Below are 1,153,433 nucleotides of genomic sequence, written 5' to 3' on the forward strand. Positions count from 1 at the left end.
TGATTAGGTTAAATTGTCTGATTGTTGATTCTCATGAATAAATCCAGAGAGTCGCTCGGTGACATTCTGTGATGTTGCTTCGACTTTGCTTTTTTCAACCCAGAAGAACAAAATTTACTAAAAAAAAAAACGCAAAAATAACCAATTTCCACTTGTTGGTAACATGTACATATCTTTTCACATCTCCAAATAGGTTTTGTGGTTTCATGACAAAAACAGTGTATTAGTCAATGCAGTGATTCGTTCATGTACTGTATGTGTGCTATTGCTAATGGTTAGCTTGGGGTATTAAAGTTAAGTTGATTTTTATTTGATTATGGTTTTGTAGTTTAATTTTATATTAATCAATATTCTTTATTAGTGGACTCCAATGAAATACATTCACAGTATTACTAGCGCCATACTGTTAAATATATTACCACCGCAGACATCCAATAGGAAAATTCAACTGCAGTAGCCACCGTTCAACCCGAAGAGGGCAGCACTCAGGCGTTTTTACGCCATATATTGTAGAATTAAAACACTTTATACCCAAATGTCATAAAAGTTACTCGAATCAATGAACAGCACTAATAAAGCCCCATTCTTACAGATCATTAACTAAAAAAAGTTGGTTTAGGGTTTAGTTACCCTTTAAAGATTCTTGTGTTAACAGGTTTCTGGGCCCGAAGGTGTGTACACACATCTAAATAGTTACGACCCTTTGAGAGAATTTGAAGAATGAAATAGGAATTTGAAAGTGAATGACAGATTTATACAACAGAAGTTTCCAGTATGTCACATTATACCGGGGTGAACTATAGGCTATAAATGTATAATCTGCTTTTCATAAATGCACACTGAATTTTTTTAAAAAAATTTAATGAAAACACAGATTGTCTGATTTACTCACATTATTTGTCATCTACACAACATAACTGTGTTTCTCTTCAAAACTTAATTTCTTTCCTTTTTAATAACTGTAAATCTAAAATTTACAGTGTAGCTACTAGATTAAATTATATAGGGTGAATATGAACTAATTAAGTCTGTTAAACATCACTTGAAAATGTTTTTTTTATTTGTTTGCTCTTGACTTTATTGACATTGTAGTTGCCATTTGTGCTTTGCATTGGACTTAATGGGGAGAGTATAAAATGTTGAAATTGAGTATTATTTTACAGGTATGTGATTTTGGCCAAGATGAGGCTTGAGTGCATTTAGTGTTAAATTATCTTGGTATTTAGAACCATTTCAATTACACTTAGATAGCACTGTGGGAAGAGTGGAGCTTTTATAGACTCATCCTCATTGTTTTTATATTGATATAACATCATGTTATAATTCCCCCAGTCAATGTGACTAACTGGAAACTGCTGTTTCTGTACAAGGCCGTCTGGTTTTACCTGTCGTGTGCAAAAATTCCAGTTTCATACTTACATTTTTTTAGTGTCACTTATGGCTCTGCATACCTCCAGCCTGAAATCCTGTCAACAAAAGAATATTTAAAGACGATTGACTGTTCTTCTGTTGCTATCATGTTTCACCCACATCTGCCAAAGCTGCCTACGAAAAGCTTAGAAGAATCTTTTTTCTGAAACAATACGAGTCAGAGGTGGGGTGGGGCAGAGAACTCTTTCTATAAATGCGGTGGTACTTGCTTTACATTCCATTAGAAAGCTGTCAGTCGTGGAAACAGCAGTCAGATCACAGACCAGAACAGAAGCATGAAGTTTAACACAGCGTTGAGTGTTGCTGGAATCATACTTCTCTACATAGCAGGTAAGATCTTACAAAAAAGTCTAGAACATGACAAAATTAGATGTAAATTTAATAATGTTTTTTCAATTGTTTAATAACTGATAAGCCATTTAATACCTGAGAATCTCACTCGCCAATTTATGTTTCTCATGATTGTAAAAACCTTTGGATCTGAAGACTTATGGTTGAATGCTTGACATTGGTTCTAACACAAATTCTGCATTAGTGTGCATTTCTTTACGCACGCATAATTTGTATATTTTAATATATGGGTTTAATTCACGTAAATTCCAGGGTCACACGAATTAGGATGCAGTTGGGTGACTTTGAATAAGCTAAAAGATTTGTTTCATATTTTGGTCTCATAAATCCCATCCTATTATGTTATAGATTTGATTACTTTGATATTATTCTAAAATGTGGAAAATAATAAAGAATGAATAGAATGAATGAAAGAATGAATCTCTAAACTTTTATGAAGCAAAATGCTAAATATTTTAAGTACACTGTAATATTTGTAAAATGCTGTAAACTACTCGCGCATTGTTTGAAAACGCATAAGAAGACAGGCACACAGTTATTTTGTATTCAGTAACTCAGTAAATACAGATTATTTAGGTTGTTTATGTAACCCAGGTCCCATGTAGTTAGAAAAAAAAGCTGGAGTGGTTAATACAATGAGACTGGGACTGGGCTCGTTGTAGGGAAATACAACTTGTTTTGTATGTTACTTAATAAATGTATATTTGTAATACTCTTGGCTATTCTTATAAAGACCACCACAACTGTATTTTAGTTGCAAAAATATTCACAAGTATTTATTTACAACATGAAATAAAAGATACATCTTAGAATAAAATAAAACAAATCAAATCACATAGGCATGAAAAGAGATGGAAGAGGGAAAAAAAACCTTTCTGTGGTTATATTGAAATTAAACAATTATTTATTCCCTCTGAGAAATGTCCAAACCCGTTGCAGGCCTGTTCGACGACACTTTGTGTGCGGTGGGGCCTAAAAACTGGAATGGCCACTTCACTGAGCATAAACAAAAAAGCACGTGCATGTGAATGTTAGTACTCACAAATCCAGGTTAAGTCAGTACAGCAAAGGCAATGGTAATGGCGATGGTAATGGCAAAGGAAGAAGCACAGCACAAAAGGTCACAACCCGGCAGCAGGGCACGCAGAACAGCAGGTCAGAAACAGCAGGGCCTTCGGTTGGAAACCCGTCTCTCTCTCTTTTAGGGTTGCCAACCGTTCCGTATAATACGGAATCGTTCCGTATTTGACACATAAAAGTCTTGTTCCGTATTGAACTGATACGGAACGCACTTTGTTCCGTATTTTTGAGAATCAATTCAGTGCAAATCCATGACAGACACATATAGCTTCTAATATATGTCAGACTATGAACGAAGACATTTGTACACAGCAAAAACTCCAGTGTTAAATTAACACTCCTGGGAGTGTATATGTGTCCACACTCAAGAGTGTAAAGTGTTAAAATATGAGTGTTAAATTAACACTCAAGAGTGTTGAAGTTAATGAGATAATTAAGTGATTAATTTAGTGATGATTGATCATTATTGAAGACACCTGATGTTAACAAGCAGAATCACTGAAGGAGGAAATCACTAATTGTAAGTTACCATTATGGTGATCAGTGTTTGCTTTAGTTGGACTCTTGACACTTATATGTATACTTTAAATTTTGCTTGTCTGCTGTTATTGATTTATAACAGTCAGATGAACAAAGAGACAATGTGATCTGATGGTGTTGGTTATGTTTTGACATAATCATGTTGTGATCGGTAAAACAAAACTTATTGAGATGGCTTAACTTGTTAATTACAGCAGCTTTGTGATTCTACAGCATATGATTTTCAGTATTTTTCATATAATCCAAAAATATTTCATAACCATTGTTCTGATCAAAAGACTTTCAAAATTAATTTATTTAGAAACACAGACATCAATAATCAGCCTGTGAATCTCAACAATGGTGACAATAATAAAGCATGTTGCAGTGGCTGCCACCAATCACAACTCATTAATGGCTCCCATCATGCATTGCGGTATGAATAAATTATGATCTGAATTGTCTATGTAATTTACTTTTCCTAATTGAATATTCTGCTCGTCACCATTGTTGAGATGCATAGACTGAATCTTGACGTCTGTGTGCGCCTAAAAGAGAGATTTTTTTTTTTAAACAACTTTTAAGAAATCCTTTGTATTATATCTAAAATTCTGGATATTTATGCAGATTCACAGTTATGCTGTAATCAACAACATACATCTAAGTCAGAAATAAGGATCTTAATGAGTTCAGTGATCAATTTCAAATGATGATTGTCATAATATAACCAACACCATCAGATCACTTTTTTTCTTTGTTCATCTGGCAGTTATAAAATACAACATCCAAACAAAATCTAAAGTAAACATATAATGGTCTAGAGCCCGACTAAAGCAAACACCCATCACCATAACGGTGGCTTACAATTTGTGATTTCCTCCTTCAGTGATTCTGCTTGTTAACATCAGGTGTCTTCAATAATGATCAATCATTACTAAATTAATTACTTAATTAGCTCATTAACTTTAACACTCTTGAGTGTTAATTTAACACTCATATTTTAACACTTTACACTCTTGAGTGTGGACTCATATACACTCCCAGGAGTGTTAATTTAACACTGGAGTTTTTGCTGTGTAGGCTATGATAAGAAAGAAAAAAAAAACAGACGGTGCGGTAGATACTAATTTCGCCCCCTGTTTGTCTATGATCAGCGTAGCGTTTTTAACATCTTGGAACTTCATCAGAGAATGCCCTTTTAATTGGTCGTTTCAGTCATTGTGAGTCACGTATTGTAGCAACGATGACGACAAGTAACAACAGCGGGAAATGTAAAAATGACTACCTCCGAGCAGCCGGCGAAAAAGAAAAGAGCACAAAAATATAGAATTGAATGGGAAAATGACTACCAACCCGTGGTTGGAATGCGTGAGGGACAATGAATACACGGCCGAGCGATGTCAAGGTTCCTTGTCCGTCAGACGTCTCCAGAGGCTGATATGGTAGGCTTTGTAATCATGTGGATTTTTAAAACTCAAATATAGTTGATAAGAAAGTGATTATATTAAAAGAGATAGTACAGGTTTAGCCTAACATTGTAAAGAAATCAAAAAAGTACACATGGAAAAAATAGCTGCACAATGTGCTTAGTCTGGAGGTTTATTTATTTCTGTGAGATTTTCCATGTGCATACATACAGGTGTTGTATTGCTTGAATGCAGTATTTGAGTGCAATATTTTAGATTTTCTTTATTAGCTGTTTTTTTATGTATTATTGTTTTGCACTGGAAAGAAGGTTAACTATAATGGAAGTATAATTATATAAATATATTTGCACTACACCTCCTTAAAATGTTGTCTAATTAAATTAAAAATATATATTTTTGCACTGGAAAGAACATTCTAGAAGTCTAATTCTATTGAATAAGTTTGCACAAGGCTACAGAAAACGTCTCGGTTACATATGGTAACCCTCGTTCCCTGAGGGAGGGAACGGAGACGTACATCGTGGTGAACGACGAATAGGAATCTCGCTAGAGAGGCCAATCTACTTCGAGTGAAACTAAAACAAGCCAATACACATTGGCGTGCAATCATTTGCATCAGCTGCGCAGCCTCGCAGCGCGGGTATTTAACGAGCAGCTGGTGTGATTGCACTTCAGTTTTTTGCTGAGGAGCCAAGCCTGAAAAGCTGGTCGCCCCGGCGGGTAGCAGCAGATGTGGCGACGGGACGTACGTCTCCGTTCCCTCCCTCAGGGAACGAGGGTTACCATATGTAACCGAGACGTTCCCTATCGTCTGGTCACTACGACGTACGTCGTGGTGAACGACGAATAGGAATCCCTAGTAAAGCGCCACAGCTGCTGCACCCCATCCAGCGCCCCGTGTAAGCCTCCACACCTTCTTGCCTGGAAGGACGATAGGAGAGGGCTTACACCGAGAGTATCCGTCACTGTTGTTCCGTTATAACCCATACAGTGAGATTATTGGATAACACTGGGAAAGCGTGCCCGATCTGAGGGAGGGAAACGCTGCGGGAGCCACATTCTTAAGGAGAGTTATGTGGGAATAGACATATGGACTAACCCGAGGGTTGTACTGCATATGAGTAATGGGTGACTTAGCCCAAGGGAAAGACACGGGCTTCCATTAGGAGCAGCCGTGGAGAATATACACATATGGGATCCCCGTAGGGTCACACATATGGGACCCAGCCTAGACCCGGTTCTCAAGGATTCAGCGGACAAGGCCTGGCACCGGACACTCCGCCATGTCCGGGCCGAGGGTGTTTGGAGGACTCAACAGGTTTTGACTCTGGAGTAATAAGGGTGCACAGTAGGATGCAGCAAGCCGACAGAGCCGGTACTCACAGTGCTTCTACCCGTTTAGGGTGAGAATACGGGAGGACACGGGCTCTACACGTAGGCTATAGAATCTAGCGAACGTGTTAGGTGTCGCCCAGCCTGCAGCTCTACAGATATCTGTTAGCGAGGAGCCACGTGCCAGCGCCCAGGAGGATGCAACGCCTCTCGTGGAGTGTGCATGCAACCTGAGCGGGCAGGGCACGCCTTGAGCTTGGTAAGCCAAGGCGATGGCATCCACTATCCAGTGGGCCATCCTCTGCTTGGAGACAGCCTTTCCCTTCTGCTGGCCTCCGTAACAGACAAAGAGCTGGTCTGAGGTCCTGATGCTTTGAGTTCTGTCCACGTACATACGCAGAGCGCGAACGGGACAGAGCAAAGCCAGGGCTGGGTCTGCCTCCTCCAGGGGCAGCGCTTGCAGGTTCACTACCTGATCTCTAAAGGGAGTGGTAGGAACCTTGGGCACATAGCCAGGCCGGGGTCTCAGTACAACCTGGTTGTCACCCGGCCCGAACTCTAGGCACGATTCATCGACCGAAAATGCTTGCAGGTCCCCTACCCTCTTGATCGAGGCCAGTGCAATCAGCAACAAAGTCTTCAAGGAGAGAAGCTTTAAGTCTGCTGACTGCAAAGGCTCAAAGGGAGCATCCTGAAGTGCTCGAAGCACCAGGGAAAGGTCCCAAGAGGGTATGGAGGGAGGACGAGGAGGATTTAATCATCTCGCCCCCCTAAGGAACCTGACGACCAGGTCGTGCTTTCCTACTGTTTTGCCATCTATGTGGTCATGATATGCTGAAATAGCAGCAGCATGTACTTTAAGGGTGGAGGGAGACAGCCTTCGCTCCAACCCTTGCTGCAAGAAGGAAAGCACTGACCCTATCGAACATCTTCGGGGGTCCTCTCTACGGGAGGAACACCAATCGACGAACAGGTTCCACTTCAAGGCGTACACACGTCTCGTAGATGGCGCTCGCGCAGAAGCGATGGTGTTAAGTACCTCTGGGGGTAAGTCACCTAGAACCTCCGCGTCCCGTCCAGGGACCAGACATGGAGTTTCCAGAGGTCCGGACGCGGGTGCCATAGGGTGCCCCGTCTCTGAGTCAGAAGATCCTTCCTCAGAGGAATGGGCCAGGGAGGGACTGTCACGAGGAGCATGAGTTCTGGGAACCAAGTCCGGGTGGGCCAATAGGGAGCCACCAGAAGGACCTGCTCCTCGTCCTCCCTGACTTTGCACAGGGTCTGTGCAAGTAGGCTCACTGGGGGAAATGCATATTTGCGGAGGCCCCGGGGCCAGCTGTGTGCCAGTGCATCCGTGCCGAGTGTTCCCTCGGTCAGGGAGTAAAACAACTGGCAGTGGGAGGTCTCTGAGGAGGCAAACAGGTCTACCTGAGCCTCTCCGAACTCTCTCCAGATCAGCTGAACCACCTGGGGGTGGAGTCGCCATTCTCCCGGGAGCACAGCTCGTGATAGCTCGTCGGCCACACGGTTGAGCACACTGGGGACATACATGGCTCGAAGCGACCTCAGATGCTTCTGACTCCAAAGGAGGAGATGGCGGGCGAGTTGCGACATGCGACGGGAGCGTAGACCACCTTGTCGGTTGATGTACGCAACGGTCGCAGTGTTGTCCGTACGGACCAGCACGTCTCTGCCCTGTAGCGGCCTTTTTAGGCGGCTCAGAGCGAGACGAACTGCTAGCAACTCGAGGCAGTTGATGTGCCAGTGCAGTTGGGGGCCCGTCCACACCCCTGATACTGCATGCCCGTTGTACGTGGCACCCCAGCCGGTGGCAGAGGCATCTGTGAACACCACAGCATGCCTGGACACCTGTTCCAAGGGGACTCCTGCCCGAAGGAACGAGGGATCTGACCACGGACTGAAGGTCTGGCGGCACTCCGGTGTGATTGCCACCCGGTGAGTGCCGTGATGCCACGCCCATCTCGGGACTCGGCCGTGAAGCCAGTGCTGAAGCGGTCTCATATGAAGCAGCCCGAGCGGAGTTACCGCTGCTGCCGCTGCCATATGCCCCAGGAGCCTCTGAAAGAATTTCAGTGGGACCGCCGTCCTGCCTTTGAACGTGTTCAAGCAGTTCAGCACCGACTGAGCGCGTTGCTCTGTGAGACGCGCCGTCTGAGCGACCGAATCCAACTCCATACCGAGATAAGAGATCCTCTGCACGGGGGCGAGTTTGCTCTTCTCCCAGTTGACCTGAAGGCCCAGCTGGCTGAGGTGCCTGAGCACGAGGTCCCTGTGTTCGCATAACTGATCTCGAGAGTGTGCCAGTATGAGCCAGTCGTCGAGATAGTTGAGAATGCGAACGCCCTGTTCTCTCATGGGAACAAGGGCCCCCTCCGTGACTTTCGTGAAGACACGGGGAGACAGGGCCAGCCCGAAGGGCAGGACCTTGTACTGATATGCTCGACCCTCGAATGCAAAGCGCAGAAACGGCCTGTGTCGAGGAAGAATCGAGACATGAAAGTACGCGTCCTTCAGGTCGATCGCTGCAAACCAATCTTAGGGACGGATGCATTCGAAAATGCGTTTCTGCGTAAGCATTTTGAACGGTAGCTTGTGAAGGCTCCGATTCAAAACTCGCAGGTCCAAGATCGGTCGTAACCCACCTCCTTTCTTGGGTACAATGAAGTAGGGACTGTAGTGCCCTGACCTCATATCGGCTGGAGGGACCGGCTCTATCGCATCCTTCGCCAGTAGGACTGCGATCTCCGCGCGCAAGACATGGGCATCGGCTGCTCTCACTGTAGTGGAGTGGATGGCCCGAAACTTGGGGGGACGCCGGGCGAACTGAATCGCATAGCCGAGCCTGATGGTCCGAATGAGCCAGCGAGACGGACTGGGGAGCGCTAGCCAGGCTCGCAGAGACCGTACAAGCGGGACCAAAGGGACCGTAGGCGTACCCGGAGTGGGGCAGCGAGGTGGAACACAGGGGCTCGGCTCGGGAGGCTCTCTCTGGGAGGCAGCCCGTAGCGGAGTCTGAGTGTGCTGTGCAACACTTACCTGATTCCACGAGGCCGGAGGTGCAGGAGGCGGCTTGGTTGCGTTCTCGAACTGCACACTGCTGCCTGCTGGCGATAGAAGAGGCGGATGAGAGTGGTGAGGATTCTCTCCCCCCACTGCTCTCCGGGCCCTCTTCGGACCCAGAGATGGAAGAAACTGCTCTTTTATTGAAAATTTGGGTACCGCTGGTTTTGAGGCCAGCGGCGGAACAAAAACAAAAGGAAAACAAGGATTTTCCACCCGGCCCTCTTCCGGGGGATGGAGCGATGCGGTCATCGTCTCCTGGAGAGCAGTCCCTGCCATCTCTGGGTCGCCCGTCCTAGGGCCGCTTGCTCCTGGCTTTGCCGCCCTTCTTAGCGGGGTCCTGGACGGGCGGGGCGGCCCGCCTGCGACTGGCTCCACGGTGCCGTTTAGATGGAGGCTGCTGCGGCGGCGCGGGAGCAGGGGCAGACGCAGGAGGCCGCCCTCGGCGACGAGCAGACTGAGGAGCCGCAGACGGAGGGGTGGGAGCAGCAGCTGGCCGCCGCGGCAGGATGTGACGGATGGCCTCAGTCTGCTTTTGTACAGCCGAGAACTGCTGGGCGAAGTTCTCGACCGCGTCGCCGAAGAGGCCGGTCTGGGACACGGGGGCGTTAAGGAACCGGAGCTTGTCGGTCTCCCGCATGTCCGCCAGACACAGCCAGAGATGGCGTTCCTGGACCACCATGGTGGACATCGCACGACCCACCGACCGCGCGGTCACCTTCGTCGCACGAAGCGCGAGGTCCGTCGCGATACGAAGTTCCTGAAGAACTTGGGGATCATGACCACCCTCGTGCAGGTTCTTCAGTGCCTTGGCCTGATGAACCTGCAGCAACGCCATGGCGTGCATGGCAGAGGCAGCTTCCCCACAGGCCTTGTAAGCCCTGCCGGTTAGATCCGACGAGTACTTACAGGCCCGTGAAGGGAGACACGGTTCTCCACGCCAAGTGGAGTTAGGGCACAGTTGCATAGCAACGGCCCGTTCCACTGGCGGGATGCGCGTGTATCCCTTAGCAGCCCCGCCATCAAGGGTGGTGAGGGAGGAGGAGCCACCGGGACGGTTTCTGGCAGTGAAAGGTGCCGTCCACGTCCCCGTAAGCTCCTCATGCACTTCCGGGAAGAAAGGCACTGGGGTGGGTTGCTGAGAACCAGCACGCGCCACCCCGAGATACCAATCGTCCAACCTCGAGGGTTCGGGACACGGTGGAGGATTCCACACGAGCCCGACCCCGTTGGCGGCCCGGGAAAGCATGGCCATCATCTCCGGGTCCGTCTCAGGCATCGTTGACACACCCGAAGGAGGTAACGGCGCTGAGTCGTCATCCGCAGAGACGTCTGACCCACCCTCCGATGCCGCGATCGACATCTGATCCTCACAGGGAGCCCCAAAGGAGACAACCGGTACACACCGCGAGGATGGTCCAGCTTTCTCCAATGGGGGCTCAACTGGCTGCGGAGCATGAGAGGGGTGAGGGCTCCTAGGGGGTTGGTTCCCCGAAGGAGACGCGCTCACCGTGATCCTCAGGTCACCCATGTCACTGCCCGAAGCAACCCTCTGAGGAGGATTGGATCGAGGCAGCGGCACGGGGACTCCGCCCCTTTGCAGGAACGTGAGTCTCGACCGCAGCTCCGCGATGGTCATCTTCCCACAATGGGTACATGACTCATCCACAAACGCTGCCTCAGCGTGTTTAATGCCCAGACACACGAGGCAGCGTTTGTGACCATCCTGTGAGCCCAGGTAACGACCGCATCCAGAAACACACAGATAGAAAGTCATCTTTAAAAAGACGCTCTCTATCTGTGTAAGCTCTTTTAGGGACTGCTCTCACTGGTGCTGAAACACGCAGGGGAACAGTCACTGCGAACACAGACAGGAATGTGCACCTGTCTGTGCGCTGTCTCTCTCTTACCAGCTGTTAGAACAGCCTTTGAGCGCTCTAATGGCGCACCTTACCAGCTGTTATAACAGCTTTTTTGTTTGCTCAGTATGTAAAACAAAAAAGACAGAGAAGGTAGAGAGAGAGAAAAGAAGACTGCTCGCGCTGCCGTGCTGTAACGCCCGCACCGGGAAGGAGAGGTCCGAAAAGGCTCGTCTTGTCACTCTGTTTGTAGAACGCATCGAAGTGCTTGGCTCCGAAGCAAAAAGCTGAAGTGCAATCACACCAGCTGCTCGTTAAATACCCGCGCTGCGAGGCTGCGCAGCTGATGCAAATGATTGCACGCCAATGTGTATTGGCTTGTTTTAGTTTCACTCGAAGTAGATTGGCCTCTCTAGCGAGATTCCTATTCGTCGTTCACCACGACGTACGTCGTAGTGACCGGACGATAGGGAACTGTGGTTTATTTTTCTTCAAATGCAGTCTAAGCCGATAAGTTTTGAATGCTATATGTTGTATTTGTTTAAGTTAAAAATAAAACGTATTATAAACTAAACAAATCCATGGTTCATTGTTGGCAAAATGATCATGATAGGCTTTATATTTCACATCTAACTTATGTGGTTCAGTCTTGTATATTGATTAGGCCTACTTTGCTATTCTATAAATATAGGCCTAATAAGTTGTATTATAATATGCTACAATGTATTAAAAATATTAAATACATTTATCTAAATATATCAATTAGTTTCCACAATATTCACCAGAAGGCATCATTTCAGGAGTTATTTTTCAAAAAAAATTTAAAAATTTTCTTCCTGGGGGGGCGTGTCACCCGTCAGCTACTGCCAGCAGTCCCAACATCTGACCATCTCTCTGCAGTGATTCTGAGTTTATTTTGTACTTTTAAGAATCTCTCATTGATTGCATTTGCTTTTGGATCCCGTTGTTGTTTCCATGACAGAAAAAGATATTGTGGGCTACACAAACCAGTTTATCAGCTCTGTCCAAATGGTTCTCTACTTACTTTGTCTTTGTCTTTGTCTACCCACACAGGTTCCCTCTGCCAGTTAGATGGTAAGTTGTAATAATGACCATAAAACTCACAGAATGTGTCTTCTATATCTGTGAAGCATTTTAACAAGGAAATCTCCTTTCTTGCTCTCTCTCTACAGTATGTGGTCAAGCCCCACTCAACGGAAGGGTTGTTGGAGGGGAAAATGCGACGGCGGGGGCTTGGCCGTGGCAAGTCAGCATTCATATCTTCGGCTTTCGCCATAACTGTGGCGGGACTCTAATCACCAAAGACTGGGTTTTATCTGCAGCTTATTGCTTCCTGGGGTATGAGGTTTAACACTTATGGCTCGTTTCCACTGAGCGGTACGGTACGCAATTATTTGCGTTTCCACTGTCAAAAGTTGTGCATGGTACCAAAATGTCGAACCGTACCGTACCACTTTTTAGGTAGCCTACCCTTCCGTTGGGGTACCTAGCACAGTGGTACGGTACTAAAGGGTGGAGCTAGACTCACTGCAGAACGTTGATTGGTTGACAGAGGATCGTCGCTTGCGCGTGCTACAAGGGGAATGACAACATAAGAAGCGCCTTTTTTTTTTTATATATATACAGTTGAAATATAATACTACTGTTTTTGTATCATGAAATGTCGTTTTTTCAGGTGAGAATGTAGTTGTTTAAAGCTCAAATCTGTGGTTTATTTATAAAGATTTATGAAAACGTTATCCAGGTTGTGAGATTTAGGTTGTGAGATGCAGGCGATCACCAGGCGCTCGGCGCTCATGTACCCCGCCTGGAACAGCCTTTCCTCGGCTAGTCGTTCTGACGTTTGCCGCTGACTCTGGCGTCTCTGCAGTGGTTAAACATGAGATATAATTCGTCTTGAATATATCTAACGGGTGATTTTTGGTCTCGTGAATATATAATTTGTTCCCTAGCCAATTGTTTTTTGGCTGAGGGCTAAGTGAAATTTCATAACTTTATATAAGCTATTTAACTTAACCGGGTAAGGGTACTGTTGGCAGTGGAAACGCAAGCCAATTCATGATTTACCGACCCGTACCGTACCACTCAGTGGAAACGAGCCATTAAGATACATTTGTAAATTGATAATAGTGGGATTAAAGCTTTCTTTCTCTATTTACAGATTGAGTGAATCTCAAATTGTGATGTACTTTGGGCGTCTGAGCCAGTTCGGCTCAAACCCTTATGAGACATCCAGGACAGCGAGTCGAATCATCAGACATCCTAACTATAACTTTTCCAAAGTTGTCAACGACATAGCACTGGTCCAGCTCTCCTCTTCTGTGACTTTCTCTGATTACATTAAGCCTGTCTGTCTGGCGGCGGCTGGTAGTGTATTTTCTACAGGTACAGAGAGCTGGGTCACTGGATGGGGCACCGGTGAGTGAACAAATGTGAAGCTTGCCAGTTAACTGAACACAAACAATACTGTAAACCTCAACAATTTACTTAGAAATGATTTTTTTAAAAGCCATAAACTGTGTCCTCTGATCTGTGCCACAGATGCCAATGTCAATGCCACTGGCATACTGCAGGAGGAGATGATCTCAATTGTGAGCTCCAGTGACTGTTATAATGCTTATGGACCGATTATCACAAGCAATACGATATGTGCTGGAATGTTAAATCAGGGAGCGAAAAGTATATGTGCGGTAAGATACCAGTCATTAATTTCCACCTTTTTTAATCTAAAGCAATTTACAAAACACTACTCACCAGTTTCTGGTCATCTGCAAACTTTACCTGTTAACCTAGTTGCTTAATTAAGCCCAGTTCACTCCATTGATCATGAACTCATAAACTACTACTACTTTTGACTTCACCTGATCTGCAGTTGGAGCTGCAAGGATGACTATAATATTAAGTGTAAATCATTTTGAATAATGCTGGGTACACACCAAAAGATTTTTTTACATCTTATAAGATTTTCAAAATTTGATAGACAACAAACATGAGGACAAAATCCTAGATTTAAGTGTTTTGCTCCTATAGTGTGTGGTGTGCCATGATGTGACAAAGACTGCTCACCACACACAAACAGACTTTCAACCAGAGTCTCGACTGAACACAGGAAATCTCGCGAGACTTCAGAATAAGCATGGCGGATGATATACAGGAAGAAATTGCGACGATAGTGTTTGGAATGATTTTCACAGAAAATTCACGTGAAAAAAAACATTGTTCCCACCATTATATATAACCTTTTATACAGAAATATATTCATTCTTTATTGTCTTTATTGATTCTTTATTGGATTTATTGTCTCTTTAGAAAAAGTTATTTAATCCCTCTATAGAACCTCACTGAACCCTTAACACTCAGCTTCCTGCAAGTGTGTGTGTGTGTGTGTGTGTGTGTGTGTGTGTGTGTGTGTGTGAGAATGACCGTGTCTTCCATCATCTCTCTTTCTGATTGGATATTGTTTCGTTTCACGTGATAATGTCCAGAACGTGTGCGCGTTTGTCCTCAGAGTTCCCCCCCACACATCTGGATTTCTGATGAATATTTCAGAACACGTTGAATAATTACGATTCGCGATCGGGGCGGCTCTGACGTTCTTCCAGGCAGGTTTGGACACTCTTAACACACCTCACACCAAGGGAAAATCTGATAAGATAATCTGTAGAACCATCAAGATAATCGGGACACAGCTAGGATTGTCGGAAGGGGGGAAATCGGCCCAAAATCAGCCCGATTAACTTTTGGTGTGTACCCAGCATTAGACACCCACACACACAAAAAAACACCTTAAAGTGATAATTCACTTCACTTCTGGGTTGAGGAAATGAGGAAACACTCATTTTAATAGTGAGAAGCACTACTGGTGACAAGAGAAAAACGTTTAGCCCTCCCACTGCAAAGAATTAAAAAGGGTATTCTGGCCTCAGGAACAAAAAAGGTTTCGGTGGACAGACAGACAGACAGACAAAAAATTTTTTTGGGGGTTATCATTTTACACTATTGCATACTTGTGTCTGTAACAGTTGTTCACTGTATATTGTCAGAGATATAAATGCTGAATGTTTGTCAATACAGACCGACACTGGAGGTCCAATGGTCAGTAGGAACGGCTCCCTGTGGATTGAGTCCGGCATTGTGAGTTTTGGTAGAGGATGTGACCCCAAATATCCTGGTGTGTACACCCGAGTTTCTCAGTACCAGGACTGGATCAAGTCTAACATGGGCAGCAACCCACCTGGATTTGTCGAATTCATAATTGAAAAGCCTACATCCAACTCCAACTTCGGAAGCGTACTCGACCTCCTCTTATTTTCCCTTTCTCTCACATTCTCCATCATTCCTTTCACCTTCTCCGTCTAGAAGTTAGATTCCTAAAGATTGTATGAAGAATAATTATCAGGGCTCTTTGATGAAGAGGACATTTGTGCTGTACATGCTCTCATAAATATGAGAAAAGAGTAGTTGTATTGTTGTTTTTGTCGTTCTTTATCTTTTTAAAAATGACATTATAAGAGCATACACAAATAAAGTTCAGCATGCTTCTGCCCTCTGAGATTCAGGATGTTTGCATAAATACTGTAGTAGAGATGGACCAATATTGATTTTTTTTTTATTTAGTTTTTTATGTTTATATGTCTGATAAACAATATGCATAACCGATATAGGGTTTGGAGCTCTGCAATGTGATTAGGGAAACTGTTTGTTGAAAATGTAATTCTTTAATCAATTACCATGTTGTAGTCACACTGTGAAGTCAGAAACAACTCAAGTGCAATTTAGGTGAATTTAGAAGTAATTCAAAAGACTAAAAAAAGAGAAGAGAAATTTCAAGCAGTAAATCGTAGGAAACAGATTATCAGAGGAAAACGTTTACGTAAAGTTACGGAGAGCATCACATAAAGCCGAAGAAGGGTGGAGGAGAAGATACCTTGTGGCAAGCGCATGCTAACAGCCGAGCACGCGTAAACCCTGCTAACAGGGAACGTTCTCATAACTTTAGCTTTGTTCTGTCAAGTTTCTCTCAAAGTTATAAACAAACATTCTTCTAGTAACATTAATAGAGCGCTTGTTATTGAAGCTTGCTTCTGCCACAGAATAAAAAAAAGGTAATTTCGACTTTTTATCTCACAATTCAGACTTTTTTTCTTACAATTACAAGTTTACATCATTACTGACTTGCACAATATAAACTCACAATTGTCCAATTCAAAATTCAAAAGTCCAATTAAAAAAAAAAAACTTTTTTCCTCAGAATTGTGAGTTACATCTTCTGACAGCTTTTATTAGAATTGCATGTTATAAAGTCAGTAGAAATGTACATTATAACTCTAAATTGTGAGTTTATATCTCACAATTCTAATAAAAGGTGTCTAAATTGAAAGATATAAACTCGCAATTGTGTGTTTTTAAGTCAGAATTGTGAGAAATAAACTTGCAATTGCGAGGAAAAAAGTCATAATTGCAAGTTTATTTCTCTCAAGTGATATCTCCGCGATGGTGAGCCGGGCTCTGGGTCTGGCTCTCGTCTTAGAAGCCATAGCAAAACAACTAAATTAAAAACAAATTAAAACATAGAAACTTGTCATAAATGGTTTATAATGATCAAAACAAATTTCAATTAACTAGGAATGCAACAACTAATTGATGAAATTGATCATGAAAATAATCAACAACCAAACTGATTATAATGTAGAAGCTGCTGGCAATAATGAAAAGGCACGTTTCCGGATCGTGAGCGTCCACACACAAACCCGTAAACGGCACGATTCCGGCAGTTTCCACATATGTGCTCTTGCGTGTCTGGTTTCTTGACCCGGCCAGAAACAGATCACTTCATGTGCGGCCGTTTCTCAGTCCGTACACCAACGCAATAAACCCCCGAACACTTACGGAAATGTTCACTCCTTCTTCCTGTTCACTCCCTCTATTCCTGCACGCGATGTAAAATCTTCACAAATTCAAGGGGATAATCAGTTAAATCTCCGTAAACGGACACTCATCTCTAAATAAACCTCTATAAGTTAGAGTACACTTACCATTTTAAATGCTACTGGTCTTCAACATAAAAATGCGTCATATTAGCTTATCAAAGCTAGTTGTCAATAAAGCCACAAACACATCAATTCATCAACAAACCTCAATTTTATTTTTCAGGACCCATATTTTCGACAATTACGTTGAGAAAAAAGTTTTAAATATTTAGCAAAAACATGAGACACTTTAAACAAAACTGAATAAACACAATGAATAAAAATGAAACTTTACACTAATTAAAACCAAATTCAAGAATGAATATACTTGTAAAGGGCACTGCAAGGACAGGACAGTGATTACTGTGCTACATCCCAATCAGACACACACTCTAATAGTCCCATTAGGGGCATACCATATTTATCCAGTTAATTAACTGTCCTTCAGAATCTGACGAATATACTTCCATGTCTCCCTGAAGACAAAATAAGTACAATTTACCCTTATCATTGTTTTAAAAAAGTTGACACACCTTGGTTCTTAATGCATCATGTTTCCTTCTTGAGCATCAGTGAATGTTTTCACAGTTTGTATTAGTTGTGTCTGAGTCCCTCAGTTGTCCTCGGTGTGAATAGATAGATCTCAACATCATACAGTCACTTTTGGAAAGGGTTCAAATATGCAAAATATGCTGGAAAGCCAACAAATGTGCAGGACCTGGAGGATTTTTCTAACGGACATTAGACAGTGGTGAACATGTGACCAGCGTCAGCCAATAGTGGGGCTGCGTTCTGACGTAGAACCCGGGAGCGCTGCACTGTTTACTACATCAACAGTGTAGGAGAATGACATGGAAGAGAAGAGATTTCCTGTTGTATATATGTGTTTTGGCAATAAAAGCGTCATGAAAATACTGGAAAATCTAGCCTACCACATTGAGGAGAGTGTTCAAGTACCTGACACACAGTTTGCCTTTAGAGACACATAAACATGTTCTGACCTCAAGGTTAAAGGAGAACTCCGGTCAATTTTAACATTGAGCTCATTTTTTTGTACTTTTGGAGTGCTGTCAGTACAGAGAACAACGACAAAAATCGGTGTTGCCTACACCGTGTTATCCTCGTTTTAAAATTTGCACGGTTAAACACATGGCTGCCAATAGAGGGCGATAGGATACCATCCTCCCTGAGCCACACACACACAAAACAATAATAAATGATACCTTATTACATGCTTTAACAGTCGAATTGCCATTGTTTTTTTTTTAGCTAAGAACGGTTATATCACCTGTCAAATGGCTATTTAACAATTACATTAAGTCCTTCACTGCTGGCGGTGTGCTTTTAAGTTTGTTACGCCACCCCCAAACAGTCTTAGCACCAGCCGCCACTAGTTAAACGTGCAAATTAACCTGCTTTTCAAGTCTTCACATACATCAGGTGAGGAATACTGGTGTAATAACTACAAATCAAAATTACCTTTTACTCATTTTACAGCTCATCAGCACCAAACATTTAGTGTCTGTTTTAAAGATTAAAGATTATGGGGATAAGATTAAAATGTCAAACACCACTGCCGCTGTTCATTGGAAGCAAGCGTATCTCCTCTGGGTTTTCTCTCTGATGGGATCCCTCAGCATCTTCTCTGTTTATCTCTCTCCCTCTGTTCCCTGTAAGTAAACAGAAATAATCACAGATGGTGAAAATACAGTAATGACTGTTTCTATAAATCTGCAAAACACTGATCTGAAGAATGTAAAAAAACAGACACATTTAAGTAAAATATAAGTCTTTTTTTTTTTAAATATAGGCTGTTTATGTTTTCTTTTTAATACTGGGGCATGGATGTAGGACTTCTAACTTTAAACTGGATCATATTTTATTTGATAATTTTTAATAAACATTACTAGCAGTTTAATACTTGCATATTTTATATTTAATAACAGGAAAGCTGTGTGCTTTTTACATCATCTTCACAGAAATCTGATCTAAATAAGATCATTATAATAATCAATAACTTGTGCTACTCACCTCGGTCAGTAACTTTGAATCGCTTGTATTTGGTCTCTCTGCTGCTAATGATCTTGAGTTTATAAAGTCCATAGTCAGTGTTTGTGATGTTTTTGATGGTGAGAGATCCAGTCTGACGGTCCAGCTCCAGTCTGTCTCTGAATCTGCCACTAACACCATCATATGTTGACATTTTATTGTTCTCCATATCAGCTTTAGCTATAAGATTGTCTTCGGGGCCAAACATCCACAGTATCAGAGCATCTCTCTGTAGTTCACGAACATCAGTGTTTAGATTGGCACAATCTCCCTCCATCACTGGCACTTTGATATCTTCATTTCACAGCACCATATAGAAGAGAAATGTGCTCATAAGATCAAGTGAAACACATTCAGATAATCCTTTGAGGGTTAGTCCATTTCAGAGCATCTATAAATTGTAGTTTTTTAGATCTAAAAAAACTGATTATTATTATGTTAAAAGACATGAGATACTCACCGTCTACAATAATCATGAATCTCTTGTCTCTTTTCTCTGTGCGGCTGCTGCTGATCTGGAGTTTATAAACATCAGAATGTGCAATGCTGATGTTCCAGATGGTCAGAGATCCGGTCTGAGGATCCAGCTGAAGTCTGTCTTTGAATCTCAAATCATTGCCATGATACACTGAGATCTTACTAGTGGCTCTGTTGATTTCAGCAATGCAGGTTTCATTATCTCCATGTGTCCACAGTATCTTACTGTCTTCCTCTAGTTCACGAATATCAGTGTTTAGAGTGACAGATTCTCCCGCTGTCACTTTTAGTGTATCCACTTCATGTCACGCCAAAACATGCAACAGAAAAATATAGAAAAATATGATCATAAGAGCATGCAGGTTCACTGAATACTGAATATAAGGGGTATCATCATTTCATTAAAACTCAAGCTACTCACACCATACTGTAACTCTAAACTTCTTATACCAGACATTATTTATGCTGCTGATTTGAAGGTGATAAACTCCAGAGTCTGTGCTTTTGGTGTTTGTGATCCTGAGAGATCCAGTCCGATCATCCATCTCCAGTCTGCCTTCGAATCTCCCGTCATCAACATCATTATATGAGACCTGATTGGTGTATCCATCTCTTTTAGCTATAACGGTGTCTTCAGATCCAAACCTCCAGAGCACCTGATCATCCCTCTGTAGTTCACTAACACCAGTGTCTAGAGAGACGTTTTCTCCCTCTGATAATCGTAATGAGTCCACTGCATGAGCAACCAAAACATGAAGAATAAGTAGAACATAAAAAGAGTGAGGTGGTGAAAATGAAACTAAGTTAATAATTGATGATCTTTACAAAGATCCAGCACTGCATATTGTCTGACACACCCATTTCAGGTCTTGGAATCTCTACTATTGAGCTGATGAGCTGAATCAGGTGTGTTTGATTGAAACAAAATGTGTGCTGAGGGCTCCAGAAATATGGTTGGGAACCACTGATTTATGACACTACGTTTCCCCACTTGGTGCTGTAAAGAGACGACCCAACAGCTGTGAAGAGACAACCCAACACCTGTGAAGAGACGACTCAACACCTGATAAGAGATGACCCAACACCTGTGAAGAGACGACCCAACACCTGTGAAGAGACGACCCAACACCTGTGAAGAGACGACCCAACACCTGTGAAGAAATGACCTAACACCTGTTAAGGGACGACTCAACACCTGTGAAGAGACGACTCAACACCTGATAAGAGACGACCCATCACCTGTGAAGAGACGACCCAACACTTGATAAGAGACGACCCAACACCTGTGAAGAGACGACCCATCACCTGTGAAGAGACGACCCATCACCTGTGAAGAGACAACCCAACACCTATGAGGAGACGACCCAACACCTGTGAAGAGACGACCCAACACCTGTGAAGAGACGACCCAACACCTGTGAAGAGACGACCCAACACCTGTGAAGAAACGACCTAACACCTGTTAAAGGACGACTCAACACCTGTGAAGACGACCCATCACCTGTGAAGAGACGACCCAACACTTGTGAAGAGTCGACCCAACACCTGTGAAGAGACAACCCAACACCTATGAGGAGACGACCCAACAACTGTGAAGAGACGACTCAACACCTGTGAGGAGACGACCCAACACCTGTGAAGAGACAACCCAACACATGAGAAGAGACGACCCAACACCTGTGAAAAGATGCCCCAAAATCTCTGAAGAGACGACCTCAGGGTATATGCAGGAATCTTGAAGTTAATTTTAATACCTTTTCAAGCCTTTTCAAGACCTTCTCAATATTTTTTAATACCTCACCGCCACTTCAAGCTGTAACCATTTACATCAGTGATACTTTTAACTTAACAGTTTTAGTTTGTGATAAAGACTATACGCACTACGTAATACGTAATACGTACTGGGACCGCCAGAGCGTACATTGATTGTGCTTTTGAACTTCCGCCCGCCTGCCCGCTCTGGTGCTCTCAGAGGCAATTTACGAACGCACCCACAATAGCCTAGTTTTTTTATGTACCGGTTCGTTTTTTTTATAAAAATGACTAAATTCACACACTTTTACGATGTTTTTGGGACTCAAACTGTTGGACAGCTAATTCAGAAAAAATACTTTCAAAATTTAAGACTTTATAAAGCCGTGATAAGACTTTTTAATAGTTTTTAAGGGTCTTAATTTTCCCAAAATTGATTTATCACCTTTTAATACTTTTCAAGACCCCGCGGATACCCTGGACCTAACACCTGTGAAGAGATGACCCAACACTTGTGAAGAGACCACCCAACACCTGTTAAGGGCCGACTCAACACCCGTGAGGAGACGACCCAAACATCCTGTTTCTCCTCGAAATCACATTAGTAAAAATGTGCTGTGAACACAGTATCCTGACTTTAAAAATAAATCTAACACACCTTCAGTGATTGGCCCCTAATAACCTGCACTAAAAGCAAGAAAGCTAGAGTAGCATCACTTATGATATTGTTTCTATTGAAAGATTGAGCTACTCACCATAGATCATAACCCTGAATCTTTTGGATTTGGTCTCTCTGGTGCTGAAGAGCTTCAGCTGATAATCTCCTGACTGTGTGATTTTGACGTCTCTGATGGTGAGATCTCCATTCTCACTGTTCAGATGCAGTCGGTCTCTGAATCTCTCGTCATCGCCAGGTGAGGTCTCGTTGGTCCTTACAGAAATTTCAGCAATGATAGAGCCTTGAGGTCCAAACCTCCAGAGTATTTTATCATATTTCTGTAGTTCGGTTATGCCAGTGTGTAGAGTGACAGAATCTCCCTCTGTCACTTCTTTTGTCTTCATTACATCTGTTCATCGCACCCAGAGAATAAAAAGCTTATTTCTCAGAAATTAAACAGATACAACTGCCAGTAAAATCAGTAACAAGACACACATTTAAGGATATTTGACTAATAAACTTCAAGTAATTTGTAGTTTAATAGCTTGTAATTGCCCAGTTTTAATCTCTCAGAATAGCACACAGTAACAGTTTCTCACTCTTATGGTGCTAAATGATCTCCTTTAAACCTTTAAAGTACTTAAGTAGATCATGTAGGAAACTTGACTCTGTAATACTTACGCTTTAGTTTCGAGTACTTGCGGCGATAGTAACACACACCAGCGGTTACAGCTACAGCCACAACTAGCAGCACACACAAACAAATCAGTGTGGCTAAAGCTCCTGGAGACAGACCTGGCTCAGGAACCGCTAGAGAGAGACAGTCATTAGTGTAAATTTGACCTGAAAGTCTGACCGTACATGTATATGAGTTAAATAAGTAAGGGATAATCCATGGCTAGATTTGCATTAAATGTTTTTAATGAAGGATGTGGAGTCAAAGAACCGCCCGACCCGAAGCGGAGTGTCTTTAAATGGTTCATTAATTTTTTTAAATGAAGTGAGGTAGACTTGAGCTAAAACAGCAGGGTTTCATGACACTTCAAAGTTGGTTGTTTTCCTTTATAATGTATTAATCGTTAGCATGACACTAATTCAAATATGATCAGATATTATTTTGGTGGTCGTGCAGATTTCTTTTTTTTTTTTTTTTCTGTAAATATAATCTGTATTACAGCAGTTTGATGTGAAACAACCAAACACTGACTATCCAAAGAGCAATATTAGATGTCTTTTAAAGCAGCACTAGGTAACTTTTCAACCTTCATAATATATTTCCAAGACTCTTGTGATGGTACATCGACTTACAATAGGTTGAATGACACGTCTGCCATAGCCTGACGGGGTCTGTATCGTTTTTAATCGTACTTTTAAACTTCGGGGTTCGGGTAGTAACACCCGCGCACAAAAAGAACTACAAAATTCGACTGCTTTACGGCATAGGCTACCTCACTTCCCCCAACACGTCCTCACATGCTGTTGAACTTGTAAGTATATTGCTTATATTGTATATCACTCGGACAAGCACCTGGCGTTCTTGTTGATGGATTAGTAGACATCTTCGGAGGCTAAGTTAGCTGTGCTTGTTCGATGTCCGACGATTTGTAACGCGTTGTGTTTATTCCCCAATCGAACTCGTGTAAATGTCTGTCACACGTTCTACCGTCCACAGCATTACTTGATAGACAAAAATAGGACAAGAATGAGCATCAAATAGAAACAACTAGCTTACGGGGTGTTCGAGGCACACATACAATACAGACTGCCGACAGTTAAACAGGGCGCGCGTGTAACGGAGACCAGCTAGTAGTTGCTGTGCGAGTAAACCTCACTCCTCTGATCTCAATAGGCGCTCTGGCGACAGACGCTAGAGGCTGCAGTCTTTAGCCTCCTTGTTAGAGCGCCTGACTCTCATGCCGGAGACCCGGGTTCGAGACCCGCACGGAGCGGGGTGTGAAGGACCCGGGTGAGAGGGGTTACACGCGCAGCTCTTAAAGGGGCCACACCTTATTTCCACTCGTTACAGCTTCCATCCATAGACAGTATATAAACTGGACACAGCGACCCCATTGGATTCAACAGAGGAAAGTGAAGTCAATTAGAAGCACTAACTTCCTGATGGTCGAGTGTACTGTGCAGACTCACACTGAGCTTGACGACGTAGATGTGACGTGAGCAACCCGTCTGTCTTCTAGTAGCTGTGCCAAGAGAAATCTGAATCATTCCCTTCCGAAACTTGCAGAGACGGAGAGTGTGAGTAGGAGGTGTTCATGAGCTAGGAGCAGGAGAAACTTTTGCTAAGTATTCTGATTAATTACTTTGCCATTTTGCCTCCACGTCCCCCCGATTGCCCGCGAGCTTCTCCTCCTGTCCATACGGTAATCTCTCTACTGTGCGACAGAGAGTCGCAGGTTATGACGCAATCGTTAGCCTATTTTTACAAAAACTGCTTCTACGGGGCCATAACGTAAGATACAAGGTAATGGAGCCTTTTATACATTTTCGTGTTTCTTTAGAAATAAATAATGGACAAATGGAGTCTTTAAACGCCTCAGATGTAAAGTTATTCGCTGTCAAAGTGACGCCAAAATGAATGGGAGTCAATGGGATGTTAACAGCAGGTGATGGTCTGATAGCCAATGGCGGTGCCCGGGGAAGCTTCAACATAATATGAAACGCTGCCCCCCTGCTTCCATCCTACTGAACAGGGACCGGTATACAGGGGGGAGGGGATCAGGCCGTGAGTGAAGAGACTGCTCTGCGTGAGTGGTATTTACGACAGTAACGTTAAATACAAGTAGTCCACATGCAACTCTAGGGGTCGTTGTTTGACCAAAACGGAATTCTTACCTAGTGGGGCTTTAAATTCAAAATTTCTTGCTGGTTATTGACAGAATTACACTAGATTACACTATTTTAGTGTTTATGACGGTGATGAATTGATATTGTTTATTGACTTCATATTTTCCCTGCTGGAAGTCATTAAAATTGTGAAGATTAAATGCCTAAAAGTTTAACATTGTAATGCAAATCCTGACAACAGTTTAAGGTATTTCCCACCCAAATATATATATAAATATGTTTTTTTGTTGTTATAAAAATGTTTTTCACACATGTTCTATAATAACATTACCATAGAATTTGAACAAATCAATGTTATTATTAATTACAAAGCATAACAAATTGCAATGTAAGAAGGATCATTAAAATGTGCTCTACTCACTGACAATAACGTTGAATCTCTTGTAGAAGGTATCTTTAGTGTTGGTGATCTGTAGTTGATAAACTCCTGTATCTGTGGTTCTGGTGTTTGTGATGGTCAGAGATCCAGTCTTACCATCCAGTCTGAATCTCTCATCATCACTGTATGAGATCTTATGGATCGTAGTGTTGATTTCAGCAATGAAAGTGTCTGGGCTCAACGGTCCAAACATCCACAGAATCACATCATATTTCTGTTTTTCATTAACGCCAGTGTGTAGAGTGACGGATTCTCCCTCTTCACTGTTTGTTATCCCAGCAAAAAACACATCTGGAGAACAAACAGGAGTAGTTTTTTAAGATTTCACCGCTTGATCACTGAAAGTTGATCACTGTAATTGTTTTGTACACAGATCTATGAAATGCTCAGACTTGCTCTACTCACCGTGGACGGTCACACTGAACGTCTTGTATGAGGTCTCAGTGCTGATGATCTTTAGCTGATAATCTCCAGAGTGTTTGGTCCTGACGTCACTGATGCTGAGAGATCCAGTCTGATTGTCCAGCTGAAGTCTGTCTTCGAATCTCCCATCATCGTCATCATAAAACGAACACGTCTGGCTTTTTCCATTGAGTTTAGCGATAATAGCGCTTTGAGCTCCATACATCCACATCATCAGATCAACCTTGTGTATTTCAGTGAGGTTAGTGTGTAAAGTAATAGAATCTCCCTCCAAGACGGACACTTTCTTTGCTCCAGCTGCCTCACCAGACACACCTGCGAACAAGAGCAGAAGAGAATGTCTTACAGTCACAACACTATCTGTAAAGTGCTCATAGGTGTACGTCATATATTTTGCATGATCCCATACAGTGAAATAGGAGTGAGCAGGGCACAAACTAAAGCGGGGCATTGTCACACTGCGTTACAATGAGCCACTATTATAACTATTCTATTCTATTCTATTGATTAACCATGAGCAAAAGGTGAATAAAGACTGAGAGTCAATGTTCAGAAAGTATTAATTATTATTATTTTTTAACTATGCTGTATAGCTGTATTTTTGTGGTGTTTGTTGTCAAACTCAAAAATTATTTATTTTTAATTCTTAAAAAATGCCATTATTTATATCAAAAAGTTGATTGTATTTTATTGACAGACTGATTTAGTTTGTCTTGTATTTTTATTTTTATTTATTATATCAGATAGCATATTATATCTGTCATATGGTCATGTTATAATGCACTCCACCTATGGGGCATGTTGTCACAGTTCACTTACATTCAGAGTAAGAGTAAATCAAGAATAAAGTAGGCTATACAGTGACGAAACCACATATTTGTACCAGACACGTGGGAAATAAATCCGAACCCTAAGTGAATTTACACAAACTGAGAAAGTCCAAAAGTGATAGGTTGTGCCCCGCTCTCTCCTAATATTTACATATGATTTGACAGTTTACTTGAATAAATACCTAAAATCTAAAATGTGTGCATCATAGGCTACCTGACACTTACATGAACACTTTACAGTTGGTTTTACGACTGTAAGTCATTCTTTCCAAATGCTAATGAAGTTAGAGACGTGTAGCTCAATATCTAACTTTAGAGACGCTCCCTAACTTTGCGAATACCGAAAGTCAAACGTCAATCAAACTTGATGCCAGTTAATCTCTAAAAGCGGTTTTCTGTGTTGATTAATGTGGTTTACAGCTTCACAGAATGGCCAGTTCGTCAGATTGTGGGACACTGGAGAAAGATTATGTATGCTACTCACCGTACAAAAATACCAGGAACACCGGGAGGAAAACAATGTTCTTCATTTCTGTGGAGCTCCGTGATCCCTGATCTGGCGGTGGGGGAATCTTTGATATAAAACCGAGCCGCAGACTTTTACTCGCTGTTCTTGATTAACGCATAGAACCTAAGGAATCCGTCGTGCAGAACACAAATACGAAAGGAAGATTTCGTAGTTTTAATGACGGTTCTTCTTTTGTTCACACCCATTGATCACAACAGGATTTTCCGCGTTCCGCACATCAGTGTCCGGACGGCTTAAAGTTCATATGTGTGAATGTGTCAAAGTTCATTGTGAATGTGTCCTGCGTTTCACGTTATGGGAAGTGCTTTCGGTTTGAGGAAGTTATACTCAGAAAGACTGTGGAACAGATCATTTCAAACCATAAAGCTGCACAAATACTCTGTTAGTTTGACTGAATTATGTACATTTTTCCTTCATGTTCTGTTGCAAGATATCTAATATTGGTGTGTAATGGTATAACAAGAATATCTATCTAAGAGGAATATCATAACTCTTTGAACATTTAATAGAAATTTAACATTACTCACAAAAAAAAAAAAAAAAAAAAAAAAAAATGCAGTTCAGAACATCAACAAATTAAAATGTTAATTAAAACTATATGAAAAATAATTTTCACTCACGGCATACATTTTTATGAATATGGCATTTATGAAACAAATAAAGTCCAAGGGCCTGTACCATGAAGGTAGCTGAACAAACTCGGGGTTACAGGATTGGTTTTGAGTTGACAAATCCAAACCGTTGCGATCAGGCTTTATTGGTACCATGATGCAGCTCATCAACTTTCTCTGTCAACTCAGGCTTTGATCTTTAAGCTATGATTACTCCACGCGCGCGTGCACATAAAAGAGTGACGTCGACACTGAACAGCCAATCGCGGGTAGTAGAGCGAGAGCGTTATATTTTTCCGCGGAGGAGCAAGAGATAATTATTCAGAATTACGATGAATTTAAATATGTATTTCAAGCTCGAAACAATACGGTCTCTGTGCCAAAGCAAGAGAAGACTGTTGGAGAAAGATTGCTGATTGTTAATGTGTAAGTTAAACAAATACGTTCTATATTTATGTAAAATTATGTATGTGTAGCCTATACATGTAATAGCCTATAGCCTATTTTTATAATATAAAATGTGCATGTACTAAGAAAGATTAGTATTCATTGATTTTTAGATGCAACCCCAACTCCAAATGTTCTTGGCAACAGATAAAGACAAAATATAAAAATAATAATTCAAAGTGGTGAGTATTTACCACAACCTTTTATTACTTCTGTGAACATTTTATCACAAACACTTGTTTGCAGCAAACAGAAATAAAGAGTTAAATTCAGAAAACCAGAATACACTGTGGTGGAGGAGTTGGCTCTGAGTAGGCAATAAGGGGCGGCCGATTATGGATGGGATTACAGGTGCTGTACAATCTGACCCTGGTGCTGGCTCCTTTAAGTAAGTAACACTGGGTACGTGTGCAATACATTACTACTTTTAAGTTGTAAATATGGCTGACTGTATGTTCTGCAGTAGAGAGAAATGTGTCCCTGTTGAAGCCATCACACACACACAGTCTCCCACACAGAGGTCAGTATGCAGCAGACAGAACACCAAACATAACCTGCTTTACAACAGTTATGCTTTACATTGGCCTATTTTTATTTATTAGGGTGGAGGAAATGAAGACACTCTGTCTGTGTGTTCTCAGACAGTTGCTGATGTGAATGCACTGGGCTTTTTATTGTGGCAAACATTTGAATGTGTGGCATAAAAAAGGGACTGGCCCTTACACATCTCTTTTATTGTAGGATTTTTCACAACCTGCCCCGGAAACTGAGGCCTCTACCTCAATGGGCTTCAGAAGAAATGTGTAAGGATTTAAAACCCTTGACATAAATTACAGTCAGTCCTGTATTTGTAGGAAGTCAAGGAACTTTTTGTGATTTTGATGAGCCTCCAGAAAACTTGTAATGATCATGTTTGTGGTGGAATTATGTTTCAGGTGGAAACAGACTCAGTCAGGGCCCTGTACAAAAGGAGACTTGAACTAGACTGCACACTAAAGGAGTCTTAAACTAGACTGTTCACTAAAGGAGACTTGAACTAGACTGCACACTAAAGGAGTCTTGAACTAGACTGCACACTAAAGGAGACTTGAACTAGACTGCACACTAAAGGAGTCTTGAACTAGACTGCACACTAAAGGAGTCTTGAACTAGACTGTTCACTAAAGGAGTCTTGAACTAGACTGTTCACTAAAGGAGTCTTGAACTAGACTGCACACTAAAGGAGTCTCGAACTAGACTGTTCACTAAAGGAGACTTGAACTAGACTGCACACTAAAGGAGACTTGAACTAGACTGCAGACTTGAACTAGACTGCACACTAAAGGAGTCTTGAACTAGACTGCACACTAAAGGAGACTTGAACTAGACTGTTCACTAGGAGCTGACTGTGAGCTGAAAAAAAAAAATGGAGATCAAACAGCTGAATAAAACTGATCTCAGTATGTGAACTTATTTAACCAAGTAACACTTTAGTATTAATATTTATTAATGAAACTTTCTCTTGCTCTCTTTCTCCCTCCCATCCCACAAAACAAATAAAACAGTTTGAGACTTATCTGCAGTTTCATTGTGCTTTTATTAAGTGTAATATTGTATGGTGATTACATCTACATCTGCACCAGCTGAGTGGTCAAGTGTGATCGGGTCAGTTTCATCGGGGAGAAGCTGGTTTTGTGGTGGTTCTCGCTCTGTTCTACTGGTGGCTATAATGTGCAGAATGGCACATGCAGCCACTATCTCTGATGCCCGCTCTGGTGACTCTTAAGCACTGAACACAGTTGAAACGTGCCTTAAGGATGCCAAAGGTCATCTCGATCTTCACTCTGGTTTAACTGAGGGCCACATTGAAGCGGTGCTGTGGCCCTGTCTGAGGTCAGGGGGTTATTGTGTAGGTTTTTCTATCTTAGTTCAAATTAACTGTTTTGTACTGTACCAAATTTAACTTGCTTTCCTCAAAGCGCTGACACAACACAGACTCATGGAAAATTCGTGTGTCAAGCACTGGAGCCAGGCCATTTAGCATCCAAACTTGTGATCATACGTTCATGACCACAAGTCATCAGCAGATGAAATGTTTAGTAGATCATTTTTATATCTGTTAATGTTACTAATTTAAAGATTCATCTCACAGAAAATAATCATCTCACAAATTCACATCTCTACCTGAAGTGATAGGATTTCCTATTAACATCTGCCTCATGTTCCCCTAGAGCAGTGGAGACTAGAGCAATAGACTATAGGGAATCCTATCATAAGATTAACAGAATAATAATAAAGATTTAAAATAATTCTTAACATGTATTATATTGTATAGTACATTTGTGAAATGTGCATTTTGAAGAAAAAAAAAAGTGTTCATGTGATGTCACCCTATCAATATATCTTACCGGCAATTTTATAAAAGCCCTCTTTTATGGACATAGTCGATAAATGTCCGGGGAACAATATTAATGAAACTATTCATGTACTCCTGCAGAGCGAGGACCACCTTGCGAATGGTTCGACAAACCGTGTTTTCCCCCAGCTTCTGTGCATCACCCACCGTGCAAGTAGCCTGTACGTACCACTTGCAAAAAAACACAAACGCAATACCATTTGCGGTACAGTAAGTGCATGAATTCGACGTGTTAAATTATTTACAGTATGTGCGGCTCAAGAAGTTCGCAAAATAAGACATTCCTTCCGCGGAAAAGCTGTATCTTTCATACAAGTAACTATCAGGAAAGGCAAGGGGATTTTGTCAGGCTAAAAACTCTTTCTTTACAAAGTGCTCGTCTAACAATTTGCGCTGAGATGTCCACCGGATTTGGAAGAAAAGGTGAAGTCATTGCAACAAACACTTGGAATAAGTTACGTCACCTATATGTTTCTTTGCTCTCAGCTGATTGGTCAAACTTCAGTCTGAGATCTTGAATCCAGATCATAACCTGCCCCGGAGCAGGTTAGCCGTGCAGCGTAAGATACCATGGCAACGAACACCGATTTAAGCCGAGCTACTTTCATAGTACCTAAAACCCAGGGTTGGCGGAAACTAAGCTGAAACATAGCCGGCTAGCCACCTAATCCGGCTTCATGGTACAGGCCCCAAGTCCAGTGTCATATGAGAAAGAGAAACCTTAAATAAAAATAAAATAAAAAATAAGATCATAGGCTACACGGATCTCCAAATAATAACAGTTATCAGTAATGTTTTGTTCTTGTCTGTAGTTTCCATCTTTGTGCTCCTGAGGGCAGGAATGAGCTGATAAATGAACTACAGAGTTTCAAGGTGAAAAATGAAAGGCAAAACGTTTTCATGTTGCACTTAAAATCTGTATGACTCCTAGTGTTAATGTGACTTCCCACGTTTTAAAGGGGGATTCAATAAATGTTTGATTAAATAATGGAATGATATATCAGGGTCTTCATATTTATTATTTCTTTAGTAATATATCAAATGAGGACATTAGTTGCTTATTTGTCCAACAAGCCTATTTACATTATGAACTGTTTTGCAGCAGCTGTCTGTATCTGTATCTGTATCTAAATCTATATCTATATCTGTATCTGTATCCTCCCACAGCGGTTCAGCGATGCTGAGATCCAGATCTCACTCAGGACATCTAAAGATTTCATATACAACTGATACAGAAGATGAAAGCATGATCAGAGGAAACGCACAGTGTTAACCAGAGGTGTTAGTTTTGAACAGGAAGATTGAGTAATGTTCAAGCGGCAACCTCCCTGTCTCTCTCTTGAAACCAACAGGGAAGTAAGTTCAACTGCAGTTCATCGACTGGCCGCTGGAGGCTGGATGCAAAAGCGAGTCAAATCTGTATCTCCCCCATGTTGAGATGCTCAACTTTACAGCAGGAAAAAAATTGTGCAAAAAGTGTTTTTTAGTCTATATAGCTAATTTTGCCCTTCATGAAACCAGCTGTGAGTGGGGTGTTTTTTTTTTACAACTCATCCATTTAAATTATATTAAGCCTTAAGTTCTGCATAATTAAGGGCGTGGCCACTTGAGTGACAGGTGGATTGTCGCTGCTGTTGCTGCTAGCCGTTTGTCTATCTCCGCCGTGTTTGTGCTTTTTTGGGGATTATTTCATACAACTTAATACACACATTATATATGCGTCCACGCCGTTGGACTACGACAATTTCGTTGCTTTTTTGAGTTTTCAGATTTAAAAACGTCTATAGCCTAGATATAGAGTCTACGTTCTGCGGTACCGTTGCTCTCACGCGACAGATAGACTAAATATGCTTATTTAACTTTTCAGCGTTAAATAAAAAGTACCATCCAAGTGTCAGTGCTTTCTCTCCGTCCATGCAATAGATGCACATCCCTGAAAGAGCGTGGATTTCTAGTGCATTTACTTGAACTTCTGAGGTAAATATCTATGGTTTAATCCATTTGAAAGGCGCCCAAAATCAGAATTGGAAAAGGACTGAATAATAAAGCTCTCTTTAGGCTCTCTTTCTCCGCCCACTTTAGGCTTCAGAAACGTCACACACACTACGTCCATATTTTTTTACAGTCTGTGGTAACGTCACATTTGAAGGTGTCTATTTCTCACAGAAGACGAGTGTTAAACTGAACACACACTGTGTGAAACACACACTGATTGTACGTCTGCACACAACCTTGACTGCCAAACAGGGAACTGCACCTCTGCTAGTTCAGAGACTGGCTTTCTCAGAGAGATGTGTGATTAACCGCACAGAGTTGCTTTTTCAGGCGTATTATCTCGCAGAAGAAAATGTCTCGTATGTTTGTTTTTTTCTGTCTGGGTTTGTGGCGCTTAGTTGGTAAGTTATGTTTTTTAGTCATTTTTTTTTTTTATATGATGATTATCTAAAATTTTAACTAAATAAATAGCCTATACAGTGATAAGAAATGATCGTATAATGACTAAAATAACTTCCTGTGTGTCCTCGAGGTGTTGAGACGGATGAAATGAAGTCAACAGAAGTGATGGAGGGGGATTCGTTCACTCTACACACTGATGTTACTCAAATGCACAGTGATGATCTGATTCTGTGGAGATTTGGATCTAAAGCCACGCACATTGCTAAAATCAGAGCACATGAGATCGTTCCTGATAGTGTTGATGAGAGATTCAGAGACAGACTTCAGCTGGACAATCAGACCGGATCGCTCACCATCACAAACACCAGCACAGGACACTCTGGACCGTATGAAGTCGAAATCGTCACTGGAAATAAGGCCTCAGTCAAGACTTTCAGTGTGACCGTCTATGGTAAGCATTACACTTTCCTGTTCTTTTCATATTCTCATTGTAAATATATTCAATTATTGCACTCGATTCCTGAAATTATGTTTTAAGATTATTTAAATGTTTGAGATGGGGTAAGATGAGCCACTCACTGTATCTGGTAGAGGTCTGACAGGACTTTTTGTTTCCCACTTTCCCTCGCTCCTGCAGTATTTAATAGCTTTAAAAGCTTCCTGAATCATCATTTAGTTTGTATCGCATTTTAACTGAGTGGCGTATAGTGTTCAAGCATTTTCAAGTGTCATCTTGAAAACTGCTCTTATTTTGATCTTTGAGACCTCATGTTATGCTTTTACAAGTTGCATATAAATGTATTGCTAGCCCTAGGGTTTTGGCCTGATGAGAACCAAACCTGTGAAGCAAGATTCTCTGGAGTAGATATAAAAAAAAAAGTCGAAATTTTCACGGTCTCTAAGGGCCGCCAGAACGTTTGGTGGCGCTATAACAGGAAATAAAAAACATGAAATGGCTATAACTACTTCTCTGTTAGTCCGATTGACTTGGAAACTGGCATGCAGTGTCTTTGTCCGAGATGACATGATTGTCTATGCGAATATTGATGTATCTCATAAAACATGTCTGCCATCGGCCAATGAATTACTGTTAACTGGTAAAAAACTTTAAATCCATACATTTCCTATGGTAAATTTCCTGTATAGGCTCTAAATCAGCACTTCTCAAAGTCCGGACTCCGGTCCGGATCCGGACCCGGAGGGAATTCAATCCGGACCCGCCTCTGTTTCATATTTCAACAGCAGTAATTGAGTGTAGCCTAAGGGATTAAAAGTCTGGATTTCCTACTTTGATAAACGTATGTCAAAATCATTTGTTTAGTGTTTTATGTCTTTTTGGAGATGGTCCGAAATTAAAGCGAAGGCGAGATATTTAAAGTTTTCCTCCGTGATTCAGTTGCCATGACATCCAGTGAGTGTACTTTTGACGTAATCGGGCGCGAGCCGCGCAACGCGACACTTCACCGCAGTAAGCGTTTGAATGGGTGTGGAGGATGTAATTGTCCAGGAAAAGAAAAGTTGACGAAGAAAATAGAGTTTTCAAAGATGATTGGACAGAGAGGTATGCGTTCATTTCGCCACAATCCAGCACGAAGCCATTCTCAGCAATGAATGCTGTAAAGAACTCACACCGCAGCAGCTTGGCTAATGAACGTTTAGGCCAGTGTCTCCGTCTTGCAACCACACCTTTTGTGCCACGGTTTCGGCAGCTGATGGGAGACAGACAGTGCCATTTCTCACATTAGACTGCTCTGTATTTTGCACCATGTTACTTTTGTGGTGTTTTGTTAAGAAAAATCCAGACACTTAAATTAATTGTTTTGCCACTTTTGCACTTGTTATTCATGTATTTTGAATAAAAAGGCACCTTATTTTTTTCATAAAATAAATGTTGATTTGTTATACATGTTTATTAAAAACAAGTTTTGTAATTACCAATAGTTCCGGATCTTTGTCATTGATGAAAATTCAGTTTGGACCTTTGAATGTAGACTTTGAGAACCCCTGCTCTAAATGGTCATTTCCATCTATGATTGAGATGGTAACAGGCTTGCTAAAAAAAAATATATATATATATATATATATATATATATATATATATATTGTTATTCATGTGCTTAAAGGCTTGATCGGAACTATATTTTAAATTATGCTTATAATCTTCTCTTTGTAAAGTACTCAGTTTAATCCAGATGGCTTTCGCATGGGTTAACTTAACTCTAATGCGTGGCAAGTCGAACCACTAGAACATTTTTTTTTTTTTTGCAAAGTCATAATTTAGTTTCACATTCTGTCTCATTTCTCCTTTCCTTGCTTACCACTCAACCGAAAACAGGCTCACCTTACCCCACTCTCCCCCCAATTTTTTTTTTATGTTATTTTAAAATGTTCTGTCTTTGGGTCAGCTTTTTATTAAATTTTTAAAAAATTCTAAAAACTGAAATTAGTGAAGACTAGGAGCCTCATTTATAAAACAAAATTCATATAAATCATCCTATACTTGATCTTACGATCATTTCTCAAATGAGCGTGTGGGATTCAAAGAACAAACATATGCACAACAAATATGTGAGTACGCCTCTCTTCCAGAAGTGAAATCTATAAAATTTAAATCTTGAATCTTGAAATTGTGTGCAGCTGAATGATGAATCCAGTCAACGGCCAAATCTTTTACTTGAGTACGTTGAGTAGCGAGAATTGCTTAGATTTCTAAATACCTGCAGTTCTCCGGAAAACTTTTTCCGACACTTTTCCATGTCAAAGATGTTTTTTCACTTCTAGTGTACGCACAGTCGCACACTCTAAGCTCAGATCTTTATAAATGAGGCCCCTGTACTGTCAGTATCAGCACTGATCTCTCTGTGTGACGTCACAAACTCTCACCCAACACATTCAGTCACAGGCAGTATTACTCTTTCACGTTTCCCAGCTTCTCTGTCCATTCCTGACATCACCAGCTACTCTCCATCGAATCCTTCATCATCTGAAACGCCACCGAGCTCCAGATGTGTGTTGCTGTGTTCAGTGATGAACGTGACACAGGTGACTCTCTCCTGGTACAGAGGATCCGGGTTACTCTCCTCCATCAGCATCCCTGAGCTCAACACCACCCTCTCTTTACACCTGGAGGTGGAACATGAGGATAACAACACCTACAGCTGTGTGCTCAGAAATCCCATCAGCCACCAGGCTCGACATCTCAACATTTCTGAGTTCTGTCACACAACCACTTGTATTAGTGAGTACAAAAGATCATTTGTTTCCTTCTTGTGTGTCTATTGGTCCATAGAGACAATTGATCAAGCAGTGCAGCACCATAACATTCACACGTTTATTAAGGAAGAAGTCACTGACAGAAAGTCAAATCTTTTTTCCAATGGCCGGTACTGAATAAGAACCAGTTCTTAGTTCCCAACTCTGACACACTTTTGTAAAAAAATAAAAAAATAAAAAAAATAAAAATAATTGTGAACTTGTAAAACAGAGTACTAAGTACTGATGTCTGTTTTAAAAAACAAACAGTTGGTGTAGTGTAAATAAGAGTAAATAGATAAGAATATTGTCTTCTCTACTTAGACTATGCCCACAGTTTTACTGAAACTGTAATCCGATTGGCCATCTCTGTCCTGGTGGGTGTGGCTACGGTTGCTGTACTGGTTTATGACATCAGATCCAGAAGAGTGTGACAGGACAGGAGAACAAATACGTCACAAAAGGTCCTATGATTAATTTTGTTACTCTAGTTACAGTTTCCCTCTCCTGCTGTTTTGTTTGTTCATTATCATTTTTCTGATTTACTCATGCCATCACCAACTAACCCAATCACAAAGCTGATGGCATGTCTAAGAACAGGAAAAGTATTTGTTTTCCATTTGTTATTAAAGCTTGTATTGGTTCCTATGTTTTATTAAATGTGTACAATACTGCATTAATTAATATTGCTCTCAAGTTATCACACTGCTGATTTGCACACAAGCTCTTTGTAAATATGTAACCTACTGATTTGGCATTGCAGCACAATAACTTACTAAATATAGATTTATTCATAATGTTGTCATTACTTTACATTATTACATTCATGTTTATTAAAAAAATAGACAGAGCCAAACATTTACATTGTGCATCTAATGTTTGCTTTGTTGAGTTATATAATGTATATAATGTATAATGTCTGTCACTACATGTAAGCATTAAAAAAAATCTATTATGTTGCAGTCATTATAAGTGATGATTGAGCATTAGTGATGAACACCTGCTGTTAACAAGCAGAATCACTGAAGGAAAGAGAAACACAAGAACTACAACTGACTTCAGACACAGCTTTAGATGAAATCAACTGAAGATACAAGAAGACATTGAATCTCTGAAGATCTCAGCAGAGGAGGATTGAATCCACTGTTGAACTCATTTGGGTTGTTGGGTAGTTGCTATACAGACTTTTTTGCTAAAAGATTTAGATTAAAAATGGCGTACACCATTTTTGGCTTTCATCCGCACGTACATTCTTAGGAAAGATCCTACACACAGTTTTATGAACAAAACCCTGTCATTCACAGTGAACTCTTGCAGCCTGGCACACAGAGAGACTGTGACAGAGAGCATGTGTGTGTCATTTGATTGTGTGCCTTTTAGTGCTTGATTTAGCAATGTTTTAAAAGTCGCTATAGAATACATTTTAAAAGTGGCTGTATTTTTTGGTAAAGGTGCTATTTGAAGAACAAGTTGCTTATAGGTAGTCGGAAAAGTTGCAATGAAATCTAAGTCCAAGTCCAACTCTCTAACGAGTAAGAAATTCATAAATATTTACGTGTTTGAATACTGTATATATATATATATATATCCATCCACATCTGCCCCAGCAGAGCTCTGAGCGTCACTGCTGAGAAAACATAAGACTGTTTTGAAAGAAACATGTAGCTTTGTTTAGTCGACACATGCTTCTCACAGGATGTGGTTTGACAATGAGAGATGCATACGAGCACGAGTTCACTCAATGCAGAGACCAGTAAGAAGAGGATACAGCTTCTCTGATCACTCTCAAGAAAAGGTAAAAAAGCTGAGGACGCTGGGACGGTCCTTTTTCAAAAGGTACACTTTAGTTATACATATGTACTTTCAAGGTACCAGTATGCACCCTTTAGGTCCAAAGATGTACCTTTTAAAAAGCTTTTGCTCCTTTCTTTCTGAGAGTGTACCTGTAGTTAAACCACTCTTCAAAAGTTAAGGAAGTATTTTACTAAAAAAAAATGATGTGAGCAGGAAAGGGTTTTGATCAAATGTAGGCTTACAATGCTTTTGGGAGCCGTGACCAAGATTAGTTTTGATCTTATAGTGCTTCAGAAAACACTCCCACTCTGAAAACCACTCAGGCATTCAAAAGTCATGTTTCTGCTTTTTGTCATATTAGAGAAGTGCAAGCCTTTGAAAACAAAATAAGGAAAAGCAGAAATCAGGTCGGGTTGTTTCTGTGGACTGTGAGAGATCAGAAGCCAAAAATTACTTCAAAATACGTATTCCAGTAGAGATGTGAACTGTCCATCAGCAGGTGTGTTTGAAGAGAAGAATAAATGTGCTCCACTCGGTTCACGGTGAAAGTGAAAGCTGCCGCTGTGGTTTGAGTTGCACACATCTAGAAGAACGTGGTTTATTCTGATGGGTGGACAAACAGTTTCTGCATAAGACGGTATCTATTATTACATGTATGTGCTATGTGTGAAGACTTTATTTTCCTGTCCTACTAATGTGAACTTGATACATTCTGACTTCCCAGATAGCAAGCAACCATCGAAACAATGTTAAATCAATCTTAATGTTTCAATGTTAACTGCACTGAATCAACATCACATTTGCACCCGAAATTAATTTTGAAAACAATGTTTTTTTTACTTTTAAATGTCATCCAAAAATATGGAATTGAATCATTGTTCCAATGTGATTGTTTAGGAGAAAGAACCTCAGGAGTTGAGGAGGATATAGTTCTCACCCTGGAGCGTCAGTCAGAACACAGGACAGGAGGCAGGAATCAGTTTAAAACACTTTACTAAAGTTTCTTCAGCAGCACAGATGTACATTACATGGCAGTGATGCCACTTTTATATTACAGGTGAAGGGTTACACATTTATTAAATGTTTAATTTAGTTTTCCACTGTAATAGTATATAAACTGATAAAGTTTAGTAGATTGATTTCAGATGATTATTGAGTTTCCAGCAAGAGATTTCCTGCCAGACCTGTTTTTCCATTTTAAGTTAAATGAGTCAGATCACGGAGACTCTCACCTGTTATCCTGCAAATGGCTTTCGGAGCCCCTTGGCCTAGACATTGTATCGTTAGGCTGATTGGATTAGCACATATGCGTTTGAATAGTTATGCTGATTGGATTGAGACTGGTAACACGCTGGAGTCTGGGACGGGTTTCCTTAACCTGTATACGTCATTAGCATGCTTTGTTCAGAGTCTCCACCTCTATGTAATCCCTCCCCTCGTTGAGAAGTATAATTACACTGAATACTGTATTATGGTCAGACTTGATGATGACGAACTACAGACTTGATGAACTACAGACTTGGAAGAATAAATCTCTAATGCTTAAAAGATCCATCTCAAGTCTCCTGGGCCCAGTTTTTCAAAAGTAATCCAGTGGGATTTCGGATCACGGATTGGATCAAATCTTGGAAATGGGTTTTTCAAAAGCAAAAGAGGGATTCTGAACTAAGATCAGATCATGTAATCCGATCTTAAATTTGATCTGGATCAAACCTGCCCTTTGGGTTTTTCAGAACTTTGAACTCGGATTAGGATCTATTTGATCCAAAAAAACAGGATTATCCTGATCCCATCAGAAGGGTGGATTCAGTTGTGATTTTTCGAACCAAATAAAACCAGAGAGGTTTTTTTTTTAAGTGAATGATCACAAAATCAATGTTTACTGATGATATATACATTTCTTCATATTTGAAGCATATATGAAGCATGTCACATCTAATGAGATATGGTAAAACAACAAAATCTACAATTTAACATTATAACAAAATAAGGAAAGTAAAATGTTTCTGTTTATTACAGTGTTTCTGTTTCTTAAAATTAAAATAAACAATGGTTATTTGTGGCCACCGGTATTTTGCCAACTGCTGTTCTTTGCTAAGCCAGTAGGCTACACTGTTGGTTCCATTTAAGGCTCTAGTAAACAGGATTTAGTGATCCTGAAAAGTTCCTATCCGGATCAGATTGATCCAATCCGATGTTGCTTTGAAAAACTGGCTCAAAAGTAAGCTGGATTACGTGATCACGGATCGCAAAAAAAAGGATTACTAAATCCGGATCAATTTTATCCGGATTAAACCTTTTGAAAAACCGGGCCCTGGGCCCGGTTTTTCAAAAGTAATCCACTAGGATTTTGGATAACAGATTGGATCAAATCTTGAAAATGGGTTTTTCAAAAGAAAAAACGGATTACATAATCGGATTAGATCACGTAATCCAATCTTGGTTTTGATCCGGATCAAACCTTTAGTTTGGGTTTTTCAGAACTTTTTTGTAGGATTTGGATCACTTTGATCCAAAAAATCTGGATTAAACTGATCCCATCAGAAGGGTGGATTCAGCGTGGATTTCATGCCCAAAATGTAATGCAAACTTTAAAAATGTATCAAATAATACTATGTTTGGATCATGCAGTATCTTACAAGATATCCTATTTATTCATAAGGTTTTAATTTTATTTGTTCATCCGTCAGGCTACAGTGATTAGGTAGGCTTTAACGTATTCAGCCTTTCAGTATAGGCCTACAGCAAAGTAGAAAGAGTTTGGCCTCATAAAATAATCCCCCAAACAGCTGTCAAAATTGACCAAAAACAATACATTTTATTCTGTCACTAATTGAGATATATATATACATATACACATCACAATCGAAAATATTTTTGTTTTTAGAATATTTATTAGTGATGCATGCAATGATTACAGAATAACCAAAAACAATGCAAAGAATGGCAATCACTGATTGAAATCCAAATCAGAAATAGTGTCTAACTATTGCGTCCCTTGTTGCACGTCCTGTTTGCAAGCTGGTCTCTCCACATCAGATGAGGAAGTCTGAAATTATTGTGGAGTATTTGACATTAAGTCTTTTTTTTTATTTCAATACATCTATATTTGAAACTTGTTATAAATATCCTCAATGTACAGTGTCTGTGTTGTAGGTCTCAGATGAGCGGACTGCTGGAAGAGGATGGGGTGGGGTTTTTCTTATTTTTAGTTTTTTTTAAATGTGTGTGTTTTCATTTCAAATAAAAATAAACTTATATTGATCCCACACTGGCTATTCTACTTGTTGCTCTTTACATATCTATAGGTCTACATTGTGATTTCCTATCCTGTTTGAGCACTGGTTATCCAGATTTGGTGATCCTGAAAAGTTCCTATCCGGATCAGGGTGATCCAATCCGATGTTGCTTTGAAAAACTGGCTCAAAAGTAAGATGGATTACTTGATCACGGATCGCAAAAAAAAGGATTACTAAATCCGGATCAATTTTATCCGGATTAAACCTTTTGAAAAACCGGGCCCTGGTTTTTGCTTCGATGAAGGAATAAAAAGTTTCCAACACAGGTGCAGATTTAGATGCAGAAGTTGCATCAATGCAGAGATGGTGGGTTTACATTATATACTGGAGCATATGTGTGAGGCTGCAAACAAACAAAACAATATTACATCTTACATGTACACTTTATTAATGAAGTCTAGCAAAATACAACAGCAACTAGGCGAATCATAACTTATAAGTCACTATTTCTTTGCATATTAATTTGTGCAGAACAAATAATAAATCTCTGTTTCGTTAATACATAAGCAGCACTTAGATAACATGCATAAGCATTCCACAATGACGTTCATCATTTTCTAATGACACGGCATGACTAATTTCTCTCGAATGGATTTATGACTCAAATACTCGAATATTTCTAGATATTCACATATATATTCAATCTTAAGCAAGTAAGGAATAAATGAAACTCACTTTTCTCAAATGGACGCACACAATGCGATGCAATGCGACTTCTGGAACAGTGTTCCCGTGGAGAGCACAGCTGTTTTTTATCATGCACATTTCTCTCAATCACTTCCGGCGCCTGCGCCAATGGCCGTTAGATGGCGCTTTTGCGCTATACCTTTGTAACAGTGATGTTGGTTCAACATCATGCTTGCACTCTCAGAAAACTATAACAGCCTGAAATCAACTGGAAATAAAAGAAGACTATAAATCTCTCAAGATCCCAGCAGAATTTCTTTTGAGAATTAACAGGTTTAGGTGTTGTTTTCATTGAAAATATTGGTCAACATTATGGTGATCAGTGTTTCAGTAAGCTGGCCAGTTTGACTCTTGACATCATATGTGAGTTTGTGTCTTTGTAACAGTGTTTACTTAAACATGTAATTTATTGCAAAGAAAGCCAAAAATAAAGATAGTCAGGAGGTATAGTTTTCAGCATCATAAAGTAGAATAATTTACTAATTCTATCCCTGACCAAAAGTTGTTATTTGTTATTAATAGATTATATTCACTAGATATTCACTTGCCTCAGATCAGACATTCTGCATTTTGATTTTTAAATACATTGTTGTAAGTTTTGTTTAGACACAAACAGACAACAAGAATCAGCATATGAATTTCAACAATGGTGACATGATTCATGCCGCAATGCATGCTGGGAGTCATGCGTTTTATTTTGGATTTTTTTTATTTATAAAATTAACAGTCTTCTTCAAAGGCGAGATGTTCGAGCAGCTGGCCGTCTCCTTTGTGCAGACATTACAGACATTACAAACATTTAATAAAGCTCCCGGAAGTCTGGAAGCCTCACTATTGTCTACAGTTTTTAAGACATTTCAATGTATTTTGAAGTCACATACTTTTACAGGTCTTCAAGTGCCTTATATGTAGTGCCCTGGTATATTTGCCAAAGTTGCCCTTTAGGGTCTGCTGCTTTGTCACCTTCTAAATCCAGTATTACTTGGAGTAAGTCATTTAAATGAATAGTAAATGAACTTTCCTTTTCCTTTAATCCTCACTTATCGGGCTTATGCTACTCTGAACAATGCCTGAACTTCGTATTTTGAGCACTTCTTGCGTTGTTTTTGCCTCTTCATGATGACTCACTTAATTTAGTCCTAATTTGTAAGTCACTTTGGACAAAAGCATCTGCTAAACGACTAAATGTCTAAAAATGTCTAGTAGTTTATCTCTCTTTGTTATATAACATTGGACTGAAAATGTATATATTTTTATTCTTTATTAATACAAAAGCCTGTTCTTTTATGTAAGCCTGTGTTTGCATATTATGTGTTTGCATGATAAAATAAATATATTGTATATTTTGTATAAATGGTGTATTTCGAGACTAATTACCGGTAATACTCTTAATATTTACTATTATTGCAATTGTATTGGAATTTTTGCATTGGAAAATGCATTAACCAAACATGAAAAAATGTCTTTGGTCAAAAAAAGGTTTCCAAAGGTTTCCCTGCACTACAGAATATCTTTTGCAATTTATTATAACAAATGTGTTTTGTAAACAGTTTAACACAAAACTGAGTTGCAAGTGAAAAAAAAAAGCTGTAAAAAAAAAGTCAAGGATCAAGAACCCAATCAAAGCAAACACTGATCAACATAATGGTGACCTCAGACAAAACTAAAGCTCTGTTAATTCTTAATAAAAAGCTTTGTATGAAAGAAATAGAGTCATGCTGGTTGGTAATAAGTGAAGATGTTGAGATCTTGAGAGATCTGTTAGTGTTTATTGGTCTGTAGCGATTTATGTTTTGTGAGGTTACCATTGTGCTGAAGAGTAGATGCTTTATACTTTACTTTTACTTAAATTTTACAGTTTTTGTTTGGCAGCCCCTACTGCCAGTCATTGAGGGTTTTTGTTTACGATGTTTCTGTATTCGTTCATTGCGAAATAATTCAGATATTTGGGGGGATGCAAAGACTCACAATCCTGATAAAATCAGGCAAGATGCTCCCTGTGGGACAGATGTAATACTGTAATGCATCACGTCCAAAACCATAACAACAGTTTTTTTTTTGTTTTTTTTGTTAGATTTTATTCAGTAAGAATTCTTGTACAAGTAAGCATGAAAAAAAAAAAAATGGAGGAATTGATTGCTAAACATTTATTGTTAAAAATGATACATGAATACAGTATTATACAGTTATAGATACATATTTTAATTGTTTGTTTGAGTCTTCATGTCATAAGATCCCACAAATCAAGGTTAGGAAACCCAAGAGAGCTTTTCAAGCTTAAGTGTTTAAATTGATACTTGTACATCTGGAAGAGTTAGTCATATTTGAAAACAGTTAGAATTTAACGTGTCAGTATATTTCACTTAACGGTCTGATGACTTATTTAACACATTAGTGATAAACCGATACTCAGGCCGATTAAGTGGATAATATTTGTACATTTTATTAACAGCTAGGTGATCTCGATTAATAACTGTGATCACCTAGCTGACCGCTTATTGTTAAAAAGAGTTGTTTTTCCATTGTCATAAAATCTAGAATCTAAATTCTAAAATCTAGGAATAGAAATGTCAATTGATGGTAAATTATTAATTTTTTTCAAGTTTTTTTTTATTTTTTTTATCATTCTGCTCAATATCTGTGTTGTACTGCTAAAGCTGTAAGAGTTACAACTGTACTCCATCTTCAATACTTCTGCACATTTTCAGCCCATGGCTCTAATACTGATTTATCCACGTGAAACATCAACATAAACCCGAGCTCGGCTCCTGAAGCTCTCCATGAAGGCTCTGTGGATGTAGCACTCTGGGATTCCTCGGGACACGATGATCTGGGACACAGTGGTGCCAGGCCTCTGTCTCATGTTCACCTGCAGGTCGTAGTAGAGCTGTTTTTTGCGAGTGATGATGCCCTGTATGTCGATACGGAGATGATCAGAGTGGATCAGGTTTGAGCGGGCCTGGTCCACCAGGTACCCATTTTCCCAGCGACTGATTAAGGTTTCCGCCTCGTTTCTCCATTGACTGCCATCAGTGATGTCATGAGGAGCTGGCACCACAGTGAAGTTGCTTATTTTAATGTTATCCATGTCCTCCTGTGTGCATGCCAGTTTTCTGTCTTCTAGATCTCTCCTGTCGCGGTGGCTTGTTTCAACGGGTCCACAGTAATCGTAATCTGACTGTGAGGTCCAGCACCAGTTGTAACTTTCACCATGTAGGCCACAGGGGTGGTCTGAGCGACAGGGCTTGCCTTTATAGGTTACATCTACTTTTGGAGAGCAGTAGTCCCAGCCATTGGCAGTGTGGCACCAGTAATATTTTTTACTCCAATAATACCTGCACTCATCAATGCAAGTATGATGACTGATAGAGCGGTGGAGCGGCATCTTTGGTTCCACAAGCCCACAGTAACCCCAGCTTCCCTCCTTCAGCATGCACCAATTGTAGTCGTGATCATATTTGCCACATGGACTGTCTTCCTTACACTGCTTGTTCTCGAAATCTCTGTTTTCAGATGGTGAGCAGTAATCCCATCCCTGTGCAGTATTGCATGAATAGTAATAGTTGTTATTTCTTCTCTCACAGTGGTCTTTACACCTCGCACCTGTCGTAGATCCATAGTGGTTGTTTTTCTCCATCACCAAACCACAGTGTCCCCAAGAAAACCAACTAGTTTTGCACCAATACTGGACTGTTCCATGCTTCTCACATATACCACTGCACTCTTTATTCCGGTAGTCGTAGTGTTCCTTAGGTGAACAGTAAAGTGGCTCAAAGTTTCCATTTTGTTTAGTAGTCCCGCACTTGTATGTACCACGATCTAACTTACAGTCTTTTTCACACTTGGTTCCGAGATGAGTGAAGTAAATCTTCCCAACACTTGGCCATGGTGAACCGAAGAGGAGGAGCAAAAAGAGAGAAGTGTGAAGATACTCCATTCTTTCTGTAAAGAGGAGAATAAAGAGTAACATGGTACAATAATTGTAAAAAATCAAAACATTTAGTGAAAAAAAACATTTTTTGGGGGGGAACAAATAAAAGGGAATAAGTGTAGCTCTAAATCTGGTCAAATGTTACACATTGCTCTTTGTATGAAATACATTCATGAAATCAACAGCTGTATTTATTAGTATAAATAATACATAAAAATTAAAAGACATTTAATTTGAATTTATAGTGCAGCTTTCTAATGAGGCTGCAACATATGATCTTTCACATTTAATCTTGATTTTCATATTTAATATGATTTTCAATCAATATTCATATTTTGAAGTTTACACGACCTGTTCCAATTTTGCATTCTCAGACGCTGTTATCGTGTAAATTAACGGCCAGAACGCATTAAAAGTTTTCTGTTTTCAGTTGTAAACGGTGTCGTGTAAACGGCCCATAAGTTAAAGGTGCAATATGTGAATCTATACAGACACATTTTTTTGTCATACTGGTTGAAAGTCTCCTCATATCCTGATATCAATCACTATGTTAAACAGTCTAAATTTATGTTTTATAAATATGCACCGTATAAAGAAGGCCTAGGACCATAACATGTCCATCCAATCTTTATATTTGGTCCGAATGAAATAATATGATGTCTTAACTGCCTGTCAACGTATTATTTTTACAAACCCCTGCACACCCTGTTCGCACAGACATCGTTCGTTACATCATCAGCGAGTTTCATGCTATGCAGAGTTTATACAGACAGACCTCAGTCACAGAGCAATATTTTTTATATTTAAAACTTACAAGAAACATTTAGCCATTCAAAGAAAACAAGATGGAAGTAACAGAGTTAAAACGCAAGAACACAATCTTGTCGCCTTTTGTATTTTGCATTTACTTGTACTTTTACTTTCAATACTTAAAGGGTTAGTTCACTCAAAAATGAAAATTCTGTCAGTAATTACTCACCCTAATGTTTGTCTTCGGAACACAAATTAAGATATTTTTGATTAAATCTGAGAGCTGTCTCACTCCTTCATCTAATTGAAGTCTCACTGCTTCTATTGTAATTGAAACTTGCCGGCCCAGAAAGTTAGTAAAGACATCGTTAAAATAGTCCAAGTGACTACAGTGGCTCAACCAAAAAATACTTTTCATACTACAATAAATATCTCATTCTCATCTCATTTCAAATATCTCATCTCATACTACATATTTAAACTTTTTCTCAAATGATATTCTAAACAGTGACTTTAACTTCTACCAAAGTCATTTTCTCATAAGATATCTATACTTTTACTCAAGTGGGGCTTTCACACACTTTATCCACCACTGTTATTCTTAATGACCTTTTTCTACAACCCCCTTAATTTTACCCAATACCTAAACTTAAACGTTGCAAAAAACTACCTTACTAACTATTAATAAGCAGTAAATTAGGAGTTTATTGTGGCAAAAGTCGTAGTCACTAGTGGATGTTCCCCATACTTAAGTGTTACCAACTAGTCATTGTACAAGAAATGCAGATGAACCTAAAATAAAAATTGGTGAAAAAAAAAAAAAAAAAAAGAGTAAGTTATATTTTGGTATAAATATGTAAGTTAGACTAGTGTTTTATTATTTTTTACATTTCTGGCACAGACCTGTAAATGGTAATGCACAAACAAATTTGTCTCAAATTAAGTATTTTGTATAAAAATGAGTCCTATGTATTTTCTTACCTAAATAAAGTGTGTACGTCTACCCAAACATGTGAAGCATAAGAGCCATACTCACCAAGAAAACGTTTGGTCTTATCTGTGATTCTCTTTTGGATTCCATGTGCTTTTATATATGTATATGTTTGTCTACATACAGGACTTTGCACTGAATGACACAGGGCCGCCCCTGGCTAATTTGCTGCCCTATAGGCAAGATTTGAGCTGCCCCTTCCACTGCCTCATTGTGTTCATGATATTAGGGTCTATATGACCCCAGTCAACTTTAGTTAATAAACAGTGTTCCCTTAATCTCAGTTGCATAACATTTTGTCACTTTTTCTACATTATCTATCTAAACACTCACAAAACAAACTGGACTTGATTCAATTGTTCCAAAGTAAAAAAAAAAAAAAAAGTTCACATTTCTGAACAGATTGTAAACGTATAAGAACAGACAATGCTGTGGAAAACCAAGGGTTATCCCTACCTTTCACTCTAGATTTCTTAAATGGTGCGTGCCTATTGAAAACAGATGTAAAACCATCATACAAATATTGCCAGGCAAACATTGCCATTTACATAAGAAAAAACATTGCTCACTTTTTACAATAATACGTGATTTCTGCATAGGTAGTTTAGTATCTCTAACTGTGGCAACGACACAATGATCACTAACATAATTTGCATATACAGAAGCCAATGAATATTTGTGTGGAACGTTTGTAAAAAATAAGATCAATTAATGTTGACTTTTTATAATCCTTTCAAATTTGGTCTAGTAGGTGTCCCAACTAGCTGAGAAAGGTTAAGAGTATCACAAATTAATTTAAGCCCATCAGAGGCTGACTGCAACCAGTTATTACATTAAAATCACCCAGGAGAATAAGCTCCTTATAATGCAGTGAAGTCACTGTGTGCATCAGAAATGAAATGGCATCGTTATTAGCTGAAGGAGGTCTATAGCAACCAACTACTGTAAGATGTACAGTTTTAGAAACAACAAGGTTTAAAGCTAGTAATTCATATCATTTAACCACTGAATCAGAAAGTAATACAGTAGCTTCAAATCTATCCTTGATATAAATTGCTACATAATTCGAAAGTTAATCATTTTGTACATTTGGATTACTGAAATAAATAATAAGTCCTTCCTTCTAGTGGCAACTTATGTGGCATTGCAAATTTATTTGGCATCACTGAAAATGTATGTGGCATTATTATTGCAATAACAAGACACTTCAAAAGACCTCAAACAACAATAAAAAAATTATATATATATATATATATATATATATATATATATATATATATATATATATATATATATAAACGCTGTTATGAGAGCAGTCAGTCACATCCAGATAAATGAATGGATCTCTATGGGGACTCTGCTGGAAGTATGTGGTAATTACACTTACACTGGCTGAAACTATTTTATCTGCAAAAAAATAAAAAAAAAATAATAATAATTGAACCAGCAGATGGCAGAATTATGCATCTAGCACCTAGTAACTCAGATTTATTTTTGATCATCATTAATCTGTTTTTTTTTTTTTCTTCAGAAAAATGTAATACTTCATATGTAGGCTATATGCTTATGGTGTAGTTTTGCAGAATAGCCTAATTTTGCAGAAAATAGGTACAAAAGTACTTTACATCTAACAAAACACAGCATTAACGTATAGTTGAGAAGTAAACAAAAAAATATTTATTATTTGTATCATTCAAAATTTATATATATTTTTTACAATTGTTCTGTACATTTTTGGGTCAGGCCCCAAAAGACAATGAGTGTGCAGAGGAGAGGATTAGGGTTAAATCATTTAAATAAATGCAAAATTTTAAAAAAGGTTGATGATGGTTAAACTATACATCATAAGCCACATTACAGTCATGAATGCTAGATTTAATTACACTTGCTATTTGTGTTTAGGCTGTAATGTGGCTTATGTGGTACGTCCCGGGGGGAGGGAGGAGTCAGGCCTATAAAACGGCTCCAGATTTAGTATGAGGATGGGAAGTGCTGTTTGTACAGGTCAGATTTTGTCTTGTTGATGTAGTTTATTTGATCATGTGTTTGGTGCAGTTTGTGTTTTGTTGCATTTAAGTTTTGTTTTGTGTTTTTCCCACAATTATTGGGTGACTGTCATTGTGTGGCAAATAAAAAGCACTCTTTTTCCTGACCAACGGCTTTCTCTGTCACTTTGGGCCTCCGTCCGCTACTGCTATCTTAACAGAAACAAACAGGCAGGGTGTGGAGGAAGACTGAACTGAACTAATTAACAGATTAACCAAACACCGACAAGAACAGTAATCAAAACAAACTGACAATGTGACAGTACACCCCCCTCCTGGAAGGCGTGTCCTCGCGTCACAAAGACTTCACAGGGGTAGAAAAGGGGCCCTCCGAAGGCTGATGAGGGCGCCGACCGTTTAGGGGGAGACCTAAAGTTACCTCTTAACTGAGGAGACCAGGGCGGCACCAGTGGTTCAGGCAGTCAAGGACGATTGGCCTTTGTGGCCTTGCCATGGGAGCCAGGCTTGGCCACTATATCGTGGGATGTATAGCCCACCCCCAGCACAATTTTTTTTTTTGTGATTTTTTTTTAATCAATATATTTATTATTTTTCACATGAACAATTCACAGATTCAATTCAGTATACAAGTGAACAATCTTTTCTAAACACCCTCCTACCTCCAAATAGACAGAACACTTAAATGGACAGTATTACAAGGCACTCACTCAGCTGGTATGCAAGAGAGAGGTTTTCATAAGTTACAGTAGAGAAAGGTTACATTATCACATCAGCATTTTCAATCAATGTGACACCTAAATTATTAATATATTCAATAAATCTGCCCCATATCTTTTCGAACATCGATGATTTTTTTTTTGATTTTTTATATTAAACATCATCTTTTCATACAACATGACTAGGTGGTTCTTCTGATTTCCATTGTGTAGCCATACATTTCTTTGCTGCTATAAGAGCCATCTTAACAAAACGTAAATTCTTCCTTTGATCAAGTTGGAGGACCAACTCATCCCACAGTAACATAAACCTTGAGTCATATGAAAGCTTAACCTTAATAATCTTGTCGATAGTTTGTATTATATTTCTCCAATAGTTTTCATGTTCCGAACAAGTCCAAAACATATGCAATAATGTACCAACCTCTGTTTTACATCTAGAACAACATTCTGAATATGACTCACTTATCTTGTGTAATCTTTCAGGTGTATAATATACCCTATCATCATCATCATCATCATATTCTTTATTCAGGACATACATAAAAAAGGGTCCATAGCACTATACAAACATACACATAATAATAATAAAAAATAAAAACCACAAACACAAAGAGAGTGTTCAAATATTAGCATATAGACTAAAACGCTTATGTATAATATTAAACTGTCTACTGGTATATGAAAATGTTAAAGCATTTTTACAGATGAATTCCCAGTTATCTTGTTCAAAAGTACATTCTAGATCTTTTTCCCATTTAAATCTAGAAGATGATACATCTTCCCCGTATTAGTCACTGTAGTTGGTATACAAATAAAACACAAAACCTTGGGACCCTTTTTTCTCTCTCATACTATTGTCTAATATGAGTGAGGAGAGGGGCCTCAAATGACTTCCTTATATAATGTCTCACCTGGAAATATTTAAAAAAATGTTTTACAGGATGAGAGAACTTTGCTCTCAGTTGTTCAAATGTCACAAGTGTGTCCTCCTCATATAGATCTCCAAACACGTGAATGCCCTTTGTGTACCAATATTGTGTCACCCCATCTCTTAGTGCCTCAGGAAGAGCTGGTTTGCAATGAAATGGAGTGTTGTTGTAAACTGGTAATAGCCATTTACATTTTTTTTCTTTATCTCAAACCCCAATTTGCTAGTGTGTTTAATAAATGGGTTATTGACCTCCTTCTTGACACAAGTCAGGGGAATGAATAAAGCCTTGTCTAGAAGTATTTCTCCTGCATGATATTTTGCAATTTGCATCCATGCAGGCGGAGATGTACTATTCATCTGCCAAAACCATACCGCTCTCATTTGTGCTGCCCAGAAATAAAGCAAAAATTTGTAAAAAAAAGTTGTAATCCACCTGTAATCCGTCTTAAGTTTAACCCTTGGTTTTATTATTCCAAATACATTTTCTAATCAAGCTCTTAAGAGTATTAAAAAACTTTAGTGGGATAGAAACCGGAAGAGTTTGAAATTTAGGAAGAACGTTAATTGTTATGCAATTTATTCTGCCAATTAACGATAATGGTAGTGAGTTCCTGCCGAAGGACATCTATACAACATAAGAAATCACATCAATAAATTTAGGTCCGAAATAAATTTTTTGCAAGATAGATATTAAATAAGGCCATTCTACTCGGTCGAAAGCTTTCGCTGCATCCAAAGAAAGAGCAATCATCGCAGAGTCTATTTGTTTCGCTGAATAAATAATATTCATAAACCTCCATATGTTATCAAAGGAAGATCTATTTTTAATAAATCCAGTTTGATCCATGTGAATTAAACTAGGCAAACCCTGTTCTAAACGTAGCACGATCATTTTAGTGAGAATTTTATAATCAGAATTGAGCAGTGAGATTGGTCAGTATGAGGTACATAGATTCGGGTCTTTGCCAGGTTTCAGCAAAACTTTAATTAAAGCCTGATTTAAAGTCTCTGGCGATTATTTTTTATGAATTGCCTCCGTATACATTGAAAGCATCAGATCGGCTAATTTTGGAAAAAAAAGTTTGATAAAAATCCATAGAGAAACCATCCAAACCAGGTGTTTTACCTCCAGAGTGTGATAACTGCAAAATGAATCTCTTCTTTCGAAATTTCTTTCTCGAGTTCTTCTCATTATCACATACGGCTGGGATATCCAATTTGCTTACAAACTTTTGGATTTCCTCTTCATCTACTCCTTGAGACTAAATTATTGGGCGGAGCTATGGGTTTGTGGGCTGGAGAGGACTCTGAAGCAGGTTCAAGGGTAGGAACCTTAACTGGACTCTGGTCAGGGGCTGGAGCCGACAATGGACTCTGGTCAGGGGCTGGAGCCAACACTGGACTCTGGTTATGGGCTGGAGCCGACACTGGACTCTGGTTATGGGCTGGAGCCAACACTGGACTCTGGTTATGGGCTGGAGCCAACACTGGACTCTGGTTATGGGCTGGAGCCAACACTGGACTCTGGTTATGGGCTGGAGCCAACACTGGACTCTGGTCAGGGGCTGGAGCCAACACTGGACTCTGGTTATGGGCTGGAGCCAACACTGGACTCTGGTTATGGGCTGGAGCCAACACTGGACTCTGGTTATGGGCTGGAGCCAACACTGGACTCTGGTTATGGGCTGGAGCCAACACTGGACTCTGGTCAGGGGCTGGAGCCAACACTGGACTCTGGTTATGGGCTGGAGCCAACACTGGACTCTGGTTATGGGCTGGAGCTGACACTGGACTCTGGTCAGGGGCTGGAGCCGACACTGGACACTGGTCAGGGGCTGGAGCCGACACTGGATTCAGGTCAGGGGCTGGAGCCAAAACTGGACTCTGGTTATGGGCTGGAGACGACACTGGACTCTGGTCAGGGGCTGGAGCCTACACTGGACTCTGGTTATGGGCTGGAGCCGACACTGGACTCTGGTCAGGGGCTGGAGCCGACACTGGACTGTGGTCAGGGTCTGGAGCCAACACTGGACTCTCGTCAGGGGCTGGAGCTTCATTTGGACTGGACTCTGGACTCTGACACTGGACTCTGGCATGAAAAAATGAAGTCCATCAAAGTGCATCCATCCATGATTTAAGTGCTCCACAAGGCTATGCGTGGGTTAATAAAGGCCTTCTGAAGTGAAGCGATGTGTTTGTGTAAGAAAAATATCCATATTTAAAACTTTTTTGACTAAAATAACTAGCTTCAGGCAAAAGGTTTGACCTGACGTACAGCGTAATTGTCACCATCACTATCATCGTCACCGTCATCTTCTCTCTGCACTACAGTTCCCATGATCCTCCTTGGCCCACACCTGCATCTCCTCTACTATTACCCGAACCTGCCAGTCATAATCGTCATCGTCACTGTCACTGTCTTCAGCTGTTGTCTTGTTATCTTCTGTGTATTTAGTTCCTGCTTGTTTTCAGTTCATGGTTCACAAACAATCGGTGATTGTTTGTGTTAGTTCACACTGTTTTGCACCTTGTATACTAATCGTTGTTTGGATTAAAGCATCTTGTTGTTTTGTTTACCGTTTTGTTAACTCCATTGTCCTCATTTGAGAACCCAGTGTGACAGAATCACCAACCAAACTACCAAATGGATCCTGCGGTTCTTCTGATTCTCCTGGAGCAGGACCAGCTCTCTCTCGAGACCCAAACCATGGCTTTTCTCGACCTGGCGTGCCTTACTTCCTTCCCTGATTTTTCATTGAGTGTTTTTTTTTTTACACAGATTTCAATGGGAAGACGAAGGCACACCTGCCTGGTGTGGGACCTCGAGAGAACTTCGAGGCCTTCGTTGAGTGGGTATTATTCCACTGTGGCTCTCAGTTCACCATCAGCCCTTCCAAAAGTGATGAACTTAAGACCACCCTTCCTGAGTCCTGTTCCTATCCAAATCGAGAAACAAGAGAATCTTCACGTCATGTCTACCGAGCCTGAGAATCTTCACGTCATGTCTACCGAGCCTGAGAATCTTCACGTCATGTCTGCCGAGCCTGGGGGGTTAAACTTAATTGACTTTGATATTGATCCTGAGTTTCTTCACGTTACGTCAACCAATCCTGAGAATCTTCACGTCATGTCTACCGAGCCTGAGCTTCTTCACGTCATGTCTACTGAGCCTGAGAAATCTCACGTCATGTCTACCGAGCCTGAGAATCCTCACGTCATGTCTACCGAGCCTGAGCTTCTTCACGCCATGTCTACTGAGCCTGAGAATCCTCACATCATGTCTACTGAGCCTGAGAATCCTCACGTCATGTCTACCGAGCCTGAGAATCCTCACGTCATGTCTACTGAGCCTGAGCTTCTTCATGTCATGTCTACTGAGCCTGAGAATCCTCACGTCATGTCTACCGAGCCTGAGAATCCTCACGTCATGTCTACTGAGCCTGAGAATCCTCACTTCATGTCTGCCGAGCCTGAGAATCCTCACGTCATTGTCTACCGAGCCTGAGCTTCTTCACGCCATGTCTACTGAGCCTGAGAATCCTCACATCATGTCTACTGAGCCTGAGAATCCTCACGTCATGTCTACCGAGCCTGAGAATCCTCACGTCATGTCTACTGAGCCTGAGCTTCTTCATGTCATGTCTACTGAGCCTGAGAATCCTCACGTCATGTCTACCGAGCCTGAGAATCCTCACGTCATGTCTACTGAGCCTGAGAATCCTCACTTCATGTCTACCGAGCCTGAGAATCTTCACGTCATGTCTACCGAGCCTGAGAATCTTCACGTCATGTCTGCCGAGCCTGGGGGGTTAAACTTAATTGACTTTGATATTGATCCTGAGTTTCTTCACGTTACGTCAACCAATCCTGAGAATCTTCACGTCATGTCTACCGAGCCTGAGCTTCTTCACGTCATGTCTACTGAGCCTGAGAAATCTCACGTCATGTCTACCGAGCCTGAGAATCCTCACGTCATGTCTACCGAGCCTGAGCTTCTTCACGCCATGTCTACTGAGCCTGAGAATCCTCACATCATGTCTACTGAGCCTGAGAATCCTCACGTCATGTCTACCGAGCCTGAGAATCCTCACGTCATGTCTACTGAGCCTGAGCTTCTTCATGTCATGTCTACTGAGCCTGAGAATCCTCACGTCATGTCTACCGAGCCTGAGAATCCTCACGTCATGTCTACTGAGCCTGAGAATCCTCACTTCATGTCTGCCGAGCCTGAGCTTCTTCACGCCATGTCTACCGAGCCTGAGCTTCTTCACGTTATGTCTACTGAGCCTGAGCTTCTTCATGTCATGTCTACTGAGCCTGAGAATCCTCATGTCATGTCTACTGAGCCTGAGAATCCTCATGTCATGTCTGCCGAGCTTGAGCTTCTTCACGCCATGTCTGCCGAGCCTGAGCTTCTTCACGCCATGTCTACCGAGCCTGAGCTTCTTCACGTTATGTCTACTGAGCCTGAGCTTCTTCATGTCATGTCTGCCGAGCCTGAACATCTTCACGTCCGTCCTGCCGAGCCTGTGCTTCACATCAGTCCTGCCGAGCCTGAGCCTTACGCCATGCCCGCCGAAACAGACTGTACAAGTCATGCCAGCTAAGCCAGAGACTGTTCACATCATGCCCGATGAGCCAGAGACAGTACATGTCATGCCCACCGAGCCAGAGACTGTTCACACCTGGTCAGCCGCGCCGCCTAAACCCTCTAAGCCTGTCCCCGATATTAAACCCCTTATTCCGCCCCCCCCCAAAAAAAATGGGATGAGTCCTATACGTCTCCGCCGTGGCCGCCCCAAGAGATGTCTCCGCCTTGGCCGCCCGAAGAGACGTCTCCACCTTGGCCGACCGAAGAGACGTCTCCACCTTGGCCGCCCGAAGGGACGTCTCCGCCATGGCCGTCCGAAGAGACGTCTCCGCCTTGGCCGCTCAAAGAGACGTCTCCACCTTTGCCATCCGAAGGGACGTCTCCGCCATGGCCGCCCGAAGGGACCTCTCCGCCTTGGCCGCCCGAAGAGACGTCTCCGCCTTGGCCGCCCGAAGGGAAGTCTCCGCCTTGGCCGCCCGAAGAGACGTCTCCGCCATGGCTGCCTGAAGGGAAGAATCCAGGACGCCCACCCCCCCTCCCTAGTTTTGCCATCTGTGGCGTGAGGTTGCGTCTGCAGGGAGGGGGGAGTACTGTCACCATCGTGATCATCGTCACCGTCATTGTCATCTTCTCTGTCACTGTCATCATCTTCTTCACTGTCACTGTCATTGTCATTGACTGCACTACAGTTCCCATGATCCTCCTTGGCCCACACCTGCATCTCCTCTACTATTACCCATACCTGCCAGTCATCATCGTCATCGTCACTGTCTTCAGCTGTTGTCTCGTTATCTTCTGTGTATTTAGTTCCTGCTTGTTTTCAGTTCATGGTCGGTGATTGTTTGTGTTAGTTCACACTGTTTCGCACCTTGTATACTAATCTTTGTTTGGATTAAAGCTTCTTGTTATTTTGTTAACCGTTGCCTCCATCGTCCTCATTTGAGAACCCAGCGTGACAGTAATGAAGAAGGTGGAAGCGCAGAGGATAGAGCAAAACAAAACACCAGTCATGAATTAGACATCTAAAACGAGAATTCTTTCAAAATAAATGTAGGAGGAGCTTGAGTTTGTTGCCCAGTCATTTTTTTTAACCACGAGAGGCATCAAAGCTTACGCTACTCCTACATCCTACATAATACATGCATCACTGGTTACTCTCTTGGCGTAATTCCACTTGCATAGGCCGTCTGTCGAAAGCTAGTTATTTAAGTCGTTAAAGTTTGAAATATGGATATTTTTCTTACACGAATGCATCGCTTCACTTCAGAAGGCCTTTATTAACCTGTATTATATACAGCCATTCACTGCCATTATAAAGCTTGGAAGAGCCAGGACTTTTTAAAATGTAACTTTGATTATATTCATATGAAAGAAGAATGTCATATAGACCAAGGATGGCTTGAGGGTGAGTAAATCATGGGATAATTTACATTTTGGGGTAAACTATCTCTTTAAGCTACAAATGGAAATCATTGACTTATTGTCTTAGATTTGTTTTCAACGTAGTGTGTACTACTGTGTTTTCAAATAGCTGACATGACTATTTTATAGCGTATACCTGCTGTCGTCATTGGCGTTTGTTATGAGACAGAATAATTCATTTCTGGTGGTTAATTCATTTACTTACACTATCTAAATGATTTTATTAACCACTGACATCTCCTAAATAACTGGTTTGTAAATAATGTAAAACTTATTTTACATTACTTTATCATTAATAAAGTGTGACAGTACAATTATTTAACACATTATAGATGTCAAGAAGAAAGCTGTATTTATAAACTGCTTACTAATGTATATTAATGTAGGGACAATGCTTAACAAATGATGAATTAACTATTTTCTAATGCTTAACTAATTATTCATAGCATTCAGTTATTATAGTGCTACATAATTATTTACTGCACATTTGATATAAATCATTACATTTAAATGTTATTCATGCAATGCACATTAATGTCCCCCTCTTTTCCTTTTTACATGTAAAATTCTCTCTAAAATTGTAATGTAGCAAATGCATTTTCTGTAAAGCCGCTTTGAAACGATGTGTATTGTGAAAAACGCCCTACAAATAAATTTCAATTTAATTTAATTTTTTTTTTTTTTTTTGGTCTCATGCCATGGCGTTTCCCAAAAGCACCGTAAGCATTGGTATCAATGGACTTCCCGATCAACCTGGGCTCACGAAGCTTTTGGGAAATGCAGCCCTGCATATTGACACTGATAACAAGTTTAATGATAAGCAGAAAATGACCTGAGTATTAACAGCAAAACAAACTCTGTCAGAGCTTAGCACAATGCCAAAATACACTTTATGAATACAAAATACACTTCAATCGTGATTGAAATAACTTCCTTCAGTGAACTGATGTGGCTCTTATCACAGAATGAAGCAGAAATTATTTTATAATATTCTATACAGTGATAAAGGCTATTTCGATTAGCATTGCATTAATATACAATGTAGATAACTATTGGGTTTCAACTTACTCGAATAATGTAATGAGACATATAAAAATACAAAATAAACAAAGCGGCTTATGATGTAATTTTTATATAGTTTATTCTCTTGACCATGGTGAAATCATAAAATAATTTCATTAAAATATACTTAAAAAAAAACAAAAAAAAAAACCTGTGTAATGCACACATGGTGCCCATCAATTACCATTAATGAAATAACGGTTAAAGATAGTTTAAACAGAAAAGGTCAATGACTGGCAGAAGTGTCTGCAAAACAAAAACTAAAATTAAGGTAAAATATCATAATTTATGTCATACATTTTTTAACAATGCTTTACAAAAAACAGTTACAAGAGTTTCCTGGATTAATTTTGTGAAACACTCTGTAAAACTCTAATGTATCTCTCACTGCCTCAGCAACAACACAGTTACTGCCTTTAAATAAAGCATCATGCAGCATATCATCAGTGTTTCTTGATCTTCTCCTAGACTGAAACACAGGCTCTACTCTTCAACACATTGGTAACCTCAAACAAAAATGGTGCTACATAGCACTAAAAGCGGTTCATTGGCTTGTAATCATAGGGAAACAAACCACCATAAACCAAGGGCATACACCAGAATATCAAAATCGACTGTTGGCGGTAGATCCTTCTCCTATTTAGCACCAAAACTTTGGAACAGTCTTCCTAACATTGTCCTGGAAGCAGACACACTCTTTCAGTTCAAAGCTAGACTAAAAACACATCTCTTTGACCCAGCATACACACAACACATTATAGACTTCTATAATTCCATATTAGGCTGCATAGATTAGGCCAGCCGGAACTGGGAACACCTCCCATAAATCCTGATGTACTCGTTACATCATAAGAAGAATGGCATCTACGCTAATATTAGAATCTCTGTTTATACCGAAGTTTACCGCAGTCTGCCGGATCCAGATCTGATGAAGGACCAGCGCCTGGACGCGACGACAACGCAGTCCTGAAGTGTCAACCAGTCTCTCTGTTTACTGAAGTGAGGTGGACCCCGGCCGTATCCAGATCAGATGGTGGATCTGGACCTGGACCCAACCATGACGCATCCCTGAAGAGCCAGCCTCATCAGCCCTGTGAAGGCCTCATCAACACGATCAATCTGACTTCTGACCTGTAATGCTGCCTGGATCATAATCATACACTGTTCGCTCGTTGGCCAGAGGAGAACTGAGCGACTGAGCCTGGGTTCTCCCAAAGTTTTTTTCTCCATTCTGTCACTGATGGAGTTTTGGTTCCTTGCCACTGTTGCTTTGGCTTTTGGCTTGCTTAGTTGGGGACATTTAATATTCAACAATATTATAGATCTGCCTTATTTAGCGTGGACGATGATGCAATTTTCTTCTAGAAACAAACTTTGTTGTATTATTTTCATGTTATCAATGTGAAGCTGCTTTGATACGATCTGTATTGTGAACATATTCAGAAGTAAAATGCAACATAAACAGTAGTGCAGCAGTAATATAAATGCAAAACCATCTGTTTTATGGTGCGTATTTCTAACATTTTACCTTATTTTGATTATTCTCAGGTTAGGTAAAGTCAAATCTGAATTTTCATACTCACAATCCATAGGTCAGAAGACTTCTCTGTGGTCTGTTCGGCTAGAAATCAAAGACTTTTGGCAGGCACGATTCTTATGTAAACTAATTAACCTTTAAATAATAAAACTATATTTAATTGAAACTATAAAGTACTAATATATATATATATATAAAAAAGACAAAACAACATCAGAAGTTAATTGTTCACAAGCGTTGTCTGTCAGAGGCTTCAATGGCATCAAACACCGGAGAGGCCGTTCCTACGAATCAGCGTCTCCTTCATCTTCTCCTTTCAGCCTTTTATAGACCATCTGAATTCTTGAGGTCGTCATCTTTGGAAATCCCCTCATAATCCATTAGTCTTTTACAGACAATCAAACATTTCCTAATCCTTAAGGTCATCAGTACTAAAAATTCCCCTCATAATTTATCAGTCTCTTACAGACAATTTATCCAATCTGAAGTCTTGAGGTGTCATGAGTTCTGGGAATTTACAGACCGGTCTATGTAAAGCCTTTCGCCTCTTTGTTCTCCTTCTTCAGACTTTTCTTCTATGCTGCCGCTTGCACCTCGTCCGCAACACAGCTGACGGTAATGCTTGCATTTTTCTTCTTTCTCCAGCAAAGCTCTTTCTAATATGTTTCTTCCTCTCTTTTCTACCAGCATGCTTTTTAATAAATGCAAGGAGGATTTTTCTGAAGAATACCTTTACTTATACTCTTGATAAAGTACATAACACAGTCACAACTGATAACAGATCACTCTAAATTGTAATGTAGACGCTGCATTGAAACAATGTATTGTGAAAAGAGCTATACAAATACATTTGAATTGAATTGAATTGATCTCGTGCCCTTTCTCTTGGTTTGGTCTCATGCCATGGCATTTCCCAAAAGCACCGTAAGCATTGGTGTCAATGGACTTCCCGATCAACCTGGGCTCACGATGCTTTTGGGAAATGCAGCCCTGCATATTGACACTGATAACAAGTTTAATGATAAGCAGAAAATGAGCTGAGTATTAACAGCAAAACAAACTCTGTTAGAGGGGAGTCAAAATAATAAATTAAGCTTTTGAAGTAAACTTAAAGGGTTTATTCACCAGGTGTAAAGCTTTATTTTGGTCTCATCTGACCATCAAACCCAGTCCCACTGAAAGGTCCAGTAATGTCTGGTAAACATGAGATTGCTATTTGATGTCATTAGGGCTGTCACGATATCAGATTGTTTACACAATGTGACCAAAATAATTCACGGTAATGGTATATTGCAATATCAGACAAATATATCTGATATCTGAATATATGCTATCAGACAAATTCATCTTTACTGTTTTTTATTTTGTGTTTTGCTTTCTTTTTTTCAGTTAAAATGCTAACCGTTTTAGCATAGCACAATGCCAAAATACACTTTATGAGAATAACAGCATATTTTACTCCAAAATTGTGTTATAGCGTCAGTCGTGATTGAAATAACTTCCTTCAGTGAACTGATGTGGCTCTTATCACAGAATGAAGCAGAAATTATTTGATAGTATTCTATACAGTGATAAAGGCTATGTCAATTAGCATTGCATTAATACACAATGTAGATAACTATTGGGTTTCAACATACTTGAATAATATAATGAGACATGAAAATACAAAATAAACATAAAGCGGTTCAAATGTTGGCTTATACCTTACCAAGATGCAATTTTTATATAGTTTATTCTCTTGACCATGGTGAACATATTTAAACACGTTTGCAACCCTGTTTTGTTTTTAGGCAGTTGAAGCGTAAAAATGAAAAATAATAAATAAATACAGTAAAATAAACTATTTTTTTTAATCCAGTACAAACGTTTCTCGCGCTCATCTTCAACAACTGTCACAGTTGCAACAAGAACAGTCTTCCATGGTATTTTACGATAGGATGCATTATTGTACATTAAACTACCCAACAGTATATAAAGTAGTTTAACTTTAACAACCTTGAACACATTCAGAAGTAAAATGCAACATAAACAGTAGTGCAGCAGCAATATTAATGCAAAAACATCATATATAAAAACCCTGACAAGGAGGGTTTTTCTGCAGAATACCTTTACATCTATTCTTGATAACTTAAGTACATAACACTTGTACATAACTAAGGTTTTAAATATGACTTGTAGTTTTTCCTCCGGCTGTGATTAAAGCATATTCAAAGGCATTTTTTTGAGTTAATGCTGCGCAGCCAGTTAGGGTTAGAGCAGGGGCGGCGCTAGGGCTGGGCTAAGGGGGCTTAAGCCCCGAATGTTTTTAGTAAAGCCCCGGATATTTTGTTACCTGTCTTTCTCATAGAGCAAAACAATTAATCAGAAATATAAACTAAAAGTAGTTTAAGTATCACTATATCTTCCAGCAATTACTTTGTCACAACTAGCATGAGGAGGATGAGCATGAGGATGAGGGGGAGCATGAGGAGGATGATGAGACGAGGAGGATGATGCAGAGGATGAAGGGGAGAATGAGGAGGAGCATGAGGAGGATGAGCATGAGGATGAGGGGGAGCATGAGGAGGATGATGAGACGAGGAGGATGATGCAGAGGATGATGCGGAGGATGAGGGGGAGCATGAGGAGGAGCATGAGGAGGATGAGCATGAGGATGAGGGGGAGCATGAGGAGGATGATGAGACGAGGAGGATGATGCGGAGGATGAAGGGGAGAATGAGGAGGAGCATGAGGAGGATGAGCATGAGGATGAGGGGGAGCATGAGGAGGATGATGAGACGAGGAGGATGATGCGGAGGATGAGGGGGAGCATGAGGAGGAGCATGAGGAGGATGAGCATGAGGATGAGGGGGAGCATGAGGTGGATGATGAGACGAGGAGGATGATGCGGAGGATGAGGGGGAGCATGAGGAGGAGCATGAGGAGGATGAGCATGAGGATGAGGGGGAGCATGAGGTGGATGATGAGACGAGGAGGATGATGCGGAGGATGAGGGGGAGCATGAGGAGGAGCATGAGGAGCATGAGGATGAGGGGGAGCATGAGGTGGATGATGAGACGAGGAGGATGATGCGGAGGATGAGGGGGAGCATGAGGAGGAGCATGAGGAGGATGAGGATGAGGGGGAGCATGAGGTGGATGATGAGACGAGGAGGATGATGCGGAGGATGAGGGGGAGCATGAGGAGGAGCATGAGGAGGATGAGCATGAGGATGAGGGGGAGCATGAGGAGGAGCATGAGGAGGATGAGCATGAGGATGAGGGGGAGCATGAGGTGGATGATGAGACGAGGAGGATGATGCAGAGGATGATGCGAAGGATGAGGGGGAGCATGTTTTGGAGACGGTCAGTGGGGCTCCCTGGCGTGACCAGCTGTCTGCAGAGGTGTCTGCCCTGGAGGAGGTTCCCATTGACCATGATTATTTGTAACAGGCAAGTCAGAGAACTTTAAAGCTATTATGACCAGAACCAAAAATTAATGTCCATAGAATGGGTTTACATGTTGACATTTTTGATGCTTTGATTTGAGGATGTGAGTTAATTTATTTTATTCTTCCCTCTTTTTGAAATGATCTCAGTGAGATGGCAGCCGTCGATTGAGTCCGCCCTGCAAACCTGTTGGTAGACAACGCAGTGGACAGTGGAAATTATGCAGTCAAACACTCTGGAGAGCATCCCAGATGATGTCCCACCAGCAGAGAGGCCTTACCAGGGTCTCTATTGTGGAGCCCACCCGGGTCCAGCGGCACCACCAGGGTCTCCCTGCTCAGCTGAAATCTTAATTTATGTACTGTTCATTTAAATTATGTTGTCAGATGATATATAAGTTATGTTGTAAATGGTTATTTATTATTTATAAAACGTTATTTATCTATATAATAATTTTTTTATTTTTTCCAAATGTTATTATAAAATGTTGTTTGTTTTCAAATTGCACCTGTCATTAAAAAAATAAGCAATGTCAAAGAACTATTCCTTTTTATTTCATATCCCAACACATCAAGTTATTTAAAAAATAAACAATGCACAGAAATGGAACAAAAATAATGTTTATTATGCATTTTAAATAAACTGTACACACGTTTCTTTTGTCACTTAAAAATAAATTAAAATACCTAATTTAATATAACTTTGATTACAAAAATAAACTGTACAAAACATAAGTTTCCTCTTTTGAATATATGTATACCTCATTTAATTAAGCCTGCAACCTTTAGCCAAAAAAAAAAAAAAAAAAAAAGCGTAATGGCTAATGCTAACGCTGGTACGCAGTGAAGGAGAGCAGAGGCCGTGTTTTATGAATGGATGTCAATGGAGAAGAGGCTTCACTACACTGAATAAACCGCTTTTGTGAGGAAACACCTGATCATTTAAGTAATCGACAGCCTGTTCGCTAATCTTCAACATGTTTTACCATAAACAATACTTGTGTTGGGAACGATATGTAGATTTTACTAAGATAAAAAGGTTATAAAGGAAAGCAGAGTAGGTAATGTCATGACAGGCAGGACTCATTTACGGCATTTGTATTACTATGTACGGTACATAGTATTTAATAGTAATATTGAGTGATATTGTATATTGTCTAAAGAAAGTAAAAAATACAGATGTTTTCTTTCTTTGGCTTTCAGGTTTGACCAGTTATGATAAGACTTGAATTGTAATGACTATTTTAACTGCATGTATGCATATGATATGACACTGATATTATGCACTTTGATGAATAAAGACAAAATGATTAATTTAATTATAAATATTGTGTTATATTGTATGTTATTTAATTCAAATAAAACATGGTGCGTCAACTACTGTGTGCCTAATGATGATGATATAACGCTTTTTAATTATGGTAAACATACATGTAATTTTAATGAATTAAATATGTAGTAAATTACAATTAAGTTTTTAGTGTAATCTTAAATGTAGTTTTGTGCCCTGTAGTGATTTGTTCTTTGCAGCATATAGAGATATTCACGCTTTTTTCCGCAGTAAAGCACATTCCTCAAACAATGCAGTCCTACTGTACCTTAACTAGCGATATAACACCAAATATAGAGCATTTATCCACAAGACCAACACGCTAATAATCCACATGAAACTGATTAACGTAAGCTGTAACTGACTGTAATAATGCTGACGTCACTGCCATTACACAATAGGCTGAGCTGCGTCACAAGTTAGCCGTTACGCTTTCTCCAATGGTAAGAGATACAGACCCTCTCGTCTCCCTCATATAAGACCATCTCGGCTAGTAGGGACTTGTTCCCAGTGCAAGATAACACAAATATCAAATAAATAAAAAAGCCGTTTCAGGATGAATAACTAGCGGGCAAATATCACAGCGATTATTTAAAATTAATCGAGAGAGGCAGATATCGTTATTACGATTAAAATGTTCTTATATATTTAATATTAAGCTGTCATATTAACAAAAAGTCAGGGTCTATCTATCTTTCTATCCAGAGGCTTGGTAAAACCAGTTCTGATTACCAGGGCCCCAAGGGGAGAGAGGGCCTACAATATATTTTATTTTACCTGGATATTTTCATTTCCTATTTAAATTTCATAATGAATGTCAGATGAAATGTAAAGTTAGTGTATTGGCGGAATAACGTGGTTGACTGACTGACTGACTGACTACATTTTGTATACAAAAAAAGTAAACTATCTAAGGTCTCACGGTTCCACCCCTTGCTAATGCGCCGAATGGTTTAGTCCATCTGCACGCACTTTATGTTAGTTAGTTGAGCATCTGGTGGAGCGCAAACTTCTGTTGTAGAAATGTCTTTCTCAAAGACAGCCAAATCAGGCCACCAAAAAAGAAAGGAACGACAGGAGAAGGAAAGAAAGGAAAGGCAGGAGAAGGAAAGAAAACAAAATGAGGAGAAGGAAAGAAAACAAAATGAGGAGAAACAATTGGTAACTGACTTATTTTCAGAGAAAGGTGAGCACAAACTACTACACGAAATCTGTAATGCTAAACTGCTTGAATATCTCCGCGATCGCTAGTGCTAAAAATGAACTGAGACAACCCATTGAAAGAGCAGAACATACACTTTCAGATGATCATTTGGTTATACATGTAATCTGAGGTAAAGGCTAAATAAATAAACTGTACACTACAATGCTGTTGTTTACATACAACACATCATTATTATAGCCTAATTTGAAACATGTTTAATTTTAAATTAATAGGCTATAATATCTAACATTAGCAATAATAAGCTAATCTGTGTCATAGGTTCTTCGGTAGCTAACATTATATTTATGTCAGATTTAGTAGAAGCAGATCTTAACATTGTGCAACACATGGTCCTCGGTTTCAGAAACTGTCACATCAGGGAGTGGAGGAATAGCAACAGACCCTTCATCCTCCTCTTTGGATTTGAGACAAGGTGAGCCAATATAGTTCAAAATTAAAGCAAACCATGTTTAGCCATTTTGACTGAAATGTGTTAAGTAACTTTATTATATTAGGTTTTAATCAGGATAAGAGGTGACTGTCAAATGCATCTATCATTTCAGTTGGATCGTTTTAATAAAATACTTGGCATTAACCTGGTTTTAAACTTTGAAACGCTCCAAATGGATCAGTGCGTACAAGGATAAATGTGTTTGAGACTGTTCGCGTGGCGCGTGACTGTCATGAATGACCGGATGAGTTTCGTTTCCTGCTCGTTATTTTTACTTTCGGTTTCCGTGTCCGTGTCGCAGAACGACAACATGGCGAAGAGTGCTGGGAAGGTTTGATTAACAACAAAATATGTGCATATGTAAAATATTAACATGTTAAACGTGTCTAGTATGATATATCAGAATCAAACCTCTTCCTGCTTAAGCAATGATTTATTTGTGAATTATGCATTTCAAGGAGCGTTTAGAACGGAGAGTCCCACAGACTGATACACACGCAGGTTTCATTACAGTTAAAATGTACTGACTTTTTTGCATAAATTGGAAGCAAACATAATGCATTGGCACTGAGTGTTTTTGTAATATCGCTGCCACTTAAAAAAAAATTAATAAAAAAAAAATAAATAAATTAAAATCATTGTTTGCCTCAAAAAAGGGAACAGAAATATATTAGGCCTTGTATTAAATAGATGAAATTTTCAGTAACGTCTAATGTGTTCATTATGATTCTGCCAATCAAGTTGCTCTTTTCCTCTTAAATATTAATTTAAAATAAGATCAAAACCATGCACTAAATAACATTAATAAATAAACACAAACACAAATAGGCACATATGAATAATAGAAGATCAAGAGTTCTGCAGCTGTAAACAGATTTGGGGATATTTGTGTTATTTTCTGTCATGTTCTATTTTAATTCATCTGTGAAAAAGCTTGTTTTCAGATGTGCATAATGTTCACCAGATACTCTAACAGTGTGTGTGTGTGTGTGTGTGTGTGTGTGTGTGTGTGTGTGTGGTAGGCAGAAGTAGTAGTCCAGATTTTCATCTCCTCAACAGTAAGTCCATTAGGACTAAATGATTTGACTCTTTACTGTGAAACATTTATCATTTAGTTTACTGATGTTTTAGGATATTAAATGAGCATTTCAGTGTTGGTCAGTGTTTGATTTTTCTCTTCTCCTGTGAGGAATCTTTAAAAAAAAAAATAGGAATCTTTGCCTTGTATGTTAGTATGTGAAATATGAGGACATAAATAAATGATAATGCTAATGCAGAAGTAAAATGCAGAAAAAGTTCCATTGTTTCGATGCCCTAACTGATAATTGATTATAGTAAGTATTTAATGCTGTACAGTATGCAGGCTGAGTTCTAATATTTATCATAAATTACATTTTCTTAAGCAAAAACATTTTAAGCTTCAGCACAACAGAGAACAACATGAAAACAAACATGATCACTTAAAACAAGTAATAAAAACTCAGTGAGTGTTTTAGCGCAATTTTCTCACGTCATGGGATCACAACACTAAGAGATAGTAAATGAAAGAGAAAATAAGTTGCTCGAGAATATAACTTTCTCTTGAAATTCAAATGAACTTTCTGAAATCAAATCAGCAATGGATAATATAAAAGGCACAATCACTTGACTAGTTGAACATCATTTTTTTTATTAGCTCATTATTTTTTACATCGTGTTCACTCAATATCCTCGATTTTCTCTGTATCAGCTTCCTTTTCTGCTTTGTCCTCTTCAGATTCTTCCTTCTTTTCTGCTTGACTATTGGCTTGTGACTTTGTAAACTCTTCTTCTGCTTTCGAGATATTTGCCAAAACATCCTCTGAAAGCCACGAGTCATCGTAGAAATCAGATACGCCTGATGAGGAAGCCGTTGGTGTGGATGTCGCCATCTTTTGTCGCTTTGCTGAACGTTCTTCCATTTATTTTGCAACAACCTCTTGTCGTTTTCTCATATATTCTTGCTCCTTCTCCAAATCTTGATCGATACCTTCATTGATTTCTTGCCGTAATTCAGTGGAATTAATTGTGCTCATGACTCTTGTGAATACCTTCCTTACGTATTTCTGTGGAACAATAGTTTTATAGGTGAAAAGGCAATATTTTTCTTATTTCCCTTCATATAAAGTTTTAATTCATTTTTGAAGCATAAAGGAAAGATTTTTGATCAATTCTTTTTTTCTAATATTATTGTAAATTTTAGAAGCTATCGATTGCAATTTGTTTCAACTCGATAGCTATTATGGTTGCCGAGAAATTTGCAAAAAAATGATTTTTTTCTGGAATTTCCAGGAAATCCAAAATCTTTTCCTGGATTTTTTTTTTTGTGCGTTCCCGAGATTAGACCTTCCTTAACATAATGCCGAAAACCCGAAGTCTCTAGGTGGTCTGGTTGAGGAGTAGATAGAAGTGCAAGATTGGTGCGCAAAGACAGAACAGAAATCATGAGTTAACAATCGCAATTTTGTCCGGTGGAAAATTGCGCTAAAAACCGTAAATAGAGATTAGAGAGAGACAAACAGAATGTGCATCAGTCACATTCATGTAAAGGAGAAAATGGATGAACTTATTATTAGTGATGAATAGTGTGAAAAAGGCCCTCAATAAGTTATACTATAACTATATAGTTCATTTGAAAGCATTACTTATTATGTCCAGTAGATGGATGTCCTGCTAAAGTTCACTGCAAGTTCTGCATCAGCCACACTCATATCCTCTTATACATCTGCCATCCACTGAACCCATGACTGCAGACTTCTGTAAGCCATATCGTGCTGAGGCTGCTGACTGTAAACACTTTTCAACCTGATCCTGTCAGATCAACATCTTGTAGCAAATATAGTATATTACATCCAGGCTGAGTTATAACTTAGATCCCTTCCAAACACACATCTTCAACTCAGCTGAAAAAGACCAGAATGTGTATGTGTGAATTCTATCTGGCAACTACTTATCTCATATCATACTCATATTCATATTCACATTACATTTTACCCCTGCTGTTCATTAACCTGTTTATTTAAGGTAATTAAAATTTTCACTGGAACAATGAAGGACTAGCAGAAGACACATTACAGCACCTCTGTATAAGGACATGTAAGGGACACATATACTTGAAATTATATTATTACACTAGTTCAGTGTTTCCCAGCTGTTCCTGAAAGGAATGAAATACTGTATGTCTCCATTTTTTGGAAAGATTTGTTATTAAATGTAATATTATTTTTATTTATTAGTAGGCAGAAACTCAAATTTACTTGAAAATGTTTGTGTATTTTCTTCTTAGGCCTACACCATGTTAATTTCGCCAAAACACAAAGTAAATGCATAACATACCCACTGTGTAGATGCAATAACATTAAATAAGCTTAAAATTAGTATGCATTTCTCAAGAAAAATAATAAATAATAAAATTAAGTGTGCTTGACGATCACAAACAGGAACAAGGAACTAACTGAACTTATCTTCCTTCAAAGGGTTACTAAACCCTAAAACCTAAAAAAAAAATGTTAGTTAATGATCTGTAAGACTGGGGCTTTATTAATGCTGCACATTTTTTGACATTTGGGTATAAAGTGTTTTAATTCTACAATATATGGTGTAAAAACGTTTGAGTGCTGCCCTCTTCGGGTTGAACGGTGGCTACTGCAGTTGAATTTTGGAAGTTGTGGTGCCCTGTGACGTAAGCAGACACTAGCTCACCACGCCCTTGCCTACAGAGAGACGTGGGTCTCAGGTGCAACCTGAGAAATAAGAAGAAAAACTACAACTTTCTTCAGAAATAGCCTTAGATGAAATACAATGAAGATAAAAGAAGACATACATCTCTGAAGATCTCAGCAGAGGAGGATTACACAACTCCACAAACAGCATTACCAGCTTCACTTATTACTAACCAGACTGACTTTATTTCTGTCAGACGTCTACAGAAGTTTTTATTGAGAATTAACAGAGGTTTAGATGTTGATGTTTAGTTGAAAATGTTTAGTTTGTTTAGTCAGTGTTTGCTTTAGTTGGGCTCTTGATCATTGACTTTAAGTTTAAGTCTTTTTCAGAAATTGCAGTTGTTTTCAGAATACATTTCTGCATTGATAAAGCAGATCAACATGGCTGTTTTAACGCTCAAATGACTGTTAAATTTGCAGATCAACATTTATGAGCTAAAATGAGCAGATAGACTAAAGCATTGTAATTAAATATAAAATGACTGTATGGTTTTGTCAATATGATTAAAGGTAATTTTATAATTAGATGAAAGCAAACTTATTCTTAAACTTAATCTTAATTCTTTCAAAAAACGTTCTCTTTCACAGAGCCTGATGAACAACATGATGTAATGGATCTGAGGATTGTGCTGCTGGGAGTCTCTGGCGCTGGAAAGAGTCCAACAGCAAATGCAATACTGGGTCGAGAGGCATTTAAAGAAAGCAGAACCAGAGAGAGTGAGATACAGAGAGGAAGAGTAGAAGACAGAAACATCTCCATCATCGACACTCCAGGATTCTTCAACCCTCAACTGACTGATGAAGAGCTGCAGAAGCAGATGATGAAGAGCCTGGATCTCTCCGCTCCTGTTCCTCACGTGTTCCTGCTCATCATCAACCTGGAGACTTGCAGAGAGGAGCAGAGGAACGTTGTGGAGGAAATCCTGGAGAACTTTGGGGCTCAAGCTATGAGGTTCACTATGGTGATGTTTATTGGAAGAGACAAAATATCCAGAAAAGAATGGATTCAATTCATTGAGAGTGAGAATATTAAAGAGCTGCTGAACTACTTTGAGGGAAGATATCACGTGATAAACAGCAAAAGTGAATGTGATCCCTACCAGATCAAAATGCTCTTAAAGAGTATTGATGAAATGGTGAAGAACAATGGAGGACAGAACTACAGGCATGAGATCTATCTGAAGAAGGAGGAGATGAAACAAGAAGTGAAACTGAATCTGAGAGAGAAGGATTCTGCAGACCAGGGAGATCTCAGGAAACAGGTGAAGAGCCAGGAAGAGATGGAAGGGCTGATACAGAAGATTGCTAGAGAAAGTTTGCATTTAAAATTGGGTACATATTTAGCCATTTGTGGTTTTATTTATTTTAATTCTGAGAGATTTTCACGTAAAAAGGTAAATTATTTGTAAGTGATAATCTATGGCTCGTTGTGCATTGATTGGAGGCAAACAAAAAACACGATATGGAGGCAAAGAACCACCAACACCTGGCCATGAATTATCCTAAAGGGGTGCTTGATTATGATTTCACTTTTTTAACTTTAGTTAGTGTGTAATGGTGTGTAAAGCACTCCTCTAATGGTGTACCATTACTATGACTTTTCTAGAAATCACACTTTTAAAATTAGCTGACCTCATACAACATATCCAGGTTTTTCAAAACAATTGAAACCCTGGTTATTCGATGGGAAAATTGTTGAGGGGGTAAATTAAAATAATGCTAATTAACTTATTTTATATACTTATTCTGTCTTATTAGTCATTTTATGTAATTTCGAGGCCCACTGGGTAAAGGGCCCCTATTGAGCATCATTTTTAAAGTGTAAATAACATTTTAAATTCCTCTCTCTTTAACAGATTGGAGGATTGTGCTGTTGGGTAAAACTGGATCAGGAAAGAGTTCAACAGGAAACACCATCATCGGCGACTTTGTGTTTAATCAAGGTTGTTCTGCTAAGTCTATGACTAGACACTGTCAAGGATGTGTGACTGCAGTGGAGGAGGATAAAATCATCTCAGTGATCGACACTCCAGGACTTTATGATACGTCAATGAGTGAAGAAGAACTGAAGAAAGAGATTGTGAAGTGCATCTACATGTCTGCTCCTGGTCCTCATGCGTTTCTGCTGGTCATCAGACTGGATGTGAGATTCACAGAAGAAGAGAAGAAAACAGTGAAATGGATTCAGAATAACTTTGGAGAAAAAGCTTCTCATCACACCATCATTCTGTTCACTCACACTGATCATCTGAAGGGGCTTTCATTAGATGAATATATCAGTGAAAGTAATGATCTCAAGGCTCTTGTTGATGAGTGCGGTGGCAGATTTCACTCATTCAACAACAACGACATGAGTAATCGCTCTCAGGTCACAGAACTGCTGAAGAAGATTGATGAAATGGTGAGGATCAACGGAGGACAGCACTACACTAATTACATATTTAAAGAGGCCCAAAGAAGGATTGAACAAGAGGCTTTTAAACAAAAACTGATGGACTACGGGCAAACAGCACTAACAGTGATAGGAGGAGGCGTAGTAGGAGTAGGAGCGGTAGTAGGAGGAGGGTTAGGAGCAGCAGCAATCGCAGCAATAGCAATAGCAAAAGGAAAATAAGGGCCATACCCTTATGAAAAGAAAATATAGTGAAGTTCACAATGTAATTTCTGGAGGAGTGAACCCATCTAATCTTTCTTATAAGCAGCCGCTCACCTTGCTCTGGCATCAGCTGTTTTGGCATCCCTCCACCTCCCCAACTCCATCAATATAATTTAGGCATCTTACTACTATACTCATCCTCCTAGCATTAGTAGTCCCACTGGGGGGTGTATCCAAGCTCGAGTTGAAGCCACTTCCTCAAACCCCTGCACTGCGGACAGCAAGCCAAATACGATTAACCTTATTAGCTTAAAGATTATATGGCCAAAGGAACTCGTGAATTTCCCAATATATGAATGATCAATATATTAAATGATATTGAACAGTGGTAGGGAACTATTTGAATTTCAAAAGATATTATGAACCTACAAATACACTTCCAGATACATATACACGCACACACTTACACAGAGGCCTGAATCACAGGAAACAATGTCGACACCAGAAGCCTCCTTGACTGAGGCAATAGAAGGTTGATGTCACATGATTTAGTTCCTCTGGAAAAAACCCAAGAAACTGCATAGGAACAATGTAACCCAGTTCCGTATAAATATGACTGCTTTTTGACTGTTAGCTGTTGCATTTTTGATTTTGATGTCGTGTGCATCCCTGGGGAGAAATCAGCTCTCTTCCAGTTCAGTTTATTAACTGAAACTCTTTTTGCTCAAACTGCTCTGCTGTATTATCTTAACTTGAATAGCTCGGATGAGGACAAGTTATTTTTATATCTATTGCTTGAACTGCCTGCAAGGTAAATAGCCTGTGTAATTCTCCAATACAGGACTGCCCTGTTGAGATTGGATAAGCTGAAGTATTATAACCTGTAACCTTTTGATATTTTGCTATAAATATTAATTGCTACAAATATTAATTATTTTAATTGGTCCTCACTGCAGAACATGAAATCCAGGGGAAGGAGTTGAATCCAGATCCAACTCCTCCCACCTTACATATACCTAAACCCACCCCTAAACCTACCAATCTCCACCCCTTAAATCTGGATCCAACTCCGCCCCCTGGATCTCGTGTACTGCAATGAGGTGCTACTGAGTATTTTTATCTTTTGTTCAAATAAATTTTTATTTTATAAAGACAAATACTGTTCAGTTTTACTTCAACTTACAAAGACAGTTCTATAAGTAATAGAAAGAGCATTGGCATATTACTTAACAATTAGTTAATAGTCGTGTGCCTCAACAAGTAAAGTCATAACATAATGATACATTTGCAAATAATTAGTTAATGATTAATTAAAGAAGTTGAAGTACATTGCTTTAACCAACTGTGGTAATTAATTCATTAATTTACACTTTTAGTTAATAAAATAAGTTATTAAGGAATTAATACATTATGACACATTTAATTAATAACTTCATATATTACTTAATCTATTAATCATTTAGAATCTTTATTAGTTGCTGATGCAGTAATTATTAACTAATGGTTTTGCATCCTCCTTTGCATGGTTTGCAGCTCCAACACTGCTGTTTTGCTTTAATTTTGTTTTTTTCATTTAGTTTATTATTCAATAATGTTTATTTTACATTAGTTAATTTGTTTGGCACAAAAAAAAAAAAATACTAAAGGGGTGGTTGATTATGATTTCACTTTTCTAACTTTAGTTAGTGTGTATTGTTGCTGTTTGAGCACAAACAACATCTGCAAAGTTACAGCACTCAAAGTTCAAAGCAAAGGGAGATATTTTCTTTTACAGAAATCCCTTTTTAAGGACTACAACAAACGACTGATAGATACTACACAAGCTTCCTCCCGGGTTAGTGACATCACAAACCCTAAAATTTACATGCACCAAAGGGGGTGAGTCCATGAGAAGAGGAAGAGTTGTTGTAGTCGAGCACATTTGTGAGTCTGCTCATGCTATCCGTATTTTCAAATGTATTGCAATACAGTGCGTAACACAAATGCAATAGCATGTCACTCTGTAGGCATCTTACAATAGTTCCCATACGAGCGATTTATAGATTATCGTGACAGAATATGCTAATCAATGACTTGAAGATAGTTGACTCCACATCAGCAACATAAATTCATCAACTAACCATTCAGAAACGTCCTGTTGCTTTCTACATGTCGTCTTCTTCTTGAGTCCCTCCTTCATTGTCCGACTGCGGTTTGATTATAAAAGGAACATTTTGAAAATTTCTGACTGTATTTTAGTGCATGTCGGCAAGCTGCAAGCTGCTAACACACACACACACACACACACACACACACACAAGTTCTTGTAGCTCTGCCCTCTGTGCCGGGAGCAGCAGCTCATTTGCATTTACAGGGACACACAAAATGATGCATTTTTGCTCACTCTCAAAAATGGATAATTGTAACATGCTGTGGGGTATTTTGAGCTAAAACTTCAGATACACACTCTGGGGACATCAGATATTTATTTGACATCTTGTTAAAAGGGGCGTTATACCACCCCTTTAAAGGGTTATTTCACCCAAAAATGAAAATTCTGTCAGTAATTACTCACCCTCATGTTGTTCCAATTAACCCTTTAAGACTTTCGTTCATCTTCGGAACACAAATTATATTATTAAAATTATAAAAATATATATTTTTGATGAAATCTGAGAGCTGGATCACTCCTCCATAGGCTTCTATGGGATCGAAACTTGCCGGCCCAGAAAAGTTAGTAAAGACATTGACAAAATAGTCCAAGTGACTACAGTGGCTCAACCAAAGCTTATCAAGTGACGAGAATACTTGTTGTGCACAAAAAACAACATAAATAACAATTTTATTCAACTATTCATTGTTTTTGTGCACAAAAAGTATTCTCATATTTATTTTTTAATTATAAAAAATAATTAAAATCTTAGAATAAAAGGTATACATGTATATACAATACAGAGATTTCATATTTTGTGTATCATTTTTATCGTTTTGTTTCAAATTATGGTTCATGCTGTTTATGCTGCTGAATTACAATATATTTTGGAGTATTTTCCTTACATGATTCTGTGATTTATTTACTACCAGTATTGATTCTGTTCGCCACTAACATTGAAACTGGTCCATTACACCAACCTATGTTGAGGGCACTTGTTACACAGTCGTTAGTCAACCACTGAATATTTTCTTTCAGCTTCCATGGTCTCTTATCAGCTATAGAGTGTTATTGTTTTGACAGGCTTCTCTAGCAACACAAATTTCTTAATTATATTTTTATAATAATAACGAATAGTTTTATAAGTTAAACAAGGTATATTTGTTAAATGAAAATTATGAAGAGAATTGAATGACATTTAAACATGCCTCTAATGAACAGATTTAAATAACTGAGACTGGAACAGGTACAGATATTGGCTCTTGCAGACCACTAGAAGTTTTTTTTTTTTTTTTTAAGAAATCTATTTCTATTCATGAAGTATATGCTGTATAATGCACATATATAATCTGATTTGATTTAAATAGTAAAGTGAAGATTTTCTGTTCTTAGATTATTTACTTGTATTTTATAACAGATTTTGTTTACTTTTCTTCTGGAAGTATTTCTGATTTATTGTTTTTTGTTCATTTGTCAGTTATTGTGTTTCTATGCTGCTGTAACATCTAAATCCTTTTACAACATTCACATAACCTATGACAATCATACACTGTCCTTACCTGCAGGTTAAAGATGCTAGAAGTTGTTTGAGGGTCCTCTGCGGTGTCCAATCCAGTTCAGTCCTGGGTCTGTTTCACTGGGCGTTTGCTTAGTATTCATATCTAAACTACAACAAAGTAAAGATACTTCTAGGGAAAAAAATCACTCTGAGACTTGTTTTAAAAGTTTTTCAAATCACCAAAAAATGGTTTCGTTTTACTTTAAAAAGTTTCAGAATAATACAAAGACAATAAACTCAAAAAAGACAATACATTCATTTAATGCTGAAGAATCTTCACTTAAGAAAGAATCTGATGGTAAGTTTGAGCTGTTGCTTTGTCATTTACAGGGTAAATTTCAAGTAGATTCATACTACAGCCCTGGAAATGCACTTTGACCTTTAACTTTTTCTCCAACAGGACGAGAGTGTGCTGGTGAAACAGCAGACATCAGTGTGACTGTCGCTCTGGAGAAGTGGTAACTTATGCTTTAATTGAATATATGTGATGTTTTCACTCATTTCTGTTTCTCCAAAGGCTCTAGTGTAGCACAGGAGAAATTAATTTACATTCAGGGCTTCTTACAGGAGTGGCTTGTTTATTATAAATATACAGTTATTAAAGTTACTTATTCGGGGAACATCAAATGGTTTGTCATAATGTGGACGTTTTTAAAGGTATTAAAACTCATTAAACAGCAAAATCCCCAGTGTTGAAGTTAATGAGATAATTAAATGATTAATTGAGTGATGATTAAGCGTTATTGAAGACACCTGATGTTAACAAGCAGAATCACTGAAGGAGAACATCACAAATTTAATGTCACCATTATGGAGATCAGTGTTTGCTTTAGTTGGGTTCTTGACCCTTACTTTTTTAACTTTAGATGTAGTTTGGCCGCTGTAATTTAGTTATAACAGCCAGATGAACAAAGAGAAAAAGTGATCTGATGGTGTTGTAACAATCATTTTTGACCTGAAACACTGAACTCATTTAGAGACTAATCTCTGAGTTAGGTTTACTTTATTGATTATAACAGCACTGTTCTTGAATAACATAATATATATATATATATATATATATATTAGCATTTTCACTGTAATCCAATGGATTTCTTAAAGTTGTTCAGAAACCAAATGTTTTTTTTTTTGTTTTTTTCATGTAGACACACAGACATCAAGAATCAAGAATAAATGCCGGTGCTGCCAATGCTGAATAATCTTCGCTTAAGAAACAATGCAGCAACCCTTACAAGGTGAAATAACTGGCCTGGAACTTTCCACCATTAAAGCTATTATGCAATAAACACATATACATATCTCATATGTTGCCACCTACGCTAGAAAGCTTAAAGGTATAGCGGAGGATTTTTTACTTCCGGGTGGAATACCTATACTATTGGTCCTCCTAATTGTCAATCATTCTGGTGAATCAATCAAACTTTTCAAAAAGTGGAGAGGGCGGGTCTTATCTAGAATTCGGAAAGATCCTCTGCTATACCCTTAATATATATAATATAACGCAGGACCAGCGTTCAGCATAAGAGGCACCCCAACGAACGCGCATGCAAGTGTTTTTCTGGACTACTCAGTTTTCCTGTCATTTAAGTGTTGTGTTTTAGTCAAGGTAAGGCCATTTTCGATTCTCTGCTTATTTTCAATTTTTAAACTTCACATAATTCTCTATTTGAGTAGACGCGCTGACTACATTAAACAAAAGCCGCGAGTGAAAATTAATATTGCAGTCTAATTTGCACTTAAGCCTTATTTGCTCTCAGCAGTTTCGATTCGGCACATTGTCACGTTATTTGACTTAATTGCCCGAGCGAAACAGCATCTGTAGGAACAGTTATAAATAGAGAAACTTAAGGTCATTCGTCAGGACCAGCGTTCAGCATAAGAGGCACCCCAACGAACGCGCATGCAAGTGTTTTTCTGGACTACTCAGTTTTCCTGTCATTTAAGTGTTGTGTTTTAGTCAAGGTAAGGCCATTTTCGATTCTCTGCTTATTTTCAATTTTTAAACTTCACATAATTCTGTATTTGAGTAGACGCGCTGACTACATTAAACAAAAGCCGCGAGTGAAAATTAATATTGCAGTCTAATTTGCACTTAAGCCTTATTTGCTCTCAGCAGTTTCGATTCGGCACATTGTCACGTTATTTGACTTAATTGCCCGAGCGAAACAGCATCTGTAGGAACAGTTATAAATAGAGAAACTTAAGGTCATTCGTCAGGACCAGCGTTCAGCATAAGAGGCACCCCAACGAACGCGCATGCAAGTGTTTTTCTGGACTACTCAGTTTTCCTGTCATTTAAGTGTTGTGTTTTAGTCAAGGTAAGGCCATTTTCGATTCTCTGCTTATTTTCAATTTTTAAACTTCACATAATTCTGTATTTGAGTAGACGCGCTGACTACATTAAACAAAAGCCGCGAGTGAAAATTAATATTGCAGTCTAATTTGCACTTAAGCCTTATTTGCTCTCAGCAGTTTCGATCCGGCACATTGTCACGTTATTTGACTTAATTGCCCGAGCGAAACAGCATCTGTAGGAACAGTTATAAATAGAGAAACTTAAGGTCATTCGTCAGGACCAGCGTTCAGCATAAGAGGCACCCCAACGAACGCGCATGCAAGTGTTTTTCTGGACTACTCAGTTTTCCTGTCATTTAAGTGTTGTGTTTTAGTCAAGGTAAGGCCATTTTCGATTCTCTGCTTATTTTCAATTTTTAAACTTCACATAATTCTGTATTTGAGTAGACGCGCTGACTACATTAAACAAAAGCCGCGAGTGAAAATTAATATTGCAGTCTAATTTGCACTTAAGCCTTATTTGCTCTCAGCAGTTTCGATTCGGCACATTGTCACGTTATTTGACTTAATTGCCCGAGCGAAACAGCATCTGTAGGAACAGTTATAAATAGAGAAACTTAAGGTCATTCGTCAGGACCAGCGTTCAGCATAAGAGGCACCCCAACGAACGCGCATGCAAGTGTTTTTCTGGACTACTCAGTTTTCCTGTCATTTAAGTGTTGTGTTTTAGTCAAGGTAAGGCCATTTTCGATTCTCTGCTTATTTTCAATTTTTAAACTTCACATAATTCTGTATTTGAGTAGACGCGCTGACTACATTAAACAAAAGCCGCGAGTGAAAATTAATATTGCAGTCTAATTTGCACTTAAGCCTTATTTGCTCTCAGCAGTTTCGATTCGGCACATTGTCACGTTATTTGACTTAATTGCCCGAGCGAAACAGCATCTGTAGGAACAGTTATAAATAGAGAAACTTAAGGTCATTCGTCAGGACCAGCGTTCAGCATAAGAGGCACCCCAACGAACGCGCATGCAAGTGTTTTTCTGGACTACTCAGTTTTCCTGTCATTTAAGTGTTGTGTTTTAGTCAAGGTAAGGCCATTTTCGATTCTCTGCTTATTTTCAATTTTTAAACTTCACATAATTCTGTATTTGAGTAGACGCGCTGACTACATTAAACAAAAGCCGCGAGTGAAAATTAATATTGCAGTCTAATTTGCACTTAAGCCTTATTTGCTCTCAGCAGTTTCGATTCGGCACATTGTCACGTTATTTGACTTAATTGCCCGAGCGAAACAGCTGTACTCACTCAAGCGGTGAAGCATTATCTGTATAACTATGTAATTTGCGCGCTGTCGCGGAAGCGTCAGCGGAAGCGTTCAGCTCTCGTGCTCAGCCTCCTCGTGTGAAGACCGACTCGGGTAAAGACCAGCGACTCTACCTGCGCGACTCCACCGAGCAAGGACACTAGAAAGGCACTTACGTATCTCCTTTTCCCCTCTCCTTCCCTCTCTTATCTTATTGTTGACATTAATCAACATGTGCTTTCAACACATTACTGTGATCTCTCGCCAACGCCCCTTCATCGCGCGCAAAAGACAACGCAAAACTGCCAATCTGCGTCCAATTCTCTCATCCTCACACACTCCACTCTCTCTTTCCGTGGGTCTATGGAATTGTCAGTCAGCAGTCAATAAAGCTGACTTCATTCCAGCCTTCGCATCTCATTCTACTCTTAGTATCTTGGGCTTGACTGAGACCTGGATTCGTCCAGAAAACTCAGCAACCCCTGCTGCTCTCTCTAGCAATTTCTCCTTCTCTCACTCCCCTCGCCAGTCTGGGAGAGGTGGGGGAACAGGGCTCCTCGTTTCTAACAATTTCAAATACTCCGCACTCTCTTCTCTATGCAACAACAACTCATTTGAATATCATGCTATTACACTTACAACTCCCACTAAGATCCATATTGTAGTCATTTATCGTCCCCCTGGTCAGCTGGGAAACTTTGTAGATGAGCTGGATGTGCTGCTGTCCACTTTCCCTGAGGACGGCACCCCACTTCTAGTCTTTGGTGACTTCAACATCCATCTCGAAAAGCCGCATGCAACAGACTTCACCTCTCTCCTAGCCTCTTTCGATCTCAAACGACTCATCACCACAGGTACTCACAAATCAGGCAACCAACTGGACCTGGTTTACACACGCAATTGCATCACAGACAACATCCTGGTGAGACCTCTCCATGTTTCAGATCATTTCCTCATTACTTTCAGTCTACATCTCTCTACCCCTTCACCACCAACACCCCCACCAGTCACTTTCAGGCGAAACCTGCGCTCACTTTCTCCCTCCCATCTTTCCTCTGCCGTGTCATCTTCTCTTCCCCCACCCTCACAATTCTCATCTCTGGATGTGAACACAGCAACGGACACCTTATGCTCCACTCTAACCTCTTCTCTAGACATTATCTGCCCTCTCTCCTCCAGGCCAGCACGTGCTACTCCCCCTAACCCCTGGTTATCTGAGGTTCTTCGGGAACACCGGACTGAACTTAGGGCAGCGGAGAGGAAATGGCACAAATCAAAAGACGCATCTGACCTGAGTATGTATCAATCTCTCCTCTCTTCCTTTTCTGTGGATGTTCATGCTGCAAAATCTTCATACTTCCACAACAAGATCAACAGCTCCTCCAACACACGTTCACTCTTCAAGACATTCAACTCTCTCCTCTGCCCACCTCCACCACCACCCTCCTCCTCCTTAACTGCTGACGATTTTGCGAACTTCTTCACCAACAAAACAACATCTATCAGCAGTCAGTTTTCAGCTCCACACACACAGGAACCCACACTGACTGCTTCCACAGCCAATATCCCACTGTTCTCCTTCTCCTCGCTAACCGAGGAAGAAGTATCTACACTTCTCCTCTCCAGTCATCCTACCACCTGCCCTCTAGACCCCATCCCCTCACACCTTCTACAAGCCATCTCTCCGACACTTCTACCATCACTCACACACATAATCAACTCATCCCTCCATACTGGCACCTTCCCTACAGCATTCAAGCAGGCTCGGGTCACTCCACTGCTTAAAAAACCAACACTAAACACATCATCTGTAGAGAATTACAGACCTATCTCCCTCCTACCATTCATTGCGAAGACACTTGAAAGAGCTGTTTTCAACCAAATAACATCCTTTTTGTCTCTAAACAACCAGCTGGATGTCAACCAATCTGGCTTCAAGAAAGGGCATTCAACAGAAACTGCATTACTGTCAGTCACAGAAGCCCTACGGATCGCTAAAGCTGCTTCCAAGTCCTCAGTCCTCATTCTCCTGGATCTGTCTGCAGCCTTCGACACTGTGAATCATCAGATCCTTATGTCCAGCCTCTCATCACTGGGCATCACAGGAACTTCACTCCACTGGTTTGAGTCCTATCTCACAGGTAGGTCCTTCAAGGTCGCATGGAGAGGTGAGGTATCCAGAGCACATCAACTGACCACAGGGGTTCCCCAGGGTTCAGTTCTTGGTCCCCTCCTCTTCTCCATCTACACTACATCACTGGGACACATCATACAGGCACACGGCTTCTCCTACCACTGCTATGCTGATGACACACAGCTCTTCCTCTCGTTTCAACCAGATGATCCCACAGTAGCTGCACGGGTCTCAAGCTGTCTGGCGGACATCTCCACATGGATGAAGGAACATCACCTGCAGCTCAACCTGGCAAAGACTGAGCTTCTCATCCTCCCTGCCAATCCGTCTATACAACACGACTTCACCATCCAGCTAGAGTCATCATCAATCACCCCATCAAGGTCGGTCAGAAATCTCGGAGTAACGCTTGATGACCAGCTGTCCTTCACAGATCACATTTCAAAGACAGCTCGATCATGCAGGTTTGCACTGCACAACATCAGGAAGATCAGGCCTTTCCTAACTGAGCATGCAACACAACTTCTGGTCCAGGCCCTGGTCATTTCTAGGCTTGACTACTGTAATGCTCTTTTGGCCGGACTTCCAGCATGTGCAACAAAACCTCTACAGATGATCCAAAATGCTGCAGCTCGTCTTGTCTTCAACGAGCCCAAGAGGGCCCACGTCACTCCTCTGTTCATCTCTCTGCACTGGCTACCTCTCGCTGCTCGCATCAAATTCAAGGCATTGACGCTTGCTTACAGATCTATCACAGGCTCAGCTCCCTACTATTTTCACTCACTCCTACGAGTCTACATCCCTACCAGACGCCTACGATCGATCAACGAGCGACGTCTCGTGGTTCCATCACAGAGAGCCACAAAATCACTTTCCAGAACATTCTCATTCACAGCTCCATGCTGGTGGAACGCTCTCCCCGGCCTCATCCGGAATGCAGAATCACTGGCAACATTCAAAAAACAGCTGAAAACCCATCTCTTCCGTGAGCACTTAACCTCATAAAAAAAAAAAAAAAAAAAAAATCCTTTGAAACATCACTTATCAGACTTATGCTACTCTGAATAATGCCTGAACTTTGTATTCTGAGCACTTCTTGCGTTGTTGTTGTTTTTGCCTCTTCATGATGACTCGCTTTATTTAGTCCTAATTTGTAAGTCGCTTTGGATAAAAGCGTCTGCTAAATGACTAAATGTAATGTCTAAATGTAATATATTTAAGCGTTCCTTCACTCTTTCTTTCTTCTTAAATTATGCTAAAGGTCAAATAAGCTGGCATAGCCTGTTGAAACGGTGAGTATATTCAGAGAGATCAAAGGAAACCACAAACACTTAAGTTGCAAAGCACTGCTTCTAGGGATTCAAGCTTCTTTTGCAAAAGTATGACATTTAAACTACAAACACCTTAGTTGCAAGGCAGACTTGTATCAAGCGATTCAAGCCTCTCTTGCAAGCATTATATTTCACAATTAGGACATTTAAATTGACTCTCTGACAACATAAATCCCCTCACAATACTTAGTAATCTTTAATGCAATGTTTCCCTCTGCCTGAGAATCCTCATCATCTGCTTGCCTCGCCAGATCAACACGTCCCGGGGAAGATGGGTCCTTGCCTGTCTTCTTCCTCTTATCCGTTTGCTTAGCTTTATGAAGTTCTCTGGCGTGGTCTTTCTAGAGTCGTTCAACTAAAAGATCATCCATAAATGTTTCAATTTTATCAGTTACCTTTGATACATATGAATCATTTAGAAGAGGTTCCAATTTGAGGGATTTAACAGAAGATTTCATATTTAGGCCTTCTGGCAACATAACACAGTATATAGGAAATTAAACTCAACTAATCATCAAAAATCGCCAATTTACAATAATCACATTCAACCTAAGTTGTGTTTGGCATTAAAATGACCTTTCATGATAGTACAACATTCTTTCCACCCATTAGTTACGCTTCTGCATTTTATCAACAATTAAGGCTACAACTCCACCAACAATTCCACCACCAATTCCACCAACTCCACCAACAACTCCACCTACAACTCCACCAACAACTCCACCACCAACTCCACCAACAACTCCACCAACAACTCCACCAACAATAGCACCAGCTGCAATGCCCATCAAAAAGTATTTCCAATACTTGGAAAAAAACTTCTTAAATCCACTTCTTTCTTCACTCTCTGGTGTATTTTTGTTCTCCTCTTGTTGTCTCTCATTTTTCTCACGTTGTATCTCTGCTCTGACTCTCTCCCTTATCACTCCCTCAATGTCTTCTCGTCTTTGAATCTCCTCTTGTTGTTTTCTCTCCTCTTCCTCTCTCTGTCTTTCTACTTTAAGTCTTTCCATTTCAGACATCATTTGAGTTTCACACTCAGCTCTGACTCTCTTCTCTGTCTGCTTTCTCACTCTCTCAATCTCTTCTCGTCTTTGAATCTTCTCTTGTTGTTCTCTCACATTGTTCTCACGCTGTATCTCTGCTCTGACTCTCTCCCTTATCACTCCCTCAATCTCTTCTCGTCTTTGAATCTCCTCTTGTTGTTTTCTCTCCTCTTCCTCTCTCTGTCTTTCTACTTTAAGTCTTTCCATTTCAGACATCATTTGAGCTTCACACACAGCTCTGACTCTCTCCTCTGTCTGCCTTCTCACTCCCTCAATCTCTTCTCGTCTTTGAATCTTCTTTTGTTGTTCTCTCATATTGCTCTCACGCTGTATCTCTGCTCTGACTCTCTCCTCTGTCTGCTTTCTCACTCTCTCCTCTGTCTCCCTTCTCACTCTCTCAATCTCTTCTTGTCTTTGAATCTTCTCTTGTTGTTTTCTCACATTGCTCTCACACTGTATCTCTGCTCTGACTCTCTCCTCTACCTCCTTTCTTAATCTCTCATTCTTTTCCTCTTGTCTGAATTTCTCAGCATCTTCATACATCTGATTACTGTAGTATCCTCCACCATTCTGCTCTATCATTGTGTCAATCTTCTGCAGTAGATCATTCACCTGCTCTCTATTATTCTCATCTATATTACTGAAGACATGAAATCTGCCTCCACACTGATCAACTAGATGTCTTAATGCTGCATTCTCCTCAATTATTTCTTTTATGGACCTTCCTTCTAGCTGATCTCCATGAGTGAAAAGAATGATGGAGTATTTTAACACTTCTTCACCAAACAACATCTCAATGATTTTAGGAATCTCTTCCTCCTGCTTAGTGAATCTATTCACAGGAAACACAATGAGAAAAGCATGAGGCCCAGGACTCGATATGTAAACACTTCTCGCTATCTTAATCATTAACTGCTCAGAGCCCATGTGTGTATCAAAGAGTCCAGGAGTATCAACTACAGACACTTTCCTGCCTGAAACAGTGGCGTGTTTCACTGAAGATTCACGGGTCACTGAAATTGAGCCAGCTTTAGATTTAAACACTTTCTGTCCCAGTATTGTGTTTGCAGCTGCACTCTTCCCAGCACCACTTTTACCCAACAGCACGATTCTTCTGGATAAAGGACGTTTGACAGGAATGTTGACTGGAGTTCTTTGTCTTTTCGGCACTATATAGAGGGGAAAAAAGCAGATCACAATTATACCTCAACTTATAGCACCTACTTTGTACATGGATATTGTGCATGTGAAAAAGAAAGTACACCCTCTTTGAATTCTGTGGTTTTATGTATAAGAACATAAAAATAATCTAGTCCTTAAGTCTTAACATTAGGTAAATACAATCTCAGATGAACAACAACACATGACTTATTACATCCTGTCATTATTTATTTAGCAGAAACTATAGGCCACATTAGAGAAGTCAAGTGTGAAGTTCACGCTTACTGCTAGCATAGAAATTAAGCTTGAAAGGGTGACCGAGAGAAATCCTCTCCTCTCTAAAATGAATATGACAGCACAGTTTAGGTTTGTTAAGATTAATCTGTACAAACCCCAAGACTTCTGGAACAATGTCCTTTGGACAGACGAGACCAAAGCAGAGATGTTTGGTGAAAACTAAATACAGCACATTAGTACAAACTAGGGATGGGAACAAGTACTCGAGTACTCGTATGTGACAATGACTATCGTCAAAACGATGATTCTCTTTTTCTCTGATTGGTTATTGCAGAATTGTGGGCAGTATCTGAGGTCTGATTTGACATTAGACAGCATGTCTTCCAGACTGGGAAAATCAAGTGAAACTGGATTTGAAAGGCCACAGTAATGCCTGGATTCACTTTGATTATGAAATACAGTTAAGTGCAGCGCCAATCTATCATATACATAATGAGAACATGATTGTAATAGAATGTTGTAAATTCTATACGCATCTGGGATTAGCAGCGATATCTTGAAATAAACTTTGTTTTTTCACATATCTCAATTTTTGCTTTATTTTTGTTAAATAATTACACAGTGTAATATGGCATGTGTTGTTGTTCATCTTAGGTTGTATTTACCGTCATATTTAAATAATAATTATGGAGACAATATCACTGCTGCTTAAAATAATTGCAGAGTTCAGATCCAGCCCTGATCAAACACACCTGTGTGTAATTATCAAGTTCTCCTGAAGGTTCAGTCAAAGCCACTAGATGACCAGCCTGCAACCTTTAACCAAAAAGCACAACAGCTAATGCTAACGCTGGTACGCAGGAAAAGAGCAAAGGCCGTGTTTTATGAATGGATGTCAATATGATAATGAATTGACAGTCTTTTTGTTAATCAACCACGCTTCAAAAATACTTTTACTGTATTGTAAAGAACAATACTTTTGTTGGGAACGATATGTAGATCCAACTATGATTAAAAGGTTATTTTATAAGAGAAAGCAGAGAAGGGAATGTTGTGACAGGTATAACATTTACTGGATTACCATCGTATTTAATAGTAACATTGAGTGATACTGTAGCCTATATTGTCTAAAGAAAGTAAAAAACAATGTTAAAAGAAATGATGTTTTCTTTCTTTGGCTTTCGGGTTTTACCATGGTAAAATGCATATCATTAACTTATGATAAGACTTGAATTGTAATAACTATCATAAATGCATGTATACATATGACGCTGATATTATGCATTTTAATGATTAAACACAAAATTAATCATTTAATTATAAATATCGTGTTAAATTGTATGTTTAATTCAAATAACACATGAAGTGTTGTGTTAACTTCTGTGTGCCTAATGATGATATAACGCTTTTTAATGAATGATGGTTAAAAAAAAATACATAAATACATATACTTTTAATTAAGTAAATATGTATTAAATTACAAATAAGTTTCAGTGTAATCTTAAAGGTAGTTTTTGGCACCCTGCAGTGACTAGTACTTTGCAGATTAAAGAGATATTCATGCTTTTAAAGCACATTCCACAAACAATGCAGTCCTACCTTTCGATATAACACAAAATATAGAACATTTATTCACAAAACCAATGCGCTAATAATCCACACAATGCTGATTAACATAAACTGTAAATGACTGTCATAAAACTTCGAACTGTGTGCACTGACGTCACTGCCATTACACGATAGGCTGAGGTGCGTCACATGATCAAGTTAGCCATTACGATTTATCCAATGGTAAGAGATACAGACCCTCTCGTCCCCCTAATATAAGACCATCTCTGGTTCAGTTGTTTGATCAGGGTTGAAGCTGTAATCTGCAGGAAGGTAGATCTCCAGGAACAGGATTTGGCACCTCTGCCATAGCCTGTTTTTGTTTGTTACAGTTAAAGTTTAGAAGTATTTTAAACCACTTTTTAATGTTGTCAAAAATGAAAGGTTTTCCTTTACTGTTAATCTTCCTAATACATTCTAACTCTGAACTGGCCACATATTAACAATTGGTCAGGATTCCTGGGCATCACTTTTTTTTTTTTTTTTTTTTTTTAAAGCTCAGGCTACCACTACCAGCATTTTTTTATTATTATTTTTTTTGCTTTCAGTTGTTTGCCTTGTGCATCAGAACAAGATGCATGTAAGTTTTTGCGTATATAATTATAACATTTTAAAAAGTATACATAATAATATATAATATATTTATTTTTATAACAAATTAAGTATATTTATATTAAAATATTTATATTTGCATATATGTAATTTATATGTATATGTAATTTCACATGGCAATATTCTTATGCGCATCGCTTCTGTGTATGATGCCAAAGGGTTCTCACTGAAAGCAGTGGAATAATACTAAAGCTGTACCCTGAGCAAAGAAAGTGAAGAGGATCCTGACCAAGCATCAATATGTCACGAGTTGTGAGTGAGAATGTGTTGAATCTTTCTTGGAAAAACTTCAGATTTTGTGACAGGAAAGAATGAATGAACATAATTAATTGGAAAGGAAGCCTAAAGCCAGGTGCACACTGTACGATTCTGGCCATGATTTGGCCACCTGAGACTTGTTTATAGTTATAGTTGTTAGTTTGACATATTCACAACGCAGTGCTGAAGTGCCAACTAGTCTCTCCCTATGGAGGATCCCTTTACCACTCTACAGACAAGGCGTTGTCGGGAAAATTTGTTTCGCGTTCCTACCCCAAAGCGACAAAATAAAATAAAATTCTGTATCAAAATTTATAAGGAAACACCAGTACTTTGTTTAGGCTTGGCTTGTAGGGAATTCCAAACTTGCGCACACATATTCAAATGCACATAACTAGAACCCATTCTAAATGCGCATGTGAACGCCAGCAGCGTTTATCACAGGTTCACGTTTAAAGTCTGTGTAGAGAGAATGGTGTCGTCTTAGCGGCCCCTAATTTAATAACAAATGATCGTTGCGACGGAAGCAAATCAATCAAAACTAACTTTAGCTGGAAAATAACTTAAAGAACCGCTATAAAGCCAAAACAATCTCTGTTACCTTAAATTATACGCTTATCTCTGTAAAGCTGCTTTGAAACAATCTACATTGTTAAAAGCGCTATATAAATGAAGATGACTTGACTTGACTTGACCGATAGCCGATAAATAACCATTTGGGATAAAATGTTTGGCGCACAGTCCTGCAATGTGACAACTTCTATGATGATTGACAAATTTTTCAAGACAAGCCATGATCACAAATAATGCTAGAGATTTCTTTGTTAGCCACAATTTCAGTCCTGCATATAATGCAGCTCACAGACAATGAAGGTGTATGGGTTGATGATGTAAAACTTTGGACAAGTTTTCTTGCATGCATCTGTTTTTAAGGCATCTTGATTGTCGTACAATTTGACATTAATGACAACTGAGATCCATCCACAAGCAACAATCGTAAAGGACTATTACAGATCATACAGTGTGCGCCTGGTTGACTTTCATCATGCTAAACGTGAACAGACAAAAATACACTTACGATTTTCTATGTTCCTGTGAAGAACTTTAGATATCAGAGCATTCAATTGATCATCATTTCTTATTTTTTGCTTGTTGTTGAGCATGTGGTGTCTGCCCTCATATTTCTGAGAAAGCCTCTTCAAGTATTCAGTTTCTTTGATGACTTTATTTATGGTCTTGTTTTCTTCTTCCAGTTCATCTCCTCTTGTGAAGAGAATCCAGGTGTTTTGTATACGCTTTGCTCCCAAAAGCTCCTCAATCTTCTCCAGAGCTTCCTGATTTTCTTTAGTAAATCTGTCTGCTGGGAGAACCAGCAGAAACGCACACAGGCCCAATTCACATTCCTGAAGAATTTTTTCATATTTCCTAAGATCTTCCTTACTCAACAACACTGTATCAGAAAATCCTGGTGTGTCATAAACTCTGATCGGTAATCCACAAATTTTACCGATTTCGACAGCCACATTGTGTGTGAGAGAAGTGGAGCTGCTCTCTGAGATGAAAGCGTCTCGTCCCAGTATTGTGTTTCCTGATGAACTCTTTCCAACTCCTGATCCTCCCAGCAAGACCAGATTTAAACAGAGATGTTCCATTGTGTCTTTGTCCATTTTTATTCTGTAGCCTAGAAATAAGTAAAATTAACATGGTTTAATAATCAAAGGACCTAATCATGGGACATAACCTAAATTACCTACGTTTTTCTATTGTAAAAAATAAATAAATTCTATTGTCATTTAAAAGCCTTCAAAAAAAAAAAAAAAAAAGAAGGAAGGAAGAAAGAAAGAAAGAAATTAGTAAACCTTTAAATTCTGTAATGGATACACTATTGGATGCAACTTAAATGGTTTGATTAATTAGTCAAGTAATTCAGTGTTGCTATGTAAATTATACAATTATACAATTTAATTGTATTTATTATGGTAACCTGAATTTTATAATAATTTATTATCTATTAAGGGAATATATTTTTCGTTATAGATTTATATTAGTGGCATGTTGTACCTTTTGTTTCTATATGTGTATGTTGCTATTTTCATAACAAATGCTATTGCAATATAAGACAAATTTTTATTTTTATTTACCAACGTTTACCATGCTTTACACATTTACATCTCACTGTGATCCTCAGGTCACCAAGGCTAATAACCGAAGTAGGCTTCTTCTGCTGGGCAGAAGGAGCGCTAGATTCGGGAATAAGCGAAGGGGCTCCACCTCTTTGAAGGTATCGCAGTCACGACCGTAACACCGCGATGGTCATGTTCCCGCAATGGGAACATGAGTCATCCATGAACGCCCTTTCAGCGTGCCTACACACAGGGGATAGTGCAATCTTGTGTGAGCACTCACTCTCTCGGTAACACCCTCCGAAACCAACAAAGCTGTGAAAACAGCTGTTTTTTGCTCTATTGGGAAACACTGGAGAGCAGGGATGGACTGACAATCTGGGCTGGATTTCCCGAAACCTTCTTAACGCTACGTGGTTCTTAAGTTACACCTTAAGCTGTACCTTATCGTTAATACGTGTTTCCCGAAACGTTCTTAGTTAAGTATACCTTCTGTAAGTCACACTTTCGTAAGGTTGGTCTGGATCACTCTTAGCTTTACCTTATCACTGTTGCAGGTCTATATGAATATAATTCTGAAGTTTTAATACACCCGGACAGTGTACAGTTAGGCTAATTGAAGTGTTTTCATGCAAAGAATAAAATTGTCATTATACACTGATTGTTGTTAGAATTTTAATTATATTATTATATATATTTTATTATTAATTTAATAAAAGCGCTTTTAAAGGCCAGTGAAAGCATAGGCTACTATCAGATAAGTACTATTCGGACGCTAATATTTTTCTCATGGGCTTGTACGGTATTTTAAACATTTACAGGGGTAAGTTGGTGCTTTTAGTGCCGTCCGACTCCATAATATCAGTGTTTTTTCTCACTCAACCCGCGTAAAAATCCCTGGCCAACAGAGTTTACAAGAAGAGATTCAAAATTCACTGTTTAAATCCTTTTTGATCACTGCCGAGCACCGTACGTAAGATGTACACTTTTATTACTGAAATGCTGGAAAGTATTTACAAGAACAATATTTCATCGCAGCTCCACCTCAGCGAACAAAAATGGGAAAGAGAAGAAAATTTCAAAAAATTTTATTAATTTATTATGGCAGCAATATAAAATAGCCTATGTAGGCAAGGCTATTATAGTTTGGATTATTTTTTATATTTATCCCATGAGTCCTAATAAATGTAATTTCAAGTATTTCTGAAGTGCTTCTTTTATAAAGAACACCGCTTTCTCACATAAACAGCCCCTGCACAAGAGAATAATTGATTATTGAGCCGTCGATATCAGCAGATTCAGCTCCATCGCCACTGACAGCACCGGGTAACGTCGCACGTAAGAAGGTATATCTTACGCAGCTTCCTAAAGTATGGTTCAGGGAACATGCCTAGAAATGGTATACCTTTAGTTAAGTTATACCTTAAGAGTCTTCATAGCGTGCTAAGAGACAACGCTATCGGGAAACCCAGCCCTGTGCATTCTGGAAAAGTCCAGAATGGCCGTCCAACCAAGGGCCGTTGGCACACGCGGCATCAGACGATTTTGCCGGGGCTTCAGCCCTGAATGTATTTTCAAAAGTTGACTGACAAATATGAAACCGGACAATAGCCTATGTAAAGCCCCGAAATCATAAGCTGCCTTATTTCTTTTTGCTTTGGCTTTGTTGCTGTCTCTGACTGGTGATTGTTGAAATCTCTCACACAGAGATTTCCACGTGAGTGATTTCAGCCTATCCTAGAATATCTCCAGGATTTGCGCGCAACAGTAAACAATCTCACAGCAATAAAAAAAAAATAATAATAATAATGCAGTCAGCACCGCCGCACAGTCCTCTGTCAGATGAGATGTTTTCAGGCTATATGCAGGGGCGTTTCTAGGTTTTAAAAACATCAAGGGCTGAGCCCGAAACGTCAGCGGCTGGGGTTAGAAGATAACATGATTAATTCAGCCCTGGCACTGTAGCCACACCAGCCCACGAAGTTGGTTTCAGCAACTTTTTTCTTTCTTGAGTTGATCAATGTTTTGGGCACTAATCTAAGAAGAAAACCAACTTTTTCTAACTTCTAACTTTTAAAAAGAAAAAAGTTGCTGAAACCAATCTTTAATGCTAATATATAAATTGCTCATTTGCCTCTGGACACAAAAAGATTGCACTGGTGTTTGACTGAAATGTAACATCTATGCAAAATAATCCTTGCACGATTTCTCATTTAAGGCCATTCCTGTATGGAATATGTGATTGTGTATTGTCAACAATAAGCAGAAACATTCTGCATTTCCATTTTGTACTGTGGATCATTCATTACAACATTTATCCCCATTCTCATGGTTACGAATCTGTTATCTGCTTGATAAATAATTTATGCTACTACCCACTGACATTACTATTGTTATCCAAATTTTTTGGCCTTCAAACACCTTACAATGCATATATGTAGGTCCGAGAAATTCAAATTTTAGAACCCCCCTAATACCTCACATTTCAATGCACGTGTTTGTGTGGTAATGTGGGCTGGTGTGGTTACAGTGCCAGGGCTGATTTTATGAACCAGTCTGCCCCCTGCATATAGGCCTACATTATTCTCTGTATCGAATTATGTTATCTTATAACCCCAGACCCTGACGTTTCGGGCTCAGCCCCTGATGTTTTTAAAACCTAGAAACGCCCCTGCTTTTGATATGAAACATAGTCTCAGCTTTCAAATTATGTCAATTTTATTATGAAATTTAAACAATAAATACCGCTTTGGCGCTCTTTAATATGGCGTGACAGATCGCCGTAGCACCTCGGTTCAAGCGACACGTGAACTGATCTAAAGCTCTTCTTTAGTTAGTAAATAAATTTGAATGAATTACAACTTGCTGAAATGTATCATGTCTCATGTAATCACTCAATCATTGCTTCAACTACGGAAATAGGTCAATAAAACAACTGGAGAATAATGTCACGTAACGTAACATTTACCTCAGAAAAGCCATGACCACAGCATTTAGCTAGAAAAATGAACTTGGCCTATAGAAATGAGTATTTTTGCTAAATATACTGTATGCACAATATTACATATCATAATTTTACTCATATCATTAAAAATATTAAAACGTTATTATTATAAAAACCATGTTATATGAGTTGTTAATTTCAACCTTTAATAATAATATCAACTCCCTGTATGTTTACAGCATTAGTGAGAGATTTTTCCTTAAAATTAACATGTAGCTATATATGGTACCTGATATTTATCCAAATTAATTGATGTAAACATTATGTTGTTACTAAACTTAATGAAATTCTGTTTGGTCAGCAAATGGTTTGAGAATAACAACACACTTGTGATGCAAGTTTGATTTATATTCATAGGCTGCCTGCTGAACATGGGTTTGAGCTCTTATATTTCTGAACTCTCAAAATTCATAGCCGATAGCTCTCGCCTGCCAGTCCACTGACTGAAAACTACGCGAGTTGGTTGGTTGGAGCCGCAACCACACACCCATTATACACCAGCAGCAGGAATAATTTAGAGCCTACCTTTTGTTGAACCCTGGTTAAAATCCATGTCAAACAACCGACGAGAAAGCAAATCCATTACATCCACCACGAGTTTTTAAAACTTGCTACCGGCTAGTCAAAACTCCCAGGTTGTTACAGGCTGGGTTCTTTAGGGACACCTAATCTGTAGCCCCGCCTTAGCTCTGATGCTCTGCGATGTCAAGATTGCATTGCTGGTATGTTGTGAGTGTGTGTGTGTGTGTGTGTGTGTGCGTGCGTGCGTGAGAGAGAGAGGCGCGGGCGCATAGCATGACATATGAATAAAATATATTTTTTCAAAAATGTGTTTTTCCCCCATTTGTTTCTTATGCTTTAAACAATATAATGAATTCAAAAACAGGGTATCCGCGGGGTCTTGAAAAGTATTAAAAGGTAATAAATCAATTTTGGGAAAATTAAGACCCTTAAAAAGTATTAAAAAGTCTTATAAATGTTGAAAGTATTTTTTCTGAATTAGCTGTCCAACAGTTTGAATCCCAAAAACATCGTAAAAGTGTGTGAATTTAGTAATTTAAAAAAAAACCGAACAGGTACATAAAAAACTAGGCTATTGTGGGTGCGTTTGTAAATTTCCTCTGAGAGCACCAGAGCGGGCAGGCGGGCGGAAGTTCAAAAGCACAATGAATGTACGCTCTGGCGGTCCCAGTGCGTATTACGTATAGTGCGTATAGTCTTTATCACAAACTAAAACTGTTAAGTTAAAAGTATCACTGATGTAAATGGTTACAGCTTGAAGTGGCGGTGAGGTATTAAAAAATATTGAGAAGGTCTTGAAAAAGTCTTGAAAAGGTATTAAAATTAACTTCAAGATTCCTGCATATACCCTGAAAAAACTTTTTTTTCTGGCTCTCAGGAGGATGTATAATGGGATGTGCTCTAAGTTCAGTTGACCAAATAACAACATTTATAACAGTATTATTCAGGTTCATAAAATTCCAGGTAGCTACATTTCTAGTTGAATTACTGTAGTAGTGTTTAGTGTGTCTTAATCAGTGTTTCTGTCATTTCTATTCATAGTCAGTGGAGGAGATCAGATGTATATCAGATGCACGAGTGCAGCTCCATGAGGACAGAATGAGTCATGTACAAAAAAATGAACATGGAGATTTTTCTCCAGGATGCAGGTACTCTCAATAAAGACAACATAAAATTAAAAAAGACTCAGCAATGCATCAACATATAAAAATTGCTTTGCCTCTGAAACAACTTATTTTTTCAGCTGATGTCACCAAGCCTTATTATTTGCTGTATTACAGTTCAGTCCAGCAGAAGAGATCAGATTCTCCAGAGCCCAGCTGTGTGTCCATGAAGAGTGACTGGTCTATGGATAATCCACCCTACCCTCCCGAACCTACTGTTCGATCGCGCCCGCGCCTCTCTCTCTCACGCACGCACGCACACACACACACACGCACACTTCAGTTTTAGAATCAGTTTTTCAAAAAACTTTTAGATGTTCCACATCTTTTATACTTTAGTGATGTTAATCAACTTTGTTTTATGACATTCATGTTAATTAAAACCATTCCAACTATTCTCACTAGGCTACTTTAACTTCTTGTTGATACATGTGAAGCCATTTTTATCATAGTGAGTCCAATAGGGTTAATATTGCTTACATTTTAAGTGTTATCATAACATTGTGCTATAAAATAAAAGTTATGGTATTTTGCCTTGGTATGACCGATTGTCATTTTATGGGCAATGCTAAGGCAGAATACAGTAACTTCCAAAAGGGGCAAAGGTCAAATTTGAGTTCAACATTTTTTTTGTAGATAGGTTAATACAGGTATACACTACAACAGGGGAGCCCAACCTTTTTTGAACAAAGATCTACTTTTAGATTTATCAGTGTGCCGAGATCTACCAGTCCAAACGGAAAGCCAGTCGCTACTCACAGCGCATCTGCAAATTTAATATGCACAAAACAAACAGAAAAGTAGCTCTAATCCATATATAATAAATCTGTTGTGAATCAGAAGGCAGAGACAGATCCATTTGCAACAATTTATTAAACAGAAACTCCAGGCAAAGGTCAATATCTGCATAGACAGTTTCAGGGATCAAACAGAGGCGAGTCGAGAACCAGGCTGGAGGTCAGAGGCAGGCAGCAGAACAATCAGAATCAGGCTGGAGGTCAGTAGGCAGGCAGCAGAACAATCAGAATCAGGCTGGAGGTCAGTAGGCAGGCAGCAGAACAATCAGAATCAGGCTGGAGGTCAGTAGGCAGGCAGCAGAACAATCAGAAACAGGCTTTGGGTCAGTAGGCAGGCAGCAGAACAATCAGAAACAGGCTTTGGGTCAGTAGGCAGGCAGCAGAACAATCAGAATCCAGAATCAGGCTTTGGGTCAGTAGGCAGGCAGCAGAACAATCCGAATCCAGAATCAGGCTGGAGGTCAGTAGGCAGGCAGCAGAACAATCAGAAACAGGCTTTGGGTCAGTAGGCAGGCAGCAGACAATCAGAATCAGGCTGGAGGTCAGTAGGCAGGCAGCAGAACTATCAGAAACAGGCTTTGGGTCAGTAGGCAGGCAGCAGAACAATCAGAATCAGGCTGGAGGTCAGTAGGCAGGCAGCAGAACAATCAGAATCAGGCTGCAGGTCAGTAGGCAGGCAGCAGAACAATCAGAATCAGGCTGGAGGTCAGTAGGCAGGCAGCAGAACTATCAGAAACAGGCTTTGGGTCAGTAGGCAGGCAGCAGAACAAACAGAATCAGGCTGGAGGTCAGTAGGCAGGCAGCAGAACAATCAGAAACAGGCTTTGGGTCAGTAGGCAGGCAGCAGAACAATCAGAATCCAGAATCAGGCTTTGGGTCAGTAGGCAGGCAGCAGAACAATCAGAATCCAGAATCAGGCTTTGGGTCAGTAGGCAGGCAGCAGAACAATCAGAATCAGGCTGGAGGTCAGTAGGCAGGCAGCAGAACAAACAGAATCAGGCTGGAGGTCAGTAGGCAGGCAGCAGAACAATCAGAAACAGGCTTTGGGTCAGTAGGCAGGCAGCAGAACAATCAGAATCCAGAATCAGGCTTTGGGTCAGTAGGCAGGCAGCAGAACAATCAGAATCCAGAATCAGGCTTTGGGTCAGTAGGCAGGCAGCAGAACAATCAGAATCAGGCTGGAGGTCAGTAGGCAGGCAGCAGAACTATCAGAAACAGGCTTTGGGTCAGTAGGCAGGCAGCAGAACAAACAGAATCAGGCTGGAGGTCAGTAGGCAGGCAGCAGAACAATCAGAAACAGGCTTTGGGTCAGTAGGCAGGCAGCAGAACAATCAGAATCCAGAATCAGGCTTTGGGTCAGTAGGCAGGCAGCAGAACAATCAGAATCCAGAATCAGGCTTTGGGTCAGTAGGCAGGCAGCAGAACAATCAGAATCAGGCTGGAGGTCAGTAGGCAGGCAGCAGAACAAACAGAATCAGGCTGGAGGTCAGTAGGCAGGCAGCAGAACAATCAGAAACAGGCTTTGGGTCAGTAGGCAGGCAGCAGAACAATCAGAATCCAGAATCAGGCTTTGGGTCAGTAGGCAGGCAGCAGAACAATCAGAATCCAGAATCAGGCTTTGGGTCAGTAGGCAGGCAGCAGAACAATCAGAATCAGGCTGGAGGTCAGTAGGCAGGCAGCAGAACAAACAGAATCAGGCTGGAGGTCAGTAGGCAGGCAGCAGAACAATCAGAAACAGGCTTTGGGTCAGTAGGCAGGCAGCAGAACAATCAGAATCCAGAATCAGGCTTTGGGTCAGTAGGCAGGCAGCAGAACAATCAGAATCCAGAATCAGGCTTTGGGTCAGTAGGCAGGCAGCAGAACAATCAGAATCAGGCTGGAGGTCAGTAGGCAGGCAGCAGAACAAACAGAATCAGGCTGGAGGTCAGTAGGCAGGCAGCAGAACAATCAGAAACAGGCTTTGGGTCAGTAGGCAGTCTGCAGACAATCAGAGAGAGTTGGAGATAGCAAGGGTCAGAGAAACACTCAGACATGTATAATAACAAAAACATATAATAAAGTTATTTCTCTACCTTAGTGGGACCTCTGGCACTGGGAGGAGGCAGCTAGTTTCTCGTAGTCAGGGCAGTAAGAGCTGGTTGCAAGTCTTAAGCAGGCCAGAAGGTGGTCATCAGTCATTGTAGATCTGTACTTTGACTTGATGATTTTCATGTGAGAGAAAGCACACTCACACAAGTAGGTTGACCCGAAAAGTGCTGTCAAGTTGAAAGCACATTTTCTGAGGTTGTGATACTTTTGTTCAGTCAGTAAGTACCAGAACTCTCCATTCATGTCAGATGTTGCCCTGGATTTGATCTCAATGTCATTTTGCAGTGTGAGGATCTCATTCTCAACAGCAGTGTTATCTAAGTGGAACAGTGATACAATTTTGGAGGCAACACAATCCACATCAATACTTGGACCAAATGGAAAACACAGATAGCTGGCAACAGGCTCGATGGATCCAAAATCTGTAAAGCGCCTCTCAAATTCTAACAAGATGCTCTGAACTTGCTCCTCAAAACGTGCACTGTCAAGCTGCACAAAGTCTTTGCCCTGACGCTGAAGTTCTGCCTGCATGTGAGGAAAGTTCCGTAGGTCATAGCGTTGCAGCCTATTTGAAAGCAGTTGTAGCTTGCTTTTAAATGTGTTTACTGCACTGATCATGTTGATTACATGTTTGTCTTTACCCTGCAGCTCTAAATTAAAACCATTCAGCAGGTCAGTGAGATCTGTCAGGAACGCTAAATCCAATAGCCACTGGTAGTCCTCTAGCTGGGCATATTCTGCATGTTTCGAAAACTTCAGAAAATCTTTGATTTCAGGCAACAACTCTGAGAATCTCGCTAAAAATTTACCTCTACTCAGCCATCTAACATCTGTGTGCAGCAACAGGTCTGTGTGTTCTGCACCGGTCTCCTCCAAATGAGCACGGAATAACCTTCTCTGTAGACTCCTGGCCCGAACGGAGCACACAATCTTCATTGCAACATCCATCACTTCTTTCATGTTTAAAATCTTACTACATAATGCCTGCTGGTGGATTATACAGTGGTAATTAAGGAAGTCCGGGAAATATTCACTCTGTTTGCACAATGCAATGAATCCGCTGGTACGGCCCACCATTGCTGGAGCACCGTCCGTTGTGATAGAGATGAGTTTGAAGAGGGGCAATTGGGTCTTGTTGACAAATTCCATGAAAGCTTGGAAAATATCTTCGCCTCTTGTGTGTCCTTTCAATGGTAAAATGGTGAGCAGCTCTTCTTTTGCACCCATGTCTCCAAAAACCATTCTAATGAAAACACATAGTTGTGCCACATCAACAACATCAGTTGACTCGTCGAATTGAAGAGAAAAACATTTGCACTGTTCAACATCCTTCCTTAACTGCTCCTCGATATCCTCTGCCATTCCCTCACATCGCCGTGTAACAGTGCCACGGGATAATTGCACATCCTTAATGGCAGCTATGATGTCACTTTTATTCTTAAAGTCACCAAAAAGTGCGTCTGCAGCCTCAACAAACGCTTCTTTCACAACTTCGCCGTCCTTGAAAGACTTCTTGTGTTTTGCAAGAACATGACTGACACGAAAAGATGCTATAGTTGCAGCCTTACCCTTGGTGTTTGGCCTGGTAAAAATTGACTGCTGTGCTGCTAACTGCCCCTTCAATTCCCGGACTTTTCGGGTGCGTAGAGCTGATTTAGCCGGGAAATCTGCATCATAGCTTTTGTGCACGGTCTTGAAATGCCGCTCCAAATTGCCCTTCTTCGGTAAGGCCACACTTGAATTACAAATAAGACAGATGGACTTCGAATTTGAATAAACAAAAAAGTAATCCTCTTCCCAGTCAGAATGAAAATGATAAGTTTTCGGTTTTTTGGCTTCTGCCATAGTTGTGTTTTATTTTTCTGACGTCGCGACTCTCAACGTCTCCATAGTAACAGTGAGTAGTGGCGCGAATGAGGTGAACGTCGGGAGCTCGCATATCTGAAGAGCCGACTCTTTTTAAAAAAAATATAGCCTGTAGAAATTAAATAATTATGTAATAATGAAATATTGAATAATTTTATTTAAAATAATAGTGTGTGTTCATGCTAGTTATAATCCTAGAGTGCTGGTTATAACAATAAAGAAGAGAGAAAAAGAGGGACCAGTTTAATCCTTTCAGTTATTTATATTTCTGAATATTTATTATTTTTTTCTTTAATATGGGTTCTATTATATTATTGTTTTGAATGTTGTTTCTATACATTAAAAAGATGTAATTTAAATGGAAAGGTTTAGTATTTTTTTGTAACAAATCAAGGCATTTAAAAAAAATGGTTAGACATTGTTTAACAATTTTATTAGAATTGTTTTCACACCTATCATAGTCAAAGTCATAGTTAAAACATTTATTTTTTTAAAGAGCCGTTTGTCACCCAAAAGAGCCGGCTCTTTTCAGTGAGCTGAGTCAACGAGCCGGAATGCCAGCGAGTCCCTACTAATAATGTAACGTGCCTAGCTAAAATCCTGGCTGAATTCAGATTAGCTCCTAACATAGCCTACTACTCTTGCTATTTCTGACATGTATTTGAAATAGTATGAGTATGTTAGTATGCGATTTCGAATTCAGCCCATAATTTCTTCGCTGTTATTTTTTTCATAAATCAATGCTATTGGTCAAACTTTATGTCTGTCAGTGAATTTCAGTGAATTTTACAAATAGTTTACAACCAATGAAAAGAATTAAAACAGCTTGTGTTAAATCTTGTTACTTGTTACTTGTTAAATCTTGTTACGCACACGGTGCGAGTTCGGACACTCGGGAGGTCGTGAGTTGCGAGTCAGTTTAACTGATAATCGCGTCAAAGCAGCTGGTACACGGCACGACTGTCCTGCACGAATTTTATCCCGAGCCGGCAGCAATCACGTGAGCTTTCGCGTTAAACACAGAGACCGTCAATGTTGCATGATGCAGGCAAAGCTCCAGATAGAAAAATGACAGAAATGTGTGTGCAAATGATTTGCTGAAAAGCAGAGAACAGTAGCGTTCCTTTCAACATAAAAACTTACAAGAGAGAGAGAGATAGGTGTGTCTCTCTCTCTCTGTGTGTGTGTGTGTGTGTGTGTGTGTGTGTGTGACAGTGTATGCGCACGCTGTATGGTTGCTGCCACTGAGGTATAGCCCCATCGACGTGGTTGTATGATTTGGCAATAGGGGACAGCTGGTGAAAATCGGGCCGACTCCCCGAATTTTTTTTAAAACATGTTTAAAAATTATCGGGAGGTCGAGGTGCTCATAACATGCTCAGCTCGGCTCGTCGGCTCGTAATTCCTCTCACACGCTGCGAGCATCACCGATTCCACTCGATTTCTCCCTAGTGAAAAAAATGCTCTGCGAGCTCGTAAAAACGGCAAAAATCGCACCATGTACGTCCGCCTTAGACTGTCAAGCAAAACCTCACAGCTCATAGCTCCTCTTAGCTCCGCCCCTCCTCCTTCGGCCAGCATAGCTGAACGTAATCAGTGATCTTGTAAGATTAAATAAATATATATTTTTATATAAGTACAGCGTTTTCTTTACTCAAGAAATACTATGTCTATAAAGGTTAATATATAATGTTTTTGAGGTCTGAGACGCAGGAGCGGTGAAGAGAGAGAAAGGGCAAACCAGAGTAGGCTACAATATAGCCTACTCTCGCGATCGACTGGAAAGCAGTCCGCGATCGACAGGTCGACCGCGATCGACTGGTTGGGCACCCTTGCACTACAACATGTGAAAATTACAATATTATACCTATAACTCAATTGTCAGGACATTAAGATAACTTTAAAGTCATTTTTCTCAGTTTCACACTCTGGTGAGTTAAGGTCTTTTGCCTTAGTAGGGCAGAGCTGATATCATCATCATAACCTTAAATGTTAAATTCAATGTGCTCTACCTTAGATTTTCATGTTATGTTATGTTATGTTATGTTATGTTATGTAAGGACATAAGATCAGCAGATCTTATACAGATTCTTAAATTTGTAAATCCACAGGGCCTTCATATTCACATAGGGCCCAACAGTAAGTTCCAGGGAGCCCTCATAGTCCAAGTGCCTTGTTTAAGAGGCCCTGTGTAGGAGAGAGACGTGGATCTCAGGTGCAACCCCCCACCCCCCCTTTAGGGGTTGTAAAGGAGTCAGTAAAGTTTCTTAAAAGTACTCCAAGTATTTGTTGGTCTGGTTACAACCTGTAAAAACAATGTTAAATCATTCCCAGCTAACAGATTTTTTGTTATAAGAACATTCTCCAAATATATTCAGTGTTGGTTCTGGGAACATAAAAAAAAAGTCCAGTTTTCTTGACGTTTATTTTGATTAACAATTCATCATTCTAGAAACGTTCATTCGTAACATTCCAAGAACATAGAAATGTCCAGTTTCCTTCATGTTACTACAGTGTTATTTAAGGTTAGTATGATGTTCCTGAAACATTCTTTCAATCATTCAAAAGAGAAATAAGAAGAAAAACTACAACTTTCTTCAGACACAGCCTTAGATGAAATAAAATGAAGATAAAAGAAGACATACATCTGTGAAGATCTCAGCAGAGGAGGATTACACAACTCCACAAACAGCATTACCAGCTTCACTTATTACTAACCAGACTGACTTTATTTCTGTCAGACGTCTACAGAAGTTTTTATTGAGAATTAACAGAGGTTTAGATGTTGATGTTTAGTTGAAAATGTTTAGTTTGTTTAGTCAGTGTTTGCTTTAGTTGGGCTCTTGATCATTGACTTTAAGTTTAAGTCTTTTTCAGTAATTGCAGTTGTTTTCAGAATACATTTCTGCATTGATAAAGCAGATCAACATGGCTGTTTTAACGCTCAAATGACTGTTAAATTTGCAGATCAACATTTATGTTCCCACTAAAATGAGCAGATAACACTCAATCAGAAAACATAGACTAAAGCATTGTAATTAAATATAAAATGACTGTATGGTTTTGTCAATATGATTAAAGGTAATTTTATAATTAGATGAAAGCAAACTTATTCTTAAACTTAATCTTAATTCTTTCAAAAAACGCTCTCTTTCACAGAGCCTGATGAACAACATGATTTAATGGATCTGAGGATTGTGCTGCTGGGAGTCTCTGGCGCTGGAAAGAGTCCAACAGCAAATGCAATACTGGGTCGAGAGGCATTTAAAGAAAGCAGAACCAGAGAGAGTGAGATACAGAGAGGAAGAGTAGAAGACAGAAACATCTCCATCATCGACACTCCAGGATTCTTCAACCCTCGACTGACTGATGAAGAGCTGCAGAAGCAGATGATGAAGAGCCTGGATCTCTCCAATCCTGTTCCTCACCTGTTCCTCCTCATCATCAATCTGGAGACTTGCAGAGAGGAGCAGAGGAACGTTGTGGAGCAAATCCTGGAGAACTTTGGGGCTCAAGCTATGAGGTTCACTATGGTGCTGTTTATTGGAAGAGAAAAAATATCCAGAAAAGAATGGATTCAAATCATTGAGAGTGAAAATATTAAAGAGCTGCTGAACTACTTTGAGGGAAGACATCACGTGATAAACAGCAAAAGTGAATGCGATCCCTACCAGATCAAAATGCTCTTAAAGAGTATTGATGAAATGGTGAAGAACAATGGAGGACAGAACTACAGCCATAAGATCTACCCGAAGGAGGAGGAGATGAAACAAGAAGTGAAACTGAATAAACTGAATCTGAGAGAGAAGGATTCTGCAGACCAGGGAGATCTCAGGAAACAGGTGAAGAGCCAGGAAGAGATGGAAGGACTGATACAGAAGATTGCTAGAGAAAGTTTGCATTTAAAATTGGGTACATATTTAGCCATTTGTGGTTTTATTTATTTTAATTCTGAGAGATTTTCACGTAAAAAGGTAAATTATTTGTAAGTGATAATCTATGGCTCGTTGTGCATTGATTGGAGGCAAACAAAAAACACGATATGGAGGCAAAGAACCACCAACACCTGGCCATGAATTATCCTAAAGGGGTGGTTGATTATGATTTCACCTTTTTAACTTTAGTTAGTGTGTAATGGTGTGTAAAACACCCCTCTAATGGTGTACCATTACTATGACTTTTCTAGAAATCACACTTTTAAAATTAGCTGACCTCATACAACATATCCAGGTTTTTCAAAACAATTGAAACCCTGGTTATTTGATGGGAAAATTGTTGAGGGGGTAAATTAAAATAATGCTAATTAACTTATTTTATATACTTATTCTGTCTTATTAGTCATTTTATGTAATTTCGAGGCCCACTGAGTAAAGGGCCCCTATTAAGCATCATTTTTAAAGTGTAAATAACATTTTAAATTCCTCTCTCTTTATCAGATCTGAGGATTGTGCTGTTGGGTAAAACTGGATCAGGAAAGAGTTCAACAGGAAACACCATCATCGGCGACTCTGTGTTTAATCAAGGTTGTTCTGCTAAGTCTATGACTAGACACTGTCAAGGATGTGTGACTGCAGTGGAGGAGGATAAAATCATCTCAGTGATCGACAGTCCAGGACTTTATGATACGTCAATGAGTGAAGAAGAACTCAAGAAAGAGATTGTGAAGTGCATCTACATGTCTGCTCCTGGTCCTCATGTGTTTCTGCTGGTCATCAGACTGGATGTGAGATTCACAGAAGAAGAGAAGAAAACAGTGAAATGGATTCAGAAAAACTTTGGAGAAAAAGCTTCTCATCACACCATCATTCTGTTCACTCACACTGATCTTCTGAAGGGGCTTTCATTAGATGAATATATCAGTGAAAGTGATGATCTCAAGGCTCTTGTTGATGAGTGCGGTGGCAGATTTCACTCATTCAACAACGAAGACACGAGTAATCGCTCTCAGGTCACAGAACTGCTGAAGAAGATTGATGAAATGGTGAGGATCAATGGAGGACAGCACTACACTAATGAGAGATTTAAAGAAGCCCAGAGAAGGATTAAACTAGAGGCTTTAAAACAAAAACTGAGAGACCATAAGAAAACAGCACGAAATGTGGCAGCAGGAGTGGCAACAGGAGTGGTAGCAACAGTAGGAGCAGCAGCATTAATAGCAGTTGCAATATTAAAATCAGGGCCATAGTTAATCTGATTGAACAACAAAGGCCTAATCTTCATATACTCATTTCTAATTTCATTCTCTAAAGGATTTGATGAGAATTGGATTTATGCGTTTTTTGAGATTGCCATGTTCAGGATATACTGTATGATATGTATATTGATTAATTAATCTGTTGTATTGTGATTGTAAAAACCTGAAAATATATCTCTCATTTCTTTCTAAACAAAAGTGCTATTTTATAGACAAAGTAATTTCTATATAAACAAATTCAATACATTTACTTTTTTTTACACAACAATTCTTCCTGGTTCTCGAATCTGATTGGCTGAGAGCCTTTTCCAGCCGATATTCACCCAGTAACAGCACTCTAACCATTGATAAGTTGGGGAGATTTAATAATCAACAATATTATTGATCTCCTGCATTGACACCATTATATGAGAACTGAACTGAGCTGGACGATGACATCCTGGTTTTCTCCAGAGATGTAATATACAGTATATAAATGAACTAAATATCGTTTTACAAAAAAAAAAAATCACTGAACTTACTTAAGGTGGATTGTGATGATATTTTCTTCTAGAAGCAAACTTTGTTGCATTATTTTCCTGTTTTCTCTTTAAGCTGCTTTGATACAATCTGTATTGTAAAAAGCACTCTATAAATAAAGGAGACTTGACTTGACCGTTTCACTGTTTGTATCACTCCGCTTGCTGCGACTGTCATGGCGGTCGAGCAAATCCAATTTTTTTTTTTTTATACTACTGTAGGATTATCCTTGAACGGTCCATTTCATATTAACCCAACACCACATTCCACAGTTCGGAATGATTCCCCAGTGAATCATTAGTAAGTCATAAAACACAGTCATGGTGCCGAGATGGCTAAAGGAGATGTCACCCCCCTTTCCCTTGTTGTGTGTGTCTAATCTCAAACCAGCGATGCCAGGACAGCAGGAAAAGATTCCTCTTTGTTCCACAAACTTAAGACCAAATGGCCAAGAACCCTGTGGTGACCCCAATGCATAAATCCACAGCCTTATCAGGAAACGAAGGATGCTAAAGCATTCTTATGGCCCAGAATCACCACAAACCCTAAACCAGGGGACACCCCCCTTTCTGCAGTTGTAAATTCCAGAGACTTTCGTCTCCAAAACCAATAGACTGAAATTAACCCACTTGTGGTTTAATACAAACAACGATCTCAAAATTGCTTCCAATAAGCTGAATTGATCACCAGTATTTACCTCACATATATCTTAAGTATCATGTATATTTTATGTAACCTGTGGAGTTCTTTCTGTGTGTTTAACTTTCATTACAGCCTATTTGTAAGGTTTTCTACCTCAGTTATAGGAACTAATCACCAGAAGTTGCCTCATACATGTGTATTCTCTGTATTATGTATGCTGTATATTACTGAAGTTAATTTTGTGTGTTAAACACTTATCACAGCGAAATCCTTATTTAGTTCCACCTCCACTATGGGAAGTATATGTATTTTGGTACCTACTTGATGGGTAAATGATTTCTAGAATGTTGATATAAAGTAGATGTGTGTAGGACGCACCATATTTAAACTATTAAGTTTACTTATTAAAGCGTTTAACTAAACTCTCAGGAGTTTGGGCACACGTGATCATGTGGACTTCACGCTAATTACATGCAAGAACCGGAGAACGGGGCGTAGGTCCCGCCCAAGACAATATCTGATTGGCTGTCGCACTAGGAAGGACGGGTCAGATGGACACGCTTATAACCCAATGACAAGCAGTTATGAGTTGCTTTTTGCCTTGCTTTTTGCCTGCCTTGTGCCTCGCTTTTGCAGTGACTTTTGCTCTTGCTGACCTTTCCATCGTCCAGCGTGTATGTTTACATACTCTTCAAACCACCAAGAGCTCACGCAAAACTCATCAACTCTTCCGTAAGATCCTTCGTTGAACTTCGTCAAAGAAACCCCTCTCAGAGTCGCTCCAGATTCAGAGGAAACTCCGTTGCATAGCAACCCTCAATCCAGGAAATCCCGCGAACGAAGCGCCACCCGGCAAAGCCAACCAACCACTCACCATCGAGTGTTGTCCCTCAGAACGCATCATCGACCGACTGCCAGCCAATCAGCGCCGAAGAGATTCCCTCTCCGGCAACTTCGTCACAGGGAACGCACGCGCTCAGGAGCATCTAAACGCAAGTACACAATATCTCCTAATTCTGGCTGAACTGGTGCAAATCTTATTAAGAAAACGAACTAAGATTAAAGTGCTAGTAGGTTGATTCTCTCAGGTTGCGGTCAAGAAATAGTGTCTAACGCTAGACATTTGGGACTCCATTCACACTCCGTTAATAACATCACTATCTGTCACTATTTGAATGAATGTTTGTGTGTTCTCGTTAGTTTAGTTTGTGTGTATTAGAGTAGTTCAATAAAGTCTTGGTTGATTTTACATACAAGCGTCTTGTGCTGTGTGCTTACAAGTTACTGCCTTAAACTGTAGATTTTGCTACCTTGCTCATATTAATCAGTTATCATAACTTTGTGATATTATTACCGTAGGCCACGGGATAATATTCTGTCCAGAATTGATAAAATACCCTAATCTCAACTTATCGGTGGACGAATAGTTGATAAAGTGTTAAATATTAATTCTGAATAATTTGCATAATAATTCCCTGTAATTCAATCCCCTTTGAGTTATATTGATCCTATTCCCTTATTAATCTTACATATTTATGGTGGAGAAAAATGCTGGCAGTTTAAACTAAATTGTAAGCACAAAACAAGTCATTTGTGATTGTATCTAATCTATTGGTCCGGAAAGATAGATTAGAGACACAGGAAAACGAGTATTTTATTGTTGACGTTAAGAGCGCATAACAGGGCGTTGTGTGAATGAATGGAAATCTAAACTCACGTTTAGTTTGTATAAGTGTTTTGTTGTTATTGTTGAAACTGCAGTAAACGAATTTAAGATTGTCTGTTGAGACAAAAGAAAGTCGCCTTACAGCGCACCAGGACAGAAGTAAGCGTGTTCCTTACTTTCTTCCTAAAAGGCCTTGTTATAGCTATATTGATTAATTATTGCGTGTTCCAATATTAAATCAACTAAGCTGTCTCCCTAGGTTGACATTAGAGTAGCTAACTAATGTACCTGTTTGTATTGACTCACTTGGTGAAGTAGATACTGTTACTCGTGAAACACTACGTGTCCGAGTCTGATTTGAATGGGAGTTTTGTTAATCTTGATCAAGTAAATTGATGCAGTAAATCCTGCATGCTGTGTTGCGTGTCCACAGAAACTGACACGAAGAATTCCGATCCGCCGAGATCGCAATAACGTTATTGTTTTAACAGTGCATCTGCAGTGCACGAAATATTTTGCCTCACTCACAAAGAGCTGAGATTTATTGAGCGCTATATCGTAAAGAATAAGCGCCCAGTGTTTGTGTAATACAGAAATGCGCCGCCATTTCATGTAATGTTTTGAACTTTGTCTGCACGCAGACATACCCACGTGCGTCTTGAACTGTATGGCTGTGCGTGACCATAGTAACAGCCGTGACACGGAAGTCTTAAAAGATTTTCGGGTTGACCCTCAAGTGCGCATGCGCGCACTGTTGTAAACAACTCAGGTGTTCACGGAAGTCTATGCTAAAGCCATTAGCCTCGTAGGTTAGCGCAAGCATTGGTGTGGCTCGCTGAAGCTGGATGCAGTGTGTTGTGTAGCAGTGTTGAAATGATTTAACCTTTTCACATCTCCACTCTAACAATCTGTGAACATTCCCATTTTATGTTTTACTCTTTTTCACCTCCCTCTCCCCATTAAAGGAATATTGACTCAAAAGTATTGAATTTGTGACGAATCTACAATTAACTAGAGTTAAATCTAGGCTAATCGTAATCACCAATACCCTAAGCATTACATTGGCAATAGCTCTTCAATTGTGTAATAGGAAATCTTGACCTTCAAAGTTTAAGTAAACCAGTTACCAATTAGATCAGCCATTTTATTTTTCTTCATTTTTGTATTATTTTATTATTATTATTATTTTATTTTTCCTTCATTTTTTTCCCCTTTATTTTATTTTATTTATTTACTCTGCTTTGTTTATTTCCCACTTTCATTTGTTTTCTCTCTCATTCTATACCGTCATAAGCGGTTCCTTTGCATGTTAATTATTATTAACGCTTGGATTACACTGTTAGTCTCATTTCTTTTAAATAAATAACGAGGAACTTCATCGTTCATTTGTTTTAAATAAAGAGACGACAATAATTAAAATTTTGTTTATTTACTTTTAATTTTACATTAATTTTCTTTTCTTTTTATTTTCTTTTATTTTTATTTTATTTTTGATTAATTTTGTTTTCAAAATCTCCTATTGCCAGTATTGTTTTCCCTTCCGCTCCATTTTCCCTTCTCCTATCTTCAGTGGGAGCAGTAATGTATTTATTGACATAAATGTATAGATAAAACACTCTGCGAGTTTAATGATAAAGTGGAAACAACTCCCTTTTTACATTGTTTTATTTAGGTGTGCACCAAATAAAAGCAGCCTTTAATCGCAGTAAGGTTTAGTGGATTAGCATATTACCATAGCATAACTATTGGTCAACTAGATCCACATGCTAATTGAGTCAGTATCCCTTCCCTCACTTGCATTTAACTCCTTCCTTGTCTTTTCTGCTCTTCTCTCTTCTACCCATGATATTTCTGGAACTGAACCTGTGAGAATCAATGAGTAATTACAGGAAGTTTTCAAAAGAAATTGTTTGCAAACATTCTGTTCAGTTTTAACAGTCGTGTGAATTCACCCTCCTTGCACCGCACGCTACCCTACATTTTTGGCATCCTACACAGTCGAATAAATTGCTGAATAAGTAAATAAATTAATAAATAAATTGATAGGAGGAACAATAAACGACTACCGCTCACTTAACGCATTCCAAAAAAAAAAAGAGCATGTAACAGGTGTATGGTGTCGATCCTATAAGAAGGAGCACGATTATTGTCGTTAACACTTTCTTTCTACCAGGAGGAAGTTATAACAACAATAATACACAGAATTAAGAGATTCCAGGTACCTTTCAATTTGACCTTCATTGAAGTATCTCTATTGAATTATTTACAAAAAAAAAAAATATTCATTACTATTATTTTAGTTTTAGTTCTTTGTTTCACAGCCCTGATTGCTATCTGTCTTTGAGTATCACCTTGCTTTGTCTGGTCTTTGCTCACTCTCCCTCCTCTCAGCTGTATCCTCCAAGCTGTATGCACTCTTTTCTCCCACAGAGACTACAAGTAGCAGTACACGTCAACGGAGGCCCACAGTTCCAGCAAACCACACTTAACCACCCATCACATACTTAGCTCACACACACTTTCACAGATCTGTGCCAGTCTCTTTTCCAGGTTTTCCCTACCTTGTGCCAACATGTCTCGCACTGATGATCACACCACCCACTGGGAAGACTTAGAGAACTGGTTAAGTATCGTGACATGCAACTTCTTGCCCCAGGCTGCCAACAACCTACGACAGCACACGCAAGAACAACTGGATGCCAACATCTCTGACATCACAACACAGGATCCAACTCGCAGCTACAACCACAAAGAGATAGCAAAGATCACTGGGTCCCTAAGTCACACGCTGATAGCCTCACTCAAGCTGAGCGATGAGCAAGAAGCTCACCTCCAGGAGCAGCTGACTCGCGCAAAACAACGCATCAAGCAGTTAGAACTGGAAGCACAGGACCAACAGGAAGGGTCCGATGAGGTGGAGCCAGGCGCCAAAGAGGAAATCGAAAGGCTTCAAGAAACATTGACAACCACCAACAGAGAATTAGAACAAGCTAAGGCGGCCCAAGAAGATCTGGCCAACAAGTTACAGTATGCAGAGCAGCTACTGGAAAAAGCCAAGGCTGACTTCAGAGACAAGAACAGCCGAATAAAGGCCCTTGAAAACCATCTTGAAAGGTCACGAAATCAGATCAGCGACTTGACTCAACAGCTCGACTATGTAAAAGAAGAATCCGACTCAATCAGAGAGGAACTCAAGCATGCGTATGAGCTGCACCCTGAGCCAACCAGGACAAGGCGTCCTCTGGTCTCACCCCTGCCCAGCAGAGCTGCGTCCCCTATCCTGGGACTGCCACATCAAAGGAAAAGTGAAGAATCACCACCAAAGCCCTATCCAGCTGTCATGGAGGAGCGCTACCCTGCTGACAAGAGAAGGGGGCCTCTCCGAACCGACTACGAAGCTGCACATGGCCTGGAACTCAAGGACCTTGACAAACTGGCCAGGAACATCAACAAATTCACCCCAAATGTGGCAGGAAGTCAAGATGTCCAGGCCTACCTGCAAGATATTGAATTCCACTTGGAAATGAGATCCAACGTGACAGACAGAGACAGACTTTATTTGCTTCGAACAACATCCAGTCCTGAGGTGCGAAGTTTCTTGGATAGACAGCCTACACACACCAAGTCAGACTTCCACCTCCTCCGAGAAGCCCTAATTAAAGAATTTGCAGACCCAGAGGCAGACCAAGGACTGGTGGCCGCCCTAGAAACCAAACAAGGCCGGCATGAGACACCCCAAGCCTTTTACAACAGACTCAGACGAGCGTATTTTGGTGCACGTAATGAACCTGACATGGAAGAGGACTTGAACTTTAAAACCCTCTTTCTGAGAAACCTCCACCCTGGAGTAAGCCACCACCTAGGCGTCATGGCCTGTCCTCGCACAATGACTACACAACAGTTGAGGGATTTGGCCCACAAAGCCTATGGCAAACAAAAGATGGCCTCAGAAAAGGGAACCAAACCACCAGCAGTTTGTGATTTCAACACTCAACATCAAGGATTAGCCCTAGAGGGCACCCAGCATCACGAGAGCACCAAGCTGCCATCTAAAGAACAGAGACAATCCTCTTTCAGAAAAGAACGGGACTCTCATGACAGTGTCAGACCCAAACAACCAAACAATCACTGGCACAAGCAACGAGACCCGCCACACACGTCTGGACACCACTGGGAGAAATCATGGGACCAGTCATGGCCGCACGAAAACCGCTGGGATAATTCATGGAACCAGACACGGTCATATGGAAACTCAAAAGGAAAAGGTTCATGGGAGGCCAACTGGACGTCTAAAGGAAAGCGACACACGCGCCCAGGAACAACTAGCCCAAGGGGTCGACGACGAAATCCACCCAGGCATCAATCAGACCAAGCCCACACTGAGTCCACACAAGAACAGCAGACTGCACCAGGTATCAGTTCACAAGAAATGATGCAGATGTTCATGAAAGAATTCTTCAAACGCAATGAAGAGGACAGGAAATGGGAAAAGAAAGACAAGTCAGACTCAGCGTGACTAGAGGCGAAGCAAGGGAACAGCGACCACCTGGTACACATCAGCCAGAGCAATAACCACCTCTCTCACATTCACCACCCTCAAAACACAACAAGTAACGCTGCCATAACACCATTGTCAAGGAAACAAGAGACTGGACCTGAATGCCTAGCAACAGATTCAGAACCTGATCCGACACATGTCAACTCATACCACGGAAACCTCCAAGAACCAGAGGAGGATGGAACCACTCAAGTACCAGAAAGCGCCATCTTGGTTGTCTGTCACCCCTGCGAGCAACAGCAAACAAACCACAACACTCTACCTGTCTCAACCCAAACTCCAGTTCCTCAACTTCTGGGTGACCTCATCGAGAAAGGTGTGGCAAGGAAGTTCTACCTCTCCATCACACTAGAACACCATGTCAAACTAGAGGCCCTAGTAGACACGGGAGCCGACATCACCCTAATGTCCACTCAGCTCTTAGAAGAAATTCAAGAAAGAACCAAAAGAACCAGTGGAACTCTCAGACTTCAAAAGTGTGCACTCAATGTTCAAGCCTATTCCCACACGGGACTGCGGTTGGAGCAGGTGGCCCCAATCCACCTGACCGTCGGACCAATGAGCCTTATACACCCTGTGTACATCTCGCCGTTGGACACATATCCCCTTCTCATCGGCAAAGACCTGCTGAATCGGTTTGAGCCCTTAATAGACTTTAAGCAACTAAAGATATGGGCCCAAGTTCGGGAGCCCCTTCCCTTTCACTCACAATGCTCCACAGAAGCGCAGTGTCAAGTCACAGACACTGGTTCCAGCTCACTGAGCGAAAACTCAAGCCCAAGACAAAAGCAAGTCTCAAACTTGGTGCCACATGGCAAGAGTCAAACTTCTCTTCTGTGCGCATTCAAAACCACAGAACCAGGCTCAAATGGCTTTCAACTGATGACAGCTATAGACATTCAAGGCATGACAGCACCTGACTCTGTGCTAGCCCTATGGGCCGAAAACTCAGCCATCAGCCTGAAGCTCTTCAGAGCCTTAACACTAGAAGTCCCAGAGAGCAGCCATTTGGCTTTTCTACCTATAAAACCCGCAGGACAGCCGATGGGCTGGAAGGCTTTAGGCTAATATCCTTAATCAGCTGTGAACGGTTGCTTTTGTTATGTAAACGATGTGGCATGCTGAGCCACTTCAAGGAAACTTGTGTTTCACTTTGCCATCTTAGGGAGAAATCAACACACGTTTTTTTTTTTTCTTTGTTGCTGAGATTTATTGATAAAAACAGTACAAAATAAAATAAAAAAGAAACCAACCATTTGTACACATATTTACAAATAATATTAAAAAGTGAGTGAGTACATTCCAGCAATCACTCACAATCCTGGCACTGCCATGGTATCTCCCGTCTGCATTTACCACATGTGTATCTGTAGCAGTGAACACATCGCACAGTGGCATGATTGTTCTTGCATTGGTGTTTGACCTGACACATGGCTCTTTTTCCAGGGCTAGGTGTGGAGGGTTGTGTCCGAAGCAATTGTTCTTTTCTTGCCTTCTTCGCACACATATGAGAGTTAGCCAACTCTCTTGCAAGCTCCACCAGGAAGTCCACCCGTCTTTCCTGCCTTCCGGTGCATGCTTGATACAGCACATGTGCATTCAGTGCTGCCATGTCAATCATGTTATAGAACACGGCAACTGGCCAGCGCCGTGTCCCTGTGCGGACAATGTACTCCCGCACCATCTGGTCCATCACATCCACGCCGCACTTTGTGGTGTTGTAAAGGGTGACAGTGTTTGGCTTCCTTTTGGTGGTATTATCAGTCTGAACCACGCTGTGCACGCTGCTAAGAATGTAGACGGTCTTCTTCCGTTTGGCCGCATGTACGCCGTCAGCGTAGCAGCAGTGGTTGAAAACACCTAATAAATAAGATAAATTGTTATTTTCATAGCACTTTTACACACAATGACACAATGACACACTTGGCGGTGTTGATTCTAAAAATTAGAAACACAAACATAGAACCACAAAAGACCTGCAACATACCTGAGTGGTGAATTCATTGCGATCTGTGTGTCTAGCGGATTGAGGGATTTCCCGGCGAATCTTGTTGACTGTGGCGAGGATGGTGGTTTTCCGGCTAAGAAGTTTATGCGCAAGTGCCCAAAACTTGATCCCAAAACTTGTCAGGTTTAGTTGCAATATACTGCAGGAAACAGCAGCGAGTCTTTGACGGGAAAAGCTTATCATCAACGGTGATATGTAGACCAGGGTTGTAGGACGTGATGCAATTGGTGACAAATCATCCCCACACACTGGAAATTGCAGCAAACTTATCAGTCTTTGCTCGATCACTCCGGGTGGACCTGTCATCAAAGCGTAGGTGTCGCATGATGTCTTGGAAGCGGTTTCGTGGCATTGTTCCAATGATATGTGGGTTTCCCAGGTTTGCTGACCAGCAGTCACGTAGTGATGGAACCTTGGTAAGCCCCCGCAAGATGACAATTGCAATAAATGCCATTAGTTCAGGGAGGGCCATGAACCAATGAACATGCTCCGTTTCCTGTGCATGTTGAATAGTCCATTCTTGAATGCTATGAAGCATGTCAAGAGTGATGAAACACTGGAAGCTCTGAAGGCGACTCGAGATACTTTTCCTGGCCTTAGCCGTTGGCTCTTCATCTGCATTTATTGGGGTGAAAGGGAGACGCGTCCCCACCTGTTCTTCACGCAACACTGTGCCATATTTCGCTGTCTCTGTCAGGTCAGTCCCCAAACGGGCTCTCTTTTTTGGTTGAGGAGCAGTCTCCTCATCTGCAGTGTGAACAAATTCAAATTGTGAGCAATGGAAAAGTCAAATGATATCACAAATGCATGCATAGATACTAATAATAATTCCAGTATCTCCTTCTCTGTATCGGAATAATGTCTGAAATATCTTCCTAAATAAAAAGATACAACTAAAGCAAAGAAACAACTAATAATGTTTTGCACTTCAGATGGCAGTGAATGTCTGCTAAGTAGTACAAACAAAAAAGTGGACAATACAAAAAAGGCAGAGTAAATATTTATGTCACTCCACTCTGCTTTTTTGGTGTTTTCCACTTACTGGTTTGAAATGAAATAGGAAATAATATGAAATGAAACTTAACCTGAAGACAGATCAGACAGCTCTGAGTCCGAATCCGGCTGAAGTTCTATGTCTTCTCCATCTGAGTCACAAGGGTTTACTTCACTCAGGATCATTTCCAAGGCCTGCCGAGTGGTGAGTCTTGTCTGCGTTTTCTTTTCTTGGAGAGGAGGTTCGTACACCACAGAATTCTTGAGGGCACTGAAGTAGTAGGCTATGTGCAGTGAGATTTTACCCACCTCAGCACAAAAGGAATTACCTCTCATTTGAGAGCAAGCTGCATGCAATTAGATGTGCTAATTCATACCTGTTTACACCTGGGCAAGACCCTACATGCCAATGTGAGACTTGGTCAATCAAGTTCTCTGCTTTTAGCAGCCCTCCCTCCCCCACACATACAAACAAGCCACCAGCAACCATTCACACACACACCCCCAACCCCCCTGCAGATTGCTCAGGTAATGACCACATTTACACATGAATTGATGCTAATGATAGCCAAAAGACTAACCAGTTAGCATCCACTTGGCTAAAGGAGGGTTACAAAACTCTGGGACTTCTAGTGTTAAAGAAAGACAAACCTGAACTGCTACATGCCACCAAGCATAACCGCTTCCCTTTGAATCCATGCTCCTTAACCATGATTACCTCTAAGACTGTCTGTGCCTTAGACATGTGCTGGAACGACAGACACCTAAGTCACTACTTCCTCGTTGTCCCCGACCTGCCACACGATATCTACATCGGAGCAGACATTATGGTCAGACTCAATGCCTACGTGGACACTTTGAACGAAGCTATATGGGCTCCCTTGTCTCGCCAAATAAGCACTTCAGTCAACCTCAAGAATCTCCAATCTGGGCAAACCATACCAGAAGTATGTGCCACGACCAATGAACAGGAGGTAACGATACCTGCCTACACCAAGAGTGTCAGTGTCCGCCTCAACATGCGACCTGGCCAAAACCTCAACCACAATCTGGGCTTCTTCGAGCCTTCCCGTAACTGCTTAAAACTGGGACTGACTCTAGAAGCCACACCTCTCATGGAAGTGTCATCTCGTGCTGTGTATGTACTGTTCAACAACTGTACCGCCAACGACATCAAGATCCCCAGAGCAAGTCACCTCGGATGGCTCATCAGCCAAACATTCCATGACTTTGAGCTCTCTGTACCTGTCATAGGCCCCATACCAGCCCACTTACTGCCAGAAGAAAGCATTGACCACAGAGTTTTCACAGCACCCCTCAAAACCATTGCCATCACCTCCATCCTGCCAGTGTCCCAAGAAAACGTCTGCAGATCAGAACTTACGGATGACGCACACCTCGCTGTGTACACCATCTCAACACAACCTGTGACAGAACCAAACGAACTGGTAATCCCCACAGTCAAGGGCCTCTCCGACGACCCTACGGTGGAAGAGCCGTATGCAGGGTTCAACGCTCAGCTCCAACAAATTCTGAACGAGGCAGACGCCCTCCACAATGACACTGACCGACAGGGACTTCACAAAGTCCTGTATAAGTACAAAGACTCCTTTGCAAAAGACTCTTTGGACTGTGGACTCACCAACATCCACACGGTACGCATACCGACGCACCCAAGTGCGCCACCAACTTTTGTACGGCAGTACAAAATTCCCATTGCATCATATGAGCCCGTGCAGGAAATCATTGACTCAATGTTGAAAAACGGAGTCATCCGTCATTGCAACAGCACCTACTCAGCCCCCATCTGGCCAGTCCTGAAACCCAACGGCAAATGGAGGCCCACCATAGACTATCGTAAGTTGAACCAACAGGTGCCCTTATCACGATGGCCCATGACACAGCTAGACCAAGAAATTCCAAAAATCAAAGGTGCAACAATTCTTTCAACTCTGGACGTCGCTTCAGGATTCTGGACAATTCCTGTACACCCAGAGGACCAACACAAACTGGCATTCACCTTTGGGAACCGACAATACACCTTCACCCGGTGCCCCTTCGGGTATGCCAATTCACCAGCAGAATTCAATATCTTCCTCAACAAAGCATGCCCTGATGCACGAACCAGAGGCAACCTTATCTACGTGGATGATGTACTCATGAAGAGTACCAATGTCGCTGATCATCTGAAGGAGATAGATCATGTTCTGAACCAACTAACAAATGCAGGTGCAAAGATTGCTCTCCACAAAGGACAGTGGTGTAAAACCAAAGTAAACTATGTGGGCTTGCGCATCGGACCTCAAGGTATCGAGCCACAGTCGAGCCGCACCCAAGCAATTCAGAACATCAAAACGCCCACTAATGTGTCAGAACTTCGCAGCTTCTTAGGCGTATGCAATTACTCACGACAATTCATAGAGAACTACTCAGACATTGCACGTCCACTCACTTCCCTTCTCAAGAAGGACCAACCATTCGTGTGGTCAGAAGCTCAAGACCAGGCCATGAGTGAGCTAAAACAACGCCTCTGCTCTGCCCCATGTCTGGCCTACCCTGACCCAGGGAAAGAATTTTACCTGGAAGCTGGATTCTCCAGCCAATGTCTCAGTGCGGGCCTATACCAGCTCCACGACAGAGATAAGCGAGTGGTCGCCTATGCTAGCAAGACGCTGCTTCCACCAGAGTCCAAATACTCAGACTGTGAAAAGGCTTTGCTCTGCACGGTGTGGGCCATTCAACGTTTCTCAAACTACATTGGTGCCCAAAAGGTCATCATAGAGACATGCCACCAACCTGTAACTTTCCTTAACAGCCAGCGAATCAGAGACGGTGTGGTCACCAACGCTCGCATAGCCACATGGCTGATGACACTCCAAGGACGTGACGTCGAAGCACGCTATGCCCAAAACCACAAATCATCCTCAGGCAATGGACTGGCGGCCTGTCAAAACTGCTCCGACGACACCCCAAACGCATTACCTGAACCTAAAGAACCTCCACAACCAGCACAAACCAACCACAGATACTTTGAGGAGAACGTATGTCAAGGGATGCCCACAGCATATGTTGACGGCTGCTCATATAATCACCAGGGTAACCTCAAGGCGGGAGCAGGTGTGGTCTGGCTCAACGACAACCCCTGCCCACCACAACGGCTCCAACTGGGCCCTCACACATCACAATATGCAGAAATAGCAGCCATCCTCATCACCCTCCAAATTGCTGTGTCTCACGACATCAAAGAACTCCTCATCTGTACTGACTCAAATTATGCTCGACTGAGCTTCACATGCCACATACCAATATGGAAACAGAATGGGTTCAAAACATCCAACAACAAACCTGTCAAGCATCAAGATCTCTTCCAAGCATGCGACGACATAGTCACGAAACACGACATGCTCGTCTATTGGAAAAAGGTCCGCGGTCACTCACGGCAACCAGGGCAAGACAAAGACTACAACGACCAAACTGATGCCCTTGCCAAAGCTGGCGCGCTACATGGCGATCCTTGGATTTTTAAACCCCTCCCACCCAGCCCATGTGTTTCTGTCATCACACGCCGACAGCACACACAAGCCGTGCAAAACCCCGCCTCCTCCCAAATCAGCATCTCACCCCAAATTTCCAATGACGACATTATAACTCTCCAAACTTCGGATGCAGCCATCCAAACTATTGTTAATCACCTCTCTGACCCACAATCAAACCCCATAACCACCTCTGACCTTGCTGCTTCCTCTGACCTCCGGCATCTTAATGCACTCCTGCACATGCTACATCTAAAACATGGCATACTGGTATATGCCCCTGATGAACTCACTACGCCCAAGCTTGTTGTCCCTCAGTGCCAAAGGGGGGTTATGCTCACACATTCCCACGATGCACCATGTGCCGGACACCACGGCGCCAAAGCCACTTATGAAACACTAAGACAAGTGGCATACTGGCCTGGCATGCAGCAAGATGTAGCAGAGTATGTAAAAGGGTGCCTGGTGTGTTGCCAATTCCAACCGGCGAACCCGAACCACAGAGCACCACTACAGCGAAAAGGAATGTCCTTCCCATGGTCGGACCTCCAAATCGACTGGGTCGGACCCCTACCAAGGTCAGCAAGGGGTAACAAATATTTCCTTACCATCGTCTGTGAATTCACAAAATGGGTAGAGTGCCTTCCCGCTCCCAATGATACAGCTCAAACCACGGCCTGCCTCCTAATGAACCATATCTTTTCAAGATTTGGACTGCCGCTGAGAGTGAACTCTGACCGCGGAACACATTTCACTGCCGAAATCATGCAGGAAGTCTGGAAACTCCTGGGCATACAGGCCAAGCTTCATATCAGCCACCACCCTATCGCCTCTGGGCAAGTGGAGCGTTCCAACCGAACCGTGGTCAGCATGCTAAAGAAGTATGTGTCTGCGAACCAAAAGGATTGGGATATCAAGCTCCCGCTAGTGCTAATGGCTATCAGAGCAACTCCTAACAAGTCCACTGGGGTGCCACCCTTTGAGCTAATGACGGGACGGCAAATGACACTGCCGCTCCACCTGCTCTACCAGCCAGGTGACATGAGCCTTGTCACGGCATATACCACCCACCAGTATCTTGAAGAGTTGCATCGCCATCTAAGAACCGCCTTTGCTTTTACGCAACAACAACTACAGAAAAGTGCAGAAGGTCGGAAAGCCTATTACGACCAAAAGGCCTCTCACCAAGAATTCAACATCGGAGACAAAGTGTGGTACTACAGTTTTGTGCAGTCACAACAATCGGGTCCCCATCGCCTGTCAAAGAAGTTCCTGCCTCGCTGGACAGGACCCCATGAAATCGTGGACAAGCTCTCACCTGTCGCATACCGAATCAAGATGAGCCAAAAGCGCAATGAGCCAGTCCTACGTTGGGTCCACCGAAACCAGATAAAAGGGCACTTGGGCTCCAACAGACAAGAAAAGGGGGAAACCAAAAGTGACTGACACAGATCAATTTCACCACACACTACACCACATTTAATGAAACACTCAATTGTCTTCATAAACACCTTACTCAGAGCTGTTCGAATGATATGCACCCACTCTTTTGAGATTGCCCCACTAACAAGAAGTAATTACTAGAAGCCATTACTAATGCTCCCTTGCTTTATTCCCTTCCTTCTCTTCCACTCTCCACTCCTCTCACCTAAACAATCTTAAACCTACAGAAACTTGGGATAGGGCCTGACGATAGGATTGACTCACTACGTCCACTGTGCAAAAACGTGGATTGCAGAGTCCCGTGAGCTACCCGTCATGGCACTCTCGCAACCGATTAAATAATTATAACCATGCAGTTGTACGTAGATCCTCCATACCGATGATTTAGCTTCAATCACCTATCAGGCGACGAATCTCATACGGAATGCGAAAATCTAGGAAAAACGCTGGCAACCAAGAGCGAGCGGAACCAGATCCCGAATCTGAGAACTCGACCAATTTAATTGGGATTACGCCCCTACCCGTGCGTCGCACAACCAAAACTAGGGTAATCAAGAAAAGCCACCATCATCATCATAATTGTTAACCTGTCGCGCCATAGGCCCACAATATTCTCAAAAGCGAAATCTTGCACCAGAACTCAGCTAAGTGATGGAGTGTTGTGTTGTGTTTGTATGTGTTGTCTCTCTCTCTCTGCCTATTTTATCCAGCGCTCGCCGATGTCCTCACCTGGAACATCACCGACCGAAAGGGGGAATATGTAGGATTATCCTTGAACGGTCCATTTCATATTAACCCAACACCACATTCCACAGTTCGGAATGATTCCCCAGTGAATCATTAGTAAGTCATAAAACACAGTCATGGTGCCGAGATGGCTAAAGGAGATGTCACCCCCCTTTCCCTTGTTGTGTGTGTCTAATCTCAAACCAGCGATGCCAGGACAGCAGGAAAAGATTCCTCTTTGTTCCACAAACTTAAGACCAAATGGCCAAGAACCCTGTGGTGACCCCAATGCATAAATCCACAGCCTTATCAGGAAACGAAGGATGCTAAAGCATTCTTATGGCCCAGAATCACCACAAACCCTAAACCAGGGGACACCCCCCTTTCTGCAGTTGTAAATTCCAGAGACTTTCGTCTCCAAAACCAATAGACTGAAATTAACCCACTTGTGGTTTAATACAAACAACGATCTCAAAATTGCTTCCAATAAGCTGAATTGATCACCAGTATTTACCTCACATATATCTTAAGTATCATGTATATTTTATGTAACCTGTGGAGTTCTTTCTGTGTGTTTAACTTTCATTACAGCCTATTTGTAAGGTTTTCTACCTCAGTTATAGGAACTAATCACCAGAAGTTGCCTCATACATGTGTATTCTCTGTATTATGTATGCTGTATATTACTGAAGTTAATTTTGTGTGTTAAACACTTATCACAGCGAAATCCTTATTTAGTTCCACCTCCACTATGGGAAGTATATGTATTTTGGTACCTACTTGATGGGTAAATGATTTCTAGAATGTTGATATAAAGTAGATGTGTGTAGGACGCACCATATTTAAACTATTAAGTTTACTTATTAAAGCGTTTAACTAAACTCTCAGGAGTTTGGGCACACGTGATCATGTGGACTTCACGCTAATTACATGCAAGAACCGGAGAACGGGGCGTAGGTCCCGCCCAAGACAATATCTGATTGGCTGTCGCACTAGGAAGGACGGGTCAGATGGACACGCTTATAACCCAATGACAAGCAGTTATGAGTTGCTTTTTGCCTTGCTTTTTGCCTGCCTTGTGCCTCGCTTTTGCAGTGACTTTTGCTCTTGCTGACCTTTCCATCGTCCAGCGTGTATGTTTACATACTCTTCAAACCACCAAGAGCTCACGCAAAACTCATCAACTCTTCCGTAAGATCCTTCGTTGAACTTCGTCAAAGAAACCCCTCTCAGAGTCGCTCCAGATTCAGAGGAAACTCCGTTGCATAGCAACCCTCAATCCAGGAAATCCCGCGAACGAAGCGCCACCCGGCAAAGCCAACCAACCACTCACCATCGAGTGTTGTCCCTCAGAACGCATCATCGACCGACTGCCAGCCAATCAGCGCCGAAGAGATTCCCTCTCCGGCAACTTCGTCACAGGGAACGCACGCGCTCAGGAGCATCTAAACGCAAGTACACAATATCTCCTAATTCTGGCTGAACTGGTGCAAATCTTATTAAGAAAACGAACTAAGATTAAAGTGCTAGTAGGTTGATTCTCTCAGGTTGCGGTCAAGAAATAGTGTCTAACGCTAGACATTTGGGACTCCATTCACACTCCGTTAATAACATCACTATCTGTCACTATTTGAATGAATGTTTGTGTGTTCTCGTTAGTTTAGTTTGTGTGTATTAGAGTAGTTCAATAAAGTCTTGGTTGATTTTACATACAAGCGTCTTGTGCTGTGTGCTTACAAGTTACTGCCTTAAACTGTAGATTTTGCTACCTTGCTCATATTAATCAGTTATCATAACTTTGTGATATTATTACCGTAGGCCACGGGATAATATTCTGTCCAGAATTGATAAAATACCCTAATCTCAACTTATCGGTGGACGAATAGTTGATAAAGTGTTAAATATTAATTCTGAATAATTTGCATAATAATTCCCTGTAATTCAATCCCCTTTGAGTTATATTGATCCTATTCCCTTATTAATCTTACACTACTGTTGTTGTGTCACGAAATGTAGTTTTTAGGCAAGAATGTAGCTATGTAGACCTCAAACATGTGACTAATAACATGTGACTTCAAACTGTTGAGATGATTTCTCAGATGCTTTCGGCCAGTCCTTCGGGAATCTGCCGCTAGCTCTTATGTGGACAATTATGGAACTTGAGATATAATTAATTTGAGGTATATCAAACAGGCGATCTTTGGTACAATTCATCTATTACTTTTTTCTGAGCATATCGAAAGGGCCCTGAAAATGATCGCCATTCTGGGTTCGATTGCTTGAAATGTGAGTTCAATAGCCTATTATTCTTAATGGAAAACACAACAACAAAACAGTACAATGACAGATTCGCTTAAATAAGCGCTTTTACACAACATTTACATTTACATTTATTTACATTTATGCATTTTGGCAGACGCTTTTATCCAAAGCAACTTACATTGCATTTCAAGCTACACATTTACATTCTTATCAGTTCTTGCTTTCCCTGGGAATCAAACCCACTGCAAGCGCCAACGCTCTATAGTTTGGGCTACAGGAAAGTTACATATTCTGTCATCATCTTTTCAGTCAGCTCTTCACTCTCGTGATTAATGAACTATTGCTGATCTTTGCTCCGACTCTCGTTCGGCTCACGATTTCTTCAGGTTTTAATTGTAGTGTCCGTTCTCTAACTGAACTAAATTATTTTGTTACACACATACACACACACAAATCAAATTGACAGTGGGGGGGCAATGATATATTTAAATCTGCATATTGTAATATCTGCAGGACACCCCCTAGTCTAGTCTTATTAAATGTATGCCTCATCTTTCATTTTTAATTTCTAAATGTGATCAATAAATTAAATTATTTAGAATAATAAGACAATATAGGGCTGTTACCCTACACTGTAAAAAATAAAATCTTAAAAAAAAAAACAGTCAATGACTGTCAGCAATGGCTGCCAAACCTTAAATGTTTTACAGAAAAACACTGTTATTTTACAACTATTTCCTGAATTATTACGATCAAACACCTTCACTATAAAAAAAAAAAAAAAAAAAAAAACATACAAAAAGTCAAATGACTGGCAGCAGTGGCTGCCATACCAAACCCTTAAAATGAATGTAAAATATCAAAAAAAATTAATAAATAAAAGACTTTTACAGAAATCTTCATTAAACTTTTTAACAGAAACAGTTATTTCACATATATTTCCTGAATTCTTACTGAAAAACCCTTATCTTGCAGTGAACTACATGCATGATTTATTGTGACTATACGTCACTGCATCAGCAATTACACAGTTACTGTCTGTTAAATAAAGCAACATTCAGCATTTCATCAGTGTTTCTCTGTTCATCCTGGACTGAAGCTCAGGCTCTACTCTTCAGCACAATAGTGACCCACAAAACAGAGCATACAGAAACACTTTACATCCCAACAGAACATTAAACACTACCAGATCTCTCAAGATCTCAACATCTTCACTTGTTACAATTCATACTTTATTTATTTCATTCTAACGTTCTTATTGAGAATTAACAGAGGTTTAGAAGTTGAAGTTTTATTGAAAATAGTTTGATGTCACCATGATGGTGATCACATTCGTTTTTCTCTGGCTGCTTTAACTGTGTGTCTCTGATACATATTTGTTATTGTCAGGCCCATCGCGACAAGGCAAGCAAACCAAGCAATTGCTTGGGGCCCCGAGCTGGCCTGGGGCCCCAAGACAACGACTGGTTAAGAATAAAATGCAACGACAAACTGTGTAAGCGCCCCTTTGATAGTCAATGCAGTAAAGTGCAACGACACTGTTATCGGGATCCCCCTCAAGGGGGCCCCTCTCAGTAGTCGCTGACAGCAGCCAGCCAACCACGTGATCTCTGCTGCCGGCAAAATACAAAACCTCCTCGGCAGTCATCATGAAGCGGAATTATGCTTCAGGAAGCCAGAAAAGAAAGAAGAGAAAGGAAGAGGAGGATAAGAAAAAACAAGATAGTGGTAAATTAGGCTACACTGGATAAAATAGCTCTACTTGTCTTGTACAAATGGTGTAATTTTTCAGCAGATAGGCTAGCATAAATGTTTATTAGCTACCTGCCTGACGGCAAATGCTGCTTGTAACGAACAGTTAGTGCAACTTTTTTTCATATGTTTTTTAACGGGATAAGGAAGACGCAGATCTGTTCCAGAATCACTGTTTATCGTATTTAATGACATGACATTGCTATAGCTTTGTAATAGGTTTTGATGAAAGTGGCATAGCATGCTATACTTACTATTCCACCGTGATAATCTACTTACCAAATGGGGGTTAGGAAAACCACACAATAAATTCCGTGCATCAAACATTAGCTTGGGATGTTTTTAAGCATTGGTAGTTGTGAAAGCAGCTGCATCTCTTCCCTTCTAATATCAAAATATGGAAATGCTAACATATCTTTTCTGTAACACTTTATAATAACCATCATTAATAGATGGTAAATTGTTAGTTATTTAATCTTTAGTTAATTGTCATTTAACTGTTAGCAAACAGTCTTTTTACTTAATAAATACTTTGTAACATTTTTTATTTATGCACAGTATGCAACAGCAGTATTTGCACTGTAAAACCTTTTTATTTATATAAAGTGTGGGTGAACTTAAACTGTATGGCTATGATGTGGTTCCTGTAGGCTTTGCGGGCGGGCATGGGGGTTTGGGGGGCCTCCATGTCCATTTTGCTTGGGGCCCCCAAATTCCTTCAAACGGCCCTGGTTATTGTAGGAATCCCAGAGAAACTCAGATCAGATGAACTTGGTCATTTTCAGTGATGATAGTCATCATGTAGTGGCCTGAGTAATTGATACCACCTGAAGTGTAATATCTGATTAAGTCGTTAAATATTAGTTGTTAATTTTGCATGCCAATAGTGGTGCAGAAAATCCTCCAGTGCTGTGATACTCAGATATTATTTTATGAAGTCATAATACAGAAAATGTTTTGACAGGATCATATAGACTCAGACAGACATCAAGAATCAGCGTATGAATCGCAACAATGGTGACAATGAAAAAAAATATTCTGATCAACGCTAAACTACTATAAAGTCACAAAAAAGCTTTGTTGATTGTCAGCATTGTTGAGATTCATATGTTGATTCTTGATGTCTCTATACTCCTAAAAACATGAACCAGCTCAAAACATTGTCTGTATAATATACTCTTTTTTTATTTTAGATTGCTATAAAACTGATGCCACAATATTACAATGGTCATGTGAAAAATTATGACATTAATCATTCACTTTGTATCAAACTAAAGTCTCTCTGTATATTATGTAAACTCAGCTTATATGTTCAGAGATTTGACTCAAGGTCATGTCAGTGAATCAGATCACCAAATGATGACTATAAAATCACCAATAAGTGACCAACATCATCTGATGAGATGTTCTCCTGCATTTATTACCATAACAAATGTGTATCAAAAACACAGTTAAAGCAGCCAGAGAAAAACAAATGTTAAAAATGCAGGGGTCATGAGCCCAACTAAAGCAAACACTGATCACCATCATGATGACATCAAATTTCTGTTAAAGGTTTTTGCACTTTATTTAAATTAGCATATTTTACTTAAATTTTATGGTTTTTGTTTGGCAGCCGTAGCTGCCAGTCATTTGACCCTTTTTTAAAGATTTTTTTCAATGAAGGTATTTGATCATAATAATTCATGAAATACCTGTGAAATAGCAGTTTTTTTTTTGTTGTTTTTTTTTTTAAGGTGCTGTATGTAGTTTTCTACTAAAATGAATCCTTTTTTTATTGCCTGTGTGTGAAGGGGTTGTAATCTCACATTAAAATGATCCACTTTGCGGGTTTTGCTATTACCTCGGAAAGCAAGTATTCTTATTTTTATGTGAAGGTGCCGGGTCGGATTTATCGTGAAATCCAGTGACGTGACCTGCACGCGCGCTCCAGAGCCTCTCGCTTCGTCTAGCCTACTGACTTTGCACTCAACAGCGACGACACTGCAACTTATGACATGGACAATATTTATAAAAAAAAAAAAAAAAAGTTTTTTCTGCTGAAGCTCGTAAGGCCAGACGTGAATCGGATCAACTTCGGACGAAAACACGGATCAACATCGGCAAGGCATTTGAATCATGGAGAAACCTTATCTACAAACAGAAAATGTGAAGTGGTGCTTGCAGTGGCAAAATTCGGCAAGGTTGCTAGGGTTCCATACTTATCATGGTACGAGCATGGAGCATTAGTTCAACGTCAAGCTGATAAAAGCTGATAAAAGTAGCCTATTATTGTAACGTTGCAGTGGGAGTTTACCTGAGTTTCCAGCATGTTGTGTGATGCTTTCTCCGGTGTGTTGCGTCTCAGTCTGGCCGTACCCAGAGTGCACCCTCATGAGTTCGAGCACGCACTTGTAAACTTATTGGTTGCAATCTGAAACATCACTGCTAGAGGCCGCTGAAAACTACATATAGCCCCTTTAAATTATAATATTTTACTTTAATTTTAAAGGTGGTATCAGTAATTTCAGGCCCAAAAAAAAAAAAAAAGATCACATTCATCTAATCTGGGGGGGCCTGAAATCACTGATACCACCTTTAAGGGTTTTGTTTGGCAGTCGTAGCTGCCAGTCATTTGACCATTTTTTATGATTTATCTTTTACAATGAAGGTTTATGATCGTGATAATTCAGGAAATACTTGTAAAATAACAGTGTTTTTCAGTTTAATTTAGGATGTTTTACTTTAATGTTACAGGTTTTTTTGGGCTGCTAGTCATTCAACCGTTTTATCATTTACTGTTTTGTTACTGTTTAATTACAGATTATATTTGTAATTTTACATACATTTTTATGTAATTTAAGAAAACTTAAATAGACAGTTATACAGTAAATTTTCTGTATAAAAAAATTAAATTACAGAAATTTGTCATAAATGTCACAAATAACAGCTGCATTTTTAATTTACAGATATTATTTGTAATTTTACAGAGTTTTGAGTACAATTTAAAATGATAAAAAAAATCCTTTTGTGTATTATATTTGGAGATTTGATTAAGTTTATTGCTATTTGTATTGCTGTTTTTTGTGTTTCTCCTCTTTTCCCTCTCATTCCTCCATGCTTTCAGCTAGCAGGGAAAACGACTGCCTCCTGATCCAAATGACTTGTTGGGTGCCCTACCTGTTGTGATTGGAAGATGACTGGAAGGAAGTGTAATAAATCTTCAGTGCCCATTGAGAGGAGGAGAGAGACTAAACTGAGTGTATTGTGTGGAGAGGATTCCTTTCTTCTGCCCAGACACAGTTGTTGGTTTTGTTGACTTTGAGGTTGAACTTGTAATGTGAGTTGTGTGCCACCCAACATTACATTTTAAGAAACTTGTACTATTGAACCAAATTACTTAAAAAAAAATAATAATACATTAAAAAAAGTTATGCTTAATTCCCTGGAAAATAGGAACCGTTCACTTTTTCTTTTTTTTTTATAATTTGTGGTCAATGGTTTACATACACCTTGGAGAATAAACTGCTTCATCAAGGCAGTTCTAAATAAAAAGACAAAATGTAAATTTTTATGATTATTAACATAGATAATAATGTAGATACTGCAAGGTGTTTAAAAACTTTGAAGTGCAACTGTATATCTATCGCTTTCATTCAATTGAGCCAGGTATTTTTCTGAAGAGTGTGCGAGAGGAGACCAGGTACCTGAGGAAGTCTCTTGTGTGACATGCCATATTATAACATCATTGACATCAGAGCCCGTCTACGGAGAGCTTGGCCACTCCCTATTAAGTCCTATTGTACCGAATTTTGGTTGTAGTTCCACCAGAGTTCCACTGGGGGGCGATCGCCGTGAGTGCAAAATGAATGGGAGTCTATGGAGCTAGACGGCTAAATTTGTCTCTTTCACCGATTGTCATTGAGAAATCTCAGATTTGATTGTAGGTTTTGCAAGTTCAACATGGGTTATAGGTCGAAAGTTGAATGAACGAGTACTTATGTCCTTTCGATTTCTTACAAGTTGAGTTGTTGTTGCCCATAACACGCTAACATTCTGCTAATGAACACTGATTGGTCAGTGAAGGACTGATTATGACCAGAGATACCGCTTGATGGCATCGCGGCATCCGAAGCGGGACCAGAACAACAAAACAAAAACTCATCTAGCATGTGTATTTACCTGTCTCAGCTGTGTTGTCGATGCCTCGAGAGAAAAGAAAGTGCAGAGGGCGAAAGCACTAGAGTGACTGAAGGATTGCCGTAAAGCAGTATCTCTGGTGATACGATGTGTATGACGTCATTGACATTTTAAAAGACTTTTTAAAGCAAATAAGTGACTCTAAAAAATCTAACACCCAGCAATGTGTAATTTCTTTGCATCTCCTTTCGAATACAACATTCAAATCACTATACAAAAAATTATATCCTGAGAAAAGTGGATTTTGAGGGGTATAGCTCCACAGACCTCCATTCATTCTGCACTCGTCCTGTGAGCGCCCCCGCATGGAACCAGAGTGGAACTGCAACCAGTTCAGGAGCCGGAAGTTTACTGAGAGTGGAAGTTCTCCCCTTATTAGACATTCTCTGGTGACGTCTCCCACAGGTGTCACAAGGTGAACATTTGATATAAAACACTCGATCTGCAGCAACTGCAAAGATAACATCCACAACGAAGCACCGCCCTGGCGGTCATCCACTACTCGCATGACCACAGGTACATACGTAACTAACGTTACTTTACATTGTTAAAATACACTGGAACCTGTGGCAAACAAGAGAATCTGTCCCACAACATTGGTTACTTTCACTTTCATTTTAGCGTGATTTTGGGTGGAGTGTGTCAATTAACGACGGAAGGAAGTTGTATTTAAAGGGAGTGTGTCGTACCTGAATCAGAAGCGTCATCCGTTTGTTTGCACATGAGGGTTGCCCGTATGAGTGATGGTTTACGGTGGAAAGACGGCTGCGTGTCAATCAGCTGTTTCACGTGTAACTTATGTCTGGTGCGTGACTGAAGCATTGCATTTCCAGACCAACTGTCGTGAGCTGTCCTGAAGACAAGGCAAAAAACGCTTATCCACCTATCTGGTGTCTGTTGACCCGCGATACTCATTGGTGCCTTCTATACCTGCAAACGTGGTCAGTACCTCTGCGCCGCCATTACACACACTGCAACACACGCACGCACGCACCCACTCGCATAGCTTTCGTATTCGCACATTCTGTGTGCTTAGTGTTTTGTTTATAATTGTTGTTGCCCGTTAAAATTATTGTTGCTGTTGATTTAATGTTGGTGATTTACTTAATGAGATGTTTATCCAATGTTTTCTTTGTTCTCTCTTTTCTTTTCTTATGGACATTTTTTGTGAATGAATGTGGACACGAATCTGCAAACGTGGATTAGCGTGACGCGGTCTGTTTCCGGCACGGGGTTCGGATCTTGAAGACCAGAGACCGCTAGTGTGAACATGTGAACTGCATTTTTTTATGTTTATTTATTTTTTTTGCCCTTTTCGTTTTTCCTGTATGATTGTGATTCGGAACATATGGAAGAATAAATATCCCTTGTGAAATTACCTTTTTTCTGGGATTATTATTATAATTTGTTGTGTAACAGGTGGTTACCTTTTCTGCTATCCTGGGTTAAGTTAATTTGTGACAGGTTTAATCCTGTCTGGCGCCCGAAGGTTTTTTCTTTAAAATAATTATTTAAGTTAGGGCGGCGACCACCGTTACAGAGTGGCGCCCGAACAGGGACGGACTTGAAACCTGCTTGAACACTTGAAACTTGAGCTTTTGATTTTGACAATCCCTGTGAACTATTGAACACTTGAGGAAAAAAAAAAGGAAAAAAAACACCTCTGAAACATTGTGATTTGAAAACTGTACTTTTTTTTTTTTTATGGAAAATTGGTGAAACAATGGAATTGTCTGAATTAATCTGGTAAATTGTTTATGCTTGTGAAAATTGTTTTTTTGTGTGTATAAACTGTGAACGCTAAATTAACAATTAGAGTTGTTATCTCTAAGGTGTCACAGTAATTGATAATTGTTTGAATAATTGAAATAAGTGAAGGTGACTTACTTTGAATACTTATTGTTTTTGATTTACTTAGTGTTTTTGAGATAATACTGATTGAACAGTTGTGAAAAATTGTATTTTGTTGTTTAGTAGAACTCTTTCAGGGACAAACAAACTGACACACATCTCATTTACTGATATTTATTGTTTTTCACACTCAACATTCTTACACTCAATCACAGCAATCATGGCGCATACCCCTCCTTCCCAAACTACTTTTGTGGAAATTGAGCCTCCACCAGACATCTCAACTCCAGTATGGCCGCCTGCACTGCGACCGTGGATGCCTCTGGTACCACCTCCATGTGCTCCTGTGTTCTACCACACCCCCACTCCACTCAGTCCTGTTCATCCTGGAGCCCGTGTGCACATGTCCTCTCCTGTTCTGGCTGGGAGCACTCCAGTGCAAACTCTCACCTGGGCACCACAAGTGGATAACATGCAACTTTGCACCTCATCTGAATGTGGAACTTCTTCTTCAGTAGCACAACATGACCTGCCCAACATTCTACCAACTCCTGGAAGGGAAATACAGTCACTGCCCGGGTACAAGGGAACTGGGATACCTTGTTTGACTTGATGGCAAGGCAAGAAAGAAGAGTGAATGAACTTACCCAGGAAGTGAAAGATACCTCTTCTCATCACCAGAGCCAGATTGCTGATCTTGCTACAAAAGTGGAGGATAACAAAAAACAAGTTTTAACCCTGTTTACTACCACTAAGCAACAAGAGGAAACTGAAGCAGATAACCTGACTAAAGCGATGAAGTTAATGATCACGGAAGAACTCCAGAAGGTGGAATCTACCTTGGTGTCCGAACTACGATTCATGGTTGATCAACTCCAAGCAGAGGTTCAGCAGGACATCAAAGCTGTTCAAAACACTTTCCAAACAAGCCATAATAAGATAACTTCACAACTCCAACAATGTGTTACTCAAACTGACCAATGTCTCACCGGTTTCAAAGAGTTGAAAAGTGAAGTGGAGAAAGGATTTCAAAGTGTCAAAAAAAATGCAGATCAACAAAAGTTAAGTGTATTGACACCACCAGATCCCAGCACAACCAGTACTTTATCCCAGCCATCTCCTGCTGCTCCAGTGACTCCTTCAACTTCTTCAACCCCTCCTTTAACATCTGTGGTTAAAAGTGACCATATTAAATTAACTTTCCCCACATTTGGAAGGCCTTCAGACGATGCAGACCCCCTATTGTACTTAACCAAATGTCAGGATTTTTTGGCTATACATCCCCTTACAGATGCAGACATCCTGGCTACCTTCCGTACTGTCTTGTACGGAACAGCACGTGACTGGTGGGAAGTCAGACGGTCCACCATAACCACTTGGGATGAGTTTGAGACTGCATTTCTATCTGCTTTCCTTTCTGAGGATTATGAGGACGAACTGGCTGAACGTGTCCGTACTAGGATTCAAAGAGACACAGAATCCATTAGAGACTTCGCGTTTTCTTACAGAGCTCTCTGTAAAAGATGGAAGGCAGATTTTACAGAGGGTGAGATTGTGAAGATGATACTTAAGAATATCAAGCCGTACCTTGCCAGCCAATTGCGTAGCCGAGTGAATACTGTGGAAGAGCTGGTAAAATTAGGACATCAACTGGAAAAAGATTATGAGCAACAGCTTCGTTATGATTGTGGTCGAATGGGCCCTAAGCATCAAGCCACATCACAAAGACCCTCCTCAAACCAACCTACTGAGAAAATCCCAGTTCAGTGTTGGAGATGTAGAGGACAGCATCCACCAGGAAAATGTCCACACTATACCTCTCCCCAGTCACCTCAGACATCTGGTCCACAGTATTCTACCAGCGGCAAACAACCTTATCACCCCAAGTCAGGTGGTCATCCGTCCAACAACTCTGTTGCAGCAACAAGAAGTCATAAGTCACAATCAGCAACCAAGAAAACCTCCTCCTCATCTACAAGCTCTAATGAACGTGTAGCGATACCTCAACAACTAGTTGTTCCCCTTTGTATCGATGCCTGGTCAGGTAAAGCCATTGTGGACACTGGTGCAAGCTACACACTCATCAATGAGAATCTCATGAGGCAGCTTACATCCCCGGACCAGCTGCAACCGTGGTGCCGTGGTCCTCTTTATCTGGCAAATGGAAAAGCAGAGACTCCATTAGGATGGCTGAATACCACAATTAATTTACATGACCAAGCCTTTACCTTACCTACTGCTGTACTTTCATCCCAAGCTCTAGCCTATGCTGTAGTCTTGGGGTTGGACTTTATTTTTTTCAGTGGGCTGCAACTCAATGTCATTGATCAAAAATACTCCTTCAAGCTGGATCCTTCAAAAGAGTATCCCTTTCAACCAGGAAATCCAAGTGTGCCAAATGTAAGTCCCCAAAAAGAGAGATGTCAATTTAAGGAAGCCACACAAAACCTTTCCTTATTAACTTCTGTGCCCCCTCCATCATCACCATTGCAAATTCAACACCCGGATGGTATTGACGAACAGACATTGATAAAAAATGCTGTAGACGCTGCTCATTTACCCTTTGATGATAAGCTACAGTTACTCCAAATCCTGAACGAAAGCCCTCAGGTGTGTACTCTCCGTACTGGACGTACTGAGGTTCTCCAACACAGCATCTATGCCACCAGCCAAGTCCCCATTAAACAACGGCCATACCGTTTGTCTCCCCTCAAGCAACTTGCCCTGGAGGAGCAACTTGATGAGATGTTGAGGCAAGGAATAGTTGAACCATCCCACTCTGGTTGGGCATCACCGGTGGTCTTAGTACCCAAAAAAGACGGCAAATTTAGATTTTGTGTGGATTATAGAAAAGTTAATTCTGTAACAGAAAGTGACGCTTTCCTCTTCCCAATATAACAGAAATTCTGGAATCACTCTCTGGGGCCGCCATCTTCTCAACGATTGATCTAAACAGTGGATATTGGCAGGTGACCATGGACCTCAACAGCAAAACCAAGACAGCCTTCATCACTCCTGCAAGTCTCTATCAATTTAATGTTATGCCGTTTGGGCTCAAAAATGCTCCCGCAACTTTTCAGAGGCTCATGGAGACAGTTCTGGGAGAACTAAGGAGAAAAATATGCTTTGTGTACATCGATGACATCATTGTGTACTCGCCTTCAATAACCCAGCATTTCCACGACCTCCAGACTGTCCTCCATAGACTAGAAACTGCTGGTCTCACCATAAACTTGAAGAAAAGTCAATTTTGTCTTCAAGAGCTCACTTTCCTAGGACATGTTGTAAGTGTCAAGGGCATTTCAGCAGACCCATGTAAGACTGAAGCCATTCATGCCTACCCTGTGCCTACGAACTTGAAGGAAGTTCAGCGGTTCCTCGGGTTAGCAGGGTGGTATCACCGTTTCGTTCCGAATTTTTCCAAGATTACTGAACCCCTCAACGCACTGAAAAAGAAGGGACATAGTTTTCAATGGTCAATTCCGTGTCAGCAAGCTTTTGACCAGCTTAAGTCTCACCTCACCTCACCTCCCATTCTGGGCCATCCCGATCTTCAGCGGCCATTCATTGTTTACACCGATGCCAGTGACATCGGCCTGGGTGCCATATTAGCACAACGTAGGGACGTAGGCAGAGAGGAGGTTATAGCCTATGCAAGCCGAACCTTAACTGGGGCCGAGCTCAATTATACTGCAACGGAGAAGGAATGTCTTGCAGTCATCTGGGCCCTGGAAAAGTGGCAACATTACTTGGAGCACAAGCTTTTTACAGTTGTTACCGATCATGCTGCGCTGCAATGGGTCATGAACTCCACGAAAACCACCAGCCGCCTCATTCGTTGGGTTCTGCGATTGCAGAAATTCGATTTTGTTATTGAGTACCGAAAAGGGAAGCTAAATGTAGCTCCGGATGCTCTATCCAGGTCTTCGGTTTCCCCAGGATGTAACTTGTACACCAGCGGAAAAGACCCAGCACTGCCTGTATCAGATGTTGTCCTGTGGGACGAACAGCACAAAGACCCCGAAGTTACAAAATTATTGCAAGCAGTTGCAGATAATTGTGCGAGTCTGATTGACCAGTACGAAATAATTGAGGACAAATTGTATCACAAAACATACCTGACAAATAACCAACTACATTACAGAATCTACATCCCCAGCAGTCTCAGATCCACCCTTCTCCAGTACTATCACTCCACTCCCATCTGTGGCCATGGAGGAATCTACAAGACCTATAAGCGACTTCAGGAAGTAGCATTTTGGCCAGGAATGTGGTCAGCGGTGAAACAGCATGTGAGGACCTGTGTAAAGTGTCAAACTCTGAAAAGTGATAACCGGAAGCCTGCTGGAAAACTACAGCAAATCACAACAAGCCGCCCAAACCAAATGCTGGGAGTCGACCTCATGGGTCCGTTGCCACGTAGCCCAAATCAAAATGAATACCTGCTGGTCTTTGTTGATTATTATTCTCGATGGGTTGAGTTGTTCCCCATTCGGAGTGCCACAGCGAAGAATGTTGCCTCCATCTTCAGAAAAGACATCCTGACACGGTGGGGCGTACCAGACTTCGTTCTCTCAGACAGAGGCGCTCAGTTTGTTTCATCTGTTTTCAGAGAGTTATGTGAGAACTGGAGTGTTACTCCCAAATTAACTACAGCCTATCACCCCCAAACCAACATGACAGAAAGAGTTAATCGAAATCTCAAGAGCATGATGGCGGCCTATGTGGACGACAACCATCAGAGGTGGGACCAGTTCTTACCAGAATTCAGATTCGCCCTTAATTCAGCCGTTCAAGAGACCACTGGCTTAACCCCAGCAGAACTCCAGCTGGGTAGGAAACTCCAAAGTCCAATGGACAAAATACTCTCTGGGCCTAATCTAACCCCAGACGCTGCCTCGTATGATGTAGTTCATCATCTTCATCATCTGCAAACTCAAGCCAAAGAAAACAGCAAGAGAGCCAAAATGAGACAACTGAGGAACTATAACAAAAATAGGAGAGATGTAACATTCAAAAGCAAGGATCGAGTATGGTTGCGTAACTTTCCACAGTCTAATGCACAGCGTAAATTTAGCGCAAAACTAGCCCAAAAATGGAAAGGTCCTTACCGCATTATCAAGCAGCTGGGTCCATGAACTATCAAATAGCCCTTGAAGACACTGGAGAAGATGTACGTACAGCTCACGTTTGCAACATAAAAATGTGTTATCCAACGGCTGAGGAATTGGAGATACAAGAAAAGAAAAAACTCCTGGATATATTTCAAGAATCCTCTGATGACGAAGATTTTCTAGGATTTTAATCTGCGTTTTCTCTCTTCTGAACAACCATAGGTTGTTTTCTTCTAGGGGGGGAGAGTGTGGCAAACAAGAGAATCTGTCCCACAACATTGGTTACTTTCACTTTCATTTTAGCGTGATTTTGGGTGGAGTGTGTCAATTAACGACGGAAGGAAGTTGTATTTAAAGGGAGTGTGTCGTACCTGAATCAGAAGCGTCATCCGTTTGTTTGCACATGAGGGTTGCCCGTATGAGTGATGGTTTACGGTGGAAAGACGGCTGCGTGTCAATCAGCTGTTTCACGTGTAACTTATGTCTGGTGCGTGACTGAAGCATTGCATTTCCAGACCAACTGTCGTGAGCTGTCCTGAAGACAAGGCAAAAAACGCTTATCCACCTATCTGGTGTCTGTTGACCCGCGATACTCATTGGTGCCTTCTATACCTGCAAACGTGGTCAGTACCTCTGCGCCGCCATTACACACACTGCAACACACGCACGCACGCACCCACTCGCATAGCTTTCGTATTCGCACATTCTGTGTGCTTAGTGTTTTGTTTATAATTGTTGTTGCCCGTTAAAATTATTGTTGCTGTTGATTTAATGTTGGTGATTTACTTAATGAGATGTTTATCCAATGTTTTCTTTGTTCTCTCTTTTCTTTTCTTATGGACATTTTTTGTGAATGAATGTGGACACGAATCTGCAAACGTGGATTAGCGTGACGCGGTCTGTTTCCGGCACGGGGTTCGGATCTTGAAGACCAGAGACCGCTAGTGTGAACATGTGAACTGCATTTTTTTATGTTTATTTTTTTTTTTTGCCCTTTTCGTTTTTCCTGTATGATTGTGATTCGGAACATATGGAAGAATAAATATCCCTTGTGAAATTACCTTTTTTCTGGGATTATTATTATAATTTGTTGTGTAACAGGTGGTTACCTTTTCTGCTATCCTGGGTTAAGTTAATTTGTGACAGGTTTAATCCTGTCTGGCGCCCGAAGGTTTTTTCTTTAAAATAATTATTTAAGTTAGGGCGGCGACCACCGTTACAAACCGATACAGCTAAATACTTTACATTATGCCGACAACAAACCACGTGAAACATTTTAAATCTATACATAAATGTCAATATAGATAAATATGAATACAGTCTGACACTGGAAGCATTACATATTGCTGTTTTTTTTTTTTTTTTTCAATAAATGTCGTTATTAGACAATTAAACTATATTTAGATTCCTATGGACATATAATGTTGCTGTAGTTGTTTGCCTGTAGAAGTTCAAGAAGATGGCTGTCATTAGCGTTTGTTTTTGTATTGTTGTTTTATCCATTTCATATTATGAGCAGTTTTCAAGACCTTTAGCAAATATCCTGAAGACACTATAGCTGTGTCCCAAAGTGAAGGCTGCGTCCTTCGAAGGACGTATTTGAAGGCCGATTGGCCGTATTTGAAGGCCGATTGCGTCACAGCGGCGCGACGAAGGACGTCCCAATTCAAAGGCTGCATCTTTGGAAGGTCGCATTTGAAGGCCGATTGCGTCACCGCGGCGCGATGAAGGCTGTCCCAATTCAGTTTTGCATCCTTCGAAGGCCGTATTCGAAGGATGGTTGCGTCATCACGCCGCGACGAAGGCTACCCTGATTCAAAAGCGACGCCAAATGCACCCTTCGTTTCCCCGTGAAAGAAAGGATACATAAATGGACCCTTAGCGGACTATCCTACCCTATTCTACCCCATAAGTCATTGCGCGCCGTTGACGACAGCATTTATTTATTTATTTATTTTTAAAGGCGGCCAAGACTAGAGATCGGTGGTGGACAGCAAATTCACATTTAAATGTAAGTATTATGTTTTCATTTACTCAAATAGCTAGCGAAACCAGAGTTAAAGTTTCTTATAAACTTCATCTTAACTCCTTCCTCACCATTGCGTGGCTTCATTTGTCAGGTAGTTTGAGGCAAAACTTGTGGTAATAACGTTATTAGTTTAAATGTATCATATTTTGCAGCGCGATCGCGTTTGAATGTATCATATTTTGGATCGCGATCGCGTTTGAAAAGCAAACGGCTTCATGGTTTTACTATTATCTCATTTCATATCATCATAACAAATGGAAACATTTGAAGTAACATGATAATCAATATATTTTTATTGGCCCAGATGCCACTGAGGACTTCAACATTCACATGAGTCTCTGTACATGAACATGGTAAAGTGAAAATCAAACACCTTGGAAATGAAAGGTATGTACAATGTTTTTAGGAATGGCACAAAGGTATAAGTGCTTTTTTGGCATTTGTTGTGTATCTTTGGACTATGTTGTGTTGTAAATAAATCCAAACAATTTAAAAGCCATTCTTTTTTAAATCTCCTAATTTACAGTATTGTGCAAGGTTGCTCAGAATGACAGGGCCTGATAGCTCCTAATAGGGCCGTTAGGGGAGGGTCTTTGTCTTTCTCAGGTGTGAAAAGCTTACATATTAATGACCTCCGCATAAAGCTTTTTCACACAAAACACGTCGTAAAAATTTTAAATCAATATATTGTCTTATCTGAATGAGCAGTCAGGGTGATTTTCACATAGTTTTAGAGCAAATATTCTAGGCTACGTGATACAATTTTCAAAAGTCTTGTGAAGAAATAATCAGTATGGGTTTCATGACCTTATTTCAGTGACAATTTTTTTTTGTATTTTCACAAACCACGCATAAATGTCATTATCTCAAAACTACAAACTTTTACATACATGCTGCTGATATATTATTGTAGCAGAGTTTGTGCTGAATACAGTGTAATTAGACTTTAGCCATGAAAATGTCACAAGTAACAGAAATAACCAGAAATGTCAGAGCATGTCAGAACACCTCCAGGGCCAGAAAACAGCTCACACTGTTAAAAAAAAACTGTGAAATTTACGGTAAAAAACCGGCAGCTGTGGTTGCCAGTATTTTACCGTAAAAAATAAGGTAGCAACCTTTTATGTTTTACGGGATTTAAATTTACGGGCAAAAAAACACAATGTAAAAAAAACCCTGTGAAATTTACGGTAAAAAACGCCAGCTTGGTTGCCAGTATTTTACCGTAAAAAATATGGTAGCAACCTTACTTTAAAAAAAAAAAAAAAAACTTCAGCAGGATTTAAATGTGTGGTGAAAAAAAACATCAGCTGTGGTTCCCAGTACTTAACCATAAAAAATACAGTAGAAACCTTTTAGTTTTCACGGGACAACTGTTATATTACATAAACCGATAAATGTTATCATTAAAGTTCACTAAAGTATTAAAGTCTGCTTTATATCTTTGTAATATACTGATAACCATCATAATAACACAAGTGGTAAAAAAGAAAAAAACACAATGATTTAAGTATACCATTAGTTTTCCACAAACTGAGGCACATGTTAATATTAAGAAGGTGCACAGTGTCATACACACAAACATTATAAACCCCAAATGTATAAAACTGATAACAAAAACCAAGAAGAAACATAATTATTTAAATGAAAGTGTCACACAGGGAATTCTGGGAATGTCCATTTAGAGAAACAACAGGAACAGAAAAAAGAGACGAGCAGAAACACAAGAACTACAACTGACTTCAGACACAGCCTTAGATGAAATCAACTGAAGATAAAAAAACATTAAATCTGTGAAGATCTCAGCAGAGGAGGATTAAACAACTCCACAAACAGCATTACCAGCTTCACTTATTACTAATCAGACTGACTTTATTTCTGTCAGACGTCTACAGGTCTGTTTGAGAATTAACAGAGGTTTAGATGTTGATGATTTATTGTTTCATTTGAAGTCACCATGATGGAGATCAGTGACTGCTTTAGTTGGGCTCTTGACCCTTGACTTTCTGACATTAGTTTTTCTCTGCCTGCTGTAACTCTGTGTTTATAAGACATGTTGATTATGGCTAGGAAATCAGAGAGAAAATGAATCATGTGATGGCGGTTGTGTATCAGTGATGGCAATCACCATGTTTGATTCACTGAGCTCTTATCTTTGATTATATGTGTAATTAATTTTACATTATTGATTGTAGTAGCCCTATGATTCTACAGCATGTGATCCATCATTGCTGTGATAATCAGAAGAATTTTTAAAACATTGTGTACAATAACGGTTTGAACTGCTGAATCTTTCAGACACACACAGACATCAAGAATCAGCATATGAATCTCAACAATGGTGATGATAAAAGTGCAGTGCACTTGATGGAGCCTCCAATCAAAACTCATCAGTATCTCCCAGCATGCATTGCAGCAGGAATACATTATGCTGAATTGCCTTAGTATTTTCTTTTATTATTATATCTGCTTTTATTTTTTTATGTTGTTTTTGGTGCAGCTTTTTAGTAGCTTGTTTTGTGATGTTCAGAGTTTTATCTGATTATTGTGTTGATTGTCACCGTTGTTGAGATTCATACGCTGAATCTTGATGTCTGTGTTGGTTTAAATCGAGCAGTAGTTCAAAACCTTTTTTCTACACTATGTATTTTTAAAGTTCTTCAGATTATCTGTTGCTCGCTGCTGGCTTACAGAGATATTATACTCAATAATATGAAATATTTATTTTTTATATTATAATTAATATTATCACTTTGCTCATAAAGTGAGAGATAAGACTCTTTATGAGATCAGTGAATCAGGCCACAATATGACGATTATCTCATCATTAACCTGCCATCATCACCTGGTCACATTTTCTCTCTGATTTTCATGCCATAACGTTTGTGTTATATAACCACACAATTAAGGCAGTCAGAGTAAATCTAAAGTTAAAAAGTCAAGGGTCAAGAGCCCAACTAAAGCAAACAGTCATCTCCATAATGGTAACTTCAAACTTTATTATTTTCAATAAAACATCAACGTCTGAACCTCTGGTAATTCTCAATAATTAGATTACAGGAAACCACAGCTGGCAGGTTTTTATTTTTTATATAAAAGTTCAGTTCAATGTTCAATGCCATAAAACCTAAAATATTACTACCGTATTTTTTACGGTAAAGCACTTGCAAGCTGCTAGTTTTTTACCGTAAACTTTAGTTCAGTGCCGTAAAAGCAAAAAAAAATTCTACCGTATTTTTTACGGTAAAGTACTGGCAACCACAGCTGCCAGTTTTTTTCCGTAATATTTAGATCACTGCCGTAAAACCTAAAATATTACTACCGTATTTTTTACGGTAAATCGCTTTCAACCAGCTGCCAGTTTTTTACCGTAAACTTTAGTTCAATGCCGTAAAACATAAATATTTATACCGTATTTTTTACGGTAAAGTACTGGCAACCAGCTGGCAGTTTTTCACCGTAATTTTTAGTTCGATGATGTAAAACTTTGTAAAATTAGTAAACATTTGCTACCGTATTTTTTACGGTAAGGTACAGTAAATGCAACGGTAAGTTTTTTTTTTACAGTGTACTTCCAAAATCCGTACATTTAACCCTCTGGGGACCAAAAACGCGCCCGCGCGTTTTGCTCGTTTTTTTTTTTAGCAATGAAAAATAAACACAAAATGCTCTGTTAATTTTGATCTTTAATTTTCGTGTTATACATCAATCGATCCTGTTCAGTTTCTATTTTTTTTCTGTATACTCACAATAAAAATAAAGTGTTTTGCTTTTTGACAAATAAAGAAACTTTAACATGATGCGATTTCTGCCTTCTCTCTGTCAGTAAACTCCCATTTGAAACGCGTTCGAAAATGATCTATAACTCCGCGAAAATTCAGTCAAACAGGCAAACAGACCCACGGGCATAAAGCTTGAGATCGCAGCTTTTAAATGAAGTCATTTATATAAAAAACAAATATTATCAGCTTCTGTAATCTGTATAAAAAGAGAGCGATTCCAGTCGAGCTCATTACGAGCTCATTGACTTTAATTCGTTCACGCCTACTCACGGAGCGCGCTATTCACAAGATAATGTGCTAAGCCATCTATGCAAAACAGGTAAACGCCCCCAAGCAAATGCATTAAACGCTTCAAGTTTCATCATTCAGTCACCTGCGCGTTGGGAAGATGACACGGTACACCGGTGCGGAAGCCCTTCAGTTCGTCCTGGATACTAGCGACGAAGAGTCCAGATTTTCATCAGAAGAGGAGCGCGACTACTCTGATGACGACCGTTTGTATTTTGAAGAGCAAATTGATCCAGCCGTGGATAGAATTTCGGATGAGTAAGTATTTATTCTTACTTGCATTAGTTGACAAGCTATTCAAAACATGAGCTTACATATTATACTGGGTGGACTTGCCATCCAGAGTATTGACATTTGATATCTACCTATATTCAACACGATCTAATGAAAGTGCATATCTATACCATGAATTTAATATATCGTACCATTTCAACGTCAAAAATGTTTTGTTTTGTTTTTTTTGTGTACATATGCTACACCCCTTGGTTAGGAAATTTGTATTTGTATGTGTAGCCTAAATGATATGTTTAGATCATTATGTATGAAAGATAGAATTTAGAAATTATTTTAGAAAGGAGGCCTAGTAGGTGTTTAGATTATATTTTGACTATATAAATGCTGCCTCATTATCATTAACGATGCATGCTCGCAAATATCAGTTGTAAATGTGTGTAAATGTGCTGAAATGTGTAAATATACCCAGTTAATGAAGTGCACAAATGTGTTAGGCTAATGTTTGCGGTGTGCCTCTCCGGTAATGGCCCATTGACACGCATATAGGCTTATTGCACGCGTCTAAAATTATTTACATCAGTTATTCATTATAGACTAATGCTACTATAGTTATATTTATGTAATAATATTCTTCAACTTTTTTAAAAGGAATGTAGCTTCATCACTACCTCCGCCTGCAACTCGGAGTGCGCTTAGCAACACAGTCAGAAATCAGAAAGAGTAAGTACATATTTACCTACTATTTTACAGATGTTAGTTACATTTTGTTTATATACTTAGTGATGATACAAATGTAGCCTATATGTGCCTGTGTGGCTTTGCAACAAATGTGTTGTTATATGCACAATATAACAATTATTGATTGGTAATGTTAATATAAAAGAGCTTATATTGTGTTGCTTTATCAGCATTGCTAAATGTCCATCAGTTATGCATGTACTGGAATAGTACTCTGTAAAATATATGATAAAAATAGTTTTCAACTTTAAACAAAATTACAATAAAACAGATTGAAAAACAAAACATTTGAGTCTCCTCATTCTTTGTTCAGGCTGCCTCACTTGATGGCCCATTAGCACTTGGGGGAGTGTCTATGTCACACCCCTGGTCTGAATCTCATTAATAATGATGACCCATTACCACTCCCACGCATAAACCTCTTCTGACAAAAAAACTGTTTTACAATGTTTAAATCAATGTAGTGTTTTATGTGAACAATTAGGCAGGATGATTTTCACATAATTTTGAAGCTAGAACTCAAAGGGACAACATCAATTAATCAAAAGTCTTGTGGACACATATTTAATATGTGTTTTGTGTTCTTAAATCAGCAACTTTCATTTTATTTTTTTCCAATAACCACGCATAAACATTATTCTCTTAAAAATACAAACATCTACATACACGTTGCTCGCATATTATGGTAGCCCTGTTTGTGCTATATAGAGTGAATTTACACCTTTGCCATTAACATGTTTATAAATAACTGAAAAAAGCACAAATATCAAGGCATGTCAGAACATCTCAAGGACCCCAAAAACAGCTTGGTCCCCAGAGGGTTAACAGTATATCAATGTAAAATTACATGAAATGTCCTGTGAGAGCTATTACAGTTTTTCACTGTATATAGTAAGGGTACATACCGTTAAGGAATTGACAGTTTTTTTCCGTTGCTTTTTTACAGTTTTTTACTGTTAAAATTACGAACATTTTTTTACAGTGCAGACCTCAGAGGGTTAACAACCTGTTTGTAATATTTGCACCAGTCTATCTCACTTGTGTATTATAAGAAATATCACTCACCCTATAAAGCCCAAAACAATAAGAAAAGCAATAGATAAGGCAATGGGGTTTTACTTTTATGTGTTTTTGTAGTGCTGTCATGCAAGCTATGTGGTTTTAACCAAATTTGAGTACACAGAAATATGATTTCTTAAGTATTTTGTATGCATGTCTTGATGTGTCATATTTTTCAGTGTTAACAATGCACTTAAGATTGCTCCTCTGTGTTAAGTACCCTTTTCTGCATTTTTAGAACAATTCAGGAAAAATGGGAAGGTAACTACCATACAGGAAATAAATAAATAAATAAATAAATAAGAAAATTAATACACACATCTTTGCTGAAATGTATTGTGCTGTTGTTGTTAACAAGCCATGGTTAGGATTAGGATTGCAAGTGTCCTAGGATTGCAAGTGCCCTTAGGATTGCAAGTGTCCTGGGACATGTGAGGGTGTGAGTGGGAAACCCACTGCTGAAACTTGGCCCTGGTTTGTCCTTATGGATGAGGTGTTGGGACAGAGGCATTGCACCAACCCCCCTGTCCTCATTGCCTCAATCCCTGAGGACACACCAGGGCCGAGTTCGGCAGTGGGTACCCACGGTGAGGAGGAGCCAGAGGCAGCAGCACCAGCACCAGCAGCAGCACCAGCAAGAGCAGCAGCAGCACCAGCAATAGCAGCACGAAGGTGGCGAGACAGGACGAGTTTTTGGACTTGATCAGAGAAGACATGCAACTAGAGAGGGAGGCAGAGGCGAGGAGAGCACAGGAGAGAAGGGGAGAGGATGGACAGGCTGTTTTCTCTTCTTGAGAGAATGATTAAAAAATACATATATTTTCTACATATTCTTGTTAAACTTTTTTCCACAATTTTTCACAATGTGTAAATAAAAGAGAATGAATTGTTCTGGACATTGTTTATTTTTGTATTTTTGTTAATTTCTACATAAAACAAATTCTTCTATACCTTTTTTTTCAAATAAAATTGGTAAATAAAAATCATTTGTTCTATAGGCTACATTAAAGTACTTTTTCCAACTATTTACAACATACGTTAAACATATCAAAATCAACAAACATTTAAATGTACAGTACATAAAATAAGAAAAAAATGATGTAGACTCATATTCAGCTGAGCAGGGAGACCCTGGTGGAGCCGCTGGACTGGGATGGGCTCCACGATAGAGACCCTGGTGGAGCCGCTGGACCAGGATGGGCTACCCCTGGTAATGCCTCCTGCTGGTGGGACATCATCTGGGATGCTCTCCAGACTGTTTAAGCTTTCAATCACTCTCAATGAGCCGCAGCGCGGCGGCGTATTACACTGCAATAGAAAGAATAAACTTTGCAAAGTCTGTGATTGTTGCGTTGAACTATTTTCGTTTTGTACCGTTTTAATTGGTTAGCTTGGCTGCAATTTCTTTGGCAATACAAATTTAAAATGTTGCAAGAATAAGATTCTGTGTTTCTTATTTTGCATCGCAAAGGGAATAAACTCTAAACTTGCGCAACCCTGTTTTAAATAAATTTTTATTATCTTATGCTGTTTTGTTAACGTCTTATGGTGTTGCAAAGCCTCATTAATGTAGCCTCATATTTTTCTACTGCAATGTTTTATGTTGAAAATGTTATCATTATTAAATTTATTCAATTTGATTTCAGTAATTTCCGTATTGTGATTATTAATTCGTTAAATGTTTCATTTGAATTGATCATCTGCTACCAGCTTTCAATCGCTCTCAATGAGCCGCGGCGGCAGATTACGCAATAGAGAATAAACTGACACTTTGCAAAGTCTGTGATTGTAGCGCCTCTTAGCGGTAAGAGGCTGCAAATACACACCCGCAAAGTATTATTCTGGTTGAGGACCAACTGTACTGCAAATAAACAAAACAATAATACATTTTACATTTACACTTTATTAATGAAGTCTAGCACAATACAACAGCAACTAGGTGAATCATAACTTATAAGTCACTATTTCTTAACATATTAATTTGTACAGAACAAATAATATATCTCTGTTTCATTAAAGGAGAACTCCGGTCAATTTTAACATTGAGCTAATTTTTTTGTAAATTTGGAGTGCTGTCAGGACAGAGAACAACTACAAAAATCGGTGTTGCCTACACTGTGTTATCCTCTTTTTAAAATTTGCACCATGTTGACTTCAATGGGGCAAGTTTTAAACCTGCTTTTAGCCTCTTAACATCCTTGATGTGTCATTACAAGTGCACAGAAAATGTGAGTGATTCCTTCGGAGTGAACGCGGGTGAATCTGACTGCAGTAGATGTGAAAGATATGAATAAAAGTAATGTTAATTCAGCCAGCGCACATACCTGTATTTACATCCTGTTTTCGGTCGAAGACCACAGTAGTCGATTGTCGAGTTCTCCACTGTTGCTTAGTTACCTATGATCACGCGCGTGAACTTGACAATCGGAGTTCTCCTTTAATACATACAGTAAGCAGCACTTAGATAACGTGCATAAGCATTCCACAATGACGTTCATCATTTGCTAACGACACGGCATGACTCATTTCTCTCGAATAGATTTATGACTCAAATACTCAAATATTTCTAGATATTCACAAATATATTCAATCTTAAGCAAGTAAGGAATAAATTAAACTCACTTTTCTCAAATGGACGCACACAGTTGTTGCTAATCAACAAATACTGCAATGCCACTTCTGGAACAGTGTTCCCGTGGAGAGCACAGCTGTTTTTTATCATGCACATTTCTCTTGCGCAATCACTTCCAGTGCCTGTGCCAATGGCCGCTAGATGGCGCTTTTGCGCTACCTTTGTTACAATGATGTTGGTTCAACATCATGCTTGCACTCTCAGAAAACTATAACAGCCTGAAATCAACTGGAAATAAAAGAAGAGTATAAATCTCTCAAGATCTCGGCAGAATTTATTTTGAGAATTAACAGGTTTAGATGTTGTTTTCATTGAAAATATTGGTCAACATTATGGTGATCAGTGTTTCATTAAGTTGGCCAGTTTGACTCTTGACATTTATGTGAGTTTATGTCTTTGTAACAGCGTTTACTAAAACATAATTTATTCCAAAGAAAGCCATGAAATAAAGATAGTCAGGAGATATAGTTTTCAGCATCATAAAGTAGAATAATTGACTAATTCTAACCCTGACCAAAAGTGGTTATTTGTTATTAATAGATTATATTCACTAACAATTAGAGGTGGGCATAGATTAAGTTTTTTTATCTAGATTAATCTAGATTAATTTTGAAATTAATCTAGATTAATCTAGATTAAAATGGCTCATTTGAATTCTGCCGAAGGCATTCAAAATATGTGTGCTACCCAAATAATGACTATAAAAGTAAGTCTTTGAGAACGGGTTTCTCAAGCCAGGTGGCGCATTAGACCAGGGGCTCATCTCCTGTTTCCAAAATGCATCACAAACTGCTTGAGAAAGCTGTTCTACTCATAGACTGTAAAAGGTTACTACTGTAATGTTACTGTCCGTAGGCAACATTAGGTAGGCCTATGTTATTAGCAACTGCTATAGGCTATCAATTAGGGATGGGCGATACTGCCTAAAATCTATATTGTGATATACATTGCAGCCTCTTGCGATAATGATATATATTATAATAAAACCATTTCAGAACAGGTTACACAGACCCTGCTAAACAACTGCTAAATGTATTTTTTTTTTTTTTTTTAAGGGTGTATGTAGTTTTGAGAACATATATTGTGCAAAACTGTAAGTATACAACATAATTTTGCAGATAAATAAAATTTAAGTACACTAGCTGCAGGGACTTAAGTAGGTCTAATGTGTATTATGGCTTGGAGCTTATGAAACCCCAAATTTAAAATTAGAATATTGTCTAACTGATGTATTTTCAGTTAAAAAGAAACACAACAATGATTCTTAAAATCGGGCGCAGACAGAGATTATGTGCTACACCACTAAGATATATTGGGAATAATACGCGCGCGCTGGTATTCAGTGATATGTTTCGTTTTGAATTTGAGGTGGTAGAACAGATTAGTCGTGTGTTAACTTACCGAACTGTTACCCCACACACTCTGTCTATATAGTTTGCTGCTGCTCCTGCTCGTCGGACGGCTTAAATCCAAACCAAGTCCAAATAATGGATGTTGCACCGATCTTTTTCACCAGCTTTCACTTTCAGCCGTTGCAGCCGGGTGTACCTCGCGGCCGCGGGTAGATTGCGTCATCATAGCTTGTGTAGTATGGAGCAGCTCCCAACCCAACAGATTGAGAATAGATTAACGGCGATATTTTTTTATCGCCCGATAAGAGTCTTTTTTTTAAATACAACAATGTATTTAAAAATCAAAATGCAGAATGTCTGATCTGTGGCAAGAAAGTATTGTTAGTAGTGGTGGGCCGTTATCGGCGTTAACGTGCTGCGTTAACGCCGATAACGGCCCACCACTACAAATTACAATTACAATTACAAACATTACAAACATTACAAACATTACAAACGTTTAATAAAGCTCCCGGAAGTCTGGAAGCCTCACTATTGTCTACTTTTTTTAGACATTTCAATGTATTTTGAAGTCACATACTTTTACAGGTCTTCAAGTGCCTTATATGTAGTGCCTTATTGCGTTGTTTTTGCCTCTTCACGATGACTAACTTAATTTAGTCCTAATTTGTAAGTCGCTTTGAACAAAAGTGTCTGCTAAATGACTAAATGTCTAAAAATATCTAGTAGTTTATCTCTCTTTGTTATATAACATTGGAATGAAAATCTATTTTTATTCTTTATTAAAACAAAAGCCTGTTCTTTTGTGTAAGCCTGTGTTTGCATATTATGTGTTTGCATGATAAAATAAATATATTGTAAATTTTGTATAAATCATGTATCTCGAGACTAATTTATACTCTTAATATTTACTATTATGGCAATTGTATTGGAATTTTTGCATTGGAAAATGCTTTAACCAAACATGAAAAAATGTCTTTGGTCATAAAAAGGTTCCCAACCCCTGCACTACAGAATATCTTTTGCAAATTTATTATGACAAATGTGTTTTGTAAACACACAGTTACAGCAGCAAGTGAAAAACAAATGTAAAAAAAAGTCAAGGATCAAGAACGCAATCAAAGCAAACACTGATCATCATAATGGTAACCTCAAACAAAAACGATTACACATCAACACCTAAAGCTCTGTTTATTCTTAATAAAAAGTTTTGTATGAAAGAATTAGAGTCATACTGGTTTGTAATAAGTGAAGATGTTGAGATCTTGAGATCTGGTAGTGTTTATTGGTCTGTTGGGATTTAAAGGGTTTCTGTTGTCTAAGTTTTGTGAGGTCACTGTTGTGCTTATTTCTTCTTTCTTTCAGTGCTTGTTCACAACAGGTGTTTGAATGATTAAAAGAATGTTCCAGGAACATCATACTTTAAATAACATTCCAGTAACATTAAGGAAACGGGACATTTTTATGTTCTTGGTATGTTACAAATCAGCATTCCATGTTGAGTTAATACAAGTTAAGCTGAAAGAACTTTTGAGGAACATCATACTAACCTTGAAAAAAAAAAAGCATTAACATCAAGAAAACTGGGCATTGTAATGTTGCCATAACCAAAACTGAAATGTTTGGAAAAAGTTCTAATTACAAAAAAATGTTAGCTGGGTGTCTGGTGTTGTTCTGCAGTAGATGTGTTTTTCATGTCTGTATTCAGTGTGTAAAGCTGGTTTGTCAGCATCAGCTCATGCAGTTCAAGTAAAATCAGGCTCCTCCTCTAACAGGTTAAAGAGGAACAGGTAACCCACTGCTGGGAGAAGCATTTCGCCACAAACAACCAAAGGTAAAAGTAAAAGCTCAATGCTACACCTGCTCTGGGTTTTCTGGCTAAATCTTTGATATATTTTATTTAAAGAGTGTTTTAATATTTTATTCTGTATTTGCTTTCTAAGAACCATTACTGAACAGTGTGATCTGTCTGGAGTCACATTCAGCAAACATGGCAGATGGATCTTCCTCACTTCCAGGTATAAAACATCTTCTGCGACTGTGAATGACGGGATTCTGTATTTGGAAAAAAGAAAAAAAAATGTTTTTAATATTTGACGTGTTTTTGTAACTGATAAGCCAAACAACTCATGTCAAACCCTATTATTAGACCCTGTTTTTTAAATTTAAAAATAATTAAATCTATATCAGATCTGTGGGTTTAAAGTGTAAATACCATTTTAAATTCCTCTCTCTTTATCAGATCGGAGGATTGTGCTGTTGGGTAAAACTGGATCAGGAAGGAGTTCAACAGGAAACACCATCATCGGCGACTTTGTGTTTAATCAAGGTTGTTCTGCTAAGTCTATGACTAGACGCTGTGAAAGACGTGTGACTGCAGTGGAGGAGGATAAAATCATCTCAGTGATCGACACTCCAGGACTTTATGATACGTCAGTGAGTGAAGAAGAACTGAAGAAAGAGATTCTGAAGTGCTTCTACATGTCTGCTCCTGGTCCTCATGTGTTTCTGCTGGTCATCAGACTGGGTGTGAAATTCACAGAAGAAGAGAAGAAAACAGTGACATGGATCCAGGAAAACTTTGGAGAAGAAGCTTCTCATCACTCCATCATTCTGTTTACTCACACTGATCTTCTAAAGAGCCTTTCATTAGATGAATATATCAGTGAAAGTGATGATCTCAAGGCTCTTGTTGATGAGTGCGGTGGCAGATTTCACTCATTCAACAATGAAGACATGAGTAATCGCTCTCAGGTCACAGAACTGCTGAAGAAGATTGATGAAATGGTGAGGATCAATGGAGGACAGCACTACACTAGTGACATATTTAAAGAGGCCCAGAGAAGGACTGATCAAGAGGCTTTAAAACAAATACTGAGAAACTGTGGGCAAACAGCACTAAAATTAATAGGAGGAGGGATAGGAGGAGGGATAGGAGGAGTGGTAGGAGGAGGGGTAGGAGGAGGGGTAGGAGGATGGGTAGGAGGAGGGTTAGGAGAAGAAGGGTTAGGATTAGTGATAGGAGGAGTGATAGGAGGAGTGGTAGGAGGAGTGGTAGGAGGAAAAGTAGGAACAGAAGCAGCAGCTGCGGGAGTAGAAGCCGTAGCAAAAGCAGCAGCAGCAGCAGAAGCAGCACTAGCAACAGGAGCAGGAGCAGCAGCAGTAGCAGGAGAAGCAACATTAGGAAAGGAAAATAAGGAAACAAAAGGAAAATAAGGGCCATAGGTAATCTGATTTGTTATGTTTGTGGCATTATGCAGCTACTTTGTTTCTGTTGTTGTTTTTGCTGTCTACTCCTCCTTTAGGATTGGTCCTGGACTTAATCCGAAGCTATTTGTGGCTGGACCAGAGAAGAGGCCTGGACTATAAATTTCCCGGAATTCCTCTTACTTTTCCCCTGTTTATTGGGTTAGATAAGGAGATGGGTACGTTTATTGTATGTTTGTTTCTTTTATTTTTGATTCATAGGGAAGTTATTTTTTTGTGGGAAAGTTGGTTTCTGTTTGTTTATTGTTTTCGCATTAACTCATCCCTGAAGATTTTGCTTCTAATCTTTTCTTTGTTTGTTTGATTCTTTCTTTTTAAGATATTGTTTTGTAAAAGTTAAAGTATACTACTCTGAAAACAAACTAGAGAGCAAGAAAAAAAAAAAATGGCTAAGAAGTATTGTTTTGTTGTTTATGTTACACCCAGACCTAGACCATGGACCGAAACAGATTGAACAACAAAGGCCAAATCTTCATATACTAATTTCTAATTCGGTTCTCTAAAAGATTTAATGAGAATTGGATTTAGTTTTTGGAGATTGCCATGTTCAGTATATAATTTACTGTATGTATATTGATTATTTAATCTCTTGTATTGTGATTGTAAAAACCTGAAAATATATCTCTCATTTTCTTCCTAAATAAAAGTGCATAGAAAAAATTATTTCTATATAAACACATTCAATACAACAGTTCTTTCTGGTTCTCGAATCTGATTGGCTGAGAGCCTTTTCCAGCCATGCAATATTCACCCAGTAACAGCACTCTAACCATTGCAAAGTTGGGGAGATTTAATATTCAACAATATTACTGATCTGCCTGCATTGACACCATTATATGAGAACTGAACTGAGCTGGACGATGACATCATGGTTTTCTCCAGAGTGGCTATATATATGTGACCCTGGACAACAAAACCAGGTACATTTTATGAAATTGAGATTTATACATAATCTGAAAGCTGAATAAATAAGCTTCCCATTGATGTATGGTTTATTAGGATAGGACAATATTTGAGCGAGATGCAACTATTTGAAAACCTGGACATTTTAAAGTTGCCTTTAAATTTGGTAAAATGTGAATTTGGGAAAGCTACTGTCACCTATTTAGGTAAAATAGTAGGAAATGGACATGTCCGCCCCATTGAAGCTAAGATTGAGTCCACTTGTGCTTTTCCAGTGCCTACAAATTGCAAATAATTGCGTAAAGGTTTCTGGGAATGGCAGGGTATTATCGTGGGTTTTGCCCAAACTTTGCATCTATTGTAGCACCCTTGACCGCTCTTATAAGTATCTTTTAACTGGACCACTGTTTCCCAACAGGCATTTGATGGAGCCAAATCACTGTTGGCTAGTGCTCCTGTGCTTGTTGCACCAGATTTTTCTCAACCTTTTTGTTTAGCTGTCGATGCCAGCGACACACTGGAGCCGGAGCTGTTCTCCTACAGAAAAGTCAGGATGGAGTAGAACATCCAGTCTGTTATTTTTCAAAAAATAATTCAATGTCCATCAGCGAGTTTACTCTGTTGTGGAAAAAGAGGTGCTTGCTCTTGTTTTGGCCATCCAACACTTTGAAGTCTATCTGGGATCGTCTGCAAGTCCAATTGTGGTTTATACCGACCATAATCCTTTGGCGTTTTTACACCGAATGAAGGATCGGAGGATAATGCAGTGGAGTCTCTTCTTACAACCATTTCCCCTTGACATTAAACCCATCCGGGGCAGTGAAAATGTCATTGCTGATTCCCTATACCAAGCATGAGAATGTATATTTTGTTATCTCCCCTTTTTCCCTTTTTTCTTCTCTTTCTATCCTGTTTCCTAGGGCCCAGGAAGCAGGAAGCAGGAACCAGGAACCAAGTGAAGTGCATTCCTTAGATGAATACATTTTGTGGGGGAGGTGTTACACCTGCCTGTTTACCTCCTGCTGGCTCTGCTACACAGTGCAGATGTTAGTTGGGCAACAGGTGCCTTTAATCCCTAATTAACTCACCATAGGTGTTAGTATAAAGACCTGTGACTTGGAGTAAGAGCTTTTGTCTCCCATTTCTTTTTCTTTTGTATATATATATTTTTTCCTCCTAAATCTTTTCTTTCCCATATTTATTTTTAGTGCCAGAGATTGTTATTTAGTAATAATTAGTGTGGTATATGAGTACATGAATATGCGTTCCATAAATGTTTAATAAATTATGTTATTTGTTTTGTATGTAAGTAGCAATTAGAGGGTGCAGAAAGTGTTGTAAATGCCTTGTATACACGTACAGATCATTTGTAACAGGTAAGTAACAGTGTTCAACACAATGATGTGTAAACGCATTAATAAATCATTTACAACACTTTCTGCATCCCCTAATCTAAAGTGTAAACTATTCATCACTTGTAAATGTGTTACACATCATTCGTAGATTACCACTTCAAGAATCAATAAGGCATAAGATCTACGAATGATGTGTAACACATTTACAAGTGATGAATAGTTTACACTTTAGATTAGGGGATGCAGAAAGTGTTGTAAATGATTTATTAATGCGTTTACACATCTATAATGGGTGTTGAACACTGTAGTGTAGTGTGTAGTGTGTACTGCAGTGTAAGTGCTGACTGGTGAAGGTATAGACAGCTGTCTTCTCTGACACACATGGAGTCTTTCACCACTGTGCACCTGATGTGAGTAAAACATACAAAAAAGTTACAATTTATTAAACATTTATGAAACGCATAGTCATGTTTTGTAAATGATTAGTTAATCATTAACTAATCAAATGTAAATGACTTATATCTAAATCTACAAAACATACCTAAAATAACGAACACATCACTTATTAATCATTTATTAATGCATAGTCATGTTTCATAAATGATTAGTTAATCATTTACTAATCACTTGTAAATGACTTGTAACTGAACGTTATTATAAAATGTTACCATAGATTCTTGAAGTTTGCCTTGCAAATGTTTTACAGTACAAGCCACACCTTTGTTTTCTGGTGAAACATCATTCCCTTTCATTTCAGCTCTAATACTGCACTGTAAAACCCAACAAGTTAAACGGTCCCACTTAATAATAAGTGGCCATAATACCTGTGAACTTACATGGTAACTACATGTGTACATAGTATTTAACTACAGTGTACATTTTGTATTTAACTGCAGTATTTAAGACTGTGTGTGGAAGTGGAACAACTTGTGTAAATACATATTGTTGTTACAAAATATAGTTATACGATTCCTGTTACACATGTGTACTTACTGAAGTGAATAAAGTGTTGTTACCAATGTCCTGTTACACATTTGTAGATTTTCATTTTTGGGTGAACTACCCCATTAAGGACAAGCGGCAGCACGTTTACTATTAGGCTGCTGTCACTTTAAGACTGACATGCATCTAATATACACGCATATGACAAACACACAATTTTCTCTCAAACGATTGCTTTCACTTTAGACATACCGTAAAACTAATAGCCGGGCTTTTATTTTCCCAAATCGCCGAACTGCACCGGCTTGTATTTGAGACAGGCGTCTATATAGCCCCTTTCACACAGAGATTCCGGAAAATACACGGATAAAGTGACCCGGGATTTGACCCGGGTTCATTTGATTTTGGTTCATTCACACTGCCAGTGATTTTCCGGAATCAGAGAGCGCGTTCACACACAACCCGTGTATGTCCCGGAAAGACACGTGACATCGATGTGACTTGTAATGTCTCAGCAGCGTCTTTAGTTTGCTTATGAGCTGCGAAACCACGCTTGTGCATTTATTTCTTTGATTCGATCATAAAATTGCGCATTTCGTACCGTTTCACAGCTGGCGAACGATCCCGGCTTCAGCGTCATCACTACGACACGGCATTATTACGGCTTTTGTTCACACAGCGCGCGTTCCGGGACTGAACACGGCAATGTTACTAGGTCCCCAACCCGGCATCGATCCCGGCATTAAACCCGGGTCATGTTTGCGTTCACACAGAAGGCGTTCCGGCAATTTGCCGGCAATTTCCCGGGTTCAATGCGCTGTGTGAAAGGGGCTTATGAGACAGGCCTTTAATTTAGTGTTGAGATGAGCATGACAGCAGGAGGTTACCAAATCTGTGTTTGTGTTTAACAAATCAGTTAATCTAAGAATTAGCCTACTATATTTCTGTATGTCTAAAGGGAGTCGCACACCACATGAGAAGCGCAGCGCCACGTCTTTAACATTCGAACACATTATTCTCTATGAGTGTACATTGTCTCAAATCGTCATTAATGTATACTGACTTCACCCTGTGCTGCAATATAGGGGAGCGCGGGGCACAACCTAACGCGGGGCTAGTTGTAACACGCTTGTTTTAAATACTTCCGCACATGCTTGGATGAGGAAACTTTGTGTATTTACTTTGTTGCCATATCAACACTATATAGAAGAAAAAAAAAATCCGCCAAAATTTTTTTTTGGAAGATATCCATAGACATTTATTAAACCATAGCAAAAGTAAATTTCTTACTTAAGTTAATTTTTCATCTCTATTTTTTGTGTTTATTTAAAATAAGACAAATGTGATATTATTTTAATCTCCAAGATGTTATTTAACAGTTGAGATAGTTATTTAATGCTTCGCTAACTAGCAGAAGACACTAGCCGGGTTTAAACCCCAGTTGTGCAGGCGGGGGCATGTTGTAACTGTAACGGTCACCAGCTGGAGTGCCCTTGAGAGCCACCAGAGGGCACTCCACATAAGACTATCATATTCACTCACAGACTACATTTCCCATCCTGCATCTACCTGGACTGATTACTCCATACACCTGCACTGCATTACACACCTGCACCTCATGATCAAACACCCATTTAAGCCACACTCACACAACACTCGGGGCGAAGTCTTGTTTTACTGTTGTGAACTTTACTGAGCGTTTATTCCCGTGGACTGTCTGTTTGTTTTTGACCTTGCCTGTTTCTGGATTTCTCCCTGTCTGCTGCCTGCCTGCGTTACCACTGCCTTGATCTCTGTCTCTGATTGTTTGCTGCCTGCCTTGACCTTTTGCCTGGTATTACTACGATTTAGCCCTGTCTTCACTGCTGTATCTGCTGGTTCTGACCATTGCCTGTTTGATTACTCTGATCAATAAATCACACTGCATATGGATCTCTCTGACTCGGATGCTTCATAACAGTAACACTTCGTTACAATGTGCCCCTATTAGACATATGCTATTATATTCTATACTTTTATTAATTTTATTGAGAAAACGTGAGAAAAAGGTGAATAAAGACTGAGGGCCCTATTTTAACGATCTGAAACGCAAGTGTCAAAGCGCAAAGCGCAAGTAACTTTGTGGGCGGGTCTCGGCGCTGTTGCTATTTTCCCGGCGGGATAAATGACTCTTGCGCCCGGCGCAAATCTAAAAGGGGTTGGTCTGAAGTAGCTTCATTATTCATAGGTGTGGTTTGGGCGTAATGTGAAATAAACCAATCAGAGCATCATCTCACATTCCCTTTAAGAGCAGACACGCTTTTTCCTTGGCGTATTGCTATTATAACGGCGGATTTGCCAGGCGCGCGCCAGGAGCGGTTCACAGCCGAGGAGAGCAACGCTCTCGTCACGGCCGTAAAAGAGAGAGAAGTGACATTGGGGATGGAGAAACACACCCAAATTAGCTTCGGTTAAATAGACATATAATAATGTGGGTAAATGTGTAAGCTAGATGTATGCTTTTATAATAAATTGTCTATCTATCTATCTATCTATCGTTTGTAATAATTGTAATAAAACTGCTGCTTCTGTGTAGATTAGAGAATCAAAGTGTATGCGCGTTGTGCACGCTATACATTATGGTCAAGCATGAGCCCTTAAAATAGCATAATGAACAACGCGCAACGCGCCACTGACTTTAGACTAGGTTTTTTTCTGGCCAGTGGCGCAATTGTTTTATGGAACAGTAAAATAGCACCAGGGATTGTTTGCGCCGGAACACGCCTCCTTTTTCGCGCTGAACCGCCCAGGGAGCGCAAGTTCATTCCCTAGTTTAGCGGCGTGCTTCTGTGGAGGGAAAAGCGCGCTTTGCGCGGGTGCAAAATAGGAATGAAACATGCGTCGGTGTACAAAGTCAATTGCGCTGGGTGCAAGATAGGGCCCTGAGAGTCAATGTTCAAAAATTACTAATTATTTATTTGTTTTGAACTATGTTGTATAGTTGTGTTTTCCTGTGTTTGTAGTCAAAACTCAAAAATTAGTTTATATTTAATTATTAAAAATTGCCATTATTTTATATGAAAAAGTTTTTTAATTGTATTTTATTTAGAAAATATTTTAGTTTGTTTTGTATATTTTTTTATTAGATCAGATAACATTTTAAGCTGTCGTATGTCATGTTACAATGTGCCCCTCACATGTTACAATGTACCCCACCTATGGGGCATGTTGTCACATTTCACTTCCATTCTTTCGGGGTATATCAAGAAAAAAGTATATACTGTATTAATAAAACAAAAACACATAATTGTAGTAGACATGTGGGAAATTAATGTGGGAAAAAATTAATACTCTGAACCATAAGTAGATTTACACAAACTGAGAAAGTCAAAAAGCGTTACTTTGTGCCCCGCTCTCCCCTACTTTCAGTTTTACATTAATTAACAGAAATCAGCTGCTTGAATGAAAATTGCTGATGTTATCGGATTTTCAGGTGTTATTCTCAATTCATTCAGTTAACGGACGCTCTGAGGTAAAGTGATCAGACTGCAGACTAAGCAACGATTGTATTTAATTGTACAGTACAATCATAACATAGTACAGACATGATCTTAATTCCATAATATCTTTAAATATAACTATATTGCTGGCCATAAACTGACAAAGTGCGCGTCCAGTGTGCAATACCTCGAGTTGTCATAAACGCGACGCGGTGTTGCGCTTCTCGTACGGTGTGCGACCCCCTTTAGATTATTGGCAGCAAAAAAAAATGAAACGATGTGAAAGCCATGGGCTGAACAATACAAGGTACCGGTAATATCCATCGAGCCTATATGAACTAGTTGCCAGAAACACATCAACAAGAAAGAATGAAAGGCTACCCTGTAAAACAACTAAAAATGACCCTATACATCACCATCATCATCACCGCGATCCTGAACTACAAGTTCATTGGTGAATTCCTCCTCCTTGTCGCTCTCCTCCACTTCTCCCTCTCCGGCCTCCGCTAACTGACTTGCTTGCGCTAACAGCTCCGCCCAGATGCGCAGGGCTCTCTTGCGTGCACAATCTGCTCCATAGAACTGGCTTAAACAGACGATCTGACGGGTTTTAGAAGATAAAATACAACCCGAAACTAAAAAACAGACCAGGTCTCTATTTGAGACCGGCCTTTATTTATCCAAACCTGTAGCCACACCAGGCGTGTAAAAGAGACAGGCGTCTATTTGGGACTCAGCTATTATTTGAAGTTGTAGGGTAACCAACTGTGTTTATGTAAACCTTGTGTGTATTTGACAGTAATAGCGCAATAAGACTTGAATGATAACCAAGTCAAGTAATCAGGCGCTCTTTGACGTTTTAGTGTGTGTGCCTCGGGTGTACGTGTTCAGAAAAACGCATGTTAGTTAGAACAGCGCAACAGCACGCGAATGAAATGTTTAACTGGCAAAGCTTTAATGCACAGCCAAATTATGAACTTTTATGAACTGCAGTGTCCCGTGAGTGTAACTCTACCACTGCGTTTACATGTGATGTGAATGTACGTCACATTGTAGGCTACAGTATGTTGAGACGGAGACGCCAGAACTGAACTGATAGAATATTGATCATATATTATGCAAGCAAGAATGAAACGTTTCCGAATATCCACACGATTGCAAATGTAACATTGATTTTATACAACAGATCAACAAACGAAAAGGTAATATTAAGATATGTTAATTTTAAACACAGTATTGTCAGTATATTTTGTTCGATACTATAGATCACACAATACTCTTAGATCGACTACAAAATTATACTGGTGTTCAAGGACAAGCATTAAGCTGGTTCAGATCATACTTATCTGACCGCTACCATTTTGTCTATTTAAATGGAGAAAAATCGATCATAACTCCAGTAAACTATGGAGTGCCACAGGGATCTGTGTTAGGCCCTCTGTTATTCTCAGTATATATGCTGCCACTTGGAAATATTATAAGGGAAACATGGAATTAGTTTCCATTGTTATGCTGATGACACTCAAATCTATATTTCATCACGGCCGGATGAAAACGCTAAATTATCCAAATTGACAGAGTGTGTTAAAGATATAAAAGATTGGATGACGCGTAATTTTCTTTTATTAAATCCAGACAAAACAGAGGTACTAATCATCGGTTCAAAAAACCGCCCACAAAACCTCTTGCAATACAACTTTAACATCGTAGGATGTCCTGTTACTTTATCCTCTACAGTAAAAGACCTGGGTGTTATACTCGATTGCAACCTGTCTTTCGAAAATCATATTTCATATGTTACAAAAAACGCCTTTTTCCACCTTAGTTAGTTCATGCATTCATGACCTCGAGACTAGATTAATGTAATGCTTTATTAGCCGGTTGTCCTGCATCCTCAATAAACGAGCTACAGTTAGTCCAAAATGCCGCCGCTAGAGTTCTTACTAGATCAAGAAAATATGATCATAACACCAATTTTATCATCACTGCATTGGTTACCTATAAAGTTCCGTATTAATTACAAGGTATTGCTACTGACTTATAAAGCCCTAAACAGCTTAGCTCCAGTCTATTTAACGGATCTTCTATCACCCTATAATCCATCGTGCTCTTTAAGATCACTAAATTCAAGGCTTTTGTTCATACCTAGGATATCCAGATCCACCAAAGGAGGGAGAGCATTTTCACATTTAGCCCCAAAACTCTGGAATAGCCTTCCTGATAGTGTTCGTTGCTCAGACTCGCTCTCCCAGTTTAAAACTAGATTAAAGTCGCATCTCTTCAGCCAGGCATTCATATAATATTTTTAATCTTACAGTTCAAATTACAATCCGGCCTCTAGTTAATAAATGCCAGAGGAGAACTGGCCCCCGACTGAGCCTGGGTTCTCCCAAGGTTTTTTTTTTCTCCATTAGGTCACCTGTATTATTAGTATTACAATATTAGCGTCCGAATAGGACTTAACTGACAGTAGCCTATGCTTTCACTGGCCTTTAAAAGCGCTCTTTAATTAAAATAAATTTCTAAAATTGCATTATATAATAATATAATTAAAATTCTAACAACAATCAGTGTAATGACAATTTTATTCTTTGCATGAAAACACTTGAATTAGCCTAACTGTACGCTGTCTGGGTGTATTAAAACGTCAGAATTATATTCATATAGACCTGCAACAGTGATAAGGTAAAGCTAAGAGTGGTCCAGACCAACCTTCTGAAAGTATGACTTACAGAAGGTATACTTAACTAAGAACGTTTCGGGAAACACGTATTAACGATAAGGTACAGCTTAAGGTGTAACTTAAGAACGACGTAGCGTTAAGAAGGTTTCGGGAAACCCAGCCTTAGCCTTTATATGATATCTATGATAGCAGCTGGTAGCATGCAGCTAAAGACACAGGGTAACTTTGGCTTATAGCAGCTGGTAGCATGCAGCTAGTGACTCTAACTGCTGCTGAAGATTAGTCCTGTAAGGTTACATTACAGCTGGGTTCTTGTTTAATACTGGACCAGTTTCACAGATAGTTGTTCACATCAGACACTCAGACACAGAAACATGGAGGCATAGAGTCCAGGTTGAAGATAAACCAGTCTAAAGTCTAAAACAACAAAGGAAAAAAGACCAAACATTCATTTAAAGTATGGAAGGTGGTCATCAATTCTCACTGTAGTTTGTGCATTGTATTCAAACAAATCACACGTTTAGTTACAAAAAACAAGGAGCGAGTCTTTAGTTAGTAATTATTTTATTAGATTAGATTAAACTTTATTGTCATTGTGCAGAGTACAAGTACAAAGACAATGAAATGCAGTACATCTTTTATTTGTTTCTTGTCACATTATCTCCATCTGGTGGTCAGAACAAGAACAACAGAGTTACACTGAGCTGAAACAGACTGCAGCAACTTAACTGTTATAATGTTACTTTAATAACTTTCATTATTCATATTTAATTATTTTCAGGACCTTCAAGCTTTTAATGAATCAAAATAAACAACTTAGTTGATGGTTTAAAACTGAAATAAACTTTGTAGTCGGATTAAAATATGGCTTTAATAATCAGATTATGTTTAATAATGGTGTATTTCCTGTATAGTGAAATGTATAGTATATAGTATATAGTACATAGTATATAGTATAGTATAGTGACTGTTTGGGTCGTGCAGACCAGCTGGAGACATTCAGGGAAATGAGGACAGAACAACAGATCAACACATCATCCTCCAGCTTTCTAAAGAAACAACTCATCTCTGACACTGACATGCTTCATCGTTGGGACTTGGGAGGAGGTTTTACAGACTAGATTTGTTGCCTAAACATAATTGAGTCTTTAATGAGCATTGTTTACTTGTTCTTCCTTCATGGTGCCATTCTCAGATGCTCAGTCAGTTGATGTGTGTTCAGTTTGTCCGTTGGCAGTAAGTCATCGTTCCTGTTGTCCGTCAGCGGTCTGCAGATATCTCCTACTAGCCACGACATTTGTGGTTGAGGATGTTGAGAATCTCCTTGAGTTGGACCTCCATCATTTTCATTTTGGTGTCAATGATGCTGATATCAGGTACAACTGGTATATCGACCACTATAGCGGTGCCAATGGGAGTTCTCTTTTCACATCTCTCACCATAGTAACCATCTGGACACTCACACATCCATTCATTGGAGTCCAGCAGCCGATTGCACCTTCCATTGTTGCGGCATATTTCACTTTGGCAGACAGGCAACCTCTGGGAGTAATAGATGGAAATCTTTCTTGTACTTTGACCCCACCAACAGTCATTTTGGTGAAAGGGTGCTGGAGCCACAGCAAACTCTTCCCCATAGGCAGCATGTGTCGCTTTAGCATATTCAGTGAAGGTGTAATAAAACTGTCTACCAGAAGTATCATATGGATGAGACCAAGTAAACCTACAGTTACGTACTTTGTCCTTAATTTCACACTGTTTGTCTTTAAAGCAATCATTGGCTGCTTCTCTAACTGGTGTTTCATCTATTTCTTTTGATAGATTCAGAGTGTATCCCACAGCGACGGTGATCGTGTCCTCTATATCCTCTCTAATCTTAGTCAGATCATATAGTATGTAATTATCAGCCTGGTTTGTGTTGTACACCAGCACCACCCAATTGTACCAGGTGTACTTCTTATCCAGAAACTCTTTTACCTTATCAGCGATGGCTTTTTTGTTGTCAGTACTGAGTCCTTTCCTGATCTCCACCACGTCTTCCTTCACATACTGCATGTGGTTGGTCAGGCAGTATTCCAGTGCTGATTTCTGAGCCTCATAGACGTTCTTGAACATCTGGGTGTGTTTGGCTTCCATACGTGATGAATCCAACCCGACCAATTTCCAGTAGAACTGGTTCAGCACCATCCCCTTCCACAGCAAACTGCTGAAATAGACGTTATATTTACCAATATCTTGAAAGTCACATTTAAACTTCTTCCTCAGCAGTTCGTTGAGGTTTCCACTGAGAGACGTGTCTTTGACCGTCAGGTAATGGTAGAGGTTGGCCACACTTGCTTCAGTTCCCGTGTTCTCGTAGTAGTTGACGAATATCTCTGCCAGTCGGAGTTTCTGCTCTTTATTTTGTACCAACTGACTGTTCTGACGAAGGTCATTTAACTTCTTCCAGGCGTTGAGGATGCGGAGCTCGTCTTGAGAGTAGACGCTGGCGTAGTTAAACCATTCTACGTCTGTTGCCAGGTTGGAGATCTGGATGGAGATAGAGTCCAACTTCCTGTTCACTTCTTCAAACCCTTTCTGCACCGCGTTCAGCACCGGGTCATCCTGAGGGATGAAGATCAAGACCATGTTGACAACAGAGGCAACCAGAACTCCGACGCCAGGCGCCAAGCTGGCGACGTTAGCGAGATTCTTCATGACATCTGTCAACTTTTTGGTATCACTCTTTCCAATCACTTCAAAACTGTCTTTGACGACAGTGAGGAAGCTGTTTGCCACTGCCAACGATCTATCTACTTTCTCTCTGGTTTCAAAAGGCTGGTCTCTCTTCACCCTGTAGGGTGGTGAGACGACAGAGGATGGGGGGTCATGTGACCGAGCTGAGGATGTCGTCCAGTAGAGAAGAAGGATCAATGAAGCCAACAGCATGGAGGCAGACAGCCGAGGGAACGCCATGACTGCAACGCAGACAATACAACATGGAATCATAAGATAAGATAAACTTTATCGTGTCTGAAGGAAATTTGTCTTAGGCAAAATTGCTGGCAACAGGTACATACAAACCCATTCATAACTTATCATTTCATTCAGTTTGTACAAGTGACAGTACAATTGATGACAGTATATAACAAGACAACAATGTACTTAAGGACATAAAAATACAATAGACAAAAAAAATAATAATACAAGAGACCATCCAATATTTGAGGGGATATTGCACATGCCCTTATATATCGTACGTATTGTAGGTAATGTACGTATTGCACTTACCCTACTATAACATAAATTGCGCATAGTAAAGAAATTGCACAGTGTTACCGTGATGAGGACTCATGTTCTAAACGCTGCACGTTCAAGACTCACAACGCAACCATCCCATTTATGGCTGTTAGTTGTCGACTCGCTAGCATTTGTTTGTAAGTTATGTAATCATAACAAATGCATGTGTACAGCTGTCCATATTTATGACAGCGTGTAGAAGTCAATAACACTCTGAAACTATACGGGGCGCCAATTCACAAAAAATACCAAAGATTAGCGTTATGTTGCTTTAATAGGTTTCTTTGTTAAAGGATTCACTCTCCCTGATGCTTGGCCATTGTTCTTTTAGCTTTGAAATTCATAATGCAGGAGGAGACTTTGTGAATACAGCTTGTGTTCAGGTCTTCACCCTGTTTTCACCGTGGTCTGGGTGAATACTCAATTCTGACTGGCTGCAGGGTGTCCGTAAATACATGTAAGTGATAAAGGACACCTACTAAAAGAGTTCTGGTTAAACTGATGGCTTACTGTTCTAGATATGAATGTGAATCTGTTATTTCCAACACTGAGTGTAGTCCTTCAGTGCCCTCTGAACACCACTGGATGGCGCTAACACACAAGCTGCAGGAAGTAAGTTACACCAAAGAGCCTCGATACTAGGCTCTAAACCTTCTCTGGATACACTTTGAACTGACTTTGTTTCACAGCGATTAACGTTATCACACATCTACTTCATTGTTCAGGTCGCTACTTCAGGCCGACAGTAACGGCACACAAGGCGGATCATTTCTTCGTGAAAATCTTCATATTAATTTGGGAACAATGACATGGCTGGATAGCTAGCTTGTCTTGTTGTTAAACATACTGTCAACTTATATTTACTGTTTTCCAACTGTACACAATGTTATTACCTCTCAATCTTGCTAGCATAGCGTTAGCTTTCTGGCTCTGGCGATTTCAGCCTGAACTACCACAAAAATTGGTCAGGATGCAAAGAACAAAACCCTCAAGCTACTTCAGGGGAAATACAGGATTCACTGCAAGAAAGTGGTGTGAATGATTCAAGATTCACAATAAGGAGGCACCTAAACAAAAATAGGTCGGGTTGCCAAAAAAAGTCATTACTGCGCAATACAATATGCTAAACAGCACCTGGACAAGCCCATGAACTTCTGGAACACAGGGCCCTATTTTAACGATCTGAAACACAAGTGTCAAGCACAAAGCGCAAGTAACTTTTTGGGCGGATCTCGGCGCTGTTGCTATTTAACCCTCTGGGGTGTAAGGTGTTTTTGGGGTCCTTGAGATGTTCTGACATGCCCTGACATTTGTGCTTTTTTCAGTTGCTTATAAACATATTAATGGCAAAAAAAAATTACACACTATTTAGCACAAACAGGGCTACCATAATATGTGAGCAACAAGAATGTACATGTCTGCATTTTTGAGAGAATAATGTTTATGCGTGGTTATTGAAAAAACTAAAAACTAAAGTTTCTGAAATAAGACCACAAAACACATACTAAATATGTGCCAATAAGACTTTTGTCTAATAGATGTCATCGCCTAGTGTTTTTTCTTCAAAATGATGTGAAAATCACCCTGCCTAATCATTCACATAACACAATACATTGATTTGAATTTTGCAAAGCACTTTCTGTTTGGAAAGGCAATATGCGGAGTGGGCGTCAACGATCATGCATATTTAGTGGTTCACACCTGAGGAGACAATGGGGCCTGCATACTTAATTAGCCATTCATTCAGGTGAGTCACTGAGCCACAAGAATGCAAGAGCAACAGTTGGAAGCATCTCAATTCTTTTTTATTTTTCCACATATTGTGCTTGCAATTTGGCCTATAATATCCAAGGAAAACATGTCTAGTAATTGTGCAGTTAATTCTCATACTGTATTTTCAGTTTTGGAATATTTATCCTCTCCCCAAATTTGTCACTAATAAAACACAATAAAAATTATTTAAAGAAAAGGCTTATATTTACCTTTTAATAGTTTGTTTACATCTACCTTGTAAATATATTTTTTTATTAAAAAGGTTACAATTACAACAACAATTCAAGTGTAATCTTTCTTTGTAAAAACTAAAGTATACATTTTATCATACATATTTCAAAGTTAAGGATTTGATTGATTATTTGATTACTTTATTTTTGACAAAACATACTATATTTAACATGAGCAAATATTGGCAAACAAAAGCTTATTTGAGGTGGTAGATATTTTACAGTAAAAATGTATAATCTATCCAAAACTAATCAACGAAATGTTGTCTTTCATATGTCTGTAACATAGGTCTTTCATTTTTATTATAAGAAATATAAATGTTAATTTGCAGTTTAATACGTTGCTTATACAAATACATTTTATTTCAACATATTTCAGTCGATTTTTACTCAGTATAGCAATACAGTTTGCTAAAACCGAAACATTCATTCACAAACAGAAACGACTGACTGTAACGTTGTTTTTATGAAATATTAGGGCATATAAATGTTCATTTTCAGTTTAATACGTTGCTTATACAAATAGCCTACATTTTATTTCAACATATTTCTGTCGATTTTTACTCAACTCAGTATAGCAATACAGTTTGCTAAAACATCATCATTCATTCACACAGAGACGCAATTTAAATTTAAACTGTCTTTTTGCGAGCTGTGGTAAACAGCGCGCATCTCTGCGGCTGCCGTTCATTCATTCACAGAAACGCGATTAACTTGAGAAGGAAAAAAAACTTACTACAGTATTCGGATCCTCTCTCCTCGCAATACCCGCACTCTGAGGTAGATTTTCCGTTATTATTATTCCTCACAGCGCTGCCAGATGGTGTAAACACGTAGGCTACAATGATATGATTAAACTTGTGTTTTCTCGAGCTGATATGGGGGCGTTCACAGGTTTGCGTGGATTGCCTCAGTAATTTGCGTTTGAATAGCACGCGCTCTCCGTGGGCGGGTTCACATTACATTTGAATGAGCTCTAATTAGCTCGACTGGAATCGCTCTCTTTTAATACAGATTTCACAAGATGAGAATATTTGTTTTTTATATAAATTACCTAATTTTAAAAGAAGAGAATTCAAGCTTCATGCCTGTGTGTCTGTATGCCTGTTTGACTCAGTATTCGCTGAGTTATTGTTCATTTTCGGACGCGTTTCAGAATGGTCTTCACTGACAGAGAGAAGGCAGAACTCGCATCACGTTTATTTTTCTTTATTTGGCAAAAAGCACAACAGTTTGTTTTTATTGTGAGTATACACAAAAATAATACACATTTAACAGAATCGATTGATGTATGAAACTTGCTTGTATTATCAAAGTCAACAGAGCAAAATTAATTTCTTTTGAACTGAACTGAAAAAAATCCAGCAAAACGCGGGGGCGCGTTTGTCGACCTCAGAGGGTTAACCGGCGGGATAAATGACTCTTGCGCTCCGCAAATCCAAAAGGGATTGGTCTGAAGTAGCTTCATTATTCATAGGTGTAGTTTGGGCGTAACGGGAAACAAACCAATAAGAGCGTCATATCACATTCCCTTTAAGAGCATGATGAACGAGGTGCGCTTGTTCCATGGCGCAATACTATTATAATGCCACATTTACCAGGCGCGCTTCAGAATCGGTTCACAGCCGAGGAGATCGATGTTCTCGTCAGGGCCGTAAAAGAAAGAGAAGTGACATTGGGGATGGGACAAACCCAACCAAATTAGCTTCGGTTAAACATGCATATAATAATTTGGGTAAATGTGTAAACTTTATGCCTATTTTGCCCATCGTCATGGACACAACAATGATTTCCCTCGTGTTTTAATATTTTTCCTTATAATAATGTATCATTTGCAAAAAGGAAAATGCATCTGTGTAGATGAGAGAATCATCTACAGTGTATGCGCGTTGTTCACACTCTGTATTATGGCCAAGCATGCGCGCTTAAAATAGCATCTGAATGTACGTACAACGTGCCACTGACTTTAGACTAGTTTTTTTCTGGTCAGTGGTGCAATTGTTTATTTGCGTTGCATAAGAACCTTTTGAGATGGGAATGATTGTTCTGTAAAGGAAAGGATTTCCCGTAAAGGAAACAAATCCTTGAATTTAGAAACAAATTTAGATTTCAATTGTAAAACGCATTGAAATATAAATGAATGGTCTTAAAAAATTTAATCTGGCAAGTGACCATGGTATAAGCGGGTTAATGCCCTCCGAGGTGTCCGACTAAGGAGAGACCAGAACCGTTTATAAATGTAGATAGATAGTTAATACTCTGTCAATGTTAAGAATTGTTTGGTAAATAAATATAATTTGAATAGCTTTCAAGTTACAACTAATGTTGAATGTATTCTGTTCACAGATGTAAAGTACAACACATTACTATTAGGCTCCTCTCATAGGCTATATTACATTTTATTTTCAAATATTATGTAGAAACCTGACACTTGTAGTTGAATTCATAGAGCAGGGGCTGGTGATAAAAATGTCAACAATAAGTTGTACTGGATTATACTGTATAAGCAGATGTAGCCTATTGGAAAAAATACATTTCAACTGCATAATGCACACAGTATATATTATAGACAAAACACATTTAAAATACATTAACAAATTGATTTTGGACAACAATTTTGGAGTTGAAATTAAAATAAATTATTTTCCATGTTTTCCATTAAAATTTTTATTTTATTTAGTATATATTAGTCAATACATCAAAATAAATGTCCTTTAATAACTTATAACTTTAACTTTAATAACTTTAAAACACTATAAAATCATAATTATTTAAAATGTATGTTTAAGTAAAACTTTAATAGACATTATTACAGTGCATTTTTTAAAAGTGTACTTAAGTGTGTTAAGAAATATTGTGATGAAAGTGTACTTACTTGAAATTAACCTTAATTAGATATTATTACAAAGTGCATTTGTAAAAAAGTTCACTTAAGTGTGTTTATAAATATTGTGATGAAAGTGTACTTTCTTTAAGTTAAGCTTAATTAGACATTATTACAAAGTGCATTTTTAAAAATGCACTTAAGTGTGTTTATAAATATTGTTGAAAGTGTACTTACTTTAAGTTAAACTTAATTAGATATTATTACAAAGTGCATTTGTAAAAAGTGCACTTAAGTGTGTTAATAAATATTGTCATTAAAGTGTATTCCCTTTAAGTACACTTAAGTGGTCTTTAATTTTAATTGTATTATATTATCTGCAGGTGCACTTTTCAAAAAGTATACCTTTTTTTTATTTTAAGCACACAAAAAGTGCTCTTTCAATACAATTAAGCACACTTCTTTTTCACAAGGGGATTACTGTTTGAACCCCTTTTACAATTTTTTTTTCCACCCAGCAATGTACATTTTACACAAATATTAAAAAAGCTTATTTGAATTGATACTCACAGGTTGCAGTCTATAGTCTGGGATAGTAAACCTCTGGCCTGTATTACGATGCACCTTCACAAAGTCCAAGCGAATGCAGAGAGGCTTGATCTTGGTATCACGACACTGGCTTTATGTCCCGCTCAAAAGGCTTTGGCTTTTTTGTTGAGCACTTGCAAATCTACATGTGCCGTTTTCAGTGAGCAACCAATCGTGTGACACGTGAAGAGTTTCATAGTGATATACTTTTCTGATGAAGATTAAGAGATAATAACCAAACGGTAGAAATAATTTAAACACACTTTATTGGGAACAGGCAACACTAATGTTGTAGTGAAAGATTCAGAGAAAAACAACAAAATGTGTCATTACTAAAGTGTATTAATATTAGTCCATAACAAGGGTAAAAGAGAACAAAATGGATTAATTAAAACTATATGTCTATAATATTCTTTGACTCTCGTGTATATAAACATCAGTGACCTCCAGGTTTTTTTGACTATCTCTAAAACTGTTTTGACTGTGAAGTGCTACTCTTATAGTTTGAAGCTACCAGAGACACGAGAAAAGTTTAATTTGATTATGTCACATTACTTACGGCTGATTCGTTCAATATCTCTATACAACATCCAGAACATAATCTTCCCTTGAGCAAGTTTGGGGGTTTGCCTAAGATTATGAATAACTTTATAGAATAGAATATCCAATGTTGGCTTAATCTAAGCCATATAATCACTAAACCCTGCTTTTTAATGCAGGCCATAACTTATATTATTAATTGTACCCAGCATGAGAGAGAGAGAGAGAGAGAGAGAGAGAGAGAGAGAGAGAGAGAGAGCGAGCAACAGTTTCAATCTTTTATCCTTTCCTGACCATGTGACTAAAACCCAGATGTGAGACATTCAAACTGACCAATCAGATAATTACACTTCCCCCACTGTACTAAAGGTGTGACAATTCATCGACCCCTGAAGTACAAACATGTTGGCCTACAGGCCTAGATCACTATCAGAAATCTCTGTGCCTTTTGGAACTACAAACGGTCCTTGTCGTGGAAAGAGGGGGTGGAAACAGTAAAGCAAATATCTTTTTCATCATTCACATAAAGACATGCTTTCTGTTGCGTTAGTTGTATCTTCAAACTTTTCATCCAGGCTTGTTGCAATAGCAGTTGGTCAGTGTCAGAGTATGTGAGCGGAGCGGAGCGGAGAGAATTTGCGCTCCACGCTCAAAGCATTTCGTAATTACTCCGCTCAAGCTCCGCTCTGGGTGTACAATTTCCCGCTCCTCGCTCGCTCTCCACTCCGCCCTTAATACGTCTCGCTCCGTTTTCGCTCCACGATTTTTATTCTTTTTTTTTTTTTTTTAAATAACACCAACCTCTGATCAGAAGATGCATGTACTGTAAAACGAACACGGAGTACTAAGAGAAGAACATCCACATACTTTATTGGAATTTTGAACAGCCCCAAACCAATAAATTAGGCTATCCTTTAGCTCACTTTAAAACAAAGCAAAATAGGAATCACAAGAAATCTTTTGACGTTGTAATCACCTCCCCGCACTCGCGTTCTCCTTTGTCATACCTTTTACAATACATATTTTTTCCCCTTCTTCACGGTAATATTTCGGAAACGATCTGAAGAGAAAACGCAAAAGTAATAACTTTTATTCTGCGTTTAGACGACCGTTATGGGAGGGAAATCTGCGTGCATATGATGACGCAAAAGTGTGTGAAATTCAATGTAGTATGCACATTTAGTGGCAATGTGAAGCACTGATCGGTGCCTTCACTGTCTAGCAGTCTTTTGCTTTTACCGTTTAGACGGAAACACGACGGTGGAGCGTCCACTCTGGAGGGTGGTTTCACTTTTTTTGCGTTTTTAAGCCCCAAAAACGCCTTTGCCGTCTAAACGAAAGCCACATTTGATCAAATATTTGTACGTTTTCACTGGCGAGCGTTCTCGTGTAAACAGGCAGGGCCTATAAAATCGTCCATCATATAATGGAGCTGCACAGGTAGAAATCGCGAGGGGGTCGGTAAAAATATCATTAAAAGCATGTGTAAACTTAATTACATGATATATACTTTATATAAATGTTTGTGAAAGTACTAGTAAAACAATACAAATGCAAACACATGCAAAATATGATTAGAAACATTTTGAGTCCCCCTCCGTTGCCTCACAGTGGTTTGGTCCTGAGCGATAGTGGAGCGTTTTTGGAGCGAGAGAAAATCACAACGCTCCGTCATTAAAAAAATCCGCTCCTCGCTCCTGTCAAAATCACGCAACTCCGCTCCTCGCTCCGCTCCCACTCCGCACCGCTCACATACTTTGGTCAGTGTTCAGTCTTGTTCTCCTTTCAGCCCTGCATGAGGAGGCTCTATCAACTGGTGTTGCACCGTTCATAGATATGCAAATCATCCATCGAATACTGCACACCTCCATAAGAACAGGCACTGAATCTGGGAGCAAACGCTGGTTCCTCTTTCTGAGGCAGGACACAGGATACTGTATAAACTTGGGTAGCAGGGATCCTGTGATCTTAAAAGAGCATATAGCACAGCAAAAGCAGACACATGGCATTTGTCATTGGTCAGAGGTTTGATGTGGTTAGATTAAAACTAGTCTTTGGCAAAAAGACCTTAAATTGATGTACTTAAAAATATGGTAAAGGGAGAATAAAAGAAGATCTTACAAGCTCTTGTTTCTGGAAACATTTACATAAATTGCATTATATCAAAACAACAAATGCTGGTTTAAAACCCCATTTCATGAAGAGTATCAGCAAAATATTTAGTGTAACCAAACACAGAGATTCAATTGAATTAATGTCCAAAAACATTGTTGCAAGTAAAATGGACAAAATACAAATAAGCAGAAATCAAATCAGTTTCAGAAATGTTTCAAAAGCATTAATGAGAATACAAATATTTGTACTTGGGTAAAAATAAGAAATACTGACATACATTTTAAAATTTAACTTGGTGAGACAAATGATTACTTAAGTGATAAAGTAAAAAACGAAACAAACAATTACTGGATTCAATTCACAGTTATAATTCAGTCTAGATGTGAAGACTTAAATAATGCATTAATTTTGTGAGGCAGAATCAGATAGATGCAGATTTTACTTTGTGTGTGAAGATCAAATGATGTGGCTGCATTTAGCTGTGGCTATGTGTAAATTCATCATGCCCCAAAACAAAGGTGAGGAGGTTTCACAATTGTGATGCAAATTTGGTCCTGTTGTTGTAACAGGGAGCCAGCATGAGAATGTCAGTATGAGGTGTGATTTGGCTCAAAATCTTCCCACACCAATGTTTCAGTTAAGGAGCATGATAAAGTGCAAATTACAGACTTACTGAATCCTGTTGTGAAGAAAGCATTTTCATGGTTAATGCAAATTGTGATTAACATTATGGCCACATGGCAATTCTATGCTCCTTTACGTGGTTTTACTGCAGCTAGAGTTTTCCACTAAGGAGACAAACAAATTCAACACAGTGACACATGCAACTTGAAATTGCTATGCAATTCCAGTAAAACAGTTATTCTAGTTAAGACAAGATACCTGGCCTAGAAAACCTTTTAACCTATGTGTTTCATACAACACTTACAGTGAAGCAATCATGTGTCTTAAACAATAAACTTAATTAGCCAATGTGCACATTGTAGTAGCACAAACAACTATAAAGTGTGTTCTATGAGCACTATGTGTTATGCACAATTACAAATTTGAAAATACAATCAGGATCATTGCAATTTGGATATTAAAGGGGTCATATAATGCCATTTTTGTACAAGCCAATATGATTCTTTAGGGTCTAAATTAAAAGTTTGTAATATACTTTAATTAAAAATTCTCATTAGTATTGTAAGAAAACACTCATTTTACCTGGTCAAAAACAGCTGTTTTCAGCACGCCGTTTCAGTGCATGTGTCTTTAAATGATAATGAGCTTTGCTCACCCCGCCCCTCTGTTCTGTGCATACACCGTTTCAGACACAATAACCATAACGCGTTGTTCATTATAAACGTGGGATTATGAATTATATTGAGAACGTCGTACATAGAAAACATGCCGTAATGTACCCTGAGTGTAAACCTTAGACGCATTCATCATGAAGCGTGCTGGCGATTTGCAAAGATTAATATAAAGATTAATATAAAGGTTAATAAAACGTAACACTCACTTCTTCTTCTGGAGGTGCAGCAGGAACACAAATAGTTGGTACCGATCCTTTTTCAGGAGCAGCTTCTTAGCAAAACCAGCTTTACTGACCCTCGTTTGTAAAGCAGTCTGGTGTGTGAAATGATTCACGCAAACATGAAAGCATTGACGTTGATCGTGGGGAATATTCCCTTCGAAAACAAACTCAGCCACTGCGTCTTCAGCGGTTCAGATTTAGGAACATCAAAATGACTGCTGTGTTCCTTATAGCACCCAAGAACAGAACACCACAATCTCTTAGACGCCATTCTGCTCATAGACAGTGCTCCAGCGTATGTGGGATGGGCGTCGATTTTGTGACGTCACAAAATCGAACGACTTGATTTGAGATGGGGGAAAACATATTAGAAGATAAAAAAAAAAAAAAACACTGGATGGATTTTTTTATCATTTTATGATGGTTGTGCACAGGCACTGCCAAAAAACATTTCAGTACAATCAACTTGTAAAGTGCGTACCATTATATGACCCCTTTAAACTTGATGCTACTAACCCACTAGCAAGTTAATAGTTGAAGGCCTTGCATGAACAAAGCAGTTAACTCACTTAGAGTTTTACCTGTACGTGCAGATTGCTGATTTTTGCCCTTAGAAAGTGGTTTTGTATTTTTCTGAATATGGTGGAGCCCCTTCCCAGTGACCAGCATTTTTCCTCTGCATGGCCTATATTCTGACAGGAACTGCAAAACCTGCTTTCTTTACCATAGGGATGTTTGCCACGTTCTCCTGGAGTTTGAGGGTTTCCGCGTCTCTCTAATGCTTGTACGCCATGCGTTCTGGTACATTACTCTGCACTATTACGGTGTTGCATCACCTTAAGAACTGAAATAGGCACACTTTCTTGGACAGTTGCACATGCATTTTCTGAACTAAATGTGTCATCATCTGTGTGTTTAAATGTGTTGCTGCATAATTTAAGTGTATATATAAGCCTGCATATAAAATATTCACACACCTATTGTGTAACATCGTGAAAGGCAATCAAGTCTTGAGGTTTACACATCTTGACAAAGGTTCTAAAAAGGTCCAAAATTGGTCCAGTCAGACCTGAACGCCAATAAAACGTTTTAATCACGTGTACATCTCAAACAAGAACACATTATTTGTGGACATAAGCAAAAAAGAAGCATGTTCTGATTTAGCACAACATTTTATTGATCTTGAACAGCCAAAATTTCTCTTTATTTTTTTCAATGTTTAACATTTGTTAATGTAATGTATTATAATGTCCTGTATATCAGCTTTAAAGATAGATGCTATACAGCACTTGAAGTGGTTCCCCTATGATTACAAGCCAATGGACCACTTTTAGTGCTATTTAGCAGCATATTGTTTACATTGTGTACATTAAACTACCAACAGTATATAAAGTACTTTGGGACAGTCAAATACTTTGAATATTATAGCATTTTGGGCATAAACCAGAATATCAAAATCGACTGCTGGCGGTAGATCCTTCTCCTATTAAGCACCAAAACTCTGGAACAGTCTTCCTAACATTGTCCGGGAAGCAGACACACTCTGTCAGTTCAAATCTAGAATTAAAACACATCTCTTTGATCTAGCATTCACATAACACATTATAGACTTCTATAATTTAATGTTAGGTTGCACAGATTAGGTCATCCGGGACCGGGAACACTTCCCATGAATCCTGATGTAATCGTTACATCATAAGAAGAATGGCGTCTATGTTAATATTAGTCTCTCTGTTTATACCGAGGTTTACCGCAGTCCGCCGGATCCAGGCCGTATACAGATCCAGATCAGATGGTGGACCTGCACCTGGACCCAACCATGACGCATCCTGAAGTGCCAGCCTCATCAGCCCTGTGAAGGCCTCATCGACACGTCCAATCTGACTTCTGACCCGTAATGCTGCCTGGATCATAATCATACACTGTTCGCTCATTGGCCAGAGGAGAACTGGCCCCCGACAGAGCCTGGGTTCTCACAAGGTTTTTTTCCTCCATTCTGTCACCTGATGGAGTTTTGGTTCCTTGCCACTGTTGCCTTGGCTTTTGGCTTGTTTAGTTGGGGACATTTAATATTCAACAATATTATTGATCTGCCTTATTATGGGTGGACGATGATGCAATTTTCTTCTAGAAACAAACTTTGTTGTATTATTTTCATGTTATTAATGTGAAGCTGCTTTGATACAATCTGTATTGTAAAAAGCGCTATATAAATAAAGGTGAATTGACTTGACTTGACTAAAATGCAACATAAACAGTAGTGCAGCAGTAATATAAATGCAAAACCATCTGTTTTATGGTGCGTATTTCTAGACACCTTTAACCCTATTTTGATTATTATCAGGTTAGGTAAAGTCAAATCTGAATTTTCATACTCACGATCCATAGGTCAGAAGACTTCTCTGTGGTCTGTTCGGCTAGAAATCAAAGACTTTTGGCAGGCACACTTCTTAGTTTCAATTAAATATAGTTTTATTATTTAAAGGTTAATTAGTTTACATATAAAGTACTAATATATATTTAAAAAAAACAAGACAAATCAAAATCAGAAGTTAATTGTTCACAAGCGTTGTCTGTCAGAGGCTTCAATGGCATCAAACACCGGAGAGGCCGTTCCTACGAATCAGCGTCTCCTTCATCAAACTCCTTTCAGCCTTTTATAGACCATCTGAATTCTTGAGGTCGTCATCTTTGGAAATCCCCTCATAATTCACTAGTCTTTTACAGACAATCAAACATTTCCTAATCCTTAAGGTCATCAGTACTAAAAATTCCCCTCATTATTTATCAGTCTCTTACAGACAACTTATCCAATCTGAAGTCTTGAGGTGTCATGAGTTCTGGGAATTTCTTTCGGACCTGTCTATGTAAAGCCTTTGGCCTCGTCAGACTTTTCTTCTATGCTGCCTCCTGCACCTCGTCCGCAACACAGCCGACGGTAATGCTTGCATTTTTCTTCTTTTTCCAGCAAAGCTCTTTCTAATACAAGTTTCTTCCTCTCTTTTCTACCAGCATGCTTTTTAATAAATGCAAGGAGGATTTTTCAGCAGAATACCTTTACTTATACTCTTGATAACTTAAGCACATAACACAGTCACATCTGATAACAGATCACTCTAAATTGTAATGTAGATGCTGCTTTGAAACAATGTATTGTGAAAAGAGCTATACAAATACATTTGAATTGAATCGAATTTATATATATTTTTTCTTTTTCTTTTGATCAAATCACAGTGATCTCGTGCCCTTTCTCTTGGTTTGGTCTCATGCCATGGCGTTTCCCAAAAGCACTGTAAGCATTGGTGTCAATAGACTTCCCGATCAACCTGGGCTCACGATACTTTTGGGAAATGCAGCCCTGCATATTGACACTGATAACAAGTTTAATGATAAGCAGAAAATTAGCTGAATATTAACAACAAAACAAACTCTGTCAGAGGGGAGTCCAAATAATAAATTAAGGGAGCTTTTGAAGTAAACTTAAAGGGTTTATTCACCGGGTGTAAAGCTTTATTTTGGTCTCATCTGACCATCAAACCCAGTCCAAATGAAAGGTCCAGTAATGCCTGGTAAACATGAGATTGTTGTTTGATGTCATTATGGCTGTCACGATTTCAGATTTTTATACAACGTGACCATTTCTCTCTCTTGTGAATTTTTTTTAATTAAGTGCACAATTATTATGTTTAGTAATTTTCATTTTTGTTGTGTCATTGTCTGCTAAGCAATGTATCTGCAACTATTATAATGCATTGCATATATATGTGTGGGACACCTCATACTGGTGACAAAGTCTTTGTAAATTTTGCATATGTAACCAATTCCGGTTCTAGTGTTCAGTTCTCCCGAAAAAGACCACACACAGGCAGTTTGCTGAGCTCATTCATGTATCGTGTTTACTGGAGAGGCTGGAGATACATGAGAAAACACCAAACAGACATGAATTGTTGCTCATTCAGTCACAAAAGTGCCATTCACCTTGACAGTTTGGCTGGAACAGATGAGAAAATGGCTGACGTCATTCACATCTTACTCTCATCGCCTGCAGGTGTCCCAAATCCCCTCCATTTAGATGCATTTAGTACAAATTAACAATAAACATAATGAAATTACTTTAAAACTAAAACAGGCATTTTGGCACAATTCATAATTCATTTATTTGTTCTCTGTTACACATACTTGGTCAGTTAATTCAAATTTAAATAGTCACTGGAATGATGCGCATCATTGTACTTCTGCAGTGGGTTATATTTGGTGTGTCTGCATGAGACGCCATCTGGCATTCAGAGGAATACGTGGTGTGTGTGTGTGAGACGCCATCTGGTGTTCAGATGGAGTACCATGTATCATCGATCAGCCGTTCTGCACTGACAAGCTGAGCATAAAATAAATGCAGCCTTTGCCAAATCACCCTACTTAGAGTTTAGGATTGCTGTTCAGATTTAACACATTCAGATGTTATTTGGATTATAATTACAAATAAAGACTTATAAAGCTGGAGGCTAAATGAAGTAGAAACCCAGAGCATCAATTTCATCTCCACTTCTCCCTTTAATGCCATAACACCTTCCTGATCCAACATTAACAATCACAGGCTCACCCAGCTCATCAGATTTTATAGACTTTGTTTCTTTTTTACCGTTCATTTTTTCAACCACAATTTCCAGACCCCCAAATCTGTCATGATTCTTATTTGGCCACAGTGTTGCAGCGACAATTTTATCAGTGTTCTCAAAGTTAAATACTGCTTTTTCTTCTCCTGCTACACTTCCAACTTGAATCATCTGATAATCCTGGAAAATCACTTGGATTGTGTTCAGTGATATCACGTAGGTTCCTTGGAATAGGTAAAACTCCTGTGGCACAAATTTATTTCATGTGAATAAAATAACTAAAAGATAGTAATTTGATTAAATATAGGAATAAAAGATGATAAAATAGAATGAAAACAATCTTCAACCACCCTCACCTCATTGTAAGTAATGGTGATCTTATACAAGTTGTTGTAGAAAGCGGACTTAAATGTGAACTCATCACCACCATTCCCACCCACAATCACAGGTTCTGCTGTGAAAAGAATTAAGATGGAAAAAAAGTTACATTTACACAACAGCAGAAGTTTTCAGTCCTATATATATATATATATATATATATATATATATATATATATATTTCAAGCCCCTGCCCCTTCACAAACAGCATTACCAGCTTCACTTATTACTAACCAGACTGACTTTATTCCTGTCACATCTACAGAAGTTCTTATTGAGAATTAACAGAGGTTTAGATGATGTTTAGTTGAAAATGTATTGTTTGGGGTCACCATTATGGTGACTGGTGTTTGCTTTAGTTGGTCTCTTGACCCTTGACTTTCCTTAAGTGTTTTATCAGCAATTGCAGGTGTTTATGGAGAACATTTCTGAATTGATAAAATAGATCAAAATGGCTGTTTATGTCTGCATACTGAGAGTGTTTATTTGGTCCAGAAACAGTATACATTGTCTAAATGAGACTATAAATGATGTTTAAAATATGTCCACAATGACAACATCAGACATGCAGAACAGGTAAAAAAAATACGTCATAAAAAATGTTATTCTGGCACCTCAGTGGACGTCTTTTCAACGTACGTTTTTGAGAGAAAGACGTTGAAAAAGACGTATTTTGGACATAATGTTGCTTAGTGGGAGGCCCTGGTCATATCTAGGCTTGATTACTGCAGTGCTCTTCTGGCTGGACTTCCATCATGTGCAACTAAACCTCATTCAGAATGTTGCAACTTGTCTTGTCTTCAACGAGCCCAAGAGGGTTTGCACTGGGTTTCCCCATCTCTCTGCACTGGCTACCTGAATACTCATCTCTTCCATTATCACTTAACCTCATCTATAATAAATAAATAAATAAATTCCTATGCTTTACATATGCTTGACACTATACATCAATCCATCCCCCTGCTTATGCTCCTCTAAACAAGGTCTGAAACATTGTATAATGAGCACTTCCTCTGTGTGTGTGTGTGTGTGTGTGTGTGTGTGTGTGTGTGTGTGTGTGTGTGTGTGTGTGTGTGTGTGTGTTTTCTTTCTTATCTTCACCTCTTTACGACAAATTGCTTGCTATTTTCCTCATTTTTAAGTCGCTTAGGATAAAAGCTCTTCAGAATGAATAAATGTAAATATAAACACTACTGCTAACCTGGAGCTCTAGGAAAACAATCCACAGTGCCATTGTTGAACTTGAACTTCCATGTGTCTACCAGTCAACAACTCTGTTATGTGTGCCAAATTCCATGAAATGTCAAGCACAGTAACATCCAAAAAGAGCTTTAGTTTGATGCATTACCACAGTATTAGCAACAGTATTTAACACTAGAAGTCCCAGAGATTTGTAACCCTCCTTTAGCCAAGTGGATGCTAACTGGTTAGTCTTTTGGCTATCATTAGCATCAATTCATGTGTAAATGTGGTCATTACCTGAGCAATCAGCAGGGGGGTTGGGGGTGTGTGTGTGAATGGTTGCTGGTGGCTTGTTTGTATGTGTGGGGGAGGGAGGGCTGCTAAAAGCAGAGAACTTGATTGACCATGTCTCACATTGGCACGTAGGGTCTTGCCCAGGTGTAAACAGGTATGAATTAGCACATCTAATTGCATGCAGCTTGCTCTCAAATGAGAGGTAATTCCTTTTGTGCTGAGGTGGATACAATCTCACTGCACATAGCCTACTACTTCAGTGCCCTCAAGAATTCTGTGGTGTACGAACCTCCTCTCCAAGAAAAGAAAATGCAGACAAGACTCACCACTCGGCAGGCCTTGGAAATGATCCTGAGTGAAGTAAACCCTTGTGACTCAGATGTAGAAGACATAGAACTTCAGCCGGATTCGGACTCAGAGCTGTCTGATCTGTCTTCAGGTTAAGTTTCATTTCATATTATTTCCTATTTCATTTCAAACCAGTAAGTGGAAAACACCAAAAAAGCAGAGTGGAGTGACATAAATATTTACTCTGCCTTTTTTGTATTGTCCACTTTTTTGTTTGTACTACTTAGCAGACATTCACTGCCATCTGAAGTGCAAAACATTATTAGTTGTTTCTTTGCTTTAGTTGTATCTTTTTATTCAGGAAGATATTTCAGACATTATTCCGATACAGAGAAGGAGATACTGGAATTATTATTAGTATCTATGCATGCATTTGTGATATCATTTGACTTTTCCATCGCTCACAATTTGAATTTGTTCACACTGCAGATGAGGAGACTGCTCCTCAACCAAAAAAGAGAGCCCGTTTGGGGACTGACCTGACAGAGACAGCGAAAGATGGCACAGTGTGGCGTGAAGAACAGGTGGGGACGCGTCTCCCTTTCACCCCAATAAAAGCGTACGCTGCAGATGGAGAGCCAACGGCTAAGGCCAGGAAAAGTATCTCGAGTCGCCTTCAGAGTTTCCTGTGTTTCATCACTCTTGACATGCTTCATAGCATTCAAGAATGGACTATTCAACATGCATAGGAAACGGAGCATGTTCATTGGTTCATGGCCCTCCCTGAACTAATGACATTTATTGCAATTGTCATCTTGCGGGGGCTTGCCAAGGTTCCATCACTACGTGACTGCTGGTCAGCAAACCTGGGAAACCCACATATCATTGGAACAATGCCGTGAAACTGCTTCCAAGACATCATGCGACACCTACGCTTTGATGACAGGTCCACCCGGAGTGATCGAGCAAAGACTGATAAGTTTGCTGCAATTTCCAGTGTGTGGGGATCATTTGTCACCAATTGCATCACGTCCTACAACCCTGGTCTACATATCACCGTTGATGAACAGCTTTTCCCGTCAAAGACTCGCTGCTGTTTCCTGCAGTATATTGCAACTAAACCTGACAAGTTTGGGATCAAGTTTTGGGTGGCTTGCGACCTAAAATCCAAGTACATTTGTAATGTCCTCCCATTTCTTGGCAAGGACCCTAGTCGTCCCAGTGGAGAGAGACTGTCTGAAAATGTAGTGATGAGGCTGATGGAACCATTCCTAGACAAGGGCAGAAATGTTACCACGGACAATTTCTTCACATCGCTGTCACTTGCGCATAAACTTCTTAGCCGGAAAACCACCATCCTCGGCACAGTCAACAAGATTCGTTCTATGTTTATGTGTTTCTAATTTTTAGAATTAACACCGCCAAGTGTGTCATTGTGTCATTGTGTGTAAAAGTGCTATGAAAATAACAATTTATCTTATTTATTAGGTGTTTTCAACCACTGCTGCTACGCTGACGGCGTATGCGCCCAAACGGAAGAAGACCATCTACATTCTTAGCAGCGTGCACAGCGTGATTCAGACTGATAATACCACCAAAAGGAAGCCAAACACTGTCACCCTTTACAACACCTCAAAGTGCGGCGTGGATGTGATGGACCAGATGGTGCGGGAGTACACTGTCCGCACAGGGACACGGCGCTGGCCAGTTGCCGTGTTCTATAACATGATTGACATGGCAGCACTGAATGCACATGTGCTGTATCAAGCATGCACCGGAAGGCAGGAAAGACGGGTGGACTTCCTGGTGGAGCTTGCAAGAGAGTTGGCTAACTCTCATATGTGTGCGAAGAAGGCAAGAAAAGAACAATTGCTTCGGACACAACCCTCCACACCTAGCCCTGGAAAAAGAGCCATGTTTCAGGTCAAACACCAATGCAAGAACAATCATGCCACTGTGCGATGTGTTCACTGCTACAGATACACATGTGGTAAATGCAGACGGGAGATACCATGGCAGTGCCAGGATTGTGAGTGATTGCTGGAATGTACTCACTCACTTTTTAATATTATTTGTAAATATGTGTACAAATGGTTGGTTTCTTTTTTATTTTATTTTGTACTGTTTTTATCAATAAATCTCAGCAACAAAGGAAAAAAAAAAAAACATGTGTGTTGATTTCTCCCTAAGATGGCAAAGTGAAACACAAGTTTTCTTGAAGTGGCTCAGCATGGCCCCACATCGTTTACATAACAAAAGCAACTGTTCACAGCTGATTAAGGATATTAGCCTAAAGCCTTCCAGCCCATCGGCTGTCCTGTGGGTTTTATAGGTAGAAAAGCCAAATGGCTGCTCTCTGGGACTTCTAGTGTTAAGCTATCAAAAACACACTGGCTTGTTGCAGAAAAATTCCAAAAACTGGAAGAACTTTAAAAAAAAAAATGGAAGAAAAGAAAAATCTGTTAATATAATTGTTTCTTTCAGTTTCTATTTTTTTTTTTTTTTTTTTGGTTTAGCTGGATAGTTCAATACCTTATCTGTAAAATTTGAATATGCTAAATATCTTTTTCTATTTAAGTTTACTATATAGAATGGGTTGCATTGTAGGTGTGATTATAGTATAGTATAGTATAGTATAGTATAGTATAGTATTAGTATAGTATAGTATAGTATAGTATAGTATAGTATAGTAATTCTTGAGACCTCTTGTGGCGAGAATTGCCTAGTGGCTAGCGTAATGACATGTAGTCCAACTGCACCTCTGGCGACCTGAGATTGAATCCTGACTCAAGGTCCTTTGCCGATCCCATTCCTCAGTCTCCAGACAAAAGCTTTCCTGATAATCTTTTCTTTCATTGTTTTGAGTCTGGCCCTTTTCTTTAATTTCTTACCTTTTTCCCATATACTGTATATAATTTTGTACGAGACTTAAGGGTATGCTTGGTGAGATGATGTATATTTCACAGTTAGTAGTTTCTTCTAAAAATTATTTTGATGATGATGCTATGATTTGCTAATAGGCCTACATCTATTGTCCAAAAATTGTGTGCTTATATTAAGAAAGCTGAACAGAAACCTACATTTAAGAAATGTAATTCCTCAACTGTTCCTTTGTGATGGGAGTGAAGTATTATAATGGTTATTGAGATGAATGCATTTTTTGGTATACATTTTAATGTTATATTGTTGGTTCATTGATCAAGTGTTTGTATTGCCATGCTCGTTTTCCTAACACATCTGTTGACAGACTAATCAGTGATCCAGCGTGCTAGGCTGGTTAGGAAAAAAGGTGGAGACTGTTGCCCTTTAAGACCGTGCTTGAGAGACCGAGAGGTGTGCCGTTTATGACTGCGTCAGTAACGTGAAAATCGACATCCTGTAGAGCAGTGGTGCGCAAGCGCTGGCGTCCAAGAAGGAACACAGAGTGGCAGTGACAACCGAACATTGTATGGCTGTGCGGTGACGAGTGAGTCGAAGTGTGGTGAAGACGGCAACGCAGAGTAATCACATTTACAGCTGTTCGGAGACAAGCGAGTAAGCGAGTGTTCGGCAGTGGTGGAAAACAATTGTACTTAAGTAAAAGTATTGCTACTTAAGTAATAATTTACTTGAGTACAAGTAGAAGTACTGAAAAATAATATGACTAAAGTAAGAGTAAATAAGTAGTTTGCTTAAAAACTACTAAAGTAACTACGTTACAAAGTACTTCAGTTTTATTTTTCTATTTTTACCCAAAATGGGGAGATGATAGCGATATGGAGCGCTAAACACTCTCATGTCAATTCTGTTTCATTCATACCGGAAGCCCAGTACACAGCACACTGATTCATACCTCGCGCAGAAAGTCCACAAGTGAGATTCATAGAATGATTCACTTATGACGTTTCAGGAAATGCCAATATGGATATAATAACATGCAAATAGAGACATTTGACTGAAGAAACATGAAGACAAACACATGATAGCGATATCTTAGGTATTTTCATAAGAATGATGTATGTCTTTAAAGGGATAGTTCACCAAAAAAGGAAAATTAGCCCCTGATTTATTCACCCTCAAGCCATCCTAGGTGTATATGACATTCTTCTTTCAGACGAATAGGCAAGGCAAGGCAAGGCAAGGCAAGACAAGGCAAGGCGAATACAATCAGAGTTATATTAAAAAATGTCCTGGCTCTTCCAAGCTTTATAATGGCAGTGAATGGCTAGAGAAAATTTGAAGCCCAAAAAAGTGCACCCATCCATGATAAAAGTGCTCCACTTTTACTCCAGGGGGTTAATAAAGGCCTTCTGAAGTGAATCCATGTGTTTGTGTAAGGAAAATACCCATATTTATAACTTCATAATCTAAAATAACTAGCTTCAGCCAGACGACCGATCATACGCATCGATTTACGGTGGAAGACTAACCCCTGACTCGACGCACAACGTATATAGACTCACCTAAAGGATTATTAGGAACACATGTTTGTCATGTATTAGAATGATGGTCTGTATCTTTAAGATGTGAGTGTACTAATATGTATGCAAGACCGGATGTAGAAGGAAGTTCACGTTAAGAGGCAGAAAAAGTAAAGACGCCATTTGGAAAAGTTATCAAGCGTGTGACTGATTTAATTCGGCAGAGTGTGTAAGAGATATCTGATTACACAAGAAAGCAGATATATAACATTGGCGACGAGGATGCAGCTAAGTGGGTGTGAGCACTGATTGCACGCGATGGAAAAGTCTGGTATTCCTACGTTTGAGTGCTACAAAGATCCTGCGACTCTTGGTTCGAGATGGACGAGGTGGCTGACATCGTTTGAACTTTATGCGGACGGTAAAGGACTTATAATTGAAGAAGATGTCGCTGCTGCAGTTCGTCAGCGGCGCAGAGCACTTCTTTTGCATCACGCTGGACCTGATGTTCAAGATATATTCTCCACTCTGGCGGATACGGGAGGTGCTGCCGATTACGACGCGGCCGTTGCAGCTTTGAATGCATACTTTGTGCCACGAGTGAATACTGCGTATGCAAGGCAGTCTTTTTATAAACTTTCCCAAAACCCAAGTGAGACGATTCAACAGTTTACAACACGTCTCAGACAGGCAGCAAAGGACTGTGCATTTGCGGATGACATGACTAATCAAATCCGGGATGCCATCGTAGGCAAATGTTTATCAATGTACGTGCGTCGTAAACTTTTGGAGGAAGGACCTAATCTCACGCTCGATCGTGCGTTGGAGGTTGCTGCCCTCTGTGAACGGATAGAGGAACAGATGGCTGCATCATCGGTGAGTGACATATCAAAGCCTGACACTGAGTCTGTGAATCGCGTCTGGAAAAAAGGGGGAAAGATGAAAGGACAATTCAAGGGAAAACAGCAAGCTGAATGCAGTAAGTTGAACAAACAATGCTACAGATGTGGAAATACAGATCATTTGGGACGAGATTTAAAATGTTCTGCGAGAGGCCAGACATGCCACAAATGTAAAGGAAGAGATCATTTCTCAAAAATGTGCAAAACTAAAAATGTGAAGCAGCAAACAGTTAACCATGTTGAAGGGCAAGCTGAATATGCATTTGTCATTCAAGACGACTACATGGCTGATAGAATGAATATCTGCTTGGGAAATGTCAATTTGAAAATGCTTGTAGACTCTGGTGCGACCAGCAATATCATTGATGAAAGAACATGGGAGGAACTGAAGGCAAAGAATATTAGATGCCATTCGTACATTCCGGAAACAGAGAGGAAATTGTTCTCTTATTCGTCTAATCAGCCATTACCACTAAAGGGAGCTTTCAAGTGTGAAGCAAGAATAGGCAGCCGGTCGGTATATGCTGAATTCATTGTAATTAAAGGGATAGGAGAGCCACTGTTGGGGAGAGACACTGCCATGAAACTCGGAGTACTGAAGATCGGCACAAACGTTGCAGCTGTAACAGACCTCAAACAGTCGCTCCATTCACAATACCCAGAAGTGTTTCAAGGAGTTGGTAAGCTGAAAACCAAGCAAATTAGTTTATACATAGACCCGAAGATTCAGCCAGTTGCCCAGCCTTTAAGGCGGATTCCATTTAATTTAAGGGTTCCTGTTGAAGAAAAGATAAAAGAACTCTTAGAAATGGACATTATTGAAGAAGTGAACGGGCCTACTCCGTGGGTTAATCCGGTTGTGATTGTTCCAAAAGCAAATGCTGAAATTAGGCTTTGTCTTGACATGCGACAAGCCAATCGAGCAATCATTAGGGAAAGATACCCCATTCCCACTGTAGATGAGCTGCTACAAAGTATGAATGGGTCTATGGTCTTCAGCAAATTAGATCTTAAATGGGGATATCACCAGTTAGAGTTAACGCCAGAGTCCCGCCAGATCACGACGTTTGCAGTTCACAATGGAGTGTACAGATACAAGCGGCTCATTTTTGGAGTATCTTCCGCAAGTGAACAATACCAACATGAGATCGCGTCTGCCCTTGCTGGAATAGAGGGAGTTGAAAACATCTCTGATGACGTCATTGTGCATGCGCCTGACCATAAAACACACAATCACCGTCTACATGCTGTCATGAAACGTCTGAGAGAATGCGGGCTAACTCTGAATCCTGCAAAATGTCAGTTCAGTATGGATCGCTTAAATTTTATGGGGATTCTACTCACACAAAAAGGTATCGGGCCCACTGATGAGAGAGTCAGGGCTGTGGTGGAGGCTCGAGAGCCACAGAACGCCTCAGAGGTTCGGAGTTTTCTTGGACTTGTCAATTACAGCAGCAGATTTATTCCACAATTTGCAACCTTGGCAGAGCCCTTGAGACGTCTTACCAGAAAAGACTCCAAATTCATCTTTGGTCCTGAACAAAAAAGTGCATTTAAGGCTCTGAAAGGAGAACTTGCAAAATCAGGGACCTTAGCATACTTTGACAAAGATGCACCAACCCAAGTTATAGCCGATGCCAGCCCTGTAGGGTTGGGGGCTGTATTGACACAGTGTCAAAAAGGACAAATGGTGCCAGTGTGCTACATCAGTAGAAGTCTATCAGATTGTGAGAGACGGTACTCCCAGACTGAGAAGGAGGCCCTTGCCCTTGTATGGGCCTGTGAGAAGCTTCACCCATATGTCTATGGAAGACAATTTGATCTGGTCACGGACCATAAGCCATTAGAGACAATCTACAGTCCACGTTCTAAGCCCTGTGCCCGCATTGAGCGGTGGGTTTTGCGTCTTCAACCATACGACTTTAAGGTTGTCTATGTTTCTGGAAAAGAGAACATTGCAGATCCCTTGTCAAGACTTCTAGGAAGCACAGCAATGAGAGAGAAGCACTTACATGATTCGGATGAGTATGTGAGATTTGTAGCCATTAATGCCACCCCGAGAGCCCTAACCACAAGGGAAGTGGAGGAGGCATCAGAAAAAGATCCCGAACTAATAGAGGTGAGAAAAGCTATTGAAAGTGGACACTTTGAAAAGTGTATGACATATGCAGCTGTTGCTAGGGAGCTATGCGTGGTAGGTTTTTTAATACTACGTGGAACACGCATTGTTCTTCCAAAAACATTACAACCACGAGCAATAGCACTTGCCCACGAGGGACACATAGGTATTGTTGGGACCAAACAGCACCTGAGGAGCAAAGTATGGTGGCCTGGCATGGACAGAGCTGCCGAGAGATATTGCAAATCATGCCATGGCTGTCAAATTGTCTCTCGTCCCGATGCGCCAGAACCATTGCGACCCTTACCGTTGCCAGATGGACCATGGCAAGATCTAGCAGTAGATTTATTGGGTCCTCTGCCATCAAAACACTCAATCCTAGTTGTGGTGGATTACTACAGTAGGTATTATGAGTATGACATACTGACCTCAACCACAGCAACAAAAGTGATTGACAGCCTTGAGGCCATATTCAGCCGACATGGACTTCCTGCCACACTAAAATCAGATAATGGACCTCAATTCAAATCAGATGAATTCAGGAGTTTCTGTGAAGAAAACGGGATCAGACACCTGAAAACAACGCCTAAATGGGCTCAAGCGAATGGTGAAGTCGAGCGCCAGAATGCCTCCATCATGAAACGAATCCGCATTGCACAGTCGGAAGGACTTGACTGGCAAAAGGAACTCAGGAAGTATGTTACAGTGTACAGAGGAATTGTACATAACACCACAGGCAAAAGCCCCGCTGAACTTCTGTTTAAAAGAAAAATGAGAGGCAAGTTACCTGAACTCACATCAGTAGACAAAGATCTCGAAGTTCACGACCATGACGCTGAGAAAAAAGGAAAATATAAACTGTATGCAGATGAACATCGCAAAGCAGATTTCTCAAATGTAGCTGTTGGAGATCGGGTTCTGATCAGGCAGGACAAGACGGACAAGTTTACCACACCGTTTAACGCAACACCTCACACAGTGGTCAGCAAAGCTGGGAACAAAATAACTGTCGAGTCACCCACCGGAGCCCAGTACAGTCGCAACACAACATTTGTGAAGAAATATGTAGAAAGCGAGAAAGGGAATGCTGACTGTTCCACAGATTCAGATCAACAGACATTGTCAGAGGAATCAGAGAGACTTGTGCCTATGGTTGAGTGTCACCAAGACATTACATATGTCAAGCCCCAAAGACAAAAAAAATTACCTCAGAAATTTGCTGACTTTATCGTTGGTTGAACTTTTGAATGCAGGTTAAATGCAGACAACGTTGTTGATATATTCATGGTTAATATTATAATTGAGTTTAAAGTAAGTTGAAGAATGTGAAAATCATCAGTTAGATGAACATGTTATTTGTTTGGCAATACTGAGACAACAGTCAAGTGTTAAAGGTCTCTATCCGACTTTGGAGGGGATGTCATGTATTAGAATGATGGTCTGTATCTTTAAGATGTGAGTGTACTAATATGTATGCAAGACCGGATGTAGAAGGAAGTTCACGTTAAGAGGCAGAAAAAGTAAAGACGCCATTTGGAAAAGTTATCAAGCGTGTGACTGATTTAATTCGGCAGAGTGTGTAAGAGATATCGGATTACACAAGAAAGCAGATATATAACAATGTTCAATTTCTCATTAATGCAATTATCTAATCAACCAATTACATGGCAGTTGCTTCAATGCATTTAGGTGTGTGGTCCTGGTCGAGACAATCTCCTGAACTCCAAACTGAATGTCAGAATGGGAAAGAAAGGTGATTTAAAGGGGGGGTGAAATGCTATTTCATGCATACTGAGTTTTTTACACTGTTAAAGAGTTGGATTCCCATGCTAAACATGGACAAAGTTCCAAAAATTAAATTGTACGTTTGAAGGAGTATTTCTGTGCCAAAAATTGTCCTTCCGGTTTGTCACAAGTTTCGGAAAGTTTTTTTCGAGTATGGGCATGTGTGACGTCAGATGTAACGGAATTTCCTTATACGGGTCCTAAGGGCACTTCTCCGGTAAGATCGCGGGCACGCGCGCACTCGTAGACCAGAGCAAGAGAGCGAAAGCAGTACCTCATCTAAGCGCTCTGCTCGGCTTTAGGGAAGTCAGTGTCCCCAAAGAAGTGGGTTTTTGGTTGCCAGGGCAAGACAACCCTGCACAGATTCCCAAAGAACCCAGCGTTAAGGGAATAGTGGATGCAGTTTGTTTTTCCGGGGCAAAAACGAGTTGAGCAAGACTGTTTCCCTGCATTTCGACGATGATTGTTTTATAAACAAAGCCCAGATCGACGGATTTGCAGATCGTCCAATGCTTAAGGATCGAGCAGTCACAATGATAAAGGTCCGCAGTCGTGCATTGGAACCGCAGGCGGTGAGTAAAACTGTTGAACAAATGTCTCTGTGTGTTGTTAACGTTACTAGCTCGGCGCGTTAGCACAGCTTTAGCACATCGCCCACACGGCCCGCCCCCAGCCGCTCGTTTTTTTCCGGAAAGACTCGGTACAACCTATAAGCCTATAGTTTTATAAACATAATAAAACTAAAGACTTTTTGGAGATATGAACGATGCAATACTACTCTATAGGTACTCAAGATTAACAGGAGATTGAGTGAAAATGAGCATTTCACCCCCCCTTTAAGCAATTTTGAGCCTGGCATGGTTGTTGGTGCCAGACGGGCCGGTCTGAGTATTTCACAATCTGCTCAGTTACTGGGATTTTCACGCACAACCATTTCTAGGGTTTACAAAGAATGGTGTGAAAAGGGAAAAACATCCAGTATGTGGCAGTCCTGTGGGCGAAAATGCCTTGTTGATGCTAGAGGTCAGAGGAGAATGGGCCGACTGATTCAAGCTGATAGAAGAGCAACTTTGACTGAAATAACCACTCGTTACAACCGAGGTATGCAGCAAAGCATTTGTGAAGCCACAACACGCACAACCTTGAGGCGGATGGGCTACAACAGCAGAAGACCCCACCGGGTACCACTCATCTCCACTACAAATAGGAAAAAGAGGCTACAATTTGCACAAGCTCACCAAAATTGTACAGTTGAAGACTGGAAAAATGTTGCCTGGTCTGATGAGTCTCGATTTCTGTTGAGACATTCAGATGGTAGAGTCAGAATTTGGCGTAAACAGAATGAGAACATGGATCCATCATGCCTTGTTACCACTGTGCAGGCTGGTGGTGGTGGTGCAATGGTGTGGGGGATGTTTTCTTGTCACACATTAGGCCCCTTATTGCCAATTGGGCATCGTTTAAATGCCACGGCCTACCTGAGCATTGTTTCTGACCATGTCCATCCCTTTATGACCACCATGTACCCATCCTCTGATGGCTACTTCCAGCAGGATAATGCACCATGTCACAAAGCTCGAATCATTTCAAATTGGTTTCTTGAACATGACAATGAGTTCACTGTACTAAAATGGCCCCCACAGTCACCAGATCTCAACCCAATAGAGCATCTTTGGGATGTGGTGGAACGGGAGCTTCGTGCCCTGGATGTGCATCCCACAAATCTCCATCAACTGCAAGATGCTATCCTATCAATATGGGCCAACATTTCTAAAGAATGCTTTCAGCACCTTGTTGAATCAATGCCACGTAGAATTAAGGCAGTTCTGAGGGCGAAAGGGGGTCAAACACAGTATTAGTATGGTGTTCCTAATAATCCTTTAGGTGAGTGTATATAATAGAAGAGGAGCTTCAGTTTGTTGCACAGCCCTATTTGTTTAAACCACGAGAGGCGTCTAACCTTATGATACTCCTACATTCTACATCATTCATGTGTCACAGGTTACTCTTGTGGTGCAAGTCAATTTGCTTAGTATGCGTATGATCGTCTGGCAGAAGCTAGTTATTTTAGATTATAAAGTTATAAATATGGGTATTTTTCAAAAACCCATGGCTTCGCTTCCGAAGGCCTTTATTAACCCACTGGAGCAATGTGGAGTATTTTTTTTTTTATCATGAATGGATGCACTTTTTTGGGTTTAAAATTTTTTCCAGCCATTCACTGCCATCATAAAACTTAAGTTAAGGAGCCAGGACATTTATTAATTATGTGTGAGTAAATCATGGGCTAATTTTCATTTTTGGATGAACTAACCCATTAATGCAATGCTAATCAACATAGCCTGTATTATAGAATTTAATAAAATAATATATTCTCACACATGAAACCACAGAAGTAATTTCAAGTAATTTTGATTTTTGAAGCAAAACATGATATTAAACTCATAAATTGTAGTTTTTGACAGTATGCTAAGCAAATATATTTATAAATATATTATTCATAATTGAAAGCAAAGAAGGTTAAGTGAAAGGTCCGATAAAAAAGAGAGATGTAGTATGAATAAAAAAGTTACATAAAAAAAAAAAAAAAAAATGAAGTGGGGTATGGTTAACGTTAAATTAAATGCTCTTTTTTTTCGTTCTACCGAAAATGTGCTGGGAGCCTATTGCTTTTACATGCATCTGATTGACAGACAAATCATGCGATCTTTTTTCACTGTTGTTGAGGGTTTTTCAGCTTTGTACAAAGTTTGCTTCGTACATTTAGTTTAATTGTATTGTTAAAGAGGGCGAGCTTTACCTTTCAATTGAACTGTGTTAATGTTTTTAAGACACTTACATTGTTCTTGCTCCGTTCAAGCAATAACGGTGTCCATGTTATGAGCCGAGTTTTTTATTTACTTCAACTGCTCAATGCTCTGGTAATATCAATGGGATGACCCATTTCAGGAGTTGCCACAATTACATTTTAAAATCAGAATATGAGCATAGCTCACTTATATTCAATAAAATATTGAAACGTTAGCAATACGGATTCTAAACACGAGCGCCAGTGATTGAATGTCAAAGCGCGGTTTGAACGCCCCGCCCCCCAGCTGAACTGGAAGTTTTGATTGGTTTTGCACCCGAGTCAGACCTGTCTGTTATTGGCTGAAGCGCTTCAGAACTGTCTGTTATTGGCTGAAGCGCAGGGCTGAGGGCTCAGCCTCCACCGCACGCAGTCATTTGAAAAGTGTTTGTGAAATGTAAGCTCGCTCTGTTGCTCCGTCGGCACCTTTGTCAAAGTACTCTGTACTTTTGGTAAAAAATAAATGTAGCGAAGTTGAATACTTTATTTCAATTCTACTCAAGTAAAAGTAAAAGTACCACAATTTAATTATACTCAAGAAAGTAGAAAAAATCTAAAAATCTACTCAAGTACTGTAACGAAAGTATTTGTAATTAGTTGCTTTCCACCACTGGTGTTCAGAGACGAGTGAATCAGCGGGTGGTGAGAAGGTGACGCAGAGTAATCACATTCACAGCTGTTCGGAGACGAGCGAGTCAGCGTGTGTTCAGAGACGAGTGAATCAGCGGGTGGTGAGCACGACGGTGATGCAAAGTATTCACATTCACAGCTGTTCGGAGACAAGCGAGTCAGCGAGTGTTCAGAGACGAGTGAATCAGCGGGTGGTGAGAAGGCGACGCAGAGCATTCACATTCACAGCTGTTCGGAGACGAGCAAGTCAGCGAGTGTTCGGAGACTAGTGAATCAGTGGGTGGTGAGCACGACGGCGATGCAGAGTATTCACATTCACAGCTGTTCGGAGACGAGCGAGTCAACGAGTGTTCGGAGACGAGTGAATCAGCGGGTGGTGAGCACGACAGCGACGCAGGGTAATCACATTCACAACGAGTATTCACAACGCTGGAAGTTGACTAGACTGGGTAGTGGTAATTGCTACCCGGTCATATTGGCCCTCATTTATCAAAAGTGCGTACACCAAATTTCCAGCGTACACCTGGCGTACACCCAAAACCACGGTGACTTTGAGATTTATCAATATGGACGTTGGCGTACGGCACGCTCAAATCCTACGCCAGCTCAGGAGGTGGTGTACACACGTTTTGAGTGCGGGAATGCGCAGAAAAACAATTCCTAACACTACAAAACGCACTGACAAACTAAAAGATATGATATATTATGACCCACTGTAAAAAAACAACAACAACATAGTAATTATAAACTTCAGTGTTTATTTTTGTGCAACATGGACTTCAATGTTTAATTTGTGTGATTTTACCAAAGCATTTGATTTGTAGGCATATGTATTCCTTAAGTTGCGAGCCTGTGCGCTTTACCTGACGTTTCAAGCCTTGTTTATACTTTCGCCTGGCTCCGCAGCGCGAGTCTCCGCAGACTGCGCGCGCACCTCCCCAAACGGAGGCATTCGCCGTTGTACTATTCTTTGAAACGACGGTTAGGCCAGGGTTAGGCCCAGCAGATGTGCACGGACTGGGTTTAGTAATGAAAGGCTTTCAATGACCAAAAAAAATAATTCAGACTGACAAAATAATAAAAATTCTTCTTCTTTTAAATAATAATAATAATAATAATAATAATAATAATACAAATAATAATAACGACATTCTTCTTCTAAATAACAATAAGCGTCATTAATAATAAAAATCTAGAAATCAATTTTGTTTCTTTCCTCTTCCCTGGTTTCGCTTTCTCTTTCTCAAAGAAGTTTCTCTTCTTTGCCGTCTTCCGTGTGTCCATGGCGTAAAATGAGGGCGTGGGGGGAGCGGAGACTTGAATATATAGGGGCGTGTTATTCTAATGACGATCGTTTTCAGCCGCGGCATTTATCAAGGGCAGGTATTGCGTACACCTGTATTTCAAAGGTACGCACAGCTTCATAAATCAGGCGATGAGAGGAGTGTAAGCATAATCTTACGCCAATATATACGCCCGTTTCTACGCAAGAATGATAAATGAGGGCCATTGTGAGTACAACCCCAGTAACTGATATTTGAGGATCGCCTGATGGATATTGGTGTGATAATTGTACATATAATTCATAACTAGTAGAGACTAAGAAATCATTGCCAGTACACTAGCCATAGCTCTTGGTTTTTCTTTGTAGTGCTGTGATTTATTTGGGTTGTGCTGTGTATTGGTTGGTGTGGGTATTTGTGTGCACAAGTGAGAGTGGTAATAAAACCTTTTATCATTCCGTTTGCCACCCCCTATCACGCCACATCTTCACCACTTCCATTGGGTAGGCCAACTGTCATTCCCCTCAATTGCAAACATCACAGCTGTTGGTGCAACCAACTGGTTCACCACAGCCAGGTTTACCATGTAGCTCTTTTTCCCCGTCTATGGTTCATACTCAGTTATCCTCACAAGTAACATCAACACAACATCTGATTGTACAACATCCTGCTCTGTATATTCAACCAATTGTTCCCACTACCCAGGCAACTGCAATTCAATTTCTTCATCCTTATCCATATTCCCAGCCATACAAGCTACTTCTTGTGTTCAGGGTCCTTCCACTCCTTTCTTGGTGGACAACGACCCCCAAGAATTTGCAATGTTGCAGTCAGCCTTTGCAAATTTGTTGTCACAATACCATATCTGTTTGGTACCAAATACCAAAATTTTCTCCTGCCTGTGATCTAGCTTTAGCTTATGCTAATGATCCTATGCCTTATAGTATGGCTCTTTTTACACTACAACAGAAATATGAGCAACCTCACCAACTAGTTTTGAGAGAAATCAAAGCCATTCTAGCTCTTCCCGGAGACAAGGCGACAGCAGAGCATTTAGGAGCTTCGCACTAAAGGTTTGAGCTTTAGTTGGCATGCTCCAATCTTTGGGCCAAAACCAAGTTAAATCTGAATTATCCTGTGCTTCTCATGTACAGCAACTACTCCGTAAATTGCCCACAGAGCATGTGACCAACTTTGCCTGTTATGCCCGTACTATCCTAAAGGGTCAAAGCTACAAACTGATTAACTTTTCTGCCTGGCTCTAAGAAGAGGCTAAATGTCAAGCAATGGTTGATCAAGATTGTGACTTTCCAAAACCACTCCTGAGTAAACCTAATCCAAAGACCTACGTTAACACTTGAACAGTCTTGTATGGATTCAATGGCAATTCTGCTGTACCAAGTTCCACAAATAAGCAACCCCAGAATTTGAGAGATGGGGATGGATTAGAGAGAACAAAAGATGTTGGAGATGCGGGCTTAACCATCTAGCTGACGACTGTGACTAGAAAAAACCCTGTCCACAGTGCAAAGGCAGACATCTTGGTATCCTTCATGAAGTCAATTGTCATGACCAGGATAATTGTACATTCTATCTTAGTAGGTACATTCTATCTTAGGCAAGGTACTGCTGAAAGTTGTTGAAGTACTTCTCCATTATGAAGGTTGATCCTTGCAAACCTATGCCATCCTGGATAATGGATCAGAATGTACCATGTTGCTACCTCAAGCATCTGATTATTTGGGCCTCAATGGGGTAACTGAGTCACTAATTGTTTCTGTACATCAATATACTATTGCACTTGAAGGCTCTTCTGTAACCTTTAAAGTTATCCTCCATTGCCAATCCAGAAAATAAGTATTTAATTTCCGATCCATTTTCTGCTGCCAGATTGGTACTGGCAGAACAGACATATCCTGTTGAGATCTTGTAGAGATGTTTCAGACATCTTCAAAACTTACCTCTTCCAGCCTTCGCTAATGTCCAACCACTTATTCTTATCGGTGCAGACTACCCACACCCAGAGGTGGGTAATCCAGGGGTCAAAGAGTAAAAGTCCTGCCATATATTTATTCCACCCATAAACTCAGTCATCTGATTTCACTAATTAGTTCTATCTCCTGTCTGAATTAGCAAATCCAGGTGATTGCAACAAAATACTGAGGAGCACTTTTACCTTCTAAACCTGGACTTTACACCTCTGCATAGCAATGCCACATGTCAGCCAAGAGCAAAGAAATAAACCAGAACTGGACCTTATCGTAACCAAAAAATATACGTATATTAAATATGGAGTAATTTCAGCCACAGCCTTAGATGAAATCCACTGAAGAGAAAAGAAGACATTAAATCTGTGAAGATCTCAGCAGAGGAGGATTAAACAACTCCACAAACAGCATTACCAGCTTCACTTATTACTAACCAGACTGACTTTATTTCTGTCAGACGTCTACAAAAGTTTTATTGAGAATTAGCAGAGGTTTAACTATGTGTTTCATTATTTGAAATCACCATAACAGTGATTAGTGTTTCCATTAGTTGGGCTCTTAACTCTTATTATATCTTTTGTCTTTTTTTTTTGGCCGCTGTAACAGTGTGTTTGTTAAACACATTTGCAGCAGCAAAGAAAGCTAAAGGGAAATGAGATCAGGTGATTATGGTTATCTGGTGATGGTTATATAATCATCATGAAATAGACTGATTCACTGAGGTTTTTATAATCTAACAATTGTGTTGTTCCATTAATAAATTCACGTCACAAACCCTGTGTTACTGCAGCATGAGATCAGGACTAATAGGTCTGGATACTAGACTATTGTCTGTCATTCCACGCTTCATGTGGGCCAGATCATCTTTCCACATGTGCCAGATGTGGGCCGGATCTGGGACGTCAAAATGTTGCTATGTTGGGTGTGAAAAGTATTCGCTGAGTTTTGTTTAAGTTTATAGACGTGCTCTAGAAAAACTATGCATTTACATCACCTGATCTAATTTTCTCTAGGCTCTTTTGCCACAACAAATGTGCTTTATAAACACACAATTAATGAGTTTGTTTGCCCATAAAATCTTTAAGATATTAGGTTAAACTTATTTGGCTTGCTGTCCAATGAAGAGGGGCCCGATGAAGCGGCTTCAACTCAAGCTCTGATATACCCCCCAGTGGCTAAATGTAGGATATGATTATTGAAGGGCAGGTACCTGAGATGAAGGTGGAGTTTGGGGAGGTGGAGGGATAATGGAACAGCTGATGCTAGAGAGAGGTAAGCGGCTGCTTATATACTCAGGCTGTTGATTGAAAGATTAGATGGGCTCACTCCTCCCTAACTTACGTTTAGGAACTTCATTTATAGCAGCCAGAGAAAATGTTATACTAAAAAGTCAAGGGTCAAGAGTCCAACTAAAGCAAATGCTAACCACCATCATGGTGACTTTAAAATACAACTATTGATTTAACCCTTTAAGACCGACGGGAGCGCCGGCGCTCCCGTTTGCGTGTGTCTGTTTAAGAGCCTATAGAAACTGAAACCAAATCGCTAGCTCAATAACTATTTTTGCATACAAAACCAGAGATGTAACATGTTCAGATCAAGCCTCCAACATGCTCCTATTGCGTTGTTTTCATCCTCTAATGAGTCTGTACAAATTGCGTAATATGCGTTTACAAAAAAAAAACACACAAAAATGCATTGTACGTCTTTGCACACATGTTCTGTAGATCTGCGATTGATAGTTACGTCTTCCGATGCTCATTGACGTATCACGTTCTGTGCACTATGACCCCAAAGGTTGTCACATGTTGTGACGTCACACGCTGCGTCATTTGACCATGCGTTTGACTCCCATTTGCTGTACCGGTATGTTTCTTTCTTTTCGTTATTGTCTTTTTATCATTGCTTCATTTTATCATTTATTTCTCCTTTACACACTCACAAATACACTTTTACAAATGCAAGCACATTCACACACACACACACACACACGCGCGCACGTAACAGTCTAAACGAAAGTACACGGACGCGGATGTTTTGGCAATACTAATTGCGTCCGATGAAGATGAACTCTCCGTCTGCTCATCGGCTCCAGATTCCGTTTCAAGGACCAAGCCGACTTTCTTGAAGGAATAGATCCGTCCCAGGGAGAAAGCCAGGTGTGCAGCCAAAGAAAGAAATGACGTGCAGTGCATTTTTGTGTGTTTTTTTGTTTGTTTTTCTTTTGTTTTTGTAAACGCATATTACGCAATTTGTACAGACTCAAATGAGTGTATCTTAGAAACTAATTTATGTAAACAGTTCAAATAAATTCTGTATAGTTTTAAATTGTTTTATCAGGAAGAAAGCCAGGTAAGCAGCCAAAGAAAGAAATGATGTGCAATGCAGTTTTGTGTTTTTTGTTTGTTTGTTTGTTTTTCTTTTGTATTTGTAAACGCTTATTACGCAATTTGTACAGACCTATAAATGAGTGTATCTTAGAAACGAATTTATGTAAACAGTTCAAATCAATTCTGTATAGTTTAAAATCATTTTATGCACGTTTTTCACATTGACAAGTTTGAGGTTGGGATTTATCAAATTTCTGTATTGAATAAAATATGTAGAAAAAAATATATGATTTTTTTTTTCCTTTTGTTTATTGCACTTTTGAGATATTTATCTAGTCACTATTGATTTATTACAAATATAGCCTTCAAATTGGGAGAGTAAGGATTATTTTGATGTATGGCATATGAAAATGCTCAAAAGAATGACAGCACAGCATGTAAAAATACAAAGATATACTCTGGCAGAACTGTTCTATGGTAGGTCATAAAGGGTTAATTAAAACGGAAATTAAATAAAGTAAATCTGGTTAGTAATAAGTGAAGCTGGTAATGCTGATTGTGGAGTTGTTTAATCCTCCTCTGCTGAGATCTTCACAGATTTAATGTGCTGCCATGCATGTCACATTTTTTTGCGGTGCTTATTCCAGCCAAAATTCAACATCTGTCTGACGTTGGAGCTTGACGCCAAACAAACGTTGGGTTTAGACGTCAACCTGACTTTCATTTTCAACCAAAATATGACGTCTGACTGATGTTGGATTAGTTGGAGTCCAACATCTTCCTGACGCCACATTAACGTACTGTGCCTGCTGGGAATATATTAGCAGCACTGTATAGAAGCTGCCATGTAAACATAAAAGTTTGAGAATCACATCAGTTTATAAAACTGTTTAGATGACACTTACCGAAAGAGTTAATGCTAACAGTATCACTGGCTTCACTCAATCCCGCTTTACCAACTCTCTTGCAGCGGATCAGGTACTGCTTTCCGGACTCCAATCCAGTCAGAGTAGTGTCTTCATCATTTGTGTCTTTAAAAAGCCATTGTTCCTCAGCTTTAAAATCTGGTTTCACCTGCTTGTACTCCACTCTGTACTGCACTCTAGATGAAGCTGTCTGCAGTTTAAGGGACACAGTTTGGGCCCTTACATTCTTCACTATTGGTGGAGGCGGCTTGGGCATGGGCTGGAACTGTGTGTCTGTCAGTTCCCATTTTTCATACAGATATATGGAGGAGCCTGCAATTGAGGGATTGGAGATTGCAGAAAAAATTAAGCTGATTCTCTTTTCATCTTTATTGGCCTCTACGAACCTCCTGAACTGATCCAAGTTCTCTAACAGCTTTTTAATGACTTTGGGATCATTGAACCACTTTCTGGGAGATTTCACAGAAAATGAAGTATTACACCCATCTTGCTTTTCATGCCTATCACTTTTCAGGAACTCCTTTAGAGTTGAAAGATCTGGATCTTCATACTTCAGAGAAGTAAAGGTGAAACACACCACTACTTCAATATTACGAGAAAAGAAGTTGATGATAGGATTGTTTGAGTGTTTTATATTGATCTCGTTCAGTGACTTGGTGGCAGAACTCAAGAGTTCAAATTCAGACTTTGCATCATGTGACCATTGGCTAATTTTATCATCATTGAATGGGGAGCTCCTATGCTTATTCAGGATTTCCTCCAGAGGCTTCTCCGTCTTTCCTCCTCGAATAGTAGGCAAGACCCTGCGTAATTCTTGCAGGAGCTTTGTCTTGTATGTGCTAAGTAATACCTGAAACAATTGCAGCCTCTCTTTGAAGTCACTGAAAGTATTGACCACTGTTCTTTTGATCAGGTCATTGCATGTAATCTCTGCCTCTTCCAGCTTCTCAATTATATCTGCAGTATCGGAAACCAGACTTATACTGATTTCTCTCTCCAGCTGAGCTGATTGATTGTTCAATAGATGAAGAGGATAGAGCCAGACTTTTATTGGAACTGCTTTCTTCTCCTCCATTAGATTAGGGAGATTCTTGCATATATGTATGGCTTCCACGTATGTGGTGGGGTTCTGCTTAAGATTGATGTCACCGTGAAATGTCCAGGTGATCTTTTCAGCGAATTTCTTTTCAGCATCTGTCAAATTAACAGATCCTTCTCCCTTAATGGAATATTCTAAATTACTGGCCATGACTTCCAGGTGTCCCTCAATGTCCTGCCTTTTTTCCTCTTCTGAAAACTTCCGATCAAACACCATGAATGCCTGAGCTCCATACAGCACAGCAGTGACCACATGAGTTGCAGTTTTCTGGTCAAACACCTGAGGGTAGGTGAACCGGCCCAGCTGGGACAGATCGAGATGTTCATGTCTTGTGGTTTCACTGTAATACAATGTAACTCTGGACTGATGTTTTGAGGATTTGGTGTCATGCAGGTACTTGGCAGATCCATCCACTGTAACCAGCCCTGCCAAGAAACTGGCCTTCAGGGAAGCGCTTACATCCAGGAGTTTGAATTTACTTGAGAGAGAGTCAGAGCTATGGAATGTTGAATCTGTGTAGGGTTGTGGAAGACTTTTCACATTTTCACTTAGTGATTTCTTATCCCACAGAGTAACACCTGAAATCAGAGGTGGCTTTAACACTTAGTATGCAGGTTTAATAGTGTTGTTACACCAGGACTGGTAATTGGTGATTCAGCATTTAATGAAAAGAAAAATAATAATGATTTAGGTAGATACACCACCTGGAATAAAGGAATCTTCACGGCAGTCGTAAAGCATACCAAGAAACAGAGGTCTTCCTAGGGCTTTCACTTCAATATCTGATGCCATGGCCACAATAAAGAAAAAAGAAAATAAACATATACTATTGATAACATATATGTAAGGGATAATGTACATCCAGCCAGTTGTTATCTTACTACACGGCTACTTGCCACATAAGTAAATAATTAGACACAAAATATTGATCTGAGTCTAAATATTTTATTATCTTTTTAAAGGCAAAGCTTCCTCGGAGAGAACATTTGCAGCGCTGCAAGTTCAAACTAAGTTCAGACACAGCCTTAGATGAAATCAACTGAAGATAAAGACATTAAATCTGTGAAGATCTCAGCAGAGGAGGATTAAACAACTCCACAAACAGCATTACCAGCTTCACTTATTACTAACCAGACTGGCTTTATTTCTGCCAGACGTCTACAGAAGATCTTATTGAGAATTAACAGAGGTTTAGGTATTGATGTTGTATTGAAAATGTTTGGTCACCATTAAGGTGATCAATGTTCCTTTAGTTGGGCAGTGTGACTCTTGGCTTTTTATGTGAGTTTGTGGTCTTTGGAACAGTTTAACAAATTACAAAATTTGTTGCAAAGGAAGCCCGAAACGAATCCAGTGATATGGTTTTCAGCATGTTGGGAGTTTTATACTATCCTGGAACCCAGAATGCATTGGGACATGAAACTTTTGATTGTCACAATTGTTGAGTTCCAAGTCCAAGTCATGCTGTCATCGCCAGTGGCCCATGCATATCGACTGTCACTAAAAATCAGTGGTAACGTGCGAAAATGCTAGATTTTTTTTTTGAAAGCTGGCAACGTTAAAGTCTAATGATATACACTGACACCTTATTTTTGTCCTTTCAAAAGTAACTGAATGCCCTACTACATATATTAGTCTACAGTAATCATAATTATATTTAAAAAATATAAATTATTTCTATATACACTATAAATGCATATATTTGAAAATGATCAATTTTCCGCTTAAAAAAACCCCGTTCCGTACATACCCTAGATATACGCGCACCCTAAACCCACATAATAAAAATGGACAGTGACATAGAAATTTTCACAAATTAAGCATATGTTCCATACAATTGAGGTATTATTGAAATATCTAAATTTTAATAACGAGTGATTATTTAACAAAAGGCAAGTAAAACAAGTCAGGGTTACATTTTAGACACACACACACACACACACACACACACATCTGAAGCGATAGAAAAGTCCTCAGGACAGCATCGCGGGGAAAGATGCACTGGAACTTTTGCACCACGAAAACAAACGCGCGTCCCATCATTGCTCTCTCATCTACTACACGATATCACAGTCTGTCATTGGAAAGTTCCACGTGGTGTCATGAATAATTAAGAGCAAGTGTCTTCTCATTGGATAAGAAAACTCAGTACATGAATAATAATGAGACACCGATGAGTCATCAAAGTACTGACGTGGACACAATGAAGATTTTAAACCCGGAAGATGAAAATAGCGGGAAAAAAATAAAATTTAACCATTTTCCCCTATTAAATCTAACAGATGCTAACATTGTCTTCAATGGTGTTCAACACACATACCTCTGTTAAAATCTCAGAAAATTTAGTTTAGGGTTTCATGACCCTTTAAACACATATTTGATGATGCTTATTTCATCATCACAGCTGCCAAAAACACCTGCTCAATTTCACCTTGGCTTTTTCTTGCCATAATAAATGTGCTTTATAAACACACAGTTACAGCAGCAAGAAAAAAAAAAACAATGTAAGAGCCCAACTAAAGACAACATTGATCACAATAATGGTGACCACACGCTTTATTATGTTCACTAAAACATCAACATCTAAATCTCCTTTTTTCTCTGGAATCTGATATTGGCCACATTCAAAAAGTGAACATATGATGACGATAAATAAACAAAAAAAAAATTACAATTGTGTAATTCATGTCAAAGCTGGGTTGGGATTGTAGAAGCAAACTGAAAAAGTGGCCAGTCAATGAAGCTCCCTGTTATCCCATTTATATATTATATATTTCTTAATTTTAATTTTAGAATTTAAAATCCATTTCTGGAAGTGAAAATAGGTCTGATTAGTTGGAACATATTTTATTTATTTCGAAGGACACTAAGTCTGTCCATTGAATCTGCCCTGTGATATTGCTGAGGTAATTTTGTAACACCATTCACATCTTACCTACAGTCTTTTTGTCTTGGGGTGTTGAGGCACTGAGGTTTCTAATGCATTCGGTTACAGTAGAAGACCCTATGAGCTTCCTCAAGTTTATGACCTATTTATGAAGAAATAATTAGTAAAAACATTTCTAAATATTAATTTAAAGATGTATTATAATATAATTACACTTATGCATTTTGTGTAAAGAAGTTTACTAACCTTCTGTTCCCCCACAGCTTGGGTTACCAACAATAGATATGTACATAAGTAAATGAAGTTTGGCTGCTTCAGGTACATCCAAATTGCCACCATCTTAGAACAGTCAACAAGGAGACCTGTTTGAACAGAAGTCATAGGAGAAGAGGTCTCAGTGTCCTGAATAACCTGCTTTTGAGTTATAAATACCAGTAGGGATGGGACGGTATGAAAATTTTATATCACGATAATAGTTACCAAAATTATCGCGATTATCAATATTATCACGGTTTTGTTAAAACGAGATGAAAGTGTTCAAAACGAGTTGATGCTCACACTGAAGACATTTCAACAAGTTTTATATTTGAAAATAAACAAACAACAAATAAAACAAGCAGTTCTATGCACTTTTTAAAGCATTTCCTTCCTTAAAATGACGGTCGTCAATAGCAACGCATTATAACACCGCGCACATCCATTGTAACGGCCGCCTAGTGTTAAGTAGTTTTTCTATGGTGTACGTTATTGTATGCATGCTGTTTTTATGTGAGCGCGCACGCACAGTGAGAGTGAGATTGCTCGCGCAAAGAGGAAGATGACCGCTCTACTGCTGACCGTTGTTTTATAATGCGTTTACTTCCACTTTGATTTGAAGCGTGTTTTAGAGTGTTTTCTTTTCCCTTTTAACATTTGCTCTTCGTCATGTATGTGAAGAGTGTGCTTAACTGAGAGGAAACATCTATAAAAGTCTCGTGGAACTACCAGTTCATTTGCACTGTCTTGTATTCTTAATCTGGGCAGACTTGAAACTCTCTGACAGACGTTACACCATGCTAGGCTATCACAATGGACGCGCTCTCTCGTTTCATTCTTGCCGTCTTGCGTCTCCGTTTTTCATTGTATTGAAAATTAAATCAGAGTTGATTTATTGTTTACAGAGTTTGATAATATTGTTGTGATCATCTTGTCTGAACGATTGTTTTGTACACTGTACATAATGGATTTAAACAGGTAACGTAGACTAACCATGTTCCGTACACAACGATGTTCCGTACAGATGACCTTTTCCCGCCGATCGCCGAATAAATACTTATAGGTTATACATAAACTATATATGTGTGTTATCATCATTTATCCCTCTTTTATCCCTGCCCAAGAAAGAGAATCCCCCGCCGTTTGTTCCAGAGAGATTTCAGTAAGTTTGCTAGGTGTGCCCACTGCGCCTGCTAATGGAGGGTAGGCAAGCTGCAGCCCAGATATTAGCTTTAGGTGGGGAGACAATTACAGCGGTGAAAATGTACATTTCAATTGAATTAATGCTTGTCACAGTACTATAGTCTTCATGAAATGATTATTATGTTATCACAAATCATTAAATATATTACCTTTTGTTGAATAACTGCTTTAAAATGGGAATTTTTAAATGTAAATTCCGGACAATGGCCGCTTGGCGACACTCTCGCACTGAGACAGGCAGCACGTCTGTCAACACAGACTGCGTGCAGTGATGATTATATTCATAATATTTTAACATTTAAAATAGTCATTCTTTAATAGACAATTAAAATAAATAAACAGCTCAAAAATTATAATTTTAAAGTCAATTTTGCAGTTGAAATCAAGGTATGCGCTCTGTACGGAACACCGTTAACGTCTGTGAGCATCCGAACCCAGGCGGAGGAGGGACTTTACCCCACTTTTCTCAAATACTATTGGTCCAAAAGACATCAATCAAAGAATATATCCTCCAATAGGAATTTCCCCAGAGAATGAGCACTCACATAAGCGCGTCTGTCTCTCAGCAACAGAGGAGTGGCCGTTGACGTGCGGTGAAAGGTGAAAAGTGTACGGAACATGGTTAGTCTACGTTAAGATTTAAAACATTAATCTCAATTCAATGTCCCCGTAATTATGTGGTAAAAAAAAATCGGTGTAATAGGTGTATAATGAATATAAATTATTATCCCTTAAATGTCACTCTTAATAGTCTTGTTTGAACTTGTTCGTTCGTCTTTGGCTAAGCCACTTGCTGCGAACTTTTCTTCGCGGAAGCTTCAATTTCAAGTGATTGATATAAAATAGTTCAAATTAAAACAACATTTTGAGCCCAATTATTTCCCAGACGTAGCTTTGTTATTGAGGTCAAAGTTAACTTGCCTTGTGTTCGCTATAAACAGTGGGTGATGGTCACACAAGACGACTCGGCAGTTTCCCCCCTTTTGCAGCGACTTTTTCTTGTGCATGTTCTGCAGACAGGGAGACCATCCTCGATTAAGTTTCCCTCAGGATTTTGTTAAAGCCAAAATATGACCAAACCTCAAAATTGGTTCTTTTAAAAGGCTGAAAAATCTCCCGAGCACGTTCACTGCCTTCCGCAATTCCTTCTTGAATAAAAAAAAAATAACATTGCGCGCTGCGCCTGCGTCAGACTGTTGCTGCTGAACAGGATCTAAAATCACGATAATCAAAAACGGTTTTAATGATAATTAAATTTTAAACGATATTACTAACCGTCAGTACATTTTATCGTGGTTTATCGTGAAACCGGTAATCGTCCCATCCCTAAATACCAGTATTCTGAGCTTTAAAAATTAAGTACTGATATCACATTAATACTACATATATGATGATAGAGAAAAATAAACTGCTATATTATAAACAATATATTGATGTTTTGAGAAAGACACCTCAAAGAATATGACTGTTTAAAATCATTTCTGGCAATGTCGTTTGAGCTGAAGGTGAAGGGTGAATGAAAACTGGTGAACTCAAATGCTTTGCTAGCGTGTTAGTAAACTCAATCAAAAGCAAACCACCGGTATATGAGATTTATCAGGTATACCCTTATGAAAAAGAAGAAAGAAGAAAGTTTACTTCTTTTATAATCAAAATAAGAAAGTGTACTTTCAAAGTACTTTTTATGTGCTCAGAAATATATTTAAAATGACATTTAAGAATACTTGACTTGAAAAAGTCTAACCCTGCAACCCAATGTCCATACTATCCATCCTAAATAGTATGTGAGATTTGAATAAGTGTGTCCCAAAGCATATCCCAGATACATTGTTTCGGCCGTGTACAACTATGCAGTGTGGAATGACGGCCCTTGGGCGGACCGCTCCTGTTTGCCCAACACGATCTCATGAAAGTGTGTATCTATAGCACGAATGATATTTCTCATATTATTTATACGCCAAAACGAGTTTTTGCGTTCAAATGATACGCACTGCAAACCCCTTGGGTAGGATTAGGGGTGAGGAGGGCGTGCATATTACACGCCATAAAGTGCGTATCATATGCACGCGAAAACTGCGTATCATATGTACGCAAAAACTCGTTTTGGCGTATAAATGATACGAGATATTTTCACTCGTGCTATTCATACGCACTTTCATGAGATCGGGCTCGTTTGCCAGATCTGGGCCACAAGCAGGCCATAGCAATGCCACATGTAAGCCAAGAGCAAAGAAATAAACCAGAACTGGACCTTATCTGAGCCACAAAACCTGTGTATATTAAATATGGAGTACTTTCAGCCACAGCCTCAGATGAAATCAGCTAAAGAGAAAAGAAGACATTAAATCTGTGAAGATCTCAGCAGAGGAGGATTACACAACTCCACAAACAGCATTACCAGCTTCACTTATTACTAACCAGACTGACTTTATTCCTGTCAGACGTCTACAGAAGCTCTCATTCAGAATTATAGGTTGACTGTATTTTTTTTATTATTAATTAGGTTTAGATGTATGTTGATATTTTATTGAAAATAAGTTTAGTTTGATGTCACCAGTTTTGTGATTAGTGTTTGCTTTTGTTAGGCAGTTTGAAGTGGCCTTTTAACAGAAGGTTTTCTCCTGTTGTTGTTGTTTTATTGTTTTGTTTTTTTGTTAAATTTAATCAAACACAGTTACAGCAGACAGAGAAAGTGTGGTCAGATGATATTGGCTACTTGTTGATAATAAAGATTATAGAGACTTGATTCACCATCATTAAGTGGTTTAATAAGTGTTCATGAGACAGCATGTCTTGATAATCAGCAGCTTTATGACAACAAGAGAAATAATACTGTAAAAATAAATATAATGTATTTTGGTCACACAGACATCAATAATCAGCCTATGAATCTCAGCAACGGTAACATGCGGCAATGCATGCTGGGAGCCATGGATGAGTCTAATAATAGGGCTCCCAGCATGCACTGCAGCATGTCACCATTGCTGATTGTTGATGTCTTTTTGTGTCTAAAAGGTATTCGTGCACAATATTTTTAAAACTCAAATCCCAGAGCATCTGATATGAACCATGGTAAGATTGACAGTGAAATGTGAGGATTGTAACAGTAACCCACTAGTAATCAGGGATGAGATTTACGACTCACTCTATTTAATGACTATCACAGATGATCAACATCACATGATCATCTGTGTTTTTGGCATGCTTTGTATTAAGTAATGGGTTTTGTTAAACACACTGTTACAAAAACCATAAACTAATATTAAAAAGGCTAGGGTCAAGAGTAGTGATGGCAGTCTGACTCTGTAGCTTTGATATGTGCTTCTACCCATTAACTACAGTTCTATTGGAACCACTGCTCCGAAGGTTGCTTTGGTCCGGAAAAATCATGTGACATATGACATCCGAAGCAACAACTGCTTCATTCTCTGAGTGAATCACCTGAGTGGTTTGCAGCGCCACCGCCACACGTTCGTTCCCTCTGAACAAATTTTCTCTAAATGTGGAGAGGTAGTGAGTAAAAAAAAAAAAAAAAAAAAAACAGGCTCAGCCCAAAAAGTGTGGAAAAAATATTGTTCCTTAATACAAATCTTTGAGTGTTCCCTATCCCACGTACCCCCTGGCCATAGTTACACAAGCACACCCAACTTGTGCCATATTTTCCCAGCACATCCTCTGTTTCCCATGCATGCACTAGATTTATTTCACTCGTCTTAAAGCCTCCTGTTCACTATCTAGCTGGGATAATTTAGATGCAGCCTTGGCACTTCACCAGGTGAGGTCACTGTTACTGAAGCTTTGAGTAATGAATTTTCACAAAAAAAAAAACACACAAAAAATCTAAGTGGTTCAGTGCTTCACCAAAGCTTCATTTGCCCATCACTAGTAGGAGTAACACTGAAGCAGTGTGTAAGTTAATGATATAATTCAGTGATTAATTAACTGATGATTGAGCATTAGTGATGAATAACAAGAAGATTAAAAAAAACGAAACACAACTGACTTCAGCCACAGAAGACATTAAGAGATCTGTGAAGATCTCAGCAGAGGAGGATTAAACAACTCTAAATAAATATCATTACCAGCTTCACTTATTACTAACCAGACTGACTTTATTTATTTAAATGTATATTATTCATACGTCTACCGAAGGTCCTATTGAGAATCAACAGAGGTTTAGATGTTTTGTTTCATTTGACGTTACCATTATGGAGATCAGTGTTTGCTTTAGCTAGGCTCTTGACTCTTGACTTTAATATTTGTTTTTCTTTGGCTGCTGTAACTCTGTGTTTTTAAGAGTGGCAGAAACAAAGCCAATAAAAATGAGATCATGTGTTGGTGATTGGGATGTCATCACATAATGTTTGGTTCACCGTTGTGTTTTAATAGAATTTTAAGTTAATTAAAAAATGTTTTAATACATCTTAATTGTATATTACAATATACAATCTTCAATACAATACAATTAATACATTTTAATTGTATATCCTCCTGGGACCCAGAAAAAAACATTTTTTTTTGAATTTAGTTTTTTTCCATGTCATCACAATGTTTAGATCACAATAAACAAACGGTAAAAAAAAACATTTTTGCAAAATAATATTTTATTCATACGTTATGCTATGTCCTCTGTAGTGGACGCCAGGACTAAGTTGTTTAAAAAATAAAATGACATGAAATTATATGTATAGGCAAAAACAGTGGGATTTTTTTTCCAATCACCAATAAATTTGGGGGTGTCAGGATTTTTTCAACCAAAATTTGTATAAAGATTATTCTCAACTATGTTATGAAAGAAATAACGGAATGAATTGATACACCATTTTACTTTATGCAATATGTGGGTAAAATGTCCATAAATTAATATTCCAATGCAATGTATCTATAAACTGTATCTAATTTGCACCTTAATGTGTTCTTGGAGCAACATTTAATGAAAAAAGAAGTGTAATAATTGGAGTGATAATTGGCAACATTTTAATAATAATATCTAATATTTCATAGGAATATTGATGTATAATTTATTTCCATATTCACTTGTTGTGTCTCACAAAATGCCTGATAAACATGATTTAAGTCCTGGTGTCCTCTACAGTGGACACGTTTGAAATCAACGCCCTGTTCTGGAACAGAAAGTCATTTTTTTATTTGAAACCCCTTAACATTTTCCTGAGATGTTGTTTTATGAAATACAATTTGAAAAGCAGTCCAATTTAAATTATAATTACAATATATTATCATATTTCCATAAGAATGCTACATTTGATCACTAAATTAATGTGAGACATTTTTAAAAACCATGGAGAAGTTGTTTTCATGGTGAAACCTCCAAACATTTGGTGTCTCTGAAAAGTCCTGAATGTGTTCTTTACAGGACACCCAGGTTGTGTCATGTGACATGTATGACGTCAGAGAAATTCACTAAAATATAATGTCCACTACAGTGGACAAAAGTCTATTCTATATACACTGTGAAACTACAGTAAAAGATCAAGCAGTGCTGCACAATCAGTTATGAAGGGTTTTTTAAACTCATTATTCTCTAAAACAATTTTAACTATGATTTCAGCTCTACACACACAGACATCAAGACTCAGCCAATGAATCTCAACAATGGTTTTCAACAAAAAAGATAACATCAAATCTGAACATCACAAAACACGCTACTAAAAGTCAACAAAAAAACAACAGCATGCATGCTGGGAGTCATGGATGATTCTTTATGTATTGTGCTGGTACCTAACATGCATTGCAGCATGAAACGTTTGAATAATCTGTGTATGAATCTCAATAAAGGTGACAAATTGTCACCTTTATTGAGATTCATACACAGATTATTGATGTCTGTGTGTGTCTGATCTAGAAGTTCAAAATATTCTGAACATAAACCTCTTAAAAGACTTCATATTGTCTGATATCAAATCACAGTTATACAATAATCAAAAATAACAATACATTAGAAAACAAATGAGATCAGTAATTCAGACCACTAGATGATTACTGTGACCATTAAGAAACAGCCATTGTGATCTGATCCTGATATCTTGCAGCTTTTTTGCCATAACTAATGTGTTTTAAACATAAAGCTATCGCAGCCATTTTTTGTCAATGGTATATTGCTGTTTTAATGGAAAACAGCATGCTACTGTAAAAATTTGGCCATTTTTTACAGCAATGTTTACAGTGCATCAGCATGAGCTAACAATATTTTTCAAATAAGCTACTATAATTTTGTCATTCATAAATATTGATTATAGTCTTTTTAAAATTTTAACCTACAACTGCCTGCACTCAATTGCATGAAAAAAAAAAAAAAAAAAAGAATTGGTACAAATTATATTTTTGTTAAAAATCTAGTGAGAACTCTCGACATTTTTCATACATGGTTTATAATTTAAGTTTTGTCATTGTCACTAAAACTAATATCTATTCTAGACACAGTTCACTTTTGTTTTGTATAAAACAATTACACGTTTTCCCCCTCTCTACCCTAATGCCTTATTCTGAATGATCATATTTTAGATCCCTTACTCCAACCCCATACCTAATCTTAACAACTATCTTACTAACTATTAAAAAGCAGCAAATTATGAGTTTGTTGAGGCAAAAGTTGTAGTAGTTAAGAGTGGAAATTGGACCTTAAAATAAAGTGTGACCCCTTTGGGCCCCCATTAACTCTACTAACAGGTGTGAAAACTTAAAAAAAAAAAAAAAATACCTGGACCTAATAAAATTTACCTTCAGTTATTTCATTAGTTGCCTGGCTATTTAAGATAGTACAATTTATACAATTAGATGGCTATTTAGTGTTTAAAAACATTCCATATTTAGAAAATGAAAGACATAATTCCTTTCTTATTTATTTTTATTATTTTAATTTCTTCTATGTAAAGCACTTTGAATTGCCATTGTGTATGAAATGTGCTATATAAATAAACTTGCCTTGCCTTGCCTAATTCTTACCTTCAGTTCCTTCAAAGTCTAGTTATAATTATTAAGTTTAGTTAAATGTCTATAAATCACCTATTGTTGCATTTAAACAAATTAAGCTGACATTTGTATCTGAATAGTCTGATTTCCCCCCCCCCCTACCCACCAACCACATTTTAATGTTTAGAAATTATACCAGTGACTTGTATAGCATCTCTTAATAGCAATATTAATATAGTTTTAAAATCACATTTTACCTTATTTCTATGTGTCCCTGGGATGTTAATAGATGCAGTCTTCTGATTATGATTTCAACTCAATCTATAGCTCATTTCGGCAGTGATATTTATATATATATACAGTATATATAAAAAAAAAAAAACTGTCTCTTTGCCCTCATGGACCCAGGGCAGGTTGGCTATTATTTTAGATTGACGTCACCAGCACACCATAGCACAACATTGTGGGATTACTGTCTTTAATGTTTGGATATGACCTTGTAAAATATTTTTTTGAAGGAGGCAGACTACACGTTCTATTTGAAGAACGACCAGATTTGTAATCAACCATAGGGCTATAACTAAAAACACATAATCCTCACAACACATATGCACCATTTTTTTTGTTTTTGTTTTTACTGTACCCAGGTGAAAAAGACGTAGTATTAAATGTATTAAAAATATACTTGAAATTTGTTTATAATACATTTGTATTCTCAACATGCTTATTTGAAGTGCATTAAAAATATATTGAATTGCATTTTAATATGTTTCTACAAAAGTATACCAGAAGTACATTGGTAATAAATATACAGTTAACCCTTGCTGTAAAAATAAATAAATCTGACAGTATCATACCATTTTCCATTAAAACAGTAATATACTGTAGAAAATGTGCTCATTGTCACAGTTGTAAACATGAGGGCGTTCTTCTTCCACAAGGGGTTTCGCTTCACAGCATTTAAGGTGATGCATTCTAAAAATAACGCTCACCTTGTGCAGGACATGCAATAAATCAGGAGAGGTGTCATATTTTGCCAGAGAAGGCAACAAATATGTTCATATTTCTGCAAAGTAATTGCTGAAATATAAAGCTGGTTTGTACATAGCAAAAACTCCAGTGTTAAATTAACTCTCCTGGGAGTTTATATGACTCCACACTCAAGAGAGTTAAATGAACACTGACTGAATGAACACAGATGAACAAAGAGAAAAGGTGATCTGATGGTGTTGGTTGTTTTTTAAAATAATCATTATTTGACAGTCATTTGACCTGAATCACTGAACTCCTATAGAGGCCAATTACTGAGTTAGATTTACTTAATTATAGCAGCACTGTGCTTGAAAAGATAATGTTTTTAACTTTTACAATGTAATCCAAATAATTTCTTAAAAGTTGTTCACATACAAGTTTTTTTGGGGTTTTTTTTGTTTTTTTTTTGTAGACACAGTGATCAAGAATCAGCCTGTGAATCTCAACAATGGTGACAATAATAAAGCATGTTGCAGTGCTGTGACGGAGAGGCAGAGACGGTCGGATCCATTTGCAGATATTTATTAAAGATGATAAGGGCAATCCAGAATCGTAGTCAAACAAGCAAAGGTCAGAGGCAGGCAGCAAAGGTTCACAAACGAGTTCAGAGTCCAAGTTCAAATACACAAGATCAAGTAAAACACTGAGTAGCAAGCGATACAAACTGAGACAGAGGGTAGGTAAAACAAGACTTCACAAATGAGAACAAAACAGAACAGTCCTTATAAAGGGGAGCTGAGGGTGCACAGGTGAGACTGATGAAATCATAATGAGGTGATGAGGGAAATGCAGTCCTAGTAAGCAGGAGAGAGGGACCTAGTGAAACCAGGAGGAGGCATTGTCGTGCGTTCCGTGACAAGTGCATTCTGGGTGCCAGCAATCAAAACTCATTCATGGCTCCCATCATGCATTGCTGCATGAATAAATAATGAGCTTATGTTCAGAGGTGATCTGTTTGTCACCATTGTTGAGATTCATACGCTAATTCTTGATGTATGTGTGTGCCTACCTGAAATACTTAGAAAAAAAAAAAATTTGTTTGTTTTTTTTGATCATTTGGATTTCATTGAAAAATCCTAAGAATGGCATGCCCTTCAAGGGCAGTGCTGTTATAACCAGTGTGCGAAATACCCGTCAATATTCGGGGGGGGTCTCCGTCTCCCGATTGTTGTGCAATACGGATCTAGTAGGCCTATAACATTACAATATTTCATGGATGCAACAAGCCAAGACAATCAGTCTATAGCCTACATGACAACACACACGCACACACATAACAATTTGATAATCCCATGGTGCCTGGAGAAGTGGGTATACTCTTAATTTATGCCCCCAAATTTTTTTTAAGCATCCCAGCAAAGGATGAACGCTCTGTGTTCTAAACAGTGACATGTAAGACTAGTCTTGAATATTAGTTCACCATAAAATGGGTCAGTAGTATTTGCACATTATTACTTAACTTTTTGTTGCTTGACCAGGGAGAAAGGATCATTATTAAATTAATATTAGCCACAGAAGAGGAGCAGTTTTTGTAATTAATACTGGCCCACAGACTACAGGAAGAGACAACTAAATAATTATGAATTTTGAGTGATTTTTCCCTTAGTCTATTCACACATGAAAATTGAACAACTATTAAAGGGATCACTGCATCACTGTCTTTTACTGGGTGCAGTGCCGATGCAGCTAGAGTTGTATAAATACAGATGCCCCAAAAAGTATCTTGCTAGGGGGGTTCGGGGGTGAAAATTTGAACCAGTGAAAACAAGAAAACACCCGACATGTGCATTTTAAGGTGTTTTGAAGGCCAAAAAAAAAGGAAAACAGTAGCTTTAAATGTCTGTGGGCAGTAGCATTAAGTTATTTTTTTTTAATCAGAAAACAGATTTTTGTCAATGAATGATCCACACTACAAAATGGAAATGCATAATGTTTATGCTTATTGTTGACAATACACAAATCACATATTCGAAACGGGAATGGCCTTAAGAAATTATTCAAGGATTATTTTGCATAGATGTTACAAACGCAAATGCAATATCATATGCTATACAGTATAAGCAACACAGTTACATTGGCTAAAGTTGTTTGGATGCACATTGTTTTATAACAAGGAGAGGCAAAGTTGTGCATTACAATGCAGACATAACAATAATTTGCACATCTGGCGCACTTACAAGAGCAATCAACTTAATGCATGCCAGGTATAGCCTATCGAAAGAAATACAAAAAAAATAAGGTATAGCCTATCGAGCCTGGCACGCAATCAGTGCACTTGTAGGTAGGCTAAATGAGAGCCTGCAGTAATGACCGATCGTGATGTGACAATATCAGCCTGCATTTTGTTCGCAGATTTAGTCACACAAACAGCCCAAGCGGCTCGTGAGAGAACGGAAACCGACTGAATGACACTTTAATTTAAGTAGAAAATCTCAAATGAAGATCGTGGAACTCCAGCACACTAGGTGTTTTCAGATCATCCGCGCTTCTTCAGCAGCGTAGAAAGCGCGCGCATGTTTGCCAGATACTATTTAAAAGACCGAGTAGAAAACGTGTTCTTTTAACATAAAACCACTGACTGAGGTTTAAATTATTGAAATCTGGCAACCTTAAGCATGAACGCTCGTAAAAACAGTCTGTAATGTGTTGTCTCCTCCTTTATTCGACAAAAAAGTGGTTTTGGTCAAGTTTTTTTTTTTTTTTTTTAAACACGTTTCAGTAGGTGTTTTTTTCAGTAAAATTTTTTCAGTAAAATTTGAGACCCCCTTCAAATTTTGCTTTTGAGGCTTTCAGGGGGTCTCATGGGTTAATCGGGGGGGGTCGATTTATTTTTTGACTGTCAAAATAAAGTATAGCCCTATAAAGCTATTTTTATCAGAGCATGGGCAGAGCAGGGAAAGGACCAGTGAACGAGAGGATCGTGATTCGTGTAATTTTACCAGTGTTGCCCAGCACGGCTATACACACCATGTTACAGCAGAATAGTGCTATTGCAAAAAGAAACAAGTCCAGAGAAATTTCATGTCGGCACGTTTTTTTTTTGCGGACTTTGCCTTTCCGGTGAGCGTGAGCAGAGCTCGCAACACAAACACACACACGGAGGTTGCTTGCGGAACATTGAGCAGAACGTGCTGTGAACACGGAGCAGAGAGCACAGCGCACACACACAGTGGAACGCGCTTTAGTTATGCATCTTCAGAAGCGGACTCACAAGTAAAGTCATAAAACACGCTGAGCCAGAGTCAAACCATCGCCGAACAGGGAGGGGCGCGGCGGCTTTTTAGTATCTTTCGGCCAAAAACAAAAAATGTTATTTTCGGCCGAAAATTTTCGGCAGCCTAAATTTGGTTGCATCCCTAATTTTAAGACACCCATGCTCTCGCGGGCCGTATAAAATAATGTGGCGGGCCGGAATAGGCCCGCGGGCCTTGAGTTTGACACATGTGCTCTACTTCCTTCTTTAATGACGTCACTAGAACCGTGTTTTGACTAACCTCCGCCCACAGGAATACAGGCGTATTGATGGCGAAATGTCAACAGGTGTGGTTGATGTTTATCTATAATCGTATACCGCAAAAGTTTAATTCGAAGTTGTTAGTTTGCTCTGTCCATTTCACCACGGACTGTTTTTCTAACCTGGGATAATATCAAGCACAGGCTTCTCTCAGCATTTCATACTGATGAAGGGGGCAATTTCAACTATATTCCAGCAAGCGGTAAGTAGCGATTTACTATGGAAGTAGCGATCAACTTCACATCGTTTCTCTTAGTAGGATGAAAATAATCTTACTTAAACTGTGATTAATATACAGAAAGCGATCAAAGAACAATCCCTTTCCAATCGCCCAAGCTGTCAATCACACAGCACGAGTTTATCTGGACACTTGCCAAAACTCGTTATGAAATCAATGACGCTGTTACACTGCACAACGAAGCTCTTACTGTATTTATATGCCTCATGTTTGCATTGGTGAAATCATTAGTGAGAGTGCAGAAACTGTGTTGCAATGATAAGATCTTTTTTCACGCGATCAACAGACTGTCATCTGCTCAATGCTCATCACTCACTGCAACCTTTTATGTGATTGAAATAGATCTAAATACTTAAAAAACTTCTCATGATTCGTTAATCCCGATAGCTGTAATAGTAAAAACGTATAATAGCTGTAATAGTAAAAGTTTTCCAGATAGTTCCACATGTAATGCCAGATATTTCATATGCAAGCATGTCAGCCAATCACAGCAGTGGGCGTTTACACTGAAGTCTCACAGCAGACATGCCCCTTCAAACAGAGTGTTCAAATCAGGGGATGAAATCAGGCTAGAAAAAAAAATGCCTTTTATTTCTAAATTATAACAACTTTTGATCTAAAAAACATACTAACATTATAAGGGCACCCCAGGAAACATTATACAATAATAAAATAATCCATGCAATGGGACCTTTAAAACACAACCAACACCATCAGGTCACCTTTTCTCTTTGTTCATCTGTGTCATGATTCCTGTCTTGTGTTCCCCTTATCTTGTGTGGACTTTTGTTATTTCCTGTCCTGTGCCATGTTTTGTAGTCCTTTTTTAGTTTTTCTTGTTTATTAGTCTCCCCAGGTCTCCCTTCATTTACTATTTGGACTCCCCTCTAACAGAGTTTGTTTTGCTGTTAATACTCAGCTCATTTTCTGCTTATCATTAAACTTGTTATCAGTGTCAATATGCAGGGCTGCATTTCCCAAAAGCATCGTGAGCCCAGGTTGATCGGGAAGTCCATTGACACCAATGCTTACAGTGCATTTGCGAAACGCCATGGCATGAGACCAAACCAAGAGAAAGGGCACGAGATCACTGTGATTTGTTCGAAAGAAAAAGAAAAAGATATAAATCCGATTCATTTAAAATGTATTTGTATAGCTCTTTTCACAATACATTGTTTCAAAGCAGCGTCTACATTACAATTTAGAGTGATCTGTTATGTGACTGTGTTATGTGCTTAAGTTATCAAGAGTATAAGTAAAGGTATTCTGCAGAAAAATCCTCCTTGCATTTATTAAGAAGCATGCTGGAAGAAAAGAGAGGAATAAACATGTATTAGAAAGAGCTTTGCTGGAGAAGGAAGAAAAATGCAAGCATTACCGTCGGCTGTGTTGCGGACGAGGTGCAGGAGGCAGCATAGAAGAAAAGTCTGAAGAAGGAGAACAAAGAAGCGAAAGGCTTTACATAGACAGGTCTGAAAGAAATTCCCAGAACTCATGACACTGATAAGAGACAGATAAATTATGAGGGGAATCTTTAGTACTGATGACCTTAAGGATTAGAAAATGTTTGATTGTCTGTAAAATTTGAGATCCAAGATGGCGCCGCGGATGGCTGCCTCGGTGTTGAGCTCTCCAGTTGTTACACTGTTTATGTTAGTTTGTCCTGTTTTATGTTTGTCATACGCTATCAGTTATACCAGGGACGAACTGCTGAACATTCGGCAGCGCACACCAACTGATCACCAACCAGTTTTTGATTCTTCTGGCGTTTTGCGGAACATTGTCGTCGGTTGCGCCGCTGCACTGTGGAAACAGTTTAAGACGCGCAGGCGTGGGAAGCGAGCCGGCACACTCGTTAAGCTCAGGCAGCGCGAATTCAGAACGGCGCTGCCTAGCATCCATCTGGCGAATGTCCGCTCTCTCCCTAACAAAATGGACGAACTACTTCTGCTCTCACGCAAAAACAAGGACTTTACCAACTCTGCTGCTCTGTGTTTCACGGAAACCTGGCTGAACGAAGCCATTCCGGACAGCGCGTTACATCTACCGGACTTTCAGCTGTTCAGAGCGGATCGCGATATGGAGTCAACGGGGAAAACGCGCGGTGGTGGGACATGCTTTTACATCAACAGAAGGTGGTGTACTGATGTAACTGTGTTAAGGAAGATGTGCTGTCCAGATGTGGAAGTGCTTTTCATTAACTGTAAGCCGTTCTACTCGCCGCGGGAGTTTTCCTCGCTCGTTCTCATCAGTGTTTACATTCCACCGCAAGCACACGTGAGTACGTCGCTGCAACAGCTGGCTGATCTGATCACAGAAACAGAACAACAACACCCGGACTCTGTTCTTATCACTCTCGGAGACCTTAATCAGGCAAAACTCACACGTGAGCTGCCTAAATTCAAACAGCACATTACATGCCCCACCTGAGACAATAATATTTTGGACCATTGCTACACCACAACAAAGGATGCATATCGCTCCGTCGCCAGAGCAGCTCTAGGACTTTCCGATCACTGCCTCTGCTCCTGTCTGCCTCGCTGCCTGCTGTGAGTGTGTTTGCTTCGGTGCTGTAAGCTCCGTCTTAGCCTCGTATTTCCTTGTTTTGAACCATCATTTACTACAATTTCTAGTTGTTTATACTACTACTAAATACAGCTTACCCAACATCTCAGATTAACCTGACATCGCTAGCTTACGTTACTACTAGCACTAGCTAGTATTACTAGCTAGTAATTCGCTAGCCTGCTAACGCGCCACCCGTGCGCTCAGTTATTTTTATTTATTTATTTTTCTCTCGCGCCTTTGAGTTCATAAAAGCTCAGGTGAGAAAGAATCACTCAACAAACACGGTGAGTAATGTCTTGTCCTGTTATGGTCACCTGCACTTCATGTCACATGTTTAGCATAGCTTTCTCTGTCGGCAATATAGGATTTATATGTGATAAATGTAAGGAGACAGTTAGGTTGACAGAGAAGATTTCAGAATTAGAAACACACATCCAAACTTTAATTGAGGATAGTAAGAGTGCTAGAGCTTCAGATGTTTTGGATGCGCATAGCATAGTGAACACTTTACATGAGTCGGTTCTGGCTGAAGTAGAGCCTGCGCAGCCGGGCAAATGGGTGACAGTGCTAATCGTAAATTCTCTAAAATCATTATTCATGTCGGCACTAATGATGTTCGACTCCGCCAGTCGGAGATCACCAAAATTAATATTAAAGAGGTGTGTGAACTTGCAAGTACGATGTCAAGGACTGTAATTTGCTCTGGTCCCCTTCCTGTTCACAGGAGTGATGAGATAGTTAGTAGATTGTGTTCGCTTAACAGTTGGCTGTCTAAGTGGTGTCCGCTTAATAATATAGAATTCATAGACAATTGGAAAAGTTTTTGGGGCAAACCTGACCTGTTGAAAAGAGATGGTATTCATCCCTCCTGGGATGGTGCTGCTCTTCTCTCTAGTAATATGGCTCATAGTCTTAGAGCTCAAACATGACAATCTGGGGCTCAGGTCAGGAAGCAGACAGACTGGCTAAACCGACCGTCTGCTAGCTGTCTCACCTCACCCAGGTCAGATAATTCCCATCACATAGAGCCTCTTTCATCTAGCTATCATCATATAGAGACTGTGTCTGTTCCCCGAATTTGGAAATCCAAAAAAACGTTTTAACCCATCTAAGGTTAAAAATTTAATTGATGTTCAACAAATAAAAAACAGCTATAATACAGATGAGCAAATGCTAAAGCTTGGGTTGCTGAATATTCATTCGCTTACTTCAAAAGCACTCATTGTTAATGATATGATTTCAGATAATAACCTAGATGTGCTGTGTTTGACAAAAACCTGGCTAAAACCAAACGATTACATGACTTTAAATGAGTCCACCCCGCAAGATTACTGTTATAAACATGAACCTCGTCTGAAACGCAAAGGGGGTGGTGTTGCTGTAATTTATAGTAATAGTTTCAAAACCACTAAGAAATCAAGTTTTAAATATAATTCTTTTGAAGCATTGGTGCTTAATGTAAAAATAAATAGTGTAAACGATAAATCACGTTTGAGATTTGTGCTGGCTACTGTATACAGGCCACCAGGGCACCATACAGACTTTATCAAAGAATTTGCGGACTTTCTATCAGAATTAATATTGACTGCAGATAAAGTACTAATTGTTGGTGATTTTAATATACACATCGATAATGAAAAAGATGCATTGGGATTGGCATTTAAAGACATTGTAAATTCAATTGGAGTTAGACAACACGTGTCAGGACCTACTCATCGTCGTAATCATACTCTAGATCTAATATTATCACATGGAATAGATGTTGATGCCGTTGAAATTCTGCAGCAGAGCGATGACATCTCTGATCATTATCTAGTCTCGTGTAAATTGCATTTAGCCAAGGCTGCAAAGTGTTGTGAGATCTGATATTATCTCATCTCCTGATTAGCCTCTTTCTAACCTAAGTTATCTAGAATAGCCTTGTGCTGTCAGGTCAGTTTCTTAGGATTAAATCCCCTCAGCTTGTCTAGCATATATCAGCATGCCTAGGAATATTATACTCCCAACGTGTCACAATACATGTATACAAGTTCTAACCTATAGAACCAAAGTTATGCTTACCTTCCAGCAGAATCTGGTCCAAAGGTGTTCTTTGAAGAATAGAAGTCTTATTCCCTATTCCTATTATGCTCTGATATGATATTTATATGGCTATCTTGTGATGAGCTGAGATATACAATAACGATACTTATCTTTATAAAATAAAATTTATTTATACAAAAGATTAAGACACTGGTTATACAATACAGTAGGTTTGTAGCAAATCAACAAAAGGTTACAGGTTCTAACACATCCAGCTCTATCCTATTCCAGGGCAGTCCTGTGAATGGATTCACAAAAAGCTATATACCTATTCTATGATTTAACAGAATTAATTAACTTGTCCTCCTTGGAGTTTAACAAGTATAAGATACCACAGAGCAATATCAAGTCAACGAGTATAAGTATAACTGAAGATGGGCTATATTCTCTTCAGGGCTTCAACGACATCAAGATCAAAAAGAAAAAGCCTCGATTGATACAAAAGCAGTCATATATATAGGAACATTTTGGTTACATCAGTTCCTGTGCCTACGCTGGGGTTTTCCCCTAAGAAGTAAACCATGTGACTAATAAATCACTTGACAATGTAAAAAATATGTGACATCCCTAAATCATGAAACAATGTGACTTTCAGTACTTCATTGTATTAACTTCTGGGAATTGTGTCCAATTTATGTTTACCCCAAGTGTGCATTCATATCACCATTCTTTCTTCCTTTCCTTCCCTTCCATCTCGGGAACCTGTGTGTGTGTGTTCTAGCGTATAGGTCCGGAAATGGAGATGTATTAGTTAGTGCATTATAAACAGCACTTTCCCCTGCATCCCCGCTTGCAGTAACGAATTCATTTTCATTTCGATAATCGTCCAATGACATGTCATCCAAACAGTCTAGGCTAACATGGAACACAAAAACACTTGGAAAAACAAAATCCAAGCAGCACTCTAAAAATCTGAATTTAAATTCTGATTCTCTAGCAAAAAATCCAATAACTAGATTACTACAATGCCTTGTCGACAGACTGCTCATGGTTTGTCGGTACCATCTTCTGCTCACTGGCCTCCATCGGAATGAGCCTCGGCTCCTCGGAGCCTGGTCCAGTCTCCAGAGATCTTCCGGATGCAGGGCTATTTCGCGGCCACTTCTCGCCAAGCCCTCGTCCAAAGTCCTTCTTTGCCACGAGAATCTCGTGAGTCTTTCCAGACATTCCTAGTGGATCAATGACATTTTGATAAGTCACTCGACCATCGAACTGTTTCTGCCTTGTACAGAAACCAGGAATAATAAGACCCCTCCAAACAAAGCTCTGAATGTCGACACTGCATGTAGTACCAGTCACTTTTTCTCTATTGCCAATTAATAGCTCATAGGCGTCATCAACGCCAACAACGAGCCATTTCATTGCAATGATAAATCTCATTGCCTCATTTGTCAAATAATGAGTGCGGCCTGGGTTTTTGAAAGTGCCCCTGGTGTCACAAAAAGTAAAACTTTTCATCTCCGCCATGCAATAACCTTCATCAATTATACATTTTGCACAAAAATATTTAAATTCCTTAACACCCCTCATGAAAGCTTTGATTCTGATAGGATAACATGCAAATGTAAGACAATGATCACATTTTCTCCTCAGACCCTGCCATAAGGAATTCCTTCTCTTGGTCCGACCGTCTGCGACCTACACAAGGACACAAAATGACATAAACAATAACCTTTCCCCTGTTATCCAAAATGTACCATCAGACACTCCCAGGTGAACGGTACGAATAAAGTCATTTCCAATTTCCCCCTTTTCAACAAATCTTCGTTATTAACTGACAAACAAACCAAAAATAAACTCTTTTTTTTTTTTTTCAGAAAATTAAACATATTGTGAAAATAGGGAGAGAGAAAGAAGAGAGAAAAAAAAAAAAAACATCAAGACCTTTAAAAAAGCCCCCCTTTTTTTTTTTTTTCGTTTACAAAACAATCCCTCTATCCAACAAAAAAAAAAAATAACAATCCCATTCCATTTTTTTTTTTTCTCTGGAATGGTTAAATTTCCAACTTATAATCAAAAGGGAAAAACAAAACTCCAACCCGTTACTTTCAGAACAAGTTCCAAATTTTTATATTCACATATATAGTCTTGTTTTGTCATCTCTAATGAACCCCCACCGTGTCTGCTCTCCGTTTATATACATATATATTTTTTTCATTTGGTCTCAACATAGCAACCGATTGATCTGAAACAGTGGGCCCCCTGTCTCACACCAAGTGCCGCCAGAACTTTTTAATAGACCAATTACAAGACACAGTTTTCAACACAATATTGCTGGACCCCCATATTTGTTTCCCCCCCAAAAAAAAAAAATTTCTTCTTTTTTTTTTTTTCTGTAATCCCATCTTTGAGAGAGAAAGAAAAACGAAAAACAACATAGAAAGACACCACTAATATATATCATAATTTCCCCTTCCAAGCGTTGTCTTATTCAAGCACTGAAGGTCTCTTCAACACTCCGTCCAACAATTTAAACAGATAACTGTAGTCATTTATTCCCATTAAAATGGCTAAAAATAATAATTTCGGCTCGTTGCAAATCTTGGAACAAGCCGACATTATTATGACAATTAAATACAGTATAGCCAGTTTAATCACTACTGGTCTTAAAACTGTATTTCTCCTATAACTGATGATGAATAAACAAATGTAGGTCAGGCTTGCAAGACCTACACCTACAAATTTTATCCAAGCCATTCCAAAATGGCACTGCGTCAATTTATACACAGTAATCATAAAGAAGAACAGGACTGCAATTATTACTCCTTTGTTTCCGAAAATTGCCACCTATCTTTTGCTACGTAATAACTGTGAAACCAATACTAACACTAACGAAAAATCATCTAAAATATTGTACAAGACCAGACTTAAACACATCAAAATTGCTTGTGGTTTAATTTGTACGGAAATAATTCCCGTTGTCCAATAGGAAATCAACCATATATTAATGGATATTATACTCACAATAGCTTGCGGTGGTTCACCGCATCTCCAAGATGAGTTAGTCTGATTTGATGCCATTTCACAGTTATTTTCGGCCAATTGTAAATTTAGGTTTTATCAAGGACCGCTCCAAACCCGTGAACCGTCAACTCCTTTAAGTTCTGAGAGCCCCGAGACCAACCGCCCTTTTCAACCTTAACCTTACTTCCTCTTCCTCCTCTGGTAACAATTCATTCGGAGTCCGAAACCTCACTGGGGATGAGTTTTCTCAACGCCCCAGCAGACTTCCTCTTCGAAAGTTTAGTGCAGACCATACCTAATTTGGTAAATTTGATAAACATTACCGCTATCAATATTATTACAAAAATAATAGCCAGACAAATTGCAACAATCTTAATGTAATATCCATACTCCATAATCAAATCCCAAACAGATATAGCTAGTTCCTTAACATTCTCCATTACCCACAGCACGGCCTTCTTCTGTATCTTCCAATATACTGAAAATAGGTCCCCGCTACTCGGTTTAATTAACTGATTCCCATAATCTAATATAAAATAAAAATTAGGACCAATCGAAAATCCTTCTAGATAGTCATTCACGGGGTAAAATAACCCTCCTAATTCTTTTTCGTTATTAATCAAAGAGGACAGGGCACATTTGTTCAACACTTGATTCCGAGCTATCATCAATAACGGGCCAGCACCTGTTATCGTGCTGATGTCATTCCAGTGCCTGCCCTCCCCGCTAACAACGTCTTGTCCTATTTTCACCAAATCTTTAAAAGTGCAGTACACCTGCTCCTCTTCGCTCAACCACGTCCTAGCCGGGTGGAATAACAACCCAGGTGTCTTAACTGTCCAATCATTGAACATATCTGCCGTACAGTATTGTTTTTTGCCTGGATACCATATATACTTAACCTCGCTGCTATGCCTGTACTCAAATTTACCTAGTCCAAAATTCCACACGTTTGATCTAACCTTCTCACGATCTTTCTTAGCATGAGCTGGTCTTAAACTATGTCGCGAAAATGGACTTGACGATTTAATATCAAAGTTATGAGACGCCATCAACACCTTATAATCCACCGAACATCCTCGCCGCTGCTCGGACGGCTTCATCATGGGCAAATAATAAACATTCTTCCAAAACCCCTGTACAAACCTATGAGTTTTCAAACCTTTAGTTTTATTCTCTCGATAATAAACCGTAATCGGGAATATATCCCCATTTGCATGTGGAACTGGTTCTATCCATGTCACCGTTCGGTTAGTTATTTTGCTCAGACCCATAGCTACTGGGAATACATCCCAAATTCTATTCTGAAAGGTTGAGAGTCCAATCCAACGCAACGTCCCTCTATTGCCTGCATCGCTGTGATTCCCCCAGATTCCCTGATTAGTGTGTGTTACACGTAATGGTCTGTCTAACCCCATGCAGTACAGTACGAGAGCGGATCTATATTGTTGGTCCGTAACATTGTTAATAATGTAATCCGATATTCCAGAGTAATTTGCTAGTTCCAGACTCAATCCTGGTCTTGGTGCATAAGCTAACGTGATAGGATGTAGTCTCTTACCCCCGACTCCATTCTTCCACAAGGTGGCGTTGATGGACCATGTCGTGCGCTCGCTTTCTGCCTTAACCATTTCATTACTCTGATCCTGCAATACCATCCACTCATGCCACAAATTAATAACATTAGCACCATGTCTCTCGAACTCCTCATCATTCCACAAGGAACTGCTATTTAAATAACAGACCCATGCTTTGGTCTTGCCATATTCTGATGAGTGCCCACGTCATACCATAACTGATCTTCAACATTAGGCCCCAAAAATTTATTTTTCTTTAAAAATGGACAGTTCAAGTGACTCTCACACATTTTAACGGGCATGACTAAGAAATCGCATGTAACCCATTCTAATTCCACGTATGCCGGCTTAGGTCTATTTTTAAACACCCCCAAAATTAAGGCATAAGGATTCAAATCCTTTGGCCAATAACTTTTTTGCACCGGATTGTCATAATCAATATTACGCCAGGTATTATGCGTTAGTCTATATCCATTACCCAAAGAAGTCTCCCTTCTATTGCGTCTCTTAGCAGACTTCAATTTTCCTATATCAATAGGAACTCCTTTTTCAGGTTCCTGACGCCCCAACCAGTTATACATTACAATAAGACTGGTCTGTCTACCCAAACAGTTCCATCTGTTTTCGTGCGTAACCTTTAAGACGGGGCTATTCCAAATTCTATATGTACGAATGCTGGTTGTCAAATCGGTACTATCAGACAAGTTATACAATAGGCCTGTTAATTTCACGTGCGTTTTATTATAGCCCCTTAAACTAGACCAAGTCAACCGTGATTTACCCCTGATTTCACGTCCTCCATATAGTCTAGGGGCTTTAGCAGCATCAATCTGCTTACTACCAGTACAATTCCAAAATGATTTGTCTATGTTCCCTATCATTTTCTTGATCATGTCCCTTATCATTTGAGACCCGTATTTCGCAGAGCCTATCGTCACGGTTTGTTTATAACAAATTTTCACGACTATCTTTTCAATTACAGAACAAGATGCCACGCTGCTAACATTTCGTTTATCCTCTACTGTTATTCCTGCACCAATTATAACTAAAGTAACCAGTACACACGTGACCATAGCCGACAGGAACAGGCACAATTCTTTGCGGTTTCGCTGAAGTTTCTGCCACTTCCTCTTCCTCACGTGTCCTGTCCTCGCCATCTCCGCGCCTGTGAAAACAAAAAGGAACAATAGACCCAGATCAACCTACTCTCTCCCTAACTGTTTTCTAAACCATTGTACTGCTTTACTGGTAAACCCAGCCTTCGTAATTACCTTTCTGGTAACTTTAATACCTTCCATGGATCTTCCTATACCCAGATAATCCGTTGTAGTAGACACAGCTGCCCTGATCTCCCACACCTCACTCGGCTCACCTGGGCCTAGTTTAACTTTGACCCTTCCTGTCCCTGCATATGTTTGTTGAGATCTTGCTCTCACTGTCAAAGATGTTTCCGTAACATAAAAGCTGTAATCTCTTGGCATATAAACAGGGTGTTCCTCTCGGAACGACATGTCCTCTAATACCTTTACTAATACATCTTTAAGAATGATATCTTTGTACAATCCGTTAGACTTATGCAAAATCAAACGATCATTGTCAAAAGTCACATCTCTAATCACCTTCTTCCAAAGGTGCAGGTTTGTATTTCTGGACAGCATCCTATCCAGTACACTGCCTTTAGTAAATGGTTCTGATTCAGACGGTAAGGGTTCTCCCATCTCCAAAAGCCTGTCCCACACAAACGCTTTGTCTGTACTGGGCACTAAGGCTAACGGGTTCACTTCCCATTCCATCATGATCTTATCATCGACTAAACACCCTAAACCAGTTTCGCTCTTTCTAGTCTGCCAGACTTCCTTTGAGCTAATGGATATCATCCACAATTTATCCAGTAATAGTTTACATCTTGGACATTTGATAAAATCACCATTGTCATTCATTATACACTTACATTCCTGGCCTCTCAAGTAATATTTCAACTTGCATTCTGTGCAGCGTTTACATCCACATTTATCTGCTGTAAGCTCGTACTGACAGATTTTCCATAGCTGAGTTTGCACTCTGCAATCTGCACATACACATACATCGCCCAACGCACAGCACCCAACCGCTCCGTTAGGGCTGTACCACTTCGGACTCATCGTTAGCTGGGCCCTCAGCCGCGCTTGACTCTCGCGCCTGCTCCTAGGCCCACTCCAAAGAAGTTGGCATATATTAATCTTGCCACAGACCACACAATCTGTAGGTCCCCGCTGCACCGCTGGGGTACCTGCCTGACACCCTCGGTGCCACATTTTAACTGTTAACCTGTCACTGAAATCTTTGCACACCATCACGGTCCCTTCGGCCGGTAACTTGATGACCTCTAGGAAAGTCACTTTACGTGCCTCTGTGCTATTCATCCTGACAGTATTAGTCTTTGCTACCCACAAGATGCCTCACACTCCAAATGCCGTTAGCCTGTAACCTGACTGAAGTGTTTGACGTTAATTCGGTAACAATATCTTCTGTACCCGTTTTACTTTTAAACCGTCCCCTTTTTTGTTTCAAAAGAATATAAACCTTCTGCCCTACCGTGAACGGATTTTTGCTTGTGTCGCTGGGTTCCGAATTTTCAATAGGCTGCGTAACCCTATAATTAAGGAAATGAATACATTCATTAATTAATCCGTCCCAGTCGTCTAAACGTTCGTTCTTCACGTACCAATTTTTTATTAATTTCACGCAATTTTCCGCCACCCCGTTACTCTCCGGCGTGTACTTAATAGATTTTATTAATTTGATTCCCTGTTCTTTGCAAAAGTCCTCCACTAGACTTCCTGACAGGTTATGTGCGTTGTCTGCACGCACTCTCTGAGGCACTGTCTACCACAACCTCACTAGTAGCCTGTTTGCATGGATAAATTTGCATGAAATTAGAACAGTTATCAACTATAACCAAGAAATATACGTTGTTTCTCTTGGTTTTCGGCCTAAGAGGCCCACCAAAATCCATTGATATCTCAACGTTCTCTTCCTTAGTTTTGATAGTTCCATAGTCATGGTACACGCTGGACATAACTTTTCTACAATCTGGACAGTTGAGTTTAATTTTATGATACTTCGTTTTCAAATTGGCCACATGCAAACCCATCTGCTTGCAGTATTTAGTGATGTAGGAAGTGGAAGGGTGTTTCAGTTTCTCGTGCAGATCCTGCAGCAACCCAGTTTCACTTCCTGCAGTAATTACTCTTATCTGCACAAAACGGTCGACTTCTCTATTTCCCTCTGCAGCCGCGGTTTTCTGCAGTGTATGGGAAGTTTGATGCAAAACTTTGGGTTTTACTAATTTCACATTTTCACTGATGCTCTTCCATAACTCAGCCTGTACCAACGGCTTACCCTTGGCGTTATGAAAATTGTTTTGTTCCCATGTGGACAAATGCTCTGTTAGACCCAGAAATGCGTATTCGCTATCCGTAATCAAAAAACTATCTTTACGACTGGTTTCCCTCATATGGGCAATAGCTCTCTCGACCGCGCAGACTTCCGCGTGTTGAGCACTCAGTCCATCGCACAATCTCCCCTTCTCTTGGTGTATTATTTTGCCTTGTTGCTTGACTAGAAAAGCCCACCAAGTCTCATCTTTCAGAGTACTCCCATCGGTAAAATAACAAACCTGGCCTGGGTCTATTATAGTACGACGCTCTTTCTTTGGCGTTTTTTCGTTCCTAAAGATTAACTGAGTGTCGCTGATCAGCTTGGACCATTTGTTCCAAGTATATTTGTGAACCAATTTGGACTCAGAAACTAAATTTCTTGCCTCTCTAGCTAACATGTCTATTCCATCTCCTTTGGCTACGATGATTATTAGCTTTTCTGCAGCTGCTGACTTAATGGTCAACAAGTTCCTGGCGATCGTGGCTAAAATATCAACAGCAGACATATTCTCATGTTTCTTTTGATTAGCAGGTTTCTCGTGCGAAATAAACATTACCAGTGATTTAGAATTTCCCTCGTTATATAATATAACTTCCATTTCTTCACCTGTATTTTCTATTTTGACTATTAGGTTTTTCTCTGGGTCTCTTCTCGTGATTCGGCCTGAACCTAACGCCATGTCTATTATGTCACACTTAACTGCTTCTAATTTATCATCCCATTTAAAATCATTCCCTGCCGTTGCTTTATACAGTATTTTCGCCTTAGAACTGTATCCTGGAATCAAATCTCGTACGAAGTTCAATCTGCCCAGTAAGCTTTGCAACTGTTTTAAACTGGTCACTTTTCTTTCTTTTAATTCTACCAGTTTATCATGGGTTGATTTAGCAATTCCTCTGTCCGTACCTGATATTTCAAACCCCAGGAAATCTACTTTCTCTTTCCCTAGCTCTAATTTCTTCAGGTTTAATAAGAAGCCCGCGTCCGCTAGTCTTTTGATTGTCTCCTGCAGAATTTTCATGTGTTCTTCAACTGTTTCTGTAGAGATTAAAATATCATCTATATAAACGGTCACCGGCAATTCAGCCAAAATATCTAATATTACGGCCTGAAATACGTTTGGGCTAGTGCTTAGTCCCATAGGTAATCGATTATAGATAAATTGTCTTCCCCCGAAGGTGAAGGCGGTACGCGCACGGCTTTCTTTTGCGAGTGGCACACTATTAAATCCGTTTGCTAAATCTATCTTGGACAGTATTTTTCCGTTACTCAAGCAGTTGGTAGCATCTTTGGCATTGATAAGATATCTTGTATCAGGCACCGTCAATTTATTGAGCGCCTTGAAATTCGTAACCAAACGGTACGTTTGGTCGGTCTTGCAAATTGCCTGGATGGGAGAATTAGTGGGACAATTTTTTCCCTCGCTAATTACCCCTTTCAGCAGCAATTCGTTAAGAGTCTCTCTTATCTCCCCATACGCCGCTTTGTTTAACGGGTACTGTCTTTGCGGAGGTGGGATACCTCCCACAATGGTATATTCGTATTTATCAGATAATTTCCCGCAGTCATTTTTGCTCTTCGCGCAATTCCCTTTATATTTTTCTAATAATTCCCTTAACTCCTTTTTTGGTAATAGACTTTCGTTTACCAATCTATTAATCTCGTACTCCAGGTCAACCGTTTTTAGCCAACTAATCTGTCTAGTCTCTTTCTGATCTTTTTCTAATTGTTCTTTTATTAAGGACGCATCTTTTAGGCACATTAAATTTGAGCTATCTACAATGCAGTGTAAACCTTCCCAAAGATATTTATCTCGGGTTACTGTCTTCATTTATTTACTGAAGCCATAGACTACATATTTACCTTTCAATTTCTTAGCTGCCTCCGGTTTTTCAGCTAAGGTGGTAATGTCAGCTCCCGAATCTAACCTAAACCTGAGTCCTTTATATTCCACGAATAATTCTTGATCTTTCGTTTCTTCTACCAGACTAGAGGCAATGGTTGCTTTTCCTAGAGCTTCTACTTCCTATTTTTCTTTTTCTCGTTCTGTTTTATTGGAGTTAATGTTACGGATTTTCCCCGTCTTCTGCACTGCTTTCTTATTTTTCTTTTCCATATGCTCTTTTCTTTGTTCAGCCGTCATTTTTTTCCATACCTCTTCCTCGATGTATGTACTTTTCTTCTCAGATTTTTTATTCTCCACTGGCCTATTCGATTTTCTGGTTTTTTGATAGTAATCTCTTGGTTCCTTAGACCCCGTTTTTTCTTTAGCTGTCACCGTAGGTTTGTACTTGCTGTTGGCTCTATCTTTCACGGCAGGCCTTTCGAATTGTTTTTGAAAGTTTGAACTTTGTTTTACTTTGGCTCCCTCTGCTGGTCTCTTCCAGTCTTGACCCGTGCTTTCTCTCATTTTATTTCGCCGTTTTGTCTCCCTATCATATCGAGCAGCGAATTTAGACAGTTCACTCCAATCTGTTTCGGCCCCCCACGAGCCTAACACTTTACAACCGGGAAGGTCGGGAGCTAGCTTTTGCAGTTTGCCTAACATTTTGTCAGCAGTCCAGCCAACCCGCGCTTTGCTAGTAAGATAAGGCCATAACCCCGTTTTTCTTATTGAGGTCACTTCCTTTCTGAATTCATCATCTTCATCTACGCCTAAGACTTCCTCATAATGAGCCAGCAAAACATCTAGTTTTATACACACCCCGGTATGATAGGTAATGATACGCTCAATTAGAGATGTAGAAACATCTAGATCTTTTCCTAAATCAGCTATCATTTTAGCCTTATCCATATCATCCTTAACCCCAGGAAATCTCATATTTTGTAGCAACTGCATTGCAGTAATGCTATCCCCTTTAGCTTCCCTAGCGGGTCCCCGTCTAGGCTTGCGGGTTTTTTCGTCCTTTTCTGACTCTGATTCTATTCTAACGTTTTCTTTTTGAGCCATTAAAGCCACGAGTGACAAATCAATTTTTTGCTTGCGCACAGGTGACTTTTCCTTTTCTTTCACTTCTTCTTCCGACTCTGATTCTGAATTTTCCGAACCGGTCTGATGATCAGAAAAGTCTTTTTCTTCTCCATAGCTATATTCGTTCGGTTCTGCTATTGCTTTCGGTTCTCTGCTCTTTTTCACCACTTCGCTATTTTTACCCCTGGCTATTTCCCCTTTCTCTTTGCGCCTGGGTGCTTTGCCCTTATTTGGAGCTACTGCTTTATGCGTTCTGTCTCGCAGTTTCCATACGTCATTTATCGTCGGTTCTTGCCTATCTTTCTTAGGTTCTCCCAACAATAGATAACACAATGATTTTTGCATGCAGTCAAATTGTTCTGCTAACATATCAATTTTTGCTCTTGAACTTGTTTCTGGTAGGTCCAATATTTCATCTGCGGTCGGCCCACTAGCTAACCTTATTATCTTTCGATTTGTCCCTTTTAGCTCTGCCAAAAGTGAATCTCGTGGGGCGAACACAAGTCCAGGGCACGTTAAAAATTTTCTGCCTCCCAAGCAATCGTGTTCCCGCTGGTGAGAGCTACTTCGCCGCTCACGAGATTGACTTCGAGATTTTCGATAATTAACTCTCTTTCTGGGAGCTATTTCTTCGTCCTCAGTATATTCCGAGGTTGAATCCCCATCTACCTCCTCTTCTGCGGATATTCTATATTTATTATCTTTATCCTTTTTTTCGGTAGATGTTTCACACGGTCTAAAACCTGTTTCTCTTATTTCCCATGTTTCTCCCCCTGATATGAGCGGGCTGAATTGGGCCAAGAAATTTTGTGGTTTAGGTTTCGTTCCTGTCTCTAAGGCCGGTCTTTCGAACGATTTTTCTAAATGATGAAAATCAACTCCCGTAGCCCCCTCCTTGTCCGTGTATTCCGACAATGATGGAGACCCGGCCCTAGTTATTGCTTTAGGATCCACATCGCCGTGTCTAGTTACTCGTATGTTTGCGCCTTGCAGTATTGGTATAGTAATATCACTATCTCCAATTTCCACGGTAACTTTCTTATTTGGATTTTTCGAAGCAACGTTTTGGGCTAATCTTCCTACTCCTCTTTCGTTAGAGGTGTATAGTGTGTCATCAGCGGTTAATATTTCCTCACCTTCCATCTGCCCTGCTTCTTTTAATTTTTTATTTAGTGCATCTTGTGAGAGCAAAGCAATATTAGTTATTTTATCCATTATTGTGTGTCTGCCTCTCCGGAGTTTGCTATTTAGGTAATTATCTCTTTATTTTGAGGTTATTTTAAAATTGGGTACTCTTCTGGTCCCACAGCGCTGTCCTCGAGATATTTTATTACCTTATTTGTGAAACCATAGAATTTTTCTCTCAGGCGTCCCCAAGATTTTATTCTATAGTTTCTCTCATTCCGAGATAGTTACTTTTAAGTAACTTTCCCTCTCTTTAGTACGGAGACTCTGCTTATGTGTAACGACCTTTTAAGCATTAATTTGTCCCCGCTATGTATTGCTCCACGGATTCTGTCTATTGACTTCTCAACAGTACATCCCGGCAACGAGCCCCCATGTTGTGAGATCTGATATTATCTCATCTCCTGATTAGCCTCTTTCTAACCTAAGTTATCTAGAATAGCCTTGTGCTGTCAGGTCAGTTTCTTAGGATTAAATCCCCTCAGCTTGTCTAGCATATATCAGCATGCCTAGGAATATTATACTCCCAACGTGTCACAATACATGTATACAAGTTCTAACCTATAGAACCAAAGTTATGCTTACCTTCCAGCAGAATCTGGTCCAAAGGTGTTCTTTGAAGAATAGAAGTCTTATTCCCTATTCCTATTATGCTCTGATATGATATTTATATGGCTATCTTGTGATGAGCTGAGATATACAATAACGATACTTATCTTTATAAAATAAAATTTATTTATACAAAAGATTAAGACACTGGTTATACAATACAGTAGGTTTGTAGCAAATCAACAAAAGGTTACAGGTTCTAACACATCCAGCTCTATCCTATTCCAGGGCAGTCCTGTGAATGGATTCACAAAAAGCTATATACCTATTCTATGATTTAACAGAATTAATTAACTTGTCCTCCTTGGAGTTTAACAAGTATAAGATACCACAGAGCAATATCAAGTCAACGAGTATAAGTATAACTGAAGATGGGCTATATTCTCTTCAGGGCTTCAACGACATCAAGATCAAAAATAAAAAGCCTCGATTGATACAAAAGCAGTCATATATATAGGAACATTTTGGTTACATCAGTTCCTGTGCCTACGCTGGGGTTTTCCCCTAAGAAGTAAACCATGTGACTAATAAATCACTTGACAATGTAAAAAACATGTGACATCCCTAAATCATGAAACAATGTGACTTTCAGTACTTCATTGTATTAACTCCTGGGAATTGTGTCCAATTTATGTTTACCCCAAGTGTGCATTCATATCACCATTCTTTCTTCCTTTCCTTCCCTTCCATCCCTGGGAACCTGTGTGTGTGTGTTCTAGCGTATAGGTCCGGAAATGGAGATGTATTAGTTAGTGCATTATAAACAGCACTTTCCCCTGCAAAAGCCAACTCAAATATGTTTCAAATATGTGAGACCTATCACTTCTGCCACTAAAGATTGCTTTATTAATAATCTTCCTGATCAGTTTCATCATCTCAGCATCCCAGATAGCTTAGAAGAACTTGATATTACAACAGAAACGTTTAACGCTCTCTTTTTCCAGCACTTTAGACACAGTTGCTCCGTTGCGCTTAAAGAAGATTAAAGAAAATAGTCCAACGCCGTGGTACAACGAGCACACTCAGGCCCTTAAGAGAGCAGCCAGAAAAATGGAGCGCAACTGGAAGAAAACAAAACTAGAGGTATTTCGCATTTCATGGAAGGAGAGCTCGATTGCTTACAGAGAGGCTTTAAAAGCTGCTAGATCTGCTTATTTTTCAACCCTATTAGAAGAAAATAAACATAATCCTAGGTATTTATTTGAAACGGTGGCTAAACTAACGAAAAATAAAGCTTCAAACAGAAGTTTCCAAGCAACACAGCAGTAATGATTTTATGAACTTCTTCACTTATAAGATTGATAATATCAGGGACAAAATTATAACTATGCAACCGTCTACTACAGTATCGCATCAGGCAGTGCATTGTAGTCTCCCTGAGGAAAAATTTGATTCGTTCGTTGCTATAGGAGAGGAAGAATTTACTAAACTCGTTAAATCATCTAAATCGACAACATGTATGTTAGACCCTATACCTACTAAGCTACTGAAAGAGATGCTTCCAGAGGTCCTAGATCCTCTTCTTAATATCATTAATTCGTCTTTGTCTCTAGGATACGTACCAAAAAACTTTAAGCTGGCTATGATTAAACCGCTTGTCAAAAAAACGCAACTGTATCCTACAGAATTAGTCAATTACAGGCCGATCTCGAATCTACCTTTTCTGTCAAAGATATTAGAAAAGGCAATATCCTCACAACTGTGTTCCTTTCTTGAAAGAAATGATATCTGCGAGGATTTCCAGTCCGGATTTAGACCGTACCATAGTACCGAGACAGCTCTCGTTAGAGTCACAAATGATTTGCTCTTATCATCCGATCGTGGTTGTATCTCGCTATTAGTGTTACTCGATCTTAGTGCTGCATTTGACACCATTGACCACAATGTTCTTTTAAATAGATTAGAACATTATGTTGGCATTACGGGAAATGCACTAGCATGGTTTAAATCATACTTATCTGACCGTTATCAGTTTGTAGCAGTAAATGATGAGATGTCTCATCGATCACAAGTTCAGTATGGCGTACCACAAGGCTCAGTACTAGGACCGCTGCTGTTCACTCTGTACATGTTACCATTAGGAGATATCATTAGGAAACATGAAATTAGCTTCCACTGTTATGCCGACGATACTCAGCTGTATATTTCTTCAAAACCTAACGAAACTTATCAATTCACAAAATTAACGGAATGCATAGCGGATATAAAAAATTGGATGACTCGTAATTTCCTACTTCTAAATTCTGAAAAAACAGAGTTTCTAATTATTGGACAAAAAACTTCCTCACGTAATAATCTAGAATACTGTCTAACACTCCATGGCTGCTCTGTTAAGTCTTCGTCGTCGGTTAGGAACCTGGGTGTGCTCTTTGATACCAATCTTTAATTTGAAAGCCACGTGTCTAGTATCTGTAAAACTGCATTTTTCCATCTTAAAAATATATCTAAATTACGCCATATGCTCTCATTGACAAATGCGGAACAATTAGTTCATGACCTCAAGGCTAGATTATTGTAATGCTCTACTGGGTGGTTGCCCTGCACGCTTAATAAACAAACTACAGCTGATTCAAAACGCAGCAGCTCGAGTTCTTACCAGAACCAGGAAGTATGACCATATTAGCCCAGTTCTGTCAAAACTGCATTGGCTCCCTATTAAACATCGCATAAATTTTTAAATATTGCTGATTACTTAAAAAGCACTAAATGGTTTAGCTCCGCAGTACTTGAGCGAGCTCTTAACGCATTATAGTCCGTCACGTCTATTGCGATCTCAAAATTCCGGCCAGTTACTAATACCTAGAATATCAAAATCGACTGCTGGCGGTAGATCCTTTTCCTATTTAGCACCAAAACTCTGGAACAGTCTTCCTACCATTGTCCGGGAAGCAGACACACTCTGTCAGTTCAAAGCTAGACTAAAAACACATCTCTTTGACCTAGCATTCACATAATACATTATAGACTTCTATAATTTAATGTTAGGCTGCATAGATTAGGTCAGCCGGAACCGGGAACACTTCCCATAAATCCTGATGTACTCGTTACATCATGAGAAGAATGGGATCTACGCTAATTTTAGTGTCTGTGTTTATCCCGAGGTTTTCCTGCAGCCTGCCGAATCCAGGCCGTATCCAGATCTGACGAAGGACCTTCGCCTGGACAGATGACAACGCAGTGCTGAAGTGCCAACTAGTCTCTCCCTATGGAGGATCCCTTTACCACTCTATAGATATGGCGTTGTCGGGAAAATTCGTTTCGCGTTCCTACCCCAAAGCAACAAAATAAAATAAAATTCTTTATCAAAATTTATAAGGAAAGACAAGTACTTTGTTTAGGCTTGGCTTGTAGGGAATTCCAAACCTGCGTATTTTCAAATGCACATAACTATAGAACCCATTCTAAATGCGCATGTGAACGCCATCAGCGTTTCTCACAGGTTCGCGTTTAAAGTCTGTGTAGAGGGAATGGTGTCGTCTTAGCGGCCCCTAATTTAATAACAAATGATCGTTGCGACGGAAGCAAATCAATCAAAACTAACTTTAGATGGAAAATAACTTAACTCTGCTATAAAGCCAAAACAATCTCTGTTACCTTAAATTATACGCTTATCTCTGTGAAGCTGCTTTGAAACAATCTACGTTGTTAAAAGCGCTATATAAATGAAGATGACTTGACTTGACTTGACTGCCTGGTTCATCTTCTACCAACTTACAGGCAAAACCTTAAAACTGCTAAGCCAGTAATAAGGACTGTAAAGAGATGGACCAACGACACAGAGCAGGTCTTACAAGCCTGTTTTGAATGCACTGACTGGAGTGTTTTTGAAGCTGCTGCCAGCGATATGGACGAGCTCACAGAGACTGTAACATCATACATCAGTTTCTGTGAGGATTTATGCATCCCTACCAGGACTTACTTATCATTCAACAATGATAAACCATGGTTCACACCAAAACTCAGACAGCTTCGTCATGTCAAAGAAGATGCCTACAGGAGTGGGGATAGGATCTTGTTTAATCAGGCCAGGAACACATTGACAAAGGAGATTGAAGTGGCTAAGAAGAGCTATGCCAAAAAGCTGGAAAACCAGTTTTCCTCCAACGACCCTGCATCATTGTGGAAAGGCCTGAAAGACATTACCAACTACAAGACACCATCCCCCAGCACCGACAGCAACAAGCATCTTGCGAACGAGCTGAATGTCTTTTACTGTAGATTTGAGACCCCCGATCAGACAACCCACACCCGCCCTGACCATCTCTCTACACAGCCATCAACACCTCCAGCCATCTGAAGGACATCACTGGACCCTTGCTGGACCCCCTGCAGTTTGCCTACAGAGCAAACCGGTCTGTGGATGATGCGGTCAATATGGGACTGCATTACACCCTGCAACATCTGGACAAACCAGGGACCTATGCAAGGATTCTGTTCGTGGACTTTAGTTCTGCCTTCAACACCATCGTCCCATCACTGCTCCAGACCAAACTGACCAAGCTCTCTGTCCCTAGCTCCGTCTGTCAATTGATCACCAGCTTTCTGAGAGACAGACAACAGCTAGTCAGAATGGGCAAAATCACGTCCGACAGCCGCATCATCAGCACCGGTGCTCCACAGGGATGTGTTCTCTCACCACTGCTCTTCTCCCTGTACACAAATGACTGCACCTCTAAAGACCCCTCTGTCAAGCTCCTGAAGTTTGCGGACGACACTACTGTTATCGGACTCATCCGGAACGGTGACGAGTCTGCGTACAGACAGGAGGTGGAGCAGCTGGCTCTTTGGTGCAGTTATAACAACCTGGAGCTGAACACGCTCAAAACAGTGGAGATGATCGTGGACTTCAGGAGAAACCCCCCTGCACTCCCTTCACTCACCATCATGGACAGCACTGTGACTGCAGTAGAGTCATTCAGGTTCCTGGGCACCACCATCTCTCAGGATCTGAAGTGGGACACTCACATAGACTCTATTGTGAAGAAAGCCCAACAGAGACTGTACTTCCTGCGTCAGCTGAGGAAAATCAACCTGCCACAGGAGCTGCTCGTACAGTTCTACTCAGCTGTCATCCAGTCCATCCTCTGCACTTCCATCACCGTCTGGTTCGGCTCTGCTACCAAAACCGACCTCCGTAGACTACAGCGGATAGTTCGGACTGCTGAGCGAATCACTGGCACTAGCCTTCCCACACTCAAAGAACTGTACTCATCCAGAGTGAGTAAAAGGACTCGCAAAATCACTCTGGACCCGTCACACCCAGCACACTTTCTGTTTGAACTGTTACCGTCTGGTCGACGCTACAGAGCACCGAGCACAAAAACAACCAGACACAGGAAAAGTTTCTTTCCCCAGGCCATCTACCTCATGAACACTTAAATGTTCCCCTACTGTGGAACAAACATGTGCAATACTTCCCTCAGACATTTCATTATAGCACCTTTATATATATTTATAATTTATAATTTTTTATTTAATTTTTTTTATTTATACCTATGTTACTTGTCACTTTAAATTGTATGTGTACTGGAAGCTACTGTCACCAAGACAAATTCCTTGTATGCGCAAGCATACTTGGCAATAAAGCTCTTTCTGATTCTGATTCTGATTCTGAAAAGACTAGTGAATTATGAGGGGATTTCCAAAGATGACGACCTCAAGAATTCAGATGGTCTATAAAAGGCTGAAAGGAGTAGATGAAGGAGACGCTGATTCGTAGGAACGGCCTCTCCGGTGTTTGATGCCATTGAAGCCTCTGACAGACAATGCTTGTGAACAATTAACTTCTGATGTTTTTTTTTCTTGTGTTCTATATATTAGTACTTTATATGTAAACTAATTAACCTTTAAATAATAAAACTATATTTAATTGAAACTAAGAAGCTCGCCTGCCTAAAGTCTTTGATTTCTACAAAAGTGGGCTGAACAGACCACAGAGAAGTCTTCTGACCTACGGATCGTGAGTATGAAAATTCAGATGCTTATGATTTAGGACAGATTCGACTTACTTTACCTAATCTGAGAATAATAAAAAAATAAGGTTAAAGGTGTCTAGAAATACGCACCATAAAACAGATGGTTTTGCATTAATATTCCTGCTGCATTACTGTTTATGTTGCATTTTACTTCTGAATATTGTAGTGTAGGAAATATAAGCTGACTGCACCTCCTTATTTAAGGCAGGAGGACTCTAGAGGTCACAATACTTGATTCTAGACAACAAATGTAGTTTGTAAAACAAGATCACAATTTTTATTGTTCCAATTCGGACATCAAGTGTTAAAACATATCACTAATAAAACTCACAAAAGTAGGAAATAGCTCTCCTCAAGACTGCAAGAGGGTCTGGCCCAGGGCCGGACTTTGACACAAGTTCAGGCCGGGAAATCCTACACCCATCCAAGCCATCCTATGCACCCAAATAAAATTTGGCCCAGGGCCGGACTTTTACACAAGTTCAGGCCGGGAAATCCTACACCCATCCAAGCCATCCTATGCACCCAAATAAAATTTAGAAACACGGACAACCCTAATTTTTCCTAAATTACATGGTAGGCTGGGGCCGTGTAAAATAATTAAAGGCTTTCTATTGAACGGTATCCTCACTTCCCTTTTCCTTCTCTTTCATTTTCCTGCTCTCTGTCTCTCCCTTCCACCATTATCATCAGCCTCATACAATAAGTAAAGTGGAGTACTAGTGATATATTATATATATATGTATGTCCTGTTGTTTTTATCTTAAAATTACTTAAATATCCAACATTTAGCAACACTATATTTAAAAAGTTTTAAACCTCACAAATGGCCAGACATAATTTTCTAAACTGTCTAATAAAATGTTATTGTATTATTTTTTGTTGATGTCTGCACTATCACTCCTGTCTCCCTGCTTCCAGTACCTACCATATAAATGTTAATATTTGTCTGCTAAATTACTAATGTAACTTTACACTAAATAATATTAATCTCCTTTAGCGTACAGTATTTTGAGTGATGATAGTAATAGGGGCGCTATACCGCTTACATTTGCTAGCAGTTCGATACTAAGTTAACAAAGAAAAAAGTACAGTATTTACAGATGAAACTGACCTGCACTTGAAGCCTTGAGCAGGTCAGTAATTTTGCAACATTTTGCTGATTGTTCTTGGAGTGCTTTCCTTTTCTTTGTCCTTTTCCTCTCTGCTCCACCTGGCTGTTTTCTCTCCATCATCGGGTGATGTTCGCATTTTCTGTTCAACCGTTTTGGCGTAAAGTCGAATCGTAGCCTTGCCAAAGGTAGTAGTATAAATAAATAATAATAATAATAATAAAAAACGCTGGCTGGCAGCAGGCCAAATTAGTCGCCAGGCCACCGGGAATTCTCCCGGTGCTCCAGATGGCCAGTTCGGGCCTGGTCGGGCCTGCTCTTATGGACCTCCTACCACCTGTAAAAGACAGAAGAAAACCCACAGCATACACCGCAAATAAGAAGTAACCTCTAAGTTTCAGTGCCAAACCTTTTAGTACACACCACACAGCAGTGCCACACCACCCAAATCACCTACACCAAAGGAGGTTTAGTGTTGATACAAGCCCGGCCCTGTACAAAGTCTCTGAGCGCTGTAACACACAAAAAGAGGAGAGCAGTAGCACAGACACAAAAAGCAAATGACAAACAATATTTAAGATAATCACATTAATCAATATCAAATAACAACAATAAAGAACAATATAAAACTAAAATATACAAGAAACAGTGGCTGGTCTGCCCCTTTAACAATAAAGAAAACATGCATGTTAGTACACATCAATACAGCCCATAATATAAAACAAACAAACAAAACATAGCCTACTTTAGCTAAAGTACAACTGCAGCACAGTTACCCAATCTCAGCTATCAATCCCCAAACATGATAGATAAAATGGTACTATAAAACAAGAGCACAGATATCAAATACATGTTTGTGTATTAATTGCATCAAACTCATAACCGATCGGCCTCAATAAAGTGTATACTGCATTTACCGTTATTCAGCATTTCAACATGGCCGTCAGCCCATTGAAGGTACCGCAGCGATCAATGTTTGTCCCAGACAGAGAATAAAAACCTCTCAAATAATCAGCCTAAAAGAAGAAAAGATCACATAAAGATGGAATTGTGCCATCAAGGCGCAGTCATTCAACACAAACAAAACCACACCGGACACCGCTAATAACATACCTATATGAAAGGGTACAGAGGCTGCACGTCGAGCAAAACATCAAACACACGCCAGAACTGCAGAAACCTTAGCATTTTAGCTGAAAGAAAAAGAAAGCAAAACACAAAATAAAAACCAGTAAAGAAGAATTTGTCTGATAGTATTTTATTTTTTCAAGTTTTATATAGATATTGCTGTCACGATACCACACACAGGAAACAGGGGATCCAATTGCAGTATTATTTATTACGGAAATCCGTAATTCATAAACAGTCCAAGCAGGGGTCAAAAATCCATAAAGCAATCCAAACAAGAGACAAAACAAGAACAGGCAAGACAGAGCGAAAAACAGACCTCAAAGTGGTGTGATGAATAACAAGGACTCCGTAACAAACACTAAACAGGCAGGGTATTTAACACACAGAAACTAACAATCATGATGGGGAACAGCTGGGTGCAATGAACAGTGATGAGTGCAGACAAGGATTGTGGGAAATGCAGTTCAAGAGTGAATGACACCATAGGGGAAAGAGGACCTCTAGTGGTTACCCAGGGAAACACAAACCAGACACTGTGACATAACCCCCTCTATACGGAGGGGCTACCAGACGCTCCAAGACCCACAAAAACAAACAAAACAAGAGTCCAGGAGGGAGGTGGAACAGGGGAGGATCAGGAGGCGGGATGGGGGTTCAGGTCCATGGAGGGAAACAGGAACGGGGGGTGATGGCTTAGCCGGAGGCCATGGTGAAGCAGACGACCCATCGGGCGGCCAGGGTGGAGACGACAGTCCATCGGCCGGCGAGGGCGAAGCAGATGACCCATTGGGCGGCCAGGGCAGAGACGACAGTCCATCGGGCGGCCTGGGAGGAGACGACAGTCCATCGGGCGGCCTGGGCAGAGACGACAGTCCATCGGGCGGCCTGGGCGGAGACGACAGTCCATCGGGCAGCCTGAGCAGAGACGACAGTCCATCGGGCGGCCAGGGCAGAAACGTCAGTCCATCGGGTGGCCAGGGCGGAGACTTTCTCTCAGGCAGCCATGGCGGAGACGACCCTTCGGGTGGCCAGGGCGGAGACTTCCCCTCGGACGGCCAAGGTGGAGACGAACCCTCGGGCGGCCACGGCGGAGACGACCCCTCGGGCGGCCATGGCACAGGAACAGACACCGGCTCAGGCACAGGAACAGGAACAGACACCGGCTCAGGCACAGGAACAGGAACAGACACCGGCACAGGAACAGACACCGGCACAGGCACAGGAACAGACACCGGCACAGGCACAGGAACTGACAGCGGCTCAGGCACAGGAACTGACACCGGCACAGGCACAGGAACTGACACCGGCACAGGAACTGACACCGGTTCAGGCACAGGTACTGACACGAACAGACACCGGCACAGGAACAGACACCGGCTCAGGAACAGACACCGGCTCAACGGCGGCCATCTTGTCAGGGGACACAGGCTCGGCGGCGGCTATCTTGTCTGGAAACACTGGCTCGGCAGACGTGACCTGAACAGTCTCTGGATCAGCAGACGTGACCTAAACAGTCTCTGGATCGGCAGATGGGACCTGAACAGTCTCTGGATCGGCAGACGGGACCTGAACAGTCTCTGGATCGGTAGATTGCATTGGTGGAACAGGTAGGGTGAAGCACTGGGATGGCGCTGGCAGAGCGAGGCGCTGGGGCAGTGCCGGCAAGGCAAGCCACTGGAGCGGTGCAGGCAGGGCGAGATGCTGGGGTGGCGCCGGCAGGGCGAGGCGCTGGAGAGGTGCTGGCAGGGCAAGCTGTTGGAGCGGCACAGGCAGGGCGACAGCGGGCTGTACGGGGACTACCTCCGGAACCTTAAGCGGGCTGCACGGGGACAACCTCCGGAACCACAGCGGGCTGCACGGGGACTAACTCCGGGATGACAGCGGGCTGCACGGGGACAGCCTCTGGGACATTAGGAAGACGGGAAGTCTTCTTCCTTCTCTTTGTCTGCGAGCCACTGGGTGCTGTTCTCTCCCCGGAATTAACCGGGAGCGCAGCACTCTCCTCCCTGATATGAGCACACAAAGCATAACAATCCTCTAAAGTCATGCGCGGCTCTTCCTTTTCAGCTCGAGGATTCTCCTTCCGCTGTCTTCTCTCCCTCTTCATGATTGAGGAAAAGTCGCGAAAACTCATACCGCTGGATCTTGACGGAGTCCTTCTGTCACAATACCACACACAGGAAACAGGGGATCCAATTGCAGTATTATTTATTAGGGAAATCCTTAATTCATAAACAGTCCAGGCAGGGGTCAAAATCCATAAAGCAATCTAAACAAGAGACAAAACAAGAACAGGCAAGACAGAGTGGAAAACAGACCTCAAAGTGGTGTGACGAATAACAAGGACTCTGTAACAAACACTAAACAGGCAGGGTATTTAACACACAGAAACTAACAATCATGATGGGGAACAGCTGGGTGCAATGAACAGTGATGAGTGCAGACAAGGATTGTGGGAAATACAGTTCAAGAGTGAATGACACCGTGGGGGAAAGAGAACCTCTAATGGTTACCCAGGGAAACACAAACCAGACACTGTGACAATTGCAATATACCGTTACAGTGAATTCGTTTGGACACGTTGTGTAAACAATCTGATATTGTGACAGTCCTAATGACATTAAACAACAATCTCATGTTTACCAGGCATTACTGGACCTTTCAGTGGGACTGGGTTTGATGGTCAGATGAGACCAAAATAAAGCTTTACACCCGGTGAATAAACCCTTTAAGTTTACTTCAAAAGCTCCCTTCATTTATTATTCTGACTCACCTCTGACAGAGTTTGTTTTGCTGTTAATATTCAGCTCATTTTCTGCTTATCATTAAACTTGTTATCAGTGTCAATATGCAGGGCTGCATTTCCCAAAAGTATCGTGAGCCCAGGTTGATCGGGAAGTCTATTGACACCAATGCTTACAGTGCTTTTGGGAAACATCATGGCATGAGACCAAACCAAGAGAAAGGGCACGAGATCACTGTGATTTGTTCAAAAGAAAAAGAAAAATATATAAATTCGATTAAATTTAAATGTATTTGTATAGCTCTTTTCACAATACATTGTTTCAGAGCAGCGTCTACATTACAATTTAGAGTGATCTGTTATCAGATGTGACTGTGTTATGTACTTAAGTTATCAAGAGTATAAGTAAAGGTATTCTGCAGAAAAATCCTCCTTGCATTTATTAAGAAGCATGCTGGAAGAAAAGAGAGGAATAAACATGTATTAGAAAGAGCTTTGCTGGAGAAGGAAGAAAAATGCAAGCATTACCGTCGGCTGTGTTGCGGACGAGGTGCAGGAGGCAGCATAGAAGAAAAGTCTGACGAGGCCAAAGGCTTTACATAGACAGGTCCGAAAGAAATTCCCAGAACTCATGACACCTCAAGACTTCAGATTGGATAAGTTGTCTGTAAGAGACTGATCAATTATGAGGGGAATTTTTAGTACTGATGACCTTAAGGATTAGGAAATGTTTGATTGTCTGTAAAAGACTAATGGATTATGAGGGGATTTCCAAAGATGACGACCTCAAGAATTCAGATGGTCTATATATATATATATATATATATATATATATATATATATATATATTAGTACTTTATATGTAAACTAATTAACCTTTAAATAATAAAACTATATTTCATTTAAACTAAGAATCGTGCCTACCAAATGCCTTTGATTTCTAGCTGAACAGACCACAGAGAAGTCTTCTGACCTATGGATTGTGAGTATGAAAATTCAGATTTGACTTTACCTAACCTGAGTATAATCAAAATAAGGTTAAATGTGTTTAGAAATACGCACCATAAAACAGATGGTTTTGCATTTATATTGCTGCTGCACTACTGTTTATGTTGCATTTTACTTCTGAATATGTTCAAGGTTGTTTAATTTAAAGTAGACAAGTCAAGTCACCTTTATTTATATAGTGCTTTTTACAATACAGATTGTATCAAAGCAGCTTCACATTGATAACATGAAAATAATACAACAGAGTTTGTTTCTAGAAGAAAATTGCATCATCGTACACCATAAATAAGGCAGATCAATAATATTGTTGAATATTAAATGTCCCCAACTAAGCAAGCCAAAAGCCAAAGCAACAGTGGCAAGGAACCAAAACTCCATCAGTGACAGAATGGAGAAATAAAGTTTGGGAGAACCCAGGCTCAGTAGCTCAGTTCTCCAACAAGCAAACAGTGTATGATTATGATCCAGGCAGCATTACAGGTCAGAGGTCAGATTGGTTGTGTCGATGAGGCCTTCACAGGGTTGATGAGGCTGGCACTTCAGGATGCGTCATGGGTGGGTCCAGGTGCAGATCTACCATCTGATCTGGATAGGGCCGGGGTCCACCTCACTTCAGGAAACAAAGGGCCCTATCTTGCACCCAGCGCAATTGACTTTGTACACCGACGCATGTTTCATTCCTATTTTGCACCCGCGCAAAGCGCGCTTTTCCCTCCACAGAAGCATGTCGCTAAACTAGGGAATGAACTTGTGCTCCCTGGGCGGTTCAGCGCAAAAAAGGAGGTGTGCTCCGGCGCAAACAATCCCTGGTGCTATTTTACTGTTCCATAAAACAATTGCGCCACTGGCCAGAAAAAAACTACTCTAAAGTCAGTGGCGCGTTGCGCGTTGTTCATTATGCTATTTTAAAGGGTTAGTTCACCCAAAAATGAAAATTCTGTCAGTAATTACTCACCCTCATGTTGTTCCAACCATGTAAGTCTTTCGTTCATCTTCGGAACACAAATTAAGATATTTTTGATGAAATCTGACAGAATTTTGACTCCTCCATAGGCTTCCAGTGTGACCGAAACTCACCGGCCCAGAATAGTTATTAAAACATCGTTAAAATAGTCCAAGTAACTACAGTGGCACTACATTAAGTCATCTTGTCTGGAAACACTGGCTCGGCAGACGTGACCTGAACAGTCTCTGGATCAGCAGACGTGACCTAAACAGTCTCTGGATCGGCAGATGGGACCTGAACAGTCTCTGGATCGGCAGACGGGACCTGAACAGTCTCTGGATCGGTAGATTGCATTGGTGGAACAGGTAGGGTGAAGCACTGGGATGGCGCTGGCAGAGCGAGGCGCTGGGGCAGTGCCGGCAAGGCAAGCCACTGGAGCGGTGCAGGCAGGGCGAGATGCTGGGGTGGCGCCGGCAGGGCGAGGCGCTGGAGAGGTGCTGGCAGGGCAAGCTGTTGGAGCGGCACAGGCAGGGCGACAGCGGGCTGTACGGGGACTACCTCCGGAACCTTAAGCGGGCTGCACGGGGACAACCTCCGGAACCACAGCGGGCTGCACGGGGACTAACTCCGGGATGACAGCGGGCTGCACGGGGACGGCCTCTGGGACATTAGGAAGACGGGAAGTCTTCTTCCTTCTCTTTGTCTGCGAGCCACTGGGTGCTGTTCTCTCCCCGGAATTAACCGGGAGCGCAGCACTCTCCTCCCTGATATGAGCACACAAAGCATAACAATCCTCTAAAGTCATGCGCGGCTCTTCCTTTTCAGCTCGAGGATTCTCCTTCCGCTGTCTTCTCTCCCTCTTCATGATTGAGGAAAAGTCGCGAAAACTCATACCGCTGGATCTTGACGGAGTCCTTCTGTCACAATACCACACACAGGAAACAGGGGATCCAATTGCAGTATTATTTATTAGGGAAATCCTTAATTCATAAACAGTCCAGGCAGGGGTCAAAATCCATAAAGCAATCTAAACAAGAGACAAAACAAGAACAGGCAAGACAGAGTGGAAAACAGACCTCAAAGTGGTGTGACGAATAACAAGGACTCTGTAACAAACACTAAACAGGCAGGGTATTTAACACACAGAAACTAACAATCATGATGGGGAACAGCTGGGTGCAATGAACAGTGATGAGTGCAGACAAGGATTGTGGGAAATACAGTTCAAGAGTGAATGACACCGTGGGGGAAAGAGAACCTCTAGTGGTTACCCAGGGAAACACAAACCAGACACTGTGACAATTGCAATATACCGTTACAGTGAATTCGTTTGGACACGTTGTGTAAACAATCTGATATTGTGACAGTCCTAATGACATTAAACAACAATCTCATGTTTACCAGGCATTACTGGACCTTTCAGTGGGACTGGGTTTGATGGTCAGATGAGACCAAAATAAAGCTTTACACCCGGTGAATAAACCCTTTAAGTTTACTTCAAAAGCTCCCTTCATTTATTATTCTGACTCACCTCTGACAGAGTTTGTTTTGCTGTTAATATTCAGCTCATTTTCTGCTTATCATTAAACTTGTTATCAGTGTCAATATGCAGGGCTGCATTTCCCAAAAGTATCGTGAGCCCAGGTTGATCGGGAAGTCTATTGACACCAATGCTTACAGTGCTTTTGGGAAACATCATGGCATGAGACCAAACCAAGAGAAAGGGCACGAGATCACTGTGATTTGTTCAAAAGAAAAAGAAAAATATATAAATTCGATTAAATTTAAATGTATTTGTATAGCTCTTTTCACAATACATTGTTTCAAAGCAGCGTCTACATTACAATTTAGAGTGATCTGTTATCAGATGTGACTGTGTTATGTACTTAAGTTATCAAGAGTATAAGTAAAGGTATTCTGCAGAAAAATCCTCCTTGCATTTATTAAGAAGCATGCTGGAAGAAAAGAGAGGAATAAACATGTATTAGAAAGAGCTTTGCTGGAGAAGGAAGAAAAATGCAAGCATTACCGTCGGCTGTGTTGCGGACGAGGTGCAGGAGGCAGCATAGAAGAAAAGTCTGACGAGGCCAAAGGCTTTACATAGACAGGTCCGAAAGAAATTCCCAGAACTCATGACACCTCAAGACTTCAGATTGGATAAGTTGTCTGTAAGAGACTGATCAATTATGAGGGGAATTTTTAGTACTGATGACCTTAAGGATTAGGAAATGTTTGATTGTCTGTAAAAGACTAATGGATTATGAGGGGATTTCCAAAGATGACGACCTCAAGAATTCAGATGGTCTATATATATATATATATATATATATATATATATATATATATATATATATTAGTACTTTATATGTAAACTAATTAACCTTTAAATAATAAAACTATATTTCATTTAAACTAAGAATCGTGCCTACCAAATGCCTTTGATTTCTAGCTGAACAGACCACAGAGAAGTCTTCTGACCTATGGATTGTGAGTATGAAAATTCAGATTTGACTTTACCTAACCTGAGTATAATCAAAATAAGGTTAAATGTGTTTAGAAATACGCACCATAAAACAGATGGTTTTGCATTTATATTGCTGCTGCACTACTGTTTATGTTGCATTTTACTTCTGAATATGTTCAAGGTTGTTTAATTTAAAGTAGACAAGTCAAGTCACCTTTATTTATATAGTGCTTTTTACAATACAGATTGTATCAAAGCAGCTTCACATTGATAACATGAAAATAATACAACAGAGTTTGTTTCTAGAAGAAAATTGCATCATCGTACACCATAAATAAGGCAGATCAATAATATTGTTGAATATTAAATGTCCCCAACTAAGCAAGCCAAAAGCCAAAGCAACAGTGGCAAGGAACCAAAACTCCATCAGTGACAGAATGGAGAAATAAAGTTTGGGAGAACCCAGGCTCAGTCGCTCAGTTCTCCAACAAGCAAACAGTGTATGATTATGATCCAGGCAGCATTACAGGTCAGAGGTCAGATTGGTTGTGTCGATGAGGCCTTCACAGGGTTGATGAGGCTGGCACTTCAGGATGCGTCATGGGTGGGTCCAGGTGCAGATCTACCATCTGATCTGGATAGGGCCGGGGTCCACCTCACTTCAGGAAACAAAGGGCCCTATCTTGCACCCAGCGCAATTGACTTTGTACACCGACGCATGTTTCATTCCTATTTTGCACCCGCGCAAAGCGCGCTTTTCCCTCCACAGAAGCATGTCGCTAAACTAGGGAATGAACTTGTGCTCCCTGGGCGGTTCAGCGCAAAAAAGGAGGTGTGCTCCGGCGCAAACAATCCCTGGTGCTATTTTACTGTTCCATAAAACAATTGCGCCACTGGCCAGAAAAAAACTACTCTAAAGTCAGTGGCGCGTTGCGCGTTGTTCATTATGCTATTTTAAAGGGTTAGTTCACCCAAAAATGAAAATTCTGTCAGTAATTACTCACCCTCATGTTGTTCCAACCATGTAAGTCTTTCGTTCATCTTCGGAACACAAATTAAGATATTTTTGATGAAATCTGACAGAATTTTGACTCCTCCATAGGCTTCCAGTGTGACCGAAACTCACCGGCCCAGAATAGTTATTAAAACATCGTTAAAATAGTCCAAGTAACTACAGTGGCACTACATTAAGTTTATCATGCGACGAGAATACTTTTTGTGCGCAAAAACAAACAAAAATAACGACTTTATTCCACTTTTCATTTCCTTCTCTCTGGGCCTCGTAGTGTTTTTGCGCTGCGCGTCTGTGTTGCACGTCATCACGCAACACACACATGACCGGCGTCGGCCAATAGTGAGCCTACGTGGTGACGTGTAACACAGACGCGCTGCGCAAAAACACTATGCGAACCAACTAGAGGTCCAGAGAGAAGGAAATGAATAGTGGAATAAAGTCGTTATTTTTGTTTGTTTTTGCGCACAAAAAGTATTCTCGTCGCTTGATATACTTAAGATTGAGCCACTGGAGTCACTTGGACTATATTAACGATCTCTTTAATAACTTTTCTGGGCCAGCAAGTTTCGGTCACATAAGCCTATGGAGGAGTGAGACAAGGCTCAGATTTCATCAAAAATAGCTTAATTTGTGTTCCGAAGATGAACGAAGGTCTTACGCGGTTGGAACAACATGAGGGTGAGTAATTACTGACAGAATTTTAATTTTTGGGTGAACTAACCCTTTAAGGGCGCATGCTTGACCATAATGTATAGCGTGCACAACGCGCATACACATTGATTCTCTAATCTACACAGAAGCAACAGTTTTAATTTTTGCAAATCATATTATTACAAATGATCGATAGATAGATAGATAGATAGATAGATAGATAGATAGATAGATAGATAGATAGATAGACAATTTATTATAAAAGCATACATCTAGCTTACACATTTACCCACATTATTAGATGCCTGTTTAACCGAAGCTAATTTGGGTGTGTTTCTCCATCCCCAATGTCACTTCTCTCTCTTTTACGGCCTTGACGATGGCGTTGCTCTCCTCGGCTGTGAACCGCTCCTGGCGCGCGCCTGGCAAATCCGCCGTTATAATAGCTATACGCCAAGGAAAAAGCGTGTCTGCTCTTAAAGGGAATGTGAGATTATGCTCTGATTGGTTTATTTCACGTTTCTCGTCGTCTCCAGGCAAAGGTTCTTCATCAGATCTGGATATGGCCTAGATCCGGCGGACTGCAGTAAACCTCAGTATAATCAGCAAGACTAAAATTAGTGTAGATGCCATTCTTCTTATGATGGGAAGTGTTCCCGGTTCCGGCTGACCTAATCTATGCAGCCTAACATTGAATTATAGAAGTCTATAATGTGTTATATGTATGCTAGGTCAAAGAGATGTGTTTTTAGTCTAGCTTTTAACTGACAGAGTGTGTCAGTCTAAATAGGAGAAGGATCTACCGCCAGCAGTTGATTTTGATATTCTGGTGTATGCCCTTGGTTTATGGTGGTTTCCCTATGATTACAAGCCAAATGAACCCCTTTTAGTGCTATGTAGCAGCATTTTTGTTTGAGGTCACCAATGTGTTGAAGAGTAGAGCCTGTGTTTCAGTCTAGGAGAAGATCAAGAAACACTGATGATATGCTGCATGATGCTTTATTTAAAGGCAGTGACTGTGTAGTTGCTGATGCAGTGAGAGTTACATTAGAGTTTTACAGAGTGTTTCACAAAATGAATCCAGGAAATTCTTGTAACTGCTTTTTGTAAAGCATTGTTAAAAAATGTATTACATAAATTATGATTATTTTACCTTAATTTTAGTTTTTGTTTTGCAGACGCTTCTGCCAGTCATTGACTGTTTCTGTTTAAACTATCTTTAACTGTTATTTCATTAATAGTAATTGATGGGCACCATGTGCTGCCATGCATTACACAGGTTTTTTTTTTTTTTTTTATATTTTAATGATTTTTTTTTATGATTTCACCATGGTCAAGAGAATAAACTACTGTATATAAAAATCACATCATAAGCCACTTTGTTTATTTTGTGTTTTTATATGTCTAATTACATTATTCGAGTAAGCTGAAACCCAATAGTTATCTACATTGTATATTAATGCAATGCTAATCGAAATAGTCTTTATCACTGTATAGAATATTATAAAATAATGTCTGCTTCATTCTGTGATAAGAACCACATCAGTTCACTGAAGGAAGTTATTTCAATCATGATTGAAGCTATAACACGATTTTGGAGTAAAATATGCTGTTATTCTCATAAAGTGTATTTTGACATTGTGCTAAGCTAAAAATGGTTAGCATTTAGCTGAAAAAAGATAGCAAAATACAAAATAAAAACAGTAAAGATGAATATGTCTTATATCTTTTTTTTTTTTTTTAAGGTTTCAATAGATATTGCAATATACCGTTACCATTCTTTTGGTAATTCTTTTGGTCACATTGTGTAAAAATCTGATATCGTGACAGTCCTAATGACATTAAACAGCAATCTCATGTTTACCAGACATTACTGGACCTTTCAGTGGGATTGGGTTTGATGGTCAGATGCGACCAAAATAAAGCTTTACACCCAGTGAATAAACCCTTTAAGTTTATTTCAAAAGCTCCCTTAATTTATTATTTTCACTCCCCTCTGACAGAGTTCGTTTTGCTGTTAGCATTTCCCAAAAGCATCGTGAGCCCAGGTTGATCGGGAAGTCCATTGACACCAATGCTTACGGTGCTTTTGGGAAATGCCATGGCATGAGACCAAAAAAAATAAAAAATAAAATAAAATTAAATTGATATTTATTTGTAGAGCGTTTTTCACAATACACATCATTTCAAAGCGGCTTTACAGAAAATGCATTTGCTACATTACAATTTTAGAGAGAATTTTACATTAATGTGCATTGCATGAATAACATTTAAATGTAATGATTTATATCAAATGTGCAGTGAATAATTATGTAGCTGTAGCGACAATGACTGTGACATGCGGTCATATGCTGTTCAAATTAGTGGATCCCGATCTCGCAAACACATCCTTCATTGTCTGAGCAGACAAGAGATCTATTCACGTCCTGTACTGGTGTCCCGACGTCGGTTCGGACTGTCCAAAATTGCAACTTTGTTGCTCCCCAGAGGGACATGAGTCACCGTAGGAACCCTGTTGTTTAAAATCCCCTCTAAAACCCCCATGCCTTTGAATCACTGACAAGCCTCAAAGACTCGTAACATTCCACACACATACACACACACACACACACACACACACACACACATCCTTTGTGTATAACTGAGAATAAGAATATAAAGAATATTTTCTAATGTATGTATAAATCCATTATGCATGTGTGGTTAGTTTGCCTTATAATAGAGGTGTGGTTTGCTAGAGTATAATTTTGAATTCTAAAGGCTCCTCAATAGTGTCTTGTAACACGACCTCGACCTGGTCATAAACTTTTATTGACTCCAAAGCTGCAGCTCATCCAGTTCCTCTGCAAGCCCACATTCTACACACTTCCACACAGGCGATCCAAGAACCATGTTTTTGATATGTATGTTTATGTGTGTATAATTTCCATGGCAGACTGAGATTTTCTATGTTCTATCATAGAAATCAATTGACTCTTAAGCCTGTTTTATGCTTCTGCGTCGAGTCGAAGCCGTACCTCCGCGGACCCCTCTGCGTCGACGCGAACCCCTCTCCAACCCCTCCGCCGTAGCTCGACGCGCACCTCCAAAAAATTGTAACTACGCGTCGAGGCGACGCAGACCCCAAGGGCTGTGATTGGTCAGATTATACATTATTTCCGAAGTGTAGCTTTTCCGGTTTCCCCCTTCCGCTATAGCGACATTTTTAAAGTGAACACTGCACTGTTTGTGTTCAACAATGGATCAGGTTTTTTTTAATGTATTTTTTATATACTAAAGTTATTTATATTTTTAATTGTACTTAAAACTTTGCCCTTTGTTCTTATTCTCTTATTTTTCTATGTTCTTACTTATTGTATAGAAATTTGGGGCAATAATTATAAAAGTTCACTACTCCAAAAACGAGCAGTTAGAATTATACACAAGGTGAGATATTTTGACCACACAAATATATTATTTCTGCAATCTAAAATTTAGATTTTTATACTGCTCAATTCTTGTATAAAACCCACAAAAATATATGCATATGTATGGGTGATAAAATGGTTTTTTTTTTTTTTTTTTTTGTTAATATATATGTATATATTTACATATTCATTTTTTTTTTTTTTAATCAATCAATAAATAAATCAACGTTTGTTTTGCAAAAAAGATTGTTGTTTATTTACAATACAATGTTCATGGTTACATCATGGATATACAGTTATTAACCAAAGTCTGCCACGGGACACTACATTATCCTGCCATGGCACAGTTCCATGTGGAGACTTCTTTTTCTCCTGCGATTAAACATTTGCAATAAAATCATTTGTTAAAATACATATAAGGCTTCTATGATGTTTATCATGGATCGCAGTGGAACACGCACTGTGAATCCGAAATATAACGTTAGATGAGGAACACGCTCATTGCTCTGTGAGGAGAATATTCATTCTTATATGGTTATTTTTATTACTGCAGTATAATTTCGTTAAGCTCTCTGGCTGATACACACACATATATCTTAGAAAGACGCTGGAACATTGTTGTTCAACGTCGATTAGCTCCAGCTGCAACAACACTCTCTCTTTCTTTCGCTCGCCATCGGAAATGAACAAGCGGAACCGGCGCACTGAACCAAAACAAACTAGCAAAGAGATTCGCGAACCCCACACCCCCCTAGCGTTCTGGCGGTGAAATGCACCGCGATGCAACGCAACCCGACGCAGAACTATAAAACGGCCAACTACGCCGTCGAGTTGACGCAGAAGCATAAAACAGGCTTTAAAATGCTCAGAATCCTACATTAGAAATGCATACCTGTATTCCCATATTCTGTACACCATGTCTGGTATCATTCTAATCGTAGTGATCTCACGGAATTACATATATGTATGAGATTACAATGAAATGTATTCTTACGGGTAGTATCTTGTCTGAAAGAGGAAATACGAATTCTATCTCTCACATGACAAAGACAAAGTAGGCGTCGTGTTCTTCAAACAAAGAAACTTTTTCCCGCTTCGGATCAGAAGAGCTGATTCGCTGTGCCACAAAACAGGGCGTAAACAGATGTCTGTTAAAAGGAAGAGACCCCCACTTCTCGCTCTCTTCTCCGGACTCTCTCGTCCCTGATCTCTCACACTTACTCCTCTTCTCCCCGGCGTCAAGAAACATCTGAAAGGCTCAGGCCTTCTCCTCGGACAAACACATGTTCGAGTCGTAGCTGCCGTTCTTTGCAACTAAGTTATAGTTTACCTCTTCCCTCACGGGAGATGACTCTTATTTTCCGGTAAACGTTACATTCAGTGAGCCTTTTTAAGCTTCCCGCTACACCAGAAGACGCAGCAGAAACAGGACACCGTCTGCGCTTCCTTCCTGTCTCAGCCTCACCCGAACAGAGAACAGACTTGCAAGTATCTCTTGATCCCTCTAAAGCTGATTTCCTGGAGTCTGGCTTTTAGGTTTCTGTATGTAATAATTACTAGCTTTACCCTTCTCTCTTTCTTTCTTTCTTTCTTTCTTTCTTTCTTTCATTTCATTTTATTCTGATCACGTATGTTATTGTTTGGTTAAATGTTTGTTTGTGTTTATTGTTTGCATTTTTACGTACGTAAGTATTCGTAGCTCATATAATCTCTAGTTTTACATTTATTAAAATCCATTTATACTTTTAACTGCCTCTGTGTTTCAAAATCCACCTTATAAGTCAATGAAACTAAAAGATCTGAAGCTACAAGCTCGTTATTATAGAATACATTGAGTAATTCTTAATTCATAAACTCAGAAAGTTTGATGTTCGTGGCCAGAAGATAAAACTTTCTTGGAGTTTGTAAAGGGATACCCCTTCTTAACTGTGATAATCTCACATTTATTCGCTGGACGAATGACTGATGACCAAACCAGTTACAGAACAAGGTAATCTCGACAATTGATCAAATAAATGTACATGCGATTTCTGATTTCTGAATGACCATGAGTTATAATTATTAATATTTCCAAAATTCCCTATATCCATGAGCTAATTCACATTTACCCAGAGTCGTTTACGCTACATAGCACTATAATAACTGAATGCTATGAATAATTAGTTAAGCATTAGAAAATAGTTAATTCATCATTTGTAAAGCATTGTCCCTACATTAATAGACATTAGTAAGCGGTTTATAAAAACAGCTTTAAATGCTTTCTTCTTGACATCTATAATGTGTTAAATAATTGTATTGTCACACTTTATTAATGATAAAGTAATGTAAAATAAGTTTTACATTATTTACAAACCAGTTATTTAGGAGATGTCAGTGGTTAATAAAATCATTTAGAAAGTGTAAGTAAATGAATTAACCACTTGTGTTATTCTGTCTCATAACAAACGGCAATGACGACAGCAGGTATACACTAAAATAGTCATGTCAGCTTTTTGAAAACACAGTAGTACACACTACGTTGCTAACAAATCTAAGACATAAGTCAATGATTTCCATTTGTTGCTTAAAGAGATAGTTTACCCCAAAATGTAAATTATCCCATGATTTACTCACCCTCAAGACATCCTTGGTGTATATGACATTCTTTCATACGAATATAATCAAAGTTATATTTTAAAAAGTCCTGGTTCTTCCAAGCTTTATAATGGCAGTGAATGGCTGTATATAAGTCCATAAAAGTGCATCTATCCATCATTAAAGTACTCCACACGGCTCTGGGGGGTTAATAAAGGCCTTTTGAAGTGAAGCGATGTGTTCATGTAAGAAAAATATCCATATTTCAAACTTTAACAACTTAAATAACTAGCTTTCGACAGACGGCCTACGCAAGTGGATTTACGCCAAGAGAGTAACTAGTGATGCATGTATGATGTAGGAGTAGCGTAAGCTTTGACGCCTCTCGTGGTTCAAAAAACGGGCAACACTGACTGGGCAACAAACTCCACGGCCATGGCGGAGACGTCTCTTCGGGCGGCCATGGCGGTGACATCCATTCGGGCGGCCATGGCGGAGACGTCCCTTCGGGCGGCCACGGCGGAGACGTATAGCCCCCATGCATGCCTTGCAGATTCTCAGGCTCGGTAGACATGACGTGAAGATTCTAAGGCTTGGTTGATATAACGTGAAGGAACTCAGGATCAATATCAAAGTCAATTAAGTTTAACCCCTCAGGCTCGGCAGACATGACGTGAAGATTCTTAGGCTTGGTTGATATAACGTGAAGGAACTTAGGATCAATAAAGTCAATTAAGTTTAACCCCTCAGGCTCGGCAGACATGACGTGAAGAAGCTCAGGCTCGATAGACATGACGTGAGGATTCTCAGGCTCGGTAGACATGACGTGAAGAAACTCAGGTTCGCTAGACATGACGTGAAGAAGCTCAGTCTCGGTAGACATGACGTGAAGAAGCTCAGGCTCGGTAGACATGACGTGAAGATTCTCAGGCTCGGTAGACATGACGTGAAGAAGCTCAGGCTCGGTAGACATGACGTGAGGATTCTCAGGCTCGTTAGTTATGACGTGAAGATTCTCAGGCTCGGTAGACATGACGTGAAGATTCTCAGGATCAATATCAAAGTCAATTTAGTTTAACCCCTCAGGCTCGGCAGACATGACGTGAAGATTCTTAGGCTTGGTTGATATAACGTGAAGAAACTCAGGATCAAAATCAAAGTCAATTAAGTTTAACCCCTCAGGCTCGGCAGACATGACGTGAAGATTCTCAGGCTCAGTAGACATGACGTGAAGATTCTCTTGTTTCTGGACTAGATAGGAACAGGGGACTCAGGAAGGGTGGTCTCAAGTTCATCGCTTTTGGAAGGGCTGAACCACAGTGGAATAATACCCACTCAACAAAGGCCTTGAAGTTCTCTCGAGGTCCCACACCAGGCAGGCATGCCTTCGTCTTCCCATTGAAATCTGTGTAAAAAAAAAACACTCAATGAAAAATCAGGGAAGGAAGTAAGGCACGCCAGGTCAAGAAAAAACATGGTTTGGACCTCGAGAAAGAGCTGGTCCTGCTCCAGGAGAATCAGAAGAACCGCAGGATCCATTTGGTAGTTTGGTCGGTGATTCTGTCACGCTGGGTTCTCAAATGAGGAAAATGGAGTTAACAAAACGGTTAACAAAACAACAAGATTCTCAGGCTCGTTAGTTATGACGTGAGGATTCTCAGGCTCGGTAGACATGACGTGAGGATTCTCAGGCTCGGTAGACATGACGTGAAGAAGCTCAGGCTCGGTAGACATGACGTGAAGATTCTCAGGCTCGGTAGACATGACGTGAAGAAGCTCAGGCTCGGTAGACATGACCTGAGGATTCTCAGGCTCGTTAGTTATGACGTGAAGATTCTCAGGCTCGGTAGGCATGACGTGAAGAAGCTCAGGCTCGGTAGACATGACGTGAGGATTCTCAGGCTCGGTAGTTATGACGTGAGGATTCTCAGGCTCGGTAGACATGACGTGCAGATTCTCAGGCTCGGTTGGCATGACGTGCAGATTCTCAGGCTCAGTAGACATGACGTGAAGAAGCTCAGGCTCGGTAGACATGACGTGAGGATTCTCAGGCTCGGTAGGCATGACGTGCAGATTCTCAGGCTCAGTAGACATGACGTGAAAAAGCTCAGGCTCGGTAGGCATGACGTGCTGATTCTCAGGCTCAGTAGACATGATGTGACGAAAATCAGGCTCGGTAGACATGACGTGAAGAAGCTCAGGCTCGGTAGACATGACGTGAGGATTCTCAGGCTCAGTAGACATGACGTGAGGAAGCTCAGGCTCGGTAGACATGACGAGAAGAAGCTCAGGCTCGGTAGACATAACGTGAGGATTCTCAGGCTCAGTAGACATGACGTGATGAAGCTCAGGCTCGGTAGGCATGACGTGCTGATTCTCAGGCTCAGTAGACATGACGTGAAGAAACTCAGGCTCGGTAGACATGACGTGAAGATTCTCAGGATCAATATCAAAGTCAATTTAGTTTAACCCCTCAGGCTCGTGAAGATTCTCTTGTTTCTGGACTAGATAGGAACAGGGGACTCAGGAAGGGTGGTCTCAAGTTCATCGCTTTTGGAAGGGCTGAACCACAGTGGAATAATACCCACTCAACGAAGGCCTTGAAGTTCTCTCGAGGTCCCACACCAGGCAGGCGTGCCTTCGTCTTCCCATTGAAATCTGTGTAAAAAAAAAACACTCAATGAAAAATCAGGGAAGGAAGTAAGGCACGCCAGGTCAAGAAAAAACATGGTTTGGACCTCGAGAAAGAGCTGGTCCTGCTCCAGGAAAATCAGAAGAACCGCAGGATCCATTTGGTAGTTTGGTCGGTGATTCTGTCACGCTGGGTTCTCAAATGAGGACAATGGAGTTAACAAAACGGTTAACAAAACAACAAGATGCTTTAATCCAAACAACGACTAGTATACAAGGTGCGAAACAGTGTGAACTAACACAAACAATCACTTACCATGAACAACTTCTTCAGTGAATTTTATTGGCAGCTTGCAATCTTTGTCCATTACCGCCATCTACTTGATTGAGGTGTGATCACATTGAGAAGTCATAAATAAATAAATATATATATATATATATATATATATATATATACACATACATATATATATATATATATATATATATACAGTGCTATGCATAAGTTTAGGCAACCATGCTAAAGTTGACTAAAAAGAGGAATAAAAAATCATATTTTGCAAATTTAACTTAATGCCTTATTTTAAAAAATTAGGAAAAATCCAACCTTTAAGGACACCAATTTTCTTTGTGAATGAATAATGTATCGTAAATAAATAAATGTTCTTCCTTAAAAAACAGGGTGCATAAGTTTGGGCACCACTATGTTAAATTCCCATAGAGGCAGGCAGATTTTTATTTTTAAGTATTTTTTTTTTTTTTTTTTTAGGATACTATGCATCCTGATAAAGTTCCCTTGGCCTTTGGAATTAAAATAGCCCCACATCATCACATAGCCTTCACTATACCTAGAGATTGGCATGATTTTATTTCAGTTAGCCTAATAGCTAGTTTGATTTGCATTGAGAGATGATCTTATGGAAAGTACTCCATGCCAATCTCTAGGTATGGTGAAGGCTATGTGATGATGTGGGGCTATTTTAATTCCAAAGGCCAAGGGAACTTTATCAGGATGCATAGTATCCAAAAAAATAAATAAAAAAAAATACTTAAAAATAAAAATCTGCCTGCCTCTATGGGAATTTAACGTAGTGGTGCCCAAACTTATGCACCCTGTTTTTTAAGGAAGAACATTTATTTATTTACGATACATTATTCATTCACAAAGAAAATTGGTGTCCTTAAAGGTTGGATTTTTCCTAATTTTTTAAAATAAGGCATTAAGTTAAATTTGCAAAATATGATTTTTTATTCCTCTTTTTAGTCAACTTTAGCATGGTTGCCTAAACTTATGCATAGCACTGTATATATATATATATATATATATATATGTAGCGTTTATACGCCCACGTATAAATATTATTAATTATTGTTCATAACGGAATATGACCAATAATTAATATTTTAATTATTTTTAATTATTTTCAGAATTTACTGTAGCAGAATCAATAGTATGATCATTTTATCAGTTCATCCAATGAACAGAAAGCATAAACAAGTATTAACTCTAGGAAATATAATATCTTCCTGGCCAAGAAAGAATTAATCCCCAGCTAACAATAAATTACGAAGTAAATTAAGGGTAAAAGCATAGGTAACTTAAATCGAAGTTCAAGACAATAAATCTGATAAGCACATACACAAGCAATCTCTTTTCAAATACAAACAATACTTTATTGATTATATACTAATACATAAAGCTATCTCTAACACAAACACACGCACACACACACACACATACACATTCATACGCGTTGCAGAAAGGGATAGAGTGAGGAAAGAGTGGGTTTAAGAGTGAAAGGATGAAATCTCACGATTCCATATGCACTTATAAGACACAACCTGAATGAACCATCAATCATTAGTTTAACCTATCGTTTCCTAGGTTATTAAATCTGTATCAAATACACCAGTTCAGCTTAAGAGTCTGGAGGCAGTACTTGCTTGTCTTTGCTTTTGGGGATTCCCTTTTGTTGCGTGAAATGGGTTTTCCCGGTCGTTCTTGGCTGGTCTCCTCGTGCCTGATGTCTGGGTCACGTGGTCAGTCACGTGGCGTGCTGGCGGAATGAAAGTCTTTGTTTGAAGCTGGCTTTGCAGAAGAAACGTGGCTCGAAATCTTGTCGCAAAACTTAACTTAGAACCGAGACTCACAACGGAAAAGAAAGGAAACTAAGAAAAGAAAGGAAATTGAGAGGAGTAGATGGTGGCTTGAATGAAGCTGTTTAACCCATGTTCTTCAGATCTTGATTTGGGTTATTTCGTCTGCACGTTTACATGGTTCCTAGTCTGAGAGAGCGAGAGCAGCGAGAGAGCAGCGAGAGAGAGAGATTTGTTTTTGGGTCTAAGGTTTTAAACTAAAAGTTTGTCCAACCTCCAGGATGAGTTCTGACCAATTAGACACTGCCTTTGTTTTCAAAGTCATAAATCATGCGCTATCTGGGATCTCCTTACTAGCAGAGAGAACAGAGGCTACAGTTTAGACATGATTTCTAATTAAAAGAAGATCAAAACATATTACACCGATATCATTCAAGCCATCTTGCTAGTTGTGTTCGTAAGATAGCATTGATATGAAACAGTACACACTTTCATTCATTCACTCCTTCTAATAGTTAATATAATAACTATTACCTGAATTAAATGGGATCAAAACATATTATCTTATTAAAATATGCATATAAGTGGTGGAAACAACCCAGGATTAGGTAGTTGCATGATTGTTTGATCATGAGTCCATTGAAAATTGTTCTTGAATGATTTTATGTATAGTTATTGATAAGAATCAGTTCTCTGGTGAAGAGACAGAACTCTGTTTGTTCAGAGGTCTTAATGAGGAGGTGTTCAGGAATGTTGTCGGGGGTTTCAGTAACATCTGCTGGTGTCGATTCTTCTTCTAAAGGGTCTTTTGCAGACTCTCTGGCACCGGGATGGGTGACTTATGGCTCTGGTCTTGGTGATTTGACTCTGGAATGTGCGGACACTGTCTTTATCTTAACCAGTCCTGGTAGGCCATAACGCTAGCCATTGACCAGTTATGTGTTAGTGCCGGGGGCTCCTTCAATTAGTCAGACCGGTGATGATCATGAGACGTTCTGAACAAATCTTCCCCCCTCAGTCATCGAGAAGTAGAGAATTTGAATTAATATTCAAAAAGAAGATTAGTTGGTGGTTGCTTTCTACCCATTGTCGCTACATATATATATATAAAAAAAGGAGATCAGAGCCCAAGCTTCAGCTAGCGGTGCGTGTTCAGCTCCTCCAGCTTCAACCTCAGCTCAAACCTCCAGAAAAAAAAAAAAAATAAGAAAAAAAAATAAAAATTGGGCTAAAGTCTTCTTGCTAGCTGTGTTTCTTTTTTAAACTCTATCACTGCTTTGGTTGTAGACTGTGTTCCAGGTAGACTCAACAGCTTTCTCAAAGTAACAGAGTTCTTTGTTACCCTCTTAAAGGGACACCAGGCAAGTCTGAGTGTTTTTTCTCTACGAAGCTCCCCCTAGTGTCTGGTAGTAAATGCTTTCAAACACTCTGTCGTAAAAACGAAACTGTTGTCCCTCCCCCCTCGCCACGAGCAACCCAGCTGATCAGCTGTCAACCCAGCTGAGCAGGCTATTTCAAAACCAGTTATGTCTACCGAGGCAAGTAAAGCAATATTTTATTTCCAACTGATGGCGATTTTTTTTATTTTATTGTGTTGTCATGCATACTCGTATTTTTACCGGGAACGAACGATATGAACGAGGCGAACTACTGCTTTCTTGTTTGTTTGTTTTTTGGAGAGTGGGCATGAGCATTAAAAATATATATATCGGAGGTTAATATTTGTCTAAAGTTATATTAGCAAGGTCTAGAAGTTCATCTGGTAGAATGACGGTTTACCTTTGCTTGTCTAAGAAAACATCAGAACGTTTTTTCTAGCTCGATCATGATATGTGCAACATGTTTATTGCCTATTATCAGACGCGTTGACTTAGTGACATAAAATAAAAGTGCAAGTTACACAAATAAAACCTACAGAGGAACGGTCAAACAACTACAGAAATCAAACGTGTTTGCTAATGACAATGCTAACATCAAAGTTATAGTATCTAGCGTACTAGTAAGCCCGTAACAGATAGCGATCATAATAAAAAACTTTACGGACAATAGCAAACATCCTGAGGTCACAATTACTTGAAATTTAAATATTAAACACAGTTTATTCCAAACATACTTGCAACAGCAGCCAGGTCCGCATCCGTTTTGCAGGCTTCTGTTTCTCTCAGTTCTCGCCATTCAGAAAAAGCCGGTCCGATATTTACTCGAGTCTGACTTCTTGCTCGGTCAGTCTCCCGTTTCCTCTTTCGTTGGTCCTCCGACAAAGATTTCCTAGCTTTCTGCTTCTTTTTTACAGGCTCAGCCATAACTCAATCTATCATTGCCCTTCGCTTCTAGCTAGCCGGTGCTTGAATGGGGGCGTGTACGTGTGCAGTGCCGTCAAGCAATTCGTTACATCGCGAGACCTGATATCACGCGATACTTCCTGACGCCGACCCGCCGGCCCAAAGTTGCAAGTGAGTTTTTTCCGCTCTCGGGCACCAGGGGGGTGCGAAACCACCACCATTCAATCCGAAATAAGTAATATAACCAATCCACTGACTCCGAAGCTGTTCAGTTAAGGTAAAAAAGTTACCTAGTGTCCCTTTAAATATCTCTCTCTCTTCAGAGTACTGCCTACATGTCAGAAGTACATGCTTTATTTTAAGTTACAATTAAGTTTAACCCCTCACTTTAGCCCCTAACCAGAGTCCAGTGTCAGCTTCAGACCCTAACCAGAGTCCAGTGTCGGCTCCAGCCCCTGACCAGAGTCCAGTGTCGGCTCCAGCCCCTGACCAGAGTTCAGTGTCGGCTCCAGCCCCTAACCAGAATCCAGTGTCAGCTTCAGACCCTAACCAGAGTCCAGTGTCGGCTCCAGCCCCTGACCAGAGTCCAGTGTCGGCTCCAGCCCCTGACCAGAGTTCAGTGTCGGCTCCAGCCCCTAACCAGAATCCAGTGAAGGCTCCAGACCCTAACCAGAGTCCAGTGTCGGCTCCAGACCCTAACCAGAGTCCAGTGTCGGCTCCAGTCCCTGACCAGAGTCCAGTGTTGGCTCCAGCCCATAACCAGAGTCCAGTGTCGGCTCCAGACCCTGACCAGAGTCCAGTTAAGTTTCCTACCCTTGAACCTGCTTCAGTCCTCTCCAGCCCAGAAACCCATAGCTCGGCCCAAGAATTTAGTCTCAAGGAGTAGATGAAGAGGAAATCCAAAAGTTTGTAAGCAAATTGGATATCCCAACCTTATGTGATAATGAGAAGAACTCGAGAAAGAAATTTCGAAAGAAGAGATTCATTTTGCAGTTATCACACTGGCTGGAGGTAAAACACCTGGTTTGGAATCCATGGTTGACCTATGGATTTTTATAACTTTTTTTTCCCCAAAATTAGCCGATCCGATACTTTCAATGTATACGGAGGCAATTCATAAAAAAATAATCGCCAGAGACTTTAAATCAGGGATGGACATTAACTTTTTTGTCCACCGGCCACTGTGGCTGGTGGATTTCAAAATCTACCAGCCACTCAATGTTTTTACCAGCCACTTTCTTGTTTTTAACCGACAATGTGTAACTGCATGTGAAAATTAATACTACAAGATCTACAATAGCAGTTTATTTAATCTCAAGTCTCAATGAAATACTGACATTTTCTCTTTCTCTCTTATATACATTTCTTTTTTACCTGGATGTGGCATTTGAATGATTCGTGGTCTTTTATGGCTTCCAGTTTTAGGTTTTTAGTCCCAACAATGAAACTAGGGCTGGGCGATATGGACCAAAAGTCATATCCCGATTATTTAGGCAGAATATCGATATACGATATCAGGGTTTTTCCTGGGTCAAAATTGGTCTTCGGTGGTGGCTGACCGACATGGTCATCCACACGCAGCAAAGAGTACTCTAGTACCCACATGATCCGCAAGCCCAATATCGACAATAAATGTTACATTTAAAATAAATACAAAGAAACAGTTTGTGATTTTTTTTTTCTTAAAGAAAAGAAAGTAATTAAATGAACAAATATGAAAATAAAACAAAACATAGACTTCACTGTATAAATTATACATTGATACTTATTAAAGTTATCAGTGAAAAGCAGTGAGTGATTTTCTCTTTGCATTTTGTTGTCTTACTAGGGATAGTTCTCCTAAAAATTCAATTATCATAATTTACTCTCTCAAGTTGTTTTAAACTCGAATAAGTTTCTTTCTTCTGTTGAAAATAAAAGTTATTTGGAAGATTGTGGGTAACCAAACAGTTGATGTACCCCAGTGACTTCCATAGTATATTCTCCTATGAAAGTCAATGGGGATCAGCTACTGTTTGGATAGCCACATTCTTCAAAAAATTAATATTATAAAAATATTAGAAGGAAATTAATAGAGGATTGGAACAACATTAGAGTGCATTAATGATGAGAGAATTTTTATTTTTGGGTGAACTATCCCTTTAAGGACAAGCGGCAGCGTGTTTACTATAACTACTGTCTCTTTAAGGGTGCTTTCACACTTGGTTCGATTGTCTGTTCCGGACCCGAGTTCGATTGCTCCCCCCTCCCCCTGCCCCCGATGGACTGTGTTCACATTATATTATTTGCATCCGAACCGTGGTACGCTTGCATCATTAAGCTGCAGCTGGCGCGTACTCGTGTTGCTTGGTAACTGCTATGAAAAGGCGTCAAAATGGATAGAATTGCTCGCTTCACATTTCTTTTTCTTTTTTTTAACCTTTGGTTTTGTTTTCAAAGAAAATATACAGAAACACACTTGCGTCTGTCTGCCGCAAAAGTATTAAAACCGTTCCAAAGACAGCGGGATGTCCGCCGAAGACAATTTTTGTGGAGGCAAGCAGAAATCATCTCTCTGCTTGCATGCGTCAATCCCTGTTTTCGTCAAGGTAAGCGTATAGACCCTTTTACAGTTGTTAAACACACACGCACGCAGGCACGCACCACATTATACGTCATCAATAGCGGTTCACTTCCGCGATTTGGTACGATTGCGTTCATATCAGCAGCGAATCGTACCCGAGTTCACATGAACCGTACCCCAGACCACCTTTTTAAGCGGACTCGAGTACGGTTCGCGGGTGCGCACCCGAGTTCGGAAAACAGCGTTCACATCATCCAAACGAACCGAACTATGACGTCATTCGAACCCGGGTGCGCACCAAAAGTGCTAGTGTGAAAGCACCCTAAGAGTTGCGCGCGACGCGTCTAATATACACGCATTTGACAAGCAGATTTTCTCTCAATTTTCTCAAGTTTGCTTTCACTTTAGACATAACCGACTTTGTTTATATAAACCTTGTGTGTATTTAACAGTATAAGCACAATAAGACTCGAAAGATAACTTAGTACCAGGCGCTGGTAGACAGGCTTTTAGTGCATGTGAGCTTCACAGCACACGTCAGAACAGCGCATCAGCACGCGAATTAAATGTTTAACCGACAAGGCATTAAAGCACATGCAAATTATGAACTGCAGTGTCCCGTTCCGCTGCGTTAACATTTATGTGAACATACGTCGCGTTGTTTAGTATGTTGGGAGGCGCCAGAACAGATATAATGGACGATTCTACGATATTTCTTCAAAAGCAGATCTTGGAGACATTTTAATCGTCCACGATCAAAAATCGTCATATCGCACACCCCTAAAAACCACTTCAAACTGGATTTTTTTTTTTTTTTTTTTGCGTTTATTTAAAGTTATGTCAGCTGCATGTGCGGAATGCTTGTCACAAGCTGTAAGAGAAGATAAGGCAACTTTTTTTTTTACTGCAATTCACACCCAACGCTAATTCAGCAAAAATATTCTCCGAATGCACCACGTGAAACATGGATTCGGTCTTCCGACCTTTATGATCAGTTGATTTTGATGCGAGGGAGAGAGCAAAGACAGAACTGAAGACGGAGAGTGCCCGTGCGGGGGTGGGGCGCTGTGATCGTTCTCTCCGTCAGTAGCCTGCTTCACTCGCAAAACCCAATTACTGATCAAATAAGGCTTTGGCGGGACAAAAAATCGTTTTGGCGGCCGCCAAAAAATTTTCAATGTAGGAAAAACCCTGGATATATATCACGATATTTTTTCTGCAAAGTGAGAGCAAATGTTCAGTCAAAGTCAAAGCCAAATATGACGTCAAGTAGTTTTTTATTGAAACCGGCTATTTCCACACACACAAGTACTGTCCCCCTTAACATAAATTGTAAGAAAATTACTAATAGTAAAGACTAGTACTAATAAATAAACATTAGGCCTATGCTAAAGCTATTAAATAGCAGTCCTAAACTAGTTTTTGTTAATACAATGTTGGTATGAGCCACTAGAGTCATTTAAAAATATAAAAAATAACACAAAGAAAAATAAAGTGGCATTTTGGGGTTAATATGGAAACGACAGTTACCATGGTGAATACACAATATCAACAATAACTGTTAATGAACCATGGAAACTGCTCCTGGTGAATAGTATTAAAATCATCCCTGCATTACTTTTATTTTGTGTAATTTACAACGTAACGGCGTTGCATGCTCGTAGTTTATTTTGCACTTTATATACAGTGAGGCGATACACAGCGCGCGCCGCCACATGCGCGTGCAATTGAAGAGTGTTCGCTACGAGAACAGGTCAGGATAACGGCTGACGTGACAGGACAAGAAAGTCCGTTTTTCTGAGGTGAAAGACTTTATTTCAGCGTACACTTATGTCCTCTAAAAGTGTCCGCCGTCTGTGTGAAACAGCATATTTTTATTTACCCGCCACGGTGGCCGGTAGGTGAAGCGAGTTTACCCGCCACAACACAAAATCACCCGCATTTGGCTGGTGGCGGGTGCTAATTTCCATCCCTGCTTTAAATCAGGCTTTAATTAAAGTTTTGCTGAAACCTGGCAAAGACCCGAATCTATGTACCTCATACTGACCAATCTCACTGCTCAATTCTGATTATAAAATTCTCACTAAAATGATTGTGCTACATTTAGAACAGGGTTTGCCTAGTTTAATTCACATGGATCAAACTGGATTTATTAAAAATAGATCTTACTTTGATACGGAGGTTTATGAATATTATGTATTCGGCCAAACCATACCAACTTATCTTCGCACTTTAATTTGTCAAGGGGAACTAGACAGGGATGTCCTCTGTCTCCACTAATTTTTGCAGTGGCGGTGGATCTCCTGGCCATTGCAATACAGGCACACAAATCAATCTCTGGGCTAGAGATAGGAGGCTATGTACACAAAATATCATTTTACACGGATGATGTAATATTATATCTTACTAACCCTGAATCATCGCTACCTACCTTATCTCAATTATTAGAAAACTTTAGAAAAATATCTGGATATAAAATTAATTTAAATACAAGTGTTATGATGCCACTAAATTTGGCTGTGGAGAAAATGCCCTGAAATAACATCACTTTTTCATGGAATCCAGATAAGATAGTTTACTTAGGACTAGATATTCCTTTGAAGTTGGAAGAAGCATATTCTTTGAATTACTCCCCATTACTTAAAAAGGTAACGAGAGACCTGGAAAGATGGAACTCACTACCATTATCATTAATTGGCAGAATAAATTGCATTAAAATTAACTTTCTTCTTAAATTTCAAACTCTTCCGATTTCTATCCCACTAAAGTTTTTTAATACTCTTAATAACACGATTAGAAAATTTATTTGGAATAATAAAACTCTGAGGGTTAAACTTAAGACATTACATATGGCATTTAAAAAAGGTGGATTACTACTCCCTGCTTTTTTGCTTTATTTCTGGGCAGCACAAATGAGAGCGGTATGGTTTTGACCCTCTTAAGCAGTGACTATGCACCTTACTTTCACTTAACGTAGTGTGTACGTGCCGAACGATGGAATCGCCTATGATCACAGCATCGCGTTCTGTTTCGCGAAGAGGGGAGAAGCGGTTTTGGGTGGATATCTCGAAAACCGGGAGGGGCGGAGAGAGTCTTGGTCTAGACCTGACTCGCGTCTTCCGCTGCGGAACCATCCAGGCTTCGTGATGGCGTGTTGGAGCCGGAGTGAACGAGACCATGGCTGATCACGACCTCGACGCTCGGGACCGATGCTGAGTAACGCACGGAGTAGACGAGGTCGGAGTCAGCGGGTTAGTAACGTTAATCACTGATTTGTGTGCATCGGCGCGTGATGTTTCAAGAGCTAGACGCCGGTCCCTCAGCTCGGCTTGTCTCACTAAAAGGTCGTGGATCTGTTTCTCAACAGCTTCCAGCTCAGACTGAAGTGCCTGAAGTTCAAATGTGTCTTCACCTGCACCAAAAGGTAGACTACTTACATCTGATATATTCTCCATTTTAACAGATGGACAGTAACGTTAAGTTAGCAACGACGCTACCAGTGATGCTATCAATATTAATACTAATTTATGGCTGAAGTCTTGGATATAATCCGTCTTTTTAGTGGTACGGGTGTAGAGTAGATGCACGATAGGCGAAAATTTTTTTGTTTGTAAGCGAGTGTGGAGAAGACGCGTTCAGCCGTGATCCAAGGGAGTAACCTATAAGAGTATCCGGCATTGGATCACTAATAGGCTTGAGACGCGTCTGCTCAACAGTCCGCGTTGTAACTATGAGGTTTGAGCAGTAGTGCTTCTCAGTGAGGAAAAGGTAGAAAATGATCGTTGTAAGTGAGTTTAAAGAGAAAATCAAGAATTTTAAATCAAATCGATGGAGCTCCAAAGACAACAACGCGTTCAGACGCGACGCATGCGCATTCAGATCACACTCACACTGCAGTCTATACACTATTGTTAGTGTATTGTTAAACTATAGTGGGTAACAAAAAAATCCTCTAATTTTCCCTCATGTATTAATATGGATTTTACTAGCATATTTGATAAAGAGCAAATGCTTAATTATTTTAACAAGAATTTTATTGACTCTGGGTCTTTATTTGAGTCACAAAATCTTTTACGCTCAAATTATGATTTTGTTATTGCATAAACTTGTTTTAAAAAGGAGGAGTTCACTTTTGAACATATCAAGAGTTTGGATGTCCATAAAGCCCTTAAATCGCTTGATATAAATAAATCACCAGGCCCTGATTGTGTGGAAACTATACATTTGAAATTAGCAGCTGATATTATTTCGACCCCTTTAACTTATCTTTTTAATCTTTCACTAGACACTGGTGTTATTCCGGAAATTTGGAAATCAGCTTTTGTTGTTCCCTTATTAAAAGGGGGAGTTCCCACTATATTAGATAATTATAGGTCAATCTCAAAGCTTTTATTTTGAATTAGACAACCTAGATACGAAGGCAACAACCCCAGAATAGTTTTCTAAATAATTAGGTAATAGTGCATTTTCCTTCTAATGGACAGAGAGGGCCAGGCTACTCTGTTATACAATATACAAGTTAAAGTTAAAGGTTTACAATCTGATAAGAAATGTGAACTTATTTTTTGACATACCTTTGGAACAACTGAATCAAGGCCAGTTTGTTTTGTGAGTGTTTAGATTGATAATGTAGAAAAAGTGACAAAATGTTATGCAACTGAGATGAAGGGAACAATGTTTATTAACTAAAGTTGACTGGGGTCGTATAGGCCCTTATATCATGAACACAATGAGGCAGTGAAAGGGGCAGGTCAAATCTTGCCTATAGGGCAGCAAATTAGCCAGGGCCGGCCCTGTGTCATTCAGTGCAAAGTCCTGTAACATATACAATATAAAAGCACATGGAATTCAAAAGAGAATCACAGATAAGACAGAACTTTTTCTTGGTGAGTATGGCTCTTATGCTTCACATGTTTGGGTAGACATAGGTAAGAAAATAGATAGTACTCATTTTTATAAAAAATACTTAATTTGAGACAAATTTGTTTGTTCATTACCATTTACAGGTCTGTGCCAGAAATGTAAAAATAATAAAACACTAGTCTAACTTACATATTTATACCAAAATATAACTTAGCCTACTCTTTATTTTTTGGACCAATTTTTATTTTAGGTTCATCTGCATTTCTTGTACAATGACTAGTTGGTAACACTTAAGTATGGGGAACATTCACTATTGACTACGACTTTTGCCACTATAAACTCCTAATGTACTGCTTATTAATAGTTAGTAAGGTAGTTTTTGCAGCCTTTAAAGGGATAGTTCTCCCAAAAATGAAAATTCTGTCATCATTTACTCACCCTCAAGTTGTTCCAAACCTGTATGACTTTCTTTCTTCTGCTGAACACAAAATAAGGTATTTTGAAGAAAGTCAGTAACCAAACGACTGATGGACCCCATTGACTTCAATAGTAGGAAAAGAAAATACTATGGAAGTCAATGGGGACCAGCAACTGTTTAATTACCAACCTTCTTTAAAATAATCTTTTGTGTTCAGAAGAAGAAAGGAAATCATACAGGTTTGGAACAACTTGAGGAAGAGTAAATGATAACAGAATTTTCATTTTTGGGTGAACTATCCCTTTAAGTGTAGGTATTGGGTAAAATTAAGGGGGTTGTAGAAAAAGGTCATTAAAGGGGGGGTGAAATGCTCATTTCACTCAATCTCCGGTTAATATTGAGTACCTATAGAGCAGTATTGCATCCTTCATATCTCCAAAAAGTCTTTAGTTTTATTATATTTATAAAAGACAGATAGGCTGTACCGAGTCTTTCCGGAAAAAAACGAGCATCTGGAGGCGTGCCGTGTGGGCGAAGACGCGCTGATAGCAAACAACAACACACATTTGACATTGACACAGACATTTGACATTTGTTTTACTCACCGCCTGCAACCGCGAACCTTTATCATTGTGACTGCTCAATCCGCATTAGACGATCTGCAAATCCGTCGATCTGGGCTTTGTTTATAAAAAATTCATCGTCGAAATGCAGGGAACAAACAGTCTACACAACTCGTTTTTGCCCCGGAAAAACAATCTGCATCCACTGTTCCTAACGCTGGGTTCTTTGGGAAGCTGAACACGGTAAGCTTTAATCCCTCACATCCAAAAACACACTTTGGAGACACTATGCAGCGCTGCCTTTGATTTCCTGTTGAAGCGCGTTGATGTGCGCGGTCTCGCCCTCCTCTGGTCGACGTGTGCGCGGGCGAGCTTTTCCGGGAGAAATGCTCATATAAGGAGTTCCACTCTGGTCTACGTCATTAGATCCACGATCGAAAAAAATCTGCCGAAACTTGTACCAACCCGGAAGTAAGATTTTCGGCACAGAAATTCTCCGTTATTCGTCCAAAATATTTTTTTAAAACTTTGGCCATGTTAAGCATGAGAATCCATCTCTTTAACACTGTAAACAACTCTGAATACATGAAACACCATTGTACCCCCCCTTTAAAGGTGCCTTATGTAAAAATAAATAAATTCATACTCCACATTCCATACCAGATGGGGGCAGTATACCTCCAGAAAGTGAGTTGGTCTACTCTAGAGTATGAATATCTTCAAGCTACTCCCCTTCACCTTTACCAGTGAATATGTTCATATTCGTTTTGTTCATATTACATTTTTATTGTTAGTTTGAATTACATTAATTTGACAGACAGCATTCGCTGATGTTGACCAAGCTAGCGCCAACATAACCAGAGCTTCCAACTCTCACGCATTCACCGTGAGACACACGCAAACACTTTTCACACGCTCTCACCCCACACATCAATTTTCTCACGCACAGAAAAATCGCGAAGCAAAGAGGACACGGAGACCGACAGACTAGACAGAGCAGGTTAGTTATGATATAAAAAAATCTCAGCTCTCAGATTCTGTCAATTAAATACCGTTTTGGCGCTTGTAAATGTTACACGACAGATCCCTAGCGCATGTGAACCGATCATCTCTACTAGCTAATAGTAAAAAAATCACGAACACTGAAAGATACAGTAACGTTAGGCTACAACTTACCAAAATGTATTCCTCATACATAATATCGACCAATCAGTGTTTTTTATCATCGTGAAGAGGTCAATAACACAGCTGGAGAACAATTATGTCAGATTTACCTCAGGAAAGCCATTTAATAAACATAATATAGGTCACGTAGTTGGCAAGAAAAAAAGAGCAATAGAGATTGTGCTATGTGTACTATATTACAATACTGTATTTATGAACGTTATATACGTTTATCGAACAGCCTTCGATACATTTCTATGTTATAACTTCCCGAAAATCTACACAAACATATAAAACAAACTTCTAACGAAATACTAACAGCATCTTACTTACCAATCCAAACGAAATGTTGCAAGTTCGAAGTCAAACCTCATTTTTTTCATGTCCATTAGTTGTCTCCAGCGATGGAAAGCAGTGCCAATGTTTACTCTGGTTCTGTTCCTTTTTTATCATATTTTATTTGAATGTAGTAGTGGGCAGTAGGCTACTTTCCACACGATTGACATCAGGTTCAAGTACGCCCACAAGCCGTGCGAGTTATTCGTGTATTGCATGTTTGGCTGGTGGTTATGTTGCCGGCATACCGCCTCCCATGGCCGAAACTGGTATTACGACACCTGTCGGGCCGTGGCTATTAATGCTAATGCTAATTGAGGTTGATATCTCTGCAGCACTATAACCTGACATTTTTTTAATGACATCATCGCCCTTATTTCTTCTCATTCTTTTGATGCATGTAGCTCATTTTTTGTATATTTTTACCTCAATTTTTACATAAGGCACCTTTAAGACTAACAGTGGTGGATAAAGTACGTGAAAGCCCCACTTGAGTAAAAGTATAGATATCTTATGAGAAAATGACTTTGGTAGAAGTTAAAGTCACTGTTTAGAATATCATTTGAGAAAAATGTAGTATGAGATGAGATATTTGAAATGAGAATGAGATATTTATTGAAGTATGAAAAGTATTTTTTGGTTGAGCCACTGTAGCCACTTGGACTATTTTAACGATGTCTTTACTAACTTTCTGGGCCGTCAAGTTTCAATTACAATAGAAGCCTATGAAGGAGTGATCCAGCTCTCAGATTTAATCAAAAAATATCTTAATTTGTGTTCCGAAGACGAACATTAGGGTGAGTAATTACTGACAGAATTTTTATTTTTGAGTGAACTAACCCTTTAAGTATTGAAAGTAAAAGTACAAGTAAATGCAAAATACAAAAAGCTACAAGATTGTGTTCTTGCATTTTAACTTTGTTACTTCCATCTTGTTTTCTTTGAATGGCTAAATGTTTATTGTGAGTTTTAAATATAAAACATATTGCTCTGTGACTGAGGTCTGTCTGTATAAACTCTGCATATATGAAAATCGCTGATGATGTATGATGTCTGCGCAAACAGGGTTTGTAAAAATAATACGTTGACAGGCAGTTAGGACATCATATTATTTCATTCGGACCAAATATAAAGATTGGATGAACATTTTATGGTGTTAGGCCTTCTTTAGACGGTATATATTTATACAAATAAATTTAGACTGTTTAATAAGATTTTTATAAGATTTACATCAGCTCAGAGCGCGACTCGACATTCAAAGCCAACCAGAAACCGGAAACTCAATCAGATACCAGTTGCCGATTGGTTTAATGACAAAACTATCCTTTATCTCTTCGTCACAACATGCATATTTCAATATTTACTCATCATCAGTTAGTTATCAATCATATTTCTTACCGTAAATCATTAATTGAACACATTATGACTGATTACAGAGCAACAACAGAGTGACAAAACACTCACCGGAGTTCTTCGAAATAAAAGTATAAAAAGATGTTTCTTCCCCCCGGATTTCACTTGAAAAGAACTTAAAAACTGTAACTTCACACTCTATTACTCTCTTTTATAATAATTACACTCTGAATCGTTTTCGTTTTTTTTTTTCTCTGCTCTCTTTCTCGTTTTGCAAAAAATGGCGTTTCTTTTCAGCTATTTTAACTCATCACTGAGAAGCGCCCTCTAGTGGACAACAGCAGTCACTACACTTTTTTTCAAATTAAGAGTCTGTTTACTTCCTACATTTAAAGGGGTTACACAATGCAGATGGCTTGCCTATCGGCAGAGAAGGTCCCGGACACGAGTGTTGACATGATTCTGCACAGTTTAGATTGGTGAAACCCATAATAAATGGATGAAACAGAATATACTCAACTTGCTCATTTAAAATTAGCCCTTAGTCCCTGTGAGCAGCAAGACTTCAATGCGGCTTTACTGACATCTAGAGGAACTACTGACTTGAACTATAGTGTCTTTAGGATATTTGCTAAAGTTCTTTAAAACTGCTCATAATATAAAATGGATAAAACAATTATACAAAAACAAACATTACTTACCGCCGTCATCTTGAACCTCTACAGGCAAACAACTACAGCAACATTATATGTCCATAGGAATCTAAATATAGTTTAATTGTCTAATAACGACATTCATTGCAAAAAATGAAGAGAAAGAAAGAAAAACACCCACCAGCAATATTTAATGTTTCCAGTGTCAGACTGTATTCATATTTATCTATATTGACATTTATGTATAGATTTAAAATCTTCACGGCTCAATGTAAAGTATTTAGCAGTATCGGTTCCAGTGTATTTTAACAATGTAAAGTAACGTTAGTTACGTATGTAACTGTGGTCATGTGAGTAGTGGATGACCGCCAGGGCGGTGCTTCGTAGTGGATGTTCTCTTTGCAGTTGCTGCAGATTGAGTGTTTTATATAAAAAAAATGTCACCTTGTGATACCTAACCATGTTATAATATGCCATGTCACACAAAAGACTTCCTCAGGTTCCTCGTAATTTTAATTGGCTCAATTGAATGAAAACGATAGATATACAGTTCAGCTCCAAAGTGTTTAAGCACCTTGCAGTATCTACAAAATGTTAATAATCATAAAAGGAATGATGATTAAGGTTAAATGATTTGAGAGAGACAAAGAGGATTTACCATCTCCAACCCCAGCACTTAGTCTTTTATTTTAGTAGAAAATAAAGAACAAACAAAAATAGTCATATAGTCTCAGGAGGGGGTTATGCCAACACAACAAACAAAAACCCAATTCGTTCTATGGTTACTTAGAACTTACCTGCTCAATAAAGGGAAATTAAATAAATGAACAGGGAACTTCCCTATCTCCCTAACGAAATCAAAAACAGGAGAAAACTAAACAAAAGTTGGCACCCACCTCCCATTTTTTTTTAAAGGAGTAATTTGGTTCAATAGTACAAGTTTCTTAAAATTTAATGTTGGGTGGCACACAGCACACCACTCATATTAATCACACAAGTTCAATTTCCAAAGTCAATAACACTAACAACTGGGTCTGGGGCAGAATAAAGCAATCATCTCCACACAATACACTCAATTCAGTCTCTCTCCTCTTCTCAATGGGCACTGAAGATTTATTCCACTTAAGGATGTTCCTGTAGTCACCACGGTTGACACAGCAATGCTGCAGCCCTCTTCCTTTGGTTTGTTACCTGTAAAATATATGATGACTAGGGGGATCTGTAAATGCACAGGTGGGAATTTATTACTTGAAAATGGAAAAGAAGGATAGTGACTTGATAGCAGTGTTTTAGCTTGATCAGGGTGTGCTGGCTGGGCAACAATTCATGAGAAACCTTGTAACATCACCTCATCAATACGGGTCTATGATTCCACACAGCTTGCTCTGTATCTCCAATAACAAATATGAACTGATCCTGCCAAATGAATGTATAACTTTAGATAAACACAAAAATTACATAATACAAACACATATAGTAACTGAACAGCTCACTCTTCAAATGCAATAAGAAAAGAAACAAATTCATAAGAAGCATTATTTCTAGAGGTGGGTGAAATATTTGATATTACTGGTAGTTATAATACTGATTAAATGGATTAAATTAGATCGGAATTTCATTCAGGAAATGTAAATTTAAGTAAGTAATTTAGTTAGTTTACAATTATTTAAAAGGTATACACGCCACCATCGGCCGGAGTGACTGCGGTCACGCCCACTGAGTGGCAAAAAGACTAAACAGCAGTATTGGTTTTCAGCGTAAATGGCGTGAAAAACACACAAAACATACACTGTAAAAAAAAATTCCTAACTGTGTTCCTCGACGCTTCTGTCTCCAGCTCTGGTCTCTTCAGCCCGGCAGTGAAGAGATTTTCAGAAAGGTACACTGAAGCGCAGAAGTCGTCCCAAACCATGCGATACTTCCTGCCCAAGCTCTCTAGCTCCGCATCGAGTAGGCCCCTTCTCCACAGCCAGCAAAGCCAGCGAAGCAGGTCTCTCAGCCCCGCCCTGTGGCTGACACCCACCACCTCTCACGGCCAGCTAAGCGTTACCCGTTGCCCCGGCGCCAGGGCCCCTGACCCAGCATTGTGTTGGACCCTAGGCCTCCGAAGACCTCCTAGCAACAGGGGTAAAGAGAGAGGGCTCGAGTCTCGTGCTAGCCAGACCACCCTCGAAGAAACCCACTATAATTCCCGCAGCTCCCTGTTCAGCTCAGGTGGCTGGGGAATTTTATATTGTAGAAACTGGGCCCGCTGCACTGCGCGCTCCCCTACAAACAAACACTATTTTTACAGCGACCCAAATAAAGCACAGAAAGAGTATGTTTCAAGCACACAACACACAGGTTCCCGGTCCCCCTTCACTAGCTGGCCCCTTCCCAGTTGTCAATCTGACTTTGCCCAAGGCGAAAGCTTCTCCAGTCAGTCCAACACTAAGTATGTGGACAAATCACAATATAAGGGTATTAGGTCCCCCTGTGTTAGGCAGCCCATCCCCGAGTATGTGTCAATACTAGCCGCAAAGGCCTTGGCCTGTGTCGAGTTGGGTTATATACACAATAAAACGAGGCTACTCACTTCAATTCGCTTGCAGACCCCCAAAGTTTCAGGCGGTAGTTGAGACTTCGGTGAGAAGCAGCGTGTGTCATGTGCTTCACTCCGAAATACAAAATCTGTTAGCAAAAGGGGCAATAGAATTAATCCCTCCTGCGCTAAAAAATTCAGGGTTTTACAGTCACTATTTTCTAGAACCAAAAAAAGACGGCGGCATCACACCCATATTAGACCTAAGGCATCTGAACAGAACCCTCATGAGATGGCCATTCAGAATGACTTCCTCGTGCAAGTTTGCCTGGGGGATTGGTTCTTTACTGTGGATCTGAAAGACGCGTACTTTCACATCCAGATAGCCCCCCATCACTGGCCATTCTTGAGATTCGCCTTCGAGGGGCAGGCTTATCAATACACAGTTCTGCCATTCGGTCTGTCCCTAGCACCCCGGACATTTACGAAGTGCATGGACGCGGCGCTTTCTCCCCTGAGGCTTCAGGGGATGCGTGTGTTGAATTATCTTGACGACTGGCTTGTTCTGGCGCAGTCAAAGACCGAACTTTTGACACACAGAGCTTCGATCCTCAGCCATTTGGAATGCCTGGGGCTCAAGATCAATTTATCCAAGAGCAAACTGAACCCCAGCCAGAGTGTAATCTTTCTGGGCACAGTTATCAACTTGTCAAGGACACTTGGCTCAATGTAGTGTTGACATAGGGGAGACCACACTGAACTTAATGTTTAGTTAAAATGCTGGTTTATTAACGAATGATTTACAAAAGTCAGTAAGTGGGAAGCCAACCAAAAATGTGGTGCATATCAGTATTATGTAAGTGTAAAGCAAAATGGAGAATGGGCCAGGAACGCCGACCGACGCCCGCCTCTCGTCGTCAGGCTAGAGTAGCAGAAAGAGAGAGACAGCTGACTGGAAAGCAGTGATTTTAAAGACTCTCTCATCAGCTCACCAATTAGCACGGCACGACCCACCGCAACAGCTCCACCTATAAGTGACACAGAACAGCAGCAGTAGGCAATGCAGGCTTAATTACCCACGCAGGGCCAAGCCAGGGAGAGAGACACCCAGCACTGCATAGCCGGGCGTGACATCACTCCCCACCAAAAGACAGAGGCCCACGTTAGTAGGACTCTGGATTCATAATTAAACACTCCCAATCCCCAAAGTAACAAAGCAAATATTAAACTAAACTCAATCACACTGGAATACCCATACACACATTCAATCGTGCACATTCACTCATTTATCTGTGTGGACACAACTGTTATACCCATAACCAACACTGACCACTCTCACCCCAAATCTCCAACGTATCTTACCACCCAGCAAAATCCTGGTACCTTGGATAGCTATTTAAGGGAGGACAGAGACGAGACGGTCAGTCACTAAGCGCAGCTCCACCCCGAATCAGAACTACCCACGTGCACTGAATGTGCAGGGGTAGTGAGAGAGGAAAAACTTCTGCAGATTTAGGCATGTTTGGCTTGCCATATTGGCACCAAAATGCTTCCATACTGCAAAAAAATTTCACACGCATCTAGGCACTTTAGACCCAGGAAGTGTGGCTGTCAAGTCTGAATCTTCAGCACGAGAACACACCATTACAGTAGGAATTCAGCATAATTTTCAGAGTATAACAGCCCTCTCTCCGATGAAGCGATCGACATCTGTCCTCCCCTGGGGCCCCGAATGAAATGCTTGGTCCCTCATGAGAAGGACCAAAATCCCATTCAAAGCCTCGACGGCACACGGCACGCTGAGCGGCTCAAGCCTTTACGAGAAAGGGGAGACGAACAACGTGCCAACGTGGTCATGCACTCATGAGAGAACATGAACCACCCATGAACGCAGTCTCAACACACTGATTAGGCATGTGAAACAGTGATCATGGCCGTCAACCAGGCATGCAAGACAGTGAACGTGGCCATCGCCTCGATGACACACGGCACGCTGAGCGTTCAAGCCCTCAGGCAGGACGAACAACGTGCCGACGTGGTCATGCTCTCATGTAGAGAGCACAAACCACCCACGAACACAGTCTCAGCATGTTTGCGATGCGCTAGAGGAGTAAGTGGTTCGTGCACGCTGAGCGGCTTGAGCCTTTAAAAAGGGGAGACGAACAACTTGCCGACGTGGTCATGCACTCCTGAGAGAACATGAACCACCCACGAACGCAGCTTCAACACACTGATTAGGCATGTGAAACAATGAACTTGGCCGTCTTATGAGTACAGGAAACGATCGCATCCAGAAACACACGAGTGAAACGTCATCCTGAAAAGGACGCGATCTTCACTCGTGTTGCTCTTTCAGGAAAAAGGTACTCTCTTTATTGTGCTGAAGCACACAGGGACCCAACGCGGCAACACAGCGGGGAAACTGCAAGCCCGCTGTGCGCACTCAACCGTTTACTGTGGAAACAGCTTTTGAATGAACAGTGTGTAGACGCAGCCGGCAGACAGGAAATCGCGCGGTCGCTGAAACGCCGTCACGCCAACACAGAAAGATCCCCTCCCGAAACAGCAGACTCGTAGAGCGTAAGATAGATACAATCTTAAAGCTCATTCACTCAGAGATGACACAACCGGTCGGCTCCGAAGCTAAAAGCACTATGCATGCGTTGCTTCCGCCTTTTCATAAAAAAAAGCTGGTAGGTGGGCTGCAGAATGCAAATCCTGCATGCCAAATTTCATTGGCTCGTTTTAATTCACTCGTAGGCAATTGGTCTCCCTATAGCGTGATCCCAATTCGTCAGGGAACTCCCCCGACGACACGTCGGAGTTCCCAGGACGAAAGGGAACAGTTATTTTAGAGGTATTTCCTGAATTTTCACAATCATAAACCTTCATTGTAAAAAGGAAATCATAAACAACTGGTCAAAACCTTAAAATTAAAGTAAAATAATCTAATTTAAATAAACGAAAAAAAAAACTGTTATTTCACAGGTATTTGCTGAATTATTATGATCAAATACCTTCATTGTAAAAAATCTTAAAAAAGGGTCAAAATGAGCCATGGCTGCTAATCAAAAACCATGAAATTAAATGTAAAATATGCTCATTTAAGTGCAAAAAAACTTAAACAGAAATTTGATGTCATCATGATTAAGATCAGTGTTTTTTCATATGTTTTTTTACATGACCATTGTAATATTGTGGCATCAGTTTTATAACAATCCCCCCCCCCCCCAAAAAAGTATATATTATACAGAAAATGTTTTGAGCTAGTTTATTTTTATTAGGAGTATAGAGACATGGTGACAGCAGCATGGTGCAATGGTGAGTAGTAGCAATAGACAGCAATGGTGAGTAGTAGTTCAGCATTGATCAGAATTATTTTTCATTGTCACCATTGTTGCGATTCATACGCTGATTCTTGATGTCTGAGTCTATATGATCATGTCAAAACATTTTCTGTATAATGATTTCATAAAATATATCACTTCATTTAAATTAGGATATTTTACTTCATTTTAACGTTTTTGTATGGCAGCCATTGTTGACAGTCATTGAAGGTTTTTTTTTTTTTTTTTTTTTCAGTGAATGTGTTTGATCAAATTAATTCAGGAAATAGCTGTAAAATAACAGTGTTTATAAAATAACAAGTTTTTGCACTTTATTAAAATTAGGATATTTTACTTCATTTTTACGGTTTTTGTTTAGCAGCCGTAGCTGACAGTCATTGACCGTTTTTTTAAGATTGAATTTTTTTACAGTGTAGGGTAACAGCCCTATAGTGTCTTATTATTCAAAATAATTGAATTTATTGATCAAATTTAGAAATTACAAATGAAAGATGAAGCATACATTTAATAAGACTAGACTAGGGGGTTCCCTGCAGATATTACAATATGCAGATTTAAATATATCATTGCCCCCCCACCGTCGATTTGACGTGTGTGTGTGTGTGTAATAAAACATTTCAGTTCAGTTAGAGAACGGACACTACAATTAAAACCAGAATAAATCGTGAGCTAAACGAGAGTCGCAGCAAAGATCAGCAACAGGAGTCAAATTTTGCTGAAAAGACGATGACAGAATATTTAGTGTAAAAGCGCATATTTAAGCGAATCTGTCGTACTGTTTTGTTGTTGTGTTTTCCATTAAGAATAATAGGCTATTGAACTCACAATTCAAGCAATCGGCCTCAAAATCGTGCTCATTTTCTGGGCCCTAACAAATAATAAAAATAACAAATAATCCTACGGAAAACAATAGGGCTCTGCGGCCTTTCAGGGTTTGGGCCCTAATAATAAGCGGAGCAGATCCAATAGTCCTCTCACCATTGGTGCTCGGGTCCTAATAAACAAGCAAACAATTCAGTCAAACATACAAGCAGCACTCTAGTACAGGATTTAAGTGAAATATAGCCTAAATATAGAGTTAATAAACTTAATTGTCCCTTAAAGGTGCAATGTGTGATATTTCTGAGGATCTATTGACAGAAATGCAATATAAGATCCATAACTATGTTTTCAGTGGTGTATAAAGACCTTACTTAATGAACCGTTATGTTTTTATTACCTTAGAATGAGTAATTTATATGTACATAACCGCGGCCACCCCTTCTATGAAGGTCGCCATATCGTGACGTCATGTTTCTACCGTAGCCGACAGCGAACAGACAGACGCGTTTCATCACTAACTTGAATGAGAAGCAGCAGAAAAAGACACGGCTTCCTACGTCGGCCACCGTAGCCTCTCATTCGAGTTTGAAATTTCAAGGACAGGCCGCGAATTATTGACCGATTGCAATTCGCAAATCTCACCACTAGATGCCGCTAAAAATCACACACTGCACCTTTAAGCAAAATCGATATGCTCAGGAACAAGTTATACATGAATAATACCAAAGATCAGCTGTTTGATATACCCCAAATTAATTATATCTCAAGTTGAACCACTATCCACATAAGAGGGAGGGATACTCTGGGTTCGGGCCAAATTCCCCCGGACAGCACGCCAAATACACATAATCTTTGCTCAGTTTAATATGATGTAAGTGTGAACTTGTGAAACGGCCTGGAGCTCAAATCTGAGAAACCGTATCTACAGTTTGTGGAATAGGCACTATGATTATATTAGTCACATATTTGAGGTCTAAATAGCTACATTCTTGCCTAAAAACTCTTAACTTCATTTCGTGACACAACAACAACAACTAACCCTATTTAAAAAATATATATATATATATATATATATATATATATATATGGATTTGCTCAACCGCCATGACAGTCGCAGCAAGCGGAGTGATACAAAGTCAAGTCAAGTCACCTTTATTTATAAAGTGCTTTTTACAATACAGATTGTTTCAAAGCAGCTTTACAGAGATAACAGGAAAATAATTCAACAGAGATTGTTTCTAGAAGAAAATAGCATCACAGTCCAGCTTAAGTTCAGTGCCGGTCAATTTTTTTAGTAAAAAAAATATTAATTTAGTTAATTTATATACTGTATATTGCCGCTCTGGAGAAAACCAGGCTGTCATCGTCCAGCTCAGTTCAGTTCTCATATAATGGTGTCAATGCAGGCAGATCAATAATATTGTTGATTATTAAATCTCCCCAACCTATCAACGGTTAGAGTGCTGTTACTGGGTGAATATCGCACAGCTGGAAAAGGTTTTCAGCCAATCAGATTCGAGACCCAAAAAGAACTGTTGTATAAAAAAAAGTAAATGTATTGAATCTGTTTATATGGAAATTACTTTTTCTATAAAATAGCACTTTTGTTTAGGAAGAAAATGAGAGATTTATTTCCAGGTTTTTATAATCACAATACAACAGATAAAATAATCAATGAACATTCCATACAGTATATACTGAACAAAAAACTCAATCCAATTCTCATTAAATCTGTTAGAGAACGGAATTAGAAATGAGTTGCCTTTGTTGTTCAATCAGATTAACTATGGCCCTTATTTTCTGTTTGCTATTGCTATTGCTGCTATTGCTGCTATTACTGATATTGCTGCTATTGTTGCCGCTGCTGCTGCTGCTTCTGCTACTGCTTCTGCTCCTGCTTCTACTGCTGCTGCTGCTGCTACTCCTACTGCTCCTGCTTCTGCTCCTGCTTCTACTGCTGCTGCTGCTGCTGCTGCTGCTGCTCCTACTACTGCTCCTGCTTCTGCTCCTGCTTCTACTGCTGCTGCTGCTGCTACTCCTACTGCTCCTGCTTCTGCTCCTGCTTCTACTGCTACTCCTACTGCTCCTGCTTCTGCTCCTGCTTCTACTGCTGATGCTGCTGCTGCTCCTACTACTGCTCCTGCTTCTGCTCCTGCTTCTACTGCTGCTGCTGCTGCTACTCCTACTGCTCCTGCTTCTGCTCCTGCTTCTACTGCTGCTGCTGCTGCTGCTCCTACTACTGCTCCTGCTTCTGCTCCTGCTTCTACTGCTACTCCTACTGCTCCTGCTCCTGCTTCTACTGCTGATGCTGCTGCTGCTCCTACTACTGCTCCTGCTTCTGCTCCTGCTTCTACTGCTGCTGCTGCTGCTCCTACTGCTTGTGCTCCTGCCCTTTCTCCTACCCTTTCTCCTACTGCTGCTGCCCCTACTACTACTGCCCCTCCTACTACCCCTCCTCCTATTACTTTTAGTGCTGTTTGCCCATAGTCTCTCAGTTTTTGTTTTAAAGCCTCTTGTTCAATCCTCCTTTGGGCCTCTTTAAATATGTCATTAGTGTAGTGCTGTCCTCCATTGATCCTCACCATTTCATCAATCTTCTTCAGCAGTTCTGTGACCTGAGAGCGATTACTCATGTCTTCATTGTTGAATGAGTGAAATCTGCCACCGCACTCATCAACAAGAGCCTTGAGATCATCACTTTCACTGATATATTCATCTAATGAAAGCCCCTTCAGATGATCAGTGTGAGTGAACAGAATGATGGTGTGATGAGAAGCTTTTTCTCCAAAGTTTTCCTGGATCCATTTCACTGTTTTCTTCTCTTCTTCTGTGAATCTCACACCCAGTCTGATGACCAGCAGAAACACATGAGGACCAGGAGAAGACATGTAGAAGCACTTCAGAATCTCTTTCTTCAGTTCTTCTTCACTCATTGACGTATCATATAGTCCTGGAGTGTCGATCACTGAGATGATTTTATCCTCCACTGCAGTCACATGTTTTTGACAGTGTCTAGTAGTAGAATTAGGGGAAATACCTTGATTAAACACAAAGTTGCCGATGATGGTGTTTCCTGCTGAACTCTTTCCTGATCCAGTTTTACCCAACAGCACAATCCTCAGATCTGTTAAAGAGAGAGGAATTTAAAATGTTGTTTACACTTTAAGAATTATAATAACTTAGCATTTTGTCTTTGCTCAATAGGGGCCCTTTACTCAAGATGATTTAAATGACTAAAGATAAGACAGAACAAGTATATAAAATAAGTTAATTAAAATTATTTTAATTTACCCCCTCAACAATTATTTTCTCATCAAAGAACCAGGGTTGCAATTGTTTAAAAAAACCTGGATATATTGTACGAGGTCAGCTAATTTTAAAAGTGTGATTTTGTTCACCATTAGGATAATTGATGGCCAGGTGTTGGTGGTTCTTTGCCTCAGTATCATGTTGTTGTTTTTGCCCCTCCAATCAATGCACACCGAGCCATAGATTATCACTTACATGTATATCATTTACTTATTTTACATAAAAATCTCTCATAATTAAAATAAATAAAACCACAAATGGCTAAATAATTACCCAATTTTCTGAGTGAACTTTCTCTAGCAATCTCCTGTATAAGTCCTTCCATCTCTTCCTGACTCTCCACCTGTTTCCTGAGATCTCCCTGGGGTGCTTCTCAATATCCCTCCTCGTCTCCTCTCTCCTCCGTCCTCCATCCTATGACCCGGAAACCGATCGAGCTCAGCCATCTTGAAGGACATCTCAATTCTCTAATTGCACCGCGAGGAGTCGAGGATCGAGGAGTGAGGAGGCTTCCTGAGGAGTCATGAGCGAGGATACACAGGTGGATCCTATGCGGAAGAGTTTTTATCGACTAAACGTGACGCACGTATAAATTCTCCTCCCCCTTCACATCGGCCACAATAATTTTGATTTATACTTTACTTTTGCAGTTTATATAAACCACACACCTCACATATTTCAACAGGGTATCTTTCTTTATTATTTTTTATTATGAATTTCTTAAATAAACAAATTTCAACAACATAAGGGCAGATCCTCTGAGCGCTGCTGATGACGCGATGAAGTGACGCTCGAGTGATCAAGGATTCCAATGTATAAAAAAAGCTTTCATTCCATCCCTCCGTCCTCGCGTCTTTTCCTTGCAGCCTTCCCTCGCATCCTACAGGGGGCGGAGCTGAGACGCGAGGAAAGGAAGCGAGGAGAGGAAACGAGGATGCACAAATAAGAATTGAGAAGCACCCCTGGTCTGCAGAATCCTTCTCTCTCAGATTCAGTTTCACTTCTTGTTTCATTTCCTCCTTCTTCGGGTAGATCTTATGGCTGTAGTTCTGTCCTCCATTGTTCTTCACCATTTCATCAATACTCTTTAAAAGCATTTGGATCTGGTTGGGATAACATTCACTTTTGCTGTTTATCACATGATACCTTCCCTCAAAGTAGTTCAGCAGCTCTGTAATATTTTCACTCTTAATGATTTGAATCCATTCTTTTCTGGATATTTTTTCTCTTCCAATAAACAGCACCATAGTGAACCTCATAGCTTGAGCCCCAAAGTTCTCCAGGATTTGCTCCACAACGTTCCTCTGCTCCTCTCTGCAAGTCTCCAGGTTTATGATAAGCAGGAACACATGAGGACCAGGATCAGAGAGATCCAGGCTCTTCATCATCTGCTTCTGCAGCTCTTCATCAGTCAGTTGAGGGTTGAAGAATCCTGGAGTGTCGATGATGGAGATGTTTCTGTCTTCTACTCTTCCTCTCTGTATCTCACTCTCTCTGGTTCTGCTTTCTTTAAATGCCTCTCGACCCAGTATTGCATTTGCTATTGGACTCTTTCCAGCGCCAGAGACTCCCAGCAGCACAATCCTCAGATCGATTAAATCATGTTGTTCATTAGGCTCTGTGAAAGAGAAAATGTCACTTTAATATTTTAAGAATATTTTTGCTTTCATCAAATTATATAATTACCTTTAATCATAGTGATAAAACCATACAGTCATTTTATACTGAATTACAATGCTTTAGTCTAGGTTTTCATGAGTGTAATAGAGTGAAACGCAATCTGCTAATTTTAGTGGCAAACATAAATGTTGATCTGTCAACATAAGTCATTTGAGCATTAAAACAGACATGTTGATATGCAGCAGAATAATAGTCCTCCGCTGCTGCAGTTGTGCGGATTCTTTACGCATTTATTGCAACTACTATTTGCAACTACATTTCTTCTTTTTCTCATCAAACAACCAGACTAATGGCTCGACACGACCCATACCGGGGAAGAGCTTAGACAGGGCTTTCTGCTGTGTAGATATAAATTCACGCTTTGCATCAGCTGGGTATGGCAGGGTAAATAACGGCTGTCATAGTCTAAATGGTCGCCTTAACCCAGTAAGTTTAAAAAATAATAATATTAATAAATTAAGATATAAATTAATATAACTAGTTGTAAATTAAATATTTTAAACACTAATTCAAAAAGGAAAAAATAATGCTTTGACTTGAGTAACTAATAGGCCTATTAACGTTTCACGCATTAACTGTCATTTACGACCTGACAACCGGAGAACAGAGATATTAAAATACATAGGCTCATAGTTTTATGATGTAGGCCTTGTGTTTTATTAAAATGTATTATAATTTATATCTCAGAAGAATGCGCTTATGCATGACGTGAGCTGCTGCGCACTCGCACACAGGACTGCAACGCAAGATTTTCATAAAGGTAATAACTTGCCATTTTGGTCTGTTTCTCACCAAACCCCAAATGCTTGGAATATATTGCACGAGTTGCATAGGGTTATTTTACGACACATTTGCATCAGCTTTAGAAAATATAATAAAAATCCACTATTCTCTGACATTAAAATTTTATGTCAGAGAATAGTGGATTTTTATTTTTATTTTAAGTGCGAGCAGGACTGTGTGTGTGTGTGTGTGTGTTTGTGTTAAGAAAAATAGAAGGTAGTGAGCCTTTAGAACAACATAAGGTGAGTGAGTTATCCTAGTTCAGAGTTCCAATATGTTGTGATCTGGTTGCGATGGGTTAAATAAACTCAATAAACTAAATTAACAAAATAAGCACAGAGCACAGACCAGTACTGAAGTGTGCAGTAAATATGCAGCAGTAATAACTTTGTTTTTGCAGAGGTTATTTCATTAATACTGAGTATAAATTGATGCCATAGTAAATGATAAGGCTAAATAGCTCTTAGCTTTGCTGCTCTTATTTGTGTTTTATGTGTTGCAGGTATTATTTTCTTCTAATCTGGTTGTTCTGTAAAGCACTTTGGTCAGCCTAGTTGAACTTGAATCCATTGTGCGTTCTCTCCGTGCTGTCCAGTGCCTCCCGCAGCTTTTCTACACAGATTTTGGTGGTAATGAACACGTTTTTTTTTTTTCGCCCAATTGGTCTCCATCCTATGCATGTTGTAATAATACAGAAACATTTTATAATTGACCGTATTTGCCAGAAAATAAGTCACATAGCCTACCTGAGTGTAAGTCACACTGGGTCACGCTGAGAGAGAAACACACATGCGTGCGTCACATCATTATTAGCCTATTCAGCAATAGTGTAAAAGGCTGGTAAATAAAATACAACATTAACATTATAAACACTATTAACATGTAGGATATGCGCAACCACTCGGTGAGTTGCACAGTTTTGAAAACGAACGCTAAGGGTTGTTTTAAGGACATGTTCGTGCATGCCGGTAGCCAGCCACTCTGAAGCCGTCAAAGGCGACTCTAAACGAGTCAAAAAGTCAAGACAGGACCCATCGTCAACATTTCTGTGTTCACCACTCTAGTTCATCCAAAACAAACCAGAAAAAAGACTCAAAGTGCTAAATACCAGAATTATCCTTTAAATTAATGGTTTTCAGAAAACAAGAATGAAAAATAAGTAGCCATGTAGGCTATAATAAAAAATATACATTGTAGCCTATAAAAATAATAAGCCTGTGCCCTTTATTACATTTAGTGTCACAGTTTGTACAGAAAGAAGACAAGTAGAATCCAATTGCAAGAAACAGCAGTTTATTATAAAACAGGGAGAGTTGTAATGCTGTTCAGAGGTGAAGGACTGAAGCAGGTGAGGCACGCAATGGGCAGAGGGAATCCAGGTAGATCCAGTCAGCTCGCGGGAGATCCAGGAAACAAGAACCACTCGAACGGGAACCGGCAAAAATAGAGTGCTAAAGGTCCAGAGAAAGCCTCACAACAATCTGACAAATACAGGACGAAAATCACAGAAAATCGCGAAGCAGTTCTTTGTGTTTCAACAGCCAAAGAACCGGTTCTCGGCCAGGAAAATTGGTTCCAAAGCAGCACCAACTCTTTGCTGGACTAGAACCGTTCTTTTACCACGTCATGCTTACGTCGGGGGCTGGGGCGGGGTTATTGTTGAATTTCTTCTCGAACGTAACCTCCGTCTATAGTAATCCAGACGAGCAGCACAAATGTGTTCCAAACATCTTCTTCTGACCCCAATATAGGATCGCAAAGCCAGGAGAAACATTTGCAGAAAGACGATGTAGTCCGCCATTGTTACTGTTATGCTTGAATTTGGCACAAGCGTTTCTAGGAAAGCTAAGATGTAGCCTATGGCAACGTACACAGTGACGTAACGACGTCGTTCGCTGGGCTCTCTAGTCAGTGGAAAAAAAAAACAGGTTCTGAGAAGGTGATGGGGGGGACCGAGACAGTCGAATTAATATGAGAATGAAACAGGTTTTATTTTGGAAACGTGAAAAACGGAATGAATTCTCCTGTACGCAGAAGGGAGTTTGAGGCGGACTGCCACTAGGCTAAGGATATTAGTGACAGAGAACGGGCCGATAAATTTGGGAGCCAGTTTATTACTAACGGAGCAGAGAGGAATGTTCTTAGAAGAAAGCCACACTTCTTGACCAACGATGTATACGGGAGGTTTCAGCCGGTGCGCGCTCCCACCTGGAGGAGAGTCTCACGGGCTCTTCTCCATGTGTGGCGACACCTCTGGAGGAAGGCGTGAGCAGAGGGAACCACGACTTTGGATTCCAGACTAGGTAAAATATGTGGCTGGTAACCTAGACTACACTCAAATGGAGAGTGGCCCGTGGACGAAACTGGTAACGAGTTATGAGCATACTCAACCCAAGAGATTTGTTGGCTCCAGGAGGAAGGATTCTGAGACACCAGACATCGTAAAAGTCTTTCTAAATCTTGAGACGAAGAAAATATTAATGTCATCCAGGTAGACATAAATGAACTGATCGACCATGTCTCTCAACACATCATTGACGAGTGCTTGGAAAACGGCAGGGGAGTTGGACAGGCCGAAAGGCATAACCAAATATTCAAAGTGCCCCCTGGGGATATTGAACGCCGTTTTACACTGATCCCCCCTTCTTATGCGGACCAAATGGTAAGCATTGCGTAGGTCCAATTTCGTGAAAAGAGATGCTCCCTGCAACCGCTCGAAGGCTGAAGACATCAACGGCAAAGGAGAGGTATTCTTTACCGTGATGTTGTTCAGCCCTCGATAGTCAATACACGGTCGCAGAGAACCGTCCTTCTTACCACGAAAAAGAACCCCGCACCAGCGGGAGACGAAGAAGGACGGATGATCCCGGCAGCCAGAGAATCAGAAATATATTTCTCCATGACCTCCCTCTCTGGGACAGAGAGCGAGTATAACTTGCCCTTGGGCGGATATGTACCTGGCAGTAAATCTATAGTACAGTCATAGGGACGATGCGGAGGAAGAGAAGTAGCCCGGGACTTACTGAACACTTCAGGATGTAAGGATGGATTTCTACTAAGACTGAATTCAAGAATTCGAAACTACAATATTACAATAAAACTCATTAATCTGAAGAAGAGATCTATGGGACAGAGAGCCAAACACAAATGGCCCAATATCATCTCTTCCCCCCTTGCTGAGATCCTGACCCCTCGCACTGTCTTCTCACCTCCAGGTTTCATTCAGTCATGTAAAACACACAAACCTACTGTCTCCAGATGTTTTATGACAGGTCAAAATAAATACTTCTGGTGTTAATGGTAAAGGAGTTTCATTCCCGCAGCAGCAGAACAGTCATAAAAAAAGAAAACAATGCCTGTTCTTCTGATGTGGGAGATGCCGTTGATAACCAGATGTTATCGTTGATAACCATTTATCTTTATCCCCCAAACCCAGACATGACCACTTGGGGCACAAGAAAGGGTCCAACGAAAGTTGAATAAATATTTGGGTGCTAGATGTTTATTGTTGTTTTGTTCCACTTGGGTATTTAAAGGGAATTTGCAAACCATTAAAGGAAGCATCTGAAAACAGAACTTCCCACTCTGTTGCAGTGTGTCTCTATTGCCAGGTATGCTGACACTTTTAAACTATTTTTGATATGGTATTTTGAATTATGTTTGTATTTTATGCTGATCAGTTGTGTATTGTGTATTCTGTTTAATCCTTTTAATTGATGCTTAACCCTGCCTGGCAAAATAAATGTTACATCTTGATTTATTCTGAAGTATTCTGAAATCATCATTTTAGTAGATTATAAAGAGGCTGGTGCTACCACAAATCTTGGTTAAGGTAGGTCAAACTAAACGTGCATGTATGAACGGAGCAGTAAGCACGTCATCTGAAGACCTTTTGATTTCTGTCTATCACTGACTTAGCAAGCTGTATGGAAATGGCTAATATAAACTATACTTTTTTTGTACAAGTGAGCAGTAGGCAATTAGCAAGTTTGTGACCGTGAGAAACACGATCCGGCCGATGTGATCTCTATGCGGCATTGGGTCCATAATGAATTAATAACTGAAAGTATGGAATGTCCAGAATAATCAAAGATCTCAATTAAATCAAAATTCATCTTTTGATCAGCTGTTAAGATAGAAAATCAGTAAAACAATTAAAGAGTCATTTAAATTTGGAGTCAGATTAAATTATTTATGGAGTCAGAATTAAAATTAGAAATCAACTGTGTAATAAATTAAAGTGATTTTTTTCAGAAGCGCCCGAAAAGACATACACGCTGAATTGCCTTCGACCACGACACCGGATACCGTTTTTGGGCCAGTGGGTGGAGTTTACACTTCCTTCAGGTCGAGATACTCCGGTGGCACTTTAAACAGATTCACTGGCTCCTCCTGCAACACAGAACAAGAAACAGACAGACAGGCAGACACAAGACAAGAGGCATAACAATGGTTGCTCCAGGTTGAAACCGAACTCTGGCCCCATTCCACCCTGGGTTAGTGATGATCCAGCCACGGATGTCCCAATACCACGGGTGCAAATGGTGACTTGGTGATGAGGAATGAAGTTTTCTCAGTATGGTTTCCAGAAGTGATAAGGGTGAGAACACAGGTTGACTGAGTGATGCCCAGGAGTACCGTCCGTTAAGGGCGTTGACTGAAATTCTGTGCTCGAGTGATGTGAACGGAATCTGGAGATGTCTGGCCAAGGAATAGTCCATGAGGTTACCCTCTGCTCCAGAGTCCACCAACACCTGACAGATGTGGAACTGGTCTGCCCATTGCAGTCTTACCGGGAGGCGAGTCGCTGATGAGGATTTCGCCACCGATAGTCCACCCGACAGTAACCTCCGTTCTACTGTCGGGCTTGGTCTTTTACTGGACAGTTGATGAGAAAGTGTCCAGCCGTGCCACAGTAAAGGCAAAGTCCTCTAGTTCTCCGAAGGTCCCTCTCCTCCTGGGAAAGCCGAGTTCGACCAACCTGCATGGGTTCTTGATCGATCGGGGGGCTGACCGTGTTCCCACCCCTGAGACTGGAGTCCTCTGGGAATTCTGGAACCAGGGTCTGGTGTGATCAACTCTCTTGTTGTTGAAGATGCGCATCCACGCGCAGCGTCAATCCGATGAGTTCATCGAGACTCCTTGGTAACTCCAACATAAAAATCTCCTTTTAAACAGTCCTGGAGATCGGTGAGTTTGCGGGCAGCCTCGCGTCCTGCGACCGCAATGCTGGTCAGAGATAAAGGACTGAAGCAGGTGAGACACTGGTAACGCAGGGACTCAATGGGCAGAGAGAATCCAGGCAGATCCAGTCAGCTCACGGGAGATCCGGGAAACGGGAACCACTCAAACGGGAACCGGCAAAAACAGCAGACAAAGAGTGCTCAAGGTCCAGTGAAAGCCTCACAACGATCTGACAAAGACAGTACGAAAATCACAGACAATAAATAGAACGCTAAATGAGGAACAGCTGGCGCTGATCAGCCGCGATAACGAGCCACACCCACAACACTAATACACACAACTCTCACACACGGCGAGGACGAGACAGTGAACCCATGAACCGTGACATTTAGCCTATTTTAAAACGACAAGCCTAAACAAATTTATTTGAATCGAAACAAACTGTACGGACGTTGGATTCCCACATCTCTCATTTGGTCCAAAGTTTCCATATTTTAATGTAACATTTGTATGCTATCTATTAATATAAAGAATGCTTCGTACTTCAGTCGAGTCCCAACGTAGGCTAAATCATCTTCACAGCCAGGGAAATGAGTTTGACTAACCGGCACAGCCTTAATATTGTCCAACAGACAAATTAAATTAAGCATGAATAACCATTTATATGTTTTGTTGACGATGTCAAGTTAGCAATGCCATAAGTGAACTGATAACATCGCGTGAGCAAGCGATGCGCCAGCACCATCGATATGTTCCTCAGGGGAAATAACTTAATATTCTGTCATTTATAGTCATACAGATAATATGACATCATTCGAAAGAGTTAAATGTTTGTATTTGTGTACATTCAAAATGACTTTAGAATGTCATGCCTTTCTGGAGTTAAATGCATTATATAGGCCGAAGTCACGTAAGCAATAAGGTACGAGAGGCTGTGCTGTATCGTGAATAAGTAACGGCTGAAGGGCTTGTTAGGCACGACGCGAAGCGGAGTGCCTGCAACCCCTTCAGCCGTTACTTATTCACGATACAGCACTTGCCTCGAGTACCTTATTGCTTTTATAAAACGGTTGCCACACAATACAAATATTAAAGCCGAAAAATATTTATCTATGCAACTTTCATGAAGTAAAATCACTAAAAGCATTCCTTCCACTGGAAAAAATAGTCCCTGACCGTAAACAGCAACAGAAGCAGAGTCTATGAACAGAGGTTACATACATTATTTCACCAATAGATGGCGGCAAAGACTGTCTTATCAATGAGTCAGTCGGTAGAGAAGACTTTTATATTGAAAAGACTCAAACTTGTTTTCACCGAGAAGCAGAGGTGGGTAGTAACGAAGTACATTTACTTCGTTACATTTACTTGAGTAGTTTTTTGGAAAATTTTTACTTTTAAGAGTAGATTTGAATGTGGGTACTTATTACTTTTACTCGAGTACATTTCTAATGAAAAAAATGTACTTTTACTTCGTTACGTTGGGCGACGTTCCTCTCGTTACTTTATTTTAATGCAATATGTGTTGTTAAATGCGTAAGTGCGATGTATCTTTTTTCTGGGCTTGAGCGATGCTCAATTCACAAATGAATCACTCTTTTGAGTCGATTCTGTTCAAAGACTTCATCAAACAAGTTGGCAGATCTGTCTAAATCGGTTCGCGAATCAGTTTGAATGAATTGTTCAGTTCCTGCACGCACTGAATCGTCTGAAGCGATTTCAATTCACACTCGACTCGGAGTCGTAACAGGAAGATTTAAGGACATCAAGAGCGTTGGATGAAGTGGCAGTGGACCTAAAGTACAGTCAATGAAAGCAAATCTGCAAATGCATCATATATTTGCCAGCGATGAAGATCTTTATTAGTTGAACATCTTCGTAAGCTGTCTGTGAATGAATGATTCCACAGGACGATATATTCGATTTAATTTCACTCAGGTAATACATTTTACAACCAAACAGATTTTTACGCCATGATAGCACTACTAGAAAGTATGACATTACCCGTTTTTTGGACATATACATTAATTTATACATTAAATAAGCTACCATTGCCCACAGTTTATGAACACCCGCCATCCCACGGTAGTTTGTGTGTATTGTTGCGCAGTGGCGTGCAAACTCGACTTGAAAACGAATGCCTTTAATTGCCTGCCGTAGCACAGTTAACCAGTTTAAACATGCTTGCAGAAATATACATTTGATTATATTTTGGAGAACCGACAGAAGAAGATTCGTCTATGTACTTTTTTTTTTGTGTGTTCAGATATTCAGTAGCAGTCATGAGCGCGAGCACATGTGAAGAGTTTTAACTCTTTCTTCTCTGTGTCAATTGCATGCCTTTGAATGCAACACTCTGCAGATTCACTTTATTTCGACATTGTCTAATAATCCAAATGTAGTTGTATAAGTTATATTACTATTATACAAACCAAAGGACAGGCAATGATTTTCTTTTTCGGGCTACAGATGGGAGAAAATGCTTTTTGTTGCAAAGAGAGCCAATCTACTTATGAAAATAATAGTCATTTAACTAAAAATAAAAAAATCGAAATAATATAATTTTATATATATGACGACTTCAGAGGCAAAAGCCTCTAAGTACCATCTGAAATTTTCTTCTAAAAGAGCATTTTTATCAAGCTTGTACGTTTATGTTCAGTTATTTCACTTAAATGGCAATGAAAAGTACCTATTAATTGTCATTAAAGTGAAATTACTGAACTTAAATATACAAGCTTGATAAAAATGCTTGTTTTAGAAGAGAGTTTCAGATGGCACTCAGAGGCTTTTGCATCTGAAGTCTTCTTCATATATATATATATATATATATATATATATATATATATATATGTATATGTACATATATATATAATCCGAAGTAAGTTACTCGCTAGTTGAGTAGTTTTTTCATTGGATACTTTTTTACTCTTACTCAAGTAACTACTGTATTAAGATTATTACTTTTACTTTTACTTTGAGTAAATATTTCTATAAGTACTTGTACTTTTACTTGAGTACAGTTTTTGGGTACTCTACCCACCTCTGCCGAGAAGGAAGACACAACTGACAGATGACACGGGAAAACCCCTTAACTGTTAACTGTTAAAAGGACAAGATATCGCAGCGGACATTCAAACGGATTATTTTATTATGAATATAGGACTGACCTGAAGGAAAATGCAATGTCTACTGTGAATGCAGGTAACTTTACACTCGCTTTCTCGATCTCTCACAATACTCCACTATAGCTTCAATGGACAATATCAATGAGATCGCACATGTGTTTAAGTTGCTAAGAGTGGTTGCTAGGGGTGTTGTAGTGATACATAGAACCATTGGGTAAATCGGTCATAGCCGTGTTTTATCGTGAATAAAGCACAGCTATTGACCAATCAGAATCAAGGATTGGAACTAACCGTTTTATCACAGCGTGTTTCATGATAAAAAATAAAAAGCTTTATTTACAGTCTGGAAAATACTGTAGGTTATAGCAAATTATTTCACGGACCGCCCTGGCACTTGAGAACTGCTGGTCTACACCAGTCTATGGTCTACACAGAAAAAATCCCTGTCTAGGCTCTTCCCCGGTACGGGTCGTGTCGAGCCATTAGTCTGGTTGTTTGATGAGAAAAAGATGAAATGTAGTAGTTGCAATAAATGCGATAAGAATCCGCACAACTGCAGCAGCGGAGGACTCTTATTCTGCTGTGCGGAACTGAGGAAGAACTGGGCTGCGTTCAGCCCCGACAAAACGTTGCACAACGTTTTTTAAACAGAAACGGTGATGCGTTGAACACACTGTTCTGATGACGCAAGAGTTGCAACTATGGCAGCTGAGAAGGCCATTCTTTGTGTTCTTTGTGAAGAATTTTCGGAGCCTGATGAAGTCGGTATAAATATGTGTTTAATACTACAAAATATGCCCGATGTTACAGTTACTGCACTTGCCGCCCAGAACAAAAGAGAACATCCCAATCGAGTGAAGGGATTGCTGAAACTGAAATGGAAGCACACATCTTACCTAATTCAGACTAAAACACATCTATTTAGCCTCACATACTGACTTTATTTGTAGGTCATACTGTTTTAATACCCTGTATTTTCTTTCTCATTTTTAGGAAAAGCACTTAATTACCATTGTTTATTTCTATACCAATACACTTGCAATGAAGCTAAAAATATAAACAACTACATCATTATGTTGATATCCTATATTTTTTACAATAAAACTTTCGACAAACTATCCTCAGTTGTTGCGTATACCGAGCTGCATCGAACACATGTAAATTACTTTCCTTGAACCCATTGTGCGAGTTCACTTTAATACCACGTGCTTTATATACATGTTGCTGCTGATTGGACTGCAGTTCTGACACACCCACCAAACAAGAGAAAACGTATCTCAAACCCCGTTGCACACCGGTGCACGCCGTTTCCAGGAAACATGACGTTCAACCCGGAAACCGTAGCAAAACGTTGCGCACCGTTTTGAACTTGAACATGCCCCTGATGACGGAACAGTTTGATTTTCGGCTGACAAATCAGAGGAAAGGGGCGTTTCATTCTAGCCTACATGTAGAGATTGAATATTCAAGCTGTTTATTCATTTTTTCTACCTCAGAAAGAACAATCAAGCTGGAACTGTTTTCTAATTTTTCTACTTTCAATATTCAATATCATAATATTAAGTCAAAAAAATGAATGAATGAACGTACACAGACCTGTGAATGATTTAAAGGATTAGTTCACCCCAATGCAGTTTCAAAAGTCTTTGACCTTTCAGCGTGATGACGTAGTTCCCTGTCCGTTTGTTGATCAGCTCAATCCGAACTATTGAAGGTAAAAAGTCTATAAATTATATATATATATATTTTTTTAAAATGACCTATCGTTTCGCTAGATAACAACCTCTTCTTCAGCTGTGATGGCGTACAGCCCGTTTAAACACTTCAAAGACGTTTGAAACTGCATTGATTTGGACTTAAAAACGATGGTAACCAATGGAATACATTGTTAGATAAAAAATCCAGAAATGTTTTCCTCAAAAAACATATTTTCTCTCCCACTGAGGAAAGGGGGAGGGGGGGGGGGGATTATTGTCATAAGTGTATTGTGATTGTCAAAACATTTTAGTAACTAAACTGAATTTTAGGTTTAGTGACAACATGTTACAATGTTTACATGGTACAATTTCTGGTAAGCTACATTTTTTTATTATTGCTTGACACAAATTTCACGATTTCAATTAAATTAAATTCTTGTGATTTGATTTAATATTGACTTATTTGGATAAATATTAGGTACACAAGATAGGCGTTAATTTTTCTCAAGAAAAAACAAATCTCAGCTAATGCTGTACGGAGAGCCCTATGAGCTGGTAGTATTAAGGTAAAAAAAAACCTCAAATTAAATGTGGTTTTTTTTTTTATTATAATAACAACTTTAATAAAAGTAAAGTAAAATATGTCAAGTAAAAATATAATAAATATGTAATATAGTACACATATTTAGCAAAATACTCTCTATAGCTCTTTTTTTCTAGCCAACTAACGTGAACATATTATGGTCATTAAATGGCTTTCCTGAGGTAAATGTTATGTGACAATTGTTCTCCAGCTGTTTCATTGACCCCTTTCCACGGATGAAAAACACTGATTGATCGATATCATGTATGAGGAATATACATTTAGGTAAGTTGTACTGTAGGCCTATCTTTCAACATTGTTCATTCGTGTTTATTTACCATTAGCTAGAGATGATCGGGTCACATGCTGCGAGGGATCTGTCACGTCACATTTACAAACGCCAAATTTATTGTTTGAATTTCGTAATATAATTGACAGAATCTGAAAGAAATAAGAAAATACATATTCTACTATACTTTTCTTTTAGACAGACTTACTTTTGAGCCGATCATCATCTGAATCTTTGCTCACTGCAAAACAACATAATAAAACACACAGTTAGTGAATCTGCTGAACACGGCTTGCACTAGAAATGATATCAACAACCCCTAAAGTTGAAGACATGTCTCTTCCATGTGCATTTCATTCACTTTCCCTGCATTTTACTTATGCACTAACATAATCATTTAATATTGTCCTCATAGATCACATACTAACATACAAGACAAACAGAAAACCAAACAAAAACATTTAAAGATTCCTCACAGGAGAAAAGAAAAAAACACTGACCAACACTGAAATGCTCATTTAAAATTCTAAAACATCAGTAAACTAGTTAGACAAATGTTTCACAGTAAAGAGTCAAATCATTTATTGGACTTACTGTTGGGGCAATGCAAATCTGGACTTCCTACCACACACCCACAACACACGACACCCACCCACAACACACACTGTTAGAGTAGATTATGCACATTAGAAAACAAGCTTTTTCACAGATGGATTAAAATAGAAAATGACAGAAAATAAAACAAAAACAATCAGTGCCATTATGTTTGCTTCCAATGTATGCATAAAAATAAGTAAAGTAACTTTAATGAAACCTGCGTGTGTGTATCAGTCTGTGGGTCTCTCAGTTCTTAAACGCCCCTTGAAATGCATAATTCACAAATAAATCATTGCTTAAGTAGGAAGAGGTTAGACGCGTTTAACATGTTAATACACATATTGTGTTGTTGATCAAACCTTACCAGCACGCCTCGCCATTTTGCGTTTGACACGGACACGGACAGAACCCAAAGTGAAAGAGTAAGAGCTCGAAACTCACTCGCGCCCCCTTGCGGAGGCTGTGAAAAGAACCGCAGAAACTCACGGTCATTCATGACAGTCTGAGGACATCAGCGCCACGATAACAGTCTCAAACATATTTATATAAGTAGCCTACGCATTGATCCTTTTGGAGCGTTTCAAAGTCTAAAACCAGGTTAATGTCAAGTATTTTATTAAAGCGATCCAATTAAAATATAGATAGATAGATAGATAGATAGATAGATAGATAGATAGATAGATAGATAGATAGATAGATAGATAGATAGATAGATAGATAGATAGATAGATAGATAGATAGATAGATAGATAGATGACAGCTTAATCATATAACACACACACACACACACACACACACACACACACACACACACACACACACACACACACATATATATATATCAATATATAAATTGAACACAAAGCTTAAAACACTAAAAATTAAAACAAAGCTTGAGCATTTGAACATTTATTTATTTGGCATAAAGTTGTATTTCTTTTTTACTCAAGCATTTCATAATGAGTCTTTTTTCATAAATACACAAAATTCTACACTGGATTGCATGAATCAGATCCGTCAAACCCCCAAACAATACAGATTTTTTTTTTTTTTTTTTATAAAATGTAATTTCCCCAAAAAAGTAGCAAAGATAATAAATTGAACATAAGTTATTGCACATCCGGTACAAGATGATAAACTGAATCAAAAATAAGTCAAATCTCCATAAACATGCAATTAATTCCTTTTGTCCAAATACTCATTAAGAAAAATGTCCATCTCATCCTTCATTTGGAAGTGAAACACTAAAGGCTCTTTGGCCAGTTCTCTGTCATCATCCGTTTGAGCCTGTGGAAGTTGAAGAAGGGTTTTTTCCTGGTCTTTCTCTTTCAATTTCAGAAAGCACGCTCTTCCACCAAACCTGTGAAGACGTTTGTTTGTGTCATGATTAACAGCTGGGGCTCGTTCTTAGTACGTCGCTAACTCAGTTAGCTGGATTTGATTGTTGACGATTTGGCATGATCTTGGATTGTTTGGTTCTTCGAAGCTCTTCCTGAGGGTTGTTCCATAAAACAAGATTAGAATACAAGCAAGGCTTATTTTGGTTAGTCAGACTTATTGTCGGTGGATTCTGTTTCATAAAGCAAACTTAAAATAGTTCAAACTCAGTTACCCTGGCAACTTATGCTGGGAAACTAGCCTGGTCCAGGGCAGGCTAACTGTCAGGCTAAGCCTCAGCTGTTACACAGATCCTCTAACACTGACCGACAAGAACACAATGATATTACCACTGACACTCTCTCATACCATTATTGGACTTTATTCACCACTATTAGTCCAAAAATAAATACACAGTATACAGACAATCAACTTAAATAAGGCTACAATGATAAATTAGACAATATAGACCTATATATATATATACTGTATTTATAGATATAGATAGATAGATAGATAGATAGATAGATAGATAGATAGATAGATAGATAGATAGATAGATAGATAGATAGATAGGCCTAAATACAATATATATACTGCAGGTTTTCTTTTTTTACTGGCTGAATGTTTTGTGCCCAAGATTTAATTAGATTGTTTTAAAGATTTATGAATATATTTCTCTCTGGTTTTGTTTGGCAGCTGTAGTACATGTTTATGATTATTAGAAGAACATTAGAACACAATCTAAAAAAAAGGTTAAAATCACAAAATTAAAAATAAATAATTACAAAAGCACAGTATAAATTTTAACTGGTAAGATGAATCTGAGCTTAGTAACTGACAGTATATTAGCCTACATTTGATTTATCCCATTACAATAGTCCCTTTACAGTTATTGCTATCATAAAAATACATTTGTAGGTTTAAAATTCTAAATAAGGCACATCTAATGTCCAAATAACAAATATTTTAGCATATATATATATATATATATATATATATATATATATATATATATATATATATATATATATATATATATATATATATATTATGTACTTTATTGTCTTTCAATTCAGACACATTTTAGGCAAGGCAAGGCAAGGCAGCACATTTCATACACAATGGCAATTCAAAGTGCTTTACATAGAAGAAATTAAAATAATAAAAAGAAATAAGAATAATTAAAACAGTTTAGAAAAATAAAAAATAAAATACAGTACAGTACAGTCGGACGAACATTGGCACAGTGCTCATTCAGTAAATGCATAGCTAAACAGATGTGTTTTGAGTCTGGATTTGAAAGTGACTACTGTAGGAGCACGTCTGATCTCCTCTGGAAGCTGGTTCCAGCTGCGGCTGGCATAATAGCTAAAAGCGGACTCGCCATGCTTAGAGTGAACCCTTGGTATTTCTAGCTGATATGATCCTAATGATCTGAGTGATCTGTTGGGCTTATATTCAGTGAGCATATCTGCAATGTATTGAGGTCCTAGGCCATTGAATGATTTATATACCAGTAATAATACTTTAAAATCAATCCTAAATCTAACTGGGAGCCAGTGTAAAGACCTGAGGACTGGTGTGATATGTTCATATTTTCTAGTTCTGCTCAGAATCCTGGCGGCAGCGTTCTGTATGAGCTGCAACTGTCTTATGGTCTTTTTGGGAAGGCCAGTGAGGAGTCCATTACAATAATCCACCCTGCTGGTGATGAAAGCATGCACAAGTTTCTCTAAGTCTTGTCTGGAAACAAAGCATCTAATTCTTGCAATATTTTTCAGATGATAGTATGCTGATTTAGTTATTGCTTTGACATGACTACTGAAACTAAGGTCTGACTCTAGTGTCACACCAAGATTCCTGACTTGATGTTTAGTTGTTTGACCCCTAGAGTGAAGATATGCGTTCACCTTGAGAACTTCATCTTTGTATCCAAATGCAATGACTTCAGTTTTGTCTTTGTTTAACTGAAGAAAGTTTTGACACATCCAACTGTTGACTTCATCAATGCATTGGCACAGGGAGTCAATGGGGCTGTAATCGTTAGGCGATAGGGCTAAGTAGAGCTGTGTGTCGTCTGCATAGCTGTGGTAAGCAATTTGGTTCTTTCTCATTATTTGGCTCATTGGGAGCATATACAGGTTGAACAGGAGAGGCGCAAGAATTGATCCTTGAGGGACTCCGCATGTCATGGATGTCCACTCAGACTTATGGTCTCCTATACTCACACAATAACCTCTCCCATCTAAGTATGACCTGAACCATTTTAGGACTATCCCAGAAAGCCCCACCCAGTTTTCCAGCCTGTCCAGAAGTATGTTATGATCGACAGTGTCAAATGCAGCACTGAGGTCGAGTAGCACCAGCACCGATAATTTGCCTGAATCAGTATTTAAGCGAATATCGTTTATTATCTTTATGAGCGCTGTCTCTGTGCTGTGGTGCGGTCGGAAACCAGATTGAAAATTGTCAAAGTATCCATTCGAGCTCAAGAATTTGTTCAGCTGATTGAAGACAACTTTTTCAATGATCTTGCCTATGAAAGGAAGATTTGAGATCGGCCTATAGTTGCTTAATATGGTCTTATCCAGATTGCTCTTTTTCAGGAGGGGCTTGACAACTGCAGTTTTCAGGGAGTTTGGAAAACTCCCAGAGCGAAGTGAGGCATTTACCACTTCTAGAAGATCTGCTTCTAAACTGTTTAACACACTTTTGAAAAATGATGTGGGAAGTGTGTCAAGAGCGCAGGTTGATGTTTTAAGGTGCTGTACGGTTTCTTCCAAAATTTTGCCATCAATTGCTTTGAAATCAGACAAAGTTACTACTTTCTCAGGTGGTCTGATCTGTCTGACCCCAGTGCAACTCAAGGATGTGCTGATCACCTTTCTGATATTATTGATTTTCTCAGAGAAGAAAGAAGCAAACTCACTGCACTTGCTGTTTGAGAGCATTTCACTGGGAATCTGGCTTGGGGGGTTTGTCAGTCTCTCTACAGTAGCAAAAAGAGTGCGTGTGTTGTTTAAATTGCTGTTTATAATATTTGAGAAGAAAGTCTGTCTAGCTTTGCCTAGCTCCATATTAAAAGCATGAAGGCTGTCTTTGTAGATGTTATAATGGACTACAAGTTTTGTCTTCTGCCACATGCGCTCTGCTTTTCTGCATTGTCTTTTCATATTTTGCACTGCTGTTGAGTTTCTCCAAGGTGCTTTTTGTCTGCCACTCTTCTTCCTGACTTTCACAGGAGCAATATCATCAATTACACCTTTAACTTTTGAGTTAAAAAAATCAAGGAGAAAATCAACAGAGTCAGCAGATATGCTTGGTGTTAAGGATATAGCATTCATAAATAGCACACTAGTGTTCTCATTTAAGCATCTCTTCTTGACAGACACAGATCTAGCTTCAGTGGCAGGAGAGATCAATATATCAAAGAAAATACAGAAATGATCAGACAGTGCTACATCCTTAATAACCATCGATGAAATGTTTAGACCCTTACTGATAAGTAAATCTAGAGTGTGTCCACGATTGTGTGTGGGTCCATGTACATGCTGAGTCAGATCAAAAGTTTTTAAAACACTTTTGATTTCTTTAGCCATGTTGTTTTCTGCATTATCTATGTGGATGTTAAAATCTCCAGCAATGGCAAAACAGTCAAACTCTGAGGTAATGGTTGATAACAGCTCTGTAAATTCCTCAGCAAAGGCTGGAGAGTATTTTGGAGGCCTGTAAATAATGATAAGTAAAATGCGTGGAGCACCTTTTAACACAATACCCAGATATTCGAAAGACAAGTAATTCCCAAATGATATTTGCTTACATTGATAGATATCTTTAAAAAGAGCAGCTAGACCCCCCCCCCCCCCCCTCTCTTAACAGCTCTGCAGACACTCATAAAAGTAAAGTTAGGGGGGGCTGCTTCATTGAGGACTGTTGCACTGCAGCTGTCTTCTAGCCAGGTTTCATTTAGGAGCATAAAATCCAGATTGTTTGTGGTTATTAAGTCGTTGACTAGAAGTGATTTATTTTTAAGTGAACGGATGTTAAAGAGTGCTAACTTAACAGTCTTACTTTTCCCCACAGCAATATTAGTTTGACGTGTAATAGGCACCAGATTAGATGGGTTTGCTGTACGGCTATTGAAGGCCTTTGACTTTCTATCATGTAATAGAACAGCAATAGAGAAAGATACAGGCACACTGGGTTCCCGCTTGTTCTGTAAACATTTGAGAAAGTTACTGCTATCAAAACGGGGACCCGACACATATCAATGAGAGCTGGTATCAGTTGTTTTTGGTTCACCTCGAGCAGAAGGAGGAGGGTGTGGGCCCTGGCGTTGTGGCAGAGGCCGAAGAGCTCTCACAGGAGGAGGAGGAGGGGGAGGGCGAGCTGGGCCCGCAGGCTTTGGTGGTAATGGTGCCTGTCTTTTTTTGGTTGGTATCTGGGGGCTTGCAGCAAAAGAGTGGGATAGTCTGGTTCCAGCCTGCACCAGTTCTTCCATTTTCTGTGAGAAACACAATAGTGGCGATGCTGGAGAGAGGGTTAACGTGTCTGGTGAAAGGGGCTGTTGCTCTGGTGTTATCGGAGGCTGTGATATGCTGTCCTGGCTTCCCTGGCTGTTTTCCAGGAAGTCGTCCTTGGGTGTTGAATCTTCAAGCAGTTCTGATATGTCTGTCTGTGGTGAGCTCTGTGGGCAGGGCTCAGCTGAGATTGTGTCCGTGAGCAGAGGTTGTTGTGGTGGAGTGGTGTTATCATGTCCATTTTGCTGTTGAAGTGAAGTCCCGTGGTCATTCATACTGTGTCCAGGTGTGTGTGTGCCGTTCAGATTGAGTGGATTGGCACACACTGCAGAAGGATGATTGAGGGAGAAGTAGATATTGTCCTTTAACACTCTTGAACCAAGTTTGTTTGGGTGACGGCCATCCCGATGAAAAAGTTGACTCTGACTCCAGAAAAGATTGAAATTGTCAATGAAGTTTACTCCTTTTACATTGCAGGTTTTTTGCAGCCACGTATTAAGCCCTAGTAACCGTGAAAACCTGTTTGTTCCTCTTGCTGGGAGTGGTCCACTGATGAATGTTTGGACTTTCAGTCTTTTAAGTGTTTCAAAAAGTTCATTGAAATCCTTCTTAAGGAGTTCTGACTGCTCTTTATGAATATCATTCTTCCCCACATGAATGATGAGTCGATTTGCAGTCTTATGTTTCATCAGAATGTTCTGAAGTTCCCTGTTTACATCAGAAGTTGATGCTTGTGGAAGGCAGCACGTAGTTGTGTCCCTGCTGCTAATGTTTCTGATTATGGAGTCCCCCACTATCAGAGTCCTGGGCTCGGCTGCGCTCTGAGCTGAGTGCCGCTGTCTGCTCGACCTTGAGCGCCAGTTAGCATCAGTGTTAGCTACTGGCCCATTCAGTCTGTGTTCGATCACTTTCATCACATTTGGGGATTCCTCATTTACATTCATTAGCACTTCAAATCTGTTCTCAAGATGTATAGGTGGTGGTAGCAGACCAGTGTTTGCAATCCTTGTCAGAGCTGTATCTGGGGTAGAGGATGCTACTGCTGTAATATGTGTTGCTCGTGACAATCTGATGTCTCGAGTGCCTTTGGGTCTCGCTCCCTGTTTGTGCCATCGATTTGTAAGTCGATCGGCTTGTTTCTCTACCTGTCGAGGAGCACTAGTTTCATGTGACTCACCGGCTGTATGCTGAGGGTGTCCATGACGAAGCTCTGTTGTGTGCTCCGTCTGGTTTGGTGGTCCCGTAAGTAACTTTGTTTCAAGAACTGCAATCCTTTGTAAAAGTCTGTGGCAGTTGGTGCAGCAAGTAGATTCCAGAAGAGGCATTTTCTCTTATCCTTGTAGGCAGTTGTGTTTTCCTTTCCCGGAATGTAAGCTGGTCGGGTAAAAGAATTCTCAATTTTTGTATTAATCCAAACTTTGTCGTATGAGCACTGTGCTGATTTGATAAAAGGAAATAAAAAAAAAAATAAATAAAAAAAAATAGGAGATAAAATGTAAAAGCGATAGAGCAAAGCGCGGAGCAGTAAGCAAGAGCGTCCGAACAGTAGCTGAGCAGGAAGTCCAGTCATTAACATGAACTTTGAAAACAGGACTGTAAGATGTCCATTAATTCATTCTTTATTCAGAAAGCCTGGCCCAAACATCTTTTTAAATTTCCATGTGCCGTGTTGTCACAGGCTTAGGAGGTGGGATGAGCTCAAGCACATCATCAAAAACATACCAAAGCACATCCTCACGAGCAGGCCAAAAGAACCTGTTTGGCCCGACACGGTGCATGCATTTTACTTGCACATGCGTTTCATCCAAGTATTATTCCTGGGAACAAATCTTCATCATAAGTGAGCACACACCACTGTCCTAGCACCTCTGGGTCTTCCCAATGGATTCGTGTCTGCCTCTGTGACACGGCATCTGGCACCTTCTTAACAAAGCTGAATTGATTTGTGTTCCAACACTCGCATTGTAACTGCTTCTGGGTCGAGCACATACAGCTGTCATCACCAGACAGTATCTCTCCTGGAGCAAGAGCTACCACCTGATGTATCCGCATGGTTGCTGGGACTGCTGGTAGGTTTGATGGCATCCTCTCAAGTGCCTGCTCAACAGTATCACCATTGACAAAGAACAACTTGATCGATGTGTTGGTCTCCAAAAGGGCCTCGAAGAGCTCATGTGCATCTTGGATGTCCCGGCCATGGCTTATTAGCATGTCAGCAGTCCTCTTCAAGGCTGCTCCAACACCATCAGGTGCTCCTTTGCCATGGCTGGCCTCAAAAAAATTCCATGTCCCTGCCTTAATGCCTCTTTTCTCCAGCTCAGTGCTAAAAAGGAAAAAAATTGCCCTTCTGCTTGTACTGGGTACAAGGCCCATCACTAAAAAAGTGTATCACAGAAACCTCTGGGTGTGTTGCCTGCACATAATCCAATACAGGGTTCAGATGCTCCCAAATAGCTGCTGGGCTTTTGTGCTTTGATGGAGATATTGTGCTGAAGCAGGTCGGTTCTTGGCTACCGCCTACACAAAGAATCCCTGTATGTAGTGTCGCCTGTTGATGAGATGATCCAAAGTGCACTGCTTGTATATCAGAACTGTACTTGCAGGTGAAGTTCTCTGAAAAATCTAGGTGAATGAGACATTCATCAGTGGCCATGCTCTTTCTCAGCTCACGGTAGTAGGCATACTGTTGCCTAATATTGAATGAATGCTTCTTGAACTTGCTCAGGTGTGTGTGGAACTGCTCAGCAAGTTGCTCCTGGGTTCCCTCAACAATTTGTTTAACAGAAATCTTTACTTTTGGCCCCTCCTGATCATCTGTTTTTGCCTTCTCCTCTGTCCCCCACTGAGTATAGGACACTTTTTTTACACTGTCGTACATACTGGAGAGGGGAACTGTTTTATCTTTATAGTTCTCACACTCTCCATACATACAATCCTTGCGAGTGGTATCACAGGACACAGTTTTAGTAAGTCTCTCAAGATCTGAGGTCTCGATCAACTTCAGCTGATTAAGCTTTTCTGCTAGAAAGCTTAAAGCAGCACTAGGTAACTTTTCAACCTTCATAATATATTTCCAAGACTCTTGTGATGGTACATCGACTTACAGTAGGTTGAATGACACGTCTGCCATAGCCTGACGGGGTCTGTATCGCTTTTAATCGTACTTTTAAACTTCGGGTTTCGGGTAGTATCCCGAGAACAAAAAGAACTACAAAATTCGACTGCTTTACGGCATAGGCTACCTCACTTCCCTCAACACATCCTCACATGCTGTTGGACTTGTAAGTAACGTTATATTGCTTATATTGTATATCACTCGGACAAGCTTTCACTCGTTAGTGTGAGCTAAAAAGCACCTGGCGTTCTTGTTGATGGATTAGTAGACATCTTCGGAGGCTAGCTGTGCTTGTTCGATGTCGACGATTTGTAACGTGTTGTGTTTATTCCCCAATCGAATGAGCATCAAACACAAGAATGAGCATCAAACAGAAACAACCCGCTTACTCGAGGCGAGTTCGAGGCGCACATACAATACAGACTGCGATAGTTCAACAGGGCGCGCGCAGCTCTTAAAGGGGCCACACCTTATTTCCACTCGTTACAGCTTCCATCCGACTGAACAGGGACCAGTATACAGGGGGAAGGGGATCAGGCCGTGAGTGAAGAGACTGCTCTGCGTGAGTGGTATTTACGACAGTAACGTTAAATACAAGTAGTCCACAGCGACTCTAGGGGTCGTTGTTTGACCAAAACGGAATTCTTACCTAGTGCTACTTTAAATTTTCATGCAGTTTGCACTGGCATGTCTCACGATCAGACAAAGAGGGGTGCACAACCCAAAAGGGACGTAGGCGGCAAAATGAAGAGTATGAGATCCTCACATTATTCTCTGCTAAAAAATTTCTGTGGAGGTTTCTCATTGTATCTACAAGAAACCTTTTTTGCATCTTTACTTTGTTTCTAGTAGTGGATTGTTTTCTTCCTGTAGTTATCCTACTGACATCATCTCTGTTAAAGAAGCTCTTTATGTTCTTCTGAATAGATGTATCTGCAAACCTGTTGACAGTCTTTCTGGAAAAACTGGTCAGGCTTTTGCTCTTCAAAAGGTTTCTGCGTTTCTTTGAAAACCCCAACGCCTCTTCTGACCATCTCTGCAGCCTATACTTTTTGACAATCTTTCCCACAGTAACCCTGGCTAAGATTTGCTTATCTCTTTAATTTCTGGCATTCTGGTATTTTCTCTTGATGTCAGAAATGAGTGCTTCATGAAGTAGTAATGTTTTTCTGATTCTGCTGTTCACAGGACAGTTCTTCACCAGTTCACGGACTTTGGATCTTGGAGATTCATTTCGTTTTGCTGATCGCTGGAGCCTCCTTTTGTACTTTTCTTTAAGTTTCCGCTCCTTTGTGAGTGCATGTTGGAGTTGTGCTATCTCTTTGTGCAGTTTGTATCTTGCTCTTCGGGATTGTTTCTTTCCCTCCAAATGTTGCCTGAAACAAAAAATAAAAATTATTATTTATTATAAATAAATATTTATGTTTATTAAATTAAATTATTAAAATTAATAATTACCAAAACTGCAGCCAACATTTAAAATCTCACATGGACAAACCCCTATATACACTTACAGATACAGTATACACTTACTCTCTTCTAACACACACTAACTTACACTAATCTAAATTAACTCCTTACAACTGACTTCGAGGACCCAGATCTAGGTTGCTCTGCATTTTGATCATCCGGACTTTGTGGAGGGGTATCGCTATTCCTCAAAGCTTCCCTCTTCTTCTGTCTTTTTTTAGCATCCCTCCACATCTTTTGCTTATGTCGTTTAGCTCTGTCACCCAGATTGCTTATTTTTTTTCTTTTTCCCTATCTCTGTGTCCTTTTTCCACCTTTCATGCTCACTCCTGAGATATGTTTCCATTCTCTCTGCGTCTGCATCCCTTCTTGCTCTGTACTGTCTTTGCCTCTCTGCTGCTGTTTTTGCCATTGGGATGTCTGAAAATACCATAATCGATTATTTCTGACAGTTCATATTACAATACAAGAAGTCTACAATTGAGTAATCTACCAAGAAGTGTCAAACATTCAACCCTGTCACAACGATTCAACCCTGTTATAATAAAAAATGTGACGGGGTTGAATGTGACGGGTTTGAAGTTTTTGGCTAACAGTAGCTAAAACAGTTAGCTTAGCTAAGACAGTAGCACCACATGGCATTTAGGACATCATAAAATTTTAGGGTTTTGCAAAACTATTATTTAATTCTTCTTAAACCGTTGTTTACTATCATTTAGTCATATAACAAAGTTGAAATGTTGAGCCTGACAATCTTAATCTGACCGTGAAAAACATGAAATATAGGTAAGAAAAGATACTGACACTTGCCTTTCTTTGCAGCATGTTCTTCAAGAGACTTGTGTGATGTCACTGCCTGGATGTGATGCCACAGGGATTGATTCATTATTTTTATAGGGGGGTAAATAGTATGGCGTGACAGGGTTGAAAACAAACTGGAGGACGTGTATATATTGCAATTTCATATATAATTAATGCATTTATATATATATATATATATATATATATATATATATATATATGTATATTTTAGTTAAAGTAGACCAACATATGATTATATTAGCAGCAACATTTTGGTATAAATTGCACTTTTTATTTGTTTGATATTCAATGAAAATGTAATGATGTGTAGCGTTTATACGCCCACATATAAATATAATTAATTATTATTCATAACGAATTATGATCAATAATTAATAACTTAATTATTTTCAGAATTTACTGTAGCAAAATCAATAGTATGATAATTTGATCAGTTCATCCAATGAACAGAAAGCATAACCAATCATTAACTCTAGGAAATATAATATCTTCCTGGCCAAGGAAGAATAATCCCAGCTAACAGTAAATTAAGAAATAATTAAATAATAAAAATATAGGTAACTTTGATCAAAGTTCAAGACAATAAATTGGTAAGCAGATACCCAAGTAATTTCTTTTCAAATACAAACAAGACTTTATTGATTATTCTAACACATAAGCTAATATCTAACACAAACGCACGCACACACATTCATACGAGTTGCAGAAAGAAAGAGTAAGGAAAGATTGAGTTTTAAGAGTGAGATGATGAGTGAGATGATGAAATCTCACGATTTTATGCACTTATGAGACATGACCTGGAACGAACCATTAATCATTAATTAACCCTTCTATCGTTTCTTAGACAGGTTATTAAATGTATATAAATACACCAGTTCAGCTTGTAGTCTGGAGGTACTTGCTTGTCTTTGCGTTCCTTTTTGGGAATTCCCTTCGTTGCGTAAAAGGGGGGTTTCCCGGGTTTTATCGTTGGCTGTGGTCTCCTTGTGCCTGGGTCTGCAGCGTTCCAGTCACGTGTTGTGCTGGCGGATGAATTGAAAGTCTTTGTCTGAAGCTGGCTTTGCAGAAGAAACGTGGCTCGAAATCTTGTCGCAAAACTTAACTTAGAACCGAGACTCACAACGGAAAAGAAAGGACACTAAGAAAAGAAAGGAAATTGAGAGGAGTAGATAATGGCTTGAATGAAGCTGTTTAACCCATGTTCTTCAGAACTTGATTTGGGTTATTTCGTCTGCGCGTTTACATGGTTCCTAGTCTGAGAGAGCGAGAGCAGCGAGAGCGAGCATCACAGAGCGAGAGCACAGAGAGAGAGAGCTTTGTTTCTGTCTAAAATTTAAACTCAAAGTTTGTCCAACCTCCAGGATGAGTTCTGGCCAATTAGACCCTGGCTGAATTTAGGAGGGGGCATTCTTTTCAGTTCTGATCGTAAATCATGCATTATCTGGGATCTCCAAAACTGATAGAGAGAACAGAGGCTACAGTTTAGACATTATTACTATTATAAGAATACGAATATTTTACACAGATTTAATTACAACCATCTTGCTAGTTGTGTTCGTAAGATAGCATTGATATGAAACAGTACACACTTTCATTCACACACCTAATAATTATACCAATTACATGAATTATATGGGATTAAAGCATATTAAATGGACACATATATCGTAGAAACACATAGAATGATGTATGATGTTTATAAGTCCATTGAAAATTGTTCTTGAATGAGTTTTATGGATTTTGATAGGTAAAGTCTTTTTGGTGTGTAAAGTTTAGACATTCCAATCTGGGGTCATGGATAGTTCCTGTGGAAAAGAGGTTTTGTTCATCTCTTTAATGGGACCAAGATGGGGACTGTTAGCCGCAGGGGTCAGCAGTACCATCTCTGAACCCAATCATTCTTTTAAAAACACAAAAACCCCCCTCACATTGACAAGTTCTTCCTCTAGCTGGGCTCATAAAAGTTCTTAGTTGGGGGTTTTCATTGGTTAGCGTAGACTAGCTGGCGCCTGATTTTATGGCCCTGGATTGGTGATTTGACCCTAGAATGTGAGGACTCTGTGTGGGACCTTGGTCTCTGTCTTTCTCTTAACCAGTCAGTATTCAAAGCTAGCATTAACCAGTATACAAAGGTAGCATTGACCAGTTATTTCGTTAGTGTTGGGGGAGGCTCTTGTAAATAGCCAAAGTGATGAGGATCATTTGACGTTCTGAACAAATCTTCTGTTTTGTTCGGCAGGAAGTGGAAAGTTTGAAATAATTTTCTGGAAGAAGATTAGTTGGTGGTTGGTTTCTACCCATTGTCGCTACAGATGGTTAGTGAGGACATGCAAACATGCTTGTTGTCTACTACTTAGGCAACCCATTATATTTAAATAAAAAATATTAAAAAAAGCAATTGTGTTGCATTATAATGCAAAGGCACCTGGTTCTATTAATTGACAGCGTTAAAATGCATTTTGTGATTTCCTTCAATTGAAAATCTTTGAAGTAAGTTTGGGGGACTTGAAGGGCACCCAATTCAGAGAATCACCCACCTAATAGTTTGTGTAGCACACTGTTACGTGTCTTTTTGCACGTAATTAGTGTAAATATTAGCCACATTCATCATGAAGTGCAAGTGATTTGCAAAGATTAATATACAGGTTAATAAAACGTTATACTTACTTCTTCTGGAATTGCAGCAGGCACACGAATAGTTGGTACAGATTCGTTTTTCAGTAGCAGCCTCTTAGCAAACCCAGCTTTATACTGACACTCGTTTAAAAAGCAGTCTGGTGAGAAATGATTAGCGCAAACATAATGGCATTTAGATTGATCGTTGGGAATATTTCCTTCAAAAACAGAACTCAGCCACTGTGTCTTCAGCGGGTCGGATTTCGGAACAGTAAAATGACTGCTGTGTTCCTTATTACATCTAAGAACAGAACACCACAATCGCTTAGACGCCATTCTGCTCCAGCATATCAACAATGGCGGACTACTATGACGACAGCTGTCACAGCTCGCTCAGGGCGGGTCTTGTGTTGAAACACGGCTGTCAATCACAATCTCGGGAGGGGCGTTGGATATTGTGACGTCACAATATCGAACGGCTTGATTTCAGAGAGGGTCAAACATATAAGGAGATTAAAACAAAACCACTGGATGGATTTTTATCATGATAGGATGGTTGTGTATAGGCACTGCCAACAGACATTTCAGTGCAATCAACTTGTAAAAGTGCATGTACCATTATATGACCCCTTTAAAGCCACTCTTATTTTGTGAGTGTGACTAACTTTTTCACATTATAATTTTACTTGTTTAATTATTTATTTTTTGGGATTTATTCTAGCAATCTCTGTGTTTTTTTTTTTTATGTTGGCAGCAATTTTAGGATGCCAAATAACTTATTTTAACTTGTGTTAGTGAGAAAAGAGAGACTGTGGAGTGATACCCAAATTATAAAATGGTGTTTAACAGGCGTCACTGAGTCATTAACTTATCATTCACAAAACACAATCAAACAAACACAATTCACTTTCTTTAAAATGCATTTATTACCTCCATTGAACATTTCTAAAGGGAAGTAAATGAGTTAAAGTTGCTTGTTTCTTCTATTGATTTTTCACATGCTGGTTCAGCTCACACACACAAATGGCTTCTTGTGGGAACATGGGCAATCATTCCAGTTGCCATCTGTTGCAAGATAAAACAAAATGTTTGTTTTCATCATGTGTATTATGAAAAAAAAAAACAACAAAAAAAAAAAATTCATGTTTATTTAGTCTATTTAGTTTATGAGAATTAACAGCAGTTACTTACTGTCATAGTACATCTCAAGGCAGTGCTCGTTTATACCAAAACCCCAATTTTCGTTATTGGGCTCTCTAGACGCCCATATTTGATAGTTCATTTTGGATCCATCACTCCAGAGCCAAACTCCCTCCTGTGAACAGAAGAGAAAAAAGACATTGTGTTTATGTCCACAGCTCACATGGCTTAATTTTATCTTTATTCATCTAAAAGATGATTTCTCAAACCCTAACCCCAACCCCACTTTTAAAAAACAAAATGTCAGAAATCTAAACAGAAATGGACAGAAATTATTTCACAGAAAGGGTATCAGTAAAGAATATGTGAAAAATATTTAAGACAGGGCTTATGTGGTGGTGCCGCTCAATTAAATTGCTCAATTATCTCTATCAGCCATCTATTGTCAGGGTTTGGTTAGGTGGAAGTAGCGAGAACTCAAGTGCAGAGAAATAAGACTTTTATTAAGTGTAAAAAAATAAAACAGGAACAAACAAAAACCACCCCGAAGGGGAAAACAAGACAGATTTGACTTGGACTGGACTTGGCAAGAGGATCTAGGCACAAGAGGTGCATTTGACGACGAAACAGCACAGGACTGCAAACACAAGGACAATAAATATGGAGCAAACAAAGCAGGTATGAGTGAGGACAGGTGGGGCAAATGAACCAAATAATCAGTTAACAAGATGGGCAGGGTTACGATGCGTGTCCACTGGCACGGTGCGAGCGGAGCGAGCGTTTTCAATTCATTCCTATGGAAGTCGAGCTTTACGCTCGCGCAATGCATTTTGGGATTGACAGCGGACCGGAGAAAGCGTTGAGAGCGACCGAGAGCGTCAAAAGGTTGGGCAGTTCTCGACTTTATGCAAATATCAAGCGAAAAACGCGGTCGGCAGCCAATTGCGGTGAGGTTCGGGATGTGACGTCTGTTTTGAGAATTTAAAATATGCAAACTGTGCCGCAGTTTATGCTGGATTTAGTGCGTAAATCATTTTGTTTACAAATTAGACGCTTTGCAGTTGTTATATATATGTTAAAGATTTTATTTTTGATGTGTTTTGTGATTATATTGGCTGGGTTTATAAAAGTTTCTAAAACTGAAAGGATATCTTTGCTTGGTGCATTTGGAAACAAAGCTTGTCTATTTCTAAATGTAATCGCGTGCATCGCTGATGATTATACTGTCCGTTTGTTGATAAAAAATTAGATTAAACACACTCGCAACAGACACACCCCAAAGCGGAGACGTTACAGCGTTGCCAGCGGCACTGAGCGGAATTTTGACGCTGTAGTGGACACGCACCGTTATGTTGCGTTCACAGCGGACGCGAATAGCGCATCAGGCGCGAGTGATTTCAATGTTAAGTCAATGCAAAGACGCGTTATGCGCGTAAAAAAATTCCTGCGGCGCGAATGGGCCGTAGAGCGCGAATTGAGCGTCTGGCGCGTTTTGCGCTAATGATTTTATTCGTGTTTTTTGTTCATTCACGCGTTTGACGCAAATTCGCATCTGCCGCCCGAGTTGAAAAATCTGAACTTCTGCGTCAATTCGCGCCGCGTTAACCAATCAGGAGCCTGCTTGCTGCTGTCACGTGGTGAAGTGACAGTTTATAATGTTATTTTATGTTTCACCTCAATAAATTATTTTGTAATATGACTAAAATGCACAAAGCAAATCTTTCACATAAAAACTCGATTTCATTGAGATACTCATTTTGTATTGAATGCTATTTATTCCATATCTATTCTAGATTATTTGAAACATTATTAATCTAATGTAAAGACAACAAACACAGTTTAGTGTATAAAAACAAAAAAATCACAGGACAGGTTTCACCTTTGGAGGCTGGCTCCATTTATTATCAAAACAAAAATAAACGACAGATTAGATTAGGTGGGTGCGGGCGAGGGTGAACCTCGCGCCGGGCTGTACAGCACGGGCTCGTCAGGCAGCGACCACTCGAGGCCGAGGCCTTATATGGCCTACGCTGTCCTCGTCAGCGTCCTCAACGTTAGGTCCACCAAACCCAGCTCCTGGAGCAAATTGTGAAACTCCTGAAACCCTCCGGAGGGTCTGGTGGACCCGAGTACAGCGACTATATCCCCTACGCAGCTGTTTCTGCTCTCCAGAGCAGCTGTTTCTGCTCTCTCGATTAATGCTAATGCTAATGCTCTAAAAAAGATGACCGGCAACGGGTTTCGAAACTTTCACCTCCGGATTTCGCCTCTTGACGCGTGTAAATTCCGCTTCAAACTTTTGTTTTTACGCGCGTCAATTTCGCTCTTGAGGCGCGAATTAACACAAAGTGGTCAAACATATAACTAAACGAATTTGACGCACTATTCGCGTCCGGTGTGAACGCACAGTTAGACAATCCAGAGGAGAGCACATGGCACAAGGAAACACACATGACAAGCCATGTGCTCACACCAAACATGACAAGAACAGAAGCAGATGGCCAGTAAAACAAATAACCAGCCATGTACTTACACAAAACGAGACATGAACACGCCGCTAATGAGAACACTCACAAGCCACGTGTTCACACAGAACATGACAACATGAAAGCACACAGCTAGTGTAAAACACTACATATATATATACACTATATATATATATATATATATATATATATATATATATATATATAAACACATCTATCTTTATGCAAAAATGGTTTAATGTAAATATAACTGTAAATGCCCAGTAGCACAAAAAGCAAGATAAAAAAATAATAAATAATTGCATACATGAACAGCATCATGGCCTCCGATCCAGGCACGAGTTGTGGCCTGAGTTGCATATCTAATCAGGTTCTGTATAAAAGCGTACTCCTCATGGCTGTGCACAGAAGCAAGGTTCCCATTAAAGTCCAAACAGAATTTCTGTAGAGACATGAGCAAACACCAATATTTATTTTATAAAAAAATGTTTCCAAAATCTGTGACATGCCTTCAAATGTATTATTTTATCAATGAAGTCTAAAATCTGCCTTTTGAGACGGGACTACTTTTGTAGAAAAGGTTCTGCTTATTTTGTATATAGATTAGATATAACTAATCTAGTTTTTAAGTGATCCTAACACACTACTCTCATGATAACATGAAATGTGTTGTGTCTGTTTTTTCCTAGAGCTCCATTATAATTTATTTACTGTTATCATATTTTTGTTTTTAAACTGAGGAACAAATTTAAATTATTTTACTGCGATAATTGACGGGTGTCACAGATGTTTACAGAGCTTAAGTTGTATTAAACTAAGAATATACTTATATTATTTTTATGTCATATTAGAAGCTGAATGTATCATACCTCTGCATCAATCCACATTTGATCGTTATTGAAAAACTTGAAGCATCTGCATCCAAAGGCAGTCCATCCGTCATTACAGGCTGTTAAAGGGAAGTCTTGTGTGTTATTATTATTATTTTATTTTTTTTAATTCATGTAATTAAATTAATAACTTTAATTTAAAGGTACAGTATGTAACTGAGAGATACATATGACAGTTTATCTGTTCAATAAAACACCTTACTAACCACTACCTAATAGAGCCCGACCGATAAAGGATTTTGAAGGCCGATACCGATACAAATATTTGTTGGTTTTAAAATCTGATATTCCGATATATCGCCGATATTTTTTATTTATTTATTTTTATTTCAGAAACGCACAATAAAACATTAACAGATTTCCCTAACATTAGTTATTTGTAGTTATTTATGAGTTTTAACTAAAATAATATGATAATGCATTTTAAAAAGAAACTTGTTTCTTTTATTGTCACAACAGAACAGAGACATTGCCTTATAAGCTACCTTACAATGTCAGCTTGCTTATCCCTTTACCTGCACTTTTTAAATTCTTTACATCAAGCTACATCAAACCATTTTCAATCATCATCAGTTGCTGCCTGCCTTCTAAAACCTACTATTTAGTGATCTAAATCCATTATGTGACTCGTTAATGCTGCGGCTGAACGACAGTCTGCAACGCACAGTTGGCGTCAATGGATTTCACACACGTATAAAGAAAAGCTAACTTTTATGCACAAGCAAAAAAGTTTGATACTTTTTCTCTATGTCTAAATGTTTACTCCTCGCAAGTCTAACTTACATTTTACAATGCAGGGACTGTAACTAGAGATATGCTAGTTATAAATACAGTAATCATTACTTTATTTAGGCAGCATAAGTTCATTGTGGTTTCAAAGCTCATTAATGTTAATGTTAGCGGTCTTCCACTGATAGTGGCATTAGCTAGCTTTGTGGTTAGCTAGTCTATGATGAGCCATAATTTAGCCATGGATAACGTCATACTGCAAATTGTAAAACATACATTTTCAATATAACAGGCCAAGGAGAGATGATACGTCTCATTGCTATAACTGTCACGCTATTAAAGACGCTATAACTGCGTGTTCAGTGCTGTTCGCGAGTGTCAGGAGTCACCATGCAGCAATCAACTAACCGCTTACGTTTCTGTGGTAACCTAACAGTTAGCTCCTGCACTGGGATTCAAGCAGCTGTTGCTTGTTTAAGGTGATGGCGAAAATCATTTTAGAACAGCAGCGAAAATGTAAAAGTAGGCTATATAAACTTTAATATATCCTTTTATTGAAAGGGGTGCTTTGCTGTTCAAAGAGACATTTCAAAACATTTCACCCACTGGCCGCTGGTACTTTCACTTTTGCCGCAGAGACCCTTATGTCCTATAAATGTGTCGTATTGTTTATAATCCGCGCAGATTTCAGTTGACGATTCTGTTTAAAGTTATTAATATAATAAAACATGAATGAATGAGAAAGAGCAGGATGTGCTTTATATTGAAAAGAAATATTAAAATAAGTTGCGAAAGAGAACTGAATTCTACTGACAGGATGCTGTGCGCGCTCTCCGAGCACGCAACACCGACAAGTACGTTAGTCTTTATGATCCTAACGGCCAAATAAACATAGAAATATTTAAAAATGCCAAGCGAGTATTCCCGTGGCGTAAACACAGTAGAAGTAGCTACACTCTCTCTCTCTCTCTCACTCTCTCTCTCTCTCTCTCTCTCTCTCTTTCTCTCTCTTCGTGATGGTCAGCAGCACGTTTCAGCACGTCCGCGCGTCCGTTTTTATTTTATTTTTGAAATATTCATTTATCGGCCATTATAAATGGCGATACCGATAGTTTGAAAAATGCCTAATATCGGCCGATAATATCGGCCTGCCGATATATCGGTCGGGCTCTACTACCTAACCTCTGCCACTAACTAACCACTAACTTACTTCTGCCACTAACTAACCATTACCTATCTTCTGCCACTAACTAACCACTAACTTACTTCTGCCACTAACTAACCACTACCTATCTTCTGCCACTAACTAACCACAAACTTACTTCTTTCACTAACTAACTACCAAGTAAGCACTGCCACTAACTAACCACTAATGTAAGACTTGATTTTCCAGCTGAGACAAAAGCTGAGATAAAACTCATCCTACAATAAAGTAATGAAATGCACCCTTGACAGAAGATCGCAAAGAAAGAGCACAGGACATTGTCTTGTCCAAACTTTTCTCCTTCCTTATCTCTGCATCCCCCTCTCCCTCCTCCCTTCCTCCCTTCCTCCCTTCCTCACCCACGAAGTCAAGTCACTGAAAGTTCACTAAAAATGTCTATATATCACATATGATGTATCTTGTGAATCTACTGTTTTTCCTTTTCATGTTTGGTATCATTTTAAGTGTCTCAATGCGATTTCATTGCAGTCTTTGGTATTATGAGAAAGATCGAAAACTTAAGAGAATCCTGTTCTCCTATTTGGGTGATGTCTCTTCAAGATATCTGATAACTCTCTCCTCTCCCCCGGAACCAGGTGTTACCTCCTGGGGTACATGAATTGACCCAAAACAACTCTAAAAATATAGATATAACCCTTTTGTTCTGGTCTGGGTATTTAAGGGTAGGTGACAGAGCAGTCGTTGGGAAGCCTGTAACCAGGATCATCCCCCATACAGTGATGTTTCAGTATTTTCCCATTGGAAGGCACTCACACACCACTGTGTGTCTCCTTAAGGAATGTATTGCTTACTTTTAGAGTCATCTTTGAGTAATTGATGTCATGTATTTCTGAAATCATTATTTTAGTAGACTATGAGGAGGCTGGTGCTACCGCAGCTCTGTGTCCAGGATAGGTCAAACTAAAGGCGCATATGAACGGAGCAGTAGGCACGTCATCTGAAGACCTTTTGATTTCAGTCTAACACTGATTTAGCAAGTTGTAAGGAAGTGGCTAAAATAAACTACACTTTTTTTTGTACGAGTGAGCAGTAGGCAACCGACTTAAAGGTCCTTTTCTTCGTGATCCCATTTTTCAAACTTTAGTTAGTGTGTAATGTTGCTGTTAGAGCATAAATAATACCTGTAAAATTATAAAGCTCAAAGTTCAATGCCAAGCGAGATATTTTATTTAACAGAAGTCCCCTTTCAAAGCCTACAGCGAACGGCCGGTTTGGACTACATCCCTCTACTTCCTGCTTTAATGACGTCACTAGAACAGTTTTTTGACTGACCTCCGCCCACAGGAATACACACAAAAAGGGGGCGTGGTCTTGTTGCGCTCTCACGGAGAAGAGGAAGAGTTGCGTTTGTAGAGTGTGTTTGTCGCCATGTCGTCGAGACGCTGTTATTTTCATCCTGGAGTCAAATCACCTTTGTTTGGCCTTCCCACGGACGCTGTACTTAACACTGAGCGCATGCATCTCCACATTATGGTAAGAGGCGTGACCTTTCCAGGCAACGTGCACTAAGCTGCTGTCGAATCACGACACAGGAACCGCTGGCACAATCAGAACCCGCTATGTATTTCTGAAGGAGGGACTTCATAGAACAAGGAAGTCATCAGCCCGTTTTTAGGACAGTGAAAACAGCGATATACAGATAAGTAAATTGTGTGAAAAGTACTGTGTTTTTTTACACGCGAAACATGAACACATGTTATATTGCACACTGTAAACACAATCAAAGCTTCAAAAACACAGGAAAAACGGGACCTTTAAGAGGTATTAGCAAACCCTACATCCACTGACTTATTTCAGAACTGAAAAGTTTGTGTCCGTGAGAAACACGATCCGGCCGACGTGATCTCTGTGCAGCATTGGGTCCATAATGAATTAATAACTGAAAGTATGGGATACTCAGAATAATCAAAGATCTAAATTAATTCATAATCAATATTTATGACTATTTTCTAATAAGAAACACAATCTAAATTTGATAATCATTTGAAATTGACACCGTCTTTGGGCCAATGGGTGGTTCTTACACTATCTAACCTCTGCCACTACCTAACCTTCTAATCTCGAAATTGAAATATCAATTTTGAGATGCCGAGAGCTCCATGTCCGTGCATGTACTTTATTAGACAGGTGAGCAAATGTAGGTTAGCGACCCCTAGCGGCGAAGAAAAAATCCATATTGTAGCTTTGATTATGCAAACCTGTTTTTCAGTAAAATTTTCTTGCTTCCAAGATGCTCTTTAGAGCAGTTATAAAGCATGCTGGAGAACATGATCATCAGGCATTACACAAACTTGAGAAATTCAAAGGTTTTGGACTTTTGGACTGACATTGACAAGAGAAGTAGAAGACTAGAGAAACCTTACCGCCACAATCTTTCTTTCCAACAGGATACGTTTCCTCTTAAAAAGAAAGAAATACTACATTATTAAAACAGAACTGCTAGTAGCAGCAGCAGTAGTAGTGGTACTGCTATACTATTACTACTACTACTACTACTGCTGCTACTGTTACTATACTACCAATAATAATAATAATAATATACTACAGATGAACACATACATCTGTTGATGTTTTTTATTGTCAAAAGTAATAATATAAATGCATTCATAAAAATCAATAACTTTAGCTGATATAATGATATAATCGTTGTTGTTTTATTGTTTAAATGTCATCATAATAATTAAGAAACAAACTCAGGTTTACTTTAGAGCACATACTCTATTACAGTAGATAATTTTTCTGATTAGTCATTACAGAGTCCCAGGTGTGCTGCCTACAATTCATGTTAAAATATCAGTTATGATGTGAAACGTGGAATAATGCTCTTACCTGAAGCAGTCAAAGCTACGAGAAGACTGAGAGATAGGAAGACAGTCCAGACCGCCATTGTTTCTCAAACAATACTGAAACAGAATTATACATAAATAATTGTTTCAAAGGTTAAATGGTTCAAATGTGTATTTACATTAGGGGTGTGATCGATTGGTGTGATCGATTGCTGTGATCGTTAGCTGTGATCGATTGCTCCTGTCTACCCTGCTGTTTGGTCCTGTCTACCTTGCTGCTGCTGCTGCGTTGCATTAGTTTGCGTCTGTAAGATTCGTATCTTTCTGTCTGATTTAATCATTATTTATTATCATTCCTTGTTATCTATACTGCTAAATATAACTTAATCAACATCACACATTAACCTGACATCGCTAGCTTCAATCTAGCACAACACGCTAGCTTGTTAGCGTGCCGTTCGTGCGCTCTTTATTTATTTATTTACTCTCTAGTGCGCTCATGTCTTCCGTGCGCTCTTTATTTATTTATTTACTCTCTAGCGCGCTCGCGTCTTCTGTGCGCTCTTTATTTAACGTTTATTTACTCTCTATCGCGCTCGCGTCTTCCGTGCGCTCTTTATTTATTTATTTTTCTCTCGCGCCTTTTACAAGTTCATCAAAAACCTGTGGTGAGTATCAGTCAACAAACACGGTGAGTCATGTCATCTCCTCTTATTGTCACCTGCACCTCATGTAACATGTATAGCATAGCCTTCTCTGCCAGCACAGGTTTTACATGTGATAAATGCAGGGAGATAGTTAGGCTGGCGGAGAAGATTTCAGAACTACAAACACGCATCCAAACTTTAATCGAGGTTAATTGTAAGAGTGCAAGGGCTTTAGATACTGCTTTGGATGCGACTAGCTTAGTGACCTCTGTACATAACACGGTTCCGGCTGAAGTAGAGCCCGTGCAGCAGGGCAATTGGGTGACGGTGAGACGCAATAGTCGCGGGACAAAACACCGCTCTTCCGTTCAGTGAAACACCCACTGAGAATCGTGTTGATTGTGCCCTAGTTATTGGCGATTCTATTACACGGAACGTGAAAATAGAGACACCAGCGACCATAGTCACATGTTTGCCGGGAGCCAGAGCGCCTGACATCAAAGCAAATTTAAAAGTGCTGGCTAATGCTAATCGTAAATTCTCTAAGATTATTATTCACGTCGGCACTAATGATGTTAAACTCCGCCAGTCGGAGATCACAAAAATTAACATTAAAGAGGTGTGTGAACTTGCAAGTACGATGTCAGGCACTGTAATTTGCTCTGGTCCCCTTCCTGTTCGCAGGAGTGATGAGATAGTTAGTAGATTGTCCTCTCTAAATCGCTGGCTGTCTGAGTGGTGTCCCCAAAATAATATAGAATTCATAGACAATTGGAAAAGTTTTTGGGGCAGACCTGACCTGTTGAAAAGAGATGGTATTCATCCCTCCTGGGATGGTGCTGCTCTTCTCTCTAGTAATATGGCTCATAGTCTTAGAGCTCAAACATGACAATCTGGGGCTCAGGTCAGGAAGCAGACAGACTGGCTAAACCGACCGTCTGCTAGCGGCCTCGCGTCACCCAGGTCAGATAAATCCCATCACATAGAGCCTCTTTCACCTAGTTATCATCATATAGAGACTGTGTCTGTTCCCCGAATTAGGACATACAAAAAACTCCTAAACCCATTCAAGGGTAAAAATTGTATTGATGTTCAACAAATAAAAAACAGATATAAAACGAATGAACAAATGATAAAGCTTGGGTTGCTGAATATTCGATCCCTTACTTCAAAAGCACTTATTATTAATGATATGATTACAGATAATAACCTAGATGTGCTGTGTTTGACAGAAACCTGGCTAAAACCAGACAATTATATTACTTTAAATGAGTCCACCCCGCAAGATTACTGTTATAAACATGAACCTCGTCTGAAGGGCAAAGGGGGAGGAGTTGCTGTAATTTATAGTAATATTTTCAGAATTACTGAGAAGACTTGTTTTAAATATAATTCTTTTGAAGTGTTGTTGCTAAATGTAACACTATCTAGTGTAAATGATAAATCACGTTAAACATTTGTGCTGGCTACTGTATACAGGCCACCAGGGCACCATACAGACTTTATCAAAGAATTTGCTGATTTTCTATCAGAGTTAGTATTGGCTGCAGATAAAGTACTAATTGTTGGTGATTTTAATATACATGTGGATAACAAAAGACGCATTGGCATTTAAAGACATTCTGAACTCTATTGGAGTTAGACAACACGTGTCAGGACCTACTCATTGTCGTAATCATACTCTAGATCTAATATTATCACATGGAATAGATGTTGATGCTGTTGAAATTCTGCAGCAGAGTGATGACATCTCAGATCATTATCTAGTCTCGTGTAAACTTAATTTAGCCAAGGCTTCAAAGCCGACTCCGTGTTACAAATATGTTAGACCTATCACTTCTGCCACTAAAGATTGCTTTATTAATAATCTTCCTGATCAGTTTCATCATCTTAGCATCCCAGATAGCTTAGAAGAACTTGATATTGTGACAGAAACTTTTAACTCTCTCTTTTCCAGCACTTTAGACACAGTTGCTCCCTTGCGCTTAAAGAAGATTAAAGAAAATAGTCCAACGCCGTGGTACAACGAGCACACTCGGGCCCTTAAGAGAGCAGCCAGAAAAATGGAGCGCAACTGGAAGAAAACAAAACTAGAGGTATTTCGCATTTCATGGAAGGAGAGCTCGATTACTTACAGAGAGGCTTTAAAAGCTGCTAGATCTGCTTATTTTTCAACCCTATTAGAAGAAAATAAACATAATCCTAGGTATTTATTTGAAACAGTGGCTAAACTAACAAAAAATAAATCTTCAACCACAGAAGTTTCCAAGCAGCACAGCAGTAATGACTTTATGAACTTCTTTACTAACAAGATTGATAATATCAGGGAGAAAATTATAACTATGCAACCGTCCACTACAGTATCGCATCAGGCAGTGAATTGTAGTCTCCCTGAGGAAAAATTTGATTCATTCGTTGCTATAGGAGAGGAAGAATTTACTAAACTCGTTAAATCAGCTAAATCAACAACATGTATGTTAGACCCTATACCGACTAAGCTACTAAAAGAGATGCTTCCAGAGGTCCTAGATCTTCTTCTTAATATCATTAATTCATCTTTGTCTTTAGGATATGTACCGAAAACTTTTAAGCTGGCTATGATTAAACCGCTTGTTAAAAAACCGCAACTTGATCCTACAGAATTAGTCAATTACAGGCCGATCTCGAATCTACCCTTTCTGTCAAAGATACTAGAAAAGGCAGTATCTTCACAACTATGTTCCTTTTTAGAAAGAAATGATATCTGTGAGGATTTTCAGTCCGGATTTAGACCTTACCATAGTACCGAGACAGCTCTCATTAGAGTCACAAATGATTTGCTCTTATCATCCGATCGTGGTTGTATCTCTCTATTAGTGTTACTCGATCTTAGTGCTGCATTTGACACCATTGACCACAACATTCTTTTAACCCCCTGAGGTCGGCGGTATCGCCGGCGATACCAGCTCGCTTTTTTTTTATCAGTGTAAAAGAAACTCATAAATACTCTGTTGACTTTGATTTTCCATAGGAGTTTCATACATCAGTCGATTCTGTTAAATGTGTATTATTTTTCTGTATACTCACAATAAAAACAAAGTGTTGTGCTTTTCGCCAAATTAAGAAAAATAATCACGGAGCGAGTTCTGCCTTCTCTCTGTCCGTGTAGTCCATTCTGAAACGCGTCCGAAAATGAATCATAACTCAGCGAATACTTCTCACACAGGCACGTGATATATGTCTTTATGAAGCTTGAAATCTCTTCTTTTAAATGAAGTAATTAATAAAAAAAACAAATGTTTTCAACTCATGTAATCCGTTTGAAAGCAAGGAGAGGTACCGTTTTTTCCTTCTGCCTAATTATCTCTATAATGAACTGAGGCCGCCCCGCCCCCGGCGCTATTGACATGGTAAATAGTTTAGGTGATCTATGCTTCGCACCCGCCCCCCGATCAATGCCTTGAAAACACGAAGTTTCATCAGATCAGATTCACTGATAGTTCATCGCGTTTAGAGAGGATGGCGCGTTTTTCCGGTAAAGACGCTCTTCAGATGATTCTGGACAGCGAGGAATAACTCACCTTGGCTTTTCCTCAGAGGAAGATTGTAACTCAGACGAACGGCAGCATGTTCAAGAGCGAATTGATCACGCCGAGTAAACACCGAGTTTTCACGTGAGTAAATACGTGAACTCAAGTGGTCTAGTGGTAGAACATTTGCCTAGCGTGTCAGAGGTTCTGAGTTCGAATCCGCACTCATATAGTTTTTTTTTTTTTTTGTCAAATCAGATTATGTTTATCAGTGGTTGTATATCAGGCAGAGACATGTGTGTGTGTGTATTTTGTTTTGTAATTTCACTGGAACGAAAAGAGAGTCTCCACAACGGATTGAAGCGCGCGTCCGAGTGAAGACTGCGCGAGCCTAAAACAAACATAGTATCCGCGTCTGACTCGCGGGAATCCACGGCGCAAACCTGTGAGGGGCTGTGTTTTCTCGTTTATATTCCTTTTAGCATTTATATTCCTTATAATAAAAATGAAAGACCTATGTTACAGACATATGAAAGACAACATTTCGTTGATTAGTTTTGGATAGATTATACATTTTTACTGTAAAATATCTGCCACCTCAAATAAGCTTTTATTTGCCAATTTTTTTGTCAAAAATAATCAAATAATCAATCAAATCCTTAACTTTGAAATATGTATGATAAAATGTATACTTTAGTTTGTACAAAGAAAGATTACACTTGAATTGTTGTTTATTTAAATATTTACAAGGTAGATGTAAACAAACTATTAAAAGGTAAATATAAGCCTTTTCTTTAAATAATTTTTATTGTGTTTTATTAGTGACAAATTTGGGGAGAAGATAAATATTCCAAAACTGAAAATACAGTATGAGAATTAACTGCACAATTACATGTTTTCCTTGGCTATTATAGGCCAAATTGCAAGCACAATATGTGGAAAAATAAAAAAGAATTGAGATGCTTCCAACTGTTGCTCTTGCATTCTTGTGGCTCAGTGACTCACCTGAATGAATGGCTCATTAAGTATGCGGTCCTCAGGTGTGAACCACTACATATGCATGATCTGTGACGCCCACTCCGCATATGGCCTTTCCAAACAGAAAGTGCTTTGCAAAATTCAAATCAATGTATTGTGTTATGTGAAGGATTAGGCAGGGTGATTTTCACATAATTTTGAAGAAAAAACACTAGGCGATGACATCCATTAGACAAAAGTCTTATTGGCACATATTTAGTGTGTGTTTTGTGGTCTTATTTCAGAAACTTTAGTTTTTAGTTTTTTCAATAACCACGCATAAACATTATTCTCTCAAAAATGCAGACATGTACATTCTTGTTGCTCACATATTATGGTAGCCCTGTTTGTGCTAAATAGTGTGTAATTTTTTTTTGCCATTACTATGTTTATAAGCAACTGAAAAAAGCACAAATGTCAGGGCATGTCAGAACATCTCAAGGACCCCAAAAACACCTCAGACCCCAGAGGGTTAAATAGACTCGAAAACTATGTTTGGATTAGTGGAATTGCACTCGCATGGTTTAAATCATACTTATCTGACCGTTATCAGTTTGTAGCAGTAAATGAAGAGATATCTCATCGATCACAAGTTCAGTATGGTGTACCACAAGGCTCAGTACTAGGACCGCTGCTGTTCACTCTGTACATGCTACCATTAGGAGATATCATTAGGAAGCATGGAATCAATTTTCACTGTTATGCTGATGATACTCAGCTGTATATTTCTTCACGCCCTGACGAAACTTACCAATTCACAAAATTAACGGAATACATAGCTGATATAAAAAATTGGATGACTAGTAATTTCCTACTACTAAATTCTGAAAAAACAGAGATTCTAATTATTGGACAAAAAACTTCCTCACGTAATAATCTAGAATACTGTCTAACACTTGATGGCTGCTCTGTTAAGTCTTTGTCGTCGGTTAGGAACCTGGGTGTGCTCTTTGATACCAATCTTTCTTTTGAAAGTCACGTGTCTAGTATCTGTAAAACTGCATTTTTCCATCTTAAAAATATATCTAAATTACGCCATATGCTCTCATTGACACATGCGGAACAATTAGTTCATGACCTCAAGGCTAGATTATTGTAATGCTCTACTGGGTGGTTGCCCTGCACGTTTAATAAACAAATTACAGCTGGTCCAAAACGCAGCAGCTCGAGTTCTTACCAGAACCAGGAAGTATGACCACATTAGCCCGGTTCTGTCAACACTGCATTGGCTGCCTATTAAACATCGTATAAATTTTTAAATATTGCTGATTACTTACAAAGCACTAAATGGTTTAGCTCCGCAGTACTTGAGCGACCTCGTAACACTTTATAGTCCTTCACGTCTATTGCGATCTCAAAATTCCGGCCAGTTGATAATACCAAGAATATCAAAATCGACTGCTGGCGGAAGATCCTTTTCCTATTTGGCACCAAAACTCTGAAACAGTCTTCCTAACATTGTCCGGGAAGCAGACACACTCTGTCAGTTCAAAGCTAGACTAAAGACACATCTCTTTGACCTAGCATACACATAACACATTATAGACTTCTATAATTCCATATTAGGCTGCATAGATTAGTTCAGACGGAACCGGGAACACTTCCCATAAATCCTGATGTACTCGTTACATCATAAGAAGAATGGCGTCTACGTTAATATTAGTCTCTCTGCTTATACCGAGGTTTACCGCAGTCCGCCGGATCCAGGCCGTATCCAGATCCGATGAAGGACCTACGCCTGGACGCGACGACAACGCAGTACTGAAGTGTCAACCAGTCTCTCCGTTTCTGAAGTGATGTGGACTCCGGCCGTATCCAGATTAGATGGTGGATCTGCACGTGGACCCAACCATGACGCATCCCTGAAGTGCCGGCCTCATCGACAGACCAATCTGACTTCTGACCCGTAATGCTGCCTGGATCATAATCGTACACTGTTCGCTCATTGGCCAGAGGAGAACTGGCCCCTGACTGAGCCTGGGTTCTCCCAAGGTTTTTTTCTCCATTCTGTCACTGATGGAGTTTTGGTTCCTTGCCACTGTTGCCTTGGCTTTAGGCTTGCTTAGTTGGGGACATTTAATATTCAACTATATTATTGATCCGCCTAATTAGGGTGGACAATGATGCAATTTTCTTCTAGAAACAAACTTTGTTGTATTTTTTTTTTTTTTTTTTTTTTTTTTTATCAATGTGAAGCTGCTTTGATACAATCTGTATTGTAAAAAGCGCTATATAAATAAAGGTGACTTGACTTGACTTGACGTGTGCGAAATGACGATTTTTGACCGTGGACGATTAAAATGTCTCCACGATCTGCTTTTGAAGAAATATCATAGAATCGTGCATTATATCTGTTCTGGCGCCTCTGTCCCAACCATAGACTGTAAAAAATATGGACAAAGCGTCTCTGACGTCACCCATAGACTTTCTGAAGAACGGGTTTGAAGCCGTTTATGGGGGGTATGGGCGGCGCCATCTTGGAAAATATTGGGAAATCCTAACCCCGCCCACCTTCTAACGCAGCGCGCGTTAGCGCGCGCAGTTCACAAAGTTATCTTTAGAGTCTTATTGTGCTTATACTGTTAAATACACACAAGGTTTATGTCTAAAGTGAAAGCAAACTTGAGAAAACTGAGAGTAAATCTGCTTGTCAAATGCGTGCAGCGTCGCGCGCAGCTCTTAAAGAGACAGTAGCAATAGTAAACACGCTTGTCCTTAAAGGGATAGTTCACCCAAAAATAAAATGTATCTCATCATTTACGCACTCTAATGTTGTTCCAAACCTGTATTAGTTTCCTTCTAATATTTTTCTAATATTCATATTTTGAAGAATGTGGCTATTCAAACAATAGCTGGTCCCCATTGACTTCCATGGGAGAAAAATATACTATGGAAGTCACTGGGGTACATCAACTGTTTGGTTACCCACATTCTTCCAAATGACTTTAAGTTTCAACAGAAGAAATAAACTTATTCGAGTTTAAAACAACTTGAGAGAGTAAACTCTTGAGAGAGTAAAATAAACAAGAATTACAACTAGGGGTGTGCCGGTTTCAGAATCAGACCTGCAAACTCCTGAGACTAAAAAAGGTGACAGTGACGGGGGGGGGGGAGGTTAGATTATGCGGCGCTTCCCATGCAACAAGAGATTAACACAGTTGCCAAATTGCTTTATGTTACACTTACTCTCGCATCAGCTGTTGTGTAAACAGTAGGGGTGTAACGGTTCACAAAATTCACGGTTCGATACGATACACTTGTGTCACGGTTCGGTTTGGTACATTTTTGATACAGCAAAAAGAAAGAAATGCCAGAGAAATTTCCTTGATTTAATTTTTTTTATTCTTTTTTTTATTAAAACTAACATCATAAAGTATGATTTTTTTTTTTACTTTGAGCAATTCTGGAGCAATAATTGACTCTTTTTAGGAGCATATAAAACAAAACAGCTCCTTGGAAAAAATATTGTAGTAGTTATAAACAAAGGTTTATTTTAGTTCAGAATGATTAACATTTGAGGGCAACAATTGTATTCATAATGTCAAAATAAAACCGATGTAATGTTACTTGAAGACATTATAGCTTACTATTCCTGCCAAACTTACATGGTTGCAGTTAGTGTTACTACAGTAAATCCATGGTGAATGTTGCTTATCTACACTGGATAGTTCATCATGCCACAATGTTTCTTCCTGGTTTCCACGTCAGCGCTGTTTGATCCGTTAATAACGGAGAAATGTGGATGTTTCTCACTAGATCTCGCAGGAGTCGCAGCGATGTTATTACTTCTGTGGCGAATTCAAATGCTTTCTTTACTGGATCTCTTATTAGCGCTGTGTAGTAACCATTAGTAACAGTGTCGCTTTATCAAGATCGGCTCGCGCTGCTTTGGTCCAAACTGATAAACGGTCCGTCAACCACATAATAACGAGCAGTTTCGTTCCGCTTGCATTACGTTTGCCATTTGATGTTGGACAATGTTGTGGTCGCGCCGGCGGATTATGAGCGCGCTCACCACGCGCAAAGCGCCTACATTTGAAATAACGAAATAACATAACCGTCGTCAATGTTCAATGTTGTTATCAATAGAGATACGCGGATGGGGTATTAGTTCATCCGCATCACAAAACTCATCATCCGCACCAACGTTTTTTGACCAGATTTCAAAGCCGCACCCGCCATCCGCTGATTGTTTTGTGGTCTATGGACGATGCAATGCTCTGCTGATGCGAGCCGCAAGAAAGCCCTTGTCTGTTCTAGAAAGGATACAGCAAAGATATTTAATGCTAATGTATGAGGCATAGGCCTACGCTGAGTTTCATTCATTTACGATGAGCTGCGCTCTAGTTCAACTTCACAATGCAATGCAAGTGAACGCGGCACATCGGAGCCTTGATGTCACGGTTATTATATTGTCTGCTATATTTGCTTTTTATTTATTAAATGCATGCAATTGGTTGATGAAACATTTATTAAAATTAAGGTACAATTTGTACAAAACCAAATTCGCTTTAAAGAAAGGCTTTCTACAAAGCAAAACTTAAAGAAGTGGTAAAAATCATGTCTGACGATTTACAAAACAAAACTTCATTAAGTGGTAAAAACCATGTCTCCCGATTGCAAATGTTCATTGCTAATGTTTATTATTGCAAATGTTTTTCATTTGTTTAATAAATCTCATAATGATGGCACATCACTATATCATAGCTTTTATTTCTATCTCAAATGATTGGCGGTCGGTCAGGGGGTACTTGGCAAAGAATCAAATACAGGAAACGACGTAGACCATTAACAACACAGACTGTTAACAATTGTTTTTAATTAGCATTTAAACATTCTCTATGATAAAAAATGTTTGTAAAAAATATTTTAATAACACAGTTTTGGCGGTTATAGAGTTCTAATGACGGTGTTCAACTATAACCGTCGGTCTCACGGTTATATACTAACCGTCACACCGCTAATTACAACTAACTTCATACACAGAGTTCACACTCAATGATATTAGCCCTGATTTTCACTCACCAAGGAAGATGAAACAAGGAAGATGTGTTAACTAATCAGTATGTAATAGAATTTTATGATTGTGTTAAGTATCAGTTAATCAATAACTAATGAATTGTGTCATATATCCTGAAGAACTACTATTAATTATCTACTAATTAAGGTTCCAGAAAAATAACTTTGAAGTAACTACTAATGAACAGTCATAGTTACAGCTACTACAATAATCCAGTTTTTTTTCAGTGGAGTGGTGGATGAAGTACACAAATCAAGAACTTGAGTAAAAGTATGGATACCCCAATTAAATATGACTTCAGTAAAATTATAATTAGGCCTATTCATTTTCAAATTAACCTTAAAAGTACAAATGTAATTAATTTTTAAAGTACTTAAAAAGTAAAAAGCACTGAACAATATTTTTTAGTTTTTTAGACAGTTTTAGTCATTCAGCACTAATAAGAAAGATAAGTGGAGAACAGAGACCGGGTGATTACACTTGGAATAGTTTTATCTGAGTTCCAAGAGTTTTCAGATACGCAAAATGAACACACGGATCGATTAACCGTGACAAAAACAAAATAAAATAAGCTCTATTAAGAAATATCATGTAGCCTAAACGAGTCATTGTCATGTATTTTACAAAGGTTAAGATGATTACGTTAATAGTGGGTTTTTTTAACAGTAAGTTTGATTTGAGTGGGAAGTATGTGGTAATTCTTTATTAATTACTAATGGGTTCCCTATATTTTCACTTTAGAATACTGTTTCAGGTTCTAAGTAATTCCTGAAGAATTATCTAATAATTATTTATTAATTACTAATAGGTTCCCTATATTTTCACATTTAGAATCCTGTTTCAGGTTATACGTAGGCTAATTCCTGGATAATTGTTTGGTAAATCTCTATTAATTACTAATGGGTTCCCTATATTTTCACTTTAGAATACTGTTTCAGGTTCTAAGTAATTCCTGAAGAATTATCTAATAATTATTTATTAATTACTAATAGGTTCCCTATATTTTCACATTTTAGAATCCTGTTTCAGGTTATACGTAGGCTAATTCCTGGATAATTATTTGGTAAATCTCTATTAATTACTAATGGGTTCCCTATATTTTCACTTTAGAATACTGTTTCAGGTTCTAAGTAATTCCTGAAGAATTATCTAAGAATTATTTATTAATTACTAATAAGTTCCCTATATTTTCACATTTAGAATCCTGTTTCAGGTTATAAGTAGGCTAATTCCTGGATAATTATTTGGTAATTCTTTGTTAATTACTAAAGGGTTTCCTATATTTTCACTTTAGAATACTGTTTCAGGTTCTAAGTAATTCCTGAAGAATTATATAACAATGATTTATTAATTACTAATAAGTTTCCTACAGACTAATAACTTTCCCTCAGTCGTTGCCTCAAATACATGAATTTACTCAATGGCATTCTACAGACACACACAGTACTGTATATACAATATAAAAACTAATCTGAGGTTAGGGCAAGGCACTTGAGTGGGGTTCCTTTCTGAAGTTTATTTCTTACAGAACACACTCACAAAACCACATAGGCCAAAACCTCTTTAACATTTATATGCATTTGTTAAAATTGTATTTTCTTCTATTAATAACATTAGTAAATAAGGAAGGTCACAACTCAATGTAGTTTGTATGACTTTTAATTAGTTACTTCTTAGTTATTTTTCTTGAACCTTAAATAGTAGATAATTAGTTATTCAGGAGATATGACATAATTCATTAGTTATTGATTAACTAACTGATACTTAACACAATCATAAAATTCTATTACATACTGATTAGTTAACACATCTTCCTTAGTAGTTAACAGTACACTGTAAAACCAGATTAGAAAGTGTAATGATACAGGAGATTGAGAAGGATCCATTTGCAGCTTTATTGAAGGAACGTCAAACAGGCAGGGGTCAGAGAACAGCAAACAGGGAAATCAGAGGTCAACACAGAGAGAGTAGTCAGGTAACAGGCAGAAGATCGGGGCAGGCAGCAAGAGACAATAATCCAAAGGCAATCCAAGTCAAGACAGGCAGCAAGCAGGCAGAAGTGAGATAACAATCCGAGGTCGGCAACAAGATCAGTAGAATAGGGTAAACGCTCAGAAATTACAGGCCGTGGCAATGCAATACTTCGCACTGATCTTCCATTTGAGTGTGGATTAAATAGAGAGTCTGAATGAGGTGCAGGTGTGTGCGCAATCAGTCCCAGGTATGAAGCATTATGGGGATTAGAGTTCCCGAGAGAACTAGTATTCCGGTGAAGGCTCCCTCTGGTGGAGGAGAGGAGGCGGTGCGGGAGCCCGCTCTGTAACAGAGCCCCCCCCTGCGAGCAGCTCCTGAGGCGAGAAGGCAGACGACGCCGGGGTCTTCCACGGGGTCTAGGGGCCGGTTTTCCCGGGTATGTTTGATGAAACTCTTCAGTGAGTGATGGGTCCAGGATATCTCCGGCATTGACCCAAGATTGTTCCTCCGGACCGTACCCCTCCCAGTCCACCAGGTATTGGAGGACGTTACCCCGGCGTCTGGAGTCCAGCACTTCGTGCACCCGATACGCCTCCTCGCCGTCAATCAGGATGGATGAGGGGTCTGGAGCTGCAGCTCCCACTTCCAACGCTCCTCTAGGCCCACCGGCAGGTTTCAACAGAGATACATGGAATGTGGGAGAGATGCGGTAGTCAGCAGGTAAATCCAAACGAAAAGATACAGGAGAAACTTGTTTTAATATCTGAAATGGTCCAACATACCTGGGGCTGAGTTTGCGGCAGGGAAGTCGAAGTCTCAGATCTCTTGTGGAGAGCCACACCCACTGACCAGCGCTGTACCATGACGATTGGCCTGTTGTTCTTGTCGTCTGACTGCATGAAGGAGATGTATATGAGCCTGATCCCAGATCACCTCGCTCTTGCGTAGCCACTCTGTGACAGATGGTAGTTCCGTTGGTTCCCCTGACCAAGGGAACAATGGTGGTTGAAAGCCCAAGACGCATTTAAAAGGAGTAATACCTGTGGCAGGTTTGATCAGTGAATTTTGTGCGTATTCGGCCCAGAATAGATACCGGCTCCACTCGGCTTGTTCCTTCTGGCAGTAGGATCTTAGGAAACGTGTGACATCCTGGTTCAGACGTTCTGTCTGTCCATTGGATTGTGGATGGTACCCTGAGGTCAAACTGATGTTGACATTCAGATTTTTGAAGAATGCAGTCCAAACTCTGGATGTGAACTGAGGACCCCGGTCGGAAACAATATCCTCAGGTAAACCATACAGGCGGAACACTTTGTTGCACAGAATTTCAGCTGTTTCAAGAGCAGTGGGGAGTTTGGGTAAAGGTATGAGACGGCATGCTTTGGAGAATCGGTCGACAATGGTGAGTATGGTGGTGTGTCCTTGCGATTTAGGTAGATCTGTGATGAAGTCAATTGCAATATGGGACCAGGGGCGGCGAGGTGTGGGAAGTGGTGTTAACAGCCCAGCAGGTAATTGTCTGGGTGATTTGGACGTATTGCAGCTGACACAGTTCTTTACATGTATAGTGGTGTCGACCCGTAGCGTCGGCCACCAGAAGCGATTCTGCAAGAGATGAATTGTAGCCGTGATTCCTGGATGCCCTGAACTGGGATTGGAGTGCACATGATCAAGGAGCCGGGAGCGGAGAGTTTCTGGAACAAACAGTAAATTATCCGGACATTCAGAAGGGGGTCTCACCTGACTGTTCGCTTGTTGAATCTCCGTGACCAAATCCCACTGTACTGGAGCTACCAGTAGATTTGTCTGAATTATGTTCTCTGGAGTGTGGTTCTGAATTGTGCCTTCTGTTTGACGTGATAGAGCATCTGCTTTGATATTCTTGGTTCCTGGTCGATATGTGACGGTGAATTGAAATCTAGTAAAGAATAGTGCCCATCTGGCTTGTCGTGGATTTAGGCGTTTAGCTGACCGTAGATACTCCAGGTTCTTATGATCGGTTAGGATGACAAAGGATTGGTTTGCTCCTTCCAGCCAGTGTCGCCATTATTCCAGTGCCAATTTCATTGCGAGCAATTCTCTGTTCCCCACGTCGTAATTTTGTTCAGCTGGCGTAAGTTTGCGGGAGAAGAAGGCGCATGGATACATTTTTTCTGGGTTACCCTGTCGCTGTGATAGTACAGCCCCGACTCCTGTGTTAGAAGCGTCTACCTCCACAATGAATTGGCGTTCAGGGTCTGGATGATGGAGGATGGGTGCAGATGTAAATCGGGATTTGAGTTTCCTTGAAAGCCTGTTCTGCCTCCTCTGACCACTTTAATCGAGTCGAATGACGTTTGGTCATTGCGGTTAAAGGAGCCGCGATGATGCTGAAATTTCTAATGAACCTTCTGTAGAAGTTGGCGAACCCCAGGAAACGTTGTAATTCTTTGAGGGTTTGAGGTAGCGGCCAGTCCAGAACCCCTTTTACCTTTCTTTCGTCCATAGCGACCCCTTCCTGACCGATAATGTAACCCAAGAAGGACGTTCTTGTCTGATGAAATTCACATTTCTCAGCTTTGGCGTAGAGTTGATGTTGTATGAGTCGCTCAAGGACCAGCCTGACCTGCTTAATGTGTTCCTCCATGGAATTGGAATAAATTAGAATGTCGTCAATGTAAACGATCACCCATTTGTCCAGCATGTCTCGGAAGACGTCGTTCATAAAGGATTGAAACACGGATGGACTGTTGGATAAACCGAAAGGCATGACCAGATATTCGTAGTGCCCACTAGTGGTGGAAAACGCCGTCTTCCACTCGTCCCCCTCACGAATACGGATCAGATTATAGGCGCTGCGTAAGTCCAGTTTAGTGAAATACTGGGCTTTGCGGAGTTGTTCGAGTGCCGCGGGCACGAGTGGTAGGGGGTAGCGGAACTTGACTGTGATATCATTTAGTGCCCGGTAGTCAATGCAGGGTCGTAGACCACCGTCCTTCTTCTTGACAAAGAAAAACCCAGCGGCAGCAGGGGAAGTTGAGGGTCTGATGAAACCTTTGGATAATTCCTCATGGATGTAGTTTTTCATGGCTTCGGATTCAGGTTGGGATAGAGGAAATATCCGTCCACGAGACGGAGAAGCACCCGGAAGGAGGTCTATGGCACAGTCAGTAGGGCGATGTTCGGGGAGCTGGGATGCCTTCTTCTTGCTAAAGGCTTCGAGGAGGTCTGTGTAAACAGCAGGTATGTTAGGTTCTTTGTTTACTGAGGATTCAGGCTCTGTGTTTTGCAAAGGAATGTGATTCACCCTAGGTAGTCGGTGAGTTGGGCTGCTGGGATTCGAGGGCTCACTTTTCGTCTCTTGAAGCGATATGCGAGTCACAGGAGTCAGGCAGCGGTTCTGGCATGAAGCATCCCAATGTATGATTTGACCCTCCTTCCAGGAAATATGTGGGTTATGAGCGTGTAACCAGGGATGCCCCAATATGATGGGATGATGGGGTGATTGAATGACATAAAAACTGATGATCTCTGTGTGCAATGTGCCAACGTGAAGTTTAATCTCTTCGGTGGTGTCCTGAATCCTTCCCTCTCCGAGGGGTCGGCCGTCTAACGCCTCCACTGCCAAGGAGGAAAGACAAGGCGTTAGATTGAGTCTGCATTGTTCAGCAAAAGAACGGGACATAAAGTTTCCAGCAGCCCCGGAGTCAATGAGAGCTATGGTTCTAAAAATCTTTCCTCTTATCGTGATAATTACTGGCAATTGGAAACTGGATGGATTCATAGAAATTTTAATGCGTGCACTCACCGCACGGGAACTGGCAGAAGGACGGGTTGGGCATGCAAATTTCATGTGTCCTGATTGACCACAATACAAGCACAATCGGTGTTGTATGCGGCGCTCTCTCTCCTCTGGAGTGATGTGAGTAAAACCAATCTGCATGGGTTCATGTTGAGTGGGTGTTTCGTGATGATATAGCTGCAAGGGTCGAACTGATCGTCGTGAGCGAATTAGATTATCCACTTGGATAGCTAGATCAATGTATTCTGTCAGAGTTCTCCCTTCATCACGGCAGGCTAGTTCGGACTGGAGTTCCATGGTGAGACCTTTGCGAAAGAGAGTTTTCAGAGTGCTCTCGACCCAGTCAGTTTGTGCTGCGAGTGTGCGGAAAGTTAGAGCATATTCGGCTGCAGTTTTATTCCCTTGAGTGAGAGATAGTAGTTGTTCCCCGGCGTCACCTCTCTCAGTAGAATGTTCGAAAACCTGGCGGAATTGTTGCAAAAATTCGCTAAACGAAGCGAAGGAAGACCCATCAGTTCTCCAAACAGCTGTAGCCCATTCTAGCGCTCGCCCCGTGAGCAGTGAACAAACAAACGCAATCCGGCTTGCGTTGGTGGTGTATAATGACGGTTGCTGCTCCACAAAGAGAGTACATTGAAGCAGAAATCCCTTGCATTTCGTGGGGTTTCCATCGAACTTCTCGGGGAAAGCCAGCCGTGGATTTACTGAGGAAGTGGCAGCCGGTGGAGGATTTTCTGGGGAAGAACTGGCAGGTGCAACAGGAGGATTTGTGATCGCAGTTCGTAGTTCTTGCAGACCTAGAACCAGTTTCTCGGTGAGTGAAGTCAAATGACTAAGTTGATGGTGATGTAGATCCAGACGAGATGCTTGAGAGGTAAGTTCAGTGGATATCTGCAGAACAGCTGCTGGATCAGTTGATGGCGAAGTATTCTGTAATGATACAGGAGATTGAGAAGGATCCATTTGCAGCTTTATTGAAGGAACGTCAAACAGGCAGGGGTCAGAGAACAGCAAACAGGGAAATCAGAGGTCAACACAGAGAGAGTAGTCAGGTAACAGGCAGAAGATCGGGGCAGGCAGCAAGAGACAATAATCCAAAGGCAATCCAAGTCAAGACAGGCAGCAAGCAGGCAGAAGTGAGATAACAATCCGAGGTCGGCAACAAGATCAGTAGAATAGGGTAAACGCTCAGAAATTACAGGCCGTGGCAATGCAATACTTCGCACTGATCTTCCATTTGAGTGTGGATTAAATAGAGAGTCTGAATGAGGTGCAGGTGTGTGCGCAATCAGTCCCAGGTATGAAGCATTATGGGGATTAGAGTTCCCGAGAGAACTAGTATTCCGTTGAAGGCTCCCTCTGGTGGAGGAGAGGAGGCGGTGCGGGAGCCCGCTCTGTAACAGAAAGCAGAACTTAAAAAAATTGATGTAACTCGTTGCCTCAATTTTTTTAAGTTCATGAACTTAAAAAAAAAATATTTCAAAGGTTAAATATTTGGATTACATGCTACATAAACATTTTAATTACAGTTAAATTAAAACTTGTTATTAAATCAACTTAAATATTTTCAGTTATAGTGACTCAAAAATTTCCTTAACCACTCTCATGGTATTAAAGGGGTCATGAACTGAATTGTTTTATTATTTTATAATGTTGCCTGGGGCCCTTATAATGTTAGTATGATTTTTACATCAAAAATTGTCATCATTTATAAATAAAAGCCATTTTTCCAAGCCTGATTTCAGCCTGAGATTTGAACGCTCTGTTATAAGGGGCGTGTCTGCTGTCAGACTGTAGTGCAAACGCCCACTGCTGTGATTGGCTGACATGCTTGCATATGAAATAGCTAGTATTACAGGAACTCTCTCGAAAACTTTTACTACGTTTTTACTATTACAGCTATCGAGATTAACAAATCGTGAAAAGTATCGTTTAAAGCATTATATTTAAATATATTCCATGACATGAAAGGTTGCAGCATGATGAGCACTGACTGAGCAGATGACAGACAGTCTGTTGATCGCGTGAATAAAGATCTTATCATTGCAACGCAATTTTTGCACTCTCACAAATGCTTACACCAAATCACAATGCAAACACAATGGCCCTCATTTATCAAAAGTGCGTACACCAAATTTCCAGCGTACACCCAAAACCACGGTGACTTTGAGATTTATCAATATGGACGTTGGCGTACGGCACGCTCAAATCCTACGCCAGCTCAGGAGGTGGTGTACGCACGTTTCGAGTGCGGGAATGCGCAGAAAAACAATTTCTAAAACCACACAACGCACTGACAAACTAAAAGATATGATATATTATGACCCACTGTAAAAAAAACAACAACAACATAGTAATTATAAACTTAAGTGTTTATTTTTGTGCAACATGGACTTCAATGTTTAATTTGTGTGACTTTACCAAAGCATTTGAATTGTAGGCATATGTATTCCTTAAGTTGCGAGCCTGTGCGCTTTACCTGACGTTTCAAGCCTTGTTAAATACTTTCGCCTGGCTCCGCAGCGCTAGTCTCCGCAGACTGCGCGCGCAGCTCCCCAAACGGACGAGGCGTTTATAGAATAGAATAGAATAGAATAGAATCGGGCATTTATATAGCGCTTTCATATGTACTACTGTACACCCAAAGCGCTTTACAATCATGTCAGGGGATCTCTCCTCAACCACCACCAGTGTGCAGCATCCACTTGGATGATGCGACGGCAGCCACAGTACAACGGCGCCAGTGCGCTCACCACACACCGGATATAGGTGGAGAGAGGAGAGAGAGTGATAGAGCCAATTCAATGTAAGGGGATTATTAGGAGGCCATGATTGGTAAGGGCCAATGGTGTGTGGCCATGACACCGGGGTTACACCCCTACTCTTTACGAGAAATGCCATGGGATTTTTAATGACCACAGAGAGTCATTATATGTAGTTATATTCGACGCGCTCGCCGTTGTACTATTCTTTGAAACGATGGTTAGGCCAGGGTTAGGCCCGGCAGGTGTGCACGGGGTTTAGTAATGAAAGGCTTTCAATGACCAAAAAAAAAAAAAAATTCAGACTGACAAAATAATAAAAATGACATTCTTCTTCTTTTAAATAATAATAATAATAATAATAATAATAATAACGACATTCTTCTTCTAAATAACAATAAGCGTCATTAATAATAAAAATCTAGAAATCAATTTTGTTTCTTTCCACTTCCCTGGTTTCGCTTTCTCTTTCTCAAAGAAGTTTCTCTTCTTTGCCGTCTTCCGTGTGTCCATGGCGTAAAATGAGGGCGTGGGGGGAGCGGAGACTTGAATATATAGGGGCGTGTTATTCTAATGACGCTCGTTTTCAGCCGCGGCATTTATCAAGGGCAGGTATTGCGTACACCTGGATTTCAAAGGTACGCACAGCTTCATAAATCAGGCGATTAGAGGAGTGTAAGCATAATCTTACGCCAATATATACGCCCGTTTCTACGCAAGAATGATAAATGAGGGCCAATATGAGTACATATTAAAGGGATACTTCACCTCTGGGAAGATGAATGTGTATTTAAAATAGGTCATTTAAGTAGAAGAAATGTGAAGAAATTTTTTAATTTGGAGCTTTCTAGACTGAGAAAAGCCAGAAAATGTATTTTTGGCTTATGTGGATTAAAGACAACAACTCCCAGAATGCACTTGCTTTGCTGCCTTAGGAGGCCACGCCTACCGGTAAGAGTGCGCAGTTGTAAACAAGAAGGCTAGCCTACGTGATGAGTTTGCCAGGGATTTAACGTTACAGATCGCCCAAAATGTCCGGGATTCGGCTTTTGCGTTCTACAGTCGCCATTCATTCATCATGTTTACTGTGGCGAGCAGGACGAGGCTGACGGCCGCGGGAGAACGGCGCGAGGCCGGTGGCGTCATTACTGAGATGCGCCGGGTCTCGCATCGCTCACAGAGGAGCAGGAATTTTCTTAGCAATGGTAAAACGCACATCAACCGATCACTTGTTAAGCGTTCATGTAAACTCTACAATCAGATTCACCAATCGGAATGAATTCAGTTAGATTAAAACAAAAGGTGTGCATGTAAACAATGAATGGCGACCGCAGAAAGCAAAAGCCGAATCCCGGACATTCTGAACGATCTCGCCCGCCGGACAAGTCCGGGAAAAGGAGGATGTAGCCCCTACTTACTCAGCTTTCTCCTACTATTCAGCTTTCTCCACGGAACAAGAGCGTGCTAGCTTAGCTTCCAAAGAAAGACGGCTGACACTGTGTACATTCTGTGAGTGAGATCCCACCCCCTATGGGCAGGTTGAAAACATGCGGAACAATGCCATCTACTGGCTGTAGTCTTTAGCCTCTGGCCAGAAAATCCTCCGATGACGCAAAATGATGATTTTTGCGTCATCGGAGGATTTTTTCCAGACAAAAAATACATAAATTTCTTGTCTCAGGGGGATATGAGGGTGGAAAGCATGGTAATTCGAAAATACTACAGGTTTTCTACTAATACAAAGCTTAATGCTAAATCCTGAAGTATCCCTTTAAGAGCTTCGTTGTGTAGTGTAACAGTGTCATTATTTCATCACGAGTTTGGTAAGTGTCCGGATAAGCTCTTGCAGCTCGCGCTGTGCTGTTTGATTGACAGCTTGGGCGATTGGAAAGATTGGAAAGTTCTTTGATTGCTTTCTGAAGGCTATATAATTCAATAACAGTTTAAAAAAATATTATTTTCATAATACTACGATAAATTATGTGAAGTCGATCGTTTAGTCACTGATGCATAAACAGTATTGAACGATTTTAAGAGAAATATCTGAACTTGAATAATTACACAAATCACTGATCGCAGATCAGGCATTAGAATACCAGGGCTCGCAAAATCGCCTGCCCGGCGTCCCGGGGCTATTGTGTTTTCCAGTCGGGCTACCAAAATGCATAACCAGCCTGCCCGACGGGCTATCTGAAATAGTGTTCGCTTCAGTCTTGTTATAATCAGATTCAGCGCGTTCTTCATCTTCAATCTGAAGCGGCGCCGAGCACGTCGGAAACAGAGAGGACAGGGTGTGTGTATGTTCATCTGAGTCTCATTGGTCTGCGGTGCTCGTCAATGTCAGAATATTGAGATGACCAATCAAATCAAAGTAGGCGGGCTTTATGTTCACAAGAAGCTGCAGAGCGCGAATTTGAGCAGAGCGACTCGACGCTTCAGTTTATGGTCAAGTGCGAGATAAGACGTAAGTAGCTAAACTAAACATTTCATATTTGACAGCTTTTTTAGGTCATAAATGTGAAACGAATGACAAAAAAAATCTGGCAAATGAATATACTTTTGTCGAATTTCGCCATTTGGAACTGAAAATAGGCCTATGTAATGTGACTAATAATTAGTTTACTGTCATTGTGAGGGGACATTAGCATTAACAAAGCCGTTTTCATCATAGGCACAAGATTAATAATGAATGTGTACATGTTGAGAATGAATATACAATTTGTAGCCTTCAGTAAATTAAAAAAGTTCAGCTTTAGGTAGGGAGAAGAGATGGCAAGATGAGGAGACTGAGAGAAAAAGAAAGAGTGATGGATAAGAAGTGAGAGCAGGTAACATCTACTGCCTGCTGACATGGTTTTAAAGCTATTTCTTATCCTTTTTTGGCCTTCAAACGTCTTGAAATGGACATATCCGAGAAATAAAAAATGTAAACCCTCTAATAACATTAAATGTAGGACCTCTTTGATTATAAAGCCCTGTCTACGGCCCTGTATTAGGAATAAGATCAATAATGAATGTGTACATATTGTGAATGAATTCAATAAACTTAGTTAGGCTACCTAGCTTTCCTAGTAGCTTTCAGTAAATTAATGCATCTGAGAAAATGATTCATAAATCAACCTATCAGTTGACCCTTTGTTTACTTTTTTCACTGACAGACAAAAATGAAAAGCCTCTATCAGTCAAAGCTCAGCTTTAGGAGGGGAAGAGACAGAGCAAGAGAAAAACAAAGAGAATAGGAGTGTGATGCTGATGAGGAGAGAAAAATAATCAGCTGCCCACTTATATGGTTTTAAAGCTATTGTTATCCAATTTTTTTGGCCTTCAAAACATCTTAAAATGCACATATGTAGATCAGAGAAATAAAAATTTTCTCAGGGGTGCCCCCGAACCCCCCTAACTAGCATATATCTCACATTCGGGACCTCAGTGATGATAAAACCCTGCCATCTGCATGTTAATGAAACAAGTTAATAGTGAGCATTAAACCCTAAACTAAAGAGTTACTTATTATTTTTTTTATCATACTCTCATTGGGGGCTGAGCCACAGCCACAGACTGATTCATGTTCCATGGTCACACACATTTCAGTTCAGTTAGAATCAGATGCATATTTGTTGATATTTGTATTTTGAAAAAGTTTTTGATTCATTGTGTTGACTCCTAACCAATATTCTACATTAATAAAATTGTCTTTTTATATGGGCTAGTAAAATTCATTTCAGGCTAACAAAATCTGGAGAGTGCCTGCCCGAAGGGCTACCAGCGATTTTGAAATTTTGCGAGCCCTGAATACACATGGTTACTTACATGTTGCTGGCAGATCTGTGTCGGGAAATTGTGATTGACTGATTTAATAAAGTTTAACCATGCTGGAATCCGAAGGAAGCTTATGCAGACTGTCTTCTTCCACAAACAGGCGCTGCACAATATTTAGTAAACAGCATGTTTATTGCTTGGAAGTAGCTCGATCCGGTTTAGCAATTATCATGTCGTCCTATGTTATTTAGCATGTTTGGGCGAATCGGTGGGCGGGGCTAAACAGGCCGTGTTGAAGTAGGCGTTGATCTTCTTTTGTGGAGGCGGTGTTTTATCCTCTTTGACCTCATAGTTCCCCACTTTGAAAAACGAGTCGTTTGCGGAGCCTGATGTCTATAAAAGCTTTTATTGGACTAACAAGGTAGTTTTCAGTTCTGAAACTTACAGGATATTATTATAGTATGATGATCTCTTATATGTCAAAAGCTCAAGGAAACGTCTCAGGTTACGTATGTAACCATGGTTCCCTGAGAGGGAACGAGACGCTGCGTCAAGCGCTGCAGGAACGCTCCTGCGTGATTGCGTCATGAAGCACTCGTGAAATCAGTCCAATGGCGTGACGGGACGTCATAGGCGGGTGACGTCATTGACCAGGAAACTATAAAGCACCCTCCCAGACCAAACAATGACAGCTTCTGATAGGTCGAACAAGTTGGTCACAGGCATGCCGGGAGTATGGCAAAGCGACGCAGCATCTCGTTCCCTCTCAGGGAACCATGGTTACATACGTAACCTGAGACGTTCCCTTTCAAGGGAACTCGCGCTGCGTCAAGCGCTGTGGGAACTGAATACCCACGTCGCCATAGTCCTCAAGTGCCTGTATATGTGAAATTGCAATGCACATTAAACTACAAACACCCGAGAACCCGGAGTAGAAGCCACATCCAGGTTATAAAACCTCACAAAAGTGTGCGGAGAGGACCACCCTGCCGCATCACATACCTCTCGAAGTGAAACCCCTGATAACAGGGCCATAGAAGCAGCCATACTCCTAGTCGAGTGGGCTCGGACCTTTAGTGGTGAAGGATGACCGGCCGACTCATACGCAAGTGAGATAGCCTCGACTACCCATTAACTTAAAGTCTGCTTAGATGCGGGCTTCCCTTTACTCTGGGACCCAAAACACACAAACAGTTGATCAGACTTGCGCCACAGGGCAGCTCTGTGGACATACGCATCTAAAGCCCTAACTGGGCAAAGTAAGTTTAATTTCTCCTGGTTTTGAAACGGAGGTGGAAAAAAGGCCTGCAGCATTATTGGACCCGCCACATTAGTGGGGACCTTAGGCACATAACCTTCTTTTGGAAACAGGAACGCTTTCACCATACCAGGCGCAAACTCAAGACACGAGGGAGCAACTGACAATGCTTGTAAATCCCCAATCCTTTTAAGAGAAGAGATAGATAGAAGAAACAAAGTTTTTAATGTGAGAAACTTCTCCGGAACCTCTTCAATAGGCTCAAAGGGGGCCAGGGCTAGGCCTTCTAGTACAATGGCCAAATCCCACGTCGGCACCCTCGAGCATGCCGCAGGCCTCAGCCTCAAAGTACCACGGAGGAAGCGAGTTACCCACTGACGCACCCTCTAGAGGAACATGATAGACAGATATAGCTGACACATATACCTTCAAGGTGGAGGGGGACAACCCCGAAGAGAACTTTTCTTGTAGAAAATCTAGCACTGAACCTACTGGGCAATCAACTGGATTCACAAACTGGTCTGAACACCAGGCAACAAAATCTCTCCATTTTAGGGCATAGAGCCTCCTCGTGGAAGGAGCTCTGGATTGCAACATGGTCTCTACTACCTCAGTAGAAAGACCTGAGCCTATGAGCTGATCCCCCTCAGAGGCCAAGCCCACAATCTCCACAGCTCCGGACGCGGGTGCAACACTGACCCCGCCGCTTGAGAGAGAAGGTTCCTCCTGACCAGGATTTCCCATGGAGGACCCTCGAGAAGGGACACAATGTCCGACAGCCACACTCGGCCCGGCCAGAACGGGGCTATCAATAAGAGCTGAACCCCGTCCCGGCGAACTCTCTCCAGAACTCCTGGTAGTAACGCCAGGGGGGGAAAGGCATACAGACGTAGCCTCGGCCACGTCTGTACCATGGCATCCAACCCCATTGGGGCTGGGTGTGTGAGGGAATAATATAGGGGGCAGTGCGTTGTCTCTTGAGACGCAAACAGATCCACCTGAGCTTGTCCGAATCGACTCCAAATGAGCTCCACCACCTTGGGGTGAAGTCTCCATTCCCCCGGCACCACTCCCTGTCTCGACAGAGAGTCTGCCGTCTTGTTCATGTAACCCGGAATATACAGTGCTCGAACTGATAACAACTTCCCCTGGGCCCAAATCAGAACTCGATGTGCCAGTTTCCAAAGCCGGCGAGATCGTAAACCCCCCTGGAGATTTATATAGGAGACTACCGCTGTGTTGTCTGTGTGAACCAACACATGGTGACCCCTGAGGTCTGGGAGAAAGTGTCTGAGCGCCAGAAACACGGCCATCATCTCCAGCTGGTTTATGTGCCAGGAAAGATGATGGTCGCTCCACAGACCCCGAGCCGAGCGACCAATCATGGTCGCCCCCCACCCGGTGAGGGAAGCATCCGTCGTTAGCGTTAAGCGACGACAAGGAGCTCCCAACACCGGACCCTGGGACAAGAACCAAGGATCTTTCCACATAACTAAGGCACGTAGGCATCGCCGCGTGACCTTGATCATGCAAAACGGATTTCCCCTTGGGGAGAACCCCCTGGTCTTGAGCCACCACTGTAAGGGTCTCATGTACAGCAGGCCAAAAGGAATCATGTTGGACGCTGCTGCCATCAAAACCAAGATTCTCTGAAACTGTACTACAGTGAGTGACTGGCCTAGTCTTATCCTGCGCACGGCTTCCAGGATCGTTTTTATCCTGGCGGGCGCCAAACGGGCTCTCATGGTCTTTGTGTACCATGCTACGCCCAGAAAAGTGGTATTTTGTTGTAGAAGTAACACGCTTTTCTTTACATTTAGCCTTAACCCCAACGTCTTCATATGGGCTAGCACAGCATCTCGATACTGGGCCGCCTGAAGTTCTGACTGCGCCAGAATGAGCCAGTCTTCTATATAGTTCAGCACGCGGATGCCCTGGAGTCTCAAGGGAGCCAGAGCTGCATCCACGCACTTCGAGAACGTGCGGGGTGACAGTGCTAGGCCGAACGGAAGAACCCGATACTGGTACGCTTCGCACCCGAAAGCGAACTTGAGGAACTTCCTGTGTTGCGGAAGGATGGAGACGTGAAAATATGCGTCTTTTAGGTCTATCGTGACACACCAGTCCTCGGACCTGATCTGACACACAATCTGCTTCAAGGTGAGCATTTTGAATTTTAATTTCTTGACTGCCCGATTTAGTTGGCGCAGATCTAGAATGGGCCGCAGCCCTCCACCCTTCTTTGGAACTATGAAGTACGGGCTGTAAAACCCTGACTCTCTGCTGTGGGGAGGAACCCTCTCTATAGCCTCTTTTTGCAGAAGCGTCTGTACTTCTCCTTCCATCACCAGAGCCTGCTCGGAGTTTACTACCTTGTGTACTACTCCATTGAACCTGGGTGGGCATGACCCGAACTGAATTCTGTACCCTTTTTTCACTGTACGCAGGACCCAATCTGAGACATTTGGCAGAAGTTTCCACGCTGCCAGATACTCTACTAAGGGAACAGCCTCTCGAGGCTGGTCTCTGGTGTTATCTGAGCGGCCAGCTCGGCGACCTGAAACGGCGCACTGGCAGGAAGCAACCGAACTGACCCACTTTGAACCCTCCTCAGAGGGTGCGAACTTCCCCATGCCGCTACGTTTCCGGGCGGACATAGAGATGAGTACTCGGTGAGGACCGCTGCGCCCTGAAACATCGGAGCTGGGCTCCTGCCCAGCAGCCCCAGAGACATAGACTTTTCGGGGAAGAAACTTTGAAAATGCGGCTGCCTGCTTTTTCGCTTCTTGAAATCGTTCGACAACCGAATTCACTGAATCACCAAACAGACCGGTAGGGGAGACAGGAGCATCTAACAAAAACTTTATCTCTTTCCTTGATGTCAGATAAATTTAACCAGAGATGCCTCTCCGTGGCCACCATTGCTGCCATAGAGCGGCCGATAGATTTTGCCGCTTCTCTGGTGGCCCGAAGAGACAGATCAGCTGCCCTCCTGATCTCCGCGATCGTTTCTCTCCCCACTTCCTCACACTCATCTATGTCTTTTAATAAATCAGCTTGATATGCTTGCAGGACAGCCATAGTGTGTAAGCTAGCGGCTGCCTGACCTGCTGCTGAGTATGCCCTACCCACTAAAGCCGATGTCGTTCTCACTGGTTTAGTGGGCAGCTGCGGGGCTTTCAGCGATGATGCAGACTCAGGGGAGAGATAGCTAACAAGCGTCTCTTCCACCTGAGGCATCGTCGCATAACCATGTTCCTTTAACCCTACTATATTCGAATATTCAGTAGTCGCTGGGTTAAAAACTCGGTCAGAAAAGAACGGCAAGCCCCGCTTTGGAGGTTGAGATCTAGCTGGCAGAAATCGTTCATCTAATTTGCTTTTTGTTTGACTTAATTCCTGCTCACCGGCTGGCCAGTCCAGATTTAATCTAGCAACAGCACGAGTGATAACCTCCAAAAGCTCCTCTTGTGTGTGTGTAATTGTGTGTGATTGTGTAAACTCTTCATTTTCACCCAGGCTCACAACATCCAGCTCCTCAGAACTGGAGTGCTGTTGCACCTGAACCGCAGCGCGTGCTTCTGACTCGCAAACTGAAGCGTCGGATTCAACAGTTAAAGGAAGAGATAGGGGATCACCCGTCTCAAACCCCGCCGTTAAATCCATCTGCGAACCCCAGGACGAGCGTCTCCGCCATGCCTCGGCAGCAGCGGGACCCGAGCCCTGGGGAACGCGAGCCAAAGCGCCCTCCTCGAAGAGCGCTTGGCGAGATCGGAGAATTTTCATTGCCAACTTTTCACAATGCTCACAGCCAGCCCCCTCGAGAGCCGACTGGGCATGTTCCAGTCCTAAACACATCACACAAAGCTTGTGTGTATCCCCACCCGTGATAAAACGAGGGCAGGGAGTGACACACTGCTTAAACTGCTGCTTTTCCATAATATATATATATATATATATAGAGAGAGAGAGAGAGACAAACACACATCAAATAGACAATACGATTTCACATAGAGCGCTTGTGAAGACACAGAAGCTGTCATTGTTTGGTCTGGGAGGGTGCTTTATAGTTTCCTGGTCAATGACGTCACCCGCCTATGACGTCCCGTAACGCCATTGGACTGATTTCACGAGTGCTTCATGACGCAATCACGCAGGAGCGTTCCCGCAGTGCTTGACGCAGCGCGAGTTCCCTTGAAAGGGAACTTTGATTTCTCAGTTCATCACCCCTTTAAGTTAACATTACAAAAAAAAATAAGTACACAAAGAACCATTTTTAAGTAGCATCAACTCAATATTTATTAGTCTTTGTGATTTGTTTTACAAGTACAAATAACTCAAAACCTTTGACATACAAGACTCAAAATCGTATGCCTCAAAACGTAACATTTTTGTGGTAACTCGTTGCCTCAAATATTTTGAGCTCAAACAACTTCAACAGTTTAAGTTACAGTGAGTTACACTGAACTCTTGCCATCTTCTATTTAACACTGCAGTGTTAATTTAAAAGACAGAAACATAAAACAATCCAGAGATGCACTAGGCTAAAACCTGAACACCAGATTAAAATAGCACCTCTAAAATTACAAATTTATGAACCTGAATGAAACTTTACAACAACATGTACCATTTAAAACTAAAATACATGTACATTTATCAAGTACTACCCAGCTGTACTTAACTCTCAAGAACAAGAGCTGTATTAATACCAAATAACATTAATAAATACAAAAGGCACACTGTGCATATTGTGGGGGGAAAAAAACAATTGGTGCAGAAACATTTTAACCATTATTTTCACAGAAATTATCTACATTAAACTATAGAGGAACTGCCAGGCCTTAGTAATTATTCTGATAAATCTCTACATGCACATCAAGTCATTTTTGAGACTCTGTAACTTGGGTGACAGTTTACCATCGTCAAGACCAAGTAAAATCTTCTGAACAAATTCAAAAGTGTTGGTCAGTCCCCTGGGATAGCTGAGGTGTAGTGCATAGATCAGTCCAAACATTACCAGGAAGGCATCAGCAAATCTGGGGAGGTTGCCCACAATCTCGCTTTCAATGACAACAGAGATTTTAACAGGCTGGAAGTGAACTGGACTTGTGTCATTATCTTTGACGACTGTGAGGAGGGCCACTGAAACATCTAAAAGCTCTGGCTCATCAGATGTGTCCTGTAAAATATAATAGATATAAAAGGATTAAAGATTTTTTTATTAAGATTGTCAAAAATAGTTACAGCAGGTTTAGTGCAAAGATAAAGTCATTTAGTTAGTCATGAGATTTAACAAACAATATTGCTTCAGACCAACTGACAGACAGTTGTGTGAACAAACTACAGTATGACGATTTTAAACAGAAGATCAGTGTTCTACAGGACCCAGCTAAGCTACCAGTAAACAAGAAATTGATACTATGCTAAAAAACACCCTATAAAAACGCTTCATTTTGTTTAACCCTTTAGCACGTACGATCGCACCGGTGTGATTTGTCTTGGCTGGTCCCTGAAGCGTAAGATCACACCGGTGTGATTCGAACGTTCCCCGCATCACGTCATCAGCTGCTGAATTCAAATCGGTTTTGGCGCTTTGGCTGGCGCTGAGCCAGATCTGACGCGCTGAGTGCTTGTCATATAATCACAACTATTCAGTGTTTTTAACCATATAATGCTTATTTTAGGTTTCAGACATTTAAATACACATAAGTACTAGCAAAACCATACATTTATAGTTTGTAAAATACACACTGATGTCTATGGAAGCGGCAATAATGTTCCTACAAATATATTCTGACAACATATTTTATAGATATCATATACAGATTATGTAGATAACTTTAAAGTTCACTCTCCTCTTTGAATTTGCGTGTTGTAAATCCCACAGCTCTGATTCAGCGCGAACAAACATGGCGGCGCCCATCACCCGGTATAGATTAACTAACGCGGTCATAATAAAAGTGTTTGGACTTTTAAATACATTTACTTGCACATATTTCGAAATCGGAATATCAGATATTTCATAATATAGTGAGCATGCTTGTGAATATGAATAATAAAAAGGAAAAACTAAATAAAAGCGATCCATGTGTCTTACAGTGCTGTTGTGGCTGCGGTGTGTCACATGACGCGTCGCCATGGAAACAGTAATGCGAAACATTCTAAAATAACGGTCACCTAAAAAAACTCACCCTTTGGGGTAAGATAGAATATTTTAAACTCACGTGTGACAAGGTTAAAGCAATCTAGTACCAAAGTTTTTTTTTTTTACAGTGAGGTTAAAGAAAACAAATCGCTTCAAATCTCTTCAAATCACACAAACTATGTGATTTGAAAGACTGAGCAAGGGTAATCGTGTAAGTATGTCTGTATTCATATGAACCGTTTACTTAATATGGTCGTGAGATAAAAAAACAAACAAAAAAAACTCACTATGCAGGTCTTGAAAAACTCAGAGATGTCCTCACGTAGATACACAGGAAGAGCATGAAGAACAGTAACACACTTGGTGTGTATGCAGAGCCTGAAGTTAACTTTTTTGACCACCCGCCACAGTGACTTTTTACCAGCCAGTTTTTTTTTTTTTTTTTTTTGCCTCATAAAAGGTGAAAAAAAGGAATTGCACAAACATTTGTTCTTTAACTTGTAAGAATACACATTTAAGTGCTGTCAAGTTATTAACGAGATCCATACAAGTAATAATAACTCTTAGAATACAGATATAGACCTAGTGCAGCTCGTATGTAAACAAATCACACGCGGCTGTGTTGATGGCTGGGCAGCTGTTAGTTACAGCGTTCAGGAACCGTTAGGCAGAACTAAATTAATATTGTTATTACTGGTAAAGTTACCGGGTAGGCGTCCGACAAGCTACACCGTGCTCACGCCAAACCATGATCTCACGCAATGAAAAACACATCGCGCAGCAGAGAGGACACTGACAACACGCTGACAGACAAGACAGTCCTGGTTACTTTTTATATTAAACAAAGTCTCAACGTTAAAATTTGGTAATTTTTAAAGAAATTTAGACAATACCGTTTTGTGACTCTGTAGCCTAATGTGTCTTGACAGGTCACTGTGGTGCCTCAGCTAAAGCTGCTCGTGAACCGATCATCTCTTCCTTCTAGTTAATTTATAGCATCAAATAAACATGAATTAACATAAGTAGGAATGTGGTTAGTTTTAACTGCGGAAAGATGTCAGTAGGCCTACGGAGTATACTCCGTTTTTTCAAGTTCAAATCCTCCAACGTTGAACTCTCCTGACTGCTTTGTTGGACAAAAAAAGGCGGATTCGGCGGATTATGATTGGCCAGATCGCCTGTCAATCAAACTCCCCGCGAAGGGGCTCAGTGGCTACCTGCCAATGTGCCAGGTAGATTGACTGTTACCCGCCAATTGCAGAATTCACCCGCATTTGGCATGTGGTTGGGTGTTAATTTCAGGCCCTGTGTGTATGTCATGAAACTCCTATAACGATAAAAACAGAATTGTAAATAACTTATTTAATGTTAAACAATACAATCAGATATACAAACATCAGACAAATACCAAAAAAGTGGAAAAGTTCCTCTTTTAATTAAGAATTAGACCTATAAAATAGGTATAACAATATTTGTACCTGTGCATCATGGATTTTTAGGATTTCAGTCAAAGCATCTGATGTCTTCCCGGTTCTGCCTGCCTTCTGTCTGAACAGGGTCATCAGTTTAGGAAGATGTCGGTCAAGCTCAGAGTAGAATGTGTTGGGCAGGTTCTGATTTGTAATCCGTTGGAACTCTGCATACACCTACATTTTAAAACAAAGACAGACAGACAGACAGACAACACAGCCATATTAACTATGTGAATCTGGTAAATATACTACCCTTCCATAAGGCAGAAAACAGCCCCTGAATGTGGTATATGTTGTCAAAAAAAGAAATAACAGGAAAAAGTGCTACTACATTACCTCAGATTCCATTTTGAGTGCAGGCCAGAGTTCCATGAGCTCTTTCACTGGTGGGCATGTCTTCACTATGGTTTGTCGCTGCAGAACTGTCTGACGAAACACTTGCTTGGTGTGATCTACTTTTATGAGAATTGAATGAAGAGTACACATTTGTGGTAAAGCTACAATCCTTATATGGGCAAGCCACTGTTTCATGATTTCTTAAATGCCTTCTTAGGGCCTGCTCACATATCGCGTCTTTTGCGCGCGCAAGTTCGTTATTTCAAATGTAGCCGCGCGGTATGCGCGCTCATAATGGAAGCGACGCGGTCGCGGTGCGACGCGCTCGTTTTTTCCAAGCGCGTCCGCGCCGCATCGAGATAAAAACATCTCAACTTTTCAGAATGCCGCAAGCGCACCGCAGGTCACGTGACAAGAACCAAGCTTAGCAACGACAGACGCCTCCGAAGCGCAACCACCTCGAGCGCTTTGGAAAAAGGAGAACGCGGCGCGCCTAGCGTTTTCGACGCGTTTTTATGCGCGATATGTGAGCGCCGCCTAAGATGGCAGAAAAGAACAGATTCAGAAAATTGCTGCTGAAATGGTTATAAAGGGCATTTAAATAACAAAGCCTGCTGAGAGTGTTCTCCACTACTGCCAAATTGGCGAGTATGAAATCTTGACAAATGAGTTCTAAGACTATTAAGTGTCTTAAATGTACACATGCAGTCATTATAGATGCATGGAAGGGGGCTTACACTGGAAAAGTGACTGTGCTGCAGTCTGTAGTGCTTAAATATTTGCAATCTGTCAGTAAAAGAAGCTGAGCACAACTTACATTGCCAAATCATACTGTAGCCAACAACCTGAAAGAAAAACAAAATTAATGTTAGAAAGTGTATAGCTCCATAAAAATAGTTTAATTATTAAGTCAACTAACAGGTTACATGATCATGACCAGAGAATAAAACTAACACTGTTCTCGTTATAATGTGTTTTTTCATGTGTACAGATAGAAAAATGTTTGTTAATGTTACACCGAACATAGAGGGGAGTACTATATAATAGACAAGGCTGTTTAAATATTAAGCAGGAAAATGATAAATGTGGACCTCTTCATATAGACATCTCAGCGCTGTTTTATATTTAGAAACAGACGTCATCAGTCAATACTTGAACACATAACGGCTCTATATTATTTTGCCAAATTACAGGCAATGGCACATGCTCTCCAGTTCCCTAGTTTGCGTATCAGTGGCACGCCAACACATTGGGAAAAGTATATTCTTAGTTATCTAGTTTTGTGCACACCAGCCAAAATTAGCAATGGATGCTTTTTTAATTGCGTGTCACGCATGGACATAATCTCAGCGCCTAATGTCTTTAAAACACATGTAACGTTAGGCTAAATCGTACACGCAGAATTATAGACTATGGTCCATTTGAAAAATTATAAAAGTTAGCTGATGTGTAACATATGCTTCGTCGTTCATTGTTTTTATTAGGCCTATTTCATCAGTTATTCCTTGCTAGACATCCATGACTTTTGAATGTAAATATAACTGACGAACGCTGTTTAAAGTTTTGTCTTGATTAAACTGCTGCAACTGTTCACTAGATAAACCCCTGTTTAAAAACACATTTAACACTTACCGTGACACCGAAGTTGCTGATAACTGCCGACAGCTTAAAGCTTACATCCTCCTCACTGCAGTCACTTGTGGCGCCAACGTAACTTAAAAACTATCCACGTGTTCGTGTTGCGCGTTCCCACAACGTCGCAAGTCTCACGTTGAACTTGGGGCACGTGAGCCTTGCAAGCCAATAGAATGATGATCCTTACGTCAGCCGAGTCTTAACTTTTTAATCAAACATTTTTAATTGCTTACGTTATTATCTTAAGCAGTGATTCCTTAATATTCTTTGTGCTCACATTAAACCAGCTGTAAATTATGGAGGCAGATTAGTCTCAAATATAATTCACGCAAAAAACATGATTCACATATGCGTAGACAATTTCACATGCATGAAACCTAATTCACGTACACACAAAAAAAATCCACGTGCGTGAAAAAATATATATATTCACAAAAAGCAATTCACATGCGCAAAATAAAATTATATACTCATAAAGTACATTTCACAAATGCAAAACATAATTCGTAGATATACAACTGTGCACAAAAACCTTTGAATGTTTAAAATGTACGAGTGTATCCTTGCATTTGAATGTGCAAATCGTCATTCACGTACGAATCGCCTTAGATATGTGTGTGTGTGTTTTTGAGACTTTCCTGGCAGCATAACACTCGTAACACAGAGCAGTCGTACTCTTTAGCCAATCAGATTTAAGCTTATCAATCGACCAATCAGTATCACGTGAGGGCGGGCCTACCTACATGTTACGTCATCAGCTTTCGACCAGTTCATGGCTGAGCAGAGGTAAGTGCAGTTAATCGTTCATTTCTGTGTTTAGAAGTTAGAGATCAGTTGAAGCAATAGTTTATTAACTGCTGTTTAGTCCACATGTGAATATAAACATTTATTTTTAGTATTGATGGATTTTCATGTCCTGTCCACCACACATTCAACTGATGATATGTAATGACGTGCATATATAGGAGACATGTTTTGATCTGCATATATTATGTAGTTTTATTGTTTCAGATTTCCAAGACAGATGATGTATGAAGTTGCAGACAACCAGTACTGTGATCTTACCATTTCTACTGCAATTCTTTGAAAACAGTCATGTTGCAAGCCATCCATTTTGACAGTTGTTTCAACAAGTGGTTGAAAGTGATGCATTGTTACTGTATTCATTTGTCTCCTGCGGACTATATGTACACGCTTTAGGAATAAAGCCTTGCTATGCATGCATTATTAAATGTTCTTGTAAGAATTAAAAGATTCACGCAGTTTTGATGACTTGATCATGATTAATGTTCCTGTTACATATGAAGATCATGAACTGAGTCTAAACTGTGAAGCACAATATTCAGTACAGAGAAATATACGTCTCTTCAGGAGTTGTGAGATCCAGTCAGAGTGTACTTTGCTTTTAGAGTATATAAATAAGTGCAATACATTAAGTGAAAAGTGAAAAAATGAATTGTGTTCAGTCCGGTCATCAGTAGACCTCTCTGTTAGGACATATAAGATTTTGTCCTGATATTTAAAGTACTAAAACCCTATAGTACAAGAGGTGCAGACAGAGGACGTGGGAAATTAAGTGATGGTATTTGAATAGAGTTTACTGAGTAATCTTAGTCGCATAATCTTAATTGCCTCTCTATGATATTAAGTACCTTTGTCTTATCAGCATAAAATCAGATTTGCCTATTTTACTAGGCAAAGTAAAATTAATGCTTCACAATATTGTCCTTAGACACAATATTGTCCAAAAAACATTATTTAAAAACCTTGCGATGACAATACAGCACAAAACATAAGGAAATGCATGTTGAATATATTGCTAACACTCTACAATAAGGTACAATAACTTAGTTAACATTAGTTCATGTATTAAATAACCATGAGCAATACATTTGTTGCTGTGTTTGTTAATCTTTATTAACGTTAGTTAAAAATACAGCTGTTCATTGTTAGTTTACAGTGCATTTACTAATGTTAACAAGATTTTAATGAAGTATTAGTAAATGTTAACATTAACAAAAAATAATAAAGGCTGTTCACGTGCAGTTCATTATTAGTTCATGTTAACTAATGAAACGTTTTAATAAAGTGTTACCAATTAAGACATAAATACAAAAAAAAGTATAAAAGAGAATAAAGAAACAACATGAATTAAGATGTTCGTGACTGCTATCCAGATGTCACACCAAAGGTGAGTAATCCTGATAAAATGCAGGAAAACAAGTGTTAATAATAATTTAACATCATACACAAATGGCAAAAAAACACTGGGTGCTCATTAAAATAGGTCTATTCACTATTTAAAGAACAATCTCGATGGGTATTGGCCACAGATGATTGTTTTGCAATCATTAGCGTGATTGTAGCTGTGAGAGCTGTCTGTACCTTCAGCTAAAATACAACAAAACAAGCATCATTCATTCTTCTTCATTTTTGACACGATATGGGACATCTGATTACAACAACACTTGCTTACATCAGTTAATAGTTCATAAACTATTGCTTCAACTGATCTCAAACTTCATTAACTTCAGTTAACACAGAAATGAACAATTAACTGCACTTACCTCTGCTCAGCCATGAACCGGTCGAAAGCTGATGACGTAACATGTAGGTAGGCCCGCCCTCACGTGATACTGATTGGTCGATTGATAAGCTTAAATCGTACTCAGTTACTAACGTAACCTCTGTTCTCTCTAGAGAGGGAACGAGTATTGCGTAAGCTAGCTTACGCTGCGGGAAAGTCTCCTTTCACGAGATACTGAAGCCAAAAATTATCCTAATTTTTTAAACTTTGTCAACGCAGTGCGGCAGCCTGCAGACCTAGGGCAAGCGAGTCGCGTGCCCATTGGCTGCTCTGCGGCAACTGCAGCAGCCTATGGCTGAGCCTTGCGCGTGACGTCACGTCCAATGAGCGCGCTTGGCGCGCTTAGTGCGTCACAGCCCGTCATTAGGGGTGTGGCTTAGAGTATATAAGCAAGGAACAGAGGCTGCTTCGCTGGTTTCTGTCGCATGAAGCGAAAATGAGCTCGTGGCGAGAGCACGGCGGGTTACGCAATACTCGTTCCCTCTCTAGAGAGAACAGAGGTTACGTTAGTAACCGAGTACGTTCTCTTACGAGAGGTTCTCTCGTATTGCGTAAGCTAGCTTACGCTGCGGGAACACCTTTGTCAACGCCGTGCGCGCGCCCAGCATCCTGAATGAATCCCGTGGGAAGCCCAGGGAACGCGAAACGGAGCTGGGCGGCCAGATACCACAGTACACAAGCACATAATATGGGGCAGGGAGCGGCACAGCCGGTCCAACTATCACTTCCATACAGTGTAGCTCAACCAGTAGAGCTAAATCAGCAGCGTAGCCCGCGCACAGACAGTGGGCTGGCTTACGCGAGACTTAGACTGATAGCACTTTGGCCTGCAAAGCGGGAACATCCAGGTTGTAAAACCTAACAAATGTGGAGGGGGAGGCCCAGCCCGCCGCTGCACAAATGTCATGAATGGGAATCCCACTGGACCACGCCCACGATGAGGCCATGCCTCTGGTGGAGTGTGCCCGAATGCCCAAGGGGCACTGCAGGTTTTTAGATGCGTAAGCAGCTGCGATAGCATCGACTATCCATCTGGACAGAGTGTGCTTCGAGGCGGCGAGACCCTTGGTGCGCCCACCAAACGAAACAAAAAGCTGCTCTGAACGCCTGAAGGCGGCGGAGCGCGAAATATAGCTTCTCAGCGCCCTAACTGGGCAGAGGAGGTGACTATCTGCCTCGCAGCCAGTAATCGGCAGGGCTGAAAGGGAAATGACCTGCGCTCTGAAGGGAGTGCCCAAAATTTTTGGGACGTACCCATGCCTCGGTCTGAGAATAACTTTAGAGTCATTAGGTCCGAACTCGAGGCACGCAGCGTTAGTGGATAACGCGTGAAGGTCTCCCACACGTTTTACTGAAGACAGTGCTATCAGAAAAACGGTTTTGAGCGTGAGGTATTTCATATCCACAGTTTCTAAGGGTTCAAAGGGATGTGCTTTCAGTGCGTCTAAGACCAGTGAAAGATCCCACATAGGAACCGAAGGGGGTCGCGGGGGGTTCATCCTCCTCGCTCCTCTAAGGAAGCGGATGACCAACTCGTTCCTTCCTAATGCGCGGCCCGGCTCTGACACAGAGAGCGCTGAAATGGCCGCGACATAGACTTTGAGCGTGGAGGGGGACCTGCCCGCGTCCAGTAGCTCTTGAAGGAAACACAATACTTGTGAGACCCCACATGTCTGTGGATTGAGCCCTTTGGTAGTGCACCATTTGTTAAACACAGACCATTTAGACGTGTAGAGCCGCCTCGTGGAGGGGGCTCTAGATTGTATGATCGTGTTCATCACCCCTTCTGGTAGATCAGCATGTAGTTGTTGAGGCTCCACGCATGCAGAGACCAGTGCTCTGGGTGGGGATGCCAAATCGAGCCGCGGGCTTGAGAGAGAAGGTCTCTCCGCACCGGAATCGGCCAGGGGGCTGAGTCTGCCAATTGTATGAGTTCCGGGAACCAAGCTTGGTTCTCCCAGAACGGGGCTATGAGGAGCACTGTGTGGCGCGCTTTCCTGACTCTCTCGATGACCTGAGGCAGCAGAGAGACTGGCGGAAACGCATATAGCGGGCCGCTGGGCCAAGACTGGGCCAGCGCGTCCTCGCTCTTTGAAAAGAACGCTGGGCAGTGTGCGTTGTCTATTGACGCAAAGAGGTCGACTTTCGCTCTGCCAAAGCGGCGCCACAGCGACTGGACTGTTTGAGGGTGTAGAGACCACTCCCCAGGGGGAACGTTGTCCCTGGACAGTCTGTCGGGGCCCTCGTTCAGATGGCCAGGCACATGCGATGCTCTCAGAGAGCGCAGAGAGTGCTGAGCCCATACGAGGAGGCGTTCCGTCAGGGCGCAGAGTTGCTTTGATCTGACACCGCCCTGGCGGTTCACATAGGCCACTACTGAAGTGTTGTCCGTGCGGACTAGAACATGGTGACCACGGAGGAAAGGGAGGAAGTGCATGAGCGCTTTCTCGACCGCGAGCATCTCTAGACAGTTTATGTGTAGGAGATTCTCCTGGTCTGACCAGTGGCCAAAGACCGGTCTGCCTTCGAAGAGCGCTCCCCAACCTAGGTTGGACGCATCTGTAGAGACAACTTTCCGGTGTGAGACCACTCCCATATTCACTCCCGTGTGATACCATTCGGCTGCTAGCCAGGGCTGCAGGGCTGAGACACAGACCTGAGTCACTCTGATTAGCGAGCCGCCGGTCGCCCAGGCTCGATGGGATACGCGCGTTCTCAGCCAGCGTTGAAGCGGGCGCATGCGCAGTAAACCCAACTGAAGCACTGCTGCAGCTGAGGCCATATGCCCCAGAATGCGCTGAAATGCCTTCAGGGGAACCCGGTTGCCTTCTTTGAAGGATGCAGCGAGGCGCTGGATGCGGCGCGCGCGCTGCTCCGTCAATCTGGCCGTCATCGCCACCGAGTCCAGTTCTATTCCGAGAAAGGAAATCGACTGCCGGGGCGAGAGCGAGCTCTTTGTCCAGTTGACCGCTAGACCCAAAACCTCCAGGTGGTCGAGTAGCGCTGTTCTGTGAGACACAAGTTCTGTCTCTGACTGCGCTAGAACGAGCCAATCGTCCAAGTAGTTCAGAATTCGCATTCCCTGACTCCTCAGGGGAGCGAGAGCCGTGTCCATGCATTTCGTAAATGTACGGGGTGCTAAAGACAGGCCGAACGGCAGGACTGTGTATTGATAAGCTCGACCGTCGAAGGCGAATCTCAAAAATGGCCTGTGACGGGGAGTTATCTGGATCTGGAAATAAGCGTCCTTCAGATCGAGAGAGATAAACCAGTCTCCTGGGCGAATTTGCGCGAGGATCTGCCTGGTTGTAATCATCCTGAACGGCCGTCTCATGAGGGCTTTGTTCAGATGTCTCAGATCTAAAATAGGTCTTAATGCTCCGTCCTTCTTGGGAACGAGGAAGTAACGGCTGTAAAAGCCTGACTCGCTCAGAGAAGGATGCACCTGTTCTATGGCCCCTTTTCGCAGCAGCTTTGTTATCTCTGCTTGAAGCAGATGTGCTGTTTCCAAACTCACTTTCGTTTCCATCTGCGCTAGAAAGCGCGGAGGGCGACGAGCAAATTGGAGCGAATAACCGTGTCTTATGGTGTTGAGCACCCATTCTGACGCGCCCTGAATAGCCTCCCATGCTTTTGCATGCATAGCTAGGGGTCGAATGGTCTCTGGGTTCAGATCGCCGCGTTGCGCGGGATGGGGAACCTGTATCAGAGAAGACGGGGCGGCGCGCGCGCCGCCGATGCTCGGACACGAGGGCAGAAGAACAGGGCTGGCCGACTGTGCAGAATTTAGTAGCTCGATCTTGGACGATGGAGCGTGAACTGCTGTCAAACAACCCAGGCGCGAGGGCGGCGTGGGGATTATGGTGTCTGAAAGTGGGCGCGCGTGCTCGTGAGCTGGCGCGGGATATGCACTTATGACACGGCCAGTGTTTGGGGGCTTTATGAGGTTTGCAACCTGTCTGGCAGAGCGGGCAGTGGGCAGGTGTGAGCACAGGGCTGTGGGCACATTTCCTACACTTGATGCTCGAGCGGAAAATTTCCGCTTTAAGAGATAGCGCTCTGGACGCGTTGCCATGGGAACCTGGTCTGTGTGAGGCAGTGAGCACACGGGAGTGGGCACTTTTCCTACACTTAAAACCCCTGCGGCTTGAGCCGTAGCAATTTGAGGTAACTGAGTGACAGAGCGAGCAGCGAGTAGTTGTGAGCACGGAAGTGTGGGCACTTTTACTACATTTAGTGCCCGAGCGGTGTGAGGCCGCTTTATGAGAGAGCGCTCTGGGCGCGTTACCATGGGGATTGCACTTGTGTGAAGCAGTGAGCACATGGGTGTGGGCACATTTTCTACACTTAAAGCACTTATACTCTTTTTGAGATTTATCTGGGTCGCCGTGAAAACGGCGTTTGTGTGCAGGCGAGCGAGTGTAATTACTGGCTCGTTGGCTGCGGTGTGTGCTGCTGCAGTAGCCTGAACATAGGGGACTGACAGAGCTGTGCGTTTTGATGGCGGTCCGGCCGTAGCGGGACTCAACCATCTTTTCCTCCTTGCGGATGCTAGGAGGACTTCGCGGGCTCGGGCTTCAACGCGATCTTGGACCGCGGGCCCCGTGGGGGCGGCGGTCTGTGACGGCTGGTCGAGCGCGACCTGGGGCGATTGCCCTGGCGCCGCTGCGAAGCGTTGGGGGGCCTGGAAGAGCGCTGGTTAGAGCTGCGCACAGGAGGCTGAGTTTGAGGGCGGCCTGTGGCTGAGCTCGAACGGCGGGGCAGGAAGAGGTCCATCGCCTGCGACGCCTTCTGTACCTCAGAGAACCGATCCACAATTCCGCTGACCGCAGGGCCAAAGAGGCCGGTGGGCGAGAGTGGTGCGTTCAGAAACACAGCGCGCTCTGACTCACTCATGTCCGCGAGCGTCAACCATAGATGTCTGTCGATGACGGTGAGCGCGGCCATGGATCTGCCGATGGCTTGAGCAGCGGTCTTGGTAGCGCGCAGCGCGAGATCCGTAGCGCTGCGGAGATCGGTAAAGGCAGACTGATCCGAGCCCTTCTCGTCCAGTTCACGGAGGAGGTCGGCTTGAAGGATCTGAAGAATAGCCATTGAGTGCAGGGCGGAAGCAGCCTGGCCGGAGGCGGCGAAAGCGCGGCCGGCGAGAGCTGAGGTGGTCCTGCAGGCTTTAGACGGCAGGGCAGACTTTGAGCGCCATCTAGCAGACGGCGGGCAAAGGTGCGTTGCCACAGCATCCTCAACGGCGGGGATGCCGTTATAGCCGTTCTCGGCGGCTCCGTCCACCTGAGAGAGAGCCGAGGAGACTGGCGAGCGGAGTCTGGTGGAGAACGGAGCGTTCCAGGACTTAGAGAGCTCAGCGTGGAGCTCAGGCAGGAAGGGTGCTGACCTAGAGGCAGGCGCAGGGCGGCGGCTAGGCAGAAAAAACCCGTCAAGGCGATTGGGCTCCGGCTCCTTAGGTGGAGACCAATCCAGTCCCATTCTCTCGACCGCTAAAGTGAGGAGGCGGAGAAGCTCTGCGTCAACACTAGCGCGGGTTCGAGAAGACTCCATAGTAGAGGGGGCGGAGCGGTGAGAGCCCGACCACTCCTCGCTGTCAGACGCGAGCAGAGAGCAGCTGTCAGCGGCATCATCTGCATCGTCCCCCAGGGCGACGGCAGTGCGGGCAGTGGCCGGCCGCTGCGCGTCGGAGAAGGGTGGGGGGGAAGGAGAGAGCGAGGCTCGCGGGAGAGGTTCCGGCGAGCGCTCAGCTGTAGCGTCCAGTTCCGGCGGCCTTTGAGAGCGACGTTTTTTCTTTCGTGGCCCGGAAGAAGCGGCCGGAGAAGATGGAGTGTCTTCGAATTTAGCGAGTCGAGCCCGTAGGGTCGACATCGGTAAATCTTCACACTGTTCGCAGCCGCCCTCGGAGAGAGCGCGAACAGCGTGGTCAAAACCCAGGCAGAGAGCGCACAGCACGTGGCGGTCTCCGTCGCTGAGCGAGGCTCTGCACGAGCCACAGGATGTGCGAGGCATTTGAAACAACGCCTCGCGCTCTTTTAGATGCAAGTGTGTCGCGGCGGACACACACACACACACAAAACAGAGCAGAAAAGGATATAAGGCCGGATGGCGCAGCAGGCAGGGAAGGCTGAAGGCGGCGAGCGGCCGGCGTCCTCAGGCTGAGATCCTCGGCGTGCTGGTCGCTGGATTCAACGGCGGCTTCCTCGGAGATCAGCGATGCGAAGAGCTTCGCTGAAGAGACAGAAATCAGCGAAGCAGCCTCTGTTCCTTGCTTATATACTCTAAGCCACACCCCTAATGACGGGCTGTGACGCACTAAGCGCGCCAAGCGCGCTCATTGGACGTGACGTCACGCGCAAGGCTCAGCCATAGGCTGCTGCAGTTGCCGCAGAGCAGCCAATGGGCACGCGACTCGCTTGCCCTAGGTCTGCAGGCTGCCGCACTGCGTTGACAAAGTTTAAAAAATTAGGATAATTTTTGGCTTCAGTATCTCGTGAAAGGAGACTTTCCCGCAGCGTAAGCTAGCTTACGCAATACGAGAGAACCTCTCGTAAGAGAACTGATTGGCTAAAGAGTACGACTGCTCTGTGTTACGAGTGTTATGCTGCCAGCAAAGTCTCAAAAACACACACACACATATCTAAGGCGATTCGTACGTGAATGACGATTTGCACATTCAAATGCAAGAATACACTCGTACATTTTAAACATTCAAAGGTTTTTGTGCACAGTTGTATATCTACAAATTGTGTTTTGCATTTGTGAAATGTATTTTATGAGTATATAATTTTATTTTGCGCATGTGAATTGCTTTTTGTGAATATATTTTTTTTTCACGCACGTGGATTTTTTTTGTGTGCACGTGAATTAGGTTTCATGCATGTGAAATTGTCTAAGCATTTGTGAATCATGTTTTTTGCGTGAATTATATTTGAGACTAATCTGCTTCCATAGTAAATGTATGTACAATTAGTGCTTAGAGTGAATTGAATATTTTTCTTGCTAAAATCTTTTACAGCTGAATTTATGAAGACCCAACCATTATTAGTAAAATTAAGTATTTTTTTTTTAAATATTAACTTATTTAAATACATATAATTTAATTAAAAATGTCAAACAATTGGTTACATACACAAACACACACACATGCAAGCACTACACACAATGTTGAAACAACAAGAAATAAGTACAGTTAAATTATACACCTAAGTGGAACTTACTTAATAAGCAAATTGTTTAAGTTAATTAAAAATAATCAGTTTAATTCACTCAAAACTATAAAAAAGTCACAAACTCAAAATATTTAGGTTAGTAGAACTGTTTCAGAAAATTAACTTTATGCTACTCAATAATTTTAATTATTTTGAGCAAGTAGTTCATAAAGAATTACCTATTAGTTCTTCAATAATTACTTATGCAGTAAGTAAGATACAGTATTCTAAAGTGTTACCCAGTTTTCTAATGAGGCTGCAGCATATGATCTTTCACATTTAATCTTGATTTTCATATTTAATATGATTTTCAATCAATATTCATATTTTGAAGTTTACACGACAAAGGTATTGTTTTCAAAACTCGTATTCAAAAACTTGCACTTTGAAACCTGTTCCAAGTTTGCATTCTCAGACGCTGTTATCGTGTAAATGAACGGCCAGACCGCATTAAAAGTTTTCTGTTTTCAGTAGCAAATGGTGTCGTGTAAACGGCCCATAAGTTAAAGGTGCAATAGGTGAATCTCTACAGAAACATTTGTTGTCATACTGGTTGAAAGTCTCCTCATATCCTGATATCAATCCCTATGTTAAACGTAAATTTAAAAAACGTAACCAGACCCAGCAGAATTACACCCCATTGTGCCACCTTAATTGATAACATATTTACCAATGATATTGAAAACAATACTGTGGGTGGATTATTAATTAACGACATTAGTGATCATCTGCCACTTTAAAGAATGACTTACTAGCACAAAATTGGGAAATTGTTTACAATGAAATTGATGTTGAGACTGCAATACATTTTTAAGACTATTCACAACGTTGTATGATAAAAACTGTCCAATTATACAATACTGTAGAAAACGAAAATATACAGATAAACCATGGATTACTAAAGGATTACAAAATGCTTGTAAAAAGAAAAATACATTATATAGAGAATTTATAAAACAAAGAATGAGAGAGGCTGAAAATAAATATAAAAAATATAAAAATAAGTTAAACAATATCTTACGGGTAATACTTACAGATGCAGACTATTATCTGTATTTATGTTGCAAAAAAGAGCCATAAGGATGATTCATGGTGCCTGTTATAGAGATCATACAAATGTATTATTTTTAAAATCAAAGACATTGAAATTTACTGATCTGGTTTATATTCAAACAGCACAATTAATGTATAAAGCAAAAAATAACCTACTCCCTGGCAATATTCAACAGCTGTTTTTTTAATAGAGAAGGGAGATATAATATTAGGGGTGAGTGCAACTTTAAACAATTATATGTCCGTACAACATTAAAACGTTTTTGTGTTTCGATATGTGGAGTGAAGTTGTGGAACAGATTAAGTTCAGTACTTAAACAATGTCCAAGTATGACTCAGTTTAAAAAGCGCTGTAAAAATATGGTATTTGCGAGGTACAGAGAGGAAGAAGGTCATTGATTAGGTGACAGTTTATTTATATATTTGCATTTTTTTAATTTTTTAAATTATTATTATTATTTTTTTTTTTTATGCAATTCATTATTTATGATGTATATAAACATAGGTAAATATGTATGTTGTTTTTTTTGTTTTGTTTTTTGTGTGTGGAGACAAAATAGATCAAGATGTTCGGCCAACCGGTTAATTATTAAAAAGTAATGGAGAAGGGGTAGGATTGAATAAGCTTATGCTTCTTCCTACTCCTTTTCGGACATGTATAAGTTAAAATAGTTATTTTTTTCTTGTTTTGTTTTTTAGTTCAAAGAAAAAAAAGAAAAAGAAAAAAAAAAGTATCATTATTATTGATTTTTTTTTTTTTTTTTTTTGTAGTTTTGTGTGTTTTTTTGTAGTTTTTTTTTTTTAACATGTTCGAAATAAAGCTTTTTCATTCATTCGGAGTTGAATCTAATGTGATGTTAAAATCAACTGCGTCACATACTAATTAATGTGCATTGGTTTGTGTAAACAGCCATTTGACGATAGTTTGATGTTAATTAACTCTGGGGATATATTGTTGTAAAATAATCAGAGTAAGTGATTTGATGAATATGTATTATATGACATTTAGTAGTTTCATTTAGTTTTGAGTCATATAACAATTAATTGAGTCATATAACAATTTAATGTTGATTTAAGTGGGTATATTCTCCCAGGATTTTCTTTGTAAACCAAGTTAATGAGTTAATATACAATTGAACAAAGAAAAGCAAAAGATCTGAAATTTCAAGGGATTTATATCTGTTGTCAATTCAGATAATGTGAATGAGTGACTAGTTCTCTGCATTATGCAGGTTGTTTTTTTTTTCTTCCTTCTTGTTTCCGGTTGATGTGTACTTCTTGAGTTGACCGTGGACAAGCGAACGGCGAGCCAACAGTGCCTAGCTGATGTCACAACGCATCTTTCTTTGGAGCGAGCTCGGTATCCTTAATCTGTCATCAAACAGATAAGAGAATACAACACACCATACACTTTGCATACTTTGAGTGAAACTGAGTGTAAAACTACCCGGGTAGTAAATTCTTTTTTTTTTTCTTCTTTTCCTGTCACGTGACCACTTCTGCTTCTATTTTTTTCTACTTCAATATTTCTTTCCTGGAAGGATCAGACTTTAAAGGGAAAAAAAGACAAATAACAACACAAGGAAAATACTTTCTGAACTGTGTTTGGGGAACCATTTAATTTGTTATACTCAACAGGCCTGATTGTATTTTTTTGTAATTTTGTTTTATTAACTGTATGTTCACAACTGGTACCAATACAGTACATTTTCTTTAATTTCTCAAGTTGTGTTGAAATTGCTGTCTCAATCCTCCTTTCCGAACTTAGACGTTAACAATACTGTGCCCATTCAACCTGATCAGTTTATTTAGAACCATACAATAGAGTGATACAACAGGTTACAATTGCATACAATGCTGGTTCTCCAAGTTTACCTGGCCAAACTCTTCTGCGATATGGATGAGTTTTATGAGACACTCATCCAATGAGAGACAGTTGAGTCATTTGCCACCTCCTGAGACCGCCATTTAGAATGTTAACATTGAAACAAATCCTAGTGCAAATTTGTCCAGGGAATTGGTTTCAGGGAATGCTTAATTTCATATCCAGATAGCCCCCCTCACACCCGTTTTTGAGATTCATGTTGGCCATAATAGTGGCCATACTATGCTATACAGCGAGTCATGCTACCCACTCCTCATAGAAAGATTCTGACAATATGGCATTCCAGTTTGACTTATGGTTCCTTGTGTTCCTGCCTGGTCTTCCCTACCATCATCAAGCCTGTTTCGTCTGCCCTGCCTTACTGTATGAACTGTTTCACACATCACTCTCCTTGTTGAGCCCTGCCAACTGTCTTGCCAATAAAACGTCATCACTGCTCATTCTGCATCTGGGTTCTTTCTCTCTTCCAGACCCATGACTATGTTAATTGAAATTATTTTTTTCAATGAATAAATTCAAATTTATTGTTATTGAGTGGAAAATAACTTTGGATTCTGGCTGAATGTTTGAGAAGCCTTTATTAAGAAAATGTAAATGCAATTGATAATCATACAATCAAGCAACAATCAACAACAGGCCATGTCCTTCAAACATTCCATTCAATTGTAATATGCAAACACTTCAGATCAATCACGTTTAGCAGGAAATTATTAAAAGATTATTAGATATGGTGCAGTCAATATTAAAATGTTTTATAGTTAAATCATTAAAATGTTAATTATAATTTTAGAAATATCTTTTAATTCCAGTGCGATTAAACATGTACAAGTGAAATCTACTACAGCTCAGACTCTTCACATTACTTCACAAAAGATGTTAATGTTGAGTGTTAAAGTTTGTTTAGTAAAGTTCAACTTGTGCTTCATATATTCATATTTTTCCTTGGAACTGCATGTTTATATTGTGTTTTGTAAATAAGTGTCTTAAAATGTGCTATTTTGCTCTATTATTTCATATATTTTTCCAAGCTCTCAATAGCATCCTCTTTTGTGAGCTTTTTCCATTCGTCTGGAATCTCACACTTAAATGTTTTTCTGTAGCGTTTTTCCAGATCTTTCTGGAATCTGCACACAAACCACTTCCAGTAGTTCAGTTCAGAGAGATCAGGGTTGATGCTCCAGTCTGCATAATCTCCTCCTGCTCTTCTGTAATATTTGTATGGAAACCACTCATCAAATGCACGAAAGCGTTGATCACTTGTCACTAAATTTGTGCAAATATTAGCACAAAGTTTCTGTGATGTTGTGTAAAACCATCCATTAATTCCATTCACTCTGTGGAAAGGAACACTGTGATCTTCATCATGGTCTTCTATGGTGTTGGTGCAGATGGCTTTACAGAACGGACACTGAACCCAACAACACTGACGTAAGTGATAAATCAGAAGCTCTTCTGGCCTGAACTTGAGGTCCAGTTTTTCATCAAATGCATTTGAGTTAAAATCTTTACTGATGTCAGATATTATAGCAGTAAGTTCTTTTTTTATCACATCTTCTAGGAGGCTGAAATCATCAACATCATCATGTTTGACTCCACTGAGGTCTTTTTCAGAGAAGATCAGCTCATCTGAGAGCTTCTGTGTGAAACTCTTCAACCACAGACCAACATCTCCTCTGTTCTCTTCAACATGTTCAGTAGATTCATGTGCAGCTTCCATGATCTTCTGCTGCAGGAGTTTAATGTTCTCCTCCATCTTGGGTAAAACACTGACACTGAAATTATCAGTGATGTACCGTCTGACTTCATGTCTGATGAATCTCTTGAAGTGATCTCTGGGTTTATGAATGTAGTTCATGTATTTGTGATAATTTTCTTTTTCAGCCAGTTTCTTTAGGATGTGTTTTTCCATATTTGATCTGTTTCCTTTCAGTGACGGACAATTTGATCTCATTTCATCTGCCAGATCTCTAGCAGTCTTCTTGTAGATGCTCTGCTCAATGGGCTCTTTAATTTTCTGACAGATGATCTCACCAAAAATGGCAGCTGATCTTGATTCATGACAGTATTTCTGGAAAATACTATAGTACTCTTCTCTCTTCTTTTCAATATATATTTGAGGATCATTCGCTTCTCTGAACTTTATCTGTTGATCAGTGATCATCTCATTTGCTCTCTTACTGTGTTAAACAGTTTAGAAGCAGATCTTCTAGAAGTGGTAAATGCTTCACTTCTCTCTGGGAGTTTTCCAAACTCCCTGAAAACTGCAGTTGTCAAGCCCCTCCTGAAAAAGAGCAATCTGGATAAGACCATATTAAGCAACTATAGACCGATCTCAAATCTTCCTTTCATAGGCAAGATCATTGAAAAAGTTGTTTTCAATCAGCTGAACAAATTCTTATGCTCAAATGGATACTTTGACAATTTTCAATCTGGTTTCCGACCGCACCACAGCACAGAGACAGCGCTCATAAAGATAATAAATGATATTCGCTTAAATACTGATTCAGGCAAATTATCGGTGCTGGTACTACTCGACCTCAGTGCTGCATTTGACACTGTTGATCATAACATACTTCTGGACAGGCTGGAAAACTGGGTGGGGCTTTCTGGGATAGTCCTAAAATGGTTCAGGTCATACTTAGATGGGAGAGGTTATTATGTGAGTATAGGAGACCATAAGTCTGAGTGGACATCCATGACATGCGGAGTCCCTCAAGGCTCAATTCTTGCACCACTCCTCTTCAACCTGTACATGCTTCCAATGAGCCAAATAATGAGAAAGAACCAAATTGCTTACCACAGCTATGCAGACGACACACAGATTTACTTAGCCCTATCGCCTAACGACTACAGCCCCATTGACTCCCTGTACCAGTGCATTGATGAAGTCAACAGTTGGATGTGTCAAAACTTTCTTCAATTAAACAAAGACAAAACTGAAGTCATTGCGTTTGGAAACAAAGATGAAGTTCTCAAGGTGAACGCATACCTTCACTCTAGGGGTCAAACAACTAAAAATCAAGTCAGGAATCTTGGTGTGACACTAGAGTCAGACCTTAGTTTCAGTAGTCATATCAAAGCGATAACAAAATCAGCATACTATCATCTAAAAAATATTGCAAGAATTAGATGCTTTGTTTCCAGACAAGACTTAGAGAAACTTGTTCATGCTTTCATCACCAGCAGGGTGGATTATTGTAATGGACTCCTCACTGGCCTTCCCAAAAAGACCATAAGACAGTTGCAGCTCATACAGAACACTGCCGCCAGGATTCTGAGCAGAACCAGAAAATATGAACACATCACACCAGTCCTCAGGTCTTTACACTGGCTCCCAGTTAGATTTAGGATTGATTTAAAAGTATTATTATTGGTATATAAATCATTCAATGGCCTAGGACCTCAATACATTGCAGATATGCTCACTGAATATAAACCCAACAGATCACTCAGATCATTAGGATCATATCAGCTAGAAATACCAAGGGTTCACTCTAAGCATGGCGAGTCCGCTTTTAGCTATTATGCCAGCCGCAGCTGGAACCAGCTTCCAGAGGAGATCAGATGTGCTCCTACTGTAGTCACATTCAAATCCAGACTCAAAACACATCTGTTTAGCTATGCATTTAATGAATGAGCACTGTGCCAATGTTCGTCCGACTGTTTGAACTGTACTGTATTTTCTGTATAAACTGTTTTAATTATTCTTATTCTTTTTATTATTTTAATTTCTTCTATGTAAAGCACTTTGAATTGCCACTGTGTATGAAATGTGCTATATAAATAAACTTGCCTTGCCTTGCCTTGCCTCTTACCGATGGAAAGAACCAAATCCATGAAGAATTCATTCTTGAACACATATTTCACTGATCCTTTCTGGTGTTCTTTTACTCTTGCCTTGATGTAACGTGTGAGCTGTTGGATGTAACTGATGTTGTAGCCCATCTTTGAAATGTTAAACGACTGAATCATTCTGTCTGTCTGCAGATCAACATCTGTGATTAATGATCTTATTTGGGATTCATCCTGTTGTGATAAAATGTTACCAAGTGTCTTTTTAGCTGATTTGTAGGCTCTTCCCAAAGTTTTTTTAAATACACGGGATTTTTTTAACTGAACATAATCTGAATAACTCTGCAAGGTGAAAATATCTCTGCTCTCCTCCAGGTGATCTACAGGAGCACTTTGATAGATGTCACTGAGGATCTTTCTCACATCTCTCATTATGTCAATGTCTCTGATTGGAGGATTGTCTGTGATGATTGTTTTCATCCACTGTTCCCAAAACAAATCAAACTCTTTCTTCAGCGTTTCTTTATCATTTGCTTTATCTTTGAGTTTTATGGCAAGATCTTTGCTCTTTTCATAGAGAGTGTTTTCATGATGTGTCCTCTGAGCATCTATCTTTTTCTTCAGGTCTCGCTGCGTAAGAATCTCGTTTAATTTCCTCTTTGTTTCTCTCACAATGTTTTCCTGAAGCTCTTTGATTTTGTTTTCAAATGACGTTTTCCACTGAATCAATATATCTTTATCTTTGTCTTTCTCAAATAATTCTGACATTGATTTTTTCACTTCTTCACTCGTCGTCTTCATTTCTCTTTGAAGATCTGTATCCTCAACCTCATGAATTGCCTCATTTTCTATTTTGTTATGTAGTTTATTTTCAGTTTCCATCATGGCACTGCGAAGACTCCAGGACCACTTGCTGTATTCAGTCTCCAGTTTCCTGTATGCTGAAATCTCCAGAGAATTTCTGAAGCTGAAGATGAATCGTTCATTCAGTAAAGCCTCCCAGAGATCTTTAACACGATATTTTAGGTCTATCAGCATCATTCCATGTGAGTTTGAGTCATGAGACATAATAGTCTTCTTTAGTTCTTGAATGTTGTCACAGTAGTTTGGGTTTGGTGGTGCCATTGGTGGGCTTCCCTCCCAGAACTGAGCAAAATACTTCACATCATACTGAACATCAAATCTAATGACATCACTGAAACATTCTTCATCACAGACTTCCTCTTTAGCAGCAAGTTTTGTCATCTCATCCAGTTTCTCCTGCAGTCGTCTCCTTCCCTCCATGTTTTTCTCTCCAGCTGTGACGTCTGAAACGTTCTGATGCACAAACACACAGCTGGGATTCAGTCTGACCTTCTTCATCCTCAGGAAGGCCTGAACAACAATCTGAAGAACATCCTGCATCTCAGATGGGTTTTCTCCAAAGATGTTGATCAATGTCAGATTTCCAAGACCAACAACAAATGTGGCCAATTCATTATCATGATCTCTTGTTGATCTTCCAGCCAGTTCTAGAGCACAAAGACCCTCAGTATCAACAACCAGAATATAGTCAAAGTTCATCTGTGTCTTCATCTCGTCTGAGACTCTGACCAGCTGCATGAAAGCTCCTCTGGTGCACCTGCCAGCACTGACGGCAAACTGGAGCCCAAACATGGCGTTCAGCATGGTGGATTTCCCAGAGCTCTGAACCCCTAAAACTGATAGCACAAAGACCCTGGTCTGATCTCCCAGTTTCTGGGTGAGTTGATCTAGAACAGCAGAGATCCAGATCACAGGAACATGCCCAGCATCTCCATCCATCAGCTCCAGTGGAAATCCAGAGATCATCATCTCTGCTGCAAGACTCGGGAGAGAAGAGAAGTGAACCTGCAGGCCTTTCTTTTGCTTCTTCACAGATGAACATGATTCATAGATCTGACCGATCTCCCTCATGATGTGCTCCAAACCAAAGGCTGCAGCCTGAAGATCCTCAGATATTCTCTCAAGTTCAGTTTGTTTAGCTTTGAGTTGTTCAGATTTTTCATGTTTCTTTTTCAGTTTTAAGACTGTTGACCACTTTTCATCATATTTGTGATGTAGAAGAGAAAGGTCAGCTGATGTATATTCACCCAGAAGGATTCCGAGCCATTTAATGAAAAACATCTTATGTTTATCATGTGAGTACATTTGTCTTATGAAGAGCTTCATAAACTCACTGATGCCAGATTTATGCTGCTGTTCACGGATTTCCTTCATCTCTGTTTGTTTCCTTCTGATGTCCATTTCTATATTTTCTCCTTGAGGTCGATGTAGTTCTTTGTTCTTCTTACTCCACTGATGCCACAGTTTACCCTGACAGGGCAGAAATGATTCTTTGATTTCTGTCAGATCTTTCTTCTTCAGTAAATTCACCATCTGTTGTGCTGCTTCTCTTCCTCTCCTGCAGTCTTCATCATCTTCCTCATCTACTCTGATGTCTGAGTGTTTGGACACATCTTCAAGTCTGAAAGTGGAAGATGATTCTGAGAGACAATCATTTATCGCTCTTCTGAGTTCTTTAGATACATCTGACTGATTTCTGTCTTTCAAACCAATCTTGTATTTTCCTCTCCGTATCTTATTGATGGTTGACACATCCTCAGTAAGAAGAAAAATTATTGGATTTCTGATCTTGGACAAGATTTGTAACTTTGCAGCATGTTTGTTATTCTTGTCCAATTGTGGAAGAATAACAACATTGACTGAGGCCATTTCAAAGAGGATCTGCTGCTGTTTCTCATGGTCTCCTGCATCACCGTGTAGATTACAGAATGCAACACATTCAGTGAATGTGTCTGTGTCTTTCCCAGAGGGGCAGAACCAGGCAATCTCCACCACTCCATCCATCAGGACTCTGGATCTGCTGCTGCCTGGGCAGTTCCTGTGGAAGAACGTGTTGTGTCTCTCATTGATCAGACTGTTCATCAGCTGAGACTTGGATGAAGACACAGAGCCAAACCTGAAGAAAAACACCATTGGAGTTTCTGCCTTGTAGATCGGCTTGGTTTGACTGGTGATTTTAAGGTTGGTGTCTCTCTTCTTCCAGCTCTTGTTAATTTGTCTGAATGTCCAGAGAGGAAACTCAATCTGTTGTGTGAATGGATCAGGAACAAGCAGAGGCAGAGCGTACTGACACTGAGACAGTTTAGTGACAATCAGCTGCTTCAGGAGACCGTCAGCACAGTGAAATATGGCCATCTGAACATCCATCGGGTGAATTCGCTCAGATTGACTGTTTCCTTTCTTTGACATAGACATTTCATCAAAAATATCAAACTCATCTTCAGATGAGTCTTTGTCTTTTTGTTGTGTGTCATCCTGTTCATTAGTCTGTATAGTTTCAATATATCTTGCTCTGTAGTTCAACATCAGTAGTTTTTGAATGAAAGTTTGAATCAACTCCTCTTCAGCACAAGACTCATGGAACTGTAATGAATGTGCAGTTATCCGAAGAACATCTTCAGCTCTCAGTTTATGATCATACCTGCCTTCAAGATGAAGTCTGTCAAAGAGTGTTTTTAAGCCTGTAAGCATTTCTTTTTCTTTATGTTGATCTGGTTTTGCTCTGTCTGTTCTAAGCTTTTCTGTAGTTCCCTGTGGAAAAAAAATAGACATTTTTTTGTGTGAGTTCATCATTATTGTTTCTCAATTTAAACAGCTGTAACTTTTGATCCCTATGGTGAACACTCACCAAAGGTTGGTGGATTGCATAACTTCCTGCATTTTGATCTTTTCCAACTCCTTCTGGTGTTGTGATCCTGAAGCGCCATGTACGTGTCATTTGTTTAGATGCCGTAAGAGTTTGGACAAGGATGCTATGTTTCTTTACATTGTTAATTCTGTGTTGATCACAGGGATGTAACCTACAATCCAAGAATGTGAGTGCATGGGCTGTTACTGTTACTGTAGCTGTATCACACAGTGTTTCTATTCCACTCCTGGATTACAGCAGAGGTATGAGCGTTAAAATGTTAGGTTTGTCACAGTGATAACATCATTGTTTAATCATTGGGTTATCTAAAGGATTGTGTATTTTGAATATTTACGATATTAAAGGTGCATTGCGCAAAAGTCTGAGTTTTCGCAGAACTACGCCCCCTCTGGCGGCAAGCGAAACTGCAACCAGAGGTGTGCACGCTCACGGACCACACGCACACGCACGCTTGCACGAGCACGAGCTGGTCATAACCCAAGGAGCATCAGCCGCACAAATTTTTTGTTTACAATCATAATGTCTTCAGAGGTAATAAAGTTTTAAATCTGCAAGTAATTTAAAATATGTGAAAGGAAAGGCAATTGAGTAAATAACACACTTATGTGTGAGGGAAAAAATGGGGGTAGTAGAAAACTTCGTTTTTTATTCCCATCTATCTCCATGTTGAACTGTGTTATGTGTTTACTGTATCCACTTATGACTATTATTATGGAAACACGTTCATGAACAATATAAGTTATTACTTTGTAAAAGCTCAAAATAGTAATCATGATACCATACCATACACAGTCGGTCAACAAAGTACACCCAAATGTCTCAAGGTAATAAACAATCAAGTGGCACTATGACGTTACCATAAAAGCCAAATAGGCTAACTTAATCCGCCGAAGATTTGCGGGGGTTTAGCCTGTTTTATTGATCAGCTAAGTAGCATATTCCAATAGCAATACATCGTAATTAAGCAGTAATTTGCTCAAAATTTGTGTCTAAGTATCTAACTTATATATCAGCATTTTATATCACAATCATTCTGAACCTGATCACTGACAATGGTAAGTTAGTAAAACCTATTCCGATTGTACATTTATCTAGCTTACGCTAAAGCATTACACATTTTATGGATCGTCATTTATTGTCATTATTGGCCGTATCAGACATTAGAGAATGGGATATATCTTACCTTTTTTATCAAGAAAAAAGCCAACTGAGGATCCCGTTTGAGCCCTAGAGCAGACCGGAGATCTCTCCATTTGTTGAAAGCCTTCCCTATGTTTACTCTCGTCTTACCCCGACGCCTGTCTGACTCCAATTTGGACCTTTTGGTTGCACTAGACAAAAGTTCTCTTTTTTTTATCTGACGTGGAGTTTGCGTTGGTGTTTGAAATGAACTACAAGCCGGTCTCTTAGAATCCATTTTCTACGGAGAATGGCGGCGTCGGCGCATACACAAACCTGCCAGACATATGAGCGTGCCGTGAACGCGCATGACGTCACGCCCAGTCTCAGATTCCGACCCGAATCCCTCTTATTTATTTTACTGTACAGGATTATAGAGGCAATCGCAGTGATCAGAGAAGGGCTCATTCAGCCCATCAGGCAATTGTTTAAGCATGTATGGGTTAGAAAACGGGTATTTTTAACATGAAAAGTTGCGCAATGCACCTTTAAGTCATCTTCATTTATATAGCGCTTTTAACAATGTAGATTGTTTCAAAGCAGCTTTACAGAGATAAGCGTATAATTTAAGGTAACAGAGATTGTTTCGGCTTTACAGCAGAGTTAAGTTATTTCCATCTAAAGTTAGTTTTGATTTATTTGCTTCCGTCGCAATGATCATTTGTTATTAAATTAGGGGCCGCTAAGACGACACCATTCTCTCTACACAGACTTTAAACGCGAACCTGTGAGAAACACTGATGGCGTTCACATGCGCATTTAGAATGGGTTCTATAGTTATGTGCGTTTGAATATATGCAGGTTTGGAATTCCCTACAAGTCAAGCCTAAACAAAGTACTTGTCTTTCCCTATAAATTTTGATAAAGAATTTTATTTTATTTTGTTGCTTTGGGGTAGGAACGCGAAACGGATTTTCCCGACAACGCCTTATCTGTAGAGTGGTAGTGGGATCCTCCATAGGGAGAGACTAGTTGGCACTTCAGCACTGCGTTGTCATCGGTCCAGGCGAAGGTCCTTCGTCAGATCTGGATACGGCCTGGATCCGGCAGGCTGCAGGAAAACCTCGGGATAAACACAGACACTAAAATTAGCGTAGATGCCATTCTTCTCATGATGTAACGAGTACATCAGGATTTTTGGGAAGTGTTCCCGGTTCCGGCTGACCTAATCTATGCAGCCTAACATTAAATTATAGAAGTCTATAATGTATTATGTGAAAGCTAGGGCAAAGAGATGTGTCTTTAATCTGGCTTTGAACTGACAGAGTGTGTCTGCTTCCCGGACAATGGTAGGAAGACTGTTCCAGAGTTTTGGTGCTAAATAGGAAAAGGATCTACCGCCAGCAGTCGATTTTGATATTCTAGGTATTATCAACTGGCCGGAATTTCGAGATCGCAATAGACGTGACGGACTATAATGCGTTAAGTACTGCGGAGCTAAACCATTTAGTGCTTTGTAAGTGATCAGCAATATTTTAAAATTGATGCGATGTTTAATAGGGAGCCAATGCAGTTTTGACAGAACCGGGCTAATATGGTCATGCTTCCTGGTTCTGGTAAGAACTCGAGCTGCTGCGTTTACGCTGTGTTGTGAAGGCCTTAGGCCTTAGGCCTTAGTTTGAGTGTTCATGCGCTAGCGTGCATGCAGCCTGTTGCAGTTACCCTGACATTCATCGCCTTATTTTGAACTTTTAAACTTTCGTTGATATTTCACATGTGTGATTTTGGTCTATATGTAACGGAGGCCAGCTAGTAGTTGCTGTGCGAGTAAACCTCACTCCTCTGATCTTAATAGGCGCTCTAGCGACAGACGCTAGAGGCTGCAGTCTTTAGCCTCCTTGTTAGAGCACCTGACTATCATGCCGGAGAACCGGGTTCGAGACCCGCACGGAGCGGGGTGAGAGGGGTTACATATACATAATTTAAACTAGACTCTCTCTAATCATGCAATTTGAGAGAGTTCTGGTAAGGCACGGAACTGTTGCGCAGCAACTTCATGGCCACTTTGTTTACACCCGGGACCAGCTGATCGCGCTAAAGCCGACCGGGGCACACAGGCCCACAGACATCCCCACTGAGATCTGGAGGAGGACACATAGAGGTTGCAGAGGAGGAACGAAACGGCGAGGGAAGAGAGAGGGGCCAAACAACAGAGACTTAGGAGAAGGAGATTTCAGCCGTGTCTCCCCTCTCTCATCATGGGCAACATGAGGCCACTGGCTAATAAGATGAACGAGCTAACAGCGTTAGCCGGGAATCAGAGTTCCGGGAGTGTAGTTTAATGTGCTTCACGGAGACTTGGCTATACTCGGATATCCCTGACCACAACGTTTCCATCGACAGCTTTCAGATTGTTCGGGCTGACAGGGATTGACCAAGAGCGGTAAGCGTAAAGGCGGGGGGCTTGAACTGAACTGCTTTGCTGTGGAACTCCGGCCATATTATCTGCCATGGGAAATTACACATGCCATCGCAGTTGCTGTTTACATTCCGCCCTCTGGTAACCCAACGTCGCCGTGTAACGTTATTCACTCCGCTATTGTTGAACTTCAGACTCAACACCCGAGTGCCCTCATAGTGATCTCGGGTGACTTCAACCACGTCACTATGAACAACACACTAACCAACTTTACCCAGTATGTGAGATGTCATTCTAGAAAGGAGAGGACCCTTGACCTGCTGTATACTAACGTTAAGGATGCATACAGTTCTTCCTCCCTCCCCCCACTGGGCAGGTCAGACCACAGCCTGGTTTATATCAATCCCTGCTATGTGCCTCTGGTGAAAAGGCAGCCTGCGACCACAAGGACAGTGAGTAGATGGTCAGAGGAGGCCTATGAGACACTTAAGGGATATTTCAAGGTGACAGACTGGGGTGTACTCTGTGAGCCACATAGAGAGGATATAGATGGGCTTACTGAGTGTATCTCAGACTATATACATTTCTGTGTTACCCAAACAACAAACTGTGGGTAACAAGGGACATCAAGGACATTCTGAATGCCAAGAAGGAGGGCTTTTAGAGACGGGAATATGGAGGAGATGAAGGCCATTCAGGGGGACCTGAAGGTGAAGATCAGGGAGGCTAAGGAGAAGTACAGGAGGAAGCTGGAGCATAAACTCCAGCAGAACAACATGAGGGAGGTCTGGAGCGGCATGAGGAACATCACTGGTTTCAGATCGACTGGCAGCAGAGGAGTTGAAGGCAGCTTGTACAGGAGATGAACCAATGAACTTAATCTGTTCTTTAACATATTTGTGTCTCCTGCCCATCCCCCAACTAACTCAGCTGCTGTCTTACCTCCAATCCAACTACTCCCCCCTCCTCCTCCTCCCTCCTCTGGGAGATCTTTACTCCCCCATACTCCAGCCCTCAGGTTAATAGCTCTCTCCAGCCTGATGACTCCTTCTCTCCCCTTCCTCCACCTCTGATCTCTGTGTACATCACTGCTGACCAGGTGAGAAGACAGCTGAGGAGACTCCACTCTAATAAGGCTGCAGGTCCTGATGGTGTCCGTCCTGGAGTGCTCAAAGCCTGTGCCTCCCAGCTGTGTGGAGTCCTTCATCATGTCTTCAACCTGATACTGAGTCTCCAAAGGGTCCCTGTGCTCCCAATAACTCCAAGGACTACAGACCCGTGGCACGGACCTCCCACATTATGAAGACCCTGGAGAGACTGGTCCTGGATCAGCTGCGGCCCATGGTCAGACATCCTGGACCCACTCCAGTTTGCCTACCAGCCCCGACTGTGAGTTGAGGATGCCATCATCTTCCTGCTCAACCGCATCTACCCCCACCTGGACAAGCCGGCAAGCACGGTGAGGGTAATTTTTTTTACTTCTCCATTGCTTTCAACACCATCCAGCCTGGATTATTGACTACCTGACTGGCAGACCACAGTATGTGTGCCTGCAACACTGTGTATCAGACAGAATGGTCAGCAACACCGGGGCCCCGCAGGGGACTGTCCTCTCTCCCTTCCTCTTCACTATCTACACCACAGACTTCAACTACCAGTAACAGAGTCCTACCATCTTCAGAAGTTTTCTGATGACTCTTGTGGTTGGATGTATCAGCAAGATTGACGAGACTGAGTACAGAGCTGTGATAAGGGACTTTGTCACATGGTGCGAGCAGAACCATCTGCAGCTCAACGTGACAAAGACTAAGGAGCTGGTTGTGGATCTAAGAAGAGCAAAGACACCAGTGACCCCTGTTTCCTGTGGACCTCCACAAGGCTGGAAAGGGCTATGGGGAAATTGCCAAGCAGCTTGGTGAAAAAAGGTCCACTGTTGGAGCAATCATTAGAAAATGGAAGAAGCTAAACATGACTGTCAATCTCCCTCGGACTGGGGCTCCATGCAAGATCTCACCTCGTGGGGTCTCAATGATCCTAAGAAAGGTGAGAAATCAGCCCAGAACTACACGGGAGGAGCTGGTCAATGACCTGAAAAGAGCTGGGACCACCGTTTCCAAGGTTACTGTCGGTAATACACTAAGACGTCATGGTTTGAAATCATGCATGGCACGGAAGGTTCCCCTGCTTAAACCAGCACATGTCAAGGCCCGTCTTAAGTTTGCCAATGACCATTTGGATGATCCAGAGGAGTCATGGGAGAAAGTCATGTGGTCAGATGAGACCAAAATATAACTTTTTGGTCATAATTCCACTAAACGTGTTTGGAGGAAGAAGAATGATGAGTACCATCCCAAGAACACCATCCCTACTGTGAAGCATGGGGGTGGTAGCATCATGCTTTGGGGGTGTTTTTCTGCACATGGGACAGGGCGACTGCACTGTATTAAGGAGAGGATGACCAGGGCCATGTATTGCGAGATTTTGGGGAACAACCTCCTTCCCTCAGTTAGAGCATTGAAGATGGGTCGAGGCTGGGTCTTCCAACATGACAATGACCCGAAGCACACAGCCAGGATAACCAAGGAGTGGCTCTGTAAGAAGCAGATCAAGGTTCTGGCGTGGCCTAGCCAGTCTCCAGACCTAAACCCAATAGAGAATCTTTGGAGGGAGCTCAAACTCCGTGTTTCTCAGCGACAGCCCAGAAACCTGACTGATCTAGAGAAGATCTGTGTGGAGGAGTGGGCCAAAATCCCTCCTGCAGTGTGTGCAAACCTGGTGAAAAACTACAGGAAACGTTTGACCTCTGTAATTGCAAACAAAGGCTACTGAACCAAATATTAACATTGATTTTCTCAGGTGTTCAAATACTTATTTGCGGTTGTATCATACAAATAAATAGTTAAAAATCATACATTGTGATTTCTGGATTTTTTTTTTTAGATTATGTCTCTCACAGTGGACATGCACATACGATGACAATTTCAGACCCCTCCATGATTTCTAAGTGGGAGAACTTGCAAAATAGCAGGGTGTTCAAATACTTATTTTCCTCACTGTATAAATAAATATTTAAGATAGATTTTTATTTTAAAATTTGACCAGTTGGTTGTAGCTGTTTGTTTGTTTTTGTTTTTGTTATTTACAGTACTATCAGACAGCTTGTGTAATATTGCTCATTTATAACTGCTTCAGTATATTATAATAATAAAATAATTTAAGTTGTTGTTATTGTATGTACAATAGGTGTTTGTCTTAATCTCAAAGAATGTGATTACTGCTCTTTGGAGTCTGGAGGGCTTTTTGAAAATTGTTGTTGTTGTTGTTTTGCCATTTTCACCACTAGAGGCAAGTATCTGTTACTTACTCTAGGTTTTGTTTACCTATAATAATTATGATCTTTTGTTAATTCTAATCTAAACTGAGGATATTCATGCAATTAAGATTTATTGAATCAATTTATCATCATGGTCTCTATCAACAAGCTTTACCAACCGATTTAGTCACTTACATCAGAATCGTAGTTAGTAGTTTCTAAAAAGGGTATTTAACCATATAACATTTCTCACTGATATATTATAAAAGCCTTTTTACCCGCATGTGTCTATAATATCATAATAAGTCAATCTTAGACCAGAATGTTTGATTACAGTTTGGACTAATCATGAGAAATAAGAATGAAGAATCTGTTTTTCTTACCACTTTCACATTCACTCTTTTGTGGCTCTTCTCGTCTTTCTCCAGTGTAGCGCTGCTGATTGTTCTCATTAATCAGGTGGTCAATTTTCTTCATCAGGTCTCTCATCTCTGATTGGTTGTTCATCATCTTGTTGCAGGTGTGATATCTTCCTCCGCATTTCTCCAGCAGCTGCTCCAGAACAGGGTTTTTCTTCAGATCATCAATTATAGAGTCACACTCTTCTTCTCTCTCATAGGTGAAGAGAATCATCACAAACTGAAGAACTCTGTCACCAAACACTCTCTGAAGCCATTCCAGACCCATCTTATCAGCATCTGTTAACTGGCCCAGTCGCACAACAAAGATGAAGGCGCTGATTTCATTTTCATGCACTAGTTGACCAATGTGATGATCCACAGATTCCAGGTAAAGTTCAGCCTCATGTAAGTCAATCATGTTGATCACAGAGACATGATGTTCTGATATCTTCTGCTGTACAGCAACAATCTTGGATATTTCAGCATTTTCAATATTAGTTTTTTGTTCTCCTAGTAAAATGTTTCCATGTCCAAACTGGACTGATGAAGAGTTTCCAAATAACACAACAGACAGATTGGGATCTAGAATAAACAGCAAAGAACTTTTCTCAAAATAATCAGAATTCAATCTGAATTCATAGAATACAAGAACAAAACTGAAAATTTAATGATTCTTCTCATTAATGTTTGGGTTCAGTAAAAATTGTGTTTTCCTACCTATGTCACTGTGTGATGAGTGAGATGGTACATGAGTCTTGATCATGTCTGCATGGCCAACAGGTTTGGAGTTGTTCTTCTCTTCTATTGGCTGTTCAGAAAGATTAAAAAAAATATTGATATCTACTTATAATGATTGTATCATGATCTAAGTGGCTATACACTCAGTGGCTACTTCATTAGGCAAAACCTTCAAGCCCTCAGAACGGCACAGATTCTTTGTGGTGTAGATACACAAAGTTTCTGGAAACATTCATTAGATTCTGGTCTATCTTGACATTATTAAAAATCAATCACTCAATCAGCTGCTGTAGATTTATCTGCTGCCCATTGTGTTGAATGTTGACAGCAATGAAGATGAGTGTGGACTGTGGCCATAAAGGGATGGACATTGTTCATCATTTACTCTCCCTCTTGTCATTTGAATACTGTATGACTAACTTTCTTCTGTGGAATTTAATAAAAAGAAGATATTTTAAAAAAGGTTGGAAACATGTCCAAACAACATTGGACCCCATAGACTTTCATTGCATCTCCTTTTGTGTTCCACAGAAGAAAGTAAGTCATACTGGTTTGCAACGACATGAGGGTGAGTAAATGACAACATATTTTGAAGTGAACTATTTATTTAAATGCTATTTTAACTATTTTTGTCATGATTTGTGTCTGTGTTCCCCTGTTTTGTCCCATGTTTAGCAGTTCCCAGTTATGTTGATTAGTCTCCCCAGGTGTTCACATTAGCCACGCCCCCTTGTTACCTTGTTATCTTGTTTAGATTGTCTGTCTGTGTATTTAAGGCCTGTGTTTAGTTCAGTCTTTGTCAGTTCTTATTGTTGCACCATGGTGATTGTTCTGTTCTTGAGTCTCAGTCCTGAGTTTGCGTTTGCATATTTTAAGATTTGAGTTTATTTAATAAAAGACTACTGCACATGGATCCTGCTTCCTCCTCTGCTTCAACCAAATCGTAACAGAACAACTGACCACATTATGGATCCAGCAGTTCGCCTAAATTGTGAGTTCTTTTATTTGTTTTGACTTTTTTAACTTTTGCTGTCGCCCCATTGATGCACTGATGATTTCTCCTTGTTACAGGTATGTTGTTAAATTAGTTTTGTTAAGCACAAAATAGATATAGTTGATTTTTAATGGAATGCGTATTGTAGGTAAAATATCACGGATACAAATATTTTGTTTTAATGGTTTATGCTGTTTGGTGCGGCCTACATGACATGGTGCTAAGTGCATTCATTGTTTAATTTCATTTGGGTATATTATGCATGGAAATTTGGAACTATATATATATGAATGGTTTATATTTAGTTTATTTATGCTTTATTATCAGGAGTGCACATAACTGGTTTGCAGATGCGCATGCGTGGTAAAAATAAAGGCTTTTATTCAGATTCTAGATTCAGATTCAAGTGGCTGCAAGTGCTGACAGTGACCTGAAACGTACTCGGTTACTAACGTAACCTCTGTTCTCTCTAGAGAGGGAACGAGTATTGCGTAAGCTAGCTTACGCTGCGGGAAAGTCTCCTTTCACGAGATACTGAAGCCAAAAATTATCCTAATTTTTTAAACTTTGTCAACGCAGTGCGGCAGCCTGCAGACCTAGGGCAAGCGAGTCGCGTGCCCATTGGCTGCTCTGCGGCAACTGCAGCAGCCTATGGCTGAGCCTTGCGCGTGACGTCACGTCCAATGAGCGCGCTTGGCGCGCTTAGTGCGTCACAGCCCGTCATTAGGGGTGTGGCTTAGAGTATATAAGCAAGGAACAGAGGCTGCTTCGCTGGTTTCTGTCGCATGAAGCGAAAATGAGCTCGTGGCGAGAGCACGGCGGGTTACGCAATACTCGTTCCCTCTCTAGAGAGAACAGAGGTTACGTTAGTAACCGAGTACGTTCTCTTACGAGAGGTTCTCTCGTATTGCGTAAGCTAGCTTACGCTGCGGGAACACCTTTGTCAACGCCGTGCGCGCGCCCAGCATCCTGAATGAATCCCGTGGGAAGCCCAGGGAACGCGAAACGGAGCTGGGCGGCCAGATACCACAGTACACAAGCACATAATATGGGGCAGGGAGCGGCACAGCCGGTCCAACTATCACTTCCATACAGTGTAGCTCAACCAGTAGAGCTAAATCAGCAGCGTAGCCCGCGCACAGACAGTGGGCTGGCTTACGCGAGACTTAGACTGATAGCACTTTGGCCTGCAAAGCGGGAACATCCAGGTTGTAAAACCTAACAAATGTGGAGGGGGAGGCCCAGCCCGCCGCTGCACAAATGTCATGAATGGGAATCCCACTGGACCACGCCCACGATGAGGCCATGCCTCTGGTGGAGTGTGCCCGAATGCCCAAGGGGCACTGCAGGTTTTTAGATGCGTAAGCAGCTGCGATAGCATCGACTATCCATCTGGACAGAGTGTGCTTCGAGGCGGCGAGACCCTTGGTGCGCCCACCAAACGAAACAAAAAGCTGCTCTGAACGCCTGAAGGCGGCGGAGCGCGAAATATAGCTTCTCAGCGCCCTAACTGGGCAGAGGAGGTGACTATCTGCCTCGCAGCCAGTAATCGGCAGGGCTGAAAGGGAAATGACCTGCGCTCTGAAGGGAGTGCCCAAAATTTTTGGGACGTACCCATGCCTCGGTCTGAGAATAACTTTAGAGTCATTAGGTCCGAACTCGAGGCACGCAGCGTTAGTGGATAACGCGTGAAGGTCTCCCACACGTTTTACTGAAGACAGTGCTATCAGAAAAACGGTTTTGAGCGTGAGGTATTTCATATCCACAGTTTCTAAGGGTTCAAAGGGATGTGCTTTCAGTGCGTCTAAGACCAGTGAAAGATCCCACATAGGAACCGAAGGGGGTCGCGGGGGGTTCATCCTCCTCGCTCCTCTAAGGAAGCGGATGACCAACTCGTTCCTTCCTAATGCGCGGCCCGGCTCTGACACAGAGAGCGCTGAAATGGCCGCGACATAGACTTTGAGCGTGGAGGGGGACCTGCCCGCGTCCAGTAGCTCTTGAAGGAAACACAATACTTGTGAGATAGGGGACTGACAGAGCTGTGCGTTTTGATGGCGGTCCGGCCGTAGCGGGACTCAACCATCTTTTCCTCCTTGCGGATGCTAGGAGGACTTCGCGGGCTCGGGCTTCAACGCGATCTTGGACCGCGGGCCCCGTGGGGGCGGCGGTCTGTGACGGCTGGTCGAGCGCGACCTGGGGCGATTGCCCTGGCGCCGCTGCGAAGCGTTGGGGGGCCTGGAAGAGCGCTGGTTAGAGCTGCGCACAGGAGGCTGAGTTTGAGGGCGGCCTGTGGCTGAGCTCGAACGGCGGGGCAGGAAGAGGTCCATCGCCTGCGACGCCTTCTGTACCTCAGAGAACCGATCCACAATTCCGCTGACCGCAGGGCCAAAGAGGCCGGTGGGCGAGAGTGGTGCGTTCAGAAACACAGCGCGCTCTGACTCACTCATGTCCGCGAGCGTCAACCATAGATGTCTGTCGATGACGGTGAGCGCGGCCATGGATCTGCCGATGGCTTGAGCAGCGGTCTTGGTAGCGCGCAGCGCGAGATCCGTAGCGCTGCGGAGATCGGTAAAGGCAGACTGATCCGAGCCCTTCTCGTCCAGTTCACGGAGGAGGTCGGCTTGAAGGATCTGAAGAATAGCCATTGAGTGCAGGGCGGAAGCAGCCTGGCCGGAGGCGGCGAAAGCGCGGCCGGCGAGAGCTGAGGTGGTCCTGCAGGCTTTAGACGGCAGGGCAGACTTTGAGCGCCATCTAGCAGACGGCGGGCAAAGGTGCGTTGCCACAGCATCCTCAACGGCGGGGATGCCGTTATAGCCGTTCTCGGCGGCTCCGTCCACCTGAGAGAGAGCCGAGGAGACTGGCGAGCGGAGTCTGGTGGAGAACGGAGCGTTCCAGGACTTAGAGAGCTCAGCGTGGAGCTCAGGCAGGAAGGGTGCTGACCTAGAGGCAGGCGCAGGGCGGCGGCTAGGCAGAAAAAACCCGTCAAGGCGATTGGGCTCCGGCTCCTTAGGTGGAGACCAATCCAGTCCCATTCTCTCGACCGCTAAAGTGAGGAGGCGGAGAAGCTCTGCGTCAACACTAGCGCGGGTTCGAGAAGACTCCATAGTAGAGGGGGCGGAGCGGTGAGAGCCCGACCACTCCTCGCTGTCAGACGCGAGCAGAGAGCAGCTGTCAGCGGCATCATCTGCATCGTCCCCCAGGGCGACGGCAGTGCGGGCAGTGGCCGGCCGCTGCGCGTCGGAGAAGGGTGGGGGGGAAGGAGAGAGCGAGGCTCGCGGGAGAGGTTCCGGCGAGCGCTCAGCTGTAGCGTCCAGTTCCGGCGGCCTTTGAGAGCGACGTTTTTTCTTTCGTGGCCCGGAAGAAGCGGCCGGAGAAGATGGAGTGTCTTCGAATTTAGCGAGTCGAGCCCGTAGGGTCGACATCGGTAAATCTTCACACTGTTCGCAGCCGCCCTCGGAGAGAGCGCGAACAGCGTGGTCAAAACCCAGGCAGAGAGCGCACAGCACGTGGCGGTCTCCGTCGCTGAGCGAGGCTCTGCACGAGCCACAGGATGTGCGAGGCATTTGAAACAACGCCTCGCGCTCTTTTAGATGCAAGTGTGTCGCGGCGGACACACACACACACACAAAACAGAGCAGAAAAGGATATAAGGCCGGATGGCGCAGCAGGCAGGGAAGGCTGAAGGCGGCGAGCGGCCGGCGTCCTCAGGCTGAGATCCTCGGCGTGCTGGTCGCTGGATTCAACGGCGGCTTCCTCGGAGATCAGCGATGCGAAGAGCTTCGCTGAAGAGACAGAAATCAGCGAAGCAGCCTCTGTTCCTTGCTTATATACTCTAAGCCACACCCCTAATGACGGGCTGTGACGCACTAAGCGCGCCAAGCGCGCTCATTGGACGTGACGTCACGCGCAAGGCTCAGCCATAGGCTGCTGCAGTTGCCGCAGAGCAGCCAATGGGCACGCGACTCGCTTGCCCTAGGTCTGCAGGCTGCCGCACTGCGTTGACAAAGTTTAAAAAATTAGGATAATTTTTGGCTTCAGTATCTCGTGAAAGGAGACTTTCCCGCAGCGTAAGCTAGCTTACGCAATACGAGAGAACCTCTCGTAAGAGAACTGATTGGCTAAAGAGTACGACTGCTCTGTGTTACGAGTGTTATGCTGCCAGCAAAGTCTCAAAAACACACACACACATATCTAAGGCGATTCGTACGTGAATGACGATTTGCACATTCAAATGCAAGAATACACTCGTACATTTTAAACATTCAAAGGTTTTTGTGCACAGTTGTATATCTACAAATTGTGTTTTGCATTTGTGAAATGTATTTTATGAGTATATAATTTTATTTTGCGCATGTGAATTGCTTTTTGTGAATATATTTTTTTTTCACGCACGTGGATTTTTTTTGTGTGCACGTGAATTAGGTTTCATGCATGTGAAATTGTCTAAGCATTTGTGAATCATGTTTTTTGCGTGAATTATATTTGAGACTAATCTGCTTCCATAGTAAATGTATGTACAATTAGTGCTTAGAGTGAATTGAATATTTTTCTTGCTAAAATCTTTTACAGCTGAATTTATGAAGACCCAACCATTATTAGTAAAATTAAGTATTTTTTTTTTAAATATTAACTTATTTAAATACATATAATTTAATTAAAAATGTCAAACAATTGGTTACATACACAAACACACACACATGCAAGCACTACACACAATGTTGAAACAACAAGAAATAAGTACAGTTAAATTATACACCTAAGTGGAACTTACTTAATAAGCAAATTGTTTAAGTTAATTAAAAATAATCAGTTTAATTCACTCAAAACTATAAAAAAGTCACAAACTCAAAATATTTAGGTTAGTAGAACTGTTTCAGAAAATTAACTTTATGCTACTCAATAATTTTAATTATTTTGAGCAAGTAGTTCATAAAGAATTACCTATTAGTTCTTCAATAATTACTTATGCAGTAAGTAAGATACAGTATTCTAAAGTGTTACCCAGTTTTCTAATGAGGCTGCAGCATATGATCTTTCACATTTAATCTTGATTTTCATATTTAATATGATTTTCAATCAATATTCATATTTTGAAGTTTACACGACAAAGGTATTGTTTTCAAAACTCGTATTCAAAAACTTGCACTTTGAAACCTGTTCCAAGTTTGCATTCTCAGACGCTGTTATCGTGTAAATGAACGGCCAGACCGCATTAAAAGTTTTCTGTTTTCAGTAGCAAATGGTGTCGTGTAAACGGCCCATAAGTTAAAGGTGCAATAGGTGAATCTCTACAGAAACATTTGTTGTCATACTGGTTGAAAGTCTCCTCATATCCTGATATCAATCCCTATGTTAAACGTAAATTTAAAAAACGTAACCAGACCCAGCAGAATTACACCCCATTGTGCCACCTTAATTGATAACATATTTACCAATGATATTGAAAACAATACTGTGGGTGGATTATTAATTAACGACATTAGTGATCATCTGCCACTTTAAAGAATGACTTACTAGCACAAAATTGGGAAATTGTTTACAATGAAATTGATGTTGAGACTGCAATACATTTTTAAGACTATTCACAACGTTGTATGATAAAAACTGTCCAATTATACAATACTGTAGAAAACGAAAATATACAGATAAACCATGGATTACTAAAGGATTACAAAATGCTTGTAAAAAGAAAAATACATTATATAGAGAATTTATAAAACAAAGAATGAGAGAGGCTGAAAATAAATATAAAAAATATAAAAATAAGTTAAACAATATCTTACGGGTAATACTTACAGATGCAGACTATTATCTGTATTTATGTTGCAAAAAAGAGCCATAAGGATGATTCATGGTGCCTGTTATAGAGATCATACAAATGTATTATTTTTAAAATCAAAGACATTGAAATTTACTGATCTGGTTTATATTCAAACAGCACAATTAATGTATAAAGCAAAAAATAACCTACTCCCTGGCAATATTCAACAGCTGTTTTTTTAATAGAGAAGGGAGATATAATATTAGGGGTGAGTGCAACTTTAAACAATTATATGTCCGTACAACATTAAAACGTTTTTGTGTTTCGATATGTGGAGTGAAGTTGTGGAACAGATTAAGTTCAGTACTTAAACAATGTCCAAGTATGACTCAGTTTAAAAAGCGCTGTAAAAATATGGTATTTGCGAGGTACAGAGAGGAAGAAGGTCATTGATTAGGTGACAGTTTATTTATATATTTGCATTTTTTTAATTTTTTAAATTATTATTATTATTTTTTTTTTTTATGCAATTCATTATTTATGATGTATATAAACATAGGTAAATATGTATGTTGTTTTTTTTGTTTTGTTTTTTGTGTGTGGAGACAAAATAGATCAAGATGTTCGGCCAACCGGTTAATTATTAAAAAGTAATGGAGAAGGGGTAGGATTGAATAAGCTTATGCTTCTTCCTACTCCTTTTCGGACATGTATAAGTTAAAATAGTTATTTTTTTCTTGTTTTGTTTTTTAGTTCAAAGAAAAAAAAGAAAAAGAAAAAAAAAAGTATCATTATTATTGATTTTTTTTTTTTTTTTTTTTGTAGTTTTGTGTGTTTTTTTGTAGTTTTTTTTTTTTAACATGTTCGAAATAAAGCTTTTTCATTCATTCGGAGTTGAATCTAATGTGATGTTAAAATCAACTGCGTCACATACTAATTAATGTGCATTGGTTTGTGTAAACAGCCATTTGACGATAGTTTGATGTTAATTAACTCTGGGGATATATTGTTGTAAAATAATCAGAGTAAGTGATTTGATGAATATGTATTATATGACATTTAGTAGTTTCATTTAGTTTTGAGTCATATAACAATTAATTGAGTCATATAACAATTTAATGTTGATTTAAGTGGGTATATTCTCCCAGGATTTTCTTTGTAAACCAAGTTAATGAGTTAATATACAATTGAACAAAGAAAAGCAAAAGATCTGAAATTTCAAGGGATTTATATCTGTTGTCAATTCAGATAATGTGAATGAGTGACTAGTTCTCTGCATTATGCAGGTTGTTTTTTTTTTCTTCCTTCTTGTTTCCGGTTGATGTGTACTTCTTGAGTTGACCGTGGACAAGCGAACGGCGAGCCAACAGTGCCTAGCTGATGTCACAACGCATCTTTCTTTGGAGCGAGCTCGGTATCCTTAATCTGTCATCAAACAGATAAGAGAATACAACACACCATACACTTTGCATACTTTGAGTGAAACTGAGTGTAAAACTACCCGGGTAGTAAATTCTTTTTTTTTTTCTTCTTTTCCTGTCACGTGACCACTTCTGCTTCTATTTTTTTCTACTTCAATATTTCTTTCCTGGAAGGATCAGACTTTAAAGGGAAAAAAAGACAAATAACAACACAAGGAAAATACTTTCTGAACTGTGTTTGGGGAACCATTTAATTTGTTATACTCAACAGGCCTGATTGTATTTTTTTGTAATTTTGTTTTATTAACTGTATGTTCACAACTGGTACCAATACAGTACATTTTCTTTAATTTCTCAAGTTGTGTTGAAATTGCTGTCTCAATCCTCCTTTCCGAACTTAGACGTTAACAATACTGTGCCCATTCAACCTGATCAGTTTATTTAGAACCATACAATAGAGTGATACAACAGGTTACAATTGCATACAATGCTGGTTCTCCAAGTTTACCTGGCCAAACTCTTCTGCGATATGGATGAGTTTTATGAGACACTCATCCAATGAGAGACAGTTGAGTCATTTGCCACCTCCTGAGACCGCCATTTAGAATGTTAACATTGAAACAAATCCTAGTGCAAATTTGTCCAGGGAATTGGTTTCAGGGAATGCTTAATTTCATATCCAGATAGCCCCCCTCACACCCGTTTTTGAGATTCATGTTGGCCATAATAGTGGCCATACTATGCTATACAGCGAGTCATGCTACCCACTCCTCATAGAAAGATTCTGACAATATGGCATTCCAGTTTGACTTATGGTTCCTTGTGTTCCTGCCTGGTCTTCCCTACCATCATCAAGCCTGTTTCGTCTGCCCTGCCTTACTGTATGAACTGTTTCACACATCACTCTCCTTGTTGAGCCCTGCCAACTGTCTTGCCAATAAAACGTCATCACTGCTCATTCTGCATCTGGGTTCTTTCTCTCTTCCAGACCCATGACTATGTTAATTGAAATTATTTTTTTCAATGAATAAATTCAAATTTATTGTTATTGAGTGGAAAATAACTTTGGATTCTGGCTGAATGTTTGAGAAGCCTTTATTAAGAAAATGTAAATGCAATTGATAATCATACAATCAAGCAACAATCAACAACAGGCCATGTCCTTCAAACATTCCATTCAATTGTAATATGCAAACACTTCAGATCAATCACGTTTAGCAGGAAATTATTAAAAGATTATTAGATATGGTGCAGTCAATATTAAAATGTTTTATAGTTAAATCATTAAAATGTTAATTATAATTTTAGAAATATCTTTTAATTCCAGTGCGATTAAACATGTACAAGTGAAATCTACTACAGCTCAGACTCTTCACATTACTTCACAAAAGATGTTAATGTTGAGTGTTAAAGTTTGTTTAGTAAAGTTCAACTTGTGCTTCATATATTCATATTTTTCCTTGGAACTGCATGTTTATATTGTGTTTTGTAAATAAGTGTCTTAAAATGTGCTATTTTGCTCTATTATTTCATATATTTTTCCAAGCTCTCAATAGCATCCTCTTTTGTGAGCTTTTTCCATTCGTCTGGAATCTCACACTTAAATGTTTTTCTGTAGCGTTTTTCCAGATCTTTCTGGAATCTGCACACAAACCACTTCCAGTAGTTCAGTTCAGAGAGATCAGGGTTGATGCTCCAGTCTGCATAATCTCCTCCTGCTCTTCTGTAATATTTGTATGGAAACCACTCATCAAATGCACGAAAGCGTTGATCACTTGTCACTAAATTTGTGCAAATATTAGCACAAAGTTTCTGTGATGTTGTGTAAAACCATCCATTAATTCCATTCACTCTGTGGAAAGGAACACTGTGATCTTCATCATGGTCTTCTATGGTGTTGGTGCAGATGGCTTTACAGAACGGACACTGAACCCAACAACACTGACGTAAGTGATAAATCAGAAGCTCTTCTGGCCTGAACTTGAGGTCCAGTTTTTCATCAAATGCATTTGAGTTAAAATCTTTACTGATGTCAGATATTATAGCAGTAAGTTCTTTTTTTATCACATCTTCTAGGAGGCTGAAATCATCAACATCATCATGTTTGACTCCACTGAGGTCTTTTTCAGAGAAGATCAGCTCATCTGAGAGCTTCTGTGTGAAACTCTTCAACCACAGACCAACATCTCCTCTGTTCTCTTCAACATGTTCAGTAGATTCATGTGCAGCTTCCATGATCTTCTGCTGCAGGAGTTTAATGTTCTCCTCCATCTTGGGTAAAACACTGACACTGAAATTATCAGTGATGTACCGTCTGACTTCATGTCTGATGAATCTCTTGAAGTGATCTCTGGGTTTATGAATGTAGTTCATGTATTTGTGATAATTTTCTTTTTCAGCCAGTTTCTTTAGGATGTGTTTTTCCATATTTGATCTGTTTCCTTTCAGTGACGGACAATTTGATCTCATTTCATCTGCCAGATCTCTAGCAGTCTTCTTGTAGATGCTCTGCTCAATGGGCTCTTTAATTTTCTGACAGATGATCTCACCAAAAATGGCAGCTGATCTTGATTCATGACAGTATTTCTGGAAAATACTATAGTACTCTTCTCTCTTCTTTTCAATATATATTTGAGGATCATTCGCTTCTCTGAACTTTATCTGTTGATCAGTGATCATCTCATTTGCTCTCTTACTGTGTTAAACAGTTTAGAAGCAGATCTTCTAGAAGTGGTAAATGCTTCACTTCTCTCTGGGAGTTTTCCAAACTCCCTGAAAACTGCAGTTGTCAAGCCCCTCCTGAAAAAGAGCAATCTGGATAAGACCATATTAAGCAACTATAGACCGATCTCAAATCTTCCTTTCATAGGCAAGATCATTGAAAAAGTTGTTTTCAATCAGCTGAACAAATTCTTATGCTCAAATGGATACTTTGACAATTTTCAATCTGGTTTCCGACCGCACCACAGCACAGAGACAGCGCTCATAAAGATAATAAATGATATTCGCTTAAATACTGATTCAGGCAAATTATCGGTGCTGGTACTACTCGACCTCAGTGCTGCATTTGACACTGTTGATCATAACATACTTCTGGACAGGCTGGAAAACTGGGTGGGGCTTTCTGGGATAGTCCTAAAATGGTTCAGGTCATACTTAGATGGGAGAGGTTATTATGTGAGTATAGGAGACCATAAGTCTGAGTGGACATCCATGACATGCGGAGTCCCTCAAGGCTCAATTCTTGCACCACTCCTCTTCAACCTGTACATGCTTCCAATGAGCCAAATAATGAGAAAGAACCAAATTGCTTACCACAGCTATGCAGACGACACACAGATTTACTTAGCCCTATCGCCTAACGACTACAGCCCCATTGACTCCCTGTACCAGTGCATTGATGAAGTCAACAGTTGGATGTGTCAAAACTTTCTTCAATTAAACAAAGACAAAACTGAAGTCATTGCGTTTGGAAACAAAGATGAAGTTCTCAAGGTGAACGCATACCTTCACTCTAGGGGTCAAACAACTAAAAATCAAGTCAGGAATCTTGGTGTGACACTAGAGTCAGACCTTAGTTTCAGTAGTCATATCAAAGCGATAACAAAATCAGCATACTATCATCTAAAAAATATTGCAAGAATTAGATGCTTTGTTTCCAGACAAGACTTAGAGAAACTTGTTCATGCTTTCATCACCAGCAGGGTGGATTATTGTAATGGACTCCTCACTGGCCTTCCCAAAAAGACCATAAGACAGTTGCAGCTCATACAGAACACTGCCGCCAGGATTCTGAGCAGAACCAGAAAATATGAACACATCACACCAGTCCTCAGGTCTTTACACTGGCTCCCAGTTAGATTTAGGATTGATTTAAAAGTATTATTATTGGTATATAAATCATTCAATGGCCTAGGACCTCAATACATTGCAGATATGCTCACTGAATATAAACCCAACAGATCACTCAGATCATTAGGATCATATCAGCTAGAAATACCAAGGGTTCACTCTAAGCATGGCGAGTCCGCTTTTAGCTATTATGCCAGCCGCAGCTGGAACCAGCTTCCAGAGGAGATCAGATGTGCTCCTACTGTAGTCACATTCAAATCCAGACTCAAAACACATCTGTTTAGCTATGCATTTAATGAATGAGCACTGTGCCAATGTTCGTCCGACTGTTTGAACTGTACTGTATTTTCTGTATAAACTGTTTTAATTATTCTTATTCTTTTTATTATTTTAATTTCTTCTATGTAAAGCACTTTGAATTGCCACTGTGTATGAAATGTGCTATATAAATAAACTTGCCTTGCCTTGCCTTGCCTCTTACCGATGGAAAGAACCAAATCCATGAAGAATTCATTCTTGAACACATATTTCACTGATCCTTTCTGGTGTTCTTTTACTCTTGCCTTGATGTAACGTGTGAGCTGTTGGATGTAACTGATGTTGTAGCCCATCTTTGAAATGTTAAACGACTGAATCATTCTGTCTGTCTGCAGATCAACATCTGTGATTAATGATCTTATTTGGGATTCATCCTGTTGTGATAAAATGTTACCAAGTGTCTTTTTAGCTGATTTGTAGGCTCTTCCCAAAGTTTTTTTAAATACACGGGATTTTTTTAACTGAACATAATCTGAATAACTCTGCAAGGTGAAAATATCTCTGCTCTCCTCCAGGTGATCTACAGGAGCACTTTGATAGATGTCACTGAGGATCTTTCTCACATCTCTCATTATGTCAATGTCTCTGATTGGAGGATTGTCTGTGATGATTGTTTTCATCCACTGTTCCCAAAACAAATCAAACTCTTTCTTCAGCGTTTCTTTATCATTTGCTTTATCTTTGAGTTTTATGGCAAGATCTTTGCTCTTTTCATAGAGAGTGTTTTCATGATGTGTCCTCTGAGCATCTATCTTTTTCTTCAGGTCTCGCTGCGTAAGAATCTCGTTTAATTTCCTCTTTGTTTCTCTCACAATGTTTTCCTGAAGCTCTTTGATTTTGTTTTCAAATGACGTTTTCCACTGAATCAATATATCTTTATCTTTGTCTTTCTCAAATAATTCTGACATTGATTTTTTCACTTCTTCACTCGTCGTCTTCATTTCTCTTTGAAGATCTGTATCCTCAACCTCATGAATTGCCTCATTTTCTATTTTGTTATGTAGTTTATTTTCAGTTTCCATCATGGCACTGCGAAGACTCCAGGACCACTTGCTGTATTCAGTCTCCAGTTTCCTGTATGCTGAAATCTCCAGAGAATTTCTGAAGCTGAAGATGAATCGTTCATTCAGTAAAGCCTCCCAGAGATCTTTAACACGATATTTTAGGTCTATCAGCATCATTCCATGTGAGTTTGAGTCATGAGACATAATAGTCTTCTTTAGTTCTTGAATGTTGTCACAGTAGTTTGGGTTTGGTGGTGCCATTGGTGGGCTTCCCTCCCAGAACTGAGCAAAATACTTCACATCATACTGAACATCAAATCTAATGACATCACTGAAACATTCTTCATCACAGACTTCCTCTTTAGCAGCAAGTTTTGTCATCTCATCCAGTTTCTCCTGCAGTCGTCTCCTTCCCTCCATGTTTTTCTCTCCAGCTGTGACGTCTGAAACGTTCTGATGCACAAACACACAGCTGGGATTCAGTCTGACCTTCTTCATCCTCAGGAAGGCCTGAACAACAATCTGAAGAACATCCTGCATCTCAGATGGGTTTTCTCCAAAGATGTTGATCAATGTCAGATTTCCAAGACCAACAACAAATGTGGCCAATTCATTATCATGATCTCTTGTTGATCTTCCAGCCAGTTCTAGAGCACAAAGACCCTCAGTATCAACAACCAGAATATAGTCAAAGTTCATCTGTGTCTTCATCTCGTCTGAGACTCTGACCAGCTGCATGAAAGCTCCTCTGGTGCACCTGCCAGCACTGACGGCAAACTGGAGCCCAAACATGGCGTTCAGCATGGTGGATTTCCCAGAGCTCTGAACCCCTAAAACTGATAGCACAAAGACCCTGGTCTGATCTCCCAGTTTCTGGGTGAGTTGATCTAGAACAGCAGAGATCCAGATCACAGGAACATGCCCAGCATCTCCATCCATCAGCTCCAGTGGAAATCCAGAGATCATCATCTCTGCTGCAAGACTCGGGAGAGAAGAGAAGTGAACCTGCAGGCCTTTCTTTTGCTTCTTCACAGATGAACATGATTCATAGATCTGACCGATCTCCCTCATGATGTGCTCCAAACCAAAGGCTGCAGCCTGAAGATCCTCAGATATTCTCTCAAGTTCAGTTTGTTTAGCTTTGAGTTGTTCAGATTTTTCATGTTTCTTTTTCAGTTTTAAGACTGTTGACCACTTTTCATCATATTTGTGATGTAGAAGAGAAAGGTCAGCTGATGTATATTCACCCAGAAGGATTCCGAGCCATTTAATGAAAAACATCTTATGTTTATCATGTGAGTACATTTGTCTTATGAAGAGCTTCATAAACTCACTGATGCCAGATTTATGCTGCTGTTCACGGATTTCCTTCATCTCTGTTTGTTTCCTTCTGATGTCCATTTCTATATTTTCTCCTTGAGGTCGATGTAGTTCTTTGTTCTTCTTACTCCACTGATGCCACAGTTTACCCTGACAGGGCAGAAATGATTCTTTGATTTCTGTCAGATCTTTCTTCTTCAGTAAATTCACCATCTGTTGTGCTGCTTCTCTTCCTCTCCTGCAGTCTTCATCATCTTCCTCATCTACTCTGATGTCTGAGTGTTTGGACACATCTTCAAGTCTGAAAGTGGAAGATGATTCTGAGAGACAATCATTTATCGCTCTTCTGAGTTCTTTAGATACATCTGACTGATTTCTGTCTTTCAAACCAATCTTGTATTTTCCTCTCCGTATCTTATTGATGGTTGACACATCCTCAGTAAGAAGAAAAATTATTGGATTTCTGATCTTGGACAAGATTTGTAACTTTGCAGCATGTTTGTTATTCTTGTCCAATTGTGGAAGAATAACAACATTGACTGAGGCCATTTCAAAGAGGATCTGCTGCTGTTTCTCATGGTCTCCTGCATCACCGTGTAGATTACAGAATGCAACACATTCAGTGAATGTGTCTGTGTCTTTCCCAGAGGGGCAGAACCAGGCAATCTCCACCACTCCATCCATCAGGACTCTGGATCTGCTGCTGCCTGGGCAGTTCCTGTGGAAGAACGTGTTGTGTCTCTCATTGATCAGACTGTTCATCAGCTGAGACTTGGATGAAGACACAGAGCCAAACCTGAAGAAAAACACCATTGGAGTTTCTGCCTTGTAGATCGGCTTGGTTTGACTGGTGATTTTAAGGTTGGTGTCTCTCTTCTTCCAGCTCTTGTTAATTTGTCTGAATGTCCAGAGAGGAAACTCAATCTGTTGTGTGAATGGATCAGGAACAAGCAGAGGCAGAGCGTACTGACACTGAGACAGTTTAGTGACAATCAGCTGCTTCAGGAGACCGTCAGCACAGTGAAATATGGCCATCTGAACATCCATCGGGTGAATTCGCTCAGATTGACTGTTTCCTTTGTTTGACATAGACATTTCATCAAAAATATCAAACTCATCTTCAGATGAGTCTTTGTCTTTTTGTTGTGTGTCATCCTGTTCATTAGTCTGTATAGTTTCAATATATCTTGCTCTGTAGTTCAACATCAGTAGTTTTTGAATGAAAGTTTGAATCAACTCCTCTTCAGCACAAGACTCATGGAACTGTAATGAATGTGCAGTTATCCGAAGAACATCTTCAGCTCTCAGTTTATGATCATACCTGCCTTCAAGATGAAGTCTGTCAAAGAGTGTTTTTAAGCCTGTAAGCATTTCTTTTTCTTTATGTTGATCTGGTTTTGCTCTGTCTGTTCTAAGCTTTTCTGTAGTTCCCTGTGGAAAAAAAATAGACATTTTTTTGTGTGAGTTCATCATTATTGTTTCTCAATTTAAACAGCTGTAACTTTTGATCCCTATGGTGAACACTCACCAAAGGTTGGTGGATTGCATAACTTCCTGCATTTTGATCTTTTCCAACTCCTTCTGGTGTTGTGATCCTGAAGCGCCATGTACGTGTCATTTGTTTAGATGCCGTAAGAGTTTGGACAAGGATGCTATGTTTCTTTACATTGTTAATTCTGTGTTGATCACAGGGATGTAACCTACAATCCAAGAATGTGAGTGCATGGGCTGTTACTGTTACTGTAGCTGTATCACACAGTGTTTCTATTCCACTCCTGGATTACAGCAGAGGTATGAGCGTTAAAATGTTAGGTTTGTCACAGTGATAACATCATTGTTTAATCATTGGGTTATCTAAAGGATTGTGTATTTTGAATATTTACGATATTAAAGGTGCATTGCGCAAAAGTCTGAGTTTTCGCAGAACTACGCCCCCTCTGGCGGCAAGCGAAACTGCAACCAGAGGTGTGCACGCTCACGGACCACACGCACACGCACGCTTGCACGAGCACGAGCTGGTCATAACCCAAGGAGCATCAGCCGCACAAATTTTTTGTTTACAATCATAATGTCTTCAGAGGTAATAAAGTTTTAAATCTGCAAGTAATTTAAAATATGTGAAAGGAAAGGCAATTGAGTAAATAACACACTTATGTGTGAGGGAAAAAATGGGGGTAGTAGAAAACTTCGTTTTTTATTCCCATCTATCTCCATGTTGAACTGTGTTATGTGTTTACTGTATCCACTTATGACTATTATTATGGAAACACGTTCATGAACAATATAAGTTATTACTTTGTAAAAGCTCAAAATAGTAATCATGATACCATACCATACACAGTCGGTCAACAAAGTACACCCAAATGTCTCAAGGTAATAAACAATCAAGTGGCACTATGACGTTACCATAAAAGCCAAATAGGCTAACTTAATCCGCCGAAGATTTGCGGGGGTTTAGCCTGTTTTATTGATCAGCTAAGTAGCATATTCCAATAGCAATACATCGTAATTAAGCAGTAATTTGCTCAAAATTTGTGTCTAAGTATCTAACTTATATATCAGCATTTTATATCACAATCATTCTGAACCTGATCACTGACAATGGTAAGTTAGTAAAACCTATTCCGATTGTACATTTATCTAGCTTACGCTAAAGCATTACACATTTTATGGATCGTCATTTATTGTCATTATTGGCCGTATCAGACATTAGAGAATGGGATATATCTTACCTTTTTTATCAAGAAAAAAGCCAACTGAGGATCCCGTTTGAGCCCTAGAGCAGACCGGAGATCTCTCCATTTGTTGAAAGCCTTCCCTATGTTTACTCTCGTCTTACCCCGACGCCTGTCTGACTCCAATTTGGACCTTTTGGTTGCACTAGACAAAAGTTCTCTTTTTTTTATCTGACGTGGAGTTTGCGTTGGTGTTTGAAATGAACTACAAGCCGGTCTCTTAGAATCCATTTTCTACGGAGAATGGCGGCGTCGGCGCATACACAAACCTGCCAGACATATGAGCGTGCCGTGAACGCGCATGACGTCACGCCCAGTCTCAGATTCCGACCCGAATCCCTCTTATTTATTTTACTGTACAGGATTATAGAGGCAATCGCAGTGATCAGAGAAGGGCTCATTCAGCCCATCAGGCAATTGTTTAAGCATGTATGGGTTAGAAAACGGGTATTTTTAACATGAAAAGTTGCGCAATGCACCTTTAAGTCATCTTCATTTATATAGCGCTTTTAACAATGTAGATTGTTTCAAAGCAGCTTTACAGAGATAAGCGTATAATTTAAGGTAACAGAGATTGTTTCGGCTTTACAGCAGAGTTAAGTTATTTCCATCTAAAGTTAGTTTTGATTTATTTGCTTCCGTCGCAATGATCATTTGTTATTAAATTAGGGGCCGCTAAGACGACACCATTCTCTCTACACAGACTTTAAACGCGAACCTGTGAGAAACACTGATGGCGTTCACATGCGCATTTAGAATGGGTTCTATAGTTATGTGCGTTTGAATATATGCAGGTTTGGAATTCCCTACAAGTCAAGCCTAAACAAAGTACTTGTCTTTCCCTATAAATTTTGATAAAGAATTTTATTTTATTTTGTTGCTTTGGGGTAGGAACGCGAAACGGATTTTCCCGACAACGCCTTATCTGTAGAGTGGTAGTGGGATCCTCCATAGGGAGAGACTAGTTGGCACTTCAGCACTGCGTTGTCATCGGTCCAGGCGAAGGTCCTTCGTCAGATCTGGATACGGCCTGGATCCGGCAGGCTGCAGGAAAACCTCGGGATAAACACAGACACTAAAATTAGCGTAGATGCCATTCTTCTCATGATGTAACGAGTACATCAGGATTTTTGGGAAGTGTTCCCGGTTCCGGCTGACCTAATCTATGCAGCCTAACATTAAATTATAGAAGTCTATAATGTATTATGTGAAAGCTAGGGCAAAGAGATGTGTCTTTAATCTGGCTTTGAACTGACAGAGTGTGTCTGCTTCCCGGACAATGGTAGGAAGACTGTTCCAGAGTTTTGGTGCTAAATAGGAAAAGGATCTACCGCCAGCAGTCGATTTTGATATTCTAGGTATTATCAACTGGCCGGAATTTCGAGATCGCAATAGACGTGACGGACTATAATGCGTTAAGTACTGCGGAGCTAAACCATTTAGTGCTTTGTAAGTGATCAGCAATATTTTAAAATTGATGCGATGTTTAATAGGGAGCCAATGCAGTTTTGACAGAACCGGGCTAATATGGTCATGCTTCCTGGTTCTGGTAAGAACTCGAGCTGCTGCGTTTACGCTGTGTTGTGAAGGCCTTAGGCCTTAGGCCTTAGTTTGAGTGTTCATGCGCTAGCGTGCATGCAGCCTGTTGCAGTTACCCTGACATTCATCGCCTTATTTTGAACTTTTAAACTTTCGTTGATATTTCACATGTGTGATTTTGGTCTATATGTAACGGAGGCCAGCTAGTAGTTGCTGTGCGAGTAAACCTCACTCCTCTGATCTTAATAGGCGCTCTAGCGACAGACGCTAGAGGCTGCAGTCTTTAGCCTCCTTGTTAGAGCACCTGACTATCATGCCGGAGAACCGGGTTCGAGACCCGCACGGAGCGGGGTGAGAGGGGTTACATATACATAATTTAAACTAGACTCTCTCTAATCATGCAATTTGAGAGAGTTCTGGTAAGGCACGGAACTGTTGCGCAGCAACTTCATGGCCACTTTGTTTACACCCGGGACCAGCTGATCGCGCTAAAGCCGACCGGGGCACACAGGCCCACAGACATCCCCACTGAGATCTGGAGGAGGACACATAGAGGTTGCAGAGGAGGAACGAAACGGCGAGGGAAGAGAGAGGGGCCAAACAACAGAGACTTAGGAGAAGGAGATTTCAGCCGTGTCTCCCCTCTCTCATCATGGGCAACATGAGGCCACTGGCTAATAAGATGAACGAGCTAACAGCGTTAGCCGGGAATCAGAGTTCCGGGAGTGTAGTTTAATGTGCTTCACGGAGACTTGGCTATACTCGGATATCCCTGACCACAACGTTTCCATCGACAGCTTTCAGATTGTTCGGGCTGACAGGGATTGACCAAGAGCGGTAAGCGTAAAGGCGGGGGGCTTGAACTGAACTGCTTTGCTGTGGAACTCCGGCCATATTATCTGCCATGGGAAATTACACATGCCATCGCAGTTGCTGTTTACATTCCGCCCTCTGGTAACCCAACGTCGCCGTGTAACGTTATTCACTCCGCTATTGTTGAACTTCAGACTCAACACCCGAGTGCCCTCATAGTGATCTCGGGTGACTTCAACCACGTCACTATGAACAACACACTAACCAACTTTACCCAGTATGTGAGATGTCATTCTAGAAAGGAGAGGACCCTTGACCTGCTGTATACTAACGTTAAGGATGCATACAGTTCTTCCTCCCTCCCCCCACTGGGCAGGTCAGACCACAGCCTGGTTTATATCAATCCCTGCTATGTGCCTCTGGTGAAAAGGCAGCCTGCGACCACAAGGACAGTGAGTAGATGGTCAGAGGAGGCCTATGAGACACTTAAGGGATATTTCAAGGTGACAGACTGGGGTGTACTCTGTGAGCCACATAGAGAGGATATAGATGGGCTTACTGAGTGTATCTCAGACTATATACATTTCTGTGTTACCCAAACAACAAACTGTGGGTAACAAGGGACATCAAGGACATTCTGAATGCCAAGAAGGAGGGCTTTTAGAGACGGGAATATGGAGGAGATGAAGGCCATTCAGGGGGACCTGAAGGTGAAGATCAGGGAGGCTAAGGAGAAGTACAGGAGGAAGCTGGAGCATAAACTCCAGCAGAACAACATGAGGGAGGTCTGGAGCGGCATGAGGAACATCACTGGTTTCAGATCGACTGGCAGCAGAGGAGTTGAAGGCAGCTTGTACAGGAGATGAACCAATGAACTTAATCTGTTCTTTAACATATTTGTGTCTCCTGCCCATCCCCCAACTAACTCAGCTGCTGTCTTACCTCCAATCCAACTACTCCCCCCTCCTCCTCCTCCCTCCTCTGGGAGATCTTTACTCCCCCATACTCCAGCCCTCAGGTTAATAGCTCTCTCCAGCCTGATGACTCCTTCTCTCCCCTTCCTCCACCTCTGATCTCTGTGTACATCACTGCTGACCAGGTGAGAAGACAGCTGAGGAGACTCCACTCTAATAAGGCTGCAGGTCCTGATGGTGTCCGTCCTGGAGTGCTCAAAGCCTGTGCCTCCCAGCTGTGTGGAGTCCTTCATCATGTCTTCAACCTGATACTGAGTCTCCAAAGGGTCCCTGTGCTCCCAATAACTCCAAGGACTACAGACCCGTGGCACGGACCTCCCACATTATGAAGACCCTGGAGAGACTGGTCCTGGATCAGCTGCGGCCCATGGTCAGACATCCTGGACCCACTCCAGTTTGCCTACCAGCCCCGACTGTGAGTTGAGGATGCCATCATCTTCCTGCTCAACCGCATCTACCCCCACCTGGACAAGCCGGCAAGCACGGTGAGGGTAATTTTTTTTACTTCTCCATTGCTTTCAACACCATCCAGCCTGGATTATTGACTACCTGACTGGCAGACCACAGTATGTGTGCCTGCAACACTGTGTATCAGACAGAATGGTCAGCAACACCGGGGCCCCGCAGGGGACTGTCCTCTCTCCCTTCCTCTTCACTATCTACACCACAGACTTCAACTACCAGTAACAGAGTCCTACCATCTTCAGAAGTTTTCTGATGACTCTTGTGGTTGGATGTATCAGCAAGATTGACGAGACTGAGTACAGAGCTGTGATAAGGGACTTTGTCACATGGTGCGAGCAGAACCATCTGCAGCTCAACGTGACAAAGACTAAGGAGCTGGTTGTGGATCTAAGAAGAGCAAAGACACCAGTGACCCCTGTTTCCTGTGGACCTCCACAAGGCTGGAAAGGGCTATGGGGAAATTGCCAAGCAGCTTGGTGAAAAAAGGTCCACTGTTGGAGCAATCATTAGAAAATGGAAGAAGCTAAACATGACTGTCAATCTCCCTCGGACTGGGGCTCCATGCAAGATCTCACCTCGTGGGGTCTCAATGATCCTAAGAAAGGTGAGAAATCAGCCCAGAACTACACGGGAGGAGCTGGTCAATGACCTGAAAAGAGCTGGGACCACCGTTTCCAAGGTTACTGTCGGTAATACACTAAGACGTCATGGTTTGAAATCATGCATGGCACGGAAGGTTCCCCTGCTTAAACCAGCACATGTCAAGGCCCGTCTTAAGTTTGCCAATGACCATTTGGATGATCCAGAGGAGTCATGGGAGAAAGTCATGTGGTCAGATGAGACCAAAATATAACTTTTTGGTCATAATTCCACTAAACGTGTTTGGAGGAAGAAGAATGATGAGTACCATCCCAAGAACACCATCCCTACTGTGAAGCATGGGGGTGGTAGCATCATGCTTTGGGGGTGTTTTTCTGCACATGGGACAGGGCGACTGCACTGTATTAAGGAGAGGATGACCAGGGCCATGTATTGCGAGATTTTGGGGAACAACCTCCTTCCCTCAGTTAGAGCATTGAAGATGGGTCGAGGCTGGGTCTTCCAACATGACAATGACCCGAAGCACACAGCCAGGATAACCAAGGAGTGGCTCTGTAAGAAGCAGATCAAGGTTCTGGCGTGGCCTAGCCAGTCTCCAGACCTAAACCCAATAGAGAATCTTTGGAGGGAGCTCAAACTCCGTGTTTCTCAGCGACAGCCCAGAAACCTGACTGATCTAGAGAAGATCTGTGTGGAGGAGTGGGCCAAAATCCCTCCTGCAGTGTGTGCAAACCTGGTGAAAAACTACAGGAAACGTTTGACCTCTGTAATTGCAAACAAAGGCTACTGAACCAAATATTAACATTGATTTTCTCAGGTGTTCAAATACTTATTTGCGGTTGTATCATACAAATAAATAGTTAAAAATCATACATTGTGATTTCTGGATTTTTTTTTTTAGATTATGTCTCTCACAGTGGACATGCACATACGATGACAATTTCAGACCCCTCCATGATTTCTAAGTGGGAGAACTTGCAAAATAGCAGGGTGTTCAAATACTTATTTTCCTCACTGTATAAATAAATATTTAAGATAGATTTTTATTTTAAAATTTGACCAGTTGGTTGTAGCTGTTTGTTTGTTTTTGTTTTTGTTATTTACAGTACTATCAGACAGCTTGTGTAATATTGCTCATTTATAACTGCTTCAGTATATTATAATAATAAAATAATTTAAGTTGTTGTTATTGTATGTACAATAGGTGTTTGTCTTAATCTCAAAGAATGTGATTACTGCTCTTTGGAGTCTGGAGGGCTTTTTGAAAATTGTTGTTGTTGTTGTTTTGCCATTTTCACCACTAGAGGCAAGTATCTGTTACTTACTCTAGGTTTTGTTTACCTATAATAATTATGATCTTTTGTTAATTCTAATCTAAACTGAGGATATTCATGCAATTAAGATTTATTGAATCAATTTATCATCATGGTCTCTATCAACAAGCTTTACCAACCGATTTAGTCACTTACATCAGAATCGTAGTTAGTAGTTTCTAAAAAGGGTATTTAACCATATAACATTTCTCACTGATATATTATAAAAGCCTTTTTACCCGCATGTGTCTATAATATCATAATAAGTCAATCTTAGACCAGAATGTTTGATTACAGTTTGGACTAATCATGAGAAATAAGAATGAAGAATCTGTTTTTCTTACCACTTTCACATTCACTCTTTTGTGGCTCTTCTCGTCTTTCTCCAGTGTAGCGCTGCTGATTGTTCTCATTAATCAGGTGGTCAATTTTCTTCATCAGGTCTCTCATCTCTGATTGGTTGTTCATCATCTTGTTGCAGGTGTGATATCTTCCTCCGCATTTCTCCAGCAGCTGCTCCAGAACAGGGTTTTTCTTCAGATCATCAATTATAGAGTCACACTCTTCTTCTCTCTCATAGGTGAAGAGAATCATCACAAACTGAAGAACTCTGTCACCAAACACTCTCTGAAGCCATTCCAGACCCATCTTATCAGCATCTGTTAACTGGCCCAGTCGCACAACAAAGATGAAGGCGCTGATTTCATTTTCATGCACTAGTTGACCAATGTGATGATCCACAGATTCCAGGTAAAGTTCAGCCTCATGTAAGTCAATCATGTTGATCACAGAGACATGATGTTCTGATATCTTCTGCTGTACAGCAACAATCTTGGATATTTCAGCATTTTCAATATTAGTTTTTTGTTCTCCTAGTAAAATGTTTCCATGTCCAAACTGGACTGATGAAGAGTTTCCAAATAACACAACAGACAGATTGGGATCTAGAATAAACAGCAAAGAACTTTTCTCAAAATAATCAGAATTCAATCTGAATTCATAGAATACAAGAACAAAACTGAAAATTTAATGATTCTTCTCATTAATGTTTGGGTTCAGTAAAAATTGTGTTTTCCTACCTATGTCACTGTGTGATGAGTGAGATGGTACATGAGTCTTGATCATGTCTGCATGGCCAACAGGTTTGGAGTTGTTCTTCTCTTCTATTGGCTGTTCAGAAAGATTAAAAAAAATATTGATATCTACTTATAATGATTGTATCATGATCTAAGTGGCTATACACTCAGTGGCTACTTCATTAGGCAAAACCTTCAAGCCCTCAGAACGGCACAGATTCTTTGTGGTGTAGATACACAAAGTTTCTGGAAACATTCATTAGATTCTGGTCTATCTTGACATTATTAAAAATCAATCACTCAATCAGCTGCTGTAGATTTATCTGCTGCCCATTGTGTTGAATGTTGACAGCAATGAAGATGAGTGTGGACTGTGGCCATAAAGGGATGGACATTGTTCATCATTTACTCTCCCTCTTGTCATTTGAATACTGTATGACTAACTTTCTTCTGTGGAATTTAATAAAAAGAAGATATTTTAAAAAAGGTTGGAAACATGTCCAAACAACATTGGACCCCATAGACTTTCATTGCATCTCCTTTTGTGTTCCACAGAAGAAAGTAAGTCATACTGGTTTGCAACGACATGAGGGTGAGTAAATGACAACATATTTTGAAGTGAACTATTTATTTAAATGCTATTTTAACTATTTTTGTCATGATTTGTGTCTGTGTTCCCCTGTTTTGTCCCATGTTTAGCAGTTCCCAGTTATGTTGATTAGTCTCCCCAGGTGTTCACATTAGCCACGCCCCCTTGTTACCTTGTTATCTTGTTTAGATTGTCTGTCTGTGTATTTAAGGCCTGTGTTTAGTTCAGTCTTTGTCAGTTCTTATTGTTGCACCATGGTGATTGTTCTGTTCTTGAGTCTCAGTCCTGAGTTTGCGTTTGCATATTTTAAGATTTGAGTTTATTTAATAAAAGACTACTGCACATGGATCCTGCTTCCTCCTCTGCTTCAACCAAATCGTAACAGAACAACTGACCACATTATGGATCCAGCAGTTCGCCTAAATTGTGAGTTCTTTTATTTGTTTTGACTTTTTTAACTTTTGCTGTCGCCCCATTGATGCACTGATGATTTCTCCTTGTTACAGGTATGTTGTTAAATTAGTTTTGTTAAGCACAAAATAGATATAGTTGATTTTTAATGGAATGCGTATTGTAGGTAAAATATCACGGATACAAATATTTTGTTTTAATGGTTTATGCTGTTTGGTGCGGCCTACATGACATGGTGCTAAGTGCATTCATTGTTTAATTTCATTTGGGTATATTATGCATGGAAATTTGGAACTATATATATATGAATGGTTTATATTTAGTTTATTTATGCTTTATTATCAGGAGTGCACATAACTGGTTTGCAGATGCGCATGCGTGGTAAAAATAAAGGCTTTTATTCAGATTCTAGATTCAGATTCAAGTGGCTGCAAGTGCTGACAGTGACCTGAAACGTACTCGGTTACTAACGTAACCTCTGTTCTCTCTAGAGAGGGAACGAGTATTGCGTAAGCTAGCTTACGCTGCGGGAAAGTCTCCTTTCACGAGATACTGAAGCCAAAAATTATCCTAATTTTTTAAACTTTGTCAACGCAGTGCGGCAGCCTGCAGACCTAGGGCAAGCGAGTCGCGTGCCCATTGGCTGCTCTGCGGCAACTGCAGCAGCCTATGGCTGAGCCTTGCGCGTGACGTCACGTCCAATGAGCGCGCTTGGCGCGCTTAGTGCGTCACAGCCCGTCATTAGGGGTGTGGCTTAGAGTATATAAGCAAGGAACAGAGGCTGCTTCGCTGGTTTCTGTCGCATGAAGCGAAAATGAGCTCGTGGCGAGAGCACGGCGGGTTACGCAATACTCGTTCCCTCTCTAGAGAGAACAGAGGTTACGTTAGTAACCGAGTACGTTCTCTTACGAGAGGTTCTCTCGTATTGCGTAAGCTAGCTTACGCTGCGGGAACACCTTTGTCAACGCCGTGCGCGCGCCCAGCATCCTGAATGAATCCCGTGGGAAGCCCAGGGAACGCGAAACGGAGCTGGGCGGCCAGATACCACAGTACACAAGCACATAATATGGGGCAGGGAGCGGCACAGCCGGTCCAACTATCACTTCCATACAGTGTAGCTCAACCAGTAGAGCTAAATCAGCAGCGTAGCCCGCGCACAGACAGTGGGCTGGCTTACGCGAGACTTAGACTGATAGCACTTTGGCCTGCAAAGCGGGAACATCCAGGTTGTAAAACCTAACAAATGTGGAGGGGGAGGCCCAGCCCGCCGCTGCACAAATGTCATGAATGGGAATCCCACTGGACCACGCCCACGATGAGGCCATGCCTCTGGTGGAGTGTGCCCGAATGCCCAAGGGGCACTGCAGGTTTTTAGATGCGTAAGCAGCTGCGATAGCATCGACTATCCATCTGGACAGAGTGTGCTTCGAGGCGGCGAGACCCTTGGTGCGCCCACCAAACGAAACAAAAAGCTGCTCTGAACGCCTGAAGGCGGCGGAGCGCGAAATATAGCTTCTCAGCGCCCTAACTGGGCAGAGGAGGTGACTATCTGCCTCGCAGCCAGTAATCGGCAGGGCTGAAAGGGAAATGACCTGCGCTCTGAAGGGAGTGCCCAAAATTTTTGGGACGTACCCATGCCTCGGTCTGAGAATAACTTTAGAGTCATTAGGTCCGAACTCGAGGCACGCAGCGTTAGTGGATAACGCGTGAAGGTCTCCCACACGTTTTACTGAAGACAGTGCTATCAGAAAAACGGTTTTGAGCGTGAGGTATTTCATATCCACAGTTTCTAAGGGTTCAAAGGGATGTGCTTTCAGTGCGTCTAAGACCAGTGAAAGATCCCACATAGGAACCGAAGGGGGTCGCGGGGGGTTCATCCTCCTCGCTCCTCTAAGGAAGCGGATGACCAACTCGTTCCTTCCTAATGCGCGGCCCGGCTCTGACACAGAGAGCGCTGAAATGGCCGCGACATAGACTTTGAGCGTGGAGGGGGACCTGCCCGCGTCCAGTAGCTCTTGAAGGAAACACAATACTTGTGAGATAGGGGACTGACAGAGCTGTGCGTTTTGATGGCGGTCCGGCCGTAGCGGGACTCAACCATCTTTTCCTCCTTGCGGATGCTAGGAGGACTTCGCGGGCTCGGGCTTCAACGCGATCTTGGACCGCGGGCCCCGTGGGGGCGGCGGTCTGTGACGGCTGGTCGAGCGCGACCTGGGGCGATTGCCCTGGCGCCGCTGCGAAGCGTTGGGGGGCCTGGAAGAGCGCTGGTTAGAGCTGCGCACAGGAGGCTGAGTTTGAGGGCGGCCTGTGGCTGAGCTCGAACGGCGGGGCAGGAAGAGGTCCATCGCCTGCGACGCCTTCTGTACCTCAGAGAACCGATCCACAATTCCGCTGACCGCAGGGCCAAAGAGGCCGGTGGGCGAGAGTGGTGCGTTCAGAAACACAGCGCGCTCTGACTCACTCATGTCCGCGAGCGTCAACCATAGATGTCTGTCGATGACGGTGAGCGCGGCCATGGATCTGCCGATGGCTTGAGCAGCGGTCTTGGTAGCGCGCAGCGCGAGATCCGTAGCGCTGCGGAGATCGGTAAAGGCAGACTGATCCGAGCCCTTCTCGTCCAGTTCACGGAGGAGGTCGGCTTGAAGGATCTGAAGAATAGCCATTGAGTGCAGGGCGGAAGCAGCCTGGCCGGAGGCGGCGAAAGCGCGGCCGGCGAGAGCTGAGGTGGTCCTGCAGGCTTTAGACGGCAGGGCAGACTTTGAGCGCCATCTAGCAGACGGCGGGCAAAGGTGCGTTGCCACAGCATCCTCAACGGCGGGGATGCCGTTATAGCCGTTCTCGGCGGCTCCGTCCACCTGAGAGAGAGCCGAGGAGACTGGCGAGCGGAGTCTGGTGGAGAACGGAGCGTTCCAGGACTTAGAGAGCTCAGCGTGGAGCTCAGGCAGGAAGGGTGCTGACCTAGAGGCAGGCGCAGGGCGGCGGCTAGGCAGAAAAAACCCGTCAAGGCGATTGGGCTCCGGCTCCTTAGGTGGAGACCAATCCAGTCCCATTCTCTCGACCGCTAAAGTGAGGAGGCGGAGAAGCTCTGCGTCAACACTAGCGCGGGTTCGAGAAGACTCCATAGTAGAGGGGGCGGAGCGGTGAGAGCCCGACCACTCCTCGCTGTCAGACGCGAGCAGAGAGCAGCTGTCAGCGGCATCATCTGCATCGTCCCCCAGGGCGACGGCAGTGCGGGCAGTGGCCGGCCGCTGCGCGTCGGAGAAGGGTGGGGGGGAAGGAGAGAGCGAGGCTCGCGGGAGAGGTTCCGGCGAGCGCTCAGCTGTAGCGTCCAGTTCCGGCGGCCTTTGAGAGCGACGTTTTTTCTTTCGTGGCCCGGAAGAAGCGGCCGGAGAAGATGGAGTGTCTTCGAATTTAGCGAGTCGAGCCCGTAGGGTCGACATCGGTAAATCTTCACACTGTTCGCAGCCGCCCTCGGAGAGAGCGCGAACAGCGTGGTCAAAACCCAGGCAGAGAGCGCACAGCACGTGGCGGTCTCCGTCGCTGAGCGAGGCTCTGCACGAGCCACAGGATGTGCGAGGCATTTGAAACAACGCCTCGCGCTCTTTTAGATGCAAGTGTGTCGCGGCGGACACACACACACACACAAAACAGAGCAGAAAAGGATATAAGGCCGGATGGCGCAGCAGGCAGGGAAGGCTGAAGGCGGCGAGCGGCCGGCGTCCTCAGGCTGAGATCCTCGGCGTGCTGGTCGCTGGATTCAACGGCGGCTTCCTCGGAGATCAGCGATGCGAAGAGCTTCGCTGAAGAGACAGAAATCAGCGAAGCAGCCTCTGTTCCTTGCTTATATACTCTAAGCCACACCCCTAATGACGGGCTGTGACGCACTAAGCGCGCCAAGCGCGCTCATTGGACGTGACGTCACGCGCAAGGCTCAGCCATAGGCTGCTGCAGTTGCCGCAGAGCAGCCAATGGGCACGCGACTCGCTTGCCCTAGGTCTGCAGGCTGCCGCACTGCGTTGACAAAGTTTAAAAAATTAGGATAATTTTTGGCTTCAGTATCTCGTGAAAGGAGACTTTCCCGCAGCGTAAGCTAGCTTACGCAATACGAGAGAACCTCTCGTAAGAGAACACATCTGTGCAGAGCGTTTCCAGTGTTTCTTGGCCAACATGCTTGACACTGGAAACATTTTGCAATTCACCTCCCTCAGGTTCAAGCAAAATAATTTGATTATTGGTGAATGCAAAGATGAGCTCATGGATGCTATTGGACAGCTTCTGCTTGACAATGAAGGCAAGTGCAGAACAGAGACAAGGATAAGACTGATGTTTCGAGAGGTCTTATTTAGGAGTTCGAAAGCAGTTATGAATCTCAAGTCATGTGATACCTTTTTAGTTTTTGATCCTTCAACTTGGCCACAGTAAATGCAAGACTTGCACAGTTCTGGCAACACAACACTTGATAACATAATGCAGAAATATGAAGCCTGCTTGAGTGTTGTCAGAGACTCCACAGTAAGAGAATGGATGCGTTTGAAGCAAGCAGGAAAACGTCGGGCTCTTTCCTCGATTGACTTCATGAAGCAATCCAGATATCTACACCAACATTCAGAAAGTCCTTGTGTTGTCACTCACACTGTCACTGAGTACTGCTGCATGCGAGAGGGGATTTTCATGTCTCAATATAATCAAAAACAAGTACAGATCCTGCCTGTCAGATCCTCTGATGCACATTCACTTCTGACAGAGACTTCTGACCAGCTGTTGACTTGTGGATGCAAACAGCAAATAGCAGGCTTAACCAGGGAGAAAGAAGCAGGCCTACATCATCATCTACCATGTTCGAGAGAAAGGAAGATAGTGAAGAGAACAGTCAGGAGGAAAGTGATGACGACAGCTTATAGGAGAAGTGTGTCGTGTACAGTGTGAGTACCAAGCATCTCCAGGTGCTCCTTTGAGACTCCTTTGAGACTATTTTAAAATAAAATTATTTTTCAAAATTTATAAGGAAACACCAGTACTTTGTTTAGGCTTGGCTTGTAGGGAATTCCAAACCTGCGTATATTCAAACGCACATAACTATAGAACCCATTCTAAATGCGCATGTGAACGCCAGCAGCGTTTATCACAGGTTCGCGTTTAAAGTCTGTGTAGAGGGAATGGTGTTGTCTTAGCGGCCCCTAATTTAATAACAAATGATCGTTGCGACGGAAGCAAATCAATCAAAACTAACTTTAGATGGAAATAACTTAACTCTGCTATAAAGCCGAAACAATCTCTGTTACCTTAAATTATACGCTTATCTCTGTAAAGCTGCTTTGAAGCAATCTACATTGTTAGAAGCGCTATATAAATGAAGATGACTTGACTTGACTTGACTTGACTCAGGCCAAAACCAGTTACAGTATGTGCACCCCTGTTTATTATGGTATGTAATAATATATTATATAAATATTTGAATTAGTGTATATTGGCAATAATGTAATAAATTATATAAAGTACTGTAATTAATGTGTTAATTGTATTAATATGATGCATCATAAGACAGGAAAAATGTGTAAACTGTAAAAAAAAACTGTAAAAAATGTGTAAACTGTTTTTTTTTTTTCACTTTTTCTGGCCAATGCAGTGGTTTATTGTGAAGGTTTTCACATAGTTAATGAATTCTCTTATTTATTAATTATTATTTTGTTCTTTTGTTTATTAGGTGTTTTTATGTGTCCATAGTACTGAAATGTATTTAGATTTTCTAAATAAAAACTGCTTTAGTATCAAACTCATCTTGACTGCTGGTTCATTTTACAATATATGCTCATTAAGTGGGCAAGGTTACATAGTAACAACAATGAAAATAGAAGTTTTTTTTTTTTTTACTATGAGTGAATAAGTTTTATACATCAGCAGCACCAGAAGGAAAAATGAAAATGAGCAACAACAGTGACACGATTGATTCAGGACGTTGGATTGAATTTGAGAACCAAATCAGTTCTATTCGCGAATGAACCATTCACACTGATTTTATGAATGCAAGTCTCCAATAAGAGACATAAAAAATGTGCAGAGCGAGGAGACTAAGGTCACATTTCTTCCTCATTCTGACGTTTGTTTTGAACAACAGCTGAACCGTCTGACCATATATGCATCTTTTTATTCATTGAGTTACTAGAACTGCGGTCTGTGCTTACCTTGGTGCTGGTCTCTTTGTCTTCACCAGGGAGCCTGACCAGGGCATCACCTGGATTTTTATCTGTCATTATTTCACTGGAGAGAAAAGGAAATTATATACAGGTCAGGGGCCTCATTTATAAAACTTTACTGTCAACGATTGTTATCCAGGATTTGCGTCAGAAGTGGCGTACGGATGAAACATACTGTAGGACGTGCATACGCACAGAAATATTCGGATTTATAAAACCGTGCGCACGCACATCCTACGCAGATTTCCCTTAATAAATCACAATCAATTCTAAATGTAGCGCAGCTTTTGCGGCTTCATGTCATGCCCATAGTTGCCCATAAATAGTCCGTGAAACGCCCACAAGTTAATATTCATCGATTGCGAAATCATGGCAAACAGAGAGGAAAACCAAGAAACGTAACTTCACTCAATGTGAAGTGGAAATTATTGTTGGTGAGGTGGAAAAGAGGAGTAAAATGTTGTTTGGAGGGCACAGTGTGGGCATTACTAATGCCAAAAAGGCACTTTAGTGGCAAAAGGTTGCAGACGCCGTTAATGCTGCAGCCTCACAACCACGACCGTGGCCGAAATAAAAAAGAAATGGTCGGACATCAAAGTCGATGCAAAAAAACACAAGATCAGCCATTGTGCATCTGCAGCCAAGCTACAGATGTGTTATGAGGATGAATTGCATAACATGCCTAGACTGGGTTTCCCCATACTGCCTTGCTCGCAGCACGATTTTATTCACACTGCTAGGCAGTCTGGACACCATGGACTAGATTTTCCCCTGACAAAGGGAACCAATCACAGAACGGGGAGGGAGCAGCAAGACGATGACGACACCGAAGCAGTTTGTTTATATCTATGGATCCAACATGGCATCAGACTCGACGTTACCTTCTAGCCTCATGTTTATCTTGCACAAACGGTAATATTCGCTAAACGCCATCGTGTACAAAGAAATCTCTGACCCATCGTCTTTTTCCTCGTTGAATTTCTGTCACTCTACATACGTCATCTGGCATAATTGAAGCGATTGGCTATGAGCTACATACAGGCGCATTTGATAGACATTCATAGCGCCCAATAAACGGCCCTGGGCATTCGTAAACCACGCCTCAAATACGAGAAAATGAACACGTGGTTCCCAGACCAAGTCTCAAATGAGACTTGGTCTGACGTTAGCCAGGCTATAATATGCCAATATTATTGCAGAAATATTATTATTCACTTTTATTTTTGCAAATATGTGTTAATTTGCATTTCTGTTGTAATCTTCGTTTCATTTTTGTTTGTTTTACACTGCAGATCAATCAAACGGGTGTTCGTGTAGGTTGTTAATTGTAAGACTTTCTTTGTGAAGTCTTCATGTTATTTATGAGAGGCGGTATTGCCATTTCTTTTACACAACGGTCTACAGTTTCACACACTTTCACGCGTTTCTTCCATCTGCTGACGGTGTCGCCATTTCTCATTTCACCCGTTTTTGTGTGTACGCCTGGGTCAGAGTTTGCGTGAAGGACCGCACATTTTCCCATCAAGTTTGCTTTTTATAAATACCAATTATTGCGTAGAGAGTGGCGTACGCCTTCTTTTGTGCGCACACAACGTTTATAAATGAGGCCCCAGGTCTTGCACCACTTAACATTGATAGTATTTAGAAATCTATCACCAGAAAAAAAACAGAACCAAACAAAACTTGAAGTGTTGAAAGGGGTGAATTCATTTTTAGCTCATAGTGTAGACTAGTGGTTCCTAGCCCTGGTCCCGGAGCCCTCCAACATTGTACATTTTTTTTTTATGTTTCCCTCATCTGACACACACATTTCAGGTCTCAGAGTCTCTACTAATGAGTGTTGGGGGATGGGAGACCACTGGTGTTGACAGACAATCAGTTCAACAGAGTTTGAGTTTGCAGAGAGAACGGAAGTTTGCCCTCTTATTCAAGTAAATCACATGATACCCAGGAAACCACAATGCAAACTGATTCTTCATGCAGTCTGCATCCATAACATAAGTTAGGTTGAAGCAGAGTTTACTTTTTACAAGTATGTTATGCAATTCAGTGTGCAGCTTAATTTGGCATCTTTGTTACCATCAAGTTTGGTAACAACAAAGTCCAAATACATTTTTCAGTATGTATACTAGGGGTGTAAGAAAAAATCGATACACTTGAGTATCGCGATATTTTATTTTGCAATACTGTATCGATTTTCAAAAACGCAATATCGATTTTATTTTATTTATTTTTTTTTTTTTTTTTTTTTTACGTCCAAAAATATTCATGGTAAGACCGTAAAACAGTGGTTCACTTTTATGTTGTTTAAATCCCTACCACTAGATAGCTATGCTGAGACGCACCATAGTGTCCTCGCCAGGCTCGCCTATAACGGTGCGTGTCCACTGGACATTTTAGGATTGACAGCGGACCGGAGAAAGCGTTGAGAGCGACCGAGAGCGTCAAAAAGTTGGGCAGTTCCTTTATACAAATATCAAGCGAAATACGCAGTCGGCAGCCAATTGCTGTGAGGTTCGGGATGTGACGTCTGTCTTGAGAGTTTAAACATATGCAAATTGTGCCGGAGTTTATGCTGGATTTAGTGCGTAAATCATTTTGTTTACAAATTAGACGTTGTGCAGTTGTTATATGTTAAATATTTCATTTTGGATGTGTTTATTGTGATTATATTGGCTGGTTTTTATAAAAGTTTATACAACTGAAAGGATATCTTTGCTTGGTGCATTTGGAAACAAAGCTTGTCTATTTCTAAATGTAATCGCATGCATCGTTCACACCAAATGCGAATAGAGCATCTGGCGCGAGTGATTTCAATGCTAAGTCAATGCAAAGACGCATTTACGCGCGTCTGGAGGTCCTGCGGCCAGGGGCGTAGCCAGGACATTTTTTCTGGGGGGGCCAGCTTGGGCCAGTCTTTTATTTGGGGTGGCACTTGATTGTCAAAAACTACTATTTTAAAACTCACGCACCACGTCACTCAGAGTAGCGGTTTTCCCACGGCTCGTCAGGCCATAAACAATGGATTGAACTTCCTTGTGGACACTAATAATGTCTTATTGATAATCCATGTTATTGGGATGGGTGCTTAGAAAATGTGCGAGTGCGATGTGTCATGATTATGTGAGGGGTTAGGGACCTTAACATGAGACGGGGATGTTTTTAGTGCAAATGACAGAAAGACACATAATTTGTCATTTAGGCGATAATTTATTTAGGTAAACCATAGCATTTTAAGTGCAATATTAAATTTATTATTATGCGTTGTCGGTGGGGGCGACATTGCAAGTATTGTACATTAATTCAAGTATATTATGTTTACAGAAGAAGGTTTGAATACAATGGCGGGCGAAGAGGAAAAATTATGCGAGCTTATATATACATCTAAGTGTGTCAGTGTGTGTGTGTGTGTGTGTGTGTGTGTGATTTTGGTTGGGTGACAGTTGTAGGTTACAGTTTGACAAAAGCACAATGTTGTGTTTTACATAAATATAAGTTTAACGATGTCCTGAACAAAATGACGGAGTAAGTTTTTTGTTTCCACTGTTCGATCGCGCCCGCGCCTCTCTCTCTCTCTCTGACACAAACATTCCAGCATTGCAATCTTGACATTGCAGCCTGTTATTATGCGGTGTTTACACCAAACGCGAAAAGAGCGTCAAATTCGCGTCTAGTTCGATGCTTGAACGTTCTGAATCCATTCGCGCGTCCAAAGCGAAAGCGAGCTTTTGAAGCGAAATAGACGGGCGTTCAGTGCTATGACTCTACGGGAGCGCGTCGCTCGCGTTGCTCGCGTTGACTATGTAACGGCCCTAAGTGACACATTGGAATTGAATTAAGCTAGCTAGCAAGCTAGCGCTAGATAATCATACAAGTTTGCAAAAATAGCAGCAGCCCTACTCAACTCACTCTGCCACCCTTCCTCTATGTCGACACATTCTTACACATTAAACTGAGTGAGAAGATAACAATATAATCTTATCATTTCAATTATGCTTTCAAGTATCACCAACTTACTCACGTGTTAGTGGTATCCAGTGCTAGTCTAGCTGCTACTCTCCATTAAAGCGCTGTCAGAATGCAGGCACGTAATGTCTTGCACTGTTGATGGGGGCGTGACCCAACATGTTGCTAATATGGGGCTTGTAGCGTAAGTGACAAATGACTTGATTAAAAAAAATAGTAATGCATACATTTCAGCTTCCTTTAGACCGTTTCTGTTCAGGAGGTTTTTTTTTTTTAATTAAATTTATTTTCCCCCTCCTGAGACTGGGGGTGGGGCCGTGAGGTTGGGGGGGCCGGCAGGGTGGCCGAGCCTTGACCAATGGTGGCCATGGCCCCCCCTGGCCACCACGTAGCTACGCCCCTGCCTGCGGCACGAGGCGTTTAGCGCGGCGCGGTTCGCCTCATTCGCGCGTCCAGTTCTTTTAAAATCTTTTATCACATAAAACTTGATTTCAATATGACACATTCATTTTGTTCACTTTCATCCACTTTCATTCATTTTCGTCCAGTTCACGTTGTTGTTTTGTATTGTGACTAGGGGCTATGTACCTATTTTCTTTTATTATGGCCTACTTGAGCATATAAAAATTTGCTCACTAAGAACCTGTGAACCACAATCCCAAACTGGCGGTTTGATTTTCTGTGTACTGAATTGTTTACCTAAAGTAAACTTCTTTGACTTTTATGCACATCATGTCTTTTTTTAAATATTTTTAATATATTTTACTTTAAGAAAATCCCAATATATCGCCTTATACACAGTATCGAAATATATTGCAATATATTGAATCGTGACCCATGTATCGTGATACGTATCGTATCGCCAGATTCTTGCCAAAACACAGCCCTAATGTATACACAAGTCATGTTGCTTTATTTTGCAGTGAATTCCATTGTAAAATGAGAGGGGATGGACAAGCCATGCGCAGTATCGAGAAAACTAAATTATGATATGAGGCAGGCCTATTTGATCAAGAAGGGTTATATTTAATATTTCCAAGCAATCTCTCCAAATCATTAATAATTAATGAAAAAGCCGCTGTGCTATTGATCCTTTTGTTTTCAACATGTGAGACGAAATTAAAGTTTAGGCTAGAACAGTGCTCCTCAACCCTGGTCCTGGAGCCCCCAGAACTGTACATTTTAGGTGTCTCTATTATCGGACACACCCATTTCAGGTCTTGGAGATTATTTTAAAGAGCTGATGAGTTGAATCAGGTATGTCTGAGTAGGGAGACACCTACTCTAAAACGTGCAGTTTTGGGGGGCTAGAGGACCAGGGTTGGGAACCACTGGTCTAGAATATGGTTTAATGATAATATTAAGCCACTATATAAATAACTTGCTATATAAATATTTACTAATCCTCATAATGCCCAATTTTATCAGCAGTACTACAATAGTGTTTTTATAGTCTTTATTTCTGCAGCCTATAAGCACACGAACACTACTGGATGCTGTCTTGACTTTTAGAAGCCTGTCGATGTGTAATGCACCAAGTGTGTGTTGTGTCTTACTCAAATATACTGTTTTATGTAAATAAATGTTGTTTTTAAGAAGATAATTGAAAACAAACTGATAATAACTAAATTAATCAAAATTAAAAAAATAAAGTCAAACCTGAGTTTTGATGGCTTTGTGTGTGTGTGGCATCTGTCCAACTTCAAAGGTCCAAAAATGCCTGAAAGTTCGCTGTAGACCCTTTTATATGCACAAACAACTGTTTCAGGAAGTCACATGACATCGGACAAAGTGTTTTCTGTGATACCACATTTACTTTTTGAACAGAACAGTTATGCTAGGCATTTTACATATCAAATATCTTTGTCACACACAGAGATGTGCAGATTATTTCACCAGTCTGCAAATCTCTGTGTGCTTAAATGAAGTATAATAATATAATAATAATACAATAATATGAAACATAGATTGAAACATAGATTTGTTGGTGTGAACCTTGCCTTCACTGAAAACAACTTTCACAGGTCCTTAGAACAGTTGTTCCCAATAGGTTTGTACATTTTCTATGGAAGTAAAGTAATGCCAAAAGTTTTTTAAACAAAAAAGCTTGTTGAATTGCACAACTTGAAAAAAATATGCATTGCATTAACCATGCTTGCATTTTAATGCATTTTATTTTAAGGGCTTGCATTTTTATGGACTGAAATTCAACATGGTTTTAATGTTAATTGTTAATGTTGTTGATTATAAATCACAGTAAGTAGTTCATCTTTATGTGCTTTATGTGATTGAGAGTTTGGGCGGACAATGATGCTGTGGATCAATCTCATTACTGCATCATAACTGCACAGAATCGTGTTTCTTCAGAGAGAGAGATGTCAGCGGCCGTTTCTGGTATAGTTTGCATACAGTTTTCTACAGGAATTGGACATTAATCGTCCATCTTTGTTTTACAATCTCTGTTTCAGAACAATGAAAACACAAAAACACAAAAAAAACAATGGCAGACAGGCTGAATGAAAATGCAAATTCAGTCGCTGACAGGAGGTGGCGCTCATGGAAAAGCAGAAATGTTAGGAGAATAGCAAGAGGTAGGCTCATGCTGTAAAGTGTACTGCACGTGTTAAGTGTATTATTTACATTGCAATACCCATAAATGAATACATAACTTAATTTATTCATATTTCTTTAAATTTGTAATTTTATTACAACAAAACACTGGTACAAACACTGTATGGTTTTTAACACTGGTACAAACACATATAACACTGTGGTACAAACTCATTTAACACATTTATTTACAGTTCATTCCTTGAGCATCAATAACTGTATCTATCTTTTGTAAACATAAGTACAGTATGTTTAGTAAACATGAGTATATGTGCTCACTTTTTTTTTTTTTGAAGTGTTGTAATTGTATGTGGCAGATTTAGCTGCTCTCAGTGCCCTCTTGGACGGAGTGGAAACCAAACCGGTGTGGTTTATTTTTCAGGATAGGAGAGAGCAAAGAGTGCTGTTATTCATGCTCATGCGATTTTCTGTAACTATCTTTTTCACCATGCTGAAACTCCTCTCTGAGGAGGCATTGCTATGGGGAATGCAGAGCAATGCTTTCATCAGTCTAGCCAGCTCACTGAACCTGGTCTCATTCCTCCCTATAAGGCCCCAGAATCTGTCAACTCTCAGCTCCTGGGGCAACATTTTGCTGTCTGTGACCTGGTAGTCTGTGAACTCCCCTCTCAATTTATCTGGATCCTCAAACTTCAGTTGGGGAAACATGCGACCTAGCCTTGCCACTATGTAGTATGAACAAATTTCCAACAAATATTCAGTTTGGTCACGTGAAAGTACTGAATGAGTATTCCTACAATACTTTTTACCTGTTTCAGGAGAGATATCCAGGCGAGATGCTGGGTTCAGTACCTCCAGGGCCCGTATTCATAAAGATTCTAAGAATCCTCTAAGAAAACTCTTAATTTAGCTTAAAAACTTTGACGTAGGAGTCTTAGCTTAAAAGCGATTCGGGACCGATCTGAGAGCATCTCTGAGTAAGGAAAAGAAAAACTTTCATCTTAGTGAGGAGGCGGGGTTGACCCCGTTGCTATGTATGACACAATCTTTTGAAGACTGTGATTGGTTGGTTGTCCAAGAAGGAAAGAAAAAGTGATTTTAAGTATAGGGTCTATTCTAAGCCTTCACTTTGAAATTACATGCATAATTTTTCCTATTTGATCATTCTCACACACACACACACACACACACACACACACACACACACACACACACACACACACACACACACACACACACACACACACACACACACACACACATTATATATGTGTATATAAATCCTTTTTTTATTTACCATGCTGTTAATTTCCTATAAGGTATTTGATTGGCTTAGAATGATAAAAATTGTTCCAGTCTTTCCAGTTACACTGATTGCTGGCATGTCTATTTAAGCGGTGGTTTGAATGTTGGTTTTAATGTATCAAACATGGAATTTTCCCAGTTGCCAAATATCGTAATGTAGTGATTACTTTCATTTCTGGCGCTATGGCATTTCTGCGCTGTATCGGAGATGTTAGCGCGTCTCTAATAAGATCATTCACGAACATGATCCCTGCACGATCTAATCTATAGCGTCTTATTAAATCACTGTCATCCATTGTCTGCAATTCTTCTCCCTCTTCGTCTTTCTGCCATTTTCTCCTCTGCTAAAGAAACTCTTAAGCCTCTTAAAAGTCCTCGTCCGTGCTCCTAACAATTTTGACCCTAAGACCTCTTTTAAGGGTTAAGATGCTTTCTGAATTACTTTGTTCTTTACTAGGATTTTTTCTTTAATTTTAAGAGTAAACGGCCAAATTTCTAAGAATTTTCTTAGAATTTTGTCACTAGGAGCTACTCTTTGCATTAAGATTCTTTATGTATATGGGCCCAGGTCTTTAAGCAGCTGAGATTGTAAGAGAAAGGCCTTCAGCATCTTCCCAATGACTTCCACATAGAAAGCTCTCACTGTCCTAAGAGCACAATTGCCACATAATCACATAATATATTAACCAGGAACTATGAAGGTAGACAAATGAAGCATCTAGGTATGATTATTACACAAGCTACAACTTACTGATATATTCTTGTCACTGACATGGAGGAGAATTCTTCATTTTCGAGGAATGCTCTGGCCTCAGCTCCAATGAAGAGATCCTCATTTGTCAGCTGGTGCTCTTGTCTGTAGAATTCCTCACTGACAGGAGTATCCACAATCAATCTAGCTGGAACAATGTAGCCCAAGTATCTCTTGACCAGTCTTGTCATCCCACTGTGTAGCTTATGGATCATCACTCCCTCTGCCTAAAACATGGGTAAAAATTAAATGTAAATAAAAAGACATTTACACTTTTTGTAATGGCTCCACCTTTCATCCTACCTACACTGTTAGACTTTTCTGTAATTTCTACAGTTATTTACTTTAAATCCCCCAGTATTATACTGCTATTTCTCTTTACAGTAAATAACTGTGATTCCAATTGCATCATGGGAATTTTCTGTGACGTCTAACACCACATACAGAGACTTACTGTATTTTTTAAATTTGCTGTATACTACTGTATTTGACGTAACTGCCTCTCTGGCTGGCACCATTCCACCGTGCTTTTTATTTCCTAATTTTTGCCTTACACCGCGTGTCTACAACGCTATAATAGCCAGAGGCTGTCTATATTGGACACATTGAAGCGACCGGACCTTTAAATGCAAACCTGTTTATCCCTTGTAAGAACTAGCGCGAGCGCTTGGACTCGTATCGGACTACGTCAGAAATATAACGGCCGCGGCGCATCACTTCACTGTCTGGGATTTGTCGTGTCGCGTCAGACAGGTAATGGTCTGTCTTTTGTTGGATCGCGACGTTCGTGTCTGGCCCGGGGAAGAGACGGAATTCACTTCACCGAGAGAGGGATCAGCAAGCAAGGTAAAAAAAAAAAACAAAGAAAAAAAAAAACATTCTGTGTATGTTGACCATAGACTGGGTGTTGACAGGATTGTGCCCAGTTTAACGTATGTTATAACGTTAACGTTAGCCTGACGTTACTCGTCGTCAACATGGCGGTAACGAACTTTACCATGGTAAACTGAGCTAACGTTTCATTTTACACACTTTGTTAGATTATTGAATTGTCGAGTTAAAATATGCCAACGAGCAACGCGTTTACTGATGAGAACCTTTATAGTTTTAGCATTAGTTTGCAAACTATACCATATTATATATATATATATATTTTTTTTTTTTTAATGGAATTTAATATTTACTTCCATTTTTGTGTTTAAAGGCAACTGCAACAAAGCACCAATTCGCGCCAGTGACTTAGCAAGATTCCAGAGGTAAGTTAGGCCAGCCCATTTGTGATATATTTTGAGATAAGTTTACTGAAATGATTAGCATACTGTATGTGAAAATTGCTTTTGAGCCACTGGTGCAGACTAGGTAGCTTACAATATCTCATAAAATCTCTATAAAATTGGCTAACTTTATATCAAATAAGTGACCTTTGCATTATGTCTAACTTTATTACACAGCAAATGAACCAATCAGAAGATGGACCATTGTCTTTGTTCAGTCTCACCAGATTAAATGTATCCAGGTATGCACTGCAGTAAAACTCTCACTAATTCATTCAGACCAAATCTAGCATTCTAAACAACTTAAGTTTATATTTTTGCATTATTTTTATATTTTATTAGCCAGAAGACTCTCTACCATTGCAGTTCCACCTGACTAGGAAGGTCCTAATTTTAGCGCACAGGTGGGTTAACTACTGTAGGAAGGAGAACGATCATCACACAGTGATTTCTTGCATGTATCTTACTGTGTATTTGTCTCAAACAGGTACTCCTTCACTGCAGACAAGCTGAAATGGGCTAAACTCATCGATTTCAGTCTTTCTCTCTATGGATCTCAGCATTTTTGGACAGAATTTAGGATTTGTAAGTATTAAAATTTAATTTGGCATAATTTAATTTAGTTCTTTTGTATGCTATTTATTGACAAAAGCTGTTTACAAATATATATTCTTAAGTTTTTGTGAAAATAATAATAAAAATTAACAAAAAAGGAGGTTAAAAATAATGTGACACTAATATTCTCTCTCTCTCTCTCTCTCTCTCTCTCTCTCTCTCTCTCTCTCTCTCTCTCTCTCTCTCTCATATAGTTTTGGAACCGGGATCTCCTCTGAAGGACTGAGTACATTTGTGTTTGTGGGCACACATGCAGACCAGGGAACACTCTGATGTTGTCAATCAAGTTCTGAACAGGAACCAATCTTTGGAGAAGTTCGTTTATTCACAAAGGTGGACAAAAACATTGTGTTGGCTTTTTAAAGATTATTTTGATGATGACTTTTACTCCTATGCTGTAGAAAAGATGGAGTAGACAGTCAGACATTGATAATAATAAGAAATGTTTCTTGAGCATCAAAGAGACTTCTTTCAAAAACATTACGACACTTAAATACTTCTTTTGGCCACCAGTGTACATGAATCCAACACATTTTTGGAAATAAGTGAAATTATTTTTAAGATGGGGTTATGTGTCTTGTATTGTGAAAAGAACTGTGTTTTGTCCTGTTTTGGACATTTCCTTTTTGAATGCTTAAAAATGTATTTATATTCTGCAGTTTTATGAATGTAATGGTTGATATTTCATTATAATACTTGTATAAGCTAAACAACCAATGACTCTACATTCATTTAGTCAAATGCTAATGTTTTGTTTATGGTTTTATGTATGTTTTCAAAAATGTTTGCAGTGAAGGACAGCACATAATGTGTTAATTTAACACGTTTACACATCTTTGTGCTAACCTCTCTGACATATTTACTTTGTTAAAATCATTAACACAATGAATGAGTTAAAATTAACACAAAAAATGTTGTCTCTTAACTCACCCATTAATGTGTAAAAATTTCACACATCATTTCCAGCATTGGCATGTTTATTTTGTGATATATATGAAATGTTTTAAATAAAAAAATGGAAATGGTATTTTGTGATAACTTTGTCTAATTGGTTTGTATGAAAGTAGTACTTATGTAGGATAAAAATAAAATTAATCTTATATCAAAATTATCAAATCTAATTTATATTTAGTACAAATAAAAATAATTACAGTAGTGTACTGATTAGCTTAGTTTTTACAGTAATGCACTGTACTGATTAGCTTCGTTTTTACAGTAATGCACTGTATTACACAAAACTGAAATACGGTTTGGTACTGTAACTCTTAATTACAGTAACTTACTGGCAACAGTGTTGCCAGTAAGTTACTGTAAAAAACCCTTGAAAAGTCTAACAGTGTACCTGGAAGGCAGCGTTGAATGCAACCAATGGCTTAAGAGCGGCACTCAGAAAGAGAAAATAGAATTTTATCTCCGGATCATCAAGGTAGCCCGCCAGGTTCCTGATTTTAACACTCCTCTCATCCTCATGACTGCTGAAGTAAGCCTGCAGAGCAGCCCATTGATTCAGCACTCTTTCAAAGCAGATGTGGAGGCTGAGCCATCGTGTACTGCAGTATCTGAGCAGCTTCAGTGTGTCTGTGTCTGTAAACTCAACAAACTCTTTATACAGCTCACATCTTTTTGCACTGTACAAGGAAACACAAACAATGACAATAAATAGGGATAACAGAATTAAGGGAAATGTAGAATTTGTTCAGAACATTGTAATAAAAGATAAACTCATCCATCATACTCTAACTAAAATGACCAAGACAGGACAGTCAAACTTTCCTCTTTTATACTCACCTTTTGTCAAAGTGGCCATATACACCAACAAGTAAATCCTCGACTGGGGCCTTGATAGCCTTGATGCCACAGCCTGTGGCAAGTTGGGCAAGGTGGCATATGCAACCCATATCCTGGACATAAGGTTGACTAGCTTTTAGTTTTGTGATGACTGAATGGTGCTATCCTTTCATTACACTGCAGTTGTCAGAGTTGAAGGCCAACAGCCCTTACGAAAAAGAAGTTTATTCATGTGTGCTATTAGTATACTTCTTTCAAACTAAAAATAAGAAAGTATACTTTCAGTCTACTTTTTACGACGACGACGACCCACATGCATTATATTGCATTGCATAAAATGTGTGCTGGTCAACTAGTCTAAAATGAAGAAACCCCTAGAAAACTGTAAAAAAAAAAAAGCTGAATAAATGTTAGCCAATATAAACATATTTATAGAAAACAGTTGAGGATGAATAGACAGGAGTCCAATAATAGCATAACGAATCACTTATTCTGAAAAGAATATCAAGTATAAATTAGACGAATCCGACATATGAGGGCTGTGTTAACAGTAAAACGTCCGTCATTTAACGAATCTTAAAAACACGGATGGATAATCCAAAATGCTTTCTGGCATTTTGACAGAAAAAAACAAACAAGCAAGAACAAAATTTAAACTTAGCCCGTCAATTTTCATTTTACAATTATCTTCTCTCTCTGTGTGCGCGCGTCCGTGTTTGTGAGAGAGAGCTCGTGCAGCACTGATACAACGGTAGGCTACTTTTTAATCCGCAACTAACGCGCTAGTTTTCATACAAAATAAATATGTAACATAATTAGGTACTTAAGTTATTATTAACACAATAACGTAACACATGAAGGCTACGTTTCTCAACACTGAGAATGAATAAATAAACGCCTGTTTCTCCAGACTCGCGCTTATCAGTAATCCACAAATCACATCACTTTCATAATCACTAAACCATAGCGATTTCAAGTTTATTAAGATTTATTGTTCAGCATTACTTGAGCATTTTATTATTTGCATGGCTGAATGATGTCTTCCTCTTTTCTGAGTGACCATGAAGAACGGAGTATTTTAAGATAATCCATGCGATCCGTGTGATCATCGAATCCATAGGATTAACGTTAGGTTAACTCAATACAATATTTCAACGTTCCACATCCACCCCAGGCCAACGTTTACCTTCAGGAGTCAGAAGTACTGTGACTACTGTACGGTCCTCGCTAATGAAATCAGTCAGACGGCGGGCCGCGGGGCGCGGGAGTGGAAGGGGGATCGAGCGGGATTCTTTATTGGTGTCGATTTTCAGTCTCTTTTTAATGATAGGCCTTTTGCATTTGTCTATCATCCCCGCTTGCTATTTGGGGGATGAATCCAGCGCTATGATTGGTCGAACTCTTCTTCTTTTGCTGTTGCTTGATTTGAGGACTTCGCGTGCATAGGCGTCACCAGGTTTTCAGTAGCAGTTTTAACATTAAGTGACATGGCATCTGACGCACAGAAGCCAATGGCACATGTCACTATGCACATTGGCACATCCGGTGGCACATCCGGTCTTCATTTGCATGTGCCAGTGGATAGTGGCATGTGTCACTGACATTATTGGCATGTGCCACTGACATCGCGACACTGACACTGACATGACACCTGACTGACACCGAGTCGCGGAACATGTCACCGTGTTGCGACACCTCCAGTAGTGACTGACAGTAGCCTACTGACGTAATTGTGCCACAAAATCCTAAATAAATAGCCTAATTTTGTGATATTTAAAATATCAATTAAACGAATTAAAGTGCATTAGGCCTAATATTTTAATAAACGTGTTATTTGTGTCATGTCTGTATTTGATTGGTATGTGTCACTGAATGTTTTGTAATACCAGTGCTACTTTATGTTGTTTATCTCGCAAAGTCACAAACTGCCCATTCTAGGAAAGACACAAAATAAATCTATCATGGGTCACTACGAATAACGTATTAACAGGGTTCTCAAGTTTTATCAAAAGCTTGGAGTGAGATCACATGCGTTTAGGGGAGGAGCCCTAATGGAGCCCCGCCCCCACCTGTCCCCGCCCCCCAATTTTACCCATTGTTCATAATTAACCAGCACAAATTGAAATTATAACAATTGGTAAATCTGACAAATGACAGAGCAATTCATCACATCAAAAATACTCTTTAATGTTATATTTCAAAATTACAAATAAGTTATACAAAAATATAACAAATTGCTCCAAACAGTTTGGAAAAACAAACCTTTTTGCATTTTGAAGTATCTAGTCGAAATGGTATAGGCTAATGATTTATTGTGTGGTGGGACATTGTGAACAAATTACATATTAGAGTATTATTAAGGTGTGTGTGTGTGTGTGTGTACACAAGATTACACACTCCAGCTTATGAAATGTGTTTAAACTCAAACTTCAAACTACTTTAAACTTCAAACCACTTTAAATTTCTTAAGTTTAAAGCTTCCAGCTCCCAAGCAACTCCATAGCAACCAAACTTGAGTACCCTAGCAACCGTTTAGCAAGACCTATATCTCTGTATCAGAACATCGTATAGAGATGAGGTTTGGCTATTTTGACTCATGCTAGCAAACAGCACTTCCAACATGCTACACATGCTAGCAGTGAATAGCTACATGCTAATAGCGATTAGTGAAGTGTTAAAACATGCCAAGGTCATGCTAAGAACTCTATAAAAACTCCATAGTAACCATCTGTGACAACGACCAACCACCTAGTAACACCATATCATCCGCCCTGAATACCTTAGCAACCGCCTAGCAACACCATAGCAACCACCCAGAACACCCTAGCAACCGCCTAGCAACCACCCAGAATACCTTAGCAACCGCCTAGCAACACCATAGCAACCATCCAGAACACCCTAGCAACCGCCTAGCAACCTCCAAAAAGACCCTAGCAACCATCGAAAATATCCTAGCAACCGCCTAGCAACCACCCAGGACACCCTAGTAACCACTCAAAATACCCTAGCAACCGCCTAGCAACCACCCAGAACACCCTAGCAACCACCCAAAATATCCTAGCAACCGCCTAGCAACCACCCAAAAGACCCTAGCAACCACCCAAAATATCCTAGCAACCGCCTAGCAACCACCCAGAATGCCCTAGCAACAGCCTAGCAACACCATATCAACCAACCAGAACACCCTAGCAACCGCCTAGCAACCACCCAGAACACCCTAGCAACCGCCTAACAACCACCCAGAATACCCTAGCAACCGCTTAGCAACACCATAGCAAGCACCCAGAATACCCTAACAACCGCCTAGCAACACCATAGCGACCACCCATAACATCCTAGCAACCGCCTAGCAAAAAACTTTCTGGTCCAAACTTTCTCAAGCCAACTTAAAGTTTGTCTCGACGAACTTTCGCATCTAGTTTAAAATAAAATAAATAAATAAATTTAAATGTATTTAAAATAAAGAAATACATCTTCATTCCTTCCCATACCCACCAACATTTACCTTAGTTTCAGATAACGTAAGCTAGCCAAACTGAGACAAAGCTTCTGGCCTGGTTGTAAAGTAGTTGTAGAGCTTTTGACTGCATCAATAATAATGTATACGATGGGCTATATATTAAATGTTCTAGCCTAAAAATGTTAGACGAGCTTTCTTCCAACTTACCTTCTCCATCATCACGACGTGTGTTCGCGCTATGTTGTTGGTTACCTAGTAACGAACGTACGGTGGCCGAGAATGTTCCGTCAACTTCCGTGTGTTCGCGCATCTATGTTGCCTAGTATCAAATGCAATCTGGCCGAGATACGTGCTGGCGGCAGGAAACTTCACTTTGTGTGCCTGCGCCTCGTATACAAATATATAAAGCTTGCAGGACAACTTGGTTGGTATTGCCTTTTCAGCGTGAGAAATACACGGTGTGGCGTGTGAGCTTGTGAACTGGTTGAATTGCGTGTGTCTCACGGCCAATGCGTGAGACTTGAGAACCCTGCGTATTAACAGTCGCGTCCGTTACTGTAAACCTTTATTTTTGCGTGATGCTGCACAGACGCACGCCAGTAGGTGTCAGAATAAGTGAGTGTAACACTGGCCAGCGCAAGATTCTCATTAGGTTAAAACCGCGAAAGAGATGGAAATAACATGGACGCCAAATTTGAAAAAACGGAAAACGTGTGCATGCTAGAAATGGAACCAGTGCCTATTTTTCACGCAAGCCTGTTGGAAGCGTTTCCAGGCAAAATAGAATAGGAAAAGATGTTTATATGTCATTTTGACACGAATGCATATTAATAAATGTCATTTTGATGTTTGAAAGTGTCTAGGTTTTGACATAAATGCAAATATAAACTATAAATATAAAAAAATATTATCGATTATACTGTCCAGACCGATCTACGAGTGTGAGAGTGTCAGATGATTCCTTCCTATATTACGGGGCACCAGCCATGGAATTTCACCTTGACAATAAAAAACAATCTTGGAAGATTATTGAGATAAATAGAATTATATAAATTATAGGAAGTGCATCATCTGACCAATCTAAAGGATTAAGTGAGATTCTGGCGAGCTTGTAGAGCCTCTGATTATCAACACAAGAATGACACAGTTTGCAATAAAGATGAATTTATTGACAAAGAGATACACAAAAGTAAAATATCACACTCACTAAATACTACTGAGGAAAATGACTAAACTACTAAGAAAATTAAATCAATAATCAAACAGAAACTACAAACAACTACACAAATGGACGTTAACAATGAATGCCAAGTAGATGAGCAACGGATTGGACGAAGCAATGAATGGGCAATTAGAAGTCTATGGAGGAGTCTATTGTGGTCTTTCTAGATGCTGGTATGAGAAGCATTTATATGAATACAGATAATGTGTCTAATGTATCTATCTGCATATGATGACCCTAGATACAGTCTCTACACAAATATTAATCTCATATAGCAACAACCTAATGCCAAGGCCTTTGGGAAGAGGTTGGGTTAGCCGTTAGCTGATATTTACATTCCACGTGGTCGGGTGATCAGTCCCTGTGATGGGCTACGTCTTCCACTGGTATATTTCCATTCGCAGTGGGGGTAGACTGGATCACTTTCCGACAGTTGCAGAGCTTCTCTGAGTGCTGGATGTTCACTACTGGTCCATGTGTAATCCGGAGAACTGTAGGTCAGGCGGTGGTCGATCCGCAGGATCCTCTGCAGGCTAGAGGTTACAAAGGCAAGAGTCGTGCATGTCAAGCTTTGATTGCTGAAGACGAAGTCCTCAACAGAAGCGACTGAGCTGCTTGAAGGTCCGTGCGGGTGAAGGTTTACTTGCACGAGTATAACCTTGGTTGTGCTGTTATTCCTTCCCTCGTCAGGTCAGAAACTGGGAGCAAGGGTGTGTTCACTTGGGAAAGCTTTTATTCCATCCAGTTAGGTAGGCGATTACTAGGGAGGCGATTATGATTCCTCCCATCACTTCCCACCTTTCCACCCTGTGGAGCTTGTTGCATTGTCCCAAAATACACAGTTAAATGAAACAGTGTCTTTAGAACCTTGGAAATGCTTTATTTCCTTTCCACACCTATCTCAAAGTACTTGTGGCAGTGTTCTGAACTCATAGAGTCCAAACTTGATGTAAATTGGTTGAGGTATCACCCAGATGTCCATTTCTGTGTTAGTGGGTGAGATTACATTGGCTGTTATTCCCAGTGTGGTTTCCATTGTGTGTGAACGGTTCCCTGGGTGAATAAGGAGATATGTAGGATATGTTCCTTCAAGTTTTCGGTCCATTTTTGTGGTTCTAAGCCAATGTGTATAAAGAAAAAGTTGGTGTTTGGACCATTGCATACATTGCAATTAATATTCCTCAATGTATTACTTCATTTCTTTTTCTAAGGGTTCTTTGTTCCTACTGTGTTCTAGCCAGAACTGGTTTGGTGGCCTTGGGCAGTCCATGGTCGTTCACACCTTGGTCACCATGGTCACCTTGGTCACACCGTTCACACCTTGGTCTCATGAATGGAGGGTTGATGAATGGCGTCTACGCTAATATTAGTCTCTCTGTTTATACCGAGGTTTACCGCAGTCCGTCGGATCCAAGCCGTATCCAGATCTGATGAAGGACCAGCGCCTGGACGCGACGACAGCGCAGTCCTGCAGTGTCAGCAAGACTCTCCGTTTCCTGAAGTGAGGTGGACCTCGGCAGTATCCAGATCAGATGGTGGATCTGCACCTGGACCTAACCATGACGCATCCTGAAGTGCCAGCCTCATCAGCCCTGTGAAGGCCTCATCAACACGACCAATCTGACTTCTGACCTGTAACGCTACCTGGATCATAATCATACACTGTTTGCTCGTTGGCCAGAGGAGAACTGGCCCCCGACTGAGCCTGGGTTCTCACAAGGTTTTTTTCTCCATTCTGTCACTGATGGAGTTTTGGTTCCTTGCCACTGTTGTCTTAGCTTTTGGCTTGCTTAGTTGGGGACATTTAATATTCAACTATATTATTGATCTGCCTTATTATGGGTGGACGATGATGCAATTTTCTTCTAGAAACAAACTTTGTTGTGTTATTTTCATGTTATCAATGTGAAGCTGCTTTGATACAATCTGTATTGTAAAAAGTGCTATATAAATAAAGGTGACTTGACTTGACTTGAGGTGAACAATGGCCAACATTTGATTAGATTAGCCTGTGATCAACGGGTCGTTGATGTCGTCACCTCTGCCCGTCCTGATTACCATAGTCCTTTAGTGTCTTTCACATCCTATCACATCCTCTTCTTAATCAAAGTGAGACAAAGAGAAGAGGTCAGAACTAAACTTATTCCTGATTCAACCAGAATGAGCATAAAATAAAAACGGACGATAACAATGAGTTGCTGATCAAATGAGTTTAATCGATTATTACTTGAAGCAAATTAAAAAAAAAATAAGTAAAAGTGAAAGCGAATGAGACCGATCTCTCTCTTTACTGACTTATAAGAGCCACATCATCTCAAGAGAAGAAGAGAAGAAAAGCGTCCAGTTTCAAAGATCCATGAAAGTATATCTTGAGTTTGAATGGAAGAGTAGAAGTGGAAGATAAACTAGATGTTCTGATGAAAAACAACGAAGAACGAGTTAAAAATTAATATCAGATTCATGTCTCTCTTAAAAGTGTTATGGTCTCTTCTTCAGCTCCAACTTCAAAGTTTTTTTTTCCAGTGTGTATTTTCTGGTGCTCTTTCAGTTCATCATCTGTAGTAAAGGACTTCCAGCCCTGAAACACACACTGCTGTGTCTTTTCTGGTGTAATATTACAAATTAATCTTCTCCTTTGAGTGCATCTTCAAGTGTTTCTTTAGGACTGACGCCCAATGAAACTGTTTACCGCACTGATCACAGTTAAATGGTCTTTCTTCAGAATGAGAAGACATGATTTCAGAGTGAAAGCCTGAGCAGCTTCTTCCCAGTGTGAACTCCCATGTGAATCTTCAGACTTGAATTACACGTGAAGTGTTTTTAACACTGAAGGCAGGAGACAGATTTATTGGCTTCTGTTTTTCATTTCTTGTTCACGTCCATCAGGTCTGAAAGAAACATTAAATCATGTGAGATTTCAAATGAGAAACAAACATGAAATGAAAAGTGAAGCTCAAAGTCAAGATCACTGATGAGTTCAATAATCATTTTTATCCCATCAAATCCGGTCAACAACTGCTGTGCACGATTATGATCTATTGTAATGTCATGAAGATGATTTGTGTTATAAGTCACTAGTTTGGTCATGAAACTCTAGATGACGCAGGCTTGACGTGATCTGTAAGCAATCACATCGTTTCCTACATGACACAAGCTGATTGGCCTCTAAGCTATGCAAAAATGTAATTATCTGTTGACAGACCATCTTTTCACACCGAAACAGTTTGACACAGAGCGCTTCCTGAGGCACATAAGCTAGCACGGTTCCAACCGGATGTGCTTTTATCCTTTCCTGGTCATGACGTCACCCGCCCGTGACGTTCACTCCTCGCCACTGGACTAATTGACTCATGTGCTTCAGACACAATCACGCAGGGACTTCCCAAAGCGGCATCGATGCATCGCGAGTTCCCTCAAAAGGGAACTGAGACCTAATGTGAGATTTAAACATAGCCACTGCTCACATCCATATTGATAAATGCCAATGTTTTGCATGGAAACAACCGTGCGCCCCATGTTCAGTTGTACGCTCATTTTGTAAATGAGGGCCACTGTGTGAAAAGCAGGAAAAGCACACAAGCTAAACTAACTTCAAGATTTCGAATTTTGTTTCTCAGCACATAAAGATGAACTACTCACCGTGATCTCAGACTGTGGTGATGTGGTTTCTCCACTGCATGGATCTTCATGTGTCGCTTCAGGTCACTTTTAACAGAGAAACTCTTTCCACACTGATCACACGTGTGCGGCTTCTCTCCAGTGTGTATCCTCTCATGTGTTTTCAGAGAAGATGACACACTGAATCTCTTGACACAGTGTGAACACTTGTAAGGTTTTTCTCCAGTGTGGATCCTCTCATGTTTTTTCAGATGTGTTGATCGACTGAATCTCTTTTCGCAGTGTGAACACTTGTAAGGTTTCTCTCCAGTGTGGATCCTCTCATGTCTTTTCAGATGTCCTGACTGACTGAATCTCTTGTCACAGTGTGAACACTTGTAAGGTTTTTCTCCAGTGTGGATCCTCTCATGTTTTTTCAGATTTTCTGACTGACTGAATCTCTTGTCACAGTGTGAACACTTGTAAGGTTTTTCTCCAGTGTGGATCATCTCATGTGTTTTCTGACTTAATGACTGATTGAATCTCTTGTCGCAGTGTGAGCACTTGTAAGGTTTTTCTCCAGTGTGGTTCATCTCATGTATTTTCAGATTTCTTGATCGACTGAATCTCTCGTCACAGTGTGAACACTTGTAAGGTTTTTCTCCAGTGTGGATCATCTCATGTGTTTTCTGACTTAATGACTGATTGAATCTCTTGTCGCAGTGTGAGCACTTGTAAGGTTTTTCTCCAGTGTGGTTCATCTCATGTATTTTCAGATTTCTTGATCGACTGAATCTCTCGTCACAGTGTGAACACTTGTAAGGTTTTTCTCCAGTGTGAATTCTCTGGTGCTGTTTCAAACTGTTCGCTGTAGTAAAAGTATTCTCACACTCAAAGCACATGTACTCCCTCACACCAGTGTGTCTTTTCTCATGTTTATGTAAATATAGCAGCAGTGAAAAACTCTTTCCACACACAGAACATAAATGTGGCTTCTCCTTCATATGAACTGTCAGGTGTTTCTTCAAGTTTGATGAACAAGAAAATGTTTTGCCGCATTGATCACATGAGAACGGCTTCACTCCGGTGTGGATCCTCATGTGAACATTAAGAGTATGTTTATGTGTGAAACTCGTTCCGCATTGATCACATGTGAACGGCTTTTCTCCAGTGTGGATTTTCATGTGTTCTTTAAGGTGTCCTGATTGTGTGAAACTCTTCCCACATTGATCACATGTGAACGGCTTCTCTCCAGTGTGAATTCTCATATGAATCGCACAACTGTCTTCACATGTGAAACTCTTCCCACACTGATCGCATGTGAACGACTTCTCTCCAGTGTGGATCCTCATGTGACACTCAAGTCTTTCTTTGCTTGATAAACTCTTTCCACACCGAGTGCAGGTGAAAGATTTCTTGTCTCTTCTTTTCTTTAAAATTGTATTTCTTGTCTTTGAGCAACTCAAATGTTTTTCTCCAGGTTGGACATGATGTTCCTCCTCCACTTCACTCAGTTCTTCACTCTCCTCCTTCACTTCACTCAGTTCTTCTCTCTCCTCCTCCACTTCACTCAGTTCTTCACTCTCCTCCTTCACTTCACTCAGTTCTTCACTCTCCTTGCTCTCTTCCATCAGGTCTGAAATGAAAGAGAAAAAGGCATTTCATTTTCAGTGCATCAAAACAATTCCAAGAAAGATATGAAGTGAAAGGACATAAATGTCAACCATGATGTAACAAAGTAGACAACTGCTATAAATATTACAATAATTTTTATGTTTTTTTATAAGGGTGTATTCAGACCTGTCTTGTTTGGTTTGATTGAATTGAACTCAAGTTTGTTTGGCCCATTGCTGTGGATCTTTTGGGCAGGTGTGAATACAGCAATCGCACTCGGGTGCGGACCGAACAACCGTACCGAGACTCAGCTGAAGAGGTAGTCTTGGTCCGGATCCAAACAAACTCTGGTACGGTTGTTTAAGGTGTGAACATGACCCGACCCAATTGCAGAAAGCACTACGTCTTTTTTGACAGGGTCAGATTTTTACTGTGTAATTTGGGGTGATGAAATGCCTATTAGGGGTGCAACGGATCGCAGTTGATCCGTGATCCGTATGGACCGGCTGGCCCACGGTTCGGCACGCATGTGATTCGCGGATTAACTGCTAAATTGAACCATCATAGAGTTAAAGTTTATAATTTGGATGTGTTTTTTCTTGCCAATTTACACATTCATACAATTTTAAATGCAGACGAAGAGACGAAAATCGGGACTCGCGTGTTATCTTCACCCGAAGCGCATGCAGAGAGAGAGAGACGGAGAGAGATGCATTTCAGACAGCACTTGTACACCGAATTGATTCCTCTTTTGTGTTTCCTTGCCCTTGAACGGACACATGCACACAAAATTATGTTAAAAAACTTAACCGTCTCTGCAAATATTCTCTCGGTTATGTCATATTTTTTCCGGTCCGTGCATTCTGACTTAAAGTGACAGCAGACACCTAATAATCCTACTGTTGTCTGTGTTATTATTATTAATAAAACAACAAAATACAGCTTTAACAAAGATGAAACTATACTTAATTTCTGTACCTGAATACTACTGTTAGACTTTGTAGCTTTTAGTATCTTTGCTTGTAATTTGTGTATTTGTTCTTATTTATTACGGACTGTTCACTTGTTTTTAATAATGTTTGAAATTTTTCAGTTAGGCTAGTAGTTTTTATGTTGTGTCGAAGAACTTCAAATGAGCTTTAAATAACAAATGAAAAGCAAAGTTACATTAGCCTACGAAGTTACATTCCCCCATATGATCATATTATGGCGCCCTGCCAGACTCGAGCGCGCCAATTTGGACGTGACAGGAGAGTATAAATTGAGAGAAAACTCGCCATAAAACAGATCTATTCTCCTTCAGCTCTGAGACACACCTCGTCGCTGATTCTCCGGATTAGAAGCCGCCTCGCCTTAGAACAGCCTTCTCAGCGGAACAGCTTCGCGGCGTCGGCAGACTTCGCTAGCAAGCGTTTACTTGTGGCATCCGGCGAGTATTCTTTTTAAGCTTTTCTTAAAGAGCAAATCGCTGTTTTAACAGCGCAAGCGCGTTGTTACTAATGGCGCTTCCCATCTGCGATTCCTGCAGGGTTCCCCTGCATGTGTCAGACCGACACACCCAGTGCGCTGTCTGTCTCGGCTCAGAGCACGCCGATGCAGCGCTCACTAAAGGCGGCTGTCATCACTGTGACAGCATGCCTGTGGCTGGTCCTCCGATCCAGGCTCACTTTCGCTACTTCAGAGAGTCAGCCTGCCCACCTTCCGTCTGCGGCGCCCCGCGATCCCCGTAGGAAGAAGCGGCGCGATCAGAGGATCCCTGAACGCAGTGATTTCAGCTCGTGCATGCCAGGTCCTTCCCCGCGTGCCTCGCCTACACCTCCATCTCCAGTTCGGTTCATCAGAAGCGACCAACGCCCCTCTGTTGCAGCAGCAGGACTCGTTTCCTTTGCCGGATCTACTGAGGAAATGGATGACGCACTTTCAGTGGTGGCATCTGAGAGTGAGGATTGGTCGGGCTCCGCGGACCCCGCCCCTCCCTCTCAGAGCGATCGTCTCGACACCAGAGCGAGCATTGACGCCGAGCCTCTCCGTGTCATGTCTCGCGCTGTCGACGAACTGGGTCTTGACTGGCTTTCACCAGCTGAACCTGTCAGAAGCTGCCTTGACCAATGGTACCTGCCGGGGCGCTAAACGGCCCTTCGCCAGCACGCCGCTCCATTTCTCCCTGAGGTACATGAAGAGCTCACTAAGAGCTGGCGCACGCCCTTTTCAGCGCATTTGCACTCTTTTTCCTCTACCACGCCTGCTAAACTGTTAAGTTATGCCGATTGCTGAAAGGACATTTATCCTTGTTATTTGTGATGTTTGCTGCAGAAGTTACCTTGAGGTGTTAGTCATTGACCTACAAGTAAGCATGTTTGCCTTATGTTTGTGTTTATAGAGATTCGTATTTAGTTATTTATAACTGCGTCACACACGCATGTCCAGACATGCCCTCAGCTGTTGTTTCTGTTAGTATAGCTTAATGACGCTGTTCTGTATGTGATTATTTCTTCTTTACTAAGATGTATATCACTGTTTTTGTTTTTTTGATGATTCCTTTGGGATGTTAATTTGATATTTTGAGCTGTTTATAGCAAATGAGTGATTACAGTCTGATGTGCTGTCTTATCCATTTATAGAGTGATGTTTATCATGTTAGATGATTGCTTACGGTCTATAATGTACAATGTGATACCTTATTTTCCTTTATTGGATTGTATATTTCATGCTGAAATGTTACTGATGAGGATTTAGTGTGCTTTGGCTGCCTTTATGTACCAATGGATGGTTATTATTGTATATGCCCAGCTATTCTTGTTATTCACTATCCTTTTATGGTATTTCTTGTTTTCCAGACTAATGCCTCTACTGCCTGTAATTGATACCTACCTGTGAAATACCTGTACATCTGTGGCTTGTCCTTTTATCAATACATCATATAAAACTGCTCAACTGTATCCTCATCCTTATATTAAACTGTGCTCTGACAGGCACCCAAAGGGGTTCACTCATCTAAATTACAAATCCAATCCAGACAGTCAAAGTTTCCCAAACAAGTAGCCTTTGGCAAGTGTAAACACATGAATTGGATATGGGTCACAGTTGAAATAATGTTTAAACGGACGGTCAAAAAAATCAGATATAGGCAACAAATCAGAATTGGGCATCAAGACTGCAGTGTAAACGAGGCCATATAGATCAATTTATATTATAAAGCTTGTTTTTAGGAAATTTAGGTTGTAGCACGTTGTCTACATTACTGTGATTGTAAATAATTGTAATTTGTGTTTTAACAACGTTTAACTCGAAGTTTGAACATGTGAATTGCCAACTTCACTGAACTCCTTGAGTTAAGCACTGACCGCATTTCTTTATATTTGAGTCCAAGTTCAAACACTATAAACCGTGCATTGTTAAAGTAACACTATGTAACTTTTCAACCTTCATAATATATTTCCAAGATCCTTGTGATGGTACATCGACTTACAATAGGTTGAATGACACGTCTGCCATAGCCTGACGTGGTCTGTATCGCTTTTACTGGCACTATGTAACTTCGGGGTTTGGGTAGTAACCAGAGCACAAAAAGAACTACAAAATTCGACTGCTTTACAGCATATGTCACTTCCCCCACCACTTCCTCAAATGTGGACGCGAGAGGCCAACCAGCGTTTGTTTTCGGCTTTCGTGCATATGTTTTTGTCATGGGGGTTGTTTACACCTGGCCACTAAATTTTTTTTAAGTCAGATGGTCAACCTTTTCTTCATTCTGAATTCATATCAGATTTGATTGATGCTAATTTCTAGGTGTAAATGCAGAGTGCATACTAAGAAAAAAGCCTGTGGTCTGTGTGGGTCCTATCACCCACCCCAGTATAGTGATGGGGACACTATACTGTCAAAGAGCACCGTCCTTCGGATGAGACATTAAACCGAGGTCCTGACTCTCTGTAGTCATTAAAAAATCCCAGGATGTCCTTCAAAAAAGAGTAGGGGTGTAACCCCGGCATCCTGGCCAAATTTGCTCATTGGCCCCTGTCCATCAGAATCAGAATCAGAATCAGAATCAGAAAGAGCTTTATTGCCAAGTGTGCTTGCACCCACAAGGAATTTTTCTTGGTACTGAAGCTTCCAGTGCAGATATACAAATACAAATACAACAAGAACATAGTAATACAAATTCTAAGAATGAAAATATATAAAAAATAAATAAAAATAGTATAAAAGTAAAAAAGTAGGGTCACAGTTGGGTTTAGTCTGAATAAACATTTACAGATTATGAACATATTTACAGTATTTTGAGTAGTATGAATAATATAAATATCACCTGAATTAGAGAATATTACACTAGACAGTGGGAGTCTAGCGCATGTTACAGATTATAAACATATTTACAGTATTTTGAGTAGTATGAATAATATAGATATAAATATCACCTGAGTTTATTGCACTAGACAGTGGGAGTATTGCACTTACAGGCATATGCTTTGGGGGGCATGTTAAGTGTTCAGAAGGGAAATGGCCTGTGGAAAGAAACTGTTCCTGTGCCTGGAAGTTCTTGTGGCCAGTGATCTGTGTCGCCGTCCTGACGGTAACAGTTCAAACAGGGGGTGTCCAGGGTGAATGGAGTCTGTGATGATTTTACCTGCTCTCTTCCTCACTCTGGAAGAGTACAGGTCCTGGAGGGTTGGCAGGGGGGCACCAATAATCCTCTCTGCAGTCCGGACTGTCCGTTGTAGTCTCCTGATGTCCAATTTGGTAGCTGAACCAAACCAGACAGTGATGCAAGTGCTTAAAACAGACTCAATGACGGCTGAGTAGAACTGGATCAGCAGCTCCTGTGGCAGATTGAACTTCTTCAGCTGGCGAAGGAAGTACAGTCTCTGCTGGGCCTTTTTCACAATGGAGTCAATGTGATTTGCCCACTTCAGGTCCTGGGAGATGGTAGAGCCCAGGAACCTGAATGACTCCACTGCTTCCACAGTGCTGTTCATGATGGTGAGAGGGGGAGGGCTGGGGTGTTTCTCCTGAAGTCCACGATCATCTCCACTGTTTTGAGTGTGTTCAGCTCAAGGTTGTTATAACTGCACCAGACAGCCAGCTGTTCAACCCCCAGTCTGTAAGCAGACTCGTCACCATTTTGGATGAGACCGATGACAGTGGTGTCGTCTGCAAATTTCAGGAGCTTGACAGAGGGGTCTTTAGAAGTGCAGTCATTAGTGTACAGGGAGAAGAGCAGTGGAGAGAGAACGCACCCTTGGGGGGCGCCAGTGCTGATGGTGAGGGTCCTGGATGTGAGTTTCCCCAGTCTCACTAGCTGCTGCCGGTCCGTCAGGAAGCTGGAGATCCACTGACAGATTGTGGATGGCATAGAGAGCTGAGTCAGTTTGGCTGTGAGAAGATCAGGGATGATGGTATTGAAGGCCGAACTGAAGTCCACAAATAAGATCCGTGCATAAGTCCCAGGTCTGTCAAGATGTTGCAGGATATAGTGCAGTCCCATGTTGACTGCATCATCCACAGACCTGTTTGCTCTGTAAGCAAACTGAAGGGGATCCATCAGGGGTCCGGTGATGTCCTTCAGATAGGCCAACACCAGTCTTTCAAACGACTTCATGACCACAGACGTGAGAGCGACAGGTCTGTAGTCATTAAGTCCAGTGATTTTAGTTTTTTTGGGAACCGGAATGATAGTGGAGCGTTTGAAGCAGCAGGGAACTTCACACTGCTTCCAAAGGTCTGTTAAAGATCTGCGTGAAGACTGGGGCCAGTTGGTCAGCACAGGATTTTAGACAAGCAGATGAGATGCCGTCCTCTCATCGTCCTCACCACCTCTCGTTTTCCCCGTTAGTTCCGCGATGCGATCCGCTCGGAACAGCTGGAAGCCCGGCAGATGTAGTGCGTTGTCCGGTATGGCTTCACTCAGCCAGGTTTCAGTGAAGCACAGAGCAGCGGAGTTTAAAAAATCCTTGTTAGTGCGGGTGAGGAGAAGAAGTTCCATTTTGTTAGGAAGAGATCGGAGATTCGCAAGATGAATACTGGGTAGTGCAGTGCGGAGGCCGCGCTCGCGGAGTTTAACCAGCGCGCCGGCGCGCTTCCCGCGTTTGCGTGTGACCGGGCGTTTTAACAACACCGCTGCGCCTCCAACGAGAATGTCCAGTAAAACGTCCATCATGGCCTCCTAATCATCCCCATATACTGATTGGCTTCATCACTGTCTCCTCTCCACCAGTAAGCTGGTGTGTGGTGGGCGTTCTGGCGCAATATGGCTGCCGTCGCATCATCCAGGTGGATGCTGCACATTGGTAGTGGTTGAGGAGATTCCCCCCTTACATATGTGAAGCGCTTTGAGGATCCTTAAAAGCGCTATATAAATGTAACAAATTATTATTATTATTATTATTATTAAAACATTGTTTACCCAAACATTTCTTCATATAGATAACTTTTATTTGGGGAAAGAAAAAAGTTTGCTTTGGATATTGTTTGGAAGACTCCATTTATGGGAATGGAAGGGGTTAAACAACGAGTGCCATCAACCAAATTGTGTGAATATGACAAAAAAAAAGGTGATTACCCACTGCACGACATCAAACAGGGATATTTTCCATCATGTTGTTTCTACAGTCCAGACTATAGTGACAATATCATTGAGCACAAGAGAATAGCCATAAAAGAACCACCCAGAAGTGACAACTCATAGTTTGAATGGTTCAACAACCTCTCGGCACGGATGCATTAGCGCAGTGGTTCTCAATTCCAGTCCTTGTGACCCACTGCTCTGCACATTTTGTATGTCTCCCTTATTTAACACACCTGAACCACATCATCAGCTCATTAGGAGAGACTCCATGAACTGAACTGAGTGTGTCAGATAAGAGAGACATACAAAATGTGCAGAGCAGTGGGTCACGAGGACTGGAATTGAGAACCACTGAATTAGCGTACAGCTGGCCGTGGGGCCTCTGCAAGTATGCGTTTCCCCTAGTGAGCCGGGTCCTGTGCAAGATCAGGGAGGATGAGGAGCAGGTCCTTTTGGTTGCGCCTCATTGGCCGAACTGGACTTGGCTCTCCGAACTGGTGCTCCTCACGACAGCCCCTCCCTGGCCAATTCCTCCTTTCTCTAAGGAAGGACCTCCTTTCTCAGAGACAGGGCACCCTATGGCACCCTTGCCCCGATTTTTGGAACCTCCACGTGTGGCTCCTGGACGGGTCGAGGCAGGTTTGAGTACCCTACCACCAGTGGTGGTGGCTACCATCACTTCCGCTAGGGCTCTGTCTACAACGCCTATGCGCTGAAGTGGAACCACTTCATCACCTGATGTTCTTCTCACCGAGTCTGTGCTCTCCGTCCTCCAAGAAGGGTTAGAATGAAGACAGTCTCCTTCCACCCTGAAGGTTTACGTGGCTGCCATCTCTGCGCACCACAACCTTTTGGAGTAAAAAAGGGTAGGACAGCATGACAAAGCGTGCCTGGAATTCGGGCTGCAAACTCTCACATGATCTTGAGACCCCGCCCTGGATATGTGCCCAAGGTTCCCAGTTCCCACCACTCCTTTCAGGGATCAGGTGGTGAACTTGCAAGTGCTGCCCTCTGAGGAGGCAGACCCAGCCTTGGCACTGCTCTGTCCAGTACACGCCCTCTGTGCTTTACGTGGACAGAACGCAGTGTTTCAAGACCTCAGACCAGGGGCCTCATTTATAAACGTTGCGTACGCACAAAAGAAGGCGTACGCCGCTCTCTACGTAATAATTGGTATTTATAAAAAGCAAACTTGACGGGAAAATGTGTGGTCCTTCAAGAAAAAATGAGAAATGGCGAATCCTCACAACACATCTGTAGCTTGTCAGGTGCAATCAAATGGATGGTAATAAAATGCCATGATGCCATCACAATGCGTAATGACGTAAGTGAAGTTACGTTTCTTGGTTTTCCTCTCTGTTTGCCATGATTTCGCAATCGATGAATATTAACTTGTGGACGTTTCATGGACTATTTATGGGCAACTATGGGCGTGACATGAATCCGCAAAAGCTGGGCTACATTTATAATTGATTGTGATTTATTAAGGGAAAACTGCGTAGGATGTGCGTGCGCACGGTTTTATAAATCCGAATATTTCTGTGCGTACGCACGTCCTATGTTTCATCCGTACGCCACTTGTGACGCAAATCCTATGCAAAGTTTTATAAATGAGGCCCCAGCTCTTTGTCTGTTAGGGTGGGAAGCTGAAGGGAGAGGCTCTCTCCAAGCAAAGGTTGTCTTACTGGATAGTGGACGCCATTGTCTTGGCTTACCAGACACAAAGTCGACCATGCCCCCTAGGGGTGAAGGGACACTCCACCTGGAGTGTAGCTTCCTCCTGGACTTTAGCGCATGGTGCCTCACTAACAGACATCTGTAGAGCTGCAGGCTGGGCGACACACATCACTTTCGCGAGATTCTATAATCTCTGGGTAGAGCCAGTGTTCTCTCATGTACTCACTTCCACTAGCCAGTAAATAGAACCTGCTCGGTGTCATCGCTTGCTGCGCCATTCCACTCCATGGACTGGATTACGTGCATTATTTCACTCAAATGAGTCCTCATTAGAAGACTGAGTTCCTCCTGCATTATTGATGCCATCACCAGAGTGCATGCCCGATCGGTCAGCCCTCGTGATTGGCTAGGTGCTCCATGTGCATGGTTACCCCTGCTGGGCAACCCCCACGTGTATTTCCACAGTAAGTCTCCTCCGAGCACGTTTTCCCTCGACAAGACCCTTCTTGCCATCTCGAGGTTGAAACATTCCACCCTGCGGGCTTTCGGGACATCTCTGAGTTTTCCATATGCATCCCGCTCTCGGGTCATATGTGTTTTCTTAATTCCTCCCTATTCCACCTGGAATATGTCGACCAGTGTACCTTGATATTCCTGTGTTAAGCCTAGCCCTTCATCCGTGCTAGTCTCACGACAGGGAGCTCAGACTTGTGCAGGACACTGGAAGACAGCCGTTGTGGCGTGATTGAATTGGGACCCCCATTTCATCATTCACTGACGTATCTCGTAGTGACTGAACGAAAGGGAACGTCTTGGTTACGTATGTAACCCTCGTTCCCTGGGGAGGGAACAGAGACGTAACATCCCTCTGCCACAACCGCTGTACCGCTGGAACGGCCTGGAGTTCAGTCTCGCCTCCTCAGCAGAAAACATAATGCGAGATTGCCAGCGTCCTCCTTTTATACCCACGCAGTGGGGTGGAGTTGCGCTATGCACATTCCACAGACCCATGTCATTTCCATTGCCATTGGCTCGTTTTGTAGAACTCAAAGGTGATAGGCTTCTGAGCGAACCCCCCATTTCATCGTTTCATCGTTTCTTCAGGACTGACGCCCAATGAAACTTTACCGCACTGATCAGTTAAATGGTCTTTCTTCAGAATGAGAAGCAGTTTTTTACACTGAGGGCAGGAGACAGATTTTTTTACTTCTGTTTTTCTTTTCTTGTTCACGTTCATCACATCTAAAAGAAACATTAAAACAAGTGAGTTTTAATGGACTATTTTATGCAAACAACTTGCTAATCATATCTTACTCATGTAATTAAAGTAGTGATGGGCGATTTCGAAGCACTGCTTCACGAAGCTCAGACACCTTTATGAATCTTTTGTTTCAAATCAGTGGTTCAGAGCGTGTATCAAACTGCGAAATTCACGTAATTTCAGTAAATGAGGCTTTGTTGCCTCATAACCATTTCAAAACGTCAATGATCTCTGTGAACCCATCATGCGGCGAACCATTGAACAAGTGTCTATGGGTTTTGCCAGATTTATCATTTTAAACATTTGTAGACATTTTAATGAGACATTTGTATAATTAAAACGAATAATAGTAGTTAATAATCTCTTATTCGCCTGTTTAGCTGAGCAATCCATGGAACAAACAAAACAGAAATCTGAAAATGTATTAAAACCCCCATATTATACAGTTACTTAATATTTAAGATATAAGATGATTTGATGATTGCATTTGATTGATTTCCTTCAATAACAACTAATAAAAGGTGTTATGATGCATTTTTTGCCTGAGTGTCGGTTGCATTTACACTGTACTGACCAGTGTGTGGCGTTTCGAATTGCTTCGAAATAGTGAATAATTATTTACGAAGCAATTGATTCAACTGATTTGAACTACACTAAAAAATCTTGTATTATTTTTTCTACCCAAATCCTGGGTTTGCCTTTTAGGTCAATCTTTTGGGTTATGTTTTCAGTATTTGGGTAGTTTTTGTGTAACCCAGATCCTGGCTCAGATGAAACAACCAAATGTTTGGGTAGTTTTTTTGTTTTTCTGCATATAGTATAATTTAATGAAAATAAAGGAACATACAGAGGCGTGATGTGAGTCACCTAAACGAGTCTCACGTCTGTCTTTTCGCATGATGGAAACGCCTGATGCCTTGCATAAAATTCTATGATTTTTAATTTTTTTTTTAAGATACAGAATATAAATGTTTAGAAAGTTAAAATGTGTTCTCAGAACTGTACACTGATTGTTTATGGACAGGTTATGGAGTCAGTCACAGCATATTTTGGCCAATAAACAACCCAAAATGGGTTGTTTTTAATCCAGTTTTTTTAGAGTGTAGTTCAACGTGTTCATTAAATGCTACTATTTTATTTAAAGTTTTTATTTAAAGTAATTCCAATAATGCTGGTTTCACTAGTGCCACCAAATGCTCTTAAATGTGTAGCAGCTAAAAGTTTGTATCTGGTCAGCACGTGTCTTTAAAGGGCAAAGCAAATAGTAGAAATATTATCTGAACAAAAAAACACTGCTTTATTCAAAATCAGCTTGAACACAACATTTGTGTTTAGTGTAAAAAGGCTTTCAGATTTCCCAGTTCACCTGCTTTTTAGGATTTTCCTGGGTCAAATTAATATAAAAGGACAAAATCAGGAAAGTTAAATGTCAAAATAATTAATTGAATGTCTTTTATATCCTTGACCTGAAACAATGTAAATCTTTGTTCTTCAGGGTCATGATGTTTGATTTTCTTAAATTGTTTTTGATGATCAAAACAAACTTTAACTATAGAGCTGCTAGACCTTATTGATGAAATCTATCATGAAAATAATCAACAACCAAGCTAATTATAGATTAATCGTCAATCATGTCAATTTACAGCAATGAAAAACATTTCTATGGACAAAACAAAAATAAAATGAAACCATGTCATTTCTATTAATGTTATTGTAAGTTTGTGTTTACGTCGCTCAAATTGCTTTTACGTCACTTAGCCAGCTACAGAAACACTGGTAACCAGGCAACAGACAAGTGACCAATCCTGACCAAGTGACCAATCCTGAGTGGCGATGTCACTACACACACACTACCATCATGGTTCGGCACTGTCAGGCAAGTGTGCTGAGAGTTCAGGGCTGAGAACGGTTTGTAATTGTGCCGTACCGTACCAGGCTCAAGTGGAAACACAACTGGAACCTTTTCTGAAGGTGGAAAAGCTGCTTTTGTTTCTCAGCACATAAAGATGAACTACTTACCATGATCTCAGACTGTGTTGATGTGGTTTCTCCACTGCATGGATCTTCATGTGTCGCTTCAGTTGAGTTTTAATAGAGAAACTCTTTCCACACTGATCACACGTGTGCGGCTTCTCTCCAGTGTGGATCCTCTCATGTGATCTCAAATGTTCTGATCGATTGAATCTCTTGTCACAGTGTGAACACTTGTGAGGTTTTTCTCCAGTGTGAATTCTCTGGTGCAGTTTTAAACTGTCCGCTGTAGTAAAAGTCTTCTCACACTCAAAGCACATGTACTCTCTCACACCAGTGTGAATTTTCTGATGTGTATGTAAATTACCCCGCTGTGAAAAACTCTTTCCACACACAGAACATGAATGCGGCTTCTCCTTCGTATGAACTGTCAAGTGTCTCTTCAGGTGTGATGCCTTAGGAAATGTTTTGCCGCATTGATCACATGTGAACGGCTTCTCTCCGGTGTGGATCCTCATATGAACAATAAGGTGTGATGATTGACCGAAACTATTCCCACATTGATGGCATACATGAGTCTTCTCTCCTGTATGAATTCTCATGTGAATCTGAAGACTAGAGTTGGTTGTAAAACTCTTTCCACACTGATCACACGTGTGCGGCTTCTCTCCAGTGTGGATCCTCTCATGTTTTTTCAGATCTGCTGACTGACTGAATCTCTTGTCACAGTGTGAACACTTGTAAGGTTTTTCTCCAGTGTGGATCCTCTCATGTCTTTTCAGATGTCCTGTCTGACTGAATCTCTTGTCACAGTGTGAACACTTGTAAGGTTTTTCTCCAGTGTGAATTCTCTGGTGCAGTTTTAAACTGGCCGCTGTAGTAAAAGTCTTCTCACACTCAAAGCACATCTCGTACTCTCTCACACCAGTATGTGTTTTCTGATGTCTTTGTAAAGTTTGCAGCAGTGAAAAACTCTTTCCACACACAGAACATGAATGTGGCTTCTCCTTCGTATGAACTCTCAGGTGTGACTTCAGGTCTGATGCCCTAAGAAATGGTTTTCCACATTGATCACATGTCAACGGCTTCTCTCCGGTGTGGATCCTCATGTGAACAATAAGGTGTGATGATTGACCGAAACTATTCCCACATTGATGGCATACATGTGGCTTCTCTCCTGTATGAATTCTCATGTGAATCTGAAGACTAGAGTTGGTTGTAAAACTCTTTCCACACTGAGTGCAGGTGAAAGATTTCTTGTCTTTTCTTTTCATTAAAAATGTCTGTTTAGTCTTTGAGCGACTCAAAGGTTTTTCTCCAGGTTTGACATGATGTTCCTCCTCCACTTCACTCAGTTCTTCACTCTCCTCGCTCTCTTCCATCAGGTCTAAAATGAAAGAAAAATTGTCTAAAGTTTACTGGTGGGATTCTCTCTGAAATTTGTCTGAGATCCTCCGGCCGTGATTAAAGCTTCTTCTTGGGGGAGATTCTCTGAGAACTGGTCGAGTACTCTCCCGGCCGAGATTAAAGCATTTAAAAGACATTGTCTGAAGTGTGTCGGTTATTATTGCTGCGCAGAAAGTTAGTTAGGGGAACAAGTTAGAGATAGGGGACGTCGACTGTAGTCGAGACCCATATAAACTAACGTCGAATGAAGACGTTTGGGGAAGTCGATTGTAGTCGAGACCCAGGTAGACTTAGGTCAGGTGCGAAATAGGGAATACATCTACCACAGTATACAAGTTTTGTAAAAATACGCACAAAATTCAGGTCAAAATTCTAGTAACACTGTTACAAATTGTAAACCATATATAAAATAAATGTAAAATAAAACTGCTAAAATATTTAAACTTAGTTTGACCTGATGTTTGACCTGATGTTTGACCTGATGTTGACAATCAAAATGAAACCTCCTTTTACTGACCATTTGTTAAAAAAAGAGAAACTTTTGCAGCCATTTCACAGTTTAACTGTTTATCTAAATGTGATGAAGTGCTTGAATGTTTCTAACATGCAGGGACGTGCACAGACATTTTGAGGGGCAGGGGCTCAAGTGAAATAAAGGGCACTTCACATAATTACGTTTTTTTTTTTTTTACAAAAAAGTGTATATATAAACGCAACTCTGACTTCCTTTTTAAAAAATTTATTTAAAAAGTTAATTAATTTTATCTTTCCTCAAACTCACGCAATTGTTTCATTTTCAAAAGATGCAACTAGTTTCAAGTATATATTTAGAATAACCTAAATAACTGTATCAAGCAGAGGGGCGTGTTTTACTAATAATTTGTTTATTTTTGCACAAGGCACTACATCATTTTAATTATTTTGGTGTTATCAGAATACATAACACTTTAAAATCAACACAAATATTCACTCTAAATTGAAGAGGGCTGTTGCTGCTATTTTGTTAACTTTACTGAAAAAAATCACTGCAAAAATGATTGACAAAATACAAAAATACAGCAATTTAATAAAATTATTACAAAAAAAAGGTCTTCTACTTCAAAATAAAATCTGTTACTTCCATTCCCTGGTTGTCTCTCCTTCCTCCCTTACAGCGGCAACCTTCTGGGGCCATGTCCCTGTAGAATCTACAGTGTAGTAGGGTTGGGCGGTATTACGGTAATATCGGATACCGCGGGATCTTAAAATAGCACCGGTATCAGTTTCAATACCGTCATTACCGGCACTTATATAGCCTATAATATATATAATTTATTTATTGCCTAAAAAATGCTTATGTGTGGTTGCAGTTTGGCAATATTTCTGGTTCCAACCGAATATGAAGGGAGAGGCGGTAAATACTGACGAGGCAATTTGTAAATTGTGCAATAAAAAGGTGACCGCGAGAGATGTAAACACCTCTAACGTTGCATCTCCGAAACAACCGCCCACTCACTGCTGCCAGGATACAAAAGCGCATTAAGTTTCGTATTTGTTAAAATATTATAATGTTATTTTTTCCATCTTTGTTGATTATGAAAAGTGAACAGCACAAATAAGATGGGATGCATCGGGAGTCAGACGATTTGACCATTTCAATAAATTTAGTTTTGTAAAAGGCCTCTTTAAAACGAATTTCGTTTTGTATAAATTGTATCTAAATTTTTATAAAATTTTCATCATCCAATATGCCTGGATTTAATATAATCATGACATGATGGGCATGCCGCTGTCACTTGCATTGAAATCTCATAAAAAAGGCTATGCCTCACAGACATGACAAATAAATAAAGCTTGAAATTTCTTTAAACGAAAGAATTAAAAACGAAAGAAATAGGCAACTCACTGATTAGGCTAAGTAATCCATGATGTGCATTTCTCTCGTTCATACAGAGATGCGATCGTTAATTTCATTAAACGAAACAATTCAAAACGAAAAGAAATATAGTCTGATTAATCAATGGTGTGCATTTCTCTCTATAGCGTTCACTACAGAGATGGCGAGCGTCAATTTCTTTAAACGAAACAATTCAAAACGAAAGAAATAGGCTACTCACTGATTAGGCTAAGTAATCCACGATGTGCATTTCTCTCTAGGCGCGTTCATGCGGAGATGCGATCGTCAATTTCAGTAAACGAAACCATTCAAAACGAAAATAAATAGACTAGCCTACTCTCTGTAATCCATGATGTGCATTTCTCTAGCGTTCACTACGGAGATGCCGATCGTCAATTTCTTTAAACGAAACAATTCAAAACGAAAAGAAATATAGTCTGATTAATCAATGGTGTGCATTTCTCTCGAGGCGCGTTCATACGGAGATGGCGATCGTCAATTTCTTTAAATGTAACAATTCAAAACGAAAAGAAATATAGTCTGATTAATCAATGGTGTGCATTTCTCTCTATAGCGTTCACTACAGAGATGGCGAGCGTCAATTTCTTTAAACGAAAGAAATAGGCTACTCACTGATTAGGCTAAGTAATCCACGATGTGCATTTCTCTCTAGGCGCGTTCATGCGGAGATGCGATCGTCAATTTCAGTAAACGAAACCATTCAAAACGAAAATAAATAGACTAGCCTACTCTCTGTAATCCATGATGTGCATTTCTCTAGCGTTCACTACGGAGATGCCGATCGTCAATTTCTTTAAACGAAACAATTCAAAACGAAAAGAAATATAGTCTGATTAATCAATGGTGTGCATTTCTCTCGAGGCGCGTTCATACGGAGATGGCGATCGTCAATTTCTTTAAATGTAACAATTCAAAACGAAAGAAATAGGCTACTCACTGATTAGGCTAAGTAATCCACGATGTGCATTTCTCTCTAGGCGCGTTCATACGGAGATGCGATCGTCAATTTCAGTAAACGAAACCATTCAAAACGAAAATAAATAGACTAGCCTACTCTCTGTAATCCATGATGTGCATTTCTCTAGCGTTCACTACGGAGATGCCGATCGTCAATTTCTTTAAACGAAACAATTCAAAACGAAAAGAAAAAGGCCACTCTCTGATTGTGTAATGATGTGCATTTCTCTCTATATGTTCGTTCACTACAGAGATGGCGATCGTCAACTTCCATCTTTGCAGAAAAGTTTTATTAATAAAATCAATGGACACGCGTCACCGGATTGCACTTCTTGCTTGTTGCGCGCACACAGATATGTTGAATAATGGTGGGCTCGGGCTCATAATAACAGTTAATGCCGTCGGCCTGACTCAGACACAACGTGCAGGGTTGGGCTTGATTTTTTTGTTGTTGTTTTTTGCCCGATCTGGCATTCAGTTTCTGAACGGTGTAGGCACAAGCCAACAGTTTGGTGACGCCGTCTGAGCCCATTATGTCATAATTTTTAATTAGTCACGGTAATACCGTATACCCCGGTAAAATAGGGAGGCGGTTTGACGGTTTCAAAATTCGAATACCGCCCAAGCCTACAGTGTAGATGTTTATGCATGTACACACACACACACACACATGGACTTAGTTTCACATTTGAGGGAGGACTGTATCATCATCATCATCATCAAATAAAACCTTCAAAATCCACATTTAGATGGAGTTTGTTTTAAACCTACTACACTCTAAAAAATATTCTGTGGCTTAGATAATATTACAGAAATATTTAACTTTATTAAAATCTCTGAAAATCTTACTTGATTGTTTGAATTAAACTTACCAAAATAATTGAGTAAAAATTCAATAAAAGCCAATGTCATGTATGTGGTTGTATGGAATACTATTTTATAAAGGTTTAGAAGAAATAAAAAAAGTTAAATTGCTCATGAATAAAAAGTTAAGTTATAAATATTATTTTTAATGTTTAATGTTAACTTATTTCTACTTAGTTTTATGTATTAATGTACCAGATGCAGTTACTCAGATTTACTACATTTTTTAGAGTGTATCCTCCATCTGTTTGCATCTGTAGATTTCTTCTAAATTCACCAATTTAGATTTCTAAATTTCAGGGGGAAAGACTCTTGATGTAAGTCATTAACTGGGGACGTTCTGTATGCAAATTAGGCGTCAACTAGTGATAGTTCACTTTGAAATTAAATTTTGGTATGTTTTAGCTTACCTCAAGGGCATCCAAGATGTAGGTGTCTTTTTTTCCGCAGTAGTTTCAATTTTGATATTTTTAGGTCAAACCAAAGAGGATGCACAGAGTCCAAATTAAAACAATTCCCCATCGTCCAAATTAAACAATTCCCCATCGTAAGTACACATTGATGGCCTAAGACACGAAACGAGCGGTTTGTGTGAGAAAACAAACAGTATTTATATCGTTTTTAGCTCTTATACACAGCCACGTCCAGGTGATCTGAGGGCGCGCGCGCATCCTGGTGTGTGACGTGTACGCAGACTGGTGCATAGATATATACACTAGATGTCGCCTTAAAGACATTCGTTCCAATGACCTGCCGTAGACAAGGCGACATCTAGTGTATATATCTATGCACCAGTCTGCGTACACGTCACACACCAGGATGCGCGCGCGCCCTCAGATCACTTGGACGGACCTGATATTTAGATATACTATTCTTCAATAAATATATTTGTTTGACAGGGAAGCTGTGCGCAAACAGGAATATATATTATTTTTCAAAAATAGAAAAAAAGCACTCCAGAAAAAAGGGCACTTTCTCTCCAGTAATAAAAAGGGCAGGTGCTCAAGCCCCCTTTGATGTCTATGTGTGCACGTGCCTGCTAACATGAATGTTCTTCAGCATCATGAATGAATTAAGAATAAACACCAACCTCTTTGTTCTTCAGGATCTTCAGTGTGTTTCATTGTGCAGGGTTCTGGATCACTCATGTTCTCACTGTCCTCTTTAATAAACTCAGTCTTTGCAGATTTCAGCTCTTCCTGATGCTCTGATGCTCGTCTTCACTTGTAGCTGATGGGAATTACAGCATTTATTGGAGAATTGCTGTGGGAGGAGCTTCACTGATGATGTGACCACTGTGGGAGGAGCTTCCCCTGATGATGTGACTAATGTGGGAGGAACTTCAATGATGATGAATTGTAGTGTGTGAAGTTGACCTGCCAAAATCAAAAATATATAAGTTACCGAGTTTGTTTTATGCTTATGGACTACAGAATATAATAATGTAAATTTTCCAAAATGTAAATAATGGTAAGAAAAACAGTTGAAAGTAGGGATGCACGTTATTGCATTTTGGCCGATATTCGAAATGCCGATATTTTCAAACTAATTTTGTCCGATGCCGATACAGATATATATATTTTTCACCTGATATATTTACACTTAAATTTTACTGAAGAGAAATCCAAGTCTCTCTCCTGTACTACCTTTACCGTATTACACTCATGTGTTGTAGATAAGGCAATACACAAGACAAACAAAACAACATTTGATTCTACCATAAATGTATAATTTTACAAATGTAGACAGACATTCACCCCTGAAAAATAGTTAAATTATTTCACTTGGAGAATAAATGATATGCCAGTGCCACATTTTATTTTTAAGTTCAGACTTCAAACTTCAGTCCTTAAGACTAAAATAAATAAAAATACATTTTCTTCTACTTGAACAGGTCAGCCGTGAAGCTGAGCTCCTGTGTTCAGCCTCGCTCTGTGCGTGTCTGTCAGTTATTATAATACATATGACAAAAACAATTGTCTAAATTATGTTGCATATTCCTCAAAAGTTCTTGTGATTATCACTAGTTGACAACATAGTTCTATTTTTGGAAATCATAGGCTATATAACATTATTTTGCGCAGGTGCACGTGATGTAACGCTGTCAGAAACTCGTGTGTCAGACTCATTTCAGTGCAAAATAATTAGGTAAAAAACGATTTAATATACTGCAAATAGCCTACTAGTTTTTTATTATTATCGTAGTCAAAATTCAAAAATGAATTTATATTTAATTATTTAAAAATACCATTATTTTATATGAAAAATTTAACACTTGTATTTTATTTAGAAAATATTTTAGTTTGTCGTGTATATTTTTTTATTAGATCAGATAACATTTTAAGCTGTCATATATGGTCATGTTACAATGTACCCCACACATGGGGCATGTTGTCACATTTCACTTCCATTCTTTCGGGGTATATCAAGAAAAAAGTATATACTGTATTAATAAAACAAAACCACATAATTGTACTAGACATGTGGGAAATTAATGTGGGAAAAAATAAATACTCTGAACCATAAGTAGATTTAAGCAAACTGAGAAATAAAGGTAAACATGAAAATGGCAACAGCAACACTTTGGATCGATTTCTATCAATTCCCCTCACAGATTTCAAACTTTGACTCTTGTCTTAACATTCAGTAACAGTTCTCACTCCAAACATCGAGACAATCACACAAACGAACACAAAATCGCTCAGGTCTGAATGAACTCAACACAACATATTCTCCTCATGCTCGCTGCTGCTGCACTAAATGTTTATTTCAGTAGGAGGACGCCAGAAAAAACGCACAAGTATCGCTGTGATCGATAAAAACAATACAGAAATGAGCCTGTCGCTTAATCACACTCTATAAAGTGTGTGTAATTGTTGTATATGAGAAATACCGTGATCTGCTCTCTCCTCACCTCAGAAGACTCGACGCTTCTTCTTCTCTGATATTTATGGCGGGTCGCAACCAACTTGTTCATGTGCATACCGCCACCTACTGCACCGGAGTGTGTAAATCAAGGTTTTAGTACTTCAGGTTACAGATTCAGAAAAAAAAAAAATTATATATTTTTTTGAAATTACCTATATGTTATAATCAAATCCTGTAGATTTGAGAAAGTTAAAGAGAGCTTTACAACACTCCCTTGTTACCTCACTCATCACTAGAATCCCTTCTAAATTCCATCCCCGTCCTAATTCCCATATCTTATTCAGATTCAGATTCAGATTCATCATATTTACTACACTTCATGATGACATTTTCAGGAACATTACAAACCTCACATTTATCAGACACACATTTTGCCATTAGATACAGCGTTGATTTTAACCCAGTACACTCTTAGAAGGAATGTGTAGAAAAATTACACAAATTATGTGTAACACTCTAATTTACACATTTTGTGTCAATATTAACTAAAACTGTGTATAAAAAAAGAATCTATTTTACACATATCCATGTGTAGTTTAAAGTTTACACAACTTGGGTATTTACTCAAAGCATTTAACACAATATGAGTAGACTGATGTGCTTACACACTTTAATGTGTTATTTTTTATAACGCGACCGTTATTTAAATTAGCTAGTCGAACTGAACCAACCAATAAGGTGACTTTTGAGTGCAGTTAACATAATCCAGTTCCAGTCAGTTCAGTAACGTTAGTAGATAAAAGTCTGTTAACGACAGCAACTATTTTGTTTTTACCATATTGTTGAAAATAAAACATGTACCTTAACGCGTCAAAACTGTTCGTGAAAACCACCTCTTTACCAGGGAGGAGATGATTCGCGCCGAATCACGCCGGTGATGCTCAAGGTTCTTGAGGTAAGCTCGCTGTACTTGAATTATATATTTTTCACTCATGTTCATTTACAAAAACAATATTTCCTGCTACTGTTATTTTAATACTGGTTTGAAAGCTAGGTTACGACGAGATTTTGCGGGCAAAAAACTCGACTATTGTCAATAGTGTAACGTTAAAGTTAGCTGAAGCACGGCTTAACCAAGCAGCTTTATGTTGATCAATATTGCAAATTTGCGTGGAAACTCCGGTTCAAAATCTGCATAATTTTTTTCCACTTTCACACGAAATTCCAGATAACGAAGAGACCTTTATTAATAAATGGATTTTACACGCAAAATTTCGCCAAGCAATGGTAAACGTGACCGCACCTAGATTGTAACTAACACAAAATGTTATCTGTAAGGGTGTTTTAAAAATCGTCTACGTACTCTTTATTAATTTGATTAATGTTACGTATAAAATGTAGTCGTAGTAGTGTATTTGAAAGTTTGCTGAAATGATTAGCAATATGTCATAAGTGCTCTTGAGCCAGTGATGTGCAGGCTAGGTAACTGTTAGCATACAATACATGTGCTAACTTTATATCAAATAAGTGACCTTTGCATTATGTCTAATATTTATTACACAGCAAATGGACCAATCAGAGGATGGACCATTTTCCACCGACCACCGTGTTCAGTCTCACCAGATTTAATTTATTCAGGTAAGCATTGCAGTAAAACTCACTAAATCATTAATTCATATCAAATCAAGCATTCTAAACAACTTAAGTTTTTATTTTTGCATTCTTTTGATCTATTATTAGGCCAAGGAGTCCGACCCAACCAGGAAGGTGCCTAATAAGCATAGCCTATCAGCGCACAGGTAGGTTAAAGGGATAGTTCACTTTGAAATAAATGTTTGATATGTTTTAGCTTACCTCAAGGGCATCCAAGATGTAGGTGTCTTTTTTTCCGCAGTAGTTTCAATTTTGATATTTTTAGGTCAAACCGTTCTTGTCTGTCAGTCATATAATGCAGGTCGATGGTCACTGTCTCAAAACACAAGCACAGAGTCCAAATTAAAACAATTCCCCATCGTCCAAATTAAACAATTCCCCCATCATAAGTACACATTGATGGCCTAAGACACGAAACGAGCGGTTTGTGTGAGAAAACGAACAGTATTTATATCTTTGTTATCTCTTGAACACAGCACACGTCCAAATGATCTGACGGCGCGGGCGGTTATAGATATATACATAGATGTCGCCTTGGCTACGGTTTCTTTCGAATTAACTGCAGTAGCGAAGGCGACATCTAGTGTATACATCTATACCCGCCCGCAGGCGGGTATAGATGTATACACTAGATGTCGCTTGGCTACGGTTTCGTTTCAATGAACTGCAGTAGCCAAGGCGACATCTATGTATATATCTATAACCGCCCGCGCCGTCAGATCATTTGGACGTGTGCTGTGTTCAAGAGATAACAACGATATAAATACTGTTCGTTTTCTCACACAAACCGCTCGTTTCGTGTCTTAGGCCATCAATGTGTACTTATGATGGGGGAATTGTTTAATTTGGACGATGGGGAATTGTTTTAATTTGGACTCTGTGCTTGTGTTTTGAGACAGTGACCATCGACCTGCATTATATGACTGACAGACAAGAACGGTTTGACCTAAAAATATCAAAATTGAAACTACTGCGGAAACAAAGACACCTACATCTTGGATGCCCTTGAGGTAAGCTAAAACATATCAAAAATTTATTTCAAAGTGAACTATCCCTTTAACTACTGAGGGAAAGAAAAAGATCATCACATGGGGATTTCTTGCATCATGTATCTTACTGTGTATTTGTCTCAAACAGCTGTCCCTTCACTGCAAACAAGTTGAAATTGGCTAGCCTAAATCCCTGATTGCAGTTAAGCCTACGAATCTCAGCATTTTTGGAGAGAATTAAGGAAATGTAAGTATTAAAATTTAATCTGGCATAATTTAGTTTACAGTTCAACTGAAATGTTTGAATGTGCTGACAAAAGGGTGTTACTTACAAATATATATATTCTGAATTATAGTATGATGGAGATTAAAAACAATTTGATGCTTGTGTAATTTTCTCCTCTCTCTCTCTCTCCCTATTATATTTTATATAGTGTTGGAACTGCGATCTTCTCTGAAGAAGAACTGAGCAGATTTGTGTTGGTGGACACGTTTGCATCCAGGAAACAGGGGACTGATGCATATGTCACACTTTTCTGGAAACACTTCAGGAGTTTCAAAGTCGTGATCTGATTGGTTGAATTCTACAGGATGTTCGGGAGATGTGAGTGTCGTGTTCTTTATCGGTTCGCCTGGAAACAAATGCCGTGACACCAAAACCCCTCGTGGAAGAAGAATGCTATTGTGCTTACAACTGTGACAATGAGCGCTTACCAGGATCAACTAAACGCTGGATTTTCAAAAGTATTTGAAGTTCGCGCTCCATTGTTGCCGTAAACTTGCTTAACGTTCTTGAATGAATAATTTATTAGATGCAGCCAGTCTGTTATTGTAGGGACATCAACATCATATATTATCACGCCCCTAAACATGACGCAGAACAAAACGAACTGTGATTGGTTGCGTTACATGTCAGTCAAACGTCCTCTTGGGTGGTCCTTGGTCAAGAAAAGCTGCAATAGAGTCTAGGGATAGGTCTGGCTAAACAAGACTAAGTTCTGAACAGGATAAGTTAATTTAGGTTTAGGTTCATTTATGTATTTTTCCCAAAGGTGAACAAAATGCTTATTCCCAAAGATTGGCTTATTAAAGACTGATTTTATGATCACTTTTACTTCAATGCTGTGAAAAAGATGGAGGAGTACAGACATTGATAATAATAATGAGAACTGTTTCTTGAGCATCAAATCATCGTATAAGAATGGTTTCTGAAGGAAATGTGACACTGAAAACTTGGAGTAATGATGCTGAAAATTCAGCTTTGATCACGTGAATAAAATAATATTTTTAAAATATATTCAAATAGAAAACAGTTGTTTTACATTGTAGTCATATTTCACAATATTTACTGTTTTTACTGTACTTTTGTATCAAATAAAATATTTGGTGAGCGAGATTTCTTTCAAAAACATTAAAATGCTTAATATTTTCTAAACTTGGCCACCAATGTACATCAAGCCAAACATGTTTTGGAAATAAGTGAAATTATTTTGAAGGTGGGGAAGTGTGTCATGTTACCTAATGAGACTGAGAAAATAACTGTTTTATCCTATGTTGGACATTTCCCTTTTGACTGCTTTAAATTGTATTGTTCTATTCTGGATTAAATTTAATTGTTGACATGTCAGTCATTATAATAAATAAGATAATCAACCACAGACTTTATTTTGTCAAATGCTTATTTTGTTTAGGATTTAGGATTTTAGATACCTTTCTTAACACAGTGTGTGTAGCCAAGGATAGCACATAATGTGGTAATGTTACACATGTTTGTAAACACATCTTTTACACATCTTTATGTTAACCTTTCTGACGCATTTAGTGTGTTAAACTCATTAACACAGTGAATGAGTTGAAATGAACACAAATCTAGTAGTCCTGGAGCTCACCCACAGATGTGTTAAAATTTAACACAGGTTGTGTCATTTTTGACACATTCTTTAAGAGTGTATGTCCAAACCTTAATCTGGAAAAAAATCACTTCATCTCTTCTATATTTCCCTTTGAAACCCTTCACCTTAATTGATTTCTGAATGCTGTAATAGTGTCTCCCTTTAGTGTCTGTGTCCCACTTCTTCTGCCATACGTCACTCACTGCTTTCCTAATTAATGATTAGGCCTCTCCTTTTCCAAAGGAAATTCTTCACATAATCTCAAACCAAATATCCTATATTATTCACATTACTTTCATTCCATTCTTTCTTCTTCTCTAGAAGTTTCAAGTCCACATTGGGCACATGAAATATCCACGGAGGAACATTACCCCATACAGTAGTTGGTCCATATTCTATGCTATTTAATCCATATTCTTCTGCTACTGCATTAATATTCCAACCAAATCCTTTACCTTTCAGTTGTTGTGTATATTCCCAACAATCACACAGAACATTTGTTGCAGGTTGTTCCTCTCCAGATCCTTGTAACTTGATCCAATATGCTAAAGACAGCTTAGAACGTCTTAAATATAATGGCAATTCATCAGCTTCTACCAGCAGTGCATTAGTAGGGGTTGTTTTCACTGCACCTGTACTGAGTCTTATAGCTCTGAACTGTATTCCGTCTAATTTTCTTAATATACTCTTGGCTGCTGCTCCATATACCATACACCCATAATCAATACACGATCGTATTAAGGCCCAATCTAGTAGTGATTGTTTATCTGCTCCCCATTGGTAATCAGAAACTGACCTCACGAGATTTAGTACCTTTTTACATTTTGTTTCAACCTGTTTAATATGATTCCTTCATATACATTTCTCATCAAACCACAATCCTAAATACTTGAACTTTTTCACTCTTTCCATATTTTGTCCATACAATTTAAACTGTATATTATTAATCCTTCTCTTTCTGGTAAAGAACATATAACATGACTTTGCGACTGACATCTTAAACCCCCAATCATATGACCATCTTTCAACTTTTAAAGGGGACCTGCCCCTTTTCACAAGATGTAAAATAAGTCTCTGATGTCCCCAGAGTGTGTACACTGTTAAAAATGTATTGTAATTTTACAGGAAATTCCTGGCAACTAATTGCAGTAAATTTACAGCAAGTAATATACACTCACCTAAAGGATTATTAAGAAACACCTGTTCAATTTCTCATTAATGCAATTATCTAATCAACCAATCACATGGCAGTTGCTTCAATGCATTTAGGGGTGTGGTCCTGGTCAAGACAATCTCCTGAACTCCAAACTGAATGTCAGAATGGGAAAGAAAGGTGATTTAAGCAATTTTGAGCGTGGCATGGTTGTTGGTGCCAGACGGGCCGGTCTGAGTATTTCACAATCTGCTCAGTTACTGGGATTTTCACGCACAACCATTTCTAGGGTTTACAAAGAATGGTGTGAAAAGGGAAAAACATCCAGTATGCGGCAGTCCTGTGGGCGAAAATGCCTTGTTGATGCAAGAGGTCAGAGGAGAATGGGCACTCATTACAACCGAGGTATGCAGCAAAGCATTTGTGAAGCCACAACACGCACAGCCTTGAGGCGGATGGGCTACAACAGCAGAAGACCCCACCGGGTACCACTCATCTCCACTACAAATAGGAAAAAGAGGCTACAATTTGCACGAGCTCACCAAAATTGGACAGTTGAAGACTGGAAAAATGTTGCCTGGTCTGATGAGTCTCGATTTCTGTTGAGACATTCAGATGGTAGAGTCAGAATTTGGCGTAAACAGAATGAGAACATGGATCCATCATGCCTTGTTACCACTGTGCAGGCTGGTGGTGGTGGTGTAATGGTGTGGGGGATGTTTTCTTGGCACACTTTAGGCCCCTTAGTGCCAATTGGGCATCGTTTAAATGCCACGGCCTACCTGAGAATTGTTTCTGACCATGTCCATCCCTTTATGACCACCATGTACCCATCCTCTGATGGCTACTTCCAGCAGGATAATGCACCATGTCACAAAGCTCGAATCATTTCAAATTGGTTTCTTGAACATGACAATGAGTTCACTGTACTAAAATGGCCCCCACAGTCACCAGATCTCAACCCATTAGGGCATCTTTGGGATGTGGTGGAACGGGAGCTTCGTGCCCTGGATGTGCATCCCACAAATCTCCATCAGATGCAAGATGCTATCCTATCAATATGGGCCAACATTTCTAAAGAATGCTTTCAGCACCTTGTTGAACCAATGCCACATAGAATTAAGGCAGTTCTGAAGGCGAAAGGGGGTCAAACACAGTATTAGTATGGTGTTCCTAATAATCCTTTAGGTGAGTGTATATATATATATATATATATATATATATATATATATATATATATATATATATATATATATATATATATATATATATAAATACAAATAAAATCAAAAGTAGGCTATGCAGTTGACTGATTACAAATATTTTAGATGGTGTGTGACTCCATGTTCCACATAACAAATGTGACTCCAGGATTTTCAGAGAGTCACATTTATGCACATTATTTGAACGTGGCAAGAAAAAAAAAAAAATTCAAACTCACCATATTACATAATTTTATTCTGAGCCTAACAAAACTGCATTTTTCCAGGTGCTTACGATGGGACTCTGCTAGGAGACAGGGGCTATGCCTGCAGGCAGTACTTCATGACGCTATTCCCTGACCCAAACCCCGGACCACAAACCCGTTACAATGCAGCTCTAGCCAGGACAAGGGCACGCATTGAAATGACCTTTGGGCAACTAAAGGTAAGATTTCAGTGTCTGAAGGGTCTGAGGGTTGCACCTGACAGGGCCTGTGACACTATTGTTGCATGTGCCATCCTCCACAACATTGCCACCATCAGAAAGGAGAGGACCCCTGTGGTGGAGGTGCAGCCTGATGATGACCTCCAGCTAGTGCACTTGGACCAACCTAGTGGCAGAGCTGCACGGGACAGAATTGTGGAACACCTTTTTTTTTTTTTTACACACACACACACACACACACACACACACACACATAAACCTTCATTAAATTAATAATAGAAGACAAGACAACATGCTTAGTTCATTGAGGTTTTTTTTAATTATAGTTTCTCAAGAAAAGCCAGTGATGGTCATCTTTTGCCTGCAATAAGATATATTGTTATCCAAGGTCAGCAATAGTACTCTTTGTGAAAAATAGTGTTTTAGCACTTACTCTGAAGTTCCTTTTGAAGCAACTCAATCTCTAGTGCCAGTTTTTTCTTCTTTAAGGTGTCAAGTTCTATTTCACCCCTTAATTTTTGTATTTTAAGATCAAAATACTCCATTTTCTGTTGAAGATTCCGTTTATATAGGGTACGGATATCACCCTGTGCCATTTAAAAAAATAAAAATAAAATCAAGACAAGCCTCATGCAACAGAAATAAAAATGAAAAGTAGACTGCCCACCTCTGTATCACTTTGTGCAGTAGGCCTTTCTGTAGGCCTTTCCTCCTGCAACTCATATTGCAGTCAGAAATAATATGTACGTGCACCTATAAATTAAATAAAGTTATTTATGCACTTACAAGTACTTCCTCCAAAGGACAGTCATCTGAGAGGGTTTCTTCACTGTCCTGTGCAAAAGAAAAATGGGTATTACAAAGTGTTGCACCACTTTCTTGGGAACAGGTAAAAGTGTTATGTTATGTAAGTTATGTAAAACTACACAAAAGAGGAGAACTCAATGGCATTACAATGAACTACACTAGGAAAAAATATGATCAATAACATATTGCAAAATATGTTTACATTGTTATGCAGTTTTCACCTTCACAAGTCAAAGCAATTAACTCAATATTTAGCTGTTGAAATGTGACTGAACCAGCCATTTGGATTATAGACATAATTTAATGCAGCAACAAATTATTTACAGTGTAGCAAGATGATTTAAAACTCATTTACCTGTAATTAAGGTGTTGCTGTTACTGGTCCCTGGCTTTAGGTCTAAGGAAGAGCTGCCCCCAGGGATGCCCTCCACAATGGGTCGGTTCATATTTAACCCCAGGGCCAGCTCTTCTGCTGGGGTATAATGTGGGGGAGCAGGACCACCACCTGTTTTTTTTCTGCTCCGCCTTTTTCTTGGTTGCTGTTATAAACAGACAAACACATCATTTAAAATGTTTTTGGTAAAAGAGACTAAACAGTAGAAGTAGAAAAGATTACCAGTTTGAATAATATTCTTGTACTTCACTTTTACTTGTTCCCATGTTCTAGTGGGTCCTGAGCTGGCTCTGACAAGCAATTATGAAATTATTAAAATACAAGAATATATACTGTAATAACCCATAAAAGAAATATATTTGAAATATATTTTTGGAATATATGCAAATATTCGAAATTGGCCCAATAAATATATTTTAGTTAAATATATGTAAATATATTTCACACTTAAAATCTTATATTTTTGTTATATTTCAGAATATATTTCAAAATGATAAATATAAGTGAACAACAATGCAAATATATTTCAATGTATTTGGAATATATGCCACTTTTTCTGTATGGGAAGTGATATAACCATAACATGGAACACTTACGCATTTAATTTGTCTGCTACCTTTTGCCAGCCCTCTCTCCTGGCTTTTGCACACTTTGAGGTGTTCCCTGGCGTTTTAATTATTTTTTCAAACTCAGCATACCCTTCCAGTAATAATTCTTGCTCTGCTGCAGAGAAAAACTGAGCGCGCTCTTTGGCCATGGTGAGCAGCCAAAAGCAGCCAGGCATGAAAACAGGTCAGGGGTAAAAAAGGTGAGAAGGATGCAGCATATACAGTGAGGAAAATAAGTATTTGAACACCCTGCTATTTTGTAAGTTCTCCCACTTAGAAATCATGGAGGGGTCTGAAATTGTCATCGTAGGTGCATGTCCACTGTGAGAGACATAATCTAAAAAAAAAAAAATCCAGAAATCACAATGTATGATTTTTTAACTATTTATTTGTATGATACAGCTGCAAATAAGTATTTGAACACCTGAGAAAATCAATGTTAATATTTGGTACAGTAGCCTTTGTTTGCAATTACAGAGGTCAAACGTTTCCTGTAGTTTTTCACCAGGTTTGCACACACTGCAGGAGGGATTTTGGCCCACTCCTCCACACAGATCTTCTCTAGATCAGTCAGGTTTCTGGGCTGTCGCTGAGAAACACGGAGTTTGAGCTCCCTCCAAAGATTCTCTATTGGGTTTAGGTCTGGAGACTGGCTAGGCCACGCCAGAACCTTGATATGCTTCTTACAGAGCCACTCCTTGGTTATCCTGGCTGTGTGCTTCGGGTCATTGTCATGTTGGAAGACCCAGCCTCGACCCATCTTCAATGCTCTAACTGAGGGAAGGAGGTTGTTCCCCAAAATCTCGCAATACATGGCCCCGGTCATCCTCTCCTTAATACAGTGCAGTCGCCCTGTCCCATGTGCAGAAAAACACCCCCAAAGCATGATGCTACCACCCCCATGCTTCACAGTAGGGATGGTGTTCTTGGGATGGTACTCATCATTCTTCTTCCTCCAAACACGTTTAGTGGAATTATGACCAAAAAGTTCTAGTTTGGTCTCATCTGACCACATGACTTTCTCCCATGACTCCTCTGGATCATCCAAATGGTCATTGGCAAACTTAAGACGGGCCTTGACATGTGCTGGTTTAAGCAGGGGAACCTTCCATGCCATGCATGATTTCAAACCATGACGTCTTAGTGTATTACCAACAGTAACCTTGGAAACGGTGGTCCCAGCTCTTTTCAGGTCATTGACCAGCTCCTCCCGTGTAGTTCTGGGCTGATTTCTCACCTTTCTTAGGATCATTGAGACCCCACAAGGTGAGATCTTGCATGGAGCCCCAGTCCGAGGGAGATTGACAGTCATGTTTAGCTTCTTCCATTTTCTAATGATTGCTCCAACAGTGGACCTTTTTTCACCAAGCTGCTTGGCAATTTCCCTGTAGCCCTTTCCAGCCTTGTGGAGGTGTACAATTGTGTCTCTAGTGTCTTTGGACAGCTCTTTGGTCTTGGCCATGTTAGTAGTTGGATTCTTACTGATTGTATGGGGTGGACAGGTGTCTTTATGCAGCTAATGACCTCAAACAGGTGCATCTAATTTAGGATAATAAATGGAGTGGAGGTGGACATTTTAAAGGCAGACTAACAGGTCTTTGAGGGTCAGAATTCTAGCTGATAGGTTCGAATACTTATTTGCAACTGTATCATACAAATAAATAGTTAAAAAATCATACATTGTGATTTCTGGATTTTTTTTTTTAGATTATGTCTCTCACCCTATGACAATTTCAGACCCCTCCATGATTTCCAAGTGGGAGAACTTGCAAAATAGCAGGGTGTTCAAATACTTATTTTCCTCACTGTATATACCGGCATATATATAGGATGCAGCATATATATATATTTTTTCACGTTCTCTCGATAAACCACCCCTTTCAATCCGATCGAAAATATTTGTAATAGAGCTGACACTTTGAGTTTTTAATGGGTTATGTTGAAGCCCTACTTGTTATAAATGTTTTTATGAAATATCTCTAGTGAATGCATTATCATATCACCGTATTATTTACCGCCATGCGAGCCACAAATTAAAGCTTGGCGAGCCACGAGGCTCGCAAGCCGCGCAATGAATAACAATGCTACTTGTTCCTGCTCACTCAGATATTATCTCGCCCACTTCTATATCAAAATATAAAAATAATGACACTGGCAACATCGCTGTCTGTATCTGACAGGACAGTTAACATTGTAAGCTAACTTACCTCAGGCTTGCTTTCCGACGTGCGGTTTGTTCGGCAGTGTGTCCAGTTGTCAGACTCGCGGTGTAAAAGACTTTGAAAACATTTCTGGCCTAACGTTACTCTGACTCGTATTGGCTGTCATGTTTCGGCATTAGGAATGATGATTGTTTTTTAAAGCTGCGAAGTTTATGGTAACTTTATAGGGGATAAATGCTGGCCTCGGCCTCGCCCTTATTTGTCATACATTTTATATCTAAATATGATCCAAACTAACGAATTCACCCCCCTCACAGTTGTCAGGCACTCGGAACCTATCGAAAAATACAATAAAAGTCCATGGGACCAACCTGTAAAAACATGAATTTATGCTGTGAAAACGGACATTTTAACATGGTGGTCTATGGACATTTGCTCCCTTTTAGGGCCTCCCTCTAGCGGATTTTCAATGTATTGCAGTTTTTCGCACTTCCGGGTAGGCTTAATTTTTTCAGATTAGAATGTTGCCGCTTGGTCACGACCCATAGAAACTAACGTCGACTGAAGACGTTTGGGGACGTTGATTGTAGACGAGACCCAGGTAGACTTAGGTCAGGTACGAAATAGGGAAAAAATCTACCACAGTATACAAGTTTTGTAAAAATATACACAAAATTCAGGTCAAAATTCTAGTAACACTGTTAGAAATTGTAAACCATATATAAAATAAATGTAAAATAAAACTGTTAAAATATTTAAATTTAGTTTGACCTGATGTTGACAATCAAAATGAAACCTCCTTTTACTGACCATTTGTAAAAAAAAAAAACTTTTGCAGCTATTTCACAGTTTAACTGTTTATCTAAATGTGATGAAGTGCTTGAATGTTTCTAACATGGATGTTCTTCAGCATCATGAATGAATGAAGAATAAACACCAACCTCTTTGTTCTTCAGGATCTTCAGTGTGTTTCATTCTGCAGGGTTCTGGATCACTCATGTTCTCACTGTCCTCTTTAATAAACTCAGTCTTTGCAGATTTCAGCTCTTCCTGATGCTCTGATGCTCGTCTTCACTTGTAGCTTCTCATTTTTCTTTTTCTTGTTTAATGGCGATTAACTTCAGCTGTAGCTGTATTTTAAACATTTTGTATGTTTATATCTGGTCAGCACATGTCTTTAAAGGGCAAAGCAAATAGTAGAAATATTATCTGAACAAAAAAAAAAACCTTTTCTTTATTCTAAATCAGCTTGAACAAAACATTTGTGTTTAGTGTAAAAAGGCTTTCAGACTTTTTAGGCTTTTCCTGGGTCAAATTAATATAAAAGGACAAAATCAGGAAAGTTAAATGTTAAAATAATTAATTGGATGTCTTTTATATGCTTGACCTGAAACGATGTAAATCTTAGTTCTTCAGTGTCATATGATGTTTGATTTTCTTAAATTGTGTTTGATGATCAAAACAAACTTTAACTAGGGCTGCAAGAACTTCTTGATGAAATCTATCATGAAAATAATCAACAACCAAGCTAATTATAGATTAATTGTGTATGCTCAATCATGTCAATTTAAAGCAGTGAAAAACATTTCTATGGACAAAACGCTTCTGAAAAATAACATGGTTGGTGAGCACAGAAACCATGTCAATTTTATTGTAAGTTTGTGTTTACGTCGCTCAAATTGCTTTAACGTTACTTAGCCAGCTACAGAGACACTGGTAACCAGGCAACAGACAAGTGACCAATCCTGAGTGGCGATGTCACTACACACATTCAACCATCACGGTTCGGCACGGTCAGCCAAGTGTGCGTGATTCTCCACTGCAAATAAAAAAATAAAGTTCACAATGGTGAGCTACAGCAGGAAAAGCACACAAGCCAAACTAACTTAAAGATTTCAAATTTTGTATCTCAGCACATAAAGATGAACTACTCACCGTGATCTCAGACTGTGTTGATGTGGTTTCTCCACTGCATGGATCTTCATGTGTCGCTTCAGGTGAGTTTTGATAGAGAAACTCTTTCCACACTGATCACACGTGTGTGGCTTCTCTCCAGTGTGGATCCTCTCGTGTTTTTTCAGATTTGATAACTGACTGAATCTCTTGTCGCAGTGTGAACACTTGTAAGGTTTTTCTCCAGTGTGAATTCTCTTGTGTGTTTTCAGATGTGATGATCGACTGAATCTCTTGTCACAGTGTGAACACTTGTAAGGTTTTTCTCCGGTGTGGATCATCTCATGTGTTTTCAGATCTGCTAATCGACTGAATCTCTTGTCGCAGTGTGAACACTTGTAAGGTTTTTCTCCAGTGTGGTTCATCTCATGTATTGTCAGACTTCTTGACTGAATGAATCTCTTGTCACAGTGTGAACACTTGTAAGGTTTTTCTCCAGTGTGAATTCTCTGGTGCATCTTTAAGCAGTACGCTGTAGTAAAAGTCTTCCCACACTCAAAGCACATGTACTCTCTCACACCAGTATGAGTTTTCTCATGTATTTGTAAATATTGCAGCAGTGAAAAACTCTTTCCACACACAGAACATGAATGCGGCTTCTCCTTCGTATGAACTGTCTGGTGTGTCTTCAGGTTTGATGCACAGAGAAATGTTTTTCCACATTGATCACATGAGAACGGCTTCTCTCCAGTGTGGATCATCATGTGAACATTAAGGTGTGATGATTGACCGAAACTCTTCCCACATTGATGGCATACATGTGGCTTCTCTCCTGTATGAATTCTCATGTGAATCTTAAGAGATTGTTTGCCTGATAAACTCTTTCCACACTGAGAGCAGGAGAAAGATTTCTTGGCTCTTCTTTTCTTTAAAAATGTCTGTTTAGTCTTTGAGCGACTCAAAGGTTTTCCTCCAGGTTTGACATGAGGTTCCTCCTCCACTTCACTCAGTTCTTCACTCTCCTCCTTCACTTCACTCAGTTCTTCTCTCTCCTCCTTCACTTCACTCAGTTCTTCTCTCTCCTCCTTCACTTCACTCAGTTCTTCACTCTCCTCCTTCACTTCACTCAGTTCTTCACTCTCCTCCTTCACTTCACTCAGTTCTTCTCTCTCCTCCTCCACTTCACTCAGTTCTTCTCTCTCCTCGCTTTCTTCAGTCAGGTCTGAAATGAAAGAAAAACTCTCATTTTCAAATTTTCTAAAGTTTACTGGTGGGATTCTCTCTGAAATTTGTCTGAGATCCTCCGGCCGTGATTAAAGCTTCTTCTTGGGGGAGATTCTCTGAGAACTGGTGAAGTACTCTCCTGGCCGTGATTAAAGCATTTAAAAGACATGGTCTGAAGTGTGTCGGTTATTATTGCTGCGAAAGTTAGTTAGGGGAACAAGTTAGAGATAGGGGACGTCGACTGTAGTCGAGATAGGGCTGGGCGATATATATCGTGAGATTGTTATGCGCATCTCGTCAGTAAAGCCGGTTCCTTGATAAGTAGTAAAACGCCATCACCTGCTTTCAGATGGAGCGGCATTTACTACAAAGAGCCGTAGTTAACTGACAAGCTGAGCCATATCGCATTGATATCGGGGACATATCGCCAGCGATAATTAATGCGATGTGGCTCAGCTTGTCAGTTAACTACGGCTCTTTGTACACAGCAAAAACTCCAGTGTTAAATTAACACTCCTGGGAGTGTATATGAGTCCACACTCAAGAGTGTTGAAGTTAATGAGCTAATTAAGTGATTAATTTAGTGATGATTGATAATTATTGAAAACACCTGATGTTAACAAGCAGAATCACTGAAGGAGAAAATCTCAAATTGTAAGCCACCGTTATGGTGATCGGTGTTTGCTTTAGTTGGGCTCTTGACCCTTATATCATTAACTTTAGATTTTGTTTGGCTGCTGTATCTGAGTTATAACTGCCAGATGAACAAAGAAAAAAGTGATTTGATGGTGTTGGTTATATTATGACAATCATCATTTGAACTTTATGTTTTTGATTTATATTGTTGTTTACAGCATACCTGTGATTCTGCATAAATATCCAGAATTTTAGATATAATATAAAGGATTTCTTAAAAGTTGTTTTAAAAAATATATATCTTTCTTTTAGGCACACACAGATGTCAAGATTCAGTCAATGCATCTCAACAATGGTGACGAGCAGAATATTCAATTACGAAAAGTAAATTACATAGACAATTCAGATCATAATTTATTCATACCGCAATGCATGATGGGAGCCATTAATGAGTTGTGATTGGTGGCAGCCACTGCAACATGCTTTATTATTGTCACCATTGTTGAGATAATTCACAGGCTGATTATTGATATCTGTGTTTCTAAATAAATACATTTGAAAGTGTTTTGATCAGAACAATGTTTATTAAATATTTTGGATTATAAGAAAAATACTGATAATCATATGCTGTACAATCACAAAGCTGCTGCTAACAAGTTCAACCAAACTATCTCAATAAGTTTCATTTTTCAGATCACAGCATGATTATGTCAAAACATAACCAACACTATCAGATCACACTTTTCTTTGTTCATTTGACTGTTATAAATCAATAACAGCAGACAAACAAAACTTAAAGTGAATGTATAAGGGTCAAGAGTCCAACTAAAGCAAACACCCATCACCATAATTGTAAATGCCGCTCCATCTGAAAGCAGGTGATGACGATTTACTACTAATCAAGGCACCCGCTTTACTGACGAGATGCGCATAATCTCACGATATATGGGTCAATGACGTGACGCCTAAATTTTCTGTCCGATTGCATTTTTTCAGGCAAAAATGGGTTTAAATGCATAAAAATTAGTGCTGTCAATCGATTAAAAACTTTAACTAGATTAATCACACATTTTTTCTGTGATTAATCGCAATTAATCGCAATAAAAAAAGAAATGTTTTTGTACGTTTTTAATATATTTTATAATGTAATAATTTCACAGTTAATCAAATTAATGTAGAAACAACATAAAGACAGTATATTTTAAATAATTTTTTAATGGCATCTTTTTATGAATGAAGGCCAGTATTACTGATATTAATACAGCTACTGATTTTTTTTTCTTTTTCACATTTATTAGGCTTCAAAAATATAACACTTTTTAATTTAAGTGAACTTAAAACAATGCTAACATAAACCCATAATAAATGTCATATTTATTCGTGCCCTTCCTGTCTTAACAGTTAGGAAATATACTGTAATAAAGTTATCAAAGTTATATGCAGTCTGCACTGCATAAACTATAAATTAAATAGTTAATCCTTATTAAAGCTACAAAAGTTATTTAGTCAACAGCAGTGAGTCATTTTCTCTGTTCCCTTTGTTCTTTAACTTTACTGACAGGAAGCTTTATTGGCTGCTGTCCCTTTAAGAGCAGACAGACACGCGGATCTCACCGTTTATATACCGTACTGTCTATGGATCTCACACGCGCGCCTCATTCTCTCGCAACTCTTCGTTCATTTTAGACTTTATATAAATCATTTAAGACTGCTCTTATGAGGATAATCGACAAAACTGACATTTTGGGATTGTTATTGTTAGTTCAAGCGCGAAAGAGAACTGGATTCTGGCGCCCTGTCTATGCATTGTGTGTGTGTGTGTGTGTGTGTGTGTCACATAAAGACATTCACAGACAGCGCTTTCTCTTTTGTCTCGCCGCGCTTGAAATGTTTAAAAGCATTTAAATGAATAAAAGCGTGATCATATAATGTAAAGCTAGCCAACGGATGGCAGAAAAGACGGATGCTGCGTTAATTGCGTTAAATATTTTAACACGTTAAACCAGACAAAAATTAATCGCTTGCGTTAACGCGTTAACGTTGACAGCACTAATAAAAATATACTGTATATTTATAGTACCTCTCCCATGTATGTACTCACTCAAAACCTTTACTTATTTGTTATTTTTTTTGTTATTTAAAGTGTCAAAACATCATGTGGTGCGACCGTCCGGCCATAACTTCTGTTTTGAAAACGTCTTTGAAATTGAAATTACTCTGAATTTATTCAAATTTATTTTCTGCACTATTTGGCATGATTTCCAAAATGTTTTGTAATCCTTTAAAAAAATTCAAAGCATTTGTATTTATATTTCCATCATAATATACAAACAAACTTTGTCCGATGATGTCCATTTTATGAAATATCATGTGGTGCGACCATCAAGGAACTACCATTTTAAGTTTTCAACTTATATGTTGAAAACTATTCAAACACAGGAAGTTACATCATAAACCAATTTACCAAGGACCCATGGAAGTAGCAACCAGGTTTGTAATTCTCTCAAATTGGAAAAAAAATAAACCTTTGTAATGGTTGGTATGTAGTTGCCACATTTGGATGTCATGTGGTATGACCTCAAAAAAAAAAATTATATTAAAGTTATTTCTACAAATATATATTTTTATTATAAATTTCATAGTGACCTTTTTTGGCAAGCTAGCTTGTTTTGTTTAGGTGGCCAATTCTGTGCCTGTAAATTATGACTGAATTTGAAAATATCATGTGGTGCGACCAAATATCATGTGGTGCGACCACTGCAGAATGTTTTCCATGATAGATATATGTCCTAGATTGGCAGTTTTATGCTTTTATATTCAATTGACGGTTTATATTAAAAAAGTACTTTACTTTAGTATCATTTGGAATAGATTTTTATGTAATTTGGTATCTTTTTTATAGATTTCAGACAGTTTGTGTTTACTCTTTGTACAATATGAGAAAAATGCAACAAAAAAAATTAGAGCATGTAATTTAGTAATATTTATTAGTAGTGTATTTATTATTGCCTATTTATTTATTTAAAACTATTTTAATCTATTTTACCAGATGCCACTGCCAAGCGAAAAAATTCTAACCCTGCTGCAAGAGCAGAGTACCTTGATAGGAGAAGAGTGAAATATTATTACAGTTTAAAATATCTGTTTTCTATGTGAATATATAGTAAACTGTCATTTATTCCTATGATCAAAGCTGAATTTTCAGCATCGTTACTCCAGTTTTCAGTGTCACATGATCCTTCAGAAATAATTCTAATATGTAACCCTAGACCACAAAACCACTCAATGGGTCAATGTCACATGGGTAAATTTTTGGAAATTGAGATTTATACATCATATGAAAGCTGAATAAATAAGCTTTCCATTGATGTATGATTTGTTAAGATAGAACAATATTTGGCCGATACAACTGAAAATCTGGAATCTGAGTGCTACAAAATCGAAACATTGAGAAAATCGCCTTTAAAGTTGTCCATTTATGTTTGCAATATTGCTATATTCACTCACAAAAATAAATGTTTATAAATTTATGGTAGGACATTAACAAAATATAAAACATGATCTTTATTTAATATCCTAATTATTTTTTGGAATAAAAGAAAAATCGATAATTTTGATAATTTTACAATGTATTGTTGGCTATTGCCACAAATACCCTGTGCGACTCGTGACTGGTTTTGTGATCCAGGGTCACTAATGATTTGCTGCTCAAGAAACATTTATCAATGTTCATATTTTTTTTTGGAAACTGTGATACATTTTATATGTCAGGATTATTTGATGAATATAAAGTTCAAAAGAACAGCATTTATTTGAAATAGAATCTTTCGGAACATTATAGCCTGCGCCTGAATGTGACACTGAATGTGTCCTTGATTAATAAAGTATTAACTACTTTAAAAAACTATTGACCCCAAAAGTTACCTGTATACAATACTTTTATGAAATAATTTATATCTATATAGAGTGGAAGACGGGCGGCCAGCAGCGGTAAACAGCGCGTAACGGGGAATGAAAAACAGAGCGGCCCAGCCGGTCTGAGTATAGAACACTTCACCCTAAGTACCATACCAGAAATATCGCCAGCATGTGAACGTAGACTGCACAAAAGCGACTGGGCAGAGCATACATGTCACTAGAGCTGAAACAACTAATCGATTTAATCGATTAAAATCGATTATTAAAATAGTTGTCAACTAATTTAGTCATCGATTAGTTGCTAAATAACTTTTATTTACTGTAAGCGGCTCATTTCGTGCATATTTTAAATCTGCGGTGACCAAAGTGTGGCAGTAATGAGCCACCGGAGGTTTTACTCAGCCATTACAGCAGGAGAAGTAGCGAATAGCCAATAGCTGGCCTCGTTTTATGTCACGTGCTTCCTGCACAGCGTCTCTGCAGCATTCAGCGAGATGGCAGAGGCAAGCGGCAGTGGAGTAACTGTACGTTCACACCGCTGCCGACTTGAGCTTCCAAAGTTATCGGAAGTCATTCATTTTCAATGGAAGCTGGCTTCTCTCAGAAAAAATAATTAATTGCACAGTCTAACCATCATAGAGTGAAAGTTTATCATTTCCATGTGCTTTTAAGTCCTGCCAGTTTAACAGGGCGCGCTTGACAGGGCATATGAACGAGCAGAGAGAGAGAGAGAGAGAGAGAGAGCCCCGGCCGCGCGCTTGCACTCACCCGAGCGCTGTCTTGCTCTCTCTCTCCCTCGCGCATATCAAAATCAATTGATACGCAGATTCTGCAGTACAATGTTGTTTGCAAATGTTTAGTCGTAAAAGCTGATAACATTGCTGTTTAAAGCTTTACAAACATGTTCTGTGATCAGTTTGTCGTTTACCAGTTCATAATTCAGTCTTGCAGCCTAATTATGACTGAATGAGAGAGGGTAAATGTATTTGAAATGCACTTTTCTAAGTATTCACTGCTCTTTTTCACACAGCAGGTTTTTTGTGTGTCCAATTTTTTCCTGGACAACCTTCTGATGGATTTTACTTTAAATTTTACTTTAAAATGTGAGTTCCATTCAGGTTTCATGCCATTGGCACTTTATTCGAAGAATTGTTTACAATTTCACAGCATAAGCTATAAAGCTGTTTCCCAGGTATAAGCTGTGTGTTTACAGGAAAAAAATTATAAAATGCAATTTACTGCAATTTTATTCTGTTTTATTCTTATTCTTCGTGAAAATATGTCCTGAAAGATTCCTTAATAAGCTTTGTTCGGGATGTTAAAATACTTTAGTAGCCCTAAGGACAGCCATGGTGAAAACATTATTTGAAATCTCCTTGTGAAATTTGCTAGAGTACGTATGGGTCAGTGTTTTGATTGCAGAAGAGTTCGACAAAGGATTACTAACACATAATAATAAAACACAACTCCAGGTATGTTTTTGATGAGGATATGACAATGCAAAATGGTTAAAATCTCTAAAAAGTCTGTTGAATGATAAAGACCCTTTGTTAATAATTTACTTGGGAAAAAAATGGGCAAAACTAAAATATAAGTACATAAACCGATTAATCGATTAATCGTAAAAATAATCGACTGATTAATCGATTATCAAAATAATCGTTAGTTGCAGCCCTACATGTCACTTATACTGACAGCAATTTAGCCTGTAAGGCGGGAACTTCCAGGTTATAAAACCTCTCGAATGTCGATGGGGAGTACGATTGTATGCCGCCATACAAATATCGTGGATAGAAATTCCACTGGACCAGGCCCACAAGAGGCCATGCCTCTAGTAGAGTGGGCTCTGATACCCAGAGGGCACTGCGGGTGTTTGGAGGCATAAGCTGCTGCAATCGCGTCCACTATCCACCTGGACAGGCTCTGTTTCGAGGCGGCGAGACCCTTGGTGCGTCCGCTGAAGGAAACAAAGAGCTGCTCGGAAAGCCTGAAAGCGGCGGAGCGCGTGATGTAAACTCTCAGCGCCCGGACAGGGCATAGGAGGTTATCACTGTCCCCATTATCGGATGCTGGCAGAGCCGAAAGGGAAATTATTTGTGCCCTAAAAGGGGTTCCAATCGCTTTGGGGATGTAACCGTGTCTCGGTCTGAGAATGACTTTCGAGTCGTTCGGTCCGAACTCAAGACATGCAGGGCTAACAGATAGCGCATGCAAATCCCCCACACGTTTTACTGAAGACAGAGCTATCAGAAAAATGGTTTTGAGCGACAGGTACTTTAAATCCACGGATTCAAGCGGTTCAAAGGGAAAAGCCTTCAGGGCCTCCAGGACCAAGGACAGATCCCAAATAGGAACCGAGGGGGGCCGCGGGGTGGAAGCGTCAGTCGAGATAACTTTGCAGTGTGAGATGGCTCCCATTGTCACTCCCCGCTGGTACCAGTCGGCCGCTAACCAGGGCTTCAGTGCTGAAACGCAGCTCTGAGTCACTCTGATTCGAATGCCGCCGGAAGCCCAGGCTCTGTGAGGCACTCGGGCATTCAGCTAGCGTTGTAGCGGGTGCATACTTAACAGACCCAGCTGAAGCACTGCTGCAGCTGAAGCCATACAACCCAGCATCCTCAGAAATGTCTTGAGAGGTGCGGTGCTGCCCGGCTGGAAGGACGCGACCAGGTGTCGAATGCAGCGCCCGTCATTGCCACAGTGTCCAGATCCAAACCCAGAAAAGAGATTGATTGACTGGGCACCAATGAGCTCTTGGTCCAGTTGACCGTGAGCCCCAGGCTGTCCAGGTGGCTTAGAAGCACTGTTCTGTGGGCGATGAGTTCGGCCTCTGACTGTGCTAGAATTAGCCATTCATCCAAGTAGTTCAGAATTCGCATTCCCCGACCCCTCAGGGGAGTGAGAGCCGTGTCCATGCACTTCGTAAATGTACGGGGTGCCAACGACAGGCCGAAAGGCAGAACGGTGTACTGATATACCTGACCGTCGAAGGCAAATCTCAAGAATGGCCTGTGACGGGGTATTATATGGATCTGAAAGTATGCATCTTTTAGATCGAGAGATATAAACCATTCCCTCGGGCGAATCTGCGCGAGGATCTGCCTGGTTGTGAGCATTTTGAACGGTCTTCTCATAAGAGCCTTGTTCAAACGTCTCAGTATGGCATGCTGATGAATAATGTATAATAATAATAATAATAATAATAATTAATCTGCATACCCTAGTTTTGTACTGATGTAAAAAGACTGACAGTGACACAATAAGACCGCATGTTAGCAAAATGTTTTAATCTTTTAACTCTTAAAAAAATAAAAAAAGATTAAAAAAACATGTATGTTCTTTAATGTTTGATTATAATTTTACGGTCTTCACATAGGGATGGGAATTGATAAGATTTTATCAATAATAATGCCACTGACGATTCTGATTATCGATCCAATTCTTTATCGATTCTCTTATCGATTCTTGATAGCACTGTGTGGAAAAATGTAGTCATATGTTTGTTTTGTTTTTTTTAAACAAGTGGTTTTCTTTATTTTGAAGTTTAAGCTTGAGTTAGCAAACTGTACTTTTTTATATAATTTATGTAATAAATATAACCTTATTGTAAAGTGTAACTGATTAGTTACACCGATTCAGACGTCACCTGAGTTCACTGTTGGAAAGATTAGTTGTTTTATCCATTCATTAAAATGAATCGGTTCAAAGGAGTCATTAGTTCGCGAATTGGACGTGTCGTGCGCGTTGTGTGATTATCCCAGCAGTTAGGACACTGACATCCAAGATTTGTGTCAACATAAAAACATTTCATCACTGTATAGTTTTATTTCGTTTAATTAAAGTGTTGTTTAAGTCAGCTGAATGTCCAGAACGCTTTTCAGAGAAGATAAGGAAACTTATTTAGCAAAATTCACACCCAGCAGTAATTCAGAAAAAAAAAGGTCTTTCGACCTTTTACCACCGTGTCGATTTATTTTTGATTAATATGTGAGTGCGAGGGAGAGAGAGCAACACAGCGCCTAGTTTGGAGACGGTGAAGTCGTTTACACAGAGAGTGCGCGCGCGCGACCGGCTCTCTCTCTCTCTCTCTGCTCGTTCTTTCAGTTAAACATACGCCCTGTCACAAACGCAGCCGTTCATCTACATTACTCACCGATCAAATAAGACTTTGGCGGGACAAAAAATCATTTTGGTGGGCGCTAAAATGCAGGAAAATTCATGCGTGAGTTTCCATTAGACTCGCACGGTAGCCAGGCGTCTCATCAAATGGCGAGCTCAGCTTATTGACGCTGTGTGCTTCAAGATTCTGACGCAAGTCCTAAGATTCCAATTGGCCAAGAGAAAAAGTGCTAAGATTCCGATTGGCCCAGAGAAATGTCAATTATAAGAATTATCCAATAATGTTTCGCAATTCTAGCCTGCATGGCAGTTACTGTGAGAAACAATATACCCCCCCCCCCCCCCCCCGAAAAAAAACTCTCCGGTTCTACGCGATTCACGTAAATGACCCAATCGACCAAGAAAACGGCGATTGTCGCCGAAAAGCGACAAGTTTGCAGGTATGAGTGGTATACAGTGTGAGGCACGACGGTGCCGGTGGCGGCGTGCTCGCGGCCCAGGCAGAGAGCGAAGACGATGTGGCGGTCTCCGTTGCAGAGCGGGGCGCGGCACGAGCCGCAGGAAAAACGGGGCATTTTTAGAAAAACGCCCCGTGCTCTTTTAGAGTGAGAGAGAACGTGTGTCACAGGGCGAACACACGCAGCAATAGAAAAAAAGGATACGTCGCCGGATAGCGTAGCAGGCACGGATGGCTGAAGGCGGCCGGCTTCTTCAGGCGCTGTCCTAAGCTTGCTTGGTCGCTGGTTTCAACGGCGGAGGCTCTCAAGATCCAGCGATGCGAAGAGCTTCGCTGAAGACAAGAAAATCAGATATTCAGCCTGTGAGCCCTCGTTATATACACACTGGCCACACCCATCTTGACGGTTAGAAGGGTGTGGAGGGCGAGGCCACGTTTCACGAGGCTCACTGATAGGCTTAAGCAGTTGCCGCCGAGCAGCCAATGAGCACGCTTATACAGCCTGCCTTGGTCTGCCAGCTGCTGCACTGCGTTGACAATGAATACAAAATTAAGAGAAGACGTTCACGTAGCGTAAGCAACTTACGCAATACGAGAGAACCTCTCGTAAGAGAACTAACGTCAACTGTAGATATTTCGGGGATGTTGATTGTAGACGAGACCCAGGTAGACTTAGGTCAGGTGCGAAATAGGGAAAAATCTACCACAGTAGTGTTGTCACGATACCAAAATTATTGTTTCGATACCGATACCATGTCAAGTATTGCGATTTCGATACTTTTTCGATACTTTTCCTGAAAAGGGAGAAACACTCTCAAATATCATTGCTGTGCTTTATTTTAAAACCGGGACAACATTCTAATCATATAACACACTAATAAATGAACATATGAACAGCATATATATTAAACATTTGAACAAAATATGAAATATCAAAATATAAAAAATAAATTAGAGCAATGACATTCAAGGTAAAAAAATAAATAAATTTAGCAGCATTATCTCATTTATCATAAGAAAAATAAGAGTTACCAGTAATAACTTTATCTTGATTCTGAACTTTGAATAAAAATATGAACAGCGATTATATTAAACAATGTTTAATATTGGTAACATAATGATAAGCCTCATTGGTGATATATTGACATGTGGGCATAGAGTTGTGGAAGGCCTATACTTCATGTTAAACATAAATATATAGCAGCAAAGACAACGTAGGCAGTGTTGACGGCAAAATAGGCTACAGAATTTGGCTACTACACTTGTAAATGAGATATTTATCTCAATGTGATATTTCCCTGGTTAAATAAAGGTTTAAAAAAAAAAAAAAAAGAGTATTTCGTTCTGTATTGAGAGGTGCAATATTGGAAAATCGATAATATTTTTTAAATCACATTTATATTGTATTTATGTCAAAACCTAGAGACTTTCAAACATCAAAATGTCATTTATTAATATGTATTCATGTCAAAATGACATAGAAACATATTTTCCTCTTCTATTTTGCCTGGAAACGCTTCCAACACGCTTGTGTGTCGCGTGAAAAATAGGCGTCAGTTCTATTTCTAGAATGCACGCGTTTTCCGCGCGCGCTTGAGCTGCGCCTGAGTCACGCAGGCAGTTAACATGGGAGCCGAAATAAAAACGGACACGCCACGCAGCCAGTGTGTCGCCGGTCTCAAATCTGGAACGCGGTCATTCTTAGAAGTATCGATACTAATAAATTTAGGAATCGTGACGTTTTTAATTTCCGATTTACTTTTGAAGTATCGGTGCACCGTGCAACAGAGCAAGGTAGGCAAAGTACTTCCATAATATGTCACTCCTCGCGTCATCTTTTTCTACGAGTCGTGGACCACTAGTGCTCGCACGCAGCCATCTCGCTGTAGTGTTTTGTCACATGACACTGACAGCGGCAGCTTCTTTGCTGGGTGCGTCAGAAAAAAACAAAAAACACAGACGTCCATTGGGAGGCGTTTTTAAAAAAAAAAATTTTTTAAGTATCGATACTGATATATTTAGGTATCGTGAAGTTTTTAATTTCCGAGTATCGCGATACTTTTGAAGTATCGGTACACCGTGCAACACTATACCACAGTATACAAGTTTTGTAAAAATACACACAAAATTCAGGTCAAAATTCTAGTAACATTGTTAGAAATTGAAAACCATATATAAAATAAATGTAAAATAAAACCTAAAATATTTAAATTTAGTTTGACCTGATGTTGACAATCAAAATGAAACCTTTTACTGACCATTTGTTAAAAAAACTGAAACTTTTGCAGCCATTTCACAGTTTAACTGTTTATCTAAATGTGATGAAGTGCTTGAATGTTTCTAACATGAATGTTCTTCAGCATCATGAATGAATGAAGAATAAACACCAACCTCTTTGTTCTTCAGGATCTTCAGTGTGTTTCATTCTGCAGGGTTCTGGATCACTCATGTTCTCACTGTCCTCTTTAATAAACTCAGTCTTTGCAGATTTCAGCTCTTCCTGATGCTCTAATGCTCGTCTTCACTTGTAGCTGATGGGAATTTACAGCATTTATTGGAGAATTGCTGCGGGAGGAGCTTCACTGATGATGTGACTGATGTGGGAGGAGCTTCACTGATGATGAATTGTAGTGTGAGCTGATGATCTGCCAAAATCAAAAATATATAAGTTACCAAGTTTTTTTTTGCTTATGGACTACAGAATATAATAATGTCAATTTTCCCAAATGTAAATAATGGTAAGAAAAACAGTTGAAAACATAAACAGTGTGGTGGCAAACAATTTTCTATTACTGAATAAGAGACAAACATGTAGGTAAACGTACCTATTAAGCTCACCAAAATCTACATTGAGACATTTTTAGTGCACAAAATATTGGTTTTAGTACAAGAAGTTATTTTAAAATAAAATATGAATCTCTCACACTATAATTTTTCATTTTATTTTAAATGACAAAATTATTTCAATTAAGATGTACATCATTAAATATAAAAAGTCTGGCTGTGCTTAATGGGTACGTTTTGTACCCTTTAAGCACACCCCTGTTCCCAATAAGCTCACAAAAAGTTTTATTAAAAATTCTTGTTTATTTTAAACAACCTTTTTAAGGAATAATTGAAAAAAGTTTTATATGAAGGTACAGAGTCAATCACAAAAAAACAGAACACTAAAATCAAGCAACAAGGCATTCAATTTGATCAGGTAGCCTTATCCTATTCATAGTGACATCAACACATATTGAAAAATCAAATAACAAAACAAACCAATAAAACATTTAATACATGGGCAGGGCTCGCAAAATCGCCTGCCCGACGTCCTGAGGCTATTGTGTTTTCCAGTTGGGCTACCAAAATGCATAACCGGCCTGCCCGACGGGCTATCTGAAATAGTGTACTCGCTTCAGTCTTGTTATAATCAGATCCAGCGCGTTCTTCATCTTCAATAGTGGCGCCGAGCAGAGCGCACATCAGAAACAGAGAGGACAGGGTGTGTGTCTTTGTGTGTTGTGTTCATCTGAGTCTCATTGGTCTGTGGTGCTCGTCAATGTCAGAATATTTGAGATGACCAATCAAATCAAAGTAGGCGGGCTTTATGTTCACAAGAAGCTGCTGAGCGCGAATTTTAGCAGAGCGCCTCTCGACTTCAGTTTACGGTCAAGTGCGAAATAAGATGTAAGTAGCTAAACTAAACATTTCATATTTGACTGCTTTTTTAGGTCATAAATGTGAAACGAATGACAAAAATCATCAGGCAAATTAATATATTTTTGTCGAATTTCTCCATTTTGAACTGAAAATAGGCCTATGTAATGTGACTAATAATTAGTTTACTGTCAATTAGGGGACATTAGCATTAACAAAGCCGTTTTCATCATTGGCACAAGTTTAATAATGAATGTGTACATATTGAGAACTAATATACAATTTGTAGCCTTCAGTAAATTAAAAACGTTCAGCTTTAGGAGGGGAAGAGACAGGGCAAGATGAGGAGACAGAGAAAAAGAGAGAGTGATGGAAAAGAAGTGAGAGCAGGATATCATCTACTGCCTGCTGACATGGTTTTAAAGCTATTTCTTATCCTTTTTTGGCCTTCAAACGTCTTGAAATGGACATATCAGAGAAATAAAAAATTTGAACCCCCTAATAACCTTAAATGTAGGACCTCTTTGATTATAAAGCCCTCTCTACGGCCCTGTATTAGGAATAAGATCAATAATGAATGTGTGATTGTGTACATATTGTGGATGAATTTAATAAACTTAGTTAGGCTACCTAGCTTTCCTTGTAGCTTTCAGTAAATTAATGCATCTGAGAAAATGATTCATAAATCAACCTATCAGTTGACGCTTCGTTTACTTTCTTCACTGACAGACAAAAATGAAAAGCTTACATCAGTCAAAGCTCAGCTTTAGGAGGGGAAGAGACAGAGCAAGAGAAAAACAAAGAGAAAAAGAGTGTGATGCTGATGAGGAGAAAAAAATAATCAGCTGTTCACTTACATGATTTTAAAGCTATTGTTATCCAATTTTTTTGGCCTTCAAAACATCTTAAAATGCACATGTAGATCAGAGAAATCAAAATTTTCTCGGGGGTGCCCCCGATCCCCCCTAACTAACCTGCCTCACATTCAGGATCTCAGTGATGAAAAAACCCTGCCATCTGTACGTTAATTAAACAAGTTAATAGTGAGTATTAGACACTAAACTAAAGAGTTGCTCAGCCCCCAATGAGAGTATGATAATGAAAAATAAAAAAAGTAACTTTTTAGTTTTAGATATTTGTGTTTTGAAAAAGTTTTTGATTCATTGTTTTGACTCTTGTAGTCTTTTTATATGGGCTAGTAAAATTCATTTCGGGCTACCAAAATCGGAAGAGTGCCTACCAGCGATTTTGAAATTTTGCGAGCCCTGCATGGGGCTGAAGCCATTATGAAGCCTCTTATTAAATGGATGTCAACTTATTTATATTCTCTTAGTTGCTTTTTGTAGAGATAGTCTATCTCTTGATGGTTCTTTAATTAAGTAGAAGTGTCCTGCACCCTCTAGTTGTGCCTCACACAGAATTATTTTTTTCATAGTTACAATGAAAGTTTAACTTTTTTTCACGAGACTCATCTCATTACACTCCTGAATCCTTGCCGAGTCCAACGATACCAAACATGCTAGGTTTCGCCTTATGGTTTGTGCAGCGTTGTGATTTAGCGCTGAAAAAACATTTGCCGATATCTTCGAAACCGCTAGTCTGATCGAGACGATACCACCGTCAGAAGTTTGGAAACATAGGTCGATAGCTATAAGCCAATGCCCAAATTTGCGAAGATTAACATAGTGACAACCATCAGTTAATATTTAAATTCTGATTATGAAGTATTTACATAGACGTTCAATGTGGATGAGCTTAAAGGGAGCAGAGTGTGCTTAATTGGAGCAAAAACCATTTTTAAATGAAATTTAAAGGAAAATATTTAGCTAAATTAATAATCTAGGTAATATATTGAGTTTATACCAATTTTAATATGAACAACTATTATTGACAATATCTATTAAATTATGCTTTTTCTAATTTATGTCACACTGAAGCTGTGTGATTGTCATAGTACTGCACCCTTTAAGCTCATCTAACAATAATATGAATTCTTTAAAAATTACAACAGTTTAAAACCACAGACTATCAATAAAATGTAAAATTATAATGTTATGGATTTAAAAGTACAAGCCATTAATGCCTGTGAAGTAATATATTAGTGTAGCACACAATCTTATATAGCTAGTAAGCTAGCTATGTTCGTAGCATCTGGGCTATGTTGCTAAAACTATCTTTTAGATCTAACTGCAATTATTTCCCACATGCAGGTTCCAGGTTATAATATGCAAACGTCTAAACATTAATCTCTTAATTTTGCAATAAGAAGATGTACTTACCCAAAATAAAGGCTTAAACATATAAAAAATGCACATTTGAGGGGCTCCTCTTCTGGTGAAAGTTTTCAGACAGCTTTCAAAATAGCCGCCAGACAGTGTGAACACATACACATATCTCAGTGTGCAATGGTCTGATTTGTTTAAAATTACAGGAGGTATGTAGTAACAAACACATAAATTGGTTAATACATCAAATAGGATAATACATTGCTGTTTCTTTTTATAATCTGAGCTCCAAGATGGTAGTGTGCTTAATGGGTACTTGAGCTTAATGGGTATGTTTACCCCTCAAATGACTGCGAGAGGAGGATATCCTTCCTTCATGATTGTCCTGACTCCCCCAAGATTATTTCTCTAGGCTAAATGAAGATATGTCTCAGTTATAACTAACACATTGTTACATAATTTATCATACATGCAATAAGGGTTAATAACAGTTCACTGTTATATTCATGTAGCAGAGAATCATGGGACTTCACATGCAATCCCTGTGCATTTTATTACCATCATGTTTTCTAAGTTTTTATGAATATAAGAAAATGCTAACACATAGAACATCAGTCTGTTGACACCAATGAAATGAGCTTTAAGTGTCAATTTACAGGAGATCTGCAGACATCAGCATAATAAATGAGGTGAAAAGAGGAACTATTGTCATGAAATAAAGAGTGTTTTCAGCAGATCTGTTAATATTGATGAGCCTCAGACTATCAACACTCATTCAACAAGCCATTCAGGATCATCAGCAGATCATCTCACTTCATTCTGAGTGTTTGCTGTTAGAAACACATTATTCGAGTCAGGATATATGCATAACAGATTTGTACAGAAACTGACAATGATCATAATACTCTTAAAAAGAAAAGAAAATGTAACGTTTCCGGTGTCAAACTTCATTAATATCTATCTGTATTCCCATGGATGTATTATAGATTTGAGATTTCCCTCGTTCGTTACTCATACAATAATCTGCCAAAGATAGCCTTAATGTCGACAAAGAAATAAAGGTAAACATGAAAATGGCAACAGCAACACTTGGTGTCGATTCCTATCAATTCCCCTCACAGATCTCAAACTTTAACTTGACATTCAGTAACAGTTCTCACACAAACATCGAGACAATCACACAAACGAACACAAAATCGCTCAGGTCTGAATGAACTCAACATATTCTCCTCATGCTCGCTGCTGCTGCACTAAATGTTTATTTCAGAAGGAAGACGCCAGAAAAGACGCACAAGTATCGCTGTGATCGATGAAAACACTACAGAAATGAGTCTGTCGCTTAATCAAACTCTATAAAGTGTGTGTAGTGGTTGTATATATGAGAAATACCGTGAGCTGCAGCTCTCCTCTACTCTGAAGACTCGACGCTGAAACTCTCAATGAGGGAAGAGAGACGGCGCGAACGAGCGGTGACGTCATCGGCCGTCAACGCACGCGCCTACGGGACACCCCCGCAGCCAATCAGGGCCACGCAGATTCAGCTTTACTAGTAGCCTTCCATTGATCTATTTCGACCTCACTCAGACCGTCACCACGGTCTTACCTTGAATGACGCCATTCCTCCGCCTATCCTCGAGACCTAATATCAACAATGTCAGGTGACTGACCTTAGGGGTTGGCTATATAACATCCAGGTGAACCAACCACTTCCTCTTGCCTTTCTCGCCTCATCTGAGACCGACGCGGTAGAGCGCATTGTTTTGATTACAGGAGAGATTTGTTTCAATCCGTTTTCGTGCAGGTGCTTCACGTCCCTGCAGGATTGCAGTCTTTTTTTCTCCTCATTTACATATCTCGACGCGTCGTTGGAACGCACGTCGGTGAGTATTTCTTAATTTTTTTCTGTTTGTTTACAGGTATTTATTGATTGTTCTCAGGTCAGCTGTTCGCAGCAGACGAGAGTTTTTTTCCATTTACTGCGTGTGCGCACGTAGAATGATGGATAATTTTCTAATATGATTTTCAAGTGGTTCTGTTCGCAGACTTATTTTGAAAGATGAATATGAAGAGTGATTCGTCACAATCTTTATATTAATTGTACCTGGTTAATTGTATTTAACTAATACCAGGCAGATATTTCTTCAGAATTACAGATTAAGGAAGTGTTTGATTTGATTAATGATCTGTGATTCGTCACAATCTATTTGTTTATGGCATTATTGTTTTTTTTTTTTTTTTTTTTTTTTTTTAACTAAATGCTGAGTTGTTTGGGAATCTTGCAGTTCAACTTCAAAGAATTAGTTAAATACTGTGATTCATTACAGTTAATCTTTTGTTAATTTTCCTTTTTTATAGACCATTATTATATGAGTGATTTGACCTCTGGCTTGTTGTCATGAGTCACTCAAAATGTCGTTTTTGCCAAACTAGCATACACCCAAGAGATGGGCATCGCGAATGCCCCTCTTGTTTGGGTATGCAACATGTATTAGACGATATCGAAAATCCCTGTGCAGCTGCAATAGAGCTATCTTTGCAGGAAAGAGTGCAAAGAGCAAAACTTCTAACTGGTGGTAATAAAGAAATTATTCCCAGTAGTTCCTCTCATAAACGCAAGAAGCCTGATGATTCCATCAGGTCTTCAGGTTCTGACATGCCTCCGGATAAACGGGAGAGGGTCACGGTAGTTCAAGAGCCCAAGGATGACACTCAGTTGCAAATCTTGGCAGCATTACGTGACTTAGCTGGTAAGCTTGAAACACGTAATTCTTCAGTAAGCACACAGCCATCTGCACTCCGGGCTGCACCCTCTCCTGGAGATGAGTTGACATCACGTCAGGAAAAGAGGGATGATTATACGGATGCCGTGTCACTGCATGCAAATAACTCCCTTTATGGTAGTGAGGAGAATGCAGATGAAAACGAGGAAGATGAATCCAGGTCTGAGGTTTCAGAAGGAAGCCTGCATTCTGACGTTCTTTCACGCATTTTAAGTGCAGCAAGGATCCTGGGTCTTGATGCTCAGGGAGAAGCTACAGCTCCAGCCCCCACACAAGGTGTATGGGCAAGTATTTCCCCTGCACAGCCTACTGTGTCAATTCCTGTAGCTGAGGATTATTCCCAGATGCTGAGGAAAGCCTGGAATAATCCAAAAGCTGCACCCCAGTTTAATGCAGGTTGTAGACGGTTTGTTAAGTTGGATTACCCTCCTGAGAGTGGTATGGGGAACATGCCATCAGTGGAGCGAGAAATCGCAGCTTTAACCGCTTTGGGACCTGATAAGGTTACTGACAATCCTCGCTGTCCCGGTAAGGAGTGCCAAAAGACAGACCGGATAATGAGCCAAGCATATAACGCAGCTACTCGGGCAGCCCGTTCAGGAAATGCTTTAGCAATAGTTTTGGCTGCTTTAAGAAAAGTCGTTAATAAAGAAGATCGTGATGTGATGAATTTGATCGACACAGCACTCATCACACACTCACAGCTTACCAGGGACATAGGGGCATCTATGTCTTCGGCAATTTTAGCTAGAAGACAAATCTGGTTGGCTCAGACATCTTTACCTGACGCTATTAGGAAGGATCTGACTAATATGCCAGTGGTTCCAGGTCGGATATTTCATACTGATTCACAGGCTTTACTGGATACTGCTGATCAGGCAAGACGCAGAAGGGAGTCAGTTCAGCAAACATTTGGTGGCCCTACCAAATATGGCCATAGGGCTACTCATTCTTTTCAGCCCCCACACTTTCCTCGTTCAGAAACTTGGGGGTATGGCAGAGGACGATCTAGGGGTTACCAGTTCCATGATCGAGGAACCAGACCTTTTTACCAGGCTCCCCAAACCGACCAGGCTCATAATCCAGTCAGGGGAGGACCACTTAAGAGGCGTACTTCCAGGGGTTTCAAACCCCGGGGAGGCCAGGCATAGCAGTCTCGGAGTCGTCGGAGAATGCTCCCAACTGTGCCTGGACAGTTGGGAGAAGGTAACATCAGATCCTTGGGTTCTAGACACCATCAAAACAGGATACAGGATACAGTTCCGGCGGCGCCCTCCTACTTTTTCAGGGGTTCATATGACCATAGTCAGAGACCCAGTCCAGGCACAAATTTTGGCCAACGAGATCACAGTTTTACTTCAAAAAAAAGCGATTGTACAGATAAGCACCAGCAAACAGCTCACTGGGTTCTATTCGAAGTATTTCCTAGTGCCAAAGAAGGACGGGGGACTTCGACCCATTCTGGACTTACGAAAGCTGAACAAATTCATAAAAGTGTTGCCCTTCAAAATGCTGACTACAACACAAATTCTGGAATCCATAGAACTGGGAGAATGGTTCACTTCCATAGATTTAAAGGATGCCTATTTCCACATACCCATCTGTCAGGATCACTGCCCGTTTCTTCGCTTTGCCTTCCAAGATCGGGTTTATCAGTTCAGGGTCCTTCCATTTGGCCTGTCTCTGTCTCCAAGGGTCTTCACCAGGGTGGTTTCAGCAGCCCTTCGTCCTCTTCAGTGTGCAGGTCTGAAGATTCTATCATACCTGGACGACTGGCTAATTTGTGCTCCTTCTCGCAGTCAAGTCACGAAGGACACAGAAATGGTGCTTCAACATGTACAGTCTCTCGGGTTCAAAGTGAACTGGGAAAAGAGCAATCTAAGTCCCAGACAGCAGACAGTGTTTGTGGGAATTTCGCTAGATTCCCAACTGATGACTGCAACTCTATCACCCCAGAGAGTGGTACAGTTGGTCAATCTTACTCAGTCATTCCGTCTGAACAAGAGAATGAAATTAATTCAATTTCAGCGATTGTTGGGCATGATTGCAGCAGCAGCAACTGTGGTCCCACTCGGCCTTCTCAGAGCCCGTCCACTACAGCGTTGGTTGAACAACTTTCACTTACATCCCAAATTTCACAGACATGTAAAGATAAAGGTTACACGAAGGTGTATCCAAATGTTACACCCTTGGAAGACATTACCATCACAAGGGGTTCCTCTAGGCAACATCCCAGCGAGGCGGTCTGTGATAACGACAGATGCCTCTCTAACAGGGTGGGGAGCAGTTTGGGAAGGCAGGTCCATCAGGGGACACTGGAAATTCCCCTGGACCACAGAGCACATCAACGTGCTGGAACTCAGGGCAGTCCATCTCTCCCTGAGGGCTTTTCTCCCGTTGTTGCAGAACAAACATGTTTTGGTGAGAACGGACAACATGTCTGCAGTGTACCACATCAATCACCAGGGTGGCACCAGATCAGTGCGGTGTCTCCAGGTGACAAAGGAACTACTTTCTTGGGCATTTCCGAAGCTCTCATCACTCAGAGCAGTATACATACCGGGAGTAGCAAACAGAGCAGCAGACCTACTGTCTCGAACTGGGCCTCTCCCGGGAGAGTGGCGTCTCCATCCCGACGTGGTGAAATTAATATGGAGGCATTTCGGTATGGCAAAGGTCGATTTGTTTGCGACCACAGAGACAACTCATTGCGATCTATGGTATTCTCTGAACAGCCAGGGAGGCCCCTTGGGGATCGATGCACTATCTCAAGAATGGCCGGAAGAATTGTTGTACGCTTTTCCTCCTCTACCTTTGATCCACCTTGTGCTCAACAGGGTAGCTTTGGGCCGTCACAAGGTTTTACTTGTGGCCCCGAGATGGCCAAAGAAGCATTGGTTTCCAACCCTTGTACGTTTGGTCCAAGGTTACCCTTGGCAGTTACCGAGGAGAGCAGATCTCCTCTCTCAAGCGGAGGGACAAATCTGGCACCCAAGTCCAGAGACCCTTCAACTATGGGTATGGCCCTTGCTCAGTCCCTCTCTGAAGATTTGGATGAAGCTGTATTAAGGACAATAAATAGTTCTAAGGCACCATCTACGTGGAGTAACTACTCTAGCAAGTGGCGAATATTCTCAGCATGGTGTCAAGACCAACAACTAGATCCGGCCAAGTGTGACACCAGTTTGGTTCTTCGTTTTCTTCAAACATTGATGGATTCTGAGAAATCAGTTAATACCATAAAAGTCTACATTGCAGCCATCTCACACTTCCATGTGTTAGTGGATGGTGCAAATATTGGCAAACACCCTTTGGTGTCTCAATTTCTCAAAGGTGCAAAACGTTTGCGACCAGGGAAAATTATGAGATCACCTGCTTGGGACCTTTCTATTGTCTTACACTCACTAGCCAAAGCACCTTTTGAACCTTTGGAGCAAGCAGATCTCAAGTTCTTGACATGGAAAACAGTATTCCTACTGGCGATATGTTCAGCTAAGAGAGTTGGTGAATTGCACTCTTTATCAGTCAGTGAAGACTGCTTGAGATGGAAGGCAGAAAAAACAGGGGTTTTTCTCTGGCCAAACCCATCATTCCTACCCAAGGTCCTTAAACCTAGCACAATAAATCAGGTAATTGAGCTTGATGCTTTCCATCCAGATCCCCTTTGTTCAGGTGAAGAGCTGGATCATTTTTCTCTATGCCCTATTAGAGCATTGCACACATATATTGAGCGTACTCATCAATTACGACAGTCACACACACAACTATTTGTATGTTTTGACAAGAAGTGTGCAGGCAAACCTGTGTCTAAGCAACGATTATCTCATTGGATAGTGGATACAATTTCACAAGCTTATGTCAACCAAAATCTACCTATCCCTGGTGATCTGGTTGCTCACTCTACCAGGAGCATGGCAACTTCCTGGGCAGCACTGAAGGGGGTAGCGCTCTCAGACATCTGTGCTGCAGCCTCTTGGAGCAGCCCATGCACGTTTACGAGATTTTATAGAATTAATGTTGCAAATCCAAATTCTTTGGGGTCTGCTGTTTTATCTGTCGCTAAGTAAACAGGGGAGGGAAAATATACTAGTCCCTCGTGACCCTGGTGGTATAAGTCATCCAAGGTAAGACCGTGGTGACGGTCTGAGTGAGGTCGAAATAGATCGTAAGTTATGACTATAACTATGGATCTATGAGACCGAACGATGACCGTCACCATCCCTTGTCACTCGGGACGAGCTGGGCGTTCCAGGCAAGAGGAAGTGGTTGGTTCACCTGGATGTTATATAGCCAACCCCTAAGGTCAGTCACCTGACATTGTTGATATTAGGTCTCGAGGATAGGCGGAGGAATGGCGTCATTCAAGGTAAGACCGTGGTGACGGTCATCGTTCGGTCTCATAGATCCATAGTTATAGTCATAACTTACGTTATTATTATAGAACTGAAGTGACTCCAGTTACTAAAGGTGAAAGGAACTTTTTCAAGTGAAGCACAAAATAGTCAGAATAAGCAGAGGAGGATCACCTCCATCCAGTCAAGTCCGGCTCAGTATATTCTGTAGCGTCCCAAGACAAATAGTAAAGGCATGTTGGTAGATTAGCACCTGTAGAATTTCCTTTTGTTGAAACCCCAGATAAAAGTAGAAAGCTACTATTATGTTTAGGTCCATGAGGCAGTTCGACATTTCCTTACTAAAGAAAAAACACTGAAATAAAAACACTTCTTCACAGTATTCTCATAACTTCTGCTTTATTCTACTAAAAGCTACTAATTACATCTTCAACAGTGTAATAATATTACTGTACTATTTTTAAAGAGTAATTCTTTGTTACTTTTAGAATAAAAAGTAATTCAATTACAGTAATTAATTAATTAGTTAGTACTGCATTGCACCCAACACTGATTACGCAATTATGCTGATAGAGCACATCCTGTATTGTATTTTAATGACTATTTAATATTACCTCTAAACTTTGACTAGGCTTGGCATGTTGCATATTAATTGTTCTAGGAACCTCAGATAGGCTATATTTTAATTGTTGTGTATGTTGTGCTACTCTATAATGATGTTCTAGTTAAAGCTGCAGTAGGGAGTTTTTAGAAAACGTTGACTCAAGGCCTGTTCACACCGACGTTTAACGCCTCGTGATTAAACAAAGGAAGCCAATGTGAGTGTGCACACCAACGCGGAAAACGCCACGCGTAAAAGCGTCATTTAAGTTTTTTTTGGTTTGACGCGCCACGTCAAAAACTATCCGACCAATGAGATTGGCGCTTTTGCTCACAAGTCTGGAGCTTCTAAAGTGACAGTAAAACACAACTTGGGGGCGCTCAAACACAAAACTGTCTTGCCGAGCACACATATGTAACGCCGAAGAAGATATACGCCAAATAGCGTCTACACTGCCGGGAAGAGAGGAAGATGCAAGGAAAGATGAATGTGGACCTGCTGGTTTCCTTAGTTTCGGAACATAAAGCACATTATGACAAACGCGACAGCGACTACAAAAATATTAACAAAAGAGAACTGCTATGGAGTGTAATTGCAGAGCAAATGGGCCTTGATGGTGAGTTTCATTTCACTTAATTGTCTTTTAATTGTGTACATAGGCTTGCAAATTTTTCCCACAAACGTTTGACAATCGCCATCGTTTGTGTGCTGTAGTAAAACAGAAATGGAAAAGCCTGCGAGATACATATACAAGAAAAAAGCGCGAAGATGATTGCCGAAGTGGACAGGCTGCTAAAAACAAGAAGCCGTGGAAATGTATGAAGGTCATGGAGTTCCTCGCAACATCAACTGAATTTCGAAGGTATTATCATTAGAACATTACAATATAGCTGTGTGTGCTTTACTATAATGCATTGACATTAAACATTGATTAACATGATATAATTGCATGTTCCCTGTTCACCATGCGATCACACCTCAAGTTCAATATATTAGTTTGTGTTCTGTGTATAGGTAACCTCTGCTGAAATTTGATGTAAAAAACTCTGATGTAAACTGAATTTGTCTTTACAGTGTTCACAGCAATATTTCTCCGGAAAATATGGATGAAGGGGCTGACCAAGTGGTAGTCCAAAAAGAAGTGAGCGACAGTGAAGAAGCACCAGCAAGCACGTCTCCAGGATCATCCTTCTCTAGCCCAACTGTGACAAGGTCTACTGTAAACAAAAGAAAACGGCCAGACACACCAGACTTCTTGGACCGGTACCTCTTATCCAAAGAAGCCAGGGAAAGTGAGAAAGAGGAACGCAGAAGAGAGAAAGAGGAGCGCAGAGAGCAACGAAGAGAGCAACAAAATGATGACAATTACTTGTTTGCTCTTGGCTTGATACCAGCACTAAGGAGATTGTCCCCAGCCGTACAGTCTTCAGTCAAAATAAAAACACATCAGCTGTTGCATGATGCTGAGTTTGGCCAGGCCTCTTCTGCTTTTTTCCTCAGCAGTCGACGGTGTCCTACCATCAGGTCACTCTGCAGACCCCAACAAACTATGGCTGCTCTACAACTTCTTGGCTACCCTGATAGAATTTTTTTTATTTTATTTTTTACATTCAAGAAATATAGTTCATGGAACCTCCTGGCTGTACTCCTCCACATCTCTTCAGTAGGCACTGGCAAATGTTCATCTCTGAGGCAATGCCACAATGCATCACAGGTTTCGCTCACTATCGAAGCCACAGTTGACACACCAAGTCGAAAGCTGGACGCAATAGTGCGGTACGAGTCCCCAGTGCTTAGAAAACTGAAATAGAAATAGACAAATACTAGTTTTTAACAACGCCTCACTTATGTTTTTACAACATTCATTGAAGTGAATAACAATGTAAAAGAACTCACCGTGAACACACGGACAAACGCTGTACTTGGGTCGGTTGGTTTACGGTAGTGTGTCTGTTCTTTTGTCAGCGAGGGAGCCAGTTGTTGAAGTAAATTTTCAGAAGCGTAAAGATGTGCAGCGCCACCTTGTGTACCGGGGAATTTCTGTTTTACATTAAGCGCCATCTAATGTCAGGGATTGAATTTGCATGTTCACTCGGCTCATCGTCAGCGAAAATCGCTTGGGTTTGAACACAAAAAACGCGTTGAAAAACGCTGGCGAATAACTTGCTAAGCAAGCACAGTGTGTGACATTTTATCTGTATGTTATGCGGCTAGAGTTTTGACACTGAGTCAATGGGCTCAGACGAGGAATTCACACCCACAGCGACTTCGAGGAGTCAACGGGCGGGGAGAAGAGGAAGCCGTGGTGTGCGCGGAGCATCAGGCAGGGCACGTGGGAGACGGGGCGGAGGTCGCCGAGTGGGTCCAACTCCCGAGCACCTCAGCAGAGAGGACATAATTTAATTTTGTTTATATAATATAGGCCTATGTAGTGTAATGTTAGCTGTTTATTTGTGGATAATGAGATTTTTTTCTGTTATCACTAGGAGCAAATTCAACAATTGGATATACAACAGACACAACAAGTGTTGAAGCAATGTTTGGCACGGGATCCAAGCCTAATCTTTGATGTCCTCAGCCATTTGGGACCTGCTGCTCCTCCAACATTACCTCCTGTCCCCGGGCAACTATCATGGTGCATCTGCCAGAGATGCAGAGAGCCACCTCTTTGCATCTCAACTCTGCCACACATGGAGGCATACATTCTGCAGGCAGGAGTATTGCGTTTGGCCCGGAGGATCTGGAATGACCCGCGTGCTGTAGTTGACCTTCCAGATGAAGGTGGAGACAACAGGCAATTTAGACATGCTGCATATAGACAGTTTGTGGCTTGGCAGTGTGGGACTCTGGGTCCTGGTCACAAAGTGGTTATCCCAAGCTGCTGTGTCTGGGCAATCCGGGACCGCTCTCCAGATCCTCATGGGCAATACAGGGGATTTATATAGCTGCTGTGGGGTGTGCTTTTAAACATTTGAATGCTTTCTTGATGTGTTTAAAAATGTAGCTTCTTTAAAATAATATTTCTATTAAAATTTTGTAAATATTTTTCAATAAAGGGTTTAAAATTGAATTGTGTAATTGCTCATTTGTGATAACAAAAGCACCACTTTACTATAGTACATTACTGAATTATCTTTTGGATCAATTTAAAACACTAACTTTCAATAGGAATGATGAGAATCACTGGGTCAATAATACTAGTCATGCAATGTCGAGTAAGCTCACTAAGCCAAGGAATAACAACATCTTAGAAATATTGATAAAAAAAAAAATAATAATAAATTGTCCAAATACTGTTCACAACGACAACACATCTATAAACATCAACATAATCACACACACAAACAACAACAACATGGATTACACACCACTTCTCTTTATTCCAGCTGCTTTCTTTTTTTGCTGATTGTGTAAAACTGTGCTGAGACAGCAATCTCATTCAATGTCAGTCATGTGTGCAGTGAAATATAATGTATAAGTGTAGTGGTTTATGGTCTTAAATATTAATATTGAGAGTTTTTGGTTACATATCACCTAAGGAGAGTGTCAGATGATTCCTTCCTATATTACGGGGCACCAGCCAAGGAATTTCACCTTGACAATAAAAAACAATCTTGGAAGATTGTTGAAATAATTAGAATTATATAAATTTTAGGAAGTTCATCATCTGATCAATCTGAAGGATTTAGTGAGATTCTGGAGAGCTTGTAGAGCCTCTGATTATCAACACAAGAATGACACAGTTTGCAATAAAGATCAATTTATTGACAAAGAGATATACAAGATATACAAAATTACTAAACTACTAAGAAAATTAAATCAATAATCAAACAGAAACTACAAACAACTACACAAAGGGACGTTAATGACTTAATTATCTCAGAATTATGAGATCATTTTTCATAAAAAAAATATTTTGTTCTGTTTTTCTGAATTAACGACTTAATTATCTCAGAATTATGAGATAATTAAGTCATTAATTAAAAAAAACAGAGCAATTTTTTTAAATGAAAAATTATCTCATAATTCTGAGATAATTAAGTCGTTAATTCAGAAAAACAGAACAAAATATTTTTTTATGAAAAATTATCTCATAATTCTGAGATAATTAAGTCATTAATTCAGAAAAACCGAGCAAATATTTTTATTTCAAGAAAAAATTATCTCAGAATTCTGAGATAATTAAGTCATTAATTCAGAAAAACAGAGCAAAAAAATGTTATTCATGAAAAATGATCTCGTAATTCTGAGATAATTAACTCGTTAATTCAGAAAAACATAGCAAAAAAAAAAATCATGAAAAATTATCTTGTAATTCTGAGATAATTAACTCGTTAATTCAGAAAAACAGAGTAGATTTTTTTCCTCAAGTGAATGCAATACACTTCCGTACTGATTCAAGCAGAATGAGCATAAAATAAAAACGGACGATAACAATGAGTTGCTGATAAAATGAGTAATGAGTTTAATCGATTATTACTTGAAGCAAATACAAAACAAATCAGTAACAGTGAAAGCGAATGAGACCGATCTCTCTCTTTACTGACTTATAAGAGCCAAATCATCTCAAGAGAAGAAGAGAAGAAAAGCGTCCAGTTTCAAAGATCCATGAAAGTGTATGTTGTATTTGCATGGAAGAGTAGAAGTGGAAGATAAACTAGATGTTCTGTGATTTCAGAGCGAAAAGCCTGAGCCGCTTCTTCCCAGTGTGAACTCTCATGTGAATCTTCAGACTTGAATTACATGTGAAGTGTTTTTTACACTGAAGGCAGGAGACAGATTTTTTGGCTTCTGTTTTTCCTTTCTTGTTCACGTCCATCACGTCTAAAAGAAACATTAAATCAAGTGAGATTTCAAATGAGAAACAAACATGAAATGAAAAGTGAAGCTCAAAGTCAAGATCACTGATGAGTTCAACAGTCATTTTTTATCTCATAAAATCCGGTCAACAACTGCTGTGCACGATTATGATCTATTTTAATGTCATCAAGATGATTTGTGTTATAAGTCACTAGTTTCGTCATGAAACTCCAGATGACGTAGGCTTGACATGTGATCCGTAAGCAATCACATCGTTTCCTACACGACACAAGCTGATTGGCCTCTAAGCTATGCAAAAATGTATGAATCTGTTGACAGACCATCTTTTCACACCGAACCAGTTTGACACAGAGCGCTTGCTGAGGCACAGAAGCTAGCACGGTTCCAACTGGATGCAAGGGGCGTAGCCAGGACATTATTTCTGGGGGGGGGGGGCAGCTTGGGCCAGTCTTTTATTTGGGGTGGCACTTGATTGTCAAAAACTATTATTTTAAAACTCACTCAGAGTAGCGGTTTTCCCGCGGCTCGTCAGGCCATAAACAATGGATTGAACTTCCTTATGGACACTAATAATGTCTTATTGATAATCCATGTTATTGGGATGGGTGCTTAAATCAGTGGTTCTCAAACTTTTTACACCAAGTAGACTACCACCTCAGAAAATATTTGGCTCTCCAAGTACCACCATAATGATCAATATTAAAATACAGTAGCGTAGTAGGCCTAACTATTCAGCTACAGTTATGCACAGCTAAAAAAACAGGCAGTTTCATTTATAATAAGAATATGTATTGTTGTCAGCCACTTTAAACATTGTAACAACACAGTTTTAACATCAACACTGCACTGTGTGCAGTTACACAGGTAATTTTTTTAATGATTAAATTAAAATGTATAAAATGTCATCATAATTTCTCACTGTTTTGTAGCGTTTGCTGCTGCTGCCTTCACCGGCGCTTTAGCAGCACTAGTGCTTGGTTCACTCTCATCCTCTTCAGTTCTTGTATTTGAAACATTCTCCTCCTGATCCAAACTTTTCTTGCCAGATTGAAGCCACAATAGCAGTTTTGAACTTTTCATAATTTAATAATCCACCTAACATTCATTTAAATTTAACCTTTTCACACACTTAGTTAAGTAAAAAAAAAATCAGCTGCTCCTAAGCGTAAGCTTTTCAAGGCGACCGTTATAGATCGTATCACTTTGTTTCCATGGTGACGTGTCGTCACACGACCACAATCAACCACAACCACTCAATACATACTGATGATCTGCTTTTATTTATTTTTTTATTCAAAATATTCACAAATTTGTTAGCTAAAGCATTGAATCACCTTTATAATGATCACGTTAGTTGGGAAAAAAAAGCACAGTTTGAATTTAGCAGTTGATCACGTTCTACTCACACCGGTGAGATCGAAATTCAGTGTTTCCTCTGCGTAACGTTAACACTAGAGAGAGCCTAGTACCACACGGTACCACACTTTGAGAACCACTGGCTTAGATAATGTGCGAGTGCGATGTGTCATGATTATGTGAGGGGTTAGGGACCTTAACATGAGACGGGGATTTTTTAGTGCAAATGACAGAAAGACACAATATGAATTGTCATTTTTAGGCGATAATTTATTTATGTAAACCATGGCATTTTAAGTGCAATATTCAATTTATTTTTCATAATTGTCTTTTTGTTTGTTTGCTGAGTGAGTTTTCAAATCTGCGTCACTCATCGGCGAAAGGTGGAAATAGAGTGTTTTAGTCTGTTATAAACAAAGCATGCACACCTACAAACAAACGCCGACACAAAATATGACGCTCTCTTCTATACTCACTCTAACGGTGAAATGATGAATCTTCCCCTGTGGCTCAGTGGTGAAATCTAAGCTTTTTCGCGCCAGAGACTCGTGTTCGAATCCCGGCTCTGGCGGCATATGAGCTTTCTTGCGTACAGAAAGCGAATCCGCCCCTCGCGCCCTCCTGTTCACTCGGCGGGGGTCGAGTATTTATTTATGAGTATTTATTTAAACTCAGGAGTTTTTTTTTCTTTAAATTACATTTATTTTCCCCCTCCTCAGACTGGGGGTGGGGCCGTGAGTTTGGGGGGGCCGGCAGGGGGGGCTGAGCCTTGACCAGTGGTGGCCGTGGCCCCCCCTGGCCACCACGTAGCTCCGCCCCTGACTGGATGTGCTTTTATCCTTTCCTGGTCATGACGTCACCCGCCCGTGACGTTCACTCTCGCCACTGGACTAATTGACACATGTGCTTCAGACACAATCACGCAGGGACTTCCAAAAGCGGCATCGATGTGAGACCTGATGTGAGATTTGAACATAGCCACTGCTCACATCCATATTGATAAATGCCAATTTTCGGTTGTACGCTCGTTTTGTAAATGAGGGCCACTGTGTGAAAACATATACCAATCGTGCCAATATCTATGGACTAAATGCATAAGAAAAATAAAGTTCACAGTGGTGAGCTACAGCAGGAAAAGCACACAAGCCAAACTAACTTCAAGATTTCAAATTTTGTTTCTCAGCACATAAAGATGAACTACTCACCGTGATCTCAGACTGCAGTGATGTGGTTTCTCCACTGCATGGATCTTCATGTGTCGCCTCAGGTGACTTTTATCAGAGAAACTCTTTCCGCACTGATCACACGTGTGCGGCTTCTCTCCAGTGTGGATCATCTCATGTTTTTTCAGATCTGCTGACTGACTGAATCTCTTGTCACAGTGTGAACACTTGTAAGGTTTCTCTCCAGTGTGGATCCTCTCATGTCTTTTCAGATGTCCTGACTGACTGAATCTCTTGTCACAGTGTGAACACTTGTAAGGTTTTTCTCCAGTGTGGATCCTCTCATGTTTTTTCTGACTTTCTGACAGATTGAATCTCTTGTCACAGTGTGAACACTTGTAAGGTTTTTCTCCAGTGTGGATCCTCTCATGTGTTTTCAGACTTCTTGATCGACTGAATCTCTTGTCACAGTGTGAACACTTGTAAGGTTTTTCTCCAGTGTGAATTCTCTGGTGCAGTTTCAAACTGTTCGCTGTAGTAAAAGTCTTCTCACACTCAAAGCACATGTACTCTCTCACACCAATATGTCTTTTCTGATGTCTTTGTAAATATAGCAGGAGTGAAAAACTCTTTCCACACACAGAACATGAATGTGGCTTCTCCTTCATATGAACTGTCAGGTGTGTCTTCAGGGCTGATGAAATAGAAAATGTTTTGCCGCATTGATCACATGAGAACGGCTTCTCTCCGGTGTGGATCCTCATGTGAACATTAAGAGTATGTTTATGTGGGAAACTCTTTCCGCATTGATCACATGTGAACGGCTTTTCTCCAGTGTGGATTTTCATGTGTTCTTTAAGGTGTCCTGATTGTGTGAAACTCTTCCCACATTGATCACATGTGAACGGCTTCTCTCCAGTGTGGATCCTCATGTGACACTCAAGACTATGTTTGCGTGTGAAACTCTTTCCACACTGAGTGCAGGTGAAAGATTTCTTGTCTCTTCTTTTCTTTAAAATTTTATTTCTTGTCAAAAGTTTTTCTACAGGTTTGACATGATGTTCCTCCTTCACTTCACTCAGTTCTTCACTCTCCTCGCTCTCTTCCATCAGGTCTGACATTAAAGAGAAATAGACATTTCATTTTCAATGTATCAAAACAATTCCAAGAAAGATATGAAGTGAAAGGACTTAAATGTCAACCATGATGTAACAAAGTAGACAACTGCTATACATATTACAATCATTTTTATGCCTTTTTATAAGGGTGTATTCACAACTGTCTTGTTTGGTTCGATTGAATTGAACTCAAGTTTGTTTCACCCATTGGTGCGGATCTTTTGGGCAGGTGTGAATACAGCAATCGCACTCGGGTGCGGACCGAACAACCGTACCGGCTGAAGAGGTGGTCTCGGTCCGGATCCAAACGAACTCTGGTATGGTTGTTTAAGGTGTGAACATGACCCGACCCAACTGCAGAAAGCACTACACCTTTTTTGACAGGGTCAGATTTTTACTGTGTAATTTGGGGAGATGAATTGCCTATACATTAGGGGTGCAACGGATCGCAGTTGATCCATACAGACCAGCTGGCCTACGGATCGGCACACATGTGATTCGCGGATAAACTGCTAAATTGGTCCCACTTTATATTAAGTGACTTTAAGTACTATGTACTTACTTTGAAATTAATAATTTGATACAATGTACTTATTGTGTAACTACATGTTTTTACATTGTACTTACATTTAAAAAATTCCTGCATGTAATTACAGCTGTAATTAATTTATGTAATTACATTTTTAATTACACAGTTTACCCTTCCCTTACACCTTAACTCACCCTTAAACCTACCCAATCTACCACACCTGTCTTAACCTTACCTGTATCACACCTCAATAGCAGCAAAAGTGTTTTACAATACAACATGAACACAATAAGTACATTGTACTTATTTTTTTGATGTAAGCAGGGTATATGCAGGAATCTTGAAGTTAATTTTAATACCTTTTCAAGACTTTTTCAAGACCTTCTCAATATTTTTTAATACCTCACTGCCACTTCAAGCTGTAACCATTTACATGAGTGATACTTTTAACTTAACAGTTTTAGTTTGTGATAAAGACTATAGACCACTCTGATACAAAAAAAAAAAATCAAATAGGCTGGGATAGTAAATGAAAGCAAAGTTTATTAAAAAAACAAAAGCAAAACTTTGCTCCACCCTTAACAACAATCATGCTGACATGTGCCTCAGTTCTTCTGATTTTGTTCCCAGCAGCTTCTCAGTTTGGACCAATTCGTTCCGTTTTTCTTTACTACGTCTTCTGAGGATGTTGGACTTCGTGATCAGTTGTGCCATTAATGTCCCAGATTTCCCCTCTGCCTGCTCGGCTAACTTATCAGCATCTGTTTGGAGGGAGTCGCACACCTCTGTCAGAACCGTTCGTTTCCGTTTCAGGTCTTCTATCTCCTCTTGCACTGCTTTTCTTTTGAGGTCCTGTGTGGAACTTTGTTTCTTCTTCCGTTCATCTTCCAGGTAACTCCTGTACCTTGACCTTGCACAGGCTACTGAAGCCATGAGCTCCTTTGTGAGAGGTACCTTCAAAACACCCCCACATACACTGATCTTGTCACATATCAGCCTCAAAGCTTCCATCGACTTTTCAAGGATGTTGCATGTTTCAACCTCCTTGTTGATGGAAAACCCTCTTTCCACCGTGGCTTGTCTGTGGGACAGAAGTAGAAGGCTCTGAGAAAACTTATATAGCTCTGGATAAGACTTGCTGAGGGCTGAATGCAGGAAGACATCAAGTCGCTCCTTCAGTGGCTGGAAGGAGGAGAATCTCTCATCTCTCGCCTCAAGAGAGAGAAAGCTCTGGAACTGTTGTATGATTACATCACCTGGAATAAGAAAAAATAAAAATAGGTAAAATATAATTCAAGTCATTTTATTAATCTTTCATTGGACAAATACACAGCACAGCGTCTGTACACATAAAAGGTAAGCAGTGTACTGTAGATATCTTCTGTGTTGAAAAAATTCTTAGACACTTTCACACTAACACAACAGTAACTTCTTCTCTCCCTAAGTTTTTCCTACCAGCAGAGATGCCTCCTGCCAACTTCTTGTCCTGCAGCATTGTTTGTACTACAGTCTTAATCTTTGTGAGGGACCCTTCTGCATCGCTGTGCATGATTCTGGGGTCCAGACATCCAATGGCCCTGACCACTGGAATTTTCAGGTGGCTTTTCACCTGCACTTTCTGAACAATCTTAACCAGGCCCTGCATGCACTCTTTCCTGAAGGTGAGAACTAAAAGCTCACCTCCCCTGCTTCCTGGCTTGCTCTGAAGTGCCTGACAAATAAGCAACATAGACTATAAACATAGAATGTAAATGATGAAGAAGGTAAACTTAATCGTCTAAAAATAAGTTTCTCCATGCCGGCAATAATAATAATAATAATAATAATAATACAAACAGCAGAATAAAATTTAAAAATTTCACTAGTTGCATTGGTGTACAGAGAACAAAAATCCATCCCAGAAAAGAAAATAGTCGATATCAAAATTACCTTGATGGCAGATTCAGCACCCAGTCCTATGTCAACATTCTTGTAGGATACCCTATTCACTTCATCAGCAACGTCAATTTTGGTCAGCCTCAGGGAAGTGGCATCTTGCAGGAGCTCTTGATTTACAAACCGCCGCAGGAGACTCTTAAAAGGATATAAGTAATCAGTGACAGAACCATCCTACTAGCCTACTGTGTTTGTTGGCATCCAGGTTTTATCTCAAGTGAGTTCTATATAACAATCTATGTAAAACTGCACACGTTGCATTGATTTTACAGAGTTGTGGACCACTACACATCCACGGGTAGATAGTTGAATTAGGCCCTATTGTAATGATTACCTTCAGCAGCTCACTCAAATCTTTGGCAAAGAAGGGCAGAACTGGCTCATCAGTTTGATAGTTGGTCAGGAAGAGGCTAAAGGTCGTGGATATTGCCAGGAAGAACTGGAGCTTGGCAATCATGAGGGGATCCGCTTGTGCTGCCTCAATGGTGTCGTAAGAGGCAGTACTGCACTGTAAAAAATCCAACTCACAAAAAGTTAGACTAATTATTATATTTAAGTTAACTGGACAATTAAATGCAAAAATGTTGGCTTAACTAGTGAAAAGTCGTTGGTTCAACAATCGTTGAACCAACATAGTATTAGTTGTAAATTCGATTTGTAAATGCGAGTTAACAAGCATACAAGTTGGGTTGGAAGTTGGAGCATGCGCACTGTAACGACCACGAAGTTGGCGCATGTGCAGTGAAGCGCGCGAACATCGAACAGTGGAAAGACGAAGGAGCCATTTTGACCATCAGCGTGCGAGACCTACGGATTTACTTGCATCCAACGTGTTTCTTCTCAAAGTCATCGTTTTATGTAAGTAATAAGTAGAATATATGCATTATTTTGAAGTTGTTTGTAAAATTAGTATGTATTATTGATCGCAAAGCCCTGTTAACGTATGCATGGTATGATTTTTTTTTTTTCTACGAGCAAGATTAACTTAACTGTTAAACAAGTCTCCTAACTTCAGCATTCAGCATGTAAAATGTTTATAATAGAATCTGAGGTAATCGTTTTGAGTTAAGAAGTTCGAAATCGCCACTTATTTTAAACTAACTTTATTTATTTTGGGATTTTTTGCAATAACGTGACACCAAAGAAATATTTTAAAGTCGACTCTTTATCTTGAATTTATAGGCTAATGTTATTCACACACGCGTTGCCGTGGGCTAATATAAATTTCCCATTTCAGACAACTCAAAGTCAGTGAAAATCTGCACATTTTGTCCTTGTGCCCTTTGCCTGGCTAGGCATTCTCACGTGTTTCTACTCATCGGAATCGACAAGACTGCTAAGTTAACGGCTCATTTAAAGTAAGTATCATTTTATGGAGTTGATTTTGATTTGATATTAACAGATATATGCACATAAAATCTGAAGTGCTGGAACGATGGCCTGCCCTGTTTCTTCCAAATGAGGTAAAATGAAGATGGTTGAAGTGAAATTATTTGGGTGTAGATGATCTTTAATGCATTTTATTGTTCTGTTGCTTGTAAATGTCTGTTGTAAGCCATTTGAAGCCAGTTAGTCAATGTTACAACCAAGACCTGTTTTATTTCTATCAACAGTTATGTAATGAATTCAAACGCATTACCAGTGTGGACCTCCTCGATACTTTCAGATCAGCAATACACCAGCACACTCCACAACTCCTCAAGTTGTACAGAGCAAGAAAGGGGGCATTTGGAAACGAAATGGAAGATCTTCTCAACAAGCTTGATCAGCAGGTAACTTGTTAAATTTACCAATAGATAGATGTTTTTAAAAAACGATTTATAAGAGCCATTTGATATTTTATTTTCAGAAGATATTTTTGAAGAATTATGACAATGTATGTCAAGTGTTCACTAGCTGATTAGATTTTGGTTCTGAACTTACTGCATACAATACTGATTTCCTATTAAAGCCATCTATTTTGATTCATGGGCTCGTTAGCAGAGGCTCTGTGACTTAAAAAATACATGCAAACTCATAACAAAATTAAATTAATAACAGTGCATTACAATATTTTTGTTGTTGTTTTGTACCCTTTTTTTTTTTTAGACCACAAATATTGTGTCTCATAGAAGGCAAACCGTCCTGGAAGGTCTCCCAGTGTTTCTCAGAGAAGACTCTTCAGCACTTTTTAGAACATGCCAGGTGAGTCATGTTTCATTACTTATACATCATCTTGCCATGGTAATGGGAATTTTTGTGTTAAAGGGATGGTTCTGAGTAATTTCAACCTTAGGGTCCTTTGCACCATGACCTTGAGCCAAACCCCCCCACCCCCCCCCCCCCCCCCCCTTCCCAGGTGGGTGTTTGACTCATGGTCATAGTGCAAAGGACTCTAGGTTGAAATTACTCTGAACAACCTCTTTAAAGCAGAACTCCAATTAAATTTAACATGGAGATTTTTTTTTTTTTTTTTTTTTTTTGTCAATTTGGAGTATACAACGTCAAAAATCAGTGTTGCCTACACGTGTTATCCTCTTTTTAAAATTTGCACCCTGTTGACTTAAATGGGACTAGTTTTAAACCTGCTTTTAGCCTCTTAACATCCTTGATATGACATTTCAAGTGCCCAGCCATTATGAGTGATTCCTTCAAGAGGGAGTACGGTGAATATGACTGACTGCATTAGATGTAAAAGATATGAATAAAAGTGATGTTAATTCAGCCAGCACACATCGTGTTTACATCCTGTTTTCGGTCGACTGTTCGACAGTACCCAACAGTGTACACTGTTCTATGTACTGTAAAATTATCTCAATGTTAAAATTGACTGAAGTTCTCCTTTAACAACAAACAGATTTTGATTATTCATTAGTTATTGATTTAAAGTATATTTTTGCAAATACACCATGATTCAGTCATTGATTTTGTATGCAATTTGTTAATCTCTAATATTTTGAATTTTAATGAAACTGAAAATATACCATCTTGGTTATTATAATTGCTTTTTTGTGATGTAGCTTATTCAGGGCAGTACTAAATTGAAAAATAGCCAATTGTATTTTGTGTATTTATGTACTTTATAAAATTATTAACATCTTGCAGATTCTGCAGGTGGGATTGCAAAATTTAGAGCACATCAATTACTTAATAGTTCCTTTTTTTTTGTTGTTGTTGTTGTTGGTGTCAAGTGATACTGATTTATTCTTTTTTTATTATTATTATTATCACCAGGACAAGACTCCAGAGGACAGACAGACCAGAGGGATGAAGGTGGGAATCCTTATTGTAATTGAAGATGATGCCTGCCCCAGCACACTGCCCAGTGTCATCAAATTTTCTGTTGTGTTGGAGGAGGTAATTGTACTGAAAGATGCTGCAGATTTGCAGTCTGCACTTGCTTACCTCTTCGGCCTTCTGTTTGCCTTGGATTTTGAGTACCCGAAGCAACTAAAATACACTTTCGAGGTTATTGAGAAGGTGTTCATGGAGATGGGCAGCACTCATTGTTCTCCTAGGGTAATGTCCCTAAAAAATAAGCTATTACTGTGATGTTGCATTTATCTTAAGCATTTAAGATGCAAGTACATAGTTTTTTTGTATTTTTTGAAATGTGCTTGCATTTTGTTTTTGTTTTGTTTTTTACTGTAAACTTGATTGTGATAAACATTGTGCCACTCTTTCAGCACTTTAAGGCCAAACGTTAACCTGCACCTGCATATACTTTTTCGGCTTTCTGTTTGCCGTTGATTTTGAGTACCCAGAGAAACTGAAATACTCTTTTGAGGTTATTGAAGGTGTTCATGGAGATGAGCTCTCATTGTTCTGCTAGTACCTCAAAACTAAGATTTTACTGTGACTTGTTTTTAAACTGTAAACTTGAGGTTGTGAAAAACATTGTGCCACTGTTTCAGCAATTTAAGCCCAAACGTTGAAGGCACACGCCAACTTTTTAGGCCATTAGCTTATTCACAGTATACCCCAGAGTTAAATAAGTCCATACATACCCTTCTCATCTCTGTGTGTGCTGTAACTCTGTCTGAAGATCCCACTGCCAGCCTAGCTTAGCACAAAGACTGGAGGCAAATGGATCCAGCTAGCATACTGCTCCCAATATGTGACAAAAAAAAAAAGACCTTGTTATTTATACTAGCTGTAACTATACAAATCTTAACATGTAAATAGGAAAATGTTGGTGTTATTTTGTCACTTATTTGGGATTGGTATGCTAGTTTGAATCATTTACCTCCAGTCTGTGTGCTAAGCTAGGCTAGTGGTGGGTGTGTCAGACAGAGTTACGGCATGCACAGAGATGAAAAGGGTGTGTATGGACTTATCTAACTCTGGGGAAACAGTAAATAAGCTAAAGTCCCAAAAAGTCAGCGTGCTGCTTTAACTTGCACTTACATTGCTCATTTGTGTTTCATATTAACAATTTTAAATGTTACGCATAGAACGTGTCAATGTGATAACACTTTGAATGATAAAGAAAAAGTGTTTTTTCTGCATTTTGTTTTATTACTTTAAGAATAAGTATAGCTGTTGAACATTGTTTTTTGCTGTTATGAAATAAAACTTCCAACAAAATTTCAAGAATGTAGTAGTTTTATTTTTTTAAACCTGTAATGTTTAAAAACACATTTTTAGTCCACTTAACATACTTTATTAAGTTAAGTTAACATAACATTAAAAGTTGAAATTTTTGAATTTTTAAAGTTTTTTTAACTACAAAAACTCAATCAGCTGCACAAAAGATCTTAAGTTGGGAGAAATGTGACTTTACTTGGTGAATTGAGTTAAGTGAACTACTTGATTTAAAAGTTGAGTAAACTCAAAAAAGCCATGCAGCAAGTTGCCTCGAAATTTTAAGTTAAGTCAACTTTTTTTTTTTTACAGTGTGGGGTTTGGAAGCTTCTTCTGCTTAACAGCATCTACGTACATCATGACCATTGGCCACACTTGAACTGCCCTCTCTGCCACGGGGACATTTTCAATCCACCTATGCAAAAATGGACAATGTCTGCTCACTCTAATTTCATTTCACGTTATTGTTGCAAAATAAAAACACAGACATTTTGGGCCAAATCCTTTTGCAATGTGTATGGCAAACAACTCTCAACCCACCTGTGACCACAGAATGGTAGCGGAAAGGTGGTGGACCCAGTCAAGGTAGTAAAATCTTCCCTCCTTGCTGGAACATTATGAAAGAGGTAGTGGAGTGCTCGAAGGAGCTTGTCCATCTGCCACATGGTAAAGCCTGCCTTCAGTGCATTGTGGAGGGTGTGAAGCCCACAGCTTCCAACATTAACCAGATGAGCACCATACAGCTCAGCATGCTCATTCTGGAGGAGGTCTGCAAGCTTCAAGTTGACATTTGGGCCGTCCATACGGATGGAGAGACGCTGCCTCATATTTAGTTTTGCAACACATTCCTGAGAATAAGCACAACAGCAAGTATATTAATGGCAATATTCCTTGTATGTTTATTTTTGAATACACTGACATTCAGTAAGGTATTAGCCTGATTTTCACTCATATTATATGTAAAATGGTTATAAGAAACAATGTTTTTGGTGTGCAAATTCCTGGAGCAAAAAATACAATATTAGCACACCAATATGTTTTTATAAGTGAAACAAACAAGTGGTACTAACAAACATGAGTGAATGTTCTTCACTGTACATCCAGGTAATGTGCTCCAATTACTTTCAAGCCATTCAAGCTAAACTGAACTGCTAGTCTGGTCAACCAACTTCACTCTTCACTCTGAACCAACTTCAGACAATTTAAAGAACCCATGGCAACCACACACACCAGTCCCTCCAGGATTTCATGATTTTTTTGTGTGATTTTTGCGATCAAAACCACTGATTTTGTGGTGGTAATTTCCAGAAATTTGTGAAAAAATTTCACAGAAGGCAACCAGTTACTTATAGTGCGGCGTTTTGCATGGCGTCCCCACTGCGTATAGCAACGCAATACGAAGTGACAGTTCGAAAGGGAACTACTCGGTTACTATCGTAACCTCAGTTCCCTGAGACTAGGGAACGAGTATTGCGTAGCTGGCCGCACTATAGTAACCTGGCAAGTTGTCGCTTCAGTCATTAAACTTGCTAAAATGGCAGTTTTCGGGGACTAATATCATAGACGGTAAAAGAATAATATAGGTTAAGGCCTCTGATGTGTAATGGCGTGATGCTAGCTCATTGGCGCACACGTCAGAGGCGCCCGCGCCATTGGATGTGCAGTTGCCGCAGCACAGCCAATGACTGAGCCAGACACTCACTGTGCAACTGCAAAATGCGTTTACATTATAGACTTCAGTAAATCGAGGAAAAGGAGTTTCCCCTTTTCCTGCAACATCTGTATCCACGTAAAAATGCACTGAAACTTTAAACTAGAGATATTTCAATTGGGTGATTATAATTTAATGTTTTGTGAGGTCTTTTTCATTTTTGTGATTATTTTGCGGTTAAATTAGGAATTATGCAGGATCGCAAAAAAATGCGACATTTTGTTGATTTTGCGTTGTATTCAGCGATCGCGGAATCGTGAAAAACTGGAGGGACTGACACACGCATAATCAAATACATGTACGCATGCACACGCACACACACGTCCATGCAAGCATGCAAACACACACAAATCTCAGATCTACACAACAGTAACCTTTATCACACCACTGTGTGTCACATTTATACATGTTTATACTTTCTGACAGACAACCAACCTCTTTATCATCCATGGCTCCTCCTCCCCAACCCCATCAACCTGTTTTTAGTCACTTGCCACATCCCAGTCTCATCTATTAATCTACACTTTAGCCACACGATTGTCCATAAGTATCAAAAATTGAAGATGAAATGCTAGTAAGTTAACTTACTTTGATGTGATGCAACAGGTCGACAGCTTTTCCGTGTCCCAAGAATTGAGAGCCAAGGTACCTAGCCAGAACATATCTTTATTAATATGACACCCCTCAAAACACACACATAACAGGTTGAAAATGAAATAAATAAATATAGAGTATATATAATATATAGTACTAAGCAGGAGGTACCTAGATTGGACATGGTCATCTTCCCAGAATCGAATGTGGACATCAAGCTGTTTCGTTTTTGTTGACTGGTTGAGCGACTCGTTAAACATTAAAACAAACTGGCCAGCCTTGTTGATGGTGTTGATGAGCTCCTGCTTGAAGTGTGGTGCTAACCCGAATCGTATGATGTATCCAGTTTTGTCCTTGCCACAAGCGAACGATTTTGCTATATCCGAATCTGGAAACATAGCCTTGAAAACTTCAGCCACGTTTTCGTTTGAGTTCAGTGAATGGTGTTTCTCTGCTGTGTGGAGACGCAGTGTTGCTGTGCCGCCCAGAGCCACTCTGATGTCGGCTGCAGAAGATGAGGAAGCAGAGATAGCCCGGGTCGTAGTTGTAGCTTCAGGTGCGACTGCCGGTGGTGTAACGACGATGGCACTAGGTTGTGGTGGTGCAACGCGATTACCACAGAAGCTGCGGCTAGCAGCGGCTTTGTGGCTAGCACAACACATGTGGGACTTTAACGACATTACATAAATGCCCATTGACACAATACTTATTTTTTTCTTGCATAATGTACAATATGCCTCCCTGACATTCCCCTCGACTGGCTGCAGCCACTCTTTGAAGTCCGGCATTTCCAGCCAGGACGCTGCAAATTTGCACTTCCCCATGTTCATGCCCCAAACATTTCGGTGCGTTGTAATCATAGACTGTAAAAAATAGGTTGTAATACGCACTGGGAACGCCAGAGCGTACTTTGAGCTTTTAAACTTCCGCCAGCCTGCCCGCTCTGGTGCTCTCAGAGGCAATTTACGAACGCACCCACAACAGCCTAGTTTTTTATGTACTTGTTCGTTTTTTTTTATAAAAATGACTAAAAATGACTTTTACGATGTTTTTGGGACTCAAACTGTTGGACAGCTAATTCAGAAAAAATACTTTAAAAATTTAAGACTTTATAAAGCCTTGATAAGACTTTTTTAATACTTTTTAAGGGTCTTAATTTTCCCAAAATTGATTTATCACCTTTTAATACTTTTCAAGACCCCGCGGATACCCTGGTAAGTACATAGTACTTAACGCCACTTAAAGTAACAACATGTAGTTTTTCAACCTTCATAATATATTTCCAAGACCCTTGTGATGGTACATCGACTTACAATAGGTTGAATGAGACGTCTGCCAGAGCCTGACGGGGTCTGTATCGCTTTTACTGGCACTATGTAACTTCGCGGTGCGGGTAGTAACCAAAGCACAAGAAGAACTACAAAATTCGACTGCTTTACGGCATACGTCACTTCGCCCACCACTTCCTCAAATTCGGCTGTGACAGGCCAACCAGCGCGTTTGTTTTCGTGCGTCTGTTTTCGTCATGGCTGAAGCAGCAGCGAAGTCCAAGGTTTTGTCGGAGTAGAGTCGGAAGAGGAAAAGGGAGAGTGATAAACTGAAAGGCAGGACGAGGATCAATATTGGTCGAGCGTTTGCTCGCTGGCGTGAGCTTATGGAGGAGGAGTGTGACCAGACCGATGCTGACTTGGCCGTCATGCTGTTGAACTAGTAAGTAACTGTAAATTGCTTGCATACTATCTTTAGTTTTTCTAATCTGTTGTCTGCCTGGCTACGTTACGGAAACTATCTGGTCCTCCATTTATCTTCATGAATCAGCTAGTAGATGAGCGAATTATCAATCTGGTAGCTAGTAAACACTAACATGCTAGTTTTAGATGGTTAGGATGCTATCGCTATCATTCTCGTTCAGATTTGAGCATTGCAATCGACATGCAAATCGCAAATGTTTGAGTTAAAATGTTTAGTCTACTAAATATGTATAAATTATGAAAGGAGGAAGATTAATAATATTATCATTGCCCATATGAAAAAACCTGCATGCTTCATATATAGTAACCGTAAATCATTTTACGACAGCGGTAATGGACAATTCCGCTTCCAACCTGTAGGGCGACCGCAGAAGAAAAGTTCCATGTTGTTGCTTTAATATAAAGTGGCACCCATTTTGAAAAGCAGACGTAGAGACGAAAATTGGGACTCACATGTTATCTTCACCCGAAGCGCACACAGAGAGAGAGAGACGGAGAGAGATGTGTTTCAGACAGCACTTGGACACAGAATTGACACATGCACACAAAATTATGTTAAAAACTTGTCTAAATGCCCGTCTCGGCAAATATTCTCTCGGTTATGTCATATTTTTTCCGGTCCGTGCATTCTGTCTTAAAGTGACAGCAGACACCTAATATTCCTACTGTTGTCTCTGTTATTAATATTAATAAAACAACAAAATACAGCTTTACCAAAGATGAAACTATACTTAATTTCTGTACCTGAACACTACTGTTAGACTTTGTAGCTTTGTTTAGTAACTTTGTTTAGTAACTTTGCTTGTAATTTGTGTATTTGTATTTTTTTATGGACTGTTCACTTGTTTTTAATAATGTTTAAACTTTTTCAGTTAGGCTAGTAGTGTTTTCATGTGGTGTCGAAGAACTTCAAGTGAGCTTTAAATAACAAATGAAAAGCAAAGTTACTTTAGCCTACAAAGTTACATTCCCCCATATGGTCATATTGTGCTCAAAAGTTTCTTCATATGTAAAGTGATCCACTGGAGGCAAGTTGTAAAGATAACCCAAGTGCAGCTTTATTTCAATAACAAAATCAAAACATAAAACAAAAGCATGATGTGGCATGAACTCAAAAACATGAACATGAAAATGATTCACAAACAGTGAATACAGGAAACAATACTTGACCAAGACACATGGCAAACATGAGGGCTTAAATACACAGACTAATGACAAGACACTTGTGAACAATGAACAGACAATTAACCAATGACAAGACACATGTCAAGTCAAGTCAACTTTATTTATATAGCGCTTTTCACAATACAGATAGTATCAAAGCAGCTTCACAGTATTAAATAAAATAGTACATCAGTGTTTGCTTCTAGTGTAAAACGTCCACGTTTGGTAATGCTGATCAATAGTATTGTTGATTGATTAATTAAATTAAGTATCCCCAAATATCCCCAACTGAGCAAGCCAAAGGCAACAGTGGCAAGGAACCAAAAAACTCCATCAGGTGACCTAATGGAGAAAAAAAAAAACTTGGGAGAACCCAGGCTCAGTCGGGGGTTAGTTCTCCTCTGGCGTTTATGAAGTAGAGACCGGATTTAACTGTAAGATTAAAAATATTATATGAATGCCTGGCTGAAGAGATGCGTCTTTAATCTAGTTTTAAACTGGGAGAGCGAGTCTGAGCAACGAACAGTATCAGGAAGGCTATTCCAGAGTTTTGGAGCTAAATGTGAAAATGCTCTCCCTCCTTTGGTTGATCTGGATATCCTAGGTATGACCAAAAGCCTAGAATTTAGTGATCTTAAAGAGCGCGATGGATTATAGGGCGATAGAAGATCCGTTAAATAAACTGGAGCTAAGCCATTTAGGGCTTTATAAGTCAGTAGCAATACCTTGTAGTTAATACGGGACTTTATAGGTAACCAATGCAGTGATGATAAAATTGGTGTTATATGGTCAAATTTTCTTGATCTAGTAAGAACTCTAGCGGTGGCATTTTGGACTAACTGTAGCTTGTTTATTGAGGATGCAGGACAACCAGCTAATAAAGCATTACAATAATCTAGTCTCGAGGTCATGAACGCATGAACTAACTTTTCTGCATCAGAAACAGATAGCATATTACGTAGCTTAGCAATGTTTCTAAGGTGGAAAAAGGCTGTTTTTGTAACATATGAAATATGATTTTCAAAAGACAGGTTGCAGTCAAGTATAACACCCAGGTCTTTTACTGTAGAGGATAAAGTAACAGGACATCCTACTATGTTAAAGTTGTATTGTGAGAGGTTTTGTGGGCGGTTTTTTTTAACTGATAAGTATTACCTCTGTCTTGTCTGGATTTAATAAAAGAAAATTACGCGTCATCCAATCTTTTATATCTTTAACACACTCTGTCAATTTGGATAATTTAGCGTTTTCATCTGGCCGTGATGAAATATATATTTGAGTGTCATCAGCATAACAATGGAAACTAATTCCATGTTTCCTTATAATATTTCCAAGTGGCAGCATATATATTGAGAATAATAGAGGGCCTAACACAGATCCTTGCGGCACTCCATAGTTTACTGGAGTTATGATTGATTTTTCTCCATTTAAATAGACAAAATGGTATCGGTCAGATAGGTATGATCTGAACCAGCTTAATGCTTGTCCTTGAACACCAGTATAATTTTGTAGTCGATCTAAGAGTATTGTGTGATCTATAGTATCGAACGCAGCACTAAGATCAAGTAAAACTAGTATTGAGATACAGCCTTGGTCAGAAGCTAAGAGTAAATCATTTGTGATTTTAACGAGCGCAGTTTCAGTTAACTATGAGTTAATAATATTGAGGAGGGGCTCTTCCACTATAGGTAACACTTCTTTCAGTAGTTTAGTTGGTATGGGATCTAATAAACATGTTGTTGTTTTAGAGGAAGTGATAAGTTTATTTAACTCTATTTGTTCTACAGTTGTAAAGCACTGTAATTGTTCTTGCGGGGTGATAATCGAGGCTGAGTTATAAGGCGCGATTGAGGATTGAACGTTTACAATTGTGGTTCTGATATTTTCTATTTTCTCAGTGAAAAAATTCATGAAATCATTACTACTAAATTGTAACGGAATATTTGGTTCAGGTGACGCTTGTTTATTTGTTAGTCTAGCCACGGTGTTAAATAAAAACCTAGGATTGTTTTGGTTATTTTCTATTAGTTGGCGGAGGTGCTCAGCCCTGTCTACTTTTAGGGCCTTTTTATAACGTGACGTACTGTCTTTCCAAGCGATTTTAAAAACCTCTAAATTAGTTTGTTTCCATTTACACTAATATACGGGTTTCTCTCTTTAGAACATGCATAGTATTGTTGTACCATGGTGCTTTAATTTTCTCTCTGACCTTTTTTAGTCTAATAGGTGCAACAATATCCAGTGTTCCAGAGAGAATGGTGCTCATAGTGCTGGTTAGTTCCTCTAGTTCATCTGTTTGTTTGGGTTCACTGAGCATCTGAGACAGATCCGATAAGCAATTTGAAAAATTATCTATGGTGGAAAATGGAAATGGACTGCATTTTATATAGCGCTTTCACACCAAAGCGCTTTACAATATTGCCTCACATTCACCCATTCACTCACTCATTCATACACCGATGGTCAGCCATGCAAGGCGATCCAGCTCATCGGGAGCAATTGGGGTTAGGTGTCTTGTTCAAGGACACCTCGACACTTGGTCAGGTGGAACCGGGGATTGAACCACCAACCTTCCGGTTTGTAGACAATCTACATGAACCACTGAGCCACTGCCGCCCCTTGCCCTTACCTCACCTCTTTTTGTTCTGCCTAATCGATAACGCGGCGCAGCATGATATATTACAGGGGTACGTAATATGCAAGTTACCATGTAATGGTCAGTGACATCATCACTTTGTGGAATGATATCTATATCGGTTGGGTCGGTTCCATGTGATATAATTAAATCGAGTGTATGATTAAAACGATGAGTTGGTCCGGTAACGTTTTGCTTAACCCCAAAGGAGTTTAATAAATCTATAAACGCAGCCCCTAACGCATCATTTTGATTATCTACGTGTATGTTAAAATCTCCAACAATTAATGCTTTATCGACATTGACCAATAGGTCTGAGAGAAAATCTGCAAATTCTTTTAGGAAATCAGCGTAAGGCCCTGGCGGTCTATATACGGTAGCCAAGGCTAGAGATAATAGGGATGTTTTTTAGCATCTAAGAGCGTAACATTTAGTACAAGTACTTCAAACGAAATAAACTTATAACCCGTTTTCTGAGTAACACTAAGAAAATCTCTATAGATTGTTGCAATACCGCCGCCACGACCAATCAGACGGGGCTCATATTTATAGGAGTATCCTGATGGAGTAGACTCATTTAGACCGAAATAATCATTTGGTTTAAGCCAGGTTTCAGTAAGGCAAAGTACATCGATGCTATTATCTGTGACTATTTCATTTACAATAACTGCCTTAGGTGTGAGTGATCTAATGTTTAGAAGACCTAGCTTTAGAAATAGTTTTTGTTTACTAATAGCAACATTTTCTGTTTTAATAACAATTAGATTTTTCCTAGATCCTGCAGTAGATTTATTATTTGATCACACTAAACGAGGAATAGACACAATTTCTATGCAATGTTCTACACTAGTGTTTATATCAGTTAATTTGGTGCAGCAGAGACTATGATTTGGACTTTTGGTTACTAGTCAAAAGGTATTTAACATTTTGGAGATGTTATCTGACAGAAGATCCGATCCGAATCTGCTTGGGTGTAAGCCATCAGCACGGTAAAGCCTAGGACGCTCCCAAAACAGATTCCAATTATTTACAAAGAGCAGTTTCTGCTCATTGCACCATGACGTTAACCATTCATTTAGCGCGAATAATCTACTAAACTTGTCATGTCCTAGATGGTACGTGGGAAGTGGTCCTGACACAATGATCGTTATATCAGGCGATGTGCTGTGTACCGTATCGATCAGATTCCTGAAGTCTTTCTTCAGAACCTCCGTCTGGCGCAGCCTGATGTCGTTCACTCCCGCGTGCAAGACCACAGTTCCGACGCGCTCGTTATCGTTCAGAATCTCGGGAACGCGAGCAGCGATTTCAGAAACACGAGCACCAGGAAAGCAGTGACTGTGCACCTTACTCTTACCTAATGTAGCGTGGACGTGCCGAACGATGGAATCGCCGATGATCACAGCATCACGTTCGTTTTCGTGAAGAGGGGAGAAGCGGTTTTGTGTGGATAACTCGAAAACCGGGAGGGTCGGAGAGGGTCTTGGTCTAGACCTGACTCGCGTCTTCCGCTGCGGAAATATTCAGGCTTTGTGGTGGCGTGTTGGAGCCGGAGTGAACGAGACCATGGCCGATCGCGGCCTCGGCGCTCGGGATCGATGCTGAGTAACGCATGGAGTGGACGAGGTCAGAGTCAGCGGGTTAGTAACGTTAATCTCTGATTTGTGTGCATCGGCGCGTGATGTTTCAAGAGCTAACCGCCGGTCTATCAGTTCGGCTTGTCTCACTAAAAGGTCGTGGATCTGTTTCTCAACAGCTTCCAGCTCAGACTGCAGTGCGTGCAGCTCAAATGTGTCCTCACCTGCACCAAAAGGTAGACTACTTACATCTCATATATTCGCCATTTTAACAGATGGACAGTAAGTTAGCAACTACGCTACCAGTGAAGCTAACAATATTAATACTAATTTATGACTGAAATCTTAGATATAATCCGTCTTTTTAGTGGTACGGGTGTAGAGTAGACGCATGATAGGCGAAAAAATGTTTGTAAGTGAGTGTTGAGAAGACACGTTCAGCCGTGATCCACGGACGTAACCTATAGGAGTATCCAGCGTTGGATCACTAACAGGCTTAAAACGCGTCTGCTCAATAGTCCGCGTTGTAACTATGAGGTTTGAGCAGTAGTGCTTCTCAGTGAGGAAAAGTAGAAAATGTTTGTTGTAAGTAAGTTTAAAGAGTAAAATCAAGAGTTATAAATCAAATCGATGGAGCTCGACAACATGGCGTTCAGACGCGACGCATGCGCATTCGACAACGCGACACATGGCAGGATCACATGACAAACAGGGAATCACATGACAGACATGGAAACATGACATGAACAAACCCAAACGTGACAGATCCCCCCCCTCTAAGGGTGGCTCCCGACACCCAAACAAAATAAAAAAAAAAGTAAAAAAAAAAAAAAGGAGGTTGGCGGTCTTGGGGGAGGGATGGTGAGCCAGGCCCGTGCAGGGGGATAGGACATGGGTCGTGGCATGGTGTGAACGGGCCTGGGTCGTGGCATGGCGTGGACGGACCTGGGCTGTGGCAAGGCGTCCAGGGCGGAGAGGGCTGTGCAGGAGGCCAGGGCGAACCTGAGAGTTCAGCTGGCCATTGTGGACTGAAAAAGTCTGAAATGCACTTTCTGTAAAGCTGCTTTGAAACAATATGTATTGTGAAAAGCGCTATACAAATACATTTGAATTGAATTGAATTGAATTGAACTAGTGCTGCCAAATTCTAACTGTGATGTGGAAAGGGCATTCAGCATTGTACGTCACATCAAGACAGAATTTAGGAGTCAGATGTCTCACCAAACACTTGTGAATCTGATGTCTTGCAAGATAAACAAATTCATTGACACAGAGTGCTATGAGGTTGAGGTTTCTGGAAAGTTGCTCAAATCTGAGAAGCAAGCAGCAACAAAGCGCAAAAAAGCAAAAGGCATAGGAAATAGGCCTAGGCCTACATGTAGGCTACGTTTGGCGTGTATGTAAATAGTTATTTTATTCATTCATTGTTCTATTATAATCAGCTGTATTTCGGTATACAAGTAAAGTCATGTTCTGTGGTGAATAGGGATACCTCCCTGAAATGACTTTTTGCAGGTTGGGATGTCTGCACCCACCACAGTCTCACAAAATCCTGTGGGAAACACTGTATACTGCAGCAAAATAAGTCTATAATAGTAATCTGCAGCGTGCATTTGTGTGAAGCTTAACCACGTCAACTCACTTAAGGCGGGCGTACACGGTGCGAGTTCGGAGCAGGTTCGGACACTCGGGAGGTCGTGAGATATTGCACACGTTGCGAGTCAGTTTATCTGATAATCGCGTCAAAGCAGCTGGTACATGGCACGACTGTCCTGCACGAATTTTATCCCGAGCCGGCAGCAATCACGTGACCTTTCGCGCTAAACACAGAGACCGTCAATGTTGCATGCAGGCAAAGCTTCAGATAGAAAAAATGACAGAAATGTGTGTGCAAATGATTTGTTGTAAAGCAGAGAACAGTATCCTTTCAACATAAAAACTTGAGAGAGAGAGAGAATTTTTATTTTTATTTTTTATTATTATTATTATTGTACTAAATGTTCAAAATCATTTTCTATGCTGTTTTGATGCTTTGGCAATACAAATGTATTTTTGTCATGCCAATACAACTTTATTGAATTGAATTGAATTGAGAGAGAGAGAGAGAGAGAGAGAGAGAGAGAGAGAGAGAGAGAGGTGTGTGTGTGAGAGAGACAGAAAGTGTGTGTGTCTGTATGCGCACGCTGTATGGTTGCTGCCACTGCGGTATAGCCCCACGTGGTTGTGTATGATTTGGCAATAGGGGACAGCTGGTGAAAATCGGGCCGACTCCCCGAATTTTTTAAACATGTTTAAAAATGATCGGGAGGTCGGGGAGGTGCTCATAACGTGCTCGGCTCGGCTTGGCTTGTAATTCCTCTCACACGGTGCGAGCCGCGATCATGCGAGCATCACCGATTCCACTCGATTTCTCCCGAGAGAAAAAAATCATCTGCGAGCTCGTAAAAACAGCAAAAATCGCACCGTGTACGCCCGCCTTTACTTAACATTTTTCAACACTGTGGTGTAATAAAGTATTAAAACTCAGTCGAATCAATATTTTGTGTACAGTTATGTAATTAAGCCATTCAGTATTGTGAACTCACTCTCTCTTGTTTCATACAAACGCTGCTGCAGCCATTTTGTGTCTATTGTTTTGTACACTGTTGGATTATGAGATACAAACAGGTACGATTTTAAAACTGTTTAATCTTAAAATCAATGTATCTTATCCCCATAGTTATTTATCTAGCGAAATGCTGTGTAATAAGATGTATGACTGTATAGCCTACTGTATCTTTTAAATGTCCTTCTAGTTTGAACTTGCCGCTGAAACTGCTCTCTCCACGGAAGCTTTGCGTTTAAAGACCATATGAAATATTTTAACTCAGATCAATATTTCGTGTGGCAAGTAGCCGTGTTATAAGCGGGATAATGTACATCTCCGCTTCGCGTCGGGTCCTCATCACCCTGTTGGGGGTTATTTTGAGAGAACAACAAGCTAAATGTACATTATCCCTTAATAGTAGTAGTATGAGGCAAAATTAGCAAAAACACACCTAAAGCCTGAATGCTCAAAGGCATTAATGTAGGTAATTGCACGTATACATGTAGGCAACAAAATATTATAGTGTTTCACAAAATGTAACTATGTAGGCTATAACAGTTAATGCAAAAAATAAATAAAAAAATACTAAGCATACTTGCAACGCTCCATCATGTAAACACATCAAGAAAATATGTGTAAATATGTTGTTAAATATGTGTTATAGTCTTTTTAGTACAATCATGCCGTATCATTGAATAAGATTGAACCATGAGGTAACTGACGATGTTAGTCAAACAAATATTATTTCTTAGACTGCTATCCAATCACATTGAAACTTAAAACTAATTAAATAAACATTAAGTGTGCAAACATACCTTTAAAGAGTAGTAAGAGGCAAATTGAGCAAAAACACACCGTAAGTCCAACTCTCTCACTCCAGCATGGAAAAACATGTATGAAGCGATAGACAGATCACGATTAAAAGCTCCACTTTCAAAGAGAGTTTGCTAATTACGCTGATCAACAAAGTTTTAGCACAATGTACACTGTAGTGACCGTAAAAAGGACATTTGTACGAGAGAGTGGAAGATACTGTGCTTCCCGTCTGCTTTCATAGTGAGACTAAGCGCGAGTGCTTAAAGAGGAAGCGAAACCACTTCCTCACGGCCGTTAGTGCAAGTGCAAGTGCAGGCAAGACTGACAGATCTCTCTTCTCGCAGTGGATCTGACACCTGTGAGATCAAAGACTGATAGACGCCCGTGCACGGTGTTGCTAATAGATGAAATTTAAGTTCTGTTTCTTGAATATGAAAATAAATATAATGAACAAGACACCCAAAAAAGCCTAGGCCTACTTGTTATTTAAAGGGATACTCCACTTTTTTCGGAAATATCCTCATTTTACAACTCCCCCAGAGTTAAACAGATGAGTTTTACCGTTTTAGAATCCATTCAGCCGAACTCCGGGTCTGACGGTACCACTTTTAGCATAGCTTAGCATAGATCATTGATTCAGACGAGTCCAGTAGCATTTCTTTCAAAATGACCAAAGAGTTTCAATATTTTTCCTATTTAAAACTTGACTCTTCTGTAGTTAAACCGTGTACTAAGATCGACGGAAAATGAAAAGTTGCGATTTTCTAAGCCTATATGGCTAGGAACTACTCTCATTCCAGCGTAATAATCAAGGAACTGTGCGGCCGTACCATGGGTGCAGCAGGCGTAGTGATATGACACAGCGCCTAAAAATAGTCCCCAGCTCGGTAACTTCTTCCAACGTGACCGGGACTAAGTTTGTCTAACCTATTAGACCTATTTTCAGGCGCTGCGTCATATCACTACGCCTGCTGCACCCATGGTACAGCCGCACAGTTCCTTGATTATTACGCTGGAATGAGAGTAGTTCCTAGCCATATAGGCTTAGAAAATCGCAACTTTTCATTTTCCGTCGATCTTAGTACACGGTTTAACTACAGAAGAGTCAAGTTTTAAATAGGAAAAATATTGAAACTCTTTGGTCATTTTGAAAGAAATGCTACTGGACTCGTCTGAATCAATGATCTATGCTAAGCTATGCTAAAAGTGGTACCGTCAGACCCGGAGTTCGGCTGAATGGATTCTAAAACGGTAAAACTCAAATGTTTAACTCTGGGGGAGTTGTAAAATGAGCATATTTCCGAAAAAAGTGGAGTATCCCTTTAATACCATTCCAAATACATATTGTTTATCAATAATATTTTCTTTAATACACATAACCCATATAGAGATCGCACTGTCAGAGAGTTTGGGAATATTCACACATAATTTATACCATAGATAGACTGTAAAAAAATATGGACGACGCCCCTTCGCTCTCTTTCATTGATGACAACTGAAGCCGCCAGTGTCCCGATATGGCGCTGACATATTGGAACTTGAGTCTGCGCAGTAGCGATCTCGGGACCAGACCTGCTCGGGACCAGACCTGCGCAGTAGCGATCTCGGGACCAGACCTGCGCAGTAGCGATCTCGGGACCAGACCTGCTCGGGACCAGACCTGCGCAGTAGTGAGCAGGAAGTAAAGCCACGAAATCAATGCTCCGCCCTCACTCTCGCAGAATGCACTCAAGTAGAGTGGATTCTGCACACTTTTTTAAAAATTGATTGCAGTACGACAAGAGGCTTGTTAAAATTAAGTAAATACAATCTTCTCAGTCCTCTGAAGATCCCGAAAAAACTGTCCCTTGGTGCTTCAGTGACTACTTCGCTCGGACAACCTGTCAATCACACCTGTCAATCATGACTTTACACCACCGCATCACGAAACTAACAGGGCGGGCGATCGAGACGTTTTGGCTTCACTTTTCAGGGCTTGTGCTTGGGCTTGGGCTCACGCTTGATTTATACACATAAAAACATGATATCAGAGTTTTAAAGGTCCCGTTCTTCGTGATCCCATGTTTCAAACTTTAGTTAGTGTGTAATGTTGTTGTTAGAGTATAAATAATATCTGTAAAATTATAAAGCTCAAAGTTCAATGCCAAGCGGGATATTTTATTTAACAGAAGTTGACTACAACGAACGGCTGGATTGGACTACTCCCCTCTACTTCCTTCTTTAATGACGTCACTAGAACCGTGTTTTGACTAACCTCCGCCCACAGGAAAACAGGCGTATTGATGGCGAAATGTCAACAGGCGTGTTTGATGTTTAACTATAATCGGATACCGCAAAAGTTTAATTCGAAGTTGTTAGTTTGCTCTGTCCATTTCACCATGGACTGTTTTTCTAACCTGGGATAATATCAAGCAGGCTTCTCTCAGCGTGTCATACTGACGAAGGGGGCAATTTCAACTATATTCCAGCAAGCAGTAAGTAGTGATTTACTATGGAAGTAGCGATCAACTTCACATCGTTTCTTTTAGTAGGATGAAAATAATCTTACTTAAACTGTGATTAATATACAGAAAGCGATCAAAGAACAATCCCTTTCCAATCGCCCAAGCTGTCAATCACACAGCGCAAGTTTATCTGGACACTTGCCAAAACTCGTTATGAAGTCAATGACGCTGTTACACTGCACAACGAAGCTCTTACTGTACATACCTCATGTTTGCATTGGTGAAATCATTAGTGAGAGTGCAGAAACTGTGTTGCAATGATAAGATTTTTTTTCACGCGATCAACAGACTGTCATCTGCTCAATGCTCATCACTGCAAACTTTTATGTGATTGAAATAGATAAACTTCTCACGATTCGTTAATCCCGATAGCTGTAATAGTAAAAACGTATAATAGCTGTAATAGTAAATGTTTTCCAGATAGTTCTACATGTAATGCCAGATATTTCATATGCAAGGCAAGCATGTCAGCCAATCACAGCAGAGGGCGTTTACACTGAAGTCTCACAGCAGACACGCCCCTTCAAACTGAGCGTTCTATTCAGGGGATGAAATCAGGCTAGGAAATATGCCTTTTATTTCTAAATTATAACAATTTTTGATCTAAAAAACATACTAACATTATAAGGGCACCCCAGGAAACATTATAAAATAATAAAATAATCCATGGAATGGGACCTTTAAAATCAGACATTTTAAAAGAGTACAATACATCACGGTTGTTTAAGCCAATGAGCATTAAGCTGTGTCGTCAGCAAGTCGTTTGCCATCATGCTTTTGCTCAGCGCAGTCGGTGGAGAGCAACTGCAGAATCCGACACGACCGCCTCGTTGTCACGATGAGTTTTTAGACATTCATCAGCATAACATCAGAGCAAGGCGGACCGCACTCTACACATTTCTAACCGGCATGCATCTCGCGGTGACAATAACTTCACCGGTTTTAGAAAAATATTCAATAACTTCACACTGTTATACAGTGTAATGCCATCAAATTCAGTAAGCAAATATAATGCAAAAGCTATGGTTGTAACTACCAATATCATTTGTGTAAAGAACTTTGGCATTACTTGCCAAACTAAGTGTTGTATAACCAGCATTAGAGCAGTGATGTGTGACCTGAATTAGGTGTGTTGCAGTGAAGTTATTGAATATTTTTCACAATATAACATGTGCAAAAGCACACTTAATTAAACTAAGTGTTGTAGTATGACCAGTGGGAGACCATTGATGTGTAAGCTGAATTTGGTGACACTCTAGTGTGTAACATTGAAGTTAATGACTATTTAAAGTTTTTGGGGGGGTTATATTACACTTTGCAGACGATCCCTTCAGACTCTCTCAACCGCCTATACATATAGATCGATTTATATTATAAAGCTCGTTTTTAGGAAATTTAGGTTGTAGCTTGTTGTCTACGTTACTGTGATTGTAAATAATTGTAATTTGTGTTTTAACAACGTTTAACTCATGAGTTATTGATCCGGGAAGTTTGAATATGTGAATTGCCAACTTCACTGAACTCCTTGAGTTAAGCACTGACCGTATTTCTTTATATTTGAGTCCAAATTCAAACACTATGAACCATGTTAACGTACGGCTCTCTGAAACACTGCCAGCGGGACATTAAAACATGAAGTGTGTGTCCGAGCTCACAACAGGTTTTGCGTGGGAACGCAAATATCTTTGCGAGGGAACACAAAAGTTTTGCAAAAGAATGCAAAATTTCTCGGGGGAACGCAAAATATATTTTTTTTTACAAATTTCTCCCATCCGATTTTTTTTTTTTTTTGCACCACCACGTCCCTTTAGGGGCTCCGTAGACTCTCGTTATAAGTTTGGAGGACATGATTTTGGGGCGCTGTGGAAACATTGAAAAAATGTTAAAGGGGTCATATAATGCCATTTTTGTACAAGCTAATATGATTCTTTAGGGTCTAAATTAAAAGTTTGTAATATACTTTAATTAAAAATTATCATTTGTATTGTAAGAAAACACTCATTTTACCTGGTCAAAAACAGCTCTGTTTTCAGCACGCCGTTTCAGTGCATGTGTCTTTAAATGATAATGAGCTTTGCTCACCCCGCCCCTCTGTTCTGTGCGTACACCGTTTCTAACACAATAACCACGCGTTGTTCATTATAAACGTGGGATTATGAATTATATTGAGAACATCGTACATAGAAAACATGCCGTAATGTACCCTGAGTGTAAACCTTAGACGCATTCATCGTGAAGCCTGCAGCAAGGTTTGCAAATTTTGCAAAGATTAATATAAATACTAATATAAAGGTTAATAAAACATTACACTCACATCTTCTGGAGGTTCAGCAGGAACACGTTGGTACCGATCCGTTTTTTCTCGTTTGTAAAGCTGTCTGGTGTGAAATGATTCGCGCAAACATGAAAGCACAGACCATCGCGGGGAATCCCCGTGAGGGAATCCCCGCGTCAATCCTTTGGGCATATCTCTTCAAAAACAAAACTCAGCCACTGCATCTTCAACGGCTCGGATTTAGGAACATCCAAATGACTGCTGTGTTCCTTATTACATCTAAGAACAGAACAGAACACCACAATCGCTTAGATGCCATTCTGCTCCAGCATATCAACAATGGCGGACTACTATGAGGACAGCTGTCACAGCTCGCTCAGGGCGGGTCTTGTGTTGAAACACTGCTGTCACTCAACAATCGCGGGAGGGGCGTTGGATATTGTGACGTCACAATATCGAACGGCTTGATTTGAGACAGGGGAAAACATATAAGGAGATTAAAACAAAACCACTGGATGGATTTTTATCATGATAGGATGGTTGTGTACAGGCACTGCCAACAGACATTTCAGTGCAATCAACTTGTAAAAGTGCATGTACCATTATATGACCCCTTTAAGTCAGATGGTCAACCTTTTCATCATGCTGAATTCATATCAGATTTGATGGATGCTAATTTCTATTTGTAAATGCACAGCGCATACTAACAAAAAAAGATTTTGTTTCTGTAGGAAATGCCAGGGCAGACGCAGCTGAAAAGCTGCTGTCACACAAACAAAAGAGATTGTGTGTAACATGTTATCTGAAAATAACCTTGATTTTTCTGACTCTTATAGAGCATGCAGTCTTTTGCTTCAGACACAGAGAAGTCTGTTTGGCTGTATTAAAGACGCATTTGGTTGAGTGTTGATGGAAAACATCGTTTACCCAAACATTTCTTCATATAGATAACTTTTATTTGGGGAAAGAAAAAAAGAAAGAAAAAAAGTTTGCTTTGAATATTGTCTGGAAGACTCCATTTATGGGAATGGAAGAGGATAAACAACGAGTGTCATCAACCGAATTGTGTGAACGTGACAAAAAAGGTGATTCCCCACTGCACGACATCAAACAGGAATATTTTACATCATGTTGTTTTTACATTCCAGACTATAGTGACAGCATAACCAATATCATTGAGCACAAGAGAATGGCTGTAAAAGAACCACCCAGAAGTGACAACTCATGGTTTGAATGGTTCAACAACCTCTGGGGAATCCACCCGAGTGGATTGAGCAGGACGTCACTGAGCAGAGGAGGCAGATGTCAGATCTCATGGCCCTGTAAAAGCAAGCAGTGGAAGTGGCAAGCGAACGTAACGACTTATGAGCTTACGAGAGAGCGCGCGCAATCACTGCTGAATTGTCTGAGTCAAATCGAGGGCAAGAATACAGTTCCGCTGAAGTTATTTCAGAGGCTCCTGGGCCATATGGCATCCACGGTTCAGCTGATTTGGGAACAGAACAGCGACGCACATGTAGATCTGTTTGCCTCCCTAGGCTTCCCATTGCTGCTTGTTTTATTCCCTGAACGAGGGGACCCTCGGCACGGATTCACTAGCACACAGCTGGCCGTGGGGCCTCCGCAAGTATGTGTTTCCCCCAGTGAGCCTTCTTGCACAGGTCCAGGGGTTCTTGCACAGGTCCTGTGGTTCTTGCACAGGTTCTGTGCAAGATCAGGGAAGACAAGGAGCAGGTCCTTTTGGTTGCGCCTCATTGGCCCAACCGGACTTGATTTTCCAAACTGGTGCTCCTCATGACAGCCCCTCCCTGGCCACTTCCTCTGAGGAAGGACCTCCTTTCTCAGAGATGGGGCACCCTCTGTCACCCACGTCCTGATCTATGGAACCTGCATGTGTGGGTACCCTACCACCTCAGGTAGTGGCTACCATCACTTCCGCTAGGGCCCTGTCTACAAGACACGCCTATGCGTTGAAGTGGAACCAAGGGTTGGAACGAAGGCTGTCTCCTTCCACCCTGAAGGTTTACGTGGCTGCCATCCCTGCGCACCACGACCTCTTGGAGTCAGAAACGGTGGGACAGCATGACGAGGCGTGCCTGGAATTTGGGCTGCAAACTCTCACGTGATCTTGAGACCCCGCCCTGGATACATGCCCAAGGTTCCCACCACTTCTTTCAGGGATCAGGTGGTGAACCTGCAAGTGCTGCCCTCTGAGGAGGCAGACCCAGCCTTGGCACTGCTCTGTCCAGTATGCACCCTCAGTGCTTACGTAGCACTGTTTCAGGACCTCAGACCAGCTCTTTGTCTGTTTGGGTGAGAAGCTGAAGGAAAAGGCTCTCTCCAAGCAAAGGTTATCTTACTGGATAGTGGACGCCATTGTCTTGGCTTACCAGAAGCAAAGTCGACCATGCCCCCTAGGGGTGAAGGCAGACTCCACCAGGAGTGTAGCTTCCTCCTGGGCTTTAGCACATGGCTCCTTGCTAACAGACATCTGTAGAGCTGCAGGCTGGGCGACACACATCACTTTCGCGAGATTTCGCTATAATCTCTGGGTAGAGCCAGTGTCCTCTCATGTACTCACATCCACTAGCCAGTAAGTAGGACTTGCTCTGTGTCATCGCTTGCTGCGCCATTCTACTCCATGGACTGGATACGTGCATTATTTCACTCAAATGAGTCCTCATTAGAAGACTGAGTTCCTCCTGCACTGTTGATGCCATCACCAGAGTGCATGCCCGCTCGGTCAGCCCTCGTGATTGGCTAGGTGCTCCATGTGCATGGTTACCCCTTTTGGGCAACCCCCACATGTGTATTTCCATGGTAAGTCTCCTCTGAGCACATGATTTCCCTCAACAAGACCCTCCTTGCCACCCTGTGGGCTGGATACCTCTGAGTTTTCCATATGCATCCCACTCTCGGGTCATATGTGTTTTCTAAGTCCTCCCTATTCCACCTTGGATATGCCACCCAGTGTACCTTGATATTCCTGCGTTAAGCCTAGCCCTTCATCCGTGCTAGTCGCACGACAGGGAGTTCAGACATGCGCAGGGCACTGGAAGACAGCTGTTGTGGCGTGATTGAACTGGACCCCCATTTCATCATTCACTGACGTAACTCGTAGTGACTGAACGAAAGGGAACGTCTTGGTTACGTATATAACCCTCGTACCCTGAGGAGGGAACAGAGACGTAACATCCCTCTACCACAACCGCTGTACCGCTGGAAAAGCCTGGAGTTCCTCCAGGAGCGAGTTCCGCAGGCTCCTCAGCGGAAAACATGATGCGAGATTGCCAGCGTCCTCCTTTTATACCCATGCAGTGTTTTGCTCCCTCATGGTTTGAGTGATTTTTTTTTCAGGGTTTGGATGGAGACTCTGTCCACAAACAAATTGACTCCTTTGTGTTGAGCCCGGCAAATATCTGTCTGTTATAAAGTTTTGTTACGGAGATTTTTTTTAAGGAGGAATTTCACTTGGCCCACCCCCCATCTCAAAGCCGGGCCCGGTGTTGTTTAAAGTTAATAGTAATTGACTTCATGAAGCCTCATTGTGTGTGAATGAAACTTCAAACTGACTAGAACAAACTCTTTGAAATGTATGATAATGAATATCAAGGGTGAAATGGTTAATAATGTTGACAGAAAGCAACCTCATTCAATGTCAGTCATGTGTGCAGTGAAATATAATTTATTAGGCATTTAAAAACTTTATTGAGAAAATGAAAAGTAAAAAAGCAATCATATCAGGATACTTCAGGGCTTTCAGAACGAATGAATCTTCTCCTTTGTGTGAATCTTCAGGTGTTTCTTCAGGACTGACGCCCAATGAAACTGTTTACCGCACTGATCACAGTTAAATGGTCTTTCTTCAGAATGAGAAGCAGAAGTGATGTGAAGCGTTTTTTACACTGAGGGCAGGAGACAGATTTTTTAACTTCTGTTTTTCTTTTCTTGTTCACGTCCATCAGGTCTAAAAGAAACATTAAATCAAGTGAGTTTTAATTGACTATTTTATGCAAACAACTTGCTAATCATGTCTTACTCATGTAGTTAAAGTAGTGATGGGCGATTTCAAAGCACTGCTTCACGAAGCTCAGACAACTTTATGAATCTTTTGTTTCAAATCATGTTCAGATTTGTGTTGGTTCAGAGCGTGTATCAAACTGTGAAATTCACGTGATTTCAGTAAACGAGGCTTTGTTGCCTCATAACCGTTTCAAAACGTCAATGATCTCTGTGAACCCATCATGCGGCGAACCATTGAACAAGTGTCTATGGGTTTTACCAGATTTATCAGTTTTAAACATTTGTAGACATTTTAATGAGACATTTGTATAATTAAAAAGAATAAAAATAGTTAATAATCTCTAATAAAAACATATTATACAGATACATAATATTTATGATACAAGATGATTTGTTGATTGCATTTGATTGATTTCCTTCAATAACAACTAATAAAATGTGTTATGATGCATGTTTAGCCTGAGTTTCTGTTGCATTTACACTGTACTGACCAGCGTGTGGCACTTCGAAATAGTGAATAATTATTTACGAAGCAATTGATTCAACTGATTTGAACCTTTGAAAAGCTTAGTTTTTCCCATCACTACACTCTAAAAAATCTTGGGATATTTTTTTTAGTAAGTTTGTGAATATTTGTAATAAAAAAGGAAAAACGAAATAAAACTAATATTGTGGCTGCGTTGTGTCACGTGACAATAATGACGCCATGGAAACAAGGGGTCAGTTAAAATATTTTTAACTTATGCGTGAAAAGGGTTGATTTAAAAAAATTATATATATTCTAAGTAAACAACAATAGCCCAAGTTTAATTCTGCATCCATTTTTAGGTGTGCCAGCTGCCTCTGTGGGTGATACAGGGGCGTGATGTGAGTCACCTAAACGAGTCTTGCGTCTATCTTTTCTAAAATTCTATGAACTATTTTTATTTTTTTTTATACAGAAAATAAATGCTTAGAAAGTTAAAATATGTTCTCAGAACTGTACACTGATTGTTTATGGACAGATTATGGAGTCAGTCACTCCAAAGTTTGTGTTTACATCGCTCAAATTGCTTTTAGGTCGCTTAGCCAGCTACAGAGACACTGGTAACCAGGCAACAGACAAGTGACCAATCCGATGTCACTACACACATTCAACCATCACGGTTCGGCACGGTCAGCCAACTGTGCTGAGAGTTCAGGGCCGAGAACGGTTTGTAAATTGTGCCATGCCGTACCAGGCTCAAGTGGAAAAGCAGCTTTTGTTTCTCACCACATAAAGATGAACTACTTACCGTGATCTCGGACTGCGGTGATGTGGTTTCTCCGCTGCGGTGATGTGGTTTCTCCGCTGCATGGACCTTCATGTGTCGCTTCAGGTCTCTTCTATCAGAGAAACTCTTTCCACACTGATCACACGTGTGCGGCTTCTCTCCAGTGTGGATCCTCTCATGTGATTTCAGATTTGAAGACTGACTGAATCTCTTGTCACAATGTGAACAATTGTAAGGTTTTTCTCCAGTGTGGATCCTCTCATGTGTTTTCAGATGTTCTGACCGACTGTATCTCATGTCACAGTGTGAACACTTGTAAGGTTTTTCTCCAGTGTGAATTCTCTCATGTGTCTTCAGAGTTGATGACTGACTGAATCTCATGTCACAGTGTGAACACTTGTAAGGTTTTTCTCCAGTGTGAATTCTCTGGTGCAGTTTTAAACTGTCCGCTCTAGTAAAAGTCTTCTCACACTCAAAGCACATGTACTCTCTCACACCAGTGTGTCTTTTCTGATGTCTATGTAAATATGGCTGCAGTGAAAAACTCTTTCCACACTCAGAACATGAATGCGGCTTCTCCTTCATATGAACTCTCAGGTGTGACTTCAGGTCTGATGCCCTAAGAAATGGTTTTCCGCACTGATCACATGAGAACGGCTTCTCTCCGGTGTGGATCCTCATGTGAACAATAAGGTTTGCTGATTGACTGAAACTATTCCCACATTGATGGCATACATGTGGCTTCTCTCCAGTATGAATTCTCATGTGAATCTGAAGACTATAGTTGGTTGTAAAACTCTTTCCACACTGAGTGCAGGTGACAGATTTCTTGTCTTTTCTTTTCTTTAAAAATTTATTTTTAGTCTTTGAGCGACTCAAAGGTTTTCCTCCAGGTTTGACATGATGTTCCTCCTCCACTTCACTCAGTTCTTCACTCTCCTCCTTCACTTCACTCAGTTCTTCACTCTCCTCCTTCACTTCAATCAGTTCTTCACACTCCTCCTTCACTTCACTCAGTTCTTCTCTCTCCTCCTTCACTTCACTCAGTTCTTCACTCTCCTCGCCCACTTCCATCAGGTCTGAAATCAAAGAAAAACTCTCATTTTCAAATTTTCTAAAGTTTACTGGTGGGATTCTCTCTGAAATTTGTCTGAGATCCTCCCTGCCGTGATTAAAGCTTCTTCTTGGGGGAGATTCTCTGAGAACTGGTCGAGTACTCTCCCGGCCGAGATTAAAGCATTTAAAAGACATTGGGTCTCATTCATGAAACATTCGTAAATATACGAGTAAATATGTGAGTGATTTGCGCGTAAAGAGACATTGCCGAAAATTCTTCTCCTGATTCACAAATACTTCGTAAACGTCAGATTTGATAGTGAAATGTGTGTGTGGGTTAATGAATTCCAATCAGTCGTAAATGGGACGCGCGTGCACGCTCATTCTCTCAATTACCATAAATCCCGCCCATTAAAACCGACTCACAGCTATATATGGGCATCATATTATGACACGAAACGAAGGATTTCAACATGTCTTCTCAAAAGCGAATGAAGAAGAGAAATTTCTCAGATGCAGAAATTGAAGTTTTATTATCAGAAGTTCATTCAAAACACCACATTTTATTTTCAAGCATACATAGTGGCGTATCAGGTCCAAAAAAAAAAAGGATTTTTTAGGTAATAATGCTTTAGGTAAAAATGCTTGGCAGCATAGGCCTATTACAGATGCAGTTAATGGAGTTTCATCGGTTAATCGAACAGTCCCAGAAGTGAAAAGAAAATGGTTCGACATGAAGCTTGACTGCAACACTTGTGGACTTGTAAAAAAAATCAATTAAAAAAAAAAAAAAAAGCGAATAAACAGCTTGAATATAAAATAAAATAAATAAATCAAAATAAAAAAAAGACTTGAGTGTTCCGTTTGCAGATGCTATTACTGGCTCTCGTAATAAAAGTAAAAAGAAAAACCATATGTACCGGTAATTACTATATATAATATTTTTTCAAAATGCTGTGTAAATATGTACCTGATTAAGGTGAATTAAAATGCAGCTTTATTAATGAGCAAAACATTCGGATGTTAAACGCACTATTTACGCGTGGCTGGGAGCAGGTGTAGATTTCTTTCGTACCAACTAACATTTGGAAAATACGAACATTTTAATGAATCCGAAAATTTACGCCAGAACCACTTTACACACGATTTACACAAAAATTAGTTCTGCTCGTGTTTCATGAATGAGACCCATTGTCTGAAGTGTGTCGGTTATTATTGCTGTGCAGAAAGTTAGTTAGGGGAACAAGTTAGAGATAGGAGACGTCGACTGTAGTCGAGACCCATAGAAACTAACGTCGACTGTAGACGTTCGGGGACGTCGATTGTAGACGAGACCCAGGTAGACTTAGGTCAGGTGCGAAATAAGGAAAACATCTACCACAGTATACAAGATTTGTAAAAATACGCACAAAATTCAGGTCAAAATTCTAGTAACACTGTTCGAAATTGTACACCATATATAAAATAAATGTAAAATAAAACTGTTCAAATATTTAAACTTAGTTTGACCTGATGTTCACAATCAAAATGAAACCTCCTTTTACTGACCATTTGTAAAAAAAAAGAGAAACTTTTGCAGCAATTTCACAGTTTAACTGTTTATCTAAATGTGATGAAGTGCTTGAATGTTTCTAACATGAATGTTCTTCAGCATCATGAATGAATGAAGAATAAACACCAACCTCTTTGTTCTTCAGGATCTTCAGTGTGTTTCATTCTGCAGGGTTCTGGATCACTCATGTTCTCACTGTCCTCTTTAATAAACTCAGTCTTTGCAGATTTCAGCTCTTCCTGATGCTCTGATGCTCGTCTTTACTTGTAGCTGATGGGAATTTACAGCATTTATTGGAGAATTGCTGTGGAAGGAGCTGATCTGATGATGTGACTGATGTGGGAGGAGCTTAATTGATGATGTGACTGATGTGGGAGGAGCTTCACTGATGATGAATTGTAGTGGGAGGAGTTGATCTGCCAAAATCAAAAATATATAAAAGTTACCGAGTTTGTTTTATGTTCGTGGCCTACAGAATTTAATAATGTCAATTTTCCCTAATGTAAATAATGGTAAAAAAAACAGTTGAAAGCATAAACAGTGTGGTGGCAAACAATTTTCTATCACTGAATAAGAGACAAACATGTATCAAATGAACGCGAGAGGAGGGCATCCTTCCTTCATTATTGTCCTGACTCCCCCAAGGTTATTTCTCTAGGCTAAATGAAGATATGTCTCAGTTATAACTTATAACTAACACATTGTTACATAATTTATCATACATGCATAAGGGTTAATAACAGTTCACTGTTATATTCATGTAGCAGAGAATCATGGGACTTCACATGCAATCCCTGTGCATTTTAATACCATCATGTTTTCTAAGTTTCTATGAATATAAGAAAATGCAAACACATAGAACATCAGTCTGTTGACAGCAATGAAATGAGCTTTAAGTGTCAATTTACAGGAGATCTGAAGACATCAGCATAATAAATGAGGTGAAAACAGGAACTATTGTCATGAAATAAAGAGCGTTTTCAGCAGATCTGTTCATATTGATGAGCCTCAGACTATCAACACTCATTCAACAAGCCATTCAGGATCATCAGCAGATCATCTCACTTTATTCTGAGTGTTTGCTGTTAGAAACACATTATTTGAGTCAGGATATATGAATAATGTAGATTTGTATGTACAGAAACTGACAATGATCATAATACTCTTAAAAATAAAAGAAAATGTAACGTTTCCAGTGTCAAACTTTATTAATATTTATCTATATTCCCATGGATGTATAGATTTGAGATTTCCCTCGTTTGTTACTCATACAGTAATCTGCCAAAGATAAATGTCGACAAAGAAATAAAGGTAAACAAATGGCAACAGCAACACTTGGGATCGTTTCCCATCAATTCCCCTCACAGATCTCAAACTTTAACTCTTGACTTGACATTCAGTAACAGTTCTCACACAAACATCGAGACAATCACACAAACGAACACAAACTCGCTCAGGTCTGAATGAACTCAACATATTCTCCTCATGCTCGCTGCTGCTGCACCAAATGTTTATTTCAGAAGGAAGAAGCCAGAAAAGACGCAGAAGTATCGCTGTGATCGATGAAAACAATACAGAAATTAGTCTGTCGTTTAATCAAACTCTATAAAGTGTGTGTGATGGTTGTTTGTGAGAAATACCGTGAGCTGCTCTCCTCTCCTCAGAAGACTCGGCGCTGAAACTCTCAATGAGGGAAGAGAGACGGCGCGAGCGAGCGGTGACGTCATCGGCCGCCAACGCACGCGCGTACGGGACACCCTCGCAGCCAATCAGGGCCACGCAGATTCAGCTTTACTAGTAGCCTTCCATTATTTTTTTTTTACAAGTGACTCCAATTGGGTGAAGGGAACTTTTTCAAGTGAAGCACAAAATAGTCAGAATAAGCAGAGGAGGATCACCTCCATCCAGTCGGAAAAGGGTTTTGGCCAGTAAAGTCTGGCTCAGTTTATTTTGTAGCGTCCTAAGACAAACAGTAAAGGCATGTTGGTAGATTAGCACCTGTAGAATTTCCTTTTGTTGAAACCCCAGATAAAAGTAGAAGTTACTATTATTTTTAGATCCATGAGGCAGTTCGACATTTCCTTACTAAAGAAAAAAAAAAACAAATAAAAACACTTCTACAGAAGACTAGGTATTCTCGTAACTTTTACTTTATTCTACTAAAAGCTACTAATTACATCTTCAACAGTGTAATAAGATTACTGTACTATTTTAAAAGAGTAATTCCTTATTTTACTTTTAGAATAAAAAGTAATTAAATTACAGTAATTCATTAATTAGTTAGTACTGCATTGCACCCAACAGCCAACCCAGCTAACACAAATACGTGACTGTTACGTAACTGCAACGTAATCTGGTGACCAAACTTTCGTCGTGGCGACGTAACTGGTTACGTCGTGGCAACCGGAAAAGTGAAATTCCTGGATTCGTTGTCACGACGTAACTTTGTAACGTTGTCAGTAAGTAACGGCGACGTCGTGGCAACTTGACAGTCGTGTGTTGGTAACCAGTTGGTCATTTTAGTTTTAATAATATGGGCGGACATGCAGTGGTCTAATTTAACTTGTCCTCATTGGCCCAAAACTATTTTATAGACTTTTTTAACGGCATATGAACGATACAGACTCAAAATTTGGTTAATTCAGTTAATTTACTATAGAACAAAGCACAAACAGCAAAAACAGTATGCAAACAGGTTATACATTTAAATGAACAAGGTTTTCCCCAAAAGCTTGAACATCTAACTTCTCCTACACATCTTCATTTCGGTGGCTTGCTTTGCTAACAAAGCAAGAATAAGAAAAGAAAAATGCAAGAAAAAAGAACAGTTGAGTGTTTTCCCATTTAACATTTAAATACACAAAGCAATTAGCACTGAAAGATAGATCTGTATAAGCAGACAGTTTTGTTTAAAAATCGTTCATATATTTTTCTAAACATAACAACACAAAGTTATGTTGTGGCAAGTGCATTATTTCCTTTTAAAATAATTTGATAACTTCATGACATGTATCACTATATTCTATAAAACCTTAGTTTGAAATCTTTTTTTTGGTACATTTAATAATACATATTATTTAGTTTTTCTTCTCCTGAAGTCGTGATTACGATGTCCATTTTTTTAAACTAGGAAACTAGGCCTATTTATGATTATTCCTGAAGGCAGCATTAAACCCCCAAAATGTCAGGTGATGGTGCAACTGTCCGAACAAATGAACAGACTAAGAAAACAATTTAAAATGGTGTCTTAATAATAAAACATTAAAAACTATGCCATCATTTTAGGTTTGAAGCCTTTCATATAATTTTTTTTTATAAATATCAGTAGTTTTAAAGCTGTTGAGGTAATTGAGAAACTTTTGTCCAGCAATTTGTATATTCTCAAATGTTATTATGAATTATGAAAAACTATGCCATCATTTTAGGTTTGAAGCCTTTCATATAATTTTTTTTTTATAAATATCAGTAGTTTTAAAGCTGTTGAGGTAATTGAGAAACTTTTGTCCAGCAATTTGTATATTCTCAAATGTTATTATGAATTATGAAAAACTATGCCATCATTTTAGGTTTGAAGCCTTTCATATAATTTTTTTTTTATAAATATCAGTAGTTTTAAAGCTGTTGAGGTAATTGAGAAACTTTTGTCCAGCAATTTGTATATTCTCAAATGTTATTATGAATTTACAAGGTAATAACAGTAAACATGATAATGCATCGTCCAGAGGAGCCTAACTGATCTCTTTGGCAGAGTGAAAAAGCTTGTAGAGCTCTCTCAAATACTGATAAAAATTGCTAATTTCAAGTATGGGTAGGTTGGTGGTACACTTTCCATGTCAGGTGGTACAACTACATACATAATATTGCTGTTGTACCACCTGACATAAAAACTTAAATTAGTTTAAACACTTTAAAATATCATTTAACATCTGAAAATTGTTTAAACACATTGTCTACAAGAGTATTGATGTCATTAGAAGTCTTCCCAAGTGAGGCTGGAGCCTGGATCCGACCTGGAGCTGCTGTAATCTCTAGTCAAATATGCTGAGCATCCTGAGATGGAAACAAGGAGACAACAGGAGAAAGATTAGCATTGCAAAAGGCAAAAGATGGTCATGTGAACTTTTTACTATTTCATGATATAGTGCAAGATTATGGGATGTGTTAATTGAATGCTTGGCTAAAGAGATGTGTCTTTAATCTAGATTTAAATTAGGATAGTGTTTCTGGGCCCCAAACATTATCAGGAAGGTTATTCTAGAGTTATTCCCTTACATTTTATTGAATTAATAGGAAATCATCTGATTTTAATGAGAAAACATGGCCTAATGAGTCAGCATTTTAATATTTGAAGACTATACATTCTTACAGTGCAAACGTCCTAAACATTTCTGAGTATTATCAATGTTGAAAACAGTTGTGCTGATTAATCTTTTTGTGTAAACCAATGTAACAGTTTAATCCATTTTCTTTTCTCTCTCTCCAGGATTCATTGTGAAATAGACCCAACGTATAAACAGTAGTTTACACTACTGTTCAAAAGTTTGGGTTCAATAGAGTAAAAAAAAACAACAACAAAAAAAAACCCAACATATTTTATTCAGTAAGGATGCATTAAATTTACCAGAAGAGAGTAAAGATTTCGGTTTCAAATAAATGCTGCTTTTTTTCTTTCATTCAAATAACCCTGAAAAACACAAAAATATGAAGCAGCACAACTGTTGTCAACACTGATAATAATCATAAATGTTTCATCTATGGTTTTAGTTTTACTTATTCACTTATTCATATTGCTCATACAGTGTCACTTAAGTTTGGATGTCAAAACTTTCTTAAAATAAATTAAACAAACAAATGTAAATGTAAATATGAGAATTTAAAAACTAAGAAAATAACAGATGCATGTTGATATACAGTAGGTGACAAAATATTGTGAGAAAATGGATATGAAGTAATTTAATGAGCTTTCTTACTTCACCTGTTTCCAACTTCTCTGGCAGCAGCTTTCCCTCTGTTGTAGAAGGATTATTTTGTTGCTGCTGAAATCACAGAGCTATTTTTTATCAATTTGTTAACACAAATTGAGCTAGTTTCAGCCAATTTTCACACTCCATGTAAGTGACGTCATCGAGTATGTTTATGTTAAATACATACGTTTATGTTAAATAAATTAGCTCACTTCCAAACTAACTAGGGCTGTGCGATATATATCGTGACCCCGGTTTCACACCGCAAGCGTCAGCGGCGCGTGAGCAGCGCGTATTTTTTTCGGCGTCCATGTTAATCAATGAGTGCATTCACACCGGGAGCGGGAGCAGCGCGTGAGCGTCAAGCAGGAGCGTCGCGTGAACAGCAGTGCAGCGGGGGTTTCGGCGTCCGGTCTATTTTTTGCTGTGCTGCTCACGCTCAATTAAAGTGAAAGCACACTTTTAATGCTTTTGATGGACAAAATAAATGTGATTTAACACAAAACGTGCTCAAAATGCACAGAATAAGCATGTCAAGAGTTTTAACAACAATGCCAATGTCTAGTGTTTTAATAATTATGCCAGAAAAGAAAATTAAGTATAACAAATATGTATTTACCCATTTAAACTTTTTAATTATTCGTTTTGGGTGAAAGTAAGGTGTATTATTATAAAAACAAAAATGTTGAAAGAACTGACCCATTGTTTGAAATAGTTATATTGTCTGCCAAACACGGTTTGCAGCCGCTGCTGTGACGCTGTACTACGCTTCCAGTGTGAATACTCGCGGGAGTCTGCTGCTGCAGTGATGATGTAGTTGCGCGGATGTGCCGCTTGCGGTGTGAAAGAGGGGTGAGATTGTTATGCGCATCTCGTCAGTAAAGCCGGTTCCTTGATTAGTAGTAAATCACCATCACCTGCTTTCAGATGAAGCGGCATTTAGGGCTGAGGAGATAATTAAGTGATTAATTGAGTGATGATTGAGCATTATTGAAGACACCTGATGTTAACAAGCAGAATCACTGAAGAAGAAAATCACAGATTGTAAGTTACCGTCAGAGCCCGTCTACGGAGAGCCTGTCCACTCCCTATTAAGCCCTATTGTACCGAATTTTGGTTGTAGTACCACCAGAGTTCCACTGGGGGGCGCTCGCCATGAGTGCAAAATGAATGGGAGTCAATGGGGCTAGACGGCTAAATTTGTCTCTTTCACCCGATTGCCGTTGAGAAATCTCAGATGTGATTGTAGATTTTGCAAGTTCAACATGGGTTTTAGGTCGAAAGTTGAATGAACGAGTACTTATGTCCTTTCGATTTCTTACAGGTTGAGTTGTTGTTGCCCATAACACGCTAGCATTCTGCTAATGACGTCAGCATTCTGACGTCATTGACATTTTGAAAGACTTTTTTAAAGCAAATAAGTGACTCTAAAAAATCTAACACCCAGCAATATGTAATTTCTTTGCATCTCCTTTCGAATACAACATTCAAATTACTAGACAAAAAATTATATCCTGAGAAAAGTGGATTTTGAGGGGTATACCGCCATTGACCTCCATTCATTCTGCACTCGTCCTGTGAGCGCCCTCATATGGAATCGGAGTGGAACTGCAACCAGTTCAGAAGCCGGAAGTGTAGTGAGAGTGAAACTTCTCGCCATATTAGACATTCTCTGTTACCGTTAAGGTGATGGGTGTTTGCTTTAGTTGGGCTCTAGACCATTATATGTTTACTTTAATATTTACTGTTGTTTGTCTGCTGTTATTGATTTATAACAGTTAAATGAACAAAGTAAAATGTTATCTTATAGTGTTGGTTATGTTTTGACATAATCATGCTGTGATCTGAAAAAGGAAATTTATTGAGATAGTTTGGTTTAACTTGTTAGCAGCAGTTTAGTGATTCTTCAGCCTATGATTATCAGTACTTTACTTATAATTCAAAATATTTAATAAACATTGTTCTGATCAAAATACATTCAGATCAATTCATTTAAAACACAGACATCAATAATCAGCCTGTGAATCTCAACAATGGTGACAATAATAAAGCATGTTGCAGTGGCTGCCACCAATCACAACTCATTAATGGCTCCCATCATGCATTGCGGTATGAATAAATTATGATCTGAATTGTCTATGTAATTTACTTTTCCTAATTGAATATTCTGCTCCTCACCATTGTTGAGATGCATAGACTGAATCTTGACATCTGTGTGTGCCTAAAAGAATGATTTTTTTTTTTAAACAACTTTTAAGAAATCCTTTACATTATATCAAAAATTCTGGGCATTTATGCAGATTCACAGTTATGCTGTAACCAACAACATAAATCAAAGTCAGAAAGAATGATTTTAATGAGTTCAGTGATCAAGTTCAAATGATGAATGTCATAATATAATCAACACCATCAGATCACTTTTTTCTTTGTTCAAATGGTGATTATAATTCAGAAACAACAGACAAACAAAATCTAAAGTTAATAATATAATGGTCAAGAGTCCAACTAAAGCAACCATTGATCGTCATAACGGTAACTTACAATTTGAGATTTTCTCCTTCAGTGATTCTGCTTGTTAACATCAGGTGTCTTCAATAACGTTCAATCATCACTAAATTAATCACTTAATTATATCATTAACTTAAACACTCTTGAGTGTGGACTCATACACTCCCAGGAGTGTTAGGCTACGTCTACATTAATCCGGATACATTTGAAAACGGCGTTTTCGTTTATAAACGCTCTCCGTCCACACTAGCGTTTTCAAGCGTTTTCGGACGTTTCAGTGTGGATGAGAAACTTTTGAAAAACGCCTGAAAACGCGAAATTCACCTTTATTGCGCATGTGTAAAACCCCACAAACGCTCACTGATATGATTCAGATGGAAAAATAAATAATAAAGTTATCGTGCAATTCTTCTGACAGGATAATTTTATTTAGTAAAATATCTCACCATTCACTGATCGCACCAGGTCGCACGCAGACACCATATGTTTGGTCTAAAACGCGACTGTTCTCATGTATTACCGCAGGACAGCAAATGTGAGTAAATTCTCTTTGCAGGACTGTGATATGAAGAGTGTGCAATGTAGAATATTTTTAGCAATAGTGTGAAAGTGAATAGCACATAACAGGCACTGGTATAAACGTGAATACCTATTGGTACAATATGCGTCACATGACTAAAATTACGTCATCGTTTTTAAATCTCTCCGGTTTCACAGTCCACACTACAACGCAAAAACGGCGTTTTCAAATGTATACGCTTTGGAGTGCGTTTTCAACAGGCACGGCGCCAGGATTTTTTCTCTACTGGTGCTAATCGGGAGCTGGACCGATACGTGGGGGTGCTAAGAAAACAATCGATTTTCATTACTTAAGTTACTCTATAATATAGAGGTTCTCGTTTTTTTCAATAAAAGCAGCTATGATACACAGCAGTGATGCGCGGGTTGATCCAAAATGAGCGGTTACCCGCGGTTACGAGTCATCCAAAAATATTTTTAATGATATTCGGGTTGCGGTCGGTCGGGTCGTTTGAAATAAAGATGCCAATTAAACCTTTGTAATTTATATAGTACTAGACACAATTTTCTATGAAATACATAGGCCTACACTTTATTGGCTGAATAACTGGCAAGAAGTACGATGACGCACGAGCTCAGTCTGCAGGTAGAGATGGAGGCGGCAAGAGAAAAGGTGAAGACTGGGGAGTGGAAGCTGTGGGAGTGTGGGAGACATTTGCCGAAATAATGAAATGATGACCAAAGTGCTGGCTTTGTCATGTGTACTTCTTGCGATGCTATTTACACATTTGATAGCCACAAAACTGGCACGACCAACCATGCACGGCGCCAGGATTCCAGTTTTGGATAAGCCAGACCAATTGTGGGTGGGCCTTAAATTAAAAACGTTAAATGAAAAATAAAAAACGTTATCCAATCACTGCTTAACCTAATAAAAAATATTGACTAATATAGCCTATGTTATATTATCTGTGCGTATACATAATATAGATTTTAACAGTTTAAATCTTTAAATATTTTGTTGCATTGTTAAAAGTTTCGGTGGATAGGACAGACCTATCCGCGATCGCTCTCCATGGTTCTGACCAAAGAAGAGCGCTTTGGAATCTCCATTACGCATCATACCTGGGCTGCATTTTCCGATAACATTGTCTCTTAGCGCGCTACGAACTAAGGTATAACTTAACTAAAGGTATACTACCACTAAAGGTAGCCTATATCATTGCTAGGCGTCTTCAGGGCTATCATCCACTCGCGAGGCAGAGGCGCTGACAGGCAGAGGCGCTGGCGCCCTCCAAGCAACGGCGCTGTTTTTGGTAAAACATGATTTTGACGACTTCATTAAGTTTTGTTTTATAGAAAACTCTTTTAAAAAGATTTTCGTTTTGTATAAATTGTATCTTAATTTTGATCAATGTTTTATCAATCATTTGCCTGTATTAAATGAATAAGAAGCAAATATATAGCAGGCAATGTAATAAGGCACAGGCACGATCACTTGCATTGCATGTGAACTGGAGGGTGCCGAAACTCAGCTTGTGCCTCACAGATTTGAGAAATATAGGCTATATATTATAGAAAGCTTGAAATGTCTACTTTTAAAAGAAAATATTCAAACCAAAATAAATAGGCTACTCTATGATTATGTAATGAAATGTGCATTTCTCTCTGGCGTTCATGGCCAGTCCGAATCGTCAACTTCATCTTTGCAGCGACACAGAAAACACCAGTTTATTACTAAACAATTAAATGTCTCCTTGCTAATTTAGACACATTCATAATCATTACTTTAACCGGTTCTTTGTGGCAAGCTTTATGCGTGCGGTCATAACGCTTATTATCCTGTAGGCTAGCCTATGTAATTAAATTAATATCAAGGGACGATTTGTCCACGAATGGCTTAAATGAACAACTACTAGTTGACTAGAAAAAAATGAGTCGGAGGCAGCCCTTAAATTCCACATATTTTCGAACCAACAGGCCATTCTGGGTTGAGCGAGCGACCCGAATGAGTGACCAGAGCGGAATATTCAGAGATGTGCTCTCCGCTCACGAGCTCTGATCGGAACAAACCCGAACCTCACTGTCTGCTGAACTTGCGCAGAAACATCAAAATAGACATAGCCAGCTTTTTAAAATGGTTTTTAAAACTAAACATTTAGACTTAGGACAAATTATGAGCTTATTGACGATTATTGCGTGTTGAGGTCAGATCAGATGTACTCCGGTACGAACTAAGAGCGCGGGTCTTTTGCACCCTGCATGGTTGCGTGGGCTTAACTGGGGCTACACAGATTTTTGACGGGGCTTTAGCGCCCCCTAGCCCCGGTGTAGCGCCGTGCTTGGTTTTCAAAAAGCTTCGTTTTCCTTAATAAAAACGCCGTCTCAGTGTGGACGGAAGGCCAAAACGGAGAGAAAAAGATGCGTTTTCAAACGAAAACGTATTAGTGTGGACATGGCCTTAATTTAACACTGGAGTTTTTGCTGTGTACAAAGAGCCGTAGTTAACTGACAAGCTGAGCCATATCGCATTAATTATCGCTGCCGATACGTCCGCGATATTAATGCGATATGGCTCAGCTTGTCAGTGAACTACGGCTCTTTGTAGTAAATGCCGCTTCATCTGAAAGCAGGTGATGGCGATTTACTACTAATCAAGGAGCCGGTGTCGTGCCGAAAAGTGATGGTCCGCCGAAAATTGATTGCCGTCCGCGGGAGCGCGCGCGGCGTGTTAAAGCCCTTAAAGCTGTATCGCCCAGTCTCTTTACGACTACAGCTGCTTTTATGTGGATCAAACAGACATAACGCGCAAATAAACATCCGCTTATGTCCGTGGTAATAGTGATTGATGCCTAAAAGTGATTGAAGCCTCTAAAGGTTATTTCTGCCCTGAAATTAGTTGATTTCATTCAGAAGAATTATGTTTGACAGATTGTAACTCACATAGCACTTTTTACCTCTTGAAATACCTGTAGATGGCCAGTACAACCATTACAATGCAGTATTTTACCTGCCAAAAAGTGATTATAGCCTCTACTTATTGACTGAAAGGTTAATTCTGCCCTGAAATTAGTTGATTATATTCATCACGGTCATATCTGACAGATTATAACTCACATAGCACTTTTTACCTCTTGAAATACCTGTAGATGGCCAGTACAACCATTACAATGCAGTATTTTACCTGCCAAAAAGTGATTGTAGCCTCTACTTATTGACTGAAAGGTCATTTCTGCCCTGAAATTAGTTGATTATATTCATCAGGGTCATATCTGACAGATTATAACTCACATAGCACTTTTTACCTCTTGAAATACCTGTAGATGGCCAGTACAACCATTACAATGCATTATTTTACCTGCCAAAAAGTGATTGTAGCCTCTACTTATTGACTGAAAGGTCATTTCTGCCCTGAAATTAGTTGATTATATTCATCAGGGTCATATCTGACAGATTATAACTCACATAGCACTTTTTACCTTTTAAAATACCTGTAGATGGCCAGTACAACCATTACAATGCAGTATTTTACCTGCCAAAAAGTGATTGTAGCCTCTACTTATTGACTGAAAGGTTAATTCTGCCCTGAAATTAGTTGATTATATTCATCAGGGTCATATCTGACAGATTATAACTCACATAGCACTTTTTACCTCTTAAAATACCTGTAGATGGCCAGTACTACCATTATAATGCAGTATTTTACCTGCCAAAAAGTGATTGTAGCTTCTACTTATTGACTGAAAGGTTATTTCTGCCCTGAAATTAGTTGATTATATTCATCAGGGTCATATCTGACAGATTATAACTCACATAGCACTTTTTACCTCTTGAAATACCTGTAGATGGCCAGTACAACCATTACAATGCAGTATTTTACCTGCCAAAAAGTGATTGTAGCCTCTACTTATTGACTGAAAGGTCATTTCTGCCCTGAAATTAGTTGATTATATTCATCAGGGTCATATCTGACAGATTATAACTCACATAGTACTTTTTACCTCTTGAAATACCTGTAGATGGCCAGTACAACCATTATAATGCATTATTTTACCTGCCAAAAAGTGATTGTAGCCTCTACTTATTGACTGAAAGGTTATTTCTGCCCTGAAATTAGTTGATTATATTCATCAGGGTCATATCTGACAGATTATAACTCACATAGTACTTTTTACCTCTTGAAATACCTGTAGATGGCCAGTACAACCATTATAATGCATTATTTTACCTGCCAAAAAGTGATTGTAGCCTCTACTTATTGACTGAAAGGTTATTTCTGCCCTGAAATTAGTTGATTATATTCATCAGGGTCATATCTGACAGATTATAACTCACATAGCACTTTTTACCTCTTGAAATACCTGTAGATGGCCAGTACTACCATTACAATGCAGTATTTTACCTGCCAAAAAGTGATTGTAGCCTCTACTTATTGACTGAAAGGTTAATTCTGCCCTGAAATTAGTTGATTATATTCATCACGGTCATATCTGACAGATTATAACTCACATAGCACTTTTTACCTCTTAAAATACCTTTTAATAATAATGATCACTCAAACCACACTTATATGGGCAGTAATGGAGTCTGGTTGTCACCTAGTGAAAAAGTTTGGTACTACGCCCAAACAAAATCCTACTGAAAGCTAATTTTTTTAGATATCAACCTAAATTTTGAAACACAACTTGTTCAGATTTACTTGTTCAGACTTTGTGTGTGTGTGTGTGTGTACATATGATATATATATATATATATATATATATATATATATATATATATTAGGCTTGGCACGATAGTCGGTGTTACCGGTGTTACACGGTGTTCAGTCGCAACACCGGTTTCATCACTTGCCCACCGCAGCACCGCAATTTAAAAAAATAATAAAAAATTACGCAGTATCCGTATTTTCTGTCACCAGTCGACTAGCGTTGTATGATCACGCTCAACCATTCAAGTGCGACAAAACAAGAGACCGCGCTGAAAGTCCTGCCTATTACACACACGTGCGCACACATGGAAAAGACGCGCGTCAGTATCGAGTTCTCTTTTCGGCCTTGAACAAAACATAACACACACACAAATTATGCCAAAATGTCCGTTTTGTTGTTGCGTTTTTCATGAATAATAACGAATAATAACGAACCCACCATTCAAAACACTGTGGTTGAATCCGAAATCGCGCCCTATACCCTCAAATCGGGCGTTATTGTTCTCAACATGATCTCAAGCAGTGAAAAATAGAGGGCACTGACAACGCTGAAAGACAGGACTGAGCAGCTAATATTTAATATGAAACAAACTCTCAACTTTCAAATTTGGTCAGTCAAACAAAAATAAAATAGGCCTACCGTTTTTTGGCTCTTTAATGTGTCGTGACAGATTGCCTCAGTTAAAGCCAAGTTCAAATCCACCGGAGTTAATCAATAACTCTTCTGACTGCTTTGTCGCACAAAAATGGTGGAATTTGATTGGTCAGATCGCATGTCAATCAAACTCAATACGAACGATGAATTGACGCCATGTAAAAAAAAAAATTACATCACTCTAACACCCCCCACCCCCACGATGAAACCGGTAATACCAGTGTTGTCACAATTCGATTAACCGGTGGGAGAATATTATCACCGTCACATCTCTAATATATATATATATATATATATATATATATATATTTGTGTGTGTGTGTGTGTGTGTGTGTGTGTGTGTGTGTGTGTGTGGCGGAGCTGCAATCACGTACATTTGTGTGGGCCTATATGAACTGAACCAATCATGGTTCACCTGGTTGCCATATGATTATTTTTTTTTCAATATTTTTTTTTTCCAATTGACCGATTGGCGCCAATTCTGATTTCATTCTGAAATTGTTTCGTCTTTACGAACTTTTGTCGACATGAATCCCACTCAATTCCAGGAGATCCTATCTTATAAAAAGGATGGCACTTTCCCACCTGGTTTTTCAAGCACTGAAAAATCAAATTTTTCCCGAAAGACTAAGAGCTTCGAACTGCAAAGTGAGTTTATTTATGTTTTTAATCATTCTTAGCTGACTTCAAAGGATAGTTGATCTTGAACTTTTTATTTGGAATTTAATTAAAGCCAGTGCGCACACAACTAGAACAAAAATGCTAGATTATAGACTATTTATCGTGGACAACTGACCACTCCTGAGGTGCATGACTTTTGGGAAAGGAATTTTGAAGTGATTTATGTCCGTGCGTGAAGTAGCCTATATTTCATATTTCATCTGCAATTGTTCACATTGTATGATGAAAACTGTCAGGGGTGCGTTTCCCGTACAACGTAACTCGCTGCTTAACTTTTTCGTTGAAGAAATCAACTAGCTAGTCACGACTGTTTCCCGAAACTGTATGGTCGCAAAGTGGTCGTTCAACTTACAGTTACGTTGGTTTATGACGTTGCGCACGTGGTGGTGTAATAACTTATTTTAATGAATCTGTTTGAGATCGAATTAACGCTAGATGTTTTGCTATAAATTACAGACATGGCATCTGAAGACTATTTCTCATTTTTCTCAGTTATTTTGCTTTATTTACAGATTCAGTCATAGGCTCGTTCTTGCATAGTAGAGCACGCGTTCGCACATGCGCACTCTTCAAAAACGGTGCTTTAAATCTCTTGACAAACTAAAATACGTAAATTACATTTATATGTATTCTAAACAGAAGACACAGGTTGTACTGAATGTCAGCTTGCTTATTTTGCTCAAGATAAGGATTTATTAAATTATGGTTGTTAACCCTTCCCCCTCGGTGCTTTTGGTCGTATTTCTTAAAGGGACAGTTGTACGTGAATTATGAGCCTGTGGATCGGGCAGCATTTTTGTGAAACAGTGAAAATAAATACTCCTGAAAAGATTATCTGGTCTGCCTCTATAAATGGTGTACACTACGTGGTAAATTCAACCAGAGTGCTTATTTTGTATGTAAGTTCCATTTCTTGCTAAATGTCTTTTTAAAAGTATGGAGAAACGTGACATTATGTTTGCAACTGAGATTTAATGTAATGTAATTTCTGTTCTTTATTAGAAGTTATCCATTACTCCAGTCTACTATAACACACAGAGACACAGTCATTTATGTGTCGACAAAGCATACTGGAGGTGTTACTTTATTTCACAAGTTCTCAAAAAAACAAGCATGTAGAGGTATAGATATTTTCATACTTAAACGAAATCAAGCATTACAACATTTTCTGATGTGTTATTATTGAAACATGGTGCCCTGAACATGCCATTCCATGCAACTTTATGTGCCCACGAAGCATACTGGAGGTGTCATTACTTTATTATTTCACAAGTTTGCAAAAAACAAGCATGTAGAGCTATAGATAATTTAATTCTTAAACGAAATCAAGCATTACAAAATTTTCTGATGTGTTATTGTTGAAATATGTTGTCCAGAACATGCAACTTTACGTGCCCACGAAGCTGGAGGTGTCATTACTTTATTATTTCACAAGTTCTCAAAAAAACAAGCACGTAGAGGTATAGATATTTTCATTCTTAAACGAAATCAAGCATTACAACATTTTCTGATGTGTTATTGTTGAAATATGGTACCCAGCATATGCCATTCCATGCAACTTTATGTGCCCACGAAGCATACTGGAGGTGTCATTACTTTATTATTTCACAAGTTCGCAAAAAACAAGCACGTAGAGGTATAGATCAATTCTTTCTAAAACGAAATCAAGCATTACAACATTTTCTGATGTGTTATTGTTGAAATATGGTACCCAGCATATGCCACTCCATGCAGCTTTGTGTGCCGACGAAGCATACTGGAGGTGTCAAAAAAAGGGCACCAAGCTTCTCGTCAGAGGAACTTAAAGTTTTGCTGGACAAGGTGAGTTGCACAAGGTGACACTAGTATTTTCCAGCCATAGTTGGTCACTGGCCTGGGTTTCCCGAAACCTTCTTAACGCTACGTCATTCTTAAGTTACACCTTAAGCTGAATAATTTAAATTCTAACAACAATCAGTGTAATGACAATTTTATTCTTTGCACGAAAACACTCGAATTAGCCTAACTGAACACTGTCTGGGTGTATTAAAACTTCAGAATTATATTCATATAGACCTGCAACAGTGATAAGGTAAAAAAAATTGTATCATTTAATAAATGCATAACACAAACAGGGCTGGGTTTCCCGATAAAGTTGTCTCTTAGCGCAATACGAAGACTCTTAAGGTATAACTTAACTAAAGGTATAACATTACTAGGCGTGTTCCCCAAACTATACCTTATAAAGCTGCTTAAGATATACCTTCTTACGTGCGACGTGACGGGTGCTGTCCGTGGCGATGGTGCTGAATCTGCTGATATCGATGTCTCGAGAATCAATTATTCTCTTGTCCAGGGGCTGTTTCACTGCTTTATGCTAGAAAGCGGTGTTCTTTATAAAAGAAACACTTAAGCAATAGTTGAAATTACATTTATTAGGACTATTGGATATTATAAAAAATAATATAATAGCCTATAATAGCCTAGCCTACATATTTTAAAATTGTATCGTATATTGCTGCCACAATGGCCATTTCAAAAGAAAAAAAAAACGTGCTTTCATCTCTTTCCCATTTATGTTCGCTGAGGTGGAGCTGCGATGAAATATTGTTCTTGTAAATACTTTCCAGCATTTCAGCAATAAAAGTTTACATATTACGTAGGCCTACGGTGCTCGGCAGTGATCAAAAAGGATTTAAACAGTGAATTTTGAATCTCTTCTTGTAAACTCAGAGATGTGGATTCAGACAGCAATTAAATTACCACTCGACCTGTTTGTCAAAAAGCAGTAGGTAGCCTGCTAATTTAAACAGGGATTTTTACGCGGGTTGGGTGAAAAAAAAAAAAAAGATATTTTGAGTTGTAGCTCTCACATCAAACAGATATATACATGTGAAACAAATACCTCGTTGGCTGCTTGTCATGAAAAGAGGTCCTTGAGTCCTTTGTTTAACACAAATCTTCTTTACTGTCCCCTTTTGACTTGAGACAACACTTATTTTAAACTTTAATTAAACTTTCAGAGCCTCGTTTGCGTCTGCTTCATCATCAGTCCATCGGGGGCGACACAATGTATTTCGTCATTTCCGCTAAAGTGAAGCATTCTCGCGCCTTACATTTAAATAAACATAAATGAATTTACATAACATTACATCAAATACACATTTTTACATTATACCTCTAATAAATGGATACTGCATGAAATTATGGATTTAATTATAAATGAATTAATAATAAAAAAAATGTATAGAACATTTTTTCATTCATCCCGTCAGCCTCCACTGGTCGCTAGTGAGTCGATGGAATCCAATAAATTGTTTTTTTTCTACTCTGATGATATATTACTGCAACTGGATTGTACCTGTGAATTGTGTGAAATGTACACACTTGTTCTTTCTTTCTTTCTTTCTTTCTTTCTTTCTTTCTTTCTTTCTTTCTTTCTTTCTCTTTCTTTCTTTCTTTCTTTTTTCTGTCTTTCTTTCTTTCTTTCTTTCTTTCTTTCTTTCTTTCTTTCTTTCTTTCTTTCCATCCATATTGTTACAGTAACGTTAACTATAACCACCTCTGTATGCTCAATGGCATTTCAGAACCACGGTCAGCGCCCGTAAAAACAATAACCTTTCTGAAATTGCTCAAATAAAATGCACATAATTAAAAGCATTTTGGAAACAATGTGACTGACATTATAAAATGCTTTATTAGGAAGAATTTCTCTGGAAATTGTTTATAAAACCATCCCATTGTCACATGGATGTTAACATTATATATATATATATATATATATATATATATATATATATATATATATAATTTATTTCAGACATTATTTTCACCACATTAAAATTTCACATAAATTGTTTACATTTTTGTAAACAATAAGAAATTACATTTTAATATAGTTAGTAATATGGGTTAGCTTGAACTGTACCACTGCCTTTTTCGTTTTGTGCATCTAATAGTGTTTTTTCAGAGAGTCTTGCATGGGGAGTCATGAACAACTGTTTTTGGAGTTTTTTCAGTTAACTACTTTTTCCAGAGGTGTTTCTGGGTACCATATTTCAATAATAACACATAAGAAAAGTTTGTAATGCAAGAATTTGTTTAATAACGACATTATCTATACCTTGTGTGCTTGTTTTTTTGAGAACTCCAGTATGCTTCGTGGGCAGCTGCATGGACAGAGATATATTCAGGATACCAAATCAACAATAACACATCAGAAAATGTTGTAATGCAAGCTTTCGTTTTAGAAAGAATTTATCTATACCTCTACGTGCTTGTTTTTTTGAGAACTTGTGAAATAATAAAGTAATGACACCTCCAGTATGCTTCGTCGGCACACAAAGCTGCATGTTCTGGGTAACATATTTCAACAATAACACATCAGAAAATATATGTGTGTGTGTGTGTTAGACTAGAGTAATGGATAACTTCTGTGACACTGAAGACTGGAGTAATGATGCTGAAAATTCAGCTTTGATCACAGGAATAATAGGAATTGTTCAGTGCATCATAGGAAGTCCCCCGGCAGTCTTGGCCTATAGCAGCATAACTAAGAGACTCACCTGAGACTCACCTGAGCCAGCCCTAATTTTAAGCTTTACCAAAGAGGAAATTCTTAATGCCTACTCTTATGTGAGGATGGTGTCTGCCTCCCAAAACTGGAAACTGATTATTATAGATTTTTTAAAGTTTAGATTAAAATATATACAAATGTTATTTTGCTGACCATGTTCTAGTGCAATATTAACAAATATCAGTTTCAATTTCATTTCATGAATACATAACTATAGCTTACAACTCATAACAGATTTCTTTGAATTACTACAGATGACCAGTTGTACTATGTAAGGTACAGAGGGACACCTCAGTCTCTTAAAGCAAAAGTACTGTGTGGCGAAAAAGAGGCAAATTAAGTATTTGTGGACTTTCATGCCAGCAGTGCAGGGGCACACTGTGGCCAGAAAAAAACGAGAGAGGCAATCTCCAAACGATTTTACTGGCCGGGAATGTCAAAGGACATCGATTTGTGGGTCAGTATGAACCTACATTTTATATTCAAATTATTGGTCTCACAAAAATATTGATATTCTTCTTTAAAGTTTTCTGCTAGTACAAAACTATTAAACATGTTACTGTTTAGCTTCTACATGTTGCAAAGATTTCATCTGTTATCGATTTCTAATTGATCTCATTAAATATATTAATTTTATTTTATTTTTTTATCGTGCATGAGCTTTACAGCATTCCAAATTACACAGCCGGTGAAAATGATAATACTGAAAAGATTTCCCTTTCAGGTGAGTCAATGTGTGGCATGCCAGGCCAGTGGTGCAATATTAAAACAACAGGTGGAGTACACACCAATAAAGGTAACATTTGATGTGTATTGTTTTTAAATAGTCTTTTACTTATAGACAACAATTGTTATTAACATAAATCAAAATATTAAAGACAATGTTACAAAAATGTAATTACTAATGCTTTCTGTTTTTCAAAGGTAACCCAGCCATTTGAGCTAATTGGCATGGATTTGATTGGAAAACTAAAAACCACTTCCACTGGAAACCAGTACATATGTGTACTCATTGATTATTTAACAAAGTGGACACAGGCATACCCTTTAAAGACTAAATGTGCGGAGGAAGTGACCCAGTGCATTCTAAAGTTTTTCTACCAGTTTGAAGCTCCCAAGCGCATTCTTACTGATCAAGGGAAGGAATTTGTGAACGAAGTAAGCATAAATAATTATTTATATCGAACATTTACGGTTTATGTAGTTCATTATATATCTCATTGGCTAATACAGTTTAATCTTATTTTACCTGTGACCGTTTAAAAAATGTTTTTCTCTTTATTTTTCATGATGCAGATCAATAAGAATGTTTGCCAGGCCCTGAACATAAAAAGAAGCCTCTCTGCTCCTTACCACCCGCAGACAAATGGGTTGGTTGAGAGGATGAATGGGACGATACAGAGGTATAATGTCCATTTCCACTTTCTATATGTATCATTATATACCGTATACAGTATATATATACACATATCATATCCTAAAAAACATACTGATTAACAAGTACTTTGTTATTATTATTATTATCTTTGTTTTCTCTAGAGCACTGTCCACATTGGTCCAGAACAGACCTGATGAATGGGACAAGCATTTGGACGCAGTCATGTTCGGCTTAAGGACAAAGCGCCAAATGACTACCAAGTTTTCCCCGTTCTTCTTAATGTTTGGCAGAGAGGCGAGGTACCCCTCTCAAATACCAGAGGAATACAGGGTAAGTTACACTTAAAAACATATTATAGAAATAGAGGAAATGTAAATATTTGGTATAATTAAAACAACTATTCTAGTGTGTTCATATAACATCCGAATCATTTTATAGGTGGATAGCAGTGTTGAGAAAAATTTGTCTGTGGAAGACGTTACAGAGGAAATTCTGAAACTAGACCAAGTTCTTCAGACTGCTATCCAAAATACCACCAAATCACAGTCAAAACAAAATAAAAAAAACAATGGCAAAGCTACCTCAACTTTTCATGTGGGCATGAAAGTGTGGCGGTTGAATGTTAGGAGCCAGCAGAGGAAAGGGGGCAAGTTGGATCCCAACTACCTTGGGCCATACACCATAAAATCAATAGAAGGAAAAAGTGTGGATCTTGTGGACAGCCAAGGAGTGATTACACCAAAAATTAACAGTGATCACTTGACAGCATACAGAGAGGGACAGCCAAGAGTTCCACGTAAGTGTTCTACCACTCCCACTTCTGGACTGCCCCCTGCTTCTTCTTCTGGGCCAACCACCACCACCACCACCACCTCCTCCTCCTCTGGGCTGTCCTCCACTAACACCACCTCCTCCTCCTCTGGGCTGTCCTCCATCACCACCACCACCTCCTCTGGGCTGTCCTCCATCACCACCACCACCTCCTCTGGGCTGTCCTCCACTAACCCCACCTCCTCCTCTGGGCTGTCCTCCACTAACCCCACCTCCTCCTCCTCTGGGCTGTCCTCCACTAACACCACCTCCTCCTCCCCCTCTTGGCCGTCCACCACCTCCTCTACCTTCTCTTCTGGGCCGTCCACCATGACCTCCTCCTCCTCCTCCACTAGGCAGTCAACCACCACGTCCTCTACGAGGCCATCCACCACCTCCTACTCTGGGCTATCCACCACCACCCCCACCCCCTCATCCTCCTCTAGGCTATCCACCACCTCCTCTGGGTCATCCACCACCACCTCCTCCTCCTCCTCCTCTGGGTCATCCACCACCACCACCACCCTCTCCTCCTCCTCCTCCTCCACTGGGCTGTCAACCACCACGTCCTCTACTGGGCCTCAACCTCAGATGTCTGCCTATGTAAACCCCACAGTGGACCCCACAATCATGAAAAGTATGTTTGATATATTTCTTTTAGCATTTACTTAATGTGCAAGCACTGTTAAAAATTGCTGTAAAAATACAGTGAATTTCCAACAGTAAAATACTGTTATTTCAATAAACAGTTTAATCCTGTAAATTTACAGTCTATGTTCCATAAATTAATTACTTGTCGTAAATTTACAGCATTTATCTGTAAACCCATTTGTTTCTGGAAAAAACAGTCTTGGACTGTAAAAAAATAGCACGTGGGGGCGGGGCATCTTCAACGCAGTCTATTTTCGAACAGAAAGCAGTCAATTAACAGAATTGTTTCGCAACACTCATCTATCTAGACGGTCTTAAAGAAGGACACTGTTCAAGGTAAGTTAATTTCTTTACTGTTATTCTGTTATGTTGCTCCCAACCTGTACAATCGCCTTTTTCACGAGGTATTTTTGATTGTGCTGTTACTGAGCGCGAATCGCGTTTTGTAGACAGAGCTCTCAACGGTTGAGGCATTTCGCCTGCTAATGAATGTTCTCTGAGCTCCTATTATCACGGCGAACTATTTGCTTGATTAAAGTTAAGTTACCATTTAGAAATTAGTTTGGCTTTCATTTGTAGTAACCCTTAACTCGATTTACATGAATTTCTGATTCAGTAATGTTACACGATGCGAATCTTACCAGATGCATTAATGTTATTCGCTTAATATCATGCACATAAGATTAAAATTACATTTTATAAGAAGAATAATTACAAAACTACTCGAAATATCCAGGTCCATTATAATAATTAAAAGTTAGTGGTCAATTTGTTTGGTTTCCATGCAAATAATGTAAAGCTGTTCAAATTCCCAAAGCAAAATAGATATTTAGGCTATATATTTATTTTTTTCGATTTAATGGTGCGAGTAACTGTTACCTGTGTTTTTGTATTTGTATGTGAGGGCATACAACCAAGATTCCTGACTGCAATAGCAACCATGTTTGCAATGTTTTACATCTTCAATCTTCAGTATCCAGAGGAGGCATGTGGCACCTTGGAATTCATTCAAAGGTATTTTATCACCTTTTATAGTACCCTTTAAATTGGTCAATTATTTATATTTAATCCAATATTTAAATTGATAAAAGGTAGATTTTGTAAGTTTTCTTTTTTAATGTGTATGTTTTATTTTTATTTTTTTTTATTACTCTTAGACGATTCGTTGGGATAAACCCTAAAAAGGGTTCGAAGACCTGCAGAGGCAAGGTGGTTTCAAAGAAGACTGGAAAACTTGTCAGCAAGAAGTCTGCCACTGTCAATCCCAAAGTTGCTTCTCTCCTGAAGAACCTCATCGATTTCGAATGGAACTTCGTCTAGGTAACTAAACTTAAATGCCCACTGACACTCACATTTGTGCAGCTTCCTAAAATAATCAACACCTCTTAACTGCATTCATATTCAGTGGTAAGAAAGTATCTGAACCCTTTGGAATTGGATGATTTTCTGCATTAATTGGTCATAAAATGTCTTCATCAGTCACATGTATAGACAAAGTGTTTAAGCTAGCTACACAATTATAATCTTTCATGACTTTACTAAACATCCCATTAGCCACTCTCAGTGCAGTGTAATAAAAATGTACATTTTGTAAGTGACTACATTGTTACCTCTATGAACCACAAATGTTGTTTTTGTTTTGTGATGGTTGTTCATGAGTACCTTGTTTGATCTGAGCAGTTAAACTGCCCAATGTTCTTCAGAAAAATCCACCATGTCTTGCACAGTCTTTGGTTTTCCAGCACATTCTGAACAATTAAACCCTTTACAATAGTGACTGCATGGTTTTAACACCCATCTTTTCACAATAAGAACTACTCATTAGTTAGAGGACTCCGCTATTATATAGGGTGCCAGGGGGATGATTTTATTCTGAAGAACAGTGGACAGTTTAACTGCTCAGAACAAGCAAGCGAATCATGAACAACTATTACAAAAACAAAACAAACAAAAAAACATTTGTGGGTCATTAAGTAACAAGAAGTTCACTTACTGCAGCACTGTGAATGTTTAATGAGATGTGTTTAGTAAAGTATAGATAATCTCTAAGATTAGTTATATGTACAATAACATGATCATTTTATGTCTTTTTTAAAAGTGTTCGTAGAATATGTGATCACTAGTTTTTGTCATGTGATTTATTTTACCACTAAGATTTTCTTGATTTTCTTTCCTCTCAGATCTGGATTTCCTCTCAGACCAGATGTGTCAAAAGCTGATGTGGGATGTTTTGGCAGTTTTTTTTGCCTCTTCCTACGTTTTTTCACCAATTGGTTCTCTTGTCCTCTCAGATCGGGATTTCCTCTCAGACCAGATCTTTCAAAAGCAGGTTTGAGATGTTTTGGCAGTTTTTTGCCTCTATCAAGGATTTTTCATCCATTGGTTCTCAACATTTTCCTCTCAGACTCAGAATTCCTCTCTTGCCTGGATGCTGATGTGACATGTTGAATGTAAGGTTTCTTTGTTTGCCTACTGGTTCCTCACATTGAATTTTACAATGTATTTTGTATTTCATACAATGTATGACTTTTTTTTCCTTAACTATTAATGTATTGTTAACTTGTTAGCTGTTTTAAATAAATGGCAAACAATACTGTACCATAATCTATATTTTCTTCATTTTTTCCATTGAGTAAATATAGGGATGTTAATAGATATCGGACAATAGAGTAAATAGAAAACAGTATTTATATTCTAACTTTTTATACTATAGAATTATAGCTGGAACCATTACTGCCAGTACTTTTGTGAAGCACAGCCATAAAATTAAAAACTGTAGAATTACGGTAAATGGCTGGAACCACAGCTGCCAGTACTTTACTGTGAAATTACAGCATTGTTGAAACCGTAAAATTACAGTAAATGGCTGGAACCACAGCTGCCAGTATTTTACTGTAAAATTACAGCATTGTTGAAACCATAAAATTACAGTAAAGGGCTGTAACCACAGCTGCCAGTATTTTACTGTAAAATAACAGCATTGTTGAAACCGTAAAATTACGGTAAAGGGCTGGAACCACAGCTGCCAGTATTTTACTGTAAATTTACGGGTGAATTTTTTACAGTGAGCATCATATGTTGAGGAAGGAATTTTCTGAGTTGTCGGGTCCTGCAAAAGTTCTATCAACTGCAATTTTTACAAAAGGTTTAGAAACAGTAAGAAGAGCCATGCAGATTTGTCTCTTAATGATATCAATAAATATTGGAATCAATTCTAAAACTGACATGTCACATGCAAAAAGGGGCTAAAACTGGTGACGTGATTTTGTCAAGTAATATTGGTTAAAAGATGATCAGCTGATTGTTGTAGTAGTTACAACATTTTGATGAAATAAAATAATGTATGACACCCTAAAGATCAGGAAGAGAGAGAAAAGTGTTTATCCAAAAATAGATATAATACCAAGACTTACTAAGATTTCACCAGCTTCAGGTTTTACGTTTCTAGACATGGGGCAATAGTGAGAGTAAGTAGAGGGAGAGCAGGTTTTATAAGATCAGTTGAAAAAATCCCTAACAAGATGTAATTCTCATTTTATAGATGTGAAAGATGCATGGGAGGGGAAAAACATGTATGTCCTACTATCAAAAATTGGACCGTACAAGGTGTTCTTTGCTGACATTTCCAACACTGCTCCACAAAGGCAAATCGAAAGTGAGGTGAGCTGTCAACATTTTTATCTTTTAAAATGGTTTCCCTACTGAATGTTGTTTACAGTGAAAATGGTTTGAGGCACACCTACTTTTCTTTATTTTTGACACCGCCCAGTGTGTTTTAAAGTGGTGTTTTTATTACAGGTAATTAATGCATATCTGACTCTTCTGGTGAGAAAATTTAATAAGGAGAATGCAGACAGGGCCTTTGCAGTTGACACGTTTGAAATGACCAGCATATGGGAACGTAAAAAAACAAAAATTAAGGTATTATAGGTACAATAGTTGAGTTGTCCTAATAAGTTGTCCACAATATATTATCAGTGTTTGATTTGTTGCTTTATTATCTTACAGATTGACCCGGGGATGTACAAATACATTGTGGGGGTCGTCAATGAAAGTCAACATTGGATGCTGGTGGTAATTCTCAACTTTTCAACTTGATGGTCTTGGGTGAAAAGTGCATGCCATATATATGCATACTGTATATGAAGTCTGCATTATACAAATCTACCAGTACAAGATGATGTTAATTTCATTGTAATTCTACATTAGGTGATTATACCAGGAGAGAGGAGAAGCCTTTTTGTGGACCCATTGGGAGAAAGAAATGGGAAGATAAAACACTGCCAGGACATTACGAGGTAAATTATTCTATAGTTCATAATTCCTAATATCTCTAATATATTACCCTTCAGCTAAATTCCGATTGTTTAAAACGTCCCTTTCCCTTAGTGTTACTTTACTGTACCCAACAGTTTTGTTTTCATATCACAATTGTAAACTACATTGTAAAGTAATTAGTTTAAAGGTTCTTCTAATATAGTTTCCCTATATTGTACCCTACATGTATTCAGTATAAAAATACTTAAGTATAAGTTATAGTTAGATAGATAGTCTCCTTTTCTCTAAAACAGTTATCCCTCCCTTATTTTCCATTGTCATGCTTTCTTTAACCTAATAATCTGTATATATTTATCACAAACTGCTCTAAGACACAAAGTGGAGAATCCAAATGCAGAATTATTTAAGGGGTAATCCAAAGAACAGGCAAGGTCAAACACAGGCAGGCAGTCTGTACAAACAAAGTTGAATGTGTGTCAAATGCAATTAATGTATATAGTATACATTGAAGCATCCTTACAGTATATGTCTTTTAGATCATTCATGAGACACAGAGGGCTTAATCCTTCTAGATGGGCATGTGACACACTGCCACACCCACTTCAACAGGATGGCACTTCATGTGGGGCCTATGTATTGAAGGTATGTAGCATAAATAAGCATAGAATTTAAATTAAATACTTTCAAGATTTCCATTAAACATTTGACGTTAAACTCAAATTTCATATCATGCATGAACACAATGAATTTAAAACCAAGGTCATGAAAACTTTACACAAAACAAGTGCACTGTTCTTTGTGTCTGTCTTAAGGTACAGCATAGAGTGGGATTCAGAAGATAGGTCCTTTTATATCAGTCAATATACTGTATATGATGTAAGAAGGTATAGCATATAAAAGTTAATGTGAATTACCAGACATTCACCTTTACATGCTTTGGGTGACTTTAAACGTTCCCACAAATAAATACTATTGCTACAGTTCATATCCCTGCAATGGCTGGTTCATCATGTTCTTTCCTACGACAAATCAATTCTTGCATATTTTGTTCACAGTTTGCTGAGTGCATCTTGGGTGGCTTTCCACTGGCATTTGATAACTCTGCTACAAACACCACAAGACAGCAGATTGCGGTCTCTCTCCTTGAGAATACAGGTGTCTCTTAAAATTATTGTACATATCATTTAATGTAAGTTGTAGAATTTAATTTCATAATCATCATGTTATGTCAATTTAGACTGGTTGGAAACATGTATTTGCTGTACATATTTTAAAATTACCAAATTATGTAACTATTGTATTATTTACTCAGACAAACATTGGTTATAATTGGCTAAAAGAAAATTAAAATTATTACCCATTTGTTTTTGTAGATGACTTAACTGACCTGTGTCATCTTTGTGGGGAGCAGGATGGTGACACTCACTGGGTAACTGCTCATGTTTTACATGTCTTCTCAGGTTTGGCTTAAAAAGTATGATGTGACAAATATCCACTAAACATTATTTTTAAATTCTACAGTATGGTCTTGCTAAACAAGAGTTATTTTAGTTGTAAGGCATGATGGCCTGCTTTGTAAGTTGAGTAATTTGCAACCATTGCTAACACTATCGTATAACTATTTCACCATCATTTTTTGTTTCCTCTTTTGTCAAATCTAGATTGGCTGTGACATTTGCACACGGTGGTACCACAGGAGCTGCGCCAAGAGGCCCTTCAAAAAGAGGAAGAACACATTCACGTGCAAAGCATGCCACTGAAATCTGTACCACCATAGATAAATAGATGAAATTTCTGCCTCACGACCCTGCACACACACACACACACACACAATCTTTTAGCCACTGAACATCGTCAAGTCAAGCCATAACACTGAAGTCAAGATATATTTCTCAAGGAAAATAACAGAATCAGTGATGCAAACTTTAAAACATAAACATTCACAAGTCAGGCTGACCATAAAATCTTTTACACTATAATAGATTGTATGCAAACCACACACATTCACACATCAGGTTTAAGAATTTTATGAATGTTTTATGAATTTTTTTTTTGTCAAGTAAGTTTTATTGTAAGACAATTAAGGATTTTACAATCTTACAATCTTACAGATGTCTCTTTACCAATAATAAATAAAAAAATAAAAAAAAATAAAAAAAAAATGGAAAATAAATAAACAAACCAACCCATACCCGACCTGTTTACATTGACTTGAAAAGGTATGATGAAGGAATGTTAAAACATTAAATTAGCAAAGATACATTAATCCACAAGGTTTCCATCTAGATAACAGCTAAAAGGGCGCCATATTTTATCAAACTGCTCATATTTTCCCTTCAAACAGTATCTGATTTGTTCCAAATGTAAAGTAGAAGACATCTCTCCAAGCCATAACTTGACAGTAGGAACCTCTTTTTTCTTCCAGAACAACAGGAGTAACTTCTTGGCCGTAATTAAACTATATGCAAGCAATTTGTGCTGTATTCCTGACAATGGGTGCATATGTTCAGAGAATCCCAGAATGATGAGTGTCGGGTCTGGCTGCATTTGCACCTTAAAAATTTCTGAAAGCACATCAAAAATTCCATTCCAATAACTCTGAATCTTGGAGCAAAAAACAAAACTATGAGACAAATCAGCATCTACTGAACTACATTTGTCACAAAGAGGCGAAACACTTTGAAAAATTCTATGCAGTTTCTTTTTTGAATAGTGCAATCTGTGAATGACCTTAAACTGAATAAGGCAATGTCTGGAACTGATAGAATGTTCATTAATATCTTTTAAACTCTTCAGCCAAGATTCCTCAGAAATTTCTACTCCTAGTTCTTTCTCCCAGTCCTCCTTGAGAAATTTTGTAGAGGGAGAATGAAAGGATTGCAGCAGGTTATATATTATTGATAATGCCTTTTTACTTCCTTGACACTGATCAAGACATTTATCAATGATTGAGGGTGATGTAGTGTCTAATGAAGGTGTATGAGCACGTATATAGTTCCTAATCTGCAGAAATCTAAAAAAATGACTCTGTGGAAGTTTAAATTTCTGTTGCAGTTGACTAAAGGATGCTAGAACCCCATCAAAGAAAAGGTCTCCTATAGTACGTATACCCAGTTCTTCCCATTGCATAAAGGTCCCATCTAATCTTGATGGTGTAAATGATGGATTCTTAGTAATAGGAGTTAGAAATGAAAGGGATTTTATCTTGAAATGTTCTTTTATCTGTTTCCAGATCCGGCATGTACTCCTTATTATGATATTACTATTAAAGATATAATGATTCAGAGTTACAGGAGAGAGAATCCCCGCTCCTGGATTGTAGGGATAACACTGATCACAAATTATTTGGAGCCAAACTGGACGAACATTTTTATCATCCAACCACATTGAAATTTGTCTGATGTGAGAAGCCCAGTAATAAAGACGAAAGTCTGGGAGCGCCAGACCTCCCTCTTGTTTAGGTTTACAGAGATGTGCCTTCTTAACTCTGTGATTTTTGTATCCCCACAAAAAAGGAAGAATAATCGAATCCAACTGCTTAAAAAAAGATTTAGGTAAAAAGATAGGAACATTCTGGAAAAGATATAATATTTGTGGTAAAAATATCATTTTGATTGCATTTACTCTGCCATACAGAGAAATCGGAAGTGCTCTCCAAAATTGAATATTTGCTTGCAATTTGGAAATTAAAGGGGTAAAGTTGGCCTTTAAAAGTGAAGAATATTTAATGGTAACAACAATTCCAAGATAAGTAAATCTTTCCATTGAAACTTTAAATGGAGAAGATTGTATCGCAGACAAATCTTTTAGTCCGATGGGCATAAGCTCACTTTTATTTAAATTAACTTTAAAGCCCGAAAAAATCCCAAAAACATTTATAGTGTCCAGAATAACTGGCAGACTCAAATGGGGATTGGTAATATATAGCAGGATATCATCTGCATATAAAGATATTTTATTGGCTGCATTTAAGGTGTTAAAGCCATGAATAGAAGGATCAGAACGAATGGATTGAGCGAGAGGCTCCACGGTCAATGCAAATAAGAGAGGAGAAAGGGGACAACCTTGCCTTGTCCCTCTATGAAGATTAAAGGGGCCAGACAAGGTATTATTGGTTAATACCTGTGCTGTGGGACTTTTATACAAAATCTTAATCCAATCTATAAATTCATCACCCATATCAAATTTTCTTAACACTGCGAAAAGATAGTGCCATTCCACTCGGTCGAAGGCCTTTTCAGCATCGAGAGAGATTATTACCAGATTATCTTGAGTAGCTTTGGAGTGGTGCATTATATTGAAAAGACGCCTAGTATTTTGTGAGACATTTCTGCCAGGAATAAATCCGTTCTGATCGGGATGAATTAGACCACTAATTAATCTACCAAGTCTATTTGCGAGTGTTTTTGACAATATCTTCTGATCGACATTAAGAAGAGAAATCGGTCTGTATCCTTCGACCTCCTCTGAATTTTTACCTTTTTTGGGAATAACAGTTATGATTGCTTCATTGAATCTCGGTGGGAGTCCATTTACTGATGCCTCCTCAAATGTTCTGAGCAGGTAGGGGGAGAGGGTGTCACTAATTTTTTTATATAATTCAGAGGGCAAGCCATCTGGGCCTGGAGTTTTACCATTCTTTAAGGAGTTTATTGTGCCTTTTAACTCTCCTAAAGATATATCCTTATTAAGGGAATCACGCTCATCCTGAGTAAGAGAGGGAAGGTTACAATTATTTAGAAACTTATCCATAGCTTCTAAGTCTGTACAAGGGTCTGAGGAATATAAAGTTGAATAGAATTCCTTAAAGCAATTGTTTATATCCTTAGATGAAACACATTGTACTCCATGCTTTGTCTTGATCTTATGAATTGTCTTGTCACTTTCTAATTTACGTAACTGCCTTGCAAGCAATTTATGTGGCTTTTCTCCGAATTCAAAATATTTCTGTTTAATGAAGAGGAATGATTTACTCAACTTATCTGAAACAATTTTATTGTACTCATATCTTAACTGTAGAATTTTATTGTAAGTTTTTAATGAGGGAGTTTGTGCATTTTCCTTATCTAATTGATGAATTTGTTTCCCTAACTCTAAAAGTTTTGCTTTATGCAGTTTATTTCTGGACCCCTGATACGATATAACACATCCTCTTAAAAAAGCTTTCAGTGTTTCCCAAAGTAATCCTGGTGAAACTTCGGGGGTGTCATTTTTCTCAAAAAATATTTCCAATTGTGCAAGCATGAAATCGTGAAATTTAGGATCATCGACAAGTCGAGGATCCATTCTCCACACAGGACGTGAAGATGTTAGATTATTAAGGAGAATTTCAAATGTGATAGGAGCATGATCTGAAATTAGTATATCGTGGATCTTACTATTTAACACATTAGAAATTAATTTGTTTTCCACTAGAAAATAATTAATGCGTGTGTATACATTATGAACTTGTGAGTGAAAGGTATAATCTCTCTCAATGGGGTGAAAAAGTCTCCATATATCCACTAAGTTAGAGTTATTAATAAATGCATTTAAAAAGTTTCTTGAATTAGAGTGAGGGGCTCTTTTAGATGATGATCTGTCCAAGTACACATCTAGAACACAATTAAAGTCCCCCCCTATGATGAGATTAGTTTGAGACATATTTGGGATAAGAGCCAACACTTTCTTAAAAAAATCTGGATCGTCATAATTTGGGGCGTAGACATTCACTAAAGTAATAGGAAAGGAATGCAAATCACCAGACACGATAATGTACCGACCGTCTTTATCTGATTTTAGTGTTTCAAGTTTAAATGGCACACCTTTTCGTATTAGAATAGCAACCCCCCGAGCTTTAACAGAGAAATTGGACTGATATACATTTCCTATCCATCTGCATTTCAACTTATCCTTGGAATCCGGTTTTAAGTGCGTTTCCTGCAAAAACATTACATCCGCAGAGAGTGATTTCAAGTGTGATAGTATCTTGCTTCTTTTAACAGGGTGATTTAGACCTTTCACATTCCAGGAAGCAAAAACCAGCCCTTGTTTGTTACCTGATGTTACAGCATTACTCTGCATCATTAGGTAGGCTACCTAATATATCGTTATCACCACACATTTTAACGCTTTGAAGTACTATCTTAAACAGGTCCCCACCCCGCCCACCCACTAACTTAAATAACAACCCCGTCATCTGACCGACAATTAGAACCAGCGGCGCGAGACAAGGTAAATTGAAAATGAACAAATTAGTATCAGAACAGAAATGAGTGTTATTTACTTCTAGAAAACACCTAACATAAACTTCTTATTCGTTGACCTTCAAGCAATAATCAACACAGCTCCACAATAGAGAATTTCAGAAGAACATCTCAGAACAACATCTCAGAACAAAGAAAAATCAAAGGAAAGGAAGGAGATAGTCTATGGATCGTGGTTATGAAAAAAAATTATAATAATTACACTCAGAGAGTGTATTGTTGGCACTTATCTCGGATGCATGATATCTTTAAAACAATCACCCGGACCCAAAGCAGCTTTCTGCGAACTTGACGGCCTTGTCTGGATCCGTGAAGTAATGTTCCTTGCCGTTGAATGAGACCCGTAGTTTTGCTGGGTATTGTAGACCGTACTTGACACCAGGTTTGTCTCTCAGCAGTTCCCTTGCTCGTTTGAAAAGCGCGCGGCGTTTTACAACTTCTGGCGGGTAATCCGGGAAGATGTTGATCCTTTGCCCCTTGAAAGTGACTTGCTGCATCCTGGCCGCCTTCTGCAAAATTTCTTCCAATTCGTGAGTGTAGTGTAGCCGAAGAACGAAAGCTTGCGGTGGTTCATCCTCCCCGGGCCGACTTCGCAAAGCGCGATGTGCACGATCAACAAGTGGCAGATTATCTAGTGATAAAGCCTCCATCAAAAGTTGCGCGGTAAAGTCCCGTTTCATTCCGGACTCGGCTCCTTCCTTGATGTGTAATATGCGAATGTTCTGTCTCCTACTACGTCCTTCAAGGTCCGTGCATTTGTCCGAAAGCTGCTCTACAACCTGCTTTAAACGCCCCACTTCTTGTTCAAGCTTTATTACTGTATCCGAAGAGGTGGAAGCGTTAGTTTCCAAGCTTGCAATTTTTGATGCATGCTCATCCACCGTGATTTTAACGGCCGAAATCGCAGAGCTGGCTTCATTTTGGAATGCCGTTATCTCTCCTCGTATAGAGACAGCAAGTTGTTCAATCTTGGAGTCTATTATCTCTCCGATATCCGCTTTGATTGAGTGTATTTCACAGCGCAGAGAAGAGATTGCACTAAGAATCGCTGCATTACCCGCGTCCTGAGTACTTTCCGCCGTTGCATCTTCTGTAACAGAGTCCGAGGCGGAGGCGGCCTGGTCCGGTACTTTACGAGGTTTGGCTGGCATGTTTAACTACGAATATCCCAGATCAACACTACTAAAAATCAATTATAATCAAATTCTGTTCCTTTCTTAACAATAAAGATTATTAAAAGATGTTCTGAATGTAGTACAATTCGGATTTAATGCGGAGCTGAAGTAGAACGCGTGCTACCCGCTCATGTTGAAACCGGAAGTCCATTTATGAATTTTTGAATTTATTTTATCAAGATTTTGGCATTTGACAGGTCTGAGAACTGTGGTTCTTGGTGTCATGTTTTGATGAAATTATATGTTTCTATGTATTTTAGAGTTATTTACTATTTATGGACAGCACTCTGGTCCATTCTAATGGTGTTAAATGTGTTTCATAAATAAAAGCTGGGTTGAGTTAAGACAGCTATATTTCTGTAGCACTATATTTCACTGTAATAAACAGGCAATAACAGAATCAGAGTCATTATTCCGATCAATTAAGTGAGTAATAATCTGTCAGATATGACCCTGATGAATATAATCAACTAATTTCAGGGCAGAAATGACCTTTCAGTCAATAAGTAGAAACTACAATCACTTTTTGGCAGGTAAAATAATGCATTGTAATGGTAGTACTGGCCATCTACAGGTATTTCAAGAGGTAAAAAGTACTATGTGAGTTATAATCTGTCAGATATGACCCTGATGAATATAATCAACTAATTTCAGGGCAGAAATAACCTTTCAGTCAATAAGTAGAGGCTACAATCACTTTTTGGCAGGTAAAATAATGCATTATAATGGTTGTACTGGCCATCTACAGGTATTTCAAGAGGTAAAAAGTGCTATGTGAGTTACAATCTGTCAGATATGACCCTGATGAATATAATCAACTAATTTCAGGGCAGAAATAACCTTTCAGTCAATAAGTAGAGGCTACAATCACTTTTTGGCAGGTAAAATACTGCATTATAATGGTAGTACTGGCCATCTACAGGTATTTCAAGAGGTAAAAAGTGCTATGTGAGTTATAATCTGTCAGATATGACCCTGATGAATATAATCAACTAATTTCAGGGCAGAAATAACCTTTCAGTCAATAAGTAGAGGCTACAATCACTTTTTGGCAGGTAAAATAATGCATTATAATGGTTGTACTGGCCATCTACAGGTATTTCAAGAGGTAAAAAGTGCTATGTGAGTTATAATCTGTCAGATATGACCCTGATGAATATAATCAACTAATTTCAGGGCAGAAATAACCTTTCAGTCAATAAGTAGAGGCTACAATCACTTTTTGGCAGGTAAAATAATGCATTATAATGGTTGTACTGGCCATCTACAGGTATTTCAAGAGGTAAAAAGTGCTATGTGAGTTATAATCTGTCAGATATGACCCTGATGAATATAATCAACTAATTTCAGGGCAGAAATGACCTTTCAGTCAATAAGTAGAAGCTACAATCACTTTTTGGCAGGTAAAATAATGCATTATAATGGTTGTACTGGCCATCTACAGGTATTTCAAGAGGTAAAAAGTGCTATGTGAGTTATAATCTGTCAGATATGACCCTGATGAATATAATCAACTAATTTCAGGGCAGAAATGACCTTTCAGTCAATAAGTAGAGGCTACAATCACTTTTTGGCAGGTAAAATAATGCATTATAATGGTTGTACTGGCCATCTACAGGTATTTCAAGAGGTAAAAAGTACTATGTGAGTTATAATCTGTCAGATATGACCCTGATGAATATAATCAACTAATTTCAGGGCAGAAATGACCTTTCAGTCAATAAGTAGAAACTACAATCACTTTTTGGCAGGTAAAATAATGCATTATAATGGTTGTACTGGCCATCTACAGGTATTTCAAGAGGTAAAAAGTGCTATGTGAGTTATAATCTGTCAGATATGACCCTGATGAATATAATCAACTAATTTCAGGGCAGAAATAACCTTTCAGTCAATAAGTAGAAGCTACAATCACTTTTTGGCAGGTAAAATACTGCATTATAATGGTAGTACTGGCCATCTACAGGTATTTCAAGAGGTAAAAAGTGCTATGTGAGTTATAATCTGTCAGATATGACCGTGATGAATATAATCAACTAATTTCAGGGCAGAATTAACCTTTCAGTCAATAAGTAGAGGCTATAATCACTTTTTGGCAGGTAAAATACTGCATTGTAATGGTTGTACTGGCCATCTACAGGTATTTCAAGAGGTAAAAAGTGCTATGTGAGTTACAATCTGTCAAACATAATTCTTCTGAATGAAATCAACTAATTTCAGGGCAGAAATAACCTTTAGAGGCTTCAATCACTTTTAGGCATCAATCACTATTACCACGGACATAAGCGGATGTTTATGTGCGCGTTATGTCTGTTTGATCCACATAAAAGCAGCTGTAGTCGTAAAGAGACTGGGCGATACAGCTTTAAGGGCTTTAACACGCCGCGCGCGCTCCCGCGGACGGCAATCAATTTTCGGCGGACCATCACTTTTCGGCACGACACCGGCTTTACTGACGAGATGCGCATAACAATCTCACGATATCGCACAGCCCTAAAACTAACTTATTTTTTTTTACAAAACTACCAAAACCTCTCATCTACCTATTAAGATGTGATTAAAAGCCTAAACGTTCATATCAAAAGCTCAAGCTATGAAGTTAGCATATCGTTACCTCTTCTGAAAATGGTTGAGATGCTAACGGACTTTTTCCGAAGACACTAAACCATTTCTATTAAGCAAATATTCAACAGAAACGTGTCAATTACAAGTAAGAGAAGTGTCAAGAACAGTTGTGTGTATTATTTGTGTGATTTTAGAGACTAAACTCACCAGAAAGCAGTGAAAACAACAGCGAGAGACGGAGTTCAGCTGCTTTGTCAGTTGAAGTCAGTGAGGCAGGCGCGTGCGGGTCGGTGCCGCGCCGTTTCCATGGCAACTCATCTCCGCTCCAGTGTTTGAGGTCGACTCGAAGGTTCACGCGCACGCCCATTAAAACGTCAAAGCCACGCAACATTTAGAAACATAAACATCTAGAATTATAACCTTACTTGAATAAAATTAACGTCTTTCAAACGTAAGAAATACTGAACAAACAATTGAAACAAATAAAATATTTCATGCAGTCTGATAAGATGGTAATGAAATTACGGGCCCGTGACGTTGCAGTTCCGTTGCCAGTAAGTCATGAAATTACCAAGTTATTACGAATAGAGTACGTATCTGGGACGTTGTTGGTTATCTTATAACCTTAGGAGAACGTACTGACGACGTTGTGGGTTGGTAATATGATGGTAATGAAATTACGGCCCCGTGACGTTGCAGTTCCGTTGCCAGTACGTCATGAAATTACCACATTATTACGAATAGAGTATCTGGGACGTTGTTGGTTATCTTATAACCTTACGAGGACGTACTGACGACGTTGTGGGTTGGTAATATGATGGTAATGAAATTACCAGCATGCGACGTTGTAGTTACGTTGTCAGTTAGTAAGGTCATGACATGACCAAAAAGTACGAATACATAACGTAACTGTTACGTCGTGTGTTAGCTGGGAACACTGTAAAAAGTGATTCTGAGTTTTAGTCAGGTGGACAAGTAAAATCATGTCCTGTCAACTTGCAGTGTCTCACTACACAATAGTTATAACAACCTCAACCTTAAGGGAAATGGAAAACTTAAAATAACCTGTTAATATAACAACAAAACATACTTTCTTTCAATTTTCTGCCTCATGCGCATGTGCCAGAAACTCTACGTCATGATGACGTACTATTTTAACAAATTTGAGCCAGACGCGCCATCTCCATTTTCTGCACGAGAAGACGAGATAACGACACGAGTTGCTGATGCGAGAAAAAAGAAGACGAATGAGCTCTTATTTGAACGACTACAGATGGATTTTTATAGTAAGTACACCCTGATTTGTTCTTTCTTTCATGTAAAAATTAGGCTTGTTTCGTTTGCGCTCACCGACCGCATATTGATTTCAGGCTATCACATTTGACAAACTAAGACAACTTGATTAGTAATCAGGAGCCACACGCACTGGCACACACATTTTTGCTAGCTAGATGTGTGTTAGACACCGAGCTGCTGTCGAGACATGAGCAGAAGGAGAAGTCGTCTTTGACTAGTAAAGGTTAATGTTGGTAAATAGATAAAAAAAGTGTACATATAAGTTACTTTTTAGTGTGTTCTTGATCGGATCTCATTATCGTTAGAAACACAGAATGACCAGTAACGTTAATATCTGAAGCACCGCCGCCAGTCCATATTTGTGTTTACCATTACGAATAAAAATGCTTGATTTACTTATGTTAAACGCCCAGTTGTTATTTTTTTCAAATGACATACCATAATGTTTTTGAGCACGTGCAAATGGTGTGTCTTCTGTAGGCCTATATAGGTAACTTGGCATGATTTTGTATTAGTATAATGTCAACTTTTTGTAGTTCATAGTCACATGATTAAACTTTTATGTCAATGGTGTTACCTGTGAAGTCCTAAAGAATCATGAGTTTCAGGATTACGTTATTTATATAAAACATTTTCACATAATAAAAGCTATATTTACAGCACTGCTCAATTTTATATTGACAGCAACATCATTACACTGTAACAAATTTCTAACCCTCCCAAATCAAAAATTTCAAGTGACCGATAACATCTAAATTTTTCAACTGGCCCAAGTGAAATTCTTGTCTGTTAACATTGGCTCAATGAGAAATAATATGTCAGACTAATTGAAAAATTTAGATGTTATCGGTCACTTGAAATTTCCGACTTGGGGATGTAATTTTTTTTTTTACAGTGTAGTGTAACATTAAATGCATCACCAGAAATAGAAATAAAAAGTTTTAATATTTTTTTTTCCTCATAATTGTATTTGGGAAGTAAGATGTTTTAGGGCTGCACGATTATGACAAAAATCATAATTGTCGATTATTCCCTTAATGGGTGATTATTAATTACAAATTATTGAATGATGTTTTGAATAGCCTAGCTTTATCGCAGTGGTTCTCAACTCGTTTGCCCATGGAACCCACATTTTCCCATGGTAATTTTTTATGCCTATTATAAAAAATTGTAGACTCAAACAAGTACTGTCCCCCTTTACTTAACATAAACATAAATTGTAAGAATATGACTAATACTGATAAATAAACGCTTAACAAGGTTAAGCTATTTAATAGCAGTCCCAAACTAGTTTTATTAATACAATGCTGGATTTACCACAGTCTTTTAAATCGGGCCACTGATGACGGCGGATAAACAGTAATGGCACATTCACTGGTAGGGACGAAACATCAACAATATGCTTTACATTGACTATGGCCTGTCCATACGCCCATCACCTATAAAAATGAACAGATGCACAAGAAACCGTACCATATTTACAAGTAAAAGGATGCATCCCGTATCAAATCATTTTTTTTTTTGTCCAGTATTTTACATAGGCTCACACACAGTTGAATAAACACATAAGGAAATCAGTTTCACAAATTAGAAGTAGAGAAGCTCACTTGCACGTGATTGCATTTTAGCGGCTATTTTTCCATAGCAACGAAGTCTCGAGAACATGCGTTGTAAACCTGCACGTTTTTTTTCTAAAAACATGTTGAGCTCACATCCGCCCTTTGAACACAAGAGGCTCTCTGGATATAGGGCTCAATAGTAAAAAAAATTATCAATGGATCCAGTAACAAATAATGAACCTAAGGTGAACTTACATACAACTTACTGGGTATAACAGGTAGGCTATAACAGATGCTTCTGGGTTCTTTGTTGAAGGAACCTCCTGCTATTTCTTTTAAATCGGATCAACACGTTTGTCTGCATGTTTATGATATTTATTCCAACAGGTTTTTTTCCCAACTAAAAATAACTAGTTTAGGCAACGTAGCCTTAAAATCAGTACACATAGGCCTCGAAACACTGTCAGTGAGATGTGACCCAATTCTGATTTTTTGCTCATTTGTGACACAGATCGGATGTGTTCTATGACAGTGTAAACAGGAAAAAAACGAATGCATTCGGATATTTCGAGATCGGTTTCAGGCCTCATTCATATGTGGAAATAAATCAGATATGTGCCAATGCGACTGTCATGTAAACAGATTTTCTGAGGCATTAGGCAACGTCTCCGCGGTTTAATGACGAGAGAAACCCTGAATTTATTTATTTGATTTATTTCCACATTTGAATGAGGCCTGAAACCGATAGACGTGCATCAACGGTAGATGAAAAAAATTGGCCAAATACTGTTCACAACGACAAAACATCTATAAACATCAACATAATCACACACAAAAAACCAACAAGGATTACACACCACTTCTATTTATTCCAGCTGCTTTTTTTCAGTTGGTTGTGTAAAACTGTGCTGAGATAGAGACAGAAATCATTTGTTTATTTTTGTAAAAACTGTTTGTTGTTTAAAGTTCATAGTAATTGTTCTGACTTCATAAAGCCTCATGGTGTGAATGAAACATCAAACTGACTAGAAACTCTTTAAAATATATATATGATACTGGATATTATAAATATATATATATATTAATTTATAATGTAGACAGACAGCAATCTCATTCAGTGTCAGTCATGTGTGCAGTGAAATATAATGTATAAGTGTAGTGGTTTATGGTCTTAAATATTAATATTGAGAGGTTTTGGTCACGTATCACCTAAGGCGAGTGTGAGAGTGTCAGATGATTCCTTCCTATATTACGGGGCACCAGCTAAGGAATTTCACCTTGACAATAAAAAACAATCATGGAAGATTGTTGAAATAATTACAATTATATAAATTATAGGAAGTGCATCTGAAGGATTTAGAGCGATTCTGGTGAGCTTGTAGAGCCTCTGATTTTCAACACAAGAATTACCCAGTTTGCAATAAAGATTAATTTATTGGCAAAGAGATATGCAAGAGTAAAATATCACACTCACTAAATACTACTAAGGAAAATGACTAAACTACTAAGAAAATTAAATCAATAATCAAACAGAAACTACAAACAACTACACAAATGGACGTTAACAATGAATGCCAAGTAGATGAGCAACGGATTGGACGAAGCAATGAATGGGTAATTATAAGTCTATGGAGGAGTCTATTGTGGTCTTTCTAGATGCTGGTATGAGAAGCATTTACTATGAATACAGATAATGTGTCTAATGTATCTGCATATGATGACCCTAGATACAGTCTCTACACAAATAGCAATCTTATATAGCAACAACCTAATGCCCAGGCCTTTGGGAAGAGGTTTGGTTAGCTTATATTTATTTCCACGTGGTCGGGTGATCAGTCCCTGTGATGGGCTACGTCTTCCACTGGTATCTTTCTGTTCGCAGTGGGAGTAAACTGGATCGCTTTCCAACAGTTGCAGAACCACACTGAGTGCTGGATGTTCGCTACTGGTCCATGTGTAATCCGGAGAACTGTAGGTCAGGCGGTGGTCGATCCGCAGGATCCTTTGCAGGCTAGAGGTTACAAAGGCAAGAGTCGTGCAGCTCAGGTGTTGAATGCTGAAGTCCTCAGCAGAAGCGGTTGAGCTGCTTGAAGGTCCGTGTGGGTGAAGGTTTACTTGCAAGAGTAAAACCTTGGTAGCACTGTTATTCCTTCCCTCGTCAGGTCAGAAACTGGGAGCAAGGGTGTGTTCACTTGGGAAAGCTTTTATTCCATCCAGTTAGGGAGGCGATTATGATTCCTCCCATCACTTCCCACCTTTCCACCCTGTGTGTGGAGCTTGTTGCATTGTCCCAAAATACACAGCTAAATGAAACAGTGTCTTTAGAACCTTGGAAATGCTTTATTTCCTTTCCAAACCTTTCTCAAAGTACTTGTGGCAGTGTTATGAACTCGTAGAGTCCAAACTTGATGTAAATTGGATGAGGTGTCACCCAGATGTCCATTTCTGTGTTAGTGGGTGAGATTACATTGGCTGTTATTCCCAGTGCGGTTTCCACTGTGGGTAAACGGTTCCCTGGGTGAATAAGGAGATATGTAGGACATGTTCCTTACAGTTTTCTGTCCATTTTTGTGGTTCTAAGCCAAAGTGTATAAAGAAAAAGTTGGTGTTTGGAGGCATTGTATATTTTACATTGCAATTAATATTCTTCAATGTATTACTTTTCTTTAGGGTTTCTTCTTGTTAGGGTTCTTTGTTCCTACTGTGTTCTAGCCAGAACTGGTTTGGTGGCCTTGGTCAGTCCATGGTCGTTCACACCTTGGTCTCATGAATGGAGGGTTGAGGTCCTGATTACCATAGTCCTTTAGTGTCTTTCACATCCTATCACATCCTCGTCTTAATCAAAGTGAGACAAAGAGAAGAGGTCAGAACTAAACTTATTCCTGATTCAAGCAGAATGAGCATAAAATAAAAACGGACAATAACGTTGAGTTGCTGATAAAATGAGTAATGAGTTTAATCGATTATTACTTGAAGCAAAAAAAAAAAAAAAAGTGAAAGCGAATGATACCGATCTCTCTCTTTATTGACTTATAAGAGCCAAATCATCTCAAGAGAAGAAGAGAAGAAAAGCGTCTAGTTTCAAAGATCCATGAAAGTATATCTTGAGTTTGAATGGAAGAGTAGAAGTGGAAGAGAAACTAGATGTTCTGATGAAAAACAACGAAGAACGAGTTAAAAATTAATATCAGATTCATGTCTCTCTTAAAAGTGTTATGGTCTCTTCTTCAGCTCCTGAACTTCAATGGTGTTTTTCCAGTGTGTATTTTCTGGTGCTCTTTCAGTTCATCATCTGTAGTAAAGGACTTCCAGCACTGAAACACACACTTGCTTTACTTGTGTGAATCTTCAAGTGTTTCTTCAGGACTGACGTCCAATGAAACAGTTTACCGCACTGATCACAGTTAAATGGTCTTTCTTCAGAATGAGAAGATGTGATTTCAGAGAGAAAGCCTGAGCCGCTTCTTCCCAGTGTGAACTCCCATGTGAATCTTCAGACTTGATTTACACGTGAAGTGTTTTTTACACTGAAGGCAGGAGACAGATTTTTTGGATTCTGTTTTTCATTTCTTGTTCACGTCCATCAGGTCTAAAAAAAACATTAAATCAAGTGAGATTTCAAATGAGAAACAAACATGAAATGAAAAGTGAAGCTCAAAGTCAAGATCACTGATGAGTTCAATAGTCATTTTAATCCCATTAAATCTGGTCAACAACTGCTGTGCACGATTATGATCTATTTTAATGTCATGAATATGATTTGTGTTATAAGTCACTAGTTTGGTCATGAATCTCTAGATGACGCAGGCTTGACATGTGATCCGTAAGCAATCACATCGTTTCCTACACGACGCAAGCTGATTGGCCTCTAAGCTATGCAAAAATGTATGAATCTGTTGACAGACCATCTTTTCACACTGAACCAGTTTGACACAAAACGCTTGCTGAGGCACAGAAGTGACGTTCACTCTCGCCACTGGACTAATTGACACAGGTGCTTCAGACACGATCATGCAGGGGCTTCCCAAAGTGGCATCGATGCATCACGAGTTCCCTCGAAAGGGAACTGAGACCTGATGTGAGATTTGAACATAGCCAATGCTCACATCCATATTGATCATTTCCAATTTTTTGCATGGAAACAACCGTGCGCCCAATTTTCAGTTGTACGCTCGTTTTGTAAATGAGGGCCACTGTGTGAAAACATATACCAATCGTGCCAATATCTATGGACTAAATGCATAAGAAAATTAAAGTTCACAATGGTGAGCTACAGCAGGAAAAGCACACAAGGCAACCTAACTTCAAGATTTCAAGTTTCTCAGCACATAAAGATGAACTACTCACCGTGATCTCAGACTGTGGTGATGTGGTTTCTCCGCTGCATGGATCTTCATATGTCGTTTCAGGCTACTTTTAACAGAGAAACTCTTTCCACACTGATCACACGTGTGCGGCTTCTCTCCAGTGTGGATCCTCTCATGTGTTTTCAGACTTCCTGACTGACTGAATCTCTTGTCACAGTGTGAACACTTGAAAGGTTTTTCTCCAGTGTGGATCCTCTCATGTGTTTTCAGACTTTCTGGCAGACGGAATCTCTTGTCACAGTGTGAACACTTGTAAGGTTTTTCTCCAGTGTGGATCCTCTCATGTGTTTTCAGATCTGCTGACAGACTGAATCTCTTGTCACAGTGTGAACACTTGTAAGGTTTTTCTCCAGTGTGAATTCTCTGGTGCTGTTTTAAATTATCCACTGTAATAAAAGTCTTCTCACACTCAAAGCACATGTACTCTCTCACACCAGTATGTCTTTTCTGATGTCTTTGTAAATATGTCTGCTGTGAAAAACTCTTTCCACACTCAGAACATGAATGCGGCTTCTCCTTCGTATGAACTGTCAGGTGTATCTTTAGGGTTGATGCCCTAGAAAATGTTTTTCCGCATTGATCACATGAGAATGGCTTCTCTCCAGTATGAACTCTCATGTGAACATTAAGAGTTTGTTTATGTTGGAAACTTGTTCCGCATTGATCACATGTGAACGGCTTTTCTCCAGTGTGGATTTTCATGTGTTTTTTAAGGTGTCCTGATTGTGTGAAACTCTTCCCACATTGATCACATGTGAACGGCTTTTCTCCAGTATGGATTTTTATGTGTTCTTTAAGGTGTCCTGATTGTGTGAAACTCTTCCCACATTGATCACATGTGAACAGCTCTCCAGTGTGGATCCTCATGTGACACTCAAGATGTTGTTTGGTTGTGTAACTCTTTCCACACTGAGTGCAGGTGAAAGATTTATTGGATCTTCTTTTCTTTAAAATTTTATTTCTTGTCTTTGAGCGACTCAAATGTACTCCTCCAGGTTTGACATGATGTTCCTCCTCCACTTCACTCAGTTCTTCGCTCTCCTCCTTCACTTCACTCAGTTCTTCTCTCTCCTCCTCCACTTCACTCAGTTCTTCACTCTCCTCCTTCACTTCACTCAGTTCTTCTCTCTCCTCCTCCACTTCACTCAGTTCTTCACTCTCCTCCTTCACTTCACTCAGTTCTTCACTCTCCTCCTTCACTTCACTCAGTTCTTCTCTCTCCTCCTTCACTTCACTCAGTTCTTCTCTCTCCTCCTTCACTTCACTCAGTTCTTCACTCTCCTTGCTCTCTTCCATCAGGTCTGAAATGAAAGAGAAAAAGACATTTCATTTTCAGTGCATCAAAACAATTCCAAGAAAAATATTAAGTGAAAGGACATAAATGTCAACCATGATGTAACAAAGTAGACAACTGCTATAAATATTACAATAATTTGTATGCCTTTTTATAAGGGTGTATTCACACCTGTCTTGTTTGGTTCGATTGAATTGAACTCAAGTTCGTTTCGCCCCTTGGTGCGGATCTTTTGGGCAGGTGTGAATACAGCAATCGCACTCGGGTGCGGTCAGCCTATGTAGCACCTATGTACACCAAACTTTCCAGTTATACACTTAGCAGTATTCTGAAGATATTTTCAGAGGGATTTGTTAATAATATTACTTGTGTAAGTAATCAACTGAGGAAGTTTCATGGTGATATCTATTATTTAAAAATTGTATCCTATTCACCTGTAGTGTCTCACCTTAACTGCTAAATTTAACCATCATAGAGTGAAAGTTTATAATTCGGATGTGTTTTTTCTTGCCAATTTACATATTCAAACCATTTTAAATGCAGACGAAGAGGCGAACATCGGGACTCATGTTATTTTCACCCGAAGCGCACGCAGAGAGAGAGAGACGGAGAGAGAGAGAGACGTTTCAGACAGCACTTGTACACCGAATTGATTCCTCTTTTGCGTTTCCTTGCCTTTGAACGGACACATGCACACACAATGATGTTAAAATACTTGTCTTAATGCTCGTCTCAGCAAATATTCTCTCTTATGTCATAAGTGGACAGGTGAGAAAGAAACCGGACGTTTGTCGTTTTTTTCCGGTCTGTGCATTCTGTCTTAAAGTGACAGCAGACACCTAATATTCCTACTGTTGTCTGTGTTATTAATATTAATAAAACAACAAAATACAGCTTTAACAAAGATAAAACTATACTTAATTTCTGTACCTGAATACTACTGTTAGACTTTGTAGCTTTTAGTATCTTTGCTTGTAATTTGTGTATTTGTTCATATTTAGGACTGTTCACTTGTTTTTAATAATGTTTGAACTTTTTCAGATATGCTAGTAGTGTTTTCATGTGGTGTCGAAGAACTTCAAGTGAGCTTTAAATAATAAATGAAAAGCAAAGTTGCATTAGCCTAAAAAGTTACATTCCCCCAAATGATCATATTGTGCTCAGAAGTTTCTTCATATTGTGTTAGTAGCTGATAATAACACCATAAAAATTGCACTACCAAAGATCTCCATGATAAGTCTGTTTTTGCACTTCCTGCTTTTCCCTGCTTGAGAATTTCTGTTCAATGAATGTGTGGCATGATAAGTGTCATGGTGTGGTGTAGGTTGAAGAAGACAAAGAGGCCAATGGCTCCAATACATACATTTTACTAATTCACTCAGAAAGGCACATACAGGCAGAAGGTTTACACACACCTAACACAACGTTACACAGACGAGAACTAAATACAGACACTGATGAACACTGATTAACTGAACACAGGTGATGTAGATGATTGACACAACTGAACTAATGATGACAGTGAAGACACGTGACATGACAGTCTATTTTTGCTGCGCCGCTTACGCTGAATTAAAGTGACAATGCATTGATCATGGCCAAAATACGCCGCAGTTTTATCCAAAAAGTGCATTGATGATATCTATTGTGTTTTAAACAGTCAATCAAGTGACCAACAGCAATTTAAAAAGAAAACAATTTGTCCAAAAACAAACTTGTTGCCAGAACAATAAAAACAAAGATGAACCTAAAGTTATATAAATGAAATTATTAATAAAATAAGCTTCTTGACTAGTCTTTTCTCTTAAATGTTTTTGAAAACGAAATAAAGCAATGCCAACTTATCCATTATAGAGTACCCTGTACACAAACGCTGTCAGTGTGAAAGCAAAACACGCGTGTCCTGCTCACCAAACACACTGCTCCTGAGTCCTGCCCTGCTTACGCTCTGCTCACGCGTGCAGTGTGAAACCGGCGTAATAACTAACTATAACTATAACTATAGATGTGTAAAAAAAAAAGGGAATATACATCCGAGTCCTGATCGGGAGGTAACGTCCTATTCCGATCGAGTCTGAAACCACGTGATCGGATCGGGACATCCCTATCGAATGTCGCTCGATTTTGCTGCGGTAACGCTAGCTGCTCCACAAACGTTGGTGACAGCATCAGTTGTCGTCGTAACGTTACTACTAGGGCCGGGACATTAACGCGTTAATTTCGATTAATTAATCTGAGAAAAAATTACGCGTTAAAAAAAATAACGCAGATTAATCCATTACGTATTGACCTTTGAACTTGGAGCCGTTAAAATGAAGGAGGGAGACGAGAACGCGCTGGCGCTGCCTGGATCATTGATTGGAACATTTACTTATAAAAAAACAGCCGGCATTTCAACGTTGATTCACCGGTGAACGTAAGGGACCAAGGTCGAATCAATGTTGGATTATGTTTCGACTGTGCAAAACGAATCAACGTTGAAATCGTGACGTTGTTTCATTGTTGATTTCGTGACGTTGTTTCGCCGTCTCTTCTTTCAATATGGGTGAATAAAGATTGTATGTCGACGTTGTTGAACCAATGATGAATTATGCTTCGGTTTTGCAAATTGAATCAACGTTGATATCGTGACGTTGTTTCACCGTATTACCTTTCATCATGGGATAATGAGTCATGACAATGCTGACTGAATTTGTGATTAACTGTACACTAAAATATTGTTAACTGTCAAATTACTTGCAGCAATGGCTTAAACACATTTAAGAAAAATATAACACATGCTCAAGATTGTAAAACGTTTTATTCTGAAAAAAACAAAAGTCTAAAAATACTTTCTAAAACAGATGAAAAACATCTCAAACTTTAAATTTCAGCATTTTCGAAGTAATGTTAAAAACCTGTAAAGCAAGTGTAAATAATGTTTATAATTTAATGTTTAATATCAAATGTATAATTTAATAATGTTCAATAATTTAATAATGTTCAATTGTATTGTATTGATTATTTGCTAGGCACAATTATTTCAATGCTCACCCTTTGAACATTTGAACATTATTTCAATAACATGTTCAACACAATTATTTTTAATTGATTGACAGCCCTAATTTATATGCAATTAAAATGCGATTAATTTCGATTAATTAATTACAAAGCCTCTAATTAATTAGATTAATTTTTTTAATCGAGTCCCGGCCCTAGTTACTACTTGTAGATTTGTCGGTCACGCCAAATTAACTAGACATAGGCCTAGTTGTTTGCTGTCTTACTCTTACCGCCAATTTGTGGCCGTCACACTGCATATGGGATTTTACGGTGCTAATTCCCATTGTCCCCAACTTAAAGGACAAGTTCGGTATTTTACACTTAAAGCCCTGTTTACAGATCGTTTCTGATGAAATAGAACGGTTAAGATTAAAATTTGGACATATGCTGATGTCCCGAGAATTTTAGGTTTATTTCGCTTTCCCCAAAACCTCTAGAATGGGTGTATAGGTGCACTCGAACATATCCTTCCTAAAACGCATTAAACTTTCGTTTACAAAGAGATGAAACTCACCGAGTGGTCAGGGGTGTTCACTGATATGCTCATTAGGGTTGTGCCGATGGACGGTGATGGCTGACCGACATCACGATGGTGAGCCACCATCGTGATGCCACGCCCCCACCCTGTGAGACCAGCCCAGTCTCACGGCAGTTCGTGTTCGTGTGTACACCAGTGGTTAGGAGACTGTCTCTCACCCTTTAGCAACGAACGATAAAAAAATTAAGACGTGCTGTTCGCGAGTGTCACGAGTCACCACAGCAATCAACTAACCGCTTACGTTTCTGTGGTAACCTAACAGTTACAGCTCCTGCACTGGGATTCAAGCAGCTGCAGCTTGTTTAAGGTGATGGCGAAAATCATTTTAGAACAGCAGCGAAAATGTAAAAGTAGGCTATATAAACTTTAATATATCCTTTTATTGAAACGGGTGCTTTACTGTTCAAAGAGACATTTCGAAACATTTCACCCGCTGGCCGCTGGTACTTTCACTTTTGCCGCAGAGACCCTTTATGTCCTATAAATGTGTCGTATTGTTGATAATCCGCGCAGATTTCAGTTGACGATTCTGTTTAAAGTTATTAATAATAAAACATGAATGAATGAGAAAGAAAAGAGCAGGATGTGCTGTATATTGAAAAGAAATATTAAAAGCGCGATAAGTCGCGAAAGAGACCTAAATTGTACTGACAGGATGCTGTGCGCGCGCTCCGAGCGCAACACGGACAAGCATATAGTCTTTGTCTTTGGTTGTGAGCCTAAACGGCCAAATAAACATCTAAATATTTCAAAATGCCAAGCCGAGTATTCCCGTGGCGTAAACACAGTAGAAGTAGCTACTCTCTCTCTCTTCGTGATGGTCAGCGCGATTCCGTAGCATCCCCCCCCCCCCCCCCCCCCCCCCCCCCGTCCATCGCGATGTTTTACTGTAAACATCGTCAACTGCCAATTTAGGGGACATCGCCCAACCCTAATGCTCATTCAAAAATCGCTGCAAAATATGCTTTCCAACAGGTGTTTTACCATTCGTTGTAAAACTGTGGATCTATTTCTCCAAACTTCTCACACACGTAGATTATTCCATTGAGAGCTTGAATAATAGACACTCCAGCCCAGTTGGTGGCGATAATGCACCTTTGCCAATTGCAAGCAAACCGCTGGCATTTCATTGAATACACAGAAGAAGCAGAAGAAGAAGCGGCGGAGTAATACCGTACCTCACACAGCTCTTTCAATACAAGTCAATGGAGTTGGACAAAAACTACGATAAAACCTGTTGGAAAGCATATTTTGCAGCGATTTTTGTATGAGCATATCAGTGAACACCCCTGACCACTCTGTGAGTTTCATCTCTTTGTAAACGAAAGTTTAATGCGTTTTAGGAAGGATATGTTCGAGTGCACCTATGCACCCATTCTGTAGGTGGGGGGGAAAGCGAAATAAACCTAAAATTCTCGGGACAGCAGCACGTGTCAAAATTTGAATCTTAACCGTTCTATTTCATCAGAAACGATCTGTACACAGGGCTTTAAGTGTAAAATACCGAACTTGTCCTTTAAATGCTTTTCTGCAAACACCGCAAAATCCTTCATCATTTTTACCACTAACGGGCTGCAACCATGTCTTGAAATTTTCGTTTTCCAGCCACTTCAGTTGGAATTTGCAGTTTCCCATTTTTCCTCAGACCTGTCGTCCACCGCTATACAAAATGCCCGCGTCACCTCCATATCACTGCAATTTTGCTCCGGCCGAAACCAATTACAAACTGGTTCCGTTTGTTTATCACACTAATGTACATTTTGCGACAACAAATAACATGATTAATTATGAAGGCTATATTCAAAGAAATTGATATAAAATTCTCTTCAAAACAATAAAAAAAAATGTAATTTTTACATTTGCAGACTCAAATTTAATGCTTTTTGCCTTTTAAGGCCTTAATTTTCATAAAATCCATTTAAGGACTTTTAATGCTTTTTAATGCCCCACGGAAACCCTGATATATAAAATAAATGTAAAATAAAACTGTTTAAATATTTAAACTTAGTTTGACCTGATGTTGACAATCAATATGAAACCTCCTTTTAATGACCATTTGTTAAAAAAACTGAAACTTTTGCAGCTATTTCACAGTTTAACTGTTTATCTAAATGTGCTGAAGTGCTTGAATGTTTCTAACATAAATGTTCTTCAGCATCATGAATGAATGAAGGATAAACACCAACCTCTTTGTTCTTCAGGATCTTCAGTGTGTTTCGTTCTGCAGGGTTCTGGATCACTCATGTTCTCACTGTCCTCTTTAATAAACTCAGTCTTTGCAGATTTCAGCTCTTCCTGATGCTCGTCTTCACTTGTAGCTTCTTCTTTTTCTTATTTACAGCATTTATTGGAGAATTGCTGTGGGAGGAGCTTCACTAATGATGTGACTGCTGTGGGAGGAGCTTCACTGATGATGTGACTGCTGTGGGAGGAGCATCACTGATGATGTGACTGCTGTGGGAGGAGCTTCACTGATGATGAATTGTAGTGTGAGGAGTTGATCTGCCAAAATCAAAAATATATAAGTTACCGAGTTTGTTTTATGCTTATGGACTACAGAATATAATAATGTAAATTTTCCCAAATGTAAATAATGGTAAGAAAAACAATTGAAAGCATAAACAGTGTGGTGACAAACAATTTTCTATTACTGAATAAGAGACAAACATGTATCAAATGACCACGAGAGGAGGGCATCCTACCTTCATTATTGTCCTGACTCCCCCAAGGTTATTTCTCTAGGCTAAATGAAGATATGTCTCAGTTATAACTTACGCATTGTTACATAATTCATCATACATGCATATAAGGGTTAATAACAGTTCACTGTTATATTCATGTAGCAGAGAATCATGGGACTTCACATGCAATCCCTGTGCATTTTATTACCATCATGTTTTCTAAGTTTCTTTGAATATAAGAAAATGCAAACACATACATCAGTCTGTTGACAGCAATGAAATGAGCTTTAAGTGTCAATTTACAGGAGATCTGAAGACATCAGCATAATAAATGAGGTGAAAACAGGAATATTGTCATGAAATAAAGAGTGTTTTCAGCAGATCTGTTAATATTGATGAACCTCAGACTATCAACACTCATTCAACAAGCCATTCAGGATCATCAGCAGATCATCTCACTTTATTCTGAGTGTTTGCTGTTAGAAACACATTATTCGAGTCAGGATACATGAATAATGTAACAGATTTGTATGTACAGAAACTGACAATGATCATAATACTCTTAAAAATAAAAGAAAATGTAACGTTTCCAGTGTCAAACTTAATTAATAATTTATCTATATTCCCATGGATGTAACTTATAGATTTGAGATTTCCCTCGTTCGTTACTCATACAGTAATCTGCCAAAGATAGCCTAAATGTCGACAAAGAAATAAAGTTAAACATGAAAATGGCAACACTTGGGATCGATTCCCATCAATTCCCCACACAGATCTCAAACTTTAACTCTTGACTTGACTTGAATTCAGTAACTGTTCTCACACAAACATCGAGATCACACAAACGAATACAAACTCGCTCAGGTCTGAATGAACTCAACATATTCTCCTCATGCTCGCTGCTGCTGCACTAAATGTTTATTTCAGAAGGAAGACGCCAGAAAAGACGCACAAGTATCGCTGTGATCGATGAAAACAATACAGAAATGAGTCTGTCGCTTAATCAAACTCTATAAAGTGTGTGTAATGGTTGTTTATGAGAAATACCGTGAGCTGCTCTCCTCTCCTCAGAAGACTCGACGCTGAAACTCTCAATGAGGGAAGAAAGACGGCGCGAGCGAGCGGTGACGTCATCGGCCGCCAACGCATGCGCGTACGGGACACCCCCGCAGCCAATCAGGGCCACGCAGATTGAGCTTTACTAGTAGCCTTCCGTTATTATTATTTTAGAACCGAAATGACTCCAGTTACTAAAGGTGAAAGGAACTTTTTCAAGTGAAGCACAAAATAGTCAGAATAAGCAGAGGAGGATCACCTCCATCCAGTCTGAAAAGTGTTTTGGCCTGTAAAGTTCAGCTCAGTATATTCTGTAGTGTCTTAAGACAAATAGTAAAGGCATGTCGGTAGATTAGCACCTGTAGAATTTCCGAGAGGGGGTCAAATCTTTGCGTGGCAGGGGGAGCTGCCACTCGACCAGTCACGGATATACGCGCCCGCCACTCGACCAGTCACGGATATACGCGCCTGCCACTGCTTTATAAGCGCCGGCCACTCGACCAGTCACGGATATATGCACCTGCCACTGCTTTATACGCGCCGGCCACTCGACCAGTCACGGATATATGCGCCGGCCACTCGAACTTACACAATATGTAAGGTTTAAAAAAACAAACAAATGCAGCGCGCGTCTCGTGGCTCTATTATCATCGCGCCGGCCACTACCAGCCACACGATCTCTCACTGTTTACATCTATCAGACACTCCTATTGATACACAAAAGCACACATACAGTGCAATACATATCTTATTTACCTATTTCTCATCTTATCTGTTTTTGTATTTGCTCTTTTTACCCGTATGGGAGCGCGCTCGTGGCTAAGCGAAGCGTCGCACCACACGATCTCTCGCTGTTTACGGCCACTACCAGCCACACGATCTCTCACTGTTTACATCTTTCAGACACTCCTAATGATACACAAGAGCACAAAGACAGTGCAATACAGATCTTATTTACCTATTTCTCATCTTATCTTTTTTTTTTTTTGCTCTTTTTACCCGTATATGGGAGTGCGCGCTCGTGGCTCTATAGCATTGCGCCGGCCATACCAGCCACACAATCTCTCACTGTTTACATCTATCAGACACTCCTAATCATACACGAGAGCACGCAGACAGTGCAATACAGATCTTATTTACCTATTTCTCATCTAAATCTTATTTTTATTCGCTCTTTTTACCCGTATATGGGAGTGCGCGCTCGTGGCTCTATAGCATCGCGCCGGCCACTACCGGCCACACAGTCTCTCACTGTTTACATCTTCCAGACACTCATGATACACGAGAGCACACGGACAGTGCAATACAGATCTTATTTACCTATTTCTCATCTTAACTTTTTTATTATTCTATTTGCTCTTTTTGCCCGTATGGGAGTGCGCGCTCGTGGCTCTATTAGAAACGCGCCGGCCACTACCGGCCACTACCAGCCACATGATCTCTCACTGTTTACATCTATCAGACACTCCTAATCATACACGAGAGAACGCAGACAGTGCAATACAGATCTTATTTACCTATATCTCACCTTATCTTGTTTTTTATTCGCTCTTTTGACCTGTGCCGCACCAGCCACACGATCTCTGACTGTAGCAGCTGCCTGATACTCAGATAGACATTCTGAAGAATGATTTTGACCACTCCATTAAGTTTTGTATAAAGTCTTTTTTTAAAGTCTGATTCATTTTGTGTAATTGTATATTAATTTTAATCAATGTTTGACCAAACAATTCCCTTGATTTATTAAATAAGAAGCATATAGAAGACATATATAGCCTATAGCAATAAAATCGTGGCATGGTTTCTGTGCGATCACTTGCATTGTACGTTCCTCACATGCACAATAAATATATATATATATATACAGGGTGCGATTTGCCGGGGGGGGGATGCGATTTCCCCCTTTCTGGTCAATGTATCTCTGCCTCTGCTTAATTATTTTTATTCCCGGTGGGGATAAATTTATCCCCCCCTCAAAGTGCTCAGTGCTACTACACTAGTGGCGAGACGGATCACAAAACTTATCACGGATCCGTGGTTTGATTAAAGTCAATTTTATTTTAAAATGCGCTACTTATATAGTTGCCGCAGCCTCTCTGTACCACTCTGCAGACTTGCTCAATGCCCCGCCCACGGCGCTATCTGATTGGTTACAGCCTATCAACACTTGCGAGACGGTTGCAGGTCCGCTGGGCAGTGTGTCGTGTTTCGAAAGGAAGGCATCTTATTCAGCATATTAAGCGGGAATAAACATCACAATCTGATTATCTGTTTCTATGATGACAAGCAGATAGTGTCCCAGTCATGATCGAGTCACATCACTGAGAATGGCCGAAGTTACACCCGGTGTTTCACTCAATTGAGGCTAAAGCAAAGTTTTTTTGATTACTCACTCACTCTTGAGCGTCTGGCGCGAGTGATTTAAATTTCAATGTAAAGACGCGTTTATGCGCGTCTAGAGGTCCTGCGGCGCGGGGAGTTTAGCGCGGCGCGGGCGCGTCCAGTTCGCGCGAATGAGGCGAATTGACTAACACATAGGCTATAATGCATCTGTCTTTTCTATCATTTCACTGTAGCTCAGCATCGCGATGTAAAGTTAACGTTATTACTTTAACAGCAGCAGTAAAACTGTTTACCGTGATGGTTTAACTTTGCAATCAATCCGTGGTTCAGCAGAGGCTGATATAGAAGTAGCCTAGCCTATTAAACTAAGCGCTGTAATGTGAACCGTCACTGCGATAGAACAATAAAATGAATATGAATAAAAATGTTTCAAAACATCTACTATGTGATTGTGTGGCTGGTGTGGCCGGTATGGCCGGCGCGATGCTAATAGAGCAACGAGCGCGCACTCCCATATACGGGTAAAAAGAGCGAATAAAAAATAAGATTTAGTTAAGAAATAGGTAAATAAGATCTGTATTGCATTGTCTTTGTGCTCTCGTGTATCATTAGGAGTGTCTGAAAGATGTAAACAGTGAGAGATCGTGTGGCTGGTAGTGGACGTAAACAGCGAGAGATCGTGTGGCTGGTGCGATGCTTCGCTTAGCCACGAGCGCGCTCCCATACGGGTAAAAAGAGCAAATAAAAAAAACAGATAAGATGAGAAATAGGTAATATATGTATTGCACTGTATGTGTGCTTTTGTGTATCATTAGGAGTGTCTGATAGATGTAAACAGTGAGAGATTGTGTGGCTGGTATGGCCGGCGCGATGCTGCGCGCACTCCCATATAGCCTACGGGTAAAAAGAGCGAATAAAAAATAAGATTTAGTTGAGAAATAGGTAAATAAGATCTATATTGCACTGTCTTTGTGCTCTCGTGTATCATTAGGAGTGTCTGATAGATGTAAACAGTGAGAGATTGTGTGGCTGGTCTGGCCGGCGCGATGCTAATAGAGCCACGAGCGCGCGCTTCCATACGGGTAAAAAGAGCAAAAAGAATATAAGATTTAGAGGAGAAATAGGTAAATAAGATCTGTATTGCACTGTCTGTGTGCTTTTGTGTATCAATAGGAGTGTCTGATAGATGTAAACAGTGAGAGATCGTGTGGCTGGTAGTGGCCGGCGCAATGATAATAGAGCCACGAGACGCGCGCTGCATTTGTTTGTTTTTTTAAACCTTACATATTGTGTAAGTTCGAGTGGCCGGCGCATATATCCATGACTGGTCGAGTGGCCGGCGCATATAAAGCAGTGGCAGGCGCATATATCCGTGACTGGTCGAATGGCGGGCGCATATATCGCAGTGGCAGGCGCGTATATTCGTGACTGGTCGAGTGGCAGCTCCCCCTGCCACGCAAAGATTTTACCCCTACAGGAATTTCCTTTTGTTGAAACCCCAGAAAAAAGTAGAAAGCTACTATTATGTTTAGATCCATGAGGCAGTTCGACATTTCCTTACCAAAGAAAAAACACTGAAATAAAAATACTTCTACAGAAGACTGTATTCTCATAACTTCTGCTTTATTCTACTAAAAGCTACTAATTACATCTTCAACAGTGTAATAAGATTACTGTACTATGTTTAAAGAGTAATTCCTTATTTTACTTTTAGAATAAAAAGTAATTAAATTACAGTAATTAATTAATTAGTTAGTACTGCATACACTGATTACGCAATTATGCTGATAGAGCACATCCTGTATTGTATTTGAATGACTATTTAATATTACCTCTAAACTTTGACTAGGCTTGGCATGTTGCATATTAATTGTTCTAGGAACCTCAGATAGGCTATATTTTAATTGTTGTGTATGTTGTGCTACTCTGCAATGATGTTCTAGTTAAAGCTGCAGTAGTGAGTTTTTAGAAAACGTTGACTTAGCCTGAACATTTGAACAAGCACAGCTTACAGGCCACTCCCCCTCGCTCTCTGCTGCGCTACAGCTCTCCCTCCACATCTCCTCCCCCACAGCGGAGTCTGCCGTGAACGCGCAGGCTAGTAAGCAGGGCCATCGATGACGGCGGATAAACAGTTATCGCACATTCACTGGTAGGGACGAAACATCAACAATATGCTTTACATTGACTATGGCCTGCCCATACTTTTGACTACAAACTTTGTCCTCAAATCATTACGTATTTTGCAATACATGTAATGTAACTATATGACGTTGCACTCTTTCTATAAGTTATAAATAGCTAGTAAGATAATATAACGACGTTACAGTATCTAAGTAATTATTCTAGCGATATGTAATGCTAAATAAAGTTTGCTAGTACATTATTTCAGCAACATGACAAGCCAGTGAATTAGCAGGTTTCAATTGCTAAGCAAGCACAGTGCGTGACATTTTATCTGTATGTTATGTGGCTAGAGTTTTGACACTGAGTCAATGGGCTCCGACGAGGAATTCACACCCACAGCGACTTTGACGAGTCAACGGGCGGGGAGAAGAGGAAGCCGAGGTGTGCGCAAAGCATCAGGCAGGGCACGTGGGAGACGGGGCAGAGGTCGCCGAGTGGGTCCAACTCTCGAGCACCTCAGCGGAGAGGACATGGCGCGTGTGGAGAATCTAAGATTAGAGAGGACTGCTTATGAACGTGTAAGTTACCTCAGTTATAAATGTTTTCCCTTTGCACATCATAGGGTATAATATTGTTCAATTCAATTTTGTTTATATAATATAGGCTCGTGTAGTGTAATGCTAGCTGTTTATCTGTGGATAATGAGATTTTTTTCTGTTACCACTAGGAGCAATTTCAACAATTGAATTTACAACAGACACAACAAGTGTTGAAGCAATGTTTGGCACGGGATCCAAGCCTAATCTTTGATGTCCTCAGCCATTTGGGACCTGCTGCTCCTCCAACATTACCTCCTGTCCCCGGGCAACTATCATGGTGCATCTGCCAGAGATGCAGAGAAATGCCCACTGTGGTGGAGAGGAAGTGCTGCCTCCAACAGCCACCTCTTTGCATCTCAACTCTACCACACATGGAGGCATACATTCTGCAGGCAGGAGTATTGCATCTGGCCCGGAGGATCTGGAATGACCTGCGTGCTGTAGTTGACCTTCCAGATGAAGGTGGAGACAACAGGCAATTTAGACATGTTGCATATTATAGACAGTTTGTGGCTTGGCAGTGTGGGACTCTGGGTCCTGGTCACAGAGTGGTCATCCCAAGCTGCTGTGTCTGGGCAATCCGGGACCGCTCTCCAGATCCTCATGGACAATACAGGGGATTTATTCTGAGGAGGGTATAGCTGCTGTGCGGTGTGCTTTTAAACATTTGAATGCTTTCATGTTGTGTTTAAAATTTTTGCTTCTTTAAAATAATATTTCTATTAAAAGTTTCGTAAATATTTTTCAATAAAGGGTTTAAAATTGAATTGTGTAATTGCTCATTTGTGATAACAAAAGCACCACTTTACCATAGTACATTACTGAATTATCTTTTGGATCAATTTAAAACACTAACTTTCAATAGGAATGATGAGAATCACTGGGTCAATACTAGTCATGCAATGTTGAGGAAGCTCACTAAGCCAAGGAATAACAACTTCTTAGAAATATTACCTTTTATTTTGCACATTGGTAAAATAAATTGGCTCTTTTTGCAAAGTACTCCTGCACAAGAAAATATGTGAACATTTTGATTTGTGCTGAAAGATGATTTCTTCACGTGCCTCTATTTCTGGGGCAATGTCTGACCTGTTGAAAGAGCATAAAGAATTTGATGTGTCAGACATTTTAATTTACAAATTATTACATCCTGAGGGGGAAGAAAACACGTTCATAATCAAACAAAGAAGGGTACTTCTTACCCTGGCCCCTGCTGACTTGGTTTTCCAATAGCTCATGTGTCGTGGGAGCTGGCACACCGGACAGCACACCATGCTGAAATCGAAAAATGAAAATCGAGGGAGTCCACGTCCTGATGACACCCGTTTCCTTACAATTGCCCTCTGAACTTCTGGGATGTAATGGTAGTCCTTTTCCTCTTTTATGGCATACAAACTCCACTTTCTGGACTTCTTATTATAGAGTTTGCGATATCTGAAATTAGATATTTGACAGACAATGAAAACATGAAAATATTTACATTCTATGCCTTTTTTTATATGTTAAAGTAATGATAAGCACAATAAATATTAACTTGACACACTTTGCTGTAGTGGTGTGAGTCTATTAGTATTCCAATATACAGATGCTAATCAATAGAAGTAGGCTATAATTCTGTTTAGGCTAGTAATTCCAGATTATGTTTTGACATTACATGGTGATTACAATACAGACGTCTGTAATACAATGCACTTTTCAATGTGCAAATAATCACATTTACTACCTAACACTCTTGATAAGACATTATGCATATTACATACTCTATGGAGCCATCAGGCCTTCTCTTGGCTGGTCTGTGAACATGGTTGTTGTAATCCAGGCCAGCCAGTAAGATTCGGGCTTCATATACAGTAGGGCTGAAACTGAAGCGCTTGCTGGCATACATCAAGATATGATTATGAAAAGACTCCAGCTCAGTGGTTGACCTACAAACTGTAAGATTACAGTGCTATGCATAAGTTTAGACACCCATGCTAAAGTTGACTAAAAAGAGGAATAAAAAATCATCTTTTGGAAATTGAACATAATGCCTTAATTAAAAAAATTAGGAAAAATCCAAGGACACCAATTTTCTTTGTGAATGAATAATGTATCGTAAATAACTAAATGTTCTTCCTTAAAATACAGGGTGCGTAAGTCTGGACACCCCTATGTTAAATTCCCATAGAGGCAGGCAGATTTTTATTTTTAAAGGCCAGTTACTTCATGGATCCAGGATACTATGCATCCTGATAAAGTTCCCTTGGCCTTTGGAATTAAAATAGCCCCACATCATCACATAGCCTTCACCATACCTAGAGATTGGCATGGGGTACTTTCCATAAGATCATCTCTCAATGCAAATCAAACTAGCTTTTAGGCTAACTGAAATAAAACCATGCCAGTCTCTAGGTATGGTGAATGCTATGTGATGATGTGGGGCTATTTTAATTCCAAAGGCCAAGGGAACTTTATCAGGATGCATAGTATCCTGGATCCATGAAGTAACTGGCCTTTAAAAATAAAAATCTGCCTGCCTCTATGGGAATTTAACATAGGGGTGTCCAGACTTATGCACCCTGTATTTTAAGGAAGAACATTTATTTATTTACGATACATTATTCATTCACAAAGAAAATTGGTGTCCTTAAAGGTTGGATTTTTCCAAAAAAAATTAATTAAGGCATTAAGTTCAATTTCCAAAAGATGATTTTTTATTCCTCTTTTTAGTTAACTTTAGCATGGGTGTCTAAACTTATGCATAGCACTGTATATCAATTTTTTCACAACAGTAATATAGGTTATACCAATGAATAGTGTTTTACAGGCGACATGACAAGAAAATGAATAAGCATAATCATACCTAAAGTGCAAGTACTTGTGTACGTCCTTCAGCCAGCGTTCATTGATAATGATTTCTGATAAAGCCTGATGGGCCACGGACCCCTTCTCTATCCACCCCTTGTCTCTGTGCTCCTCCAAGGGACCATGCTGACAGGCATCCAGTGACCACTCGTGCTCTCCCGTGACATGGTGAAGAAGGCCAATCCACATGTCCTAAGAGTTTAAAATTACTTTTAGAATAATTAAACATACAATTTGTATAGTAGTTGCATTTTTTTTTCCACAATGTTTCACTGTTGGCGGATGTGTATTCATTTGATAACTGTAATACATTTCCCATGCAGTAATGAACAATATCAAGTTCTACACAAACCTGTTGTTTTTACCCCACGTCAACAACACCTGAGTGCTGAAGTATTATCAAAGAAAATTTTATCTAGTATGTTTGGGTGAGTGATAGTATTACTCACGAAAAAGTCATCATAGTTTTCAGCCATCTTGCAGCAGAACCAGAAATGATTGCAGACATCCTTGTGTAACGGAGGCCAGCTAGTAGTTGCTGTGCGAGTAAACCTCACTCCTCTGATCTCAATTGGCGCTCTAGCGACAGACGCTAGGGGCTGCAGCCTTTAGCCTCCTTGCTAGAGTGCCTGACTCTCATGCCGGAGACCCGGGTTCGAATCCGCACGGAGCGGGGTGTGAAGGATCCGGTGAGAGGGGTTACATTGGTGCCGTGACCCCGATGGGAGTGAGGTTTAGGGGGGTGAGTGTAACGGAGGCCAGCTAGTAGTTGCTGTGCGAGTAAACCTCACTCCTCTGATCTCAATTGGCGCTCTAGCGACAGACGCTAGGGGCTGCAGCCTTTAGCCTCCTTTGCTGTGCGAGTAAACCTCACTCCTCTGATCTCAATTGGCGCTCTAGCGACAGACGGTACGGGCTGCAGCCTTTAGCCTCCTTGCTAGAGTGCCTGACTCTCATGCCGGAGACCCGGGTTCGAGACCCGCACGGAGCGGGGTGTGAAGGATCCGGTGAGAGGGGTTACTTTGGTGCCGTGACCCGGATGGGAGTGAGGTTTAGGGGGGTGAGTGTAACCAGGGGGGCATGGATTTCTATTATTTTGAAGGTACCCCCGGGCGCCGCCATTGGCTAGCGGACCCCCACCTGCTGTTAGCATCCCATCTGAGGCGTTTAAAGACTACATTTGTCCATTATTTATTTCTAAAGAAACACGAAAATGTATAAAAGGCTTCATTACCTTGTAGCTTACGTTACGGCCCCGTAGAAGCAGTTTTTGTAAAAATAGGCTAACGATTGCGTCATAGCCACGCGACTCTCTGTCGCACAGTAGGAAATAACCGTATGGACAGGAGGAGAAGCTCGCGGGCAATCGGGAGGACGTGGAGGCAAAATGACAAAGTAATTAATCAGAACACCTACTAAAAGTTTCTCCTGCTCCTATCTCATGGACAGCTCCTACTCACACTCTCCGTCTCTGCAAGTCTCGGAAGGGAATGATTCAGATTTCTCTTGGCACAGCTACTAGAAGACAGACGGTTTGCTCACGTCACATCTACGTAGTCAAGCTCAGTTTGAGTCTGCGCAGTACGCTCGACCCCCAGGAAGTAAGAGTTTCTAATTGGCTTCACTTTGTCTCCGTTGAATCCAATGGGGTCGCTGTGTCCATTTCTTTTACTGTCTATGAGTGTAACGGAGGCCAGCTAGTAGTTGCTGTGCGAGTAAACCTCGCAGCTTTGACACATCCAACTGTTGACTTCATCAATGCATTGGCACAGGGAGTCAATGGGGCTGTAGTCGTTAGGCGATAGGGCTAAGTAAATATGTGTGTCGTCTGCATAGCTGTGGTAAGAGATTTGGTTCTTTCTCATTATTTGGCTCAATTCATTCCTATGGAAGTCGAGCTTCACGCTCGTGCAGTGCATTTTGGGATTGACAACGGACCGGACAAAGCGTTGAGAGCGACCGAGAGCGTCAAAATGTTGGGCAGTTCTCGACTTTATGCAAATATCAAGCGAAAAACGCGGTCGGCAGCCAATTGCTGTGAGGTTCAGGATGTGACGTCTGTTTTGAGAGTTTAAAAATATGCTAATTGTGCTGGAGTTTATGATGGATTTAGTGCGTAAATCATTTTGTTTACAAATTAGACGCTTTGCAGTTGTTTATATATATATATTAAAAAATTTATTTCGGATGTGTTTATTATATTGGCTGGGTTTATAAAAGTTTATCAAATTGAAATGATCTTTGCTTGGTGCATTTGGAAACAAAGCTTGTCTATTTCTAAATGTAATCGCATGCATCGCTGATGATACGGTCCATGTGTTGAAAAAAAACTTAGATTAAACACACTCGTAACAGACACACCCCAAAGCGGATACGTTATAGCATTGCCAGCGGCACTGAGCAGAGTTTTGCCGCTGTAGTGGAGACGCACCATTAAGCTGCGTGCACACCAAACGCGAATAGAGCGTCTGGCGCGAGTGATTTCAATGTTAAGTCAATGCAAAGACACGTTTACGCGCGCCTTGAGGTCCTGCGGCGCGAATGAAGCATTTAGCATAATTCGCCTCTTTCGCGCGTCCAGTTCTTTTAAAATCTTTTATCACATAAAAACTTGATTTCAATATATGACATGTAGCAACACTGACTTGGCATCCGGCCAGATGTTCTGAATTGGCGACTCCTGATTTGCAAAATACAGCTTGTGAATATTCATGATTATTAAAATTCCCTATAGATCATTTGAGCTAATATTAATATTAATGTACAACCATTGTTGCTACAGACACATTCATTTTGTTCACTTTCATCCACTTTCATTCATTTTGTTCACTTTCATCCACTTTCATTAATTTTCGTCCAGTTCACGTTGTTGTTTTGTATTGTGACAGGGGCTATGTATTTTCTTTTATTATGGCCTACTTGAGCATATAAAAATTTGCTCACTAAGAACCTGTGAACCACAATCCCAAACTGGCAGTTTGATTTTGACTTTTATGCACATCATGTCTTTTTTTTAAATATTACTTTTTCTAAAATTATAGTCCAACTTTAAAAAAAAAAAATCCCAATATATCGCCTTATGCACAGTATCGAAATATATTGCAATATATTGAATCGTGAACCATGTATCGTGATACGTATCGTGTCGCCAGATTATTGCCAATACACAGCCCTAATGAATGTGTCAAATATATCAATGAGACATTTTAATGGAATAGGCTAATGGAATAATATTGTTAAATTTGCTGATAATCAGGTGACCAGATCGCGAACCAGAATTTAAAGCTGACAAAGCTATGGGTTCACGCCATAGACAGTATATAAATGGGTTCACGCACAACTCTCTCATTCGTCGTGACGTTATAACATTTCGTCTCGTCTCGTTTTGGTCAGCGAAAATGAAGAGACATTTTAGCATAGTTTTTATTTTGTAAACCACATTTAGTCTCGTTTTTATTCGTCAACGATATTGCATTATACATTCATTTTAGTCATCGTCACATGACCAGCATTTACATTGCGTCTCGTCTTCGTCAGGAGATAAAGGTTCGTTGACGACAATGTTTCGTCAAAATATTCGTTAACGAAAGCAACACTAAGCGCAAGATGTTCAGAAGAACGCAAGAGCTAAACTTCTACCATCTCAATAACATCCACATAAAAAATTTAAAAAAGGTAAGAAAAATAGTCAGTCAAAACTTTGCCCAGTAATTAGATGTGCAAGGCAAGCAGACAAGTTTTCGGGTTGTTATGGACAACTAAAAATGTGAATATTCATGTTGCACAGTTGTGCGGTGGACTTTCAGCGAGTTAAAACATGTTTTAAAGAGCAGTTTGTGAGTCAAAAGAGCCGGCTCACGAAAGAGAGCCGGAAAGCCCATCACTAAATGAAACGTTGTAGAAATGTAGTGGAGTAGAAAGTATAATAATTGCTGCAAAATGTAACGAAGTAGGCTAGAAGTCAAAAGTAGGCCTATGCACTATTGATTCTACTTAAGTAAAGATAGGTAAAGATACAACTACGTGAAAAATGTAGCCTACTTCAGTAAAGTAACGAAGTAGGCTATTTGTACTTCGTTACATTCCACCACTGCTGATTAACAGTAATGTAAATGATAAATGTACTAAAACCTGTATACAACAATGCAAAGTATATGCTCTTAATCTTGCAGTTTTTCACATATCATGTAAGACTCAATTTCTCAATTTCTTAGCACAAAACTCTCCAGAAAATGCCATTTAATGGTTTATTTTAACCATACCCCCGGACCCCCCTAGGGAGAGCCCCTTCACATAATAAATCACAACTGCGCCAAAAATTGCGCCAAAATTATAATTTTTTTGGAAGATATCCATAGACATTTATTAAACCATAGCAAAAGTAAATTTCTTAAGTTAACTTTTCATCTCTATTTTTTGTGTTTATTTAAAATTAGACAAATCTGATATTATTTTAATCTCAAATATGTTATTTAACAGTTGAGATAGCTCTTTAATGCTTCGCTAACTAGCAGAAGACACTAGCCGGGTTTAAATCCCAGTTGTGCAGGTGGGGCATGTTGTCACACTGCGTTACAATGTGCCCCTATTAGAAATGTGCTATTATATTCTATACTTTTATTAATTCTATTGAGAAAACATGAGAAAAAGGTGAATAAAGACTGAGAGTCAATGTTCAGAAATTACTAATAATTTATTTGTTTTTAACTATGTTGTATAGCTGTGTTTTCCTGTGTTCGTAGTCAAAACTAAAAAAAATTTTTATATTTAATTATTAAAAAATGCCATTATTTTATATGAAAAATGTAATAATTTTATTTAGAAAAATATTTTAGTTTGTCTTGTATATTTTTTTTTATTAGATCAGATAACATTTTAAGCTGTCATATGTCATGTTACAATGTGCCCCACACATGTTACAATGTACCCCACCTATGGGGCATGTTGTCACATTTCACTTCCATTCTTTCGGGGTATATCAAGAAAAAAGTATATACTGTATTAATAAACATAACTGTACTAGACATGTGGGAAATTAATGTGAAAAAAAAATAATACTCTGAACCATAAGCAGATTTACACAAACTGAGAAATAAAGGTAAACATGAAAATGGCAACAGCAAAACTTTGGATCGATTTCTATCAATTCCCCTCATCTCAAAACTTTAACTCTTGACTTGACATTCAGTAACAGTTCTCACACAAACATCGAGACAATCACACAAACGAACACAAAATCGCTCAGGTCTGAATGAACTTAACATCTCCTCATGCTCGCTGCTGCTGCACTAAATGTTTACTTAAGTAGGAAGACGCCAGAAAAGACGCACAAGTATCGCTGTGATTGATGAAAACAATACAGAAATGAGTCTGTCGCTTAATCAAACTCTATAAAGTGTGTGTAATGGTTGTATATGAGAAATACCGTGAACTGCTCTCCTCTCCTCAGAAGACTCGACGTTGCTTCTTTTTCTCTGTTATTTATGGCGGGTCGCATCCAACTTGTTCAGGTGCATACCGCCACCTACTGCACCGGAGTGTGTAAATCAAGGTTTTACAGTAAGGGTAAAATCTTTCCGTGGCAGGGGCAGCTGCCACTGGCGCCTGTCACTCGACCTGCCACCGCTTTACGTGCCTGTCACTCGACCTGCCACCGCTATACGCGCCTGTCACTCGACCTGCCACGGCTATATGTGCCTGTCACTCGACCTGCCACGGCTATATGCGCCTGTCACTCCACCTGTCACGGCTATATGCGTCTGTCCCGCGACCTGCCACCGCTATATGCGCCTTTCCCGCGACCTGCCACCGCTATATGCGCCTGTCACTCGACCTGTCACGGCTATATGCGGCTGTCACTCGACCTGTCACGGCTATATGCGTCTGTCCCGCGACCTGCCACCGCTATATGCACCTTTCCCGCGACCTGCCACCGCTATATGCGCCTTTCCCGCGACCTGTCACGGCTATATGCGCCTGTCCCTTGACCTGTCGCGGCTATACTCGTCTCAGTCGCCCCGTCACGGCTATATGCCCCTGTCCCGTGACCTGTCGCGGCTATACTCGCCTGTCAGTCGACCCGTCACAGCTATACTCGCCTGTCCCGCTTACCGTCACGGCTATACTCGCCTGTCCCGCGACCCGTCACGGCTATACTCGCCTGTCCTGCTTTCTGTCAAGGTTATACTCGCCTGTCCCGCGACCCGTCATGGCTATATGCGGCTGTCCCGTGACCTGTCGCTGCTATACTCGCCTGTCCCGCGACCGGTCACGGGTATATGAGGCTGTCCCGCGACCTGTCACGGCTATAGCCTACTCGTCTGTCACTCGACCCGTCACGCCAGGGGCGACGCCAGAGAATTTTTAACATGTGCTGAGGGGGTGCTAGATCATTGACAGGGGGAGCTGTATTTAGGGGGAGCTATATACTTTATATATATAGGCGGCTACATACATAAATGAGCAAAACTTGCCCACTAAATATTTAGCCTAATATTAAATAATTTTATTGACCACAATTAAAGTTTTAATTTTATTAAATTGAACAAGCCCACCATTCAGCATTCAATCAAATAGTTTTATTAATAATAATGTTATTTCAACATAATATCTAGTTATTCCGACATAATATGTGTGCGTGCAACAAGCAGCTGTGCATTTGTAAATCCGATGACGCGTGCATTGATTTTTATTAATAAACTAGTGTTTTCTGACAGCGTCGGCTCGGCTGCAAATATGAAGTTGACGATCACCATATTCGTAGTTAACGCGCCAATAGAGAGAAATGCACATAATGGATTGATTACATAATCAGAGAGTAGCCTTTTTCTTTTCGTTTTGAATTATTTCGTTTAAAGACATTTCAAGCTTTGTGTATTTGATGTATTTCTCATGTCTTTGTGAGGCATACACTGAGTTTCGTTAAATTAGGATGAGATGCGCTCGAGGGCACGTGCAATGCAAGTGACCGCGCGGGCGCCTCCATGATTATATTGTCTGATATTTGCTGCTTATTTATCCAGGTAATTGGTTGATGAAAAAATTATTAAAATTAAGATACAATTTATACAAAACGAAATTCACTTTAAAGAAAGGTTTTCTACAAAACAAAAGTTAATGAAGTGGTCAAAATCATGTCTGACCCGCTCCATGTCTCTCCATTTGCGCATCCTCTTACTCGTGCTGCTGTTCACTTTTCATAAATCAATGTAAATGGAAAAAAATAATACTATAATATTTTTACAAATATGAAACTAAATGCGCTTATTTAATGGCTACAACAGTATAGTAGGCCTGAATTCTGAATTGTGCACACACAAGTTGAAAGGCATTTGTTCAAATCAAGTTCATGGATAATTGTGCGTGCATTTATTATTCATTATGATACTAAAATCATAACAAAGTAGGCTATGCTATATAAAAAAAAAAAAAAAAAAATCAGATGAGCCCAGAATATGAACGCAAAGTTTAATTAGGCTACACGTTAAGCATTTTCCGCCCATAGAAAACCATTATAAGAACGCCTAATGTGGCTTAATGCAGATTAGAATGTCCCCTTATTATGTCGAAATAACGAGATATTATGTCGAAATAACATATAGTATGTCGAAATAAGACTTCTTTTGTCGAAATAACGAGATATTATGTCGAAATAACGACTTAATATCTCGAAATAACAAGATATGTTTTCTTTTTTTCTTAAAAATGCGGTCCAGGGCTTTCATAGAATACAGCCTGAATATAATTGCTTCCAGAAATTATTTTTGGGGGTGCTCTCGTGGTGCTTTGGTCTTTCTTGGGGGTGCTGAAGCACCTGCTAGCCCCTCCTTAGCGCCACCCATGGTCACGGGTAGGCTATAGGCTGTCCCGCGACCCGTCACGGCTATCGCCTGTCACTCGACCTGTCACAACTAAACTCACCTATCACGGCTATATTCGCCTGTCACTCAACCTGTCACGGCTATATACGCGCCTGTCCCGCGACCCGTCATCATGGCTATATGTGCAGGTCCCGCGCCCGTCAAGGCTATAGGCCTATATGCGCCTGTCACTCACGGTTAAATAAAGATGACTAGTTGTAATTCTACATGTAGCCTACACAAAATAGTAGTAGGCTAGGCGGGCTTAGCTTAATAATAATAATAATAATAATAATACCAATAATAATATTGATAATTATGATAATAATAATAATAGGCTAAATATAGTAATAATAATAATAGGCTATCTCAAGCCAACCTCACTGCATGCTATCTTGTAGATCTGTCATGTATATCTTATAAACTTGCACTAGTAGCGCTAGTATGAAATAGCTTGGGCGTGACTCAGTAGTCCAACATATACTGTTGGACTACTGAGACGTTAGTCACGGCCAAGCTATTTCATTGTAGCCTATTTTGTAATTCAAAGGATCTATTCAAAATATTTCAAGACAGTGCAATACATATTTTCCAAAAATGTTGATAACTTTAGAATAAATCTGCCTATTGTAATGCCACTGGTAAGGTTTGTCATTGTCATCTCACTCTGACCACATCACATCGATTTCGTAACTGCGCCACCTATTGGTCGAAAGTGATATACCATTTAACCATCTTATAAGTTAGGCTAGAACTGTTTGATTTTCAGATCAACAGCCGCATAGCCGTGACGGGTCGCGGGACAGGCGAGTATAACCGTGACAGAAAGCGGAACAGCCGCGTATAGCCGTGACGGGTCGCGGGACAGGCGAGTACCATGACAGAAAGCGGGACAGGCGAGTATAGCCGCGACGGGTCGCGGGACAGCCGCGTATAGCCGTGACGGGTCGCGGGACAGGCGAGTACCGTGACAGAAAGCGGGACAGGCGAGTATAGCCGCGACGGGTCGCGGGACAGCCGCGTATAGCCGTGACGGGTCGCGGTACAGGCAAGTACCGTGACAGAAAGCGGGACAGGCGAGTATAGCCGCGACGGGTCGCGGGACAGCCGCGTATAGCCGTGACGGGTCGCGGGACAGGCGCGTATAGCCATGACGGGTCGCGGGACAGGCGCGTATAGCGGTGGCGGGTCGAGTGACAGGCGCGTATAGCGGTGGCAGGTCGAGTGACAGGCGCGTATAGCGGTGGCAGGTCGAGTGACAGGCGCATATAGTGGTGGCAGGTCGAGTGACAGGCGCCAGTGGCAGCTGCCCCTGCCACGGAAAGATTTTACTCCCTCTCAGGTTTTAGTACTTCAGGTTACAGATTCAGAAAAGAAAATGTTCTGTATGTTATGATCTAATCCTGTAGATTTGAGAAAGTTAAAGGAGTCATAACCTAGTCTTAATTTGGATACCTACTGCTGTATTATAGTCTTTCATGCCCTTCTAAAAAATAAAAGTGGAAAAAAAATAAAAACAGAGCTCCTAAAACCTTTATTTCTGAAGGCATTATTGTCTCGCGAGATCTGATGCGATGTTTTGGCTGTCGTGGACGGTCATTTTAATAATGCAAATGAGGGGCGCGTTGATTGGTTGCAGGAAGGAGGGGGGTTGACACCGCAGGTAACTTCAGCATCATTACAAACTGACATCATGGCGCAAGTTGTCAATGAACCCGACCTGGCCGCGACCTACGGAATTCAACTGTATATGTTTGAGCCAGACTCTGAACCTGAGCTGGAAAGGGAAGATGTGGAGTCGATGGAAGGACGTTTACATCAAGATGTCTCTGAATGGTAAAGACAATCATTTTGACTAACGAGCTAAAACATTTGTTGCTAATTTCTCCCAAATAGGTTTACCTTTTATTTAATGTAGATTACATTAACGGAGATGTAGTCGAATTGTTTTATCAGCTTACAGTGGTTATTGAGATCAACGTTTGCTATCATGTGGTGTTTTTGCCTTGTTTCACGTTCTGGTTTTTTAGACATTTAATATTTTTCTTCTACAGACATGTAACGTGATGTTTTTCTATAAGTTTCTTATTACTTGACTGTTTGTTTTATTTATCTATCCTTATCTATTCTATAAAAAACTCAATACAATGATATGTTGTCATAGTTATATAATATACAATTCGATGAAAATATAGCTGTATCATTTTCAGTTACAGTTTTAGACACTGAGCATGGACCAAAGTGGAAAGATATGGCTAGCATTCGTAGAGTCCATTCCCCGTGTTTACCTCGAAGCTAACGTTACATACAATAGCCGCATTAGTAGTTAGCTGCTGTTTGTTACACACAGTAGAGCAATAAAAACAGTCTTACCGTTTCAATTTCAGGCAAGTCCTGGATGGTTGGAATGGCACCTTTTTTCAAACGGAGCTTCGTGGCCAACTTCGCCTGATATTGGCCCAAATTTGTGAATGATTCCGGCGTAAATTGTTTAGCGCAGACACCGAACAATAAGCCAGTTGAAAGTGTTGCTGGGACAGCGTCATTAAAAATGAATTTTATCCACTGGTCCCTGATAGTTTGGTCCGTTTTTGGTATAGAAAACACATTTGCATGTTGTTTCTGGCAGTCAACCACAGAGCAACTCACGTGTGCACTCGGTTTCTCCATCTTTCGCGACTGAACTGAATATGAGGGGGAGAGGAGAAGGGCGGGCTTCCTGCTGCGGTGTCCATATATGGTATATCCTGCCCCGTCTTGACGTCAAGACGGGGCTGAAATCAAAATCGCGTTTTTTAGTGCGCGTGCACGTGGGCTATTTTACAAACCCTGAGGTAATCAAACGCTTCACTTTTAAATATCGGCTTCCCGGCCAGTGTATAATCATTATGTAATCATAACATACATTGATTCTCGTGGAAAAGTTAAATTTGCAGGTTATGACTCCTTTAACCCTTAAAGACCGATACGGCCGCCCGCGGCATAAAATAACTATTGTTCTAAAATGTTTAATAACTTTTGAGTTGCTAATCCAATCTGTATGCTTTAAAATGCACCGTAAAGATGAGATTCACAGCTTTCCCGTGTTATCACGGTTGTCTCTATTGGTCATTCATAGGCTGCGTAGTGCCGGTGATTGCGTCATCAAAATCTGCAGCAGTGATTCGTCAAGGAAACACATGTGGTTTCTTTCTGTGAGCCAAACAGGAACGATTGTTGATGCTTAGTCCCACCCCCATGCCCAGATTCATCCAAACGGTCATCAACTCAACCAACAAACATAGTGATTGGTGATTTTAACAACCAATCACGTTTCTTTATACATTTTTAACAAACGCAATGCATTGAAAACTACGCATGAAAACTAACGGATGCAAAGTTTTTGACCATAGCGCAAAACACGAAAGAGCGCAAAACATGAAAGAGCATAAAACACGAAAGAGCATGAGTATGTAAAAAAAAACAGCAGTACAAATCGGAGGATATGTTAGAATTGATTTTTTTAAACGAGTCGTTAGACCTGGTGGAACCTTCCGATTCAGAAGATTGTTTGAATCATTTGCACTGTTTATTTATCTATTTGTATTTAGTTTGTGAAGATTATTTGCATTATATGTTCATTAGCACTCAGTATATTAACCGCAATGAATCATTTCTTCATTTGCACTGTTTATTTCTTTTTGTATTTAGTTTGTGAAGATTATTTGAACCATTTGTTCATTTACACTCTGTATATTGTATTGTTAGTATTTATATTGCACAGTTGTCACTACTTGTTATATTGTTTGCATTTGTTGTTCATGTTCAAATTATAATATAATTTTCTGAAGAAAAATGTTTGCTTCAGTGTTCTGTTGTAATATAACAACTTTTCTATTTACTTTACTTCCTGAACTTATTTGTACATTGTCAGTAAATGTAATACACCTGTTTTTACTCAAAAACGCCTAGAATAATATTATAATAAATGGCTATAACTTGCTGAGGGATTGTTACATGTAGACAAAATTTCATCTGGAAGTCTAAAACAACCAAGTCTAACTTTCTAAAAGAAAAAAACAAAACTTCAGGAAGTTCTGTTTGAGGTCACACTGAAAACACCAAATTTTTTGCTGCCGTTTTTCTTAAAATCCTGTTAATTTCATAAATTCTCTGACAAAAGAAATGTAAAACTGGGACTTTAAATGAGCTAGCTGGAAACTTTAGGTTCTCCTGTTTAAAATGATATATGGCACTTGATGCTTGCTGCTAGAATGGGTTAGAAAAACAAAGAAAAGTACAGGTGAGTCAGGCGCCCCAAAAATGTTCTAGGTCTTTAAGGGTTAAAGAGAACTTTACAACACTCCCTTGTTACCTCACTCATCCCTAATCCCTTCTAAATTCCATTCCCGTCCTAATTCCCATATCTTATCACGCAAGATGTTCCTAAATCATGTTTACTACACTTCATGATGACATGCTCGACATTTTCAGGAACATTACAAACCTCACATTTATCAGACACACATTTTGCCATTAGACACAGCATTGATTTTAACCCAGTATGTCCAAACCTTAATCTTGAAAAAAATCACTTCATCTCTTCTTTATTTCCCTTTGAAACCCTTCACCTTAATTTATTTCTGAATGCTGTAATAGTGTCTCCCTTTAGTGTCTGTGTCCCACTTCTTCTGCCATACGTCACTCACTGCTTTCCTAATTAATGATTTGGCCTCTCCTTTTCCAAAGTGAACAATCATTATTTCAGCATCTTTTCATTTTAGATAATTTTTCATTGATTATTTTACAAATACCTACATCAAACTCAGGTATGTATACTCCTGATCCTACATGTTCAGTCCCTGGATCTTTTGATCCGTCAGTAAATATTAGCATACAATTATAATAATTCCTCTTCACATAATCTCAAACCAAATCTCCTATATTATTCACATTACTTTCATTCCATTCTTTCTTCTTCTCTAGAAGTTTCAAGTCCACATTGGGCACAGGAAATATCCACGGAGGAACATTACCCCATACAGTAGTTGGTCCATATTCTATGCTATTTAATCCATATTCTTCTGCTACTGCATTAATATTCCAACCAAATCCTTTACCTTTCAGTTGTTGTGTATATTCCCAACAATCACACAGAACATTTGTTGCAGGTTGTTCCTTTCCAGATCCTTGTAACTTGATCCAATATGCTAAAGACAGTTTGGAACGTCTTAAATATAATGGCAATTCATCAGCTTCTACCAGCAGTGCATTAGTAGGGGTTGTTTTCACTGCACCTGTACTGAGTCTTATAGCTCTGAACTGTATTCTGTCAAATTTTCTTAAAATACTCTTGGCTGCTGCTCCATATACCATACACCCATAAACAATACACGAGTGTATTAAGGCCCTATACATATCTAGTAGTGAATGTTTATCTGCTCCCCATTGGTAACCAGAAACTGACCTCATGAGATTTAGTACCTTTTTACATTTTGTTTTAACCTGTTTAATATGATTCCTTCATATACATTTCTCATCAAACCACAATCCTAAATACTTGAACTCTTTCACTCTTTCCATATTTTGTCCATACAATTTAAACTGTATATTATTAATCCTTCTCTTTCTGGTAAAGAACATATAACATGACTTTGCGACTGACATCTTAAACCCCCAATCATATGACCATCTTTCAACTTTTAAAGGGGACCTGCCCCTTTTCACAAGATGTAAAATAAGTCTCTGATGTCCCCAGAGTGTGTACACTGTTCAAAATGTATTGTAATTTTACAGGAAATTCCTGGCAACTAATTGCAGTAAATTTGCAGCAAGTAATATACACTCACCTAAAGGACTATTAGGAACACCTGTTCAATTTCTCATTAATGCAATTATCTAATCAAGAGATTCAAGAGAGAGAGAGAGAGATTCAAGAGAGAGAGAGAGATTCAAGACAATCTCCTGAACTCCAAACTGAATGTCAGAATGGGAAAGAAAGGTGATTTAAGCAATTTTGAGCGTGGCATGCGGCAGTCCTGTGGGCGAAAATGCCTTGTTGATGCTAGAGGTCAGAGGAGAATGGGCCGACTGATTCAAGCTGATAGAAGAGCATCTTTGACTGAAATAACCACTCGTTACAACCGAGGTATGCAGCAAAGCATTTGTGAAGCCACAACACGCACAACCTTGAGGCGGATGGGCTACAACAGCAGAAGACCCCACCGGGTACCACTCATCTCCACTAAAAATAGGAAAAAGAGGCTACAATTTGCACGAGCTCACCAAAATTTGGACAGTTGAAGACTGGAAAAATGTTGCCTGGTGTGATGAGTCTTGATTTCTGTTGAGACATTCAGATGGTAGAGTCAGAATTTGGCGTAAACAGATTGAAAACATGGATCCATCATGCCTTGTTACCACTGTGCAGGCTGGTGGTGTAATGGTGTGGGGGATGTTTTCTTGGCACACTTTAGGCCCCTTAGTGCCAAATGGGCATCGCTTAAATGCCACGGCCTACCTGAGCATTGTTTCTGACCATGTCCATCCTTTTATGACCACCATGTACCCATCCTCTGATGGCTACTTCCAACAGATAATGCACTATGTCACAAAGCTTGAATCATTTCAATTTCATTTGTTCATTTTCATTTCATTTCATTTCATTTTACCAGGTGCTTATGATGGGATCCTGCTAGAAGACAGGGGCTATGCCTGCAGGCAGTACTTCATGAAGCCATTCCCTGACCCAAACCCCGGACCACAAACCCGTTACAATGCAGCTCTAGCCAGGACAAGGGCATGCATAGAAATGACCTTTGGGCAACTAAAGGGAAGATTTCAGTGTCTGAAGGGTCTGAGGGTTGCACCTGACAGGGCCTGTGACATTATTGTTGCATGTGCCATCCTCCACAACATTGCCACCATCAGAAAGGAGAGGACCCCTGTGGTGGAGGTGCAGCTGTGACAGATTGAAAATGAACATGTACATTTAAATGCATAAGTCTGTGTACACTGTGATATACAATTATATATAATAATATATAAATATATTCACTATTTACAATACGTAGAAAAGTCTATAAAATATAAATATGTTACTTTATAGTTATACTTAGTTAATCTGTGATCAGTTTATGGGCACGATAAGTTGGACGATCGATTGTTCTGGTCTGCGTCAACACTAGGGGGAGAGCTCGCGGGTTTTTTCCATTCTACATAAAGCTTCCAGTGGAGAAACTGCGCGAGTTTTGTGTGTATTAATCTTCTCCCCCTTTTCAGGTATTACGTGTGATTTATTAGTTTAAAATACTTTAATAGGATTAATAATATGTTTGAGAGTATAGAGACGCGATTGTTATATTGATTGTGTGTCCGAAATGTTTAAAATGTGTAGTTTAGAAATGCGCGAGCTCAGGACTCCATTTTGTGCGCGTTGGGAAGAGTGTTAGGCCTATATAATGGCGCGAAGCTCGTGTATGTTCAATTTGTGTATTTCATGTGTAATCCTGTTTATATAGTGCTGATTTGTCGACTTATTTCAAAGATGTGTAGAGTAAAAGTGACTTGAGAATGTTAGGCTAAAACATCTAGCTGGAATTGTACATTTACGTGCTTATAACTGATTTGCCATAGAGTTAATATGCATAGATGACTAAAAAGAGTAAGATTTAAAAGAGTTGAGTCTCAGGTAACCGTTAAATGCTTTAAAATGCTTTATTGTATTTCTGCATGTACTTTATAGTGTCATGAGTCTCAAATAGCCTTTTATATAAGAGTGTACTCATGTAATTATATACGTATATGGTAAAAACTGCTGAATACTGATATGAAAGATGTCAATGAAGTTAATTTGTAATAGAAATGTTTAATTTTGTTTATACAAATGATTAATTTTGATTAGATTCTACATAAAGCTTCCAGTGGAGAAACTGCGCGAGTTTTGTGTGTATTAATCTTCTCCCCCTTTTCAGGGGTACAACATTTTGGAGGCCCCGCTGGGATCTACTCTTCGGAGGGCAGTCGTCACATACCTGGCCGACACTTCCTGATGCAGTACATCCCCTAAAACAACCCAGCTTAACAGTGAAGAGTGGATTGAGTTCCTGCAGTAAAGGCAAGACAGAGGCAAAGAACCAGAAACCTGAGGCCACAGAGATCATCAGGTGAAACACAAAGTTCAGTCAGTCTCAAGTAAGCCCCAACTCAGTGAAAAGGCCCACTCTATTGTCAAAATGGAAACAACAGTGCTAGAGGAAATGCAAGTTGAAGTGATCGCCATGCTAAACCCACTACCCAAAGACAAGCTTCTTAGTGTTTGTGAGTTCCTGAAAATAGCAGAGCAAGAGAATATTTCATCTAAATCTCGCATGTCTTTGATCTCTCATATCCTTCAACATCTCGAAGAAGACATGACGGAACTAGAAGATGGCGGCATGTCGGTACTGTTAAGCCTGAGAGATCAAATTAAAGAAGTAAATACAGTCACTGAAAAGGAGATCGCAGAAACAAGTGAAGTCACAGAAAAAGATCGATTGCAAAGGGAGTTAGATGAGTTAAAAAGCGCAATGAGACTAAAATTGAGTGAAATTCAACAGCTGGAAGAAGTGAACACAAAACCTAGTGTTTTCCAGCCTCAGCTTCAAATTGCTGCATACCCACAACAATTAGTGAATACCCAACACCCCAGCCCACATTGGCGAAAAGATTTCAAAATTTCGGGACAAATTGGTGACCCAGGTCAAAAAGAAAAATTAACTTTTTCAAGTTTAGCACACCAAATTGAGAACGGGTTGAGCAGAGGCTACCCAGAATGTGAGATTGTGGATGCAGTCATTCGTGCCATTTCCCCAGGCTTACAGTTAAGAAGCTATCTAGAAGGAAAATCAAACCTGACTCTACCTACCTTAAGACGAATCCTGCGCTCTCACTTCCAAGAAAAAAGTGCAACTGAACTTTATAAGCTACTCACCTCTGAATGCCAAGGGAACAAAGAAACACCACAGAATTTCCTTATGCGTGTTCTTGACCTGCGCCAGAAAATCCTGTTTGCATCTCAAGAAGCCGAATCAGGCCTCAAATATGATCCAGCATTAGTTCAAAGCATGTTCTTACATACTGTACTCACCGGTCTCCAAAGTGACAGCATAAAAGTAGACTTGCAGCCCCTACTTCTGGACCCCAAAACCACTGATGAGGCTCTGTTGGAGAAATTAAACAGTGCTTGTGCTAATGAGGCAGAAAGACAAAAGAAAAAGAAAACCAATGTGCAGCACACAACTACGGTTGTCCATGCAGTTAAGTCCAGTGATGAAGTGACTAATAAGAAATCCAATGTGACTCAAAATGTGCCGAAATCATCTTTTGACGTGTTGACCGAACTTAAAGAGCTGAGAACTGATGTAGCTTCACTAAAAACACTCAATGCTGAAATAGCTCACATCAGGGAATCGTTGCAGCAACCAGCCTTTGCCTCACCACAATTTCCCATTCCTTCACAGAGAAATTCTGACAGAGAAGTTGTTCAGTGTCAAGTGCAGCCCTATTGGACATCACCAGGTGCCAACCAAACAAGAGTGAACACTCAGTTTCAACCCCAGTATATGCCTCGACCATATTATGCACCGGCTCCTCGTTCACAAGCAAGAAAATGATTCAATTGTCAGCAGCAAAGAACAGAGGAACGTTGCATGCATTGTTTTCGATGTGGCAGTGGTGAGCACTTCCAAGCCGGATGCAGAATTCGTGGCATTAGGCCTTCAAGAGAGACTCCTTTAAACGGAGACCGGTTACTTCCGCGGGACAGGGAGTAACCAGATCTACTGATCAGTCCCGGAGATGTGCAGCCTGTGGAAAGACAGATAGGCAGATGAAGCAGTGTTCACAATGTAAAAAAGTACTGTATTGTTCTAAGACCTGCCAAACTCACCATTGGGCTGAACATAAGCAAACTTGCATCAACGCAACAAAATCAATGTCAAACTTCTCTAGGACAATGAGTATTCACAACCCTTGCAGCACTCAGGTTAACCAGCATTCCCTGGTGACGTCATTAGTTGGGAGACAATGTCTTGTTGAATGTTACCTGCACAGCCAACGATTTCAAGCACTGTGGGACACTGGCTCTCAGGTATGTGTCATTGATGAAGTGTGGAAACAGGAGTACTTACCAGAAGTACCATTGAGGGATGTGTCTGACATTCTTGAGGCTCCAAATACGTTGAACCTTGTAGCTGCCAACGGCATTAATATACCATATATTGGGTATGTTGAAGTGACATTTAAATTATCATCACAGGCATCTCACGAAGCTGAACTTGTCATTCCAATGCTCGTAGCAAGGGGTCAAAACCTCTCTCACCCTCTCATAGGTTTCAATGTGATAGAACAAATTGTGAACTCCATTGAACAAGCACAACCAAACACCGTTAATAACAAAATACTGGAGAGAACTGTGAAAACTGCATTTCCCAGCCTAAAGAGGAGCAAAGTCCAGGCATTCATTCAACTTCTGAGTGCAGAGAGCTCATGTGAATACACAGTAAAGACCACAAAAGAGCATGTTAACGTCCCCAAACGTAGTACTGTGCAGGTCTCATGCCGAGTGTATATACAGCCAGTTAAAGAGGACAGCACACTCATTTTTGAACCTGATGTGAATCGCCAGTGGCCGGAGGGGCTTGAATTCACAGAAAGTCTAGTGAAGCTAAAAAAGGGGGCTCCAACAAATATCACTATTGAGGTGTACAATGACACTGACCATGATGTTACTGTTATGGGCCAGACTCCGATTGGTACAGTACAGCTTGTCAAGAATGTCTTACCTGCTAGTATGTTTGAGGTGTCAGCAAACCCTACCTCTGTTGAAGTATGTCACATCCAGGCTGCGGATCACTGTCTTGACCACACCAGCACTGATGAATGGGACCCGCCCGTCGATGTCAGTCACCTGAGTAAATACCAGAAACAGATAGTACAGCAAATGCTAAGAGAAGAATGCCATTCATTTTCTAAGTCAGACAATGACATTGGGTGCATCAGAGATTTGCAATTGAGTATCTCACTTAAGGATGAGGAGCCAGTCAGTCGCAGTTACTTGTCGGTGCCAAAACCCTTGTATCGTGAAATGAAAGAATATTTGCATGACCTCATAGCACAAGGATGGATTGAAAAATCCAACTCATCATATTCATCTCCAATCGTCTGCGTAAGGAAGAAAGATGGCAGCCTTCGTTTATGCATTGATTATAGAGACTTAAACCGAAAGACTCACCCAGATAGACAACCGATTCCGAGAGTGCAGGACATTATGGACAGCCTTGGGGGTAATGCTTGGTTTTCATCATTAGATCAAGGGAAGGCCTACCACCAGGGGTTCATGTCAAGAGAAAGTAAGCACCTAACGGCTTTTGTGACACCCTGGGGTCTATATGAATGGGGACGAATTCCTTTTGGGCTGATGAATGCTCCAGCGGCCTTCCAGCGGTGTATGGAAGAGTGTTTAGAAGGCCTGCGAGACGAGATATGCATCCCATACCTTGATGACACCTTGGTGTTTAGTAAGACCTTTGAGAACCATGTCCAGGATGTAAAGAAAGTGCTGCAACGGCTGAAGGAACATGGCATCAAACTCAAGCCAAAGAAGTGTGAGCTTTTCAAACCTGAAGTCCGTTACCTGGGAAGGATAGTCTCTGCAGAGGGAAGTAAAGTTGATCCTGCAGACACAGAAGCTGTCAGATCCCTGAAAGACAAACAACCAAAAAATGTCGGTGAGTTGAGGAGAATTCTTGGTCTACTTAGCTACTACAGGCAGTACATTAAAGATTTCTCTCGCATCGCTAGCCCTTTGTACGACCTGTTAAGAAGCACTCCAGAAGATAATGGCCACATGAGAGACAATCAGAGAAAGTCAAAAACAAAATGCATGAAAACTGGTGTTCCATCGAGTAAGCCTATTACCTGGACTGATCAGCATCAGAACACTCTTGAGCAACTAATTGACTGTCTGCTCCAGCCCCCTGTATTAGCATTCCCTGACTTTTCACAGTCTTTTGTCCTGCATACAGACGCGTCAGCCAAAGGCTTGGGTGCAGTATTGTACCAGAATCAAAATGGAAAACTTCGTGTGATCGCCTACGGATCTCGTACTTTATCTGCTGCTGAGAAAAATTACCACCTACACTCAGGCAAGCTGGAATTTCTTGCTCTGAAGTGGTCAGTCACTGAAAAATTCCGTGATTACTTGTATTATGCCCCAACCTTTACCGTTTATAGTGACAACAATCCCCTTACATATGTCCTGTCAACTGCTAAATTGAATGCTACAGGCTGCAGGTGGGTGGCTGAATTAGCAGATTTCCACTTCACAATCAGATATCGCCCTGGCCGAGAAAATATTGACGCTGATACACTATCCAGAATGCCCCTGGACATCGGAACTGTGATGAATGAGTGTTCGGAGGAGCTGTCATCAGACGTGATAGGTGCAACAATTCAGGCGGTAGAAGTTCAAGAAGGACCCAGCATTCCATGGTCAGTCTCGACAAACTGTTCCTCCATCGAAGTCTGTTCAGCAGTTCCAACCATCACCCCATTGTCTGTAAATGAGATAAGAGAAGCTCAAATCAATGACCAAGAAATTAGTCCTGTATACCAATGCAAGTTGTCTGAATTAAAACCACAAGTGAAACAGCTCAAGACATACAGCCTAAAAACAAAATGCCTTTTTCGTGAATGGAGAAAACTTACCATTGATAAGGATGGTGTCCTCTGCCGAACCACTCCCACCCGCACACAGTTGGTCCTGCCTGAGAAATTTAAAGAAACAGTCCTGCGAGAGCTTCACGATGAAATGGGCCATCAAGGTACAGAGCGCACTCTCTCACTCATTCGTGAACGTTTCTTTTGGCCATACATGCAGGCAGACATTGAGCATTATGTCACAAAAACATGCACATGCCTAAAGCAGAAGAAGCCCTGTTATGAGACAAGAGCCCCATTAACAAACATTGTTACGACCCAGCCCTTTGAATTGATCTCAATTGATTTTCTACACTTAGACCGCTGTAAAGGAGGTTTTGAGTATATTCTTGTGGTAGTAGACCATTTCACCCGATTCGCCCAAGCATACGCCACTACCTCCAAATCAGGTAAAACTGCTGCAGATCGCATCTTTAATGATTTCGCCTTAAAATTTGGCTTCCCCTCTCGCATCCACCATGATCAAGGTGGGGAGTTTGAGAATCAATTATTTGAACAGCTCCAAAAGTACTGCGGCATCACAGGCTCTAGGACAACCCCATATCACCCTCAAGGCAATGGCCAAGCCGAACGTTTTAATAGGACACTATTACAGATGCTCAGAACACTCACAGAAAGTCAAAAGTCTAACTGGAAAGATTCCTTGAATAAGCTGCTGTATGCTTACAATTGTACCCGCTCAGAAGTCACAGGGTTCTCTCCTTTCTACCTGTTATATGGGAGGTCTCCGAGATTGCCTGTTGACATGCTGTTTGGGTTAAATTCAGAAATGCCTTCCTGTAACCAGAGAGAGTATGTCGAAAAATGGAAACATGGAATGGAAGAGGCATATAAAATTGCCAGAGAGTGTGCTAAAAAATCTGCAGACAGGAGCAAAAAGAACTTTGACAACAAAGTGAGGAGCACCACACTGCAGCCAGGTGATCGTGTCCTGGTAAAGAACTTAACACCACGAGGAGGCCCGGGAAAACTTCGCAATTTCTGGGAAGATAGCATCCATACAGTTGTGCGACAGATGGGTGGTGAGCTTCCAATTTATGAAGTTAAGCCAGAAAGGGGAAAGGGACGATCCAGAGTTCTCCATCGCAATTTATTAATGCCTTGTGACCACTTACCTCTCGAAACTGCTCCACATCCAAAACCCAGACAGAAACGTGAGTTGTCAAAGCCTCAAAGTAATGATACAGAGTCTGATGAGGGGAGTGAAGATGAAATGGACTTGCATTATGTGTCTCCACAAGTATTTCAATCAGACTTTGCTGATGAATCTGAAAACCTTGAACCGCTACTTACCTCAGAGTCCGATGAGCATCCAAATGAGGTCCTGGCACAGGTTCCTGAGTACATGTCTTCTGTGGAAAATGACCAAGAGGAACAAGAGCCACCTGCAGGGACTTACAGTGCAGAACAAGAGTTTAACTTACCTGCTGATGAACAAGTTCCTGCTCCCATGTCACCTGCTGAAAGTGACCAAGAGAGTCAAAGTGAGCAAACTTACCAGCTGCCTAAAAGAGAAAGATACCCACCAAGAGTACTAACCTATGATGAGCTTGGTACACCGTCTTATGATGTCAAGCAACTAAATGGAATCTTGCAAACACCACAACAGAACTTACTTTACATGCCTGCACAGTGCCAGTGTTATTTTTGTAGGGGAGTGTGTGACAGATTGAAAATGAACATGTACATTTAAATGCATAAGTCTGTGTACACTGTGATATACAATTATATATAATAATATATAAATATATTCACTATTTACAATACGTAGAAAAGTCTATAAAATATAAATATGTTACTTTATAGTTATACTTAGTTAATCTGTGATCAGTTTATGGGCACGATAAGTTGGACGATCGATTGTTCTGGTCTGCGTCAACACTAGGGGGAGAGCTCGCGGGTTTTTTCCATTCTACATAAAGCTTCCAGTGGAGAAACTGCGCGAGTTTTGTGTGTATTAATCTTCTCCCCCTTTTCAGGTATTACGTGTGATTTATTAGTTTAAAATACTTTAATAGGATTAATAATATGTTTGAGAGTATAGAGACGCGATTGTTATATTGATTGTGTGTCCGAAATGTTTAAAATGTGTAGTTTAGAAATGCGCGAGCTCAGGACTCCATTTTGTGCGCGTTGGGAAGAGTGTTAGGCCTATATAATGGCGCGAAGCTCGTGTATGTTCAATTTGTGTATTTCATGTGTAATCCTGTTTATATAGTGCTGATTTGTCGACTTATTTCAAAGATGTGTAGAGTAAAAGTGACTTGAGAATGTTAGGCTAAAACATCTAGCTGGAATTGTACATTTACGTGCTTATAACTGATTTGCCATAGAGTTAATATGCATAGATGACTAAAAAGAGTAAGATTTAAAAGAGTTGAGTCTCAGGTAACCGTTAAATGCTTTAAAATGCTTTATTGTATTTCTGCATGTACTTTATAGTGTCATGAGTCTCAAATAGCCTTTTATATAAGAGTGTACTCATGTAATTATATACGTATATGGTAAAAACTGCTGAATACTGATATGAAAGATGTCAATGAAGTTAATTTGTAATAGAAATGTTTAATTTTGTTTATACAAATGATTAATTTTGATTAGATTCTACATAAAGCTTCCAGTGGAGAAACTGCGCGAGTTTTGTGTGTATTAATCTTCTCCCCCTTTTCAGGGGTACAACACAGCCTGATGATGACCTCCAGCCAGTGCACTTGGACCAACCTAGTGGCAGAGCTGCACGGGACAGAATTGTGGAACACCATTTTTTTTTTTTTTACACACACACATAAACCCTACATTAAATTAATAATAGAAGACAAGACAACATGCTTAGTTCATTGAGTTTTATTTCAATTATAGTTTCTCAAGAAAAGCCAGTGATGGTCATCTTTTGCCTGCAATAAGATATATTGTTATCCAAGGTCAGCAATAGTACTCTTTGTGAAAAATAGTGTTTTAGCACTTACTCTGAAGTTCCTTTTGAAGCAACTCAATCTCTAGTGCCAGTTTTTTCTTCTTTAAGGTGTCAAGTTCTATTTCACCCCTTAATTTTTGTATTTTAAGATCAAAATACTCCATTTTCTGTTGAAGATTCCGTTTATATAGGGTACGGATATCACCCTGTGCCATTTAATAAAATAAAATAAAATCAAGACAAGCCTCATGCAACAGAAATAAAAATGAAAAGTAGACTGCCCACCTCTGTATCACTTTGTGCAGTAGGCCTTTCTGTAGGCCTTTCCGTAGGCCTTTCCTCCTGCAACTCATATTGCAGTCAGAAATAATATTTACACACCTATAAACTAAATAAAGTTATGTATGCACTTACAAGTACTTCCTCCAAAGGACAGTCATCTGAGAGGGTTTCTTTACTGTCCTGTGCAAAAGAAAAATGGGCATTATAGTCGAGTCCCAAAATAGATAAATAGCCCTGGATAAGATGCAGTAGGCATTTTTGAGGAAAAGTACTTCAAGTGTTGTTTCTATATGATTTTTAGGTGCTGAATCCATTTCTGCCGTATAACAAGTTGTAAACATCACTGTTTTGGCATAAACAATAAAAACAAAATGGCTGCCAAAAAATAAATAAATAAACGTTTTAATGCATTTATTGCAGTTTAAACATTATAACTAAACTATGCATTCTCAGAATATTTAAACATGTAAACAATGAAAAAACAACATTAACATGAAAGGGACAGTTTTTAATGGCTGCTGGAATTATGCCAAGGTACCAAGGTAGACTGGGAAGCATATATCAGTGGAAATATGCAATTATGCCCAGCCCGAAGGGGGGAACTTGGAATACACATGACCCCAGGGGGCTGCATATTGAGAATCACTGGGGTGTCCAGCCTCAGGTGGAATATTTCAAACCCCGGTGTGGCAAGGTGGCTTGCCAAGGTAAAGACACATGCTCAGAGAGGCTTACAGTGGACTACACACGTGGGGGTCGCCCAGAGGCCGTGTTAGGTGTCGCCCAGCCTGCAGCTCTACAGATGTCTGTTAGCGAGGCGCCATGCGCTAGAGCCCAAGAGGATGCCACACTCCGGGTGGAGTGGGCCGTCACACCAAGGGGGCATGGTCGACCTTGCTGCTGGTAAGCCAAAGCAATGGCGTCCACTATCCAGTGAGAAAACCTTTGCTTGGAGAGAGCCTTTCCCTTCAGCTTCCCACCATGACTGACAAAGAGCTGGTCTGAAGTCCTGAAACACTGCGTTCTGTCTACGTAAGCATGGAGGGTGCGTACTGGACAGAGCAGTGCCAAGGCTGGGTCTGCCTCCTCCGAGGGCAGCGCTTGCAGGTTCACCACCTGGTCTCGAAAGGGTGTGGTGGGAACCTTGGGCACATATCCAGGCCGGGGTCTCAAGATCACGTTAGAGTTAGCCGGTCCAAATTCCAGGCACGCTTCGTCAACCGAAAATGCCTGCAGGTCCCCTACCCTCTTGATGGAGGCCAATGCAACCAGGAGCACTGTCTTCATTGACAGGAACTTAAGCTCCACTGATTGCAGAGGCTCAAATGGAGCACTCTGCAGAGCAGTTAAAACCACTGAGAGGTCCCAAGAGGGAACGAGAGGAGGGCGAGGAGGATTCAGTCTCCTCGCTCCTCTCAGGAAACTGATGATCAGGTCCAATGGACTTGCTTTCCAATGGATGATCAGGTCCAATGGACTTGCTTTCCAATGGACTTACCATCAACTGCATCATGATGTGTGGCAATGGCGGCACCATACACTTTCAGGGTGGAGGGAGATAGCCTTCGCTCCAACCCCAGGAAGGAAAGCACGACACTGATCAGGCCTTTCGTGGGTTCTTGAAGTTTAGAAGAACACCAGTTGACGAAGAGGTTCCACTTCAACACATAGGCATGTCTCGTGGACGATGCTCTAGCGGAAGTGATGGTAGCCACCACCGCTGGTGGTAGGGTACTCAAACCTGCCTTGTCCCGTCCAGGAACCACACATGGAGATTTCAAAGATCGGGACGAGGGTGCCATAGGGTGCCCCGTCCCTGAGAAAGCAGGTTCTTTCTCAGAGGAATTGGCCAGGGAGGTGCTGTCGCGAGGAGTACTAGTTCTTGGAACCAGGTGCGGTTGTGCCAATACGGGGCAACCAAAATTACCTGCTCCTCGTCCTCCCTGATCTTGCGCAAAGTCTGCGCAAGAAGGCTCACTGGGGGAAACGCATACTTGCAGAGGCCCCGCGGCCAGCTGTGCGCCAGTGCCGCCGTGCCGAGCGTGCCCTCGGTCAGAGAATAAAACAGGTCGCAGTGGGACGAGTCGTGGGAGGCAAACAGATCTACCTGTGCGTCCCAGAACTGATCCCAAATCAGCTGAACCGACTGGGGATGGAGTCTCCATTCTCCAGCGAGAGGCCAAAACCGAGACAGATCGGCTGCACGGTTCAGGTCTCCCGGGATATAAATGGCTCAAGGCGACCTCAGATGCTTCTGACTCCATATGAGGAGGTGGCGGGCGAGTTGCGACATACGACGGGAGCGCAGACCGCAAGTGACGAAGGCAAGTTAGCAGTGACTGCTCGCTCGTAAGCTGCGCGCACATGGCGACCGAGTCGATTTCCATACCGAGAAAAGAGATCCTCTGCACGGAGCAGAGTTTGCTCTTCTCCCAGTTGACCCGAAAGCCCAGACAAGCTAGGTGCCGGAGCACTAGGTCCCTGTGTTCGCAAACCTTGTCTCGAGAGTGAGCTAGGATCAGCCAGTCGTCGAGAGGAACAAGGGCTGCCTCGACAACCTTCGTGAAGACGCGAGGAGACAGGGCTAGCCCAAAAGGGAGAACCGCGTACTGGTATGCCTGCCCCTCGAATTACATATACATACACACATACATATATATATACATACATATATATATATATATATATATATATATATATATATATATATATATATATATATATATATATATATATATATACTGGTATGCCTCATTTGCATATGTAAACATGACATTTCAGAAAACATGTAATACAAAAAATGTCTGTCTCTATGTAAGTGAAAAACTGGAAAGGTTTTATGGTGATATCTATAACTTAAATTTTTTACCCTATCCACCTGTAGTGTTTCGGCTGTGAATAATGCACCCATTGTTTCAATAACAATTACAAGAAAATGGGACCCTTATTTCAATGTTATACGGTGGATCCTTATTCAGGAGACATTGAACTTTCTGAAAATGTGGTATAACAACTTTTCCTCAAAAATGCCTACAGGGTTACACAATCTTGAAGATTCGGACCTGACTATTACAAAGTGTTGCACTTTCTTTCCTTTTGATGTAAAGTTAGAAAAAGTCCACTTACTGCACATATTTCAGCCACTTTCTTGGGAACAGGTAAAAGTGTTGGTGTATTATGTAAAACTACACAAAAGAGGAGAACTCAATGGCATTACAATGAACTACACTAGGAAAAAATATGATCAATAACATGCTGCAAAATATTTTTACATTGTTATGCAGTTTTCACCTTCACAAGTCAAAGCAATTAACTCAATATTTAGCTGTTGAAAAATTGTCTGTACCAGCCATTTGGATTATAGACATAATTTAATGCAGCAACAAATTATTTACAGTGTAGTAAGATGATTTAAAACTCATTTACCTGTAATTAAGGTGTTGCTGTTACTGGTCCCTGGCTTTAGGTCTAAGGAAGAGCTGCCCCCAGGGATGCCCTCCACAATGGGTCGGTTCATATTTAACCCCAGGGCCAGCTCTTCTGCTGGGGTATAATGTGGGGGAGCAGGACCACCACCTGTTTTTTTCTGCTCCGCCTTTTTCTTGGTTGCTGTTATAAACAGACAAACACATCATTTAAAATGTTTTTGGTAAAAGAGACTAAACAGTAGAAGTAGAAAAGATTACCAGTTTGAAGAATATTCTTGTACTTCACTTTTACTTGTTCCCATGTTCTAGTGGGTCCTGAGCTGGCTCTGACAAGCAATTATGAAATTATTAAAATACAAGAATATATACTGTAATAACCCATAAAAGAAATATATTTGAAATATATTTTTGGAATATATGTAAATATTCAAAATTGGCCCAATAAATATATTTTAGTTAAATATATGTAAATATATGTAAATATATTTCACACTTAAAATCATATATTTTTGTTATATTTCAGAATATATTTCAAAATGATAAATATAAGTGAACAACAATGCAAATATATTTCAATGTATTTGGAATATATGCCACATATATTTTTGACACTTTAGAATATATTTAAATATTTTTTTTTCTGTATGGGAAGTGATATAACCATAACATGGAACACTTAAGCATTTAATTTGTCTGCTACCTTTTGCCAGCCCTCTCTCCTGGCTTTTGCACACTTTGAGGTGTTCCCTGGCGTTATAATTATTTTTTCAAACTCAGCATACCCTTCCAGTAATAATTCTTGCTCTGCTGCGGAGAAAAACTGAGCGCGCTCTTTGGCCATGGTGAGCAGCCAAAAGCAGCGTTGCTGATCAATGTTTCTACTATCGATACATGTCCCCTTTTAAACCAGCGTATGAACGTGCAATTATCTCACTAAAGCCTAGTTCACACTACACAACTTTAAACGTCGGCAGATCGTTGTGCTGTTCAGACTACATGACTTGCTCTGGAGTCTTGAAGTCGCTGTGGTGTTCACACTATGTGACACTACATAAGTCTTCTGCAACAGGGGATTACACACTACACGAGCTGACAACAACTCTTGGCGCATTCCAATGGCGAATGGATGGCGGGACAAAATTGGTGATAATTATATATATATATATATAGCCTATATATTAGGGGTGTGACGGTTATAGTTAAACACGTCATTAGAACTCTATAACCGCAAAAAAACGTATTCAAATATTTTTTACAAATATTTTCTATCAAAGAGAATGTTTAAATACTAATTAAAAACAATTGTTGACAGTCTGTGTTATTATTTGTCTACGTCGTTTCCAACTGTATTCGATTCTTTGCAAAGTACCCCCTGACCGACCGCCAATCGTTAGAGATAGAAATAAAAGCTATGACTATGATATAGTGATGTGCCATCATTATGAGATTTATTAAACAAATGAAAAACATTTCCAATAATAAACATTAGCAATAAACATTTGCAATAATAAACAACGTATCATTACCGATAACTGATCGTGCAGTTTAATTACCCCTTGACTGGCCCCAAACATGTTTGATAAAAAAAAACATATACAGTGTGTATATATGATGTGTATTACATTTTAGCTCAAAAACAATTGTAATAAAAGATAGGATCATAAGATGCGCAATATATTGGGTTTTTACCACTTAATGAAGTTTTGTTTTGTAAATCGTGAGACATGATTTTTACCACTTCATTAAGTTTTGCTTTGTAGTAAGCATTTCTTTAAAGCGAATTTCGTTTTGTACAAATTGTATCTTAATTTTAATAAATGTTTCATCAACCAATTGCATGTCTTTAATAAATAAAAAGCAAATAAGCAATATAATAACCGATGAGTTTTGTCATTTGACTCATAAATTAACCGGCACATAAATTAACCGGCACACCCCTAATATAGTGTATATATATATATATATATATATATACACTCACCTAAAGGATTATTAGGAACACCTGTTCAATTTCTCATTAATGCAATTATCTAATCAACCAATCACATGGCAGTTGCTTCAATGCATTTACGGGTGTGGTCCTGGTCAAGACAATCTCCTGAACTCCAAACTGAATGTCAGAATGGGAAAGAAAGGTGATTTAAGCAATTTTGAGCGTGGCATGGTTGTTGGTGCCAGACGGGCCGGTCTGAGTATTTCACAATCTGCTCAGTTACTGGGATTTTCACGCACAACCATTTCTAGGGTTTACAAAGAATGGTGTGAAAAGGGAAAAACATCAAGTATGCGGCAGTCCTGTGGGCGAAAATGCCTTGTTGATGCTAGAGGTCAGAGGAGAATGGGCCGACTGATTCAAGCTGATAGAAGAGCAACTTTGACTGAAATAACCACTCGTTACAACCGAGGCATGCAGCAAAGCATTTGTGAAGCCACAACACGCACAACCTTGAGGCGGATGGGCTACAACAGCAGAAGACCCCACCGGGTACCACTCATCTCCACTACAAATAGGAAAAAGAGGCTACAATTTGCACGAGCTCACCAAAATTGGACAGTTGAAGACTGGAAAAATGTTGCCTGGTCTGATGAGTCTCGATTTCTGTTGAGACATTCAGATGGTAGAGTCAGAATTTGGCGTAAACAGAATGAGAACATGGATCCATCATGCCTTGTTACCACTGTGCAGGCTGGTGGTGGTGGTGTAATGGTGTGGGGGATGTTTTCTTGGCACACTTTAGGCCCCTTAGTGCCAATTGGGCATCGTTTAAATGCCACGGCCTACCTGAGCATTGTTTCTGACCATGTCCATCCCTTTATGACCACCATGTACCCATCCTCTGATGGCTACTTCCAGCAGGATAATGCACCATGTCACAAAACTCGAATCATTTCAAATTGGTTTCTTGAATATGACAATGAGTTCACTGTACTCAAATGGCCCCCACAGTCACCAGATCTCAACCCAATAGAGCATCTTTGGGATGTGTTGGAACAGGAGCTTCGTGCCCTGGATGTGCATCCCACAAATCTCCATCAACTGCAAGATGCTATCCTATTAATATGGGCCAACATTTCTAAAGAATGCTTTCAGCACCTTGTTGAATCAATGCCACGTAGAATTAAGGCAGTTCTGAAGGCAAAAGGGGGTCAAACACAGTATTAGTATGGTGTTCCTTATAATCCTTTAGGTGAGTGTATATATATATATATATATATATAGGGTAAGTGTACCCATTAAGCCCACCAAAATCTAAGTCTAGGTTTTTTTCATAGATATTGACATAGTTTATAAGAAAAATTATTTGTTAAAATGCAAGATTAATCTCTCATTTGAAATTGTATTAATTAGTTGATGTACATTTTAGAATATAAAATTAAGATAATTTAGGAATAAAGTCAGAAGTCTGGCATGGGCTTAATTGGTACTTTTGGCACCATTTAAGCCCGCATGTGTTCCAAATAAGCCCACATCATCATTGATTCACAAAATATAAAAAAATTAAATGATTTTAAAGAAGTAAAACATCAATATATTTATTTAGTGACAGGGAAGTATTAAAAAAATAATTTTGCTAATGTTTGATTAGAGCCCTGGGTATGATGGGTTGGTGTTAGTGGCCGGTGGTCTGGAGCTTTAAGTCGGCTTGACTGGAGTTGTAGCTGGAGTCAAGCTGGAAGTTTGACCGGGTGTATCTCGGGAGCCAAGCTGAGTTAGGGCTCCATACTCTGGGCTTACGGGGGCCTCCTAGTGGGCACCCCACACAGGGAGTCTGGAGCCTTAAGCCAGCTTGGCTCCCGAGTTATGCCTGGTCAAAGGTGGAAGTTAAACTGGGTGTATCTCGGGAAGGAAGCTGAGTTGGGGCTCCAGACTCTGGGGTTTCAGAGGGTCTCCTAGTGGGCCCCCCACACCGGGAGTATGCAGCCTTAGGTCGGCTTGACTCCGAGGACTGTGGGGAATATAGGGTCCCTCTGGGAGCTCTCCATGCCCGGAATATCAAGCCTTAACTCAGCTTGGCTCCTGAATTATGCCCAGTTATACATAAAGGACTTTAGGACAAAACGGGCTCTATCTCATTTGAATGAATGTGTGTAATTTGTGTGCAAGTAAGGTAAGGGTAAAAGGTTAGTAGGGTAAAAGCACACAAAGACACGTTATCATTAAACACTTTCAGAAAATGAATCAGTTTGCACTTAGAGGCATTCCTCATTGAAACACATAAGGTGGGCTTAAATGGTTCCACAGTGAGTAATGGTGAAAAAAGACAATGTTTTCCTTTAAAAATGTAAGATATGTTTACAAATGCATGCATGGAGCTTAAATATACTGTGGACTAAGTATCATAGTAATTTTCATTGTGCCCACATTGAGAAATGTTAAGTTTTTATCATTCAAGGTTAGCTTGTGTTGGCTGTAGTTTGCATGCGTTTTGTGGCACTGTACCATTTAAGCCCATCTTTAAAAAAAAGTTAATTTATAAAAGAAATCTTCTCTACAAAACAATTTATGATGTATTTATTAATAAATTAATGTAAAATGAATCCAAAAACATTTATTGTTTGCAGTTCACATGCTTAATTCTTTGGCAGTCTATCTTTCTGTAAGGCTAATGGTTTGACCTAGAGATTAGCTTTGAACACAAGCTAATAAAACTCATCTTTCCATTTAAAGGAAAATGATATAAAATGATGAAGTACTATTTGTTCATACACAAAAAACAATACATTAATCTCTTATTTTACATAATATCAATGTAATTTCCAAAGAAATGGCTGAAAATTGCAGAAATGTGTTGATTTCTGAAGGGTCCAGAAACACCAAAGTTTTGAGGTGACTTTGTGTGAGGTCACCTGAGACAGCATGCACATAGGTGGGGCTAACTCAACATTGCCAAATGTGATTGGTATGCAATAAAAAATGTCAGGGAAGTAACAAATCACTGGATTGGTTAAAATAATAAGCAGCATAAAATATTATTTTCTCTTTTTTTTATTTGACTTCAGAGTTGAAAGTGGGCTTAAAGGGTACATGGGCTTAATGGGTACACTTACCCTATATATATATATATATATATATATATATATATATATATATATATATATATATATATATATATATATATATATATATAGGCTATTTTTTTTATTACACACACATATACAAACACATATATATATATATATACACACACACACACACATATATATATATATATATATATATATATATATATATATTTTGTTTGCGCAATGATTTGTATGATCTGTTTAGAACCCATAGAAAAAAAAAAAAAGAATATGGTTGAACGGATGGATAAGCACAAGCGGGCAGCAGGGATTGTCTATCAGAGAGTGACGGGAAGTGAGTAAAACATTATAATGAAAAAGCAGCTGCCTGTTGTGGTTTGGAAACTATGGTTACAAATACAAAGGGCTTTTGTAATGTCATAACAAGATGATCATTGGCTGTTGCTCGTCGCGACACCACAGGCTATCGAGTCGGCCGACAATTCCAGATATTTGGCATGCTAGATATTTGTCTGGCGTCGGCAATATGTCAGCGAGCGTTTTTGATGCGTCCTTAAGTATTTTACACTTAAAGATTGGCGAGCGCGGATCACCCGTGATTTGCACGCGATTACAGCCCGACCGGTCGTCGAGCTCGTTTACTTGCAAATCGGGCTTAAAATCCTGTATTGTGAACTAGGCTTAACTCAATCCAGCGATACTAATCATAAACAACAGGTGTGTTCGAATAACCTAATTAGCCAGATCATGATTGGCACGATGATATCATCTTGGATGTCTTGTTTGATCTCGGATGTTTTAAGCAACGTACGAAGAACGGACCCCTTATATTATTGATGAAATCTATCATGAAAATAATCGACAACCAAGCTAATTATAGATTAATTGTGTATGCTCAATCATGTCAATTTACAGCAGTGAAAAACATTTCTATGGACAAAATGCATCTGAAAAATAACATGGTCGGTGAGCACAGAAACCATGTTATTTCTATTAATTTTATTGTAAGTTTGTGTTTACGTCGCTCAAATTGCTTTTACGCTACTTACCCAGCTACAGAGACACTGGTAACCAGGCAACAGACAAGTGACAAATCCTGAGTGGCGATGTCACTACACACACAACCATCACGGTTCGGCACGGTCAGCCAACTGTGCTGAGAGTTCAGGGCCGAGAGCGGTTTGTAATTGTGCCGTACCGTACCAGGCTCAAGAGGAAACACAACTGGAACCTTTTCTGAAGGTCGAAAAGCAGCTTTTGTTTCTCAGCACATAAAGATGAACTACTTACCGTGATCTCAGACTGTGGTGATGTGGTTTCTCCACTGCATGGATCTTCAAGTGTTGCTTCAGGTGACTATTAATAGTGAAACTCTTTCCACACTGATCACACGTGTGCGGCTTCTCTCCAGTGTGGATCCTCTCATGTGTTTTCATATTTGCTGAATGACTGAATCTCTTGTCACAGTGTGAACACTTGTAAGGTTTTTCTCCAGTGTGAATCCTCTGGTGCCGTTTTAACTTGCTCGCTGTAATAAAAGTCTTCTCACACTCAAAGCACATGTACTCTCTCACACCAGTATGAATTTTCTCATGTCTATGTAAATATAGCAGCAGTGAAAAACTCTTTCCACACACAGAACATGAATGTGGCTTCTCCTTCGTATGAACTGTCAGGTGTCTCTTCAGGTCTGATGCCTTAGGAAATGTTTTGCCGCATTGATCACATGTGTACGGCTTCTCTCCGGTGTGGATCCTCATATGAACATTAAGGTGTGATGAATGACTGAAACTCTTCCCACATTGATGGCATACATGTGGCTTCTCTCCTGTATGAACTCTCATGTGAATCTGAAGAGATTGTTTGCATGTGAAACTCTTTCCACACTGAGTGCAGGAGAATGGCTTCTCTCCAGTATGAATTCTCATGTGATGCTCAAAACTTTGTTTGCCTGATAAACGTTTTCCACACTGAGTGCAGGTGAAAGATTTCTTAGCTCTTTTCTTTAAAAATGTCTGTTTCGTCTTTGAGCGACTCAAAGGTTTTCCTCCAGGTTTGACATTATGTTCCTCCTTCACTTCACTCAGTTCTTCACTCTCCTCCTTCACTTCACTCAGTTCTTCACTCTCCTCCTTCACTTCACTCAGTTCTTCACTCTCCTCCTTCACTTCACTCAGTTCTTCACTCTCCTCCTTCACTTCACTCAGTTCTTCACTCTCCTCCTTCACTTCACTCAGTTCTTCACTCTCCTCCTTCACTTCACTCAGTTCTTCACTCTCCTCCTTCACTTCCATCAGGTCTGAAATTAAAGAAAAACTCAAATTTTCAAATTTTCTAAAGTTTTCTAAAGTTTTCTGGTGGGATTCTCTCTGAAATTTGTCTGAGATCCTCCGGGCGTGATTAAAGCTTCTTCTTGGGGGAGATTCTCTGAGAACTGGTCGAGTACTCTCCCGGCCGAGATTAAAGCATTTAAAAGACATTGTCTGAAGTGTGTCGGTTATTATTGCTGTGCAGAAAGTTAGTAAGGGGAACAAGTTAGAGATAGGGGACGTCGACTGTAGTCGAGACCCATATAAACTAACGTCGAATGAAGACGTTTGGGGAAGTCGATTGTAGACGAGACCCAGGTAGACTTAGGTCATGTGCGAAATAGGGAATACATCTACCACAGTATACAAGTTTAGTAAAAATACGCACACAATTCAGGTCAAAATTCTAGTAAAATAAATGTAAAATACAACGGTTAAATATTTAAACTTAGTTTGACCTGATGTTGACAATTAATATGAAATCTCCTTTTACTGACCATTTGTTAAAAAAAAACAGAAACTTTAGCAGCCATTTCACAGTTTAACTGTTTATCTAAATGTGATGAAGTGCTTGAATGTTCTAACATGAATGTTCTTCAGCATCATGAATGAATGAAGAATAAACACCAACCTCTTTGTTCTTCAGGATCTTCAGTGTGTTTCATTCTGCAGGGTTCTGGATCACTCATGCTCTCTCTGTCCTCTTTAATAAACTCAGTCATTGCAGATTTCAGCTCTTCCTGATGCACGTCTTCACTTGTAGCTGATGGGAATTTACAGCATTTATTGGAGAATTACTGTGGGAGGAGCTTCACTGATGATGTGACTGATGTGGGAGGAGCTTCACTGATGATGTGATTGATGTGGGAGGAGCTTCACTGATGATGAATTTGTGGGAGGAGTTGATCTGCCAAAATCAAAAATATATAAATTACCGAGTTTGTTTTATGCTTATGGACTACAGAATATAGGCTAATAATGTCAATTTTCCCAAATGTAAATAATGGTAAGAAAAACAGTTGAAAGCATAAACAGTGTGGTAGCAAACAATTTTCTATTAGCCTACTGAATAAGAGACAAACATGTATCAAATGACCGCGAGAGGAGGGCATCCTTCCTTCATTATTGTCCTGACTCCCCCAAGGTTACCTATTTCTCTAGGCTAAATGAAGATATATGTCTCAGTTATAACTAACACATTGTTACATAATTTATCATACATGCATAAGGGTTAATAACAGTTCACTGTTATATTCATGTAGCAGAGAATCATGGGACTTCACATGCAATCCCTGTGCATTTTATTACCATCATGTTTTCTAAGTTTCTATGAAAATAAGAAAATGCAAACACATAGAACATCAGTCTGTTGACACCAATGAAATGAGCTTTAAATGTCAATTTACAGGAGATCTGAAGACATCAGCATCATAAATGAGGTGAAAACAGGAACTATTGTCATGAAATAAAGAGTGTTTTCAGCAGATCTGTTAATATTGATGAGCCTCAGACTATCAACACTCATTCAACAAGCCATTCAGGATCATCAGCAGATCATCTTGATTTATTCTGAGTGTTTGCTGTTAGAAACACATTATTTGAGTCAGGATAGCCTAAATGAATAATGTAACAGATTTGTATGTACAGAAACTGACAATGATCATAATACTCTTAAAAATAAAATAAAATGTAAAGTTTCCGGTGTCAAACTTCATTAATATATTCATCTATATTCCCATGGATGTATAGATTAGAAATTTCCCTCCTTCGTTACTCATACAGGGGCAATATAAAGTCAATTAATAAGTAAATGTAGCCTAATCTGCCAAAGATAAATGTCGACAAAGAAATAAAGGTAAACATGACAATGGCAACAGCAACACTTGGGGTAGATTCCTATCAATTCCCCTCACAGATCTCAAACTTTGACTTGACATTCAGTAACAGTTCTCACACAAACATCGAGACAATCACACAAATGAACACAAAATCGCTCAGGTCTGAATGAACTCAACATATTCTCCTCATGCTCGCTGCTGCTGCACTAAATGTTTATTTCAGAAGAAAGACGCCAGAAAAGACGCATAAGTATCGCTGTGATCGATTAAAACAATACAGAAATGAGTCTGTCGCTTAATCAAACACTATAAAGTGTGTGTAATGGTTGTTACCGTGAACTGCTCTCCTCTCCTCAGAAGACTCGACGCTGAAACTCTCAATGAGGGAAGAAGAAAGACGGCGCGAGCGAGCGGTGACGTCATCGGCCGCCAACGCACGCGCGTACGGGACACCCCCGCAGCCAATCAGGGCCACGCAGATTCAGCTTTACTAGTAGCCTTCCGTTATTATTATAATATAACTGAAGTGACTCCAGTTACTAAAGGTGAAAGGAACTTTTTCAAGTGAAGCACAAAATAGTCAGAATAAGCAGAGGAGGATCACCTCCATCCAGTCTGAAAAGTGTTTTGGCCTGAAAAGTCCGGCTCAGTATATTCTGTAGCGTCCTAAGACAAATAGTGAAGGCATGTGCAGCACCTGTAGAATTTCCTTTTGTTGAAACCCCAGATAAAAGTAGAAAACTACTATTATGTTTAGATCCATGTTTGACCATTTCCTTACTAAAGAAAAAACACTGAAATAAAAATACTTCTACAGAAGACTGTATTCTCGTAACTTTTACAAGCTACTAATTACATCTTCAACTGTGTAATAAGATTACTGTACTATTTTTAAAGAGTAATTCCTTATTTTACTTTTAGAATAAAAAGTAATTACAGTAATTAATTAATTAGTTAGTACTGCATTACACCCAACACTGATTACACAATTGACCACTGCAGTTAGTCAGTTTTCATTCATTTTTATATGTTTTTTTCTTGTAATTTTAAGTTTAAAATGGTCAAACGGTGTGCATGGGGTACATGCAACTCCGACACTAGGTATTCTGAGAGGCTGGGCGACGGTCAGTGGCGGCGCCAGGGGGGAGCTAGGTGGTGCTGTAGCTCCCCCTATAATAGCCATAGCACCTGCCAAGCACCCCCAAGAAATGTCTGTATTTTTTATATTTATATTTTAATGTCATGTTTGAATAGGATAATGGTTGAATACGCTTTGGATAAAAGCGTCAGCTAAATGAATAAATGTAAATGAATAGTCTTTTCCATGTTGTTAAAAATAGGAATTAAATAATAATTTAAAAATCGCGAGCGGGCGCGGGCGCCGTGAGCGCTGAGCGAGCAGGAACGAGTATAGTGAGTTGTCGTCGAAAAAGATGGATAAAGCAAAAAAGCTGTCGGGGGCTAAAAATAGAAAAAGAAAGCGGGAAAAGGAGATGGCATGTCAATTGATGCGACAGCAGCTAAATAAGTGATGGTGAAAGGCAACAGGTAGGATTTAGTGTGAAGTCCAGGCATGTAGGCTACTGGCTATCGGGACTACCGGGAGATTCCCATAGGGAGATTCCCGGTGGGCCGACGTGCTTTTTGGGCCGATACATCTCATAGCCTACTTTTTTTTTTTTTTTTCTTAACGGCCCATAAAACTCGTAGCCTACATCGGCGGCCCATTCGTTTTGTTTTGCTTAATTGGCGGCGCATGGGTTAGTGCCGGTGTAATGCATTGGTTAAAAAAGTCAGTGTTAGTTTTTTTTCTGACACCCTATGAAACACGTAGATCAGCGGTCCATTGGTTCTTTTCTTGATTGACATTGGGCTGGCCCAATCAATGTACTCTTTCAAGTATAGAAATTAGTAGGCTACAAAACTAATTATGAAAGTTTCCTTTATTTTTCAGTGCATTTGTTTTACAATATATGACTATTACTATCATGGGATTAATATTATAACTATTATTATGTAGTAGTGTAAAGACAGACACTGTAACTAAAAGAGGTTTAATGAATTTTTCTTTGTTTAATTTGCACACTGAATATGGGTTGGAGCTGCACCAGATTGATGATTGCCAAAATTGTTGCTGCATACCCCTCTGACACTGGGTAGTTGCGCCCCTGTCTACTGTATAGCCCTTGCGTTGAATACTTTTACATATGCTTATAGTCGTGGAACGAGTATAGTTAATGCGGGCGTGTACGCATGTGTATACCAAGGGTGGTCCGATGCGACCTCCATAATGAAACGCCCCAAAATTCAAAGCACCTTCTCTTAAGTCTTGAGCATCCCCATAGCACCTGCAACAGATAATCTCTGGAGCCGCCACTGGCGACGGTGTGTATTTTTTACCCTTTCCCAAGCTACATCTCAACCGAGATAAGTGTCTGCTCTGGATTAAGTTATGTACATCGCAGCCTGTTCATTATGCTGCGTTCACTCCAAACGCGAATAGAGCGTCAAATTCACGTGTATCGCGTCTAGTTCAACGCCTGAACATTTTGAATCCATTCTCGCGTCCAAAGCAAATAGGACGCATATAAAGCGATCGTTTGAAGCGTTTTACACATTTTACACGTGACCTGTAAATCTTTGTCTAGAGCTAAAGCTTTTCATCGACCTTCTCAAATTTTTTTTTTATTAATATAACCCTTCAATGCATAGTTAAGGCCCTTTTGGTGACTTCGAGATGATATATAATCTTTCTGTCTCCAAAAATCATCAATTGCCTCCTGTGAAATGTCTCCTACTGTGACAGCTGCCATAGCGCCTGTTACCGAATGTTGACTGTCCGAGTGAGTGGAGGGGGCGTGGCTTAGCCATAGGTCAATTATGCTGATAAAGCACATCCTGTATTGTATTTGAATGACTATTTAACATTACCTCTAAACTTTGACTAGGCTTGGCATGTTGCATATTAATTGTTCTAGGAACCTCAGATAGGCTATATTTTAATTGTTGTGTATGTTGTGCTACTATATAATGATGTTCTAGTTAAAGCTGCAGTAGTGAGTTTTTAGAAAACGTTGACTTAGCCTGAACATTTGAACAAGCACAGCTTACAGGCCACTCCCCCTCGCTCTCTGCTGCGCTACAGCCCTCCCCCCACATCTCCTCCCCCACAGCGGAGCCTGCCGTGAACACGCAGGCTAGTAAACATGCAGGGCCACAGATGACGGCGGATAAACAGTTATCGCACATTCACTTGTAGGGACGAAACATCAACAATATGTTTTACATTGACTATGGCCTGCCCATACTTTGACTACAAACTTTGTCCTTAAATCATTACGTATTTTGCAATACATGTAATGTAACTTCATAACGTTGCACTCTTTCTATAAGTTATAAATAGCTAGTAAGATAATAAAACGGTAACTGACGTTACAGTATGTAAGTAATTATTCTAGCGATATGTAATGCTAAATAAGGTTTGCTAGTACATTATTTCAGCAACATGACAATCCGGTGAATTAGCAGGTTTCAATTGCTAAGCAAGCACAGTGTGTGACATTTTATCTGTATGTTATGCGGCTAGAGTTCTGACACTGAGTCAATGGGCTCCGACGAGGAATTCACACCCACAGCGACTTTGACGAGTCAACGGGCGGGGAGAAGAGGAAGCCGAGGTGTGCGCAAAGCATCAGGCAGGGCACGTGGGAGACGGGGCGGAGGTCGCCGAGTGGGTCCAACTCTCGAGCACCTCAGCGGAGAGGTGTAGTAGAATTAATTAGATAAGATTAATTATGTTACTAACCATGAAAATCTGAACTTAGATTTTCATCTTATGATAAGCTTTTTATTACACTTCCCATTTCTATGTCTGGATGGTGACTAACTTTCCATTCCAGATCTAACAATAAAACAGGATAACTTTTACTTCCTTTTATTTAGGATGTATCCACCAGACGAACTTTCGATATGATCTAACCTTCTAACAAACTTTTGACTCAATGTAACCTGGGTCGAATGGAACTTTTAGAAAGGACTCAATGTTCTGTTTATTTTGACTGTATTGTGAAATGATTGACTGAAATATTAACCCCTTACAATGTTTTTGATATTTTGCTGATGTAGCTAACAAAGGGTAATGACAAGGGGGGGCTTGCTTTAAACAATTAAACCAATCATATTGATAGCGCATGACATGTTAGTCATGATGATTCTATTTTGATATGTCTGGCTTTACCCTATAAAGCCTATTGTATTTTTATGTTGGGCCGAGAATCTCTGAGTATTGCTCGAGAACTCCCGGCCGTTTTGAATAAACCATCTGAGGGACATTTACTGAAGTCTGTCTCATTTGTTTTTATGCTGCGCAGCAAAGAAGTTAGGTTAGTAAACTCAGCCAGTTGTCGATTGAAGACGCAAGAGCTAGAGTATAAAGGGTATTAAGTGTCGATTGTAGACGCTCTGTGTCGATGAGTAGACGCAACAGTTTTATTTATTAAGTGTCGATTAGTAGACGCAACAGTTTTATTTTAGATAGTCAGATTTAAGAATTTTCCATCACAGAGGACATGGCGCGTGTGGAGAATCTAAGATTAGAGAGGTCTGCTTATGAACGTGTAAGTTACCTCAGTTATAAATGTTTTCCCTTTGCACATCATAAGGTATAATATTGTTCAATTCAATTTTGTTTATATAACATAGGCCCATGTAGTGTAATGTTAGCTGTTTATCTGTGGATAATGAGATTTTTTTCTGTTATCACTAGGAGCAAATTCAACAATTGAATTTACAACAGACACAACAAGTGTTGAAGCAATGTTTGGCACGGGATCCAAGCCTAATCTTTGATGTCCTCAGCCATTTGGGACCTGCTGCTCCTCCAACATTACCTCCTGTCCCCGGGCAACTATCATGGTGCATCTGCCAGAGATGCAGAGAAATGCCCACTGTGGTGGAGAGGAAGTGCTGCCTCCGACAGCCACCTCTTTGCATCTCAACTCTGCCACACATGGAGGCATACATTCTGCAGGCAGGAGTATTGCGTCTGGCCCAGAGGATCTGGAATGACCCGCGTGCTGTAGTTGACCTTCCAGATGATGGAGACAACAGGCAATTTAGACATGCTGCATATAGACAGTTTGTGGCTTGGCAGTGTGGGACTCTGGGTCCTGGTCACAGAGTGGTCATCCCAAGCTGATGTGTCTGGGCAATCCGGGACCGCTCTCCAGATCCTCATGGACAATACAGGGGATTTATTCTGAGGAGGGTATAGATGCTGTGCGGTGTGCTTTTACAAATTTGAATGCTTTCATGTTGTGTTTAAAATATTGCTTCTTTAAAATAATATTTCTATTAAAAGTTTTGTAAATTTTTTCAATAAAGGGTTTAAAATTGAATTGTGTAATTGCTCATTTGTGATAACAAAAGCACCACTTTACCATAGTACATTACTGAATTATCTTTTGGATCAATTTAAAACACTAACTTTCAATAGGAATGATGAGAATCACTGGGTCAATACTAGTCATGCAATGTTGAGGAAGCTCACTAGGTCAAGGAATAACAACACCTTAGAAATATTACCTTTTATTTTGCACATTGGTAAAATAAATTGGCTCTTTTTGCAAAGTACTCCTGCACAAGAAAATACGCGAACATTTTGATTTGTGCTGAAAGATGATTTCTTCACGTGCCTCTATTTCTGGGGCAATGTCTGACCTGTTGAAAGAGCATAAAGAATTTGATGTGTCAGACATTTTAATTTACAAATTATTACATCCTGAGGGGGAAGAAAACATGTTCATAATCAAAGAAAGACCCCTGCTGACTTGGTTTTCCAATAGCTCATGTGTGGTGGGAGCTGGCACACCGGACAGCACAGCATGCTGACGTCAGCATGTCATTTGGTCTCATGGTTGAAAATCGAGGGAGTCCACGTCCTGATGACACCCGTTTCCTTACAATTGCCCTCTGAACTTCTGGGATGTAATGGTAGTCCTTTTCCTCTTTTATGGCATACAAACTCCACTTTCTGGACTTCTTATTATAGAGTTTGCGATATCTGAAATTAGATATTTGACAGACAATGAAAACATGAAAATATTTACATTCTATGCCTTTTTTTATATGTTAAAGTAATGATAAGCACAATAAATATTAACTTGACACACTTTGCTGTAGTGGTGTGAGTCTATTAGTATTCCAAAATACAGATGCTAATCAATAGAAGTAGGCTATAATTCTGTTTAGGCTAGTAATTCCAGATTATGTTTTGACATTACATGGTGGTTACAATACAGACGTCTGTAATACAATTTCAATGTGCAAATAATCACATTTACTACCTAACACTCTTGATAAGACATTATGCATATTACATACTCTATGGAGCCATCAGGCCTTCTCTTGGCTGGTCTGTGAACATGGTTGTTGTAATCCAGGCCAGCCAGTAAAATTCGGGCTTCATATACAGTAGGGCTGAAACTGAAGCGCTTGCTGGCATACATCAAGATATGATTATGAAAAGACTCCAGCTCAGCGGTTGACCTACAAACTGTAAGATTATATAAATTTTTTCACAACAGTAATATAGGTAATACCAATGAATAGTGTTTTACAGGCGACATGACAAGAAAATGAATAAGCATAATCATACCTAAAGTGCAAGTACTTGTGTACGTCCTTCAGCCAGCGTTCATTGATAATGATTTCTGATAAAGCCTGATGGGCCACGGACCCCTTCTCTATCCACCCCTTGTCTCTGTGCTCCTCCAAGGGACCATGCTGACAGGCATCCAGTGACCACTCGTGCTCTCCCGTGACATGGTGAAGAAGGCCAATCCACATATCCTAAGAGTTTAAAATTACTTTTAGAATAATTAAACATACAATTTGTATAGTAGTTGCATTTTTTTTCCCACAATGTTTCACTGTTGGCGGATGTGTATTCATTTGATAACTGTAATACATTTCCCATGCAGTAATGAACAATATCAAGTTCTACACAAACCTGTTGTTTTTACCCCACGTCAACAACACCTGAGTGCTGAAGTATTATCAAAGAAAATTTTATCTAGTATGTTTGGGTGAGTGATAGTATTACTCATGAAAAAGTCATCATAGTTTTCAGCCATCTTGCAGCAGAACCAGAAATGATTGCAGACATCCTTGTGTAACGGAGGCCAGCTAGTAGTTGCTGTGCAAGTAAACCTCACTCCTCTGATCTCAGTTGGCGCTCTAGCGACAGACGCTAGGGGCTGCAGCCTTTAGCCTCCTTGCTAGAGTGCCTGACTCTCATGCCGGAGACCCGCACGGAGCGGGGTGTGAAGGATCCGGTGAGAGGAGTTACATTGGTGCCGTGACCCGGATGGGAGTGAGGTTTAGGGGGGTGAGTGTAACGGAGGCCAGCTAGTAGTTGCTGTGCGAGTAAACCTCACTCCTCTGATCTCAATTGGCGCTCTAGCGACAGACGCTAGGGGCTGCAGCCTTTAACCTCCTTGGTAGAGTGCCTGACTCTCATGCCGGAGACCCGGGTTCGAGACCCGCACGGAGCGGGGTGTGAAGGACCCGGTGAGAGGGGTTACACTTGTTCCACTGCAGAAGAATGGAACAACCCCTTTGCTGCCCTGCCTAAATATACAAAAAAAATAAAAAAATAAAAATAATAATAATAATAATATATATATATATATATATATATATATATATACAGTGCTATGCATAAGTGAATACACCCATGCTAAAGTTGACTAAAAAGAGGAATAAAAAATCATATTTTGGAAATTGAACTTAATGCCTTAATTTAAAAAATTAGGAAAAATCCAACCTTTAAGGACACCAATTTTCTTTGTGAATGAATAATGTATCGTAAATAAATAAATGTTCTTCCTTAGAATACAGGGTGCATAAGTGTGTACACCCCTATGTTAAATTCCCATAGAGGCAGGCAGATTTTTATTTTTAAGTATTTTTAAAAAAAAAAATTAGGATACTATGCATCCTGATAAAGTTCCCTTGGCCTTTGGAATTAAAATAGCCCCACATCATCACATAGCATTCACCATACCTAGGGATTGGCATGGGGTACTTTCCATAAGATCATCTCTCAATGCAAATCAAACTAGCTACTAGGCTAACTGAAATAAAACCATTAGGCATTTTATTCCTCTTTTTAGTCAACTTTAGCATGGGTGTATTCACTTATGCATAGCACTGTATATATATATATATATATATTGGATAAAAAATATACAAGTTTGACAATAGTGAAGTACATTTTTTATCAAAAAACTTACAGCATGTATCTTCTTGCCCAAGTTTTTGGAACCATGCCACGTGTCTAGCCTGTGCAGCACTCCGGTATCCTTTGAGAGGACAACAGAAATATAATTAGATATACTGTTTCATTCAGATTCAATGGTATATTAAATTGTACACATGGGGTACTTTTTATCCTTGTGTCCACCAGACCCATCTAGCGGGTTTCCTGGCAAAAAGCTCTTTTTTTAGTTTCATCTGACCACAGAACCCTGTGCCGTTTGAAGATCCAGTCATGTCTGACAACTGAATATGCTGGAGTTTGTTCTTGGATGAGCGAGGAGTTTTTCAGTTAATGAACGCAAGAATAAAAAAATAAAAACATTTTACACAGAAATATGTTGAGGGAGATACGTTTTGTTTATCAAATTTAAACAGTATAGATAGTGTTTAGGATATTTAGTTTACTTTATGTATATTGTATTATATTATTAGCATGGTATATGCTCTTCTTTAAATGACTTTTTTAATTATATGCCCATGATCAACCACACCTGAGAAAGTTATTTTGTGACTTGAATTTCTGTTCAATTCTTTATTGAACACAGCTCTGGCCAATAAAAAAATGACATTCATTACATATAGTTAGTGAAGCATTCAACAATTATCTATGGAGATGTGTTAAAAGAATAACGAGTCTCAATCACAATTCATATAAATAAGCCTACCTATCTTTGTTGGATTTGTCATTTTGGCTGTCAATATGGATAAGCAAATGTTTCAAACCTTGTACGAGTTAAAAAAATCTGGAAAGGTTCCCCATGGCATTTCTAAAAATGAAAAATATGTCCTTTTTAGAAGGGCACAGAACTTCACAAGTTTTGGTGAGTTCCACAGCAGTCCAATTGTGAACACAACAGTCCAAGTGTTCAGAAGACAACTGATGCCATTAGCATGGGCGCCATATAGGGGGAAAAAGTTAGGACAATTCCAAGGGCCCCTGACTGACAGGGGCCCCAACAAATAAGTAAAAACTAATTAAAATTTTATTATATTATACACTTTATAAAACGGTTAGTTCCAATCCTTGATTCTGATTGGTCAATAGCTGTGCTTTTTTATTCACGATAAAACATGGCTATGACCGCTTCACCCAATGGTTCTATGTATCACTACAACACCCCTAGCAACCACTCTTAGCAACTTAAACACGTGTGTGATCTCATTGATATTGTTCATTGAAGCTATAGTGGAGTATTGTGAGAGATCGAGAAAGCGAGTGTAAAGTTACCTGCATTCACAGTAGACATTGCATTTTCCTTCAGGTAGGTCCTATATTCATAATAAAATAATCCGTTTGAATGTCTGCTGCGATATCTTGTCATTTTAACAGTTAACCGTTAAGGGGTTTTCCGTGCCTATAATGTTACATTAGTCACCTGTCAGTTGCGTCTTCCTTCTCCGTGAAAACAAGTTTGAGTCTTTTCAATATAAAAGTCTTCTCTACCGACTGACTCATTCATAAGACAGTCTTTGCCACCATCTATTGGCAAAATAATGTATGTAACTTCTGTTGCTGTTTACGGTCAGGGTATTTTTTCCAGCGGAAGGAATGCTTTTAGTGAATTTACTTCATGAAAGTTGAATTTATAAATATTTTTCGGCTTTAATATTTGTATTGTGTGGCAACCGTTTTATAAAAGCAATAAGGTACTCGAGGCAAGTGCTGTATCATGAATAAGTAACGGCTGAAGGGGTTGCAGGCCTAACAACGCCCTTCAGCCATTACTTATTCACGATACAGCACAGCCTCTCGTACCTTATTGCTTACATATAAACCATCATCATTGAGTATATTTCAAATAATAATAACATGAATGATGTCTTTGATTTTACTTATATTGGCAATACAAGTTTAATATCCCCATTGACCAAAAAGTAAACATTCATATTGACCGACCACCCCCCTGTAAAAGCATGAAATGGTTTGGTCCTGCGTTAGCGTGCGGTGTTTAAACTTGTAGACAGTCGATGTGCCAGAAACACACAGAGACCACAATGTTGCATAGTAAAATAAAATCTGGTTTTCAACAAAGGAAAGAGAGGAAAGACAAAAGAAAGGGTGTCAATCTGTAACCCAATTTTTCCCCAAGAAAGGTGGGAAGCCTTTAGTCTGTGAGTGGTATTAACCTGTTGTCCACAGTGAAATAAGCTAACGTTAACTAACTTAACTGCAGGCTAGTGTTAGCCTACATTTCATCAACATTTAATCAGTGCAGGGAAACGTTTAGCAAGATATTCATATTAAATCATTGTCCATGCTCATTTTAGTAGACTAACCAACAGATGAGTCAGCAGCACCCCAGTCTCCCCATAAATACCCCTCCCAGTCCCAGTGAAGAAGGTGAGCAACACTGTGTTAATGACTTGGCATCATTCCAGGGCGTCTGTCGGGTTCTTTGACTGTTTCTCTTGCTCTTTTTACCATAACAAAAAAGAAAATGAAATATTTATTAATGACAGAAATCAAACACAAATTATTTTCTCACATAATGACCATCATGACAAAAAACAAACAAACAACAACCTCCTGTCTGTACTGGATGCAGATATAAACAATGAGTAGCTTACCTCAACCTGCATGTAAGTTACAGACAATAATAAAATAATCCAGTTTGATGTGTTAATTTAGACTGAATTTTGTCCATTAAATGACATCTATACAGGCGTTATTATTCCCATCATTCCAAACCTCAAAACCTATTGATTTAGTGATCACTGGATCTGTTTTGTAGCACTATAATAACCCTGATGTGGAAATTCCCTTTTACACGTCAACTTTATTTTGTTGTTGGCATATATGTGCAGTTATGTTAAAAAATCTGCTGTTTTCATTGTTTTGAGATGATGATGTTAATTTATTTTAATTAAAAAGTTAATATATATATTTTTTTTTTATTTATTAATTTTTTTTTCAATCTGTCATTAATTTTACAATAAAAATACATTGCGACTGTAAAGGATTGTCTTAAGGACATTTTTATGGTGGCTTTTAATCTTGCATCAAATAGTGAACTGTAGACTTGCATTTACAAATCACAGCATTAAATATTGTGCTAGTACTAGTATTGAACTACAAGAAGCAAGACAGTTGCAAGCCTTTGATTAGAGTTATGTATAACTTTTGATGGGACAGTTAGGTCCTAGAGATGTGGTGACAACAGCTGCACAGAGGGGGCCCAATTCGATTTTTTTTTGTCATGGGGCCCAAAATTCCTGGCGGCGCCCTTGGCCATTAGTAAAAGGTTTTATTGGCCTGCCATGACCATTGATATTAAAACCTGGGTGAGTGCAATTAACTGACATTCATGTCTTAATACTTTCCTAGCTCTATCAAAATGAAATTAAACATAAATGTTTTAGGTTATGCACTGTGCAGCATGCCAGAAAAAGCAAGCTGAAATTAAGGACAAAGCTGAATATACCCCTATTGAGGTAAGCTGTGTATTTGTTTAATGAAGAATATTCTCACTTTAAGAAAGTAATTTTTTATTTTTTTTGTCAGGTGGCTGAGCCATGGGACATTGTTGGCATGGATTTAGTGGGAAAGCTCACACCAACTAAAGAGGGCAACCAGTACATTTGTGTAATGGTAGACTATTTCACAAAGTGGTGTGAGGCTTTCCCACTAAAGACTAAGAGTGCTGAGGAGGTAACAGCTTGCATTGTCAAGCTATTTTACAGATTTGGTGCCCCAAAAAAGCTTTTGACTGATCAAGGCAAAGAATTTGTGAACAAGGTTAGAGAATTATGCCTTTAAATTTTGAATAATTGGAAAAATATTAATAATTAAAGTCTTGTGTTGGTTTGTATAGATCAATATGGGTGTCTGCCAAGTACTTGGCATTAAAAGAAGTTTATGTACCCCATACCACCCGCAGACCAATGGACTGGTTGAAAGAGTAAATGGCACAATTCAGAGGTATGAAAGTGACCATTCAACTGATAAAACAATACATGAATGGCAGATGAAGAATGTATCTGCTCTTGTCTGTTCATTGTATATTTACTCATTTATCAGGTACATTTAATTGAAACACATAAGTCTCACACTCACTATAGGTGATTAACTGTAAGACTTGTTTTTCAGGTCTTTGAGCAAGCTTGTGAGAAAACGTCCAGACACATGGGCATATTATTTGGAGGCTGCAATGTTCGGTCTCCGAACTAAAAAACAAATAACCACCAAATTCTCGCCCTACTTTTTAATGTTTTGCCGTGAGGCAAGATATCCTTGTGAGGTGCCAGACAATTATGAGGTAAGCACAATACATCTAAATTATCTTTTAAAAAACATTTGCAAACCTGCAATTGCCAATCAAATCCAATTTCTTTATATAGATCAACGAAAGTGTGGAGGACATTGTGGCAGAGGAATGTATTACAGAATGCATTAGAAGGCAGGACAGAATTTTTAAAACCGTGCAGGACAACATTACAAATGTGCAAGGTAAAGTTAAAAAAAGGAAATTGGAGAAAGGAATGGCCATTGACATTCAGGTTGGAGACAGGGTCCTGCGGCAGAACATCAGAAGCAGGCAGAGAAAGGGGGGGCAAGCTGAACCCAGATTATTTGGGTCCATACACCGTTATAAACGTGGAGGGCAAATCCATTGATGTGGTGGATGATGAAGGGAAACACATTCCCAAAATCAATATTGACCATTTAATTCATTTTTTGGAGGATCTTCCTCCAAAAGTTCAGAAGTTTTGCCCTCCTGCTACTGTGTCTTCAGTCCCTCACGTCCCTCCCCAGTCCCCTGTTCTACAAGCACCTCTCAAATTCATGCCTTTCCTCCACCCTGTTACCCTGCCCTATACACACCTTTCCCTGCAGCATGTACCACTACCTCTCAATGTGCTTTTTCCCATGCCCCTCCCTCATGTCGTGATGCATCCTGGAACACAGTGTTCTGTTCTTTTTAATCCAACACCTGCTGGCCCACCATCTTCAAAATACATTTCTGCTGCCTGCCTTGACCCCCAGCCTACCTCCTGTCCTGCCAGCCGGTCTCCACCTTTACCTGGCCTTGCACCTCATCCTACCTTCAGTCCTGCAACCAGTCTCCACCTTTACCTGGCTTTGACCCCCAGCCCTGCCACCCAGTCTCCACCTTTACCTGGCCTTGACCCCCAGCCTACCTTCAGTCCTGCCAACCAGTCTCCACCTTTACCTGGACTTGCACCTCATTCTACCTTCAGTCCTGCCACCGAATCGGTCGTACAGCATTCCCCCCAAATACCTTGTTCTTCAGGTATGTGTTGTACGTGTTTTCCTTCATAGTTTATATCTCGTACATGTAAATAACATTTGTTCAAGATTTTCTTCTGTCTCTCTGTAGTGTTGCAAGACATATGGGCAAGGAAAATGGGTGGGAAACTTTGCAGCAAAGTTGGCCCGTACAAGGTCTTTACCTGGGATTTGGAACGCCTCAAACCTGGGGCGAAACTTGAAAGTGAGGTCTGTGCTGCAGTTAACATGATTAATTCAATTTCCTGTAGTTCACTGTCATTTTGCTTTTAGAATAGACCATATTTTGTAGTCATACAGTTATACCTTGTAAGTCGGTCATCCTTCTTTTTGACCACAGGTCATTAATGCGTACCTGACCTGCCTTGTGAGGAATTATTCAGGCAGGACATTTGTCCTGGATTCCTTTCAAGCCACAAATATTTGGAAGAGGAAGGCCAGTTTGATGAAAAGGGTAAAAAACAAAAAAACCTGATCCCATACAAGTAACTTTCATGTTCTCAGATTATTTGGTAATCTGTTATTGGAATGCCACATTTATACCTGTATGCTGTAGATGGATCTAGAGGCATATGATGTGCTGGTGGGGTCAGTTAACGAGAATGACCACTGGACACTCCTGCTTTGTTTTTGTTTTTTTCTCCATCCTTCTCTGTAAACTACAAATGCTTAAATGTGAGTCATTAATTCATGACCCCATCTTGACAGATGATATATCCCAAAGAAAGGAGAATTTTGTATGTAAACTCCTTTGGTGAAAGCCGAGGCAAACTGCTTCACTGCAGAAAGGTTGTAAGGTAAGGACAAATTCTTTTTTTCTTCTTTTTTTCTACCAAAATTTTTTAAAATCTTCTTTTTTTCTACCAAAGTAAATTTATGGCCAGCAAAGGCACTCCAACCACAAAGTGGCAATGTCAAACATTACCACACAGCATCCAAAGGGATGGGAATTCATGTGGTGTATTTGTCTGCAAGATAAGAGTCTCACGTTAACGCAGCACGTTAACACCGATCACGGCCCACCACTAATTTATATATATATATATATATATATATATATATATATATATATATATATATATATTAGGGGTGTAACGATTCGTTTTAACAACGATTCGATTCGTATCGCGATTCGTGGTTGTCGATACGATTCAAGGACGATATTGGTTCATTTAGAACATTACGATTCGATACGATTCAGTGACTTTAAATCGATTCAGTGACTTTTTAGCCAAAAATTCTTGAAAGGGGAATCAGGTATCAATTAATTATGCGCGTGCAATTAAAGAGTGCACGCTACGAGCACAGTATAATGATGACAGGACATGAGATTTCGTTTTTTCTGAGGTGAGAGACTTTATTTCGTAACAAGTTATGAAAATAATGATAGAATAATGACGCTGACATATAGCCTGAAAACATCATCTGACCGCAGATACTGAATCTGGACAACACGTTTTTTTCTAATTTAAAACATAACGACGTTGCATGCTTGTAGTTTATGTTGTGCTTTATATATATAGGCTAGTGAAACGATATAAGCCTGCAGCGCGCGCCGCCGCATTTGCGCGTGCAAATACTGCAGTATAGCGGCTGAGAGACAGGAAAGTCCGTTTTTCTGAGGTGAGAAACTTTACGCTGCTTGTCTTCGCGCTGCTGCTGGCGCGTCACGCATGGCGATCACGTCACAGATAGGCAGACTGAATCGAGTAATGTTTAACGCCTTTATCATTAAAAGTGCTAAGAAAAAAACATCCTTATAAAGTCTGACGTGCTTAAATCCAATGCGTTATTTCATAGTATCGATACAATCGATTCATTACCTTTTAAAACGATGTTAGATCGATATATGTCTAGATCGATATAACTTGCCGAGCACAGATCGATGTAGTTGGATCATTAAGAATATAAATCGATACATCGATGTAGTTGATGAATCGTTACACCCCTAATATATATATATATATATATATATATATATATATATACAGTACCAGTCAAAAGTTTGGAAACATTACTATTTTTAATGTTTTTGAAAGAAGTCACATTTCTAACAATATAAATCGTTACCATTACCTTTTATCAATTTAACACATCCTTGTTGAATTAAAGTACTAATTTCTAATTAAAATTATTGTTCAAAAACTTTTTAAGGGTAGTGTATATTGTTACAAAAGATTTCTATTCTAAATAAATACAGTTCTTTTTAACTTTTTATTCATCAAATAATCCTGAAAAAAGTATCTCAGGTTATAAAAAAAATATTAAGCAGCACAACTGTTTCCAACATTGATCATAAATCAGCATATTAGAATGATTTCTGAAGGATCATAAGACACCAAAGACTGGAGTATTTGCTGATGAAAATTCAGCTTTGCATCACAAAAATAAATTACATTTTAAAGTATATTAAAAAAGAGAACCATTATTTTAAATTGTAATAATATTTCATAATATTACTGTTTTTTTTAGTTTTTTACTGCAGGCTTGATGAGCATAAGAGACTTCTTTCAAAAACATTAAAAATAGTAATGTTTCCAAACTTTTGACTGGTACTGTATATATAAAAATTAGTGGTGGGCCGTTATCGGTGTTAACGTGCTGCGTTAACGTGAGACTCTTACCGGGTGATAAAAAAAATATTGCCGTTAATCTATTCTCAAAGTTGGGTTGGGAGCCGGGTCTATACTACGCAAGCTATGATCTTTCACCTTGATATTTTAGCGCGGATATATACCTAGCCGAATTCGGTGTTCGGTACGCATTTTCAAACCGAACGGTTCGTTGGATCATTTTTCCTGCCGACCAAAATTCCGTTATTTCAAATGTAGGCGGGATGGTAGAGACGCTGGCTCGCGCGACCACAACATTGTATGACATCAAATGGCAAACGTAATGCAAGCGGAACGAAACTGAGCTACTCCTTATTGTGTGGTCGACGGACCGTTGTTTATCAGTTTGGACCAAAGCAGCGCGAGCCGATCGTGATCATGCGACACTGTTACTTCACAGCGCTAAGAGAAAAACATTTAACCACAAGTTCCTATATATGTGAAAATGCGTATAGCTCAGTTTCAATTTAGAGCTAAACGCGATCTGAGGCCCTCGCTAATAATTTCTTTTCCACTGTAGCTACTCGCTGTAGCTACTGTAGCTACTCGCCTGTTGGTCGCCCCGCCCACGATTTGATCTCATGAATATCCAAGTGTCCGTTTTTATTTCGGCTCCCATGTTAACAGGTTAGAGTTTGCACACTGCCTGGGTGAGACATGCGTGCGTCGGAAAATGAGTGCATGCTAGAAATAGAACCAACGCCTATTTTTCACGCATCACGCAAGCGTCTTGGAAGCGTTTCCATGCAAAATTGAATAGGAAAATCTGTTTATATGTCATTTTGACACGAATACATATTAATAAATGTCATTTTGATGTTTAAAAGTGTCTAGGTTTTGACATAAATGCAAATATAAATGTAATTTTACTAAATATTATCGATTTTCAAATACTGCACCTGTCAATACAGAACAAAATATTATGTAGCCTATTTTGCCGTCCACACTGCCGACGTTGTCTTTGCTGCTATATATTTATGTTTAAAATGAAGTATAGGCCTTCCACAACTCTCTCCCCATATGTCGAATATATCACCAATGATGCTTATCATATGTCACCTAGCAGCAGCAGCGCCGCATCAGACACGCTTCTGGTGTGCAAAGACATGGAAAACGCCACGCAGCTGACATGCAACAGAAACGCCACGCAGCCAGTGTGTCACCGGCCTAACACCGGTACACACTGTGCAAGAGAGGGGTGCGCATACACAAGCTTGATTGACACTGCTAAGATATTCCTCCTGGCTCTGATTGGTTGTTTCTTACCGGGAGCGGTGTATTTCTGCAAATGGCAATAGGACCACTGGGAGGAGCCAGAGGAGCTTGATTTTTTCACAGATTATCTGTCTCATATTCTACTGTCAGGACATAATGACAAATGTTTTAACAAATGTGTAAAAATACATTTTTACCAAAGTTACCTAATGCAGCTTTAAGGTCATTTGGAGCATACAGTATGTAGGGCCCGAACATAAACTCAAGCCCAGGGGCCCCAGACCTGATCTTTGTTCTATTTACTCATTGATTAAAAAATAATCTAATGTTAAAACTAGGAGTTTCACTTGGCCCACCCTACATCTCAGAGCTGGAGCCGGAGCTGGTGTTGTTTAAAGTTCATAGTTATGTTCTGACTTCATGAAGCCTCATTGTGTGAATGAACTTCAAAATGACTAGAACAAACTCTTTGAAATGTATATTATACTGGATATGAAACTGTTAATAATGTAGACAGAAAGCAATCTTATTCAATGTCAGTCATGTGTGTGTGGTGAAATATCATTTATTAGGCATTTAAAAGCTCTATTGAGAAAATGAAAACTCAAAAAGCAATCATATCAGACTACTTCATGGCTTTCAGAACTGAAATTATTCCTGATTCAAGCAGAATCAGCAGAAAATAAAAAGGACAGTAACAATGAGATGTTGATAAAATGACTAAAGAGTTTAATCAATAATTACATGAAGCAAATACAAACATTAGAATTGAAAGCGAATGAGACAGATATCACTCTTTACTGACTTATAAGAGCCAAAAAGAAGAGAAGTAGAGAGAGAAGTGTCCAGTTTCAAAGATCCATGAAAGTATATCTTGTATTTGCATGGAAGAGTAGAAGTGGAAGATAAACTAGATGTTCTGATGAAACACATTTAAAATTAAAATCACATTCATGTCTCTCTTGAAAGTAATATGGCCTCTTCTTCAGCTCCTGAACTTTGCCTTCATTATTATTTTTTTTTCCACTGTGAATTTTCTGGCACTCTTTCAGTTCATCTTCTGTAGTAAAGGACTTCAGCACTGAAACACACACTGCCGTGTCTTTTCTGCTGTAATATTACTAATGAATCTTCTCCTTTGTGTGAATCTTCATGTGTTTCTTCAGGAGTGACGCCCAATGACACTGTTTACCGCACTGATCACAGTTAAATGCTCTTTCTTCAGAATGAGAAGCAGAAGTGATGTGAAGTGTTTTTTTTTCACTGAGGGCAGGAGACAGATTTTTTTTTTGTTCACGTCCATCAGGTCTAAAAGAAACATTAAATCAAGTGAGTTTTAATGGACTATTTTATGCAAACAACTTGCTAATCATGTCTTTCTCATGTAGTTAAAGTAGTGATGGGCGATTTCGAAGCACTGCTTCATGAAGCTCAGACACCTTTATGAATCTTTTGATTCAAATCAGTGGTTCAGAGCGTGAATCAAACTGTGAAATTCACGTGATTTCAGTAAATGAGGCTTCGTTGCCTCATAACCGTTTCAAAACGTCAATGATCTCTGTGAACCCATCATGCGGTGAACCATTGAACAAGTGTCTGGGTTTTACCAGATTTATCAGTTTTAAACTGATAAAGTTAGACTGTTCGGACGCTCTTGCTTACTGCTCCGCGCTTTGCTCTATCGCTTTTACATTTTATCTCCTATTTTTTCTATATTTGATTTCCTTTATTTTATTTCCTTTTATCACCTAATTTTAACTTCAGCAAATCAGCACAGTGCTCATACGACAAAGTTTGGATTACTACAAAACTGAGAATTCTTTTACCCGACCAGCTTACATACCGGGAAAGGAAAACACAACTGCCTACAAGGATAAGAGAAAATGCCTCTTCTGGAATCTACTTGCTGCACTAACTGCCACAGACTTTTACAAAGGATTGCAGTTCTAGAAACAAAGTTATTTACGGGACCACCAAACCAGACGGAGCACACAACAGAGCTTCGTCATGGACACCCACAGCATACCGGTGAGTCCCATGAAACTAGTACTCCTCGACAGGTAGAGAAACAAGCCGATCGACTTACTAATCGATGGCACAAACAGGGAGCTAAACCCAAAGGCACTCGAGACATCAGATTGTCACGAGCATCACATATTACCGCAGTAGCATCCTCTACCCCAGATACAGCTCTGACAAGGATTGCAAACACTGGCCTCCTACCACCGCCTATACATCTTGAGAACAGATTTGAAGTACTAATGAATGTAAATGAGGAATCCACAAATGTGATGAATGTGATCGAACACAGACTGAATGGGCCAGTAGCTAACACTGATGCTAACTGGCGCTCAAGGTTGAGCAGACAGCGGCACTCAGCTCAGCGCGCAGCCGAGCCCAGGACTCTGATAGTGGGGGACTCCATAATCAGAAACATTAGCAGCAGGGATACAACTACGTGCTGCCTTCCACAAGCAACAACTTCTGATATAAACAGGGAACTTCAGAACATTCTGATGAAACATAAGACTGCAAATCGACTCATCATACATGTGGGGAAGAATGATATTCATAAAGAGCAGTCAGAACTCCTTAAGAAGGATTTCAATGAACTTTTTGAAACACTTAAAAGACTGAAAGTTCAAACATTCATCAGTGGACCTCTCCCAGCAAGAGGAACAAACAGGTTTTCACGGTTGCTTGGGCTAAATACATGGCTGCAAAAAACCTGCAATATAAAAGCAGTGAACTTCATTGACAATTTCAATCTTTTCTGGAGTCAACGACAACTGTTTCATCGGGACGGCCATCACCCAAACAAACTTGGTTCAAGAGTGTTAAAGGACAATATCTACTTCTCCCTAAATCATCCTTCTGCGGTTTGTGCCAATCCACTCAATCTGAATGGCACACACACACCTGGACACAGTATGAATGACCACGGGACTTCACTTCAGCAGCAAAATGGACATGATAACACCACTCCGCCACAACAACCTCTGCTCACGGACACAATCTCAGCTGAGCCCTGCCCACAGAGCTCACCACAGACAGCCATATCAGAACTGCTTGAAGATTCAGCACCCAAGGACGACTTCCTGGAAAACAGCCAGGGAAGCCAGGACAGCATATTACAGCCTCCTATAACACCAGAGCAACAGCCCCTTTCACCAGACACTTTCTCCCTCTCCCCTGCAACGCCACTACTCTGCTTCTCACAGAAAATGGAAGAACTGGTGCATGCTGGAACCAGACTATCCCACTCTTTTGCTGCAAGCCCCCAGATACCAACTAAAAAAAGACAGGCACCACTACCACCAAAGCCTGCGGGCCCAGCTCGCCCTCCCCCTCCTCCTGTGAGAGCTCTTCGGCCTCTGCCACAACGCCAGGGCCCACACCCTCCTCCATCTGCTCGAGGTGAACCAAAAACAACTGATACCAGCTCTCAGTGATATGTGTCGGGTGCCCGCTCTGATAACAGTAACTTTCTCAAATGTTTACAAAACAAGCGGGAACCCAGTGTGCCTGTATCTTTCTCTATTGCTGTTCTATTACATGATAGAAAGTCTAAGGCCTTCAATAGCCGTACAGCAAACCTAACTAATCTGGTGCCTATTACACGTCAAACTAATATTGCTGTGGGGAAAAGTAAGTCTGTTAAGTTAGCTCTTTTAAACATTCGCTCACTTAAAAATAAATCACTTCTAGTCAACGACTTAATAACCACAAACAACCTGGATTTTATGCTTCTAAATGAAACCTGGCTAGAAGACAGCTGCAGTGCAACAATCCTCAATGAAGCAGCCCCTCCTAACTTTACTTTTATGAGTGTCTGCAGAGCTGTTAAGAGAGGTGGGGGTCTAGCTGCTCTTTTTAAAGATATCTATCAATGTAAGCAAATATCGTTTGGGAATTACTTGTCTTTCGAATATCTGGGTATTGTGTTAAAAGGTGCTCCACGCATTTTACTTTTCATTATTTACAGGCCTCCAAAATACTCTCCAGCCTTTGCTGAGGACTTTACAGAACTGTTATCAACAATTACCTCAGAGTTTGACTGTTTTGCCATTGCTGGAGATTTTAACATCGATATAGATAATGGAGAAAACAATATGGCAAAAGAAATCAAAACTGTTTTAAAAACTTTTGATCTGACTCAGCATGTACATGGACCCACACACAATCGTGGACACACTTTAGATTTACTTATCAGTAAGGGTCTAAACATTTCATCGATTGTTATTAAGGATGTAGCACTGTCTGATCATTTCTGTATTTTCTTTGATATACTGATCTCTCCTGCCACTGAAGCTAGATCTGTGTCTGTCAAGAAGAGATGCTTAAATGAGAACACTAGTGTCCTATTTATGAAGGCTATATCCTTAACACCAAGCATATCTGCAGACTCTGTTGATTTTCTCCTTGATTCTTTTAACTCAAAAGTTAAAGGTGTAATTGATGATATTGCTCCTGTTAAAGTCAGGAAGAAGAGTGGCAGACAAAAGGCACCTTGGAGAAACTCAACAGCAGTGCAAAATATGAAAAGACAATGCAGAAAAGCAGAGCGCATGTGGCGGAAGACAAAACTTGTAGTCCATTATAACATCTACAAAGACAGCCTTCATGCTTTCAATATGGAACTAGGCAAAGCTAGACAGACTTTCTTCTCAAATATTATAAACAGCAATTTAAACAACACACGCACTCTTTTTGCTACTGTAGAGAGACTGACAAACCCCCCAAGCCAGATTCCCAGTGAAATGCTCTCAGACAGCAAGTGCAGTGAGTTTGCTTCTTTCTTCTCTGAGAAAATCAATAATATCAGAAAGGTGATCAGCACATCCTTGAGTTGCGCTGGGGTCAGACAGATCAAACCACCTGAGAAAGTAGTTACTATGTCTGATTTCAAAGAAATTGATGGCAAAATTTTGGAAGAAACCGTACAGCACCTTAAAACATCAACCTGCGCTCTTGACACACTTCCCACATCGTTTTTCAAAAGTGTGTTAAACAGTTTAGAAGCAGATCTTCTAGAAGTGGTAAATGCCTCACTTCTCTCTGGGAGTTTTCCAAACTCCCTAAAAACTGCAGTTGTCAAGCCCCTCCTGAAAAAGAGCAATCTGGATAAGACCATATTAAGCAACTATAGACCGATCTCAAATCTTCCCTTCATAGGCAAGGTCATTGAAAAAGTTGTCTTCAATCAGCTGAACAAATTCTTATGCTCGAATGGATACTTTGACAATTTTCAATCTGGTTTCCGACCGCACCACAGCACAGAGACAGCGCTCATAAAGATAATAAACGATATTCGCTTAAATACTGACTCAGGCAAATTATCAGTGCTGGTACTACTCGACCTCAGTGCTGCATTTGACACTGTCGATCACAACATACTTCTGGACAGGCTGGAAAACTGGGTGGGGCTTTCTGGGATAGTCCTAAAATGGTTCAGGTCATACTTAGATGGGAGAGGTTATTATGTGAGTATAGGAGACCATAAGTCTGAGTGGACATCCATGACATGCGGAGTCCCTCAAGGCTCAATTCTTGCACCACTCCTGTTCAACCTGTATATGCTCCCAATGAGCCAAATAATGAGAAAGAACCAAATTGCTTACCACAGCTATGCAGACGACACACAGCTCTACTTAGCCCTATCGCCTAACGATTACAGCCCCATTGACTCCCTGTGCCAATGCATTGATGAAGTCAACAGTTGGATGTGTCAAAACTTTCTTCAGTTAAACAAAGACAAAACTGAAGTCATTGCGTTTGGAAACAAAGATGAAGTTCTCAAGGTGAACGCATACCTTCACTCTAGGGGTCAAACAACTAAACATCAAGTCAAGGCGAAGTCTGGGACACCCGAGTGGATTGAGCAGTACATCACTGAGCAGAGGAGGAAGATGTCAGATCTCATGGTCCTCCAAAAGCAAGCAGTGGAAGTGGCAAGCAAACGTAACGTAATCTTAAAATAATCTGTTTCTACTTTGACAAAGAAATAGCAACTTCTGTTTTCACCTTTTGCCACATTCTGCTGATGGTTAGGTTCTATTTTGTTTGTTTAATGGCATGAAGTACAATATATATGCTAAAGGAAATACATGTAGGGATGCACCGATCCACAGTTTTTCACTTCCGATCCGATCCCGATACTTGAATTGGGATATCGGCCGATACCGATACTATTCCGATACCAGAGCTGTGTTTGCATTAATATTATTATTATTATCATTACTGTTTATTTTCTATGATGCTGAAATAAACTTCTCTCAACAGGCAAGTATGATATGTACGTATGTATGCATGTGTGTCCCAAAAGGAAACTTGAGGTAAGTATAAGGTCAGAATAGGAAGTCAGAAAAACAGAAAATCCTGTTAACAGGAAAAATCCCATTCTGAAAACAAATATGCAACTGTAAGGGTTTCAAATTGATTGTCATGTCAATATTTATTCTTTATTAATATTTAGCATTCCCAAAATGTCAAATACTTGAGTCTTGAAATATAAGAAAGTGTAAACATCTTACACACACACTATCTGAAGGGTGATCCTCGCTCCGATGCTGTAACTCTCTCGATGAATGCTCGATCAACATCAGCCATGTTGCAAACAGACAAGTGGATTTTGCCTCAGACGTGCGTCTACGTCGCTTCAAACTTTTGCTTTTTACGCGTGTCAATTTCGCTCTGGGCACGCGAATGGATTCAAAATATTCAAGCGTCCAACTAGACACGGTAGACGCGAATTTGACGCGCTATTCGCGTTTGGTGTGAACGCACAGTAACGTGGTGCTTTTTTAAATGTTTGATTGCGTTTGTTGTGTTGTAAGACGCGAGGGAGCTTCAAAGAGCTCTGAATTATGGCTTTGCATTTAGCTGTCTTGCTCTGCGGTGTTTCCAGTGTGAAGTATTTCCACAAAGCAGACATGTTGGCTAGCCGCGAACTACAGAATGGATTTCCTGAGCGGGGGTGTGTCTCATAACTCTGTGTCTCATTGAGCCGCGCCTCAGTTCAGGAAATCCATTCCGCAGTTTGCATCCAGCTAGCAGACTAGCCGGCGGGAATCACTTTTGGAGTCATTTCAGCAGACAACATAAAGCGCAGACATGACTCATGGATATCGTATATCTTTGCAGGTTGGATTGGGAAAATCCGATACGTGAATTACGCTGGTATCGGTCCCGATACCGATACTGGATCGGATCGGCCCCATCCCTAAATACATGCGATCTTGGTCACCTCACCTTTGTAGCTTAAATACATATTAATTAGTTGATTATAAACTTTATTTTCATGAAATAATTAAAGGTACCATTGCATGGATTATTTTATTATTTTGGAATGTTTCCTGGGGTGCCCTTATAATGTTAGTATGTTTTTTAGATCAAAACTTGTTATAATTTGATAAGCCTAATTTTAGCCTCTGATTTGAACGCTGTTTGAAGGGGCATGTCTGTGTGAGACTTCAGTGTAAACGCCCACTGCTGTGATTGGCTGACATGCTTGCATATGAAATATCTAGCATTACATGTGGAACTCTCTCGAATACTTTTACTATTACAGCTATTATACGTTTTTACTATTACAGCTATCGGGATTAAAGAATCGTGAGAAGTTTTAAGTATTTAGATCTATTCCCTTCACATAAAAGGTTGCAGTGATGAGCATTGAGCAGATGACAGCCTGTTGATCGCGTGAATGAAGATCTTATCATTATAACGCAGTTTCTGCATTCTCACTAATGATTTCACCAATGCAAACAAGAGGTAAGTATAGTAAGAGCTTCGTTGTGCAGTATAAAAGCATCATTGATTTTATAACGAGTTTTGGCAAGTGTCCAGATAAACTCGCGCTGTGTGATTGACAGCTTGGGCGATTGGAGAGGGATTGTTCTTTGGTCGCTTTCTGTATATTTATTAAATCACAGTTTAAGTAAGATGTGAAGTTGATCGTTTGGTGTGGCGCAATGGATAAGACACATGCCTTTGGTGTGAGAGACCCGGGTTCGAATCCACTGTGAGACACCAATGTGTCCCTGAGCAAGACACTTAACCCCTAGTTGCTCCAGAGGCGTGCGACCTCTGACATATATAGCAATTGTAAGTCGCTTTGGATAAAAGCGTCAGCTAAATGAATAAATGTAAATGTAAATGTAAATGTTTAGTCACTAGCTTGATTTACTGATGCATAAACAGTATTGAACCACTTTGAGAGAAAGATTATCTGTCTGAACTTCAACAATTACACATCAGAAATTCACATAACCCACTGGATCTTCAGAGGCTCGGATGAAGGAACTAAAAAAATAGCTTTGTGTTCATTTGTACTATCAAACACTGAGCAACTGTCATGCTTCACTCGTTTGCAAGCCATGATGTCTCTCAGGGAAAAACCATATCGCGCTCGCACAGCTCATTTTCTCAAGGGCAGGTCAAATTCTTTTTGCAGGCAAAGAAGAGAAAGGGGAGGTAACCTTTCCCCTTATGATGACATAAGGGGAAGATTTCTAGATTCGCCCATCTGAGCTTTCATTTTCTTAAAAATACCCAGGGCTTGGTTTACACCCATCAAAATGTCTAGTGCTACATGCTAGCCCTCTTTTTTAATCTAGGGGTACTTGGCATAGCAGTAACAAAGTTTTGGAGAGAGAGAGCACAGGAACTTCTTGTCTCCAGTCTCAGTAGCACACATCCAAAACGAATAAGCTTAGGAAAAGTATTTATTGAAAAAGAAAAAAAAGACTAAAGGAAACAAACTTCAGGAGGGGGCAAAGGCCAACAAAACAAACAAAAAGGTTTCTAACTCAGTTTAAACCAGAACTTACCTAAACATAAAAAAATAAAGTAATATAGTTTCAAATAAAGTTCCCTTTCTCCCTGACGACACATAACCAGGAGAAAACCAAATTCAAACAAAAATGGCACCCACCTCCCTACAGGTTTCCTTACTTTCTTGATTTTGTATTCAATTTTTGCTTAGTTTAGTTGTGTGAAGCCTACCCTAGGTTCATTTATTAAACCCTTATATTATAGCCAGCATATAAAGCCAGCACCATCTCACAACAAGGAGAGAGAGAGGGTTGCAGATGCTAACTTGCCACATGGAATTATTTTCCATTGATCCAGATAGCTTCATCCTGTTTTGTTGAAACCTGCTAACCATTGGTGCAATTGTAGATGTAGTTGAATACTTACAGTTTTGTTTAGAATTTAAGATTTTCTTTTAAGGAAAAGTGAAGAAAGAGAGAGAGAGAGAAGAAAAGAAAAGAGAATGGCAAGATTACAATCAGTTAACCACAACCTACGAGAAACATCAGAGAATCAGTGTCACCTTAAAGGGGCACAATATCTTATAACGCATCTAAAGGCTGTGGACGGGTACTTGCATTGACTTTGGTTGCTGAACAAGTCCAGATGCAGGGAATTCTTGAGATTCTTGATGCTTTTTGTCAGGAGTGCGCTGAAGCGTTTGTTTGGGTTCTTGGGGTGGTCTGTGTTGAATCCAAAGTTAACTTGATGAAGTTGCCGGAAGAAGACAGGAGAATGTGGTCTCAAAGAGATTGAGCCCAGATCTTAACTAATCGGATACTCTTAAAGGTCCTATCAGTTCACTTTTGTTGAGGTGACCAATCAAAGATGACTGGGAGAAAGTCTTTGATCCATCTTATTACCATTTGCATGTTCATGCTGGCATGGAGAATTTGTGCAGTCTTTACACAAAAGTATGGTACAAATATTTATGATGCAATTTATCAAAACATGTTGTACACCATTGATTATAAAATCAAAAAGGGGATTATTTTGATACTAATAAAGAGGGGATTTGAAGACATTAAAGCAGTGATACATCATCTTTGGATATCAACATTGGAAGTTACTCTAACATAACTAAAGAATCATAAGTAGGATAATAAAACATAGGGACATGCATAAAACACAGGAGAAATACTATACTAAACATTATACACATTCAACCATCACGGTTCGGCACGATCAGCCAAGTGTGCTGAGAGTTCAGGGCCGAGATCGGTTTATAATTGTGCCGTGCCGTACCAGGCTCAAGTGGAAACACAACTGGAACCTTTTCTGAAGGTGGAAAAGCTGCTTTTGTTTCTCAGCACATAAAGATGAACTACTTACCGTGATCTCAGACTGCGGTGATGTGGTTTCTCCACTGCATGGATATTCATGTGTCGCTTCAGGTTAGTTTTAACAGAGAAACTCTTTCCACACTGATCACACGTGTGCGGCTTCTTTCCAGTGTGGAGCCTCTCATGTGGTTTCAGAGATGATGAGTCACTGAATCTCTTGTCACAGTGTGAACACTTGTAAGGTTTTTCTCCAGTGTGGATCCTCTCATGTCTTTTCAGATGTGTTGATCGACTGAATCTCTTTTCGCAGTGTGAACACTTGTAAGGTTTTTCTCCAGTGTGGATCCTCTCATGTTTTTTCAGAGATGATGACAGACTGAATCTCTTGTCACAGTGTGAACACTTGTAAGGTTTTTCTCCAGTGTGAATTCTCTGGTGCTGTTTTAAATCTCTCCCTGTAGTAAAAGTCTTCTCACACTCAAAGCACATGTACTCTCTTACATCAGCATGACTTTTCTGATGTCTTTGTAAATATAGCAGCTGTGAAAAACTCTTTCCACACACAGAACATGAATGCGGCTTCTCCTTCGTATGAACTGTCAGGTGTCTCTTCAGGTCTGATGCCCTAGTAAATGTTTTTCCGCATTGATCACATGAGAACGGCTTCACTCCGGTGTGGATCCTCATGTGAACAATAAGGTTTGCTGATTGACTGAAACTATTCCCACATTGATGGCATACATATGGCTTCTCTCCTGTATGAACTCTCATATGAATCTTAAGAGATTGTTTGCATGTGAAACTCTTTCCACACTGAGTGCAGGTGAAAGATTTCTTAGCTCTTTTCTTTAAAAATGTATGTTTAGTCTTTGAGCGACTCAAAGGTTTTCCTCCAGGTTTGACATGATGTTCCTCCTTCACTTCACTCAGTTCTTCACTCTCCTCCTTCACTTCACTCAGTTCTTCACTCTCCTCGCTCTCTTCCATCAGGTCTGAAATGAAAAAAAAAAAACTCTCATTTTCAAATTTTCTAAAGTTTACTGGTGGGATTCTCTCTGAAATTTGTCTGAGATCCTCTGGCCGTGATTAAAGCTTCTTCTTGGGGGAGATTCTCTGAGAACTGTTCAACTGGTCAACAAATTGTAAACCATATATAAAATAAATGTAAAATAGAACTGTTAAACTATTTAAATTTAGTTTGACCTGATGTTGACAATCAATATGAAACGTCCTTTTACTGACCATTTGTTAAAAAAAAAAAAGTTTTGCAGCCATTTAACAGTTTAACTATTTATCACTAAAAGTGATGAAGTGCTTGAATGTTTCCAACATGAATGTTCTTCAGCATCATGAATGAATGAAGAATAAACACCAACCTCTTTGTTCTTCAGGATCTTCAGTGTGTTTCATTCTGCAGGGTTCTGGATCACTCATGTTCTCACTGTCCTCTTTAATAAACTCAGTCTTTGCAGATTTGAGCTCTTCCTGATGCACGTCTTCACTTGTAGCTGATGGGAATTTACAGCATTTATTGGAGAATTGCTGTGGGAGGAGCTTAACTGATGACGTGACTGATGTGGGAGGAGCTTCATTGATGATGTGACTGATGTGGGAGGAGCTTCACTGATGATGAATTGTAGTGGGAGGAGTTGATCTGCCAAAATCAAAAATAAGTTACCGAGTTTTTTTTTATGCTTATGGACTACATAATATAATAATGCCAATTTTCCCAAATATAAATAATGGTAAGAAAAACAGTTGAAAGCATAAACAGTGTGGGGGCAAACAATTTTCTATCACTGAATAAGAGACAAACATGTATCAAATGAATGCGAGAGGAGGGCATCCTTCCTTCATTATTGTCCTGACTCCCCCAAGGTTATTTCTCTAGGCTAAATGAAGATATGTCTCAGTTATAACTTATAACTAACACATTGTTACATAATTTATCATACATGCATAAGGGTTAATAACAGTTCACTGTTATATTCATGTAGGCTAGCAGAGAATCATGGGACTTCACATGCAATCCCTGTGCATTTTAATACCATCATGTTTTCTAAGTTTCTATGAATATAAGAAAATGCAAACACATAGAACATCAGTCTGTTGACACCAATGAAATGAGCTTTAAGTGTCAATTTACAGGAGATCTGAAGACATCAGCATAATAAATGAGGTGAAAACAGGAACTATTGTCATGAAATAAAGAGTGTTTTCAGCAGATCTGTTAATATTGATGAGCCTCAGACTATCAACACTCATTCAACAAGCCATTCAGGATCATCAGCAGATCATCTCACTTTATTCTGAGTGTTTGCTGTTAGAAACACATTATTTGAGTCAGGATACATGACAAAAGCCTGTTAAACTGCTCTATTGAAAGACATTACTGTTATTCCTCACAATATAGCCTAACATGAATAAATCATCAATAATGGAACAAAATAATTAAATAAATAACCTATATTTGTGAACCTCTACAGGCAAATAACTACAACACTATAATATGTCAATTTAAAACTAGTTCGACTTTATAATAACTATTAATTGCAAGAAGTAATTAAATCATTAACATGTAAAGTTTCCGTTGTCAAACTTCATTAATATTTCTCTATATTCTCATGGATGAATAGATTTAAAAATTTTCTTGATCGTTACTCAAACGGTAATCTGCCAAAGATAAATGTCGAAAAAGAAATAAAGGTAAACATGAAAATGGCAACAGCAACACTTGGGATCGATTCCCATCAATTCCCCTCACAGATCTCAAACTTTGAGGTGCCAGCTTAGGGGAACCGTAACCATGAAAGACAGAGGGTGGGATGGGAGGAATGGGAACTTGATTGGAGGCACTCTAAGGCTGCGTCTCATTTCTCTGTCTTACCCCTTACTCTTACCCCTTCCCCTCGGTTTTGCGCGTTCATGTGAGGGGAAGTGGTGTCCCAATTCTCATTTTGATTAAGGGCTAGGGCCAAGGCGTAGGGTTACATAGCCCTTGAAACGAAGTTTGCAGAGGACCATACTTGAAAGAGAGGGGTAGGAATTTCTCAGAAGTGAGTCGCACAAATGTAAGTATTTTCAGCAGTTTAATGACACTTGTGTTTTATGATACTTTTAATAAAATGTTCAAGCGGTTTTAATTGTAATGTTTTTTGTAATGTTAACCGCTAGGTAGCAGCTATGCGCTATTTGCCGGTTGCTAATGTTTTGCTTAGCTATGGTGTCGCCGGCGCCGTCGTTAAATACAATTCGCGAACATACCATGACTTGATCCGTAAGCAGTCGTATGCGTCTGAGAAACAATCTTCTTCTTCTACAATGTCTTTGACTGATGGCACACAAGTGTGCAAAGATAAAGAGAGACCAGGCAATTGATATCACAACCTGAGATGACGGCATCTTCATTAGTTTATGTAAACGCTTATCGCCTCTGTTGACGTAGCAGACAGCTAGCGGAAAGAGAAAATGCCGCAAATGGTAAATCGAGTGGTGTCTCATTTCTTAGACACCTAAGAAATTGTTAGACACCTGATGTTAGACCATTATTGAAGACACCTGATGTTAACAAGCAGAATCACTGAAGGAGAAAATCACAATTTTTAAGTCACCATTATGGAAATCTTTTTTTTGCTTTATTTGGGCTCTTGACCCTTACATTTTTAACTTTAGATTTTGTTTGGCTGTTGTAACTAAGTTATAACAGCCAGATGAACAAAGAGAAAAGGTGATCTGATGGTGTTGGTTATGTTTTGACATAATCATCATTTGACCTGAATCCCTGAACTCATAATAATAATATTAGCTGAAAGAATCACCTTTCCTGTAGCTCAAACACTAGAGCGTTGGTGCTTGCAACGCCAGGTCATGGATTCGATTTCCAGGGAAAGCAAGAACTGATAAGAATGATAATGTCAGTCAAATGCATAAATGCTAATGTTAAAATGGGACAAATAATTACATTATAAATGTAAATACATTACTGGCTAAGCATTTCATTTCTTTTCAGTTTAGCAATGATTATGTAGGTCCATGACAAACTAAGATGTTGAGTTGATTATTCTGTAATAAGGTCTAATATATATTGTTAGTGGCGAGAATTTTCACTTGAATAAATACATAGATCCGACTGTGTTAAGTGTGTAATTAAATGGTCCAGTGGCAGAGTTTTTACCATGCGTGTCAGAAGATCTGTGTTGAGTGTGTTCTAATCCGCACTCGAATAGTTTATTTTAATTTTTTTCTCATCAAAACCGATTATGTGGTTGAATATCAGGCAGGGACACGTTTGTGTGCATTTTGTTTTGTAATTTCACCGGAACGAATAGAAAGTTTTGAACGGATTGAAGCGCGCGTCCGAGTGAAGAGTTTAGACTGTCACTGTGCGCGAGCCTCAAGAGAACACAGTATCCGCGCCACTGATCGCAGCGGCAACGAGCACTTTGATCACTTGATTTAAAAAAACAACTCATTTCAGCGCTAGTTCGCCTCTTATTTAACAACGAACGAAATTAACGCTCTGCTAGTTCACTGGAGATTTTTTATTTATTTGTATTGATACATTCGTGCGGCGAGATGTTTCAAAAGTGGTAGGGACAATATCGACCACGTCTATGACTACACTTCACTCCAAGGGCCGGTACAAAATCCCTCAGGGGCCTGATCCGGCCCAGGGGCCGACAATTGAATAGCCCGGGTCTAGAGGTTACAAAGGCAAGAGTCGTGCAGCTCAGGTGTTGAATGCTGAAGTCCTCAACAGAAGCGGTTGAGCTGCTTGAAGGTCCGTGTGGGTGAAGGTTTACTTGCAAGAGTATAACCTTGGTTGTGTATTCCTTCCCTCGTCAGGTCAGAAACTGGGAGCAAGGGTGTGTTCACTTGGGAAAGCTTTTATTCCATTCAGTTAGGGAGGCGATTACTAGGGAGGCGATTATGATTCCTCCCATCACTTCCCACCTTTCCACTCTGTGGAGCTTGTTGCATTGTCCCAAAATACACAGCTAAATGAAAACAGTGTCTTTAGAACCTTGGAAATGCTTTATTTCCTTTACAAACCTTTCTCAAAGTACTTGTGGCAGTGTTCTGAACTCGTAGAGTCCAAACTTGATGTAAATTGGTTGAGGTATCACCCAGATGTCCATTTCTGTGTTAGTGGGTGAGATTACATTGGCTGTTATTCCCAGTGTGGTTTCCACTGTGTGTGAACGGTTCCCTGGGTGAATAAGGAGATATGTAGGACATGTTCCTTACAGTTTTCTGTCCATTTTTGTGGTTCTAAGCCAAAGTGTATAAAGAAAAAGTTGGTGTTTGGAGGCATTGTATATTATACATTGCAATTAATATTCTTCAATGTATTACTTCATTTCTGTTTCTTAGGGTTCTTTGTTCCTACTGTGTTCTAGCCAGAACTGGTTTGGTGGCCCTGGGAAGTCCATGGTCGTTCACAGCTTGGTCTCATGAATGGAGGGTTGAGGTGAACAATGGGCAACAGTTGATTAGATTAGCCTGTGATCAGCGGGTCGTTGATGTCGTCACCTCTGGCCGTCCTGATTACCATAGTCCTTTAGTGTCTTTCACATCCTATCACATCCTCGTCTTAATCACAGTGAGAAAAAGAGAAGAGGTCAGAACTAAACTTATTCCTGATTCAAGCAGAATGAGCATAAAATAAAAACGGACGGTAACAATGAGTTGCTGATAAAATGAGTAATGAGTTTAATCGATTATTACTTGAAGCAAATACAAAAAAAAAAAGTAAAAGTGAAAGCGAATGAGACCGATCTCTCTCTTTACAGACTTATAAGAGCCAAATCATCTCAAGAGAAGAAAAGTCTCCAGTTTCAAAGCTACATGAAAGTTTATGTTGTATTTGCATGGAAGAGTAGAAGTGGAAGATAAACTAGATGTTCTGATGAAAAACAACGAAGAACGAGTTAAAAATTTATTTCAGATTCATGTCTCTCTTAAAAGTGTGATGGCATCTTCTTCAGCTTCAACTTCTTCTCCAGTGTGAATTTTCTGGTGCTCTTTCAGTTCATCATCATCGACTTCCAGCCCTGAAACACACAACGCTGTGTCTTTTTCTGCTGTAATAATATGAATGAATCTTCTCCCTTGTGTGAATATTCAAGTGTTTCTTAAGGACTGATGCCCAGAGAAACAGTTTACCGCACTGATCACAGTTAAATGGTCTTTCTTCAGAATAAGAAGATGTGATTTCAGAGTGAAAGCCTGAGCCGCTTCCTCCAAGTGTGAACTCTCATGTGAATCTTCAGACTTGATTTACATGTGAAGTGTTTTTTACACTGAAGGCAGGAGACAGATTTTTTGGCTTCTGTTTTTCATTTCTTGTTCACGTCCATCACGTCTAAAAGAAACATTAAATCAAGTGAGATTTCAAATGAGAAACAAACATGAAATGAAAAGTGAAGCTCAAAGTCAAGATCACTGATGAGTTCAATAATCATTTTAATCCCATCAAATCCGGTCAACAACTGCTGTGCACGATTAAAATCTATTTTAATGTCATGAAGATGATTTGTGTTATAAGTCACTAGTTTGGTCATGAAACTCTAGATGACGCAGGCTTGACATGTGATCCGTAAGCAATCACATCGTTTCCTACACGACGCAAGCTGATTGGCCTCTAAGCTATGCAAAAATGTAAGAATCTGTTGACAGACCATCTTTTCACACTGAACCAGTTTGACACAGAGTGCTTGCTGAGGCACAGAAGGTAGCGCGGTTCCAACCGGATGTGCTTTTATCCTTTCCTGGTCATGACATCACCCGCCCGTGACGTTCACTCTTGCCACTGGACTAATTGACACATGTGCTTCAGACACAATCACACAGGGACTTCCCAAAGCGGCATCGATGCATCGCGAGTTCCCTCGAAAGGGAACTGAGACCTAATGTGAGATTTAAACATAGCCACTGCTCACATCCATATTGATAAATGCCAATGTTTTGCATGGAAACAACCGTGCGCCCCATGTTCAGTTGTACGCTCGTTTTGTAAATGAGGGCCACTGTGTGAAAACATATACCAATCGTGCCAATTTCTATGGACTAAATGCATAAGAAAAATAAAGTTCACAATGGTGAGCTACAGCAGGAAAAGCACACAAGCCAAACTAACTTAAAGATTTCAAATTTTGTTTCTCAGCACATAAAGATGAACTACTCACCGTGATCTCAGACTGTGTTGATGTGGTTTCTCCACTGCATGGATCTTCATGTGTCGCCTCAGGTGACTTTTATCAGAGAAACTCTTTCCACACTGATCACACGTGTGCGGCTTCTCTCCAGTGTGGATCCTCTCATGTGTTTTCAGATTTGCTGACTGACTGAATCTCTTGTCGCAGTGTGAACACTTGTAAGGTTTTTCTCCAGTGTGGATACTCTCATGTGTTTTCAGATGTCCTGACTGACTGAATCTCTTGTCACAGTGTGAACACTTGTAAGGTTTTTCTCCAGTGTGAATTCTCTGGTGCAGTTTTAAACAGTTTGCTGTAGTAAAAGTCTTCTCACACTCAAAGCACATGTACTCTCTCACACCAGTGTGTCTCTGCTGATGTCTTTGTAAATATAGCAGTGTGGCTGTGTAACTCTTTCCACACTGAGTGCAGGTTCAAGATTTATTGTCTCTTCTTTTCTTTAAAATTTTATTTCTTGTCTTTGAGTCACTCAAATGTTTTTCTCCAGGTTTGACATGATGTTCCTCCTCCACTTCACTCAGTTCTTCACTCTCCTCCTTCACTTCACTCGGTTCTTCACTCTCCTCGCTCTCTTCCATCAGGTCTGACATGAAAGACAAAAAGACATTTCATTTTCAGTGCATCAAAACAATTCCAAGAAAAATATGAAGTGAAAGGACATAAATGTCAACCATGATGTAACAAAGTAGACAACTGCTATACATATTACAATAATTTGTATGCCTTTTTATAAGGGTGTATGTCTTGTTTGGTTCGATTGAATTGAACTCAAGTTTGTTTCGCCCACTGGTGTGGATCTTGTGGGCAGGTGTGAATACAGGGTAGTCTCGGTCCGGATCCAAACAAACTCTGGTACGGTTCGTTTTCGTCAACGGATCACAGTTTATCCATGATCCGTACGAACCAGCTGGCCCACGGTTCAGCACGCATGTGATTCGCGGATTAACTGCTAAATTTAACCATCATAGAGTGAAAGTTTATAATTTGGATGTGTTTTTTCTTGCCAATTTACACATTCAAACAATTTTAAATGCAGACAAAGAGGCGAAAATCTGGACTCGCGAGAGAGAGAGAGACGGAGAGAGAGAGAGGTGTGTTTCAGACAGCACTTGTACACCGAATTGACTCTTTTGCGTTTCCTTGCCCTTGAACGGACACATGCACACACAATGATGTTAAAAAACTTGTCTAAATGCCCGTCTCTGCAAATATTCTCTCGGTTATGTCATAAGAGAACAGGTGAGAAAGAAAACGGATGTTTGTCAGGTTTTTTTTTTCAGTCCGTGCATTCTGTCTTAAAGTGACAGCAGACACCTAATATCCCTACTGTTGTCTGTGTTATTAATATGAATAAAACAACAAAATACAGTTTTAACAAAGATGAAACTATACTTCATTTCTGTACCTGAACACTACTGTTAGACTTTGTAACTTTGTTTAGTAACTTTGCTTGTAATTTGTGTATTTGTTCTTATTTTATCACGGACTGTTCACTTGTTTTTAATAATGTTTCAACTTTTTCAGTTAGGCTAAGTAGTGTTTTCATGTGGTGTCGAATAACTTCAAGTCAGCTTTAAATAACAAATAAAAAGCAAAGTTAATTTGGCCTATAAAGTTACATTCCCCCATATGATCATATTGTGCTCAGAAGTTTCTTCATATGTAAAGTGATCCACTGGAGGCAAGTTGTAAAGAGAACCCAAGTGCAGCTTTATTTCAATAACAAAATCAAAACATAAAACAAAAGCATGACATGGCATGAACTCAAAAACGGCTTAAATACACAGACTAATGACAAGACAAGGGACACCTGTGAACAATGAACAGACGATTAACCAATGACAAGACACATGGCAGAATCACATGACAAACAGGGAATCACATGACAGACATGGAAACATGACATGAACAAAAATGTTCAAGGAGGGTGGTGGAGCGGTGGCGGTCTTGTGGGAGGGATGGTGGGCCAGGCCCGTGCAGGGGGATAGGACATGGGTCGTGGCATGGTGTGGACGGGCCTGGGTCGTGGCATGGCGTGGGCAGGCTTTGCAGGCGGCCAGGGCGGACCTGGGCCTTGGCATGATGTGGGTGGACCTGGGCCGTGGCAAGGCGGCCAGGGCGGAGCAGGCTGTGCAGGAGGCCAGGGCGGACTAGACAGTTCAGGGGACCATGGCGGTGCGGCCTCCATGGTCCTATCAAGGGACCCACTGCCCCCCCCATAAAAAATGTATTGAGGGCAGCAGGGTTATGGTTGGGAACAGGCACAGACACTGGCTCAGGAACAGACACTGTGGCAGTGGCCATCTTGTCCGAAGACACTGGCTCGGTGGCGGACATCTTGTCCTGAGACACTGGCTTGGCGGCGGCAGATGTGACGCGAACAGTCTCTGGATTGGCAGACGTAACGTGAACAGTCTCTGGCTCGGCAGACGTGACGTGAACAGTCTTTGGCTCGGCAGACGTGATGTGAACAGTCTCTGGCTCGGCAGGCGTGACGTGAAGTGACTCAGGCATGGTGTGAAGAGACTCAGGCTTAGACGGTACTTCTGGGTTGTGGAGTTCCTCATCCGCAAAGCCTACCGTGAATGATGAGCCCCTTAACAACAAGGCCTGGTCAATGTATTGGGCCAGGGACCAGTGGATTTTTCCGCCAGGAAGCTGGGAGCGAATGGGCTCATTTAGACGCACCCTAAATATGTCCTTGAGGGCCACATCATTAAAATCCAACAGTCCACAAAATTCATCCACATATTTTTCCAAGGGAAGATTCCCGTGGCGTAGGTTTAGGAGGGCAACTGCTGGGTTAATTGGTGGTCAAGTATTCTGTAAAATTATCCACTGGAGGCAAGTTGTAAAGAGAACCCAAGTGCAGATTTATTTCAATAACAAAATCAAAACATAAAACAAAAGCATGACGTGACATGAACTCAGAAACATGAAAATGACTCACAAACAGTGGTTACAGGAAACAATACTTGACCAAGACACATGGCAAACATGAGGGCTTAAATACACAGACTAATGACATGCACTGGCTTCCCTATTAAACATTGCATCAATTTTAAAATATTGCTGATCACTTACAAAGCACTAAATGGTTTAGCTCCGCAGTACTTGAGCGAGCTCTTAACGCATTATAGTCCTTCACGTCTATTGTGATCTCAAAATTCCGGCCAGTTGATAATACCTAGAATATCTAAATCGACTGCTGGCGGCAGATCCTTTTCCTATTTAGCACCAAAACTTTGGAACAGTCTTCCTACCATTGTCCGGGAAGCAGACACACTCTGTCAGTTCAAAGCTAGATTAAAGACACATCTCTTTGACATAGCATTCACATAATACATGATAGACTTCTATAATCCAATGTTAGGCTTCATAGATTAGGTCAGCTGGAACCGGGAACACTTCCCATAAATCCTGATGTACTCGTTACATCATAAGAAGAATGGCATCTACGCTAATTTTAGTGTCTTTGTTTATTTCCTGCAGCCTGCCGGATCCAGGCCGTATCCAGATCTGACGAAGGACCTTCGCCTGGACCGATGGCAACGCAGTGCTGAAGTACCAACTAGTCTCTCCCTATGGAGGATCCCTTTACTACTCTACAGATAAAGCGTCGTCGGGAAACTCAATTCGCGTATCTACCCCGAATTGATAAAATAAAATAAAATTCTGTATCAAAAATTATAAGGAAACACCAGTACTTTGTTTAGGCTTGGTTTGTAGGGAATTACAAACCTGCGCACATATATTCAAACGCACATAACTATAGAACCAATTCTTAATGCGCATGTGAACGCCATCAGCGTTTCTCACAGGATCGTGTTTAAAGTCTGTGTAGAGAGAATGGTGTTGTCTTAGCGGCCCCTAATTTATTAACAAATGATCGTTGCGACGGAAGCGAATCAATCAAAACTAACTTTAGCTGGAAAATAACTTTATTAAAGAACCGCTATAAAGCCAAAACAATCTCTGTTACCTTAAATTATACATTTAATAATAATAATAAATTAATCTACATTGTTAAAAGCGCTATATAAATGAAAATGACTTGACTTGACAAGACAAGACTAATGACAAGAGACACCTGTGAACAATGAACAGACGATTAACCAATGACAAGACACATGGCAGGATCACATGACAAACAGGGAATCACATGACAGACATAGAAACATGACATGAACAAAACCAAAACGTGACATCATATTGCGTTAGTAGCTGATGATAACACCATAAAAAATTGCACTAAATTGCAGAAAAATGGAGCGCAACTGGAAGAAAACATAAATAGAGGTATTTCGCATTTCATGGAAGGAGAGGCTTACAGAGAGGCTTTAAAAGCTGCTAGATCTGCTTATTTTTCAACCCTATTAGAAGAAAATAAACATAATCCTAGGTATTTATTTGAAACGGTGGCTAAACTAACGAAAAAGAAAGCTTCAAGCCCAGATGTTTCCAAGCAGCACAGCAATAATGACTTTATGAACTTCTTCACTTATACTGTAAGATTGATCATATCAGGGACAAAATAATACCTATGCAACCGTCTACTACAGTATCGCATCAGGTAGTGCATTGTAGTCTCCCTGAGGAAAAATTTGATTAATTTATTGCTATAGGACAGGAAGAATTTTGCAAACTCGTTAATTCATCTAAATCGACAACATGTATGTTAGACCCTATACCGACTAAGCTACTGAAAACAATGCTCTCAGATGTCATAGATCCTCTTCTTTATATCATTAATTTGTCTTTGTCTCTAGGATACGTACCTAAAAACTTTAAGCTGGCTATGATTAAACCACTTGTTGAAAAACCGCAACTTGATCCTACAAAATTAGTCAATTAAAGGCCGATCTCTAATCTACCTTTTCTGTCAAAAGATATTAGAAAAAGCAGTATTCTCACAACTGTGTTCCTTTCTTGGAAGAAATGATATCTGCGAGGATTTTCAGTCTGGATTTAGACCGTACCATAGTACAGAGCAGGGGCGCCACCAGGAATTTTGGGCCCCATGACAAAAAAATCTAATTGGGCCCCCTCTACGCAGCTGTTGTCACCACATCTCTAGGACCTAACTGTCCCATCAAAAGCTTTACATAACTCTAATCAAAGGCTTGCAACTGTCTTGCTTCTTGTAATTCAATACTACAACCCCAAATCAGAAAAAGTTGGGACACTGTACAAATTGTGAGTAAAAAAGGAATGGAATAATATACAAATCTCATAAACTTATATTTTATTCACAATAGAATACAGATAACACATCAAATGTTGAAAGTGAGACATTTTGAAATGTCATGCCAAATATTGGCTCATTTTGGATTTCATGAGAGCAATACATTAAAAAAAAAGTTGGGACAGGTAGCAATAAGAGGCCGGAAAAGTTAAATGTACATATAAGGAACAGCTGGAGGACCGATTTGCAACTTATTAGGTCAACTGGCTACATGATTGGGTATAAAAAGAGCCTCTCAGAGTGGTAGTGTCTCTCAGAAGTCAAGATGGGCAGAGGATCACCAATTCCCCCAATTCTGCGGCGAAAAATAGTGGAGCAATATCAGAAAGGAGTTTCTCAGAGAAAAATTGCAAAGAGTTTGAAGTTATCATCATCTACAGTGCATAATATCATCCAAAGATTCAGAGAATCTGGAACAATCTCTGTGCGTAAGGGTCAAGGCCGGAAAACCATACTGGATGCCCGTGATCTTCGGGCCCTTAGACGGCACTGCATCACATACAGGAATGCTACTGTAATGGAAATCACAACATGGGCTCAGGAATACTTCCAGAAAACATTGTCGGTGAACACAATCCACCGTGCCATTCGCCAGCTAAAACTCTATAGGTCAAAAAAGAAGCCATATCTAAACAGGATCCAGAAGCGCAGGCGCTTTCTCTGGGCCAAGGCTCATTAAAAATGGACTGTGGCAAAGTGGAAAACTGTTCTGTGGTCAGACGAATCAAAATTTACATTTACAGTTACATTTATTCATTTAGTGGACGCTTTTATCCAAAGCGACTTACAATTGCTATACAATACTTACAATTGCCTCTGGAGCAACTAGGGGTTAAGTGTATTGCTCAGAGACACATTGGTGTCTCACAGTGGATTCGAACCCGGGTCTCTCACACCAAAGGCATGTGTCTTATCCATTGCGCCACACCACCCCGCCACACCAAAATTTGAAGTTCTTTTTGGAAAACTGGGACGCCATGTCATCCGGACTAAAGAGGACAAGGACAACCCAAGTTGTTATCAGCGCTCAGTTCAGAAGCCTGCATCTCTGATGGTATTGGGTTGCATGAGTGCGTGTGGCATGGGCAGCTTACACATCTGGAAAGGCACCATCAATGCTGAAAGGTATATCCAAGTTCTAGAACAACATATGCTCCCATCCAGACGTCGTCTCTTTCAGGGAAGACCTTGCATTTTCCAGCATGACAATGCCAGACCATATACTGCATCAATTACAATTTCATGGCTGTGTAGAAGAAGGATCCGGGTACTGAAATGGCCAGCCTGCAGTCCAGATCTTTCACCCATAGAAAACATTTGTTGCATCATAAAGAGGAAGATGCAACAAAGAAGACCTAAGACAGTTGAGCAACTAGAAGCCTGTATTAGACAAGAATGGGACAACATTCCTATTCCTAAACTTGAGCAACTTGTCCCCTCAGTCTCCAGATGTTTGCAGACTGTTATAAAAAGAAGAGGGGATGCCACACAGTGGTAAACATGGCCTTGTCCCAACTTTTTTGAGATGTGTTGATGCCATGAAATTTAAAATCAACTTATTGTTCCCTTAAATGATACATTTTCTCAGTTTAAACATTTGATATGTCATCTATGTTGTATTTTGAATAAAATATTGAAATTTGAAACTTCCACATCATTGCTCTCTGTTTTTTATTCACAATTTGTACAGTGTCCCAACTTTTTCTGATTTGGGGTTGTATAATGCAAAAGCTATGGTTGTAACTACAATGTAAGCTGCGTACCAATATAATTTGTGTAAATAATTGTGTCATTACTTGCCAAACTAAGTGTTGTATAACCAGCATTAGAGCAGTGATGTGTGAACTGAATTAGGTGTGTTACAGTGAAGTTATTGAATATTTTTCACAATATAACATGTGCAAAAGCACACTTTATTAAACTACGTGTTGTAGTATGATCAGACATTAGACATTAAACAGGAAGTGTGTGTCCGAGCTCACAAAAGGTTTTGCGTGGGAACGCAAATATCTTTGCGAGGGAACACAAAAGTTTTGCAAAGGAATGCAAAATTTCTCGGGGGAACGCAACATATATTTTTTTCAAAATTTCTCCCATCTCATTTTTTTTCCACCACCACGTCCCTTTAGGGGCTCCGTAGACCCTCGTTATTAGTTTGAAGTACATGATTTTGTGGCGCTGTGGAAACATTGAAAATTTTTTAAGTCAGATGGTCAACCTTTTCTTCATGCTGAATTCATATCAGATTTGATGGATGCTAATTTCTATTTGTAAATGCACAGCGCATACTAACAAAAAAAAGAAAAAGATTTTGTTTCTGTAGGAAATGCCAGGGCAGACACAGCTGAAAAGCTGCTGTCACACAAAAAAAAGAGATTGTGTGTAACATGTTATCTGAAAATAACCTTGATTTTTCTGACTCTTTACAGAGCATGCAGTCTTTTGCTTCAGACACAGAGAAGTCTGTTTGGCTGTATTAAAGACGCGTTTGGTCGAGTGTTGATGGAAAACATTGTTTACCCAAACATTTCTTCATATAGATAACTTTTATTTAAAAAAAAAAAAAAAAATTTGCTTTGGATATTGTTTGGAAGACTCCATTTATGGGAATGGAAGGGGTTAAACAACGAGTGCCATCAATCGAATTGTGTGAACATGACAAAAAAACGTGATTCCCCAATGCACGACATCAAACAGGGATATTTTCCATCATGTTGTTTTTACATTCCAGACTATAGTGACAGTATAACCAATATCATTGAGCACAAGAGAATGGCCATAAAAGAACCACCCAGAAGTGATAACTCATGGTTTGAATGGTTCAACAACCTCTGGGGAATCCACCCGAGTGGATTGAGCCGTATGTTACTGAGCAAAGAAGGCAGATGTCAGATCTCATAGCCCTGCAAAAGCAAGCAGTGGAAGTGGCAAGCGAACGTAACGACTTATGAGCTTACGAGAGAGCGAGCGCAGTCACTGCTGAATTGTCTGAGTCAAATCGAGGGAAAGATACGGTTCCGCTGAAGTTATTTCAGAGGCTCCTGGGGCATATGGCATCCACGGTTCTGCTGATTTGGGATCAGTTCAGCGACGCACAGGTAAATCTGTTTGCCTCCCTAGACTCTTCCCATTGCTGCTTGTTTTATTCCCTGACCGAGGGGACCCTCGGCACGGATGCACTAGCGCACACAGCTGGCCGTGGGGCCTCTGCAAGTATGCGTTTCCCCCAGTGAGCCTGCTTACACAGGTCCTGTGCAAGATCAGGGAGGACGAGGAGCAGGTCCTTTTGGTTGTGCCTCATTGGCCCAACCGGACTTGGTTCTCCGAATTGGTGCTCCTCACGACAGCCCCTCCCTGGCCAATTCCTCTGAAGAAGGACCTCTTGGAGGAAAAAACGGTGGGACAGCATGACCTGCATGACGAAGCGTGCCTGGAATTCAGGCTGCGAACTCTCACGTTATCTTGAGACCCCGCCCTGGATACGTGCCCAAGGTTCCCACCACTCCTTTCAGGGATCAGGTGGTGAACCTGCAAGTGCTGCCCTCGGAGGAAGCAGACCCAGCCTTGGCACTGCTCTGTCCAGTACGCACCCTCCGTGCCTACGTAGACAGAACACAGTGTTTCAGGACCTCGGACCAGCTCTTTGTTAAGGTGCGAAGCTGAAGGGAGAGGCTCTCTCCAAGCAAAGGTTGTCTTACTGGATAGTGGATGCCATTGTCTTGGCTTACCAGACGCGAGGTCGACATGCCCCCTAGGGGTGAAGGCACACTCAAACCGGAGTGTAGCTTCCACCTGGGCTTTAGCGCATGGCGCCTAGCTAACAGACATCTGTAGAGCTGCAGGCTGGGCGACACACATCACTTTCGCGAGATTCTATAATCTCCGGGTAGAGCCAGTGTCCTCTCATGTACTCGCTTCCACTAGCCAGTAAGTAGGACCTGCTCGTGTCATTGCTTGCTGCGCCATTCCACTTCATTGACTGGATATGTGCATTATTTCACTCAAATGAGTTCTCATTAGAAGACTGAGTTCCTCCTCACCAGAGCTTATGCCCGCTCGGTCAGCCCTCGTGATTGGCTAGGTGCTCCATGTGCATGGTTACCCCCGTTGGGAAACCCCCACATGTGTATTGCCACGGTAAGTCTCCTCCGAGCACGTTTTCCCTCGACAAGACCCTTCTTGCCATCTCGAGGTTGAAACATTCCACCCTGCGAGCTGGATACCTCTGAGTTTTCCATATGCATCCTGCTCTCGGGTCATATGTGTTTTCTAAGTCCTCCCTATTCCACCTGGGATATGCCACCCAGTGTACCTTGATATTCCTGCGTTAAGCCTAGCCGTTCATCCGTGCTAGTCTCACGACAGGGAGCTCAGACTTGTGCAGGGCACTGGAAGACAGCCGTTGTGGCGTGATTAAATTGGGACCCCCATTTCATCATTCACTGACGTAATTCGTAGTGACTGAACGAAAGGAAATGTCTTGGTTACGTATGTAACCCTAGTACCCTGGGGAGGGAACAGAGATGTAACATCGCTCTGCCACAACCACTGTACCGCTGGAACACCCTGGAGTTCAGTCTCGGCTCCTCAGCGGAAATCATGATGCGAGATTGCCAGCGTCCTCCTTTTATACCCACCCAGTGGGGTGGAGTTGCGCTATGCACATTCCGCAGACCCACGGCATTTCCATTGCCATTGGCTCGTTTTGTAGAACTCAAACCCCCATTTCGTCATTCACTGACATTACGTCTCCATTCCCTCCTCAGGGAACAAGGGTTACATACAACGATACTATTGTCACCATACTGTGGTTCTTAATTTGGTCAGTATTTGGCGTGATCAGTGTTAACTCTTGACTCCCTCATGTTTTGAGTGATTGAATAAATTTTTTTTTCAGGGTTTGGATGAAGATTCTGTCCACAAACAAATTGACTCATTTGTGTTGAGCCCGGCAAATATGAAGACCTTCCTCTTTTGTTATAAAGTTTTGTTACGGATAATTTTTTTTAATAATATTAAAACTAGGAATTTCACTTGGCCCACCCCCCATCTCAAAGCCGGGCCCGGTGTTGTTTAAAGTTAATAGTAATTGACTTCATGAAGCCTCATTGTGTGTGAAACTTCCAACTGACTTGAACAAACTCTTTGATATGTATATATGATAATGAATATCAAGGGTGAAATGGTTAATAATGAAGACAGAAAGCAACCTGATTCAATGTCAGTCATGTGTGCAGTGAAATATAATTTATTAGGCATTTAAAAGCTCTATTGAGAAAATGAAAAGCTCACATGGCTTTCAGAACTGAAATTATTTTTAGAAAATAAAAAAGGACAATAACAATGAGATGTTGATAACACGAGTAAAGAGTTTAATCAATAATTACATGAAGTAAATACAAACATTAGAATTGAAAGCGAATGAGACAGATCTCTCTCTTTACTGACTTATAAGAGCCAAAGCATCTCAAGAGAAGTAGAGAAGAAAAGTGTCCAGTTTCAAAGATCCATCCATGAAAGTATATTTTGTATTTGCATGGAAGAGTAGAAGTGGAAGATAAACTAGATGTTCTGATGAAAAACATTAAAATTTAAAATCAGATTCATGTCTCTCTTAAAAGTGTAATGGCCTCTTCTTCAGCTCCTGAACTTTGCCTTCATATTTTTTTTTTCCAGTGTGAATTTTTTGGTGCTCTTTTAGTTCATCTTCTGTAGTAAAGGACTTCAGCACTGAAACACACACCGCCGTGTCTTTACTGCTGTAATATTACTAATGAATCTTCTCGTTTGTGTGAATCTTCAGGTGTTTCTTCAGGAGTGACGCCCAAAGAAACTGTTTACCGCACTGATCAGTTAAATGGTCTTTCTCCAGAATGAGAAGCAGAAGTGATGTGAAGTGTTTTTTGCACTGAGGGCAGGAGGCTTCTGTTTTTCTTTTCTTGTTCACGTCCATAAGGTCTAAAAGAAACATTAAATCAAGTGAGTTTTAATGGACTATTTTATGCAAACAACTTGCTAATCATGTCTTATGTAGTTAAAAAAGTGATGGGCGATGTCGAAGCACTGCTTCATGCAGCTCAGACAACTTTATGAATCTTTTGTTTCAAATCAGTGGGTCAGAGCGTGAATCAAACTGCGAAATTTACGTGTTTTCAGTAAATGAGGCTTCGTTGCCTCATAACCGTTTCAAAATGTCAATAATATCTCTGGTCCCATCATACGGTGAACCATTGAACAAGTGTCAATGGTTTGCAAAAGGTGTTATGATGCATGTTTAGCCTGAGTTTCAGTTGCATTTACACTGTACTGACCAGCGTGTGGCGTTTCGAACACTTCGAAATGGTGAATAATTATTTACGAAGCAATTAATTCAACTGATTTGAACCTTTGAAAAGCGTAGTTTTTCCCATCACTACACTCTAAAAATCTTGGGTTATTTTTTTCCGCATAAATCCTGGGTTTAGCCTTTTAGGTAAATTTTTTGGGTTATTTTTTTTTCAGTGTATGGGTAGTTTTTGTGTAACCCAGATCCTGGTTCAGATGTAACAACCCAGTGTTCGGGTAGTTTTTTTGTTACCCAGAACCTGGGTCAGACGTAACACTCCAGGGATTGTGTTATTTATCGGAGGCTTTTTGCAACCTCTTCAAGAGAGAGCAGTGCAGCTCCGTCAAATTGGTGCGTGTCTTCAGTAAAATGCGTTTGTGTTATTTTTTTATATCTATAAATTAGTTATTGTTCTGTATATCGTGTAATTTAATGCAAATAAAGGAACATACAGGGCCGTGATGTGAGTCACCTAAACAAGTCTCGTGTCTATCTTTTCGCATGATGCCATGCATAATATTCTATGAATTTATTTTTTAAAAAGAATACAGAAAATAAATGCTTAGACAGTTAAAATATGTTCTCAGAACTGTACACTGATTGTTTATGGATAGGTTATGGAGTCAGTCACTCCAAAGTTTGTGTTTACGTCGCTCAAATTGCTTTTACGTCGCTTAGCCAGCTACAGAGACACTGGTAACCAGGCAACAGACAAGTGACCAATCCGATGTCACTACACATATTCAACCATCACGGCTCGGCACGGTCTTCTCTCCAGTGTGGTTCATCTCATGTGTTTTCAGACTTCTTGACTGACTGAATCTCTTGTCACAGTGTGAACACTTGTAAGGTTTTTCTCCAGTATGGATCCTCTCATGTGTTTTCAGATTGGCTGGCTGATTGAATCTCTTGTCACAGTGTGAACACTTGTAAGGTTTTTCTCCAGTGTGGATCCTCTCATGTGTTTTCAGATTGGCTGACTGACTGAATCTCTTGTCACAGTGTGAACACTTGTAAGGTTTTTCTCCAGTGTGAATTCTCTGGTGCAGCTTTAAGCAGTTCGCTGTAATAAAAGTCTTCTCACACTCAAAGCACATGTACTCTCTCACACCAGTGTGTGTTTTCTGATGTATTTGTAAATGTTGCAGCTGTGAAAAACTCTTTCCACACCAGAACATGAATGCGGCTTCTCCTTTGTATGAACTGTCAGGTGTGTCTTCAGGTTTGATGCCTTAGGAAATGGTTTTCCACATTGATCACATGTGTACGGCTTCTCGCCGGTGTGGATCCTCATGTGAACATTAAGGTGTGATGATTGACCGAAACTCTTCCCACATTGATGGCATACATGTGGCTTCTCTCCTGTATGAACTCTCATGTGAATCTTAAGAGATTGTTTGCATGCGAAACTCTTTCCACACTGAGTGCAGGAGAAAGATTTCTTGTCTTTTCTTTTCTTTAAAAATGTCTGTTTAGTCTTTGAGCGACTCAAAGGTTTTCCTCCAGGTTTGACATGATGTTCCTCCTCCACTTCACTCAGTTCTTCACTCTCCTCGCTCTCTTCCATCAGGTCAAGTTTACTGGTGGGATTCTCTCTGAAATTTGTCTGAGATCATCCGGCCGTGATTAAAGCTTCTTCTTGGGGGAGATTCTCTGAGAACTGGTCGAGTACTCTCCCGGCCGAGATTAAAGCATTTAAAAGACATTGTCTGAAGTGTGTCGGTTATTATTGCTGCGCAGAAAGTTAGTTAGGGGAACAAGTTAGAGATAGGGGACGTCGACTGTAGTCACGACCCATAGAAACTAACGTCGAATGAAGACGTTTGGGGAAGTCGATTGTAGACGAGACCCAGGTAGACTTAGGTCAGGTGCGAAATAGGGAAAACATCTACCACAGTATACAAGTTTTGTAAAAATACGCACAAAATTCAGGTCAAAATTCTAGTAACACTGTTACAAATTGTAAACCATATATAAAATAAATGTAAAATAAAACTGTTAAAATATTTAAACTTAGTTTGACCTGATGTTGACAATCAAAATGAAACCTCCTTTTACTGACCATTTGTTAAAAAAAAAAAACAGAAACTTTTGCAGCTATTTCACAGTTTAACTGTTTATCTTAATGTGATGAAGTGCTTGAATGTTTCTAACATGAATGTTCTTCAGCATCATGAATGAATGAAGAATAAACACCAACCTCTTTGTTCTTCAGGATCTTCAGTGTGTTTCATTCTGCAGGGTTCTGGATCACTCATGTTCTCACTGTCCTCTTTAATAAACTCAGTCTTTGCAGATTTCAGCTCTTCCTGATGCTCGTCTTCACTTGTAGCTGATGGGAATTTACAGCATTTATTGGAGAATTACTGTGGGAGGAGCTTCACTGATGATGTGACCGCTGTGGGAGGAGCTTCACTGATGATGTGACCGATGTGGGAGGAGCTTCACTGATGATGAATTACAGTGGGAGGAGCTTCACTGATGATGAATTGTAGTGTGAGTTGATCTGCCAAAATCAAAAATATATAAGTTACTGAGTTTGTTTTATGTTCATGGACTACAGAATATAATAATGTCAATTTTCCCAAGTATAAATAATGGTAAGAAAAACATTTGAAAGCAGAAACTGTGGTGGCAAGCAATTTTCTATTACTGAATAAGAGACAATCATGCATCAAATGACCACGAGAGGAGGGCATCCTTCCTTCCTTATTGTCCTCACTCCCCCAAGGTTATTTTTCTAGGATAAATTAATTATCATTAATTATAATTTATCACATGCTACCTTTGAGTGGAGACCCTCTGTCTCGGTCATACATTACTTACACATTTATTTGCACGTATACAAAAGTCATACACATACATATAATCATAAGGGTTAATAACAGTTCACTGTTATATCCATGTTTTCTAAGTTTATAATATAAGAGAATGCAAACACACTGAACATATACAATTTCTACCACAACAGAAATAAACATAGGCTACATATAGTAATTATCAAATACCCTCAGTCTGTTGATACCAATGAAATGAGCTTTAAGTGTCAATTTACAGGAGATCTGAGGACATCAGCATAATAAATGAGGTGAAAACAGGAACTATTGTCATGAAATAAAGAGTGTTTTCAGCAGATCTGTTAATATTGATGAGCCTCAGACTATCAACGCTCATTCAACAAGCCATTCAGGATCATCAGCAGATCATCTCACTTTATTCTGAGTGTTTGCTGTTAGAAACACATTATTTGAGTCAGGATACATGATAAAAGCCTGTTAAACTGCTCTATTGAAAGACATTACTGTTATTCCTCACAATAGCCTAACATGGATAAATCATCAATAAGAACAAAATAATTAAATAAATAACCTATCGTTGTGAACCGCTACAGGCAAATAACTACAACACTATAATATGTGAATTTAAAACTAGTTTGACTTTATAATAACTATTAATTGCAATAAAGTAATTCAATCATTAACATATTACATATTTGTACAGAAACTGACAATGATCATAATACTCTTAAAAATAAAAGAAAATGTAAAGTTTCCGGTGTTAAACTTCATTAATATGTATCTATATTCCCATGGATGTATAGATTTGAAAGTTCCCTCGTTCGTTACTCATACAGGGGCAATATAAAGTAAATTTTAACAAGTAAATGTAATCTTCCAAAGATAAATGTCGACAAAGAAATAAAGGTAAACATGAAAATGGCAACAGCAACACTTGGGATCGATTCCTATCAATTCTCCTCACAGATCTCAAACTTTAACTCTTGACTTGACATTCAGTAACAGTTATCACACAAACATCGAGACAATCACACAAACGAACACAAAATCGCTCAGGTCTGAATGAACTCAACATATTCTCCTCATGCTCGCTGCTGCTGCACTAAATGTTTATTTCAGTAGGAAGACGCCAGAAAAGACGCACAAGTATCGCTGTGATCGATTAAAACAATACTGAAATGAGTCTGTCGCTTAATCAAACTGTATAAAGTGTGTGTGATGGTTGTGTAAATATGAGAAATACCGTGAACTGCTCTCCTCTCCTCACCTCAGAAGACTTGACGCTGAAACTCAATGAGGGAAGCGATCGCGATCGGCCTCCAAAGCATCACGGGCGCGCACTGTTGAAGATTTTATTATTTAGAAATAATTAATTTAGCTATATATTTGTACACTATTATTTATTTTCTGTGTTTGTCTTTGGGTTTTACTTTGGAAGCCTGAACGGCCAGAATGTTGATGCAACAGAGAATTCTATTTCAGTAATGTCACATGGTACAAAATATTTCTCAAAATATCTATAGAATGTATTTCCATTTTTGGAAGGGATGTAGATATATATGTGAGAAGCTGCTACTGAGCTGGAGCGCCTTTCTGCAGGACCTGTTCGGCTTTGTTTGTGAAATAAAATCTAATATTTCTGGAATCAAAGATCTCTGAGAAGTGATTTCCCGAAAAGATTGAAACCACAACAGCACCAACTGAAGAAGCCAGGTGACGTAGACACTCTAGTGTGTAATATTGAAATGAATGACTATTTAACATTTTTTGGGTTATATTGCACTTTGCAGACGGTGCCTTCAGACTCTCTCAACCACCTGCTCATAGAGATCAATTTATATTATAAAGCTCATTTTTAGGAAATTTAGGTTGTAGCTCATTGTCTATGTTACTGTGATTGTAAATAATTGTAATTTGTGTTTTATGAGTTATTGATCCGGGAAGTTCGAATATGTGAATTGAATAGAATCGGGCTTAGGGGAAGCATAACCATGAAACACAGAGGGTGGGATGGGAGGAATGGGAACTTGAAAATGAAAACTTGTGTTCTCTTACGAGAGATACTCTCGTACTGCGTAGAATACGCTAGGGGAAAATCCTTTTCCACGAGAATACTGAAGCCAAAAAATTATCCTTAATTTTGTATTAATGTAAAACGCGTTGCGGCAGCATACAGACATAGGCGAGGCAGCTCGCGCGCCTATTGGCTGGTCTGCTGGCAACTGCTTAAGCCTATCGAGCGAGACCTAGAGTGACGTCAGACCCAATGAGGGCGCTTCGTGCCCTCTGCGTCACGTCCCGCCGAGACGGGCGTGGCTTAGGTCTATAAATACCGCTCGCAGGCATTATTTCTCTGATTTTTCATCCTTCAGCGAAGCAACTCACATCGCTGGATCCGAGAAGAAGCCGCGCTGTTGAAGAAGCACCTCAGCGGGACGAGTCGACGAAGCTGCTGGCCGCGCCGCCTTCATCGCCTTCCTGCTGCGCTATCCAGCGCCCATATCCTTTATTGCACTGTGTGTGTGTGTTCGCCGGCGCGACTCACACTGTCTAAAAGAGCTGCGTCTTTTTCAAGATGCCTGCTTGTGGCTCGTGCAAAGCCACACTCAGCGACGGGGACCGCCATGTCATCTGCGCTTCCTGCCTGGGTCAAGAACATGCAGCTCTCGCGCTCGCTGATGGCGGCTGCCATCACTGCGAGCTGTTGCCATTAGCGACTCCGAGGACTCGCTTGGCACTGTTCAGCGAGACTGCGCCCACACCTGCTGTTGTGCCGCGCCGTAAAAAGCGCCACGCTCAGCGAATCCCGGAGCCCTCTCCCAGCCGTCAAAGCTCGCCGGTGCGCCCGCCTGCTTCTCCGGTTTCATCAGCTTCACTTCCGGACGGACAGCGGCCGCGGTCTGCCGCCGCTTCTGTCGATGAGGCTGATGAGATCGACGCGCTGCTACGAGAGGGGGATTCCTGCTCTCTCATAGCATCAGGCAGTGAGGATTGGGCGAGCTCTGAGGAGCGCTACAGACTTCGCTCTTTGCGCCACCAAGTCAGCAGCACAGGCCATTGGACGGAGCATGGCCTCGCTCACCGTGTCTGAGAGACATCTGTGGCTAACGCTCTCTGACATGACTGAGTCAGAACGCACCGCGTTCCTCGACGCGCCGCTTTCCCCTGCCGGCCTCTTCGGAACCTCGGTCAAAGATTTCGCCGATAGGTTCGCTGAGGTGCAGAAAGCGACCCAGGCCATGAAGCACTTCCTCCCGAAGCGCTCCGGTTCTGCAGCAGGCCGTGCGAAACCGTCTGCTCAGAGCTCACAGCCTAAGCCTCCGCCCGCCGCCTCCTCTTCTCAACGCCGCCAAACCCAGAGCTCGAGACCGCGCTCTCGCTCATCCGGCCACCGCCCCGCCCCGCGTGGCCCGCGGCAGAAGATTGCGTTGAAGCCAGAGGCCCCGAAATCGTCCTAGCACGCCTAGGAAAGCGACGGTGTCCAAGTCCCGCTGCGGCCGGACTTCCACCAAAGCTTGCCGCTCGTCCAGTTCCAGGAAATGTGACTGGTCCAGCGTATTTAGCAGCCAACAAGCCGGTTCCATTGCCCGCTTGCCTGCACACAAAAGCCGTTTTTACGGCTACCCAGATAAATCCCTTAAAGAGTGTATTTTCTGGTGTCCCGGCCACGGCCGACGGTGTTTCATGTGTAGAAAAAATGCCCACTACTCAGTGCCCATTCCTACACACAAGCACAGCCCTTCACACAGGGCCCGCGCACATAAAATCGACTCAGATCGATTGCGCTTCAAATGTAGCAAAAGTGCCCACTACCCAGTGCCCACAAACGCTACTTCCCACATGTCTCACGGTCCCTGTAAATACAGGACCAGTATGCATATGCTCTGTTCACGCGAGCAATGCTGTAAAGGTGGTGTATGTGCCCGCTGCTCTGCGCCCACGCCCACACATAGACATGAAACTAGCCCAGCCCTCCTCCTCTCAGCTAGACACTGCGGAGGAGTCGAGCGCGGGCATTCTGCCCGCTGTTATCAGCGCGCCCCCTGCCTCAGATGTCATGAGCGCGACGCTTATGTCACAGCACACAAAAGCCGCTGTATCGCGAGCCGATCAGAGCGTGCTTCGCATCCAGCGCCTAGCTACTCGCGCACCTGCGTGGGAAAAGCTTCCCGGGGTTTCGAGATGGGTGCTGAACATCATAAAAGAAGGCTATTCGCTGCAGTTTCGCCGACGCCCTCGCCGCTTCATGGCGCGCGTCGAGTCCACGGTAGAATCGAAAGTAGCTCATCTACTTCGAGCCGAGATTTTGAAACTGTTGAGCAAAGGGGCTATAGAACCCCTATCTCAAGCTCAAAGCGAAGGGGGGCTTTACAGCAGATACTTCCTGGTGCCCAAAAAAGACGGGGGTCTCAGACCCATACTAGATCTGCGGCAGCTGAACAGAGCGCTTATGAAGCGCCAGTTCAGGATGCTCACAACCAGAAAAATCCTCGCGCACGTCCGCCAGAGGGACTGGTTTGTGTCAATAGATCTAAAGGACGCGTATTTTCAAATACAGATATCGTCACGTCACAGGCGATTTTTGAGATTCGCCTTCGAGGGCCAGGCATATCAGTACACAGTCCTGCCTTTCGGCTTGTCCCTGGCACCCCGTACATTTACGAAGTGCATGGACGCAGCGCTCGCACCCCTCAGATTACGGGGCATACGAGTGTTGAACTATCTGGACGACTGGCTGATTCTAGCCCAATCTCACTCAGAGCTCGTAGAGCACAGGACCATTTTACTCGATCACCTCGAGAATCTCGGTCTCGCAGTGAACTGGGAAAAGAGCTCGCTTTTCCCCAGACAGATTATACCTTTTCTGGGAATAGAGCTGAACTCGCTGCTAATGACAGCACGCCTGTCATCTCAGCGCACACTGGACATTCGGCGCGCAGCCGGCTCGTTCCGCTGCGGCGCGATAGTCCCTCTCAAAGCCTTTCAAAGGATGCTCGGTCTGATGGCCTCAGCATCTTCAGTTCTCCAGTTGGGCCTTCTGCGCATGCACCCACTGCAGTTCTGGCTCAGAAAGAGAGTACCACGCACAGCGTGGGCCTCCGGTCGGCTTTGCGTCAAGGTCAATCAAGCATGCATTGCAGCTTTGAAACCTTGGGAGGCAAAAGACTGGTACCAATCAGGTGTAAGCCTGGGGACTTCCTCGAGAGTGATGGTGGTGTCCACGGACGCATCCACCTCGGGATGGGGAGCGCTGCTCGAGGGCAGACCGCTTTTTGGCCAATGGTCAAAGCAGGAGAAGCTCTTACATATCAACTGCCTCGAAATGTTGGCAGTGAGCAAAGCGCTCACGCGCTTTTGTCCCCTCATAAAGGGACACCACGTGCTAATACGTTCAGACAACGTCTCAGTGGTGTCCTACATAAATCGCCAGGGCGGCCTCAGGTCCCTGACTCTGTACAGGCTAACCAGGCGCCTCCTGATATGGACCCGCAGCAACCTACTCTCGCTGAGAGCAGCGCACGTGCCAGGGCTCCTAAATATAGGACCAGACAGACTGTCCAGGAACCAGGTTCCGACAGGAGAATGGTCTTTGCACCCACAGACAGTCCAGCTGCTGTGGAAGAAATTCGGCAGAGCGGAAGTAGACCTGTTCGCGTCTCAAGAAAACGCTCACTGTCCAGAATTTTTCTCGAAGAGCAAGGACGCGCTGACCCACGAGTGGCCTCGCCGTCCTCTCTACGCTTTTCCCCCCGTCTCCCTCCTGACTCAGGTGGTAGAACGGGTCAGGGAAGAAGGATGCTCAGTGCTGCTCGTAGCCCCACTTTGGATGAGCCAACCTTGGTTCCCAATTGTGATGCAGTTAGCGAGCACCGCCCCGTGGCCAGTGCCTCTGAGGAGGGATCTCCTCTCTCAAGCCAACGGCTCGATTTGGCATCCTCACCCAGAGCTTTGGTCCCTCCATGTGTGGGCCATCAACGGGTACCCGCTGACCTCCCACAGGGAGTGTTAAACACTATCACACAGGCCAGAGCTCCGTCTACGCGACGTCTCTATGCCTCAAAATGGTCAGTGTTCTCTAGCTGGTGCACAGCTCGTGGTGTGTCACCCCTGCATTGCGGTGTGACGGAGGTTCTCTCCTTCCTACAGGAGCTGTTGGATAAGGGCAGGTCCCCTTCCACGCTCAAAGTCTATGTAGCGGCCATAGCAGTGTTCTCTTCGACCACGCTCGGCCAGTCTATTGGAAGGAACGATTTAGTCATTCGCTTCCTTCGAGGAGCTAAGAGACTGAAACCTCCCAGACCTCCCACAGTCCCTATATGGGACCTTTCTACGGTACTGGAAGCCATGAAAGGTCATCCATTTGAGCCCTTGCAGAAGATTGATCTTAAACACCTGTCTTTCAAGACGGCGTTTCTTCTGGCTCTCGCTTCAGTGAAGCGCATAGGGGACTTACACGCGCTCTCAGTAAGCGCGACGTGCATGGAATTTGGGCCGAATGACTCTAGAGTTATACTCAAACCTAAGCACGGTTATGTTCCTAAATCCCTCAATACACCGTTCAGAGCACAGGTCATTTCCCTGTCTGCCCTGCCGGTCACTGAAGGAAATATGGACGAAAGCTCCCTTTGCCCAGTCAGGGCGTTAAGAGCTTATGTGTCTCGCTCGTCTGTTTTCAGACAGACGGAGCAGCTCTTTTTTTCGTTCAGCGGGCGTTCTAAGGGACTAGCCACTTCGAAACAGACCCTATCCAGATGGGTAGTGGACGCAATAGCGCTAGCTTACACAACCAAGGGCATGCAGTGCCCGCTGGGTGTCAAAGCGCACTCCACGAGAAGCATGGCTTCATCGTGGGCATGGTCAAGTGGGATTGCCTTGCAAGATATTTGTATGGCGGCAGGCTGGGCCTCTCCGTCTACATTTATAAGGTTTTACAACCTAGAGGTTCCCGCACTACAGGCCAGACTACTGTCGGTCTAGTATGGCCAAAATCTCATAACTGGCGCTGTCAGTTATGCAGCTATTGAGTATTGCAATCCTTGCTCTATGCTGCTATAAGGAAGAAAGTGGCTAACCCCCCTCTCTTCCAGGATTCCCTGTGAGTCCCCTGGGTGATTATGTACTGTATGAACTCCGGGCTGTCGCCCTTGAGTCTATGGTATCAGATCCCAGCACGCACAGCGTTTTACAGTAGGTTCCCCTAGCGTATTCTACGCAGTACGAGAGTATCTCTCATAAGAGAACATACTCGGTTACTAACGTAACCTCAGTTCTCTCTAGAGAGAGGAACGAGTACTGCGTATCCTGCCGTGCCTGCACGCGCTCTGGTTGCTTCGACTATGAAAAACCAGAGAAATAATGCCTGCGAGCGGTATTTATAGACCTAAGCCACGCCCATCTCGGTGGGACGTGGCGCAGAGGGCGCGAAGCGCCCTCATTGGGTCTGACGTCACTCTAGGTCTCGCTCGATAGGCTTAAGCAGTTGCCAGCAGACCAGCCAATAGGCGCGCGAGCTGCCTCGCCTATGTCTGTATGCTGCCGCAACGCGTTTTACATTAATACAAAATTAAGGATAATTTTTTGGCTTCAGTATTCTCGTGGAAAAGGATTTTCCCCTAGCGTATTCTACGCAGTACGAGAGTATCTCTCTAGAGAGAACCGAGGTTACGTTAGTAACCGAGTACGTTTTCTCCTTTTGACACATTCTGCTGATGGTTAGGTTCTATTTTGTTTGTTTAATACCATGAAGTACAGTATATATGATAAAGGAAGTACATGTGATCTTGATCACCTCACCTTTGTGGCTTAAATACATATTAATTAGTTGATTATAAACTTTATTTTCATGAAATTATTAAAAGTATCAACCTATTAGCTCAACACAATGATAGTGTTATATTAATACAATTTAATTAACAAACTCCTGTTTGTTTTCGGTTTTCGGCCAAGTTCATCTAATTTTCTTTTCTGGCCCGGTATCCGGTAAGAGTTGTATGACATCACTGTCATCTCGTGATTTGCGGCTCATGTTTGCAATGATAGATGATAAAAAATTCGCCAAATACTGTTCACAATGACAAAATATCTATAAACATCAACATAATTACAGACAAAAACCAACAAGGATTACACACCACTTCTCTGTATTCCAGCTGCTCTCTTTCCGCTGGTTTTTGTAAAACTGTGGTGAGATAGAGACAGTAATCATTTCAGTTTATTTTGTGAATACTGTGTGTTGTTTAAACTCAAACTCACTAGAACACACTCTTAGAAATGTATATATGATGCTGGATATCAAGGTGAAACTGTTAATAATGTAGACACAGCAATCTCAATCAGTGTCAGTCATGTGTGCAGTGAAATATAATTTATTAGGCATTTAAATTTTCTAATGAGAAATTAACAACATGGAGAGATCTAAAAGCAAATAATATTTCATGGCTTTCAGAACTAAAATTATTCCTGATTCAAGCAGAATGAGCATAAAATAAAAATGGACAATAACAATGAGATGTTGATAAAATGAGTAAAGAGTTTAATCAATAATTACATGAAGTAAATACAAACATTAAGTAAAAGTGAAAGCAAATGAGACAGATCTCTCTCTTTACTGACTGAGCCAAAGCATCTCAAGAGAAGTAGAGAAGAAAAGTGTCCAGTTTCAAAGATACATGAAAGTATATCTTGCATTTGCATGGAAGAGTAGAAGTGGAAGAGAAACTAGATGTTCTAATAAAAAAAAATAAAAAAAAATGAAGAATTAGTTAAATTAATATCCGATTCATGTCTCTCTTAAAAGTGTAATGGCCTCTTCTTCGGCTCCCTGAACTTAGCCTTGAAATGTTTCTTTCCAATGTGAATTTTCTGGCACTCTTTCAGTTTATCTTCTTCTGTAGTAAAGGACTTCCAGCAATGGTGTTTCTTCAGAATGAGAAGCAGATTTGATTTCATAGCGAAAGCCTGAGCCGCTTCTTCCCAGTGTGAACTCTCATGTGAATCTTCAGACTTGAATTACATGTGAAGTGTTTTTTACACTGAAGGCAGGAGACAGATTTATTGGCTTCTGTTTTTCCTTTCTCATTCACGTCCATCAGATCTAAAAGAAACATTAAATCAAGTGATATTTCAAACGAGAAACAAACATGAAATGAAAAGTTAAGCTCAAAGTCAAGATCACTGATGAGTTCAATATTAATTTTCATCCCATTAAATCTGGTCAACAACTGCTGTGCACGATTATGATCTATTTTAATGTCATGAAGATGATTTGTGTTATAAATCACTAGTTTGGTCATGAAACTCTATTTTCACAACACAAGCTAATTGGCCTCTAGGCAAAAATGTGAGAATTTGTTGACAGACCATATTTTCACACCGAACTTTACACAAATGTGTGTTGGACTGAAGGAAAAGCAAATTCACGCCTGTTCAACAGAGGGTGATACATGCAAACGTTCAGCCGTCGTAAAAATGTCTGCCAAAGCAATGAATGCAAATGTCATGAAAAAAAAAAAAAAACTTTCACTGGACTATTTTACACAATTGACTCATCATGGATTACTCACATCGTTCAAAGTGTTCAGGAAATAATAATGTTTCATTTAAAGTAATTTTAATGCTTAATGCTGGTTTCACTAGTGCCACCAAATGCTCTTAAAGCTACACTGTGTGATATTTTCCCCCATCTAGCGGTGAAATTGTATATGACTACCCAGTGAATATTAGTTTCTGTTCCTTTCAATTTCAAGGGCGTTTTAACTCCTACGGTGGCCGTATTATTCCAAGATTAACATGGCTTCCAGTTCGACTTCGTCCAATTGCGCCTTTAAAACTATCACCTGTGATCCGTCGCAGCACAGATTTATGTTACAAGGTAAACAATACTTTTTCACCATTGACGTGAGGAAAAGTAACGCAAGTTATACTAGAGGTCGTTCTGGCGTTATGCACAACCATGCTATGGTTAGACGAGCAACTATAAAACTTCGAATTTACACAAATAGGTTGAATTACCTGTCGAGAAGAAAACAGGCAACTTCGGCGCCCGTTTTAAAATCTTTGCTCCTCATGAGCTCTTTCCATCTGGGAAAAGTTACTCCAGTATTGACTTTGGTCTTGCCGATTTGCCTGTTGCGTTGACGTTTTAATTCTCTCTTTCGCTTCCTTGGCGACTCTGCTACATGTCCTCGAAAATAGGCGTGATCCTCCATCAGCAACCTTTCAAATCTGCCGCAAATTTCAAATTCGTCTCTGTGTCACTGAGTAAAAAGCGCGAAAGGCGAAGCTTGAATTTACAGGTATGTCCCTCTTTGGCTAATGTAGTTTCAATATGGAGGGGCACCATGGCGACCGGCATTCGAACCCCTCACCCGTATGTACTTTCAATGGCAGATTATAAACTTACGAGCATACTTTATTACTTGAAAGAAGTAAATATACATTAATGGGCACATATTTTTGAAAGAACTAAGTGTTTTTTTGCTAAGAATCAACTAAACAAATTACACAGTGTAGCTTTAAATGTGTATTTTGCAGCAGCTCAAAGTTTATATCATATTGGTCAGCACATTTCTTTAAAGACCGAAGAAAATAGCAGAAATATTCTCTGAAGAAAGAAGCATTGCTTCATTAGTGGGTGAATATTCCAGCCCAGCAAGAATGTCTCCACTTTTTCTATACAAAATGTGTTTAGTGTGAAAAGGCTTTCAGACTTTCCAGCTCACCTGCACTATAGGCTTTTCCTCGGTCAAATTCATATCAAATGTCAAAATATTAAGGGGTCCTATTATGCCCTTTTATGAAGTCTTAATTTTGTTTTTGGGGTGTACTAGAATATGCTTTCATGCTTGATTGTTAAAAAAAAACATTATTTTTCTCTGTCCCTAGTCTGGTTGAATGCTTCAACCAGTATTTCCTTCAAAAAGATGTGCTGTGATTGGTTAGCTGGCCCAGTGTGTTATGATTGGCAGCGCTTAGCGTGTGAACCAACGAAGCATAACGTTCACTTACCCAGCTTCACAGTTGAAAGAGCCAATAATAAAGCAGTCTTTAGCGAAAGGAGCTTTAAATCAATACTACCTATAGGATCAAAAGGGGCTGAGGACCACAGACAGATCCCACAATCGAGTCAGTGGCTTAAAAACCTTACTCAGATGCCACACACCTCTCATAAACCTGCAGACGAGCAGTTGTTGAGCTATAGCGTTTCTGTCTCCACATAGCATGCAGAAATCGCAGCAAAATATGCCTTTAGAAAAGAAAAGGATCTGCCATTATCTAAAAGCTCCTACAGGAAGCATGACACATCCACAAAGGAACAGAGAAAGGGAACAACGCGTCTGTGCACACAGTTGCTCAAACATTCATTTCCATTCATAAGCTCTGAGGGTGTTTGAAAAAATTCAGAATGCTAGAGCAGCTTCAACGCGTAAACCTGTAACGCTTAAGTTTAACCTTTCATGGGCAATCCCCGGAAAGCCACTTTGTCCAGGGCTGGATGAAAAACATCCCTGTGCACTTGAGAGAGGTCATCGCAGCACAACAGTAGAGGCCAAGGCTGGTTGCACAGTTGTATTATCTCCATCAGCCAGCGATCAGTGTTACTGAGTGTCTATACTATCTTAACTTTCTTAGAGTTGGCAGTTCCAGAGCAAAGGCACACCTTCTCTAAAAATCAGGAAAGTTAAATGTCAAAATAATTAATTGAATGTCTTTTATATTCTTGACCTAAAACAATGTGAATCTTAGTTCTTCAGTGTCATGATGTTTGATTTTCTTAAATTGTGTTTGATGATCAAAACAATCTTTAACTAGGGCTGCTAGACCTTATTGATGAAATCTATCATGAAAATAATCAACAACCAAGCTAATTATAGATTAATTGTGTATGCTCAATCATGTCAATTTACAGCAGTGAAAAAATTTCTATGGACAAAACACTTTTGAAAAATAACATGGTTGGTGAGCACAGAAACCATGTTATTTCTATTAATTTTATTGTAAGTTTGTGTTTACGTCGCTCAAATTGCTTTTACGTCGCTTAGCCAGCTACAGAGACACTGGTAACCAGGCAACAGACAAGTGACCAATCCTGAGTGGCGATGTCACTACACACACACTACCATCACGGTTCGGCACGGTCAGCCAAGTGTGCTGAGAGTTCAGGGCCGAGAACGGTTTGTAATTGTGCCGTGCCGTACCAGGCTCAAGTGGAAACACAGCTGGAACCTTTTCTGAAGGTGGAAACGCTGCTTTTGTTTCTCAGCACATAAAGATGAACTACTTACCGTGATCTCAGACTGGGGTGATGTGGTTTCTCCACTGCATGGATCTTCATGTGTCGCTTCAGTTGCGCTTTAACAGAGAAACTCTTTCCGCACTGATCACACGTGTGCAGATTCTCTCCAGTGTGGATCCTCTCATGTCTTTTCAGACTTCTTGACTGACTGAATCTCTTGTCACAGTGTGAACACTTGTAAGGTTTTTCTCCAGTGTGGATCCTCTCATGTGTTTTCAGATGTTCTGACTGACTGAATCTCTTGTCACAGTGTGAACATTTGTAAGGTTTTTCTCCAGTGTGGATGCTCTCATGTATTTTCAGACTGCTTGATCGACTGAATCTCTTGTCACAGTGTGAACATTTGTAAGGTTTTTCTCCAGTGTGGTTCATCTCATGTATTTTCAGACTGCTTGATCGACTGAATCTCTCGTCACAGTGTGAACACTTGTAAGGTTTTTCTCCAGTGTGGGTCATCTCATGTATTTTCAGACTGCTTGATCGACTGAATCTCTTGTCACAGTGTGAACACTTGTAAGGTTTTTCTCCAGTGTGAATTCTCTGGTGCAGTTTCAAACTGTTCGCTGAAGTAAAAGTCTTCTCACACTCAAAGCACACGTACTCTCTCACACCAGTATGTCTTTTCTGATGTCTTTGTAAATATAGCAGCAGTGAAAAACTCTTTCCACACACAGAACATGAATGTGGCTTCTCCTTCGTATGAATTTTCAGGTGTGTCTTCAGGTTTGATGCCCTAAGAAATGTTTTTCCACACTGATCACATGTCAACGGCTTCTCTCCAGTGTGGATCCTCATGTGAATCTTTAGGGATGATGATCGCATGAAACTATTCCCACATTGATGGCATACATGTGGCTTCTCTCCTGTATGAATTCTCATGTGAATCTTAAGAGATTGTTTGCATGTGAAACTGTTTCCACACTGAGTGCAGGAGAAAGATTTCTTGGCTCTTCTTTTCTTTAAAAATGTCTTTTTAGTCTTTGAGAGACTCAAAGGTTTTTCTCCAGGTTTGACATGATATTCCTCCTTCACTTCACTCAGTTCTTCACTCTCCTCCTTCACTTCACTCAGTTCTTCTCTCTCCTCCTTCACTTCACTCAGTTCTTCTCTCTCCTCCTTCACTTCACTCAGTTCTTCACTCTCCTCCTTCACTTCACTCAGTTCTTCTCTCTCCTCCTTCACTTCACTCAGTTCTTCACTCTCCTCCTTCACTTCACTCAACTCTTCACTCTCCTCCTTCACTTCACTCAGTTCTTCACTCTCCTCCTTCACTTCCATCAGGTCTGAAATGAAAGAAAAACTCTCATTTTCAAATTTTCTAAACAATCAAAATAATTCAAAGAGAGAAATATGGAGTGAATAGAGATAAAATGATCCTAGATGTAACAGACAACTGCTATGAAATATTACAATAATTTAAGTATTTTAATAAATTAAAGGTGCTGTATGTAACTTTTCTACTAAAATGAATCCTTTTTTTATTGCCTGTGTGTGAAGGGGTTGTAATCTCACATTAAAATGATCCACTTTGCGGGTTTTGCTATTATCTCTGAAAGCAAGTATTCTTATTTATTTGTGAAGGTGCCGGGTCGGATTTACCGCGAAATCCAGTGACGTGACTGAGACCTGCACGCGCGCTCCCGAGCCTCGTCTAGCCTACTGACTTTGCACTCAACAGCAATGACACTGCAACTTATGACATGGACTTATGACTTATGCAACTTATTACATGTCTGATAACACTAAGAAACGACCTGCTCCCAGCACAACACAGACTCCAACACAAACTCCACATATTTATAAAAAACTAAAAAAAAGTTTTTTCTGCTGAAGCTCGTAAGGCCAGACGTGAATCAAATGAACTTCGGGTGAAAAAACACGGCTCAACATCGGCAGGGCATTTGAATCACGGAGAAACCTTATCTACAAACCTAGAATGTACATTTCCTGAAGAAAATGTGAAGTGGTGCTTGCAGTGGTAAAATTCGGCACGGTTGATAGGGTCCCATACTTATCATGATACGAGCATGGAGCATTAGTTCAACGTCAAGCTGATAAAAGTAGCCTATTATTGTAACGTTGCAGTGGGAGTTTACCTGAGTTTCCAGCATGTTGTGTGATGCTTTCTCCGGTGTGTTGCGTCTCAGTCTGAAGGTACCCACAGTGCTCGCTCATAAATTCGAGCACGCGCTTGTAAAATTATTGGTTGCAATCTGAAACATCACCGCTAGAGGTCGCTGAAAACTACATACAGCACCTTTAAATATACGTCCCTTAAATTTTCCATGGATGAGGTACATTATCTTCCAATTATTTAAAAAAAATATATTGTAGGCACGAATCCCATGTTTCTATAGTGAGAACTATTAAATATGTTTGATCAATAAATGGAAAAAATGAAACTAGACAAATGTCTAGGTTTAAAACTTGTGATTATGAAGTAATCACAAAAACAGAGTTTGCTTTTTCCTAGAAACAAGAGGGTTTGCATATGAAGAACCAATCAAATTGTAGGGAAATTATGTAATGTACATGTCATTTTCCCTATGCTCCTATTCTATAAAAACTGTTGTATTCCTGTTTACTGGTGGGATTCTCTCTGAAATTTGTCTGAGATCCTCCGGCCGTTATTAAAGCTTCTTCTTGGGGAAGATTCTCTGAGAACTGGTCGAGTACTCTCCCGGCCGAGATTAAAGCATTTAAAAGACATTGTCTGAAGTGTGTTGGTTATTATTGCTGCGCAGAAAGTTAGTTAGGGGAACAAGTTAGAGATAGGGGACGTCGACTGTAGTCGAGACCCATAGAAACTAACGTCGACTGTAGACGTTTGGGGACGTCGATTGTAGACGAGACCCAGGTAGACTTAGGTCAGGTGCGAAATAGGGAATACATCTACCCCAGTATACAAGTTTTGTAAAAATACGCACAAAATTCAGTTCAAAATTCTAGTAACACTGTTCGAAATTGTAAACCATATATAAAATAAATGTAAAATAAAACTGTTAAAATATTTAAACTTAGTTTGACCTGATGTTGACAATCAAAATGAAACCTTTTACTGGCCATTTGTTAAAAAAAAACAGAAACTTTTCATAGTTTAACTGTTTATCTAAATGTGATGAAGTGCTTGAATGTTTCTAACATGAATGTTCTTCAGCATCATGAATGAATGAAGAATAAACACCAACCTTTTTGTTCTTCAGGATCTTCAGTGTGTTTCATTCTGCAGGGTTCTGGATCACTCATGTTCTCACTGTCCTCTTTAATAAACTCAGTCTTTGCAGATTTCAGCTCTTCCTGATGCTCGTCTTCACTTGTAGCTGAAGGGAATTTACAGCATTTATTGGAGAATTGCTGTGGGAGGAGCTTAACTGATGATGTGACTGCTGTGGGAGGAGCTTCACTGATGATGTGACTGATGTGGGAGGAGCTTCACTGATGATGAATTGTAGTGTGAGGAGTTGATCTGCCAACATCAAAAATATATAAGTTACAGAGTTTGTTTTATGCTTATGGACTACAGAATATAATAATGTAAATTTCCCCAAATATAAATAATGGTAAGAAAAACAGTTGAAAGCAAACAGTGGTGGCAAACAATTTTCTATTACAGAATAAGAGATAATCATGTATCAAATGACCGCAAGAGGAGGGCATCCTTCCTTCATTATTGTCGATGGGTTAAGTGCGTGCCGGTGTAATGCATTAGTTAAAAAAAAGTCTGCGTCAATTTTTTTTTTTCTGATAGCTGACCGGCCCATGAAACACCTTGGCCCATTGGATATTTTCTTGATTGACACTGGGCTATCTACCACCTTTATCCTGTTGTTTGTGGATTTTACAGTGAGGCATATTTCTTTGTGCAGACATGGATATTGTTCTTTATGGTAACATGCCATTTTGTATAGGCTACATTTATAAACACTATGCGGACAGGCTAAGTGATGAAAGGGCTATGATGTTTGTCCATGTATCTACACGGTAAATTAAGAAACGGGAAAGTAAAGTAATAAGTAGTGAAGTTACTTTTCAAATGCAGTAACTAGTAAAGTAATCTCATTACAATTTACAGAAGCAACTAGTAACTATTAACCAATTACTTTTCTTGAGTAACTACCCCAACACTGCAAATACCCTCAGTCTGTTGACACCAATGAAATGAGCTTTAAGTGTCAATTTACAGGAGATCTGAAGACATCAGCATAATAAATGAGGTGAAAACAGGAACTATTGTCATGAAATAAAGAGTGTTTTCAGCAGATCTGTTAATATTGATGAACCTCAGACTATCAACACTCATTCAACAAGCCATTCAGGATCATCAGCAGATCATCTCACTTTATTCTGAGTGTTTGCTGTTAGAAACACATTATTTGAGTCAGGATACATGATAAAAGCCTGTTAAACTGCTCTATTGAAAGACAATACTGTTATTTCTCACAATATAGCCTAACATGGATAAATCATCAATAACAGAACAAAATAATTAAATAAATAACCTATCTTTGTGAACCACTTCAGGCAAATTACTACAATACCATAATATGTGAATTTAAAGGAGTCATAATGTAGAAATTTCACTTTTCCACGAGAATCAATGTATGTTATGATTGCATAATGATTATACACTGGCCGGGAAGCCGATATTTAAAAGTGAAGCGTTTGTTTACCTCAGGATTTGTAAAATAGGCCACGTGCACGCGCACGAAAAAACAAGATTTTGATTTCTTCCCCCTCTTGACGTCAAGACGGGGGAGGATATACCAAATATGGACACCGCAAACCTATGCCGCGGGAAGCCCGCCCCTCTCCCCCTCTCCCCCTCAGATTCAATTTAGTTGACTCGAGAAAGATGGAGAAACCGAGTGTAGCTTACACTTGAGATGCTCTGTGGGTGACTGCCACAAACAACATGCAAATGTGTTTTATCTACCAAAAACGGACGAAACTATCAGGGAACAGTGGATGAAATTCATTTTTAATGACGCTGTCCCAACAACTCTTTCAAGTGGCGTATCGTTAGGTGTGTGTGCTAAACATTTTACACCGGAATCATTTACAAATTTGGGGCAATATCAGGCGAACTTGGCCTCGAAGCTCCGTTTGGGAAAAGGTGCCATCCCAACCATCAGGGACTTGCCAGAAATTGAAAAGGTAAGACTGTGTTTTTATTGCTCTACTGTGGTTAACAAATAGCAGCTAACAGCTAATGCGGCTATTGTATGTAACGTTACCTTCGAGGTAAACACGGGGAATGGACTCTACGAATGCTAGCCACATCTTTCCACTTTGTTTTACACTAGCAGCTACAGTAGTGACGGTACAGGAGTCCATGCTCAGTGGCTAAAACTGTTTAAATGCAAGTATAACATCACGTTGCATGTCTAAAGAAGAAACATATTGAATGTCTAAATAACCACAACGTGAAACAAGGCAAAAACACCACATGATAGTAAAAATCTCAAAACCACTGTAAGCTGATAAAAAAAAAAAACTACATCTCCGTTAATGTAATCTACATTAAATAAAAGGTAAATTTATGTGGGAGAAAATAGCAACACACGTTTTTGCCCGAACTGATGTTAATGTATGTCTCAGTCAAAATGATTGTCTTTACCATTCAGAGACATCTTGATGTAGACGTGCATCCAACAACTCTACATCTTCCCTTTCCAGCTCTGGTTCAGAGTCCGGCTCAAACATGTACGGTTGAATCCCATATGTCGCGGCCGGGTCGGGTTCTGACAACTTGCGCCATGTCAGTTTGTAATGATGCTGAAGTTACCTGCGGTGTCAACCCCCCTCCTTCCTGCAACCAATCAACGCGCCCCTCATTTGCATTATTATAATGACCGTCCACGACAGCCAAAACATCGCATCAGATCTCGCGAGACAATAATGCCTTTAGAAATAAGGGTCTGAGGGGCTCTGTGGTGATTTTTTTTCCACTTTTCTTTTTTAGAAGTGCCTGAAAGACTATAATAGAGCATTGGGTACCAAAGTTAAAACAACATTATGACTCCTTTAAAACTAGTTTGAATTTATAATAACTATTAATTGCAATAAAGTAATTCAATCATTAACGTGTTACAGATTTGTATGTACAGAAACTGACAATGATCATAATACTCTTAAAAATAAAAGAAAATGTAACGTGTCCGGTGTCAAACTTCATTAATATTTATCTATATTCCCATGGGTGTATAGATTTGAAATTTCCCTCGTTCGTTACTCATACAGGGGCAATATAAAGTCAATTTTAATAAGTAAATGTAATCTTCCAAAGATAAATGTCGACAAAGAAATAAAGGTAAACATGAAAATGGCAACAGCAACACTTGGGATCGATTCCCATCAATTCCCCTCACAGATCTCAAACTTAACTCTTGACTTGACACTCAGTAACAGTTCTCACACAAACACAGACACATGACTCTAATTTACAGTAGATGCAGAACCGCAAAATGTATTTGTTGGAGGAAAGTGATGTTTGCTGCCTTTATCATTACCGTTTTGAGGCCACCAAGTTTAAACTTTTTTTTCACTCAGGATCTTCATCAGATCCAGTTGGCCCAGGACCATCATCTTCACAACCTAAGCCATCAGCAGAACATGGCAAAAAGAGAAGGCGCAAGACTGAAGCACCCGAGTGGATTGAGCAGTACGTCACTGAGCAGAGGAAGCAGATGTCAGATCTCATGGTCCTGCAAAAGGAAGCAGTGGAAGTGGCAAGCGTACATATCGTAATCTTAAAAGAAGTTTCTACTTTGACGAAGAAATAGCAACTTGTGTTTTTCTCCTTTTGCCACATTCTGCTAATGGTTAGGTTCTATTTTGTTTGGTTAATACCATGAAGTACAGTATATATGATAAAGGAAGTACATGCGATCTTGGTCACCTCACCTTTGTGGCTTAAATACATATTAATTAGTTGATTATAAATTGTATTTTCATGAAATAATTAAAGGTCCCATTGCCTGGATTATTTTATTATTTTATAATGTTTCCTGGGGTGCCCTTATAATGTTAGTATGTTTTTTTAGATCAAAGCTTGTTATAATTTAGAAGTAAAAGGCATATTTCCTTGCCTGATTTTAGCCTCTGATTTGAACGCTGTTTGAAGGGGCATTTCTGCTGTGAGACTTCAGTGTAAACGCCCACTGCTGTGATTGGCTGCTGTGAGACTTAAGTGTAAACACCCACTGCTGTGATTGGCTGCTGTGAGACTTAAGTGTAAACACCCACTGCTGTGATTGGCTGCTGTGAGACTTCAGTGTAAACGCCCACTGCTGTGATTGGCTGACATGCTTGCATATGAAATATCTAGTATTACATGTGGGACTCTCTCGAATACTTTTACTATTACAGCTATTATATGTTTTTACTATTAGAGCTGTCGGGATTAACGAATCGTGAGAAGTTTTTTAAGTATTTAGATCTATTCCCTTCACATAAAAGGTTGCAGTGATGAGCATTGAGCAGATCTTATCATTGCAACGCAGTTTCTGCACTCTCACAAAATATTTCACCAATGCAAACATGACATTAGGTAAGTACAGTAAGAGCTTTGTTGTGCAGCGCGTAACAGCGTCATTGATTTCTTTACGAGTTTTGGCAAGTGTCCAGATAAACTCACGCTGTGTGATTGACAGCTTGGGAGATTGGAAAGAGATTGTTCTTTGATCGCTTTCAGTATATTAAAATCACAGTTTAAGTAAGATGTGAAGTTGATCGTTTAGTCACTGGCTTGATTTACTGATGCATAAACAGTATTGAACAACTTTGAGAGAAAGATTATCTGTCTGAACTTGAACAATTACACATCAGACATTCACATAACCCACTGGTTCTTCAGAGGCTCGGATGAAGGAACTAAAAAAATACCTTTGTGTTCATTTGTACATCCAAACGCTGAGCAACTGCCATGTTTCGCTCCTTTGCAAGCCATGATGTCTCTCGAGTTAAAACCATATCGCGCTTGCGCAGCTCATTTTCTCATGGGTGGGCCAAATTCTTTTTGCAGGCAAAGAAGAGAAAGGGGAGGTGACCTTTCCCCTTATGATGACATAAGGGGAAGATTTCTAGATTCGCCCGTCTGAGCTTTCATTTTCTCAAAAATACCCAGGGCTTGATTTACACCCATCGAAATGTCTGGCCACTGGGGGACCATAAGCAGGCTAAGGAAACTCATATTAACCCTTAATCACTCTTTGATAAGATCATCATTTAAGTGATTTTTCTTTAAAAAATCATTTTTCATGAGCAAATTTATGGCCTAGTTATGTAATTGTGCAGTAAATAGGTAAAAAACTTCAAAATTTCCACAAAAACACAGCATAAATGTATAGTTGAGAAGTAAATAAAAAAAATGATATATAGTTTTCCATATAAAAAATGTATATTTCCTTATGCAATCGCTCTTTAAAAGTTCAAAGACCTTAAGTGTTGTCCTTTTTTAGGAGTGATTAAGGGTTAAGGTTAAAAAATCTCATAAAGTGAACATTTCATGCAATGGGACCTTTAAAAAGTATCAGCCTATTAGCTCAACACAATGATAATGTTATATTAATACAATTAACTCAATAAACTCATGTTTTTTTTCAGTTTTTGGCCAAGTTCATCTAATTTTCTTTTCTGGCCCGGTATCCGGTAAGAGTTGTATGACATCACGGTCATCTCGTGATTTGTGGCTCATAGATGTTTGCAATGATAGATGATAAAAAAAAATGCCAAATACTGTTCACAATGACAATGAAAATGTCTATAAACATCAACATAATCACAGACAAAAAATTAAGAAGGATTACACACCGCTTCTCTGTATTCCAGCTGCTCTCTTTCTGCTGGTTGAGTAAAGCAGTGGTGAGATAAAGACAGAAATCATTTCAGTTTATTTTGTGAATACTGTGTGTTGTTTAAAGTTCAGAGTAACTATTCTGACTTCATGAAGCCTCATGATGTGAATGAAACATCAAACTGACTAGAACAAACTCTTTGAAATGTATATATGATACTGGATATCAAGGGTGAAACTGTTAATAATGTTGACACAGCAATCTCATTCAGTGTCAGTCATGTGTGCATGTGTTTTTTTTTTTTTTTTTGTGAATTTTCTGGCACTTTTTCAGTTCATCTTCTTCTGTAGTAAAGGACTTCCAGCAATGGTCTTTCTTCAACAACTAGAAACAACTAGATACGGCTCTGACAAGGATTGCAAACACTGGTCTCCTACCACCGCCTATACATCTTGAGAACAGATTTGAAGTACTAAGGAATGTAAATGAGGAATCCCCAAATGTGATGAATGTGATCGAACACAGACTGAATGGCCCAGTAGCTAACACTGATGCTAACTGGCGCTCAAGGTCGAGCAGACAGCGGCACTCAGCTCAGAGCGCAGCCGAGCCCAGGACTCTGATAGTGGGGGACTCCATAATCAGAAACATTAGCAGCAGGGATACAACTACAGTCTGCCTTCCACAAGCAACAACTTCTGATGTAAACAGGGAACTTCAGAACATTCTGATGAAACATAAGACTGCAAATCGACTCATCATTCATGTGGGGAAGAATGATATTCATAAAGAGCAGTCAGAACTCCTTAAGAAGGATTTCCATGAACTTTTTGAAACACTTAAAAGACTGAAAGTTCAAACATTAATCAGTGGACCTCTCCCAGCAAGAGGAACAAACAGGTTTTCACGGTTACTTGGGCTTAATACGTGGCTGCAAAAAACCTGCAATATAAAAACAGTAAACTTCATTGACAATTTCAATCTTTTCTGGAGTCAACGACAACTGTTTCATCGGGATGGCCATCACCCAAACAAACTTGGTTCAAGAGTGTTAAAGGACAATATCTACTTCTCCCTCAATCATCCTTCTGCAGTTTGTGCCAATCCACTCAATCTGAACGGCACACACACACCTGGACACAGTACGAATGACCACACCCATACACAAAAGAAATATATTTTCTGGATATGTTTTGGAATATATGCACATATTTGAAATTGGCCCAATAAATATATTTCATACTTATATTTCATATATTTTTGTTATATTTCAGAATATATTTCAATGTATTTTTTTCTGTACGGGTCCCCAAAAGTGTCAAAAATATATGTGGCATATATTCCAAATACATTGAAATATATTCTGAAATATAACAAAAATATATGAAATATAAGTATGAAATATATTTATTGGGCCAATTTCAAATATTTGCATATATTCCAAAACATATCCAGAAAATATATTTCAAATACAATTCTTTTGTGTATGGGCAGGACTTCACATCAGCAGCAAAATGGACATGATAACATCACTCCGCCACAACAACCTCTGCTCACGGACACAATCTCAGCAGAGCCCTGCCCACAGAGCTCACCACAGACAGACATATCAGAACTGCTTGAAGATTCAGCACCCAAGGACGACTTCCTGGAAAACAGCCAGGGAAGCCAGGACAGCATATTACAGCCTCCGAAGACACCACAGCAACAGCCCCTTTCACCAGACACTTTTCCCCTCTCTCCAGCATCGCCACATCTGTGCTTCTCACAGAAAATGGAAGAACTGGTGTATGCTGGAACCAGACTATCCCACTCTTTTGCTGCAAGCCCCCAGATACCAACCAAAAAAAGACAGGCACCACTACCACCAAAGCCTGCGGGCCCAGCTCGCCCTCCCCCTCCTGTGAGAGCTCTTCGGCCTCTGCCACAACGCCAGGGCCCACACCCTCCTCCGTCTGCTCGAGGTGAACCAAAAACAACTGATACCAGCTCTCAGTAAGTAAGTAAGTAAGTAAGTAAAATTTATTTGTATAGCACATTTCACAGATAAAAATCACAAAGTGCTTCACAACAAAAGGAAGAATACACAACACTTATAAATAAATACATTACAGCCCATAATCAAAATAAACAGAAGTACACATAAGACCAGCCTAACCACCCTACAGTCTAGTTAAAAGCCTCTTTAAAAAGAAGAGTTTTCAACTGGGTTTTAAAATTTTCCACACAATCCAAGCAGCGTATGGAAGGAGGCAAAGCGTTCCACAACCGAGGTGCCACAACTTGAAACGAACGGTCCCCTCTGGTTTTAAAATGTGTAAGGGGGGCAACTAAAAATCTCTGGCCTGTTGATCTCAGACTACGTGAGGACGTACGCAGCTGTATCAGGTCAGAGATGTATGGGGGCGCCTGTCCTTGTAGGGCTCTAAAAGTTAGAACCAAAATTTTAAAGTGCATTCTAAATTTCACTGGTAGCCAATGAAGTGAAGCTAAAATAGGAGTAATATGTGCCCTTTTACGCGTGTGGGTTAAAAGCCTAGCAGCAGAATTTTGGACAATCTGGAGACGACAAAGATCCTTCTTATTAAGGCAAGTAAAAAGACTGTTACAATAGTCTAAACGAGACGAAATAAAAGCATGAATGATCATCTCCAACTCGGCCTTTGACACCAAGGCTCTTATCTTAGAAATGTTCCTTAATTGAAACAAACAGTTTTTAATAAGTTGCTTCGAGTGTTTCTCCAGAGACATGGCCGCATCAAAAACAACACCTAAGCTCCTGAGACTCGGCTGAACAGACGAACCTAAGGCACCGATATGCTGCTTTATCTGAGGGATGCTCTGCTCAGGGGCGATGATTAAAGTTTCAGTCTTGGCTGAGTTCAGTATTAAAAAGTTATCATTTAGCCACTGCTTGATCTTACTCAAGCAGTTGATTAAAGATGACAGTCTATATAACTCAGTAGGCTTAAAAGAACAGTATAACTGAATGTCATCTGCATACAAGTGATAAGAGACATCCTGAAACTGGCTGATTATCTGTCCTAGAGGAAGTATATACAGAAGGAAAAGAATCGGTCCCAGGACAGAACCCTGAGGAACACCACTCGACAAACCTGCAGTATCTGACATGATCTGATTAATAAAAACACTAAAACTTCTACCGGTAAGGTAAGATGAAAACCATTTTAAAACTGATCCAGATATCCCTAATAGATACTGAAGTTTATTAAGCATAATATTGTGATCAATAGTGTCAAAGGCAGATGTAAGGTCCAGTAAAACTAACACTGTATGCTTCCCAGAATCAGCTGACATCAAAATATCACTTGAAACCTTCACCAGTGCAGTTTCCGTAGAATGTTTTTTACGAAAACCTGACTGATATTTGTCAAAAATATCATTTATCTCTAAGAAAGTAGTAAGCTGCTCTGCTACCACTTTCTCTAGAATCTTAGCCATGAAAGGGAGTTTAGATATAGGCCTATAATTCATGGGTTGCAATGGGTCTAAACTGGGCTTTTTAAGAACAGGTTCAACAATAGCATGTTTAAAAAAGTCAGGAACCACACCAGTTAAAAGAGAAGTATTAATCATTTCTACAACACAGGGGCCAATAGTATCAAAAACCTGCTTAAACAGCGAAGTCGGGAGAACATCACTATGGCCATAAGAGGGCTTCAACTTATCTAGCAGAGTGGTAACATCATATAATGTCACTAGTTTAAAGGAGAAACACGGATAGGAAAGAGCAAAAGTGCAAGCCTTGTACGCAGGAGAAGGGAAAATGCTAGCTCTGATATCCTTAATTTTCTCAACAAAGAAGTTAAGGAATACATTACTTTTTGACAGAGAGAGCACCGCAATTGGAGAAACAGATGGCGAAACAATAGAATTAATGGTATCAAACAAGAATTTGGGGTTTTTCTTATTAGAGGATATTAGCTGAGAGAAGTAGTTAGTTCTAGCACTTTTCAGGAGTTCATTTAGAGAAGCAGTTAATTCCCTAAGATAAAGCCTGTGAACTTCGAGTTTAGTTGTTTTCCATAAGCGCTCTATTTTCCGACGTTTACTTCTACAGCTCTGAATAGATGCATTTATCCACGGACAGGGCTTTTTAATAGAGACAGTGTTTGATCTCATAGGAGCCACTTCATCTAAAATTGCTAAACATTGGCTGTTAAAAGACTCAGCATACACATTTACATCACTGCAACCCCTTAGCTAGATTGGCTCATTTATTTATATTTGTAAAACACAATACATATTTGTCCACTGCATTTTCAATCAAACTGACCTTTGTACTTGCACATTGCTTTCTGTTTGTTTGCGAGTCGAGTTTTCCTTTGTGAAGTAGATCGAGTTTGTTTGCAAAATGCTGGATTTGTTTGTTTAATTATGGCACATAATTTGCTCCATATACTTTCTGCCCTTGGTATGTGTATTGTGCTTTGGTGTTGATGTTTGTTTTGTTCTATTCCTTAACCCAGAATCGAACCGTGAGGTGCCTAGAGATTCCCACCCCTAGGTGAACCCGGTAATAATGTAGACAGACAGCAATCTCATTCAGTGTCAGTCATGTGTGCAGTGAAATATAATTTATTAGCCATTTCAAAGCTCTATTGAGAAAATTAAATCATGGAAAGCGCAATAAGCAAACAATGCTTCATGGCTTTCATAAATAAAATTATTCTTGATTCAAACAGAATCAGCAGAAAATAAAAATGGACAATACAATTTTGATAAAATGAGTAAAGAGTTTAATCAATAATTACATGAAGCAAATACAAACATTAAGTAAAAGTGAATGAGACAGATCTCTCTCTTTACTGACTGAGCCAAAGCACGTCAAGAGAAGAAGAGAAGAAAAGTGTACAATTTCAAAGATACATGGAAATTTATCTTGTATTTGCATTGAAGAGTAGAAGTGGAAGACAAACTAGATGTTCTGATGAAAAACAATGAAGAACGAGTTAAATATTTACATCAGATTCATGTCTCTCTTTAAAGTGTTATGGCCTCTTCCTCTCCAATGTGAATTTTCTGGCACTCTTTCAGTTCATCTTCTGTAGTAAAGGACTTCAGCACTGAAACACACACTTTTCTGCTGTAATATTACGAATGAATCTTCTCCTTTGTGTGAATCTTCAGGTGTTTCTTCAGGACTGACGCCCAATGAAACTGTTTACCGCACTGATCACAGTTAAATGTTCTTTCTTCAGAATGAGAAGCAGAAGTGATTTCAGAGCGAAAGCCTGAGCCGCTTCTTCCCAGTGTGAACACTCATGTGAAGCTTAAGAGATGATTTGTGTCTGAAACTAGTTTTGCAGTGAACACACATGTGTGGCTTTTCTCCAGTGTGGATCCTCTCATGTGATTTCAGACCTGATAAATCATTGAATCTTTTGTCGCAGTGTGAACACTTGTAAGGTTTTTCTCCAGTGTGGATCCTCTCATGTGTTTTCAGATGTTCTGATCGACTGAATCTCTTGTCACAGTGTGAACACTTGTAAGGTTTTTCTCCAGTGTGGATCCTCTCATGTGATTGCAGATTTATTAAATGACTGAATCTCTTGTCACAATGTGAACACTTGTAAGGTTTTTCTCCAGTGTGAATTCTCTGGTGCTGTTTTAAACTGTCCGCTCTAGTAAAAGTCTTCTCACACTCAAAGCACATGTACTCTCTCACACCAGTGTGGATTTTCTGATGTGTATTTAAATGTTGCCGCTGAGAAAAACTCTTTCCACACTCAGAACATGAATGCGGCTTCTCCTTCGTATGAACTGTTTGGTGTGTCTTCAGGTTTGATGCACTAAAAAAAGTTGTGCCACATTGATCACATGTAAACGGCTTCACTCCTGTGTGGATCCTCATGTGAATCTTAAGATGTTGTTTGGTTGTGAAACTGTTTCCACACTGAATACACATATGTGGCTTCTCTCCAGTGTGGATCCTCTTGTGTTCGGTCAGATGTGGTTTTTGTGTGAAACTCTTCCCGCATTGATCACATGTGAACGGCTTCTCTCCAGTGTGAACTCTCAAGTGAATCTCAAGACCTTGTTTGCTTGATAAACTCTTTCCACACTGAGTGCAGGTGAAAGATTTCTTGGCTCCTCTTTTGTTGAAAAGGGCCTTTTTAGTCTTTGAGCGACTCAAAGGTTTTCCTCCAGGTTTGACATGATGTTCCTCCTTCACTTCACTCAGTTCTTCGCTCTCCTCCTTCACTTCACTCAGTTCTGACATTAAAGAAAAAGGGTTTAATTTAATTTTAAGCACATCAATAATTCAAAGAGAGAAATATGAAAGTGAGCCCTGATGTAATGGCAGAAAGTACTAGTAGACAATTGCTATAAAATATTAAGATAAATAATATGGTTTCATTAATTAATTGCATGAATGAGGTATATTGATTTTTCAATTATTATTTTCAAGACATTATAGGCACAAAAGTGAAAAATATTAAATATATTTGATTAATGACACCATTACTTTGTGTACTATTTAATGTAATATTAACATTTATACAATAGTGCCTAGTGGTGCAAATAAAATTATCTCTCAGTATTTGTTAGGATTTTTTAACAAGGTAAAACAATTGTCCCAACGTCTGAATCCAATGGTGTGGTAGAAGGTTTTCTGCATGCTCTGTCTTATCGGTGCACAAAGTAATTTAATTACAATTCTGTCAGCCATTCTGGAAAGTTCACTTACTTGATATTTTGCTGCTTAAAAAATAATAAAAATAATAATCTAAAATATATACACTGTATTTAAACACAATGTTGTAAACTATATTAGAAGATGTCTGACATTTTGCTAAAATAGTAGCAAAATAAGCGAACCAGATATAAAATAAGTGTAAATAAGGGAGATAATTTGACCTGATGTTGACAATCAATATGAAAGTTTCTCCAACCTCCCTCTACTGACCATTTGTTGAAAATCTGTACCATTTCATAGTTTAACTGCATATCTATATGTTATAAAGTGCTTGAATGTTTCTAACATGAATGTTCTTCAGCATCATGAATGAATGAAGAATAAACACCAACCTCTTTGTTCTTCAGGATCTTCAGTGTGTTTCATTCTGCAGGGTTCTGGATCACTCATGTTCTCACTGTCCTCTTTAATAAACTCAGTCTTTGCAGATTTCAGCTCTTCCTGATGCTCTGATGCTCGTCTTCACTTGTAGCTGATGGGAATTTACAGCATTTATTGGAGAATTACAGTGGGAGGAGCTTCACTGATGATGTGACCGCTGTGGGAGGAGCTTCACTGATGATGAATTACAGTGGGAGGAGCTTCACTGATGATGAATTGTAGTGTGAGTTGATCTGCCAAAATCAAAAATATTTAAGTTACTGAGTTTGTTTTATGTTCATGGACTACAGAATATAATAATGTCAATTTTCCCAAATATAAATAATGGTAAGAAAAACAGTTGAAAGCATAAACTGTGGTGGCAAACAATTTTCTATTACTGAATGAGAGACAAACATGTATCAAATGACCACGAGAGGAGGGCATCCTTCCTTCATTATTGTCCTGACTCCCCCAAGGTTATTTTTCTAGGATAAATGAAGATATGTCTCAGTTATAACTTACACATTGTTACATAATTTATCACATGCTAGCTTTGAGTGGAGACCCTCTGTCTCGGTCATACATTACTTACACATTTATTTGCACGCATACAAAAGTCATACACATACATACAATCATAAGGGTTAATAACAGTTCACTGTTATATCCATGTAGCAGAGAATCATGGGACTTCACATGCAATCCCTGTGCATTTTATTACCATCATGTTTTCTAAGTTTCTAGGAATATAAGAAAATGTAAACACATAGAACATATACAATTTCTACCACAACAGAAATAAACATTGGCTACATATCATAACCATCAAATACCCTCAGTCTGCTGACACCAATGAAATGAGCTTTAAGTGTCAATTTACAGGAGATCTGAAGACATCAGCATAATAAATGAGGTGAAAACAGGAACTATTGTCATGAAATAAAGAGTGTTTTCAGCAGATCTGTTAATTGATGAGCCTCAGACTATCAACACTCATTCACAAGCCATTCAGGATCATCAGCAGATCATCTCACTTTATTCTGAGTGTTTGCTCTTAGAAACACATTATTTGAGTCAGGATACATGATAAAAGCCTGTTAAACTGCTCTATTGAAAGACATTACTGCTATTCCTCACAATATAGTCTATCATGGATAAATCATCAATAATAGAACAAAATAATTAAATAAATAACCTATCTTTGTGAACCTCTACAGGCAAATAACTACAACACTATAATATGTAAATTTAAAACTAGTTTGACTTTATAATAACTATTAATTGTAATAAAGTAATTCAATCATTAACATGTTACAGATTTGTATGTACAGAAACTGACAATGATCATAATACTCTTAAAAATAAAAGAAATGTAAAGTGTCCGGTGTCAAACTTCATTAAAATGTATCTATATTCCCATGGATGTATAGATTTCAAATTTCCCTTCGTTACTCATACAGTAATCTGCCAAAGATAAATGTCGAAAAAGAAATAAAGGTAAACATGAAAATGGCAACAGCAACACTTGGGATCGATTCCCATCAATTCTCCTCAGAGATCTCAAACTTTGACTCTCGACTTGACATTCAGTAACAGTTCTCACTGCAAACATCGAGACAATCACACAAACGAACACAAAATCGCTCAGGTCTGAATGAACTCAACATATTCTCCTCATGCTCGCTGCTGCTGCACTAAATGTTTATTTCAGAAGGAAGATGCCAGAAAAGACGCACAAGTATCGCTGTGATCAATGAAAACAATACAGAAATGAGTCTGTCGCTTAATCAAACTGTATAAAGTGTGTGTGATGGTTGTGTAAATATGAGAAATACAGTGAACTGCTCTCCTCACCTCAGAAGACTTGACGCTGAAACTCAATGAGGGAAGAGATGGCGCGATCGGCCTCCAAAGCATCACGGGCGCGCACTGTTGAAGATTTTATTATTTAGAAAATAAGTAATTTAGCTATATATTTGTACACTATTATTTCCTTTCTGTGTTTGTCTTTGGGTTTTACTTTGGAAGCCTGAACGGCCAGAATGTTGATGCAACAGAGAATTCTATTTCAGTAATTTCACATGGTACAAAATATTTCACAAAATATCCATAGAATGTATTACCATTTTTGGAAGGGATGTAGGAGAAGCTGCCACTGAGCTGGAGTGCCTTTCTGCAGGACCTGTTCGGCTTTGTTTGTGAAATAAAATCTAATATTTCTGGAATCAAAGATCTCTGAGAAGTGATTTCCCAAAAACATTGAAACCACAACAGCACCCAACTGAAGAAGCCAGGTGACGTAGACACTCTAGTGTGTAATACTGAAATTAATGACTATTTAAAAATTTTTGGGTTATATTGCACTTTGCAGACGGTGCCTTCAGACTCTCTCAACCGCCTGCTCATAGAGATCAATTTATATTATAAAGCTCATTTTTAGGAAATTTAGGTTGTAGCTCATTGTCTATGTTACTGTGATTGTAAACTGTAATTTGTGTTTCATGAGTTATTGATCTGGGAAGTTTGAATATGTAAATTGCCAACTTCACTGAACTCCTTGAACTGGGCAAAAAGTTCAAGGCTGACCAAGGAGGTGCTGGCTTAGGCGAACCATAACCATGAAAATCAGAGGGTGGGATGGGAGAAATGGGAACTTGATTGGAAGCACCATTGGATACAGGAACTGGCCTAACTGGTCTGGACTTCCAACTGGGCTTGACAGACTTGGGGGCAAAGACAGAACTGAATCTGCCTTCGGCTCCTGCACCCCTGAATCTGCCTTCGGCATCTGCACCACAGAATTTGCCTTTGGCTCCTGAAGCACTGACTTATGTTTAAATGTGTGTTATAGATTGTTATATATAGCAAACATACATTTGCTATTTCTGGGTTTCTATTGTTAGATACAAAACAATAGTGGACAGTAAGAAGAAGACTGGGAGTGGTGCCTGCAGCTTGGGTCGTTTTCTCATCAATGGAGGACCTCCTGGCTGATGATCCCAGTGTGGTAGCAACATGTATCCAATATGGATGCTAATGTTTTTATGACATCACTGAGTGATTGAATTAAAACGTACTAATAAGATCCAATAATGTATACGTTTTTATAAAAGCATGAATATAACATTTTCTGATACGCCCACTGTTGCGAATTCGCAACAAACCCCTTCCATTCAGACTGCAGGCGAGATAGCGTGTGTTTTCCCCCAATGCCTGTTTGTGCACATTCGATACATACCTAGGAACCTTTTGCACGCACTGGTTTCTCGTAGGAGCGGTCGGAGTGGGAACTACATCCGGTTCACGGAAGCTAATATTTTGGTTTGCAAAATCCGCATATCAAGGGCGCAAATGTGGAGAAATTGCCCTAAAATGAGTTAAGTTGTGCTAAGATAACAATATGTACCAGCTTATTGATTGCTTCTATAGCTATGTTATTCATATAGACTTCATGTGACGAATATTTTTTACGTACTTTGTAGATTTCTGTTTGTAGCAAATTCGCGACATTCGTCCATAACGGCCATTTGGCTAATGGCTACATATTATAATAATGCTATATTTAGATGGTTTCAGCCAAAAATTTTTTATTTTTTATTTATTTTTTTCACAAAAAATAGCATGTTAGGATATAACACTATAAGAATATATAATGTATGCACTGGAGAAACAAGGAAAGAGTTAAACAGAGTGTAGCATGGAATGTATAAAAACTACTGTCAATGTTAGGGAGTAGGAGAGTGTTTTGTTTCTTGCTGTTGTCAAGATTAATTAATTTGTCAATTAAAGTTTATAAGTTCTAACAACTTTGTGCCATGAATAAAATCTACATACCTGAGATGGGAAAATGTGTTTTATTAATTTTACCATTTTGTAAAAAAAATTACCCTAAATGCCTATTGTCGCTAATTTGCAACATACCTAAATTTATATCTATTCTATATGGTATAGACAAATTAACAATCTCAACTTAATTTAGCATCAGCTTGGAGCCAGAAACACACAAAATCAATTTTTTTATTTAATTGTAAATAAATTCAGGCGTCAAGCACTCAACTCATCTGATGTACTAATTAATGTTAGCTTTATTTGAAGGATGTCTATTTTGTGGCTCAGGTAATTAGAAGCTGGGTTAACTGGATGTTTAAAGTAGATTTGTTGGCACATGACTCTAATTTAAAGTAGATGCAGAACCGTAAAATGTATTTGTCAGAGGAAAGTGATGTTTGCTGCCTTGATCATTACCGTTTTGAGGCCACCAAGTTTAAACTTTCTTTCCACTCAGGATCTTCATCAGATCCATTTGGCCCAGGACCATCATCTTCACAACCTAAGCCATCAGCAGAACATGGCAAAAAGAGAAGGCGCAAGTCTGAAGCACCCGAGTGGATTGAGCAGTACGTCACTGAGCAGAGGAGGCAGTCGTTAGATCTCATGGTCCAGCAAAAGCAAGCAGTGGAAGTGGCAAGCGAACATAGCGTAATCTTAAAATAATCTATTTCTGCTTTGACGAAGAAATAGCAACTTGTGTTTTCTCCTTTTGCCACATTCTGCTGATGGTTAGGTTCTATTTTGTTTGTTTAATACCATAAAGTACAGTATATATGATAAAGGAAATACATGCGATCTAGGTTACCCTCACCTTTGTGGCTTAAATACATATTAACTATAAACATATACATACACAACTATACATATGAACTTTATTTTCATGAAATAATTAAAGGTCACATTGCATGGATTATTTTATTATTTTAGAATGTTTCCTGGGGTGCCCTTATAATGTTAGTATGTTTTTTAGATCAAAACTTGTTATAATTTGATAAGCCTAATTTTAGCCTCTGATTTGAACGCTGTTTGAAGGGGCGTGTCTGTGTGAGACTTCAGTGTAAACGCCCACTGCTGTGATTGGCTGCTGTGAGACTTCAGTGTAAACGCCCACTGCTGTGATTGGCTGCTGTGAGACCTCAGTGTAAACGCCCACTGCTGTGATTGGCTGACATGCTTGCATTTGAAATATCTAGCATTACATGTGGAACTCTATCAAATACTTTTACTATTACAGCTATTATACGTTTTTACTATTACAGCTATCGGCATTAACGAATCGTGAGAAGTTTTTTAAGTATTTAGATCTATTCCCTTCACATAAAAGGGTGCAGTGATGAGCATTGAGCAGATGACAGCCTGTTGATCACGTGAATGAAGATCTTATCATTGCAACGCAGTTTCTGCACTCTCACTAATGATTTCACCAATGCAAACATGAGGTAAGTACAGTAAGAGCTTCGGTGTGCAGTGTAAAAGCGTCATTGATTTCATAATGAGTTTTGGCAAGTGTCCAGATAAACTTGCGCTGTGTGATTGACAGCTCGGGAGATTGGAAAGGGATTGTTCTTTGGTCGCTTTCTGTATATTTATTAAATCACAGTTTAAGTAAGATGTGAAGTTGATCGTTTAGTCACTGGCTTGATTTACTGATGCATAAACAGTATTGAACCACTTTAAGAGAAAGATTATCTGTCTGAACTTGAACAATTACACATCAGACATTCACATAACCCACTGGTTCTTCAGAGGCTCGGATGAAGGAACTAAAAAAATACCTTTGTGTTCATTTTTACGTCCAAACACTGAGCAACTGCCATGCTTCGCTCGTTTGCAAGCCATGATGTCTCTCAGGGAAAAACCATATCGCGCTCGCGCAGCTCATTTTCTCAAGGGCAGGCCAAATTCTTTTTGCAGGCAAAGAAGAGAAAGGGGAGGTGACCTTTCCCCTTATGATGACATAAGGGGAAGATTTCTAGATTCGCCCGTCTGAGCTTTCATTTTCTCAAAAATACCCAGGGCTTGGTTTACACCCATCGAAATGTCTGGCCACTGGGGGACCATAGGCAGGCTAGGGAAACTCATATTAAGGTTAAAAACCTCATAAAGTGAAATTTTCATGCAATGGGACCTTTAAAAAGTAAAACCAGCCTATTAGCTCAACATAATGATAGTGTTATATTAATACAATTAACTCAAACTCATGTTTGTTTTCAGTTTCCGGCCAAGTTCATCTAATTTTCTTTTCTGGCCCGGTATCCGGTAAGAGTTGTATGACATCACGGTCATCTCATGATTTGTGGCTCATAGATGTTTGCAATGATAGATGATAAAAAAATTCGCCAAATACTGTTCACAATGACAATGAAAATGTCTATAAACATCAACATAATCACAGACAAAAAATTAAGAAGGATTACACACCGCTTCTCTGTATTCCAGCTGCTCTCTTTCTGCTGGTTGAGTAAAGCAGTGGTGAGATAAAGACAGAAATCATTTCAGTTTATTTTGTGAATACTGTGTGTTGTTTAAAGTTCAGAGTAACTATTCTGACTTCATGAAGCCTCATGATGTGAATGAAACATCAAACTGACTAGAACAAACTCTTTGAAATGTATATATGATACTGGATATCAAGGGTGAAACTGTTAATAATGTTGACACAGCAATCTCATTCAGTGTCAGTCATGTGTGCATGTGTTTTTTTTTTTTTTTTTTGTGAATTTTCTGGCACTTTTTCAGTTCATCTTCTTCTGTAGTAAAGGACTTCCAGCAATGGTCTTTCTTCAGAATGAGAAGCAGAAGTGATTTCAGAGCGAAAGCCTGAGCCGCTTCTTCCCAGTGTGAACTCTCATGTGAATCTTCAGACTTGATTTACAGACAGCATTTTTAGCTTCTGTTTTTCCTTTCTCATTCACGTCCATCAGATCTAAAAGAAACATTAAATCAAGTGAGATTTCAAATGAGAGACAAACGTGAAATGAAAAGTCAAGCCTAATGTCAAGATCACTAATGAGTTCAATATTAATTTTCATCCCATTAAATCTGGTCAACAACTGCTGTGCTCGATTATGATCTATTTTAATGTCATGAAGATGATTTGTGTTATAAATCACTAGTTTGGTCATGAAACTCTATTTTCACAACACAAGCTAATTGGCCTCTAGGCAAAAATGTGAGAATTTGTTGACAGACCATCTTTTCACACCGAACTTTACACAAATGTGTGTTGGACTGAAGGAAAAGCAAATTCACGCCTGTTCAACAGAGGGTGATACATGCAAACGTTCAGCCATCGTAAAAATGTCTGCCAAAGCAATAAATGCAAATGTCTTGACACAATTGACTAATCATGGATTACTCGAGTAGTTCAAAGTGTTCATGAAATGCTAATGTTTCATTTAAAGTAATTGTAATGCTTAATGCTGCTTTCACTAATGCCACCAAATGGTCTTAAATGTGTATTTTGCAGCAGCTCAAAGTTTATATCTTATTGGTCAGCACATTTCTTTAAAGACTAAAGAAAATAAAAGAAATTTTCTCTTAAGAATAAAAGCATTGCTTAATTAGTGGGTGAATATTTCAGCCCAGCATGAATGTCTCCACTGTTTCTATTCATATGGCACTTTTCCACTACACAGTACCAGCTCGCCTCGCCTCAACTCGGCTTTGTTTGGTTTTCCACTGTGTAAAAGTTGTACCTGTACCTGCTTTCAGGTACTTTTTTTCGTACCACCTCCGGCGAGGTTCTGAGCGAGCTGAGGCGATACTAAAATGTGACGTGAAAACACCTGTTGACAGGCTAGATCAGACTTAATTTAGCTTACTTTAGGCACAAACACTGGATTGGTTTTGAGAACTGAATACAGGAGTTATGAACCAACTAAGCATGAAGTTCACTTACCCGCCTCACAGTTGAAAGAGCCAATAATAATGCAGTCTTTAGCGAAAGGAGCTTTAAATCAATTCTACCTATAGGATCAAAAGGGGCTGAGGACCACAGACAGATCCCACAATCTGGTTTAAACATAAAAGGCTAAAAGTTTTTTGAAATTGTCAGTGCATGTCTGTGTGAGGTAAAAGGACACAAGCTGTTGAAGCTCCGCCCTCTGTGCCAGGAGCAGCAGCTCATTTGCATTTAAAGGGACAGGCACAAAAACGGTGTGTTTTTGCTCACCCTCAAAAATCGACTATTTGAACATGCTATATAAAAATATCTGTGGGGTATTTTGAGCTAAAACCTCTAGGGACATCAGAGACTTATTTTACATCTTGTGAAAAGGGCATTATACCACCCCTTTATTTAATTTGTATCTTTGTTGTATTGCATTTATTTGTACTTTTGCTTGTAATTTGATTTTGTTCTTATTTTAATACTGACTGTTTACTTGTCTTTTAAAATGTTGGCTATTACATTTATATAAGTTAAGCTAGTAGTTTTAGCTGAGGTATCACATTGGAATAGAAAATTATGAATAAAAAAAAAAAATTTAAAAAAAGTGTCATAACTGCCTGTTATTCTGTCATGGCTGGTAAAAGATTATTTGGCATGTTCATTTTTTAAGTCACCGGCCATTGACAGGTGTGACAAAAAGTTAGTTTTGGGCCCTGCTTGCACCTCATAATGAGATACTTATAATAATGAAAATCTTTCCAAGCAGATACCAATCAAAACAACAAAATGTCCTAACGCTCACCATGGCTGTAAGGAAACTACTTTGTTGCTCAGTACATAAAGATGAACTACTTACTGTGATATCTCAGACTGTTTAAGTGGTTTCTCCACTGTATGGATCTTCATGTGTAGCTTCAGGTGACTTTTAAAAGAGAAACTCGTCCCGCACTGATCACACGTGTGCGACTTCTCTCTGCTGTGGGTCCTTTCATGTTTTTTCAGAGTTGATGACTGATTGAATCTCTTGTCACAGAGTGAACACTTGTAAGGTTTTTCTCCAGTGTGGATCTTAATGTGTTGCTCCAGGTTGCGTTTAATAGCGAAACTCATCCCGCACTGATCACATGTGTGCGGCTTCTCTCCAGTGTGGATCCTCTCATGTGTTTTCAGATGTGTTGGCTGACTGAATCTCTTGCCGCAGTGTGAACACTTGTAAGGTTTCTCTCCAGTGTGGATCCTCTCATGTGTTTTCAGAGTTGTTGACACACTGAATCTCTTGTCACAGTGTGAACACTCATAAGGTCGTTCTCCAGTGTGGATCCTCATGTGTAGCTTTAGTTGAGCTTTAACAGAGAAACTCTTTCCACACTGATCACACGTGTGCGGCTTCTCTCCGCTGTGGATCCTCTCATGTTTTTTCAGAGATGATGGTTGACTGAATCTCTTTTCACAGTGTGAACACTTGTAAGGTTTTTCTCCAGTGTGAATTCTCTGGTGCAGTTTTAAAAAGGCCACTGAAATAAAAGACTTCCCACACTCAAAGCACACATGATCTCTTACACCAGTGTGAATTTTCTCATGTCTATGTAAATATGGCAGCAGTGAAAAACTCTTCCCACACACAGAACATGAATGTGGCTTCTCCTTCGTATGAACCGTCAGGTGTGTCTTCAGGGCTAATGCCCACATAAACGTTTTCCCACACTGATTACATGTGTACGGCTTCTCTCCGGTGTGGATATTCCTGTGCCCTTTAAGTTGTACCAATTGTGTGAAACTCTTCCCGCAGTGATCACATGTGAACGGTCTTTCTCCAGTGTGGATCCTCATGTGAACTTTAAGATTTTCTCTGTGTGTGAAACTCTTCCCACACTGAGTGCATGTGAACGGTTTCTCTCCAGTATGAACTCTCATGTGAACCTCTAGTTGTTGTTTGCTTGAGAATCTCTTTTCACAGCAATTACAAGTGAACAGCTTCTCTCCAGTGTGTCTCCTCATGTGAACAATAAGACTTTCTCTGTATGGAAACCTCTTCCCACACTGATCACATGTGAACGGCTTCTCTCCAGTGTGAACTCTCATGTGTTTCTTAAGTAGAGAAGATCGCAAGAAACTCTTCCCACATTGATCGCATGCATGTGGCTTCTCTCCAGTGTGAACACTCATGTGAAGCTCAAGACTTTGTTTGTATGCAAAGCTCTTCCCGCACTGATCACATGAGAACGGCTTCTCTCCGGTGTGGATTCTCATGTGAATCTCAAGACTTTGTTTATTTACGAAACTCTTTCCACAATGAGTGCAGGTGAAAGATTTATTGTCTCTTTTCTTTAAAGATGTCATTTTAGTCTTTGAGCGACTCAAAGGTTTTTTCCCAGGTTTAACATGTTCCTCCTCCACTTCACTCAGTTCTTCATTTTCCTCCTTCACTTCCATTAGTTCTGAAATGAAAGGGATTAAAAAAAAAAGTCATTTTTGGTAAATCTTCCAGTTATTGAACATTATTGTCAGAGTTCTGTCACTTCTGTTTGGGTTACATCTTGGGTTGGTGACAGAGCTCTGGCATTCCCAGTCTGTCATGCATTGGGTATAGTCTGGTTTGTTGTGAGCACATGGCTTGTCATGTATTTCCTTGTGCCATGTGCTCTCCAGTCTATTGTCTAAACCCTCCCATCTTGTTACCTGATTATTGATTAATTTGCCCCACCTGCCTTTCTCGTTACCCTCTTTTGTTTGCTTCCTATTTAGTCTCCCTGTGTTTACAGTCCTGTGCTGGATCGTTGTCTAAGTTCCCTTGTGTTTCCTGTTCCTGCCGATGTCTGTCCTGTTCTCCCCCACGGTGAGTTTTTGTTTGTAGTGTTGTTTTATTTCTTTTGTTAATAAATACCCATTTGTTTTCTGCACTTGAGTCCTCGCTCCTTTCAACCCAGTCCGTGACAATTATAGGCACATATCCAATATTTCTGTAGTGAGAACTACAATTTTAATTGAACAACAACACAATTACCTAATGTAATATTAACATTAAAGAATAGAGAATACTGCCATAATTATGGCACCAGTCACCTCTGCAGCTGAGGATAAGTTTATCCGAGTCACCAGCCTCAGAAATCGCAAGTTAACAGCAGCTCAGATTAGAGACCAGATGAATGCCACACAGAGTTCTAGCAGCAGACACATCTCTAGAACAACTGTTAAGATGAGACTGTGCGAATCAGGCCTTCATGGTCAAATAGCTGCTAGGAAACCACTGGTAAGGAGAGGCAACAAGCAGATGAGATTTGTTTGGGTCAAGAAACACAAGGAATGGACATTAGACCAGTGGAAATCTGTGCTTTGGTCTGATGAGTCCAAATTTGAGATCTTTGGTTCCAACCGCCAAGTCTTTGTGCAACGCAGAAAAGGTGAATGGATGGATTCTACATGCCTGGTTCCCACCGTGAAGCATGGAGGAGGAGGTGTGATGGTGTGGGGGTGCTTTGCTGGTGACACTGTTGGGGATTTATTCAAAATTGAAGGCATACTGAACCAGCATGGCTACCATAGCATCCTGCAGCGACATGCCATCCCATCCGGATTGAGTTTAGTTGGACCATCATTTATTTTATAACAGGACAATGACGCCAAACACACCTCCAGGCTATGTAAAGGCTATTTGACCAAGAAGGAGAGTGATGGAGTGCTGCGCCAGATGACCTGGCCTCCACAGTCACCGGACCTGAACCCAATCGAGATGGTTTGGGGTGAGCTGGACCGCAGAGTGAAGGCAAAAGGGTCAACAAGTGCTAAGCATCTCTGGGAACTCCTTCAAGACAGGTGACTACCTCTTAAAGCTCATCAAGAGAATGCCAAGAGTGTGCAAAGCAGTAATCAGAGCAAAGGGTGGCTACTTTGAAGAAACTAGAATATAAGACATGTTTTCAGTTATTTCACACTTTTTTGTTAAGTACATAATTCCACATGTGTTCATTCATAGTTTTGATGCCTTCAGTGAGAATCTACAATGTAAATAGTCATGAAAATAAAGGAAACGCATTGAATGAGAAGGTGTGTCCAAACTTTTGGCCTGTAGGGGTGGAACGGTACATGTATTCGTATTGAACTGAAATGGTACGGGCGTCACGGTTCAGTGCTTGAATTTACACGGAGAATACACGTTATGAAAATAAAAAAAAACTTGTGTGCAAATTAATGAATGTAATGCAGAGCTACTGTTAGATACGCAGGTTCTTTAGGGACAGCTAATCTTTAGCCCCGCCCCCACTCTGATTGGCGCCTATGCAGCCGAGCTCCGCCTATGTTGCACTATGCAGTTTTTTGTCAGGTCGACGGTCCAGTGAGTGAGTCAGATATAGCAGCGAATATGGCGAGTGGTGGCGACCCACAAGAGTTAGAGGATCTGCCGGCCTCTTTAAGATCACAAGTTTGGGAAAACTTCGGTTTCCCAGTCAGTTACAGTAGTACAGGCGAGAGAGTGGTGGATAAGACGAGGACTGTGTGTCGGCGTTGTTCAGCAGTTGTTGGGTATGTGAGTGGAAATACATCTAACATGCTAACGCATATCCGACGCCATCACCCAGATGTGCAAATCGCTAGAACGAGACAAAAAAAAAAAAACTTCTCCTCCCTACAGTGCTTAACCAGCCTTTAGATACAAATAGGGCCAAAAAAAAAAAAAAAATTCACTGAAGCAATCGGAATTTACATGTCATCTTCAATGCGCCCGTATTCATTCGTAGAGGAACCTGGCTTCAAGTATTTGCTGTACATACTCGAACCTCGTTACAACATGCCATCCCGTACATGAGGCAAAAGCCATTTAACGGTGACAGCTCATTTTATTGACTCTGAGTGGGAAATGAAAGCATCAGTTCTACGTCCCCTGTATGAGCAGCACACAACCACTCACCTAGCTGAGAAGCTAATGGAGGTCGTGGCAGAGTGGAAACTAGAGAGGCCTGGAACAACTATTTCAGTGACCACAGACAATGCAAAAAACGTTATTAATGCCATCAGAGAAGCAGGGCTGGGTCTGCATGTAGCATGCTTTGCCCATACCTTAAATTTAGCTGCACAAAAAGCACTGGCAGTCAACCAGGTATCTAGATTATTAGAAAAAAAATACTTTTTTTCATCGTAGCACGACGGCTGCGTATGTTTTGGAGCATAAACAGGTGGTCCTCGACTTGCCAAAACACTGCCTCGTACATGATGTTTCGACACGCTGTAACTCCAGCTACGAAATGGTCGAGCGCTATCTGGAACAGCAAGTTGCCATTTACTGTGCATTAACAGACAAGTCAGTAAAGAACAAGCAGGCCGCCTCACATCTGTCAGAGAGGTGAGCTTCGCAGAGAGTTAAGATTATAAAAACCTTTGAAGACCATCACTACAATTTTGAGCACAGAAACAACACCGTTTCAATGATCCTACCACTCGTCAGGGAAATGAAAAATGCCATCAGAGAGAACATGCAAATCCGATTCATTGACCCAGATCTCCAGGATTTCTTCAATAAATGCACTGCATTGGACCCCAGGTTCAAATCGCTCCCTCACTTGGATCCTGCCCGTCACCAGAACGTCTTTGAAGATCTCATCACAGAAGTTGTGAGCAGAACAGAGCAGGTATGTACAGTGAGGAAAATAAGTATTTGAACACCCTGCTATTTTGCAAGTTCTCCCACTTGGAAATCATGGAGGGGTCTGGAATTGTCATCGTAGGTGCATGTCCACTGTGAGAGACATAATCTAAAAAAAAAAAAATCCAGAAATCACAATGTATGATTTTTTAACTATTTATTTGTATGATACAGCTGCAAATAAGTATTTGAACACCTGTCTATCAGCTAAAATTCTGACCCTCAAAGACCTGTTAGTCTGCCTTTAAAATGTCCACCTCCACTCCATTTATTATTCTAAATTAGATGCACCTGTTTGAGGTCGTTAGCTGCATAAAGACACCTGTCCACCCCATACAATCAGTAAGAATCCAACTACTAACATGGCCAAGACCAAAGAGCTGTCCAAAGACACTGGAGACAAAATTGTACACCTCCACAAGGCTGGAAAGGGCTACGGGGAAATTGCCAAGCAGCTTGGTGAAAAAAGGTCCACTGTTGGAGCAATCATTAGAAAATGGAAGAAGCTAAACATGACTGTCAATCTCCCTCGGACTGGGGCTCCATGCAAGATCTCACCTCGTGGGGTCTCAATGATCCTAAGAAAGGTGAGAAATCAGCCCAGAACTACACGGGAGGAGCTGGGCAATGACCTGAAAAGAGCTGGGACCACCGTTTCCAAGGTTACTGTTGGTAATACACTAAGACGTCATGCTTTGAAATCATGCATGGCACGGAAGGTTCCCCTGCTTAAACCAGCACATTTCAAGGCCCGTCTTAAGTTTGCCAATGACCATTTGGATGATCCAAAGCAGTCATGGGAGAAAGTCATGTGGTCAGATGAGACCAAAATGGAACTTTTTGGTCATAATTCCACTAAACGTGTTTGGAGGAAGAAGAATGATGAGTACCATCCCAAGAACACCATCCCTACTGTGAAGCATGGGGGTGGTAGCATCATGCTTTGGGGGTGTTTTTCTGCACATGGGACAGGGCGACTTCACTGTATTAAGGAGAGGATGACCGGGGCCATGTATTGCGAGATTTTGGGGAACAACCTCCTTCCCTCAGTTAGAGCATTGAAGATGAGTCGAGGCTGGGTCTTCCAACATGACAATGACCCGAAGCACACAGCCAGGATAACCAAGGAGTGGCTCTGTAAGAAGCATATCAAGGTTCTGGCGTGGCCTAGCCAGTCTCCAGACCTAAACCCAATAGAGAATCTTTGGAGGGAGCTCAAACTCCGTGTTTCTCAGTGACAGCCCAGAAACCTGACTGATCTAGAGAAGATCTGTGTGGAGGAGTGGGCCAAAATCCCTCCTGCAGTGTGTGCAAACCTGGTGAAAAACTACAGGAAACGTTTGACCTCTGTAATTGCAAACAAAGGCTACTGTACCAAATATTAACATTGATTTTCTCAGGTGTTCAAATACTTATTTGCAGCTGTATCATACAAATAAATAGTTAAAAAATGATACATTGTGATTTCTGGATTTTTTTTTTTTAGATTATGTCTCTCACAGTGGACATGCACCTACGATGACAATTTCAGACCCCTCCATGATTTCTAAGTGGCAGAACTTGCAAAATAGCAGGGTGTTCAAATACTTATTTTCCTCACTGTATTTAATGCATCTTCCCTGACAATTTGTAAGTCTCTTTTAAAAACGTATTTGTTTTCTTTGGCGTATTGATTATTTTTTAACACTTTTTTTTTAAATGTGTATATTATATTATATTTGTGTGTATTAAAGTGTGTATGTTTAGGATCTGCATTTAGTTTTGTTGTACAGCACTTTGGTCAGTCTTGTGGCTGTTTTAGAATGTGCTTTATAAATTAATTAAACTTGAAACTTGAATGCTAAGGTTGTTTTTTATTTGATTGATTTTTCCTCACTTCTGTCATGTCTTAACCAAATATATTGTTGTTACAGTGTTCACTGATAAAAGCCAATCATTGTCTTTCTTGTATAACACTGCAGACTGAGACCACAGAGACAACACAGGACAGGCCATTAACTTCACAGGCTACTTCCTTACCAGAGATGCCAGAGTCTGAGACATCATCCTCCCCACCTCCTCCAAAGAAGTCAGCCATGGCAGAAGTCTTTGGCTCCCTCTTTGCAACTGGTCAGATGAACCATCCTGATTTGAAGCAGAAGGGGAAGGAGGAGGTATATGCCTACATAGCCAAGGAAAGCACTTCTTTTGGAAGCCAACCCGCTTGGCTGGTGGAAGTCCATTCAAACAATATTTCCAAATCTAGCCAAGTTTGCCAAATGCTACCTGGCAGTACCTGCCACCTTCGTCCCAAGTGAGAGGGGTTTTTTTTTTCTTCTTTTTTTTTCGTACCGGCAATATATATTAAGTACATACACAATATGTTACATTCGAATTACATTTATAGTCAGTGTATTGAACTGTTGTCCTACCATAACCTTTCACCATGTTTTAGTAAGATCCTGGATCCTTATAAGGGCATGGGGGATTAAAGCACCACATACAGAGTAAAACACATAACACTTCTTTTTCTTCTTTTCCCTCGATGCTGATCCCATTGTTCTTCTTTTACCTTGTCCTTCAGTGGTCCTGATGCAGAGTGAATCCAGCGAACAGAATGAGTCTGAGTTTTGAAGTGGTATTTTAGTGGGTTGCTCCAAAGGTTCGGGACCAAGACTGAAAAGAGACCTGTAACTTGACTGCTCTGGCTTAGGAAAGACCTGGAATCGAGACTGCCGGGACACAGACTGGTAACGGGCTTGTGCTGACTGCAGGCCACTGGGCTGGTCCACAGACTGGTAACGGGATTGTGCTGACTGCAGACTACTGGGCTGGGACACAGGCTGGTAACGGGATTGTGCTGACTGCAGAATGCTGGGCTAGTCCACAGACTGGTAACGGGCTTGTGCTGACTGCAGACTGCTGGGCAGGGACACAGACTGGTAACAGGCTTCTGCTGCCTGCAGACTACTGGGCTGGGACACAGACTGGTAACAGAATTGTGCTGACTGCAGGCTGCTGATCTGGGACACAGACTGGTAACTGGATTGTGCTGACTGCAGACTGCTGGGCTAGTCCACAGACTGGTAACGGGCTTGTGTTGACTGCAGACTGATGGGCCGGGACACAGACTGGTAACGGGCTTGTGCTGACTGCAGGCCACTGGGCTGGTCCACAGACTGGTAACGGGATTGTGCTGACTGCAGACTACTGGGCTGGGACACAGACTGAGAGCTGGTTTATGCTGACTGCAGGCCACTGGGCTGGTCCATAGACTGGTAACGGGCTTGTGCTGCCTGCAGACTGCTGGGCTGGAACACAGACTGGTAACTGGATTGTGCTGACTGCAGACTGCTGGGCTGGTCCACAGACTGGTAACGGGCTTATGCTGCCTGCAGACTGCTGGGCCGGAACATAGACTGGTAACTGGATTGTGCTGACTGCAGACTGCCGGGCTGGTCCACAGACTGGTAACGGGCTTGTGCTGACTACAAGCCACTGAACTGTTCCACAGACTGATAACGGGCTTGTGTTGACTGCAGACTGATGGGCCGGGACACAGGCTGGTAACGGGATTGTGCTGACTGCAGAATGCTGGGCTAGTCCACAGACTGGTAACGGGCTTGTGCTGACTGCAAACTACTAGGCTGGGACACAGACTAGTAACTGGATTGTGCTGACTGCAGACTGCTGGGCTGGGACACAGACTGGTAACGGGCTTGTGCTGACTGCAGACTGCTGGGCTGGTCCACAGACTGGTAACGGGCTTGTGCTGACTACAGGCCACTGAACTGGTCCACAGACTGATAACGGGCTTATGTTGACTGCAGACTGATGGGCCGGGACACAGGCTGGTAACGGGATTGTGCTGACTGCAGAATGCTGGGCTAGTCCACAGACTGGTAACGGGCTTGTGCTGACTGCAGACTGCTGGGCAGGGACACAGACTGGTAACAGGCTTGTGCTGCCTGCAGACTACTGGGCTGGGACACAGACTGGTAACGGAATTGTGCTGACTGCAGGCTGCTGATCTGGGACACAGACTGAGAGCTAGTTTGCGCTAACTGCAGGCCAGTGGGCTGGTCCACAGACTGGTAACAGGCTAGTGCGAAATGCAGGCCACTGGGATGGTCCACAGACTGTGAGCTGGCTTGGGTGGGTTGTTGAATGCCAGACTGATCCACAGACTGTGAGCTGGCTTGGGCGGGTTGTTGGATGCCAGACTGGTCCACAGACTGGTAACGGGCTTGTGCTGACTGCAGACTGCTGGGCTGGGACACAGACTGAGAGCTGGTTTGCGCTGACTGCAGGCCAGTGGGCTGGTCCACAGACTGGTAGCTGGCTTATGCTAATTGCAGACTGCTTAGCCAGGACACAGACTGGTAACGGGCTTGTGCTGGCAGCAGACCACTGGGCTGGTCCACAGACTGTGAACTGGCTTGGGCTGTTTGTTGAATGCCAGACTGGTCCACAGACTGTGAGCTGGCTTGGGCTGGTTGTTGGATGCCAGACTGGTCCACAGATTGTGAGCTGGCTTGGGCTGGTTGTTGGATGCCAGACTGGTCCACAGATTGTGAACTGACTTGGGCTGGTTGTTGGATGCCAGACTGGTCCACAGATTGTGAGCTGGCTTGGGCTGGTTATTGGATGCCAGACTGGTCCACAGACTGTGAGCTGACATGGGCTGGTTGTTGGATGCCAGACTGGTCCACAGATTGTGAGCTGGCTTGGGCTGGTTGTTGGATGCCAGACTGGTCCACAGATTGTGAGCTGACTTGGGGTAGTTGTTGGATGCCAGACTGGTCCACAGACTGTGAGCTGACTTGGGCTGGTTGTTGGATGCCAGACTGGTCCACAGATTGTGAGCTGGCTTGGGCTGGTTGTTGGATGCCAGACTGGTCCACAGATTGTGAGCTTACTTGAGCTGGTTGTTGGATGCCAGACTGGTCCACAGACTGTGAGCTGGCTTGGGCTGACAGCAGGCTACCTGACAGTTCAACAAACTGTGAGCTGACTTGGGCTGGTTGTTGGATGCCAGACTGGTCCACAGATCGTGAGCTGGCTTGGGCTGGTTGTTGGATGCCAGACTGGTCCACAGACTGTGAGCTGGCTTGGGCTGGTTGTTGGATGCCAGACTGGTCCACAGACTGTGAGCTGGCTTGGGCTGGTTGTTGGATGCCAGACTCGTCCACAGATTGTGAGCTGGCTTGGGCTGGTTGTTGGATGCCAGACTGGTCCACAGACTGTGAGCTGGCTTGGGTGAGTTGTTGGATGCCAGACTGTGTGCTGGCTTGGGCTGGTTGTTGGATGCCAGACTTATCCACAAACTGTGAGCTGGCTTGGGTGGGTTGTTGGATGCCAGACTGTGAGCTGGCTTAGGCTGGTTGTTGGATGCCAGACTTGTCCACAGACTGTGAACTGGCTTGGGTGGGTTGTTGGATGCCAGACTGGTCCACAGACTGTGAGCTGGCTTGGGTGGGTTGTTGAATGCCAGACTGATCCACAGACTGTGAGCTGGCTTGGGCGGGTTGTTGGATGCCAGACTGGTCCACAGACTGGTAACGGGATTGTGCTGACTGCAAGACACTGATCTGGGACACAGACTGAGAACTGGTTTGCGCTGACTGCGGGCCAGTGAGCTGGTCTACAGACTGGTAAAGGGCTTGTGCTGACTGCAGGCCGCTGATCTGGAACACAGACTGAGAGCTGGTTTGTGCTGACTACAGATCACTGGGCTGGTCCACAGACTGGTAACGGGCTTGTGCTGACTGCAGACTGCTGAGCTGAGACACAGACTGGTAACAGGATTAGGCTGACTGCAGGCCGCTGAGCTGGGACACAGACTGGTAACGGGATTGTGCTGACTGCAGGCCGCTGATCTGGGACACAGACTGAGAGCTGGTTTGTGCTGACTGCAGGCCACTGGACTGGTCCACAAACTGGTAACGGGCTTGTGCTGACTGCAGACTGCTGGGCTGGGACACAGACTGGTAACGAGATTAGGCTGACTGCATGCCGCTGAGCTGGGACACAGACTGGTAACGGGATTGTACTGACTGCAGGCCGCTGAGCTGGGACACAGACTGGTAACGGGCTTGTACTGACTGCCGACTGCTGGGCTGGGACACAGACTGGTAACGAGATTGGGCTGACTGCAAGCCGCTGAGCTGGGACACAGACTGGTAACGGGATTGGGCTGACTGCAGGCCGCTGAGCTGGGACACAGACTGGTAACAGGATTGTGCTGACTGCAGGCCGCTGATCTGGGACACAGACTGAGAGCTAGTTTGTGCTGACTGCAGGCCACTGGGCTGGTCCACAGACTGGTAACGGACTTGTGCTGACTGCAGACTGCTGGGCTGGGACACAGACTGGTAACGGGATTGGGCTGACTGCAGGCCGCTGAGCTGGGACACAGACTGGTAACATGAGAGGGGTTTTTTCAACGGCAGGTGACGTAGTCACTGACACAAGATCTACCCTCACTAGTGAAAGTGTGGACATACTTGTGTTTCTGAAAAAAAAAAAAAACTTGAAGCTACAATGAAGCTACCTTTAAGAGGTACATCTTGTGATATACCAGATACACTGCCTCTATTAAGCACAGATTGTTCTTTTATATTTTATAGGAGATGATAGACCACATTTTTATTTTTACTTCACCCATCAGAAATATGGACTATGGGACAGTTTATGTTTACCACAGCAAGCCATAATATAAATACATTTAACTGTAATGTCGTAATAAAAAATTTTTTTGACTCCTTAATCTTTATTCTGAAGTTACCAAATTTACCAGTTGGCACAGATATGCTTGTTGCACTTAATAGCAAGTAAGTATACATATAATTTTTGTTGTTGTTATTATTCTATGTAATTTACACTTTCAGAAATAAGAGATGCTGTATTTTCTGTTTTATAGCTGATTGTCTTATTTTGTTTACAAGTTACTGATGGATTCTGGAGATGATGTGGGGTACTTATTGTTTACCATTTACATCTTACCTTACACACTTCAGGCTGTTGCAGCTATAGCTCAGAGCACTTCGACTCGGCGCAGTAAAAAGTCACGTTGGTGAGTCCCAAGTGCTATTCCGCCATACATTATAGTTATCCTTTTTACCCGCTTAGAAAAGCGCCACGTTTTATTTTGTCAACATACTTGGTCGTGTAACTGTATTTAAATAGGGAAAACGTGGAGGTGTTTGGTCGCTTCTAGCTTCATCTCTTTCTGGATCCTAATGAATGAACTGGGCTAAGCTAAGTGCTATCAAAGTGTCGTCGCACGCCAGAGTGATTGAGTGCACGCACTGAGACGAGAGAGGTATCTATCAAACTCATCTTAGTTAAGGGAATAACATAGTTTAATATGAAACAAACGGTGGAGTGTTCCTTTAATAGCAAGTAAATATACATATAATTTTTAGGGCTGGGAATAGATTAAAAAAAATTAACGAATTAATCGCACAATTTGCTGTGACTAATCGCGATTAATCGCATTTCCCCCAAACTTGTAATCATCAATAGTTAAACGTAGAATCACTAATTAAATTAAACACAAAAAAAGAAAAAAGAAAAATGTCCACACAAATTGGACAGAAAATAGCCCTTTTTAAAAATATTATATCAATATATCAATATATTATTCTTCATTCAGTTCAGATTTAAGAGATTTATTTTTTAACTAATTATCAAGATAAAGTATAGTCATACAAAGCTATTATTATCAGAGCATGTGATCAGAGCAGGGCATTTTACCATTGTTGCCCAGCATGACTATACCAGCTCAGCAAACAGAAGTCTACAACAGAGAAATTTCACGTTATTTGAGTGGACTTTACTTTTCCAGTGCGTGATCGGTACATGATTGGAGCGTTTGGGCCGTGAACGACAGAGCAGAACGTGCAGCGCAAACACGGAGCGGAATATTGAGCAGAGAGCGCAGCGAGCCGACACACACACACACACACACGATTCTGATTGATTCTGTCTCATCTAATTCCGATCGCAACACATTTTTACTCGCCAATAGTTTTCATCCAACTTCTTTAAAGAAAGGACTGCCTAAGAGCCAGTTCTATCGATTGAGGAGAATTTCAGATTTTATTGAAAAATTGAAGATCATGAAAAATACATTTTTAGATAGGGGTTACCCTTTAGCATGGGTTGAAGCATTTAATACATCATTTCAAAAGACACGTTATGAGTTGTTAAAAAAGAAGACAAAAAAGGTAAAAAAGCATTCTTTCACTTTTATTACTACTCATTCACCCAAGTCCTCTGCGATAAAACATATTTTTAAAAGGCATTGGCATTTGCTGTCTTCTGATCCTGAACTGAGTTAAATTTTTCAGCATCCTCATTTAATTGTGTATAAACAGGGTCGTAATTTAAAAGATCGTCTAGTACATGCTCGTTTTCAGAGTGTTAGTCCTCGGCCATCTCAGGGTTTACTTAGTCCTATACAGAATGGTAACTTATCCTTGTGGGAATTGCGCTCAGTGCAATAATACATTTAAAACATAAAAAATGTTGTCACCCAAGAACTGGTAAAAAATATATAATCAATTCTGTGATTACTTGTGTTTCTACTCATGTTGTTTATTTGATTCGCTGTCCCTTTGGTCCCTATGCGGGAAAAACGTCATGTTCGGTAAAAACGTTCGGTACGAGGCTTTCGGTTCGGTGTTCGGTACGCATTTTCAAACCGAACGGTTCGTTGGACCATTTTTCCTGCCGACCAAAATTTCGTTATTTCAAATGTAGGCGGGGAGACAACATTGTCCAACATCAAATGACAAACGTAATGCAAGCGAAACAAACTGAGCTACTCGTTATTGTGTGGTTGAAGGACCGTTTATCAGTTTGGACCAGTGCAGCGCGAGCCGATCTTGATCAAGCGACACTGTTACTACACAGCGCTAATAAGAGATCCAGAAACAATCAAACAGCGCTGATGTGGAAACCTGGAAGAAACATTGTGCCATGAATGAACTATCCAGTGTCCACAGATCAGCAACATTCACCATGGATTTACTGTAGTAACACTAACTGCTGCAACCATGGAAGTTTGGCAGGAATAGTAGGCTATAATGCCTTCAAGTAACATTACGTCGGTATTATTTTGACGTTATGAATAAAATTGCTGCCCTCAAATGTTAATCTGAACTAAAATAGACCTTTGTTTATAGCTACTACAATATTAGACTACATTTCATTTTTTCCAAGGAGCTGTTTTGTTTTATATGTTCCTAAGAAGAGTCTATTATAGCTCCATCATTGCTCAAAGTAAAAAAATAAAATAATAATCATACTTTATGATGTTAGTTTTAATAAAAAAAAAAAATAATAATTCTCTGGCATTTCTTTCTTTTTGCTGTATCGAAACGAAAACGTACCGAACCGTGACACAAGTGTATCACATTGAACCAAACCGCGAATTTTGTGAACCGTTACACCCCTATCCAGTTGCGGCTCATTTTTTATCTTTTAATCATTAAAGTGAATGTGCCATCTAGAGGGGGTGATATTGAATTGCTCTTACAGAGATGTGAACTGTTTTGGATTTTTACCCTTCAGACTTACCTAGGGGGATGAATGATGAAGCAGTATTTAATGTGATGTTATGAAATGCTGATGTTATTTACAATTGACTGTACCTGTCTATGATGGTGATGCTAATTATGTATTTAATCACTTAGCCTAATTGGATACAGATGGATCCTTGCATTGATTGTTCATGTGACTATTTTAAAGCTACACTGTGTGGGATTTACTCCCATCTAGCGGTGAAATTGTATATGACTACCAACTGAATATTACTTTCTGGCTCCTCCCATTCCGAAGGCGTTTTAACTCCTACGGTGGCCGTATTATTTAAAATCTGCCAGCAGTCGCGAGTAATCTCCCTCTCACATTCGTCACGGTGCCACTGCGTGTAAAAACGTGAAAGGCGAAGCTTGTATGTCCCTCTTTGGCTAATGTAGTTTCAAGATGGAGGGGAAACATGGCGACCGGTATTCGAACCCCTCACCCGTATGTACTTTCAAAGGCAGATTATAAACTTACGAGAATACTTTATTACTTGAAAGAAGTAAATATACATTAATGAGCACATATATTTTTTAAAGAACTAAGTGTTTTTTGCTAAGAATCAACAAAAAAATTTACACAGTGTAGCTTTAAATGTGATTGAGTTTGTAATGTGTGTATGTGCCTGATAAAGGTCATGAGAACGAAACGTTGCCAATAAAGAATTTTTGATACTTTTTTGCAAGTACGGATAGTGTGCGAGAGTTCTTTGTTTTTTATTTTACTTGACCTACCTACATGGTCTTTTTTTCCCACACACCCATCACCTGCAGGTGTGCGATGATGTTTGCGCTCTGATCTCCAATAGGTAGGAAATACAATTAAAATGAAATGTGGAGGATATTAACTGTGTTAAGATGACGCAGCAACAGAGGAGAACAAGAAGAGAACAAGAAGAGGCCAAACTACGCTCAGTATTAAAGACAGCTTATCCCAGCGGACAACTCTCTATAGCAGGAGGAGGTCTAGCAATGCTTTAATTTAAAGGCTCGTAGGGGGCAATTGCATCTAGGGAAGGGCGATATGGACTTTAAACTATATCACGATATTTTCTGCTATTTATTGCCATAACGATATCAGTGACGAATATCAATCACGTCTGTTTTTTGCACTTTAGTTTCTGCTTGCTCAAAAAGGCTGATTCAATTCCAACTGAACTTATTTTTACAGGAAAACACAACAATGAATATCGTTTACATGCAGCACGTCAATTCTGCGCGTTAAAAGACTCCCTCACTCTCTCTTTAAGTGTGTGAGAAACACTAGCGCTCTCAGCAAAGCGACAGCCAGTCGTGCGCCTCACACTAGCATTTACGTATGCGTCACATACACTGTGAATTCATTGAGAATAACTGAAATGCCAAGGAAAATATATGTGTACGGGTTCCAGATTGTAGAGGTAGTTCCTCCATTATCGATAAACTCAAGCTTCAGCTTCATGTCCACTAGGTAATAATATATCGGCCATCCCTACTGGAGGCCCCAGTCTCTGGCGCCGGCCAATGACATTGTTGCGTTTGAATCATGTGCTACAGACATAGAGACAAAACAACAATTAATACAATAATACATTGAGGTCACACGGTATGTGTTCCCCACAAACTTCTGTGTTCTATTAATGACAAACACAACATTACTAGAAACTACAAATCTGGTTTTTAGGGATGGCCCGATACCGATACTGGCATCGGGGATCGGGCCGATACTGTCCTCATATACTCGTACTCGTACTCATAAAAATTCGCCGATACCACGCACCGATACCACGTACATTTTGCGAAATGAAACTGGCCGCCGCGAGTGCTTTGTCGAGGTGAACTGAGTCATAGACGCACGAGCTGGTCGAGCACATCCCTTTAAACAGACAACAGTGGAAAGTTTGTTCAGTCCGATGTCAATGGCAACGAAATTAAACGAGGCATGTAGCTTTAGCTTATTACAGTGTTTCCCCTACCATTATATAAGGGGGGCGCCCCGCCCTCCTAACGGCTCCCCCCGCCCCCCTTGGAGGTCAAGTAAATTTGATTTGATTTTCTTTATAGCGACAGATTACAATTTGTTATTTTATAAAAATTAAAATAAACCTAAATGGCCCTTAAGTAATATGTTATTTATCTTATTTCCACGATGGCATGTCTTTTCTGTCTGTGTTTACAATTATCCCAATGAGTGCGCACACTCACACACAAACAAACACTTGCGTCACGTACAGTTGAGCACTAGCGGACAGAGAGCGCGCGGCTGGAAATGTGTCGCTGAACTGAAGATGGCAACTCGCTCTACTGCGAGTAGCAGCCAGAGTAGCTCTCCTGCTCCAAGTCTAACGCCCGTTTCACATATATTTCGTTTGCGGTGAGTATTTTTTTTCCGTACCCATGTAAACAGAGCTTTCACACTGCACGAGGATGCAGTCCGTCGATGATCGATCTGTTCCAGTTGCGGTGCGTATACAGCAGTGCAGAGATCGTTTCTGCACCGAGTCTATTTCTGCTGTGCTGCAAACGCTGAATTAAAGTGACAGCGCATGTTTCGTGGTCAAAATGAACACCGATTGACCTGAAAATGTAGTAATTTCACCATAAGTGCGATTAATTAAATAAAATGTAGTAATCTCACCATAAATTTATTTAATTAATTACTACTTTTTTCACTTTAAGACTGAGTTAAAGCAAGGAAAACTACAATTTACCTCAACAAGGCGACATAATGAACAACACTCGTCTTATTCGTGGAGGTGGAAAAACAAGTTCTTTGTGACATGCAAGATTTATTCATTCATCATTTATTGTATTAAAATTTAAATACAAAAGATTTTAATATAAGTACATGGTTAAATATTTTACCACTTGCTTGAGCAACTTAATATATAATTATATAGAAGTAATGTATTGAATAATACATTGTTTAAATTGTGTTTACGTGAACGCGCGTTCACAGCAGTGGTGCGTCTGACAGGATTATTCTCTCCAATAAATGCATCATAGAAATAAAAACTTCTCATAAAAAAAAGCCCATTTAAAATTTATATATATATTGGTTAGTATTTATAAATCTTTTTTTAGTTGTTAGTTAAAAAATAAAACTATTTAAGCTCTGGTCCATTAATATTAACAAATACTTCTATAAATTGAACAAAGGTTATTTGCAAAAGTCAATTTTAAAAAGATTTAAATATGTTTATTTATTTTTTTAAAGAGATATCTTATGTTAACATTTTTTAACTTTTACAAACCATTACCCTCCCAGACAACAAATTTATGTGACAGATAGATAGATAGAGATAGATAGATAGCGTCTGTGTCAATTTTCCCCAAACCAACCAACCAACCCCCCCCCCCCCCCCCCCAAACCTGTAAACCTAGGGGAAACACCTTAACTGACGAGAGAGAGAGAGAGAGAGCGCACGCACTTCTGTTGAATGCTCTTGATTGCTGATCGTTCACTCAGCACATGTTATTTGGATGAAAACTAAATCGTATATGCAAGTAAAGTAAAACATGAACTGTTACCTGACTGAAGTATAACGAGTGGTTCCCTACATTATTACAGGACGTGTGCAGAGGTCAAGAAGTTTCATGAATGCAAACATCCGAAGCGCGCGCCCCGCAAACCGGCGTCTCAGCGCGCGAATACTGAATTAAATTGTCTTTCACGTCTTGCGCTTGTACGGACGAATTCACACACAACTATGTAATAACGCCCGTCTTGGTGAGTATCCTATAGTAAACAAAGTCGGTTATATCTCAAATGAACGTAGCCGTGTTCAAATGCGGTCCGTGCGCTCGGTCTTAAAGGGGCAGCAGTTTGATAAACCTGCTTCTGTGTTTTAATGTTAATCAAACAAAGGACAAAGAAATTACTCACTGCTCTTGACTAAATAGGCTACCCATCTAAATATCCATCTATATATAATTCATACAGTAATGAATATGCTTTTTTCACATTTGATTACTTTATTCAAATTTCTGTACCTGTTAGATCTACCCGAAAAACTCTAAAAACACTGTTTATTTCATTTGTAGCCTTTCTTTGTTCTATTGTATATATTTGTCCTATTTGTAATTCAATTGTTTGTTCTTATTTTGTTACTGACTGCTTACTTGTTTTAAATTCACATTAATTAGGCTGCTAGTTTTTGTTGTAGTATCAAAATTGGATTAAATAATTGATATTTCACTGGTTTTGACAAACATTTGGACCGCTGACCCAGTCCTCAGCACTGAGCCCTGCTGAAGCAGCTCTAAATATGTGCTGTGCTATTAAATGAAAGATAAAATATGGCTTACAGAAGCTCATATGCATTTTAGCAGGCTTAATTAAGCATGAAAATAACTGAAAGAAATATATATATTTGATGAACAAATTAAGCCAACTTATATGATTTATAATCTTTTGGTTTATCTACTAATACATTTAAAAATTACAAATGCAGTGAAAATTCAGGTATCGGTTACGGTATCGGTATCGGCGAGTACCAAAAATTACAGTATCGGTATCGGACTCGTTCTGCAAAAAGTGGTATCGGGACATCCCTACTGGTTTTGCTTAAGTTTCTCAAACCTCCTTTTACTCACCATTTGTTGAAAACAAACAAAAAACATTCTGTACCATTTCATTGTTTAACTGTTTATCTAAATGTGCTTGAATTTTTCTAGCATGAATGTTCTTCAGCATCATGAATGAATGAAGAATAAACACCAACCTCTTTTTTCTTCAGGATCTTCAGTGTGTTTCATTCTGCAGGGTTCTGGATCACTCATGTTCTCACTGTCCTCTTTAATAAACTCAGTCTTTGCAGATTTCAGCTCTTCCTGATGCTCTGATGCTCGACTTCACTTGTAGCTGATGGGAAATTACAGCATTTATTGGAGAAATGCTGTTGGAGGAGCTGATCAGACAAAATAAAACATAATATCTGTTCCTGAATTTGTTTTTATACTAAATATCACATCTAAGCACGTCTGTCTGAAGTAAAGTAACTGATGCGAATGTATCTTATTTTATGGCTAACCTTAAAGCTCATTTGGTGTCAACAGACTGTATTTGTGTCAATGTACAGGAGATCTGCAGACATCAGCATAATAAATGAGGTGAAAACAGGAACTATTGTCATGAAATAAAGAGTGTTTTCAGCAGATCTGTTAATATTGATGAGCCTCAGACTATCAACACTCATTCAACAAGCCATTCAGGATCATCAGCAGATCATCTCACTTTATTCTGAGTGTTTGCTGTTAGAAACACATTATTTGAGTCAGGATACATGATAAAAGCCTGTAAAACTGCTCTATTGAAATAAAATACTGTTGCTTATCATCTGACAAAAAAAAAAAAAAAAAAAAAAAAAACTAAATAAATAACTACAGCAGCATAATACCAATATCGGATCCTAAAAAACTCATTAAGCTCAATGTGAAGTATTTAGCAGTATCTGTTCCAGTATATTAAGTAAGTAACCACTTTGATTTGTTAAAGATAAAATAAAACAGCAGCAGCATCAATTCCCCTCACAGACCACCTCAAACTTTAACTCTTAACTTGACATTCAGTAACAGTTCTCACACAAACATCGAGACAATCACACAAATGAACACAAAATCGCTCAGGTCTGAATGAACTCAACATTTTCTCCTCATGCTCGCTGCTGCTGCACTAAATGTTTATTTCAGAAGGAAGACGCCAGAAAAGACGCACAAGTATCGCTGTGATCGATGAAAACACTACAGAAATGAGTCTGTCGCTTAATCAAACTGTATAAAGTGTGTGTGATGGTTGAGTAAATATGAGAAATACCGCAAACTGCTCTCCTCACCCCAGAAGACTCTTCTTCTTCTTCTTTTTCTTCTTCTACTTGTTTATTGGCGGCTCGAATTAGCGCCATCTGTTGTGGGTTTTGGATCAGAGACTCATTTTACTCCTTTTTTTTCATGTGATGCATGATGAGGAAGCAAGCACTTTTTTATTTCAAAAAGTACAGAGATGACATGTTTATGATATACTAATTTGTATACAAAATTAACAATGTCATCAGAATACTAATGAGAAAATAAGAGTTAACAGTGATTACAAACACATGATTCTGAACGTCATCAACAAGAGATTCATCAGTCAGACAAACTTGTCAATTATAGACAAATATTAATTTTTATGGTAACACTTTACAATAACGTTTATTAGTTAACATTAGTTAATAACAATGACAAAAACAATGAGCAATACATTATTATAGTATTTATTCATCTTTGTTAATGTTAAACTTCAGCTGTTCATTGTTTGTTCAAGCTAGTTCACAGTGCATTAACTAATGTTAACAAATACAACCTTTAATTTTAATAATGTAAATGTTGAAATTAATATTAACAAAAATTGATAAATGCTGTTCATGTTAACTTATTGTGAACCGGGAACCGCACTCCAATGGTTCAAGTCTTACCTCTCAGGTAGGTCCTTTAGGGTATCGTGGAGGGGTGAGGTGTCTAAGATCTGTGCTTCAGAAACATGTTTTTTTCTATCACTGCTTTCATCTAGCTACTGAAGTGCCTCAGGGCTCAGTGATGGGACCACTTCTCTTCTCCATCTACATGTCATCACAAGGATCTGTGATTCAGAAACATGTTTTTCCTCTCACTGCTACGCTGATGACACACAGCTCTACCTCTCATTCCAGCCGGACGATCCGGTTGCTCAGACTAGTTTCCTATGCTTTCTTAGTCTTTTTCTAATAAAAGGTAAAAACACCAGAAAAATTTTTTTTTAAAAAATGTATATTAGTTCAACACATCATATCCCCATAAGTTGAAGCTATCCAGCCTGTACAGGTTAAGACAACAACACACAAAACACAAATAACCTTAATAATAAGGGTGACTAATGTAGACAAACAGCCGTCTCATTCTATCTCAGTCATGTGTGGAGTAAAGTATAGTTTATTAGGCAATTAAAAGCATTGAGTAATTAAAAACAGAGAACCCGCAAATATAATACTTCATGGTTTTCAGATATTATGACAGTAATATCATGATGGTATGATATTATATTTTGCATCTGGGATTTCTAAATAAATCATAAATGGAAGAATAATTATCATTTTAAAAACAACAAATAAAGAACAAAATAAAAATAAATTGTGTGTTACAGCCTCTTCTTCAGCTTAAGGTTTTACTTTCCTTCATGAAAGAGTAAGCAAAATACTGAGATGCATTTGGATTATTAGACAAGTGACCATAATATATGAAACTCATAAGCACGCACAACAAAATAATGTATATCATGAAGCAAAATGATAGCCTATACAAGATTAAACTTTTTGACATTTTTCTTTGGGGAGGAACTTTGAGTTGATCTGAATCCCACAGTTGAATCTGCTGGTTTTAAAGATGAACTTTATTCACTGTGAAAACTTCAGATAAAGTTTCTTTGTCATGTCAGTTGTTATGGCTGGTTAGGACAGATTTATCCAGATTATATTTTATTGCTTGATGCATTATTGTGTCACATTTGTCGAAGACACAGCATCAAACCTGAAAGATCTGGATCTGAAGAGGATCTACTGACAGTGAATGTGTTTTGTATGTTTGAATAGAGAAGATGGATGATTGAAACGCTTCCCACATGCAGTGCAGGGATACGGCTTTTCTCCAGTGTGAATAATCCGGTGCAGTTTTAAATTGCCCGCTGTAGTAAAAGTCTTCTCACACTCAAAGCACATGTACTCTCTCACACCAGTGTGAATTTTCTCATGTCTTCGTAAATTGTGCCGCAGTGAAAAACTCTTTCCACACTCAGAACATGAATGCGGCTTCTCCTTCGTATGAACTGTCAGGTGTGACTTCAGGATTGAATTCAACAAAAAAGTTTTGCCACATTGATCACATGTGTACAGCTTCTCTCCAGTGTGGATGTTTATGTGTTCCTTAAGGTGTGTTGATTTAGTGAAGCTCTTTCCACACTGATCACAAATGAACGGTCTCTCTCCAGTGTGAACTCTCATGTGACCCGTAAGATATGCTTTATCTGTGAAACTCGATCCACACTGATCACACGTGTGCGGTTTCTCTCCAGTGTGGTTCCTCTGATGTCTTCTCAGAGATATCGACTGATTGAATCTCTTGTCACAGTGTGAACACTTGTAAGGTTTTTCTCCAGTGTGGATCCTCTCATGTGTTTTCAGAGATGTTGACTGGATGAATCTCTTGTCACAGTGTGAACACTTGTAAGGTTTCTCTCCCGTGTGGATCCTCATGTGACGCTCAAGATTACGTTTGCTTGTAAAACTCTTTCCACACTGAGTGCAGGTGGACGATTTCTTGGCTCTTCTTTTCTTTAAATCTTTCTGTTTGGTTTGAAAGTGACTCAAAGGTTTTTCTCCAGTTTTAACATTATTTTTCTCCTCAACTTCACTCAATTCTTCATTCTCCTCATTTTCTTCAATCAAATCTGAAATAAAGGTAAACACAATTCATTTTCACTAACTCAAAAAAAAAAAAAAAAAAATTAAATGAGAAAAGTGAAGGACATAAAGGTGAACCCTGATGCAACAGTGGACATTAGGCCATTTCTATTTTAAAAAAATCTTAGACAATGTTGATGCATTTTTATTAAGTATACATCCTTGCAACTTTACATGAATGAGGTACATTGATCTTACAATTATTATTTAAAAAATATTATAGGCACAAATCCCATGTTTCTATGGGGAGAACAATTAAATATCTTTGATCACCTATGCAATTATCTAACGTACATTTTGTCTGGATTTTATTTCCCCAGTTCATAGAAAGTGTCCCTTATTATTTATTGCTACAGCTAAATTATTCAACAGCTGTGAAGATTTTTCTTATTACAACAAATCTAAATCTAAAACTGCTTGAAGAATAAACACCAACCTCTTTGTTCTTCAGGATCTTCAGTGTGTTTCATTCTGCAGGGTTCTGGATCACTCATGTTCTCACTGTCCTCTTTAATAAACTCAGTCTTTGCAGATTTCAGCTCTTCCTGATGCTCTGATGCTCGTCTTCACTTGTAGCTGATGGGAATTTACAGCATTTATTGGAGAATTGCTGTGGGAGGAGCTTCACTGATGATGTGATTGCTGTGGGAGGAGCTTCACTGATGATGTGACTGTAGTGGGAGGAGCTGATCTGCCAAAATCAAAAATTTCTCATTTAATGAGTTTTTTTTTAATAATAATTGACACATCTACAAATTTATGTCTGTCTGTCTATTGTAAAGTAACTGGTGCTAATTCACAAATCCATTGTATTGTTCACCCTAACATTATTCTGCTTCTTCGTTTAAATATAGCCATATTTAAAATTTCGAAAATAAAATAATGAAAATCCTTACAAATATAAATAATGGTAAGATAAACAGTTGAAAGCATAAACACAGAAATAAATGTACATATTTGTAATCATCAAATACCCTCAGTCTGTTGACACCAATGAAATGAGCTTTAAGTGTCAATTTACAGGAGATCTGAAGACATCAGCATAATAAATGAGGTGAAAACAGGAACTATTGTCATGAAATAAAGAGTGTTTTCAGCAGATCTGTTAATATTGATGAGCCTCAGACTATCAACACTCATTCAACAAGCCATTCAGGATCATCAGCAGATCATCGTAACACTTTATTTTACAGTGTCCTTGTTACATATGTTACATGTACTTACCATAGTAATAACAGTAAATTATGCATAATTACATGAAACTAACCCTCAACCAAACCCTAATCCAACCCTAACCCTATAGTAAGTACATGTAGCTGCTTAATATTACTCAGTACTTAAATATAGTAACTGTTTATAGTCATTGTCAATATAGTCAATATAGTCATTGTTACACTGTTACACTGTAACAATGACACCTTAAAATAAAGTGTAACCAAAAGCGGCTGAAGTCTCTTCTGCATATATACTGTCCTCACGTACGGTGGCTAAAGATGAAGACTGCTTTTACAGATTTAAGAGAAAGTCTGGATAACAAAGGTTAAGTGAATTCAGCATTTAAACTAAAAATAACCTTAGAAATGCTCCTAGCATCAAATATTTTAGATTGTTGTAATGGTTCTAATTTGGAAGGTAAAGATTTACATTTTAACATTTGTGAATGAATTTAAAATTAAATTACATCATGTCTAAGTTACAGTCTTAAGACGGCTCTTGAAAAGATTATGGTAACACTTTACTAAAAGCCTTTATGTATAATGCATTATAAAGGTATTCGTAATATATGTTACAATGTATTATCTTTTTCTTAAATAATCGTAACCAAAGTTACGATAAATTATAACATTTAAAATATAATAGTTACATCTGAAATACATAAGTATTATATTATAACTGTGGTTACAATTAATCATGGACCATACAATTCATTAAAGGTGCATTATAAAGGCTTTAAGTAAAGTATTACCCAACATTTAAATGACATATAACAAAGATCTGAATCTGTTTCCCACAGGGATCTGATGATCCTGATTCGCTGAATCAATACTCTACAGTATGTAAACGAGCGGCACTTTGTTTCTTCACAAGGAGGAATAAAGCTGATTTCCAGACCCTTTACTCCCTCCGTTCCTCTGTGGTGAAACGAGCTGCTAAACTCCATCTGATCTACTGAGATCATAACAACCTTACAAAACAAGGCACTTTCCAAGAAATTTTTTTTTTTTCCTACATTTCACATCTGCTCTGGTTATTTCTAGGATTGAATTTACTTCAATCATACCTGATTAATGAATGTAATAAAGTTTGATCTAGGTTACCTAATCTGCCTTTTGTTTTATCCACCTTATTCTTCTCTAAACAATGGGCGCTGCCATAACGACGACTCCGGTTCCCTACTTCCGGTTCGTAGCGCTTGACCTGTACTAGTAGCGAGAGAAGTTCAATTTTAACGCTAACCACTCTAAACGTTTACTTTATTGAATGTATCTGATACGGAACCGGACATGGGCATTATCTTATGCTCGAAACACTCAGTTTCTAAAAAGTTTGAAATCTTCTTTGAATTGTTAAAACAAATAACAACAGCACACAAGGAGCTTGAACTCATTCTCTCGCTGCTAGTACAGGTCAAGCGCTACGAACGGAAGTAGGAAACCGGAGTCGTCGTCATGGCAGCGCGCATTGTTTAGACTGAGCAGAAAAAGGTGGATAGGTAGTGCTCAAGCACCAGGTTTTTCTGGCCTATGTCTAGTTACGTGCCATTTGCAAGGCAGCTTTTATTTGATTTCTTTTTCCAATTGCATATTGTAGTTTATAAACTTGCCAAATTTAACACTCTCTAATGGTCATCTGACGGACGCTGAGGAAAAAGCATTTGTGGCCAAGCGTTCATACAGGGTTCGCCTAACACTCAGAAATGAGAAAACAATAAACAATAGCCGTTTGAACTCATACCGCTGTCAATAACATGCTATAAATATTTACTGGAAATAGAACAGATAGCAGCTAAACATGGTCAACACTTGTTTATAAGGAGGCTGAACAGAGAACACAGAACTCGAACAACAAAACTGGGGGGATCACGGAGACAGAGGCAACCATTACACTTACAACAACTGACAAAATAACAAGTGAAACACAAGGGCTATGAATACCTAGGGACAAACAAGCTTAACTAAGTAATGAGGAAACAAGATACACCTGGGAACAATCATTAACTAATCAACAGGGAAAAACTATAAAGGACTACAAAAACGTGGCACAAAACAGGAAATAATAAAAGTCCACACAAGACAAGGGGAACACAAGGCAGGAATCATAACAGTTAAGGAGTTACAGTTAATCATAACAGTTAATCATCCCCACTTAAGGAGCGGATTCCAGACGCTCCTCAGTGAACAACAGTCCAGGAGGGTGGTGGGGTGGAGTGGAGGCGGTCTTGGGGAGGGATGGAGGGCCAGGTCCATGGAGAGGAAGAGGGCCTGGAGATTGCAGCAGGACGGGAGGCCAGGGCGGAGCAGGCGACATTTTATTTGTCGTTTTGACGGTCTAACATTAAAAAAAACATAAAGTGCTTCTCCCCATTTTTTGGACACAACTGTCTCCATTTGTTTATTATGTAACAAAGATTGCTTAAGTCAACAGATTTTACTAACAGACCTACCAAAAAATAATGATACTGCCATCTTTCTAAAGTCATTTTTGTCCCCCTAGTAATTTGGCTCCCCAGACAGCAACATAGTGTCGGCCCAGATCCAGCCCACATCTGGTAGCACTAGGTTGCTATCTGGGTCTGAATCTCAGGTGAAAATTGTCTTTTAGACCCACCTCTACAACATTTTCATCTCCTTACCGTAGCCTGATTCACAGCGGTAAGCTTTTAACGGGTTCTAATTTGAGTGGTACTGGTAGGTTTCCACGGTAAATATGAGCTTGCTGCGGTTCGTCTCTGCGTCATTACGTCACGTCTGAATATAAAGAAGGAGTCTCGGCTAGTAGGCTATTTTGCGTGTGAGGTTGCTGCAGGTGGCAGATCATTTCTAGCCTTAAATACACATAGTCATGTAGTGTTGATAACATGAACAATTTGAGAACAAAGTATAACAATAATAATTTGCACGGTTTGACGTGATCTGAGCTTACTTTGCGATCATTAGATTTAATCATCAGTTGATCAGAACAAAAGTGGCTGACATGTTACTTGTTCAGATAACATTTTCCTTCTTATTTTGGAAATAATTCCTGGAGGTCGTATCTGTAATTCTGAAGTACAGTGAATATCCACACTGGTGCATTGACTGACAGCCCACACTTACACCTCAAGACATTATTCATCCATGCTCATGAGCCGTGCTGATGCACAACACTCGTAAAGATGATTAATGCAAAATAAATAAATGCAATTGCAGATTTCAAACAGACACGGCGACAAAAAGGCGAAACTTACAGACTCCGGTTTATGAAGCGACTAGAATACGTTTTGTGTGCAAAAACAAAACAAAAATAACGACTTTATTCATCAATTTCTTCTCTTCCGTCATTCTCCTACCCTGTTTACATTGTTCTACGTCAGAACGCTGACTCAGTATTGGCCGACGCTGGTCACGTGAGCAGCACAACGCATTCGTGTGATCCTGACACAGAACTGGCCAATAACGAGGCAGTGTTCTGACGTAAATCCCGGAAACACTGCACTGTGTGCAACAACGTGTGCAGGGGCCTGTACCATGATGGTAGTTGAACAAACTCGGGGATACAGTATTGGTTTTGAGTCGACAAAACAAAACTGATGCAATCAGGCTTTATTGGTACCATGACGATAGCTCATCAACTTTCTCTGTCAACTCAGGCTTTGATCCTTAAGCTATGATTACTCCACGCGCGCGTGCACATAAAACAGTGACGTCAACACTGAACAACCAATCGCGTTCGATATGGATAGAGCGAGAGCTATATATTTTTCCACGCTGGAGCAAGAGATTATTCTTCAGAAATTTGAAGAATATAGAAGTGTTTTTCAAGCACGCAGTAACACTGTATTTGCTGCCAAAGCAAGAGAACAATCTTGGAGGAAGATTGCTGATTGCGTTAATGCGTAGGCTAAGTTAAACAATTAATGTAAATTCATGTAGGCTAATCATATTAAAAATGTATTAAATGCTAAAATGAAAATGTGTGTATTCATGTTGATATATATATACATACATACATACGTGTGTGTGTGTGTAGATGTACTGATTTTCATTGATTTTTAGATGCAACCCCAACTCCAAACGTTCTTGGCAGCTGATCAAAACAAAATATAAAAATATAAGGTAACACTTTAGATCACAGCCCGGAAAGTACTGCGTAATTAAAGCGATTTTACAGTGTAACTTTCGGTAATTATAGCGTACCTATAAAGTACTTGCATGTAAGTATAAGGGAACAATTTGTAAAGTTTGGAGAATAAAGGGGTAACAACCAGGAGAATAAAAAATGATTTATACTGTAAGTATTATAGAACTAAGGGATACTTATTCTACTATTATGATACAATTTTACATTTGGTAGCAATTTAGCGAGAACATACACGGCATACCTTTTTGTAATAATGGTGTACCAATACATACTGTAATAAAAATTACAGGGTTTTGTGGCCCTGTCTAAGGGTCAGGATAGGGGGTTAGAAAAAAACTCTGGCATGCATAACCTCTATGTCCTACCAACAGGCCATCAAAAAGCCCTGTCATAGAACAAAAAAGGGGAAAATTGTGTAAGTTTTGCTATTAAAATTAAAACCAAAAACTTTAAAGTGTACTGTACCAAATTTAACTTGCCTTCCTCAAAGCGCTGACACAAAATAGACTCACGGAAAATTTGCGAGCCATGCACTGAATTACATCATGTCTAAGTTATAGTCGGCTCTTGAAAAGACTATGGTAACACTTTACTAAAAGCCTTTATGTATAATGCATTATAAAGGTATTCATAATATGTTACAATGCATTATCTTTTTCTTAAATAATCGTAACCAAAGTTACGATAAATTATAATATTTATAATATTTGCAGATTCCTAGTTACATCTGAAATACATAAGTATTATATTATAACTGTGGTTACAATTAATCATGAGACCATACAATTCATTAAAGGTGCATTACAAGGCATAATTAATGCATTAAAATACTTTTATAATGCATTATAAAGGCTTTAAGTAAAGTATTATCCAACATTTAAATTACATATAATCAAACATCTGAATCTGTTTCCCAGAGGGATCTGATTCGCTGAATCAATACTCTACAGTATGTGAACGAGCGGCACTTTGTTTCTTCACAATGAGGATTAAAGCTGATTTCCAGACCCTTTACTCCCTCCGTTCCTCTGTGGTGAAACGAGCTGCTAAACTCCATCTGATCTACTGAGATCATCACAACCTTACAAAATAAGGCACTTTACAAGAAAAATGTATTTTCTACATTTCACGTCTGCTCTGGTTATTTCTAGGATTGAATTCACTTCAATCATACCTGATTAATGAATGTAATAAAGTTTGATCTAGGTTACCTAATCTGCCTTTTGTTTTATAGGTAGTGCTCAAGCACCAGGTTTTTCTGGCCTCTGTCTAGTTACGGGCCATTTGCAAGGCAGCTTTAATTTGATTTCTTTTTCTAATTGCATATTGTAGTTTTTAAACTTGCCAAATTTAACACTCTCTAATGGTCATCTGCCAGCAGACAGACGGTGTCACGGTTCATGAATTCACTGTTTTCTTCGTGTCTCGTGTATTTGTTGTTCTTCTGTGTGTATGGGTGTGTGTGAGTGGGCGTTACCGCTTGTTTCAACTGATCAGCGCGCCAGCTGATCTCATTTCCCGCACCAGCTGCTGCCTATTCACTCACATATAAATTCTCATCGCACTCTCCTCTTTGTCAGATCGTTGTTTGATGTCTCCAGTGTTGTGTATCGAGTCCAGTCGGAGTTTCAGTTCGTGTCTTCGTTTCCTGTTCCCTGTTCAATTGGTTTTCGTTTTCATCTGGATTCTTCACTGTCTCGTCACCTCATCTCTTCAGCACCTGTATCTGACCATCTAGTCCCTGCGTTGCCTGCCTGCCCGCGATCATTGTTCTACTTCTACTACATTCAATAAAAGAGATTACTTGCATCCTTGCTTCCTGTTTTTTGAACGTGACAGACGGACGCTGAGGAAAAAGCATTTGTGGCCGAGAGTTCATACAGGGTTTGCCTAACACTCAGAAATGAGAAAACAATAAACAATAGCCGTTTGAACTCTTCTCCACTTTATTATATGCAACACATGAGATCACTAACTCCAAAAACCCCGCGACACTCCAGTACCAAAAGTGCACATGACCCATGCCTATCTACGGCATTTCTCGAGAGGAAAAATACATTGCATACACGCATGTATACTAGACCGTCAGTACATCCAGAATTAATGCATCATATGGGGTGGTGTGGCGCAATGGATAAGACACATGCCTTTGGTGTGAGAGACCCGGGTTCGAATCCACTGTGAGACACCAATGTGTCCCTGAGCAAGACACTTAACCCCTAGTTGCTCCAGAGGCGTGCGACCTCTGACATATAGCAATTGTAAGTCGCTTTGGATAAAAGCATCAGCTAAATGAATAAATGTAAATGTAAATGTCATAACATAATCCAACAAAGTCTGTTACACATTATAAATTTATTTTTATTTGTCGTTTTGTCGGTCTAACATAAAAAGTGCTTCTCCCCATTTTTTGGAAACAACTGTCTCCATTTGTTCATTATGCAACAAAGATTGCTAAAGTCAACAGATTTTACTAACAGAAAATAAATAATGATGCTGCCATCTTCCTTAAGTAAATTTGTCCCCCTAGTAATTTGTCTCCCAGACAGCAACATAGTGTCGGCCCAGATCCGGCCCACATCTGGTAGCACTAGGTTGCTATCTGGGTCTGAATCTCAGGTGAAAATTGTCTTTTAGACCCACCTCTACAACATTTTCATCTCCTTACCGTAGCCTGATTCACAGCGGTAAGCTTTTAACGGGTTCTAATTACATAAAGAAGGAGTCCCGGCTAGTAGGTTATTCTGCGTGTGAGGATGCTGCAGGTGGCGGATCATTTATAGCCTTAAATACATAGTCACATAGTGTTGATAACAACAACAATTTGAGAACAAAGTTTGACGTGATCTGAGCTAACTTTGCGATCGTTAGATTTAATCACCAGTTGATCAAAACAAAAGTGGCTGACATGTTACTTACTTGTTCAGATGACATTGTCCTTATTTTGGATGCATGTTGGAGAAGCGTGTGCAGATAAATTAAGAAATTAAGTAAATGAAGATGTAAACAAACCCAAGAATTTATGATTTCTGTGCTTTTCACATTCACAATATAATGTGTTTTGATTCATCTAATAGCTACTTTTTTATTAAATGCAGCATAAACTAGTTTCAGAGCTCTGTACAGGTCACTATACAAAAACATCTGCAGCGTTTTAATTGGAAAGTTAGTTTACATATTTATATAAACAATAACCATTGGGGAACGTTCTATATTTGGTAACTATTTCTATGTTAATATAAAACATTTCTATGTTGTTAAAAATAACTATCCTGCAATGTTTTGGGAACATTATATTATTGTTGCAAAAAAATAAAAAGAGCAATCCTAGAACTTTAATATTTAGTTCCCAAAACAATAACCAAACAGGAACCAAATACCAATGCTAGGGGAACATTCTGTGTTTGCTGGGAAGCCCCTGAAGCAAACGTAATACTTGGCTTTCAGAACTGATAATTATGGAATTATTCCTGAAGCAAGAAGAATCAGCAGACAATAAAATTGGACAATAACAACAAGCTGTTGATAAAATTATGAGTTTAATCCATCATTACTTGAAGTACAAAAATGTATACAAATTAAAACTAATGAGACAGATCTCAAACAATGAATGAGTTACAATTAATTTCAGATTCATGTCTCTGTTAAAAGTGTTACGGCCTCTTCTTCAGCTCCTGAATATGAAAGTGTTTTTTCCAGTGTAATTTTTCTGGTGCTCTTCTTCTGAATGAGAAGGCAGAAGTGATTTCAGAACGAAGGCCCGAGTGAAACTCTTCCCGCATTGATCACGTGTGTAAAGTTTCTCTCCGCTGTGGATCCTCATGTGAATCTTCAGAATTGATTTACATGTAAAGAGTTTTTTAGGCTTCTGTTTTTCCTTTTTCGTTCACGTCCATCAGGTCTAAAAGAAACATTAAATCAAGTGAGATTTCAAATGAGAGACAAACGTGAAATGAAAAGTGAAGCTCAAAGTCAAGATCACTGATGAGTTCAATAGTCATTTTAATCTCATCAAATCTGGTGGACAACGGCTGTGCACGATTATGATCTATTTTAATGTCATGAAGATGATTTGTGTTATAAATCACTAGTTTGGTAATGAAACAATGTAAATCTGGTGAGCATCAGCATGTTCTTCATCATGAAGAATGAATGAGGAATCAAGAATAAACACCAATCTCTTTGTTCTTCAGTATCATGATGTTTCATTCTGCAGGTTCTGGATCACTGGCGCTCTCTCTGTCCTCTCCTTCCAGATGCTTTCTGGCAGTTCTGCTAAAAACAAACAAGTTTAATTTATTACAGACATAATACAAGAGGAATAATCAAGTACTAAGGCTAATCACATGTTAAAAAAAATTGTGATCTTGATCATGTAACCTAACAGTGTTGTTCAATAAAACCCAAATGATTACTTACTTTGATGCTTTATTTGAACCAATTATTGCTTTTTATTATATATTTTTATTTTAATGGCTGTTGTTTCACTTGGATCTATCTTTATTACTGTAACGTCTTGGTTGAAGCAGAGGAGGAAGCAGGATTCAAGTGCAGTAGACTTTTATTAAATAAACTCAAAACTTCACATATATAAACTCAGGACTAAGACTCAAGAACAGAACAGAACAGAACAGAACAGAACAGAACAGAACAGAACAACCACCATGGTGCAACAATCTACAAGAACTGACAAAGACTGAACTAAACATAGGGCTTAAATACACAGACAGACAAGCTAAACAAGATAACAAGGGGGCGTGGTTAATCAGAGACACCTGGGAAGACTAATCAACATAACAGGAGACAGCTAAACATTAAAAGACAGGGGAACACATGACAGACAAGAACAAGACACAAAACCCACACCGTGACAATTACCACATTTTTGTTTGATTAGTCAATTTATCGGTGGAATAATTGGCAAAATACTTAATTACTAAAATAATCGATAGCTGCAGCCCTACTTTACTTTTGCTTTAAAAAAGGATTTCATAGAAATTTGGATTTCATTTGGCGTTTCACTACTGAAGTCCTGTTTATTTTTTTCATCTAGCTGTGCTGAACAGAAGCCCAGAACATGTGGAGATATTGACATTCAGAACATGCTGACTTTCTCAGACTTATTATTGTTATTACTAATATTTAGTTATTTTATTTTTATTTTATGTTTGAATACATTTTTTTACTAAATTAGTCAATAGATTAATCGATACAAAAATAGTCGTTAGTGGCAGCCCTAGAAAAAACTATTATGGAGTGAAAATGGCTTATAAGTCAATAAGCGGTCCTCTGCCGCCATCTACTGTTTATAGTACATTTTTAAATAAATATGTTGGTTTGCTAAGGGGAAGTGTTGGGTGAGTAAATCATGGGCTAATTTTCCTTTTTGGGTGAAATATCCCTTTAATTGCCTTCTAAAGGTTACACGGTTGTTGATGGGCCCTGTTTCTAATGACATTTTCTTTTTACTTGTTTTTTTGTTTGTTTTATTTTGATTGTTTCTAACATGTCCTGTTCTGTAGACTTGCTCTTTATTTATAGTTTTTATACTGTAGTGTACATACAACCAGTAAAACATGTCCTGTTCTGTAGACATGGTTATTATGTATTTATTCATGTTGTACCAGTCCAATATGACTATCAGTTGAAATAAACCTTGTGTTTATTTGTTATGAATCTATTTTCATGCGTTTTCCTATAACTTTTACGTTTAAAAATATCAAAATTAACATCGATATCACAATATCACATTTGGTCAATATCGTGCAGCCCTACCTTGATCTCAGACTGCGGTGATGTGGTTTCTCCACTGCATGGATCCTCATGTGTCGCTTCAGGCGAATTTTAACAGAGAAACTCTTTCCACACTGATCACACGTGTGCGGCTTTTCTCCAGTGTGGATCCTCTCATGTTTTTTCAGAGATGTTGAGTGACTGAATCTCTTGTCACAGTGTGAACACTTGTAAGGTTTTTCTCCAGTGTGAATTCTCTGGTGCTGTTTTAAACCGTCCGCTCTAGTAAAAGTCTTCTCACACTCAAAGCACATGTACTCTCTCACACCAGTGTGTGTTTTCTCATGTGTGTATAAATGTTGCAGCTGTGAAAAACTCTTTCCACACACAGAACATGAATGCGGCTTCTCCTTCATATGAACTGCCAGGTGTGTCTTCAGGTTTGATGCACAGACAAATGTTTTGTCGCATTGATCACATGTGAACGGCTTCTCTCCAGTGTGAACTCTCATGTGGCGCTTAAGATGTTGTTTGTTTGAGAATCTCTTTTCACACTGATCACACATGAATGGCTTCTCTCCAGTGTGGATCCTCATGTGACCATTAAGATTGTTTTTGTTTGAGAAACTCTTCCCACACTGATCACAAGGGAACGGCTTCTCTCCAGTGTGGATCCTCTCGTGTGTTTTTTTATCTGCCGACTGATTGAATCTCTTGTCACAGTGTGAACACTTGTAAGGTTTTTCTCCAGTGTGGATCCTCTCATGTGTTTTCAAAGTTGATGACTGACTGAATCTCTTGTCACAGTGTGAACACTTGTAAGGTTTTTCTCCAGTGTGAGTTCTCTGGTGCTGTTTTAAACTGTCCGCTCTAGTAAAAGTCTTCTCACACTCAAAGCACATGTACTCTCTCACACCAGTGTGAGTTTTCTGATGGTCATGTAAAGTTTGGAGCAGTGAAAAACTCTTTCCACACACAGAACATGAATGCGGCTTCTCCTTCGTATGAACTGCCAGGTGTGACTTCAGGTGTGATGCACAGACAAATGTTTTGCTGCACTGATCACATGTGTACGGCTTCACTCCGGTGTGGATCCTCATGTGAATCTTAAGACTTTGTTTGTCTGAGAATCTCTTTTCACACTGATCACACATGAATGGCTTCTCTCCGGTGTGGATCCTCATGTGTAATTTATGGTGTGAAGATTGACTGAAAACTTTCCCACATTGATCACACTTAAATGGCTTCTCTCCAGTATGAACTCTCATGTGAACATCAAGATGATGTTTAATTGTGAAACTCTTTCCACATTGATCACATGTGAACGGTTTATCTCCAGTGTGTAATCTCATGTGAACATCAAGACTTTGTTTGCTTGATAAACTCTTTCCACACTGAGTGCAGGTGAAAGATTTCTTGGCTCTTCTTTTCTTTAAAAATGTCTGTTTAGTCTTTGAGCGACTCAAAGGTTTTCCTCCAGGTTTGACATGATGTTCCTCCTCCACTTCACTCAGTTCTTCACTCTCCTCGCTCTCTTCCATCAGGTCTGACATGAAAGAAAAAAATATTAAATTTCATTTTCAGTACATTAACATAATTAAAAGAGAAATATAAAGTGAAAGGACATGAAAGTGTAGATAGCAGAAAGTTGACAACGGTTAAACCTTTTTATAAATTGATTATATGCCCTTGAAATTTTCCATGAATGAGGAAAACTTATCTTCTAATTATTTTTAAAACATTATAGGCACAAATCCCATGTTTCTTTAGAAAACATTATTAAATATATTTGATCAATGACAATTATCTGACATACTAACATAAAAATATACAATACTGCCATATTTTGTCACCAACTTTGAGACTGATATTTATTTTACTAAAAAGGTTTTGAATTATTAATGGCCGTTCACACTAGACTTTTCCTTGCACTGACTTTCATTCATGCGCATGTGAAAGTGGGACACCAGAAACACAAGCTCAAGTGAATTATCCTGTGAGAAATAACACAAGCGTTCAGCACTCAAGTGGAGTGGATCGTTTATTTTCTAAAAAAATTATTATTATTTTTTGTTATATGTTGAACTTTTGTCTGTAAAAAAGCTGTGGGGGGGGGGGGGGAGGTGTTGGAATCCGTCTATATATTAAGGGACCATTTCTCAGTTAAAGTCTTACTTTACAGTTAGACTAAAGTGTCCTATCCTGAGAGAAAGAACTTGTTATCTTGATGTTTTGAGACGACTCTCCTGTTTATAGTTAGAGCCTGGCCAAATCCAACCTTGGAAAAGCTGTGTGTCGGTGTGTGTGTGTGTTAGTCTTCTTGGTTACAGGAACCACTGGCATTATTGGAGATTGACTGAGTTGTTGTCCGGGACATGTCGGCACCCAGCAACCCAAATCTGCGACTTGGAAGGTCACGATGTGCCTAACTTCAGGGTCTGAGTGTCAGCCGCATAATCGATGGAGATATGCTTCAGTCTATCTGTATATGTGTGGAAAATTACTATGTTTATCTATTTCTTAACCAATCAGAATCATTCAACCTGTAAGCAATGACGTAGCTTAGACCTTGGAAATGATATAACTGCTGTGTGTGTGTGTGTGTGTGTGTGTGTGTTGACTTCTGCTGATGAAACTGCAAACTATCTTCAGTAAAACTTTTCTTTAATTTATTATAATTCTGACTCCAGGTCTTCTTTCAAACATCTGGTTCTTGGGTCCTAAACTGTTCCCCCCTAACAATGGTTTCAGCTTATCCTACATTAGGGTTATTTAACAACAGAAGCTGAATAATCAAATGTAAAAATAAAACATGTCTTATTAATTCTGATTCTTATTATTGCAAGCCGTTTCGATACGCATATTGTGATATATACCTCTGCGATAGGGCTGAACGATTAAAGGGATAGTTCGGCCAAAAATGATATTAAACCCATGATTTACTCACCCTCAAGCCGTTCGAGATGTATCAATCTTTTTTCAGACAAACACATTTTCAGTTATTTTAAAAAATGTCTTAGATCTTTCACTGGTTATAATGTCAAGTTATGTCATCATTTAGTTAAGTCCACCTCCTTCAAGTCCCAAAAATGTGCATGCATCCTTCACAAAAGTAATCCATCCGGCTCCAGGGGGATAAACGAAGGCCTTATGAGGGTAATCCGTGTGGTTTTGTCGTAAAAATATACATATTTAAAACTTTATAAATGAAAATAACTGGCTTCCGGTAGCGGTCGACACGCGTTCACCAAGATGGAAAGAAGATCAATGGAAAGCGTTCAGACAGCCTACTTTTAAATACTGATAGCACTCTTTGTTTATTGCTTGTAAGGGTGTCACGATTCTCCAAATCCTCGATTCGATTACATTTTCGATTCTAATGTCACGGTTTCGATTCGATTCTCGATTAAAAAAAAAAAAAATTGAAAGCACAAGCTATGCCATTTTTAGACTTTACAACATAATGTAACAATAACTTATATCTTCAGTCAATTGGAAACTAAAACAATATAACCTATTACCTATCATAGTCCCGGGGCTCCCTGGACTCCTCAGAGCAGTCACAGGCGAATAGCACGGCGTTTTAAATTGGGTTCCCACAGCGTTTGCAACGCAGTAGGAGAGAACGTTCTCGTAAGGGAACGTACTTGGTTACTTGCGTAACCTCGGTTCCCTTAGAGATAAGGGAACGAGTACTGCGTTGCCTTGCCGTGCTATTTCGCTCATATCAGGTACTTCGCTTCAGTCGATTTAAACCTAAAGTCCTTTGGCGAGTTTTCTCTGAATTTATACAGCAATTTTATCCAAATTGTCGCGCTCGAGGTTGGCAGGGCGCCAAGTGCTCTCATTGAACCGCACGCCACTGCTAACTTGCCATAGGTTTGTGCAGTTGCCGCAGCACAGCCAGCTCGCTCAGACGAGCTATGATGCTCTCGCTGTGCAGCTGCAATGCGTTTTAAAATATAGGCTTCAATATTCTCGAGAAAAGAAGTTTTACCTATTACAGGCAAGCCGAGGTGACGTGACATATGGGGCGTGGCAGCATCGACGACTCCATTTTTTGATTCGCTAATCGAGATTGAGCATTAATTTCGATCGATTTCAATTTAAAATCGAAATCGTGACACCCTTAATTGCTTGTAATGTTTTTTTTTTGCTTTTGTTCCTCTTTGGTTTGTATTTTAAAGCTATATTAGTTTATATAGCCTATTTAAAATTCTTAACATGTAACATGTTAATTTAATAATTATTTTTAAAAATGCGTATAATGACACATGTTATTAAATAATGATTTTAAGTGTTATTATAAAAATTAAGAAAAAAAGTATATCACTAGATGCCTAAAGATTGTAATGGAAATTTTACATTTAGATGTGTTTTTACTTCTAGGTGTGTACAACTTTTATTAATGTGAACATTATTTTTACTCATAAGCATTTAAATAAATATAATCATATAAGCTAAAGCACATTATTAAAGATATGTAACCAAACTTTTAGAAATGCACAAGTTAAGATAAGCTTGCAGGAACAAAATGTTCTGGGTTATAGTCTAAGTAGCAAAGAGACTATGTGTACTTCAAGTGTGAAAAATATGTGCGCAGCTTTGATCGAACGAGAGATAGGCAAAATGTGTGAATTCGAGCAGCTTCTAAAAACAGGAAACGTTTTGCAGACATGGTATTGTTCTGTCTAGATGAAATTTATGTTAGACAAGAGATCTTGAACAAAGACGTTTCCTTTTAAGGTAAACAAGGCGATCTTTTGAGACAGACCAGGATGTGTTAAGGGTATATAACCTTGGCAAGGGCAACTCCAACATTTGGCTCCAAAACTAAGCCTATTGCAATCTTGACCCATTTAGTGTTTATAAGTGCCAGTGCCAACAATTATATAACAATACAGTTAAGTCAACTTACTGTAAAACATGTCTAACATGTAAAACTATGAATACAAACTTCAATAGTAAAGGCCATTTGGCCTTAGTTTTGTCTTCTTAATACAACATTACAAAAAAAAGGATTGCACCTTCTGCAAATTACCCACCGGAGAGCAAAAATAAATGAAATGAATATAAAATATCAAGCCCAACAGGTACACAATGTATACAATTTATAAAAAAAAATAAGTGTAGCTTTGAAAAGGGGAATGTTTTATTGCAAATATGCATTTTGTTAAATAGAAAAATAACCGCATTGCCGCAATTGGCCTGACTGGCGCGTGAGAGAGACGAGGGTGCGTGTGTGTGTGTGTGTGTGTGTGTGTGAAGGTTGTTTTTTTTGGCTATACTCTCTTGCAATTGAACGTGAATACGTTTACTACTTAAAAACATCAAAGCTAAACATCATATCTAGTCAAACCGCATCACGGCATCACTACAAATACAGTATGGGATTAAAATCAGTGAACATCAATGTATAGGCTTAGGCACGGGCGGAAATATTGGCGCTGGGTCAAAATAAATGCAGGGGACAGAATCGTTACCTTGTTTCAGCGACGCTGAAAGGAAGCGATCCCAAACTTTAGACATTCTCTGCCGTTTATGGACATCAGACTCTCCACCGTCGCGCCAACTAAATTCAAAATGTATCACGCGCTATGGTGTGCTTCCTGAACATTGAACAACGGTCCGTGTGAAATCAGATCCCTGCGCGTCATAGGAATTTAACGAGGCTTCGAGGCAGAGTTTTTGCCTCAAGGAATTTTTGTAATCGAGTAAATCGAGTAACTCGATGAATCGTTTCAGCCCTAATGTGAATGCCAATTTCTTGCAAGAAATAAACTTTTTGATACTTTGACTTTTCAAAGGTTCGACTTGGCTCCTTCCTCCTCACTTTTCGAATAGAATTATTTCCACAACAAAGATTCCCATCCCTACTATACAATGATTTATTGTTTGTCTTTGTCGAATAATACAGAAGATAAAGAACTTAAACATACAATATGTAATTTTTTATAACAATAACAAAGGCGTAGTTTGATGGCGCAAAATTTGCTAAGAATTATGCATCTTGTCGTCAACGTCAAGCCGGCCGATCTAATAATGTTTATGGATGAGTAAATACATCGATGCTTTTATCATGACTGTGATATGAAGCAGTTCGGGATTGCTAAGAGACAGCTATCAGCTCCACACGCGACGCGAGTCCCGCGGATATAAAAGGAATATGGACATTTCATTCTACCGAACTACACGCAGAATTACTACTCACAGGTCAGTTTATTAGACAAATTAAACTTGTGAGGTAACGCAGCGCTGTTTCACTTGGTCTAACATTACATTAGCCCACTAAACTGCATTTAAATGTGTTGAAATGTATGTGTTAGTTTGTCTGTATGAGACTAGCAGTAAGCTAGCTCAATATTAGAATAACATACAGATCATATTCTAACATTTTATCATTGTTGAACTATATAACATTGATTAGTTTTATGTAAATGTGCTCACCTGTTTAATAAAGTACATGTAGGAGCGGTCGAAGTCTCGGACGTGGAGCTCTAGGCATTTCGAAAACACGGCGCTGATATTGATTCTCATTTTAGCTCTCCTTTTTTATCCAAAGTCTGCTTGCCGTGGTCCATAATGTTTGAACGAAACAACAACAGCGTGCAGATAGACATTGCGAACTACACAGTGGTCCACGTCTGTCGCCTTGGTTACTATCAGAGGGCTCTGGTTCATAGCTCTGGTTACCATGGCAGCACGAGCGGAAACCAGGGACTAGAGCCCGACCGATAAAGGATTTTGAAGGCCGATACCGATACAAATATTTGTTGGTTTTAAAATCCGATATATCGGCCGATATTTTTTTTTTTAATATTATTTCAGAAACGCGCAACAAAACATTAACAGATTTCCCTAACATTAGTTATTTGTAGTTATTTATGAGTTTTAACTAAAATAATATGATAATGCATTTTAAAAAGAAACTTGTTTCTATTATTGTCACAACAGAACAGAGTAACATCAAAATATATTAAAGTTCTGATAAATAAAATGTCTAAAAATACAAACTTAAGATATGAAACGTAAAGTCCTTTGATTTGGTTGTTGTTGTTTTTGTGTTTTTGTTCAAAGTTACCAGTTTTAAAAGACTTGGTAAGCTTCATAAATATAACTTTGAATAGGACTGGAGACAAATTCTGTTAAGTTCTTTCATCATCATTTATATTATCATTAAACAAGATAAAGGTCACTCCTAAATGTTTGTGTGCATGTGTAATAATTAGTCCCACTCCCTACATTGCCTTATAAGCTACCTTATAATTACAATGTCAGCTTGCTTATCCCTTTACCTGCACTTTTTAAATTCTTTCCATCAAGCTACATCAAACCATTTTCAATCATCATCAGTTGCTGCCTGCCTTCTAAAACCTACTATTTAGCGATCTAAATCCATTATGTGACTCGTTAATGCTGCGGCTGAACGACAGTCTGCAACGCACACTTGGCGTCATTGGATTTCACACACGTGTAAAAGAAAAGCTAACTTTTATGCACAAGCTACGTTTGATACTTTTTCTCTGTCTAAAATGTTCACTCCTCGCAACTTACATTTTACAATGCAGGGACTGTAACTAGAGATATGCTAGTTATAAATACAGTAATCATTACCCTCGATACCGAGTGAAGGGGGGTAGGGGGAAGAACATTTCTCTAAGAAATGAGACACCACTCGATTACCGTTTGCGTCATCTTCCCTTTCCGCTAGCTAACTGCTACGTCAACACAGAGGCGATACGCGTTAACATAAACAAACGAAGATGCCGTCGTCTCGGGTTGTGATATCGATTGTCTGGTCTCTCTTTATCTTTGCACTCTTGTGTGCCATCAGTCAAAGACATTGTTTCATTGTATTTAACGACGGCGCCGGCGACACCGTAGCTAAGCAAAACATTAGCAAACGGCAAATAGCGCATAGCTGCTAGCTAGCGGTTAACTAGCGATTCAAAACAAAAACATTACAATTAAAACCGCTTGAACATTTTATTAAAAGTATCATAAAACACGAGTGTCATTAAACTGCTGAAAATACTTACATTTGTGCGACTCACTTCTGAGAAATTCCTACCCCTCTCTTTCAAGTGTGGTCCTCCGCAAACTTCGTTTCAAGGGCTATGTAGCCCTACGCCTTGGCCCTAGCCCTTAGTCAAAATGAGAATTGGGACACCACTTCCCCTCACATGAACGCGCAAAACCGAGGGGAAGGGGTAAGACAGAGAAATGAGACGCAGCCTAAGTTCGTTGTGGAGATCTCACTTGCGGATAACTGGTTCTCTCTGCCCGACTCTGGCTGGATCGGCAGGTTGCAGGATGTGTGGTGCGTTATACACGAGTGTTGCCAACAGGGACGGTGTAGAGTGCCCTCTGGTGGACAAACTATACAACGCCAACCCTCATGACATAGTTGAAGGGTGTTTCGTCCGTTTTTATTTTATTTTTGAAATATTCATTTATCGGCCATTACAAATGCCGATACCGATAGTTTGGAAAATGCCTAATATCGGCCGATAATATCGGCCTGCCGATAAATCGGTCGGGCTCTACCAGGGACAACGCGGATATGACGCCATTGACTGCGACAAAACGGAAATAAAGAAACGGGACATGTCTTCGAATTAAATTACAAATTTCTCCTGGTTTGAAAGTTGTTGGAAACAGTCGGGATAATGTAAGTACACAACTAAAATAAATATATAACATAGATAACATAGCAAAAAAGTTACATATTGTGGCTTTAAAAAGTAATCACATATTAAATCGCAATCGCAATATTGGTTTAAAAAAATAAATAAAATATCGCAATTAGATTATTTTCCAAAATCGTTCAGCCCTACTTTGCGATATTTTGATATATTCAATATATTCTGCAACCCTACTTAAAACTGTGACACTCAGGAAGTGACATCATCTGGGGTCTTTCTGTAGCAACTAGGAGGACAAGTAAATAATCTTAATCCATTGTGTAAGTTTTTACACACACTCCACAGTGTAGATCACATTCAACAACCCTGTTACCAAAGTTACTGTAAGAAGAATGTCTATAACTATGAATAACTTATATGATATTTGACAAATACAATTTTATCGGTAACTTGGTGTTAACTGATTATTCCTAAAGAAAAAAAGTGTAAACTATGTTGAAAATGACTAAAATTCTGGTAATGTTGTTGCCAATTGGGAACCAGATAGGCTATAAAATAAATATCAAATAAAATATAAAATAGTATTTCGATTGATCTGATGTTGACAATCAATATACAAATTTCTTAAACCTCCCTTTACTGACCATTTGTTGAAAACAAACAAAAACATTCTGTACCGTTTCATAGTTGAACTGTTTATCTGTGATGAAGTGCTTGAATGTTTCTAACATGAATGTTCTTCAGCATCATGAATGAATGAAGAATAAACACCAACCTCTTTGTTCTTCAGGATCTTCAGTGTGTTTCATTCTGCAGGGTTCTGGATCACTCATGTTCTCACTGTCCTCTTTAATAAACTCAGTCTTTGCAGATTTCAGCTCTTCCTGATGCTCTGATGCTCGTCTTCACTTGTAGCTGATGGGAATTTACAGCATTTATTGGAGAAATGCTGTGGGAGGAGCTTCACTGATGATGTGATTGCAGTGGGAGGAGTTTCACTGTCAAAATCAAAAATATAAATTACTGAGTTTGTTTTTATAATAAATTACACTTCTAAGCATTTATGTCTGTCTGTCTATCTATTGATCGTACAGTAACTGATGTCAATTCATTATTTATTTTTAATGCTAATCCTAACATTATTCTGCTTCTTCATTAAAATAGAGGTATCTAGAAATAAAGAAATGATTATAAATAATTTAAATTCTTCCAAATATAAATAATGGTAAAAAAAGTTAAAACCATAAACACATTTTAAATGTATAGGCCTCTTACAGGAGATCTGAAGACATCAGCATAATAAATGAGGTGAAAACAGGAACTATTGTCATGAAATAAAGAGTGTTTTCAGCAGATCTGTTAATATTGATGAGCCTCAGACTATCAACACTCATTCAACAAGCCATTCAGGATCATCAGCAGATCATCTCACTTTATTCTGAGTGTTTGCTGTTAGAAACACATTATGTGAGTCAGGATACATGATAAAAGCCTGTTAAACTGCTCTATTTAAAGAAAATACTGTTGCTTCTCACCATATGACACAAATAAAACATAAAAATATATAAAAACAAACCAAACTTAATTAACCACCTCATCCAAATAACTACAACAGCATAATGCCAATATAATATATTTAGATGTTTTAGTAATTACAATCATTGCAATAATGTTATTCAAAACTGACAATGTTCCTAAAAAAAACTCATTATAAGCAGAGAATGTCTAATAGGAAGAGAATTGGCACTCTCTGCTTACTTCCGGTTTCTGGACTGGCTGCAGTAACACGTCTCTGTCCATGCGGGGGCGCTCGCAGGCGAGTGCAGAATGAATGGAGGTCTATGGCGTAAAACCCTCAAAATCCACTTTTCTCAGGATATAATTTTTTGTCTAGTAATTTGAATGTTGTATTCGAAAGGAGATGCAAAGAAATTACACATTGCTGGGTGTTAGATTTTTTAGAGTCACTTATTTGGTTTAAAAAGTCTTTTAAAATGTCAATGACGTCAGAATGCTAGCGTGTTATGGGCAACAACAACTCAACCTGTAAGAAATCGAAAAGAAATAAGTACTCGTTAATTCAACTTTCGACCTATAACCCATGTTGAACTTGCAAAATCTACAATAAAATCGGAGATTTCTCAACGGCAATCAGGTGAAAGAGACACATTTAGCTGTATAGCCCCATTGACTCCCATTCAGTCTGCACTCGCCCGCGATCACCTCCAGTGGAATTCTAATGGAACTGCAACCAACCATCTATACAATAGAGTGCCGAAGTTATGACGTCACTTTGTAGGCCAAAACGCGGAAGTGAGTTAGCATTTTAGCAATACGGGTTCCCTCGCCCTAAAGTCTATGGGTTTTTTGAATGGGTTTTTGCTAAATCGCCTGAAATAAGGTCTGTGGTTAACAAAGCCTCTAAATATTTTCACGTTTTGATCTATGACATAAAACACACCAGTTATAACCTGCTTGTGATTTTTTTAAAACTTTATTGTGTCTTTAAAACGGTGGTTGCTAACAAGTTGCTAAAAGGGACTACATCCTTTGGCGGAGACTTTAGACGTCATCATGACAAACATGAAATCTCTCACTAGCCCGCGTTTCAGCTTCACGTTCTTAGAAGTTTACCTTTCAGTTAATATAGCCTACATAACGTTATTTTTGTTTTGTCCCGAGATGCAACCACAAGTCATCGAATGAAATCTCGTTTGTTTTCCGTCCGATGTTATCCAGCGGAGACTCTGGGTTCGTGCCAGATGGAGTAAAAAAGGCTAGCAGTAGCAAGAATAAACGTTTTTCATAACCAAATCAACAGCTAAAATACCTTTTGTCTTTTTCTTAAAATATCTAAAAGCTTGTTTACTTTGCCACTGTTTAATAGATTAGATCCGCTGCAGTTTTATTAAAGGCTAACGTTACGTTGAGAAATGTGTTTAATTAAAATATTCAAAATAATACCTGGTTTATTGACTTTTATTGTAACTTGTTTGGATATAATTATAGAAAGGGTGGGTCCTGCACCTTGTGAACTTGGCTTTTACCCACCTATAATAATATGATTGTATTTGTAAACAGCATTGCCGGTAGTTAAAGCAGGCAATGATATTAATCTTTGTTATTTTAGTAGTAAATGTTAACTATATTTAATGTGCTATATAAACGTGGACAATTCCCAGAGAACACGCTGATATGTATAGCCTTAATGCACTGTAAGTTGACTGTCTGACAAATACACAAATTAAATGTTAAACTATTGCATACTACCTGTATACTATTGTAACTACACTCCAGTCAGCTCACAGTAATGTGAATGTGAGATAAAATTTACTACACAGGCTCTCATATTGGGGCTTGTGGATTACCAGGTAAAAATAGAAAATGTTAACAAAATGAGTATATATGGTTTATTTAGCTTTAGGGAACATATATGGTTTAATTATAATATATTATAATAAGCATTTGCTATTGACAATTCTCTTTAAATTCAACATATATAATTATATACAACTATTATATTAAATGTTTGGAATTGAACTGTGTTATGCTTGTTCAGAGATTATTTGTATAGTTATCTTAAATACATAGAACACTATTATAACTCCTCTATCTCTCCCTAGTTTTACTTACACGATTAACCTTGTACCTCATGCTGGCCCTTACAATACCGGCAAGTAAACCAGCATCTAAGCTGCACTGTTCATGTCCAGATTTATAGTTGTTCTCTCTTCGATCTATGGTTTTTCTATCGTCTAAGAAAAAGGACATGGAAATTGATACGGCCATAGCTAACGTTAGTGCTTCTGAGATGGTTAAAGCGCGTTTTTTTTCCTGGCGAATTAGCAAATGGTATGCAAACATACAATCAAACATAATACAGTGAAAGATAATCTTTAAAGTTTATTTGGGGCACAATGATCAGGCATAATAATCTTAATCACAAAGAAAATAATATTAAGGTTTATATAAACTAACAAAATAATAAACGAATAAATAAAACATTAACAAAAGATTAAAAAAATATCAGAGAGGCACGCATAAACAAAATTAGTTTCTAAATTTTTTTGAAAAACAGAATGGGCAATATTTCTCATGAAAAAGTGGATAAGTGTTCGTACCATAGACTGTAAAAAATAGGTTCATACACAGCGCAGATCATAATGAGCGAGCGAGTTTGAGGAAGCTTGATGATGACGTTGATCCGCGACCATGGTGTGCTGTAGTCCGTTGATAGCCTACCGTTAGCATTTTATATCCGACGGCTTTATTTAGGCTTCAAAATGTATACATTTTGGATTAACTTGTAAAGATTATCTTGATAGACAAAACGTGTAAGGGTCACAACTCTTTGTTGAACACAGATCTTATTTTTTGCGATTTTCCAAAAGTCTATGGGGAAAATGCATTGCTTTTTGATCGAGGGAACCCATGCGCCGCTAACTTCCGGGTTGGCCTACAAAGTGACGTCATTGCTTCGGCACTCTATGGAGCTAATGGTGCGTTCAAGTCATCTCGTATAGATCGTATTTACGAGTTGAATGCACATGAACGCCACCACAATGTCGTAAATACCAGTGGGGAGCTCGGGATTTTCTTTAAGCCCCGATCTGTACGAGTTGGGGGCGTGTCAGTGAGAAACATGGCGGAATCAATGAATGCAACGTCTGTAGTTGAGCAAAGTGATAGTAAAATATATCACTTACAGGTTTAGCAGTGACATTGTAAGGCTTTTTCATTTATAACAAAGTAAGCTATCTGCACAAAATATGATATAGCCTACTTGTAATATAACAATTATATACTAATTATATAATGTTACAGTTAATTTACATTGGCCTCATAAGTTAATTAAAAACATAAAAAGAAAAACACACCCGATGCGCATTCTTTGTTCTTCATTTTCTATAAGCAGAGTTAACAAAACTTGCTATATTTTCGTGTTATTCATTAAAAGAAGGTACACCACCATCTTGCTCCGACGAAACTGACTTGAACGCACCTCACATCGTCAACACGACTTCCCACCTAGTACGTACGAAATTCCCAGGAGGACTTGAACGCACCATAATACGCTGATTTCACGCAGCCGCCATTTTGAAATCGAAAGTGAGGCTTCGGTGGGAAAAAACCCCGGAAGTAAAGATAAACAACAATGCCTTTGGACTACCAACCTGAAGCTGCTGCCGCGATTTACACTTTTGGATGTTAATATCCAATATAGGATATGTATATAGTTCATTCCTGCTTCTTTTTTTACTTTCTGAATTATATAAAAAAAATATTTTATTTATAAATGAATTTCACTGTATATAGTCTAAAGTATGAAAGAAATGTATGTACAGTTTTAGAATTGACACAACATCGTTAAACACAACAATACGCCATCGCATTCACGACTCTCCTGTGATTAAAGGCGACACTTCCGGTTTTCTTCCCACCGGAGCCTCGCTTTCGATTTCAAAATAACGGCTGCGTGAAATCAGCGTATAGGAAGTGCCAAGGCTCTCCGTAGACGGGCTCTGTTATAAGCTCATCAATTCCCCTCACAGATCTCAAACTTTAACTCTTGACTTGACATTCAGTAACAGTTCTCACACAAACATCGAGACAATCACACAAACGAACACAAAATCGCTCAGGTCTGAATGAACTCAACATATTCTCCTCATGCTCGCTGCTGCTGCACTAAATGTTTATTTCAGAAAAAAGACGCCAGAAAAGACACACAAGTATCGCTGTGATCGATGAAAACAATACAGAAATGAGCCTGTCGCTTAATCAAACTTTATAAAGTGTGTGTGATGGTTGTGTAAATATGAGAAATACCGCGAAATGCACCTCAGAAGACTCGACGCTGAAACTCTTCTTCTTCTTCTTGTAGGATTCCGGTAGTGTAGACGCTGCTGAGCGTATTACTGCCCTCCACAGGTCAAAGTTTGACCTAAATTCTCACATACAGTCCTGTATCATGCAAGAACTGAAGAACTGCCTTGGAGATCAGTTTATGCTCGTCACTGTGACCAAACAAAGATAAAGGAGAAAAAGCCTTAACTCCAAGTCCCTTATAGGAAAACATGCCCTACTGTCTCAAGACTCCCACAAGCCAGAAACATGCTTTCCCACAATGCACAAAGAATAATTCAACCCACATTGCCCCAACCTCAATCTACACATTTTAACTGAGTCCCAACGGGACAAAATGTTAAATGAACAACTTTTCCTAACTTTAGGTTGAATGGAAAAGTAGTGTCTACCCCTAATTTCCTTTTCCCACCCTCTCTGCCATTCATTTATTAAGCCCTCTTTCATTTGTTCCCTCAGTTCAACTCTCCCTAATAATAAATGGACATCTACTTCTCTTCCTAAGCTCTCCTTTGCAATTTTATCCACCCGCTCATTCCCCCTCACCCCAGCATGCCCGGGAACCCAGCAAAAACTGATGTTGCATTCAAACCTAATTCTAAAAAACACATTCAAAATGTCATTTAAAATGTCAGGACGAGCTTTAGATTTTCCTTCTTTTAAATTTTCTAGAGCAGCTGCAGAATCAGAGCAAAATAATGACCTCTCTAGGTTTTACTTCCTCAATCCACCATAGAGCCCATAAAATTGCCATTAATTCAGCAGTGAGAACAGAACTTCCATTAGAAATACGTCGACCAATTTCCAACCCTAACTGTTCCACATATACCCCAAATCCAGCTTTCCCACTAACTGGATCTCTAGATCCATCTGTAAAAACAATCATAGTATTCTCACTGATTGAATTAAGATATTCCTCTATTCCCATTTATCTTTTTCCTGAAGAAAACCAAGCTCAACATACATTTCAGGCAGCACCCAATAGGATTATAGGTAACCAATTTGTGTGTTCTACAATACCTCCCTGGTCCATGCTCACCTTCCCTGCCCACTGATTTACTATGACAAAAAAATTAATTATTGTATCTATTATCTCCAGCAACCTCTTGCAACAGACACCTTGCTGGGAAGGTATGCTTACACCAGTGTTGCCAGATCTCGCGAGACAAATAAGCAACCAGGCCCGTGAAAACAAGCCCAAAACAAGCGACTTTTTTACGGAGCACCCCTAGGTTCCGAGAAGAGAAAAATAAATAAACTGTGTGCACGGTTTTTAAACTGTGGGTACAGATTGTCAATTGACATCCATGTGGACAGATTGGTAAACTGTGCGCAGTTCTTTTAAAACCAAATATCATATATCAGAGATTTTGAAGCCCCATGTATTTCCTCATTCCTCTACAGATACACTCTTTGTATCTGTTTTAAAACAAACTCTACATTATGCCCTCTTTTCCAAACGGCCCCGTCATCTGCAAATAAAGATAACCCAAATCCTCTCTATTTTAACAAAGATATCATTAATCATTATATTAAATAAAACTGGACTTATTACACTACCCTATGGGGTTCCATTCTCTATGTCCACAGTCTTTGAACTAACACTACCAACCTTTACTTGAATTGTTCTTTTCATTAAAAATTTCTTTATCCAATTAAAGATTCGTCCCCTAACTCCCATGTCAAAAAATTTAATCATCAATCCCTCCTTCCACAAAGAATCATAAGCCTTCTCAATATCAAGAAATACACTCACTACTATTTCCTTATTGCTAAATGCCCTTTTAATATCTTGATCTAGAACTGCAACTGACTCCATTGTAGATCTTCCATTTCTAAAACCATTCTGTACATCAACAAATTGACCCCTAGTTTCTAAAAAAAATATACTAATCTGTTAGTTACCATCCTCTCCATAATCTTACAAGTCACTGCTGTGAGTGCTATAGGGCGGTATGAATTAGGGTCAGATGCCTCTTTCCCTGGTTTCAAGACAGGGACCACAATGGCATGTTTCCATTCCTTGGGCAAATGACCCTCTGCCCACACAGTATTAAACAAAGCTAAGATTTCTTCAAGTACAAAATCATCCAGATATTTAAATAACTCATAAGACAGCCTATCTCTCCCCGGGGTAGTATTTGCCCAGACATAATTGCATCCTTTAACTCTTTTAAAGAAAAGAACAAATTAATAGGATTTTTATTTTCTAAACTCCTCTCCAACTTCCACCGATTAACTTCCATCAATTCAGCCCTCTTCCTACACCTCTCAACCCCCATTCTCTCTGATCTATGCACAGCTTGAAAACTCTCAACAAACATGTCTGCTTTTTCCTTATTAGAAACTGCTACCACCTCTCCCTTTTGTAACACTGGTCTCAATTTTCTTTTATATACCCCTGACATTCTACGTACAGCTGACCACAAATGCCTTACTGGTGTTTCAGGACCTAACATACCACAAAACTTCCTCCAACTATTTCTTTTTGCATCCTTTATAACTCGTCTTGCTACTGCCCTTAGATGTTTGTACTCTATTGCATTGACCAACATCGGATACTTTCTTAATCTTCTATATGCTTTATTCCTACTCCTTACAGCTTCATCACATTCTTTATTCCACCAAGGAACCAGCATAGGTGACCTAGGTTCCTGTTTCACAGGAATAGTATAGCAAGCAGCCTCATGTATCATGAGACTAATTTAAGTATTCCAGTTATCTACAGAACCCTCACTATCAACATTTCCAATTAAGCTTTGAGCATTCTCCTGGTATTTATCCCATTTGGCCTGAGAAAAGTTATATCTAGGGATATTCTTTTCCACTTCTCTTCTCAAATCCCTACCAAACCTGCATAAAATTGGATAATGATCAATATTGTATATGAATCTATAACTCTTCTTCTTCTTCTTTTTCATTGGCAGCTTGAATTAGCGCCATCTATTGTGGGTTTTGGATCAGAGACTCATTTTACTCCTTTTTTTTTCATGTGATGCATGATGAGGAAGGAAGCAGTTTTTATTTCAAAAAGTACAGCAATTACATATTTATTATATACAACTTTGTGTACAAAATATACAAAATGTATTAACAATGTGTTCAATGTCATCAGAATACAAATGAGAAAATTAGAGTGAACAGTGATTAGCTGAAAACTGAAAAATAAAAGACAAAAAAAAAGATAGAGAGAAAGTACACAAGAGTAAAATTCTTACAAATACTTGCTTTCATATTTACTGAAGATGTAGGCCTAATTTGTAGTAATATGTATTTTAAATTCTTTCAAAAACACAGAAAAAATGGTTTGTTAATGGCAAACTTACATTTATGTATATAACATTTTCCAAGAAGTCAAATTACATTTATAACAAAGCAAGTCAAATATTTCTGAGCTGAAGTCACAAGATCATCCGAAACAACAAATATGAAATGTAAATATTAAACCTCTAGTATGTCTAAAATAAAAGGCAAAGCAAACGATGAGGGAGGGAAGCACAGGCATTTGAAAATACTACAGGTTTTCTAATGATACAAAACTTAATGCTAATCGGTGAAGTATGCCTTTAAGTCTACCTTTTTCACAAGAATTTATAACTACAGATTTTCTAATATAGTGTTTATAATTTTTCCAAAAGAAATTAAATAAACATTGGTGAACTATCCTGGAAGTCTGAGCATCAACATAAAGAGATGTAGCAGAGTTAGCTAGACGTGAAAGACCATCTGTTTTGGAAAGTAAAGTTCTACCCTTGAGAGACAGATCTCTGTGTAACCAGAGATTTTGTGTCTTTCTGTTTAGTTTTTTTTCCAGAATCAAGAGAAAAGTAATCAACACATCTGTTCATCATATCCTAGAAACGACTCTCCCAAATAAGTAACTTTCACTGGGATGCCTTCAATGTTTGTTAAACAACAATTTTTGATTGATAAGAGTTCACATTTATGTATATTTAAAAGTAAGCCTGATGTCCTGGAAAATAACCTAATAATACTAATAGCTAAATAAACCTGAGCAGAGTTGTGTAAAACAGTGTAGTATCATCTTTGACTCAATATGATCTCTCTATCCACGATATTAATGCCCTGTATAGTACTTGTCCTAAGACGAACAGAAAGTAATTGACCAGCTTATAAAAATAAATACGGTGAAATTGAACAGCCTTGTCTAATTCCACGTAGTAAATTAAATCTGGTGGATGAGCCCGTTTTCAATTTGATTGTAACGAAACTGAGGAAAGCAGGCGAAGACGTGGATCTAAACGCAGGGTGATTTAATAAAGTAACACATAAAACAGAGAACACAGAACTCGAAGAACAAAGGAACAAAACCGGGGGGATCACGGAGACAGAGGCAACTATTACACTCACAACAACTGACAAAGTAACAAGTGAAACACAAGGGCTATACACTCACCTAAAGGATTATTAGGAACACCATACTAATACTGTGTTTGACCCCCTTTCGCCTTCAGAACTGCCTTAATTCTACGTGGCATTGATTCAACAAGGTGCTGAAAGCATTCTTTAGAAATGTTGGCCCATATTGATAAGATAGCATCTTGCAGTTGATGGAGATTTGTGGGATGCACATCCAGGGCACGAAGCTCCCGTTCCACCACATCCCAAAGATGCTCTATTGGGTTGAGATCTGGTGACTGTGGGGGCCATTTTAGTACAGTGAACTCATTGTCATGTTCAAGAAACCAATTTGAAATGATTCGAGCTTTGTGACATGGTGAATTATCCTGCTGGAAGTAGCCATCAGAGGATGGGTACATGGTGGTCATAAAGGGATGGACATGGTCAGAAACAATGCTCAGGTAGGCCGTGGCATTTAAACGATGCCCAATTGGCACTAAGGGGCCTAAAGTGTGCCAAGAAAACATCCCCCACACCATTACACCACCACCACCAGCCTGCACAGTGGTAACAAGGCATGATGGATCCATGTGATGGATCCATCCTACCATCTGAATGTCTCAACAGAAATCGAGACTCATCAGACCAGGCAACATTTTTCCAGTCTTCAACTGTCCAATTTTGGTGAGCTTGTGCAAATTGTAGCCTCTTTTTCCTATTTGTAGTGGAGATGAGTGGTACCCGGTGGGGTCTTCTGCTGTTGTAGCCCATCCGCCTCAAGGTTGTGCGTGTTGTGGCTTCACAAATGCTTTGCTGCATACCTCAGTTGTAACGAGTGGTTATTTCAGTCAAAGTTGCTCTTCTATCAGCTTGAATCAGTCGGCCCATTCTCCTCTGACCTCTAGCATCAACAAGGCATTTTCGCCCACAGGACTGCCGCATACTGGATGTTTTTCTCTTTTCACACCATTCTTTGTAAACCCTAGAAATGGTTGTGCGTGAAAATCACAGTAACTGAGCAGATTGTGAAATACTCAGACCGGCCCGTCTGGCACCAACAACCATGCCACGCTCAAAATTGCTTAAATCACCTTTCTTTCCCATTCTGACATTCAGTTTGGAGTTCAGGAGATTGTCTTGACCAGGACCACACCCCTAAATGCATTGAAGCAACTGCCATGTGATTGGTTGATTAGATAATTGCATTAATGAGAAATTGAACAGGTGTTCCTAATAAACCTTTAGGTGAGTGTAAATACACATGGACAAACAAGCTTAACTAAGTAATGAGGAAACAAGATACACCTGGGAACAATCATGAACTAATCAACAGGAAAAACTACAAAGGACTACAAAAACAGGAAATAATAAAAGTCCACACAAGACAAGGGGATGTAACGCAAAGAAGATGATCAGATTGTCAGCTCTCCCTCTACATGATTAAATTACTGAAATTACCCCTATTGTCTCAATATTCCGCCGCCAGGACGTGCAGACCAAATGGCGCCACAAACGGCGTAAATCAGCGACTGGCTATCTTAAAACACAGATCTCTCACTTTTGAATCAACAAAACCCTTCTGTTTCATTGCTTGGCGAACATCCGCTGACCAATAGAGCGATCTCGAAAGCACCCCCTAGGGATCTTCTTAGACACTGATTTACACGTCAGAAAACAACAAGACTTTGTTCGACCAGATGCGCCGGCTGATAATCTCATCAAATCCGACACACACACATAGGCAAGAGAGCAAAAGTTCAGCTGCGAGCGTGAACTCTCAGCCTCGGTCAGCACACACACACACACACAGAAACACACACGGATCCTACCACGTGTGATCAAAATCATTTGGTACAATGTGTAAAATTAAAATTATAAGTTTAATCAATCATTACATCAAGTACAAAAATGTATAAAAATTAAAAACTAATGAGACGAGTTACAATTAATATCAGATTCATGTCTCTGTTAAAAGTGTTACGGCCTCTTCTTCAGCTCCTGAATATGAAAGTGTTTTTTCCGGTGTAATTTTTCTGGTGCTCTTCTTCTGAATGAGAAGGCAAAAGTGATTTCAGAACGAAGGCCAGAGTGAAACTCTTCCCGCATTGATCACGTGTGTAAAGTTTCTCTCCGCTGTGGATCCTCATGTGAACCTTCAGAATTGATTTACATGTGAAGAGTTTTTTAGGCTTCTGTTTTTGCTTTCTCGTTCACGTCCATCAGGTCTAAAAGAAACATTAAATCAAGTGAGATTTCAAATGAGAGGCAAACGTGAAATGAAAAGTGAAGCTCAAAGTCAAGATCACTGATGAGTTCAATAGTCATTTTAATCCCATCAAATCTAGTGGACAACAGCGGTGCACGATTATGATCTATTTTAATGTCATGAAGATGATTTGTGTTCTAAAACACTAGTTTGGTCATGAAACAATGTAAATCTGGTGAGCATCAGCATGTTCTTCATCATGAAGAATGAATGAGGAATCAAGAATAAACACCAACCTCTTTGTTCTTCAGTATCATGATGTTTCATTCTGCAGGTTCTGGATCACTGGCGTTCTCTCTGTCCTCTCCTTCCAGATGCTTTCTGGCAGTTCTGCTAAAAACAAACAAGTTTCATTTCTTACAGACAAGATGAGAGAGGAATAATCAATATTTCAAGTACTAAGGGTAATCACATGTTAAAAAAATAGTGACCTTGATCATGTAACCTAACAGTGTTGTTCAATAAAACCCAAATTATGACTTACTTTGAAACTTTATTTTAACCAATTATTGATTTTTATTATATATTTGTATTTTAATGGCTGTTGTTTCACTTAGATCTATCTTTATTACCACATTTTTGTTGATTACTCGATTTATCAGTGGAATAATTGGCAAAATACTCAATTACTAAAATAATCGATAGCTGCAGCCCTACTTTACTTTTGCTTTAAAAAAGGATTTCATAGACATTTGGATTTCATTTGGCGTTTTACTACTGAAGTCCTGTTTATTTTTTTCATCTAGCTGTGCTGAACAGAAGCCCAGAACATGTGGATATACTGACATTCAGAACATGCTGACTTTCTCAGACTTATTATTGTTATTACTAATATTTAGTTATTTTATTTTTATTTTATGTTTGAATACATTTTTTTACTAAATTAGTCAATAGATTAATCGATACAAAAATAGTCGTTAGTGGCAGCCCTAGAAAAAACTATTATGGAGTGAAAATGGCTTATAAGTCAATAAGCGGTCCTCTGCCGCCATCTACTGTTTATAGTACATTTTTAAATAAATATGTTGGTTTGCTAAGGGGAAGTGTTGGGTGAGTAAATCATGGGCTAATTTTCCTTTTTGGGTGAAATATCCCTTTAATTGCCTTCTAAAGGTTACACGGTTGTTGATGGGCCCTGTTTCTAATGACATTTTCTTTTTACTTGTTTTTTTTTTTTTTTTTGATTGTTTCTAACATGTCCTGTTCTGTAGGCTTGCTCTTTATTTATAGTTTTTATACTGTAGTGTACATACAACCAGTAAAACATATCCTGTTCTGTAGACATGGTTATTATGTATTTATTCATGTTGTACCAGTCCAATATGACTATCAGTTGAAATAAACCTTGTGTTTATTTGTTATGAATCTATTTTCATGCGTTTTCCTATAACTTTTATGTTTAAAAATATCAAAATTAACATCGATATCACAATATCACATTTGGTCAATATCGTGCAGCCCTACCTTGATCTCTGACTGCGGTGATGTGGTTTCTCCACTGCATGGATCCTCATGTGTCGCTTCAGGCTAATTTTAACAGAGAAACTCTTTCCACACTGATCACACGTGTGCGGCTTCTCTCCAGTGTGGATCCTCTCGTGTGTTGTTTTATCTGCCGACTGAATGAATCTCTTGTCACAGTGTGAACACTTGTAAGGCTTCTCTCCAGTGTGGATCCTCTCATGTTTTTTCAGATTTGATGAATAACTGAATCTCTTGTCACAGTGTGAACACTTGTAAGGTTTTTCTCCAGTGTGAATTCTCTGGTGCAGTTTTAAACTGTCCGCTCTAGTAAAAGTCTTCTCACACTCAAAGCACATGTACTCTCTCACACCAGTGTGGATTTTCTCATGTGTGTATAAATGTTGCAGCTGTGAAAAACTCTTTCCACACACAGAACATGAATGCGGCTTCTCCTTCGTATGAACTGTCAGGTGTGTCTTCAGGTGTGATGCACTAAGAAATGTTTTGCCGCATTGATCACACGTGAACGGCTTCTCTCCGGTGTGGATCCTCATGTGAATCTCAAGACTTTGTTTGGTTGATAAACTCTTTTCACACTGATCACACATGAATGGCTTCTCTCCAGTGTGGATCCTCATGTGACCATTAAGATTGTTTTTGTTTGAGAAACTCTTCCCACATTGATCACAAGGGAACGGCTTCTCTCCAGTGTGGATCCTCTCGTGTGTTTTTTTATCTGCCGATTGAATGAATCTCTTGTCACAGTGTGAACACTTGTAAGGTTTTTCTCCAGTGTGGATCCTCTCATGTGTTTTCAGATTTGCTGACTGACTGAATCTCTTGTCACAGTGTGAACACTTGTAAGGTTTTTCTCCAGTGTGAATTCTCTGGTGCTGTTTTAGACTGTCCACTCTAGTAAAAGTCTTCTCACACTCAAAGCACATGTACTCTCTCACACCAGTGTGTATTTTCTCATGATTCTGTAAAGTATGCAGCAGTGAAAAACTCTTTCCACACACAGAACATGAATGCGGCTTCTCCTTTGTATGAACTGTCAGGTGTGTCTTCAGGTTTGATGCACAGACAAATGTTTTGCTGCATTGATCACATGTGTACGGCTTCTCTCCAGTGTGGATCCTCATGTGCATCTTAAGACTTTGTTTGTTTGAGAATCTCTTTTCACACTGATCACACATGAATGGCTTCTCTCCGGTGTGGATCCTCATGTGTAATTTATGGTGTGAAGATTGACTGAAATCTTTCCCACATTGATCACACTTAAATGGCTTCTCTTCAGTGTGAACTCTCATGTGAACATCAAAAGTCTGTTTGGTTGTGAAACTCTTTCCACACTGATCACATGTGAACGGCTTCTCTCCAGTGTGGATTCTCATGTGAAGCTCAAGACTTTGTTTGCTTGATAAACTCTTTCCACACTGAGTGCAGGTGAAAGATTTCTTGGCTCTTCTTTTCTTTAAAAATGTCTGTTTAGTCTTTGAGCGACTCAAAGGTTTTTCTCCAGGTTTAACATGATGTTCCTCCTCCACTTCACTCAGTTCTTCACTCTCCTCGCTCTTTTCCATCAGGTCTGACATAAAAAAAAAAAAAAATTAATTTCATTTTCAGTACATCAACATAATTAAAAGAGAAATATAGTGTGAAAGGACATGAAATTGAACCCTGATGTAATAGTATAAAGTAAACAACTGCTATAAAATATGATAATTTGATAATTTGCCTTTTTATTGATTATATGTCCTTTCCATGAATGAGGTAAATTTATCTTCCAATTTTTATTTTTTTAAAAATTATAGGCATGAATCCCATGTTTCTTTAACAAAATATATAATATATATTTGATAAATGACACAATCATCTAACATGATGTTAACATTAAAATATACAATACTGCCATATTTTGTCACCGACTTTGAAAATATTTATTTTACTAAAAAAGGTTTTGAATTATTAATGGCCGTTCACACTAGACTTTCTTTTTAGACTTCCATTCATGCGCATGTGAAAGTGGGACACCAGAAACACAAGCTCAAGTGAATTACCCTGTGAGAAATAACACAAGCGTTCAGCATTCAAGTGGAGTGGATTGTTTATTTTTTAAATTTTAATTATTATTATTTGTTATATGTTGAACTTATGTCTGTAAAAAAGCTGCCGCAGAATGTGACGTCCTTTCACGACTGTTGCAGTGTGTAGAAACTTCACAAGCTCAAAGTGTAGTGACCACAGCTTTAACTAGATTTAAATGAACTATTTTATTAGCATTACCTGTGTCCTACATGTTTCACTCAACCCTGTTACTCCTGACATGATTTTCCTCCTTTCAAAAACAGAACATTTCCTAAAACTAGGGCTGCAAAAATGCGATATGCGATATCCTATATGCAATACGACAATGCTTAAAGTGAGTAAAATAAACTTCAATTATTTTAAAAATTTACTTAAAATGATATAACCAACATACGTGTTTCACATTATTTTTGTGACAAGAAAACATCCCTACAGCTTCAGAAAGTGAACATCAGTGTTTTACTGTAACATAAGAAGTGTTATTGTAACAACAGGGTAAACCACGGGGTTCAGCTTATCCTACATTAGGGTTATTATACAACAGAAGCTGAATAATCAAATATGAAAATAAAACACAGTTTATTAATTCTGATTCTTAAAGGTAGGGTAGGTAGGATTTTTATAAAAAAACTTTTTTTTCAAATTTGTTAAACTGTCTTTATATACCAATACATAATTAAAATGTAAGTGCTCTGAAAAAGATAGCATAAAAATCAAGTGACTGTAGACCTTTTAATCTGCAATAAACAGCTCATTATTTCCATTTGGGACGAAACAATTGATTGGTTTGGGCAGCTGTCACTCACTATCGCAACCATGGCTACACTCCTGTTGCTAGATCTGCCCATATGCGCACGCACCCGTTTGATTTGAGGAGTGCAAGAGAGGCGCAGAACCTACGAAGAGTGAAATTATGGCAGAGAAAGAGCATTCAAAATTCAAAGCACCTGCATATGCAGTCAGCGAAGGCAAACAAGGCAAAAACTACTTCCTCGGACCCTGGTTGCCCACACTCTTGCACGACCTCCTCTGCTTCGCCCTCGACCCTGGACCTGTCCTCGAACCGACGATGCGGTAATTGTCTCTGGAGTGTAACGTTAGTCCTCCTCAGAGTCAACAATGTTTTCATCATGGAAACTCTTACATGCAAAACACTGTATATGTTATTAATCTTACACGAAATTCACCTTCATCACAGTTTAACTGATGATAATGGAAAAACGTGTATCAATGCAACTTGTTTTTAGCATTGCCTTATAAATATAGCTCGTTACCTATAAATATAGCTTGTTACCGAACCAACTTTTTACTTTACCAGTATCGATATGCTAGCTTGATAGTGAGTACTAAAAGCCATCTTATTTGTTTATATTTATAGTGATAAAGTTAGGTATTTTATTACATGTGATTCTGACATGATTTCACTGCATGCACTGCGCTCGTTCCTCTCCACTCGTCTCAGGTAAATAAATGCGTCTTCCAGCTGAGCCTGAGCGTTCGGGGTCACGCGTTCATGTGTTTTGGGGGTGTGGCTTTGGAAGGAGCTCAGAAGGGAGGGGGTGGAGTGAATGGAAATAATTAGCTGTGTTTACAACAGTCGTGAGAGGTCTACAGACACTCGATTTTTATACTCTCTTTTTCAAAGTACTTACATTTTAATTATGTATTGGTATATAAAGACAGTTTAAACAAATTTGGAATGTTTTTTTTTTTAGAAAAATCCTACCTACCCTGTCTTTAAAGCTACAAAAGTTATTCAGCCAAGAGCAGTGAGTGATTTTCTCTTTATCTTTTGTTCATGACCCCAGTTATTGCAAGCCGTTTCGATATGCATATCGCAATATATACCTCTGCGGTAGGGCTGAACAATTAATTGCATTTGTGATAATATCGCAATATGATGAAACTATTTTTTAACCGCAAAAGCTGCGATTACACTCTGGTCACGTGACACGCGAGAGAAAAGCAGTCTGCAAATTTAGCATCAACTTGGCACACTAATCATACAGGCCTGGCATACAGGAAAGAACACTCCGTTCAATTTATGTGATATTATGTCATAATAATGTATATATATATATATATATATATATATATATATATATATATGTTATAGATTCTCTCTCCAACGATTCAGAGAATTTCAGAATCGAGTCTGAGCTTAGTTTTTAAACACAGATGCGTGATGTATTGGCTTTCCTGTGCCGTTGCAGTTGATAATAGGAGTATGCAAGTTTAGAACGCGTACAAACAGAGTCCATGCAGATGGATATAGATGCATAAAAAATGTCTCTTTATGACTTGTGCTCCATTAAACATGATCACAACCTTCCTGTGGCCTTTCCTTGTTCACATGTACACACAAAGCCATACCTTATAGACCGCATACAACTAAAATCCAACAGGGTAAACCACGGGGTTTATGGTGAATCCACTGCTGCTTTAGTGTATATGTAATGAGTGATTATAAATCAAGGTATTAATCAATATTTTTCCTTCTAAATATCAAATGAGTTGAATGACTTCTGTGAGGGATTTACTTTGTTATAGAAGTTACCAGTAATGTACCTTAATGGTCCAGTGGTAGAGCTTAAGGGGTGGTGGTGGCGCAATGGATAAGACACATGCCTTTGGTGTGAGAGACCCCGGTTCGAATCCACTGTGAGACGCCAATGTGTCAAGACTGAGCAAGACACTTAACCCCTAGTTGCTCCAGAGGCGTGTGACCCCTGACATATATATAGCAATTGTAAGTCGCTTTGGATAAAAGCGTCAGATAAATGTAAATGTAATATCGCAATATGATGAAACACGATTTTTTAACAGCAAAAGCTGCGATTACACTCAGCGACGTCTACTAGAAGCCTACGATCGGTCAACGAGCGACGTCTCCCAGAAGCCTACGATCGGTCAACGAGCGACGTCTACTAGAAGCCTACGATCGGTCAACGAGCGACGTCTACTAGAAGCCTACGATCGGTCAACGAGCGACGTCTACCAGAAACCTATGATCTGTCAAGGAGCGACGTCTACCAGAAGCCTACGATCGGTCAAAGAGCGACGACTACCAGAAGCCTACGATCGGTCAAAGAGCGACGACTACCAGAAGCCTACGATCGGTCAACGAGCGACATCTACCAGAAGCCTACGATCGGTCAACGAGCGACGTCTACCAGAAGCCTACGATCGGTCAACGAGCGACGTCTACCAGAAGCCTACGATCGTCAACGAGCGACGTCTACTAGAAGCCTACGATCGGTCAACGAGCGACGTCTCCCAGAAGCCTACGATCGGTCAACGAGCGACGTCTACCAGAAACCTATGATCTGTCAACGAGCGACGTCTACCAGAAGCCTACGATCGGTCAAAGAGCGACGACTACCAGAAGCCTACGATCGGTCAACGAGCGACGTCTACTAGAAGCCTACGATCAGTCAACGAGCGACGTCTCCCAGAAGCCTACGATCGGTCAACGAGCGACATCTACTAGAAGCCTACGATCGGTCAACGAGCGACGTCTCCCAGAAGCCTACGATCGGTCAACGAGCGACGTCTACCAGAAACCTATGATCTGTCAACGAGCGACGTCTACCAGAAGCCTACGATCGGTCAAAGAGCGACGACTACCAGAAGCCTACGATCGGTCAAAGAGCGACGACTACCAGAAGCCTACGATCGGTCAACGAGCGAGAAGCCTATGATCGGTCAACGAGCGAGAAGCCTACGATCGGTCAACGAGTGACATCTACCAGAAGCCTACGATCGGTCAACGAGCGACGTCTACCAGAAGCCTACGATCGGTCAACGAGTGACGTCTACCAGAAGCCTATGATCGGTCAACGAGCGACGTCTACCAGAAGCCTACGATCGGTCAACGAGCGACGTCTACTAGAAGCCTACGATCGGTCAACGAGCGACGTCTCCCAGAAGCCTACGATCGGTCAACGAGCGACGTCTACCAGAAGCCTACGATCGGTCAACGAGCGACGTCTACCAGAAGCCTATGATCGGTCAACGAGCGACGTCTACCAGAAGCCTACGATCGGTCAACGAGCGACGTCTACTAGAAGCCTACAATCGGTCAACGAGCGACGTCTCCCAGAAGCCTACGATCGGTCAACGAGCGACGTCTACCAGAAGCCTACGATCGGTCAACGAGCGACGTCTACCGGAAGCCTACGATCGGTCAACGAGCGACGTCTACCAGAAGCCTACGATCGGTCAACGAGCGACGTCTACGCTTAATTTAGTCCTAATTTGTAAGTCGCTTGGGACAAAAGTGTCTGCTAAATGACTAAATGTAAATGTAAAAGAGATCTGTGCATTAGTGTGAATGCAGCTTATCGTATCTAAACTGAGAAATAAAATCACTCACAGCTCTTGAACAGAAAGCGTTCAGACAGCCTACTTTTAAATACTGAAAGCACTCTTTGTTTATTGCTTGTAATGTTTTTTTTTGTTCCTCTTTATTATTTACTAGCTTTTGTATTTAAGCTATATTAGATTATATAACCTATTTAAATTCTTTATTGTTTTTAATAATGCATATGACACATGTAATTAAATAATGATTTTAAGTGTTATTAATAAGATTAATTAAGAAAATAGTAGATCATGAGGTGCCTAAAGATTCCCATCCCTATTATACAATGATTTATTGCTTGTCTTTGTCGAATAATACAGAAGATAAATAACTTAAAAAGTAATCACATATTAAATCGCAATCGCAATATTGGTAAATGGTGCAATTACAACTAGATTATTTTCCAAAATCATTCAGCCCTACTTTGGGATATTTTGATATATTAAATATATTAACCCTCTGAGGTCTGGGCGCGGGCGCGGTTTGGTGGATTTTCTCCACATTGTAGCAATATAAACTTAAATTTGTCCGTCATTTGTGGTCATACAGAAAAAAGAAATATAAAAAAAGAACCTGTGATATTTCTACTTTTGTATGTGTCCACTTACAATCAAATCAAAACATTGAGCTTTTGTAAAATAAAGAAAATAAACAGGGTGTGCATTCTGCCTCTCCGTCACGGTGAACTTTTTTTTTATTGAGCATGTCTATAAACTGAAACAAAACGCAGCGAATACTTGTCACACATTTATGAGCCATATACCTTTATAAACATTTAAGTGTGTACTTTTAAATTATCGGATTCAAACTGAAAACAAATATTCTCTGTTTAAGTAATTTGTATAAAACCAACAAGATGTCCAGCTTCTCAAACGCTTGGTCATTATTTTTTTAACCCTCATGTGGTGTTCAAAATCCTATTACACCTATGGTGTTCCTGGTCAAAAATGACAGGCCTATAAAAAATAGCTTATAAATCACTCATTTAACCACATTTTCACCCAATCTTGGATTCAATCTTTTTGTCAACTTGTTTTCTGTCAATTAGGACTGGTTTTATATTTCTATTTTTTTTCTAAAAAGAAACTTTGCTGCCGTACCATGAGTGCAGCAGGCGTAATGATATGACGCAGCGCATGCTGCCTGATAATAGGCTACTGAGCTGGGGACTATTATCAGAGCAAAGTTTCTTGATTATTACGCAGGAATGAGAGTATAGTTCCTAGCCATATATCAGCCTACAAAATCGCAACTTTTCATTTCCCGTCGGTCTTAGTACACGATGTAACTACAGAAGAGTCAAGTTTTAAATAGGAAAAATATCGAAACCCTTTGTTCATTTTTTGAGAGAGATGCTAATGGTCTTGTCCGGTTCAATTCATTATGCTAAGCTATGCTAAAAGTGGGACCCCCAGACCCGGAGATCGGCTGAATGGATTCGAAAACGGTAAAACTCAACCGTTTAACTCTGGGGGAGATGTAAAATGAGCCTATTTCCAAAAAAAGTGGAGTATCCCTTTAACTAGTATTTTCAGGAAAAAGAAAATCTTCTCCAGTCAAAAATGACATGAACACCACATGATACCACGCCCACTCGCGCAAAAGATATTCACGTGCAAATCTCCACATGGAACGCGATCGGGCTCATTAGGCCTACCTCAAAAACAAAACACCAAAACACTTTACAAGTCTCTGCTTTTAGACGCGCCTGAGCTTACATTGGATTTACATCAGAAGAAGAACGCGATTTGAAGACAAGAAAGATAAGGTAAGAAATTCTTACATATGATAGTTTGTTATTGTTGCATAAATTTCACATTGCAGTTGAACTGTTGCTAGATATATGGTGAATATTATAATATTTAGACCCGCGTTTACTGTTACTGTGTTTGTGGATATCTGCTAAAACGTAGATATGTATATGGTAACCATAATGTTTTATATTTGAGCGCGATCGCGCTTGAATGTATCATATTTTGCAGCGCAATCGCGTTTGAATGTATCATATTTTGCAGCGCAATCGCGTTTGAATGTATCATATTTTGCAGCGCGATCGCGTTTGAAAAGCAAACGGCTTCATGTTTTTACTATTATCTCATTTCATATCATCATAACGAATGGAAACATTTGAAGTAACATGATAATCAATATATTTTTCTCTAGCTTAGTTGTTACTGAAATCTTTTGGAAGATTTATACTGCTACAGGTTATTGTTATTTTATCCAGCACCAGTGGCGGTTCTAGGATTTTTCTAACAGGGGCCATTAAGGGGCCACATGTAACATTCAGGGGCCAAATACAGGGTACATTCAAGCACACAAAATAATGTATTCAGTATGGTGCAAATACATTTCGGCAGTCATTCCTTTTTCAAACGCTCTTATAAAAAATTATGAGCCAGTAAAGTTCTTAATGATTTTTTTCATTTATTTATAGCCTACTGTGCATAAAGGACACAATGCACTTCTTTCTGAATTCCACCTTTTAAGTTTCAGAATCATGTCGTCGCTTATAAACAGTAAATTATTGTTAATTGTTTGGGAGTGGAATTACATCTGAGATCATTGTGAAGAATTCTCCAGTTGCTCTTCTCGTTGAGGATTGATGGGTGGGAATCTCTAGTCTAGGCACCTCACGATTCGATTCCGATTCAGAGCGTAACGATTATCGATTATTAACGATTATTTTTATTTTTTTTACTACTTGGTACTTTTTAAAGCAAAGTATTTATGATGACCCATAACATACTTACTTCCAATACTTCCTATATTCATTTTATTAATAAAACAAATGGAAGTGATTTGGCAAGTCAACTGTAAGGTTACATTTGCCAGCATTTGTCCCAAGATTGCAAAGAACCAACAGGAAAATAAATGTGTGCCTGTACTAGCAGCAAACTTGTAGTAAATTAACACAAACTTCAGCATATTCTGAATCTCTAGCATTTAAGAATAGACTTCTAAACAACATCCTCTTGTTATTTCCAGTGAGCAATATAATCCTTAAGACAAAAAAAAAAAAAAAACATTTTGCTGTAGCAAAATCACAAACAGTTTTCGATCAAATATATAGAATTATGTACCAGCAGCTCTCATATAATGCTTGTGGACTTGCGCATATTCTGAATAATTAGTAACATATAAGCCGCTCTTAAATCACAACTAAATAAGAGTTATGACTTGAAATGTTTGATGTATACCACAATCAAAAACAGCTTATACAAAAAAGTGAATGAACATCTGCAGAGAGCACAGTCAAAATTTAACTTTTTGTGACTGGCATTGCACATAATTGCAGGGCAGTACAACGTACGTATAACAGATCAGTTTACAGCATATTGATGTGAAAACTAAACAATACAGAAAGCAGCTCTCATACAAAAAATACTAAATAGGTAACAATGAAATTGCCAATTTTCCATACGTTAGCTTTGAACGAAGAGGGTGCCGTTTGAATTTGGCGTTCAGCCATAATGTGTCTGTTATGTGCGACAGTGCGCGACTCTGTTGTGCACGCCACAGACTGTCCGCGGCGCGCACTGCATGTGCACGTCCGCTTTAGAGTTCCGCCTTTTGCGTTCCGTCAATATTAAGGTATTAGAAAAAAATATATATAGATTTGTTTTTAGAAAATCGATTTTTGACATTTGTGAATCGATTCAGAATCGTCCACGTCCGCATCGCGATGCATCTAAGAATCGTTTTTTTCCCCCAACCCCTAGGAACGGGGGCCAATCAGGGGCCAATCAGATTTCAGCAGGGGCCAGGGCCCCTGTGGCCCCGCCTCTAGAACCGCCCCTGCTGCACATAGCTTATGCCTACAAGGCACAACAAACCTGGTGTTATATTGTTGGAAACATTTTTGTGTGTGTGTGTGTGTGTGTGTGTGTGTGTGTGTGTGTGTGTGTGTGTGTGTGTGTGTATTCTGTGAATTTTAAAAAGCAATTTTAACCAGGAAAATCTAAAAATTTATTCCCAAAATCGTGCAGGCCTTTCTCTTGATATCAGTATGTTCACTTTTTTTTTTCAGGGCCCAGATGCCACTGAGGACTTCAGTGAACATGAACATGGTAAAGTGAAAATCAAACACCTTGGAAATGAAATGTACAATGTTTTTAGGAATGGCACAAAGGTCTCTGTCTTTGGATCATTGTTTTCAATAAGTGCTTTTTTGGCATTTGTTGTGTGTATCTTTGGACTATGTTGTGTTGTAAATAAATCCAAACAATTTAAAAGCCATTCTTTTATAAATCTCCTCATTTACAGTATTGTGCAAGGTTGCTCAGAATGACAGGGCCTGATAGCTCCTAATAGGGCCGTTAGGGGAGGGTCTTTGTCTTTCTCAGGTGAGAAAAGCTTACATATTAATGAGCTCCCGCATAAAGCTTTTTCACACAAAACACGTTGTAAAATTTTTAAATCAATATATTGTCTTATCTGAATGAGCAGTCAGGGTGATTTTCACCAGAGGTGTCAAGTAACGAAGTACAAATACTTTGTTACATTACTTAAGTAGAAATTTTGGGTATCTATACTTTACTGGAGTAATTATTTTTCAGACGACTTTTTACTTCTACTCCTTACATTTTCACGCAATTATCTGTACTTTCTACTCCTTACATTTTAAAAATAGCCTCGTTACTCCTAGTTCATTTTGGCTTGTTTTCATCCCGGCTTGTTGTCGTTAAAAAAAAAATTGGCCAATTACACAAACGGTTAATAGATCTGAGTCCCGTCTCCTGAACACACATCGCTAAACTGATTGGCTTTATGTTTTTTTTCTAACTTGTTAGAGGCTGTAGTCACATTTGGTTGTGCGAAGCGCCAAAACTCCTCCAAGTCCCAAGGAAACCTAGATGCGGTAAGCGAGGGAGAAATCAACAGTTCTGTGCTCAAGAATATGGGGCAAATCGCGTCAAATATTGATTTGGGGACAGACGTTTTTACACTATAATGACAATTGTAACATAACACTAACATAATCGTTAGTGTGTGTGTGTGTGTGTGTGTGTGTGTGTGTGTGAGAGAGAAAGAGGCATGTAAAAATGCAGACAGTTTTCTGTGATAGGTAAGGTTAGTCTATGGGGGGTAGAATACACAGTTTGTTTGTACAGTATAAAAATCATTATGTCTATGGAAAGTCCCCATAAAACATGAAAAAATAACATTGCTTGGTCTGTTGAAGGCTGGTCTTGTTGAAATGAGAGGCCTGTTGATCAAGTTTCAGTGCTCTTAGGACACTGAAAACATGGCTCAGAGCAATGGTCACAAGTGACACTTGACAGTATTGCTGTGTCGTGTCTAACAGGACAAACTGGACAGTATTGATGTGAAACATATGCCAAAAGTTAATTTCTGTTAAATGATTAGTTCACTTAGTTAAAAAATGAAAATTCTGTCATCATTTACTCACTCTCAAGTTGTTTCAAACCAGTTTCTTTCCTCTGCTGAACACAAAAGAAGATATTTTGAAGAATATCGATAACCAGACAGTTGATGGTAGCCATTGACTTTCTTTGTATTTTTTTTTCTTACTATGGAAGTCAATGGGGTCCATCCACTGTCTGGTTATCGACAATATAGTCACATGTTTGCCGGGAGCCAGAGCGCCTGACATCAAAGCAAATTTAAAAGTGCTGGCTAATGCTAATCGTAAATTCTCTAAGATCATTATTCATGTCGGCACTAATGATGTTCGACTCCGCCAGTCGGAGATCACCAAAATTAATATTAAAGAGGTGTGTGAACTTGCAAGTACGATGTCAGGCACTGTAATTTGCTCTGGCCCCCTTCCTGTTCGCAGGAGTGATGAGATAGTTAGTAGATTGTGTTCACTGAATCGCTGGCTGTCTGAGTGGTGTCCGTGTAATAATATAGAATTCATAGACAATTGGAAAAGTTTTTGGGGCAAACCTGACCTGTTGAAAAGAGATGGTATTCATCCCTCCTGGGATGGTGCTGCTCTTCTATCTAGTAATATGGCTCATAGTCTTAGAGCTCAAACATGACAAATTGGGCACCAGGTCAGGAAGCAGACAGACTGGCTAAACCAACCGTCTGCTAGCGGCCTCGCGTCACCCAGGTCAGATAAATCCCATCACATAGAGCCTCTTTCACCTAGCTATCATCATATAGAGACTGTGTCTGTTCCCCGATTTTGGAAATCCAAAAAATGTTTAAACCTATCTAAGGTTAAAAATTTAATTGATGTTCAACAAATAAAAAACAGCTATAATACAGATGAGCAAATGCTAAAGCTTGGGTTGCTGAATATTCGATCGCTTACTTCAAAAGCACTCATTGTTAATGATATGATTTCAGATAATAACCTAGATGTGCTGTGTTTGACAGAAACCTGGCTAAAACCAAGCGATTACATTACTTTAAATGAGTCCACCCCGCAAGACTACTGTTATAAACATGAACCTCGTCTTAAACGCAAAGGGGGTGGTGTTGCTGTAATTTATAGTAATATTTTCAAAACCACTAAGAAATCAAGTTTCGAATATAATTCTTTTGAAGTGTTAGTGCTTAATGTAAAAATATATAGTATAAATGATAAATCACGTTTGAGATTTGTGCTGGCTACTGTATACAGGCCACCAGGGCACCATACAGACTTTATCAAAGAATTTGCGGACTTTCTATCAGAGTTAGTATTGGCTGCAGATAAAGTACTAATTGTTGGTGATTTTAATATACACATCGATAATGAAAAAGATGCATTGGGTTTGGCATTTAAAGACATTGTAAACTCAATTGGAGTTAGACAACACGTGTCAGGACCTACTCATCGTCGTAATCATACTCTAGATCTAATATTATCACATGGAATAGATGTTGATGCCGTTGAAATTCTGCAGCAGAGCGATGACATCTCAGATCATTATCTAGTCTCGTGTAAATTACATTTAGCCAAGGCTGCAAAGCCGACTCCGTGTTACAAATATGTTAGACCTATCACTTCTGCTACTAAAGATTGCTTTATTAATAATCTTCCTGATCAGTTTCATAATTTTAGCATCCCGAATAGCTTAGAAAAACTTGATATTGCAACAGAAACTTTTAACTCTCTCCTTTCCAGCACTTTAGACACAGTTGCTCCTTTGCGCTTAAAGAAGATTAAAGAAAATAATCCAACGCCGTGGTACAACGAGCACACTCGGGCCCTTAAGAGAGCAGCCAGAAAAATGGAGCGCAACTGGAAGAAAACAAAATTAGAGGTATTTCGCATTTCATGGAAAGAGAGCTCGATTGCTTACAGAGAGGCTTTAAAAGCTGCTAGATCTGCTTATTTTTCAAACCTATTAGAAGAAAATAAACATAATCCTAGGTATTTATTTGAAACAGTGGCTAAACTAACGAAAAAGAAAGCTTCAAACACAGAAGGTTCCAAGCAGCACAGCAGTAATGACTTTATGAACTTCTTCACTTATAAGATTGATAATATCAGGGACAAAATTATAACTATGCAACCGTCTACTACAGTATCGCATCAGGCAGTGCATTGTAGTCTCCCTGAGGAAAAATTTGATTCATTCATTGCTATAGGAGAGGAAGAATTTACTAAACTCGTTAAATCATCTAAATCTACAACATGTATGCTAGACCCTATACCGACTAAGCTACTGAAAGAGATGCTTCCAGAGGTCATAGATCCTCTTCTTAATATCATTAATTCATCTTTGTCTCTAGGATACGTACCAAAAAACTTTAAGCTGGCTATGATTAAACCGCTTGTTAAAAAAATGCAACTTGATCCTTCAGAATTAGTCAATTACAGGCCGATCTCGAATCTACCTTTTCTGTCAAAGATACTAGAAAAGGCAGTATCTTCACAACTATGTTCCTTTCTAGAAAGAAATGATATCTTCGAGGATTTTCAGTCCGGATTTAGACCATACCATAGTACTGAGACTGCTCTCGTTAGAGTAACAAATGATTTGCTCTTATCATCCGATCGTGGTTGTGTCTCTCTATTAGTGTTACTCGATCTTAGTGCTGCGTTTGACACCATTGACCACAACATTCTTTTAAATAGACTAGAAAACTATGTTGGCATTAGTGGAATTGCACTAGCATGGTTTAAATCATACTTATCTGACCGTTATCAGTTTGTAGCAGTAAATGAAGAGATGTCTTATCAATCACAAGTTCAGTATGGCGTACCACAGGGCTCAGTACTAGGACCGCTGCTGTTCACTCTGTACATGCTACCATTAGGAGATATCATTAGGAAACATGGAATTAGCTTCCACTGTTATGCCGACGATACTCAGCTCTATATTTCTTCAAAACCTAACGAAACTTACCAATTCACTAAATTAACAGAATGCATAGCTGATATAAAAAATTGGATGACTCGTAATTTCCTACTTCTAAATTCTGAAAAAACAGAGATTCTAATTATTGGACAAAAAACTTCCTCACGTAATAACCTAGAATACTGTCTAACACTTGATGGCTGCTCTGTTAAGTCTTCGTCGTCGGTTAGGAACCTGGGTGTGCTCTTTGATACCAATCTTTCATTTGAAAGTCACGTGTCTAGTATCTGTAAACCGCATTTTTCCATCTTAAAAATATATCTAAATTACGTCATATGCTCTCATTGACAAATGCGGAACAATTAGTCCATGCGTTCATGACCTCAAGGCTAGATTATTGTAATGCTCTACTGGGTGGTTGCCCTGCACGCTTAATAAACAAACTACAGCTAGTTCAAAACGCAGCAGCTCGAGTTCTTACCAGAACCAGGAAGTATGAGCATATTAGCCCGGTTCTGTCAAAACTGCACTGGCTCCCTATTAAACATCGCATCAATTTTAAAATATTGCTGATTACTTACAAAGCACTAAATGGTTTAGCTCCGCAGTACTTGAGCGAGCTCTTAACGCATTATAGTCCTTCACGTCTATTGCGATCTCAAAATTCCGGCCAGTTGATAATACCTAGAATATCTAAATCGACTGCTGGCGGTAGATCCTTTTCCTATTTAGCACCAAAACTTTGGAACAGCCTTCCTACCATTGTCCGGGAAGCAGACACACTCTGTCAGTTCAAATCTAGATTAAAGACACATCTCTTTGACAGAGCGTTCACATAATACATTATAGACTTCTATAATTCAATATTAGGCTGCATAGATTAGGTCAGCTGGAACCGGGAACACTTCCCATAAATCCTGATGTACTTGTTACATCATGAGAAGAATGGCATCTACGCTAATTTTAGTGTCTTTGTTTATCCCAAGGTTTTCCCGCAGCCTGCCGGATCCAGGCCGTTTCCAGATCTGATGAAGGACCTTCGCCTGGACCCGATGTCAACGCAGTGCTGAAGGGCCAACTAGTCTCTCCCTATGGAGGATCCCTTTCCCACTCTACAGATAACGCGTCGTCGGGAAAACTCAATTTGCGTATCTACCCCGAATTGATAAAATAAAATAAAATTCTGAATCAAAACTATAAGGAAACACCAGTAATTTGTTTAGGCTTGGTTTGCAGGGAATTCCAAACCTGCACACATATATTCAAACGCACATAACTATAGAACCCGTTCTTAATGCGCATCTGAACGCCATCAGCGTTTCTCACAGGTTCGCTAAAGTCTGTGTAGAGAGAATGGTGTCGTCTTGGCGGCCCTAATTTAAAAACAAATGATCGTTGCGACGGAAGCGAATCAATCAAAACTAACTTTAGCTGGAAAATAAAATAACTTTATTAAAGAACCGCTATAAAGCCAAAACAATCTTACGTTAAATTATACATTTATCTCTGTAAAGCTGCTTTGAGACAATCTACATTGTTAAAAGCGCTATATAAATGAAAATGACTTGACTTGACTTGAATATTCAAAATATCTTCTTTTGTGTTCAGCAGAACAAAGAAATTCATACAGGATTGAAACAGTTTTAGGGTGAGTAAATGATTTTCAGTTTTAGGTGAACTATATCCCTTTAATGAAAGATGCAGACATGTGTTTGGCTTCTTCAAAAAGCAAGGAACAAGACAGTATTGCACTTTTGCATTGCACTATGAGCAGAGTAAAGTTAAGTCTCTGTTAAACTGCCACCATGTCTTTATTAGTTATTTGTAACATTACAGAATTAAATAATTTACTTATTGTTAAGGTCAATATAGACTAAAAACCTTAATACATTACTCTATTAATTTCCTGATTCCTCCGCTCATTTAGCTTATTTATTTAGAAAATTAATGTTCTATGGGCATATATACGGCTGAAACAGGTAGCCTAGTGCATCATCCCAAATTTTTCAACATCAACATTTTAATATAATTATAGTCGATTATGGCCTTTAGAAATGGGTTTTTTTGAGGAGCTGGGGTAGTGCACTAGATAGGCCCCTGTGGTGTGGCCTAAGCTTTTGTCCTTAATGGCATTTTTGTATTTACATTACTTTTACTTTTATACTTTAAGTAGTTTTGAAACCAGTACTTTTATACTTTTACTTGAGTAAAAAGCTTGAGTTGATACTTCAACTTCTACAGAAGTCTTTTTAAAACCTTGTATCTATACTTCTACTTGAGTAATGAATGTGAATACTTTTGACACCTCTGATTTTCACATAGTTTTGCAGTTAATATTCTAGACTACGTCATACAATTTTCAAAAGTCTTGTGAAGAAATAATCAGTATGGGTTTCATGACCTTATTTCAGTGAGAATTTTTTTTTTTTGTATTTTCACAAACCACGCATAAATGTCATTATCTCAAAACTACAAACTTTTACACACATGCTGCTGATATATTATTGTAGCAGAGTTTGTGCTGAATACAGTGTAATTAGACTTTAGCCATGAAAATGTCACAAGTAACAGAAATAACCAGAAATGTCAGAGCATGTCAGAACACCTCCAGGGCCCAGAAAACAGCTCAGACCTCAGAGGGTTAAAAAAGGAAGATGTGTTTGTTGTTTTGCCGGCCAGATTTAAAAGTTGAATCTATCATCTAATGTTAGCTCCGCTGTAGGATAAGCGCTCTGGTTGGTTGAAACGCTGACCTATTGCGTGCAGAGGGAATTTGAAAGACAGCCGTTTATCCCATCCCTCGGATTGAGCCGCGTCTATGGTGAGTTACCAGACCCAACATCTTGATGTAGGTCTGGCTTGCCAGGCTAGCATATTGGGAACCAGAAATAAATGTCAAATAAAACAGATAAAATAGTATTTAGCTTGATCTGATGTTGACAATCAATATACAAATTTCTAAAACCTCCCTTTACTGACCATTTGTTGAAAAAAAAAAAAAAAAAAATCTGTACCATCTCAGAGTAAACTTTTGTACCCATTTCACAGTTTAACTGTTGAATGTGCTTGATTGTTTCTAACATGAATGTTCTTCAGCATCATGAATGAATGAAGAATAAACACCAACCTCTTTGTTCTTCTGGATGTTCAGTGTGTTTCATTCTGCAGGGTTCTGGATCACTCATGTTCTCACTGTCCTCTTTAATAAACTCAGTCTTTACAGATTTCAGCTCCTCCTGATGCTCTGATGATCGTCTTCTGTTGTAGCTAATGGGAATTTACAGCATTTAAAGGAGAAATGCTGTGGGAGGAGCTTCACTGTCCATGTGACTGCAGTGGGAGGAGCTGATCTGACAAAATAAAAAATATTATCAGTTCCTGAATTTGTTTTTATACTATCACATCTAAGCATTTGCGTCTGTCTGTCTCAAGTAAAGTAACTGATGCAAATTTATATCTTATGTTATGGCTAACCAGAACACTCTCCTGCTTTTTGCATTACAATATAGACAGAAAAATAGAAATGATAAAGAATATAAACATCATAAGGTCTTCCAAATATTAACAATGGTCAGAAAAACAACAACAACAACAAAAAACAGTTGAAAGTATGGACACAGAAATAAACATATTTTTGAGCAACGAATACAGTCTGCTGACACCAATGAAATGAGCTTTAAGTGTCAATTTACAGGAGATCTGAAGACATCAGCATAATAAATGAGGTGAAAACAGGAACTATTGTCATGAAATAAACAGTGTTTTCAGCAGATCTGTTAATATTGATGAGCCTCAGACTATCAACACTCATTCAACAAGCCATTCGGGATCATCAGCAGATCATCTCACTTTATTCAGAGTGTTTAACCGTTAAAAACAGATTATATTTATTTGAGTCAGGATAGATGATAAAAGCCTGTGTAACTGCCCTATTGAAAGAAAATGCTGTTATTTCTCACCATCTGACACAAATAAAACATAAAACATATCAAAAACCAAACCAAACTCAATTAACCACCTCATTTAAGTATAACAATCATTGCACTATGTTATTCAAAACTGAGAAATCCTAAAAAAAAAAACCTCATTATAAGCTCATCAATTTCTCTCACAGATCTCTGTAACTCGACTTGACATTCAGTAACAGTTCTCTCTCCAAACATCGAGACAATCACACAAACAAACAAACAAACAAACAAACGAACACAAACTCGCTCAGGTCTGAATGAACTCAACATATTATCCTCATGCTCGCTGCTGCTGCACTAAATGTTTACTTCAGAAGGAAGACTCCAGAAAAGACGCACAAGTATCGCTGTGATCGATGAAAACAATACAGAAATGAGTCTGTCGCTTAATCAAACTCTATAAAGTGTGTGTGATGGTTGTGTAAATATGAGAAATACCGTGAACTGCTCTCCTCACCTCGGGACTCATAAATTTTGGGGCATCTCGCCCGGGGGGCGGGGTTACGTCCTGCGTCACATCTCTCATGCGCTCTTATACATCCAACCTGAAATGTCTCTTACAAACTATGAAGGGGCAATGAATCAATACACTGACATGGAAATGCTAGACAGATAGCCTACTTTGTTTGCACAGTCCTAACGTGATTTTTGTCACTCTTCTCTCCACTCCTAGACCTACGTCTGGTGACAGCGGGGAAACTTTTACCTCGATAAAGTTAGGCCTACTTATTGTATTGCAGAAAAGAAAAGTAAACTCCAGTTTACCAGTTCATGTTCCTTCTTTAGGCGATTCAAGCAGTAACAACTGATTAGACTCAATACTGCTATTACAGGTGGAATTATAAAATAGAAACAGGCCTTAATGCAAGATTTTAATCATGTCAATACACAATAGAACATTTAATTAATAAATTAATCAATAAGTCAGGACAGCCCATTCATGCAGGTAGTGAAATAGTTAAATCAAATACAAATACACAGTAAAAAAAAAAGGTTGTTAACCTTAACCCATTATCAAGTCAATTAAACAATATATTTCAATGTGTGCACGGTGTGTTAATTGTTTGTGTATGGTGTGTATGTGTGTTTTTTTTTTTTTGGTAATGCAATGTTTTCAACACAGGGAAATATATACAGCATTTGTCAAATTTTCCCTTAACCCCCCACCCCCAATTCCAATCCCTTACCAACAACACATGGATCAGCATTAGTCAGCAGAGTACAAATACATGTGTGAAGTAATCATACAAAATAAACACACACACAAAAAAAGAAACAAAACAAAAAAAAAGAAAAGAAAAAGAAACACCTATTTACAAAGCAACTCTTGTGTGTATATCTTGTGTGTAATGTATGCTTCACTATGTCTTGTGACTGCCCTGTGAATGAGTCTGGTTCTTCAGCGTTGTGGTCAAACTGGAGGTCTGGGGGCCAAAGCCAGGTGTCATGACAGCTGTCTCTTTTCCCAACAGGTGTCAGGAGTAGAATGGCTTACCGTGAGGTTTTGAGAGGCGTAATCATCCTACTCCTGTCATGAGAGACAGCTGTCATGACACCTGGCTTTGACCCCCAGACCTCCAGTTTGACCACAACGCTGAAGAACCAGACTTCATTCACAGGACAGTCACAAGACATAGTGAAGACACATTTTCAACTAGCAGAATAGTACAGAATCACGATATACACAGTCTCATTTGTAGCTGTGTCTTTTAACTATTATAATATTTTGAAGGGCAAAAATAGGAACTTTTAATTGGCTTTACTGTCATCAACTGTCACTTTAGCGCGAGGCCCTGTGCAGTCGCAGACTTGGTACTGTCAGTTGCATATAACGTTATAGAATTACTTCCCCAGCTGCATAGAAATAAACATATATCTATGCCCAGCCTGAACTAAAAACTCGATCACGTCGAGCTAGGTGATACAGCCAGTAGATGGGCTCTGATACAGCCAGGCTCCAGCTCACGCCCCGCCTCTGCCCATCCGGGAGTGACGCAAGGCCAAGATGGCGACGGCCGGCTCCGCCCACTTTAGGCTTCAAAAATGCTCTTCAGAAACCTACGGGTGACGTCACGGACACTACGTCCATATTTTTTTACAGTCTATGGTCCCTCTTCACCTCAGAAGATTTGACGCTGAAACTCTTCTTCTTCTTCTTCTTGTTTTTTTTTACGGCGGATCGCAGACATATTTGTGCATTACCGCCACCTATATTGGAAAGGGACCATTGACACTTTCCTTACCAACATAAATTCCTTTATTTTCCTTTATTTATAGCCGCCGTCTAGCCATCGTGGACGGAGAAGGGGGAGGAGGCACACGTCTGCCGATCCAGAGAAGGTTCACGTCACTTCTGCTGAGCCTGGGCCCCCGGACAAGATGGCTGCCGCAGAGCCGGTGTCCCCTGAGAAGATGGCCACTGAAACATTATTGGATTATTTTTCTACGCTATTCAATATCCTAGAAACTCCCAGGAGTGTTCACGTCACGTCTACCGATCCAAAGACCGTTCACGTCACGTCTGCCGATCCAGAGACTGTTTACATCACATCTGCCGATCTAGAGATTGCTCACGTCACGTCTGTCGAGCCTGTGTCTTCAGACAAGATGGTCACCGCCGAGCCTGTTCACGTCACATCTGCCGAGCCTGGATCTTCGGACAAGATGGCTGCCGCCGAACCTGTTCACGTCACGCCTGCCGAGCCTGTTCACGTCACGCCTGCCGAGCCTGTGTCTTCAGACAAGATGGCCGCCGTCGAGCCTGTGTCTGAACTTGAGCCGGTGGGGTCTGTTCCTGAGTCGGAGCCGGTGGTGCGAGTTCCAGTGCCCGAGCCGGTGATGCGAGTTCCAGTGCCCGAGCCGGTGGGGCCAGTTCCAGTGCCCGAGCCGGTGGCATCTGGGACATTGTCAGATTACTTTGAGCGTCTGGCCAGGATCTTGGAGATGCCTTTTGGACCCACAGTGTCTGTTCCTGAGCCGGAGCCAGTGTCTGTTCCTGAGCCGGAGCCCGTGTCTGTTCCTGAGCCGGAGCCCGTGTCTGTTCCTGAGCCGGAGCCAGTGTCTGTTCCTGAGCCGGAGCCGGAGCCAGTGTCTGTTCCTGAGCCGGAGCCGGAGCCAGTGTCTGTTCCTGTTTTTGAGCCGGAGCCAGTGTCTGTGTCTGTTTCTGAGCCGGAGCCAGTGTCTGTGTCTGTGTCTGTGTCTGTTCCAGTTCCTGAGCTGGAGCCTGTGTCTGTGTCTGTTCCTGAACCTGAGCCGGTGGTGCCAGTTCCGGTGGTGCCAGTTCCGGTGGTGCCAGTTCCGGTGGTGCCAGTTCCGGTGGTGCCAGTTCCGGTGGTGTCTGTTCCAGTTCCTGCGCCGTGGCCGCCCGAGGGGTCTTCACCGCCGTGGCCGCCCGAGGGGTCTTCACCGCCGTGGCCGCCCGAGGGAAAGTCTCCGCTCTGGCCGCCCGATGGACTGTTGTCTCCGCCCTGGGCGCCCGATGGACTGTTGTCTCCGCCCTGGGCGCCCGATGGACTGTTGTCTCCGCCCTGGCCGCCCGATGGACTGTTGTCTCCGCCCTGGCCGCCCGAGGGAAAGTCTCCGCCCTGGCCGCCCGATGGACTGTTGTCTCCGCCCTGGCCGCCTGAGGGAAAGTCTCCGCCCTGGCCGCCCGAAGGGTCGTCTTCGCCATGGAAGTTTCTGTTCCCCTTCATGGACCTGGCCCCCCCATCCCTCCCCCTGATCCTCCACCAGTCCACCTCCCTCCTGGACTCTTGTTTTGTTTTGTAGTGTTGTCTTGGAGCGTCTGGTAGCCGCTCCGTAGAGGGGGGGTTATGTCACAGTGTCTGGTTTGTGTTCCCTGGGTAAACACTAGAGGTCCCCTTCCCTCACGGTGTCACTCACTGATGAACAGCAATTCCCACAATTCCGTCTGTACCAATCACTGTTAATTACACTCAGCTCTCCGTCATCACTGTTTCAGCTGTTCCCCATTAGCATTGCCATTTCCTTGTGTGTATATATACCCTGTCTGTTTTAGTGTTTGTTACGGAGTCCTTGTTGAATGTCACTGCACTTTTGAAGTCTGTTTTCCTTGCCTGTTCTTGTATTATTTCTTGTGTTTGGATTGGATTATATCGATTTTGACCCCCTGCTTGGATGACTACGAGATTGGATTTCATTTAATAAACTACTGCTATTGGATCTACCTGATTCCCGTGTGTGTTTGTGACATAATCATGATAATAAATAAAAGTGGACTTATTACACTGCCTTGAGGTGTACCATTATCAATTATTCCACTTAAAGATATAGCTCCACCCACCTTTACTCTAATACTTCTTCCAATTAAAAACTCTTTAATCCAATTATACATTCTTCCTTTTATACTCATCTTCTGTAACTTTATTAATAACCCCTCTTTCCACGACATATCATAGGCCTTTTCTATATCAAAGAAAACAGCAATAACACTTTCCTTATTTATAAATGCCTTTCTTATTTCATCTTCTAAAAATACTATTGGATCCATTGTCCCTCTACCACACCTAAACCCACTTTGAGAAGAAGAAAACCAGTTCATTTTTTCCAAATGATAAATCAATCTATCAGTTACCATTCTCTCCATTACCTTACATAAATGAGAAGTTAAAGCTATTGAACGATAATTTATAGGATTATTTGGATCTTTCCCAGGCTTTTTAATAGGTATAATTAATGCTTCCTTCCAACTTTGGGGAATTATACCTTCCATCCATATTCTATTATAAAATGTTAAAATCACTTCCATAGAAAATTCACTAAAATGCTTCATCACACAGTAACTAATTTCATCCACTCCTGTAGTAGATTGTTTCATTCTTCTTACTGCATTCTTTAACTCACTCTTAGAAAATGATACATCTAACAAATTATCTTCAGCCTCTTTTTTCTTCTTTAAATCAGGATATTCCTTCATCACACCCTCTCTCATTTTCTTATTCTGTTCAGTCAAATTTTCTCAACTATTTACTTTAACAAATGCCTTTAAAAAACATTTCCACTTTTTCTCCATCTTCCACAGCTATTTCTCCCTCCATACTTAAAACTGGATACCTATTACTCTTTTGAATCCCTTTCATTTTCTTAATCATGCCCCATACCTCCTCTACTGGTGTATTCTTCCCTATTTCATCTCAATAAGCCATCCAATACTCTTTCTTGGCTTTCCTTACTGTCTTCCTTACCTCAGCTTTTGCTTTTTTATACTCTATTAAATCTTAAAAATTATGTGTTTTCTTAACTATCCTAAATGCTTTCCTTTTCCTTCTTATTACACTTGTACATTCTTCATTCCACCATGGAACTATCTTATTCTTCCTACCTCCTTTCACCTTTGGTATATTTTTATTTGCTGCTACTTGAATGGCACAAACAATATCATCACTAATCATTTCTACAGATCTATCTGAATCTATTATAATATTCTTTAATCCCTCTTCACTCAGACTCATGAATTCTTCCCAATTTGCTTTATCAAACCTCCATCTACCGATATTTCCTTGACTCACCTTACTTCCTCTCACATTAACACTAACAGATATCATTATTGGATAATGATCACTCCCAATAGTATCTTGTCGCAATATTTCCCACTCAGCACTCCCTGCAATTGAATCAGACACCATTGTTAGATCTAGCACAGACTCTTTACCTGTAGCCACATCTACTCTTGTACTACCCCCATCATTCAGACACACCAAATTCCTCCGATCTATCAAATCTTCCACTACTATTCCATTACAATCTGTCACTAAACCTCCCCATAACATACTCTGTGCATTAAAATCCCCACACCAAATCACCCTATCTTCATTTAGACCGTCTATTTGTTCTAACTCACTCAACACTAATTTCTTACAAAGATTATAAAAGTTTATTATTACATACTTTATTCCATTCACCCATACCTCCACTACAACATACTCGTGTGTCACACCTTTACCTAATGATCTATATTGCATACCTTCCTTAATCAGAGTAAAACACCCTCCACCAATACTTTCCTCTTGATCTCTTCTCTCACTCACATATCATTTAATCACAAAATCAAATCTAGGTTTAAGCCATGACTCTTGTATACATATCAAATCCGGTTTAACTTCTATCTCATTAATAACACTTTTAAACTCCAATCCATTAGCCACAAGACTTCTCGCATTCCATTGTAAAATTAAAATCATCCTCCTATCCAAACCATGCTTCCTGGCTTGACTGTGTCTCATTAATCAGTCCATCCCTAACCATTACCCATGATAGATCCTTTACTCCCAAGAATCTCTCTGCTGCCTTGACTATAATCTGAATCTTAGTTGTCTTCTTTTCAGTTTGTGCAGTACAATTAATTACTTCAGCTATGAACAACAAGAAATTTACTTTACTTACAATCATTGTCTCTTCTGTAATCCTATCTTCCATCTCTACTATTTCCTCAATTCTCCTCTCTTTTTGCACATTCCTCTCTTTTTCTTTCTCTTATTTCCTTGTATCAACTGCTTTAACAGCTTCTGCATGTTATATTCCTCTTAGCTCTCTCATTCTGTACTTCAATTGTTCTCTTCCTCAATTCACATCCACCAAACGCAACACTATGCTCCCTTCCACAGTTACAGCATTTTGGTCCTTCTCCTCCACATTTGCCATAATCATATTCCCCCCCACATCTTGCACATCGTTTCTTAGCCCTACACACCAAAGCTACATGCCCATATTTTTGACAATTATAACATCTTAAAGGAGGAAGCACAAAAGGCCTTACTGAGTAACTGATAAATCCAAGCTTGACCTTATCCGGCAAATTTACTTCATCAAACCTAAGCTCAACCGAGAGACTCTCCATTCTATTCCCTTCTCGATTCATAAACAATCTCCTAGCACCAACTATTCTCCCTCCATTAATGTTACTTTTTAGTTCTTCCATAGACACTTCTAATGGCACTCCAGATATTACTCCACTTACCCACTGCCTCTGTCCTACTATCTTACTACTCACCACTTCCTGCTTACACATTACTTTAATCTTCAACGCTTTCTTTGATTGTTCTTCACTATTACAAACTAGGCAAGGCAAGGCAAGTTTATTTATATAGCACATTTCATACACAATGGCATTTCAAATTCAAAGTGCTTTACATAGAAGAAATTAAAATAATAAAAAGAAATAAGAATAATTAAAACAGTTTAGAAAAATAAAAAAATAAAATAAAGTACAAACAGTCGGACGAACATTGGCACAGTGCTCATTCAGTAAATGCATAGTTAAACAGAAGTGTTTTGAGTCTGGATTTGAAAGTGACTACTGTAGGAGCACATCTGATCTCCTCTGGAAGCTGGTTCCAGCTGCGGCTGGCATAATAGCTAAAAGCGGACTCGCCATGCTTAGAGTGAACCCTTGGTATTTCTAGCTGATATGATCCTAGTGATCTGAGTGATCTGTTGGGTTTATATTCAGTGAGCATATCTGCAATGTATTGAGGTCCTAGGCCATTGCATGATTTATATACCAGAAATAATACTTAAAAATCAATCCTAAATTTAACTGGGAGCCAGTGTAAAGACCTGAGGACTGGTGTGATATGTTCATATTTTCTGGTTCTGCTCAGAATCCTGGCGGCAGCGTTCTGTATGAGCTGCAACTGTCTTATGGTCTTTTTGGGAAGGCCAGTGAGGAGTCCGTTACAATAATCCACCCTGCTGGTCAAGTCAAGTCAAGTCATCTTCATTTATATAGCGCTTTTAACAATGTAGATTGTTTCAAAGCAGCTTTACAGAGATAAACATATAATTTAAGGTAACAGATTGTTTGGGCTTTATAGCGGTTCTTTAATAAAGTTATATAACATGCTGGTGATGAAAGCATGCACAAGTTTCTCTAAGTCTTGTCTGGAAACAAAGCATCTAATTCTTGCAATATTTTTCAGATGATAGTATGCTGATTTAGTTATTGCTTTGACATGACTACTGAAACTAAGGTCTGACTCTAGTGTCACACCAAGATTCCTGACTTGATTTTTAGTTGTTTGACCCCTAGAGTGAAGGTATGCGTTCACCTTGAGAACTTCATCTTTTTTTCCAAATGCAATGACTTCAGTTTTGTCTTTGTTTAACTGAAGAAAGTTTTGACACATCCAACTGTTGATTTCATCAATGCATTGGCACAGGGAGTCAATGGGGCTGTAATCGTTAGGCGATAGGGTTAAGTAGAGCTGTGTGTCGTCTGCATAGCTGTGGTAAGCAACTTGGTTCTTTCTCATTATTTGGCTCACTGGGAGCATATACAGGTTGAACAGGAGTGGCGCAAGAATTGAGCCTTGAGGGACGCCGCATGTAATGGATGTCCACTCAGACTTATGATCTCCAATACTCACATAATAACCTCTCCCATCTAAGTATGACCTGAACCATTTTATGACTATCCCAGAAATCCCCACCCAGTTTTCCAGCCTGTCAAGAAGTATGTTATGATCGACAGTGTCAAATGCAGCACTGAGGTCGAGTAGTACCAGCACTGATAATTTGCCTGAATCAGTATTTAAGCAAATATCGTTTATTATCTTTATGAGCGCTGTCTCTGTGCTGTGGTGCGGTCGGAAACCAGATTGAAAATTGTCAAAGTATCCATTCGAGCATAAGAATTTGTTCAGCTGATTGAAGACAACTTTTTCAATGATCTTGCCTATAAAAGGAAGATTTGAGATTGGCCTATAGTTGCTTAATATGGTCTTATCCAGATTGCTCTTTTTCAGGAGGGGCTTGACAACTGCAGTTTTCAGGGAGTTTGGAAAACTCCCAGAGAGAAGTGAGGCATTTACCACTTCTAGAAGATCTGCTTCTAAACTGTTTAACACACTTTTTAAAAAAGATGTGGGAAGTGTGTCAAGGGCGCAGGTTGATGTTTTAAGGTACTGAACAGTTTCTTCCAAAATTTTGCCATCAATTTCTTTGAAGTCAGACATAGTAACTACTTTCTCAGGTGGTCTGATCTGTCTAACCCCAGAGCAACTCAAGGATGTGCTGATCACCTTTCTGATATTATTGATTTTCTCAGAAAAGAAAGAAGCAAACTCATTGCACTTGTTCTCTAAGAGCATTTTACTGGGAATCTGGCTTAGGGGATTTGTCAGTCTCTCTACAGTAGCAAAAAGAGTGCGTGTGTTTTTTAAATAACTGTTTATAATATTTGAGAAGACAGTCTGTCTAGCTTTGCCTAGTTCCATATTGAAAGCATGCAGGCTGTCTTTGTAGATGTTATAATGGACTACAAGTTTTGTCTTCCGCCACATGCGCTCTGCTTTTCTGCATTGTCTTTTCAGATTTTGCACTGCTGTTGAGTTTCTCCAAGGTGCTTTTTGTCTGCCACTCTTCTTCCTGACTTTAACAGGAGCAATATCATCAATTTCACTTTTAACTTTTGAATTAAAAAAGCAAGGAGACAATCAACAGAGTCTGCAGATATGCTTGGTGTTAAGGATATAGCCTTCATAAATAGTACACTAGTGTTCTCATTTAAGCATCTCTTCTTGACAGACACAGATCTAGCTTCAGTGGCAGGAGAGAACAATATATCAAAGAAAATACAGAAATGATCAGACAGTGCTACATCCTTAATAACAATCGATGAAATGTTTAGACCCTTACTGATAAGTAAATCTAAAGTGTGTCCACGATTGTGTGTGGGTCCATGTATATGCTGAGTCAGATCAAAAGTTTTTAAAACACTTTTGATTTCTTTTGCCATATTGTTGTCTGCACTATCTATGTGGATGTTAAAATCTCCAGCACTGACAAAACAGACAAACTCTGAGGTAATTGTTGATAACAGTTCTGTAAAGTCCTCAGCAAAGGCTGGAGAGTATTTTGAAGGCCTGTAAATAATGAAAAGTAAAATGCGTGGAGCACCTTTTAATACAATACCCAGATATTCGAAAGACAAGTAAATCCCAAATGATATTTGCTTACATTGATAGATATCTTTAAAAAGAGCAGCTAGACCCCTACCTCTCTTAACCCTCTGGGGTCGTTCGGGTCAAAAATGACCCGAAGCGTTTAAATAAAAAAATATTAAAAATCGTAGCTTCATCAGAATGGTCCGAAACTTGGTGACTTTGTTGGTACTTGGTATAACACCCAAAAAAATTGGGGACAGGATTTGAATAGTCTAAGTGGCTGTAAAAAAAATAGTCACACTCAGGACATTCGGGTCAAAAATGACCCCCATAGGAAATGAATGGGAAATTGGCAAAAATGTGACAATACAGAGTTTTTTTGTGCGTACAATCTACAAATCAGCCACGATCCAGAAAAAAAGTACACAACAGTGAAGGGGTGAATCTATAAAACATCAAGAGTGCAAAACAGACACATCCACACACACACACACACACACACACACAAACACACTTTTATACACATACACACTAATAAATTCAGATTACAAACATCTGTTTTGAATTTTTAAAAATCACAGCTTCATCGGAATGTTACGAAACTATGTGACTTTTATGGTATTAGGTATGTGAACACACAAAAAATATTGAGGTCATGATCCAAGCATGCTAAGTGGTAGTCACACTTCTGCTCTTTGGTCAAAAATGACCCCATAGGAAATGAATGGGAAATTGTCAAAAATATGAAAACACAGAGTTTTTTTCGCGCATACAATCTACAAATCTGCCAGGATGCAGAAAAAAAGGACTCAACAGTGAAGGGGTGAATCTCTAAAACATCAAGAGTGCAAAACAGACACATCCAGACACACACACACACACAAACACACAAACACACTTTTATACACATATACACTAATGAATTTAGATAACAAAAATCTGTTTTGAATATTTAAAAATCACAGCTTCATCGGAATGTTACGAAACTATGTGACTTTTATGGTATTAGGTATGTGAACACACAAAAAATATTGAGGTCATGATCCAAGCATGCTAAGTGGTAGTCACACTTCTGCTCTTTGGTCAAAAATGACCCCATAGGAAATGAATGGGAAATTGTCAAAAATATGAAAACACAGAGGTTTTTTTGTGCATACAATCTACAAATAAGCCAGGATGCAGAAAAAAAGGACTCAACAGTGAAGGGGTGAATCTCTAAAACATCAAGAGTGCAAAACAGACTAAATCTGTTCAGGCAAAAATCACTAGAATTCGCAAGCCTTTCTACAGAGAGCTGTAAATCCACTAGTGGTAAAAATGTGCTATTGCGTGATAAAAATGCTCAATGTGTCCACCAGATGGCACCCATCTCGTTTCAAAAATTGTTTTCATGAGGCCTAGGCTTGACTCTAAAATGAAATTCAGCTTTAATTAAAAAAAATTAATAAAAATATATATATATAAATTTTCCATTATATTCAATGGGAAAAAATGGGTCATAATTATTGCATAAATATTAATTATAAATCATAAAATTCTCTCAAAACACCAAAAAAGAAAAGAAAAAATATTATTAAAAACAATAAAAAAAAAATGTATGATGATTTTTTTTTATATATATTAATTTTGCCCTCCGGGTCATTTTTGACCCGAATGTCCTGAGTGTGAGTGTTCAATGAAAGACCCCAGAGGGTTAACAGCTCTGTAGACACTCATAAAAGTAAAGTTAGGAGGGGCTGCTTCATTGAGGACTGTTGCACTGCAGCTGTCCACTAGCCAGGTTTCATTTAGAAGCATAAAATCCAGGTTGTTTGTGGTTATTAAGTCGTTGACTAGAAGTGATTTATTTTTAAGTGAGCGGATGTTAAAGAGTGCTAACTTAACAGACTTACTTTTCCCCATTAGTTTGATGTGTAATGGGCACCAGATTAGTTAGGTTTGCTGTACGGCTATTTAAGGCCTTAGACTTTCTATCTTGTAATAGAACAGCAATAGAGAAAGATACAGGCACACTGGGTTCCCGTTTGTTCTGTAAACATTTGAGAAAGTTACTGTTATCAAAACGGGGACCCGACACATATCACTGAGAGCTGGTATCAGTTGTTTTTGGTTCACCTCGAGCAGATGGAGGAGGGTGTGGGCCCTGGCGTTGTGGCAGAGGACGAAGAGCTCTCACAGGAGGGGGAGGGCGAGCTGGGCCCGCAGGCTTTGGTGGTAATGGTGCCTGTCTTTTTTTGGTTGGTATCTGGGGGCTTGCAGCAAAAGAGTGGGATAGTCTGGTTCCAGCATACACCAGTTCTTCCATTTTCTGTGAGAAGCACAGGAGTGGCGATGCTGGAGAGAGGGAAAAAGTGTCTGGTGAAAGGGGCTGTTGCTCTGGTGTTATCGGAGGCTGTGATATGCTGTCCTGGCTTCCCTAGCTGTTTTCCAGGAAGTCGTCCTTGGGTGCTGAATCTTCAAGCAGTTCTGATATGTCTGTCTGTGGTGAGCTCTGTGTGCAGGGCTCAGCTGAGATTGAGTCCGTGAGCAGAGGTTGTTGTGGCGGAGTGCTGTTATCATGTCCATTTTGCTGCTGAAGTGAAGTCCCGTGGTCATTCATACTGTGTCCAGGTGTGTGTGTGCCGTTCAGATTGAGTGGATTGGCACAAACTGCAGAGGGATGATTTAGGGAAAAGTAGATATTGTCCTTTAACACTCTTGAACCAAGTTTGTTTGGGTGATGGCCATCCCGATTAAACAGTTGTCTCTGACTCCAGAAAAGATTGAAATTGTCAATGAAGTTCACTCGCTTTTATATTGCAGGTTTTTTGCAGCCATGTATTAAGCCCAAGTAACCGTGAAAATCTGTTTGTTCCTCTTGCTGGGAGAGGTCCACTGATGAATGTTTGAACTTTCAGTCTTTTAAGTGTTTCAAAAAGTTCATGGAAATCCTTCTTAAGGAGTTCTGACTGCTCTTTATGAATATCATTCTTCCCCACATGTATGATGAGTCGATTTGCAGTCTTATGTTTCATCAGAATGTTCTGAAGTTCCCTGTTTACATCAGATGTTGTTGCTTGTGGAAGGCAGCACGTAGTTGTATCCCTGCTGCTAATGTTTCTGATTATGGAGTCCCCCACTATCAGAGTCCTGGGCTCGGCAGCGCTCTGAGCTGAGTGCCGCTGTCTGCTCGACCTTGAGCGCCAGTTAGCATCAGTGTTAGCTACTGGCCCATTCAGTCTGTGTTCGATCACATTCATCACGTTTGGGGATTCCTCATTTACATTCCTTAGTACTTCAAATCTGTTCTCAAGATGTATCGGCGGTGGTTGGAGACCAGTGTTTGCAATCCTTGTCAGAGCTGTATCTGGGGTAGAGGATGCTACTGCAGCAATATGTGATGCTCGTGACAATCTGATGTCTCGAGTGCCTTTGGGTCTCCCTCCTGTTTGTGCCATCGATTAGTAAGTCGATCGGCTTGTTTCTCTACCTGTCGAGGAGCACTAGTTTCATGGGACTCACCGGTATGCTGAGGGTGTCCATGACGAAGCTCTGTTGTGTGCTCCGTCTGGTTTGGTGGTCCCGTTAATAACTTTGTTTCAAGAACTGCAATCCATTGTAAAAGTCTGTGGCAGTTAGTGCAGCAAGTAGATTCCAGAAGAGGCATTTTCTCTTATCTTTGAGGCAGTTGTGTTTTCCTTTCCCGGTATGTAAGCTGGTCGGGTAAAAGAATTCTCAGTTTTTGTAGTAATCCAAACTTTGTCGTATGAGCACTGTGCTGATTTGCTGAAGTTAAAATTAGGTGATAAAAGGAAATAAAATAAAGGAAATAAAATGTAAAAAAATAGGAGATAAAATGTAAAAGCGATAGAGCAAAGCGCGGAGCAGTAAGCAAGAGCATCCGAACAGTAGCTGAGCAGGAAGTAAAAAAAAACTACCATCAAATCTCCATTGCTTAACACTTTTGCATTCTTAATTTCTCCAACGACTTTCCTCAACTCTTTTGTTAACACAATTGGACTTACCTTTTGTATTCCACCATCCTCTTTAAATTTTATTATTACCTTCAACTCATCCAAATTTACATTCCTCTCCTCCTGTTCATTTCCACTCTCTCCTAAACTTCTTACCTCTGTCTGATGTTTTTTCTTTCTTTTCTTTGTACCTACATCTTCCCTTATGTCTATAATCCTCTCTTCTCCTGTCTTTCCTAATTCCATTTGATAATCTTCCACATCCGTATCATCAACACTAACTAGTGTCTCTGGTCCATTTCCATTCTTATTTTTCTTATACTTTGACATAATCTATTTCGTTGCATTTGCCGCCATCCACCAAACACTCCTCACGTCACTTCCGTATTCTTCTCCGGCACGTCCGCTGAAACTCTTCTTCTTCTTCTTCTTCTTCTTCTTCCTTGGCGGCTTGCATTAGCGCCATCTATTGTGGGTTTTGGATCAGAGACTCATTTTACTTTTTTTTTCATGTGAAGCATGATAATGAGGAAGGAAGCAGTTTTTATTTCAAAAAGTACAGCAATTAAATTTATTATATACAATTTTGTGTACAAAAAAGTCAAATATTTCTGAGCTGAAGTCACAAGATCATCCGAAACAACAAATATGAAATGTAAATATTAAACCTCTGGTATGTCTGAAATAAAAGGCATAGCAAAAGATGAAGGAAGCACAGGCATTTGAAAATACTACAGGTTTTCTAATGATACAAAACTTAATGCTAATTGATGAAGTATCCCTTTAAGTATACCTTTTCCATAAGAATTTATAACTACAGATTTTATGATATAGTGTTTCTAATTTTTCCAAAAGAAATTAAATAAACATTGGTGAACTATCCTGGAAGTCTGAGCATCAACATAAAGAGATGTAGCAGAGTTAGCAAGACGTGAAAGACCATCTGCTTTGGAAAGTAAATCTGCTAGTTGACTCTGTATGATCTCTCTATCCACGATATTAATGCCCTGTATAGTACTTGTCCTAAGATAAACAAAGTAATTGACCAGCTCATAAAAATAAATACGGTGAAATTGGACAACCTTGTCTAATTCCACGTAGTAAATAAAATCTGGTAGATGAGCCCGTTTTCAATTTGATTGTAACGAAACTGAGGAAAGCAGGCGAAGACGTGGATCTAAACACAGGGTGATTTAATAAAGTAGGAAGGCCTGGAGATTGCAGCAGGACGGGAGGCCAGGGCGGAGCAGGCGACATTTTATTTGTTGTTTTGACGGTGTTACGAACCCATCAAATTAATTATGGATCGACATAACATATAAAAGACCACAGAGATTCGATGACAGTGTAAATAAATAATTTTAATTAGGTGATACGCCTTAGCGTACGCAGAGCATGGTGGCAAAAATAAACATAACAAAAACAAAAGAAAACCCTGACCCACACTATTCTTCAAAGCGGATGAAACTTGCCTGCCTCCCGTTCAAAACAAAAGAAAGAGTTTGTGTGAGTCTTCCGGACCCATCACCAGTTACCACCAGCTGTAAATAAATACAATAAACTAAAAAAATAACAAACAATAATCCCATATCGGGATCATGCTTGTGAAACCAACATTGAAAACCAGCTCCAAACAAGTTCAAAGGAAGCAGCAGGCCGAGCACGCGTCAGAGCTTGTGCTCCGTCTGCTACCAGGAGCGGATGGGAAGTGAGAGAGAGCTCCCGGTCTCCAGACTGGGCGTCTTTAAAGCAGTTGCCCCGCCCACAATCACAGCCGGCGGGACCTCACGTGATCTGTATAGGAAATTAAAAACAGATAGAAATAACCGCACTCAGCAGCAGGTAACCGTGGCCATTTAGCAACGTAACACCCCCACCCTTAAAGAAAATAAATTGTTGTTTAAATGACAATATAAAATATACAAACCATTAATGTTCAACAGAAAAAAAAAAAACTGCTAAACTAAACAGAAAAAAATAATAAGGTGCAATCAATACACATTTTTTTTTAAGCACAATTTATTTACAATATTTTCCTTCAAGCACGGGACAATGCATCTGCAACTACATTGTCGCGTCCTCGGATGTGCCTAATCTGCAAGTTGTACCCTTGCAAAATCAAACTCCACCGCATTAAGCGCTGGTTAGAATTGCGCATGCAATCGAGAAAAACCAATGGGTTGTGGTCGGTGTATACCACAACCGGACATGCGGCACCTCCGACATAGACCTCAAAGTGCTGAAAGGCAAGCACAAGAGCAAGGGCTTCCTTTTCTATGGTCGAATAAGCACGCTGATGTCGGTTAAACTTGCGCGAGTAGAAACAAACAGGATGTTCCAGACCCTCCTCGTCATGCTGCAAAAGAACAGCCCCCCGCTCCAAGGTCGCTCGCATCAACAGCGAGGGAAAAAGGCCGGGAAAAGTCAGGAGCAGCCAACACAGGCGCAGTAGTCAGCAATGCTTTAACGGACTCGAAAGCCACTTGGCTCCGTGAAGTCCAGTCGAAGGTCACTTTTGAACTGAGCAAATCAGTGAGGGGTGAGGCAAAAGCAGAGACATTTTTGCAAAATGACCGGTAGTAACCTACCATGCCCAGAAAACGGCGGAGTTCGCGACGAGTGGTTGGAGGAGGATAATTCAAAATCGCCTCAACTTTTGACTGGACAGGACGCACCTGCCCACGGCCAACCACTTTACCCAGATACACCACGGTGGCCTGGCCAAACTCACATTTAGCTAGATTGATGGTTAAATTAGCTTCTGATAACCTGCGAAACACAGTAGAAAGATGGGCGATATGCGAAGGCCAGGTGGCACTATAAATGACCAAATCGTCTAAATAGGCCTCGCAATTAGGCACACCATCAAGAACGCCGTTGATAAGCCTTTGAAAGGTGGCGGGAGCGTTCCGAAGGCCGAAGGCCATGGCGGTGTACTGTAGGAAGTGGTCGGGTGTCACAAAAGCTGAAATCTCTTTGGCACGGAGTGTCAGCGGAACTTGCCAGTAACCCTTTAATAGGTCAGTTTTTACTGACAAATACCGCTGAGCCCAAACGATCAACACAATCGTCAATACGTGGTAATGGGTAACTATCAGGTTTTGTAACGGCATTCACCCTCCTAAAATCCGTGCAAAACCGCATGGAACCATCACTTTTTGGCACCAGCAAACAAGGCGAACTCCATGGGCTATTACTAGCTTCTGCAATGCCATTTTTCAACATGAATTTTACCTCACTTTGAAACAACAACCTTTTATGTGGATTTGTACGATACGGATGCTGTTTAATTGGACATGTAACCCCCACATCAATGTCATGTTCAATTGCCGTTGTTCGACGAGGCACATCAGGAAACAAACTCTCATTTTTTTTAATCAAGGAGATTAAATCGTTGCGTTCTGATGTTGATAAATTAGACAAAAATAAATCTAAATCATTAAGAACTTCAGAATTCTTCATTCTTCCTTCAATAACCTCCACCGATGGAGTACGACCCTCATCTTCAAGGTAAGGACTCGCCACAGCACCGTGTTGTACTGACAGAGACGCATTTTCTCCTTGTCCCACAACCGCCAGTGAAGAAACAACTTCAGCACCACACGCCTTGGACAGCGCCGGTTTAGTTGCGCAAGCATCTTCACGAACAGTTGAAGTGCAAGGCGGGGTGAGTTCCGAGATTGAATCTTCTCCTCGATCACAGTACAATTTTAAACGGTTAATGTGACACAGTGTGGTCTTTCTCCTTCGGTCTGGAGTAGAGATGACATAATTCAAATCATTCATTCTGCGAGCAACGCGATAAGGTCCACTATAACGAGCATGTAAAGCGGAACCCATCCCCGGAATCAGCACAAGAACTTTATCACCAGGACTGAAACTTCGGGAAACAGCCTTCTGATCAAACCTCTGTTTCATTCTCTTCTGACAAAGACCTAAATTGTCTCTGGCCAACTGACATGCACGGCTGAGCCTATTACGCATGTTGGACACATAATCAGTCAAACTGGAACACTCTTTAGGCTCGGCGAGCCACGACTCTTTTAACAGCTTTAAAGGTCCACGAACCGTGTGTCCGAAAACCAGCTCTGAGGGGCTAAAACCCAAACTCTCCTGTACCACCTCGCGTACAGCAAAGAGAGTAAGCGGTACACCTTCATCCCAATCACGCTGGAACTCGAGGCAGAAACACTTAAGCATACTTTTCAAAGTTTGATGGAACCTCTCAAGTGCACCTTGAGTCTGTGGACGGTACGGGCTGGAGGTAACATGATGGACAGCGAGCTGACGCATAGCTTGCGCAAACGCACGGGACATAAAATTAGCACCGCGGTCGGTCTGAATGGTCTGAATGAGAAGAAACCCATCAGGGCTTTAATAATGACAGGAGCTGTGATTTTACGGAGCGGTATGGCCTCTGGAAAACGAGTGAAGCTACACATTATGGTGAGTAACCACTGATTCCCAGATTTTGTTCGAGGCAATGGGCCAACACAGTCTAGTATAACGTGTTCAAACGGCTCAGACGTAACCGGAATCGGCTGTAAAGGCGCAGGCGGAATCACCTGGTTAGGTTTACCAGTGACCTGACATAGATGACATGTTCGGCAATATCTCCCGACATCTTTTTTAATACCTGCCCAGAAAAAATGGCGTAAAATTCTGTCAGTAGTCTTATTTACGCCAAGATGACCCGCGAAGTGATGGTCATGAGCTATACTCAAAACGTTATCACGAAAAGAAATTGGGACAACAATTTGAAAGAGAACTCTCCACTCATCTTGCGCTGAGGCCATAAGAGGTCTCCACTTGCGCATTAAGACACCATCTCGTAAAAAATAGCCTAAGCGGATGAAACTTGCCTGCCTCCCGTTCAAATTTGTGTGAGTCTTCCGGGTCCTCTTTCTCCTGCTCTCCACTAATCTGTACTAAATAATATGCAAAAACCCATCACCAGTTACCACCAGCTGTAAATAAATACAATAAACTAAAAAAATAACAAACATAATCCCATATCGGGATCATGCTTGTGAAACCAACATTGAAAACCAGCTCCAAACAAGTTCAAAGGAAGCAGCAGGCCGAGCACGCGTCAGAGCTTGTGCTCCGTCTGCTACCAGGAGCGGATGGGAAGTGAGAGAGAGCTCCCGGTCTCCAGACTGGGCGTCTTTAAAGCAGTTGCCCCGCCCACAATCACAGCCGGCGGGACCTCACGTGATCTGTGTAGGAAATTAAAAACAGATAGAAATAACCGCACTCAGCAGCAGGTAACCGTGGCCATTTAGCAACGTAACAGACGGTCTAACATAAAAAGTGCTTCTCATATTTTGGAGACAACTGTCTCCATTTGTTTATTATGCAACAAATATTGCTAAAGTCAACAGATTTACTAACAGACCAACCAATCTCTGTGTAAAAATAAATAATGACGCTGCCATCTTTCTAAAGTATTTTTGTCCCCTTAGTAATTTGGCTCCCCGGACAGCAACATAGTGTCGGCCCAGATCCGGTATGCTGTCTGGGTCTGAATCTCAGATGAAAATGGTCTTTTAGACTGTTGTGGCAAAAACAATAATTAAACAATCATCATCACTGCATAAAGACACCAAGAATCAAATTGTATTTTAAAAGATATTTATTCTCTTCCATGAGGCTTACCCCTCTTTCACACAGCAAGCGTGAGCGGCGCATCCGTGCAACTACATCGTCACTGCAGCAGCAGACTCCCGCGAGTATTCACACTGGAAGCGAAGTACAGCGTCACAGCAGCGGCTGCAAACCGTGTTTGGCAGACAATATAACCATTTCAAACAATGGGTCAGTTCTTTCAACATTTTTGTTTTTATAATAATACACCTTACTTTCACCCAAAACGAATAATTAAAAAGTTTAAATGGGTAAATACATATTTTTTATACTTAATTTTCTTTTCTGGCATAATTGTTAAAAAACTAGACATTGGCATTGTTGTTAAAACTCTTGACATGCTTATTCTGTGCATTTTGAGCACGTTTTGTGTTAAATCACATTTATTTTGTCCATCAAAAGTGTGCTTTCACTTTAATTGAGCGTGAGCAGCACAGCAAAAAATAGACCGGACGCCGAAACCCCCGCTGCACTGCTGTTCACGCGACGCTCCTGCTTGACGCTCACACGCTGCTCCTGCTCCCGGTGTGAATGCACTCATTGATTAACATGGACTGCGAAAAAAATACGCGCTGCTCACGCGCTGCTCACGCGCCGCTGACGCTTGCGGTGTGAAAACAGGGTTAGTCACAAAATCACAGCAGCTACCCCGTAACGTTAGCAAGACCCGACACCCAGCCCAGGAAATTCCCTTCTTATACTCCTTCTTCAAGGTCTTTCCTCTGTAGTTTTCCACTCACCCAGCCACATCTAGCTGATTAAGAATAAAATGACCCCTCTAACCCCCCTTGGCTTAATTATCTTCCATACCTAAAGAGTTAAAGGTTCTTAACCATTTGTCTTACTGTGTGTGTCTTGCTTACACCAGGTGCACAAACATACATGTATCCTGTTCACATTCCACAATATACTGTAGACATGTGACACATTATGTTGCAATATATGTTGAAGATCAATAGAAATCCAATTTTTCCATTACAAGACTCACCTCCACAACACTTTAATCTCCGTACCGTAACTTGATTCACAGCGGTAAGCTTTTAATGGGTTATAATCTGAGTGGTACTGGTAGGTTTCCACGGGAAATACGAGCTTGCTGCGGTTCGTCTCTGCGTCATTACGTTACGTCTAGATACATAAAGAAGGAGTCTCGGCTAGTAGGCTATTCTGCGTGTGAGGATGCTGCAGGTGGCCGATCATATATAGCCTTAAATATATATAGTCACATAGTGTTGATAACATTAAAAATTTGAGAACAAAGTATAACAATAATAATTTGCATGGTTTGACGTGATCTGAGCTTACTTTGCAATTGTTAGATTTAATCAAGTCAAGTCACCTTTATTTATATAGCGCTTTTTACAATACAGATTGTATCAAAGCAGCTTCACAGTGATAACATGAAAATAATACAAAAAAGATTGTTTCTAGAATAAAACTTGCATCATCGTCCACCCATAAAAAGGCAGATCAATAACATTGTTGAATATTAAATGTCCCCAACTAAGCAAGCCAAAAGCCAAGGCAACAGTGGCAAGGAACCAAAACTCCATCAGTGACGGAATAGAGAAATAAACCTTGGGAGAACCCAGGCTCAGTCGCTCAGTTCTCCTCTGGCCAACGAGCGAACAGTGTATGATTATGATCCAGGCAGCATTACAGGTCAGAAGTCAGATTGATCATGTCGATGAGGCCTTCACATGGCTGATGAGGCTGGCACTTCAGGATGCGTCATGGTTAGGTCCAGGTGCAGATCCACCATCTGATCTAGATACGGCAGGGGTCCATCTCACTTCAGTAAATGGAGAGACTGGTTGATACTTCAGGACTGTGTTGTCGTCGCGTCCAGGCGCTGGTCCTTCATCAGATCTGGATTGCATAATCAGTGTAAATAGTGTAAGTAGTTATTTTTATAAACCTTTACAGCGTGACCAGATGTTTAATAAACCCTTACAATGTGACCAGATGTTACCTGTCAGTAATTTATTATAAAACCATATAATGTGAGCTCTGTTGATTTCCCCTTAAAACTTAAATTAAGTCTTCTGGTTAGAAGGAATAAGTCATGTCAAATTTGCAAATTAATACCATCTTGGTTTATTACTGAAGAAAATGAAATGGTGAAATATATCTACATGTAGGTCAGTAGAAGGTGTCTCTAGCTTCCCCAAAACATCAACAACACAAATTATTTTATAAACTTATTTAATCATTTATATTTTCTAAAACACAAAATCACAAATATATCTCGTTTGACACAACCAATTTAAAATGCATCCCACCCCAATTATCTAATATCCTATCCTTAAAGGGATAGTTCACTTTAAAAATAAAATTCTGTTGTTTTAAACCTGTCTGAATTTCGTTCTTCTGCTGAACACGAAGATATTTTGAAGAACGATCTTCCTTTGTGTTCAGCAGAAGAAAGAAATTAATTCAGGTTTAAAACAACTTGAGGGTGAGTATATGATGACAGAATTTTATTTTTAAAGTAAACTATCCATTTAACCCTAATTCTCATTCCTGCTTATTTACAAAGCTGCATGTATCTTGTGGATATCAAAAGACGGCCTGCTTGAAACTCATCTAACACATGAGGGAGCATATACTTAAAATAAAATGCTTTCAGTCTATCTACAGTCTTGGCACAGAATTGCTCATTGAATGGGACTTGTAGCAGAACTTGCTGTGATGGAACCCAGATGGCACATAGAAGCCCCGTGGACCATTTGGCTGCAGCTGAGGAGTCCCCTTCACCATCTTCACATCATATCTCTGACTTCTGAAGAGATCCTCAAGTGTCTTGCCATTTTTAAGGAGAGGGGATTTGATGTCCAGCAGTTCCTCTGAGTTCAAAACTCCATCTGGGCTTGATGACAGCTAGGGCTCACTTGCACACACAACTGTGCCTCTGCGGCTGACTGAGAACCTGCAACCCTCTAGCCACTGTATCGCAGACTCCTCGCTTTCTAAGCCATGGTAAGTGGCCGCATTCCCATGGAACCTGGGGCAGAGGTGCTCTCTGAGGAAGGTCTGAGGGTTGACTCTGCTGGGCTTCTCAAATCTTCAACAGGATCTCAGGAAAAGAATAATCGATCCCGGACGAGCCCCCAAATTGTTTTCTTGTTTTCAAAACTCACTACCCCGCTCCCATCCAGGGCCGTTTGAAGGAATTTGGGGGCCCCAAGCAAAATGGACATGGAGTCTTTGCTGTGCTTGCCGTGATTCTTACTTTGCGAGAGTCATGCCACAAGTGAGAGGAACTCTGTTCAAGAGTTACACGCTCCAATGCTGTACGCTTGAAGAGATCAATGGCCACGAAACTGTCATAAAACAATGCACCTCTGGCAGATGTTGGTGCCATCATGGTCAGCATGTGGTAAGGAGGATGCAGGCTTTTCTGGCTCCTGTGTCTGAGCAGCACTCAGACATTTGTGCAGAAGGCTTGACACAGGCAGTCGAATATGCTTGAGACCCTCTCTCAGCTCACCTTGGGTGCAAAATGAAGGAGTGGGAGGCAGAGGGACAATGTTGGGCATTACCTCTGACGTCAGTACATCAGTGGCTCGGTGGTGTGAAAAGGTGATGTCCGTTAACCGCTTCGGGCAGAGGTTCTGTGCAGGCAATGCCAGTGAGCCCACTGGACACAGCATTTTCCACCTGAGACCAAACATATGCACTGATGAGCTTGAATACTTAAAAGATATTTCAAAACTTTCACAGTTGTCTTGTTTAAAAATCATTCAATATTATCACACGTAATGTTAACCTACCTTATTCCTTACATCAGGTGATAACGTAATTCAGGGGTGCAAACACATGTATGGTCAAAAAAGAGAGAGGTAATTGAAGCCCTCGTCCCGCGGCAAATATCAAGATACTACATTGCCACCATCCCCAACCCACCCCTATAGGCACATAGAGTCAAATGAAATTTAGAAAAACTATCTTGCACTTCTTCTTCTTGCATTACTGCTACTTCCTGAAAACAATTTCACCTGATGATTTGAATAGCTCTTTTTGTAAAGAATTAATAATTCTAGGATGATTGGGGTAATTGTGTAGGGTAGGCCTAGTGCATCTGCATATAAACTAATAAACAAAATACAAATATAAATACAATAAAACACAAATACACGAGAAATAAAGCAGTGCTTTATGTTTTTCAGGTAAATTAACTGTATTAAGTATTAATACAGTTTATCTTTTGACAAAACGTGATTTTTCTCTTTCTCTTTTGTTGTTTGATTAACTTTGGTGACACAAACAGCTGCAGGTATATTGGGTGCTGTCCCTTTAAGACGAATGCACGTATCTAATACCGGTAATGACACGCATCCGTTTTATTTTGACTGCGTTTACGGGGAAACTCGCTGAGACGGACACTGGCTTATTTTTTCGTGCACATGTCTGTTCAAACACAAATAGAAAAGAAAGAAAAGGGAATTCGGTGTTCACGAACTTCACGTGCTGTCTGCGACTGCGTGGCTCTGTGCGCCGACAGACCATCTACATTTGGATGTTAAACATAATATATATAGCCTGATACAGCAAAGACAACGTCGGCAGTATTGACGGCAAAATAGGCTACAGAATATTTCGTTCTGTAGGCCTATTGACAGGGGCAATATTTGAAAATCGATAATTAGGCCTATTTTTTAAATTACAATTATATATGCATTTGTCAAAACCGAGAGACTTTCAAGCATCAAAATGTAATTTATTAATATGTATTTGCGCCTTCTATTTTGTCTGAAAACTTCCAACACTCGTGCGTGTCGCGTGAAAAATAGGCGTCGGTTGCGGTTCTATTTCTAGCATGCGGTTTCGGCGCGGCTCGAAAAGTGTGTGTGTCACGCAGGCATTGTGCTCTAACACAAGCTCTAACCAGTTAACATGAGAGCCGACATAAAAACGGACACTCCACGCCACGCAGAGAGAAATGTGATGCAGTGGCAGATCCAGAGTGAGACAGAAACACTAGTGGTTCACGCTTGCGCACATACTGCTGGTTTGGCGTGCAGTGTTCTGATTCGCTTATTTCCTATTTACTTGTTGGTGGACGCAATCCAGAATTACTGTTGGTTAAATTATAATCAGACCCTCTCAAACCACCCCCCTCCCCCCTCCTTAAAAAAAACTCTTCGGATCTGCACGATTCACACAAGTCACCCAAACTGACGTGAAAAAAGCGGGAGGCGCCGAAAAGCGCGCTGTTTGCACCCCTGGTAATTAGACTTAATGTTCACTTATACATGTAGACCTACCAAATGTATCTTTACATTTCCTTTTTCATTTTTTAGTGCATGCATATTTTTTTCCTAGCACATTTTACAAATTCCAAACCACATTAATCTTAATAATTAGCATTCATTTTGTATTTAATTATTTATAAGTCATATAAAAACACATTTAATTCATATGTGCAAAAAGAAAACCTGCTTAATATTTATGCACATCTAAAATACACAATTAATAGTAGTTGTTAAGATTGATGTGGTTTGGAATTGGTCAAATGTGCCATCATAAAATCAAACTGCAAAATAATGATGCATGCACTGTACTTACCTGGCCTCCATTCACTTACCTTACTCCAATGTACAATTAAGAGATTTGACAAGATACTTAGCCTGCGGTGGTCATCAGGTCATCATCAGCTGTGTATGTCACAAACATTATGTTAATATACCTAAATATAAACATTTATAACATACTTATGTTAACAACTTGAACATTGCAAGATATTATCATGAATAATAAATACTTATAATGAGTGTGATATAGTCATACCTTCCATAATATAGAGGCTGCGTGGCTACAGGACCTTCCCAAACCAGCGATGCACGAACATCCAGTAGTCTCCACTGATCCCAGGCTGCTAACTAACACCCACGCAGAGTGGTGTGGACTGCTCGACTGGCTGGGGTGCACGTTTGCTTTTATAAATACAAAGTCACCCTCACAGTGTAAGAGTACACAACCCACTTTCCCACTGTGTAAATACTGATAGGCCTCAGTACTTTTATAGTTTTTCATGGCTGCTCCATCAACTCCTTCTGACAGGACGAAGTAATTAAATATGTCCCCATAGGTTACCTCAGGCCACTTCTTCATATCGTCTATCCACGTTAACAATGACAATGGATGGGACAATATGAGACCATCTGATCATCGCAAGTTTTCTCCATGCTCCCAATTTAAAACAGAATTAATGTTATTTGTCATTTTTGTCAAGTTTTAGCTAGCTATAAACAATCTTCTATTTACTGAAATAGCTACCGGATGTGCCGTGTCAGTTTACCGGAAGTCGGATGACAAAATGTGGAAGTGCGAAGTATTAAAAGTGGGCGGGGTGGAATAAGGTGAATATGAAATATTATTAACATCACCTGGGTTACATCTGTGTGTTTTAATTGGAAAGTTAGTTTACCTATTTATATAAACAATAACTATTGGGTAACGTTCTATAGTTGGTAACTATTACTATGTTAATATTAAAAATGTCTATGTTGTTAAAAATAACTATCCTGCAACGTTTTGGGAATATTATTTTATTGTTGCAAAAAATAAATAAAAGAGCATTCCTAGAACATTATTATTTAGTTCCCAAAACAATAACTAAACAGGAACCAAATACCAATGCTAGGGGAACATTCTGTGTTTGCTGGGAAGCCCCAGAAACAAACGTATTACTTGGCTTTCAGAACTGAAAATTATGGAATTATTCCTGAAGCAAGTAGAATCAGCAGACAATAAAATTGGACAATAACAACAAGCTGTTGATGCAATAATGAGTTTAATCAATCATTACTTGAAGTACAAAAATGTATAAAAATTAAAACTAATGAGACGAGTTAAAATTAATATCAGATTCATGTCTCTGTTAAAAGTGTTACGGCCTCTTCTTCAGCTCCTGAATATGAAAGTGTTTTTTCGGTGTAATTTTTCTGGTGCTCTTCTTCTGAATGAGAAGGCAAAAGTGATTTCAGAACGAAGGCCCGAGTGAAACTCTTCCCGCATTGATCACATGTGTAAAGTTTCTCTCCGCTGTGGATCCTCATGTGAATCTTCAGAATTGATTTACATGTAAAGAGTTTTTTAGACTTCTGTTTTTCCTTTCTCGTTCATGTCCATCAGGTCTAAAAGAAACATTAAATCAAGTGAGATTTCAAATGAGACAAACGTGAAATGAAAAGTGAAGTTCAAAGTCAAGATCACTGATGAGTTCAATAGTCATTTTAATCCCATCAAATCTGGTGGACAACTGCTGTGCACGATTATGATCTATTTTAATGTCATGAAGATGATTTGTGTTATAAAACACTAGTTTGGTCATGAAACAATGTAAATCTGGTGAGCATCAGCATGTTCTTCATCATGAAGAATGAATGAGGAATCAAGAATAAACACCAACCTCTTTGTTCTTCAGTATCATGATGTTTCATTCTGCAGGTTCTGGATCACTGGCGTTCTCTCTGTCCTCTCCTTCCAGATGCTTTCTGGCAGTTCTGCTAAAAACAAACAAGTTTAATTTATTACAGACATGATACGAGATGAATAATCAATATTTTAAGTACTAAGGCTAATCGCATTGTAAGAAAAAATGATGTGGACGTCGAAGATCTCAAAAATGAAGTTTATTACAGCTTAGCAGTGGCAAGGTACACAAAGCACCTTGGGTTCACCGGCGTCAGAATGAACCCAGAACATCCAAATCTCAAACCTTTTATCCTGTTACAGTTTACAACTCTTAATGTAAATTAAGTTGCTCTTATTGTAACAGCTGTGGTCTGTATGTTAATGAAGTTGAGACACCCCAATTTCTAAGAAGATTCTCTATGTCCTAAACCCATTCCCATTCTACAATTGATTACCCTTTGTTCAGGATGTGTTCAACCCAAATGGTCAACTCTTAATGTAAATGAAATCAGAACAGCAAAAGGTTTAGGTGATACAATATATCTGAAGAGATCACATCTTTGATCTTCTGTTAAAACAGAACGGTCAAATGTTTAAGGTGACAAGCTATTTGAAGTCGCTGTATTCAAGATGGTTGTTGGTTGCCCTCTGTGATACTATTTACATATTACTGAGATTGGATGTAATTGTCTCTATATGCTAATTAAGCTCTTTTAAGTGAAGGAACATTTTGATATCTATATATATTGGAGTGGAAGTTGTTGGGAACAGACCATAATTTCTTATAGCATGTTAAAAAAACATGTGACCTTGATCATGTAACCTAACAGTGTTGTTCAATAAAACCCAAATGATTACTTACTTTAATACTTTATTTGAACCTATTATTGCTTGTTATTATATATTTGTATTTTAATGGATGTTGTTTCACTTGGATCTATTTTTATTACCACATTTTTATTTGATTAGTCGATTTATCGGTGGAATAATTGGCAAAATACTTAATTACTAAAATAATCAAAAGGATTTCATAGAAATTTGGATTTCATTTGGCGTTTCACTACTGAAGTCCTGTTTATTTTTTCCATCTAGCTGTGCTGAACAGAAGCCCAGAAGATGTGGAGATATTGACATTCAGAACATGCTGACTTTCTCAGACTTATTATTTTTCATTTTATGTTTGTATACAAATTTTTACTAAATTTGTCAATAGATTAATCGACACAAAATAGTCGTTAGTGGCAGTCCTAGAAAAATCTTTTTCGTTGGTCAGCGGAGACTGGCTGGCTGGAGCCTTCTTTTATGGCTCTGGGGTTGGTGATTTGGTGTCTGGAATGTTCAGTTCTGTGAGAAATTATGTTTGAACAATTCACCTGGAAGATTCATTTGTGTTTGTTTCACACTCAATCCTACATTAATATTATTATCATATTAAAAATATAAAAATTAATATCAATATCACAATATCACATTTGGTCAATACCATACACTACCCCTACCGTGATCTCTGACTGCGGTGATGTGGTTTCTCCACTGCATGGATCTTCATGTGTCGCTTCAGGTGAGTTTTAACAGAGAAACTCTTCCCACACTGATCACACGTGAATTGCTTATCTCCAGTGTGGATCCTCTCATGTGTTTTCAGAGATGCTAACTGAATGAATCTCTTGTCACAGTGTGAACACTTGTAAGGTTTTTCTCCAGTGTGGATCCTCTCATGTGTTTTCAGATGTGATGACACACTGAATCTCTTGTCACAGTGTGAACACTTGTAAGGTTTTTCTCCAGTGTGGATCCTCTCATGTGTTTTCAGATGTGCTGGCTGACTGAATCTCTTGTCACAGTGTGAACACTTGTAAGGTTTTTCTCCAGTGTGAATTCTCTGGTGCTCTTTTAAACTGTCCGCTGTAATAAAAGTCTTCTCACACTCAAAGCACATGTACTCTCTCACACCAGTGTGAATTTTCTCATGTTTATGTAAATTACCCCGCTGTGAAAAACTCTTTCCACACACAGAACATGAATGCGGCTTCTCCTTCGTATGAACTGTCAGGTGTGTCTTCAGGTGTGATGCACTAAGAAATGTTTTGCCGCATTGATCACACGTGAACGGCTTCTCTCCGGTGTGGATCCTCATGTGAATCTCAAGACTTTGTTTGGTTGATAAACTCTTTTCACACTGATCACACATGAATAGCTTCTCTCCGGTGTGGATCCTCATGTGTTCTTTATGGTGTGAAGATTGACTGAAATCTTTCCCACATTGATCACACTTAAATGGCTTCTCATCAGTGTGAACTCTCATGTGAACATCAAGAGTCTGTTTGGTTGTAAAACTCTTCCCGCATTGATCACATGTGAACGGTCTCTCTCCGGTGTGGATCATCATGTGAACATCAAGGTTTGATGATTGTGTGAAACTCTTCCCACACTGATCACATGTGAACGGCTTCTCTCCAGTGTGGATCCTCATGTGAATCTCAAGACTTTGTTTGCTTGATAAACTCTTTCCACACTGAATGCAGGTGAAAGATTTATTGGCCCTTCTTTTCTTTAAAAATGTATTTTTAGTCTTTGAGCGACTCAAAGGTTTTTCTCCAGGTTTAACATGATGTCCCTCCTCCACTTCACTCAGTTCTTCTCTCTCCTCCTTCACTTCACTCAGTTCTTCTCTCTCCTCCTTCACTTCACTCAGTTCTTCACTCTCCTCCTTCACTTCACTCAGTTCTTCGCTCTCCTCCTTCACTTCACTCAGTTCTTCACTCTCCTCCTTCACTTCACTCAGTTCTTCACTCTCCTCCTTCACTTCACTCAGTTCTTCTCTCTCCTCCTTCACTTCACTCAGTTCTTCGCTCTCCTCCTTCACTTCTCTCAGTTCTTCACTCTCCTCCTTCACTTCACTCAGTTCTTCACTCTCCTCCTTCACTTCACCCAGTTCTTCACTCTCCTCGCTCTCTTCCATCAGGTCTGACATAAAAGAAAAAAAATTTAAATTTCATTTTCAGTACATTAACATAATTAAAAGAGAAATATAATGTGAAAGGACACGAAAGTGAGCCCTGATGTAATAGTAGAAAGTAGACAACTGTTATAAAATATTATGATAATTTGATGCCTTTTTATAAATGTATTATATTTTCTTGAAACTTTTCATGAATGGGGTAAATTTATCTTCCAATTATTATTTTTAAAACATTATAGGCACAAATCCCATGTTTATTTAGCAAGACCTATTAAATATATTTGATCAATGACAATTATCTAACATAATATTAACCCTCTGAGGTCGGCAAACGCGCCGACGTGTTTTGCTGGATTTTGTTCACATTGTAGCACTATAAACTTAAATTACTCCGTCATTTATGTTCATACAGAAAAAAGAAATATGAAAAAAGAATCTGTGAGATGTCTACTTTTGTATGTGTCCACTTACAATCAAATCAAAACATTGTGCTTTTGTAAAATAAAGAAAATACACAGGGTGTGCTTTCTGCCTCTCGCGGTGAACTTTTTTTTCTTGAGCACGTCTATAAACTGAAACAAAACTCAGCGAATACTTGTCACACATTTATGAGCCATATACCTTTATAAACATTTAAGTGTGTACTTTTAAATGATCGGATTCAAACTGAAAACAAATATTCTCTGCTTAAGTAATTTGTATAAAACCAACAAGATGTCCAGCTTCTCAAACGCTTGCTCATTATTTTTATTTTTATTTATTTTTATTTGACCACGGCCATGCGCGCAAAAGAGTATGCAAATTCTAGTAAAGCGCAATTCACATGCAAATCTCCACATGGAACGCGAACGCACTCATTACCTCAAAAACAAAGCACCAACAAACTTCACAAGTCTCTGCTTTTCGTCGATTTTGGAAGACACGCTGTGAGCTTACATTGGATTTACCTCAGAAGAAGAAGAACGCGATTTGAAGACAAGAAAGATGTAAGGTAAGAAATTCTTACTTATTAGTTTATGTTATTGTTGCATAAACTTCACATTGCAGTTGAACTGTTTTTAGATTAGGGCTGAACGATATTCTGTTTTAACATCGACATCGCGATGTGCGAATGAGCGATAGTCACATCGCCGGAACATGCGATGTGAAGGGTAACGTTAGTAGCACACAGTAAACACGAGATTGTTGTATGGCTTTTTGCTGGGGTGACATACACGATCCGCGTGCCTGCACAGTGATTGGTTCGCTGTGCTGCAGCTCACGCTCACAGCCAACATTCACTGGCAATCCTATAGCTAAAAATGCGCTACGAAGAGGATCCGCCGCAAAAAAGTCAAAATCAGCTATTTGGGACTAGCCTATTTCGTCTACAAAAAGGAGGATGTTGACCAAAAAGAGGTAGGCTACTTTGCTGGAGTGTTATAAAGTTGTGGATGTTTTTTTTTTTTAAGTCGTTTATTTTTCGTGTTCGCATTTATGAGGAAAAAACAATGTTATTAAGGACGCGACCGTTATGAAAGCGGCAGTAAAAGACTGCTTTAAAACTTTCACAGATACCTCAAACAGAAAGCACAAAGCCTTTCTTTAAAACGAATTTCGTTTCGTATTAATTGTATCTTAATTTTAATCAGTATTTCATTATCCAATTTCCTGGATTTAATAAATAAATATTAAATAGCCTATAGCAGCCAGCGCCTGAACTGGAGATTATAAGATATCATCCATTAACCGCAACTCAGCATAAAAGGTAGCCTACTCACCTCACACACCTAATACTAATAATAATAATAATAATAATAATAAAATAGAAATATTACTATTATCTACAGAAATCTCTACTTTTAAACAGAACCATTAAAAAAATAATAATAATAGCCTAATCTGTATGAAAAGTGCATTTCTCCCGATCACTGCTGCGAAGATCGCGAGTCAGTATTGTCAACTTAATCTTTACAGAAAACACTTGTTTATTAATAAACAATTAAAATGTCACATCGCAATATTTTACATATTATTAATCATTACTTTTGCTGGTTATAGGTGCCGTTAACATGAACGCGTCACTGAATCAGCACAGAAAACATAATTTTTCAGGTCCTAGAACCCGAAGAACGTTAGGTCCTGTGTAGAACGTTCACCGAATTCTGAGAGAAATATGTTTCTGGAATAAAATATTAAGTGGCCTTTTTTTTTACTTGTAATGAAGCTTGCTTATTAGTGAAATTATTAATAACATGGAATGGTAATTATTGACTTTAGCCTGGATTGATGGCTTGCAATATCGCGATATATATCGTTGGGAAAAAAAATATCGCAATGTAATTTTTTTCCAATATCGTGCAGCCCTATTTTAGATGTATGGTAAATATTATCTTATTTAGACCCATGTTTACTGTTACTGTGTTTGTGAATATCTGCTCAAACGTAGATATGTATGATATGGTAACCATAATGTTTCATATTTTGGAGCACGCTCTGCGTTTGAATGCACCATATTTTGGAGCACGCTCTGCGTTTGAATGTATCATATTTTGGAGCACGCTCTGCGTTTGAATGAATCATATTTTGGAGCGCGCTCTGCGTTTGAATTGTTACGCTCCACGCGTGTTTTGTTTTCAAGTGGTATCAGTGATTTCAGGCCCAAAAATATTTGTATCACATTTATCTAATCTTTCCTAACGATCCGCTAGCTGCCTGCCCCATAAGCATGCCGTCAAAAAAACGCGTCTCTGTAGGCAGCCTAGGCTCTGAGATCTGCACACAAAAACAAATGGTTTAGCCATGTATCATTAACACACATCAATGTATCATATTTTGGAGCGCGCTCTGCGTTTGAATGTACCATATTTTGGAGCAAGCTCTGCGTTTGAAAAGCAAAATGAACCAAACAATAGGCTTCATGTTTTTATTCTAATCTCATTTCATATCGTCATAACGAATGGAAACATTTGAAGTAACATATGATAATCAATATATTTTTCTCTAGCGTAGTTGTTACTAAAATCTTTTGGAAGATTTATAGGCTGCTATAGGTTATTGTTATTATTATTTTATGCAGCACTGCGCGTAGCCTATGCCTACAATGCACAACAAACCTGGTGTTTATTATATATTGTTGGAAACATTTGTGTGTGTGTGTGTGAGTGTGTATTCTGTGAATTTAAAAAAGCAATTTTAACCAGAAATATCTAAAAATCTATTCCCAAAATCGTGCAGCCCTATAGTTTCTCTTGATATCAGTATGTTCACAGTTTTGTTTTGTTTTTTTACAGGGCCCAGATGCCCTGAGTCCTGCTGCCTTCAACATTCACATGAGTCTCTGTATATGAACATGGTAAAGTGAAAATCAAACACCTTGGAAATGAAAGGTATGTACAATGTTTTTAGGAATGGCACAAAGGTCTCTGTCTTTGGATCATTGTTTTCAATAATGTGCTTTTTTGTCATTTGTTGTGTATCTTTGGATTATATTGTGTTGTAAATAAATCCAAACAATCAAAAAGCCATTCTTTTTTAAATCTCCTTATTCTTTGTGCAAGGTTGCTCAGAACGACAGGGCCTGATAGCTCCTAATAGGAGATGGTCCTCACAGCAGAACACAAAATCCAGGGGGAGGAGTTGGATCCAGATCCAACTCCTTCCACCTTACATATACCTAAACCTACCCATCTCCACCCCCTGATCCCTAAACCCACCCTAAACCTACCAATCTCCACCCCTTAGATGTGGATCCAACCCCGCCCCCTGGATCTTGTGGACTGCATTGAGGTGCTACTGCCTAATAGGGCCATTAGGGGAGGGTCTTTGTCTTTCTCAGGTGTGAAAGCCATACATATTCAGGATGTGTTACGCCTCTTTGCATAAAGCTTTCTTACACAAAACACGTCTTACAAATTTTAAATCAATATATTGTCTTATCTGAATGAGCAGTCAGGGTGATTTCCACATAGTTTTGGAGCAAATATATAATCAGTATGGGTTTCATGGCCTTATTTCAGTGACAATTTTTATTTTTTTTGTATTTTCACAAACCACGCATAAAATGTAAATATCTCAAAACTACAAACTTTTACATACATGCTGCTGATATATTATTGGAGCAGAGTTTGTGAATACAGTGTAATCAGACTTTAGCCATGAAAATGTCTAGCCTGACTACGTCAGACTTCTTACTTCCGCTCAATTTCATTTCGCTTCTGTACTCAGTCTGAGACAGCGTAATAGCTTTCCGTTTTCCTCCGGCCTGAAAACAGCCGGGCCAATCAACGAACAGAGGGCAGGCTGAGAGCCGTGACGTAGACGCTGATTGTACCGTGGATGCGTAGATTTTTACTTCACATAATCTGCAAAAGTCGTTGACAGCCATGTTCACTCCGATATTTCGCTCGATGGTTTTGTTTTCGCATCATACATGTGTTTACAGTGGAAGTTAGATGCGGATGAGCATGCGCATAACACACGCCATAACCAAACGTTATGTGATTGGCTTACGGGTAACCAATGATTTTAAACTTCAGACAAGCACATGTAAAGCATCCAGCTCAAGGGAACCGGCAATTTCGTCATTCATAAAGCGTAAGGTGCCAATGAATGGAAAGTCAAGATTTACAGACACAATGGCTCGTTTGTGCAGCCAGGATCTAAGACCGTTCTCTATTGTTGAGGGACGAGGCTTCATTGAAGTCGCGAAAGAGCTCATTAATATCGGAGCTAAATATGGAAGCAGCGTTGAGGTCGAAGATGTGCTACCAAGTGCACGGACTGTTTCTCGTCATGTTGAAGACGAGTACGAGAAAGTAAAGAAACATGTTATAGACGAGCTACAACAGGTATGCCCGGCTATATTGCTTTCCTTTAATGTTGGTCTCTCTATATATTTTTTTTTTGCCATTTTTGGAGCCTACTTTTATGGGATTGTAAATTAAAACCATATTGTCAAATGATTATCTGTTCATGTAAGATCCTGTGAAGCCTGAAATAACATTAGGCCTACATCATTCTCTATTCCTTTAGTGCCCAGACTGGGCTGTGACAACTGACCTTTGGGCAGAAGAAAGGACAAACGCGCACTACATAACAGTTACAGTCCATTATATTCTTGGATGGAAATTGTTGAACCGGGTCCTGGCTACAAGGGAGATCATGGGTGTAAAAACCCATAACAATATCAGAAGGACTGTGGAGTCCATCCTTCAGGTATCTGTCTATTACCCCCAATCTCCTCCCGTGTAACATAATATGTGTGTGTAGTACATACTAAACAGTGTTATACTGTATTTATTGGCTTGTCTACATAATATGGTACTATTCTATTCAGTGTTACATTTGTTAACTGTTCTGACTAGCCCAAGCTTTAAGAATAATTTACTTACAAAGTAATCATTAAGTTACATTTATTTGTGTAAATATTTGTGTAAATAATTTTATTAATATTTTATGTTTGTGCTAGGGATTCTCATTTCGATTAATTTTCCCGACCGACAACCGGCACTCTTTAATCGATTATTAACCGTTAACTGATAAGATTCCAAATAAAAATGACGCATATATCTGTGACCCTTTAAAAAAATAGTTTTTTTTTTTTAAGGGTTTATTTTAACGTGCAAAGTGCAAACAGCAGCATACAGAACAGATCAACAACAGAACCTGGATTCAGTTTAAATTTTCACGCACCTGCAGCATTTCTGACAGTGAGAGAAAAACAGAACAAAATAATACAAATAAAAAACAAAATAGGCCTACACTAAATATATTTTTTAAACTTAAATAACAAATTAAGATGACAAAAAGAAAACACTGAATCCGTTTGAACAAAGCTTTCAAAAACCGGATTTTTTTTTCCTTTAGACTAAGATTTTTCGTTAAATAAAAATAGCAGCCCTACCTCAACACCTTGTCTAATTTTTATTTAAAAAAAGCAACATATCAATCAACGTGATGTGGGGTCAGTCTGGAGCGCAGCCTGTTGACAGTCAAACGCGAAGTGTATATTCGCATCGCGTTATTTACTCGCGGGATATTTTTCTTGTTTTTCGCGTCACTCGCGAATAAAAATATACCGCGCAAAGGAGTGTGTCATCATCATCAACAACAACACAATTTCTTTCTGCCATAATTTTTCCGTCATGTCTGAAATGAATGATATTGCTGCTCTGTACTTGTTGTGGAAGTCCCAAATACGGAGGAAAGCCAAACGCCGACGTGTCTGGGTTCACATCACCATCCAGAGGCGCACTCAACTCGGTGAATTTCACTTCTTCACGCAAATTTTCTGCTCGAGTTGAAATTTTTCAACTTGTCTTGCGTGGAAGATGCGATTGAGGCCATTATCGAGCTTTCGCGGCAAACGCGTCGCCCAATTCGCGTCTTTGCATTGACTTTGTATGTAATCTACTCGCGCAAATAATTAAATTCGCGTTTGGTGTGAACACGCCATTAGACCCGCGGCTGAAAACACCCTCTCCTATGGGACGGATCGATGTCCCGGGAATACACAGGTAACGTCTCGCTAGATACGTGTGTGGTTGCGCGTGTCTACGCGCTCCTTGAGTTAATAAATATAAGCTATATAGTATTTTATTTTTAAACCATGCAGCAAAAAAAAAAAAAAAAAGAAGCTTAAAAAAAAAAACGTTTTAAACCGTTTAACTGATAGTATTAATCGGTCAAAATTTTTACTTTCGGTTAATGGTTAAACGGTCAATATGAGCATCCCTAGTTTGTGCTATTTTTTTTTTTTTTTATCTAACCAAACATATAGGAGTTTGGCATCTTGAGCAAGGATGTTGTTGTAGTGACCAACAATGGTATAATGGTATCTAAATAGAGTGTAATTTTTGCCATTGATATGTTTATAAGCAACTGAAAAAAGCACAAATATCAGGGCATGTCAGAACATCTCAAGGACCCCAAAAACACCCCAGACCTCAGAGGGTTAACATTGATTTTCTCAGGTGTTCAAATACTTATTTGCAGCTGTATCAAACAAATAAATAGTTAAAAAAAAAATCATACATTGTGATTTCTGGATTTTATTTTTAGATGATGTCTCTTACAGTGGACATGCACCTACGATGACAATTTCAGACCCCACCATGATTTCTAAGTGGGAGAACTTGCAAAATAGCAGGGTGTTCAAATACTTATTTTCCTCACTGTATATGGGTCATTTAAGTCTATAGTTTAAGGGCCCATTTCTCAGTTAAAGCCTTACTTTCCATTTAGACTAAAGTTTCCTATCCTGAGAGAAAGAACTTGTTATCTTGATGTTTTGAGACGAGACTCCTGTTTATAGTTAGAGCCTGGCCAAATCCAACCTTGGAAAAGCTGTGTGTCGGTGTGTGTGTTAGTATTCTTGGTTACAGGTTAGGAACAACTGGCATTGTTGGACATTGACTGAGTTGTTGTTTGGGACATGCTGGCACCCAGCAACCCAAATCTGCGACCTGGAAGGTCACGGCGTGCCTGACTTCAGGGTCTGAGTTTCAGCCGCATAATCGATGGAGATATGCTTCAGTATATCTGTATATGTGTGGAAAATTACTACGTTTATCTATTTCTAAGCCAATCAGAATCATTCAACCTGTAAGCAATGACGTAGCTTAGACCTTGGAAATGGTATAACTGCTGTGTGTGTGTGTGTGTGTGTGTGTGTGTGTGTGTGTGTGGTGTCCCGGGACATGTCTCCACATGGATAATAATATTATTTGCAGAAAATCTTTTGTAAAAACAAAGATAACAACAGCACCTTTCAATAGGGGTGGGCGATATGGCAAAAATATCATATCACGTTTTTTTTCAGGAAAATCACGATTAACGATTTTATCACGATTCTTTTAATGTTGGTTTTACTATTTTGTGACTGAGCATTACAGCCAAACTAATGTCCATATTCTAAAAACAATGCCTTAGGTAACAAAATAAAAAAAATAAAAAAATGGCAGACAGGGGCAAAGATAAAAATATTTGTCATTATTTTCTTTGTTATTAAATATTAAGATTAAAGATACACATTACACATACATAACTTAATATACAAATTAAATAGGCTAAACAGTGTTTTATGTTTTCAGCTACAGTAGGTGTATTTAACAGTAGCATTGAAGAAAGTAATTAAATGAACAAATATGAAAATAAAACAAAACAGACTTCACTGTATAAATTATACATTGATACTTATCAAAGCTACTATTAAAGTTATCAGTCAAGAGCAGTGAGTGATTTTCTCTTTGCATTTAGTTGTTTTAACATTAAAGGGATAGTTCTCCTAAAAATTCAAATTATCATAATTTACTCTCTCAGGTTGTTTTAAACTCGAATAAGTTTCTTTCTTCTGTTGAAAATAAAAGTTATTTGGAAGATTGTGGGTAACCAAACAGTTGATGTACCCCGGTGACTACCATAGTATATTTTTCTCCTATGGAAGTCAATGGGGACCAGCTACAGTTTGGATAGCCACATTCTTCAAAATAGTAAAGGTGCATTAAGCAAGTCTCTGAGTTTTTGCAGAACTATGCCCCCTCTGGCGGCAAGCGAAACTGCAACCAGAGGTTTGCACGCTCACGGACAAAAGTTTTCTTTTTTATATCTTACGTGGAGTTTGCGTTGGTGTTTGAAATGAACTATAAGCAGGTCTCTTACAATCCATCTTCTACGGAGAATTCCGGCGAATACACAAACCTGCCAGACATAGCTATGTGAGAGTGCCGTGAACGCGCATGACGTCACGCCCAGTCTAAAATTCCGGCCCGAATCCCTCTTATTTATTTTACTTTACAGGATTATAGAGGCAATCTCAGTGATCAGAGAAGGGCTCATTCAGCCCATCAGGCAATTGTTTAAGCATGTATGGGTTAGAAAATGGGTATTTTTAACATGAAAAGTTGCTTAATGCACCTTTAATATTAGAAAAATATTAGAAAATATTAGAAGGAAATGAATACAGGTTTGGAACAACATTAGAGCACCCAAAAATAAAAAATATCTCATCATTTGTGCAAACTATCCCTTTAAGGACAAGCGGCAGCGTGTTTACTATTGCTACTGTCTCTTTTAGTGTTGTGTGCGACGCGTCTAATATACACGCATTTGACAAGCAGATTTTCTCAATTTTCTCAAGTTTGCTTTCACTTTAGACATAACCGACTATGTTTATGTAAACCTTGTGTGTATTTAACAGTATAAGCACAATAAGACTCGAAAGATTACTTAGTGCAGTATCCAGGCGCTGGTAGACATGCTTTTAGTGGATGTGAGCTTCACATGTACGCGCTGAGAAACGCACACGTTAGAACAGCGCATCAGCATGCGAATTAAATGTTTAACCGACAAGGCATTAAAGCACATGCAAATTATGAACTATTGTGAATAGAGCTGAAACAACTAATCGATTTAATCGATTAAAATCGATTATTAAAATAGTTGTCAACTAATTTAGTCATCGATTAGTTGCTAAATAACTTTTATTTGCCGTAAGCGGCTCATTTCTTGCATATTTTAAATCTGCGGTGACCAAAGTGTGGCAGTAATGAGCCACCGGAGGTTTTACTCAGCCAGTACAGCAGGAGAAGTAGCGAATAGCCAATAGCTGGCCTCGTTTTATGTCACGTGCTTCCCGCACAGCGTCTCTGCAGCATTCAGCGAGATGGCGGAGGCAGGCGGCAGTGGAGTAACTGTACGTTCACACCGCTACCGACTTCCAAAGTTATCGGAAGTCATTCATTTTCAATGGAAGCTGGCTTCTCTCAGAAAAAATTATTAATTGCACAGTCTAACCATCATAGAGAGAAAGTGTATCATTTGCATGTGCTTTAAGTCCTGCCAGTTTAACAGGGCGTGCTTGACAGGGCATATGAACGAGCAGAGAGAGAGGGAGCCCCGGCCGCGCGCGGGCACTCACCCGAGCGCTGTCTTGCTCTCTCTCTCCCTCGCGCATATTAATCAAAATCAATTGATGCGCAGATTCTGCAGTACAATGTTGTTTGCAAATGTTTAGTCGTAAAAGCTGATAACATTGCTGTTTAAAGCTTTACAAACATGTTCTGTGATCAGTTTGTCGTTTACCAGTCCATAATTCAGTCTTGCAGCCTAATTATGATTGAATGAGAGAGGGTAAATGTATTTGAAATGCACTTTTTGCAAGTATTCACTGCTCTTTTTCACACAGCAGGTTTTTTGTGTGTCCAATTTTTTTCTGGACAACCTTCTGATGGATTTTACTTTAAATTTTACTTTAAAATGTGAATTCCATTCAGGTTTCATGCCATTGGAACTTTATTCGAATGATTGTTTACAATTTCACAGCATAAGCTATAAAGCTGTTTTATAAAGCTATAAACTACTGCAATTTTATTCTGTTTTATTCTTATTCTTCGTGAAAATATGTTCTGCAAGATTCCTTAATAAGCTTTGTTCGGGATGTTAAACTACTTTAGTAGCCCTAAGGACAGCCATGGTGAAAACATTATTTGAAATCTCCTTGTGAAATTTGCTAGAGTATGTATGGGTCAGTGTTTTGATTGCAGTAGAGTTCGACAAAGGATTACTAACACATAATAAAACACAACTCCAGGTATGTTTTTGATGAGGATATGACAATGCAAAATGGTTAAAATCTCTAAAAAGTCTGTGTTGAATGATAAAGACCCTTTGTTAATAATTTACTTGGGGAAAAAAAAATGGGCAAAACTAAAATATAAGTACATAAACCGATTAATCGTACAAATAATCGACCGATTAATCGATTATCAAAATAATCGTTAGTTGCAGCCCTAATTGTGAACTGCAGTGTCCAGTTCCTCAGTGTTAACAATTGATGTGAATATACGTCGCGTTGTTCAGTATGTTGGGACAGAGGCGCCAGAACAGATATAGGCTAATGCACGATGCTACGATATTTCTTCAAAAGCAGATCGTGGAGACATTTTAATCGTCCACGATCAAAAATCGTCATATCGCACACCCCTACCTTTCAGCCAGTCAACCTTCATGAAAGCATGACATGTCAAACATACAGTAGCAGCCTAGTACATTAGAGGTATTTTTGTGCTTGCTGGACTTGTTTTGCTGTTGCACCCGCATCTCGAAAATGAAAGGACATTCTAAAAACGCTGCGCGACACAAAATTGAGCGCGACACAGGACAGCGGTTAATCGCCTCAGCAACTTCACGCTTGTGAAGCGCATTATACAGGCATTTTCCTAATAGTGATCGACCGATTTATCGGTCGGTCGATAAATCGGGCCGATATTTGCAGGTTTGATGCTGATACGATGGCCGATGCCGATACACGGCTGCTGCGTTCGCCGATAGTTTTTTTTCCCGGCATTAATTACAGACAGGCGTCTGCAGGCAGCTCTGAGTTGCTGGAGATGCTGCAGTTCACGTGCAGCCCATGCACTGCCCCTCCCACACTAGCAGAGTGCTGGAAGCCTCTTCTAGACAACCGTTAGTTTTAAAATTCCAAAGCATCTTTTTAACTGTTTGACTTAGCTGAAATACACTTTGAAAGTGGAAACACGTTGCTCTATATGTGCGTGCAACTATAGCTAAGCAAGTTTGTGGGTCCAAATGGAAAACGCGAATGCCTCATCTATAAAACTGCTTGTCATTGTATTTAGGGAGCTGCAAATAGCTAAGTTTGAGGCTATCCATATGCATACGGCAGCTGTTACAAACACTGGTCATAGGATTAAATAATGCCGACGCTGTTCCGTGATATTTGTGGGAGTTTTATTCAGCGACCACCTGGCTGAGGTTTGGACGTGTGCTCATAAAAGAAGTGACGCGGTTGCGACACGCATGCGATGCAGCGCGCTCGTTTGTCCAGGCGCTCCTGTGTCGTGGTGAGATGAAAAAATCTAAACTTTTCAGAATGCCGCAAGCGCACACAGGTCATGTGACAAAAAAACAACTGACCTTTCTATGACAACATCGAAAGCTCGGCCGAACAGCGGATCATAGCTTGACAGGGTGGGTTTTTATTTCTCATCTCCATAAATATATGTAGTCGTAAAGGGCTAGAAATAAATTAATCCTTACTTCCCGTCATCATGGAGAGAGCAGTTCATGTTTGCATAGCAACAACAGACGCAAGCGCTTGTAGAAGCGGCGCGGCCGTGCTTTCCACACAATTTAGCCGCAATCCCTAATTCATAATAAACTTAGAATCTATTTGGTTTAAAATCGTTTTTGTTTTGTTTAAAATGGAGATCACGATTACATATATCAGACAACTACACAGAATAACATGTTCCAGTCAAATTATTTTATTTATTATGCTTAAATATTTATTTTCAGAATTTATTTTCAGAATTTGAATTATGATTAAATATTTATTTTCAGTATTTTCAGCACTGAACTTTTTTTCTGTTCTACCTCACATGTTTTTAATATTTGTCAAATATTGTTTTTTTTTAAGTTCAATAAATGTTCCTTTCTTAATTGAGACTTGTAACAGTTGTTATCATTATATATTATATACGTGTCATTTTTATGATGTAAACTGAGTGAGCAAAAGCAGTATCGGCTCCAAATATCGGCCCAAGAAAATCGGCAACCCGTATCGGTCATCGGCTAAGGCTGATGAAAAAAATCGGTATCGGCATCGTCACTTAATATTGGTCGATCCCTATTCCCTAAACAGCAACAGGTCTGATTTTCCACCAAAGTAAAGCGCTTATTAAATACGAAAACGATGATTTATTTTTGCTAATTATTATTTTATTTCAGTTAGTTTTTCAGTAACTGTTGTTAGTTTCATTTAGTTTTAGTTTTGAATTTATTATGAATTTGTAATTTTATTTCAGTTTCTTTCTACTGCATGATGGGAAGACAAGAAAATAATCTCAATCCATTGTCTCAGTTTTACACAAACTGTAGCATTGACTGTATTCATCAACCCTGCTACCAAAGTCCCTGTAAGAAGAATCTCTATAACTATGAATAACTTGTATGATATTTGACAAATGCAATTTTATTAGTAACTAGGGCTGGGAAAAAAAATCGATTTGATTTAAAAATCGAGTTGGTAGGTCAAATCGATTCATATTTTCAAAAAAAATCGATTTTTTAGTTTTTTTTCCCCCCTCTTCAGTATAGCGTACAATACATAGGCCTACATTTTGCATTCGCCAAATCTTCCTTCAGGGTTTCTGTAGCACGCTCCCTGCAGCGCAGCCCTCTGCCCCTCCCCCGCCCCGAGGGCAGCGCATGCATACACAAACAACATGGCAGAAACAGCTGGCGAAAGAGAGCAGCTCCTTCCAAAGAAATGCTCTTCGACTTCAGTTGTGTGGAGCTGGTTTGGATTTATGGCATCTGATGAGGAACAGACAACACCTCGATGCAAACTATGTCTTAAGGCTGTTGTTGTTGCTGGTAGCAGTACGACAAATCTGTTTCAGCATTTAAAGCGAAGACATGCGGCTGAGTGGGAGAAGTGTTGCCTTCTTCGAAAAGAAAACCACTCCGCACACCGTTTGCAAAGCAAACAACTCTTCAACAAAGCTTTTCAAACGGTGTACCGTATGAGAAGAGCGGGGCAAGGTGGAAAGCCATAACAGAGGCAATTACCCTCTACATAGCTACGGATATGCTGCCAGTTTACTCTGTTGAGAAGAGAGGGTTTAACAACATGCTGAAAGTTTTGGACGCTCGATATACAGTACCTAGCCGCAAGTATTTCTCTGACGTTGCTCTTCCTCAGCTGTATAACAACACTCGGCAAAAGATAATAAGCGAGTTGAAGGGAATTGACTTTTACGCTGCCACTACTGACTTGTGGTCGAGCCGAACAATGCAGCCTTACATGTGTCTTACGGTTCATTATGTCAGCGAGAGCTGGGACATGCGAAGCATCTGTCTCCAAACGTCATATTTCCCCCAGGACCATACGGGCCAAACTATTGCACTAGAGTTAAAGGATGCTCTGAACTCCTGGGGCCTTTCAGAGGAGCGCCTTACCTGTATGACGACCGACAGTGGCTCCAATGTAATCAGAGCTATGAAGGACAATAGTTGGCCAAACCTCAAGTGCTTTGGACATCGACTGCACAATGCTGTCGGTAAGTTTGTGTGAAAATAAATTAGAAAGGTGTGTGTGCTGGGCGATTTAAATCGTGATATTGTTATGCGCGTCTCGTCAGTAAAGCCGGTTCCTTGATTAGTAGTAAATCGCCATCACCTGCTTTCAGATGGAGCGGCATTTACTACAAAGAGCCGTAGTTAACTGACAAGCTGAGCCATATCGCATTAAAATCGATTAAAATCACCCAGCCCTAAAAGTTATAACTAGTTTTATAACCTAAATTACACTTTGAAGTAAATGTGAATTTTTTTTCTTTGTCAGTTTATATTTTTTTCAACTCAACATTGTTATATGTATTTCCCCTGACTATTTTAAAGGTAGTTTTTTTTTTTTTTTTTTTAACTACTTCTAGTACTACACTGATTTATCTATTACCATTTAAGACTATGGTATGAATATGTTGTTACAATAAATATGGGAAAAATACATTTCTAAAGTAAAGATAAAAATACTTAGTTCGTACTTAAGCTGTGTGTGTAGAGCATGTGCTCAAAAAATGTACACTTACTGAAACTAAATATTGTTGTTGTTGTTTTCTTTATTACAGTGAATGGTGTGAAAGATGACCGGATAGACCGTGCCATTGGAGTGTGTAAAAAGGCAGTTTCTGCCTTTTCATATTGTTGGAAAAAAAGAAGGGACATGGCAGAGGTTCAGGCAGAGCTGGGTCTTCCTCCTCATCAACTGGTAACTGAGTCACTTACAAGATGGGGTTCGCGTCAAAAAATGATTGACAGATTTCTTGAACAAGAGAGAGCCATCACCCGTGTTCTGGGTGCTGACAAGAAAACCCGCCATCTTGTTCCTACGTGGCAAGATCTGGAGGTTTTAGATGCCACAAATAAAGCTGTCAAACCACTTCAGGACTTTACTGACGCGCTGTCTGGAGAATCTTATGTAAGCGTTTCATACATCAAACCTGTGCTACATCTGTTCAAAACAAGTCTCCTTCAGCGAGAGGAGAAAGATGTAGATCTCACCGCTACAATAAAAAGAAATATTATGTGCTACCTTGAACAGAAATACAGTGACCCTGAGAATGACGAGCTCCTGGACATGGCTTCACTAATGGATCCACGTTTCCGTACCACCTACATTAGCCCGGACAAGTTGGACATTATTAAGAAAAGAGCTGTCACTGAGCTCTCTGCCCTCTGCTCAGAGGAAGAAGGTCCTGCTGTACAAATGTGCCAAGAAGAACAGAGCCCACCACCAGGGTTCTCAAGTCTCACGCATTGGCCGTGAGACACACGCAATTCAACCAGTTCACACGCTCACACGCCACACCGTGTATTTCTCACGCTGAAAAGGCAATGCCAACCAAGTTGTCCTGCAAGCTTTATATATAACGTTGTATACGAGGCGCAGGCACACAAAGTGTAGTTTCCTGCCGCCAGCACGTATCTCGGCCAGATTGCGTTCGTTACATAGATGCGCGAACCATAGGCGCGAACACACGGAAGTTGACGGAAAATTCTCGGCCGCCGTACGTTCGTTACTAAGTAACCAACAACATCACGCGAACACACGTCTTGATGGAGAAGGTAAGTTGGAATTAAGAAAGCTCGTCTAACATTTTTAGGCCAGAACATTAATAAATGTTATCAAGGCGTCAAAATGTGCAACAAACACTTACAACACAAAACACATTTCATAAGCTGGAGTGTGTACTCTTGTGTACACACACACACACACATGTAGTGTTTTAATTTTTTATGGGGACTTTCCATAGACATAATGATTTTTATACTGTACAAACTGTATATTCTATTCCCTTACACTAACCCTACCCCTAAACCTACCCATCACAGAAAACTTACTGCAATTTCACATTTTCAAAAAAACATAACTTTTTTGATTTATAAGCCGTTTTCCTCATGGGGACCAAAAAATGTCCCCACACGAACAAGGATTTCGGATATTGCCATCCTTGTGGGGACATTTTGTCCCCATAATGTAAGGTTTACCAGGCCACACACACACACACACACACACACACACACACACACACACACACACCTTAATACTATGTCATTTGTTCACAATGTCCCACCACACAATAAATCATTATACCATTACGACTAGATACATTCAAAATGCAAAAAGATTTGTTTTTCCAAACTGTTTGGAGCAATTTGTTATATTTTTGTATATTTGTAATTTTGAAATATAACATTAAAGAGTATATTTGATGTGATTAATTGCTCTGTCATTTATCAGATTTACCAATTGTTATAATTTCAATTTGTGCTGGTTAATTATGAACAATGGGTAAAATTGGGGGGGCGGGGACGGACGGGCGGGGGCGGGGCTCCATTAGGGCTCCTCCCCTAACCGCATGTGATCTCACTCCAAGCTTTTGATAAAACTTGAGAACCCTGCCCACCACCTAAGAAGAAAACTTTAGCTGCCTTCTTTAATAAAGCAGCACCTGCATCACTGTCCCACCAGTCAGTAAAGGACAAAATCGAAGCAGAGCTCACCACCTACTTATTGGGTCCTGAGGTGGATCCTGACACTGACCCACTTGAGTGGTGGAAGCAGCATCAGCCCAACTTCACAAGACTCAGTCGTCTGGCAAGAAAATACCTGGCCATTCCAGCAACTAGCGCCCCATCGAATCGCCTAGCTCTATTAGTAACTTGGTGTTTACTGACTATTCCTAAATTATTATTTATTTATTTTTAAATGTAAACTATGTTGAAAATTACACAAATTCTGGTAATGTTGTTGTAAATTTGGAACCAGATATAAAATATATGTCAAATAAAACAGATAAAATAGTATTTAGCTTGATCTGATGTTGACAATCAATATAAAATGTCTCAAACCTCCCTTTACTGACCATTTGTTGAAGAAAACCGAGAACATTCTGTACCATTTCATAGTTTAACTGTTTATCTAAAAGCGCTTGAATGTTTCTAACATGAATGTTCTTCAGCATCAACAATGAAGCATAATAAATAAGGGTTTTCAGCAGATCTGTTAATATTGATGAGCCTCAGACTATCAACACTCATTCAACAAGCCATTCAGGATCATTAGCAGTAGGGCTGTGAAAAGATTCATCACGATTAATCGCATCCAAAATAAACCTTTGTGTTTTCATAATAAATGTGTGTCTACGGTGTATCATTATTTTGTATATATAAATACACACATTTGCATGTATATATTTAAGAAAAATGTGTTATTTATATATACAAATATTTATATTTTTATATAATATAAATTATATTTAAATATATACAGTATATACATGCAAATATTTCTTAACCCCTTAAACCCTGAGGCCATTTTTGGAGTTGTTTTGTCTGAGTGACACACAAAAAAGTAAAGACTCATAACTTCAAAACTATAACAAGGAGAGTCAAAAGGTAGGTATCGTTTGATAGAACTCTTTTCAAATTTTTTGAAAATATAAATTACATTACATTTGGATATTCTCCTGCCGAGAAACTGCTGATAAATACAAAAAAAAAAACATAATTTTTATTATGATTTTGCATATCTCTCTTGTTTGACATGCAATAACTTGGGAAGGAAATATGGTAGCAGATTAATTCTTTTTTGGGGAAGTACCCCTAAATGTGAGCTGCATCTGAATCAAATTTTGTGGTGATCGCATAAAGTACTCAAACGTTACAGCATTTGGAACAAAGGTAGCCTTTTTGTTTAGTCCTCGCACATTTGGAAAACAATAAAAAAAATGAGTTTTCTGAGTGACATACACAAAACTACAGACTCATAACTTCAAAACTATAGCAAGGAGAGTCAAAAGGTAGGTATCGTTTGAAAGAACACTTTTCAAATTTTTTGAAAATATAAATTACATTACATTTGGACATTCTGCTGCCGAGAAACTGCTGATAAAAGACAAAAAATATATATTTTTTTTATAATGATAATGCATATCTTTCTTGTTTGACATGGTATAACTCAGGAAGGAAATAAGGTAGGAGGAAAATTCTTTTTTGGGGAAGTCCCTCTACATATGAGCTGCATCTGGATAAAATTTTGTGGTGATTGGATAAAGTAATCAAAAGTTACAGCAAGAAAAAAAAATATAGCCTTTTTGTTGAGACCTTGACGCCCCCTCATGGGCATTTTTGATAGTGTTTCACCATGAAGAATATCTTATCATAAAAGCAATAGATAAAGTTAATTTTGGGCTCATTTTAATTGTATTAATATGCTGTAAAAAATGAAGTGCCATTTTCAATGATTTTTTTAATGTTTCATGAGATGTATGATGTTTTTGACACATTGCAGTACATAGTACAAAAAAAGTATTTTATAGATTATGATTTTTTTTTAATATTTATCAGCAAATAACTCAGCAATACTTAGGAGTTTTTCAAATTGGCTACATTCACTGTAAAGTTCAGACTCTAAGGTTTCAAATGACACCAATTTTGTTTGAATCAAGGCAATATTTTTGAAAAATATGATAATGAATATTTTCGCAGCTAGGTGGCGCAATGGGTGGCGCACGCGGTCGGTACACTCCGGTTTAGAGAGACTAGTCAGCACTTGTTCAGAGTTGATTGAAGTGGTTGGATTCTTTAAAAAGCTGAGATTCTAAGCTTTAAGATGATACATATTTTTTGTTATTCCACATTTGAAAACGAGCGCGGACGGTTCCGGGAAAATTGGAAAACACTTTGCTCCCCAGAAGGATGAGAGACTTGTTTTTTAGCCAAGTATGCATCACTTCGTGAGGAATATCTCGTGATCAAAGCAATGGATTATGTTGTGTTTGGGCTCTTTGTAATCGTGAGAATCTGCTGTCAATAAAGATGTTCGATTTTTCACAATCCATGCATGTTTTATTGAGTTATGAGCTGAAACGTCACATCAAAACAACATAGCATCACTGCTATTGCTACTTCATAGGTGCGCCTCTGGTATTTTTTTGTGTCAGAACGCCATAAGGAATATCTTTAGATCTGAGTTATGGATTATGGTGTGTTTGGGCTCTTTTTAATCTTAACAATCTGCTGTAAATAATGATGTGCCATTTTCCACAATTGATGCATGCTTCATTGAGTTATGAGGTAGAACGCGACATAAGTGCTACATCTATAATAAAGATCTATGTGCGCATTTGTGGCTTCGTGTGTTACAACTCCACGAGGAATAACTTTAGATATGAGTGATGGATTATGCTGAGTTTGGGCTCTTTTTAATCGTGAGAGTCTGCTGAAAATAATGATGTGCATTTTTCTACGATATGTGCATGCTTCATGAAGTTATAAGTGAAAACCAAACGCGAGTGCTTCATGAGTATATATTTGGCTAGGTGCGTCTTTGGTATTTTCTGTGTTAGAACGCCATGAAGAATATCTTTAGATATGATTGATGAGTTTGGGCTCTTCTTAATCGTGAGCTCCTGCTGTAAATAACGATGTGTCATTTTTCATGATCGATGTATGTTTCATGAAGATACGAGTAAAAAGGCCAAGTCTAAGCTACCTCGCTTGGCTACGTGCGTTTGTGTATTTTTTGTGTATTAGAACTCCATGAGGAGTATCTTTAGTTCTGAGTGATGGATTACGTTGAGTTTGGACTCATTTTAATTGTAAGCATCTGCTGTAAATAATGGTGTGTCATTTTCCACAATCGGAGCATGTTTCATGAAGTTACAAGCGGAAATGTGTCTAAAATTCAGCATCCATATATGGTTTACCCATGGGTCTCTTGAGGGGCTTATTTTACAAAAACCTTGCTCAAGTTTAGTAAAAGCCTGAAACAATTATGCTTGTTGTATTCTACTCATTGAGACCTTTCAAATGACATATGACACATGACTATCTGAGCAGTATGATGTTTTTGACACATATCAGTACATAATAATTTCCTCTTCCTCATAAATTATGTATTAAAAAAAAATCATTTTATCAGCAAATAACTCAGCACTACTTTGGAGATAATCATAATGGCTACATTCAGTGTAAAGTTTAGACTCTAAGCTTTCAAATGATGCCTATTTTGTGTTGATCAATGCAGTAGTTTTGAAAAATATGACAATTAATTTTTTCCATAGCTAGGTGGCGCCCTCCGGCGGTATAATCCGTTCTAAAGGAATAACTCAGCACCTTTTAGGAGTTGAATAAAATGTATAGGTGCATTGAAAAGCTGAGATTCTAAGCTTTAAAATGATACCTATTTTGTATCATTCAGTGGTTGCTTAGTAATTTGATTATGAATTTTTTTCATGGGGTGGCGTCCCGCCGGCGGGACGCTTAGGGTTTAAGGGGTTAAATAAATGTATGCATGCGTGTGTGTGTGTGTGTATATATATATATATATATATATATATATATATATATATATATATACAAAATAATGATACACAGTAGACACACATTTATTATGTAAACACAAACTTTTATTTTGTATGCCATTAATCGCGATTAATCTTTTCACAGCCCCAATTAGCAGATCATCTCACTTTATTCTGAGTGTTTGCTGTTAGAAACACATTATTTGAGTCAGGATATATGATAAAAGCCTGTTAAACTGCTCTACTGAAAGAAAATACAGTTGCTTCTCACCATATTTTTTTAATAAAAACAAACCAAACTTAATTAACCACCTCATCTAAATAACTACAACAGTATAATGTCAATATCTAAAATATATTTTTATTTTCTAGTAATTACAATCATTGCACTAACGTTATTCAAAACTGACAATGATCCTAAAAAACTCATAAGCTCATCAATTCCTCTCACATATCTCAAACTTTAACTCTTGACTTGACATTGAGTAACAGTTCTCACACAAACATCGAGACAATCACACAAACGAACACAAAATCGCTCAGGTCTGAATGAACTCAACATATTCTCCTCATGCTCGCTGCTGCTGCACTAAATGTTTATTTCAGTAGGAAGACGCCAGAAAAGACGCACAAGTATCGCTGTGATCGATGAAAACACTACAGAAATGAGCCTGTCGCTTAATCAAACTGTATAAAGTGTGTGTGATGGTTCTGTAAATATGAGAAATACCGCGAACTGCTCTCCTCACCTCAGTTCTTCTTCTTCTTCTTCTTCTTCTTTCTGGTGGCCGGTTCGTGAACGAATCGTTCTTTTGAACCGCTTCTTTTCAGTGAACCGGTCGAACCAGTAGGCTACACTAAATCGGACTGAATCGTTTAAAACAGTTCGCGTCTTGCGCCAACATTATGAAGCTGCAGACTCGGAGCCTGCATCTACAGCATAGACAGTAAGGGATCTACGGTCCCGCACCCAGAGTCCCGCATTCTCAGACCCCTCGTTTTTCGAGACAGCGCCTCCTGCTGTTCGGAAGATCGTATAACACCCTTATCCAAATGCCATTGAAAACATTATAGGATGCAATATTACGGTCTCTTTTTATTTAAAGTTATCCAAATAAATATTTGCGTTCCCTGCTTAATGCATGTGACAAAAAAAATCATTGTGTTCTCAAACTAACTATTACCCAGTAGTTATTTTTTTGAGCGTGGGTGTAATTGAAAGAAAATTACTGATGTCAGGGATACAAATACAGATCTTCTGAAAAATATTATGTGATATTATATTGCTACTAATGTTTTAGTTTGTTTTTGTACAATGTTTCAAATTCCAATTTTTCTTTCAGTTCAACCTATAATGGTCTAATTAACATTATACCATGCTAACATTACAAAACCTGTTTTTTGATATTTTGAATGTGAAGCAAAACTCAAATAATAGACAAAACACCAATAATAAGCAATTCTGTACTTTATTTAACGATCACCTTGATCACCGTCATGTTGCTGTAAACAGGACAAAGCAAAGAAAAAAGTAAGAAAGAATTGTGTTAGTGACTTTACTTTTCGTCTTCAATTGCATTAAAAAAACTCCTCATTTATAAGTCGCTTTGGATAAAAGCGTCTGCTAAATGAATAAATGTAAAATGTAATGTAAATGCATAAGGTAAAATAATTACTTTCTGGTAGGCAAATGTTGCTTCTTTTCTCATTCTTTTTGCAATCGCCCTGTCAAATTCCTCAACAATACAAATTAAAACAAGGAACTCCCCCCACAAAAAAAAAGCCAAATGACACATTCTAGCTCACTTGTTAATACCATAGACTGGTTAATACATAGTGAAGGCATAGTAAATTTGATTATTAGGCAATTGTATGAGTTGTAAATGGCTGGCAACAACTTCATATCACAGTTAAATTAATATTGATCCATTTTAATACTTACGTTTTATAAGAACTAATTTAAGTAGTCTACATAAATTATATAAAGTAAAATAATTACTCCGGCATTAATTAATTCAATTTATAGTTTTAGGAGAAAAGGTCCGATAATTAAAAAAAAAGGTCAAACGGTAAATCTGATTAAATAATTAATGATGATATTCTTTGATATTAACACACTTAATGTATTTAATTGGTATACTTTAATGTCAACTAATTTTAATCAAATTTGTACAATGGCTTGTCTACAAAAAGTCCAAGGTTAAAGGCTAACGTTAGCTATCAAAATATTTTCGGGGGGAAAAAGGCGAAAAAACATAGGCCTACATTAACTCGCAACTTTGCAGGAAAGCGAAGAGAATAGGACACCCCAGCTTCTTTCAAAGCTTTCAGCACCGATCCGAATGCGCGACGTTTGGAGGCCACCTCCGCCGTATAGTCCGGGAAGATATGCACCTGTTTCCCCATGTAATGCAGCGGCGCGTTGTCACGGCTCAGCCGGAGGATCAGGTCCTTGTCACGGTCATGATGCTTCGCAATAATCGGACGCGGCCGATTCTGTAGGCTTAGGTTGCAGCGATCTATGGGCGCGATCCACTTTGACAGGTTTCGGGAACTTGTCCTGGCCGAACAGAGTAGAGATTAACCCAGAAACAAACTCCGTAGGATGACCTTGCTCCGCTCCTTCTTTTACTCCCACAAATTTCAAGTTTAGCCGACGTGAGCGGCCCTCTAGATCATTTACTTTAGCACGAAGAAATCTGTTGTCCGAACGCAGTTCGTCACAGATTTTCTCCACTTCGTTCAGACGTGAATCACAACCGGTCATGGCTAATTCCAAATCTTCAACTTTTTTCTTAACACCCGACTGTTCGGACTGTAGATTGGCCAGCACGGCATCCAACGCGTCAAGACGAGTATTGATAGACAACTTTGTGTCCTCAATGAGCCGTTTTAAATCGTTGCCTTGCGCCTCAATGGCTGCAAGTATGGTGTTGGCGGTGGCTGAGGAGAGGGAATCGCTCATGGCGTAGCCATCCTTACTCTGTTGCGAGGCCTTCGAAAGCTTCTTGGAAGTCATTACTACGTTAACTGTAGAAAGAAATTTAACTTTGGACACACTGCTGCAATCGGCAACAATTAAAATAAAAGCTGTAACATAAAACTTTGGGCGAACTGGTATAATGACGGATATATTAAACAAAAACAGGAGTCAACTTGAGGAGACTTAAAAAGAACGTCTACTCCATTCGCCGCGTGCTAGCGCCCCCCCCCCCCACATATTTATATAAATAATAACCATTGGGGAACGTTTTATATTTGGTAATTATTTCTATGTTAATATAAAAAAATGTCTATGTTGTTAAAAATAACTATCCTGCAATGTTTTGGGAACATTATTTTATTGTTGCAAAAATAAAATAAAAAGAGCATTCCTAGAACTTTAATATTTAGTTCCCAAAACAATAACTAAACAGGAACCAATGTTTGGGGAACGTTCTGTGTTTGCTGGGAAGCCCCTGAAGCAAACGTAATACTTGGCTTTCAGAACTAAAAATTATGGAATTATTCCTGAAGCAAGTAGAATCAGCAGACAATAAAATTGGACAATAACAACAAGCTGTTGATAAAATTTTAATGAGTTTAATCAATCATTACTTAAAGTACAAAAATGTATAAAAATTAAAACTAATGAGACAGATCTCAAACAATGAACAAGTTACAATTAATATCAGATTCATGTCTCTGTTGAAAGTGTTACGGCCTCTTCTTCAGCTCCTGAACATGAAAGTGTTTTTTCCGGTGTAATTTTTCTGGTGCTCTTCTTCTGAATGAGAAGGCAGAAGTGATTTCAGAACGAAGGCCCGAGTGAAACTCTTCCCGCATTGATCACATGTGTAAAGTTTCTCTCTCCGCTGTGGATCCTCATGTGAATCTTCAGACTTCATTTACATGTGAAGAGTTTTTTAGGCTTCTGTTTTTCCTTTCTCGTTCGCGTCCATCAGGTCTAAAAGAAACATTAAATCAAGTGAGATTTCAAATGAGAGACAAACGTGAAATGAAAAGTGAAGCTCAAAGTCTAGATCACTGATGAGTTCAACAGTCATTTTAATCTCATCAAATCTGGTGGACAACGGCTGTGCACGATTATGATCTATTTTAATGTAATGAAGATGATTTGTGTTCTAAAACACTAGTTTGGTCATGAAACAATGTAAATCTGGTGAGCATCAGCATGTTCTTCATCATGAAGAATGAATGAGGAATCAAGAATAAACACCAACCTCTTTGTTCTTCAGTATCATGATGTTTCATTCTGCAGGTTCTGGATCACTGGCGTTCTCTCGGTCCTCTCCTTCCAGATGCTTTCTGGCAGTTCTGCTAAAAACACACAAGTTTCATTTCTTACAGACATGATGCGAGAGGAATAATCAATATTTCAAGTACTAAGGCTAATCACATGTTAAAAAAAAATAGTGACCTTGATCATGTAACCTAACAGTGTTGTTCAATAAAACCCAAATGATTACTTACTTTGATACTTTATTTGAACCAATTATTGCTTTTTATTATATATTTGTATTTTAATGGCTGTTGTTTCACTTGGATCTATCTTTATTACCACATTTTTGTTTGATTAGTCGATTTATCGGTGGAATAATTGGCAAAATACTTCATTACTAAAATAATCAAAAGCTGCAGCCCTACTTTACTTTTGCTTTAAAAAAGGATTTCATAGAAATTTGGATTTCATTTGGCGTTTCACTACTGAAGTCCTGTTTATTTTTTCCATCTAGCTGTGCTGAACAGAAGCCCAGAACTTGTGGATATATTGACATTCAAACATGCTGACTTTCTCAGACTTATTATTGTTTTTATTTTTACTGTTATTTTATTTTTATTTTATATTTGAATACAAATTTTTACTAAATTAGTCAATAGATTAATCGATACAAAAATAGCCGTTAGTGGCAGTCCTAGAAAAAACTATTATGGAGTGGAAATGGCTCATAAGTCAATAAGCGGTCCTCTGCCGCCATCTACTGTTTATAGTACATTTTTAATAAATATGTTGGTTTGCCAAGTTTAAAGGTGGGGTATGTGATTTGCAAAACAGCCGGCAGATTTTGAAAATACACAACTCAAATGGTCCTACCTTCTTTCCTTTGACTCCACCCATTCAAAGAACATGGACATGGATGGGGGGAGGGGGGGATGGTACGACCGTTTGATTGACGCACTTACTGTCCAATGATTCTAGGTGGTCTTGGAAATGATTGGCTGGAGTTTTTCGAGTCCTGCCCGTTCTACAGATGATTAAATTGCTTAATTTTTATTTCAGTGCTTCTAACTCAGTGGATGTTAGGAATAGGATTTTAAGTGATTTTGAAAAAATGGCCAAAAAAGAGAATTACATACCCCACCTTTAAGTTTTCCTACATTTTGAAGCGTTTAGTTTTACAAATGCGGACAATCTTTGAAGCATGAACAAATCATGGTTTTGGTCATCACAATAAAAATAACATTACAACTGAATTAAGTGCTGGAAAAAGTGGGATGGACTTGAAAGTCCTTGATTAAACCCCTCCTCTGGGAACACAATAAATAAAGGGGGCGAGGCCATTTTATGTTGCTTTGGAAGAGAGTGTCGTTGCCGCTATGCCGTCGAAACGCTGTTATTTTCACCCAGATTGCAGGTCCACTTTGTTCAGTCTTCCTAAGGACGGTTACAATTTATTTTTAACTCGGTCCCTCATAATTATAATCCAAATGTCGCTGTCTGTGCTGCACATTAAATATATAATAATATAATGAAGAATAATGGTTAAATATGTGAAAAATAATGCGGATTTTTAAAAAACAAAGCATGAACAGTTACAGTGCACCCCACAAACACAATCAAGCCTTCGAAAAAAGGTGTTTTACTACCCCTTTAAAAAAGGTTGCAAAATGTGACCATTTACTCGCAGTCTAGAGCCCTGTATAGTGTTTTATTTCTGCTTTACATGAGCGCCACCTACTGTCAAAGAGCGAATTTGTTTTTTTGCATTGATCTGAAATGACAAATAAGACATTCCTCTTGGTTGAATCGTTAATCGATATCAATCAATCAACAAAGTGTCCTGTGCTCACCACACACCAGCTATAGGTGGAGAGGAGAGATTTGGCTATAGAGTGATGTGTGTCTAACTTACACAGAAGAGACTTAGTTGCTCAGCACATTAAAATAAACTACTCGCCGTGATCTAGGGGTGCACGATATATCGACTCAATATCGTTATCACGATATCACGTTGCCCGATATGCGTCCCGTCCGACATGCACCTCTCAAAAAATTGTCGCTTGGAGAGTTAAGAGTTAACTTTTCATGCTACAGATTTCCCACAGTGGTGAGAAAGAACAGGGGAGACACTTTGTTTCTCTCAATATGACTCTAGAGTCGCGTCTCGCTCCAAAGCTAATCGCCGTCAACTACCAGATGCGTTTACACTTGTCCAGTTTCATCTGGAAAGCGGCCCAGACCTCCTCCTGAAGTGGTTTGAGTGCGATCGGATTCAAATCCGCCTCGAATGTGTTTCGGAGGGCATTTACACCTGGTCTTTTCACGATCAGATAGCTATCCCATCACAGAAAACGCATGAAGTGGCCAGGTGTAAACAGCCCCTTCCATACGACCAAACCTCTACCTGTGAGTTGCCGAGGAAAGTGCAAATTGACTTCTTAAGGTTACACGGTTGTTGATGGGCCCTGTTTCTCATGACATTTTCTTTATACTTAGATTTATTTTGATTGTTTCAAACATGTCCTGTTCTGTAGACTTGCTCTTTATTTATAGTTTTTTTATACTGTAGTGTACATACAACCAGTAAAACATGTCCTGTTCTGTAGACATGGTTATTATGTATTTATTCATGTTGTACCAGTCCAATAAGACTGTCAGTTGAAATAAACCTTGTGTTGTAAGAAAACTTGTTTTATTTTTTATGAATCTATTTTGATGCTTTTTCCCATAACTTTTGTAATTTTACATATGAAATATTATTTAATATTATATATATTATATATTTTATTATAATTTTTATATTATTATCATATTAAAAATATCAAAATTAATATCGATATCACAATATCACATTTTGTCAATATCGTACACTACCCCTGCCTCTTCCGTGATCTCAGACTGTGGTGATGTGGTTTCTCCACTGCATGGATCTTCATGTGTCGCTTCAGGCGAGTTTTAATAGTGAAACTCTTCCCACACTGATCACACGTGTGCGGCTTCTCTCCAGTGTGGATCATCTCATGCGTTTTCAGAGATGATGAGAGACTGAATCTCTTGTCACAGTGTGAACACTTGTAAGGTTTTTCTCCAGTGTGAATTCTCTGGTGCTGTTTTAAACTGTCCGCTCTAGTAAAAGTCTTCTCACACTCAAAGCACATGTACTCTCTCACACCAGTGTGGATTTTCTGATGTGCATGTAAAGTATACAGCAGTGAAAAACTCTTTCCACACACAGAACATGAATGCGGCTTCTCCTTCGTATGAACTGTCAGGTGTGTCTTCAGGGTTGATGCACAGGCAAATGTTTTGCCGCACTGATCACATGAGAACGGCTTCTCTCCAGTGTGAACTCTCATGTGAAGATTAAGACTGTTTTTGTTTGAGAATCTCTTTTCACACTGATCACACATGAATGGCTTCTCTCCGGTGTGAACTCTCATGTGAAGATTAAGACTGTTTTTGTTTGAGAAACTCTTCCCACACTGATCACAAGGGAATGGTTTCTCTCCAGTGTGGATCCTCTCGTGTTTTTTTTTATCTGCCAACTGAATGAATCTCTTGTCACAGTGTGAACACTTGTAAGGTTTTTCTCCCGTGTGGATCCTCTCATGTTTTTTCAGATTTGCTGGCTGGCTGAATCTCTTGTCACAGTGTGAACACTTGTAAGGTTTTTCTCCAGTGTGAATTCTCTGGTGCTGTTTTAGACTGTCCGCTCTAGTAAAAGTCTTCTCACACTCAAAGCACATGTACTCTCTCACACCAGTGTGGATTTTCTCATGATTCTGTAAAGTATGCAGCAGTGAAAAACTCTTTCCACACACAGAACATGGATGCGGCTTCTCCTTTGTATGAACTATCAGGTGTGTCTTCAGGTGTGATGCACAGACAAATGTTTTGCTGCACTGATCACATGTGTACGGCTTCTCTCCGGTGTGGATCCTCATGTGAATCTTAAGACTTTGTTTGTCTGAGAATCTCTTTTCACACTGATCACAGATGAATGGCTTCTCTCCGGTGTGGATCCTCATGTGACTTTTATGGTGTGAAGATTGACTGAAATCTTTCCCACATTGATCACACTTAAATGGCTTCTCTCCTGTATGAACTCTCATGTGAACATCAAAAGTCTGTTTGATTGTGAAACTCTTTCCACACTGATCACATGTGAACGGCTTTTCTCCAGTGTGGATCCTCATGTGACGCTCAAAAGTTTGTTTGCTTGATAAACTCTTTCCACACTGAGTGCAGGTGAAAGATTTCTTGGCTCTTCTTTTCTTTAAAAATGTATTTTTATTCTTTGAGCGACTCAAAGGTTTTCCTCCAGGTTTGATATGATGTTCCTCCTCCACTTCACTCAGTTCTTCACTCTCCTCCTCCACTTCACTCAGTTCTTCACTCTCCTCCTCCACTTCCATCAGGTCTGACATCAAAGAAAAAAAAAAATTATATTTCATTTTCAGTACATTAACATAATTAAAAGATAAATATAATGTGAAAGGACATGAAATTGAACCCTGATGTAATAGTAGAAAGTAGACAACTGTTATAAAATATTATGATAATTTGATGCCTTTTATAAATTGATTATATGTTCTTGAAACTTTCCATGAATGAGGTAAATTTATCTTCCAATTATTATTTTTAAAACATAGGCACAAATCCCATGTTTCTTTAGCAAAATCTATTAAATATATTTGATAAATTACAATTATCTAACATGATATTAACATAAAAATATACAATACTGCCATATTTTGACACCAACTTTGAGATTGATATATATTTGACTAAAAACGTTTTGAATTATTAATGGCCGTTCACACTAGACTTTTCCTTGCACTGACTTCCATTCATGCGCATGTGAAAGTGGGACACCAGAAACACAAGCTCAAGTGAATTACCCTGTGAGAAATAACACAAACATTCAGCACTCAAGTGGAGTGGATTGTTTATTTTAAAATTTTTGAATTATTATTATTTGTTATATGTTGAACTTATGTCTGTAAAAAAGCTGCTGCAGAATATGACGTCATTTCACGACTGTTGCAGTGTGTAGAAACTTCACAAGCTCAAAGTGTAGAGTGACCGCAGCTTTAACTAGATTTAAATGAACTATTTTATTAGCATTACCTGTGTCCTTCATGTTTCACTCAACCCTGTTACTCCTGACATGATTTGCATGATTTGCGGAAAAACAGCAAAACACTGCTGCTTCAGTGTATATGTAATGAGTGATTATAATCAAGGTATTCATCAATATTTTTTCCTTCTAAATATCAAATGAGTTGAATGACTTGTGTGAGGATTTTACTTTGTTATAGAAGTTACCAGTGTGATTACTGAAATGTTCTTTTCATGTATTCTCTAATGTCAGTATTTGATATTTGAATGCAGTAACAGTGCTTACTCATTTAGCCCGGCTTCAAGAAATGAAATAGGGAAATGTTTTGTGTTTAAGAAAGGTCTTTAACGTGTTAAAACCAAGCGTGCCGCACAAGCCCTGAAAAGTGAAGCCAAAACGTCTCGATCGCCCCCCGGTGACTGGTCCTAGTATAGGTTATAAGTCCCGCCTCCCCGTGTTATTCAACGGGACGTGAGACCAACTAAACAATTAAATTACACTTCAAATATCTTTTTTCCAAAGGTGGTTTATTTCATTTGCTGTCATTAATACCACGCTGATGTAAGTTCAAGTGTCTGTTTCAAAAATAAGTTGGTTTTTAGTTAGTTACGTGATGCGGTGGTGTAACGTCATGATTGACAGCTGTGATTGACAGGTTCTCTGAGCGAAGTAGTCACTGAAGCACCAACGGACATTTTTTCGGGATCTTCGGAGGACTGAGGAGATTGTATTTACTATATTTTAACAAGCCTCTTGTCTAACTGCAATCAATTTGTAAAAAAGTGTGCAGAATCCACTCTCCCTGAGTGCATTCTGCGAGAGTGAGGGCGGAGCGTTGATTTCGCGGCTTTACTTCCTGCTCACGACTGCGCAGGTCTGGTCCCGAGATCGCTACTGCGCAGACTCAAGTTCCAATATGTCAGCGCCATATCGGGACACTGGCGGCTTCAGTTCTCATCAATGGAAGAGAGCGAAGGGGCGTCGTCCATATTTTTTTACAGTCTATGGTTAAAACACATAGGTGTCATTGAAGTCTATAGTTTAAGGGACCATTTCAGTTAAAGCCTTACTTTCCATTTAGACTAAAGTGTCCTATCCTGAGAGAAATAACTTGTTATCTCGATGTTTTGAGACGAGACTCCTGTTTATAGTTAGAGCCTGGCCAAATCCAACCTTGGAAAAGATGTGTGTCGGTGTGTGTGTTAGTCTTCTTGCTTACACAACATGACATCATGACTTTGTGTAAACATACACGCCACTTTCAAGTCAAAAGTGGCGTGTTATTTATACGCATTTTGAGCTATCCGCGTGTATTTTCACGCCGAAACGAACCGTCATCTTCCGCGTGTATGTCTACGCCGTTAAATGTCCGAGCGAAACGGAGCAAAATGTACGTGAAATTAATCATGTTGGTCCCCTTTGGAAAACGTGTAGATGTCACAGTTTAACAGCCTCAGACGTGAATCTTACACGTACCATTATCCCCGGACGTTTGCTAATCCTACCATCTAATCATAACCATTTCTTAAAACTACGTAGGCTACAATTATAAAGAAAAACAACAGACAGACAAATATAATCACAATAATTTATTTAATGAGAAAATGTCAAAATCGGTACCAAAAGTTGTTCACGTGACGATGTGTCCTCTCTGGCAGTGGTTTTGTATGAGGTAACAGAGCAGAATTTAACTTATTAATTCAAATCCATGAAAATGTTAATTCGTCTTCGGTTCGGTTCGCTCTGAGGGCTGCCGCCTGCGCGGCAGTGCGCGCTTCTTTTCTAATGTGAATGTGCATGACGCAATCTGTGACGAAGCAGGCGAGGCGAGAGCCAATGAGCGTTTGATATTACTGCCGTAACCATAGTAACCTGTCGTAACGCTTCTTGAGGGCGCAATTTTTGAATTTGAATTCATAACAAGCGCGGGGTTTGACGTTTACGGTCAAGATGGCGATTACTGGATAAAGGGCTGAGTTTGGATCTTTTTCTTGCAAATAATGGATTCTGAAGGTTTGGATTACATCAAGCTAATAAAATTGGTGTATTTTGTGAATCGATGTTGTGTTGTAAGGTTAATTATTGTGATTATACATTTTAATATTGTCCATAAAATGGGTATGTTTAGGTGTGGGAGTACAGTTAAGGGATCTTACATTTATAATCTATACATGGTATTACCCCAGTGACGGGTAGGTTTAGGGACGGAGTTGGGGTAGGTCATATTTATAATGTAACGTTAAGTCAACGGCGTTGATAAACACGCTGAAAAGCGATTATGCGTGTTGATAGCACGCCAAAAATGGAAATCGAATTGGCGTGTCATACATACGCCATTTCATGAGATCAGCCTGGCTTACAGGTTAAGGAACCACTGGCATTATTGGAGTTCGACTGTGTTGTTGTTCGGGACATGCTGGCACCCAGCAACCCAAATCTGCGACCTGGAAGGTCACGACGTGCCTGACTTCAGGGTCAGAGTGTCAGCTACATAATCCATGGAGATATGCTTCTCTCTATCTGTATATGTGTGGAAAATTACTGTTTATCTATTTCTTAGCCAATGAGAATCATTAAACCTATAAGCAATGACGTAGCTTAGACCTTGGAAATGGTATATCTGCTCTGTGTGTGTGTGTTGTGCTGCTGTGATCTTTGTAACTGTAAGCGGGGCGTCCTACGAACTCCTGTGTGAGTCTTGAAGCTGAACTTCTGCTGATGAAACTGCAAACTATCTTAAGTAAAACTTTTCTTCAATTCATTATAATTCTGACTCTGGGTCTTCTTTCAAACATCTGGTCCTTGGGTCCTAAACTGTTAAAGGACAAGTTCGGTATTTTACACTTAAAGCCCTGTTTACAGATCGTTTCTGATGAAATAGAACGGTTAAGATAAAATTTTGGACAAATGCTGCTGTCCCGAGAATTTTAGGTTTCTTTCGCTTTCCCCCCCACCAGTAGACTGGGTGTATAGGTGCACTCGAACACTCCTTCCTAAAACACATTAAACTTTCGTTTACAAAGACGTGAAACTCACCGAGTGGTCAGGGGTGTCCACTGATATGCTCACACAAAAATATGCTGCAAAATATGCTTTCCAACAGGTTTTATCGTAGTTTTTGTCTCCTCCATTGACTTGCATTGGATGTGCTGTGAGGTACGGTATTACTCCGCCGCCGGAAACTGAAATGGGGTTCAGGTTTTTTTTTCTTCTTCTTTGTGTTTTTTTTTTTTTTTTTTACGGCAGATCGCAAACAATGAAATGCCAGTGGTTTGCTTGCAAAGGTGCATTATCGCCACCAACTGGGCTGGAGTGTCTATTATTCAAGCTCTCAACGGAAGAATGTACGGGTGTGAGACGTTTGGAAAAATAGGTCCACAGTTTTACAACGAATGGTAAAACACCTGTTGGAAAGCATATTTTGCAGCGATTTTTGTGTGAACATATCAGTGGACACCCCTGACCACTCGGTGAGTTTCACGTCTTTGTAAACGAAAGTTTAATGTGTTTTAGGAAGGAGTGTTCGAGTGCACCTATACACCCAGTCTACTGGTGGGGGGGAAAGCAAAAGAAACCTAAAATTCTCGGGACAGCAGCATTTGTCCAAAATTTTATCTTAACTGTTCTATTTCATCAGAAACGATCTGTAAACAGGGCTTTAAGTGTAAAATACCGAACTTGTCCTTTAACCCCTAACAATGGTTTCAGGTTATCCTACATTAGGGTTATTTAACAACAGAAACTGAATAATCAAATGTAAAAATAAAACACGGCTTATTAATTCTGATTCCTATTAAAGCTACAAAAGTTATTCAGCCAAGAGCAGTGAGTTATTTTCTCTTTGTCTTTTGTTCATGACCCCAGTTATTGCAAGCCGTTTCGATATGCATATCGCGATATATACCTCTGCGATAGGGCTGAACGATTAATTGCATTTGTGATAATATCGCAATATGATGAAACACGATTTTTGTAACCGCAAAAGCTGCGATTATACTCTGGTCACGTGACACGCGAGAGAAAAGCAGTCTGCAGATGTAGCATCAACTTGGCACACTACACATATAGGCCTGGCATACAGGAAAGAACACTTTGTTTAATTTATGTGATTTTATGTTATAATATATATAATTAATATATAATGATATATTATGTTATAGATTCTCTCTCCAACGATTCAGAGAATTTCAGAATCGAGTCTGATCTTAGTTTTTAAACACAGATGCGTGATGACACTGCGTGTTCTCTCTCTCTCTCTCTCTCTCACACACACACACACACACTGTAACGGTCACCAGCTGGAGTGCCCTTGAAAGCCACCAGAGGGCACTCCACACCAGACTATCTTGTTCACTCACAGACTACATCTCCCATCATTCTCTGCCTGGACTCATCAGCACTCATTATCACATTCACCTGTAACTCATTATCTTGTTTAGTTCACCCCATATAGCCTGGTTCACCCCATCACTCACTGCGAAGTTTTGTATGTTGTTACACTGCACTCCTGAGCGTTTCTTCATGGTTTCCTGTTTCCTGTTTCCTGTTTCCTGTTTCCTGTTTCCTGTTTCCTGTTTCCTGGATCCCTGCCTGTTCCTCGGATTATTCACCTGCCTCTGACCCCTGCCTGTGTTTCCTGGTTTGTTTGTTTGTTCGTTCGTTTGGACTGCTTACCTGTGTTTCGACCCATTGCCTGTTTCTTGGATTACGTGTCTGGATTAACCCTTATAAAGCTGCATTTGGATCCTCTACCCTCGTGTCTCGGAGCAGTTTCGTAACAGAAAACTTTGCCGTACCTAGATCCAGCAGCGATGCCATCAGATACAGCAGTACAAATCCTGCGTCTCCGTCAGGGGAATCGGCTGACTGAGAGGTATGTCGAGGAGTTTACTGAACTGGCAAATCTCACCTCAATGAACACAGAATGCCTTAAGATCTTTTTGCGGGGAGGGCTATCTGAACTGCTCAGTTCATTCATGCCCTTGCATGACTTTGGAGCACTATATTGATCTGGACCTTTTGTTGAGCGGCTCATCGTTTACTGTGGGCGGGGTAGAGGAGGAGCTCTGTGAACCCGCAGTATCCCCTCAGCCTGAGCTTCTCCACGTCAGCCCTGCCGAGCCTGAGCTTCACGACGTCACTTCTGCCGATCCAGGACTGTACACGTTACTTCTGCCGATCCAGAGACTGTTCACGTCACGTCTGCCAATCCAGAGACTGTTCACGTCACTTATGCCGATCCAGAGACTGTTCACTTCACTTCTGCCGATCCAGAGACTTTTCACGTCACTTCTGCTGATCCAGAGACTGTTCACGTCACTTCTGCCGATCCAGAGACTGTTCACGTCACTTCTGCCGATCCAGAGACTGTTCACGTCACTTCTGCCGATCCAGAGACTGTTCATGTCACTCCCGCCGAGCCAGTGTCTCCGTACATGATGGCCGCCGCCGAGCCAGTGTCTCAGGACAAGATGGTCTCTGCCGAGCCAGTGTCTCCGGACAAGATGGCCGCCGCCGAGCCAGTGTCTCAGGACAAGATGGTCTCCACCGAGCCAGTGTCTCCGGACAAGATGGCCGCCGCCGAGCCAGTGTCTCAGGACAAGATGGTCTCCACCGAGCCAGTGTCTCAGGACAAGATGGTCTCCGCCGAGCCAGTGTCTCCGGACAAGATGGCCGCCGCCGAGCCAGTGTCTAAGGACAAGATGGTCGCCGCCGAGCCAGTGTCTCAGGACAAGATGGTCTCCGCCGAGCCAGTGTCTCAGGACAAGATGGTCTCCGCCGAGCCAGTGTCTCCGGACAAGATGACCGCCACCGAGCCAGTGTCTCCGGACGAGATGGCCGCTGCCACATCGCCTGAGCCCTCAGCAGAGATGGCCGCCGACACGCCTGAACCTGAACCTGAACCCTCAGCAGAGATAGCCGCTGCTACAGTGTCTGTTCCTTTCCCTGAGCCGGTGTCTGTTCCTGTCCCTGAGCCGGTGTCTGTTCCTGTCCCTGAGCCGGTGCCTGTTCCTGTCATTGAGCCGGTGCCTGTTCCTGTCACTGAGCCGGTGTCTGTTCCTGTTCCAGAGCCGGTGTCTGTTCCTCCGCGCTGGTCGCCTGAAGGGTCGTCTCCTCTATGGCCGCCTGAAGGGTCGTCTCCGCATATGAATATGAATATGAGAATATGACGTCATTTCACGACCGTTGCAGTGTCTGTAGAAACTTCACAAGCTCAAAGTGTAGAGTGACCGCAGCTTTAACTAGATTTAAATGAACTATTTTATTAGCATTACCTGTGTCCTTCATGTTTCACTCAACCCTGTTACTCCTGACATGATTTTCCTCCTTTCAAAAACTGAGGAAAAACAGCAAAACACTGCTGCTTCAGTGTATATGTAATGAGTGATTATAATCAAGGTATTCATCAATATTTTTCCTTCTAAATATCAAATGAGTTGAATGATTTGTGTGAGGATTTTACTTTGTTATAGAAGTTACCAGTGTGATTACTGAAATGTTCTTTTCATGTATTCTTTAATGTCAGTATTTGATATCTGAATGCAGTAACTGTGCTTGCTCATTTTATCCCGGCTTCAAGAAATTAAATATGGAAATGTTTTGTGTTTAAGAAAGGTCTTCAACGTGTTAAAACATATAAGGGTCATTGAAGTCTATAGTTTAAGGGACCATTTCTCAGTTAAAGCCTTACTTTCCATTTAAACTAAAGTTTCCTATCCTGAGAGAAAGAACTTGTTATCTTGATGTTTTGAGACGAGACTCCTGTTTATAGTTAGAGCCTGGCCAAATCCAACCTTGGAAAAGATGTGTGTCGGTGTGTGTGTGTGTGTTAATCTTCTTGCTTACAAGTTAAGGAACCACTGGCATTGTTGGAGATTGACTGAGTTGTTGTTCGGGACAGGCTGGCGCCCAACAATGCAAATCTGAAAACTGGAAGGTCACGACGTGCCTAACTTCAGAGGTCTGAGTGTCAGCTGCATAATCTATGGAGATATGCTTCTCTCTATCTGTATATGTGTGGAAAATTACTATGTTTATCTATTTCTTAGCCAATGAGAATCATTTAACCTGTAAGCAATGACGTAGCTTAGACCTTGGAAATGGTGTAACTGCTGTGTGTGTGTGTGTGTGTGTGTAACTGCTGTGATCTGTGTAATCATATGTAAAAATAAAACGATATATACCTCTGCGATAGGGCTGAACGATTAATTGCATTTGCGATAATATCGCAATATGATGAAACGCGATTTTTGTAACCGCAATTAGATTTTTTTCCAAAATCGTTCGATATTCAATATATTGTGCAGCCCTACTTAAAACTGTGACACCCAGGAAGTGACATCATCTGGGGTCTTTCTACTGCATGATGGGAGGACAAGTAAATAATCTCAATCCATTGTCTCAGTTTTTACACACACTCTACAGTGTTGATCACATTCATCAACTCTGTTACCAAAGTCACTGTAAGAAGAATCTCTATAGCCTAACTATGAATAACTTGTATGATATTTGACAAATACAATTTTATCATTAACTTGGTGTTTACTGATTATTCCTAAAGAAATAACAATTTTGTAAACAATTTTGAAAATGACAAAAATTCTGGTAACATTGTTGCAACATTTTATTTCTCCATTTAATAAACGAAACCATTCAGTCAGATAGGTTTTTGTTATGAAAGAAATACAGTTACAATTTCAAGCATTTTATCCAAAATGTAAGCACTTTTCAAACCTTGAAAACACAACATCAAAATTCAAGCACTTTCAAGGATTTCAAGCACCCGTACGAACCCTGCGCATAATTTGGCCTTTTCCTTGCATTGCAGTTTTTTTCTTATTCTTAATGCGATCAACATTTGATGTGTTTGAGGAATTTGACTAACATGTAACATTTTACATGCATTCTGCTGAAATGAACGAAATGACTCGAAAAAAGATTCAAAGATCCGAGTCTGTAAAATGATCCGAACTTCCCACTACTAGAAGTGACACTGGGCTCTTTCTACTGCATGATGGGAAGACAAGGAAATAATCTCAATCCATTGTCTCAGTTTTTACACAAACTGCATTGACTGTATCCATCAATCCTGTTACCAAAGTTACTGTAAGAAAAATCTCTATAACTATGAATAACTTGTATGATATTTGATCTTCGTCTTAAATCAGGCATATGAATGAACAATTAACCAGCACTGGTGGAGCGTAGCTCAAACTCACAAAACTCTAAATATGAATATATAGCATGGGAGGGAGAAGGGATGAATGAAGGGAGTATTTGGCTTTAGCCAATCAAACCATATATGACATCATATAGATTTTTTAAGATTTTAAGATTTTATTGTTTGTTTTTAAATCTCTTCATGGTCAAGCCCCAGCTTACATAGATGATCTATTGAAGATGCATGCTCCTCTGAGGTCATTGAGGTCCGCTGACCAACTGCTCTTATCTGTTCCTAGAACAAGACTTAAAAATAGGGGAGATCGAGCATTTTCAGTCGTGGCCCCTAGGCTGTGGAATGATCTGCCTATGTGTGTCAGAGTAGCTCCCAGCCTTGACATTTTTAAATCACGACTTAAAACTCACTTTTATTCATTGGCTTTTAAACCAGCCTGAGAGTTAATTTTTGCATTTTATTCTTTTAGTTTGTCCTTTGTTTAACTGTGTTTTGTGCTCATCATAATTTGTTTGAAATTATGTCAGTGTCCAGCACTTTGGTTAACCTTGGTTGTTTTAAATGTGCTTTACAAATAAAATTGTATTGTATTGTATATACATTGTATAACAAATCTATAAATGGTCAATATCCGGCTAGATATCCTTCTGTGCCTTGTGGTCCAGAAGGCTATATAATGCTTATAATAGGTTGCTCTCCCCCATCGAAACACTGCAGTCCACAGTAATGGATAACAGATGTGCATTACATACATAGAAAGGAATCCAAGCTTCTGCATGCATAACTGTTCTACGGACAAAGCTGAGATTTCAGTAACACTATAACTTCTAACACAATTTTATCAGTAACTTGGTGTTTACTGATTATTCCTAAAAAAAAAAAAGTGTAAACTATGTTGAAAATGACTAAAATTCTGGTAATGTTGTTGCAAATTGGGAACCAGATATAAAATAAATGTCAAATAAAACATAAAATAGTATTTAGCTTGAGCTGATGTTGACAATCAATATACACATTTCTCAAACCTCCCTTTACTGACCACTTTTTGAAAATAAACCCAGAGCATTCTGTACCATTTCATAGTTTAACTGTTTATCTAAATGTGCTTGAATGTTTCTTACATGAATGTTCTTCAGCATCATGAATGAATGAAGAATAAACACCAACCTCTTTGTTCTTCAGGATCTTCAGTGTGTTTCATTCTGCAGGGTTCTGGATCACTCATGTTCTCACTGTCCTCTTTAATAAACTCAGTCTTTGCAGATTTCAGCTCTTCCTGATGCTCTGATGCTCGTCTTCACTTGTAGCTGATGGAAACTTACAGCATCTATTGGAGAATTGCTGTGGGAGGAGCTTCACTGATGATGTGGCTGATGTGGGAGGAGCTTCACTGATGATGTTGTTGCCCCCTTGGACAATAACAACGACAACCTTTTCTTTTCTGTAGATTTATTTGCCCCGGTTGTTTTCCTCTTTTGTTTTTCTGTGACAGATCTTGGGGCTGAAAGTTTTAACATGAACAACAACATGCGTTAACTGCGCTTCTTCTCTCCCTTTTTCTCACTAGTCTTTTCTTCTCACAGCGCCCCCAACAGTATACATATTCTCAGAGGCCCTCAATATTAATCCCCTTTACATTATATTAGTGCAAATTATCTTTACAATAAACAAGAACATAAAACAAATTAAATAATTATTTGAGGTCATTGACTGCTGTGGGAGGAGCTTCACTGATGATGTGACTGCAGTGGGAGGAGCTTCACTGATGATGAATTGTAGTGGGAGGAGTTGATCTGCCAAAATCAAAAGTTACCGAGTTTGTTTTATGCTTATGGACTACAGAATATAATAATGTCAATTTTCCCAAATATAAATAATGGTAAGAAAAACAGTTGAAAGCATAAACAGTGGTGGCAAACAATTTCCTATGACAGAATAAGAGACAAACATGTATCAAATGACCACGAGAGGAGGGCATCCTTCCTTCATTATTGTCCTGACTCCCCCAAGGTTATTTCTCTAGGCTAAATGAAGATATGTCTCAGTCATAACTAACACATTGTTACATAATTTATCATACATGCATAAGGGTTAATAACAGTTCACTGTTATATCCATGTAGCAGAGAATCATGGGACTTCACATGCAATCCCTGTGCATTTTATTACCATCATGTTTTCTAAGTTTCTATGAATATAAGAAAATGCAAACACATAGAACATATACAATTTCTACCACAACAGAAATAAACATACAACTTGGTGTTGGCTCTTGGACAACTCTTCTGATTATTCTTTTCACTCCTCTATCAGAAATCTTGCAAGGAGCACCTGGTCGAGGCAAATTTATGGTGAAATGATTGTCTTTCCACTTCCGTATTATGGCCCCAACAGTGCTCACTGGACCATTCAGAAGCTTAGAATGGCGCCTATAACCAATGCCATCATTATGTGTTGCAACAATTAGGTTGCGAAGGTCTTGAGACAGCTCTTTGCTTTTACCCATCATGAGATGTGTCTTGTGTGACACCTTGGCAATAAGACCTTTTTGTAGGCCATCATTTGGGACTGAACCAGCTGTTATTAATTTCCACTGACGGATTGCTTTTTAATTACTGTAAGTTTTCAGCAGTTGTCTTGGCTTTCCATGCCTTTTTGCACCTCAATTTCTTCATGTGTTCAATACTTTTTCCCTGTGTCATTTCACATTATTACACATAACTTAATTTCTGAACTTATTTTTGTTTGTTTCTTTGTATGTATGACTTACTTTGGTTATTACCAACATCTAGTGAAAATTTCATGTCAATAGCACCTTTGGAAATATATTTACTGAAAAAAATGATGACGTGTTCAATACTTATTTCCCCCGCTGTATATGCTAAAGGAAATACATGCGATCTTGATCACCTCATCTTTGTGGCTTAAATACATATTAATTAATTGATTATAAACTTTATTTTCATGAAATTAGTCAAAAGTATCAGCCTATTAGCTCAACACAATGATAGTGTTATATTAATACAATTTAATTAATTTATCAGTTTTTGGCCAAGTTCATCTAATTTTCTTTTCTGGCCCGGTATCCGGTAAGAGTTGTATGACATCACTGCCATCTCGTGATTTGTGGCTCATGTTTGCAATGATAGATGATCAAAAATTCGCCAAATACTGTTCACAATGACAAAATATCTATAAACATCATCATAATCACAGACAAAAAAACAAGGATTACACACCACTTCTCTGTATTCCAGCTGCTCTCTTTCCGCTGGTTGTGTAAAGCAGTGTTGAGATATAGACAGAAATCATTTCAGTTTATTTTGTGAATACTGTGTGTTGTTTAAACATCAAACTCACTAGAACACACTCTTTGAAATGTATATATGATGCTGGATATCAAGGTGAAACTGTTAATAATGTAGACACAGGAATCTCGTTCAGTGTCAGTCATGTGTGCAGTGAAATTTATTAGGCATTTAAATTTTCTAATGAGAAATTAACAACATGGAGAGATCTAAAAGCAAATAATATTTCATGGCTTTCAGAACTAAAATTATTCCTGATTCAAGCAGAATGAGCATAAAATAAAAATGGACAATAACAATGAGATGTTGATAAAATGAGTAAAGAGTTTAATCAATAATTACATGAAGTAAATACAAACATTAAGTAAAAGTGAAAGCAAATGAGACAGATCTCTCTCTTTACTGACTGAGCCAAAGCATCTCAAGAGAAGAAGAGAAGGAAAGTGTCCAGTTTCAAAGATACATGAAAGTATATCTTGCATTTGCATGGAAGAGTAGAAGTTGAAGAGAAACTAGATGTTCTGATGAATTTTTTTTTTTTAAATGAAGAATTAGTTAAATTAATATCCGATTTATGTCTCTCTCAAAAGTGTTATGGCCTCTTCTTCGGCTCCCTGAACTTAGCCTTGAAATGTTTTTTCCCAACGTGAATTTTCTGGCACTCTTTCAGTTCATCTTCTTCTGTAGTAAAGGACTTCCAGCAATGGTCTTTCTTCAGAATGAGAAGCAGAAGTGATTTTAGAGCGAAAGCCTGAGCCGCTTCTTCCCAGTGTGAACTCTCATGAGAATCTTCAGACTTGATTTACAGACAGCATTTTTAGCTTCTGTTTTTCCTTTCTCATTCATGTCCATCAGATCTAAAAGAAACATTAAATCAAGTGATATTTCAAATGAGAAACAAACATGAAATGAAAAGTTAAGCCTAAAGTCAAGATCACTGATGAGTTCAATAGTCATATCGAGTGGTCAGGGGTGTTCACTGAAATGCTCACACAAAAATCGCTGCAAAAGATGCTTTCCAACAGGTTTTATCGTAGTTTTTGTCCAACTCCATTGACTTGTATTGGATGTCCATTGACTTGTTTTGGATGTGCTGTGAGGTACGGTATTACTCCGCCACCAACTGGGCTGAAGTGTCTATTATTCAAGCTCTCAACGGAAGAATGTACGGGTGTGAGGCGTTTGGAAAAATAGGTCCACAGTTTTACAACGAATGGTAAAACACCTGTTGGAAAGCATCTTTTGCAGCGATTTTTGTGTGAGCATATCAGTGAACACCCTTTGTGGTTTTTGTAAACGAAAGTTTAATGCGTTTTAGGAAGGATTGTTCCAGTGCACATATGCAGCCATTCTGTAGGTGGGGGGGGAAAGCGAAAGAAACCTAAAATTCTCGGGACAGCAGCATGTGTCCAAATTTTAATCTTAACCGTTCTATTTCATCAGAAACGATCTGTACACAGGGCTTTAAATGTAAAATACCAAACTTGTCCTTTAAGATTTTCTCTGTGTGTGAAACTCTTCCCACACTGAGTGCATGTGAACGGCTTCTCTCCGGTGTGGATTCTCATGTGAATCACAAGACTTTGTTTATTTACGAAACTCTATCCACAATGAGTGCAGGTGAAAGATTTCTTGTCTCCTTTCTTTAAAGATGTCTTTTTAGTCTTTGAGCGACTCAAAGGTTTTTTCCCAGGTTTAACATGTTCCTCCTCCACTTCACTCAGTTCTTCACTTTCCTCCTTCACTTCCATCAGGTCTGAAATGAAATGGATAAAAAAGTAATTTTTAGTAAATCTTCCAGTTATTGAACATTATAGGCACATATCCCATATTTCTGTAGTGAGAACTACAATTTTAATTGAACAATGAAACAATGACCTAATGCAATATTAACATTAAACAATAGAGAATACTGCTATAATTATGGCACCAACTTTTAGATTGCCATTTAATCTATTTGACTAAACTTCTTAATTTATTAAATTCTGGTCACACTAGACTTTTTCTTCCATTGACTTCCATTTATAAATTTATTCCATAAATTTCACGTTCACAGTCGAGCATGAACAAATCTTTAGCTAGTTTAAAACTAGTTCATCTTTATTAGCATTATCTGTGTCCTCCATGTTTCACTCAACCCAGTCAAAATGTCTGAAAAGCTAAATTCAAATCTTTGTTAAATATTACCAAAATTCGAACTATATTAAAATTCTAAAGGACATACTAATGTTTTCATCAACATTCTTTTCCCACTATTTTTCAAATTAACAACGCAGCCGCAAAGACTGCATACTGGAAGCCCTAACAAAAACAAACCGTGTCAGTTACGTTAGGGGTGTGCGATATCACGATTTTTGTTTGTGGACGATTAAAATGTGTCAGGGTGCATGCAGGCAGAAGAAGACGAGGAAGGCAGAAGGCTCCAATACAAAGTGTTTACTTACAAATATCACACAAGCGATACAAAATGGCAGGATACACACACAGGTTGCAACGTTACATAGACGTAACATTGTATAATCTCACTGTGGAGTGCCCCAGTTTGTAGATGGAGTTCCTGGGTTATGTGAGACACTTGACCTGAACCTAGTGGCCGTCCATCGATGGCTTTGACTGTGAGAGAAGAGGGGCAACGGATTGAATGTTATGTTATGTTATTGAGAAAAGTCTGCAGATATGAAATTCCCGGCAGCTCCGGAGTCCATTATATCACTGGTGGTAATCTGCCGGCCATTGGCCGTGATCACAACGGGCAGGGATATACAAGAGAGGGGGTTTAATGCATCGACATTTAGACTCACCGGTCGAGATGCTGTTGGTCGTGGTCTGGATGGACAGGCAATACGAAGATGACCGGCCTCGCCGCAGTACAAACACAGGTGATGAAAGATCCTTCGTTCTCTCTCCTCCGCGGACAGATGGTAAGTGTTGATCAGCATGGGCTCGGGCTCTTCAGCGCGAACGGGGATTGGGGCTCAGGGCTCGGGGAATTTGGACGTTGCGGGGAGCAGAAACAGTACGGTGGCTCGCTCGGCGAGATCGTATGAGATTGTCTATTTGAATGGTGAGGTTTATAAATTAGTCGAGGTCTCTACCTTCATCACGACAGGCTAACTTGGACTGCACTTCATGATTCAAGCCCTTTCGGAAGTGTGTCGTTATTCCAGGAAGTCTGCGCAGCAAGGGTGCGAAAAGTAAGAGCATATTCAGCCGCAGTTAATTTGCCCTGCGTGAGTTCAAGCAGGCGATCACCCGCACTCTTCCCTTACTTGGAATGTTCAAAGACCTCATGGAAGCATTGGAGGAACACATCGAATGACAGAAATGCACTTCCATCATCCCTCCACACTGCTGTTATCCAATCCAATGCCCTTCCCAGTGAGAAACGAAAAGACAAAAGCGATCTTACTAGCTTCGGTGGAATACAGCGTTGGTTGTTGAGCAATGAATAAAGAGCATTGGAGAATGAACCCTTTACATTTGCCAGGATCTCCGTCAAACTTTTCTGGAAGCGCGAGACACAGACCCCCGGTAGGTGAGATTACTGCAGGATGGGCAACAGCAGGCTGTGGTTTGCGTGGGTGACTGCTCTGATGACGACCCTTGAAACCCTCAATCTGTTTTGACCAGCTGCTCCGTTAAAGAGGTGAGACAACTCAACTGATGATGATGGGCAGCGATTTGACTTGCTTGGGCTGTAAAGGCTGCGCTCAAGGTTGACATAGCTGCTGGATCTTGAGATGGCGAAGTCTTCTGTTGTGACTCATCTGAGTCAGAGAGATCCATTTGCAGCTTAATTTATTGAGCAGAGTAGTGAAACAGGCAAGAATCAAAACCAGCAGACACAGCAGTGTAGACAGGGCTAAATCGTAATAACAGTACCAGGCAGAAGATCAGGGCAGGCAGCAAACAGTCAGAGTCAGAGAACAAAGCAGAGGTAACGTAGGCAGGCAGCAGACAAGGAGATATCCAAATACGGGTAGGGTCACAGACGTTCACAGTAGCAAAACAAGACTTCGCAGCTCTCAGATCTCATTTTGAAGTCGTAGTATCGTGCACCAGCGCATTCTATCAGTTGAACTTCGGACGCCTCTGTCTCAACATACTGTACAACGCGACATACATTCACATCACACGTTAAGGCAGTGGTAGAGTAACACTCCTGGGTTGCTTAGTTGGGGACATTAAATGCAACATTTAATTGAATTTTAAACAATATTATTGATCTTCCTGCATTGACACTATTATACAAGAACTGAACTGAGCAGGATGATGACATCACGGTCATCGAATGTGTCTGTACTGTACCACAACCAGGTTTTACATTTCTTAAGCGTCTAATAACATTGACTCTAAATTTTATTCACTGACATCGGGATGTTGTCAGTGCAAATCATGGTACCACAAGAGCTGTGGAGAGGATAATGGCATCTGTGAGGAAGATGGTTATATCTGCAAAGACTGCCTTTGAAGAGAATGCAGCAAAATATCTAACTGGCCTGACTAGGCGATGTGACGGTATATTTTGTATTGCAATGTTAAGTGTCTGAACAAAGCTTTCAAGCTTTCTTTTTATTTCTCATGTCTGTGAGGCAAGAACTCTTACATATATATATATATATATATATATATATATATATATATATATATATATATATATATATATATATATATATATATATATACAGATATGCAAGTAGCCTAATAGCCTACGCTGAGTTTCGGTTAATTTATGAGACGCGCTCCAGTTCACGTGCAATGCAAGAGATCGCGCCAGCACCTCCATGTCCTGATTGTCTGCTATATTTGCTTCTTATTATTCCGCCGCCGCGATCATATCACCCCTGTCCTCTATAACCTCCACTGGCTCCCAGTCAAATACAGGATCAACTTCAAAATACTTCTCCTCCCATACAAAGCCCTTAACAACCTTGCCCCTCCATACCTCTCCGTCCTACTAACCCGCCACACTCACGCCCGCCTCCTCAGGTCCATTGGTGCTGACACACTCAAGACCATCAGAACTAAGCGCCGGACCTGGGGAGACAGAGCTTTCCCTGCTGCTGCACCTACCCTCTGGAACGCCCTCCCCGACCACATCAAACAGTCAAGCACCTTAACATCCTTCAAACAGGCCCTCAAAACTCACCTCTTTGAGCTTGCTTTTCCCTGTTAACAGACTTTCCCAGTTCTTCATCGTCATCCCTTACATCGCCTCCTCTCTTGCTTTGCTTCTGCTTGTCCTTGGTCCTATGTGTTTTTTTCTTTCTTCTATTTTCTTGTGTTATCCATGTAACCCTGTCTATATACCTTGTTTGTTTTCTGTTTTAGTTTTTCTTTCAATGTAAACCAATTAACTGTAAAGCGTCTTTGAGTGTCATGAAAAGCGCTATAAAAAATAAATGTATTATTATTATTATTTCTAATAACAATATGGACCACACTAAGGATTGATGAGCTGCTGGGTTCATGAATATTAATCATGTCTATTTTCGCACATTATTTCCTGCTTGCTCAAAAAGGCTGATTCAATTCCAAATAAACTTATTTTTACAGGAAAACACAACAATGAATATCGTTTACATGCAGCACGTCAATTCTGCGTGTTATAAGACTCCCTCGCTCTCTCTTTAAGTGTGTGAGAAACACTAGCGCTCTCAGCAAAGCGACAGCCAGTCGTGCGCCTCACACTAGCGTTTACGTATGAATCACATACACTGTGCATTCATTGAGAATAACTGAAATACCAAGGAAAATATATCTGTGTGTACGGGCTCCAGATTCTAGAGGTAATTCCTTGATTATCGATAAACTCAAGCCTCAGCTTCATGTCCACTAGGTAATAATATATCGGCCATCCCTACTGGAGGCCCCAGTCTCTGTCGCCGGCCAATGAAAGATTGTTTAAAGCAGCATTCAGTAGTTTCGGGATTTCTTCGCTGTATTCTCGCTTTTTGCTCAGAGGTTTCTCTCTAGAGCTCCCCCCACAGCTTCGGAATAGATATTTGACAACACTGTTGTAAAAACTCGTTGGCGATTCTCAGACACCAGAGGCTAGTAGATCAACGACATCAAAGCAGATGGGACATTCTTTAAAACGTCTTCTTCATTCGGGTTCGGACAGCGTGAGGGAGCGCAATAGTGACAGCATTTTAGCAGATTTCTTTTGGCCGTAAAGCAATTGTTTACATCACGAGACCTGATATCACGCGAGGACTTCCTGACGCGGCGGCCGGCGGCCCGCCGTCTCAAAGTTGCAAGTGCGGATTTTCCGCTCACGGGCACCAGGGGGGTGCGAAACGACCACCATTCAACCCGAAACAAGTAATATAACCATTCCAATGCCTCCGAAGCTGTTCAGTTAAGGTAAAAATGTTACTTAGTTCACCTTTAAATTAAATCTTTAAAGTTTGAATTCATTCATATCTTCTATTTATCTTTTAGAAGATTACTGTTATGATTTTGTCTAACGGTGACCTAAAGTATAATTGTTATTAAACAATGTCTGTTCAAAAACTTTACTTAGTCGTCTTAAATCTCATTTATATGAAAAGATTCAATCAGCATTTTTTTGTCCATGCGGGGTTTAAATTTTTATGGTGGGGGCTTTCCATAGCCATAACTGCATATTCTATCCCGTGCACCTAAACACGGCCATCACAGAAAAAGGCATTTGTACATTTTCAAAAATGAAATAAATAAATAAATAAATAAATAATTTAATATCATTTCACACGGTTCTAAAAAAAAAAACTCTATTTTTAATTAAATTATTAATAAAATATATAACCAATGAATAAGAACATATGTTACTAAAATGTATCACTAAAATAAAAAATAAAAATAAAAATTAACCAAGTTTAAGTCTTATTCTTTCTCAGACGAAAACTTTGATATCGTCATTTAACAATGTTCTACTTTCAAACCCACATTAATACAAGTAACTTTCTTTTACACCTTCTGAGTGGGCATTTACAGTAACGGGCTAAATGCCCTGCTGACCATAATTAAAACACTCTCTTTGCCTATAGTTTGATCACTATGAACTTGCAAACGGCTCCAACTTACTGCACACCCTTGAAGCAGTGTGTCCCAATTCAGGAATGTAAACAGAGCCACTGATAAGCAGTTCTCTGTATTCTTTAACAGTCCACCAGTGGCGGATTCAATCGCAATAACCAAATCATAATCTTCATCATTATAATTGGCAGCACATTAATTTCCAATCACTCAACATATTCTAAGAGGTTTTCACAATGTTTCTGTTTAACTTGAATCACATTTCTTTGAAGTCAGAGCTTCAGAGCACAGCTGCTTACAGCGTTTGCTCTCTTCTGTCTCACTGTGTTTCAGGACTCTTCATAAAGTATAGAATGTGTATTATATGCCATCAATTTCATTAAAACTGGGTTGAAACAGTATTCCTCTATTAAATGTTTAGTCTGCAGATTCAACTTAATGTTATCATGATTTTCTCAGTCCCACTTATCTCTGCTGTTTCACAAAAAAAACAAAATATCATATTACTCATATCTCAATCCCTAAATCGCACAGACAGCCATTATAGCTGTAACGATCACCAGCTGGAGTGCCTCTGAGAGTCATCAGAGGGCACTCCACACCAGACTGATCACTTCACAAAACTACAATTCCCATAATGCTTCATACCTGGGACTGATTGCACACTCACCTGCATCTCATTCAGACACTCCATATAAACCACACTCAAACAGAAGATCAGTGCGAAATATAGCATTGCTGACTGTAATCACTGAGTGGTTTCTCCTATTCTACGGATCTGTTTATTGACCTCGGATTGTTATCTCGTTTCTGTCTGTTTGCAGCCTGTCTTGACTTGGATTGATCTTGGATTATTGTCTCTTGTCTTGCTGCCTGCCCTGAACTTCTGCCTGTGACCTGACTACTCTCTGTGTCTGTTCTCTGATCACCCTGTTTTGCTGTTGCCTGACCCTTGCCTGTTTTGACGTTCCTTCATTAAAAGCTGCAATTGGATCCTACTGAGTCTTCCAATTCATAACAATAGCTGCTTGCTCCTTCAACTCTTGTTATGAAAATTCTCTAGACATCATTTTACCACTAAAATATATAATTGTTCCCCTATTCTGCTTGATCAAACTTTTGTTCATTCCTCATCTTTATATCACTTAATTTGTTACTAAAATAGAGGAACAATTATATATTTTAGTGGTAAAATATTATGAAGACTATGATTTGGCTATTGCAATTGAATCCGCCACTGGTGGACTGTAAAATAATACAGAGAACTGCTTATCAGTGGCTGAAACAAACAGTGAGACACAATCAACCATCACGGTTCGGCACGGTCAGCCAAGTGTGCTGAGAGTTCAGGGCCGAGAACGGTTTGTAATTGTGCCATACCAGAAAGAAAAGCAGCTTTTGTATCTCAGCACATAAAGATGAACTACTTACCATGATCTCAGACTGCGGTGATGTGGTTTCTCCACTGCATGGATCTTCATGTGTCGCTTCAGGTGACTTTTAAAATAGAAACTCTTTCCACACTGATCACATGTGTGCGGCTTCTCTCTGCTGTGGATCCTCTCATGTGTTTTCATATTTGCTGAATGACTGAATCTCTTGTCGCAGTGTGAACACTTATAAGGTTTTTCTCCAGTGTGGATCCTCTCATGTCTTTTCAGATTTGCTGACTGACTGAATCTCTTGTCACACTGTGAACACTTGTAAGGCTTTTCTCCAGTGTGAATACTCTGGTGCAGTTTTAAATCGCTCCCTGTAGCAAAAGTCTTCTCACACTCAAAGCACATGTACTCTTTCACACCAGTGTGGATTTTCTGATGTGCATGTAAAGTGTGCAGCCGTGAAAAACTCTTTCCACACACAGAACATGAGTGTGGCTTCTCCTTTGTATGAACTGCCAGGTGTCTCTTCAGTTGTGATGCACAGAGAAATGTTTTCCCGCATTGATCACATGTGTACGGCTTCTCTCCGGTGTGGATCATTATGTGAACATTAAGGTGTGCTAATTGACTGAAACTATTCCCACATTGATTGCATGTGAACGGCTTCTCTCCGGTGTGGATCCTCATGTGAACATTAAGGTGTGCTAATTGACTGAAACTATTCCCACATTGATTGCATGTGAACGGCCTCTCTCCGGTATGAACTCTCATGTGAACATCAAGACTGTGTTTGCGTGTGAATCTCTTTCCACACTGAGTGCAGGTGAAAGATTTCTTGTCTTTTCTTTTCTTTATAAATGTCTGTTTAGTCTTTGAGCGACTCACAGGTTTTTCTCCAGGTTTTACATGTTCCTCCTCCGCTTCACTCAGTTCCTCACTCTCCTCCTTCACTTCACTCAGTTCTTCACTCTCCTCCTTCACTTCACTCAGTTCTTCACTCTCCTCCTTCACTTCACTCAGTTCTTCACTCTCCTCCTTCACTTCCATCAGGTCTGACATGAAAGAAAAACTAATATAATCAAAATAATTCAAAGAGGGAAATATGTGAATGGAGATAAAAAAAATATCCCAGATATAACAGACAACTGCAATAAAATATTACAATAATTTGTCTTTTTATAAATTAATTAAACATCCCTGAAAATTTACATGAATGAGGTACACTGATCTTCCAGTTATTATTTTTTAAACATTATAGGCACAAATCCCATGTTTTGACGCATGTGAAAGTGGGACACAAGATCAAGTGAATTTCACTGCGTGAAAGAACACAAATGTTTGCAGTATAGCAGAGTAGATTGTACATTTTTACATTTTGGAATGATTATTATTTGTTATACATGTTTGTAAAAATATTCACAAAATTAAGGTCAAAATTCTGGTAACACTGTAACAAATTATAAACCATATATAAAATAAATGTAAAATAAAACAGTTAAAATATTTAAATTTAGTCGTACCTGATGTTGACAATCAATATAAAACCTCCCTTTACCTCCATTTGTTTAAAAAAACAGAAACTTTTGTACCCATTTCATAATTGAACTGTTTATCTAAATGTGATGAAGTGCTTGAATGTTTCTAACATGAATGTTCTTCAGCATCATGAATGAATGAATGAATGAAGAATAAACACCAACCTCTTTGTTCTTCAGGATCTTCAGTGTGTTTCATTCTGCAGGGTTCTGGATCACTCATGTTCTCACTGTCCTCTTTAATAAACTCAGTCTTTGCAGATTTCAGCTCTTCCTGATGCTCTGATGCTCGTCTTCACTTGTAGCTGATGGGAATTTACAGCATTTATTGGGGAATTACAGTGGGAGGAGCTTCACTGATGATGTAATTGTAGTGTGAGTTGATCTGCCAAAATTAAAAATATAAAAGTTACTGAGTTTGTTTTTATGCTCATGGACAAACAGAATAAAATAATGTAATTTTTTCCAAATATAAATAATTGTAAGAAAAACAGTTGAAAGCATATAAATAGAAATAATCATAGGCTACTTGTAGTAACCAACAAATACACTGAAATAAGTTTTAAGTAGAGATGCACCGATTACAATTTTCTAGGCCGATTCCGATTTTTCATTGAGTTTGACCTGCCGATACCCATTTTAGCCGATTCCGATTTCATTTTTTTCTAACCACTTTACAGCACACACAAATATTTATTTTCGATCTTTTCTTTAACCCTTTCACGCGTAACTTTAAAATATTCTAACTGACCCCCCCGACCCCCAGAGTGAGTTTTTTCAAGGCGAACGTTCCCTTTAATGTTTCCATGGCGACACCGCAGCCACAGTAAGGCCGTGTGTCCACCAAAGCGTTTTTACTCGCGGCTGGCGTGTTTTTTCAATTGTTTTCAATGGGAGCGCCGCGTTTTTAAAACGCCATGAGCGTAACGAGGCGCTGAGCGTCTTTTTTACGCTGAAGCGCTGAGCGTTCGGCGTTTTTTACTGGTCGCCGAGAGTTGAAGAATGTTCAACTTTTGGTAAAACGCAGCGCTCATCACTGTCACTTTTTACCCAACCGTCCAATCACAGTGGAGGAGGGGCGGGACTAATACCATACCGACCAACCGCGTCCGCCACATGATTCTGCTTGTACAACGTCAACAGATGGCAACAACAATCATAATAACGAAACAAAATCAAGAGCCAGAGAAAATACATTACATTGTATTGACATTTTAATATAGAATCAACACAGAAACAAAATATGTGTGAAATGAGATACTAGTAAGACTTTCGCGGATATTCCGTATCATAACAAGCAAGTGTCTCGGTCTCAACCGTCTCAACTGAAAAAACGCTGCACTGCCAAAACGCTCTCAAGCGCCCACAGCTGAGCGTTTTTAGCAGAGCGCCTAGCGTTTTCAGCTGGCTAAAAACGCTTTGGTGGACACGCGGCCTAAGGCCGTGTGTCCACCAATGCGTTTTTTCACGCGGCTGGCGTGTTTTTTCAATTGTTTTCAATGGGAGCGCCGCGTTTTTAAAACGCCATGAGCGTAGCGAGGCGCTGAGCGTTTTTTTCACGCTGAAGCGCCGAGCGCTCAGCGTTTTTTACAGGTCGCCGAGAGTTGAAGAATGTTCAACTTTGGGTAAAAAGCTGCGCTCATCACTGATTGGTCACTTTTTACCCAACCGACCAATCACAGTGGAGGAGGGGCGGGACTAATACCACACCGACCAACCGCGTCCGCCACATGATTCTGCTTGTACAACGTCAACAGATGACAACAACAAGCATAATAACGGAACAAAATCATTTAAAACAAGAGCCAGAGAAAATACATTACATTGTCTTGACATTTTAATATAGAATCAACACAGAAACAAAATATGTGTGAAATGAGATACTAGTAAGACTTTCGCGGATATTCCGTATCATAACAAGCAAGTGTCTCAACCGTCTCAACTGAAAAAAAAAAAACACTCTCAAGCGCCCACAGCTAGGCGTTTTCAGCAGAGCGCCTAGCGTTTTCAGCTGGCTAAAAATGCTTTGGTGGACACACGGCCTAAGGGGCCGATCACACCTGACGCGTTTTTTGCAGTGAGAGGCGCCTATTTTCAATTGGTTTCCTATGGCAGCGAGCGTTCTGCGCGCTGTTTATGCGCCTGCTGTGCCTCGCGTTTTTGAAGTTGAAAAAAAAGCAACTCCGAGCGGAAAAAGCGTCCAACGTCATCGTGTTTTTTTCCACTGTCCAATCGAGTGAAAGGAGAGGCGGGTCTTCCGTTTTAGTGATGAAAGCTACAGTTGCTTGAACGCCCGGAGAGTGCGATGGAGGATAAACTTGTGGTGCTCTCGCGGCCGTCGGATCTGTTGGATTTAACGTTACAACACGTGAATTCATCCACTTCTCCCGAAATACTTAAACGTAAGTGGGTGGTGAACTGGGAGAAGAATAGAGTAAACATTAAAGTTACTTACACAATGTGTATCTGATATGAATAAAACGTGTCTAATTATAATGGAAAGGATTATTATTACCTCTTCCATAGACATCAGTGTGTATTTTACAAACTCTAAATGTATTGTTTTTTTAGTACTTATGTGAATTTATATGTCTGAAACCTAAAATACCTCAAATAAACAGTATGTGGTTGAAAACACTAGTATGACAGCTCTGAGCGCCCCTGTCTCTGGCTAAATTCAACATTTGAATTTAGCAGTTGATCACGTGATGCACTGACCGTTCTAATCACACCGATGTGATCATACGCTCCAGGGACCAGCCTATGATGAGTACACCGGTGTGATCGTACGTGCGAAAGGCTTAAAAACAAGAAATTTTATGACACAAAATTTTGAAATGTAGGCTTAAATCAAACACATTTTAATTCAGATTCTGCATTTATATATATATATATATATATATATATACACAGGGGCGTCGCACCCGAGAGGGTTCAACACCCACACTTTTTCTGCAGTTTTTCCGCAGTTTTGCACAAACGCCTTACTACAGTCGCTCCTCCGTTTCTCTGGCCGCTGCGCTCTATGTCAGCGCTCGCTGCGGCTGCCTCCTCTCCCCCTCCCTCTCAAATGTGACACCGGCTTTGAGTGTGACCGGCTGATGATTGGCTGTTCTGCCTTCAGTCCCGCCTCTCTTGGTGTGTTAGATGTATCCGTCAGCTCGTGCTGAGGAGGCGGGAACTTATGTTTATCGTTATTTACCATTTACATCTCCATTTCCCAGGTACTTTGAATGAGTGTTTATGCTTTGGAGGTTTTTAAATAAGCTTGATATGTGTTTGGGAAGATGTTCTTTTTATGTTTTGTTGACATGTCGAGTGCTTTCTGTATTATATTTCGTTTTTTAGACTAATGCTAATTTGGATATTGTTCAGCAGCTAGCTAAATTTAGTTATGTATGTGGCATGCAATGTATAAAGTAACTGTGATGAAGAAGGCAGGGAATTGACGAGAAAGAGGGACAAATTGCCATTGTTAAGCAGTAGGGCTGGGTAAAAATATTGATTTCTCGATTTTAAGCGATTCTCATTTTTACAAACCGATATCGATTCTTAAATCCCAAGAATCGATCACTCATCCTGTTTTCAGTTGATGAGTGAATGGAACATTGTGGCGTACACCCCATCCAATAAACCGCAGTAATATTTGTGCTTTGTTACTATTGCTATGAAACAAAGTCTCAGATTTCAAATTACGTCCATTTTCTCACGAAATTCAAAAACATAATTACCGTTTTAGCGCTGTGGTGTGAGATCGCTCTGGCGCACCTCAGCTCAAGAGAAGCAGCAGCGCTGAGCGCACATGATCTTCTCTTCCGCCTTAATAACACCAGTTACAGCGCGAAATAAACATGAATGAGCATCTGAAAGTGTGTTAAAAGATAGAGAACAACTTATCGAAAGACGTCAGTAACACAGCTTGTAAACAATTTCATGTAACGTCACATTTACCTCAGAAAAAAACATATCCAGTGACCATAAACTCGTTAGTCAGCTAGAAGAATTAACTCTAGAGAGGAGCATTTTGCTAAATATATGCACCATATTACATATTATAATTTTTTTATGTTCTTCAATATTTAATGCATGTTTGAATAATTCTGGCAAGTTTTTATAACAGCCACCATTTAAATGTTTATATTTCATATAACTTTATTATTATAAAAATAAATATAAGTGTAATTTAAGTGTTAGTATACAAATCATTTCATTTTTTAATTGCAAGCTTGTGAATCGAAATCGAATCGAATTGTGAAATTTGTGTCAATACCCAGCCCTATTAAACAGTGTATTTATGGGTTTATTGCCAGTGCAATTGATTTTGATATTTTGAGCATTGTTTGTTGATTAGCTGAATACTTCCGTGGATACTTTTTTTTTTTTAAGTCTCAGTCACAGTCCTGTCAGACCGATGTCACTATCAAGCTTACCACTGTCTTTTTGTCACGCAGTATCATTAATATGCAGAAAAGAAAGAGGCAGGAGAAGATTGACACCTTTTTCAAGAGAAATCCTGTAAGTCATCATTATCATTATCATTAGATATTGTTTGCATTTATTTCATGATATTACTTTTCAGTATTCACTGAGGTTTGCTAGTGCCACAGCTGTAACTGTTTGACCCTATTACTTTACCACTGCACCCTTGTTTAGGAGAGAAAGTTGCTGGAGCCATCAGTTTCAGATAGAGCACAGGAAGGTTCACAGGTGAGCAATGAAATGAATGTTACAGTTTGTGAAAGAGGTCTATGAAGGAAGAGAGGCCATGTGTGTGTGTTTGTGTAATGTTTGGTGCTTATTTCCATCCCAGGTGCACGCGTGTGTCTGGTGTGTTTATATCAAATTCACAATTTCATTTCAAACGTTTTGATTAGGGTGTATGTGAGGATGTGGCCAGGAGTGAAGAAGACAGAGATGAAGAGGGAGGAAAAGGCAGGTCCGAAGCAGGCAGGTCCGAAGCAGGCAGGTCCGAAGCAGGCCGGCACGAAGCAGGCAGGTCCAAAGCAGGCAGGTCCGAAGCAGGCAGGCACGAAGCAGGCAGGCACGAAGCAGGCAGGCCAGAAGAACAGAGTGAGGAAGAGGTCAGAGAGGATAAGGATGAAGATGAAATGGTAGAGAGAGGAGCAGAGAACTCAGACGTGGCTGTTACTCACCATCAGTTCAGTAAGCCCAATCAACCAGATCCAAAATTAATTTCTAAACAGTCCTTGCCCAAATATACTCTGAGTTTTCAAACTCAGTGGTACCAGAAATTTCCATGGCTCCATGTCAGTCCTGGTGTTGAGGGTGTATTGTGCTTTTACTGCTCCAAAGCCTTTAACTCTGAGACATCACCTCTTGCCAAGAATGCTGATTCAGCATTAATTTCATCTGGGTTTAAAAATTGGAAAAAAGCCCTTGAGCGATTTACTGTGCATGAGAGATCTGATAGTCATAAGACAGCCATGACAACGCACATCTATGAAGATCGATCAGTACAGGTTCAGCTATCTAGTGTGAGTGTGAAACAGCAAGAGGAAGCAAGGGGATGTCTTCTCAAAATCATTGGTGCTGTGCAGATGTTGGCTAGGCAGGGCTTACCTTTTAGGGGCCATGAATGTGGTGAGGGAAATTTTGAACAGGTTCTGAAGTACAAATCAGAGGATGACCCCTCTCTAACCAAGTGGTTGACAGGTGGTAGAAAGGATGTATATACTTCAGCTATGGTTCAAAATGAAATTCTGACTTTGTTCAGCAGCGTGATCATACGCGAAGTAGTTCAAAACATCAGATCACTTCCACACCTTCAGTTCTCTGTGATGATGGAGGGGACACGAGACGTGTCTGGAAAAGAGCAAGAGGCAGTGTGTTTGAGATATGTTGACAAGGATTTAGTCCCTCGTGAAGAATTGATTGGTCTTTATGAGGTTTCTTTGACAACAGGAGAAAATCTAGCAAAAGTTGTCATGGATGTTTTGCAGCGCCTAAACTTGCCTATCACTGGGTTGCGTGGCCAAGCATATGATGGGGCCGCAAATATGGCTGGCAAATACAATGGAGCACAGGCCATTGTAAGAAAAATACAACCTCTGGCTCCCTATGTTCATTGTGCTGCCCACTGTGTTAACCTAATTACACAGAGGTCCTGTACTGCCTCAATATTTATCCGGAATTCTCTGGAATGGGTCAATGAGTTGGGAGTGTTGTTTGGGCAGTCAGGGAAACTGAAGGACATATTTAAGGGAATTGCAAGGTCTGAGGAGGGTGAGGGTCCATGTCACACTATAAGACCTCTGTGTCCAACAAGGTGGACGGTCCGCACTAGTGCCATCCGCAGTGTGCTAAACCAGTACGAGTGCATTATCAAGGCTTTGGCTGAGATGGCAATGAGTGAGTCTGATGCAGCTAGAAAGGCACAGGGGCTGTATGAGACATTTCAGCAGGGAAATGTTGTCCTTGGTCTTGTGTGTGCTTTGGAGATCACAGGGGAGTTGGAGGTTTTGAATATGTCCCTCCAGAGAAGAACACAGACCCTAGATGGTATGCTTTCAGCTGTTGCCTGTGTTAAGGAAAGTTTCAGCAAAAAGAGAAACACAGAGAGTTTTCAGGCTTTTTACACAAAAGCAACAAGGATGTGCGAGACACTCCATCTCACTCCAATTGCCTCTCCTCGAGTCCGTATCCCACCTCAGCGCTTCACAGGTAGTGCTCCTGCACATGTGTCCCCTTCTGACTACTACAGGACTGAATTCTACAAAGTTCTGGATGTTGCTGACATGCAGTTTAGAGAAAGATTTGAGCAGGAGGGAATGCAAATGTTAAGGCACCTGGAACAAGTTCTCTTGACTGGAAAGATACATGGTGTTGTCCAACAGTACCCAGAAATCAACCCAGACATCCTCAAAGTTCAGCTTGCGTTGTTCAGAATGAAGTAGCTTCCAGTCTAGTACTGAAATTGTTGCTGTTCTTCAAGGGATGACCCCAGAGGTCCGTGGTCTCTTTGACCAAGTCGAAACAGTTGCCCGACTCCTCCTAGTTGTGCCTGTGTCATCAGCAGAGTCAGAAAGGAGTTTCAGCAGCCTCCGGAGGCTGAAAACATGGCTACGCAGCACCATGACCCAAACCCGCCTCAACAGTGTTGCTGTGTGCCATGTACATAAAGACAAGCTGGACAGGGTAAACAGAAAAAAGATTGCTGAACAGTTTGTCTCCTGTAAGGAGGGCAGAAAGAGCACTTTTGGTTCTTTTAAATGAGAGGTAGTTGGTCATATGTTCATTGGTCAGTTGGTTGTTGTTGGTTGCATATATATATATATATAATATATTGTTCTTAATATATGTTGTTTGTATATCTGGAGTTTGTAACAAAAATAAGTCCCCCCTCTGTTTATTAAAGTATTTCTGATTCTGATTCTTTAGCAAGTCTACTGTTGCATATTTTCACTTATTTTCTTGTTTTCCATGTGTTCCGGGTGTGTTTTTATACTTTTCTAGTATCACTAATTTAAATGGGAAGCTTTTTAAATCTTGTATGCTATACCTTTTGTACCCTTCTGTCATTGTATTCATCATTTTTATTGTTAATAAACAAACCACATCCATCCCCCGCACTTTTGAAAAGCTTGCTACGCCTCTGAGTGTTTGGTCGTTTAAAAACCTTTATAAATAATCTTGATCTATAACATGAGATGGGCGCCGCAATGTTGTCCTGTCAGTCGGATTTACAGCACGTGAATTCATAAGTCTCTCCCGAAATAAATGCAAGAAAGTGGCCGGTGAACTGAGAAGAATAGAGTAAACTTTATAGTTACTTCCACTATGTTTGTCTGATATGAATAACGTTAACACATGTCGGCAAATTATATTTGAATAGATTGTTATTGCTGCTACCACAGACATCAGTGTGTATTTTACAAACTCCAAATGTATTGTTTTACTTGTGCTTATGAGTATTTAAATATCTGAAACCTAAAATAAACATTATGAGGTTGAAAACACTGCTTAGTTGTGATATATGACAGAGCTGAACGCGTCCGACTCTGGCTCATCGCCAGCCAACGCGCGAAAGCACAGTTTGAATCTGGCAGTGATGCGACGTCACTGAACATGCTAAATGTGGCGCCGTACTCTCAGGGGCACAGAAATAAGAATCCCATATATGACACTGTACCGCTCAAAAGGTTAATTGTGGCACCCGAGTGCATTTGACCGGCATAAAATTGGCATATGTCAGACTCACCGGCCGGTCGCCGGTCATGGCCGAACACGTGAAAATCGGTAAATTCCGGTCACCAGCCGATCAATCGGTGCATCTCTAGTTTTAAGTGTACATTTACATGAGACCTGAATACATTAGCATAATAAATGAGGTGAAAACAGGAACTACTGTCATGAAATAAAGAGTGTTTTCAGCAGATCTGGTAATATTGATGAGCCTCAGACTATCAACACTCATTCAACAAGCCATTCAGGATCATCAGCAGATCATCTCACTTTATTCTGAGTGTTTGCTGTTAGAAACACGTTATTTGAGTCAGGATACATGATAAAAGCCTGTAAAACTGCTATATTGAAATACAATACTGTTATTTCTCACAATATAACATGGATAAATCAATAATATAACAAAATAAATAAATAATCTATCTTTACAAACCTTTACAGGCAAATAACTACCATAATATTTTAATATAAATATAGTTCGACTTTATAATAACTATTAATTGCAATAACGTAATTCAATCATTAACATGTTACAGATTGGTGTAAAGAAACTGACAATGATCATACAACTCTTAGAAATAAAGAAAATGTAGGACGTCTCCTGTGTCAAACTTCATTAATATTTATCTATATTCCCATGCATATTTGAAATTTCCCACGTTCATTAGTCATACAGGCCCATCCTTCTCCTTGCCCGGGTTCAAAAATATCTCTTCTCTTTTCTCTTTTCTCTCTTCTCTTTTCTCTTTTCTCTTTTCTCTCTTCTCTCTTCTCTCTTCTCTCTTCTTCTCTCTCTCTCTCTCTCTCTCTCTCTCTCTCTCTCTCTCTCTCTCTCTCTCTCTCTCTCTCTCTCTCTCTCTCTCTCTCTCTCTCTCTCTCTCTCTCTCTCTCTCTCTCTCTCTCTCTCTCTCTCTCTCTCTCTCTCTCTCTCTCTCTCTCTCTCTCTCTCTCTCTCTCTCTCTCTCTCTCTCTCTCTCACCTGCTGCGTGCCTGCGTGTCCTTCCTTCCTCCTTTTCCTCACTCCAAAATGCCTTATTATATCCATTATTAAGACACGTGTCCCAATCGCTGATCGCCTCCCTCATCTCTCGCAGCTGACACTCGTTTCTTCCTTCATTACCCCGCGATCGGCCATCACATGAAAAACCGGAACCGGCCCGGTGTCCCACCGGAAATGCTCCGACGGGGAAACACCGCCTCAAAGAAAGGTTCCACCCTACCTTTACGGTCACCCCGTGACACATATCTCTGCTTTAATTCTCTCACAGCGAAAAAAATGTTTTCAGTTCAGCGGAAGAAATAAGTTTGCCCTTTACGATGCCGTTAGGCAATATTTGGTTGACGCGAACACACACACACACACACACAAACTCTCCGCGCACACTCATGAGACGTAATTCAACATAATTGCGTATTAAATTATTCTCTTCAGGTGCTTCGTTGATATCTTTATATTCTGTTTTGGTCATATTTTTCAACCGGTTCAGATTTTTCTGTTATCTATGACGTTTTGCGAACTAATACGTCACAGTATTTGCAGTGGAACTGCCAAATAAGGACATTGACTTCCGGCCCAACACTTCGAGCAATCCGCCATTATTATTTATCGCTGCAATTTTGTAGTCCAAGCTGGATGCAGAAGTTACGAGAGGGTAAGTTAAAATGTTCGGTTGTTGGATGTAGTAACCCACACGCTTCATTACACCGTCTAATGTAGATGAACTGCCGCGCTTGTGGCGCATGTTTGACTGAAAGAACGAGCAAAGAGAGAGAGAGAGAGAGAGAGAGAGAGAGAGAGAGAGAGAGAGAGAGAGAGAGAGAGAGAGAGAGAGAGAGAGAGAGAGAGAGAGAGAGACCCGGTCGCGCGGGTGCTCTCTCTCTCTCGGAGCCCTACAGTCTATGGTGTAAACATGACTTCACCGTCTCCAAAAGACGCTGTCTTGCTCGCTCTCCCTCGCACATTAATCAAAATAAATCGACACGGTGGTAAAAGGTCGGAAGACCAAAATTTCATGTGTAAATACAGTAACATACCATTGCGATACATCCATATGAAGACGTTGTTCTGCAGGTTCGTCGTCTACATTTTTATCTCGCTCCGGCTCCGACTCTGGCTCGAACATGTAAGGCTGGCTGGACAAGTCTTCCGTTGTTGACATTTTGTTAATAACGTGTGAATAAAAAGTTTCTGTGCCGCTAGTAATCCTATCTCTGCTATCAGACTACAAAAATGGCCGAACGGTGTGGAGTTGAACCTCTGCAACCTGGAGAGGGGGCGGGGTATGAAGTGTCTCAATGTTTTTTAAAGAGACCGCAACAAAACGGGTTGCTCTGAGACGCACATCAGGAAAGGGGTAAAAAGGGGGCTTGTGGAGCTATAATAATGAAGAATTCAGACCCAAGCATTGCAGTTCCGCTTTATATAGACTACAAATGTATGATTTATATGTAAAAAGGAACAATTTAAAAGCATGATATGTCTCCTTTAAAGCCCTTTGAAGCTGCACTGAAACTGTCATTTGGACCTTTGTTTGTATCTTGAATAACAAAGTTAGCTAACATCCAGCCGCTAGTCAAAACATACAATCCTGATTTACGTGATAAGTAAACTATCGCTAAGCTTGCTTGCTAGCACCTTGATTCTTCATTAATTAGGGTAGAGAACCGAAATCATAACCTAAAACAGCATAAAACTGTCTAACTAGTATAACTTCACAGTAAGGTTAAAAGCAAAATTTATCACAGACGTGTGCTTGTTGATCCTGAGGGGTTAAGCTGACTGTGAGGACGTCCACACAGTTTAATCCAAAGACGACACTTGTCAGGATTTGACTTCGGTTTTGGGAAGGGGAAAAAAGGACACCCCCCTCCAACCTCTCTGGGAAACGCGTATCTCTGTTACAAATGCCCCAGGCACAACGTTTAACCATATTTTTAAATCTACGGCGGTAATAGCCTGCCGAGACCAAAAATATGAGACGCCTGTGTTAAAGTCAATGGAGCGCTGTGAAAAAGTGTCGGACCTCTGTGGGAGCTCGTTCTTGGCTGCGCTGTGATTGGTCAATCTACATTCTAGGGTGTGGCTTAGCCAAAGGCGAATTCCTTTCTATGTTGAAGGATGAGAGAACTAATCAAAATGTAAAGAGGACTCTCAGAAAATATGTTAATCAACACCATTATGATTGGGACATCCACCTGCAGGCCATAGTTTATGGAATAAACACTGCAAAACGGGGCTTCCTTTTCTGTTGATGTTCATGCTGCAAAATCTTCCTACTTCCACAACAAGATCAACAACTCCTCCAACACACGATCACTCTTCAAGACATTCAACTCTCTCCTCTGTCCACCTCCACCACCACCACCACCCACCTCCTCTTTAACTGCTGACGACTTTGCGAACTTCTTCACCAACAAAACAACAACTATCAGCAGTCAGTTCTCAGCTCCACACACACAGGAACCCAGACTGACCCCTTCCACAGCCAATAACCCTCTGTCCTCCTTTTCTCCGCTAACCGAGGAAGAAGTATCTACACTTCTCCTCTCCAGTCATCCTACCACCTGCCCTCTAGACCCCATCCCCTCACACCTTCTACAAGCCATCTCTCCCACACTTCTACCAGCACTCACACACATCATCAACTCATCCCTCCATACTGGCACTTTCCCGACTTACTCCACTGCTTAAAAAAACAACGCTAAACACATCATTTGTAGAGAATTACAGACCTATCTCTCTCCTACCATTCATTGCGAAAACACTTGAAAGAGCTGTTTTCAACCAAGTAACATCCTTCTTGTCTCTAAACAACCAGCTGGATGTCAACCAATCTGGCTTCAAGAAAGGGCATTCAACTGAGACTGCACTACTGTCGGTCACAGAAGCCCTACGGATCGCAAAAGCTGCTTCCAAATCTTCAGTCCTCATTCTCCTGGATCTGTCTGCTGCCTTCGACACTGTGAATCATCAGATCCTTATGTCCACCCTCTCAACACTGGGCATCACAGGAACTTCACTCCACTGGTTTGAGTCCTATCTCACAGGTAGGTCCTTCAGGGTCGCATGGAGAGGCGAGGTATCCAGAGCACATCAACTGACCACAGGTGTTCCGCAGGGTTCAGTTCTTGGTCCCCTCCTCTTCTCCATCTACACTACATCACTGGGACACATCATACAAGCACACGGTTTCTCCTACCACTGCTATGCTGATGACACACAGCTCTTCCTCTCATTTCAACCAGATGATCCCACAGTAGCTGCACGGGTCTCAAGCTGCCTGGCGGACATCTCGACATGGATGAAGGAACATCACCTGCAGCTCAACCTGGCAAAGACTGAGCTTCTCGTCCTCCCTGCCAATCTGTCTCTACAGCACGACTTCACTATCCAGCTAGATTCATCATCAATCACCCCATCAAGGTCGGTCAGAAATCTTGGAGTAACGTTTGATGACCAGCTGACCTTTACAGATCACATTTCAAAGACAGCTCGATCATGCAGGTTTGCACTGCACAACATCAGGAAGATCAGGCCTTTCCTTACTGAGCATGCAACACAACTTCTCGTCCAGGCCCTGGTCATTTTTAGGCTTGACTACTGCAATGCTCTTCTGGCCGGACTTCCATCATGTGCAACAAAACCTCTACAGATGATCCAGAATGCTGCAGCTCGTCTTGTCTTCAACGAGCCCAAGAGGGCCCACGTCACTCCTCTGTTCATCTCTCTGCACTGGCTACCTCTCGCTGCTCGCATCAAGTTCAAGGCATTGACGCTTGCTTACAGATCTATCATAGGCTCAGCTCCCTTTCACTCACTACTACGAGCCTACATCCCTACCAGAAGCCTACGCTCGGTCAACGAGCGACGTCTCGTGGTTCCATCACAGAAAGCCACAAAATCACTTTCCAGAACATTCTCATTCACAGTTCCATGCTGGTGGAACGCTCTCCCCACCCTCATCCGGAATGCAGAATCCCTGACAACATTCAAAAGACAGCTGAAAACCCATCTCTTCCGTGAGCACTTAACTGCATAGATAAAAAATAAAAATAAAAACTCCCCTTTCCCTCTAAAACCTCCCTTATCGGGCTTATGCTACTCTGAATAATGCCTGAACTTCGTATCTTGAGCACTTCTTGCGTTGTTTTTGTTTTTGCCTCTTCATGATGACTCGCTTAATCTAGTCCTAATTTGTAAGTCGCTTTGGATAAAAGCGTCTGCTAAAATGACTAAATGTAAATGTAAAACAGGTTATTATTCAAAATGACTAGATAACGTATATCGCATACATGTTTTAAGAGTTTTATTTTGTGATTTGATGCAAAACATTTTGTTTCAAATTAGAGATCCACTAAGTACAGCCCGTACTTTTTAATGTACAATAGGCACCCCCGTCTACCACAGGCATTAAATGTCTGTGAGACATACGCTGCCTTTGAATTTGCAGACCCAGAGGAGGAGCTGGAGCTAAAACTAGCTGGAGTCAAGGCCCTCAATAAAACGGTTTGTTCAGAGTTGTGTGGATGGCTTGTTCAATTTGAATAAGAATGTTCGCATAGTAATGTATTCTTATCTTTAATCTCTCTTTGTTTGTGTTGTGTTTGAGCACATGGCTCTGTCTTTATTTGTGTTGGCCATGTGTTCCTCTTGTCCTGCCTCCTAGTGTCCAGTGGCCACGCCCTCTTGTTTAGTCGTTGATGAGTCCTCATTAGTATGAGTGTGTGCTCACCTGTTCTTTGTCAGAGTATGCAATATTGCTGAATGCAATGTTAGTTTCACTTCTGTCTCCTGAGATTCCTTCATCTGATTGAGTTTTAAAGGCAGCACAGATCTATCCTTCACTGCCTTTGGTATCCCACAATCCTGTGCTTTCCATTCTGTGACAGTTGAGCTAGAAAAATAAAGATGGCGTCTGAAAGTTGCGCCTCTTAACATTTTCCACTTGTGATGCCATTTCTAGTGAGAAATTACTATTGAAGTCATTAAATATTCACTTAGTAGTGATCGATGAAAACACTACAGGAATGAGTCTGTTGCTTAAAGTGTATGTGATGGTTGTGTAAATATGAGAAATACCTCAAACTGCGGCTCGAATTAGCGCTATTGTGGGTTTTGATCAGAGACTCATTTTACTTCTTTTTTTTTACTTTTTTTCATGTGATGCATGATGATGAGGAAAGAAGCACTTTTTATTTCAAAAAGTAAAGCAATTACATATTACATTCACAATATAATGCGTTTTGATTTATCTAATAGCTAAATTTGATTAAATGCAGCATAAACTAGTTTCAGAGCTCTGTACAGGTCACTATACAAAAACATATGCTGTGTTTTAATTGGAAAGTTAGTTTACATATTTATATAAACAATAACCATTGGGGAACGTTCTATATTTGGTAACTATTTCTATGTTAATATAAAAAAATCCTATGTTGTTAAAAATAACTATCCTGCAACGTTTTGGGAACATTATATTATTGTTGCAAAAAAAAAAAAAAAGAGCATTCCTAGAACATTATTATTTAGTTCCCAAAACAATGACAAAACAGGAACCAAATACCAATGTTAGGGGAACGTTCTGTGTTTGCTGGGAAGCCCCTGAAGCAAACGTAATACTTGGCTTTCAGAACTGAAAATTATGGAATTATTCCTGAAGCAAGAAGAATCAGCAGACAATAAAATTGGACAATAACAACAAGCTGTTGATAAAATTATGAGTTTAATCAATCAATACTTGAAGCTCAAAAATGTATACAAATTAAAAATGAGACAGATCTCAAACAATGAATGAGTTAAAATTAATTTCAGATTCATGTCTCTGTTTAAAGGGTTACAGCCTCTTCTTCAGCTCCTGAACATGAAAGTGTTTTTTCCGGTGTAATTTTTCTGGTGCTCTTCTTCTGAATGAGAAGGCAGAAGTGATTTCAGAACGAAGGTGAGTGAAACTCTTCCCGCACTGATCACATATGTAAAGTTTGTCTCCGCTGTGGATCCTCATGTGAATCTTCAGACTTGATTTACAAGTGAAGAGTTTTTTAGGCTTCTGTTTTTCCTTTCTCCTTCGCGTCCATCAGGTCTAAAAGAAACATTAAATCAAGTGAGATTTCAAATGAGAGACAAACGTGAAATGAAAAGTGAAGCTCAAAGTCAAGATCACTGATGAGTTCAAGTCATTTTAATCTCATCAAATCTGGTGAACAACTGCTGTGCACGATTATGATCTATTTTAATGTCATGAAGATGATTTGTGTTATAAATCACTAGTTTGGTCATGAAACAATGTAAATCTGGTGAGCATCAGCATGTTCTTCATCATGAAGAATGAATGAGGAATCAAGAATAAACACCAATCTCTTTGTTCTTCAGTATCATGATGTTTCATTCTGCAGGTTCTGGATCACTGGCGTTCTCTCTGTCCTCTCCTTCCAGATGCTTTCTGGCAGTTCTGCTAAAAACAAACTAGTTTCATTTCTTACAGACATGATGCGAGAGAAATAATCAATATTTCAAGTACTAATGCTAATCACATGTTAAAAAAATGGTGACCTTGATCATGTAACCTAACAGTGTTGTTCAATAAAACCCAAATGATTACTTACTTTGATACTTTATTTGAACCAATTATTGCTTGTTATTATATATTTGTATTTTAATGTCTGTTGTTTCACTTGGATCTATCTTTATTACCACATTTTTGTTCGATTACTCGATTTATCGGTGGAATAATTGGTAAAATACTCAATTACTAAAATAATCGATAGCTGCAGCCCTATTTTACTTTTGCTTTAAAAAAGGATTTCATAGAAATTTGGATTTCATTTGGCGTTTCACTACTGAAGTCCTGTTTATTTTTTTCATCTAGCTGTGCTGAACAGAAGCCCAGAACATGTGGACATATTGACATTCAGAACATGCTGACTTTCTCAGACTTATTATTGTTATTACTAATATTTACTGTTATTTTATTTTTATTTTATGTTTGAATACAAATTTTTACTAAATTAGTCAATAGATTAATCGATACAAAAATAGTCGTTAGTGGCAGCCCTAGAAAAAACTATTATGGAGTGGAAATGGCTTATAAGTCAATAAGCGGTCCTCTGCCGCCATCTACTGTTTATAGTACATTTTTAAATAAATATGTTGGTTTGCCAAGTATAAGTTTTCCTACATTTTGAAGCGTTTAGTTTTACAAATGCGGACAATCTTTGAAGCATGAACAAATCATGGTTTTGGTCATCACATTAAAAATAACATTACAACTGGATAATATAAAAAAAAAAGTGATGGAAAAAGTGTGATGGATTTGAAAGTCCTTGATTAGTGCTTGAATTTTACTCTCAAAAGGATGTACGAACCCTGAAATGAATAATGTAAAAACATTTGTCTATTTCTGCCACAATACCATGGTTATAGTTAGCATTACTACATTAAATCCAAAGGGAACATGGTTTCTCCTGGCTTCCAAGTCAGTGCTGTTTGATCTGATATACAGTATATGGTTAATAACAGAGAAGTGTTGGGTGAGTAAATCATGGGCTAATTTTCATTTTTGGGTGAAATATCCCTTTAATTCAGTATTAATAACATCGCAGCGAGATCTAGTGAGAAAGCATTTGAATTCAGCGCAGTATTAACAACACTTAAGTCATCCTATGGGTATATGACATCTTCCTCAGAAGGCCTTTATTATCCCACCGGAGCCATATGGAGTACTTTAATGGACTTCAAAACTGAAACTGCAATTGACTGCCATTTTAAAGCTTGGAAGAGCCAGGACATTTTTAATATAACTCTGATTGTATTCGTCTGAAAGAAGAATTTCATACACACCTAGGATGACACGAGGGTGAGTAAATCATGGGCTAATTTTCCTTTGGGTGAATTATCCCTTTAAAATGCTTTCTCAATGGATCTCCCAGGGCAGCGTAGTAATGTTGTTTCGTGATCGAGATCGGCCCATGAGTAAACCGGTGTCTAGTATTGCTCTGAGCTGATAAACTGTAGCCTGGCAAGTCACCATTGGCATGGCTAAATCCGAGGGGCGGGATAAACGGTTGTCTCTCAAAATCCCTCTGCACGCAATAGGGCTACAACCAATCAGAGCAATGAAGAAGGCTAGTTGGTATATTAAACTTTTGCCGTATCCAGTCGGCAAAACTCCGAACACGTCTTCCTTTTTAAAAAATGACTTAAGTGCCGTTCTTTGCTCTTTTCTCAAAGAAAAGCTTAACTCCAAGTCCTGACCTGAGTTTGGTTTTTCCAGCTCAAAAGTCAACGGAGAGTTGCTAGACCACACTGGCTGCAAAATACATTTTGCTGCCGCTAGGGTGCATCTAGATTTCTAGGCTAGATAAACTGCGCTGCGCAGCTCAAACGAGTAGTGTGGTTTCATTCTGCTTTCGTTTGCCGTGTGATGTTTCTCATATGCGGCAGAAATGGCAGCTCTCAATTAAAAAAGTTGCAAAATGTGACCATTTACTCGCAGTCTAGAGCCCTGTATAGTGCTTTATTTCTGCTTTACATGAGCGCCACCTACTGTCAGAGAGCGAATTTGTGTATTTTTGCATTGATCTGAACTAATAGACAAATTAGATATTCCTGTTGGTTGAACATGAGTTAATAGATATCAATCAATCAACAAAATGTCCTGTGCTCACCATACACCGGCTATAGGTGGAGAGGAGAGATTTGGCTATAGGGTGATGTGTGTCTAACTTACACAAAAGAGACTTTAAAATACAACAGTCTACATTATAGACTTTAGAGCACATTAAAATAAACTACTCGCTGTGATCTAGGGGTGCATGATATATCGACTCAGTATCGTTATCAGGATATCACGTTGCCCGATATTATATCGAAAGTCTCCCGATAATTATGCTATATTTAGTTTATGATGCGTCCCGTTGTATGTGCAGGAAGCCTCAGTTCAGACAACACAGGACATCGTCCACTCAACACGGTAACCGCTAACTTCACTCACACGTAAAAAAAACACACCCAGGTGGCGGTTCCTCTTTCCACCTGGTAAAATATACCTTGCCTCCACTTCCCTTTCCGCCGTTAATTAGTCAGTCCACCCTTTCCGTCAAAAGTGAAAGTGAAAGTAAACGTAAAGCCGTGTAGTTTACTGCACTGTCACATAGTGTACATACAACCAGTAAAACAGGTCCTGTTCTGACATGGTTATGTATTTATTCATGTTGTACCAGTCCAATAAGACTGTCAGTTGAAATAAACCTTGTGTTGTAAGAAAACTAGGGCTGCAACAAACGATTATTTTGATAATCGATTAATCTAACGCTTATTAGAACGATTAATCGACTAATCATCGATTATTTCACAGACTAATCAGTAAGTTTGGAACGATAATTCAGCTTTTCAATTAGTTAAAACACTGAGTTATACATATTCTAACTATAATATATAAAAAAGAAAATCACTTCAGCTTTTGAAATGGTTGTTTTAATGAACTTTGAGCCAACTAAACAGGTCTTTCTCTTTAAGGTTTCAGATTTCTGTCCAACTCAAATCACACACAAATGCTCTCTAAACATTGTTTAAATATTATGTTATCTTTCAATAGAAAAAAAAACAAACAAATTAATCAGCTGCATTACAGATAAACTTAATCTGCAAACAATTATAAGAATAAAATAAAATAAAAATTGACATGACATGACAATTGAGCTGACAGAGACATTCTCATTGACTTTTTAATTTACAGTATGAAAAAGTAACTGACATGATATTAGCATCACCTTTTGTAAGTCTTCATGAATATGTAACAAAATACAGCCAAGTGATAAGACTGTAATACCTAATAGTGTTATAATAATAAAAACAGCCCTGACTCCTAAGCTTGATCAAGCTTTATTCTATGCAAAAATAAATCACATTACTGTAATTATATTATTATTGTAAATATTATTGCTATTATTAGTTGTATTGCATTCTCTAATAAAGAGATTTACTGCTAGTTATTTAGCTCCAGCTTGAGAACATTCATCTCTCACCGGCTCCTCTTGTTTCCTCTTTAAGTGCTTTAACATGCATGTTGTGCTCCCGTGAAAAGCAAGTTCCGCCTTGCATGTATTGCATACGACAGCATTCTTGGTTTGAAGTTTTGTGCAACTTTCACACACCTTGCTAGTTCGGATTCGTTTGCACGCCGTCATAATTCGCGCTGTGTTTTCTTCTACCGCAATAGCATTTGTAACGGCTGCATTACACTCTAGCGCTACAGCGCCGTAGCGGTCAAATCGCGATATTGCAGGCCCTTACATTAGGTCACGTGAAATCAAACGACTACTCGACAACAAGATATTTTGTCCAATGTCGACTAATCGTTTCAGCCCTAAAGAAAACTTGTTTTATTTGTTATGAATCTATTTTGATGCATTTCCCATAACTTTTGTAACTTTACATATGTTTAAAAATATTGAAATTAATATCGGTATCGCAATATTCATTATCGATATCGCAATATCAAATTTTGTCAATATCGTGCACCCCTACCGTGATCTCAGACTGCGGTGATGTGGTTTCTCCACAGCATGGATCTTCATGTGTAACTTCAGGTGACTTTTAACAGAGAAACTCTTTCCACACTGATCACACGTGTGCGGCTTCTCTCCAGTGTGGATCATCTCATGTGTTTTCAGATGTTCTGACCGACTGAATCTCTTGTCACAGTGTGAACACTTGTAAGGTTTTTCTCCAGTGTGGATCCTCTCGTGTGTTTTCAGAGATGATGACACACTGAATCTCTTGTCACAGTGTGAACACTTGTAAGGTTTTTCTCCAGTGTGGATCCTCTCATGTCTTTTCAGATGTGATGAGTGAATGAATTTCTTGTCACAGTGTGAACACGTGTGCGGCTTCTCTCCAGTGTGGATCCTCTCATGTGTTTTCAGATGTGCTGACTGACTGAATCTCTTGTCACAGTGTGAACACTTGTAAGGTTTTTCTCCAGTGTGAATTCTCTGGTGCTCTTTTAAATGTTCAGCTGTAGCAAAAGTCTTCTCACACTCAAAGCACACATGATTTCTCACAACAGTATGTGTTTTCTGATGTGCATGTAAATATAGCAACAGTGAAAAACTCTTTCCACACACAGAACATGAATGCGGCTTATCCTTCGTATGAACTGTCAGGTGTGTCTTCAGGGCTGATGCCCAAAGAAAAGTGTTGTCGCATTGATTACATGTGTACGGCTTCTCTCCGGTGTGGATCCTGATGTGAGACTTAAGATTACTTTTGCATGAAAATCTCTTTTCACACTGATCACACATGAATGGCTTCTCTCCCGTGTGAATCATCATGTGAATCTCAAGACTTTGTTTGTATATGAAACTCTTCCCACATTGATCACAAGGGAATGGCTTCTCTCCGGTGTGGATCCTCATGTGTTCTTTAAGGTGTGAAGATTGATTGAAACTTTTCCCACATTGATCACACTTAAACGGCTTCTCCCCAGTGTGAACTCTCATGTGACGCTCAAGACTTTGTTTGGTTGTGAGACTCTTCCCACACTGAGTGCAGGTGAAAGATTTCTTGGCTCTTCTTTTCTTTAAAAATTTCTTTTTAGTCTTTGAGTGACTCAAATGTTTTTCTCCAGGTTTGACATGATGTTCCTCCTCCACTTCACTCAGTTCTTCACTCTCCTCCTTCACTTCCATCAGTTCTTCACTCTCCTCCTTCACTTCCATCAGGTCTGACATGAAAGAAAAGAAAAAAAATGTAAATTAAATTTTCAGTACATCAAAATAATTCAAAGAGAAATGTAAAGTGAAAGACATGAAATTGAACCCTGATGTAATAGTAGAAAGTAGACAAGTTATAAAATATTTTGATAATCTGATGCCTTTTTATAAATTGATATGCCCATGAAATTTTCCAAGAATGAGGTAAATTTATCCCCCAATTATTATTTTTAAAACATTATAGGCACAAATCCCATGTTTCTTTAGCAAAAATTATTAAATATATTTGATAAATGACACAATTATCTAACATATTAACATATAAATATACAATACTGCCATATTTTGTCACCAACTTTGAGATTTATATTTATTTTACTGAAACTTTTTAATTATTAATGGCCACACTAGATTTTTCCTTCATAGACTTCCATTCATGCGCATGTGAATGTGGGACACCAGAAACACAAGCTGAAGCAGTGTGTGTAGAAATTTCACATGCTCAAAGTATAGAGTGACCGCAGCTTTAACTAGATTTTTTAACTTAGATCTTTGTGCTTCATGTTTCACTCAACCCTGTTACTCCTGACATGATTTTCCTCCTTTCAAAAACTGAGCATTTCTTAAAACTAGGGCTGCAAGATATTGAAGAAAAATTCAATATGCGATATCCGATATCCGATATGCGATACGATAATGCCTAAAGTGAGTAAAATAAACTTAAATTATACGTGATTATACGTAAACCAACATACGTGTTTCACATTATTTTTGTGACAAGAAAACATCCCTACAGCTTCAGAAAGTGAACATCAATATGATGAAACGCGATTTTTTTTTTTTTTAACCGCAAAAGCTGCGATTACACTCTGGTCACGTGACACGCGAGAGAAAGTCTGTAGTCTGCAGATGTAGCATCAACTTGGCACGCCTCGCCTATAGGCCTGGCATACAGGAAAGAACACTGTTTAATTTATGTGATATTATGTTATAGTATATATAATTAATATATAATGATATATTACGTTATAGATTCTCTCTCCAACGATTCTGGATCGATTCAGAGAATTTCAGAATCGAGTCTGACCTTAGTTTTTAAACACAGATGCATGATGACACTGCGTGTTCTCTCTCTCTCTCTCTCTCTCTCTCTCTCTCTCTCTCTCTCTCTCTCTCTCTCTCTCACACACACACACACACACACACACACACACACACACACTTCTTCTTCGGCGGTCACTCGAAACGAGTATGACTGTCCTCTGTTGGGTCACCTTATTTGTGGATCCTCAGGTGGCTGTAAAGGCCGATCTGTGATCCACAGATTCTGCTGCAATGTGGGCATTGGAAGGTTGAGATGATGTGTGGTGGTGGAGCCTTTCTCTGTTTGTCCTTGCGGTGTTGCCGCTTTGCATCTGCGGCACGGCGGAGTTCTGTTTAGTGGTGTGCTGCACCTTCCTGCACTGCTTTTCTCCAGTAGTCCCTGTTAAACGCGAGATTCTCCCAGTCGCCGGACATGATGTTAAACTTTTTCAGGCTGGTCTTGATATTGTCCTTAAAGTGCTTCTTTGGCCCACCAGGGGCTCACTGTCCTTCTTTTAGCTGGGAGTACAGGATCTGCTTAGGGAGACGGTTGTTGGGCATGCGGTTTGTACGTCTGTCTTCCCAGTCAATCCTCAAGATTTTTCTTAAGGCACTTTGATGGAATCGTTCCAGTGCTCTCAGGTGTCTGCTGTACGTGGTCCAGGATTCTGCTCCATACAGCAGAGTTGGGAGAATCACAGCTCTGTAAACTAGGACCTTAGTTTGAGCCCTCAGGTCTCGGTCATCAAAGACTCTTGTCCTGAGTTTGGCATAGGCTCCGCTGGCACAGCTCAGGCGATGGTTAACTTCACAGTCTATATCAGCTTTGGAAGAGAGAATGCTGCCAAGGTAGGGAAAGTGGTCCACGCTTTCCAGAGTGGTGTTATCCGCTTTGATGATGGGCTGGAGTGATGGCTGGTTGGGTGGTGGTTGATACAGAACCTGAGTTTTCTTGATGTTCAAGGCCGAACCCAGGGCTCTGTATGTCTTGGCAAAGGCATTTAGGATGCCCTGGAGGTCTTCAGGGGAATGTGCTGCAATGGCATTATCATCGGCGTATTGCAGCTCCATGATGGTGGTATTCCTGATTTTGCTCTTGGCTTTGAACCTGGTAAGGTTGAAGAGCCTGCCATCAGTCATGTAAAGGATTGGGATCCCCTGTGGCAACTCTTGGCCAGTAAGGTGGAGTATGGCTGCAATGAAGATGGCAAATAGGGTAGGTGCAATGCTACATCCTTGTTTGACCCCAGTTTCTACAGTTTCTCCTGTTGAGCACTGTGGCTGACATGCCGTCATGCAGTAGCCTCAGTACACGGATGTATTTGGCATGACATCCATACTTTGATAGTATGCTCCACAGTGCCTGCCTATCCACCGAGTCAAAGGCGTTTGTCAAGTCTATAAAGGCCATGTACAGAGGCAGTCCTTGTTCCCAACACTTTTCTTGTAGTTGGCGAGCAGAAAAGATCATGTCAGTTGTTTGTTCCCCTAGATGGACGAAACCGCACTGTGATTCAGGGAGTATCTCCTCAGATAGTGGTAGCAGGCGGTTGGCGAGGACACGAGCAAGGACTTTGCCTGTTGTTAAGAGTGAGATGCCCCTGTAGTTTCAACATTCAGCCTTGTCCCCTTTCTTGAATATGGTAACAATTTGGTCATCCCGGAGCTCTTCCCTTTCCCAGACCTTGACGAGTAGATGGTGGATGTGGTGCCAGAGCCTTGGTCCTCCTTCCTTTAAGATCTCCGCGGGGATCCCATCAGGACCAGTGGCCTTGTTGTTCCTGAGATTCCTGATGGCATTGTGAACCTCATTTAGGGTAGGAGGTTCCCCCATGTCTTCTCTGATGGGACTCTGCGGGATATGGTCGGCAACGTCTGGTTTGGCTGAGCTGTCACGGTTTAGAAGTTCTTGAAAGTGCTCCTTCCAATGTGCGTTGATGGAGTCATTGGCCCTCATTTATCATTCTTGCGTAGAAACGGGCGTATATATTGGCGTAAGATTATGCTTACACTCCTCTCATCGCCTGATTTATGAAGCTGTGCGTACCTTTGAAATCCAGGTGTACGCAATACCTGCCCTTGATAAATGCCGCGGCTGAAAACGATCGTCATTAGAATAACACGCCCCTATATATTCAAGTCTCCGCTCCCCCCACGCCCTCATTTTACGCCATGGACACACGGAAGACGGCAAAGAAGAGAAAGTTCTTTGAGAAAGAGAAAGCGAAACCAGGGAAGTGGAAAGAAACAAAATTGATTTCTAGATTTTTATTATTAATGACGCTTATTGTTATTTAGAAGAAGAATGTCGTTATTATTATTATTTGTATTATTATTATTATTTAAAAGAAGAAGAATATGTCATTTTTATTATTTTGTCAGTCTGAATTATTTTTTGGTCATTGAAAACCTTTCATTACTGAACCTAGTCCGTGCGCTCCTGCCGGGCCTAACCCTGGCCTAACCATCGTTTCAAATAATAGTACAACGGTGAGTGCGTCGAGTATAAACGCCTCGTCCGTTTGGGGACTTGCGCTGCGGAGCCAGGCGAAAGTAGCTATAAACAAGGCTTGAAACGTCAGGTAAAGCGCACAGGTTCGCAACTTAAGGAATACATATGCCTACAATTCAAATGCTTTGGTAAAGTCACACAAATTAAACACTGAAGTCCATGTTGCACAAAAATAAACACTGAAGTTTTTAGGGCACCTTTTCTAGCCCCTTCCCCATGTGGGGTAAGCAGAGCGGATCCTGAATAGTCATGGGTGTAGCTGCCGAAGAGCTCTTCTGCCTCGTTCCAAGAGCCCAGCGACTGATTCTGACACCCATCGCCTTATGTGCCAACTCATGACTAGGGGCTTCCAGACTACACAAACCTGCCCCCATCCCCACTTGCTGGTCGCCATAGGACTTTATCCGGGGTGGTAGGGTGGATTCCCTTTGTGGAGGACACCTGTGCATAGCGTTGTTTAACATGTGGAGGCTTGTGCACAGACAACCACCACATGGTCCTTGGCAGGTCTGGGTCAGGATCCAGTGGCACGGAGTCCAAGACGACTGGACACACACACACACACACACACACACACACACACACACCACTCAAACCTTCCGAAAAATAATCTTTCATAAAGTTTGGAAAGGTTTAAGCGAATTACAAGGTAGGGCTGGGCGATATGGACCAAAAGTCATATCCCGATATATTTAGGCTGAATATACGATATATATCCCGATATTTTTTTCCGCAAAGTGAGAGCAAATGTTCAGTCAAAGTCAAAGCCAAATATGACATGTCACAAGTAGTTTTATTGAAACTGGCTATTTCAGTGAACAGTTGCAAAATAAAATGAATAAATAATAAACAGGTTTCTTCACTTTAGAGGGCGGGGCTTTAACATTTCAAAGCCGCGATGTACAGAAAAATCACACAAAGATATAGAAGAAAATGTATAAAAACTTTTTGGATCAATAAAACTAAGAAATAACATAAATAACTCCAGAAAGGCCACAGACAGGATTTGCAGACAGACAGGATTTGCATTTCACATGCAAATCAAATTAAATCGGCTAAATTACCTGTGCGAGCAGGCTCTAAGTACAGCACAACATCGATGCACCGAAAAAATAAACAATTCATTTAGAAAATTTAATTAGAACAGAATATACCTTTCTAATAAATAAAAATACAAAACTAAATAAATCAGAATCAAGTCACAAGATGAGGAGTGTGCAAAATGCCTAAAGTGCAGGGGAACATATATTCAAAACACAAGCCACAAATAGTTAGATTAGATAACCCTGACAGATCAATAAATAAAATAAAAAATAAAGAAATTATTAAAATAACGATAGTAGCCAGAATTTTCAACTTTGTCTTTTTAACTACAGAAACAACAATAAATGCTAAACTGGAGTGGCAGTCTTTTTAGCTAAAAATGTTCACAGCATCCAAAAATCAAATTAGAACCGGCTGAAAAGTTTTGAAATCACTTGTACCCTACCTGATCGAGAGAACAAATCCAGTCTTTCACTCTGTCTGTGTCCGTTGGAGTCTTTTCAAATTGTGCGCGCGGATAAAATACATTCTAAAACGTGAAAAACGTTTACGGCTTGATCTCCTAAAATAGTTAAATTAAAATATCAAATTATGTGAAGAAAATGCTTTACTATAGGAGGAACGCATTGCGTTCATATTCTGGGTTCATCTGCTTATATTAAAGTGCCTTTTAAGGTGAGACACTGCAGGTGAATAGGGTAAAATTGTTAACTTACAGATATCACCATCAAACTTTACCAGTTGATTACTCATGAATAGGAGAAAAAAATGCATTGCAAGTTTTCTGTAATTTTATTTTTAAATATGCTAATGAGGCTATATCTAATTAAATATGCATTAATTTGCATATATTTTGAAGTGACAAATCTGACCATTGAAAAAAACAAGGTTCAAAATAATTTTTTGCATTTTGTTGATATATTCAATGAAAATACATTATCAGAGGGGATAACGAATATCTCCTTTTGTTACCCTGTAAATCAGAAAATACTGCCAATAGCCTTAAATTGATTTCCGCCCTATTTTTAGGCATAAAATGTCATATAAATCAGGCCAAGAATGATGTATCAACAAATCCCTCTGGACAAACCTTTACAATATAGTTAGGAATACGACTGTAAAGTTTGGTGTACGTAGGTGCTACAGAAGTGGAAAATGGTCACTAGGAGTGTGAGAAAAAACTCATTTTGAGAAAATGGCCTTTAAAGATTTTTATGGCAAAACTCCACTAATTTCTATTGAAAGCCATGAATTACAGACAAAATATGCTTTAGGTCCAAGTAAAATCCATGTATCACACTGTTTAACATCCAAAACTCATTATTGCTTCATCCATTACTGATCATAACATCCAAAACAACACATCAACAGTCCATCACACAGGTGGAATGGAAAAACTAAATACCGGTATATCACAGTCCCTCAGGCAGATTCAACTTTGGGAAGTTTTATTCTTTTGGCTATTTGTCCAAGGTGTAAATCACTTAGTGAAGATATTTTTTCCCAGTGGAGGAGGAAGTGCATCTCTGTCTGACCCAGTTGGTGGTCACTGAGCCTGTATTTAGTCAGGATCCGTCTCTTCTTCTCTGACAGTGTGCAGATATTCTGTCAAATAACAATTTAGTCTACTTTGTTTGCTTTCTCCAATGTTCTAAATATTGATATTTTGAACGATTCATAATTAGTTTTGTTCTGTTGAGTTGTTTTGAACCAGTGCTGAAGGGAGCCTGGTTGGTTACCTTCACCATCAGCTGACTGAGGGGACTGTTTTCAGGATTTGGCTCGTGGGTTTTAAGTGCTTTGAAATGTGATGTGTCTTTTTGACTTACATTTAGATTTGTTCAAAATGTTACAGCTTGTTCGTAACGCATCGATTGCGCGGCTCTTTAATTTGTGACTCGCAGGGCTGTAAAAATACGCCGATATCATGCAGCCAGTCACTACAGATATTTCATTACATAACCCATTACAAACTCAAAGTGTCAGCTCTATTACAAATAATTTTGATCGGATTGAAAGAGGTGGTTTATCGCGAGAACATGTAAACACTTGGTCGATTGAGAACCGAAACTGAAAGGACGACGTATGGCTCTCCTACTGACTTTGTCCTATCAGTGCGGCTCTCATGAAAAAAAATTGTGAAGACACATGCATTAGGCTATGTGATGGCATTTCATCATCTTTTGTCTTTGTTGGTAATCCCTTGTGTCTTCTAGCTAATGACAACTGTTTTCGGCTTCTCTGAGAGAATTTTACACGCATATCTTTCGACATTTTGAACTACCGCGGAAATATCAGAGCGCGTCACGTGACGATTCTGAACGAATCACGTTGTCAGAAATTGGCATCAGCCAATGAGATTGCGCATTTCGAGTTAAATCACCAGTTTTACTTTCATGATTTGTTGCTGATAGACAGGAAATTACCATATTTGGATCCGACAGCATTGAAAAGGACAGAGAGAGCTTTCTAACGGTGTGTGATGACGGTGCACCAGACACAGCGACCGCGGAGCAGCGGGATGATTTAGAACGCCAACTTTTGATGAATTTAGGCGAAATCTGCACACTCAAACAGACAAAGTGTAGTAAAATAAAGACCTAAATGTGTATTTTGGACTTTTTTTCACCACAGTCTGAAAGAAGACATGTTATTGAAGACAAATATCCCAAAATCTCAAAATTGACCAGTAAAAAAAAAAGTATTCTCGCCTTAAAAGAATACTAACATATGTAGACCTGATTTACTGCTGCTTAACACATGATGACAAGATATCTTACCAGCTTGGGTGGAACATCTGCCAAAGACATTGTCCACAGAATCATGAGGGAAATAATAACCAATGAGATGGCCAACAATTTTAATTGGCAAGGGAGAGGACAGAAGAGCCCATTTTCTACACTCTTGCTAGCAAAAGTTGTCATAGGTGATATGTTTTAAAAAACATTCAAACATTCAAAACTTAGACATAACTTTGAAATAGCAATTGCAATTTGAAATGCAATTTCTTGCAGAAAACTTTTTTTTCTGTTTTGGGTTGTGTAATTAAAATAGAACGACACATCTTAAATGTTCTAAAAAGTTGTTTGTATGTTTGTTTGTTTTTTACAGGAGTATATGCTGCTACTACTCCTCCTCCTCCGCTCTGTCTTCATCATCAGAGCCACACACAATCTCTAATTCGCTTCAAATCTGCAAAAAGCTCTGCAGAATACGGAAGAGAATCTGCACATTTTCTCAGTTTTCAGATTGGTTTTTTTTGGCCTTCTTCCGCATTTTCTTTGCCGCCTTTTTTGTCACCTTTTGGTTCCTTGTTGATTTCTTTGACTTTGTTTTACTTTTCTTTGCATTTTTTCCGCTGCCTTTGTGTAGTTTTTTTTTTTTTTCTACTTTTTTGTCGATTGACTCATGGTTGCAAATCCAGAATGAAAATCTGCAGAATGTATCTGTATATAATGTCTGTATTTGGACTGTGGAGATGTTTTAACATTTTTGTTTTTGTTTTCTGAGTGTTATTTATCTATTAAATGCTGTAGTAGTTAATAGATAAAATAGTATTTAGCTTGATCTGATGTTGACAATCAATATACAAAATTCTCAAACCTCCCTTTACTGACCATTTGTTGAAATAAAAAAAAAAACAGTCTGTACCATTTCATAGTTTACCTGTTTATCTAAATGTGATGAAGTGCTTGAATGTTTCTAACATGAATGTTCTTCAGCATCATGAATGAATGAAGAATAGACACCAACCTCTCTGTTCTTCAGGATCTTCAGTGTGTTTCATTCTGCAGGGTTCTGGATCACTCATGTTCTCACTGTCCTCTTTAATAAACTCAGTCTTTGCAGATTTCAGCTCTCCCTGATGCTCTGATGCTCGTCTTCACTTGTAGCTGATGGGAATTTATAGCATTTATTGGAGAATTGCAGTGGGAGGAGCTGATCTGACAAAATAAAAAATATCAGTTCCTGAATTTGTTTTGATACTAAATATCACATCTAAGCATTTATGTCTGTCTGTCTGAAGTAAAGTAACTGATGCAAATGTATCTTATGTTATGGCTAACCAGAACACTCTCCTGCATTTTGCATTACAATATAGACAGAAAATAGAAATGATAAAGAATATAAACATCATAATGTCTTCCAAATATTAACAATGGTAAGAAAAAGAAAAAAATCAGTTGAATGTATGGACACAGAAATAAACGTATATTTTTGAGCAACAAATACAGTCTGTTGACACCAATGAAATGGGCTTTAAGTGTCAATTTACAGGAGATCTGAAGACATCAGCATAATAAATGAGGTGAAAACAGGAACTATTGTAATGAAATAAAGAGTGTTTTCAGCAGATCTGTTAATATTGATGAGCCTCAGACTATCAACACTCATTCAACAAGCCATTCAGGATCATCAGCAGATCATCTCATTTTATTCTGAGTGTTTGCTGTTAGAAACACATTATTTGAGTCAGGATACATGATAAAAGCCTGTGAAACTGCTCTATTGAAAGAAAACACTGTTGCTTCTCACCATCTGACACAAATAAAACATAAAAAGATATAAAAACAAACTAAATTAACCACCTCATCTAAATAACTAAAACAGCATAATGTTAATATCTAAAATATATTTAGATTTTCTAGTAATTACAATCATTGCATTATGTTATTCAAAACTGACAATGATCCTAAAAAACTCATAAGCTCAATGTGAAGTATTTAGCCGTATCTGTTCCAGTGTATTTTAACAATGTGAAGTAGCCTACCAAATTTGATTTGTTAAAGATTAAATAAAACGGCAGCAGCATCAATTCTCCTCACAGACCTCAAACTTTAACTCTTGACTTGACATTCAGTAACAGTTCTCACACAAACATCGAGACAATCACACAAACGAACACAAACTCGCTCAGGTCTGAATGAACTCAACATATTCTCCTCATGCTCGCTGCTGCTGCACTAAATGTTTATTTCAGAAGGAACACGCCAGAAAAGACGCACAAGTATCGCTGTGATCGATGAAAACACTACAGAAATGAGCCTGTCGCTTAATCAAACTGTATAAAGTGTGTGTGATGGTTGTGTAAATATGAGAAATACTGTGAACTGCTCTCCTCACCTCAGAAGACTCTTCTTCTTCTACTTCTTCTTTATTGACGGCTCGAATTAGCGCCATCTGTTGTGGGTTTTGGATCAGAGACTCATTTTACTCCGAGGAATAACGAGGAAGCAAGCACTTTTTTATTTCAAAAAGTACAGAGATTACATGTTTATGATATACAACTTTGTATACAAAATGTATTAACAATGTGTTCAATGTCATCACAATACAAATGAGAAAATAAGAGTGATTAGCTGAAAACTGAAAAATAAAAGACAAAAAAAGAAGATAAAGAGAAAGAACACAAGGGTAAGATTTTAAACTATACATCAATTACATTGTACTTTATTTTTTGTCAATGGTAAACTTACATTTATGTATATTTTTATGTTGTATAAAATTTGCCAAGAAGATAAATTAAATTTAAATCAAAACAAGTCAAATATTTCTGAGCTGAAGTCACAAGATCGTCCGAAACAAGAGTCAAATATGAAATACAAATATTAAACCTCTGGTATGTCTGAAATAAAAGGCAAAACAAAAGATGCTTTAATCTTACTGAAAATGTCCTCATAGCAATATTAATGATTGAAGCATCAGATCTGCTCTTCAATACTTGATTTACACATGCAGCTGTAAACGCACAGACTTTATTATTTTATTTTAGTAGAAGCAACTGTTTCCAGCTGAACTCCTATATCTAGTCTTTTGCTTTTAAAAACAGGAACATGTTTAATTGTTCAATAACAGAACAACTCATGTCAATAAAAACACATGATTCTGAACCTCATCAACAAAAGATTCATCAGTTAGACAAACCTGTCAATTATAGACAAATATTATTTTTTTATTAATAACAATGACAAAAACAATGATTAATACATTTATTACAGTATTTATTAATCTTTGTTAATGTTAGTTAATAAAAATACAGCTGTTCATTGTTTGTTCATGCTAGTTCACAGTCAAGTCAAGTATATTTGTATAGCGCTTTTCACAATACAGATTTGATCAAAGCAGCTTCACAGCATTAAATTAAAATAATACAACAAGGTTTGTTTCTAGTGGAATTTATTGATTGATAAAATCAAATTAAATATCCCCAAAATATCCCCAACTGAGCAAGCCAAAGGCAACAGTGGCAAGGAACCGAAAAACTCCATCAAATGACCTAATGGTGTCCTAAAACTCCATCAAGTGACCCAATGGAGAAAAAAAAAACCTTGGGAGAACCCAGGCTCAGTCGGGGGCCAGTTCTCCTCTGGCATTTATGAACTAGAGGCCGGATTGTAGTTTGAACTGTAAAATATTATATGAATGCCTGGCTGAAGAGATGCGACTTTAATCTAGTTTTAAACTGGGAGAGCGAGTCTGAGCAACGAACAGTATCAGGAAGACTATTCCAGAGTTTTGGAGCTAAATGTGAAAATGCTCTCCCTCCTTTGGTGGATCTGGATATCCTAGGTATGACCAAAAGCCTTGAATTTAGTGATCTTAAAGAGCGCGATGGATTATAGGGCGATAGAAGATCCGTTTAATAGACTGGAGCTAAGCCGTTTAGGGCTTTATAAGTCAGTAGCAGTACCTTGTAGTTAATACGGAACTTTATAGGTAACCAATGCAGTGATGATAAAATCGGTGTTATATGATCATATTTTCTTGATCTAGTAAGAACTCTAGCGGCGGCATTTTGGACTAACTGTAGCTTGTTAATTGAGGATGCAGGACAACCGGCTAATAAAGCATTACAGTAATCTAGTCTCGAGGTCATGAACGCATGAACTAACTTTTCTGCATCAGAAACTGATAGCATATTACGTAGCTTAGCAATGTTTCTAAGATGGAAAAAGGCTGTTTTTGTAACATACGAAATATGATTTTCGAAAGACAGGTTGCAATCGAGTATAACACCCAGGTCTTTTACTGTAGAGGATAAAGTAACAGGACATCCTACGATGTCAAAGTTGTATTGTGAGAGGTTTTGTGGGCGGTTTTTTGAACCGATAAGTAGTACCTCTGTTTTGTCTGGATTTAATAAAAGAAAATTACGCGTCATCCAATCTTTGATATCTTTAACACACTCTGTCAATTTGGATAAATTAGCGTTTTCATCTGGCCGTGATGAAATATATATTTGAGTGTCATCAGCATAACAATGGAAACTAATTCCATGTTTCCTTATAATATTTCCAAGTGGCATCATATATACTGAGAATAACAGAGGGCCTAACACAGATCCCTGCGGCACTCCATAGTTTACTGGAGTTATGATCGATTTTTCTTCATTTAAATAGACAAAATGGTAGCGGTCAGATAAGTATGATTTGAACCAGGAAGGACCACCACCTTCAACTAAACCTTGCGAAGACAGAGCTACTCGTGGTCCCGGCCAACCCAACACTTCATCACAACCTCTCCATTCAGCTAGGCTCATCATCCATAACTCCATCAAGGTCAGCCAGGAACCTTGGAGTGGTAATTGATGATCAATTGAACTTCACAGACCACATTGCTAGAACTGCCCGGTCATGTAGATTTGCCTTGTACAACATTGCGAGGATCAGGCCCTTCCTATCAGAGCTACACAACTACTTGTCCAAGCGCTAGTTCTATCCAGACTGGACTATTGTAATGCTCTCCTGGCTGGTCTTCCAGCTTGCTCTGTCAAACCTCTGTGACTGCTCTCTTCGGCTCGTTAAAGACCACTCTAGCTGCGGCATCTGGATCACACGTCACTCCTCTCCTCACAAAATTGCACTGGTTGCCAGTGATCGGCTCAGAATGCATTTTCAAATTGTACATTGAATTTTGCTACATTCATTGCGGGACACTTAATGGGAATGCAATCGCAAGTGTCTTAACTGTGAGTGCAATTAAGACAAAAAAAACATTTAAATTACAATTTTGCTACAGGTTTTGCTTGAACATGTTAAACATATCTAATCATTTCTGTAATACATTTTAATTTTAATTTTGCAACTTATAAAGCATTAAAATATGTATTAAATTTACATATTAAAACTAGTGTATGAAATGGCAAATGTAAATGATAAAATTGAATTTTCATTTTCATTTTGCACCAAACGTTGCACAAATGTATTGGAAAATTTTAATTTAAATACAGAAATGCATTGTCATTTTACATATTGCATTGTCATTTTGTATATTACATCTCAAATTGAAATTTGCTACGCATAAGCTTCCATAGTTGCAAGATGTCAGGTCTGATGATAAAAGCAAATGCACAGGCGAATGGAAATGTTAGATGAGGGATGAAATAGAGACATTCGCAAACTGGCACGGGCCAACGTTACAAAACGTTTGTGGACGAAAAGAACGAACAACTCAAACCCGAAGACTCAGAGGTGAACTAATTATTTGTGTTTCCTCTAGATCTGAGTTGTTAGTTCAACACATCATATCCCCTTAAGCTGAAGCTATCCAGCCTGTACAGGTTAAAACGACAACACATCAAAACACAACAACACAGCAAATAAAAATAAGGGTTACTAATGTAGACAAACAGCCGTCTCATTCTATCTCAGTCATGTGTGGAGTAAAGTATAGTTTATTAGGCAATTAAAAGCATTGAGTAATTTAAAACAGAGAACCCAAAAAGCAATTATAATACTTAATGGTTTTCAGATATTATGACAGTAATATCATGATGGTAAGATATCATTTTTTTGCATCTGGGTTTTCTAAATAAATCATAAGTGGAAGAATAATTATATATTTTTAAAAACAACAATGAAAAAAAAAAAAAAAAAAGTGTGTTAAAGCCTCTTCTTCAGCTTCCTGAACAAGAACGCTTAAGCTTTTACTTTCCTTCATGAAAGAGTAAGCACAATACATGAGATACATTTGGATTATAAAACAAGTGACCATAATATGAAACTCATAAGCACACACAACAAAATAATGTATATCATGAAGCAAAATGATATTCAAGAATAAACTTTTTGACATTGTTCCTTGGGAAGGAACTTTGAGTTGATCTGAATCCCACAACTGAATCGGCTGGTTTTAAAGATGAACTTTATTCACTGTGAAAACTTCAGATAAAGTTTCTTAGTCATGTTGGTTGTTATGGCTGGTTAGGACAGATTTATCCAGATTATATTTTATTGTTTGATGCATTATTTTGTCACATTTGGCGAAGACACAGCATCAAACCTGAAAGATCTGGATCTGAAGAGGATCTACTGACAGTGAATGTGTTTTGTATGTTTGCATAGAGAAGATGGATGATTGAAACGCTTCCCACATGCAGCGCAGGGATACGGCTTTTCTCCAGTGTGAATAATCCGGTGCAGTTTTAAATTGCCCGCTGTAGTAAAAGTCTTCTCACACTCAAAGCACATGTACTCTCTCACACCAGTGTGAATTTTCTGATGTGCACGTAAACTATACAGCCATGAAAAACTCTTTCCACACACAGAACATGAATGCGGCTTCTCCTTCGTATGAACTCTCAGGTGTGTCTTCAGGGCTGAATTCGATAAAAAGGTTTTGCCACATTGATCACATGTGAACGGCTTCTCTCCGGTGTGGATTTTTATGTGTTCCTTAAGGTGTGTTGATTTAGTGAAGCTCTTTCCACACTGATCACAAATGAACGGTCTCTCTCCAGTGTGAACTCTCATGTGATCCGTAAGAGATGCTTTAACTGTGAAACTCTTTTCGCACTGATCACACGTGTGCGGTTTCTCTCCAGTGTGGTTCCTCTCATGTCTGTTCAGAGATGTCGACTGATTGAATCTCTTGTCGCAGTGTGAACACTTGTAAGGTTTCTCGCCTGTATGAACTTTGTCGTGTTCCTTAAGTCTTCCTTTTTTTACGAAACTCTTCCCGCATTGATCACATGTGAACGGCTTCTCTCCAGTGTGAACACTCATGTGAATCTCAAGATTACGTTTGGCTGTGTAACACTTTCCACACTGAGTGCAGGTGAAAGATTTCTTGGCTCTTCTTTTCTTTAAATCTTTCTGTTTGGTTTGAAAGTGACTCAAAGGTTTTTCTCCAGTTTGGACATTTTTCTCCTCAACTTCACTCAATACTTCATTCTCCTCGTTTTCTTCAATCAAATCTGAAATAAAGATAAACACAATTCATTTTCACTAACTCAAAAAAAATTATTTAAATACATAAAGGTGAACCCTGATGTAACAGTGGACATTAGGCCATTTCTATTTAAAAAAATCCTAAACAATGTTGATGCATTTTTATTAAGTATACATCCCTGCAACTTAACCTGAATGAGGTACATTGATCTTACGATTATTATTTTAAACATATTATAGGGACAAATCCCATGTTTCTATGGGGAGAACAATTAAATATGTTTGATCAACTACACAATTATCTAATATACATTTAGTCAGGATTGTCTTTCCACAGTTCATAGAAAGTATCCCTTATTATTTATTGCTACACCTAGATTATTCAACAGCTGTAAAGATTTTTCTTATTACAACAAATCTAAATCTAAAACTGCTTGAAGAATAAACACCAACCTCTTTGTTCTTCAGGATCTTCAGTATGTTTCATTCTGCAGGGTTCTGGATCACTCATGTTCTCTCTGTCCTCTTTAATAAACTCAGTCTTTGCAGATTTCAGCTCTTCCTGATGCTCTGATGCTCGTCTTCACTTGTAGCTGATGGAAACTTACAGCATCTATTGGAGAATTGCTGTGGGAGGAGCTTCACTGATGATGTGATTGCTGTGGGAGGAGCTTCACTGATGATGTGATTACTGTGGGAGGAGCTGATCTGCCAAAATCAAAAATATATAATTTAATGAGTTTTTTTTTTTTTTTTATAGTAATTGACACATCTAAGAATTTATGTCTGTCTGTCTATTGTCTAAGTATCTGGTGCTAATTCACAAATCCATTGTATTGTTCACCCTAACATTATTCTGCTTCTTCGTTTAAATATAGCCATATTTAAAATTTAGAAAATAAAATAATGAAAATCCATACAAATATAAATAATGGTAAGAAAAACAGTTGAAAGCATGAACACAGAAATAAATGTACATATTTGTAATCATCAAATACCCTCAGTCTGTGTCAATTTTCAGGAGATCTGAAGACATCAGCATAATAAATGAGGTGAAAACAGGAACTATTGTCATGAAATAAAGAGTGTTTTCAGCAGATCTGTTAATATTGATGAGCCTCAGACTATCAACACTCATTCAACAAGCCATTCAGGATCATCAGCAGATCATCGTAACACTTTATTTTACAGTGTCCTTCTTGCATATGTTACATGTACTTACCATAGTAATAACAGCAAAATGATGCATAATTACATGAAACTAACCCTCAACCAAACCCTAATCCTACCCTAACCCTATAGTAAGTACATGTAATTGCTTAAAGGTAGGGTAGGTAATCCTGTTCAGAAACACTTTTTTTTATACTGGGTGAAATGGTCCTTCCATCCTAATAGTAGTCAATACATTATGTGTTTAGAAAAAGGAATGAAAAAAATCATTCCTTTCAAAGAAATCAAAGAAATCTTATTTGTTTATATTCATAGTGATAAAGTTAGGTATTTTATTACATGTGATTCTGACATGATGTCACTGTATGTACTGCGCTCCTTCCTCTCCACTCGTCTCAGGTAATAAATGCGTCTTCCAGCTGAGCCTGAGCGTTTGGCGTCGCACGTTCATGTGTTTTGGGGGCGTGGCTTTGGAAGGAGCTCAGAAGAAAACCGCCTCGGTGGGAGTGAATGGAAATAATGAGCTGTGTTTATTGCAGATTAAAAGGTCTACAGTCACTCGATTTTTATATTTTCTTTTTCAGAGTACTTACATTTTAATTATGTATTGGTATATAAAGACAGTTTAAACAAATTTGGAATGTTTTTTTTTTTAGAAAAATCCTACCTACCCTGCATTTAATATTACTCAGTACTTAAATATAGAATTACACTGTAACAATGACACCTTAAAATAAAGTGTAACCAAAAGCGGCTAAAGTCTCTTCTGCATATATACTGTCCTCACGTACGGTGGCTAAAGATGAAGACTGCTTTTACAGATTTAAGAGAAAGTCTGGATAACAAAGGTTAAGTGAATTCAGCATTTAAACAAAAAATAACCTTAGAAATGTTCCTAGCATCAAATATTTTAGATCTAATTTGGAAGGTACAGATTTACATTTTAACATTTGTGAATGAATTTAAAATTACATCATGTCTAAGTTACAGTCTTAAGACGGCTCTTGAAAAGATTATGGTAACACTTTACTAAAACCTTTTATGTATAATGCATTATAAAGGTATTCGTAAAATATGTTACAATGTATTATCTTTTTCTTAAATAATCGTAACCAAAGTTACGATAAATTATAACATTTATAATATTTGCAGATTCCTAGTTACATCTGAAATACATAAGTATTATATTATAACTGTGGTTACAATTAATCATGAGACCATACAATTCATTAAAGGTGCATTATAAAGGCTTTAAATAAAGTATTATCCAACATTTAAATGACATATAACAAACATCTGAATCTGTTTCCCACAGGGATCTGATGATCCTGATTCGCTGAATCAATACTCTACAGTATGTGAACGAGCGGCACTTTGTTTCTTCACAAGGAGGAATAAAGCTGATTTCCAGACCCTTTACTCCCTCCGTTCCTCTGTGGTGAAACGAGCTGCTAAACTCCATCTGATCTACTGAGATCATCACAACCTTACAAAACAAGGCACTTTCCAAGAAAAAAAATATTTTCTACATTTCACATCTGCTCTGGTTATTTCTAGGATTGAATTCACTTCAATCATACCTGATTAATGAATGTAATAAAGTTTGATCTAGGTTACCTAATCTGCCTTTTGTTTTATTAGGTAGTGCTCAAGCACCGGGTTTTTCTGGCCTCTGTCTAGTTACGGGCCATTTGCAAGGCAGCTTTTATTTGATTTCTTTTTCTAATTGCATATTGTAGTTTATAAACTTGCCAAATTTAACACTCTCTAATGGTCATCTGCCAGCAGACAGACGGACGCTGAGGAAAAAGCATTTGTGGCCGAGCGTTCATACAGGGTTTGCCTAACACTCAGAAATGAGCAAAAAAAACAATAGCCGTTTGAACTCTTCTCCACTTTATTATATGCAACACATGAGATCACTTACTCAGAAACCCCCGCGATACTCCAGTACCAAAAGTGCACATGACCCATCCCTATCTACGGCATTTCTCGAGAGGAAAAATACATTGCACACACGCATGTATACAACGACCGTCAGGACATCCAGAATTAATGCATCATAACATAATCCAACAAAGTCTGTTACACATTATAAATGTATTTTTATTTGTCTTTTGTCGGTCTAACATAAAAAGTGCTTCTCCCCATTTTTTGGAAACAACTGTCTCCATTTGTTCATTATGCAACAAAGATTGCTAAAGTCAACAGATTTTACTAACAGAAAATAATGATGCTGCCATCTTCCTTAAGTAATTTTGTCCCCCTAGTAATTTGTCTCCCAGACAGCAACATAGTGTCCGGCCCACATCTGGTAGCACTAGGTTGCTATCTGGGTCTGAATCTCAGGTGAAAATTGTCTTTTAGACCCACCAGGGCTCCAAACTAACTTTTTTTACTAGGGAGCGCTGTAGCCCTGCCCTGACTGAAAATTTTAGGAGCGCAAGCACAAAATTTAGGGGCACACCAGGTTGCAATGCAATTATTAAAATTTCCCCCAAAATAACTGTAATAATGACAAATTATTTAATAATAAATAGACTTAACGTTTAGATATTACAATGTGCAGTTTTCATTTAAGTTCACAGGGCTCCAGACTAACATCTGAGGGCAGTGGCACCGGAGACACTGAGTTCTACAAACAAATCTGGTAGCACTGGGGCTGACAATAAAGCACTAAGTTTAATTTAGGGTGTAGATGAAATTAACTTTAATTATTATCATTCATAATGTCTTAATATTAATTAAAAAGCAAAACGAGTGAAAAAATTTATATTAGGGAGTCAAAATAGCCAATATGCATCCTACTGTTTACAATGGTATTTATTTATTTATTTTTAAATAAGTGATTTAAAAAAAAAAAGAAGAGTTTTCCTACATCTTAAATTGTTTAGTTTTAGGACAATCTTTGAAGGATGAACAAAAAATGTGTTGGTCATCACATTAAAAATAACATTTATATATGATATTATAGTTTTGAAGTGCTGGAAAAAGATGTGTAGTACTTGTAAGCGTTTTTCTGTCACAATACCATATAGTTATGGTTAGAGTTACTACATTAGCCTAAATCCATGGTGAATGTTGCTGATTTTTGGACTGAAAGCCTTCTGTAAGTGTTTATCCTGGTTTCCACGTCAGCGCTGTTTGATCTGATATCTATGGTTTATAACAGAGAACTCTGCGCCGAATCGGAATGTTTCTCACTGGATCTCGCAGCGATGATGTTATTAATTCTGGGGCGAATTCAATGGATTTCTTTTCTGGATCTCCTAGTAACAGTGTCTCGAGATCGGCCAGCGACTGACAAGTTCGGGGCGCTGCGCTATGGCTGCGCTGTCTATAGGGATGTTCGCCGGAGTCAAATGTGACGTCACGATATGGGCGTGGCCGCGAACTGGTTGGCAGAAAGAACCAACAAGTCGCAGCAGTCTACCTGTGTTTTGTCAGCATAATATTAATTATTTGTCCGAAGAAGCTAAAAAGAGATATAATTAAGCTTTTATAACCACCAGGGTTCATGTTCTCTGCCTGATCCATATCACCTGAGTGAGAATTTTTTGTTGTTCTACTTTGACTAACGAAGTCAGCAAATTCGTTGGATTTACAGCTAAAAAATGTGGCGGCACATTAAAGAAAGCATCTGTGAAAGCAGCACAGTTTGAGTGTTTCGGAACGTATGTGATCGGAGAGAAAGATGAGGCCCTTCTCTGACTGCGTTTGAATGTGTGAGTTAAGTATTAAACTGTTGGTGAGATGAGATGAGATAATGCAACGCTGACATAGGCTACAGTACAATGACAGTTGCACAGATGTTGGGAGTTGGGAACCGGTGAGAAAATGTCCGGTAGCCTACCCGGTAACTTTACCAGTAATATTAATTTAGTTCTGCTTAACGGTTCCTGAACGCTGTAACTAACAGCTGCCCAGCCATGAACACAGCCGCGTGTGATTTGTTTACATACGAGCTGCACTAGGTCTATATCTGTATTCTAAGAGTTATTACTTGTATGGATCTCGTTAATAAATTGACAGAATTTAAATGTGTATTCTTACAAGTTAAAGAAGAAATGTTTGTGCAATTCCTTTTTTCACCTTTTATGAGGCCAAAAAAAAACTGTCTGGTAAAAAGTCACAGTGGCTGGTGGTCAAAAAAGTTAACTTTAGGCCCTGTATATATAACATTGGTTGACACGTAAAAATGTATTAAAATACAATAATTTGCCCTTAATATATAAGGGTATGTACACAGATGATACACACACAGTACAGTATCCAATCTTGCCGATCACACAGCACGACACAACCATTTTTCTTCTGTGTTTGCGCTGCGAAGCAAGCGGCCATTACTTTTCTTCTGCCAACCAGAGCGCGTCGTGACGTCACGGCGAAGATCCCTATTATTGGTCCGAACTAATAAACGGTCCGTGAAGCATAAATAAGTAGCGCATTTTCGTTCCGCTTTCATTTTGTTTGCATTCGCTGCTCAGCAACGTTGTGGTCGCGCCAGCGCGACCTAAATAAATATTTGGTCGCACCTGCAGAAAAATTGGTCGCAGTCTGGAGCCCTGCCCACCTATAAAACATTTTCATCTCCTTACCGTAATTTGATTCACAGCGGTAAGCTTTTAACGGGTTCTAATTTGAGTGGCACTGGTAGGTTTCCACGGGAAATACGAGCTTGCCGCGGTTCGTCTCATTACGTCACGTCTGTATACATAATGAAAAAGTCTCGGCTAGTAGGCTATTTTGCATGTGAAGTTGCTGCAGGTAGCGGATCATTTATAGCCTTAAATACATAGTCACGTAGTGTTGATAACATTAACAATTTGAGAACAAAGTATAACAATAATAATTTGCACGGTTTTAAGTGATCTGAGCTAACTTTGCGATCGTTAGATTTAAATCACCAGTTGATCAGAACAAAAGTTACTTGTAGATATGTTATTTGTTCAGATGACATTTTTCTTCGTATCTGGAGGTCGTATCTGTAATTCTGAAGTACAGTGAATATCCACACTGGTGCATTGACTGACAACTCACACATACACCTCAAGGCATTATTCATCCGTGCTCAGGAGCCGTGCTGATACACAACGCATGTAAAGATAATTCCACAAATAAATGCAATTGCAGATTTCAAACAGAGATGGCAACAAAGAGGCGAAACTTACAGACTCCGGTTTATGAAGCGACTAGAATACTTTTTGTTTGCAAAAACAAAATAAAAATAACGACTTTATTCATCAATTTCTTCTCTTCCCTGTCATTCTCCTACCCTGTTTACATTGTTCTACGTCAGAACGCCGACTCACTATTGGCCGACGTGTTGAAGAATTTCCCTTGTCTCATGTAAAAGTCTGAACGCTGTAATGCCAAGCAGAAAATGGGTCACAAGGATAAGAGAATGGAAAAGTACCAAAATATCTGTAAATGCTGGTGTTGGGATGCACTGGAAGAAAAACATGTAATATATAATGTTTTTGAGATGTTCCACCAATAGAAGAAGGTCTAGGGGAGACGAGGTCTTCTGACGAGGCCTACTAAGAGGCTCTCTGACAGAACACCTCTGTGCCCCCCCCCCCCCCCCCCCCCCGGAAGAGCTGGAGGAAGTGTCTAGGGAGAGGGAAGTCTGGGCATCCCTGCTTAGACTGCTGCCCCCGCAACCTGGCCCCGGATAAGCGGAAGAAGATGGATGGATGGATAGTTTGGTCATGAAACAATGTAAATCTGGTGAGCATCAGCATGTTCTTCATCATGAAGAATGAATGAGGAATCAAGAATAAACACCAACATTTTTGCTCTTTAGTATCATGATGTTTCATTCTGCAGGTTCTGGATCACTGGCGTTCTCTCTGTCCTCTCCTTCCAGATGCTTTCTGGCAGTTCTGCTAAAAACAAACCAGTTTCATTTCTAACAGACATAATACAAGAGGAATAATCAATATTTCAAGTACTAAGGCTAATCACATGTTAAAAAATAGTGATCTTGATCATGTAACCTAACAGTGTTGTTCAATAAAACCCAAATGATTGATTACTTTAATACTTTATTTGAACCAATTATTGCTTGTTATTATATATTTGTATTCTAATGGCTGTTGTTTCACTTGGATCTATCTTTATTACCACATTTTTGTTCGAATACTCAATTTATAGGTGGAATAATTGGTAAAATACTTAATTACTGAATCGATAGCTGCAGCCCTACTTTACTTTTGCTTTAAAAAAGAACATGTGGATATATTGACATTCAGAACATATTGACTTTCCCAGACTTTTTATTGTTATTACTAATATTTACTGTTATTTTATTTTTATTTTATGTATAATAGAACTTTTTTTACCAAATTAGTCAATAGATTAATCGATACAAAAATAGTTGTTAGTGGCAGCCCTAGAAAAAAATATTATGGAGTGGAAATGGCTTATAAGTCAATAAGCGGTCCTCTGCCGCCATCTACTGTTTATAGTTCGTTTTTAAATAAATATGTTGGTTTGCCAAGTATAAGTTTTCCTACATTTTGAAGTGTTTAGTTTTACAAATGGGGACAATCTTTGAAGAATGAACAAATCAACCACAATACCATGGTTACAGTTAGCATTACTACATTAAATCCAAAGGGAATATTGGTGATTTGTGGACTTAAAAGCCATATTACTTAAAACTTCATGAACGTGTTCGTTCATGGCACAATGTTTCTCCTGGCTTCCAAGGCAGTGCTGTTTGATCTGATATACAGTATATGGTTAATAACAGAGAGTTCTGTGTTGTGTTAATACTTCACTGAATTCAAATGCTTTCTCTCTAGATCTCGCTGCGATGTTATTAATACTGAATTAAAGGGATATTTCACCAAAAAATTTTAATTAGCCCATGATTTACTCACCCTTAAGTCATCCTATGTGTATATGACATTCTCCTCAGAAGGCCTGCAATTGACTGCCATTATAAAGCTTGAAAGAGCCAGGACATTTTTTATATAACTCTGATTGTATTCGTCTGAAAGAAGAATGTCACACACCTAGGATGAGTTGAGGGTGAGTAAATCATGGGCTAATTTTTTCACCCTTTTTGGGTGAACGTTGTTTCGTGATCGAGATCAACCCGCATGTAAACCGCTGTCTAGTATTGCTCTGCGCAGCTCAAACGAGTAGTGTGGTTTCATTCTGCTTTCGTTTCCTGTGTGATGTTTCTCGTATGCGGCAGAAATGGCGGCTCTCTCGCACCGGCAGGAAAAAAAGGTTGCAAAATGTGACCAATTACTCGCAGTCTAGAGCCCTGTATAGTGCTTTATTTCTGATTTTACATGAGCGCCACCTACTGTCAGAGAGCGAATTTGTGTTTTTTGCATTGATCTGAACTGACAAATGAGATATTCCTGTTGGTTGAACACGAGTTAATAGATACCAATCAATCAACAAAGTGTCCTGTGCTCACCGCACACCGGCTATAGGTGGAGAGGAGAGATTTGGCTATAGGGTGATGTGTGTCTAACTTACACAGAAGAGACTTTGTTGCTCAGCACATTAAAATAAACTACTTTCCATGATCTAGGGGTGCACGATATATCGACTCAATATCGTTATTGCGATATCATTTTGCCCGATATTATATCGAAAGTCTCCCGATAATTATGCAATATTTTGTTTATGATACGTCCCGTCCAACATGCACCTATCGTAAAATACACGTTGCATGGAGAGGGTTAACTTTTCATGCTACAGATTTCCCACAGTGGTCAAAAAGAAAAGGGGAGACACTTTGTTTCTCTCAATATGACTCTAGATTCTCTTCTCGCTCCAAAGCTAATCGCCGTCAACAACCAGATGCATTTACACTTGTCCAGTTTCATCTGGAATGCGGTCCAGACCTCCTCCTGAAGTGGTTTGAGTGCGATCGTCTCAAATCCGCCTCGAATGTGAATGTGTGCCTCAGAGTGCCCCACTTACACCTGGTCTTTTCATATTGTACCAGTCCAATATGACTGTCAGTTGAAATAAACCTTGTGTTGTTAGAAAACTTGTTTTATTTGTTATGAATCTATTTTGATGCGTTTTTAACTTTTGTAATTTTATCAAAATTAATATTGATATATTCATTATCAATATCGCAATATCAAATTTTGTCAATATCGTGCACCCCTACCGTGATCTCAGACTGCGGTGATGTGGTTTCTCCACTGCATGGATCTTCATGTGTCGCCTCAGGTGACTTTTAACAGAGAAACTCTTTCCACACTGATCACACGTGAATGGTTTCTCTCCAGTGTGGATCCTCTCATGTGTTTTCAGAGATGGTGAATGTCTGAATCTCTTGTCACAGTGTGAACACTTGTAAGGTTTTTCTCCAGTGTGAATTCTCTGGTGCTGTTTTAAACTGTCCGCTCTAGTAAAAGTCTTCTCACACTCAAAGCACATGTACTCTCTCACACCAGTGTGAATTTTCGTATGTGTATGTAAATGTTGCAGCTGTGAAAAACTCTTTCCACACACAGAACATGAATGTGGCTTCTCCTTCGTATGAACTCTCAGGTGTGACTTCAGGGCTGATGCACAGACAAAAGTTTTGCCGCATTGATCACATGTGTACGGCTTCTCTCCAGTGTGAATCATCATGTGAATCTCAAGACTTTGTTTGTTTGAGAATCTCTTTTCACACTGATCACACATGAATGGCTTCTCTCCAGTGTGGATCCTCATGTGAACATAAAGATGTTGTTTGTTTGAGAAACTATTCCCACACTGATCACAAGGGAACGGCTTCTCTCCGGTGTGGATCCTCTCGTGTGTTTTTTTAGCTGCCGACTGAATGAATCTCTTGTCACAGTGTGAACACTTGTAAGGTTTTTCTCCAGTGTGGATCCTCTCATGTGATTTCAGAGATGATGACTGACTGAATCTCTTGTCACAGTGTGAACACTTGTAAGGTTTTTCTCCAGTGTGAATTCTCTGGTGCTGTTTTAGACTGTCCGCTTTAATAAAAGTCTTCTCACACTCAAAGCACATGTACTCTCTCACACCAGTGTGTATTTTCTGATGTCTTTGTAAAGTATGCAGCTGTGAAAAACTCTTGCCACACACAGAACATGAATGCGGCTTCTCCTTCATATGAACTCTCAGGTGTGTCTTCAGGTGTGATGCACAGATAAATGTTTTGCTGCATTGATCACATGAGAACGGCTTCTCTCCGGTGTGGATCCTCATGTGACTTTTATGGTGTGAAGATTGACTGAAATCTTTTCCACATTGATCACACTTAAATGGCTTCTCTTCAGTGTGAACTCTCATGTGAACATCAAGAGTATGTTTGGTTGTGAAACTCTTCGCACATTGATAGCATACATACGGCTTCTCTCCAGTGTGGATCATCATGTGTCGCTCAAAATTTTGTTTGCTTGATAAACCCTTTCCACACTGAATGCAGGTGAAAGATTTCTTGGCTCTTGTTTTCTTTAAAAATGTCTTCTGAGTCTTTGAGCGACTCAAAGGTTTTTCTCCAGGTTTGACATGATGTTCCTCCTCCACTTCACTCAGTTCTTCACTCTCCTCCTTCACTTCACTCAGTTCTTCACTCTCCTCCTTCACTTCACTCTCCTCCTCCACTTCACTCACTTCCTCGCTCTCTTCCATCAGGTCTGACATCAAAGAAAAAAAGACATTTAATTTCATTTTCAGTACATTAACATAATTAAAAGAGAAATATAATGTGAAAGGACATGAAAGTGAGCCCTGATGTAATAGTATAAAATAGACAACTGTTATAAAATATTATGATAATTTGATGCCTTTTATAAATTGATTATATGCCCTTGAAACTTTCCATAAATGCAGTAAATGTATCTTCCAATTATTGTTTAAAACATTATAGGCACGAATCCCATGTTTCTTTAGCAAAAAAATATTAAATATATTTGATAAATGACACAATTATCTAACATGATATTAACATTAAATTATACAATACTGCCATATTTTGTCACCAACTTTGAGATTGATATTTATTTTACTAAAAAGGTTTTGAATTATTAATGGCCGTTCACACTAGACTTTTCCTTGCACTGACTTCCATTCATGCGCATGTGAAAGTGGGACACCAGAAACACAAGCTCAAGTGAATTACCCTGTGAGAAATAACACAAGCGTTCAGCATTTAAGTGGAGTGGGTTGTTTATTTTTTTAATTTGAATTATTATTATTTGTTATATGTTGAACTTATGTCTGTAAAAAAGCTGCCGTAGAATGTGACGTCATTTCAGTGTCTGTAGAAATTGTGAAAATTTCTCAAAGTGTAGAGCGGCTATACCTCTGCGATAGGGCTGAACGATTAATTGCATTTGTGATAATATCGCAATATGATGAAACGATTTTTTAACCGCAAAAGCTGCGATTACACTCTGGTCACGTGACAAGCGAGAGAAAAGCAGTCTGCAGATGTAGCATCAACTTGGCACACTACACATACAGGCCTGGCATACAGGAAATAACACTTTGTTCAATTTATGTGATATTATGTTATAATATATATATAATTAATATATAATGATATATTATGTTATAGATTCTCTCTCCAACGATTCAGAGAATTTCAGAATCGAGTCTGAGCTTAGTTTTTATACACAGATGCGTGATGACACTGTGTTCTCTCTCTCTCTCTCTCTCTCACACACACGCACACACACACAAACACAACACCACTCAAACCTTCTGAAAAATAATCTTTCATAAAGTTTGGAAAGGTTTAAGCGAATTACATGGACATTCGCTGGCTTTATCGCACAGGTTATGTCGCTTTGCTTGATGTTACTCTTGCAGTGTGCGTCTCGCCCGCCAGAATTTTCCTCACAAATGCTGAGGCATCATTAATGTCTTTTGGAATGCAGTTGGCTTATATATTAAAGATATGAAAATCACTGAGAAGGCTGCTTTCAATTTAAAATACTCACACACGCACATTGATTAAATGTACTTGCATCTCAAAATACTTTTATGACGTGAAATGAATGTAAACACGATCAGTTATATCTCAAACCAACAGGACAAACTACATCTTATATTTCAAAAGAGATCTGTGCATTAGTGTGAATGCAGCTTATCGTATCTAAACTGAGAAATAAAATCACTCACAGCTCTTGAACAGAAAGCGTTCAGACAGCCTACTCTTAAATACTGAAATCACTCTGTTTATTGCTTGTAATGTGTTTTTTGCTCCTCTTTGTTATTTACTAGCTTTTGTATTTTGAAGCTATATTAGTTTATATAGCCTATTTAAAATTCTTAACATGTTAATTTAATAATTGTTTTTAAAAATATCTATGACATGTAATTAAATAATGATTGTGTGTTATTAATAAGATTAATTAAGAAAAAAAGTAGATCATGAGGTGCTTAAAGATTTCCATCCCTACTATAGACCCCTTCACGGTCGACGTCACAGGAAAATTCTAAGTTCGCAGTGCGCATGTCGGGGTCAGAAAGTTCATTCCATCCCATTGAATTGTGTGTTAACCAGAGAATTTCTCGTCAAGAAAAAATGCCTTATTGTTGCGTCGTGGACTGTGAAAATCACACCAGTTGTGGAGTCAAGTTTTTCCGGATTCCTGCAGGATCTCATCCGTTTAAAAAAAAAAAAATAGACGACATCTGTTCAGATCTATTTTTTTACAGTCTATGGTTCAGATACTGCTGCTATCTGCTAAGTAGCATGACACAGGTCACAATTAATGCCAGATATCGAACTTCACCTAACTATTAAACCAGTCTACAGTTTACAGAAAACGTTTGTTTACTTACCAGGGCTTAACTATACCGTTGTTGTCAGAATAACTGTCAATAACAACACTAAACACGAGCATCTTTGATCGTAGCATTGTCCCAGTCTGCCCGTTTATTATATAAAAAATACACATACTTAACAGTGTTAAATAAAATAAAAAACACTGTTCGACAGAACTGCTTGGTTTTGTTACCACAGTTATCTGCGTGGTTCCTCGCCGATGAAGTTCCACATGTGCGGCTATCCAACACGAAAATGCATGCCGCAAATAAGCCGTTCACAATATTTTCTTCAGATAACTCCAAATTTCTCCCACACACTGGACTTGATTTTTGATGACTGTCGACAACTTTACAATCTCACTAGCTATTCTTTCTTCAACTCCTCAGCATCCATCTCGACGACTGCAAAAGCAGATCGCGCGCGCGGTTATGATGCATTTTTAAAAGTGAAAGATCCTGGGAGGGCGTGGCGCGTGGACAAATAAACTGATGTGGATTTTAAATTATTTCATCAACTTGAAATACAGGCAATCAGGCATATTTTTGTAGACGTGTTCCTAAAAATCTGAATATATTTTTACGTTTGCATGTGATTGTTTTAAACCCGTGTTTAGACCCGTGTTTCCCCCGTGTCCGACCCGACACACTTTGGATATTTTTCACCCGTTTGAGCAAAATTTGCGGGTCACTCGTCCGAACCCGTGCAGGACTCTAATCAGGCAGACAATCGCCATTAGCTAAAACAAGTTTATTATGGTTCTGTTCCCGTTCCTGTGATGGCAAAGACAGTGCATATATATGCCGGTCTATTAGCCGCACCATTTTTCTGACCCCATGCTGCGCGCGCACCCAACCTAGGCGTTCGATGTTTACAAACATTGAAGGGGTCTATACAATGATTTATTGCTTGTCTTTGTCGAATATTACAGAAGATAAAGAACTTAAAAAGTAATCACATATTAAATCACAATATTGCTAAAAAAAAATTATTTTGCGATATTTCGATATATTTTCCAGCCCTACTTAAAACTGTGACACCCAGGAAGTGACATCATCTGGGGTCTTTCTACTGCATGATGGGAAGACAAGAAAATAATAATCTCAATCCATTGTCTCAGTTTTTACACACACTCTACAGTGTTGATCACATTCATCAACTCTGTTACCAAAGTTACTGTAAGAAGAATCTCTATAACTATGAATAACTTATATGATATTTGACACAATTTTATCAGTAACTTGGTGTTTACTGATGATTCCTAAAAAAAAAAAAAGTGTAAACTATGTTGAAAATGACAAAAATTCTGGTAACGTTGTTGCAAATTGGGAACCAGATATAAAATAAATGTCAAATAAAACTGTTAAAATAGCATTTAGCTTGATCTGATGTTGACAATCAATATACAGATGTCTCAAACCTCCCTTTACTGACCATTTGTTGAAAACAAGTTTCATAGTTTAACTGTTAATCTAAAAGTGATGAAGTGCTTGAATGTTTCTAACATGAATGTTCTTCAGCATCATGAATAAATGAAGAATAAACACCAACCTCTTTGTTCTTCAGGATCTTCAGTGTGTTTCATTCTGCAGGGTTCTGGATCACTCATGTTCTCACTGTCCTCTTTAATAAACTCAGTCTTTGCAGATTTCAGCTCTTCCTGATGCTCTGATGCTCGTCTTCACTTGTAGCTGATGGGAATTTACAGCATTTATTGGGGAATTACTGTGGGAGGAGCTTCACTGATGATGTGACTGCAGTGGGAAGAGCTTCACTGATGATGTGACTGCAGTGGGAGGAGCGTATCTGACAAAATAAAAAATAATATCAGTTCCTGAATTTGTTTTTATACTAAATATCACATCTAAGCATTTATGTCTGCCTGAAGTAAAGTAACTGATGCAAATGTATCTTATGTTATGGCTAACCAGAACACTCTCCTGCTTTTTGCATTACAATAGACAGAAAAATAGAAATGATAAAGAATATAAACATCAAAATGTCTTCCAAAAATTAACAATGGTCAGAAAAAGAAAAAAAACAGTTGAAAGTATGGACACAGACAGAAATATGTATATTTTTGAGCAACAAATACAGTCTGTTGACACCAATGAAATGGGCTTTAAGTGTCAATTTACAGGAGATCTGAAGACATCAGCATAATAAATGAGGTGAAAACAGGAACTATTGTCATGAAATAAAGAGTGTTTTCAGCAGATCTGTTAATATTGATGAGCCTCAGACTATCAACACTCATTCAACAAGCCATTCAGGATCATCAGCAGATCATCTCACTTTATTCTGAGTGTTTGCTGTTAGAAACACATTATTTGAGTCAGGATTGTAATGGAAATTTTTATTTAGCCAGCTTAAACCATATATGGTGTTAAAGAAACTGCAAGTTGCATATCATCTTCTTCCTTGCAGCTGAAGACGAGTCGACAAGGACAATTGCAGAAGAACAGTTTGTTCTTCTCTAAAAACGGAAGCTTGCTTGCACTAAGAGCAAAATATATACTTAGTTGTTTTTAGAATGACATATGTGTGTGCGTAAAGCAAAGGGGTGTTAGAATATGTGTGAAAATGGAAATAGAGGTAACAGTGTAGGCTACATGGGCTTATATATCAGAAAAACAAGCTCTGGTACGCAAAAGATAAGAAAGGGAGGCGTAGGTATGATGAGTTTTTCTTTGTGTACAAGCTGGGCAAAAGGGAAAGTCGGCGCGCTTCTCATATCAGACTCTGCCTGTTGTGTGAACTGCCTTTCTTGCAAGAAATAAAGCTGATACTTGATAACCTTTGAGATCTCCAACTGTCTTCCAATTATTGTTTAAAGTCTAGAAAGAATTCCCACGACAGGATAGATGATAAAAGCCTGTAAAACTGCCATATTGAAAGACTGGTGCTTTTCACCATCTGACACAAATAAAACATTAAAAAAAAATCTAAAAACAAACCAAACTAAATTAAACACATCATCTAAATAACTACAACAGCATAATGTCAATATCTAAAATATATTTTGATTTTCTAGTCATTACAATCATTGCAATAATGTTATTCAAAACTGACAATGATCCTAAAAAACTCATTATAAGCTCATCAATTCCCCTCACAGATCTCAAACTTTGACTCTTGACTCGACATTCAGTAACAGTTCTCACACAAACATCGAGACAATCACACAAACGAACACAAAATCGCTCAGGTCTGAATGAACTCAACATATTCTCCTCATGCTCGCTGCTGCTGCACTAAATGTTTATTTCAGTAGGAAGACGCCAGAAAAGACGCACAATTATCGCTGTGATCGATGAAAACAATACAGAAATGAGCCTGTCGCTTAATCAAACTGTATAAAGTGTGTGTGATGGTTGTGTAAATATGAGAAATACCGTGTACTGCTCTCCTCACCTCAGAAGACTCTTCTTCTTCTTCTTCTTCATGGCGGCTCGAATTAGCGCCATCTGTTGTGGGTTTGGGATCAGAGACTCATTTTACTCTTTTTTTTTTTTCATGTGATGCATGATAATGAGGAAGGAAGCAGATTTTATTTCAAAAAGTACAACAATTACATATATTATATACAACTTTGTGTACAAAATACAAAATGTATTAACAATGTGTTCAATGTCACCAGAATACAAATGAGAAAATAAGAGTTAACAGTGATTAGCTGAAAACTGAAATATAAAAGACAAAAAAGAAGATAGAGAGAAAGTAGCCTACACAAGAGTAAAATTCTTACAAATACCTGCTTTCATATTTACTGAAGATGTGCCTAATTGATGTAACATGTATTTTAAATTATTTCAAAAACACAGAAAAAAATGGTTTGTTAATGGCAAACTAACATTTATGTATATGTAGCAGGGTGGAATAATTCCATCTATTGGGAGATCGTGCGCATGCGTGTGGCTTATTGGCTGCCCTTGTATGGAGTATAAAAGAAGTGGGTTTTGGCGACCGGATATGCGTCTTGGTATTGCCGTGATGTCATGTCATCTGTTGCCGCCGAAGGTTTAGACTGTGTCCTTGTTTTCCTGTCTGCTGTGCGCTTGCTGTCTACTTATCACAGGTATGTTCAGCCTCCTTATAAACAAGTATTGACCATGTTTAGCTGCTATCTGTTCTATTTCCAGTAAATATTATAGCATGTTATTTACAGCGGTATGTTTCGGATCGAGCGGCTGTATTCCCGCATGGTGTGCGACCATGAATGGTTTGTTTACGTTGACCATCCCGCGGTATGTATAATTATAGCTTTGTTGTTTAGTAATCTGTTACTCTCTTTTACATATTCTTGTTATGCTCTGCAGATCTGAGGGTCCTCCCTGCCTACTCAATGGGATTGAGCGTCAATATTAAATCGTGAAGCGTCTAATTGTGACTACGTTGCTGTTTTGCCTCTACGTCTAGTTTATAGTAACTGTGCGCACGTTGTTGCGGTGTTGTGACGCGCCTTGGTCGGGGCTGGTGCTGGCTGGTCTGTCTTCACCAGCTGCCACCTGCTTGATCTTCTGATTGTGCATCAGTATTGAGTTTGTTTATGAATGTTTATTTTGTTATGGTTCATACTTCATTCTGGGCATCGTAATTTATAACTGCTGAGAGTCTGAGTGAAGTGTGTGCTTTTAAATTTTTTTTTTCTTAAGATAAGTCATTTGTATTTTGTTGTTTTCTTTTGCTGTGTTATACCTATATTGTTTTTTATAAGCTTGTTGGTTTTGTATCTGTTTGTTTTCTTTGCAGGAGCTGGGGGGTTCTGGAGCAGGGAGGCTAGCTGCTATCGTATGGTGATTACACCTAGTGCCGTGTGTTTTCTTGCATCCAATCCTCACGTGTGTGTGTGCGGGCGTGTGTTTGGGTTACTGGGGTTCTTCTAATTGAGGCAGCTAGCCTGTGCCTCCAGGTACCTCCGCTACTGGTCAACTAGCTCAACTTAAATATAGGTTTGTGGTTATGTGTGTCTGGTACAGATTGTGCACGTTACTGTCCAATCTTGCTGTGACGTTTTAAATATTTATATTTTCAATGTTGATGAAAATAAAAGTGTACGTCTTTTGTTTTCTATATGACTCATGCCTCCTCACCCATCCTTTTGATTAACGAACCCTTAGGGCTGTTAGTCCCCAGTATTCTGGGGTGGCGTAGTCGACCATTGTTGCCATGATAGGCGTCTCTCCGCTGGATTTGCCCCCTTCCGCGCATTGCTACACTTGGCGTAGTCGGCAGGATCATCTGTGTTTGGGCAGAGACGTGGGTGTTTAAAAAAAAAATGTTTTTGTATTTTGTATGTCTTTTTAATTTTTTTTATATTCTGAGGCAAAACAGCAGCGTAGGTGGTTTGAACCGGATCTCTTCTGTCGGCTGGCTTCCCTCTATGGTTGGTAAGTGGGATGTGAGTTATCGAGTAAGAGTTGCAACATTTAGAGGGAGAGGCACGGGAGGAGATTTAGTATCACATAGATTTAGTAAAACAGTGTAGGATCATCTGCAAGTTGACTAAGTATGATCTCTCTATCTGCGATATTAATGCCCTGTATAGCACTTGTCCTAAGATGAACAGAAAGTAATTGACCAGCTTATAAAAATAAATATGGTGAAATTGAACAGCCATGTCTAATTCCACGTAGTAAATTAAATCTGGTAGACGAGCCCGTTTTCAATTTGATTGTAACGAAACTGAGGAAAGCAGGTGAAGATGTCACAGGTCGGGGTGGGCCAAGCCAGACTGCGCCCACCCCTAAACCACTGTCACCCAGAGGAGCGTATCAAGGAGGAGGCAAGAGGCAGGAGTAAAAGGAATGGCAACTTTATTTTCTATTAAAAAGCAATTAAGAAATCCTAATCTAAAATTCCTTGTCTTCTTCCCAGGAACCCGGAACAGCACCGCCGCGGGTATGGACCGGCGAGAATCTCAGGTGAGTAAGGATATCGAGGCTCACTTCCTTCACGGACTGGTGTCCGACTCCCAGTGGGAAAGCGTTGGACAGGTGCGTATCACAAGTGAGTAGAGAGAACGGGGATCACTTCCTTCACAGGTGAGTGTCAGACTTACAGTGGAAGGGCGTTCGACAGGTAAGTGTCACAGGTGAGTAGAGGGATCACGGCCCACTTCCTCACAAACTGGTGCCAGACTCACAGTGGGAGAGCGTTAGACAGGTGGATATCACAGGTGAGTAGAGGAATCACGGCTCACTTCCTCCACAGACTGGTGCCAGACTCGCAGTGGGAGAGCAGTAGACAGGTGAGTATCACAGGTGAGTAGAGGGATCACGGCTCACTTCCTCACAAACTGGTGCCAGGCTCACAGTGGGAGAGCGTTAGACAGGTGGATATCACAGGTGAGTAGAGAAATCACGGCTCACTTCCTCCACAGACTGGTGCCAGACTCACAGTGGGAGAGCAGTAGACAGGTGAGTATCACAGGTGAGTAGAGGGTTCAAAGTACACTTCCTTTCCAGACTGGTGCCAGACTCGCAGTGGGAGAGCAGTAGACAGGTGAGTATCACAGGTGAGTAGAGGGATCAAGGCGCATTCCCTTCACAGACTGGTGCCAGACTCTCAATGGGAGAGCGTTAGACAGGTGACAGAATCGGCTTCAACAGCAATACACAGTTCTCACATGGGTTGCAAGAGACTGATAACTTCACACCATGCAGGTAGGCTTCAGGGCTGCAGCAGACTCAAGGTCACAGGCAGAGCGGGGTTTCTCTAGAACAGACAGAATCAACTTCAACAGCAATACACAGCTCTCACGTGGGTTGCAGGGGACAGATAACTTCACCCCATGCAGTTGGACTTCAGGGCTGCAGCAGACTCAAAGTCACAGACAGAGCAGAGCTTTCTCTGAAGCAGACAAAATTAAGACTTCACACAGCAGTATACAATTCTCACGTGTGCTGCAGGGGACAGATAACTTCACACCATGCAGTTGGCCTTCAGGGCTGCAGCAGACTCCAAGTCACAGACAGAGCAGAGCTTTCTCTAGAACAGACAGAATCAACTTCAACAACAATACACAGCTCTCACGTGGGTTGCAGGGGACAGATAACTGCACACCGTGCAGTTGGGCTTCAGGGCCGCAGCAGACTCAAAGTCACAGACAGAGCAGAGCTTTCTCTAAGGCAGACGAAATTAAGACTTCACACAGCAGTATACAGTTCTCACGTGTATTGCAGGGGACAGATAACTTCACACCATGCAGTTGGACTTCAGGGCTGCAGCAGACTCCAAGTCACAGACAGAGCAGAGCTTTCTCTAAGGCAGACGAAATTAAGACTTCACACAGCAGTATACAGTTCTCACGTGTATTGCAGGGGACAGATAACTTCACACCATGCAGTTGGACTTCAGGGCTGCAGCAGACTCCAAGTCACAGACAGAGCAGAGCTTTCTCTAGAACAGACAGAAATCAACTTCAACAGCAATACACAGCTCTCACGTGGGTTGCAAGGGACAGATAACTTCACACCGTGCAGTTGGGCTTCAGGGCTGCAGCAGACTCAAAGTCGCAGGCTGAGCGGGGCTTCTCTAGGACAGACAGAATCAACTTCAACAGCAATACACAGTTCTCAAATGGGGTGATGTTGTCTCGCAGAGGTTCTTCTTTCTAGACACCGCACGTAGATGTAAGCAATCTCACTCAGCTCTCACGGTAGATAGGAGACCCCCAGGACGCATGGGCGGTTGCACAGCAATAAAGATATTCTTCCACACACACACACTGCAATCCAACTCTAAGCATGCAATCGTGAGGGGAAACGTCAATTTAAACACTGCAACTTCACTCTTCTAGTGCGCATAAGGCCAGCACTCACCCGCAAGTCCTGGTCTACCGCACTGATGATCGCCAGGGGCGGACAGAACACTCGAGAGATTTTTCCTCGCGGTCACAGACAGACTTCACTTCGCTGAACTCCAATCGGGGAGAGGAGGTGAGAGATCGACAAAGAATCAGTATTTCACTCGGTGAAGGGTGTACACATGCTCCAAACACTTCAATCCAATACCCAATTTAGTGGAGAACACAATGCAATTAGGAGATTCAGTTTGTTAACTACTCATCTCTCTCTTCTCCAGCTCAGTCAGTGCGTTTCATTCCTCTGGGCCGTCCTCGCGTCCTCTCAAACAACGCTCCTCTTCCTTCAAGACAACCCCTCAACTGCAGTGCCCATAACCAATTCCCCACGAGAGAGAAACCACCAACGATCGGGGGGGGAGGACGATCCAGATCAACAGGGCAGAAGAACACCACAGCATGGCACACCACACCCAGCCTTCTCCTCCTCGTGTGTTTTATCCTCTCTAAAAGCGGGAGTGGCCTCAATCAGACGCTCAGAGTGAAGTCCCCACACCTGTCGCCAATCTGCCGTTTAGTTGTCATGACGACAAACACTCATACAGATCTGGAGCTGTTTGTCACCCCGTGACAAAGACGTGGATCTAAACACAGGGTGATTTAATAAAGTAACAAATAAAACAGAGAACACAGAACTCAAACAACAAAACCAGGGGGATCACGAAGACAGAGGCAACCATTACACTTACAACAACTGACAAAGTAACAAGTGAAACACAAGGGCTATGAATACACATGGATTTTCTGCCTGATGTTTACATTTCACACAACTGTTCTTAAATGTCCAGTAAAATACCTTCCCTGATCAGATTCCATGTGAGCTGAAGCTCCCAGAGAGGAGTTTGTTAACACTTGCACCACTTCGTTTGTGGTTTTGTTGCAAGAGAAAATTAAAATTTGTACCTCCCCTTGTTACTGGGTTAAAGATCTGTTAGATCAAAATTAAATCATCCTGTGGCTTTGGATGGATATTCAAGACATGGCAATCAGGTTGATCATTTTAGTTGGTATATACTCAGCATTGTAATTTCTCTCATTAAAAATTCTTGCACAAATAGAAGGTAAAGAAGTTCTTTCTGATTCATTCTTCCTTTCAGTTTCCTTTCTTACCAATACTTTCTCTAACCATCTATTATCTCCTTCCTCCCAACACTAATGTTCCTTCTTCTTGTTCCCTACATACACGTACCATCTGTCTACATTCTGATTCTTTCCATTCTCAGTAAACATCCTTTCCTCTTCTAACCCAATGCTGAATCATCAAGAGATTAAAGCCATTCCTGGCCATTACAATATAATATATATTACAATCTGGCCATAATATAAATTATATTTTATAAAACTGTATAAATCAAACCAATTTTATTTACTGGTCTCGGGGTTTCTACTGAGTAAATTGTCCAAACTGGCTTGTTATCTTCTCACTGATCTTTTAGAAGGCGTTTGGCCCTGCAGCTCCAGCTGTGCTGGCATGAGCATTGTGTACACAGCAACAACCAAACTGGAAACCAGTTACAGCTGCTCTGATGTTGTGAACATTCAATGGACTGCAGGGATTGAGAAACAATGGTCAAATCATTGCTCAATTTAAAGATTTTTGTGACTACAATTTAGAATTGGACACAATTATCTTATTTTAGGCTGAGATGTTATCAATTGCATTCTTTTAAGAATCTTCTTTGAATATGAAAGAAAGGTTGGACAAACAGGTCTCATGGAGGGCACCAAGATTGTTTTGTGGTTTGTTACTTTTGTCAGTCTCTTGAGACCTCGAAAACATACAAGAATGCAGTGATTGCAAAGTCTGATATAAGAACAAATTAAAAGCTATGTTTTATAAGACTGAGCCTTAAATGGTGTTGTTTAAACCATATTTGGGACATCAGTCATGTACTTTTTAACATTATTGAAAGATTTTCAAAGAACAATGATTACTTTGATGTAATTGATATTGGTCTTTGTCTAAATTATCTCATGAGACAAGGACAAGCTGCATGTCCTCTGAAACTACCAGGCCTAGCTACAAGCCTCTTAGTAACACAATAATTGTCATTATATGCATCAGTTTTAAAATTTAGCGTATTTTCTGAATTTCAGCCTCTAGGACTTCTGCATAGCCGCTGTTCTCTAGGACTGAGATCATTTTCTCCGATAATTTCTTTTGAAATATTCTAATTGCATTGCACTGTTTTGTCCAACTTTACATTCCGCACACAAAGGATTCAAGTGAGACATTTTTACTTGTTATCTTTTAGCTCATCAAATCACAAGATTTTTTTCACAAGTTAGCGTGATTTTCTTATTTCCAGTGTTGCAATGTTGTTGCAACAAAGCAAATAATTAAATGTAACAACATTATTTACCTCAGAATTTAAGTTTTTAGTTTTCAACCCTCTGTTGAGTACCAGAATAAAATTTGGATGAAGTTATTCCAATTTAGGTTTCATCACTTGTTGCTTGGGCAAACAAGGAGGTATTTAAAGTTAAAGCAAGGGATGTCATTTCTCATCTACACTGCCGCTATCATGTCCCTGATATGTGGTTTTATCTGATTCTCAAGCCCCACCGGATTTTGCGGTCTCCGGTCTAACTGGGTATGCCGACCCATTCTATAAATGTGTCTATATGAGGTGCGTCTAAATTTCCCCTCAACACTTCTAAAAGGCAAAAGAGAATTGACTTACCAAACGGCTGAAGAAAGAGAAGGACATCTTATTTCTCTTACTTGTTGCAAGTCCCAATATTTCGCTGAAAAGACACTCGCAACCTGAAGAATCACGGAGGGACTGTCACCACTTTGTAAGGACCATCCATTGGCCCAACGACGGAATCCAACGGCCTGGCGAAGGTTTAATACGTGTATGTCTTTTCAGCGCTCCAGTGAAGTTCACTTAATTTATTGGAATTTAGTTGTAGTATTACTTTAGCTCTATGCATAATCTGACTCCAATTTCAAATGATAATCAAATTTAGATCGTATTTCTGATTAGAAAATAATCATAAATATTGATTATGAATTAATTTAGATCTTTGATTATTCTGAGTATCCCATACTTTCAGTTATTAATTCATTATGGACCCAATGCCGCATAGAGATCACGTCGGCCAGTTTGTGTTTCTCACGGACACAAACTTGTTAATTCTGATTTTAGTCAGAGGATGTAGGGTTTGCTAATACCTCTAAAGTCGGTTGCCTACTGCTCACTCGAACAAGAGAGTGTAGTTTAATTTAGCCATTTCCATACAACTTGCTAAATCAGTGATAGACAGAAATCAAAAGGTCTTCAGATGACGTGCCTACTGCTCCGTTCATTCATGTGCCTGTAGTTTGACCTACCTTAACTAAGAATTGCCGTAGCACCAGCCTCCTTAATATATTAAAATAATGATTTCAGAATACTTCAGAATAAATCAAGATGTAACATTTATTTGCCAGGTAAAAATGTATCATGCCAATTACAGAAGTAAATGATTAAAAGCCAATTCAGAAAATATCGGACATCATTTACTCAAAGATGACTCTAAAAGTAAGCAATGTTTTCCTGACAGAGACACACAGTAATGTGTCAGGGCTTTCCAACAGGAAAATACTGAAACATCACTGTGGGGGATGATCCTGGTAAAGGGTCCCAAAGATTGCTCTGTCCCCTCGTCTTAAATACCAGACCAGAACAAAAGGGGTTATACAAATGTTGTTTAGAGTTGTTTGGGCCAATCCATGTTCACCAGGGGGGTAGCACCTGGGGTGTATTCCAGAAAGCAGGTTATGTGACTTACCCGGGTAAGTTTAGGAGTAAGTAAGCGGATAACCTCTGCTTTCGGTTCCAAAAACGGAGGTAACTTTCGGGTAATGTAAGTAACCATAGCAACTGACTCTCTGAGGATAACCTGCTCCGGAGCAGGTTATGTTGCAGGGTTAGTTTGTTTCAGAGAGGTTTCCGAGCATGGCGTGCCCTTTTGATGAGGATCCTGTGGACGTAGAGGCACAGATTATACGGGGTTTTTTTCGCCGTGAGAGGGTGATAAGACCACGTATCGATGTCTTTTCTTATCCTAACGAATATTTGCAGGAGCGCTATCGTTTTTCTAGGGAGTCATTAATTTATTTAACAAACCTACTAAAACCACAAATCTCAAACGTGACAAACCGCGGGTCAGCGCTTAGCGCCGAACAAATTCTTTGTATTGCTCTGCGCTTTTTTGCTACGGGGAGTTTTCTCTACAATGTGGGCGATGCAGAGCATGTGGGAAAGACAACAGTGTGTAGAGCCGTTCGTACAGTATGCATGGCACTGAAACGGTTTCTACACACTTTTGTACAGTTCCCTGGCCATAAACCTGTGCGCCTTATTAAAGAAGAATTCTACAGGGTGGCAGGTTTGCTCTCAGAAATTCTGTCATCTACTTCATTTAAATTACATTTTTTAACAGGTTTATTTTGACTGCACAAACACACGTGAAGATTACACAGACTTCTTAAACTTGAAATTAATCTTAATTTCAGGGTTCCCAAACGTGATTGGGTGCAATGATGGCACCCACATTCCTATTAAAGCTCCATCTATCAATGAGGGAGACTATGTTAATAGGAAGTCTGTGCATAGCATCAATGTGCAGGTAATAGCTATATTTTGGCTCCTTAATATTGGTGTTACAAATAATAAACTTATTGTTCTCCACAGGTAATATGTGATGCCACCCACCTCATCACTAATGTTGAGGCAAAATGGCCTGGGTCTGTACATGATGCCAGAATATTTAGAGAGTCATCTCTGTGCAACAAATTTCAACAGGGTACGTTTTGTTAGACAAATGCTTGTAGTCTTTATTACATTTACAAAACACCTCAAACATTACAGGACACTTCTATGGTTACTTGCTGGGGGACAGAGGATACCCTTGCCTCCCCTATATGATGACACCCTACCCTGATCCTGAGCCCGGACCACAGACACGCTTCAACCTGTCTCACAGCAGAACACGGGCCAAGGTGGAGATGACAATAGGCATTCTGAAGGCGAGGTTTCAGTGTCTGCGTGGGCTCAGGGTCACTCCAAATAGGGCATGTGACATCACAGTTGCTTGTGTGGTACTTCACAACATTGAGGAGATAATAAGAGGAGAGAGGCATCCCCCCTGTCCTGATGAAGATGACCTAGAACAACACCCATTGAATCTAGCAGACCACAGAGATGGCAGAATGCTTAGAGACATGATTTGTCAAAATCACTTTATTTAATGTGTTCTATTTCTTCATATCCTGAAATAAAAGAGACATGACAGATTTGCATTTATTGCTTTATACACACACACACACACACACACACACACACACACACACACACACACAAAACCCCCCCCAAAAAATAACAGATTCATGTTCACATACGATTCTCACATTAAGGCGATGCTCCAGTAGTTCTATTTCAAGTTTGGCCTTTTTAATGGCCAGCCTTTTCTCCTCTAGCTGAAGCTGTATAAGGTCCATGTCCATGTCAGTTTTTTTAATTTGCCTTAATAGATTGACCTTATACAGCTCCTTTGCAGACAACTAGGAAGGCAAAGTAAATAGGATGGTCAAAGAAGAAAATCTGCCACATAGTAACATTATGTAAATAAGGACAACCAGGGACAAGTTTTTACACTGCTAAGATTATGTGTAGAGGTAGATGGACCCTCATCTGCATGTACATCCCCAGCTAGATTCTGTCACAGGACAAATGACACATTTTTCACTCCATCTAAAAAGCTATGCATTGTCCAGTATATGCATCATACCTCTGTGGGTCTCCCAGCACTTTCTAATTCAGTCACAGCAGATGTGGTCCTCTCATCATCATCCTAGAGTGGAAATATGCAAGGTTACTTTGTCTGGCAGACAAAGTGAAAGATCTAAAAGCAACTGGTTCTTAAAATGCATCACTAACAATTGTGACAGACTGTGTGGTTTCAGGAGGATCCAATAATACAATGCGTCCATCAGCAACTGCAAGAAAAAAAGATACTCAATGTGTAAATTACTAAAGTATGACAGATACTGAATAAAGGCATTAGGAACATGCAAGAATAATAATAAAAAAAAAAACAGATTACTGTATACAGCATATATGCTGTAAAATAGAATATGTATGCATAATGCACAAGTGAAAATGACTGCATTTGGGAAGCATTTAGCCTTCTTCCTAATGACAAGAGTTAATGATCGTTTTGTCCAAACGTATGACTAAATAATCATAAGTACTAATATGGTAAACCTACATTGTACCAAGTCACTTGAGTTGTTGTGGTAGGTAGCAAAGTCTGACGAAGTGCCCTCTGGAATACCATCGACCACAGGGCGACCTTTATTAAGTGAAAGAGCCAACTCCTCAGATGGGGTGAGAGGAGGTGGAGGTGGACCCCCGCCAGTTAGACGGGCCTCAGCCTTCTTTCTATTACTATATAGGAAGAATACTGTAAAAGTAACTTAAGACATTGATCTTACAACAGTTAAAATAAAATTACCTTTTTGGAGAATGTTTTTGTGTTTCATTTTGACTTGGGAAAGAGTTCTTTTGGCTCCAGAAGGATTACACCTTATAAAACAAGAGGCCTAAATATTTCTTGTCAATATACATTGCACTGTATTCTTAAGAAACTGATGTAGAGAAAAGTAAATGCTTGTCGAGTCATGCCACATGCTCAAAAAGACAATTGTTCAACTTTACAAATTAACAAAAGAAAGGCAAGCATATTTAAAATGTAATAAAAAATAAAAAAACGTACGCATTTACTCTGTCAGTTATTTTTTGCCAAGCCAATTGTCTTTCCCTCGCATATGCAGCTGTATTGCTTTTTTTCATTATAATGGGCTTGAACTCCTCATAAGTCAACATTAAAACTTCTAACTCCGCTTCGGAGAAGTACGCCGCAGGGCCGGCTCTAGCCCTTTGGTTGCCCTAGGCAAGATTGAGTTTTTGCGCCTTATAAGAAAATAAGAAAATTGATACGTATTTATTAAACTATACAAAAAAAAAAAATACAAAAGTTCATTTATTTCTGTAATTCAACTTAAAAGGTGAAACTGATATATTAGACTCATTACATGCTCTCACTTATTAGTGAGATATTTAAATTCAAGGCTTTATTTGTTATAATTTTGATTATTATGGCTTACAGCTTATGAAAACCCCAAAATCAAAATCACAGAAAATTAGAATTGATATGTCATAAGCTGTAAGCCATAATAATAACAAACAAAGGCTTGAAATATCTCACTTTGCATGTAATGAGTCTGTATAGTTTCACCTTATAAGTTGAAATACCGAAATAAATGAACGATATTCAAATTTTTCGAGTTTCACCTGTAGTCACTCCAACACTTCAACAAGCAAAATATGACTTAAATGATACACACTAACGTTAATAAGTTGCACGTTCAAAAATGCTACAAAGAATATTCATTGATGAACAAACAAAAATGCACTAATAGTCACTTCAACGCTTCAACAAGCAAATTATGACTTGAAGAATCAACTGTAATAAATTGTTCATACACAAATTCTACAAAGAATGTTCAAGGATATTTACCAAATTGGCTTACTTTAAGCAAATTATAACCATTAAATTGGTTTAAATACTCTACAAAAAAAATTGCTATTATGGATAATGTACGTACCACTACAAAATTAAAAGATTTAAGTTCTTTTAGTTCTATCACAATCTCAAATAATAAAAGATGAACAGTTGTTTCTGCCATTTCTATTCACCTTCAAAGTAAATAGCTAGCTAGTGATAGCTTAGTGACAGCAATGAAATGTCCAATATTAGGTGATGTAGGCTACAATACTAAGTAAATTTATTTCATTTGACACCTTAATGGCTATCAGATGAGATGAGAAGACTTACTCTATACTGAGCTTTATTTTTTATCTTCTTCCTTTCTCCGTTTTCGTCCCTGTGCACCAGAGGTTTAGACTTCATTTTCGATCAACGCGCCAGCAGCTGAGCACTTCCCTAACGTAACGTAACGCAACCCTCCCGCCCCCCCATCCAGAAATGGTCGACAAAAATCATAAATTCAATCAAATAATCAGGTTGACAAGTAATTAAACGTGTGGCTGAGGGGGCGCCCTATGATGATCATGTTTAATAAACATGTTTTATTTCGCGTTTCGTTCTAATTCTATGATTAATGGGAAGTAGGTCAAGGGCGACACTAGAGTGCGTCCGCGCCCCCAACACATTTGTCGCCCTAGGCAACCGCCTAGTTCGCCTATAGCAATCGCCGGCCCTGAGTACGCGGCATGTAACTTTTCACCCTTAGTTTCCATGGTGACTCCTGAATTCGGCGTTCCATTGAAAATGCCTTTATATGTTCGCCGTGCGCGCGCATTAACTCGAGGTTATTAGCAGTAGGTTGATTAAAGGGTTAGTTCACCCAAAAATTAAAATTCTGTCAGTAATTACTCACCCTCATGTTGTTCCAACCGCGTAAGACCTTCGTTCATCTTCGGAACACAAATTAAGCTATTTTTGATGAAATCTGAGCCATGTTTCACTCCTCCATAGGCTTCTATGTGACCGAAACTTGCTGGCCCAGAAAAGTTATTAAAGAGATCGTTAATATAGTCCAAGTGACTCCAGTGGCTCAATCTTAAGTATATCAAGCGACGAGAATACTTTTTGTGCGCAAAAACAAACAAAAATAACGACTTTATTCCACTATTCATTTCCTTCTCTCTCGACCTCTAGTTGGTTCGCGTAGTGTTTTTGCGCAGCGCGTCTGTGTTACACGTCACCACGTAGGCTCACTATTGGTCGACGCCGGTCATGTGTGTGTTGCGTGATGACGTGCAACACAGACGCGCAGCGCAAAAACACTACGAGGCCCAGAGAGAAGGAAATGAAAAGTGGAATAAAGTCGTTATTTTTGTTTGTTTTTGCGCACAAAAAGTATTCTCGTCGCATGATAAACTTAATGTAGTGCCACTGTAGTTACTTGGACTATTTTAACGATGTTTTAATAACTATTCTGGGCCGGTGAGTTTCGGTCACACTGGAAGCCTATGGAGGAGTCAAAATTCTGTCAGATTTCATCAAAAATATCTTAATTTGTGTTCCGAAGATGAACGAAAGACTTACATGGTTGGAACAACATGAGGGTGAGTAATTACTGACAGAATTTTCATTTTTGGGTGAACTAACCCTTTAAACTAACTCGACACAGGTGTTTTGGAACCGACATACCCCAAGTAAGCAGGTTTTGTGTTAATCAACCCAGAGTTCAGGGTTAATCTGATGGTAAGTTAACCCAGCTTTCTGGAATACACCCCTGGTTTCTTGAGATATCGTAAAGAGATATCAGCCAGAGAGGAGATACAGGATTCTCCTAGTTCTCAATCTTTCTCATTAAACCAGTGACTGCAATGAAATTAAGACCATTTTACCAATCGCACTGAGACACTTAAAATGCTACCAAACATGAAAAGGAAAAACAACATATTCACAAGATACACCATATGTGTTATAGACATTCTTAATGAACTTTCAGTGCCTTGAGGAGGGAGAGGGGGGATGAGTTGAAGTCAAACAAGGGGACAAGGAGATAAGTTTGGGCAGGACAAGATTCTGTGCTCTGTCTTTGCTATCTGCTGTCCAGGGTGCATTTTATGGCTTTATTGCAGGGTGCGTTTTGTTTTAGCAGGAAAATCAGTTCTTACACTTTTTTCAGTTATTTATAAACATGTTAATGGCAAAGGTGTAAATTCACTCTATATAGCACAAACAGGGCTACCATAATATGCGAGCAACGTGTATGTAGATGTTTGTATTTTTAAGAGAATAATGTTTATGCGTGGTTATTGGAAAAAATAAAAATGAAAGTTGCTGAAATAAGACCACAAAACTCATACTAAATATGTGTCCACAAGACTTTTGACTAATGGATGTTGTCGCTTCGAGTTCTGGCTTCAAAATTATGTGAAAATAGTCTTGCTTTATCGTTCACATAAAACAATACATTGATTTAAAGGGATAGTTCACTTTGAAATTAAATTTTGGTATGTTTTAGCTTACCTCAAGGGCATCCAAGATGTAGGTGTCTTTTTTTCCGCAGTAGTTTCAATTTTGATATTTTTAGGTCAAACCGTTCTTGTCTCTCAGTCATATCATGCAGGTCTATGGTCACCACCTCAAAGAGCATGCACATAGTCCAAATTAAAACAATTCCCCATCGTCCAAATTAAACAATTCCCCATCGTAAGTACACATTGATGACCTAAGACACGAAACGAGCAGTTTATTTGAGAAAACGAACAGTATTTATATCGTTTTTACCTCTTGTAACACAGCCACGTCCAAGTGATCTGAGGGCGCGGGCGCTTCCTGCTGTGTGACGTGTGCGCAGACTGGTGCATAGATATATACACTAGATGTCGCCTTGGCTACGGCAGTTCATTGGAACGAATGTCTTTAATGTGACATCTAGTGTATATATCTATGCACCAGTCTGAGCACACGTCAGACAAGAACGGTTTGACCTAAAAATATCAAAATTGAAACTACTGCGGAAAAAAAGACACCTACATCTTGGATGCCCTTGAGGTAAGCTAAAACATACCACAATTTAATTTCAAAGTGAACTATCCCTTTAAATTGTGTAAAACAGGTTTTGCTTGGAAAGCCAATATGTGAGGGAGGCGTGAACGAGGAGTGGTTTACACCTGAGAATACAATGTCCCACCCATTATGTGTAATGAGCCATTCATTCAGGTGTGACACTGACTGAGCCACAATGCAAGGACAAAAGATATATTTAGAAGAAGACTTATATTGACTATTTAAGATTTTGCTTACATCTATCTTGTAAATATGTTTTGCTATTTTATTAAAAAGGTTACAATTACAACAATAATTACAATTTCAACAGTATTTCAAGTGTACTCTTTCTTTGTAAAAAACTTTATTATAACCTACATATAATTATCATATTATCATACATATTTATCATATGTATTCTTTAGTTTGAATATAGCCAACATTGGAACAGCTAACATCTTAGTTGATGACTTTATTTTTGACAAAAATTGTATTTTATATATATATATATATATATATATAACATATGAGCAGAAATTGCTAAACAAAAGCTTATTTGATGTGGCAGTATATTCTACAGTAAAAACTGTACCCAAATCTAGTCAACAAAATGTTGTCTTTCATATTTCGCCTGACTGTAACGTTGTTTTTATGAAATATTAGGGCATATAAATGTTAATTTGCAGTTTAATACGTTGCTTATACAAATAGACTACATTTTATTTCAACATATTTCAGTCGATTTTTACTCATCTCAGTATAGCAATACAGTTTGCTAAAACATCATCATTCATTTCACACACAGAAAGCGATTTAAATTTAAACGGTCTTTTTGCGAGCTGTGGTAAACAGCGCGCATCTCTGCCGTTCATTCATTCACAAACAGAAACGCGATTCACTTGAGAAGGAAAAAAAACTTAATACAGTATTCCTCAGCTCAGTCGGATCCTTGCTCCTCGAAATACCCGCACTTTTGAGGTACATTTTCCATTATTATTATTATTCCTCACAGCGCTGCGAGACGGTGTAAACAAGTAATGATCTGAATAAACTTGTGTTTTCTCGAGCTGATATGGGGGCGTTCACAGGTTTGCGTGGATTGCCTCAGTCATTTGCGTTTGAATAGCGCACGCTCTCCGTGGGCGGGGTCACATTAAAAATAATTAGATGAGATGAGAACGACTGACATCTCGCTCTTTTCTTACAGATTACATAAACTGAGAATATTTATTTTTTATATAAATTACTTCATTTAAAAGAAGAGAATTCAAGCTTCATGCCTGTGTGTCTGTATGCCTGTTTGACTGAGAATTCGCTGAGTTACAGTTCATTTTCGGACGAGTTTCAGAATGGACTTCACTGACAGAGAGAAGGCAGAACTCGCTTCGTGTCTATTTTTATTTATTTTTGCAAAAAGCACAACACTTTGTTTTTATTGTGAGTATACACAAAAATAATACACATTTAACAGAATCGATTGATGTATGAAACTTGTTTGTAATATCAAAGTCAACAGAGCAAAATTAATCTCTTTTGAACTGATAAAAAAAAAAGGGAGCTGGTATTGCCAGGGGGTTAATCAATCATAACTTGAAGTACAAAAATTTATAAAAATTAAAACTAACGAGACAGATCTCAAACAATGACCAAGTTACAATCAATTTCAGATTCACGTCTCTGTTAAAAGTGTTACGGCCTCTTCTTCAGCTCCTGAACATGAAAGTGTTTTTCCGGTGTAATTTTTCTGGTGCTCTTCTTCTGAATGAGAAGGCAGAAGTGATTTCAGAATGAAGGCCCGAGTGAAACTCTTCCCGCATTGATCACATGTGTAAAGTTTCTCTCTCCGCTGTGGATCCTCATGTGAATCTTCAGACTTGATTTACATGTGAAGAGTTTTTTAGGCTTCTGTTTTTCCTTTCTCGTTCACGTCCATCAGGTCTAAAAGAAACATTAAATCAAGTGAGATTTCAAATGAGAGACAAATGTGAAATGAAAAGTGAAGCTCAAAGTCAAGATCACTGATGAGTTCAATAGTCATTTTAATCTCATCAAATCTGGTGGACAACGGCTGTGCACGATTATGATCTATTTTAATGTCATGAAGATGATTTGTGTTATAAATCACTAGTTTGGTAATGAATCAATGTAAATCTGGTGAGCATCAGCATGTTCTTCATCATGAAGAATGAATGAGGAATCAAGAATAAACACCAACCTCTTTGTTCTTCAGTATCATGATGTTTCATTCTGCAGGTTCTGGCTCACTGGCGCTCTCTCTGTCCTCTCCTTCCAGATGCTTTCTGGCAGTTCTGCTAAAAACAAACAAGTTTCATTTCTTACAGACATGATGAGAGAGGAATAATCAATATTTCAAGTACTAAGGCTAATCACATGTTAAAAAAATAGTGACCTTGATCATGTAACCTAACAGTGTTGTTCAATAAAACCCAAATGATTACTTACTTTAATACTTTATTTGAACCAATTATTGCTTGTTATTATATATTTGTATTTTAATGGCTGTTGTTTCACTTAGATCTATCTTTATTACCACATTTTTGTTCGATTACTCGATTTACCGGTGGAATAATTGGCAAAATACTCAATTACTAAAATAATCGATAGCTGCAGCCCTACTTTACTTTTGCTTTAAAAAAGGATTTCATAGAAATTTGAATTTCCTTTGGAGTTTCACTACTGAAGTCCTGTTTATTTTTTTCATCTAGCTGTGCTGAACAGAAGCCCAGAACATGTGGATATACTGACATTCAGAACATGCTGACTTTCTCAGACTTATTATTTTTCATTTTATGTTTGTATAAATTTTTTTACTAAATTAGTCAATAGATTAATCGATACAAAAATAGTCGTTAGTGGCAGCCCTAGAAAAATCTATTATGGAGTGGAAATGGCTTATAAGTCAATAAGCGGTCCTCTGCCGCCATCTACTGTTTATAGTACATTTTTAAATAAATATGTTGGTTTGCTAAGGGGAAGTGTTGGGTGAGTAAATCATGCGCTAATTTTCCTTTTTGGGTGAAATATCCCTTTAATTGCCTTCTAAAGGTTACACGGTTGTTGATGGGCCCTGTTTCTCATGACATTTTCTTGTTACTTGTTTTTTTATTTTTGATTGTTTCTAACATGTCCTGTTCTGTAGACTTGCTCTTTATTTATAGTTTTTATACTGTAGTGTACATACAACCAGTAAAACATGTCCTGTTCTGTAGACATGGTTATTATGTATTTATTCATGTTGTACCAGTTCAATATGACTGTCAGTTTAAATAAACCTTGTGTTTATTTGTTATAAATCTATTTTGATGCGTTTTCCCGTAATTTTACATGTTTAAAATATAAAAATTAATATCGATATCACAATATCACATTTGGTCAATATTGTTCACCCCTACCGTGATTTCTGACTGCGGTGATGTGGTTTCTCCACTGCATGGATCTTCATGTGTCGCTTCAGGTCACTTTTAACAGAGAAACTCTTTCCACACTGATCACACGTGTGCGGTTTCTCTCCAGTGTGGATCCTCTCATGTGTTTTATGATCTGCTGAACAAATGAATCTCTTGTCACACTGATCACACTTGTAAGGTTTTTCTCCAGTGTGGATCCTCTCGTGTGTTTTCAGATGTATTGACTGACTGAATCTCTTGTCACAGTGTGAACACTTGTAAGGTTTTTCTCCAGTGTGGATCCTCTCGTGTGTTTTCAGAGATGATGACACACTGAATCTCTTGTCACAGTGTGAACACTCGTAAGGTTTTTCTCCAGTGTGGATCCTCTCGTGTGTTTTCAGAGATGATGACTGACTGAATCTCTTGTCACAGTGTGAACACTTGTAAGGTTTTTCTCCAGTGTGGATCCTCTTATGTGATTGCAGATTTATTAAATATCTGAATCTCTTGTCACAGTGTGAACACTTGTAAGGTTTCTCTCCAGTGTGAATTCTCTGGTGCTGTTTTAAACGGTCCGCTCTAGTAAAAGTCTTCTCACACTCAAAGCACATGTACTCTCTCACACCAGTGTGAATTTTCTTATGTGTATGTAAATGTTGCAGCTGTGAAAAACTCTTTCCACACACAGAACATGAATGCGGCTTCTCCTTCATATGAACTATCAGGTGTGTCTTCAGGGTTGATGCACAGGCAAATGTTTTGCTGCATTGATCACATGTGTACGGCTTCTCTCCGGTGTGGATCCTCATGTGAATCTTAAGACTGTTTTTGTTTGAGAAACTCTTCCCACACTGATCACAAGGGAATGGTTTCTCTCCAGTGTGGATCCTCATGTGTCGCTTCAGGTCACTTTTAACAGAGAAACTCTTTCCACACTGATCACACGTGTGCGGCTTCTCTCCAGTGTGGATCCTCTCATGTGTTTTATGATCTGCTGAACAAATGAATCTCTTGTCACACTGATCACACTTGTAAGGTTTTTCTCCAGTGTGGATCCTCTCATGTTTTTTCAGAGATGATGAGTGACTGAATCTCTTGTCACAGTGTGAACACTTGTAAGGTTTTTCTCCAGTGTGAATTCTCTGGTGCTGTTTTAGACTGTCCGCTCTAGTAAAAGTCTTCTCACACTCAAAGCACATGTACTCTCTCACACCAGTGTGTATTTTCTCATGATTCTGTAAAGTATGCATCAGTGAAAAACTCTTTCCACACAGAGAACATGAATGTGGCTTCTCCTTCGTATGAACTGTCAGGTGTGACTTCAGGTTTGATGCACAGGCAAATGTTTTGCCGCATTGATCACATGTGAACGGCTTCTCTCCGGTGTGGATCCTCATGTGAATCTTAAGACTTTGTTTGTTTGAGAATCTCTTTTCACACTGATCACACATGAATGGCTTCTCTCCAGTGTGGATCCTCATGTGTTCTTTATGGTGTGAATATTGACTGAAATCTTTCCCACATTGATCACACTTAAATGGCTTCTCTTCAGTGTGAACTCTCATGTGAACATCAAGAGTCTGTTTGGTTGTGAAACTCTTTCCACACTGATCACATGTGAACGGCTTCTCTCCGGTGTGGATCCTCATGTGTTCTTTATGGTGTGAAGATTGACTGAAATCTTTCCCACATTGATCACACTTAAATGGCTTCTCTTCAGTGTGAACTCTCATGTGAACATCAAGAGTCTGTTTGGTTGTGAAACTCTTTCCACACTGATCACATGTGAACGGCTTCTCTCCGGTGTGGATTCTCATGTGAAGCTCAAGACTTTGTTTGGTTGATAAACTCTTTCCACACTGAGTGCAGGTGAAAGATTTCTTGGCTCTTCTTTTCTTTAAAAATGTCTGTTTAGTCTTTGAGCGACTCAAAGGTTTTTCTCCAGGTTTGAAATGATGTTCCTCCTCCACTTCACTCAGTTCTTCACTCTCCTCCTCCACTTCCATCAGGTCTGACATCAAAGAAAAAATATTAAATTTCATTTTCAGTACATTAACATAATTAAACGAGAAATATAATGTGAAAGGACATGAAATTGAACCCTGATGTAATAGTATAAAGTAGACAACTGCTATAAAATATGATAATTTGATGCCTTTTATAAATTGATTATATGCCCTTGAAACTTTCCATGAATGAGGTAAATTTATCTTCCAATTATTATTTAAAAAAAATGATAGGCACGAATCCCATGTTTCTTTAACAAAATATATTAAATATATTTGATAAATGACACAATTATCTAACATGATATTAACATTAAAATATACAATACTGCCATATTTTGTCACCAACTTTGAAAATGATATTTATTTTACTAAAAAGGTTTTGAATTATTAATGGCCGTTCACACTAGACTTTTCCTTCATGGACTTCCATTCATGCGCATGTGAAAGTGGGACACCAGAAACACAAGCTCAAGTGAATTACCCTGTGAGAAATAACACAAGCGTTCAGCATTTAAGTGGAGTGGATTGTTTATTTTTTTTAATTTGAATTATTATTATTTGTTATATGTTGAACTTATGTCTGTAAAAAAGCTGCCGCAGAATGTGACGTCCTTTCACGACCGTTGCAGTGTGTAGAAACTTCACAAGCTCAAAGTGTAGTGACCACAGCTTTAACTAGATTTAAATGAACTATTTTATTAGCATTATCTGTGTCCTACATGTTTCACTCAACCCTGTTACTCCTGACATGATTTTCCTCCTTTCAAAAACTGAGCATTTCCTAAAACTAGGATGCGGTATGTGATATGCGATATCCTATATGCGATACGATAATGCTTAAAGTGAGTAAAATAAACTTAAATTATTAAAAATATATATTTTAAATGATATAACCAACATATGTGTTTCACATTATTTTTGTGACAAGAAAACATCCCTACAGCTTCAGAAAGTGAACATCAGTGTTTTACTGTAACATAAGAAGTGTTATTGTAACATCAGTGTAAACCACGGGGTTCAGGGGTTCAGCTTATCCTACATTAGGGTTATTAAACAACAGAAGCTGAATAATCAAATATGAAAATAAAACACGGCTTATTAATTCTGATTATTAAAAGGTAGGTTAGGTAAGATTTGTATAAAAAACTTTTTTTCACATTTGTTAAACTGTCTTTATATACCGATACATAATTAAAATGTAAGTGCTCTGAAAAAGAGAGTATGAAAATCGAGTGACTGTAGACCTTTTAATCTGCAATTAACACAGCTCATTATTTCCATTCGGGACGAAACATTTGATTGGTTTGGCCGACTGTCACTCACTCTCGCAACCATGGCTACCACCACTGTTGCTACAAGATCTGCCCATATGCGCGCGCACCCGTTTGATTTGAGGAGTGCAAGAGAGGCGCTGAACCTACGTAGAGTAAAATTATGGCAGAGAAAGAGCATTCAAAATTCAAAGCACCTCCATATGCAGTCTTGAAGGCAAACAAGGCAAAAACTACTTCCTCGGACCCTGGTTGCCCGCACGTGGGGGGTGGAGTGAATTGAAATAATTAGCTGTGTTTACAACAGTCGTGAGAGGTCTACAGACACTCGATTTTTATACTCTCTTTTTCAAAGTACTTACATTTTAATTATGTATTGGTATATAAAGACAGTTTAAACAAATTTGGAATGTTTTTTTTAGAAAAATCCTACCTACCCTGCCTTTAATTCTACAAAAGTTATTCAGCCAAGAGCAGTGAGTGATTTTCTCTTTATCTTTTGTTCATGACCCCAGTTATTGCAAGCCGTTTCGATACGCATATCGCGATATATACCTCTGCGGTAGGGCTGAACGATTAATTGCATTTGCGATAATATCGCAATATGATGAAACGATTTTTTAACCGCAAAAGCTGCGATTACACTCTGGTCACGTGACACACGAGAGAAAAGCAGTCTACAGATGTAGCATCAACTTGGCACACTACACATACAGGCCTGGCATACAGGAATCAATCATCTGGAAGGGCGTGTTGTGGCCGCCTCCTAAAAACTCACGCCTCTTCCGTCTTGTGCTGAAGCAATAAACTTATTTGTAAACATTTATAACCTGACATTAATAAGGCTACGTCTACATTAATCCGGATACATTTTGAAAACGGCGTTTTCGTTTATAAACGCTCTCCGTCCACACTAGCGTTTTCAAGCGTTTTCGGACGTTTCAGTGTGGATGAGAAACTTTTGAAAAACGCCTGAAAACGCTTTATTGCGCATGTGTAAAACCCCACAAACGCTCACTGATATGATTCAGATGGAAAAATAAATAATAAAGTTATCGCGCAATTCTTCTGACAGGATAATTTTATTTAGTAAAATATCTCACCATTCACTGATGCGTCCAGGTCGCACGCAGACACCATATGTTTGGTCTAAAACGCGACTGTTCTCATGTATTACCGCAGGACAGCAAATGTGAGTAAATTCTGTCATCTTTGCAGGACTGTGATATGAAGAGTGTGCAATGTAGAATATTTTTAGCAATAGTGTGAAAGTGAATAGCACATAACAGGCACAATACTGGTATAAACGTGAATACCTATTGGTACAATATGCGTCACATGACTAAAATTACGTCATCGTTTTTAAATCTCTCCGGTTTCACAGTCCACACTACAACGCAAAAACGGCGTTTTCAAATGTATACGCTTTGGAGTGCGTTTTCAAAAAGCTTAGTTTTCCTTAATAAAAACGCCGTCTCAGTGTGGACGGAAGGCCAAAACGGAGAGAAAAAGATGCGTTTTCAAACGAAAACGTATTAGTGTGGACATGGCCTAAAAGACTGCATCCTCCATTATTTTGGATTAAAGATTCAACACCGTTGGGCTGTTTGGCACAAAATGATACCACGACTGGTAACTCTATGACCTAGTCACTCGCAGATACATGATTTTTCACGATTATAGTCACATCAAATGGATTACAAATCAATAAAGCTGTATAGGCATAATATTTGGGATAAGGGATCATGCATACATCAAGAGAATACATTTTAAACATTTCACAAGACGATTTTGATTCACACGTGGTAGGATCTGTGTGTGTTTGCGGACAGTTCGAGAGTTCAAAACCTGGCGCGTTGAACTTTTGTCCTCGAGCACGGGTTGCGAGGCTATGTGTGTGCGCTTTATTGGTTTTGATGAGATTATCAGTTAGGCATCTGGTTGAACAGAGTCTGGTTGTTTTCTTACGTGTTAAATGAGTGTCTAAATGTAAATGAATGTCCGACAGAGAGTCCCTGGGGGTTCTCTCGAGATTGCTTTTATTGGTCAGCGGATGTTCGCAGAGCCATAAACCAGAGGTCCTTGTTGGTTCGGCAGTAAGGGATCTCTGTTTTCAGATAGACAGTTCAATGATTTACGCCATTTGTTGGCGCCGTTGGGTCTGCGTGTCCTAAAAGGAATAATCTTGGGACAATAGAGGTGTTTGTGGATTAGGATGCTAGTGATTTGATTAGGTCTCAGACCAAAGAGAGTTTGATCACAGGGTAATTTCAGTAATTTAAACATATAGGGGGAAAGCTGGTGATCTGACCATATCCTTTGCGTTACAATATTTTTCCTTCTAAATATCAAATGAGTTGAATTACTTCTGTGAGGGATTTACTTTGTTATAGAAGTTACCAGTGATAATATCGCAATATGATGAAACACGATTTTATAACAGCAAAAGCTGCGATTACACTCTGGTCACATGACACGCGAGAGAAAAGCAGTCTGCAGATGTAGCATCAACTTGGCACACTACACATACAGGCCTGGCATACAGGAAAGAACACTTTGTTCTAATATATATATATATATATAATATATACTAACAAACTACATCATTTCAAAAGAGGTTTGCACTGGCTACCTCTCGCTGCTCGCATCAAGTTCAAGGCATTGACGCTTGCTTACAGATCTATCACAGGCTCAGCTCCCTCCTACTTTCACTCACTCCTACGAGTCTACACCCCTACCAGAAGCCTACGATCGGTCAACGAGCGACGTCTACCAGAAGCCTACGATCGGTCAACGAGCGACGTCTCGTGGTTCCATCACAGAGATCCGCAAAATCACTTTCCAGAACATTCTCATTCACAGTTCCATGCTGGTGGAATGATCTCCTCATCTCCTCACCCTCATCCGGAGTGCAGAAACCCTGGCAACATTCAAAAGACAGCTGAAAACCCTTCTCTTCCGTGAACACTTAAAGGAGCTGTATGTAAGAAATGTATTTCAATTAATCATAAAATGGCCCTGATATGTCACTAGACATTAAGAAATCATGTTCATTTAAAATACTTATATCACTGACAATGGTAGTCCGGCCAGGATATTGTCATTTAAAAAGTGAAGTTGCAGCCCTCAACTGATGTTGATGTTGTCATCTTGTGTTTTGGCCTGAAGCGCCACCCTCCACCTATCTACCAATCACGAAGTCAGTTTTGTTTCGGCATTGGGGTTGCCAGCTCTGCTCTAGTTACCACAGCTACGTAGCAGCCTACGTTCCTGCTTGATCCTGCAGCCTATCTGGCAACCTCGAGTCAGGGGGGAGGGGGAGGGGATACACCGCTCTACAGTCATTTGAAAGTGATTGCAGTACCAGTTTTGGCCACAATCTTACATACGGCTCCTTTAACCTAAAATAACTTAACCTAAAAAAAAACACAACTTTCCTTTTCCTTTAATCCTCGCTTATCGGGCTTATGCTACTTTGAACTTCGTATTTTGAGCACTTCTTGTGTTGCTTTTGCCTCTTCATGATGACTCGCTTAATTTAGTCCTAATTTGTAAGTCGCCTGGGACAAAAGCGTCTGCTAAATGACTAAATGTAAATGTAAAAGAGATCTGTGCATTAGTGTGAATGCAGCTTATCGTATCTAAACTGAGAAATAAAATCACTCACAGCTCTTGAACGGAAAGCGTTCAGACAGCCTACTTTTAAATACTGAAAGCACTCTTTGTTTATTGCTTGTAATGTGTTTTTGTTTCTCTTTGTTATTTACTAGCTTTTGTATTTTGAAGCTATATTAGTTTATATAGCCTATTTAAAATTCATAACATGTTAATTTAATAACTGTTTTTAATAATGCATATGACACATGTAATTAAATAATGATTTTAAAGGTGCCTTATGTAAAAATTGAGGTAAAAATATCCAAAAAATGAGCTACATGCATCAAAAGAATGAGAAGAAATAAGGGCGATGATGTCATTAAAAAAATGTCAAGTTATAGTGCTGCAGAGATATCAACCTCAATTAGCATTAGCATTAATAGCCACGGCCCGACAGGTGTCGTAATACCAGTTTCGGCCATGGGAGGCGGTATGCCGGCAACATAACCACCAGCCAAACATGCAATACACGAATAACTCGCACGGCTGGGCGTACTTGAACCTGATGTCAATCGTGTGGAAAGTAGCCTACTGCCCACTACTACATTCAAATAAAATATGATAAAAAAGGAACAGAACCAGAGTAAACATTGGCACTGCTTTCCATCGCTGGAGACAACTAATGGACATGAAAAAAATGAGGTTTGACTTCGAACTTGCAACATTTCGTTTGGATTGGTAAGTAAGATGCTGTTAGTATTTCGTTAGAAGTTTGTTTTATATGTTTGTGTAGATTTTCGGGAAGTTATAACATAGAAATGTATCGAAGGCTGTTCGATAAACGTATATAACGTTCATAAATACAGTATTGTAATATAGTACACATAGCACAATCTCTATTGCTCTTTTTTTCTTGCCAACTACGTGACCTATATTATGTTTATTAAATGGCTTTCCTGAGGTAAATCTGACATAATTGTTCTCCAGCTGTGTTATTGACCTCTTCACGATGATAAAAAACACTGATTGGTCGATATTATGTATGAGGAATACATTTTGGTAAGTTGTAGCCTAACGTTACTGTATCTTTCAGTGTTCGTGATTTTTTTACTATTAGCTAGTAGAGATGATCGGTTCACATGCGCTAGGGATCTGTCGTGTAACATTTACAAGCGCCAAAACGGTATTTAATTGACAGAATCTGAGAGCTGAGATTTTTTTATATCATAACTAACCTGCTCTGTCTAGTCTGTCGGTCTCCGTGTCCTCTTTGCTTCGCGATTTTTCTGTGCGTGAGAAAATTGATGTGTGGGGTGAGAGCGTGTGAAAAGTGTTTGCGTGTGTCTCACGGTGAATGCGTGAGAGTTGGAAGCTCTGGTTATGTTGGCGCTAGCTTGGTCAACATCAGCGAATGCTGTCTGTCAAATTAATGTAATTCAAACTAACAATAAAAATGTAATATGAACAAAACGAATATGAACATATTCACTGGTAAAGGTGAAGGGGAGTAGCTTGAAGATATTCATACTCTAGAGTAGACCAACTCACTTTCTGGAGGTATACTGCCCCCATCTGGTATGGAATGTGGAGAATGAATTTATTTATTTTTACATAAGGCACCTTTAAGTGTTCTGGTAATGTTGTTGCAAATTGGTAGCCTAGAAATCTAGACGCACCCTAGCGGCAGCATAAATTATTTTGCAGCCAGTGTGGTCTAGCAACTCTCCATTGACTTTTGGAGCTGTAAAAACCTAAATTGGGTCAGGCCAATCACATCGTGTATAGAGTAGGCAGGGCGGGCTTAACATAAATGACGACAGAGTTGCGACGGTTCCCTGCTACTTGAAGACAAAGAAGAACTGCTGCTGGAGAACAGTCTTTCGAATCGGCTTTGGCCGCGACTCTGGAGGATTTGGAATTAAGCTTTTCTTTGAGAAAAGAGCAAATAACAGCACTTAAGTCATTCTTAAATAAGGAAGATGTGTTTGTTGTTTTGCCGGCCAGATTCAAAAGTTAAATCTATCAACTAACGTTAGCTCCGCTGTTGGGAAAACGCTCTGGTTGGTTGAAGCGCTGGACTATTGCGTGCAGAGGGAATTTAAAAGACAGCCGTTTATCCCGCCCCTCGGATTGAGCCGCGTCTATGGTGAGTTGCCAGACACAACATCTTGATGTAGGTCTGGCTTGCCAGGCTAGCAATTTGGGAACCAGAAATAAAATAAATGTCAAATAAAACAGAAAAAATAGTATTTAGCTTGATCTGATGTTGACAATCAATATACAAATGTCTCAAACCTCCCTTTACTGACCATTTGTTGAAAACAAACAAAAAACATTCTGTACCATCTCAGAGTAAACTTTTGTACCCATTTCACAGTTTAACTGTTAATCTAAAAGTGATGAAGTGCTTGAATGTTTCTAGCATGAATGTTCTTCAGCATCATGAATGAATGAGGAATAAACACCAACCTCTTTGTTCTTCAGGATCTTCAGTGTGTTTCATTCTGCAGGGTTCTGGATCACTCATGTTCTCACTGTCCTCTTTAATAAACTCAGTCTTTGCAGATTTCAGCTCTTCCTGATGCTCTGATGCTCGTCTTCACTTGTAGCTGATGGGAATTTACAGCATTTATTGGAGAATTACTGTGGGAGGAGCTTCACTGATGATGTGACTGCAGTGGGAAGAGCTTCACTGATGATGTGACTGCAGTGGGAGGAGCTGATCTGCCAAAATAAAAAATAATATCAGTTCCTGAATTTGTTTTTATACTAAATATCACATCTAAGCATTTATGTCTGTCTGAAGTAAAGTAACTGATGCAAATGTATATCTTATGTTATGGCTAACCACACTCTCCTACTTTTTGCATTACAATATAGACAGAATAATAGAAATGATAAAGAATATAAACATCATAATGCCTTCCAAAAATGAACAGAAAAAGAAAAAAACAGTTGAAAGTATGGACACAGAAATAAATGTATATTTTTGAGCAACAAATACAGTCTGTTGACACCAATGAAATGAGCTTTAAGTTTACAGGAGATCTGAAGACATCAGCATAATAAATGAGGTGAAAACAGGAACTATTGTCATGAAATAAAGAGTGTTTTCAGCAGATCTGTTTATTGATGAGCCTCAGACTATCATTCAACAAGCCATTCAGGATCATCAGCAGATCATCTCACTTTATTCTGAGTGTTAACCGTTAAAGGGTAGGCTAACTAAACCCTAAACCAACTTTTTTTAGTTAATGATCTGTAAGAATGGGGCTTTATTAGTGCTGGTCATTGATTCGAGTAACTTTTTTGACATTTGGGTATAAAGTGTTTTAATTCTACAATATATGGTGTAAAAACGTCTGAGTGCTGCCCTCTTCAGGTTGAACGGTGGCTACTGCAGCTGAATTTTCCTATTGGATGTTGCGGTACTTCGTGGCGTAAGCGGTACTGCGTGACGTAAGCAGGTTCCAGCTCACCACGCCCTCCCTTGGTATGAGCTCACCACACCCTTGGATGAACTAGCATAGATTTATCTGTATTTAGTACAGTGGTAGCACTAGGTGTAGTGTTGTTAGTGGCAACTGCACAGCTTTCCAGCAGACTTGGAAATTAGGCGCCAGTGGTTGAATGCGTGGCCTGGAAGACCGTGAGTGTGAAACATGCATTTTACACGGAATTGCTTTTCCAACGCAATAGAGGTGGAAATGGGTTTCTCCACACAGCTCGCGCTGAAAAGCGACGCAGTGCCAAACGCTGCTCCTCCTACATGGACTCCACCACCGCAGCGGCGTCTTGATGTGAGTGATCATTTTAATCACAATTTATGGTTAGGCTAAAGTTAATCCTCTGGGGTCGACAAACACGCCAGCGCATTTTGCTGGATTTTTTCACATAGCGGAAAAATATGAAAATGCCTACAGAGAGCGCGCACTATTGACATCAACTCGATAAAACTCATCAGATGCATGTACTTTACGTCGTCTCGCGACCCTGTGAGTCACTCTCCATTTTAGAGAGTCTGACAGCGGGTCTCAGGTGCACGCCCCCCCCCCGCTCACGGTTCGTCCCCTGTATCTCCGCTGGGGTCTGCCCACTTTTCTAGCATTTTTCAAATATTGCCAGTGGGTGGAGTCAGGCTCTGACCAGGGGTTTAGTTACCCTTTAAAAACAGATTTTTGAGTCAGGATAGATGATAAAAGCCTGTGAAACTGCCCTATACGCTGATTTCACGCAGCCGTTATTTTGAAATCGAAAGCGAGGCTCCGGTGGGAAGAAAACCGGAAGTGTCGCCTTTAATCATAGGAGAGTCTTGAATGCGATGGCGTATTGTTGTGTTTAATGATGTTGTGTCAATTCTAAAACTGTACATACATTTATTTAATACTTTAGACTATAGTGAAATTCATTTATAAATAAAATAATTTTTTTATATAATTCAGAAAGTAAAAAAAGAAGCAGGAATGAACTATATACATATCCTATATTGGATATTAACATCCAAAAGTGTAAATCGCGGCAGCAGCTTCAGGTTGGTAGTCCAAAGGCATTGTTGTTTATCTTTACTTCCGGGGTTTTTCCCACCGGAGCCTCACTTTCGATTTCAAAATAGCGGGTGCGTGAAATCAGCGTATTGAAAGGAAATACTGTTATTTCTCACCATCTGACACAAATAAAACATAAAAAATATCTAAAACCAAACCAAACTTGATTAACCACCTCATTTAAGTAACGGATTACAATCATTGCACTAATGTTATTCAAAACTGACAAATCCTAAAAAAAAAAACTCATTATAAGCTCATCAATTCCTCTCACAGATCTCAAACTGTAACTCTTGACTTGTCATTCAGTAACAGTTCTCACTCCAAACATCGAGACAATCACACAAACGAACACAAAATCGCTCAGGTCTGAATGAACTCAACATATTCTCCTCATGCTCGCTGCTGCTGCACTAAATGTTTATTTCAGTAGGAAGACGCCAGAAAAGACGCACAAGTATCGCTGTGATCGATGAAAACACTACAGAAATGAGTCTGTCGCTTAATCAAACTGTATAAAGTGAGTGTGATGGTTGTGTAAATATGAGACATACCGTGAACTGTTCTCCTCACCCCAGAAGACTCGACGCTGAAACTCTTCTTCTTCTTCTTCTTCTTCTTCTATATTGACGGCTTGAATTAGCGCCATCTATTGTGGGTTTTGGATCAGAGACTCATTTTACTCCTTTTTTTTCTCATGTCATGCACGATAATGAGGAAGGAAGCAGTTTTTATTTCAAAAAGTACAGCAATTAAATTTATTATTTTGTGTACAAAAAAGTCAAATATTTCTGAGCTAAAGTCACAAGATCATCCGAAACAACAAATATGAAATGTAAATATTAAACCTCTGGTATGTCTGAAATAAAAGGCAAAGCAAAAGATGAGGGAGGGAAGGCATTTGAAAATACTACAAGTTTTCTAATGATACAAAACTTAATGCTAATTGGTGAAATATCCCTTTAAGTCTACCTTTTTCATAAGAATTTATCTACAGATTTTCTGATATAGTGTTTCTAATTTTTCCAAAAGAAATTAAATAAACATTGGTGAACTATCCTGGAAGTCTGAGCATCAACATAAAGAGAAGAAGCAGAGTTAGCTAGACGTGCAAAGACCATCTGCTTTGGAAAGTAAATCTGCAAGATGACCCCGTATGATCTCTCTATCCACGATATTAATGCCCTGTATAACACTTGTCCGAAGATGAACAGAAAGTAATTGACCAGCTTATAAAAATAAATATGGTTAAATTGAACAGCCTTGTCTAATTCCACGTAGTGAATTAAATCTGGTAGATGAGCCCGTTTTCAATTTGATTGTAACGAAAGTTAAACTGAGGAAAGCAGGCGAAGACGTGGATCTAAACAGGGTGATTTAATAAAGTAACACATAAAACAGAGAACACAGAACTCGAAGAACAAAACCAGGGGGATCATAGAGAGAGCGGCAATCATTATAACAACTGACAAAGTAACAAGTGAAACACAAGGGCTATATATACACATGGACAAACAAGCTTAACTGAGGAAACAAGATACACCTGGGAACAATCATTAACTAATAAACAGGAAAAACTACAAATGACTACAAAACCGTGGCACAAAACAGGAAATAATAAAAGTCCACACAAGACAAGTGGAACACAAGACAGGAATCATAACAGAGCCCCCCACTTAAAGCCCATGTTGCAGGTTTTTTGATTTATTTTTTATTAATATAACCTTGTATGAAAATACCATATGAAAAGTAAATGCAGGATTAAAAATTGTTTTGCAAGACATAAGGGCACAAATTTAATACAAAACGTGACAGTTTCCTTGACCGTGTTGAAAAACCGCTTTTTTTCACCATCGCGTCATATGACGTCACATGAGGGAGTCGTTTACAGGTGTCGTGCCGAATTTCGACCCCTGCCGAATTATTACCCCCCTAGTATTGGTAGGTTTAGGATTAGTTGTGGGGGAGGGTTAGGATTAGGGGTGGGGTTAGGATTAGGCAATCAGGTACTGACTTCAATGAGGGGGGGTAATAATTTGGCAGGGGGTCGAAATTCGGCACAACACCGGTGACACGCGTGCATTGATTTTTTTTATTAATAAACTAGTGTTTTCTTACAGTGTCGACTCGGCTGCAAAGATGAAGTTGACGATCACCATATTCATAGTTAACGCTCGAGAGAAATGCACATAATGGATTACATAATCAGAGAGTAGCCTTTTTCTTTTCGTTTTGAATTATTTCGTTTAAAGACATTTCAAGCTTTGTGCATTTGATGTATTTCTCATGTCTGTGTGAGGCATACACTGAGTTTCGTTAAGTTAGGATGAGATGCGCTCCAGTTCACGTGCAATGCAAGTGACCGCGCGGGCGCCTCCATGATTATTTTGTCTGTTCGTTATATTTGCTTCTTATTAATTAGGCCTAAATCCAGGCAATTGTTTGATGAAAAAATGATTAAAATTAAGATACAATTTATACAAAACGAAATTCACTTTAAACAGTTGACATTTTCACAAATTCCAGTGTCCTTCCACACCTCCATCCCCAGTTTGCAAGGAAGAAACAAGCCCTTGAGCCCACTGTATCCTTGTGCAAAACGTACACATACATAGGATTTGTGGAATTCTGTGTATAATAGTCATGGATGTACTGTTTGAAGATTGACAGGGAGAGGACAAGCATACTATTAGGACTGTACTTACAGGTTACAAGCGCTACACTGTTTTTTTTTTTTTTTTTTTTTTTTACTTTATAAAGTCCCCCTTCCTCTGGAAACTGTCTCCTAATGGCTGACACACACAACACATGCAGGTAAGGGTCCAATACTAGCTTTGCTATTGCCTGATACATGATGATAATAATCTGTACAGTATTGTGATCTGAGCATAGTGTTGTACATATCGTCGGCTAACGTGAATACATCTATAAGCTAACACTGTTCTCTCGCCCTGTTCTCCTCACACCACAACTCACCGTTGTTCTGTCTAACCCTGGCCTGTCCTGCTCACTTGGCTTCATATCAGGCTTATAATTATATGATATCATCATATCAATTATATATGAATTATATATATCATACGAGTAAACATTTAGGCTACAATTCCCCCAGCTTTCCGAGCTGTCATTGCGATCCATTGCTTTCCTATTGTTTACTTTGACCGCTCTCCCTCTCTCTAAGTAAAATTCTCTCACAAAAACGACTCCAGAAGCCTAAATAGCGTTTTATAAGTATATGTTTATATTTAAATCTAGGTCCTACATTATTTTTCTATACATTGGCTTACTGGGTACTCTAACCTACAACATGGGCTTTAAGGAGCGGATTCCAGACGCTCCTCAGTGAACAACAGTCCAGGAGGGTGGTGGGGTGGAGTGGAGGCGGTCTTGGGGAGGGATGGAGGGCCAGGTCCATGGAGAGGAAGGCCTGGAGATTGCAGCAGGACGGGAGGCCAGGGCGGAGCAGGCGACATTTTATTTGTCGTTTTGACGGTCTAACATTAAAAAAAACATGAAAAGTGCTTCTCCCCATTTTTTGGTCACAACTGTCTCCATTTGTTTATTATGCAACAAAGATTGTTAAAGTCAACAGATTTACTAACATACCAATCTCTGTGTAAAAATAAATAATGAATACTTTCTAAAGTATTTTTGTCCCCTAGTAATTTGGCTCCCCAGACAGCAAACATAGTGTCGGCCCAGATCCGGCCCACATCTGGTAGCACTAGGTTGCTTTCTGTGTCTTAATCTCAGGTGAAAATGGTCTTTTAGACTGTTGTGGCAAAAACAATAATTAAACAATCATCATCACTGCATAAGAGACACCAAGAATCAAATTGTATTTTAAAAGATATTTATTCTCTTCCATGAGGCTTAGTCACAAAATCACAGCAGCTACCCCGTGACGTGAGCAAGACCTGACACCCAGCCCAGGAAATTCCCTTCTTATACTCCTTCTTCAAGGTCTTTCCTCTGTAGTTTTCCACTCACCCAGCCACATCTAGCTGATTTAGAATAGAATGACCCCTCTAACCCCCCTTGGCTTAATTATCTTCCATACCTAAAGAGTTAAAGGTTCTTAACCATTTGTCTTACTGTGTGTGTCTTGCTTACGCCAGGCGCACAAACATACAGTACATGTATCCTGTTCACATTCCACAATATAGACATGTGACACATTATGTTGCAATATATGTTGAAGATCAATGGAAATCCAATTTTTCCATTACAAGACTCACCTCTACAACATTTTCATCTCCTTACCGTAACTTGATTCACAGCGGTAAGCTTTTAATGGGTTAAAATTATAGTGATACTGGTAGGTTTCCACGTGAAATACAAGCTTGCCGTAGTTTGTCTCTGCGTCATTATGTTACGTCTGAATACATAAAGAAGGAGTCCCGGCTAGTAGGCTATTTTGCGTGTGAGGATGCTGTAGGTGGCGGATCATTTATAGCAGGGATGGCCAATCCTGCTCCTGCCGATCGACTGTCCTGCACAGTTCATCTCCAACCCTAATCAAACACACCTGACTTTAATTTTCAAGTGATCCTGAAGACGTTAATTGGTTCCTTCAGGTGTGTTTGATTAGGGTTGGAGATGAACTGTGCAGGACAGTCTAAATACCCGGCTATGTGTAAATGTGGCCTTAATCAAGTAAAGTCCCCTTTATTTATATAGCGCTTTTTACAATACAGATTGTATCAAAGCAGCTTCACAGTGATAACATGAAAATAGTACAACAAAGTTTGTTTCTAGAAGAAACTTGCATAATCGTCCACCCATAATAAGGCAGATCAATAATATTGTTGAATATTAAATGTCCCCAACTAAGCAAGCCAAAAGCCAAGACAACAGTGGCAAGGAACCAAAACTCCATCAGGTGACAGAATGGAGAAAAAAACCTTGGGAAAACCCAGGCTCAGTCGCTCGGTTCTCCTCTGGCCAACGAGCGAACAGTGTATGATTATGATTCAGGTAGCGTTACAGGTCAGAAGTCAGATTGATCGTGTCGATGAGGCCTTCACAGGGCTGATGAGGCTGGCACTTCAGGATGCGTCATGGTTAGGTCCAGGTGCAGATCCACCATCTGATCTGGATACGGCCAGGGTCCACCTCACTTCAGTAAACGGAGAGACTGGTTGATACTTCAGGACTGCTTTGTCGTCGCGTCCAGGCGCTGGTCCTTCATCAGATCTGGATACGGCCTGGATCCAACGGACTGCGGTAAACCTCGGTATAAACAGGGAGACTAATATTAGCGTAGACGCCATCCTTCTTATGATCTACCAAGTACATCAGGATTTCTGGGAGGTGTTCCCGGTTCCGGCTGGCCTAATCTTTGCAGCCTAATATGGAATTATAGAAGTCTAGAATGTGTTATGTGTATGCTAGGTCAAAGAGATGAGTTTTTAGTCTAGCTTTAAACTGACAGAGTGTGTCTGCTTCCCGGACAATTGGTAGGAAGACTGTTCCAAAGTTTTGGTGCTAAATAGGAGAAGGATCTACCGCCAACAGTCAATTTTGATATTCTAGGTATTATCAACTGGCCGGAATTTCGAGATCGCAATAGAAGCGAAGGACTATAATGCGTTAAGAGCTTGATCAAGTACTGCGGAGCTAAACCATTTAGTGCTTTGTAAGTAATCAGCAATATTTTAAAAGGTACGCCATCTTTAATAGGGAGCCAGTGCAGTTTTGACAGAACTGGCTAATATGGTCATACTTCCTGGTTCTGGTAAGAACTCGAGCTGCTGCGTTTTGAACTAGCTGTAATTTGTTTATTAAGCGTGCAGGGCAACCACCCAGTAGAGCATTACAATAATCTAGCCTTGATGTCATGAAAGCATGAACTAATTGTTCCGCATTTGTCAATGAGAGCAATTGACGTAATTTAGATATATTTTTAAGATGTAAAAATGCGGTTTTACAGATACTAGACACGTGATTTTCAAATGAAAGATTGGTATCAAAGAGCACACCCAGGTTCCTAACCGACGACGAAGACTTAACAGAGCAGCCATCAAGTGTTAGACAGTATTCGAGGTTATTACGTGAGGAAGTTTTTTGTCCAATAATTAGAAACTCTGTTTTTTTTTTTTTTTTTTTCAGAAGTAGTAGGAAATTACTAGACATCCATTTTTTTTATATCAGCTATGCATTCCGTTAATTTTGTGAATTGGTAAGTTTCATCAAGGCATGAAGAAATATAGAGCTGAGTATCATCAGCATAACAGTGAAAACTAATGCCATGCTTCCTAATGATATCTCCCAAGGGTAACATGTACAGAGTGAACAGCAACGGTCCTAGTACTGAGCCTTGTGAGACAAAGCCAACACATATGTTGTCACCCACGACTAGTTTAAAATGTTTCCATGCCTCCGATTTTCCTCCAAACTTGCTCAAAGTTAATTCTCTTGTTTTAATTTTTAATTTGCTTCTTCAAGCTCCATGTTGCACTTAAGCTACAGAATAGTACAGCACGCACAGCAGGTGTGATGCGTCACACGTGCGCGACTGCGGGTGGCTGCGGTGACTGCGAGTCGTATTTTTGTATTTTTGCCGGCAGCAGAGATCACGTGGTTGGCTGGCTGCTGTCAGCGACTACTGAGAGGGGCCCCCTTGAGGTGGATCCCGATAACAGTGTCATTGCACTTTACTGCGTTGACTATCAAAAGGGTGCTCACACAGTTTGTCATTGCATTTTATTCTTAACCAGTCGTTGTCTTGTATGAAGGTAAATCAGTAGCAAAACTCGAGAGCACGTAAATGTGAATTTGAGAACTTGTACAATAAATATTTGTACTTGTACATGAACATTTACACTCACAGCTCCAATGTGAAAACCTGTAAAATAAAAATCTGAAGTTGAATGTTGAAATTTGCAATTAATAGTAGATTGATGTGGTTTGGAATTGGTCAAATGTGCCATCATAAAATCACGTTAACAATGACGATGGATTTTATAGTTTTTCATGGCTGCTCCATCAACTCCTTCTGACAGGACGAAGTAATTAAATATGTCCCCATAGGTTACCTCAGGCCACTTCTTCATATCGTCTATCCACGTTAACAATGACAATGGATGAGACAATATGAGACCATCTGATCGTCGCAAGTTTTCTCCGTGCTCCCAATTTAAAACAGAATTAATGTTATTTGTCATTTTTGTTAAGTTTTAGCTAGCTATAAACAATCTTCTATTTACTGAAATAGCTACCGGATGTGCCGTGTCAGTTTACCGGAAGTCGGATGACAAAATGCGGAAGCGCGAAGTATTAAAAGTGGGCGGGGCGGAATAAGGTGAATATGAAATATTATTAACATCACCTGGGTTACATCTGCGTGTTTTAATTGGAAAGTTAGTTTACATATTTATATAAACAATAACTATTGGGTAACGTTCTATATTTGGTAACTATTACTATGTTAATATAAAAAATGTCTATGTTGTTAAAAATAACTATCCTGCAATGTTTTGGGAACATTATTTTATTGTTGCAAAAAAATAAAAAGAGCATTCCTAGAACATTATTATTTAGTTCCTTAAACAATAACCAAACAGGAACCAAATACCAACGTTAGGGGAACGTTCTGTGTTTGCTGGGAAGCCCCAGAAACAAACGTATTACTTGGCTTTCAGAACTGAAAATAATGGAATTATTCCTGAAGCAAGAAGAATCAGCAGACAATAAAACTGGACAATAACAACAAGCTGTTGATAAAATTATAATGAGTTTAATCAATCATTACTTAAAGTACAAAAATGTATAAAAATTAAAACTAATGAGACAGATCTCAAACAATGAACGAGTTACAATTAATTTCAGATTCATATCTCTGTTAAAAGTGTTACGGCCTCTTCTTCAGCTCCCTGAACATGAAAGTGTTTTTCCGGTGTAATTTTTCTGGTGTTCTTCTTCTGAATGAGAAGGCAGAAGTGATTTCAGAACGAACGCCCGAGTGAAACTCTTCCCACATTGATCACATGTGTAAAGTTTCTCTCCGCTGTGGATCCTCATGTGAATCTTCAGACTTGATTTACAAGTGAAGAGTTTTTTAGGCTTCTGTTTTTCCTTTCTCGTTCGCGTCCATCAGGTCTAAAAGAAACATTAAATCAAGTGAGATTTCAAATGAGAGACAAACGTGAAATGAAAAGTGAAGCTCAAAGTCAAGATCACTGATGAGTTCAATAGTCATTTTAATCTCATCAAATCTGGTGGACAACGGCTGTGCACGATTATGATCAATTTTAATGTCATGAAGATGATTTGTGTTATAAAATACTAGTTTGGTCATGAAACAATGTAAATCTGGTGAGCATCAGCATGTTCTTCATCATGAAGAATGAATGAGGAATCAAGAATAAACACCAATCTCTTTGTTCTTCAGTATCATGATGTTTCATTCTGCAGGTTCTGGATCACTGGCGTTCTCTCTGTCCTCTCCTTCCAGATGCTTTCTGGCAGTTCTGCTAAAAACAAACCAGTTTAATTTCTAACAGACATGAAGCGAGAGAAATAATCAATATTTCAAGTACTAAGGCTAATCACATGTTAAAAAAATAGTGATCTTGATCATGTAACCTAGTGTTGTTCAATAAAACCCAAATTATTACTTACTTTGATACTTTATTTGAACCAATTATTGCTTGTTATTATATATTTGTATTTTAATGGCTGTTGTTTCACTTGGATCTATCTTTATTACCACATTTTTCTTTGATTAGTCGATTTATCGGTTGAATAATTGGCAAAATACTTCATTACTAAAATAATCAATAGCTGCAGCCCTACTTTACTTTTGCTTTAAAAAGTAAAAGGATTTCATAGAAATTTGGGTTTCATTTGGCGTTTCACTACTGAAGTCCTGTTTATTTTTTCATCTAGCTGTGCTGAACAGAAGCCCAGAACATGTGGATATACTGACATTCAGAACATGCTGACTTTCTCAGACTTATTATTGTTATTACTAATATTTACTGTTATTTTATTTTTATTTTATGTTTGAATACATTTTTTTACTAAATTAGTCAATAGATTAATCGATACAAAAATAGTCGTTAGTGGCAGTCCTAGAAAAAAATATTATGGAGTGGAAATGGTTTAAAGTCAATAAGCGGTCCTCTGCCGCCATCTACTGTTTATAGTACATTTTTAAAAAAATATGTTGGTTTGCCAAGTTTAAGTTTTCCTACATTTTGAAGCGTTTAGTTTTACAAATGCGGACAATCTTTGAAGCATGAACAAATCATGGTTTTGGTCATCACATTAAAAATAACATTACCACTGAATTAAGTGCTGGAAAAAGTGTGATGGACTTGAAAGTCCTTGATTAAACCCCTCCTCTGGGAACACAATAAATAAAGGGGAAGAGGCCATTTTATGTTGCTGTGGAGAAGAGTTGTTGTGGTAGTAGTGTGTCGTTGGCGCTATGCCGTCGAAACGCTGTTATTTCCACCCAGATTGCAGGTCCACTTTGTTCAGTCTTCCTAAGGACGGTTACAATTTATTTTTAACTCGGTCCCTCATAATTATAATCCAAATGTCGCTCTCTGTGCTGCACATTTTCCGGAGGAAAGCTTCCTCAATCTACGCGAGTTCAATGCAGGATTCGCAAACGGCTTGTCCTGAAAGATCGAGCAGTTCCAACTTTAAAAACAGAAGCTGTTGTTTATGAGCCACACCCTGTAAGTATGATTTTTTCGCTGATGTGTTTTCCTGTAATAGTTTGTATAGTTAATTGTACGTTGTAGCAAGGAAGTAAACAAAGGACAACGCTGTTTGGCTCCACAAACCAGTTTGTTAAATGCTAATTCATTCTTATCCGACAAACACATACAAACTTCTGTTTAATATCACCAGCGCAGCGAACTTGGAATGTTTATGGTTGTCGTCGTTTATGTGATCAGTGTAAATTATTTTTTGATTATAGCTTTTATGTATTGTTTATCTACATGCTTGTTTATCTACAGGCATGCTAAACATGGATTTGTGTTTGATTTGTAAAGCCAATGTTTAGTGTTCGTATTGGGTTAATAGTTCTGGCGACAGATATTTAGCTACAATCGTTCTAAATATACAAAAGTAACAGTGCCATATAGTCAGTAGCGATCACAATAGATCTGCAGTCTTAAGAAAATCATACCATTCTGAAACGTCCTTTAACAGCCGTACTTCATAGAACCCGGAAATCATCCGACCGGTTTTACAAGGAGGGACAGAGCAGTGTAGAATAATGGTTAAATATGTGAAAAATAATGCGAATTTTTAAAAACGAAGCATGAACAGTTACAGTGCACCCCACAAACACAATCAAGCCTTCGAAAAAAGGTGTTTTACCACCCCTTTAAAATAGGTTGCAAAATGTGACCATTTACTCGCAGTCTAGAGCCCTGTATAGTGCTTTATTTCTGTTTTACATGAGCGCCACCTACTGTCAAAGAGCGAATTTGTTTTTTTTGCATTGATCTGAACTGACAAATTAGACATTCCTGTTGGTTGAACACGAGTTAATAGATATCAATCAATCAACAAAGTGTCCTGTGCTCACCACACACTGGCTATAGGTGGAGAGGAGAGATTTGGCTATAGGGTGATGTGTGTCTAACTTACACAGAAGAGACTTAGTTGCTCAGCACATTAAAATAAACTACTTGCCATGATCTAGGGGTGCACGATATATCGACTCAATATCGTTATCGCGATATCACGTTGCCCGATATGCGTCCCGTCCGACATGCACCTCTCAAAAAATTGTCGCTTGGAGAGTTAAGAGTTAACTTTTCATGCTACAGATTTCCCACAGTGGTGAGAAAGAACAGGGGAGACACTTTGTTTCTCTCAATATGATTCTAGAGTCGCTTCTCACTCAAGCTAATCGCCTTCAACTACCAGATGCATTTACACTTGTCCAGTTTTGTCTGGAAAGCGGCCCAGATCTCCTCCTGAAGTGGTTTGAGTGCGATCGGATTCAAATCCGCCTCGAATGTGTTTCGGAGGGCACTTACACCTGGTCTTTTCACGATCAGATAGCTATCCCATCACAGAAAACGCATGAAGTGGCCAGGTGTAAACAGCCCCTTCCATACGGCCAAACCTCTACCTGTGAGTTGTCGGGGAAAAGTGCAAATTGCCTTCTTAAGGTTACACGGTTGTTGATGGGCCCTGTTTATCATGACATTTTCTTTATACTTGTTTTTTTATTTTTTTTTATTTATTGTTTCTAACATGTCCTGTTCTGTAGACTTGCTCTTTGTTTATAGTTTTTTATACTGTAGTGTACATACAACCAGTAAAACATGTCCTGTTCTGTAGACATGGTTATTATGTATTTATTCATGTTGTACCAGTCCAATAAGACTGTCAGTTGAAATAAACCGTGTGTTGTAAGAAAACTTGTTTTATTTGTTATGAATTTATTTTGATGCTTTTTCCCATAACTTTTGTAATTTTACATATGAAATATTATTTAAGATTATATATATATATTATATATTTTATTATAATTTTAATATTATTATCATATTAAAAATATCAAAATTAATATCGACATCACAATATCACATTTTGTCAATATCGTACACTACCCCTGCCTCTTCCGTGATCTCTGACTGCGGTGACGGGGTTTCTCCACTGCATGGATCCTCATGTGTCGCTTCAGGCAAGTTTTAATAGTGAAACTCTTCCCACACTGATCACACGTGTGCGGCTTCTCTCCAGTGTGGTTCATCTCATGTGTTTTCAGAGATGATGAGAGACTGAATCTCTTGTCACAGTGTGAACACTTGTAAGGTTTTTCTCCAGTGTGGATCCTCTGGTGCTGTTTTAGACTGTCCGCTCTAGTAAAAGTTTTCTCACACTCAAAGCACATGTACTCTCTCACACCAGTGTGGATTTTCTGATGTCCATGTAAAGTTTGCAGCAGTGAAAAACTCTTTCCACACACAGAACATGAATGCGGCTTCTCCTTCGTATGAACTGTCAGGTGTGTCTTCAGGGTTGATGCACAGAGAAATGTTTTGCCGCATTGATCACATGTGTACGGCTTCTCTCCGGTGTGGATCCTCATGTGAATCTTAAGTCTTTGTTTGTTTGAGAATCTCTTTTCACACTGATCACACATGAATGGCTTCTCTCCAGTGTGGAACCTCTCGTGAAGATTAAGAGTGTTTTTGTTTGAGAAACTCTTCCCACACTGATCACAAGGGAACGGCTTCTCTCCAGTGTGGATCCTCTCGTGTTTTTTTTTATCTGCCGACTGATTGAATCTCTTGTCACAGTGTGAACACTTGTAAGGTTTTTCTCCAGTGTGGATCATCTCATGTGACTTTTATGGTGTGAAGATTGACTGAAATCTTTCCCACATTGATCACACTTATACGGCTTCTCTCCTGTATGAACTCTCATGTGAACATCAAGATCATGTTTGATTGTGAAACTCTTTCCACACTGATCACATGTGAACGGCTTCTCTCCAGTGTGGATCATCATGTGACGCTCAAAAGTTTGTTTGCTTGATAAACTGTTTCCTACGGTGGCCGAGAGAGCTCAACGCGCTGCAACTGAAGAAAACACATGCAAATAGAAAAACACCAGCAAATTAAGAAAACATCTTCATCAGTTTCACAACACACGTGTGCTCCAAATACTCACAACACAACCAAATACAGAAACGCGCTGCAAAAGTTCACAACACAAACAAATACAGAAACGCGCTGCAAAAGTTCACAACACAAACAAATACAGAAACGCGCTGCAAAAGTTCACAACACAAACAAATACAGAAACGCGCTGCAAAAGTTCACAACACAATAAAATACAGAAACGCGCTGCAAATAGAACAGAACACAACGGAAATGTTTCCGGGGAACCCAATAAGTGACGGACCCGGCTGGGACGTGCTTACAGCTGTCTACTTTTATTATTATTTAATTGTTTTGCAAAACATACAGAGATGACACGTTTATGACATACAACTTTGTATACAATATGCAAAATGTATTTACAATATGTTCAATGTCATAAGAATACTAAAAAGAACAATGAGCTGAAGACTAAAATAAATAAATAAATAAAAAAAGAGAGCGAAAAAGAACATGAGGGAAAGACATTAATCTATACATCAGTTACATTGTACACATTTTGTCATGTTATGTTAAAATAAGTTTCATAAGAAATGTTAGAATGCAGCTAGGGTCCATATATGAGACGGCAAGTTTTAAAGTTGATACACTCACACACAGATATAACGCATATTTTAAAAACTTTGTTGTATAAAATGTATATTTATTTGCAACCGTTATGTTAACAGCAATAATACTATATTTCTGGTAAGAACTGCTGTTCAGCCGATGGACGCTCGCTGAGTGGTCATGGGAACATCCCAGGTGAAAATAATGAGGAAATTACGTTGTCTTTCTTTGCTCCCTTCATCAACATTATGGCACACAAGTGCCCCGCTCCCTCCAAAGTGCCCAATTCAAGGGCTCTGCCGTCTGCCCTTTTAAGAGAGCAGGGCATAGGTAAAGATCACGAGCAATAAGCACGTCCAAGCCGGGTCCGTCACTTATTGGGTTCCCCGGAAACATTTCCGTTGTGTTCTGTCCTATTTGCAGCGCGTTTCTGTATTTGGTTGTGTTGTGAACTTTTGCAGCGCGTTTCTGTATTTGGTTGTGTTGTGAGTATTTGGAGCACACATGTGTTGTGAAACTGATGAAGATGTTTTCTTAATTTGCGGGTGTTTTTTCTATTTGCATGTGTTTTCTTCAGTTGCAGCGCGTTGAGCTCTCTCGGCCACCGTAGTTTCCACACTGAGTGCAGGTGAAAGATTTCTTGGCTCTTCTTTTCTTTAAAAATGTATTTTTAGTCTTTGAGCGACTCAAAGGTTTTCCTCCAGGTTTGACATGATGTTCCTCCTCCACTTCACTCAGTTCTTCACTCTCCTCCTCCACTTCACTCAGTTCTTCACTCTCCTCGCTCTCTTCCATCAGGTCTGGGATCAAAGAAAAAAAAAATTACATTTCATTTTCAGTACATCAACATAATTGAAAGATAAATATAAAGTGAAAGGACATGAAATTGAACCCTGATGTAATAGTAGAAAGTAGACAACTGTTATAAAATATTATGATAATTTGATGCCTTTTTATGAATTGATTATATGTCCTTGAAACTTTCCATGAATGAGGTAAATTTATCTTCCAATTATTATCTTTAAAACATTAAAGGCACAAATCCCATGTTTCTTTAGCAAAAACTATTAAATATATTTGATAAATTACAATTATCTAACATGATATTAACATAAAAATATACAATACTGCCATATTTTGACACCAACTTTGAGATTGATATTTATTTGACTAAAAAGGTTTTGAATTATTAATGGCCGTTCACACTAGACTTTTCCTTCATAGACTTCCATTCATGCGCATGTGAAAGTGGGACACCAGAAACACAAGCTCCAGTGAATTACCCTGTGAGAAATAACACAAGCGTTCAGCATTCAAGCGGAGTGGATTGTTTATTAATTTTTTTATTATTATTATTATTTGTTATATGTTGAACTTGTGTTTGTAAAAAAGCTGCCGCAGAATGTGACGTCATTTCACGACCGTTGCAGCGCGTGTAGAAACAAGCTCAAAGTGTGGAGTGACTGCAGCTTTAACTAGATTTAACTATTTTATTATATTTATCTGTGTCCTACTGTACATGTTTCACTCAACCCTGTTACTCCTGACATGATTTTCCTCCTTTCAAAAACAGCAAAATATGTAATGAGTGATTATAATCAAGGTATTCATCAATATTTTTTCCTTCTAAATATCAAATAAATTGAATGACTTCTGTGAGGATTTTGTTATAGAAGTTACCAGTGTGATTACTGAAATGTTCTTTTCATGTATTCTCTAATGTCAGTATTTGATTTCTGAATGCAGTAACAGTGCTTGCTCATTTAACACGAAATTAAATATGTTAATGTTTTGTGTTTAAGAAAGGTCTTCAACATGTTAAAACATATAGAGGTCATTGAAGTCTATAGTTTAAGGGACCATTTCTCAGTTAAAGCCTTACTTTCCATTTAAACTAAAGTTTCCTATCCTGAGAGAAATAACTTGTTATCTTGATGTTTTGAGACGAGACTCCTGTTTATAGTTAGAGCCTGGCCAAATCCAACCTTGGATAAGCTGTGTGTCGGTGTGTGTGTGTGTGTGTTAGTCTTCTTGCTTACAGGTTAACCCTCTGGGGTCCTTCGGGTCCAAATGGACCCGAAGCGTTTAAATAAAAAAATGTAAAAAATCATAGCTTCATCGGAATGATCCGAAATTTGGTGACTTTGTTGGTACTTGGTATATGAACACCCAAAAAAATTGGGGACAGGATTTGAATAGTCTAAGTGGTTGTAAAAAAAATAGTCACACTCAGGACCTTCGGGTCCAAATGGACCCGCCATAGGAAATGAATGGGAAATTGGCAAAAATGTGACAATACAGAGTTTTTTTGTGCGTACAATCTACAAATCAGCCACGATCCAGAAAAAAAAGCACACAACAGTGAAGGGGTTAATCTATAAAACATCAAGGGTGCAAAACAGACACATCCACACACACACACACACACACACACACACACAAACACACTTTTATACACATACACACTAATAAAATCAGATTACAAAAATCTGTTTTGAATTTTTAAAAATCACAGCTTCATCGGAATGTTACGAAACTAGGTGACTTTTATGGTATTAGGTATGTGAACACACAAAAAATATTGAGGTCATGATCCAAGCATGCTAAGTGGTCATCACACTTCTGCTCTTTGGTCAAAAATGACCCCCATAGGAAATGAATGGGAAATTGTCAAAAATATGAAAACACAGAGGTTTTTTTGCGCATACAATCTACAAATCAGCCAGGATGCAGAAAAAAAGGACTCAACAGTGAAGGGGTGAATCTCTAAAACATCAAGAGTGCAAAACAGACACATCTACACACACACACACACACACACAAACACACTTTTATACACATACACACTAATAAATTCAGATTACAAAAATCTGTTTTGAATTTTTAAAAATCACAGCTTCATCGGAATGTTACGAAACTAGGTGACTTTTATGGTATTAGGTATGTGAACACACAAAAAATATTGAGGTCATGATCCAAGCATGCTAAGTGGTCATCACACTTCTGCTCTTTGGTCAAAAATGACTCCCATAGGAAATGAATGGGAAATTGTCAAAAATATGAAAACACAGAGTTTTTTTGTGCATACAATCTACAAATCAGCCAGGATGCAGAAAAAAAGGACTCAACAGTGAAGGGGTGAATCTCTAAAACATCAAGAGTGCAAAACAGACTAAATCTGTTCAGGCAAAAATCACTAGAATTCGCAAGCCTTTCTACAGAGAGCTGTAAATCCACTAGTGGTAAAAATGTGCTATTGCGTGATAAAAATGCTCAGTGTGTCCACCAGTTGGCGCCCATCTCATTTCAAAAATTGCTTTCATGAGGCCTAGGCTTGACTCTAAAATGAAATACAGCTTTAATAAAAATAAAATAAAAATTATATATATATAAAAAATTTCTATTATATTCAATGGGAAAAAATGGGTCATAATTATTGCATAAATATTAATTATAAATCATAAAATTATCTCAAAACACCAAAAAAAGAAAAGAAAAAATATTATAAAAAACAAGTAAAAAAAAAAAAAAAAAGATTTTTTTATATATATATTAATCCCGCCCTCCGGGTCCATTTGGACCCGAAGGTCCCAAGTGTGACTGTTAAACGAAGGACCCCAGAGGGTTAAGGAACCACTGGTATTATTGGAGATTGACTGAGTTGTTGTTCGGGACAGGCTGGCGCCCAACAATGCAAATCTGAGAACTGGAAGGTCACGACGTGCCTAACTTCAGAGGTCTGAGTGTCAGCTGCATAATCTATGGAGATATGCTTCTCTCTATCTGTATATGTGTGGAAAATTACTATGTTTATCTATTTCTTAGCCAATGAGAATCATTTAACCTGTAAGCAATGACGTAGCTTAGACCTTGGAAATGGTGTAACTGCTCTGTGTGTGTGTGTGTGTGTGTGTGTGTGTGTGTGTGTGTGTGTGTGTGTGTGTGTGTGTGTGTGTGTGTGTGTGTGTGTGTGTTGTGCTGCTGTGATCTTTGTAACTGTAAGCGGGGTGGCCTACGAACTCCTGTGTGTGTGTGTGTTGACTTCTGCTGATGAAACTGCAAACTATCTTCAGTAAAACTTTTCTTCAATTTATTATAATTCTGACTCCAGGTCTTCTTTCAAACATCTGGTCCTTGGGTCCTAAACTGTTAACCCCTAACAATGGTTTCAGCTTATCCTACATTAGGGTTATTTAACAACAGAAGCTGAATAATCAAATGTAAAAATAAAACACGGCTTATTAATTCTGATTCTTATTAAAGCTACAAAAGTTATTCAGCCAAGAGCAGTGAGTGATTTTCTCTTTATCTTTTGTTCATGACCCCAGTTATTGCAAGCCATTTCGATACGCATATCGCGATATATACCTCTGCGATAGGGCTGAACGATTAATTGCATTTGTGATAATATCGCAATATGATGAAACGCTGCAATTATACTCTGGTCACGTGACACGTTTTTTTTTTTTTATTCCTCTTTGTTATTTACTAGCTTTTGTATTTTGAAGCTATATTAGTTTATATAGCCTATTTAAAATTCTTAACATGTTAATTTAATAATTGTTTTTAAAAATACGTATAATGACACATGTAATTAAATAATGATAATAAGATTAATTAAGAAAAATAGTAGATCATGAGGTGCCTAAAGATTCCCATCCCTACTATACAATGATTTATTGCTTGTCTTTGTCGAATAATACAGAAGATAAAGAACTTAAAAAGTAAACGCATATTAAATCACAATCGCAATATTGGTAAAAAAAAAATATATAATAATATTCGCAATTAGATTATTTTCCAAAATCGTTCAGCCCTACTTTGCGATATTTCGAATTCAATATTGTGCAGCCCTACTCAAAACTGTGACACTCAGGAAATGCATGATGGGAAGACAAGAAAATAATCTCAATCCATTGTCTCAGTTTTTACACACACTCTACAGTGTTGATCACATTCATCAACCATGTTACCAAAGTTACTGTAAGAAGAATCTCTATAACTATGAATAACTTGTATGATATTTGACAAATACAATTTTATCAGTAACTTGGTGTTTACTGATTATTCCTAAAGAAATAACAATTTTGTAAACAATTTTTAAAATGACAAAAATTCTGGTAACAACATTTTATTTCTCCATTTAATAAACGAACCATTCAGTCAGAAATACAGTTACAATTTCAAGCATTTTATCCAAAATGTAAGCACTTTTCAAACCTTGAAAACACAACATCAAAATTCACGCACTTTCAAGGATTTCAAGCACCCGTACGAACCCTGCGCATAATTTGGCCTTTTCCTTGCATTGCAGTTTTTTCTTATTCTTAAAGTCGGCATGAAATCAAAATGGACCCTATTTACTTTGTTAGCGCATATTACTAGTCTTGTGGTGAACAATTAATCCGTGCAAGTTAAAACACAGAAAAATTTTTTTTGGCTTCGTAATCTTTATTCAAAATCTGAAAATGCCCCTCCCCTCTGCCTTGGAGGACCTTCCCTGATGACGTATGCTTGACGGCTTGGTTTGGGAAACGCTTAACCACTCCCCTCAAATCGTTAGTCTGTAATGAGCAAGAGATGGAGAGGAGGAGCACTAGAGTAAAATCCTGCCCTCTGTTCAATATACCTTTTCACTGGGAAATACGTCACAGCACTGGAGGAAAGTCGTTTGCAACTTCCGGTTCACGCGGACTTTAATGCGATCAACATTTGATGTGTTTGAGGAATTTGACTAACATGTAACATTTTACATGCATTCTGCTGAAATGAACGAAATGACTCGAAAAAAGATTCAAAGATCCGAGTCAGTAAAATGATCCGAACTTCCCACTACTAGAAGTGACATCATCTGGGCTCTTTCTACTGCATGATGGGAAGACAAGGAAATAATCTCAATCCATTGTCTCAGTTTTGACACAAACTGTAGCATTGACTGTATCCATCAATCCAAAGAAGAATCTCTATAACTATGAATAACTTGTATGATATTTGACTAATACAATTTGTTAGAAATGAAGAATTCCAACACAAAAGTGCCTTTGGTCTTCGTCTTGAATCAGGCATATGAATGAACAATTAACAAGCACTGGTGGAGCGTAGCTCAAACTCACAAAACTCTAAATATGAATATATAGCAAGAATATGAAGGGAGTATTTGGCTTTAGCTTCTTCTTCTTCTTCTTCTTCTTCTTCTTTCTGGTGATGGTCGGTTCGTGAACGAATCGTTCTTTTGAACCGGTTCTTTTCAGTGAACCGGTCGAACCAGTACACTAAATCGAAATAAACAATATCCCGGAGTATATGGTACTCCAGTAACTCCAACAGTTTACTGAACTGAGACATGTTGTCCTGAGAGAAGTGATGTGCACGAGCAGAGCTACTGAGCATATTATGATATAGGTTTTGAGGTGAAGTACAGCAAAGGATGCTTTGGAAGACCTCGAGTCAGGGGTGCATGCAATGCGGTTGAGGTTGGCTTGTTAGCAATACCAGAAATTCTTCTTTTTTTTTCTTTCTTCTTTTTTTTGTAGTCGAGAGTAGGCGCTGCAGTGAGGGGAGGAGGAGTGAAGAAAGTGCAGGCAAGCCAGACAGTTCTCTCTTCTCGCTTTGGATCTGACACCTGTGAGATCACAGATGAATATCGCTGGATTCACGCTCGTGAACAGTGTTGGTAAAACTGGATGTAATTTAAGTTCTGTTGCTTTTATATGCGAATAAATATGGACAAGACACCCAAAGAACTTATTTAATTCCATTCCAAATACGTGTTTATCCATCATTTTTACTTTAATACAGACATATATTTAAAAAATTTTTTTATAAAATGACATCACATAACCCATAGAGATCACACTGTCAGAAAGTTTGGGTATATTCCCTTATAATTTATACACATAAAAACATGATATCAGAGTTTTAAAATCAAGGAGCGAGGAAACGAGGATATTGAGAAGCACCCAGAGGTTCTCGAAAGAGGCGTGTTCGACTCGGTCGGTGTATAACATAAAAGTATTGCGAGAGCGATTACAGAACAGATGGCTCCATATGCTTTCTAATCGCTCTCGCAGTATTTTCTTGCGTTGCGCCGGCGCCGCCTCTTACGCCCGTTTCACACATACTCCGTGTGCAGTGCGTATGCGGTGAGTGTTGCAGTGCGTATGCGGTGCAGGAGCAGCACGCGCTAAAGTGCTTTCACATATGCTGCGTTTGCAGTGCGTAACTGATCCGCGGCTGTACAAAATACATACTCTATTTGTATTTCAAATCCAGAAGCTATTAGCAACTTTTTATTTAAAAAAAGTTTTTTTGTCAGCATTGCGATTCTCTTTGTACACATATACACTCTTTAATAGACGTATTCACGTTTAAATACAATTTAAACAACGTATTATTCAATGCATTATACTTCTATATAATTGTATATTAAGTTGCTCAAGCAAGTGGTAAAAAATTTAACAATGTAATTATATTAAAATCGCATAGCCTACATTTTTCAATTACAACTATAAAATTGACAAAAATAGCAGACTCATACTTTTTCTTTTGCATAATTTAAATCTTTATACAATAAATCTTGCATGTCACAAATAACTTGTTTTCCTCCTCCACGAATGAGACGAGTGTTGTTCATTATGTTGCCTTGTTGTTGTTGAAATATGTATTTTCCCTTGATTTACCCTGCGGTCTTAAGGCCTCATTATACTTCTGCGTCGGACCTACGCCGGAGCCTATACGCCGTAGGCAACGTGTTGGTTTTAATTTATACTTCTGTGTCGTTGTCCGCGTTGACGCGTACCTAGGGAGCGTGTGAAACCCCGAGGGAGGGGTTCTGGCAGACCAATCACAGCGCTTGTGTCCGCGTAGAATTGACGCGTTGTTACATTTTTGTATACGCACCGCATACACACTGCAAACGGAGTATGTGTGAAACGGGCGTTACAATGCAGGCTGCAGCACCCCCTGACGACAGCGGTTTCACTACATTGGAATTTAAGATGACATGACTTTTAAACAACCTTTTTGTTTTTCAACCTGTTTTTTAAGAACACCTTCAACCTTTATAAAATGACTCTAAAGATTATTTCGTTTTTATATGTTGTCGAATAGGGTTTTATGACTAAAAGAAATTAATATATCATAAGGCAGTAAACCGATCTTGCATGGAGTGAGTGACGTGACATTAATTTAATGCATGTGAAAAAAAACTAACTATAGACGTACTGACTAAAGCATTAATCAGCATTATATATGGCTGTTCACACAGAACGTCAATCATTCCACTCTGCTACTTTTCCATTGTTTTTCAGTGTGAACCCACTACTCCAGTTTAACTGTTGTGCTCGCGTCTCGTGCATGACACAGTATTCTCAAAACGCAGCACTCAAGTTAAAATAAGTTCAACTAAAATGCGCCTCGAGACCTTGTGGTTTCCCCCCATTCCACTGCCCGCGTTTGGCGTCTTGCGTTTTCGCTTTGAAAGATTATGTTTCTGTGTGATAAGGTAATATGCAGATATGTGTGCTGTGCTTTTTAAAATGTATCATGAGTTCTGAGCGTTCTCTTATTCATTTGTATGTTTATCTTTTTGTTTGGGCTGTTTAATATTAGGATTTTGTTTAAAAAAACTCTACCATAGCACCGCCCCGCAATATCAAGCCCCGCCCCCAGCATCCACCTAATAAAATATGTTCCCGCGGCTCTGCCGAAAACTGTTTCTTTCGGACGCGTCCGACATATTGAGAACTGATGAGCAGGAGATCCTGAGCTTGCGTGTAATTATTTTCCCCGGACGAAATACATGCTACTTTATTATTTTGTTGCAAACCAAAAAGGGTGACAAAATAAAACATATTGGAAATGTTTATGACTTAATTACTGTATTATCACTGTATGAGTTTTTGAAACAACTGGTGGAGCGAAAGTATTAAATTGTTTATTAAAAAAAAAAAATCTTGTCTTAAATGACAATGTGCATTGTTTTAGTTGAAGATGCTGTTGAAGGCTAAATGAAGGGTGTTTTATGATCTCAATAAGGGATTTTGGACAAAAATAACTGAGTTACAGAAGGCTGTTTTAACAGTAAGCAAGGGTGATTTATGAAATTCCTATACTGTAATTATAGTTAATGACACATTCGCAAATTTAGTTTGAATTAAATAAACTGTTTTAATAAACTGTCAAAGTGTTTCAAACAATACACCATTCAAATTTAACAAAGAAGAATCGTTGAAAACTAGTGCACTTGCACACTACACTGTATTTAACTCAGGCAATGCCTGTTATTATCTTGCATTATAAAAAAAAAAAAAAAAAAAAATAGTGCACTTGCATACGTTTAACTCTTCAGGCAATGACTTATGTTGCATTATATAAAAAAAGTGCACTTGCACATTTAACTCTTCAGGCAATACCTGTTTTTATCTGTAAATAACAAATGTCATCTTGCATTATCAAAAAAAAGTGCAAAAACTGTTTTAAACCAGTGCAGTGAAAAGACAATAAAAGATACACAAGTAACAAGATGCAACTTAGTCATTTGACCCTCTCTTTGGTGCGTTGTCTTACAAGGGTAGGTTTGCCTTCAGAAAAAAACAATCTGCCTAACTTTGTTTGGACTCGGTCTGTTTCGTCTTTCTGAAATAATCTGACCTGTTTTGGAAAACACTCTCTCTGAAGGCACAGAGGTAGCTACTATGCAAAGTCTCCTTCTCATCACTGCTGTTAACCCTTAATGGTTAGACACAGCACCCCGCAATCGCTGGACAACTTTTTGCACTCCCCTTGCAATCAAAATGACCTTGGATGCAGTCACAAATCTGTTTCAATAAAAACACAAAAGAACTAAGTCAGATCTAATAAGTTATCATTGTTTATGCAAAGGGAAAAAAAGAGGATTGAAATATGACAAAATCATTCACTTATTTCAAATATTTCACTAGTGGAAGCAGTTCTATGTTAAATTAAATTATACATACCTTTCACCACTAATTTCAACAGTGACTTCTTCAAAGGGCTTCAAAATCTCACAAACATCCTTAATCATGTCCCATTCGTCAAGTGTCAGGGTTGGAAGGCTGGGGTTTACCAGTGCAATTGTAGCAATGATTGCTTCCTTCTTGTAATTACATCCGGCTTGAGCCTCAGCTCTTCAAGGCCCGTTTGTTTTGTGTTGCCTTTAGTCTTTCTGTTGCAACAGTGCTTCTGTTGACATACTCAACAACACTCTTGACTTTTGTCACTGTCCCTTGAATGTGTTTTAAGCTTTCCCTCACAATCAGATTCAATGTGTGGGCAAAGCATGGCAAGTGCTTCCATTCAGCTTTCTGGAAAGCTGCTTTCATGTTGCTGGCATTGTCAGTACCACAAGCAACCACTTTGTTTGTGATTCCCACTCTTCACATATCTTTTTAAGTTCGTCTGCCAGGTTGTCAGCAGTATGTCGGTCAGTGAATGAAAAGCAGTCAAGAAGAGGTGATGAAAGAGAAAAATATTAATTGATAAAATAACAAGTGACTGCCATAAAACTTGTAGTTGTCCGTGACGTCCAGGTATCAGTCGTCAGACACACAGAGGCATTGCTGACTCTCACCTTCGCCTCTTCTTTAATTCTGGTGTAGAGCTGTGGCATCAGAGTGTTTGATATAGTCTTTTGGTTCGGTAAAATGTATGATGGATCCAGTATCACTGACGATTGATAAAGGTTGAAAATCCATAGCAATTTTTTTTATTTCTTTATTTTCAAGGATAACCCCTTGAGATGTATGTGCACATAACATTTACAGGGCAGACTATGGTCCTTTGAGACTCAGAGGGTTACACCCCAGTAAGAAAACTGACATACACAATTGTTTTATGTTTGTATGGATTATAAATATTTAATGTAACAAAATGTATATCACACACACACACACACACACACACACACACACACACACACACACACACACACACACAGAATGTATAATTTTAAATGTCTTTTCTCTGTTTCCATCAGGCGCTACAGGCATTTGGCTTACAGAAGCTTTGTCAGTTGGTGCTGGGGCTATCTAGGCAGAAAGATCAGGGTTGTAATACCATCATGCATTGTCCTGTGTATACGGCAAAAATTCCCAGATGCGGAAGGCAGCTATGTCGGATTCAAACTGCCCCTTGACTAAACCTTGACACATGCTCAGCAATGGCCTCCTCCAATGAAGGTCTGTCATACCTGTGTGCATAGACTGTCAGGCACTGTAATTTTATGCAGCTCCTCCATGTAGGGAAAAGGATCTGGCAGAACCTTTTCAAAAAGCAGCGTCATCAGTTCGTAGACGTAGCCTGGAATTTTTTTTGGGCAATACTGTAAATTAAGTTCTATGCACTTTGTGTGTATTGTATTTAGTTTTTTTGTTGTTGTTGTAAATTACTAATTAAAACATCTATTCAAACTTACAGTACGTTGGGTTGGATGTCACTGGTTTTGTGGTGTACAACCCTTTTTTAGCCTTGGGGAACAAAAGTCTGTACATTGGCTTTCCAGATGATGTAGTAGCCTTTGGACGGTTTGAATTTTCATTGAAATGCATGCCAGCCAAATACAACCTAAAACAGCAGAAAAAAAACATGTAGTTACTAAAAAGTAGGAGTGACAGTGTTATTATTTTTTCAAGAAAATATAAAATAATAAAAAAAATGACAAAGCATTCGAACTGCTTTTCAGCTTTACTTTATAGCTTATGCTAGGCTTCCTGTATTACATACAATTATGAAATAATAGGACTTCATTAAATGTCAATAAGATGCTTCTATACAACTTTACATTGCATACCTGCACAGCATTCCAATAAAAGGAAATACCACACTTTCGGGGGCAAAGCGTAAAATAACACTGTGAAAGGCCTCCAAGGATGAGGTCTGGAGGTGAGGGCTGAGCTTTGCTACATCTTTGAGGACTCTGTTGTTAGTCAGCACCTTTTCGACTCTGTAAAGTGGTTTTGAACCTGGAATAGTAGTATGTATGAATTTGTGTGAAGGATAATGGAAACCGTATTAGCACTGTGGGACACACAGATGAACCACAGTCAGCCACTTTGATTGGTAACGGTAATAATATGAAATATTATGCACTCACCAGGTTTGAAGTGTTTACTGCTGCCCTTAGACACTCGATGTGAATGTTCACATTGTGGGTATAATGGATCATCATGGATGTGAACATCCTGAATGTGATTGATGAGGGACTTCCACTTGGCTACCTTCTCTGGTCCTGAAGTAGAGGATGCTGCAGTCCAGTAGAGATGGTTTCTTATGCTGTGCTGCCACTTTTTCACTATTGAACAGTCCTTGTCTCTGGCAGTTTGCTCTAACTTCTTTGACAACCCTAATCAATTGTAATACCAAAAAGAAATATTGTTTATGTAATGTAAAAAAAAAAACTGTCCATTTATTAACATGAAATGTTTTTTTTTTTTTTCAGAATCTGTACTAAGTACATTTATAACCACAAGACAAGAAAACTCAAACGTACCTTTCTCCAAATGCCAGACATCATAGTACTGTGTGACGTTTCGTTCTTTCAGAAACTTTTGTATCTGGGGATGTCGGTCTGTCACAATGCAGTCTAGCCTCACACCACATTCCTCCAGCCATTCCAGGCTTCGTTTTAACCCTTCTTTCTCCATGTGGTAGCTAGTACCACCGACCTCATTACTCTGTGAAAAAAATAGTTATCAGGGCAGTGAAAGTCAGTTATTTAATTCCTTTAAAACAGTAATCATATCCGACTACATCTTTGAAGTTTAAAAGGTTTATTTTAAATAGCAATTGTAATTTATAATACAATTATCATTTACAGGGTTTCTGCAGGTTTCAGTGAGTCAAATTTAAGACCTTTTTAAGACATTTTAAGACCATAAAGATTGAAATTTAAGACCTACACGACGCATTATCCAAGTTAGATAGATAGTTACCTCGGGATCATTAGAGTATCTATCTATCTATCTATCTATCTATCTATCTAGGATTATCTGATGTATGTGTGTATGTGTGTGTGTGTGTGTGTGTGTGTGTGTGTGTGTGTGTGTGTGTGTGTGTGTGTCTGAGAGAGGGAGAGGTAGATTTATTTTTATCGAAAATTTTACTTTTGCATATTATACTGTAAAAACACAATTATAGTTGATTTTAGTCGAAAAACAGCAAATAACAAATTGATTAGCATCAACATGCACTTTTTGTTCACGTAAACATTAAAATACCATTAAAAATGATGGCCAGATTTTAAAAGAGTGTCTTGCAACATGTTATCTACTAACATGTACAAGTTCAAATAAAGTTTTGACAATAAAGGTTTTATACAAAGATAAACCTCATATTTCAGCCTTTAAATAATTTTTTTGTCAAAAAAGATAAATTACTGACATTTACACATTAGCTTATATTTATTAGTGGTGTTTGGGTGCACCCCCATCCTTCATGTTGACTGAGCTTTCAGTGTTGTTATGGAAAGGGGTGATTGGTTGGTTCCTGTCACATGACCTGCGGTGCGTTTGCGGCATTCTGAAAAGTTTAGATTTTTTTCATCTCGTTGCGCCTGGTAAAAAAATTAGCGCGTCGCTCCAATTAAGAGTGCGCTTGCCCACGCGCCTACATTTGAACAAACTTGAGCACGCAAAAGCCGCGATATGTGAACGGCCTCTGGCGAGCTAGCTCATATCAAGCCACGAGCTATTGGTAGCACGCGAGCGCCCGCCGGCCCAAAGTTGCAAGGGTGGTTTTTCGTCTCACAGGCGCTCGAGGGGTGCGAGAAGACCACCATTCAACCCGAAAACAGTCATATAACCATTCCAATGACTCTGAAGCTGTTCGGTTAAGATAAAAAAAAGTTACTTAGTTCACCTTTAAAACATTTCGGTGCGTTCGTAATACGCACTGGGAACGCCAGAGCGTACATTGTGCTTTTGAACTTCCGCCCGCCTGCCCGCTCTGGTGCTCTCAGAGGCAATTTACGAACGCACCCACAATAGCCTAGTTTTTTTATGTACCGGTTCGTTTTTTTAATAAAAATGACTAAATTCACACACTTTTACGATGTTTTTGGGACTCAAACTGTTGGACAGCTAATTCAGAAAAAATACTTTCAAAATGTAAGACTTTATAAAGCCGTGATAAGACTTTTAAGGGTCTTAATTTTCCCAAAATTTATTTATCACCTTTAATACCCCACGGATACCCTGATTTAAAATTGTTTAATTTGAAACAGGCAAGGCATACTCTGTTGCTTTTTTTCTGGTAATTTTGTGTGCATTGACATGATGTGATCTATGCATTTTCTCACCTCCACTAGCTGGATGTCTATTATGAGGTTCTTTTGAAGATCCATTGTGGTGTAGCTCCCATACTTTGCTGAATGGCCTGAAATGTCACAATACAACTAATATTTTATAAAATAGTTTACACAGGAACACATTATTAAGACTGCAGAAGAACTTGCATCACCAAGCATGACTCTTTACCTGGCGAATCAGCTCTCATATCGCCACCAATTATCACCTCGTCCGCCTCACAGAGATCCTTCACTAAATCCACCTGTTCCTTCTTCCACTTATATATTATTAGTGGTTCCAGGTACATGCTGGCATGCCTTCTGAAGGTTCTGTATTTGAACATCTTCAAATGGATTGACTCAAATACCTTCAAAAGAAAAAAAATAATTATGCATTATACGTTTAAACTATTTTAAACAAAAAAAAAAAAAAAAAAAAAACACCCCACAAACCTTTTTCATCTGGAAGAATGAAGCTCCAGAGAAGTACAGGGCAGCAGACAGCTGGAGGTTACCAACAGGGGTACTGCCAACACAGGGTTGGCTCTTCCACTGTCTGAAGTACTCACAATGCGGGCAAAGTTGATCAATGGCCAAAAAAGTCCCATTGCTACGAGGCCGAATATTGCAGGCTCTTGAACATACTGGACAGGTCTCAAACAGTTCAAGTAGACAGTTTTCAAACACAATATATTTGGTGTCTTCATGAGAGGCTTTGGATGTGTACATGCTATCACATAAGAAAATTAATAACAAAAAATTAATATTATGTTGAAAAAAAATACATTACCAGTTTTACGAGTCAGTTAAACATACAGTTATATGTATGCTAAACTTAAAGGGATAGTTCACTTTGAAATTAATTTTTGATATGTTTTAGCTTACCTCAAGGGCATCCAAGATGTAGGTGTCTTTGTTTCCGCAGTAGTTTCAATTTTGATATTTTTAGGTCAAACCGTTCTTGTCTGTCAGTCATATAATGCAGGTCTATGGTCACTGGCTCAAAACCCAAGCACAGAGTCCAAATTAAAACAATTCCCCATCGTCCAAATGAAACAATTCCCCATCATAAGTACACATTGATGACCTAAGACACGAAACGAGCGGTTTGTGTGAGAAAACGAACAATATTTATATCGTTGTTATCTCTTGAAAACAGCACACGTCCAAATGATCTGACGGCGCGGGCGGGTATAGATATATACATAGATGTCGCCTTGGCTACTGCAGTTCATTGGAACGAAACCGTAGCCAAGGCGACATCTATGTATATATCTATACCCGCCCGCGCCGTCAGATCATTTGGACGTGTGCTGTGTTCAAGAGATAACAACGATATAAATACTGCTCGTTTTCTCACACAAACCGCTCGTTTCGTGTCTTAGGCCATCAATGTGTACTTATGATGGGGAATTGTTTTAATTTGGACTCTGTGCTTGTGTTTTGAGACAGTGACCATCGACCTGCATTATATGACTGACAGACAAGAACGGTTTGACCTAAAAATATCTAAATTGAAACTACTGCGGAAACAAAGACACCTACATCTTGGATGCCCTTGAGGTAAGCTAAAACATATCAAAAATTAATTTCAAAGTGAACTATCCCTTTAACATGATAAAGACAAAAACTTACGAATGCTTTGATGGTTCAGTAACACTGGTGACAGACTGAGCAGGGTCATATGTTACGTCCTGAGTGTCACAGACTTCTTCAAAAGACACACTTTCTTCACCCTCCAATTCAAAGTGACGCCTTTTGGCAGGCCTTTCATCTTTTAAAGGTGTTGAAGTAAAAGGCTGTGAAGTAGTCCAGGGTATGGCGACATCACCACTTGAAAGATTTGAGGACTGCTCTGTTTGTGTTTCTATAGCGTTAGAAAATACAACGTAAAGTTTTATTCTATCAATTGTAATTGCATTATTATAAAAATATGGACTATAAATACTTCCTTTTAGGCAATAAAGCTTTTAAGCTTCTTATAAATAGAATTATGATGACACAAGTTAGGATTATATAAATAATACCTTTGCTACGACACTTGGGTCTCATGGCAAGCTGTGTGCCCACAGATGTATGAGTGGGTTGGTCAGTTTGACAGCCAACATCTTTTGATATGGGGCCTGAACATGGCGGTCTCTGAAAACAATATGCAAGTAAACTAAGTAAAAACACTGTGATTATTCATAATGAATGAAATTGCGTTTTTAAAAAGTAGTTTAAAGTTTTAAATACATCACTTACAGTTTGCGTCGTCGTTGTTGAGCCCAGAGTAGTCGGCACGGCCTTATCTTTGAGCAACAGTTTTCTGGCAAAGCCAGCATCATATTGGGATTTGTTTCCAAAACAGTCATCCTTAAAATGTATAGAACAAACGCTTAAATTAACACTAGAGTGACTGGGACGTCCGCAAAAAATAAAGTGCATCCATTTTTCCCTGACGTCTGGATCTTTCGGCAGCGAATTCAAAGATGTTGTTTGTCCACAGCCAGGAACAGCACATCTGCGTGGCATCGTAATTTTCTTGTACACAGACCCACTCGCTGTCCGTTGACTGAACACTTGTGAGACGAAATGAGCGTAGTTGTCTTGTGCTGGAGGCGGTCATATGCAAACGGCTGGTACGTCACTTCGCACCGTGACGTCACTTCTTACCATGGATCCAGAACGAGCTGTAATTAGAGCTTGATTAAATAAATGGTTCGTTTATAATGGAGAGGACGTCTTAAGCTATGAAACTTGCAGGACGTTTTAATGGTACAAAGACCTCTTGGTTTCTCATGTAGTGATGTTACATATGACACTGAAGCTTCGATGCGCGTATCACATAAGCGACACACTTTCTAGTGAAGCCCCGTATCGAGGCATGTGTCGGTTTACTAGAGTCACGTGACCGATGACAAACGAAGCCTCACTTTCTGTCCAGTCACGTGCGTGTTTCGCTTCGGGTGTCAGAAGGCTCGAACTTCAGATCGTATTTAACGAGTCATTGTTGCCTCAGTCTGGTTGATATTTTCAATTATTGATATTGACATTTAATAATGATCCTATCAGACAATGTCCTTATTCATTGTGCGTGTGTGTGTGTGTGTAGAGAAAGAAAGAGAGAGAGAGAGAGAGAGAGAGAGAGAGAGAGAGTAGGCCTACATTAAATTTTATTGAATCATATAAGCTTATAAGCTATAATATGTTATTGTCACACTTTAATGGGAAAATGAATTTTTTTTAATGAACAAATCAAACACAAACATGTAAGGCTTTTATTTGTACACATAACATTGAAACTATGGAGTGTGTTGTGGTTGCTTCATCTGCCAGAGCTTCTAACACAGGCTTCTGGCTGCTTTATTTTAAATAAGCACCAGATGGCGCTGTTCTCGGCGCTGTTCTCGACACTCTCGAAGCTTTGAATCTTTTCCCGGAACAGTCAGGGGAAAGCCTCAGTGAATCATGAGGCTTCATTTCCCCATCCCTATTCTCATGTCATGACCCCTTTAAGGCTCCTTCTTCCTAATGTGCAGTCTCTCACCACTCTGTGTGATCTCCTCTCTCCACACAAACATGTCCTTTTATAATCCCCCTCGCGAATACATGTCTCTCTCGCGGCTCAATCTCCGCTCGTTACACAGCTGACGCTCATTTCCCCATTACTAAGCCCGGCCGGACTGTTTACACGGAAGGACCCGGAACCGGCCTGGTGTTACATCGAAATCGCTCCCACAGGGAAACACGTCACTCCGTGACACCTCCATTGGTCTCAAGCCAGCCACCTACACATCCCTCTCAAACTTCCTTTATATTTAGCCGTATCTGTTCCAGTGTATTTTAACAATGTGAAGTAACAAATTTGATTTGTTAAAGATAAAATAAAACGGCAGCAGCATCAATTCCCCTCACAGACCTCAAACTGTAACTCTTGACTTGACATTCAGTAACAGTTCTCACTCCAAACATCGAGACAATCACACAAACGAACACAAAATCGCTCAGGTCTAAATGAACTCAACATATTCTCCTCATGCTCGCTGCTGCTGCACTAAATGTTTATTTCAGAAGGAAGACGCCAGAAAAGACGCACAAGTATCGCTGTGATCGATGAAAACACTACAGAAATGAGTCTGTCGCTTAATCAAACTGTATAAAGTGTGTGTGATGGTTGTGTAAATATGAGAAATACCGTGAACTGCTCTCCTCACCTCAGGACTCCTTCTTTCTTGGCGGCTCGAATTAGCGCCATCTGTTGTGGGTTTTGGATCAGAGACTCATTTTACTCTTTTTTTCCATGTGATGCATGATAATGAGGAAGGAAACAGTTTTTATTTCAAAAAATACAGCAATTACATATTTATTAAATACAACTTTGTGTACAAAATATACAACATGTATTAACAATGTGTTCAATGTCATCAGAATACAAATGAGAAAATAACAGTGATTAGCTGAAAACTGAAAAATAAAAGACAAAAAAGAAAATAGAAAGTACACAAGTAAAATTCTTACAAATAATTGCTTTAATATTTACTGAAGATGTAGGCCTAAGTAATAAGTATTTTAAATTCTTTCAAAAACACAGAAAAAAATGGTTTGTTAATGGCAAACTTACATTTATGTATATAACATTTTCCAAGAAGTTAAATTAAATTTATAACAAAGCAAGTCAAATATTTCTGAGCTGAAGTCACAAGATCACCCGAAACAACAAATATGAAATGTAAATATTAAACCTCTGGTATGTCTGAAATAAAAGGCAAAGCAAAAGATGAGGGAGGGAAGCACAGGCATTTGAAAATACTACAGGTTTTCTAATGATACAAAACTTAATGCTAATCGGTGAAGTATGCCTTTAAGTCTACCTTTTTCACAAGAATTTATAACTAGGCTACAGATTTTCTAATATAGTGTTTCTAATTTTTCCAAAAGAAATTAAATAAACATTGGTGAACTATCCTGGAAGTCTGAGCATCAACATAAAGAGATGTAGCAGAGTTAGCTAGACGTGAAAGACCATCTGCTTTGGAAAGTAAAGTTCTACCCTTGAGAGACAGATCTCTGTGTAACCAGATATTTTATGTCTTTCTGGTTTTTTTTTCAGAATCAAGAGAAAAGTAATCAACACATCTGTTCTTCATATCCTTAGAAACGACTCTCCCAAATAAGTAACTTTCACTGGGATGCCTTCGATGTTTGTTAAACAACAATGTTTGATTGATAAGAGTTCACATTTATGTATATTTAAAAGTAAGCCTGAAGTCCTGGAAAATAACCTAATAATATTAATAGCTAAGTAAACCTGAGCAGAGTTGTGTAAAACAGAGTAGCCTAGTATCATCTTTGACTCCGTATGATCTCTCTATCCGCGATATTAATGCCCTGTATAGCACTTGTCCTAAGATGAACAGAAAGTAATTGACCACCTTATAAAAATACGGTGAAATTGGACAACCTTGTCTAATTCCACGTAGTAAATTAAATCTTGTAGATGAGCCCGTTTTCAATTTGATTGTAACGAAACTGAGGAAAGCAGGCGAAGACATGGATCTAGTGGTGTGACATTTGAACCGAGGCGTCGGAGCTTGTGTTGAGAAAAAATGGGCGTGCCAGATAAAGCCGCGGTTCGAGGCTTGTGTTGTTAACGTGAAAATCACGTGACTAATGACAAACGAGGCCTCGGTTTGTGTGGATACGTCATCGTTTCGGTCTGAGTGTCGCTTCTGGATAAAGGGGGTTCGAAATTCGCGCCACCTTGTGGGTGGAGGAGTAGTAGAAGCAGTTGTAGTAGAGTCAGAGTGACGCTGGTTCAGAATTTATTAATTTAATTTATTCATTTGTCTGCTATTTCTTTGCACAGTAGCTAGATATCACTAGTGAGCAATGCTGAATGAAGCTTTGAGTAATGAACCTTTGGCTGAAGCAATGGGCTGTGAGGTCTCAGTGGTTCAGGAAGCCTCATTTTGCCATCACTACGTGGATCTAAACGCAGAGTGATTTAATAAAGTAACACATAAAACAGAGAACACAGAACTCGAAGAACAAAACCAGGGGGATCACAGAGACAGAGGCAACCATTACACTTACAACAACTGACAAAGTAACAAGTGAAACACAAGGGCTATACACACGGACAAACAAGCTTAACTAAGTAATGAGGAAACAAGATACACCTGGGAACAATCATTAACTAATCAACAGGGAAAAACTATAAAGGACTACAAAAACGTGGCACAAAACAGGAAATAATAAAAGTCCACACAAGACAAGGGGAACACAAGACAGGAATCATAACAGAGCCCCTTCACTTAAGGAGCGGATTCCAGACACTCCTCAGTGAACAACTGTGTAAAAATAAATAATGCCATCTTTCTAAAATAATTTTGTCCCCCTTGTAATTTGCCTCCCCAGACAGCAACATAGTGTCGGCCCAGATCCGGCCCACATCTGGTAGCACTAGGTTGCTGTCTGTGTCTGAATCTTAGGTGAAAATTGTCTTTTAGACCCACCTCTACAACATTTTCATCTCATTACCGTAGCCTGATTCACAGCGGTAAGCTTTTAATGGGTTCTAATTTGAGTGGTACTGGTGGGTTTCCACGGGAAATACGAGCTTGCCGCGGTTCGTCTCTGCGTCAGTACGTCACGTCTGTATACATAAAGGAGTCTCGGCTAGTAGGCTATTTTGCGTGTGAGGTTGCTGCAGGTGGCGGATCATTTATAGCCTTAAATACATATAGTCACGTAGTGTTGATAGCATTAATAATTTGAGAACAAAGTATAACAATAATAATTTGCACGGTTTGACGTGATCTGAGCTAACTTTGCGATCGTTAGATTTAATCACCAGTTGATCAGAACAAAAGTGGCTGACATGTTACTTGTTCAGATGACATTTTCCTTCTTATTTTGGAAATAATTCCTGGAGGTCGTATCTATAATTCTGAAGTAGAGTGAATATCTACACTGGTGCATTGACTGACAGCCCACACATACACCTCAAGACATTATTCATCCGTGCTCAGGAGCCGTGCTGATGCACAACACTCGTAAAGATAATTCCACAAATAAATGCAATTGCAGATTTCAAGCGGAGATGGCGCCAAAGAGGCGAAACTTACAGACTGCGGTTTATAGCCCTGTTCCAAATGGCACACTTCATGTGGACTTTCAGTCTTGTGGACTTAAATTGCGCGTTTTTTAATTTACGAGTCCGTAGGCTGTCCCATTCAGCATTTTAATGCTCTGAAGTGTGCTCAGCAGCGCCCCCTATATACCCTATAAGAAAATATTACGTTTTTTATGACCTAGATGTACATTTAACCAATTGTTACCTACAGATTATACAAACATTATGGTCATCGACCAGTGGTTGATGTCTCAAACATAATAATAGTGCATTGGAGAATACGATCACATTATGATTCATTAAATAAATAGAACCGAATGTCAGGGCTTTATTGAGACATATGTAAACATAGTATGAATATTGAAACCTGTAAATTCATCTGAAACTCATGCACATTTTCATTATGTGTTAAAATTGTAATCTTGTCACTGGGACACACAGGAAAGTAGATCCAATGCAGTATGAAAATAGTGATTTACTGAAGTGTAATCCATCTCGTAGTCATCCAGGCAAGGTTCAAAATCCATGATAGCAATCCAAAATACACAATAACAAAACAAGAAACAGGTAGAACGCAGACCAGAAGTGTAGTGACAATATATGACGACTCTGTGACATGGACTGAAACAGACAGGGTATTTATACACAGAACTAAACAATGTAATGGGAAACAGCTGCGTGCAATGATGAGTGATGAGAACAGACAAAGGATCGTGGGAAATGCAGTTTCAGAATGAATGGTGACAGTAAGGGAGAGAGACCTCTAGTGGACACCTGGGGAACACAAACCAGACACTGTGACAAATCTTAGTTCAAATGGAACATTATGTATTATTATGTACAACTGTGTACATCATTTAAATAAGCATGATGTATCTATTGTCTAATGCCCAGGTGGCATGCACAATATCAAAATATAGAACTGTAAAATTAGGCTGTGTAGTTGACATGGAGATAAGACGTCAGAGCGCAAAAATGTAATTTCTCTTGTCCAACAACAACCAGACCGTTATTTCCGGTGTGACGATCGAGTCTGTCCCAAAAATACCTCTCAATGCACCCTCGTGGACTCACGTCAAGGGCCCTAATGGTCTGCACTACATGACGTCACCAAAGTCTGGAGTGTGCCATTTGGGACAGGGCCTATGAAGCGACTATAATACTTTTTGTGTGCAAAAACAAAACAAAAATAACGACATCAGTTTCATCTCTTCCCTGTCATTCTCCTACCCTGTTTACATTGTTCTACGTCAGAACGCAGACTCACTATTGGCCAACGTGTTGAAGAATTTCCCTTGTCTCATGTAAAAGTCTGAATGCTGTAATGCCAAGCAGAAAATGGGTCACAAGGATAAGAGAATGGAAAAGTACCCAAAAATCTGTAAATGCAGGTGTTGGGATGCGCTGGAAAAAAAACATGTTTTATAAGATGTTTTTGAGATGTTCCACCCAAAGGAAGAAGGTATAGGGTAACACCAGAGCAGCAACAGCCCCTCTCATCAGACACTTTATCCCTCTCTCCAGCATCTCCACTTCTGTGCTTCTCACAGAAAATGGAAGAACTGGTGTATGCTGAAACTAAACTATCCCACTCTTTTGCTGCAAGCCCCCAGATATCAACCAAAAAACGGCAGGCACCGCAACCACCAAAGCCTGTGGGCCCAGCTTGCCCTCCCCCTCCTGTGAGAGCTCTTCGGCCTCTGCCACAACGCCAGGGCCCACACCCTCCCCATCTGCTCGAGGTGAACCAAAAACAACTGATACCAGCTCTCAGTGTTATGTGTTGGGTCCCCGCTATGATAACAGTAACTTTCTCAAATGTTTACAGAACAAGCGGGAACCCAGTGTGCCTGTATCTTTCTCTATTGCTGTTCTATTACAAGATAGAAAGTCTAAGGCCTTCAATAGCCGTACAGCAAACCCAACTAATCTGGTGCCTATTACACGTCAAACTAATATTGCTGTAGGGAAAAGCAAGTCTGTTAAGTTAGCTCTTTTAAACATTCGCTCACTTAAAAATAAATCACTTCTAGTCAACGACTTTATAACCACAAACAACCTGGATTTTATGCTTCTAAATGAAACCTGGCTAGAAGACAGCTGCAGTGCAACAATCCTAAATGAAACATCCCCTCCTAACTTTACTTTTATGAGTGTCTGCAGAGCTGTCAAGAGAGGTGGGGGTCTAGCTGCTCTTTTTAAAGATATCTATCAATGTAAGCAAATATCATTTGGGAATTACCCTTCTTTCGAATATCTGGGTATTGTGTTAAAAGGTGCTCCACGCTTTTTACTCATAATTATTTACAGGCTTCCAAAATACTCTCCAGCTTTTGCTGAGGACTTTACAGAACTGTTATCAACAATTACCTCAGAGTTTGACTGTTTCATTAGGAATATCATTAGGAAACATGGAATTAGCTTTCACTGTTATGCTGACGATACTCAGCTGTATATTTCTTCAAAACCTAACGAAACTTATCAATTCACAAAATTAACGGACTGCATAGCTGATATAAAAAATTGGATGACTCGTAATTTCCTACTTCTAAATTCTTAGTTTCTAATTATTGGACAAAAAACTTCCTCACGTAATAACCTGGAATACTGTCTAACACTTGATGGCTGCTCTGTTACGTCTTCGTCGTCGGTTAGGAACCTGGGTGTGCTCTTTGATACCAATCTTTCATTTGAAAGTCACGTGTCTAGTATCTGTAAAACCGCATTTTTCCATCTTAAAAATATATCTAAATTACACCATATGCTCTTATTGACAAATGCGGAACAATTAGTTCATGCGTTCATGACCTCAAGGCTAGATTATTGTAATGCTCTACTGGGTGGTTGCCCTGCACGCTTAATAAACAAACTACAGCTGGTCCAAAACGCAGCAGCTCGAGTTCTTACCAGAACCAGGAAGTATGACCATATTAGTCGGTTCTGTCAACACTGCATTGGCTGCCTATTAAACATCGCATAAATGTTAAAATATTGCTGATTACTTACAAAGCACTAAATGGTTTAGCTCCGCAGCACTTGAGCGAGCTCTTAACGCATTATAGTCCTTCACGTCTATTGCGATCTCAAAATTCCGGCCAGTTGATAATACCTAGAATATCAAAATCGACTGCTGGCGGTAGATCCTTCTCCTATTTAGCACCAAAACTTTGGAACAGTCTTCCTACCATTGTCCGGGAAGCAGACACACTCTGTCAGTTCAAAGCCAGATTAAAGACACATCTCTTTGACCTAGCATTCACATAATACATTATAGACTTCTATAATTCAATGTTAGGCTGCATAGATTAGGTCAGCCGGAACCGGGAACACTTCCCATAAATCCTGATGTACTCGTTACATCATGAGAAGAATGGCATCTACGCTAATTTTAGTGTCTGTGTTTATCCCAAGGTTTTCCCGCAGCCTGCCGGATCCGGGCCGTATCCAGATCTGACGAAGGACCTTCGCCTGGACCCGATGACAACGCAGTGCTGAAGTGCCAACTAGTCTCTCCCTATGGAGGATCCCACTACCACTCTACAGATAAGGCGTTGTCGGGAAAACTCGTTTCGCTTTCCTACCCCGAAGCGACAAAATAAAATAAAATTCTTTATAAAAATGTATAAATAAGACAAGTACTTTGTTTAGGCTTGGCATGTAGGGAATTACAAACCTGCGCACATATATTCAGACGCACATAACTATAGAACCAATTCTAAATGCGCATGTGAACGCCATCAGCGTTTCTCACAGGTTCGCGTTTAAAGTCTGTGTAGAGAGAATGGTGTCGTCTTAGCGGCCCCTAATTTAATAACAAATGATTGTTGCGACGGAAGCAAATCAATCAAAACTAACTTTAGCTGGAAAATAACTGTATTAAAGAACTGCTATAAAGCCAAAACAATCTCTGTTACCTTAAATTATACGCTTATCTCTGTAAAGCTGCTTTGAAACAATCTCCATTGTTAAAAGCGCTATATAAATGAAGATGACTTGACTTGACTTGACAGAGACAGCGCTGATAAAGATAATAAACGATATTCGCTTAAATACTGATTCAGGCAAATTATCAGTGCTGGTACTACTCGACCTCTGTGCTGCATTTGACACTGTCGATCATAACATACTTCTTGACAGGCTGGAAAACTGGGTGGGGCTTTCTGGGATAGTCCTAAAATGGTTCAGGTCATACTTAGATGGAGAGGTTATTATGTGAGTATAGGAGACCATAACTCTGAGTGGACATCCATGACATGCAGAGTCCCTCAAGGCTCGATTCTTGCGCCACTCCTGTTCAACCTGTATATGCTCCCAATGAGCCAAATAATGAGAAATAACCAAATTGCTTACCACAGCTATGCAGACGACACACAGCTCTACTTAGCCCTATTGCCTAACGATTACAGCCCCATTGACTCCCTGTGCCAATGCATTGATGAAGTCAACAGTTGGATGTGCCAAAACTTTCTTCAGTTAAACAAAGACAAAACTGAAGTCATTGTGTTTGGAAACAAAGATGAAGTTCTCAAGGTGAACGCATACCTTCACTCTAGGGGTCAAACAATTAAAAATCAAGTCAGGAATCTTGGTGTGACACTAGAGTCAGACCTTACTTTCAATAGTCATGTCAAAGCAATAACTAAATCAGCATACTATCATCTGAAAAATATTGCAAGAATTAGATGCTTTGTTTCCAGACAAGACTTAGAGAAACTTGTACATGCTTTCATCACCAGCAGGGTGGATTATTGTAATGGACTCCTCACTGGCCTTCTCAAAAAGACCATAAGACAGTTGCAGCTCGTACAGAACGCTTCCGCCAGGATTCTGAGCAGAACCAGAAAATATGAACATATCACAATCCAGATTTAGGATTGATTTGAAAGTATTATTACTGGTATATAAATTATTCAATGGCCTAGGACCTCAATACATTGCAGATATGGTCACTGAATATAAACCCAACAGATCACTCAGATCATATCAGCTGGAAATACCAAGGGTTCACTCTAAACATGGTGAGTCCGCTTTTAGCTATTATGCTGGAACCAGCTTCCAGAAGAGATCAGATGTCCGTTACTGACAGCATAGCCTCTATGGGACTAACAGGAAGAACGAAAGACTCGGACCCGGCCAATCCCGAACTCGAGACTCGAGAGATGAACTAATCATTTCTCTTTCCGTTACTGACAGCATTGCCTCTATGGGACTAACAGGAAGAACGAAAGACTCGGACCCGGCCAATCCCGAACTAGAGACTCAAAAGATGAACTAATCATTTCTCTTTCCGTTACTGACAGCATAGCCTCTATGGGACTGACAGGAAGAACGAAAGACTTGGACCCGAAACCGAACTCGAGACTCGAAAGATGAACTAATCATTTCTGTTTCCAGTACAGATTCAGAACCCATATGTTGCGTATTGCGCATGCGCGGTCAACACAAAATGACCGAATCACTCTCTGAGACAACTCGGTAGTCCCGAGTCATATTAAAGATTCATTCAAAATGAACGAATCGTTCATGAACGACACATCACTAGAGAAAAGTGATGAGCACGAGCAGCTGATACTGAGCATGCGCGCACTATTATGATGCTTGTTTGAGATGCGCCTTGCCTCGCCTGAAATGTAGGTGAGACTACCCAGTTAACAAAAAAAAAAGGTCCCCGTGTAGGGTCCGCTTGATGTATCAATCGACAGTGACAGTGAGGGCTGTGGCCCTCCAGGAACTGAGTTTGACACCCCTGATTTGGATGATCCAGAGGAGTCATGGGAGAAAGTCATGTGGTCAGATGAGACCAAAATAGAACTTTTTGGTCATAATTCCACTAAACGTGTTTGAAGGAAGAAGAATGATGAGTACCATCCCAAGAACACCATCCCTACTGTGAAGCATGGGGGTGGTAGCATCATGCTTTGGGGGTGTTTTTCTGCACATGGGACAGGGCGACTGCACTGTATTAAGGAGAGGATGACCGGGGCCATGTATTGCGAGATTTTGGGGAACAACCTCCTTCCCTCAGTTAGAGCATTGAAGATGGGTAGAGGCTGGGTCTTCCAACATGACAATGACCCGAAGCACACAGCCAGGATAACCAAGGAGTGGCTCTGTAAGAAGCATATCAAGGTTCTGGCGTGGCCTAGCCAGTCTCCAGACCTAAACCCAATAGAGAATCTTTGGAAGGAGCTCAAACTCCGTGTTTCTCAGCGACAACCCAGAAACCTGACTGATCTAGAGAAGATATGTGTGGAGGAGTGGGCCAAAATCCCTCCTGCAGTGTGTGCAAACCTGGTGAAAAACTACAGGAAACGTTTGATCTCTGTAATTGCAAACAAAGGCTTCTGTACCAAATATTAACATTGATTTTCTCAGGTGTTCAAATACTTATTTGCAGCTGTATCATACAAATAAATAGTTAAAAAAAATCATACATTGTGATTTCTGGATTTTTTTTATTTTAGATTATGTCTCTCACAGTGGACATGCACCTACGATGACAATTTCAGACCCCTCCATGATTTCTAAGTGGGAGAACTTGCAAAATAGCAGGGTGTTCAAATACTTATTTTCCTCACTGTATTTGTACTTCGTTACATTCCACCACTGCACCAGTCTGAGAGTTCTGTGTATGTGCCCCCTCTGAACAGAACATCTGCTGCTGCAAGGAGGTTCACCTCTGGCATTCCCCTAACGTCATGTGAAGATTTCCAGGTCCCAGCATGGCCCCCAAGACATGACCAATCCACCTTCCTCTGTGCACCAACGTCAACAATAGTCTTTGACGAAATTGGTTTCCTGCACATCTGGCAAAATTTGAAGAGTGACATGAGGCTGGACTCATTGACAATTAGCTTCTTTTCATGCCAGTCCTTTTCACCTTCATCATCTGATGATGATGTTGATGTGAGGGTGATGGTTGACTCGGGCTGATAGCTTTCATCATCTTCACCTACAGCTTCAATGCTGCTGATGGTGGTACTGAGGCCTACAGGTGTACTTAGGCACGGTAACTTTAAAACAAACAAGAATACAAAATAAAATAAAAAGTCATACAGTTGCTTTATAATTCATTTAGAAAGAATAAGGTGTGAAGTATGTTGGCTCTTGAGAAACTTACAAATTGTTCTTGGACAGAGGCAGAAATTTTGACCGGTGTTGAGGTCAGCAGGGTTTTTTCTTCATCTTCCGACGACACTAACGCAGCAGACGCGATTGGAGTCTGAAATGACAAGGTCAGTAACGTTACATAACATTTCAATGAACTGATGTTATTCTGAAGTGAAAAGAATTCTGGGTTTTTTCGTTGCCCAAATAAGAAGGTAATACCTCTAACATATGCACATTTGAGGTTACTCACGGACATAGATCAAAGATTTTACCTTAAGTACCTTTTACTTTAAGTGAGATTCCTTTATTCCTTTATTTGTCATTTTCATGGTGTACATAAAAACGAAATTCACACATCCACTACTCAGTAATTCAGTGCAATAGTAACTAATCAATAGAGCATATAAATATAAATATAAATATAAATATACTAAAATACACTAAAAAGAATAAAATAAAATAAATAGTTCAAATCACGTTCTCTGGTTAAGCAGTCTAATGGCGCTTTTCCACTGCATGGTACGGCACGGCTCGGCTCGGTACGGTTCGACTCGGCGCGGAACGGTTCGGCTCGCTTCGCTTTTCCACTGCGTGGTACGACTCGACACGGTACGGCACGGTTCGGTTCGCTTTAGCTCGGTTGCTTTTCCATTGCAGTTAGTACCGCTTCAAACTGGGTGGGACTGATCGTTATAGTTGCCGCCTCTACTGCCATGACATCATCGTAAACGCGCCACATTTCAAACGCACAACACAGGGGATGGTGCTCTTGATTCTCGGCATGTGGATGTTTTTAAATTAAATTAAACGTTCTTATAATGTTTTACTATATGGAAGGAAAATTCTTAACGTGTAATTAAACGTTGCGTTCATATTCTGGGCTCATCTGATTTTTTGTACATAGCATAGCCTACTTTATGATTTTAGTATCATAATGATTAATAAATGCACGCACAATTATCCGTGAACTTGATTTGAACAAATGCCTTTCAACTTGTGTGTGCAAAATTCAGAATTAAATGAATGTGCAGCAATCTTTACAAATAGAGAGTCTAGGCCTAATGTACTGTTTTAAACTATAGCCTACTGCCATTAAAAAAGCGCATTTATTTAATGTTATGTTATTTTTTTCCATCTGCCTATGTTGATTATGAAAAGTGAACAGCAGAGTAGAGAGACATGGAGCGAGTCAGACATAATTTTGACCACTTCATTAAGTTTTGTTTTGTATAAAGACTTTCTTTAAAGTGAATTTCGTTTTGTATAAATTGTATCTTAATTTTAATAATTTTTTCATCAAACAATTGCCTGGATTAAATAAGAAGCAAAATAGACAATTTAATCATTGAGGCGCCCGAGCGGTCACTTGCATTGTACGTTAACTGGAGCGCATCTCATCTTCAAATACACAAAGCTTGAAATGTCTTTAATCGAAATAATTCAAAACAAAAAGAAATAGGCTACTCTCTTATGTAATCCATTATGTGCATTTCTCTCTATAGGCGCGTTTACTACGAATATGGCGATCGTCAACTTCATCTTTGCCATGCACAGACACTGACAGAAAACACTATTTTATAAATAAAAATCAGTGCACGCGTTTTAATAAAATTAAAACTTTAATTGTGATTATTAAAATAATTAAATATTAAATATTTTGGGGCCAAGTTTTGCTCATTTATTAATAGTATATATATAGGCTATATATAGGCCTAATTTTATTAAATTGAACATGCGCAAAATTCAGCATTCAATCAAATATTCAAAAAGACTTGATAATAATGTTATTTCAACATAATATCTCGTTATTTCGACATAATGTGCGTGCAACAAGCAAGATGTGCGTTTGTAAATCCGGGGACGCGTGCACTGATTTTTATTTATAAAATAGTGTTTTCTGTCAGTGTCTGGCAAAGATGAAGTTGACGATCGCCATATTCGTAGTAAACGCGCCTATAGAGAGTAACATTATTATTAAGTCTTTTTGAATATTTGATTGAATGCTGAATTTTGCGCTTGTTCAATTTAATAAAATTACAACTTTAATTGTGATCATTAAAATAATTGAATATTGAATATACAAGTTTTGCTCATTTATATATATAATACGGATAATTTTTATGTGTGTCATATGTGTGTGTATATATATATATATATATATATATATATACACACACATAAAAATTATCCGGCGCCGCCCCTGACTGCAAGAACCAGTTTGCAAGAAACTTTTTAACTGCAAGAAACTACAGCGTTGGCTGTTGTCTACTGGCTATTTAAATCTAGCGGGTTTGTCTCGTGCATGGTCTCGTGTCGCAAATACAATGACACTGGTAGTGACGATTCTGTCTGACCAATCAGTGATCTTCAGTGTTTTCACGTCACATTTTAGTACCGGTACGGTACGCTTGGAACCTCAACAGAGGTGGTACCATTTAAAGCGAGCCGAAGCGAGCCGTACCGTACCGTACCATGCAGTGGAAATGCGTCATAAGTGAGCCGTACCGAACCGAGCCGTACCGTACCATGCAGTGGAAAAGCGCCAAAGCGTGCCATACCGAACCGAGCCGTACCGTACCATGCAGTGGAAAAGCGCCATAATAGCTGTGGGGAAAAAGCTGTTTAGCAGCCTACTAGTTCTTGCCCTGATACTTCTGTATCTTTTACCAGACTGAAGGAGTATGAACATGTCACGTGAAAAATGAGTAAAGTCCTTAATAATGCTATTTGCTCTATGCACACAGCGCTCTGTGTAGATGTCCTGAATACGTGGCAGTGAGGCACCAATGATTTTTTCAGCAGTTCTCACAATCCTGTTCAGTTTATGTCTCTCCTCTGCCGTACTGTTTCCAAACCAGCAAGAGATGCAATATGTGAGAATGCTCTCAATGGTGCCTCTATAGAACATGGTCAATGCTGGAATAGGGAGATCCACCTTCTTCAGTCTACGAAGAGAATGAAGACGCTGTTGGGCCCTCTTGATTATAGCTGTTATGTTGTCACTTGAGGTTAGCTCATTGGTCAGATGGACCCCCAGAAACTTGACACTGTGTTCTATATCCACCTCAGAACCGCTGATGGTCAGTGGGAGATGGTGCCGATGACTAGTGGATTAAGTGGATGTCAATTATATTTTTAAGCTTACAGTAATTAACATTATTTTGTTCTAGTCTGCACTACATCAGGAGTTCATCTCGCAAATTTATCTGTCTCTGCAGTCATCTCAACCAATACAGCAACAGGCTTGTGTGGTAACGTTAGCATAAATCGACAAATAGGCTAATTCAGTTTTACAGAACAGTGGCTTTACTTTGATACAGTCAACTTATATGTAATTGTCTATCTAACGTTACTTTGCTAACTTAGCTGTTTTACTGCTAACAACTACAACACTATATATATAGGCTACTGTGTGATCAGAAATAGAGTCGAGTATTAGTGAGAGTCTTACCTCTAGGGGAATGTGTTTAGTACCAGATGGCACAGGCTGTTCGTCATCTGGGAAGGTGAATATAGATGGAATTGCGGTGTCCTTCAGAGCAGCCACTGTTTACATCGCTCCAAATTTTTTATCGGCAAATGATGGAAACTTACGTTTTGTCCTTTCCTGGTTTTGGTTGTATTTTTGTTTGTTATATAGATATTTTGATCTATTTTGTTATATAGACATTTTTATTAATTCTATTTATTTGTATTTATTTAACTACTGGCCTGCAGAAGGAAAATAAGTTAACAACAGCAATTACATACAGATGAATAAATTAGGCTTCATTTAAAGCCCCATTATGTAGGATTTCCGTTTTGGTCAAACAACGACCCCTAGAGTCGCTGTGGACTACTTGTATTTAACGTTACTGTCGTAAATACCACTCACGCAGCAGTCTCTTCACTCACTGATCCTGAGCCTGATGCCCCTGTATACCGGTCCCTGTTCAGTCGGATAGAAGCTGTAACGAGTGGCAATAAGGTGTGTCCCCTTTAAGAGCTGCGCGCACCCTGTTTAACTGACTCGGCACAGTCTGTATTGTATGTGCGCCTCGAACACACCGTAAGCGGATTGTTTCTGTTTGATGCTCATTCTTGTCCTATTTTTGTCTATCAAGTAATGCTGTGGACGGTAAAACGTGTGACAGACAGTTACACGAGTTCGATTGGGGAATAAACACAACGCGTTACAAATCGTCGGACATCGAACAAGCACAGCTAGCCTCCGAAGATGTCTACTAATCCATCAACAAGAACGCCAGGTGCTTTTTAGCTCACACCAACGAGTAAAAAGCTTGTCCGAGTGATATACAGTATAAGCAATATACTTACAAGTCCAACAGCATGCGAGGACGTGTTGGGGGAAGTGAGGTAGCCTATGCCGTAAAGCAGTCGAATTTTGTAGTTCTTTTTGTGCGCGGGTGTTACTACCCGAACCCCGAAGTTTGAAAGTACGATTAAAAACTATACAAACCCCATCAGGCTATGGCAGACGCGTCATTCAACCTATTTTAAGTCGATGTACCATCACAAGCGTTTTGGAAATATATTATGAAGGTTGAAAAGTTACTTAGTGTTACTTTAACATATTCTGTCTGCTTAACCAAAAAATGTGAACAAAATCCACCCGGTTTACACAAGGAACACTTATAAAACATTTCCAACAGGCAGCATGCTTCAGGTTTTTTTCTTTATCAACAGCAGAACAAAACTCATTATCAAGGTTTTCTTTCTCTTTTTATTTTTTTAGAGTCAAGGGTCAATTTGTCCAGTCACCGAACCAACTTGGTGGTTTCCTGACTCGTTGCGGCCTACCCCTCATTTGGCCATTAACAGTCCTACCTTCACTCCATGAAACATGTTCCCTCATGTTCCATTGTCGCCACGTAAGACTACAGTTCATCTTCAGAACACACATTTTTGATGAAATCTGACAGCTGAATCACTCCTCCGTAGGCTTATAAGAGATCGAAACTTGCCGGCCCAGAAAAGTTATTAAAGACATCGTTAATATAGTCCAAGTGACTACAGAGGCTCAACCATAAGTTTATCAAGCGACGAGACTATGTTTTGTGCGCAAAAAAACAAACAAAAATAACGACTTTATTCATTTTCCGAAGATGAACGGAAGTCTTACGGGATTGGAACAACATAAGGGTGAGTAATTACTGACAGAATTTTTCATTTTCGGGTGAACTAACCCTTTAAAACAGGCACCCTGTCCATGCCGCTGGAGTTGTCAGGTTCCTCCACGAAAAGACTAGACAGGTCCAGGTCGAGTTCAGTTCCATCGGCTTCCAGGTTTGGTGTAGGAACTTCCTGAGGTTGCCAGCCTTCTGAGTCCTTAAACACCCAGCTGTTCTCCAAGGGTTGCCGTGAATGGTAAGGTTTTAACTTGTCATGGTGGACGACTTTTACTTTGGTCCTTGGGCTCTTCTGGATCTTGTACACTAAATCGTCCAGATATGAAGTAAGGACCATCATAGTTGGGAAGAAATTTCCCGATCTTGTTTTTCACCTGTTTAGTTCCCTTAACCCTTTGGAACCTGAAGCTAAAATAGGTGTTTTTAAAATTCTTAAAAGACTGTACATTTTTTTAATCTTCATGTGCAAGGTGTCATCTTTTTCAGAAAAAAGATTAGCTTTCAACAAATTACAGTTATTGACCATTACTGTGTGTGGTGAGTTTGTAAATAGAATATAAATGGACAAAAAAAAAAAGGAGAATAAATTTACTGATTTTTATTTAGACCCCCCCCCCCAAACACACACAAATACAAATGCATGCATACATAGGCACGCACACATACACATGCACACACCACATGCTAAGACACGTGAAAGAGTAATGGCCATCCGCCACCCAAGGTGCTCTAATTGGTGCTCCATAATGGCAGACCCATTCAGCAACCACTGGGATGTAACGATTGAAATGTACGTCTCATTCATGGGCCCCATCAAATCAACAGCAATCATTTCCATGGGAACATCTACTCGTACGGTACCCATGGGCATTTGAGGCCTCTTTGATGGTCGAGCCTTGGATGCACAGCTGACACAGGTACGACACCAGAGTGAAACATCTTCTCGCATCTTGTACCAATAATACCTTGTCTGTAGTCATGACAGCATCCGCTCTACACCAAAGTGTCCACCCACTGGCCCTTCATGCATCTGCTGCATGACATCTTTTCGGAACACTCGCGGGAGAATGATCTGTGGACAAAACTCGGGACCTTCCATCAGGTATAAAACGTTGTACCAGAATGCCATCCTTTAGGTAGAGTCTCTTCCACTGGCTCCAGTAGGCTTTTGTTGCTGGCCCGTAGGGTGACACATCTTCCCAGGAGGGTCGCTCCTCGCCTCTCTCCATCCACCTTCTAATGGGAGAAATATCAGGGTCAGCCGCTTGGGTAGAGCACAGTTCCTCAGCAGTCCACCCAACGAATGGAGCAACACTTGCGGTGAGGACGGGTGCACTTCCCCCACTGGACAGGACTCCAGGGTAACTGTTCAAGGGTAACATTTCCTTAACTCGTTTCTAATGCAATACTTCCAAGTGCGCATAAAAACAAGGTGATGGAAACATAGCTAATGATAGGGAAAATATATTTTTGTATTGATTTGTGTGGAACGGTTCATTTTATAGCACTTTGTTCGGTGTAAAACATAATACTTCTTTATGGACTCGGTTGGTTTCTGGACGCCACTGTACAGTTCAGCTCACTTTCTGATCCAGAGCTTTTCAAAGTCAACACAGTTTTACACCAGAGTTTTACACCGCTTCTTCAGCTGTGTCATAGAGTCAGGACTAAACACTCAGGTGATGAGATCAGAGGAAGTTACCAACCAGAGGAGGAGCTGATGATGTGTAAAGGAAGAGCTGTAACTATATATAATGAAAAGGAAGACTGACAGAAACACAAAATGGCTGATAAGTGTGATCTGTGTCTGCTGGGACTGATCATTCTCTCTTCACTTCTCACAGGTAAAGAAATCTGTATTTTCTCTAAAGACATTTAGTGGAATTAGTCTGTAAAGAGTTCATTTGAACATGCTCAGTTTATTCTTGCACACATTCATGTTGTGATCTCAGAGTTGTGTATTGATACACACAGATCATACTGTATTATTCCTGATACTGGACATAGTGTCACTCACACATCTGATGATGAAGAATTATCTTCATATTAAGAGTGTAAGGGTGGATTTCCTGCAGAGGTTCAAGCTGCAAAACTCTCGAATGACTAAAGAAAAGTTGTCAGCAAGATGGTAGAAAACTGTACATTTCTTGTCTATTCCAGTTACAATAGATTAATATGTGGGAGAGCGTTGCTATAGAGAGTGACAATACTGTATTGCAATATGTAGCACTTCAAAGTCAATACCAAATCAAAACTATTTAGCACATTATTTGTAATTGAAAAGGTTTAATGACAAAATATGGTTATAGTTATACTTAACATAGTTACAAAATATATGTATGACATGATGATAACTTATACCATTAATCTTACCCAGCATGTAAAAGAGATATAGAGAGAGAGGGACAGAGAGAGAGAGAGAGAGAAAGAAAAGAGGAAGTGAAGAAAGAGAGAGAGGCCCAAGCAAGAGAGCCAGAGCATAAAAAGAGACAGAGCAACAGTTTCAATCTTTTTTTATCCTTTCCTGACCATGTGACTTTAACCCAACTGTGAGACGTTTAAACTGACCAATCAGATAATTTGAACTTCCCCCACCATACTAAAGGTGAGAGAATTCATCGACCCCCAAAATACGAACATTTTGGCCTACAGGCCTTGATCACTGTCTGTGTCTTTGGGAACAATAATAGTTTATTCTGGAGAGTGTGTTGTTTGCATTAAGTGAGGAAAAAACGGTAACACTTTACAAATATAGCTGCAAGCAGCAATTATTGAGGCCAAGCGCAAGAAGATGACGAGCAATTAAAGACATTTAAAGAGGATTTTGGGCAAATGGCTGAAAAATCATATATACAATAACTTATAAGATGATTTAATGGATTATCACTTTCGACCAATAGATGGCGCAAAAAATTACTAAATTGATGTGATGTGGCCAGAGTGAAGTGACAATGACACATACAAAGTTTGGTGTCAATATGTCAAGGCATTGCAGAAATAAAGCCTGAAAAGTCATTTTGGCATCATGCCTCAACTTTGCTGCTGTGCTATACGAAAACGGTTTCGTCTATCGACACGAAATCCATAACTTTTAGTCGGCATTTGATGAAAATTGGACAAACGGTCTAGGAGGAGTTTGAAAAAGTAGGTATTGAATAAAAATCAAGATGGCGGACAGGAAGTTCGGCCAGATAAGGTAAATTTGGTATCTATGTTCTTGACGTGACCCAAGGAATCGGTTAAGACCAGTGGCATTACGATAGGCAGATTTATTCAAACGTTATTAACATTTTTGGAAATTTTGTTATAACTTTTTTTACCACAAAGTTTGTTACCACTTACCACTGCCCTGAAACTTTTTGAGTACCTTGAAAGCATGGTGCCGATGACTCATACCGAGTTTCTTAACGATACGCTAATGCGTTCATAAAGCATAACATTTTATGTCACAGTACTGTATTGATGTCAATGGGAATTTCATGTTTTGTTCTATTATAGCGCCACCAAGAGGTGCAGTCCCACCATTTTTTTTATATGTCCTCAGAGTGAGCCCATACATCTGTGTGTCAATTTTGATGAAAATATCTCAATTCATTTATATGAAAAAACACGTAAAAAATTACTGACACCTGACTTTGATTGGATTTTACTACCCCTTACTATCAATATGTTTGCATTTGGGCATAAACATTTATCCAAGGACCTATGTTTCCATGCTTCTGACGGTGGTTTCGTCTCGATTGGTCAAACGGTTTCGAAGATATTGGCAAATGTTTTTTAAGCGCTAAATCACAACGCTTAACAAACCGTAAGGCAAAACCTAGCATATTTGATATCGTTGGACTCGGCAAGGATTCAGGAACCTAAAGAGATGACTCTTGTGAAAATCAGTCAACTACAGCCAGAGTTATAAGCATTTGAAAATTTATTTTTACCACTAGGTGGCGCTGGTTCGAAACTTCACAGGCTCCTTCAGGGCATCGTGCTAATGACCCATACCAAGTTCCGTAACAATCCGTTGATGCGTTCTTAAAATACAGCATTTTGGTGCAAAATTCTGAATGGCTACGCCTAAAATGGTAAATATGGACAAATTGGATATCAGTCAACTCGGCATGATGCCCTTAATCTAACGAGACCACTTTTATGATTTTTGGATGAGCAAAAAGCAGAAATAGCCATTTTTCGTATCTCCGGAGTAGTAGGTGGCGCTGCGCCGAATCGCAGCATGTAGCCTTAGATCTTGCTTGTGATGACATGTACCAAGTTTGGTCTGAATACGATAAAGCGTTGCAGAAATACAGCCTTATGTCTGTTTTCGCAAGCGCTACGTAAAATTTGTTCATGCGTTTATCAAAAACGGTTTGACAAATCAATTTGAATTCCATAACTTTTTGTCAACACTGCCTGAAGATGATCTGGTTCAATTTTCTTGCAAATCAGACAAACCGTCTAGGACGAGTTTCGTAAAAGTATCTTTTTTGAATTTTGTTGATAGGCCTTATGGTTCAAAAGTTATTAGCATAAATATGAGTGAAACTTTGGACAGGTGGTGGCGCTAGAGGGAATGAATTAGACACACCAACATTGGTGTATTTAATGTTGGGACTGTCCTCTATCAGAATGTCAAACCGTTACAACTTTCCCGCAAACGGTTCTATGGGCTGCCATAGACTTCCATGGCGGAAGAAGCGGAAGGAGAATAAGAATAAGAATGGGAACAGATACAATAGGTATCTATTGTATACCCCTAATAAGGGTATATGAATAATCATGTACTAATACCTGGATTAATACTTAATTCAACATGAACTACTGATAATTGAAAGCATGAACTAATCATGAACCAATGAAGAGTTATCCTGAACTACGACTGGAGTCATTATGGATTCATGCATGAATAACGGCAGCCTTAACTACATGTTAGTACATGTTTGATAGTTAATGCATTCATTAACATTTATGGATAAACCAAATCAAAGTGCCTCTTTAAGAAGGAATAAGAAGTACCCTGACTGCACCTCCATTCTCTGACTTCTGGAAAAGTCACACAACAACTTAACTGGGCTGCGTACTTATTGTGTTAGAACATCATGTGCATTTGACAGTAAGTTTAAAATAAATCATAAGCTGAATTTGGTAAGTAGTTAACAGTTAATAATGACTGGGCCCTCTCACCCAGTCAACACATTGATCTCACAGTGATCTCTCCATATGATCACAATGTCACAGTGAGCTAAAAGTGTAACCTGCACTCACTCTGTGCTCATACTATGATCACAATATGAGCTCATCCTAGATAGAAATGTTATTGGACATGGACTCCAACATCGCTCAGACGTCAAATTTTGGTTGAAAATGAAAACTGGGTTGACGTCTAAATATTTGTTTGATGTCAGGCTCCAACTTCATTAAACAACTCCACAAACAGCATTACCAGCTTAACTTATTACTAAAAAGATTTACTTCTGTCATATGTGTACACAAGTCTTTATTGAGATTAACAGAGGTTTAGATGTTGATGATTTATTAATAATAACAGTTTGGTTTGATGTCACCATTATGGTGATCAGTGTTTGCTTTAGTTGGGCAGTTTGACTCTTGATGTTTTAATGTTAGTTTTTCTCTGGCTGCTGGAACTGTGTGTTATGGCAAGAACAGTAAGAGAAAATGTGATCAGATGATGTCATCTACTTGATCAAAATTGCAGATTGCATTACATAATTGTTTTAACTAATTGTATATCAGTGAGGGTTAGGAATAGTCAGGAACCAGTATTGTACAATATTAGAACATCATTTTAGGGATAAAAAACACATAAACCTGAAAAATGTTTATGGAGTAAAGAAATTCTCTAAACTGTAGAATTATTGAAAATGAATTTTTCAGTAATTCAATGACCCATTACCAATGATTCCTCTATTAAACTATGCAGTGGCATTCAGCCAAGCTGTACTATTTATTTTCCCATGCAGGGAAGTTGAGATGTGCATTCCCTGATGTGGAATCGCAACAAACTCTCAAATGACAGAAAACTTAGCAGTCTTGACATGTACACATTTGTTACTAATTTAAACTAATAAAAGTATTGTCTACATATATAGTTGCCATTTCATTCTTTGTGTTATTGTGCTTTTACCCTAGTTTGTAGGGTATAGAGATGTTTGTGAACAGTCATGGTATGTGTTGTGAATAAATGTTAAAATGTAATACAACAAGTGTATTTGATGTCACATAACATGACTGACTGTAGCAGTTTACCTTGTATATCAACAAGTCACCACTAAAGCCTTGTCTTGCATGTGTACTATATCTTCAGATTATGACTAGTATGCAAGTAATATCACAGGTTTATCATGGACAAACAACTTTTCTAGCAGGAATACTATAGAATGTTGGGGTTTCAGCCAGTACTGCAGGGAGTGCAATGCAGCAGACCCAGCAATAGGCCCCTTCTCTGAACGAAGTCAAAAGCCGCTGAATGGTCTGAGCACGCTCGGGTGTCAGCCAAATCTTCATTCGGCTGAGTCTATTACTGCACCCAGGAAGAGATTATCTGACTGGGGATCAGTGAGCTCTTGGTTACGTTGATTCTGAGTCCTAGGCTTTCCAAATGGCTGAGGAGCACAGATCTGAGAGAGTTTAATTCCACCTCTGACTGGGCCAGAATGAGCAAGTCATCGAGGTAGCTGAGGATGTGCATTCCCTTCTGTCTCTGGGGAAAAACACCGCACCCATGCACTTCTTAAACGTGCGTGGTTCCAGAGACAGTCCAATGGTAGGACTGTATACTGGTATGCAACCCCTTCGAATGCAAACCTCAAGAACGCTCTGTGAAGGGGGGCAATCTGGATATGAAAGTATGCATCTTTCAGATCCACTGAGAAAAAACAAGCCCCTGGGCATACTAGCGCGAGGATTCGATTCAAAGTTAGCATCTTGAACAGCCGAGGTCTGTGATGGGCCTGATGCCGCCATCCTTCTTGGGAACGAGGAAGTAACGGCCATAAAAGCCTGACAGCATTTTCGCCAGTAAGCTCAGTACTTCAGTGCGGAGGACGTGAGCCACGTTGCTCTTCACTGATGCATTGACTATGCCCATGAAGCGGGAGGGGTCTGTGAGCAAATTGGAGCGAGTAACCTCATGTCATCATGTCCAGAACCGTTTTTGACATTTTGACACACCGGGGATAGCTTTCCAAGCCTCGGCCCGGGTGGCTAAGGGCTGAATTCGTTCAGACGGCAGCTCGCCACGCTGGGTCGGGGACTGGTGTTCATAGAAGTAGTGGTTTGGCTGGGCGGAGGTGCGGCTTACGGCTTTGCTTCGGGGCCTGGGTCACTGCAGAACACGAGCGCAGAGAGGCGAGACTTGCGCTTTGCCATGAGTGTTCATCCTTGATGAATGCGGCTTGCTTGGGCACAGCCCTGGCAAGTGACACGCACATTGGCGCGGGGCTGTAAAACAACCACTGGCTAAAGATGCTCTTTAGAGAGTGATATGCTCAATAATTGTCCCTGATAGCAACAGACATATTTTTCAGTTGCAGACCCTTAAGCACTGTGCTTGCTTCAGCAGGAGAGTGGGACACGCGGATGTGGCTTGCATGGGAATAGACACACTCAGAGGTGCGCCACTTTAAGAATAAACGGCGGCGAAAGACGTTCTAATGAGTCTCAACTGATAATCACAGCGGAGAACATCACACTTAGTACTGTGCTCATCTGAGCGTAGTCAGTGTTGTGCTCGCTCTCAATGTTTTGGGAATTTTCCTGCAACAGAGATAGTGAGACGTGCAGGAAATAGACCGGTGTGAACTCACTTAGTCCCGTTTATTCAGCCCTGTTTCGGTGCTGAAGAATGAGTGGAAGAGTTGGCGAATCATTTCATAATTGATGAACCGTCATTGAAGCAAATCACCACTAAACTGAATTGATCTGAATAATGACTCTATTGTCTTTACAGGAGTCAGGAGAATCTGTTTGCATCATTATTTTTCTGTTTATCCCAGTTAAGACACCTGATGTTAACAAGCAGAATCACTAAAGGAGAAAATCACACCGTTATGGTGATCAGTGTTTGCTTTAGTTGGGCCCTTGACTTTTTATGTACCCTTATTTTAACACTTTTGAGTGTGGTCTAAAATAAATTCCCAGTAGAATTAATTTAACTCTGGAGTTTTTGCTGTGTATATATAGATGAAGTGTGATCCTAACGCATCTGTCAGTGCAGCACTTCTGGAGGTTGTGAAGTTGTGGTTTCACAAGCACAAACTTAGTAGCCTAATAAAAGCTTCATGGTACACATATAGCAACACAATGTGTTAGTGATGTGATGAAAAAAAAAAAAGTGTAAAAAAAAGTGTAAAAAAAAAAAAAAAATAGACACATAAAAATGTACTCTGTACTCTGTATACTGTATTGGGTCACTTAAAAATAACTAATTTCATTATGCTGAAATTGTTTTCTCTGACAAATAATCAGTAAATAGCTGTGTTTCCATCCAAACGTAAAGTTTAGAAATGTTGCGTTTCCATCACTCGTTTCTGATGCGATACTTCAAAATATGCATAAAAACAGGGTGATGGAAACATGGCTAATGAGAGGAAAAATATATGTTTGTATTGATTTGTGTGGAACTGTTCATTCAAAGCACTTTGTTCAGTGTCAAACATAATACTTCTTTATGGACTTGGTTTCTGGACGCCACTGTACAGTTCAGCTCACTTTCTGATCCAGAGCTTTTCAAAGTCAACACAGTTTTACACCAGATATATTTCTGATCGCTTCTTCAGCTGTATTATAGAGTCAGGACTAAACACTAAGTTGAAGAGATCAGAGGAAGTAACCAACTAGAGGAGGAGCTGATGATGTTTAAAGGAAGAGCTGTAACTATATATAATGAAGAGAAAGACTGACAGAAACACAAAATGGCTGATAAGTGTGATCTGTGTCTGCTGGGACGGATCATTCTCTCTTCACTTCTCACAGGTAAAGAAATGTGTATTTTCTCTAAAGACATTTAGTGGAATTAGTCTGGAAAGAGTTAATTTGAACATGCTCAGTTTATTCTTGCACACATTCATGTTGTGATCTCAGAGTTGTGTATTGATACACACAGATCATACTGTATTATTCCTGATACTGGACATAGTGTCACTCAAACATCTGATGATGAAGAATTATCTTTATATTAAGAGTGTAAGGGTGGATTTCCTGCAGAGGTTCAAGCTGCAAGACTGCCGAATGACTAAAGAAAAGTTGTCAGCAAGATGGTAGAAAACTGTACATTTCTTGTCTATTCCACCCACTGCCACTTATACCAACGGCGGAAATAAGCGCAGTTACAATAGATTAATATGTGGGAGAGCGTTGCTATAGAGAGTGACGATATTGTATTGCAATATGTAGCACTTCAAAGTCAGTACCTTATCAAAACTATTTAGCACATTATTTGTAATTGAAAAGGTTTAATGACAAAATATGGTTATAGTTATACTTAAAATAGTTACAAAATAGATTAATGAGATGATGATAACTTATACCATTAATCTTAGCCAGCATGTAAATTGTAAATTGTAAAAATGTTTCCTGAGAGAGAGAGAGAGAGAGAGAGAGAGAGAGAGAGAGCCCAGTAGTAGAAGTAAAGTCAAGTCAAGTCATCTTCATTTATATAGCGCTTTTAACAATGTAGATTGCCTCAAAGCAGCTTTACAGAGATAAACGTATAATTTAAGGTAAAGAGAGAGAGCCCCAAGAAAGAGAGCCAGAGCATAAAAAGAGACAGAGCAACAGTTTCAATCTTCTTTTATCCTTTCCTGACCATGTGACTTTAACCCAACTGTGAGACGTTTAAACTGACCAATCAGATAATTCGAACTTCCCCCACTGTACTAAAGGTGTGACAATTCATCGACAATTCATGTAATTGATTAGAGTAAAACATATAGAAAAACACTAAACATTTTGAACTACTGTTTCACTTAGGGCTGTCCCCGACTATGGATTTTCATAGTCGAATCAGAATCGTCATGTCTTGCCTATAGTCGACTAATAGTCGAATCATGTGTAGGCCTATGGGGGTGGGGCTGAGGGCGGGGCTTTAACGTTTCAAAGCCGCGATGTACAGAAAATCACACAAAGATATAGAAGAAAATGTATAAAAACATTTTGGATCAATAAAACTAAGAAATAACATAACTCCAGAAAGCCACACTGCAGACAAGATTTGCATTTCACATGCAAATCAAATTAAATCGGCTAAATTACCTGTGCGAGCAGGCCAGCCTACAGCACAACATCGATGCACCGAAAAAATAAACAATTAATTTACTAAATTAAATTAGAACAGAATATACCTTTCTAATAAATAAAAATTAAAATACAAAACGAAATAAATCAGAATCACAAGATGAGCAAATGTGTGCAAAATGCCTAAAGTGCAGAGGAACATATATTCAAAACACAAGCCACAAATAGTTAGATTAGATAACCCTGACAGATTAATAAATAAAATACAAATAAAGAAATTATTAAAATAACGATAGTAGCCAGAATTTTCAACTTTGTCTTTTTAACTGCAGAAACAACAATAAATGCTAAACTGGAGAGGCAGTCTTTTTAGCTAAAAATGTTCACAGCATCCAAAAATCTAATTAGAACCGGCTGAGTTTTGAAATCACTTGTACCCCACCTGATCAAGAGAACAAATCCAGTCTTTCACTCTGACTGTGTCCGTTGGAGTCTTTTCAAATTGTGCGCGCGGATAAAATACATTCTAACGTGAAACCCAGTCTATGCGTGAAACGTGTAAACGTTGGCATGCAGAAGTGCGATTATGGTTTTCCTGATGCTAAATCCAGCCTTGGAGAATATCCTTTCTGATGGTGTACATCCACACTTTAGATTTTCTTATCCCAGACATTGTTAAAGATTTAAATCCTTGCCGCGAAGACGCTCCTCTGTCGGTCACGGATTGAAAGTGAAACTTAAATCTGTCACGGGGTGTTTGGATTTATTCACGCACGTTAAAAAATATTTATTAAAAGCTTCTTTCTTTGCACATTTTTATATACAGCATTATCATAATAGGCTGAATATTAACGACATAAAAGCTAGTTCTATGTGAAATCAGACATTGAGCGCCCTCATATAGCCAAAGTGGCATGATCCTCATTTCATAACACCTCTGCGAAGATTCGACCGTGAGATCGGTAGTCGAATCAGGCTCCTCCTATCGAAGCATCGAATCTTCGACTATTCGAGGTCACCCCTACATTCAAACCTCAAGAATCAGCGCGTGAATCTCATTAACGGTGGTGTGCTTCATAAAGAAAACCATGGATTGGTAAACTCGATCCTGGAGGGCCACTGTCCTGCAGAGTTTATCTCCAACCCTGATAAACTCTCCTGCCTGTAGCTTTCTAGTAATCCTGGAAACATTGATTAGCTGTGTTTGATGAGGGTCCCAGATAGCAAGCAACCATCCAAACAATGTTAAATCAATGTTAATGTGTCAATGTTAACTGCATTGAATCAACATCACTTTTACACTTGCAATTTTTTTAAAGATTTCATCCAAAAAGTCAATGATAATGTCATTGAATTTATGTTACAATGTGATGATGATGATGATTAAACATCATGCTTGTGTCACGGGGTGACGAAGTTTTAACTTTTTACCGTGCAAGGCGGAACTAATGTTCGCCAAGATTGCCTCCCGCCGGACCCATAATAACGGAACACGGGCTAGTTCCGGGCAGAGCCCGTCTACGGAGAGCCTGCCCACTCCCTATTAAGCTCTATTGTACCGAATTTTGGTTGTAGTACCATCAGAGTTCCACTGGGGGCGATCGCCATGAGTGCAAAATGAATGGGAGTCAATGGGGCTAGACAGCTAAATGTGTCTCTCTTTCACCCGATTGCCATTGAGAAATCTCAGATCTGATTGTAGATTTTGCAAGTTCAACATGGGTTTTAGGTTGAAAGTTGAATGAACGAGTACTTATGTCCTTTTGATTTCTTACAGGTTGAGTTGTTGTTGCCCATAACACGCTAGCATTCTGCTAATGAACGCTGATTGGTCAGTGAAGGACTGATTACGACCAGAGGTACCGCTTGATGGCATCGTGTCATCCGCAGCGGGACCAGAAACAAACAAAACAAAAACTCTTCTAGCACGTGTGTTTACCTGTGTCAGCTGTGTTGTCGATGCCTCGAGAGAAAAGAAAGTGCAGAGCGCGAATGCACCAGAGTGAGTGAAGGATTGCCGTTAAGCAGTATCTCTGGTCGTACATGTGTATGACGTCATTGACACTTTAAAAGACTTTTTAAAGCAAATAAGTGACTCAAAAAAATCTAACACCCAGCAATGTGTAATTTATTTGCATCTCCTTTCGAATACAACATTCAAATTACTAGACAAAAAATTATATCCTGAGAAAAGTGGATTTTGAGGGGTATACCGCCATTGACCTCCATTCATTCTGCACTCGTCCTGTGAGCGCCCTCATATGGAATCAGAGGGGAACTGCAACCAGTTCAGAAGCCGGAAGTGTACTGAGAGTGAAAATTCTCGCCATATTAGACATTCTCTGTTCCGGGTTAGCGCAAAATCCCCGCGAATGGGGTGATTAACTAAAATCGCCGGCAGCTGTGCACGAGGGGATTGAAGCCCCGCGATTGGGACACGTTGCTATTAGGGGAGGACAAAAGGAGAGAGTGCAGACCAAGGAGGCAGTGGTGTTTGGGGACTGAGTATCTCGGAGGAAGCGCGAGCGGTGGAGAAGAGGAAGAAGTGGGGCTGGCAAATGGATGCGAGACTGTGAGTGTGGGAGGAAGAGCACGCTGATTCAACTGGAGGAAGGAAATCGTTGTACAGTAAGATCGCTTGTGAGAGACTGTGAGTAGTCCACTCGATCTCCATCTGCTCTCTCTTGTCTATGGGACTCTCTGATGTAAATGCCAGGTCTGAAAATGGGCGACGGCCATCTATATATGTAATTTTCACTGTGTGCTGAATTGCAGTGATGAAGTGATGTGATGCACTGCCTTGATGTGTGAAGTGTGAACTTAAACCCGCTGGATGTCCATTATTTACCTGATTTTTCTATCACGTTCCAGGACGTAAGAAGAGGCTAACACTGTTGTACTCCACAGATATTTGAGTGTATTATCTGACAGCCCATTGTGAAGAGAGACATCTAGGTGAATGCTTGACCGACTGCTTTGCAGTAAATTCCCCCAGCCGTAAGTTCTCTGTCTGTCATTGTGGAAGAAGAGGATTACGTGCCTGTATATTCACCTGTCTGCTTTACAGCAAGCTTCTCCCGCCGCTCTGTGTCTGCCAGCCCTTCAAGAGGATTCCATACCGGAAGACTCACCTGACTGCGTTGCAGTAAATTCTCCCAGCCGTAAGTTCTCTGTCTGTCATTGTGGAAGAAGAGGATTACGTGCCTGTATATTCACCTGTCTGCTTTACAGCAAGCTTCTCCCGCCGCTCTGTGTCTGCCAGCCCTTCAAGAGGATTCCATACCGGAAGACTCATCTGACTGCTTTGCAGTGAAGCTCCCCAGCCGTAAGTTATCTGTCTGTCCGTGTGGAAGAGGAGGATTACGTGCCTGTATACTCACCTGTCTGCTTTGCAGTGGAGCTCCCCAGCCGTAAGTTCTCTGTCTGTCACCTGTAGAAGAAGAGGATTACGTGCCTGTATACTCACCTGTCTGTTTGGCTGTTACGCTCCCCAGTAGGGCTGTCAAAATTGCTCAAAAATTACATTGGAATATTCCCTCTAAAAAACACACGAATATTCGACCTATTCGAACATCTGGTTGCGCATTTTGTCAATGACGCGCATTACGTCAATAACAGGACAAATTAATACAAAGAGACATAACTACTTGTATAGGTAGTTATTTAAGTTTAAACATATTTGACAACGTATTACCTACACAAAAACAAGTAAATCACCTAATTGCCAAGACCGCAGACCTCACTCTCGCTCGCTCACTCACTCGCAGGCCACTCTCTCTCTCTCTCTCGCCCTCACGCTCATGCTGCGTTCACACCAAACGCGAATAGAGCGTCTGGCGCGAGTGATTTCAATGTTAAGTCAATGTAAAGACGCGTTTACGCGCGTCTAGGGGTCTTGCGGCGAGAATGAGGCGTCATGCGCGAATGGATTGAAAAATGTTCAAGAGTCCAACTAGACGCGGTAGACGCGAATCCGACATTGAACGCTCCGAGCGAGCTGTGCTGTGGTAAACAGAACTTTTCCTTGACATGAAACGGTAAATAATCAAACCGGTGGAAGCCTGCAGTGCATGAAACTGCTGTATCTAACCTACCTTATTCATGCTTATATCTATTCAGTCAGTACAGTAGCCTACACTTTAGTAATGTTTCTGTTTAATGTTAACGCCTTCTTCCTGTGACCTGTCCCCACTCGCAAAGCAGACAGCTGCGCCTCTGCTACCGCGGGCGTTTTTCCACATTCGAATATTAATTTTCACATTCGAAGTTCTGTTTTTTAAAACTATTCGAATATATATTCGAATTTAGAATATTCGGTGACAGCCCTACTCCCCAGCCGTAAGTTCTCTGTCTGACTGTGTGGAAGAAGAGGATTACGTGCCTGTATACTCACCTGTCTGCTTTGCAGTGAAGCACCCCAGCCGCAAGTTCTCTGTCTGTCACCTGTAGAAGATTACGTGCCTGTATACTCACCTGTCTGCTTTGCAGTGAAGCTCCCCAGCCGTAAGTTCTCTGTCTGTTTCCCGCTGTGAAGAAGAGTACGCACCCGAAACACGCACCTGAGCCGTCCTGCAGCAGCCTCCTCCCAGTCGTGAGCCTCGACTCGTCCCTTCCACTGGAAGACAGCGAAGCCACTCACCAGAGCACTTCCCTTTACTGCATCCTCTGGGCCTTCGGTAGGTTCGTAGGACGGAACGACCCTGCCCAGAAGACTCACCCATTTGAACTTTCTTATCCACTTTTATACTTAATAAAATACTGATTCTTTGAAGTCTTGTTGTCTGTCATCCTTGCCTGTCCTCTGTCCGACTCCCCAAGGGTGGTAACGAGTCTCGAGGGGTGGGTGCAGCCCGATTGGCCCGCCCCGACCTGTGACATAAATTGGCGTAGTCGGCAGGATTCCACCTTGGGTTGAGTAGACAGAGGCCGAGCAATGGCAGACGAAGAGGTACCGACGGGTCGCCCACATGTCATGCCCATCTTTATGGGAGCCCCATGGGCCCAGAAGTATGGAGGACCAGGTTCAGAGCTCAGCCTGTCGGCGTGGAAAACTCAAGTGGAGTACTTGGCGGGCCTCCAAGGGTTAAATGCTACACAGAAGACCCAGTTCATTTTAAATTCACTCGAAGGCGAAGCCAGGAGGGAAGTACAAGCGGCGCCGGAAACAACCCGAGCCACAGCCCAGGCTATCCTTGACTTTCTGACGGGACAGTACTGGGACGCAACTCCTGCAGCTGTCCTCCGGACGCAATTCTTTAATTGCAAGCAGGGACCTCGGCAGACCATACGTGCCTTTGCTTTGCAACTGCGGGAACAATTGTCTCGGCTGAAGAAGAGGCAGGACCATGGGCTTGGAGAAGGAGAGGCCCTCCTAAAGGACCAGTTTCTTTTGGGGTTGCGAGATGGCCCAGTACGTCAGAGCCTCCAGATACAACTTCGCCAAAATTCTACTCTGACGTTTGACGAGCTACGCCAGGAAGCTCTGGCCCTCGAACAGGATCATGTAGATACCCCAGATCCCTCCCACAGTATGGCTGCCAACGCTGCCTGTAGTCCCCTGCCTCCTGTTCCGCCCGACTGGAAACAGGCCCTACGAGAAGAGCTGAGAAGAGACGTCCATGATCAGATGACAGAACTGTCTAAAACTGTCCTAGAAGAATTACGCCGAGAACATTACCGTCCATTGCCACCGACACGAGAGTGGGCATACTCTGAAGGTAGTCGATTCCCAGAGCAACGTTCACCCCGGCCATCCGGTCTTCGTTTCCAATGGGACGAACAAGGACGTCCCATTTGCAATGGCTGTGGCGAACCAGGCCATTACGTCCGGCAATGCAGCGCACGCCGGGGATCGCAGGGGGGTTTTTAGAGTCTCCGGCCACTGTGGGTCAAGTGGTCGGGACCCCCCTAATCGACCCCTCTCCATTGGCGGCCAGGAACTGTCTAGTCGGGCATTGCACCCTTGTGGTGGTTCAAGTCAATGGGACTGAAGTCCAATTCCTCCTTGATACCGGGTCCCAGGTTACGCTGTTCTCCGAAAGTCTGTCTTGGGAGTTATTCGGGGTCCAGGGCCATTCAGCCGCAGATGCCCCCTGGTTAACCCTGCGTGGGGCCAACGGTCTGGATATTCCGTATGTGGGCTATCTGGTCACAGACCTGGAGGTTCATGGGACCCTTGTGCCTCAAAAGGGAGTTGTGATTGTACGGGATACATGTCTGGGAGCTCACCGTGCCCTACTGGGGATGAACGTCATCACGGAATGCTGGGAGGAGTTGTTTAAAGCGAGACCTACACCTTCGGCTCCAAGGGAGGAAAAGCTGGAATGGGATCGGATCGTGGCAGATTGTCGCCGGGTCCTCATGGCTGATGCCCAACGGAATCGAGAGAGTGTGGGGAGAGTGGTGTGTCGCTATGCACTGTCAGTCCCGGCCCAGAGCGAGGCCATTATTTGGGCCCGCCTTCCTGCCCAGCTTCACGGGTCCCAGGAATGGGTCCTGGTGGAGCCTCATTCAGACTGCCAGACTGTGGAAGTGGATCCCTATGCAGTGGATCTGCCTATGCAGTGGATCTGCATCGACACCAACGTCTGGCTCGGGTCACCATAGTAAGCCCCCAACAAGTTCATGAGGAAGGAGAGTTTCGGTTCTGCCAGGTGGGCCCAACGGTAGTGGAGGTGGCCTTGGCACAGGCCGAATCCCCTGCAATCAGAGAGGAGGAAGCGCTGCCGGCCCATCTTGCGGGAGAGACCTTACGAGGGTTGGAAGAAGAGCAGGCGAAGCAACTCCGGGACTTCCTGGTGAGATGGGAGCATCTCTTTGCCGCACATGATGAGGATTATGGGCGGACAGACATCGTAAAGCACCAGATCCCTACTGGGGATGCTCCTCCGAGCCGGGAGCGCTACCGTCCCGTACCCCCGACTCTGTATGCTGAGGTTCGTGCCCTCCTACGAGGGATGTTGGAGAAGGGTGTCATTAGAGAGAGCAGCAGCCCGTGGGCAGCACCGATCGTCCTCGTTCGGAAGAAGACCGGAGCATGGCGATTCTGTGTCGATTACCGGAAGCTGAACCACGTTACCAAACGAGACGCCTTCCCCCTGCCGCAGGTTTAGGACTCCCTGACCAGCCTCACTCGGGCCGCCTGGTATTCTACCTTAGACTTGGCTAGCGGGTACTGGCAAGTTCAAGTAGAGGAAGGGGACCGGGAGAAGACTGCCTTCACCACCCCCTTTGGCCTCTTTGAGTGGGAGCGCATGCCGTTCGGGTTGTGTAACGCTCCCGCTACTTTTCAACGGCTCATGCAGCGCTGCTTGGGAGGCCAGCTTATGGACACCACGCTCGTCTACTTAGACGATGTCATTGTGTACTCTCCCGACTTTGAGTCTCACCTCCGACACCTGGAGCAAGTATTCCAGTCCTTGGAACGATACGGATTAAAGCTACAGCCCGAGAAGGGCCAGTTACTCAGGAAGGAGGTAAAGTTCCTGGGCCATCGAGTCAGTGCGTCTGGGATTGCGGTGGACCCCGAAAAGGTGTCGGCTGTCCAGGAGTGGACCGCGCCGAGGACGGTGCGTCAAGTGAGATCCTTCCTGGGATTCGTGGGATACTATCGGCGGTTCATTAAGGACTTTGCCAAGATCGCTAAACCCCTGAACCAGCTGCTTGGAGGCTCGGGGTGGACACGGGGTCGTGGGTCCCCTACCATCTTGTGGGATCCCGCCTGTGAGTTGGCCTTTCAGAGGTTGAAGCAAGAGCTGCTCCAAGCCCCGATCTTGGCCTATGCTGATTTCTCCTAGCCCTTTACGCTCTACACGGACGCCAGTAATCTGGGATTGGGGGCCGTACTAGCCCAGAGACAACAGGGGGAAGAGAGGGTTATTGCCTATGCCAGCAGGAGTCTGCACCCAGCCAAGCGTAACGACACTAACTACAGCTCCTTCAAGCTTGAACTCCTCGCTATGAAGTGGGCCGTCAGCGAGAAGTTCAAGGATTATCTGTGGGGAGCAAAGGTAGTCGTGGTTACGGATAACCCGCTGGTTCATCTCCAAACTGCAAAACTGGGGGCCGTCGAGCAGCGATGGGTGGCGCAGCTGGCCAATTACGACTATCACCTTCAGTATCGGCTAGGGAAAGAGCATATCAATGCCGACGTACTGTCTCGGCTCCCTGAGGGTAAACCCTTGAGATCTCCTTCGCCCCAGAACGTAGTGCCGGAGGAAGGGCTTATGGTGGGGATTGTAGAGGCCCCTGGGCTCCGAAGGGAAGGAGTTCCCTTGAGTTGGGGTTGGGACCCCCAACGGTGGAAGGACCGACAGGCAGAGGACCCGGTTTTGGCCCAGATACGAGACTGGCTGCAGCGAGGGACTTGGCCAGAAGGGGGAGCACGACGTGGGCAACCTCGAGGGGTGAAGCAGCTCCTGGGACAACGGGAGAGACTCTTCCTCAAGGAGGGAGTCGTCTGTCGGAGGTTACAAGACCCAGCACTGGGGGAGGAGGTATGTCAAATAGTGGTGCCTGAAGATCAATCCCAAGCTCTGCTCCAAGCTTATCACAACCACCTGGGACACCAAGGGCAGGAGAGGACGACCTCATTGGTGCGGAGACACTTTTACTGGCCTGGGATGGAGAAGGCAGTAAGGATATTCATTTCACAGTGCCCACACTGCATTCTCTTCAAGACCCAGAGAGAGGTACGAGCCCCACTGGTCCCCATTCAAGCTAAAGCCCCACTACATATGGTGGCGATGGACTATCTGACGTTGGGTCGGCCTACTGACCTTATCCAAAACATCCTTGTAGTAACAGATCTCTTTACAAAGTATGCATGGGCCATTCCAACTAGATACCAGACCGCAACCACCACTGCCAGTGCCCTCTGGAAGAATGTGTTCCAGCCCTTTGGGTGTCCAGAAGTCCTTCACTCGGACCAAGGCCCAAACTTTGAGTCCCGGATCATCAGAGAGCTGTGTCAGCTATACGGGTGCAAGAAGACCCACACCACGCCGTACCACCCCCAAGGGAATGGAGGGTGCGAACGATTCAATCAGACCCTGTTGGGTCTGCTAGGGACGCTGGAGGTGGAACAACAGGGTAAATGGATGGCAAGTCTCCCGGCCGTAGTCCAGGCCTACAATAACAGCGTGCATAGCACTACTGGATATGCTCCGACATACCTGATGTTCGGACGGCACGTACGGTTACCCACGGACTTGCTGTTGGGATCCAGCCCCGCAGAGGAGGGGACCAGCCTAACGGAATGGGTGAGCAACCACCATCAGCGCCTCCACCTTGCTTATGAGCAGGTTTCCGCCCGAATCGAACAAGCTGCGCGGAAGAACAAAAGGCTATACGATCGGACAACTCGTGAGGCTCCCCTGCTGCCGGGACAAAAAGGGTCCTGGTCAAGGACAATCGGTGCCAGGGAAAGGGAAAGTTGAGCGACCGTTGGGAGTCCCGACCTTACGTGGTCCAACGACAACCCCGACCTGACCAGCCTGTGTATGTCCTTCGCCCCGAAGGAGGAACCGGCCCAGAACAGGTATTGCATTGGAACCTGATCCGCCCTTGCCCCAACTACCCAAGGCCTGTAGACACCATCATCCCTACCGACGAGAGAGCCCACTGAACCCCGATGATAGGTTGGGCAGTGGTCCCAAGGGGACCGGCTATTGAACCGGAGCAAGCAAATTCCCCCTCGCCCCCAAGACGGTCCCAGCGGGACAACCGAGGCCAGCCTCCGGCACGGTACGGAGACTGGGTAGAGCCACCACATTCTAGGGACTAGAACGGTTTGGTGGGGGGGTATGTCACGGGGTGACGAAGTTTTAACTTTTTACCTTGAAAGGCGGAACTAATGTTCGCCAAGATTGCCTACCGCCGGACCCATAATAACGGAACACCGGGCTAGTTCCGGGTTAGGGCAAAATCCTCGCGAATGGGGTGATTAACTAAAATCGCCGGCAGCTGTGCACGAGGGGATTGAAGCCCCGCGATTGGGACACATTACTATTAGGGGAGGACAAAAGGAGAGAGTGCAGACCAAGGAGGCAGTGGTGTTTGGGGACTGAGTATCTCGGAGGAAGCGCGAGCGGTGGAGAAGAGGAAGTGGGGCTGGCAAATGGATGCGAGACTGTGAGTGTGGGAGGAAGAGCACGCTGATTCAACTGGAGGAAGGAAATCGTTGTACAGTAAGATTGCTTGTGAGAGACTGTGAGTAGTCCACTCGATCTCCATCTGCTCTCTCTTGTCTATGGGACTCTCTGATGTAAATGCCAGGTCTGAAAATGGGCGACGGCCATCTATATATGTAATTTTCACTGTGTGCTGAATTGCAGTGATGAAGTGATGTGATGCACTGCCTTGATGTGTGAAGTGTGAACTTAAACCCGCTGGATGTCCATTATTTACCTGAGTTTTCTATTACGTTCCAGGACGTAAGAAGAGGCTAACACTGTTGTACTCCACAGATATTTGAGTGTATTATCTGACAGCCCATTGTGGGCTGCTTTGCAGTAAATGCAAAGCATTTGCAGTACTGCTTTGCAGTAAATTCCCCCAGCCGTAAGTTCTCTGTCTGTCATTGTGGAAGAAGAGGATTACGTGCCTGTATATTCACCTGTCTGCTTTACAGCAAGCTTCTCCCGCTGCTCTGTGTCTGCCAGCCCTTCAAGTGGATTCCATACCGGAAGACTCACCTGACTGCGTTGCAGTAAATTCTCCCAGCCGTAAGTTCTCTGTCTGTCATTGTGGAAGAAGAGGATTACGTGCCTGTATATTCACCTGTCTGCTTTACAGCAAGCTTCTCCCGCCGCTCTGTGTCTGCCAGCCCTTCAAGAGGATTCCATACCGGAAGACTCACCTGACTGCGTTGCAGTGAAGCTCCCCAGCCGTAAGTTCTCTGTCTGTCACCTGTAGAAGAAGAGGATTACGTGCCTGTATACTCACCTGTCTGTTTGGCAGTTACGCTCCCCAGCCGTAAGTTCTCTGTCTGTCACCTGTAGAAGAAGATTACGTGCCTGTATATTCACCTGTCTGCTTTGCAGTGAAGCTCTCCAGCCGTAAGTTCTCTGTCTGTCACCTGTAGAGGAAGAGGATCACGTGCCACTCATCTGACTGTTTGCAGTGAAGCTCCCTAGCCGTAAGTCCTCTGTCTGTTACCCGCTGCGAAGAAGAGTACGTACCCGAAACACGCACCTGAGCCGTCCTGCAGCCTCCTCCCAGTCGTGAGCCTCGACTCGTCCCTTCCACTGGAAGACAGCGAAGCCACTCACCAGAGCACTTCCCTTTACTGCACCCTGTGGGCCTTCGGTGGGTTCGTAGGACGGAACGACCCTGCCCAGAAGACTCACCCATTTGAACTTTCTTATCCACTTTTATACTTAATAAAATACTGATTCTTTGAAGTCTTGTTGTCTGTCATCCTTGCCTGTCCTCTGTCCGACTCCCCAAGGGTGGTAACGGGTCTCGAGGGGTGGGTGCAGCCCGATTGGCCCGCCCCGACCTGTGACACTTGCACTCTCAGAAAATAAAACACAACTATAACAGTATAACAGTGGCCCTCCAGGACCGAACCCTAATTTGCCATTTGGGGTCAATATGACCCAGTCGACTTTTCTTTAGTTAAAAAAAAAAAAATGGTTTCCTTCATCTCAGTGCAATAAGATTTTGACTTTTTCTAAATTATCTATCTATACACACACACACAAAACTGGGCTTGATTCGGTTGTTCTGAAGGTATTTTAAAAAAAAAAATCACTCAAGACCTTTGAAATGAATGTCTTTGAAATGAAAATTGTTTTTTATTTTTCATTTGTCAAAAAAATCAATAAAAAAAATCAATAAATCCAGAATAAATCTGAATTTCCATACCTCAATGTGCTAAGCACAAATGCAATGTGGAACGAACGTGATCACTTACACACACACACACACACACACACACACACACACACACACACACACACACTATTTTTATATACTAAAAATGTTTTTCTTATTCTAAAGTTAATGATTTTATACATTTGGATTATTGAAATAAATAATATGTAACTGCATTCAAGTCTTTTCTTTTAGTGTCATTACTGCAAATTTATTTTTCCATTACTAAAACATTTTGTGGCATTATTGCAAAAACAAGACACTTCAAAAGACCTCAAATAACAACAAAAAAATACTGATTTAATATATTTTAAAATGTTTAAATATGTATTCATATCAAAAGCTGTTATAAGAGCAGTCAGTCACATCCAAAAAAATGAATGGATCTCTATGGCGCTATTATCTGCAAAAAAAAAATTCTAATAGGTACACAAGTACTTCAAACATAGCATTAATGTATATATGAGAAGTAAACCAAAAAAAATATATAAGTGTATTATTAAAAATGTAACAAAAAATTACAATTACAAGAACATAATGCTCTCAAAACATTCATAGAACAACAACATTTCTATCTGGGATGAGCTCATATTGTCAAGTCAAGTCACCTTCATTTATATAGCGCTTTTAACAATATTGATATCGAGATCATAGTATGAGCACACAGTGAATGCACTGTGAGTAAAAGAACTACAAATAACCTTTATCTGTTGTTTTGTTTGTTTGTTTTGTTGTACTGGTGGTGTAAAGGAATACAAATATATATTCTCCTAGTGCATGTTTAATCATATTTTATTAAATGATTTGTGCATTATTTTGTCATGACTTTTACTTGAGAGGGCCCTAATCATGATCAAATTCACTGTTAACTACTTCCCAAACTCAGCTCATGATTGATCATAAACTTACTATCAAACACACAACGAGTGTTCAGCTCAGTGAAGTGATGTTGTGTGGTCAGAGAACAGAAGTACAGTATCATCACGACTGTGTCTGGATGGAGAGTGAACTACTGATCCCAGCAAACCTTCCCTGAGTTTTGCTCCTTCCTTTGGGAACTGTTCCACAAATATTCTTTGTGGGTTTTGAATTGTTATTTTGTATTTAGCTGTGCATAAGTCACAGTAGGGTGAGTTTGAAGGAAAGAGAGAAACACAGAACAGATAAAGAGCTTTTAAGGTCAGTTATTAGTGTATTTTCTACGCTTGAAGAGGAGGATCAACTAATCCTGTGCCGTCCAGTAATGTTTATGACAAAGCTGAAATCAAGAGTTCAAGATATGATGATATTACATTATTTACATTTGTTTCAAAGTCAGGGTATTTCTTATTCCTTCTTAAAGAGGCGTTTGATTTGGTTTATCCATAAATGTTAATTAATGCATTAACTATTAAACACCGGAAACAGACTGTATGATTTGAATATTCTGCTTTTTATGCTGGTATGGTTTATGTTTTTTCATTTATTAATATCATGATGATCACTGAGATATTCTGTGTTTCAGGTATCAGTGGAGTGGAGGATCATGTGTTCATCAGTTCTGGTAAAAATGTGCGTCTGTCCTGTAATAATGCTCTTTCTGACTGCAAATCTAAAACTGCATGGATCTACTATAACAGATTCAGACATTCAGGGACAGTTGAACTGATTACTGGAGGGATAAAGAATAAAGACACAGAGAGACATGAGAGACTGAGTCTGGAGTCTGACTGCTCTCTGAACATCAAGAACGTCACAGTAGAAGATTATGGATATTACACCTGCCAACAATGGATAGACCACCAAAAACAAGGAACTGATGCACGTGTTTATCTGCATGTTCTTCATGGTAAGTTTATGATTATGTGGTCAATTTAAAAAGATTCTTTATAAAACTCAGATGATGATTGAAGAGTCTGTGATTTGTGTCTTGTGTTCAGTTTCAGTGTCATCATCATCATCATCATCTTCATCATCATCCTCACAGACTGAGATCAGTCCAGGCCGCTCTGTGACTCTCTCCTGTCAGTTGTATTCATATACTGGATTCTCCTGTGATGATTTGGTCAGTTCTGAGCAACTTAAGCTATTGTGGGTGAATCAGGCTGGTGTTGATCTGAAGACAGACTCCAGATATCAGATATCATCATCATCAGATCAATATCGCTGTATCATCATCACTCTGACTACAACACTCCTGAATGAAGATAACAACAGAGAGTGGAGATGTCAGCTTACTCACAGTAATCAACTCAAGACCTCAGTCAGATACACTGTCAAGTATTCAGGTGAGAAAACACTCTTTTCAGACAGATTTGTGAAAACTTTCACACACTGGCTCTACTCTTTCTGATGGCTTCATACGTTTGGCAATTGTAAAATCTTAGTGGTCAAAGTCATAAACTGCATAAAAATCCTAATAATTCCCAATATTGACCTCCTATGGGTCATACTAGGCTAAAATAGATTTATGCAATATTTCATGAATGACCCATGAGGGAGGTCAATATTGGGAATTATAAGGATTTGTATGAAGTTTGAGGAATTCTAAGGCTTAATAATGTCATTGATTCAGGAAAGCTGAAGGTTTATGGGAAGCAGCTCACTGTGTTTCACTCTCATATAAACCAGGAATAAATGATACAGTAACATCTCTCTTCTCAACTACTGCCACTGTAAGCTGTGATGATTGAACACAAACTGCATGTCATGATCAATATGAAAATATGATGTTAATGTCCTGATGCGTCTGAACATTCATCTTCTGCAGCTCCAGTCGCTTCAACAACACTGACTCCAGTCAGAAGCTCAAACTCTGAGAAGACATCAAGCCGAACTACAGCAGCAGCTTCTACACAAGGTTCATGATCACATGATCACTGTCACACATCATCAGTCTCTCGCTTCAGTGGTTTGCACTGGCTCTCACAGACTGCTTTATCATCACACATATTATCATCAAAAAAAGCTCTTTAGTCAGATTTGTCAGTGAGTTTTGATACATATGACCGGTCTTGTACAGTCTGTTGTCTGATGCAAAATAATCATAATATACAGCTAGTGTAACTCACGCCACTCCTATGATAAATTAATAAATCATAGTGAGGATTTATTAAACACAACTCATCACATGTTAGTGTGTCATCCCAGCACCAGAACTGAGGGTCACACTGATACGAAGCTGCTCTGGACTACAGCATTTTGTAAAAGAAATGCCTTGACATTATGTAATCATATTTCTATTTCCATCTTGTTTTTAAAAGTTGTAACATCAACTACAGCAACAACACTTACTCCAGATACCACACCAATCTCTCTGAATCAAGGTGTGTATGAACGAACTTCAGCAGCAGCTTCTACACAAGGTTCATGATCACATGATCACTGTCACATACATCAACCTCGAAGGATTCCTCAATATTTGTGCATTTTAATGTTTTCATACAGGAAACGTTGTATGTTTTAGATGCCGTCAATAAATAGATATTCCAAATTTCAATGTTTCTGCAAACTTAGAAATGCAAGTGTGTTAGAAACTCATTTATAAGTTATAACATGAATATCTATGAATGAATAAAGCATCAAATAGATTTATTTTTGGTATATTAGATTTATATTATTCATAATGATGACAGACATATCCATAATTTCTGTGATATGAAGCTCAAGTATTATGTGATGATGATGTTGTGTATATGTGGCATTATGTGTTGAACTGAACTAACAGACGTGATCCACAGATCCAGGAGAAACTTTAGTCTGTGTGACTGCTGGATCATTATACAGAGGTACGACACGTTCATTTATACTGACAGCTTTATAACATTAAACTATCAGTCAGTCTGTAAAAGCTTCATCAATAACTGTTGATAGTTGAATACCCTTGACTTCAGTCATGTACAGTTTCTCTTCTTCCTCTCATGTTTCCTGCAGTGATTGTGATTATTGTTGAGATCGCAGTGTTTGCTGCTCCTACTGTGATTCTTCTTCAGATCATCTGTGCAAGAAGAGCTGGTGAGTTTTGAGCCGCACACAATCTGATGATTCACACTCATCTGATCTGGAACAATCTGCAATCATGATAAAAACACATACGAGAGGTCAGTCAATGCTTTTATTTTGCAGGGAGGAAGGACTCGAAGCACCCAGAGGAAATAGAGATGCCGACAATATTACAATAAAATACTGATGAGTTTAGAGCCAATCTGCAGCAATATTTACAATAGCAAAAACTTACAGAGGATTGTTCATTGTTTTATTTTCTTCTTCTCAGAAAACAGGGAAAAAACTCTGATCACCCTGAAGAAAGAGTGACACCAAGTTTAAATTACTTTTTTTTTCTTTTTTTTTTTTTACAACTAAAAGGCCAGATTTTTTTTCATTAACATCCCAGTCAACACGTTGATCTCACAGTGATCTCTCCATATGATCACAATGTGAGTCACAAGTGTAACCTCACAGCACACTCACTGTGTGCTCATATTATGGCCACAGTATGAGCTCACCCCAGCTAGAAATGTTATTGGACATGAACTTCATCGTTTAGACGTCAAATTTTGGTTGAAAATGAAAATTGGGTTGATGTGTTAGGCCGGCTACACACTGGCTTCGTGGCATGTCCATTTTTATTAGAACCAACGCATATTTTTCACGCGACACACAAGCGTGTTGGAAGTGTTTCCAGGCAAAATAGAATAGGAAAAGATGGTTGTATGTCATTTTGATACGAATACATATTAAGAAATGATATTTTGACGTTTGAAAGTCTTTGGTTTTGACATAAATGCAGATATAAATGTAATTTAAAAAAAAATTATCAATTTTGAAATATTGCACCTGTCAATATAGAACAAAATATTTTGTTGCCTATTTTGTCGTCACCTAGCAGCAGCAGCGCCGCGTCAGACACGTTTCTGGTGTGCAAAGACATAGAAAACGCCACGCTCACGCAACAGAAACGCCACGCTGTGCAGCCAGTGGTTAGTCGGCCTAAACATTAGATGTCAGGCTCCAACTTCATTAAATAACTCAACAAACAGCCAGCTTCACTTATTACTAACCAAATTTACTTTATTTCTGTCATATGTGTGGAAAAGTTCTTATTGAGATTAACAGAGGTTTAGATTATGATGATTTATTAATAATAATAGTTTGGTTTGATGTCATCATTATGGTGATCAGTGTTTGCTTTAGTTGGTCAGTTTGACTCTTGATGTTTTAATGTTAGTTTTTCTCTGGCTGCTGGAACTGTGTGTTATGGCAAGAACAGTAAGAGGAAATGTGATCAGATGATGTCATCTATTAACAGTCACATTATCTATCTATAAACTGTCATGTGTGTTATTAATTTCATATAATTGATTATAGTAATGTTTCTACAGTATGACATCCAAAAGTGTTTTAATAAAATAAACTGTATAATTACCAGTTGCAATTATAACTGTATAAGTTCCAGCATAGGTGCCTTCTGCACTGGCATCGTCTGGTCTGTCAAATATGTTAATTATGTATATGGTGTCGAGTGCAAGGTGCGCACTATACTTTTTTCTTTTTGCATCCTTTTCCTTCATCTGTAAAAAAATAAAAAAATAAATTAGCTTTAATGCAGTGCACATATACAGACAGCCTACACAATCATGTGAATGTCTCTAATTGTCCATAAGGCCAAAATAAAAGCAAATGTGATCTTCTGGATCATAACAATCTGTTATGCTTGTGTCTCTTGTGTATGGATACGTCCAGAAAACATTTTCGTGGAATTGTGAAATGTTGAGCTTTTAGGGTTTGGAGCTGTTATCCGTCCGACTGGCAGGAGTGTGTAGTGGGTGTGGCCAAACTATTGCATATCACTATCACATCTATTCAAAACTTTTCAAGCAAAGGTTTTAGCCAGGAATGGGTAAACTCAGTCCTGGAGGGCCACTGTCCTGCAGAGTTTATCTCCAACCCTGATAAACTCTCCTGCCTGTAGCTTTCTAGTAATCCTGGAGACATTGATTAGCTGTGTTTGATGAGGGTCCCAGATAGCAAGCAACCATCAAAACAATGTTAAATCAATGTTAATGTTTCAATGTTAACTGCATTGAATCAACATCACTTTAGCACCCGCAATTCATGTGTGAACTCTTGAATAAAGTCTATAGTCTAAATATAAAGTCTAAATATAACTGAATTTAGTCTACTCAGATCTTGAAGAATTTGCAGTCCTGTGGCTCCCTCTAGTGCACAACATTAGTGGGTTATGAATCACATTGATATATATGGCTGATTTTTTTTTAATGATTACATTTTTTTTTAATGATTACTTTTTACTGATAATATACCCACATTATAAGATCAAATTCACTAATTCGTGGTACCTTATTTCATGCTTTAACAGTTGAATTATAAACTTGCTATGAAATATAAAAAAAAAAAAATTGTGTGATCATGTTGAAGTTTATAGATGTTTTGTCTTTTTTGTACATTTATTATTGCAGACAAAATATGTTTAGAACACGGATTATAGTTCATGGATTATAGTGCTTGCACGTGTTAATCATTTTGATACTATATTCATCCCATATATTTCTCACTACAGAAACATGGGATTTGTCTATAATGTATAAAAAAATAATTATTAATTAATTAAATCACAGTTAAGACACTTGCGATTGCATTTCCATTAAGTGGAGGGGGCGTGTTCGGCTCGGAATGCATTTTCAATTTCACATTGAATTTTGCTACATTCATTGCGGGACATTTAATGAAAATGCAATCGCAAGTGTCTCAACTGTGTAAATGCAATTAAGAAAAATAACATTTAAATGATCATTTTGCGACAGTTATTGCTTGAACAAGTTAAAATATCTAATCATTTCTGTAATACATTTATTACAGTAAATGCAACTTATAAAGTGTTAATTTTTTTTTCAATTTACATATTAAAACTAGTGTATGAAATGGCAAATGTAAATTATATAATTGAATTATCATTTTTATTTTGCACCAACATTGCACAAATGTAATGGAAAATGTACATTTAAATACAGAAATGCATTGTCATTTTACATATTACATTTCAAATTGAAAATTGCTACCCATATGCTACCATAGTACACATGCCATCAATGTGGGAAGAGTTTCACAAACAAACAATGTCTTGAGCATCACGACAGTTCACACTGAAGAGAAGCCGTTCTCCTGTGATCAGTGCGCGAAGGGTTTCACATACAAAGGTAATCTTAATGTTCACATGAGGATCCATACTGGAGAGAAGCCGTTCATTTGTGATCAATGCGGCAAAACATTTATCTGTGCATCACACCTGAAGAAACACCTGGCAGTTCATACGAAGGAGAAGCCGCATTCATGTTCTGTGTGTGGAAAGATTTTTTCACTTAAACTTTAAAAGTACATCAGAAAATTCACATGTGCTTTGAGTGTGAGAAGACTTTTAATTCAGCGAACAGTTTAAAATTGCACCAGAGAATCCACACTGGAGAAAAACCTTACAAGTGTTCACACTGTGACAAGAGATTCAGTCACTCATCATCTCTGAAAACACACGAGAGGATCCACAGCAGAGAGAAGCCGCACACGTGTGATCAGTGTGGAACCAGTTTCTATTATAAAACTCACCTGAAGCGACACATGAAGATCCACACAGTGCAGAAACCACATCACCACAGTCTGAGATCACGGTGAGTAGTTCATCTTTATGTGCTGAGAAACAAAAGTCTCTTCTGTGTAAGTTAGTTTCCCAACAGCCACAATGAGCAAGAGGACATTATCTACTAACTCATGTTCACACCAACACGAAAGTTCAGTCCGATTTTCACATGCAATTTGTCTGTTCAGACCAATGCATAAGATAGCAGTAGATGCAAATTCACTCTCTCACTGTAGGTGGCGCTCCTGGAAAAGCAGAAATAAAGCACTATACAACTTTCTGTTTCTGACACCGACTTGTTAAGAAGAAGAATATCAAACAGTATTTGCATGTTTTCAAACAGCCGTTCAGAATTTTGTTTTTGCTATGGTGATTATTAAGATTGTTATGGTATTAAGAATACAGAGATGAGAGAGACGCTTCCAGATTATTTCTCTGTTAATCAAGTATATTTTGTTTTTATGTGTACGCAAGGCTCCTCATACAGTGGATGTGATACAGTTCATCACCAGAATAGTACACACACCACCTGATTTAAGCTTGCCATGCAGGTCGCACCTGTGCTTTGAATTGCATTGTTTTGCAGTAATCGGTTGTTCCACAAGGTGGCAGCACTGGCCCAGGCTGTTGATTCCCAGTATAAAACCAAACTAAAGGGATGGAACAACAACAGACGCCTGCATTGACAAGCGATTGTGTGAGGGGGTCAAGAGAGAGCCGCAACTTTAGTTTAAAAGATTACAAAACACGGTTTCACTTTATTTTAATGGTCCCTTTAACACATTCTGTTGAGTATAAGTAATGTTGCGCCTACATGTCTTACTATCTCTCATTAGAGTGTTAGTAGAGTATTAGTAGAGTCAGTAGAATGTCTAGAACGTCACTTTGAACTGCATGAGTAAGCCATGATCAGCTGGTTGTCTGCATAAAATAGTCCATAGAAACTCACTTGATTTAATTTGTCTTTTAATTTTTAATTGATCTCCTATGACCACTTGCTTCTGACAGCCTTGTTATATTAGGTGATTTTAATATTCATATCTGCTGCCCGGATAGGCCCCTAGTACAAGATTTTGTAACTGTGTTTATTTTAACCTTACTCAGTCTGTAGTGGGATCTACTCACTTACAAGGCCACACTTTAGATTTGGTTTTGTCCTGGGGTGTTCCGGTGTGTGAGCTTGTTATAGAAAACATTGGGCTATTAAATCATTACATTAATAATTGAATGTTTTTTACTAGGCCCACTCGAGGCTGTGAGTCAGTTGGTCGTTGTGTTAGGCCCATTAATGCTTTGACTGCCTCTGAGTTCTCTAAGGCGTTTAAGTCTCATACGCAGCTGTGTGTCGTGGACTTGTCTCCATCTTGTCAGGGGTCAGATATGTTAGTGGCTAGTTTTAATTCAAAATGCAATGGTATTCTGGATTCCATAGTCCCCTTTAAAAAGGTCAAATCTAAAAAGGTAGCTCAGCCCTGGCTTAATGCGGAGAGTCGATTACTTAGGCAAAAATGGAGACCGGCTGAAAGGAGATGAAAAAAAGATAAGCTCCAAGTGTCATATGAGATACTCAGAGACTGTATGATTACTCACCAACAGTTTGTTGAATCTGCGAAGGCACGATACTTTTCAGTTTTAATCTCACAGAATCATCATTGTCCAAGAGTGTTATTTCTAGCAATAAATACAGTCCCGAACATTGTAGGCCCAGCTGTTGTTGATAATACTGAGAGAGCCTGTGAAAGATTTTCACAATTTTTTGATGATCTGTTGCTGTCTGTAGACTCTGGGTATTGTGTGGTATTAGTGCTTCTTGACCTTAGCGTGGCTTTTGACACTGTGGATCATGGGGTCCTTCTTGACCGTTTGAAGGAGTGGGGTGGGATAAGGGGTTTTGCTTTTAAGGCGAGACACTACAGGTGAATAGGGTAAATATTTTAACTAGCAGATATCACCATGAAACTTTCCCAGTTGATTACCTACATTTAGATGAGAAAAAAATGTATTACAAGTTTTCTGTAATTTAATGTTTAAATATGCAAAGTAGGCAATATCCAATTTAATATGCGCTAATTTGCATATATTTTAAAAAACGGATATCTACTTTTGTTATCCTGTAAATCAGAAAATACTGTCAATAGCCTTAAAAAATGATTTTCACCATATTTTTTGGAATAAAATGTTATATAAATCAGGCTAGGAATAATATATTTACAAATCCCTCTGTAAATGTCTTCATAATGTAACTAGGTACAAGACTGGGAAGGTGTATATAGGTGCTACTGAAGTGGAGATTTCGGACTTGGAGTATGAGAGAAAAGTCATTTTGAGAAAACGGGCTTTAAAGATTTATCATCAACCAATGAGATTGCGCATTCAGTCCTTTTAATTTCAGGATTGGTTGCTGATAAAAAGGAAATGACCATATTTGGATGCAACAGGATTGTACTGGAGAGAGAGAGCTTCCTAACGGTGTATGTGATGACAGGGAGCAGACAGCGATCGCGGAGCAGCATGTTGATTAAGAACGCCAACTTTTGTTGAATTTAGGAGAAATCTACAGACGCAAACAGACAAAGTGTAATAAAATAAAGACCTAAATGTGTATTTCAGACTTTTTTTCACCACAAGTCTGAAAGAAGACATGTTATTGAAGACAAATATCCCAAAATCTCAAAATTGACCAGTAAAAAAAAAAAAAAAAACTATGTTTTTGCCTGCCGTGTCTCGCCTTAAGTGGTTCTCCTCCTATATCTATGGAAGATCTTTTGCAGTGGAGCTTGGAAGCTCTATTTCGTCTTCTCAGCCTATTTCCTCAGGGGCTCTTCAAGGTTCATGTCTTGGTCCTGTTTTATTTTCCTCTGGGATTAATCTGCCAAAAATATAATGTATCTTACCATTGTCATGCTGATGATATCCAACTATATGTGCCCATGAGATGTTATGACGACTCCAACATTTCAACTTTGTTTGAGTGTTTGGATGAAATAAGTGCGTGGTTGGCTGCTAATTTTTTGCAGCTCAATGAGTCAAACTCTGAAGTGGTGATTTTTGGTCCCCCAAAGGTTTCTGTACATCTTGACCCACTTAGCCACTCATTTCAACACCCAATTGAGGAACCATTGGTGTAATTTTTGATTTGGAGCTGAAATTTGACACACAAGTCAATGCCGTGGTTAAAAGTAGTTTCTATCAATTGCGGAGCATCGCCAAATTGAAGAGAATTCTGTCTTTTAAGGACATGGAAACGTCTCGGTTAAATATGTAACCCTCGTTCCCTGAGTAGGTAGCGCTACTGGTCTATAATCATCATTATGCTGTGGGCAGTATTTTTTAAGGCACCGGAATAACAACAGATGTCTTCCAGATAGTAGGGATGGTACATGTATCTACAGAGAGTTGGAATAGAGGGCTCCAAGCAGGAGTTAGCTCATATGAAAAAAATTTCAGAATGAAAGATGAAATACCATCAGGCCCACTGGCCTTATTCCGGTTCAGCTTTTTAAAGACTGAAGTGACAGCATTAGGGTTAATTATTATTCTGTTCTGTATTGGGTCACATGGTATTGACATAGACAGATCTTTGCAGCAGGTCACATTTGTTTCAGAATCCAGGTCAAAACATTTGTAAAAAATATTAAGATCATTGGCCTTGTCTAACTCATTCCACACATTCAATTCATTCTGTCCAGAGTTCATGTTAGTCATTTCTTTCACAGTGTCACAAAATTTCTTCGAGTTATGCGTTGAAATGGCTTCCCTAACTCGTGTGCTGTATTCCTCCCGAGCCTTCTTAAGTTTCCCCCTCAGGTCTTTTTGAATTGATCTCAGTTCCATTAAATCATTGTTCCGGAATGCTTGCTTTTTCCTCCTGATTAGATGTTTAATTTCTGGTGTGATGTAGTTTTTATTGTTTGGATATATAGTGATCATCTTTTTTGGCACAACAGTATCGACACAGAAATGAATATACCCTGTTATTGTATCCGCAATATTGTCAATATTGTTGTCCTGGTAGAAGACATCCCAATCTGTGGCCAGAAAGCAGCCACTCAGCGTCTCCTTGCTCTCATCCTGCCACACACTGACAGTTTTTGAGACAGGTTTGCTTTTTTTAATGGCACACTTAAAGGTGGGAATCAGATGGATGGTATTATGATCTGAGTTTGAGAGGGGAGATTTAATTCTGGCAGCATATGCATCTTTAATGTTGCCATAGCATTTATCCAGTGTCCTGTTCTTACGTGTGCTGTTTTTAACATATTGCCGGAATATATACCGAACATATAAAGATGTTCCCATAGTCTCTAGGTAGATAAAACGGTCTTAAACTAATGCAAATGAATTCTAGATCAGGAGTACACAGCCTGTCTTTTATTGTGTAGTTATTGCACCTGGAGTCATTAATAAAAACACAGATGCCGCCCCCCCATCTTCCCTGAGTCATTGTTTCGATCCATACGCACACATGAGAAGCCTCGTACCTGCACCAGTGAGTCCAGAAAATCCTCCTGGAGTCTCTTGTGTAAATCATTAGGTATGAATCCTGATATTTGTTACAGACCTTTGTGTTAAGCCGCAATTCCTCCATCTTATTCCTCAGGGAGCGAACATTTGCAAAGAGTAGACGGCAGCGGCGGCCTTGTGGCCCTCCGGCGAAGGCGTAGTTGAATGCCGCCCCTTTTCCCTCGTTTCCGCGGCCGCCTGCCAGGAATACTATAGAATGTTGGGGTTTCAGCCAGTACTGCAGGGGGCGCAATGCAGCAGAGCCAGCAGAAGGGCTGTCGATGCTACAGGCCTAGCAGCCTTTGAAGGTTCTGAGAGGGCAATGGGCCCCTACTCTGAACGAAGTCAAAAGCCGCTGAATGGTCTGAGCTCGCTCGGGTGTCAGACAAACCTTCATTCGGCTGAGTCTATTACTGCACCCAGGAAGAGATTCTCTGACTGGCGATCAGTGGGCTCTTGGTTACATTGATTCTGAGTCCTAGGTATTCCAAATGGCTGAGCAGCACAGATCTGAGAGAGTTTAATTCTGGTATGGATATCACAGGAGATGACATTTCCCTCCACACACCACGGGAATACTTCCAGAAGTTTGTGTCCGAAGACATGATTGAGGCTCTGACACAAAACACAAATGAGTACAGCTTTCAGACACATGGAACATCTTTAAACACCACTGTAAAGGAAATTGAAAAAATGTTTGGCATATACCTGAAGATGGGCCTAGTGCAAATGGCTGGAACCCGTATGTATTGGGAGACAGAGACACGGTACTCCCCTGTTGCTGATGTGATGCCACGCAACAGATTCCAATCCCTGTTGACATCATTACACTTTGTAAACAACCTGACAGTATCTGAGACGGAAAAGAAAGACAAACTATGGAAACTCAGACCATGGCTTGACTCATTCAGAGAGAAATGCCTGCAGGTGGTACCAGAAGAGCACAACTCTGTGGATGAAATGATGATTCCTTTCAAGGGGAGGTTCAGCAGCATCAAGCAATATATGCGAGGCAAGCCAAACCCATGGGGGTTCAAAGTGTGGGTGAGAACTGGAATCTCTGGCATGATGTGTGACTTCGATGTCTACCAAGGCAGTGTCAACGGAATACGAGCCAAATCTGAACTTGGATTGTCAGGTGATGTTGTGATGAAACTTGCTTCCACACTTCCAGAAAGTCAGAACTACAAAATCTATGCAGACAACTACTTCACCTGTGTTCCATTATTAGTAAAGCTCCTTGAACGGGGAATTCATTATGTGGGAACAGCCAGGCAGGTCCGCTTACCCAACTGTAACCTTGAAGATGAGAAGAGTTTGAAGAAAAAGGGGAGAGGAAGCTATGATGTCAGAGTGGAGGGGAATCACAACATCTGTGCTGTCAAATGGTATGACAACAGAGCTGTCACACTTGTGTCATCGTTTGCTGGACCTGAACCTGTGCAGAAGATTCAACGCTGGGACAAAGTCAACAGAGCCTACATTGAAGTTGAGAGGCCTTACATTGTTGGTGCCTACAACAAGTACATGGGAGGTGTGGATTTGTTGCACTCATTTACAGCCAAATATAAGTTCCCCATCAAATCCCGTCGCTGGTACATGTACATCTTTTGGCACACCATCATCCTCGCTGTGGTCAATGCCTGGCTCCTCTACAAGCGGGACTGCAAAGCTCTCAAGATGTCTAACAAAGAGACAATGAACAGGAGACAGTTTCAGGCACAGCTAGCATCCTCTCTCATCCTGGTCAACACAACACATCAAACTCCAAAGAGAGGACGACCATCTCCAGGCAAAGGGAGCCCAGAAACACAGACAGTGACATCAAGTAGCCCTCTGAATACTCAGAAGAGACCGTCCAAGAGATGTGCACTCCTTCCATTGGATGTACGCAAGGACCTAGTTGCACATTTCCCAAAGAAGACAGGGAGAGGACGCTGCAGACACTGCAATAAAGGATACACCAACACACAATGCAGCAAGTGTGATGTTCGCCTTTGCTTTTCAGAGGACAAGAACTGTTTTTGGGACTTTCACAACCAATGAAAGTCAGTCATGAAAAGAAAAAAGGGAATGAAGAAGTTGCTAGAAAAAGCTAGAGATTTATCTGTTTGATATTTTATTTTTAATAAATGACTTCATAAAAAATATGACTAATGTGTGATTATTATTCATGTTATGTATGTATAGATTATTTATGGGGCCAAGTAAGCAATCAAACCTGCAAATGAACCTTTAGTTGTTCTGAATTGTTGTTCAGACAATCATGCTCCCAACTAAGCCCAATGTTGCAATATTACAACGTTTCTCTAAAAACATACATAAACATATTTTTTTGTAAAACTTTTTAATTTCTGCATCAAAGGCCTCCTACAACAACATCTGAAAGGTAAATTTTTTTTTTTTTTTAGGTTTTTCTATGTTTGGGTCTTACAGGGTTAAGCACTGTGCTTGCTTCAGCAGGAGAGTGAGACACGCGGATGTGGCTTGCGTGGGCGTAGACACACTCAGAGGAGTGCCACTTTAAGAATAAACGGCAGCGAAAGACGTTCTAATGAGTCTCAACTGATAATCACAGCGGAGAACATCACACTTAGTACTGTGCTCAGCTGAGCGTAGTCAGTGTTGTGCTCGCTCTCAATGTTTTGGGAATTTTCATGCAACAGAGATAGTGAGATGCGCAGGAAATAGACCGGAGTGAGCTCACTTAGTCCCGTTTATTCAGCCCTTTTTCAGTGCTGAAGAATGAGGGGAAGAGTTGCCGAATCATTTCATAATTGATGAACCATACACAGTTATTGAAGCAAAACACCACTAAACTGAATTGATCTGAATAATGACTCTAGGAGTCAGGAGAATCTGTTTGCATCATTATTTTTCTGTTTATCCCAGTTAAAACACCTGATATTAACAAGCAGAATCACTGAAGGAGAAAATCACACCGTTATGGTGATCAGTGTTTGCTTTAGTTGGGCCCTTGACTTTTTATGTACCCTTATTTTAACACTTTTGAGTGTGGTCTAAAATAAATTCCCAGGAGAGTCAATTTAACAATGGAGTTTTTTCTGTGTATATATAGATGAAGTGTGATCTTGACGCATCTGTCAATGCAACACTTCTGGAGGTTGTGAAGTTGTGGTTTCACAAGCACAAACTTAGTAGCCTAATAAAAGCTTCATGGTACACACACATATAGCAACACAATGTGTTAGTGATGTGATGAAAAAAAGAAAAAAAGTGTAAATGAAAAAAGAAAAAAAATAGACACATAAAAATTACTCTGAGGACACTGTATTGGGTCACTTTAAAATAACTATATTTCATTATGCTGAAATTGTTTTCTCTGACAAATAATCAGTAGCTACAATAGCTGGGTTTCCATCCAAACGTAGAGTTTAGAAATGTTGCGTTTCCATCACTTGTTTCTGATGCGATACTTCAAAATATGCATAAAAACAGGGTGATGGAAACATGGCTAATGAGAGGAAAAATATATGTTTGTATTGATTTGTGTGGAACTGTTCATTTCAAAGCACTTTGTTCAGTGTCAAACATAATACTTCTTGTTGGACTTGGTTGGTTTCTGGACGCCACTGTACAGTTCAGCTCACTTTCTGATCCAGAGCTTTTCAAAGTCAACACAGTTTTACACCAGAGATATTTCTGATCGCTTCTTCAGCTGTGTCATAGAGTCAGGACTAAACACTCAGCTGATGAGATCAGAGGAAGTTACCAACCAGAGGAGGAGCTGATGATGTTTAAAGGAAGAGCTGTAACTATATATAATGAAGAGAAAGACTGACAGAAACACAAAATGGCTGATAAGTGTGATCTGTGTCTGCTGGGACTGATCATTCTCTCTTCACTTCTCACAGGTAAAGAAATCTGTATTTTCTCTAAAGACATTTAGTGGAATTAGTCTGGAAAGAGTTCATTTGAACATACTCAGTTTATTCTTGCACACATTCACATTGTGATCTCAGAGTTGAGTATTGATACACACAGATCATACTGTATTATTCCTGATACTGGACATAGTGTCACTCAAACATCTGATGATGAAGAATTATCTTCATATTAAGAGTGTAAGAGTGGATTTCCTGCAGAGGTTCAAGTTGCAAGACTGCCGAATGACTAAAGAAAAGTTGTCAGCAAGATGGTAGAAAACTGTACTGTACATTTCTTGTCTATTCCACCCACTGCTACTTATACCAACGACGGAAATAAGCGCAGTTACAATAGATTAATATGTGGGAGAGCGTTGCTATAGAGCTGGTAAGTCCCGCCCATCCGTAAAACCCCGCTGGACCTCTAGGTTGAAAAATCGTCAATGCAAGTGAATGGGAGAAAATTATTATTTTCTGGTCCCGTTTGAATTGTGCCATGAATGTGAACATATGTTGTCTGTGAATTTTTTATATAATTTCTCATGTTACGAGTTTGGCAGTATATGGTATGATTCTTCGGCTAGCAGTTGTGGAAAAGACATAACGAGAAAGACTACATGTCGCCTACTGTATGTGACGTCACCCCATAAAGTTGACTTACCCGTGGTTTTCGCCAACCTCAACGATTTTGTCCTCTCCCTGAAAGAAGGCGGTGAAGTGCACCAAAGACACAGCCATGTTTAGCGGGATCCGTGAGCTAGTGTCCGTGTGCGAGTGGTGGTGACGTTTCAAACGCGTCGAAAGCAGCGAAGAGTTGTAGTCCACAAAGTGCTCTCACACAAAGTCTAACCGTATTAAACTTCTACCCGCTAAATTGTAGCATTCTTAACACAAAAAATTATATAAAAAATTCACAGACAACATATGTTCACATTCATGGCAAAATTCAAACGGGACCAGAAAATAATTATTTTCTCCCATTCACTTGCATTGACGATTTTTCAACCTAGAGGTCCAGCGGGGTTAGCGGAAGGGGCGGGACTTACCAGCTCTAGAGAGTGACAATATTGTATTGCAATATGTAGCACTTCAAAGTCAATACCAAATCAAACCTATTTAGCACATTATTTGTAATGAAAAGGTTTAATGACAAAATATGGTTATAGTTATACTTAAAATAGTTACAAAATAGATGTATGAGATGATGATAACATATACCATTAATCTTACCAAGCATGTAAATGTTTCCTGAGAGAGAGAGAGAGAGAGAGAGAGAGACAAAGAGTAAGAGACAAAGAAAAGAGGAAGTAAAGTCAAGTCATCTTCATTTATATAGCGCTTTTAACAATGTAGATTGCCTCAAAGCAGCTTTACAGAGATAAACGTATAATTTAAGGTAAAGAGAGAGAGCCCCAAGAAAGAGAGCCAGAGCATAAAAAGAGACAGAGCAACAGTTTCAATCTTCTTTTATCCTTTCCTGACCATGTGACTTTAACCCAACAGTGAGACGTTTAAACTGACCAATCAGATCATTCGAACTTCCCCCACCGTACTAAATGTGTGACAATTCATATAATTGATTAGAGTAAAACTTACAGAAAAACACTAAACATTTTGAACTACTGTTTCATTTAGATACACTCAAACCTCAAGAATCAGCGCGTGAATCTCAATAACGGTGACGTGCTTCATAAAGAAAACCAGGGATGGGTAAACTCGGTCCTGGAGGGCCACTGTCCTGCAGAGTTTATCTCCAACCCTGATAAACTCTCCTGCCTGTAGCTTTCTAGTAATCCTGGAGACATTGATTAGCTGTGTTTGATGAGGGTCTCAGATAGCAAGCAACCATCAAAACAATGTTAAATCAATGATACTGGCATTGAATTTATGTTACAATGTGATGATGATGATTCAACATCATGCTTGCACTCTCAGAGAATAAAACACAACTATAACAGTATAACAGTGGCCCTCCAGGACCGAAGCCTGATTTGTCCTTTGGGGTCAATATGAGTCGACTTTTCTTTAGTTTAAATAAATGGTTTCCTTCATCTCAGTGCAATAAGATTTTGTGACTTTTTCTAAATTATCTATCTATACTCACACAAAAAACTGGGCTTGATTCGGTTGTTCTGAAGGTATAAAAAAAAGTCACACTCAAGACCTTTGAAATGAATGTCTTTGAAATGAAAATTGTTTTTTATTTTAAATTTGTCCCAAAAAAAATTAAAAAAATAAATAAAAATCCAGAATAAATCTGAAAATTTCCATACCTCAATGTACTAGAGCACAAATGCAATGTGGAACGAACGTGATCACTTACACACACACACACACACACACACACACACACAGGTGTGTTTACTCTTTACTCGTGTTCCTATTCGCTTATTGCTGTTTTTGGGGCGTTTGGGGTTTTTATTTACTTTTATGTACTAAAAATGTCTTTCTTATTCTAAAGTTAATAATTTTATACATTTGGATTATTGAAATAAATAATATGTAACTGCATTCAAGTATTTTCTTTTAGTGTCATTACTGCAAATTTATGTGGCATTATTGCAAAAACAAGACACTTCAAAAGACCTCAAATAACAAAACAAAAAAATACTGATTTAATACATTTTAAAATGTTTAAATATATATATATATATATATATATATATATATATATATATATATATATATATATATATATATATTCTATTCATAACAAAAGCTGTTATAAGAGCAGTCAGTCACATCCAAAAAAATGAATGGATCTCTATGGTGCCTCTGCTGGAAGTGTATGGTAATTACACTTTTTGCCAAAACTATATTATCAGCAAAACAAATTCTAACCATCAGATGGAAGAATTATGCATCTCACACCTAGATCAATATCCAGAAACAACTCATATTTAATTTTGATCATCATTAATGTGTTGTTGTTTTTTTCATAAAAAGGTAATATTTCATATGCATGCTAATGGTGTAGCTGAGGTATTGTGCAGTAAATACAAAGTACAAAAGTACTTCAAATCTCCCAAAACATAGCATTAATGTATAGATGAGAAGTAAACCAAATTTTTTTTATATATATATTATGTGTATTATATATATATAAAAAAAGAAATAAAAAAAAGAAACTAGAGACATATGAGGAAAAGATGGTTCAGTCCTGTGTCTGCTGGGAAACTTCCCGCTAAAACTGTATAAGAATGTTTAGAGAGTGTTATCCTTCCTTTTAGGAGAACATTCTGGTAACAAACATAAAATTATCTACAGAAAACATTACAAGAACATAATGCTCTCAAAACATTCATAGAACAACAACATTTCTATCTGGGATGAGCTCATATTGTCAAGTCAAGTCACCTTCATTTATATAGCGCTTTTAACAATATTGATATCGAGATCATAGTATGAGCACACAGTGAATGCGCTGTGAGTAAAAGAACTACAAATAACCTTTATCTTTTGTTTGTTTGTTTTGTTGTATGGTGGTGTAAAGGAATACAAATATATATTATCCTAGTGCATGTTTAATCATATTTTATTAAATGATTTGTTAATGCATTATTTTGTCATGACTTTACTTGAGAGGGCCCTAATCATGATCAAATTCACTGTTAACTACTTCCCAAACTCAGCTCATGATTGATCATAAACTTACTATCAAACACACAACGAGTGTTCAGCTCAGCTCAGTGATGTTGTGTGGTCAGAGAACAGAAGTACAGTATCATCACGACTGTGTCTGGATGGAGAGTGAACTACTGATCCCAGCAAACCTTCCCTGAGTTTTGCTCCTTCCTTTGGGAACTGTTCCACAAATATTCTTTGTGGGTTTTGAATTGTTATTTTGTATTTAGCTGTGCATAAGTCACAGTAGGGTGAGTTTGAAGGAAAGAGAGAAACACAGAACAGATAAAGAGCTTTTAAGGTCAGTTATTAGTGTATTTTCTACGGTTGAAGAGGAGGATCAACTAATCCTGTGCCGTCCAGTAATGTTTATGACAAAGCTGAAATCAAGAGTTCAAGATATGATGATATTACATTATTTACATTTGTTTCAAACTCAGGGTGTTTCTTATTCCTTCTTAAAGAGGTGTTTGATTGGGTTTATCCATAAATGAATGAATTAATTATCAAACATCAGAAAAAGTTTTATTTGAATTATTTTAATCTTTTGCTTTTTATGCTGGCATATTATTATTATTATTATTATTTATTAATTAATATCATAATGATCACTGAGATATACTGTGTTTCAGGTATCAGTGGAGTGGATGATGTGTTCATCAGTTCTGGTGAAAATGTGCGTCTGTCCTGTAATAAAGCTCTTTCTGACTGCAAATCAACTACATGGATCTACTCTAACAGATTCAGACATCCAGCAGGAGTTGAACTGATTGAATTAGGGATAAAGAGGAAAGACACAGAGAGACATGAGAGACTGAGTCTGGAGTCTGACTGCTCTCTGAACATCAAGAACGTCACAGGAGAAGATTATGGATATTACACCTGCCAACAATGGATAGACCACCAACAACAAGGACCTGATGCACGTGTTTCTCTGCATGTTCTTCATAGTAAGTTTATGATTATGTGTTAAATTTAAAAAGGGCAGATTCTCCCTTTAAACTCAGATGATGATTGAAGAGTCTGTGATTTGTGTCTTGTGTTCAGTTTCAGTGTCTCCATCATCATCATCATCATCATCATCATCATCATCCTCACAGACTGAGATCAGTCCAGGCCGCTCTGTGACTCTCTCCTGTCAGTTGTATTCATATACTGGATTCTCCTGTGATAATTGGGTTCGTTCTGAGGGAGTTGAGCTGTTGTGGGTGAATCAGGCTGGTGTTGATCTGAAGACAGACTCCAGATATCAGATATCATCATCATCATCAGATCAATATCCCTGTATCATCACTCTGACTACAACACTCCTGAATGAAGATAACAACAGAGAGTGGAGATGTCTTCTTACTCACAGAAATCAACTCAAGACCTCAGTCAGATACACTGTCAAGTATTCAGGTGAGAAAACACTCTTTTCAGACAGATTTGTGAAAACTTTCACACACTGGCTCTACTCTTCCTGATGGCTTCATACGTTTGGCAATTGTAAAATATTAGTGGTCAAAGTCATAAACTGCATAAAAATCCTTATAATCCCCAATATTGACCTCCTATGGGTCATACTAGGCTAAAATAGACTCTTCTGATTTATGCAATATTTCATGTATGACCCATGAGGGAGGTCAATATTGGGAATTATAAGGATTTGTATGCAGTTTGAGGAATTCTAAGGCTTAATAATGTCATTGATTCAGGAAAGCTGAAGGTTTATGGGAAGCAGCTCACTGTGTTTCACTCTCATATAAACCAGGAATAAATGATACAGTAACATCTCTCTTCTCAACTACTGCCACTGTAAGCTGTGATGATTGAACACAAACTGCATGTCATGATCAATATGAAAATATGATGTTAATGTCCTGATGCGTCTGAACATTCATCTTCTGCAGCTCCAGTCGCTTCAACAACACTGACTCCAGTCAGAAGCTCAAACTCTGAGAAGACATCAAGCCGAACTACAGCAGCAGCTTCTACACAAGGTTCATGATCACATGATCACTGTCACACATCATCAGTCTCTCGCTTCAGTGGTTTGCACTGGCTCTCACAGACTGCTTTATCATCACACATATTATCATCAAAAAAAGCTCTTTAGTCAGATTTGTCAGTGAGTTTTGATACATATGACCGGTCTTGTACAGTCTGTTGTCTGATGCAAAATAATCATAATATACAGCTATTGTAACTCACGCCACTCCTATGATAAATTAATAAATCATAGTGAGGATTTATTAAACACAACTCATCCCATGTTAGTGTGTCATCCCAGCACCAGAACTGAGCGTCACACTGATGAGCTTCTCTAGACTACAGCAGTTTGTAAAATAAATGCCATGATATTGTGTTCATGCATTAAAATATGAAATAAAATATGAAAAATAATATTCATATTTCCATCTTGTAGTGGCAATAGTTGCAACATCAACTACAGCAACAACACTGATTCCAGACACCACAGCAAACTCTCTGAATCCAGGTGTGTATGAACATCATCCTCATTTGACCGACTCATGGAGTTTTTCTGATCCTCTCACTTTCCATGTTGTCAGTCGTTTTTTGTTTTGGTCTGTGTGACTCCGCCCACTGCCAGTTCAGCCAATAGTATTTTGACACCCCGGGATGCCAGATAGCAGGAAACACAGTGTATTGTAGCCTTGGAAACGGGCAAACAAACTGGGTCAGAGATTGCAGATTCTACCCAACCTAAAAAGCCTCTGTATCCATCTAAACATCTCTATGAACAAGAGCTTATTAAAACACAGATAAATAAACTCATCCACTTACAGTCTGTAAATCTCCTTGGCTTTCATTGTCAATTGTGCTCGTTCTGTTGCGTTTCCTCAAACTGGAAACCCATGTGAGCGTCGAGTCTGAGGAGGCGGGAAACAACAATCTCTGATATTTTGAACATAATGCTGGGTACACACCAAAAGATAATCGGGCTGATTTTGGGCCGATTTTCCCCCTTCCGACAATCCTAGCTGTGTCTCGATTATCTTGATGGTTCTACAGATTATCTTATCAGATTTCCCCTTGGTGTGAGGTGTGTTAAGAGTGTCCGAACCTGATCGGAAGAACGTCGGAGCCGCCCTGATCGCGAATCGTAAATATTCAACACGTTTAATATTTACGATCAGAAATCCTGATGTGTGTGGGGGGAACCCCGAGGACAAACGCACGCACGCTCTGGAGATTATCACGTGAAACGAAACAATATACAATCAGAAAGCAAGATGATGGAAGACAAGCGCAGTGCAAAGTGAAACTGATGTGGACAGCAGAGATGGAGGATCAGCTTGTTGATTTGTGGCAACAGTACAGATGTTTATACAACGTGTCGTGTAAAACCTTTCCAAACACTATCAGCGCAATTTCTTCCTGCATATCGTCCGCCATGCTTATTAGATTAGATTAGATTAGATTCAACTTTATTGTCATTACACAAGTACAGGTACAAGGCAACGAAATGCAGTTTAGGTCTAACCAGAAGTGCAATAGCAGCAAGTGCAGGATATACAGTGGTTCATAAGTGCAGAACATGGATATGTACTGAATAAATATAGAGTTGAATACTATTATAAACAAAAATTTACAGATAGATTGTCCTATGAATATAATATACAGATAACTATTACTGTGAACAGAATTTACAGCTAGATATGTACTGAATATAATAATATACAGATGGCTATTACTATAAACAGAATGTTTACAGATAGATATGTACTGAATATAATATACAGATGGCTGTTACTATAAACATAATTTTACAGATAGATATGTACTATGAATATATATACAGATGGATATTACTATAAACAGAATTTTACAAATAGATATATGTATAAGTTAGGCTAATGAGCAGTATAACAATGGATTTAAAGTAGTGCAAATAAAGTTTGGACAGAAGCTATCCGAGTGAGAGTGCAGTGGAAAGTAATTGCATATTACAGTTAAGGTACGATATTGCAATGTATATATAACAGTCGGTACTGTAAATAAACAGTCGGCAGTGCAAATGAGCATATTCCAGTCAAGGTAGTAGTGCAAGATGCATATGTAAACAGTTGTTACTGTAATAACAGTCAGCAGTGCAAATGAACATTATAGTATTGCAAATAACAAAATGGAGGCAGGTGTGAGGAGGGAGAGGAGAGTCAATCAGTATATAAGGGGAGTGGGATCAATGAGGGTTAGAGTTTAATAAAGAGACAGCTCTGGGGAAAAAACTGTTCTTTAGTCTGCTGGTCCTGGTCCGGAGGCACCTGAAACGCCTGCCGGAAGGCAGGAGAGAAAACAGTCTGTGGGCTGGGTGAGAGGAGTCCTTAAGGATGCTGCGAGCTCGATGCAGACAGCGTTTCCTCTGGATGTGCTCGATGGCAGGTAGTGGAGTCCCAGTGATGCGCTGGGCGGTTTTCACCACCCGCTGCAGTGCCTTGCGCTCTGCAACAGAACAGCTCCCATACCACACTGTAGCACAGTTGGTCAGGATGCTTTCTATTGCACAGCGATAGAAGTTCACCAGGATAGTGGAGGAAAGCTGATTCTTCCTCAGTGTCCTCAGGAAGAAGAGGCGCTGGTGAGCCTTCTTGACCAGGCTGGAGGTGTTGGTTGTCCAGGTCATGTCCGCCGAGATGTGGGTCCCCAGGAACTTGAAACTGGAGACACGCTCAACAGCCATTCCATTGATGTGGATGGTGTCGTGTGTGCCTCTTGACACTTTCCTGAAGTCCACGATGAGCTCCTTCGTTTTGGTGGTGTTGAGGAGCTGGTTATTTTCGGTGCACCATGTGGCCAGGTGCTTGATCTCCTCCCTATAGGCAGTCTCATCGTTGTTGCTGATGAGACCAATCACCGTAGTGTCGTCCGCAAACTTGACGATGGAATTAGATCCGTACACAGGCTTGCAGTCGGAGGTGAAGAGGGAGTAGAGGAACGGGCTTAGCACACAGCCCTGTGGTACACCAGTGTTGAGTGTGATGGATGTGGAGCAGTTGGAGCCTGATCGAACATTCTGGGGTCTGTTGGTCAAGAAGTCCAAAATCCAGTTGCACATGGAGGTGTTGAAGCCCAGGTCTCCAAGTTTGGCTATTAACTTAGTTGGGATGACAGTGTTGAATGCTGAGCTGAAGTCAACAAACAGCATGCGTGCATAAGTGTTCTTATTGTCCAGATGTGTGAGCACAGAGTGCAGTGCCATGGAGACTGCATCCTCTGTGCTCCTATTGCTACGGTAGGCAAACTGGTGTGAGTCCAATGTGGATGGTAGAGAGTCTTTTAGGTGTGCCAGGACCAGCCGCTCAAAGCACTTCATTACGATGGGTGTGAGTGCTACAGGGCGGTAGTCATTAAGGCACTTCGGGCTGGAGTGTTTTGGCACTGGCACAATGGAAGTGCATTTAAAGCATGTTGGTACAGTTGCTTGGGCAAGAGACAGGTTGAAAATGTCTGTAAAAACCCCAGCGAGCTGCTCCGCACATGCCCTGAGTACGCGTCCAGGGATGTTGTCTGGTCCAGCAGCCTTGTGCGCGCTGATCCTGCTCAGTGCATTGCAGACATCTGTGGAGGAGAGTGTGATCGGTGGGTGGTCAGCTGAGGATTTGAGCTTGGTGGCAGTTTCTCTGTTGTCTCTTTCAAAGCGAGCATAAAAGTCATTTAGCTCGTTCAGGAAGTTGACATCAGTGGCTGCGGGGGTGGAGTGAGAGGGTTTGTAGTCACTGATGGCCTGAATGCCCTGCCACATGCGCCGAGGGTCAGCGTTGGAAAAGTGTCCCTCTATCTTAAGCTTGTAGCAGTGCTTGGCCTCTTTGATGCCCCTTTTCAGATTTGCTCTGGATGTGCTATAGGCTTGTGCATCTCCTGATCTGAAGGCAGTATTGCGTGTCTTCAATAGGAGTCGCACTTCCCTGTTCATCCATGGCTTCTGATTTGGGTATGTGGTGATCTGCTTCTGGGTTGTAACACTGTCAATGGTGGTATTAATATAATCCAGTACAGAGGAGGTGTAGCAGTCAATGTCCGTGTGAGAGCCACTGGTGGCTTGAGAAGCAAACATACTCCAGTCTGTGTGTAGAAACCTTTCCTGGAGTGAGAAATCTGCCCCCGCAGGCCACACCTTGATGGTCTTCACTGATGGCTTCACGCGATTGATCAGAGGTGCATATTTGGGGGTGAGGAACAAAGAAAGGTGATCTGACTGTCCCAAGTGGGGGAGGGGTGTCGCGACGTAAGCTTCAGCCATGTTTGTGTAAACATGGTCTAAGGTTTTGTTTCCTCTGGTGTGACAGGAAACATGCTGGTGAAATTTCGGTAGCACTGACTTTAAGTTTGAATGATTAAAATCACCCGCAACAATAAACGCAGCTTCCGGGTGAACGGTCTGTTGTTTACTGATGGCTGCGTGAAGTTCTTTCATAGCAAACTTGGCATCAGCATCCGGGGGAATATAGGCTGCAGTTATAATAGTGGAAGTGAACTCCCGCGGTAGATAAAACGGTCTACATTTAACCATGAGAAACTCAAGGTTAGCTGAACAATGTCTCCCAACAATAGCAGAGTTTGTGCACCAAGCTTTGTTAATGTAAATGCACAATCCACCACCTCTGGTCTTACCGGAGCCATGTAATGTTCTATCCGCCCGGAATGTATGGCGTCCCGCTAGCTCAATAGCGTTGTCCGGTATTCCGCTGTTTAACCATGTTTCCGTGAAAATTAGAACATTACAGTTCAAAAGTCTCTTGCTGTATGTGATGTTGAGTCGAATCTCCTCCATTTTGTTCAACAGCGACCGTACATTGGCAAGGAAAATGCTGGGTAAAGAGAGCCGGTGTGGTGTTAGCTTTAGCTTAGCTCTTAGTCCTCCGCGCTTCCCCCGCCTTTGTTTACGATCTCGCCGGCGCCTGCGAGCACTTCCGCCCGGCCGGGCAGAGTGCATAGCCTCGGGTGATCTGGCGATCTCAGGAAGGAGTCGAAGGTTGTCCATAAAACTGTCGGAAATTCGCAAACCAATATCCAAAAGCTCACCTTGGGTGTACGATGTTAAGGCACAACTGTTCTGGACGAACAGACCCGAAATGAGCAAGAAAAATACTGCTAAATTACAGAATCTGGAGAGACCGCGAGCCTCGCGATGTACTCGCGCCGCCATCTTGGATCTTTTCTGATCTTTTCTGATCTATTCTGAAGTCTCGCGAGATTTCCTGTGTTCACAGTCGAGACTCTGGTTGAAAATCTGTGTGTGTGTGGTGTGCTGTCATCATGTGTCACACCACACACTATAGGAGCAAAATGCTTAAAATCTAGGATTTGTTGTCCTCATGTTTGTGGTCTATCACATTTTGAAGTCATATTTTGGTGTGTACCCAGCATAACTCATCCAATGTTAGTGTGAGCAGCCTTCAGCTGATACTGTAGCTCTGGACTACAGCAGTTTGTAAAATAAATGCCTTGATATTGTGTTCATGCATTCAAATATTATATTTCTCTTTCCATTTTGTTTTTAACTGTTGTAACGTCAACTACAACAACAGCACTGACTCCAGACAACACAGCAAACTCTCTGAATCCAGGTGTGTGTGAACATCATCCTCATTTGATCGACTCGTTGTTCGAGCAGCTGATCACAGATTTTGACTCAAAACATGTTTAATTTGTAATCTACATCACTTTCTAATTCCATTCTCTTGTACATCACCAACAACCATAAACATGAAAACTAATACCGTAATGTAAAAAGTAACTGTCATTAAATGTCAGACACATCATTCTCATCCAGACAATCCTAAACAATCATGTCACATTCATTTAGTGAACATATGAGGTACAGTCTGTTAGTGTACAGATGGCTTTTAATACATATCAATTTCTATAAAATCATCATCACAAGCATCAATTTACATGATAAATAAGGATAATTATTCTATTAAATGTGCCATTTTTATGTATTTGGTTAAACACAGTAATATAGTCCTGCTGAATGTGTCTCTCTATATAGGCTCTCTCTCAGTGACTGGGATTGTGATTGTGGTTGTTGTTGCCGCTTCATTCGCTCTTCTCCTTCTGGCTCTTATTCTCTGGGTGATTCGTAAAAAAAGAGCAGGTGAGTTTTTCATATTTCAGAAATCAATGAGTTAACAAAAATAATGTTTCTATTCTACAGCACTAGATTCTTCTAGACTCTTTTAAAAACTGATTGTCATCTGCATTAGAGACTGTGTGTGTGTTTGATCATAAACTTTCCCGTGACATTATGTTTCAGGCAACAGAAGAGGGACTGGTGACTCTGTGGTAAGTATTGCAGGTTGATCCATGAGTTATTAATGTTCATAAGGACTGACCCTGAAATATGACACTCTTATTACTCAGATTATTAAATGTCAGGGTTCTCAGCAGACAGTTCTGTCAGTCTTGTCTTAGTTTAATCTGTCTTTGTTTGTGTTGTGTTTGAGGACATGACTCTGTCTTTATTTGTGTTGGCCATGTGTTCCTCTTGTCCCGCCTCCTAGTTTCCAGTGACCACGCCCTCTTGTTTAGTCGTTGGCTGCGTTTACACTCGGCATTAACATGTGACCTGTATCCGGATGTTGTCCACATACACATTGAAAAGACAAGTGTAAACGCGCTTCTGATCGGATAACAGTGTAATAATCACCCGAAAGTTGCAGAACCATTCATTTTCCGTGAAGAACGCGCATTTTTCCCTCCACAGCTGGCAACGTTCTCGGACCCATATGTTTCTCTGTACCGTCTCCATTACGGCATCTATCCACATTATTAGTACTTGAAGCTTCTTCATCCTTCTCATCTTGCAAGATTTGTAGAATGTCCCCCGACTGAAAACAGTTTTTAAAAGAAAACCCAACACATCAGGCCGACTTTGCACCGGAGCCATACTTTCTTTTCTTTTCTTTTCTTTTTTTTCATGGGAATGCGAGATCCGATCTGTTATCCAGATACGGAAGCCACTTGATGTGGACATGCAGGTGTAAACGCACCGTGTCCTGATTGGCTTATGATCCGATCTGCTTGATCAGATCACGGTGATCGCATGTTAATGCCAAGTGTAAAAGCAGCCACTATGAGTTCTAGTCAGTCTGAGTGTGTGCTCACCTGTTGTTTGTCTAAGTATGCAATATTCCCAAATGCAATGTTAGTTTCACTTCTGTCTCCTGAGATTCCTTCATCTGATCGAGTTTTGAAGGCAACACAGATCTATCCTTCACTGCCTTTGACAGTTGAGCTAGAAAAATAAAGATGACGTTGGAAAGTTGCGGCTGTTAACGGTTTCCACTTGTGATGCCATTTCTAGTGAGAAATTACTATTGAAGTCATTAAATGAAACACTATAGAAACACTGAAACTGTAATGCGCATGTGCATGACCTCATTGTCTTCACAGATTTAAGTTTTTGTTGTTTACACGGAGACCATTTTCAAAACTTTGCGTTTACAGGCACCTAAAACGCCATTGTCGTGTAAATGAACGGCCAAAACGCATAAAAAGTTTTACGTTTTTTGGTTGAAAATGGTGTCATGTAAACAGCCCCTCAATTACAATGAACTGGCAAAACATGAGGAAAAGAAACCACAAAGACTGCATCCGAAAACGTAGATAATGACTTTGCAGGCAGTGTCGGCACACAAAGGTTCCTCACAAAACTGATTTCAGACACACTTCTGAGGCAGTGTTACGGTTTAATGATCTACAGCAAAATAGAGCGAGCTTTGGTGAAAACTAAGTGAATCCATCTAGTGTCCTGGCAGCAGAATACAGTGTTTTTAGTTGTTCTTCGTGGATTCGTGTGAATGGGGATTGTTTTGACAATGGTGTCGTCTGTACGCAGAAAACTCAAAGGAAACATTTTTAAGCATATCGTTTTCGTGTTACCGTACCCTGAGTGTGTTGTGCTACTGTGACTAATTGCCCATTGTTCTAGTTGTGGATTTCATCATGTGTTGTTCCTGTTGTGTGGGTCAAGTCAATCATCCTGTCATGTTACAATAGGATCTGTCATCATAACGTCATGTCTGTATAATAGATTTTCACAAAACATTTATGTGAAATTGCCAGGACACACGTTTTACACATATATTACCTGAACATTTGCAGAATCTGAGCAAAATATCATTGATGGATGGCATTTAATAGCTTGATTTTTCCATATTTCCATTGATGTTTAGGAGCAGACAGATGATGTGATTTATACTGAAGTCGCTGCGTACAGTAAAAAACGAGGCAAAAAGAACAAGGTGAGCGAACACTTCCTCGATGTTCTCCAGCTTCTCTCAACATGATTTTTGTATATTTTCCTCTTATATGCAGTTCTTCTTGATTTGTGTGATTATATGCAGTTCTTCTTGATTTGTGTGATTATATGCAGTTCTTCATGAATTGAGCTCAAACAACATGCTGTAATAATCGAGGGTTGAAACAACTGTGATGTTCATTCAGGTTCGCTGTGATGATAAAGTGACTTATGCTTCCATCAGAGGAGCAAAAGCTGGAGCTCAGGAGAACTGCAGTCAACTTTATGCCTCTGTGAACAAGAACAAATCAGGCAAATAATTATACAAAACCCACATGAGCAGAGGAATATCAATCTAATATAACTCAATCCTAATGGGTTCATTCATTGGTAATACTTTCAATGTCTTTTACATGTTAACTAACAAACTGTAACAGATTGTTGTCTTTTGTCCTCTTTGTGTTCTGGCTTTGAGTTCTAGCACTTCCAGAACTATTTTAATAACCTTTGGTCTAGTTTTAATTTAGCAATGTGGAACTAGTGTGACTACGTATTTTCAGGAGTATTTTCAGAGCGATGAACTCACTGTTGAGGTTTGGAAACATGTTTCTGCATGTTTTTTTTTTAGAGAAACATTTAAAGAAAGAAGAGGAACTGAGATCTTAACCCACACAGAACTGATCATCTCTGAACCCAGTTTGGACTGAACCTGCTAAAACAAAAATAACTTATTTAATGGATAAATACAAGTATTTGTCTGGTACCTTTTATTGGATGCTGAATAAGACAAAACATTTTAAAATGGACTTATTATTCAGTCCCATAAGTACATAAAAACAGTTATTTGTACATTATGGCATTAATAACCTTATTAATATTGGTTGTCATTGCAAGAGTAAGACATGTTGTCATTCCTTAAAATCATGTTAAGGAATACATAAAGGATCTGCAATATATGGAAGTTAATCTTCTCTTGTTTTGTCTTTTTCAGCATCCAATAAAAGGTACCAGACAAATACTTTTTTATTTATCCATTAAATAAGTTATTTTACTTTTACCAGGTTCAGTCCAAACTGGGTTCAGAGATGATCAGTTCTGTGTGGGTTAAGATGTCAGTTCCTCTTCTTTCTTTCTTCTTTAACCACACGTGTTTCTCTAATAAATTAATAAACTCTTCCAAACCTTTGAACAACAGTGAGTTCACCGCTCTGAAAATACTACTGAAAATATGTAGTCACACTAGTTCCACATTGCTAAATTAAATCTAGACCAAAGGTTATTAAAATAGTTGTGGAAGCGCTAGAACTCAAAGCCAGAACACAAAGAGGACAAAAGACAACAATTAGGCAGAAAACTGCATAAAATGTTATGTATGAAAACTTATCTGGCATACAAATGTATATGAATCATCTAAGGTTCACAGAAAATTCTTTACATTTTTGTTAAAATAATTATTTGTTAAGAAGCCGTTGAATGGCCGTATTCTGTTGTTTAATATGATTAATGGGTGGAAAAAAACACTGAATTGAGGCTGAAATGTACAGTGTGTGTAATAAGCAAAGCTTCTGCCTACTCCTTTTGGGTCACTGCGAGTTGTTTTGATCACATAGATTATATGATTATATAAAGGCCTACAGTTTGTTTTGAGCTTTTTTTTTTTTTTTCTAACCCTATGGACCAAAATAAAATAAAAATATTATAAATAGAAGTCATAAAACATTTTTTACAAAGAGCCCATTTTTCTTGTGCATTTTCCCAGTAAAATTATTAACTCCATTAAGTCACTGGTTTCTTTTTAATAATCAACTCAAAACTCCAACACTTTTTAACCAAAACACTTTCCAGCTTCTCTTTATGCTCTCTAACAAAAAACAGCCAGTCTCTCTGTCCTCAGCTCATTAACAGCTTTTCTCCTTCACTCACAACAGCTGTGTCCCTGGTAGCTGTAGTCCGGGACCAGGTGGCCATCTTGGTTTGTAGTCCCCATTGCTGCAACCACCTAGATGGCACATACCTTGCCTCTGACATACCCTCTCACGATGTCACACCACCTTTGTCTCCTTAAACGCTTGTTTTTTTTTGGGTTGAAACCTTATAAAAACCTATTTCTGTGTTCTTTAGCTTGTGTGCTGTACACCCTTCAGGGAAAATAAAGGTTGATTATGTCCCTATCAACACATGACCAACATCACCTGACTGTATTTACTCTCAGCTTTTCTTGACAAATGTGCGTTAAAAACACACAATCAGCCAAAGAAGGAATGACACTGAACATGTCAAAGGTCAAATAACCCAATAACAGCAAACACTGTTCACCACAATGGTGACTTCAAACGAATCCATCATTTTACATAAAATGTCATCATCTAAACCTCTGATAATTCTCAATGAGAGCTTCTGTAGACGTCTGACAGAAATAAAGTCAGTCTGGTTAGTAATAAGTGAAGCTGGTAATGCTGTTTGTGGAGGTGTTTAATCCTCCTCTGCTGAGATCTTCAGAGATTTAATGTCTTTTATCTTCAGTCAGTTGTAGTTCTTGCGTTTCTCTTTCTCGCTGCATGAAAATTTGATGTGAATCCAGGTTCTGTTGTTGATCTGTTCTGTATGCTGCTGTTTGCACGTTAAAATAAGAAAAAGAAATTGTATTTTTAACGGGTCACGACACTCAAAATTATTTTTTTTATTTAATGTCAATTCAATATTATAATCAAAACAGTTAACGGTTAATACTCGGATAACGAACGGCGGTTGTCGGTCGGGAAAATTAACCAAAATGAGCATCCCTAATTGTTTTCTATGGTACATTACTGTTTTAAAGGAAAATGGTATGTTACTGTTAGAATTAAAGACTGATCATTTACTGAGTGAGTTCAACAGTTCAATCACGAGCGCCACTCTTGCACAAACTACAGCTTCTTCTTTGCTGCTTTTTAAGCTAAGTTGAACTGCATTAGACTGTCATAAATATTCACATCAACTTTTAAATCTTACTCTACAACAGTTCCAAACACAAAGCATCACATTCCAAAGGTTTGGATTACAGCACATGAATAAAATATTGTATATTTCATGAAAGCCTATTAATAAAATGATGCCCCATGATAAACAATATTAATGAAATATTGCATGATTATGGTTAAATCATATAATCAGTAAACTCAATATTTTAAACTGTGGTATTTTTTTGAAATTAATCTTTGAAATGGCAAGTCATAACAGATGAAACTAACATTTCAAATAAAGTAAATTGTAAATAATTTACAATTTTCTTCATCAATCGACTCTAACCAAACCAAACATTTAGTGTTTAACGGAATAAACGACAAACATTAAATGTGTGATTCAGAAATTTGTTCTATAAAGAGTTAAAAATAACAATAAATCCATTAGATCTGTTGAGATTTCTGCTGTAGATGAAAAACTGTAAGTGTGTGTCTGATCTTCAGCAGCTTCTGATCATCTTCATTTCATTGCCTCTTATAGTCTGTGTATCGGTTTCAAACAGTTTACTCTTACTGTCTGTTCTGTTTGACTTACTAACTAACTAGGTTGGCTTTATAAATTCTTATTATAAGCTTTCCTGTTGGTGCTTGCAACTCCAAGGTCATGGGTTCGATTCCCAGGAAAAACAAGGACTGATAAGAATGTAAATGTGTGTCTTGAAATGCAATGTAAGTCGCTTTGGATGAAAGCATCTGCCAAATGCATAAATGTAAATTATTATTATTCTGAGACTATGTTTTCTAATTGTAACTCCTCAATTAACATAAACCAAACTTGGCTCAGACCTTCAGACTGTTCTGACTCGAGCTGCCTTATCTTTCATAACTGATCAGACGTACGTTTTTCCAAAAATGAAGATCAAAAACTCTGAAAAATCCCACAGACTGTCATTGATGGAATGTTCAAATGAGCCAAAACTGATCAAACTCCAAATGACAATAATTCACATTTAAACAGACAGAAGCCCATTAGACTCAATAAATCTGACATTATATCTAATATTTCAGAATCAGAAAGAGCTTTATTGTCAGGTATGTTTGCACATACAAGGAATTAGTTTTGGTGACAGAAGCTTCCACAGTACAAACAGACTGACAGTGACTGGACACAGATAATTACCATAATAGGTAACACTTTATAATAACTGCACGCTATTAATCATTAGTCTAATACGTTATTAGATAGAACTGTTATATATAAAAGGAGACAAAAGTAGACAGTAATGAAAAGTTATTAGCATATGCCATGTGGTTGATGTCCAGTGTTGCTGAGCAGAAATACATAATCATGTTTCGCTTGATCCCCTCAAAGTTGCGTTGGATTTTCTCCTCAGCGTAAAGGTTTAGAGGCTCATCTATCACTGTTTTCCATGTTCGTAGAGTTAGTTTCTGAGTAAATATATAGGCTATAAATTGTGTTTACACAACTTTAAAAAAAGAAAGGCAGGTGCTGGTGTTTCAGTGCGTTCGGCCAGTCAGCGAACACTAACGTCAGTGATAGTTCCTATAGTGCTGGTTTAGACTTGACTCTGAAGTAGGAGCAAATTAGTTCCTCCAAAAGGAGTTCCTAGAAATAAAATCGTTCCTGCACTAGAACACGGTTCCTCCGTTGTGAAAGCCCCTAATAGATTCTGCCAGCTCTTTACTCACTCTGGATGAGAGCAGTTCTTGGAGAGTGGGGAGAGGTGTACCAGTGATTCTCTCAGCAGACTATCTGAGATCTGATAGCTGAGCTGAACCAGACAGTTCTAGAAGTGCAGAGGATTCAGTGACTGCAGAGTAGAATTGTTTCAGCAGCTCCTGTGACAAGTTGAACTTCTTCAGCCGGCGAAGGAAGTACATTGCTTTTTGCAATGTTTGCAATGTTTTTTTAGAGATGGTGCTGAAAGACTCATGCTGTTCATGATGGTGAGTGGGAATGATGCTGAGGCGTTTCTCCTGAAGTCCACGATCATCTCCACTGTTTTAAGCGTATTAAAGGGTTAGTTCACCCCAAAATGAAAATTAGTCCATGATTTACTCACCCTCAAATCATCCTAGGTGTGTATGACATTCTTCTTTCAGACGAATACAAGAATTTGCAGTCCTGTGGCTCCCTCTAGTGCACAACATTAGTGGGTTATGAATCACATTGATATATATGGCTGATTTTTTTTTAATGATTACAATTTTTTTTAATGATTATTTTTTACTGATAATATACCCACATTAAGCTCAAATTCACTAATTTGTGGTACCTTATTTCATGCTTTAACAGTTGAATTATAAACTTGCTAAACAACCCAGTTTAAAAAAATAAATATAAAATGCGGCAAATTATATCAAACCTAAAAGGTCCCAGAGCAGTTGCTCTGCCCTAGTAGCCTACACATGCAAAGTTGAACGCAACTGCGAAATTTCACATTAAACGTCTTCTTTTTAACAGGCTTTAAGGAAGGAAAATGCCCTTAACGCAAAACTTTGCGTGTCGCGTTCATATAGACTCTTGTCTGTATATAGTCTTCATCCCATATTATAACCTATTATAAAGAAAAAGATTAACGTTAATGCAGTAAGACGATGATAATAAAACTCAGTAGCCTATACACCTTATTGAGCATGCAACGCGCTATATCACGTTAAAGGGATACTCCACTTTTTTAAACAGTTGAGTTTTACCATTTTAGAATCCATTCAGCCGAACTCCGGGTCTGACGGTACCACTTTTAGCATAGCTTAGCATAGATCATTGATTCTGATGAGTCCAGTAGCATTTCTTTCAAAATGACTAAAGAGTTTCAATATTTTTCCCATTTAAAACTTGACTCTTCTGTAGTTAAACCGTGTACTAAGTGAAAAGTTGAAAAAGTGAAAGTGAAAAATGAAAAGTTGCGATTTTCTAAGCCTATATGGCTAGGAACTACTCTCATTCCTGCGTAATAATCAAGGAACTGTGTGGCTGTACCATGAGTCCAGCAGGCGTAATGATATGACGCAGCGCTTGAAAATAGGTCTAATAGGTTAGACAAACTTAGTCCCGGTCATGTTGGAAGTTACCCCATGTATGGGCGCTGCGTCATATTATATCACTTGAGAGTCAAGTTTTAAATAGGAAAAATATTGAAACTCTTTGGTCATTTTGAAAGAAATGCTACTGGACTCGTCAGAATCAATGATCTATGCTAAGCTATGCTAAAAGTGGTACCGTCAGACCCGGAGTTCGGCTGAATGGATTCTAAAATGGTAAAACTCATCTGTTTAACTCTGGGGGAGTTGTAAAATAAGCATTTTTCCAAAAATGAAAAAGTATCCCTTTAATCGTTTTATAATAGTTTTATGGGAGTGGTTCTATGGGTGTTGTTCATAATATGTTTGCCTCTACAAAGTATGCTTTATTAATAAGGTAGGCCTACATTGTGTACTAATTTTGGTGTGTCACTATCACTTTCTTAAGCCACATTAAGCGTATTATTTGAGAAAAGCACGCTTGATTACGGTGCCATTGTCTGTTTTAGCAGCTACTGCCATCTAGTGGTAGCGGGTTTTCTCAGACAGCTGTGTGTGTGTGTGTGTGTGTGTGTGTGTGTGTGTGTGTGTGTGTGTGTGTGTGTGTGTGTGTGTGTGTGTGTGTGTGTGTGTGTGTGTGTGTGTGTGTGTGGATCATGCAAGGCTAAACCGGCGAAATGAAAATCTCAAAATCCAAATGAATCAAATGAGATTGACTCAGAAAAGACGTCAATGAATGCATGTGTGTCACCTGATCCACAAACGCACATCTTCTTTGTTGCATGCACAAATGATGACACACTAATACAAAAGAAAACATTTGTATTCACAAAAATGTCTCAATTTGTACAAATTGCTACACATTCATTCAATTTTGAATTTTGCACAAGCAAGTTGAAAGGCATTTGGTTGTAGATAGTAAAATATTTCTGCAACCTTTATCAAGTTCATGGATTATAGTGCTTGCACGTGTTAATCAGTTTGATACTATATTCATCCCATATAGTTCTCACTACAGAAACATGGGATTTGTCTATAATGTAAAAAAAAATAAAAAAATAAAAAAAATTGGAAGATCGATGTACCTCATTCGTGATAATATTATAGCAGTTGTCTTACATAATTTTTATTTCCTTTCACTTCCTATTTCACTTTTTGAATTATTTTGATAATAAAATATATTAAATCTTGTGTGATCAGTAAAACAAACAATGTCTTGAGCGTCACATGAGAGTTCACACTGGAGAGAAGCCGTTCATGTGTGATCAATGCGGCAAAACATTTCTCTGTGCATCAAACCTGAAGATACACCTGACAGTTCATACGAAGGAGAAGCCGCATTCATGTTCTGTGTGTGGAAAGATTTTTTCACTTCAACTTTAAAAGTACATGAGAAAATTCACACTGGTGTGAGAGAGTACATGTGCTTTGAGTGTGAGAAGACTTTTACTAGAGCAAACAGTTTAAAACTGCACCAGAGAATTCACACTGGAGAAAAACCTTACAAGTGTTCACACTGTGACAACCCAGCAGGCACACAACGTCATATGACGTTGATATTCGGTTGAATTTTGGTTGCGACGTCGGATGACTAAAATCCAACATCAACTCAACGTCTAATGTCAACGTTAAGCTGACGTCCAATACCGACGTCAGCTGACGTTGATATTTTGTTGTTTTTAGGTTGTGTTGTAAAGTTACCAAAATCCAACGTCTCTATGACGTCATAATGGTAACGTCCACACAACGTCAAATTCTAACATCATTAGACGTAGAAGTTTTGTTGGTTTTAGGTTGTGGTATTTACTAACCAAAACACAACGTCAAGCCAACGTCTCAAGACAACGTCATATTTACGTCAAACACTGACATTCAGTCGTGAGGTATGGTGACCAAACCCCAACGTCACCTTGACGTCATAATGTTCACGTCCACACAACGTCAAATTCTAACACCATTGGACGTTGATATTTTGTTGGTTTTAGGTTGTGGTATTAACTAACCAAAATACAACGTCAAGCCAACGTCTCAAGACAAAGTCATATTTACGTCAAACACTGACATTCAGTCGTGAGGTATGGTGACCAAAACTCAACGTCATCTTGACGTCATAATGTTGACGTCCACACAACGTCAAATTCTAACACCATTAGACGTTGATATTTTGTTGGTTTTAGGTTGTGGTATTAACTAACCAAAATACAACGTCAAGCCAACGTCTCAAGACAACGTCATATTTACGTCAAACACTGGCATTCAGTCGTGAGGTATGGTGACCAAAACTCAACGTCACCTTGACGTCATAATGTTGACGTCCACACAACGTCAAATTCTAACATCATTAGACGTTGATATTTTGTTGGTTTTAGGTTGTGGTATTTACTAACCAAAATACAACGTCAAGCCAACGTCTCAAGCCAACGTCATATTTACGTCAAACACTGACATTTAGTCGTGAGGTATGGTGACCAAACCCCAACGTCACCTTGACGTCATAATGTTCACGTCCACACAACGTCAAATTCTAACACCATTGGACGTTGATATTTTGTTGGTTCTAGGTTGTGGTATTAACTAACCAAAATACAACGTCAAGCCAACGTCTCCTAACAACGTCATATTTGCGTCAAACACTGACATTCAGTCGTGAGGTATGGTGACCAAACCCCAACGTCACCTTGACGTCATAATGTTGACGTCCACACAACGTCAAATTCTAACACCATTAGACGTTGATATTTTGTTGGTTTTAGGTTGTGGTATTTACTAACCAAAATACAACGTCAAGCCAACGTCTCAAGACAACGTCATATTTACGTCAAACACTGACATTCAGTCGTGAGGTATGGTGACCAAAACTCAACGTCACCTTGACGTCATAATGTTGACGTCCACACAACGTCAAATTCTAACATCATTAGACGTTGATATTTTGTTGGTTTTAGGTTGTGGTATTAACTAACCAAAATACAACGTCAAGCCAACGTCTCAAGCCAACGTCATATTTACGTCAAACACTGACATTTAGTCGTGAGGTATGGTGACCAAACCCCAACGTCACCTTGACGTCATAATGTTCACGTCCACACAACGTCAAATTCTAACACCATTGGACGTTGATATTTTGTTGGTTCTAGGTTGTGGTATTAACTAACCAAAATACAACGTCAAGCCAACGTCTCCTAACAACGTCATATTTGCGTCAAACACTGACATTCAGTCGTGAGGTATGGTGACCAAACCCCAACGTCACCTTGACGTCATAATGTTGACGTCCACACAACGTCAAATTCTAACACCATTAGACGTTGATATTTTGTTGGTTTTAGGTTGTGGTATTTACTAACCAAAATACAACGTCAAGCCAACGTCTCAAGACAACGTCATATTTGCGTCAAACACTGACATTCAGTCGTGAGGTATGGTGACCAAACCCCAACGTCACCTTGACGTCATAATGTTGACGTCCACACAACGTCAAATTCTAACACCATTAGACGTTGATATTTTGTTGGTTTTAGGTTGTGGTATTTACTAACCAAAATACAACGTCAAGCCAACGTCTCCTGACAACGTCATATTTACATCAAACACTGACATTTAGTCGTGAGGTATGGTGACCAAACCCCAACGTCGCCTTAACGTCATAATGTTGACGTCCACACAACGTCAAATTTTAACATCATTAGATGTTGATATTTTGTTGGTTTTAGGCTGTGGTATTAACCTAACCAAAATACAACGTCAAGCCAACGTCTCCTAACAACATCATATTTACGTCAAACACTGACATTTAGTCGTGAGGTATGGTGACCAAACCCCAACGTCGTCTTAACGTCATAATGTTGACGTCCACACAACGTCAAATTCTAACACCATTAGACGTTGATATTTTGTTGGTTTTAGGTTGTGGTATTAACTAACCAAAATACAACGTCAAGCCAACGTCTCCTGACAACGTCATATTTGCGTCAAAAACTGACATTTAGTCGTGAGGTATGGTGACCAAACCCCAACGTCAACTTGATGTCATAATGTTGACGTCCATACAATGTCAAATTCTAACATCATTAGATGTTGATAATTTGTTGGTTTTAGGTTGTGGTATTAACTAACCAAAATACAACGTCAAGCCAACGTCTCCTGACAACGTCATATTTGCGTCAAACACTGACATTTAGTCGTGAGGTATGGTGACCAAACCCCAACGTCGCCTTAACGTCATAATGTTGACGTCCACACAACGTCAAATTTTAACATCATTAGATGTTGATATTTTGTTGGTTTTAGGCTGTGGTATTAACCTAACCAAAATACAACGTCAAGCCAACGTCTCCTAACAACATCATATTTACGTCAAACACTGACATTTAGTCGTGAGGTATGGTGACCAAACCCCAAAGTCACCTTGACGTCATAATGTTGACGTCCGCACAACGTCAAATTTTAACATCATTAGACGTTGATATTTTGTTGGTTTTAGGTTGTGGTATTAACTAACCAAAATACAATGTCAAGCCAACGTCTCCTGACAATGTCATATTTGCGTCAAACACTGACATTTAGTCATGAGGTATGGTGACCAAACCCCAACGTCACTTTAACGTCATAATGTTGACGTCCGCACAACGTCAAATTTTAACATCATTGGACGTTGATATTTTGTTGGTTTTAGGTTGTGGTATTAACTAACCAAAATACAACGTCAAGCCAACGTCTCCTGACAACGTCATATTAGCGTCAAACACTGACATTTAGTCGTGAGGTATGGTGACCAAACCCCAACGTCACCTTTACGTCATAATGTTGACGTCCATACAACGTCAAATTCTAACATCATTAGACGTTGATATTTTGTTGGTTTTAGGTTGTGGTATTAACTAACCAAAATACAACGTCAAGCCAACGTCTCCAAACAACTTCATATTTACGTCAAACACTGACATTTAGTCCTGAGGTATGGTGACCACAACCTAATATGTTGTGGTCACCATACCTCATATCCTTTTCTACACACTGAAATGTCAATCACTCATCACTGTAACTTCAGTATATCCTATAACTTAATTGTGTCTTATACCTGACCTTAAGATGATCGTTGAAACGGTAGGCAAAAAAGTGGAGCAACATCTAAATGTGCAAGCAACCTTACGTTGTCCATTGCATGTAGAAGTGCTAAATACTGACATTTAGTCGTGAGGTATGGTGACCAAAACCCAACGTCTCCTTGATGTCATTATGGTAACATCCACACAACATCAAATTCTAACATCATTAGATGTGACATTTTACAATTTACTTGTGACATTAACTTACCAAAATCAAACGTCAAGCCAACGTCATATTCACGTCAAACACTGACATTTCGTCATGAGGTATGGTGACCAAAACCCAACTTCTCCTAAACAACAATGTTAACATCCACACAACATGAAATTCTAACATCATTAGACACTGATATTTTGGGGGGTTTTAAGTTGTGTTGTAAAGTAACAAATATTCAACATCTTTCCAATGTCAACATCTGCTAATTCTAACATACGCCTAGATATTTTATTGGTTTTAAGTTGTGTTGTAAAATCCAACATTGTGCCAATGTCTCAAGCTAACGTCATATTGATGTCAAATACTAAATGTGAATGAATGTGTTGTTGGGTCACAATCTCACTTCTAAATTGTCGTGAGGTATGGTGGTCTAAACCCAGCTATGAGACAATGTTAACATCTAGGCGAACAACATTCCATTATTAGATGTTGTTGTTTTGTTGACTGCACATCATGGTTACTAACCAAAACACAAACGTCAGCATGCTAATGTACATACATCTAAAATAGGATACAGGCAACATTAGACAAGTTTGATACGATTTCAGTTATGGTGTTGGGTAAGATAAATCAATGTCTCAAATACCCCAACTTCAAGCTTCCTGTAAGCATGGCTCTTTATTTTATTTAAGGTGATAGTTCAGATTATCCATAGATTTTCTGGTCCATGCAAGTGTAATAGATCAAGTTGACCCAGTGTGTTCCCTGTCAGAAGAACAAGCTCGACTTCACCAGGAGTGTGCTGATCTAAAATGAATGAACTACCTGCAAGCAAGCAACTGAAAGACGTACTGTTGTGCGCACAACAACACACATTAGTTCGGGATTTATTAATGGTTTATACTTATTTCTACAATTATATAATGAATCCTAAACCACCTTGTGTTGTTTTGCATTTTTTTATATAAATATATCAGCTGGGTTGCTGCTCAAAATGATGTTGTTTGCAGGTGTATACACTATATTCATTTTGGAGCAGCACACTCCCAGTAAGGTGTTCATTAATTCTCACAAGAGAAAATGGTTCAAATTGGGATGATCTACATTATGGAACAGCAAATACACTGTGTGGGTGAAATGTTTAAGTTGTGCCTTTTGGTAATGATCAAAATCTCCTAAGTCACAATACAGCAGTTTGTCAGCGACTAATGAATACAGGTAGTGACAGCATAACAGTAATCAACATCTGTATAGCATACGTCAACCACCTGACAAAAGTTTTAGCTGTTTTATCAGGGCTACTTATGGACCTCATGGCACTGAAATTTTGGTTATAGTGTTTATAACACATGGCCTTAATTTGGATTCCATGAGACACAGACATACATTGCACCCATAATTTATTTATCAAGTTGTGCTTCATAACAGTGCAGCTGTCAGACAAACGCAGTAATTATTATTAGTATACAATAATGATGATAATATGAACAACAATAATAATAAAATCAATTTAGCCTATTGACGTGTGTAAAAACAAATTGTAGAATGTTGCAGGTAACCCAAGAAATTTGAAAGTAATTCCTAACCAATCACAGTTAGGCATCAATTTGAAAATAATTCCTAACCAATCACAGTTAGGCATCAAAGACCTCACGTTTCCTCTCCAGCTGTTGTACTGGCGGGCTGGGCACTGCACACACAGTGCACACATTTCAACATCCTGACACACCTGCTGTGGACGATGAGTGAACAGAGGTAAGGAAAATATAAATAGATATTGGTGTTTATTCGTTTTTTTTTTTTTTCTCTGTGAGGCAGCAATGGATTTTTGTGAACTGGCGCGATTCTCCACCTACTATTTAACTACCAGAGTAGGCCTACCTTTAATAATGTAGTTAAAAGTGACTTAAATATAATAACTATATATAATGTAGTACAAGTAGTGATAGGAATGTCGCCTCAGCGCACATTTTTCTGACTGAACTGCACGTGCGCCGGCTGTACGGTTCGCTGTGGGTAACGTTAGCCTACCGCTGTTGTTGAGGGAGTCGGGGAAACGTGACTAGCACGTGAAATAAATGCATTTATTTATATCAATTTTACGGAGCCCTCCACATGACACGCATAATAGTGGCCATACGTGTCCTTTGCCGTGGATTCTAGATCACTTTATTGTGTAAAATGTGCTAGTGGGTCAATTTAAAGGGTCAAAAGATTTTCGACATGCCAATTTTAAAATACAAAAAATAATAATATCTATTGCAATTGTTCTAACATTAAGACTGTTGTGTACACATAAATACTGAGTGTTTATTCATATAGATGAATTGGTCGTAGCCTTAAAGAATGTCATGTGGTGCGACCGTGATTTATCATTTTATTTCCTTAACATGCTTAACAATTTATTTTTTTACGAGTTCTGGTAACACTTTACAATACGGGTGCACTAATATGCATTAATTCATGCACAGATAATCATGAGTTAATGTATGACACAATTATTACTGCATCAGCAACTAATATGGAGTCTAAATGATTAATACTGTAGATGAATTAATATATGAATAGTAATTAATTAAATCTGTCATAATGTATTAATTCCATAATAATATATTTTATTAACTAATAGTGTTAATTAATGTGTTCATTACCACAATGGGTCAAAGCTAATGATTTGCAAAGGTATCATTATGTGTCCATTAACTAATTGTTAAGTAATATGTCATAGTAAAATCCATAGTGTGGATGTCAAAACCAAAATGACAAATTACAATTAGTTAATCATTTGTCTTAAGCTGTAAATTTACTCTCTGATTTTTGTAGCCTCCCGGCAAATTCAGAAGCCCATCTCAGAAAAGCAGACCAGACCACCTTCTCAGGGAGGACCATCTCTCCAAACAAAACAAAGTTGAAGATCAGGTTCACCTGTTGATCAGCAATCTACGCAAAGTCAACCAACACATGGGAAACATTCCCCGTACCCAATCCCAGAAGCAAGTAAGTATATAGTAGTAGTTGTGTGTGTATGTGTGTGTAGAAATGTCAAATCATTTGAATGGGTTAGTGTTAAAAACTTAGACCCACTTAAGGGCCCATGTCATCCTCAGTTATAATATAAGGGAAAAATATGATTTGTGCATTTTACTTTTGCTTTCAAATTGGCGCCAATTGCTTGAATGGTGGGTTCATTATTGATCTTAATGTAAAACAAAATAATACAGTACAATGACAAACTTGCTTAAATAGGCGCTTTTACATTTCGTTTTCAAACCTAAATCTTCCGTCATCATCTCGTCAGTCAGCTCCTCACTAACGCTGCATTGAGCAGACAATTTGAGGTTTTAAGTGTAGCGTCTGTTCTCTAACTTTTTCAACCTTTTAGGACCCACACTAAAACGTTGTGTTTTTGCTCACCCCCGAAAGTATCAATTTTAACATGTTATAAAACCAGTGTGACATCAAGATATGACAAACCTACTAAACTATAACAACCGCTTCATAATGTGTTGTATATAATTAATTATTTGGACATTTAAATCCTCTTTCTTTTGTATCCACAGGTTGATGACAAATGAGGTAATGGCCAGTTTCAATATGAAGTGTGGGAAGGGGAAGCTTGCCTTCACCGAGCTCCATCTTTACAATGTTGTCACAGGTAAAAAAAAAAAAAAAAACAGTAACCTCATAGGACCTTTCCGTTTGATATCTTTCATTTTTCAGAACTCTAACGTAGGGGTGGGCAATCTGACAATTTTATATCGTGATCGATCTTGAAGACGTCCACGTTCTACTTTTCAAGCGAGTCTTAGAGATCGCAAACTTTTATGTCCTCATAACAGCAGGACTTTTATTTTGACAATAATGTGTCCCCAGTGAAGCTGACTTTTATTTTTACGGGCGACCCTGAGCACACAGCGCTCTTATTCTTCGTCTTCATTAGTTTATGGTCTCTGTTTAACAGTTTTGTCTAATACGTTACTGGATAGAACCTGTTGTTGGATAGAACAAAAAGTAAACTGTATATGAAAAAGTATTATAGTGTTTGCTTTTATATTATTTGTAACAGAAAGGCAAACACTATTAATACTTTCTCATTTACCATGAGCATTCAGCAAATATACGCATTTATATAATTTAACAAATCTTTGAATATTTAAAAAACATTTAATTTCACAATCCTTGCAGACTTAGTCGAATCCAGCTGTCAGATATTCTGAAGTGTACATAGACGGTCAGTCCTGGTCAGTCCATGTGAATTAGTTCAGCTTCACTGGGGACACATGATCGACAAACTTTAAACCCTTGATTTCAAACTATGCTGGGGCTATATTCAGTTGCCCTCTGTCATATTCATGTCATTTACACTGTGTGCTAAATGTAAAATGAGTGTCACCATGTCTTTATTTGAAAAAATATGATTCCTAGTGCGCACAAACTTACTGAGTGCCCAGTTAAAGGACAAGTTCGGTGGGCTTTAAAGGTGGTATCAGTGATTTCAGGCCCAAAAATATATATCTTTTTTTTCCTAACGATCCGCTAGCTGCCCGCCCCCTATCCCCTATAAACACTATTTGTTTTTGTTTTGAGTGTTTGGTGAAACCATTTGTTTTTGTGTGCAGATCTCAGAGCCTAGGCTGCCTACAGAGACGCGTTTTTTTGACGGCATGCTTATGGGGCGGGCAGCTAGCGGATCGTTAGAAAAAAAAAAAAATTGGGCCTGAAATCACTGATACCACCTTTAAGTGTAAAATACAGAACTTGTCCTTTAATTACACTATTTTTATTCACATTTTTTTAAGCGATTTCTTTTATATGTGAAAAATTCGGTAATAGCCTATAATTACAGAATTAAGAAGTTACAATCTAAAATAAGGCTGTTTAATTTATAGATACATTTTTTTTTTTACTTTTTTAATTAATTTTCAGATTATTTATTTAAATATGAATTCATATCTTAGTATATCAGATTGGTATCGGTCGATGCCAGTCTGAATTTTCTTGATGAGAGTTCATCTCGAATTTGGGAAGATCACGATTATGATTATGGATCGTGATTGTTTCTTATAAGATCGTGATATGACATTTTTGTAAGATCCCCCACCCCTACTCTAACTGTTGTTTTTACATTCATTCTGATGTCTTTTAAATGTTCATTTAGCTTAAGACACTCTGCAAAAACACTTAGGCTTTGCACCTGTGCATTCACATTTTTCTGCTTAGAATGTCTGATCGCTATTTGTGAACAGCATCAAAAGTAAAAATTTCTCTCTTTTGATGAGTTACAGCATGTACATGCAAGAATGTTACATGTGTATGGCCCTTAAAGCTAGGGTAGAATTTTTTTTCCAGAAACTGGTTGAAAGTGTGTTCCTATCTTGGTAGATATATATATATATATATATATATATATATATATATATATATATATATAGGATGTCCTACCTGTTTGTCAATATATACATTTGCATACCTCTACGCAACTTGTTTGCAAAAACAAACATGTCATCAGCGTGTTCATTGTGCATAGAAAGTGAGAATAGATGCCAAACATTAGCAGTTCCTCTTGAACCAACAAGTGAAAAAGGTTTTATATAAAAAAAAAAACTTATGACATTATATTATTTATGTAAAATGTTTTTTTTTTAAAAACCTTTTTTTCATTATTCACATTCATTATTATTGTTATGTCTCACCAGTGAATAAGACATGAGGTAATCTAAGGATTTTAAAATAAATAAATCTCGCGTGCACATTAATTAATGTAATACGGAACTAACGTTACTGTTAGATAAGCGCATATGCGGGTTCTTTAGGGACACCTAATCTGTAGCCCCGCCTTAGCTCTGAACGCGCATCTATATCGCTTCAAACGCTCACTTTATCATTATACGCGCGCGGGGCGTCCTATTCGCTTTGGACGCACGAATGGATTCAAACTGTTCAAGCATCGAACTAGACGCGATAGACGCAAATTTGACGCTCTATTCGCGTTTGGTGTGAACGCAGCAAAATGAACAGGCTGCGATGTCAAGATTGCAATGCTGGAGTGTGTGTGTGTGTGTCAGAGAGAGAGAGGCACGGGCGCGATCGAACAGTGGAAACGAAACATAAAAACATACTCCGTCATTTTCATACAGGACATCATTAAAACTGCAAAAAGTGTTTAGCCTACTTATATTTGTATAAAACACAACATTGTGCTTTTGTCAAACTGTAAACTCTTGTCAAACTGTAACTGTCACCCAACCAAAATCACACACACACACACGCTGTTTAAAAGCAAAAATGATCTCATTTCATTCATTGGACATTCATCATTGCATTGGTTTTCATTTCTTGTCCTAAAACAGAGCACTAATCTGTTTATTTTTAAGTTACACATTCTACATTGAATAAAAAAGAAAATCAAATGTGTTTTTTAAAAAGTAGTATTATTTTATACAGAAATAAATTATTTATAATTCAGATGAGAATAAAGTTAAAGTTACTTAAAATTTTAAGGAAACAAATATATTGATCTGAAATATAGCAAATTAATTTGAAATTCATTCAGGTTACCAAACATATCTCAAGGTCTTGAATAAAGGGTGGCAGTCTTTCATTATCAACTGTTGTTGTGGACTATATACTGGAGAAGTATTTGTTCCCCATTTGAGTGAGATGTTTTTATGTGGCTAATTGAGCAAAGTGCTTCCATTTATATTTTATTATTAGTAGTATTAGTTCAAGAATAAAATAAAAATATCGGATTGATATCGGTATCGGCAAATAGCCAAAGCTGCGGCATCGGTATCGGAAGTGAAAAAGTGGTATCGGGACATCCCTAACCCTAGCATTAAGACTGTTCGCAATATTTATTGTTTTAATGCTTACTGTAGTGCATCATATCCTATATTCCCCATACATTTTAATTTTCTAATATTTCTTACAGAGAGTGTCCAGAGGACTTCAAAGGAGACGGAGGCAAACATTGGAGCGGTTGTCGCCTTATGTTTAAAATATGCCCCAGACAGGGTGGGCGGAGATGGCAGGAAAAACATTTGTACGATTTTAGAATAAGGATAATGTTAAACATAAATGGTTATTGTTGAAATCCTTCTGTTAAAATAATGTAAATAAAATAAAATAAAATAAAAGGTTATTTTATAATCCATTTAATTTCTTTGTCATTTATCTAATAAACAACATTTGTGGATTCCAGTTTCACTAAGATTTTTAAGTTACTTTTCTGTTTGCTCTTGTCTTAAGATAAATACTTTTGGGTTGTCTCGCATTGGATCTTGCCCTCTGTTCGATCTTGTTGTTACATGAAGTTTCTTTGTATGTTGATTTTTATTTTACAACGAAAACCTGGCTTTGCCAATGCCAATGCCAACAAAATAACCATATATTTCTTTAAGTTGGAATTTGACAGCTGATGTTGTGATTTGAATGATATCTGGCCCAACATGTGAGTTTGATGTCTAGCTTAACATTGGGTTCTGACGTCAAACTGATTTCCATTTTCAACCAAAATGCAATGTCCAACATGGGAGGTTTACCCAACATCTAGTTGACGTCATAACCCAACGTCAGACTGACGTTTACTTTCAATGTTGGACAGACATTGCATTTTGGTTGAAAATGATAATCGGGTTGACATCATAACTCGACGTTAGATTGATGTCTACATCAAACGTTGGATAGACGTTGCATTTTGATTGAAAATGAAAATCGGGTTAACGTCATAACCCAACGTCAGTCTGATGTCAATATCCAACGTAGAAAAGACGTTGCATTTTGGTTGAAAATGAAAATCGGGTTGACGTCATAACCCAACGTCAGTCTGACGTCAATATCCAACGTAGGAAAGACGTTGCATTTTGGTTGAAAATGAAAATCGGGTTGACATCATAACCCAACGTCTGACTGACGTCAGTATCCAACGTAGGAAAGACGTTGCATTTTGATTGAAAATGAAAATCGGGTTGACGTCATAACCCAACGTCAGTCTGACGTCAATATCCAACGTAGGAAAGACGTTGCATTTTGGTTGAAAATGAAAATCGTGTTGACGTCATAACCCAACGTCAGTCTGACGTCAATATCCAATGTAGGAAAGACGTTGCATTTTGGTTGAAAATGAAAATCGGGTTGACGTCATAACCCAACGTCAGTCTGATGTCAATATCCAACGTTGGACAGACGTTGCATTTTGGTTGAAAATGAAAATCGGGTTGACGTCATAACCCAACGTCAGTCTGACGTCAATATCCAACGTTGGACAGACGTTGCATTTTGATTGAAAATGAAAATCGGGTTGACGTCATAACCCAACGTCAGTCTGACGTCAATATCCAACGTTGGACAGACGTTGCATTTTGATTGAAAATGAAAATCGGGTTGACGTCATAACCCAACGTCAGTCTGACGTCAATATCCAACGTTGGACAGACGTTGCATTTTGGTTGAAAATGAAAATCGGGTTGACGTCATAACCAAACGTCAGAATGACGTCAACTTCCAACGTTGGACAGACGTTGGATATTGACGTCAGACTGACGTTGGGTTATGACGTCAACCCGATTTTCATTTTCAATCAAAATGCAACGTCTTTCCAACGTTTGGGTCCAACGTCAATCTAACGTCATATTGACGTCCGGTGCCTGCTGGGAAGAGATTCAGTCAGTCAGATCCGAAAAAACATGAGAGGTATGGCGAGCGGATAATGCCTTTTCTAAGTCTACCCTGAAGAAGGCGAAGGAGCAGTCTACCCTTCCGTCGCCGTCAGTCCGTGTCTATTTTTGAATGGGATTGATAGAGACGTCAGACGACAGACCGGCGGCGACGTCACGGCGGCGTCACAGTAGTAACGTATACCTTACGGCGACGTGGCGACGGCGTACGTGAGAAATGTATAAAAATATGGCGTTCCGACCGACTCTTTATTATGACTTTGCTACATGCACTCGTCTCAATGAACGTCTCACTCAACGTCTTATTTTTTTTTTTCTGCTATTTATTCTATTCATTTTAAGACGCAGACGTGACGCAGACGTCACGCTGACGTCACGTAAATCACGCGTGGCAGTGAAGCGTCCAGTCAGACGTCACGCGTCATTCACGTGTGGCAGTGAAGTAAAAAAATTTTTTTTTCTCTAACACGTATTTAACACGTATTTAACACTCCACTCAACACAGCTCAGTGCAGTGTGCCAGCGGATGCGATCGGTTCTTTAATATGACTGTGCAACATGCACTCGTCTCAATGAACGTGACACTTGCGTCTGTCTTATAACGTGACGTCTGCGTCTGTGATTTATATATTGGATATTGTGTGTGTGTGTTGTTTAACCCACATTTTGAGGGCCAAATGCCCCCACAAAGATAGAAATATGAAGAAACAAACTTGATATAGGCTATTGCATTTTTATAGCTTATTGTTAGGGTTGTTATTGTGTTTTTAATTTTTTATAGTTTTAAAAGGCCTAGGCTACAGCACTTTGGTAAACTAGAAAACAGACAACTCGATCGTGCAAACACTGTTTCTGTAGATCCTTTAAATAGAAGAATAGAATTGAAAAATAGGCTATATTTTTTATATATAAGTCACCTGTGGTGAAAAATAAAAACGACTGTAAACTTTTTTTTTAAATAGTTTGTAAACTATTATTTGACTTTTTGTTTATGACGTTTTGCCCCTTTATTAAACATTTAAAATATTCACAAATTAATATGGATTTTCTTTTTAGATTTTACTGGTTTTCTAAGGCCAAATTATTTTCCCGCAGGGCTGAATGAGAAGAGCCATCTCTGGAAACATACAGAGAGCTGATTTAGGCTATAGGTGGTTTATAGGCTAATGATAATAAATGTGTCTGAAAAAATAACGAGGCATTTTAATTGTTTTTATTAATAAACTAGTATTTTCTAATCAGTCGGCTGCAAACATATCTCCATCTCCGCTGTAAAGCGGGTGCGCCTTTAGATAGAAATGCACCGTTCATGCGGATTATCAGACAGTATTTGCTTTCGATTCAAATTTGTTCGTTTAAAATTGGACATTTCAAGCTTTATTTTGTTTCAGTTCATTTTTGAGATGCGCTCCAGTTCACGGAGATCATGAAAGCGCGCCTGATTGTTTTCTTTTATTTCACGAAATCAAAACGTTTTCTTGTTATTTTGAGTTTACTCAAATAAAAGTAGTTGCAAATTATGTATTATTATTTTCTATATGACCTTAAATTATGAGCATTTTAAGTTGTTTCCACTGTTGATAGGAAAATACAAGTGTTCGCGCCCGCGCCTCCGTGCCACGCAGTGCGCGCTCCACTCCGCACAAACCATTGGATATGCGTCAAAATCTTGTGTTGATTTGTGATATTCAAATAAAACCCTGTATTATTATTGTCTAACCTGTATTATGACTGACATATGACGAATTGCTTTGTTCCTTTTTTCGATAAAAGCGTCTTGTAAATATTGTTTGTTCTTTATTTTTTTAATTTTTTGGTCATTGTTATAAATAACAACGAAATAACATCAGAGAATCTTACAATATAAGTGCAATAAAAACTCCTTAAAGTGAAATCCGTTATATCACCAGTCGACAGGGAAATAACAATTGTATAAACAATATACAATGGATTGTGAGATGTAGAAAATAGTACAGCAATCCATTCCCAACTATTAAAGTTGTGTAGAGTTGTGTGAGAGAATTTTGGTGTATGTGGTGGGGTGGGTATAAATTGGAGGAATATTTTTTTCGGCCCGTCCTCACTAGAACAGCAAGCGGTACATTGTTAATTATTGTATATTGTGTATTAAGTGGAATTCTTCAAATTGTCTTAGCGTGCATGCTTAAAGTGATTCTCAATTGTAGCGGGTCCAGGAAAAACGAAGCCCTTTAAAAAAAGTTATATATCTTCATTACCTAGAGATAAAATTAGGGTATACAAAAAGGGTATATATTTTTTTTTACAATATTATGTGCTTATTATTTTTAATTAACGAAATGTCAATCTTCATCTTTATAACAGAAGATACAATACAACAATCTTCAAGATACAGTATAATCTTCACGTATATAGGATTGCCACCTTTAAAACAGTCCTTTTCGTGTAGGAACAAGCAATGCAGAAATACATGGTTAGCATATTAATTTAATCTCTTTTTTTCGTTCTTTTACTAATTAGGCTATATATGTTAACTCAACTAATGTAATGTAAATAACTGGATAATTACTATCCAATAAATAATAAGTAAAAAATGTCAAATAAATGTATTGATTAGAGTTGCCATAGACTACAATTTTTGTAGTCAACTAGTAGTAATTTATTTAAGCAATTAGTCGACTAATCGCACGTTTATATTAATTAAATACTGGTGCATGCATGGTAGGCTATAGCTCAAGCGCACGCATAAATCTTGCTGCAAAGCACCAGCAAAAGTAGGCTAATTATAATAAATGTGTCTGAAAAAATAAAGAGGCATTTTAATTGTTTAAAGTGTTTTTTTATTTTATTTTTTTATTCGTGTCTGCAAACATATCTCCTCCGCTGCGGATGCGCCTTAGAGAGAAAGACACTTTCGATTTGAACTTGTTCATTTAAAAGTAGCCATTTCAAGCTATGTAGCCTATATTCCTCAAGTCTGACTGTGAGGCAGTGGGGCCTACACTGTTTCAGTTCATTTTTGAGACGCGCTCCAGTTCACGGAGATCATGCGGCTGATTGTTTTATTTTATTTTACAAAAGCACAATGTTTTCTTGTTATTGTGAGTTAACAGCTATTACAGGCTATTTTAAGTTGCTCCCACTGTTGATAGGAAAGTGTTCGCGCCCGCGCCTCCGTGGCATGCAGCAAGCGCGCTCCACACTTCGCGCAAACACTGGATATGCGTCAAAATCTTGTGTTTATATGATAATCTTATATTATGACTGACATTTGACGAATTGCTTTGTTCCCATTTAGGATAAAAGCGTCTTCTAAATATGTAGCCTAGACTAGCCTGATATTAATAATTAATTATTATTATTTGCGTTTTTACCTAACTATAAATGAGTTCAGTAGGCTAATGTTTTTCATGAAATAATTTATGAATGTTTTATTTTTATATAACCTAGCCTAACCTTTTACAGTTTTGGAAATGTTTAAGAAATTCAAATAATAAATAGACACACCGTTTTATGATACTTTACTGTCCGAGCAGGACATGAACTGATCGATTATCTCTTTTAGTTACAGTGCATGAATGAATATCAGGATATGTTGACAAGAAACAATGGCAAACAAATATTTTAACATGAACATTTGGAATAAAAGCTATGCATAAGCAAGGTAAAATCACTTAATTGCTAATAAAATACAACTGAAGATCAGTGGGAAAAAATAATAAAGAATGAGTGTGTGGAATGTGCTGGAAACCGCCCTTGCAGCAGACTATGGCAGACGCAGACGTCACGTTCGGCACACGAACGAGTGATGTGGCAGACGCAGACGAGACGTTCGGCAGACGCAGACGTCACGTCCGGCACACGAACGAGTGATGTGGCAGACGCAGACGAGACGTTCGGCAGACGCAGACGTCACGTTCGGCAGACGCAGACGTCACGTTCATTGAGACGAGTGCATGTTGCAAAGTCATATTAAAGAGCCGATCGGAACGCCATATAAAAAATCATAACGTCTGAACCAGGCACGTCGCCTAATAAGACGCCTGATACACACGTCGTCCCTCAGTACGTCGCCTAATAAGACGCCTGATACACACGTCGTCCCTCAGTACGTCGCCTAATAAGACGCCTGATAGGCTACACACGTCGTCCCTATCTAATGTTATTCTTCCGATGTTGATAACGAAAAGTGAATAGCATGAGTAAGATTGGATTTGCAATAGGCTATATCGGGAGACATGATTTTTGTTTTGTTTTGTAGGAAGCTTTTCTTTAAAGTGAATTTTTGTTTAATATTAAAGCCTCTTAATTTTAAATTTGTCATCACCCAATTGCTTGAATTTAATAAAAAAAGAAGCGAATATTCCATAAACAGGCTCTAACTTGTTGGTCTTTCTACAGCAGTGTTTCAATAAATGGTCTATCTTTTCTAGACAGAAAAGTTAACAACAAAGTAATAAAAAATCTTTTATTTGCAAAATCTATCCCTGCCTCCAGATACAAATGGTCCCCCTTGTATGAAAATATTAATTGGAATAGAGCATGGAGTAACCCACATACATTTTTAATTACAAACAAATTAAAAGAAATATAATTTATTACCCCTGTAACAAGATTATCTCTAAATTTATAGCCTACCGTAGACGAAAAATGCAGCTTTTGCTTTATGGAAACGGAAACGTTAGACCATTTATTCTATAATTGCTCACATAGCTCTTCTCTGTGGAATGATATAGCCTACAATGTTTCATTAATGGCAACAACAATGTTTCAACAACTTGGCTCAAACATAGCCTACATTTATCTAATTTTGATATCTTCTTTTACTTTTCTGACTCAAATTTCTCTGTACAATATATAGTCGACTTAATCATTTTGCTTGGAAAATTCTTTATTCTTAAATCAAAGTTTATGAAAAACTACGGTGATGCATTGCTGCCACATACATATATTTTTTTCCACTCAATTATGTCGTAATAACGAGATCTTATGTCGTTTTAACGACATATTTTTCTCGTAATAACGAGATCTTATTTCATTAAAACGACACATTTTCTTGGCCTTATAAGGACGTGTGTAGTCATGTACAAAATATGCCTTTATCCACATAAAATTGATAGCCAATCATGTCTTTATCATACGTTCAAAAAGCTGAAGAAATAGCAGCCCCCAACGGACATTCATGTTAAAAGATCAAATTCTGTACACACCTTATTAATAGCAGATGAGCCCAGAATACGAACATTGTGTTTAATTCATAGACTGTAAAAAATAGGTTTAATTGCATATTAGGCTAAGCATAAAGAAAAAGCTTAATGTGGCTTAATAGGCTACTTCAGTGATACAGATCAAATGCTGTACACACCTTATTAATAAACCATACTATCCTACAGAAAAGCAGATGAGCCCAGAATATGAACGCAATGCATTTAATTACACGTTAAGCGTTTTCCGATAGAAACCCTTTATTATAAAGAAAATAAAGGTGGCTCTTAACGTTTCTTTCTATGGGAGGATGGCATTGCGGTGCACAGCAAATCCTTTAAATGGTCTTCAATGCAAAACAAAAATGCAAAATAAAAGTAGCCAATAAAATAAACAAATTATTGTGGCATTAATTAGCCCACAAACAATATTTATTTTAAAGACTAAACGAATTTGTTTAAAGAAAGAAAAAAACAGCATTGGGCGTTTATCTGTAGAGTGTTTCAGCCGCCCTTTTCAAACTGGCGCAATAAAATGCAACATAATTTGATTTGTTAAACATGAAGGACTTATCAGTCTGGCATGGCCGCTCGCTCTAACGTTAACCTAGATAAATGTTCGCTATTATTAAGCGCATATCCGAGTGTTTGTGCGGAGTGTGGAGCGCGCACTGCATGGCACACATGGACGCGCCGGTGCCATCACTCGCATTTTCCTATCAACAGTGGAAACAACTTAAATACTCCATTTCTGGTCATACAGAAAAGAATAATACATCAGTCGCAACTTTATTTGTGTAAACTCTCAACAACAAGAAAACGTTGTGCTTTTGTAAAATAAAATAAAACGAACGCGCTTTCTTGATCTCTGTGAATTGGAGCGCATCTAAAAAATGAACCGAAAAACAGTTAGCCTCACAGACATGAGAAATATAACTATCTATATAAAGTTTATAAATAAAATAAAAATGTCCACCAACGAAAAAAAATCCAATCGAAAGCAAATACGGTAGGCTACCATCTGATTATGTGATCCTGTCCGTATGAAAGGCGCATTTATTAGCCTACTTTTGCCGGTGCTTTGCAGCAAGTTTTATGCGCTTGAGCGCGGAATAGCCATACACCCAGGATTGAATATAAACGTGTGATTAGTCCTAATTCCTTAAATAAATTACTACTAGTCTAGAAAAATCCTTTAGTCTATGGCAACTCTAATCAATAGCCTACATTTAATATTTGACATTATTTAATTAGTAATTTTATCAAGCTCTTTACATTAAATTAGTTGAGTTAGCATAATTAGTTCATGAACAAATAAAATAATAAAATAAAGTTTAAATTATACCGGTAACATTTCTATATAGCATTGCTTATTCCACCACACAAAGGACTGTTTATAAGGTGACAATCCGTTATACATGTGAAGATTGTATATGGCTGTATCTTGAATATTTTTGTATTGTATCTTCTGTTATAAAGATGAAGATTGACATTTCGTTAATTAAACAAAATAAGAACACAATGTTGTTAAAAATAAACAACTTAGGCTATGTTCTGTTAGATGTGTTTTGACTACTTTTTGTTTAATTATCTATAGGTAATGAAGATATAGCCTATTAACAAAAATAAATCTTAGGCTATACCCAGCAAACATTTGGACGTTTAATGACCGTTGAAAAGACGTCCGTCCGAGACGTCCCGTCATGGTTGAAAAATAGTTCCAAAATGGAAGTTGAACCGACGTCATTTCTGGCCGTGAATTCCACGTCTCTTCTGCGCGTCCCTGGACGTCTAAATGCGTCGTCATATGTGTTTAAATGTGTTGCTGCATAATTTAAGTGTATATATAAGCCTGCATATAAAATAATCACACACCTATTGTGTAACATCGTGAAAGACAATCAAGTCTTGAGGTTTAGCCTACACATCTTGACAAAGGTTCTAAAAAGGTCCAAAATTGGTCCAGTCAGACCTGAACGTCAATAAAACGTTTTAATCACGTGTACATCAAAACAATAACACATTATTTGTGGACATAAGCAAAAAATAAGCATGTTCTGATTAAGCACAACATTTTATTGATATTGAACAGCCAAAATTTCTCTTTATTTTTTTCAATGTTTAACATTTCGTGAGCTTAGAATTTTAAGGTTCTATCTCCACTTTTGGTTGAAATTGAGTTTTTGACAATCTGATCCATTAGGTGTTTATTAATGCCTGTGTGGTGTTATTTTTGTAAAAAAAAAAAAATTGTTAGTAGTTATTAATAAAATAAAAGGTTCCATCTCACAAAACATAAACCGAGTTTAAAAACTTTGATGCTCAATAAACTACAATAAACGGAGATAGAACCTTATAATTCTAAGCTCTCGATTTGTTAACCAAACTAAAATACCAATTGCAAAATACTGAATTATTATATAAAGATAGTTCACCCAAAAATGAAAATTATGTAATTTACTCACCAAATTCCAAACCTGTATGAGTTTCTTTCTTCTGCTGAACACAAAAGAAGATATTTTGAAGAATGTTTGTAACCAAGCAAATAGAGCATCCACTGACTACCATTGTTGGAGAAAAAATGATTATAAATGGGAAGCGACATCTGCTTGGTTACAAACATTCTTCTAAACATCTTTGTGTTTAGCATAGAAAGGTATACAGGTTTGAAACATGAGGTTGAGTAAATGATGACAATTTTCATTTTTGGGTGAACTATCCCTTAAACACATTGTTTGGCTCATTTTTTGTATCCACCACCCCCAGCTCTTCCTGGAGTGTGTTTCAGGTGTTCTGCCATTGCTGCATCAATTTCAGTGTCTGTAGCATGTGGGCTCCACCTCTTCACAGCATCTAAGGGAAGAGAATATATTTCTTTTTAAAATAAATGAAAATTAAAAATTTGAGGTAAATGACATGCACTTATTTTCAAAATATTTGTATGGTCTTCAGCTAAATTCAAAACAGCATTTGTCCCCTGCCTCTTCAATACCACTGTGGTGCCCTTGAGAAAGACCCTTAACTAGGTGTGTAACAGTGAGAAAGTGAACAGGACATTTCTGATAAAGACAGGTGGGCTGTGATGTCCCCTGAATAGACATGTTTGGCAATTCTAAAATTACAAAAATTTTAAAGCAGTTACTGAAAACATACATGTTCAAATCCAGCTAAACATTTCATTCTACTTCAGATAATTTACTTTCTGAAAGAAACTCTCAAAAGGCTACATTAATAATTTACAGTAATAACTTTGACTGTATCATTAAACATACTTTATACTATGGTATACCGTTGTATAAGTTCAAAGCAACTTTTAGCCTACTAGCTAATTTTAGCCAAACTCAGTTAGCCAATTTCAGTTGACAATGTGGGGCATCATTTCTTTCGGTTCATTCATGTCAAACAAGTAAAACTCTAGCACGTGAATCTAATAATACAAAATGTACGTACCCAACAGTAGATTTTTAATAATATAGGCCTCAATTCCTCCTCTCTTCGTGGTTGTTCAAACTTAAGTGTTCCGGAGTGAGTCTATGGGGAAAACGCGTTAACATCTCGTGAGATAATCTAACCTATCGCGGGATTTGGTAATGTCGGGAGATCTTTTGTTACATCTTGGCAGCACAGTTTTGGCAATTACATCCAACTCAGACATAAATGGTGACCAGATATATTTCTGTTTTACATGCATACATTCCATAAAAAAACAAAAAAAAAACACAACGTATCAGGTAGGCTACAGGTTGAAATAATGACTAAAATGCAGAGGCTTTGCATTCACTTAACCACACTGGGAACTGTGTGATTATAATTTATTTAAACAAGATAAAGTAAATATATTTACTTTGTATACAATTCGTGTATTTCATAAAGATAATTCCTGTTTTTTTTTTTTTCTGTCTTGCTTGACTAGATGTGTAAAGGACGTCAGTGGACGTGTATTCACAGCCTTGACGTGTAAAGGACGTCAGTGGACGTCTTCACAACCTCTTAAAAACTACTTGGGCAATTAAATGAATTTTTGCAGTATTAACCATGCAAGGATTAAGCACATCTTTTGCATATTTCACAAGGATTCCATGATGGAGGGTCATGATGGACTATAAATGCACGTGTAAAAGACGTCGCCAGGTGACGTCCTCTCACCCGATACTATAGACGTGTAAAGGACGTCAGTGGACGTATTCACACAACTTATTAAAACTTTAATTTAATAAAAAATTTAATTAATTATTGCAGTATTAACCACGCAAGGATTAAGCACAGCTTTATCACAATTGATTTCATAGAGGGTCATGATGGACTATAAATGCACGTGTAAAAGACGTCGCCATGGTGACGTCCTCTCTCACCCGAAACACAACATGGTATATATTGAACTACACGTAGCTAAAAGTCAAAATAACAATTATACATGCAACCTCAGATAACTGTAGACATGCACACATGTATCTGAATGCATTTTTAGGAAATGTTCTGTGTTACATATTTTTACCGATTTATGCCGTCATACCGCGACTATTTTTGGCCAGGCCCGACGTTGCCGTCGGACCAATGTTTGCTGGGTAGCCTATATAATTAATATATTAATAAATATATTAATAAAAACGTATAGGCCTATATAAAATATATTTTTAAAAAGGGCCTCATTGATTCATTTTGCCTGATTGGGGGCTGTTACTATTTTCATAAGCTTTTTGAACGTAGAAGTGTGAAAAAGGATAGGCTGTCAATTTTATGTGGATTATAAAGGCAAAAAAAAAAAAAAAGATGTCGTGACATCTCGTTATTACGAGAAAAATATGTCGTTTTAACGACATAAGATCACGTTATTACGAGAAAAGATGACGTTAAAACGACATAAGATCTCGTTATTACAACATAATTGAGGGGAAACAATAATATGTATGCAGCTATGCGTCACCGTAGTACTGCTCTTGATGTAAAGTGTAACAATTATCGTCAGTTATCCTCTTGCGCCCTCTGTTGGCATTTGTACATAATATACATATGTTCATTGTTTATATATTTCTTCATGTATTTTAATAGTGTTGTTAAATAAAATAAAATAATTAATTACTTTTAATACCCTACTTTATTTGAACCAATTATATTGCCTCATTTGTAATTATGTATTTAAGTCATACTAAAGGCTATTGTTCACTTCAGATCTATCTTTATGACCAAAAAATATATAGCCTAAATAAATAGTCGACACTGACAGCCCTAGTCTTGAACATTTGACCATGAACCTACATTGTTTAGCATTTTGTGACTAAACGACTATTTCCCTGTCTTATTTTTTCATTGTTGATTTCTTGAAAATAATAGGCTATTAAAATACTTTCTTGTCACCTTCTCCTGTAAACAATATCGTGAATAGTTTCATTTTGTGTATTCGCCCATTATGGTCAACTGTGTAAATTAAAATTATTACCACCTTCAAAAGTAAAAACTCAGACTGACACATTCCAGAATACTATGTTTATAGATTACAATTAATGAATTTATCTGTTCAACTTTAAAGTTGTTGTTAATAATTGTGCAAAAAAATGTGACTTTGATGGTGTATAATTTGCATAGCCCTCATATCCAGTAGAAAGTGAGTGAATTATAAAAAAAAAAAAAAAAAACTATGTTCGTAAACCATTCAGAGATGACATTAATGACCTACACAACTTTGTATACAATACAAAATTTGTATCAATGATATTTTCAATGTCATCAGAATACAAGAAAATAATGATAAAGATAACAAAGGAAAGATAAGAAAAGCTAGGGGGGGAAATAGATATCATTTTATTGTGATGCGACGTTGGAGTCATGCTGTGGTGAGACGTTGGAGTCACGCGTCAGTGGTGCGACGTGCTGTGATGCGACGTTGGAGTCACGCGTTGGTTTCACCCGTCTGTGGTGCGGCGTACCCCTTCTGTCACGTAAAAGTACACGACTGTAGACTTCGGTAAGTTATCCGTGGCATTATCCACTCGCCATACAGTTTCTATTATAAAACTCACCTGAAGCGACACATGAAGATCCACACAGTGCAGAAACCAGATCACCACAGTCTGAGATCACGGTGAGTAGTTCATCTTTATGTGCTGAGAAACAAAAGTCTCTTCTGTGTAAGTTAGTTTCCCAACAGCCACGATGAGCGAGAGGACATTATCTACTAACTCATGTTCACACCAACACGAAAGTTCAGTCAGATTTTCACATGCAATTTGTCTGTTCAGACCAATGCATAAGATAGCAGTAGATGCAAATTCACTCTCTCACTGTAGGTGGCGCTCCTGGAAAAGCAGAAATAAAGCACTATACAACTTTCTGTTACTGACACCGACTTGTTAAAGGGGTGGTTGATTGCTATTTCACTTTTTTCATTTTAAATACTGTGTAATGTTGCTGTTGGTGCATGAACAGTATCTGCAAAGTTGCTGCGCTGAAAGTTCAACGTAAGCGGAGATATCGTCTTTTAAAAATCAGGAAGTTTAATGCCTACAAAAACGACTCGAATGGGACTACAACGAGATACTTCCCGGGTTTTATACGTAACTAACCCATACATTTACATCAACCCTCCCTCCGGAACATGTTCTGCTGTCGAAGAGGAGGAGTTATAGTGGAGAGAGCTGTAGCTGTCAGGTCTTCTGTGTTCAGGCTTCCTACAGACGCTGTAGTTCGTCAACAATGGTTAAAATTTAAGTTTGATTATGTTCCTGACAATTACAATCGTAGTTTAGCTCTCTGTGCTGCGCATTTTACGGAAGACAGCTTCCAGAATCTACACGAGTTCAATGTCGGATTCAACAAGAAACTATTACTCCAACATGAAGCAGTTACAGCTTTAAAACCAGAGGCCACAACCTGCAAGTAAGATTTAATCATTTTAAATGTATTTGCCTGTATAATTTAAGACGTAATGTTTTAGTTTTATCAAGGATGTAAAAAAATGCCAGCGCTGGCTTTAGTATATGACAGATGCGTATAAACATTTTGGACCCGAATTTGTAATATGTACAAATTTTGTAAACGTATTTTCCATGTATAGCTACTTTATGACGTAATTTTTTTATTTGATCAAGAACGCAAACCAATGCCAAAGCTGTTTGGTTATAGTAGCTAGTTAGTTCGATGTTATTTTGTGTGTATAAGAAACGTGTGCAAACTTCAAAAAATTATCGCAACAGCGAACTTCAGCTGCTGTTATCACATGTAGGCTACACCTAAAGAAAACGACAAACTGAGTAAACTACCGGTAAGTTTTGTGAATAGTTAAACGGTTGTTGTAACGGCACATGTAACTGTCGCCCGTAAAGGTTATGGGCGTGAAGATTCCGGACGCAGTTTAGCCAATTACAACACACCGGCCGAACTAACCAATCTGAGCTCATTGCCTCTTTCTGAGGGAGTGGTTTCATAGACTCAGGAAGTCAACCGGTCGTTCAAATGACAGAGGAGGAAGCGGCTTACAATAAAGGTGAAATTTATGAAAAATAAGGCGTTTTTTAACAAACGAAACACGAAGACATGTTATATTGCAGCCCATAAACACAATCAAGCAAAGAAAAAAGGCAGTAAACCACCCCTTTAAGAAGAAGAATGTCAAACAGTATTTGCATGTTTTCAAACAGCCGTTCAGAATTTTGTTTTTGCTATGGTGATTATTAAGATTGTTATGGTATTAAGAATACAGAGATGAGAGAGACGCTTCCAGATTATTTCTCTGTTAATCAAGTTTATTTTGTTTTTTATGTGTATGCAAGGCTCCTCATACAGTGGATGTAATACAGTTCATCACCAGAATAGTGCGCGCACCACTCGATTTAAGCTTGCCATGCAGGTCGCACCTGTGCTTTGAATTGCATTGTTTTGCAGTAATCGGTTGTTCCACAAGGTGGCAGCACTGGCCCAGGCTGTTGATTCCCAGTATAAAACCAAACTAAAGGGATGGAACAACAACAGACGCCTGCATTGACAAGCGATTGTGTGAGGGGGTCAAGAGATAGCCGTAACTTTAGTTGAAAAGATTACAAAACATGGTTTCACTTTATTTTAATGGTCCCTTTAACACATTCTGTTGAGTGTATAATGTTGCACCTACATGTCTTACTAACTCTCATTAGAGTGTTAGTAGATTATTAGTAGAGTCAGGAGAATGTCTAGAACGTCACTTTGAACTGCATGAGTAAGCCATGATCAGCTGGTTGTCTGCATAAAATAGTCCATAGAAACTCACTTGATTTAATTTGTCTTTTAATTTTTAATTTATCTCCTATGACCACTTGCTTCTGACAGCCTTGTTATATTAGGTGATTTTAATATTCATATCTGCTGCCCGGATAGGCCCCTAGTACAAGATTTTGTAACTGTGTTTATTTTAACCTTACTCAGTCTGTAGTGGGATCTACTCACTTACAAGGCCACACTTTAGATTTGGTTTTGCCCTGGGGTGTTCCGGTGTGTGAGCTTGTTATAGAAAACATTGGGCTATTAAATCATTACATTATTAATTTAATGTTTTTTACTAGGCCCACTCGAGGCTGTGAGTCAGTTGGTCGTCGTGTTAGGCCCATTAAAGGGAAGCTATGTAACTTTTTTACCTTAACTGAACAGCTTCGGAGTCAGTGGAATGGTTATATTACTTATTTCGGGTTGAATGGTGGTGGTTTCGCACCCCCCTGGTGCCCGAGAGCGGAAAAAACTCACTTGCAACTTTGGGACGCGGGTCGTGTTCCAGGAAGTATCGCGTGATATCAGGTCTCGCGATGCAACGAATTGCTTGACGGCACTGCACACGTACACGCCCCCATTCAAGCACCGGCTATGTATAAGCAAAGGGCAACGATAGATTGAGTTATGGCTGAGCCTGTAAAAAAGAAGCAGAAAGCTAGGAAATCTTTGTCGGAGGACCAACGAAAGAGGAAACGGGAGACTGACCGAGCAATAAGTCAGACTCGAGTAAATATATCGGACCAGCTTTTTCAGAATGGTGAGAACTGAGAGAAACAGAAGCCTGCAAAACGGATGCTGACCTGGCTGCTGCACTTGTAAGTATCTTTGGAATAAACTGTGTTAAACTTCAAGTAATTGTGACCTCAGGATGTTTGCTATTGTCTGTAAATGTTTTTATTATGATCGCTGTCTGTTACGGGCTTACTAGTACGCTTCGTTTGATACTATAACTTTGATGTTAGGCATTGTCATTAGCAAACACGTTTGGTTTCTGTAGTAGTTTGGCCGTTCCTCTGTAGGTTTTATTTGTGTAACTTGCACTTTTATTTTATGTCACTAAGTCAACGCGTCTGATAATAGGCAATAAACATGTAGCACATATCATGATCGAGCTAGAAAAAACGTTCTGATGTTTTCTTAGACAAGCAAAGGTAAACTGTCATTCTACCAGATGAACTTATAGACCTTGCTAATATAACTTTAGACAAATATTAGCCTCCGATATATATATATATATATATATATATATATATATATATATATATATATATATATTATGCTCATGCCCACTCTCCCAAAACTCTCACTCTTCGTTCGTTCCCAGTAAAAATACTAAAGTTAGTATGCATGACAACCTATTTTTTACAGTCTATGATGACAACACAATAAAAAAAAAAAAATCGCCATCAGTTGGAAATAAAATATTGCCTTACTTGCCTCGGTAGACATAACTGGTTTTGAAATAGCCGGTTCCTCTGCTCAGCTGGGTTGACAGCTGATCAGCTGGGTTGCTCGTGGCGAGGGGGGAGGGACAACAGTTCGTTTTTACGACAGAGTGTTTGAAAGCATTTACTACCAGACACTAGGGGGAGCTTCGTAGAGAAAAAAACACTCAGACTTGCCTGGTGTCCCTTTAATGCTTTGACTGCCTCTGAGTTCTCTAAGGCGTTTAAGTCTCATACGCAGCTGTGTGTCGTGGATTTGTCTCCATCTTGTCAGGGGTCAGATATGTTAGTGGCTAGTTTTAATTCAAAATGCAATGGTATTCTGGATTCCATAGTCCCCTTTAAAAAGGTCAAATCTAAAAAGGTAGCTCAGCCCTGGCTTAATGCGGAGAGTCGATACTTAGGCAAAAATGGAGACCGGCTGAAAGGAGATGAAAAAAAGATAAGCTCCAAGTGTCATATGAGATACTCAGAGACTGCATGATTACTCACCAACAGTTTGTTGAATCTGCTGAGGCACGATACTTTTCAGTTTTAATCTCACAGAATCATCATTGTCCAAGAGTGTTATTTCTAGCAATAAATACAGTCCCGAACATTGTAGACCCAGCTGTTGTTGATAGTACTGAGAGAGCCTGTGAAAGTTTTTCAATTTTTTTTGATGATCTGTTGCTGTCTGTAGACTCTGGGTATTGTGTGGTTTTAGTGCTTCTTGACCTTAGCGTGGCTTTTGACACTGTGGATCATGGGGTCCTTCTTGACCGCTTGAAGGAGTGGGGTGGGATTAGGGGGCTTGCTTTTAAGTGGTTCTCCTCCTATATCTATGGAAGATCTTTTGCAGTGGAGCTTGGAAGCTCTATTTCGTCTTCTCAGCCTATTTCCTCAGGGGTTCCTCAATGTTCATGTCTTGGTCCTGTTTTATTTTCCCTATATATGCTTCATCTGCCAAAAATATAATGTATCTTACCATTGTCATGCTGATGATATCCAGCTATATGTGCCCATGAGATGTAATGATGACTCCAACATTACAACTTTGTTTGAGTGTTTGGACGAAATAAGTGCGTGGTTGGCTGCTAATTTTTTGCAGCTCAATGAGTCAAAAACTGAAGTGGTGATTTTTGGTTCCCCAAAGTTAGCCAAACAGCTTTCTGTACATCTTGACCCCTTAGCCACTAATGTCAAAACCTAAGCGAGGAACCTTGGTGTAATTTTGATTTGGAGCTGAAATTTGACAAACAAGTCAATGCCGTGGTTAAAAGTAGTTTCTATCAATTGTGGAGCATCGCCAAATTGAAGAGAATTATGTCTTTTAAGGACATGGAAACTGTCATTCATGCTTTTATTTCATCCAGATTGGATTATTGCAAATCGTTATATTTGGGATTGTCTAGAAAGTTGCTATCAAGGTTGCAGCTGGTGCAAAATGCTGACAGGCTCAGGGAAATGATCTAGAATTTCTCCGGTGCTGGCATATTTACACTGGCTTCCTGTTGATTTTAGAGTCCAATATAAAGTATTGACCATGGTTTTTAAAGGTTTGCATGGTCTTGCTCCAGAGTATTTAGCATGTCTGTTACAGCATCATTATTCCGCTCAACCCCTAAGATCATCCCAGAGTTTGCTCTTACATGTTCCCAAATCACGGTTGAAAACCAAAGGAGATTGTGCATTGTCTGTAGCAGCCCCATGTCTTCCACCGCATATCAGATCATGTGACTCATTAGAATGTTTTAAATCTATGCTGAAAACACACCTCTACGCTGTGGCCATAGTCAAGTCAAGTCAAGTCAAGTATATTTGCAGGTGGGACGGGTGGGACATGTCCCCACCACTTTTTGTTAAGGTCGATATTACCTTAATAATATGTAATATTATTACCCACCACTTTTGAAACATATCGTGGCACGAATGTACCAATACAAATAAATAAAACATCTCCAGTTAACAAGCAGAGCATTAATTTAGTTTGTTTGTTAAATATAAGGCGATCTAGCGCTGAAATGTGTTGTTTTTGAAATCAAGTGATCAAAGTGCTTGTTGCGATCAGTGGCGCGGATTAATCGATTGTGGGCACAGCCCTGGCAAGTGACACGCACATTGGCGCGGGGCTGTAAAACAACCACTGGCTAAAGATGCTCTTTAGAGAGTGATATGCTCAATAATTGTCCCTGATAGCCACAGGGGAGAGACATCTTTTTCAGTTGCAGACCCTTAAGCACTGTGCTTGCTCCAGCAGGAGAGTGAGACATGCGGGACATAGGCTGGCATGGGCTCACTTAGCCCCTAGTGGTCTGTGAATGCAGTTAGGCGGAGCTCGCGCGCTCCCAGCGAGAGGGCTAGTTGTTGATGAATGTGGCTTGCATGAGCGCATGCACTTTAAGAATAAACGGCGGCGAAAGACGTTCTAATGAGTCTCAACTGATAATCACAGCGGAGAACATCACATTTAGCACTGTGCTCAGCTGAGCGTAGTCAGTGTTGTGCTCGCTCTCAATGTTTTTGCAATTTTACAGAGATAGTGAGATGCACGGGAAATAGACTGATGTGAGCTCACTTAGTCCCGTTTATTCAGCCCTGTTTCAGTGCTGAAGAATGAGGGGAAGAGTTGCTTTCTTTTTTCTTTTTTTTTCTTTTTTTTCAAGTTATGTTTTTGGTCTTTTTGTGCCTTTTTATTTGATAGGACAGTAGAGATTTTGACAGGAATGCGTGGGGTGGAGAGAGAGGGGAAGGGGATCGGCAAAGGACCTCAAGCTGGGAATCGAACTCGGGTCGCCGGAGGCGCAGTTGCGCTATATGTCGGCGCGTTAACCATGGGGCTATTGGCGCCGACAGAGTTGCTTTGTTTAAAGAAAGTGGTCTGTGAACGCAGCAAGGCGAGACTCACGCTCTCGTAGTGAGATCGTCTCTCTACAATGAACGTGTCTTGCGGGGGCGGACCCGGCGACGCGATATTGTGCTTTATGTGTCTCACCTGAGTCACAGGGGAGAGAATGTCATTGTCAGTGCTGTATACATCTGAAAGTAGTCAGCGCTGTGTTCGCTCTAACTGCAGCCACGAGACTCGCTCTCTCATAGTGAGAGCATCAGTCTTCATTGCAGGCGTCTTGTGGGGGCGGGCCCGGCAAGTGACACGAGCATATGATCTGAGTCTTGACCTGAAAGGGGATTCCCTTGCTGCAGTGAACTCGTTTAGTCCCGCTCACTCAGCCCTACGGCTCCATTATTTCTTCGTCTCATGCTTGAGAAAAGGAGAACAGTGGAGATTGAGGGGAGGAGTCGCGTTGTTCATTATAAACGTGGGATTATGAATTATATTGAGAACATTGTACATAGAAAACATGCCATAATGTACCCTGAGTGTAAACCTTAGCTGCATTCATCGTGAAGTGTGCTAGCGATTTGCAAAGATTAATATAAAGGTTAATAAAATGTTACACTCACTTCTTCTTCTGGAGGTGCAGCAGGAACACGAATAGTTGGTACCGATCCTTTTTTCAGGAGCAGCTTCTTAGCAAAACCAGCTTTATACTGACCCTCGTTTGTAAAGCAGTCTGGTGTGTGAAATGATTCGCGCAAACATGAAAGCGTTGATGTTGATTGTGGGGGATATTCCCTTCAAAAACAAAACTCAGCCACTGCGTCTTCAGCGGTTCAGATTTAGGAACATCAAAATGACTGCTGTGTTCCTTATTGCACCCAAGAACAGAACACCACAATCGCTTAGACGCCATTCTGCTCCAGCGTATCAACAATGCGGACTATGATGACAGCTCGCTCACGAGCGAGGGCGGGTCTGTGTTGAAACGCTGCTGTCAATCAACAATCGTGGGAGGGGCGTTCGACCATGTGACGTCACAAGGTCAAACGGCTTGATTTGAGACAGTGGAAAACATATAAGGAGATTTAAAAAAAGCCACTGGATGGATTTTTATCATTTTATGATGGTTGTGTACAGGCACTGCCAACACACATTTCAGTACAATCAACTTGTAAAAGTGCATGTACCATTATATGACCCCTTTAAGAAATCCTTAGAATTATATTAAAAATGTTGATTAGACTACAAATTAGTTCAGTCATTCAGGTCAATTGATGATTATGTCAAAACATAACCAACACCACCTGATCACCTTTTCTCTCGTCTGGTTGTTACAACCCAGTTATGCTTAAAACGGGGAAGTCTTTTCTTTGAGTTTTCCGCGTACAGTCGACACCATTGTCAAAACGATCCCCATTCACACGGATCCGCGAAAACGACTAAAAACCCTGTTATCTGCTGCCAGGCCATCAGATGGCGATGAAACACTAATGCGAAAGTGACTGAACACGTAATACCTATGTGCATGACCTCATCGTCACATTTTGATTGTTTATGAGGAGACAAATATTCAAATATTTGCGTTATCAGGCAAATGAACGAAAAAAGTGTAACATGGAAAACGGTGTTGTGTAAACAGCCCCTAAGAGAGTTAAAATAACACTGAAGCAGTGTTAAAGTTATAATTCAGATATAATTAAATTATAGTTAATTATTAACTGATTAATTGAGTGATAATTGACAATTATTGAAGCCACCTGATGTTAACAAGCAGAATCACTGAAGGAGAAAATCACACAGTTATGGTGATCAGTGTTTGCTTTAGTTGGGCCCTTGACTTTTTATGTACCCTTATTATAACACTTTTGAGTGTGGTCTAAGATAAATTCCCAGGAGAGTTAATTTAACACTGGAGTTTTTGCTGTGTATATATAGATAAAGTGTGATCTTGACGCATCTGTCAATGCAACACTTCTGGAGGTTGTGAATTTGTGGTTTCACAAGCACAAACTTAGTAGCCTAATAAAAGCTTCATGGTACACACACATATAGCAAGCGATCTTGGCCCGAATGTGGCCTCACGCAGGCCTGATGTCAGCAATGGCATGAATCCTGTCAGACAGTTATGGCCCATGTGTGGCCCTTGTCTTTAAACCAGATCTAGGCCACTCCAGGACCGTCATTCTTTGTGGCATGAGGACCAAGGGAAAATGGGCTCTGTGGACCGGAGCTGGGCCAGACAAACATTGATATGTGGGAAGGTGTGATGAAGTAAACTTCAGAGCCGATTCTTTCTTTTGGAAGACAATAACTTTATTTATTGTGCAAAAAACTTTGCAGAACATTTACATTCACAAACAGCTATATTACAAACTGCATGAAAGGGAATATTCGAAAAAACATAAAAGTGGAACTTTAACTCTTTGGGCCCTATTTTAACGGAGGCCAGCTAGTAGTCGCTGTGCAAGTAAACCTCACTCCTCTGATCTTTAGCCTCCTTGTTAGAGTGCCTGACGATCTGAAACGCAAGTATCAAACGCGAAACGCAAGTGACTTTGTGGGCGATCTCAGGTGCTGTTGCTATTATACCGGCGGGATAAATAACTCTTGCGCCCAACGCCCATCTAAAATGGGTTGGTCTGAAGTAGCTACATTATTCATAGGTGTGGTTTGGGCGTATCGTGCAATAAACCAATCAGAGTATCATCTCACATTCCCTTTAAGAGCAGGTGTGCTTGTTCCATGGCGGATGGCTACTATAACTGCGGATTTGCCAGATGCACGCCAGGAGCGGTTCACAGCCGAGGAGACCGACGTTCTCGTCATGGCCGTAAAACACAGAGAAGTGACATTGTATGGGGATGGAGAAACACACCCAGATTAGCTTCGGTTAAACAGGCGTATAATAATTTGGGTAAATAGATTTATGCCTATTTTTTCACATCTTCATGGACACCACAATGATTTCCCTCATGTGGAATATTTTTCCTTGTAATTATGTATGGTTTGCAAAAATGGCAACTGCTGCATCTGTGTGTAGATGAGAGAAGCAAAGTGTATGTGCGTTGTGCACACGCTACATTATGGCCAAGCATGCGCCCTTAAAATAGCATCTGAACGCGCCACTGAAAAGCGTGCCACTGACTTTAGACTAGGTTTTTCCTGGTCTGCGGCGGGATTGTTTTCAGGAACTGCAAAATAACACCAGGGAACGTTTGCGCCGGAACACGCCTCCTCTTTTCGCTGAACCGCTCCCGGGAGTGCAAGTTCATTCCCTAATTTACAGACGTGCGTCTGTCGAGGGAAAAGTCTGCTGTGCGTCGGGTGAAAAATAGGAATGATACATGCGTCGGTGTACAAAGTCAATAGCGCTGGGTGCAAGATAGGGCCCTCTGACTCATAAGTCAAAAACCACCTCAAGCGAACGTGAAAACTTTTTTTGCAAATTAAGGGATTTTTATTCAAAATTTGACATTTCCATCACTCGTTTCTAATGCGATACTTCAAAATGCGCATAAAAACAGGTTGATGGAAACATAGCTAATGAGAGGATAAATATTTCTGGATACCACTGTACAATTCAGCTCACTTTCTGATCCAGAGCTTTTCAAAGTCAACACAGTTTTACACCAGATATCTTTCTGATCGTTTCTTCAGCTGTGTCATAGAGTCAGGACTAAACACTCAGCTGATGAGATCAGAGGAAGTAACCAACCAGAGGAGGAGCTGATGATGTTTAAAGGAAGAGCTGTAACTATATATAATGAAGAGAAAGACTGACAGAAACACAAAATGGCTGATAAGTGTGATCTGTGTGTGCTGGGACTGATCATTCTCTCTTCACTTCTCACAGGTAAAGAAATCTGTATTTTCTCTAAAGACATTTAGTGGAATTAGTCTGGAAAGAGTTCATTTGAACATGCTCAGTTTATTCTTGCACACATTCACGTTGTGTTCTCAGAGTTGTGTATTGATACACACAGATCATACTGTATTATTCCTGATACTGGACATAGTGTCACTCAAACATCTGATGATGAAGAATTATTTTCATATTAAGAGTGTAACGCCCGTGTCACACATACTCCGTTTGCAGTGCGTATGCGGTGCGTATTTTTTTCTGCACCCATGTTAACAGGTTAGAGCTTTCACACGCAGATGTGGTCCAGCCGTGCGTTCCAGGAGCGGTGCGTATACAGCAGTGCAGCGATCATTTCCGCACCGAGTCTATTTCTGCTGTGCTGCATGCGCTGAATTAAAGTGACAGCGCATGGTTCGTGGTCAAAATGATTGACATTAAAATATAATAATCTCTCCATGAATGCATTTCATTTAATACTACTATTTTTGACAGTCATCTATTTACTTTAAGACCAGGGTAAAGCAAAGAAAACTACAATTTACCTCAACAAGGAAACATAATGAACAACACTTCTCTCATTCATGGAGGTGGAAAAACAAGTCCTTTGAGACATGCAAGATTTATTGTATTAAAATTTAAATGCAAAAGAAAAGGCATGAGTCGGCTGTTTTTGTCAATTTTTAAGTTTTAATTTAAAATGTTATATTTTAATATAAGTAGGCTACATGGTTAATATTTAACCACTTGCTTGAGCAACTTAATATATGTATATATCTATATAGAAGTAGCATTGAATAATACGTTGTTTAAATTGTGTTTAAACGTCTATTAAAGAGTGTATATGTGTGCAAAGAGAATCGCAATGCTGACAAAACTTTTTTTTAAATAAAAGTTGCTGATAACTTCTGGATATGAAATACAAATAGTGAGTAAATGTGTTTGTGGTACAGCCGCGGACCAGTTACTGCAAACACAGCATATGTGAAAGCACTACACACTGCAAATGGAGTATGTGTGAAACGGGCGTAAGGGTGGATTTCCTGCAGAGGCTCATGCTGCAAGACTGCCGAATGACTAAAGAAAAGTTGTCAGCAAGATGGTAGAAAACTGTACATTTCTTGTCTATTCCACCCACTGCTACTTATACAAATGATGGAAATAAGCGCAGTTACAATAGATTAATATGTGGGAGAGCGTTGCTATAGAGAGTGACAATACTGTATTGCAATAGATAGCACTATTATACTATATATCAAGCCAATACCAAATCAAAACTATTTAGCACATTATTTGTAATTGAAAAGGTTTAATGACAAAATATGGTTATAGTTATACTTAAAATAGTAAAAAAAAAATAGATGAATGAGATGATGATAACTTATACCATTAATCTTACCCAGCATGTAAATGTTTCCTGAGAGAGAGAGACAGAGAGAGAGAGAGAGAGAGAGAGAGAGAAAGAGACAAAGAAAAGAGGAAGTAAAGAAAGAGAGCCAGAGCATAAAAAGAGACAGAGCAACAGTTTAAATTTTTTTTTATCCTTTCCTGACCATGTGACTTTAACCCAACTGTGAGATGTTTAAACTGACCAATCAGATAATTTGAACTTCCCCCACCGTACTTAAGGTGTGACAATTCATCAACCCCCAAAATACACACATTCTGGCCTACAGGCCTTGATCACTATCTGTGTCTTTGGGAACTCCAAATGGTCCGTGTGGTGGAAAGAGGGGGTAGAAAAACAGTCAAGATTATTTCAATTCTACAAAAGTGTCAGTGATTTGAACAGCTCTCTGATAAAGACTAATAGTTTATTCTGGAGAGTGTGTTGTTTGCATTAAGTGAGGAAAAAACGGTAACAGCCATAATGGCTGCCATAATGCCATAAAGCCATAATGGCTGCTTGCAGCCAAATTTGTAAAGGGCCAAGTGCAAGAAGACGACAAGACATGCCAACATGGCTGAAAGTGTCAGACCAACTGCAACAATGAGCAATTAAAGACATTTAAAGAGGATTTTGGCAAAATGGCTGAAAAATCATATATACAGTAACTTATAAGATGATTTAATGGATTATCACTTTCGACCAATAGATGGCGTAGTTACTAAATCGATGTGATGTGGCCAGAGTGAAGTGACAATGACACATACAAAGTTTGGTGTCAATATGTCAAGGCATTGCAGAAATAAAGCCTGAAAAGTCATTTTGGCATCATGCCTGGAGTCTGGAGATGATACGATTCAATTTTTCAATTTCAAACTTTTTGAGCACCTTCAAGGCATGGTGCCGATGACTCATACCGAGTTGCTTAACAATACGCTGATGCGTTCATAAAACATAGCATTTTATGTAGTGGTGCACGATATATCGGCCGCCGATATAATATCGGCCGATATGGTCATTTTTTTACACATCGGTATCGTTCCGATGTCAAAATAGGGCCGATGTGAACAGGCCGATAATCATTCCTGTGTATTTGACGTGTGAAGTTGAAGATGAAGTTGATGATGCTGACTCGTGATGTTCGCAGTAGTGAACGCGCCAGAGAGAAATGCACATTTCATACGGATGACATAAGCAGAGAGTCTGTTTTCTTTCGTTTTGAATTGTTCTGTTTAAAAGTAGACATTTCAAGCTTTCTATATATGTCTCAGGTCTGTGAGGCGAGTAGGCTACCTTATACGCTGAGTTTCGGTTCATTTATGAGACGAGCTCCAGGTTCATGCGCCGGCGCCTCCGTGTCGTGATTATCTATTTTCTACTATATTTACTTCTTATTTATTAAATCCAGGCAATTGGTTGATGAAACATTGATCAAAATGAAGACACAATTAATACAAAACGAAATTAAATTTAAAGACAGGCTTTGTGCTTTCTGTTTGAGGTCTCTGTGAAAGTTTTAAAGCAGTCTTTTAGTGCCGCTTTCAGAGCGCTCACGTCCGTAACGGAGAACTGTCCCGTCCGTAACATTGTTTTTTTGTGTGAAATACATTTCTAAATAAATGCGACTTATAGTCCAGTGCGACTTATATATGTTTTTTTCCTCTTCATGACGCATTTTTTGACTGATTGTTTTTTGGCTCGTAGATATTCGAATATATTGCTTGATATTTGATACCCGTTCGAATTAGATTTTTCTCAAAAGTGACAGCCGGGGGGCGCTCGAGAGCACCGAATGGAGTAGACGTAGTTGTGAGGAGCTCCAGCATTAACCTCGAAAAAACTAGTTTCATTTAATCATAATCAAAACAAAACAATATCATTTGAAGCCTGAAGTCAAGATGACAAAACCTAAAACTAAGAAATGTGACCAATCGGCCAATGTAGACGAACAGTCAATGGAGAAGCAAACACCGGCTGAACAAGCGGCTAGTGCTACTGTCAACGACGAGACCGCGGCCTTATCCCCAATTTTGGCAGCAATCCAAGCGTCTATCCAAGCTATGGATAAGTCGATGAACGACAGATTTAACTCCATCGAAAATACCTTGTCGCAAATGCAGGCATCGCTTACCGAAACTAACTCCCGTATCTCCGATCTCGAGGGCGCGAGAGTCGAGCATGACAGTCGCATTTCCGAGTTAGAGGCTCTCTGCAAGGATATTGTTGCCGCCAATAAAGCCCTACACGTCAAGCTTGATGACCTGGAGGGCCGCTCCCGTCGGCAAAATATTAAAATTGCGGGGCTACAAGAGAAAGTGGAAAATGGTCGCCCAACGGAATTTGTGGAGAAGCTGATACCGGCCATCCTGGGAGACCAAAATTTCCCATCTGGAGTAAAAGTGGATCGCGCACATCGCATTGGACCACTGCCAGCCAAAGGAGGGCGCCCCCGGATGCTAATAGCAAGAATCCACCATTACCCAGTGAAAGAATTAATCCTGAGGTTGTCCAGACAACAGTCACCTCTACAGTTTGAGGGTACTCGGATCTCTATATATCCTGATTTGACAGCGGAGGTTTTGTTGCAGCGCCAAAACTTTGACGGAGTTAAGAAGAAATTGAAGGAGGCTGGCGTCAGATATGGACTACTGTTCCCCGCGCGCCTGATTGTCACTCAGGGATCGGAAAAGAGAATCTTCAATTCAGTCGAGGACGCCGAAGCATTTGCCAATTCAATTATCACAGCTTCTTGACTTCTTCCTACGCACGTACACTTGACAATTTTCTCAATTTTTCTAAGTGCGTCAAGCCTGTGAGTATGGTCTTGTTTATGAGCCGCTATACTGAGCGGTGACCCGGGCTCTCGGATGTAGGAAGCCGATGACTTCCTCAAATGTGCGCGCCCGCGCCCACTAGTATAACCAAGACTTTTGACTACATTGAAAGTATCCTTTTACGGGATTATGGCTCCGGTATTTTGCTATACTATGTTGCTATGTTCGGTAATGCTGTTGGCTTCATGCTAATGTTCAAAATCACTGGTTTTGTTAATTTTATGCGTCGAGGGTAGAGGAGGAGCCGTTTGTTTTTTTTATTATCTTTTTTTTTCTTCGACGGTTAAGTTTATTGCTGCTGGTAAGTGTCCTTATTGCTCCTTAGGAAGCCTTGTAGCTCCACGGTTCATATGGGGTTTGTATTTTGTATTCCACTTCGTTTGGGGAAGCGGATGAAAGAGAGGGAGGGAGGGAGGGTGCTGGGGGTTCTCTTTTTTCACGAGTGTGTGTTAAGTGTTATATGTTTTGTCCTGTTTACTGTAATAACTCCAGTTCCATACAGTTATCTTAAAATTGAAGCTCAATTGTACTGCCATATAATATGCAATCCTTAAATTGTAATGTTACCTTAGCCAGCTGGAATGTACGAGGCATTAATAACCGGGTTAAAAGGTTCAAAGTCTTCTCTTATTTGAAGTCAATATCTGCTGATATCATATTTTTGCAAGAAACACATATTAAGCATAATGAACAAAGACTACTTAGGTGTAACTGGGTTTCGCAGGTGTTCCAGTCTACCTTTTCATGCAGGGCTAGAGGAGTGGCCATTCTGTTCCGCAGAACAATACCTTTTAAGCATATATCCACCATTAATGATCCAAATGGTCGATATGTGATAGTCTCGGGTTTAATTTTTTCTGTACATATTACACTATTGAATCTATATGGACCAAATTATGACGACCCATCCTTTTTCCGTAAAGTTTTTAATCTCCTCCCCAACTTGTCTAACACACATTTAATAATTGGTGGTGACTTTAATCTGGTTCTAGATCCCACTCTGGACAGGACTCCTGCCCGTTCTGTGGGTCATTTGCCCAACTCCACTTCCACCTTAAAGGAATTAATTAACTCATATGATTTAGTTGATATTTGGAGGCTGAACCACCCAACTGATACACAATATACGTTTTTCTCTAACGTTCATAGCTCATACTCCAGAATAGATTTTTTCTTGGCCGACTTCAAGGTTGCCTCATGTGTAACTGCAATTAAGCATCACAACAGAATAATCTCAGACCACTCTGCAGTGACCATTTCTCTTGACCTTTTTGAAATTAAGCCCAGTTATAGCTGGCGATTCAATCCTACATTACTCTTTGATTCTCATTTTTCCCAATGTGTAACAGAATGGTTAGATGAGTATCTTATGTTTAACGATACAGGGGAAGTATCTGATTCAACACTGTGGGAGTCACTTAAGGCGGTATTAAGGGGATACATAATTTCATATGAATCCAGCCTAAAAAAACAAAGACAAAAATGCCTGTCAGTAATTGAAGCTCGTCTTAATCAACTTGAACAGTTACATGTAGACTCAGCAGATCCTGAGGTTCTCAAAGAGATTGCAGCATTAAAATTAGAGTATAATACAATTTTTTCCAAACAAATTAGTAATATGCTATTAAAAATAAAGCAAAAGCAATTTGAGCTAGGAGACAAACCAGATAGGCTGCTCGCGCGTCAATTAAGAAGTATTCAAGCTAATAGAGCTATTCACCAAATTAGGAAAAAGGATGGAACCCTAACAACAAACCCCAGTGACATCAACAAATGTTTTAAGGAATTTTATGAGGCTTTGTATGAATCTCGATCCCCTACTGACCCTACAACCCTTTCCCACTTTCTTCAATCACTACATCTCCCCAAGTTAGATGAAGCAGATCGAGACGCCCTTAATGCAAAGATAACATTAAATGAAATACTCGAAGCCATTGCATCTTTTCCCAATGGTAAGGCTGCCGGGCCTGACGGCTTCGGAATTGAATTTTATAAGAAATATTCTCAAAAACTTGCTCCTCTGATGCTCAGATTATTTAATCATTCTATTGATGAGCAGGAATTTCCACAGTCAATGTACGACGCAAATATTTCTCTAATTCTTAAAAAAGGAAAAGATGAAACAGATCCGGCATCATATCGTCCCATAGCCCTTCTAAATTCAGATCTGAAAATTTTTACTAAGATCCTTGCAAACAGATTAAATAAATGTATAGCAAAAATTATTCATCCTGATCAGACCGGTTTCATCCCTGGGCGCTTTTCCTTCTTTAATGTGAGACGCTTAATGAACATTTTATACTCAAAACAAGATTCTGCTTCAAATGTCGCCATCTTATCTCTGGATGCCGAAAAGGCGTTCGACCAAATTGAATGGAGTTATATTATTGCAGTGCTCCAGGAATTTGATCTAGGAGAGTCGTTCTCCTGCTGGGTGAAAATGCTTTATGCCAAGCCTAGGGCTTCGGTGCTCACCAATTTTGATAAGTCTTCACAATTCGCATTGCATAGAGGCACTAGACAGGGGTGCCCACTCTCACCCCTGCTTTTTGCCATAGCTATAGAACCACTTGCAACTGCTATTAGAAATAACCCACATATTTTTTCACCCAAGATAGGCCAATTAGACCATCACATATCTCTCTACGCCGACGATGTTATTCTCTACCTACTCGATCCAGAACGATCCATTCCACCCCTATTAGATTTACTGAAGACTTTTGGAAAGTTCTCTGGTTACTCTGTAAATTGGCAAAAGAGTGAACTCATGCTTGTGACTAACAAGACTGACCCAAGCTTTATACAAAACCTACCTTTTAAAATTGCAGCAGATAGTTTGAAATACTTGGGGGTCACCATTCCGAAAAATGCAAAGGATATCTATAAATTAAATTATTTAGTTATGTTAGAGAGCTTAAAGCTTAATATAGAAAGTTGGAGGACCTTTCCGTATCTTTTCCAAAACCTGCCAATCTTTTTGCCCAAAAAGTTTTTTCAAACTCTGGATTCAATCGTGTTACCATTTGTGTGGGGCTTTAAAGCGCACCGTATCTCTAAACTACATGTATGTAAATCAAGGTCGCAGGGTGGACTAGGCCTGCCAAACTTCCAGTATTATTACTGGGCTGCAAACTGCAGAGCCTTATCATATTGGAAAAAATCTTATCCAACGGGGTCTTCAGGTGACATTCCTTCTTGGCTCGCCATCGAACAAAGTGTTACAAATTACTCTCTTTCCTCTCTGCTTTTTGCGGCGCCTGTACCATCCATAAAAGTGGTCAACACAAACTTTATAGTAAGCAGCTCTCTCAAAATATGGTGTCAGGTCCGGAAGGCATTTAAGTTGCCATCAACCTCATTGTCCACCCCTATTGCTTATAACCACGCCTTTAAGCCATCACTCATTGACTCCACATTTTCGATTTGGTCCAGTAAAGGAATGGTCACTGTCAGAGACTTGTACATGGATGGTAAATTTGCCACATTCCCTCAGTTGAAACCGAAATTTGATCTTTCACCATCACATTTTTTTAGATATCTACAGCTGAGAAACTATGTTCGTACATCTATCTCCCACTTTGAACTATTAACAGATGAACATGATATATATAAATTACTTTCTGCCTCCCCTGATGCCTCTAATTTGATTTCTCATTTTATGGATGTTTTTATTGGTCAGTTAGACATATCTACCCTGTATTTGAAAGATTCCTGGGAAAAGGATTTAGGTATTCAAATTACTAATGAGGATTGGAAAAAGTCTATCAAGATCATAAATAAATGCTCTATTAACTCAAGACACCAACTTATCCAATATAAAGTAGTACATCGGCTTCATTATTCTCGGGTTAAGCTTAACAAATTCTACCCCTCCATCTCCTCTAACTGTAACAAATGTGAATCTGCAGAGGGATCCTTGGGACATCTTTTCTGGTCATGCCCAAAACTTTATGAGTTTTGGAGCGAAATCTTCAGATTCTACTCTAAGGCTTATTCTTGTATCCTTGCCCCTGATCCAGCAATTGCTGTTTTTGGTTGGTCTGACTCACTTCGTGGGTTCAGTCATCAAATTAAAAAAGCAGTCCAATATGGAATGGTGATAGCTAAAAAAATTATTCTTTGTCTATGGAAAAAGGCATCAAAACCACTTTTTAAATCCTGGCTTTCTGAACTCTCTAGCACTTTGCATTTAGAGAGACTTAGACACAATTTTTCTGATAGCATTGCTGGCTTCGAATCCACCTGGGAACCCTTTTTTAATTACCTGTCAAATGTCAAGGATAACAGTTAGAAGTTATGACCTTTTCATTGTTTGTGAGATCATCATATTGCCTGTGCCCACTGGCCCAGAAATATATGTGTAACATAGTTAACCTATGTATAAAACTGGAGGAACTGATGTAACAATGGTTTTAAAATCCTTTTTTTTTTTTCTTTTTCTTTTTTTTTGTCCTTATAAGTTGTTGTTGCTTTTTTGTATTGTTCTGTGTTGGTCAAAATAAAAATAAAAATATAATATTAAAAAAAAAAAAGTGACAGCCATAGTATCAGGCAGAATGTAGTTATATGGTTGTAATAGGAATTGCAAAGAACAGCCGTTGTCTTGCCAAACAGTCCAGTTTGGCTCAATCCATATATTTGGCGACATAGTAGAAATTAAGCTACCGTCCTTCGGGCTATGCACGTACACTTCCAGGCCGGGTCAGTAGCCTATACAGTATCGATCGGCTGCTGCTTGCTTTTACTCTAAAGTCTTGATGTATTGTCACCCTAGTAAAAACAAAACAGCCTATGTGGAGGTGGAGAAATATCTTCCTTGAGTGATAAGAAGAGTTTCGTTTCACCATTGAATGGATGAAAAGCACGCTAACAATTAAACTATCCACTGTAGCTGCAGCCCAACTTTATTCTAGCCTACACGTAGCATGTACACGTAGCAAGTGTTCAGCGTGTGTTGACGTGAACCATGGACATAATTGAAAGTTTATGCACTGGGATTTTGTTGGGATTCACTTAATATATCAGAGATTGCTGAGGGGTGTTTATAAATATCTGGGAAATTTCTGGATGTTTCTTAATGACAGAGGTTAGGTACAGAGCAGCTTACACAATCGCTGAACTAGGCTGGAGGCGTAAATTCAACAGCACAGTTTTTCAGCACTTGTCAATCTCACCATTTAACCCAATGAGCATGTTATACAAAACTCTCAGACACTGACATTGCCTATTCATTGCCTTTTCATCCTTATTCATTGTGTGAATTCAGGACACACTTGTATCCTTTATAAAATTTTATTTTTATATAAATATTTATTTTTTCTTCTGAAAATCTGATGACATATTTTGCACACAGGTAAAGGTGCCCAATATCAGTCATTTCTGAAAATAAATTACAAAGGTAAAAAATAAAAATAAAAAAAGTGTTTTGAAAATAGCTCTTTATTTGATTATCGTAAAAAAGTGTTTTCTATACAGAGATATCGCCATCGGTAAATATCGGTATCGGACACAATTTTCACATCGGTACATCATTTTATGTCACAGTACTGTATTGAAGTCAATGGGAATTTCATGTTTTGTTCTATTAAAGCGCCACCAAGAGGCTCAGTCCCACCATTTTTTATGTGTCCTCAGAGTGAGCCCATACATATTTATGTCAATTTTGGTGAAAATATCTCAATTCGCTTCGGAGTTATAGACATTTATATGATAAAAAATTACTGACACCTGACTTTGATTGGATTTTACTACCAATCTCAATAACAGTGACGTGCTTCATAAAGAAAACCAGGGAATAAACTCTCCTGCCTGTAGCTTTCTAGTAATCCTGGAGACATTGATTAGCTGTGTTTGATGAGGGTCCTAGATAGCAAGCAACCATCCAAACAATGTTAAGTGTAATTACCATATACTTCCAGCAGAGGCCCCATAGAGATCCATTCATTTTTTTTGGATGTGTCGGACTGCTCTTATAACAGCTTTTGTTATAAATATATATATTTAAACATTTTAAAATATTTTTAAAAATCAGTATTTTTTTCTGTTATTTGAGATCTTTTGAAGTGTCTTGTTTTTGCAATAATGCCACATAAATGTTGCAGTAATGACACTAAAAGAAAAGACTTGAATGCAGTTACATATTATTTATTTCAATAATCCAAATGTCTAAAATTATTAACTTTAGAATAAGAAAGACATTTTTAGTACATAAAAGTAAATAAAACTCCCAAACCCCCCAAAAAACAGCAATAAGCAGATAGGAACACGAGTAAAGAGTAAACACAACTGTCTGTGTGTTTGTGTGTGTGTGTGTGTGTGTGTGTGTGTGTGTGTGTGTGTGTGTGTGCGTGTGTGTGTGTGTGTGTGATCACGTTCGTTCCACATTGCATTTGTGCTCTAGTACATTGACGTATGGATATTTTCAGATTTATTCTGGATTTATTGATTTTTTTTGACAAATGAAAAATCTAAATCAATTTTCATTTCAAAGACATTCATTTCAAAGGTCTTGAGTGTGACTTTTTTTTTTATATATACCTTCAGAACAACCGAATCAAGCCCAGTTTTGTGTGTGTGTATAGATAGATAATTTAGAAAAAGTCACAAAATCTTATTGCACTGAGATGAAGGAAACCATTATTTTTTTTTTAACTAAAGAAAAGTCGACTGGATCATATTGACCCCAAAGGACAAATTAGGGTTCAGTCCTGGAGGGCCACTGTTATACTGTTATAGTTGTGTTTTATTCTCTGAGACTGCAAGCATGATGTTGAATCATCATCATCACATTGGAACATAAATTCAATACCAGTATCATTGATTTAACATTGTTTGGGTGGTTGCTTGCTATCTGGGACTCTCATCAAACACAGGTTTAAATACCTTGTTCTGAAGGTATTTAAAAAATATTTTTGGATGAAATCTAAAAAAAAAAACATTATGGGTGTAAAAGTGATGTTGATTCAGTGTTAACATATTATCTGCAAAAAAATGTCTAACCAGAAGATGGAAGAATTATGCATCTCACACCTAGATCAATATCCAGAAACAACTCATATTTCATTTCCATCATCATTAATGTGTCTCTTTTTTTTTTTCATAAAAAGGTAATATTTCATATGCATGCTAATGGTGTAGCTGAGGTATTTTACAGTAAATAGGTACACAAGTACTTCAAATCTCCCAAAACATAGCATTAATGCATAGATGAGAAGTAAACCAAAAAAATGATATATTATGTGTATTATTAAAAATGTAAAACAAAATACAATCACTCTATACATTTTGGGGGTCATATTGAGCCCAAATGCACTGAGTGTAAACAGGAAACTAGAGACATATGAGGAAAAGATGGTTCAGTCCTGTGTCTGCTGGGAAACTTCCCGCTAAAACTGTATAAGAATGTTTAGAGAGTGTTATCCTTCCTTTTAGGAGAACATTCTGGTAACAAAAATAAAATAATCAACAGAAAACATTACAAGAACATAATGCTCTCAAAACATTCATAGAACAACAACATTTCTATCTGGGATGAGCTCATATTGTCAAGTCAAGTCACCTTCATTTATATAGCGCTTTTAACAATATTGATATCGAGATCATAGTATGAGCACACAGTGAATGCGCTGTGAGTAAAAGAACTACAAATAACCTTTATCTTTTGTTTTGTTTGTTTTGTTGTACTGGTGGTGTAAAGGAATACAAATATTCTCCTAGTGCATGTTTAATCATATTGTATTAAATGATTTGTTAATGCATTATTTTGTCATGACTTTACTTGAGAGGGCCCTAATCATGATCAAATTCACTGTTAACTACTTCCCAAACTCAGCTCATGATTGATCATAAACTTACTATCAAACACACAACGAGTGTTCAGCTCAGTGAAGTGATGTTGTGTGGTCAGAGAACAGAAGTACAGTATCATCACGACTGTGTCTGGATGGAGAGTGAACTACTGATCCCAGCAAACCTTCCCTGAGTTTTGCTCCTTCCTTTGGGAACTGTTCCACAAATATTCTTTGTGGGTTTTGAATTGTTATTTTGTATTTAGCTGTGCATAAGTCACAGTAGGGTGAGTTTGAAGGAAAGAGAGAAACACAGAACAGATAAAGAGCTTTAAGGTCAGTTATTAGTGTATTTTCTACGGTTGAAGAGGAGGATCAACTAATCCTGTGCCGTCCAGTAATGTTTATGACAAAGCTGAAATCAAGAGTTCAAGATATGATGATATTACATTATTTACATTTGTTTCAAAGTCAGGGTATTTCTTATTCCTTCATAAAGAGGCGTTTGATTTGGTTTATCCATAAATGTTAATGAATGCATTAACTATCAAACACCGGAAAAAGACTGAATGATTCGAATCTTCTGCTTGTTATGCTGGTATGGGTTATTGTTTTAATTTATTAATATCATAATGATCACTGAGATATACTGTGTTTCAGGTATCAGTGGAGTGGATCATGATCATGTGTTCATCAGTTCTGGTGAAAATGCTCGTCTGTCCTGTAATAATGCTCTTTCTGACTGCAAATCAACTACATGGACCTACTATAACAGCTTCAGACATTCAGCAGGAGTTGAACTGATTACTTTAGGGATAAAGAATAAAGACACAGAGAGACATGAGAGACTGAGTCTGAAGTCTGACTGCTCTCTGAACATCAAGAACGTCACAGTAGAAGATTATGGATCTTACACCTGCAGACAATATGTGAATGACAGACAATATGGAGCTGATGCACGTGTTTATCTGCATGTTCTTCATGGTAAGTTTATGATTATGTGGTCAATTTAAAAAGGACAGATTCTTTATAAAACTCAGATGATGATTGAAGAGTCTGTGATTTGTGTCTTGTGTTCAGTTTCAGTGTCTCTATCATCTTCATCATCATCTTCATCATCTTCATCATCTTCATCCTCACAGACTGAGATCAGTCCAGGCCGCTCTGTGACTCTCTCCTGTCAGTTGTATTCATATACTGGATTCTCCTGTGATGATCGGGTTCGTTCTGAGGGAATTGAGCTGTTGTGGGTGAATCAGGCTGGTGTTGATCTGAAGACAGACTCCAGATATCAGATATTATCATCATCAGATCCAGATCACTGTATCATCACTCTGACTACAACACTCCTGAATGAAGATAACAACAGAGAGTGGAGATGTCAGCTTACTCACAGAAATCAACTCAAGACCTCAGTCAGATACACTGTCAAGTATTCAGGTGAGAAAACACTCTTTTCTGACAGATTTGTGAAAACTTTCACACACTGACTCTACTCTTTCTGATGGCTTCATACGTTTGGCAATTGTAAAATATTAGTGGTCAAAGTCATAAACTGCATACAAATCCTTATAATCCCCAATATTGACCTCCTACATGGGTCATACATGAAATATTGCATAAATCTATTAAAGCCTAGTATGATGTAGGAGGTCAGTTTGAGGATTTCTAAGGCTTAATAATGTCATTGATTCAGGAAAGCTGAAGGTTTATGGGAAGCAGCTCACTGTGTTTCACTCTCATATAAACCAGGAATAAATGATACAGTAACATCTCTCTTCTCAACTACTGCCACTGTAAGCTGTGATGATTGAACACAAACTGCATGTCATGATCAATATGAAAATATGATGTTAATGTCCTGATGCGTCTGAACATTCATCTTCTGCAGCTCCAGTCGCTTCAACAACACTGACTCCAGTCAGAAGCTCAAACTCTGAGAAGACATCAAGCCGAACTACAGCAGCAGCTTCTACACAAGGTTCATGATCACATGATCACTGTCACACATCATCAGTCTCTCGCTTCAGTGGTTTGCACTGGCTCTCACAGACTGCTTTATCATCACACATATTATCATCAAAAAAAGCTCTTTAGTCAGATTTGTCAGTGAGTTTTGATACATATGACCGGTCTTGTACAGTCTGTTGTCTGATGCAAAATAATCATAATATACAGCTAGTGTAACTCACGCCACTCCTATGATAAATTTATAAAATCATAGTGAGGATTTATTAAACACACCTCATCCCATGTTAGTGTGTCATCCCAGCACCAGAACTGAGCGTCACACTGATGAGCTTCTCTAGACTATAGCAGTTTGTAAGAAATGCCTTGACATTGTGTTCATTCATTAAAATATGAAATAAAATATGAAAAATAATATTCATATTTCCATCTTGTAGTGGCAATAGTTGCAACATCAACTACAGCAACAACACTGACTCCAGACACCACACCAAACTCTCTGAATCCAGGTGTGTATGAACATCATCCTCATTTGACCGACTCATGGAGTTTTTCTGATCCTCTCACTTTCCATGTTGTCAGTCGTTTTTTGTTTTGGTCTGTGTGACTCCGCCCACTGCCAGTTCAGCCAATAGTATTTTGACACCCCGGGAGCGATATTTTTTTTCCCAGGATTATAGGGGAAGACTCATGAATATTCATTAGGGAAGTCATCCCTGATTGGTCTTAACCCCAGTGACGGGTAGGTTTAGGGGCGGGGTTAGGGGTAGGTCATCAGACCCCTCAGTGGGTTTAGGGGTGGGGTTAGGGATAGGTCATCAGACCAATCAGGGATGACTTCCCTAATGAATATTCATGTGTCTTCCCCTACCATCCCGGGGAAAAAAAATATCGCACCCCGGGATGCCAGATAGCAGGAAACACAGTGAATTGTAGCCTTGGAAACGGGCAAACAAACTGGGTCAGAGATTGCAGATTCTACCCAACCTAAAAAGCCTCGGTATCCATCTAAAAATCAGCCTCGAAGGATTCCTCAATATTTGTGCATTTTAATGTTTTCATACAGGAAACGTTGTATGTTTTAGATGCCGTCAATAAATAGATATTCCACATTTCAATGCACTTAGAAATTCTAGTGTGCTAGAAACTCACTTATAAGTTATAACATGAATATCTATGAATGAATAAAGCATCAAATAGATTTATTTTTGGTCAATGGCGATAGTCATTCTCCTCCTGACACCTTGAGATTGAAGTAAGAAGATAATGATGACAGACATATCCATCATTTCTGTGATATGAAGCTCAAGTATTATGTGTTGATGATGTTGTGTATATGTGGCATTATGTGTTGAACTGAACTAACAGACGTGATCCACAGATCCAGGAGAAACTGAAGTCAGTGTGAATGCTGGATCATTATACAGAGGTACGACACGTTCATTTATACTGACAGCTTTATAACATTAAACTATCAGTCAGTCTGTAAAAGCTTCATCAATAACTGTTGATAGTTGAATACCCTTGACTTCAGTCATGTACAGTTTCTCTTCTTCCTCTCATGTTTCCTGCAGTGATTGTGATTATTGTTGAGATCGCAGTGTTTGCTGCTCCTACTGTGATTCTTCTTCAGATCATCTGTGCAAGAAGAGCTGGTGAGTTTTGAGCCGCACACAATCTGATGATTCACACTCATCTGATCTGGAACAATCTGCACTCATGATAAAAACACATACGAGAGGTCAGCCAATGCTTTTATTTTGCAGGGAGGAAGGACTCGAAGCACCCAGAGGAAATAGAGATGCCGACAATATTACAATAAAATACTGATGAGTTTAGAGCCAATCTGCAGCAATATTTACAATAGCAAAAACTTACAGAGGATTGTTTATCGTTTTATTTTCTTCTTCTCAGAAAACAGGGAAAAAACTCTGATCACCCTGAAGAAATAGTGACACCAAGTTTAAATTACTTTTTTTTTTTTTACAAATAAAAGGCCAGCTATTTTTTTATTAACATCCCAGTCAACACGTTGATCTCACAGTGATCTCTCCATATGATCACAATGTGAGTCACAAGTGTAACCTCACAGCGCACTCACTGTGTGCTCATATTATGACCACAGTATGAGCTCACCCCAGCTAGAAATGTTATTGGACACAAACGTCAAATTTTGGTTGAAAATGAAAATTGGGTTGACGTGTTAGGCCGGCTACACACTGGCTGCGTGGCGTGTCCGTTTTTATTTCGGCTCCCATGTTAACAGGTTAGGTCTTGCACACTCTCTGCGTGACACACATCTCAGGTGCAGAAAAAAATGTGTGCATGCTAGAAATAGAACCAACGCCTATTTTTCACGCGACACACAAGCGTGTTGGAAGCGTTTCCAGGCAAAATAGAATAGGAAAAGATGTTTGTATGTCATTTTGATACGAATACATATTAATAAATGATATTTTGATGTTTGAAAGTCTTTGGTTTTGATATAAATGCAGATATAAATGTAATTTAAAAAAAATTATAAATAATGATACATTTTGAAATATTGCACGTGTCAATATAGAACAAAATATTTTGTTGCCTATTTTTGTCGTCACCTAGCAGCAGCAGCGCCGCGTCAGACACGTTTCTGGTGTGCAAAGACATAGAAAACGCCACGCTCACGCAACAGAAACGCCACGCTGTGCAGCCAGTGTGTAGCCGGCCTAAACATTATTTGTCAGGCTCCAACTTCATTAAATAACTCCACAAACAGCATTACCAGCTTCACTTATTACTAACCAAATTTACTTTATTTCTGTCATATGTGTGGAAAAGTTCTTATTGAGATTAACAGAGGTTTAGATTATGATGATTTATTAATAATAATAGTTTGGTTTGATGTCATCATTATGGTGATCAGTGTTTGCTTTAGTTGGTCAGTTTGACTCTTGATGTTTTAATGTTAGTTTTTCTCTGGCTGCTGGAACTGTGTGTTATGGCAAGAACAGTAAGAGGAAATGTGATCAGATGATGTCATCTATTAACAGTCACATTATCTATCTATAAACTGTCATGTGTGTTATTAATTTCATATAATTGATTATAGTAATGTTTCTACAGTATGACATCCAAAAGTGTTTTAATAAAATAAACTGTATAATTACCAGTTGCAATTATAACTGTATAAGTTCCAGCATAGGTGCCTTCTGCACTGGCATCGTCTGGTCTGTCAAATATGTTAATTATGTATATGGTGTCGAGTACAAGGCGCGCACTATACTTCATCTGAAAAAAAATAAAAAAATAAATAAATTAGCTTTAATGCAGTGCACATATACAGACAGCCTACACAATCATGTGAATGTCTCTAATTGTCCATAAGGCCAAAATAAAAGCAAATGTGATCTTCTGGATCATAACAATCTGTTATGCTCGTGTCTCTTGTGTATGGATACATCCAGAAAACATTTTCGTGGAGTTGTGAAATGTTGAGCTTTTAGGGTTTGGAGCTGTTATCCGTCCAACTGGCAGGAGTGTGTAGTGGGTGTGGCCAAACTATTGCATATCACTATCACATCTATTCAAAACTTTTCAAGCAAAGGTTTTAGCCAGGGATGGGTAAACTCAGTCCTGGAGGGCCACTGTCCTGCAGAGTTTATCTCCAACCCTGATAAACTCTCCTGCCTGTAGCTTTCTAGTAATCCTGGAGACATTGATTAGCTGTGTTTGATGAGGGTCCCAGATAGCAAGCAACCATCAAAACAATGTTAAATCAATGTTAATGTTTCAAAGTTAACTGCATTGAATCAACATCACTTTAGCACCCGCAATTCATGTGTGAACTCTTGAATAAAGTCTATAGTCTAAATATAAAGTCTAAATATAACTGAATTTAGTCTACTCAGATCTTGAAGAATGTGCAGTCCTGTGGCTCCCTCTAGTGCACAACATTAGTGGGTTATGAATCACATTGATATATAGGGCTGATTTTTTTTTAATGATTACATTTTTTTTTAATGATTACTTTTTACTGATAATATACCCACATTAAGATCAAATTCACTAATTCGTGGTACCTTATTTCATGCTTTAACAGTTGAATTATAAACTTGCTATGAAATATAAAAAAAAAAAATTGTGTGTGATCATGTTGATGTTTATAGATGTTTTGTCTTTTTTGTACATTTATTATTGCAGACAAAATATGTTTAGAACACGGATTATAGTTCATGGATTATAGTGCTTGCACGTGTTAATCATTTTGATACTATATTCATCCCATTCTCACTACAGAAACATGGGATTTGTCTATAATTAGAGATGCACCGATTGATCGGCTGGTGACCGGAATTGGCCGATTTTCACGTGATCGGCCATGACCGGCGACCGGCCGGTCAGTCTGACATATGCCGATTTTATGCCGGTCAAATGCACTCGGGCGCCGCATGATTAACCTTTTGAGCGGTACGGTCTCATATATGAGATTTGTATGTCTGTGCCCATGAGAGTACGGTGCGGTGCCACATTTAGATGTTCAGTGACGTCGCATAACTGCCAGATTCAAACTGTGCTTTCGCGCGTTGGCTGCCTGGCGCTGAGCCAGAGTCGGACGCGTTCAGCGCTGTTATGGCACAACTAAGCAGTGTTTTTAACCTCATAATGTTTATTAATGTTTGTTATATGTAGGTTTCAGATATTTAAATACACAAGCACGATTAAAACAATACATTTGGAGTTTGTAAAACACACACTGATGGAAGCAGCAATAACAATCTATTCAAATATAATTTGCCGACATGTGTGTTATTCATATCAGACAAACATAGTGGAAGTAACTATAAAGTTTACTCTATTCTTCTCAGTTCACCGGCCACTTTCTTGCATTTATTTCGGAGAAACTGATGAATTCACGTGCTGTAAATCCGACTGACAGGACAACATTGCGGCGCCCATCTCATTATAGATCTAGATTAAAGGTTTTTAAACGACCACTCACTTACACGTATTTGAGAATCGGAATATCAGATAGGCTAGTTGATGACATGGTAAGCAAGTTTGTGAATATTTTGAATAAAAAAGGAAAAGTGAAATAAAAGCGACACATCTGTCATACAGTTTTATTGTGGCTGCGGTGTATCGCGTGACGCGTCGCCATGGAAACATTAAAGGGAACGTTCGCGAAAAAACTCACTCGGGGGGTGGGGGGTGGGGGTGTCAGTTAGAATATTTTAAACTTACGCGTGAAAGGGTTAAAGAAAAGATGTAAAATAAATATTTGTGTGTGCTGTAAAGTGGTTAGAAAAAAATTAAATCGGAATCGGCTAAAATCGGTATCGGCAGGTCAAACTCAGTGAAAAATCGGAAATCGGAATCGGCCTAGAAAATTGTAATCGGTGCATCTCTATCTATAATGTATAAAAAAATAATTATTAATTAATTAAATCACAGTTAAGACACTTGCGATTGCATTTCCATTAAGTGGAGGGGGCGTGTTCGGCTCGGAATGCATTTTCAATTTCACACTGAATTTTGCTACATTCATTGCGGGACATTTAATGAAAATGCAATCGCAAGTGTCTCAACTGAGTGTAAATGCAATTAAGAAAAATAACATTTAAATGATCATTTTGCGACAGTTATTGCTTGAACAAGTTAAAATATCTAATCATTTCTGTAATACATTTATTACAGTAAATGCAACTTATAAAGTGTTAATTTTTTTTTCAATTTACATATTAAAACTAGTGTATGAAATGGCAAATGTAAATTATATAATTGAATTATCATTTTTATTTTGCACCAACATTGCACAAATGTAATGGAAAATGTACATTTAAATACAGAAATGCATTGTCATTTTTACATATTACATTTCACATTGAAAATTGCTACCCACATGCTACCAAAGTACACATGCCATCAATGTGGGAAGAGTTTCACAAACAAACAATGTCTTGAGCATCACGACAGTTCACACTGGAGAGAAGCCGTTCTCCTGTGATCAGTGCGGGAAGAGTTTCACATACAAAGGTAATCTTAATGTTCACATGAGGATCCACACTGGAGAGAAGCCGTTCATGTGTGATCAATGCGGCAAAACATTTCTGTACATCACACCTGAAGACACACCTGACAGTTCATACGAAGGAGAAGCCACATTCATGTTCTGTGTGTGGAAAGATTTTTTCCCTTAAACTTTAAAAGTACATCAGAAAATTCACACTGGTGTAAGAATTCACATGCGCTTTGAGTGTGAGAAGACTTTTAATTCAGCGAACAGTTTAAAACTGCACCAGAGAATTCACACTGGAGAAAAACCTTACAAGTGTTCACACTGTGACAAGAGATTCAGTCACTCATCATCTCTGAAAACACATGAGAGGATCCACACTGGAGAGAAGCCGCACACGTGTGATCAGTGTGGAACCAGTTTCTATTATAAAACTCACCTGAAGCGACACATGAAGATCCACACAGGGCAGAAACCACATCACCACAGTCTGAGATCACGGTGAGTAGTTCATCTTTATGTGCTGAGAAACAAAAGTCTCTTCTGTGTAAGTTAGTTTCCCGACAGCCACGATGAGCGAGAGGACATTCTACTAACTCATGTTCACACCAACACGAAAGTTCAGTCCGATTTTCACATGCAATTTGTCTGTTCAAACCAATGCATAAGATAGCAGTAGATGCAAATTCACTCTCTCACTGTAGGTGGCGCTCCTGGAAAAGCAGAAATAAAGCACTATACAACTTTCTGTTTCTGACACCGACTTGTTAAGAAGAAGAATGTCAAACAGTATTTGCATGTTTTCAAACAGCCGTTCAGAATTTTGTATTTGCTATGGTGATTATTAAGATTGTTATGGTATTAAGAATACAGAGATGAGAGAGACGCTTCCAGATTATTTCTCTGTTAATCAAGTATATTTTGTTTTTTATGTGTACGCAAGGCTCCTCATACAGTGGATGTGATACAGTTCATCACCAGAATAGTACACACACCACCTGATTTAACCTTTCCATGCAGGTCGCACCTGTGCTTTGAATTGCATTGTTTTGCAGTAATCGGTTGTTCCACAAGGTGGCAGCACTAGCCCGGGCTGTTGATTCCCACTATAAAACCAAACTAAAGGGATGGAACAACAACAGACGCCTGCATTGACAAGCGATTGTGTGAGGGGGTCAAGAGATAGCCGTAACTTTAGTTTAAAATATTACAAAACACGGTTTCACTTTATTTTAATGGTCCCTTTAACACATTCTGTTGAGTACCTATATAATGTTGCACCTACATGTCTTACTATCTCTCATTAGAGTGTTAGTAGAGTATTAGTAGAGTCAGGAGAATGTCTAGAACGTCACTTTGAACTGCATGAGTAAGCCATGATCAGCTGGTTGTCTGCATAAAATAGTCCATAGAAACTCACTTGATTTAATTTGTCTTTTAATTTTTAATTTATCTCCTATGACCACTTGCTTCTGACAGCCTTGTTATATTAGGGGATTTTAATATTCATATCTGCTGCCCGGATAGGCCCCTAGTACAAGATTTTGTAACTGTTTATTTTAACCTTACTCAGTCTGTAGTGGGATCTACTCACTTACAAGGCCACACTTTAGATTTGGTTTTGTCCTGGGGTGTTCCGGTGTGTGAGCTTGTTATAGAAAACATTGGGCTATTAAATCATTACATTATTAATTGAATGTTTTTTACTAGGCCCACTCGAGGCTGTGAGTCAGTTGGTCGTCGTGTTAGGCCCATTAATGCTTTGACTGCCTCTGAGTTCTCTTATTATGCAGTCAGCTGCAGAGGGCTGAGTCAGCTGGCCGGAGTCGCTGTTCTGCTGAATAGATACTCGTTCCTCTGCCTGGCCTAGCTGTTTTCGTCGGCGAGAAGGCTTCTTCAAGAAATCAGCAGTGTTTTTGTCGCTGAAGGAGATCAAATCTGAATCCTATGGCGAAATTACCTTCTTTTATTAGCAGATGCCCCTCCCCTTCTGGTGGGCTCTGCGTTCAGATCGGCGGGAGGTGCACTGATTGGTTTACACAGTTACGCTGCTCCGCCATAGGTTCGTGCAGTTCCCACTGACCAGCCAATAGCATGCGTTTACTCTCTGCACTGTTATGGCTGTGCAGTAGCACTGCGTTATTTAATAAAAAGACTTCTGAGAAAAAGGGGTTTTCCCCATTGCGTATAGCTACACAATACAACTGACCATTCAAAAGGGAACAAGGCCTACACTACTATCTTCTGCTTATCTGAGTTCAACTCATTTCATAATTGATGAACCTTACAGAGCTTTTGAAGCAAATCACCACTAAACTGAATTGATCTGAATAATGACTTGTCTTTACAGGAGTCAGGAGAATCTGTTTGCATCATTGTTTTTCTGTTTATCCCAGTGAAGCTGCTCTGAATCAGTCTGTACTGTATAAAGTACTATTTAAAGTCTCTCTAACACAATTAAACACTCTTAATGAAAGATTTTTTTTCAGGGGTCATAAAATGCCATTTTTGTACAAGCTAATATGATTCTTTAGGGTCTAAATTAAAAGTTTGTAATATACTGTAATTAAAAATTCTCATTAGTATTGTAAGAAAACACTATTTTACCTGGTCAAAAACAGCTCTGTTTTCAGCACGCCGTTTCAGTGCATGTGTCTTTAAATGATAATGAGCTTTGCTCACCCCGCCCCTCTGTTCTGTGTGTACACCGTTTGTAATAATAACACAATAACCATAACACGTTGTTCATTATAAACGTGGGATTATGAATTATTGAGAACGTTGTACATAGAAAACATGCCATAATGTACCCTGAGTGTAAACCTTAGCCGCATTCATCGTGAAGCGTGCTAGCAATTTGCAAAGATTAATATAAAGGTTAACCCTCTGGGGTCTAAGGTGTTTTTGGGGTCCTTGAGATGTTCTGACATGCTCTTACATTTGTGCTTTTTTCATTTGCTTATAAACATATTAATGGCAAAGGTATAATTACACTCTATTTAGCACAAACAGGGCTACCATAATATGTGAGCAACATGTATGTACATGTTTGTATTTTTGAGAAAATAATGTTTATGCATGGTTATTGAAAACACTAAAAATGAAAATGTCTGAAATAAGGCCACAAAACACATACTATATATGTGTCCACAAGACTTCTGAATAATGCATTTTGTCGCCTAGAGTTTTTTCTTCAAAATGATGTGAAAATCATCCTGCCTAACCATTCACATAAAACAATACATTGATTTAAATTTTGTAAGACACTTTTTGTTTGGAAAGGCAATATGCGGGTGGGCGTGATTCACACCTGAGGAGACAATGGGCCCCCTCATAATGAGGCTGCATACTTAATGAGCCTTTCATTCAGGTGTGTGACTGAGCCACAAGAATGCAAGGGCAATATATATATATATATATATATATATATATATATATATATATATATATAATTGGTTCACAGTTGTTGTTGTTTTTTCCACAAATTGTGCTTGCAAATTGTATAATATCCAAGGTAAACATTTCTAGTAATTGTGCAGTTAATTGTTCTCATACTGTATTTTCAGATTTTGAATATATTCTCTACCCAAATGTGTCACTAATAAAGCATAATACAATTATTTAAAGAGAAGGCTTATATTGACCTTTTAAGATTTTGTTTACATCTATCCATGTATATATATATATATATATATATATTTTTTTTTTAAAGGTTATACAATTACAACAACAATTAAAATTGTAACAATGTTTCCAGTGTGATCTTTCTTTGTAAAAACTAAAGTATACATTTTATCATACGTAATTCAATTCATATGAGCAGAAATTGGCAACATTATAAGCTTATTTGATGTGGCTGTATTTTACAGTAAAAACTTTATAATCTATCCGATTTTTACTCATCTTAGTATAGCAATAGAGTTTGGTAAAAGCTGTTCATTCATTCACACACAGAAACGCGATTCATTTTGAAACAGTATTTTTCCATCTGTAGTAGCTCCACAACAGCGCGCATCTGTGCGTTCATTCATTCACACTCAGAAACGCGATTCATAAAACAGTCTTTTGCATGTACAGACACTTGTGATTAGAACAAAGCAGATATAGAACTGACCTATTCCTTAGCCGGATCCCTTTGCTCCTCGAAATGAAACTTCCAGATTTTCTGAGGTAAATTTTCCAGGATTATTATCAAGATAGTATTATTCCTCACAGCGTCGTAAAGTACAGTCTGAAAGTGAACTTGCGGTGTGTGTTATCCAGCTGATGTGGGCGTTTCACAGGTTTGCGTGGATCGCCTCACATTTGCGTTTGAATAACGCGCGCTCTCCGTGGGCGGGGTCACATTAAAACTTAATGAGCTGAGATGAGAATGACTGACATCTCTCTCTTTTCATACATATTACATAAAGTGTGAATATTTTTTTTAAACAAAAATTACTTAATTTAAAAGAAGAGAATTCAAGCTTCATGCCTGTGTGTCTGTATGCCTGTTTGACTGAGTATTCGCTGAGTTATGGTTCATTTTCGGACGCGTTTCAGAATGGACTACACTGACAGAGAGAAAGCAGAACTCGCATCATGTTTATTTTTCTTTATTTGGCAAAAAGCACAACACTTTGTTTTTATTGTGAGGATACACAAAAATAATACACACTTAACAGGATCGATTGATGTATGAAACGTGTATGGGAGATCAAAGTCAACAGAGTATTTAGAGTCTCTATTGCACTGATAAGGAAAAACGCGAGCTGGTATCGCCGGCGATACCGCCGACCCCAGGGGGTTAATAAAATGTTACACTCACTTCAGTTCTTCTGGAGGTGCAGCAGGAACACGAATAGTTGTAACGATCCTTTTCTCAGGAGCAGCTTCTTAGCAAAACCAGCTTTATACTGACCCTCGTTTGTAAAGCAGTCTGGTGTGTGAAATGATTCGCACAAACATGAGCAAACAACATGTTTGTTTGTGCAAACATGCGCAAACAACGTCATCATTGACGTTGATCGTGGGGAATATTCCCTTCAAAAACAAAACTCAGCCACTGCGTCTTCAGCGGTTCGGATTTAGGAACATCAAAATGACTGCTGTGTTCCTTATTGCACCCAAGAACAGAACACCACAATCGCTTAGACGCCATTCTACTCCAGCGTTTCAACAATGCGGACTATGATGACAGCTCGCTCACGAGCGAGGGCGGGTCTGTGTTGAAACGCTGCTGTCAATCAACAATCGTGGGAGGGGCGTCCGACCGTGTGACGTCACAACGGCTTGATTTGAGACAGTGGAAAACATATAAGGAGATGGATTTTTATCATTTTATGATGGTTGTGTACAGGCACTGCCAACACACATTTCAGTACAATCAACTTGTAAAAGTGCATGTACCATTATATGACCCCTTTAAGAAATCCTTAGAATTATATTAAAAATGTTGATTAGACTATAAATTAGTTCAGTCATTCAGGTCAATTGATGATTATGTCAAAACATAACCAACACCACCTGATCACCTTTTCTCTCGTCTGGTTGTTACAACCCAGTTATGCTTAAAACGGGGAAGTCTTTTCTTTGAGTTTTCCGCGTACAGTCGACACCATTGTCAAAACGATCCCCATTCACACGGATCCGCGAAAACGATTATGCTCGTATTCTGCTGCCAGGCCATCAGATGGCGATGAAACACTATAGACTGAACACGTAATACGTATGTGCATGACCTCATCGTCTTCAGAGATTCACATTTTGATTGTTTACGAGAAGATATTTGCGTTATCATGCCCCAAAACACCATTTTGTCGTGTAAATGAACGGAAAAAATTTAACATGGAAAACGGTGTTGTGTAAACAGCCCCTAAGAGAGTTAAAATAACACTGAAGCAGTGTTAAAGTTATAATTCAGATATAATTAAATTATAGTTAATTATTAACTGATTAATTGAGTGATAATTGACAATTATTGAAGACACCTGATGTTAACAAGCAGAATCACTGAAGGAGAAAATCACACCGTTATGGTGATCAGTGTTTGCTTTAGTTGGGCCCTTGACTTTTTATGTACCCTTATTATAACACTTTTAAGTGTGGTCTAAAATAAATTCCCAGGAGAGTTAATTTAACACTGGAGTTTTTGCTGTGTATATATAGATAAAGTGTGATCTTGACGCATCTGTCAATGCAACACTTCTGGAGGTTGTGAATTTGTGGTTTCACAAGCACAAACTTAGTAGCCTAATAAAAGCTTCATGGTACACACACATATAGCAAGCGATCTTGGCCCGAATGTGGCCTCACGCAGGCCTGATGTCAGCAATGGCATGAATCCTGTCAGACAGTTATGGCCCATGTGTGGCCCTTGTCTTTAAACCAGATCTAGGCCACTCCAGGACCGTCATTCTTTGCGGCATGAGGACCGAGGGAAAATGGGCTCTGTGGACCGGAGCTGGGCCAGACAAACATTGATATGTGGGAAGGTGTGATGAAGTAAACTTCAGAGCCGATTCTTTCTTTTGGAAGACAATAACTTTATTTATTGTGCACTTTCAAATTTAAAACTTTGCAGAACGTTTACATTCACAAACAGCTATATTACAAACTGCATGAAAGGGAATATTCGAAAAAACATAAAAGGGGAACTTTAACTCTTTGGGCCCTATTTTAACAGAGGCCAGCTAGTAGTCGCTGTGCAAGTAAACCTCACTCCTCTGATCTTTAGCCTCCTTGTTAGAGTGCCTGACGATCTGAAACGCAAGTATCAAACGCGAAACGCAAGTGACTTTGTGGGCGTATCTCAGGTGCTGTTGCTATTATACCGGCGGGATAAATAACTCTTGTGCCCGACGCAAATCTAAAATGGGTTGGTCTGAAGTAGCTTCATTAGTCATAGGTGTGGTTTGGGCGTATCGTGCAATAAACCAATCAGAGTATCATCTCACATTCCCTTTAAGAGCAGGCGCCCTTGTTCCATGGCGGTTTGCTACTATAACTGCGGATTTGCCAGGCGCGCGCCAGGAGCGGTTCACAGCCGAGGAGACCGACGTTCTCGTCAGGGCCGTAAAACACAGAGAAGTAACATTGTATGGGGATGGAGAAACCCACCCAAATTAGCTTCGGTTAAACAGCCGTATTAGCCTGGCTAACGTCAGACCTCGTCTCATTGAGACGCAGTCTGGGAACCACATGTTCATTTTCTCGTATTTGAGGCGTGGTTTACGAATGCCCAGAGCCGTTTATTGGGCGCTACGAATGTCTATCAAATGCGCCTGTACGTAGCTCATAGCCAATCGTTTCAATTATACCAGATGACGTATGTAGAGTCACAGAAATTCGATGAGGAAGAAGACGAAATAAACTTGCGTTCTTAACTACTTAGAACACTATCTAAGGCTGCATCGAAAGGTAACTGTGATTGGTCCCCTCGCTGAGGCGAAAATCTGGTCCATGGAATCCAGGCTGCCTGGATAAAATCGCGCTGCGCACAAGGCAGCATGAGGAAACCCAGGCTACAGCTGTATAATAATTTGGGTAAATGTGTAAGCTAGATTTATGCCTATTTTTTCTTCATGGACACCACAATGATTTCCCTCATGTGGAATATTTTTCCTTGTAATTATGTATGGTTTGCAAAAATGGCAACTGCTGCATCTGTGTGTAGATGAGAGAAGCAAAGTGCATGTGAGTTGTTGCACACGCTACATTATGGCCAAGCATGCGCCCTTAAAATAGCATCTGAACGCGCCACTGAAAACACGCCACTGACTTTAGACTAGGTTTTTCCTGGTCTGTGGTGGAATTGTTTTCTGGAACTGCAAAATAGCACCAGGGAACGTTTGCGCCAGAACACGCCTCCTCTTTTCGCTGAACCGCCCCCGGAAGCGCAAGTTCATTCCCTAATTTACAGACGTGCGTCTGTCGAGGGAAAAGTCTGCTGTGCGTCAGGTGCAAAATAGGAATGATATATGCGTCGGTGTACAAAGTCAATAGCACTGGGTGCAAGATAGGGCCCTCTGACTCATAAGTCAAAAACCACCTCAAGCGAGCGTGAAAACTTTTTTGCAAATTAAGGGATTTTGATTCGAAATGTTACATTTCCATCACTCGTTTCTAATGCGATACTTCAAAATGCGCATAAAAACAGGTTGATGGAAACATAGCTAATGAGAGGATAAATATTTCTGGATACCACTGTACAATTCAGCTCACTTTCTGATCCAGAGCTTTTCAAAGTCAAGTTTTACACCAGATATCTTTCTGATCGCTTCTTCATCTGTGTCATAGAGTCAGGACTAAACACTCAGCTGATGAGATCAGAGGAAGTTACCAACCAGAGGAGGAGCTGATGATGTTTAAAGGAAGAGCTGTAACTATATATAATGAAGAGAAAGACTGACAGAAACACAAAATGGCTGATAAGTGTGATCTGTGTCTGCTGGGACTGATCATTCTCTCTTCACTTCTCACAGGTAAAGAAATCTGTATTTTCTCTAAAGACATTTAGTGGAATTAGTCTGGAAAGAGTTCATTTGAACATGCTCAGTTTATTCTTGCACACATTCACGTTGTGATCTCAGAGTTGTGTTTTGAAACATACAGATCATACTGTGTTATTCCTGATACTGGACATAGTGTCACTCAAACATCTGATGATGAAGAATTATTTTCATATTAAGAGTGTAACGCACACATACTATGTTTGCAGTGCGTATCTGGTGCTTATTTTTTTCCGCACCCATGTTAACAGGTTAGAGCTTTTAAACTTTACACGGATGCGGTCCAGCCGTGCATTCCAGGAGTGGTGCGTATACAGCAGTGCAGCGATCATTTCCGCACCGAGTCTATTTTTGCTATGCTGCACGCGCTGAATTAAAGTGACAGCGCATGGTTCGTGGTCAAAACATACACAGATTGACATGAAAATGTAATAATCTCACCATAAATGCATTTAATTAAATAAAATGTAGTAATCTCACCATAAATGCATTTAATTTTACTACTATTTTTGACAGTCATCTTTTTTTACTTTAAGACCGGGGTAAAGCAAAGAAAACTACAATTTACCTCAACAAGGCGACATAATGAACAACACTTGTCTCATTCATGGAGGTGGAAAAACAAGTCCTTTGTGACATGCAAGATTTATTGTATTAAAATTTAAATGCAAAAGAAAAGGCATGAGTCGGCAGTTTTTGTCAATTTTAATATAAGTAGGCTACATGGTTAATATTTAACCACTTGCTTGAGCAACTTAATATATGTATATATCTATATAGAAGTAGCACTGAATAATATGTTGTTTAAATTGTGTTTAAACGTCTATTAAAGAGTGTATATGTGTACAAAGAGAATCACAATAAAGACAAAACTTTTTTTTTTTAAATAAAAGTTGCTGATAACTTCTGGATTTGAAATACAAATAGTGAGTAAATGTGTTTGTGGTACAGCCGCGGATCAGTTACTGCAAACACAGCATTTGTGAAAGCACTACGCACTGCAAATGGAGTATGTGTGAAACGGGCGAAAGGGTGGATTTCCTGCAGAGGTTCAAGCTGCAAGACTGCCGAATGACTAAAGAAAAGTTGTCAGCAAGATGGTAGAAAACTGTACATTTCTTGTCTATTCCACCCACTGCTACTTATACCAACGGCGGAAATAAGCGCAGTTACAATAGATTAATATGTGGGAGAGCGTTGCTATAGAGAGTGACGATACTGTATTGCAATAGATAGCACTATTATACTATATATCAAGTCAATACCAAATCAAAACTATTTAGCACATTATTTGTAATTGAAAAGGTTTAATGACAAAATATGGTTATAGTTATACTTAAAATAGTACAAAAAAAAATAGATGAATGAGATGATGATAACTTATACCATTAATCTTACCCAGCATGTAAATGTTTCTAGACAGAGAGAGAGAGAGAGAGAGAAAGAGAGAGAGGAAGAGACAAAGAAAAGAGGAAGTGAAGAGAGAGAGAGAGAGAGAGAGAGAGAGAGAGAGAGAGAGAGAGAGAGAGAGAGAGAGCCCCAAGCAAGAGAGCCAGAGCATAAAAAGAGACAGAGCAACAGTTTCAATCTTTTTTTATCCTTTCCTGACCATGTGACTTTAACCCAACTGTGAGACGTTTAAACTGACCAATCAGATAATTCGAACTTCCCCCACCGTACTAAAGGTGTGAGAATTCATCAACCCCCAAAATACACACATTTTGGCCTACAGGCCTTGATCACTATCTGTGTCTTTGGGAACTCCAAATGGTCCTTGTGGTGGAAAGAGGGGGTAGAAAAACAGTCAAGATTATTTCAATTCTACAAGAGTGTCAGTGATTTGAACAGCTCTCTGATAAAGACTAATAGTTTATTCTGAAGAGTGTGTTGTTTGCATTAAGTGAGGAAAAAACGGTAACAGCCATAATGGCTGCCATAATGCCATAAAGCCATAATGGCTGCTTGCAGCTATATTTGTAAAGGGCCAAGTGCAAGAAGACGACAAGACATGCCAACATGGCTGAAAGTGTCAGACCAACTGCAACAATGAGCAATTAAAGACATTTAAAGAGGATTTTGGGCAAATGGCTGAAAAATCATATATACAGTAACTTATAAGATGATTTAATGGATTATCACTTTCGACCAATAGATGGCGCAGTTACTAAATCGATGTGATGTGGCCAGAGTGAAGTGACAATGACACATACAAAGTTTGGTGTCAATATGTCAAGGCATTGCAGAAATAAAGCCTGAAAAGTCATTTTGGCATCATGCCTGGAGTCTGGAGATGATACGATTCAATTTTTCAATTTCAAACTTTTTGAGTACCTTCATGGCATGGTGCCGATGACTCATACCGAGTTGCTTAACAATACGCTGATGCGTTCATAAAACATAGCATTTTATGTAGTGGTGCACGATATATCGGCCGCCGATATAATATTGGGCGATGTGGTCATTTTTTTACACATCGGTATCGTTCCGATGTCAAAATAGGGCCGATGTGAACAGGCCAATAATCATTCCTGTGTATTTGACGTGTGAAGTTGAAGATGAAGTTGATGATGCTGACTCGCGATGTTCGCAGTAGTGAACGCGCCAGAGAGAAATGCACATTTCATACGGATGACATAAGCAGAGAGTCTGTTTTCTTTCGGTTTGAATTGTTCTGTTTAAAAGTAGACATTTCAAGCTTTCTATATATGTCTCAGGTCTGTGAGGCGAGTAGGCTACCTTATGGCGCTTTTCCACTGCATGGTACAGCACGGTTCGGCTTGGTACGGTTCGACTCGGCGCGGAACGGTTCGGCTCGCTTCGCTTTTCCACTGCGTGGTACGACTCGACTCGGTACGGCACGGTTCGGTTCGCTTTAGCTCGGTTGCTTTTCCATTGCAGTTAGTACCGCTTCAAACTGGGTGGGACTGATCGTTATAGTTGCCGCCTCTACTGCCATGACATCATCGTAAACGCGCCACATTTCAAACGCACAACACAGTGGATGGTGCTCTTGATTCTCGGCATGTGGATGTTTTTAAATTAAATTAAACGTTCTTATAATGGTTTACTATATGGAAGGAAAATTCTTAAAGGAGAACTCCGGTCAATTTTAACATTGAGCTCATTTTTTTGTACATTTGGAGTGCTGTCAATACAGAGAACAACGACAAAAATCGGTGTTGCCTACACCGAGTTATTCTATTTTTAAAATTTGCACCCTATTGACTTCAATGGGGCAAGTAGTAAGCCTGCTTTTTAGCCTCTTAACATCCTTTAAGTGTCATTACAAGTGCACAGAAAATGTGAGTGATTCCTTCCGAGTGAACACGAGTGGATCTGACTGCAGTAGATGTTAGAGATATTAATAAAAATGAAGTTAATTCAGCCAGCGCTCATACCTTTGTTTACATCCTGTTTTCGGTGGAAGGCCATAGTAATCGATTGTCGAGTTCACGCGCGTGATCATAGGTACTAAACCTATGCGCGTGAACTCGACAATCAATTTTATTAAATTGAACAAGCCAAAATTCAGCATTCAATCAAATATTCAAAAAGACTTAATAATAATGTTATTTCAACATAATATCTCGTTATTTCGACATAATGTGTGTGCAACAAGCAAGATGTGCGTTTGTAAATCCGGGGACGCGTGCACTGATTTTTATTTATAAAATAGTGTTTTCTGTCAGTGTCTGGCAAAGATGAAGTTGACGATCGCCATATTCGTAGTAAACGCGCCTATAGAGAGAAATAACATTATTATTAAGTCTTTTTGAATATTTGATTGAATGCTGAATTTTGCGCTGTTCAATTTAATAAAATTAAAACTTTAATTGTGATCATTAAAATAATTGAATATTAAATATTTTGTGGCCAAGTTTTGCTCATTTATTAATAATATATATATATTAGTGCTGTCAATCGATTAAAAACTTTAACTAGATTAATCACACATTTTTTCTGTGATTAATCGCAATTAATCGCAATAAAAAAAGAAATGTTTTTGTACGTTTTTAATATATTTTATAATGTAATAATTTCACAGTTAATCAAATTAATGTAGAAACAACATAAAGACAGTATATTTTAAATAATTTTTTAATGGCATCTTTTTATGAATGAAGGCCAGTATTACTGATATTAATACAGCTACTGATTTTTTTTTTTTTTCACATTTATTAGGCTTCAAAAATATAACACTTTTTAATTTAAGTGAACTTAAAACAATGCTAACATAAACCCATAATAAATGTCATATTTATTCGTGCCCTTCCTGTCTTAACAGTTAGGAAATATACTGTAATAAAGTTATCAAAGTTATATGCAGTCTGCACTGCATAAACTATAAATTAAATAGTTAATCCTTATTAAAGCTACAAAAGTTATTTAGTCAACAGCAGTGAGTCATTTTCTCTGTTCCCTTTGTTCTTTAACTTTACTGACAGGAAGCTTTATTGGCTGCTGTCCCTTTAAGAGCAGACAGACACGCGGATCTCACCGTTTATATACCGTAGGCCTACTGTCTATGGATCTCACACGCGCGCCTCATTCTCTCGCAACTCTTCGTTCATTTTAGACTTTATATAAATCATTTAAGACTGCTCTTATGAGGATAATCGACAAAACTGACATTTTGGGATTGTTATTGTTAGTTCACTTCAAGCGCGAAAGAGAACTGGATTCTGGCGCCCTGTCTATGCATTGTGTGTGTGTGTGTGTGTGTGTCACATAAAGACATTCACAGACAGCGCTTTCTCTTTTGTCTTGCCGCGCTTGAAATGTTTAAAAGCATTTAAATGAATAAGAGCGTGATCATATAATGTAAAGCTAGCCAACGGATGGCAGAAAAGACGGATGCTGCGTTAATTGCGTTAAATATTTTAACACGTTAAACCAGACAAAAATTAATCGCATGCGTTAACGCGTTAACGTTGACAGCACTAATATATATATATATATATATATATATATATATATATATATGTACACACATATGTGTGTGTGTGCCCTCAGAAACTACAGCGTTGGCTGTTGTCTACTGGCTATTTAAATCTAGCGGGTTTGTCTCGTGCATGGTCTCGTGTCGCAAATACAATGACACTGGTAGTGACGATTCTGTCTGACCAATCAGTGATCTTCAGTGTTTTCACGTCACATTTTAGTACCGGTACGGTACGCTTGGAACCTCAACAGAGGTGGTACCATTTGAAGCGAGCCGTACCGTACCGTACCATGCAGTGGAAATGCGCCATAAGCGTGCCGTACCGAACCGAGCCGTACCGTACCATGCAGTGGAAAAGCGCCAAAGCGTGCCGTACCGAACCGAGCCGTACCGTACCATGCAGTGGAAAAGCGCCATTATACGCTGAGTTTCGGTTCATTTATGAGACGAGCTCCAGGTTCATGCGCCAGCACCTCCGTGTCGTGATTATCTATTTTCTACTATATTTACTTCTTATTTATTAAATTGATTGAAACATTGATCAAAATGAAGATACAATTAATACAAAACGAAATTAAATTTAAAGACAGGCTTTGTGCTTTCTGTTTGAGGTCTCTGTGAAAGTTTTAAAGCAGTCTTTTAGTGCCGCTTTCAGAGCGCTCACGTCCGTAACGGAGAACTGTCCCGTTCGTAACATTGTTTTTTTTTGTGTGAAATACATTTCTAAATAAATGCGACTTATAGTCCAGTGCGACTTATATATGTTTTTTCCTCTTCATGACGCATTTTTTTACTGATTGTTTTTTGACTCGTAGATATTCGAATACATTGCTTGATATTTTGATACCCGTTCGAATTAGATTTTTCTCAAAAGTGACCGCCCTAGTATCAGGTAGAATGTAGAAGAAGATTTTCGTTTCACCATTGAATGGATGAAAAGCACGCTAACAATTAAAATATCCACTGTAGCTGCAGCCCAACTTTATTCTAGCGTACACGTAGCACGTACACGTAGAAAGTGTTCAGCGTGTGTTGACGTGAACCATGGACATAACTGAAAGTTTATGCACTGGGATTTTGTTGGGATTCACTTAATATATCAGAGATTGCTGAGGGGTGTTTATAAATATCTGGGAAATTTCTGGATGTTTCTTACTGACAGAGGTTAGGTACAGAGCAGCTTACACAATCGTTGAACTAGGCTGGAGGCGTAAATTCAACAGCACAGTTTTTCAGCACTTGTCAATCTCACCATTTAACCCAATGAGCATGTTATACAAAACTCTCAGACACTGACATTGCCTATTCATTGCCTTTTCATCCTTATTCATAGTGTGAATTCTGGACACACTTGTATCCTTTATAAAATTTTATTTTTATATAAATATTTATTTTTTCTTCTGAAAATCTGATGACATATTTTGCACACAGGTAAAGGTGCCCAATATCAGTCATTTCTGAAAATAAATTACAAAGGTAAAAAAAAAAAAATAAAGTGTTTTGGAAATTAGCTCTTTATTTGATTATCGTAAAAAATGTGTTTTCTATACAGAGATATCGCCATCGGTAAATATCGGTATCGGCCACAATTTTCACATCGGTACATCACTAATTTTATGTCACAGTACTGTATTGAAGTCAATGGGAATTTCATGTTTTGTTCTATTATAGCGCCACCAAGAGGCTCAGTCCCACCATTTTTTCATGTGTCCTCAGAGTGAGCCCATACATCTGTGAGTCAATTTTGGTGAAAATATCTCAATTCGCTTCGGAGTTATAGACATTTATATGATAAAAAATTACTGACTTTGATTGGATTTTACTACCAATCTCAATAACGGTGACGTGCTTCATAAAGAAAACCAGGGATGGGTAAACTCGGTCCTGGAGGGCCACTGTCCTGCAGAGTTTATCTCCAACCCTGATAAACTCTCCTGCCTGTAGCTTTCTAGTAATCCTGGAGACATTGATTAGCTGTGTTTGATGAGGGTCCCAGATAGCAAGCAACCATCCAAACAATGTTAAGTGTAATTACCATACACTTCCAGCAGAGGCCCCATAGAGATCCATTCATTTTTTTTGGATGTGACGGACTGCTCTTATAACAGCTTTTGTTAAAAATATATATATTTAAACATTTTAAAATAATTTTATATAATATTATATAAATATTTTTATATATTTATATAATAATATTTTTTTGCTGTTACTTGAGGTCTTTTGAAGTGTCTTGTTTTTGCAATAATGCCACATAAATTTTGCAGTTATGACACTAAAAGAAAAGACTTGAATGCAGTTATATATTATTTATTTCAATAATCCAAATGTATAAAATTATTAACTTTAGAATAAGAAAGACATTTTTAGTACATAAAAGTAAATAAAAACCCCAAACCCCCCCAAAACAGCAATAAGCGAATAGGAACACGAGTAAAGAGTAAACACAACTGTCTGTGTGTCTGTCTGTCTGTCTGTGTGTGTGTGTGTGTGTGTGTGTGTGTGTGTGTGTGTGTGTGTGTGTGTGTGTGTGTGTGTGTGTGTGTGTGTGTGTGTGTGTGTGTGTGTGCGTGCATGTGTGTGTGTGTGTGTGTGTGATCACGTTCGTTCCACATTGCATTTGTGCTCTAGTACATTGACGTATGGATATTTTCAGATTTATTCTGGATTTATTGATTTTTTTTTTGACAAATGAAAAATCTAAATCAATTTTCATTTCAAAGACATTAATTTCAAAGGTCTTGAGTGTGACTTTTTTTTTTTTTTTTATACCTTCAGAACAGCCGAATCAAGCTCAGTTTTGTGTGTGTGTATAGATAGATAATTTAGAAAAAGTCACAAAATCTTATTGCACTGAGATTTTTTTCACCTTTTATTTTTTAACTAAAGAAAAGTCGACTGGGTCATATTGACCCCAAAGGACAAATTAGGCTTCGGTCCTGGAGGGCCACTGTTATACTGTTATAGTTGTGTTTTATTCTCTGAGAGTGCAAGCATGATGTTGAATCATCATCATCACATTGTAACATAAATTCAGTGCCATTATCATTGATTTTTGGATGAAATCTAAAAAAAAAACCATTATGGGTGTAAAAGTGATGTTGATTCAGTGTTAACATATTATCTGCAAAAAAATGTCTAACCAGCAGATGGAAGAATGATGCATCTCACACATAGATCAATATCCAGAAACAACTCATATTTAATTTCCATCATCATTAATGTGTCTCTTTTTTTTCATAAAAAGGTAATATTTCATATGCATGCTAATGGTGTAGCTGAGGTATTTTGCAGTAAATAGGTACAAAAGTACTTCAAATCTCCCAAAACATAGCATTAATGTATAGATGAGAAGTAAACCAAAGAAATTATATATTATGTGTATTATTAAAAATGTAAGAATAAAATAAAAATAAAAAATACAATCACTCTATACATTTTGGGGGTCATACTCATATCGACCCCAAATGCGCTGAGTGTAAACAGGAAACTAGAGACATATGAGGAAAAGATGGTTCTGTATAAGAATGTTTAGAGAGTGTTATCCTTCCTTTTAGGAGAACATTCTGGTAACAAAAATAAAATAATTTACAGAAAACATTACAAGAACATAATGCTCTCAAAACATTCATAGAACAACAACATTTCTATCTGGGATGAGCTCATATTGTCAAGTCAAGTCACCTTCATTTATATAGCGCTTTTATTATATTGATATCGAGATCATAGTATGAGCACACAGTGAATGTGCTGTGAGTAAAAGAACTACAAATAACCTTTATCTTTTGTTTTGTTGTACTGGTGGTGTAAAGGAATACAAATATATATATTCTCCTAGTGCATGTTTAATCATGACAGGGCCCTAATCATGATCAAATTCACTGTTAACTACTTCCCAAACTCAGCTCATGATTGATCATAAACTTACTATCAAACACACAACGAGTGTTCAGCTCAGTGAAGTGATGTTGTGTGGTCAGAGAACAGAAGTACAGTATCATCACGACTGTGTCTGGATGGAGAGTGAACTACTGATCCCAGCAAACCTTCCCTGAGTTTTGCTCCTTCCTTTGGGAACTGTTCCACAAATATTCTTTGTGGGTTTTGAATTGTTATTTTGTATTTAGCTGTGCATAAGTAACAGTAGGGTGAGTTTGAAGGAAAGAGAGAAACACAGAACAGATAAAGAGCTTTTAAGGTCAGTTATTAGTGTATTTTCTACGGTTGAAGAGGAGGATCAACTAATCCTGTGCCGTCCAGTAATGTTTATGACAAAGCTGAAATCAAGAGTTCAAGATATGATGATATTACATTATTTACATTTGTTTCAAAGTCAGGGTATTTCTTATTCCTTCTTTAAGAGGTGTTTGATTTGGTTTATCCATAAATGTTAATGAATGCATTAACTATCAAACACCGGAAAAAGACTATGATTTGAATCTTCTGCTTGTTATGCTGGTATGGTTTAAGTTTTTTCATTTATTAATATCATAATGATCACTGAGATATACTGTGTTTCAGGTATCAGTGGAGTGGATCATGTGTTCATCAGTTCTGGTGAAAATGCCCGTATGTCCTGTAATAATGCTCTTTCTGACTGCAAATCTAAAACTACATGGACTTACTCTAACAGATTCAGACATTCAGCACTGATTGAATTAGGGATAAAGAAGAAAGACACAGAGAGACTGAGTCTGGAGTCCGACTGCTCTCTGAACATCAGTAACGTCACAGTAGAAGATTATGGATCTTACACCTGCCAACAATGGATAGACCACCAACAACAAGGACCTGATGCACGTGTTTATCTGCATGTTCTTCATGGTAAGTTTATGATTATGTGGTCAATTTAAAAAGGGCAGATTCTCCCTTTAAACTCAGATGATGATTGAAGAGTCTGTGATTTGTGTCTTGTGTTCAGTTTCAGTGTCTCCATCATCATCATCATCATCATCTTCATCCTCACAGACTGAGATCAGTCCAGGCCGCTCTGTGACTCTCTCCTGTCAGTTGTATTCATATACTGGATTCTCCTGTGATGATCGGGTTCGTTCTGAGGGAATTGAGCTGTTGTGGGTGAATCAGGCTGGTGTTGATCTGAAGACAGACTCCAGATATCAGATATTATCATCATCAGCTCCAGATCACTGTATCATCACTCTGACTACAACACTCCTGAATGAAGATGACAACAGAGAGTGGAGATGTCAGCTTACTCGCAGAAATCAGCTCAAGACCTCAGTCAGATACACTGTCAAGTATTCAGGTGAGAAAACACTCTTTTCTGACAGATTTGTGGAAACTTTCACACACTGGCTCTACTCTTCCTGATGGCTTCATACGTTTGGCAATTGCAAAATATTAGTGGTCAAAGTCATAAACTGCATACAAATCCTTATAATCCCCAATATTGTCCTCCTATGGGTCATACTAGGCTAAAATAGACTCTTCTGATTTATGCAATATTTCATGAATGACCCATAAGGGAGGTCAATATTGGGAATTATAAGGATTTTTATGCAGTTTTAGGAATTATAAGGCTTAAAGGTGCTGTATGTAACTTTTCTACTAAAATGAGTCCTATTTTTATTGCCTGTGTGTGAAGGGGTTGTAATCTCACATTAAAATGATCCACTTTGCGGGTTTTGCTATTACCTCGGAAAGCAAGTATTCTTATTTTTATGTGAAGGTGCCGGGTCGGATTTACCGTGAAATCCAGTGACGTGACTGAGACCTGCACGCGCGCTCCTCTCGCCTCGTCTAGCCTACTGACTTTACACTCAACAGCAACGACACTGCAACTTATGACATGGACTTATGACTTATGCAACTTATGACATGTCTGATAACACTAAGAAACTATGGAAGCATATGGGTAGCAAATTTCAATTTGAAATGTAATATGCAAAATGACAATGCAATATGTAAAATGACAATGCATTTCTTTATTTAAATTTAAATTTTCCAATACATTTGTGCAACGTTTGGTGCAAAATGAAAATGAAAATTCAATTATATAATTTACATTTGCCATTTCATACACTAGTTTTAATATGCAAATTGAATACATATTTTAACGCTTTATACGTTGCAAAATTAAAATGTATTACAGAAATGATTAGATATGTTTAACATGTTCAAGCAAAAACTGTGGCAAAATTGTAATTTAAATGTAATTTTTTCTTAATTGCATTTACACTCACAGTTATGACAATTGCGATTGCATTTCCATTGAATGTCACGCAATGAATGTAGCAAAATTCAATGTGCAATTTGAAAATGCATTCTGAGCCGATCACGTGCCCGCCCCGCCCCGCCCTGTCAATCAACTGCGTTGCTCGGCAACAGGTAAACATACGCTATGGTGCGTATTTTGAGGTGTTGGAAGGAAACACGGCGGCGGCAGATCTGATACGAGTGTTACATTCACTAGCAGATGAAGTGGAGCGTGGACAGAGAAATGGTAGTGTTTCCGAAGATTATTACGCGTCTGCAGGTGATAGAACCAGTACGATGTTGGACCGTCTGGGAGAATGTTCTGCCTTATCAGGCGTCAACATATGCTGAGCTGCTGTTGTTTAGTTTAGTTTAGTTTAGTTTAGTTTATTGGTTTATAATATTGTGGACAACCTCTTTTAATGAAAAGAGCAGCTTTAGCCTCTACGGCTAATTTCCAGCTGTAGTCCCCAGCCAGTTGTTAATTGGCATACATCAATAAATACATTACAATTAAAACAAGGCTTAAGCAAGAGCTTAGACAAACAAACAAGGTGGCACAAAATTAAAACAGACAAGCAAGCACAAATTGCAAAGACATAAAAGCAGGTCAAGCAATAAACTAGAGAAAATTGACACAAAAAATAATCATGCAGAGGCCACATTGAAGCACATACAGGACATAGCATTGAAGCAGCCAGTAGAGATCAAGTGGCAGAAGCATGATCATGTCACATCTAGTGCGCACATCACATCTAGCATATTAATGTGTGCAGGTGTAATTGTCGATTAGCCAATTTTTAAGGTGTGCAATAAAAGTCGAATACATATGTATGTTTTTAATTGTAATGGGCAATGAGTTCCAGTTATGTATTGCAGTAAATGAAAATGATAATTGACCAAATGTACTTTTTCTAAGTGGGATTAGGTCGCCACGTGTGGTGCTTCTGGTATTATGACTGCTGTTCTTACGTTGGATTATGAATGAATTGAAAGGAGGCGGAGCGGTATTATGTAAAATTTTGTAAACCAAACAAATATTTTTATATTTGATTACATTTTCCCAGCTCAGCAGTTTATAGTTTTTAAGGATTATACAATGATGTAAACTGTTAGGCTTTTGGTCCAAAATTTTAAGAGTTTTTTTATAAATAGTTGCTAGTGGTTTAAGTGATGAGCTGAGTTTGTCCCCAGCTTGTCAGACAATATGTTAGATGTGACATAATCATTGCATCCATAAATAATTTAGCAGCATTAAAAGTAAGGGCATTTCTAATATATCTAAAATTAGCTAAACTAAACTTGACCCTATTGCAGACTTTCTTAATATGTGTTTTAAAAGAGAGATTAGAATCAATAATAACGCCCAGATATTTAAATTGTGGCACAAGTCAAGTCAAGTCAAGTCAAGTATATTTGTATAGCGCTTTTCACAATACAGATTGTATCAAAGCAGCTTCACAGTATTAAATTAAAATAATACAACAAGGTTTGTTTCTAGTGGAATTTATTGATAAAATCAAATTAGATATCCCCAGAATATCCCCAACTGAGCAAGCCAAAGGCAACAGTGGCAAGGAACCGAAAAACTCCATCAAGTGACCTACTGGTGTCCTAAAAATCCATCAGGTGACCCAATGGAGAAAAAAAACCTTGGGAGAACCCAGGCTCAGTCGGGGGCCAGTTCTCCTCTGGCGTTTATTAACTAGAGGCCGGATTGTAATTTGAACTGTAAGATTAAAAATATTATATGAATGCCTGGCTGAAGAGATGCGACTTTAATCTAGTTTTAAACTGGGAGAGCGAGTCTGAGCAACGAACAGTATCAGGAAGGCTATTCCAGAGTTTTGGAGCTAAATGTGAAAATGCTCTCCCTCCTTTGGTGGTTCTGGATATCCTAGGTATGACCAAAAGCCTTGAATTTAGTGATCTCAAAGAGCGCGATGGATTATAGGGCGATAGAAGATCCGTTAAATAGACTGGAGCTAAGCCGTTTAGGGCTTTATAAGTCAGTAGCAGTACCTTGTAATTAATACGGAACTTTATAGGTAACCAATGCAGTGATGATAAAATCGGTGTTATATGATCATATTTTCTTGATCTAGTAAGAACTCTAGCGGCGGCATTTTGGACTAACTGTAGCTTGTTAATTGAGGATGCAGGACAACCGGCTAATAAAGCATTACAGTAATCTAGTCTCGAGGTCATGAATGCATGAACTAACTTTTCTGCATCAGAAACTGATAGCATATTACGTAGCTTAGCAATGTTTCTAAGGTGGAAAAAGGCGGTTTTTGTAACATATGAAATATGATTTTTGAAAGACAGGTTGCAATCGAGTATAACACCCAGGTCTTTTACTGTAGAGGATACAGTAACAGGACATCCTACTATATTAAAGTTGTATTGTGAGAGGTTTTGTGGGCGTTTTTTTGAACCGATAAGTAGTACCTCTGTTTTGTCTGGATTTAATAAAAGAAAATTTCGCGTCATCCAATCTTTTATATCTTTAACACACTCTGTCAATTTGGATAATTTAGCGTTTTCATCTGGCCGTGATGAAATATATATTTGAGTGTCATCAGCATAACAATGGAAACTAATTCCATGTTTCCTTATAATATTTCCAAGTGGCATCATATATACTGAGAATAACAGAGGGCCCAACACAGATCCCTGCGGCACTCCATAGTTTACTGGAGTTATGATCGATTTTTCTCCATTTAAATAGACAAAATGGTAGCGGTCAGATAAGTATTATCTGAACCAGCTTAATGCTTGTCCTTGAACACCAGTATAATTTTGTAGTCGATCTAAGAGTATTGTGTGATCTATAGTATCGAACGCAGCACTAAGATCAAGTAAAACTAGTATTGAGATACAGCCTTGGTCAGAAGCTAAGAGTAAATCATTTGTGATTTTAACGAGCGCAGTTTCAGTGCTATGGTGCGGCCTGAATCCAGACTGAAATTTTTCATAGATATCATTTTCTTGCAAGAAAGAACACAATTGAGCGGACACCACTTTTTCTAATATTTTAGACATGAATGGAAGATTTGAAATGGGTCTATAATTTGCTAGGTTATTATGATCTAATTGTGGTTTCTTAATGATAGGTTTTATAACTGCCAGTTTAAATGTTCTTGGAACATGACCTAAAGATAAAGAAGAGTTAATAATATAACTACAAAATTACTACAATTTTACAAAATTACTACAATTACTACAATAGTAATGTTTTGACCCGAAATTGATATGTTTGACACACTATTACATTGTCTTTTTGTAAAAAACATTCCCACAGTTTTATCTACATTTAATTGAATACATGAACGATTTAGCCAATTGGTGATCTGGTCCATGGCTTTGGTCAATTTTGTGGCAGCCAGATTTTTTGTCTTGGCATGCACATAAATTACAGTATCGTCCGCATACATTATTGTATTGATATCAGGGCAAACTGATGGCAAATCATTAATATATAGACTAAACAAAAGCGGGCCAAGTATTGATCCTTGTGGCACCCCTGTGCATAAATTAAGAGCTAGTGAACGATGGGTGTTCACAGAAACAAGTTCTACCAGTTAAATATGACTCAAACCATTTAATTGCAGAAGGGGAAAAATTAAAAGTAGAGAGTTTGGCAATAAGGACCTGATGGTTGACTGTGTCAAATGCTTTACGGAGGTCTAAAAACACAGCGCCAACAACACCTCCCTTGTCCACCATTGCTCTAACAGTCTCTAAAAAGTAACAGTTAGCCGTTTCTGCGGAGTGATGGGCCCGGAAGCCAAACTGCATCGGATGAAGTGTGAAGGGACTATTATTAAGAAAAGAGACAAGCTGCTCTGATACACATTTTTCAGCAACCTTAGAGACCACTGGTAGAATACTAATTGGGCGGTAGTTAGATATGTTCCGTGGGTCATTTGACTTAAATATGGGAGTTACAATTGCAGTCTTCCAGGTGGTTGGAAATATCCCCTCTAGTACTGACTGATTAAAAATTTGTGTGATAGGGTAAGATAGATGTTCTTTCAGGCATTTAAGCATTTTCGAGTCCATTCCATAAATATCTTTTGTTGATGAGATTTTAAGAGAATTAATAATTGCCTGAGTTTTTACTTCACAGATAGGTTGAATGCTAAAAGAAGGCATACTTTCATCTATTGTGACAACATTTCCATTTAGTCAGGGGGCCAATTCTGAAAAGGGCTTCCGTTAAGACTTTTGCAGACATGTTTTGGTACAAGCTGTCACCCTATTTTTTTAGTTAGAAGACACCCATAGGTAAGATATTAGGGTGGTTGTCAAGCTGAATATTTTTTTTTGTGACTTGTACAAGCAATTTCAGGCTAATTTTTTGGTTCCCTGCTCAACACGACATGCCAACAGTAAATGTTGAATATCTCCACAACCACAAGGACCATATTCATAAAAATGGTATCAAATGAAAGCTAACACTCATGGGATGTCTGCTGATGTGTCAGAATGAACATTTATTGTACAGTGTAAGAGACAACAGAACTAGAACATGAAAAAAACAATCTCCGCCTAAAGAGAACCAGTTTTCAAAGTGAATATCAGCTTGGAAACATAACCTAGTATCCCAAAACCTCAATCAATCAGGACCCATATCTATGGGAATGAGTCAAGCCAAGTTTAAAGCTTGTAGGGAGAGACAGTGCAATGCTGCACAAGTTATAATACTTTAAAGTCAAGGTGGAAATTTAGAGCTGTAGATGATGGTCTATGGTGCTATTTGACTTAATTGGTGTACCAGGTTGTAACACAAATTATATTTAATTCACATATCACTATAGTTATTAATTCCATCCTAACAAAACTGCTCTCTCACTTCTTTAGGGTTAGGGGTTAGTAACTAGTTAGTAGTAATAACTATGTAATAGTCGTATGGCAAAGGTATGTTTTTCCCCATCAAAGCAGTGGCTCTCAGGTTGGCAGAGGTTGGCTCTCAGGTTGTCAGTCTCATCCCTTTGAGACTGAATGGATTGAATAAGCAAGGTCAAGCTAAGCGCAATGCAAATAATGGTGTGTGTCTATTATATTGCAAAAATATTGCACAATATTATACAACAATAATCTCCAGAAAGAGACCACTTCCTGAAAAATCACTTCAATCAAAGGGCTTTACTTGGCTGTATTTTCCATATTTGTCTTGACAAATGAAACATTTTTCCAAATCAATATCTCTTCCTATTTGTTTTTCTTTGGACGCTAGGCTTACAACTCCCTCTGGATCCATGTTATCTCATCTGAAGGCAAAGAAATGTTTCACTACACTAGTCTGATTGGTTTCTGAGTGGATCACTACAATGTCCTCTGACATAAGCTGAGGGCTTTGCTATCTAACAAACTTATTAACACTTTTAGCTATAGCAGACTGTTAAATAGGCTGCTGTGCAGCAAATGAATTAAAAACATAATATTTCCATTACACATCTGCACAAAACTTAATTTACCTATTAGTAAGTAAGTGTCACAGTTCTGTTCTGTTTGAGTGTGTTTTTGTCACTGATCACATGTCTGTCTTTGTTCTATTTCCCGCCATTTCTTGATTTCCATGGTAACTGTCATTTAGTTCATTTGTCACACCTGTTTCCTCGTTAGTCTTGTCAGCTGTGTCTTGTTTCCCTGATCTGTTCTCCCCTGTATTTAAGCCCTGAGTGTTTCAGTCTTCACTTGTCGGTCAATGTTGAATGTTAGGTTTTCATTGTTCTGAGCACACGCTCCCTTTTGTTTGTATTTGTTTAATAATGAGAATTAAAACCTTGGAATTCATAATCTTCGTGTTCGTCTCCTACTTCATCCACCCAGAAGCCTGACAGTAAGCTAGTAATGATGAAAGTAAATTAGCCTAGCTATACACTCACCTAAAGGAGTATTAGGAACACCTGTTCAATTTCTCATTAACCCTCTGGGGACTAAGCCCTTTTTGGTCCGTTTTCTCTATTTTTACATTTGGGCTTATAAACCATATGTAATGGAGATGGAACACCATGTGTTTGGTATCTATGGATTCAGAAGACCCTAAGCTAACATAAGAATGCATGTAATGTGTTTATAAAGCAAGTATGAGTAAAAAAATTACAATATACTAGAGAATTTCAAATACGAAAAGTTTATTTTAGTCATTTATTACTGAAAATCACACCTCACAACAATAGTGAACAGTTTTTGAACAAAATATATATTTTTCAAACCCTTTGCTTGACATAAATTTGTAATTGTTCAATCAAAAGTGTAAAGAACAATGAAATAATGAACTTTATATACAAACAGTCCCAGGCGTTTTGTCAGCTTCGGATTTCTCCTCGTCACTTTCCAGTAATTGTTCCAGAGCTTGTTCTGAGGTAAATCTTTTACTGCTTGCCATCATAAAAGTGCTAAAACAATAAAATAATAATGCTATAATTGCTAATATGCTATATATATATATATATATATATATATATTATAATCGTTCTGTCTCTCTCTCATATAAATCTATGTGTGTAGTTCTCCGCTCCGTTCGCTCTCTGTCTCCTCCACTCGACGCTGTTTGCGTCATATCACTTACTATAGTACCACCCCTTGCAAGGCTAAAGAGTCCTCTGATTAGCTAGAATACGTCATGGTAACCTTCCTCTGATTGGGTAAGAAAAATATTCCTTCCAGCGGCAATTTTTCCATTGGTCTTTGCGCGTGGAATATTCCTAACAGCATCGATTTCATTGGCCTTATACGCAGTGGTATTGCGCAACACGGAAGTGTGTATACCATATACCACTGTTTTCAGCGGAGTCTGAGGAAGACGGCAAAAAAGACCGCATCTCTCTATCATTAATAGTTTTTAAGATAATTACACATTTGTAAAAGTACGCCATTTTGGGCGGTACCGCCCAATCCGTCCCCAGAGGGTTAATGCAATTATCTAATCAACCAATCACATGGCAGTTGCTTAAATGCATTTAGGGGTGTGGTCCTTGTCAAGACAATCTCCTGAACTCCAAACTGAATGTCAGAATGGGAAAGAAAGGTGATTTAAGCAATTTTGAGTGTGGCATGGTTGTTGGTGCCAGACGGGCCGGTCTGAGTATTTCACATTCTGCTCAGTTACTGGGATTTTCACGCACAACCATTTCTAGGGTTTACAAAGAATGGTGTGAAAAGGGAAAAACATCCAGTATGTGGCAGTCCTGTGGGCGAAAATGCCTTGTTGATGCTAGAGGTCAGAGGAGAATGGGCCGACTGATTCAAGCTGATAGAAGAGCAACTTTGACTGAAATAACCACTTGTTACAACCGAGGTATGCAGCAAAGCATTTGTGAAGCCACAACACGCACAACCTTGAGGCGGATGGGCTACAACAGCAGAAGACCCCACCGGGTACCACTCATCTCCACTACAAATAGGAAAAAGAGGCTACAATTTGCACGAGCTCACCAAAATTGGACAGTTGAAGACTGGAAAAATGTCTCGATTTCTGTTGAGACATTCAGATGGTAGAGTCAGAATTTGGCGTAAACAGAATGAGAACATGGATCCATCATGCCTTGTTACCACTGTGCAGGCTGGTGGTGGTGGTGTAACGGTGTGGAGGGTGTTTTCTTGGCACACTTTAGGCCCCTTAGTGCCAATTGGGCATCGTTCAAATGCCACGGCCTACCTGAGCATTGTTTCTGACCATGTCCATCCCTTTATGACCACCATGTACCCATCCTCTGATGGCTACTTCCAGCAGGATAATGCACCATGTCACAAAGCTCGAATCATTTCAAATTGGTTTCTTGAACATGACAATGAGTTCACTGTACTAAAATGGCCCCCACAGTCACCAGATCTCAACCCAATAGAGCATCTTTGGGATGTGGTGGAACGGGAGCTTCGTGCCCTGGATGTGCATCCCACAAATCTCCATCAACTGCAAGATGCTATCCTATCAATATGGGCCAACATTTCTAAAGAATGCTTTCAGCACCTTGTTGAATCAATGCCACGTAGAATTAAGGCCGTTCTGAAGGCGAAAGGGGGTCAAACACAGTATTAGTATGGCGTTCCTAATAATACTTTTGCTGAGTGTATGTCTGGTAAGTATATAGCTAGTTGGAAAACAGTTTAGCTTAACTGTTTCTGCCAACATTTGATGGTAGAATGGTATAATCTTGAGGTAAATGTTTGTGTAGACAAATAGATCAAGTTAATCTGTTGTGTGATTGTGTGATTCACTCCTTTATAAAGTTTTGTTCAGACTCTACTGTTGACACCTGCTGTGATCATCTTCTCTGGATCTGCTGCCTCAATCTGCTGCCAAATCACAGCTGTGCTGACACAACAGTGCCCCTTGTGGTGTGATATTCTTGTGGTATTTATTGATTATTATTTTTTAATGATCATGCTTGCACATAAGTTGGATTATATTGCACATTTGCCCAAAATTACAATAGGTAACATGGAAGAAAACGGAAGCACTTTGGGAAAAAAATCCGCTTTTACCACTTTTAAGAATATAGTGTTAAAATGGACAAAAAAACATTTTCTAAGCTGACAACCTGGCTAGAACACATGTTGAGGGGTTAAATATTAATACTGGATAGGTTGTATACTTGTACCAAAAAGTGTCCGACAAAGTTTTAATATCAGTTTTGGCCCCCTGACTAATTTATTAGGGAAAAATTCTGTGCGATTTCATTCACAGAATTGATAAAATATTCATTAAAAGCTACAGCTATTTGAGCTGGGTCTTGAATTAATTTACCATTCAGGTTCAATTCTAACTGGTTTCTAAGCTTATGGCTAATTCCCATCACATTCTTAATCTGTTCCCAGATCAGTTTTGTGTTATCATAAATTAATAATTGTCATAAAAAAATTGGCTTTAGCCTTTCTTATCACTTTAATCACTTGATTACGTAATGAAGTGAATCACTATTTAATTTTGTTTTTAATGATCTTTTTAAAGCGGAGTCTCTTTCTTTCATCAAATGAAATATTTCAGTATTGAGCCAGGGGAGTGCATTTGCTTTTTTCTTTCCTTTTACCTTTCTAGTAAACTCCTTAACTAGATTTTGTAGCTTGGTAGAAAACATTTTGCTAACTTCTTCTATGTTGATCCCAGTAAATATATCTATCCAATTAGTCTGCTGTACTGCCTTTTAAAAATTATACATTTCATTCTTAGGAATCCTAAGTTGCTCCACGGGTTTATTAGAATGATGAAATCGCTTTTTTGTACGTTTTCTCGACAGTAGAGTCAGATTATGATCAGACAGTCCAGTGATAAAATTAAATGTTTTTACAATTCTTTCAGGCTTGTTACTGAATATTAAATCTATCTGTGTCTGAGACGATGTGGTTATTCTAGTAGGACCTTCCAACAATTGAGTAAAATCCAGACTATCTGTGATCTGTTTAAGGGATTTCCTATTAGTCTTATTAAGCCAGTTACAGTTAAGATCACCAAGCAGTATTACCTCAGTTTTAAAATCACATGCTTGAAGTAGCTTTTTAAAAGTGATATAGAAATCATTATTAGAGGAGGGTGGACGATATACAACAATTAACACAAAAGACATTTCAGGTGAGAGCAGTATATTCACCCCAATACACTCCAAATCATGGTCAAAAGGCCAACATATCTGCTGACAGTTAATGTGATCTTTTATGTAAATCATTACCCCTCCCCCTCTTCCCTCACATCTGTCCCGTCTAAAAATATTATACCCTGGTACATGTAATGCAGCAGATGGAGAGTTTTTATGTAACCAAGATTCTGTCAGACCTAAAAAATCTAAGTTGGAGTTAATAAGAAGATGATGTACTTCTTCAGACTTTGGGCTGAGGCTACGGATGTTCATATGCCCTCCAAATAGACCCCTTGGTTTGAGTTGTTGATCCCAGATCAGTCGAGAGTGATTGACAGTTTTAAAAAAGTTCAGTTTGCGGTGTTTTTTCAAAGCAGGGTTTATAATGTTTTTGAAATGACTGTGGGTTGTATCGTGCAGATTTTCACGCTTACCTTGAGCGCAATAACCAGTTACCTTAACATCCGCACGATATGATCGAGTGGGGTCAAAAACGCAGGGCAAGGAATTTGTAGTTGTTTGCTCCTCAACGGCGACAGCCCCGCCGCCGTCGGTCCACGCGCTGAAAGATGGCCAGTCAAGGCCCTCAGCACTCGCCAAGCCCGGCGTCTCAGCCCGCTTCATCCGAGATCTTCGCTCCCCGTCATTGATAGATCCACCTGCCGGTCGATGCCGAATGAGCCCCAGCCCCTCAGTGGCGACTAGTGCGCTAGCTGGTGCCTTGTCTGATGCTGGACTGTGTTTATGGTTTCGTTTTGTATAAAATATTCTCATTGTCTGATACATGCTTATCTTTATTCTTATTACTATTAACTTTAATACCCAATAATGTTGGAGATCCTATAGTTTTTCCTTACAAATGCATAGGCCTATTACTCTGTGATCACATAATATGACAAAGCTCCATTGGTATTCGGTATTAATAGCTAAGTTACCGAAAAACGTGACCGCTCTTTAATAACTGACTGTAATGTTCAATAAAGTGACGAATGTGATGTGTGTGACCATCTCTGTTTGCAGCTGTATAATCATAAAATATGAGGCAGACATGCGAATCCCCATTCTATTTTATAAAGCATATTGAAGGTATACACAGGGTCACGGAATCTGACGGGTCAAATTCATCGACCTAGCCTTTTTTGGGTGAATGTGGAGCAGGTCGAGGGCTGGTGACGTCATCGTCTATAATTCAGTGTCTAATATTTTAAACAACGAAGCAGCACACGAAACTTTAACCGGCACAAACGATCGCACAAACAAACGAGACTATTTTGGGTGAATGTGGAGCAGTAGGGGGCTGAGTGACCTCAGAATGACCAATAAATATTATTTTAATATTTAAGAAACCGAAGCAGCACAAAATAAACGTTTATCGGCGCAAATTAGCACAAACATATGAGAATTTTGGGTGAACGTTAAGCAGGTGACGTCATCGTCGATAATTCGGTCTAATATTTCAAACACTGAAGCAGCACAAACAAAACCGGCACAAACCGAATATGATCTATTTTATTTGGAGCATGTGGCGGCCTGGGTGACAGAATTACCTATAAATATTATTTTACTATCTAAAAAACTGAAGCAGCACAAACAAACAAAAATTACAGCACAAACAAAGTAAAAACGATTGAGCCTATTTTGTGTTGGGGGCGGGGCCAACTTCACGTAGTGATTGACAGGGCGGGGCGGGCACGTGATTGGCTCAGAATGCATTTTCAAATTGCACATTGAATTTTGCTACATTCATTGCGTGACACTTAATGGAAATGCAATCGCAAGTGTCTTAACTGTGAGTGTAAATGCAATTAAGAAAAAATAACATTTAAATAAAAATTTTGCTACAGTTTTTGCTTGAACATGTTAAACATATCTAATCATTTCTGTAATACATTTTAATTTTACAACTTATAAAGCGTTAAAATATGTATTCAATTTACATATTAAAACTAGTGCATGAAATGGCAAATGTAAATTTTATAATTGAATTTTCATTTTCATTTTGCACCAAACGTTGCACAAATGATGGGAAAATTAAAATTGAATTACAGAAATGCATTGTCATTTTGTATATTACATTTCAAATTGAATATTGCTACCCATATGCTTCCATAAGAAACGACCTGCTCCCAGCACAACACAGACTCCAACACAAACTCCACATATTTATAAAAAACAAACAAAACGTTTTTTCTGCTGAAGCTCGTATTAAAGGCCAGACGTGAATCGGATGAACTTCGGGTGAAAAAACACGGCTCAACATCGGCAGAGCATTTGAATCACGGAGAAACCTTATCTACAAACCTAGAATCATTTCCTGAAGAAAATGTGAAGTGGTGCTTGCAGTGGCAAAATTCGGCACGGTTGATGGGGTCCCATACTTATCATGGTACGAGTATGGAGCATTAGTTCAACGTCAAGCTGATAAAAGTAGCCTATTATTGTAACGTTGCAGTGGGAGTTCACCTTAGTTTCCAGTATGTTGTGTCTCAGTCTGGAAGGTACCCACAGTGCCGTTTATATACTGTCTATGCACAGTGCTCGCTCATAAATTCGAGCACGCGCTTGTAAACTTATTGGTTGCAATCTGAAACATCACCGCTAGAGGTCGCTGAAAACTACATACAGCACCTTTAATAATGTCATTGATTCAGGAAAGCTGAAGGTTTATGGGAAGCAGCTCACTGTTTCACTGGCTGTGTTCCAAACCGCATACTTCCCTACTATTTAGTATGGGAAAAAGAGTAGGCGAGCGAAAAAGTATGAACGAATCCAAAAGAGTAGGCAAGAATTACCTGGGTGACGTACTAATTATCGCGAGATTCGGACTTAAGTGCGTTCGAATATGCCTACTTTCCTACTATATAGTAGGCGAAAACAGTGCGTGAAGGAAGCAGTACGTTCGAAACATCAGTATTCATAAAAGAGTAGGCGAGAAGTTCCCGGATGGCTTACTTCTTCCGGCCAGATTTTCGAGTGCTCAACCGATGGCTACTCTTCTATCCCAGGAGGCCACGCGAGAGGATACGTCATTATCAAACATCGCAGAGATCGGCGACGCGGGTGCTTTCAAATGTGAGTAAACACAGTTCCTTTTGTTAAAATTGCATGTGTTGAACTACTGTAGAGTAAACTGTTGAATTGTTGGAGGAGTAAAGACGTTATACACAGTATAGTATAGTTGTGATTTTGCTGTAAAAACACGTTTTATTATGTATAACGTTAGCTAACAGGGGAGCTCCAGTAAAGACACGTAAGTTACGTCTCTAAAGTGGATTTACATAAACCATATACATCTTAAAGACGCTTATTTTAAATGTCTATTTACATCTGACAGGAAAATCTTGAAATATCACAACATGAAATAGACATCTGAGTGATGAATGTGTGCTATTATGTAGAACAAATCTATAAAGTAACTAACGTTAAACATAAGTTATCTATTTTATTTGTCCATTAGTAGTTGATAAATTGAGGAACATTTATGTTGGATAAAAAGTTAAAACAACCTCAACATGTAAATGTAGTGTTGAGTTCATAAATCACAGAGGTAATGTGAATCTTGTCTGGATGTTACAGGGTCAGATGAACAGATGTGTTTATCTGGTGGAGAGTGGCTCATGAAGGCTTTGAGTGAGTATACTACAGAAATGAATAACAACTATTTAAATATTAAGTTGTAGTTTATTTTAATTATTGTAATTTCAAACAGAGCTATTACAGCACTTTTCTGATTCTTGATTTCTGTGCATTAGCTGCAGATCTTCTGTGGTGGAGCAGGACCTGCAAGGAAAGATGATGGCGGCATTTGTGGAAAAAAAGCGTTTTTGTCTTCTAAATAATACTGAAATCAAATGACATTGTGTGGTTGAAATTACTGCTTTTGTGTTATGTTTGTGCATTTTGTAGGATCTGAAATGTCAGCAGAGCTGAATCCTGGAAACGGTGCCATGGATGAGTCCCTCCATCACTCCACCTGCTCTTATTGCCTCAGATTGTGAAGCACAACACATCATGCAACAACCTCTGGCACGACGTAACGGCTCACCTCTGGCGGTCAGCTGATTCATCAGAATAAAGCCGCAGAATGGGAACCGCTGTGTTGAGATGGCAGAAGGATGTGGGGTTCAGCGCCTGTAGCCTACAGTGGACATACATGATTGTAGTTTGAATAAAGCTTTGTTTCATGTGTTGACTTGTGCATTTGTTTATTGTGTGATGGTGACTTTCATTCATTCTTTTACTAATTTATTAATATTTCTCATTGTTGTCAGTAAATAAAATATAATTATTTAATTAATGTTTTATTTAATTGTTTGAAAGAAAATGTAGATATGTTCATTATATACACATCTAGAGTGTATTCAATCATGCATAGCTATGACATATGACACATTACAATTTGTTTGTTTTATTGAATTATATCATTTTCAGTAAAAAGTAATATAATTAAGTATTGGTCAGCATTTATCGTTGTTGTTATTGTATGTTTTGGGGTGGGATAGCAATGCAATTCATTCTGAGGTAATATTAATTTTTAATATTAATGATACTTCAATTTTTCCGAGTATAAAATCAACAGTTTTCCTCCAAAGGCGAATCTTCGAAAAGCTGCCCTTTGTGCAGACATTACAAACGCTGAGCAAACCCGTTCTAGGTAGGGCTGTCGAGTTACTGATGTTATGAGATCTGTAAAAAATCTCATGTATGCAAACCCATAATATATATATATATATATATATATATATATATATCATGGGTTTGCATACATAATATGAGATTTTTTACACAGGAAAAAAGAACCTACAAGGTTGAATATCTTAATATATATTTTCTTAAATAATTCATTATAATACATTTTAAAAAAGCATTTTTTGTTATTTATAGGCCTGAGGGATGAAACGACAGTTAAATTCAACAAGAAAAAGAGGAAAACATAAAGCAGTTAGCTACTTTTGCTTGTGGATGAAAATGTTTGGATAAAAAAAATAAAAAATTAACAACATATTAAAGAGATGACAATTTTGGGATTTCGTAATAAAAATAAATAATATCGTTAAAGATAAAACGGTGGGTCACATTAGTAGGGTTAAATATAAGAACTTAAATCAACCCTAAATGTATTCACAAAATAAATGGGCAGCAGTTTCTTCAAAAAGACCACAAAATGAGCAAGATATTTAAGATATAGATATTTAATCAATATCAAGATATTTACTGATAGATGAAATAAACGTGTCGTTCAAATCTTTTAAGTTGTTGCGCGTGTGATAACGCGTCGTAGGTCACATGATAACGTCAACATGGCAGATGTCCGGTTCGCATTCATACTCAACGAGATCTGGCTATAAAGTACCTACTCTTTTAGTGCTCGTAAAGTAAGTACTTATTGACATTAAGTACCTACTCATTGAGTATGCGGTTTGGAACGCAGCCACTCATATAAACCAGGAATAAATGATACAGTAACATCTCTCTTCTCAACTACTGCCACTGTAAGCTGTGATGATTGAACACAAACTGCATGTCATGATCAATATGAAAATATGATGTTAATGTCCTGATGCGTCTGAACATTCATCTTCTGCAGCTCCAGTCGCTTCAACAACACTGACTCCAGTCAGAAGCTCAAACTCTGAGAAGACATCAAGCCGAACTACAGCAGCAGCTTCTACACAAGGTTCATGATCACATGATCACTGTCACACATCATCAGTCTCTCGCTTCAGTGGTTTGCACTGGCTCTCACAGACTGCTTTATCATCACACATATTATCATCAAAAAAAGCTGGGGGTGGTGTGGCGCAATGTATAAGACACATGCCTTTGGTGTGAGAGACCCGGGTTCGAATCCACTGTGAGACACCAATGTGTCCCTGAGCAAGACACTTAACCCCTAGTTGCTCCAGAGGCGTGCGACCTCTGACATATATAGCAATTGTAAGTCGCTTTGGATAAAAGCGTCAGCTAAATGAATAAATGTAAATGTAAAAGCTCTTTAGTCAGATTTGTCAGTGAGTTTTGAAACATATGACCGGTCTTGTACAGTCTGTTGTCTGATGCAAAATAATCACAAATATACAGCTAGTGTAACTCACGCCACTCCTATGATAAATTAATAAAATCATAGGGCCCTATTTTAACGATCTAAGCTCATGGTCTACAGCGCAAGTTCACTTAGGCCGTCTGAATCCACTTTTGCAGCGCATGATCTAAAAGTGTTGTCCATATTCTCTTTATGAGTAATGGGTGTGTTTTGTCTCTATTCTCTTTATGAGTAATGGGTGTGTTTTGTTTTGGGCATAACGTGAAATAAACCAATCAGAGTCTCATCTCCCATTAGCCAGCAGCCATATCACCCTGTAGCCCAAGACTGGTTGCCCACTGAAGCTAAGCAGGGCTGAGCCTGGTCAGTACCTGGATGGGAGACCTCCTGAGAAAACCAGGTTGCTGCTGGAAGAGGTGTTAGTGAGGCCAGCAGGGGGTGCTCACCCTGTGGTCTGTGTGGGTCCTAATGCCCCAGTATAGTGACGGGGACACTGTACTGCCAAAAGAGCACCGTCCTTCGGATGAGACGTTAAACCGAGGTCCTGACTCTCTGTGGTCATTAAAAATCCCAGGATGTCCTTTGAAAAAGAGTAGGGGTGTAACCCCGGCATCCTGGCCAAATCTGCCCCTTGGCCTCTGTCCATCATGGCCTCCTAATCATCCCCATATACTGATTGGCTTCATCACTGTCTCCTCTTCACCAGTAAGCTGGTGTGTGGTGGGCGTTCTGGCGCAATATGGCTGCCGTCGCATCATCCAAGTGGATGCTGCACATTGGTGGTGGTTGAGGAGATTCCCCCCTTCCATATGTAAAGCGCTTTGAGGTCTCAGAAAAAGCGCTATATAAATGTAAAAAATTATTATTCCCTTTAAAAGCCAGTTTCACTATTAACATGATGGAATTTGCAAGCAGAAATACTGAACACTTCTCTAGTGAGGAAACGGATCTGCTTGTGTGTGAGTTTAAAGCTGTGTGTGTGTGTGTGTGTGTGTGTGTGTGTGTGTGTGTGTGTGTGGTCAAAGGGACAATCTACGGGACAAGACGGATTCACCATATCTTTATGTACACAATAAGAATCTTTTACAATGTAATCGTTTTATTTTTAATATTTGGCATGTTTATATCGGGCTGAAACTAGCAAAACACACTTGCCTGGCGCTGCATTGTGCGGATGTATAATAGGGCCCATAGTGAGGATTTATTACCTATATAGCAGTTTGTAAAATAAATGCCTTGACATTGTGTTCATGCATTAAAATATGACATATTTCTATTTCCATTTTGTTTTTAACAGTTGTAACATCAACTACAGCAACAGCACTGATTCCAGACAACACAGCAAACTCTCTGAATCCAGGTGTGTATGAATGAACATCATCTTCATTTAACCGACTCATGGAGTTTTCTAGAATCAGTATCTGAATCCTCTCTGGATTACACTTTCCGTGTTGTCAGTCGGGTTTTGTTTTGGTCTGTGTGACTCTGCCCACTAGCCTGGTAATACCAGACTCTGCTACTTCACTTTGCTTCGTATACAGAGTCTGGAATGGCATAATAGAGAAGTGTTTTCTCTCTTACTAGGGGGCGCTTGTCTGACGTTTAAAATCATTGGTTACCCGTAAGCCAATCACATGATGTTTGGTTATGGCGTGTGTTATGCGCATGCTCGGCCGCATCTAACTTCCACTGTAAACACATGATGCGAAAACAAAACCATCGAGCGAAATACCGGAGTGAACATGGCTGTGAACGACTTTTGCAGATTATGTGAAGTAAATCTACGCATCCACGGTACAATCAGCATCCACGTCACGGCTCTCAGCCCGCCCTCTGTTCGTTGATTGGCCCGGCCGTCTGAAGGCTGGTGAAAAACTGAAAGATAAGCTGCTATCTCAGACTGACTACAGAAG

At 39.6% G+C, this 1,153,433-nt stretch overlaps 29 protein-coding genes, 5 long non-coding RNA genes and 2 pseudogenes across 73 annotated transcripts; 10 read left to right on the plus strand and 26 right to left on the minus strand.

The window, feature by feature from the left end:
• Positions 1-1,486: 1,486 nt before the first annotated feature.
• On the plus strand, positions 1,487-16,221 carry LOC311287607 (trypsin I-P1-like). Of its 2 annotated transcripts, none has more exons than XM_084404546.1 (6): positions 1,487-1,761; positions 12,155-12,175; positions 12,274-12,439; positions 13,263-13,519; positions 13,643-13,791; positions 15,176-16,221. In XM_084404546.1, exons 1-6 carry the CDS (start codon positions 1,707-1,709, stop codon positions 15,458-15,460), a joined length of 933 nt encoding a protein of 310 aa, XP_084260672.1. In that variant the 5' UTR covers positions 1,487-1,706; the 3' UTR covers positions 15,461-16,221. The 2 variants fall into 2 exon arrangements, with proteins under 2 accessions (XP_084260672.1, XP_084260671.1); XM_084404545.1 differs by lacking the exon at positions 1,487-1,761 and adding an exon at positions 2,847-2,937.
• A 1,008-nt stretch (positions 16,222-17,229) lies between these two features.
• On the minus strand, positions 17,230-27,283 carry LOC311287314 (uncharacterized protein). Of its 2 annotated transcripts, XR_014626723.1 has the most exons (10): positions 26,985-27,283; positions 25,653-25,985; positions 25,230-25,538; positions 22,688-22,816; positions 22,104-22,415; positions 20,018-20,329; positions 19,580-19,894; positions 19,102-19,413; positions 18,220-18,740; positions 17,231-18,089 (listed from the first exon to the last, which is right to left on the minus strand). XR_014626723.1 is itself a non-coding variant. In XM_084404050.1 (9 exons), the coding sequence occupies exons 1-9, from the start codon at positions 27,028-27,030 to the stop codon at positions 18,634-18,636; spliced, it is 2,175 nt and encodes a 724-aa protein (XP_084260176.1). In that variant the 5' UTR covers positions 27,031-27,283; the 3' UTR covers positions 17,230-18,633. The 2 variants fall into 2 exon arrangements, 1 of the variants encoding a protein (XP_084260176.1); XM_084404050.1 differs by having other exon boundaries at positions 17,230-18,740.
• A 5,370-nt stretch (positions 27,284-32,653) lies between these two features.
• LOC311287644 (uncharacterized protein) lies at positions 32,654-37,269 on the plus strand. Its single transcript, XM_084404616.1, has 4 exons — positions 32,654-32,878; positions 33,010-33,330; positions 35,809-36,117; positions 36,456-37,269. The coding sequence occupies exons 1-4, from the start codon at positions 32,830-32,832 to the stop codon at positions 36,563-36,565; spliced, it is 789 nt and encodes a 262-aa protein (XP_084260742.1). The 5' UTR covers positions 32,654-32,829; the 3' UTR covers positions 36,566-37,269.
• A 7,333-nt stretch (positions 37,270-44,602) lies between these two features.
• Positions 44,603-47,698, minus strand: LOC311287509 (uncharacterized protein). Its single transcript, XM_084404397.1, has 2 exons — positions 47,629-47,698; positions 44,603-45,853 (listed from the first exon to the last, which is right to left on the minus strand). Exon 2 carries the CDS (start codon positions 45,846-45,848, stop codon positions 44,640-44,642), a length of 1,209 nt encoding a protein of 402 aa, XP_084260523.1. The 5' UTR covers positions 45,849-45,853; positions 47,629-47,698; the 3' UTR covers positions 44,603-44,639.
• A 10,760-nt stretch (positions 47,699-58,458) lies between these two features.
• On the minus strand, positions 58,459-63,267 carry LOC311287559 (uncharacterized protein; the record flags this gene model as incomplete). 2 transcript variants are annotated; one of them, XM_084404454.1, is made up of 2 exons in its annotated part: positions 58,459-59,599; positions 59,898-63,267. In XM_084404454.1, one exon carries the CDS (start codon positions 63,265-63,267, stop codon positions 62,263-62,265), a length of 1,005 nt encoding a protein of 334 aa, XP_084260580.1. In that variant the 3' UTR covers positions 58,459-59,599; positions 59,898-62,262. The 2 variants fall into 2 exon arrangements, with proteins under 2 accessions (XP_084260580.1, XP_084260579.1); XM_084404453.1 differs by having other exon boundaries at positions 58,459-59,675.
• Positions 63,268-65,462: 2,195 nt separating this feature from the next.
• On the plus strand, positions 65,463-105,106 carry LOC311287374 (GTPase IMAP family member 8-like). Of its 3 annotated transcripts, none has more exons than XM_084404184.1 (4): positions 65,463-65,794; positions 66,177-66,245; positions 103,002-103,754; positions 104,279-105,106. In XM_084404184.1, exons 1-4 carry the CDS (start codon positions 65,632-65,634, stop codon positions 105,025-105,027), a joined length of 1,734 nt encoding a protein of 577 aa, XP_084260310.1. In that variant the 5' UTR covers positions 65,463-65,631; the 3' UTR covers positions 105,028-105,106. The 3 variants fall into 3 exon arrangements, with proteins under 3 accessions (XP_084260310.1, XP_084260309.1, XP_084260311.1); XM_084404183.1 differs by lacking the exons at positions 103,002-103,754; positions 104,279-105,106 and adding exons at positions 70,595-71,338; positions 71,863-75,517 and having other exon boundaries at positions 65,485-65,794; XM_084404185.1 differs by lacking the exons at positions 66,177-66,245; positions 103,002-103,754; positions 104,279-105,106 and adding exons at positions 70,595-71,338; positions 71,863-75,517 and having other exon boundaries at positions 65,485-65,794.
• On the minus strand, positions 76,917-523,760 carry LOC311287301 (GTPase IMAP family member 8-like). Of its 2 annotated transcripts, XM_084404030.1 has the most exons (4): positions 93,932-94,138; positions 89,358-89,960; positions 83,259-85,572; positions 76,917-77,849 (listed from the first exon to the last, which is right to left on the minus strand). In XM_084404030.1, the coding sequence occupies exons 1-3, from the start codon at positions 93,987-93,989 to the stop codon at positions 83,966-83,968; spliced, it is 2,268 nt and encodes a 755-aa protein (XP_084260156.1). In that variant the 5' UTR covers positions 93,990-94,138; the 3' UTR covers positions 76,917-77,849; positions 83,259-83,965. The 2 variants fall into 2 exon arrangements, with proteins under 2 accessions (XP_084260156.1, XP_084260157.1); XM_084404031.1 differs by lacking the exons at positions 76,917-77,849; positions 93,932-94,138 and adding an exon at positions 523,508-523,760 and having other exon boundaries at positions 83,778-85,572; positions 89,358-90,020.
• LOC311287589 (GTPase IMAP family member 4-like) lies at positions 149,906-152,738 on the plus strand. Of its 2 annotated transcripts, XM_084404510.1 has the most exons (4): positions 149,906-150,230; positions 150,340-150,414; positions 150,639-151,183; positions 151,702-152,738. In XM_084404510.1, exons 2-4 carry the CDS (start codon positions 150,387-150,389, stop codon positions 151,717-151,719), a joined length of 591 nt encoding a protein of 196 aa, XP_084260636.1. In that variant the 5' UTR covers positions 149,906-150,230; positions 150,340-150,386; the 3' UTR covers positions 151,720-152,738. The 2 variants fall into 2 exon arrangements, with proteins under 2 accessions (XP_084260636.1, XP_084260635.1); XM_084404509.1 differs by lacking the exon at positions 149,906-150,230 and having other exon boundaries at positions 150,267-150,414; positions 150,639-152,738.
• LOC311287405 (cephalotoxin-like protein) lies at positions 161,573-169,834 on the minus strand. The gene is made up of 2 exons (XM_084404244.1): positions 169,702-169,834; positions 161,573-163,982 (listed from the first exon to the last, which is right to left on the minus strand). Exon 2 carries the CDS (start codon positions 163,978-163,980, stop codon positions 162,310-162,312), a length of 1,671 nt encoding a protein of 556 aa, XP_084260370.1. The 5' UTR covers positions 163,981-163,982; positions 169,702-169,834; the 3' UTR covers positions 161,573-162,309.
• LOC311287291 (verrucotoxin subunit beta-like) lies at positions 177,120-212,574 on the minus strand. The gene is made up of 7 exons (XM_084404014.1): positions 212,491-212,574; positions 204,092-204,207; positions 203,894-203,987; positions 201,663-201,740; positions 199,839-201,536; positions 178,863-178,960; positions 177,120-178,749 (listed from the first exon to the last, which is right to left on the minus strand). Exons 2-7 carry the CDS (start codon positions 204,182-204,184, stop codon positions 178,396-178,398), a joined length of 2,415 nt encoding a protein of 804 aa, XP_084260140.1. The 5' UTR covers positions 204,185-204,207; positions 212,491-212,574; the 3' UTR covers positions 177,120-178,395.
• LOC311287466 (uncharacterized protein) lies at positions 284,332-286,752 on the minus strand. The gene is made up of 2 exons (XM_084404333.1): positions 286,615-286,752; positions 284,332-286,156 (listed from the first exon to the last, which is right to left on the minus strand). The coding sequence occupies exons 1-2, from the start codon at positions 286,664-286,666 to the stop codon at positions 284,826-284,828; spliced, it is 1,383 nt and encodes a 460-aa protein (XP_084260459.1). The 5' UTR covers positions 286,667-286,752; the 3' UTR covers positions 284,332-284,825.
• Positions 286,973-300,295, minus strand: LOC311287548 (GTPase IMAP family member 4-like). The gene is made up of 3 exons (XM_084404443.1): positions 300,280-300,295; positions 299,894-299,926; positions 286,973-287,959 (listed from the first exon to the last, which is right to left on the minus strand). Coding segments are annotated over exons 1-3 (1,014 nt in total). The 5' UTR covers positions 300,281-300,295; the 3' UTR covers positions 286,973-286,979.
• Positions 353,782-356,629, minus strand: LOC311275747 (uncharacterized protein). Its single transcript, XM_084384981.1, has 4 exons — positions 355,959-356,629; positions 355,142-355,260; positions 354,812-354,979; positions 353,782-354,660 (listed from the first exon to the last, which is right to left on the minus strand). Exons 1-4 carry the CDS (start codon positions 355,969-355,971, stop codon positions 354,598-354,600), a joined length of 363 nt encoding a protein of 120 aa, XP_084241107.1. The 5' UTR covers positions 355,972-356,629; the 3' UTR covers positions 353,782-354,597.
• Positions 370,402-385,100, minus strand: LOC311290313 (interferon-induced very large GTPase 1-like; annotated as a pseudogene). Its single transcript has 4 exons — positions 385,007-385,100; positions 384,272-384,871; positions 373,328-376,969; positions 370,402-371,689 (listed from the first exon to the last, which is right to left on the minus strand). The product of its transcript is annotated as an interferon-induced very large GTPase 1-like (transcript).
• On the minus strand, positions 394,611-416,547 carry LOC311290324 (interferon-induced very large GTPase 1-like; annotated as a pseudogene). Its single transcript has 5 exons — positions 416,395-416,547; positions 409,216-409,306; positions 408,481-409,080; positions 397,537-401,178; positions 394,611-395,898 (listed from the first exon to the last, which is right to left on the minus strand). The product of its transcript is annotated as an interferon-induced very large GTPase 1-like (transcript).
• Positions 425,760-426,515, plus strand: LOC311305758. Its single transcript, XR_014630066.1, has 3 exons — positions 425,760-425,845; positions 426,204-426,255; positions 426,451-426,515. It is a non-coding gene; the product is annotated as an uncharacterized lncRNA (long non-coding RNA).
• On the minus strand, positions 433,291-458,166 carry LOC311300584 (uncharacterized protein). 4 transcript variants are annotated; one of them, XM_084424938.1, is made up of 4 exons: positions 458,083-458,166; positions 456,259-456,544; positions 436,998-438,591; positions 433,291-436,246 (listed from the first exon to the last, which is right to left on the minus strand). In XM_084424938.1, exons 2-4 carry the CDS (start codon positions 456,314-456,316, stop codon positions 436,204-436,206), a joined length of 1,695 nt encoding a protein of 564 aa, XP_084281064.1. In that variant the 5' UTR covers positions 456,317-456,544; positions 458,083-458,166; the 3' UTR covers positions 433,291-436,203. The 4 variants fall into 4 exon arrangements, with proteins under 4 accessions (XP_084281064.1, XP_084281065.1, XP_084281067.1 ...); XM_084424939.1 differs by having other exon boundaries at positions 458,062-458,110; XM_084424941.1 differs by lacking the exon at positions 433,291-436,246 and adding an exon at positions 450,092-451,430 and having other exon boundaries at positions 438,393-438,531.
• Positions 470,947-488,974, minus strand: LOC311275583 (uncharacterized protein). The gene is made up of 4 exons (XM_084384706.1): positions 488,845-488,974; positions 483,980-484,233; positions 471,277-472,456; positions 470,947-471,160 (listed from the first exon to the last, which is right to left on the minus strand). Exons 2-4 carry the CDS (start codon positions 484,035-484,037, stop codon positions 471,136-471,138), a joined length of 1,263 nt encoding a protein of 420 aa, XP_084240832.1. The 5' UTR covers positions 484,038-484,233; positions 488,845-488,974; the 3' UTR covers positions 470,947-471,135.
• LOC311287649 (uncharacterized protein) lies at positions 504,210-516,294 on the minus strand. Its single transcript, XM_084404629.1, has 6 exons — positions 512,973-516,294; positions 511,214-511,521; positions 510,984-511,088; positions 506,445-506,613; positions 506,105-506,248; positions 504,210-505,431 (listed from the first exon to the last, which is right to left on the minus strand). The coding sequence occupies exons 2-6, from the start codon at positions 511,498-511,500 to the stop codon at positions 505,423-505,425; spliced, it is 714 nt and encodes a 237-aa protein (XP_084260755.1). The 5' UTR covers positions 511,501-511,521; positions 512,973-516,294; the 3' UTR covers positions 504,210-505,422.
• An 8,193-nt stretch (positions 523,761-531,953) lies between the features above and the next one.
• On the minus strand, positions 531,954-537,938 carry LOC311276640 (uncharacterized protein). The gene is made up of 4 exons (XM_084386424.1): positions 537,812-537,938; positions 536,302-536,587; positions 533,585-534,642; positions 531,954-532,254 (listed from the first exon to the last, which is right to left on the minus strand). Exons 2-4 carry the CDS (start codon positions 536,357-536,359, stop codon positions 532,249-532,251), a joined length of 1,122 nt encoding a protein of 373 aa, XP_084242550.1. The 5' UTR covers positions 536,360-536,587; positions 537,812-537,938; the 3' UTR covers positions 531,954-532,248.
• Positions 537,939-578,727: 40,789 nt separating this feature from the next.
• Positions 578,728-632,385, minus strand: LOC311297732 (uncharacterized protein; the record flags this gene model as incomplete). The annotated part of the gene is made up of 5 exons (XM_084420156.1): positions 632,336-632,385; positions 630,796-631,071; positions 579,252-580,386; positions 579,066-579,131; positions 578,728-578,791 (listed from the first exon to the last, which is right to left on the minus strand). The coding sequence occupies exons 2-5, from the start codon at positions 630,884-630,886 to the stop codon at positions 578,728-578,730; spliced, it is 1,356 nt and encodes a 451-aa protein (XP_084276282.1). The 5' UTR covers positions 630,887-631,071; positions 632,336-632,385.
• Positions 622,472-629,291, minus strand: LOC311297735 (uncharacterized protein; the record flags this gene model as incomplete). Its single annotated transcript, XM_084420168.1, has 4 exons — positions 622,472-622,587; positions 622,829-623,011; positions 623,089-623,156; positions 629,146-629,291. 4 exons carry the CDS (start codon positions 629,289-629,291, stop codon positions 622,472-622,474), a joined length of 513 nt encoding a protein of 170 aa, XP_084276294.1.
• Positions 632,386-643,551: 11,166 nt separating the features above from the next.
• Positions 643,552-644,223, plus strand: LOC311299381. Its single transcript, XR_014629111.1, has 3 exons — positions 643,552-643,603; positions 643,682-643,753; positions 643,824-644,223. It is a non-coding gene; the product is annotated as an uncharacterized lncRNA (long non-coding RNA).
• Positions 644,224-715,561: 71,338 nt separating this feature from the next.
• Positions 715,562-741,274, minus strand: LOC311298328 (uncharacterized protein). Of its 6 annotated transcripts, none has more exons than XM_084421150.1 (4): positions 737,996-738,128; positions 736,886-737,025; positions 717,832-719,413; positions 715,562-716,009 (listed from the first exon to the last, which is right to left on the minus strand). In XM_084421150.1, the coding sequence occupies exons 2-4, from the start codon at positions 736,941-736,943 to the stop codon at positions 715,991-715,993; spliced, it is 1,659 nt and encodes a 552-aa protein (XP_084277276.1). In that variant the 5' UTR covers positions 736,944-737,025; positions 737,996-738,128; the 3' UTR covers positions 715,562-715,990. The 6 variants fall into 6 exon arrangements, with proteins under 6 accessions (XP_084277276.1, XP_084277272.1, XP_084277271.1 ...); XM_084421146.1 differs by having other exon boundaries at positions 737,977-738,128; XM_084421145.1 differs by having other exon boundaries at positions 736,886-737,071; positions 737,977-738,128.
• An 8,218-nt stretch (positions 741,275-749,492) lies between these two features.
• Positions 749,493-766,279, minus strand: LOC311287417 (uncharacterized protein). Of its 6 annotated transcripts, none has more exons than XM_084404269.1 (5): positions 766,192-766,279; positions 761,126-761,348; positions 751,748-753,251; positions 750,147-750,247; positions 749,493-749,873 (listed from the first exon to the last, which is right to left on the minus strand). In XM_084404269.1, the coding sequence occupies exons 2-4, from the start codon at positions 761,181-761,183 to the stop codon at positions 750,178-750,180; spliced, it is 1,632 nt and encodes a 543-aa protein (XP_084260395.1). In that variant the 5' UTR covers positions 761,184-761,348; positions 766,192-766,279; the 3' UTR covers positions 749,493-749,873; positions 750,147-750,177. The 6 variants fall into 6 exon arrangements, with proteins under 6 accessions (XP_084260395.1, XP_084260399.1, XP_084260400.1 ...); XM_084404273.1 differs by having other exon boundaries at positions 750,147-750,244; positions 766,192-766,249; XM_084404274.1 differs by having other exon boundaries at positions 750,147-750,244; positions 766,180-766,239.
• Positions 766,280-772,783: 6,504 nt separating this feature from the next.
• Positions 772,784-862,070, minus strand: LOC311287390 (uncharacterized protein). Of its 4 annotated transcripts, none has more exons than XM_084404208.1 (4): positions 861,932-862,070; positions 850,341-851,886; positions 847,464-847,564; positions 772,784-772,802 (listed from the first exon to the last, which is right to left on the minus strand). In XM_084404208.1, exons 1-3 carry the CDS (start codon positions 861,987-861,989, stop codon positions 847,495-847,497), a joined length of 1,674 nt encoding a protein of 557 aa, XP_084260334.1. In that variant the 5' UTR covers positions 861,990-862,070; the 3' UTR covers positions 772,784-772,802; positions 847,464-847,494. The 4 variants fall into 4 exon arrangements, with proteins under 4 accessions (XP_084260334.1, XP_084260335.1, XP_084260332.1 ...); XM_084404209.1 differs by lacking the exon at positions 772,784-772,802 and adding an exon at positions 846,803-847,190 and having other exon boundaries at positions 847,468-847,561; XM_084404206.1 differs by lacking the exon at positions 772,784-772,802 and adding an exon at positions 846,803-847,190 and having other exon boundaries at positions 847,468-847,564.
• Positions 819,269-844,239, minus strand: LOC311305790 (uncharacterized protein). Of its 3 annotated transcripts, XM_084433659.1 has the most exons (5): positions 844,080-844,171; positions 843,994-844,032; positions 821,410-822,877; positions 819,906-820,002; positions 819,269-819,630 (listed from the first exon to the last, which is right to left on the minus strand). In XM_084433659.1, the coding sequence occupies exons 3-4, from the start codon at positions 822,870-822,872 to the stop codon at positions 819,933-819,935; spliced, it is 1,533 nt and encodes a 510-aa protein (XP_084289785.1). In that variant the 5' UTR covers positions 822,873-822,877; positions 843,994-844,032; positions 844,080-844,171; the 3' UTR covers positions 819,269-819,630; positions 819,906-819,932. The 3 variants fall into 3 exon arrangements, with proteins under 3 accessions (XP_084289785.1, XP_084289784.1, XP_084289786.1); XM_084433658.1 differs by having other exon boundaries at positions 843,994-844,239; XM_084433660.1 differs by having other exon boundaries at positions 819,906-819,999; positions 843,994-844,188.
• Positions 862,071-864,717: 2,647 nt separating the features above from the next.
• Positions 864,718-926,240, minus strand: LOC311287453 (uncharacterized protein). 2 transcript variants are annotated; one of them, XM_084404322.1, is made up of 4 exons: positions 926,087-926,240; positions 924,224-924,478; positions 919,046-920,534; positions 864,718-865,827 (listed from the first exon to the last, which is right to left on the minus strand). In XM_084404322.1, the coding sequence occupies exons 2-4, from the start codon at positions 924,279-924,281 to the stop codon at positions 865,800-865,802; spliced, it is 1,575 nt and encodes a 524-aa protein (XP_084260448.1). In that variant the 5' UTR covers positions 924,282-924,478; positions 926,087-926,240; the 3' UTR covers positions 864,718-865,799. The 2 variants fall into 2 exon arrangements, 1 of the variants encoding a protein (XP_084260448.1); XR_014626747.1 differs by lacking the exons at positions 919,046-920,534; positions 924,224-924,478; positions 926,087-926,240 and adding exons at positions 874,174-874,393; positions 883,190-883,353.
• Positions 888,771-904,778, minus strand: LOC311287474 (uncharacterized protein). Of its 5 annotated transcripts, none has more exons than XM_084404344.1 (5): positions 904,685-904,778; positions 903,314-903,453; positions 893,735-894,932; positions 889,561-889,658; positions 888,771-889,289 (listed from the first exon to the last, which is right to left on the minus strand). In XM_084404344.1, the coding sequence occupies exons 2-4, from the start codon at positions 903,369-903,371 to the stop codon at positions 889,592-889,594; spliced, it is 1,323 nt and encodes a 440-aa protein (XP_084260470.1). In that variant the 5' UTR covers positions 903,372-903,453; positions 904,685-904,778; the 3' UTR covers positions 888,771-889,289; positions 889,561-889,591. The 5 variants fall into 5 exon arrangements, with proteins under 5 accessions (XP_084260470.1, XP_084260468.1, XP_084260466.1 ...); XM_084404342.1 differs by having other exon boundaries at positions 903,314-903,504; XM_084404340.1 differs by having other exon boundaries at positions 889,561-889,661; positions 903,314-903,504; positions 904,685-904,717.
• On the minus strand, positions 916,546-956,561 carry LOC311287327 (uncharacterized protein). Of its 8 annotated transcripts, none has more exons than XM_084404066.1 (5): positions 956,500-956,561; positions 953,871-954,125; positions 944,528-946,535; positions 943,330-943,426; positions 942,495-943,052 (listed from the first exon to the last, which is right to left on the minus strand). In XM_084404066.1, exons 2-4 carry the CDS (start codon positions 953,926-953,928, stop codon positions 943,357-943,359), a joined length of 2,136 nt encoding a protein of 711 aa, XP_084260192.1. In that variant the 5' UTR covers positions 953,929-954,125; positions 956,500-956,561; the 3' UTR covers positions 942,495-943,052; positions 943,330-943,356. The 8 variants fall into 8 exon arrangements, with proteins under 8 accessions (XP_084260197.1, XP_084260194.1, XP_084260192.1 ...); XM_084404070.1 differs by having other exon boundaries at positions 943,330-943,423; positions 953,871-954,120; positions 956,500-956,552; XM_084404067.1 differs by having other exon boundaries at positions 953,871-954,120; positions 956,500-956,552.
• Positions 956,562-978,135: 21,574 nt separating this feature from the next.
• Positions 978,136-987,025, minus strand: LOC311287503 (uncharacterized protein). Its single transcript, XM_084404382.1, has 13 exons — positions 986,970-987,025; positions 985,685-985,795; positions 985,468-985,579; positions 985,076-985,307; positions 983,894-984,170; positions 983,631-983,808; positions 983,453-983,529; positions 981,647-981,830; positions 981,251-981,499; positions 980,948-981,119; positions 980,573-980,721; positions 979,116-980,457; positions 978,136-978,956 (listed from the first exon to the last, which is right to left on the minus strand). Exons 3-12 carry the CDS (start codon positions 985,490-985,492, stop codon positions 980,342-980,344), a joined length of 1,659 nt encoding a protein of 552 aa, XP_084260508.1. The 5' UTR covers positions 985,493-985,579; positions 985,685-985,795; positions 986,970-987,025; the 3' UTR covers positions 978,136-978,956; positions 979,116-980,341.
• Positions 987,026-1,028,563: 41,538 nt separating this feature from the next.
• Positions 1,028,564-1,029,319, plus strand: LOC311300762. Its single transcript, XR_014629372.1, has 3 exons — positions 1,028,564-1,028,688; positions 1,028,834-1,028,914; positions 1,029,026-1,029,319. It is a non-coding gene; the product is annotated as an uncharacterized lncRNA (long non-coding RNA).
• Positions 1,029,320-1,067,461: 38,142 nt separating this feature from the next.
• LOC311299556 lies at positions 1,067,462-1,073,151 on the plus strand. The gene is made up of 4 exons (XR_014629156.1): positions 1,067,462-1,067,818; positions 1,068,887-1,069,060; positions 1,069,624-1,069,718; positions 1,072,995-1,073,151. It is a non-coding gene; the product is annotated as an uncharacterized lncRNA (long non-coding RNA).
• Positions 1,073,152-1,081,976: 8,825 nt separating this feature from the next.
• On the minus strand, positions 1,081,977-1,083,656 carry LOC311307011. Its single transcript, XR_014630252.1, has 2 exons — positions 1,083,372-1,083,656; positions 1,081,977-1,082,774 (listed from the first exon to the last, which is right to left on the minus strand). It is a non-coding gene; the product is annotated as an uncharacterized lncRNA (long non-coding RNA).
• A 12,558-nt stretch (positions 1,083,657-1,096,214) lies between these two features.
• On the plus strand, positions 1,096,215-1,112,395 carry LOC311304108 (uncharacterized protein; the record flags this gene model as incomplete). Its single annotated transcript, XM_084430971.1, has 5 exons — positions 1,096,215-1,096,275; positions 1,108,950-1,109,273; positions 1,109,370-1,109,729; positions 1,111,832-1,111,912; positions 1,112,024-1,112,395. The coding sequence occupies 5 exons, from the start codon at positions 1,096,215-1,096,217 to the stop codon at positions 1,112,077-1,112,079; spliced, it is 882 nt and encodes a 293-aa protein (XP_084287097.1). The 3' UTR covers positions 1,112,080-1,112,395.
• A 21,809-nt stretch (positions 1,112,396-1,134,204) lies between these two features.
• On the plus strand, positions 1,134,205-1,149,668 carry LOC311287655 (uncharacterized protein). The gene is made up of 5 exons (XM_084404655.1): positions 1,134,205-1,134,501; positions 1,134,599-1,134,943; positions 1,148,483-1,148,549; positions 1,149,054-1,149,107; positions 1,149,230-1,149,668. Exons 1-4 carry the CDS (start codon positions 1,134,249-1,134,251, stop codon positions 1,149,061-1,149,063), a joined length of 675 nt encoding a protein of 224 aa, XP_084260781.1. The 5' UTR covers positions 1,134,205-1,134,248; the 3' UTR covers positions 1,149,064-1,149,107; positions 1,149,230-1,149,668.
• Positions 1,149,669-1,153,433: the final 3,765 nt, after the last annotated feature.

Source organism: Rutilus rutilus, assembly GCF_951802725.1.
Source record: "Rutilus rutilus genome assembly, chromosome: 1".
In the NCBI taxonomy this organism is placed as follows: Eukaryota; Metazoa; Chordata; class Actinopteri; order Cypriniformes; family Leuciscidae; genus Rutilus; species Rutilus rutilus.

What these genes read in the sequence shown, in the direction of transcription:
- LOC311287327 (XM_084404068.1), bottom strand. Translation starts at nt 953,928, where the DNA reads ATGAGTGATCCAGAACCCTGCAGAATGAAACACACTGAAGATCCTGAA. An exon ending in AGATCCTGAAGAACAAAGAG is followed by an intron (nt 946,536 to 953,870) that starts GTTGGTGTTTAT and finishes CTTTGATGTCAG; the next exon opens with ACCTGATGGAAGTGGAGGAG. An exon ending in CACCGCAGTCAGAAATCACG is followed by an intron (nt 916,788 to 944,527) that starts GTAGGGGTGAAC and finishes GTTTGTTTTTAG; the next exon opens with CAGAACTGCCAGAAAGCATC.
- LOC311287649 (XM_084404629.1), bottom strand. Translation starts at nt 511,500, where the DNA reads ATGAGGCAGCGTCTCTCCATCCGTATGGACGGCCCAAATGTCAACTTG. An exon ending in AAGCTTCCAAACCCCACACT is followed by an intron (nt 506,614 to 510,983) that starts GTAAAAAAAAAA and finishes TTTACAGTGCAG; the next exon opens with TACTGCCTCTTACGACACCA. An exon ending in ATTTGAGTGAGCTGCTGAAG is followed by an intron (nt 506,249 to 506,444) that starts GTAATCATTACA and finishes TATCCTTTTAAG; the next exon opens with AGTCTCCTGCGGCGGTTTGT.
- LOC311287466 (XM_084404333.1), bottom strand. Translation starts at nt 286,666, where the DNA reads ATGGAAGGACTTATACAGGAGATTGCTAGAGAAAGTTCACTCAGAAAA. An exon ending in AAGTTCACTCAGAAAATTGG is followed by an intron (nt 286,157 to 286,614) that starts GTAATTATTTAG and finishes TCTCTTTAACAG; the next exon opens with ATCTGAGGATTGTGCTGTTG.
- LOC311300584 (XM_084424938.1), bottom strand. Translation starts at nt 456,316, where the DNA reads ATGAGTGATCCAGAACCCTGCACAATGAAACACACTGAAGATCCTGAA. An exon ending in AGATCCTGAAGAACAAAGAG is followed by an intron (nt 438,592 to 456,258) that starts GTTGGTGTTTAT and finishes CTTTCATTTCAG; the next exon opens with ACCTGATGGAAGAGAGCAAG. An exon ending in CACCACAGTCTGAGATCACG is followed by an intron (nt 436,247 to 436,997) that starts GTGAGTAGTTCA and finishes TGTTTCTTTCAG; the next exon opens with ACCTGATGGACGTGAACAAG.
- LOC311287589 (XM_084404509.1), top strand. Translation starts at nt 150,387, where the DNA reads ATGGCAGATGGATCTTCCTCACTTCCAG. An exon ending in TGGATCTTCCTCACTTCCAG is followed by an intron (nt 150,415 to 150,638) that starts GTATAAAACATC and finishes TCTCTTTATCAG; the next exon opens with ATCGGAGGATTGTGCTGTTG.
- LOC311287607 (XM_084404545.1), top strand. Translation starts at nt 2,856, where the DNA reads ATGGTAATGGCGATGGTAATGGCAAAGGAAGAAGCACAGCACAAAAGG. An exon ending in TTCCCTCTGCCAGTTAGATG is followed by an intron (nt 12,176 to 12,273) that starts GTAAGTTGTAAT and finishes CTCTCTCTACAG; the next exon opens with TATGTGGTCAAGCCCCACTC. An exon ending in GCAGCTTATTGCTTCCTGGG is followed by an intron (nt 12,440 to 13,262) that starts GTATGAGGTTTA and finishes CTCTATTTACAG; the next exon opens with ATTGAGTGAATCTCAAATTG.
- LOC311287503 (XM_084404382.1), bottom strand. Translation starts at nt 985,492, where the DNA reads ATGAGACCCAAGTGTCGTAGCAAAG. An exon ending in CATTCTTCCAGATGAAAAAG is followed by an intron (nt 983,809 to 983,893) that starts GTTTGTGGGGTG and finishes TTTCTTTTGAAG; the next exon opens with GTATTTGAGTCAATCCATTT. An exon ending in CAGTAAACACTTCAAACCTG is followed by an intron (nt 981,120 to 981,250) that starts GTGAGTGCATAA and finishes CTACTATTCCAG; the next exon opens with GTTCAAAACCACTTTACAGA.
- LOC311305790 (XM_084433658.1), bottom strand. Translation starts at nt 822,872, where the DNA reads ATGGAAGAGAGCGAGGAGAGTGAAGAACTGGGTGAAGTGAAGGAGGAG. An exon ending in CACCGCAGTCAGAGATCACG is followed by an intron (nt 820,003 to 821,409) that starts GTAGGGGTAGTG and finishes GTTTGTTTTTAG; the next exon opens with CAGAACTGCCAGAAAGCATC.
- LOC311275747 (XM_084384981.1), bottom strand. An exon ending in CACTCAAAATGGAATCTGAG is followed by an intron (nt 354,980 to 355,141) that starts GTAATGTAGTAG and finishes TTTAAAATGTAG; the next exon opens with GTGTATGCAGAGTTCCAACG. An exon ending in TAAAAATCCATGATGCACAG is followed by an intron (nt 354,661 to 354,811) that starts GTACAAATATTG and finishes TTATCGTTATAG; the next exon opens with GAGTTTCATGACATACACAC.
- LOC311287390 (XM_084404208.1), bottom strand. Translation starts at nt 861,989, where the DNA reads ATGAGTGATCCAGAACCCTGCAGAATGAAACACACTGAAGATCCTGAA. An exon ending in AGATCCTGAAGAACAAAGAG is followed by an intron (nt 851,887 to 861,931) that starts GTTGGTGTTTAT and finishes CTTTGATGTCAG; the next exon opens with ACCTGATGGAAGTGGAGGAG. An exon ending in AGATCACGGAAGAGGCAGGG is followed by an intron (nt 847,565 to 850,340) that starts GTAGTGTACGAT and finishes GTGTGTTTTTAG; the next exon opens with CAGAACTGCCAGAAAGCATC.
- LOC311287374 (XM_084404184.1), top strand. Translation starts at nt 65,632, where the DNA reads ATGTCTTTCTCAAAGACAGCCAAATCAGGCCACCAAAAAAGAAAGGAA. An exon ending in TGACTTATTTTCAGAGAAAG is followed by an intron (nt 65,795 to 66,176) that starts GTGAGCACAAAC and finishes CCTCGGTTTCAG; the next exon opens with AAACTGTCACATCAGGGAGT. An exon ending in AAGTTTGCATTTAAAATTGG is followed by an intron (nt 103,755 to 104,278) that starts GTACATATTTAG and finishes TCTCTTTATCAG; the next exon opens with ATCTGAGGATTGTGCTGTTG.
- LOC311287417 (XM_084404269.1), bottom strand. Translation starts at nt 761,183, where the DNA reads ATGAGTGATCCAGAACCCTGCAGAATGAAACACACTGAAGATCCTGAA. An exon ending in AGATCCTGAAGAACAAAGAG is followed by an intron (nt 753,252 to 761,125) that starts GTTGGTGTTTAT and finishes CTTTCATGTCAG; the next exon opens with ACCTGATGGAAGAGAGCGAG. An exon ending in CACCGCAGTCTGAGATCAAG is followed by an intron (nt 750,248 to 751,747) that starts GTAGGGCTGCAC and finishes GTTTGTTTTTAG; the next exon opens with CAGAACTGCCAGAAAGCATC.
- LOC311276640 (XM_084386424.1), bottom strand. Translation starts at nt 536,359, where the DNA reads ATGAGTGATCCAGAACCCTGCAGAATGAAACACACTGAAGATCCTGAA. An exon ending in AGATCCTGAAGAACAAAGAG is followed by an intron (nt 534,643 to 536,301) that starts GTTGGTGTTTAT and finishes CTTTGATTTCAG; the next exon opens with ACCTGATGGAAGTGGGCGAG.
- LOC311287291 (XM_084404014.1), bottom strand. Translation starts at nt 204,184, where the DNA reads ATGGTGGCAATTTGGATGTACCTGAAGCAGCCAAACTTCATTTACTTA. An exon ending in AAGCTGTGGGGGAACAGAAG is followed by an intron (nt 203,988 to 204,091) that starts GTTAGTAAACTT and finishes CTTCATAAATAG; the next exon opens with GTCATAAACTTGAGGAAGCT. An exon ending in TCACCATTACTTACAATGAG is followed by an intron (nt 178,750 to 178,862) that starts GTGAGGGTGGTT and finishes TTTGTGCCACAG; the next exon opens with GAGTTTTACCTATTCCAAGG.
- LOC311287405 (XM_084404244.1), bottom strand. Translation starts at nt 163,980, where the DNA reads ATGGCGTTCCCTCGGCTGTCTGCCTCCATGCTGTTGGCTTCATTGATC.
- LOC311287453 (XM_084404322.1), bottom strand. Translation starts at nt 924,281, where the DNA reads ATGAGTGATCCAGAACCCTGCAGAATGAAACACACTGAAGATCCTGAA. An exon ending in AGATCCTGAAGAACAAAGAG is followed by an intron (nt 920,535 to 924,223) that starts GTTGGTGTTTAT and finishes CTTTGATGTCAG; the next exon opens with ACCTGATGGAAGAGAGCGAG. An exon ending in CACCGCAGTCTGAGATCACG is followed by an intron (nt 865,828 to 919,045) that starts GTAGGGGTGCAC and finishes ATTTCATTTCAG; the next exon opens with ACCTGATGGAAGTGAAGGAG.
- LOC311287655 (XM_084404655.1), top strand. Translation starts at nt 1,134,249, where the DNA reads ATGTCCTGTAATAATGCTCTTTCTGACTGCAAATCTAAAACTACATGG. An exon ending in TTATCTGCATGTTCTTCATG is followed by an intron (nt 1,134,502 to 1,134,598) that starts GTAAGTTTATGA and finishes TCTTGTGTTCAG; the next exon opens with TTTCAGTGTCTCCATCATCA. An exon ending in ATACACTGTCAAGTATTCAG is followed by an intron (nt 1,134,944 to 1,148,482) that starts GTGAGAAAACAC and finishes CTTCTATCCCAG; the next exon opens with GAGGCCACGCGAGAGGATAC.
- LOC311275583 (XM_084384706.1), bottom strand. Translation starts at nt 484,037, where the DNA reads ATGAGTGATCCAGAACCCTGCAGAATGAAACACACTGAAGATCCTGAA. An exon ending in AGATCCTGAAGAACAAAGAG is followed by an intron (nt 472,457 to 483,979) that starts GTTGGTGTTTAT and finishes CTTTCATTTCAG; the next exon opens with ACCTGACTGAAGAAAGCGAG. An exon ending in CAACACAGTCTGAGATCACG is followed by an intron (nt 471,161 to 471,276) that starts GTGAGTAGTTCA and finishes TTTTATTTGCAG; the next exon opens with TGGAGAATCACGCACACTTG.
- LOC311287301 (XM_084404030.1), bottom strand. Translation starts at nt 93,989, where the DNA reads ATGGATTTGCTTTCTCGTCGGTTGTTTGACATGGATTTTAACCAGGGT. An exon ending in TAACCAGGGTTCAACAAAAG is followed by an intron (nt 89,961 to 93,931) that starts GTAGGCTCTAAA and finishes ACTTATTTCTAG; the next exon opens with GCTACAGAATAAAAATGGAC. An exon ending in TCACAGGAACATAGAAAATC is followed by an intron (nt 85,573 to 89,357) that starts GTAAGTGTATTT and finishes CCCTCTATATAG; the next exon opens with TGCCGAAAAGACAAAGAACT.
- LOC311287474 (XM_084404340.1), bottom strand. Translation starts at nt 903,371, where the DNA reads ATGAGTGATCCAGAACCCTGCAGAATGAAACACACTGAAGATCCTGAA. An exon ending in AGATCCTGAAGAACAGAGAG is followed by an intron (nt 894,933 to 903,313) that starts GTTGGTGTCTAT and finishes CTTTCATGTCAG; the next exon opens with ACCTGATGGAAGTGAAGGAG. An exon ending in CACCGCAGTCTGAGATCACG is followed by an intron (nt 889,662 to 893,734) that starts GTAGGGGTGCAC and finishes GTTTGTTTTTAG; the next exon opens with CAGAACTGCCAGAAAGCATC.
- LOC311287548 (XM_084404443.1), bottom strand. An exon ending in AGATGATGATCGGCTCAAAA is followed by an intron (nt 287,960 to 299,893) that starts GTAAGTCTGTCT and finishes TCTCTTTCACAG; the next exon opens with AGCCTAATGAACAACATGAT.
- LOC311287644 (XM_084404616.1), top strand. Translation starts at nt 32,830, where the DNA reads ATGTCTCGTATGTTTGTTTTTTTCTGTCTGGGTTTGTGGCGCTTAGTT. An exon ending in TTTCAGTGTGACCGTCTATG is followed by an intron (nt 33,331 to 35,808) that starts GTAAGCATTACA and finishes CACGTTTCCCAG; the next exon opens with CTTCTCTGTCCATTCCTGAC. An exon ending in TCACACAACCACTTGTATTA is followed by an intron (nt 36,118 to 36,455) that starts GTGAGTACAAAA and finishes TTCTCTACTTAG; the next exon opens with ACTATGCCCACAGTTTTACT.
- LOC311287509 (XM_084404397.1), bottom strand. Translation starts at nt 45,848, where the DNA reads ATGGAGTATCTTCACACTTCTCTCTTTTTGCTCCTCCTCTTCGGTTCA.
- LOC311287314 (XM_084404050.1), bottom strand. Translation starts at nt 27,030, where the DNA reads ATGAAGAACATTGTTTTCCTCCCGGTGTTCCTGGTATTTTTGTACG. An exon ending in GTTCCTGGTATTTTTGTACG is followed by an intron (nt 25,986 to 26,984) that starts GTGAGTAGCATA and finishes TCTTGTTCGCAG; the next exon opens with GTGTGTCTGGTGAGGCAGCT. An exon ending in GTTTAGAGTTACAGTATGGT is followed by an intron (nt 19,895 to 20,017) that starts GTGAGTAGCTTG and finishes CGTGACATGAAG; the next exon opens with TGGATACACTAAAAGTGACA.
- LOC311298328 (XM_084421149.1), bottom strand. Translation starts at nt 741,126, where the DNA reads ATGAGTGATCCAGAACCCTGCAGAATGAAACACACTGAAGATCCTGAA. An exon ending in AGATCCTGAAGAACAAAGAG is followed by an intron (nt 719,414 to 741,068) that starts GTTGGTGTTTAT and finishes CTTTCATTTCAG; the next exon opens with AACTAATGGAAGTGAAGGAG.